The sequence below is a fragment of the Callithrix jacchus genome, chromosome 3, assembly GCF_049354715.1.
Source record: "Callithrix jacchus isolate 240 chromosome 3, calJac240_pri, whole genome shotgun sequence".
NCBI classification, from domain to species: domain Eukaryota; kingdom Metazoa; phylum Chordata; class Mammalia; order Primates; family Cebidae; genus Callithrix; species Callithrix jacchus.
This window is the reverse complement of record NC_133504.1, coordinates 87,859,209-89,012,641: the sequence shown is the minus strand read 5'-3', so window position 1 is coordinate 89,012,641 and position 1,153,433 is coordinate 87,859,209. Positions and strand designations below refer to the sequence as shown.

Here is a 1,153,433-nt window from a genome sequence, read left to right as displayed (position 1 = left end):
AGCCTTTCCTTTCAAAATCAATTTCAGTTGTCAAAAAAGGGCTGGGGGTGAGTCACTTTGAAATCATATAGCTTATTATTATCATCTTTTTTTAAAGCTTATTACTATAATTTTTCTCCCAAGGGAGCTGAGTTGATTTATAACCCCACCCTTCTTATCTCAACATGTGGCTGAGTTCAGAAGAAAATTAAAATTGGGGGATTTCTTTTCCCTTCGGGGAAAACTGATAGAACATACCCCAACCTCATTTTTAAGTTCACCAGGAACTTTTTAGCCCCTTGAATTTAGTTTGAAAATGCACATACAGTGATTAAGCTCACGCCTCTCCTCAAATCCATACATTTGCCCTGGGTACAATAATAAGGCCTAACTGTGAACAGTCTTCACAATCGTGGACTGTAAACTCCACAACACTGCAAAATACACTTGGTAGAATACAGCCTCATTGACAGCAAAGATTCTTTTTTTTCTTTTAACAATTCCAACTCTTATTTTAGATTGGGGAGGTACATGTGGAAGTTTGTGACTTGGTTATATTGCATGATGCTGAGATTTGGGGTTAACAGGTAGTGAGCATGGTACCTTATAGATATAGATAGTGAGCACCGTACCTGATAGGTAGTGAGCATTGTACCTAATAGGTAGTGAGCACAGTACCTAACAGGTAGTGAGCATTGTACCTAATAGGTAGTAAGCTTCACACCTAATAAGTAGCCCCAGCATCTAATGTTTCTATTTTATGTCTATGTGTACCCAATGTTTAGCCCCCACTTATTAGTGAGAACATGCAGTATTTGATTTTGTTTGTTTCTGACAGCAGGGATTCTTTTCTGATTTGCTTACTATTGTATCCCAAGCACCTAGAACAGTGTCTGGCTCATAGCAGGTGATCAATACATATTTAGAAAATAAATGAATGAATGGGAAAATAAGAAAAAGTTATAGTTAAGAGCCAGGGCTCTGGGATCAGACAGACAGACCCGAGTTCAAATGATAACCTGTGACTCAGAAGCTTAATGACCTTGCTCAGCCTGCGTAACTGCAGCACCTTCATCTGGAAAATGGGCCTAAGGATGGGTCCACTGTTTCAGGTTGCATGAGGCCACACAAGGAGAAGACTTAGTGGGCTTTTGAAAACATAAATTATCAATACCTGGCTCATCTTCCTCTTCTTGTGAATCTTCCAGATTGGGTTTGAAGGTCTCCTTAAATCAAAATATCAGCAGTTCGCGAAGCATAACCTGTTTCCAAAACTGTGCTTCACATCCACACCTAGGAAATGACCCTCACCGTCAGTGAGGGATGAGTCCCCTGTCTCACTTAGCATTTTGGTAGTGGTGGGAGCAGCCTCTTCTGAGTCTCTGGGCCAGGTTTCATATCACTCCTGAACTAAGGTCTGTGTCACGTCATTCCAGGCACAGTGAAGAGAGAGGAAGAAACTATTTTCAGCTTGAATGACTGATGGCCTGGGATTATTATTCTTTGGGTTCCAGGACACAGTGCTCTTATTATTTACAGAGAGCTTTCATTTATTTTTTCAATGTTGAAAGCTCATGCCAGTACGGTCGCTTGAAACCTCATGGTAGCATATATAGGAGATGATCATATTCCATTCTTGGTTCCTTTAAACAGGGTGCTACTGTTGCAGAAAGGAAGTTCCAGAGGTAACTACTCCCCTGTGACTCTAATGTGGTCAGCGGAACTGTCTTATGCAAAGTAGGCTTTGAAAAGGCTTTTGCTGGCTGAAATATAGGAGCTGCCATTCCCAGCTGCTTGTTTGTCCGTCCTGGCCAGCATCCTGCTTCTCACCAGTGCCAACAGCTGATATGCCAGAAGACAGATCTTTCCTTGAGCTCCCTTCCCGTGAACCAAAGGAAACATCCTTCTCTTACCTCTTAGGCCCTTTACAAATAGACTCAGGAGTGAGATGTGGGTATGGCGAAAATTGAATGATGGGAATTGAATGGTGGCACACATGTGCTTGGAATGGCATTCAAAGGTCCAGGAGGGTCTGATGGTCTCAGGGGGTGAAAAATCAACTGCGTAACAGGGGTGAAGTGGGTTTCATAAGGAGTGAAGACGGCAGATGTAAGGCAAAAACACCTGGGGATGGGTAGAGACTGGAGCAAATCTCCAAGTGAATGTTTTGTCCAGAGGTGACAGCCACTACTCAATGCTAACTGATGTTATGTGTGATTCAAGCCCAGTGTGGCCAGATTTTTTTTTATTTATAAAGAAGACAACAATCCTTTTTTTCCCCGTGAAATCTCTGAAACTGTATACATTTGCAACATATTTATTATTTTTAAGCCATTTGCAGACCAAAGAAAACATATCTCTGGGCCTTCAGATTTCACTGCAATAAACATTTACTCTACAACTGTTTGCTGAGTACCTACAGTGTGCCTGACACTGTTACAGGAGCCAGCAGAGAGAACAATGCAAAAGACGGGGATCATGTTTTCAAATCCTTTGTTAAGCAAAGGAGAGAGACAGAAGCAGAAGCAGAAGCAGATGTAATAATAAGTGCTGGAATGGAATCAAAGGCTACACATCCACAGTAAAGGAAAGGAAAATCATCTCGGTTTCTGAGATTGAAGGTCTGGAATCACAAGAAGGGTTTTATTTGCTAGGGGGGTGGTTTGGGGGGAAGGCATTAGGGAAAGAAGAAACAGCATTGCCAAAGGCATGCAGGGGGACACTGCACAGCACATGAGAAAACCAGGAGTGACTTTGCGGGGCTGCTGTGCAGGCCAAGAGGCAAGTGGGGAGGCTGGCTCTGAAAAGCCCCCACCTCCAGGCACCTTGCATTTTCCAGATTTTTGTCCTAACTGGTGATGCCTGACTTTTGTGGGTCTCAGGTTGATCCAAGAATGGTAGAATACACTTCCATTTACCTCCAACACTCTCTGTGGAGTGTGACAGCAGCGATCTGGGCACCACCGCAGCCTAAAAGTCTGCTGGGGACCCCAGCATGGATATGCTCACCTCATGGCTGGCACACGTCTACTCTGTCTTGATTCACTGTCTGTACCTCTCATCCCACTGTAACTATCCATTCAGCATCTGGGTGCTTCAATACCTATCCATACCAGCATCTGCTTACAGTTGAATACGTTGAATGGCAGCAGCACTGATTTCACCAACAGCTAAATCTTTAACATTAGGTAATTAGTTATCTTCCCTCAAACCTTTTTTAGGCACACATCTGCCAAATTCATATGGGCATCCTTAATAATCTGTGAATATAATTCAGTTTTGCTGGTACTGCCTAATACAGTGCTTGTCTTTTGCTTTTTAAAGACTTGCTTTATCCTCCTACTCTGAGTTGCAGAGGACATCAGACAACTATCCTGACTGACATAGACAAATACTGCCGTTTTTCTACACGAGCTGTAACTATGGGGCAGCATAGCATAGTGGTTAACCTGAGTCTGGTGCTAGAACTCAAATCCCAGCTCCATATCTGACCCGTTGTGGTCACTTTCTCTCCATTTGTTTGCCATGCAATACCTCACAGATTAAATAAGCTAATATAATCAAAATACTGAGCACCTGACACACAGATGTATATGAGCATTAGCTGTTATTATTAGTGATATTATTATTTCAAGTGGCCCAAAAGTTGATGGAAGAGAACAGATTTTGAAAAATTGTATCTTCAACTGGCCCATATCCTTCTCCATCTTTATATGTGAATTGTGCAATTTTTGTAGGGGTATAGAGTAGATTAGATAAGGTTAAAAAATTTTTTTAAGCAGGCAGACATTCATGGGTATAGAATATTTTTTCTTCTCTGTATTAACTGCTATGTGTAATTCTAGAATTTATCATCAAATTGGTTAGAATAGGTTTCCTCCATAAGATTGAAGTAATAATAATCTCATTTGCCCCAACTCCAAAGCCCTTTGAAGTTAAACATTGAGAGAAAGAATGGTGGGGCCACTCAGCAGAGATTAGATCTTGTTTTAAACACTAGCTGCTCTGAGAATAATTTCCTTAATTAATATTCACAAGATATCATACACTTGAGACTATATTTTCATGTAACCTACTTGCATGTAATTGTTTGCTAAGGCTCTTCACTTCATTTGTATCTTCCTTTTGTGTCAGTATTCAACGAAATCATTTCCATCTAAAAGCAGTGCTGAAGGGGGTGGGGGTTCTTTGGGTCTCCCCTTCTGTGTGAAAGCCAGCACACATGGGCTTTCATCTCATTTCTAAAGTTAATATTGTTTTGTGCTTATTCCTGTTCTTAACTAGATGCACATGACTCCCAGACTTGCTCTCCTTTGTGGACTCAGGCCCTGAACATGTTCAGGTGCTGCCCTCTTGTCAGTCTCATGTTACTGGGCGAGGAACTTATCAAAGCATGCTGGAGTCTCAACTGGCCAAAGAGTCTTAAAACCCTGAAGGAGTCACATTTGCCATCAGTAACAGCATCTGAGGGGATCATTCTGGGTCAGGCAATCAAAGATTGTCAACTTAAAGGACTTCAGGTTATTCAGGAGTCAGCTTGCCCAAAGGTCAGTGAAAGGAGTTAAGATAACTTGGAAGGAAATCTTTCTGTATGCCAAGCCTTGTCAGTTTTGCATATTTCTCAGAAGAAATTAAAAAATTAAAAGGCTATCTTTTACACACTTTTTTAAAAAATTTAAGCAGGCTGTGGACAATAGGCAGCTGGGGTCGGTGAAGGATTCCAAGATGGCTGGGCGAAAACTTGCTCTAAAAACCATTGACTGGATAGCTTTTTGGGAGATCATACCCCAAAACCAAAAGGCCATTGCTAATTCCCTGAAATCCTGGAATGAGATCCTAACCTCCAGGTTGGCTGCTTTACCTGAGAATCCACCATCTATTGACTGGGCTTACTACAAGGCCAATGTGGCCAAAGCAGGCTTGGTGGATGACTTTGAGAAGAAGTTTAATGCCCTGAAGGTTCCTATACCAGAGGATCCATATACTGCCCTGGTGGATGCTGAAGAAAAAGAAGATGTGAAGTCTTGTGCTGAGTGGGTGTCTCAAAGGCCAGGGTTGTAGAATATGAGAAAAAGATGGAGAAGTATAAGAACTTAATTCCATTTGAGCAGATGACCATTGAGGACTTGAACGAAGCTTTCCCAGAAACCAAATTGGACAAGCAAAAGTATCCCTATTGGCCTCACCAACCAATTGAGAATTTATAAAATTGAGTCCAGGAGGAGGCTCTGGCCCTTATATTACACATTCTTGACATTAAAAATAAAAGTAATTATACAGTTCTGAAAAAAAAAAAATTTAAGCAAATTTGCTAACTGCTTAAGGTCTCTCTGTTAGTCCATTTTTTGCTGCTACAACAGAATGCCACAGGCTTAGTAAATTATAAAGAATAAAAGTTTATTTGGCTTACAGTTCTGGAGGTTGAGAAGTTCAAGAGCATGGCACCAGCATCTGGTGAGGATCATTCCATGGCAGAAAGCAGAAAAGCAAGTGAGCATGTAAGAAAGAGAGAGAACAGAGGCCCAAATCCTCCTTTTATGAAGAGCCGGCTCCCATGAGAATGACATTAATTCATTCATGAGGGCAGAACCCTCCTGATCTAATAATCTCATAAGCATCTCAACGCATCATACTGTCATTATGACAATTAAATTTCAACTTGAGTTTTGGAGGAGACATTCAAACCACAGCAGTCTCCAACCAGTGGCTTTCCTAAATTTGCAAATACTTCTTAAAGTAAAACAACATTCTCAACTCCTTCCATATATAGCAAGCAGAAATACTTTTTGCTTGCTTGTTTTGTTTTAGTAACAATTTGAGTGCAATTTTTAAAATAGTTGACTACAGGCTGGGTGTGGTAGCTCAAGCCAATAATCCCAGCACTCTGGGAGGCTGAAGTGGGTGGGTCACCTGAGGCCGGGAGTTCAAGACCAGACTGGCCAACATGGTGAAACCCCGACTCTACTAAAAACACAAAAATTACCCAGGTGTGGTGGCAGGTGCTTGTAATCCCAGCTACTTGGGAGGCTGAAGCAGGAGAATCGCTTGAACCCAGGAGGTGAAGGTTGTAGTGAGCTGAGATCTTGCTGTTGCACTCCAGACTGGGGAATAAAGCCAGACTCTGTCTCAAAAAAAAGAAAAAAGATAAAAAAAAGGTTGATTACAGTTCTATCATCAAACAATCAATAGTTGAGTTATTAATAGCTCTTAAATCAAATTACATTAACAATTATAATAGCTGCAAAATACTTGAAAACTGTATGAGGACACTATATATATGCTACTATATATATTGAAAATGGTATATACTATGTGTTTATAAAATATACTATACATCCCTTAGTGCAGGGGCTCACGCCTGTAATCCCAGCACTTTGGGAGACTGAGGCGGGTAGATCACAAGATCAGGATTTCAAGACCAGCCTGGCCAAGATGGTGAAACCCCATCTCTACTAAAACTACAGAAATTAGCCAGGCATGGTGGCAGGTACCTGTAATCCCAGTTACCCCGGAGGCTGAGCAGGAGAATCACTTGAACCCTGGCAGCAGAGGTTGCAGTGAGCCGAGATCGCACCAACGCACTCCAGCCTGGGTGACAGAGTGAGATTCTGTCTCAAAAAATATATATATATATAAAATAATATATATAAAATACATACACACACATGCACACAGACACACATCTGCCTATGTATTCATACATATTTTTCTTTCTCCATAAATTCAGTAATTGCAAGACCAAATTTCTTTACTGCTGATAGATTGTTTGTAAAGTTTTATCATCGGAGAGAGTCAAATATTTTCAAGATTTTTTTTTTTGCTTTTTTTGTAGCTTCCAGATTGCTATGCATAACTGAAGAAGCATAGTACCTGCTAATTATTCTTTTTTTTGAATCATTATCAATCCAGGAATTTACCTACCTGGTGGACGTGATTGATGACTAATTTCTACACCCAGCTGAAATTCATTGCAGTCCAAGTTGGTATCATGCTCTGGCAAATAGTCTGTGCTTCTTGGCAGGTCTCCTGAAGTTTCCTATGTTAGCCCCTTGACTCTTTTCTGTGACAGGATCTCCTGCCATTTGCCTCCATGCCTGTTGAGGTAGTCCTTCCATCATTCCAGACCTGTCCAGATAAACATTCAAATATAAAGTGCAAGATAGTTCACAAAATAAGAAAATATAAGTGACTGAAATTTATGCAACATTATTTGCTCAACCTCACTCAACTGAGATACAACATTTCACCAATCAGATTGTCAAAAGATTAAAACGTTTGATAGCACTAAATGGAGGAGAGTGTGGAGAAACAGGCAAAGTAATAAATGGAATAAAATTAAAGTAAAACAAAACCATAAACATCATATATACCTCTTGCAAGTTCATTTGTCTGATGTACACATTATTTGAAGCATGGCAAAACTAGAGAAATTAGAGTACAGAAATAAAAGTTATTAAAGGACTTGAGGAAAATGACTATAAGAATTGGAATTAGCTTCTGAAACAACAGGGCAGGGGAAGATTTGATAATCTTGAAATACCAACAAGTCACTTGGAAGGGGCAAAGAGTGACTGTGACTGTTCTCCTTTGCTAGGTCTTAATATTAAAGTTTTGACTTAGAAAAATGTAGATGTGAAATTTCAAAGTGAGGTACTAGATTATCACTTGCATATTTTCTAAAGGCAAAGAAATTTAGGAATTGCTCTACAATCAGCCAGAGGTCCTGGAGACGGAAGACAGGGTTAGCTTGGCTCTGTTCTCTGGGGAAATGGAGAGGGCAGGAGAAGTCTGGTGAATGGCTTTGATGGTAGATTCAGGAATGTGATGCTGAACTGAAAATGAACTGCACGTTAATTTCTCCGAATAAAGGGTACCTGAGTGTTTCCCAGGGACTAGATGAGGGCCGCATAGGAGAGGAGGAGCACACTGAAGCCTTCCCAAATCCTGCAGAAGACTGCAGTTGTGGGATCCTGTGGGGAAGGCTGCCGGAGTGGCTGTGGAGGGAAGGCCCCAGGGATGGAAATCTTGGAAAGGGAGAGCGTCAATCTTCTGTGTGTGCCAGACAGCACAAAGCCATCTAACCAAAAAAGGACTGTTCCACTCACTTTTCTGTCCTATCTTTCCCCTCTGTCACCTTGCTGGGGTCTGTATCACTGACTAGAAGTAGGGAAGGAGGTGAGGAGAAGCCGGCCACATCCTCCTTTGCCCCCAGGGCAGGGAGCCGGGACCTGCAGGCCCCAGCAAGAAGGAGAGGAAGATGAGGTCTGGTCTTCAATTGAAAATTGAAGAGTTGATTATTATCTTTGAACACATTCTCTCTACTGATTTGAGACTTTAGGACAGCTTGTTATCTATAAATGAGCAGAAAAATCATGGGCCTGTGGAATTTTCCTCAAATGGCAGGGGAATAAATTTTAAAAGAGACAAGACTAAAGGAAACACAAATGTTAAAGGAGACAATTTTAGTGCAGAAATAAGAATAAAGACAAGTTTTGGTCCTCTACCACAGATCATGTGTCCAATGCTTTAGGAGATTTATTTTTACAAAACCAAATGAACTGAGTTTAAAGGGCGTTCAGGGATAGGAAGGCAGATTGGACATCACAGAGAACTTCCTTGCTCTAAATTTGCAAAATGTGGATTTGCTTCCTATAGAAGATTGTGGTACCTTTTTGTTTTTTTAAAGATAAAACTTTGCCAACACTATTTTCTTTTTCCTTTCTTTATAATTTTTTAAAATCACATTAAAAGGTTAAAAAGAGTTCATTTAAGAAAAATTTCAAGTAAAGAATCAAACAAGTACAATAAAGACTTGGCATAATTTGTGAAGATGGAATGCAAATTAACTTTGGAAACACTTTTTTAAATGGAGTTTGTGGAAAAGTCAGAAAACAAAATGCTATACAATGATATTCCAAGTTACTGTTCTGTTTGGAGGAATTCTGTAGAATTATCTTTAGCCAAAGTGTTTTTTTTATAGTTGGTCCAAAATAATCCATAGATTTGTAACATTCTTCAAAATGATAATTCAAATCAGTCGGATCTAAAGACAGACTCAAAATAAAGACAGGAGGCAGCAGTGTAGAATGCAAAAGAAAAAAAGCAGAAAAGGTGAAGTCTTAAAAAATAAAAAGAGAAAAGTAAAAGAAAAAAGGAAGCAAGGAAAAGAAAGTCAGAAAGAAAGAGAAAGAAAGGAAGATAAAGGAAGAAAGAAAAAAGAAGAGAAAGAAAGGGTTACCTAGAATAAGATATAGTTTGTGGGGACTCTGGGTCCTTAATTTTACTTTGATGGTTCTGTTAGCTCAGAAAACACTTCGATTTGCATGCTTGGTTTAAAATATTAATTAAGCTCTTTGGACTCCATAATTCTGGTCCTCTAATACACAAGCATTATTTAGTTTTCTCTATTATACATTAGAATGTACAGACACTATGATTTTATTTAGCTAATTTCAAGATTAAAGATTTCCTTAATTGTAGTCTTCTGTTAGTTCTTTGTAGTTGCTAAAACTGCATGCTTGATTGCTCAAGGGAAATCTTGTACTATTTGAGGCCTTGTTAAAAGTGAAGTAAACCATGGGCTTCCACTTCTAGGAAGATAGAGTAAATGCACTTCTCCCTGTCCCTCCCAATAAATACAGCTAAAGGCCCTGGGCTTAGGTATATGTTTGTTTTATATGTAACACACAGCAGAAGACTCTGAAGGGTGGAGACAAGAAGGCAAAACTGCTAAGGGGTTGAGTACCCTAGAAACAACACAGTGGTGATGTCCCTGCCTCATACATCCTAGACTTGGAGCTGAAGAAGTTGGCAACTGGAAACATCAATAGGTACAGAAAAAAAGACAAAAAAAAAAAAAAGTTAACTCTTTCTCACCAATGGACCAGGAGTAAGGCAGCATGGCAAAACACTAAACTTTTCATCAATGACTGCTGTGCTGCAGCCAAAAAAACACACAGAAAAAATTATGGTCCCATTCCTATCCCCAACAACAAGGGCTGAATGGAGAGCCTAGATCTCCACCTTTGCCAGGCTGGCATGTAATGAGATGCCCTAACTTCCATGCAGGATAATATCAGAGAAGGCCAAGCAGTGAGTCGCAGCTTCACCACTGCCCAGACACAATGGGACCACTACCGCCAGTGGTGTCAGTGGAGGCTACCAGGGAAGCAGTAAGGACATATTCCTTTTCCTCCTAGTCACTTGAGGACTAGTGGGGTGGAAGTGGCAAAGTTTCCACTAGTGTCCAACATAAATGAGGTGCACTCCCATCTCAGGTGTCAACAGAAGCCACGAGGGGAACCTGGCTATGCTCTCCCACCTGGCAGTAATAAGGCAGTGCTCCGTCTTCCTCTGTCAGAGCAGTGCCACTGGAAGTTGAAACAGAAGGTTTAATAAGAGCCAGAGCCTTGGCCGGGTGCAGTGGCTCACGCCTGTAATCCCAGCACTTTGGGAGGCCAAGGCAGGCAGATCACTTGAGGTCAGGATTTAGAGACCAGCCTAGCCAGCATGATGAAATGTCTTATGTACTAAAAATGCAAAATTTAGCTGGGTCTGGTGGTGGATACCTGTAGTTCCAGCTACAGCAGTGGGGAGGGCTGAGGCAGAAGAATCACTTGACCCCAGAGTATGGAGGTTGCACTGAGCCAAGATTGCATCACTACACTCTAGCCTGGGTGATAGAGTGAGACTCCATCTCAAAAAATTAATAAATAAATAAACATAAAAACATTTTTAAAAATCTAAAAAAAAAAAAAAAATCCAGAACCTCATAAAACCCTAGATGTCTAGGTTTCAATTAAAAAAAAAAAAAATCACTCACTGTACCAAGAACCAGGAAGATCTCAAACTGGACATCTGAAGACAATCAACAGATGCCAACACTGAGAGGATAGGGATGTGAGAATTACCATCTGAATAAGATTTTTAAAGCAGCCATCATAAGAACTCTTTCATGAGCAGTTATGAGCATGTCAATCTGGACAATAGAAGGGAAATAAACTAAAAAAAATATATGAGGGCCTCAAAGACCTATAGAAATATAAATAAAGATCTGACATTCCTGTCAGTGTTTCAGGAAGGAGAAAGAGGAAAGGGCTGAAAAAGACTCAAAAAAAAATGGTTGAAAATTTCCCAAATTTGGTAAAAGATATAAATCTATAGATTTCAAGAGACTGAGTAAACTCCAAGTAAGATCCCCAAAGAAATATATACTAAGACATATAAAAGTCACATTTTTTAAAGCAAAGCAAGGAAGCCGTGAAAAACCTTGAAAGCGGCAAGAGAGAAACAGCACCTTGTCTATGAGGGGGAAGCATTCCAATGACAGCAGATTTCTCATCAGAAACCATGGAAAACAGAAGGAATAAAAGGAAAATTGTTTCACAGATTAGGAGAAAATAAGAGAAATTGTCACCAGTAGACCTAACTTAAAAGAGCTTCATATAGGAAGTTAACTAAACAGAAACATAAATGATGAAATAAGAAATCTTGGAACATCAAGGAAGAAGAAACACAAAGGTAAAACAAAATATAAGTAATAGAATGAAGTTTTCTTCTTTTGAGCTTTCTAGATTACATTTGACAGTTAAAGCAAACAGGATAACACTCTGACTTGGCTAGAATTGCATGTGAAGGAAATATTTCAGATCAATCTGTTATATATGCTGGCCAACCAAGGGACATAAAGGGAGGTAATGGTTTCATACTTCACTCAAATGGGTGGCACCACCAGCAGAATATGAGAAGTGGCGTATATGTAATATAATACCTAGAGAAACCACTAAAAAAGCTATGTAAACTAATTACAGGCAAATATAAATATGTAAATATGATAATGAATATAAACACATATACAGCTTTACACACACGCACGCACACACACACACACACACACAACTAGTGGTTCTACTTCTCTTATTGAACCCAGATATATAATATTATACTTTATATTATAATATTATACTTTATATGTCCTCTAGAATACATTTAAATTGATAGACTTAATATAACAATCAATGACAGAAAGATAAAAGGAAAATCACCAAACACTTGGAAACCAAAACATAATATCAGGAATAGAAAATGAGATGATACAAAAAACCCTGTAGACTACTGTGAATACCTCTACACATATACGTTTGAGAACTTAAAGAAAATAGACCAATTCCTAAAAAACAAAACAAAACAAAACAAAAACAAACTACTGCAACTCACTCAATACGAAATAGACCCTTTGAATAGCCTCTGTTAAGGAAATTGAATTTGTAATTTTAAAACTTCCAAGAAATAAATCTCCAAATCCAGATGATTTCACTGGAAAATTCTATCAAGTGTTTAAAGAAGAATGAAGACAGTTCGACACAATTGCTTTTAGAAATTAGAATAGGACAGAGTACTTCCAAATTCATTTTATGAAGCTAGTATTACCCTAATAATACAACCAAACAGAGTCAAAGCAAAAAAAGAGAAAACTATAAACTAATATAACTCTAAATGTAGCTGCAGTCCTTAACAAAATATTAGCAAATAGAAGTCAGCAGTATATTAAAAGAATTACACACAATGAGATAATCACATAGATAAATGTAACAGAATAGAAAATCCAGAGATGGAGCATATCCAATTGATTTTTGACAAAGGTGCAAAAGCAATTCAATGGAGGAAGAATAGTCTTTCAACAAATGAAGCTGGGGCAACTGGACATTCATAGTCAAAGAAAAAAAAGCCTCAGCCTGTCTCACACCTTAGACAATAATTAATAATACAAATGGATCACAGACCTAGGTAAGACAAAAAATCAGAAAACTTCTAGAACAAAATAGGAGAAAATGCTTAGGATCTAGCTTCAGGCAGAATTCTTAAACCTGTCACAAAAAGCTGACACAGAAGAGGAAAAATTGACAAATTGAACTTCATTAAAATTCAAAACTTTGTGCAGCCATAAAAAAGAATGAGATCATGTCCTTTGCAGGGACATGGAAGAAGCTGGAAGCCATCATTCTCAGCAGACTAACACAGGAACATAAATCCAAACACTGCATGTTCTCACTCATAAGTGGGAGTTGAACAATGAGAACACATGGACACAGGGAGGGGAACATCACACACCAGGGCCTGTTGGGAGGTGGAGGGGAAGGGGAGGGAGAGCTTTGGGACAAATACCAAATGCATGTGGGGCTTAAAACCTAGATGATGGGTTGATAGGTGCAGCAAACCACCATAGCACATATATAACTATGTAACAAACCTGCACGTTCTGTACATGTATCCCAGAACTTAAAGTAAAATAAAATAAAAAATTCAAAACTTTGCTCTCCAAAAAACTCTGTGAAAAGACAAACTACAGACTGGGAGAAAATATTTGCAAATGAGATAACCAACGAAAGATTACTATCTAAAACATACAATGGACTCTCAAATCAACTAGAAAATAGTCAAAAGCCATGAGGAGGTATTTCACTGAGAAGGATATAAATAGATTTTTATAGATAAGAATAAAAGCACATAAAAAAGATGTTCAACATCATATGCCATTAGGAAAATGCAAATTATGACCACAATGAGATATCACTACATACCTATTAGAATGCAGAAAATAAAAAATAGAGACAATACCGAATGCTGAGGAGGATGTGGAGAAACTGGACCGCTCATACTGCTGGTGGGAATGTAAGATAGTACAGCCACTCTGATAAATGGTCTGGCAGTTTCCTAAAAACCTAAATATGCCATTACCACATGACCCATCAATTGTTCTTCTAGGCATTTATCCCAGAGAAATGAAAATGTGTTCACCTAAAAACCTGCTTGTTCAAGATGAGATTTAGAAAAGATAAGAAATGAAAAAGAAAGAAAGAAAAAAACCTGCTTGAATGTGTGCAGCAGCTTCATTTGTAAAACTCCCAAACTATAAGTTATTCAGATGCCCTTCAACAGGTAAATGGTTTAACAAATTGTGGTACATCCATACCATGGAACATCACTTAGTGATAAAAAGGAGCAAACTACTAACAGACACAACCACATGGGTAAATCTCCAGGGAACTAAGCTGAGTAAAACAGCCAACATTAAAATGTTACATACTCTATGTTCCACATAGATGACATGCTTGAAATGACAAAATCATATAAATGGAGAACACAGTGGTTGCTAGGGGTTAATGAGGGGGTGGTTGTGGAAGGGACATAGATGTATCTATAAAAAGTGGCACATGATGGATCCTTGTGCATATGGAAATGTTCTGTCTCTTATCTGTATAAATGTCAATATCCTGGTTATGATATTGTACTGTAGTTTGGCAAGACATTACCACTGAGGGAAACTGAGTAAAAGGTACACAGGATCTCTCTGTATTATTTCTTACAACTGCACATGAATCTACAATTATCTCAAAGTTTAGTTTAAAAAAACATAAAATATCATATATGCATGCAATATAAGCTGCAAAGATTCTGGAGGGCCACATACCCAGCTTTAACACAGGTTACCTCTGCAGAGGTAGATGAGTAGCTCTGAAGATTAGGTGGGGAAGGCAAAACTCTTTCTCTTCGTTTTATTCCCTTATGAATCGTGTCAAAATAAATTTCTTAACATGGGCATGTATTACCATTATAGTAAAAAGGAAACAAGTTAATAGGATTTAAAAAATAAAACATATTCATTTCTCATTATATAAACAGGATTTCTTTCCGCAATTCTCCATGTGAAAAAAGTTTCTTGGCAAAACAGCCCTAATATTTAGTAAATATATTGTCTTTTTTTTTTTTTTTTTTTTTTTTTTTGAGACAGAGTCTTGCTCTGTCACCAGGCAGGCGCCAGGCTGGAGTGCAGTGGCGCGATCTCAGCTCACTGCAACCTCTGCCTCCCAGGTTCAAGCAATTCTCCTGCCTCAGCCTCCAGAAAAGCTGGGACTACAGATGCGTGCCACCACACCCAGCTAATTTTTATATTTTAGTAGAGATAGGGTTTTACTATGTTGGCAAGGATGGTCTCGATCTCTGCCCTCCTGATCTGCCCACCTCAGCCTCCCAAAGTGCCGGGATTATAGGCAAAAGCCACCGCGCCTGGCTATATTAAGTCTTTCATAGGACGAAAATCCTTAACGTAGTCTTGCTAAGGAGAAACTCACTCCAAAACCTTGAGCTCACAGGATCTGCCCATTATAAAATATAATTTTATTCTACACAGTACTTCTCAGATATTTTGACCAATCTCTGACACAAAGTACTAAATGTGATTTAATATATTCCAGGGTCCTTTCTCTTGTTCACTAATTGCAAGGGAGGGTATAATCTACACACCAAGTTTCCACACTGTGCCCAGCTGTCCCTGCAAAAGCCACGGCCGTTGTGAACACCCCAGCTAAGGAACAGAAAAGGAAGCTGGTGCTACCATCCTGGTCCCAGGTAACCTACAGACTGACTATTCTTTTCACAAAAAATATTGTACCTGCTCCTGACCTATGTGAGGCCAAGCCCTGTTGGGTATATGTGATGTGGCCAAATGCATACAACTATGTTTGTCAACAGAAGCTGCATCATATTCTGTCTTTACACATTAGACCAGTAAGCAAAACTTTCTGTCATGATTCTCCACTCACTTTGCAGCTTTGGGGCAAAATGTGAGGGTAGAGTTTGATTCATTGCTCATATTCATGGCAACAAGTTTGGAATCTCCACATCTGAATATTTATAGAAAAGCTCAGGTACAAATATTGTTGGGATACTCAAGAAAATATCTTTAAGTGAACAGAAACAGTCTGTCTCCTACTGAAATTCCTTAAAGCCACATGGTATTTTATTTTAACATGCTCCTTCCCCACAGATTTGGAATTTGGTAGCTGAATACCCAAGTGCAGGAAATGACTAAAAAGCTGACCCTGGAAAACTTGGGCATCATTAAATGATACTTTGAAACATGACAATGACATGTCTTAGGCTGTGCTGTCATCCTCTTTATGCAGGAGAAATGAGGAACTAGATTAAATAAATAATATTCTCTGATTGCTTTATTCCAACTAACCTCAATAAAGTTACCAGTCACTGAGAATCGACTCTGTCCTGGCACTTTACTACTTCCAAATTTTCCCAAAACCATGTAAGGCAAGTGTCATAGGAGGTCTAAAGAGGAAGAAATGGAGACTCAGAAAGTTGAAATAACTTGTCCAAGATTACACAAAGGGTAAGACCAAGTCAGGTTTGAGCCCAGGTCAGCTGATGCCAGTGCCCACATTCCTCATGTTCTCTGATGCCACCATTAATACTGACGTAGTAAGCTTTAGAGGCTTGTGATGATATCACTGATAATATGTCACCTAGATCCTTCACTCTTTCCTCACCTAGGAATGTAACCAACCCAGACAGCAATTTCCTGAAGGTGGAAAACCCTGACTCCCGTTTTTCACCATTTTGGTGGGCAGCCTTTGGCTATGCTTTACCCATGAAACCATACTCTCCCCAAGTCATAGAGGATTCGATCTGAAAAAAGCTCTGTAGAGAATCAGTTTCTTGGCAGGAAAAGGCCTGGTAGAAAAACTTCTAAACCTACTACAGTGCTTATCTTGCAAGGTTCTGGTAAGAAACTAAAGTCAGAAAGGTAACTGATATACTCAAGACCCTGTAGCCAGCTAATGGTAAATAAGATATACACTCAGTCACAGTAACCCCAAACACCAAGTGGGATGGTAATTAAATATAGTGTGCAGAATAACATTCAATGACAACTTCAACCACCAGGTCCTTCCTGTTACCTCTATGCAATATACCTTATTTAATTTGAATACTTTGTTACTCACGCTTTGCAACATAGCAAAGTCTATGTATAGACTTTCTTATACATAGTCTTACTTAGTTGTTACAGTAGACATGCTATGAACTAGACTGGGTGAATGGTATTTCCTTTTACACAAAAGGAAACTGAGGTTCATGAAATTAAGTGATGTGCCTGAGGTAACAGAGCTCGCAAACGAAACTCCACCCCACGTTTATCTCTTTCTGTAGCTAAGCTGCAAAGTAGTCATTATGGAGGTTGCCGGGTGTTCCTAATATTTGATTATGAAAACTTCCTAAAATTTATTTAAAATTAACATGTTAGTTATTATAGAAATAATACATTTATGGTAGAAAATCTAAAAGGTATAATAAGGCAAAATAAAAAGTACATTATGATCTCACTACCCAAAGATATCATCATTGTTAAAATTTTGTGTAAATTCTTTCAGTCTTTTATCTGTGCCTATACATACTAAAATAAAACGGCAAAGACAATATGCAGTCATGATGTATATGCTGGTTTTAAGGTCATTTCCTCTCCTTAGCATTATATTGTAAACATTTTTCCATGTACTTCAAGATTCTTTTACACCATATTCAAAGAGAACATCATATTCCATTACGTGAATGTATCATAGCTTTATACAGCCAATATCCTAGTCAAGGCAATAAGTTTTCAGTTTTTACTCAATTATAAGCATTGCTGTGGTTAACATGCTCATAGCTAAATTTTTCTACACATCCATGATAATTTTCTTCAAATAAATTCCCAGAACTGGAATTTCTTGGTCAAAGAGCTTACAAAATATTAAAGCACTTAAGATATATTTGTGTAGTCCAAATTAAAATTTAAGGTTTCATTTGGCATGGGATTTGCTTTAGCAAATTTTTATACCATCTCTGAGCTTTCACTAATTGCAATGTCCATGGACTTTATGATAAAACATTCACAAGACTGTTCCTATCCTTTTACTCTGTAATGAGTACTTTAAAGAATTCACATTTACACAGAAGAAAATCAGAACTGAGGTGCACAAAGCTAGATTGTGAGACGTGTGAGATGTACTGTTGTGGACAGCCCCTAGGTGCCCCTCCCCCTGTGATCCCTGCCCTCTACTGTTCATGTTTTTGTGTAATCTCCTCCCCTTGAGTGCAGGTGGGCCCTGGGACTTGATCCTAACCAATAGAATAGGGCAAAGGTGATGGGATGTCAAGCGTGTGATTAAGTTACGGTAAAGAAGACTCCCTTTTCACTGACTGGAGCTAGAGACTATCCTTGTGGGCTTAATGAAGTAAGCCATATTGGAGAAGCCTGCGTGTCTAAAATAATGCAGGCATCTCTATGCCCTCAAGGTGGCCTCCAGCCAACAGCCCGCAAGAGCTGGGCCCTGAGTCACATAGCTACAAGGAAATGGGTTTTATCAATAGCTTGAATGAGTCTTGAGGTGGACTTTTCTCTAGTCATCTCTAGATAAAAATGCAGCTTAGCCAACACCTTGATTGCATCCTTTTAAGATCCTAAATAAGAACCCTGTTAGGTAGTATCCAGACTCCTGACCCATGGAAATTGCTTAAGTTGGCTAATTTTGTGGTTATTTGTTATGCACCAACAATGAATCCACCTACCTGTCCTGAAACTAGTGAGCGTGCATGACTTGGACTTTCACCCCTTTGGCCTAATATCAGCCTGGTCTTGCAACCCCTTCAAAGCAGCCCTCCACGCACAAGGTGCAGTATTATCCATATGGGCTGGTCCTCGGTGTGTTAACGCTCAGATCCACGCCTCATTCTTCTCAGCTGCCCTTCTATACCGGAGGGGGCTAACTCCTGCAGGAGGCATTTCCAGGCTCCCGCTTCCAGCTGGGTTAGGCCAATGGGACCCTAGCCAGAGACTGGAGAGTGGAAGATGAAGCCTCTCTCTCCCCAAACTTTCTGCCTTTGATTATGGCTGAAAGCCACACATCCTGGAGCTTGCAGCTCATTCTGCTCTGTACCGGGAGCAGCAGCCCAGTACCTGGGTAATGTTAGTGCCGACGGCAGTGAGTGCGTTGCATAAACAAATGATGGCTCCAGCAGCGTTTTCTGTTTAGGGGCTCTGCCAGGTGTCAGGGAAACAACAGTGAGTGGAACTGGGAATGCATCCTTGGGTGTGCACCATCCAGGAGCAGGTAACAGACATATAAACAAATAATTAGATTAATGTGATACCAATTACAAGAGAAGTGTATTCAAAGTGGAATGGGAGAAGAGTTGGAAGAAGCCCCAGGGTGGTGGAAGTGGTGATTGGTAGGGCAGAGAAAGTGTTCCTAATTAGCTAGGCATGGTGAGGTGAGCCTGTGGTCCCAGCAACTCAGGAGGCTGAGGTGGGAGGGTCACTGAGCCTGGGAGGTCAAGACCACAGTGAACCATGATTGTACCACTTCACTCCAGCTCGGGTGACAGAGCAAGGCCCCATATGGAAAAAAAAAAAAGTGTTCCTATCAGAGGAAACAGCCGGTGCAAAAGTGTGGTGTCCTGGAAGAGCATAGTAGGTTCTGTAATAAGTGAGAGTAGTCACAGTGAGGTTTTTCTTTTTTTTACTCTGCAACAAATTCTTCCTCTCAAAAATATCATGCAGAATTCTACCAGTCTACAAGTACAGGTTAGGGCACTTTTCAGCTCCTACGGATGGACATAATCTCATTTTGCCAACCCATGGCTCTTTCTCCATTCTTCATACCCTTCTTGCTAAAATATTTTCAGGACTAAAACTCAACTGAATGACAGGCCCTCTGGCACTCAGCAGCCTCTTCTAGAGAGGTCTCTAAAGGCTGCAAGGGCAGGCAGTATAACAGGGTAGAAATAGAGCAGAGAGCATGGCCAAGCCTTGAGCGAACAAGATGAATTTGGGTAGACAGCCAGGTCCATCACTTACGAGCTGTGTGATTTTGAGCAAATTGCTTTACCTGTCTAGCCTCCTTTTGTATGAATGTAATACCTACCCAGGGGAGCAGAAAAATTATCTTGTAAAGCATATTTTTACCACTGACTAAGTGCTAAGCCCTGTGCTAGAGTTTATTATTCATTATCTCACTTAATCCTTAAATAAGTCTATGAATGGGTGACTATTATTCATTCCAATTTAGAGACTTTAAACATTGAGGCTCAGAGGAGTTGGGCAATGTGTCCAAAGTCACACAGCAATTGATGGGAAGAAACTTGAAAGTCTGTGCCCCTAATTGTTACTTGAATACTGCCCCATGGCAAAGCATCAAGTCTGGTGTGACGCTTGAATTAGCAGCTCAGTAAATTTATGTTCTCTCTCTTCCCACTTCCAGAGACAAGGAAGCTGAGTTACTTTCTCCAGGCCTGATAACAGCATCCACAAGTGCTAGAAACAGAAAAAAGGATGAGAAAGAGCAAGCTACCAGCTATACTATTTGCCAACAAGTTCTGAGCTTTGGAGATGAGTGTTTGGGGTCCGAGGTGAGTACTAAAACTTCTGAAGCCAAAAGGAAGCCAATGAATCCCAGTTTTTGAGCAAACTCACACCCCCCATTAAAGACCAAGGTGGGAAACAGTAACTCCCTGTGCAACACCATTTTATGAAATTCTCATCCCAGGAGAAAAAAGTTATTGTGTATATTTTATAGATGTTGACCTGAGAACTTAACTAACTTGTTCATGTCACTGGGAAGTGTCAGGGCTGAGCTTGGGGATCGAGAACGAGGGAAGGTGGGGCATTGGGCTCCTCTGCAGTTGGCATTACCATCTTCGGCTCCCCTCACTCTCTCCTCCTGCAAGTAAGACCCGTGTTCAGCAGTGCAGCCCGAGGCGCCGGCAGGCCTGGGTAGAATCCCAGTGAAGTGTCCTTAACTTCAAACCCTTCCCCAAGGGCTCAGGGTGTGGTGCTTTGGCAGCCTTTCTTTCTTCCTGCACTAGGATTTAGCTCTCAGAGAAAGGGGTGGGGAGAGGGACACAGCCAGCTGTGTGATGATCAAAGAGGTAAGGGCCCAGCCTGTCTGCACAAGCACTTGTAGGCCAAGCATGCACATCACACACACAAACACACACACACACACACCACATGCATACATATCATGTTTAACACACACTCAAACAGCGTGTGCACACACACACTGCACATATAGTCACACATACCACATATGACACAAGCCCTCTTACATGCCACACACATACACACACCCCACACTCATACATATCACATATAGCACACACTCAAACATACCACCTTTAACACACACACCACACTCATGCACACCATGTATAACTCACACAACACACCTCATACACTCACATTATACATGCATACCTCACACATAAATATACCACATGTACAGCAGGTATCACACAGAGCAAACATACTATAGCATACACACAGTGTTTCACACCATTCATTGGATATGTACATAGTACATGCATATATGCACGACATACACTATGCTTTACATGGCTGCATGTAACACTACAGTGCATTCACATCACTTCACATCCTTGTATCTCATGTGCCACACACATATGTGCTCGATGCACCTATATACAGCACCTCCACACCACACATCCACATACACGTATTACCTCACGCTTTCACATAATACACACATAGCCCATTCACATGTATGTACCCCATACATACTACACGTAAACATGTACACATCGTAAAGATGATCGTACACATATACCACACCTCATACTCTTATATACCACACCACTTTGCACACCACAGACACACATACCACACCTTACTACATAGACACACACTACATACACACACCACCACACTCTTGCATTACACACACACACACCATCCCATAGTCATACACCACAGATAGTCACACATACCATACACACTCCTTCATCACATGACATACACCATACAAAGACCATATGCACACACATCATGTACTACACACACACACACACACAATACACACACACACACAGCTTTAAATTCACTCACATCTACGCTGCAGCTCCAACCCAAGAGAACCCAATCATTGTGAGGAAAATCCACGGACAGCCCCCTGAGGGGTTCTTTTCCTCTTCCTGGCATCATTATAGCCTTGCTGCTGGATAAATTAATTACAGAGTTGGAGAGACAGAAATCCAACTCCCACCCACCATCCCCCTGAAGTATCAACATTGTGGATCTATTTATGAACTTCCAAATCTGAGGTGTGACGCGCTTTGTCACTGTGCAGCCGGGGCTCTGGCAGCCAGCCGGAGTCTGGCTCTTTCATGTGGTGAGAAGTTATGCCTCTCTGCTCTGTCCTTCTCCCCAGCATTCACCTGGAGTGTGTCACGATGGCGGGAACAAACATGTGTAATGCCTGGGTCTGGAACGAGTCCAGAATCAGGGGCTGGTGGGGACCTCAGTGTGGGAGGGGAAGTGGAGTTCACTCAGGTGGACGGAGAATTCTTCCTGTGGCTTTAACTTGCTCTTTAGTTAGAGAAGGGGATTTCGCCTGCCTAAAAACCAGGGGACCCAGAGATGATTGTAATAACCCTGTTGTTCAGTCTTTCTTGATGATTATCAGAATTGTTTAGTCTTTGCAATGATGTGGAATGGAGAAGGCCACCCCTGATAGTGACATTGTTTTATCTGAATAATATCATCTATGTATTCAAGATATGTGCCTCATTCACTTTGGAGGGCTCCTTCATTCAGCAGGGCTGTGCCTGGAGGTATTTCATCTTCACTGGAAGGCCGTGTATAAACTATATAAACCTAACTGTCTCTGCAACAGGTGAGAAGTGAATGAGGTGGGAGGGGCAAAGAGGCTGTCATCTGGAGCCACAGCCAGCAAGGTGCCTCAGGAGGTGCCAGACAAGGGCCTCTCCTGGGCAAGGCCCCCGAGGCATGGTTGATGCTGACAGTTTCCATCCCAGTGTTTTCCTGGATGCCGTTACTATGTTTCCTGAGCCAAAATGTTTCTGAGACCTTCCAAATTTCCCTGAGTCTGATCTCCTGGGAAAGTCAGGAAGGGCAGAAGAGGGAAAGTTCCCTTTTCTCTGCAGCTCTGCAAGGCCACGTGCTGCCAAAGGTGGCACAATGTCAGCCAAGGTGGGGGAATGGAGCTGAATGTTGTAGCTATTTGTTGTGTGTGGTTCAGAGCTTCAAAGCCTACTAGCTTTCATTAGGGGCCAAGTCATGACACCAACATGAACTATATCAGGCCTAATGCAGCAGCTTCCAGATTTGCCCAAAATGTGAAGTGGGTGATCACAGCAACCTGTGGGCTGTTAAGGGAAATGTGAGGTGTGGGAAGAGAGATGCAGGAGATTGAACAGGCAGGAGCATTATTTTGGCAGATGGGAAGAAATCAAGAGGAGTGTTTGGTAAGTCCTTGGGGCCTGTGGGGAACTTGGGATTGCTGTCTAGCAGGGTGGTCTGGGTAACATTCAGGTCTGTAGTGGGGGAGCAGTTTGGTCAGCAACTCCCCTGAGACTATGTTCCTCCCTTGATACGCCATGTTCATTTCATTTAAATTCACGGTTTCTCCCAGGCCGCCTCCGCCAGCCAGCCGTAATGTAAGGTTTCAATCTAATTGCCAGCTACTTGAGATGTGTCCGTCTTGAGCCTGGGGAGTTGGGAGGCCCACAGACAGAAGGCAACTAGATAAGTGTTCCAGTGTGGAGCCGGCCAGATGGCTATTAAATGTCTTGTGAAGGATCTGGGCCAGGAACCCGTAGGAGAAGGTTCCTGCCACACGACTGGGTCTGTGGTCATAATGCTGAATGTAGCCTCCCAAGAATCATAGGGTGGGCTGAATGCCCCTGCTTCCTGAGGGCATATGTGTACTATGCATCCCCTGATTTCAAGGAAAAATTCAGGAAATCCGTGGTCTGAGGAGAAAGGAGCCTCAATGGGTTTTTTGTTGTTGTGATTTTGCAAGGGATCTTGAAGTTAATGCCCACAAACTGCCCACACAATATGAATAGCAGCATTCATCTCCCAGGGCAGTGAGGCCAGAGCCAGGCCTGTTGGGAGATTCTGCCCTCCCGCAGCCTCTGGGTATCTTCAGCTCTGTGGCCACTTTCCCCGGACGCAGGTCTGGGATGGTGCAAGCTGGAGGAGATTAGCAGATACCAGGAGCTTCTTCCCTCTGATCCCTGCTCTTGGACTGTCTCCTTTTGGTCTTGGACCATGCGATTGGCTCCTTCACCTCAGTTTCTCTATCTATAAAATGGGGATAATGGTGTTTACTCACTTACCTCATGAGTGTTAGAGGAATTAATTACTGTTTGTGAAGTACTTTGAAGATGAAAAGAGTGAGGTGGCATCATCATTATGATGATGAAATATCTTCCACTGCTACCTGCCAGACTCTGCCAGATGCAAGCAAACATTTCAAGTTGGGTTCCAAATGAGACCCTCACAGCCACCACATGCGTGAGTCAGTGCACACACATGGTCCCAGTGGAATATCTGGAGGTGGGGAATCACAGACTCCACTGTCACGTAGGAAAGGCTTCTTCCTATTTATGGGGCAGTGGTAGTCAGGAGATTTGGAGGTGACAAGTGGCAGTGATCCACTTGTGATTTTGCTCCAAGACACAAAATAGTCTATCATGTATATGGTTTAGCAGGAGCAAAGCCAACCGTTTCCACTTCAACCACGTGCCCATGGTACACAGCACAGTTGCTAATGATGCCTTCTTACAGAGAATTTTTGTCTTTACTTTTGTGGTAGGAGAGCTGTAACAGGTTGGGCCTATAAAACCCGTCTGCTACCTTCACTTTCACAGAGACGAAGTGCCTCTGTGAAGTTTCTGTTCGTAAAAGGCCACAGAAACAAAAACCTCAGGATTTCAAAGTCTCTTAAAGTATTAGATCATCTCTCTTCTCCAATGAGTATAATCTGACTTTTTGGAATGTTTAGAGGCAAAAAATGAAATTTTTGTCTAACTGCCTTTTATTTGGATTCCGGTGTTGTCCCATGGCTGACTGTGGAATGTCCACTCATTCTCTTTATCTGCACCTGGTTAAAAAATGGTGTATGTAGCAGATTGTGTTTGTTAATGGGACTCAGTATGTGGGGATGCCTAGGGTAGATTATTGAAGAAAGAAGGGTCTGTACCAGGGGAAGAAATCAGTTATGTTAGAGTTTATATCTGACCGCTATGGTTGATTTCTTCGAAAGTGTTGAGCTTCTAATGTAGCATAGGCAAAATTTACCTAAATCTAATTTTGCTGTGAAAGAAAAATCGGCAACAACCCAAATTCCAGAAGATACCATTTATGATTATGCTGTTTGTTTATATAATAATCTAGATACCTTCTTTTCCTAGTAAAGTAATTACATCTAGGAAGCCAGGAGGTAACTATGAGAATTACCCTGAAGGGCAGGAACACCAGGTAGGGAACAAGCCAACTCAAATTATGTATTCAAATGGAGTGCACAAAGCTTTCCCATTTATGGCACGTTGTGTTCTTGACATGGAGTTTGAAAATCCAAATGTTGTAATTCAAATGTGATTTCTAAATAGAAACCATTGTGTAATAGGAAGTTAGGCCTAACTTCCTATATAATGGCCAACTTGGTTTCTTTATTACAAAAGTAAATCAGGTTCATGATTTTAAAAACTAATAAGAAAAAGGAAAAGTATCCATAATCCTTCTGCCTAGAGATAATCACTGTTTATGTTTCAGTGACACTGCTTTTTCAGAATTTAGAAGGGCATTTTTTTAAAAAAAGGATAATACTGAACTTAAGGTTTTATACCTTTCAAAAACATTTATTATAAAGTTTTGCCACATTAATAAAATAAATTTTAGTGTGGGTTGATATAAATAAGGGTGGTACAGATTTCCATATGCATACTGGTGATGTGTTTCTTAAAATTGGAATTTCTGTTCCTATTCCAAGCTTCTGTTTTTTTAAATTGTATTTTAATTGTACATGCGCACATCCTGCAGGATTATTGCATAGGTACACACATGCCATGGTGGTTTACTGTTTTCACCACCCTGTCACCTACATCAGACATTTCTCCCTGTGTTATTCCTCCACAACCTCCCCACCCCCAGCTGTCCCTCCCCTCCCCTGCCCCCACCCCGCTACCTATCCCTGTTCACCTCCCTGTTCCCATGTGTTCTCATTGTTCATCACCTGCCTATGAGTGAAAACATACGGTGTTTGCTTTTCTGTTCTTGTGTCAGTTTTCTGAGAAAGATGGTTTCCAGATTCATCCATGTCTCTGCAAAGGACATGTACTCATCCTTTTTTATGGATGCATAGTATTCCATGGTGTATATATGTCACATTTTCTTTGTCCAGTCTGTCATTGATGGGCATTTGGGTTGGTTCCAAGTCTTTGCTATTGTAAACAGTGCCGCAATGAACATATGTATGCATGTGTCTTTATCATAGAATGATTTATAATCCTTTGGGTATATATCCAGTAATGGGATTGCTGGATCAAATAGAATTTCTATTTTTAGATCCTTGAGGAATTGCCACACTGCCTTCCACAATGGTTGAATTAATTTACACTCCCACTAACAGTGTAAAAGTGTCCCTATTTCTCCACATCCTCTCCAGCATCTGTTGTCTCCAGATTTTTTAATGATCGCCATTCTAACTGGTATGAGATGGTATCTCAATGTGGTTTTGATTTCCAATTCTCTAATGAGTAGTGATGATGAGCATTATTTCATAAGTTCATTGGCTTCATAAATATCTTCTTTTGAAAACTGTTTATATCCTTTGCCCACTTTTTAATGGGTTTATTTGTTTTTTATTGTAAATCTGTTTTAGTTCTTTGTAGAATCTGGGGATTAGCTCTTTGTCAGATGGGTAGCCTGCAAAAAAATTTTTCCCATTCTGTTGGTTGCTGGTTCACTCTAGTGATTGCTTCTTTTGCTGTGCAGAAACTCTTGAGTTTAATTAGGTCCTATTTGTCTATTTTGGCTTTTGTTGCCAATGCTTCTGGTGTTTTAGTCATAAAGTCCTTACCTATGTTTATGTTCTCAATGGTATTGCTGAGGTTTTCTTCTCGGGTTTTTATGGTGTTGGGTCTTATGTTTAAATCTTTGCTCCATCTGGAGTTAATTTTAGGGTAAGGTATAAGGAAGTGGTCCTGTTTCAGCTTTCTGCTCATGGCTAGCCAGTTTTCCCAAACCATTTATTAAACAAGGAATCCTTTCCCCATTGCTTGTTTTTGTCAGGTTTGTCAAAGATCAGATGGTTGTAAATGTGTGGCATTACTTCTGAGGTCTCTGTTCTGTTCCATTGGTTTATATCTGTTTTGGTACCAGTACCATGCTGTTTTGATTACTATAGCCTTGTAGTATAGTTTGAAGTCTGGTAGTGTGATGCCTCTAACTTTGTTCCTTTTGCTAAGGATTGTCTTGGCTATGCAGGCTCTTTTTTGGTTCCATATGAAGTTTAAGGTGGTTTTTTCCAGTTCTGTGAAGAAGGTCAATGGTAGCTTGATGGGGATAGTGTTGAATCTGTGAATTACTTTGGGCAGTATGGCCACTTTCACAATATTGATTTGTCCTAACCATGAGCATAGGATGTTTTTCCATCTGTTTGTGTCATCTCTTATTTCCTTGAGCAGTGGTTTGTAATTCTTCTTGACAAGGTCCTTTACTTCCTTTGTTAATTGTATTCCTAGGTATTTAATTCTCTTTGTAGCTATTGTGAATGGGAGTTTGCTCATAAACTAGGTATCGATGGAATGTATCTTAAAATAATAAAAACTATTTATGACAAACCCACAGCCAATATCATGCTGAATAGGCAAAAACTGGAAGCATTCTGTCTGAAATCTGGCACTAGACAAGGATGCCCTCTCTTACCACTCCTATTCAATATAGTATTGGAAGTTCTAGCCAGAGCAATCAGGCAAGAAAAAGAAATAAAGGGTATTCAATTAGGAAATGAGAAAGTCAAATTATCTCTATTTGCAGATGACATGATTGTAGATTTAGAATACCCCACTGTCTCAGCCCAAAATCTCCTTAAAGTGATAAGCAACTTCAGCAAAGTCTTGGGATACAAAATCAATGTGTAAAAATCACAAGCTTTCCTATAATCAATAACAGACAAACAGAGATCCAAGCTTATGTTTTTTATTTTCATTTTTATTTTATTTTTTATAATTTCAACTTTTACTTTTGATTCAGGGGGTACATGTGCAGATTTGTTCATGGATATATTGCATGATGCTGAGGTTTGGGAAACAAATGATCCTGTCATTCAGGAAGCAAGCTACAATGAGTAGTTTTTCAGCCCTTGTCTCTCTCTTTGTCTCTCTCCCACTTTTTGTAGCCACAAGTGTCTATTTTTCCCATCTTTTACATTCGTTTGTACCCAATGCTTAGCTCCCACTTACAATTGAGAACATGCAGCATATGGTTTTCTGTTCCTGTGTTAATTTACCAAACCTGTGTTTTTTTTAAAATGGAAAGTTAATTTCACCATCATCATAATCATTAGTTCATTAGAGATGTTAAAACTGAAGACATTAATCTCTTGTGAGATGTATGTTTTACAAATATTTTTATAATTTTTTCTTTTAATTTTTACAGCCTTTTCTTTTCTTTTTTTTTTTTTTTTGAGATGGAGTTTCGCTCTTTTTACCCAGGCTGTAGTGCAATGGTGCAATCTCGGCTCACCACAACCTCCACCTCCTGGGTTCAGACAATTCTCCTGCCTCAGCCTCCTGAGTAGCTGGGATTACAGGCATGCACCACCATGCCCAGTTAATTTTTTGTATTTTTTAGTAGAGACAGGGTTTCACCATGTTGACCAGGATGGTCTCAATCTCTTGACCTCATGATCCACCTGCCTCGGCCTCCAAAAGTGCTGGGATTACAGGCTTGAGCCACCGTGCCCGGCCAGCATTTTCTTTTAAAATTACATACCATTTAATTTTAAGAGAGAAATGTTTAAATTTTGTATAATTGTATCTATAAATCTTTTCTTTACAACCTTTGCATTGGTCTCATGTTTAGAAAACTTATATCCTCAAATTACGTAAATAAATATTCACCACTAACTTAGCCTATAATTGTGTATACACATACAAACACACACACACATCACGCACACACACACACACACACACCTTTAGTTCTGAAATTATTTGTATATGTCTTGTGGCAGATTACAAATACTTGGCAATTTTTGGTAGACAGAGTCCCAGGAATGAGGACTTACTTTTTTTTCCCTTTTTTTTTCCGAGTAGGTAAAAGCAGACTTCATGTTCTTTGGTTATCTGTGAACTTCCTAAGGCTTTCTTGGACTTCCATTTTATTAGCACTTACTCTTTCCCCTTTTTAGCAATGATGTTATAAAAATTGCACCTGTCTTGAAACTGTACAGCCATTTTTCTATTTGCAAAGAATTCTCACCTTCTGATCCTTCTACATGTTGCTGCTCCATGTCAGCATGCCTGCAAGGTCTGTTTCGGTCCTGAACTTGTTGAGACCTTGGTTTGAATCCTGAATCCATAAAATGGAAAATTTTTCTCTTTGGGCATACCTGGTGCTTCAGTAGTTCCTTGCAGAGCACTATTCTTTCTCAAATGCCAGATTCTATTATTGGTCCCTATTATCTAGCTGAGTGATCTTGAGTAACTCATGTAATCTCTCTGAGCCTCAGTTTCCTCAACTGTAAAATGGGATTAATGATAACCTTCCTTAGCTACTTCACAATCTTATTGTGAAGATCAAATGAGATTGTGGTTGTAAAAGTGCTCAGTAAGCTGTAAAATAATATACAAACATAAGGTGTTATTATTTCCCTTTTATTTGACATTATAAAAGAATTGAATATGGATATTATGTGTGAATATAAGTTAATAAGGATCATTTTAAAGTAACATGCCAGGCTATAAACATTTAAATAAGTACAATCTTTTCAGTAGCCCTCATAAGATGCCTCAAATTAACTTTTACACTGTTATCCATGCTCAAAACCTATTTTTAACTTCCTTTGGGATAGTTGTCTTTGGGATAGTGGCACACATTCTCCCTCGGTGGAATATTTTCTTTCTTATTTACATACTTCACCTTTTCCTCTCACCCTCCTCCTTGCCTTGAACCTCATGCTTGGAGGAGCTGAAGGGGATAGAGGTAGTCATAGGCAGAAACATCTCACGGAATGGGGCTACATGGAAGGTAGGACTAGTCTACATGACCAGATTGAAATTGGCTGCTGAGGAGTGTCTTTTTGAGGTCCATCTCAAGAAGGAGACTGGTTTGAACACGTTTATCTGATGCTTGCTGTAGACCTACCTTTAGAGTATTGGTAAATACGTGACAAATAGGAATATTCAGAAAGTGGGTCTCACCCTTTGCTAAGGTCTGTCTTTTCAGTCTCATCAAGGAGTATCTGTAGAATTATAGAAGGTGTAATGGACTAAAAGTCCACAAACCTGAGTTCTGATTCTGGCTCTGCAATAAAGACCTAAGAAACTGAGTGATATTAGGCCCTGAGGTTTAGTTTTCTCATTCTCCAAATAAGGACACTGAAGAAGATGATCTTTAAAGTTCTTTTATTTTACCTTGAAAATGCTAGAATTCCAACAGCCTTCCTTGTCATGATTTTATAGATGTACAAAACATTTCCTAGTTCTGCAACTTTGGACAAGTTACTTAATTTATTAGTCCATTTGCATTACTATAAAGCAATACCTGAGATTGGGTAATTTATCAAGAAAAGAGGTTTATTTGGGCTCACGTCCCTGCAGGCTGTACAAGCATGGCACCAACATTTGCTTTGCTTCTGATGAGAGCCAGAAGCTTACAATAATGACAGAAGGTGAAGGGGGAGCCAGAGCATCATATGGTGAGAGAAAGAAGGAGAGTAAGAGAGAGAAGGGGGAGGTCCCAGACTCCTTCAAACAACCAGATCTCCTCTGAACTTACAGAATAAGAAATCACCCACTACCACAAGGATGGTGCCAAAACATTCATGAAGGCTCTATCCTCATGATTTAAACACCTTCTACTAAGCCTGACCTCCAACGCTGGGGAAATCACATTTTACCATGAGATTTGGAGGGGACAAACATCCAAACTATATAATTCTGACCCTGGTCCCCAAATATCATGTTCTTCTCACATTGCAAAATACAATTATCCCCTCCCAATATTCCCCCCAAATTTTCACTTATTCCAGCATCATTTCAAAAGTCCAAAGTCCAAAGTCTCATCTGAGACTCAAGGCATGTTTTTTCCACCTATGAACCTGTAAAATCGAAACGAGTTGTTTACTTTCAAGATACAATAGTGGTATAGGCATTAGGTAAATATTCCCATTCCAAAAGGGAGAAATTAGCCAAAAGAAAGAGGCAGTGGGCCCATACAATTCTGAAACCAGGAGGGCAGTTATTACATCTTAAAGCTCTAAAACAATCTTTGAATCCATGTCCTACATCCTGGGCACATTAATGTACTGGGCAGGTTCTCAAGGCCTTGGGCAGCTTTGCCCCATGGCTTTTCCACGCTGAGGTTATAAGCTGCTGGTAGCTCTGCCATTCTAGGGTCTGCACTTGGTGGCCCATTTCCACAGCTCCACTAAGGGCTGCCCCAGTGGGGACTCTTTGAGAGCTCCAACCCCACATTTCCCCTCAGCACTGCCTTGATAGAGAGTCTCTGTGATGGCTTCTTCCTCCCAGCAGGCTTTTGCCTAAGCATCTAGGCTTGTCCATGCATCTTCTGAAATCTAGGCAGAAGCTGCCAAGTCTCCTTTACTCTACAATTCTATGCCCTTGCAGGCTTAACACTACATAGAAACCACCAAGGTGTATGGAGGCTTGCACTTTCCAAATGGCAGCCTGAGCTATATCTGGGGCCCTTGAGCCACAGCTGGAGTTGGAGCAACTGGATGCAGGGAGTAGTGTCTTCAGACTGAGCATGGTATCTGTGCCTTGAGCCTGGCCCCTGAAACCATTTTCCCATGCGAGGTCTGTGATGGAAGGAGCTGTCCTGAAGACTTCTGAAATGACTTCAAGGCTTTTACCATTGTCTTGGCTATTAGTACCTGCCTCCCTTTTAGTCATACAAATCTCTCCAGAAAATGGTTACTTTACAGCCTGCTTCAATTCTTCTGCTGAAAATATTCTTTTCTCTCTATCAAAGGGGCCAGGTTGCAAATTTTCCAATTTTTTACACTGTGATTCCCTTTTAATAAGTTCCAATTTAAGTCATTCATTTGCTTCTGTATCTGATTTCAGGGTCTCAAAAGCAGCTACACTGCTTCTTGAATGCTTTGTTGCTTAGAAATTTCTTCCACTAAATATACTAAGTTATCAATCTTAAGTTCAATCTTCCACAAAGTCCTAAGATATGGACACAATGCAACCAAATTATTTTCTAGGGCATAATAAACATTTACTCCAGTTCCCAATGAATTCTTTTTTTCCATATGAGATGTCATAGGGCTGGCTCTTACTGTTCATATTGTTATCAGCATTTTGTGGTCACCACCACTCTGAGAACTTCCAAACTTTCCCTTGTCTTCCTGTCTTCTTCTGAGATCTCCCAACTCTTCCTGCCTCTGCTCATTACCCAGTTTCAAAACCACTTCCACATTTTTAGGTCACTTTATAGCAATGTTCCACTCCTCCATAGCAATTTCCTGTTTTGATCCATTGCTGTTACTATAAAGGAACACCTGAGACTGGTTAACTTATAAAGAAAAGAGGTTTATTTTGGCTCATGGTTCTGCAGGCTGTGTAAGCATGGCACCAACATCTGCTCAGTTTCTGGTGAGGGCCTCAGGAAGCTTGCAATCATGGTGGAAGGCAAAAGGGGAGTCAACACATCACATGTTGTAATAGTCCATTTTCATACTGTTTATAAAGACTGGGTAATTTACAAAGGAAAATTTACATACACAATTTACATATGCAAGACTGGGTAATTTACAAAGGAAAAAGGTTTATTGGGCTCACAGTTCCATGTGGCTGGGGAGGCCTCACAATCATGGTGGAAGGTGAAAGTAACATTTCACATGGTGGTGAGGGAATGTGTTAAGGAAAACCAAGTCCACAGGGGGTGTGGTTTCAAAAGCAAGAATTTTCCAGTGTCGTGCTTCCATCTGTGTCCCCATCTGGAAACGTAAACTTCTTTGTCTGACTCTCCCACATGGGCTAAGTAGAAATTCCAGGTGTGCTTCTTTGTTCAGAAAGCTGCCAAAAGCTCTTGGAGGAAGGGCCTCTGTTGTGGACCTAGCAGTCAATCCAGTATCAAACTCAAACATCAATCACTCCAGCGGAAGTTTGAAAGAACTCCTCTCATTGGACAAGAACATGAATGGGGGCAGGAATAACTCCAAGGTTAAAAACCCACTGCCCCTTATCTGTGTGGATATCCCCTCTGGATTCCCCTCCCATAGCAGTGTGAGAACCCTTGCTCTCCTTCTCTCTCTCTCTGCCTAATAAATCACTCTCTGCTAAACTCTTTGGGTCTGTGATATTTGTTCAAACCATAAGTTCACCGTGCCTCCAGGGCCTCTTCCCCCATTCCTGGGGCAAGAGAGGACAAGGACCTGGGCACCTCAGATAGGGAAAACTGAAACTGAAAGCATTGTCAGGACACCTTTGCTCCCTCCCCCCAGTTACAGTGGCAGACAAGAGAAGAGAGTCTCTGTAGGGAAACTCCCCACTGCCTTTTTTTTGAGACAGAGTCTTGCTCTGTTGCCCAGGCTGGAGTGCAGTGGTGCAATCTCAGCTCACTGCAACCTCCACTTCCTGGGTTCAAGTGATTCTCCCACTTCAGCCTCTCGAGTAGCTGGGATTACAGGCGTGTGCCATCATGCCCAGCTAATTTTTGTAGTTTTAGTAGAGATGGAGTTTTACCACGTTGGCCAGGATGGTCTTGATCTTTTGACCTTGTGATCTGCCCACCTCAGCCTCCCAAAGTGCTGGGATTACAGGTGTGAGCCACTGTACCCAGCCAAAACTTCCCCTTTTAAAGCTATCAGATCTCATGAGACTTATTCAGTATCACAAGAACAGCATGGGAAAGACCTGCCACCATGGTAATTGAAGAATTACCTCCAGCAGGTCCCACCCACAACATGTGGGAATTCAAAATGTGGTTTGGGCAGGGACACAACCAAACCGTATCACATGCTGAGACAGAGCGAGAGTGAAGGAGGCAGTCTCAGACCCTTTTAAATAATCAGATATTCTGTGCACTCATAGAGCAAGAACTCAGTCATTACTGAGAGGAAAGCACCAAGATATTCATGAAAGATCCACCTCCAAGAGCAAAACACCTCCTACCAGGCCTCACCTCCAATATTTGCATTACATTTCAACATGAGATTTGGAGGGGGCCACACGTCTAAACTGTATCAGCAAACCTGTTTGAACCTCAGTTTCATCATCTATAAATTGGAGAAAATATCTATTATATTAGAATTTTTATAAGGACTAACTGATAAAATGCATGTGAAAGCATTTGGCTCAGTGCTCAATTTCAACAAAATAAATGCTCAATAAGCATCAGACATACTTTTGTTCTTGTCATTTTATTATCTTCATGGAGAGGAATCTACTTTAAGTTTATTTCATAAATACTATCATTATTACTATTGCTATTATTATTATATCTCAAGCTGAGATTTATTTTCTATTCACTTTAGTTCTGTACTCTGGGGGGCAAGTGGCAGCTATAGATCTGTCTTCAGCAACAATCTGAGCACTTCGTTCTTCAATGCTGAATAGATATCAATGCTGAATAGATGCAGATTCCTTCAGATGAATCTGCAAGCTCAGGTTTAGTTGCAGTAAATCTGCCTACATAAATAATGCATTCTCTCCAAAACTCCTCTTCGTTCTGCCTTTTCAGTTGCAATCTGTTCTTCCTTTTCAATCTCTCTATTATCAGCGTAGAAGTAGCGCTCAGGTATGACTTCCCACAGGTGCTCAAGGGAAATAGTGCCATACCCAAGCAAGACCTTTTAGGTCAGCAACCACCATGTCAGACCCTTTGAATGAATACCCTCATTTTTGCATAAAATGTCAATATCCTATGCAAAATTGAGTTGAGGAATGTGTGTTACATAGAGCAGTAGTGAGCACATTAGTAGCAGATGCCTTTGGAAGATGTTAATAGACACTGTAAAATTTCCTTTTAAGTTAAGCTAGTAACCAAGGACAACTCTATATGGACCTCGGTGTGAGTAGTACAGTGTGTCTTAATTGTAGTACAGAATGTCTTAATTGTTATTCAAAAAAAGTTATTTTTTTTGTTTGTTTCTGTTGAAGGATATAAACAGCTGGAAAGAATTTTGCTTTTATTCTTGCCAAGCCAGACAAACTGCAAATTCATGCATTTCCTTGAACCCATCAAGGAGCTAAGGATGCAGGGCAATCAACTGGCCCCCAGTCGAAAGAGAAACAGGTGCCTGCAGGAAGAGAAATACATGTGCTGGCACACACAGGTAGATTCAACTGGACCCAAGTAAAAGGAGTTCAAGGGGGCGATTGGGGATGTGGTGGAGGCCAGTGGGGCACTGGTGTAAAAATGGGAAGCCCCTTGGGGCATTGAAATTGGGGGGATTTACACCCTTTTCAGGATTTTCTCCACAAATGTCACAAATGAAGAAAGTTAAGTTTTAACAAGGTGTCCTTTGGGTGCAGCATGGAGGATGGGAAGCAACTGCTGGTAGAGGGGCATTTAACTCCACTCAGACCCTTTTCCCTCCCTCACATATGGAACAGAAGCCTGATTCTGCGGAATGATGGGCTATAAACACTGCTGTACTTGGGGCACTGGTGAAAACACAATAAAGCTATGGGAAGAGAATAGTTAAAAAAGGGTGGGGGGCAGCCTCTGGGCCCATAACAATAGCCTGAGATGACAAGAGCGCTGAGGAGGATCTCTAAGATCAGAAATAAGGCAAGGCTGTTCTCTATCCCCAATCCTATTCAATATTATACTGTAAGATTTAGCCAGTGCAATCAAGAGAAAAAAAGAGAGAGAGAGAAAGAAAGAAGGGAGGGAGAGAGAGAAGGAAGGAGGGAAGAGAGAGAGAAAGAGAGAAAGCAAGCAAGAAAGGGCATAGGAAAATAAGGTTGTCTCTATTTGCTCGTGTCTGTGTAGAAAATCTCAGAGAATTTGCAAAATAGTTCTTAGAACTATTCGTGTAGGGCAGCACATGCATTCTGCAAGGGTTACATAATACAAGATCAATATTTAAAAAATTAAATTGCACTTCTATATACTGGCAAAGAAAACGTGAACTCCCAAATTGAAAACAATATGCTGGAATGACATCAGCAAGATGGTTGACTAGAACCCCCTCGTGCTCATCAAAGACAGCCAGAACAATGAATAAACAACTATGTTTTAACAATAATAACTGAGAGGGAGCTTTGGAGTGCATCATGGGAGTAAAAGAAACCTGCTGAGCACAGAAACTTAGGAGGACCACATAGAGAATGTAAGAAAATGCCTGGCTTCTACCACTTCATCCCCCAACTGGGATTAGCTTGGAACCAGGAGGAACTTCTACCTTTGGTGAAGAGGCAAGCAAACTGATCCTAGCAATTGCCATCAGCACCCTGGACACTTACAAACCTCACCACTGGAGTCCTCTGCAGTCCTCACAGGCACGAAGCCCAACTGAGGGAGCTGCCTGGAGTCCAGATAGCTGTGCTTTCCAGAGGGAAAGAGCTGACATGTGCCCCCTCCCTTCTGGCCCACACAGCTACTGTGCTATACCATCTTTGAATTGGAGCTATGGCTAAACTGTGTCTTGCTTCAGAGGCAAGTAGCCACAGCTCCCCTTCATCAATGAGGCTAAGCCACCACTGAACCACCCCAGCCCAGTGGCCTGACATCCATAAGTTGAGCTGTAAATAGCTATTACCCTTCCCTGTGGAGCCAAGCAGAGGTGGAAGTGCTCTACTTACTCCTCCCTGTGCTTCCTTGGGCAGGAGCTGAAGAAAATAGTAACTTAGCTACTCAGAGAAGTCATATCGCTCTGGTACCTAAGCTGAAGCAGTGACCTGCATCCCTTGGAAACAGTTCCTTGACCACCCAGAATGGTCATGCACCCCAATAATTAAGCTGAAGTGGCACCCTGCGTTCCAGGGAAATGATGTCTGGGTTGCCTGGAACAGTCATGTTCCTGAGGCCTGAGCTGAAGCAGTTTATCTTCCTCTGGGGAATTAATGTTCTGGCTGAGCTGATCAGCTACCCGTCCCAGAGCCGAGATGAGGTAGTACCCCACATCCAAGGAAACAGAGCATGGCTGAGATGAGGCCGTTCACCCTACATACCAAACAACCTTAGTACTCTGCTTCCCTGGAGCTGCACTCATTTCCTGGAGTATGAGCTGCTGAGACACTTCTCTGCCTGGAGGGTGGAATCATTGCTGTGCTGTTCCCTGACCCCTCAGTGTCCAAACAACACCGATTCTCTGCCATTTTGGAGTACTTGCTGCTGCTGCACCTGGCCTCACAGAATCTGGGATGCTGTGCAGCCCCATCATCCCAGAGCCTAAAGTCTCTACTGTGTGGTACCTCATTCTCTGAGATCTAAGTTCCAACAAGGCTGTATTGGCTTAGATTCTCAAATTGCGTCCATACCTTGCTTCCCAGGCACAAATGTCCAGAGCACTCAGAGTCAAGCCAGTGTTGTACCCTGCCCTTCAGAGGCAGAATCATAGCTAAAATTGAGCTCTCAGACCTGACCTTCTAGGAAATAACTCAGAGACACAGATTCTGGCTCTATGGGCAACCTACATCTAACTCTGCAACAGGGAGTGAAGAAGCGCCCCAGGACCCAAGTGCCAGAAAAAGTTTTCAAGACTCTGAGCCTAAGACTCCAGCCCAACAGCCATTCTAAGCACTTGCACCTGGAATCCAGTCCTGATGCTGCTGCTTTTAGGCCATGTCAGACCTGACACCAAAGGGATCTCCTTGGCTAAGTCTCCCCATTGTGGAGAAAACAAGAATAGGAGTATCCCCAAAAGCCTTGACACCAAGACATTAACAACCTATGGCACTGCCACTCCTGCCAAAAACTTCTACAGCCTAGCAGGAAAAGAAAACCAAAATAATGATCTTGAGGAAGCTTAACAATATCCAAGAATATACAGAGGAATAATACAAAAGAATCAGGAAAACAATTCACAATATGTATGATAAATTCAACAAAGAGATAGAAAATATAAAAAAAGAAGCTAACAGAATCCTACAACTGAGGAATTCAATGAATGAAGTTAAAATACAACAGAGAAATCAACAGCAGACTTAAGTGGAAGAAAAACCCTCTAAACTCGAAGATGGGCTGCTTATTTATAAAGAGTGTGAAGAATGCCATAAGATTTATGGAACAATGTTAAGGGAATGAACATTGTATTATGTGAGTTCCAGAAGGAGAAGGGAAAAGGCATAAAAAACCCTGTTTAGTTAACTAATAGCTGAAACTTTCCAAGTCTGAGGAGAGATATGAATATCCATATCTCTGTGGAGATTCATGAAACTCAGAAATCCCTAAATTGATTCAACTCAAAAACATTCTCCCCAGGGCACATTATAGTCAAATTGTCAAAAGTAAAAGAAAGAGACAATTCTAAAAATAGCAAGAGAAAAGCATCGAGTCAAATGCAAGGGACTCACAATTAGACTAACAGTATATTTTCTATATATTGCACACCAGGAGAAAATGAGATTATAGACTCAAAGTGCCGAAAGAAAAAAATCGCCAGTCAAAATACTGTACCCAGCCAACCTACCATTCATAAATGAAAGAGAAATAACATATTCCTCAGATAAACAAAAACTGAAGAAATTTATTACCACTAGATTGGTCTTACAAGATATGCTCCAGGAGTGCTATATCTGGAAGGAAAAAGACAATAATCACTATCACGAAAACATTCAAAAGTATAAAACTTGCCGGTAGAGCAGATACAAAAAGGAAAAAGAGAAGAGTCAAACCTATCATTACAGATAACCACCAAACCTCAGTAATAAACAAGAGGGAAAGGAAGGACCAAAGGGCATACAAAACAACAAGAAAATAACGGAGTGAAGTGACGGGAGCAAGTTCCCACCTATCAGTAATAACTTCAAGTGTAACCAGATTAAATTCCCCACTTAAATACATAGATTGGCTGATTGGATGTAAAAAATACCATGACCTAACTATACACTACCTACAAAAAACTCGCTTCACTTGTAAAGATACATATGAACTGAAAGTGGATGAAGGGAAAAAGATATCACAGGCAAATGGAAACCAAAAGTGAGCAGAGGTCGCTACACTTGTATCAGATGAAACAGACTTTATGTAAAAACTGTAAAAAGAGAAAAAGAAGGTCATTTTATAATGACAAAGGGATCAATTCAGAAAGAAGATATAAGAATTGTAAATGTATCTGTATCAAATATAGAAGTATCCAGATATGTAAAGCAAATGTTATTAAATGTAAAGGAAGGGATAGACTCCAATACAATAATAGTTGAGGACTTCGATACCCCACTCTCAGCATTGAACAGATTATTCAGACAGACAGAAAAATCAGCAAAGAAACTTTGGATTTAAACTGCATTTTAAATCAAATGAACTAACAGACTTTTATAGAACATTTCATTCAATAGTCACGGAATACATATTCTTTTCATCAGCATGTGGAACATTCTCCAGGTTAGAACACATATTAGGCCACAAAATAAATCTCAACAAATTTAAAAGAATCAAAATCATATCAAGTATCTTTTCTGACCACAATGGAATAAAACTAGAAATCAGTAACAAAAGTAACTTTGGAAACTGTATGCACACATAGAAATTAAACAGCATGCTACTGAATGACCAATGGGGCAATGAGGAAATTAAGAAGAAAATTTCAAAATTTCTTGAAACAAACGAAAATACACACACAACACCAAAATAGATGGGGTACAGCAAAAGCAGTATTAAGAGGGGGTAGCTTTACAGAAATAAACTCTTACATCAAAAGAGTAGAAAGATTTCAAATAAACAACTTAATGATACATCTCAAAAAACTAGAAAAGCAAGAACAAACCAAGCCCCAAATTAGTAAAAGAAATACTAAAGATCAGAGCATAAATAAATAAGAGACTAAAAAAATACAAAAAATCAACAAAAGGTTTTTTTTTTAAATGTAAACAAAAGCAACACACTATTAGCTAGACTAACCAAGAAACAAGAGAAAAAACTAAATAAAACAGAAATGAAAAAGGAGACATTACAACTGATACCGCAGAAATACAAAGAATCACTAGACATTATGAGCAGCTATATGATAGTAAATTAGAAAATCTAGCTCAAATCAATAAAATGAATACATTTCTCTATACATATTATCTAAAAAGATTGAATTAAGAAGAAATAGAAAACATGAGCAGACAAATTACAAGTAACAAGATCAATCTGTAATCAAGTCTCCCATCAAACAAGAGCCCAGGACCTGATGGCTTCACTGTGGAATTCTATCCAACTTTTATAGAAGAAATAATACCAATTCTTCTAAAAGTATTCCAGAAATTTAGAGGAGGGAGTTCTTCCAAACTCATTCTGCAAGACCAGCATTACCCTGATACCAAAACCAGACACAGACAAAACAACGACAAAAAACTACCATCCAATATCCCTGATGAACATAGATGCAAAAATCCTCAACAAAATCCTAGCAAACGAAATCTAGCAGCATGTTAAAAAGATCATTCACCAGGTGGTATTTATCACAGAGATTCAAGGATAATCAGGTAGTATTTATCAGAGATTCAAGGATGGTGTAACATATGCAAATCAATAAACATGATACATCACATTAACAGAATAAAAAACAAAAACAATGTGTCTCAATAAATGCAGAAAAAACATTTGATAAATTCAATGATTTTTCATGATAATTATCAACAAGTTAGGTATAGAAGGAATACATTTCTTTTTTGTCACGTCTATTTTCTGAGGATGAGGAGAAGGAATGTATTTCAATGCAATGAAGTCTATATATGACAAACTTATAGACAACATCATACCACCTGGGGAAAAGTTGAAAGCTTTTCCTCTGAGGTCTGGAACAAGACAAGGAAGCCCACTTTAAGCATTTTTATTCAACATAGTACTGGAAGCCCTAGCCAGAGCAATTAGGCCAAAGAAAGAAGCAAAAGGCATCCAAACTGGAAGAGAAAAAGCTAAATTATCCCTGTTTGCAGATGACAAGATCTCACGTATAGAAAGCCCTAAGTTCCTCCAAAAAAATCTCTTAGGACTGATAAACAAATTTGTCAAAGTGGCCAATATACAAAGTCAAGTTCAAAAATCAATAGGATTTCTAAACACCAACAATAAACTATCTGAAAAAGAAACCAGGATGTCTCATTTACAATGGCTATATAAATAAATAATAAATAAATAAAATGCCTGGGAATAAGTTTAACCAAGAGCTGAAAGATCTCCACAGAGAAAACTATAAAACAATGCTGAAAAAATTTGAAGACACACGAAAAAGGAAAGACATTCCATGTTCATAGATTAGAAGAAGTAATATTGTGAAAATGACCATACCACCAAAGCAATCTACAAATACAGTGCAATCCTTTATGAAAATACCAATGACATTTTCTACAGAAATAGAGAAAGTATTTCTAAAATTCATATGGAATCGGAAAAGACCCTGAATGACCAAAGCACTTCTGAGCAAAAACAACAATAATAAAGACAGAAACAAAGCTGAAGGAATCAGACTATCAAACTACAAAGCTATAGTAACCAAAACAGTATGTTGCTGGCATAAAAACGGACATATAGGCCAATGGAACAAAATATAGACCCCAGAAATACATTCACTTATTTTCAGCCAACTGATTTTCTTTTTCTTTTTTTGTGGGAAGTTCATTGATTTTTACAATAAAAATTTATCTGTAAATTTGATAAAACCTTCCTTTAACTGGAGACAATTTGAGGTTTTGCTAAACAAGGTTTGGGAAGTCCTCTTATGACTAGTTTTGTCCTCAAGTCTGTCCCCCAGAAGCCATCAGAAGTCTCCATCACCCCTGGGCTCCAGATTGCTTTTACCCTACTCCCAGGAAATTTGGAGGCAGAGATCTCCCTTTCCTATTCATTGTTTTCACCTCCACCCTTCTCAGCGATGGAGCTGGAGTTCCAGGCCCAGGTGGTGAATGAGATTGTGGGTGTCAAGAGTATGTAGTTCATGATTTCCACCCCAGCAGCTGGTGCCCTGCTTCCAGGTGACAGTGAGTCAAGTCAGGAAGAGGATTCCAGGAGGGCTAATGGAGGCAAGAAGGCAGGGGATGCAGGGCAAGAGGCATGAACCCATACCCCTGCTGCCCATGGCCCATCTCCCTCTGGAAAGCTCCAGCTTTTCACCTTCCAGCTGAGCCTGAAGAACACAGTGCTAAAGTCCATCATAGGTTTATTGGTTCCTGAGGGGCACTGCTATTGGCCAACATGTCCAGTGGGGCTGCTGCCCCTCCATGCCATCAAGCGCATTGCTTCCAATGTGACACTGCTGCTGGACTACCTCTCTTACACTCCTCCCTGGTGCAGGCCCTGTGCAGCTCCTCCTGCAACCTGCTCCTCAGTAAGTTCTACTCCCTTACCTGGCCTGCCTAGTTTCTCCCACCTGCTGTCACCCACACCAGGATGTTTCAGCTCAGCTCCCTGGACATCAGAGGCACAGGACCTTGCCCCTAACTGTCCGACCTGCCCTCCCACTTCCAGTTCATTGCTTCAGTCTCCTGCTGCTGCTGCTCTTCCTCAGTGCCAGAGATCATGCTGCTGTCTGGGCTGCTGGTCTGGGGCAACTTTGGGGCCAAGAGCAGCCTGAGCCTAGTTCTGAGAGAGGAAAAGCAAGATTATGAGAACCCAGGGTCTAATCCTGAAGTGGGTCGGGGCTGAGGCACTTTCCTGGGGGTGAGGAGTAAGGAATGAGGCCTAAGTGCAGGTCTGAACAGAGAAGAGCTGGCAGATTGCTAACCTAAAGCTGGGTGAGGATGCAGGGGTTGCTAGGTGGGTGCGGCTCCTTGCACCAACCCTGCTGGCTCTCCTGTCCCTGGGCTCCACCATATCTTTTCTTGTTAGAGGTGGGTATGCCTCAGGGAGGAAGCTTGGCCTCTCTAAAGGCCCAGGTGACCTCAACTCTTCAAGATAACATGTTACCTTGTGGAGCCTCCCTAAGATGGTGTTTTTCAATTAAAGATGGCTAGCAATGGGCCAGACCTAAATGTTCATTAATTGAGACTCTCAGGAAGGGAGAGATAAAGGTTGATGAGCCCTGGGGTTCATCCTTCTGCTCACGTTGTGGGGGCCTGAAGAACAACTCCTTTCTCTGCATCTTTGCTTCATGGAAGCAAAGATGAATAAAGGGGTCAAAGACGAGCTGGGCGGAGACTATTGACCATGACTTTTTTCTCATGTATTTGGCCTTGGTGCTATGCAGCCAATTTATCTTCACTTGAATTTGGTGCAGGGTGCAAAGCCAACTCAGCCCCTAAAGAGGCTGCACCCCATGGCAAGCAGCCCAGGTTATAACAGTGTCAGGCCTGGGTTGCAGACTTTAGGATGCAGTTTCAGTTTCCAATGACTGGGGGTAGAGCCAAGACAGGGTCTCTGGAGAGCTGAGGAGGAAAGTCAGATCTTTTCTCTATCCCTGAAAGGCCCTAAACTACCCTGAGCTCTCCCTCTGTTGGCATATAAACAAAAAGCTTGAAATAAACCCACCCCCAAGTGCAAGTACACCTCAAGGGTCTGTCTTCATTGAACTCAGCTATTCACTCTGATCCTAAGTAGATGGGACCTTACTTTTCACCTAACTTGGCTCCTGAATTTCTCTGCACTGTCCACCAGTCTCCCAGCCCATAGGCATGCAGCCTAACTGCTCCTTCTGCAACCACTGCTGTTTGGCCCTGGACCAGGAGGCACTAATGCTGGGGATTGGGAGATAGGGGCCTGGGAAGCAGGCCACAGAGGGTGGGTCAGGGCTCCTTTTCTGAATGCCTTCTGCAGTGTATTGGACCCAGAGGGAATGGCAAGCAGGCAGCTCTTCCCCCAGTCACCTGGGGGATGCCTGGGAGATAGAACAGCCCCAGACTTCAGGTCTATGGGCAATGGGGAATGTGTTTCTGCACTAAATCCAAGAGAACCTGATTGCTTTCCCCCAAGTCTTCTGACTACTTCTCTGAGCCCTACCCACATTTTTGGCCTGAAAAGGAAGCTCTAGTACCCATTTCTGATTCAGGTCAAAGGTAGGGCTGTTCTGCCCTCCTGCTTTTGGTACACAGGAGGTAGCTGTGGGCACAGGCCTCTGTCTTCTTTCTCAAAAGCTGTCAGCATCACAAAACTCAAGATGTCTTGCCCACCTTTCTGGGAGAATGCTGGTTTGGTTGGAAATGTGGGCTTCAGGGAAAAAGCAGACACCAGGTCTAGAGGGCTCAGGGATGGGGCTCCTGGATGGGGCAGTGAAGACAAGTCTCTTTCCCAAAGAACTTCAAACTCACCCAGCCCAGGGGCAAGTTAACACTGGTTTATCTCTCCAGTGACCTGGCTAGTCTGGTTGAATCAGGCAGGGCTAGCAGAAGACTTAGGCAGAGGTGTTGAAAAGATGATTGGTCATGTCACCCACCTGCTCCATGTGTACATGCACTTCTCCAGGTTCTTGATGAAGGGCATGCTGCTGAACTTGTGAAGAGAGGCCCCATAAGTTTCCTTGACAATGTTTTTTAGGGCCTGGCAAATCCTGTCCTTATTCTCTGTGTCTGAAATAGCCCAGACCTTCTGGATCTTGCACAGTTCTTCAAGACCATCACTGAAGCCCTTGAAACACTCCTTGATCGTCTGCTGCTCTTTATCCTAGAGTCTGACTTCTGGTTGGAACACAGGGAGACTGTTCTCTGTGAAATATTCAGTCACCAATTGCACTGGTAGGTCCGGATCTACTGCTCAATGTGCTCCCAGTGGGAGTGCTCAGCAGTTTCCTGAGTCACAGCCACCAGCTGGATCAGCTTAGACTTCAGGGATTTGAGGATGTAGCTGTAGTTGTGCAGGAAGATGGTGCTCAGAGCTGGATCCTCATACACCTTCGACTTGCTCAGCAAGTTCAGCTGCAGGCTACCAGAACTCTACAGATATGGGTGCTTAGCAGTCACTTGCTGAACTTGGAACTGTGGCTGTGGGTGAAGAACTGACCTCTTGGGTAGCCAGCATATCACCCACCATCTCTTGGAAGTCCAGAGCTGCTGCAGGAAGAGGATGACTTTGCTTGTGAGCATGGTGCCATCCTTGTTGGCACCATGAATTGTCTTATGAATTGTCCCTGGCCACTTGACTGACTTTTTGGTGGGTGTGTTTTTACTCTTGTTGGGGATAGAAAGAGAGTAGGGAATTCCAGAAAAAGAACTGTTTTTCCAGAAATACTTCTCCAGGCCCTTGATGGAGTGGTCCAACTGGCTGGAGCAAATCTAGTAGCAGACATTCATAAAATCTTGGTTGTGTCTGTATTCCACCAGCCAGCAGGAAATGCAGAAAATACATCCTGGAGCACACTCTTGGGTAGGTGCTCCAGGGACATAACCTCCTGTACCTCCAGATCATCATCACCACAAATCAGATCCAGGGTGAGCACAAGGGAAACAACCTTATTGCGCCTGGTCATCAGGCTGCAGAGCTCGGATTCTAATGATTCCTTCCCCTGCTCAAACAACAGCTTCACTTTGTTGTGTTCTGGGCTGTCTGAGCTATTGTCCAGAAAATACTCCACAGCCTTCTGAGTCTTAGCCATGCTTCCCAGGTACTCTTCTGGCCTACCTGCGGGGCCCTCTCTGATGATCTTCTAAGTGTCACTGGCTATGTGGTAGGAGCTGATGATGTGGTCCAGGATGGATAACGTCTTCTCAAAATTGTCTTGCAGACACTGCATATTATCTGTCTGCTTGTGCACAGGAATGATGGAATTCTCTAGCTCCGTATGGTGGCTCTCATATGATGACAGGATAGACATCATGTTCTTGGTGAGCTGGCCAGTCTTCTTCAGGCCGTCTTGAATAAAGGACAGCATTTCCTCCTCCTGTTTCATCTTCTTTTTAATCTCCTGCAGCCAGGTGAATGCCTCCAGTGGAAGGATCATTGCTGCAAACCCTATGGCTCCTACTCCCTTGTTTCTTTCCTCACAAGCTGACTGTAAATAAAGGCAATAAGAGCATTCATTGGTGGGAGGGACAGTTTCTTCAATAAATGGTTCCGGGAAAACTAGATAGTCATATGCAGAAAAATGCAACTAGACCCCCATCTCTTACCATATAAAACAATCAACTCAAAATGGACTAAAGATTTAAATATAAGACCCAAACCTATGAAACCACTAGGAGAAAATATAGAGTTAACACTTAAGGATATGGCTCTGGGCAAAGATTTTATGTGCTTAAAAGCGCAAGTAACAAAAGCAAAAATAGATAAGTGGGATCATATGAAACTAAAAAGCTTCTGTGCAGCAAAGTAAGCAACCAACGGAGTGAAGAGACAACCTGCAGAATGGGAGAAAATATTTGCAAACTATCCATCTGACAAGGGGTTAAATCCAGAATATATAAGGAACTCAAACAAGTCAACAGCAAAATAATAATCATAATTCATTAAAAAAATGGGCAAATGAGCTGAATAGACATCTATTGTAAGAAGAGATACAAATGGCCAACAGGTACATTAAAAATTCTCCACATCATTAATCATCAGGGAAATGCAAATCAAAGCCCCAAAGAGATACTGTCTCACCCCAGCTAGAATGGCTTTTATTTAAAAGATAAAAAGCAACAAATGCTGGGGAGGATGTGGAGAAAGGGGACTTTTATACGCTATTAGCGGGAATTATAGTACTAATTATAGTACTAGTAAAAATACTAGTACAGCCATTATGGAAAACAATATGGAGGTTCCTTAAAAAACTAAAAGTAGAGCTAACATGTGATTCAATAATCCCACCTCTAGGTATATATCCAAAGGAATTAAAATCAGTGTGCAAAAGAGGTGTCTGCACTTTCATGTTTATTGCCCCAGTATTAACAATAGGATACGGATTCAACCTAAATGTCCACCAGCAAATGAATGAATAAAGAAAATGTGGTACATATAGACAACTGAATACTATGAGGCCATAAAAAGAACAAAGTTCTGCCATTTGTGGTAACACAGATGAGGTTGGAGGACATTATATTTAGTGAAATATAACACACAGAAAAATAAAAATTGCATATTCTCACTCATATGTGGGAGCTAAAAAAGTTATCTTTTAGAAGTAGAGAGCAGTTACTAGAGACCTGGAATGGTAGAAGAAGAACGGGCTTGCCAAGGATTGGTTAATGAACACAAAATTAATGCTAGTTATAAGGAATAAGGCCTAGTGTTCCATAGCATGACAGGGTGGCTATAATCAACCTCAATCTGTTGCATATGTTCAAATAGGTAAAAAAAAAACAAATTTTGAATGTTCCCAATACAAGTAATGATAAATGTTTGAGGTAATAGATATTCTAATTATACTGATTTAATCATTACACATTGTATACATGTATTGGAATATCACATTGTATCCCATGATATGTACAATTATTATGTGTCAATTAAAAATAATAAAGGCAAAAAAATATACTATTTAAAATAACAGCAAAAGTTGTTAGATATGAGTCTATTAAAATATATATAGGATCTATATGTTGAAACTATAAAACCATAATGAAAGAAACCAGTGAAGACCTACAGAAATGGAGTTCTATGCCATGCTCAAGGATTGTTAAGATGCCAAATTTCCCCAGTTTGACCTACAGATTCAAAATAAAAATTCCAGCAGTTTTTTTGTGGATATCAAAAAGCTGATTTTCAATACAGCTTCCCCTTCCACCATAGAAAAACAAAGAACTAAGATTAGCCAAACAATTCTGAAAAAAAAAAAAACAAAACCAACAACAACAACAACAACAAAGTTGGAGTACTCCTATTACTGAATTCCAAGACTTACTGTAACGCCTCAGTAATCAAGACAATGTGGCATGAGGAAAAAGATAGACACATACATCTACGGAATAGTGTAGAGAGCCCAGAAATAATCGATCCACATAAATATAGTCAACTTATTTTTAACTGACATGCAAAGGCAGTTCAATAGAGAATGATAGTCTTTTCAACAGATGGTACTGGAACAGTTAGAGATGCATGCACAGCAAAGTAAATCTCAATGTAACCTCACACTTTACACGAACGTTAACTCAAAATACAGCAGACCTAAAGGTGAAACGTAAAACTTCCGGAAAAAAAAAACAACCAAGGGAGAAAATCTGTGTAATCTTGGGCTAAGCAGAGTTTTTAGCTACAACACCAAAAGCATAATTCACAAGGAAAAACATAGGTAAGTTGGACTTAATCAAAATTTAAAATGTTTAATCCATGAAAGACACCACTAAGGGAATGAAAAGACAAGCCACACACTGGGAGAAAATATTTGCAAGTAATATTTCTGACAAGGACTTTATCCAGAATATATGAAGAACTCTAAAACTCAATGATAAGGAAACAAACAACCCAAGTAAAAATGGGCAAATGATCTGAAAAGACACTATACTGAAATATGTAGTTGGCAAATAAGCATATGAAAAGATGGTGAATATCATTTATCACTAGGGAAATGCAAATTAAAACAATCATGAGATACCAGTACACATCTATTAGAATGGCTGAAAAAAAAAAAAGGCAACATCAAATGCGGGGGAGGAATGCAGAGCAATAGGAGCTCTCATTCATTGCAAGTGGGAATGAAAATGGTTTACCACTTTGGAAGACAGTTTGGCAATTTCTTATAAAATTACACATAGGCTTACGATATGACACAGCAATCATTCTCTTGGGCATTACCTAACTGTTTTAAAATCTTATGTTCTCACAAAACCTGCATGCAAATGTTTATAGCAGCTTTATTCATAATTACTCAAAACTGGAATTAACTAAGATTTCCTTCAGTAGGTGAATGGATGAACTGTGGTATATCCATACAGTGAAATACTATTTAGCAATGAATAGTATTTATAGCCATTATTTTACACAACTACATGGATGAGTCACAAATGCATTTTACAAGTGAAAGAAGCCAAAGTAAGAAGACTACAAACACAATATAACTCAATCCATATGATATTCTGGAAATGGTCAAAGTTATAGGGATGGAAAACATATTGGTCATTGCCAAGAGTTTAGGGAGAATGAAGTATTTGACAAGGGGAAGCATTGGGCATTTTAAAAGTGTGATGGAGCTAATCTGTATGGTACTGTGGTAACAGATACATGATTCTATGTATTCGTCAAAACCCAGCGAACTTTGCAGCACAAACAATGTGCCTTAATATATGCAAATAAAAAATCGACCAAGAGGTCAACATCTCAAGAGAGTCTGTAGACTCTAACAAAAGAAAATAACTGCATTACAAATATATGACATAACCTCACTGAAGGGTTTGGGGAGAATAAGATGCTCACCTAAGTAACTTTGGGAAATGGTGGGTGTGTTAGTTTGTTTCCACACTGCTAAAAAGAACTACTTGAGACTGGGAAATTTATGGAGTAAAGAGGTTTAATTGACTCACAGTTCTACAGGCCTAACAGGAAGCATAGCCAGAAGGCCCCAGGAAACTTACAATCATGGCAGAAGGTGAAGGGGAAGCAGGCATGTCTTACCACAGTGGAGCAGGGAGACAGAGCTAGGGAGAAAGTGCCACACACTTTCAAACAACCAGATCTTGTGAGCACTATCCGGAGAACAAGGAGAAGTTGACCCCCATGATACAATCGCCTCTCTCCAGGCCCCTCCCCCAACATGTGGAGATTACAATTAGGGATGAGATTTGTTAGGACACAGAGACAAACAGTACCATTAGGGTTTTTTGTTTTTGTTTTTTGAGAGCGTCTCACTCTGTCACTCAGGCTGCAGTGGTGTGATCTTGGCTTACTGCAGTCTTAACCTCCCCAGACTTGGGTGATCCTACTGCCTCAGCCTTCTGGGTAGCTGGGACTACAGGAGCATGATACCATGCTTGGCTAATTTTTGTATGTTTGTAGAGACAGGGTTTTGCCATGTTGCCCAGGCTGGTCTTGAACTCTTGGCCTCAAGAGATCCACCCTCCTTGGCTTCCCAAAGTGCCGGAATTATGAGTGTGAGCCACCATGCCAGGCTCACATGAAAATGGTGTTTTAACTGGAAACTATAAAACAAAAGACAAAAGGAACTAAAGATTGAACATAAGCACTGTTTTCTAGTTGGTAAATTTGTTTCTCCTAAGGATATGGTTTAACAATTCTGAAACTGCTGAACGTGTTTACTGGCATTGAACAAATAAATAAGTGGACAGCAGCTGGTGGGAGCCAGGTTTCTTGTGATTGAAGAGGGATGTAACAGATAAGCAAAGTTAGAATGAACCATGTGGTAACAGATTAGAGTTGGCGACACCAGTTTGAACTCGTGTTTATCTTAACACAGATTCAGAAGAATAGACACAGAAGTAGTCATATATATATATATGCAATACACAGATTAGTGCACATACATAGGTTTCCTAGATCTGTCCGCTGAAAGGGCCTATAAACTATGCCATCACAATAGAATAAACCCTACTTTCTAATACTCTTCTCCAATAAAAGGAACCAGGACTATTTAAAGAAATGAGACATTCTAGGGCTGGGACAGAGAATATACAAGTTGAGCCTAGAACATTTTTTGTTGTGGGAGGAAGTTAGGAAGTGCTCAAAAAACAAAAGGATGAAGACATGTCAAAGGGGCCCAGAAGTCAGCCTGAAAGAGCTTCTAATAGCCAAACCATTTGAACAACAAAATAAACGGTAGGTTGGGGTTGGTGCAAAAGTAATTGCGGTTTTTGCCATTACTTTTAATTGCAAAAATCGCAATTAATTTTGTGTGAACCTAATAACGTAGTAACATAACAGAATTATAATCCAAAGTTTAAAATAAATAACAGGAGTCCTTAATGATATAAGTAAAGGACTGAATACAGAAATAAAGAATAGACAGATCCCCTAAACAGAAAAATCCCCAGTAGTTTATACAGATTCTCCTCTCTCAAGGTGATGTAGCTTAACTCTACACCCCTTGAATGGGTTATGCTTAGCCACTTGCTTCCAAAGAGTAGAATATGAAAAGGTGGAAAAGGTTGCTTTATAATGAAGATACCTGCTAAACGCTACTCAACCAGGTGATGGAAATTATCGTCATGAGTGATAAGTTGAAACACACTCTTGATAGAATGTGATGAAAATGGAACTTCACCTCTATGTTTTCCCTTCCAAAAACATAATCTTTACAAAACCATGAGAAAATATCAGAGAAATCCAAACTGAGGAGCATTCTACAAAATATTTAACCAGTACTCCTTTGATATCAAGTCCATAAAAATCAAGAGAAGTCCAAGAAATGTCATAGCCAAAAGGAGAACTGGAGACATGATTATTAAATGTAATGTGGTAACCTGGTTGGAATCTCAAGACAGAAAAAAAGGACATTAGGGGAAAATTTGTGAAATGTGAATAAAGTGTGTAGTTTAGTTAATAACAATTGATCCATGCTGGTTTGTCGGTTGTGACAAAAGCTCCACAGTAATGTAAGATGTGCACAACAGGGAAAATGGTATTAGGCACATGGACACTCTCTGTACTATCCTTGCAACTTTTCTGTAAACTATTGTAAAAAGTTATATTTACTTAAATCTTAAAAACAACATAGGTATACTTTAAAGAAGCATATATAGAATGATCCCAATTCCATGTAACGAACATGTGAATGTGTACCAGAGGAAAAACCAAATATGCATGTGTATATATACTTAGAGATATGACAATAGGTAAACTTTAATTCTCTTTTCTATTTTTTCTGTATTTTTTAATGCTATAATTTACAATAAAGTTATTTCCTTAAGTAATTTTAAAAAGCAACACTTAAATAAATAGAGACCATGCAATAGAGCAGTGAGAGGAAGGGGAATCGAGCCGCTTCTATGGAAACAGGCTGTTTTCAGACCACCATCTTTGTTGACGCAGGTGACAGTAATTTCTGGGGACAGACGAGAACAGTGAAGAAGAACTGAATCTCTGAGTTTCTGTGATCATCATTCTTGAGTCACCGTAAGAAAATGATTCCATCTTTCATTTTTCTAGATTAAAAAAAAACTGAGATTACATGACTCAAGCAAGGCCACACAGTGCTAAGTCATCCAGATGTGTTTTATTTGGTCTATGCAGTGTTTCAAAACCATTTGAATATGAATACCTTTAGGTGATGCCTCTTCTTTCTTTTGATTATAGCAAGCAGATAAAGTAGAGGTGAAGAACTGTGTATCGAGGTTAAGAATTCTAAGATTAAATGAGAAAAAAGCAACTCTTTGTGAATTCAAACAGGGAAGAAAAGTCTTCTTCATTAGTTTCTTGCTCTAGCCAGGACCACTGCTTTGTGTAAATACAGCAGGTTCTATGCATATCATCATCTCTGTAAATGGAGCCCTGGAATTGTCCAGTGCACACATTGTGAAGCCATATGCAGCAGCTCTGACTCTCCATCAGTATCATATTGTAAAAATCTTGTATTTTATAATGCTGTTCAATGTTCTGTTTTCATAAGGTGTGGTTTTGAGTCACATCTCAATTCAAAACCACTTTCAGTTATCAACATCATTATAACTTTAAAGTTTATTGATCATACATACCAGACTCTGTTCTCTCATTTATTCCTTACACTGACCTTAACCAAAAGTTCTAATGGTATTTCTCATTTGTAAAATGAGAAAGTTGAGACTTAGAGAAGTCAAGTTATTTGACCAAGGTTATGCTATGGAGGAAGGATTAGAATCTACATAGTAAGGAACCTTTCCTGAGGGCCAGTATATTTATGAAGATATTGAAGTTAATTACTTTGTTTCATTTAGAAAAAAATTCTATTTTAATCTATAATACTCATCGAGTTTTTTACACCAATAAATTGCTACATATAATTGTGAACATTATCACTAATATTCAATAATTTCATTCACTTACCTGGGTGAAAGTAACTATATATAATCTGTCATTTTTACTGTATGCTAAATTTTACTTTTTACATTACTTTCTTAGTATTTTGCAATGTGTACAATGTTTCAAGATTTGTCAAATGAATACAATGTTTCAATATTTGTCATGCAAACGTTTTTTGTGTAATGGTTTATAGACAGAAGTCAGTGTTTGAAATTCCATATTATCATGTTGTCTTTTTTGTCACATGAGTAGATATAGATATTTTTAAGGTGTCAAGAATCTGGCAAGATTTTGGCTATTTGAATACTAATTATATTAAAATCTATTAGCTAATCTTCCTCTTTAATCTCCTGCAATGGGCAGCATAATCAAACAGATTACCAAAGAGGACATATTGAAGCACAGATGGCTTTAGAGTCTCTCTCAGGGAAGTCAAGTACTTAGGGAAAACTGGAGAATTATAGCATTTGAAAGGGGAAAAAGGAGTTGCATCCAAGAAATAGTGTCGAAGCTGTTGAATTTAGTCCCTAAAGCAGCGAGCATGTAAAGGTTTTCTCAGATCAAAGTTAATACCATGGATTTTGCCGATGGCTGCTTTTAAATCATCTTTTGAATGTGCAACTGAAAATACAGCTTTCCTTCTCCAGTTTTCAAAAATAAAGACCTTTCCACTCCTCGGCAAACACATCTTCCACGAATGAGCTGGACATATTTCACAACCTTTAGTAATTCTCAAATCTGCATCTCCAGTGAGACCTCTCTCCTGAAACTCAGAGCTGTGTCCAGCTACTTTCATCTGAGTGCCTTAGTGGAACTTCAAATTCTTCCAACACTAAGCTGGCTGTCACCATCTCTCCCACCACACATGGCAATAGCAACACAATAATGGCAACCACAATAAAGCAATTTTACCTCACATATTTCCCACTTAAGGCCTGTAAAAGACATCCACCCGCTCCTTCCTTCAATCTACACATAGAGTTGATTACTAACTCCTAAAGATTCCATTTCCTTAATCTATCTCTGTCTCTTGCTCCCAGGGCTATCTTGTATGCTTGTCCTCCTCCCTGCAGTGATTATGAGAACCTTGACAACAGACCTTGTCTAATTTACAGCTAAAAACTTGTGTGTGTGTGTGTGTGTGTGTGTGTGTGTGTGTGTGTGTGTGTGTGTAGGGTCTTGCTCTGCCATCCTGGATGGGGTGCAGTGGCACAATCACGGATCACTGCAGCCTTGAACTCCTGGCTCAAGTGATCCTCCTGCCTTTGCCTCCTGAGTAAATGGGACTACAGGCATAGACAACCCTGTCCAGCTCATTAAAAAAAAATGTAGAGATGGGGTCTTGCCATGTTGGCCAGGCTGATATTGAACTCCTGGCCTCAAGTGATTCTCCCCCATCAGCCTCCCAAAGTGCTAGGATTACAGGTGTGAGCCACTGCACCCAGCTATAACTATAACATTTAGTAGGCCCCTAACATGCATCACCCAGACAATGCTCAACAAAGTGTTTGTTGGAAAGAAGGAGAAATTAACACATTACAGAGTTAATATTATGAAAAATGACTTGTGCTTGGTCATTTGACTCCAAAGTGAAATTTTGTTTCTGTTTGAACCCCATCATCGAAAGCTTTAAAAGACTTTTAGAACTTTTAGATTTATCAGAAAGAATTTTCCCTAAACTTTGTGATTACAAGAAAGTTAAATTTCAAGGATGTACATACATTTATTGGTAAACCACTTTGATCATCTGTGCTTCTTGGAAAGGCAATTTGTATTATGTCTATCTCCCATCTTGGGCCTTAGGTGTGGTATTTTTCTGATGATTTTCCTCAACTATTTCAGGGATAGAACTAAGCCCTAATTGTTGTAAGACATGCATTTTTTTTTAATTGAGATGGAGTTTCACTCTTGTTACCCAGGCTGGAGTGCAATGGCGCGATCTCAGCTCACCGCAACCTCCACCTCCTGGGTTCAGGCAATTCTCCTGCCTCAGCCTCCTGAGTAGCTGGGATTACAGGCACGCGCCACCATGCCCAGCTAATTTTTTGTATTTTTAGGAGAGACGGGGTTTCACCATGTTGACCAGGATGGTCTCGATCTCTTGACCTTGTGATCCACCCGTCTCGGCCTCCCAAAGTGCTGGGATTACAGGCATGAGCCACTGCGCCTGGTGTAAGATATGCATTGTACACAATGAATCACCTTCTTTTCTATGCATCTTCCAGGATAGTACTATCCTTGGGATGGTACTAGCTTATGCATCCTTCCAGGATGGTGCCATCCTTGGAAGACTTGAGAAAATAGTCACTTAAATCATTGTCTGTTTAGTAGTTCACATGAGAAACCCCAATTGAGAAAAACTGCAAGGTCTCAAAAAAGGTCCTTAGGAAATGTTTCTCATAGATGTCCAGAGATTGTGATTTTCTTACCAACGGGTTAATGGCACAGTCTCACTTTTTCCTTGATATTTTATCCATTCATTGCCTCCTGTTCCAAAAATTAAAAAAACAAAAACAAAAAAACCACACACACACACACACACACACCAAAACCATCCTACTAGCTGTGGATATGATGTTAGCAAAATAACTTGTTATTAGGAAAATGTGACACATATACACCATGGAATACTATGCAGCCATCAAAAATGATGAGTTTGTGTCCTTTGTAGGCACATGGATGAACCTGGAAACCATAATTCTCAGCAAACTAACACAAGAACAGAAAATCAAACACCACATGTTCTCACTCATAGACAGGTGATGAACAATGAGAACACATGGACACAGGGAGGGGAGCATCGCACACTGGGGTCTGTTGCAGGGGTCCAAGGGAGGGACAGCAGGGCAGGGTGGGGAGGTCGGGGAGGGATAACATAGAGGGAAATGCCAGATGTAGGTGATGGGGGCATGGAGGCAGCAAAGCACTTTGCCATGTGTGTACCTATGCAATAATCCTGCATGATCTGCACATGTACCCCAGAACATAAAGTACAATAAAAAAAAAACCTTGTTCTTTATCTTTCAAGTCCTCTTTAAGCATTCTCTTTACCAATATTTAAACTCAGAGTTGGAAATTTTTTTTAAAAATCTGAAACCTCTACTCGATTTGGAAAATCTTTTTGCTTGGAAATAGACTGGTATGAAAGGAACAGGCCTCATGGAAAGCTGTGTTTTCTTTTGCTTCTCTTTGGGGAGGAATGGTTAAGAGCTGTGATGGCAGACATGAAAGTAAGCCCAGGTCTTTAGAGTTGGCCTCCTTTGAAAGGCCTTTCCTTGACCCCTATTCCCCAGGGGAAAAAAAAAAGTTGCTAACAGGGACATCACAAGTTTCCATTGATGAAATGTGTTGAACCAAACCATGTATGATGACAACTAGTGGGTGGAAAAATTTTTCCCAAATCAGAACTGGCTATTCGCCCTCTGTGTTACTTTACTGGATGCCAAAAGGTTATCTGTGAGGAACTAGGAAAGGAAGTATATTTGAAAACATCACTGGAACTTGTATACAACATCTTAAGGTGTTTGATCCTTTTATGAACTGTTGACAGCTTTTCGCCATTGAAGTCTATGTGAGAGTTGCCAGCCAAGCCAATGGAGGAAGCAGGGCCAGAGTGCTTGACCAAGGAACCCCTTCAGGCTGGTTAGATCACAAGACATGAGATGGCCAGGGAGAGGAAATGGCCCAGAATTCCATGAAATGCTCAGGCATCTGTATCAGCAGTTTTATCAGGACCTGTGTTTCATCATCCAAGTGATTCTCTTTGAGTTTCACTTCCAGTATCATCTTCATTCAGGGATCCACGCAAGTGTTAATTCCCAGAGCACCCAGAGAAGCATGCAGTAGTTGAGGATTATTAGTAATAACTACAGTGCACGAAATCAGTAAATGCACTGAATCAGGCCATCGTGCAATGCATGATTCTGAGTTTATTAATGATCATGACAGTTGCTTAATGAGGACAGTAGTTCTGTTTAATTGGGTCATATTTAGTGCTACCGAGGCCAGGTGTCTTTCTCTTGCTCCTGCTGGGTCTATCTGTTTGTTCTTCATAAGTTTCTCAGTGTTTTTGTGGAATATGCCTGATGCCGGCTGGTCTCCTACACCTTCCCATGCTGGGAAATCTTCTGAGCTGTGGCTTCTGTCTGAGACACTATCATCAGTGTTAGATTAACAAGCCATGACTTAAAAACCCTTTGCTTAAAAATGAGTATATGTCAGGCTGAGTGTGGTGGCTCATGCCTGTAACTCCAGTGTTACAGAATTCCAATGCAAGGGAACTGCTTGAGGCCAGGAGTTTGAGACCAGCTTAGGCAACATAGTAAGAGACTCCATCTCTATAAAACATATAAAATAAAAAAATTAGACAGACTTGGTGACACACTCCTGTAGTCTTAGCTTCTTGGGAGGCTGAGGCGGGAGGATCTCTCGAACCCAGGAGTTCAAGATTGCACTGAGCTAGAATCATGCAACTGCACTCCAACCTGGATGACAGAGTGAGACCCTGTCTCAAAAATAAATAAAGTAATAAACTTAGTATGTTATATGCATGTTTAATGTTGACTCTAGGAGATAATGGATCCTATAAATCAATAATTATGCAACATTATCTTTTAAGATCATTATCTTCATTAGTATGGAAAAAAGAATCTTTTCCCAAATCCTCCCCATCCATTGTCCCTGGAGTTCATTTCAAGTTCTGCCTCATTTCTCACCTCCTTGCTCCATTTTTATAGCCAGCACACCTTTCTAACCCAGGCTTTGGATTTTCCCACAGCTCAACACATAGCTCAGACTCTCTATAAATACACACCTCCCTCCTTAGCTACTTCCAGAAACTGACCTTATGCCCTCATGGTTGTCTGGGCTCCATGTCTATTCATGACCTACTATGCGTTAAGTTCCCACAGACACTGATGTAAACACAAATGTCTCCTGGTCACTCTTTTCCTCACACGGTGCCCTACTCCCCGCCAGACTCTATCATGGCAGGATGATTCCAGTGGTACTGTAAGTTTCTACAATCTCATGAGAGTCATTAGTTAAAAATGATACTGTAAAAGTCATACTGATGTTATAGACAGCAGAACAACAGCACAGAGTTTGTAAACAAATTTTCCAAAGGCTTATAGTACATCAGACATTCACGATTTGGATAAGGAGGCCATAAATTCTACATTTCCATGCCCATGTTGCAACCACCTGACCACACTCAACAAGCGTAGGAATTCTTACAAAAGTCTGATTTCCTTCCAAAATAGTCTGCTTTAAAAAAAAGAAAAACTTAATTATTTCTTTTGCTTCATTCAACAGGACTCAAATTATGTTTGTTTTTTAAAATAAGTTTGACTCATTTTCATATTAAATTGCTCGATCATTTCTTTTAAGTTAGTGAGGACTTTCTGTGCTTTGAAGTAGTTTTTGGCTTTTTTGTTTTCCTTTAGGGTATGACAAACTATTACATTGTCTTGAGAATTGGGGATAAACTGGATCAGAGAGGCAGAACAAGTGGAGCTCAGGGACATGATTTCTAAATAACTATTCCCATGTGAATGCTCCTACACTATTTCCCTTTTACTCATGTTTTTGTGTTTGTGTTTTTGTTGTGGTCTGGACTGGGGCAAAAATGAAATAGTAGATCCAGATGTGAAATACAGCTTTGGAAACTGATGAAGGGTTAGGGGTAGGGGTGAGTGTGTGTGTGTGTGTGTGTGTGTAAAAATATAAAATCAAAGGTTACTTCTGTAGTTAAAAACTCTTAGATAAGAAAAGAAAAGGTGAAGTGGAGGGAAAATATTTTACTACTGAACCTCATCCTTACGTATCTAAGAGTCAAACAGGTTCTTTCTGAAAGTATATCTTTTCTATTATTCAAATGATGACTGTGGCAGGTTTTCAGTTTTAAAATATTACATTGCAGAGCTTAATTTCCCTGGTTTAAGAGAGAGTGTGACATGATCCTCCAAAAGCAAGAACTTTGCAGTCAACAGATCTGAGCTCAGACATGACACTAGCTGTTGATCTTAAACAAGTAACTTTCCTTCCTGACTTGCAGTTTCTTCATAAAGCAGAAACAACAAAACCTACTTCTGGGGTAATTGTGGTATTCAATGAGATTATGTACATTGCACAGAGTGTGGGCTCACTTGGAATGTTCATGCCTCATAAGTAGGTGAAAGGTCTCCTCTAGCCCACCCCATGCCTAGAGAGCACCCAAAAGGCTGACTTGGCTACTGTCTCCATCCTAGGGTGCAGTGGTGCCTGCTCTTGGGGAGGCTGCTGACCTGAGGCAGGACATTATTGCAGCTTCCAGATTTACCAGGACTTATTAGTAAATATCTCAACACCAAATCATCTATATCCTTATATAATACCCTGTACTCCATAGATATTTAACTTTTTAACATGTCAACTGACTGACTTGACGTAGCTGAGCGAGGTAGGCAGCCAATTCATAGTCTTCTACTGGACTGTAATCTCCATGGTGGTAGGCATTGCATGTGTTTAGCTCACTCATCTATCTCTAGAATCTAGCACAGTTCCCCAAACCTGGTGATTAGTCAATAAATATTTTGTTGAGTGACTGAAATTACCAAGTCCAGCCACAACCTAAGAAGATGGCTAAACTTGATCTTTTAAAGAGTTGCCCTATGAAAAAATGAGAAATTCTCTGGAAAATTCACTTCCCCATTCTTTAACAAGATTTGAGAATAAGACTCTTAATGGCTTTGCTGCTCCCACTGTGACTGCTGTATTTTTTTTCCATCTAATGTAATAGGGTAGAATGGGGTTTTTATTTTCACTTTGAGGGAAGATAATAGATTTCATTAAATCTGTACCTTTCTTGCAAACCCACACATCACTACTTACTGCCTTCTGTGAGCTAAGGATGAGAACAGTACAAGTAGACTTCAGATGAAACAAACTCTACAGTGGTCATCATCAGAGAACATTTAGTGAAATACTTAGCAGGAAGGAATCAGTAGTGAGGAACACTGGGGACCCTTGGAGCATTTTCTATCCTGCACAAGAGAACCATGTTAGGGGGCACTGGGAAGAATTGATATGTTAAAAAAATGTTCCCTAGTGTACCACCAGCCAGGATGGGTGTAACTGAGTCAGAGGCCAGAAGAGCCAGAGGAAAAGGAAGGAAGCAGGGTGTGCTAGCCACATGACTAAAGTGATAGGGCATATGGTTCTTAAGCAGAAAAAGATGTGTAGCCTGGACAAAAATGTAAACATTGGTGGTGTGTGGAGTATTCAGGAGGGCTGGGAATAAAAAGGTCTGTGAGTCTGCTGAAAAGAAAGTGTGGCTTTGATGTGGAGCACATTTTCAACTGTGGCAGGGTTGCCATCTCTTGTGGTTGCCAAAATAATACCTAAAGGAAAAATAGGAGGATGCTCTTTGCTTAGGGGTGGCCTGTAGGAGGAAGAATCACAAGCATTTTCAATGTGAAGAAGACACTGTTAAGATACGTTAATGGAGCCAGTAAGTCAGTCAGTAGCCACCAAATGCTGCCAGGCCATTTTAGCAACTACCAGACCTTCAATCTGATGACTGTTAGACTCTGCAGTAGCAGAAGATTCTGGGAGCTGCCACTCTCCTGTTGTAACAAGGGCTGGTGAGTGGGTTTCTTTAAGCCACCCTTCCTTATCCTCAACCGGGATGTCATACTGGGTCTTCAAGCCTCAGAGGAAGGATGGAAAGTCAGCCCTCTTAGAGTTAATTATCCCTTGGGTGAATGTGGGAGGAAGCATGCTTCTGCAGTTAGAAAGTACCTTGGCCAGTGGGAAGTTCCTTTTGGGGCTCACTTTACATCTGCCTGAGCAGAAATACAGATAGCCCTCTGACAGCCCTCCCAGTCCCTGGATCTGCATCTGGATTCAACCAACTGTGGATTGAAAATATTTGGGGGAAAAAAAGCAATAAAAATTAATAATACACCAATAAAAAGTAACAGAAATAATAATACAGTGTAACAACTATTTATAGAACATTTGTATCATATTAGGTATTATAAGTAATCTAGGGGTGATTTAAAGTATGTAGGAGTCAGCCTGTAGGTTATATGCAAATATTATGCCATTTTATATGAAGGACTTGAGCATCTGCAGTTTTTGATATTGGCAGGAGGTCCTGGAACCAATCCCCCACCAATACCAAGGGATGACTGTATGTATATTCAGTCCATATGAACAAGGGAAGAAAACCCAGTAGTGGGACTCAGGGAGCATGAGTGTTACTGCAGCTCAATTACTAACTAGCTTTGTGACCCTGGACCGGTCATTAGACCTTTCTACACCGCAGTCTGTACACTCAGGATAGAACCAGATAATCATCAAGACCCTTTCGTTCCAAACTACCATGATTCTGTGATTTACAGCAAGATCATAAACTAGGTTCCATTCTTGCTTCTCTGTATAAACTTGGGCAAGTTTTTATTCCACCCAGTGCCTCAGTTTTCCCATCTGTAAAACTGAGTTAATCATATTAATTTTACAATATTTTGAAAACTTACAGATGAAAGGTATTAGGCAAATGCTGGTTATCATCAAAGCCTTAAAGGCAATTTTAATAATTTAACTTTTCAACATTTCATTTGAGATTAGATATGAATCCTGGTAATTTTCACTCAAATAAATGTTATTTGTTTCTATTTTGCCACAGTTTTGACCTGCTCACTCACATCTATTCTGGTCAGTTTGGGTCAGTGTGCTTGTCCTTTTCACCTCCTTTTGTAAACTCCTCTCATGATGACGATTTTCTGCATAGGAGTTCACAGAGCAGTGGTTTGAGTCAGAAGCTGGCATTCTATAGACATGGCTTCTGGTGCTGGCTCTGCCATTAATAGCCCGTGTGCTGGGAGGCTGAGACAGGTGGATCACCTGAGATCGGGAGTTCAAGACGAGCTTGGCCAATATAGTGAACCCCCATCTCTACTAAAAATACAAAAATTAACCAGGCGTGGTGGCAGATGCCTGTAATCCCAACTACTTCAGAAGCTGAGGCAGGAGAATCACTTGAACCCAGGAGGTGGAGGTTGCAGTGAGCCGAGATTGCACCATTGCATTCCAGCCTGGGTAACAGAGTGAGATTCCATTTAAATAAATAAATAAATAGCCTGTATGACCCTGAGCAAGTCATGTCATCTATTTGAGCCTTTGGGTCCTGGTCTTCAAAAGACAAGGTTAGGCCAAATCATTTCAATGCTACCACTCAGCATCAAAGTATGACTTTAGAAAAGTGTCCAAATGCTTGAGGCAATGGGGAAAAGAATGAGGCACAATAATTTATATGGAGTGCTCAATCCTATAAACCCGTCAGAGATGAATTTACAATGACCAAAATTGTGGTGCTTAGAATAATTTACCATGCAATCCTTTGTATGGCAGCGTTAAAGCTTTAATTCTCAAAATACTAGTGTGCTGCAGCGATAATTATATTTGTGTAAATCAAATCCCAACTATGGGACTACAAACTGCTCTTCCTGTGGAAATGGTAAGAGAAGAAGGAATGGGGTTTATACATGTCATCTTGCAGTTTGGATTCAGGTGCACCTATATTTAAAGCAAATAAGTTGCACTTAAAATGGAAAACAGCCTTGTTTATCTTTGCATGTCTGTGGTGGAGAGCAGCTGTGGTTGGTTTTCTCCCCCAGGAGCCATCTCTCCCCATCTGAGGAGTTGGTCAGTGCTTTCAGCCACTCACTGGCTTTTGTGTCTTTCATAAGTTCTGCCATGCACCAAACATGGGCTTGGCGGTTTCCTTTGGGTTTTCTAGAGTTGTTCTTACTAGTGAGGCAGAAAGATCTCTCTTCCCAGCCTACATTTTCAGCCGTAGATTGAAGTTTTTGTATGGGGTTTTCTTCCCTTGCCATTAAACAAAATGTCCCAACCAATGTTCTCTCTACTTGTTGAACTACTCCCCCGTAATATGCACCCCAAGTTTCCCTGAAATAGGGAGCCAGGGTGCTCTAGGCTGTATCTGTGCCTTCACTCAGAATGTACTACTCAGGAATCTCTCCAGGGTTGGCCAGAAAAATCTCCACAATGCCAGATCAGGGCTTTCAGAGGTGTTAACCACTGTTGGTCCCTCCTCTCTTCCTGCTCCCTTGCAAATGACACCAGGAAAAGGGCCTATTATTACCAGTAATAGATCCTAGTGCCAAATCCTACATGACAGAAGACATTCCCAATCCCTGGATTTCACTCTAGAAGTTCTATACAGAGACTTAGTGACTTATCTGATATTTTCTTCTTGCTTAGTTTGTCTTTTGGAAAATCGAGACACTGAGGAAGCTCTGAGACACTGAGACGCTCCTGTAGATGAAGAAATGTATTTGGTTCATGATTTAAAGTATCCATCTCTTAAAATTCAGTTCTCAGAAGTTGAAATCACCATGTTTTGAAGCAGTGATGTAAGTCTGTCATTTGATTGTACTACCTCAAGAGCAAAAGAACTGAGGACACGGTGACTTTCTAAACTGCTGGAATCATAAGAAATATTTTTGTTAAACTGACTGAATTGAAACTTAGAATATTAGCAGTTAGAAGAAGGTAGAGAATTATATTGATTAGGACAATTATATTGCTTACAACAAATTTTGGTTGTAAGTGACAGAAACTCCCAACATAAAGCACTTAAGCAAAGAAGTGGTTTACCCACATCACAGAAAGGCAACCACAGAGCTCACTTCAGCATCATCCAGATCAAGGAACATGAACACCGTCAGGATCCCATCTGCTCTTTCCTTCCTCTCGTCTTGGCCTCTGCCTCAGGCCAGGCTGCTTGCTTACCAGTTCTGGCTCATTTTGGGTAACATGAGGACACATCCTTTTATGGCTAGATTTCCAATGGGAAAAGATAAACATCCCTGCCACCTTCTGGATGAAAAATCCCAGATCTGGCCCTACTTGGGCTACATGCTCACCACTGGCTTGTCCCTGTGGTCAAGTAGATGGAATACTCAGAGTGGCTGCCTTACCAGAATGACTCGTGCATAGTAGTTGTTAGGGTGTAGGGAAAGAGGAGCAGTTTACCAAAACAAGAATGGGAGCAAGCGCTGTTACCAAAAGAAGGAAGAAAGGGTTCTAGGAAGCCCTAAACAAGAATTACACAGGGAAACAAAAGTAAAACTTAGCTCTGACCTTGCTGTGAAGTATAGAATCATGAAAGTTTGAAATATAAGGGTCTGTAGTAGTTACCTGGTTCCATTCTTCACATGTGGAAACTGAGGCACAGAAAGACCTAATGATCCTCTTGAGATTCCAGACCACAGATATCCCATAAACCTGGGTCAAGGGCCGTTTGCAGTGATCCTTTACAGCTTGAATTTACTTTCCAACTCAGTTTTTCATCTGAAACACATACTGGGTAGATTCCAGTTTCTGTTCATTTCCAGTGTGGCACAAGGGTAAAGGGGACAATATGGCAATTAGCATCTACCGGACATTTGTCCACTTACCTCATCTGTAGAAATCTCTCTGTTGTCTGGCAGTGGAAATGAATTAGCTAATAAAACTCTCAGAACCTTGAATTCAACAACAGAATAGAAATATGGACTGGGTGCTGTGGCTCCTATCTATAATCCTAGCACTTTGGAGGCTGAGGCAGAAAGATTACTTGTGGTCAGGAGTTCAAGAGCAGCCTGGGCAACATACCAAGACCTTGTTTTTACTTAATTTAAAAAAAAAAAAGCTGGACATAGTGGTGGACACCTGCAGTCCCAGGTATTAGGGAGGCTGAGGTAGGAGAATCACTTGGGCCTGGGAGGTTGAGGCTGCAGTGAGCCAAGGTCATGCCTGGGTGATAGAGTGAGATCCTGTCTCCAAAATAAATAAATAAATAAATGTAGCTTAATCACATAGAGGCCATAAGCTGAAGTATTTAAATTATATAATAATAAAAAGCACTCTATTAACCCTGTCATTACTTCAGTAATTTCAGATTTGTTTCTAAGTGGTCTTTTGTGTTAGAATTGAAAATCAAGGCTGGGCGCGGTGGCTCACACCTGTAATCCCAGCACTTTGGGAGGCCGAGGCGGGTGGATCACGAGGTCAAGAGATTGAGACCATCCTGGTCAACATGGTGAAACCCCATCTCTACTAAAAATACAAAAAATTAGCTGGGCACGGTGGCACGTGCCTGTAATCCTAGCTACTCGGGAGGCTGAGGCAGGAGAATTGCCTGAACCCGGGAGGCGGAGGTTGCGGTGAGCCGAGATCACACCATTGCACTCCAGCCTGGGTAACAAGAGTGAAACTCCATCTCAAAAAAAAAAAAAAAAAGAAAATCAAATGTCCCTAGTAAATAAGTAAGCTTACAGGTTGTATTTTCTGTGCAGTTTATTTTTTTTTTTACAAGATTTAACCTACAGAATCTGTCTTCATGACTCAGTTATATATCATTCATTTGATTTTTTCAAGTAAGTTGAAATGCTGAATACCTATGGCTTGGAGATCTGAGATGTCTCACATGTTACACCAGAAATTCAGACTCATTACTGGAATATTTTGAGACAAACAGAACTGAGTTTAAATTCTGAATCTCTCTCGCATTAGTTCTGTGACCTTGGGTGATTGCCAAGTTCTCGTCTATAATAGGGACATAAGAGCTATCTGTTAAGATCAGTGGAGGACTCAATGATATCAGACATGAAAAGGTAACTTCCAAGCATTACACCTCAATAAATGTTAGTTTCTTCCTTCTTTCTCCCAATCGGGACAAAAAAAAAGCCTTTAGTTAAGTAAAGAGTATGTTTGGGAAAAACTATTCTCTCAAATTAGATATCAGCTGAAGTTTGAGCTAATGCATGGAGGCAACACCTAATGTCTTTTGTTTGAAGACAGCAAATTACAATCCCAAAATGTATTCGATACTCTTTTATAGTGTACTGAATTTGCTCCAAAGTAGATCAACTATAAAGTTATTACAAAACAATAATAGAGAGATAATATGCAATATCTAAAAACACTTAGAAAAAGTAAGAAGTACTGGAAAATGTAGTTGATGATGATGATGATTGAAGATGATAGTACTGGTTAAAGGAAACACAGTCAAGTAGGAATAAGGTGAAGCAGGCTTCCAGCTGTAAAGTATCCTGACTCCATAGGCAGGAAAATAGCAGGTGAAATGTACATAATGTTATAAATCTGACTGGGAAATCATCCTACTTATAACCATTGGTCAAGGTAACCTCCTGAGTCTGTCTTTGTCGAAGTGATTCTGATGATAATAAAATGTTCCTTGAGGTACCTGAGGGGCACTCTGGTAAGGCTGTTGGGTTGGCAGATAGAAACAGGCCTGCAAAGTGCAGAAGAGCCTGGCCTAGGTCACCTAAGATCAAGGCTGAGACATCATCAGCTACAATCAGAAATGGGCGCCATCCTCCATGACAGTCACTGTATCCACCTCTCTTGGGATTGCAGTCAGCATCGTGAAGCTGAAAACAGCTGCTATTAATGACTGCGCAGGGCCCCAGGCTGGAGAATGTCTCTGCATCTGCTGAACGGATTGTAAACACACCCTTTTATATCCTGAAAGACAGGAACAAATAGGGAGCAATGCTAGACCCCTTGCCCTCTAGTCTGAAGTCAAACAATAGCTTTACATCTTAGGTCAGGGTGGCAGGAAAAGAAAAGCTGTCTCGAAAACTAAAAGGATGTCAAATATAGGAAGTCTGTTTATAATAGTCACAGGGATTATGTTGGGGAAATGAGGAAGGAGAGAAGTGTAGAGAGCGAGGAAGGTGTGACATCTTTTAGAGAGAGGTGGCACCCCCACTTCGCTTATTTATTCTGCTTACATACGACTTGTATTCAATCATTTGGAGAGCAGAGATTTCATCTGAATTGGGCTGCCCTCACTTTTTATGCCATGTTACTTGAAGCAGCTAATATGTTTGTGAATAATATCTCACGACAGCCTTTTAAGTCACATTCCAGGCCCCCTATATCACCTCAATAATCACACACCTGATGGTGTGACTCAGACAGCATGCACCCTCTCCAAGGTTGTCCCAGGCTGCTCTTTAAACAGCCTCCATGGCCATCTGCCTCTGTGCTGATATCATGGTTCCATAAAACATGGTGGTGGCTGGAGCTCTTGCTCTCCTCTCCACTGCCCACCCAGCCCAGTCTCTGTAGCTTCCAGGACTGTCTGGCAGGTGTTCCATCTTCACACAGTTGGCCCAACCTGTGGCTGAGGAGGGCAAGGGCCAGGCTGGAGTCAGTGAAGTCAGTACCCCTGCCTTGGCTTCAGTGCCTGGTTTAGAAGTTTTGTTATGTGGGAATGGTGTGGCTCAGGGGCTTGGGAAAGGGATGGTAAAGGGTGCCTCAGGGTTTTGTGCTGAGCCTGGGAGTCTGCCCACTTTGGCCAGAGTCCAGCTGCTGGGTAATAGCTGGATATTATTAGCAGTTGCAGGAGGCTGTGTGAAGGGGTTGTGAAATAAAACTGGAGTTTCCATGCACATCCTGGTGAACTGGATGTGCATCCTGGTATTCCTATGTCTTATAACACTCTCACATACGTCAGGGGCAACAGAGAAGCCAAAATCAAAATTGTGTTGGAAACCATAGTTCCTCTTTCCCAGGGTAGTGACCACGTTATAGGAAGGAAATTTGGAGGCTCCTAGAGAAACAAACAAACTTACTTAATGCAAGTTTACATTGATCACGGTTAGATAACTCCTGTAAATCATTGAGTAAGTAAATTTTAATAAACTACTGCTGGAATAGAAGTTGCCTGGTGAGATTCCTAGTTTTGAAGTCCTACTTAGGCATTATCGCCAAACTTGATAAATCTCTAATTTTCTCATGTTAAATCACAGAAGCTTCCGAGAACCACACTTTCCCTGATGCTCTTTGGTCTTGGCATATACATATGCCTGTCCTGGACGTGGCGGGTTGTCCAAGAGGCTTCCTTTCACCGTGTCTGTCCACTATAGCAATGATGTCCATTTCTGATTTATTTTTATGAAAGACACAATGCTGCATCTGATTTATTATGTACTATTCTCAGGCAAATTCTAATGATAACAACCTAAAATACATATATGTGTATTTCTTGTAATCTTAGGCTAAGTCTATTAAACTATTGATATTTATTGACATTTAATGTAAAATATGTATATGTGTATTAAACTATTGATATTTAACATATTGACATTTACTGTAAAATATGTATATGTGTGTTTCTTGTAGTCCTAGGCTAAGTCTATTAAACTATTGATATTTAACATATTGATATTTAATGTAAAATATGTATGTGTATTTCTTGTAGTCCTAGGCTAAGTCTATTAAACTATTAATATTGTTGTGTTAGTGCTTGTCATAATATACCAGAAATGTCACTGTTTTCACAATCTTGTTTGCTCTGCAAGTACCCCTTTTACTCGGAGGTTGTTACAGCATAGGAAAAAGAATATATTTTAAACACCAATAGTTATTTCTGGATTGAGCTGGAGATTACAGGTGACTTTTATTTTCTTTTGTTTTTCTGTATGAGCTAAAAATTTCCACCATAAGAATAGTTTATATTTGTTAAGTGTTTTCTCTGGGTCGAGTTCTGTGCTAAGTTTTTAATGTTCATTATTACATAATATCTTCACAATAGCCCCATAAGAGAGGTCTTATGATTATTTTCACTTTACACTTTTAAAAAATCTTTTTTTCCTTTTTGTGGAGAATGGGGTCTCACTATGTTGCCCAGGCATGTGGGGACTCCTGAGCTCAAGCTATCCTCCTGCCTCTGTCTCCCCAAGTTCTGGGATTATAGGTGTTAGCCATCATGCTCAGCCATCATCACTTTCGACATGAGGAAAGCCAGCCTCACGTTCCATATGAAGTTGACAGAATTTAAATAAATTTGCCCAAACTCATAAGTGGTGGGTCCAGAATTCAAACTGATGTATATCCGATTCAAAACTTAGGTTATTGACCGGGTGTAGTGATGCATACTTGTAGTCCTAGCTATTTGGAAGGACAAGGCAAGAGGATCTCTTGAGCCTAAGAGTTTGAGTTTGGCCTGGGCAACATGTGAGAACCTGTCTCTTAAAAAACAGAATTTGGGCTACTCACCTCTGTGCTAAACTTTGTTTCTTTGGTAATCAGACACACACACACACACACACACACACACGCACACACAAAATTTTGTTCTAAAAATAAATAATAAACATAAATATTTAGCATATAACTTACATTACAAATATTAAATGTGCATTTATATGTCTAGGCATATGTGCCAAGGTTAACCTAACAGCAGATTAATAGTAATAATTTTTTAAAAGGTTGGGCATGGTGGTTCACACCAACACTTTGGAGGCTGAGACCAAAAAACTGTTTGAGACCAGGAGTTTCAGACCAGACTGGGCAACATGGGAAAATCCCCTCTCCACTAAAAATACAAAAAATTAACTGGGTGCAGTGGCACACACCTGTAGTCCCAGCTACTCAGGAGGTTGAGGCAGGAGGATCCCTTGAACTCTGGAGGTAGAGGTTGCAATGAACTCAGATCACACCACTGCACTCCAGCTTGGGAGACAGAGTGAGACTCGGTCTCAAAAAAAAAGAAAGGAAAAGAAAAAAAGATTTAAGATTTATTTGAATTCAGGGTTGTCATTTTAAATCAGCTTTAAAATGTTATTTGATCATGATGTTCACTTCTATGAAATTAAGAATACATTAGAAAAAGAGAATTGGGAAATAGAAATTATTCAAATAATGAAAATAAATCTTTAAGAAATGACAACATAAATTGGGTTGTTGTTTGCTTTTCTTGTTTTGTTTTGTTGCCTGAAGAAGTCTGCAGGAAGATTAAACCACAGTTTTGAAATGAAAGAAGAACTCTGGTGTGGTTAGTGGGAGCAGCTGTTCTCCAATCTCAAACCACATCTGGAATATTATGTTTAATTCTGGGTACCACATTTTAAAGAGAGACCTTGATCAACTGCAGTGTGTTAGATATGGGTGAACATGATGTGGTGTACCTAGAAACAGCAACATATGAGTTACAGTTGCAGAAACTCTGGTTGCTCCAGGGAAAAGGCAAAAGGGCAAGGAAAGATCTGGGTCCAAAGCTGTGAAGATCTGTAGTATTGGAGAGAGATTGGCCTTATTCTGTATCATGCCAGAAGCCAGAACTAAGACCAATGAGGTCAGATGTGAGTTTAATATAAAAAGAAATTTAGAGCTTCATAGAATAGACTGCAAGTAGACTAATGAAGTTCCCCAGGACTAGTCAAGCAGAAACAAAAATGTCTGGTTCCTCTTATTATAGTAGAGCTGATTTATAGCTTAGATGGTAGAGTTTTCTTAGTTAATTTTAAAGAAATGGCAGGCAACTTCTTTTTGGGAATGATTTTAGGTTTTTTTTTTTTTCTTTTTAAAATCAGAAACCAGACACAGTTTACATAATTTTTTTGCCTTCTTCTGCCACATGTATTTATTCTTTTGTTCAATAAATGTATCTTCAAAATTCTATGCCATTGTTCTGCCCTCTGGAAATTTAAGCACAAAAATTTCCCCTTTTCATAAGTGTTTGTTTAACACAATTCACTAGGTGAAAATAGGGGAGGGGAGAAAAAAAATTCCGCAAATCTTTGAAAATGAGTAGATAAATTTTTAGACAATTTTGAACAGATCATATGAGATCTGGACCTGTTCTCAATAAAATTTTAATGTCTTATATGACATTGAGTAAGTTAAGTTACATAAGCTCTCTGTGCCTCAATTTCTTCATCAGTAAAATGGATATAAAAACTCTTGCCTCATGGCTCTTATGGGAATTAATGAGTTAATGTTTGCTCGTTTCTTTGAGGCTCTTGGATGAAAGGTGTTATATAAATACTAGGTAACATTATTAACATTTAATTACCATATCTATACTTACGATACCAAGTGTCCCAAGTAACAAAAGCTGTTACAGGCCACAGAAAAGCTTTCACAGGCTGCTTACCAAGTGTCTATGAAGACATAAGCTAGAATTACCAAGAGACCTTTGTGTCAGCTGAAATAAGAGATCTTATTGTCAGCTTAAAAACTGCAGTCTTATGAGATTAAATGGATATTTAGCTATAGATTTCAAAGATGCCTTTTAAAGCATTTTTGTTGTCTTCAAACTAGTTTTTATTACTACTTTTAAACTAGGTAATTTTGAAAACTTTAAATTATTTTGTTTAAATATATTCTTAGTGGAATCTTCTTAATACTTGCATATACTAAATGTGGTCGTTTTTTTCATATGAACAGCAGGTTTTTGTTCTTTTTTGTTGTTGTTTGTTTGTTTGTTTGTTTTGAAACAGAGTCTCACTCCGTCACCCAGGCGGGAGTGCAGTGGCACGATCTCAGCTTACTACAATCTCTGCCTCCTGGATTCAAGTGATTCTCCTGCTTCAGCCTCCCAAGTAGCTGGGATTACAGGTGCCCATTACCATGCCCATCTAATTTTTGTGTTTTTACTAAAGATGGGGTTTCACCATATTGGCCAGGCCAGTCTCAAATTCCTAACCTCAGGTGTGATCCACCCACCTGGGCCTCCCAAAGTGCTGAGATGACAGGCATGAGCCACTGCACCTGCCTGGCCAAGAACAGCAGTTTTTATCCTTGATATAAAAAGAACAGATAACAGTGGCCATTGACCATGGTGAAGAAATCAAGATTGCTTTGTTTCTTCTTTTCTTCTGCTACTCACAGCTCAGGGTTTTATCATCCTGCCTGACTCTTCTCACTCCATTCCTTGTAGTTATCAAAAAAGGCAGAAGTTGGCAGGGAATTGGAAAGACAGGGGTCCTTATTTTGATCTCAGATGACAAATGTAAAAGACAAACTTTTAGACAAAAGAAAACATAAATCCAGAAAAAGGAGCAATGCTGAGCTCTTGTATAGCCAGCCCAGCATTGTTACCAGATGACTGGTAAAAAAGTTCTTCATAAGAAAAAGCCAGCTACCCAATAGAAAAATGGGCAATAGATATGAACAAGAATGTCACAAAATAAACCTAAATGACAAATAAATACAAAAAAGATGCATAAAGTAATGCGAATTAAACAGCAAAGAGACACCATTTCACACTTTAGGTTGTTAAAGATTTCATTTAGAGAATACCAAATCTAGAGAGACAAGTAAAGTGACACTGTCAGAATACACATTGATACAACTTCTGGAGAGAATTCAATGCTGTCTAGTAAAGTTGAAGGTAGGCATCCACTAAAGGCGAACATTTCACTTCTGGACTTACACCCTAGAGAAACTCTTGCATATGTGCATATGGATGTTCCTAGCACCATTTGTCTGTAATGGCGAGAAACAATCTAAGCAATGAACACAATCTAAATGTTTATCAAAAGGAGGCCAGTGAATACATGATGGCGTGTTCATGTAATGGAATACTACACACTATACAGCAGTGAAATTAACTTCACTGCTATAAATATCACTCTAGATCATTATGGTTAACTCTCAAAAAAACATAATGTTCAGGACAAAAAAAATGCTGTGGAGGCATACATTAAAAATGTTGCCTATAGGAAGTTTAAAAATATCCAAAAGAAGGCAACGGGTGGTAATTAGAGAAAAATTCAGACACTTAATCTGCATGTAGAGGCTGAATTTCCAGTCTTGGTAGTTTCTCTCGAGTTAGTATTTCAGCACTTCCTTAAAACTTTTGCCCCACTGGTGCCAGATCATTGCTACAATAGAAATTTATATAGAATTCAGTGGAAATGGACACCATAGTCCCCACATTGCTCCAAGAAGAATTTGTTCTGTAGTAACACAGAGCTGTCCAATACAAACATAATAGGAGGCCCATACGCAATTTAAATGTTTCTAGTGACCACATTTTTAATGAATGGGTGAAATTAATGGAAATAATAGATATTAAATAAGTATATTAAAAATATCCGATATGTAATTCATCAAAAGTAAGATGTTTAAAACCTTTTGTACTACATCTTTAAAATTTGATGTGCATCTTACATGTAGAGTGCACCTCTATTTGGGTGCTAAATTTTTACTAGAATTACTTGATCTGGATTTAGATTTCATAAAATTTACAGTTGCAAATGCAGATTTACATACTCAACTTATTTCAAACATACTTAGAAGTTTCCTAATAACTAAATGAGGTATCAGTTTATAAATTTAAATTTTAAATTTAAACTTCTAAGTTAGTTAAAATTGAATAAAATTACAAATTCAGTTTCTCAGTCTTACTTGACACATTTTAAGTTCCACTAGCCACATGTGTAGCAATATTGCACAGACTAGGTCTAACCCGGAGTACTAAGAATTGTCCAAATCCACCCACCTTTCCTCTTTGAGATTCCTATACTCATCTGATTGAAATCAAACTAAAAATATGTAGAATGACTTTGCCAAACAGGGGTAGCCCCACAGAGGCAGCTATGGCAAAAAAAAGTGTGGGGTGTGTTGACCAGCAAGGTCAAGGCCATCTGATGACAAGAGTCTCCTCTGATTTATACACTCAGCCACTTACTTCTTAAACCTCTCAACTGCCTGTTATAACTCTGGTCCCCCAATACACCAAGCTGAGGAAAATGCCTCAAGACTCCATAGCTTTGGGTTAACCTTGTGTGTCTGGGATGTCTGTTTTAAATGAAGTTTCCAAGGGATACACTGTGAGCCATTCAACTTTACTAAAACACCAATCCCTTCCCAAATAGGGTGCATGGTGTCCTCTGGGATTCCTTGGTAACTTCTACATTGGATAATTAAACCCAAGAATCTGAAGGAACTCGCCTGAGAAGAAATATGCAGAGGCTTGCAGAAGAGAGAAAGTATGAACTCAGATATGATGATGAAAAAACAATGCTAAAGGCAGATGTAGAAAAAAAGGACATTGGTGTTTTCAAACGGAAAAAGAGCCTATAAAATGTAATCAAATGTCAACAGGGCAATTTGGCAGAAAAAGGTGGGAATCAATGGGATAGAGCCTTTCAACCAAAAGTTGATCGGAGTTGAAGTTAAACAGGTCTGTACTCTCCTCCTGACTTTGCCACTTGGAGTCCAAAGCAATAAGCAGGGTGCCTTGTTAGGAAAAAGCAACCAGCTTGCCAGTGGTTAAAATGGGGGTTGGGGGGAGTGCGGGGGGGAGGGGAGGATATTTGATTTTTAAGTGAAAGGCTGTCAGACACTACAATATTCTAAAGTATCCTCACATTTTTATTATGCCTAATGCCAGCTTATGCACACAACACATCATTCACATGCATACTCATAGAAGCATAGAAAGGGGATAGAATGGTTCCTTAAGAAAATGACAGCAACAAAGCTTTTGAAACTATTGATAATTAATAAGCCAAGCAGTAGCAATTAATATGTGTAGAGATGGGGCGCCTACTGTTCTCTGAGCCATAGCTCATTTAAAATACTCACCCTGTAATTTATGAGTGATATTTAATACCGCAGTGACTATAAACCTCAATGTTTTATTACCACTGCTTAGCATACCTTTGATGTGCTGCCCAGCACTACACAATCCAAAACAAATTACTTTCAGGAAGCTGGATATTATATAGATGCAGGAAAGTCATAAATAATGTGCAGGAGGAACATTTTCTGTGGGTTCTCACATGCCATAGTGGGTCTCTGTGAGTCTCTGTGAGTCTGACTTCTCAAGCATCTCACTGGGCTTGGATGAGGAGCAGGAGGGCAGCCCATCTAAGGGTGGGAATGCAAAGAGCCAGGCACTGACTGACACCATTTTTTAAACCTATAGCAGAGGCAAATGGAAAACAAATGAGGACACTTTAGGAAGCTATGATCCACTTAATGAGCTACAGATGTGTAAGGAACAGACACTTCATTCATGTTTTGGTGGGCTCTTCATATTCCTCTTCCTTGCTATCATATGGGCATATGTTGGCTTCTCAAAAGCTGTTCAAAACACTCTATTCTCTTCAAGTTTTGGGATTCAAGACCCTGATTTCCCCACACCTGCTTACATGAGATAATGTCCTACCTCACCAAAGAAATTGAGATCATCAAATGGGGATTCCTCCAACTTTCCTCCAACATAATCATCCTTGTCAAACCTCACTCATACTGAGGTTGCTTTGTCGTGAAAAGAACAATCCTTTCCAAAGGTGAAATCCCTGTGTCCTGAACCACATTCCCTTGCCCTCTCCTCCAACATCATGAACTATAAATCATCCTCTTGCAGTCTTAGTCCTCTCCCTCTCCACCGGTTCCTTTCCATTTGTCCTCAAATAGAATCAAGTAGACTGCATCCCTCAAATAAACAACGAAGCAAAAAAAAATCTGTTCCATAACCACATTATCTTATTTCTGAAGATACTCTTCTCCTCTCTTTGCCCCTATGGTCAGCCTGCCTTCATTGCCAAGCAGATTCTGTCCTCACCATTCTAAGAATCTTCTGGTGGTTTCCTACCTCCATGACCCACTTCCAGGCTTCATCTTATAAGGCTCTATGCAGGGCTGAATATTGTTTCCTATTCCTATCCCTACTCGAAACTTTCATGTCCCAGCCTTGCACATTCCTATTCTTGTTCAGGATTATTTTCCCCCAGGTCTCCTCTGCTGACTTTGCTTCCTCTGCCCATCCCCAGTCCTCTTCTCTTCTCTGTATACTCTTTCCAGATGATCCCATCCTCTTCACTGGCTTTAACCATTATCCAGATACCAGTGACTTCAAGTCCTAGCGCTGAAACTCAACTCCCTAAGTTCTTGCCTATTGGACAACTCCACCTGGTGTTTCATAGGTCAGCATTCCAAAATATAAGCTATAAAGAGGGATAGAATATGTGCAAGGTGCCAGAATATCACCCCACAAACAACTTGATAATTGCCAAGAGGAAAATATATCTTCAAAGTGAAAATACGTGATGGCCACTACCTTAACCAATTGATCAAATGCACTATCACTGATTATGGACCATCTGCCATTAGATACCTGCTGAGGGGATGAATAGAAAGTATGTGGCAATACTTGTAAGTTATTCCTGCCAAAAATGCTTAACCTGAATGTAATCACGTCTTTAGACCCAACTTACTGTTTGTATAAAACACAAGGGATAAAGTAACAAGTTAAAGGATACTGCAAAGCAACAATCAGGCAAATCCAGATTGTGTGATCTCCATAGGTCAATTGCCTGGTGTCTTCAAATAGACAGTAACAGTCAGTATCATTTTTAAAATGGAGAATGTTCTGAGATAAAAGAACTAAAGAGAGATAATAGCCAAATGCAATGCATAAAACTTGATTGGATCTTGCTTTGAAACAGCCAGCTATAAAAGATATTTTGGGTAAAATGTGAACAGTTTGATAAGCTTTAAATTAGATTAGAGAAATAATGTGAATTTTCTTAAATGTGTTTATGGTATTGTGCTTTTGGGGAGGATTTCCTTCTTATTGGGAGATGGATGCTGAAGTATTTAGTGATGAACTTTTGTGTTACTTGCAACTTACTTTAGAATGTTCTGCAAAAATAAACATCTGTATGTGTGTATAACTCAAATATGGCAAAGCATTCATAATTTTTTAATTTAGGGGGTAAGAGTGGGAATATTGAATGCACTTTCACTGAACATTCTTGCATGTTTTAAAATTTTCATAATAAAAAAGTAGAGACTATGAAGGGAAAATAAAGTAGGCAAAAAAACAAAAACAAAAAAGTAGAGAAAGAGTAGCCAAAAAACATAAATATAAATTTAATACTTTTCTTCTGCCTTCCCCTGCTCTTTTTTTTCTATTCATAATTTACCAAGTAGATCAAGCTAAATATCTTAGCATCACTTGTAATTTCTCTTTTCCTCTTCAGACCACCTACCTCTTTCCCTCCTATCAGCTGGTCTTCATTTCTCCATATCTTGAATCTCTGTGCCACCATCCATCATTGTTGCCACACTGCCTTCATGGGTCCTCTATCATGAATCACCTGGACTTCCACCTCCTGGGCTTAATCCCCTCCACCATCAGTCCATTTTCCCTATTTACTCTCCATGATGAAACCTTTCTGCAAACTTCCACTGCCTGGGAAATAAAATCAAATTCCCTGAAATAAAACTATTAAAGGATAATATTGGAATGGAATCTGAAAGTGAGGACAAGAGGGAAGTCAAACTGACAGCTGGCAACACCCTCAGGCTTTTGGCTGCAAAGCTAGAATTTTGATTCCTAGGATGCCTCACTCCAGGCTTCACTTTGTGTTCATATAGCAAAGAAGTTAGGCCTAGGAAAAAGTATGGTGTCTTCTTAAGGAACCTTGAATGTCTGAAAAAAGAACCATGTATGGATCAGCCAAGCAGTGTTCTGGATTTTTAAGGCCTATAAAAGAGAGAGTGTCTTTTAACTACCGAGGCCATGACTTCAGATGCTCGATGAAAGACTCAATTTACTGACTTCAGTAAGTGGTTTACAACACTCTTTCAGGGATGCTGAGGGAAACAAACACTCTCGTACATTGTTAGTATGAGTGTAAATTGGTACAGTCACTATGAAGGGAAATTTGGATGCAATATCTAAATGGGTCTACTCTTAGATCCAGGCAAGGTCACTTTGGAAAATTTGTCCTACAGATACACTTGCTGCTATGGTTTTAGTGAATCCTATCCAAAAGTTAGGTATTGCCAATGTGATAGTATTTAGAGATGAGGCCTTTAAGAGGTGACCAGGCCGTGAGGGTGCCACCCTGTGAACAGAATTAGGTGCCCTTATAAAGGTGGTTGGCAGAGAGAGTTGTTTCTCTTTTGCCCTCTGCCTTCTACCATTTGAGGACATGGAAAGAAGGTCCTCACCAGATGCTGGTGCCCTGACTTTGTACTTCACAGCCTTCAGAACTGTGAAAAATAAATTTCTGTTCTTTATAAATCACCTAGTCTTGGGTATGCTGTTATAATGGCACAAAACGAACTGAGACGTGCATATATGCAAAATGACATATAGTGTATTTAATTCTGAATTCTGCCATGTCATTCATTAAGACATTTTTGCTCAACTGGAAAAATATTGAAGTAAGCCAAATGTCTACCAATAGGGGAGTAATCAAATAAATTATAGTACTTCACCCTAAAGGAATACTATCAGTTAATATACAGAATTGTGAAGAACTCTATGCACACATCTCTGTAAGATGTATTGTGACATGAAAAATGAAAGGTGCAGCACTGTGTGTATAGTGCTCTAAACGTTATGGTAAGATGTAAGAAAATAGAGGAAAGGTGCTTGAGAATTTTAAAAAGTCAAAAATAATGCAGCAATATTAAGTCTGAAGCTTACCCACCACCTCTAAGTTTAGGAAAACACAGGGAAGATGTTGGTGTTATCATAACCTTGAAACTTGAAGGGATAACTGCATAAAGCTGGGACTCATACCTCTGAGGAGGGGCACCACCCGGCTGGTGCTGACCTCTCTGATGGGAATGGTGGGAGATTATCTTAGTCTGTTTTATACTGCTATAATAGAATGCCACACACTGGGTACATTTAGGAAGAAAATATATTTATTTCTAATAGTTACAAAGTCTGGGAAGTCCAAGGTTTAGGGTCTCACATCTGGCAAGGGCATTCTTGCTATGTCACCCCAGGGCAGGAGGTGAAAGAGCAAGAGAGGAAGGGAACCAAAGTCATCCTTTTCTCAGGAACTTTACTCCCACAATGACTAACCCATTCCTGCAATAATGGCGTTAGTTAATTTATGACAGCAAAGCCCCCATGGCCTAATCACCCCTTAAAGGTCCCACCTCTCAACAGTGTTGCACTGAGAATCAAATTTCCAGCCTATGTGAACTTTGAGGGACATTGAAACCATAGCAATGTGAAACCGCATTGAGACTGAGACTGGTTCTGGGAGTGCGAGTACAAGTTAGAGATGGGAACCAACTGCTCCACCATGCATCCCCTTCCTGCTTTCCAGGCTTCCTCTATTACTCTCTATTGGCAGAATCTAACAGAGAACCAGCCGACAAAAGAAAAAGGTAGTTTCCTGAGTCCTGGCATGGAGTATAAAAGGATGGGTTTAAAGCTGAGAGGTAATAGCTTAATAACTAGCCAGTAGATTAAGTAAGAATAGCTATTGTAGACAGGATCATCATGTGGCTGTTGGAATTGGTGCATTTGCAAGTGTCCATGCCTTTCCACCATCCTCTAGAGCTGTCCCGCCCACTATAGCCTGGGATTAGCTATGGCACCAGGAGTGAAGTTCAGATTCACACCAGTAGATTATTGTCTTGTCTGTGGACCAGAGCCTCTGTGGGCTTTTGGGAAAACTTTATTTATTTATATATTTATTTACTTACTTACTTACTTACTTATGTCAGGGTCTCACTCTGTCACCCAGGCTGTAGTGCAGTGGTGTGATCTCAGCTCACTGCAACCTCCATCTCCTGGGCTCAAGTGATACATCCACCTTAGCCTCCTGAGTAGCTGGGGCTACAGGAGCATGCCACCACACTTGACTAATACTTTTGTATTTTTGGTAGAGATGGGACTTCACCATGTTGCCCAGGTTGGTCTGAAACTCCTGAGCTCAAGTGACCCAGCAAAAATATTATTTTTATTTCCCCTCCCCTTATCATCTGTGATGAATAATATGTTAGCTCATCACAAACAAGAAAGTAAGAAAAATAAGTATTTCTAAATAAAGGATCTCCTTTCCCCTCTTCTCCCTGTGATTTCTCCCTCCTACTCAGTCTGTCAGACAATGGAGGATTAGTTGAACCAAACAAACAAGTGGTTTGAGCCACTCACCTGGAAGCACCCTTTGGACTTAATTTGGGATGGATGTGGTGGCCACGGCATAGTCTTGGGGGAAAAAATTGGGACCTGCTCCTTAATCCTGAAGTGTCTGGCCTCAAGGAAGCTGACATCTCAAATGCCTTTCTGTCTCCACTCCCCTGTTTCCTTTGTCCTACACCCATCTTCAGGTGCCCAGTCCTAAAGGATGGCTCTAGCTCAGAACCAAATGAGCTTTGCAACAGGAAAGACAACAGTTCTCATCATCTCCCTGAGTCAATAGCTTGGCTAAAGACAAAGAAAAAGGCAGCCCTGTGGTGCAATTCCAAAGGAAATGCTTAGAGGAGTGGGTTTCACATGTCTCCTAGAAAGGCAGAATTTGTCTATCACAACAAGTTTTTAAAACTTGTTAGTTAATTATTCAATGCCTAGCCAGCTCCTCCCTGCCCTTAATGTTCTCTATTCAGTTCAAAGAATATCCTCCCTGCACCCCTCTTCTCCCTGTGACTTGGTAATTAGAGGGATGACTAATTTAAGTGCATGTCCTCTTATCTTGAGGCCATATTTCACAAAGGAAAGTCTTAAAAATCCAAGATAAACTTATTTTCACAATAGCTATGATGCCAAATGAATGGCAAGCAGCCCTTAACTGAGTTTTATAGGGTAGAAAAATCTTCAAAACACAGATAAACAACAACCAAGACATAATCTTTGCCCTTCAAGTGTCTGAGTTGAATACATAAACAACAGTTGTGCCCTCTTTAAAAAATTTCATCATGAAAAAAATGCAAACTTACAAAGTAATCAAATTAGCAAATGATTATTTGTGTTACAAAGGATCTCTCTAAAATAACCTTTATAGAAGATCCTTTGGCCAGGCCCAGTGGCTCACGCCTGCAATCCCAACACTTTGGGAAGTGGAGGCTGGCGGATTGCTTGAGTCCAGGAGTTCGAGACCGCCTGGACAACATGGCAAATCCCATCTCTACTAAAAAAAAAAAAAAAAAAGTTAGCTGGGTATGGTGGTACCCATCTGTAGTCCCAGCTATTCAGGAGGCTGATGTGGGAGGATCACCTGAGCCCAGGAGTTCGAGGCTGCAGTGAGCCAAGATTGGGCCACTGTACTGGGCCACTGTACTCCAGCCTGTGCAACCAGAGTGAGACCCTGTCTCAAAAAATAAATAAATAAAACAAAGCAGCAACAACAACAACAACAATGAAACACAAACAAAAATAACCAATAAAGATTCTTTCATTTGTTTCTCCAGTAGGAATCACTTTATAAAAATTTTATTTATATAAGTTCTTAGAAGGAAATCCACTTTGTAAAGGGAAGGGCACCCATACTCAACACAAAGCATTTTTATTTTACCAGCAGAAGCTCTGTCTAAATATTATCATGTTGAGTCCTGTCGCCAGGTTTTGGTCTTTCTTACTTTGGTTTCACTTCTTTCTGCTTCCTGAGGAAGCCTATACAAATTTGATGATTGATTCAATGATTTCTAGGTAAATTTCCCAAGCCTCTCTTCCATGAGCAGCTGTACTGTGGTGCTCTGCTAAATCTTCATTCTTAGGAATTCTCTCAATGACCACAGTCAGAGTGGACCTAAATACCTATGTCTTGACCACATTGACTGAATTTCAGTGACTTCACTTACCATTTAGCATGTTTAAAACAAATTGAATTGTTTCACTTTCAATTGCAATTTTACTTTGGATGACAACTAAAATCATTTGAAATTATAAAATTCTGGATTGCCATTTAAAAACATTCATTTACACTACCACTCTCTCTTTGCCCCATATTATGTTATATGAAAATGTATGACTTGAGCTATTACCACAGACTTCTCTGGCCTTTATCCAAACCCACAGGCCTCAATATTGGGCTAAAAATCTAGCAAAATTAGGTAGTCTTGGAAGATTTTAAAGCTTTCAGCTTCCAACCAGGCTAGAAATAGCATCAGAAAAAATGCTTTTGTGTTATATGATTTGAGGCCAGCTCTAAGTCACCCTTTAAGAAGGTTAGGGTTTGAAAAATCCACAGTTTAAAATGTTAACTACATAGTTCAGACTTCCAGAAATTGAATAGGGCTTGGATTGGGTTAAAGATTTGGGTTATCTTTTATTTTACTTGAAACAGTTCCCCTTTTCCCAACTAATAATAGATTTGTCCAGTAAACGTGGTATTTCATGCCAGTATCTGTTGATGTTAAACAACTGGGGAGTCAGTGAGACCCAGTTGGGAGAATCACCTTCTTTCACTTCATGGAGAAGCTAAGGAAGATGGTCAACTGTATATTCACTGTTACCTGCCTGTGATAATAGTAGACAATGTCTTTGTCAAATGGTTTTAAAGTAATGTTTTCTACATTTGCAATTTCCCTATTTGTTTTTCTCTCTCTCTCGTGTGTGTGTGCAAGTGTGTGTGTATATATGTATATTTTAAAAATTTGCATTTTCTGAGAGGTACCCTTGAAGGAAGTCCTGTTAATGTGTAAGTAGAAATTTGATCATTTAGAAGTAAGAAATCCCTTCTCCTAACAGCTGGTGGGCTCTGTCCAAGTTTGAGGAGTCATTTAGACCACCCAAAAGCAACTGTAATGCTGTTTTTTGAATGCTCTACTTTGAATATAAATGTAAAGTCAATGTTAGCTTTCTCATGATTTGAGCTTAGCACACACACAAGTGAGTCCAGAAAAGCAAAGACCCTTTAAGAAATTTGCTTTGATGACATTAAAAGTCAGACAAAGATATCAGACTCAGTTCCCATATGGACAAGATACTCGCTTCTTTCAAGTTGGGATTAAAAGCATAGGATGTTGGGAAAGCACTCAGTTGTTCTCTCAACACAGGCAGAACCAGTCAGCCAATTCCAAATAAGTGAACCTCTCTGCAGGTGCAACTCCCACAGCTGGGCGATAGCATTTGTCCTGATCTATTTATTACTTCATGCATATTAATCTTCTTTAATTATGTTTTCAACTATCCTTTCACTACACCTAAATGAGCTATTAACTTCTTCAGTATAGAGACCATATTCTTCACTTATTCCTACTCCAACTACAGAACCTCCTAAAAAACAGTAGACCCTGTAAGAGCCCAAATAATGTTTGATTCAAACATTAAAATGAACTACAGTATCAATAGGTTTGTGTCTTTATGCAAATTAGAAGAGTGAAGAAAACACGAATCACAGCAGGAAGGCTGTAACTACAGAAATGAAGATGTGTTCTCTTTTTTAAAAAAAACATGGACACTCATGCAGACTAGGGTTGGTCTTTCACAGTGTCAAGCCAGTGAACAGGGGTTCTCCCACAGAAGTCAGGTATTCAAAGGCTTACAGAAGCAACTTGAATGAATGGAAAGCAGTCTGGCTGGAAATGGGGTGAGCTGGAGAGCATGTGCTTTGTGTAAGTGGGGCATGGCTACTGTGCTCCAGGCTATTGTTGCACCAGTGTTGTTAACTGCTTTTCAGGAGAAGCCAGAGTTCTGAGAATCTATGAGGACTCTCCCAACTTTTAAATGATAAGAAATAATTTTTAAAAATATTGAAATTCTCAGCATGCCAAACAAAACTCTTCTGTGGGCTGTCAGTTTGCAATTTCTGTTATATGACATGGAATGTCTTGAGGAGCAGAGGCAGAGATGGGCAACGTGGCATTGTGGGGATGCAAGTGATATGGGAGGGGGACTGGGAAGTGCTGGGAGGAGAAGGCAGGGTCCCTGGTAAGGGCTCCCCCTCTGGCCTGTGCCCATGAACCTAAGTGAGGACAAGCACTCCTGTTTTTGCACCCAAATGTTGCATTTTCCAAGACCACTTTGGCCTACAAGGCCCCCCATTCTGTGCCTATAAAACCCAAGACGCTAATGGGCGCACACACACAAGCAGCTGGACGTCAAAAGGAACACACCAGCAGAAGAGCACATAGGCATCTGGACATTGAGAGAAGGAGAGGAGTGGAAGAGGACACCAACAGGCACTGGCAGATGCTGTCAGGCCATCAACTGGCAGAACAACAAGGACACTGAGGTGAATTTGGCCAGGTGGAGGAAAGTCCAGCAGTGGAGTGGTCTGAATCCAGGGAAAAACCACTTTCCCACTCCATACCCTTTCTGGCTCCCCATCCATCTGCTGAGAGCTAGTTTCATCATTCAATAAAATGTTGCACTCATTCTCCAAGCCCACGTGTGATCCAGATTTTTCGGTACACCAAGGCAAGAACCCCAGGATACAGAAAGCCCTCTGTCCTTGCGATAAGGCAAAGGGTCTACTTGAGCCGGTTAACACAAGCCACTACAGATGGCAAAACTAAAAGAGCACACTGTAACATACCCAGTGGGGCTTCAGGAGCTGTAAACATTCACCCCTAGATGCTGCTGTGGGGTCAGAGCTCACGCTCCCCAGGACCTGTTTGTGTGCCTGTTTCTGCTAGGGGTTTTGAGCAGCTGGGCACTGAAGAAGCAAGCCACACCCCCATTGTACACCCTGCAAGGGAGACAAGGGAACTTTTCCCGTTTCACAAGCATAGAATGAATGGTTAGACCCTAAAACTGTTAGGGTTCTTTCCAACTCAGAGACTCTCATCTGGAACTGATAACCTCAGATAAAGGATCACATTTACTAACAACCACTAATTCTGCCCCTTATGCCAGCAAAGCATGAGTACTCCCAGAGTACTGCCCAAGAGCCTCAATCCATCCTTTGGTTTTCAATTAAAGCATTTCTTATTGATCTCGAAGAAAGTCCCTACTGACAAAGTTAAGATCAAGCCAAAGGCTTTTGATGTTTATCAAATAGCAGAGCTACATCTTTGTCTTCCATTGAAGAAACTGAGAACGCTGAAGTCATAGGATTTCAGCAATAGAAATCATTTACCCAGAATGATTTTTCTCCACATGCCAAGGCAGAGCTGACGATGGCGAAGACTGGAGTCACAGACTTCATACTGGGGAGGAGCTCACTGAATGCTTTTATCAGGTGTGACTGGCGGAGCAGCAAGTCGCAAATCTTTCACAGACACCTAGAACCAAATTAAATCTGAAGAAAAACAAAAATAATGTCATTATTTTAGGAAAAGGTATTTATAAAGCCAAAGAATCAAGACAGAAGATCATAGAAAGGAGAAAGATAGGAGAGATCCATCATCTTTTTTTTTTCGAGATGAAGTCTTCCTCTGTCACCAGGCTGGAGAGCAGTCATACCATCCACTACACTGCAACCTCCACCTCCTAGGTTAAAGGAATTCTCCCACCTCAGTCTCCTGAGAAGCTGGGATTACAGGCGCCCACCATCATGCCCCGCTAATTTTTGTGTTTTTAGTAGAGATAGAGTTTCACCATGCTGTCCAGGCTGGTCTCAAACTCCTGACCTCAAGTGATCTGCCCACCTAGGTATCCCAAAGTGTTGGGATTACAGGTGTGAGCCACTGTGCCCGACCTCATCATCATTTTTGTGACCAGTTCTTTCTTTCTCAATACACTACCTACCAGTCCTCTGTTATTCAAAAAGCCCCTTGTCTCAGACCTACCAGAGAAAAGGGACCATCTCTCTATTATCATGAGCCATATGTGGTCTTTTGAATATGGGCAGATAGTCAGAATATGGTTGCAACAAGAATTATAAAGAGCTGTTCAGACTCTTTCAAATTATGAGACCTAAGACATTTGCCCTGGCCTATTCTAAGGCCCCTTTATACCCTGGGCCACATAATTTCTACACAGACACCCCTAATTCATATATTATTGAGAAATGCTTTATTTCTTTATTTCCCCAGAGAAGTGCTCACTTTTGTTCTTGTTTTTACTTTTAACTGGCTTTGTTCTTCTTGGTCATGAGATGGTATTTAATCCTTTTATCCACTTATTGGACAAGTACATCAGGCACTGGGAATACAATTGAGCTAAACTGAACTGGTAAAATCACTGCCCTCAAGGAGCTGGCATTCGAGTGGCTGACATGATACCATTTTCTGTGCCTCAGAGGAGGACCATGGAGAGCTTGTTCTAAATTGGGAACTTTGATTATGTATTTCATGTCAATGAGTCTGTTCTAAAGTGCAAAGAAAAATACACTGTGCTATATCATAGTGTTAATATATAGGCCTCCATGGGATCCTACAAAGTCAGATTTTAAGGGACAAATTCAGATGGTTGATATTTGAGGAGGCAAAGTGATGGAATCTCTTACAAGCATCTATGTGGGAGGTGAGGGACTGGATATAATGATAATCTGGCAAAACTCAGTAAATTATCTTCTCAATTCATTCAAATTTTTGTAGCAAGCCCTTCTGTGTAAATTTTCATGACTTCTTTATGGTAATTAGTTTTATGGAATATTGCCAAATGGCATATTTTTCCTACTTCGAGCCACTTTCTAAGCACTCCTGGGAATGTCTGAAATATGAGATAAGCACTCTTAACCCAAAGTTTTATTTAAAAGTTTAATTAACACAAATGCCAAATGACACATTGATTGCCATTAAGTAGGTAGACTATGTGTAAATCTGTGAACTACAGAACGACTATAAAACCTACTTTTCTCAGCAACCACAGAAGCTTTATTTCTCTTCCGGAGCAAGCACGGGAGCCCTCGGGATGCACTTCGCCATCTCCAGCCTCCCACATCCTCCGGACTCCACTGCATGCACTGAAGCATCGTAGTGGTTGTGAATTCCCTCTCGGCTGCTTCTCTGCCAAGCCCTCCCTCCCACGGGTACTGACCTTACCCTGCCAGTCCTCAGGCTTTTGATCTCCTTCCTATCACTCTCCAGGAAGCCTCAGGCCACAGAGGAACTTTCTCATTGTCTGACATCATCCCCAAATAAGAAATGTGCACTTGCTAAATGTTCTCTCAAACTTCCAGAACATAAAGAATTATCGAATTTTTTGTTATTGTTGTTCTGAGCACAATCCTCTACTAAAATCTTAGTTCTTCAAAGGCAGGGACCATCTTCTTAGATGCCCTGAAATCTTCAGCATTGAACATAGCACCTGGCACAGAGTAGAGGCTGAACAATTTGCAGAATGAAGGAATGGAGCCATTGTTCTGTCTCTCATTTTCTCTTTGCTATTTTAAAATGTTCCTTTTCTGGAGAGAATTGTCCTTGTCCATGATGTTCTCTGAGGTTCCTGTGTTCCCTCAGCCCTCTACTCTCTTTTTTGACAATTCCTTATAGTACAATCATTTCCAATAAAAAATATACTAGCTACTCAGCCTGCAACATGCAGGGTAACTGAAGGAAAGGTCTTAAAAGATTTTCTGGAACTTTGGATTACAGTAAAATTAGTGGTAGAGCCTATTACACATTGCTTAGCAGTTCCAGCTTCATCAGTGATCAGAAGAAACTATTAATGTATTTACAAACACTAGTAGAAAAGAATAGAGAGAATGAATATGTATAAAGAGGCTATGGCAAAAGGAAGGAAGTGGAAAGAAAAGAAATCAACAGAGCTCACAGTACCTGTATCAGTTATCTATTGCCACAAAAGTGCTGCATAGCAAAGAGCGGTGGCTTACAGGATAAATATTTATTTTTGCCCAAAGTCTCTGGGTTTGCTAATGTTGTTTTGCTGATCTGGGCTGGAGTTGGCCGAGAATAGCTGGATTCACTTATGTATCTGCGGTCTGCTGGTGAGTCAGCTAAGGGCTGGCTGGTCTTAGATGGCTACAGCCTCTGAGGGGTTCAGTTCCATATGTGCTTTTAGCCTCCAGGAAACTAGTCTAGACTTGGTTTTATGCAGGTAGAAGACCGCTGAGAGAGTGAGAGGGAGAGGGAGAACAAGAGCGAGAGTGAGAGCGAAAGAGCAAGCATGCTCAGAATCTCACCAAGCCACATGAAGCCTGGGCTCAAAACTGGCACATTGTCACTTCCACCTCATTATATTGGCCAAAGCAAGTTTCAAAGCCAGCATAGATATAAGGAATGGAAAAATATACTCTGCCTAGCTGCAAACTCACATTATAAAGGATATGGATATAGAGAAGGATATAAAATTGGGGCCATTTTGCAATCGAACCATCATACTTACCTCAGCCTCATTTTTTTTTTAATTTAGAAAGGATGTCACTCTGTTACCCAGGCTGGAGTACAGTGGCACAATCTCGGCTCACTGCAACCTCTGCCCTCCAGGTTCAAGCGGTCCTCCCACCTCGGCCTCCTGGGTATCTGGGATTCCAGATGCACACCACCATGCCCAGTTAATTTTTGTGTTTTTTGTAGAAATCAGGTATCACCATTTTGTCCAGGCTGGTCTTAAGCTCCTGGGCTCAAGCTATCCACCCACCTCAGCCTCCCAAAATGCTGGGATTACAGGCATGAGTCACTGCACCTGGCCCCAATTTTTATTTATTAGTAGCAATGTACAAGCATAACTGTCTTAGTTTGAGTTCCTGTGGGTTCTGAGACAAGGATCCAATGCAGGTGGTTTATTTGAATGGCAATGCTAGTAAACACTGAGAAGTTGAGTTTGTGTTTACTAGTACAACTAGTGCTAGAAAGTGAAGAGTTGAGAAAGGGAAGGAAGTAGCCAATAAAAGGTTTGATATCAAGCAAGTTTCTTACCATTATGGATACCTGAAGTATATTCTTGCTAGAGAACTCACTTGGAGCCAGTGTATAACACACGTCTTAGAGTTATCCTACCTGAAGAATGCAGGAGCTGGGATATTTCCATACCAGCTCCTCTCAGTCAATGCTTGACAACTGGTTGGGTGGAAATAGAGCACTTATGTGTGGGTACTTTTGTACTGCTAAATGGGCTCCAATTAGCCAGGGAAAGTCTTCAAGCAAAGAATTTGCCAGAGCTGGCAGTTAGAAGGTGGGCAGCATACACTGAAATGGGAAGGGCAACAGGATATGGCAGGACACTGACAGTTCATTATATCACTCAACAGCTGCTGCTGATTGCAATAAAATCTGCCAAAAGTTACAATATAGCTGAATGGAAAGATTATGAGTAAATCCTGGTTTTAGCTATGAACAAATTCCCTAACATCGCTGAGCCTCCTTTTCCTCAACAGTAGGTATTTCATGGGCATTTCTTTGAAGATGAAATTGAGATGACATGTTTAAAGTGTCTGGTAAATAAATAAATGCTCGATATTGATATCTATCAAGATATGTTTGTTTCAATTCATTCCTCAAGAGTTTGAGTGGAAATAAGCATATCTTCTAAAATATTTGTTTAGGCCCCCTGTTTCACACTTTGCCCGTTTTGCAATCAAATCATCATACTTACCTCAGCCTCATTTTATGCTGTGATATCTCTGTAGACTCCCAAAAACAAAATATATACATCCAAGAACAAAATGGAACTTGAAGTTCAAGAAACAGCAGGGTAATTGACATTTACAGTCTGCTACATCTAACCATAGCTGAACACCTTGTTCTCAAACTCACAGGGAATCGCCACCAAAATAGATCACATTCTGGGCCATAATACACACCTTAACAAACTTAATAGAAATCATACAGTGTCTGCTCTCAGACCACAAGTGAAATTCAACTAGAAATCAATAACAGAAAGATAATGGGAAAATCTCAAAATATGTGGAAATTAAATAACACAATTCTAAATAACATAGTAGCCAAAGAAGAAACCTCAAGAGAAATTTTAAAATATTTTAAACTAAATGAAAATGAAAATACATCGTATTAAAATGTGTGTGCTATAGGAAAAATAGTGCTTAGAGGGAAAATGGTAGCATTTAATGCATATATTGGAAAAGAAGAAATAATCTAAAATCAGTAATCTACATTTTTACCTTAGGAAACTAGAAAAAGAAGAGCAAATTAAACCCCACATAAGCAGAATAAATGAGACAGTAAAAATCAGAGTGGAAATCAATGAAACTGAAAACAAGAACTCAACAGAGATAATCATTTAAACCAAAAGTGGTTCTTTGAAAAGATAGTAAAATCAACAAACCTTTAGCCAGGCTAATGAAGAAAAAGGCAGAAAAGAGACAAATTACTAATATCAAAAATGAAAGAAGGGACTGTAGAGAGCATTGACATTAGAGGATAACAAAGGGTAGTATGAAAAACTGTATGCCCACAAATTTGATAACCTAGATGAAACACATCAACTTCTTGAAAGACATAATCTGTCAAAACTCACACAATGATACATAGATAATCTGAGTAGCACTATCACTGTTAAAGAAATTTAATAATTAGTTAATAACCATTCAAAGCAGAAAGCATACTCAGATTGGTTCACTGGTGAGTTAGAATAAACATTTAAAAGAGGAATCATTCTAATATTCTACAATCCCTTTCAGAAAATAGAAGTAGAAAGAACACTTCCTAACTTATTCTATGAGGCCAGCATTTTCCTAATATCAAAACCAGATAAAGACATTACAAGAAAAGAACACTATAAACCAATATATCTAATGAACATAGGTGCAATAATCTTCAACAAAATATTAGCAAATTGAATCCAACAATATGTGAGCAGAATTACATGTTATGACCAAGTGGGACTTCCCCCAGGTATCTGAGGCTGGTTCCGTATTCAAAAATCAGCTAATGCAATCTATTATATCAATAGGTTAAAAAAGAAAAATCACATAGTTATCAACAGATGCAGAAAAACCATTTGACAAAAATCCAACACCCATTTATAATAAAAGTTCACTAAACCAGAAATAGAAGGGAACTTCAACTTGATACAGAATAGCCACAAAAAACCTCTATAACTCATATCATAATTAATGATGAGAAACTCAAAGCTTTCCCCCTAAAATCAGGAACAATTATGTCCCTTCTTACCACTTGTTTTCAATGTGCTACTGGAAGCCTTAGATAATGCAATAAGTCACAGAAAGGAAATTAAAAGTATATACAAATTGGGAAGGAAGAAATAAAACTATCTTTGTTTGCAGATGACATGATCATTTATGTAGAAAATCCAAAAGAATAAACAGCTGCAAAAATCTCCTGAATCTAATATGAAGTTATAACAAGGTTGCAGGATACAAGTTAATATGCAGAAGTGACTTGCTTTCTTATATACCAGCAATGAACAAGTGAGATTTGATTTGAAATGAAAAATATGGTGGGGTGTGTTGGCTCAGGCCTGTAATTCCAGCACATTGGGAGGCTGAGGTAGGCAGATTGCTTGAGATCAGAAGTTCAAGACCAGCTTAAGCAATGTGGCAAATCCCATTTCTACAAAAAACACAAAAATTAGCCAGGCATGGTGGCACATGTCTGTGGTCCTGGCTACTCAGGAGGCTGAAATGGAAGGATTGCTTGAATCAAGGAGGTCAAGGCAGCAGTGAGCCATGATCGTGTCACTGTGCTCCAGCCTGGGCTACAGAGTGACAGATTCTGTCTCAAAAAAAAAAAGAACAACAACAACAAAATATCATTTATGTTAGTAACCCTGAAATTAAATGCTTAGGCATAAACCCAACAAAAATATGTAAAATTTTTACATAAAGAAAATTACAAAACTCTGATGAATGAAATCAAAGAAGAAATAAGTAAATGGAGAGATTTTTAATGTTCATGAATAGGAAGACTCAATATTGTCAAGATGTCAGTTCTTCTCAACTTGATCTATAGATTCAATACAATCCCAGTCAAAATCCCAGCAAGTTATTTGTAGATATTGAAAACTGATTCTAAAGTTTATATGGAGAGGAAAAAGACCTACAATAGTCAACACAATTTTAAAGAACAAAGCTGAATGACTGGTATTCCCCAATTCAAGGCATTATATAAAGCTACAGTAATTAAGGCAGTGTGATATTGGCAAAAGAATAGAAAAATAATGAAATACAATAGAGAGTCCAGAAATAAATCCATGTAAGTATAGTCAACTGATCTTTGACAAAAGAACAAAGGCAATAAGATAGAACAAATACAGTCCTTTCAACAAATAGTGCTGAAATAAATGGACTTCCACTTGCAAAAAAAAAAAAAGAGAGAGAGAAAGAAGTCTAGATATAGATCTTATACTCTTCACAAAAATTAACTAAAAATAGACCATAGACCTAAATGTGATATACAAAACTACCAAACTTCTAGAACATAACATAAGAGAAAACTTAGATCATTTTGGTTATGAAGGTAGCTTCTTATATACAACATCAAAGGCACTATCCACACACACACACACAAAAAATGATAAACTCTAGCTTCATTAAAATTTAAAACTTCTGCAATGTGAAAGACAATGTCAATATGATGAAAAGACAAACTACAGACTGGAGAAAAATATTTGCAAAATACATCTGGTAAAAGATTGTTGTCCAAAATATACAAAGAGCACTTAAAACTCGACAATAGAAAAACATCTCAATTAAAAATGGGCCAAAGACCTTAACAGACCCTCAAAAAGAAGGTATGCAGATGGAAATAAGCAAATGAAAGATATTCCATATCACTTGTCATCAGGGAAATACAAGTTAAAATAGCATCCTGAAACCACTACTACACACCAGAATGGCTAAATGCAGAACACTGACAGCACCAAACGCTAACAAGGATGTAGAGCAATAGAAACTCTCATTCATTCCTGGTGGCAATGTAAAGTGGTATAACCTCTTTGGGAGACAGTTTGGCAGTTTCTTAGAAAACTCTTACCATATAACCTAGCAATTATGTTCTTTGGTATTTACCCCAAGGAGTTGAAAACCTGCATCCAAACAAAATCCTGTATGCAGATGTTTATAGCAACTTTTTTCCTAATTGCCAGAAGTTGGAAGCACCAAAATATTCTTCAGTAGGTGAATAGATAATCTATGGTACATCTGAACAATGAACTAACTATTCAGTGCTAAAAAGAATTACACTGTCAAGCTATGAAAAGTAATGAAGGAAACTTATATCCACATTACTAAGTGAAAGAAGCCAATCTGAAAAAACTACTTACTGTATGATTCCGACCATATTACATACTAGAAAAAAAGCAAAGTTGAAGGACTAAGAATGATCTTTTTTTTTTTCCTGAGACAGAGACTCACTCTGTTGGCCAGCCTGGAGTGCAGTGGTGCCATCTCAGCTCACTGCAACCTTCGCCTCCTGGGTTCAAGCAAATCTCATGCCTCAGCTTCCTGAGTAGCTGGAATTACAGGCATCTAGCACCATGCCTGACTAATTGTTGTAATTTTAGTAGAGACAGGGTTTCACCATGTTGGCCAGGCTGGTCTCCAATTCCTTACCTCAGGTGATCTGCCTGCCTTGGCCTCCCAAAGTGCTGGGATTACGGCATGAGCCACCATAAATTTTTTTTTTACTGTTGAGAATACAAAAAGATCAGTGGTTGCCAGAGTTTAACAGGGTGTTGATGAATACGAAGAGCACAGAGGATTTCTAGAGCAGTGAAAATACTCTGTATGATACTATATTGGTGGACACATGTTGTTAAACATCTGTCAAAACTCATAGACTGTACAGCACCAAGAAAAAACCCTAATGAAAACTCTGGACTTTGGGTATTTGTGATGTGTCAATGTTAATTTATCAACTGTCACAAATATACTACTCTTGTGGGGGATGCTGATAATGGAGAAGGCTGTATGTGTGTCAGTAGAGAGGACATAAGGGAAATCTCTGCACTTTCCACTCACTTTTGCTGTTAACCTAAAACTGCTCCAAAATAACCACAACCACAACAACAACAACAACAACAAAAACAATAATAATAAAAGTTGTATTAAAAAAGAAAAAAGGAATAACATCTTCAAGTAGCTTGATAGCACAACTATCTCGCTCAGTGAAACTGGACTAACACTAACCAAATGCGATAGAAGACGGCTCCCTCCTGTGCACAAACAGAATTGAATATGCAATATCAGCAGCCAGCACACATTTAATTATATTGTGCTTTTCTCTGAAGCCACTCCTTCCTCAACCTTTCTGGAGGACATCCAGACCAATGCTTATCTTGTTTATTCTTTACTGATGACCTTTCATGATTGGTAACAGTTTAATGAAATTACAATGTTAAAATAGAATTCCCTTTGACTTTGAAGTCTGTGTTTCAGACTTTTTGCTCCTTTTCAGAAAGCAAGGGGCCACTCTGAGTAAGAAGGCGAGGGGACGAGATGCAAGCAAACTGCTCGTGCTCTGAGGAGAGGCTGACACTAGAGCACTTCGCAGGCAGGCTCTCAGATATGTATCTACTCACACATTCCATTAACTACCCAGAGGCTTCACTTGGCTCCACGAACTTAACCTTAACCAATGTACTTGAAGACACTAATTTGGCTTCTACTGCAGGACAAAAACAAGCTTCTTTCACGCATCAAAACCTGCAAAACTTGAAGAGATTATTTGGGTCATTATATTGCCTCTAGGCAGGTTCTCCTGGAAGCCATTTGCCTTAGATGAGAATTTCCTCTACTGAAAAGCCACGGGAATTGCTGAGGGTCCTGACGACAACCCTGTGGGAACCTGTTCTTCTGGTCTAACTAAACTTCTTTTATTATTCTATAATTTTAAAAAAGTCTCTTTGTTCTGTCCCTAAAAGAAAGCGTACCATCTTCTCCATAAAATCTATTGTATTTTTACTTTTTTTCACATCTTCTCAGCATTCTCTTACCAGCATTTCCTCATAGCTCTAATTTTCCATTAGTATTTTAGTGTAGCTCTTTCCAGATTTGCTTCAAATACTCTGTAAACTTTCTTGATTGTAAAGTTCAACTCTGAACTTCAGGGGCACCTTGTGTATAAATGAGAGTAGGTGGGTGATATGGTTTGGGTGTATCCCCACCCAAATCTCATCTTGAATTGTAGTTCTCATAATCTGTATGTGTCATGCGAGAGACCCGGTGGGAAGGAATTGAATCGTGGGAGTGGTTACCTCCATGTCGTTCTCTTGATCATGAGTGAGTTCTCACGAGATCTGATAGTTTTATAAGGGATTTTCCCCCATTTTGCTCTGCATTTTGTGCTGCCACCATGTAAAGAAGGACATATTTGCTTCCCCTTCTACCATGAATGTACGTTCCCTGAGGCCTCCACAGCTCTGCAGAGCTGTGAGTCAATTAAATCTCTTTCCTTTATAAATCATCCCGTCTTGGATATTTCTTCCTAGCAGCATGAGAATGGACTAATACAGTGGAGTTGCAGGGAGCTCTTCTAGGATTAACTTTTTTGGGGAAAGAATAAAGCCTTTCTTCCACTCCATTATTAGTGACATGGTTTGGATATTTGTCCCCTTTAAATTTGATTTTGAAATGTAATCCCTAATGTTGGAGGAGAGCCTGGTAGGAGAGGTTTGGAGCATTGGAAGCAGATCCTTTATGAATAGCTTGGTGCCATGCCCCTGTTAATGAATGAGTTTTCACTCTGGTAATTTATGTAACAAGGGTTGTTTAAAGAGCCTGGCACTGCCCCCTGCCTCTTGCTTCTGCTTATGCCATGTGACACACCTGCTTCCACTTTGCTTTCTGCCATGAGCAAAAGCCCCCTGAGGCCTCACCAGAAGCTGAGTAGATGATAGCACCATGCTTCCTGTACAGCCTACAGAACTGTGAGCCAATTAAACCTCTCCATATATTACCCAGCCTCAGGTATTTCTTTATAGCAATGCAAGAAAGGACTCGTACAATCAGAAACGAGACAACATGCAAATGTTCTAGAAAGAGATAGTGCCAAGGTCTTAAATTCATATCCACATGATTGATATCAGGTGTTTTCCAGTAAATTTTTAGTAGGAGTGTGTGCACACAGGGTACCTCTAGGAAGAAAAATGAAAGAACACAAAAGGGTGTTTGTCATCTTTTGAGGCCATTCTAAATCTTTTAAACTTCCTTTCTATGCTTAGGAATTTCTCATAATCTCTGTCTTGTTTCCCCAGTATTAAAAAAAAAAAGTACTCTTTGCATCCCAGTGGGGCTAGAATTGAAAAAAATAAAAATTAGAAAAAAAAGTACTGTTTTCCAGCAATTCTTGCAGCTGGGCACAATCTTGCATAATGTGCATTGTGTACATTGGTGAGAAAGGACATCACTTGTCACAGTTACTGATGGAGGCACCTGTTGCAGGACAGCATAGGTGCTAATAGAACTTCTAGGAGTCCAACTCTAAGTCCTCAGTATAAACTGCCCTAGCTAGTCCTCCAATGGGAGCAGCTGGGTCTTTATAGAAGAAATCCCATGGCATGATTTGGGCATTCCTCCTAGCTGCAACCTGACCCTTAATAAATTCATTTTCTGCTTACACTAGCTACAGTGAGTCCCCTTGTCTGCATCTGGAAAGACTGACAGATACAGTGTTGTTTCACCAATACTATTCCACTATGGACTTGCTTTGATTCTAATAATGCTCAGTGGACTTTTCTTGCTGTTGAAATTCCTACCAGGCTCTTCAAAAATATCACAGCCATGTCCCTGTGGAGACAAACCCATGGGATCTGAGTATAGATGTGGCCCTTTTAAAAATTATAAATAATTCTCTCTGATACATTGCTTTCTGAGTTCAGAGGATTAATGCAACAGAGAAAGGACAAAAATAAATCCAAGTTGAATACTAAGTTAGATTGCCTGACCTAAATTAGAGAGTGAGCTCCCATAAGTCTTCTGTAAGTTTAAGAGGCAGAAGATTTTGTGACACTAGTATGTACAGCAAAAAAAGTTGGTGTCTCCAAAAGTTCTGCTAAAACACTGGTTTACAACCTTGGCTGCACATTGGAATCACCTGGGAAAATTTTTTAAAATATCAATGCCTGGGCCCACTTTTAGAAACTTTGCTTTTATTGGTATGGAGTAAGGCCTGAGCATCTCTATCTTTTAAAAGTTTGCCAGATTATTCTAAGACCATGGTTGGAGACCTCTGTATGAATGTGAATTCAGGTTGTATACACAAGCTGGAATTCTTCTGGTGATGTTACTATGGCTATTGGTCATGGCTTTGTATGGATGTGTCTTTGTTTATTCAATAAAGTTTATTCATGCACATGAGAATATGGGTCAAATAATGTTAACTGTCATAGAGGGTGGCAACACCAACAATAACCCATTCATGTAACATCTGCCTTAGTCTAAGGAGCACTGCTCACCTGATTTGTCCAGTGTGCTAAGAGAGTGACTCCATATGTTGGTTGAATCCATCTGGTATAGATATTGCTTCCTCAATATCTGCAACAGTTCATTTAACATAGGAATTTATAAAATAAATAAGATTAGTTGAGGAGCAGTCCTACTCTATGGCCTGCATTTGATATCACTTTGTAAAATGCAGACACATACATACACACACACACACACACACACACACACACATGGAATAATTTAAATTAGGTACTAGGGTGATCTAGAACACTAATGAGTTGTGGGGAAAACACAGGCACTGGGTTGGCTTGGAGTCACACCCAGGAGGCCAGCAAGCTCAGAGGGGAGAGATGTTCCAGGGGAGTAGATGGTAACCAGAGTAGCAGAGGGAGTGCCCAAGAATGGAAAACCAAGAGTCAAAAACTGCCCAAGTAGAGGTCAGTCTCATAGTAAAGCAAGAGAAGCCAAGAGACTAGAACCATGTAGCAAATGAACACTGTGCCAGTCCAAATAAACACAGACTCAGAAGTGAATGTAAGGATGAGAAGCAAGTAACTAAAATAAGGGTACACTGGGCTAAACAAATTCAAGTGCATGATGAGCGTGGAGGCCAGTTAGAACGGGAAGAGTGGAGATCTGGAAGAAGAAAAACTTGGAACGATCAGTTTCATCCAACTGAAACCCCAAAGCTTGTGCAACCTCACAGGAGGGTGCTGCCTGCCCAGCTCTTCCTGGAATCCTTGTTCCCAGGGAGAGCTTCTGATACCTCCTCCAGAGGGTGCTGATAAGACATTTCACCAACACTCTCCGGGACTGGGTCCAGGTGTTTTGTCTGGCTTTTCTTCGTTCTGGTCTTGTCCAGTCTGTATTTCTTTTTTGGTTTGTTTGTTTGGTGCACACTGGTCAGTCACTTCTAATGCCAGAAAGGATATAGAAACTATACCACACTCTCAGGCTCTTGGTTGGCAATTGCTTACAGTTCGGTCTTTACTTTCAGTGCACAAACTTCAGCTACATGTATTACTGTTTGTACTTTTAGAAATCAGTGCAATGCAGCTATGTAAAAGCTATTATAAAAATGTACAAGACATACAAAGAAAACTGTAGATTTTTTGTTAAAAAGTCCAAAGAAAGCCTAAAGAGAGATATTCCTGATAGAGAGATACAATATAGTAAAGATGTATTCATAGAGAAATCGACATGTACATTCATGAAACAGAAGTGCAAATCTAGAAACAGACTTACATACCTAGAGAAATTTCATATATGATACATGTGGCATTCCTAATTAGTGCCAAAAAGAGATTATTTGAAGGTTTTCCAGCTGTAGAAAAATAGCTAGATCCCGACTTTAAACTCAGGTCAGCCATTTTGGAAAAAGAGAGAGAGGACTGCTCTGGGATAACTGCAGGGTCATTGTGTACTGGCACCAGTCTGTACTGCTACCATCTACCGAAATGGGGGAAGAAAAGGGTAAGATTAATTTGAGGTAGGAGCTTCTTCTATTTGTAGTACGGAGAACTGGGCTCATTGAGGACAGCCACAGAATAGTGCTCAGGAAAAACAACACATTCGAGATTCTAAGTTCTTAGCTTTTCTTTCCATGACAATAAGCCTTACAGAACAATTCTGTTATTTGAAAATAAGGAGATACACCCTTTACAGTGAAATGGAACAACACATTTGTTATTTCTCCTGAGCATTAAGGAAGTGGTCAATCTTCTCATTACAAATACCTTTATGATACCTGGAAATTTTGTTTACTTTATTTTATAACCTTCTTTCTTACTTCTGGGAAAAAAAAACCCAAAAAGGTACAGAACAGGTCTTGGTAAACTACCACTAGCAGGCTGGTATTGGCCCTGAGTCTGTTTCTGTGAGGAAACGTTGGGATACAGCTCTGCTCACTCATGTGTGTATTGTCTGCGGCTGCTTTTGCACTATAACCACAGAACCAAGTAACTGCAAGAAAGACCCTACAACCGACAAAACCAAAAAGATTCCTATCCGTATCTTTATTTGAAAGGTTTCCCAGCAGCTGATATAGCCCAACTCTTTCAAGCACTAACATTATGGAAGAAAAGCAGGATAGCTGAGTGGAAAGGGCTCTGGATTGGGAAAAAGCAGAAGTGAGTTAGTCTCTAGAATCAGATCTACTCCCATCTACTAATACATTAGCCAAAGGCAAACTTGGCTTTAACGTCCCCATGTTTCAGTCTCTTAATCTCCAATAATGGCATTAAAAATAAAATTTTTGACTGAGTGCGGTGGCTCATGCCTGTAATCCCAGCACTTTGGGAGGCTGAGGTGGGTGGATCATGAGTTCATGAGTTAGAGACTAGCCTGATCATGGCGAGACTCTGTCTCTACTAAAAATACAAAAATTAGCCAGGTGTAGTGGTACACACCTGTAATCCCAGCTACTCAGGAGGCTGAGGCAGGAGAATCACTCGAACCCAGGAGGCGAAGGTTGCAGTGAGCCAAGATGGCACCACTACACTCCAGCCTGGGCAACAGAACAAGACTTTGTCTCAAAAAAATAAAATAAAATAAAATAAAAGGAAATAAAATTCTTTTGCCATCTGAAGACTATAATTCTGGACTGGTCTCAATGAGTTAAAAAGTAGAAATCAATGTGAAATTCATTACATACTATTACATTTCATTGTAAAGGGTGCATCTCCTTATTTTCAAATAACAGAAATGTTTCGTAAGGCTTATTGTGATGGAAAGGAAAGCTAAGAACTTAGAATCTCAAATCTGAGCACTGATGAGAAATAAAATTGCACTTAACATTTTTCAGGGCTTTTATTTTAACTCTGCACACACATCAGTAATTTGACTCTTTGCCATGGAGAGACAATTGCATGTATTTGCATTTTTTCTGTGTGTGAGAATTTAATTTTTTACAACCTGCTGTGTTTTTCAGGCCCTTTAACTAATAGGCTTTTATCACCTTATGATTGCCTAATTTTCTCCTAATTGCTTTATGACAATACAATTTATTTTGATCACTCCCACCCTGCGGTTTTACTTTGTAATGAAGGACTTTCTGAATTTATGTGTATTACTATGCATCAGCCTGATTTTTCAATCCCTCTTCTTCCTCATAAATGGAGGAATAAAATCGGAGCAAGCCAAAAGAGCCATAGGGTGCCCGTGTCTTCTGTATGGGAAAATATCTGATTGGGAGTTTCCATTCTCCCAATCAGCCTTGCACACTTGTCATAGAGGCTTTTTTTTTTGTAATCTCCACGTGGCTTTTTGTGACTTTTATACATATGCACACACTGTATATGAAGAGAGCAGTCAGGCCTGAGGCCACTTAGAAGTGCAGGGACTCCCTTGGTCTGTGATATGGGCCTTATCTCCCTATACACTGTATTTTGAATTTAATAATTCAAAATCTAATAAATACAGTGTATAGGGAGATAAGACAGTGGAAGAGTTCATTGTTTTGAGAATAACCTGAATAAGTTCAGAATTGATTTCCAAAACAGCCTTTTATTTTCCATTGTAAGTTCTAAAGTGAAGGTTTCTAAAAAGCCATTTCATTTTGTAAGTTGAAACATACTCTAGGTGTACTCAGTTCAGTTCAGCATGACTGCATCATGTGTCTCTATTATTGACTGATTTTGTTCTCACTGTTAAAGATATATAAAAATTCATAAAAGTGAAATCGAATAATACAGGGAGCAGCATTGAACAGGATGCGGTCACACATCCCTGTAATAGAAAACAGATAATCCACTGCATTGTACACTGCTTTAATTATTTAGTAATAGCTACCATTTCTTGAGAGTCTACTTTGTGGCAGGTACTTTATATACCTGACATTTCATTCAATCTTTAAACAGATTTAATAATAGTAAGATCAGCTTTGTTCCCGTTTATTAATTGCATTAACCAAAGTCATAGCATACATAGATGATATGTGGCAGAGCTGGGGTTCATGACCAATACTCCAAAGTCCTGCTCTTACAAGCATCTGCTTGGACTTTAAGGTACTTTCTCTTTTATTCGTTCATTTGATAGCTATAGCAACCTTGTGAAGGTGGCATAGCAAAGCACGATGCTCTCCCTTTTTCTAGAAGAAGACTAGGGAATAAGTGGTGTTTCAGTTCCCAGTATTATAACAGACAGAGTCAAGCAAGCCAGGCTTCCTATCTCCTGATTCAGTGTTCTTTCGATAAATACAATTTGTATTAAAACCTACAATCAAAGTAGATAGTTTAGAGAAAAACTTACGATAAGTCTGAGCACTTGTACTTCCACAGGTCTTAGCTCAGCAACCAGTGGATGACAGGAGGCCTTCTTCTGGTTCCTTCACTAGTTATTAGCTGTATGGCCTTACACAAGTGGCTTAACCTTTTAAGCCTTCCTCATCCTCACCTGATGGCCCCTGAGGCTTGCTCTATACCTGGGACCTGTGACTCCATGCCCCCTAACCAGTGTGGTAGTGTGGCCATGAGCCAGGTGGCCTGTAGACAAAAATTCTATTTGCTTAGATTGTATTATGATGCAGAGAAAACACAAGGAATACTTTCATTTAAATTTATGGAGAGAATGGTGCTTGGAAACATTAAGTCCATATTTGCAATTATCTGATGAATTTGGGCCATGTGGACAAAGCATTCAGGTTATTCGGGTCCAGCTGAAGTTTAATGCACAGATAAAATGAGATAGCAGGTGCCTTTTAGAAAATGAGACATGAGGCCAGGCGTGGTGGCTCACTCCTGTAATCTGAGCACTTTTGGGAGGCCAAGGAGGGCAGATCACTGACCAACATGGTGAAACCCTGTTTCTACTAAAAATACAAAAATTAGCTGGTTGTGGTGGTGCATGTCTGTAATCCCAGCTACTAGGGAGGCTGAGGCAGGAGAATTGCTTGAAACCGGGAGGTGGAGGTTGCAGTGAGCTGAGATCACGCCACTACACTCCAGCTGGGTAACAGAGTAAGACCCCATCTCAAAAGAAAAAAAAAAGAAAAAAAAAATGAAACATTCTGTTATAAGAGTTAAAAGATGATATTTAGTTTTAATTTGAATGAGCAGAATAGTTATTTCAACTCTCTGCTTTGTCTTATTTGCAATGCCACAATGTTACACCAAAAACTACTCTGGTGATCATGTTAGAGTTTCATACATTTCTCACCAACACTACAACAAAGCATACAAGAGGTACACAGATGAAGATTAGGGATTGCTTTCACAGTTTAGCTACATTATAACCATTGCTAACTTTTATTGAGCACTTCCTTACTAGCTGGTCCACTTGACTTGTGTCATTCAATATCTGCAACAATCCTGAGAAGTCAATACTGTTATCAGCTTTTTAATTAATCAAGCCACTAAAGCTTTAAACTTGAGATTTTAAGTAGTCTTCTCATTTTTATGCAGGCTAGCAAACTGTAAAACGAGAATTTGAACCCAGGAAGTAGGCCACTGTAGCATGTGCCTGTAAGTGGAATGCACGCTGTGCATCCGAGCCCTGGGGAAGAGCACAGGATAGGATGGGTGTGTGGTCCTGGTCTCAGGGAGCTCACTGAACGGCAGAGGGTGGAGGGAAAGACTGACTTGGGTCGTTATGAGCAGGATGACTACGATGAAAGGGTAGTGTGGGAAGTTGTGTTTTAATTGGGGGAGAAAAAAGCAGAGAGGGAGAAAACAGAGAGATGTGAGGGAAAAAACAAGAAACTACCCTGGTTGGCCCACTGGGTGAGTGGCTAATGGCTCTAAGCTACAACCACACCACCCTGAGGGCAGGCAGATCCTCTCGAAGCCCCTCCAGGGACCCCGTGTGCAATCACTGAAGTCCTTATTCATGACCCAGAGTGTGCAAGAGAAGTCTACATTATATTTAATGGACAAAATAGAAGTGCATAGCACATTTTAAGAAAATAATGGCAGTTGACATTTACTAAACCACCACCAAGTGCCTGCTGTTGTTCTAAGCACTAGGCATGTGTTAAAGCCTTATGACCCAGGTAACATTATAACCCTGAGGAGACATATGAGAAACTGAAGCACAGAGATGTTACTCAGTCGAGGTTCCTCACTGGTGAGCAACAGTGATAGAGCTGGGATTTGAACCAAGGCAGTCTGGATCACAGCCTTGTCTGTTAACTATCACTCTCTGTGAAGTTTTCATTCAGAAAGGATGTCTATAAAGCCCACAGAGTCAACTTTTGTGGATAACTAAGCAATTCATTTTATTAATACAATACTTTGATTTCATGGTTTTGAAATCTCATTTACAAAACCGTTGGGTTACACAACTGATGAAATTGTCTTTGACTTCATTGAACATATATGCCTGTTCATAGATACCAGTAAAGTCACTTCAACTTTCCTCATATCAGTATAGCCAGATTGAATGGTTATATTAGAGATATGCTGGTGTAGAAGAAATAAAGTCACATGATTGCTGAAAAGAAGTGAAATGTCTATTTCCTGTGAAATACATGTCATTTAATCTATTCTTAGTTTTTATATCTGTGGTTGAAGAGCCGTGAAATACAATACCAAGTACCACAATAAAACAAAACCATAGCGACCAGTGTTTGGTTCCTAGAAGGAAGTAGTGCTGTTATCAGTCAGAAATGATAAATAATGCAAAGAAAAAGCCTTGAGATTCTAACCCTTCTAGTCATAGGCACAGATCTGAAGCAGTAAAAAGGGCCCCCTGGATGGCCCAGCAGAGCCGTGGGATAATGAGACTGGCTTGCAGCCACAGCTGTGGGTTACCCCCAGTCCCCAAACCCACAAGTCATCACCACAGCTACTATCCCTGCCTTGAGGCAACCTTCAATTTCAGAAGGGCACAGAATCAAACAGAAAGCAATTAGTGTGGCAGAACCTTGAAAAGAAACCAATAGCCAGGATCTAGAGTTTTTTACAGAAAGCCAGGATTTCCGTATTTGCAGAGAGAAACAACAAGAACAATTAAAAGTTTCAAATCATGTACAATTACTTTCAAGTTGGGGTTGGTGAAACATAAATAAATTTCATATCAGAGATTTAGCCCAAGTCCGGTGCTGTTTGTTTGTTTTAGGGAACACTGCTTTCATCTTTGTGGAGGATGTCATAAAAGCACATTTCAAAAAATTACCATTGGCACCCAGTTTCCTATTTGATTACATTCTGGCACACAGCCCTGCCAGTAATAAAAAGCCTCTATCTCAGTCCCTCCAGTTGGAAGATAATCAGATGTACCACCTACCTTTCACCACTCCCACCCCCTATGCTGAAACAATCTTAAATTGCAGAAGCCACAAGAAATAGCTCAAATTATTTCAGAAAGTCGGTACTTTGCATTTTACTTTACCTCAAGCAAATTCATCAGGCCCCCTTGAAACAGCGACACTGAGAGTGCTAGGAGTTAGAAGCACCAGGTATCAATTACAAGTTGAGAACTAAATGCCATAATTAATGAGACATACACTTTAAAATAAGTCAAAAATGTTGCTGGATAAAGAAAAAAGTAAAGTAAAGCTCTGTAATTATACTAAATTGGTGTCCAATGGATAGGTTTCCCACCTATCAAACAGGAAAGGTGGTTGTGTCTTTAAGACACTGTAGTCAAATGTTTTACAATTAATATTTAACTCTGAATAAAGATCTCACATTAACACAAATACAAGTGAATTGCACGCTTGAACCTCAGAGACTGATGCACGTCAGTGGCACCCACCCCACACCAATTTCAAATAAATTCTTAAAAACAAGATTATATATCCTTTTCATAATCACCATACTGATACAATGTGTCACGCATATTTTCCTCATATACAGATTCCTAGTTTCCTTGGTTCTTTGCAGATGAATTGATGGCTAAATACATTTTTTTTTTCTACATGCTCTTAGGTGCTTTTCCTGGATATCTATTAACTTCAATAAATTTCATTTTGGAAATTAGTACTGTTAAAATATGCATTGACTTTTCATTGAGGGCAACGCTTATGTTTTCTTTGGCAGTCTTCTAGAATACATGTAAACAATATTGTAACACTAATAGACTTGAGGGTTTGTTTTTATGTCTCAGCAAAGATTGGTGGGCATATTTGGGGGAAGATAAAGAGAAAGACAGAGAGAGAAGAAAAGGAGCGATAAACAGAAAGAGAAAAACAAGAAACAGGGAACCATTCTCTGGTAATTTTGAAAGCTTCTACCAGGATCAGGGCAATATGAAAAGAGGAAAATAGACAGATAGGTGAAGGGCATTGTGATCACAAAATGAATGTATCAAGGCTAAAGTATTTTTCTAATCTCAGGCTGCAAGAGAAAAGCTACTGCTATTAAAGTCCTTCCATGAAGTTTTACTCACTAGCTTGCTCTTCACAAATGGAAACAGAAGTGCAGTCTGGAGACCAATTACAAATCACTCTTCTGATTCCTTTAATCCCTTTGTTTCCATTTCTGATCAAAACAAAGATTTTTTTTTTTAGACAGAAAAAGGAAATAACATATAAGTAGGCTAAATCTTCAGCCAAAGAGGAAGGCCTTGGCCAGAACTGTTTCTCCCCCTCACCTTTTAAGCCATTTACTGACCTCTTCCACATCTGTTTCGTGATGCTAGAAAGTATTTGCTACCAAGTAAAGTCAAGGTAGTTGATGTGAACACAGTAATGTTTGCATTTTCCATGTGATTGATGAGGCCACTACGTGACCCAATACCTAAAAGCAAGATCTTGCTCAAATACCTGCTCAACCGAGAACGAAACTGGAGAAAATTATCCACTACAGTTACTATCTCCAGTGATGATGACGATGATGACAACGAAGATGACAATAACTAACATCTACTCAGCACTTAGGTGCCAGGCACATAAGGCACTTTATACTTATTCTCATAGTGGCTCCATGAAGTGAATACTATACAGCATTTTTCATGGGAGAGCAAGCTTGGAGGTAACTTGGCCAAGGTCATACAGCCAGAACATAGAGGAGCAGAGACTTTCAACCTTGGGCAGTTTATTGTAAGCCTTGAAATTTCAAGTGCTGCCTGAACATCTTTGATCCTTACTGGGCCCCAAAGCCATAACCATGAAATTCCCCTGTTCTCACCACATATGCCTGTCTCCCTGCCCGCCCCCATTCCCCACATGATCCAGCAGGAGAGGCTTCCCACCTGGCTAGTTCCTCTATTAGCTGCACTAGCTTTACCCCACTTGGTCCTCAACCTAATGTGTTTTACTTCCTTGCCACATGTGAAATTACTCAAACAAGCCAATCTTATCCTTCCACAGGAACCAAGATGCATCTCACCCTCTCGTTACTGCAAAGCCTGCCTCCTACAGCCCCTTCTGGTTCACTCTGCTCCCACGTGCAACCCTTGTGTGGTCCCGTGTTCTATGCAGTGTTCACCTCCCCCAGGCAGGGAGTATATGTGACTAATAAACAGCTGTTGATTTCATCTGTCTAGTGTTGGGTGTCGTGCGTTAGACCACTTCATTCTATTTAGGGTCCCTCTTTCACAAAAAAATGTGAATAGGAGGTGGTTAGAACAGGCAAGAAACTCTAATTCCTGAGAATTTAACCAGTGCATGTATTGTCTCTTTGAAGTCAGTAAGAAATAAGGAGGCTCTCTTGCAGCAAACTTGGCCTCTGTTTTCTCAGGTGTTCTCTCTCCTATACCCTTGCCCTGCTGCCAGGGTGGTGCTGCTTGGGGACAGGGACAGTGCTAAAAAGGCAAAGAGGCCCATAGGAGAGGCACTGGATGGTGGTCAGTGCTGATGTGATGAGAGCTGGGCTATTGAAATGGCAGCCCAAGGCTCTGAATCAACTGCATCATGAAGTCAGTGTGGTTTTCAAATAAACAAAGTCACTTATTTAAAGATATCTATCACTACGCTTGGAGATCCACGACCAGTGACACCTTCCCTTGTTCTTATCAGGAGAAAGAAGCCACTAGGATGTAGTGAAATGATTCTCACAGATGGGCCTTAAGATCTCTCATGTGGGTGACCTGGGGATGTGAACAGCTGAGTTGAATCCTGGATGTGTCCTGGACTATGTAGCTCTGAGCCAAAGCAAGACCTGGAGAGTCACATTGTGAAAAGAACATGATTTTGGCTCAAGTGTCAGCTCAAGCATTCACAAGCTATATGAATTTGAGAGCTACTCAACGTTTCTGAGCCTCAGTTACTTCATCTGTAAGGTAGATCACGTAGCTTACAAGGCTGCTGCAAAAGTAACTAGGCTAATGAGTGTCAAGTGACTGTCACAGAGTGAAGACACAGTAGGAGGAGGAATGAGGAGGTCTCACCCTCGTGTTTTAGCTCCACCGTAGGCTCTATCTAGGGCTGTGTCCCTGGGGGAGTAGAGACTAGACAGCAAATCTATGTTTATAAATTGGAGTGGCCAAAAGTGCTAAGATTCAGATAGATTCAGAGTCTGGAGAGGCAAATCCTCTCCTTGTCACAAGTTTTGGCATATGTCTACCCATAACACCACTTTTTATAAAATAAACTTTTAGGGCCAAAGAAGTTTGTTGTTTTGTTTTGTGGCGATATTCTTTTTTGGTGGTTGTAATTTTATTTGTGTTTAGCGGGTTCTACTTGTGTCTATTAGATGGGAGAGGGATTATTTGTTTTCACTTGGGGGCTGGCAGAGGTCCCACAACAGGATATTGATGGGATATTTGCATGTTTTTTCACGTGTTGGGTCACATTTTCAATAATGATGTGACTTTGAGATTACATCTTTTTTTTCCTCAGTTTTCTCAATGATTGTACTTGATATGCTACAGATTTAATGCCAGCTCTCTATTACTAATATTATTAGAATTGTCTTAACTTTATAGGGAATGCTTCTTTACAGTGTTATGGTGTGAATTTAGAGTACCATCTTGCATTGCTTAATGACAGGAGTACATTCCGAAAAATGCATTGCTAGGTGATTTTGTCATTGTGCAAACATCATAGTGTACATACATAAACCTAGGTGGAATAGCCTACTATACATCTAGGCTATATAGTATAGTCTATTGCCCCAGGCTACAAACTTGTACAGAATGTATTCGTACTGACTACTTCAGGCAATTGGAACACATGGTATTTGTGCATCTAAACATAGAAAAGGTAATGTATTGTTGTATTGGTCCATTCTTGCACTGCTATAAATACCTGAGACTGGGCAATTTATAAAGAAAATAGGTTTAATTGTCTCATGGTTTCACAGGCTGTATAGGTAGCATCGCTGAGGAGGCCTCAGGGAAATTTCAATCATGGTGGAAGGTGAAGGGGAAGCAGACACATCTTCACATGGCTGGAGCAGAAGAGAGAATGGGGAAGTGCTACACACTTTTAAACAATCAGATCTCATGAGAACTCACTCACTATCACGAGAATAGCAAGGGGGAGGTCTGTTCCCATGATCCAAACACTTCCCACCAGGCCCCACCAGGCCCCTCCTCCAACATTGGAGATTACAATTCCAAATGAGATTTGGGTGGGGACACAAATTCAAACCATATCAATTGTGCTATGATGTTATGGCAGCTACAACCTCAGTAGGTGATAGAAAATATTCAGCTCCATTGTAATCTTATAGGACCACCATCCTATATGCAGTCTGTTGTTGACCAAAATGTTGTTATGCAACATGTGATTATATTTAATTTCTAAATATTGGAGTTTCTGATTATGCCTCAACTTTTTCCCTTTAGTTACTTGTTGGTTTTCATAGGCAATAGTTCCCCCACTCACTCCCATTTCTCCTTTTTATGGGATCTTCAACTGCCTTAAGTCTGAACTGACAATATATTTATCTAATTTTTCATCTTGCCCAAATTTTTTTTATAAAAATTGCCATTCCTTAGGAAGGATATTCCAATTGGCTGTTTTCTTTTGATAGCTGTAGAGATGTACCAAGTGTTTGGAGACTGTCCAAAGTTTCACGGTGATAGCTGGGACTAGCATAGCCTTTCTCTCTGTTGCTTTGGAATAATGTAGGTCCTGCCCATAACTCATTCCAGCAGGCTTAGAGGAGCCAAGTCTGTTTCCAAAGCAGGATCAGACCATTTCCTCAGAACAGGGTGAGCCTCAACAAGAAGGGCATGGTGAGAGGAAGACTGCAGAAACAGTTCCTAAGGCAGAAAGCACTGCCGTCTCTCCATGTTTTGCTACTTTTTTTTTGTGCCTCTCCTGGGGAATATCAAGATTGTTTCCTTTAAATAGGGTGCTCCCAGAAGTTCCGGCCTCTCCCTCATTCTTTCCTCCAGCCATGTCCTTTCCACACTGCAGCCACTGAACCAGAAGACATAATCAGTTCATGTGTATGAACCATTTATATGACAATGAGAGGGAATCTCAAAGCACAGGTGACATAGAGATCACATGAGTTATAAGGACAAAGCTTCACATTATTCAATTAGCTTGGCACAGGTTTAAAGCATTTGGTTCCACTCAGCAAACATTAAACAGTCCCTTCCTCATTCTCCCCTTTTGTCTCTCCCAATTTTTGTCTTTCCCCCATTGCAAAGCCCAGTCCTTTGTATTCACTATCATGTCTTTATTCTTGCTAAAATTTTAATCTTTCATCCATGGCTATTTTTCATTTCCTGGGAAAAGATGAGCATATACTATCTGGTCAACATGTCAGTCCATTTGGCTTCAGAGCAAAGCTTTTCTCTGTGAGACTTCATGGCAACGCTTCTGAAATGTATAGAAGGCCTTATGGCCTTCTGAAATTTACCCACAGGTCTCTCACTGTTAGAATTTAGAATGGTCTAGTTATTTCTGCTGAGCTCTATCTCAGTCTTGGACTGAGTCTTCCCAGCTCACTTTTTTTCTTATCCTGTGTTTCTCTAAAATGCCTGTAGTTTCCACCCTTATCCTGTGCATTAGCAGATGGCCCTCTATTTCTATGCTATAAGTTATTAACTGCATTCAGTGGCCCCATCTTGCCCTAACACATGCCAGTAATGTTGTGTATCACTCAGTCTTTACAGACATACACCTTCATACATCCCAGCCTCCTACTAGTCTGGATTCCTTGAGGACTTCTGAGGAAGTAATAGTTAAAAGAGTTTTTACACAGACTTCATCAGAAAGGGACATCAAAATATGTAGTTCTAATGCATAAAATTTAAAAAGTGAAAAAAACAGGTTATAATTGATCAGGGAATGGAATTATATACATAATTTTTTATTTTACTTTTTATTCTTTTTTCCCCTAAGTGTCCTCGTGCATTACTTTGTAATTAGTAAATAAGATAAAAGAAAAGCACGCTTTATAAGTGAAGATTAAAATCAACCCTAGATCATCCACTAATGCCATGAGAGTGAGGCTGAATTTTGGGGGTCATTAGTGCTTTCCTGCCATTACATTTCTCAATCACTTATTTGTGCTTTCCTTTATTCACCCATTATCTGTCCTTTCCTTCAGTGTTGGTTTCTAAGTCATTTAAAGTTTGTTAAATATTCATATGCCTCTCTCCATTTCCAGACTCCCCCAGAGTTGAGTTGGGGCAATATGACTGTGAACAGAAATAACATTTGTCACAGTCAGACAAAGGTACTTACAAGCCAGAGTGCTTTTGTAGTAGTCAGGGTTCTCCAGAGAGATAGAACTAATAGTAGGTATGTATATATCCAAGAGATAATGATGTAAGTTTTAATCTGAGTCCATAGGCCTGAGGAGGGTGGGGGTGGGTGGTGCTGGGCTGGTGTAAGTACTGCTCTGAATGCCCAAGAACCAGAATGTCCTGAGGCATGAGAAGATGGCTATCCCAGCTCAAATAGAGAAAGAGCAAATTCACCTTTCCTCTGCCTTTTTGTTTTATTCAACAGTAGATTGGAAAATGCCCACACACACACTGGGGAGGACCATCAGCTTTACTCAGTTCACCAATTCAAACGTTAATCTCTTCTGGAAATACTCTCACAGATACACCTGGAAATAATGTTTTACCAGCTATGTAGTCATTGTTTAGACCAGTCAAGTTGACCCGTAAAAGTAACCATAGACCAGGCATGGTGGCTCACGCCTGTAATCTCAGAATTTTGGAAGGCCAAGGTGGGCGGATTGCCTGAGGTCAGGAGTTCAAGACCAGCCTGGCTAATTTGGTGAAACCTCATTTCTACTAAAAGTACAAAAAATTAGCTGGGCATGGTGGCACATGCTGTAATCCCAGCTACTTGAAAGACTGAGGCAGGAGAATCACTTGAACTCAGGAGGCAGAGGTTGCAGTGAGTCAAGATGGCACCATTGCACTGCAGCTTGGGTGACATGAGTGAAACTCCATGTCAAAAAAAACAAAAACAAAAACATAACTCTCATAGCCTTCTCATCTTTCTCTCATCTAACAACGTGAAAAGCCACTTGTGAAGAGAGCAGAATCCTGAAGTGGCAAGAACCTGGATTTCTGAGTCTCTGGGAGGAGAAGAGTCTGCCAATAGGCATTGGACTTTGTATAAGTTAGAAAAAATTTCCACTGCATCAAACCCTGAGATTTGGGAATTAATTTGTTATCACAGCCTAACTTGACTAATTCAACCTTGACTTTTGTCTATCTGTATACTTCCTACATCATTGCCTTTAAAATATGAAGTGTATCTTGGTAAAAATTTTGTAATGCTAACATCTTTATGAGATATAAAATTATTCTTCTAACCTTTTCTTCTTTCACACTTCTCCCAGTCTTATATTTAAATTGATTTGGTGGTTTGTTGTTTCTACCAAGTAAGTCATTCAACCAAAATGCTGAAGTTTATTTAGTTGTGCAAATATGTGTCAGCCTACCAGTATATACCCTATTCTGAAGTACTGGTTCTAGGTATAAGCATAACAAATATCTTTTAGTTCAATTCCTTCTATCAACATGAACCCAAGATTTTTGTATGCTGTGAAATATCATTCTCTCAGTCTCACTCAAATGAGAAGTCTCCTGGGTGAAGAATGTGAAATATAAATTCAGCTTCAATATCTACTACTGCAAGAAATGTACATGTGTGTTAGGCAGATCAATGATAGTAGATGACATAATTTTGCAGTCATATTTATTCTCTGTCTGCTCCTGTCCCATCCTGTTCTATATACCTAAATCCCACTAAAATTCCCTTGAGCTAATTGAAATGCCATAAAATCTCTGTTGGTAGTTAGATCCTGGTGCTGCAGTTTCCCTGCTCATATTTTCTTTATCCACATTTTTCATATGCACGGACATGTGTGTATATACACATTCAAGCTCATATATGCAGAATAAATTTTACAGTAAGTTCTTTTGTTCCAAGACAATAAATTAAATCAACATTGATCTTACTAAATCAATACCTGATCTTGCTAAATTATTTACTACAATGTAGTTATGTGCCATTGCCAGATAATACCTATCATCTTAGAACATAACATCAATACTCACCTTCTGAGTTTATTTTATTGTTTTCCTTGCCTTTTAGCAGCCATAATAAGTCATATCACACAATTCAATACTTATCAATGGAAGAGAGCAGAGCAATACCACAGAATAGTACCCTCCTTTAATCATCCCCCTACAGAAACATCAATTTGAACAACTACATGTGCACAAAAGTATCTTCACAAGAGCTAAGAAAACTAGGTGAGAGATAACAGTACTTGATTATGGCATAATAATGTTAAAAGACACATTAAACATTAAAGAGAGTAAGATGGACAGTTTTATATTACCCATGTCACTCATCCCCCAATCCTGAGCAGCACACTGAGGAGAGGGGTACTATTCACTTAGGTGAAAGTGAGGTAACTTTTCCCTACTATTCACTTAAAGGAAAGTGAGGGACCAAGAACTTTGCCTTGATCTCCCACACTGGGCCCACCACAGTAAAACCCAGATCTGGGCAGGCTCCCACAGCCCTTGAATTCAGTGACTCCAGGCAAAACCCATGGACTGAGCTTCCTGACCTACTCCATGTTAATGGGAAACCCATGACCTCTGCAAAACTGACTCAATTTCTGGCTAAATCACTGCCAGCCAGCTATAGCAGCTTTGTGTTTCAAACAAAGCAGAACAGAGAGTGGGCCTCAGTGGAAGGGTCTTCAAGTACACCACAGTGCTGCATCAGCCTCAGTGGTCACAGGATTCCAGCCTAGCACTGTGCCAACAATGAAGGTCCTGGGCTTAGTGTGCCCCCTAGTGCTGGAACAACTTCACTGATCACAGGCTTAGGGATCATGCCATACTATCTGCCTACTATCTCTGGACAAACTTATTGTTTGTCCTAGACATGTCTAGAGCATTCCTAGACAAAGCCAGACTAAAAGGACTGTAATATACACCCACTTCTTTAATGCACAGACATTGAAACACAAATCCAAGAATCAGGAACAATCAGAGAAACCTGATGTCACTGAATGGACAAAATAAAGTACCAATGACCAGCCCTAAAGAGACAGATCTATATGAACTACCTGAAAAAGAATTCAAAGTAGCTTTTTTAAGGAAGCACAGCAAACTTCAAGATAATAAATAGAAACAGTTCAATGAAATGAGAAAAGAATAAATGGCAAAAATAAGAAATGTAACAGAGATATTAAAATAGTAATTTTAAAAATCAATCTTGAAGATAAAAATGTAATACACAAACGAAAAATGCAGTAGAAAGCATCAACAACAGAACTAATCAAACAGAAAAAAGAATTTGTGAACTGAAAGACAGTTATTTGAGACTATACAGTGAGGGAGAAAAAAGAGAAAAGAATGAAAAGGAATGAAGAAAGGTTATGGGATTAATAGGACAACATAAAAAGAGCAAATGTTAGAGTCATTGGAGTTCAAGAGGAAGTAGTGAAAGACAAAGGAGTAGAAATCTTATTTAAAGAAACAGCAGAAAACATTCTAAACCTGAAGCAAGAAAGAAAGATCTAGATATAGGAAGTTCAAGAGTCCCCAAACAATTTCTATCCAAATAACATTGCCTCAAAACATATTATAATAAAATTATCAAATATTAAAGATGAAATCTTGAAAGCAGCCAGAGAAAAGAAACAACTAATATGTGACAGAGTTCTAATACACCTAGTAGCAGATTTCTCAGCAAAAACCTTATGGGCCAAAAGAGAATGAGATGATATAGTTAAAGTGCTAAAGGAAACAACTGGCAACCAAGAATGCTGTACTCAGCAAAGCTATCTTTTAGGAATGAAGGACAGATAAAGACTTTCCAGACAAACAAAAGCTGAGGGAGTTAATTGCCACCAGAACTGCCATACAAGAAATACTGAAGGGAGTTCTTCAATCTGAGAAAAGAACACTCATGAGTAACATTAAACCATGTGGAAGTATAAAACTCACTAATAAAAGCACAGTCAAATTTATAATACTCTAGTATGTAATGAGAATGTGTAAAACAATTATATCTTCAGTATTAAGTTTAAAAGATAAAACTATTAAAATATTAATTATTAAAATAATTTGTTAAGGGATGTACAGTATTAAAAGATGTAAATTGTGACATGATATCCAAAATGTATGGGGGAGAGTGAAATATAAGTATAGAGTGTTTTTCTTTTAATAAAAAAAGTTGTTAACAGTGTAAAATATCCTGTTATAATTATACAAATGTTTCTGTAAGCTTTGTGGTAACCACAAAACAAAAATTTATAATTGGAACACACACAAAAAAAAATAAGAAATAAAAAATATACTACTGAAGAAAATCACTTAATCACAAAGACAGTAAGAAAGGAATTTAAAAAAAAGATCTATCAAACAACTACAAAGCAGTTAACAAAATGCCATTAGTAAATCCTTACCTACCAATAATTACCTTGAATGTAAATGAATTAAATTGTTCAATCAAAAAAACAGAGTGACTGAATGCATTAAAAAAAAACACCCAACTATATGCTGCCTACAATAGATTCACTTCATCTAGAAGGACCCATATACACTGAAAATGAAGAAATGGGAAAACATATTCCATGCAAATGAAACCCAAAAAAAGGACAGGAGTGGCTATACTTATATCAGGTAAACTAGACTTTATGTCAAAAACTATAGAAAGAAAGAAGGTAATTATATAATAATAAAGAGGTCAATTAAGCAAGAGGTTATAAGAATCATAAATATATATGTACCCAACATCTGAGCACCTAAATATATAAAGCAAATATTAATCAATCTACTGGGAGAGATAGATTGCAATACAATGATAGCAGTAGACCTCAATACCACACTTTCAGCAATGGATATATTATCCAGACAGAAAATCAATGGGAAAACATGAGACTTAAACCATACTCTAACCAAATAGACCTAATAGACATATTAGGACACAGAACATTCTATCCAGCAGCTATGGAATACACACTATTCCAATTACACATGGGCCACTCCCCAGAAAAAATTATATGTTAGGTTACAAAACAAATCCTAACAATTTAAGAAGATTGTAATCATATGAAACATCTTTTTTCTGACCACAATGGTATACAACTAGAAATCAATAACAGAAAAAAACTTTGGAAAATTCATAGATACATAAAAATTAAACAGTATGTTTCTGAATAACAAAGGATCAATTAAAAATTTTAAAGGGAAATTAAAACTTTTCTTGAAACAGATGAAAATGAAAACACACTATACCAAAAACGATGGGATACAGAAAAAGCAGTACAAAGGGGGATGCTTATAGCAATAAACACCTACATCAAAAAATAAAAAATAAAAATCCCAGCAACCTTACATTACACCTAATGAAATAAAAATAAGAACAAACTTAACCCTAAAATTAGTAGAAGAAAATAAATAATAAAGATTAGAGCAAAAAGAAATGAAATAGAGTCTAGAAAATCAACAGAAAAGCTCAACAAAATGAAGACTTTGTATTTGAGAAGATAAACAAAATTGACAAATCTTAGCTAGATGAATAAAAAAGAGAAGATTCAAGTAAATAAAATCAGAGATGAAAAAGGAGACATTAAACTTATCACAAAATATAAAGCATCATAAGAGACTATTATGAACAATTATATGCCAATGAATTGAGTAACTTAGAAGAAATACATACATTCCTGGACATTTGCAACCTACCAAGATTATGAAGAGTTACCAAAGAAAAGCCCAAGACCTGATGGCTTCACTGTAGAATTATACCCAATGATTAAAGAAGAAATAACATCAATTATTCTCAAATTAAAAATTAAAGAGAAGATAATTCTCAAATTTATTCTACAAGGTCAGTATTACCTTAATACTAAAACCAGACAAAGATAAAATAAAAAAAGAGAACTAAAGGCCAGTTTCCTTGAGGAACATAGATGCAAAAATCCTCAACGAAATACTAGCAAACCAAATTCCACAGCACGTTTAAAAGATCGTTCACCATGATGAAGTTACGATTCATCCCAAAGATGCAGGGGATGAACATATGCCAATCAATAAATATGATACATCACATTAACAGAACAAAGGACAAAAGCCACTGAACATTAAATAGATACACAAAAAGCATTTGAGAAAATTAAAAATATCTTCATGATAAAAAAAAGCTCTCAAAAATTAGGTATAGAAGGAATGTACCTTAACACCATAAATATATGATATTATATCATTATCATATATGGTAAACCCACAGCTAATATCATGCTGAATGGGGAAAAGTTGAAAGCTTTTCCTCTAACATCTGGAACAAGACAAGGATGTCCACTTTTGACACTACTATTCAATATAGTACCGGAAGTCCACATCCAGGCAATTAGGCAAGTGATAATAAATAAATAAAAGGCATCTAAATTGGAAAGGAAGAAGTCAAACTGTCTGTGTTTTCAGATGGCATTATCTTATATTTAGAAACCATAAAGACTCCAACAAAATAACTATTAGAGCTAATAAATTCAGAAAAGTTGCAGGATACAAAATCAACATATAAAATCCGTGTGTTTCTATATACTGAGTGAACTATCTGAAAAAGAAATCAAGACAACAATCCCATATGTGATAGCTACAAATAAACAATATTTAGGATTAAATTTAACCAAATAGGTGAAGACCTTTACATTGAAAATTATAAAACATTGATAAAATAAATTGAACAATACACAAATAAATAGAAAGACATTTGTGTTCATGAATTGGAAGAATTAATACTGTTAAAATGTCTATACTACCCAAAATAATCTACAGGCTCAATGAAATCCCTATACCAATGCAATGACAGTCTTCACAGAAATAGAAGAAAAATCCTAAAATTCATATGGACTCACACAAGAATCCAAATAGCCAAAAATAATCCTGAACAAAAAGAACAAAGCTGGTGGCATCACACTATCCGACTTCAAATTATACTACAGAGCTACAGTAACCCAAACACGTAGTACTGGCATAAAAACAGGCATAGAGACCAATGGGACAAAATAGAGATCCTAGAAATAAATCCAAACATTTATACCAAATTGATTTTTGACAAAGGTGCCAAGAACATATAATGGGGAAGGGACGGTGTCTTCAATAAGTAGTGTTCAGAGGACCCTTTTCACAAGATGGCGCCAAAGCGAAGAAGGAAGCTCCTGCCCCTCCTAAAGCCGAAGCCAAAGCGAAGGCTTTAAAGGCCAAGAAGGCAGTGTTGAAAGGTGTCCACAGCCACAAAAAAAAGAAGATCCGCACGTCACCCACCTTCCGGCGGCCCAAGACACTGCGACTCCGGAGGCAGCCCAAATATCCTCGGAAGAGCGCCCCCAGGAGAAACAAACTTGACCACTATGCGATCATCAAGTTTCCACTGACCACTGAGTCTGCCAGGAAGAAGATAGAAGACAACAACACACTTGTGTTCATTGTGGATGTTAAAGCCAACAAGCACCAGATCAAACAGGCTGTGAAGAAGCTCTATGACATTGATGTGGCCAAGGTCAACACCCTGATTCGGCCTGATGGAGAGAAGAAGGCATATGTTCCACTGGCTCCTGATTACAATGCTTTGGATGTTGCAAACAAAATTGGGATCATCTAAACAGTCCAGCTGGCTAATTCTAAATATATGTATATCTTTTCACCATAAAAAAAAAATAAGTAGTGTTCAGAAAACTGAATATCCACATATAATGAAATTATACCCTTATTCCTCACTATATACAAACATTAACTCAGAATAGATAAGGGACTTAAACATAAAACCTCAATTTATAAAAATGCTAGAGGAAAACATAGAAGAAAAGCTCCATGACATTGGTTTGGGCAATTTTCTGGATATGAGCTCAAAAACGCAACAAAAGTGAAAATAGAGAAATGGGATTGGATCAAACTAAAAAGCTTATCCACAGCAAAGAAAACAACAGAGTAAAGAGACAACCTACAGAATGGGAGGAAATATTTGCAAATTATACATCTAATAAGGGGTTAATATCCATAATAGATGAGGAATTCAAACAACTCAACAGTAAGAAAACAAATCGTCCAATTTAAAAATGAGGAAAAGACTTAAATAAACATTTCTCAAAAGAAGATATACAAATGGCCAACAGGTATCATTTTTAAGTGCTCAGCATGACTAATCATCAGGGAAATGCAAATCAAAACCAAAATGAGGTATCACCTTACTCCTGTTAGAAGGGCTTTTAGCAAAAAGACAAAAAACAACAAGTGTTGGAGAGGATGCGAAGAAAAGGGAATCTCTGTACATTGTTGGTGGGAATGTGCAACCATATGAAAAATGGTATGGAAGTTCCTCAAAGAGCTAAAAATAGAGCTACCATATGATTCAGTAATCCCACTACCAAATATATATCCAATGGACATGAAATCGGTATGTCAAATCAATATATCTGCAGTCCCACATTTACTGCAACACCATTAACAACAGCCAAGATATGTCTATCAACAGATGAAAAAGTAAAGAAAATGTGGTGTGTGTATATATATAGAGAGAGAGATATATATATATAGATATATATATAGATATATATATATATAGATAGATAGATATAGATATATAGATAGATAGATATATACATACACACACAAACAATGGAACACTATTCAACCATAAAGAGAAGGAAATCTTGTCATTTGCAACAACATGGATGAACCTGGAAGACATAATTAAGTGAAATAAGCCAGGCTCAGAAATATAAATATTGCCTGTTCTCATCAATATGTGAAGTCTAAAAACTTGATCCCATAGAATTAAGTAGAAGCCAGGTGCAGTGGCTCATGCTTGTAATCCCAGCACTTTGGGAGGCCAAGGTGGGCTGATCACAAGCTCAGGAGTTCAAGACCAACCTGACCAACATGATGAAACTCTGTCTACTAAAAATACAAAAATTAGCTGGCATGGTGACACTTACTTGTAATCCCAGCTACTCAGGAGGCTGAGGCAGGAGAATTACTTGAACCTGGGAGGTGGAGGTTACAGTGAACAGAGATTGCACCACTGCACTCCAGCCTGGGTGACATAGCAAGACTCCGTCTCAAAAAAAAAAAAAAAAAGAAGAAGAAAAGAAGAAGTAGAGAGTAGAATGACGGTTACCAGAGGCTGCGATGGTTAGAGGGAAGTGGGGGATTGGGAGGTGTTGGTCAAAGAATAGATGAGTAAGAAAGGGTGAATAAGTCCAGATGTGGTGGCTCATGCCTGTAATCTTAGCACCTTGGGAGGCTGAGGCAGGCAGGTTGCTCGAACCCAGGAATTCAAGACAAGCCAGGGCAACATGGCAAAACCCTGTCTCTACAAAAAAAAATTTTTAAAGAAAACTAGCCAGGGATAGTGCTGCCTGCCTGTAGTTTTAGCTATTCAAGAGCCTGAGGTGGGAGGATCATTTGAGTACAGGAGGTCAAGATTACAGTGAGCTGTGATTGAGCCACTGTACTTCAGCCTGGGGGACAGAGCCAGACCCTGATGAAAAAAAGAAAGAAAAGAGAAGAGAGGGAGAGAGAGAGAGAGAGAGAGAGAGAGGGAGAGAGAGAGAGAGAGAGAGAAAGAGGAAGAGAGAGAAAGAGGGAAAGAGAAAGAAAGAGAGAGAAAGAAAGAAAAAGAAATAAGAAAAGGAAAGAAAGAGCTCAAGAGATCTATTGTAGAGCTTGGTGACTATAGTTAATGATGACATATTTTCTTCTTGAAAAATGCTAATGATAGTGAGTGTTAAGTGTTCTCACAACAAAAATAATTATGTGAGGTTATTCATTTGTTCACTAACTAGATCTAACTATTTCACAATGTATATATACTTCCTTTTTTTCTTTTTTTATAGATGGGAGTCTCACTATGTTAGCCTTGAACTCCTATACTGAAGTGATCCTCCCACCTAAGCCTCCTGAAGTGCTGAGATTACAAGCCACAGAACCCAGCTATATATATACTTCAAAACATCATGTTGTACATGATAAAAACACACAACTTTATGTCAATTTTTTAAGTAAATGCATATCACTGTTTAATTAATGGGTCATCTTTTCCATTTCACCTGATTCCTTCCAGTTTCCAGAATGATCTGGTACTTAAAGATTAAGAAAAAAAATAACTCATAATTATTAATATAAGACAAACTTCATGAGCTACTCCTTGAAGATATTTTTCTCCAATCCAAAGTACTTAAATTAAGGGAAAACTCTGACAAACTTTTCCCTCATGAATTTGATTTCTATCACAAAGCTTTCTCATTTTGTTCACTTTTGGCCATAAGTTTTCTTCCGCTTTTCCCTTTAAAGTGCATTAGTTTCTATAGAAACAAGAATGCCACTAATTTTGGAAAAGCTTAGAAACGTCTAGAACAAAATAAATCCAACACTGAATTCCTGTAATGCTTTGAAATGTGTCTTCTTGTTTGGTTTAGAAAATCAAAGGATTTCTTGGAAGGCTATTGTGACTACACTTGTGATATAAATGTATTTGACAAATTATACACTCACATTTGGACCTAAACTACTTTATATGATTCTGATAAAAAGTATTTCCTCAAACCCTTCCTTAAATTTTGCTCTAATGCTTGATTATTTTGAAAAAGAATGGCTGCTGAATTAAATTCATTGTCTACTCCTAGAGCTAAATGCAATTGTTGGTATTCTGGCCTCACCTGTGTTTGATTTACTACCCTGGAACCTTATTATTATTTTTTTTTTTAAGATTCACTGAGATTGACTCCAAGGATCCTCAAATCAGAGCCTGTCAGATGAGAATGACAACAATATGGATGAGAGGACACAGAGGTGTCTTGACCAACTGCATCTCTCTCTCTGGTTTAAACAAAATGAAGTTGATGTTTCCCATCTAATCTTTAGTGAAATGGGAGCTCCCGAAGCTTAGATCTAAGATGTCTCTGGGTCCTCAGTAAACTCCCTTAGCTAACCTGAAAGAGAAGACCCTTTATTATTCTAAATGATTATTTGTGTGTGATCTGTCTTTATTGCTGATTGCAAAGGAAGGTTATAATTTATTTATTCATCTGTCAACTCTTTTAAAGTGCTTGTTACATGTTAGGCACTGTTCTACGTGTTGAGGATACAGCACTTAATAAAAAAGATCAAAATTCCCAACACCTGGAGCTTACACTTATGCATACATGAGTAAAATAAGTAAAAGAAAATATCTGATATGTTAGATGGCAATACTTATTATGTGTGAAAAAAAAAGAAAGGTGTTAGAGAGTGTTGCAGCAGAGGCTGTAACTTTTGATAGGGTGGTCAGGGCATTTATATCCATATGTTACATCCTTCTGGGTTAAAAGGTTGCCGGGTTTTTATCCGGAAGAAGCTGTATAGACATATTTGAACCTACTACTAGAACACTTCATATAAATTGATGACTTCCTCTACTTTTGATATTCTAGTTTCCTAGTTTTAGTGCTTGCTGAAGTATAGAAATAACAAAGATATTTTCATTCTTTGTTAAAGTTTCAATGTGGTATGATTTTTCAATAATTTACTGATTTTACAAATACTTATTGAGTACCTACTACATGGCAGGCACCATTACAAGATATTAGTAAGGATGCTTTCAGTGGCATATAAAAATAAACATGACTCAAAATAGCTTGAAGATAAAGAAAATGTTTGGAGTCATGTAACTGAAAAGTGCAGAAATGGGGCTGGCTTCTGGCTGGGTGTCATCCAGTGGCTCAACATGTCAAATGTGGAACCTGTTTCCTTGCCATCTGTTTCTCTGCTCTGCTTTCTGTGGTTTCTGCATCATCCCCTACTTATCCCAAAATAGCTGCTAACAGCTCCCAGAAAGAGTTTATTGGCTTATAATTCCCAGCAATATTCAGAGATTTATTGTGATTGGGCCACTTTGGGCCACACACACACTTTTGAGCCAATACTAGGACCAGAAGAAGGAATACAATAATCGGCTTAGCCCAGGTTGGGTGTGTCATCCCTGGAACTGGGATTGTAGTCATCTCTGAAACAACATCATCTACAATGGAAAATGAGTACTATTGAAAAAGAAGAACTGGGAATGGATGCCAAGAATACAGTGCCACTACATATGAAATCAGGATTTAAAGATGAATGAACTTGGCATGGTCTCAGCCTTTAAATATTTTCTAAATGTTCCTAAATTTTTCCAAATCATTTGTTCATGTTGCTCTTTCTCTTCTTCTTGCTCATTTTGAGCCCAACAGAAATATAATTTGGGATGGGGATAAATATTTAACACATATTTAAATAAGAATATATGCATGTAGTGTGTCTTCTTGTCCAGAAGCTGAGGTGTGCGTGCAGCTATTCCATGTGAGTTAGTTGCCTAAAGCCGATGCTCAGTGGATGTGAGAAGGCAATGGACCTTTAAGACACCACTTTTCCCCATCTTGGACTAAAGCAGAAAGACCTTCTCTAGCTAGGATCACTTAACAAGAAGCTGACTCTAGACACTACATAGCAAACTTTTCTTGAGTTTCTTTAGAAAGATGGGAACTGGGGCTGGCCCATGCACCACACTGGACCAAAAACAATGGAGAATTCTCTGTTTTGTGCAGCCTTAAATCAGTCATATTGGCTGGGTGTGGTGGCTCATGCCTGTAATCCAAGCACTTTGGGAGGCCAAGATGTGTGGATCACAAGGTCAGGAGTTCAAGACCAGTGTGGCCAAGATGCTCAAACCTTGTCTCTACTAAAAATACAAAACTTAGCCAGGCATGGTGGCACATGCCTATAATCGCAGCTACTCGGGAGGCTGAGGCAGGAGAATTGCTTGAACCAGCGAGGCTGAGGTTGCAGTGAGTCGAGATAGAGCCACTGCACTCCAGTCTGGGCGACAGCGAGACTCTGTTTAAAAAAAAAGTCAGTCATACTGATATTGCAGAGAAAAGCCTGATCTCAAAGGCTGTAGCAAAAAGGGAACCAGGAAAATTCAGAAGGGTGATGAGAAGGTACTCAACTGGGGAGGAATGGCAGGCCAGAAACAAGTCAACAACCAGGTATAATCACTTGTGACAGAAGAGACTGCAGGAAATGGCTGCCAACAAACAGTGAAATCAGTGACATCAGAATCCTATGGCGAGTTCCAGGGTACTTTGGGGAACTGCATTTTTGACATCCCCTCAATGCCAAATGTAGTAACATTCCCCTCAGTGGCATTAACCTAGATGAACCAAACTATTAGTTTTACTGTTATTTAGAGAATGAACCTCAAAACCCACAATTGAATACTCAACATAAAAAGCAAAAAAAAAAAAAAACCCCTGCTACCCCATATATAATCACTAGGCTGTGAATCACCAGGCTGTGAAACTAAACAGGAAATGAAAAAGCTTGGTTCATCCCTGGAGAGATGCCATGGATGTGCATTGTCAGAGCTGCCTTTATAACATGGATCACTGACACATGGCCAGGTGCCCTGGTTGGTTACCATGCCCTTGGGGGCAGAAAATAAGGTACAGTACCTGACTGTGATCTAACTTTTAGCACTTAACAAGCTGAATGGAATCCATGTGGGAGGTAAACTATTGTCTTCAAGCAACAACTTTCAGTGCCCTATCTGATCTCTGCTTTAGTCTTGTATCATGTTTTTGAAGCTGAACATTGTTTTAGTGGGAATTTATTCCCACTGAATCATGGGCCAATTTTTCCTCCCACAGGTACATTTGTTAACTTTGATGTATTGGTGAGCATATTTATCTTGTGTCATACATTATGTAGATTTCATATGTTCTTCCTTCCTGGGGATCCTCCAGATAATAACAGCAGTTACCAGGTATTGGGTGTTTTCTATGTGTCTGATCCTGTCCTAAGCACTTTGCATGGATTATCTTGTTTTATTCTTACCCTAGCTCTAAGAGTTAAGTACTATGGTCCTTATTTTTCAAATGAGAGAACTAAATATGAGAGTTTAAGTGACTTGTGCGGTGTCATGTTATTAATAAATATTTGCACTCAAACAGATTGACAGGAAAAAAACAAACAAGCCCATTCAAAAATGGGCAAAGGATATGAACAGACACTTTATAAAAGAAGACATATATGAGGCCAACAATCATATGAAAAAATGCTCATCATCACTGGTCATTAGAGAGATGCAAATCAAAACCACATTGAGATACCATCTCATGCCAGTTAGAATGGCGATCATTAAAAAATCTGGAGACAACAGATGCTGGAGAGGATGTGGAGAAAAAGGAACACTTTTACACTGTTGGTGGGAGTGTAAATTAGTTCAACCATTGTGGAAGACAGTGTGGCGCTTCCTCAAGGCCTTAGAAATAGAAATTCCATTTGACCGAGCAATCCCATTACTGGGTATATATCCAAAGGACTATAAATCGTTCTACTATAAGGACACATGCACACGAATGTTCATTGCAGCACTGTTTACAATAGCAAAGACCTGGAACCAACCCAAATGCCCATCGATGATAGACTGGATTGGGAAAATGTAGCACATATACACCATGGAATATTATGCAGCAATCAGAAATGATGAGTTCGTGTCGTGTGTAGGGATATGGATGAATCTGGAGAACATCATTCTCAGCAAACTGACACAAGAACAGAAAATGAAACACCACATATTCTCACTCATAGGCAGGTGACGAAAAATGAGAACACATGGACACAGGGAGGGAAGTACTAAACACTGGGGTCTATTGGGGAGAAAAGGGGAGGGCCAGCGGGGGAGGAGCTGGGAAAGGATAGCCTGGGGAGAAATGCCAAATGTGGGTGAAGGGGAGAAAGGAAGCAAAACACACTGCCATGTGTGTACCCATGCAACTGTCCTGCATGTTCTGCACATATACCCCAAAACCTAAAATGCAATAAAAAATTTAAAATAAAATAGAATAAAAGGAAAATAAAGAAAAAGAAAAAAAGAAAAATAAATAAATAAATGAATAAATATTTGCTTTAAGGTCATGTTACTCAAAATCTACAAGACTGGGAGGATGGTGTACTTCCTGAAAAATTGCCAGCGTAGAATTATTGTCTTTTTATTATAGACTCAGCACATGGAGTTAGTTTTTTTTTCCCCTTAGGTGAGTAGGCTGTGTTACCCACCTCACTTATCATTCCACTATTTATTGGTGCCATTGATATCTAAAATGGTCCCATTTGAACTTTGGGCCCAGAGAGTCAGTGCCTGAAGAATCAGTCTCACGTGGGAGAGCAAGCTAGCCATGCTGTTTGCTACATGCATTCTTGGTTGCTACTCTGGAATCAGTCATTTCACTTGGCCAATGACTTAGACCAAGAACTTTGTGTGTCTTTGTTAGTCAGCTTTTGGCAAAGTATTCCAACTGCCCACCAATGGAATTCCTGGCTCCTAAAAATAGTTTAAGATGTCTAGGAAGTGTAAGCTCCACAATGGATAATGACACCCCCACTTGTGGGATAGGAAAATTCATGAATTTTGTTCTAGCTCTTCTTCACTCTTTATATACTCAAGGCTGTTTACTTGAGGCGAAGCAACCCTCTCCTGTTTTTTTTTTTTCATTGTCCAGGTATGTTTAACGTAATATTTATAATGAGAATGATACTACATGTTTCCATGAAATGTTATGCATTAAACCAAAAATGATGAGGTAAATTATTGTGTAGAGTCATGAAAATATACTCACAATATGATGTTAAGAAAAAAAAGTAATGCAGAATAGTAGGTAATTTCCCACTTTCAAAAATGTTTTTGTATACATATGAGAACAGGAAAAAGTAACTGGAAGAGTTTGAATTTGGAATACCGTCTTTTATTAGCATAAGTTTACTAAAGTTTTTGTTTATATTTATTTCTTTTAAGCATTATATTTACAATTTTGAGCAAAAACAGTCCTCTAAATTTACAACTTAGAAGTACATTTTCTCCAGCTTCTGGATATTATCTTTAAAATCATGGTCTGTTGAAGTTGAATTTTATTTTTTTTTCTCTTGTGTCATCAATGTTTTCAGCCTCTTTGTAATTCAAAGAAACTCTTTTTAATCCTGAAAAGCAAAATATCCCAAAAGAGTTATCCAAGAGCTTCTTTCAGTATGCTGAACACTGTTCTGGAAATAGATAGATGCTAAAGAAGATGAGCAAGGGGTTGGGCTTCTGGTCATATGGCTTCTTAAGCGTTCCATGATTCCCTCCCACTACAGAAAACTGAAGTCCAGAAATATGATGAACCAGGAGTGACCAGGATCTGTGGAGGACAGTGGAGGAGACAGTGTAGGGGTGTTGGGCACAGGGATAGGTGCAGGGTATGTTTTGAACTTTAAAGTGACCAGAGATGCAGGGATGGTTTAACATCTGCCAGCCAATAAATGTAATACACCACAAAAACAAAATTAAAAACATAATCACATGATCTCTCAATAGATGTGGAAAAAACATTTCACAAAATCCAGCATTCCTTTATTATTAATACCCTCAGCACAATCAGCAAAGAAGGGACATAACTTAAGGTAATAAAAGCCTTCTATGACAAACCCACAGCCAACATTATACTGAATGGGGAAAAGTCAAAAGCATTCCCCCTGAGAACCGGAACAAGACAAGGATGCCTACTTTTGCCATTTCTAGTCAAAATAGTACTGGAAGTCCGAGCCACAGATATCAGACAAGAGATAAAAATAAAAGGCATCCAAATTGTTAAAGAGGAAGTCAAACTGTCACTGTTTCCTGTTGACATGATCATATATTTAGAAAACCCTAAAGACTCATTTAAAAAGTCCCTAAAACTGGTAAATGAATTCAGCAAAGTTTCAGAATATAAAATTAGTGTACACAAATCAGTATCTCTCCTATACATCAACAGCAACCAAGCTGAGAATTAAACCCTTTATACAATAGCTGCAAAAAATTAAATAAAATACTTAGGAATATACCTAACCATGGAGGTGAAAGACCTCTACAAGGAAAACTACAAAATACTGCTGCAAGAAATCATAGATAATACTAATAGAAACACATCCCATGCTCATGGACGAGTAGAATTAATATTGTAAAAATGACCATATTGCCAAAAACAATCTACAAAATTACTGCAATTCCCATTAAAATACCACATCATTCTTAACAAAACTAGAAAAACCAATCCTAAAATTCATGCGAAGCTAGAAAAGTGGCTGCATACCCAAAGAAGACTAAGCAAAAGAACAAACCAGGCATCACACCACCTGATTTCAAACTATACTATAAAGCCATAGTCACCAAAACACCATCGTGCAGATATAAAAATTGGCCCATAGACCAATGGAACAGAACAGAGAACCTAGAAAATAAAGCCAAGTATAACCTAGAAGGGATGTAACTAGGTACACTTTGCTTTGACAAAACAAACAAAAACATAAATTGGGGAAGGGACACCCTATTCAACAAATGGTGCTGCGATAATTGTCAAGCCACATTTAGGAGAATGAAACTGAATTCTCATCTCTCACCTAATACAAAAAACAATGACCTGAAACTATAGAAATTATAGAAGATAACATTGGAAAACCCCTTCTAGACATTGGCTTAGGCATGACTAAGAACCCAAAAGCAAATGTAATTAAAGCAAAGATAAACAGATGGAACTTAATTAAACTAAATAGCTTCTGCACAGAAAAAGAAATAGTCAGCAGAGTAAAGAGACAACCAACAGAGCGGGAGAAAAATCTTCACAATCTATACATCCAACAAAGGACTAATATCCAGAATCTACAAGGAGCCTAAACAAATCAGCAAGAAAAAAAAGAAAAGATCCCATAAGAAAGTGGGCTAAGGACATGAATAGACATTTCTCAAAAGAAGATATACGAGTGGCCAATAAACATATGAAAAAAATGCTCAGCATCATTAATTATCAGGGAAATGCAAGTCAAAACCACAGTGCAATACTATCTTACTCCTGCAAGAATGCATAATTAAAAACTCAAAAAAATAATAGATGATGACAAGGATGTGGTGAAAAGGGAACAATTTTACACTGTTGGTAGGAATGTATACTAGTACAACCACAGTGGTTACTATGGAAAGCAGTGTATAGATTCCTCAAAGAACTAACAGTAGATCTACAACTTGATCCAGCAATCCTGCTCCTTGTATCCACCCAAAGGAAAAGAAGTCATTATACAAAAAGGATACTTGTAGGTTTACAGCAGCATAATTCATGATTGCTAAAATATGGAACCCCCAAATGCCCATCAACCAATGAATGGATATAGAAATGTGATACACACACACACACACACACACACACACACACAATAGAATACTATTCAGCCATAAAAAGGGACGAAATAATGGAATTTGCAACAACCTGGATGAAACTGGAAACCATAATTCTAAGTGAAGTAACCCAGGAATGGAAAACCAAACATCATATGTTCTCACTCATAATTGGAAGCTAATCTATGAGGATGCAAAGGCATAAGAATGACACAATGAACTTTGGAGACTTGGAGAAAGGTGTGGGAGGGGGATGAGGGATAAAAGACCACACACTGGGTGCAGTGTACACTGCTCGGGTGATGGGTGCACCAAAATATCAGAACCACTAAAGAACTTATTCATGTAACCAAACACCACCTGTTCCCCTAAAAACTTATTGAAATTAAATAAATAATAAAATGTGTTTAGGCTTGTAGTAGTCAGAGCAAATACACAAAGGATAAAATGATTTAGTATTTTTTTCAGATTGAATGTGGCCCAAGATATAACAAAGTGCCAGAAAGTTTTCTTGTGAAGAGTTTTAGTATTATAGTTCAATCTTTTTGGAGAAGTCCAGAAAATTCTGGAAATCTTAGGAAATCTACTCTATATGAAAAGGATATATACTTTATAATTGACCTTTAACTTCATATCAGCACATTATGAGTCTATTCAACAAGCTTTTTGAACACATTTGGTGTATCAGGATCTGAACAAAGCAGTGAAAAAAATAGTCAAGCTTCCCATGATCATGGGCCCACTATTCTAATCAATAAATCTGACAGCTACTAGATCCGTGTGGCTAGACCAAGGCAAAATGTGCTGTAAGTATAAAAGACATACTAGATTTCCAACACTTAGTGTGAAAAAATAAGTTAAATATCTAACTAATCATTTTTACATTGATTACATGTTAAAATGATAATATTTTGGACATATTAATGGAAATATGTTATTACAACTAGCTTCACCTGTTTCTCTACTCTTTCAATGTGGCCACTAGAACATTTTAAATCACATATTCAGCTTATACTCTATTTCCACTGAACAGCACCATTCTAGATCGGGGCTCTTGAATTTCCCTGTATGCAAAATTGTACAGGAAACTTTAAAGATACAGATTCTCAGCCTTCACCCTCAGAAAGATTCTTATCCTATTAGTCTGAACTGGGACTCTGGTGCCGACATATCTTTTTAAATCTCCCAACTAAGACAATATACAATGATTCCAGGGTCCGTGGAAGGCAGATATCTGCCCTAGCCATCTGAGATATATCCATTTTGCCATCCTCTAATGGCCATCCTGTTTGTAGTGATATTTAAATGCATTCAAAAAGTGTATCATGATTCTTCCTTTGAAAAGTGAAGTTTAATTCCCCTCCTCTTCTGTGTGGAAAGACCTTAATGACCGGCTTCTAACAGAATGTGACAGAAGTGATGGTATATGATTTCCAAGACTAGGTCTTAAAAAGCATGTGGCTTCCCTCTTGCACTCTCTCTTTAATTACTTGCCCTGAGAGAAGCCAGCTGCTATGTTGGGAAGGCACTCAAGCAGCCCAATGGAAAGGCCCACTGGGTGAGGAATTGAAGCTTCCTGCTGACAGCCAGGAGGAACCAGCCAGGCATGTAAGTGAAATACTTTGGAAAAGGAACTTCCAACCTCAGTCAGACCTTCAGATCCCTGCAGCCCTGACCAGGAGGAACCAGCCAGGCATGTAAGTGAAACACCTTGGAAAAGGATCATCCAACATTAGTCAGACCTTCAGATGCCTGCAGCCCTGACCAATATCTTGACTGCAATTTCAATGGGAAATCCTGAGCCAAAACCACCCAGCTAAGTCAATCCCAGATTTTTGACCTAAAAAGACTGATGAGATAATGCAGTTTTATTGTTTTAGATAATTTGTATGCAGCAATAAATACCTAACATGCTGTGACAACAGGTCTCGCTGATCCTCATCATTTCTCACCAAGGCCATCTGCCAAAGGTGAACTGCCCCAGCAGCACAGATCCATTTATGAGGGTGCTGCAACGGCTCTCCTTTTGCAGGTGAGAGCCCAGTGGCCACAGGCAACCATGTGGTTGTGAGGATCCTCCCACTAGTTGGGCACCCAGAGAGGTGCCCCGATGCTGGCAGTCAGCAGTCACAGAGCCCAGCTGCCCGGGAGCTGAGCACCAGCTGCAGCTTTGATGCCTTGCTGGTGGTAACACAGCATGGCACTTGGTGAAAAGATACCAGAATAACTTTCTGGATCCTTTGACCTTTGCTAGGGGCATGAACTTTGGCGTGTCCCTCCCCTCGTTCCCAGTCTGTTTTCACTCTCCTCAGCCTCTATCCTAAAACAAAGCTCCCCTTGAAAACAGGGCTGCTGAGAAACACATAGGCACATCCATGCCCATTTCTATTGTTCCTGGCTGCAAACTCCCTCTCCCCAAGCCATTTCTCGCTTCCTGCATACGTCTGTAGACCCACAGCTTCAACTGCCTATGATTGCAATTTTACCTCTACTTCTGATATTATATACATCCCAATTTCCCCTTTGCCTCCCCAAACATAGTCCCACCGTCCACATTCCCCACGTGTCCTGGCACATAAGCAGTGCTCTGGAGGAGCCAGTACAATGCACACTTCCACACAGGTTTTTCTCCCTGGAGCAAGCAATGAAGAAGGCGTTATGCCAGTCTTGGTGGATTACAGAAAGAACTATTGTAGATTCATAGTCTTGGTCAAGAAATTTTGCTCTAGTTCGTTCGGCAATAATACTAACAGAAAAGTAATAATGCTTAACTTCCTTTTTTGATAGCATTATTTTAAGTTAAATTCCTTCACCTTGAAGTTCTTTAAGATTTATAAGGTAAGGAGTTAGTTTCAGCTCACTAGATCTCCCAAGTTTCTCTAAAATGAACACGTAAGTATTAACATTAATCAAATGCTTTACATTTTTTTTTCCAGTGCAAAAGTGGAAACAAAGCTTACTTTATTCCTAAAGTGTATTCCCCTATGTTTTTGCCTGGCCTGAAATCAGACTCATGTTCTAAAAAGGAGCGATTAAGTGCAGACTTCTGTTTTAACAGGATGTACTTAAGGCAGCCATGAGCATTCTCCCTGCTTTAAGTTGAAAGATCTTAATCGGAAAGAGAAATTGATTACTTGTCTTGACGTATGTGTCACTTATTGTTATAAGGAGTTATGCATTTAAGTGTATGATATTTCAGGTTTGCATATATAACTTCTCCTTTCTTTTTGGCTCTTTAAATATGCAGGTTCAAACACAAGAACATCTGACTCTAGGGGGTTTGTGTCTGAGTCTTGAACTGCGCTGCGTCAAAGGATAATTCATATTTCTCCCCTCCACCCCCGTTCACACACGCTTTTTAAATGTTCTTCTGTCCTGTGTCTCCCCATTTACTCTCTTCCACCTCAAACAGATAATCCATGTTTTTTGAAAGGTGCCTTGTTATTGAAAGGATAACTGGAAACTCACCAGCTTGCATTTTAGGCTACTGGGCTTCACTCCTTTTAATAACAGACAAAGGAGAAGTCTGCTAATGATGTTGACCCACCTCGGCTTGTGTTTGTGTAATGTTTGAAGGGGTTTTGTTATCATTGGACATTCCTGAACAATCATTCTCGGAACATCAAGCACTGAACAGAGTGAAGAGGTGAGAGTCAGGATGGGGGTGGGGATCGGAAAGGCACCCGTCCAGTCCTCCCTGCTTGTTCAGCACCATCTACTGGGGGATTACAATGCAACTTCAGAAACAAGAGCTCATGTGGCCCTAAATACAGGGAGGAAGGTTTTATATCCATCCTCACAGATGATACATAATCACTCACTGTTTATCCTGTGTGGGTTACATATATGTGCATTTTGAATTATAAACAACAAATATTTAATCTTGCTGGTTAAACCTACATTGTCTCTAACCTGAGATATTTGACTCATTAACTTGTCCTTGATGAGTGGGCAGGAAATGCAAATAATTTTCATATCAGCAAAGTAAGTAATAACTGGGAAACGCTCACAGACAGCATTCCAAAGTTGGATACAATAGAATGCTGTTCCAGCGTGGCTCTTTGTTAAGGTTTATTATCTTTCAAAAGACATTATTATAAGATAAACTGATATATATAGATAAATAAGTTTTTAGATAGTCAAAATTTTAAGCACCATAATGTTTAATATTATTTTCAAAGCAATACCAAGAAAAATTAAACTTTAAGGCATGACCAAGAGCTGTTTATTATGAACATCATTCACTATGCAAGTCCTCAGGAACAATTATAATGTGTGGAACTGTTTGTCCTCAGGCTGAATGCTCCTTTTCCAGTTAAGTTGTCCCTTCTTTTTGTTTTCATCCTTCTTTTATCCAACATAATTGTACCTTCCTGTAGCACTCTGTGCATGCACCACATTTCTTCATTTTTCACTTCTTTTAAATGTACTGGTAGGAAATCACATCACTAAATTTACTAGAAGTGAGTCCTGCTGTGGCATCTATGAGTAAAATGTACATGTAATGAATAAAATTTGTGACAACACTTGCCTGTCTCTTTCCACTTTATCCTAAGCTAGCAGATGTCTTCCAGATAATTGAAATGGCTGAACAAGCCACCTTCCATTACAGCAGTCCCCAACCTTTTTGGCACTAGGAAACGCTTTCACAAAAGACACTTTTGCCACAGACCTGGGGGTGTGGGAAGGTGGGGCAGAGGATGGTCTGGGGATGCAACTGTTTCACCTAAGATCATCAAGCATTGATTATTCATTAGATCCTCATAAGGAGCATGCAACCTAGATCCCTCGCATGTGCAGTTCACAAGGGGGTTTGCTCTCTTATGAAAATCTAATGCTACTGCTGATCTGAGAAGAGGCAGAGCTCAGGTAGTAATGCTTGCTTGCCCTGCTCACCTCCTGCTGTGCGGCCCAGTTCCTAACAGGGTAGGGACCACTACCTATGCCGGGGTCCCCTGTTCAAATAAGTTAAAAGCAGTCGATTTTGGTATACTATTAGTTAAGGGGCATTTACCAAAATACATGTTCACATAGAAAATTTAGAAAAGGCCCAACTCAACTTGTACAACAATGTAAGACAGATACTCTGTTAAATACTCCCAACAGTACTGTTACGTTAATTTCATTTCTTAGCCAATTTATGTATTGCTTCCTTTTTGAAACCAAGCAGGGATAAATGAGAACTAACTGGACATTCTTAACTTTCTACCGAGTCACAGACTCCTTTTAATCCAACAGTTTGGCAGCTGACAAAAACTAACAAGATAGTTACTTATTATTATCTGGGACATTCTAATCCAGTTCTAGAATAACAAGTGGCTTCTAGAAGATGATAATAGCTGTGTGTTGCCTCTACTTATAGGTTAGCTCCTTGATTAAAACATGATGTTCGATGACCAAGATCATGAATATGGTTTCCCTCCCCACGGGCACATCCCATGCTGATGCTTATGCCACTTGGGGAGCACTTTAAGAAACAGAACATGAAAGTACCATTAGGTAAGAAAGTGACTATTTAAGAATAATTTTACAAAGGTGACAAACACTATCAACATCACAAAATCTAGTTTAACAGAATGTGTGTACTAACTACCTGATGCTTCTGCGATATTTTTCTACTTTTTAATCTGCATACTCTTCGAATGCCTCTTTAAATGAAGATTTTATTTTATAATTTTCTGTAGCAACACTGAAGGTTACTTTTGTCTTTCCTCTAGCAGAAGGCCTTTCAGTTTGGCCAAATTTTAGAAACAATAGGAATAAGTGTAGCATCTACAAAAGGAAAGGTGGAATATCCACCTAATGGATGAGCTTGGCCTCCTGAAGGAATAAACTAAGAGAATATTCGTTAACAGGGAGGGGATCCAGTTAAGTTTACTTTGGAAATGGTTTTGATATCGTCAATGAAAGAAAGTGGTGTATGCCAGTATTTAACAGCTTGGACCACTTAAAACTGTGACTTTGGCACCTAACATTTTCTTTGCCCTGCAGTTCGCTGATATGATAAAGTTGTTGGGAGGAGTAAATGAGAAGGTTAATGTAACATATTTAACACAGTGCTTGTTTCGTTGTTGTTTTGCTTCACTTATGAATTGTTTTGCTTTAAATATTAACAGTAGTACCAAAAAAATCAAATAAACTCCCCCAGTGATACTGATGCACAGCCAGGAATAGAGACCACCAGATCACACTTGTACCAAAAATTTAGCTGTTTTGATAGGAGATGCCTTACGGGTAAGGTGAGAGAGAAAACAGGAAAATTATTCCTTATCTAGTGAAGAAGAAATACATTCATTTAAAGCCAACTTTGCAGCCACAGCAAATGATGGATTTAAAGACTTGTTTGGTCATGTTTTCTAATCTCAGAAAAAATGTTTTTAAAAAAGTACTTTACATCAAAAAGCGTATCCACCATTATCAAGTTGGCTTCATCCCTGGGATGCAAGTCTGGTTCAACATACAAAAATCAATAAATGTAACCCATCACATAAACAGAACCAATGATAAAAACCACATGATTATCTCAATGGATGCAGAAAAGGCCTTCAATGAAATTCAGCATCCCTTAATTTTAGAAGCTCTCAATAAACTAGGTATTGACAGAACATATTTCAAAATAATAAGAGCTATTTATGACGAATCTACAGCCAATATCATACTGAATGGGCAAAAGCTGGAAGCATTCCCTTTGGAAACCAGCACAAAACAAGAATGCCCTCTCTCACCACTCCCATTCAATATAGTATTGGAAGTTCTGGCCAGGGCAATCAAGCAGGAAAAAGAAATTAAGCATACTCAAAGAGGAAAAGAGGAAGTCAGATTGTCTCTGTTTGCAGATGACATAATCCTATATTTAGAAAACCCCATCATCTCAGCCCAAAAGCTTCTCAAGCTTATAAGCAAACTTCAGCAAAATCTCAGGACACAAAATCAATGTGCAAAAATCACAAGCATTCCTATACACAAACAATACACAAGCAGAGAACCAAATCATGAATGAACTCCCATTCACAATTGCTGCAAAGAGAATAAAATTAAAAATGCATTTAGCTAACAAGTCACAAAAAGGGCCTCTTCAAGGAAAGCTACAAACCACTGCTCAAGGAAATCAGAGAGGACACAAACAAATGGAAAAATAATCCATTCTCATAGATAGAAAGAATCAATATGAAAATGGCCATACTGCCCAGTTATTTATAGATTCAATGCTGTTCCTATTAAACTACCATCGACATTCTTCAAAGAATTAGAAAAAGACTACTTTAAAATTCATATGGAACCAAAAAAGACCCTGTATAGTCAAGTCAACCCTAAGGAAAAAGAATGAAGCTGGAGGTATCATACAACCTGACTTCAAATTATTCTACAGGGCTACAGTAACCAAAACAGTATGGTAGTGATACCAAAACAGACATGTAGACTAATGGAACAGAACAGAGACCTCATAAATAACACCACATCTACAACCATTTGATCTTCAACAAATCTGACAAAAACAAGCAATGGAGAAATTATTCCCTATTTAATAAGTGGTGCTGGGAAAACTGGCTAACCATATGCAGAAAACTGAAACTGCACCCCTTCCTTATGCCTTATATAAAAATTAACTCAAGATGGATTAAAGACACAAATGTAAAACCTAAAACCATAAAAACCCCAGAAGAAAGCCTAGGCAATACCATTCAGGACATAGGCATGGGTAAAGACTTCATGACTAAAATACCAAAAGCAATTGCAACAAAAGCTAAAATTGACAAATGAGATCTAACTAAACTAAAGAGCTTCTCTACAGCCAAAGAGCTATCATCAGAGTGAACAGGCAACCTACAGAACAGGAAAAAAAAATTGCAATCTACCCATCTGACAAAGGTGTAATATTTAGAATTTAAAAGGACCTTAAACAAATTTACAAGAAAAAAAACAAATAACCTCACCAAAAAGTAGGCAAAGGTCATAAACAGATACTTCTCAAAAGAAGATATTTTATGTAGCCAACAAACATATGAAATAAAGCTCAACATCACTGATAATTAGAGAAATGCAAATCAAAACCACAGTGAGATACCATCTCATGCCAGTCAGAATGGTGATTATTAAAAAGTCAGGAAACAACAGACAGATGCTGGCAAGACTGTGGAGAAATAGGAACATTTTTACACTGTTGGTGGGAATGTAAATTAGTTCTACCATTGTAGAAGACACTGTGGTGATTCCTCAAGGATCTAACTAGAATTTGACCCAGCAATCCCATTACTGGGTATACACCCAAAGGAATATAAATTATTCTGCTACAAAGACACATGCACACATACGTTTATTGCAGCACTATTCACAATAACAAAGACATGGAACCAACCCAAATGCCCATCGATGATAGATTGGATAAAGAAAATGTGGTATACATGGAATACTATACAGCCATAAAGTACTGAGATCATGTCCTTTGTAGAGACATGGATGAAGCTGGAAAGCCTCATACTCAGCAAACACCACATGTTCTCACTCATAAGTGGAAGCTGAACAATGAGAAAATATGGACACAGTTAGGGGAACAACACACATCAGGGCCTGTCAGGGGGAGCAAGGGGAGGGAGAGTATTAGGACAAATAGCTAACACACACAGGACTTAATACCTAGGTGACGGGTTGATAGGTGCAGCAAACCACCATGGTACACATTTACCTATGTAACAAACCTGCATGTTCTGCACATGTATCCCAGAACTTAAAGTAACAATTTTTAAAAAGTGGTTTTGATTGACAATATTAAAATTTAGTCTAATACATATGGAAATTGTCAAATTTCTAAAGGCTAAAGTTTTTCATTACTACTGTAAAATGTTCTTTTAAAGTGCTGCTGTGATGCAGCACCCAGTGTTTTGTTTCCTCTGTAAGATACCCTTGGGTATCAGATAGATGCACATTTGGTTCTGAGTTTTGTCACTCACTGCCCGTGTGACTTTGGGAATATTATTAACCTCTCCAAGGTAGTCTACTTCTGTATAAAGTAAGAATATTTATCACATCTACCACATGCCTTTGCTGTGAGGCTTGAATGAGAAAATGGCATGCTTTTAGCAGAGTTTTGAACACATTCCAAGCACTTAAAAAAGTTAGCTATTATCATTATCATTTCTATGATTCTTGTTTGATTGAGAGTGTGAAGTTTTTATTTTGGCTTTTATTTTTTATTCTACTGTAATATTTTCCATACCAGGTATACAAAGTTTACACCTGGTTAGGCCTTCCCATTTTTAACTCAATGCTCTGAGGCACTAACAGAGACTGAAAAACACAGGATACATAACAAAAAATGGAGTGCATAGGTAGATGTGTCTATGTGTAAGTGTATGTGTGTTCTAATGTCTTGAATTCAATATATCTTTAAAACTGTTGATTTCTTGCTGCAGATAGAATTTTTAAAAATAAAAAAACTGTTGAAATTATAGTATGTGGCCCCAAAATAATGAAAATGACCTAGGAAATTAAAAATTAACTTTTAGAGCATTTCTCATTACAGTTTACCTTGTAGTTTTCAACGTATTTAACATATTCTAAGATACACTGGTATTAACTTCTATAAGTCACTGAGCTTCCAGAAGACTTGGTCTCCTTACATGCAAAATAAGGTTAAGAATACTTAATAATATTTATGTAGTATCATTCATTCAACAAAAGTACTAAGTGCAGCAGCAAACAAGACAGGCAGGATTCCAGCCCTTATGGAGCTTATAGTCTCTCAGGAATAACAGATACTGAGTAGTTTAATGAGTACGATAAAGGAAGAGTGCAATGAAAAATAAAATCATACAACAGACAAATATAGTCTGAAGAAGTGGCATTTGGGTTGGTAGGAGTGAAATCTTACTATGGAAAGAGTTGGAGAGCAGAGTAAGAATTGATTACACAGAGTAATTTATTTGTTCCTTCATGTATTTATTCAACCAACAAGACTCTTCCAGAAGGCTCGTTTACCTGCACTCTGTGCTCTTTAAGTCTTAGCTGGGCTATTGCAGCAGCGGTGCCCTTACTAGACCATCTGCTACACAGCTGTCAAAGTTATCATCCAAAACCACTCATTTTTAAATATTTTATAGAGCAATGCCAGTTTTTGGAGCATTTTTTGGAGAAAATTTTATCCAAGAGAATCCTAAAAATAATATCGATTTCTTTGTGAGTTGCTTACTGCTGACCACACTATACTGCATTTGGAACACTCAGGAGGAGAGTATTATGAACTTTTGGGCTTAGTCTCACAATAGTTAAAGGGAAATATGATGTGTCAGCTACTGTCAGGGCTGAAAATACATATCTGACTTGAAATGTCCGACCCAAGGATTTATCATTGTTTATTGGATCAGTAGGGTTCTATATGGGGTGGCAAATCATTGCAATAGATAACCCAGGATGGGGCTGAGTCAGGGGAGGCACACGATGAAGAAATAGAGGTAGTGACCTTGACAGTAGCTACACCTTGCTCAAGCAATGTAAGTGCCAGATTAACTCCTCAACTCTCTAGACCAGATTCAATCTATGTCAGAACAGTTTTAGAGTTTAGAAACTGTTACTTAATGTGCAATTTTATTTTTTACCTTCAGTTTTCAGTTGTGGTTTTGGTGTAAAGAAAAAGTGGATTTTTAAACAAAGTTGTTGTAAAAGATATTTCAGTGGATTTGCCAGAGAGGAATAATCTTATATATGACCCTGTTTCTCATTGGCTTTCTGCCAAATCACTGTTATGCAAAAATTCCCCATGCAAATTAAAATATGTGTGTGTGTGTAAAAGAGATTCCCAATACCGTCTCTGAAAAGCATATCTTCTTAAATATCTAATTTTAAGAACTTAGCTTTTTTCTTCTTGTGTATATTATTAGGATTGCTGAAAACTTGATTACTTTTGAGCAATGAACAGTGAAACCTAAAAAATATATAAAGTTCTTCAAATCTCTAAGTTTTCCATAGAACTTGACCCATAGCAAATCTTCAGCAAATATAACATAGAAATAGAACAGGTTTCCTTTTCCTCTCTCTCTGTAGGATTCTGTTGGTTGCAAGTGACAGAGAATACAAATTAAACTGGTTTAAACAAAGATTTATTTACTTATACAACTGAGGTCTCCAAATTGAGCCATGATTTATATTTCTTTCTCTGTTTCTTGCTCTTGCTTCAGGGTCCAAACAATCAGAAGGTTTCCAACAGCTTCTAGGGCTGAATCTTCCTGGCTTCTTATTCAGTAGAAAACAACAAATATCTTTTTCCCAGCAGTGTTAGCATAAATTCTGAGAATTGCCCAATTGAACCCACTTAGGTCACATGACTACCCTTAACCTATCTCTGTGGTCAGGAAAATGCTACTTGCTGATTGGCTCAGAGCAGAGTCAAGCTCTCCGTTCCTAAGGCTCGATCCACAGCCCTGTGCAGACCATATGAGCAGAAAATGGAACACTGAAGAGTGGATACACACATTAAAGCCAGGGCTGTTGCTAGAAGGAGCGGAAATAGAAGCTGGGAAAACAACTAATATTCATTTTATCTTAAATCCCACTTCTCCCTAAATCCAGTTTGTGCTTTCTCTCTACGAACATCACCTGCCTCGTCTCTATCTTCTTCATCTACCATTGATACCTTCAGGAGATAGTGGGGTCCACTATTCCTATTCCTTAACTGCTTCTTAAAAATAATTTTAGCTTCCCATTGCTGGCAGAATGCATCTCAATCTGGGGTACATACTCCCAAAGATTGTGACAGTGTGCTGGAGGACTAATACATAAAAAAATGGAAATGTCTTCCTTAGCCATCAATTTTACTTGAAGATTTAGAAAAATATATTGTCTATGATATCAAATAGATTTTGGAGTAGGGTTGCAAAATTCACCATAATAAACCACAAGACTTAAACTGGTTGGTTCTAGTTGCAAATTTAGTGCTATGTTCCATGTTCCCCTGGTGTGGAAGTTCACTTGCATGCAAGATAAAACCCCAAGTTCTTAGGCTGACCCACTAGGTTATTTGCAATCACACATCAATCTCTAACTCTTCTCACACATCTCCTGCCGTTCTGAAGCTCTCCAGGTTTTTTTTTAACCTAACTCTACATGTTTATTCATATTACACTCTTTGTCAAAGACAGCCTTTCCTGCTCCACTTTCACACTAGAAAAACTTTTATTCATTTTGCAGTACCCAATTCAAATATTATTTCTGTGCACAGGCACATCATAGCCAAATATTCTTGCCTTCAGTTAGCATAATTTTTCCTGACTGTTTGGCAATGAGTCACCTTTCCATTTTGATTCCTATAATATTTTAGTTATGCCACTGCTGGAACACATAGTACATTATATTAAATTTAGGTATGGGGGGAAATGTTTGTCTTTTCCCATCAGACTCTGGTCTCTATGATAACAGCATCTAACACATGACTGGCAATCAATACATATTGATTCAACAACCTGAGGACTGATATTATAATTCATTCTTATTTGTACTTGCAATGTCTAATACAAGACCAGAGGAAGAGCTTAAATGTAAATGAATTAATACCAAATGTAAGCTTTGCAACATTTAATACCAGATCCTAGAGACACTTTAAGCTTTGTTTATGAAATTAAGGGAATGGAGAAAGGGCAGATCAGAGAAAAATGAGCAGTAATTACAAAAGGCCAAACTCTTGAACAACATCAGGAGCCAACGGTAACCACTTTGGGGACCCTTCTCTCTGAGCAACCCAAGTGATGACCTCAATTCCTAATGAAGAGAGGATCAAGCTTCAGGCCAGTGGCACAGTATTAACGCAGATGCCTTTGGCTTCAAGAAACATAAAACTTCAACTTAACAATTTAAGCAATAAAAAACAGTTAAGTAGGATGTTAAGTAGAGCATAAATACCTAAATTAGTATTTAGGTTCATTTCATCTTTCCTTTCCACCAACCCCAGCATATCTGATCTTTCCTTGGCTGGCTCTCTTCCTGGTTTCAAGATGACTTCCAGAGTTCCAGAGATTTTTATCAAACAGTTGTGACAGTGTCCAGTGGAAGCAAACCATCTCTTCTTCATGACTCTTTTAATAATAACAAACTCGCCCCATATTTTCTCTTACACTTTATTGATGAGAATTGAGTTATATGCTTATGCTCATCCCTCACAAGAAGAAAGGACCACCAGAACTGGCTAAGCCCAGTCACTTTGGAGTTGAGAATGGGTGCAAATAAACGATGTATAAACATCTTTACAAAAGTGGGATTTAGGTTGTTGAGGGGGAAAAAAAGAAAACTTGCTGTAGGGCAGTTGATTATAGAAAATAATTTTGAAGCAATAAAAGAGTTGTTGCCCTAAGGTAGGTAAGAGCCTGCTGTAAGAAATTTCCAGTTTAGAAAGGCAATTATCCACATTTTAAAAATTATGTCTTAATGATCTGTGGAAAAAGTAAGATATGAACATTAATTTATCTTATAACTACAGTTTTAAAATTTTTCTTAGAAAAAAACATTAGAAAGAAATAGACTGTAAAGAAAGAAAAACAAATGAAAAAAAGAAATAGACTGTAATAGTACTTGTGTTGGGTGGTTTGATGTGGGGTGATTTTTTGGTCTTTTCTTTGTTTTTCAAGGTTTCATGATGTGATTATATTACCTCATACTGACATATATATTTGTGTATGTAATTTTTAAAGGCATAAACTTATTATTTCTGGTTTTGTTTCTCTATACTTTTTACCATATTGAACAGAATAGGATTAATAAATGTAAATAGTATTTATTATAAAAATATAACAGTATTTATAGTTTTAGTGTCAGAAAAGAGTCTCAGAAGCAGGGACATTTTAAAAGATTTTATTTTTTAATTGCTTAAAAACTCCAGACATCCCCTTCCACTCCTCCCTGAATAATGGCAGTGAGTTTCCTTCTCCCACACCTATTTAAAAAATTAAAGCTACATCCCTATATAAATATGACTCAAGACTTTCTTCTACCATCCTCTCAAAGTCTTCTGAGATACCACAATGGCAGCCTTGGGTGCTGGCATGGTATTTATGATCAATGTCTGATCAAATCCATGACAATAATATTTAAATGAAACTTGTGATTGTTGTGCAGGCTTTATCTGGAGCAAAGCAAATATTTTAATTTGGGATACTATAAAAAAATGCCAAAGACTGGGTGAATTAAAAAGAAACATTTAATTCTCACACTTCTCAAATATGGGCAGATTTGGTGCCTAGTGAGAGCCCTCTTTCTGATTCCTCATATGGCAGAGAAAGAAATTCTCTCTCTCTCTCGTTTTGTCTTGTAAGGGTACTAAACCCATCATGTGGACTCCACCCTGGTGATCTAGTTACTTCCCCAAATCCCCACTTCCAAATACAGTATTCCCCCATTTGTCTGCAGTTTTATTTTCTGAAGTTTCAGTTACATTCAGTCAACTACAGTCCCAGAATATTAAGTGAAAATTTCCAGAAATAAACATTCACATAACTTTTCTTACAGTGCAGTTGAGCCTTGAACAAACACAGCTTTGAACTGCACAGGTCCACCTATATGCAAACCTTTTTCAATAAATATATTGAAAAAATATTTTAAGATTTGAAACTATTTGAAAAAAACTTGCAAACTGCATAGCCTAGAAACATTTTTAAAAATTAAGAAAAACAGATATGTCATTCATGCATAAAATATATGTAGGTAGTAGTCTGTTTTCTCATTTACTACCATAAAATATACAAAAATCTGTTACAAAAAGTTAAAATTTATCAAAACACACAAACACAATACTGTATGTGGCACCACTGACAGTCAAGAGAAATGTAAAGAAGCATAAATCATAACTGCATAACATTAACTGTGGTAATACCATATTACTATGATAATTTTGTAGCTAGCTGTTGTTACTATTGTGATGAACACAAGTGTTATGAGTATATGCTTAAAATGCCTTGTGACGCTAATCAGCTTCATGTAAGCAGTTCATCCCTCCAGTAAATTGCATATCACAGTAAAAAGTGATCTCTTGTGGTTCTTATGTATTTTCCACTATGTGTAGTGTAATATCATAAACCTTGCATAACACCATGAGACTCACACAAAGCGCCGCTAGTGATGCTGGAAGTGCTCCCAAGAGGCAGAGAAAAGCCATAACAGTACAAGAAAAAGTTGATTGCTTGCTATGTACTGCAGTTGCAGTGTTCCACCATTTCAAGATAAATGAATCCTGTGTAAGGACCATTGAAAAACAAAAGACAGAAAGAAAGAAAGAGAAAGAAAGAGGGAAGAAAGAGAAAGGGAGAGAGAGAAAGAGAGAGAGAGAGAAAGAAAGAGGAGGGAAGGAAGGAAGGGACGGAGGGAGGGAGGGAGGGGGAAGGGAGGGAGGGAGGGAGGGAGGGAGGGAGGGAGGGAGGGAGGGAAGAAAATTTGTGACGCCATAGCTGCAGCTATTCCAGCAGGCACAAAAACATTGCATTTTTGCAAAAAGCCTTTTATCTCATATTGAAAATGCAACTGTTACATGGTTTCATGATTACAATAAAAAGGCATACCTGTAGACTGATATAATCTCAGAAAAAGCAAAGTTATTATGTGATAACTTAAAGAAAAAGGAAGATGAAGGATCTAAAGCTGGAAAGTTTAATAACAGCAAAGGATGGTTTGATAATTTTAGAAAGAGGTTTGGCTTTAAAAATGTTCAGGTAAGGTGCTGTCAAATGCACCTGTAATCCCACCTACTCAGAGGGCTGTGTCTGGAGGATCTCTTGAGCTTAGGAATTCTAGGCCAGCCTAAGCAACATAGGGAGACTCCATCTCTAAACAACAACAGCAACTGTGAAGATAACAGGAAGAGCAGTTTCTGCCAACCAAAAGGCACCAGAAGAGTTCTCAGACATTGTGAAGAAAATCATTGTGCAGAAAGGATATCTGCCTAAACAGGTCTTTAATATAGACGGAAGTGCCCTATTCTGAAAGAAAAATGCCACAAAGGAAATTTATTAATAGGAAGGACAAGCAAGCATCAGGATTTAAAGCAGGAAGGATAGGTTAAGTTTACTATTTTGTGAAAATGCAGTCCATTTTATGATCAGGGATGCCCTTATCTATAAAGCGGTGAAACCTGTGAGCTTTGAAGGGAAAAGATAAACATTAGCGGCCAGTCTTTTGGTTGTGCAACAAGAAGGCCTAGACAATGAGAACACTTTTTCTGGAATGGTTCCATCAAAGCTTTGTCTCTGAAGTCAGGAAGTACCTTGCTGGTAACCCTTTAATGTTTGATATTGGGCAATGCCCCCAGCCACCCAAAACCCCATGAGTTCAACACCAAAGGTGCCAAAGTGGTCTACTTGCCCCCAAGCACAATGTATCTCATTCAGCATCTAGAGCAAGGGATCATAAGGACTTTTAAAGATCATTACACATTACTGTAGGGAAAGGATAGTCAATGCCATGGAAGAGAACCCTAATAGAGAGCACATGATGAAAGTCCAAAAGCATTACACCATTGAAGATGCCATCATTGTTATAGAAAAAAACTATGAAAGCCATTAACCCATTTATGACTGAGGTTTTAATTTTTGCAATGAACCTTGGTGATGACCTTAAGCAATAGGATATAAATAACTCCTACATGCTTAATGTTCCAATAATGGAACACTAGGCATAAATAAGTTTAAGCATGAAAAAATTAATTCTTACTGGAGAAAATTGCGTGGATATGGCAAAAAAAAAAGGGTAGAAGGTGAAAGGTTTCAGGATATGGGTTTTGGAGGCATTCAAGCTCTCACGGACACCACACCAGAGGAATTAACAGACAACTTGATGAAGATGAATGCTCCTGAATGAGGGCCAGACCATGAGGAAGATGTAGAAGAAGCAACGTCAGAAAGCAAGCTGACATTAGACAAGTTGGCAGGTTCCAATTATTCAAGATTGCTTTTGACTTCTTTTATAACGGATCATTTGAGACAAGCGCTGAAACTAAAGCAAATGGTGGATGAAGGATTGGTACCACCAGAAACATTTTTCAAGAAATGGAACAGCAAAAATGTAATACAGAAATTACGATGTATTTTTGTAAGGTTATACCAAATGTACCTGCCTCCCCTGCCTCCCCTTCCACCTTCTCCACATATTCCACCTCTGCCACTCCTAAGACAGCAAGCCAAACCCTACTCTTCCTCCTCCTCCTCCTCCTCACTCTACTAAATGTGAAGATGACAAGGAAAAAGAACTATGATAATCCACTTCCACTTAATAAATAGTAACTATATCTTCTCTTCTTTATGATTTTTCTTAAGCATTTTCTTATCTCTGGCTTACTTCATTATAAGAATAGAGTATGTAATACTTGTAGCATACAAATATCTGTTAATTGACTCTTTATGTTATAGGTAAAGTTCTGGTCAACAGTAAGTTATTTGTAGTTAAGTGAGATCAAAACTGCACAGGCCAGGAGCGGGGAATCAGTGGTCCTTAACCCTGAATTGTTCAAAGGTTCACTGTATGTTGTTATAATTTTTCTATTATAAGTGTTATTAGTTATTGTTGTTAATCTCTTGCTATGCCTAATTTAGAAATTAAACTTTATCTTAGGTATGTGTGTATAGGAAAGGACGTAGTATACATAGGGTTCAGTACTATGCACAGTTTCAGGCACGCACTGGAGGTCTTGGAACATATCTTCTATGGAAAAGAGGGAACTACTGTACCATCACACCTGGGGTTAGAAGTTCAACGTATGAATTTTCAGGTGGGAGAGGACACCAACATTCAGTTTGTATCAGCGAATGTTTTGGGTTTTTGGTGACTGTATTTTTTTCTTCTCTCTTAGGTTTAAGACATGCTTTTCTCTTTTTCATCATATCTAATGTTCACCATGTCCATGTCCCTGGCAGAATCCACTGTTGGGTTCCTCCTCAGCCTGCCATTTGTACATGCTTCCCATTGTTTCCTTTTGTACATCTAAAATCATGTTGGAGACCTAGGGAAGAAAATGCCTTTTCAGATGTGACCGGAAGAGGGGTCTACAGAAAGAACTCTCCTGCTAGGAGAAAAAAACTTATTTCTTGGACTTCTTTTACTCTTTTAGTGCTATTTGTGCCATAACTAAACCATATGAGATTAAATTTTTTTGTCATATGGAGGGTGGAAATGGTTGTTAGATTAATTTTCCATTCCATTTTTGGCAGTAGGCACTTAGCTTCCTCCCCCATCAGGAAGGAAGTTTGTGGGTGCACCATAATTTCTTGCGGTGTTAAGCAGCCAGAGATGGTCCAAGTTTGAAAGCAACTGTTCATGCAGATCTGAGTGCTTCTTTACTTGGTCTCCAGGACACCACTTTTTCTTGGCAACTATTAGCCACTTCTACAAACCTTCCTTTGCTGGTTCCTCTTCATGTTCCCAACGTCTAAATATGGGAATGCCTGAGATTTCAGTCCTTTACTCCTTTCTCTGATGAATCTATATAATACCCTCTCTCTGATATCATCTCCTCTTCCTGACTTTAAATGTCACCTGTGAGTCAGTGCTTCCAAATACCTACCCCAGTCTGAACCACTTTCTATACTCCGGATATCTAACTCCTCTTGTATGTTTAATAAATATACGAAACTTAACATGTCCAAAACTGAACTCTTGGTTTTCCTCCCTAAATGTGCTTTCGTTACAATTTTCCCCATCTCAATAAATGATACTTTCACTCTTCAGTTGTTCAAGCAAAAGCCTTATTAAAGTCATCTTTGAATTGTCCCTATCACATTCAATATCCAATCCACCACCAAATCCTTTTTGCCTTTACCTTTAATATCTATTCAGAACCTGTCCACTTCTTATCACCTCTATCATCACCTTAGGACAAGCCATACCATCTCTTTCCTGGGTTACCAGAATGGCCTCCTAACTGGTCTCTATGATGTTCTTCCTTACCTCCTATAGCATAGTCTCTGCAAAAGAAACTATCCCTTTAAAATGTTTCACGTCATATCACTTCTCTGTTTACAACCCTCAAAAATGTCCCATCTTACTTATGAAAATAAACTCCAACATCCTTTTCATTGTACTATGACCTAGAGGGCCCCATGTGATCTGTTCCCCTGCTATTATTCCAATTAATTCTGCTAGTCCTCTCCTCACTTACCCCACTCCAGTTAGGGCTGACTTAGCCTTTAGGCAGTTGGCATAGTGCCAAAAGTTATGCTTTTAGGAGCCCACAAAAACGTTTAACTTGTTTCAAAAAACAGAAGAAAAAATTCTAGGTTCAAAAAAATATATTTTAACATATAATATTAATATTTGTGTTTTTATATCAACACAGTCATAAAATATTATATACTAAAAATATATTTAATACTAAAAATTTTTAGTGTTGTTTTAATGAAGGAAGGGACCCACAAAGACAAAAGCATCCTAGGGTACATGAAAATTCTAACAGGCCCTGGGGGAAGTCTGGGTGGAGCTGGGAAAGCCTGACTATTTCATAGAGTGGGCTAAGTAATTGCTCCCTGCTGCTTGATTTTGTGTCTCCCATTGGATCCCATTCATCATTGTTCAGCAACTGCTTTCCTTCCTTGTGCTCAGCTCTTTGAACTTTGCTTCATGCAAACAGTGAGGGCCTGCTATCAACTGAATGGAATCCCACCTTTAGGTCTCTCCCCATGGCCAGTCACACTTTCCTTAAGGATCTCCACTGAGTTCTTGGGTACGGCTAGACAGGACAAAAGGAAATTACCCTAAAGGAAGCAAACAGGCAAGACCATCAGACATGCAGCTCAGCCTAGCTGGTTGTGTATTTAGTTATGAAAAACAAAATAACAACAAAAAACCTTCTTATTATTATATGTGGTTAAATTCCTTTAATTAAGAAAACAGGTCTTATATTTTCAACCTTAACATTCATATAACTTTTTTTGGTCTTTTCTTTCATAAAGCTTTCCTATCCCCTTGTATGTCAATGAAGATGAAAGGTTCACCTGTAATTTTCTCCTCCAATAATTACAGCTTTCAAATATCGGTAAGTTATAGGTTATTGCTATTATGAACTGAAAATTATTTTTAAATCTTGCCAGCCAGTACCTTTACAAGAGATAAGAGAAATAGCTAAAACCATCATCTCTGGAATTAAAAATGAATATTTTGGTATGAAGCTCTAAGAGTAGTCATAAACTGGTTTTGCAAAATCAGTTTTGTTTGTAATATACATATATGAAAATTTACCCATGATACATAGTCTCAATCCTAATTTAACTTATCCTAATTTAACTAAGCCTAAAGTAACTAACTTTACTTCCATTTTTATTATGTGTAAAAACAAGTTCTTTCTATAATGTTTTATACTATTGGTCTACCTACTTGCTTGCTTTTCCATCTATTGCAATATTTGGTAATGGTTTACAAAAAGATACTTGGATATGTAGCACTGAAGCTGGTAAAAACAGAATATGAATTCCTGGAGTATGTTTCTGTCTGGATGCACATGAATGAAATAATTGAACTCTCAAAGTTGTATTCATGCCCTTAATTCGATGAGGCAATTCATGAAGCAACACATTCATATTTCATAGCTGATTTACATGTTTCCTTTTCCCAGTGTTCCCTTTAGGACTAAGTTTTCTCCTTACTAATGTCAGTTCAAACTGGTGAGACTTCAGACAGTGTTTCTCAATCCTAATGGCACAATAGAGTGATCTGGGGAACTTTAGAAAAGTTCTGATGATCTGGCCCTGCCCCTAGAGTCTCTGATTCAGTAATTTGAGTGTATATGCACCACTTGGTTATTTGGTTACTATGTCATCAAAGCAGGTTAAAAAGGAGGGGAAAAGCCATTTTTCTTTGGCCTGGTTATCTTGACAACTAACAAATTATTGTTTATCCCCAACAGAAAAGAAAAATAGGACCGAAGATATTTTTATATTTAGTAAATAAAGCACGTCAACTCTCAAGAGGTGCTTGGCCCTTTAAACGATACAGCAATGCACAGAAAGACAGTTGGGTGAGGCTGCATGCCCTTCATATACATTTCAACACCTACCTCAGGTCCCAAAATAAATATTTTTAGTATTGTCTCATTCCGGACTGTTCCAACATGCATTATATCAGCTTGCCTGCATATTCTAACGTAACAGCATGCAAGTTTCCAGCAGCTCATTCTCGATGTATTTTCAACAGACATTAATTCCTCATTACATATATTCCACCTTTGAAAATTACATCAGCAAAAGATTGTAAGATGTAGTACTGACCAGCACAGTATTCATGAGGGGGGAAGATCCAATCTAGAGCAAGGAAAATACTGCAATTTTCCACACAGTAATTACAGCTAAAACCAATGATACGGGCTAAACCCAACCCTGTTCCCTGTTTCCAATGATGTGGTGTGATATACCTCAGGGCCATTTGTCAGGAATCCTCAGGGTTGTTGATGGATATGGCTATTTTCCTTCTTTAATTTCTCTGAAAGAAGTAGATGGGGCAGAGGAATGAGGGTGGGGCTCCTTTTTAGTACATTGTATTTTTCCTTCAGTTCGGCTAACAGGAAGGATGAACGCAGGCCTGCAGGAAACTCTCCTTTTGCCACTAAGCCCTTCTAGGGTCAAGGGTGAGGAGCCAAGGGGTCAATATAACTAACCCCTATCTGTGCTGCCTCTGGTCAACCTTCTGCTTCTGGGTTTCCACACAGACTTCCATAGCATTAAGAGTCTTTCTCATCCAAATAAGCACATTTTTAGGGATGGTTTAGGCTGAGTGGAACACAGAGAGGAAAAAATGGAGTAAAAAAAAATGTAAAAATTTTCTTATGAACCTGGATTTTTTAAAGTTATGCCACAGCATTTTCCCCTTTCAGCATTCTCTCCTCCCAGTTGGTATAAAATAAGCAGCAGTATCCTCCTCCTTTGCAGCCTCTCTCCTCTGCGTGTAGCCCTTGGTTTGTGCAGAGGAAGTTTTAACCCTCTATGAGATGAATGCCAGGAATCGTTTTAGGATGATTTACCAGAAGTCAGCCAGGAAGCTGACATGGGCCTGTTTGTAAAGGAAGAAGTACAGAGCCAGGGCATTCTGTGTCACTGTGAGAATGCACGTTAACCTTCGATAGAGAAACAGTTAATATTATTATCCCGTTATCACACTTTCAAATGAGAAATTTAACCTCACATTTGGCCACTCCTATATCCCTCATGGGTGAAGAGCTGTCGCTGGTTTTGTGCAGAACCAGTAACTGTTAAAAAGGTGAATGAAGCTGCTCCCCAGTCCCCACGCTCCCTCAGCTTCCTTCCCAAGCACAGGCAAGATCAGTGGTTTTGTTATGGTCAAGCAGTGACACGAGCTTGGAACCAAGTGCCTTCTTTGGTCCTCTTAATGTTAATTCATTCCCTAAACTACTCATTTTTTTTTTCTGGGAAACAGACATTTTAAATTGTAAGCTACCAGAAGACAGAGACTGCATATTTTAAGCTATCTGGTAAAATGCCCAACTCAAAGCAAGGGAAATATCAACCTGGAAGAAAAGAGACCCGGAATCCAGGTTTGACTCTGCCACTAACTCTTGCAAGTCATTCTGCACAATGAAGGAATTGGATTGTATGAAATCTACGGTCCTTTGTATTACAGCTCTAGGCTTATTCACCTGAGAACTATTCCTCAGCGAACATGAACTAACACCGCTGCGGCGCCTTTCCATCACAGGTACCGCTACCGCACCACTCTTTCTCAGCCCTGCCAGGCACACTCTGCTCAGCTTTGACAGACCCCAGCTCAATTTTGAAACCGTAACTGGCCTTATTTTTATTGCCTTTATTGAAGGCTATGGGACTTCATCATTACTAAGTGTTTTGGCTATGTTTTCTCAGTCATGAGAGATCAAAAAGCAATTGTCAGCCAGGTGCAGTGGCAGTCTCCTGTAATCCTAGCTGCCAGGAGGCTGGGGTGGGAGGATTGCTTGGGCTCAGGAATTCGAGTCCAGTTTGGGCAGAAACAAACAAACAAGTGGTCATTTTCTAAATTAACATTCAGAAACCCCAGCAACGGTGTATAGTTCTAGAGAAAGGGGTGTTGTCAAGGAATGAGATACAATGGTGTTCTATTTCTCCATTCATGTTTTCAGAGCCTTTAAAAGAATGATGTGATTATTATTTAAAAGACTCTGATATTTGGAAAAAACAAATATCATCAGGGTGCACTGGCTGTACTGGTTTTTTCGCCAAGGGCAGGAAACAGCTTGGCCAACCTGAGAGTAAAATATGCTTCTCCTCAGCAGCTAAGCTTGTTAGCCTCCCCATCCGGTGGTAGGAACAGCGTTGCATGCATAGTATAGACATGCCAATGCTTGCTCTTTTTCCAGAGATTTTAAATATTTCTCCAAATTTTTAATCCCACAAAGAGATCCAAGATAGAAAAAAGATTATGTTTCAAGGTTTCCACCATCTTTTTCCCTCAAATTTAATTTTTTTCCCTAGCCAACATTACCCACGAACATTCTCAGGGAAAGGAAAGCTCTTAGCCCATCAACTTTTTGATGCCCCTCAGGAACCCACTTTTGCCAGAGAAGATTCTAAGTGGGTCACTTCCTTTTTCTGGCTTCACTACAAATTCCATCCACACATTTACCCTCTATCCTATTTTCAGTATTGAATGGCCAACTCAATTCCATAAGGCCTTGATTACATCCAGTTAAGGTCACAGTTGTTACTTAAAAGCAGTGGTCTTTTTGCCCCCCTCAAAGGCTATTTTTTATCCCAACCTCCACCCTTGCCTCCCTTTTCCTTTTCCCTCTCCTTCTTCTTCAATAGCGCTGTGTTATGAAGGACCTGGCCACACACAGAGAATATTACAGGAATAAAACCTGGAAAAGAGCACACAGTTATGAAACATTAAACTTCAACTTCTCTTTATTTTGCTCCCTGAATTCTCCTCCCCCTCCAAGAAAACATGAACCTCGACAGATTTGTGGTTCATGTTATCTTCAGCTGTAAAAGCCAGCTGAACCAACAGAGCAGCCCTTCTCTGTTTCCTGCTGCCTAGAGGTTTCAAAAGGAGCTACTGTAAAAGAGCGGTTACCTCTTTGGCCTTATGGACGACTTTTTTAGAAAAAACAGATTCAACTAGAATCAGCCAGACAAAAAACTGTACATTGTAGAGTTCTGTACAAATGAAATCAATTAATATTGGGAGTTCTTCCATGCCAATTAAAGAGAGGATAGGCAAGGACAGAAAAGTAAAAAAGTGCCTGAATGCTGTTTTTTAAAGAAGTGATTAAAGAAAAAAGTTCAAGGATTTGTCCATTTCTTCAGTCAGCCCCAACTTATGAACTTCAGTGGGAATTTGGCCTGAGGATAGATTGCCACATCAGACATTGATTCCATTAAAGCTAACCCATTTCAAGGTGTCACCCATTAATTTATTGACTGCAAATAGGAATTTTGCCCAAGGCCAGAACTCACAATTGGTCCCAGTTGACCTGAAATGGATTTCCACAAGTGGCTGGGGAAAGGGAGTCTCTTTTGAGAACGTCTCTTCTTTGGTCCACTGTCTCTTTCTTTATCCCCTCTTCCCCTTTATCACATTAATAATGGAGCACTCAAGGAGCTTCATTAGTCAAAGGCATACAAACAGCTGCTCAAAGGATTTGTGACTGGATTGATCCTAAAGCTGCCAGTATAGACATTATATGTCAAAAATGACTACGTGAGCTTATCAGCTGCTTTTCAATTTTGACATCATTCTCTTTTCTTTCTGGCCCATTTCATGTTATTGATTAAGTGTCCATTTAGTAAAAGAAAAGACATTACTCTTACAGAGTGGCTCTTTGCATTATGTTGAAAGTCTTGGTTTATACATGTTTTCATATAAATGTAAAATTACTTTTTACTCCTGAAATACAAAAGAGAGGAAGAATATTAAAATAGTATTTTTCTAGTATATGTGCTGCTGAGGCGAGCAGTAAAATAGTATTTTTCTGTGTGATGCCATATGTAGCATTCTTAATCAATAGTCTCACTGAGACAGGAAAATGAATACAGTAGTCATTTTATGAAGCTGGGAAATGGGCTAATGTTTTGCTAAGATTAAACAGTGTCTCTTCTCTCCAATTCTTGGGCCACTTTTCAAACCTGGCATGTAGCTGAATTCAAGCTGCCTTCATAAGACCTGAAGATCCAGAGGCTAAAAATCAAATTATTCTACCTTAGGGAAACAATTGCATAGGGCACACAAGGAAGCATATATAAGAATGCAGCATTTCTTTACAGTAGCAAGAAACAAACAATAACCTGGAAACTACTTACAGATCATAGAGGAATGACTAAATAAGCCATGATCCATCTAAGCCACAGAACACTACAAAGAAGTTCAAAGGAATGAGATGGAATTTACATACTAATAAGGATCCATCTCTAAGACATAATTTTTAAAAATATATTGTTTATATTAAAAAGACATAATTACATACATGAAACAACACTATAGTTGCTACCTAGAAAATGTCTGTTAAGAAAATGTAGTAAACTGATTGGGAGAGGTTGGGAAGATTTGAGATTAAGAATAGTGGTGAAAGCCAGGCACTGTAGCTCATGCCTGTAATCCCAGCACTTTGGGAGGCTGAGGAGGGGAGGATCACTTGAGGCCAGGGGTTTAAGACCAGCCTGACCAACATGGTAAAACCTAATTTCTACTAAAAATACAAAAAAAAAATTAGTTTAGCATGATGGCATGCTAAACCTGTAACCCCAGCTAATCAGGAAGCTGAGGCAAGAGAATCGCTGGAATTCAGGAGGTGGAGGTTGCCGTGAGCCAAGATTGTGCCTGAGTGACAGAGCAAGACCCTGTCTTTAAAAAAAAAAAAAAAAAAAAATGGTGATGAGGCAAGGGGAATTTAGCCTTGTACATAATATTTTCATTTTTTTACAAAAAAACTGTATCCATGTTATTCATATAACTCAAATTTAAGTCCTTTTAAACGGTCACAGTATTAAGTGGTACTTTAAAAGGCACTGACTTTTTGCATTGCCTATTTAACTAAATCCCAATATTGTCCTGAAAATCAGCTATTTTTATGAGAGTTATTCAGTCCTGAGGTTCTGTTCTAAAGGAGCAGTGGGAAGAAAGAGGATAAACAAGCTAGAATTTGAATTAAACTTCAACATGGAATAAAACACCAACTTCCTTCCTTCTCCACCCTCTCTTGGATCTGAGCCCACCACTGTACTTCTCAGTGGCCACCCTACCCATCCTGAGAGGCAGAATTCTAGAACCACAAAGCACCTTAAAAACCTTTCCTTCGACCCCTCATGTTTAGGTGAGAGTGCTGGTTTGCTCAAGTTAGAGTCTGTTGCTCCTGCTGACTTGTCCTATTCTCTATGACCTCATTTTGTAACCCTCTTTCGGGAGTGAAATGGAGTTGGGCTCAGTCCTTTCTATTCGACTGGACAGAACTCCTCTCACTAATTAAACAGAGAAAACTGGTGCTTTTTCAGAGCTGTTTACTTCCATTCTCTGGGGAATTAGTTTGTTTAACTCTATTTTCCAGATTCCAGTTCTACAGAACTCAATTTCTTTAGTTTATCTCTTTTTAACTCTCAGTCTCTCTCCCCATCTCGCCCTCTTTCTCTCTCATCCTTTGTTTTATTTTTGTCTCTCAATCTCTCTGTTTCTCTCTGTCTCCATGTATTTATGTTTCTTTCCAACCTTATTCCTTCTGTCATTGTTCTCTTTGTTTTTTTGGAAAGATGTTCTACAAAGTAAATATTTGTGCAATAAATTTTAGTAATACTTTACTAATAAAAAAAATGAACTCAAAAGAAGGTAAGACCAGAAGGTAGATTCAGTTTTAATGAAGTGTTCTTCTTCTATCTTGCTTTTATGTTGTTCCTTTTTATCTCTTCATCAAGGAAACTGTATTCCATCAGCCCTCAGAGTATGATAAATAACTTACAAGGATGCACAATTGTGCATTATTTTCTTGACAGGGTCTCAACTCTGATAGGTATTACCTACATTCTTTAAATGGTTCCCTGAAGAACTAAGCCCTGTGCACACTCAGAAATACAAAAGTACACAGGATAAAATCTCTGGAGGTGACTAGTCCGATCCATTGTTATTTCCTTGCAACAACAGTTTGCTTATGAAATTCAACTACTTTCAACATGGCATAAGCAACTGAGGAACACATGTCAACACTCTCCTTGTGATCTGGAGCCTTCCACAGTAGTTCAGTAAACAGTGCATGTCTCCAAGTGAGCTTTTGGGCATTGTAGCCCTTCATGGGCTACAAGAAGAAATGGTGGTGCTCATGCGGCCTGGGAGGGGCACCAACTGTACTGAAGCTGTGGCTTCCCAGCCTGCTTAAGAAACCTTTTTGCCAAGTGCATTTCCAAAGAGAATTCCAAAGGGAATTCCATAAAGGGACATTTCTCAGGTACTGAATCCTTTGAACTTGAGCATTTTGGCATTTTCATTTACATCTGCTTAAATAGATACATGACCAGCATTTATCAGTCTAGCACTTGCTGTACCATTCTTCCTTCTAAATTGTAAAAGGAATCTCTGATAAAATTATGATCGTTTTTAATACCTGACAGGCTGTGACCTGTAGAAAGCTCAGAGTTCTGACAGAAATACAAAATCAATTGAGTTTCATCTGAACCATTCTTTGCCTTTTGAGACCCTTTGATAAATCTCAGATGGAAATTCTTCAGTCCCACAAAAGCTTAGGAGGGCAACTTTGATTTTTGACTTTACCATGTAATTGGGGTGGCATTTTTATTGATCAGTTGTTCGCTAGATCAGTGGGTTTATTAATCTGTTTTTCTTTTTTTCTTTTTTTTTTTTTGTTAATCAATGAGAGCTTGTTATGTCGCTCAGGTTGGCCTTGAACTCATAGCCTCGCCTCCTCAAGCACCAGGACAACTGGCCGGAGCCACCGCGGCTCCCATTAATCTGTTTTTCTAATCAAGTAACTTGACAGGACTTCATTTAAAAATGATTGTAGTTTCTGTAACTGGGCTCACCTTGGGCAGAGATTATAGGTTACTGAAGTCAACATTTTCTTGTAAAGACCCCATACAAGCAGGCCAACAATCCAGTAAAGTTGGGAAAATTGGGGAATGTAACATGGCTACCATCTTCTCACTTTTGAAAGACTGCAACTAGCATTGCAGAAGGAGAGGGGAGATTAATCTTTAGGATAGATCTTCCTAAAACGCAAATCCTATCATTCTTATACCCTGCATGAAATCCTGAAATACCTCTCCATTGCTCTAGTATAAAGACTGAAAGACTCACCATAGCATCCAAGATCTTCCAAGCCTTGTCTACCTCTCTAGGCCTATCCTTTGCTCCTCACATTGTAGACTCTGCCATCTGACTACTTGCTTTGAAGGCACTCATCAGCCTCTCTTTTCTTTCTTGGCCTTTAAACATGATTGTCCTTCTGCTTGGAATGCCCTTCCCTTGCTCTTCAGCGGGCTAAACCTTATTACCCTTTCTGGGCAGTTTATTACCTCCTTCGCACTTTTCAAGCATTCATGGCGTTTCACCCACCATTTAAAAAATGTCCATCTATCAGTGATGGGCAGCTGTCAAAAGAACAAAATAAATGAAAAAAATAATGTTCATCTATCTCTGACTCTAGATTGTATATACCTTGTGAACAGAAATTGTGTCTTAACTCCCAGTGTTTAACTCCATTGCAATATCCATCATAATACATCACACATTTTTTTTCTCCCTAGTATTTATCCAACTCTGGAATTATGTTGCTCGATGTCTGTCTGCCCAGCCAGGGCAACCTCTCTGACAGTTTGTCTGGCCCATTTATAGCACCGAGAACAGTTTGGGGCACACAGTAGCCATTCAATAAATATTTGCAGCCAGGCACAGTGGCTCATGCCTGTAATCCCAGCACCTTGGGAGGCCAAGGCAGGCAGATCACCTGAGATCAGAGTTCAAGACCAGACTGGCCAACATATAAAAACCCGTCTCTACAAAAATACACCTGGGATGGCAGGTGCCTGTAACCCCAGCTACTTGGGAGGGTGTGGCAGAAGAATCGCTTGAAACCTGGGAGGCAGAGGTTAAAGTGAGCTGAGATCGTGTCATTGCACTCCAACCTGGGCAACAGAGCGAGACTCCATCTCAATTTAAATAAATAAATAAATAATTGCTTAATTAATTGTATCTACAAAACCTAACACAGGGTCCAGCAGGTACTTAGACTTCATCAAATCCAAGGAACCACTGATGGTGAAATGCACTGCAATTTTATATACCATTAAAAAAGGTAAGAAAGGATGGAAATGCCTCCAGAAAGTATAACATAATGCTTAATAAAACAATGACAATATAATTTCTTTTGGAATATTTTTCTATTTGGTATAAGAGACATATTTAGTCACAGATATTTATCTTATCTCTTACACATACATAAAAAGAAAAATACAAACAAAAGTAATTGGGTCAATTTTCTAGATTTTTTTTTATACGTGTGAGCCTAAATTTGCTGAATTACCTTTCAAATTAAGTGATCAGTGTCCCTGACTTTCCCACAGTATCTATCTTCTGTGCCATCTAGAGTGATGGTGCTACACTACTTCTTAAAAGAGTACTCCACTATTATCCCTGGGAATTTTCATCCAAGCCACTGACACCCACCATTAGGCAAGTTTGAGGGTTAGATCCTCATTGATTTTTGCTGAGGGTTAGATTTCAAACAATGGCCCTGATTAATGTGCCTTCTTCAAACACAAAGTTCAGTTGACAGAAACACGGATGGGTTCAGTTATCCAGTTGTGCCACCAGAAAGCACAGCCAACTAGTACATCATGATTGCGTCTAGCTGACAGTATTTGTAAGCCACCAGCAATGTTAAAACTGATCAGGCCAGGTGCAGTGGCTCATACCTGTAATCCCAGTACTTTAGGAGGCTGAGGTGGGCAGATCACCTGAGGTCGGGAGTTCGAGACCAGCCCGACGAGAAACTCCATCTCTACTAAAAATACAAAATTAACTGAATGTGGTGGCACATGCCTGTAATCCCAGCTATTCAGGGGGCTGGAGAATCTCTTGAACCTGGGAGGCAGAGGTTGCAGTGAGCCAAGATAGCGCCATTGCATTCCAGCCTGAGCAACAAGAGCAAAAATCCATCTCAAAAAAAACAAACAAACAACTGATCACAATCTTAGAGTTAATAAAATGTGACTATGTGTCTGACTTAGAATCAATGCAATATAATATTAACAGTATATGCTTAATAAGTATTGCTGAATGAGTGAGAGGCAGCACTTTGACAAAGAGGAAGCACACAGAGAAACAGATCTAGGAAGTTACTCCTGAATGTGTAAATAATTTCATCGTCAAACTCTTCTCTCAATTACTGAAAAAATACTATGTGCCAAGCCCCAATGCTTGATTTATTTATATATATCTCATTTAATTTAATAATATATACATAATTTCCAGGTGTTATAATCAGTTCCCAAAGTGAACTGTCTATTTAGCTATTATTCTGTTTCCAGAACTCTACATTGACCTAGACTCACATCAATATCACAATGAACATTAATTTTCATAATTTTGCAATCAGAAAATATCTTTATAACCATTAAGAAAAGATGTCAAAGATATTCTATAATTCCAAAAGACTGGTAATCTGTGAATTGTGCACATATTTTTAATTAAAAATGTTTATTAAATTGAAATTTTCTATATGGTTTCAAAAATCAACTATTAGAGCCAGCTGCAGTGGCACATACTAGTAATACCAGCTACTTAGGAGTCTGAGGTGAGAGGATGAGCTCAGAAGTTGGAGAGTAGCCAGCACCATAGTAAGACCCTGTTTCTAAATTAATAAATAACCTTTTAAAAGTCACCTATTAAACTGAAATCCTAAGACCTATGTTCTTAACTCAAAGATGGGATAAGCAGCTAGAAAAATTAATTTCAGTCTTGGATTTGAAAAATACTAGAATGGCACAAACAATTTGAAAATATATCTTAAAATTGTCAAAATAATTGTTGAAACAAAATCAAATTTAATTATCTCTAATTTAAAAATACTGTGTAGGCATGCTATGCAGGACAGGCATTAGGAGACTAGGCGTCGTACTCCCAAGTCTAAAAATTACTCAGTTCCGTAAAATCTCCACCCACGTCAATTTAAGAGCAATTCTCCTAAAAGCAGGGCTGTGTGTGTAAGTGTGTGTGTGTGTGTGTTTGTGTGTGTGTGTGTGTTTTACCAAAAATACCCAATTATCAGATCGGTGATATTGACAACTCTCCTGATGATGATCTTTCAGCAAAGATGTTGGCCTAAGTGATGTGTTAATGCTCACTTCCTTCTAGCCACAGAGCCTTGGCCCCACAAGTTGCCTGGAGGCAGCTCTGACCTACATGCAGTCAAATCATCCCAGTCACAACAGTCTCCAGGGTGATTTGAAGTGTGGGTGGTTGACATCTAAGGAATAAGTGGAGAAAGTTCTGTGGCTGGTCTGACAGTAAGGAGGCTAATTCCTGAAGGGCAGAGTAATAATATGTCACTCATTCCTATGAGCCCCTGTGGTTTTCAGAGCCGGATCCGGTGTGTTTTCTGCCACAATCTTAGGAAGGCAATTAGTGGAGAGAGAAATGGATGGGAGTTCTCCATGCCTGCCAACATGCACCCAACAGTAAAGGCCAGCTTTCAGTTGCCTTCTCTGGTCACTAGCCATAATGTGCATGGTGGTCAGGAGCTCTGTATTCATATGGTGAGAGCGATGCTTTGGGGTTTTGCTTGTTTTTTTTAATATTAGTGTGGGCAGCTCTCAATTGGATTGTCAAGCTAATTTATATAGCAGCACGAAAACCCTGCATTTACAATTAGATCCCCGTTGAAATGGAACTATCCTTACTAATGACATGAGAGTCTTTCTGATTGGGGTTGGAGATTAGAGGCATTTATTGACCTGTGTAAAGCCCAATGCAGGAGAAACCTATATGATATGGCTTGGATGTTCGTCCCCTCCAAATTTCACATTGAAACGTGACCTCCAATGTTGGAGGTGGGACCTAGTAGAAGGTATTAGGTCATGGGGGCAGATCCCTTACTAATGGCTTAGTTCTGTTCCCCTTGGTGATGAGTGAGTTCTTGCTCAGTTAGTTCACATGAGATCTGGTTGTTCAAAAGAGTCTGGAGACCAAGCACAATGGTTCATACCTGTAACCCCAGCACTTTGGGAGACCAAGGCAGGAGGATCACTTGAGTCCAAGAGTTTGAGACCAGTCTGGGCAATATAGTGAGATCCTGTCTCTACAAAAGACAAAAAAGAAATTAGTTGGTCATGGTGATACCCACTCATGGTCCCAGCTACTTGGGAGGCTGAGGTGGGAGGATTGCTTGGCCCCAAAGCTGCAGTGAATCATGATCGCACCACTGCACTGCAGCCTGAGTGACCGAGTGTTTTTTAAAAAAAAAAAAAAAAAAAGAAAAGAAAAAAGTCTGGGACGTCTGGGACCTCCCCCTTTTCTCCCTTGTTCGTGCTCTCACCATGTGATACGCTGGCTTCTCTTTTCACCTTCCACCATGATTGTGAGCTTCCTGAGGCCCTCACCGGAAGCCAAGCCAATGTTGCTGCTATGCTTCCTGTACAGCCTCAGAATCGTGAGTGAATTAAACCCATTTTCTTTATAAATTACCCAGCCTCGGTATTTCTTTATAGGAATGCAAAAGGGAGTAGCACACCATACCTGGGGAGAAGGAGGGAATCTATGGAACCCAGGAGAGAAAAGAAAGCACACTCCTGGGGGAACCTCTCAGTGGCAGAATTCCAGGCTCCAGTGGTCCATGTTCATCCTGTTGTCAAGGCCAATATCCCCAGCAGGCACAAAGGGCACAGGGGCTAGAGACCCCACAATTTGTTTAGGGCCCATGGACAGAATTTTATTTCTTTAGAAATCAGAAGGAAAAAATGAAGTTTTCGGTCAAAAAACATGTTTTATGTAATGTTATACTAATATCTTCACCTTTATTCTAACCTAGTCATAAAATATACATTTTACTTTTTTTCTAAGGGGGAAGTGCCTACTGCTCCTGAAAGTTACCACTCGGCCCTGCCTGTGGTATTAAGTTAAATGATATGATATTGTTGACAACCAATCATTTCAGGTCTGTGAAGCAATTTTGATCTACTTAGTATATATCTCTTGGATGACCCTTTCCTAGTCTGTAGAAAATCTCAACTCAAGCCAGGTAGAGAAAGTAATCTATTCACTTCTCTTTTTCCTTTTCCTCTCTCTCCTTTTTCTCTATGTCTTTTACCTATTCCTTCTATGTGCTTACTGGCTAGTGATTTTCTCTCTCTCTCTCTCTCTCTCTCTCTCTCTCTCTCTCTCTCTCTCTCTCTCTCTCCCCCCCTCTCCCTCCCTCTCCCCCATCTCTCTCTCTCTGTCTCCCTCTTTCCTTTCATCTTCCCCTCTCCCTCACTCTCTCTCCTTTCTCACCTCTCCCTCTTTGCCTATTTTCTCAGACTTTCTAATGGAACCAGAAGATCAGTCATCTATAGTGCTCTGGGCTCCCAGAGGACCTTGAACTGTTGCAGGCACTCACTGTGTTCTTTCCACCCTCAACGCTATCTCTACCCTCTTTCTCTAAGTCATAGATTAGTTCCAGAAGAGATCAGAAAGACCAGGTGAACTCAGATCAGGGATATCTTAAAGCTCTCTGGGGGTTGGGGCAGGAAACAAGACCTAGACACAGGCTAATTTCTTTCTTTCTTTTTCGTTTCACAAACAGAGTCTCATCCTGTTGTGCAGACTGGAGTGCAGTGGCACAATCATAGCTCATTGTAACCTCAAACTCCTAGGCTCAAGCAATCCTCCCCACTCAGCCTCCTGAAGATCTGAGACTACAGGTTCATATCATCAAGCCTGAATAATTAAAAATAAATTTTGTCGAAACAAGGTCTCACTATGTTAACCAAGCTAGTCTTGAACTCCTGGCCTCAATTGATCTCTTGTTTTGGCCTCCCCAAATGCTGGAATTACAGGCATGAGCCACTGCTCCTAGCCAGACTAATTTCTTAAACTGTTTTGCTCCTCCCACACTCTTTCTCTATCTTTAGTTGCTGGGATTTTTACCTGGTATGGAAAGTGGGGAGGAAGGAGAAAAAATGATTCTACCTATTTGCTTATTCTTGAAAAATGTTCCCATCTTAATATTTAGGACAAAAATTTTGATATTAAATTTCTTTTGCAAGAATTTGCTTTTTTTACCTTCTGATCCCATCACTGAAAACCCTTGAAGAAATGAATGCCCTCTCATCTAGCTGTGTAAATAAGAAGCCATCATATAAATAAGATAAATAGGGAAATAAGGACCATGGCATAGAGCACATCTGCTATAACTTCTTCTGTGACTCTAGCACAAATACTAATTAAACCCATTAGGGCCAAGCCACAGAGTTGGCTGTCATGGTGATTCTGTGAATAGGGCCCTGCCCTCAAGGAGCTACATTTAGTTCAGAAAAGTAATGTACATAAATAATACAAGAAAATGAGCATAAATAAGTACGGAGGAAATGCTCAGTGGGGGATTGATAGAAAAGCAGCCAGTATCCAGGCTTCCCCTTGGCGATGAAAGGAGCTTAAAAGCTATTCCGTGGTCACAGTTGATGGATTATCCACTCCAGTTTGTGGTCCAATGAGAAGGCTGAGTGACTTCTGTTAAAACCCAGCCCAGAAGTGTGGTTACATATTCAGACTTAGAGAAGTACTGCAGAGCCTGGAGAAAGAGGACACTTTCAGGCCAGGTGAAAAAAGAAAGGAATGACTGAATTCTCATCACAGGGAGCTGTGAAGGGAGAAGCAGTCAGAGATTCCATGGATTTGGTTCAGGGCTTTCATTTATCGGAAGATGTCAAAAAACCTTTGCATTACTGGCTCTCAGAAATTCTGCGAGAAGGCTGGGCGCGGTGGCTCTTTGTAATCTCAGCCCTTTGGGAGGCCGAGGCAGGCAGATTACCTGAGGTCAGGTGTTGGAGACCAGTCTGGCCAACATGGTGAAACCCTGTCTCTACCAAAAATACAAAAAATTAGCCAGGTGTGGTGGCAGGCACCTGTAATCCCAGCTACTTGGAAGGCTGAGGCAGGAGAATCGCTTGAACCCAGGAGGTGGAGGTTGCAGCGAATTGAGATCGCATCACTGCACTTCACTTCATCTAAGAAAAAAAAAAAAAGAAAAGAAAAAGCAAAACTCTGGGGGAAGAAAATGTGGAAGGAGGTCATTATCCAGCTTCTAGAGAGAGAGTAACAAAAGCAAAATTAGCTTTGAATTTATAACAAGTCATTAGTTCAACAAGAACTGCAGAAAAGGCACAACATTCCATTTTGTGCCAACTTTGTCTGGACTTAAATGATGAATTTGGAAAAGAGAGGTGGAGTTGTGGAGTGGTAAAGCATTAAATAACCAACCATGACTAACCTCTGAGTTTAGCCTGAATGAATTCACTCTGGAAACAGTTGTCATCAAAACAGAGCTTACGCAAGACTCCCAAAAGTGCTACATGTCACAACGTATAACTACAAATCCAGGCTTTGTCTGCAAGGTTATAATCAACTGTCTGTGGTGTCGCATTTGGTATGGTTGGCTAACATGGAATGGTTGCTCCAGGTGATTTCAGTTTTTATGAAAGTAGAGTATGGTATGTATTTTATTCACTCAGTTGTTGAAGGTAGATTTGTGTAGTCAACAGAGTTTTTGTGGCTGCTGTTGCTTTTAATTCAAAGAACATGCCACAGCAGAATACAGCTACCTTTTAGTACAGACCCAAATTCTTTTTTTTTGAGATGGAGTTCGCTCTTGTTACCCAGGCTGGAGTGCAATGGCGCGATCTCAGCTCACCACAACCCCCGCCTCCTGGGTTCAGGCAATTCTCCTGCCTCAGCCTCCTGAGTAGCTGGGATTACAGGCATGTGCCACCATGCCCAGCTAATTTTTTGTATTTTTAGTAGAGACGGGGTTTCACCATATTGACCAGGATGGTCTCGATCTGTTGACCTCATGATCCACCCGTCTCGGCCTCCCAAAGTGCTGGGATTACAGGCTTGAGCCACCACGCCTGGCCCAGACCCAAATTCTTATTCTAGTTCTGTACTGAGCTAGCTGCATGAGACATAATTACTTTATCTTAAAACAAGGCCCCTTCTAGTCTTAGAGTGTTATAATTACCCTGTTTGGTTATTGTGAACAGCCTGGTAGGCACTTTTCTCTGAGAAGATAGGGGAACAGCTGAGAAACACTGTAAGACACCATTAAATCTACTTACCACTGAAGGTAGAAAGAAAATTAATGAATTAAGTAGGGATTCTGTGAATTTCTTTCCTACTTTTTTCCTTATCCACTAATACTAGCTTTCAAAAAAAGGAGGGGGGAGTATGTAAAATCAACTACTATAAAGGAGTGAGCCATAGGATATTCAAACCTAGTACTTCTCCACTGAGCCCATACACCAAAATACACATACAGATAGAAGTTTCAACCCATGCTTGTGGTATTTTGAAAATGAGCCATGTATTTAAGAAAGATCAAATTATAAATATTAGCTATATATTAGAGCTAGGTGTAGACCAGGGTTTCTCAGCCTCAGCACTACTGACATTTAGAATGAATAATTCTTTGTTGTAGGGAGCTGTTCTGTGCATTGTACGATGTTTAACAGAATCCCTGGGCACTGCTCACTCTATGTCAATAGCAAACTGTCCCACCCTTCCAATTTTGGTAACCAAAAATGTTCTCAGGCATGATCAATATCTTCTGGGTGATAAAGTCACCCTCCTTTAAGAACCACTGGTCTAGACAAAATGATGAGGGATACTATGAAGTTTTATTTTGTTGTGCCTGCCCCTGCCACCTTTCCTGCGTCCTGCCTCAGTCATTTTATATTCATTTATTTAAGAGATGTTCATTAAATAAGAACTATGTGCCAGGTACTGTGCTAGGAGATCAGGATATAGTAGTGAAAAAGAGAATGGTCACTAATTGTGGAGTTTACAATTTCATAAGGGAGACAATGTGAAATAAATAATTCTAAAATAACAAATCACACAAAACAGAAATACAGGTTACCTGCACACACGACTATAACCACTGCTTCCCCAAACATATTAATATTACAGTAGATGGTTTAAGAAGAAATTAATCTACAAAAGAATGATAATAGTAGAGGAGTAGAACAACAGTTTTGAAAACTAGGATGTAGGCCAGGCATGGTGGCTCATGTCTGTAATGGCAGCACTTTGGGAGGCTGAGGCGGGTGAATCACCTGAGGTCAGGAGTTCAAGACCAGCCTAACTAAAAGAACCCTGTCTCTACTAAAAATACAAAATTATCTGGGCATGGTAGAGCATGCCTGTAATCCCAGTTACTCTGGAGGCTGAGGCAGGAGAATTGCTTGAGTCCGGGAAGTGGAGGTTGCAGTGAGCCAAGATTGTGCGATTTTATAAAAGAAAAGAAAGGAAAAGAAAAGAGAAAGAAACAAAAAGAAAGAAAGAAAAGGAAGGAAGGAAAGGAAGGAAGGAAGGAAAGAAGAAAGAAAGAAAGAAAGAAAGAAAGAAAGAAAGAAAGAAAGAAAGAAAGAAAGAAAGAAAGAAAGAGAAAGTAGGAAGGAAGGAAAAGATGGAGGAACTAGAGTGTGGTAATGTAATGAAAAATATGTACTTGACCTCTGCCTCATTTCTGCCACATAGTTCAGAAAACCCTCAGAATCTGTGAAGTAATATGTGTCTTTTGTATGCTAATAAGGTTACTAATGGCTGGGGGCACTTAGAAAACCTCAAGATAGGGGATAGTTGCCAGCAGAACCAATCAAGTGATTAGAGAAGCTTAAGGTTGAGTTAATCAACAATGGTCGATGATTTAATCAGTCATGTCAACATAATGAAGCCTTTATAAAAACACAAAGGGACAGGGTTTGGAGAGCTTCCAGGTTGCTGAACATGTAGCGTATAGTGAATCCAGAAAAGGCATGGAAGCTCTGCACCTCTTCCCCTATATTTTGCCCTATGGATCACTTCCATCTGGCTGCTCCTGAGTTGTAGCCTCTTAGAATAAATTAGCAATAGTTAAAAGTGTTTCCCTGAATTCTGTGAGCCATTCTAGCAAAAAATCAAACCCAAGGAGGGGGTCATGGCAGCTGTGGGCTGCTATGGGACCAAGGCTAACTGCACTCTTCATAGCTTCCTGCCTGCACTGCTCCAGCTGAGAGGGGCCCCACTCTCCCCAGTGGCAGGCCCACTGCTGGTGCCATTCTGAGAGACTAGCCTCTAAAGGTCTGCATCCTGATCTAGGGCCAGGGCTAATGGTGCCACTGCCACCACCAGGCCAAGGAGAAAGGGGAGGCTAAGCACTCCCACGCATCTGTAAGACAAATCCCATTGCTGCTGCTGTAGGCTGCATGAGACCAACGCATGATGACCAATCTACCCACAGCTACCTGCCTGTGCTGCTTCAGCTGAGAAGGACCCTGCCCTTCCCAATGGCAAGGCCATAGCACAGAGAACCTATCCTCCAAAGGTCTGCATAATGACTTAGGGCTTGGGATGACCCTGTCCCTGCACCACCAGGCCAAGGAGGGAGAGGGGAAGCACAGGTATTTTCATGTACTTCGAGGACAAATCCCACTAATGCTCCTGCAGGCTGCTATGAAACTAAGGTATGAGCAAACCACTCTCCACAGCTACCTGCCTATACTGCTCCAGCTGAGAGAGGCCCCACCCTCCCTGGTGACAAACCCACAGTACAGCAACTGCTGCCCACACTTGAGTATTACCCTGGTGCCCTGGAGATCATCCCCACCCTCGGCCATCACAGTCAGCTCCTAAATGTACTACTGGGGGCATGAGTACAAGTCTCCCATCATAGTCTCCTCCACCAACTACCCAAGCATACTGTCCAGAAGCCTAGAAATCATCCAGTGCAGTCCACCTCGTTGGCACTTGAACACTACTCGCAGGGTCTAAGGTTCAGCCAAAACAACTTGCCAATACCACTACAGCTGGCACCCAGCCTGTCACAGCAAATGCCAATAGGAGTACAGCCCACATGGGGTTGCTCCATCACTGGCACTGCCATCACCCATATCATACCAGCTTCCAGTGGTCCAAGAACTTGCCCACATGCCGAGCCCCCCAGTGGCACTACCAGCACCCAACCAAGCCACCTGGAGGCCCAAGGATCAACCCTCCTGGACCCAATAACACTGGTGCCAGCACAAGATGCCTTGAAGCCAAAGAACAGGCATGCTAAGCTCACCACTGCCACCACTGAGACCTGGTGACTGGCCCATGGCATCCTACTCCACAGCAAAACTTCACCACAGTCTCAAATAATAACCACATCTTAAGCCACTGAGTAAATCACAGATACCACTGATACTGTTTATAGCCAGAGAAGTCATACAGAAATTACAATACTGCATGCCCCAGAAAGAAAAGCCAAAATGCCCTACCCAATCAACAACATTATATACACCTTCAGGAGAAAGTCCTTCCCTAAGAAAACAATTTCAAAAAATTGGAAGAAGCAACAGTTATATCAGTTAAACAAATATCAACATAAAAAGGCAAGGAAATATGAAACCTCATGAGGAACGTAATTATTCTCCTGCAACATATCCCAATCAAAAAGAAATATATAGGCCAGGCTTGGGGCTCAGGCCTCATGATCACTTGAGGTCAGAAGTTCGAGACCAGCCTGGCCAACATGGTGAAGCTCCATCTCTACTAAAAATTAAAAAAAATAGCTGGTCATGGTTCCAGGTGCCTGTAATCCTGGCTACCTGGGAGGCAGAGGCAGGAAGAATTGCTTGAACCCAGGAGGGAGAGGTTGCAGTGAGATGAGATCACACCACTGCACTCCAGCCTGGGCAATAGAGTAATGTCGCAAAAGTAAATAAATTTATACAATTCTGAATAAAGAATTCAAAATACTGACTTTAAAGAAGCTTATTTAGATACAAGAGAATTCTTGGAGAAGTCAGATAAACAGTTCAGAATATGAATCAGAAATTTTCTAAAGACAGACATTTATAAAAAGAACCAAACAAATTCTAAAAGTGAATAATTCATTGAGTAAAATACAAAACACATTTAAAAACTTCATCAATTGACTAGATTGAGCAAAATAACGAATATCAAAAATTTAAGACAGGTCTTTTCAAATAATCCAGTTAGATAAAAATAAAGAAAATTAAAATAAGGAGTAAAGCTTATGTGACATTGGGACATGTAAAGAGATCAAATCTACAAATTATTAATATCCCCAAAGGCAAATAAAAAATAAAAGAAATCGAAAATACAGCAAAATAATAGATGACAACTTCCCAAGTCTAGTAAGAGTTTTAGACATTCTGATACAGAAAATTCAGCAATCCCAGGATGATACAATACAAAAAAATTCTTCTCCATGGCACAGCATAGTTAGACTGTCTAATGTCAAAGATAAAGAGAAAATTCTAAAAACAGCAAATGTGTCTCGTCAACCATAAAAGAAACTCCATCAGACCAACAGTGGATTTGTCACCAGAAACCTTAAAGGCCAGAAGAGAATGGGAAGATACATTCAAAGTGAAAACAACAACAACAACAAACAAACAAAAAAACTGCTAGCCAAGAATATTAGATCCAGCAAAATTATCCTTCATAAGTGAAGAAAAAATAAAGTCTTTCCCAGACAAGCAAATGCTGAGGGAATTCATTACCACTAGATCAGCTCTACAAGAAATGCTCAAGGCCACCCTAAACCTGGGAGCAAAAGAATGTCATCTCCCATCATGAATACACATCAAACTGTAAAACTCACTGGTGAAGCAATCGCACAATGGAGGAAGAGAAAGGATTCAAATGGTACCACTATAGAAACCCACCAACCCACAATGACACACAATAAGAAGAAAAAAAAAACAAACAAGAATATATTGAAAACCAGAAAACAATTAGCAATGTGACAAGAACAAAGCCTCATGTATCAATAATAACCTTGAACATAAATGGATTAAATTCTCCAGTTAAAAGATAAAAAATGCTTGAATTGATATTTTTAAGTGATTCAGCTATATGCTGCTTTTGAGGAATTCATCTTACCATCTTACCATAGACTGAAAGTAAAGGGATGAAAAAAAATATTCCATGCAAATGGAAACCAAAAGTGGGTAGGAGTAGCTATATCAGATAAAACAGACTTTAAATCAAGAGTAGTTTAAAAAAAAGGACAAGGAAGATAATTATATATTAATGAAAGGGTCAATCCAGAAAGAGAGTACAACAATTCTAAACATATACGCACCCAAGACTGGAATATCCAGCTTTATAAAGCAAACATTCCTAAATCTAAAGAGAGAGACAGATAAACTGTAGTACAGTAATTGTGGGGGATTTCCCAGCACCCTACTCTCAGCATTACACAGCTCATCTAGACAGAAAATCAACACAAAAAATTAAATTTAAAGTAGACTTTATTTAGTCATTTACAGAACATTCTACCCAACAATTGCCAAATATATATTCTGCTTATTAGCACATGGAACATTCTCCAAGACAGACCATATGTTAGGCCACAAAACAAGTTTCAGAAAAATTTTAAAATCAAATTCAAATCAAGTATTTCCTCAGATCACAATAAAACTAAAAAATCAATACCAAGAGAAACTCTCAAAAGTAGGCAAATATAAGGACATTAAACAACATGTTTTTGAATGACCATTGAGCCAATGAGGAAATTGAAACAGAAGTCAAAAAATTTCTTGAAACAAACAAAAATACAACATGCAAAAACCTGTGGAATACAGCAAAAACAGTGCTAAGTGGGAAGTTTATAGCAATAAATGCCTACACCAAAAAAGTAGAAAAATTACAAATTATCATTCTAATTATGCACCTTGAGGAATTAGAAAAGCAAAAGCAAATTAAATCACAAATTAGCAGAAGAAAAGAAATAATAAAAATCAGAACGGAACTAAATAAAATAGAGACTTAAAAAACTACAAAAGATCAACAAAATGAAATGTTGGCTCTTCAAAAAGATAAACAATATTTAAAAACCACTAGCTAGGCTAGTCATGAAGAAAGATTTAAATAAAGTCAGAAATGAAAAAGGAAACATTACAACTGATATCACAGAAATACAAAAGATCATCAGAGACTGTTATGAACAACTACACACTGACAAACTGGAAAACCTATCAGATATAGATAAATTCTTGAAAACATACAACCTACCCCAATTGGGCATGAATAAACAGAAAACCTAAACAAATCAATAACAGACAGTAAGACTGAATCAGTAAGACAACAACAGCATAAAAGCCCAGGACCAGATAGATTCACACCTGAGTTCTACCAAAGGTACAAAGCACTACTATCAATCTTCTTGAAGTTATTTCAAAAAATCAGAGAGGAGGAAATTTTTCCTAACTCATCTATGTGGTCAGCATCACCCTAATATCAAAACTCAAGGAGATGACAAAAACGAAAACTACAGAACAGTATCTCTGAACATAGACACAAAAATCCTCAACAAAATACTAGCAAACCAAATCCAATGGAACATCGAAAAGATAATTCCCCCAGGCCTTGGCAGAGTATATTATCTTTTTGATGTACTGTTGGATTTGGTATTGGATTATCACATCTGTAACCCCAGTGTAATATTGGGGTTCAGGGTGCCCTCAGCTCCCCTGAGAGGATGTTTCTCCAGATTCTTGGTCTCCTGCCCTCTCAAGAATGAGAGAGGGGACCACAGCACAGTGCGCAGTAAATGCTGGACTCAAAAGTGTTCGTAGAAAGTGATTTATTTATTTATTTTTGAGATGGAGTTTTGCTCTTGTTACCCAGGCTGGAGTGCAATGGAGCGATCTCGGCTCACGGCAACCTCCGCCTCCTGGGTTCAGGCAATTCTCCTGCCTCAGCCTCCCGAGTAGCTGGGACTACAGGCACGCGCCACCATGCCCAGCTAATTTTTTGTATTTTTAATAGAGACGGGGTTTCACCATGTTGACCAGGATGGTCTCGATCTTTTGACCTCGTGATCCACCCGCCTCGGCCTCCCAAAGTGCTGGGATTACAGGCGTGAGCCACCGCGCCCGACCAGAAAGTGATTTATTTAAAGAGAGAGAGAAACAGGAGAAGGAGAGAAAGAAACAGCTAACTCTCACACTGAGTGAGAGAATTTAGAAAGATGGATTTCCTTCTCACACTGAGAAGAAGGGAATAGAGAGATAGAGTTTAGGAAGGGAAGATAGGCTTCCATGAGAGAGTGTGGAAGGAGACTCCAGAGGGAAAATCTAGGATAGAGAAAAACCGCTTCCACGAAGGGAGTGTCCATGGAAGGGGATCCAAACATGGAGTCCGAAGGGCTGTGGAAGAAGGGGACTTTTAAGCTGGGAGGAACCCCCACCTTCTCTAAGACCCCAGGCCAATGAAAGGGGTTCATTAGAACTTCCACTGGAGTGACTAACTCCTAGTTTCTTCCTGTGCCTGTGAAATTTAAACACAAACTGTTAAATCTCCCAGATGGAGAGAGATAGGAGTGGGGGGCATGGTGCTAGGAAGTTCTTGCCCTCAAAACTATGTCTCCTGTGGATCTGGAAAGAGAACACATTCCCTCATCAGCACTTTGAGAAGCTAAGGCAAGGCAGTAGGATTACCTAAGCCCAGGAGTTCAAGACCAGTCTGGGCAATATAGTGAGACTCCATCTCTACAAATAACAAAAATTAATCAGGTGTGGTGGCATTCACCTATAGTCACAGCTATTCAGGAGGCTGACGTGGAAGTATCACTTGAGCCCAGGAGGCTGAGGTTGCAGTAAGCTAAGATCACCCCACTGCACTCTAGCCTAGGCAATAGAAGGAGATCCTGTCTCAAACAAATACAAAAAACAAAAAGATAATATACCATAATCAAGTGAGATTTATATCAGGGATGCAAGAATGGTTCAACATATGCAAGTCAATAAACATGATATATTATGTCAACAGAATGAAGGACAAAAACCACATGATCATCTCAATAGATGCAGAAAATCATCTGATAAAATTCAACATGGCTTCATGATAGAAAACTCAACAAACTATGTATAAAAGGAACATACCTCAAAATAAGAAAGGCCATATACAACAAACCCACAACTAAAATCATACTGAATGTGGAAAAGTTGAAGGCCTTTCCTCTGAGAACTGGAACAAGACAAGGATGCCCACTTTCATTACCCCTATCCAAGACAGTGCTGGAAGTCCTAGCCAGAGCAATCAGGCAAGTGAAAAAAATAAACAGCATCCAAATTGGAAAAGAGGAAGTTAAATTGTCCCTCTTTGCTGTTGATGTGATATACCTAGAAAAACCTAGACTATACACACACACACACACACACAAACACACCCCTACACCTCTAAGATTTGATAAATGAATTCATTAAAGCTATAGGATGCAAAATCAATGCCCCAAAATCATTAGCATTTCTACAAAAATCAAGAAAGCATTCCCATTTATAATAGCTACAAACAAACAAACAAACAAAAGCCTAGGAACATATTTAACCAAAGAGGTGAAAGATCTCTACAAAGAAAACTACAAAATACTGATGAAAGAAACTGAAGATAATACAAACAAATGGAAAAACATCTCAAGCTCATGGATTAGAATTCATATTGTTAAAATGACTGTATGGACCAATCCAATGAAATCTACAGATTCAATGCAATTTTAATAAAAATGCCACACCATTTTTTTTACAGAACTAGAAAAAATAATCCTAAAATGCATGTGAAACCAAAAAAGAACCCAAGAGCCAAAACAATCCTGAGCAGAATGAACAAAGCTGGAAGCATCACATTGCCTGACTTCAAAATATGCCACAAGACTATAATAACCTAAACAACATCATACTGGTATAAAAATAGACCAATGGAACAGAACAGAAAACCCAAAAATAAGGCCACATATTTACAGTCAACTGATCATTGGCCAAGGCAACAAGAACTCATATTGGAGAAAGGACAATCTCTTAAATAAATCGTGCTGGAAAAATAAGATAGCCACATGCAGAAGAATGAAACTGGACCCCTATCTCTCACCACATACAAAAATAAACTTGAAGTTGATTAAAGACTTAAATGCAAGCTCTAAAATTATAAAAATACTAGAAGAAAACCTAGCAAAAACTCTAGTGGGCATTGGTGTAGGCAAAGAATGTATTACCAAGACTTCAAAAGCATAGATAACAAATAAAAATAGACAAAAGAGACTTAATTAAACAAAAAGAAAGCTTCTGCACAATAAAGGAAATAATCACCAAAGTGAAGAGGCACCCTGCTGAATTGGAGAAAACATTTGCAAACTTCATCTGACAGGGGACTAATATACAGAATATACAAGGAACTCAAACAACTCAACAGGAAAAAAAAAAAAAGCAACAAATAATTCCATTAAAAAGTAGGGGAGGCCGGGCGCGGTGGCTCAAGCCTGTAATCCCAGCACTTTGGGAGGCCGAGGCAGGTGGATCACGAGGTCAAGAAATCGAGACCATCCTGGTCAACATGGTGAAACCCCGTCTCTACTAAAAAAAAAAAAATATATACAAAAATTAGCTGGGCATGGTGGTGCATGCCTGTAATCCCAGCTACTCAGGAGGCTGAGGCAGGAGAATTGTGTGAACCCAGGATGCAGAGGTTGTGGTGAGCCAAGATCACGCCATTGCACTCCAGCCTGGGTAACAAGAGTGAAACTCCGTCTCAAAAAAAAAAAAAAAAGTAGGGGAAAGCAAAGTACATGAATAGATATTTCTCAAAAGACAAAATACAAATGGCCAACAGGTATATGAAAAAAATGCTCAAAATCACTAATCATCAGAGAAATGCAAATCAAAACCACAATGAGACATCATCTTACCCCAGTCAGAGTGGCTACTATTAAAAAGACAAAAAAATAGCAAACAATCCAAGATGGCCAAATAGGAACAGCTCTGGAGTGCAGTTCCCAGAATGCAGAAGGTGAGTGATCACTGCATTTCCTTTTTTTTTTTTTTTTTTTAGAGAAAGAGAAAAGGGCGAGAGAGAACAGGAGTCTTGCCCTATTGCCCAGGCTGGAATGCTATCTAAAAATAGGTATTAAAAACCTCTTTTTTGCTGATAATTGTGCTTAACAGCGGAGACAGGAAGGAATAGGGAAAGAAAATAACAAAGAAACAGCCAACCAATATTTCATTTAAATCTGTGAAATGCTGTGCAAATGCTAAAGAGTGATTTGCTTCCATTTATTTGGTCACTTTCAAAATAGGTGTAATGTGATACTAAAAAAAATGTATGTTCTGTGCACCCGGGGTGAAGAATTCTATAAATATTCATTGAGTTTACTTGCTCCAGATCTGAGTTCAAATCATAAATGTCCCTGTTATTTTTCTATCTCGTTAATCCATTGAATATTAACAATGTGGTGTCAAAGTCTCCTGCTATTATTGTGTGGTAGTCCAAGTCTCTTTATAAGTCATTGAAAACTTGTCTTATGTATCTGGGTGCCCCTATATTGGGTGCATATATATTTATGATCATTGACTCCTGTTGTTGCATTGATCCTTTTATCATTATGTAATGTCCTTCTTTGTTTCTTTTAGTCTTTGTTGCTATTGTAGTCTATTTTGTCAGAGATGAAAGTTACAACTCCTGTTTTTTGTTTTCTTTTGTTTTTTTTTCTCTCCATTTGACTGGTGAGTCTTCCTCCAACCTTTTGTTTTGAGTCTTTCTGTGTCCTTGCTTATGAGATGGCTCTGGATAAAGAGTGCCGATGTGTTTTGACTTTTTGTTCAGTTTGCATATCTGTGTCTTTGATTGGGGCAATTAATCCATTTAAATTCAGGATTATTATTGATATTGTGAGTTTAATATTGTCATTTAATGCTAGCAGGCTATTTTGCCCATTAGTTGGTATAAATTCTTCATTATGGAGCTACTCTTTACCTTTTGGTAAGTTTTTGGCTGATACTGGTTGTTCCTTTCTGTGTGTAGTGCTTCTTTCAGAAGCTCTTGTAAAGCAGGTCTGGTGGTGATGAAATCTCTGAGTGCTTGCTTGTTCGTGAAGAATTTTATTTTTCCTTCATTTATAAAGCTTAGTTTGGCTGGATATGAGATTCTGGGTTGAAAATTCTTTTCTTTGAGGGTATTGAATATTGACCCCCACTCTCCTAGTTTGTAGGGTTTCTGCTGAGAGATCTGCTGTAAGTCTGATAGGCTTCCCTTTATGGGTAACCTGACCTTTCTCTCTAGCTGCCCTTAGAATTTTCTCCTTTATTTCAATCCTAGTGAATCTAACGATTATGTGTCTTGGGATTGCTCTACTTGAGGAATATTTTTGTAGTGTTCTCTGTATTACCTGGAGTTGAGTATTGTCCCACTTTACTAGGTTAGGAAAGTTTTCCAGAAGAATATTTTCCAGCTTGGATTCATTCTCTTCATGACATTCAGGTACATCTACCAAACGTAAATTAGGTCTTTTCACATAGTCCCATATTTCTTGGAGCCTTTGCTCATTCCTTTTTACTTTTTCTTCTCTAACCTTGTCTTCTCATTTCATTTCATTAAGTTTGGTCTTTGACCTCTGATATCCTTTCTTCTGCTTGACAATTTGACTGTTAAAACCTGTGCATACTTCTCAGTGTTCTCGTATTGTTCAGTCCCATTAATTCACTTATATTCCTCTCTAGATTGTCTATTCTCATTAGGATTTCGTCAAACCTTTTTTCAAAGTTCTTAGTTTCTTTGCATTGGGCTTGAACATGTTCTTTTAACTCAGAGAAGTTTCTTATTATCCACCTTCTGAAGCCTAATTCTGTTAATGGAATGCACTCGTTCTCCATCAGGCCTTGTTCCCTTGTTGATGAGGAACTGTGATCCTCTGTAGAGGGAGAGGCATTCTGAGTTTGAGTATTCTCAGCCTTTTTACGCTGGTTTCTTCTTATCATTGTAAATTTATCCAGCTGTTGTCTTTGTAATTACCGACTTTCAAATTAGGTCTCTGAGTGGACGTCCAACTTGTTAATTCCCAGGAACAAAATCTGAGCAACCCACTGCATCGGCTAAAACAGCGGCATCAAGATTCTTGGTGCTTTTCTGTCCGGGAGTCTCCGGTCTGGCTTCTCTCCTGAATCCCTTCTTCAATTAGCTGACTGGGCGGCTCTGCCCCTTCCTGGAGCTCCAATCATCGACCAAAAGGGGACCCAGTCCCGTTTACTCTGCACTGAGAACTGCCGCACCGGGGCACCGGCAAAACCGCCACACCAGCTGCAAGAGTCGTGCTGGCGACCCGTGGGGCTCCTCTGCTGGGAATCTCCTGGTCCGTGAACAACAAAAATTCATCTGAAAGTGTGGTGTCCTCTTGTTCTCTGCGATTTCACTGGGAGCTACAAGCCTGAGCTGCTAGTGATCAGCCATCTTGGATCTCTCCAATCACTGCATTTCCAAACGAATTTTTACTGCCTACAGACTGGGAGATTCCTGGGTGGAAAAGCACCATGAGTCTCCAGCATGGCTGTTTGAGCTGGCGCAATGGGTCTCCACACAAAAACTCACACAAATCTGGGTGCCGTTTCAACTGGCGCCTGGAACACCTGGGAGACTGAGTCACCCATTCAACTGAAAAAAAGGGGACTGAAAAAGGGAGCCAGGTGATCTGGCTAGGCACATCCCACCCCCACAAGGACCAGCAATCTGAAATGCTCTGGATTGAGAATTTCACCACAAGTACAGCTTTGTGGTGGGAAGGGCATCTGCCATTACTGAGGCAGTTCACCACTACCAAGGCAGTCTTCCATTACTGAGGCAGTGCACCATTACCAAGGCAATCTGCCATTACTGAAGCAGTCTGCCATTACTGAGGCAATCCACCATTACAGAGATAGTCTGTCATTACTGAGGCAGTTCTAACTATACCTCTATAAACAAAACTGCAAGGAAGTTGAACACAGTAGCTGGGCAGAACCCATGGCAGCTCAGCAGTGCCTCTGCTGGAAGACTGTGGCTAGGCTACCTCCTCGCTGGGCAGGGCAACTCTGAAAAAAAGCAGCAGCATATCAGGAACTTATAAATAAAGCCCTACCTTCCCAGGACAGAGCACCTGGGAAAAAAAGGCAGTTATGAGTTCTGCTGCAGCAGACTTAAATGTACCAGCCAAGCAGCTCTGAACAGAACAACAGAGCTCACAGCTCAGCACTTGAGCTCCTATAAGGGAGAGGCTGTTTCCTCAAGCAGCTTCCCAACCCCCGTATATCCAAAGAGACACCTCATAAAGAAGAACTAGGGTGACATCTGGCAGGTATCCTTCTGGGACAAAGATAACAGAAGAAGAAACTGGCAACAATCCTTACTGTTCTGCAGTCACTACAGATGATCCCTGGGCAAACAGGGTCTGAAGTGGACCTCCAGCAGTCCTAGAACAGAGGGGCCTGATTGTTAGCAGAAATAAAATCCTTTATGAACAAGAAATTGCTCAGAGATTTCTTCACCACCTGGCCTGCCTTACAGGTGCTCCTGAAAGAAGCACTAAACATAGAATGGAACAACCAGTACCAATCACTCCAAAAACGTACAAAATGGTAAAGAGCATCGACACAATTAAGAAACTGCATCAACTACTGGGCAAAACAACCACCTAGCATCAAAATGGCAGGATTAAATTCACACATAACTATATTAACCTTAAATGTAAATGGGCTAAATGCCTCAATCAAAGACACAGACTGGCAAATTGGATAAAAAGTCAAAACCAAACAGCGAGCTGTATCCAGGAAACACATCTCACATGCAAGGAGATACATATACTCAAAATAAAGGGATGCAGGAAGATTTACCAAGCAAATGGAGAGAAAAAAAAAAAGGAGTTGCAATCCTAGTCTCTGATAAAATAGACTTTAAACCAATAAAGATCAAAACAGACAAAGAAGGACATTACATAATAGTAAAAGGATCAATGCAACAAGAAGAGCTAATGATCCTAAATATATACACACCCAATATAGGAGCACCCACATACATAAAGCAAGTTCTTAATGACTTACAAAGAGACTTAGATTCCCACATAATAATAGTGGGAGACTTTAACACTCCACTGTCAATAGTAGACAGATCAACCAGACAGAAAATTAACAAGGATATCCAGGACTTGAACTCAGATTGGAACCAAGGAAACCTAATAGACATCTACAGAAACTTCCACCCCAAATCCAGAGAATATACATTCTTTTCAGCACCATATCACACCTAGCCTAAAATTGACCACATAATTGGAAGTAAATCACTTCTCAGGAAATAAAAAAGAATGGAAATCATAACAGTCTCTCAGACAATACTGCAATCAAATTAGAACTCAGGATTAAGAAACCAACTCAGAATCACACAACTTCATGGAAACTGAACAACTGACTCTTGAATGATGACTCGATAAACAATGAAATGAAGCTGAAAATAAAGTTGTTCTTGGAAACCAATGAGAATGAAGACATAACATATCAGAACCTCTGGGACACATTTAAAGCAGTGTCTAGAGGAAAACTGATAGCAATAAATGCCCACATAAGAAGCAAGGAAAGATCTAAAACTGACACCCTACCATCCAAATCGAAAGAGCTAGAGGAGCAAGATAAAAACAAAAATCAAAATCTAGCAGAAGACAATAAATAACTAAGATCAGAGCAGAACTGAAGGAGATAGAGACACAAAAAAAGCCTCCAAAAAAAATCAATAAATCCAGGTGCTGTTTTTTTGATAAGATCAACAAAATAGACAGACTGCTAGCCAGATTAATAAAAAAGAAAACAGAGAAGAATCAAATAGATGCAATAAAAAACGATAAAGGAGATACCACCACTGATTCCACAGAAATACAAACTACCATCAGAGATTACTACAAACAACTCTATGCACATAAACCAATAAACGTGGAAGAAATGGATAAATTCCTGGACACTTGAACCTTCCCAAGCCTAAACCAGGAAGAAGTCAAAACCCTGAATAGACCAATAACAAGGGCTGAACTTGAGACAGCAATTAATAGCCTACCAACAAAAAAGCCCAGGTCCAGATGGGTTCACAGCTGAATTCTACAAGACATACAAAAAAGAGCTGATACCACTCCTTCTGGTGCTATTCCAAGATATCCAAAAAGAGGGAATCCTTCCCAAATCATTTTATGTGACCAACATTATCCTGGACCAAAACCTGGCAGAGACTCAACAACAACAAAAAACTTCAGTCCAATATCCATGATGAACATAGATGCAAAAATCTTCAATAAAATACTGGCAAACCAATTGTAACAACACATCTAAAAGCTTATCCATCACGATCAAGTAGGCTTTATCCCAGGGATGCAAGGCTGGTTCAACATACGCAATTCTATAAAAATAATTCACCACATAACCAGAACCAAAGGCAAAAACCACATGATTATCTCAATAGATGCAGAGAAGACCTTTGACAAAATTCAACAGCCCTTTATGCTAAAAACCCTCAATAAACTAGGTACTGACGGAACGTATCTCAAAATAATAAAAGCTATTTGTGACAAACCCACAGCCAAAATCATGCTGAATGGGCAAAAACTGGAAGCATTCCCTTTGAAATCTGGCACTAGACAAAGATGCCTTCTCTCACCACTCCTATTCAATATAGTATTGGAAGTTCTAGCCAGAGCAATCAGGCAAGAAAAAGAAATAAAGCATATTCAATTAGGAAAGGAGGAAGTCAAATTGTCTCTATTTGCAGACAACATGATTGTATATCTAGAAGACCCCATTATCTCAGCCCAAAATCTCCTGAAACTGGTAAGCAACTTCAGCAAAGTCTCAGGATACAAAATCAATGTGCAAAAATCACAAGCATTCCTATACATCAATAACAGACTTAAAGAGAGCCAAATCAAGAATGAACTGCCATTCACAATTGCTACAAAGAGAATAAAATGCCTAGGAATACAACTAACAAAGGATGTCAAGGACCTCTCCAAGGAGAACTATGAACCACTGCTCAAGGAAATAAGAAAAGATATAAACAGATGGAAAAACATTCCGTGTTCACGGTTAGGATGAATCGATATTGTGAAAATGGCTATATTGCTCAAAGTAATTTATAGATTCAACACTATCCCCATCAAGCTACCAATGACCTTCTTCACAGAACTGGAAAAATCCACCTTAAACTTCATATGGAACCAAAGGAGAGTCCGCATAGCCAAGTCAATTCTAAGTAAAAAGAACACAGCGGGAGGCACCACACTACCAGACTTCAAACTATACTACAAGGCTACAGTAATCAAAACAGCATGGTACTGGTACAAAACAGAGATATAGACCAATTGGAACAGAACAGAGGCATCGGAGGCAACACAACATCTCTGCAATTATATGATCTTTAATAAACCTGACAAAAACAAGCAATGGGGAAAGGACTCCCTGTTTAATGAATGGTGTTGGGAAAACTGGCTAGGTATGTGCAGAAAGCAGAAACTGGACCCCTTCCTGACACCTTACACTAAAATTAATTCCAAATGGATTAAAGACTTAAACATAAGACCTGACACTATAAAAACCCTAGAAGAAAACCTAGGTAAAACCATTCAGGATGTAGGCAAAGACAAGGACTTCATGACTAAAACACCAAAAACAATGGCAACAAAACTCAAAATAGACATATGGGATCTAATTGAACTCCAGAGCTTCTGCATAGCAAAAGAAACAATCATTAGAGTGAACTGGTAATAAACAGAATGGGAAAAATTTTTTGCAATCTACCCATCTGACAAAGGGCTAATATCCAGAATCTACAAATAACTAAAACATATTTACAAGAAAAAAAAACCCATTCAAAAGTGGGCAAAAGATATGAACAGACACTTTTCGAAAGAAGACATACATGAGGCCAACAAACATATAAAAAAATGCTCACATCACTGGTCATTAGAGAAATTCAAATCAAAATCACATTGAGATACCATCTCATGCCAGTTAGAATGGCGATCATTAAAAAATCTGGAGACAACAGATGCTGGAGAGGATGTGGAGAAATAGGAACACTGTCACACTGTTGGTGGGAGTGTAAATTAGTTCAACCATTGTGGAAGACAGTGTGGTGATTCCTCAAGGACCTAGAAATAGAAATTCCATTTGACCCAACAATCCCATTACTGGGTATATATCCAAAGGATTATAAATCATTCTATTATAAAGACACATGCACAAGTATGTTCATTGTGACACTGTTTACAATAGCAAAGACCTGGAACCAACCCAAATGCCCATCAATGATAGACTGGACAGGGAAAATGTGGCACATACACACCATGGAATACTATGCAACCATAAAAAACGACGAGTTTGTCTCTTTTGTAGGGACATGGATGAACCTGGAAACCATCATTCTCAGCAAACTGACACAAGAACAGAAAATCAAACACCACATGTTCTTACTCATAGGTGGGTTTTGAACGATGAGAACGCATGGACACAGGAAGGGAAGCATCACACACTGGGGTCTGTTGGAGAAAAGTAGGGGAGGAACAGCAGTGGGTAGGGAGTTGAGGAGGGATAACATAGGGAGAAATGCCAGATATAGGTGATGGGGATGGAGGCAGCAATGCCATGTAGGTACCTACTCAACAATCCTGCATGTTCTTCACATGTACCCCATATAGACCCTACCTCTCTCTCTCTCTCTTTGTTCTTTCTTCTTGTCTGTCATCCAGACTGGAGTGCAATGGTGCCATCATAGCTCACTGTAACGTTGATCTCCTAGGCTCAAGAGATCTTCCCACGTCAGCCTCCCAAGGAGGTGGGACTACAGGCACGTGCTGCCATGCCTGGCTAATTTTTTTTTATTTTCGTTTTTTCTGGAAATGAGATCTTGCTACGTTGCCCAGGATGGTCTTGAACTCCTGCCCTCAAGTGTTCCCCCTACCTTGGCCTCCCTAAATGTTGGGATTACAGGTGTGAGCCACAATGCATGGCTATCTTTTAAAGACAAATGCAAAATGCTTGTTTTGTTATTTTTAATACATTTTCCCAGATGATTTCTGTAAACAATAATAAAATTCTATGGCCCCCGTCTCAGCCAGGGCACTCCAAAGTTATCCTGAAAGACTGGTTCAGGCCATAATGGTATATTGGACATGCCTTATTATGCCCTCCTCCCTTTTGGAATTCAGGAAAAGCTGACCAGCATTTAATATCAACACAAACCCTAAGTCTGATAAGAAACATTTGCCATCTATTCTCTTTTGAAACTTGCTACGTGGAGGCTTCAACCTCATACTGAAACCTTGGACTCCACAACCCCTTATCACAACCCAGACATTGTTTTCTACTGATAATAACTATTTCAGCCAGTTGCCAATCAGAAAATTTTTAAATCTTCCTACGACCGGTAAGTCCCCACCTTAAGTTGTCCTGTCTTTCCAGATTGAACTCCTGTAAATCTTACATGTATTGATTGATGTATTGTGTCTCCCTAAGGTGTATAAAAGCAAGCTTTATTCTGACCACCTTGGGCACACGTTGTCAGGACCTCCTAAGGCTGTGTCATGGGTGTGTCCTTAACCTTGGAACAAAAAACTTTCTAAATTGATTGAGACCTGTCTCAGATACCTTTGGGTTCACATTTCACACATAGAAATTATGAGAACAAATTTTTATGGAGGCCTAGAAGAAAGCACTGTAAACTTTGCAAAATAAGTGCAGGAGAGGCAGATGATAGTAATATGATAACCCCCCCAAAAATGGCTGGTATACTGAAGAAAAATTTCCCCTACAGTTTTAGCTAGGCTCAGCCATGAATGTGGGGAAGGCCGGCATTTGTGCAATGACACTGGGGTTCTCTACTACATGTTTGGTCACCCTATCAGTCCCCTATATCTCCCCACAACCAGTTCCCAAACAGGAAAAGCAGTGTTCTTTTGCCGGCAAAATTGGAGTTTAACTAAAAGTAAAGGGATCTATTTGAAAAGGTAAACGTATCTGCTTTTAAAGAACAAAAGGATCTATCTTTACACCTGATAACAAAGAAACAAAGTCTTAAATGGATAAAGCTTGTATGATGAGACCAAATCAAATGAAGTGAGGAAGCTGAATTTTGTTTGACTTAAATGACAGAGAATAGACATGCCCTGAGTTACATAAAAAAAAAAAATCACCCTGAATGCTGTGTAGAGAATGGGTTGTAGGGGGCAAACATGGAAGCATGGATGCCAGTTAGATAGTTACTGCAGCCAGTGATTTGGACTAAGAGGGTAAAGGTAAAGAATAAAAGGAATAAACAGATTTGAGATTGATTTTGGAGGGTGAACTGACTAGACTGATAATGGATGGACACAGAGGTGACAGAAAAGAAGGAATTGAGAATGACTTCTATGTTTTTAGCTTGAACAACTAAGTAGATATGTCATTGACTGAAATGATAAAGACAGGAACAGATTTGCAAGGGGAATCAAGAATTCTGGTTTCAAACGATTATTAATCATCAAATTTCATATCAAGGAGGAGGTTGGATATATAAGTTTGGATCTTGGTGGGGCTAGTGAAATAAATTTGAAAATTATCATAATTCTGGTGATTTATAATGAAAGAAATGAGATTCCCTAGAATGAGGATAAAGAGAGAAAACAAACAGAGAAACCAAAATCAAGCCTATAGAATACTTAAAAATTTAGGAGTTGAACAAAGAAAACCCGAGAGGAGTGAAACCAAAGCCAATGGCATGGGGAAAAAAATCCGAAGAACATGGCATCAGGGAAGCCAAGGGTGTTTTGACAGTGGAAGAGTGGTTGGGCACATGGTAACTGGTCAGTAAGATGAAATCACAAAGAATGTTAGTCATCGTGTTTGACTAGCTGGTGTCACTATAAATCTTGGTGAAAATGAAAACTATAGTAAAGTGGATTAGGGAGGAATGGAATGTGAGGGGTTAGAATAGGATGTAAAGAAATTGGTGGAGATAGTATAAGGAGTTCTTTTTGAAAAAAAGCATCTAACTCCCACTCTTTTTCAGAGAGAAAGAGAGAGAGAGCGCGCACAGGAAGGGGGCTAAACTTGCTTGCATAACAGTCCCGCTCTTTCAGTAACGTTAATCCATTCATGAGGGCAGAGGCTTGTGATCTAATCACCTCTTATAGGCCCCACCTGTCAACACGGTTGTATTGAGTATTAAGTTTCCAACACATAAACTTTGGAGGACACATTTGAACCATAGCAGGGAGTTATAAGCACTTCCTCGTGGAGACTGCCAATCTCTCAGAAAACCTGTGTGAACAGTTTGTGACAGCTGCCCGAACAGCTGTTCCATAGGCTGTGGACAGGTGAGTGAGTGGTGATGCAGGGTTTGGGTGTTCTCTCTCTTTCTCTTTTCTTGTGAAGGGAGGGATGGGGAAATGAGACAATCCCAAATCCACAGTGCTCTTACAATTTACCAAGACACAGGGTACTAATTCTCCTGGGAATGACAAATATCGAAAACCAAGATCAAAAGTCCTTAGTAACAAAGGAACAAAATGTTTGGCCCCAACCTCGAAGGGCAGGAAGTGCTGAGGGAAAGCAAGACTCTCATTCTGAGTGAGTTGAGCACCAAAAGCTTTATGTCTGGTCTTGAGACATCAGCTGGCCCTTAGTAGGGAGGAAGAAAAACACTGGTGTCATTCAATAGTACCTCCAGACCAGTCCTTGGAGAAATTATTCCAAGTTCCTCAAACAGTGGGGCCAGTAAAATTGAAAGAGTGGGACTACTTCTTGGGGACCTAAAATATCTGTGGCCACTATGTGAAAATATCAGGTCAGACCACCCAAGATTTTCAGAGTGGTATTCATTTTGATTGAGAGGATGGCTTCTTCAACCAGGAGCAGGCCACAGGCTAGAGTGGTGGTGATGCAGAGCAGAGATGTGGTCGCCAGAGCAGCAGTCTTGAGAGGAGATGGGCCAGTGAGCTGCCTGAAAGCAGAACACACAACAACAGCAGGAAAGCTACAACAGCTGCGGAGGACCATGTGGAAACGGAGATGCCTCAATGGTTTATAATTCTATAATAAAACAGTGGTGGTTTGGAAGAAGCCCCAAGATAACTGCTGCGAAACCTGTGAAGTATCATTTAAGCACCCCAAACATGCCTCTATTCTGAGGCTCTTCCTGCTGCCTGGAACATTCCTCCTAGGCTGAAGTAGGACCAACTTCTTATTCTTCAGGTATGAGCTAAAATGTATCTCAGCATGGAGGTCATCCCTATTTAAAGGTCTCCCTGTGATAGTCTAATGCAGCCCTCTGTTTTTCCTTAGAGTACTGCATTTCACTGATTCTGGTATATACTTTTTTTTTTAATTTTAACATCTCCGAAGTTGGGATGAGTCTTATAATCAATACTACGTCATAGTTTAATTGGCCACAGTTTTTCTAAGTGATTTTTTTAAATTGTGTACTTTATAACCTGTGTGATTTCTGTTCAAGAAAATAGGATTTGCATCACACTCAGTGGGTGTTGTTTGTATGTTTAGTGTTTGTCTAAACCCTATAAAACTATAGCCTTCTTTGAAGCAAGCACCAGAATATAGTACAATGCCTGGTGTGTCACATGTATTCAGTAATGATTAATCAAATGACTGGATTCATTAACTTCATTTATTTATTTAAAATTTTTTGAGACAGGGTCTTACTATGTTGCCCAAGCTTATCTCGAACTCCTGGGCTCAATCCTCCCACTTCGGCCTCTCAAAGTGCTAGGATTATAGGCACAAGCACAGAGCCCAGCCTGAATTCATTAACCTTAGGGTTGTATAGATCTCAGTTGAAAAATGCTGTACACAATACTATGTATAATCAGGTAACTTAAGCTTTTTGGACAAAATTAAATATAGTCTTTCTGTCAGATTCACATGTACCCAATATCTTACCTCAAAGGACTGGTGTTTTTGGTTTTGGGGTTTTTGTTTTGTTTTGTTTTTTGAGACAGTGTCTCACTCTGTTGCCCAGGCTGGAGTGCAGTGGTGCAATCTTGGCTCACTGCAACTTCTGCTTCCAGGGTTCAAGCGATTCTCCTGCCTCAGCCTCCTGAGTACCTGGGACCACAGGTGCACACCACCACAAGTAGCTGATTTTTTTGCATTTTGAGTTAGAGATGGGGGTTTCACCATGTTGGCCAGACTGGTCTCAAACTCTTTTTTTTTTTTTTTTTTTTTTTTTTTGCATTTGCCTTTCCTGCTCAGGGGAATCTCTTAACACTAAAATCTGGCTTACAGAGTATGTTTGATTTATCTGAGAGGGGAGACCCCCTTGCCTCCTTCTATTTCACCTCTTCCCTCCCCTCTTCCAGATGGGCAGGAGGGTGAAGAAGGAAAATAAAATTAAATTAAAATAAAATGAAATAAAATACCAAAGAGCTGGGAAAATGACTCCCTTTTCAGTTCTCAGCATCTCTGCTGTTTTTTTTTTTTTTTTTTAATGGACCTGAAGAAAGTCCATTGGATTCATCAAATACAACAAAGATCATTGGCAACTGTTGACAGGGCAATTTGAGTGGAGCTGGAAGAAGTCATACAGTAGTGTTAATTGATAAAAGGGAATTTCCAATCTCAAGTTGAACTTCATGATATAAAATACTGCCTTTTTCTTTGTTTTTTTGAGACAGAATCTCTCTATGTCCCCCAGGCTGGAATGCAGTGGTGCAATGTTGGCTCACTGCAACCTCTGCCTCCAGGGTTCAAGCGATTCTCCTGCCTCAGCCTCCTGAGTAGCTGGGACCACTGGTGCACACCACCACAAGTAGCTGGGTTTTTTTGTATTTTTAGTAGAGATGGGGGTTTCACCATGTTGGCCAGACTGGTCTCAAACTCTTGACCTCAAATGTTCTGCCCGCCTCAGCCTCCCAAAGTGCTGGGATTACAGGCATAAACCACCACACCCAGCCTCAAAGTACTAGTAATAAGCAGAAATTTCCACACAAGTAGAGATCTTAAAACAAAGAACACTTATATCTGTCTAAGCATAACAAATTTTTGTACTAGACATTTCTCAGAAAACTACTTTTAAAGGGGAGATATTAATAGAAAGTATGTATGAAGCATCTCTCAGCGTAATGCCTGGGTGCTTTGACAAATATGCTATTTTGAACATGGAAAAAAACTCATTGTCATATATTATGACCAGTTTCTCCTGCTTAATACTATAGTTAATTCTAATCCTATGTTTATAACCTCTAATCTATTTCCATGAGGAAATAGATTTCGCCTTATCTATTCACTTGGTACTAACTCAAATAAGTAGAAAAACCAAGGGATTTAATTGCTAAAATAATTTAGCAATTAGCAAATATTTCAAGAAACGCCAGTTAGAAACATAGAAAACATAAATGGATTTCAATGCATGGTTGATCTTTTTGAAAATTTTCCTCTGAATGAATGCCCTTCTTTAACACTGATGCAAGGCTCTGGATAAATCTCATTATTATGAAAGTCCCCAACAGTGAGAATTTAAATATAAATTTATGCAAAATGAGAAAAATGGGTCACTCTGCCACTGCCTTATTCCTGGAATTTTTTAGCAAAATAGAGCTGAGAATAAAAATCATCTCAATTTCACAATACACCATGTCTCCCTGGTAACATTCAGATAATGGTTCTGAAGCTGTTTGGTATGATGGATGAAGAAACGCATTTTGAGCTTGGGCAGATCACACTGCTCGGGACCTCTGCTTCTGCTTTTGCAAGTCTGACTTGTCAAGGGCCCCTCCCATCTCCTCAGAGAAACCTTCCAGACATCCCTGGTCAGAATCAGTGTCTCCTTCCTCTTCTGGGCCCACCTAACATTTCGTTTCTACTTCTTGTGTACAATTATGCAGTCAGCCCTGGATACAAATTAGTGTGTGTGCATTTGTCTACCTCAGAAGGCTCTGAACTCCTGGAGCATCAGGACTAATTTTATTCAGTCTTGGGTCTTGCACATGGAAGGTGACTCATATTTTGCAATATCAAATTGAATTGCTTTATAAGATTAACTTTGGCTTATGCAGGTTATGCTCCCTAAGGTTTTGTTTTTATGTACTAGTATTGCAGATTAGAAAAAAAATCCAGCTCATCTGAAACCCTCATGGGTCTTTTGTGTGACACAGAATGAAGAGCTGAGCTGAGCCCAACCTCAGTTAAGAGTGCCTCCAGCAGTTCAGACCAAGTTCATGCCCTTAGGTAAGACTGGCAGGGGCTTCACTGGGCCCTGGGAGAAGACGGGAGACCTATGAGATGAGAAAATTATTCCCTTAGGTTCTGAGAGAAAATGGCAATCTTCTCTGTATATCTGTGGACTATATAGCCATTAGAGACCCATATTTATGCAGTCTAATCGTGGGTCAAATACTCATTTTCCAGGTAATGATGGACAAGTCCATTAAGCCTTCTGATCATCAGCTTCTTGAATGCTAAAGTGGGAAATCTAATATTAAAGATGTCCTACAGCCTGGACTGTTGTGAAAACTAATAAAGACAAAGCATTCTCAAGCGCTTTGAAGCACTCAGTGCTAAACACAATGAAAATAATGCAGCCAGAGGCCTCGAGCCTGTGCCAGATGGAACCAGCCTTGTCCACTCTTTCCCATACTGCTCCCAGCTGACAGAGGTTTGGCTAGAGATTCTGCCGGAACCCGTGCATAAGTATTACCCCAGGAGCTGCAGGGCACACACCAGTGTGTGCTGAGAAAGCCCCCAAGAAAGATGGAACCCACACGGGGGCATTGCTAATACTGTCCCAGAAAACAAGCCCAGGGATTTTCCCAGCTCTACACATTCCTTTGTGTTTATCAGTGCTTTGACCAGCAGCTATTCATTTGTGACAGACATGAAACTCTTTAAAAAAAAAAACCTTTTTTATTTTAGCAAGTTTTATTTAGGGAACCTGGCTGCAGGCAGGATTTCAGTCTTATATCTGCATAAAGCCTGAACTGTTGGCCAGTTGAAATATTTCCTGGGAAAAACCAAGGTGTTTGATGTTGCTTAGCCACACCAACTGATTGGACTTCTCACTTCCTAACCAGTTGCCTTGGTGTTGCTTAGATGAAGCCCAGATTAATTTTTTTTTCTTGGTCGCTTTTTATAAAATCTGAAATCTTAAAGTGAAGCCCTAACCACCTCACAAAATGGTCGGTCTTGTTCTTGACCTCATTAACAAAGGACTGTCCTTCCAACTCACACCAACCTGGGGGAGGAAATAAACCAGACAGCCTGAATGACGACAGAGTGGGATGAAATAACCCCTCCCTGGGACAATGCCTTTTCCTGTTTCTGGAGGCTCCTCCTATTCCCACACTGGTTTCTGCATCCGTTACTTGGCCAGGATCCTCTTTCACATCAAAGTGTCCCTCCTTGGGCTTCACAAGTAGGGGCATAACCTTAGTTTCTACAGGAAGGCATTTTCATCCCAAAGGAAAGGGAAAAACCATGTGTTTGGTTGCTATACAATTACAAGCCACTTTCCTTGTTTTTTATTTTATAGTCGTGCACAAGGAAAGTATAGGCAGGCTTTTAGCTACAATGGGCCAAACATTTGGTTCCTGGACTTCTACAGTTTGAGCTGGAAGCATTAAAATAATTAAACTGCAGCCATTCAGTCTTCATTAATAATATTAAATGCCTGAGTCAGGAAAAGTTTTAGGAGAGAATACGATTTTCTTTTTTACTTCAAAAACACATGAAAGGGCATAATCTGGACAGATATTTAAGGCAGAGAGGTTGAAGAATGCCATGAATTCCATCTCAGACTAAGCTATGGGGACTCTTCTTGGGAGGTCTGGATTTAAATCCAGTTTTGAATGGCTGAATGTAATCAGTGATGGTAGGGCCCTAAAGCTTTCCCAAAGCTGTCACTTTGTGTCATTATCAAAAGCACTTATTTGGTACCTAATATGTCTGTGCATGGCAGATGTTTAAATAGGAATCTCCCTGCCTTTCTGGGGCATCTGATCTAAAATGGTGCAGATACCCTTGGAAATGTGGTAAATAGCAGAATCTTGAGTGGAAGACAGCATGCCTAATAGTATTTTTTTAGTGTGTAATTAGGGTAGGGGGGACTAGAAAGTTTTAACTGGTGGAGAATACAATTCATCATTATTAGAATGGGACCCTTTAGAAGAGTATCAGATTTTGGGGGTGGGAGCTGTTGATCAAAAGATAGCATGATTTTCAGCTGGGCGTGGTGGCTAACACCTGGAATCCCACCAGCATTTTGGGAGGCTGAAGCAAGTGGATCACTTGAGGTCAGGAGTTTGAGACCAGCCTGGCTACCATGGTGAAACACTGTTTCTTATTTTATTTTATTTATTTATTTTGAGACAGAGTCTTGCTCTGTTGCCCAGGCTGGAGTGCAGTGGCATGATCTCAGCTCGCTGTGACCTCTGCTTCCTAGGTTCAAGAATCCTCCTACCTCAGCCTCCCCAGTAGCTGGGATTACAGGAACCTGCTACCACACCAGCTAATTTTTAAAGTTTTAGTAGAGACAGGGTTTCACCATGTTGTCCAGGCTGGTCTTGAACTCCTGAGCTCAGGCAAATGCCCACCTCAGCCTCCCAAAGTGCTAGGATTATAGGCATGAGCCACCACACCCCGACTGAAATCCTGTTTCTACTAAAAACACAAAAGTTAGCTGGGTGTGGTGGCACATGCCTGTCTGTAATCCCAGCTACTGGGAAGGCTGAAGCAGGAGAACTGCTTGAACTTGGGAAGCGGAGTTTGCAGTGAGCCAAGATCATGCCACTGCACTCCACCTTGGGTGACAGAGCATGACTCTTTGTCTCAAAAAAAAAAAAAAAAGATAGCCTAAGTTTCAAAAATTGAAGAAATACTATTCTAAAAGTATTCATTCATCATTTGCTCATTCAGAATTTACCAACTGCTTCCTGGATGCCCCAATGTGTAGCTGGCACTATAAGATATATAAAACAGGTAGACTCATCTGGACATTGACAAACTCGTACACTCAGGAGTCCATGATGGCACAACGTTGAAGCAATGAGGTAGGAGTGAATTATCCCAATCCAGACCAACACAATTGGTAATTTGAAAGCAGAGTTAGAATCTGTATGAATCTCAATCACTTTGGGATAGATCAGGATATAGATTTAGAAACAAATAAGCACAATTCCTAACTGACCGTAAATAACCTCGAAGCAAGCCTCCTGTGTTCTTTTATCCTTCACATGCTCTCACTGAGGTAGAAAAATTAAGCTTTGTGTGGTTGAATTATAAATTTCTTTTAACAATTAAGAAAATGTGTCTTTACCAGAAGTGAATACCATAAGTATTACACTTGGGTTAGAGAAAAGGAACACTGAAAGTGAATCAGATCTTCCATGAGGGCCATGTAATCATGCTATTATTATGATGAAAAATGAAAAGGAAGAGAAAAAAGAGTGCAAAGTAGAGAAGACCAGATTGCAGTATGCTAACAGCTGTCTTGTCTCTCAGAAACCTGTTTGGTAACCTGAATGACGCTGATTCCTACACCTACAGACAGGCAAGAGGAAATGAAACAGCGTTGGTGAAGCATTCCTTTTTGTTTTGTTTTGCTTTTTCATTTGTTTGTTTTTTTGAGATGAAGTGTGGCTCTGTAGCCCAGGCTGGAGTACAGTAGCACAATCTCAGCTCACTGCAACCTCCACCTCCCGGGTTCAAGTGATTCTCCTGCCTCAGCCTCCCAAGTGGCTGGAATTACAGGAATGTGCCACCATGCCTGGCTAATGTTTTTGTATTTTTAGTAGAGATAGGGTTTTACCATGTTGGCCAGGCTGGTCTCAAACTCCTGACCTCAAGTGATCCGCCCAACTTGGCATCCCAAAGGGCCGGGATTACAGGCATGAGCCATCCCACGCAGCAGTTGAAGCATTCCTTGTGCTCTATGTGCTTGAATACTGTTATCTTATTTGATCCTGACAATAGCTTGCCAAGATGGTGTTGACAACTCTCATTTTATAGATGAAGAAACTGAAGTTCAATGAGTTTAAGTAACTTGCCTAAAGTCATACAGCTAGTAAGTAGCAGAGCCGGAGTTACATACAGGGCTGTCTGATGTCGAGGCTTGTGAATTTTCTCCTAAACCCCTATATTTGATGCTGAAAACTCCAGAGAAAAATGTATGTATATAAGGGCCTGGTCGAGTGCAGGACAAATATTCCCTCTAAAATCTCTATCTGTTCAACCTCCCCAGAGATACTTCAGACTACTCTTTAAATATAGTCTTCCCATTTCCATGACCCACCTAAATTGTTCACTCTTTCTTTAATATTGTTATAACAGAACGAATGGTTTATGTTTGAAATGAATTGTATATTGTTATTTGAGGTGCATATGAGAGAAAATGCTATGTAAATCCTAACAAGTGATGAATAAAACTTTATATATATATATACTTACATGTATATAAAATATTACAAAATAAAATAATATTTAAAGAGATGTGCATTTATTTTTGTCATTCTGATGCAAAACTATACTGTATTCTGACTATTTATAAAGTTATTTCCTTACACGTTTTCTATTTTTTTTTCCATCCTGTCATTCTTATTCCCCCGGTAATCTCTATATATCTGAGGAAGAGGAAGCGAGAAGTTGTTCCACCTGTGTTTACTAATTATAGTGTTAGTCCTTTGTATTTAGTGTTTGCACTTTGTTAGAATGCTGATTATCTCTCAAGCAGCTAACCCTACTTAGACCTGACAACAATTTAAACTCAAATATCTTCACGGCAGGCAATTTTATTAGTGTTTTACATGGCACACCAGAGAAGTGAGCTGGTTTGGGTGGGTTTGGGCTTTTTTTTTTCTTTCCATTTTTGGTAGAAGATTGTGCTTTAGAAAAGTATGTTCAGTGGCCTATACCACTGGAAAACTTTATTGACTTGTTCAACCCATATGCCACAAGCCTGAACCCAGGAGAAACCAGCTCTAAGAAAAAGCAGTGTGTTCCATCTCTGTGGCTGATTTCATTTTTGGATTCTCTTTTGAGTCTGCCAATAAGTTCCAGGTGGAATGTGTTGGTTTTTGAGATGCAAGTTACCTGTTCACTGGGAACAGAGGGAGACCACTTGTTTGAGCCTCCTACAGTTGACAGATGGCAGTGACTTTGGTCACTGATGATATTGTCTGGATTCAATTCAGCTTAGAAGGGAAAGAAACCATAATACCTTGTAAGAATTTCCTTTGCTCCACCCAGTCATTCTAGTAAAGAAAAGATTTGAAAAACTAAGACTCCAATGCCACATGTACCACATTAACATCTGGAGGAGGGCTTGAGGGAATCTCCCTGGAAACCAAAAAAGAAAAGAAAAAAACCCTCTAGGTCATGGGTGTCCAAATTTTTAGCTTCCCTAGGCCACACTGGAAATACATAAAATACACTAGTATTAATGATAGCTGACGAGCTGAAAAAAATTGCAAAAAACATTCCCATAATGTGTTAAGAAAGTTTGCAAACTTGTGTTGTATTGGGCAGCATTCGAAGCCATCCTGGGCCACATGTGGCCCCCTGGCTGTAGGTTGGACAGGCTTACTCAAGGTAATTTTTGCTCCCTAACTCTGCAGGGCAGCAAGCCTCCCTCCCGCAAAGAGACCACAGTTGAATGGGCGTGGGATGAGGTGGAGATCTTGGTTTGTGAGAGGAGTCAGCAATGGAATGGCTGGTTGGTTATACAAATTAAAACTGATTTGCATTCATCTAAAGAAAAATGAGTAAATACAAGATGCCAATTATATACACAAATGTATTGCAGAAAGACTATAAACACATGATAAAATGTTAACTAACACACATAACTTTTTAAATGGAAAAAGTGTTTGGAAAAGCATTTCTAAATTCTGGGTTTAGGTTACTTGGGAAAAAACAATTTGAGATATCCTAAAGTATCATATCTGGCTGGGTGTGGTGGCTCACGCCTGTAATCCCAACACCTTGGGAGGATGAGGCCGGCAGATTACCTGAGGTCAGGAGTTGGAGACCAGCCTGGCCAACATGGTGAAACCTCATCTCTACTAAAAATACAAAAATTAGCCGAGTGTGGTGGTGGGTGCCTGTAATTCTAGCTACTCGGAAGGCGAGGCACAAGAATCACTTGAACACAGGAAGCAGAGGTTGCAGTGAGCCAAGGTCATACCACTCCACTCCAGCCTGGGCAACAGAGTGAGATTTCTCAATTTCTTGCAGTTCTTCAATAAAAAACGAACATTAGGACACCTTTATGTCCTTTAGTCTTCCTTTTCAGAATTCCTTGTCTTCTGTTTGGAAAATAATTTTCACGCCAATATGGTGGAATTAACCAAATCCATAGGCTTTGGGGTCTTAAAGACCCAGATTCACATACAATTTTGACCTTTGGTAAATGTCTTAACATCTCCAAGCCACAGTTTCCTCACAGGTGGAATAGTGTACTTATTTTACAGACTTGTGAGAATTAAGTGAGATTATGTATATAAATAGCATGTAATGCATTTGCCATCAGATGGTGAACACTCAGTAATAGTCAGATAGGAATATAATCACAGCTACCCCCTTTTTCTTTTTCTTTTTCTTTCTTTCTTTTTTTTTTTTTTTTTTTTTTTTTTTTTGAGACACAGTTTTGCTCTTGTTATCCAGGCTGGAGTGCAATGGCGAGATCTCGGCTCACTGCAACCTCCGCCTCCTGGGTTCAGGCAATTCTCCTGCCTCAGCCTCCTGAGTAGCTGGGATTACAGGCACCTGCCACCATTGCCAGCTAATTTTTTGTATTTTTAGTAGAGACGGGGTTTCACCATGTTGACCAGGATGGTCTTAATCTCTTGACCTCGTGATCCACCCGCCTAGGCCTCCCAAAGTGCTGGGATTACAGGCTTGAGCCACCGCGCCCGGTGCTACCCCCTTTTTCTATCTGTACTGCTTCCACTCGAGACCACTGTTCATATTACTAACATTCTAGCTACTAAATGTGTAGGTTTCATGAGCAACACAATAGATCACTTAAGAACACGAACTCAAAAGTCCCGCTGCCTGAGCGCAATTCCTAGCTCCCTATTCCCGGCCCTTTGATCTAGGACACGTGATTATACTTCCTCTCTCTGATTCAGTGCGCTCGCCTTTAAAACAGAAGTGAGAATGCCTAATTCCTAAAGTTACTGTGAGCGCCAAATGAGTTAATACATTAAAATACTTAAAACAATGCTCACCTGTAGGAAACTCTCAGTAGCTATTAGCCACTATTTTTTTTTCTCGAGATTGGAGTCTCACTCTGTTGCCCAGGCTGGAGCACAGTGGCGGGATCTCGGCTCACTGCAACCTCCAACTCCAGGGTTCAAGCAATTCTCCTACCTCAGGTTCCCATGTAGCTGGGATTATAAGTGCATGCCACCACACCAGCTAATTTTTGTATTTTTAGTAGAGATGGGGTTTCACCATTTTGGCCAGGCTGGTCTTAAACTCCTGACCTCGTGATCCGCCTGTCTCGACCTCTAAAAGTGCTGGGATTAATGGTGTGACTCATCATGCCCAGCCTATTAGCCACTATTAATATAATTGTTTATGCCTCCCAATGCAATGGAGTTATAATGTCATTAAGATGCTGGTTGCAATGTCCATAAAGTCTGCTTTCGTCCTCACTGTATCCACAAACACTAAACACATTATCTGACACTGAGAGGGGCCTCAATGAATCCTGGGTTTCACCAACCTTTTGCAGACTATGAAGTGGCTTTCCAACAGCTCTCTCAGTCTGTGCTATCTACCTTCAAGTCCATCTGAACAGGCAACCCAGGTCTGTCCCAATCCTCTCCCCTCTGCCTCTCCCATTAGATCTCCCACTGCTTTCCTATACATATTCCACCTCCAGCAAACACTGCTGATTTCCTCCACCCAGCCAAGGACGGCAGGGGAGGCGGGCTTTGCTGCAGCCACAGAGGGTGAATCTTTATCTGTCTGGATCAGTCATGGTGTTCTCATTCCTCTTGCCATTGACTAACGGAAGTATGAACACATGATAGAATTTTGACCAATGAGATGTGAGAGCAAGCCTTCAGAAGAGGAGGGAAGTGTCAGAAAAAATTTCCCTCATGGTCTCTCTCCTCCCACTGGATATGGTGGCATTTCCATGTGAGGCATGGAGTTGCTGCAGCACGTATGAGGGGAGCTAAGCCAAAGCACTGAGGATGACTGAGGATGCACTGATCTGCAGGATTCATCAACCCTGTGCACCCTAGTTAGAGAATTCATGCTATATGAGACAATACGAATATATCTATACATAAATGACTTAGGCTTTTCTGTTATTTGCAACCCTAAGCAGCGAACAGATTGTTGGAAACAGATGCCCAGTGCCACAAAGAAAAATTAGCACTGAGACAAAGGATTTCCAGCAACTCAGTTTTTACTTCCTGGACTGCAGGAATGGTATTCTCACTAGCCATCTTGCCACAAGAGTACGATTAACAAAGGAAAACAGACATATTTATTCCTTATGTATTTGGGGTTGTCCTTACTGCTCTGTCTGATCTCCATTGGCTGGAGCCAGACCTCACAATCTAAACTAAAACCTGATTGGCTAATAATTTAAAACTTTTCTAAACAGGTAAAAGCAATGAAGAGCTGGAACATGCCTGTGAGCATGTCCAGCACAGGTATCTTGGTTCAAGTACAAGGATATATAATATACTATGTGCCTGTAAGCATGGCATGTCTAACAGCAACATAGGATAGGGCTTAACAAAATTATTAGCAAACTTTTTCTTTAACAAGAAAGGAAACTTTGAAGAGGAACTTTTTTACTTCCCACACAGATATACAAGAAATCTTGGCTGGGTGCAGTGGTTCACACCTGTAATCCCAGCACTTTGGTAAGCTGAAGCAGGAATATTTTTTGAGCTCAGGAGTTCAAGACCAGCCTGGGCAACATAGGGAGAGTCTGTTTCCACCAAAAATTTAAAAATTAACTGGGCATGGTGGTGCATGCCTGTGAACCCAGCTACTCAGGAGGGTGAGGTGGGAGGATTGCTTGAGACTGAGAGATTGAGGCTGCAGTGAGCTAGGATTGTGCCACTGTACTCCAACCTGAGTGGCATAGTAAAATCCTTTCTCAAAGAAGGAAGAAATCCCTTTCATCCCTGTGCAAAGGCCAATATATAATACTTATCCCAATAAAATATGCATATCACAAATATATAGCTCACTAAGTTTTCACAAACTAAATATACTCATATAACCCAGCACTGAAATAAAAATTAAATGTCATCAATATCTGAATTAAAAAGTTAAAACTAAAACCTTCTTTACCTAAAAAGTTGGCAAAGATGAAAGGTTAATCTTTCTCTTGACTTGGATGTAGAAAAGTGTATTCCCATATACTTTTGGTAAGAGTATAATTTGGCAACATGTGTAAAAGTTTGAAACACACACACAAAAAAAATTAAACATGCTTATCTTTTAATCTGAAAATTTGACTTCTAGGAATTTATCTCAAGGAAATCAAACGTGCAAAGAGGCATGAGAATCTTTACGGCTGGTGCTTCACAGCAAATACTTGAAAATAATTCATTAGTTACCATCAATAGAAGATTAAATAAATTTTTATTTATCTTTAAAAAGATGAGATTTTTAGGAATTGACACAGAAAGCAGACCATGATATGCTCTTCAACAAAATGAGTATGTTGTGAAATAATAAGTGTAGTATGGAAGGATACACATTAACTGTTAACAGCGGTCATTTCTGGAGGATAAAAGCATGAAAGTACTTACTTTGTATGCCATTGTAGTACATTACTTTGGAGATCAATAGGCACATGTTACTATTTTCATCACAAATCACATTGAAAGAACTGAGAACATATACTCTGCAGGTCCCTTGATAGATCCCCTATTCAACACACCAGTGTCTTCTCTGCCCCCACTTCTCCACCTGCCTTAACATGGGGCAGTGGCTCTCGCCAAGTTGTCCCTGAGCTTCTGGTAAGATACAGATTGGTCTAGGTAGGACATTGAATTTCCTTAGTAATCACAAAGAATTCACTGTAAAGACTAGAATCAATTATATGAATGGGAACTTTTATGTTCTTATATCTTACTGTGAGAGGAATTATTTTTAAATTTTTACAAGGATTGCAACTATATGACATTCTGGAAAAGGCAAAACTATGAAGACAGTAAAAATAACAGTGGTTTCCAGGGAGTAGGGAAAGAGAGAGATGAATAGGAGGGGCATGGAGAATTTTTACGGCAGTAAAACTATTCTATTTGATAATACAGTGATGGAAACATGTGATTATACATTTGAAAACCCATAAAATGTACAACACCAAGAGTGAAAGTTAATAAAAATTATGAACTTTGAGTGATGCCTATATGTCAGTGTAGGTTGATTGATGGTAACAAATGTACCTCTATAGTGCAGGATGTTAATAGTGGGGGAAGCTATATATGTGCGGGGGCAGAGGGCATGCAAGAACTTTCCATTCTGTTTTGCCATGAACCTAAAACTGCTCTAAAAAATAGGATCTATTTTTCTTTACGTCAGAACCTTAAAATTATATATATATATATATATATAATTGCACTTTCAGTTCTGGGATACATGTGCAGACCATGCAGGATTGTTGCATAGGTACCTACATGGCAATGTGGTTTGCTGCCTCCATTCCCCCATCACCTATATGTGGCATTTCTCCCCATGTTTTCCCTCCCCAACCTTCCTACTCCCTGCTGTCACTCCCCTATCCCCCGCCAACAGATCCCAGTGTGTGATGCTCACCTCCCTGTGTCCATGTGTTCTCATTGTTCAACACCCACCTATGAGTGAGAACATGTGGTGTTTGATTTTCTGTTCTTGTGTCAGTTTGCTGAGAATGATGGTTTCCAGATTCATCCATATCCCTACAAAGGACACAAACTCATCATTTTTTTGATGGATGCATAGTATTCCATGGTGTATATGTGCCACATTTTCCCTGTCCAGTCTATCATAGATGGGCATTTGGGTTGGTTCCAGGTTTTTGCTATTGTAAACAGTGCCACAGTGAACATATGTGTGCATGTGTCCTCATAATAGAACGATTTATAATCCTTTGGATAAATATACATAGTAATGGGATTGCTGGGTCAAATGGAATTTCTATTTCTAGGTCCTTGAGGAATCACCACACTGTCTTCCACAATGGTTGAACTAATTTACACTCCCACCAACAGTGTGAAAGTGTTCCTATTTCTCCACATCCTTTCCAGAATCTGTTGTCTCCAGATTTTTTTTTTTTTTTTGAGACGGAGTTTCGCTCTTGTTACCCAGGCTGGAGTGCAATGGCGCAATCTCGGCTCACCACTACCTCCACCTCCTGGGTTCAGGCAATTCTCCTGCCTCAGCCTCCTGAGTAGTTGGGATTACAGGCACGCACCACCGTGCCCAGCTAATTTTTTGTATTTTTAGTGGAGACGGGGTTTCACCATGTTGACCAGGATGGTCTCGATCTCTTGTGATCCACCCGCCTCGGCCTCCCAGAGTGCTGGGATTACAGGCTTGAGCCACCGTGCCCGGCCATCTCCAGATTTTTTAATGATCGCCATTCTAACTGGCATGAGATGGTATCTCAATGTGGTTTTGATTTGCATTTATCTAATGACCAGTGATGACGAGCATTTTTTCATGTGTGTTGGCCTCATATATGTCTTCTTTTAAAAAGTGTCTGCTAATCCTTCACCCACTTTTGAATGGGTTTGGTTTTTTTTTTGTAAATCTGTTTTAGATCTTTAAAGATTCTGGTTATTAGCCCTTTGTCAGATGGGTAGATTGCAAAAATTTCTTCCCATTATGTTGGTTGTTGTTTCACTCTAATGGTTGTTTCTTTTGCTGTGCAGAAGCTCTGGAGTTTAATTAGATTACGTTTGTCTATTTTGGCTTTTGTTGCCAATGCTTTTGGTGTTTTAGTCATGAAGTCCTTGCCTATGCCTATGTCCTGAATGTTTTTGCATAGGTTTACTTCTAGGGTTTTTATGGTGTTAGGTCTTCTGTTTAAGTCTTTAATCCATCTGGAATTAATTACAGTGTAAGGTGTCAGGAAGGGGTCCAGTTTCTGCTTTATGCACATGGCTAGCCAGTTTTCCCAACATCATTTATTAAACAGGGAATCCTTTCCCCATTGCTTGTTTTTGTCAGGTTTGTCAAAGATCAGATGGTTGCAGATGTGTAGCATTGCTTCAGAAGCTCTGTTCTGTTCTATTGGTCTATATCTCTGTTTTGGTACCAGTGCCATCTTGTTTTGATTACTGTAGCCTTGTAGTATAGCTTGAAGTCAGGCAGTGTGATGCCTCCAGCTTTGTTCTTCTTGCTCAGAATTGTATTAGCAGACAATTCTAAGCAAAAAATTAGTAAATATAAATTCCCTAATCTTAGCAGGCTCTCTTTTGGTTCCATATGAAGTTTAAGGTGTTTTATTTCCAGTTCTGTGAAGAGGGTCATAGGTAGCTTGATGGGGATAGAGTTGAATCTATAAATTGCTTTGGGCAGTATTGCCATATTGATGATATTGATTCTTCTTAACCATGAGCATGGAATGTTTATCCATCTGTTTGTGTCCTCTCTTATTTCCTTGAGCAGTGGTTTGTAGTTCTCTTTGAAGAGGTCCTTTACATCCTTTGTTAGTTGTATTCCAAGGCGTTTTATTCTCTTTGTAGCAATTGTGAATGGCAGTTCGTTCTTGATTTGGCTCTCTTTAAGTCTATTATTGGTGTACAGAAATGTTTCTGATTTCTGCACATTGATTTTGTATCCTGAGACTTTGCTGAAGTTGCTCATCAGTTTCAGGAGATTTTGGGCTGAGACAATGGGGTCTTCTAAATATACAATCATGTCATCTGCAAATAGAGACAATTTGACTTCCTCCTTCCCAAATTGAATACCCTCTATTTCCTTTTCTTGCCTGATTGCTCTGGCTAGAACTTCCAATACTATATTGAATAAAAGTGGTGAGAGGGCATCCTTGTCTAGTGCAGATTTCAAACAGAATGCTTCCAGTTTTTGCACATTCAGTATGATACTGGCTGCAGGTTTGTCATAAATAGCTTTTATTATTTTGAGATAGATTCCATCAATACCTAGTTTATTGAGAGTTTTTAGCATAAAAGGCTGATGAATTTTGTCAAAGGCCTTCTCTGCATCTATTGAGATAATCATATGGTTTTTGTCTTTGGTTCTGTTTATGTGGTGAATTACATTTTTAGACTTGCGTATGTTGAACCAGCCTTGCATCCCTGGGATAAAGCCTACTTGATCGTGACAGATAAGTTTTTTGATGTTCTATTGCAATTGGTTTGCCAGTATTTTATTGAAGATTTTTGCATCTATGTTCATCATGGATATTGGCCTGAAGTTTTTTTGTTATTGTTGTTGAGGCTCTGCCTGGTTTTGGTATCAGGATGAAGTTAGTCTCATAAAATTATTTGGGAAGGATTCCCTCTTTTTTGATAGCTTGGAATAGCATCAGAAGGAGTGGTACCAGCTCCTCTTTGTATGTCTCATAGAATTCAGCTGTGAACCCATCTGGCCCTTGTTTTTTTGGGGGGGTAGGCTATTAATTGCTGCCTCAACTTCAGCCCTTGTTATTGGTCTATTCAGGGTTTCAACTTCTCCCTGGTTTCAGTTTGGGAGGATGCCAATGTCCAGGAATTTATCCATTTCTTCCAGGTTTATTGGTTTATGTGCATAGAGTTGTTTATAGTACTCTCTGATGGTTGTTTGTGTTTCTATGGAATGAGTGGTGATATCCCCTTTATCGTTTTTCATTGCATCTATTTGATTCTTCTCTGTTTTCTTTTTTATTAGTCTGGCTAGTGGTCTATTTTGTTGATCTTTTCAAAAAACCAGCTCCTGGATTTATTGATTTTTGAAGGATTTTTTTGTGTTTCTATCTCCTTCAGTTCTGCTCTGATCTTAGTTATTCCTTGTCTCTGCTAACTTTTGAATTTTTTTGATCTTGCTTCTCTAGCTCTTTCCATTTGGATGATAGGGTATCGATTTTAGATCTTTCATTGCTTCTCATGTGGACATTTATTGCTATCAATTTTCCTCTAGACACTGCTTTAAATGTGTCCTGGAGATTCTGGTATGTTGTGTTTTCATTCTCATTGATTTCCAAGAACATCTTTATTTTCACCTTCATTTCATTGTTTATCCAGTCGTCATTCAAGAGCCAGTTGTTCAGTTCCCATGAAGTTGTGTGGTTCTGAGTTGGTTTCTTAATCCTGAGTTCTGATTTGATTGCACTGTGGTCTGAGAGACTGTTTGTTAGGATTTCCATTCTTTTGCACTTGCTGAGGAGTGATTTACTTCCAATTAAGTGGTCAATCTTAGAGTAGGTGCGATGTGGTGCTGAGAAGAATATATATTCTGTGGACTTGGGATGGAGAGTTCTGTAAATGTCTATTAGGTTTGCTTGGTCCAGATCTGAATTCAAGTCCTGGATATCCTTGTTAATTTTCTGTCTTGTTGATCTGTCTACTGTTGACAGTGGGGTGTTAAAGTCTCCCACTACTATTGTGTGGGAATCTAAGTCTCTTCATAGGTCATTAAGAACTTGCTTTATGTATCTGTGTGCTCCTGTATTGGGTGTGTATATATTTAGGATGGTTAGTTCTTTTTGATGCATTGATCCCTTTACCATTATGTAATGTTCTTCTTTGTCTCTTTTGATCCTTTTTGGTTTAAAGTCTATTTCATCAGAGACTAGGATTGCAACTCCTTTTTTTTTTTTTTTTTTGCTCTCCATTTGCTTGGTAAATCTTCCCACATCCCTTTATTTTGAGTGTATGTGTGTCCTTGCATGTGATATGGGTTTCCTGAATATAGCACACCAATGAGTTTTGACTTTTTATCCAATTTGCCAGTCTGTGTCTTTTCATTGGGGCATTTAGCCCATTTACACTTAAGGTTAATATTGTTATGTGTAAATTTGATCCTGACATTTTGATGCTAGCTGGTTGTTTTGATCATTGATTAACACATTTTCTTAATTGTGTTGATGCTCTTTACCACTGGTACGTTTTTGGAGTGGCTGGTACTGGTTGTTCCTTTCTGTTTAGTCCTTCTTTCAGGAGCTCTTGTAAAGCATACCTGGTGGTGATGAAATCTCCGAGTAATTGCTTCTTTGTAAAGGATTTTATTTCTCCTTCACTTATGAAGCTTAGTTTGACTAGATACAAAATTCTGGGTTGAACGTTCTTTTCTTTAAGGATGTTGAATATTGGCCCCCACTCTCTTCTAGCTTTTAGGAATTCTGCTGAGAGATCTGCTGTTAGTCTGATGAGCTTCCCTTTGTGAGTAACCCAACCTTTCTCTCTGGCTGCCCTTAGTATTTTCTTCTTCATTTCAACCCTGGTGAATCTGATGATTATGTGCCTTGGGGCTGCTCTTCTTGAGGAATATCTTTGTGGTGTTCTCTGTATTTCCTGGACTTGAATATTGGCCTGCCTTGCTAGGTTGGGGAAGTTTTCCTGGATAATATCCTGAAGAGTATTTTCCAGCTTGAATTCATTCTCACCGTCACATTCAGGTACACCTATCAAACGTAGATTAGGTATTTTCACATAGTCCTACATTTCTTGAAGACTTTGTTCATTTCTTTTTACCCTTTTTTCTCTAATCTTGCCTTCTTGTTTTATTTCATTGAGTTGATCTTCAGCCTCTGATATCCTTTCTTCTGCTTGGTCAATTTAGCTGTTGAAACTTGGATATGCTTTGTGAAGTTCTCATGTTGTTTTTCAGCTCCATCAATTCACTTATATTCCTCTCTAAGCTGTTTATTCTCATTAGCATTTTGTCAAACCTTTTTTCAGGGTTCTTAGTTTCTTTGCATTGGGTTAGAACATGTTCTTTTAGCTCAGAGAAATTTGTTATTACCACCTTCTCAAGCCTGTTTCTGTCAATTCATCAGACTCATTCTCCACCCAGCTTTGTTCCCTTGCTGGTGAGGAGTTGTGATCCCTTGGAGGCAGGGGTCTATTTTTTTAAAAATCCTATAAGCATAGAAACGTTCTTAGAAAACAGCGTCTTTTATCTTCCTCATGTGAGAAAGATTGACTAGTTGAGCTAAAACTGAACAGGTTCAAACCACTGGCTTATCACAGCATGTTTCTGAGTGCCTAATGACCATAGCAGCCTAAACACCTTACCCTCCCGTACCTAGAACATTGTTCTTCCCAAAGATGTTTCCTACTCAGAGTTAAGTTTTTACCCAAAGCATCGAAGGAACAGAGAAAATCAAATAGAAACAGTTTCAATCACTTGCAGTGCTTAAAATATTTATAATCCTTGCTATAGCCAAAGGCAGCCAGGCTAATTATTTACCAAGCAAGTGGAAATGATGTCCCAGGGGATATGGCAGAACCGATACATCAATTGGGAGAAAGGCTGGTAGTTAATACGAGTTCAGAGAGTCCCAAAAGCATCTTGGAGTGGCTCTATTTTAGCCTCACATAAGAACTGGACCATGATGCTGCAAATGACACATTTGCTACTGAAAAGATCAAAGGGTGCTGGGAGGGCTTGTCCTCAAGTTGATTTTCTGAGCATCTCTAATGAGCTGCAGTGAGAGAAATCTATGCTCTCTGAGGCTAGAAGGTCCCAAAATGGAAAGGCTCTCTAAATTCCTGTAGAGAAATTTAACGGAGGTGAGAGATTATTGGGGCTCCACAAGGGCTTCAGATTTCTCAACTGAAGGCTTTTTATTTGAAATGACAGTGATTTTATGAGTTTTGCTAATTAGAAGACCAATTAAGGCTTACTTTAAAATTTTTCAAACAACACAGTAACATCTGGACTTCAAATTGGAACTCCCTCTCACTTTTCAAACATGACAGTTAATGGTTTAATTATATTCCAGAATTTTTCTATTCATATACATATGTACACGTTGGTATTGACTACATATTTAAATATCCCATTACAATACTGTTGCTCATTCCTAGCTCTGCTTGAAACTTCAACTTAATGACAGAAATTTAGAGATTTGATGCAAAGACCAACAGGCAGAACTCAGGTTGCCCAATGAACTACTATCAGCTGTTTACATTCCTGATTTCCACCTCACATCAAATGACAACACTTCCTACACACCACTGGCTGTATTTTTCAAGCTTGAAAACTCTAACCTATGTGCACTTTGCGGGCCAGAAACCTAGAGATCATCCACTCCCTCCCTCACCACCGTTTTTTATTCACAACGAAGTTAAGCCAATTTTATCTCCCTTTTTATTCATGTCTCTCCATTTCCATGATCGCCATTATGATCCAAGCCACCACATTCTCCCACTCGTGCATCTGAACTGCTGCAGCAGCCTCCTCATGAACTTGCCCTCTTCTAACCCATTCTCCACAAAATGGCTAGAGAACTCTTTTTCAAAAACATAAATTTATCCCTATCACCACTTATCAGGAACTTCGCCTGGCGCATACAATATCCAAACTCCATGCCATGGCCTTAAGCTCCTGTATGACATGACTCTGCCTCTCTGTCCAACCTCAACCCCTCACTCTCATTTCCCAGGCTCTAGTCACTCTGGCTTTCTACTCCTGGAGTGCCCATGTTCCCTTCTGACTCAGATGTGTGGACCCTGTTGTTCTCCAATTGGAATATTTTTCCTCCCTACTTTGCCTAGTTAGTATCTATTGAGTTTTCAGATTTCAACTCAAACACCGCTTTGTCAAGATAATTTTGGATGGTATGCCTGTGTGACTGTTTGGTTAACATCTCTGTTGCCCACTAGTCTGTAGGCTGCATACAGGTGGGTCTGCTTTGGTACCTGGTTTCCCCAGAAACTAACAAAGCGCCTGCCATATGGCAGAAATTTGAATGAGATTTGCTAAAAATTAAAGGACTAGTGCACGTAAAGCTGTTGGACATACTCCTATCTGGAGAAATATGGACCATATCCCCTGGTTTAAAAAAGAAAAAAAAAAAAAAAAAACCAGGAGTGGGAACTTTTTCTCGACTTCAAAGATCACCCATACACCACAGCCCAGCTTCAGACTGTGCTCTGTTCAGCTCGGCTTTGCCTGGATGGGCAGAAATGGCATTACACATATGGACAAAGGCACTGATTCTCTCTTTTCAAGATGGAAAGATAGCCAGGTGTGGTGGCTTACGCCTGTAATCCCAGCACTGTAGAAGGCAGAGGCGGGCAGATCATTTGAGGTCAGGAGCTCAAGGCTAGCCTGGGCAACATGGGGAAACCCCATCTCTACTAAAAATATAAAAATTAGCCAGGTGCGCGCCTGTAATCCCAGCTACTCAGGAGGCTGAGACAGGAGAATCACTTGAACCCGGGAGGCCGACGTTGCAGTGACCCGGGATCGAGCCACTGCACTCCAGCCTGGTCAACTGAGCGAGATTCCCGTCTCAAAACAAAACAAAACAAAAAATGGAAAGACGACTTTTCAAAGGTATACATATATATGGCTAGAGAAATATATATGACATTTCTCCAGCTCAGTTCGCTAGTACACACATACATACATATATGTGTGTACTAACGAACTGAGCTGGAGAAATATATGTATGTACACATACATACATATGCGTGTACTAGCGAATTGAGCTGGAGAAATGAACCAGTCATCAATAATTGCTTTTCTATCCTTTGGCGCCCTCTATGGACAGTAAATTCACTTGCAGTAAATTTATGCCAGCACTATCTATACCCAGGAAATCTATGAGGTGGGTTCTTCAAATAGATTCACAGTGAATTCAGTCTTTGGAAAAATCTGACTCCTTTTCATCAAAAGCGTGGGTTCGTCTGTCTAAAGATTTCCCCCAACATTTTTAGGTATCTGTATCTAACCAATGTTAGAACTAAGAGCAAAATTATGGTAAAATATCTTTGTCTCAACTCACAGCAAGAATCATCTTTTGGCTGCCTATATGGGAAATATACTCCACACAGAACTGCCAGACTGTCTTTTGTTTTTCTCGCCTGTACAAAATATTAGATCTATGCTAAAAACAAAGACAAAGCAAATATTAAAATACAATATTTACTTTAATATTTTTTCTAAATAATTTAGTTTCAAAATAATGTTAGTTGTTTTCTAAACACATGGAAAATGCATAAATCAGTAAAAAGGAATAAAAGAGGCTGGGCACAGTGGCTCATTCTTGTAATCCCATCACTTTGGGAGGCTGAGGTGGACAGATCATTTAAAGTCAAGGAGTTGGAGACCAGCCTAAAGACGGTGAAAGCCCGTCTCTACTAAAAATACAAAAATTAGCTGGGGTTGGTGGCAGGAGCCTGTAATCCCAGCTACTTGGGAGGCTGAAACAGGATAATCACTTGAACCCAGAAGGCAGAGGTTGCATTGAGCCCAGATTGAGCCACTGCACTACAGCCTGAGTGACAGAGCAAGACTTGGTCTCAAAAAAAAAAAAAAAATGGATAGAAGACTGGATGAATCAGACAGCACAGGTCAGGCACAATGTCCAGTCTATAGCAGCTTCTGGTAAATGCTACTTCCAATGTCATCTCCATCTTGGCTCTGTCACCAACCGAGTGACCTTGAAAGTCAGTAAACTCTCTGGTGCTCACTTTCTTCATCTGTAAAATGAAGGTGTTGAACTACATAATCTCTGAGAGCCCTTCTCATCTATAATGTTATATTTCTAAACCCATCCCCTATATCCTTTGGTTTCCCACCACATCACAATTTCGAGAAAGGAAAGCAGAAACTTTGTTGATCCCTACACTGTCAATTATGTTCCACAATCTTTTATGGAGCATCAACTCTGTATAAAGACCTGAGGACATGAAGCTTAATATGGTACTGCAACTGATCTCCAGAAGCTCATAGCTAAATGGTGTAATTCACTATAACACATATAGGAAGGGCTATGTTTGAGCTATGAACAAATGCTGTGGTAACACCTTGGACGATATGATCACAGAGTTCATAAAAGATTGTTTTAATTTAGCAAGTTAGGTAAAAAATCAGTTGAGCCATATGCTTGCCATTACCCCAACAATATAAGTAGTAAACTGGATTTTTCTCTTTTTGAACCTATGCTCTAGGTTTCACTTGGGTATAGCCTAACTCTCTAAGAAATGCAAATGGTGCTAAAACTCTTCCCTCCTGTTCTGAAGCATGGCTTTATTGGAAAAATCAGCTATAGAAGTTGTGCCTTAAACTATCTACTCTCCATGGACTCTCCTGAGAACAGCAAGTCCTCTTGCCAGCATTTGCCATGCAGATACCAGCCTGTGAGTTGAAAGTTTGTACAAAGTAATTTCCAGTGGAGGCAAAGTCATCAGATCCCCTGCGGGCCTAGTCAGCAGTATCTCTTTCAACTCACCCAGTCTCAGTGCTGCCCATGGTCCACAAAATAATTCATTCCCACCTGAGCTGCTGAGACCTAAAATTCCCCTATTCTACTTCAACTCTTTGCAAATTGGAACTCATGCTGGTTCCATTTGCTAATGGTGACCATGGCCAGTCCCTCCAAATTCCTCTGTTGAAGGACAAAGGCATAGCTATAAATTTCACCAACCCCTGGAGCTGTTTAGCGTTTTAGGACTCTGAAGCCTTTATTTCCACCCCACATAGAAGTTATTCTCTGCTATGAAATAGGAAGATTTCTTTGAAAGAAAGCATTTGATGACCTAGTTGGTAAAAGCAGAAATGATTAAGACTTGGGCAAATAATCCACATATTGCTATTACCTTAATGATTAAAACATGCAGCTCACTAATTTCATCTGACAGTGGGCCCTTTTGTGGGTAGACAACTCATATGTAACGTCTTACTGCAGCCGAAGAGACTTGTCCCATGCCAAGCCTGACTTCCCATTTCTTTTATTACTGAGAAGGCATTGGTACAATCCAAAATGATTAAAGCAATAGAGATTGAATTGCAGACAAAGAACATCGGACTGGATCGGGGATGGGAAAATAAATCTCCAAACAAGAACAAGACTCAAGGGACTAACAACCAAAACATTCAAGTTTCCTTTTTAAAAAATTTTTTTAAAAGCTGAAATATTCAACTTTCTAGTTTATGCCACATCAGAAAAAAAGAGTTTACGTAATCTATTAATACAGGAATGCTTTGTCTTTGGGAGGAGTTTTTCCAGGGTCCCTAAAAGAAAATTCTTAACATTTTATATATATATATAAATCTCCAATATATATATATATATATATATATATATATATAGAGAGAGAGAGAGAGAGAGAGAGAGAGTACAAAATAAGTCAGAGGTGTAAGAAACTAATGAAACAAATTTCCTGGATCCAGTTCTCCTTGTCCGTAACTACTCCTTGTATGAAACTGGAGAAACTCTTGAACTTCATTATCGGTAACTTCATTATTAGCATAATGGCATCTAACCCATTTAATCATGAATCACAAGAGACCAGCAAAATTTATATGACACCCAAAAATTACAGAAAAATAAAAGTATCTTCAGATTTACTGCCTCCATATACTTAACCCATGAAAAAGGAAATTTTCTATTATAATTATTTCTTTGCACAGAACAAAAGCAAATAATTTGAACCTCCTTATCATTCAAAAAGTAATGAGTGTTTTCTGTTGCTAGTAGTCAACATTTTAAACATCCATCTTAGGCTGGGCGTGGTGGCTCATGCCTGTAATCCCAGCAATTTGGCAGGCTGAGGCAGGCAATGACTTGACGGCAGGAGTTCAAGACCAGCCTGGGCAACGCGGTGAAAATGTGTCTCTACTAAAAATACAAAAATTAGCCGGGCATGGTAGTGCACGTCTGTAGTCTTAGCTACTCCGGAGCCTGAGGCAGGAGAATTGCTTGAACTGGGGAGGTGGAGGTTGCAGTGAGCCGAGATAGCACCACTGCACTCCAGCCTGAGTGACAGAGCGGGACTCTGTCTCAAAAAGAAAAAATATATAAAATATATATAGAGAGAAATTAATATAATATATAAACATTTATATAGATATGAATTAATATACATTTATATATTATATTTATATAATATATACATTTTTATATATAATATATATATAAAATCACTTCACAGTCATCCAAGTTGAACCTTATTCTTTTTCTTCTTAAGTTTTAGCTAATCTATTAATGGAAACTGTATGCTTAAGTGACGATAGCTTCGCCTATCAAGGAGATATTCAGACCCTCTTTGTTCTGTATCTTTTTTCATATCCTACCCATTCCCAGGAAGCCTTCTTGATCTAACTTATGCTACAAGATCAGATGAGTGAGGAGCACAATTCTTAGTCCATGTTTTTGTGCTTCTTTGGTACAAAAGTGGTTCCTGTTGAGATAGATCATATTTTAACTGGGAAATTTAATTCTGGAATTTCACTGTTAGCCAGTTTTTTCCATAGGAAGATGATCAAGGCAAATGCTAAATGAATGTTCTCCTCTTTACTATAGGTGGGTTCTTCTTAAGTCAAAACAAATTTACAGCCAGGTGTGGTGGCTTACACCTGTAATCCTAACACTTTGGGAGGCCAAGAAGGATAGATCACTTGAGGTCAGGAGTTCGAGACCAGACTGGCTAACATGGCGAAACCCGTCTCTAATAAAAATACAAAAATTAGCCAGGTGTGGTGGTGCACGCCTATAGTTCCAGCTACTCAGGAGGCTGAGGCAGGAGAATTGCTTAAGCCCAGGAGGAGGAGGTTGCAGTGAGCCAAGATCGTACCACTGCCCTCCAGCCTGAGGGACAGAGTGAGATCCCATCTCAAGAACAAAACAAAACAAAACAAATTTATCTTCCATAATAAAATAGTGAAAGGAGCTGGGTGCGGTGGCTCACACCTGTAATCCCAGCACTTTGGGAAACCAGGGCAGGAGGATCACCTGAAGCAGGAGTTCGAGACCAGCCTGACCAACATGGTGAAACCTTATCTCTACTAAAAATACTAAAAATTAGCTGTATGTAGTGGTGGGCACCTGTAATCCCAGCTACTCGGGTGTTTGGGGCAGGAGAATCACTTGAACCTGAGAGACGGAGGTTGTAGTGAGCCGAGATCATGCCACTGCACTCCAGTCTGGGCGACAAGAGCTAGACTCCATCTCAAAAAAAAAAAAAGAAAAGTCAAAGGAAAACTCTTAAGGGGACTGTGTCTAAAGCAACCCACTCTACCTATATGTTGACAGAAGAGCTGTATTGCCTATTAAGATAAATTAAACAAATGGTGATGCCACAATTATTAATTTTTTATTTGTATAGATGGGGCCTATTTCTGGTTGATATTTCCTCAGGCTTGCTAGAGTCAGTGACAGGCTATTGAAGCCTAAGTGTAATGTTTAAGGCAAAATAATGGTATTTTAGATGAATTATTTTATTTAAATTCCTCCTTGTGACCTACTGGTTTTACAATGCATTTTTCATGCTTCAATATTAGAACTTTTAGTTTGGGGCTAACAGAAATAGTTCAGCTAATGAAAATAATGATTTTTTCATGCTGTACTACATGGTAATTTAAAGCATTTCAATTAAACAAACTGTCTCATTAGAGCTCCTTGATAATGTAGTTCCATTTGCTTTGATATGGTCAGAAATCCCAAGGATGCTTTTGGGATACACTCTAACTCTCATATGAACTTGCTTAAGAAGGTTACCATACACCAGACATTTTAGAGTACTCAAATGACCTACTTTAAAAACATTTGAAGCCATTTTACGGTGTGGACCCAGAACAAATTACCCTTATTTAATAAGTAGCTTCCAATTTGTGTTCCAAAAAGCATCTGAACTCTACCATTGAAGTTTATTTTTAAAGTTCCATTTTTCTCATAAGATTTGAAACCACGTTCATTCATGAAATTCTCATTCTGAGCTGGGTGAAGTGGCTCAAGCCTGTAATCTCAGCACTTTGGGATGCCGAGGCAGGTGGATCACCTGAGATCAGGAGTTCGAGATCAGCCTGGCCAACATGGAGAAACCCCACCTCTACAAAAATACAAAAATTCACGGGGTGTGGTGGCGCGTGCCTGTAATCCCAGCAACTCGGGATGCTGAGGCCAGAGAATTGCTTGAATCTCAGAGGCGGAGGTTACAGTGAGCTGAGATCACCGCTGCACTCCAGCCTGGGCGACAGAGTGAGACTCCATCTCAAAACAAAATAAAATAACAACTGCAAAAAATTAATTCTGTTACTACTTTGTTACTTTGTTTTTCACAGATTAATCTTATAATGAATATTATAATTTTAAAATTCACTATTTTGTATCATATTACCTATCATCTTTTCCTCAAAGATTTTAGACTCACTTGTACACTTCTCTGGAATACAAAAAACTAAGTACATAAATAAAATTGGCTGAGCACGGTGACTCATGCCTGTAATCCCAGCACTTTGGGAGGCCAAGGTGGGCAGATCACCTGAGGTCGGGAGTTCAAGACCAGCCTGCCCAACATGATAAAACCTCATCTTTACTAAAAATATAAAAATTATCCAGTTATGGAGGCACACACCTGTAATCCCAGCTACTTGGGAGGTTGAGGCAGGAGGATCACTTGAACTTAGGAGACGGAGGTTGCAGTGAGCCAAGATAGTGCCATTGCACTCCAGCCTGGGTGACAAAGCAAAACATCTCAAAAAATAACCACAACTGTGAAAGGATCACTGAGCCACTTGGGATTAATTATATATCATTACTTTAACTTGAATATGTAACTGCCTTCACATAAGCTAAAGGTTCAAAAAGATAAGACATTCTTTTAATTTTACTATAATTGAAACCAGATGCCAGGCACAGTGGCTCACACCTATAATCCCAACACTTTGAGAGGCTGAGGCAGGCAGATCACCTGCAGTCAGGAGTTTGAGACCAGCCTGCCCAACATGGTGAAATCCTGTCTCATCTAAAAATACAAACATTAGTCAGGTGCAATGGTGAGCACCTGTAATCTCAGCTACTCAGGAGACTGAGGCAGGAGAATGGCTTGAACCAGGCAGAGGTTGCAGTGAGCTGATATCACAGCACTGCATGCCAGCCTGGGTGAGACACAGCAAGACTTCATCTCAAAAATAAAAAGGAAAACAGATGAAAAAATAAATTTTTCATATGCCTAACATAAGTAAGAAGTGAGGCACTTGAAAATTTATTTTATGTTACCAAATAGCCTCTTGAATTTAAATACCTGTTAATTTAACTTAAATATCAGACAAACCAGTCGCTGAACTTAACAAAATGGCACAAAGGTCAGCTGACTGGATATCAGCTAGTTTTTTTGGCTATTGTATGCTATAGCAATAAGAGTATCAATTTTGATATCTCAATTCAAACGCAATTGAACTTGTAAAAAAAATGAGAGTTTTATGCATCTAGACCTGTTAAAAACAGCACCATCTTTTACCTTGATTGCAACGCCTTTTTTTTTTTTATTTTATTTTTTTTTTATTGAGGGTAAGTAATGCTAGCTGCTGTAACAGATCCCAAGGTCTAACATGGCTTAACACAATCAAAGTTTCTCTCTTTACACAATGTCCAATGTGGTCATTTCATCTTGTGACTTCAAAATAAGTGGAGTCTCAGAGTCCTCTCTGGATGCAATAGCCAGGGGATGGACATCAGAGAGAGTATAAAAACACTGCAAGAGTCTTTTGGGTTTGTTGAGGGGTGGGGGAAGAATAGGAACTGGGCTCAGAAGTATTGTACATCACTTCTACTCACATTCCAGTGGCCAGAATTCAGTTACATGGTCACAACTGAGTAGAGTGGAAGCTAGAAAATGCAGTCTGTCTGTCAGAAAGTAAGAAAATTTGGTGGACACATAGCAGTCTTGCCATAAAAGTCTCTGTAGCCTCAGCAGGGACTTGCAATAAGGAATATAATCTCACAGTTGCTCTTATAACTAGAGAGATTATCATCTGGTTTTTAGGTGGAATAACAAACATAAAGCTATAAAGTAGGCCGGGCACGGTGGCTCACGTCTGTAATCCCAGCACTTTGGGAGGCCAAGGTGAGCTGATCACAAGGTCAAGAGTTTGAGATCAGCCTGACCAACATGGTGAAACCCTGTCTCTACTAAAAATACAAAAAGTAGCCAGGCATGGTGGTGCACACCTGTAATCCCAGCTACCTGGAAGGCTGAGGCAGGAGAATCACTTGAACCCAGGAGGTGGAGGTTGCAGTGAGCCAAGATCACGTCACTGCACTCCAGCCTGGGTGATAGAGTGAGACTCCATCTCAAAAAAAAAGGTCTATAAAAGAATGATACTAGTATAACTAAAAGGTATTTAAAAATCTGTAACCATCTATGTCACTTGTTTAATCATCGGTGTCTCAGGTGCCTCTTCTAGGCACATAGATTGAGTTTTTCCCATCCAATTATCTGAATCTCTGAGTTCTGAAAGCACTTTTCTTTTCCATTCACTTGACTATCAAAAATGGCAGACACAGTAACTTTAACTTAACTTTAATCCTGAAAGCTGTAGTGAATCATATTAAACATAACCCAAATGTTTTTTTTTTTCCTTATTCTTTTCTTCCTGGTGTGTGTGTGACCCAAACCAGAGTTTTCAAAGGCATACTGCATGAATCAGTTTAAAACTGATGTTATGGAGTTTGGGGGTTTTTTTTGTTTGTTTTTACTGTGAATTTTTGAACACTTAAACCCAGACAATGGCTCAACAGAATATCCAGTAGTCTCTGAATTTATATTTCATTCAGTTTAAGTTCCTGGCAGTGGTCTGATTTCATGAGCCCTTGTTAATTACCAAGGTTTCCAAACTTCCTAGAAGGACCTCTAATGTAAAAGGCTATCCATCCATTGTATAACTGGTCTCTGAAGCAGAAATTCAGCATAAAATTGAGGCAAGTACCCAGAAAGCTCAGGTAAAATCTCACCACTTGACTTGTATCTTCTTTTAAACATCACAACCCCAGAGCAAAACAGCAAATAATTGATAGGTGATGTAGAGAAGAGTAACTGATAGGATTGAAACCCCGCAGGGACTGACCTAGAAAGAGAGATAAAAGGAACTGAGAAAGCCTGGTTGCTCCATCTTCACGCAATCCTGGGAGGTAGATGTTTCAGAGATCTGGCTTTGTCTAATCCCTCAGTGACTTCAAACATTTCTATTTTGGTGGCTCTTCCTCTTTTGAATGGGGATAATATAAAACAGGTTAAATTTCCTCTGGGCTGAAGGTGACATTCACAAGGCATCTATCCAGTCCGTTTCCTGTGTAGAAGGCAACCTTCCACTGAGGCCTTCCTGAGAGACTCCTCTGAGATCCATTTCAGGCAGTCCTCAATTGACATCCTGCCTGCTTTTCCACAAACCCAAATGAAAGTTACTTAACCTCACTAGCCTCAGTTTCTCTTCTGCAAACTGGGAGTTGAAAATACCCACCGCCCAGGTTTGCATGAGAGTTAAATAAATTGTTTAAAGTCACTTAACAGAGGGCTGTACAAATAAAAAGAACTCAAGCGGCTACTGTTATCTTTAAAAAGAAAGGTTAAACCAGCTCCCGATGACTTTCTGCATTATCTAACAATCCTTCGAGTTGGTAAAATATTATTTGAAGCCCAAAACTCCCTGTATTTAATTTTATCCTAATTCAATTCATTTTGGTTACATTTTAGAGAATCACATAATATCTTCTATGTGGTTTCCTTTATTTGTTCTTGAAAACTTTGAAGATCCAGAAAAATGGTACTGTTGAAACAAATGATGCCACCTGTACCGAGTTCCTCCACACAGGTGCTCAGTAGGGATTGAAGGTGAAGTAATGCTTAACTTTCTATGGCAGGGATGGCAAGTGTGCGGGAGCTGCAATACCCAGCTCACCTCCAAAACATACATCTATGTCTACTAATGAACATCTACATCTGCTAAGAGGTCGTCAATCTCTTTTCCACTGAGTCCATATTTTTCCACAAAGTGGAAAATATTTCAGAAATACTTTGGACATTCTCTGCTGATCCATGAGTCACTACTAATCTATTACCACTCCTGGTCTATAGCATAAATGGAAGCATATTTAAAACTGGAAGCCAACTTTGAAGAACAAACTAATTTTAACTATTTGTTTTGGTTTTCTGTGTCTAGAAATGGAAAAAAAAATTACTAAAGCCAATTCTTGATCGTCTGTGATCTTGGAGAGTGTGGTTTAGCATGACTGAATCAAATTAATAAACCTTTGTTAGAAATGAGACTTAAAAGAATGTCTAAATATAAAAATCATAGGACTACAAAGAGCTTACATTTCATTAAGAAATAAAATGGGGAAAAAAATCAGTGGTAGGCAACCACAAACAAACCACCTCTTTTGCCAGAGCTGTTATTAACAAGTAACTAAGTCTGCAGATACTATTTTCACCTACTCTGTCCTTCACTGCATGTAGACTGGTAGATGGGTTCATGGGATCTACAGTGGGCAAGACACAAAAAGTACAGAGACAACTGAGATGGAAAACCACAGACATGTTGATCAGCTCTTGAATAATAAATATCTGCAAGACTATGAAATTGTTGGTGATTTATATATGAAAACAGTCTTGGTGCTAGTGAGAGAGAAAAGTTTAAGTAGCGGTATGAGAAGCTTACAGGAAAAAGCTAAAAATATTTCAAAGGAAAATCTGTGGGTTAGAAAAAAATATATTTCCATAAGCAATTTTATTTATCTCCTGGGTAAAAAACAAGATCATCTCTGCCTACGCTTGGTAAAGATGCTATGTATTTGGCTGCTACCATTTGAGAGAAGTAGAAGAGCATCGCAGTGTTCAGACTCCAGAGCCAGACTGTCTGGGTTCAATCCCAGTTCTGGAACTTTTCAGCTTTGTGGGCTTGTGCAAGCTGCACCACTTCTCTGTGCCTCAGTCGCCTTCTCCGTAAAGTTAGGATGATAATAGAGCCCATCTCATAACACTCTGACAAGGGCTAAAACAGTTAATATATCTAACATCTAGAATAGTTCTTGATATGTACTAGGTTTTCTCCTTGGATATTTGTTGTTATTTGCTACAACCTGGCAAAGATCAGACCCCAAAGGAATAATAGCTACTTTTTAAAAATAGTAGGATGTGCATTGGAACCGAATCATTTTCTGAGTGCAAAAAAGAAAAAAAAAATAGTAGGATGGGCCAAGCAGAGTGGCTCATGCCTCTAATCCCAGCATTCTGGAAGGCTGAGATGGGTAGATTGCTTGAGCTCAAGAGTTCAAGACCATCTTGGGCCATATGGAAACACCCCGTCTCTACAAAAAAATACAAAAATTAGCCAGGTGGTGCACACCTGTAGTCTCAACTACTTGGGAGGCTGAGGCGGAGGTTGCAGTGAGCCATAATCAAGCCACTGCATTCCAGCCTGGGTGATAGAGACAGACCCCGTCTCCAAAAACTAAAAATAAATAAATAAAATAAAAATATGATGTGAAGTCCTTAAAATGACCTATCAGGTGCCAATTAATCCACAAGTAGATAAAGAAAATGTGGTATATAAATAGATGGAATACTACTCAGCCATAAAAAGGAATGAATTAATGGCATTCACAGGAACCTGAATGGAATTGGAGACTATTATTCTAAGTGAAGCAACTCAGGAATGGAAAACCAAATATCATATGTTCTCACTCAGAAGTGGGAGCTAAGCTATGAGGATGCAAAGGCATAAGAATGATACAATGGACTTTGGGGACTTGGGGAGAAAGGGAGGGAAGGGGGTAAGGGATAAAGGCTACAAACTGGGTTCAGTGTTTACTGCTTGGGTGATGAGTGCACAAAAATCCCACAAACCACCACTAAAGAATTTACTCATATAACCAAATATAACCTGTTCCCCAAAAACCTATGGAAAAAAAATGATCTATTAAGAAAAAAAAATAGTAACATGTATTACTGAGTTTTGCTATCATGTGGTTTTTTTTAAGATACTTTTTTGAAAGTGTATTGGTTATTTATTGTTGCTGTAGCATATTTTCATAAATCCAGTGGTTTAAACAACACAAATATATTCTCTTCCAGTACTTAAGATTAGAAGTCTAAAATGGGTCTCACTGGGCTAATACCAAGGTGTTGGCAGGGCACTTCCTTTCTAGGACCTTTCAGGGAGAATCCATTTTCTTGACTTTTCTGGATCCTAGAGACTGCCCACATTCCTTTGCTGCTGGTGCCATGCCATTGTCAAAGCCAGCAATGGCCAGTCAAGATTTCTTACATCACTCTGATGCCGAATCTTCTACCTCCTTCTCCCATATTTCAAGACTCCTGTGATTTCACTGGACTCATCCTGATCATCCAGGATAGTCTCCCTATTTTAAGGTCAGCTGATTAGCAAACTCAGTTCATCTCCAACCCTGATTCCTCTTTGCCATGCAATGAAACATATTCACAGGTTCCAGAGATTAGGACATAGACACTTTGGGGGGCCATTGTTTTGCCTGATGCAGAGGGGAATAACATCTGTCTTAGAAGCTGGAATGATTAATATAGTCTGCATGGTAAAGGGAGAAGAGTTTTGGAGTAAGCAAATGAGAGGTCTGAGTTCAAGGCTGTGTTTGGCTATTAGCTAATTTTATAATCTTAAGAAATGTTAAGTCACTTTATCTCTTTGGACCTCTATGCAATAAGAGTTGATGTTATATGACCTATGACTCCATCAAATTAAAAATAAAGGGCAAAAGTCACAGGATTGTTCAACAAGGCATCAAGATACTCCTCTGCAGAGGATAGCTCTAAATTTAGTTTTTAAATGAGTCTACCTTTACCTGCCCTACTCAGCCCTACTTGGCTTTTCTCCTTTTCACTGTGTAAAAACCATGCATCCTCACAACTTCTGGATATTGGGAGAGGTGCAGTATTTTTGAGGCAAGATGTGTGAACTGTTTTATCTATGCACACCAACATTCGCTCCCACATGGGAGAAACTGTTTCTATGGTGTTCTTCCTTCCTTCCTTCCTTCCTTCCTTCCTTCCTTCCTTCCTTCCTTCCTTCCTTCCTTCCTTTCTCTCTCTCTCTCTTTCTCTCTCCCTTTCTTTCTCTCTTTCTTTCTTTCTTTCTCTTTCTTTCTTTCTTTCTCTTTCTTTCTTTCTTTCTTTCTTTCTTTCTTTCTTTCTTTCTTTCTTTCTTTCTTTCTTTCTTTCTTTCTTTTTTGAGACAAGTCTCACTCAGTCACCAGGCACCAGGCTGGAGTGCAGTGGCACGACCTCAGTTCACTGCAACCTCCACCTCCCGGGTTCAAGCAATTTTCCTGCCTCAGCATCCCAAGTAGCTGGGACTACAGGCACATGCCACCACGCCCAGCTAAGTTTTTTGTATTTTTAGTAGAGCCAGGTTTCACCATGTTGGCCAGGATGGTCTCGATCTCTTGATCTCGTGATCCACCCGCCTCGGCCTCCCAAGTGCTGAGATTACAGGCGTGAGCCACCACGCCCGGCCTCTATGGTGTTCTTTCTTAAACATGATTTCCTTTATTCCTATAGGTGGACACAAGTAATATTTTAAAATAAAATCTGATTCTATTGCAGCTATAATTAGAAACCATTTACTTGAAAGTTCTTCTTTTTGAAAATGGAGAGGAATACCTTATCCTTCCCATGACTTTCTGAATTCTTGAAAACCACTAGATCATCCCTTGTTCTCCTTCACAAGCCTTACTTTTCAATCCTTGAATCATATTTGTTGCAAACCTAAGAAACTACTTTTAACCCTTTGGGAGGGACTGTTGTTAATGAAAATGGAGGCATTAGGGCAGATATAAAGCCAAGAAATCCTATCATTCATTATGCTAAGCACATTAATAGAGTTTATTCTTGTACTGAAGATCCTGGAAAAAGAGATAAAAGAGACATTTCTTTATTTTTTAAATTCATTATTAAGCAGAAAAGAATCCATCTTAACTACTACAACTATTTATAGTCTCAGAAGTAGCTTGGTAACAGAAAATAATCCTGCCTGAACTAACAAATAAGCACTATAAATTCAAGCCTCAGTTATGTCATTAGCTGTGCGGCCATGGACAAGTCACTTGACCTCTGTAAACTTTCATTTCTTAGTGTTCATTCACTGGACTGCAAGAGAATAACGGTCCAACAAAGAGTAACAAAGAAAACATGACAGGGTAAAGAACACATTAAGAAGAAACCTATAAACCATTTTAAGAAGTGTTGAATTTCAAACACCACAAATTTAAACAAAATTCCCTCAACAGGGAATCGATGGCCCAGCCATTTGATTTATTCTGTCAACCCACCCAGGAATGCTAGCAGCTTAGGAAACGGTGATGATGAAAAGAAAACAAAAAAAGTTTGTAAAATTTGTTACTTTTTGGGAAACAAGTGAATATCTATTGTTTTGGGGGGGATTTTGTTGCTGTTGTTGTTGAGACAGAGTCTTGCTCTATCCTCCGGGCTGAAGTACAGTGGCACTATCTTGGCTCACTGCAACCTCTGCCTCCCGGGTTCAAACTATTCTCCTGCCTCAGCCTACCAAGTAGCTGGGGTTATAGGCATCTGCCATCGCACCCGGCTAATTTTTGTATTTTTAGTAGAGCCGGGGTTTCACCATCTTGGCCAGGCTGGTCTTGAACTCCTGACCTCATGGTCCACCTACCTCGGCCTCCCAAAGTGCTGGTATTACAGTCGTGAGCCACCGCGCTCAGCTGTGTTTTTTTATTTCATAATCAAACTTGTTTTCAATTTCAGGTTTCTATGAAACAAATGAAGACAACACTAAATATTGAGTTAGTTCAATTGAGCTTGACGCTATTGAGGGCCCAAGCAGAGGTTTATTTCCTCAAAAAGCAATCAACATTCTCCCTCTTGCACTACCAAAGTCTGCACCCTAACTAGGTAGTCACCTCAGAAACCTTAGTTTGGTAACCAGAGCACAGAGTAAGGGAGTATGAGACCATCATACCTCTAGTGGAAAAACAACTCAAACATGCCTGAGTGACAGACAACAGCCACAAACCGTGTCTCTTTTCCTTGTGAAAAATAGCCCATCTCCGTGCTTTGGCTGACTATTGAACCTTGAGGCCAGCCTCTGGTTCCAAACAGAAAGCAATGCAGATCTCAGTGTCATTCCAATCTAGTCTGTTTCCAGTTTCCACAGATGTTTTTAGCTGGTGGTAGGCTGTTGCCTTCAGGAGTTTGTCATTTACAGAATCTTAGAAAGTGGGTACGAGTGTTCCTTGCCCTCTTCCCAGGCAGGAACAGCTGTGTCATAGTAAATCCATCAGGCATTAACTGCTTCTTGTCCCAGACCTCCTGGGGTTGGCCTATCTTTCTAAGCCAATTTGAACCTCTCTTCTCTTTGTTCCCCCTTGGCTATCTATGACAAGGGGATGGCTCTTAGAGCTGTGTGGTCCAGGAGGGATATTTTGGGCTAATAACACCCATTGTGCTTGGAAACTTAACATTTGTATGGTACCACAATAAAGTTCCTGAGTAGAATTTGCTTGTCTGTGCTAAAAACTTCAGTAGACCATTGACAGGAGCCAAAGCCTTCAGTGAAGAGAGAGGGTAGAGTCTTATAGATGGGATGGGGCAGGAAGTAATAAAGTGTCTAGATGCGGGACTGACTTACCTTTATTGCCGAAGGTGTGATCTTGAAAGATTTGAAGGCGGAAATCAAGAAATTAATGTCGTATTGTCACTTTTCATTCCACAGCAAAATACATCTTCTCCTGATTTTTCTGATAGAATGATTCATTAACAAAAACTCTGCATTAAAAAAAGAAACACTTTCTTTAAAGTGTCTTGTGAAAAGGTATTGCTTATTATGCTATTTAGATTTGATTTCCTAGGGTGGAAATATTTGGCTGTCTTAACAACAGTGTATCAAGTATACAGACACAGAGCCAGTGACCCAGCTCCTTAAATAAATGATTTAAGTAGAAGTAACTCTCCACCTTCAGGACATAAAATCTGTTTTTGTTTCTGTTTTGTATACTAATATCAGCAAAGCCTTTCCATTTCTCTTTGCATTTGGAAATTTTTGGTTAAATTTTATTAGGTGGCTCTCTTTTAATGTATAAGTTTTTATATAATGTTGGATTAAGTTGATTATTCAGAATGCTTAAATTATAGTTGAACAGCTGTTAAAATTTGTAATTATTAGATTCACTTAGGCAAAAAATACTTTCTGCCTCTACACCCACCCCCTGCTTTTTTTGAGACTGAGTCTCGCTCTGTTGCCTAGGCTGGAGTGCAGTGGCGTGATCTCAGCTCACTGCAACCTCCACCTCCCAAGTTCAAGCAATTCTCCTGCCTCAGCCTCCCAAGCAGCTGGGATTACAGGCACCCCCCACTACGCTGGCTAATTTTGTATTTTTAGTAGAGATGGGGTTTCACCATGTTGGTCAGGCTGGTCTTGAACTCCTGGCCTCAAGTGTTCCACCTACCTTGGCCTCCCAAAGTGCTGGGATTACAAGAGTGAGCCACACACCCAGCCCTCAGCTCTTTTTAATAGAATCTTCAAAAATATAGCAGCTGGGGGTGGTGCATCACACCTCTAATCCCAGCACTTTGGGAGGCTGAGGCGAGTGGATCCCTAGAAGCTAGGGGTTTGAAACAAGGTTGGCCAACATGGTGAAACCCCGTCTCTACTAGAAATACAAAAATTAGCTGGAGCACAGGCCTGTAATCCCAGCTACTCAGGCAGCTGAGACACAAGAATCGCTTGAACCCGGGAGGCAGATGCTGCAGTTAGCTGAGATCACAACACTGCATTCCAGCCTGGGGGACAGAGGGAGACACCATATAAAAAACAAAAACAAAAACAAACAAACAAAGTATATTATTGCCCATATTAAACATCTTGTAGGGTACTGAGATCAAGATTCTGGATATGTTTGGATATTGTACAGCTATGGACTGAAGATTAGAATGAATATGTACCGACCTTAGAACTTGCCTTTGTAACTATTACTTTTTATTAAATGACCGATACTGCATTTTTTTATGATTTCCTTATTTTTCCCAAAAGCCAAGTGTAAAAGCTAATTGCAGTTAATTTATGGTTTCATTTAATTAAGTTCCACTTAAATAAGATTTTACTGTAACATGGTCAATTGTGTTATGAATATGAGATTTATTTGGGGCAATGTTAGCACTTACAGGCTGGAAGAAACCTAATGTCTTTAAAACTTGAAAGAAGAGCCTTCCTAGAACTTATTTTCTATATGCCACACAGGTCTGCCTCTTTCTTGTGAAAACTAATTCCAAGCATCTCTTTTTATCTCTAAGAACTCCAGCTCTGATTGTGTCCTTGCTTTGGTGACACCCTGCTGGCTCCTTTCTGTTGCTCAGAATTCGTCAAAAGAATGTGCAAGATCCTGATGAACTCAGTGTCCCTTAGCCATCGCTAGGTCAAGCCTTCCTCTCTGAAGAGTCCTTCTCATCCTTATGCTTGCTTCCAGAGTTGGTGGGGTTGGCTTTGGAACAGGACTTAATTTTACCTCCTGTGCTCAATTGCTTTCTTTCTTTTAAATAATGAAAAGCCAGCAAAGAATAGCTTAATGCATAAGGAAAAATGAATTTAGGGAAATTATTCATCTGACTGTAAATAATAGCTTCATGGATATGAAGTAGCTAATTCTCGACAATATTAGAAGCTCTCTCAATAAAAGCAAGAGAAAGCAAAGATCCTAGAAATTTCTTTGTCATGCTTAAAAGTCCTCTGTCCCCCCATCCCCACAACTCCCTGGTTTTTTTAGAAGGGATATTTGTTCTCTCTTATAATCTGGAAATATATGTGCCTAATTGAAATAAGATGTACTCTTTAAATGATAAAAATAAAAAGTGATCAAAATAGATTTCTGTTATCCTTGGGGCATTGGGAGTTTAAATGCAAACTGCATGGCTTGCAGTGTGGGGAATTAATTATTGGTAATTGAAGTTGTAAGCTTAATTCCCTGCTTGCTTCAATGAAAATGAATCCTTTTATTTAATATTGAAATAAGCACCACTAACCTCATGATCTGGGACAGCACATGCTCTCAGCTTTTGAGCAACAGTGAATGTTTAAACAGCTTTATCTTTTTAACACTGAATTGTGATTAAAACAAAATAAAACAAAAACACGGGGGTTGAGGGAGGGCATAAATACATTAGCAAATAACATAATAGATGGTATTTGGGTACTCTTAATAAATCTTGTTCTCATTCACCAGTTAGAGACTTTATTTTGCATTCAAATAAAAGTCTAAACCGTTTAAAAATGCATTTATACTTTTTGAAAACTTGTCCTGAGTAAAATGTTTCCATTGGCTTGTTTCGTCGTGTTGAAGCTGGGTGACTGTTCAAACTGCTGGGCAGGTAAATTTCTCTGCCCTGTGTGTCCGCTGTGAGGAGTTCTTGTCTTCCTGAAGAAGCATTCAGCTAATCATGATGTGGACTTTGCTTCCTGCCCAGTCCTCTCGTTCTCTCAGTCTGTGCCTGTCTCAAGGACCATCTCTGGATATTTACCCTGACTGTTCTGTGACTTAGGTCTGGCAGATTTCCAGGCCCCCCATCCTGTGCCTGCTTTTTGCCTAATGAACATCTCCTACTCCTCTCTCAGGACTCAGCTCAAACATTATACCTGAGATGAAGGCAAGTACCCCTCTCTTATATTCTTACCACAGGAAATCATGTTGCAATTACTTGATTCATGCTTGTCCGTTCTGCCAGAGCACAGGTTCCAAGAAAACCGGGGCAGTGTCTGCCTTGTTCACAGGTAGAGAGAGGTCCAGTAACCAGTTCAGAGCCTCGCACATTCAGAGGATCAAGAAGCATATTTGGGTGAGTGAATGAATAAATGAATGAATGGTGAATGAATGTTAAGGTTGATCTGAGAGACCCTTGGCAAAATTCCCAGTTTATAGTCCTGAAGCATCTGTAACTATTATAATACAATTAATAATTCCTTTTTCTCATTTTTAAATAGGAAATGAATGGGATTCGTGTTTTCTAACTTTCTGTTTATTGTACTTTATACTTAGTCCTCAGTCAAATTTCCTAGCAGACAATTCATCCATATTTCAGTAAATATCACCTGTAATTGTGTAATAAATAACACAAAAGTTAAGCTTGTTGTTTAATGTGTTTATTAGAGAAAAACCTAGATATTGAAATTCTGTCAAATGAAATAGTGTTGTTTTCACACACACTCAGTGGAACCTATCATTTCTGACCTAGGAGAGGTCTGTTCTTTAAGTAACCAGCTTCTGTGTCCATAAAGTTTGGTCATGGGTCATAGAAAATTCCTTTGGGTTAGCTCCAAGGGCCAAGTTTGCTCAGATTGCTCAAACTTTCAAAACTATTTTTCTCAAAAGCACAGGGCCTAAAAGAACACTTGTTTGATCTAAATATGGTTTCACATTGTCATGGACAAAAAGTAAAGGAGACAGAAGAATGCTTTGGTCTTTTTCTCAGTATCCTCAAACTTCTGTTTCGCTCGTTTTAAGATAAGCAAAAGTAGATCTAAATGGTTTTCTGGGTTAAGATCATAGACTAAACCACACATCTAATTTTGCTCCCCTGCAAAATTCCACTAAAACTTGAATAAAGTGATTTTCTTTAAAAGGCACAATTCACATGAAAAAGAATCCAAAAATAAAAAAAAGAAGAAACTAAAAAAAAACTGGGAAAAAAAAAAAAAAAAGGCCAGGCGAGGTGGCTCATACTAATCCCAGCACTTTGTGAGTCAGAGGTGGGCAGATCACTTGAGGTCAGGAGCTCGAGACCAGCCTGGGCAACACAGTGAAACCCCATCTCTACTAAAAATACATAAATAAGCCAGGTATGGTGGCAGGCACCTGCAATCCCAGCTACTCAGGCAGATGGGGCAGGAGAATGGCTTGAACCCTACCATTGATGTAGAGGGCAGTGCCATATACCCCTACCACTGGTGTAGAGGGGAGTCCAAAATAATGAAGGAGCTAAAATAAAGATTGAGTGAAAGCTGTTCCATTGGGTTAAACCTCTATATCTTTACTCACATTGCCCTTTCCTCACCTGCTTATAATGATTTATTCTTAGGAGTAAGCACAGCAGAAGGCCTCTGAAATGTAGGACACAAGATACAATTAAAGATGTATCATCAGACCAAACACAGAGAGATTGCATGACTGAATGCATATGGAATGCTAAAACTTTTCATCTCTTCCTCCACTTGGCTTCCAGAATGTCAGAAGCCTGGTCATTTCCCTTTAATAAGAAGATTGGAATAATGTTTTCTGCCAAAAATGCCAAAGTAGGAGGAAAGCTTTTTTTGGTTTTTGTGTCATTATTTTCTTTTTTATTTTTTTTTTTGAGATGGAGTCTTCCTCTGTTGCCTAGGCTGGAGCACAGTGGCACAATCTCCACTCACTGTAGCTTCTGGCTCCCAGGTTCAAGCAATTCTCCTGCCTCAGCCTCTGGAGTAGCTGGGATTACAGGTGTACACCATGACACTTGGCTAATTTTTGTATTTTTAGTAGAGATGGGGTTTTGTCATGTTGGCCAGGCTGGTCTCGAACTTCTGGCCTCAAGTGGTCCACCCACCTGGGCCTCCCAGAGTGCTGGGATTACAGGCATGAGCCATTGTGCCCTGCCAGGAGGGAAGATTTTTTAAATATTGACATGAGAAGTTCACCAACAAAGAGCCTATCCAGATCACTTGACAGTGACACCCAAAATAAACAAGCTTCACAGAAGCACTCAGAGCAACCAATTAGTATTTAAATCCCTTGTTCTTAATCATAAAGAAAGGATGAGCAGATATGAAAGATAAAGACCAAACCAATAAAGAAGAAAGCAACTTGAAGGAAATAGAGATTATATGCAGGAATAAAAAAAAAACATCCAACAAAGCTATTCTTTTTTTTTTTTTTTGCCTTTGAGACAGGGTCTCATTCTGTTGCCCAGGCTGGAGTGCAGTGGTACTATCCTGGCTCACTGTGGCTTTGATCTCCTGGGCTCAATCAATACTCCCACTTAACTCTCCTAATTAGCCAGGACCACAGGCAGGCACTATCATGCCCAGCTAGTTTTTAAAATTTAATTAAATTAATTTTTTTTTTTTTGAGATGGAGTCTCACTCCACGGCCTAAGGTTGAGCACAGTGGCAGAATCTTGGCTCACTGCAACCTCCACCTCCCGGGTTCAAGCAATTCTCCTACCTCAGCCTCCTGAGTAACTGGTATTACAGGTGTCTGCCACCACACCTGGCTAATTTTTATATTTTTAGTAGAGATGGGGGTTCACCATGTTGATCAGGCTGGTCTCGAACTCCTGACTTCAGGTGATGTGCCCACCTAGGCCTCCCAAAGTGCTGGGATTACAGGTGTGAGCCATTGCACCTGGCCACCAGCTAATTTTTATAGTTTTTTAAATTTTACTTTAAGTTGTGGGATACATGTGCTGGACGGCAAGTTTGTTACATAGGCATACATGTGCCATGGTGGTTTGCTGCACCTGTCAAACCATCATCTAGGTTTTAAGCCCCTCGTGCATTCGGTATTTGTCTTAATACACTCCCTTCCCTATCCCCCTACCCTCAACTTCTGTATTTTTAGTGGAGACAGGGTCTCGTCATATTGCCCAGGCTGGTGTCAAACTCCTGAGCTCAAGCAATTTACCCACCTTGGCTCCCAAAGTGGGCCACCGTGCCTGGCTGAACAAAGCTATTCTTAATAACCTCAGAGAGGCCAAGTGTGATGGCTCCTGCCTATAATCCCAGCACTTTGGGAGGCTGAGGCAGGCAGATTATGAGGTCAGGAGTTCAAGATCAGCCTGACCAACATGGTGATACCCCATCTCTACTAAAAATACAAAAACTAGCTGGGTGTGGTGGGGCACACCTGTAATCCCAGCCACTCAGGAGGTTGAGGCAGGAGAATCACTTGAACCCAGGAGGCGGAGATTGTAGTGAGCCAAGATCCTGCCATTGTACTCTAATCTAGCCTGGGCGACAGAGCAAGACTCTGTCTCAAAAAAATAAAATAAAATAAAAATAAACACTAAGCCCTTTCTTGCTCAGGGACTGAAAACCGTCTTTGTAAAACTAATGTAAAACCACAGGATTAGGATTATGGGAGGAGGCTGAACTCTGCTAAAATATAGGAGTAGTTTCTATAATCCCTTGGGGGATCATGTGGCCAGAGTTCACCAGATTTGTAAGTTCTCCAATTGCTCTTCAAGATAACATCACTATTGTAAAACCTAAAATTATTTATTATTTTTTGCAATATTTTTCAGACTATCCCCACCCACACTCATGACTCAGGACTCAACTAATCCTGTAACCTCACCCAGAAGCTGATTCAGTACACAAGGACCATTCTCCACACTCCTATGATTTCATCTCCAACAAATCAGCAGGACCACTCCCTAGACCCCCACCAAATTGATCATAAAAACCATAGCCTTCAAGCCTTCAGGGTAGCTAATTTGAGTGATCACTTAGTGATCTATTTCTCCTGCATGGGCCAGCCTCATGTCAATGAAATGCTACTGCAATGCTGTGGTCTCAGTGAATTGATTTTGTCTGTGCAGTGGACAGAAAGAATCTGTTTGGCAATTGCAACACTGTCTTTAAAACAACAACAATAAAAATTCTTAAGTTAAAGCATTTCTACTGCAGTTCTATATTCAGCCTAACTGTCAAATGTGCAGGAGGGAAGAATAAAAACATTTTCAGGCCAGTCGCTGTGGCTCGCGCCTGTAATCCCAGCACTTTGGGAGGCTGAGGTCAGGGGATCACCTGAGGCCAGGAGTTCCGAGACTAACCTGGCAAAAACATGGTGAAACCCTGTCTCTACTAAAGATGCAAAAATTAACTGTAATTCCAGCTACTTGGGAGGCTGAGGTGGGAAATCACTTGAACCGCGGAGGAGGCAGATGTTGCAGTGATCCGAGATCCCACAATTGTACTCCAGCCTGGGTAACAAAAGTCAAACTCCATCTCAAAAAATAAAATATTTTTTAAATGCAACACCTTAGGACAGTAAGTCACAAAAGAAGCTCTCAATGAATGGTAGTAATAATTAATATAAATTAAAAGTGCCAACCTGGTGAGAGACAGCTAGATTGCTTTTAATTCTCCACTTCACAAATATAACAAAAAATATTCATATGTGGCTTATGTAGAAAAAATACTATTTTCCAAACATTTCCAGACCTTTTGCTCAGCACAGAGTAGGACTGCACTTCCTGGTTATTTACTTTCCCCTTGATGATAACTGTGACGAAGACACCTCTTTGGTGGAGGAAATGTGCGTTGAATTGATATGTATTACTTAAGGGTAAAAGTTTTCAGAACCAATATAGAATTTTTAACTTTCAGATTACTAGTGAATGTCTCTGTCACTGAATTACCTATTAACATGCTATATACATTTTTTTTTTTTAATTTGGGGTTGTTTTTGCTATATGGGATTTCTATGTCTACACAGGGTTTATAACTATTGAGCACTTGAAATGTGGCTAGAAATGAATTTTTCATTTCATTCCATTTAATTTAAAATTGAAGCAGCATTTTGGTAAATGCATGCTTTACTTTAACTGTTATATCATTTTAAGATATTGTTATTGTTTTACTAGTGCACATTTTAGGTTCATACATTATTTCTTATATTACACATAAATACATCACTAATGTAGCCAGTGTCAATGGACTGATATGGTTTGAATGACTTTTTTCTATGAACTATGTAACACTGTAATGTGTTTATTTGAATATTTTATGCAAACAGCAACAATTATAGCGATATCCACTTAAACCATCAATGACAAATTTATGCACCCTGCCAATCGCTACCCTTTAATTGGCATATTTAGATTAGTTATATAGAAAGTAATGATTGATATGCTGAGCTTAAGTTGGCTATTTTATCATTTGTTTACTGTTTTTTCCCTTTGTTTTTCATTTGTTTCCCCTTTCTCAACCTTCTGTGAATCATTTGAAAATGTTTTAGAATTACATTTTGACTTTATAGTTTTTTGAGTGTATTTCTTGGAATAGTTTTCTTAAGTTTCCCTCAATATTACAATATACTTGCATCGTTTATCATAGTCTAACAGCGTTGACATTTTACCACATTGGGCGTAGAAACCTTACTTCTGTTAGGTCCCTGCACTCTCTCACTTTTTAATTGAAATGTTTGTTGAGATAACTGTAGATTCACATGCAGTTGTAATAAATAATAGAGAGAGATTCCTTATATGCTGATTCCAGTTTTCCTCAATGGTAAAACTTTAAAAAACTGTATCATAACAGCATAACTAGGATACTGACACTGATACAATCCACAGATCATATTCAGAGTTTCCCATTGGAGTCATTTGCGTGCATGTGATGTACTAAGTTCCATATATATATACACATTTTTGTGGTTATTTATTTATTTATTTATTGAGACAGAATCTCCCTCTGTTGCCCAGGCTGGAGTGCAGTGGCACAATCTCTGGTCACTGCAATCTCCACCTCCCAAGTTCAAGCTATTCTCCTGCCTCAGCCTATGGAGTAACTGAGATTACAGGCATGTGTCACCATGCCCGGCTCATGTTTGTATTTTTAGTAGAGACAGAGTTTCACCATGTTGGCCAGGCTGGTCTCGAACTCCTGACCTCAGGTGATCCATCCACTTGGGCCTCCCAAAGTGCTTGGATTACAGGCATGAGCCACCACACCCAGCCAAGTTCCATATATTTATATCTTCTGTGCAGGTTTGTGTATCCATCGCCACAGTCAAGATGCTGAACAGTTCCAACATGACAGGGAGCCCACCTTATGCCTTTTATCCTACATCCACCTCTCTCCTACCACTGCCAACCACTTTTTAAAATTCTAGACCAACAAGATGACTAATATCCTAAAATATCGTACAGTCTGCAGAGAAACTTAGAATAATGTACAAATTAAATCCATTACTTCCCATCCCTTCAGAAATTATTAAATAATTATAAAAAGGCTCTGGGTACATATTGACAGGATATTGAAACTGATGCAAGCTACTGATTATATTCACATGTCCTAATTTTACTAGTATTCATTTATGTGTCTCTGTGTGTTTATATATTGTTTCTTTTTTCATTTTTATTATGTGTTTGTGTATTTTTTGTACAGTGTTATCACCTATGTAGGTCATGTACCCAATGCTGCAGTCAAGATATCCAACAGTTCCAAAACACAAAGATCCTCTGTGTTGTTCTCATAACCACATCCTCCTGCCTCCCCCACCCCCACTCTCTGGTAGCCATTTGTCCTGGCAATATATCTTCATTTCTAAAATTTCATCATTTCAAAATGTTAGAAAAATGAAACCATATAGTATACAACCTTTAGGTGGCCTTTTCTATTCAGCATAATTCCCTAGCAATTTATTTCTCCCCACCTCTTAAATGTAATGCCTCAAGTATTTTCTCTGCATACATTGAATACCACATGTGATTGGTATTGTCATTTTTTAATCCTGTGATGGGCAGAATAATGCTACCCTCAAAGATGTCCACATCCTAATCCCCCAAAACAGTTATAGGTTATATGGCAAAGGGGAAGTAAGGTAGCATGTGGAATTAGGGCCGCTAATCAGCTGACTTTAAAATAGAGAGATTATTCTATACTATCGAGGGGAACCCAATACAGTCATAAGGATTCTTAAAAGTGGAAGAGCAGCGAGTCCTATGCCCAGAGTCCCAGCTACAGGGGAGGATGAGGTGAGGGGATTGCTTGAGCTGAGGAGTTCCAGGCCAGCCTGGACAATATAGCAAGACCCCATCTCACACAAATATACATATATACATACATACTGAAATACATATACAAATGAGGGAGAGTGAGGCAAAAAAGAAAACCAGAGAGGTAGCAGTGTGATCATGAGAAGGACTCACCAACATTGCTGGCTTTGAAGATAGAAGAAAAGTGCCATTAGCCAAGAAAATCAGATGTCCTCTCAAGGATGGGAAAGACAAGGAAATGGATTCTGCCCTAGAGTCTTCAGAAGGCAGGCAGCCCTGCGGACACCTTGATTTTAGCCTAGTGAGACTCATTTTGTACTTCTGATCTCTAGAACTATCAGGTAATTTATTTGTATTGCTTAAGCCATTGGGTTTGCAGTTACTTGTTACAGCAGCAATAGGAAACAAATTTGAACCATTAAACATGATTTTTAAAACTCAAGAGGTAAAACATAGTCTGTTATAGTTACCCTATTTTTGTTCATTCCATTGTTCTTTCGTTCTGAAGTTCTGTGCCTGCTTTATTTCCTTTGAGGAATATCCTTAGTCATTCTTTAAAGGTAGGTTGACTGGTAATTCTCTTAGTTTCCTTTGTCTGAGAAGAAATTAAATTTCAATACCTAGTATTGTAACTATGATAAAATCATTTTCTAGCTTAAAAGTGAACCAAATTTAAACATAAAATAAATGCATACCACTAATGCAGAATAAAGCAGAGATACAGAAACCAGGACTACAAATGGGCCATTCAGAAAAAAGGACTGAAAAAAAGCACGTCACAAATTCTACAATGAATGGAAACTGCAATTTGCTGCAACACAGCAAAACGAAAAAAGCTATTTTGTGTAAAAAATATTTTCAGCAATAAATTAGACAATATTAAGAGACATTTTAAGTAAAAACATAATGAATTTGATATGAAATTTCCTCTTGGAAGTCAAAAGAGAATCAAAATTGTAGTTCACAATAGGAGTTGAATATACGACCAAAAAATCCTGAATTTTTGTTGTTGTTGTTGTTTGTTAGTTTGTTTTGAGACGAGTCTCCCTCTGTCACCCAGGCTGAAGTGCAGTGGTGGGATCTCAGCTCACTCTAATCTCTGCCTCCTGGGTTCAAGCGATTCTCCTGCCTCAGCCTCCTGGGTAGCTGAGACTACAGGCATGCGCCACCGCGCCCGGCTAATTTTTTTTGTATTTTTAGTAGAGGTAGGGTTTCACCGTGTTGGTCAGGCTAGTCTCAAACTCCTGACCTCATGATCTGCCTGCCTCAGCCTCCCAAAGTGCTAGGATTACAGGCGTGAGCCACCATGCTGAGCTACACTTAATGGTTTTTAACAGGATCTGAGATTTTAATTTTTTTTTGAGACAGAGTCTTGCTCAGTCATCCAGGCTGGAGTGCAATGGCGTGATCTCAGCTTACTGCAACCTCTGTTTCCCAGGTTCAAGGGATTCTCTTGCCTCAGCCTCCTGAGAAGCTGGGATCACAGGCATGAGCCACCATGCCTGGCTAATTTTTTTTTCTATATTTTTAGTAGCAATGGGGTTTCATCATGTTGGTCAGGCTGGTCTTGAACTCCTGACCTCATGATCCACCGCCTTGGCCTCCCAATGTGCTGGGATTACAGGCATGAGCCACCATGCCCAGACTATAATTTTATTTTATTTATTTTTTTGAGATGGAGTCTTGCTGTGTTGTCCAGGCTGGAATGCAGTGGCATGATCTTGACTCACTGAAACCTCTGCCTCCCAGGTTCAAGTGATTCTTATGCCTCAGCCTCCTGAGTAGCTGGGAACTACAGGTGTGCGCCACCACGCCTGGTTAGTTTTTTGTATTTTTTGGTAGAGATGGGATTTTGTTATGTTGGTCAGGCACCTGGACCCTGAGCTTGTAATGTTAGCCAACTAAATAATGTGTTGGATCAGGCACAGTGGTTCATGCCTGTAATCCCAGCACTTTGGGAAGCCAAGGTGGGTGGATCATGAGGTCAGAAGTTCGAGACCAGCCTGACCAACATGATGAAACCCTGTCTTTACCAAAAATACAAAAATTAGCCAGCTGTGGTGGTGCCCACCTGTAATCCCAGCTACTCAGGAGACTGAGGCAGGAGAATCGCTTGAACCTGGGAGGCTGAGGTTGCAGTGAGCCGAGATCATGCCATTGCACTCCAGCCTGGACGACTGAGTGAGACTATCTCAATAAAAAAAAGTGTTGGATTCTTGCAGAAAGAAAGGAGGGTGGGAAAAAGAGAAGAAAGGAAGGAAAGGAGGGAGAGGGAAGGGAGGGATGAAAAATGAAAGTCATTTTTAATTAGATAGTAAAACAAATTATTTCAGTTGTAAAAATTTTGCTAGAAAATTGTGAGAAAAAGACTAAAGATATTTTACAAAAAGTGAACGATCTTCAACTAAGCCATTAAACAATGGTCCATAGATTACAAGAACTTTCTAACTATACAGTGTCAAAGATCAATTGATTAACAATTCAAAAAATTACAAGTACTTTTCTTTAGCTTTAAATGGATGATGTGATGTAAGAGACAATGTTGGCCAAGTGCAGTGGCTCACACGTGTATTACCTGCACTTTGGGAGGCTGAGGCAGGTGGGTCACCTTCGGTCACAAGTTTGAGACCAGCCTGGCTAACATGGTGAAACCCTGCCTCTACAAAAAAAAAAAAAAAAAAATAGCCAGGCATGATGGTAGGCACCTGCAATCCTAGCTACTCAGGAGGCTGAAGCAGGAGAATCACTTGAACCTGGGAGGCAGGTGGAGATTGCAGTGAGCCAAGATTGTACCACTGCACTCCAGCCTGGGCAACAGAGTGAGACTCCATCTCAAAAAAATGACAATGTCTATTAATACTTTGGGTATATTTATGTCTCAAAGTACTTTCAAAATTCTTAATTTTTATTAAATTAGAAAAAAAGTACCTAAATATATGGAGTTTTTCATCTTTTATAACGATCAAAGAAGAATTCATGCCTATTATGACAGATGGTTGCCCATCTACGTTAGGTAAAAATCCGTATTTATTGGAACGGTAAGACAAGAATGCTAAGCCATTAAACAATGACCCATAGATTACAAGAACTTTCTAACAACACAGTGTCAAAGATCAATTGGTTAACAATTCAAAAAATTACAAGTAATTGTTTGTAGCGTTAAATGTGTGACGTGATATAAAGGACAATGTCAGCCAGGTGTGGTGGACAAGACCAGACAATGGTAAGACAAGACAATGGTTATTTCATTTATGGCTTTATTCCACTGTATGATATATGTTGAAAATCCTTGTGCTGAGTTTTTAAAAGCACACTCTATGAAAAGTGTTATGGTATACAATTACTTAAAAGTCATTTAGGCCCATGTGTGGTGGCTCACAGCTGTAATCCCACACTTTGGGAGGCCAAGGCAGGCAGGTCATCTGAAGTCAGGTGTTCAAGGTCAACCTGGCCAACATGGTGAAACTTGATCACTACTAAAAATACAAAAATTAGCCAGGTGTGGTGGCAGGTGCTTGTAATCCCAGCTACTCAGGAGGCTGAGGCAGAAGAATCACTTGAACCTGGAAAACAGAGGTTGTAGTGAGCTGAGATTGCATCACTTCACTCCAATCTGGGTGACACAGCAAGACTGTCAATCAATCAATCAATGTCATTTAGTATCTATACACTAATGTTATAAATCATTGAAAAGTTATGGAACTGTTGAAAGAAACAGAAGACACTGAGTTTAGTAATCTTGTGTTCTCTGCCTGTGCTCATTGATAGAGTTGTGGAAGAACTTTTAGAAAGTACTTTAACTCCAATGTAATATGTTCCTGAATTGGAAGGAATATTCAATAATCAAAGACAAAATTACAATGTGATTTATATTTTCTCACAGAGATCACACTACATATGAACAAGCTAAATTTTAAACTCCAAAAAGGAAGAGTTTATTTGTGATTTAGTCAGACAAGAACAACAATTTATGTTGAAATTGAAACTTCCTAATAAAAATCGGCAACAGTGACTTTATGCATTTCTCTCTTTCTTTCTTTTTCTTTTTTTTTTTTTTTTAGACAGGTTATCACTCTGTTGCCAAGGCTGGAGTACAGTGGTGCTATCTCAGCTCACTGCAATCTCTGCCTCTTAGGCTCAAGTGATCCTCCAGTCTCAGTGCACCCAAGTATCTTGGACTACAGGTGTGAACCACCATGACTGGCTAATTTTGTGTGCGTGTGTGTGTGTGTGTGTGTGTGTATTTTTTGTAGAGACAAGGTTTCACCATGTTGCCTAGGCTGGTCTTGAACTGAGCCCAAGCAATCCACCCACCTCAGCCTCCTGAAGTGTTAGGATTACAGGCATGAGCCACTATGCCTGGCCAGAATGGTTTTACTTTTTAATGTGACTAAAAATTTTAAATTACCTATGTGACACACATTTTATTTCTAGTGGACAGCACTGATCTAAATATTATCCTCTGTTTGTTTTTGATGCTGCAACTATCTTCTCCTTGTCTGTTAACTTTGTTTTTGGTATCTTTTGCTGAACAAAAATGCCTTAACATTAATGTAGCTAAATCATCAATTTTTCACTTATTGTTTGTACTTCAATGGTTTAAGAAACTTCACAAAGATATTCTTTATTTTATTCTACTGGTTCTGAATATTCACCTGTCTCATTTAAGTCTTTAATTCATTTAGAGTTCATCTTTGTATAGTGTAATGTAAAAGTCCAGCTTTTTCTCCAGATGATAAGCCAGTTTCCCCAATACTATATTCCAAACAAGGCATTCTTTTCCATTTTTTATCACATTTATTGTATATCAAATTCCCATATGCACACAGATCTATTTCTGAGCTCTCTCTCTGTTCCATTTATCTATTCCTACACCAGAACCACACTGCTTTTGCTTTGTAATATTCCTCAGTAACTAGTAAGTTGAATCACTCATTTGTATGCTGACATAAATATATCAAGCTAAAACATCCCAGCAAAAGTTTCTTTACTTCCCCTTTGCTTTATCTTACCAGCTATGGAGTTTGATCTTTTAAGTATTATTAATAAATATTGCCATTAGAATTTTCTTTGACAGCCTTTTCTTTAAGGATGTTTTTCTCAGTAAATCTTTTAGAGCTGTGATGGAGTAAAAACTCATCTGTTCACATCTGATAAACCACATGGATAAAAAGCAAGCGTCTACTGAGCACCTGCTATTGCAACTGTCTCTTGTATCAGTTAAAGTTCTTTGGCTTCCACTGATAAAAATCAGTGGAAGAAAAGCTGAACCGCCAGGGTTCAAGAAGAACCAGAATCAATGTGGGCTGTTCTAACCTTCTCCTACTCAATAAGACATTTGTTCTCCTTCAAACTCTTCCTGTCATACCTGTTTTACTTTTTTTAAAAAACTGGTTTCTTGAGAAAGGACAGATGTTTTACCTCTTTCTTACCATGTGGTATCTTCAGTCCCACGTTATTGCTGTTAATATTTATTATATTATCTATTCTCTGAGCAGCCCTTGCATCCTTCCCCTTCCCTTTTTGCTTGTTACCAGAGTTGGCTTCTGTTGCCTGCAACTAAATAACCATGATATATTTTTTTTGTCTCTTTTAGTTAATTTAGACAATTAGACTCATGGACATTTCCCTGTCACACATTTTGCATCACACCTTCTTGTTGTGGTTTATTCTTGATTGAATCTTTATGATAGATACAAAATTAGAAGTTTTTAAAAAATGTTTTATTCATTCTGCATTTGGTAAAGTATAGGGATTTAGGCTGGAAATCAGGGTAGGGTAAGGGGAATGAAACAAATAGCAAAGACAGAAGAGGACAGAAGAAATGAAGGGGCAAGTTTTAAAAATATGTTGAAGTGCCCTACCTTCAGGGAGTCTAGATCAGTAGAAACAACAGTTTGAGACCTGATGCAAGGCTGAAAAATGAGTACTGGCAGGGCTGAGAAATGTAGCAAATGGTCAAGGCTTTAAAGGTTTTTAAATCCTTTGGGGAGGAAAATGAATCCAAAGTCCAGATTCAGCAGAAAGTCTCTCAGGATTCATGGAAGTCCATATTCTGAGGTTAACGATGCTTGGGCCCAGGACAGTTATACGAATTTTCAAGAAGAGTTTTGGTTTTTTAATAATATGTATGAATTATTGCTTATATATTTTTATTTTTATTTATTTTGATGGACTCACTATGTCACCCAGGCTGGAGTGCAGTGGTGTGATCTCAGCTCACTGAAGCCTCCACCTCCTGGGTTCAAGAGATTCTTGTGCCTCAGCCTCCAGAGTAGCTGGGATTATAGGCATCTGCCAGCAGGCCTGGCTAATTTTTTTTATTTTTAGTAGAGACAGGTTTCACCATGTTGCCAGGCTGGTCTTGAACTCCTGACCTGAAGTGATCTGCCTCAGCCTCCCAAATGCTGGGATTACAGGCGTGAGCCACCGCATCCAGCCAGAATTATTACTTATGTAATTTATATTTGGGAGTTGAAGTTAGGATACATAAAAGTTGGGGAGCAGGACATAAATGTGGGGAGGGGGAATCATCAGAGCTTAGGGGTAAAAAACTGTTGTTTTACTTCAATATTTTCAGACCATGGCACTGCATTGACACAAAAAGAACCCTCATATTTATGAGTAAATGGATAAATTGATGAATGAATAAAGTAGCAAAAAATCAGGATCTGTGAGCTATTCTGAAGGATTTCAGAGATGCTGCAAATTTGCAAGAGTAGGAACGACTATGGAGAGAATGTTCTCCACAAAGTTCAGTTTAACTGAAGTATTTGTTAGATACATACTCTGTGCTCTGCACCTGCACTTGGGGCAAATAAAAAGACAAGGAACAGTCCCTACTCTTACATAACTCACAATTCTGTATGTGAACAGGGTGAAATCTCGATATTAACAGCAATAATATGAGCCTGAAGATGCCACAAAATAAGAAAGAGGTAAAACATCTGTCCTTTTGTAAGAAACAAGTTAAAAAAAAAAAAAAGTAAAACAGGTACGAGAGGAAGAGTTTGAAAGACAGCTCACATCTTATTGAGTGGGAGAAGGTTAGAATAGCCAACATTGAGGATGTGGCATTTTAAATACACCTTGAGGCACTGGTAGAATTTCCAAAGACAAAGGCGTTTCACAAAGAAGAAATAACAAAAACGAAGCCTGGAGATGGGAGAGTATAGGATATGCCCAGAAGGGCAGGTTGTGGTCATATTAGAAAGACCTTGAGTGCCACGCTAAGGAAACTGTGTTTAATTGTAGACACTGAAAGTCATTTAAAGGGTTTGAATGAGAGAGTTACATGGTTAAAATCAGTGTTTTAGAGAAAATTTGTGTGTCAGAGTTTTGTAGATCCTTGCTGCTCAAAGAGCGGTCAAGGACCAGAAGCATGGGCTTTACCTGGGAGCCTACTAGAAATGCAGAATCTCAGGCCCCCATCCCAGACCCACAGAATCTAAACCTGTACAGTAGCAAGAGCCCAAGCAATTTGTTTGCACATTAAAATTTGAAAAGCACTGGTATACAATATAATTGAAGAGGAAGGCTGGACCTAAGAATATCAGTTAGAAGACTGGGCCAAAGATAGAGAATAAAGGTGGCTAAAGAGAGAAGACAGAAGTGACACAGGGCTTTTAGTGTAGATGGTGATGGCATATTTCTGCCTCACTCATTTTCCTAATACGTTAATCCTCTTCCCTTATTCATTAAAGTCATTGTTTTCTGTTAATACATTTTTTCCTACTCAGTTCTTCTATTCATTAGCAAGCACTGCTTCTTTCTGATTGTGCTCATAGGTCATAAAGCAAATGAGAAATTTTCTTGAGCCTCATTCTTAAGGGATAGATTGCAACTACTGCTGTGCCACATGCTAGAGGAAAGAAATCACATAAAGTGATTAGAAGGAGAAAAAAAATAAGTGAAATGATCTTCTCATTTACTTCAGGGTTTTCCTCCCTTCTGAGTTTAATACGAATCAAACAGGTGTGCATTCAAAGTGTGCAACTGTGTCTTCATCGGCTTTTAATCATCAGCTTGAAGAAAATTCAGATCTCTCAGAAAGAGAGAAAAGTAAACAGCTGAGCACTGTGACTCATTTACACTTCAAATATACTTTGAATTGGTTATTCCTCAATTAATCAAATAGCTGGTGTATCCCTAAAGTAGTATAAAGTGACACGCTGTGTGAAATCAATTTTTCTTTCCAAAATCATTAAATCCAGTAGCCTGTGACTACATCCCTGCTAATTCTGGTACCAGTCCTTTCATCCTCCATTAACTTTGGCACGTCTAACAGGCTATCAAAAATAATTTCCCAGGACGTAAATAATTCAGAAATTAAAAATTAATAAATAATAACAGAGAACTACTGGGAAATAGGCTGGGTCAATTAGTGCGCTCTGCATTCTGTTTCTTCGCAGCAGGGGGAGGCAGCCACATTCGTTACTTGAATCTTCCCTTCGATTCTGTGGTCTGATTTACAGCTCTTCATTACTGAATCCAGTCAGAAGCAATTACCTCCATCACTATCTCAGTTCCTAACTTCAAAGAAACGAACGTTTTCTTGTCTGCTTTTTTTCTCCTTGCAGCAGGCTCAGCTTGACATCCCTGGAATTTCTTCCACGCAGACTAATTAATAAGTCTTCGACTTATCATATTCACTTCTCTTCTTTGATGTGCTACCTTAGTCAATCATCCCATTTAATTAGAATTTCAATGATAACTTTACTTATCTTGTGGCTAGATGTAAATTAAAATAACAGGATTTTAATTCTCTTTCGTATGGGGTTATGACATTTTGGAAGAAAAAGTTTCAACACAACCATGATATTATGTACTTTTTACTTTTTATGTGGGGGTGGGGGAGCATTTTGCAAAATTATTTTCTTCATGCTACAAAAGAGTATTGCTGTTGAGCAAGCAATAGTGAAAATGCACTGGGTTTTCGACAGCATTCTTTCACCAAGCTTTCATAGGAGAATAATTGTCTTTATTTGCATAAATAATTAGAACAAGATACAGGTCATGGAACAAGACACAGAGGCAGTGGCTACGTTTTGGGGAAAAAAAAATCTCCAGAAAGTCAAGGAGTTGACACACTTAACCCTTTTAACTCCTTTTGCCCTTTTCTGTCAATCCATGGTATTTTCCATTTTTATAAATTCTATAGTGGTTTTTCTAGAGTTCCCCAAAATACCACAAGGAAATAAAAAGGTTCTTCTAAGAACACACCAAACATTAGTAAGGTATAAGATGTGGCAGTAATGTGCAAAACTAGTTAATAAGGGAGAGCAGAAGGCAGCATTTCATTTCTAGAAAACAATACTAAGATGAATTATCTATTGAGCAGCCATTGTGTGCCAGCCTTAGTCACATGCTTTATCACCATTAATTTCCCCAGCACACCCACAATGTGGGATTCCCACTTCCATGTTACAGATAAAGAGACAGTCTCAGTGAGGTTAACTTGCTTTCTGAAGGTCACAAAGGTAGCACGTGAGGAGAAAGAAATAAAAAGAGAAGGTACGAGAGAAACAATCGAAGCCTTTAAGCATAGCATTTAAAGCTTTCCTTCATCTGGCTTCAAACTGCTTGCCAAGTTCATTCTCTTCCTACTCTACTACATTAACTCAGCGAGAATAAAACTCCAGGCATGAGTTTAGTATCTACAGTATTATACTTTATTAATAATATATGCCTTATTAATACATTTTTGATGGTTGCTTTAATGCTTATAGACACTGGCAAAAATTCAGTCACTGTAGCTGTAAATACTGGGCATGCTTGTATATAAAGCAGCATGATGACCTCAATCATCATAAACACATTGTTTTTAAATATCAAGTACAAATAGAAAATCATGTACTACATATACAAGTTTTAGAAAAGAAAATAAGCTTTGGTCAGATTTTCTTATTTTTTTCCAGGAATAAAATTATTAGTTGTTTCATTTGTTGCTTTAAAAAAAGTTACTAACAATAGGAACATCAATGGGAATTGTACATAATTATTCTGCCCTTAATCTCAATTATTCTCTTCCTCTACTCTCAATAAAAATGTCCAGTAAGACAACAAACACAGGTCACAATGACCAATAGAAACATTTCATTAACAAGATGTGAAACCACTGCATTTATGCCATTTTGAATCTAACCTTTCTGGGATATAGTACAGTTGTTCTTTAACAATAGAACCCGGCTCATTTGCTACTTAAGACAAGATTATTTAAATTAAAGTTAATTGGTTTCCTTACTCTCCTTTAGGGCTTTAGGATCAGAACATTTCTATTAGAAAAATCTAATTTGTTTCAAATTCCTATTTCTAAAATTTAGAGTGGTTACAATGCTCTGATATTTTAACTCTTTGTAGCAAACGTTGTTGCTAAATTATAGCTCAAGCTGGCAAAGCAATTAAAGCTGCAGTGACACATTTGGCAGAAGGACTCAACAGCAGTCAGGAGAAAACCCAGAGCTAAAGAATACAAGGTGAACAGTTGTTCTCCAGTAGGGCCTCTCAGAAGCTGAAAGCTTGGGCCACTCCTGCTACTTTTCTTAAGGTTCCCAATATTAATTTTTTTTTTTAGATGTAGTTTCACTCTTGTTTCCAGGCTGGAATGCAATTGCATGATCTCGGCTCACCGCAACCTCCACCTCCAGGGTTCAAGTGATTCCCCTGCCTCAGCCTCCCAAGTAGCTGGGATTATAGGTGTGCGCCACTATGCCTGGCGAATTTTGTATTTTTAGTAAAGGCGCATTTTCACCATGTTAGTCAGGCTAGTCTTGAACTCCTGACCTCAGGTGATCCACCTGCCTCCATCTCCCAAAGTACTGGGATTTACAGGCATGAGCTACCACACCCGGCCCAATATAAATTTTAAAATAAAGACATGCCAAAGCAAGATCACCAACGCCATGACATTTTAAATGTTTACACTGTACCAATTAATTCTTTTAATGCACAAAATATAATGTAAGTTATATACAGTCTTGTGCTACATTGTCATTTTGGTCAGTGACAGATTGCATATATTAGACAGTGGTCCCATAAGATTATATTAGAGCTGTAACTTTCCTGTTGCCTAATGATGTGGTGGCCATCACTGCCATCACTGTACAACATATTACTCAAATGTTTGTAGTGATGCTGATATAAATAAACCTGCTATTCTACCAACTGTATAAAACTATAGCATATATATTCACGTACAGTACATAATACTTGGTAATGATAATAAACAACTATGTTACTGGTTTATGTATTGACTATGCTACATTTTTCTCATTATTCAATTTATTATTATTATTATTATTTTGAGACAGAGTCTTGCTCTGTCAACCAGGTTGGAGTGCAGTGGTGCGATCTTGGTTCACTGCAACCTCTGCCTCCTGGTTCCAGCCACTCTCCTGCCTCAGCCTCCCAAGTATCTGGGATTACAGGCATGAGCCACCACACCTGGCTTTATTATTTTAGAGTGTATTCCTTATTCCTTCCTCTTATTAAAAAAAAATAATAATAAATAAAAAAAAAAACTGTGAAACAGCCTCAGGCAAGTCCTTCAGGAGGCATTCCGGAAGAAGGCATTGTTGTTATAGGAGATGACAGCTTCATATATTTTATTGGCCCTGAAGACAAGATGGGACAAGATGTGGAAAAAGAAGACAGTGATATTGATGATCTTGACCATGTGTAAGACTAGACTAATGTGTGTGTTTGTCCCAGTTTTTAACAAAAAGGCTGAAAAAGTTAAAAAGAAAGAAAGAAAGGAAAAAAGAAAACATTTAAAAAGAGAAAGAAGCTTACAGAATAAGAATATAAAGAGAGAAAATATTTTTTACAGCTGTACAATGTGTTTGTGTTTTATGCTGTATTACCCACTCAAAAAGTTAAAAAAAAGTTTTTAACTTTATAAAGTAAAAAAGTAACAGTAAGCTTATTAAGGTTAGTTTCTTATTGAAGAAAGAAATTTTTTTTTTTGAGAGGGAGTTTCGCTCTTGTTACCCAGGCTGGAGTGCAATGGCGTGATCTCGGCTCACTGCAACCTCCGCCTCCTGGGTTCAGGCAATTCTCCTACCTCAGCCTCCTGAGTAGCTGGGATTACAGGCACGCGCCACCATGCCCAGCTAATTTTTTGTATATTTTTAGTAGAGACGAGGTTTCATCATGTTGACCAGGATGGTCTCGATCTCTTGACCTCGTGATCCACCCGCCTCGGCCTCCCAAAGTGCTGGGATTACAGGCTTGAGCCACCGCACCCGGCCAAGAAATTTTTTAATAAATTTCATGTAGCCTAAGAGTATAGTGTTTATAAAGTCTACTGTAGCATATAGTAATGTCCTAGGGCTTCTGATTCACTCACCACTGACTCACTGACTCAACTAGAGTAACTTCAGCCCTTCATAGTCAGTGCCCTATACAAGTGTACCATTGTTTATCTTTTTTTTTTGAGACAGAGTCTCACTCTGTCACCAGGTGCCAGGCTGGAGTGCAGTGGCGTGACCTCGGCTCACTGCAACCTCCACCTCCCAGGTTCAAGCAATTCTGCCTCAGCGTCCCGAGTAGCTGGGACTACAGGTGCATGAATTTTTTTATATTTTTAGTAGAGATGGGGGTTTCACCATGTTGGCCAGGATGGTCTCGACCTCTTGACCTCGTGACCCACCCACCTCTGCCTCCCACAGTGCTGGGATTACAGGTGTGAGCCACCATGCCAGGCCATCTTTTTTTTCTTTTTCTTTTTTTGTGAGATGGAGTTTCGCTCTGTTGCCAGGCTGGAACGCAGTGACTCATCTCGGCCCACTGCAAACTCCACCTCCTGGGTTCAAGCGATTCTCCTGCCTCAGCCTCCCATGAAGCTGGGACTACAGTCATGCGCTACCACACCCAGGTAATTTTTGTATTTTTAGTAGAGATGGGGTTTCACCATGTTGGTCAGGATGGTCTTGATCTCCTGACCTCATGATCTGCCTGCCTCAACTTCCCAAAGTGCTGGGATTATGGACATGAGCCACCACACTTGGCCTTGTTTATCTTTTATACCATATTTTTCTTTTACTTTTTCTATGTTTGGATATGTTTAGATACACAAATACTTACCATTGTGTTACAATTGCCTATACTATTCACTGCAGTGACATACTGTACAGGTTTGTAGCTTAGAAGCAGAAGGTTATACTATAAAGCCCAGGTGTGTAGTGGGCTCCACTGTCTAGGTTTGTGTAAGCACACTCTATAATGTTCACATGAAGACAAAATCACCTAACAACACATTTCTCAGAATGTATCTCTGTCGTTAAGCAATACACGACTATAATTGGGCTATTCACAAATAATCACAGGATTAATAAAAGGCATGCATTGATTCATGGTACAAATATAGGCTGTGAGGCCAATAATGGAAAAACATGTAAAAGTTCTACAATGAAATGGTTTTAATCTCTTTAGTGTATCTCAATGACTGTAAGTCTAACCTTTGCTAGAAATAATGTTAAAATTTCCTTATTTGATATTCTTCTTGAATAATTCCCTGATAGGCTCTAATCTCTACTTATTCATTCATTTAAAAAATATTTTTGAATGCTTACTATATGCCAAGTACTGCTCAAGGTATTAGAAACATGTAAGTCAAAAAAAAGGAAAAAAGTTGGGGGAGGATCAAAGATGGCCAAATAGGAACAGCTCCGGAGTGCAGTTCCCAGCAAGAACAACACAGATGGTGAGTGCCTACTGCATTTCCAAACAAATTTTTACTGCTCACAGACCAGGAGATTCCTGGGCCAAAAAGTGCCATGAGTTTTCAGCATGGTGGTTTCAGCTGGTGCTGGGTTTGCACACAGAAACTCACACAAATCTGGGCAGCCAGGCTATTTCAACTGGCACCTGGAATGCCTAGGAGACAGCCACCCATCCAACTGAAAGGGAGGGGGCAGAGACAGGGAGCCAGGCCATCTGGCTTGGCGGGTACCATCTCCACAAAACAAGCAATCTGAAATGCTCTGGATTAAGAGTTTTGCAGCAAGCACAGCTGGACCCAGGATGGTCCAGCCCAGTGAGGGGAAGGGCGACCACCACTACCAAGGCAGTTCACACAGCAGCTGGATAGAGCCTCTGGCAGCTCAGCAATACCTCTGCTGGCAGACTGTTTACTAGAGTACTCAATGCAGGGCAGAGCATCTATGAAAAAAGGCAGCAGCTTGACAGGAACTTATAAATAAAGCCGACCTTCCTAGGACGAGGACCCGGGAAAAGAGGTGGTTATGAGTTCAGCTACAGCAGACTTAAAGGTTACTGCCCAGCAGCTCTGCATGGAACAACAGAGCTCCTAGCACAGCCCTTGAGCTCCTATAAGGGACAGACTGTCTCCTCAAGCAACTCCTCCACCCCCGTATACCCAAAGAGACACCTTATAAAGGAGAGCTCAGGCTGACATCTGGCATGTACCCTTCTGGGACGAAGATAACAGAAGAAGAAACTGGCAGCAACCACTACTGTACTGCAGCCCCTGCAGGTACAGAACAGGCAAGCAGGGTCTGGAGTGGACCTCCAGCAGTCCTGCAGCAGAGGGGCCTGTTAGAAGGAAAACTAAGAAACGGAAATAACTTCATCATCAACAAAAAGGATGTCCACTCAGAGATCCCATTCAAAAGTCACTAACTACAAAGACCATAGGTAGATAAAGCCACTAAGATGGGAAGAAACCAGCACAAAAAGGACGAAAACACCAAAAATCAGAATGCCTCTCCTCCTCCAAAGGATCACAACTCCTCACCAGCTAGGGATCAAAGATGGATAGAGAATGAATCCAATAAATTGACAGAAACAGGCTTCAGATGTGAGTAATAACAAACTTCTCAAAACTAAAAGAACATGTACAAACCCAATGCAATGAAACTAAGAACCTAGAGAAAAGGTTAGATGAGATGCTAACTAGAATAAACAGCTTAGAGAAGAAGATAAATAACTTGATAGAACTGAAAACACAGCACAAGAACTTGGCAAAGCATACACAACTTTAAATAGCCAAACTGACCAAGTAGAAGAAAGGATATCAACTCAATGAAATATCACAAGAAGGCAAGAAGAGAGAAAAAAGGGTGAAAAGAAATGAACAAAGCCTCCAAGAAATATGGAATTATGTGAAAAGACCTAATTTACCTTTGATAGGTGTACCTGAAAATGATGGAGAAAATGAATCCAAGCTGGAAAACACTCTTCAGGATATTATCCAGGAGAACTTCCCCAATCTAGCAAGCCAGGCCAATTTTCAAGTCCAGGAAATAAAGAGAACACCACAAAGATATTCCTGAAGAAGAGCAACTCCAAGGAACATAATCATCAGATTCACCAGGGTTGAAATAAAGGAAAAAATGCTAAGGGCAGCCAGAGAGAAAGGTCAGGTTACCCACAAAGGGAAGCCCTTAAGACTCACAGTGGATCTCTCAGCAGAAACCCTACAAGCCAGAAGAGACTGGGAGCCAATATTCAATATCCTTAAAGAAAAGAACTTTCAACCTAGAATTTTATACCCAGCCAAACTAAGCTTCATAAGTGAAGAAGAAAGAAAATCCTTTACAGACAAGCAATTGCTGAGAGATTTAGTCACCACAAGACCTCCTGAAAAGAAGCACTAAACAAGGAAAGTAAGAACCAGTACCAGCCAAAAACATACCAAAACATACCAAATGATAAAGACCATCGACACAATGAAAAAAATGCATCAACTAATGGGCAAAACATCCAGCTAGCATCAAAATGGCAGAATCAAATTCATACATAACAATATTAACCTTAAATGTAAATGGGCTAAATGCCCCAATCAAAAGACACACACTGGAAAATTGGATAAAAAGTCACGACCCATTGATGTGCAGTACTCAGGAAACCCATCTCACATGCAAGGACACGCATAGGGTCAAAATAAAGGGATGGGAGAAGATTTATCAAGCAAATGGAGAGAAAAAAAGCAGAAGTTGCAATCCTGGTCTCTGACAAAATTGACTTTAAAACAACAAAGATCAAAAGAGACAAAGAAGGGCATTGCATAATGGTAAAAGGATCAATGCAACAAGAAGAGCTAATGATCCTAAATATATACGCACTCAATACAGGAGCACCCACATACATAAAGCAAGGTCTTAACAACCTACAAAGAGACTTAGACTCCCACACAATAATAGTGGGAGACTTTAACACTCCACTGTCAAAATTAGACAGATCAACCCAGACAGAAAATTAACAAGGATATCCAGGACTTGAATTCAGATCTGGACCAAGCAGACCTAATAGACATCTACAGAACTCTCCATCCCAAATCTACAGAATATACATTCTTCTCAGCACCTCATTGCACCTACTCTAAAATTGACCACATAGTTGGAAGTAAATCACTCCTCAGCAAATGCAAAAGAATGGAAATCTTAAAAAAGTCTCTCAGACCACAGTGCGATCAAATTAGAACTCAGGATTAAGAAACTAACTCAGAACCACACAGCTTCATGGAAACTGAACAACTGGATCCTGAATGTCAACTGGATAAACAATAAAATGAAGGCAAAAATAAAGATGTTCTCGGAAACCAATGAGAACAAAGACACAACATACCAGAATCTCTGGGACACATTTAAAACAGTGTCTAGAGGAAAGCTGATAGCAAAAAATGCCCACACGAGAAACAAGGAAAGATGTAAAATCAACACCCTATCATCAAAGTTGAAGGAGCTAGAGAAGCAAAATTAAAAAAACTCAAAAGCTACCAGAAGACCAGAAATAACTAAGATCAGAGCAGACTGAAGGAGATAGAGTTATAAAAACCCTTCAAAAAATCAATAAATCCAGGAGCTGTTTTTTGGGGAAGATCAACAAAATAGATAGACCACTAGCCAGATTAATAAAAAAGAAAAGGGAGAAGAATCAAATAGATGCAACAAAAAAACGATAAAAGGGATATCACCACCAATTTCACAGAAATACAAACTACAATCAGAGATTACCACAAACAACTCTATGCACATAAACCAGTAAAACTGAAAGAAATGGATAAATTCCTGGACACTTGCACCCTCCCAAGCCTAAACCAGGAAGAAGTAGAAACCCTGAATAGGCCAATAACATGGGCTGAAGTTGAGGCAGCAATTAATAACCTACCAACCAACAAAAGTCCAAGTCCAGACGGGTTGACAGCTGAATTCTACTGGACATACAAAGAGGAGCTGGTACCATTCCTTCTGAAACTATTCCAAACAATCCATAAAGAGGGAATCCTTCCCAAAAGACTTTATGAGACCAACATCATCCTGATACCAAAACCCAGCAGGGACTCAACAAAAAAAGAAAACTTCAGGCCAATATCCATGATGACCATAGATGCAAGAGTCTTCAATAAAATACTGGCAAACTGATTGCAACAGCACATCAAAAGGCTTATCCATCACGATCAAGTAGGCTTCATTCCAGGGATGCAAGACTGGTTCAACATACGCAAGTCTATAAACGTAATCCACTACATAAACAGAACCAAAGACAAAAACCACGATTATCTCAATAGATGCAGAGAAGGCCTTTGACAAAATTGAACAGTCTTTTATGCTAAAAATTCTCAATAAACTAGATATCAAAGGAACATATCTCAAAACAATAAAAGCTATTTACAAGAAACCTACAGCCAATATCATACTGAGTGGGCAAAAACTGGAAGCATTCCCTCTGAAATCCAGCACTAGACAAGAATGCGCTCTCTCACCACTCCTATTCAATATAGTATTGGAAGTTCTAGCCAGAGCAATCAGGCAGGAAAAAGAAATAAAGTTATTCAATTAGGAAAACAGAAAGTCAAACTGTCTCTATTTGCAGATGATATGATTGTATATTTAGAAGACCCTATCATCTCAACCCAAAATCTCCTGAAACTAATAAGCAACTTCAGCAAAGTCTCAGGATACAAAATCGATGGCAGAAATTACAAGCATTTCTATACACCAAAACAAACTAACAGAGAGCCAAATCATGAGCAAACTCCCATTCACGATTGCTACAAAGAGAATAAAATACCTAGGAATACAACTAACAAAGGATGTAAAGGACCTCTTCAAGGAGAACTACAAACCACTGCTCAAGCAAATAAGAGAGGACACAGACAGATGGAAAAACATTCCATGCTCATGGTTAGAAAGAATCAGTATCATGAATATGGCCATACTGCCCAAAGAAATTTATAGATTCAATGCTATCCCCATCAAACTACCAATGACCTTCTACACAGAACTGGACAAAACCACCTTCTTAAACTTCATATGGAACCAAAAGAGAGCCTGCATAGCCAAGACAAACCTAAGCAAAAAGAACAAATCCAGAGGCATCACACTATTTGATTTCAAACTATACTGTAAGGCTACAGTAATCAAAATGCATGGTACTGGTACCAAAACAGAGATAGAGACCAATGGAACAGAACAGAGGACCTGGAGGCAACACCACACATCTACAACCATCTGATCTTTGACAAACCTGACAAAACAAGCAATGGGGAAAGGATTCCCTGTTTAATAAATGACGCTGGGAAAGGCGGGGCATGGTGGCTCATGCCTGTAATCCCAGCACTTTGGGAGGCCGAGGTGGGTGGATCATGAGGTCAAGAGATCGAGACCATCCTGGTCAACATGGTGAAACCCTGTCTCTACTAAAAGTACAAAAAATTAGCTGTGTATGGTGGCACGTGCCTGTAATCCCAGCTACTCAGAAGGCTGAGGCAGGAGAATTGCCTGAACCCAGGAGGCAGAGGTTACGGTGAGCCGAGATCACGCCATTGCACTCCAGCCTGGGTAACAAGAGTGAAACTGTGTCTCAAAAAAAAAAAATGATGTTGGGAAAACTGGCTAGCCCTGTGCAAAAAGCAGAGACTGGACCCCTTCCTGACACCTTACACTAAAATTAACTCCAGATGGATTAAAGACTTAAACAGAAGACCTAACACCATAAAAACCCTGGAAGAAAATCTAGGCAAAACCATTCAGGACATAGGCATAGGCAAGGACTTCATGACCAAAACACCAAAAGCATTGGCAACAAAAGCCAAAATAGACAAACGGGACCTAATTAAACTCCAGAGCTTCTGTACAGCAAAAGAAACAATCATTAGAGTGAACCACAATGAAGAGAATGGGAAAAAATTTTTGCAATCTACCCATCTGACAAAGGGCTAATATCCATAATGTACAAAGAACTAAAACAGATTTACAAGAAAAAAACAAACAAACCCATCCAAAAGTGAGTGAAGGATGCGAACACTTTTCAAAAGAAGACATATATGAGGTCAACAAACATATGAAAAAATGCTCATTATCACTGGTCATTAGAGAAATGCAAATCAAAACCACATTGAGATACCACCTCACACCAGTGCAAATGGCGATCATTAAAAAATCTGGAGACAACAGATCCTGGAGAGGATGTGGAGAAATAGAACACTTTTACACTGTTGGTGGGAGAGTGAACCAGTTCAACTATAATGGAAGACAGTGTGGCACTTCCTCAAGGACCTAGAAATAGAAATTCCATTTGACCCAGCAATCTCATTACTGGGTATATACACAAAGGACTATAAATCATTCTATTTAAAGACACACCTATGTTCATAGGTACTGCTATGTTCATAGCAGCACAGTTTACAATAGCAAAGACCTAGAACCAACCCAAATGCCCATCGATGACAGACTGGACATGGAATACTATGTAGCCATAAAAAATAATGAGTTAGTGCCCTTTGTAGGGACAAGGATGAATCTGGAAACCATCATTCTCAGGAAACTGACACAAGAACAGAAAATCAAACACCACATGTTCTCATGCATAGGCAGGTGATAAACAATGAGAACACATGGACACAGGAAGGGAAGCATCACACATTTCGGTCTGTTGGGGAGGGTCCAAGGGAAAGACAGCAGTGAGGCGGGGAGGTTGGGGAGGAATAACATGGGGAGAAATGCCAGATATAGGTGACGGGGGGATGGATGCAGCAAACCACATTGCCACATGTGTACCTATGCAACAATCCTGCATGATCTGCACATGTACAGAACCTAAAGGTTCTGGGGTAAAATAAAAAGGAAGAAAAAGGACAAAACTTCCTAGCCTCATGGAGTATACTTGTAGTGGAGACAGATAATACCCAACAAGCATAATAAATAACATACAGTATGTTAGAAAGTGATAAGTGTGGAAAAAGAAAGAACCTGGTAGAAGAAACTAAAAATGCCAATGGAGGACAGCAAAGTGCAATTTAATTTTAATTTTTTATGTTTTATTTTTCTTTGAGATGGAGTCTTACTCTGTTACCCTGGCTGGAGTGCAGTAATGTGATCTCGGCTCACTACAATCTGCACCTCCAAGGTTCCAGTGATTCTCCTGCTTCAGCCCCCTGAGTAGCTGGGACTACAGGCACCCACCACTACTCCCAACTAATTTTTTGTATTTTTAGTAGAGATGGGATTTCACCATGTTGGCCAGGCTGGTCTCAAACTCCTGACCTCGTGGTTCCCCTGCCTCAGCCACCCAAAGAGCTGGGATTATAAGCGTGAACCACCACCACACCCGGCCCAAAGCACAATTTAAATGAGATGATTAGGATAGGCCTCATTTCAAAAGTGACCTTGAAAAAGACATAAAGGAAATGGGAGCAAGCCATGCAGATACCTGGGGAACAGCATTCCAAGCAGAACAGCCAGTGAGACATAAAAACCATGGTGTCTTATACAAATCAGAAAAGGTCCCCCATCACCCTCCCCCAATATGATTCACTACATTAGCTGATCTAAAGAGAAAATTTAAACTCTCATCTTAATAGATAGTAAGAAGGCAATTCATAAATTAACACCTATTCCTGACACGGTAAAAAGAAAGGAGAGGAGGAGAGGGGAGGGTAGAGGAGGGGAGAGGAGGGGAGGGGAGGAGAGGGGAGGGGAGGGGAGAGGAGGGGAGAGGAGGGGAGGGGAGGAGAGGGGAGGGGAGGGGAGGGACAGGGAGGGGAGGGATGGGGAGGGGAGGGGAGGGGAGGGGAGGGGAGGGGAGGGGAGGGGAGGGGAGGAAAGGAAAGGAAAGCAGAGAAAAAAAAGAAATAGCAATCAGTGGCTATTTTCTTAACATGTGTCATGTGTCTTAGTGGGGAAACATGGATGCTTTCTTGCATTCAGGAATAAGACAAAAATGCCATTGTCTATACTACTATTTCTATTTAGTATTGCATTTGAGGTATTAGCCAATGGGATTGAACAATAGGTATAAGAATTAGAAAAGAAGAGGTAACATCTGAAAAAAATAAAATCAATAAAAAGTTAAAACCAATCATAAGATAATTCAGTAAGCTAGCAGGACATCCATGAATAAACAAAAATCCATAGCCTGCAATTTAAAAGAAAACAATTAAATGGAGTAGTGAGAAAGAGTATACCACTTATGTTAGCAACATAACAGATAAAATATCTAGAGATAAACTTAATAAGAAATGTATAGAGCTTTTAGGAATAAAACTTTAAGGACATAGCAAATAAATATTCCATGTTCTTAGATAGGATGGCTCAGCATCATAATGATGTCAAGTCTCCCTAAGTTTATATATGAAATTGACACATAAAAAATATCAACTTTTGTCTGGAGTTAAGCAAGTTGATGCTAAAATTTGTATGTAATAATCAGTAAGAATTGTGAATACAATCCTGAAAAAGTAGAACAACATTGGGAGAGGTCAGTCTTACTAGATATTAAATCATAATATTATACAAAGCATCTTGAATTGAAACAATGTGGTCTTAGAAAATGAGTAGATATCCAGGACCTAAACTCAATTTTTCATAAAACAAAGGGAAACATTAGACAGTAGAAAGAGATCCTAAGAAAACCCAGATAATGAAGTTATCAGTCACAAAACATTGAAATAATTATGCTAAATGTGTTTAAGCATTCAAGGAAAAAGTCAAGACTGAAAATTTCAGTCTAGAATGGGAAATGTAAACAGAGAAACAAATTGAAAGTTTAGAATAGAAAAATGTAATAACTGAAATTACAAACTCAATGGATGGTTTAACATCACATTAGACATTGCTGGACTGGAAGACAGGTCAGGGTCAGGAGAAAACAGCATGAAGCATTGAAAACAAAAAGATTTAAGTATTAAAGACAGGGTAAGAAACTATGGTGGTTTTAAAATATAATCTTAAAATCACTGATAATCTGTCCATCAAGAATGAGGATATATGTCTACTGCTTTTGAATCTTCATAGGTTTGTGACACCCTTAACCAACAGAGTATGATCGAAGTGATGCTATGTGACTTCCAGGGCCATGCATCTTCTGTTGTTTCTCTTAGAAATCTTGTTTTCTAGATGCTTTCTCTTGAGAACCTTACTCCCAGAACCAAATTCCATTTGTAAGAATTCTGAGCCTTACAGAAAGACTATATGTAGTTGTTCTGGTTAACAGTTCCACATGACAGCCCAGCCTTTGTTCAGATAATTCAGCCCAGTGTTCAGATAATTCAATTCCACCCTCTGCCCTGACCCCATGATGACTGATTTCTCTTTTTTTTTCCAGATGGGGTTTCACTCTGTCACCCAGGTTGGAGTGCAGTGGTGCCATCTTGGCTTACTTCAACCTCTGCCTCCCAGGCTCAAGTGATCCTCCCACCTCAGCCTCCTGAGTAGCTGAGACCACAGGTGTGCACCACCACATCTGACTAATTTTTTTTTTTTGTATTTTTGGTAGAGATGGGCTTTTGTCATGTTGCACAGGCTGGTCTTAAACTCCTGAACTCAAACAATCTGCCCACCTTGGCCTCCCAAAGTGCTGGGATTACAGGTGTGAGCCACCATGCTCGGCCTGATGATTAATTTCATGTGTCAACTAGACTGGGCTAAGAGATGCCCAGATAGCTGGTAACAGGATTTGTGTGTCTGTGAAGGTGTTTCCAGAAGAGATTAGCATTGAAATCAGTATGTTAAGTAAAGAAGATTGCCTTCACATTGTAGATAAGTATCATCCAATTTGTTGAGGGTCTGAATAGAAAAACATGTGGAGGAGAGTGAATTTCTCTGCTTAAGCTGGGACATTCATCTTTACTGTTCTTGAACATCAGCACTCCTGGTTCTTGGGACTCTGTACTCGGACTAGGGCTTATACCACCAGCTGTCCTGGTTTTCCAGCTTGCAGATGGCAGATTGTAGGGCCTCTCAGCCTTCATAATCACATGAGCCAATTCCTATAATAAACAAATAAATGTATATCCTATGGGTTCTGTTTCTGTAGAGAACCCCTGTACACCTTAGCTGTTCAAGTTACCCCCCAGTTGAGGCTCCAGTATTACAAAGTAAAGGCAAACTATTCTCATTATACCATGTAGAAATTCCTGATCTGTGGCCACGAGCATACTAAAATGGTTACTTTATGCCACTAAGTTTGCAATGGTTTGGTATGCAGCAACTGGTTACCAGAAGAAAGATCTTGATATACAGTGATATGGACACAGTATACAACTGCAGTCCCAGAAAGAGAGAGGAGAATGGGGCAGAAACAATATTTGAACAAATAAATAGGTGAGAATTTTCTAAACCTTGTGAAAGAGATCAAGATACAGATTTAAATGTCCCTATGAACTGACAGAATAAAAAGAAAAGCAAACCTAAGCATATCATACTAAAACTACTGGAAACCAAATCTAAAGAGAAAATATTTTAGAGGCCTACTAGAGAAAAAAGACAAATTCCCTTTAAAGAAGTAATCATAAGAATAATGTCTGACTTCTCAACAGATTATGGAAGTAAAAAAAATCCAATATAATTGTATATTCAAAGTACTGAAAGAAAGAAAAAATAACTGCCAATAATGAATTCTATTTTTAGAACAGAAAAACCTGTTAGTGTCTTGCAACACATTCCTTTATCCCACTTCTAATTTTGGCTTATTTTTAGTCTACTTATTAGTAATCATAATTACATGTACAAATTCCCTTTGCAAACTGGCACAAGACAAGGATGCCCTCTCTCACCACTCCTATTCAACATAGCTTTGGAAGTTCTGGCCAGGGCAATCAGGTAAGAAAAAGAAATAAAGCATATTCAATTAGGAAAAGAGGAAGTCAAATTGTCCCTACTTGCAGACAATATGATTTATATTTAGAAGAGCCCATCATCTCAGCCCAAAATCTCCTTAAGCTGATAAGCAACTTTGGCAAAGTCTCAGGATTCAAAATCAATGTGCAAAAATCACAAGAATTCCTACACACCAATAACAGACAAACAGAGATCCAAATCATGAGTGAACTCCCATTCACAATTGTTACAAAGGGAATAAAATACTTAGGAATACAACTAACAAGGGATGTGAAGGATCTCTTCAAGGAGAACCACAAACCGAAATAAGAGAAGACACAAACAAATGGAAAAATATTCAATGCTCATGGTTAGGAAGAATCAATATTGTGAAAATGGCCATACGGCCCAAAGCAATTTATAGATTCAATGCTATCCCCATCAAGCTACCTATGACCCTCTTCACAGAACTGGAAAAAAACACCTTAAACTTCATATGGAACCAAAATAGAGCCCGCGTAGCAAGTCAATTCTAAGCAAAAGAACAAAGCTGGAGGCATCACACTACCTGACTTCAAATTATACTACAAGGCTATAGTAATCAAAACAGCATTGTACTGATACCAAATCAGATGTAGACCAATGGAACAGAACAGAGGCCTCGGAGACAATGCCACACATCTACAACTATTTGATCTCTGACAAACCTGACAAAAACAAGCAATGGGGAAAGGATTCCCTATTTAATAAATGGTGTTGGGAAAACTGGCTAGCCATAGACAAAAAGCTGAAACTGGATCCCTTCCTTACACCTTGTATAAAAATTAACTCCAGATGAATTGAAGATTTAAACATAAGACCTAACACCATAAAAACCCTAGAAGAAAACTTAGGAAATACCATTCAGGACATAGGCACGGGTAAGGACTTCATGACTAAAACACCAAAAGCAATGGCAACAAAAACCAAAATAGACAAATGGGATCCAACTAAACTTAAGAGCTTGTGCACAGCAAAAGAAACTAGCACTAGAGTGAATCAGCAACCAAGAGAAAGGGAAAAAAATGTTTGCAATCTACCCATCTCACAAAGGACTAATCTCCAGAATCTACAAAGAACTTAACAAATTTACAGGAAAAAAACAAACAACCCCATTAAAAAGTGGGCAAAGGATATGAACAGACACTTTTCAAAAGAAGACATTTATGCAGCCAACAAACATATGAAAAAAGGCTCATCATTACTGGTCGTTAGAGAAATGCAAATCAAGACCACAATGAGATACTATCTCAGGCCAGTTAGAATGATGATCATTAAAAAATCAAGAGACAACAGATGCTGGAGAGGATGTGGAGAAATAGAAATGCTTTTATACTGTTGGTGGGAGTGTAAATTAGTTCAACCATTGTGAAAGAAAGTGTGGTGATTTCTCAAGGATCTAAAAATAGAAATTCCATTTGACCCAGCAATCCCATTACTGGGTATATACCCAAAGGATTATAAGTCATTCTATTATAAAGACACATGCACATGTATATTTATTGTGGCACTGTTCACAATAGCAAAGACTTGGAACCAACCCAAATGCCCATCAATAATAGACTGGATAAAGAAAATGTGGTACATACACACCATGGAAAACTATGCAGCCATAAAAAGGATGAGTTCAGGTCCTTTGCAGAGGACATGATGAAGCTGGAAAACATTATTCTCAGCAAACTGATATAAGAATAGAAAACAAAACACTGCATGTTCTCACTCATAGGTGGGTGTTGAACAACAAGAACACATAGACACAGGGAGGGGAACATCACACACTGGGTTCAGTTAGAGGGTGAAGGGCTAGGGAAGGGATAGCAGGATGTTGGGGGATTGGGGAGGGATAGCATTAGGAGAAATACCTAATGTAGATGATGGGGTGATGGATGCAGCAAACCACCATGGTACGTGTATACCTATGTAACAAACGTGCACATTTTGCACGTGTATCCCAGAACTTAAAAGTATACTAAATACCTTTTTTGAAAATTGGAGTGGGGCAGGGTCTCTCTATGTTGCCCAGGCTAGACACTTCAGCTGAAGCGCAGTGGTGCAATCTTGGCTCCCTGCAGGTTCAAGTGATTCTCATGCCTCAGCCTCCTGAGTATCTGGGGTACAAGCGCCTGCCACCATGCCTAGCTAATTTTTGTATTTTTAGTAGAGATGGGGTTTCGCCATGTTGGCCAGGCTAGTCTCAAACTCCTGGCCCTCAAGCAATCCATGCGCCTCAGCCTCCCAAAGTGCTGGGATTATAGGCATGAGCCACAGTGCTCGACCTAAAGATCCTCATATTTTTATTAATCTCTCAATATTCTCTGTTCATTAATTTTGGTGTGTGTTTACTAGGTATTTTACCAATTTTTGTAAAATTAAAATAAGGTGAACCTATCGTAATTTTTTTTGGCTTGGACTGGAAACCTTCGAGGTTTAACATTTGCTTATTCAAGGGTTTTTTGTTTTTCTTTCTTTGATAAAAGCTATTAATTGTAATGCAGTTACATTCTTTTTCTGTTGTTTTTTTTTAATTTTTCTTTTCTTTTTTTCTTTTTTCTTTAAATTATAACACCCTTCTACAATTAGAATAATGTGGTCAGATTTATTGGTTTTTCTGAGTTTGTGCTTTTTGTGTCTTGTTTTAAAAATCCTTTTCTACTCCAAGACCTATAAGATATTCACCTACATTTCCTAATAGATTAAAGCCTTATTGTTGACTTATTTAAGGTTTTTTTTCTGTATAGAGTGACTTAAGAATACAATATTTTTCTTTTCGTATGTATAATCATTTTTCCCAACTTCATTTACTGAATAGTCACCAATCTTTCCCCACCAATCTGATATATTACCTTTGTCACATAACAAAGTTTCATACATCGATTATTATTACCATTATTATTATTTTTGAGACAGGATCTCATTCTGTTGCCCAACCCAGGCTGGAGTATAGTGGCACAATCATGGTTCACTGCAGCCTCAACCTTCTAGGCTCAAGTGATCCTCCAGCCTCAGCTTCCTGATTAGGTGGGACTAAATGAGTGCTACAACACCTGGATAACTTTTTTTATTATTTATTTATTTATTTATTTTTATACTGAGTCTCGCTTTGTTGCCCAGGCTGGAGTGCAATGGTGCAATCCAGCCTCACTGCAACCTCCGCCTCCTGGGTTCAAGCAATTCTCCTGCTTGAGACTATAGGTGCACACCACCACACCTGGCTAATTTTTGTATTTTTAGTAGAGATAGGGTTTCACCATATTGGTCATACAATATTGGCATGAGCCAATGCACCCAGCCTACACCCGGCTAATTAAAAAAAATTTTTTTGTCGAGATGGCATTTCACTATGTTGCCCAGGCTGATCTTCAACTCCAGGTCTCAGGAGATCTTTGTGTGTCAGCCTCCTGAAGTGCTAGGATTAACAGGCGTGAGCCACACTGCACCTGGCTGTCTTTGAAGATTTTAATAAGATGGCCATGTCTCTGCCAAGACTGATCAAGCAAGAACACAAACACAAATTGAAAGAGAGGGAAAAATTGTATTATGGAACTGGGTTAAGTACCTTAAGGGAAAACTGCAATAATGGGACCACTATTCCTATCTACTGGGATGGCGGAAGGCACAGACAGATGTAAACAACAATATAGTGTGCCAAAGTCTCCCTCTCCTGTTCTCTTCTGCTCTGCAAAGTCTCTCTTAAAATATAGAGACTATATTGCAAGTAAATACATTCATTAGTGCATTTATTCAAAAACCACATTTATCTCTCCATGCCAGCTTCCATCTCAATGCCTGGCACAGAGACGAAAAGGATTTCAGAGGACAAAAATCAAAGGACTGGAAAGGAGGGAAGCAGCTATTTGAGAGTGAGCAGAGGGAAGGCTATAACCAGAGCCTTCCATCTGGTGTTGTGACAAAGATGGCAGTGATGTGAAGCTTGATAGAATTAAAAAGCCTCACAGTGGCCGGGTGCGGTGGCTCAAGCCTGTAATCCCAGCACTTTGGGAGGCCGAGACGGGTGGATCACGAGGTCAAGAGATCGAGACCATCCTGGTCAACATGGTGAAACCCCGTCTCTACTAAAAAAAAAAAAAATACAAAAAATTAGCTGGGCATGGTGGCGTGTGCCTGTAATCCCAGCTACTCGGGAGGCTGAGGCAGGAGAATTGCCTGAACCCAGGAGGCGGAGGTTGCAGTGAGCCGAGATCGCGCCATTGCACTCCAGCCTGGGTAACAAGAGCGAAACTGTGTCTCAAAAAAAAAAAAAAAAAAAAAGCCTCACAGTTCAAGACTGACTATATGCCCTCAGTCACTTGCCTGCTTTCTTGCTTTGCTACACGGATTAGAAATCCTAGAAGGAAACTTGAGTGGGTACTGGGATACTCTATCCCAATCCTCTCTTCTGGGGCAATGTAGCTGCCTCACGGCTCCTTTCCTCACTGGATGTCACCTTCAGCTTCAGGAAAGTGCTTCACCCATGGTCAGCGTGCCAAGAAGTGGCTGATGTGGGAGCACAAAGGCAGAGCTTCCTTGCTTGTTTGAGACAACTAATTCCAGAGCTCCCTGTTGGAACAGCTGAGGCCGCTGCAACCACGTTGTGCATCACCTGACCCTGCCTTTCTCATCTCCCTGGAGGAGCATTTTAAGAGCACTCCCCATAAACCAACACTCAAGCCTCTCTGAGGTGTTTCCAGGGAACCTAATCTAATATTAAAAATTTAAAGGCCTCTTTTAGCATTCTCGCTTATAGTCCAGGCAAAGAGTTCTTTACTTTTTTAGAGGTCATGAATTCCTTTGACAAGGTGATGAAAGCCAGGGATCCTCTTCTCAGAAAAATACACACACGCACTTAATGTAAAATTTTACGTACTATTTTAAAGGTTAAACTTTACCACCCATGAAAAGCCTCAAGTCGCTCTTTGTACATAATCATAAGATTAGCCACCATTTACTGAGCACTTCCTCTCTATAAGACCCTGTGCTAAGTGCTTTACCTTCAAAATGACTTTGATCCTGACATAACACGGCAGGGTAGTTCCTAATATCTTCCTTTTAGAGATTTAAGGGCTTGCTCAAAGTAGCACGGCTAATAATTAGCAGACACTGGACTAAAATCCCAATTTGTTTGTAAAGCTTGTGCTCTGAGTATATGACAAGGAAAGAGAAGAGAAAGTTAAAGAAGGGAAGGTCCTCGAAGGTCTCTTAACGATAAATGTCAAGAGCTTGGATTTAAACTCCCGGGTCTAACGCCAAAGCTGGCACCCTTGAGATTAAACGTGTAGCGTCCATGACAACGAAGAAGTTGATTGTGTCCCACCTCTGTCCTTTGCAGCTTGTCCTTTGCGTTTGTTTCTACAGCGATTTCCAATAGATTACTGCGTGGCCTTGATGTAGACAGCTAGTGTGCAGCCCAGCCCACAGAGGGGCGGCACGATGGTTGCCTGCATCTCCGCCCACGGAGGAGAGGTGCATCGCCTTCCGTACAACATGGATGCGCTCTCTCCACCACTCCGCTGGTTCTGACGCAACTTCCTGTCCTGCGCAATTCTATTTGACCTTTGAACTCGCAAAGGCTTTCTTCTTCCTCTTCCGGGGACGTTGTGTGCAGGTATGGTCGGTGTTCTGTTTTCCCTGTCTTTATTTCCTTCACAATCGGCTGCCATCCGAGGAGCTGAGGAAGCCTAGAGCTCTCAGGAGCAGTCTTTAGAGCTGGCATAGGGGCAAGCGCCATACGAGGGAGGTTGGTGGTGAGGAAATTTCTTTCTTTGATCTTCGGAAATGCCTTCTTCCTGGAGGCCTCTCCAAAGCCGTGAGTAGCCAGAGCTCGCCACTCTGGACTTTGCTGCCTTCCAAGTGCAGCGTTTGGAGACAAACGAGTTGTGGTCCGGCGGTTTGAGACTGGGAAATCGCCGAACGTTTTCAGATTTTACAACCACGTTTTCACAGCACGCCTGTACATGTTCTCAGTCTTCGGGAGGGCAGGGACCGGCAAGTTCGGATGGAGGTTTCGCTATTTGGCTTCTGTTTCCAAGGCTCATGTCAAGGAAGAGAAAAATGTGTTAGATGTTTCCATTGTGCTTTTGGAGATGCAAACAGAATAGTGGCTTCATAAATCACTCGTACTGGCCTTACGTGTCAAGTTTTGGTCTCTGGTAGTTTTGTTTTAGTTTAATTTTAGTAAGAGGCTTGTGACAACAAATGTAGGCTGTTTTCGTTTCAGTAACAATATTGTTATGAAATGAAGTGTTGCAAGGTATGAAGTGGGAAGATTTTAGTTCAAGTATGGATTATGTTTTACTTTGGTTAGTTCACTTGACGAAGTTGCTCACATGCATATCTGTTACCTATTTGCTAAATAACCTCAAGTTGTTCCAGTTGCTAAGTGGGAAGAAAGCAAGTGCCATAACCCAAAGACACTTCTGTAATGTCAAAATTAGTATTAAAGGGTATGCCTTTACTCAGGTGGTGCTTTGGGGCAAGACACTGAACCCTGAAAATGTGCCTAGCATTGTGTTGGGAGGGATAACTCACATTTGATCCTAATGACAGCTCTATAAAGTAAGCAGAAATCCCTTTTCAGAGAGAAGGAGGCTGGCTCCTTGTCCTGTGTATTCCCAATAAATGGCATAGCTAAGGATTAGACTTCAGAGCTCACTTGTGCTCTTTGTTTAAAGCAGTGTTTCTCCAGCTGGCCTCGTAGCACTTTTCTGGACACCACTCCAAACAAAATGAGACTGAGAGAAAGGAGCCTGGTGCTCAGAATGTTAAGTGCCACATTTGATTACCATCAGGAAAGCTAACATTTTTGGCCTCTTGTTTATCAGTCACCTTTAAATACAAGTAGTTTTAAAATGTGGAATCTTACGTAAATAAGACATCTTAATAGATGGGTGTTACAAGCTGGGTGCGGTGGCTCACACCTGTAATCCCAGTGCTTTGGGAGGCTGAGGTGGGTGGATCACCTGAGGTCAGGAGTTCCAGACCAGCCTAACCAACATGGAGAAATCCCGTCTCTACTAAAAATACAAAATGAGCCGGTCGAGGTGGCACATGCCTGTAATCCTAGCTACCAGAGAGGCTGATGCAGGAGAATCACTTGAACCCAGGAGGCGGAGGTTGTGATGAACTGAGATTGCGCCATTGCACTCCAGTCGTGGCAACAAGAGCTCCGTCTCAAAAATATATGTATATGGGTGTTGCGTACAGGAATATATATGTGGATGAAATAGACCATGTGATGCTGTTTTGAGATACTGTTTTTACAATGGAAATATTTGATGTTATTCTATTCTTAATTTAGGCACTCAGAATGGTCCAGCGTTTGACATACCGACGTAGGCTTTCCTACAATACTGCCTCTAACAAAACTAGGCTGTAAGTGTTTCTAAAAATTTTAAGTATATATTGACATTTACTCTACAAAATGCTGACCTACTGACTGTTTGACTTTCTAGGTCCCGGACCCCTGGTAATAGAATTGTATACCTTTATACCAAGAAGGTTGGGAAAGCACCAAAATCAGCATGTGGTGTATGCCCAGGCAGGCTTCGAGGAGTAAGTGTAACTTTTACTGTCAGCGGCCTAACAAGGCTTGAACTTGTTGAGATTTCATCCTTTGATAATGGAATGAGTCAAGGAGCGGTTACCACTAAGAGGGTTGGGAATCACCAAACATCCGTGATCCAATATCTGCCAAGAATGTAGACTTTTAAAACAATCTGAGAAATGTAGTGAAATGCCTTTCAGATAAATCAGTACACTGTTTCCCTTTGTAACCTGCTTTAAACTTGCCTTTAACACTTAACAAAATGTAGGAAAATTTCTGTTAAAGCATGACAAAATAATCTTAGTGTTTTTATTATGTAGGTTCGTGCTGTAAGACCTAAAGTTCTTATGAGATTGTCCAAAACAAAGAAACATGTCAGCAGGGCCTATGGTGGTTCCATGTGTGCTAAATGTGTTCGTGACAGGTACGTTAAATGCTTAAATGGGCTTTCTTCAGCAAATTTGTGGGTTTGTGTGTTATACTGTCTGCTAATCAGTAGAAGATTGGTGAAATGACTCATTTTAAACCAGTTGCATACTTTAGAATCCTTCCTCAACTATGGATAATTGATGCTGCACAAAGCAGTAAATAATATTCAGAGTAACAATTTGAGGACATCTGTATGCTAGATGTAGAGGTTAAAAGGAACTTGGTTTTGTTGTGGTGGTGGGTGAGCAAATCTCTGTTAGTGCTTTGGACACAGATGGAGTGTGGAAGGTGTTAAAAGTATAGGAATGAAATAGTTGTGTGTGTGTGTTCTCATGTGCCTGAAGCATAGGGTTGCAGGAGATAATGGACAACAACACTAGAAAAGCCAGATTATGAGGGGCTTTACAGAATGAAAAGTAGGTTGACTTTTTTTTTTTTTTTTTTTTTTTTGACAGAGTCTTGCTCTGTCGCCCAGGCTGGAGTGCAGTAGCTTGATCTTGGCTCGCTGCAACCTCCTCCTGGGTTCAAGTGATTCTCCTGCCTCAGCCTCCCAAAGCATTGGGATTACAGGTGTGAGCCACCACGCCTGGCCAGCTTAATTGTTTAGAATGTGAGAATTGATGGACTTTGAGCAGGACAGGAGAACCCTTTGGTGTGCCAGAAACAAACTGCCGCAGGATGGGTGGTGAAGTCATTCCTTTTACAAAAGATGAATGTTTGGAACATAACATTTCTCTTTGTGAAGGAGAGGAAGTGGCACTTGCTTTAAGACCGAAGACTGGTTAGGGAAAGAGGAGAGTGTTGTGGGTAGTCTGCTCACGTTGGTTATGAGAAGGAATTTAGCTATGGGATTTATGGTGGTAACATTTACATGACAAAAAACAAGGCAATCAGGAAAGTTTCTATTCCTGGTGTTTGTTTTTTGGTGAGGAAAACAAGACTTAAAACATGGGCCAGACCGGCCTCAAACTCCTGGGCCTGAGTGATCTGCCCACCTCAGCCTCCTAAAGTGTTGGGATTACAGACATAAGCAACTGCGCCTGGCTAAAGACCTTGCTATTGGCTACATTAAAATGCTTCCAAAGAAGGTATCAGTGGAAGGAATTGAGAGGTGGTTCATTTTCAGAAGTAAAGAAACTGATTCGAAATAGTTTTGCCTCTGATTTACTTAGCTAGTTCTATAAAGGGGTCTGGCTAAGGTGTTTTGTTTTTTTTGTTTGTTCGTTTTTTGTTTTCTGTTTTTGGGAGACAGTCTCACTCTGTCGCTCAGGCTGGAGTGAAATGGTGTGATCTTGGCTCACTGCAATCTCAGTGTCCTGAGTAGCTGGAATTACAGGTGTCCGCCAACACGCCTGGCTGATATTTTTGTATTTTTAGTAGAGACAGAGTTTTGCTATGTTGTCCAGGCTGGCTCGAACTCCTGATCTCGGGTGATCCACCCGCCTTGGCCTCCCAAATCACACCTGGGATTACAGGTCTGAGCCACCACACCGAATCCTAGCTGAGTTTCTAAAACAGATCTTTAGACACCAAAACCTGGTAGTCTTCATTCTGCATTTTAGGAGGTCGTTTGTAAGAGAACAGTAAGAGATGCTACATTAATACAAGTGGAGGATAAATATAGCTTCTGTAATGTACGGCAAAGCTTAACTATGATTGACGTTTAAAGGAAAAATTACTTGCAAATAGCTGGGAATGGCATTTGAGCTGGAACCTAATGATGGGTAAATTTTGGACAAAAGCCAGAGAGGGCATTCCAGGCAAGGAAAGTACAGATTGATCTGGCACATTGTGGGTGAGAAATGGAAATGTACATTGGAGATAAGTCATGAGTTTTAAGCTAAAGAAGTTTGGCTTTTATCCCTCAGTCTTTGGTTCTAAAACTTTGCTAAACATAAAATCAGATGGATAGATACATTTATATAATTCTCAGGCCTTTGAAGATTTGAATTTAGGTTTATAGGATAGCCTAGAAATTAGCATTATTGGTTCAGCATTATCAGGTGCTGAGCAGGTCTGCATGTGGTCTGTGCTTTCAGTAAGTTAAGGGAGTTTTTAAGTGACATCAGTTGTATGTGTCTGATACGATTACATGAGGAAGATTTGAAGACATTAGAAAACCCAGAATTTGGGGACTAGGTTATTTGATAACCAGGGTTACCAATGGGAAATGGGATGGGGGGAGGTTTAACTGGAAGCAAGAGAAGTGCTTTAACCTCTACTGGTAACTCTGATTTGACAAATGCTAGAAAGACCTACTTTTTGCTAGGTCCTATGCAGCAATGACGGTAAAATGCACTCCTAGATGGAGGTTCAAAGTCTAGAAAATCTTTCCAGATTTGACCTCATAATCTCCCCGTTAAACAGGTGTGGAACTATTTCGTACTTTATAGAGAAGGTAACTTGTTCCATGATGCAGCTAGTACGTGGTAGAGTGGGCCCTAAACAAGCTCTAAAATCCTTGTTCTTGGTGAGACGTCTCTTGCTAATGTCCCTTTACCTTTTAATTTTAGTTCTTAACATATAGCCCCTTTTGTGTTGTTTTTTGCTGGGAATTTTCAAAAATATGGTTAAAATATTCTAAGACATTTTTGTAAATCAAGAAATACCACTGTGTTGTAGATCCTAACAATAAATTAGAGCTCTCGTAAGTGGTCTCCAGATAACTACTGGCATGAAATTGAAGGATTGTCTTGCTTTAAATGAATTTCAGCTCTACTCTGTTTGTGGGTTTCCTTTACTTTCCTGGGTTCCCTGATTGCTTCGTTTAGTTCTTGTACCATATTTGCCTTCCCTATGTTAAATAAAAAATGGAAGTTCATTTTAAGGAAACGATTATTTTGCTGTTTTCCTTTCTAGGATCAAGCGTGCTTTCCTTATCGAGGAGCAGAAAATCGTTGTGAAAGTGTTGAAGGCGCAAGCACAGAGTCAGAAAGCGAAATAAAAAATGAAACTTTGAGTAATAAAAATGAAAAGACTTGCTGTATGTATGATTTTTTTAATGTGTGTTGTAATGTGTTGATATACATATTTTGTTTCTGAATTTCTTTTTTTTTTTTTGAGACGGTTTTGCTCTTCTTGCCCAGGCTAGGGTGCAGTGGCGTGATCTCAGCTCTCCGCAGCCCCCACCTCCTGGGTTCAAATGATTCACTTCAGCCTCCTGAGTAGCTGAGATTACAGGCATGCATCACCACGAATGGCTTATTTTGTATTTTTAGTAGTGATAGGGTTTGTTGGACAGGCTGGTCTCGATCTCTCAACCTCAGGTGATCTGTCTGCCTCAACCTTCCAAAGTGCTAGGATTATAGGTGTGAGCCACTGTGTCCGGCCAGTGGATTACTTTTTCTGAAGAAACAATTGGTGGTCACTGATGGCTAGAATTCTGGGGGGACAGCTCTACCCACTGCACTGGAGCATAATGTCCTTCCCTTTGTGGGCTGAATGGGGAGAATGGCCCTTCTATCTGAACCTTTAATATCCCTTTGATTCTTATTTTAGCATCTTGTTTACATCACCAAGTTTCACAGGATAGAAACCTTGGTATTCTCTTTCCTTGGAATGGAACCTTTTTAAAGCCATCTTTAAACCCTTTGTTCTTTTAGGTCACTTCAGTTCAAAAATGGTATCTTGGAGAGCTCAGAACTCCTTATTTAACAAGATAATGAGCTGTATACAAAACCATGGGTCAAGGGTGTAGTCTCTGTTCTATATTGGATTTATTATCCAGGTCAGAATATTAAAATACCTCATTTTTCTTGGGAACTATGTAGTGTTTCTGCCAACTCAGACAAATTTCACTCCTACTGCCCAGTCTGGAGTTCAGTTTTGGCTTGCTGCAATTTTTCATTTCCTGGGCTCAAGTGATTCTCCTGCCTCAGCCTCTCAGCAGGGACTACAGGAGTGCACCACCATGCCTGGCTCATTTTTGTTTTTTGTTCAAAATGGTTTCACCATGTTTTTAGGCTGGTCTCAAAATTGGGCTCAAGCAACCTGCCTGCTTTGGCCTCCAAAAGTGCCAGGATTACAGGAGATCCGACTGGGCTTACAGACAAGAGCCACCACACCCAGCCACTACTCAGTCATTTTTAATAGTTGGGTGTTTTTCTTGCCATTTTGTCTTCTAGAAGTAAAATAGACATTTTAAGTCAAAACTGGAAGCACACTACATGTATAAACTTTCAACTCTTTTTTTTTTCCTCCCATATAACCCCTGTGATTATATTTCTTTTCAAAGACTATTTTAGTAGCTGTATGCAGTATCAAGTCTACATGCCATAATTTAGACATTCCCTTTCTTTGCAACATTTGGGCTATTTCCAATTTTTCTCTGTTTGAAAGTGAGCATTCTTATTTGTCTATTTATGCTGATTTTTAAAAATTCACAAGCTGGTGCTGAAGTTCAGTATTTCGAAGACAGCATTGATTGGTGTGAAGATAGGAACAACTCATTCCAAGTGACCCAGATGGATTCTATAACTCTTGTGGATTCCGGTTTTTTAAAAAACAAAATGAAGCTCTTACTGAATCCAGTTCTATGTGTGTGACAAAGTATTCTTGACAGGTTCCTAAAAGGACGTGAACATAGTCAGTGGTTTTCTTTTTAAAGTCTACTATTTCTCCTTCCATTGAATTGCTTACTAATTCTATTAGAGGGTTGAAGGAGGTCCTTTATCCTTAAAAACAATCTCCAAATGTTTACATAAGTTGGTATGCTGGAGCTACCTCACCTCAGCTTGTGAGAGCCAGTTGTGTGCATCTTTTTCCAGCTTTGCATCCAGTGACATCTGGTTGGCACCTTAAGATTGGTATGATGAGAGTATTTACACCTGAGAAATCACTAAATGCTACAAAATCCTGTTTTCCCCCAGAGAGCTGAAGGTGAAATATTACCAAGCACATCTCTTGATATGACTCAAGTTACAGTCTATGATCACAACTAATACAGTTGTGATACTCTTGGTACCAGGAGCTCTAATATATGTCTGGTACATGTTTGATAATGACTTTCACTTTGCAAACTTTTGTTATAGTACTTTGATTTTGTAAAGAGTTTGGGGTTTGATTTATGAAATCCAAAACAAACCTTTTATTAAATCTAGTTCTCTGTGTGACCAGTTCTCTGTATGAATGGAGGGGAAAATAATTTAAAATCTTGCAGAGTAAAGTTTCATCTTCTTAAACAATGAAAACTAGATATGATGAACACTATTCTAAACCAAGAGTAGAAAAATCTGGGCTGGGCATGGTGGCTCACGCCTGTAATCTCTGCCCTTTGGGAGGCTGAGGTGGGCAGATCACCTAAGGTCAGGAGTTCGAGACCAGCCCGGCCAACATGATAAAACCCCGTCTCTACTAAAAATACAAAAAATTGGTTGGACGTGGTGCATGCCTGTAATCCCAATAGCTTAGGAGGCTGAGGCAGGAGAATCGCTTGAACCCAGGAGGTGGAGGTTGCAGTGAGCTGAGATCTCACCACTGCACTACAGCCTGGGCAACAAGCAAAACTCCATCTCAAAAAAAAGAAAAGTTAATGCTACCTTCATGAGTTTCATTTCTGTCTCAGCTAGTTCACACTAATAAACTACCATAGACTGAGTGACTTAACATTTTATTTCTCACTGTTCTGGAAGCTGAGAAGTTCAAGATCAAGGCACTGGCAGATTCCCTGTCTCTTCCTGGTTTGCAAATGGCCATCTCTTTGCTCTATCCACACAAGGTGGAGAGATCATCTATCTCATGTCTTTTCTTAGAAGGGCACTAATCTCGTTATCAGGACTCCACCCTCATGATCTAATTAAAATACCTCCCCACAGCCTCGCCATCCCATTGGGAGTTAGGATTTCAACATATAAATTTTGAGGGGGGACACAAACATTCAGTCCCTAACGTTTTCTAAATTAAAGGATAAGATCTGCAATAATTTTGCATGAAAAGATGCTTTTGGGTTTCCAAAATATTAGCTATTCAATAATTTTTAGTATATCTTTGTTTACAAAATAACATCTTAAATGTTTCTGGTTAACCTGAAGGATTATGTATTTTTGCCAAACGTTTATGTTATTTTATAATTGCTTTAATATTCATTCACTCAACAAATATTTATTAGAAACTAAAATGTACCAGAAACTGTGCTGCTTGGTAAGTGTTAATAAAGTAGTCAACAAAGAAGACAAGACTCTTCCCCTGCCTCATAACACACAGGAGAGACAGCGTTAAATGGGGAATATAAAAACGCATTTGTTGCACACACTAGGATTAGAGTCACAAAGGGAAAGTCCTTAGCGCAGTGAAACAATGCAAAAAGGGAGAACCTCGTGGGGGAGTTAAGGCAGGCTTTTTTTGAGAAAGTGATGTTCAAGCTCAGAACAAAGATAAGTAGGCGTTGGCTGGGTGACAAAAAGGGAGAACACTCCAGACAGAAACCAGCATGTGCAAATGCTTTAAGAAATAGCTTGTATGAAAAATAAAATGTATTCAGTCAATCTGATTCACTGTCAATATTTAGAGCCCAATAAACCTGCAATGTGTGAACTAATTGTTAATCACTAAGAAGGAACATCCCTGTCAGCACATAGCTTTTAGTATACCTGTGAGGCCCCAGGGCTACTTTTCCATCCTAAGGGAGACCCAGCAAAAGAAAAGCTTTCCTAAACCGTTTTAGGAGCAAATAAATCCTCCTCTGCATTAGGGGACATTTAAATTATGCAATCCTCTAGATAATTTAGTCACCAACCACTTAACTATTAAGGAGGAAATGGATCAAATTTATTGACCAAGTTCCCTTGATATCCATTCAACTTCTATATTCATTGGCCTGTGCAAATAGCCTGAAGGCTTCACTCTCTCAACTCTCTCATTCTGGGGTTGAAAATAAGCTTTCAGCTTGACTTGCCTGAAGAACAAATGGTCTTGAAGAAAATTCACTTGTTTTTTTGCATCTTAGTGTAAGTCATAAAGATGACACAGGCCATATGGTCTCTCTGTCACAACTACTCAATTCTGCCACTGTAGATTGACAGTAGCCATAGACAATACATAAACAAATGGTCATGGCTATGTTCCAAGAAAGTTTTGTTTACAAAAGCTGATGTCAGGTCAGATTTGGTCCTTAGCTCATAGTATGGGAAGCTGCTCTAGACAACTCTGCTTCCAGCCATAGCTGCCATCAGATTGCAATTGAATGAGAGACCTCAAGCTAGACCAGCAGAAAACTGCCTTGTCAAGTCTAATCAGCCCAATGGATGGTGGGAAAAAAATAAAATGACTGCTTTTTAAATCCCACTCAATTTTGAGGTGATTTGTTACATATCAGCATACCACTAAAACGATGGTACAGTGCAATTATCTTTAAACATTTCTTTTTGCTTAGTACCCCTTAAAAAATTTGGAAAGTTATATAGACTCTTGCACATTTTCAGGTTGTCATCTGAAACTTTCATTCAAAATGTAAATCCTTGCTAAGGATATTATCTCCAACAGAGTGAAAATTTTAATAATTTTAAAGAGAACTGTTTTATCAACTTTAAAGCATATCAAATAAAAGCTCCACAAGCAGCCATTTTTGAGTTTTTCAAATATTTATTTATGTTTAACTTTTAAGTTCAGTGGTATATGTGCACATTTGTCATATAAGTAAACTTGCGTCATGGAAGTTTGTTGTAAGATTATTTCATCACCCAGGTATTAAGACTAGTACTCATTAGTGATTTTTCCTCATCCTCTCCCTCCTCCCACCATCCACCCTGTGATAGGCCCCAGTGTGTGTTGTTTCTTTCTAAGTGTCCATGAGTTCTCATCATTTAGCTCTCACTTATAAGTGAGAACATGCAGAATTTGGTTTTCTGTTCCTGTGTTAGTTTGCTATGGATATTGGCGTCCAGCTCCATCCACATTCCTGCAAAGGACATGATCTTGTTCTTTTTTATGGTATAGAAGCCATTAAAAAAAAAAAAAAGACAGGAACAAGCTCTTCTAACATTTGGATGTTTTATGTTCTTTCTTTTTCTTTTTTTTTTTTTTTTTTGCTTTGTTTTTTTAGAGACAGGATCTTTCTCTGTTGACTGGGCTAGAGTACAGGTTGCCATCCTAGCTCACTGCAACCTTAAACTTTCGGAGTCAAACAATCCTCTGCCTCTGCCTTCCAAGTAGTTGGGACTATAGGCATGTATCGCCACACCTGACTGATTTTTTAAATGGTTTTTGTTTACAAAGGAAAAAAAAGAGTCTTGCTATGTTGCCTAGGCTAATCTCAAAGTCCTGGCCTCAAAGTGATTCTCCTGCCTTGGCCTGCCAAAGCAATGGAATTACAAATGTGACCCACTGTCACCCCTTTTTCTTTTTGACATGTATTAGGCATAGTATTTTAAGAATTAAAATTAGAATTTTAACCTAATATATGTTTATGTTGAAATATTTTCCTGATTGGTAATTCCCACAATTCTTTTCTTTCTTTGAGACGGAGTCTTGCTCTGTCACCTATGCTGGAGTGCAGTGGCACAATCTCAACTCACTGCAACCTCCACCGCCCAGGTGCAAGCAATTCTCCTGCCTCAGCCTCCAAGTAGCTGGGATTACAGGCATGTACTACCATACCCAGCTAATTTTGTATTTTTAGTAGAGACAGGGTTTCACCATGCTGACCAGGCTAGTCTTGAACTCCTGACCTCAGGTGATCCACCCACCTTGTCCTCCCAAAGTGCTGGGATTACAGGCATGAGCCACCGCTCCTGGCCCCACAATTCTATTTTTTTTTTCTTATCTCATTTCTGTACCCACAATTCTATTTTTAAGGGAGAAGGAACCAAAGAGAAAGGCATGGAGTCTTGCCACTCATTTATCCTATGGATAAGATAAGGCGTTGATAGCTGCCTTTTCAACCGTGCTCTCTGCTTCACTCTCAAGGGTTTCCCTCTCAGGATGATTCATTTTTTTGACAGTTTGGGGGAGAAGAAAGAGGATAAGTTTGCTAAATGAAAATCGTCATTATTCTCCCTCATCCTGCTCGACATTATCTCTGAGTTCAGGTTGTCTCCCAGTGAGAGCCGGGATATCCTGCTCCAATGCTTAACAGTTTCCTTATATATAAGACAGGGAAAGACACCAAGCCCCTGGTTTCTAAAATTTCTTCACAAAGAGTCAAGTATTATTATTCATTGACTGTGTACAAATTGCTAATGTAAGCACCAAGATGAACAAAATAGACAAAAATCTCTGCCTTACTTGAGATTACATTCCAGTGAGAGCTGACAGACAATAAATGAAGGAAGGAATACATAATATGTCAATAGGTAAGTAAGTAAAAACATGAACAATAAATGTTACACAAAACAGAAAGCAGGTCAAAGAAATAGAATGCAGGGAAGAAGTAGGGGGTTGCATGCAATTTAAATATCCTGGTGTGAGGAGGCTTCCCCAAGAAGGGGACATTGAAGCAAAGACTTGAAGGCAGTGAGGAGGGTAGCCTTGAGGATATGTTGGAGAGAGCTTTCCAGCAGAGAATAGTTCGCAGGCAGTAGGATGTGCTGTGGCTGACACTCAGGGAACGTGCATCAGAAGTGAAGTTAGGGAGTTCTTGGGGCACCAGGTTGTGTGGGTCCTTACCATTCATCTCTAGGACCAGTCTGGCCCTCAGACAAGGGCTTCTCCTCTGGGTCCCATCCTTTAGAGGGCGATGCTCTGGCTTTCTCCTGCCGATACCCCACCCCAAAAGCAAAGAGTTCAGGAGACCAAAGAACATGCTAACCCTAAATGTATGCTCTCCTTCTAGACATAATTCCAGAACCCTTGCCCAAGGCACCCAAACCCATGCACATGCTCATGTGAGTCAATGTATTCCCTCCTCAGGGAGTATTTATATTTTGAGTTTTGTAATTCCTGGTGGTGGGTTGAAAGACTGACTTCTGCAGCAGGAATTTCAAGCAGAGGAAGGTGGTAACTCAATCTCTTTGGAGTCGAGGATCAGTCTACTCAATGTGACACAAAGCTAACGGGTAGTGCAAAGGACAGGATCAGCAGTGAAGAACACACTTTAGAAATTGTGTCTAAATTGTGTCTAAATGTGTGCCACATCTTTAGAAATTGACATCAGACGCTCCCATGAGGTTTGTCTTCTGAAATTTCCTTTTCTGTTTCAAAAATCCGAGCTTAACAATATCGTTAATGGTTCTCATACTTTAGATTCACTTAGGATTCTTCTGGGAAACTTGTTAAAATTCAGATTCCCGAGCTCCATCAAAGATGTCCTCAATCATAACCTCTGAAAGTCAGGCCAAGAACTTTCATGGTAACAGATCTCCAAGCTGATTCTCACCCAAATGGATCTTGAACTGCCCTTTCACGATGTGGTAGAAACTGTGTATGATTGGGTGTTAGACAAATAAGTGTTTAAATCATAGGTCTACCATTAACCAGTTAGGTGACTAAGCAATTTTAGTACCTTCTTTATATCTTAGTCACCGCACCTATACAAATGAAGATAAATAATCATAATTTCAGAGGTTCTGAGGGTTGCTGAAATACCCTGTGTCTTCCAGAGTGCATGGTTCATGGTAGAGATGCTCAGTAAGACTCTTTCCTGCTTGCAGTACAATAACTGCCTTTTTACCTTCTTATAGAGAAACACAGAAAGTGCATCAAGATGGCCAGATGAAGTTTTCTCATTTTGAATGATTGAAGAGCAGTGATATTATTGGAAATAAACCAAAAAATCAACTGATATCCTCCTGTATCACGTTTTACCCAAAATGATTTTTTTTCTCTTTGTAAGGAATTACACACACACATACACACACACACACAGGCTGAAAGTACCAAGCTGTCTTTGATTAGTTCCGGGCAAATGCATGTTAGGGCATCTGAAAACCACAACTGGAGACATCATTTCTGATGGGCCTAATGCTCAGAGTATTTCCTTTCAACTGAATTTGGGGAAAGTACTTTGATATAACGTACATATGGAAATGTTTTACAACATTCTTTAAAAGTTAGATACTTTATTCAGGATGTATGTAAAACATACTTTCCTCTTCCATGTGTATGGCTAAATTCCTTGTCATTTCTAAGCTAGAATATTTTTGTTTTGTTTTGTTAAATTGATCTCAGTGTGTAACAAAGGACCAGATTGCCAGTCCTGGAGACAGCGGTCTTTTTTTCTGGGCTTCTGGCAGACAGCAGGAACAGCTGCTGCTTAAGCATACCCCAAATATTTTACCTCTGGAAAGATCATTTCTGGAGATGAGTAGGTACTTTGGTTTCTCATTCCCTCTGAAGGGTGTCGGTGGGAACGGTGGGGATATAGTTGGCCATTTACTCAGGGCTGTGGTTCTAAGGCTATTGCCACATTTCACATGTGCAATCAAATCACAACCTGGGTTGTGGTTCAAATTCTTTTGAAGTGATTAAACCATGTTGTTTTACATGCCATTCCTAATCTTAGGGTAAAACATTCCTTGGAAAAATATTCTTCAATCACAAGAATCTAACAGTGGTTACTTTCTTTTCTTTCTTTTTGGTTTTTTTTTTTTTTTTTTTTTTTTTTTGCTGCTTTTATAGTGGAAGTTTGTTCAGTATAGTGGTTACTTTCAGGGAGAAGGAATAGGGCAGGGGAGAAGATAAGGGGAAGATGACATTCGCTTTGTATTTTTTGAATTCTGTGTAGTCTTTGTATTTTATAACTCTAAACATGTAAGTTTATTTTTTTAAAAGAGGAATCTCATTAAATCAGCTACGAAAAAGAAAAAAGCGGAATCGTCTGTTAAATGGTGGTGTAGACCATTTTTGTTATTAATTCTCTTGAAATTTCTGAATTGAAAAATGAAATCTAATAAGTATACTTTTGAAAGCTAAGTTAGAACTTACTCATTTTTAAGATTCAATTACCAAAAAGTGCCAAATACACTTTTTTAGTTTACAAGCTTATATGTAAAGTATTTGTAAGTCAACTAGATATAAAAAATACCATGGGTTTGATATTTTATTCATCTGAAAATGACATTTTCACAAGATGTTTTTCTTTCATCATTAAATGAGTAAATCATTTGCATTTTAAAGATATGTTCGGATGCCGTGGGATGCAGCTTTTCCCATTTATGTAATGTTTAATTGCATTTATTTGATCACAGTATTGAGGCAAGTTTTTTTAAAATAAGTTTGCCTTTTCATTATGCTTGTGAATATAGTTTTTAAATCTCAAGGTATCAAAAATACACTTTGTTGAAGATAAAATTATGTAGGCCTGTGATTCCTATAAAAGAGAACTCCTGCCCTACTGTGGCCACAGAAAGGAATTACATGTGGGCAGCTGTGAGAAAAACACTGTTCTTTAGTTGAATTGCAACAGCTTTGCAAGTGAGGTAAAGACTGTGTAGATCTACGGTTATTTTTCTTAAACACCTTTTAATATCTATGTGCGTGTGTGGGTGTTTTTTAAAAATCTGGTTCCCTAATGTTGCAAAACAATTTATTCTTCACAGTGGCTGTTTACCTCTCTAATTCAACACTCACTCTCACTCCCAGCAGCCTTCTAATATCTGTAAATGTAGAAACTACCAGATACGAACTTCTGTAACTCCCTTTTCATCTTTGGCACCACAGAACTTTAATGTATGTAAAAGCATGGGCTTTGAAATTGGTAAACCAGAGCTTTGTCAGTTTCTGGGTGTGTCAAGTTGATCATGTTGCCCAATTTCTATGAGCCTCAATTTTCTTATCTAAAATATGAAATTAATAGTGCCTACACCAAAGAATTATTGGATGGATTAAGTAAGACAACCTAATACAACTCCTGTGCATAGTAGATACTAAGTGTTGGTTGCCTTATGCCTCTAATCTTCTCTTTAGAAGATGGCATGCATCTTTTCCAACGTTAATTTTACCCCTGTTGAACCCTGTCTCACACTCTCTTGCCATAGCCCTAATTTTGTTCAGTTACTTAACTCCTTCCCCTCCCTCTGACATCTTTGGTCCCTTCCTCTCCATAGTTTTCTTCTCTCATCTTATAGAAACATGCCCAAGTCTCATCATCCATTAAAACCTCTGTCACAGGCCAGGCGCGGTGGCTCAAGCCTATAATCCCAGCACTTTGGGAGGCCGAGGCGGGTGGATCACGAGGTCAAGAGATCGAGACCATCCTGGTCAACAAGGTGAAACCCCATCTCTACTAAAAATACAAAAATTAGCTGGGCATGGTGGTGCGCACCTGTAGTTCCAGCTACTTGGGAGGTTGAGGCAGGAAAATTGCTTGAACCCACAAGGCAGAGGTTGCGGTGAGCTGAGATTGTGCCATTGCACTCCAGTCTGAGTAACAATAGCGAAACTCCATGTCAAAAAAAAAAAAAAAAAAACAACACCTCTGTCATTACCACTTCAGCTCTCTTCTTCTGTTCATACCTAGCTGTGTTGGGTGTCATAAATCATTCACTACTATTATTTTTAAAATTCTTATCACTCCTTTTCCCCTCTGCAATCTGACTTCTCCTGCCAACATGCTACTGAAATTAATGAATTAATTCATCGAATATTTACAAGTGTTTATCATGATACCATGTCCCAGGCACTGTGCTCAGTAACTTAAGTCATTATAATACTGTGTGCTTGACAATATATTGTACTTACTGGCCAAAAGTCACCACTGTCTAATTGTCAAACTAAATGTCTTCTTTTAGTTTCACTCTATCTGACATGCTGGAAACTTCCCTTTCCAAGGCTTCTTTGCTATGCTCCCTTGGCTCTTCTGTTCCTTTGATCTTGCTGTATTTACTTTGTAGTATCCTCTTAATCATGGGGGTGATTCCCTAGGCATCCATCTTCAGCTTTCTTCTCTCACCCTTTTAACTTTACTCTGTGAACTTCCTATAATTATACACTACATTTGGTGTGTGTGTGCATGCATTTTTCTAGGAAAGAGTTCATAGCTTTTATCAGCCCTGCAAGGAGGTCTATGACCCTCCCAATAACAAACCTGACCTGTTCCTCCTCATGTGCAAGCATGTTTTTCCACTGTGATGACTTCTATTACCCTCCACATGCTGCCGATTCCTGGATCAACTCTGAACCTCCTTCCCATGCTCCAGCGACCATCTTCCCAACCCTGCCAAGGTCCCTCCTGGAGGGTCCTTCTAGAATAATAGTTCTCATCAGGCAGGTGACAGAACCTCTGTCTCCCACTCTTTGCATGCCCCTCTGTGAGGCTTGGGTGGGTTGGGAGTGATGGGAAGCTCTGCTCTCACCCTGCCTCTTGCTATCCAAGGAATTACTGCTGTACATTTTCCCCACTCTCCTTCTCTGGTTCCAGGAAAAGCCTTCTCTGGTCCAGCAGTTTGACACAGCTGTAGTGTTGCCTGGAACCATTATTACACAGTTCACTTTCATCAGTGCCCTCTCTTTCCAGAGGGTTCAAGCCCTATATTTATTTTTAATCAAATTCTCATATTTCTGTCTGCACAGAAAGATCTATAGTTTTTGCTTTACGACCACCCTCCCTGCTCTCCTCACTCCCAATCTGTCTCAGCCCCTTGCTTTCTCTCATCTGGACTTCCACACTAAGGTCCTAACAGGCATCTCTGCTTTAAGTCTTTCTGTCATCTCATCTATTCTTCCAAACACAATACTAATCATTTCAATGTTTAAAATCCTACAATACTTCTTTATGCTTATATCATGAAATCTAAAAGTATCATGACATTGAAAGACCATCCCTAGTCAGGCTTCTGCTTTTTTAGGTCGCATCTCCACTTTTACTCCCCCATCGTCACCATCACTCTGTCATCACCTTCTTTGGGGCTTTCCTATCTCTCTGCCTTTGCTCAGGCTTGTCCGCATGCCTGAAAAGCCTTTTTCCAACCCAGGAATCCAGCTCTTCTATCAGTGCTTCAGCTCAAATGTGAGCACTTCTGTAAGCCTGCCTTTCCTACCTGTGAGAGTTTTGTTTTGTTTTTCCAGATGGAGTCTTGCTGTGTCGCTCAGGCTGGAGTGCAACAGCACAATCTTGGCTCACTGTAACCTCCGCCTCCTGGGTTCAAGCGATTTTCCTGCCTCAACCTCTGAGTAACTGGGATTACAGGCATGAGCCACCATGCCTGGTTAATTTTTGTATTTTTAGTAGAGACGGGGTTTCACCATGTTGGCCAAGCTGGTCTCCTATTCTTGACCTCAAGTGATCCATGTGCCTCGGCCTCCCAATATGCTGGGATTACAAGCATGAGCCACCATGCCCTGCCTACTGGTGAGAATTAATTACTATTTCCTCAGGTCTCTGAAAGCCCAATTGGCCCAAACCTCCCATAGGCATATGCTTCTCAGGCAGTTCTGCCATTGTGTGTGTTCTCTTCAGACTAGGAAAACAGTTTCTTGGGGACAGGAGTTATGCATTAGTTATCTTAGCACTGCCAGCATTTAGGGCAGCCCTTTTCTGCTACATGCTCCATAAATGCTTAAGGAATGAATGAATGAGTGGTGAACATTGTCATCACCAGCACTATCGTTTACTGTCTTTTTGTTGGTTTGTTTGATTTTTTGAATGGACAGATGTCCAAAATAACTGTCTCCCCAAAGATAGGAAACAAACTCCTTTTATCCTTTTTTGGGTGATAATCATCTCTCTTCTAGATGAGTCATATTCTCTCTTTGATGTTCAGTGACTTAAATCCTGAGCACTTAAACACTATCAACAAATTATATATTACATTTGGTAGGAGAATGGGAGCCTGAAAAAAATTGGTTAACTTATACAAAAATATATTTGTATCAAAATAAGAAAATACTCTTCTTACAGTGCTTATTTCTAAAGCTGCTTACATGGTCATAGCTGTTATTTATAACTACATTCTTCTAGTACCCATTTCACATTCTCTTTGCCCTCAGCAATAATCTCAGCTGGTTGTGGTTTCTTGCCTGCTGGAGTGACCTAAACCTTAATCCCTGAAAAGTCTAAGCCACTAACAGTCCTGCCTCTACTGGGTTGTTGTAATTTTCCACTGAAGTTTATTACAGGATAAGGGATTACTAAGGCATCTTGGGATATCTACTGCATTCTAGACACACTCCTCCTTGCTGCCATTTTGTGATGCCAATCTAATTTCCCCTTAATTGTTAAGATAAATCTGCCTACCCAATACAGCATTCTTTTGTTTTTTGATTCATCGGCATGAGGATTTGTGAAGTGGCTAGCTGACAGTCTCATCTCTCAGATTAATAGAACCATTAGTGTGTTACTTGGTGGAAGTGTTCCTCCTTTGGTACTAATACTTCTAGATTAGTAGAGCCATTCCCATTTCCTACACAATATCTGGACTTGTGAATTCTGACTGTGCGCGAAATATGCTGATTACTGATTTTCAGCACATATGCATCTTAGAAGACATGGGCCTGCTCCCAAAGGGATTGCCATCATAACAGTTTTCAAAAGACCATTCCATCATTCCGCATACTAAGATTAGTGAGTTTCATGAACATGAGCCAATGGCCACAATTCATTTGCTGTCAGATGAGTTCCTTGGCCAGAAGCAATGCTGTATAGTAAACCATGGTGATTTGTGGCATTCCCTAGGCCTACAGAATAGTGATTTTGGTAGCAGCATTGTGGGTAAGGAAGGAAACTTTGTTCTAGTGTGTTTACTTCAGTAAAAACCAGGTCGGCAAAGCCTGAGTCCTGTCCTCTAGCTCTCCTCCCCGGGCAGCAGGAGTTTCACCACTCGCTCCACCTTCTCCAGCAACTACCGGTCCATGGGCTCAGTCCGGGTGCGCAGCTATGGCTCCCGGCCAGTCAGCAGCGCGGCCAGCGTCTATGCAGGCACCGGGGGCTCTGGTTCCCGCATCTCCGTGTCGCACTCCGCCAGCCTTCGGAGCGGCGTGGAGGGTCGGGGGGGCCTGGCCGCGGGAATGGCCAGGGGTCTGGCAGGAATGGGAGGCATCCAGAACGAGAAGGAGACCATGCAAAGCTTGAATGACCGCCTGGCCTCCTACTGGACAGAGTGAGGAGCCTGGAGACGGAGACCGAGCACTGGAAACTGGAGAGCAAAATCCAGGAGTACCTGGAGAAGAAGGGACCCCAGGTCAGAGACTGAGGCCATTACTTCAAGACCATCGAGGACCTAAGGGCTCAGATCTTCGCAAATACTGTGGACAATGCCCGCATTGTTCGGCAGATCAACAATGCCCGTCTTGCTACTGATGACTTGAGAGTCAAGTATGAGACAGAGCTGGCTATGTGCCAGTCTGTGGAGAGCGACATCCATGGGCTCCGCAATGTCATCAATGACACCAATGTCACTCGGCTGCAGCTGGAGACAGATATCGAGGCTCTCAAGGAGGAGCTGCCCCTCATGAAGAAGAACCGTGAAGAAGAAGTGAAAGGCTTACAGGCCCAGATTGCCAGCTCTGGGTTGACCATGGAGGTAGATGCTCCCAAATCTCAGGACCTCGCCAAGATCATGGCAGAAATCCAGATTCAATATGATGAGCTGGCTCAGAAGAACTGAGAGGAGCTGGACAACTGGACTCAGCTGATTGAGGAGAGCACCACAGTGGTCACCAAGCAGTCCACTGTGGTTGGAGCTGCTGAGATGACGCTCACAGAGCTGAGACATACAGTCCAGTCCTTGGAGATTGACCTGGACTCCACAAGAAATACAAAGATCAGCTTGGAGAACAACCTGAGGGAGATGGAGGCCCACTATGCCCTGCAGATGGAGCAGCTCAATGGATCCTTCTGCACCTGGAGTCAGAGCTGGCACAGACCTGGGCAGAGGGACAGTGCCAGGCCCGGGAGTAGGAGGCTCTGCTGAACATCAAGGTCAAGCTGGAGGCTGAGATCGCCACCTATCACCGCCTGCCAGAAGATGGAAAGGACATCTTAGTGATGCCCGGGACAGCAGCAACTCCATGCAAACCATCCAAAAGACCACCACCCACCGGAGAGTGGATGGCAAAGTGGTGTCTGAGACCAATAACCCCAAAGTTCTGAGACATTAGGCCAGCAGAAGCAGGGGACCCTTGGGGGAGCAGGAAGCCAATAAAAAGTTCAGACGTCAAAAACAAACAAACAAAAAAACCAGCAACAACCAAGTGCCTACTGGACTTTAGGGTAGTGCCATGTTGTGGGCTCATTGGTTTCTTCTATGGCAGACTGGGCACTCAGCCGTGGATCTAGCCAGATCAGCCTTAGTGAATGAAATGTCGTGCATAGCTTCCATGCCTCCTGCCATGGCCACTTCTTCCGTAGGCCCTTTGGACACAAATGGATAGGGAAAGAGGCTGACTGATGTCCACAGAATGGGCCATCTTGTCCACCTGATTCTAACACCAACATGGAGACTTTGTACCGTGTCCCGTTCTTAGTGCTGGAATGTCCCAACCTGAAGAGTATATAAGTACAAATGTAAATCACTTAACATAGTATCTGCCATACCAAATGCTAAAGAGCATCAACATTAACATTAATTCACCACTGCATGGCATTTTAAATTCTTTTTTAAGTTATAAACCTTTAATCCCTATGTTTTTCCAAAGCAAAATATTTTATTTTTATATTTTTCTTTATATCAAAGCAAAATATTTTAATTGTTCCAAAGTGTTCCTCATTTATAGAACTGTGGGAATTTCAGTAACATTCTACTTTACAGTGCCCAGGGAAACTTCCTACATATAAATGCTGGTTCTGGTGTAAATGCATTCATTATTGGTGTTACCATTGGCTTCTATATAAGCTAAGATTTGTGTAGCTCCGTTAATACAAAGGTAATAAGACTCTGAGGGAGACTCTCACTAATGAACAGTAAGGGCAGCAAGCCTCATCTGTACTTAGAATTGGATACTACAGTGTTTTGATAGTATTTTCATTATGGTCTTCAAACCATTTCTCAACAATTGAGTTGTGAGCTAATTAGAAGTACAGAACCAATACATGGCATCCTGTTAAAAAAAAAAAAAAAAAAACTACGGGCTTAGCAACAAGCAAATAAAAAAATACAAAAATATTGGCTCTATAATGTGTCAGTATGCTCTGGATTTATGTGACCAGTGACTCTTAACTCTTGCTCCAAAAGGAAGTTAACATTTTTAGAGTCTTAAAAGACTGTATATAAAAAAAAGCAAAACAGAAAACAAAAGATATTTCAGACCTTCTAGTCCATCTCTAATGACTAATTCTCCATCATATATTTTCATCCACTTAGATTGTAAATGTTGCCCAGACCAGAGATGGTGGTGGTTCACACTAGGGTGCTATTGGTGGAATGGTGAGGGGCAGATGAATTGGAGATATTTTGGTAGTACAGCCAAAGAGACCTGCTAATATTTTGGACTCAGGTTAGTAAGGAGAGAAATCCAGATGACTAAGATTTTTGTCCAGAGTGATTTTACCATTTACCGACATACAGATGACCAAGGCAAGAGCAAAATTGAGAGAATGAGTTATTCAAAATAGTATTTTTCATGCCAAGCTATCAGCATTAAGGCATCCCTGTAGAGATGCCCTGTTGACATCTGTGATCCAGGCTGGATTTTTTTAAAAAAATTAGTAATAGGCCGGGCGCGGTGGCTTACGCCTGTAATCCCAGCAATTTGGGAGGCACCGGCGGGCGGATCACGAGGTCAGGAGTTCGAGACCAACCTGGCCAAAATGGTGAAACCCCTTCTCTACTAAAAATACAAAAATTAGTTGGGCGTGGTGGCCTGTGCCTGTAATCCCAGCTACTCAGGAGGCTGAGGTAGGAGAATCGCTTGAAACCGGAAGGTGGAGGTTGCAATGAGCCGAGATCGCTCCATCGCACTCCAGCCTGGGCGAAAGAGCGGAAACTCCGTCTGAAAAAAAAAAATTGATAATATATTACTTTAGCAATTATTCTTATTATTAAGTCTTATTATTACCACGACTTTTTCGTTAAGTAAAAGCTCAGCAGCCTCCGGCTTTCCCTATCCCTTAAAAAAAACGATGAAAGACATTTCTACACAAAAGTTCCCATTCATTCTCCTGTTCTGGGAACCAAAGCGTCTCCTGTCCAATCAACTTCCAAATTTCCTGCATCAGGGAGTGGGAGGGGCTCAACTAGATTTGTCGACCTCCGCTTCTCCGGCTTGGCCACGTTAGAAGTCCTGCAGGTCCTTCAAGGTACATAAATCACCTTTTATTCGTTAGAAAAAAGTAGAGTACATTATCACAATTTAAGTTTAATTATATTAATAACTTACACTACTTAATCATATTATTTGTTTCTTTTATTTATTTTCTTATTTTCTTCTATAAGTATAGAAACCACCTCCGAGCTTTACGGATCTGCGGGTCCTTTCCCCGCGCACGCGCAGTTGTTAGGGAGGGCGGGCCTGTTTCCGGGTGGCGCGTGGGGCTTCAGGCCGCCTTGCTGCCACCAACATGGAGACTTTGTACCGTGTCCCGTTCTTAGTACTGGAATGTCCCAACCTGAAGCTGAAGAAGCCGCCCTGGCTGCACATGCCGTCGGCCATGACTGTGTATGCTCTGGTGGTGGTGTCTTACTTCCTCATCACCGGAGGTAACTCGGACTCTCTGGGGCCCGAGAGGCTGAGGCGCGGAGAACTGGCCAGCCCCGGGAGGCGAGTCTGTTCCGCTCTCAGCGGCGGGTGAAGCATCGCTCTGCTTTGGATCTTTTCTGAGGGTGAAGGGAGTTCTGGGGTCCGGAGTGTTAATGTCCAAGATTATTCGCCCTCACGCCCTGTCCTTTGTCTTGAGAGAATTCGTGTTCTCACTCCCATCGCCTTTCCTCTCCTTCTAGCCCCCTATCCCAGGGATCTGAGTCAAATATATTTTTCAAGCCTAAATTGTTGCTTTGTATCTCTTGCCATACGTTCTTTAACAAAGGTCCTGGGAAAGTCTAGTTTGGCCAACTCTGCTTCCATGGTTGGTCAAGAGCTTGTGGAACTTTTAAACTTGTCTTTGTCCGGGAACGGTGGAAGAGACTTTACAGTCTTTAGATTTGTTGGCTCAAACCAACGGTCCTGTGTTGCTTTTTGCATGATCTACAATAAATATGAATGGAATTTTCTGAAAATCAGATTTGATAAATATTTGAGATTGGAGATGAGATTTGCAGACGATACTGTGTTTCAGTGGGCAGAGGTTGAGAAGTAAAAAAATAAGATAAATAGCATTACTATTAAGTGCTTCTGAATTATCTATCATCTTATTCTGTCCTTTTCAGATAGAAAATTGCAAAGGGGCGTTGCCTTATGTACTGGTGAGTTGGCAGTCCGGCTACAGTCTTTTCAGAGCCACTACCCTTTCAGACCACAGTTCCAAGATTTACTTAGAGCTGTGCTACTGTATTTTTAAGTGTACTTAACCTGGAAATTATAAAATTAATTTAGATTTGGGGAAGTGGTATAGTTGGAAATGATAAAATTAAAGATACGGATTTGGGACAGCAAAAGTAATTCTGCTTTTAAGGGAGTGGCCATATAATTGTTATTTTTATAGATGTTTTGTGAGAATAGTAGACACTGAAGGGGGAGGATTCAAACTGAGAGAGCTGAGTTCTAGAAGGCACCTTTGAATTAACCGCCTTCCCCCAGTCTAGAATAGTGAGAATTAACTTATGTTCATTTAAATAAATTACATTAAAATATCTGAGTTACTTTTAAATACTTTATTGTTAACAAGATACTATCTAGCATTGCATTAGCATTAACATTTGCTCAGCAAGTTAATAGCTACTGTACTGAATAAACGAAATTTAAAATGCGGCCGGGCACAGTGGCTCAAGTCTGTAATCCCAGCACTTTGGGAGGCCGAGGCGGGTGGATCACGAGGTCAAGAGATCGAGACCATCCTGGTCAACATGGTGAAACCCCGTCTCTACTAAAAATACAAAAAAAAAAAAAATTAGCTGGGCATGGTGGCGCACGCCTGTAGTCCCAGCTACTTGGGAGGCTGAGGCAGGAGAATTGCCTGAACCCAGGAGGCGGAGGTTGCGGTGAGCCGAGATTGCGCCATCGCACTCCAGCCTGGGTAACAAGAGCGAAACTGCTTCTCAAAAAAAAAAAAAAAAAAAAATTAAAATGTGTTTGGCTTTTAAAAAATAATAGAGTTGTGGCCGGGTGCGGTGGTTCACACCTGTAATCCTAGCACTTTGGAAGTCCAAGGCAGGTGGATCACGAGGTCGGTTCCAGAACAGCCTGCCCAACGTGGTGAGACCTGGTTTCTACTAAAAATATAAAAAATTAGCCAGGCGTGGTGGTGGGTGTCTGTATTCCCAGCTACTCGGGAGGCTGAGGCAGGAGCATCGCTTGAACCTGGAAGGAGGAAGTTGCAGTGAGCCAAGATCACACCACCACACTCCAAGCTGGGCGACAGAGTGAGATCCTGTCTCAAAAAAAATAAAGAGTTTTAAAAATAATATAGAATAATTTAATATTATTATTGAGTGCTCGCCTTGGCAGCACATCTACTAAAATTTGAATGATACAGAGAAGATTACCATGGCCCCTGTGCAAGCATGACTTGCAAATTTGTGAAGTGTTCCATATTTTGCACAGTTCACAGTTCAAGTAGGGTCACTGGGCCAAAAAAAAAAAAAAAAAAAAAATGTTGTTATTCAATAATAATAATGAATAATGCTAGTTTCTTTTTTGTAATCCTTACTTCCCTTGGAGTCGGATCCTTTGTGAGAAGCCTCAGTTTTCTTTGTGGCCCTCTTTTTTTCCCTGTTAATTATTGTAATGGGGAGATTCTTTGTCCTAACCTTGATGGAAAGTGGAAAGGATGCCTTTTAGTGGCCAGGTCTATCTGGTATCTTGTATGATGATTTGGCTTTGCCACTGAAGGGAAAAAGTCTCTTCTAAAATCTGAGTGCACCTTTATAAATAAACAATATTTATTGCTGAAAAATAGCAAATAGATATTGAGTCACTGTTAAGTTCCAGGCACTAGGTACTGGAGATAATTGAACAAAACATAAGGACCTTGACCTCCTGAAGCTTGTAATGCCATAGTTGAGGCAGGTTAAATGTCACTTAATTTTTTTGTCCATTAAAAATGGCCACAAAAATGGGCTGGGCACAGTGGCTTACACCTGTAATCCAACACTTTGGGAGCTTGCGGCAGGTGGATCATTTGAGCCCAGGCGTTCAAGGCCAGCCTGGGCAACATGGTGAAACCCTGTCTCTACTAAATATACAAAAAATTAGCCATTTTTTGGTGGTACATGCCTGTAGTCCCAGCTACTTGTGAGGCTGAGGCAGGAGAGTTGCTTGTTCCCGAGAAGCAAATGTTTGCAGTGAGCTGAGATCGTGCCACTGCACTTTAGCCTGGGCAACAGAGCGAGACTGTATCAAAAACAACAAACCCCAAAATTAGCCAAGCTTGGTGGTGCAGGAGGTTGAAGTGGTAGGATCACCTGAGCCTGAGAAGCCAAGGCTGCAGTAAGCTGTGATTGTGCCACTGCACTCCATCCAGGGTGACAGAGCAAGACCTTGCCTCAAAAAATAAAAACAAACAAAAAGTGGTTACAAATATGGTGAAAGAACAAGAGGTTTTTGAGAAAATAAAGGGAGTTGGAAGCATCATCTGGATTGGGTGTGGTTTCTAACGAAATGATATGTAAGCCAAAATCTGAAAGATTGGGGGAAAGGATATGCTAGGCAGAGGAAAAAGTAGGACATATATGGTACCAAGATACCAAATAGGTGGCCTTTGAAGTTGACTTAGACTATACTAGGTTTATGGCAACAGAGATTAGGATAATAAAATGAAAGATATGTTGGTAGTAGATTCAGTAGGTCTTGAGGAATTCATTGGGTTTAGGGGAGAATGAAATGGGAATGAATCTACAGATTTCTGGTTTGAGCACCTGAATGGAGGAAGTATTATTTCCTAAGATTGAAGAAACAGAATCTTTGGTGGAGAATGGTGCACCAGAGGTTGTTTAGGGATATAATTAGTTGGATATGTCAAACGTGCAGATAGGAATCCAGAGCTGAGAAAAGAGGCCTGTGTTGAATGAAGTTAGTCAACTAACAGACATTTCTGGAACTCCCATGAGACATTGAAGAGCATAGGCCAAGTCCCTGTTCTTAAGGCCCTTACATGTAATTCTAAAGGTACTGGCATTATTTGAGAGACCTTGGTACATCACATCAAGAGTCTTTAGCACATGAAATTGAAATCCCTAGGAGTTCACTGGAGAGAAGTAGAAGAGGACAGTGGACCAATCCCTGAGGGCCTCCAACATTTAGTGGTTTTATAAAAGGAGAGCCCCAATAGAGAGGTAGCAGGAAAACATGAAGAGGTGTATCAAAAGCCATAAGAAGAGATGTTTTTCAAGAAATGGGTTTAGTAAACTGGATCGAGTGCTGCCAAGAAGTCTCCTCAGATGAGAACTGAAAAGTGTCCATTGAACTGGACAACATAGAGATCATTGGTGACCTTAGAAAGAGCAGTATCAATGGCAGAAGTCAGATTGGATTGAGTTAAAGAATGAAGGGTAAGTAAGGAAGGGGAGATGGCAAGTTTGCCTAAGTCTTTCCACAAGAAAGTCTGACTTCCTTTCAGAAAGGAAAGAGAGAAATAGGATGTTATCCAGGAGGATCTGAAGTCAAGGAGGGTTGATGTAGGAGGTAAGGAGAGTTTGAAAATACAGGAGAGAGGAGAGATATCCAAAAAAATAAAGTCCCTGAGAGTCCAAGTGGGAATGAACTCCTGATAGCTACAGAAGGGATCCCACATAATAGGAGGTGTGAATATTTCTCTGTGTAGCTAGAAAGGAGGAGGTGAGGATGGATGCAGGTACCCAGGTATTTGTAGATTGGTGGGGAGAAGACAAGGGAATTCCTATATGATTGTTTTTGTCAGGCTAGGATGAGGGAGATAGGCTTGTTATACTTACGAAAAGCTGGAGATGAAGACGTTCGAGAACAGTGGAGAAGGTAGAGTAGATACTGACAGTGAGAGATTGAGAAAACTATTAGTGTTGATGAACATTAATGTTAATCACCATGACATATGACATAATGGTGGGTATTAGTGTTAATGATTATGAATCTCTGGTATTGCCATTCTGCCTGATAGCATGGTTTTAAAATGTCTCCTTGTTTTACATTTAAGCAATTGCTCTAGTTATTTTTCAATTCATAGAAACAAATCTAATCTTATCTAAGACAATTTTTGTGAACTAAAGTAGAGCCTTTAATGTTAAATGTTTTTTACCTAAAGTCATTCCTGAGTATTAGCAACTGTTATTGGGCGAATTTCCTTTATGAAATTTGTACTTCTTTTAGATACCATATTGTTTTTGAAGTGATTTTAAAACATGGAGTTGAATGTCTGAATGATTTATCAGAACCTTAGATTAGTTGGGCCTCATTTGGTTATGATAATACAATCAAAGCATTCTTATTTAAGAGTAAATAAACCTTGGCTGGACACGGTGGCTCACACCTGTAATCCTAGCACTTTGGCAGACCATGGCGGGTAGATAACTTGAGGTCAGGAGTTTGAGATCAGCCTGATTAATATGGTGAAACACTGTCTCTATTAGAAATACAAAAATCAGCTAGGCATGGTGGAGGGCACCTGAAGTCCCAGGTACTCCAGAGGCTGAAGCAGGAGAATTGCTTCAACCTGGGAGTTGGAGTTTGCAGTAAGCCAAGGTCGTGTCACTGCACTCTCAGCCTGGGCGACAGAGCAAGACTCTGTCTCCAAAAAAAAAAAGTAAATGAACCTTAAGAGACAATGAGAACTATAATCCTGTTTTCAAAAATTAGGAATACAATCTAATCTGTTGTATTATCTTTCTTATAGGAATAATTTATGATGTTATTGTTGAACCACCAAGTGTTGGCTCTATGACTGATGAACATGGGCATCAGAGGCCAGTAGCTTTCTTGGCCTACAGGTAAAAGATACCTTTTTGAATGATTTGGTGGTAGGAAAGCAGACTGCTGGGATATGCCTGCTTATTTAAAAATAGAGTGAAATCAGCTGGGCATGGTGGCTCACACCTGTAATCCCCGCACTTTGGGAGGCTAAGGCAGACAGATCGCAAAGTCAAGAGATCAAGACCATCCTGGCCAACATGGTTAAACCCTGTCTCTACTAAAAATACAGAAATTGGCTGGGTGTGGTGGCGCACGCCTGTAGTCCCAGCTACTCGGGAGGCTGAGGCAGGAGGATCACTTGAACCTGGGAGGTGGAGGTTGCAGTGAGCTGAGATTGTGCCACTGCGCTGCAGCCTGGGTGACAGAGTGAAACTCTGTCTTAAAAGAAAAAAGAGTAAAACCTATGGGATCCATTTGTATTTAGACAATAGCTGTTTTAAAATGCTGAATTCTGAAATGGCAGAAAGTCAAGAACAAGAGTATATTATCTATTTGTTAAGAAATAAAGTGATTCATAATGATTGATGTAGCATCAATTTACAGTAGGGTGTCAGTTTAAACAACATTTATTGATTGTTCTAGGGGTCAGTGAACTATAGCCACTTTTTTCCCCCAAATAAAGTTTTATCGGAGGTAGGCATGCACATGTGTTATATATGATATTCGGCTGCTTTCAAGCTACAGTGGCCGAGTTAAGTAAGTATGACGCAAACCATATGGCCTGCAAGCCTAAGATATGTACTATATGGGCATTTAAGAAAGTATTTCTGAACTATGCCCTGGACTATAATATTAAATAACAATAATATTTTTGAGACTTGAGGGTTCTATTTCAGCAGCGAAACCCCATTCTAGTGTGGTTTTGTTCTTCTGAACAATGCTTATATTGCTTTCTAAAATTTCCTTAATAAATATCTTACCTAAACATAGCCATATATTTTTATTTGCAGTAATGCTATTTATGCATAGAATATTTCTGGAAAGATTTACTGTTATTCTCTATGGAGGGGAGTTAATGACAGGTTGATGGTAAGGAGGCCTTTCATGGTGCCCTCTTTCATACTATTTGAATTTTGAACCTGGTGCATATATTGTGTTTTCAATGAAAACAATTGATCAAAAAAAGAAAAAAAACAACAACACAACCCTATTTGCATATGCCTATGTGTAATTATCTCTTTAATGAGAAATTTTCTTTTTGAGGTCCCTGAACTATGAGAATTTGATCAAAGCTCTGTATCCCTAGAAAAATCACACACACACACACACACACACACACACACTCTTTTACATATGATTATGAGGGCTTATAGCTCACTGAAGTTCTTGTGGGATTCATGGGACCTTAACTTAAGAACACTTGCTTTTTAAAATATTTCCATTTGAAACAAGAAGTTTATTATTATTAACATAAAACTTTAAGAAACACATCTGACCAATTCAAAATTAGTTTGAAATTGATAGTAGAAATTTAAATAGCATAACTTTTTAAAAAGCTAAGCTAAAGTTCTGGGTAAAGCATTCATATACATAAAATATGGGTATTTATATAAATGATTATGTTAGTTGAGGTTTTATAACTTTTTTTGAATGTGAACTCCATGAAGGCAAAGATTTTTGTCTGTTTTATTTATCATTGTATCCCCCAGGACCTAAAACAGTGCTTGCTACCAAATAGACTCAGTAAGTATTTGTTGAATGGACAGATGAATATCCAGAGGTGTAGTAAAATAGTTGTAAGGGTAAGAATAAGAAATTTAGCACAAAAATGTCTTAGCACAATGGAAATAGGAATTTCAACTTAAGGGGAAACATTTCTATTTGTTATCTTCCTATGGTCATTCTTTTCTTTTCCAGAGTAAATGGACAATATATTATGGAAGGACTTGCATCCAGCTTCCTGTTTACAATGGGAGGTTTAGGTTTCATAATCCTGGACCGATCGAATGCACCAAATATCCCAAAACTCAATAGATTTCTTCTTCTATTCATTGGATTCGTCTGTGTTCTGTTGAGTTTTTTCATGGCTAGAGTATTCATGAGAATGAAACTGCCGTAAGTTATTTGTGTAATCAGCAACTTATGTAGCAAACTGATAAAATGATTACCTGGAAAACATAAAGTCATAGGAGATTTAATTTAACTTTCATTTACACAGGTGAAAAATCCAGAAACCACATGTTATCTGTGACTTGGTCAAGGGTAGTTAATTAAAATGGAAGCCAATAGATCTTCTTAGTTGTTATCCCCATGAAGTTTCATGAGAAAATTTAGTTACTTTGTCCTGGCATCAATGACTGAAGATAGTCATTGTTTCTTTAAAATGCCTTTTGGCTAATCTGTAATATAGGATTCTAGTAGTAATAATCACTCATTGTTGCTGTTCTTTGAATATTGGTGGGAAGAAAACCCATTATCCGTTGCATGGGAAAGGAGAGTTACTGCCCTTCAAAAAGATGGGAAAAGAATGTTTATATGTGTGTGTGTGTTCAATGTGCATTTAAAGATTATTTTTATTCAGAAAACTTTCAGTGTCTTTAGAAGAAAAATAAATTGGCTTATGGCATCTTTTATAATTCTGTTTATGATTATTTACTTGAAATATGAACAGATATAATCACATTTCCATATATTCTGATTTAATCTATGGGTGCATTAGTAACTACAGTAACAACAGGAAATTTGGGCACGCATACTCCGAAGATTAGCTCTTAGTATTTTCTTTTTTAGGGACTGTGTTAAACATCAAGTGTCAATTATACTGATTCTTAGTGTGTTTGAGTTTTACAAATTCACTTGTTTTATGACTTAACCTGTCTGTTGTCTGTAACACACCTAGGGTAGAATGGGCAAAAGTACTTCTCCCACAGTCATCATGTTCCTATTTTAGTGCTGGCAGGATGGGAGGGAAAGCATGGAGTTCTTTGTCAGCTGAATATCTGTGTTTCCATATAGCTGCCTCAGTTTTCTCTGGCAGCAGCTCTTATTTTCATTTGGGGAAAGCATTTCTGGCCATTAGCTAAGCTGTATGAAGACTAAAGTACCACTAGCCTCTTCTTTTTGTTTCTTGTTTTTCTGCTCCTAGTGGACGTTAAGTCATCATAGCATGGTAAGTTATACTGGTATGGAAGAGACTGAAGTTTTCATTAGCAGAGCAAGAAAAGAGGAGATTCCCAGGGAGGATAAAGAGGTTCTTGAAAAATAATGAATCTTCATTAGATTGTCTTTAGCCGCCACTCTCAGGGCAGCTTGAACTTAAAAGCAGAATCTTTTCTTGTTTTTATTTTTTTTTTCAGACAGAGACTTGCTCTGTCACTCAGGCTGGAGTGCAATGGCGTGATCTCACTCTAACCGCCACCTCCCAGGTTCAAGCCATTCTCCTGCCTCAGCCTCTTGTGTATCTGGGATTACAAGCACCTGCCACCATGCCCAGCCAAAAGGAGAATCTTAAAAATTAAAAAAAATTAAAGGTGGAATGTGGTGGCATGGTAATGCTCTAAAATTAGGCAAGGTATTCAATTGGAGAAGGAGGGATGGGTTCCTGCATTCAGGCAAGTCTGTTACAAAGCTGTCTAAAACTGCTTGAAATACATACTATCATTTAATTGAGGACAAAAGGCCTGCCTTATTCCAGCTAGCAAAAATGGCCTTTTAGCAATTTCACCTAGTGTTTATTAAGCTTGAGAAGAAAAGCTAAGAAACTTCTGCATAAATCCTGAGATCATGTTCAGAAAACAAGTTCTTTTAAAGGGAGAAAAGAATAAAAAATACGAATATAATAATATTTAAACTAACATCATTTAGGGAATTATATGATGCATATATATGATTTCATGTAATTGAAATTTAGCCCTATAAATACTAAGACATTCATTTTTGGCAGACCTCTTTCTAAAGCATTTGTTGTATTACACATTAACACGCAAATTTATATACAGCAAATATTTATTATTTGATACCTATTATTTGCTGGACACTGAGATTAAGCATAATTTAACCCTGACTAAGGGTCATTTTGCGTTTCTGTTATACATAGTACTACTTTTCAGTTTTGTTGATTTCACTGGTCTGTCACTTCTGGTGATCAGTATATACCTATTGTAATTTCATCCTTTCCTTCTTCTTTCCAGTTTGCTGGTTATTCTATGACTTGAGGGAATAGATCACCTAGCTATTAATTGCCTTTTAAATCAGTCCTGGCTGAAGGAGAGCTTAATGGGTTGGCTTTGTAACCATAGTTTCAGATGTTTGAGAGTCTCATTTGCTTCTAGATTTGAAGTTATGTTTTAGAGAAACAAGTCTTTAGAGAATCTGGCAGCTGGATTGTTTCAGTTACTAAAAAGCTCATATCTGAGTTTCATTTTTAGCAAATAAGGGAGATAATTCTAAAGAAACAAAACATTTGTACAGCGGCTGAGGCCAATTTGTAGTAGAGAGGGTGAGGAATTTGGAATCCAGTTTTGGGCTGCCACTTATTAACTCTGAGACTTTGGATTAGTTCTGTGAACTCTCTTGGCCTCAGGTTCCAAACCTCTTAAATGAAGTATTAATAATAATATACCTCTGGGAGTTACAGTTGTCAAGATTAAATGAGAGGGTGTGCTGTCAAGCATAATGTAAGTGTTAATCAATGACAGTGTTTTCATTCTAAAGTTAAAGTCCTAACAGTTCTAGTGTTTCAGGTTAGATTATGGCCACAGTTTCATTTCTTTTTTTTTATTGCATTTTAGGTTTTGGGGTACATGTGCAGAACATGCAAGATAGTTGCATAGGTACACACGTGGCAGTGTGATTTGCTGCCTTCCTCCCCTTCACCCACATCTGGCATTTCTCCCCATGCTATCCCTCCCCAGCTCCCGCCCCCTGCTGTCCCTCCCCTATTCCCCCAACAGACACCAGTGTGTAGTGCTCCCCTTCCTGTGTCCATGTGTTCTCATTGTTCATCACCCACCTATGAGTGAGAACATGCGGTATGTCATTTTTGGTTCTTGTGTCAGTTTGCTGAGAATGATGTTCTCCAGATTCATCCATGTCCCTACAAAGGACACGAACTCATCGTTTTTGATTGCTGCATAATATTCCATGGTGTATATGTGCCACATTTTCCTTGTCCAGTCTATCATCGATGGGCATTTGGGTCGGTTCCAGGTCTTTGCTATTGTAAACAGTGCTGCAATGAACATTCGTGTGCATGTGTCCTTATAGTAGAATGATTTATAGTCCTATGGATATATACCCAGTAATGGGATTGCTGGGTCAAATCGAATTTCTATTTTTAGGTCCTTGAGGAATTGCCACACTGTCTTCCACAATGGTTGAACTAATTTACACTCCCACCAGCAGTGTAAAAGTGTTCCTATTTCTCCACATCCTCTCCAGCATCTGTTGTCTCCAGATTTGTTAATGATCACTATTCTAACTGGTGTGAGATGGTATCTCAATGTAGTTTTGATTTGCATTTCTCTGATGACCAGTGATAATGAGCATTTTTTCATATGTTTGTTGGCCTCATGTATGTCTTCTTTTGTAAAGTGTCTGTTCATATCCTTAGCTGACTTTTGAATGGGCTTGTTTGTTTTTTTCCTGTAAATCTGTTTGAGTTCTTTGTAAAATCTGGATATCAGCCCTTTGTCAGGTGGGTAAACTGCAAAAATTTTTTCCCATTCTGTTGGTTGTTGATTCACTCTAATGACTGTTTCTTTTGCCGTGCAGAAGCTGTGGAGTTTGACTAGGTCCCATTTGTCTATTTTGGCTTTTGTTGCCAATGCTTTTGGTGTTTTGGTCATGAAGTCCTTGCCTACTCCTATGTCCTGAATGGTTTTGCCTAGATTTTCTTCTAGGGTTTTTATGGTGCCAGGTCTTATGTTTAAGTCTTTAATCCATCTGGAGTTAATTTTAGTGTAAGGTGTCAGGAAGGGGTCCAGTTTCTGCTTTCTGCACATGGCTAGCCAGTTTTCCCAACACCATTTATTAAACGGGAATCCTTTCCCCATTGCTTGTTTTTGTCAGGTTTGTCAAAGATTGTATAATTGTAGATATGTTGTGTTGCCTCCGATGCCCCTATTCTGTTCCATTGGTCTATGTCTGTTTTGGTACCAGTACCATGCTGTTTTGATTACTGTAGCCTTGTAGTATAGTTTGAAGTCCGGTAGTGTGATGCCTCCTGCTGTGTTCTTTTTGCTTAGAATTGATTTGGCTATGCGGGCTCTCTTTTGGTTCCATATGAAGTTTAAGGTGGTTTTTTTCCAGTTCTGCGAAGAAGGTCATTGGTAGCTTGATGTGGATAGCATTGATTCTGTAAATTACTTTGGGCAGTATGGCCATTTTCACGATATTGATTCTTCCTAATCATGAACATGGAGTGTTTCTCCAACTGTTTGTGTCCTCTCTTATTTCATAGAGCAGTGGTTTGTAGTTCTCCTTGAAGAGGTCCTTTACGTTCCTTGTTAATTGTATTCCTAGGTGTTTTATTCTATTTGTAGCAGTTGTGAATGGCAGTTCGTTCTTGATTTGGCTCTCTTTCAGTCTGTTATTGCTTTATAAAAATGCTTGTGATTTTTGCACATTGATTTTGTATCCTGAGACTTTGCTTAAGTTGCTTACCGGTTTCAGGAGTCTTTGGGCTGGCACAATGGGGTCTTCTAGATACACTATCATGTCATCTGCAAATAGAGACATTTGGCTTCCTCCTTTCCTATTTGAATACCCTTTATTTCTTTTTCTTGCCTGATTGCTCTGGCTAGAATTTCCAGTACTATATTGAATAGGAGTGGTGAGAGAGGGCATCCTTGTCTAGTGCCAGATTTCAAAGGGAATGCTTCCAGTTTTTTCCCATTCAGTATGATATTGGCTGTTGGTTTGTCATAAATAGCTTTTATTATTTTGAGGTACGTTCCATCAATACCGAGTTTATTGAGGGTTTTTAGCATAAAGGGCTGTTGAATTTTGTCAAATGCCTTCTCTGCGTCATTTGAGATAATCATGTGGTTTTTGTTGTTGGTTCTGTTTATGTGGTGAATTACGTTGATAGACTTGCATATGTTGAACCAGCCTTGCATCCCCGGGGTGAATCCTACTTGATCATGATGAATAAGTTTTTTGATTTGCTGTTGCAATCGGCTTGCCAATATTTTATTGAAGATTTTTGCATCTATGTTCATCATGGATATTGGCCTGAAGTTTTCTTTTCTTGTTGAGTCTCTGCCGGGTTTTGGTATCAGGATGATGTTGGTCTCATAAATGATTTGGGAAGGATTCCCTCTTTTTGGATTATTTGGAATAGTTTCAGAAGGAATGGTAACAGTTCCTCTTGGTGTGTCTAGTAGAATTCGGCTCTGAACCCATCGGGACCTGGGCTTTTTGTGTGTGGTAGGCTCTTAATTGCTGCTTCAACTTCAGACCTTGTTATTGGTCTATTCATAGTTTCGGCTTCCTCTTGGTTTAGGCTTCACAGGACACACATGTCCAGGAATTTATCCATTTCTTCCAGGTTTACTAGTTTATGTGCATAGAGTTGTTTGTAATATTCTCTGATGATGGTTTGAATTTCTGTGGAATCTATGGTGATTTCCCCTTTATCGTTTTTTATTGCATCTATTTGGTTATTCTCTCTTTTCTTTTTTATCAATCTGGCTAGTGGTCTGTCTATTTTGTTGATCTGTTCAAAAAACCAGCTCTTGGATTTATTGATTTTTTGAAGGGTTTTTCGTGTCTGTATCTCCTTCAGTTCAGCTCTGATCTTAGTTATTTCTTGTCTTCTGCTAGGTTTTGAGTTTTTTCTTTCTTGCTCCTCTAGCTCTTTCAATTTTGATGATAGGGTGTCAATTTTGGATTTCTCCCCCCTCTCATGTGGGCACTTATTGCTATATATTTTCCTCTAGAGACTGCTTTAAATGTGTCCCCAAGTTTCTGGTATGTGGTGTGTTCATTCTCATTGGTTTTGAAGAACTTCTTTATTTCTGCCTTCATTTTGTTGTTTATCCAGTCAACATTCAAGAGCCAGTTGTTCAGTTTCCATGAAGCTGTGTGGTCCTGAGTTAGTTTCTGAATTCTGAGTTCTAACTTGATTGCAGTATGGTCTGAGAGACTGTTTGTTATGATTTCAGTTGTTTTGCATTTGCTGAGGAGTGCTTTACTTCCAATTATGTGGTCAATTTTAGAGTAGGTGTGATGTGGTGCTGAGAACAATGTATAGTCTGTGGATTTGGGGTGGAGAGTTCTGTAAATGTCTATCAGGTTTGCTTGTTCCGGGTGTGAGTTCAAGTCCTGGATATCCTTGTTAATTTTCTGTCTGGTTGATCTGTCTAATATTGACAGTGGACTGTTAAAGTCTCCCACTATTATTGTGTGGGAGTCTAAGTCTCTTTGTAAGTCATTAAGAACTTGCCTTATATATCTGGGTGCTCCTGTATTGGGTCCATATATGTTTAGGATCGTTAGCTCTTCTTGTTGTATTGATCCTTTTACTATTATGTAATGTCCTTCTTTGTCTCTTTTGATCTTTATTGGTTTAAAGTCTATTTTATCAGAGACGAGAATTGCAACTCCTGCTTTTTTTTGCTCTCCATTTGCTTGGTAAATCTTCCTCCAGCCCTTTATTTTGGGCCTTTGTGTATCCTTGCATGTGAGATGGGTTTCCTGGATACAGCACACCGATGGGTTTTGGCTTTTTATTCAATTTGCCAGTCTGTGTCTTTTGGTTGGTACATTTAGCCCATTTACATTTAGGGTTAATATTGTTATATGTGAATTTGATACTGCCATTTTGATGCTAGCTGGCTGTTTTGCCCGTTAGTTGATGCAGATTCTTTATTTTGTTGATGCTCTTTAGCCTTTGGTATGTTTTTGGTTGTTCCCTTCTATGTGTAGTGCCTCTTTTAGGAGCTCTTGTAAAGCAGGCCTGGTGGTGACAAAATCTCTGAGTACTTGCTTGTTTGCAAAGGATTTTCTTTTTCCTTCACTTCTGAAGCTCAGTTTGGCTGGATATGAAATTCTGTGTTGAAAGTCCTTTTCTTTAAGGATGTTGAATATTGGCTCCCACTCTCTTCTGGCTTGTAGTGTTTCTGCCGAGTGATCTGCTGTGAGTCTGATGGGCTTCCCCTTTGTGGGTGACCCGACCTTTCTCTCTGGCTGCCCTTAGCATTTTCTCCTTCACTTCAACCCTGGTGAATCTGATGATTATGTGCCTTGGGATTGCTCTTCTTTTGGAATATCTTTGTGATTTTCTCTGTATTTCCTGGACTTGAATATTGGCCTGACTTGCTAGGTTGGGGGAATTTTCCTATATAATATTCTGAAGAGTATTTTTCAGCTTGGATTTGTTCTCTTCGTCACATTCAGGTACACCTATCAAACGTAGATTAGGTCTCTTCACATAGTCCCACATTTCTTGGAGACTTTGTTCAATCCTTTTTGTGCTTTTTTCTCTAATCTTGCCTTCTTGTTTTATTACATTGAGTTGATCTTTGACCTCTGATATCCTTTCTTCTGCTTGGTCAATTCGGCTATTGAGACTTGTGCACGCTTCGCAAAGTTCTCGTGTTGTGTTTTTCAGCTCTATCAGTTCACTCATATTCCTCTCTAAGTTGTCCATTCTTGTTATCATTTCCTCAAATCTTTTTTCAAGGTTCTTAGTTTCTTTGCATTGAGTTAGAACATGTTCTTTTAGCTCACGGAAGTTTCTCATTACCCACCTTCTGAAGTCTGATTCTGTCATTTAATCACACTGATTCTCCGTCCAGCTTTGTTCCCTTGCTGGTGAGGGGTTTTGGTCCCTTGTAGGAGGCAAGGTGTTCTGGTTTTGGGTGTTTTCCTCCTTTTTGCACTGGTTTCTTCCCATCTTTGTGGATTTATCCACCTGTCATCCTAGTAGTTGCTGACTTTCTGATTGGGTCTCTGAGTGGACGTCCAGATTGTTGGTGATGAAGTATTCCTGTTTCTTAGTTTTCCTTCTAACAGTCTAGCCCCTCTGCTGTAGGACTGCTGAGGTCCACTCCAGGCCCTGCTTGCCTGGGGAACACCTGTAGCAGCTGCAGAACAATTGAGGGTTGCTACCAGTTTCTTCTTCTGCTATCTTTGTCCCAGAATGATGCCCACCAAATGTCAGTCTGACCAGTCCATTGTGAGGTGACTCTTTGGATATATGGGGGTCAGGGAGCTGCTTGAGGAGACAATGTGTACTTTATCGGAGCTCAAGTACTGAGCAGTGAGCTCCACTGTTCATTCAGGGCTGCTAGGCAGGTACGTTTAAGTCTGCTGCATCAGAAGTCATAAAGCTCCTTTTTTTCCTCAGGTGCTCTGTCCTGGGGAGTTAGGGCTTTATGAGTATCCGTTGCACTTTCCTGCCCAGCAAGGAGACAGTCTAGGCACTGCCTGTCTGCAGCGGCTACGCTGAGCTGCTGTGGGCTCTGCCCTGCTGCCATGTGCAATTCTCTGTAGTCCTGTTTATATGGGGGTGGTTAGAACTGCCGTGGCGATGGTGGCCCGCCTCTGTAATGGTGGACTCTCTTTGTTATGGTGGGTTGCCTCAGCAACGGCAGGCTGCGTCATCAATGGCAGAGTACCTCTGTTGGGGTGGAGTGCCTTGGTAATGGCAGACACCCCTCCCCCACCAAGCTGCACCATCCTGGGTTCAGCTGTGCTTGCTGTGACACTCTCAACCCTGAGCATTTCCAACTGCTGTTTTGTTTGTTTTTGTGGGGGTGGGACCCACCAAGCCTGATCACCTGACTCCCTGCCTCAGAGCCCTTTTTTTTTTTAAGTTGAATGGTTGACTCTCTTCCAGGTGTTCCAGTCGCCTGCTGAAAGGGCGCCGGGATCTGTGTGATTTACCGTGTGGTGACCCACTGTGCTGGCTGAAACAACATCGCTGCCCGGGAATCTCCTGGCGGCTTACTGTTTAAGTCCCGTTTAATCAGATGAATGTTCTAATCTGCCTTCCCTAATCTCAAATTGCTGGTTTAACAGGGCAACCAGACCAGTGTATTTTGTATGGAGTGCCGCTGTGCTGCGGCGCTGGCTGAAACAGCCACGCTGGCGGCCTGTGAGGCTCCTAAACCTGGGAATCTCCTGGTCTGTGGGCAATAAAGATCCATCTGGAAATGCGGCATCCATTCACCCTCTGTGCTTTCACTGGGAGCTGCAATCCTGAGTTGCTCCTATAGCACCATCCTCTCCTCTCTCCCACAGTTTCAAAAATACGTGAATAAACTGTTACTGTTTCTAAAAGAAGAAAGTGAGGTTTCCATTTCTCAGACCACTGGAATAGGTAGTAGACCAGCAGTGAGGAGACTTGTGTTTTAATGATGGTTCTGTTTTATATTCTGACCTTGTGATTTTGAGCAGACCACTTAATTGCTGTCACACTCTTCAACTGTAAAATGAGACTAATCTTGTTTCACACACTTTTTTAAGATTGTTGCAAGGGTTAAATGCAATAATACATGTGATAGTGTTTTGAGAAATCTCTGTTAGTACTAACCTAGCACAGTGCTTGCCTTAATTTGCAGAAGGCACTGAATGATTATTGAAAGAATGGCCTTAAAATAAAGATTAAATAGAATATCCTTCATGGTGGCTTCTCCTGTCTCTAGTTGGTTTTTGAGTTCTTGATTTACTTTTTATTGTATTTATCTGCAATTTTACTTATGTAAAATTCTCACAGGCCTGAATATAAGATTATGAAATTTTCTGGGTCATGAGAGGGGGCTAATGATTGTAATATAATAAGTGTATTTTAGCAATTTTATTTTTATTCCCTACCAAGAAGTATAGTAATATATTTGTTCTTCTTTTCTTTTTTCTAACACCCTATCTTTATAGCATTATTATATTTTTTAGTATCTCTAAAATTTTCCTTAAGGTAAGGCTGTTTTAAGTGTGGCAGCTGTGAACAGGATATGTGTATTTAAATATTCTTTTCTCTCTACATATAGGTTGACAAGCATAGGTCGCCCACTAGTTACACGGAAGGATACTATAATATATAACTGAATTAAGAGATAGAGTATAAAGTGTATATTCACATATACGATTATGCAAATGAAAGGAAGTTACGCCTAATGAGTCCTTAATACCCTTGTTTCATAGTGTAAGCTAGCTGTTGGGTGCTTTCTATTATAGAGTGCAGATATTAGTGGATACTTGCTTAAAATCTTCTTGAGCCTTTTTGTGTGTGTGTGAAGTTTATGTTTTAAAGTATCCTTTTTGTGACATATGTGGCATTACGGTAGCAAATTTATGTGGGGTCTTTAAAGTCAGTGTATATAAAATTTTAGAGAACCTTTTTATTTTGTAATTTTTGTTTAGTTTTGGAGTTGGGAGGAGGTGAGAAGTATCAGGTTGTAAAGGTGATTGTGGTAGATGAAAGTTCTCTTTCCTCAGAGTATGGATTGGCCAGGCTGATACAACAGAAAGAAAAGAAGGTATGAGTTCTAGGTTGATTGTATTGGCTGAGCGTAAGTCTAAGTTGTGTCGGGAGTCAAGTGAGTTCAGAAGCTGAGAGGGAGGAAACTCATATTCTTGAGTGTTTGCTGTGTGCCAAGCACTGGAGGAGACTTCAGTATTATCAAGTAGTTTTTAAACCCTATGTTACCAGTGAAGAAACTTGGGACTCTAAAAATAGCAGCTGATATCTGAGTTATAACTATGAGTAGCTAGTACTGTATGAGTAGATGCTCTTATAATCCTTAAAACCCTTTGAGGTAACTCCATTTTACACATGACGAAACTGAGTGAGGTTTGCTCAGGCTCACGCAGTAAGTGGTAGAAACAGGGTCAAACAGAGAGGTGTTCTGAAGAAGCTGTAGGTGAGTATAGGGTATAGTAAACGCCCTCCCCTTTTTTTTTTTGAGACAAAGTTTCACTCTTGTTGCCCAGGCTGGAATGCAGTGGTGTGATCTCGGCTCACTGCAACGTCTGCCTCCTGGGTTCAGGTGATTCTCCTGCCTCAGCCTCCCAGGTAGCTGGGATTACAGGTGTCTGCCATCACGTCCAGCTAATTTTTATAGTTTTAGTAGAGACAAGGTTTTGCCGTGTTGGCCAGGCTGGTCTCAAGCTCCTGACCTGGTGACGCACCTGCCTTGCCCTCCAAAAGTGCTGGGATTACAGGCATGAGCCACTGCGCCTGACCCAGTAAAAACCCTTTCTTAGTGTGAATACTTGTACATAATTTTTCCATTTTTTCCTGATATCCTTAATTAATGATAGACTTTAAGGGTTTATTGTCAAAGGAAAGGTTTGGAACTTTTATAACACCAGATTTAATGCTTTAATTTAAAGGGGATTTCAGGGCCTAACTTGCATATTTAATAAAAGGATCTCCTATTTGACCAGCATGAAGTTTGACCTTACCAGCAGGTACAGCTAAAGCTCCTGTTAACCAGACATTTCCTAAAGTATTAGAGGTTCAGGGGCAGATGTTTATGCACACTGTTTTTTGAAATCTCAAAGATTCACCTTCCAGGCCTGAATGGCTGCTGTATTTTCCCACTTCTCTTCTGGTAATATTAGGGTTTTTAGAAATCTAAACCAGCTTCTTCCCATAAAAAATAGTTTGATTTTTGCTGTACTTCTGAGAGCCCAAAGTAGATTGATTCTGGCTCTTAACTTTAACTTTTGGATACCATTTTCTTTTCTTTCCTTCCTTTTTTCATTCTGTGTTGTTTAGCATATTGCTTTGTAATTTAAAGAGGGAAGGGCCCAGAGTGGTGGGTCACTCCTGTAATCCCAGCACTTTGGGAGGCTGAGGTGGTTAGATTACCTGGGGGGTGGTGGGGAGGTGTTCAAGACCAGCCTGGCCAACATGGTGAAACCCCATCTCTACTAAAAATACAAAAATTAGCCAGGCGTGGTGGCGGGTGCCTGTAATTCCAGCTACTCGGGAGGCTGAGGCAGGAAAATCACTTGAACCCGGGAGGCAGAGGTTGCAGTGAGCTGAGATCGTGCCATTACACTGCAGCCTGGAAAACAAGAGCGAAACTCTGTCTCAAAAGAAAAGAAAAAAAAACTTTGCCAGGCCTAAGGCTTATAATCCCAGCACTTTGGGAGGCTGAGGCCGGCTGATCGAGTGAGGTCAGGAGTTTCAGAGCAGCCTAGCCAACATGGTGAAACCCTGTCTCTACTAAAAATACAAAAATTAGCTGGTTGTGGTGGTAGGCACCTGTAATCCCAGCTACTTGGGAGGCTGAGGCAGGAACCGCTTGAACCCAGGAGGTGGAGGTTGCAGTGAGCTGAGATCATGCCATTGCACTCCAGCCTGGGTGGCAAGAGCAAAACTTACTCTCAAAAAATAAAAAGAGGGAAGGATAGCAGAACAAAGGCTTATTAATTTATTTATATATTGGGGTGAGGGGGGCCAGATATTAAATAAGGACCATAATGAAGAATCATATATTTTTGGATTGTCAGTTGATATATCCTAAAATTTGTTTTGGCATTTTGAAATGTTGATTCCTTTTCACTTTTTGTGCTTATAATTTTATTTCTGCAGGGGCTATCTGATGGGTTAGAGTGCCTTTGAGAAGAAATCAGAGGATACTGGATTTGCTCCTGGCAATGAAGTTTAAAGGCTGTACCAATCCTCTAATATGAAATGTGGAAAAGAATGAAGAGCAGCATAAAAGAAATACCTAGTAAAAAAGCAGGAAGTATACTGAAACTTGGACTAGAATTTCTTTCTTGGTTTAAAGAGACAAGTTGATCACAGTATTTTTTTTTTTCCTGCTGACCTGCTCTACCAATGATGTTGAGTGGCATTTTATTCTCAGTTTTTCATTTCTTAAAGAAAATATACTCCATATCTACAACTATAATATCAAATAAAGTGATTATCTTTTACAACCCCCTTAACATTTTTTGGAAATGACATTCTGATTTTCAGAAAGTAACATAAAATCAAGAAGCAAGATTCCATAAGCTGAGAACTCTGGACAGCTGATCAGCTTTACCTCTGGTGCTTTGCCTTTAACTAGTATATGATGGTAGACTATTTCAGATACATATGTAAGACTGTTTGCTGAACAATAAGATGTATGAAAGGAGCAGAAATAAATACTTTTTCTAATTAATACCGTTTATATTTGTTTTTTAACTGACAGTGTTAAGGTTTTGGTCTGTTAATCATCCAGTCCCATCTTATGACTTTCTTTAGCTATTTTGGTAGCCTGTATAATTGGCAGGATGCCTTGAGCAGTAGCATCTTTATATCCTTGCACATAGTCAAGCACAGACTGAATATCTATGTCAGAGTTGTAAATGTGAATGTGCAGTTGAAAGTTCTTTTCAGGCATTCATTTTCAGTAGTTGACACATTTTGAGCACCTGTAAAAAACATCTCTGGATCAGTGTGGTTTTAATTTCTTCAATCCAGGCCTTTTGGTTCTCTCTGACTGGCCATGGGCTTCACTTCTCTGTTTGCTCAATTCATTCTTTCCTAAGATCTTCAAGTTTATAGGGAAATTTCCTCTCAAATGAGCTTTTTTCCTGCTTTTTCCAAGGCTGATTTAATGCTAAACATTCTTTAAGTAAAAAATAAAGACTTATTCATTTATTCAGAAAGTTCTGAGTACCCTTTTCATTCTAGGCAGCACTGAGGATGTCATGGTGAGTAAAATGAATAAAGGCTGTGCCGTTGTAGAGCTTACATTCTTGTGGGGGAAATCAGTCAGTAGACCTAAAATGATTCATACTGTCAGATACTAATAAATGCAACAGGAAAAAAAGCAGGGCAAGTGAAGGTCTGTATTATAGAGAATAATTGGAGAAACAGAGAAAAAGGGTTGCTATATTCCAAGCCTTGAGGAAGGAAAACAGGACTTACGTACTTACCAACTTAAAAGGCTTGATTCAGTATTAAGAACTTTTTTTTTTTTGGTCATTTGCTATATTTTAAAACCTTGTTCAAACTAGGTGAACAGGAACTAAGTCATAGGTGATTATGGCCTCAAAAGTCTGCTTTTTGTCATTGATTGAGTAGTGAACAGTTCCTATTTAAGTACCACAAGATAATGCTGTTAAAGTTTGTTGTTTTTTTCAGTTTCAAAGCTCTTAAGGCTTTTTTGGGGGATAATAGATATATCTTTACCAAATACAATGACATAAATGTAAAACAATTATATTTTAAAATATCAATAATAGAAACTATTTCAAATCAATATGTAAAATGTTTTGCTGGTAAAAGTACAATGATTATGTGAAGAAACAAAATCATTGTACTAGGTTTAAAATGTTTTGGTGACATGAAACCAAAATGTCACAGTCTGGGGGAAAGCCTGGCAAGCATTAGTAATGTAAAAGAGGTTAAATAGGTGAGAGAATAAGTTTGGACTAAATTGGAAATACATCTTTGATTTTGTCACAGGAAAGATCCGCCAGGGAGAGGACACTAAAGTGTAGCTAGAAGATCAGAATGTTGTAGGAGAGCATAACTCCACAGCAAAAGAAGAAGGAAGGGTGCAGAATTAGGGCAAACTGTCAGACAGTGATGGAGAATTGACAAGGTTGCTGTCAGCCCAGTGGGAGATCCAGAGCAGACTCCCTGTCAGAGTTGTTGGGGAGAAATGGCTAGACCACTGTCCTACTGCTTTGTCAGGCCATTGGCTGGAGACCACCTCACCTGGCTAGAAAGTTGAGGTAAACTCCAGCAAAGCCAATAACAGGGCTATCAGCTAGCCACAGCTGGGTAGCAAGTCCTTACAGCTGGTTAGCAAGTCCTTTCTTGAGATCTGAGCAGCTCATCTCTGATAAAAATTTATAAAGACATCCTAGTTATAGAATTAAAATGAAATCCTATATAATTTGTTTAGAATGATTGTACTGTGATTGTTACTTGAATTGCAAAGTTAGAAGTAACTTAGGTGCTCACTAAATAGTACATTTCTGAAGTGTAAAGTTGGAAGAAAAAGATTATTTTTTTGCTTGAATTTTGCTCTGAATAGTAGAGAAGTTGTTTGTATTATGTGCTGCTATTTTCTGATGCAGAAGATCAGTTTTTGAACATAGTAATAAATATACTTTTATTTATTCAAAGGAAGGCATGTGCCAGATACTGGATTACATCAGAATGAGCAAGAAAAATACGGCATCTGTCCAGGTGGAACTTACAGTCTGATGAATACATACAAACAAAGCAAATTCTCTTTGCTGTAGGAGCAACACCTAAACCCAGATTTGGGATAAGGGAAGGCTGTAATTTGTTGTTGCAACAATGGGTTTCTAGTCTGCTTAAACGTTTCAAGCACTAATGCACATTTGTCCAAATCTTTTACTCATTTTTCTTATGTACTAAGACTTAATTGCAAGGAAGAGAAACTCAAGCTATCTTAAAGAGGATAACAGGATACTGGAGAATCATGACACTAAAGACAGGAATGCAGCTGGGAGTACTAGAATGGAGAATGTGGTACTGGAAGGACTCTTGTTCATTTCTGATATATTGTGTGGGTCTGTGTAATGCTTTCCTCTCAGACTGGTCACTTTTTAAAAAAAATTTATTTATTTTACTTTAGGTGCATACTATATCTGGCATTTCTCCCCATGTTATCCCTCCCCACCCCCTGCTGTCTCTCCCCTACCCCACCCACAACTGCCCCCTGTGTGTGATGCTTCTCTGAGTCCACGTGTTCTCATTGTTCAACACCCACCCATGAGTGAGAACATACAGTGTTTGGCTTTCTGTTCTTGTGTCAGATTGCTGAGAATGATGGTTTCCAGATTCAGACTAGTCACTTCTTTAACCAAGAGAGGTTGGGTTCCATCTGTGACAAGGCACTGAAAACATTACCTGGCTGATCAGTACCCTTCAGCTGGCTTTCTAGATGACAAAAATTCTTTTTAATTCACATAGTCAACCAGTCTGTGGGACTTAAACAGCCAAGGGAACTCTGGGGAGATTTAAAACAAAAACGAAAACAAAAACAGAAAACTTGTCTTGACACAGCTTATCAAAGAGCAAATCTCTGGGCTGTATTCAGAAAGTACAGTATTCCATAAATTTAGTTATAAGTAAAGTTGAGGAACATGCCTATGAAGTACCATTTCAAGTGAAGACCAGCTATAATGTCTGATGTACTCATCTGTGAATATAGATTTTAAAAAACAGTATGTTACATGGCATGTTTTCCTGAATCTGTTAACAATAGTGTTGGAAGTGCTCTTTTGTGAGCTCAGCCCTACGTCACCAAGGACATAGCTAGCAAAAAAGTGCAGACAATATTTTTCTGTTTAATGTTTTACAATTTTGGCCTTTTAAAATGTCTGACTTGAAGAAAATAAGTCAGTCATATTCAAGATCAATCTATACAACATGTTTTACAGTATTTTTAAGTTTATATTTTCAAATTTAATTGACAAAAATTGTATATTGTTTATATTTGCAATGTACAACGTGTATGTGTGTATGTAAATGTGGAATGGCTATGCAAGCTAATTAATGTGTGAATTACCTCACATATTTCTCTCTTTTTTGGTGAGAATAAAGTCTCTCAGCAACTTTCAAGTATACAATATATTATCAACTGTATTCACCACAATGTACAATAGATCCCTTGAACTTATTCCTCCCGCTTAAGTGAAATGTTGTGCTCTTTGACCAATGTCTCCCCAATCCCCCCATTCTCCAGCCTCTAGTAACCAGCATATTACTCTTGAGTTCAACTTTTCTAGATTCCACGTTTCCAGGACAGAGGTAAAACTTACCAGATTGTACCTCTTAAATACGTGTAGTTTTGGGGTTTGGTTTGTTTGTTTTGAGATAGGGTCTCACTGTCGCCCAAGCTGGCATGCAGTGGTGTGATCATGGTTCTCACTGCAGCCTCCATCTTCTGTGCTCAAGTGATCCTCCTAGCTCAGCCTCTTGAGTAGCTGGGACTGTAGGTGTGCACCACCATGCCTGGCTGATTTTTTGCATTTTTTAGGAGAGATGGGGTCTCCCTATGTTGCCCAGGCTGGACTCGGCCTCCTAGCCTCAAGTAATCCTCCCACCTCAATCTCCCAAAGTGCTGGGATTACAGGTTGTGGCTTACCCGGCCTGGCTCAAATATGTGTAGTGTTTTACAAATGTCAACTATCTGCAGGAACAGGAAGCAAAATAATAATAAATAAATAAATAAAAATGTCAATTATATCTTAAAGCTGTTTTTAAAGAGTCAGGCTTTTAATAAGGCACACCCTTGAATGTGGACTTCTACTTCTTCCTTCCTCTTTGGCCATCCCTCAGCCCTGCTGCACCCAGTGGTCTAGCTATCTCTTTGCAAGATTACCCAAAGTCCACTTGTTATCAAGTTTATGAAATTTAGTTCATGTAATTTGTTATAAAATATACAAGAAAATTCTAATTTCATTAGCAAAAGAAGGTGTGCTCTAACTACTGCTGACCTTACCAGTGATGGGAACTTCCTTACCTCTCAGGGCAGCCCATTCCATCTTGAGATCACTTTGTCTTTTAGAAAGCCATTTTTTGTTTTAGTTAATTGGTTTTGGTTCCACCCTTGTGTCTATACAGAACATACTTAGCTGCATACCATAATGACAGCCAGCGTTTCAAATATTAAAAGCCCGTCTTGTGCCTCCATTTTTTTCAGGTTAGCCATTTCTAGTTTTCCAGGCTCTGAAACATAAGGTCTGGTTCCTTTATGATCACTCTTGTGTAACTGCACTCTAGGTTTTTCTATGTTCATTTGAAAATAAAGTCCCCAAAAGAATATGTACTGCTTTTAGAAAGCTTACACTTAGACCAATATAGCCATTTTGATAGCTAAATTCTTCCCCTAAGCTATGCTAATGTTAGTGTTTAGGCAATACTTACTATTCTTACAAGCAATACTATGAGTTATTAGGTGCTCAGCCTTTGGGACCAATCAGATTTGGAGTCGTATGCCACCTCTGCCAGTGACCAGCTCTTTCACCTGTAGCAAGTTAAATATTCTCCAAGCATCACTTTCCTCTTGGTAAAACGAAGACGACAACACCTACCCCAGCCTCTGGAACATATGAGTTGCTCCACAAATATTACTTCTCAATTTATCTGTAGTTATTTTCCCCCTCACACTCCATACTTTTTTCAATGCATGATTGTACATTCTTCTCTGGGGATGGAAGTGGTATAAATGTGTATACATTGGCAGGTGTGATAAATATAGTTGAAGCATGGAATGTCTGCTTTTATTTCTGTGTTCATTTAAAATAGTGTTTTTATGATTTATGTGGTATCTGTTGCAGGGTGAAAATAGTTTCAAAGCAGCATGATGCCACTGCTCGACTGAAGGCCAAGGAGCTGCCTTTGGGTAATGGATGGCACCTCCTCTTCATAAAGTCCATTTCTTCAGATGCCTCCTGTCGAGGATGAACCTTTGCACATGTCATTAAGTGCTTAAGTTGGCAACTGATCCATCTCAGAAAAAGAGTTTTCTCTTGACAGTGAAGTGTGAGCACCAATCTAAATACAGAGCACTCAAGGTCTAACCAGGTTAATAGATAGGAACAGCTATAAATCAGAGTCCCCAGCACTGTGCTCTATTTTAACTGAGATGATGGGAAAAGAGCTAACAAGTTTAACTCCCCATGGCAATTGCTGTACTGTATCTCCTCACATACACTTTACACTTGTATAATAACATATTTCAGCTTGTAAAAGTGGCCTCACCTCTGTCATCTCATTTAACCCTAATAAGGGCCCACCCACTTACCTCCTGGATCTTTTAATATCCTAACAAGAAATAGCTGGCTACACCAACAAGGGAAGGTACCATGCTGGGTACTTTATACATATTACTTCCAGCACTGACAACAGTCCATTCTAGTAGACGTTGTCTCCTTGTAATACAGACCAGCTGGGATTGAACGGAAGTGTCTAGTTCTAACTCCCTTGTATTTTCAACTAGGTCATCATACACTTACGTTCTAATTCATTATTAAAAGTCAGTCTTTCCTATGGATAGTGGTCACTTTGAGAGGTGGGGGTAGTGACCAGAAAGGGATGTAAAGGGGGGTTGCTGGTAATGTTTCTTCATTTGGATGCTGCTTAGTTGAGTGTGTACCCTTTGGGAAAACTCACTGTGTTGTACACTTAGGATTTGTGCACTTTATGTATGTTTGTAAGAAATATTTCAATAGGAACATTTTAAAGCTAATTTTTCTTCTGGGAGTGTAAGCTTTTTATCTATTTGTCTCCAGAATCTAACTCTATGTGCCCGTAGGTTGCTGTGGAAAAAGTGAGCTCATGATCATTTTGCTTATTTACAATGGATAAATGAGATCCAAATACACAGAATCAAGGGAAGAAATTGCTTCTTCTAAGAGTGATGCTTAATTTTTTGGGTCACAGATGAATTGGAGATTTGATTAAAGTTACAATAAAAAGAGAAATAAAGCATATGCATTCTGTATCAGGAACTGTGCCAAACTCTTTGTATATATTATTCCTTACAGCTGTATCATAACACTGAGAGGTGGTGTGTGATTTCCCTCTTTCGCCCTACCACACACACGCACACACACACACTGTTTTGCCTGTTATTTTCAAGGAGTTCATGAACGTCCTAATGTACATCATCCAGAAACACAGCTTAAGAGCCCCTATCAGATTGAAAAAAATGACAGAGGAAATTTTTTTTAAAGGAATGGATTATGGAAAAGGACTCAGATTGTTAATTCAATGAAGTTGTAATTTTGTCATTTTACATTCCTTAGTTTCCCCTGTAAGCTTGATGTCATGTCATTTTTCCTTTCTTTTTTTGAGACAGTCTTGCTCTGTCGCTCAGTTGGAGTGCAACAGCAAAATCTTGGCTCACAGCAGCCTCAGCCTCTGAGCTCAAGCAATCCTCCTGTCTCAGCCTCCCAAGTAGCTGGGACTAAAGGCACGTGCCACCACACCTGGCTAGTTTAATTAAAAAAATTTTTTTGTAGAGATGAGGTCTCATTATATTGATGAGGCTGGTCTTGAACTCCTGGGCTCAAGCAATCCTCTCATCTCAATCTCCCAAAGTGTGGGATTATAAGAATGAGCCACAGCTCTTTTTAAGAGCAAAATTGCCTCAAAATAATCATCATTATAATAAAGTTGTGTGTCGTATCTTCTACTGTGATTATAATTTTTACATATATTATCAGTTTTACGATTGTCATATCTTTCTGGTAAATTCAGGTCTTTTTGTCATTGTGTAGCAACCCTCTTCATATCTGAGAGTATTTTTTTATCTCAAAGTTAATGGACTCTCATGTTTATACATCTAACTCAACTCTTTGCAGATAGTGTTTTGCCATGTATTTTCCATAACTTTCTTTGAAACTTTTTTTGTTCTTACATTTTAGGGGTATCTCTTATGAATATCATATAGATTTGTTTATCTTTGTTTTATTCTGTCAATTTTGTCGTTTTTTTTTGTTTGTTTGTTTTTGTGGGGAGGAGGATGGAATCACGCTCTGTCGCCCAGGCTGGCGTACAGTGTCATGATCTTGGTTCACCACAACCTCTGCCTCTCGGGTTCAAGTGATTCTCCTGCCTCAGCCTCCCAAGTAGCTGAGACTACAGGTGTGCACCACCACACCTGGCTAATTTTTGTATTTTTAGTAGAAATGGGGTTTTGCCATGTTGGCCAGGCTGGTCTCGAACTCCTGACCTCAGGTGATCCATCCACCTTGGCCTCCCACAATGCTGGGAGCCACTGTGTCTGGCCAATCTTGTCTTTTAATGAGTGAGTTCAGTCCACTTTCAGGAATTGTGATTGCACATTCTCCTCAATATACGATGAAGTCATATCCAGATAAACCCAGCACTAGTTGAAAATATGGAAAGCTGAAAATCTGTTTAATATACTTAATTTATTGAACATTATAGTTTTACCTGCTATACCTTAAACATGCTCAGAACACTTACATAGCCCATAGTTAGGAAAACTCATCTAACATAAAGTTTATTTTATAATAAAGTGTTGAATATCTCACATAATTTATTGAAAATGGCGCTGACAATGAAAGAATGGTTGTATGGTTACTAGAAGTATGATTTCAACTGAATGTGTATCACTTTCAAACTCATAAAGTTGAAAAATATTAAATTGAACTTTTCAATTTAGGATTGAACTAATTGAACAATCGGGGACTGTCCGTATTATATATTTGGACTGTTCTATATCTCCTCACTTTATTCTATATTTTCCACTTCTTTCTCATTATTTTTGAGTTGGTAGAAATTTCTTAAAACATCTATAAATGGCAGATTGCAATTTCTGAAAATGGCTGCAGCAGTAGCTCTTAACTCATGTTTTATACAAAGTGACCTTGCTCCTCCCCATTAAGCAGTGAACATGATTTCTCTTGCTTGTGGAATATGGCCAGCTTTGTCACTGCTTCACTTAGTTAAACATGGCCAAAGTGACTGCCAAGCTAGGCATAGTTTTTAAACAGATTGGCAGCTTCTACTTCCTGACTTTGAGAACGTTAGCTCTTCGGACGCACCCTCTTGGAACCCAATTGCAGGATAGTGAGCAGCCCAAACCACATGGGAAACCACGTGTGGTCAATCCTATCAACATCAGCTGAGCTCAGAGTTGGTTGCTACAATCAATGCCAGTCCTGCAAAGGAGCCTTCATGGACATCTAGCCCAGCTGCCATCTGACTGCAACTGCATGAGGCACTCCAAGGGAGAACTACTCAGCTGAGTCCAGTCAGCCTACAGGATCTTGGGAGATAGGAATAAACCGTTGTTTTCAGCCACTGAAGGTTGGGCTTGCTTTTAATCAGCAATCAGTAACTGGGATGAATGTGTGGCTTTAGGACCAAGCAGTGGATTGAAACTTGCAGGGTCTTGAAGAGCTGAAAAATGCAAGCCAGAAAGGCCTTGAGAAGACTGTCAATGAAAGTGGAGCTGATGACACTTAAAGACAGTGAGGTCAATGAGCTTGGAGGTTGAAGAGAAGGGCCCTTTGTTATGTAAAGGTGGAGTTTGTTATGCTCTAACCGTTTGAGGCAGTGGTGGTGGGAAGGTATAGAAAGGGCACCTAATGAACTCATGAGTCCAGCTGGGGAGAAAGTAGAAAGTGCCCAGTCAACTGTCTTCTACTGTATATTGTGAAATACGAGAAAAGACAGATGAACTAAGGTTTGTTCTGTTTCTGAGCTGAGTTTAGAGAAAACAGAGCCCAGAACAATCTTACCTGGTAACAAATGAAAGCTTGTGATTTTAAAACAGCTTATCCAAGAAATATTTATTTATTTAATTATTATTTTTTGAGATGGAGTCTTGCACTGTTACCCAGGCCGGAGTGCAGTCGTGTGATCTTGGCTTACTGCAAACTCCACCTCCCAGGTTCAAGTGATTCTCCTGCCTCAGTCTCCCAAGTAGCTGGAATTACAGGCACACACCACCAGGCCAGGCTAATTTTTTAATTTTTGTAGAGATGGGGTTTTGCCATGTTGGCCCAGGCTGGTCTTGAACTCCTGACCTCAGGTGATCCACCCACTTTGGCCTCCCACAGTGCTGGAGTTACAGGTGTGAGCCACCGTGCCCAGCCTTATTCTTTTTTTTTTTTTTTTTTAAGGTTTTGTTGTTAAATTGATGATTAAAATTTTAATCTTTGGTGCATCACTATTTCTCTGTGTCTAAGCACAATAACTTCTAGTTGTATTATACTTTGTCAGTTTACAAAGAACTTTTACATACATAATCTCAATTCTCCTGACAACCCCAGTGTGAGGCATGTAGGAAAGTTATTGTTAATCCACAGTGTTAACAGCAACAACCACAGCCACCCTTTCTTCTCCAATTTTGGGATTCCTACTACGTGCCCGCCATTATAGTTTAAATACATGATCTTGTATCCTCATGGTGGAGTATTATGGCTCACATGTTAAGGATGAAGGATATTAAGACAGAGATATTTCAACCAAGAAATAGCTAGCAGTGGTGGAAACTCCATTTGGACGTTAGTTTAACGACAAGTCCAAACTCTCATAATCATCTTTTCTCCCTAGAAGAGCAGGTAGTAATTTTAAACCAGAAAGTGTCTTCAATATGTAGATTATTTTCACCTCACAAAATTTCATACTCATTGTATGACAATTTTTTTTCAGACTTACTCTGTGTGAACTATAATTTTGATAAACTACAGTATTTGTTCCGCTTCTGGTTGGGAACATGTCAGTGTTGTAACAAGTGTCTTCATTTGTAAAGGAAGTGGGTTGAGCAGATGATCCCTAATACCCCTTTCCTATTTGATATTCCTTTTAATATTTTCTAATTTTCTCACAGATGAGTTTTCTTATCACTATCTGCAGGGCTACAGATGAATTCTCTTTGACCAGCAGATGGGGCTCTTGATATCTGAATAGTACTTGAGTTAAGTTTACTTGCTGGCTTGGTCATCATTTATTAGTTGTAGGAAGCATTTATTGAGCGCCTACCATAATATGCCAGGCATTGGCCTAAGCATAATCCTGCTGCTGCTTCAGATTTAAATAATTATGTTCTTAGGCCTATCTCAGATTATTTTTACATGTGGTAAAGTTTTCAAAGGAGCACTTACCATTTTATTAAGAAGAAACTCCTCCCTGTGGAAAATTGGATTAGGTGATTTCTGAGATGTTTCCCAATGCTAACTGCCATGATTTTTAGGCCTGGGGTTAAGTGAGCTTAGCAGTCCAGGACTCTTTTGTGAAGACGCTGATGTCTGATTTTCTGTGGTCTTCAAATACCACCCCAGGAGCTCAGTAACTGGAAAATGTATTCTAAATAGCAATTGTGATCATAAATAGGGTACAGAAGTCATGAGAAATTTGATAACATTTTCAAATTATACATAATTTTTAAATTATTAATATCTTTTATTATAAATAGATAGCATCTTTTTTTTCCCCTAGGTACCAATTAAGTGATGCTTCAAAACAAGGAGTAGAAAATTCCAGATGTTTCTGAATTTTTTTCTCTTTGCCTCTCTCAAAGCTCTTACGGTTTTCCAGGATGGGTTATTATTGTATAAACAGCCACATTCAGTTGTAGGGTAGTAGTTATATTGTCCTTTAACATTTCTAAGTTATAGGCCAGGTGTGGTGGCTCACACCTGTAATTCCAGCACTTTGGAAAGCCAAGGCAGGTGGATCACCTGAGGTTGGGAGTTCGAGACCAGCCTGACCAACATGGAGAAACCCCATCTCTACTAAAAATACAAAATTAGCCGGGTGTGGTGGTGCATGCCTGTAATCCCAGCTACTTGGGAGGCTGAGGCAAGAGAATTGCTTGAACCTGGGAGGTGGAGGTTGCAGTGAGTTGAGATCGTACCACCACACTTCAGCCTGGGCAACAAGAGTGAAACTTTGTCTCAAAAAAAAAAAATTTTTTTTTTCTAAATTATAGATGTCCCAAGATGGGCTGAACTTAAGCTGGCAATACCACTTAAAACTGCTTGAACAATAATCAAATAAGATTCATCAAACACTTTGATAACCTTTCAGAGACAAGCCAGGACAAACTATTAGTTCTTCCTCTTAAACCTGGACATGTGTCCCTTTTGAAAAGGCACATACCCCCTTGGTGTATGTGCCTTTTCATGGAGGTACCCGGAGGTTGAGTAACCTGTATAGGTAATCACAGCACGCTCATCATCTGTCTGGACCATGTGGCTTGGTGTCCACTGCCTGTGTGCCACACCTGGTCAGCATTTTCAGAAGTGCCGACAAGTGGCCCAGAAAAGGAATCTGTATTTCTGGATCTTTTGGGTCTCACATGTAGAGGCAGATCTACTTTTTCTTTTTCTACCCACCCCACCCCAACCGACCTGCCTCAGTGAAAACCTGATTGTCACTAAAGTGAAACTTTAATAAGGACATTGTCTCGAGAACATTAGTTGTTTTCCTTGTCATTCAATTCATTTTGGATCTCTTTCTTTGAGCTGTTCATCAGTGTTGCTAACCAGACAGGATAAACAAAGGAGAGAAAAATGCTGATTCATTCTTCAGAACTTTTAACCCTTTAACCCCTAATTCTTCTCCTTGAGAAGCTATTCTTTGTGAAAAGCTTTGTTGTTCAAGGAAATATGAGTAATAAAAATAGCTAACATTTATTAAGAGCGTACTGTGCCCAGGTATTGTTCCAAGCATTTTTCATATTAACTCACTGCATCCTCATAAAATGTTATGAGGTGGTACGATTAAGGCCCTTTCATAGATGAGAAAACTGAGGTTCAGATTGAGAGAGATTAAGTCACTTACCCAAGATTGCACAGGTACTAGGTGGCAAGCCTGCAGTCTAGATCCAGAGGCTCCACTCCTAACTGCAATGGAGTCTTCTAGGAATGGGCTCCTAGTTGGTCTCAAAGGAATAATAATCTTTTAATATTAAAAAAAAGTTGACTAGACTGGAAAGGTGCTTAAGTTCAGGGTCTGATTCTGTTTCTTATTTACTTTACAAAATTTTCTGCACCGCACCTCTAGCTATATATTCATACTCAGCCTCTCGAGTAGCTGGGACTACAGGCATGTACCACCATGCCTGGCTAATTTTTGTATTTTTAATAGAGACAAGGTTTCACCATGTTTGCCTGGCTGATCTTGAATTCCTGATCTCAAGTGACCTGCCCACCTTGGCCTCCCAAAGTGCTGGGATTACACGTGTGAGTCACCATGCCCGAACAGTATATATTAATATTATATATTTATCTTATATATGTTTTGATATATGTTTGGGGACTTAAGGAAAAATAACTTTTGGAGAATGCTTTAAAGTTTACAAAGTGTAGGTACATTGCTTCACCTATTACTAATTATAGATATTTAACATGGCCTCATTTATTTGGAATTTCGAAAAGTTTTTTTTTCCATATAGCTTCCCTTTGGAAGCACACTAGTTAAATTCTACCCAAATTGTATGTGCAAGATTATATGTACCTATATTTCTTTTTATAATGCAGCTTTTATATTTTGTTTTACTAAATTCAGGCATGAGAAGAGGATAAATCAAGGAAGTTTACTTGTATAGGTGGGTTAATGGCTTTAGTAATAAGGTGAGCTATATCATACACTTAGGAAAATGAGAAATGAGAACCCCTTTATTAAACTGGTAAAAGTTTCCTATAATAGAGGCGATTAGTTGTCTTGGATTATAAGCCAAGAAATCATAATGTGAAACTGAAAATTTGGGAACAACCAACTCCAATCAAAGTGAGCTAGGACTGATTGCAGGAGATCTGTTCACTTACGCTGTGGTGGGTCTGCAGATAGATAGGAGATAGAAGTGGGAGGATCAGCCTGGACCATGAAAAGAAAATCCCCCAAGCCAAGGTTTCTCCTGCACTGTCCAGAGTAGAAGGAGCCTTTGGCAAGATTATTTCAATAAAGGAAAGAAGGCCTCCAACTCTCCTTTAAGAGACATTTTAGGTTCACACAATTTTCTGCTGTTTTGGCTCTACTCACCAAAGCCACTTCCTGATTCGATTGGCTAAAGTTTTACTCCTCTGATTAAAATACTTCAGATAAGCTGGGTGTGGTGGCTTACCCCTGTAATCCAAGCATTTTGGAGGCCAAGTCGGGCAGATCACCTGAGGTTCGGAGTTCAAGACCAGCCTGACCAACATGGTGAAACCCCGTCCTATTAAAAAAAAATACTTCAGATAAAATCTTTACGATTAAAGACCAACTCCTCACAGTGGCCCTAAAGGCCCTATACATTGCCCCTTCCCCTTCTCCATTCTTTGACCTCATCTCGTAGTCCTCCAGTTCATTCTGTCCACACTTCCTTACTGTTTCTCCGACACACAAATCCACCGTGCTGTGGGGCCTTTGCTCTCCCTCTACCCAGATGGCTCATTCTTTCATTTCCTTCTAGTGTCATTTCTCAATGAAGCTTTCCCTTCCTCCTCTGTTTAAAAATCACAACTTCTACCTTTCTAAATTTTTTTATAGCACTTAGTGCTGTCTGTCATACTATATAATTAACTTGTTTATTTTATTTATCTAAATTGGAATATAAGCTACATGAAGGCAAGACATAGATCAGTGCCTGAACATAATACGTGCTCAATAAATATTCAGTGAATGACTCCATGTAACCCTTCAGGAAAATATCAGATTTGGCTGATTTGCTATAAGCATCCCAGGACACTTGGCATTATTTTTTTTCTGCCAAATATCTTCCCTGATATCTTTCTTACTCATAGTCTATTCCTCCTTACAACTTGAACTAATCTTAACTTTTTATATCCCTGACACAATCTCTGCACATTAAGTCCTTCTATTTTTGTAGTCTCTATGTATATTTTCAGGTTTGGCTTCATTTACAGCAGACTTATTCTACTGATATTTATAATTTGTCCAGTTTATCTTTCCAAGCCAGGCCTCATACTTTGGTTATCCACACATTGGAAGCCCACCTCCAATCCAGGCAGTTATACCTAGAGGTGTGTGGTCACAAGGCCACCTCAGACAGGGCTTTGGGGTTGTGCTAAACATCATGTTAGACACTCATGCAATAAATTGGGATTGGAATTTACAAATTAAATCTCATAAATGTGGTCATGTTCTTGAGACTGAGTAATTCAAAGTGCACACAAAACTGCATTTCTGACCTTGTGAAGCTGAGGAACTTCTAGAACCATAGAGGTAATTTTATCAGCCAGAGCCCCTGAGATCTGACTGACAATCTGCCAGGAAAACTTCTCCAAAACTTTGTGTTAACTGTCTCTGTTCACCCATGCCACATTTGGCATGTAGTTGATTAGTGAGTACTTAACAAGTAGTTGACAATAGAGGTCAGGACTGTACACACATTCAAGCTACCTAACATAGCCCACACCTTGTTAGGAAACAACTTATTCATCTAAAATGTCATGTAAAATGTTACTAGTAAAATAAATTCTCAACCAACTTGTCTGCCATCTATGCCACTTGAGTCAATGAACATTTAGTAAATTGCTAGAGCTGCTGACTTGTGTTACAGTTTGTGCTTTGGTGTATTTCAGAATCTTATTTTTTCCCAAAGCTAATGCAGTGTCAGGATCTGGAATTTTACTCTGTTTGCAAACTAACAAGCTAGACTGTTACTGTTTCATGGATACTAGCCGAAGACATGAGACTTCTGGGTCAGAGAAAAAGGGCTTTATTATTCCCAATGGAGCAAGTAAAATGAGTTTTATGTTGGCATTGGTTTTCCAATGCACTTCAAGTCCCACAAGGGCAGTGCAGAAAGACCTATGTTGATGCTTGCACATAGCTGATTCGTGTGGCAGCCAGGGAGCACTAAGCTTGGGGAATATGTTGCTTTTGTAGTAAGCAAACCTGCTCTCTATCTGGAGGGAGACATTCTTTTATTCCTCAGGGTTGCTTGCTGCAAGCACAACACTGAGAAATGGTCTGGGTAAAGATCAGTCATGGCCTTGCATGCTTTACATACCCAGAAAGAAGGTGTGAGGATGCTTGGGGCCCATGGTGGATTGCCTTTCTCAACATATACTTAATTGGTAAAGAATTTCAAGGTTGGTATAATTAATTTTGGGTTAATTATAAATTAATAATTAAATAATTAATTTAAATTATTCAAATTATTTAAATTTAAATAATAAATACATAATTAATTTAACTTATTTAAATTTAAATAAATAAATAATTAAATTTGGGTTAATTATAAATTTGCATTAAAAGCAAATTGGGTTGCTTTTAATGCAATGTATTACTTTATTGATATTGTGTGCACAGTTTCATTATATACTTTATTATCTAGTATTATTTGTTGATATGTGAAATGAATTGGTTCAGCTTCTTAGATAGTGCCATGCCTTTTGTCATTTCATTTACTAAAATGAGTTTGGATTTATGTCTAATGGCTGTACCTAGCTACATGTTTATTTTTTATTTTCTTGCTATATTCACTGCCATTCAAACTATTTAAAAAACCCAGGTAATGGCATTAACCCTTAGCAATAGTCAATAATATATAGTTATGAAGCATCACAATACATCTGTTTTGAAGCCTTATAAAATTTGCTGAGTTTCTGCCAATAACCCAACTTTGTCCCAATATTTTAATCTCTTGTTTAGTCTCAGGTAGTTTAATTAATTTTTATAAAATCTCTATCTGAGACTATCCCTAGTGCACTTATTATGTCCATCATTATGACCCCCAGCTTTTTTCCTAGCCAAGTATTTGTATCTTATTTAATATAGTAGACTTGAGTATAGCTATATCCTGGTCAAAAAGGAAATTAATTCCTCTACTTTTTCTCCATATCCCACAGCATGCAAGATGACAGATGTTTATTCTGTATGACTAGTATCATGGGCATTGTAAATTAGGTAGGAATAGTATTTCAACTCTTAATGAAAGAGCTGTTTCAATTAGCACAACCTAACCAGGCAATTGAAACTTGAGCCCCTTGGATTTTGTCTCTCTCTCTCTTAAGGTACGGACACTCACTTTGGATTTCAGTTTGTTGAGTGAGTTCATGCTTGATCTCTTTTTCTTATGGGGCTGTTAAGCTCCTTGAGGGCAGAATCTGATTTTATACAACCCTTTGTACAGAGCAGAGTGTGCACATTGCAGGGGCTGAGTAAGTCTTGTTTAAAGGTTGTTTGTATTATTTGCTTATCTTTTTACTTTTATTGTGGAAATTGTAAACATAAGTAAAAGCAAAGTGAATAGTATAATAAACCTTTCCTTAACCCATTGCCTAACTTCATCTGTTATCAATGTATGGCCAGTCTTGTTTAATCAATATGTACCCGCAATCCCCAACTCCCAACCCAGGTTGATTTGAAGTAAATCACAGATAATGAGATATGTATTTACCTGTGAACAAATATATATTTTTGAATAAGTACATTTCTTAAGATGTAGGTATCAGGCCAAAATTACAGTATTCATTTGACATTCCATAAATATCAGTCATATTTCATGAATTGTTATAAAAGGGAAATCATGTAAGTCTAGTTCAAATACTATAATTCCAATCCTATTGAAATTATATTATTCTTCTCTTGACATGTTTACTTGTGTGGCTGGGTGCGGTGGCTCATGCCTATAATCCCAGCACTTTGTGAGACTGAGGCGGGTGGATCATGAGGTCAGGAGTTCAAGACCGTCCTGGCCAACATGGTGAAACCCCATCTCTACTAAAAATACAAAAATTAGCTGGGTGTGGTGGCAGAAGCCTATAATCCCAGCTACTCAGGAGGGTGAGGGTGGAGAATCGCTTGAATCCAGGAGGCAGAGGTTGCGGTGAGCCAAGATCACACCACTGCACTCCAGCCTAGGTAACAAGAGCATAACTCTGTCTCAAAAAAGAAAAAAAAGTATTACTACCCAACTTTAGCCAGCCACTTGATTTTGAAGGTTTTTGTTGCCTTAGACATAGTTGAAAATTTTTCGTCTGTGACAATCTTGATATGACAGTTTCAACAGGCTGCAAAGGAAGTGACCCTGACACTCCTCACTCTGAACAAGTCAATGTGGAACATGTTCTTCTTTATTGTTTGTGAAGAACTGATGGTTCATCTTTTGGAAAAGCACAAACCAGCTGTCAAAAAGGCCTTTATTTTTGCAATAGTTCAGATTACAGCACCATTGGGCAACCCCTGTGAAGGATCATTCACTAACTTTCTGAGATGCTGGTATTTATTTCATCACCTTTGTTGAGGTTTCAGGTGGTTTGGCTCTCTGGAACTGACAATGGCCCCTGACCAGGAATGTTTTTGGATATAGTGATTACCATGCTACTTCCCCTTCTAGAGGGGGGTAAAAGTTGTGCTGCTGGTGATCATAAGTAGCACTAGTTCAAAAAATAATAATTCTTTCTGTTTTTTAGAACTAGGTCTGCATCTGATTCAAATAAGCAGAGTGAAAGAAAGGCTTTCTTCTCAATGCACCTGGGCAGTGCCATATGCAAAGAGGCCGTGGAGGACAGTGGTGAAGCATGGAAATTCCAAGGTAGGTCTGGGTCTTAATTTGGCCTTCATCATCTATTTGCTATGTGAATTGGGCTATTTGCTTGACTACTCAGTGCTAAACTTTCTTCCCTGAAATAAGGGGGAATCATAATACCTGGATTATAGGTCATTGGTAGGTTAAATTTATTTATTCAACAAATATTTAAAGGATGCTGCTAATTGTCAAGTATACTTGCAGGTCTTAACAGTGAACAACCATAGGTTCTTAAACTCTTGGAGATTACATTCAAGATTTTATATATATATATGTGTGTATATATATACAGACACACACACATATACATGAGATATAGGCATATATATGTGTATACATATATAAAATATATATAGGTATATATACATTGTATGCTTTAGAGGAAGGGAATGAACATTCATATCACAGTGTGTGGCCTTGTGTGCAGCACTTTTAAGTCCTTCAAACGGTTGTATAAGTTGGATATTTTAAGCCCAGGTTTTAAGAAGATGACACTGAAAAGGAATTTTGCCTAATTCACATACGCGTATGTCTCTTATACTTTCCTCCCTACATGTCATTTCTCACAGATGCTGTTATTCATGGAAGGATTCAAAGAAACCATAGAGTCTGAAACTGTGCATATGGAACAGGCCATTTGGGTTAGGCCTGCCATTTGGCCTGCCGTTTACTCTGGCCCCTTCTGAGATGATTGATTACAGATAGTTCTTTATATCCAGATCTCCATGTTCTGTGGCTTGGCTGCCTTGATGCTCCCTGAGGCCAAGGCAGTGAAAGAGAGACTAACTAGTGGCCTATATCAAGACTAACAGAAATGATATGCATTAGACTCTGAAATATGATATAATCACATATTTTTAAATGGTGACTGGCAGAAACAGAAGAGGTAGACCAAGCATTAATAAAAGATGAAGTAGGCAGAGGGGAGGGGCAGAGGGGAGGTAATGGAGCAGAGATGACTGGATGGCCCAGACTCAGATTGGTGGATTACCAGTCTACCATGGTATCCTGAGTGACTGCACAGGCCAATGATTTGACTGCTAAGAGGGCTTCCTATTCTTATTTTCCTTTGGTACTTTAAATAAGTCCTCATTAATTCAGGCAACTTGAGCATGAAAACTGAAAGAGCCAAACATTCACATTAGATGATGCTGGGCTACATATATTTACTTTACAGAGCTACAGACAGGTAGGGAAGTTAAGTATGGAGCAGGGAACGTGTGATTCCTTTTCTTGTTCTATATCTAGGCAAACTCTGGAGAGTCTGTTTCTGTGAAGAATACCTCAAAGAATCTGAAAAAGTCTGCAATGCTGAGATGTGATAGGCTTTAACATCTGACAAAGACCTAGGTTTGAATTTTGACTCATAGACCTTCAAGATACACTGGAACCTTTTAAAAAACAAAGCTTGGGGTGACTCAAGGACTATGTTAAGATGTGGGAAAGTAGTTAGGTCACACTCCTGACACTGGCTTCTCCTGGCTACATAGATCCTTGGCAATCAAATTGGCAAGTGGGGAGAGGGCAGTAGAACAGAGCAATGTTGCCTATTTCAAGTCTGTAGGGAAGTGAAACAGGCTTGGATGCTGAGTTGTGTTGCATGAACTGATACATCTTCAGATTAGGTTCTGTTGAGAAATGGGGTGACCTGAATCACCATGCACATCTGGGGAGGCTGTCACCTTCTCAAGGCCTTGACTTTCTCAGCAATGAAGAGGGTCAAGTTTGGGTAAAGCTGGTCTCCAAACTCACAGTTCTAATAGTCTGTGAGTTCAAGGTGAAAAATCTATCAAGTAGCCACCTTGGATTACTTTATCCAGGCTGATGAACACCAGAGAGGGGAATTCCTGGGGATGGATCAAATGCTATGAATATGAAACATATACAATTTTGTAAAAGTTCAAGTTATTTTAAACTGGAGCTCTGGAACACTGTTCAAACTCAAGACAAGCAGACAGTGACTCATGTAGTATTGGGTGAAGCAGGAGACATTGAGGGTGGGTTGAATCTTGTGCAGTTATTTTGACTACAATACACTTTACCTTTTGAGGAAGCACCTTGTCATTCTTCAAAACTCATTTCTCCTGCAGACTTCACCACTCTCTGCTCAGTGCTTCCATAACCCTGTATCTATCACTGGGCTTCTAATGTGCTGAGTCCGTCTACAAGTCTCCCTCGTCTTCTGGACTTTGATCTCCTCAAAGGCAAGGACTGGGCCTTATTTATTTTCGCATCCATTATACTGTGCCTGGAACCTGATAGCACTATAAATGTTTGTTGACTGATGAATGATATCTTACTTAAATGTTTATACTCAGGCTAACACTGAGACCCAAACTGGAGAAGCAGAAAATTATAATACTGCCAGTTCCCTAGGAGTTTAATTAAGTCTGGATAGAAATCATCACCAGTTGCATTTGAGAACAAGACTAAGAGGCAAAAGCTAATAAGATTGGGACTTGATAATCTAGTTGAATATTAAAAAATGACAAGATCTTATTTGCCTCTGTTGATTAGTTAACAGTGATGAGATTGGCAAACCTCTGGGAAAGATACAATGTTCTTTGGGCATGTACCAAGCTATTGCAGAGAAGGATGTTGCCAGCAAGTGAAGCTGTGGAATTGGGGTGAAAGTCATTCAACCATGTGCTTCAGTAACACCAGAGCCTAGAGGGCATATACATAGCCTAATCCATAGCAAAGGGGTGTTTTGATGCCAATATTTGAATTTTATTTTCTTTACAGTATGCTAGTTTTAATAAATGCATTTGTTTATTTACTTTATTCATTTATTTAGCAAATATTTATATTGAGTGATTATTGTTTTCCAGACTTAATTCCAGGCACTGGATAAAGCAGTAAACAAAATCAACAAAATTCCTGTCTGCATGGAGCTTATATTCTTGTTTAGAAGATAGATAATAAACAAATGAGTAAACTATGGGTAGACATGAGAATGACAAGGAAGAAAAAGGTAGAGAAGGGGGATATGAGCTGGGGGAGTGGGAGGTTCACAACGTTTGATAGGGTGACCAGTGAGGGTCTTACCGAGAAGGTAACTCTTGAGGAAGGAAATGAAAGAAGTGAGGGAGCTCACCATGCAGCCCTTTGGGGGAAGGGTGGAAAGAGGAGCAAGTACCAAGGTCCTGAGTTTGAAATGGACCTGGTGAATCAAGGATCAGTGAGGAAGCTAGTGTGGCGGAGTTGAGTGAACAAGGTGGGAGTAGCAGGAGAGAAGAGGTTAGAAAGAAAACACAGGGTCACATCCCATTGAGCCTGATGGAACATGAAAATGACTTTGGCTTTTACTTCAAATGGGGTGGGATGCCACTGGAGTGTTTTGAACAGAAGAATAACTCAGGTTGGGGTGTGTGTGTGTGTGTGTGTGTGTGGTTTTTTTTTTGAGACCAAGTATCACTCTGTCTTGCCCAGATGGAATGCAGTAGTGTGATCTTGGTTCACTGCTGCCTCTGCCTCCCGGGATCAAGTGATTCTTCTGTCTCAGTCCCCCAAGTAGCTGGGACTACAGGCATGTGCCACCACACCCGGCTAATTTGGTATTTTTAGTAGAGATGGGGTTTCACCATGTTGGCCAGGCTGTTCTCAAACTCCTGACCTCAAGTGATCCACCGGCCTCGGCCTCCCAAAGTGCTGAGATTACAGGCATGAGCCACCGTGCCTGGCTTTGACTTATATTTTAACAGTATCAATTGGCTTCTGTTGAAGCAGTAAGAGCAGTAGCTGAGAGATCAATTATGAGGCTATTTGCAATAATGTAAGTGACAGATAATAGGAGCTTAGATAGGGCTAGGGACAGTCAGGGTGAGGTTAGAAGTGATATGTTTTGAAGCTGAAGAAACAAGGAAGACTGAGCAGCTAGAAAAGTCAGAAGAAAACAAGGCAAATGTGAAGTCCTAGAAGCAAAGAAGGTATTTAAGCAGGAAAGAGTGACTCTGCTAGGTCAAGAAAGGTGAGGACTGAGAAATAATCATCAGGTTTAGCAATGCAAGGTTCACTGGTGACCTTAAAAAGAGTAATTTTGGGGCTGGGCATGGTGGCTCAAGCCTGTAATCTCAGCACTTTGGGAGGCCAAGGCAGGTGGATCACTTGAGGTTGGGAGATTGAGACCAGCCAGACCAACACGGAGAAACCCCAACTCTACTAAAAATACAAAATTAGCCAGGTGTGGTGGTAGGTGCATGTAATCCCAGCTACTTGGGAGGCTGAGGCAGGAGAATCACTTGAACCTGGGGGGTGGAGATTGCAGTGAGTCGAGATTGTGCCATTGCACCCCAGCCTGGGCAACAGGAGCGAAACTCTGTCTCAAAAAAAGAGAATAGTTTCAGGGGAGCAGTGGAGGCAGAAACTTGAATGATGTGTTTGTGTGGAATGGAAGGAGACAGATCAGATCAGTGGGTATACGCAATACTTATAAAAACTTTTACTGAAAAAGGATGAAGAGAAATGAGTATTAGCTGGTAGGACAAGTGGGATTTAAAAAGTTATGTTTAGTTGGGAAAATTAACAATATATTTGTGTGCTGATAGGAGTAACTGAGTAGAGAAAGAAAAATGGATGATGCAAGTGACAGTGAGGAGAATGCTGCTGCAAGATGCTTCATCATCCTGAAGCAGATGAGAGATGATGGCCTTAGCTAGGAGCACAGCAAGTTTATTCATCCACAGGAAGAGGAGAGAAAGCAGAATATATTGTGATGGAGATTGTGGAAGGTCTCTTCTGATTGCTTCAGTTTCCCCAGCAGAGCAGGAAGCAAACTGTTCTCTTGATGTGGATGAAGAAAGAGTAGGTCAGGGGAGAAGTGACAATGACACAGCCCTTTCCTTGCAAAAGGAGGGAATCTCTACGCGATAGGAAATTTACAGAAAGGAACACATTGTCAATGGAGAGATGGAAGCAGAGATGGGACAACAACTGTTGGGATGTCTTGGGGGGAATTCAGTATTGGATAGAGGGTGCAGTGAGAGTTACGTGTTCCTTTCTCAAATCTTTAATATTCATTCTTTCAGAAACTTTAACCTCGAAAAAGTTTTTAGTATTATACGTAAAATCACTGATGCAGTATGTAAGTATTCACACCCACCTAAACGCATACAAATATTTGTATTCATATATTCTAATTAATATAAGACTTCAGAATTCCATCTCATCAAAATATTAACAAAATGCTTAACAAAATTCTAAAGATGAAAGAAGCTGAGTTTACCAAAATATAAAAAATTAAAAGTAAGAACTCTTACCTAATAGTTTGAGGAAAATGCTATTTTATAAGCACTGAAAACCTCAATAATCTTGCAATAATAAAATTCATACACTCTCAGCACTCAAAAAACTGCTGGGAAATTGCCTCATTAACCTTTATAATACCCTTGTGAGGTCGGCAGGAATTTGACGAGATTTCCATCCTCCATGGTGGGAAAATGGAGACAGGCAGATTTGAAGAAAATTGTAGACTAGCTCAAATATAAGTAAATCTTGTGTTGAATCCCATGAGAGCCATCAGTCTGGTGGTATATGAATGAATTAAAGTCTATCAGTCACCTTAAGATGAACCAGCCATTTTTAACCTGTATCATAGATTTTAAAAACAAAAAGTCATGTTAGAAGAAACGATGAGAGGGAAGAGAAAAAAAAAATCTAGCGACTGCTTTCTATTCGAACTTTTTAAACTGTCTCCAATCATAAGTGTCAAAGAAGTAAGGACTCATTCCTGTGCAGAGGGTAAGAAGTTTGAGAAAAAAATGAATACTCTAAACAAAAACAGAAATTCTAAAGCTGCTAAAATTAAAGAAAGAAAATGAGAATGAGGCCAAACAGGAGAATCGTATGTGAGGTATACAGGGGAACAAAAAAGAGAAAGCTCTGAAACTTTGAAGTCTGGGAAAGCTGAACTGACTATAAATCATGTGATCTTGAACTGGAGTGTGTTTTGTGAGGGGAAGCGTAATGGAAAGAACTGATAATCTTGGCCAGGCATGGTGGCTCATGCCTGTAATCCCAGCATTGTGGGAGGGCATTGTGGTGTCAAATTCCTGACCTCAGCATTGTGGAGGTCAAGAGTTTGGCACCAGCCTGGCCAACATGCTGAAACCCCATCTCTACGAAAAAATACAAAAATTAGCTGGGTGTGGTGTCGGGTACCTGTAATCCCAACTACTTGGGAGGCTGAGACAGGAGAATCACTTGAACCTGGGAGGCAGAGGTTGCTGGGAGCCAAGATTATGCCACTGCACTCCAGCCTGGGCAACAAAAGCAGAACTCTGTCTCAAAAGAAAAAAAAAAGAACTGATAATCTCCTAAAAATAGCATTCCTAGTTTGACATTCAAATGCCTTTGTGTTAATAGCAGTAGTTAACATTTATCGAGAATTCACCATTTGCCAGGCACTCTTCTTAGCCTTGTACATATACAGTGTTAGTTTAATCCTCACCGCATATCTGTAAGGTAATTTATTACTACTATCATACTCATTTTACCACTTAGTCAATTTAGGCATGGAGGTAAAGTAACCTGCCCAAAGTCAGTGATTATATGGAGCAACCTGATAATCCAGTCCGGTCATTTACTATATACCTGCTATGAAGAGCAGCTACACAATACGTGCATAATAAATATCTGTTGAATCAACAAATGAATAACCCTGTAAATCAGTGGCCTGGCAGGTTTCAATGCCACTGTGAGACCAAGGCAATGCTTAAAGTACCAAGGACCTAAGAGGTGTCCTGCCCTCTCTTTCATCACCCTCTCTTCTTTTGGTACCTCCCCTTGCCCCATATCCTTACTGCTTTCCTCCTGTACCCGACTCCTTGGGTGCTTTCCTCACCCACTGAAACCATCTTTTCCTCAAAGTTTAAGTTCTGTGATCCACCAACACCCTTAACCCTCTTTCTGCTCTCTTTTTAGCCAAATAATCAATACTGTTAATGATTTAACCATTAACACCAGTATTCAGAATTTACATACAGAAACAATTCTCTCTGGGCAGGGATTACAGGTAAAAATGGACTCCCTGGAAACATGTCTTCAGCCATGTATTTCCAGGGATCCTCCTTCGACAATTTTAAACCCACTAGGCCCTCACCTTTACGCCTTTGAATAAGGGAAGTTTTTCATGAATAACTTTCATTTGTTTTTTTTTTTTACTTTCATAACCTTCCTCAATTCATAAATATCTTGTATACAGAAGATCTGGAAGGCAAGTGTGAAAACTCCAAGCTTCTATAAGGAGGAAACTTGGCAAGATGACAGCTAGAAAATTAATATGCACAGATATAAGTAAATATAGACATAGATCTTTGCTACCCTTTTTGCACATCTGTGAAAATCATGGCTATGATTTGTGGATTGCCTATTATGTTCCAGTAACTGTGCTAAGCACTTTACATGTATTTTGTCATTTAATGACCCCGGTGACCCCAAGGGACAAGAAAACTGAGGCTCAAGGAGTTACCTTGACTAACCCAATAAATAAGTGAAGAAGTTGGGATTCCAATTCTCCCTACCTCCAAAACTGGTGCTTTTTTCCACTTCAGTCCTGTCTACTTTCTACTGGAGATAAAGATAGAAACACTCAGGGCTCCAGGCTCACAATCATCTCCATAGGGAGGCATTCACAACAAATGCTCTTCAGCTTGCAATGAAAGCTTCACTCATCTGTTGCAGTAATTATATCATTTATTTTCTGGAACCTCTTCTAAGTCAAGTCCCATAGGTCCCAGGGAGAGATACTTTCCTGTTCTGGAAGTAATGGGAGTGTATGAGCCCTGGCCCCACTGTCACCTCTTGTCACTGAAGTGACCCTGAATGCTTCCCTTCTTAGGCCACACCACCCAAGGTATGAGTAATAATAAGAAAATAGGCAGTTGGTACAAATTCTAGCACCTGCTTAAACTTTGAATTTTAATCCTTCGTAGAGAGTTGTGTGTGTGTGTGTGTGTGTGTGTATCCTCTACCCTTTCTCATTCACCAGACAGGGAACTTTATGAAGGTGGTTTTTGTTTGTGTTGGTTTCAGAGGCTGATGAATGTTATCTTGTTCCTACTAATGACTTTCAAATCTTCCCCAGGATAAACCCTATAAGGAAGAGAACCTTATTTATGTATTTATTTATTTTTTGTCATACAGTATGCCTAGTGCCTAACTCTGTGTCTAGTATATCATAAAAACTCAATAAATGTTTGTTGAATAAATGAATATATGGGTCAAACTCCACTAGATTGAAGAAAAATCGCAAACTACCTTATCACCGTGACCCTAGAGTACTTAGGTATTTTGCAAATATAGATTTCAGACTTAGCCACAGATCTGCAGAAATAGAGTTTAAAGATTGGTATTTTTAATAAGAACACTGAATACTTTTTAGTAGTAGGCAAATTGTGGAACACTGCCCTGGAATTTTGAATAAATATGCTTCATATGTGTCAGTGTCTCATACAGCACTACCCCTTGTCAGTTAACAGTCATTTATTGAGCAACTACTACAGTATTTCTGAGTCAATGCCAAGCATGTGTCGTTTTCTCCTGCTATATAACATTGTTAACATTGATTCCCAGGCTTTGTCACGGTTAATGCATTCTTTCACTTATTCATTCATTAGTTTGTTCATTCACTCAACAAATCCATATTGAAAGTCCATGATAGACCAACTGTGTTCACATGTTTGGTTGTAAGGGGAAATGTTCACTGAGGTTATATCTCTGGGTCCCTGCTCAGCTGTTTTTACTCCGTTTGAAAGGTAATTTATGGTGATGGTAGAGAACTGGGGAGAAGGGAGAAACAGGAAGAGATGTGGCTTGGCCCTTTGTCAACATTATAATAGAATTCTGCCCTTGGAAGAGAACAGACTCTGAGGGACTTTCCAGAATCTTTTATTGGCCACAAATGTGGTTGGATGAAATATTGTGTGCCACTGGAGCTTGGAAATTATTATTTATTCAATACAGAAATTTTGGAGGCAATGGCATCTAACTTGGAGTGATTCTCTCCTGCATATGCAGGAAAACTTACTTAATCTCCAAATCTAGTTTGTTTTTGCCACTTTGCCTATGATCTTTTCTTTATGAGATTCTTCTTGCTGGATGGTACTATTTACTATGTAGGGCTAAAATGCCAGCTGGAATTGTAGGCTTCACCCTCTTAGATCCTATGTGTGTTAATGGATGTTTTTATTCATGAGTGTCAAAGCCAAGCTACATAGAATAGGTGTGTGGAAAAGAAAGCACCTTTGTGCTCACGAGACCTGTCTTTGGAACTGGATGTGTCTGTGGCTGTTATATAATCCACCCTGATGGCTCTGCAGAAGGACATAGTCACCTCATCTGCTTCCAACTGCTGGCTTTGCCCCTTCTCTGCCTCTAAGCCCCAGACCTTCAGGATTCCACATTTTACATCTTTGACATCAAATGTAAAGAAAGACTGACAAATAAGCCCTACAGATATGTAAAGTGTACCTTTTAATATTTTTAACTATTTTGTCACAGCTGTCTCAGTTACTCCTATAGCCAAGTCCCAAGTCCATCACCCGTCCCCTCTCCCTTCTTTTCTTTCTTCTTTTTCTTTTCTTTTCTTTTTTTTTTAGATGGAGTTTCACTCTTGCTCAGACTGAAGTGCAGCGGTACAGTCTCAGCTCACTGCAACATCTGCTTCCCAGCTTCAAACAATTCTCCTGCCTCAGCCTCCTGAGTAGCTGAGACTACACATGTGCCCCACCATGCCTGGCTAACTTTTTGTATTTTTAGTAAAGATGGGATGTCCCCATGTTGGCCAATCTGGTCTTGAACTCCTGACCTCAGGTGATCTCCCTGCCCTGGCCTCCCAAAATGCTAGGATTATAGGTGTGAGCCACCATGCCTGGCCCTCTTCCTCCTTTTCCTTTAGTATCTACTATATTTGGGGCACTGTGCTAGAGGAAACAGTAGAGTCAGGAAACTCTCCCAAAAAGTTGTCTCTAAACCACCCGTATCAGATTAACCTGAGATACTGGAGAGGAAGACTCTTGAACCCATCTAAAGTTACTGAGTATACTCCTAGTGTGATAGGGCCAAACAATGCGTTGTTAGTTCACACTCCTGGTGATTCTCATGCACACAGAAGGCTGAGAACAAACAGTGAATCAGGAAAGACACACACTCTGCAACTTAGGAGTTGTTTGTCCTTAGTGGAGTTACTTGACCTCCCCGAGTTTCAGCTTCCTTAGCTAAAAAACCTCCGCGGTCCCTGAGAGGAATGGAGAGGAGAAATGGAAAGCATAGTTTCTGGCATATGACATTTGCTCCGTAGAGAGTCATTACTTGAAACTAGATGCTGTGGAGGGTAAGAGGTTTAGACAATGTAATTGTCATCACCTTTCTTTTTTCCTAAAACCTGTCCAACTACCCTCGACATCAGTGGTTCTCAGCCTTAGCTGCTCATTAGAATCACCTCAGGAGTTGGGGTATTTTAAAAATTCTGATGCTAGGGTCCCAGACTAATTCCATTAGAATCTCTGGGGGTGGGACCACGGCATCATGATTTTTAGAAATTCCCCAGGTGATTCCAACATGCATCTGTCTACATTTCCGTTATTTTCTGCCTTTCCTTTCTGTCCAATAACATGCTTGAGCCTCTAATTCTGTTTTGGAAAATAGCCTGGGGTTATGTCATGCCCACCTCTAACCAGTTAGAGAATTGTACTTTTTTGGTTGTTTTTAGAAGGGACAGGTTCTGCTGTCTATCTTGTTTATTGTGAAAATGGACACCATATGATAAGTCTGGGATTAGGGCTAAATGATGATGCTGGTGAGGTGTGTTATTAAATGACCTTTAAAGAGCACATGAGGAGCTTGACAGGGAAGCTTGGAGTAGGGGTGAAAAGCCCCAGTGAAGACAGACATGGAGTAAAGCTAGGGAGCTCTGCTGAAAGGCTTGGCAAATTAATATTCTCTAAGCTCTGCTGTGGGGAAAAGGAAGAATTTTCTTTTTAACCTCCTGTTTACATTCAAACTAGTGTAAGACAAAAACCAACCAACTGGCTGGGTGTGGCAGCTCAGGCTGGTAATCCCAACACTTTGGGAGGGCTAGGTGGCGGGGGTCGCTTGAACTTTGGAGATCGAGACCAGCCTGGGCAACATAGTGAGGCTCCATCTCTACAAAAAATAAAACACACACACACACACACACACACACACAACCAACCAACCAACATGGACACAAGTGAAAAGGATGATAGGATGAAATGGAGATTCCAGGGCCGCTGGAAAGAAAAAGCCCTCAAATTCTGAGTTCTTTCTCCTAGCTCTGTTTTTCTGCTTCTTTTTGTACAACTGTTTTACTGCTCTTTCTCTGGTGAACAGATTTCTCTGTTCCTCTAGGCACGGGGCATATGGTTTCCTCAGAGTTCCTGAGTTTATGTGCTACATTTCCGGTTAAACAAAGAGACTCAAACCACTCTTTGTTCCAGTTTCAGATTTTGTAGCTGAGGATCTTAATGGTCTAGGGTCAGGCAACACTTGTGACTACACAGTTAATTTCTCTAAGGCCAACGAGCAGCTAATTTTGTGTGCAGTTGGTAATTTTATTTCTTTCAGATGGTGGAATAATTTGACTATCAAATGTACTTGTTGTAACTGGGGTTATAAGGTGTATGCTCTTCCTCCTCCAAGATCTCATTTTTATCATGATAAATGAGAACTCATTTATCAATAATGTCATAGTTATTTGCTAATTCTCTCTCTCTCCTTGTTTTCACGTTTATCTAATAAGATGAATCAATTATCTGATATGTGACCTTCAGCTGTAGATAAATGACACATCTTGGGGAATGTACTATTATTGTGACAGGCATTCATTGTAGGAATAGAACACATGGCATGTGAGCTGGTTTGTATGCATGAGTGTGTGTGTACATCTACCATTTCAGTCCATAACTTGTCATTGCACAAATTTAGATATTGAGTAAATGTTTCCAGTTTACTATTTGTGGGATACTGAGTAAGTTACACCTTCACTAAGGCCCAGTTGACTTATTTGTCAGATGGGGAAGAAAAATAATACTTATTATCATGTGATGATTAAACAAAACGATACACCTGAAATGCTTAGCAAAATGCTTGGCACATTTAATCATCACTCAAGGTATCTTAACAGTTACTGTTTTAGTTTTTATTATTAAGGGACAAATCTTGGTCCCTAACTCATAAGATCTGCAAAGGACAATATATAAAACCTATCTGTCACAGGTGCTTTCTGACATTATTTTAAAGGGATCTTAATTCAGGGTGAATTCTTTAAAAAAAAAAAATTCTACCACCATTTGTTACAATCTGACAGTGCTTACCAGTATGGATCAAAGGCTACAGGTTCACTTTCTCTAGACTCAAGGACAGAGTGAAAGGGGTGGGGAGAAAACCCTCTGCCAACTGGTGACTCTGGCAGAAGGCTTGTTTAGATAAGCATTATTAAATGAATTTCACTTTGCCCTACACCTAAGGTGATGAAACTGATAAATGTCATGACTTTCAGAAAGAGCAAGAGATAACCTCACTGTCCAGTCAACATTGCTTTGGTACAGGACAGAATGTAAGTCCAAGACAGCAGGTAGGGCACTCCTGACTATGTAACCCTTGTAGAAGTTGTCCTCTCATCTCTGGCTGTAACCTTATTAGAGATTTTTGGGGAGGGGGAATGAAATCAGCATTTAAAAAATTATTTGTCATATGCTAAGTACTGTACTATGTGCTATTCGTGATACAATAATCTACTCTTATCCAGGATACATTCTGAGACCCCAATGGATGCCTGAAACTGTGGATAGTATGGAATCCTATATATGTACATTATGCTTTTTTCTATATATACATACCTATGATAAAGTTTAATTGATAAATTAGGCATAGCAAGAGATTAGCAGCAATAATTATAAAGTAGAACAATTATCACAATATGCTCTAATAAAGGGCTGTTCTGCCTATGGAGTAGTCATTCTTTTACTCCTTTACTTTCTTGCTAAATTCATTACCACTTTAAAAAACAAAACCCAATATACTGTAATAAAAATTATATGACTATGGCCTCTCTCTTTCTCTCTCAAAATATAATGGTCAGACTCAGTGGCTCATGCCTGTAATCCTGGGACTTTGGGAGGCTGAGGTGGGTGGATCACATAATGCCAGGAGTTTGAGACCAGCCTGACCAACACAGCTAAACCCTGTCTCTGCTAAAAGTACAAAAATTAGCCTGGCATAGTGGTGAATGTCTGTAAAACCAGTAATATGGCTTGGCTGTGTCCTCGCACAAATTTCATCTTGAATTGTAGTTCCCATAATCCCCATGTCTCGTGGGAGGGACCCAGTGGGAGGTAATTGAATCCTGGGAGCAGTTACCCTCATGCTGTTTTATACAGACACACACACACACGCACACACACACACACACACACAATTTTACTGTATCAACCTACTTTCAAACCTCAATTGACCATAGAAAGTGCAAGGGCAGAAAAGAGGGAACTACTGTACTGTATGAGAAGACAAATCTGTGATGCAGGTATTAGCTCCATTTGACAAATGGGAAAGCTGAGGAGAGAAAGACACTAATGGAACAAGGACTAATGTAACAACCAGCTAAGAGGTGGAGTTAGAATTTTAAAAGTATTTTATTATGAAATATGCACACAAAAATGAAACAAAACAAATATAAATTTTAATAAATAATTATAAAGCAGACATACAACTAATCAAGTCAAGAAATACAACAAAACTCTTTATGTATCCTTCCCAAATCATGATTCTTACATCTTTCTTCGGGTAACCACTCAACTGACTTGTGCAGTGATCAATTCCTTGCTGTATTTAAAACTTAACCCTTAAGAACTATTGGTTTTTAACTTTTATATAAACTGAATCAAACCGTAAATATGTCAGTTCTCTTGAAATTGATTTATAGACTCAACAATCACAATCAAAATCCCAACAATTATTTTAACAAGTTTTTTTTTGTTGTTGAGTTCGAGTCTCACTCTGTTGCCCAGGCTGGAGTGCAATGGCATGATTGACACATCTTGGTATACATCCCTTCCTCAATCAGTTATAGCAAGTGGGCTAAGTGCAGAGGGCACATCACGGCTCTTAGGGATCTGTTTATGTTAAGGAAAATTCCCACAGAAGGTATGGGGAGGTTATTAGCTTACAGACTTGGCAGACACACCAAAAGCTGTCTACTTCAGAGGGGCACTGGACAATCTTGGGAACATCACTTACTCTCCCTAGGTCTCTTTTTTGTTCTATATAAGAGGATTTGAATCAAACACTTTTTTTGTGTGACAAATTTGAGGTCACAAAATTGCTCAATTTGAGGATTTATAAACTCAGTGTCCCTCCTTTTCTCATTCTATGAAATTTTCTGAGCCCAACAACCAATCATCCCTGGTAACTACTGGCATACATCTTTACAGAAGAGCCCCCATGTTTTACCCAAGACTTCTTTCCCTGACAAATTGGCCTGAATTATTTTCCTTCTGGAAATTAGGACCAGATCAAGAAGACTATGTATCATAGGTGGCTCTGGAGGCAGGGTCAGGAAGCCCTGTTTGAATTCCTGTCTCTTTCAACCTCAGTGCAGAGGAGTGACTGCTGACATCCTGCAGGAGGCAGGCAATGGTTAGAGCTGGATGGACTGTACTTGGTTGTTAGCTTTCTCCTCACCTTACTACTTGTGTTACCTGCCTGCCAAACAACAGCTGATGTTTCATTTGCTTTAACTATGAACTCAGTGCTAGCTAAGAGGAGCAGGTAGAAAGTTAATAACTATTTCTTCAGTTAACCTCTCTCTCAGTTCCTCCCAGCCCTGCTCATTATCCACTTTTACGCCCTAGTATACATCAGATTGTTTTTGCACACTGGTCAAGTCTAAGTAGCATCAAGCCTGGGGGTGCTGGCACTCAGGCGCAGCTCCCCAGCGATTGCTCTGCTTAGCCAGAGAGGCCGAGAAGTGGGCGGGACACTGGAACCCCGCCCGGCTCCTCGATGTCTCCACCCACTCACTGCCCTGGGCGCCACCCCAGACTCCTCCCACCATTAACGACCGCTTCTGTCATCCCAGGGGAATTCTTTCAGCAAATACAACCACTTGTTGGCCTTCTAGATAAAAAAGTTAACCACTGCTGTGTCCCAGTATATTCCCCCAGACTCCCTGGACCCTGGGACAGTCAGAGAATCCACCCTGGCATGCATGGGTGGACATATATGCAATTTGCAAGCCCCCTGACATTGTCATTGTTGTCACTAATAATAACATCGTACCTATATAGTACTTCTTATTTCCACGCCCTTTTCTTCTCTCCATCTTCTCAAACAACCCTATCAGGTGAAGAAGAGCTTGCATGGATGAAGACCCCTATCCGAGGGTACAGATACATGGAGGCAGTAGTTAGATTGTGGCTACAAATGGGGCTAACGATGCTGGAGATTCCAGGCAGGCAGCTTTCAACTTGGTTCCACCCCCACCTTAACAGGCAGCCCGGGAGTCGTTTCCACTCTGCCGCTGCCCTTCTCTTCAGCCTCTAGGTGAAGACAAGAATGGAGGAAGGAGGAGGAGACCAGACGTTTTACAAAGTGTGAGGACGTAGACTTGAGTGTGACTTAAGAAAGACAGTTTCATGTCTGAGGACCTCACTATTCTACGCACCCCCATGTGCACACACACATACACATAGAATATTTAATATGAAAATCACATTGCTCTAGCTGCAGTTTGCTGATAAATCTCCACACATCCATTTCCAAATAGCTTTTTTCTTTTTAATTTTAAGAGCTTTTACAAATGGATTTTTACATGGGAGATGCCTCAATCTTCTCCTTTTTTTGGTTTCTGAATTGTGCAACTTGTTTAGAAAGGCTTTCTGCACTTCATGATTCTACTTTTTAAAGTTCTTCTATGATTTTTTCTATTTTTTTAAAATGTAAATCTTTTACTTAAGGAGATTTAACCCAGAGTAAAGTGTGGATAAAGATCTATCTTCATATTTTTTCTCTAGGAGGCTGCCTATTTCTACCAACACCATTAGGAAATAATTCACCAATTACAAGCAGTTTAAAAAATCACAAGTGTAGAGTCTATTGTTTGTGAGCTTTTGTTTGCATTTTGCTAACTGTACTCTGTATTACTGCTATGGGAGAGTAAATATCCGGTTTATATACATAGTACATGAACTGCTCAGGAAAAATATTGTTTACTATGCTTAGATGTATCTAGAGTTATAAAAGCGTGCTTTTGATGAAAAAAAAATGCAGTGAGGACCCAGGAATAAAACAGTCACAGTTAATTAAAATATTTAAGATAGCAGTTAGCATATATGAAAAGTCAGCAGAAATTTTAAATCTCTAAAAAGCTGTGTTTTGCACTTCCTTTGAGAGTCAGTAGAGTAAGACAAATTGAAAAATCAAGCAGAATAGCAGGACAGATAAGAATCTGGAGAAGTTTAAATGCTGGGGGGAGGCAATTTCTTAAGGGTTTTCCTAGGTCACCATGCAGGTGGCTTAGGACTATCCTACTATTTTGGAGGGTTAAAAATGTTTATCCCTTTGCCTCTCAGGGTGTTCATGGAAATGCAGTCGATTAGATGAAATGCATGAAGTGAAGAGGAGTCAGGGAGGTGGAGGGCAGCCTCTACCTTTTATATTCTCCCTCCTTTAGCGGCCTTATTAACAACTATAAAATGACCTGGGGACTGGGTTCCTTTTCAGTGCTGCAATTGATTTTTCCATTTCCTTATTTGATATTTAATTACACTAAATAATTTTTGGAAAAGATGTGAAGAGCAATCTTTGATCCAGGAATAGCATCGAGGGGCAACCTTGACATCCTCCTAGTCTCCATCAGTGTCCTGAAGCCATCACCCAAAAATCATATACACTAAGGAAATCAAGGTGCTCACCTTGCAAAAGCTGCTCCAAGACCAGGAACTTCTCAATTATCTGACTGGGATTGCTGCCCCTTAAACCCTCTATATAGAAAATCACTTCTTTCATATCTCTATTTGACATATGTAATTCCAAAATTACATTACTATCTATTCCTGATTTCTGCCAAAACTCAAAAAAAAGCAGACATTTTGATGATATCTACACTAAAATTATCAGTCCAAAGAATGTTCTGAGTAGTGTTATGAAGAATGTGATAATGAAGGAGTTTTATTTGTTATTCATTTGTTTGTTTACATTCATTCAGCAAGGAATAAATATGTCCCTGTTAAAACGTTAGCTTGCAAAAACAGAAAACCTACTTCAAACTAGCTTAGTGACAAAAAGATTAATTAGCCCATTTAACTGGAAAGTTCAGAGTAAGGGCAGGCTTTAGGGTTAATTTTTTTTCAGTGGTTCAATGATGTGCTTCTCTATATGGAGATATCACTTTTTTTTTTTGAGACAGAGTCTCGCTCTTTTGCCAGGCACCAGGCTGGAGTGCAGTGGCGCAATCTTAGCTCATTGCCACCTCCACCTCCCAGCTTCAAGCAATTCTCCTGCCTCAGCCTCCAGAGTAGCTGGGACTACAGGCAAGCACCACCACACCCAGCTAATTTTTGTATTTTAGTAGAGACGGAGTTTTACTATGTTGGCCAGGATGGTCTCGATCTCTTGACCTCATGATCTACCCACCTCGGCCTCTGAAAATGCTGGGATTACAGGCATGAGCCACCGTGCCTGGCCTATCACTTTTATTCTTATGCTGGCTAAATGTTTACAGAAGTTCCAAATTCACACCCTCATAACATAAGAGGTCTTCTGTTTCATCACTCACTTGGCCTGGACCAGGTTAGGCCAATGGTCTGTAGACTGTGGTGCAAGGAATGGAACTTGCTGATTTGCTTCAGCATTGCATGCATGTGTGGGTTGATATCCAACTGAAGATCTAGTAGTTAGGATGTGGAAAGGAGGAAGGTATACTTGGGTCACCCAACAACAAAGGTCTATTGTAGAATGTGTGTCACTCTGTGGGAGATAAAAATATGAATCAGAGGACCTCCTGCTCTCAAGGCCCTCAAAGATAGATAGTTACAATATATTCCCTGAATATCTATACATCAATGTGCTTTCACTGCAGCATTAGCCAACTTTGAGATTGTAATCAAAGGCTCATGAAAGAGAGCATTGTTCTGTTTTGCAGGACTCTGTGGGGCACTGCAACCCTGGATTTACAGCACTTACATAATTAAAGCAAACAAAAAATGTAGTGAAAGCATTGTATAAGAAGAGAAAAAGAGCCAGAGCATTCACAATACAAATTCCTATCACCTGAGTGTATTTGTCCATGGTCTGCTCATTTGTAACAATCTTCTTATTCTGCATGTAGGAAAATAAAATGAAACGTTATATTCTTCCTTCCTAGAGCTCCCTAATTCTAAGCTATTCCCTTGTATTTTGTGGCTTCATTTGACTTGTCTCTCCCATGGAAGCTACCACTGTGACAGGCTGAATAATGGTCCCTGGGAGATGTTCTCATCAGAATCCCTGGAACTGTGAATGTTGCCTTATATTGCAAAGGGGTTTTGCAGATGTGACCAAGTTAAAGATCTTAAGATGGGGAGATTACCGTGGATTATCCAGCTGGATCTAGTGTATTCACAAGAATTCTTGTAAGAGGGAGGGCTGTCATTGTGCTGTTTACCTCTGTTCTCCTGGTAGAAGCCAACACTGCTAGGCAGGAACATGGGGCAAATCCAATAAGGAATTGCCAAAGGCATGGATGATCATGCCTGTGTCACCTCATCTTGTCTTCAGGTCTCTGGTGAACCATACCATCTCTCCTTTCCTCCTCTAGCACAGTGTAGATGGAGGGGAATGGTTTTAAAATGGTTCCTCAGGGTTGATATTTACTAAACACGTCTACATTGTAGTCACAGGCTGAAGCTGGACAGCTGGGATACTGGATACTCTCAGTTTGAATGTAATCCTTGTACTTAGGGACACAAATACAGCAAGAGCAAGTCCAGCCTGGTAATATTTTTAGAAAGATAGACAAAAATTCTAAATCATGGGGAGTTTGTTAAAATTAATATTTAACCTTTAATTGATGACCTCAAAGTACTTTTTAAAAAGACATAAAAATGAGAGAAAATAAAGTGCTTTGTCCTGTCACCTTGTAGACCCAGGACTTTGTCTACTCCCATTTTATTCTGACCCTTTTGTTCTTGGCACAAACGTTGTCCTTGCTACCACCCTTTCTCTGTCCCTGGCACCATGAAGCCCTAGCAAATAATAGAAAGAGTCCGAGAGAGGAGGAAAGATTGAGAAAGAACAGGGAGGATAAAAATCAAGATTAGGCAATCAAAAATGAAAAATAATTAAATCAAAATTTGAAAATTGTCATGATATACTCCCAAATTTTACAACCAGGGTCTTAGGTGCAAATCCAGGTTGTGTGGGTCCTAAAACTTATGCAGTCTCTGGCCCTTTTAAAAAAAACCAGAAATATCTGATTTGCTAATTTTATAGAAACAAATGACCAAATGAACCTATTGGTAGGGACCCATGAAGGCCTTGGAAGGGGTCTGTGCAAGAGAGCCCCTGAAGCTTAACCTTCATGTTACAGTAGATGCTCCTTTGCAGGGCCAAGGAACAGTCTGCGGATAGCACTTGCAGCACAGGTGCACACACCACTCCCATCACCCTTGTCTGGTCCAGGGCAGGAGCCTGATGCCTCCTGTTAATGATAGCATTAGTGATAAGCGATACTTCTTGGATCATAAATTGGCTGTTGAGGGCTCTGCAAAGGTTCATGTCCTTGAAAAGTTGAAGGGATTTGGTTGGGTCTCAGGACTTTATCTAAGCAGGGTTGCTGTGCCAACAGCATCAATCTCACTCAAAGATGAGGGCTCAGTTTCCTCAAAAACATATCTTTTGGCTGGGCATGCACTTTGGAAGGCCAAGGTGGGTGGATCACTTGAAGTCAGGGATTTGAGACCAACCTGGCCAACACAGCGAAATGGTGATCTCTACTAAAAATACAAAAATAAGCTGAGAGTGGTGGCTCACCCCTGTAATTCCAGCTACTTGGGAGGCTGAGGCAGGATGATCACTTGAACTCAGGAGGTGGATGTTGCAGTAAGCCCGAGAGTGCGCCATTGCATTCCAGCCTGGGTGACAGAATGAGACCCCCCCATATATATGTATACACACACACACACACACACACACACACACACACATACATATACATATACATGTATGTATTTTATTCTCTTCAAAATTCTGTTTGTATGCTTAGACAGAAAAATTCCAGTGGGCCTCACTGCGCCAAACACTGTTGATGTCCAACTCTCTCGGACAACTGAATTCACCAGGATGGCATCTGTGGGCTTTGGGACCTTGCTTCAATGCAAACAGATGCAACCCAGAACCATGCGCGGATTAACATCCCTGGGGCAACCCTCAACCGATGGAGGAGTAAGTGAGCAGAAAACTCCTCCACGTTTCCCCCCCTGCAGTGGGACAATTCGAAAATGTGTCCCACAAAACTTGTTAGACAGCCCTGTTCACCCAGGGTGGTGATTCCCTTATGACTGCTTTTCTTCCAACCTAGTTGGTTCCCCACTTCCTCATTTCTGCTTCCTGGGATTATCTCCAATGCAAACTATCTGCTTCCAGGTCTTTATCTCAGGGTCTGCTTTTAGAAAAACCCAAACTAAGGCGTTACTTAAAACCACAAGGCTACTTATTAGGGAAAGTTGAGACTTTCCCTAATGAGGGTGGAGATAAGAACATTTTTTTATCTTTTATTTTGAAATCTCACTGCCAGTCTTAATCATCTGGTAACTTAGAGGAAATTCTGCTTCTCTTTCCTTCAACTGGCAGCAACTTCCTCTTTAGGGGCCATGTCCATCTGCACACCCAGAATCAAGCCAAACTAGATACAACACTAATGTGGGAATATCTAATGCAAACATGGCATTTTTTTTTTTAAAGACTGTTTTATATCAGTCTTAGACTTGACTTGCAAGGCTTTCAAAAAGACACATGGAAACAATCGCAATGAAAGGATTTTGTGCATTTTTGGTGCAAAGTTTATTTATTCAGAATGTCTTTATAGTTGGATCTCATCATGTTAGAGGATTTTGGAGAACTCTTCCCTTTCATTTTCAAAGCTATAGATGTCTTATTTGTATAAGTATTATTTTTTGGTAGAGACAAAGTGACCTAGTTTGAGGGTTCAGTTAGAATTTTGTATTTCTTCACAGATTTTCCTATTGAATACACAAATTAATTCTTTTGTTTGACGATTTCCAAAGCAGTTCTTGGCAACAATAACTTTTCGCATTTTCATGTAAAAGCAAACCTTATGTAAATAACCAATGGCAGAAGCTTTAGGCTTCATTCTAATCCACCAGAGACAACTTAACGTTTCTGAGTTTTATTTTTAAAACTTTAAATATCAGAGAAAATTCATTATCTTGACCTTCTTTTTATTTTTATTTTTTTCTTTTTTTTTTTAATTCTCTTTTTATTTTTTTTCTTCTTCTGACCCTCTTTTTAAATCAGACTAATCGGGCCTCTTTGGTTAGGATAAAGAGGATTAAATTAAACTCTAGTTGTCAGGCATCTGATTATGGACTTCAAGAGCTGGGAAGAGGCAGGGCGGGGTGGCTCACACCTACAATCCCAGCACTTCAGGAGGCTGCGGCAGACAGATCACCTGAGGTCAGGATTTCAAGACCATCCTGGCTAACATGGTGAAACCCTGTCTCTACTGAAAATACAAAAAGTAGCTGGGCATGGTGGCACCTGCCTATAATCCCAGCTACCTGGGAGGCTGAAGCAGGAGAATTGCTAGAACCTAGGAGGCAGTGGCTGCAGTGAGCCAAAATCAGGCCACTGCACTCCAGCCTCAGTGACAAAGTGAGACTCCATCTCAAAGGCGGCGGGGGAGGGGAGAAAAAAGCTAGGGAAGACTCTGATTTCCCTGAAAGCCAGAACTTCAACTCTTGAGTCACAAGCAATGACACTAAGGAGTACTAATCCAGAGTCTCATCCTGGTATCCTTTAACCTGAACAGGGAGTAAGAAAACATCCAGCTCTTAGGTTGCCCACAGAAACAATGGGCAACTGTTTCACATTTCCCCATTAAAACTTGAAAACAGGAGAATCTCTCAGTGTTTCCGTAGAAGTTGAGATTCTTTATTCCTGCCCACGTCTAAGTCTGAAGCTGTGATCCTGAAATACACTCTATGAATATGTTATGAGTATGAGTATGCTATGGACTGAATTGTGTTTCCCAAAATTTCTATGTTGTGCCTTAACCCCTAAGGTAATGGTATTTGGGGACAAAGGCTTTCAAAGGTAATTAGGTCTAAATGAAGTCATGGGGTAGGGACGTCATCATGAGATTAGTGCTCTTAGAAGAAGAGACACCAGAGAGCTTGCTGTCTCTCTCTGCCATGTGATGACAGAGTGAGAAGGGAGTCAGGAGCAAAGCCTTCAGCAGAACTGATCATGTTGGCACCCTAATCTTAGACTTCCAGCCTCCAGAACTGTGAGAAAATAAACTTTTGCTGGTGAAGTCTCCCAGCCTGTGGTATTTTGTTATGGCAGCCTGAGTCAACTAACACAGTATATAATCTCTACAAGCAGCACTTGGGTATATGGAAGACTCAAATATTATCCTCGGCTCTCCCTCAGAGCTGTTTAATCAAACCTATAATTATTCTGTTAACTGTACTTCCTAGAATCACACATTGACCATAGACCAGAAAGAAGGAGATATGGTTGTGTCCTGACTTTACATATATGTAGTTAAATATGAAATATATTGTTATCAATCTGTACACCTAAAAAGGGCGGATCACTAGAGGTCAGGAGTTCTAGAGCAGCCTAGCCAATATGGTAAAACCCCATCTTTAAAAAAAAAAAAAAAGAAATTAAAAAAAAAAGATCAGTGCTTGGGAAACTGGTCTCTATGAAGAAAGCCTTTAACCAGAGGTGAAAGATTGGGGGTTGGGGAAAGAAAACCTGAAATAACTGGGTTTATTTAATTTAGAAAAAACAAATTTAGCAGTGGTTTAATAATATCTGAAATCCAAATGTCGGTTTTTTCCTCTCCACCTTGAGAGTCACTTTGCAACAATCTGTTTGAAGGAAAAAACCCAAAACAACAGCAACAAAAAACAGATTCAACCATGAGGAGTGGAATTGGTTGCAGAATAGTGTGTGGTGAGCTTTGGCATGTCTTCCCAGCAGGCCCATGTGGGGTGGCTGTCGATCTGCCCAAGTTCAATCCTTTTCACAGACTCCCTGCCTGAGTGAGTTTGCAGAAATACTTGTTTATTTTCCTAAGTGTCCAGGAGGTACGTGTTGGAAAAGAAATACACATACATATAATGCACACACACTCATTCCCATCTCCCAAGGACTAATATAAATCTTTAATAGACACAGACCGAAGCGATAAAAAAGAAGAGAATCATTTTCCTAATGAAATCATAATTATGAGGTTAACTCTGCCCACAATAAAATTGGGTGATAGTTGAAACTCTTACTTGTTTCATCATTGAGTCACTACCCCGATGGGAGTTTTCTTGTTTCAAGTCTTTAGCCCAGTATTTCTCAAAATATGTCCTCGAATTGCCACTCTCAAAATTATCTGGAATAATTGTTCAAAATCCAAATACTTGAAAATGAATTTCTAGGGGTAGGCCTCAGAAATCTGCATATGATAAAAGTTCCCTGGTAATTCATGTAGCACCAAAATTTGAGAAGAATCCTTTTAACTGCTATGATGAAGAGGTTTATTTTTTTGTTATTGTTGCTCATGGACATAAAACGAGAGCAAGCTCTCTCCGCCACATTCTTAGTTTGGAGGTTGTGCAGTCCTAAAAATGGGTTGTCAAATTGGGTAGTTCATGTGTTCTACAGATTTTTAATGAAGGTTGATACTCAACCTTTTGAAATGGCACAAAGGGGCAAAGGATTAAGAAAGGTGAAGAAATAGAAACCCAACCAACCTACTATACATAAAGTATTAGTCTAAGTGTTAAACAATTTCTGTTTCAAGTCCCCCAATGTTAGTGGTTTCTTCCTTTCATCTAGCTTTCCATCTTTTCTTCTTGTTTTCTTCCATTTAAAAAATTTGTGTATGTGCACAGAATTGAATCATCAAAATCCTCATTCATATTATATCCTCATCATTCGTTCATACATGGCCTTTTGTTTTATTCAGTTATTTAATTAGATATTTTAACTAATGCAATAAATACCTGAGAAGGAAACACCCAAATCAAAAGCTCGTACCTTGAGAATAACTATGAGCAGAACACTAAAACCGCTCTGCTCTGGATACTGTAGTCAAGGGAACTCAGGACCAGACAAGCCAGCATAAGGTTAAGAAGCCCTTGCCGGCCAGGCACCTGGCCTTTCCGTAGGACCTGGTCATGCAGACAGTGAAATCACTGTTAGTCTCCTTTTCCTCTCCAAAATCTTGATTCATGAGAGAAAAGGAATTGTGCAACTAGTCTTGAGCATATAAACTCTGGTGTACTTTTGGTATAAATATTCACATTTTCCACCCAGAAGTAGACTTTTCCTTTGTCTTTCTGTGTTTCATAAAGTGGGGTACCACAGGGTAGAACATGGGCTCAAAACCCCCATATGCCTGTTGTTTGAACTGGTCCTGTTTTTTTTTGAATTGGTCAGTTTTTTTTTTTGTTCTAAGAGACCAAAGTCTATTTAGACAAACTTTGCTGTAGGTGCCTGAAGTAAAAATTGGATGAGGTTCCCCTCTCATCCTGTTTGACACCCTTGAGAGCTTCACTTGTGACTGAGTGAAAACACTTTCTCTTGGTCTCTGCCATCGAGGGGATGTGATTTTCAGCTCATGTCTGGTAGCCAGTCTGAAAATGGCTGAAAAATGGAGACCCAAGATTTTAAGCAGCACACTCTTTGTTCCAAACATGTCAGGCTCTCAGGGGAGTTTGCTTTAAGGAGTTCCATCCATAGAGGCTTTTTTTCCCGATCCTAACCCTCTGTCTGGTTAGTCCTAGAAAAGTCCAATACCAGGAGGGGCTACCTGGCATCACAGACTGAGGGGTTTGTGACTGATGACCACCCCTACCTCGCAAATCTGTGGGATACAGGGACAACGTAAGCACAAACACCATCCTTAACCATGTGTAGCAGCAAGAGTTTTTGTGCTATCTTAGCCTATTCCTGGAATGAATTTTTGGGGATGATGGGGACTGACTCTTCTATGTACTCTCCATATAACACCCGTTGCTTATATGTTACAAACTTACTCAAACCTGAAAAATTACCTCCTGGGCTTTCCATCAGGTAGCTTATTGGATTGAGTTACTATTGAAGTAAGTACACCATTGGAAATTATTTGTGTCTCTTGACTTCTTGGAACAATGATTTGTTACTGACCCTTTTCCCTTCCATGAATGGCATTTGATTTCCTGTCTTTTCTATCTGTGGGGCACACCAGGCTTTCAAGTCTTTGAGTGTAGATGGTTAACTGAGAAGCTGAGACCCTAGAGAATGTGACTGACAGAATTGTAGGTGATATACTTCAGTTGCAGCTAGCGAACTTTTTTTTTTTTTAATTGTCTTTGTGGGGGCGGTGGTTTTGGATCTTGGGAGGATTACTTTAAACCTCTTTGGAGAGGTCTCATATATCCTTATTTAAGCCATAACCTTGGTGAAGGCTTACTGGTTTTGGTGAGTGACTTGGGAAGGTACTTTTGGTTTAATGAAACAAAGCTTAATCCGTGATGGCTGTTTTTCCTGGTTGAAATCTGACAAGAGATTTAAAAAAATATGTATATATTTCTTAAGAGCTTTATAGTCCAAAGTCAGCTTATCTAAAAACTGATATTCAAACTTTAAAAAAAACTTTCTGCATTCTCTTTTGCATCCTGATTCTGGGAATGTTTTTCAATTGACTAAAAGCCCTTTTAATATGTTTTGTCTGTTTTCTTTCTTTCTTTTTAACATGATTTTTGCTTAGAAAAATGTAAAACTTTATTGGCCTTTACAAAGCTTAAAATCTCCACAGATTGTTTCCTCTAAGACTTATTATTCTACTTTCTTCCACTTCTTCTCCTCCTTCCTCTTGTCATCTTTGATAGGACCTAAAGAAATCTAGAAGAAATTTCTAGCAGCCTTGAGACCCCTTGAAGAACATTTAGAGTCTTCTTCTTTATTTTTTAAAAACAGACACAGGGTTTTGTCTTCTTGCCCAGGCTAGTCTCAAACTCCTGAGCTCAAGCAATCTATCCACTTTGGCCTCCAAAAGTGCTGGGATTACAGGTGTCGGCCACCATGCCTGTACCATATTCATACATTATTGGTACATGACTGATAATTAAAAATAACTTCATAGGTTTTCACTGTGAATTAAAGTTACTCAGGTTTAAAATTGTAGGTGATATATGTAATTCAAACAACTAGATACAAGAAAAATAATTCTAATTACAAAGTGTACAAAGAAAGTAGGATGTATATTGGAAAGGAAGGTTATGAGAAAATAATGAAAATGTAGTTTTGTTAAATGAAAAGTAATTTTGTGTCATTTAGAGGTTGTTTACAAGGTGTTTTAAATTAAAGGAATAAAGTAAGAATGATAGATAAAACTGAATAACTATAGAAAGTTGGGGAAAGAAATAGAATGGGAAAAATTGGGAGAGTTTTTAAAAGATTTATGAAAATCTTATCTTTTGTGATCAAACATTATTGAGATTAGATAGCTCTGTTTGTAAGATTTCATTAAAATTATGTTTAATATTAATAATAAACTGATAGAAGGGTAGAGTTCTGTTTGATCTTTTAAATAAGATTTTTATTTTATATTAATAAGAGATAGTAATAGATTTTTGTCTACCTTTTGAGTAAACTTCATAAAAAGAAAAAGAGAGGAAGAGATAGACTTTGTTGGTCTCATGCTGTCTCTATCAGGTGTTTTGATTGTTTGGAAAATGGGGTCTCCTCTCTATCAAAGAGTAAAATTTCGGTTTTTGAAATTTTTAAATTCTCATTTTAGCCAAATTATCATATTACAGTGACCTATGATCCTAGTGGCCCACGATCAAGTGTTTTCAGCCTTTCTAATTTTGATAACAAAATAAACCTTAGGTATTTGACAAACTTCCCAAATCAAAATTTCATATTCTAAGCCTCTTTTTTTTCTTCCTGGAATTGGCTTTTGGACATTCAAAATAGGGCCTCTGGATATCTAAGACACATATTAGGCTTATTTGTTATGTTAAAATCACATAGGAAGCATCGTCAAATAAGAAATGATATTTAACTCGGTTACATTTGTATGGATATGTTATGTGTTTCAAAATTATATGAGATTCTTAAAAATCTGATATGCCTTGGTATGTGCAGTGAATTGCTTTATTCTGATTTTTTTCTAAAAGCCCTTTGCAAATATTAAGGTCTTGTGTCTTCAAGGAGGTTAAGGGAAAAGATAAAAAGTCTCTTATGGGTAATCTGAAATACAGACGTTTGCTTAAGACATTGAGATCACACAATTGAATGGGTTAGGAATTTTAATAACTCCACTGGGGGGAAAACTGGTAAATTAATATCAAACAGAATAAGAATTACACAGGACTGAACTGATGGAGGACTGAAATAATTTTTTTTGTTTAAAACGTTGCTGATTGTTTTTTTGTTTTCCAGAATTAATAACACATTTTTTCTTTTGAGCTATTTATAGCTTTCAGCTCTTGAGTACTTTTGTAAGCAAAGTGGAAACACCTTTCTCTCTATCTGATCTTTTCAGAATTCAAAAACTGTGAGTATTTTCACGTTGTGGCAGCATAATTATTTGCATACATTCAATAAGAACCAGGTTTTTATGTAACAAGAAACAACTGAAAACACTGGTTATTATTATTATTATTTTTGTTTGTTTGTTTGTTTTTGAGATGGAGTTTCGCTCTTGTTAGCCAGGCTGGAGTGCAATGGGGGGATCTCGGCTCACTGCAACCTCCGCCTCCTGGGTTCAGGCAATTCTCCTCCCTCAACCTCCTGAGTAGCTGGGATTACAGGCACACGCCACCATGCCCAGCTAATTTTTTTGTATTTTTAGTAGAGACGGGGTTTCACTATGTTGACCAGGATGGTCTCGATCTCTTGACCTCGTGATCCACCCGCCTCGACCTCCCAAAGTGCTGGAATTACAGGCTTCAGCCACCGCGCCCGGCCTATTATTATTTTTTTAATTGCATTTTAGGTTTGGGAGTACATGTGAAGAACATGCAAGGTAGTTGCATAGGTACAGACATGGCAGTGTGACTTGCTGCCTTCCTCCCCTTCACCTATATCTGGCATTTCTCTCCATGCTATCTCTCCCCAACTCCCCACCCCCCGCTGTCCCTCCCCTATTCCCCCAAACAGACCCCAGTGTGTAGTGCTCCCCTTCCTGTGTCCATGTGTTCTCATTGTTCAACACCTGCCTATGGGGAAAACATGCGGTGTTTCATTTTCTGTTCTTGTCTCAGTTTGCTGAGAATGATGTTCTCCAGGTTCATCCATTTCCCTACAAAGGACATGAATTCATCGTTTTTGATTGCTGCATAATATTCCGTGGTGTATATGTGCCACATTTTCCCTGTCCAGTTTATCATCAATGGGCATTTGGGTTGATTCCAGGTCTTTGCTATTATAAACAGTGCTGCAATGAACATTCGTGTGCATGTGTCCTTATAGTAGAATGATTTATAGTCCTTTGAATATATACCCAGTAATGGAATTGCTGGGTCAAATGGAATTTCTATTTCTAGGCCCTTCAGGAATCACCACACTGTCTTCCACAATGGTTGAACTAATTTACACTCCCACTAGCAGTGTAAAAGTGTTCCTGTCTCTCCACATCCTCTCCCGCATCTGTTGTCTCCAGATTTTTTAATGACCACCATTCTAACTGGCGTGAGATGGTATCTCAATGTAGTTTTGATTTGCATTTCTCTGATGACCAGTGATAATGAGCATTTTTTCATATGTTTGTTGGCCTCATGTATGTCTTCTTTTGTAAAGTGTCTGTTCATATCCTTAGCCCACTTTTGAATGGGCTTGTTTGTTTTTTTCTTGTAAATCTGTTTTACTTCTTTGTAAATTCTGGATATCAGCCCTTTGTCAGATGGGTAAACTGCAAAAATTTTTTCCCATTCTATTGGTTGTTGATTCACTCTAATGACTGTTTCTTTTGCTGTACAGAAGCTGTGGAGTTTGATTAGGTCCCATTTGTTTATTTTGGCTTTTGTTGCCAGTGCTTTTGGTGTTTTGGTCATGAAGTCCTTGCCTACTCCTATGTCCTGAATGGTTTTGCCTAGATTTTCTTCTAGGGTTATTAGGGTGTTAGGTCTTATGTTTAAGTTTTTAAATCCATCTGGAGTTAATTTTAGTGTAAGGTGTCAGGAAGGGGTCCAGTTTCTGCTTTCTGCACGTGGCTAGCCAGTTTTCCCAACACCATTTATTAAACAGGGAATCCTTTCCCCATTGCTTATTTTTGTCAGGTTTGTTAAAGATTGTATAATTGTAGATATGTTGTGTTGCCTCCGATGCCTCTGTTCTGTTCCATTGGTCTATATCTCTGTTTTGGTACCAGTACCATGCTGTTTTGATTACTGTAGCCTTGTAGTATAGTTTGAAGTCTGGTAGTGTGATGTCTCCTGCTGTGTTCTTTTTTCTTAGAATTGACTTGGCTATGCGGGCTCTCCTTTGGTTCCATATGAAGTTTAAGGTGGATTTTTCCAGTTCTGTGAAGAAGGTCATTGGTAGCTTGATGTGGATAGCATTGAATCTGTAAATTACTTAGGGCAGTATGGCCATTTTCATGATATTGATTCTTCCTGACCAAGAACATGGAATGTTTCTCCATCTGTTTGCATCCTCTCTTATTTTGTTGAGCAGTGGTTTGTAGTTCTCCTTGAGGAGTTCCTTTACATTCCTTGTTAGTTGTAATCCTAGGTATTTTATTCTCTTTATAGCAATTGTGAATGGCAGTTCGTTCTTGATTTGGCTCTCTTTCAGTCTGTTATTGGTGTACAGGGATGCTTGTGATTTTTGCACATTGATTTTGTATCCTGAGACTTTGCTGAAGTTGTTTATCAGTTCCAGGAGATTTTGGGCTGAGACAATGGGGTCTTCTAGATATACTATCATGTCGTCTGCAAATAGAGATAATTTGACTTCCTCCTTTCCTATTTGAATACCCTTTATTTCTTTTTCTTGCCTGATTGCTCTGGCTAGAACTTCCAATACTACATTGAATAGGAGTGGTGAGAGAGGGCATCCTTGTCTAGTGCCAGATTTCAAAGGGAATGCTTCCAGTTTTTGCCCATTCAGTATGATATTGGCTGTTGGTTTGTCATAAATAGCTTTTATTATTTTCAGATACGTTCCATTAATACCTAGTTTATTGAGGGTTTTTAGCATAAAGGGCTGTTGAATTTTGTCAAAGACCTTCTCTGCATCAGTTGAGATAATCATGTGATTTTTGTCTTTGGTTCTGTTTATGTGGTGAATTACATTTATAGACTTGTGTAGGTTGAATCAGCCTTGCATCCCCGGGATGAATCCTCCTTGATCATGGTGGATAAGCTTTTTGATGTGCTGTTGCAATCGGCTTGCCAGTATTTCATTGAAGATTTTTGGGTCTATGTTTATCATGGATATTGGCCTGAAGTTTTATTTTCTTGTTGAATCTCTGCCAGGTTTTGGCATCAGGATGATGTTGGTCTCATAAAATGATTTGGGAAGGATTCCCTCTTTTTGGATTATTTGGAATAGTTTCAGAAGGAGTGGTACCAGCTCCTCTTTGTATGTCTGGTAGAATTCAGTTATGAACCCATCTGGACCAGGGTTTTTTTGGTTGGTAGGCTCTTAGGGTTTCAACTTCTTCCTGGTTTAGGCTTGGGAGGAGGCAAGTGTCTAGGAATTTATCCATTTCTTCCAGGTTTACTAGTTTATGTGCATAGAGTTGTTTGTAACAATCTCTGAAGATGGTTTGAATTTCTGTGGAATCTGTGGTGATATCCCCTTTTCATTTTTTATTGCATCTATTTGGTTATTCTCTCTTTTCTTTTTTATCAATCTGGCTGGTCTGTCTATTTTGTTAATGTTTTCAAAAAACCAGCTCTTGGATTTATTGATTTTTTGAAGGGGTTTTCATGTCTCTATCTCCTTCAGTTCTGCTCCTAGTTATTTCTTGTCTTCTGCCAGGTTTTGAGTTTTTTTGATCTTGCTCCTCTAGCTTTTTCAATTTTGATGATAGGGTGTCAATTTTGGATCTCTCCACTCTTTTCATGTGGGCACTTATTGCTATATATTTTCCTCTAGAGACTGCTTTAAATGTGTCCTCAAGTTTCTGGTATGTGGTGTGTTCATTCTCATTGGTTTTGAAGAACTTCTTTATTTCTGCCTTCATTTCATTGTTTATCCAGTCAACATTCAAGGGCCAGTTGTTCAGTTTCCATGAAGCTGTGAAGTTCTGAGTTAGTTTCTGAATTCTGAGTTCTAACTTGATTGCACTATGGTCTGAGAGACTGTTATGATTTCTGTTCTTATGCATTTGCTGAGGAGTGATTTACTTCCAATTATGTGGTCAATTTTAGAGTAGGTGTGATGTGGTGCTGAGAAGAATGTATATTCTGTGGATTTGGGATGGAGAGTTCTGTAAACGTCTATCAGGTTTGCTTGTTCCAGGTCTGAGTTCAAGTCCTGGATATCCTTGTTAATTTTCTGTCTGGTTGATCTGTCTAATATTTACAATGGGGTGTTAAAGTCTCCAGTTATTATTGTGTGGGAGTCTAAGTCTCTTTGTAAGTCATTAAGAACTTGCCTTATGTATCTGTGTGCTCCTGTATTGGGTGTGTATATATTTAGGATCATTAGCTCTTCTTGTTGTATTGATCCTTTTACCATTATGTAATGTTTTTCTTTGTCTCTCTTGATCTTTGTTCCTTTAAAGTCTATTTTATCAGAGATGAGAATTGCAACTCCTGCTTTTTTTTGCTCTCCATTTGCTTGGTAAATCTTCCTCCATCCCTTTATTTTGAGCCTGTGGATCCTTGCATGTGAGATGGTTTTCCTGGATACAGCACACTGATGGGTATCGGCTTTTTATCCAATTTGTCAGTCTGTGTCTTTTGATTGGGGCATTTAGTCCATTTACATTTAGGGTTAATATTGTTATGGGTGAATTTGATACTGCCATTTTGATGCTAGCTGACTGTTTTGCCCATTAATTGATGCAGATTCTTCATTGTATTGATGCTCTTTGCCATTTGGTATGTTTTTGCAGTGGCTGGTACTGGTTGTTCCTTTCTTTTTTTTTTTTTTATTGGATTATAGGTTTTGGGGTACATGAGCAGAGCATGCAAGACAGTTGCGTAGGTACACACATGGCAGTGTGCTTTGCTTTTCTTCTCCCCTTCACCCACATTTGGCATTTCTCCCCAGGCTATCCCTCCCCACCTCCCCCTCCCACTGGCCCTCCCCTTTTCCCCCCAATAAACCCCAGTGTTTAGTACTCCCCTTTCTGTGTCCATGTGTTCTCATTTTTCATCACCCACCTATGAGTGAGAATATGCGGTGTTTCATTTTCTGTTCTTGTGTCAGAACAAAACACTAAAAGCATTGGCAACAAAAGCCAAAATAGACAAATGGGACCTAATGAAACTCCACAGCTTCTGCACGGCAAAAGAAACAGTCACTAGAGTGGATCGGCAACCAACAGAATGGGAAAAAATTTTCGCAGTCTACCCATCTGACAAAGGGCTGATATCCAGAATTTACGAAGAACTCAAGCAGATTTACAGGAAAAAAACAAACAAGCCCATTCAAAAGTGGGCAAAGGATATGAACAGATACTTTACGAAAGAAGACATATATGAGGCCAACAATCATATGAAAAAATGCTCATCGTCACTGGTCATCAGAGAGATGGTTGTTCCTTTCTATGTGTAGTGCCTCTTTCAGGAGCTCTTATAAAGCAGGCCTGGTGATAATGAAATCTCAGAGTACTTGCTTGTTCTCAAAGAATTTTATTTTTTCTTCACTTATGAAGCTTAGTTTGGCTGGATATGAAATTCTAGGTTGAAAGTTCTTTTCTTTAAGAATGTTGAATATTGGCCCCCACTCTCTTCTGGCTTGTAGGGTTTCTGCCGAGCAATCTGCTGAGTCTGATGGGCTTCCCTTTGTGGGTAACCCGACCTTTCTCTCTCACTGTTCTTAGTATTTTTCCCTTCATTTCAGCCCTGGTGAAGCTAACAATTATGTGCCTTGGGTTTGCTCTTCTTGAGGAATATCTTTGTGGTGTTCTCTGTATTTCCTGGACTTGAGTATTGGCCTGCCTTGCTAGGCTGGGGAAGTTTTCCTGGATAGTATCCTGAAGAATGTTTTCCAGCTTGGATTCATTCTCTTAGTCATATTCAGGTATACCTGTCAAATGTAGATTAGGTCTTTTCACATAGTCCCATGTTTCTTGGAGACTTTGTTTGTTCCTTTTTACCCTTTTTTCTCTAATCTTGCCTTCTCGTTTTATTTCATTGAGTTGATATTCAACCTCTGATATGCTTTCTTCTGCTTGGTCAGTTTGGCTGTTGAAACTTGTGCATGCTTCACAACGTTCTCGTGTTGTGTTTTTCAGCTTCTTCAGTTCACTTATATTCCTCTCTAAGTTGTCCATTGTTGTTTGCATTTCATCAGATCTTTTTTCAAGGTTCTTAGTTTCTTTGTGAAGTTTCTTATTACCCACCTTCTGAAGTCTGATTCTGTCATTTCATCACACTCATTCTCCATCCAGCCTTGTTCCCTTGCTGGTGAGGAGTTGTGATCCCTTGTAGGAGGAGAGGTTCTGGTTTTGGGTGTTTTCATCCTTTTTGCGCTGGTTTCTTCCCATCTTTGTGGATTTATCCACCTGTCATCTTTGTAGTTGCTGACTTTCAGAGTGGGTCTCTGAGTCGACATTCAGTTTGTTGATGATGAAGTTATTTCTGTTTCTTAGTTTTCCTTCTTACAGTCTGGCGCCTCTGCTGTAGGACTGCTGAGGTCCACTCCAGGCCCTGCTTGCCTGGGGATCACCTGCAGCAGCTGCAGAACAGTAAGAGTTGCTACCAGTTTCTTCTTCTGCTATCTGTCCCAGAAGGATACCCACCAAATGTCAGTCTGATCTCTCCTTTATGAGGTGACTCTTTGGATATACGGGGGTCAGGGAGCTGCTTGAGGAGACAGTCTGTCCTTTATAGGAGCTCAAGTGCTGAGCTGTGAGCTCTGTTGTTCATTCAGAGCTGCTGGGCAGGTACGTTTAAGTCTGCTGCAGCAGAACTCATAAACCCCTTTTTTTCCCCAGGTATTCTGTCCCAGGGAGTTAGGGCTTTATTTATGAGTTTCCATTGTGCTGCTGCCATTTTTTCAGGGCTGCCCTGCCCAGCAAAGAGGCAGCCTAGTCGCTGTCTGCCTGCAGAGGGTTTGCTGAGCTACTGTGGGCTCTGCCCAGCTGCCATGTGAACTTCCCTGCAGTCCTGTTTATATGGGTGTAGTTAGAACTGCCTTGGCATTGGTGGCCCACCTTTGTAATGGCGGATTCTCTCTGTAATGGCAGGTTGCCTTGGCAAAGGTGGGTTGCCTCAGCAATGTTGGGCTGCCTCAGCAATGGTGGACTACCTCCATAGTGGTGGAGTGCCTTGGTAATGGCGTACACCCCTCCCCCACAAAGCTGGACCATCCTGGGTTCAGCTGTGCTTGCTTTGAAACTCTCAACCCAGAGCATTTCCAATTTCTGTTTTGTTTTGTTTTGTTTTGTTTTGTTTTTGTGGGGGGGTTGGACCAGCTGAGCCTGATCACCTGGCTCCCTGCCTCAGACCCTTTTTTTTTTAGTTGAATGGTCAACTCTCCCAGGTGTTCCAGTCACCTGTTGAAAAGGTGCCGGGATCTGTGTGATTTCCTGTGCGGCAACCCACTGTGCTGGCTGAAACAGTGGCACTGAAATTCATGGCACTGTTTTGCCTGGGAATCTTCTGGCCTGGCTCCCTGTTTCAGTCCCCTTTTTAATGAGATGAATGGGCAACTCTGCCTTCCTGGAGCTCCGATTGCCAGCTAAAAGGGCACCCAGATCACTGTGTTTTGTACGGAGAACTGCCACACCAGGGCATTAGCAAAACAGCTTCGCCAGCCAAAACAGCCATGCTGGCAACCCATGGGGCTCCTCCGCCTGGGAATCTCCTAGTCTGTGGGCAATAAAAATCCATCTGGAAATGTGGCATTCACTCACCCTCTGCACTTCCACTGGGAGCTGCAATCCTGAGCTGCTCCTAATTGGCCATCTTGGATCTTCCCCTCCTTTATTTTTTGATTATTATTATTATTTTCTTTATTTTTTTTTGGACAGAGTCTTGCTCTGTTGCTCAGTCTGGAGTGCAGTGGTATGATCTCAGCTTACTGCAACCGATGCCTTCTGGGTTCAAATGATTCTCCTGCCTCAGCCTCCCAAGTAGTGGGGATTACAGGTGCACTACCACACCTGGATAATTTTTGTGTTTTAGTAGAGATGAAGTTTCACAATGTTGTTCAGGCTGGTCTTGAACTCCTGACCTCAGGTGATCCACCCAACTCGACTTTCCAAAGTATTGGGATTACAGACAGGAGCCACCATGCTTGGACTTAAACACTATTTTAATTTCTCTTTAGGACTTCTTTTATCTGGCATACATCTTTGTCTTATTATTTATCCTCGTTTATATATTAATGGTTCATGAAACATGGTCTTCAGACTAGCAGCTTTGGCACCACTTGTGACTTTATTAGAAATGAAAACTTACGTTTCTTCTCACAACATAATGAATCAGAATCTCTTGGATTGAGAGTCAAGAAACTGGTTCTCAATCTGAGGTGAATACTATGTAAGTTAAGATTTAAGAACGGGGCCTGCAATCCCAGCACTTCGGGAAGCCAAGGTGGGTGGAGCACCTGAGGTCAGGAGTTTGAGACCAGGTGGCCAACATGGTGAAAATCCATCTCTACTAAAAATACAAAAATTAACCAGATATGGTGGCAGGTGCCTGTAATCCCAGCTACTCGGGAGGCTGAGGCAAGAGAATTGCTTGAACTTAGGAGGTGGAGGTTGCAGTGAGCCGAAATTGCACCATTGCCCTATAGCCTGGGTGACAGGGTCAGGTGCTATGGCTCAAGTCTGTAATCCCAGCACTTTGGGAGGCTAAGGCAGGTGGATCACTTGAAGTCAGGAGTTTGAGATCAACCTGAACAACATGGTGAAACTCCATGTCTACTAAAAATACAAAAATTAGCTTGGTACAGTGGCACACACCTGTAATCCCAGCTACTTGGGAGGCTGAGGCGTGAAAATCACTTGAACCCAGGAGGCAGAGGTTGCATTGAGCTGAGATTGTGCCACTGCACTCCAGCCTGGGTGACAGAGCAAGGCTCTGTCTCAAAAAAAAAAAAAGAGATTTAAGAACAATTGTTTTACATTTGTATTTTCTTCTTTGCTATGGGAGGGTTTCTCAATCTTCTAATTTGCTGACTTTTTTCCCTCAGTTGTATATATTCTTCCAATTATCCCAACTATGTGTCCTATTCTTCTTTAATTAAATCTTAAAGTGGGTTCAGCAGACCAGCAGCCTCACTATCACCTGGGAACTTGTTAGAAATGCAGAATCCTAAGCTGGGTGCAGTGGCTCATGCCTGTAATCCCAGCACTTTGGGAGGCCAAGGTAGGTGGATCACTTGAGGTCAAGAGTTTGAGACTAGCCTGGCCAACATAGAGAAACCCCGTTTCTACTAAAAATACAAACAAATTAGCCGGGTGTGGTGGTGTGCACCTCTAATCCAAGCTACTCGGGAGGCTGAAGCAGCAGAATCACTTGAACCCAGGAGGCGGAGGTTGCAGTGAGCCAAGATCATGCCACTGCACTCCAGCCTGGGAGACAGAATGAGAGAGACTTTGTCTCAAAAAATAAAAATTAAAAAAATGCAAAATCCCTGGTTCTCATGTAACACCTGCCAAATTAGAAACTCTAAAGCAGGGTCCAACTATTTGTTTTAACAAGACTTCCATATGATTCTTCTAATCCATGCTTAATTTTCAGAAGTATTGCTGGGTGCAGTGGCTCACACCTATAATCCCAGCACTTTGGGAGGCTGAGGTGGGTGAATCGCCTGAGGTCAGGAGTTCAAGACCAGCCTGACCAACATGGTGAAACCCTGTCTCTACTAAAAATACAAAAATTAGCTTGGCCTGGTGGTGCATGCCTCTAATCCCAGCTACTCGGGAAGCAGAGGCATGAGAATCGCTTGAACCCAGGAGGCAGAGGTTGCAGTGAGCTGAGATCGCACCGTTGCACTCCAGACTGGGCAGCAAGAGGGAAGCTCCATCTCAAAAAACAAACAAAAATTCAGAACTCGTATTGCTCTTGTATTTTTTAATAAAAATATTCCTGGCTTTTTAATGTCTTTTTGTCCTTGCTTCATGTCATTATCTTCCCTTAGTTATTTTAATATGTTTATTAAGCGAATTTAAAACTCTTAATTTTTTTTCTAATAGTTTGGCCAGTTTTGCTACTTGTAATCTTTTGTGTTTGTTTTAATTTTTGAAATGCTTATGCTTCTCAAATGTCTTGCTATTTTGTCCTGTGACTGTGTTCACCACATGAGTTATTGGTTACTGGGTGGGGCAGTGCATATGAGGGAAGACCAGGATCCCCAAGCTCAGGGACCAGGGTGCAGTGGGTGGAGGAGCATTGGGCTTTAGAAACCTAGTCAAGCACACCCCACCTCACACAGTCACTATTCCAGGCTTTATACCTAGGAGAAGAGCCTTAGGACAGAGAGGCCCAGTTTAGACGGCCATTCTTGGCCAGGAGGCTTGGAGGAGGAGGGATGGGAAAGGAACAGCTTGAGGTCAGTTAGTCCTTACACACATTCCTCCCACAGACTTTACGCTACCATATTACTCCTGAGGACACCTGGACCTGAGTTCTGAAGACACTGTATCCCAAGGCAGTGGCAGAGATGGAGCCAGGGCAGAACCCAGAAGTTTTTCCTCCTAGTCTCTCTTTAAACCAGCAGGGCTGTCTCCTTCCCAGTCCCGCCCTTCCCCAACTTTCAGACACAGAGTTCAAGACATCCCCACCCAAGGGTGTCACACAGTGACATCTGTTTTCCCTTGGTAGTTTCTGCTACCTTAATCTTTGGGGCAGAAACCAGAAGTTGTTCAGTATCCTGGTCAGATGTGTTGAGTTTTCAAAGTTGGTACTAAGCTTACATTAGTACAGCCCTGGTTTCTAAGCATTCTCAAATGTATCATTTCATTCTCACAATCACCTACGCAGTAGCTTGCACATGTGTTATTATTCTTATTTTACAGATGAAAAAATGGATTCCAAAAACTGTGACTCACTGACATCACACAGTGGTTGAGTGGCAGAGCTGGGAGAGAACTCCAGTCTCCCAGTGCGTTCAGCAGATCCTTCTCTGACCTCTGACCTGTAAGCCAATGTGCTTGTAGTCTGGACACAGGGACGGTGAGCCCCACCCTGCGCTTGTGGTTCTCTGGACTTAACCTCACTCATGCAGATGAAAGTTCACACCGAGGAGCACATCTTACTGTTTCCTGCCTATGACTAGATTTGTGTCTAATGGAAAGAGGGGTTTCTTATTGTTCTGGGCCCACTGGACCAGAACAATAAGGATGCACTGATTTAAGAATAAACAACAACAATGTTTTTAAAATGTTTTCCACATGCTCAGAAACCTTACGCCTCAAAAAATGAGAAAATGTATTAGAGATGTCAAAACAAATAAATGATGTCTAAAATCTCTTCTAAAAGAAGAGACTCTTCTTCATGGATGCTGTTGGTGCCCCACCCAGACACATCTGTCAGGCTGGCGCACTCAGTCCCCATTTGTTGTAAGCTGCTGATGGCCCACAGCTGCCCCTTTCTCTGGAGAATGGCCTTCTGCCCAGTGGGGCTGGCTGCCCCAGAGATACCTAAAAATAGCCTCATCCTTTGTCTGCAGCAATGATTTCCTGATATAATAAAGGCCTGGCTCCTTGTTAAGGCGGGTTAATTGTGCAATGTAATTTTTGTTCTAAAGATCTTTCTGAGGCCAAATAAATTTTTACACATGAATCCCTGTCTTAGGCTCTGCTTCTAGGAAACCCAAGCCAAGATACTCTTTAATCAATAGAGAATGTATTAATGCACTCCAGGTGCTATAGGGCAACACTGAAACTTGATGTATTTAATGTTTAACATTTACCATTTCTAATATTCCTTGAAACTTCCTCTTTGACCCATGACTTAGAAGTGTGTTGTTTAACTTCCAATTGTTTGTATACTTTTTTGTTATTATTCTGTTACTGATTTCTAGATTAATTTCATTATGGTCAGAAAGTATTTTGTATAATGTATCAGAGTTCAACAGTGAAAGAAGAACCTCTAGGATATCTGTATCTTTCTATATGAGACACATACACACACATTTATGCTTATACATACTTACATTTATAAGGACTTGTTATGGAGAATTGACCTCATGCAATAACTGTGGCTATAACTTCTACTGAGTGGCCAATGTTTCATTACGTTCAAGTCAATAATACCTGGTAGAATTATAGTGTATTTTTACTGTGTCACTCGGGTGAATTTTCCTAATTAAGATTTTCAACTCTGTCACTGATTGATAAACAGTTTTGCTTCTTGCTTGCTAGCAATTGAGAATCAATTCATCAAAATAACTGGTTTGGTTGTATTTCATTAGGAGAGTCAACCATCCATGCCAGTTGATGACTCTTTATGTGTCTGACTTAAACATTTTTAAAAGATGTGACTGGCCCGGGAGTCAGAGTCCTCTGGGTGTGCTAGTCCCAGCTCTGCCTCTGAGACTGTGGGCACCTCATCCAGAAGAAAAAGCAATTGTGATATATGTAAATCTAATATAATACCAAGCATATAAAATAACACAGATATGGCAGAAACCACGATTACTTTTGCACCAACCTACAGATTTATAAATATAGATGGAGTTAGGCCCAAAGTTACACACTTAAAAGACACAAAAGTAACATTCCAGTCAGGGTGTGATAAATGAAGTAAAAGTATTCTAAAGTCTTTGTATTAATAAGGAAGAGGACAAAAATCTCAGTCAATATTGGATTTTAATGAGTCGAGGATGTATGCTGTAATTTCTGGGGTAACCACCTAAAAATGGTAAAATGGCAAGTCACTTCCAGATTCAGGATGGGTGAGAAACAAATGGAATGATTAAAAAAATGCTCAATCTATCCAGATAAATTGGATAAGTAAAAGAAATGCTCAAATATATTCCAAAGAAAACAAGAAAGGAGAGAAAAAGGAAAACTCAACAAGTAGAACAAATGATCATTAATAAAAACATATATTTAAATTCACATATATCAGAAGTACATTACATAGAAATGCTCAATTTAAAAGACGAAGATTGTCAGACTGAATAAAAAACGCAACTCTATATGCTATTTATAAGACGCCCATCTAGGCTGGGTCTGGTGGCTCACACCTGTAATCCTAGCACTTTTGGAGGCTGAGGTGAGTGAGCGGATCACCTGAGGTCGGGAATTCGAGACCAGCCTGACAAACATGGAAAAACACTGTCTCTACTAAAAATACAAAATTTCTCACAAAGAAAATATCTGCCTCAAATGGCCACTCAGTAAGTGGTGATGCATGCCTGTAATCCCAGCTACTTGGGAGGCTGAGGCAGGACAATCACTTGGACCCGGGGAAGGTGGAGGTTGCAGTGAGCCAAGATCGCAACATTGCACTCCAGCCTGGGTAATAAGAGCGAAACTCTGTCTCATTAAAAAAAAAAAAAAAAAAAAAAAAAAAGATGTCCATCTAAACTCATGGACACAGAAATTGGCAATAAAAGAGTAAAAAACTCTTTCTCAAGAATATTTAATAATTATACATTTGTATGCATGTAGTAATATACTCTGAATTTTATAAAGCAAAAATTGATGGTACTACAAATTATGATAAAATCTGTAAATAAAATAAAACAGTTATGAGTATTATAGGAGACTTTTACACCTATCTCTCTGCAACTTACAGACAAGCAAACATTCCAATAAAGATATATAGAAGCTTTGAACAGGGTCAAAACTTAATAACACATAGAACACAGAATTCATGTTCTTTTCAAGTACACGTAACACTCTTAACAAAATTGACCACATGCTGGGTCAAAAACTAAGTTTCAACAATTTTCAAAGGCATAATAGCATGCAGAGTATGTTCTCTGACCAAAATGGAGCAGGTAAGAAATTAATTAAATTTATAATGTGGCTGGGTGTGGTGGCTCACATCTGTAATCCCAGCACGTTGGGAGGCCAAAGCAAGTGGATCACGAATTCAGGAGCTCAAGACCAGCCTGGCCAAAATGGCAAAACCCTGTCGTTACTACAACTACAAAAAATTAGCTGGGCATGGTGGTGCACACCTATAGTTCCAGCTACTTGGGAGGCTGAGGCATGAGAATAGCTTTAGCCTGGGAGGTGGAGGTTGCAGTGAGCCAAGATTGCACCACTGCACTCCAGCCTGGGTGACAGAGTGAGACTCTGTCTCAAGAAAAAAAATTAAAATTTAAGACCTTCTCACAAAAAATAGCAGCCTCAAATGGCCACTCAGTAAATTCTACCTAACATTTAAGGAATAAACAATGTTAATCTTCACAAATACGTACAGAGACTAGAAGAGTAGACTTTGTTTTATGAAGCCAGCCTAACTCTGATACTAAAAATTGAAAAGGACATTATCTGAGAGGAAATGTTCAGGCCAATCTCACTCAGGAGCATAGACATGTAAATCCTAAACAAAATCCTTGCATACCACATGTATATGTAATAATGCATCGTGACCAAGTAGGTTAATGTCAGGCTAGTTTAGCATTTGAAAATCCATTTGTGTACATCATCAATGTAATTTTCCTGCCAAAAAATGTTTAACCTGAATTTAATCACGAGAAAAATTAAATTCAAATTGGCATTTTTTCAAAACAACTGTCTTGGACTCCTAAAGAATGTCTATGTAATTAAAAAAATAGAAAAATATTCTGGATTAAAGGAGAGTGAACAGAAGCAACAGCTAAATGCTAAACAGGATCCTAGAAAGGATTCTGAATTTATAAAAAATGGCACCAAGGACATTATTAACACAATTTAGGAAATCAGAATATGAATTATACATTAGATAATATAACTTAATGTTAAATGTTCCAATTATAGTCAGTGTTCCAATTATAATGATTTGTAGGAGAATGCCCTTGCTTTTAGGGGAGACAGAGAAAAATACTCCTTGTTTTGGGGAGAGGTAAAGACCGCGCTCCCCACTGTGCTGTCCCCTCTGTCTCTTTTTGTAAATACAGGGTCTCATTATGCTGCCCAGGCTGGTCTTGAATTCCAGGACTCAAGCAATCCTCTCCCCTTAGTCTTCCAAAGTGCTGGGATTATAGATGTGAGTCATCGCACCTGACGCCAAAGGGCCAAAGGGAAATATTTAGGGGTAAATTGCTTTGATGTCTGCAACTAAATCTCAAGTGGCTCAGCCAAAAACAAATCTTAAATGGCTCTAGTAGCTGAGCCAAAACCAACTCAGTATTTGTGTGCATATGTGTGTATATGCGTGTATGTGTGTGCATGTTTGTGTGCATGTGTGTGTGTGCGTGCATATAGTAGAGCAAATGGGGCAAAATATGAACAATTGGCAAATTCAGGTGAGGGATATGATGTGAAACTTCACTGAAGCTTTGACATTTTTTAGAATAAAAACTTGGGAGAAAAATATATAGAAAAAAACTATAAGGATTTTCCTGGAGAAGGAAAAGTTTAACAAAATGTAAAGTGCCTACTGATGTGAAGGAAATTAACAATTTAAATAAAGTGATAATGTAAAGTGTCTTTAAAAGAATACACAATGAAAAGGAATTCCTCAAAGAGGACTGAAAGCATAAACGGTCAGTTAGAAAAAGATCACATGCTTTAAAAAGAAGAGAAAATCAATATAATCACCACATGTACAGAAGAAAGAAGAAAATCACATCATCCTTTAAATAGATACACATATCGATTGACAAAATTCATCATTAACAAGCTTGACCAAAATGGTAAAACTCTATCTCTATCAAAAATACAAAAATTAGCCGGGCATGGTGGTGCATACCTGTATTCTCAGCTACTTGGGAGGCTGAGGCAAGAGAATGGCTTGAACCCAGGAGGTGGGGGTTGCAGTGAGCTGAGATCACTCCATTGCACTCCAGCCTGGGCAACAAGAGCAAAACTCTGTCTCAAAATAAATAAATAAAACAAAATCACTTTCTAAATACCAAGAACAATTAGAAAATCCTTTTTAAAAGGATAACATTTGCAGGCCGGCTGCAGTGGCTCAAGCCTGTAATCCCAGCACTTTGGGAGGCCGAGGCGGGTGGATCATGAGGTCAAGAGATTGAGACCATCCTGGTCAACATGGTGAAACCCCGTCTCTACTAAAAATACAAAAAATTAACTGGGCATGGTGGCGCATGCCTGTAATCCCAGCTATTCAGAGGTTGAGACAGGAGAATTGCCTGAACCCAGGAGGTGGAGGTAGCAGTGAGCCGAGATCACGCCATTGCACTCCAGCCTGGGTAACAAGAGCGAAACTCCATCTCAAAAAAAAAAAAAGAAAGGATACCATTTGCAATGGCACCATAATATATCAACTACCTCTGAATAAAACTAACCAAATGTAGCTTGATATCCTATCTTGGATATTGAGAATATTTTTTGTCTCGCTCTCCCTGGAAAACATCTCTCCACCCTCTTTACAAAGTGCCCTGTTTAAAGCCTTTTTATGTGCTTGCCTGTACTGCCCAAAGAGAGCCTTATCATCTTAGTCAGGTAAATAAGTGCCTCGTTGGACTATGTGGGCAGGAAAATTCACTGCTCCTCAAGTCTTCACTAGGCAAGGCCACCTGTGTCATTTCCACAGCCCCTGAATGCATGATTGGGATGGACATACAGACACTCCCTAACATACCATGGTTCACGTGGAATTCTTTCACTTTACCATGGTGGGGAAGCAATACTCATTCAGTACCAGTTGTGCTTTAAATTTTGAATTTTGATCTTTTCCTGGGCTAGTGCTGTGTAGTAGGATACTCTCTTGTGATGCTGGGCAGTGGCAACGAGCCGCAGCTCCCAGACAGCCATGGCATCACAAGGATAAACAAGTGAGAGTCTACAATGTGCTGTGCTGCCTGATGACTGCCCAGCTGCAGGCTAATGTAAGTCTTCTGAGTGTGCTTAAGGGAGGCTGGACTAAGCTAGGATGTTCAGTAAGTTAGGTGTATTAAGTGCTTTTTTTTTTTTTTAACCTATAGTGCTTCTGAGCTTAAGGGCCATTAAGTACATTTTTGACTTAGAATATTTTCAACTTACAATGTGTTTCTTGGGAGTTCACACCATCATAAGTTGAGGAGCATCTGCACTTGGCAGTTGGAGTAAACCCCCGGGCCCTTGGCCTGTGGAATAAGAGATATCACAGTTGGGTAGGCAAAGTTCGAGCACCTGAAACTACCTCTCCACATCCCTTAACTAACCAAGAGGATAAATCAAAGACAATATCACATTCTAGCGGGTTGATGGGAGGAGACTAGAGCCACTCTTAAAAATTTAAAGGATGCAATGCAGGGGTGGTGGTTTCTACTCCTCATCACATCTCCTTTCTATTTGTCAGAAGGGCACAGAGACTAGATGACAATTATGGAGAATGACTGCACATTATTGCAGACTCAGCCAAGCAGTAGCCCCAGTTACAGCTGCAGTGCCAGGTATAGTATTGTTGCCAGGGCAGATTAATAAGACCTTGCCTACATAATATATGGCTGTTAAATGGGGGGAATATATTTATTTTTAAGCAGATCATGAAAGAAAATCAGAAATAATTTGCATTCCTATGAAATGGACACTATTCTTTACGCTTTTGCCTTAGAACTATGCTAATTCCCCTGCCCTCTGTCATAACTTAGTATGAACAGATTCAAACCATCTGATCATCCTGCAGAGTATCACAGTGATCCATTATGCTGATGATGCCATGCCGACTCAGCAGGAGGGGCAAGAGGTGCTCCTCAGTGTGGCCCAGTACACTGGAGGCCTGGGTAAAACAAGCGTGCTGGCAAGGGTGGGAGACAAGCTCTATGAAGATCAGAGTCCTGCCATTTTGGTAAAACAGATGGTGGCTGCTTTCTAGCCACACTCAATGGTGACCTTGAAAGAGCAGCAATAAAAAATCTTCTCATTGGCAGCACTTTGAGTGGCACACCTGGTCATCCACCTTCTGTGTTAGGAGGAGTAAGATGCATGTATACATAGTGTTATGAGCAGTGGTGAAGTGAGTGGTCTGGATAGCGAGCTAGGAGTCTCAATGTATTAGAATATCTGAGACAAAAGAGATACGGGATAGAGGCACATAAATGGATTTAGGGAGTAAATACCACTTGTTATTTTTGTATCACGTGTATGTCCACTAAGAAGTGTCCGCCCCAGAAGAGGGATTGAACAACCAATTAGGCAAAATGACTTGACTGGCTGACATTAGCCAGTTTTTGTCATCAGCCACCTCACAACAGGCACAATGGACTCATGAACAAGGTGGACACAGTGTCAGTGATGGAGGCCATGTATGAGTCAACAGCATGAACTCCCACTTACCAAGACGGATTTAACTATTGGTCCCTGGCATAGATAATCTACTCACAGCAGAGAACAACACTGAGCCTCCGATATGACACTATTCCCTGAGGAAACCAACCAGCCACTTGGTGGCAAATTGACTTCATTGACCCCCTTTCATCCTGGAGGAGCCAGAGATTTATTCCCACAGGAATAGAGTGCCTGATGCACAGGCATAGAATCCCATAAATCAGATCATCCAAAGAGCAGAGTCACACTACAGTGAAGACATGCAGGAGTGGGCCCATGCCCATGATATTGACCAGCTGTATTACACTCACAACCTCCAGAGGCAGCCAACTTAGTAGAATTGGAGTACACTGTTGGAGGTGCAGGTGAGGCGTCAGCTCAGGGACAATTGTCTGCAAGCATGGGGTGCTATCCTTCAGGATGCAGTAGCTGTGCTGAATCAGAGATTTCCATGTGTCACTGTGTCTCCAATAGGATCCCAGATTCAAAAGGCAAAATCAGGTAGTGGCCCCACTTACCTTCAGTGACTCACTGGAGAATTTTATTCTCTCCATCCCTGCAACTTTGGGGAGGTTGGAGGCCCTGGTCCTTTAAGGCAGTGCACTTTTACCAAGAGACAAAGCAAGGGTCCTGATAAACTACAAGCTATGACTGATACCTGAGCATCTTTGACTCCTTATGTCTAGGGAGCAGCAAGAGTCACTGCGTTGGCACGGTTTATTGACCTTGATCAGCAGGTAGGTAGGGCTGCTGTTCCACAGTGGTGGCAGGAAGGATATGTGTGGAACCCAGAGGACACACTTTGGTGTCCTTGGTGCTTCTTGTCTAATTGTAGCTGTGAATGGACAAAGATAGCAGCCCTGGCCCAAGAAGGGTGTGGTCACCAGGGGTTCAGACTCCTTAGGAATGAGGATTGGTGCACATCCAGATGGGTGGAAGTGTTAGCTGAGGGTGAGTGGAATTTCAATTGTGGACAAGGGACATGATGAGTCCAGTTGTGGCCCTGAGATTATTTGCAGTGTCTGGGGTCCAAGAGGACCACACTGATGCACTTTTGATTCTGACACCGTGGAAATGAGGCAGCTACCTGAAACCTCACTCACAAGTGGTATGTCTGTTGTATTCAGGAAGGAGTCATTTATTTCTAATCTTTCTTCCTTGTTATAAAAACTTAAATTATAGGTAATAAAGAAGAGTGGAGTATGTCAAAAAGTAAAGCCTTAGTTTTCAATTATTTTCTACTTGGAGAGCTCACAACATAGGTATGAGGCTTTCTTCTTCTTCCCCGTCTCTTTAGCATAATAACAGCTCCGGTAAGATGAGGCACACACTCTCTGAGCATGCTAACAAAATATGCTCACAGGAGTGTCAATCTGGGCTGTGAAAGTTCTGACAATCTCGAAATACTCTTGCTCCCTAGAAGCAAACCACAGAGACCTCTCTTCCACCTCCTCCTCACACGCTCCTGGCAACCAACCTCAGTATTATCCAAGTAGGATCCACAGAGTCACAAGTGTAGTTTTAGGAGCAAAAAGTGTTTAACAATAAGACCCAGCATTTTTATGATGAACTCAGGAAGGAAGCTTTTTACAATTAATTTTCCTCTCAACCTCCCCTTTAGCTGTCATTAAACAGCTGTAGCAAAATTATCTTTTCTTTATGAAATAAAAAATAAAACACAGCTGGACTCAGTGGCTCATGCCTGTAATCCCAACACTTCAGGAGGCCGAGGTGGGTCAGGAGTTGGTGGGTGGTGACTTGAAGTCAGGAGTTTGAGACCAGTCTGAGTAACATGGTGAAATCCTGTCACTACAGAAAATAAAAAATTAGCCAGGCACAGCAGTGTGCACCTGTAATCCCAGCTACTTGGGAGGCAGTGGTGGGAGGATTGCTTCAGCCTGGGAGGTCAAGGCTGCAGTAAGCTGTGATAGTGCCACTGCACTCCAGCCTGGGCAACTACCCTGTCTCAAAAGATAATTTCTTACCTGGCAGGTAAATGACTTGGTCTGAGTGATACAATCCGTGAATAGACAAAGCAGAAATCTGACTCTGAATGCCCTGCTTCAGTTACTGCTGCTGTTCCAGAAACATCTTTATGTGTGTGTTTCTGTGTATACTCCTTGTTCCCTTTTCAATCCCCACAGCATGATGATTAACCAAGTTCCTTGCCAGAGGTCTGAATTATTCAATCACTTTTTAGTATTTACCATTTGTGATTTTTTTCTGAATGACTTTGCTTTAACCATTCCAACCCTTAATATTCTCTACAAAGGATAGGTAAACACTTTTCTAGTAATTTTTTTTGTTTACATCATATTTTATTTTATTACAGTCAATAAATATACTTTTACTTATAAAATCATTATAGAAGACATATTTTAAGGCACTAAGTCTCAAAAGCAAAGGAACCTATTAGATTTTGCTCTCTAATTTGAAACATTAAAACATGAGAGGTAAACCTGCCAACTTAATTTTGAGTTTGCAAGCTTACATTTAACAGAATAAATTAGGTAGCTTCAGAAATCTCAAGTAAGGAAATTAACAGGCTGAACTAATAATCTTGACATAGTTTGATTATCACTTAGTTTATACTGATGACTCATTTACCTTTTTATTTACGAATCTAAACTGAGTGACAATAGCGCTATTAGAGGTACAATAGAGCTATTAACTGATGAGAAACATCTACTCATTGTTACTCAGGACATCGCATCTTGCTTTAAAATGCAAGTTGTTCATGTCTTGAGCCTCTTACTGAGCAGTGAATGTGTATCTGTGTACATTCCATTTCTCTTTCTGCTGGGATTTTCTTTGGAGTTAGTGGTGCTGTCCCTAAGCAGTTCTACGTGTGCTTCTTTCAGCATCTGCAAGACAGGCACACAAAGCTTCAGTGGGCATCCACCTCTAATCCCAACCAGCCTCCACAGGACTGACTTAACAAGCCTACATACAAAGGACACAGAAAAAAACAAACAAAGCAACACTGCTTGCTCCTTTCTAACCCTCTCCTCAGTATCTTCAACAGACATTTAAGATGCGATGTCAACAGAAAATCTGGGACTCTGAGTCAACTTTTCATAAAATGTGTGCCAACTTTGCTAACCCCAAAGTGGGATTTCTTCCACTGAACACTTTTTTTTTTATTTGTTTGTTTTTGCAGGCCTCTTTTTAATGCTTACGGAACCAGTTTTTACAGCTTCTGTCTTGGCCTTGATAAACTACTCTTGACATCAAAGAATAATTGATTCCTATAATTGGTCTGTGTTATTAGACAAGACAGAAGCCATGCCGTTAGCAAATCACTTGCTCTCATTCAAATAGCCTGATGTTTTCTAATCATGGAAAAAGACTGCTGACTCCACTGCATGCGCAGGCAGGCTCCAGGCACTGAGTGTTCCTTTATGCATCTAACTGGTAAACAAACAACAAATTATGCAACAAAGCCTCTCAAGTTTTTGCCTTTCTGTTTCCCAGCCCAGGGTGCTCTTTCTCACACCCTGGGCAGCTCAGGAGAGAATGACAAGGCCCTCTGCTGGAAGCACATCAAATGCAGAAACAAGGCCAGGCAGTGCCAGACGGTTCCCAGGCCCCACTGCCATTCGAAGCTTACATCTTAGTTCATTTCAGAACCAAACTTTGGCACTTCAGAACCTCCTTGCTAATGCTTCTGCTGATTGTAAAGGCAGTGTGTGAGAATCGGAGGCAGTGTCAGCAGGCCCTCAGGAAAAACAGGAAGGAGCTTAGGCTGTTTTTATCATCTCCCTATATATTTCATAGGCCCTCTTTGCACGTACATGAGGTTGCCTTTGGTATGGGAATGATCCTGCAAGAATGGTGCTTTGGCTTTAGTCCTGTCAAATGATATACTTGCTGTGGAAATTTAATTGTGCACTCAAAATTGCAATAATAAGCCAACCTAATACAGGCTGGTGTTGTTCTAATGGTCATTGTACAATTTTTTGAAAATTTGTATTCCTTTTTAAACATTCCTCAAATTTCAAACTTTCCCCCTAAAAATAAAGTAGCCGACTCTTACCTTTGTTTCGCATGGAGTATTCTCAGAGGTCACACTTTCAGTTTTGGTTCCTGTGGCTTCTTCTAAAACTAAATCAAGGAAGGTATTTTGGAGAAGATAGAATAACATAAAAACCTTAAAAAAAAAAACCTTTTTGGTATCTTAGCAATACCTTTAATGAAGAATAGAAGGAAATGTAATGTGTTAAAATAATGTCAATATTAAATTGCTTTAAGATATTTTTGTACCTAAGCCCATTGTACTTATGCCTCATTCACTTTATTCAAATTCTTCTGGCCCACTATTACTAATGCTCAAGCTCTGAGTTGACGCAGACATAGAGTGACAGATTGCCCCAAGCTGCACTCTCTCTTCTACCCGGCCCTATGGGACCAAAGGACACACCTGCTTGTGAGAATGCTTGCCAGGTCTGGGTGTGAGCATATTCTCTGAGTCCAAAGACAGTGACCGTATTATGAATAATTTATGTGGACTCTCAAGTTTCCAAACATTCACAGTTCACTACCTGTTTTGTGTGCTATATTGATTCCTGGCTTCCCGGCTTTATTGTAACCCAAAAGGCTGAGAGGCAAGTAGAGAAGTTGAATCTTTTCCTTCCCTTCTTTCCCTCCCTCCCTCCCTGCTTCCTTCCTTCCTTCCTTCCTTCCTTCCTTCCTTCCTTCCTTCCTTCCTTCCTTCCTTCCTTCCTTCTTCTTCCTTCCTTCCTTCCTTCCCTCCTTCCCTCCTTCCCTCCTTCCCTCCCTCCCTTTTTCTTTTTTTCTTTCTTTTTTCTTTTTTTTTGAGAGAGAGAGTCTCACTCTGTTGCCCATGCTGAAGTGTAGTGGCATGACTCACTGCAACCTACACCTTGCAGGCTCAGGTAATTCTCCCACCTCAGCCAAGTCCCAAGTAGCTGGGACTACAGTAGCGTGCACTACTATGTCCGACTAATTTTTAAATTTTTTTGTAGAGACAGCCTTTCACCGTGTTGCCCAGGCTGGTCTCCAACTCCTGAGAGATCCTGATCTCAACTCAAGCGATCCACCTACCTTGGCCTCTCAAAGTGCTGGGATCTTAGAGGCGTGTGCCATCATGCCGGCCTAAATTGCAAAAATACAACTCAAGCAAAAACAACAATATCTATCATTTTGATTATGCTTTATGCTCTTCAACATGGTTTTACAGTGCTAATTTACTTTCTAATCCAACATATGTTCATAAAAGAAAAATAAATTAACCTGGTTACATAACACAGATAAACAAAAGATACATTTTTTTGCTAGACTATAATTCTGAATAACAAAAGTCCTCAAAAGTTAAATAGTAATAAAATAAGAATACTTTAATATTTTAATTATTTTTAAAGAAAAAAGCAAAATAAAAAAATTAAAATTAAGGCTGGGTGCGGTGGCTCACGTGTAATCTTAGCACTTTGGGAGGCTGAGGCCAGAGTTTTATACCAGCCTGGCCAACATGGTGAAACCCATCTCCACTAAAAATACAAACAGTAGCTGAGCATGGAGGTGGGTGCCCGTAGTCCCAGCTACTCAAGAGGCTGAGGCAGAATTGCTTGAACCTGGGAGGCAGAGGTTGCAGTGAGCCGAGATCTGGCCACTGCATTCCAGCCTGGGTGACAGAGCAAGACTCTATCTATGGAAAAGAAATTAAAAACTAAAAATTAAAAGTGCAAAGTTAGGCTGGACACTGTGGCTTACGTCTGTAATCCTAGTACTTTGGAAGGCTGAGTTGAGTGCATCACCTGAAGTCAGGAGTTCGGCGCTAGCCTGGCCAACATGGTGAAACCCTGTCTCTACTAAAAATACAAAAATTAGCCAGACATGGTGGCACGCACCTGTAATCCCAGCTACTTGGGAGACTATGGCAGAAGAATCGCTGAAACCCGGGAGGCGGAGGTTGCAGTGAGCTGAGATTGCGCCACTGCACTCTGGCCTGGCCAACAGAGCAAGACTCTAACTCAGAAAAAAAAAAACACCTGCAAAGTTAAACGATTCACCATATAGCAAAGAACTGTCATACTGTAGCCTATAATTTTTTATTAGGAATGTTTCATGTATTAATGGTACAATGCTGTAATACTATACACTGCAGTATTTGTGGTGCATGGCACAATGTGGACATGCACTTTTAAATAGGCTAGCTAGTCCAATGGAAAAATAAATGACAAAACAGTATGCTCTTTCAGCAAAAATTTATATTTGGAGTTATATGAGTACAAACTGAAAATTTCAGTTTAAGAGTCCACGTAGTTATTTTTTCAGCTATCTTTTTCTAGTCCTAAATGGAAAGTTACACATTTATTTCTTCCCTGCCTCTCTTCCATCATGAATAACAAGATGCATACGATCGGTATGGCTAGGCCAGGGGTTGGGGGGCGGGTCTGGGAGAGAGAACAAGGAGACATCTTAAAGATCCATGACCCACCTGTTAAAATCCCATCAAGTTGGTGCACCATGAACTTTGCATCTTCTTCAGTGAAGCACATAGGTGGTTTTATTTTAAGTACATTTCTGTGAGGTCCATCAGCACTGAGAAGCACACGTTTTTCTTTCATCCTAATTTGTGCAGGAAATGCATGTGAGTGCATGCAAAGGATAACTACAGTTACTTACTGACGAATGATTTAAACATAGAGCAGTTAAGTATTCTGCATTTAAGGAGCCCACATTATAAATAGGACATATTTTAAACTTTCCTTTTTCAGAGGGATGGGAGGAAGCCAAACAAGCTTTCAGGTGGGTAGGCATTATGGAGCCAAGATACCAAACAGGTGGGTGTGGGGTGAATTACTTGTAGATGATGTGCTGAGCTTCAGCTGTGGCAGGGGTCCTTTTCTGATGGTCCTTCACTAAATCAATTCCAATAAAAAGGCCAATGCCCCTGTGAGAGGTGAAGGAAAACTTGACACACAATCTGTCCAACATTTCATGGTCACAAAAAGTTAACACTATCCCCAAACTTCCATTTAATTTCAAAGGTTAATTCTAACTAATCCAAGATACCTGTCTATTTACAGTTGTTTGTACTTTTGAAAATAAATTAGTTTTTGTCATCCAGTTTTCTTTTCTCAATTATAAAAGAAAAGGGCTTAAAAACAACCCTTTCATGCTATTTAATTTCTCAGGATGTTCATGATGGTAAATGTTGACATATATATGAAATATACATATATGAAAAATATCCAGCTTTTCAGAATAGCACTTTAAATAATTTTCAATAAATCATTTAGAGTTACATTAGTTCCTTCTTTTCATCTTTTGGGAGCTGACATTATCCTAACTTTATTTAAAAAGTGTAGGTTAGGGAAGACATATATCCAAATATTTTTTGTTTTATTTATTTATTTAATAGAAACAAGATCTTATTATGTTACCCAGGCTGGTCTCAAACTCCTGGGCTCAAGCAATTTTCCTGCCTCTGCCTCCCAAGGTGCTGGGATTACAGATGTGAACCACTACACCTGACCCCACACGAATGTTAACAGTAGATTCTAGAATAAGAATAATTTCTGTTATCTCTGTTTTTTGGTGTTTTCTATATTTAGTTATATTGTAAACTTATAAGATGAAATACAAGCTGCTATTACTTTTATTATTAGAAACAGGATCTCACTCTATCACCCAAGCTGGAGTGCAGTGGTACAATCTCGGCACACTGCAACCTCCACCTCCCAGGCTACTAAAGCTATTCTCATGCCTCAGCCTCCCAAGTAGCTGGAACTATAGGTGTGCGCCACCATGCCTGGCTAATTTTTTGTAGTTTTAACAGAGATGGGATTTCACCATGTTGCTCAGGCTATAAGCTATTATGATTTTGACAAAATGGTAACTACAAGACAACTTCATAATGAACGTACCTAATATCTCCTATCAAAGTGTGTTTAGCCTTCTGTTTTTTCAGTAACTCAGTGAGAAAATTCCCTACTCTGGTGGCATTTTCTTGGAGGTCTTCATTTTCAATTACATCCAGGACAGCCAAACCAACAGCACAAGATACTGGATTTCCTGCATACTATAAGAAAAAGGACAACTTAGAAAATAAACCAGTCGAATTGGCGATATTCCCTGATCCATGAGAAATCTGACTCATATATACTTAAGGGAAGATATAATTTAATAAAATTCTCCTTGTAATATTAGTTTCTCATATTTAGAATAGAGCATGATTCTATTTATGCAGGATTGAGTGAAAATTCATTCTAAATTATATTCTCCAAGCTGCGTAACTGATATGAAGGACTACCAGAGAATTTATTTGCTCATCCAAACAAATACCAGACATTATGTTGAGAATTAAGGATTTCATAGTGTTACCCACTGAGGGAAACAGGGGTTCCTGCCCTTGAAGAGCTGAGTAAAAACAGCTAAGTAATGACAATTTTCTCAAAATAATTTATGTCCTCAGACTTTCTTTCTTTTTTTTTTTTTTGAGATGGAATCTTGCCCTGTGTCCCAGGCTGGAGTGCAATGGCAGGATCTAGGCTCACTGCAACCTACGCCTCCCAGCTTCAAGCAATTTTCCTGCCTCACTATCCTGAGTAGCTGGGATTACAGGCATGCACCACCATGCCAGGCTAATTTTTGTATCTTTAGTAGAGATGGGGTTTCACCATGTTGGCCAGACAGGTCTGGAACTCGTGACCTTGTGATCCGCCCACCTTGGCCTCCCAAAGTGCTGGCATTACGTGAACCACCATACCTGGCCTGTCCCAGGATTTGAATCTTACTTTTAGCTGTAACAAGTTCTATTATATATACTACACAAACTACAATAATTTTTGCAAGCTTAAAGCTTATGGGAATAAAGCAAAGAAATATAATTTCCCTAAGATAAAAATGTAGTATCTCTTATGGCAGCCTTATAACATTTATAGTACTGAGTCAACAAAACACTTTAAAAGTGTTTTGGAAATTCAAGTATGGTATGAAACAAAGAAATGAAAATATCATAACCTCTAGAATTTAGCAGGGCAACCATCTATCATTGGAAAAATTAATAAGACTGTTTTAGGATAGGTAAAGATATACAAGGAAAAATACAAGGAGCATTTTGCCAGATAGATAGAATGAAATCTAGTTAGATAGAATTTTGGCCATACCTAATGCATGTAGGGCTTAAAACCTAGATGATGGGTTGATAAGTGCAGCAACCCACCATGGCACAAGTATACCTATGTAACAAATCTGCACATTCTGTGCATGTATCCTGGAACTTAAAGTTTATATATATATATACATATATATGTATATATATATATATATATGTATATATATATATATGTATATATATATATAAACTTTTTTTATATATATACATATATATATATATATACACACACACATATATATATACACACACATATATATATGATATTTTATTAAAATAAGAAAAAAAAAGTTTGGCCAGAGTTCTGGGTGGTTAGCTGGCAATACTGAGCTTTATTCTTCACTACATTGGCAAAAAATACAAGAACATGCATTATTTTTCCTTCTTAGCATTAAAGATGGAGACCAAAATTTACCGTATTAAAATATTCCATCCCAGAGCTACTGAAGGCTTCTGCAATTTCTTTGGTTGTTACCACACACGCCACTGGGTGGCCGTTGCCCATAGATTTTCCCATTGTGACGATGTCTGGCGCAAAGTCTTCGCCATGCATTTGAAAGCTCCAGAAATGTTTCCCAACTCGGCCAAAGCCCACCTGAACTTCATCAGCTATAAACACACCCCCTGCGCCGTGTACATACCTGAAAAGCAAAGTGGCAGTCTAATGCCTTCAGGTCACTGAGAGTCCCCAGACCCACCCACAAAGATGCCAATTATTGACGACAAAAAAAATTGTTAACCTGAAGCCTTAATTTTTGTTAAAAACATTTCAATACTCTAAATCCCACATATATATCATTGAGTTTACAGTATAATCACATAATTTTTAGATGAAATATATTCCATACTATTTGGGTTTGTGCTGCTTAAAGTAAGCTCTATATTGCAGTATTTTTAATTTTTTTAAGAGATCGGGTCTCACCCTGTTGTGCAGGCTGGAGTACAGTGGTGGGATCAAACTCCCTGTAACCTCAAATTCCTGGGCTCAAGCCATCCTCCCACCTCAGCCTCCTGAGTAGCTGAAACTACAGGCATGCACCACCATGCCCAGATAATATTTTTTTAAAAATTTTGTAGAGAGGGAGTCTTGCTATATTGCTCAGGCTGGTCTTGAACTCCTGGCCTCAAGTGATCCTCCTACCTTGACCTCCCAAAGTGCTGGGATTATAAGCATGAGTCACAGCACCCAGTCCTGTTTCATTATTTTAAGTGGGAAGAGAAAGAATCAAACAAGTAGTTGTTAATAGCGTTAATTTTCAAGTATTTACTAATTGGGCAGGTTTGTGTGATGGTTAATACTGTCAACTTGATTGAATTAAAGGACATCAGGTATTGATTCTGGGTGTATCTGTGAGGGTGTTGCCAAAAGAGATTAATATGAGCCAGTGGGCTGGGGAAGGCAGATCCATCCTTAATCTGGTGGGCACAATCTAATCAGCTGTCCGTGAATATAAAGCAGGCAGAAAACCATAAAAAGGAGAGATGGATGTAGCCTCCCAGCCAATATCTTTCTCCCATGCTGGATGCTTCTTGCTCTCAAACATCGGACTCCAAGTTCTTCAGTTTTGGGACTTGGATTGGCTGTCCTTGCTCCTTGGCTTGCAGACAGCCTGTTGTGGGACCTGTGATCATGTAAGTTAATACTTAATAAACTCCTCTGGATAGTTCTGTCCCTCTAGAGAACCCTGACTAATATAGATTTGGTATTAGTCAATCAGAGAGGATGTGGGCTTGGGGCTGGAGTGGAGTTCTGAACCCCCGCTGTTGGACCATGTGTAAACCTTGTACTTGCTGGATCTTGGGGAGGGCTGAGAGAGCATCCAGGAGTCCTGGGATGGCAGGCACTCGGGTTTGTCTATTTACCAGCTAATCAGTAATTATTTTAATATTTTAGCAGCTAGTATGGCCCTACAGAATTGTCACCATGCTCTCAGTTTGACCAAAAAGGCCCAAGTCAAGTACATACTCCGCCACTTTCTGGAAGTAGCCTGCTGGAGGAATTATTTGTCCGCCACAACTCTGCATGGATTCAGCAATAAAGGCAGCAATCTATACAAGAGAAGATGGGGTCAAAGTCCATTAGGTCCCCTACAACCCCTTCCCCCCAAAGAGGATATCTTACAGAGCAGGTTATTTTAAAAATGGCTAGGAATAGAACTAGGAATGGCAAGTGGCAAATTGGCTATTTGATTAAAGGAAAAGGAAAAGTTGTCTATGTTGGTAAAGCAATTGATTTAAATCATTAACTTCTGAAAATCTAGGATACCAATAAAGCTACCATGAGAAATAGAGGAGATTGGAGGGCAACGTCCATTTCTCCATCATTACATGCAGCGGTTTCATTAGGATAAACTGAATATGACTGATATTTTTATTAGTCTTTGATTATGAACCTGTAAAAAACATTATCTAGGTTCCAAAGGCATCACTGTGATGCCCGTTCCTTAAGCTTGTAAAGTAGGGCCACTTGAGGCTGGAATTCGCACCATGGAAATGGGAGGGTGGTTGGTGGACACACACTATAGTTACTATGCTGTATTTCTAGGTTTCGCCCTAAACCACGCTTAACTCAACAGTGGGCAATTAACAATAGAAACTACAGATAAAGCATCCTAGAGGCTAAGAAAAGGGAAGTAGGAAATAGATAATGTTGAAGAGAAAGCACAAAGCATGTGACATAAGAAATCAAGAGAACCCAGGTTCTAGTTGAGACTACCCCTTAATAATTGTATGATCTTAGACTAAATCTTTCACTTTTTAGATATTTAGTTTCTTAGCTGCAAAATGAGGCTGTTGGACTCAAGATTTCTGCTATAAAATTCCATGACTTTGCAAGCACATCTAATATTCTGAAGGACTGAGTTTATATTCGTTCATTGTTTTCATCACTGCTAATATGATAACAACAATCCAATAAATGCTGAATGCTAATCTTCTCAAAAATTATTCAAACCCTCTTTTAGCAGCAGTGGGTCCATAAGATCTTGTTAATGTAAATAATGTAAATTTTTTCCTAAAAGCATTAAATTTTTTCCTAAAAGTGTTTGTGAAGAATTGACATTTGTTTAAACAGGTGTAGATCACATTTGAAGAGGAAGAGTATGAAGCTCCCCACAACACGTAGAACTTTAGGTCTACTTGCACAGATGTTTCCCGTCAGAAGCTACGAAAAACAAATGGTTGGAAAGAAAAAGAAGCAGTTAAGAAATGTGAATGACTCTCCAGTCATGAAGACAAAAATATTTGAGTTAATTAGAAAAAGAAAAGGCCTCATTTTTATTTCAATTAACATTGTTTTTTCAATAGCCAAGTCTATGCCATAAGCCAGTTTTAAGGCAAAATATTGTCAAGTTGCATCAAAATCCACATAAGTAACCTACAGATGGGCTGAGAGTTGAACATTAAGCTGAAGACAGTAGGGTGATGACTGAGAAAGTGAAAACACTTTTTCCTGCTCGAGGATTTTGTTTCTGTCTTAGAAGTCCAGGCCCAAATTGGAAGAACATTTTCTGCCTTGGCTTACCCAGGTGCAAACCATCCCCAGGCTCTATGGCTTCAAGAAGGTTGAAGTTCAAGAGAAGCACCAAGGCTCCCTTGTGGGTCTGGAGGTCTGCATTGGTCCTGAGGTCCCAAGGCTACTTTGTTTGCCTCTTCTCTTCCCTTCACCATGTAATGACCCCTGGTGTTATTATCAGTTGAAATAATCCATCCTTGAGTTACCACCTTTTAAAATTCTCTCTTCCCCTATCCTTCTAGACTAGACCCTGCATACCACTGAAAAGGTCAGAAATAAGCCACCAGTTCTGGAACTGGATAGTGATTGTATTTCCAAGAGAAATACAAATAGACAGTCTTAGAGGCATGATTGTAATAATGCATCTCTTCAGTGAATTCCAACAGTTTCAATCCCTTTTATGAAAGATGTTAAAAGGTTTCCAAAGCTATAAATACAAACCATCCTTCCACTGCTCTGAGCATCTTCAATGATTTTCTTCACTTCATCTGCGTAAGCACGGGCTGGGTCTTCATGGTCTTCTCTATATTTTCCCCTGTAAGTATCTGGAGTTGGTGCCTGAAAACATTAAATAATGTGGTTGCTTGTAATTTGTCCTTTTGACAACCCTTAAAAAAAAAGGCATTTCCTCAGAAGGACATGTTAACATGGTGATCATGTAAACTTAAGATACTTTAGGTTTTTCTGTTCTTTTTTCTCCTTAACATTTTTCTAAATTCTGTGAAGAATTGACATCTTTGAATTGTGAACAGAAGCTTGGATTGCTTCCAGACTATTATATATCAAGACCGTATCCCTGTTCACATAAATAGAAAATTCAAATCAACAAGTGTGATGATACTATTCAAAAATGTCAGTGAATGGAAACTGTATTAACTAGTCTATATTTAAAATGAGTCGACACTTATCAACAATACTACAAATCGTAATCATTCAGAAAACTAGAGTGCGTTAGCACTTACTCCAGATCTTAAAATCTTGAAAGAAAGTATTGACGATTCTCAACAAATTCGGCCAGGAGCAGTGGCTCAGGCCTGTAATCCTAGCACATTGGGAGGCTGTGGTGTGCAGATCTCTTAAGGTTAGGAGTTTGAGACCAGTCTGGCTTACATGGTGAAACCCTGTCTCTACAAAAAATACAAAAATTAGCAGGGTTTGGTGGTGTACTCCTGTAATCCCAGCTGCTTGAGAGGCTGAGGCTGAAAAATCGCTTGAACCTGGTAGGCGGAGGTTTCAATGGTGCCACTGCACTCCAGCCTGGATACCAAAGTGAGACTCCATCTCAAAAAAAAAAAAGGAAGAAGAAAAAGAAAAGAAAAAAAGAAATTACACTGATCCTCAGACAACACACTAAGCACATTTCACTTTTCAACAACTTGGCTGGTTTCTTTATTTTACTTAATAAAGCTATATAATAAGTTAACATTATTATACAGAGCAATTTACTTTTTTCTTTTCTTTTCTTTTTTGAGATGGAGACTTGCTCTGTCACCCAGGCTGAAGTGCAGTGGTATGATCTTGGCTCACTGCAACCTCCCCTCCTGAGTTCAAGTTATTCTCCTGCCTCAGCCTCCCAAGTTGCTGGGACTACAGGCACCTGTCACCATGCCTGGCTAATATTTGTACTTTTTAAAACTAGAGACACAGTTTTGCCATGTTAGCCAGACTGGTCTTGAACTCCCGACCTCAAGTGATCTGCCTGCCTCGGCCTCCCAAAGTGCTGGAATTACAGGTGTCAGCCACTGTGCCTGGCCAAGAACAATTTAAAGACATTCATACACACTTAGTTCAATTCTGAATGTTGAGCTGGCATCTGTGATAGAAAATGTAACTGAAGATGAAGAAGCAAGAAAAATAAAATGATAGCTCTGAACAACTACTAAGCTCATCTGCCTATTGTAATACTCATCGATAGATTTTAAATCACATTCTGTCATTATTTAGCCCTTTGACCTTTAGCAAGCCACATAACTGCTCCTGATTTTAGTGTCTTGTTCACGGTTCATTTTGATGAAAGTATTGAGCTGGATTATCATGAAGCATTCTTTCAGTACTAACATTCAGATTAGGATTCTAAGACACTTACCACATGTACAAATTCTTTTTTGACATCTTTTCCTTTCAGAAATTTATATGGGCTAATCTCAATTAAGGATGATAGGTGACCATGGTAAGCACTGAAAAGAAAAAAAACAGTAACCAAAATAACTCCAAGAGAGATGTTTTCAAATATACGAAAACAAGTGTTGTGTTTAATCCATGTGCATCCATCCAGGGAGAATCTCAACATTGGTGCCAGATTTAACTATATGGAATCTAATTTTTCATGGCAAGACTGGCCCTTAATGTGTCCAATTCTTCTTTTGCATGTAATAAAATCCAGGAAGCCAAGCATGTGTCCTCATTGACAATTTCTTTTTTGTTGGGAAAAACTGATGTATTTAGATTATATCGCTAAATTAGATTGTCTAAATGTGAAAAATTATTTTCTATATATTCATGCAACACTTTACATGCATGTATTTTTTAAATGTGTTAAAAGAATATGTGTTACATTCTACTAAATTTAAAAACAACTTTATATCACAGAATGGGCCTCTGTTTCTGTTTGGGATGATTTCTAAAGTATGTCCACTTGCAAATATTAGGCAAATACTAGTTGAGAAGGAAAAGCAGGTCTTTTTAAGAACTAAGATAGAGGCTAGCCATATGCAGAAGAATGAAGCCAGACTCCTGCCTTTTACCATATACAAAAATTAACTCAACAAGGATTAAAGACTTCAATTTAAGACTTAAAACTGTAAAAATCCTAGAAGAAACCCTAGGAAATACTACTCTGGACATCAGCCTTGGCAAAGAATTTATGAGTAAGTTCCCAAAAGCAACTGGGAAAGGCATGAAATGAGGTGCATAGTTAACGTCACCCTCTATATCTGAGGTTAGTGGGGTGGGGTGGAGGAGTAGACAAAAGTTTGAAAGAAAAAAATCCCTAGGCTGGGCTCGGTGACTCACACCTGTAATCCCAGGACTTTTGGAGGCCGAGGTGGGCGGATCATTTTAAGGTCAAGAGTTCAAAACCAGCCTGGCCAACGTAATGAAACCCTGTCTCTACTAAAAATATAAAATGTTAGTCAAATGTGGCTTTGGGTACCTGTAATCCCAGCTAACTCAGGAGGGTGAGGCAGGAGAACCACTTAAACCCAGGAGGCGGAGGTTGCAGTGAGCAGAGATCATGCCACTGTACTCCAGCCTGGGTGACAGACCAAGACTCTGTCTCAAAAAAAAAGAAAAAAACACCAAAAACTCTAATAAAGATGGAAATTGCCAGATTTCTTGTTTAAAATGTAATAAATTCATTGAATAATACATTATTAAAATGTAGTAAATAAATAAAAATGTAATGAATAAATTCAATAAATTGAGAGGTAAGATTAGATAGTGACTGTTAATAATTATAAGCTAATGAAAAAGTTTTAAATTTTACCTGGCTGCTTGCTTTCTTTAAAATTTGTTCTAAATTGTTATCTTTAAAATTAGTGACAGTGAATAATCACGGTAGTGAAGTGAATGCTTTAATTTTTCAGAAATTCACTGTATTTTTATTTGGAAAATTATTGAGTTACTTACATGTTAATAACAGCTAAATAAATGTGTGTGAAAAGTAAGCCATGGTTCATGCAAACTCCATGAAGCTACATCCCCTATAGTACCCAAGAGAACCCCTCCCACTTCCTGGTACTTAGAAGGAATTAAGTATCCCTCTGGATTTAAGCTGGCCTTGATAGCTTAATACATAATTTTAAAACATTGCTCCATATATCTGTCCTCTTTCACATGTGTTTATGGTATTAGTATGGATAGGATCAATACAACTTTGTCTCTGAAAAAGCTTCTTGCTTAGAAATCTTGTGTCCAAGACTTACTGGTCAAGAGTGATCACATCTTGGTGGCCTGTGAACTGCTGAGCCAGGCGTAAGGCTAAGTCGTTGGCTTCAGATCTATTAGGATAACACACAGAGAGAGGACAGTGTGACACAATCTCTTTTTAAAACATTTACGATGTATCAGGTGTGGTAGCTTACGCCTGTAATCCTAGCACTTTGGATGCCGAGGAGGACTGACTGCCTGAGCCCAGGAGTTAGAGACCAGCCTGGGCAACACAGTGAAACCCTGTCTCTACTAAAATACAGAAAATTAGCCAGCATGGCGGCCTTCGCCTGTAATCCCAGCTAATCAGGAGGCTGAGACAGGAGAATTGATTGAACTTGGGAGCTGGAGGTTGCAGTGAGCCAAGATTGCACCACTGTACTCCAGCCTGGGTAACAGAGTAAGTAAGACTCCATCTCCAAAACAAACAAACAAACAAACAAACAAAAAGCCCCAAAAAACATTTAGGATGCTAATTACAAAAGTTGTTAGATTACATTTATTTAGAAACTTACAAAATAATAAGTTGAAGTCCTCTCCTCCCCCTATCTTGCCCGCCCACTTTACTCTTCTAATGCAAGTTTCCCTAGATGTTTTCAATAAAGAATGAGACATATAGAATAAACCCAATAAAAATTAAGGATACGTTACCCAATTCAGACTTTAGTCCAGTTCAGCCACATCATGACTGAGAACATGAAAAAGCTGTCATTAAACCTGATTTTCACAGGAGGAATGGGAGGCTGAGTGCCCATTAGCTTGGCTACCAATCTATGTCGTATTTACCTGTCATTTGACTAGCTTCCTTACCTGTGAAATGAGTATCAAATTTTTTCCTATATATTTCAGACAACCTAAATATACCCAGACAAAGGAAGAAAATAATCAATCATAAGTGGAATGTTTACTATCTGCTAAACATCATGCTGAGGATTTTACTTGTATTTATTCTCATAAAAACGTTATAAGTCTTGCTATCTCCTTTTTATGGGTAAGAAAACAGCCTCAGAGAGGTTGAGTAATCAGGTAAGATCTCATAGCTAATATGAAGTAGAGCCAGGATTCGGATTGAAGACTTTTTTATTTTAAGAATATTAGTTGGCCAGGCATGGTGGTAGTGGCTCATGCCTATAATCCTAGCACTTTGGTAGGCCAAGGTGGGAAGATTTCTTGAGGTCAGGAGTTCAAGACCAACCTGACCAACCTAGCAAGACCCTGTCTCTAAAAATAATAATAAAATAATTTTTTAATTAAAAAAAATAATATTAGTTTTGGCTGGGTGTGGTGGCTCATGTCTACAAATCCTAGCACTTTGGGAGGCTGAGGTGGGCAGATTGCTTGAGCCCAGGAGTTCAAGACCAGCCTGGGCAATAGGGTGAAACCCCATCTCCACAAAAAATACAAAAATTAGGCCAGGTGTGGTGGCTCATGCCTGTAACCCCAACACTTTGGGAAGCTGAGCTGGGCACGGTGGTATAAGCCACCACACTGGCCACAAATTTGGTTTTAAAATATCTTAATGAAAAGTGAATCAGAAAAAAAAAAAAAAAAAAAAAAAAAAAGGCTGGGTGTGGTGTCTCACGCCTGTAATCCAAACACTTTGGAGGCCAAGGTGGGTGAATCACCTGAGGTCAGGAGTTCAAGACCAGCCTGACCAACACAGTGACATCCCGTCTTTAAAAAAAAAAAAAAGAAAAGTGAATTACAAAAAGCCATTTAATCAAATATTCACAGAATGTCCAATAGTTAAGTTTCATATATATTTATTTCACTTTAAAAATAGAATTTTCTACTGGATATCTATATAGTTTTCCCCTAATATTGCATTTTGAGCCAATATTTCAGCATGCATTTGCAAAAACATACTTCTGAATATCTGCATAATAGTCTGGATATATAAGAGAATGGGTATATAATGATTTGAATTTACAGAACTTGGAGCCAGGCACAGTGGTTCAAAGTGTAATCCCTGCACTTTGGGAGGACAAGGTGGGCAGATTGCTTGAGCCCAGTTCAAGAGCAGCCTGGGCAACATAATGAGACACTGTCACTAAAAAAACAAAAAAAAAACTAAGTTAAAAAGTTGAGGCAACCCAAGGTGCCTGGGTGGGGACAGCAGCCTGTGCGCATTGGCACTGGCCCCAGGGTCCCCACACTGACCCTGAGGTGCTGCTGGTGAACCCATATGCGTCCCTCCCACCCATCCTACCCCTCTTGGGGCTTCTCCTGGCCAGGGCAGTGGCTCATGCATGTAATCCCAGCACAATGGGAGGCCAAGGCAGGCAGATCACCTGAGTTCAGGAGTTCAAGACCAGCCTGACAAACATGGAGAAATCTCGTCTCTACTAAAAATACAAAATTAGCCAGGTGTGGTCGCACATGCCTGTAATCCCAGCTACTTGGAAGGCTGAGGTAGGAGAATCACTTGAGCCTGGGAGGCAGAGGTTTCGGTGAGCCAAGATCGCGTCATTGCCCTCAAGCCTGGGCAACAAGAGCAAAACTCCATCTCAAAAAAATGCCTCAAGTGGGGCATGATGGCTCAAGCCTGTAATTCCAGCACTTTGGGAGGCTGAGGTGGGCGGATTACCCGAGGTCAGGAATTTGAGACCAACCTGCCCAGCATGGCAAAACCTGGTCTTGTACTAAAATTACAAAAACTAGCCAGGTGTGGTAGTGGGTGCCTGTAATCCCAGCTACTCGGGAGGCTGAGGCAGGAAAATTGCTTCAATCTGGGAGGCGGCAGTTGCAGTGAGCTGAGATCACGCCACAGCACTTTAGCCTGGATGGCAGAGTGAGACTCCAGTTCAAAAAAAAAATTAATTAATTAATTTAAAAAAAACTTGATATGTATCTGAGTTTTCTTATTCCTTCTTTTCTTGTGTTTGTAATTGGGGAAATATGCTAAGTTTTCAACAATAAAAAAATCTTTTAAAAGTTGTAGCTTGTTTAGAAGTTATTTTATGGCTAAATTTCCTTATACATTCATTGAAAAAATATCTTGGCCTATTGACTCTTTAGCTACTTATTGCATTGCCTGAAGAGGTGAGCATCATTGGACCAGTTAGATTCAGTCATGCAACAAAGCGGGAGAACCAGAAAGGCCAGGCCCCTAATGTGTGATCACTTTGTGAATGGCAAGAAACTCAGCAAACCTTTTTGGACATGCTCCACCAGGAATCAAAAGGAAAGATTCATGTGAAAGTGTAGACAAAGTTTAGTGGGAATGGGGAGGGGTGGGAAATCATGAAACATACCCTGAATTTGTAAAATAACAAACAGAGAGTTTTTCCGGCAGAGTTGCTGAAAGGCGCTTGGCATACTCAACAATGTTGTCATGGAGGAATCGAGAATTTGTATTTAGCAGTTCCATCTGCTTCAGAGCAGCTTTGACCACTTCTGGATGACAGTGTCCCACTAAAATTTATGAAACAAAAGCCCAAGAAATAAGTTACAATTCTAAGTGCCTAGGAATAAGAGGAATTATGAAGCAAGCAAACAAACAAAAGTTGAATTCCTGGAGGCCAGTTGCGTTGGCTCACGCCTGTAATCCCAGCACTATTGGAGGCCGAGGCAGGCAGATCACCTTAGGTCGGGAGTTCGAGACCAGCCTGACCAACATGGAGAAACCCCATCTCTACTACAAATACAAAATTAGCTGGATGTGGTGGTGCATTCCTGTAATCCTAGCTACTCAGGAGGCTGAGGCAGGAGAATTGCTTGAACCGGGAGGCAGAGGTTGCAGTGAGTGGAGATCATGCCAATGCACTCCAGCTTGGGTGACAAAGCAAGACTCCACCTCAAAAAAAAAAAAAAAGTTGAGTTCCATTCTCTTCCACATTTTGCTATGATTTTCCCTGCTACAACTACTGGCCCACTCAGCAAAGGAACTGCAGCCACTGCAATTCCTGAGACAAATACTAAGTGTTCCAAGTCTGCTTTATTCCATGAACATTTCCTTCAAAGCCCCTCAATGAGAGGACATTTACCATGGGCAACATTGTTGATGCAGTCCAAGTACTGTTCGCCGTTCTCATCAAACATGTACTGCCTCTGGGCTCTCACTATTTTGATGGGATCCGAAGCAAAGAAAACTTTGCATGAGGGCCTAGAAGTAATCAAAGGAAACACTTTGGTCTGGTAAGACTACTCTCAGTATTTTTCCTTCTCAATGAAGGTCACTATCAGTGGAAAAGTACAATCACATAAAGGAAAAGGAAAACACAGCCTGGATGACATACATTTACTTTCATTTCATGTAAAACTGTAAACTTTTATGTTAATCCCCCATTCATGACATTGTTCACATTTCTTATGCTTGTTATATTAAATGTGCCGTGATTTGACAATTTATTAGAGGCACGTGAATCCACTCTCTGATGGTTCTAATCACACAAACCAATAACTAATTTTCCTTTGAAAAGTTTTGTTCTACCAGAAAAAAGAAAGCAAGCTTTTTTGGGGGGCTTAATGTGTCAGAAACTGTTACATATTTTGTAAATATTATTTAATCCTCTTGGCAATCCTATGAAATAGAGGTTATTATCATTCTCACTTTTATAGATGAGGAGACCAAGGCACAGGGAAATTAAGAAACTGGCTCAAGTTTAGAGAGACAGGAAATGAGAAAACCAGAATTTGAAAGTAGGCTGTGTTGTGCCACAGCCCAAGGTATACATCTCTGTCTCCCCCCTCAATCTAATGTATAAATACATGAACGGCACTGAAACCTAAATACAAAGAAGCTAGAGTTGAACACTATGAAGGAAGTTTTACAGATCATTTTCATTTTCATGTATTTTGAGTGGTACTTGTCCTGTATCAAATGGATTTTCCATTATTAAATAATGAAATTCAATTAGGCTGGGCGGGGTGGCTCACGCCTGTAATCCTAGCACTTTGGGAGGCCGAGGTGGGTGGATCACCTGAGGTCAGGAGTTCAAGACCAGCCCGGCCATCATGGTGAAACCCTCATCATTTAGAAGAAAAAAATTCAATTATTCTTCTAACCCCATAATATGTTTTTTTGAGCATAATAAAGTCCTCCATACTTTTATTTGGATGAATGTCTGTAGTATACATTTTAGCACATAGAAATATCATAAAGGCTTCTAATCTTGGCTTTATGAACATTTGAGAACTAAAGTTAAATACATTTATTTATTTTGGTGATTTTGCATGCACACACACACACACACACACACACCCTCACATACACTGGAGGTAGTTCTAGTAGAAATATATTCAATCCATATGTTTGGAAGGAATTTTGATTATTATGAATGATAGGTAACCTCAAATTTAAAAATTGCATGAGATTGTGTTATATATTGATTTTTTAAAGCATCATCAGCTAAAATGAAAATAATATTTTATAAGAATTTCTTATTGGAAATAAGAAATTCAGCTGTTAGTTTATACCTATAAGTTAAAAAATATGTTAAGGATGTGGGCTGAAAGCTGCAGACTTCACTTTGTCTTTGTAACACACTTTCCACCTTGGCCATTAGACATCAGGTAAAATTCTCCTTCTTCCAGTCATCCCATGGCTACACTGGTCCTTTTAGAGAATTTGTTCTGCTCATGTCAGAAACCATTAGGCATTCACTGGAATCTAAGTAAGATTGAAAACTAATGGAGTGAGTGATTAGAAAAAGTAGGGTGGTGATTGATTAATGGTGGAAGAACTGGACTATTTTGACTGCATTTCGCGGCCGAGAGAGATCAAACTCTCTTCCAAACCGTGCAGAAACTCCTCTAGTTGAGGCAAGGAGCTTCAGTCTGAGAAGAGAGCTTCAGTCTGAGCAACTGCCCAGCGTTCCTCGGAAGAGGATGCTGATTGTTTTCTTCCTTGTATCCCCAAGTGCTCTCTCATGGCCACTGGCCCGGCTGCAGTGGTTCATTTCAAGAGAATATTGCAGATGGTTGATTTTACAGTGTTCGGGGTCGTTAATCATCACTTATATGTACACGTATTTTTTTAAAAAGCACATACAAAACACTAATATATGAATCTTATCTGCTTGCTCCTGTGAGGTAGAATGTTATTCCTACTTTCATATAAGAAACAATTCAAGTAATTTGACAGAGGACACACAGGAAATATGACACCCGACGAGGGCCAGAGCCCCCCGGACAGTCTTATAGGGTCACCAGTATATTACCAAGTCGTTTGTGACAGGGCAAGACAAGCAGACTGGGGGAGAACACAGCTTGGAAGACCAAGGGGCTTCATTGAGAAACTTCTAAATGAAGTCTCTGCTTTTCTAACAGAAGGTGGTTTCAAGTTTTCTACTGGCTAGATTAACCCTTCACCGCTTAACGAAGCATGCAACAAAAAGCTCCTTTGAGTAAAAATTGTCAGGATTAGTTTGTTTACAGAGCCATCATTAAAAAGTATTTCTGAGTTCACAGTGTCCAAAAACTTTCGAGTTGGGTTGGGGGTGGCGGGGCGCTATCCTCCTCCCTTCCACCTCCCATCCTTGGAACGGTGTCTGCTAAGGCTATTGGCCGTCATCCACCAACCCTCTAGGCGGCCGACAGCCCCCCAGTGCAGAGCTAGCCGGGCACTTTCGAGCGGGTGGGGAGCCCAGCGTTCCCGGGCTACAGGAACGTTTCTGGGAGCCCGCGCGGCCCCAGCAGGTGAAGGAAGGCACAGGCGCGGCGTGCACGGAGGACGGCGGCGGCATCGAGCTCTAGCCAAGCCCCCAAGCTCACTTCCCTCGCTCGCTCCCTATCCGGCTTCATCTCTCCACCTTCTGCACTGGTATTGCCCCCTCTCTGCACTTTCTTCCTGGCCGGGGTGCCCTTACCCGATGTGCTTCCCCCTCAGCGCCAGAGTGTCCTGCTTGCTGTACAGTTCGCACATTGTGGCGGGGTGCCAGGCGCCCGGAGGACGCCCCTGTCCGGTCTGCGCGCCTCCCTCACGAGCCTGGGACTGCCTTGGCGGCCCCGGCTTTCCTCGCGTTATCCCTCGTGGTGGCGTTCTCTTGCCCTGGGCGTCGGAGGTCACTGGTGGCATCAACTAGCTAGGATCATCTCCCTTTTAAATCTGGCCCTCGCGGTGCCCTTCGCCAAGCCCCTCCTCCTCCCCCGCCGGGGCAGGTGGCGGGGCTCCCCGAGCAGTCGCCACCACCCAGCCCGGCCAGGCGCTCGGCCCTACCCTCCCTTGCCCGCCCCGGCCATTCCTCTGAACTCGTCTTTCATTCTCCTAACTTTGCCAGTCTTTGCTTTTCCTCCTCCTCTGCCTGCGAATTCCCTCCTTCCTATGTTCTTTCTGTTTTGTTTGTTTTTTTTTTAGTGTATTCCTTTATTTTCTGGTAAAAATTCATGAGTTAGGCCCTCCCTGGATCAGGACTCACTGCACAGTAACCTAGTGTAACCTACCATTTACTTGGCACAAGGACACGTCCTAAGGAGAAATAACCGGGACTCAGCCTGTTACCTCCATTGGCAGTGATGACGTATGTAGTGTTTCAAACATCTCCTTTACCAATAATTACACTTCTAATTTCTCTAACTATACAACTTACAAAGCACATTCACATGACTTATCTTGTTCAGTCTTTAAAACAACCCTGAGAGATGACCACCAGTGTTACTCCATTTGATAAATGGGGAAAAGTGAGGTTATTCCCTGTTCTAATGATTACACATTTACCTGATGCTGAACACGGGGCTCATTGTTAGATTTCTTGACTTCTTTAAAGATGGTCTCACATTGATCATATTTGAAGTTAAATATGTGCACAGGTAGAATCTTAATTAACTATATCTTTTTTTATTTTTTATTTTTATTATTTATTTTATTTTATTTTATTTTTTTAGACAGAGTTTTGCTCTTGTTACCCAGGCTGGCATGCAATGGCTCACCACAACCTCCGCCTCCTGGGTTCAGGCAATTCTTCTGCCTCAGCCTCCTGAGTAGCTGGGATTACAGGTGTGCACCACCATGCCCAGCTAATTTTTTGTATTTTTTGTAGAGATGGGGTTTCACCATGTTGACGAGGATGGTCTCGATATCTTGACCTTGTGATCCATCCTCCTCGGCCTCCCAAAGTACTGGGATTACAGGCTTCAGCCACCGCACCCCGCCAACTATATCACTAAATCATACATTATTTTAACCAGAGGTCATCTGGTTTAACTGCTCTGTGGATAAGAACAGTGAGGCCCAGGAGAAGTGAAGGTTTATTCGAGTTCACACAAACACTTAGCCATTGGGTTAAGAATAGGTCATTTTATTCTCTCTATGTTTTGAAAAGGCAGCAGGGAAAGCCTAATTTGCATGTATCAACACATTTGATAAATATTTGCAACTGATCTTTCTCTTGAAAAACGTCATTAATATATATTCATGCACTGCAGGAGGAGTAGAATTGGATTGCCTAAGGTAGAAAGAGAAATGGAGTCCTACGAGGAACAGTGTGTTAAGAATTTCAGGTTTTAGGCCAGGCCCTGTGACTCACGCCTGTATCCCGATACTTGGGAAGCCAAGCTGGGTGGAGTTCCAGAGCAGCCTGGCTAAAATGGTAAAACCCTGTCTCTACTAAAAATACAAAAATTAGCTGGGCATGGTGGTGCACGCCTGTAGTCGCAGCTACTTGGGAGGCTGAGGCAGGAGAATTGCTTGAACCCAGGAAGCGGAGGTTATGGTGAGCCAAGATCGCGCCATTGCACTCCAGCCTGGGTAATAAGAGCAAAACTCAGTCTTAAAAAAAAAAAAAAAATTAGCTGGCGTGATGGCATGTGCCTGTAATCTCAGCTACTTGGGAGGCAGAGACAGGAGAATCACTTGATCCTGGGAGGCAGAGCTTGCAGTGAGCCGAGATCATGCTACTGCACACCAGCCTGGGCTACAGAGCGAGACTCCAACTCAAAAAAAAAAAATTCTAGGTTTTATAAATGAAGGGCAGAAAGCACTTTGGAGACTTGCAAGAAATCCCAGTAGTGTAATCTTGGTCTAGTTCCGTACCTGGAAGATATTGCCAACTGTGTATCGACTCTCAAACCACCTAGACCTGGTGAAGTCGTAGTCACGCTTCCTTCACAAAACTTTATGGTTTCTTGTTATGAAACCATATGCCTTAAGAAACCCTGGATTAAGTCTCTTGGGTTCTGGATCCGGTTCTTCCGTAAACCAGCTGGGCTTCTTGGCCTTTCTGAGGCCACATTTCTTTGTATTGAAAACTAAGCTCTCTGGCTGGTGGGGAGGTACATAGCTGTAATCCCAACACTTTGGGAGGCTGAGGCAGGTGGATCGCTTGAGCTCAGGAGTTTGAGACCAATCTGGGCAACTTGGTGAAATCCTGTCTGTACAAAAAATAAAAAATTGAACCAGAGGTGGTGGCATGTGCCTATAATCCCAGTTACTTGGCAGGCTGAGGTGAGAGGATCCCTTGAGCCTAGGAGGAAGAGGCTGCAGTGAGCTAAGATTGTGCCGCTGCACTCTAGCCTGGGTGACCCTGTCTCATAAAAAGAAGAAACTCAAAGCGTTGCAAGTAGGGCTTGAATGAGATCATGATTCAGTGTTTATAAGGGTAGAGTCCTGAGCCCTCTTCTTTCCCAAGAGTGCTAACTTAACGTTTTAATCATTTCTTTAGGAGAAGGCTTCTTAGATTCATTATCTTTTATGGGAAAGCAAGTCACTGTTACATAAAAGATAATTTCCCAATTATTTAACTTTTTTCACAATAGAATATATAATACTGACTAAGTACCAAGGACAGTCTTTAAATAAAGAACTGACACATAATGGATCAAAATAAGGATGAATAAGAGTCGACAGACATCCACACTGTACAAAGCTTTATCAAAAAACAAATCCCAGCTGGGCACAGTGGCTCACGCCTGTAATCACAACATTTAGGGAGGCTGAGGTGGGCAGATCATGAGGTCAAGAGATCAAGACCATCCTGGCCAACATAGTGAAACCTCATTTTTACTAAAAATACAAAAAATAACTGGGTGTGATGGCATGTGCCTGTAGTCCCAGCTACTTGGGAGGCTAAGGTAGGAGAATCACTTGAACCCAGGAGGCGGAGATTGCAGTGAGCCAGGATCACGCCATTGCATTCCACCCCGGCGACAGAGCAAGACTCCATCTCCAAAAAAAAAGATCCCAAGGTATTTTGGGTATATTTTATTTTCTCATGTACTTCTCCAATGTATGATTATTTGGTAGGAATGTATGCCATAGTGCCTTTTCTCTCCAGAAATTGACATGTGGGTCCAGCACAGTGGCTCACACCTGCAATTTCAGCACTTTGGGAGGCTGAAGCGGGCAGATCTCTTGAGGCCAGGAGTTCAAGACCAGCGTGGCTAACATGGTGAAACCCCATCTCTACTAGAAATGCAAAAAAATTAGCCAAGTGTTGTGGTGCGTGCCTGTAGTCCCAGCTACTACGGAGGCTGAGGCAGAGAATCACTTGAATTCGGGAGGTGCAGGTTGCAGTAAGCTGAGATTGTGCCACTTCAGCTCCAGCCTAGGTGACAGACAGAGCAAAATTCTGGCCAAAAAAAAAAACAAAAAACAAAAAACAATTGACGTTGATGTTCGCTCAGTTTTGGCCCTGACCCTATTGATTGTCTCACTCTATTAAGTGAGTCCTGATCCAAAGGTCACAGATTTCTCAACAATCTGGACTTGGTCAAACAAACCATACCTGTGCATGACTGAAATGAGGAGGTACAGCCTACACAAGCTCGGGAAAATAAAATTCCATTCAATAGTCCAATGAGAAGAGTCTGAATGGAAAGTTTTAATTTTCTTGTTGGCAAAAACCCTGCAAAAATAGATGGGCAAACTGTATGTTCCCAAGAATAGAGATTCTTCAGCTTATTAAACGTTACTCAAGATGGAACACGGGCATTGAAAAATTTTCACTCCTTCCTGTTACCCTGTCATGCCCTAATCTACCCTGCTCTTCTCACGGATTTGTATTTTCTGAAAATCATACATCATCTGGGACAAATGCTGGGTGTGGTGCTTTTCTGACCTGACAAATGATATCAAAGAAGGCATCCTTGATCCCAGACAGAACTTTGCATGAGCAATATAGTTCACACATCTGACCTTTACCTGAGAAGTCTACATTGCTGTCAACATGTGCATATAACGGTGCACACAACTCCTGGTTCAGATTAAAAGGAGACTGACAGGTTAAAACAGGTGTCCATCTCTATGAGTTCAAAACCACTTCGAAGAAGCCATTTGCCCACAAACAATATGTGCGGGGTGGGTGCAGTGGCTCATGCCTATAATCCCAGCACCTTGGGAAGCTGAGGTGAGTGGATAACTTGGGGGGGGGTCAAAGGTTTGAGACCAGCCTGGCCAACATGATGAAACCCTGTCTTTACTAAAAATACAAAAAATAGCCTGGCATGGTGGTGTGCACCTGTAGTCACAGCTACTTGGGAGGCTGAGGCAGGAGAATCGCTTGAACCCAGAAGGTGGAGGTTGCAGTGAGCTGAGATCATGCCACTGCACTCCAGCCTGGGTGATACAATGAGACTGTGTCTCAAACAAAACAAAACAGTATGTGTGAATGTGAGCCACTATTGTGTATCTATGGCACATCGAGATTGTGTAAACTGGCTGGGTACAATAGCTCACACCTCTAATCCCAGCACTTTGACAGGCTGAGGTGGGAGGATCAGTTGAGCCCAGGAATTCGAGACCAGCCTGGGCAACATAGTGAGATCCCATCTTTATTTTTCTAAATAAATTAATTAAATTTAAAAATTGTATAAACGTTTTTCTCTACTTCCTTCATCTTGAAGTTCCCTTCCATATTAAGTCCAAAGGAGTCTTCCAGATTTGTGTTTGTGTGTGGTGCGGGGAGACTTCTGAAGAGGGGGCAGTAAGGTTATATTTTAAATACCCCAAGCTCATCTTAGTTCTTACTGAAACCTCTAGCCAACCTAGGAGCCACATACAAAATCCAAGAAGCTGATCACTGGTACTTGTACTTCATGATGCTCCAGATGGAGACAGGGTACTAGAATATGGCTTCAGTTTATTTCTAATGAGTTTGTCTCCAGTGCTGAAGTACAGCAGAATATATCACTGTGGAATAAAAGCTGATTTGAGCTGAAGGCATTTGAGAATCAACAGATGACAGAGAGGCTTGTTTCCTCAACTCCCTAATCTACCAAAAAGGAGGTAAATCTCCCAAAGGAACTCGCTCATCTTAAATCTCCTCCCTAGGAGTTTCACAAAGAGAGAAGATTGACTCTTGTCACCTGAGCCAAGAACCCAGCTCTGGAATAAGAGATCACCTAAGCAAACATTGCCACAAACCTATCATCTATTTTTCTAAGGGCCCATTTATTCTTCTTAAAAGTTATTTGTTTTTTTCATAAGTGCTCTTTCTCTCTTTCTCTCCCTTCTTTTCTTCTCTTAAGATGATTTATAAGCCCCTAATTCTTTCTTTCTTTCTTTCTTTTTTTTTTTTTAAGATAGTTTCGCTCTTGTTGCCCAGGCTAGAGTACAATGACCTGGTCTCAGTTCAGTGCATCCTCTGCCTCCCTCCTGAGTAGGGTTCAAGCGATTCTCCTGCCTCAGCCTCCTGAGTAGCTGGGATTACAGGTGCTTGCCACCATGACTGCCTAATTTTTGAATTTTTAGTAGAGATGAGGTTTCACCATATTGGCTAGGATGACTAACTGTTCTTTTAAGTCACACTTTTCTTTGTGCTCCCATATACACACATGAATAAAAATTTGTCTTTTCTTCCATCAGTTTGTCTTCTGTCAGTTTAATTCACAAGCCTCAAGCACTGAATCTAAGTGGGTAAAGTTTTTAATATCTGACAGTGTTAACTTCCAAGAGCAAAAGTTGGCAAACTAAAACATAGGGGCCAAATCTGGCCCACCACCTGTTTTTGTATGACATGAGCTAAGAACAGTTTTAACATGTTTAAACAGTTAAAACAAATCAAAAGAGGCCAGCCATGGTGGCTCACACCTGTAATCCCAGCACTTTGGGAGGCCGAGGCGGGCAGATCACTTCAGGCCAGGAGTTCGAGACCAGCCTGGACAAAATGGAGAAACCCTGTCTCTAAAAAGTAAATAAATAAATAAATAAATAAAAACCAAAACAACAGGTCAAAAGAAGACGAGTATTTCATAATACTTGAAAATAATATGAAATTTAAGTTAGTTGTTAGGTGTGGTGTCTCTCACCTGTAAACCCAGTGTTTAGGAGGCTGAGGTAGGTGGATGACCTGAGGTCAGGAGTTCTAGACCAACCTGGCTAACTTGGTGAAACCCTGTCCCTACTAAAAATACAAAAAAATTAGCCGGGCGTGGTGATACATTCCTGCAATCCCAGTTACTCAGAAAGCTGAGGCAGGAGAATAACTTGAAGCCAGGATGTGAAGGTTGTAGTGAGCTGAAATTGCACCCCCGCACTCCAACCTGGGTGGCGAGAGACTCTGTCTTTAAAAAAATAAACAAAGAAAAAATAAATGTATATTTCTGTCCATAAATAAAGTTTTATTGGAACATAGCCACGGTCATTTGCTTATATATCATATATGACTGCTTTTGCTTTAGAACAGCAGAGTTGAGTAGTCGTGGCCTACACAGCTGAAAATATTTGCTCTCAGGTTCTTTAGAGAAAGAGTATGCCCATCTCTGCTCTGTTAAGTTACTGCTCTATCCTATTACCATGTCTTAGTCTCCTCATGGCACTTCTTACTGTGTCCATTTTTGTTTACCTGTTTTGCCTGCCCCACTAGAACATGAACTCCCCAGGGGCCAAGACCTTAGAAGCTTTTTCTTCACTGCACTCCCAGTCCCTCATACATAACAGGTGCTCAGTATGAATGAGTGGATAACAATAGACAGCATTTCTTTTTTTCTTTTCTTTTTCTTTTTTGAGACAGGGTCAGACTCTGCCACCCAGCCTGGAGTGCAGTGGCGTAATCTCAGCTCACTGCAACTGCCACTGCTTGGGCTCAAGCAATCCTCCCACCTCAATCCCCCATGTATCTGGGGCTACAGGCATGGGCCACCATGCCCAACTAATTTTTGTAGAGATTGTGTTTTACCATGTTGCCTGGGATTGTCTAAAACTTTTAAGCGCAGGCGATCTGCTTAAGCAATCCATCTGCCTCGGCCTCTCAAAGTGCTGGGATTACAGGCATGAGCCACTGTGCCCAGCCAATAAACAGCATTTATTGGGCACTTACTACATGTTGGGCACATGCAGTAGGTTTTTTAATCCTGGCAATAACCCTGTTGGATGGATACCATTTGTTATGGCCTGACTAGCGTCCCCCAACAAAATTCTATGTTGAAGTCTCCACCCCCAGCACTTCAGAATGTGACTCTACTTGGGGACAGAGATTTTAATGAGGTAAAATGAGGGACCCTCATAATTAGGTGAGGGACCCTAATCCCCTATAACCGGTGTCCTTATAAGAAAAAAAGATTGGCTGGGCACAGTGGCTCATGTCTGTAATCCTAGCACTTTGGGAAGCTGAGGTGGGTGGATCACCTGAGGTCAGGAGTTCAAGACCAGCCTGGCCATCATGGTGAAACCCCATCTTTAAAAAAAAAAAGAAGAAGACAAAAGATTAAGATGTAGATAATACAGAGAAAAAGACCATTTGAAGACAATTAAAGACAGCAGCCATCTATAAGCCAAGGGAAGAGGCCTCAGAAGAAACCAGGCCTGCCAATATCTTGGTCTTGAACTTCGAGACTCCAGAACTGTGAGTCAATACATTTCTGTTGTGACAGACCCCCAGCCTGGAGTACTTTGTTATGGCAACTCTAAAAAATTAATATACCCCTACTGTTACCTTTTTCAGATGAGAAAACTGAAGAACATAGAGATTAAGTAACTTTTGCAGTTAATAAGCAAAGGAGCCAGAATGTGGACACTGGGAGTCTGATTCTTACACTCATTCTCTTAACTACTACGCTATGCTACCTCTCTGTGGGTGAATAGACAGAAAAGATAACAGGAGAGTTTACTGTAAAAAGTTTTCTTCTTATGCCAACTGGATGATACATAAGAATCTTCCAAGGACACTATCCACTTACGGTCTTGATATTTTCTTCTGGAACAATTAGCAGAGTTTGGAAGGTGAGTAACAAAGTCCCAAGTTCAATGACTTGGCAGAGAAGTACTGTATCCTTGAGGTGAACTGGGAGGCACCATTTAGCTCTGCAGGACTTTCATAGAACATAGACAGAGACGGATGCTTCATTCTATCACTCTTTGTTCCAGCTGCTCCAAACAGTTTTGGCAGGCACAAGGTATCTGCTTCATGCCTACCTTGAAAGCCGTACCTCCATTAATACTCTGAAAATTTTTATGTTTCAAGGACACACTTCAAAAAACTTGGATCTAGGTGATCTGAACATGGGAAATATGATAGATGAAGTGCTTTTAGTTCTAAATAGGGAAGGCATAATGTGAACTAAGCATTTACACCTGCAGCCTAGGTTGGTTAGGGTCATGAAAAGCACAATTGCTAGAAGAATGGATTTATTTTGCAAAGAAAAGGAAAGTGTATTTCTCAGTGTACACAGCAGGTTAGCATTGGACAAACTTGCCTAATCATCCAGGAAACTTGTGGAAAATACAAATATCCAGTCCCATCCTGGACTCACTAAAACTGAATCTCCAGAGTAACCAATATTTTTAACGAGTTTCATAGATTCTTACTATCATGCAAGTTTGAGAAGCATTGTAATAGGAGTTAGCATAGAGCCATGTGGTCATTTGAACATATTCCTAGTCTCAGATACAACTGTCTCTTGCCTGATTTATGATTATCATTTTCAAACAGGGTCTTGCTCTACTGCCCAGGCTGGAGTACAGCAGCATGATCACAGCTTACTGCAGGCTTGCCTTCACTGGCTCAAATTATTCTCCCACCTCAGCCTCCTAGATAGTTGGGACTACCACCACCCCTGGCTACTTTTTTTTTTTTTGTAGAGACAGGGTCTCATTATGCTGCCCAGGCCAGTCTCAAACTCCTGGGCTCCGGCAATCCTCAACCTTGGCCTCCCAGAGTGGTGGGATTATAGGCGTAGCCACTGCACCTAGCCCACTTCCCTGAATCATAATAACAGCCTCAGAATTGTGGCTCTAGCTTTCTTCCTGGGTACCCTTCCAGTGTCTCATCCTTAGAGCAGCAGGAATGACACATCTACTACAAAAGCTTGGGCACTGCTCTCCTCTGCTAATACTTCTTAATGGTTTCCCATTCTCCTTAGGAATAAAATCTGTGAGCCTGCAAATCCCGTGTCCTCCAGCCTCACTTTGTGCTCTCTCCCTGTTCCTTGCTCAACTCTAGCCACAGTGGCTCTCATCCAAGTTCTCAGCTGTGAAGCTCTCCTGGCACCTGCCCACTGTCACCTCACCTCTCTCCATTTCGCTCCACAGCTGTTGGCTTCAGCATCAATGAGGCATGCTCATGGTGGCTTCACAGCCCTATCACCCTTCTCTCCCGCTTAGGAAATCAAGTCTAGCCAGTCTATCTCTGTTTAGTGGTTTCATGGCATCCCATTTTCCTTTTGCAGCACTTGTCACAATTGTAATTAATAAATTAGAGGCTGATTGCGGTGGCTCATGCCTATAATCCCAGCACTTCGGGAGGCCAAGGCGGGCGGATCAACTGAGGTCAGGAGTTTGAGACCAGCCTGGTGAAACCTAGCTGGTAAAACATCATCTCTACTAAAATACAAAAAATAGCTGGGTGCAGTGGTGGGTGCCTGTAGTCCCAGCTACTTGGGAGGCTGAGGCAGCAGAATCACTTAGGAGGCAGAGGTTGCAGTGAGCCAAGACTGCACCATTGCACTTTAGCTTGGGCAACAAGAGTGAAACTCTATCTCAATCAACCAATCAATCAATAAGGGGCTTCCTAGCAGCTCAACACGTGGAGGTTCCTGGAGGGTGGTAATGGTAACACGTGGAAGCTCCACGCCCCTTCCCTCATACCTCTCCCTATGCATCTCTTCAATCTCTTTATCTGTATCTTTTGTAATATGTTTTTTTTTTTCCTGATACAGTATCTCACTCTGTCACCCAGGCTGGGTGCAGTGGTGTGATCTCAGCTCACTATAACCTCCACTTCCCGGTTTCAAGTGATTCTCGTGCCTCAGCCTCTTGAGTAGCTGGAACTACAATTGCGCGCCTGTATTTTTTGTATTTTTAGTAGAAAAAGGGTTTCACCATGTTGGCCAGGTTGGTCTCGAAGTCCTGACCTCAAATGATCCACCCACCTCAGCCTCCCAAAGTGCTGGGATTACAGGCATAAACCATGAACCACCGCACCCGCCTCCTTTGTAATATTCTTTATAATAAACCAGTCGATGGGCCTAGTAGAGAAAAAAAGAGATGAAATTTGTTTTAAGTAAGTTAGAAGCACCACAGAAATATTTAGATGTGTCATTATATATATGAAAATTTATTAGGAAAGTAAAGGAATAAAAGAATGGCTACTCCAGCTGGGCCCAGTGGCTCATGCCTGTAGTCCCAGTACTTTGGGAGGCTGAGGCAGGCAGATTACAAGGTCAGGAATTCCAGATTAGCCTGACCAACACGGTGAAACCCCATCTTTACTAAAAATATAAAAATTAGCTGGGCATGGTGGCACACGCCTGTAATTCCAGCTACTCAGGAGGCTGAGGCAGAAGAATCACTTGAACCTGGGAGGCGAAGGTTGCAGTGAGCTGAGATTGCGTCACTGCACTTCAGCCTGTAGCAATCACAGCAACAAATTATTGGCTCTTCCCACCATGTGGTTGGCATATGCTGGGTACTTGGATTCACATCTCTCCTCTTCATATCAGCAGGGTAGATAATTTCTCCATTTTCACAGAAGAAAACTGAGACTCAGAAGGTTATTTGATTTGCCCAAGGTCACAGAGCCGCTTTGGGTAGAGCCAGGACAAGATCCCGTCAGTTTTACTCTGAAATCCATGCCCCTTCCATTCTGACTGACTGCTTTGAGGCCACCTGATGTGCCATTGTTATCTACTCTCTTCTCAGTAGTCCTGTCTTCAAAATTTTGTATTTATTCTCTTCTTTGCACTACCAAGATAATCTCTGCTAACATAGAGTTACAACAAGCTCCTGGCATATTTGGCTGAAAATGATAGCATCAGCTGATTTTCCTGGAGAAAGTCTATGTTTGAAAATCACAGTGAAATGAAACAATCTTTTTAAAAAGCCGTCTATACAGCAGCATTCAGTTGACATATTATGGTTCCCTTTTATGTGGAAGAAGTCCAGAAATGTCAGTAAGTCTCTAGGTGAGTAGGTACAAAAATAAAGGGTGACACTGCAATAATAGACATGGCCCACATGAGTGTTCACGCCTCCAGGCAGCTTTCCAGGAAGCAGCTTCACTGGGAACTGGCAGGCCTCAGGAGTCATGTGGCTGCCAAGTTCTTGCCCAGGGAGAGTCCCTTCTTCCTGGCTTGCCCCTGAGACTGCAGGGACATGGAAGCAGGCCAGAAGCAGTGAAAGTTGTACAGTATGTGTGCTCAATTTTTAAAAATGGAAGTAAAGTGGATATCTAATTTAATATTATAAATTAGGTATTATAAACTTTTTGATTGAAATTTGTATGTGTTTGTTTATTTTTGAGGCAAGGTCTCACTCTGTTACCCAGGCTAGAATGCAATGGCATGATCACAGATCACTGCAGCCTTGACCTCCCTGGGCTCAGGTGATCCTCACACTTCAGCCTCCTGAGTAGCTGGGACCACAGGCATGAGCCACCATGCCTGCCTAAGTTTTGTATTTTTTGTAGAGGCAGGGTTTTGCCATGTTGCCCAGGCTTGTCTCTAACTCCTGCGTTCAAGTGATTCACCCGCCTTGGCCTCCCAAACTGTTGAGATTACAGGTGTTAGCCACCATGCCTGGCCCTTATAAATTTTTAGAAAAGGTTAAGTGTACTGAGGTTTTAATGGCATTAAATTTGTAGTCTTGAACCTTTAAATACCACTCCTTCCCCCTTAGTTTTCCTGATTATAAAGATATGTGGTATGATTTATAGCAAGGACAAAATTGGTACTGTGAAAACCAGTCATGCTTCCTTTGGGAAAGAGAGGAAAGCAAAATGCCTAAGCCTTCTGGATATAAAATTTCAAGCTTCGGGGCAGGGTCTTAAACGGGTGGGGTCAGTGACTGAATTGCTCTGCCTGGAAAAGAGGAAGAGAATTCTTGCTCTGGAGATGAAGGGCTCAAGGAGGAGAGACTGGGGGAAGAGAGAGATGAGATGAGCCTGCAGAGAAGAAAAAGGCAAGGAATCTTCTTCCATTCTGATTTGCTTGATTTGATATAGTCATAGGGACCCTTCATCCTACTGAGACTTAGCCAAGTGTATCATACACACACACTATGCTTCCATGTCACTGTTTTGTGGAAATCATGAGAACAGGGCTGAATTCCATGCCTGCGTCCCCAGCAAGAGTGGAAGCTAGGATTTTCCAGGCATGGGAAAGCAAGGCAGAGATGGCAGGGAGGAAACGGCAACCTGGGCCATGCCTGGGAACCATGGTCTTCTGAACCCTGTGTGGGACTTCTCCCAAAATGCAGAAGGGGGTTTTTAGATACTATTTCCTAGATTTTAAGGGGGCAAGGTGACATCTGGGATGCACTGGTGGAGTTTCCCAGGCCTATCTTTTGTATTCATCATTGGTACCTCTTTTCCTTTTAGGGAAACTGTAGAGGAAAGAGGAGTTTTGGAGCTAGACTAACTTGAATTTGCAATGGATCTCTGTTTCAGTTGCTTAACCCATTTGAGCCACATTTTTTTTTTCAGCAATAACAAAAATATCACAGGACACAGGATTGTGAAGTGGCTTAAATTAAATGGCATCTTATACACTGGTTAGAAGTTCATGTCTTGACATCAGAGTGCTTGATTCAAATCCTGGCTCTACCATCTGCTAGCCATGTGACTTTGTATAAGTTATTCAATTTCCTCTTATAAAAATTGGGGCAGCTAGGCCTGAGGGCTCATGCCTGTAATCCTAACACTTTGGGAGGCTAAGGTGGGCTAATCACTTGAGGTCAGGAGTTTGAGACCAGCCTAGCCAACATGGTAGAGAAATCCTTTCTCTACTAAAAATACAAAAATTAGCCGGGTATGGTGGTGCATGCCTCTAATCCCAGCCACTTGGGAAGCTGAGGCAGGAGAATCACTTGAACCCACGAGGTGGAGGTTGCAGTGAGCAGAGAGTGCACCCACTGCACTTCAATCTGGGTGACAGAGTAAGATTGTGAAAATACAAAAAAGAAAGGAAAGAAAGAAAGAAGGAAAGAAAGATAGAAAAAGAAAGAGAGAAAGAAAGAAAGAAAAAGGAAGGAAGAAAGAAAGAAAAGAAAATGGGAGAAATAATTCCATCTAACTTCTGTATTATTGACAGAGTCAAATGAGATAATACAGTAAAGCACTTTAGTGTAATTGCCAGACAAGTTCTTGCCCACTGCACAAATAAACCCAATTCACCAAGACATGTTATTGCAGTAGATAAATAATTTAATTTTTGCAAGGGAGCTGAACAGGAAGATGGGATTTATTATTCAAATCCACCTCCATGAAGGCTCAGAGGTTAGAGTTTTTCAGGAATAGTTCAGTGGGCACGGGGACAGTAGGGAATGGGTGCTGTTGTTTGGCTGGGGATGCAATCACAGGGGTGTGGAAAAACACGGAGTCCACCTCTGGGTGGGGTCCAGAGTCGCGGGTTTGGGTGGAGCCAGTCAGTAGCCAGAAGGCAAGAGTCTGAAAAAGCATCTCAAGTGGCATCCCAAAGTGCTGGGATTACAGGCATGAGCCACCACCCTGGCCTATTGTTATTTTTATGTATGTAAAATGTCTGGTTTGGTAAGATATTGGTTAGTGACTTTTGCACTTTCATTTTATTGAAATACAAGAGCTGTGAATTCCCATGCTACTGCCACCTCTTTTTCCCAGAGGAATTAACTAAAAAAGAATCAATTGATCATTTATATCAGTTATGATGGTTCATAGAAGCTTAAAAAAACCTCTACACTTTTTAAAAATAAAGACTTCTGACCAAAGAACTCGAAAATGTTGATACATACATATATTTTATTTGGAAAAAAAAAAGGTGCTGTCAGTTCTAAGAAATACACTTTGTGTTTTTCTTTGCATTTCAACAATCTCCTTGTCATTTGTCCTCTAATGCAGAATCTCTGACCTGCCAGTGTGCACCCTCTCCCTGTGGATAGCACACTCTGCCTTTTCATGCTGCTCAGTTTTCCTCACACTTAGGTCTGTTTTCCTATTATTGCTTCAGATTGATAGCCACTTTCCGTGATATTTGAGGCATACACCCAAATGCCAGGATTTTGAATCCCATACTAAACAAAGAGGTTTTTTTTTTTTTTTTTTAGAGGGTCTCACTCTTTCACCCATGCTCCCATGCTGGAGTGTAGTGGTGCAATCTCGGCTCACTGCAGCCTTGACCTCCCAGGAGGTTCAAGCAATCCTTCCACCTCAGCCTCTCAAGTAGCTGGGACTACAGGCACATGCCACCACACCCAGCTAATTTTTGTAGAGACAGGATTTTGCCCTGTTGCCCAGGCTGGCCTCAATCTCCTGACTCAAGCCGTCCTCCCACCTTGACCTCCCAAACTGCTAGGATAAATAGTTTCTGTTTTGTTTTGTTGCAGTGGCACAATCTTGGTTCACTGCAACCTCCGTCTTCCATTCAAGTGATTCTCCTGCCTCAGCCTCCTGAGTAGCTTGGGTTACAGGGTTGTGCCACCACACCTGTCTAAATTTCTGCATTTTTAGTAGACAGGTTTGCCGTCTTTACTAAAAGACAAGTAACATTGGCCAGGCTGGTCTTGAACTCCTGGTGATCCACCCACCTCTGCCTCCCAAGTGCTGGGATTACAGGTGTGAGCCACTGTGCCTGGCAAAGAGTTTTCTGAAAGCAAATTCTGGAAAAGAAAGAAATTTTCCTGCCTGTTGTTTGTCATGGTGGAGCAGAACTATTGAGCTCTGATTGTGAAGAGCTCTGCTGAGACATAGAGTAGCTTGGTGTGAGAGTCCAGGCTTTAAGGTAAGAGGGCTTGGGTTCAAGTCCTACTCTGAGCTTACTTGTCTGAGCTTGGTCAAATCACTTAGTTTTTCCTCTTTTTTGGTTTCCTCAGGTAAAATAGGGTAGCAGGCTCTGGAGGGGGGAAGGATAAATAAATTAATAATCCTGATGAATGCTAAATGCTCCATATGTTAGTTCTTATTGTTAATTTGCTAGGCTGTTTTAGTAAATTATTTCTGACCCAAACCAGTTTCCCACCTTCGGTTTCAGGAAGATAATAAACCTAGTAGTGCTGAATTACCAGGAAGCATGGAGAGCTAGTGGTTCCTTACCCCTGAATGTGCACCACCCTGCACTTTGCTGTAATCTTGAATTAAAATGGTTCTGAACCTCCTGATATTAACTCATTATTTGACAGCTTCAGCTTTCTTGAGAGGTTTCCCGAGACATCTGAAACTCTTTCTGCCTGGAGCTGGAGTCAGGAAGCTTGGATTCTAGCCCGTTCCTCACTTCCTATGAGGGATTGGCAGCAAGGCAATTCACTTTCCTGAACTTGTTTTTAATAGATCGGGTAAGATTCAGATGAAATTTTACGAGAAATGATTTTTTAAATTAATTAATTAATTTACTTATTTTATTCATTTTATTCAGTCACCATAGAGACTGCCAAAAATTGCCAACGCCAACTATATTTCAAGTCGTCATGGTGGGGTATTGGGAAAAGTTTTCAATTAGCAATAACTGTGCCTCGGTTAAACTTCATTGGCTACGGTACTCCCACTGCACAAAGCTGTGAAATGATTTTTAAGTTGGGAAATGTCCAAAAGGCAAGTTATTGTGTGATATGTTGATAATAATGGTAACAGTAGTAAATGCACTTATTCTATTAGTAGGTGTGACCTCAAGGCTTACCTAGAGCATGTTTTTAGTTATTTTTGTCATCAATAATGCTGAAGATCTTAGGCATCTGATTCTTTTCCTTTTACAGTGGAGGTAGCATTTGGGCAAGACACTGTATAGAAGAAAGGTTATAAAATGTATGTTAGTCAAATGTTGCTAATTATTTGCCGTGGTATATAATTTGAAGGAAGATAGAGTTTTGGGGAGATTATTATGTGGAGTTACACTAACCATGTGATTTTTTGATAACTTTGGAGACAGTAGAGGGGGCATATAGGCATTATATTTATAGGTTCTTTGTAAATTTTTAAATTTTTATTTTTATTTGAGACAGGGTCTCACTTTGTCACCCAGGTTGGAGTGTAGCGGCATGATCATAACTCACTGCAGCCTCGACCTCTGGGCTCAAGCAATCCTCCCACCTCAGTCTCTGAGTAGCTGGGACTACAGGCGCATGCCACTATACCTGGATAATTTTTACAATTTTTTTGTAGATATTGGGGTCTCACTTTGTTGCCCAGGCAGGTTTCAAACTCCTGGGCTCAAGTGATCCTCCTGCCTTGGTCTCCTGAAGTGCTGGGGTTACAGGCATGAGCCACTGCATCTGGCTCTATAAATTCTTTCATGCTCAGAAATAAATGAAAATACACTCTCCTTTATTTCCAAATGTACCTCTTTTTTTTTTAATCCATGAACTACTTTCTTATTTCGTACCTCGGTAAACACACTTAGTGATTAGGAGAGGTTGAAAGGAGAAAGCGAAAGCTGTTTTCCATATTCTTAACTACATTCTGTCATGGAATAAAAATGACCGATTGTCCCATGTGTTCCAGCAGAACTATTAGGAGCTCCATTTTCTGGGAACCCCACCTTTTGAATTCCTCTGATTTTGAGGGTCACCATGGCCCAAAGCCACCACAGGTATCAGGGGACAGCCTAGGACTCCAGTACACTTCCAAACAGGAGTTTGGAAAAGGAGTGAAAACTTTTCCCAATACCCCCACCATGATGACTTGAAATATAGTCAGTGTAGGCAATCTTTGGCAGTCTCTATGGGGACTGAATAAAATTAATTAATTAGAAAAATCATTTCATGTAAAATTTTGTCTGAATTTTACCTCATCTATAAAAACAAGCTCAGGAAAATGAATTGCTTTGCTGCCAATCCCTCATAGGAAGTGAGAAACAGGGACTAGAATCCAAGCTTCCTGGCTCCAGTTGCAGGCAGAGTTTGTTTGTTTATGAAATGGAGTTTCACTCTTGTTGCCCAGGCTGGAGTGCAATGGCGCAATCTCAGCTCACTGCAACCTCCACCTCCCGTGTTCAAGTGATTCTTCTGCCTCAGCCTCCTGAGTATCTGGGATTAGAGGCATGCACCACCATGCCCAGCTAATTTTCTTTTTTTTTTTTTTTGTATTTTTAGTAGAGACGGGGTTTCTCCATATTGGTCAGGCTGGTCTTGAACTCACGACCTCAGGTGATCCCACTGCCTTGGCCTCCCAAAGTACTAGGATTGCAGCCGTAAGCCACCTCACCCAGTCAAAAAATTTTTATATATTAAAGATCTACCAATGAAAAATGGCAAAATTTACCATTTAATCTACATTAAAAATCTACCATTGAAAATGAATTTGTGCAGAAACAAATTCATTTTCAATTGTAACTGAACCTCTGTTAACTCCTAGTCGGAATGTAGTCACTTACTAAGAAAACCTTGATTCAGGGCTTAAAAACCATGTAGATAATATAAAAGCACTTTTTCTTCAGTTTCAGAACCATTAGTTCAATAACTATTTAATATTTCTTTTCAGTTTTCCCCACATCATTTTGTGTCACTAATATAGATTTTATTTTATGAAACTGAAACATTTCAACGAGTTGATTTTATATTGCTACATGGTTTGCACATACCTTGAAGTCAGGAACCTTGTTTTCTTTTTCTTTTCTTTTTTTCTTTTTTTTTAAGATGGAGTTTTGCTCTTGTTGTCCAGGCTGGAATGCAGTGGTGCAATCTCAGCTCACTGCAACCTCCACCTCCTGGGATCAAGCAATTCTGTGTTTCAGCCTCCCGAGTAGCTGAGATTACAGGTGCCTGTCACTACACCCGGATAATTTTTTATTTTTAGTAGAAAGGGGGTTTCACCATGTTGGTCAGGCTGGTCTTGAACTCCTGACCTTGTGATCCTCCCACCTTGGCCTCCCAGTGTTGGGATTACAGGCATGAGCCACCATACCCAGACTTTTTTATTTTTTATTTTTTTTTGAGACAGAGTCTCTCTCTGTTATTCAGGCACTATCTTGAGCACTATCTTGGCTAATTGCAACCTCAGCCTCCTAGGTTCAAGCGATTCTCCTGCCTCAGCCTCTTGAACAGCTGGGATTACAAGCGCACATCGCCACGACTGGCTAATTCTTTTGTATTTTAGTAGAGATGAGGTTTCACCGTGTTGCCCAGGCTGGTCTTGAATTCCTGGGCTCAGGTGATCTGCCTGCCCTGGCCTCCCAAAGTGCTGGGATTACAGGTGTGAGCCACCATGCCTGGTGGGGATGTTTTCTTAGTCTCATTCTGGTGCTTTGTATATGTTGTGTGCTAAAGTATTTCTGACTTAAACTGTGAGGGTGGGAGAGATAGATTGAGAAAGATAGGAGAAAAGTATTAAATAAATTTCACCTTTGGAATATGATGAAATAATCATATATTAATTGAATTTTTAGAACTTGCTCTCAATTTGATAAAGGTGACTATAAAATGTAATATTACTATTTTTAAAAGAACCTAAAAACTCATTTAATTTTAAAATTTAATTAAACTTTTAAATTTAAATTTTAAAAGTTAAGCATTTATTAAAACTCAGGCAGGTTCCTTACGCCAGTTATGATTAGATGGGTCTTCCTGCGGCAAATATACTTGTTAAGAGCTTATTATTTTAATTGAAATATAAATGTTTACATAGTTACCACCTAGATTTCTTGATTTTTGTTTGGTTTTGCTTTCTTTCCTTTTGTTTTTGAGATGGAGCCTTTCTCTGTAACCCAGGCCAGCATGATCTCAGCTCACTGCAACCTCTTCCCCCAGTTCAAGCAATTCTCCTGCCTTAGCCTTCTGAGTAACTGGGACTACAGGAACATGCCATTATGCCTGGCTAATTTTTGTATTTTTAGTAGAGACGGGGTTTCACCACATTGACCAGGCTGGCCTTGAATTCCTGACCTCGGCTGGACATGGTGGCTCACACCTGTAATCGCAGCAGTTTGGGAGGCCGAGGTGGGCGGATCACTTGAGGTCAGGAGTTCAAGACCAGCCTGGCCAACTTGGTGAAACCTGTCTTAAAAAAAAAAATAATAATTCCTGACCTCAGGTGATTTGCCTGCATCTGCCACCCTAAGTGCTGGGATTACAGGCATGAGCCACCATACCCAGCCTCTGGATTTTACTAATACACACCTTTTCTTGGATTTACAAGAAAAACCTGCTAGTTGTATATGTGAAGTCTTTTTTTTTTTTAATTTTTTATTGGATTTTAGGTTTTGGGGTACATGAGCAGAGCATGTAAGACGGTTGCGTAGGAACACACATGGCAGTGTGCTTTTCTTTCCTTCTCCCCTTCACCCACATTTGGCATTTCTCCCCAGGCTATCCCTCCCCACCTCCCCCTCCCACTGGCCCTCCCCTTTTCCCCCCAATAGACCCCAGTGTTTAGTACTCCCCTTTCTGTGTCCATGTGTTCTCATTTTTCATCACCCACCTATGAGTGAGAATATGCGGTGTTTCATTTTCTGTTCTTGTGTCAGTTTGCTGAGGATGACGTTCTCCAGATTCATCCATGTCCCTACAAAGGACACAAACTCATCATTTCTGATTGCTGCATAATATTCCATGGTGTATATGTGCCACATTTTACCAATCCAGTCTATTATCAATGGGCATTTGGGTTGATTCCAGGTCTTTGCTATTGTAAACAGTGCTGCAATGAACATTCGTGTACATGTGTCCTTGTAGTAGAACGATTTATAGTCTTTTGGATATATACCCAGTAATGGGATTGCTGGGTCAAATGGAATTTCTATTTCTAAGGCCTTGAGGAATCGCCACACCGTCTTCCACAATGGTTGAACTAATTTACACTCCCACCAACAGTGTAAAAGTGTTCCTTTTTCTCCACATCCTCTCCAGCATCTGTTGTCTCCAGATTTTTTAATGATCGCCATTCTAACTGGCGTGAGATGGTATCTCAATGTGGTTTTGATTTGCATCTCTCTGATGACCAGTGATGATGAGCATTTTTTCATATGATAGTTGGCCTCATATATGTCTTCTTTCGTAAAGTGTCTGTTCATATCCTTTGCCCACTTTTGAATGGGCTTGTTTGTTTTTTTCCTGTAAATCCGTTTGAGTTCTTTGTAAATTCTGGATATCAGCCCTTTGTCAGATGGGTAAACTGCAAAAATTTTTTCCCATTCTGTTGGTTGCCCATCCACTCTAGTGACTGTTTCTTTTGCCGTGCAGAAGCTGTGGAGTTTCATTAGGTCCCATTTGTCTATTTTGGCTTTTGTTGCCAATGCTTTTGGTGTTTTGGTCATAAAGTCCTTGCCTACTCCTATGTCCTGGATAGTTTTGCCTAGATTTCCTTCTAGGGTTTTTATGGTGCCAGGTCTTATGTTTAAGTCTTTAATCCATCTGGAGTTAATTTGTTTGCTTATTTACTTGCTTTTTGATACATTTTCTTAAAAACGGAAAATTATTTGAAAGATAAGATGTATGTGTAGAGAAGATATATTTCTTTTTTTTTTTCTTTTTTTCTTGCATGTAACATAAGGGCAGTGGAGGGAGAAAATATATTACGAATAAGTGCATTAGATTTGGGGTCACTGACATAAGGGAAAGACTCACAGCTGTAATTCTTTGTTATGTGTGAGCTTGTAAACTGGGCTTAAGGGCACTGAAAGATATATAACTTTCCTTGGTATTCAGGGTCTGCCCTCTATTGGTGATATGTGCATAAAAATACCTTTATCCCTCAGAATTCTGCACTAGATTGAAATAAATTTTATCAATTAGACATAGTATATGGGAAGTCAGATATGAATGAGGTAAAAAACCGTTTAAAAACTCAAACCTAAATTATGTTTCTTACTGTGGGATTTGCAGTTAATGCAGAAAAGATAGGAATAATGACAAAGAAAAATAGGCAAATTGTGGGCATTTTTCAATTTCACATTTAGAAGAAGTACTTTAAAAATCTTGAATAAAAGGCCGGGTATGGTGGCTCACACTTGTAATCCAAGCACTTTGGAGGCCAAGGTGGGTGAATCACCTGAGGTCAGGAGTTCAAGAGCAGCCTGACCAACATGGTGAAACCCTGTCTTTTAAAAAAAAAAAAACTTGAATAAAATGAGGGATTGGACATCTTTACTGATGCAGGAGTAAAGTCCAGTCCATTTTCTCCATACATCAAATACACTATTTAATTTTACATAAACGTGTCTTGATCCCTTTTGTAAACCAGTTACTCACTAGTAGTAAACCCAGTGTTCTTGTTCATTATTAATGAGACTCTAAATATTCAGAGAGATAACTTTTTTAGTTCATTGCCTAATACTACCAATGTAAGGGTTTTAAATTTACAATGATATGATAACTTCATGAAACAAAGTTATAACTTTATTAAAAAATTAAAGTTGAATGGAATTATAGTGTAAAAATACCATAATACCACACTCTTTTGCATTGTTTTTATTATGTAATCTTTTCTTTGGCATTAAAAACTGACATGAGAAATCTTGAAGAAAAGTACCTTTTCATATATTACTGTCTAGGGAGTAAATGCCACATGAGTGGGCTGTGAAATCTAACTGGGTTTGCACAATGGCATTTTCAGAGTGAAAGTCAGGCGTGTTATCCATCACACCACCGGCCCTTGCACATTGGCATTTTCATAATTTAAAAACTATTTTTGCTGGGCATATTGGCTCATGCCTATAATCCTAGAACTGTGAGAGGCTGAGGCAGGCAGATCACTTGAGGTTTTGAGATCGAGACCAGCCTGGCCAACGTGGTAAAGCCCTGCCTCTACTAAAAATACAAAAAAAAATCAGCCGGGTCTGGTGGCACCTGTAATCCCAGCTACTCAGGATACTGAGGCAGAAGAATTGCTTGAACCCAGGAGGTAGAGGTTTTAGTGAACCAAGATCATACCACTGCACTCCAGACTCGGCAACAGAGCAAGACTCTGTCTCTAAATAAATAAATAAATAAATGGCCGGGCGTGGTGGCCACGCCTGTAATCCAAGCACTTTGGAGGCCAAGGCAGGCGGATCACTTGAGGTTGGAAGTTCAAGAACAGCCTGACCAACATGGTGAAACCTTGTCTTTTAAAGAAAATAAATAAATAAAATAAAAACTGTCTTTGTTTTTAAAACTGACTTCAAAATATACTACAAAGCTATAGTAATAACCAAAACAGCATGGTATTGGCATAAAAGTAGATACATAGACCAATGGAACACAATAGAGGACATAGAAAAAAATTCACACATTTACAGCCAACTGATTTCCAATGAAGACATCACAAACACACTGGGGAAAAGGTAGTCTCTTCAATAAATGGTGGTAGTCTCGACAATAAAGTCAGTTTCTTCAATAAATGGTGCATGTGAATATCCAATTTTCCTACCACCATTTATTGAAGAGACCCCTATTTTTCAATGTATACAAAAGTCAACTCAAAATGGATTAAAGACAAATGTAGTCCAAGCATGGTGGCTCACCCCTGTAATCCCAGCACTTTGGGAAGCTTTGGTGGGAAGATGGCTTGAGGCCAGGAGTTCGAGAACAGCCTGAGTAACAGAGCAAAGACCCCTTATCTACGAAAAATTTAAAAACTTTGCCAGGCATGGTAGCATGTGCCTATAGTTTTACCTACTCAGGTGGCTGAGTTGGGAGAATTGCCTGAGGCCTAGAGATTGAGGCTTCAGTGAACCATGTTCACGCCATTGTACTCTAACCTGAGTGATAACAAGACCCTATCTCCATAAAAAAAAAAAATACTGAAACTATGAAACTACTAGAAGCAAACCCTGGGAAAATGCTTTACAACCTTGATCTGGGAAAAGATTTTTTGGATAACAACTCAAACTTATAGGCAACAAAAGCAAAAATAGACAAGTAGGATTATACAACACGGAAGAGCTGCAAAGCAAAAGAAACAATAACTGCATCTGACCAGTGGCTAATGTCCAGAATATGTAAGAAAGTCAGACAATTAATACCAAGGAAACAAATAATATGATTGAAAAAATGGGCAAAAACGGGCACAGTGGCTCACACCTGTAATCCCAGTGCTTTGGGAGGCCAAGACCAGCCTGGCCAATATGAAGAAACCCCATCTCTGCTAAAAATACAACAGTTAGCTGGGCATGGTGGCAGGACCCTGTAATCCCAGCTACTCAAGAGGCTGAGGCGGGAGAATCACTTGAACTCAGCAGATGGAGGTTGCAGTGAGTAGAGATCACACCACCGCACTCCAGCATGGGCGACAGAGTGAGATGTTGTCTCAACGAAACAAAACAAATCAAAAAATCATTTATGTAAAGTGTTTACTCTGGCCAGGTGCCGTGGCTCATGCCTATAATCCCAGCATTTCTGAGGCAAACAGATCACCTGAGGTTGAGGGTTCGAGACCAGCCTGACCAACATGAAGAAACCCCATCTCTACTAAAAATACAAAATTAGGCTGAGCACGGTGGCTCACACTTATAATCCCAGCACTTTGGAAGGCTGAGGGGGCAGATCAGAGGTCCAGCCTGGCTAACATGGTGAAACCCTGTCGCTACTACAAATACAAAAAAAATTAGCTGGTGGTGGCAGGCACCTGTAGTCCCAGAAGGCTGAGGCTGGAGAATCGCTTGAACCCAGGAGGTGGAGGTCGCAGTGAGCTGAGATCATGCCATTGCACACCAACCTGGCAACAAGAGAGAAACTCTCTCTCAAATAAAATAAAATGTTTACTGCAAGAAATACACACACACACACACACACACACACACACACACACACGTATAGAATAAGACAATTACAGTACTAAACCAGGCACCTTTGACCAAATCATAACCTCCTCTTTGATTCTCCTTCACTCTAAGCCTCTTTCAAATTCTTTTTCCTGAGCTGGAAGACTGGTCAGATGCCCTCGGGGTCAGCGCCAAGCATGTTCCCAGCTGGGCGACTGTGTACCTTTCCCTAGCATTGCAATATGCCCTTCCCCCAAACTCCTTGTTTTAAAGGATTTAACCCACTGGGAAGTTCGTTTTTCAATCTAAGCCAAAAGGAGATGTGGGACAAGGCAGTCTTCACTTTGAATGTCCCTTTCCTGCTCCAGTCCCTGGCAAGGGTTCTAGAAGAGCCTGGCTGCTGGGTTTACATGAGGTCACGGGAAGATCTAAGCCCAGCTCTGCTCAGGGTGGCTCCTGCAAAGGCTGGAACCTTGAGTGCTGCTTCCTCAACCCTCTCAGTGACCATGACTCAAAGGAGAGACCTCAAGGGTGCCAGGAGCACAGGTGCTTGGGCTGTGTTCCAGGAAAGAGACCTGTCCAGGCAAACAGATCAGGCTGTCACATGGAAACATGAATCAGAGATGGTGGTTTTGGAGTGATTTGGACAAATTAGGTTAGTTTAGTAAAGCTCTGAAGTGGCAGAATCTTCTCCCCTGGACTACTCATTGAACACAGAACAAGGGATGAGCATGGCATCAGACTAAGTCTTAGAGAGATGCAGGCTTGTTTCCTCCCACAGGGCCTTGGACTGCCCTCCACAGGCAGGAGTCACGTTAAGAGGAGTGATTGAGTGGAAAATAGGGAAAAAAGCAACAACAACTAGATTGTTTTTGGCATTTTAACATGGAGACAGTGATAAGTGGCAACAACAGTAAAAGAAAAGAAAACTTGAAGAGACCAATATTTAACTTTCCCAGCCACCCAAGTCTCACACTTAAGTTCTATTTCCATCTCCCCCATGAGTGCCACGGAACTAAATATCGATTTTAACTCACGCAAACCAGTCCAGAACTTCTGGAAACCAAGAGCCCCCGCCAGAGCTGTCACCTCTCTTGGGTCCTGGGGAGAAGAGGGTTCAGGGAAGGGCACGTTGTAACTCACTCAGTGCAATGCAAAGGGCAGCGGTGGTGAGCTCGAGCATGGGCACTTGACAGGGACCCTCTTGGCAATCACAGCATCCGTACTGACAGGTGAGGAAGGGCACTCTTCAGTAATTCCAACTGTTTGGTACCAGAGCCAAGCATATGTGACTAAAGGGAGCCAGGTCAACAGAACAATAAACGGAGTTTCAGGAACAGGACGGACCCTTCGAGGCGGGATCCAGGCCAGAGAGAAAAAGAGACCAAAGCACAAGGTGATCAAGGCTGCTACAAAAGGGCTGATTCTTCTTGCAAGGACTGGAGAATGCACTCGGCTGCTGGCTGATGGACCTCTAATTGGTGAGTATGCAAGACAAGGCCTGGCCCTGGCTCCACAGAAAGCCATGAAGCCGACTCAACTGATACAAATGTTTCCACTTCTGCCCCACTGCAAGTCCCCATGGTTCCTCCATCACCTGATTTTCATTTGGACTTCTTTTACAGCTAAAGTAGATACAAACGGCTAAACACAAACCCCCAACCCTACCCCCCACCAGGGGGGACACAGTCACAGCTAGAAGGCTGTGGGTGTATAGGCAGCCAAATGGAGAAACAGAACTGACACTGGCCTCAGCTGATGTGTCAGAAAAAGTGATAAAGGAGTGTCACGGATGCTTCTGAAGCATGTGAGCATGATTTTGGATGGAGGCGGGCCGGCAGGGACTGACTTCGCCTAGCTACTGCTACTTCCTGTAAGGGACGTTTTCTTTTTCTGAGTAAATGATGATTTGTCTGCCATGTAGCATCCATCTGGATCACGATGCTGATTATATCTGGAAAGCGGTGTTTGGGGGAGTGTATTTAGGAGATGAAGAAAGAAAAAACTTTAGAACAACCTAGATTGCTCCAAGTTCTCAAAGTTTCTGTCTCTTTTCAGGAATGGTAAGTCAACTATAAGCAAATACTCTAATTCAATATTAAGAGGAAGAAAAACATACTTTGGAAAGCATACAGAAAAAAGGTGAATAATGCTGGTTTACTTATAAAATGGAACCTCAGGGAGTCTACATAAAAATGCACCTCCAGTCAACTTTTGTTTTTTTTTTTTTTTTTTTTTTTTTTGAGATGGAGTTTTACTCTTGTCACCCAAGCTGGTGCAATGGCATGATCTTGGCTCACTGCAACCCCCGCCTTCCAGGTTCAAGTGATTCTCCTGTCTCAGTCTCCCAAGTAGCTGGGATTACAGGTGCCCACCACCATGCCCAACGAATTTTTTGTATTTTTGGTAGAGAAAGGGTTTCACCACATTGGTCAGGCTGGTCTCAAACTCCTGACCTCAGGTGATCCATCTGCTTTTGCCTACCAAAGTGCTGGTATTACAGGCATGAACCACCGTGCCTGGCAACTTCTGCTTTAATTCCTTGTTTGACTTCACATCCCAGTGCACATGGAAAGGACAGCTGCCAGGAGAGGTGTGGAGTTGGAGGAGTCCCCGGGAGCATCAGAGGATTTGGGGGTTGTATTCTGGCAGTTTCTTGATCTTCTCTTTCTCAGTCTCACTTTCGTCTCCAACACTTTGATCACCAAGGAGTGTGAGTAGCCCATGGCAACCTGCTCTGAGAAAATGACATCCAGAGTCTTCACCTCCTGGGTTGCACTGGAAGACTTGGGCTTGCGGTTTCTGTAGCCCAGTACCCTGAAGGTCGGGGATGGGTTCCAGCTGATGGTGCTCTCATCAGTGGCCACAGTGATGCTGCTCTTCCCACTAGCCAGGCTCCGCAGTCTTCAGCCACAGAGATCCTGCACTGCTTTCGGGTACATGGTAAATTTAGGGGAGGTGTTGGTGGCACCCCCAAAAAACAGACAGACCATCTACTTCACTGATGGCAAAGGAGCAGATATAACCAGCACAGATCTGGGAAGCCCCACGCCCAGAAAAGTCAAACAGCTTCACCAGGCAGGGGACCATCTCATACTGAATTCAGCCCCACAGGCCACTTTGGTAATTGGCTAGCCATTATACATTATCTGTGCGGGGCTGTGGACAGCGACTATTTGGTTGCCAAAGCCCAGCTTCCTGATCTTGTTCTCCCCAAGCCCAAACGCGGAGCCCATTTCCGTCAAGGTCATGGTGTGGTTCCGCCCACAGGCTGCAGACACAATCACTTTGTTGCTGAGACCCTCGATGAGTCTGGGGTTTTCTGCTCTCGGTGTCGCCATTTTCCAGCTGCCCCTTCTTTAAGGAATTTTAAAAAGCTAATCCCAGCACTTTGTGCAGGGCCAATAACTTACAGTGAAGGCCAGAAACTATGTATTCAGAGAGTTCCAGCTGAGCTGGGCTGGGGGTAACTCCTCCGAGAGAGTCCACTCCAGCATTCGTCCACCAAGTATTTATTGAAAGAGCTTGTATTAACTACAAACATCCACTAGATGGTAATTTGAGGTGGGTTGCTAAGGCACCTGTGACCTTGTACACATTGAAACTGCATTCTCCGAAGGCTGTTTTCAGCATTCCGTATCACACCACACACTCCACTCCCTGTCCTGTTTTCAGAGCCAAGGAGTTTCATTCTCATGCACAAATAACATACACAATGCTTCAGTATTTCTCCATGCCTGACATGAAATGCCATGTACATAAGCTTGAATATGTTGCTATGCACCCCCTACATCTCCCCTTTCTTTAATTCTTAGAGCATGCTAGTCATCCAATGCAAGGTAAGCTTCTATCGTTCTTCCATGTTTGTATATGCGTCGGATGGCAGCACAGGGCCATCTGCAGATACCTAGCAAACAGATCCAAAAAAGTGTAGCGGCCATAATCCACCAAATGTGTATGTTTAACTCAGACAACCAAGTGTTGGGGTTTAACCATTGAAAGCCTTCTTGTAATTGCTGAAGGGAACTTGTTTGTAATTGCTGCAACCATTCTTCAAGTTGTTTCTTTAATTCACACTTAAGAGTGGAAATTTGAGAAGACAAATAATTGTGATAAGCCCCCTGCAAGTGTGCTTTTCTAAATAACGACAAGATGGAAACTCCTTTCCAGCTTTGGGTTAAATTTACAGGCAGCTACAATTCTGCATGCTGTTTTAAAATCATGACATAGGTTATATTTAACTGTGTAACCTTTTGATGAGACAAGCATGTAGCATACCAGCTACTGGAAGAGACTTTAATACTATAAAAGGATTGATTTGGCTCTATGTTAGGAACACTTGCCCAAGCAGAAGTGTATAAGGGTATGTAGTACAAATCAAGACTGTATCAGTAACATTATTGTGCAAAAGGAGGACAGAGTTTCCACCACTAGTAATGTACTCACTATGTGAAAGAACTCTTTCAAGAAAAGGAAGTCTTAATTTCCAAATTTCTGTATGAGCAGGGCTTAAAACTCATTTCCATTTTAGTTGTAATATAGATCCTGAAAGCCCATACTCTGACCAGCTGATAGAACTACTGGAGGAATTCCCAAATTCAATTGTTTGATTTGCCCCCATGGGGTCCCCATCAAGTAAAGTGCCATTAACAAACAGAGGCCCTGACGTGGCACAGGTTGTCTGTGTGGAGACCACTAGACAGCCTCAAATTTATACCTTCAGTTCCTATTGGACAGCATAGAGGAAGATCGGGCACTTGTGTAGCTTTATAAGAAACCTCACTAAGATTAGTGGTAACAGCAGAAATAAAGCTCAAATTTGCAAGCTTAGATCCCTTTTGGGCTGATAGTACAGATACTCCTGAGGAATGAGAGTAACACACTTGTCGTGTGCTGCTGTGAAGAAACAAAGAGGGGGATTACTTGACATAAAGTCAAGGAGTCATTAAGTTTAATCCATCCCAAATTTTCAGTTAAAGGGTGAGAAAGGGATATCCACTGACCTCCTGTCTAAGAAGTATTAGATGACAAAGGCAGGTCAGCATCCCACCAGCTAATAACATTAAAAACAAGGGGATTTATTCTTTCCTATGATCCATGTTAGAGGAAGTAAGAAAAAACAGAAGAAGAAAAAAGAAAGTAAAGAAAAACAAGGGGATTTAGAACATGACTCCAATAAACATGTTCTTAAGCTGATCCCACTTGGCATAGGACAAGAATTACCAGTCACGCTAACATCCATGCCTGTCTTACTTTCTCAGAAGTTTCCCCAATTACCGCCAGATACATAAGAAACCAGTTCTATGAAGTTGCAGGGGCTTCCACGGTGGCAAGCCGGATAGTTGCTTGTTGATCCAATTTCTTTAGCTGTCCTCAGGTAATGTCAGGTGACTTCCAAGTCATGACCATCATTGCTGGTCAATTCTCCAACAACAGGTCTTGGTCTGAAGGAGACAGCCCCATGTTTCCCTTTTTTGTTTATTAAGATATACGTTGAGTTTAAAATTTTTTAAATATTTTCTTTTTTCCATATCCACACATCTATTCTCTGACACTTTAAGAGTTTAAATGAATTCATTTAATAATGGCCTGACTGGTTGTTACAGGGGATGCCAGTTTTGTGTTGTATGTGTGAAATTTGCAATGCATATGTAAATTGAATGCTAAGATAGTAAGATCCATTATCAGTTTTTATAGTTTTTTGAAGGCTTAAAATTATAATAGATTCAAACAAATGAGCAATTGTGTGGGGAGCAGTAGCCATCTTGTAACTATGTTGCTTAAGCTTTTGTTCCTCTTACCTAAACCTCCATCTTGTGGGCTTCCCTTATTGTTTAAGTTTCACATTCCTCCTAGTTATGAGGCTAGCCTGCAGCCTCGTCTCCATGGTTACTCTCTGACCTCAGCCCTCAGAACTTCCCGCCCTTACTTGTTTATAAGCAACCGCCTTGTAGCTAATAAATGAGACTTGATCAGATCCTTGACTTGTCTCCATTCTCCGCCTCTCCTGTCTCTCTCTTTTAATCCCCACTCCCTCCCTAGGGTCTCCGTTGCTCATCCCGCGGGTCGGGACAAACTGGCGCCCAACGTGAGAGCTCGAGTACGAGGGACACAGTAAGGGACGCCGTCGAGGTCAGCCGGCACAGAAGGATTAAGAAATCTGGAGGAAAGAGCGTCGTGGGAACCTGCCATGGACTCGCGCTCCGGTAAGCGGACGGCGAATATGGGACAGGAAATCAGCCAGCATGAGTTCATAGAGAGTTTAAGAAAGGCTTTAAAGGCGCGGGGAGTAAAGGTGAAAATAAAACGATTGTGTAAATATTTTGACTATATTCAGGATGTCTGCCCTTGGTTTCCCCAGGAAGGACCCATAGACCAAAAACGGTGGAAAAGGGTAGGAGATGCTTTAAAAGATTATTACAGTGCTTTCGGACCCGAGGTCCCAGTCACAGCCTTTTCTTATTGGAACCTGATAGATGAAATTTTAACTCAGAGATGCCATGACCCCCTCATTGCCAATGTAATTACTCAGGGAGAGTCTCTCTTAAAGGGAGAACTCGATAAAAGCACCCTCAACAGTTCTAAGAGCCCAGGTGACTCTAAGCAATTGTCTGTAACTGATGAGGCGCAGTCGCCACAAGCTAATGAGGAGGATTTAATGTCCTCTGATAGTGACTCAAAGAAGGGGACGCCCGGCATTTAGTCTCACAATGCCAGGCTGAGACTAAAAATGCGCCTTCAGCAAAGACAAAAAGAGGGCCAAAGAGGGTGTCTGCCCAGGGGGCCCCCAACTCAGGATCTAGACACACCAAAAAGGAAAAGACCCCCTGGCTAATTGAAAGAGCAAATAATTCTGAAGATGAAGGCATTGAGGAGGGAATAGATTGGGATGACTTAGAAGAAGAGGTGGACCATTATAAAAACTCAGATTGTTTCCCCCATAGGCGGCGACCTCCGCCTTACAAGGCGGGGCCCTCAGCACCCCCAATGGCATGTCCCGTTATTGATCCCCGAAAAAGGTTACAAGAAAAAAATCGAGTACCTAAAAGAACAGGTTAGGCTTGAAACTGAGCATCAAGAGCTCATAGAACAGCTTGAAAAAATAAAAATAGGTAAAATAAAGAATGAGGCTAAAACTCAAGTTACCCAAAATGTCATACCTCCCCATAGGGGAGCGGCGTTAAGACAACCTCCTCAGCTTAACACCTTATTAGATTTAGAGGATTCAAGTGCATACCAGGTGACAGAAACCACTGACCAGCAGGGGACAGCTTGGAGGCATCATGCAGGTTTCGATTTTAAAATAATCAAAGAACTAAAAACTGCAGTAGCACAATACGGCGCTACTGCTCCGTACTCCACTGCGATTTTAGAATCAGTGGCCGAAAATTGGCTTACCCCAGGAGATTGGCAGACCTTGGCCTGAGCCACCCTTTCAGGGGGTGATTATTTGTTGTGGAAATCTGAGTTTTATGAATGTTGTAGGGAAACTGCCCGCTGCAACGCACAGGCTAATAATTGGAATTTTGACATGCTAGCTGGTGAAGGCAATTACGCTACCAGCGATGCACAAATGCAGTATGATGCGGGTCTGTATGCCCAAATTCAAACTGCGGGTACAAAGGCCTGGCGAAAGCTGCCTACAAAGGGGGATGTTAGTGCCTCCCTTACCAGCATAAAACAAGGGCCAGATGAACCTTTTTCAGAATTTGTACATCGCCTCATTACAGCGGCAGGCAGAATTTTTGGTAATGCAGATGCAGGCACAGATTTTGTTAAACAACTAGCATTTGAAAATGCTAATGCTGCCTGCCAAGCGGCTATCCGCCCTTATAAAAGGAAAACAGATCTCTCAGGGTATATACACCTGTGCTCAGACATAGGCTCTGCCTATCAACAGGGATTAGCTTTGGCTGCAGCCCTACAGGACTATACTGTGAAATAGTTCTTATCTAATAAGTCAAAAAATAGGTGCTTTCAATGTGGCGCCACTGGTCACTATGCTAAAGATTGTAATGCTGATTAAAAACCCTCCCTTAATACAAAAGTCCCTGGCTTATGTCCACGATGCAAGAGAGGGAAGCATTGGGCCAATGAATGTAAATCCAAAAGGGATGCCCAAGGGCAATCACTTTCTCTACATCAGGGAAACGTAATGAGGGGCCAGCCCCAGGCCCCCAAGCAAAAACAAATCTATGGGGCAGTCAGTTTTGTTCCTCCAACCAACAATCCGTTTCAAACCTCTGTCGAGCCACAACAGGAAGTGCAGGATTGGACCTCTGTTCCACCTCCCACACAGTATTAACACCTGAAATGGGGGTTCAAGCATTGCCCACAGGCATCTTCGGGCCCCTGCCTGAGGGTTCTTTTGGACTTATTCTAGGACGAAGTGGCCTTACCCTACAAGGTCTACAAGTCCTCCCCGGAGTAATAGATAATGATTACACAGGAGAAATCAAAGGCGTGGTAACCTCCCCTAAAGTTATAAGTACTATCTCCCCTGGACAAAGATTTGCACAGCTCTTACTCTTACCTCTCCATAAAACCCATAATAGAGTTATAAAAAAGGACAGTCGGTTCCTCTGACGTCTATTGGGCAGAAGTGATATCTCCTGACAAGCCCATGATGACATTATGGCTAGATGGAAAGGAATTTACCGGACTAGTAGATACTGGAGCAGATGTGACTATAATTAACAAAACCCAGTGGCCTGCCACATGGCCAATAAGTGCTACTATTACTCATCTCACCAGTATTGGTCAGAGCAAAAATCCCGAGAAAAGTAAAAAATGTTAAAATGGGAAGATAAAAAGGGAAATCAAGCCCAAATCCAACCTTATATTGTTGCAGGATTACCCTTCAACCTTTGGGGAAGGGATTTGCTGGCTCAGATAGGTATAGTCATAGGTAGTCCTAATGAGATCATTACTGCCCAGATGCTTAAACACAGATATGTGCCCGGCACTGGGTTAGGAAAAACCCAAACTGGAATTTTAAACCCTATAGAATCTAAACCAAAAACAGACAAGAAAGGAGTAGGACATTTTCAGTAGGGGCCACGGTCTGTCCTGTAGCCCACACAGACAAAATTACTTGGTTATCAGACAACCCCGTATGGGTTGACCAACGGCCCCTCTCTTCAGAAAAATTAGCTGCCGCACAACAACTGGTACAGGAACAGTTGCGGGTGGGGCATGTAGAACCTAGTAATTCTCCTTGGAATACACCAATCTTCGTTATTAGAAAAAAGTCAGGAAAATAGCGATTGCTACAGGATCTTAGAGAAGTCAACAAATCCATGGTCCTAATGGGGGCCCTACAACCTGGGCTCCCTTCTCCTGTCGCCATACCCCTAAACTACTATAAAATTGTTATTGATTTAAAGGACTGTTTCTTTACTATTCCATTACATCCAGATGATCAAAAACGTTTTGCTTTCAGTGTGCCTTCTACCAATTTTAAGGAACCTATGAAAAGATATCACTGGAAAGTGTTACCTCAAGGCATGGCTAATAGTCCAACCTTATGCCAGTCTTTTGTTGCCTAGCTATTCAACCTATTAGAGACACCTGGAAAGAGATCTATATTATCCATTATATGGATGATATTCTTTTAGCAGGAAAAGTTGGACAAGATGTTTTGTCTTGTTTTAAAGCCTTACAAATATCTCTTACTCAACATGGTCTGCTAATAGCTCCTGAAAAAGTGTAACTCACAGACCCCTATACGTACTTAGGCTTCCAACTAAAAGGAAGCCAAATTACTACGCAAAAGGTACAACTCAGGTTAGATAAACTGAAGACACTCAATGACTTTCAGAAGTTATTAGGAGATATTAATTGGCTACTACCTCATTTGAAACTATGCAAGGCAGATCTCAAAAAAAAGGCATATCTTAGAATATATGATATTCTAAATGGAGACCCAAACACCACATCACCTTGCGAGTTAACCTCTCAGGGCATACATGCTATTTGAACTGTGGAACATGCCATCAATCATCAGACCATCACTTTTGTAGATTATAGCAAGCTGCTCCAATTTATTATTTGTCAAACCTCATTATCCCCTACCACTGTATTTTGGCAAACTGCTCCACTCATGTGGGTACACCTCCCTAACACGCCAAAAAGAGTTCTTGAATCATATTACCTTATGGTAGCAAATCTAATTATCCAAGGCTGAACAATGGGCAAGGAATATTTTGGTTATGAACCTTCCTTGATTATCCAGCCATACAGTAAAGAACAAGTTCAGTGGCTCATGCAAACTACTGAGGCTTGGCCTATAGCATTGGCTTCCTTTTCAGGACAATTAGACAACCACTATCCCCCTCATAAGTTGATTGCTTTTGCCAATAGACATGAATTTATCTTTCCAAAAGTCACAAAATCTGAGCCCATTTCCAATGGACTCGTAGTGTTCACCGATGGTTCATCCACAGGTATAGCTGCCTATGTTAGTCAAGGCCATACCGTGCAGTTTCAAACTCAATCATCCTCGGCTCAGCTTACTGAGCTGCAAGCAGTTATAGCAGTATTCTCTGCTTTCCCTAATCAACCCTTAAACATTTACACCGATAGTGCATACATTGCTCAATCCATACCTAATTTAGAGACAGCTCCCATCATCAAACATACCTCTTCAGCTGCAAAATTATTCAAACAATTACAACAGTTCATCATTAACAGAACTCATCCTTTTTTTATTGGACACCTGTGGGCCCACTCAGGATTGCCTGGACCGCTGTCACAAGGCAATCAACAAGGCCACCTAGCCACCTGCGTTTTTCATACATATGCCACAAAAGCTAAAGACCCACTATCTCAAGCTCAACACACACACAACCTACACCACCTTATTGCTCACTCCCTTAGATTATTACATCATATTACCAGTGAACAAGCTAGACAAATAGTTAAGGAATGCACACAATGTGCCACTCACTTACCCGTACCCCATTTGGGAGTTAACCCTAGGGGCCTAGTCCCTAATGCACTCTGGCAGATGGATGTAACTCATGTTTCAGAATTTGGCAATCTCAAATATGTTCATGTATGCATTGATACCTACAGTGGATATGTGTTTGCCACACTCCAAACTGGAGAAGCCACTAAACACGTCATCAGGCACTTACTATCTGCTTTTGCAACCCTTGGCTGTCCACAAAAAATTGAAACCGATAATGGACCAGGGTATACCAGCACAGCCTTTGCCTGGTTCTGCTCTCAATTAAACATACAACATATAACTGGCATCCCCTATAATCCTCAAGGCCAAGGGATAGTTGAGAGAACCCATCTCACTTTAAAAATTACCTTTGAAAAAACAAAAAAGGGGGAATGGTACCCCATTAAGGGGTCCCCCAGAAACCTCATGGCACATTCACTATTTATACTCAATTTTTTAACTTTAGACAAAAATGGACACTCCGCTGCAGAACGCCATTGGCAATCAGAAACTCAAACAAAATTCGCATCAGTGATGTGGAAAGATCCTATGACTGGCTCCTGGCATGGACCCGACCCCGTATTGATTTGGGGTAGAGGATCAGTCTGTGTATATGCAAAAGAAGCAGATTCAGCCAGATGGCTACCAGAGAGATTATTGAAACAAGTAGACAGTAAAGGAACATCAGGATGTGAGGATAATAATCCCTCCCAGGGAATGTGTTAAGCCCTGAGGATTATTCCCTGTTCCCCCTCTTTCAATCTTTCAGAAACATGTGGACCTTAATATTGATATCCCTGACAATCACTCTCATACCTAAGACCGACAGCAGATTTGGATCACAATATGATATAAGATCAACTTGACTCCCTAGCTGAAGTAGTCCTGCAAAACTGACGAGGCCTAGATCTGCTCACCGCCCAGAAAGGAGGACTGTGCCTTGCATTAGATAAAAAATGCTGCTTTTATGCTAACCGTTCTGATGTTATCAGAGATAAGATAAAAGCCCTGCAAGAAGACCTGGCAAAAAGAAGAAAAGCACTCTTCGATAATCCATTGTGGGGAGGGTTGAATGGGTTCCTCCCCTATATCCTCCCCCTCCTCAGCCCTTTTGTCATTTTCCTCCTACTCCTCACTGTTGGACCTCTTATATTCAACAAGGTCATGGCTTTTGTCAAACAACAGATTGACTCCATAAAAATGCAGCCCCTACAGGTCCATTATCATAAGCTGGAAATAGCCGACAGGGAAATGGAGTTGGATCAAGGTGGAAGCTTGATAAGCACCACCAACCGTTTCTGACATCGCCTGATGAGCTGGACCAGTTAGCCAATGACAGGCAACCTGAGAGCCTAGCAGTAAGATGCTCCAGCCTAAGACAGGGGACCGGGATATGAATCCCGCTCACCCTATGATGGGTAAGGGTAAAAAGCATCACTGCAGGTGTATCTCTTGACCTAAGACAGGCATGGTCCCCACAGGCAATCGGCCACACAAAAATTAAATAAAAAAGGGGAACCTGTGGGGAGCAGTAGCCATCTTGTAACTATGTTGCTTAAGCTTTTGTTCCTCTTACCTAAACCTCCATCTTGTGGGCTTCCCTTATTGTTTAAGTTTCACATTCCTCCTAGTTATGAGGCTAGCCTGCAGCCTCGTCTCCATGGTTACTCTCTGACCTCAGCCCTCAGAACTTCCCACCCTTACTTGTTTATAAGCAACCGCCTTGTAGCTAATAAATGAGACTTGATCAGATCCTTGACTTGTCTCCATTCTCCGCATCTCCTGTCTCTCTCTTTTAATCCCCACTCCCTCCCTAGGGTCTCCGTTGCTCGTCCCGCGGGTCGGGACACAATTGCATCTTTAGTTTCTTCTCCATTCCAGGGGGTAGCATGTATTAAGCCTGTATAAGTGTTCATGGTAACGTGGAGAAATTTAAAGCAACCAAGGGGTGAATATTGAGTAACATTAGTTTGCAAGATAACATTAGGCACCAGACCTCATGGGTTGACATCAAGTCCTAAGGAAAAAAAGAGAGAATGCCATTGGCCATTAGGACGAGTTTTAATAATCATGTGAGCTTGAGCAAATGTCAAATGAAACTGTTGTTCAAGACTGCCAGCATTCTGATGAAAAAAAGCATCATCAGTTTGAGCTTGAAAAAATGCAGCAGAGTCTGCAAACCACATTTGTGGTTGCACCAGAGCATCAGCTAGAGTGTTCCCTGCTGTTGAGGGACCAGGTAACCTAGAATGAGAGCAAATATGGGTGATGTAAAGATGGTGATGACTGGACAGAGGAGCTCTTGTGCTGCAAGAAACAGAGCTAGTAGAGATTCATTAGTAATGTCCTTCACATGTGCAAGATTTAAATGAGTAATGCTGTATACTGCATAAGCAGAATCACTAACTATACTTATGTCTTGGTGAGGAAATGTTTGTAAGGCCAATATTAGGTCACCTAACTCTACCTCTTGCATTTTAAAATGCTCCTGGGTTTTGTGTTGCTAATTTTGCATGGCATCTTGGCACACTGTAGCCATCTTTTCAGTTTTTTTTCTGAACCATCTGTAAAGACAGTGGCATGAAGCAAAGGCTCAGAGACAACAACAGATACAAATTTAATAGACACAGTTTCTAGAAAGTTCAGGAGCTTAGAGGCTGTTAAATGGAAGCTGATATTACCAATAGAGTCAGCCATTGCTACTTGGCAATTAAGATTACAAGCTAAGAGTATGAAATTGTTCCTTGCTTAATGGTAGGAAAAGAGTAACAGGATTATATCTTAGTAACTGGACACAGTGCTGGTGCCCCTTTGTGAGAAGAGAAACCATTAAATCTGTGGTCTTTTGTATATGTTTTGAGGGGTTATGAGACAGGTAAATAGCACATAAAATACAGAAATGGCAAAAGATAAAGCCTGTTGAACTAAGGCATGGAAGGGATGGGTATTTTAAGTGATTTTTACCATATTTTGGCCCTTGAAAGTTATTAGAATATGACTGCAAGTTGTGAGGATAATAAACCTGCATTGAGTTAGCTTAAGTGTGCAAAAAAAAGAAGAAAAAACTTGTTTTAAAAGTCTTTAGGTGCTGGCTATTTACTTGCATTAGCCCTCAGCTGGAATGTCTTAGAACTGAGCTTGGGAAAGTAGAGTCATGGCCAGTTTCTTCCCATCTGCTCCAGGCTCCTTAAGCAGCCTCTTTTCTTAACAGCCTGATACCTGTTGCTGCTCTCGCCCTGAGAGGAAGGAAGGAAGACTACAAGTAGCAGCAAGAGGCCAGAAAATGACCAGGTGGTGAAGTATATGTATGTAAGTGCAGAGACTGAAGGCAAGAGAGTAACAGGCTTGGAGAAAAGCAGTCCCCGCGTCCTCCAGACCACATACACTTGGAGCCAAGCCTGTAAGGTAAGGTCCTGAAAATATACTGGGCTTTTTATTGTTTTTACCACCCCCAAGTAGAGAGGCCCAGGAGAGGAGCAGATATGCGGCACAGGGTCTTCTTTGAAGTTTCCCAGCCACGGTGTTTTTAAACATTTTATTTAAAAAAAGAAACATTGCTCATTGCTGCATTGATTTTCTGAAGACAACAGCAGCTGGTAGAGCTCGTCCACCTTTAGCATGTAACATGTGGCTACGGGAGACCCCCTCGTTAGCAGGCTTCTCTCCCAGAGCTCGGTACTCTAGGCTGCTCCACACCTCTGTGCCCACCTTAGGCTAGTAAGGTTGGGGTGCATGTGGACTGTTTCTTAGCCCTTCCCTTAGGGATCCAGGGAAGACGAGGAATTGATTTTCAGCTGAGACATGCGAGGGGTAGCAGGGAAGGTATAAGTAGGAAAAGCAGTAGCACAGCAAGCAGCAGCCACTTTCTGGGCATGGTTACTAAGGCAAGTGACCATGGTGAAGAGAATTCTAAGGACCAGGCTGGAGCTGACTGCAGCTAGCTGGGAACCTGGTCTTGCCTCTTGGCCTCCCCTCTGTCACCACAAACCCAGAAAGGGGCAACATGCCTAGGCTGCCAGTGACCAAATGGGCACTCCATGGCATCTTAGCAACTCTCCTGCCCCAGGCTTCTGTGGGTGGCAAGAAAGCCAGAGCTTTCTGGGATAAAATTCAGAAGGCAGCATGCAACTTTCCCTTATACTCCAGGGAAACAGAAAGAAGACAAGACCAGAAAGGCTGATGCTAGATGTAAGAAGTGAGAACTTGCATATTAGAAAGACAATCATAATTAGCCACTTTCTTTCCCTCCTGGAAGCACCGCTCCAGCACGGGAGTTTGTCAAGGAGACGCAGCCACTGAATCATATAGACATTTGCTGCCCAGTGTCTTATCCAAGAACAATCACTGCCTTCAATCTCCTTAAGGAGGAAAAGAGGTGCTGCTGCCTGAACAAGGCCAACAGATGCAGGTTCCTTTAAGGGTAGAGGAAAAGAGGGCAATAGCTTTTCTATTGGGGGAGGACAAGGCTGCTGTCAGTCCTTATCCTCACTAGAAAAAGCCTCTTTCTTATTCCCCATAGAAGGGAATGATATGGGGAGAGAAGTGTCTTCCTGTTGCTCTGGTTTCTATTTTTCCTTCTTCTTTAAATCTCCTGAATTACCTTCAAGTGGAGAAGATGGGCAGTTTGACTCACCACAGTCTGGCAGATAAAGAGAATACAACGCAGAGCGTACCAGCACCCAGGTGGTCAAAATGTAACATTAGTAGAATGACCTTGCTCATATCCTCTTTTCAGGCAGTGACCTACCTGCTCCCATAACTCTAAATCTAAGGTTCCTTGATCAGAAAACCAGTGGCATTCCCACTGAATGAAGAGCATAAGCTGGTGTGGAGCCCCAGGCTCTGCAGTTCACTGAATAGCCTTAAGTAGCTGTTGTACTGTTTTAAAAAATACTTTCTGCTCTTTGGTCATTTCTTGATCCATAATAATCTAGCCCCTGATATTTTATGTGTGTGTCCCACCCTCCTGATGGGAGTCAGGACTGTTTCTTATCAGAATTCCCTAAAAATTGATGAGCTCTTCACCTTCATGTGTAAATTTAAGGTGATCATGTCAGGGGCACCAGTTGCAGAGCTTATGGCTTGCAGTGAATGCCAAGAACAAAGTACTCAGACAGTTCCAGCTGAGCAGGAATAGAGGGTAGCTCTTCTGAGAGTCTGCCCCAGCATCCATCCACCAAGTATTTGTTGAAAGGGCTCGTATTAACTATAGACATCCACTAGGTGGTCATTTGAGGTGGGTTGCTGAGGTACCTGTGACCTTGTACACGTTCAAACTGCATTCTCAGGAGGCTGTTTTCACCATTCCTTATCACACCACACACTCCACTCCCTGTCCTGTTTTCAGAGCCACGGAGTTTCATTCCCATGCACAACATATACAGTGCTTCAGTATTTTTCTATGCCCGACCTCAAATACCTTGAACATAAGCTTGAATATGTTGCTGTGTACCCCCTACACTTTGGGAGGCCGAGGGGAGGCGGATCATGAGGTCAAGAGACTGACATCATACTGGCCAACAGGTGAAACCCTGTCTCTACTAAAAAAGTTAGCTGGGTGTGGCAGCATGCGCCTGTGGTCCCATCTACTAGGGAGGCTGAGGCAGGAGAATCGCTTGAACCCAGGAGGTGGAGTTGCAGTGAGCAGAGATCATGGCATTGCACTCCAGCCTGATGACAGAGCAAGACTCCATTTAAACACACACAAACAAAAAGCCAATCTCATAGAAACAGAGTGGAATAGTGGTTACCAGAGGGCCAGGGTGGGGTTGGGGGTAGGTTGGGAGAATTGGAAATGAGAAGAGGTTAGTGAACGGGTACAGGATTGCAGCTAGTTTGAAGAAATAATGTCTGGTGTCCTATTGCACAGTAGAGTGACTATATTTAACAATACTGTGTATTTCAAAATAATGAGAAGGTTTTAAATGTTCTTACTACAAAGAAATTATAAATGTTTGAGGTGATGGTAAGGCAATTACCCTGATTTGATCATTTCACGATGTATTCATGTATTGAAAGATTATACTGTGTCCCATAAGTATCCACAATTATGAGTCAAAAATAAAATGTAAGAAATTCCTGTCTTTGGAAATTACTGTTTTTTTCTTTTTCTTTTTTGAGATGGAGTCTTGCTCTGTCACCCAGGCTGGAGTGCAGTGGCTTGATTGTGGCTCACTATGACCTCCACCTCCTGGGTTCAAGCAATTCTCCTGTCTCAGTCTCCAGAATAGCTGGGATTATAGGCACCTGCCACCACACCTGGCTAATTTTTATATTTTTAGCAGAGATGGGATTTCACCATGTTGGCCAGGCTGGTCTCAAACTCCTGACCTCAGGGTTCCACCCGCCTTGGCCTCTCACAGTGCTGGGATTACAGGCATGAGCTACCACACTCAACTTGGAAATTACTATTTAAAGCTATGGGTTATCTATCTACTTATTTGTTGTCCCTGTTTGACTTGTAGACTTTGGTACAGACTGAAGTATAAAATTCCTGTTGTTAACTGCATAATAACCTGTTTTGTTTTGTTTTTGAGATGGAGTTTCGCTGTTGTTGCCCAGGCTAGAGTGAAATGGCATGATCTCTGCTCAACCTCTGCCTCTTGGGTTCAAGTGATTCTCCTGCCTCAGCCTACTGAGTAGCTGGGACTATAGGCACGCACCACCATTCATGGCTTATTTTGTATTTTTAGTAGAGATGGTTTTCTCCATGTTGGTCAGGCTGGTCTCAAACTTCCAACCTCAGGTGATCTGCCCGCCTTGGCCTCCCAAAGTGCTGGGATTACAGGAGTGAGCTACCACACCTGGCTAAAAACCTGTTATTAATAAACAAACTCAAAACAATACCAAAACAAAAGTTTCTTTATTATGAAGGCCTCTCTTTAAAAAGCAATTAGTAGAAACAAACATGATACTGTATCCCAGAATATTAGCATCACTTCCAGAAAATTACTCCTAGTTTCACAGTAGTTTACTGGGTTCCATGGTTTTGGGGAATAGAAAAGCGGGTAGTACCTGATATACCTGTATTCGGTTTTTTCTTTCTAGTGTATCCTCCTTTTATGGGTTGAAAGTGTCCCCTCGAAATATGTTAAAAAGTTCTAACATATGTTAAAAGTACTTGCGCATATGACTTTATTTGGAAAATAGGGTTTGCAGATGATCAAGTTAAGATGAGGTCATTAGGGTGAGCCCTAATCTAATATAATTGAGTCCTTACAGAAAGAGGAAATTTTGTCATAGAAGCTCTCCCTTAGAGAAGACAATGTGGATACACAGGGATAAGGCCACCTGTTTAATACCAGCCAATGAACATTTGAGAAACTAAGAACTCTTTCAAAAAATCAAAATGCCAGTTGTTTATTTTGAGACAGAGTCTCGCTCTGTCACCCCGGCTGGAGTGCAGTGGCACAATCTTGTCTCATGGCAATCTCTGCCTCCCAGGTTTAAGCGATTCTCGTGCCTCAGGGGCCTCCTGGGTAGCTGGGATTACAGGTGCATGCCACTGTGTCCAGGTAATTTTATTTATGTATTTATTTATTTATTTGGTAAGTAGGGATGGGATTTTACTGTGTTGGCTAGGCTGTTCTTGAACTCCTCCTGGCCTCAAGTGATCAGACTGCCTCAACTTCTCAAAGTGCTGGGATTATGGACATGAGCCACCACACTTGATCACATGCTGGTTTTCTGAGTGTCTGTTTACTTTTTGGTTTCCTGCATATACTCCAACGTCCACACCTTCTACCTGCCCACCATGTTCTCACTTCTGTTTAAATCAGATTTTGATTTTCTGAACATCTGAATGTTGAGTTTACTGGTGTCCTGGAATACATTGCAAATGATTCCTACTTACTTTTCACTGACACTATGTTTCCTTTCACTGGGTAGGTTCTGCTTGCTTAAATTTTTTAGGTGAAGGTACCCTCAGCACTTTAGAAGACATATGAATTCAAAATATAATTATTTTTAGGAGAGTACGTATAAGTACTCTGAACCATGGAGTTCTATTACATGGAAGCTTTAATTATAATTACCAGTTTTACATGATACATGCAGTTATCTATGTACTATGATTCCTATCTCCTCCCTTACTGTGAAAGGGCTGGTTAATTGAGGAGAATGTGAAGGTCATTCCACCACAAAATACTCTTAACTCAAGAGCATTGAAGCATTAACAAGATTTATTCTGATTATCGGTGTTTTTTTAATGCATCTCTTTTCATTATCTGATTCACATTTCTCACCAGTGATGTCAGTCTAAATGGTTGAATATTCTGAATGTAGTAAATGTAACAACACAGCACCTTAATCTCACAATAGGGTTTTTTTTTTGGTCTTAATTTTATCCTATTTTATCGTTGTCTATTTTGGAATATGGATCAGTAGCTTTTTTTGTTTTTGAGACAGAGTCTTGCTGCTCTGTTGAGCAGGCTGGAGTGCAATGGGATGATCACAGGTTACATCAGCAGCCTCAATTTCCTGGGGCAAGTAGATCCTCCCACCTCAGCCTCCTGAGTAGCTAGGACTAGAGGCATGAGCCACACCTGGCTATATCTTACATTTTTGGTAGAGATGGGGTCTCACTATGTTGCCCAGTCTGGTATCAAACTCCTGAGTTCAAGCAATCCTCACACCTTGGCCTCCCAAGGTGCCAAGATTTCAAGTGTGAGCATTACTTCCAGCCAGCTGCTTCCATACAATAGGATTTGTTCTTACCATGTTTCCTAATGTGCTTTGTGCTATTTCCTACTGTTCCAGGACACAAAAGTAAAAAAAATATTTTTATATATTTGCAGGTATATAATGTATAATGTTCAAATACATATATATATTGCGTTTGATGTCTGAGTCCAGAGTTATACCTGAAGTTTTTATTAGTTTAACCATTATAATTGGCATCTTCCTGCTGTCAGATTTACTCTAATGAAGAAATAGATTCCTGTTTATTGTATTGAAGGAAGGGTGCATTGAATGATGGCTAGCTTTTGAAATGAAAATCTCAAGAGATAGTAATCCAATTTATTATGGGATTTGATATGTTTGATGGAGGGGACAGAAAATACTTTTAGGGGTTAGGGTCCTAATTTTTGGGGTTAGGGTCTTAGAGGGAGGACTTCACCTTCAAGATCCCCTGTGGACCAATTCCAGATATTGGAAACAGACATGTGGGAGATCTTTGGAGTCCTGTGTGGACTTGTGACCTCCTATCCTAAGTCCGGTCATAAATTTTTTAGCATTCTTGAATTGTACAGTGAGAAATGAGGGGCCTTGGTCAAATGTTTCTCCTTTGTGCCATGGTATACTTTGGGCATATCTTTAACTTTGCATTGACTGTAAGGCTCTTCATTTTAGCTTTGTAGATGAGAGTGTGGTGCTTAATTTCAAATTCTGTCTCTGCTATCTTCTAGCTGTGTGAGCCCGGGTGAATTACTTATCTTTCTGAGTTTTTGTTTTCTAATGTGTAGAATGAGAATAATAAAGTGCCCAATTCACAGTGTGATTGTAAGAATGAAATAAGATACATGACACTTCAGGATAACAGTATGTGGTAAGCACTGAGTCAATGACATCTATTACTATGACCTCTTTACTTGTGTTGCTCATGAATTCATGTCGTATTTGCAGAGCTTGGCTGCAACCCTCTGAGGAACTGTTAAACTGAACTGATTGATCAGAGTTTGGTCACATAGTGCCCACATTATACAGAGCTAAGGAACCAGTTAGGTTTGGCCATGTTGGTGGATCACTTAAATTCATGTCACTGGCCGTGAAGGACCTTGAACAAAAGCATTTCCTTGGTTCACTGCAAACCTATCACTAGTGTTAGAAAAACAACCTATGCACATGTGAGTTAGAGGCATCATCTCTGTGGAGGAAGCATCATTGCAGTTATTTATTGACTTTTGGCTGTGCTATATTTTATATAATAATGCTTTAATGTTTTAGTCAAAATGAAAATATATTTAAGTGAACTAAAGCACACACTGAATTGCTAAAAAGTTATATGACAGAAGAGTGTTGTAATGACATTTTTATAAGTCAGTATTTATTGCATGTCAATAAAATTCTGTACTATTCTAGTTGAACAGGAAGAGACTAGTTCATTAAAAGCCCATTACCCTAAGCTAGGTGTTAATAATCTCTTTGTCTGTGTTAGTATTACAATATGTGGCATAATGCCAGGCAAGCTTGGAATACAAAAGTTCAGGGTTATATAAGTGTTCTGGCATGCATAACTGTTTGAGCAAGACACTTGGAATTCTAGCTTGTCCAGCAGTTTAACTAGGCTGTGCAAACAATAGGGGTGAGAACATAGCAAAATGCCCCTATTTCAATGATTCTTAATACAGCTGTCTTTTAATGGCTTTCTCATAAATTGTTCAGTCCTGAGAGTCCCATATCTTTTTCCTGTCAATAGTTTACTATCTTTACACAAGGCAACTTGCTAAGTGTCTTAAGAGGTGGTGACATTTTTTTAAGTTATCTGAAGAAAACTACCTTTTTTTCTCATTAGTTTTTATATAAAAATTAGTCCTGAAGTTGGTATATAATGTATAGGTACTTTTGGGACACTAAATAGTCATTAAAATGCAAAAAAAAAAAAGCAGTTAGCTTTTAAGAACAATGTCTCACTTTCTTAACATAGAGCAGACCCTTCTTAATCACTGCCAACTTTCTGCTAATCTGATAGATATGCAAGGATTCTGTTCTGAAGAGAAAAATAGCTAGTGGTTCATTGACAGTTGACTCTGGGCCAGAGTCTGACCTAAGCATGTATATATATTAACTCACTAAATATGTGTATTAACTTACCACCTTGAGGTAGGTAATTTTATCTTTTCCATTTTACAAATTAGAAAACCAAGGCCCACAGAGATCAGATAACTTGCTTTAGTAAGTGGTTGAACAGGATTCAAATACAGGCTAATTGGGCCAGGTGTGGTGGCTCCTGCCTATCAGCCCAGCATTTTGGTAGGCCGAGGCAGGTGGATCACCTGAGGTCAGGAGTTTGAGACCAGCCTGGCCAACATGGCAAGATCTTGTCCCTATTAAAAATATAAAAATTAGCTGGGATTGGTGGCATGTGCCTGTAATCCCAACTATTTGGGAAGCTGAGGCAGGAGAATTGCTTGAACCCGGGAGGTGGAGGTTGCATTGAGCTGAGATCTCCCTCCAGCCTGGGAGACAGAGACCAAAAAAAAAAAAATCCAAAAAAACAAATAGGCTAATTGGCTCCAGTAACAGAGTTCTTCAACACTAAACTATTTATGTTTTGGATGCCAAAAAAGACTTTGCAAACATCAATTGAGAACATTCTAGATATAATTTTTTCCTAATATTTAAAAAAGGGAGAAAAAGAAAATGATAAATTTAGAATAGATTTTTTTCTTACCCAAAAACATCTCATGGAAAACACATGTCAAAAAGGCTTTTGGAACACTGTTTGCTTTTTTGGGCTTTCACGCTTCATGTCTTGGTGAAAGGACAAAGTTCTGAGTTAGGAGGTTCTGGTTCCAGCCTCTGTTGTGAATAGTTGTATCACATTGGCTAAGTCACTCTTTCTCTTTGGACTCTTTTTTCCAAGTGAAATATTAATGTACTGTTATTAATCTGACATAATTACTGGGAGAATCAGAACTGATAGGAAATGATTTAAAAATACCAAGTAGTGTAGAAATATAAAGTGGTATTTATAGTTGTTTATTATCACTAGCCACATATGGGATCATGTCACCTCAGACTTAGAAAAAGTGTTAGTCACTTAGTAACAGGGCATAGTGGCGGGGTGGAAAGAGCTATAACATTTGTCCTGCATTAAAAATCTCTTCTCAGCCACTTATTTACTTAATAATCTTGGGCTGCTGATCCAACTTCTCTGAGTCTCAGCTTTATTTGTAAAAGAGAGAGGATTATATTTTCTTTCCAGGGGTATGAGGATTAAGTGTAGTGTCCTGTCACATGCTCTCTCAGAAAATCCTCAGACAGCCTAAAAGAAAACAAAACAAGGCCCAAAACAGCCTGCCAACTGAAATCAATACAAGTAGCAAAAATTCACATTTTGAAGATAAATGGAAGTCAATAAAAATTTGCTAAGTATTACTATAATAAGTGTTTCAAGTATTCTTACTAGAGGAACATGTGAAAGGTATGAGATGTCAATGGCATCTTTATGTTTTACCTGCAGCCCTGTTTTGGCTAAGTATCTTTATAAAAACGTAGCAATTCTATGCTAACTACTTGTAATTTTTAGAAGATGACAATACCACAAAATCTGATGGTTTATAATTTCTTTAGGTTTATCTATCTACACAACTTGTGAGTGGTGGCAGTGTGGTAGGCAGAAGGACACACTGAAGATATCCATGTCCTAATCCCCAGAACCTGTCAATATGTTATGCTGTATGCCAAGGAGAAATTAGGGTTGCAGGTGGCATTAGGATTGCTATCAGCTGAGCTTAAAATAGGGCGCATATGTTGGGTTATACAGGTGGGCCCAATGTAATCACAAGGGTTCTAAAACATAGGGAGGTAGAAGAGAGAGATCCAGAGTGATGGCACCATCTGAAGGACTTGGCCTAACGTTGCTGTCTTCGAGGAATAAGAAAGGGGTTTATGAGCCAAGGAATGAAAGAAGCCACCAGAAACTGTAAAAGGCATGGTTAACGATTCTTCCCTGGAGTTTCCAGAAAGGAGTGCAGCCCTGCCAACACCTTAATTTTAGCGTTATGAGATCCATTTTGGACTTCTGAATGACAGAACTGTAAGATAATGCATTTGTGCTATTTGAAGCCACTGAATTTTGTGAATTTGTTAGAGCAGCCATAGAATTAGTACAGGCAGTTTTGTTTTCAACCTTTTTATTTTACTTTTCTAATTACATTGGCTAATTGCATTATTTGCATTGGCTAATTGCATATTCTAATTGTATTGTTGCTTCTATTAAATATACTATTAATATTTAATAGTATAATTAATTAGACTAATATTGCTTCTATTAATTTAATAGAAGAAATAGTGTTAAATGTTCTTGTTTTTCATTTTAATAGAAATGTTCCTTTTTGCTAATAAGAAATGTTTGCTATAGATTTTTAATATATTCATCCCTATGTCAGGTTAAAACTGCATTGTATTTCATCTTTTAAAATCCAAGAATACCTATTAAATTTTAACAAATATTATCTTAATTTCCCCTTTCTTGTATATTTCTTATCCTATTTTTGTACCTGAAATAGTATAATTAGGCTTTTTCCTTTCTGACATTTTGGGAAAAGATAACTAGTCAGAGAGTAGAGTACTCTTTAAAAATTAATGAATATTTTAGCCTTAAAAGTAGAAAACAAACTTTATTGTTTTTGAGTTCTCAGAGCAGTACCAAAATTTCTAGATGAATTAAAGAAGAAAGTGAGAGCTAATTGTGGCAGTAAACTGTAGACAGTAAGTTGTGGGCAGTAAATCTACAACAGTAAAAAATGTGTAGCTAAAACTATCTAATGGGAAGTTCTATAGTCAAACATCTTTTTTCTTTTGAGACACAGTTTAGCTCTTGTTGCTCAGGAGGAGTGGAATGTGTGATCTCGACTCACTGCAACCTCTACCTCCCAGGTGGAGCGATTCTCCTGCTTCACTGACCTCAGGTGATTCCCCTGCCTTGGCCTCCCAAAGTGCTGGGATTATAGGCATGAGCCACCACACCTGGCCTGTATTTTTTTTTTTTAGTAGAGATGAGGTTTCACCATGTGGGCCAGGCTGGTCTCAAACTCCTGACCTCAGGTGATCTACCCTTGGCCTCCCAAAGTGCTGGGATCATAGGCATGAGCTACCACACCAAGCTGAGTCAAACATCTTTATCCTATTTTTTGTTATCCCCTGCTTTTATGTTTGTTTTAAGGTAGACGGAATAGTATAGGACATTCCATAATTATTCAATGTCAAGATGGCTAAGATATTTGGTACTTTGTCCATTTACTAAATATCTCAACCATAGATGAGGTCAACAATTATTTCCTCCACAGTTTGACCCTTTCAGAACTCCTGTCTTCTCAGCCAGTGACTTGATATATTTGTCCATTATAAATATGACTCACTTTCTTTCATTGTTTCTGTATTCCAACCTTATTTTTAATTTGTAAGTACCAACTCATAATTTGGAAAAGCTTATATCTACTTGACTGCCTTTTATGTAGTCTACTGTAAAACATTTTCCAGATGGGACTTGATTACTTGAGAACTTGTCATTGCCTGTGAATGATGGATTTGGTGGATACTGAAAGCAGGCTTCAATTCAAGCTAATAAGTGAATCCTGGTGCATTTAAGGGTGGAGCTATAAGGGGGAATTGAGGGTTGAGTGCAGTGGAGATGAAGAGGAAGGAAGAGTGGAAAAGAATGCCAGAGTAAGGAGTTACTGGGGAAGACAGCTCTGAATAGTCACTCCTTGGAACAACTCCTGTGATAGGAATGTGAGTTGAGCAATAAGGCTCTGCATACCTCAGTTATGGCAAGTTTTGACTGAATTGGAGCAAATACTGCTGTAGGACAGCATTTCCCAAATTGTGTTTATGAAAGATCTATCCTTTATCTCTTTAATAGACATTCCGGTTCATATTCTTTTTGTTTTTGACACCAAGTTTCCCTCTTGTTTGCCCAGGCTAGAGTGCAATGGAGTGACCTTGGCTCACGGCAACATCTGCATCCCAGGTTCAAGTGATTCCCTGCCTCAGCCTCCTGAGTAGCTGGGATTACAGGCACGTACCACCATGCCCAGCTAATTTTGTATTTTTAGTAGAGATGGGTTTTCACCACGTTGATCAGGCTGGTCTCTAACTCCTGACCTCAGGTGATCACCCACCTCTGCCTCCCAAAGTGCTGGGATTACAGGCATGAACCACCGTGCCTGGCCCCAGTTCATATTCTTATGCGGCATTATCTTATTTGTGGAATACTCAGTACTGTTTTATTGGATAATTGTTTTCCGCAGGACATAACTTGGTTCAGAAGAAGTAAAAAAATCCCCCGCCTCACCACCAATTCCTTTCTGCTATCACTATTGGATGTTGATACTACATAGAATAGAAAGGAAAATGCACATAGACTTATGTCCCTCGTATTGAGGGATTCTTTATTATCAATTCTGAATCAGTAGAAAAGCCATGCAGGTTTTAATATGCATTACATGCTCACTGTTGCATTGCATGTTCACACACCCAGTTGCTCATATTATCCCTGGATGACTTGTTCTATTTTTTTTTTTTTGGCTAATTGCTTTCATTAGTATATTTATTTAATATATATTGAATGCCAACTATGTGCTGGACATTAAAGACATCAGGGCAAACAACATAGAGCTCTCTCTCTTTTGGAGCCATAGCATGTCAAAAGTGCTATGATCCATGAAGTACAAGAGGCAAAGGGAGCACAGAGGAGAACTATGCAACCAATACTGGAAAATCCAGAGATGCTTCCCCAGAGGCAGCAATGTCTAAGCTGAGATTTCTTTTTTCTTTTCCTTTCTTTCTTTTTCTTGAGACCTCTGCCTGCTGGGTTCAAGCAATTCTCTTACCTCAGCCTCCTAGTAGCTGGGATTACAGGCACCCACCACCACACTTGGCTAATTTTTTTTTTTGTACATGGAGTTTTTCTTGTCCAGGCTGGAGTGCAATGGTGCAATCTCAGCTCACTGTAATCTCTGCCTCCCAGGTTCAAACGATTCTCCTGCCTCAGCCTCCTAAGTAGCTGGGATTATAGGCCCACACCAGCACACCTAATTTTTGTATTTTTAGTAGAGACAGTGTTTCACCATGCTGGCAGGCTGGTCTCGAACTCCTGAATTCAGGTGATCCATCCACATTGGCCTCCCAAAGTGCTGGGATTACAGGTGTGAGCCACTAAGCCCAGCCTCTTTTTTTTTTTTTTTTTTAAGCCTCTGAGACAAGTTCAACTATGCTGAGACTTAAAGGATAAGTAGAAGGTAGGGAGGCAAGGTGGGCTTTTAGATTAAGGAGGGATAAAACAGTGACAGAGAGAAAGTCTGGAAATGATAGAGAATAGCCTGGTTGAATAACTGAAAAGTAAATGCAGTTTGTCTAGATGAATTACAAGGAAAAGAATGAGAGGCAAGGCTAGAGGAGTAGATAACAGACTGAATAAAGAAGGGCCTTATAAATGGTAAGGGATTTGAGATTTATCCTGAGAGAAACAGAGCTTCAAGTTAAAGCATTTTAAGCAGGGAAAGATCGTTCTGGCTACTGTATGTAGGGCAGGACCAACCACTGTGAGACCTGCTGTTACAGTAATTCCAACAAGACACACAAGTTACCAGGCCTTAGCTTCTGGCCATGCAATGCTGTGAAGATGGCAGTTGTAGTTTATATGGAGTCAGTAGAATCTGCTGGTCATGAAGAGTAATTAGGGCTGATGAGGGTAGAGTCAGATGTGACTGGTAAGTTTTGGTTTCATCAACTGTGTGAATGGTGGTACTATTCCGTGTGATGGGGGGCAGAGGAGGAGGAATATGGCAGAGGGGTAGTGAGCAAGATCAGTTCTGCACGTGTTGAGTTTGAGGTGCCACTTACACATCAAGAAATATGCAGCTGTAATCAAAACTGGAGTTTGGGTAGAGATAGTGGCATTTTGATGGTAACTTAATTCCCAAGGCTTTAGGAGCTCACTAGGGGAGAGAGTAGTTTCACTGTGTATTTGGGGCAGGGCTTAATAATGGCCTTAGGAGGGCCGGTTGGTGTGGCTTATGCCTGCAATCCCAGTACTTTGGGAGGCCGAGGCTGGTGGAACACCTGAGGTCAGAAGTTTGAGACCAGCCTGACCAACACGGAGAAACCCTGTCTCTGCTAAAAATACAAAATTAGCCAGGTGTGGTAGTGCATGCCTGTAATCCCAGCTCCTCAGAAGGCTGAGGCAGGAGAATCATTTGAACCCAGGAGGTGGAGGTTGCGGTGAGCCGAGATCCCACCATTGCACTCCAGCCTGGGCAAAAAGAGCGAAACTCTGTCTCAAAAACAAAACAAAAAACAAAATTGAGGAATGAATAATGAATGAAAGGTGAGGAAGTGGGTATGGTGAGTACATAATCAGCTTCCTCGAAGTCAGTCTTGAAGGGGCAGCAAGCAAAAAAAAAAAAAAAAAGCCAGCAGCTAAAGGGGCTCATAGCATTGAGGAAAGGCCTTTATAAAAATTGAAGATATCCAAATATACTTAAATGTTTTAGTCAAAGGGAAGGACAAGTTGAAACAACAGGACAAGATCTGAGAAGCCTGGGGTGGATGTGGAGCATTTGTGGCAGGGGTTAGCCTTAAGCAGGGAGAGTGACATCATTTTCAATTATAGCATAAGGGAAGAAGGAATCAAAGGTGTAGAGGGAGGCACACTTTCAGTCTACTGGAGGGGTTTGAGAGAGTCTCTCTGTGGATTTCTTTTCTTTTGTGAATGCAAGATCATCTACTGAGAATGACAAGGGAAGAAATTAAAGGAGAGTAGAAAGAGTTTGAATTACCACCATGATTAGGGAAACACAGACAGATGGTTGGTTGTTGGTAGTTGTTGAATGCACAGGTGAATTTGGAGACTTCAAATTTATGATGAACCAATCTGGGCTACTGAGTGATTTTCTCCCATAGCACTGAGTGGACAGCACCAAGTAAAGATGTGGAGGAGAAGGTGGACAGCTGGGCTATTATATAGTTGGCTTTTGCCAAGTGGGCACACAAAAGAACAATGGGGTAAGGAAGTTGTTGGCATCAGTGTAGGTGAAAGTTTGTTCTGTGTAACCTAAGTTGGAGAGGAGAAGAAGTGGAGCTGTGTGGGGCATGTTGAGGAGGGCCAAGAGGCAAAGGAAATTGAGGTGGTTGTTAATAACAAGAACAGGTACAGCGGGAGTCATTGGGAAGGAAACCCTGGCAGGATAGGAGAGAGTCCTCAGAATGGGAGATTTGAATGCATTATTCCAGAGTTGGAGCAGCTTCAGGGATTGACAAAATCAGTGTGTCAGGGAAGTGAGTGGCAGAATTGGAGGGTGGAAAAGTCATTAGAAATGAGGTCTGAGAAGACACTGGAATAAGGTGTTGTTATATTGCCCCTGTTGACCTGTAAGCCACCTCAAATGATAGCATATAGGGAGAAAAATAAGACTGTGAACCAGGTACTAAAGAATTCAATGAATGAAGGGAATGACTGAGAAGATGGCTGCAAAGAAGGGCAGAGGGTACTAGTAACCAGTTAGCATAAGACTCAAAGAAGTGGAGCTTTCTACACATGGATAAAGAATTAATTGTATGGGGTCAGCAATAAGGAGCAATATGAATGCCAAACTTCCCATCTAAGCAGGAGAATTGTGGAAAAATTAGCACCCTCCACTTGAAGGAGTTGCAAAAGAGTGACCTCAGAATTTCAGTTAAGGCACTGATAAGGAGAGAATTCACAGAAGAGGTTTACAGTAAAAGGAAGGTCACCACTCTAAATTAATGTCACTTATATTTTAGTAAAATAGACTAGACTAGCCATGCTTCTGAAGGTGTGGACCTTAGATTAAGTGCACAACCACCACCTAGGAGCTTGTTAAAAATCGAAATTATCAAGTCCAATACCAAATCTCTTGAATCAGAAATTTAGTGGGACTCAGCTGTTTTCACAAATTCTCCAGGTGATTCTAATAAATGCTGAAGTTTGAGAACTCAGACTAGATTTACCTTCCTAACATGAAGAGACAGTGAAAAGTCAACAAAGCCAAACTGAGAGAGTTAGAAGGCAAACAGTTGATGTTTAAATAGATAACATGCAAACGGTACAAAAGTGCAGAGGGATCATGGTCCTCAGTTTTATTGGCTTGCTCTAAACCACACATCAATCATCGTGGGCTTCCTGCTCTTTACTCCTGTTCTCCATGGAGTAATTCACACCTTCTCTACTTTCTTTAAGTTCTTCATCCTCCCTGAACACTTATTAGGTGATATTCTACCTACCACCAAGCAGGTGATATTACAACATACTTTATATAAAACATATCTTTAGACTTGAAAAAGGTCGCAACACATCCTCCCTTAGTTTGAGAACTAGCTATCATATTACAGACAAGCTTTGTGGATTTGTTTTTGTTTTTCATTTCCTTGATGAATATTTTTATTTTTTAAAATTATACTTTAAGTTCTGGGGTACATGTGCAGAATGTGCAGTTTTGTTACATAGGTCTACACGTGCCATGGTGGTTTGCTGCATCCATCACCCTGTCACCTACATTAGGTATTTCTCCGAATGCTATTCTTTCCCTATCCCCCGACCCCCTGCTATTCCTCCCCAGCCCTCCACCACACCCAACTACAGGCTCCAGTGTGTGATGTCCCCCCCAACCCTGTGTCCATGTGTTTTCATTGTTAAACACTCACTTGTGAGTGAGAACATGCACTGTTTGGTTTTCTGTTCTTATGTCACTTTGCTGAGAATGATGGTTTCCAGCTTTCTCCATGTCCCTGCAAAGAACATGAACTAATCCTTTTTATGGCTGCATAGTATTCCATGGTGTATTTGTGCCACATTTTCTTTATCCAGTCTGTCATTGATGGGCATTTGGGTTGGTTCCAAATCTTCACTATTGTGAACAGTGCTGCAATAAACATAAGTGTGCATGTGTCTTTATAATAGAATGATTTATAATCCTTTGGGTATATACCCAGTAATGGGATTGCTGGGTCAAATGGTATTTCTAGTGCTAGATCCGTGAATCACTACACTGTCTTCCACAATGGATGAACTAGTTTACACTCCCACCAACAGTGTAAAAGTGTTCCTAATTTCTCCACATCCTTTCCAGCATGTTGTCTCAAGATTTTTTTAATGATTGCCATTCTAACTGGTGTGAGATGGTATCTCAATGTGGTTTTGATTTGCATTTTTCTAATGACCAGTGATCATGAGCTTTTTTTCACATTTGTTGGCTGCATAAATGTCTTCTTTTGAGAAGTGTCTGTTCATATCCTTGGCCCACTTTTTTTTTTTTTCTTGTAAATTTAAGTTGTTTGTAGATGCTGAATATTGGCCCTTTGTCAGATGGGTAGATTACAAAAATTTTTCCCATTCTGTTGGTTGCTAGTTCACTCTAATGATAGTTTCTTTTGCTGTGCAGAAGCTCTTAAGTTTAGTTAAATCCCATTTGTCTATTTTGGCTTTTGTTGCTATTGCTTTTGGTGTTTTAGTCATTAAGTCCTTGCCCATGCCTTTGTCCTGAATGGTATTGCCTAGGTTTTCTTCTAGGGTTTTTATGGCATTAGGTCTTATGTTTAAATCTTTAATCTATCTGGAGTTAATTTTTGCATAAGGTGTAAAGAAGGGATCCAGTTTCAGCTTTCTGCATATGGCTAGCCAGTTTTCCCAACACCATTTATTAAATAGGGAATCCTTTCCCCACTTACTGTTTTGTCAGGTTTGTCAAAGTTCAGGTGGTTGTAGATGTGTGGAGTTACTTCTGAGGTCTGTGTTCTGTTCCATTAGTCTATATCTCTGTTTTGGTACCAGTACTTTGCTGTTTTGATTACTGTAGGCTTGCAATATTGTTTGAAGTCAGATAGCATGATGCCTCCAGCTTTGTGTTTTTGTTGTTGTTGTGTTGCTTTGTTTTGTGTTTTGTGCATTTTGCTTAGGATTGTCTTGGCTATGCAGGCTCATTTTTGGTTCCATATAAAGTTTAAGGTGGTTTTTTCCCCCCAGTGAAGAAAGTCAGAGGTAACTTGAAGGGAATACCAGTGAATCTATAAATTACTTTGGGCAGTATGGCCATTTTTACAATATTGATTCTTCCTAACCATGAGCATGAAATGTTTTTCCATCTGTTTGTCCTCTTTTATTTCCTTGAGCAGTGGTTTATAGTTCTCCTTGAAGAGGTCCTTCACGTTCCTTGTTAGTTGTATTCCTAGGTATTGTATTTCTTTTGTAGCAATTGTGAATAGGAGTTCACTCATGATTTGACTCTTTGTTACTGGTGTATAGGAATGCTGGTGGGTTTTGCACATTGATTTTGTGTCCTGAGACTTTGCTGAAGTTGCTTATCAGCTTAAGGAGATTTTGGGCTGAGATGATGGGGTCTTTAAAATATACAATCATGTCATCTGCAAATAGAGACAATTTGACTTCCTCTTTTCCTAATGGGATACCCTTTATTTCTTTTTCTTGCCCAATTGCCCTGGCCAGAACTTCTGATATTATGTTGAATATGAGTGGTGAGAGAGGGCATCCTTGTCTTGTGCCAGTTTTCAAAGGGAATGCTTCCAGTTTTTGCCCATCTAGTATGATATTGGCTGTGGGTTTGTCATAAATAGCTCTTATTATTTTATAAGATACGTTTCATTGGTATCTAGTTTATTGAGAGTTTTTAACATAAAGGGCTGTTGGATTTCATTGAAGGCCATCTCTGCATCTATTGAGATTATCATGTGGTTTTTTTGTCTTTGGTTCTGTTTATGTGATGGGTTATGTTTATAGATTTGCATATGTTGAACCAGCCTTCCATCCCAAGGATGAAGCCAACTTGATCTTGATGGATATGCTTTTTGATATGCTGTTGGATTTTGTTTGGCAGTATTTTATTGCGGATTTTTGCATCAATGTTCATCATGGATATTGGCCTGAAATTTTCTTTTTTAGTTGTGTCTCTGCCAGGTTTTGGTATCAACATAATTTTGGTCTCATAAAAATGAGTTAGGGAGGATTCTCTCTTTTTGTATTGTTTAGAATAGTTTCAGAAGGAATGGTACCAGCTCCTCTTTATACTGCTGGTAAAATTTGGCTGTGAACCCATCTGGTCCTGGACTTTTTTGGTTGGTAGGCTATTAATTGCTGCCTTAATTTCAGACTTGTTATTCAGGGATTCAACTTCTTCCTAGTTTAATCTTGGGGGAGTGTAAGTGTCCAGGAATTTATCCATTTTTGGGATTTACTGGTTTATTTGCACAGAGGTATTTGTATTATTCTCTGATGGTAGTTTGTGTTTCTGTGAGATTAGTGGTGATATTTCCTTTATCATTTTTTATTGCATCTATTTGATTCTTCTCTCTTCTTAGTCTGGCTAGTGGTCTATCTATTTTGTTGATCTTTTCAAAAAAAACTTCTGGATTCACTGAATTTTTTCTTTGAAGGGTTTTTTTGTGTCTCTATCTCCTTCAGTTCCACTCTGATCTTAGTTATTTCTTGTCTTCTGCTAGCTTTTGAATTTGTTTGATCTTACTCCACTAGTTCTTTTAATCATGATGTTAGGGTGTCAATTTTAGATCTTTTCTTGTTTCTTTTGTGGGTATTTAGTGCTATAAATTCCTCTCTAGACACTGCTTTAAATGTGTTCCGGAGATTCTGGTACATTGTGTTTTTGTTCTCATTGGTTTTGAAGAGCATCTTTATTTCTGCCTTCATTTCATTATTTATCCAGTAGTCATTCAGGAGCAGGTTGTTCAGTTTCCATGTAGTTGTGTGGTTTTGAGTGAGTTTCTTAATCCTGAATTCTAATTTGATTGGACTGTGGTCTGAGAGACTGTTTGTTTGTTCTGAGTCCCATTCTTTTGCATTTGCTGAGGAGTGTTTAACTTCCAATTATGTAGTCAATTTTAGAGTAAGTGTGATGTGATGCTGAGAAGAATGTATATTCTGTGGTTTTGGGGTGGAAAGTTCTGTAGATGTCTATTACGTTTGCTTAGTCCAGAGCTGAATTCGAGTCCTGGATATCTTGTTGATTTTTCTGCCTCTTGATCTGTCTAATATTGACAGTGGAGTGTTAGAGTCTCCCACTATTATTGTGTGGGAGTCTAAGTCTCTTTGTAGGTTGTTAAGAACACACTTTATGTATCTGGGTGCTCCTGTATTGGATGCATATATATTTAAGATAGTTAGCTCTTCTTGTTGCATTGATCCTTTTACTATTATGTAATGTCCTTCTTTGTCTTTTTTGATCTTTGTTGGTTTAAAGTGTGTTTTATCAGAGACTAGGATTGCAACCTCTACTTTTATTTTGCTCTCCATTTGCTTGGTAAATATTCCTCCATCCCTTTATTTTGAGCCTATGCATGTCTTTGTATGTGAGATGGGTCTTGACTCTTTATCCAATTTGCCAGTCTGTGTCTTTTGATTGGGGCATTTAGCCCATTTACATTTAAGGTTAATATTGTTATGTGTAAATTTGATCCTGCCATTTTGATGCTAGCTGGATGTTTTGCCTGTTAGTTGACACAGTTTCTTCATTGTGTCTATGCTCTTTACCATTTTGTACGTTTTTGGAGTGGCTGGTACTGGGTGTTTCTTTCTGTGTTTAGTGCTTCCTTCAGGAGCTCTTGTGAGGCAGGCCTTGTGGTGACAAAATCTCCCAGCAGTTGCTTGTTCATAAAGGATTCTATTTCTCCTTCACTTATGAAGCTTAGTTTGTCTGGATATGAAATTCTGAATTGAAAATTCTTTTATTTAAGGATGCTGAATATTGGCTGCCAATCTCTTCTGACTTGTAGGGTTTTTCCTGAGAGAGATCTTCTGTGAGTCTGATGGGCTTCCCTTTGTGGGTAACTCAACCTTTCTCTCTGACTGCCCTTACTATTTTTTCCTTCATTTCAACCCTGGTGAATCTGACGATTATGTGTCTTGGGGTTGCTCTTCTCGAGGAATCTTTGTGGTGGTCTCTGTATTTCCTGAATTTGAATGCTGGCCTGCCTTGCGAGGTTAGGGAAGTTCTCCTGGATAATATCCTGAAGAGTATTTTCCAACTTGGTTTCATTCTCTCTGTCACTTTCAGGTTACACCAATCAAATGTAGATTTGGTCTTTTCATATAATGCCATACTTCTTGGAGGCTTGTTCATTTCTTTGTACTGTTTTCCTCTAATCTTGCCTTCTTGCTTTATTTCACTGAGTTGTCTTCAATCTCATATCCTTTCTTCCACTTGATAGATTTGACTATTGAAGCTTGTGTATGCTTCCCAAAGTTCTTGTGCTGTGTTTTCAGGTCCATCAAGTTGTTTATGTTCTCTATGCTGGCTATTCTAGTTGGCATTCTATGTAACCTCTTTTCAAGGTTCTTAGCTTCCTTGCTTTGGGTTTGAATATGCTCCTTCAGCTTGGAGAAGTTTGTTACTACCCACCTTCTGAAGCCTGCTTCTGTCAATCTGGCAAAGTCATTCTCCATCCAGTTTTGTTCCCTTGCTGGTGGGGAGGTGTGATCCCTTGGAGGAAAAGGGGCATTCTGGTTTTTTATTTTAGCCTTTTTGCACTGGTTTCTTCCCATCTTCATGGATTTATCTACCTTTGGTCTTTGAAGTTGGTGACCTTTGGATGGGGTCTCTGAGTGAATGTCCTTTCTTTCTATTGCGTTGAAGTGACTTCTTTCTGTTAGTTTTCCTTCTAACAGGCCCCTCTGCTATAGTTCTGTTGGAGTTTGCTGGAGGTCTACTTCAGACCCTGCTTGCCTGGGAATCACCAGCGGGAGCTGTAGAACAGGAGACTGCTGTTCCTATTCCTTCCTCTGGTGGCTCCTGCCTATTCCTTCCTCTGATAGCTTCGTCCCAGAGGGGTACCTGACAGATGCCAGGCAGAGCTCTCCAGCATAAGGTGTCCGTCAGTCCCTGCTGGGGGGTGTCTCCCAGTCAGGATACACGGGGTTCAGGGTACCACTTGAGGAGGCAGTCTGTTCCTTATCAGAGCTTGAGCACTGTGGTGAGAGATTGTTGCTCCCTTTAGAGCTGACGGGCAGGGACGTTTAAGTCTACTGAAGTGGAACCCACAACTGCCCCTTTTCCCAGGTGCTCTGTCCCAGGAAGGTGGAAGCTTTGTTTATAAGTCCTTGATGGGCTGCTGCTTTTTTTCAGAGATACCCTGCCCAGAAAAAAGGGAGTCTAGTGACAGTCTGCCTGCAGAGGACTTGCTGAGCTGTCGTGGGCTCTACCCAGTTGCTGTGCAAATTTCCTGATGACTTTGTTTACACAGGCAAGGTTAAAACCACCTACCCGAGCCTCAGCAATGGTGGACGCCCCTCCCCCCATCCCAGGTTGAGCTCAGACTGCTGTGCTGGCTGCAAGAATTTCAAGCCAGTGGATTTAGCTTGCTGGTTTTCATGGGGGTGGGACCTGCCAAGTCAGATCACTTGGCTCCCTGGCTTCAGTCCCCTTTTTCAGGGACGTGAGTTGTTCTGTTTCCCTGGCATTCCAGGTATCACTGGGGTATGAGGGAGAAAAAAAACTGCAGTGGCTAAAACGGCCACCAAGTTTTGTGCTGGAAACCCAGGGCACTGGTGTTGTAGGCACCAGAGGGGATCTCCTGGTCTGAGGGTTGTGAAGACCATGGGAAAAGCACAGTATCCGTGCCAGAGTGCCAGGAAAAGTCCCTAATGGCTTCCCTTGGCTAGGAGGAAGAGTTCTCCCGACTTTTGCATTTACCAGGTGATGCCCCACCCTGATAAGCTCTGGATTGTTTTTCCCATCATGCACATTAATAAAATTCACAAGTTCCAGTGAGTTTTGTTGTTCTTGCAGCTTCTGTTCTTGTTTTTTCTTCCAAGAGAGATATTTCTTTATTTACTTAGTGATTTGAGAACTCACTGAATGGGGTTCATGCTTAGTTTTACCATGTGGTGGAGGAGACAGACAAACTACGGTTACTAACCATCTGATAAGTGTTTTAGTAGTGCCAAATACAATAAATTATTGGAGTAGAGAAGGAACATCTCAACTTGGCAGGAAGGGGTGTTTAGTAAGTTGATGTATATGCTGAGTCTTGGAAGAAGAGCAAGTATTCTTCAAATGGATGGCAGGGATGGGGATAGAGACTATTTCAGGGCTAGGCAGCAAACAAAGGGATCTTCAAATAGTTTAACATGGGAGAACCATGGGTGAGAGTTGCTGGCCAGCAAGACATGAGGTTATAAAGCTAGTCGTGGTCAAATCACAATAGGTCTCAGATTCTACACTGAGGTATCTGCATGACGATGGGCGACCTACTGGCAGATTTTTTTTTTTTTTTTACTTTCCATCCAGTAATACATACTGGAAGATTTTAAGCAAAGTAATAGCATGATTAAATTTCCCCACAGAACTGTTTTTAGGGAAGCTGGTTTGGCACATTGTTATGGTTTGGATATGGTTTGTTCATGCCAAGTCTCAATTTGATCTCTACTGTTGGAGGTGGGGCCTACTGAGAGGTGGTTTGGTCATGGGGATGGATCCCTCATGAATGGCTCAGTGCCATCCTCATGGTAATGAGTGCGCTCTCATTTTATTAATTTCTGTGAGACTTTGCCCAAGAGCTGCTTGTTAAAAAGAGCCTGGCACCTTCCCCTCATGTCTTGCTTCTGCTTTCTGCATGTGGTCTCTGCTCACTGGCTCCCCTTTCACCACAAGTGGAAGTAGCTGGAAGCTGTCACCAGATGCAGATGCTGTTGCCATGTTTCTTGTACAGCCTGCAGAACCCTGAAACAAATAAACCTCTTTTCTTTATAAATTACCAAGCCTTAAGTACTCTTTTCTGAAAACATAAGAACAGACTAAGATATACATGTGTTTGGCTTACATTGAGAAACACTATCAAAATCTGCTCTTGTAGTTATTGTAGAAGTGTTCTTTATAAGAAATCTCACATAAAAAATATTTCTGGGTCAGGTGCAGTGGCTCCAGCCTGTAATCCCAGAACTTTGGGAGGCTGAAGTGGGTGGATCACCTGAGGTCAGGATTTGAGACCAGCCTGACCAACACAGTGAAACCCTATCTCTACTAAAAATACAAAAAGTCAGCCAGGCATGGCAGCATGTACTTGTAATCCGAACTACTCAGGAGGCAGAGGCAGGAGAATTGTTTGAACCCAGGAGGTAGAGGTTGCAGTGAGCCGAGATTGCACCACTGCACTCCAGCCTGGGTGACAGAGTGAGACTCCATCTAAAATTAAAAATAGATATCTGTATATTTATTTTAATATATAAGAAATACATATTAAATACATATTTCAATTAGCTTCGGTTCTTTTGAGGAACCTGTGCCTTGTCACCTTATGGATGATATAAGTGTGTTACTGATTTCTTTTTCCTATGAACACCAGGCAGTTCAGAGCCATGCTGGTTGTTTGATTTAATGATACCACAGAGTTTTATGTTTTCTGTCTTTTCATTTTAACTTTCTTTGTGGTCTTGAACTATGTTTATGTATGGTTTTCAGGTTCTTATTTTTAAATTAAATATTTTAAAAGTTTTTTTTTTTTTTTTTTTAAATAGGATCTCCTTCTGTCACCAGGCAGGATTGCAGTGGAGCCATGTTGGCTCACTACAGCCTTGACCTCCCAGGCTCAAGTGATCTTCCTGCCTCAGTCCCTCAAGTAGCTGGGACTATATGTGCACACAAGCATGCCTGAATTTCTTTTTGCATTTTTGTAGAGACAGGGTTTTGCCATGTTGCTTGGTCTCAAACAAATTTCTGGGCTCAAGCAATCTGCCTGCCTCAGCCTCCCAAAGTGCTGGGATTATATGAGTGAGCCACTGCACCCAGCAAGAGTGCTTGTTTTCCATTTTTCTTTTTTTTTTTTTCCTTGAGAGGGAATTTTGCTCTTGTTGACTGGGCTGGAGTGCAGTGGCACAATCTCGGTTCACCACAGCAATGTCCGCCTCCTGGGTTCAAGCGATTCTCCTGCTGCAGCTTCCTGAGTAGCTGAGTTACAGGCATGCACCACCAAACCCAGCTAATTTTGTCATTTTAGTAGAGACAGGGTTTCTCCATGTTGGTCAGACTGGTCTCAAACTCCCGACCTCAGGTGATCTGCCCGCCTCGGCCTCCCACAGTGCTGGGATCACAGGCATGAGCCACCACACCCAGTCTAAGAGTGTTCTTTACAAGTGTTCTTCTAACTTATCTTAAATCTTATGGGAAGTAAAATAAAAGGATGCATTTATAAACAAAGCCATATTTGCTTTCTTTGAATCATCATCCTCAGAGTGATAGAGGGTGTGAGATAGTTAATAGTTGCGGAGAGGCCAGTTAGAAGGCTTTTCCAAAAGTTTAAGAGCAAAATGAGGCAAGTCTAAATTGAAGCAGTGGGGATGGGGATGGGGATGGGGATGGGGATGAGAGAAGGGGTAGATCTGATGGAAGTTTAGGAGGCAGAATTGAAGGAACTTGGTGATGAATTAGCTGCTGTGTGTGTGAGGGGATGAGTGCGTGACGGAGGTGGATAGTGTCCAAAATGATTCTGAGGCCTCCATCATGTTTGCCTGGATGGCAGGTGGGGAAGGTGGCACCATTCATTATGTTATGGAAGTCTGGAAGAGAACCAGGGGTGAAGCAGAAGATGATAAGCACCTGTTGGACATCCAGGTGAACATACCTTTGTCAGTTGATCTGAAAGTCAGAAGGAAGACTGATCAAGACAGAAACGTGGTTTTTGTGGGTGTGAATGAGCTCTTTTGGAGAGAGGGAATGTGTAGGTGAAAAGAGCGAAGTCAGAAGAGAGAATGAAACTCAGAGCCCTGAGAATCATCATTTAATGATCAGGTAGAGAAGGAAGAGCTGGCAGAGGAAAAGAAGAAAGAAAAGTAGGGTTAAATGACAAAGACTTGAGAACTAAAATGAGCGTTGAAGGGGGTGACAGTGGTCGATTGTATCTAATGCTGCTGGCAAGATCAACAAAGATGAGTGCTAGACCTGGCCATTCCACAGTGTGTGTATACTTCAAAACATGTTTTGACAATAAAACACACAATTTTATCTTTCAATTATAAAAGCATAAATATAAGAAAAGCAAGCAGTGAGAAGTATTTTATTTGGGACTTGTAAATAATTGGTATCTTTGTGGAAGCATTTGGTCATTCATCGTTCATTAAATACTGAGTGATTATTATGTGCTACATTCTAATAATATACTGATAACTAATTTGGTAGGAGGATGGTAAGAGGCAACTAAATATAAAGGTAACTTAATTCATCAAAATGGGAAATAGTGGAAGAAAATTAGGAGGGGAAGATAAGTTTGCATGCATTATTACTTAAAAAAACAAAGTTCTAGTTTTAAAAAATCCCTACAGCTAGGTATGTGCACCAGGATAAATGGTGGGATTACAAAATCGTAGAAGAGTAGAATAAAATTCTTTATGAATAGCGTTTTTTTTTTTTTTTTTAAAGCACAAAGTTTCCCATGAGTCATAGTGAGTGATATTAAGTGGGGCTACACCTATTTCTACCTGTTGGTTTCTAGACTCATGTGTGCTTTCTACTGGGATAGAAGGCCATAAAGAGTTCCCTAAGCTGAGCATGCATTCTATTTTTTTTTATAAAGAGTGTTTAAATAAAAGAAGCCACGGTTTTCATGAACATCAATAAAGCTTTATAACAATACAATTCATTATCATTGTTTGGATTAATATTGTAATAATTACACACTTTTTACATTATGAAAATAAGTCATAAATAGTGGAAAAATAATTCTGAAGATCAACTTCTCACAAACTAGGAACCCTGAAAACAAGTTAAAAAGCAAATAAAAACAAATTGGAAACTGAACACAATGCAATTATCTCCAAATTGCAAATCAAAAACCTTACGCGTCTTTTGATTCAGTAATGTCAGCTGGAGAAATTACAATGAAATTAAAATAAGAAATCCAACAGGGGGAATTCAGTCTTTCAATTATTTACACTACTGAGATAAACAGGTTTGTGCCATATTTACAGTGATAAGACACAACACATTCTTAGAATAATCAGTTACATAAGACTGGCCCACAAACATTTAAAAAAATATGCAGTGTAATGCTTGCCAAAATATTTTTTTGCATATTCCACTTATTTGTATTTATGTGAGTTTTTGGCAATATAAAAATAGCTGCACATAGAGATGAACTTTAAAATGTAAAAAATACAAATAAAAATATATTTTCTAAAGAAAAATCAGATACATCTTTTAAAAATGTTATTAAGTTGAATGAAACATTTACAACAGTATAAAGAATATTCACATAAATGTCAACAATATGTAAGACATTCTTTTGTGAATCCAATTCATTAATATTTCTGAGATAGGTGAGAATATCAACTACATTTTCAGAAATGTTAGTACTTTCTTTGTTAAGTTGTTAATAAATCATGCATAACGGTTTAGGTTGAAAAAGTTGTCTTATTCCCAAAAGGACAGTTCTGTAAATAAGCAGCATATGCTATTTGATGCATTTAAATATTTTGAAATGAAAAAGCCATTAAAATGTTTATTAGTGTGGGGTTGCCAAAAACCAAACTCCACTAAAAATATAAGTTAGAGGAGTGTCTTTGTTGTGGCAATTTTATTTTGGCAACAGATCCAGCCAATACAAAGATATCCCAAGAAAAATGAGAAGAAATAGGAACTGATGGTCCTTTTAGTCTAAAACAATTTGGCTTAATCAAAACCGGTCAAGCTTGTTAATTCCACTAGGGATATATGATTTTTTATAGCCAGAATCATGTATGATTGTTCTATTTTTAGAAAGATAAGACAGTGTTTCTGTGAACTTAACTTCCAAGAGATAGCAGGAGCTTTGTTTTTACAAATTAGAAAATCTGATTCTTTTTATAGTGTGAAATATTAATACAATTTGATTATTAGGAAATAAGGAAAAACAGTATTTCAAATATCAGCATCTGTATGTCACTCATGATCTCTTATTAGAAGATGTTAAAATACCACCATGCAAGTGTAGCCCAATTCTGGGTAAGACAATATGTAGTGGGGAAAGAAAGGATAACAAATGATGTTAACTTTTCGTGCTTCAATAGCAACATTAGAAAAAAAACCTTGGAAATTAAGCGCATTTCCTAAGTGATAAAACTATAACATATCAAAGACAGTTTTTCCATTGGTGCTGACATGCTGATTTGACAATTCTCTAAACTATCATATATATATATGTGTGTGTGTCTATCAATGTAGATAGAAAGATAGAGACAGGGGACATGTAGTATAAACTACTGATGTGTAAGTTTTTGCTGTTCCATCAGAACATCATATGCACAAACTGTTAAGTTTAGAAACAAGACCTTTCTTCTGGTAGGAATTAAAGGTATTCTAATGTTCTCTATAAGATCACATGAGAAAATCCTCCAAGACTGCCTTTATTAATGAAAAATGAAATTTTAAGAAAAAAATTAGGTGTATTTGTGCACTGGGTACTCTATATGGTGTGTGTGCAGACTTTTCTAATGCTAGTTTTGTCGTGTTTCATCAAATATCAGCCAAAAGATGAGTGACTGAAAAAGATGCGACACATGAACGTAGATAAAGCATATGATGTATGAAATGAATATGAAATAAGAGGATCCATGACCCGAGTAAACACACATCATCTATAGGTACACTGTTTTGTTTTACATTAAGAAAGCCTGGTCATTGGATCATAATTATAGCAAATTTATGAACTTTAAAAATAAAATCACACACTAATGATTTAGGAATGCTATTCAACAGGGAAATAAAATTATCCATCATAGTTGCATTGTCCATAGAGAAAAAGGAAAATACATTAGCACCAACCAACATAAATGAAAAACAATTTTAAATCTAAAGCACACATCAATTTGCTATCCTTTATCAGAAATAGAAACTGATCTTGCCTTATTTCCAATGTGTCTTTCATGTATACTTTCTCAACCCTCTATCCAATAATGTAAATTAAAAGAAAGAAATCTTTAAGGAAAGTATGTTATCTACCAACATATATCAACAAACAATTCTTCCGTTCACTTAGAAATTAAGAATTCTCCATATTGATGACAAAATTGATGACTGCGAACATTATAGTAACCAAAAATTTAAGATTATCCATTGTGGTGAAGACCTAGCAATTCCACTGAACAAAGAGGAGTATTGTCATCTGTTTATTTTTCCCAAGGAAATAAATGTAATGGAAGTTTATAACCTCATCTAATCATGAAATAAGTCCATGTTGTCAAATCAGTTATAGCACAAAAACTAATATACACACAGAACAGAAAAGTATTCTTTGAAGGGCTGTATTTCAAAAACAATTTTTTATACATAATGTGTTTTCCTTTTGATATTGAGGTATCATCTCCTGAAGCTGTGCAAGTTTTAAATAGTGATCCATCTCAATACCTCTTTCTACCAGAGGAGCAGAAAAAAGAAGAGAAAAAATATAGCCACTGGACACTGTAGTTTGTTTTCCTGAAGAGAATGTAGTTCCACCCACTTCAGTTCATTTTTCCAAACCATTTAAGACAAATTGTGTCAGACATTGAGCAATAAATACCTTATCCTAACACCATGCCATACAAGAAACTTAGAAAATGCCCTCCATTATTTTCAAAATGTTAAACTGGCTTAGGGGTGTGGAATGTTACCAGAAATGTTACCAATTAGACTGATCTAATAGTTTAAACATCTTTCAACCTTAAAAATTTAATAGAAAAAGATGTCATTTTGTATGATTGTCATTTGGTTACATAGCATACATGAGATCACGAGGATTTTAGGTTCCTTGTCTTATAGTTATATCTTAACTATAAGCCAATGGTGAGTTAATTTCCCTTCTGGTGGTGAAACCTATGCATGAAACTAAAAATCTTTCCCCAAGATGGCATCAAGTCAGGAGAGAAATTAAATTTTCTAATGGGCTGAAAGGGTGCCTAGCTCCTCATTGATAATGTTTCTTTTAATGTAAAAATTCCACTTAGAATAAGCCATTTTGAAACATGCTGCCAACTCTTTACTGTGCAAAGAAATGCTCTAATATGGCTAGGAAACATTTGAGCAAGTAGATGAAAAACACTCTTTATGGCAACTATATTTCACAGCTTTCTGAGATCTCAGATTTGGTCTGTGGATATGAGGATAAGACAAACATTTAGAAACGTTAAAAGGAGAAAGCTAAACATAGACAAAACTTAAAATCATAAAAATAGAAATTAGTTATCAAATGTGACAAAATCTTGGCTTTATATTAACTGATAATCTTCACATACGTTACATTCATCAGGTTAAAAAAAAGTCAAAACATACTAAAAAAATGCTTAGCCTTAATGCTTTACAATGATTAAACTGATAGCAGAGCTTCTTTTATATCCAATTATCCAAAACAAGAGAGAAGTCAGTAAAAGGTCACTTTGACTATTGGAGCCAAATGTTTATGATTTGAAGACTTCTTTTAAAAAAATTGTTCAAAACAGATGTGATGAAAACTGAAAAGAATATTTTCTCAATATTCCTGGGACTAAAGAAAGAAAAAGGAAAAAGCGTTAAAAAGAATGAAAAATATCTTTCTGTTTCTAGAACTCTGTAGGAAATGTTTGATATGGGTTCGATCTTAGGAGGAAGGAAGGCTCTCACAACTTTGGCACAGATTGTCCCAGTAAGCTCTCCTACATCTTCAGGAGAGGTGATTTTGGTTGATCCCTTCTCAGAACATGTTATTTCTTCAGCAACCCAAGTTTGGGTGGGATGCACATCCCTTTTTCCTCAGGGATAGGGGCTGCCATTCCAAGAATCTCCCATTACAAAAGAAGTGCTGTGCCTCTGTCATTTTTCAAAAGCACCCACATTAACACTTGCTGAAATTGAGTTTATTTTTACATTTTTAAAGTCTGCGATTCTGCACATTTGCATTTGTAAACCTCTTTCCTACTTGGTCACACGAGAGACAGTGCTGGAGGCTGAATCGGTCCTCTTCCCGTGTCTTCACTGCCAAGGGCAGCCCAAGGAAAACTGGCGGCAGCAACAGGCTCAACCCCTTTGTATTTTTAACCAAAGTGGCCACGTGAGCCCACAATACGGAAGCTGTGGATCTGCAGTCAGGACTGCAACTCCCTCAAAATACAAGACAAATTGTGTGTGTGCTCTCCACCACCTTATCTCTTTCTGGCAATAAGCCACGGTGTAACCCCCTTGAGATGACAAAAGGAATAAAAGCTCAGATGTGATCAAAGGACTTGTGATTAGCATGCTAGCATCTGAAGTTGCACAGCAAGCAGGTTTGGCACACAGTCATGCTTTTTTAGTCAGTTTCAATGGGTGGTGTAGGTAGTAGTCCACGCCAACATGAATGGTGAACAGGAATGTGACGATCAACTCTAAAATCAGTCAGTATAGTACATTTTCATAGCTTTGAGTCCATATTTTGTCACCATTTCATGTAAACTATTTCATGGCATTTTTTGTCCATGCAATTAGCAAGCCCAAAGAAGGAAAATAGCTAGTACAATCATTCTCTACCACTGATTTGTCCATATAAATACTTATCTTCACATGAGATAAAGAGATATCAATCTATATTTTTTGCAGGCTTCTCACTGGTTTCACAAATTGCCCAATTTCAGATGTAAGTGGAGTAAAAATGGACATGTATACCACTGCCAACAGGAAGAAGCGGCCCTATGTAAACATGTATCAAACTTGTAATCTGCAGTTCAGTTTTCAACTATAAATATTAAAAGTGGACCATTATATACATAACTTCATGCTTGGAAGGTTAGATTCATCACTGCAGAAAAACAGACAACAAAAAGACAAATACAGGGAATTAGTAGTCTTGAATTAAAATTTTAAATCAAGAAAACTGGTAGAACCTTGAATAGAGTCTATAAGCCAACTAATTGGCTTTCAATGAGCCAATTGATTATATGTGTGCTGTATATTACTTTCTAAACTTGAGTATCATGACAATTTCCATCTGGGGTTCATTTCACATTTTTCCTTTGCCACTGAGAATTTTGGGGTAAATGTTTTGCTCAGTAACTGTTCTGAGAAGGCAGAAAATTAGGATGTTTATCACATATGTGCCATAATTAAATTTAATTCTGTATTTGTTACTTACATAATCTTCTGAAAGCATTACAATACAACTGTGGAAAGGGCTGAGGATTGACCTCGATAATGCTGTTTACTTAAACACCTGACTGTAATCCTCTGTTCTTCAGTTCTTGGTTCCTCCTCTTTGCTAACCTTACCCTGCTGAGACTGTTGTGCAAGGTAGACCTGCCTGCTGTCAGGCCTTCAATCCATTACATTGTGACCTAAGGCACCACAGATCTCTGGTTTCTCATTTTGAGCAGTCATAATTACTAAGGTTTTCCTAGAACTGCAGTTAAGTCAGAGGTCTGAGGAACCAGAGGTCTTTGAGATATACATTTACAAAGCAGATCTTAGAGACTTCCTTGACATTTACTCATAGAAAAATCAACAAGAAAAGTAGAATGTACAGAGGAGGAGAATAGCAGAGGTCTCTTCATTCACCCTCCACAATGCATCGAGTCATCTTTAAATTTATTTATTGGGAGCTGTGCTGGCTTGGGCCAGTTGTCCTGGTGCTTGAGGAGGCGAGGCTATGAGTTCAAAGCCAACCTGAGCAACATAAGAGGCTCTCATTCATTAACAGAAAAAATTTTTTTTTTTAATTTATTAACATTTGTTTTTCTCTGTTCAAGGAAAATAGATGCTCTACTAGGTGTGCTTTGGAGGCTGCTCTCTGATCTCAGAGATGGAGTTCACTCAGTATTCTTGCATGTCATGCCAATGCCAAAAAATGTGTCTATAGGAAGCATTCCTTTCTCCAAACCCTCACTTACCTCTCTTAACTCTTCCTGTGTCAGTAAATTTAGAAAACTGAACTATATCCAGAAAGAAAGTTAATTTAAACAAAGATCAAATAGTTTTAATATATAAATCATTGAGAGGAGCATGACCAAGAAGACTTGGTAATTAATCACGGTGATTTACACGACTGCCACAATTTGAATTTTAAGTCAAACATTGCCACTGTGCCCTACAGCCTAATAAACACAGCAGTGTTCAAAAGGGTGATATACCCAAAATAGGACTCACTAAAAGCAATCTCCTGACCTTATTTTAAAAATATGAACGATTTTATCTGATTATTTGATACAACAACTAAGTTGAACACATAAAATTGAGAAAATTTCATTTTCTAATTGCTTTTTTCCTTTCTGGGGATGGGTGGGAGAGGTTGATCAGAATGATTTGCATTTGTATGTGTTGGGTGGGTGTGCTAAACAGTACTAAAGTTTAATCATTCTTATTCTTTATATAAGAAGATGCTAGATTTGTAAGATCTTTTTTGTAGCATACAGTATCTATTCTGTGGAAAAAGTATTTAAAAGGGAAATTTCTGAATTTCTGATTTTATAATAGTATTCATATTACTACTAGGTTTGGCCATTTCATGAACCAAAAAGATGATGAGTCCTTTGATTGTTGCCATTTAAGGGTATAAACCCCTTTTTTAAAAAAAGGCAGTGATTCAGAGGTGGCTAAGAACAATTGTAAACCCAAGTTCTGAGTGGTGTCAGAAGGCTGGATAAAGCAAGCCTACTGAATCTCCTCTATGTAAAGTCTGCTAATGGCTGGATTAAAAAATCATTATACTATTAGATTACAGGGTAAAGGTTAGAGAGTAAGTGGTAATTCCAGCTCAAGATGGTATTAAAAATTCTGTGAACGGGGGTTATGATGGTGAAGGGATAGTTTTCTCAGGTGAAGAAGAATATGATGATAGATCCATTTTCATGAGACCCACTTGACCCCCTGTGTGATCAAGCTAATTATCTGACAGGCTGAAAGTGGAGTATGGGAAGCTACTAAATAAATGACGCTACTGAGAGGTTTTTCTTTCCCTGGTCAAGTAGGTGAAACTGATTAAGAAAGAGAGTGAGTTATACAAGGTTTTCTCACCAATGGAGTTGCTAAGGTAAGAGGCAACTAAGAGTCAGGTTTCCCATCTTTCTGCATTGCTACATAGTTTTGCTATAATTTTGTAATGAAGCATGCCTGTCCAAAATTACTGAAGAAGTCTCTCTCTCTCTCTCTCTCTCTCTCTCTCTCTCTCTCTCTCTCTCTCTCTCTCTCTCTCTCTCTCTCTCTCTCTCTCTCTCTCGTTACATACTAGTTCTGGGCTCTTGGAAGGTCCTTGACCTATCTGAATTTGCTTCCTCATCTGCATCACTGAGGGTAATAGGACTTTATGGGGTCATTGTGTGGGTCAAATAAAATGATATTCTCTATATGAAAAGGCTTATCATACAGCCTTTGCACATAGAAGATTCTCTATAAAGAATATGATTCCACAGTGACTATGGGCCATATGAAGAGGCTAGAATAAACTGAAGTCATAAACGACACTATTTAAATTTAATTCAGTTTCTCCTGCTTAAGACATCATTAAACAAATGTTTATGTTTTTCTGCTTTCTCAGCTCTGTGACTAATATTGACAGGGTTCTACCAGGTATTAGCATGTCTGTCTATGTAAGTAAGTATAAATAGAAAAATAATCATAATTAAGAATAGTTTCAAACAGTAGGAAGACAAAGATTTTATTGAGCAACAAGCAAAACATTATCAAGGTGCACTGGCCTTTTCCATTCCAAACAAAGTATTAGATAGAAAAGGTTCCAAATTGCAATGTTTGCTAAGAATTGCATTAGCCGATCAGTTTTGGAAGAAATCACCAGTAAATATACCAAAGAAAAAAATATTCTGGAGATGAAATCTTTTGCTTTTTAATATCCAGACAACTTGTGGGAATGTCACATCCAAAGGTCTGTTCTGAATGGAAAAGGCGAGTCCACATTAAGAGATAGGGAGAGGGCTTCTTTTGAGAAATTATTCTGTAAAGCCTACCTTTTGCCAACAGCCAGGCATGGGTAAGCCATCTGGCCCCTGTTTTAAAGAGAAAAAAGAGAATTCCTCAGGTTCGACAAGAGTGATTAAACCTCATTTTTCACATGCTCAGAGGCTTAAACATAAATTTCTACCCATTAGTGGCTTCTGTCACAGGCATCTTTTACTGATTAGCAAATCCCAACATATTATTCCATTTTTAGGTAAAAATAAAATTCAAATGTTTTCCAGAGTGAGTACACATTTTGAAAACATATAAAGTATAGAAAATGTTATGCCTAATTTTGAAAAAGCAATTTTAAAAGTATATCTATATTTTTAGATAATAAATATATACTCTTAATTTCATCAAAACACATCTCACTGTTATCTCTATTAAGTAAACCAAAATAACTTCTCTTCCTGGTCATTATTAGACTATGGATGAATTCATTATAATGATAAATAATCAATGACAAACCTCATTTCTATCTGAAGTTTATAGCTCTTCACATTAAATACAATAAACATGCTCAATTGAGTTAAAAGACAGGCAACCTATCTGTAGACTTACGATAAAATATTATCTTTAGCATTCATCAATTTCTCTAAATGCTTCAGAAGTCACTTAACAAATTCTGAATAAAATAAGAGGTTCCTAAGTATTGCAAAATTTATTTTAAAGTGTATGCATTCTTCAGACACAAATGATACGAGTAAGGCAGGAAGAGCTGGTGTATCAAGAAGGCATGCTTCTACTTTTTCCCCAACAAAATGATCATAAAATATGATTTGTCATCAATACCAAGCAAATAAAATAAAGAACTGGGAACTTCATATTGAGATTTTCTAACTTTAATTACTGACTGCTTAATTTTTTAAAATATAAATATAATCTCTTAAAAGAGAAATATAAATTTATCTTTAAAGAATCATGCTTATAACTGAAGAATAATATAAGAACATGCAAACCGGTATAACCATCAATGCAAACATCAAACTTTTTATTTATACCTCAGAAAATATGAATATACTTTCATTTTAAATGTAAAAAAAAATACTTTAAAAAAGCTTCATGAAATATTTGGGAAAAACTGGTAATGCCAGATTGGTACAAGGAAAGGGTTCAACCAGCAGAATTTTAGATTTTAGTATCAGGAGGATTTTGAGTTCATGCCAATGGAGATAAGGGAGTTTGGTCTACTTTAGGAAAGTGAGTTTCAAAAGGAGAGACCATTAAATTGAAAAGGTTATGTGACAAAGCAGAGGGTTTGGGCTGCAGACTATTATCTTTAGAAGCTCAGAGAAGTTTGGTCTTCTCTATGGTCTCTTAAAGCATTCTCTTGAATTGGTTAACACTTGACCACAGAAGCTGAATTCCCATGGGTTGGGCCTTATTTACAGCCTGATAGAAATTTACTGAAAGAGGGAGAAATACCTTTATTTCTTTTAGAGAAAAAGAAAAAAAGTCAAACTTAGGTGGAAAACCAAAGATGGCCTAGCAGTGCCTTTGCATCAAATATTTTCATGTAATTGTAAGTGTAATCTTTAAATATTTATCAAAAAAAGTAACATTCCAAAGAACACAGAAAAGGTGTTCATGTCAGTTGTGAGAACATCAGGAGATTAATTTGCATTCATTGATAGACACTCATGCTTGCTCTCTTCCTCTGCAGAGCAGCAGAAGGAGCCTGTTCATGCACATGCATGTAGTGTGTGTATCATGTAAAGCTTGCCCAGACAGCACCACTTTACACTGATAGAGATGAACATGTAATAAAGGAACTGCATGCAGGGTGGTAGGAAAGAGAAATACTGTACCAATTGGCAAGGGGCATCCAGCCCATCCAGGCCAGGCTGGCCTGGCTCCCCTTTTTCCCCCTTAACGCCACGGAATCCCTGTTTGTAAAGATTAACTCATAATGTTACTAACACAAGAAATAACTTAAGCACAAATTCTGTGAAAGAAGTAACTACAACAAAAGGCTGGGAGAGGAGCAACTCTGAAGGTAAAAGTAACATCCAGTAAAGACGGACAAAGTAAAATGGAGGAACACATATTCCTACAACAGGGGCTTGTTGGAAAACAGTGGCCTTCGCTTTTGAGGGGTATGGAATAGTGCCAGCTCCTTTCCGATCTTACATTCAGGTTCCAGGTGCACCATGATATTTGGGGTTAAGAAACCAGGCAGAGCTAGTGGCCAGAGACGAGATGTAGAACATACCAGGATAACTGTGATAAATGTTTCTGGGTGTCTTGACGTCCATCTTAAAGGACCCTAATCAGAAACCCTCCTGTTACGGATGCCTCCAGCTTGCTCTTCTCCCATCTGATCCCCTCACACAAACATCCGGAGACAGTTCCACAAGTCAGACATACCAACGGGCAGGGTGCATCTAATCCAGGAGCACCCTGTTCTCCTTTCTCCCCTTTAGGCCCCTTTTTGCCTTTCTTTCCCTTTTCCCCCTGTGGATACAAGGGTTTAAATAAAAGACAAATTTTACTTGGGGGGAAAATAATGGTAATTCAAAAGATGGTTTAGGTAAGAAAATTCTGGAAGGGCATTTACCATTGTTTTCTGATTTAGATAAGGCATGATATTATAAAAGCTAACTTACACTTTCAGAGTGACAATGGATTCTGGGCAGCAGTATGTGGGATTTTATTTAAGATACTCAACAAGACAGAAGAAGGAGACTTAAAAGCTGATACATCAGAAGTGCTAACTTAGTGCTAACTTAGACCACAATGTCACAGTCATGAATTAGGTGTCTGAGTCACAGATCTTGTGAGGATGACAGGTACCAAAAGTATTGAAGCCAGCCATGGCAGATGAAGTTCAGGGAAATAATGGGTACTTCACTCATTTTCAATACCAATTGCTTTTTGTCTAATCCTGTAACAGATGAAAACTGCATTGAATCAGAGGAAAAGGAAAGATTATTAACAGCATGTATTTCTTTGAAATGTATCTAACTTTATGATTGATATTACTTGTGTAACTCTCATTCAAAATATTCAATGTCTTAAAATATGCTTCTATTTCTTTCAACATTTTTTTACATCCTTTTGTTACAGCAAAATTTTTTTTTTAAAAGAAACTAAAAGCAAATACTTTCCTTATTAAATCAGGTAAACAAATGTTAAAGTGCTGATACTTTGTAGCAATGACAACTGGAGAAACAGACTTATTTATAAACCTAGGGATCTTCTTTAAGTCACTCTTTTACTGATCTCATGCCATGTATTCACAATGGTGAATGAGTTTCCAGCTTACTCACAATGTAACAAAAGCAAAAAAACTCTGTTCAGGAGAGGAAAAGCAGCTTGGACTCAATAAAAATGAGGTAGGCAGGATAATTACATAGTGGGAATGTAGCCATGGAAATTAGTATTTAGGAATCAAGGTAAAGGTTGTGGGAAATCTATGTGGATCATAGGACCAGAGGAATTAAGGAAAGGAGGCAAAAGGAGGAGAAGGAAGGAATGCACCTCAGCTGTTTTGTATTAACATCAGTATCTCTGCATATTTATAGACGGGGAATTGGTGCTGTGCAGAATTCGAAATCCTATACAATACATACTTTAATAAATGTATTCATTCTGCAATCAGGATGTGAGTTACAATAAAACTGAATCTCTGAAGCAAAGCAACATGAATATTGAAAGGTGAAAAGAGATATACATAACAGAAATATACGAGATATACATTCAAATTAATACATTCATTCCGACAGCATGAGCAAAAGCTCCTCATTTATCTCCTGTGTGCCAAAAAGATTGCATCAGAAGACTCAGAATCAAAAACACTTGAATTTCTTGAATAAGGGGCAAAGAGACAGTCGGTGCAGCTTAGTTGATCATAATAAAAGACAATGATGACCCCAGATGCCAGGGTGAAATAAGAGCAGTTGTGATAGGAAGTAAGATTGGAGGAGCATTCAGAAGTAAGTTGCTCACTCACACAAGATGGATCAACATCCTTCCTTAACAAATCACTTCAGTACCATGACATAAAACTGATGTAAACTGGTGTGAGTGAGCTCTTCTTCCCAGAAAGCAGTGGATCTTCTTCACATAGGTGTGTCTGAGACCAGCTGTGTCGGGTATTATTACTTTAGAATTCAATTCATTATTTGGTAAATCAGCTCAGATTAACCACTCGACAGAAAAATGTCTTATGAATGTTACTGTGCCAGGCCGTAGGAATCATCTTTCAGTAGTATTTTAGTGAGTCTCAAGCTTTATGGAAAAGAAACACTACAGTATGAAGAATAATGTGCCAATCTTATTATTAATCAGCATTGTTTTGGCATATGTACTGATTCCACATGCAATACAAAACCATCTGTCATTGTGGGTATGAGTACATGAGAGCTTTTGATAACTTTTATTTTCCATGTCAAAGACTTATATACATGAGTTATTCTCATTTAGAATCTAATTTTTGTAAATTTAAAACTTGTAATCATGGAAGTTGAACATGGAAATACTTTAGTATGGGTAATTAACATTCTGAGGATCAAATTTCTAGCTTTTATGCTTTCACATACTGTAATGTTGGTAATTTCTTTCTCATAAACATGAGTATCCTCCTAACAGTTTTATATATATATAATTTATTTATTTATTTTTGAGATGGAGTCTCACTCTTGTTGCCCAGGCTGGAGTGCAATGGTGTGCAATCTCGGCTCACTGCAACCTCCGCCTCCTGAGTTCAAGTGATTCACCTGCCTTAGCCTCCCAAGTAGCAGGGATGGCAGGTGCCTGCCACCATGCCCGGCTAATTTTTGTATTTTTAGTAGAGACAGAGTTTTGCCATGTTGGCCAGGTTGGTCTCAAACTCTTGACCTCAGGTGATCCACCTGCCTTAGCCTCCCAAAGTGCTGGGATTACAGGCATGAGCCACCATGCCCAGTGGTAATATGTTTGTGAGTGATTATGATTTTAGACTCATACAACCCATTAGGTAAATATAAAATATGTGTGTGTGTGTGTGTGTGTGTATACGTATATATATATATATATTTTATTTTTATATATATATTTTATATAAACATTTTATATTTGCATTTACCTAATGGGTTGTATGAGTCTACATGTATATATATATACATATATATATGTATGTATGTATATATATATGTATGTGTGTGTGTGTATATATATATATGTATGTATATATAGTGTTTTTAAGTTTTTTCAGAGACAGAGTCTTGTTCTGTCACCCAGGCTGGAGTACAGTGGTGTGCACATAGCTCACTGCAGCCTCAAACTCCTATGTTCAAGTGATCATCTCACCTCAGCCTCTGGAGTAGCTGGGATTACAGGTACACACCACCATGCCCCACTGATTTTTTTTATTTATTAGTAGAGATGGGGATCTTGCTATGTTGCCCAGGCTGGTGTTGAACTCTTGGCCTTAAGCATTCCTCCCACCTTGGACTCTCAAAGCCCTGGGATTAAGGCATGAGCCACTGCACCCAGCCACATATCATCTTTAAAACACACTCATCTTGGGCTGAAAACTTATAGGCACAATTTATCTCAAAACATATTTTATAGTGAGAATTTACAATTCATAATATAAGAACTTTTTATACCTCAGTTTCCTTGTTTGTGAAATGGGGAAAATAATGCCAACTTCAGGTACTGAAAGTGTTGAAGCCAGCCATTAATTTTAATCCTTTTAAGGAGTATTAAAAGACTTTTTTTATTGGATTTTAGGTTTTGGGGTACATGTGCAGAACATGCAGTATTAAAAGACTTATCATATGTAAAGCTCCTGGGAAAGCACATATGATCAGTAAATGTGATGATGATGGGGCTTTCAGATAACAACTTACATGGGCTCTCTTACCAATGGGTTGGGGAGGGTCTAAGCAATGCTTAAAGGCCTAAAACTTACACCACAAGCTTAATAATCTTTGACAACTCTCATTTAGCCTTGCTCGTCAACAGATATGAATGTCACTGTTCAAGAAGCCTTATAGGGTTTTAAAAACTGTTAAATAGAGCAGGGACATAAATTAACTTGAGAAATATACCAGGTTTCAATTTGTACTGTGAAACATAGTTTCAGTCACTTTAAGATTTTCACTATTCTATTGAGGGATTGAGTTTTTAATGGCTTCTTTTGCTGTGTCCAGTGTAAAAAATTCTCCTTAGATCTATTACCAAATAAAAGACCCAAGAAAATACTGAGGGGGCGAGGGGGAGAGACAGAGAGAGAGAGAGAGAGAGAGAGAGAGAGAGAGAAAGAGAGGGAGAGAGAGGGAGAGAGGGGGAGAGAGGGGGAGAGAGGGGGAGAGAGGGAGAGAGAGGGAGAGAGAGGGAGACAGGGAGAGAGGGAGAGGGAGGAAGAAAGGGAGGAAGGGAGAAGAAAGGAGGGAAGGGAAGAGAAAAGAACAAAGGAGAAGAAAGGAATGAATGACTTTTAAGATCCATAATCCAAATTTCTCTTTCAAGTTACAAAACCATATTGCTTGATATTGGCTCCCAAAGACCATGGAGCTGACTGTTCTGAGATAGAACTTCATCATCAACCTCATAACATACACTGATACCTCCATTTAAAAAAATCCCTGTTGCTCTGAATCTAAAGTGGCAAGTTCTAGTCATGTGTAATGAATTTACTGTAGTTTGTCAGTCACACTGCTTCTCCATTTTCAAATAAAAAATATCAAGGTACAAAACATATCTCCATTTCTCTACCAGAAAGTAGTGAACGTAAGTGAGATGCTGACTTTGCAGGCTTTAATGAACTCTGCCAAATACCATTGCATATTTGTGCCATTTAATTTTACCTTTTAAAAGGATTTTTTTTTTCAAAAATCTTTTCTTTTTCAATAAATTAGTGTCTGATGGTTGAAAGCCTGTAACTTGACTACCTGGGGATATTATTTTTTCTTCTGTGCCGGGTGGTGCCCTTATATCTGGCAGCACAGCCATCTTCATTCATCTCTGAAGACCTGATTCCTTAAATCAGGCATCAGCATGTTTTTGGAACACAGGATGGAGAAAGATTTAGTGTCAAATGGAATCACACAAGCTGAACAGCAAAGCAGACAGCAGGAGAAGAATCAAACAAGGCACATGCTGGGATGGAGAGGTCACCTTTTCTCCCTTCTCTCCTAGATCACCCTTCTCACCCCGTGGACCAGGGAAGCCCTGTAAAATAAAAAGCAAACCAAAAAGATCTATTATGGTGGCAAAATCATATAGAAACAAATATTTTAGGATTTTACACTTCTGAACTTAAATATAACACAAAATGGCACGCCAGTCATAAGATTTAGATAATAAGGTGGTGCAAAGAAATACAAGTTTTCTAATGTCTCCATTATCTAGACACAACAGGTTTCTTGCTTTTCTTTTAAGAAACACAGAGAGGAAAGAATACCAGGATATTATTTTGAATTCTGGCAAGTTCACTGATTTGTGCGGATTTGGGCAAATCACTTACCTCTCTGCACTTGACTCCTTTGACTGTAAAATGAGGTTAATGGTATCTACTAGGCAGCTGCTGTGAATGTGAAATGTGATGATATACTACAAAGTACCAGAATGATGCCTGCCCATAACAGGTGCTCATAAACAGTAACTAGTATTACTTTTGGTATTCTCATCCTTCATTTAATACAGGATGAGCAGTGATTGTTTCTAGAGGCATTTACTTTTGACATTCTCTATTTTCACGGGATCATGTTAGCATAAGATACATAGAGACTAAATGCTAAGAGGAAAAAATATTGCATAACTGCTTTGAGAAGAAAACATACACCATTCCCTAAGGATAGCATATGAGGGGGATATTGAGTTTATGCATATTTTTCATAAATAGGTCATGCTGATGTTAAGAGTACCCTCAATTTGGGAAAGCATTTTGAACTGCCACTATCCACTACCAGTTACTAATTTTATATGAGATAATTGTGTTTTTTGCTTTTCTGTTTATCTCATGTAAACACTAGCGTATTTTATATTGCTGTTTACATGCACAGCAATATATGTTCTATGCATACCTATATGCACAGAAAAAATAAGTATTCTTTCTGTTATTGATGATGGAGACCACCAACATCTATTATAATAGGATGATGTTTATTGTACTTATTACTTACATCAAGACCAGGCTCTCCATCTTTCCCCTGCCAAAGAACCATAGTAGCTACATTAGTGTTGCTAAGTTTTATGAATAGGTTATTGCTTGATTTAAGGCTGTCTGAACATGCAACACTAGTACTAGAATGACTACTTCAGAAATGTGAAAAAGATTCTCTATGGATTAGTGACTGTTAGTGTTGCAACTAAGGGTCATGAAAATTTTATATATTGGGTTAAATAGTCTAATATTTTGCTGATGTTTAAGGGTTGGTAACTAAGTTATCAGTCCAGGAGTTAAGTTAAAAGCTAAAATACTGTTTAGTTGATTTAAAAACACACCAGCACTATAGGGGATGTGAATCAATGCTACTTTAATTTGATAACTTCGTAGTTAGCTCATAAATGAGTAAAGAATATAGAAACTGTTTCCTATTAAATACAGTTTTAATTTGGCTAGATGGGCACACTGTGTATGAAAGGTTTGAAGGTTGCAACTTAAAAGCTGTTTTTAAGTAAGCTTTGTAAATGAATAATCCCAAATATATATTTTTAAAGTCGTAAGACTGTTGGGCAAGAACGGTAAATTCACTCCCATAGTGCGTGCAGATGATCATGGTGATGACCCTATTGTGTCATACTATGGATCCATCCAAAGTTCACAAGAGACTAGTTTGATTCCGTCAATTAGATTTTGAAACCTATTTCAAAATCAGCATCTTTTTTTTCCCTTTAGCACTGAGGTAATCATGGTTTAGGTTTATTATTTCAATTCCTAAAAACCATATGGGAGATATGGAAAGGTTAAAATTCTTAATGCAACATATTATTCTACTGCAGTCCTACCCTATCTTAAATGAATCAATTATAATTCTTCCCAAGATAATATTTTAAAAGCAAACCAGAGGTCTTAATTTCAATTCTGTGTAATTAAGAATTTTCAGGCCAGGTGGAGTGGCTCACACCTGTAATCCTAGCACTTTAGGAGGCCGAAGTGAGTGAATCACTTGAGGCCAGGAGTTCAAGACCAGCCTGGCCAACATAGCAAAACCCCTGTCTCTACTAAAAACACAAAAATTAGCCTGCATGGTGGCACATGCCTGTAGTCCCAGCTACTCGGGAGGCCGAAGCAGGAGAAATGCTTGAACCCAGGAGGTGGAGGTTGCAGTGAGCTGAGATTGTGCCACTGCACACCAGCCCAGGCAAAAGAGTGAGATTCCATTTCAAAAAATAATAATAAGAATTTTCAGAAGACAACACTATGAATGTTCTATGTTCTGAACATCATTTGTCATCACAGTTATTTAGAAAAACATCGTCAAAAATATCAATTTAATTTGGGGAATAATTTTTAGTAGCAAGAGTCATTTTAGTAAATAGCCTATAGGGACAGATAAAGTCTGAAGAAGGCTATTTTCAGTGAAGCTTCCACAGCCATTTTTGGATCCAGTGACCTTCCAAGGAAGTGCCAGTTATGGGTGTCCAGTAAGATGACGTAGGGAGGGCATCTTCTGACAGTCAGAATCCTGTTCTCGGCTTAATATTTTATTCTGGAGACAGTCGCTGATCCTCTCAATCTCGTGAAGTGACTGGATATGGGTCTGTACATGATGAGTGGGTGAGAAACTGAATATGACCTATTTGTGAAGGACATGGAATTACTAGCATCATAGATCATTAGCAGACTGTTGTTTTCTTGTCTAACATTAGTCTGCCTCACAAGGGAAGGGTTAACCGTGTCAGTGACTGGTCATCTATGCATGCGGAAGGTGGGGACGTGCATGTGACTGGGAACTCACAGGCAGCCCATAGGGCCCTCTCGGTCCAGGCTCTCCCATAGCTCCTTTTTCGCCCTAAAATGAAAAGTAGAAAGTTTGAATCACATACACCTACATTCACACACTTTCTCTCATGCCCTTTGTATAAAGTATCTTATTTCAAGGACCATTCTATGAAAATCTCAAAGATTTAGGCTCCTAGAGAGTCACTTCCAGTGACAGTTGGAAAGTAATGCACAGAAGCATCTTTTACTAAATCACCTTTAAAATGGGCAGCAGAAGGCTGCTGCTGCCCAGCTGTGAGAAAACATTTGCATATCTCAGATGCCATACTTGGGTTTCTTTGGCATTAGTGTTAAACATTTATTTGTTACTAATTATTTTGTTAGCACCTTTAAATGTAAGAATAAATTGCCTTTTCTTTTTTTTTAAATTATACTTTAAGTTCTGGGGTACATGGGCAGAACATGCAGATTTATTACATAGGTATATACTTGTCACAGGTATTTACTTGCCATCCATCACCCCGTCATTTACATTAGGTATTTCTCCTAATGCTATCCCTCCCCTAGACCCCCAACCCCCGACAGGTTCCAGTGTGTGATGTTCCCCCAGCCCCCATGTCCATGTGTTCTCATTGTTAAATACCCACTTATGAGTGAGAACATGCGGTGTTTGGTTTTCTGTTCTTGTGTCAGTTTGCTGAGAATGATGGTTTCCAGCTTTATGCATGTCCCTGCAAAGGACACATGAACTAATCCTTTTTATTTATTTATTTATTTTATTGTACAGGTTCTGGGGTACATTTGCAGAACATGCAGGATTGTTGCATAGGTACACACATGGCAATGTGGTTTACTGCCTCCATCCCCTGTCACCTATATCTGGCATTTCTCCCCATGTTATCCCTCCCAGACCTCCCCACCCCCTTGCTATCCCTCCCTTGGCCCCCCCCGCCAACAGACCTGTTTGTGTTGCTACCCTCTCTGTGTCCATGTTTTCTCATTGTTCAATACCCGCCTATGAGTGAGAACATATGGTGTTTGATTTTCTGTTCTAGTGTCAATTTGCTGAGAATGATGGTTTCCAGATTCATCCATGTCCCTACGAAGAGCATGAACTCATCGTTTTTTATGGCAGCATAGTATTCCATGGTGTATATGTGCTGTATTTTTCTTGTCCTGTCTATTGACCATGGGCATTTGGACTGGTTCCAGGTCTTTGCTGTTGTACACAGAGCTATAATGAACATACATGTGCATGTGTCTTTACAGCAGAATGATTTATAATCCTTTGGGTATATACCCAGTAATGAGATTGCTGGGTCAAATGGAATTTCTATTTCTAGGTCCTTGAGGAATCACCACATTGTCTTCCACAATGATTGAACTAGTTTACACTCCCACCAACAGTGTAAAAGTGTTCCTATTTCTCCATGTCCTCTCCAGCATCTGTTGTCTCCAGATTTTTTAATGATCGCCATTCTAACTGGCATGAGGTGGTATCTCAATGTGGTTTTGATTTGCATCTCTCTAATAATCAGTGATGATGAGCATTCTTTCATATGTTTGTTAGCTTCACATATGCCTTCTTTTGAAAAATGTTTGTTCATAGCCTTCGCCCACTTTTAGATGGGTTTTTTTTCCTTGTAAATCTGTTTTAGTTCTTTGTAGATTCTGGATATTAGCCCTTTGTCAGATGGGTAGCTTGCAAAAATGTTTTCCCATTCTGTTGGTTGCCGGTTCACTCTAATGATTGTTTCTTTTGCTGTGCAGAAGCTCTGGAGTTTAATTAGGTCCCATTTGTCTATTTTGGCTTTTGCTGCCAATGCTGTTGATGTTTTAGTCATGAAGTCCTTGCCTATGCCTGCGTCCTGAATGGTTTTGCCTAGATTTTCTTCTAGGGTTTTTATGGTGCCAGGTCTTATGTTTAAGTCTTTAATCCATCTGGAGTTAATTTTAGTGTAAGGTGTCAGGAAGGGGTCCAGTTTCTGCTTTCTGCACATGGCTAGCCAGTTTTCCCAACACCATTTATTAAACAGGGAATCCTTTCCCCATTGCTTGTTTTTGTCAGGTTTGTCAAAGATCAGATGGTTGTAGATGTGTGGCATTGCCTCGAGGGCCTCTGTTCTGTTCAACTGGTCTATATCTCTGTTTTGGTACCAGTACCATGCTGTTTTGATTACTGTAGCCTTGTATATAGTTTGAAATCAAGTAGTGTTATGCTTCTGGTTTTGTTCTTTTTGCTTAGGATTGTATTGGCTGTATGGGCTCTCTTTTGGTTCCATATGAAGTTTAAGGTGGTTTTTTCCAGTTCTGTGAAGAAGGTCTTTGGTAGCTTGATGGGGATAGCATTGAATCTGTAAATTACTTTGGGCAGTATGGCCATTTTCACAATATTGATTCTTCCTAACCATGAGCATGCAATGTTTTTCCATCTGTTTGTGTCCTCTTATTTCCTTGAGCAGTGGTTTATAATTCTCCTTGAAGAGGTCCTTTATATCCTTTGTTAGTTGTATTCCTAGATATTTTATTCTCTTTGTAGCAATTGTGAATGGGAGTTTGCTCATGATTTGGCTCTCTGTTAGTCTGTTTTTGGTATATAGAAATGTTTGTGATTTCTGCACATTAATTTTGTATCCTGAGACTTTGCTGAAGTTGCTTATCAGTTTAAGGAGATTTTGGGCTGAGATGATAGGGTCTTCTAAATATACAATCATATTGTCTGCAAATAGAGACAATTTGACTTCCTCTTTTCCTAATTGAATACCTTTTTTTTTTCTTTCCTAATTGCTCTGGCTAGAACTTCCAATACTATATTGAATAGGAGTGGTGACATAGGGCATCCTTGTCTAGTACTGGATTTCAAAGGAATGCTTCCAGTTTTTGCTCATTCCTTATGATATTGGCTGTAGGTTTGTCATGAATAGCTTTTATTATTTCAAGATATGTTTCTTTGGTACCTAGTTTATTGAGAGTTTTTAGCATAAAGCGCTGTTGAATTTTGTCAAAGGCTTTCTCTGCATCTATTGAGATAATCGTGTGGTTTTTGTCTTTGGTTCTGTTTATGTGGTGGATTACATTTATAGACTTGTGTATGTTGAACCAGCGTTGCATCCCCCAGATGAAGCCTACTTGATTGTGATAAGTAGGACACGTTTTTGATGTGCTGTTTTAATTGGTTTGCCAGCATTTTATTGAAGATTTTTGCATCTATGTTCATCATGGATATTGACCTGAAGTTTTTTTGATGAGCCTCTCCTGGGTTTTGGTATCAGGATGATGTTGGTCTTATAAAATGATTTGGGAAGGAGTCCCTCTTTTTGTATTGTTTGGAATAGTTTCAGACTGATGGTACCAGCTCTTCTTTGTACATCTGGTAGAATTCAGCTGTGAACTCAGCTAAATTCTTTGGGTTAACAGCTGAATTTGGTTGGTAGGCTATTAATTGCTGCCTCAACTCAGCCCCCGTTATTCGTCTGTTCAAGGTTTCAACTTCTTCCTGGTTTAGGTTTGGGAGGATGCAAGTGTCCAGGAATGTATCTATTTCTTCCAGGTTTACTGGTTTATGTGCATAGAGTTGTCTGTAGTAATCTCTGATTGTAGTTTGTATTTCTGTGGAGTCAGTGGTGATATCCCCTTTATCATTTTTTTATTGCATCTATTTGATTCTTCTCCCTTTCCTTTTTTATTAATCTGGCTAGCAGACTATTTTGTTAATCTTTTTTAAAAAACAGCTCCTGGATTTATTAATTTTTTAAAGGATTTTTTGTGTCTCTATCTCCTTCAGTTCTGCTCTGATCTTAGTTATTTCTTGTCTTCTGCTGGGGTTTGAGTTTTTTTAAATCTTGCTCCTCTAGCTCTTTCAATTATGACAATAGGGTTTCAATTTTGGATCTCTCTACTCTTCTCATGTGGGCACTTATTGCTATATATTTTCCTCTAGAGACTGCTTTAAATGTGTCCCCGAGATTCTGGTATGTTGTGTCTTCATTCTTGTTGGTTTCAAAGAACACCTTTATTTCTGCCTTCATTTCATTGTTCATCCAGTCAACATTCAGGAGTCAGTTGTTCAGTTTCCATGAAGTTGTGTAGTTCTGAGTTTCTTACTTCTGAGTTCTAATTTGATTGCACTGTGGTCTGAGAGACTGTTTGTTATGACTTCTGTTCTTTGCATTTGCTGAGGAGTGATTTACTTCCAATTACGTGGTCAGTTTTAGAGTAAGTGCCATGCTGTGCTGAGAAGAATGGATATTCTGTGGATTTGGGGTGGAGATTTCTGTAGATGTCTATTAGGTCCATTTGGTCCAGATCTGAGTTCAAGTCCTGGATATCCTTGTTAATTTTCTGTCTCGTTGATCAGTCTAATATTGACAGTGGACTGTTAAAGTCTCCCACTATTATTGTGTGGGAGTCTAAGTCTCTTTGTAGGTCATTAAGAACTTGCTTTATGTATCTGGGTGCTCCTGTATTGGGTGCATATATATTTACAATCGTTAGTTCTTCTTGATGCATTGATCCTTTTACCATTATGTAATGTCCTTCTTTGTCTCTTTTGATCTTTGTTGGTTTAAAGTCTATTTTATCAGAGACTAGGATTGTGACTTCTGCTTTTTTTTCCCCCTCCATTTGCATGTTAAATCTTCCTCCATCCCTTTATTTTTAGCCTACGTGTGTCCTTGCATGTGAGATGGGTTTCCTGAATACAGCACACTAATGAGTGTTGATTTTTTATCCAATTTGCCAGTCTATGTCTTTTGATTGAGGCACTTAGGCCATTTACATTTAAGGTTAATATTGTTATGTGTGAATTTGATCCTGCCATTTTGATGCGAGCTGGATGTTTTGTCCATTAGTTGACACATTTTCTTCATTGTGTCAATGCTCTTTACCATTTGGTATTTTTTTTTTTTTTTTTTTGAGATGGAGTTTCACTCTTGTTACCCAGGCTGGAGTGCAATGGCATGATCTCAGCTCACCACAACCTCCACTTCCTGGGTTCAGGCAATTCTCCTGCCTCAGCCTCCTGAGTAGCTGGGATTACAGGCACGCACCACCATGCCCAGCAAATTTTTTGTATTTTAGTAGAGACGGAGTTTCACCATGTTGACCAGGATGGTCTCGATCTCTTGACCTCGTGATCCACCCACCTCGGCCTCCCAAAGTGCTGGGATTACAGGCTTGAGCCACTGCACCCGGACCCCATTGGGTATGTTTTTGGAGTGGCTGGTACTGGTTGTTCCTTTCCTTGTTTAGTGCTGCTTTCTAGAGCTCTTATAATGCAGGCCTGGTGGTGACAAAATCAGCGATTGCTTGTTCATAAAGGATTTTCTTTCTCCCTCACTTATGAAGCTTAGTTTGGCTGGACATGAAATTCTGGGTTGAAAATTCTTTCCTTCCAGGATGTTGAATATTGGCCCCCACTCTCTTCTGGCTTATAGGGTTTCTGCTGAGAGATCTGCTGTGAGTCTGATGGGCTTCCCTTTGTGGGTAACCTGACCTTTCTCTCTGGCTGCCCTTAGCATTTTTTCCTTCATTTAAACCCTGGTGAATTTGACAATTATGTGCTTTGGGGCTGCTCTTCTTGAGGAATATCTTTGTGGTATTCTCTGCAGTTTCTGGACTTGAATGTTGGCCTGGCTTGCTAGGCTGGGGAAGTTCTCCCGGATAATATCCTTGAGAGTGTTTTCCAGGTTGGATTCATTCTCACTGTCACATTCAGGTACATCTATCAAAGGTAGATTAGGTCTTTTCACATAATCTCGTATTTCTTGGAGGCTTTGTTCATTGCTTTCACTCTTTTTTCTCTATTCCTGCCTTCTCATTTTATTTCACTGAGTTGATCTTATATCTCTGACATCCTTTCTTCTGCTTGGTTGATTCGGCTATTGAAACTTGTGTATGCTTTGTGAAATTCTCGTGCTATGTTTTCAGCTCTATCAACTCATTTATATTCTTCTCTAAGCTGTTTATTCTAGTTATCATCTCATTTAACCTTTTTTTCAGGTTCTTAGTTTCTTTATATTGGGTTAGCACATATTCTTTTAGCTTTGAGAAGTTTATTACCTATCTACTGAAGCCTGTTTCTATCAATTCATCAGATTCATTCTCTATCCATCTTTGATCACTAGCTGGTGAGGAGTTGTGATCCCTTGGAGGAGGAGACATATTCTGGTTTTTGGTGTTTTCATCCTCTTTGTGCTGGTTTCTTTGCCCATCTTAGTGGCTTTATCTACCTGTGGTCTTTGTCGTTGGTGACTTTTGGATGGGGTCTCTGAGTGGACATCCTTTTTGTTGATGTTGAAGCTATTTCTTTCTGCTTCTTAGTTTTTCTTCTAACAGTCAGGCCCCTCTGCTGCAGGACCATTGGCGGTCCACTCCAGAGCCTGCTTGCCTGTTCATCACCTGCAGGAGGCTCAGAACGGTAAGGGTTGCCACCAGTTTCCTTGTCTGCTATCCTCGTCCCAGAAGGGCACCCACCAGATATCAGCTTGAGCTTTCCTTTATGAGGTGTCTCTTTGGGTATACAGGGGTTACGGAGTTGCTTGAGGAGACAGTCTGTCCCTTATAGGAGCTCAGCTGCTGTGCTGGGAGCTCCATTGTTCTGTGTAGAGCTGCTGGGCAATTACCTTTAAGTCTGCTGTAGCTGAACTTATAACCGCTTCTTTTCCCAGGTGCTCTGTCCTAGGAAGGTCAGCTTTATTTATAAGTCCCTGTTGTGCTGCTGCCTTTTTTTCCACAGATGCCTGTCCCATATGGAGTAGTATAGTCACAGTCTGCTAGCAGAGGTGTTGCTAAGCTGCTGCGGGCTTTGCCCAGCTGCTTTCTGAACTGCCTTTTAGTTGTGGACTGCCTTGGTAGTGGGGGATGCCCTCACTCCCACTGAGCTGGAATGGTCCTGGGTCCAGTCCAGAGTGTTTCAAACTGCTTGTTTTGTGGGGGTAGTACCCGCTGAGCCTCTAACTGGTGGGAGATGGTATCTCAATGTGGTTTTAATTTGCATTTCTCTAATGACCAGTGATGATAGACTTTTTTTCATATGTTTCTTGGCCACATAAATGTCTTATTTTGAGAAGTGTCTATTCATATCCTTTACCCATGTTTTGATGGGGTTATTTTTTTCTTGTAAAATTTTTTTAAGTTCTTTGTAGATTCTGAATATTACACCTTTGTCAGATGGGTAGATGTAAAAATTTTTTTTCCCACTTCATTGGTTGCCAGTTCACTCTAATGATAGTTTCTTTTGCTGTGCAGAAGCTCTTTAGTTTAATGAGATCCCATTTGTCTATTTTGGCTTTTGTTTCTATTGCTTTTGGTGTTTTGGTCTCTAAGTCCTTGCCCATGTCTATGTTCTGAATGGTATTGCCAAGGTTTTCTTCTAGGGTTTTTATGGTGTTAGGTCTTATGTTGAAATCTTTAACCCATCTGGAGTTAATTTTTGTATAAGGTGTAAGGAAGGGATCCAGTTTCAGCTTTCCCGATATGGCTACCCAGTTTTCCCAACATCATTTATTAAATGGGGGATCCTTTCCCTACTGCTTGTTTTTGTCAGGTTTGTCAAAGATCAGATGATTGTAGATATGTGGCTTTATTTCTGAGGTACCATGCTGTTTTGATTACCGTAGCCTTGTAGTATAGTTTGAAGTCAGGTAGTGTGATGCCTCCAGCTTTTTTGTTGTTGTTGTTGTTTTTTGCTTAGAATTGTCTTGGCTATGCAGGCTCTTTTTTAGTTCCATATGAGTTATAAGGTGTTTTTTTTCCCCCAATTCTGTCAAGAAAGTCAATGTTAGCTTCATGGGGATAGCACTGAATCTATAAGTTACTTTGGGCAGTATGGCCATTTTCACAATATTGATTCTCCTTAAGCATGAGCTTGGGATGTTTTCCATCTGTTTGTGTCTTCTCTTATTTCCTTGAACAGTGTTTTATAGTTCTCCTTGAAGAGGTCCTTCACATCTCTTGTTAGTTGTATTCCTAGGTATTTTATTCTCTTTGTAGCAATTGTGAATGGGAGTTCACTCATAATTTGGCTCTGTGTTTGTCTGTTATTGCTGTATAGGAATGCTTGTGGGTTTTGCACATTGATTTTGTGTCCTGAGACTTTGCTGAAGTTGCTTATCAGCTTAAAGAGAGTCTGGGCTGAGATGATGGGGTCTTCTAAATACAAATCATGTTGTCTGCAAGTAGAGACAATTTGACTTCCTTTTTTCCTAATTGAATACCCTTTATTTCTTTTTCTTGTCTGATTGCCCTGGCCAAAACTTCCAATACTATGTTGAATAGGAGTGATGAGAATTGGCATCCTTGTCTTGTGCCTACTTTCAAAGGGAATGCTTCCAGTTTTTGCCCAGTTGGCTGTGGGTTTGTCATAAATAGCTCTTATTGTTTTGAGATACATTCCATCGATACCTAGTTTATTGAGAGTTTTTAGCATAAAGGTGCCTTTTTTTTTTTTTTTTTTTTTTGAGACAGGGTCTCCCTCTTTCATCCAGCTGGAATGCAGTGGCACACTCATGACTCACTGAAACCTCAAACTCTTGGGCCTAAGCCATCCTCTCAGCTTGACCTCCTGAGTTGCTGGGACTACAGGCATACACCACTATGCTCAGCTAGTTTTTAAATTATTTGTGGAGATGGAGGTCTTACTGTGTTGTGCAGGCTGGTCTTCAACTCTGGGGCTCAAGCAGTCTTCCCACCTCAGACTCCCAAAGTGTTGGGATTACAGGCGTGAGCCACATTGCCTGGCCTGAAGTGCCTTTTCCTCTTTTATCAAAAACAATTCTTCAGGGAAGCCCTTCCTCAATTGCCCACTTCCTATCCCCAGATATATTTTATTTCACAGCCCTTAGACACCAAAAGACACATAAAGCTTACAACCTGCTTATTCTCTGCTACTCTTACTAGAATATGCATATGAGGGCTCTGGGACCTCTAGCTTTGTTGTTCCCTGTAGCATCCCCGTAGCTTAGAATAGTGTTTGACATATCAGTAAATGTTTGTTGAATGAATGAATCAAAGCAAATCTGTATAATTATGTACACAGTTTGCTTCCTTTCAGAAAAAGAGGATTTATTTGTTTTTCATTTTTATTATGATGTTTTTGATACAGAGTCTTGCTCTGTTACCCAGACTAGAGTGCAGTGGCATGACCTCGGCTTACTGCAATCTCCACCTCCTGGGTTCAAGCAATTCTTGTTCCTCAGTCTCCTGCGTGGCTGGGATTACAGGTGTGCACCACGATGCCCAGCTAATTTTGTATTTTTAGTAGAGACAGGGTTTCACCATGTTGGCCAGGCTGGTCTTGAACTCCTTACCTCAGGTTATCCACCCACCTCAGCCTTCCAAAGTGCTGGGATTACAGGTATGCGTCACTGCACCTGGCTTAAAAAAGAGGGTTTAAAAGCTCTCAACCCCTCTGAATGTTACATAAAGAAGGTATATGTTATCGTCCTCACTCTCTTTCCAAGTGCCTATTTAAATAGAATAGCTTTCCCCAGCTTACGTGATACTCTTGAATGCTTATAAAGAGTAAGTGTTATTGGACTTCTTAGTCTTGTGAATAAAATAATTGTGATAATAATGAAAGATGTTCTGTATTTCAAATGGTGTTTTCTTCTATGCCATCTCCAAATTTAAGTGTTTGTCAGTATTTAGTTGGAAACTTCAGGAGTAATAGTGATTTTATATGAGTAGCCAAACAGAAAATCTTATCTCCTTTTATCATACCCCTGAAGGAGTTTAAAGGCAGCAAATCTCTTTACATGGCAAAATGCCAGGTTCAGCTGATAAGAGTGCCTGCAACAGCCACCTGATATGCCTGTGTTTCTCCAGATTCCCATGAGAGCAAATTTCAGGTCCCTGTTAGCATTTTCTTTATCTAAATTTGAGGGGTCAGTGAAATGAATTAACACTGTCACCTAGAGGCAGTGAGACACAAGTAAGATTACTGAAAATAAAAAAAGTTCAAGCTTTTATTATATTTATTTTCAGTTATTACTAAAGGTAATAACTAAAGTAGAAGCAATTGCACTCAACACAGTGACCAGATTTTAAATGAAACATTAAACATTTTTTTTGAGAAGGGAATTTCCTTAACTTGTTAAGAGGCATCTATGAAAAATATCTATAACATAGGACTTAATAGTGAAATATCAATCCCATTAAGAACAGAGAAAGGGACAGGTGTGGTAGCTTATGCCTGTAATACCAGCACTTGGGAGTTCAAGGCAGAAGGATCATTTGAGGCCAGGAGTTTGAGAGCAGCCTGGGCAACAAGGTGAGACCCTATCTCTAAAAAACCAAACAAAATAACCAGTAGGGTGTGTGTGTGTGTGTGTGTGTGTAGTGGGAGGTGACGGTTTTAAGGGAGGAGCCACATAAACTGGACCATGTCTAGTTTGAAATAACTCTAAGATTAGGGTGGGTCTAATTCGAAAAATCTCCACAGATTATTTTGATATAACCACTCCCTTCTCCCCTGAGAATCTTGGCTTTGTCTTATTCTTAAAACAAATATATTATGGCTTATTCAAATAAAGCTGTCACTTAAGACAGTTGTTTGTGAAACTCCTCTTCTAGAACAGCCCACCCCAAATAATTACTTCAAGCTATTAACAGCAATTCCATTTCTCTTGCCAGTGACTGTCTCAGAAATGGACAGCTGACCCAGTTCTGGCAAATGAGGTGTCAGGGGTATCAGCCGAGAAGCTCTGTGGAAGGTTCCTCCCTGCTCAGGAAGAGACATGGAGTAGTCTCTCTATTCTCTGCCAGTGTCTCACCAGAAAGGATGCTTGGACCACTGTGGCCAGCTTGTCTGTGGTCAGAAGATAAAGCCAACATGTGGAAAAGGACACCCAGGCAAAACCTTGAGTCCTCCTTTAAATATTTTCTTATATAAAACAATATTTTCTTTATTGTGTAAGCCATTTTGAATTTGGGTTCTATCACTTACAGCCGAAAGCATTCTAATGATTCCAGCTTGAAAACTTTTAGGAATGAAATATTAACACAGGGATCTGAATGTGCAACTCCTTTGCCTGGATTAAGCAATTCCAAAAGTATTTTTCAACCTCTCAAATTTAACACACACTATAGAGTTCCAAAACTGAATGAAGAAATCAGCCAAGGTAGGGAGCATCAGGTGCTTGCAGAGGGGAATATTCATGCTGTCAGTCATACATTTGAAAATGTTTGAATAACGCTGCCTGCCAAATATGTGGTTTCTTTTAGGTTGTTCTAATTTCAACAGAAAGACAAAGAGAGAAGAGTGAACGCTCCCGACGTCAACACTGAGGTATTATTCTAGAATGCCTCCTTTTGCTTTTCTGACTTCTTTAAAATGGAAACTTTTTCAAGAGAGTCCAGATGGTGCCTCCATCAATTAACTCTGAGAATCACACTCCAGTTTAGCACTTCCATTGAGGGGCACTTGGAGAGTACTGATATATGATCCAGTTAAGATAGTTAACATGCTGAGTAAATACAAGAGTAACACTTCACACTGCACACCATCTGACTAAAACTATGCCTTCAAAATTCTTAGCAATTTCATTTGCTCTTCTGGTTAATTCTACTCCAGCACTGAGACTTGATACTCTTGTGACATTGTGGAGCTATCGGAAGTAGCAGCTGATTTACCACACGGTAAACCCTCATGAGCCCCAGGGCATTCTGCCAAAAAACTGCCTGAGATTTGCTGCTCCATTTTTAGTACATGGGCTCGGTTTCTACAATGCTTGAAAGCCACTCTCTGTCAGAAGCATTGAGGCTTTTAGCTTTTAAATATTTTTAATTAAGATGATCTTCAGAAGTCGTTGGCTTGATCTTAGAAATATGACAATTGCACATTCAGATTATATGTTCCCTTAGAACTCATCTCCTTCTACAAACATTCTTGGATAAAACCAATCTTCATGACTGTACAGCTTCTACTATTTGTATTATTTTGGCCTCATTCTCTGGTTATTTCCTCTATGTATATTTTTTCCTCTGCAATTATATTGCAAACTCTTCTAGGTCAGGAAGAATAGTTGCTTTCTTTGCAGCATTGAGTATATATGTGTAAATATTAATAAAATATCAGGAGATGATTAATCAGAATGGTATTATTCAATGTACGGAATCAAATTAGCAAAAGAGGCTGTTACCTAAGTGGGAAGAGAGCGTTTCCATTTCACACAAGAAGTAATACAGCACTTTGCACATAGTAGCATTTGATAAATACTTCCTGAATGAATGAGATCATTATACACAAAACGGAATTATGGAACTAGAGGGGATGGCAAAGAAATCGCTACTGGGCCTCTTTTTTTTGAAAGCAAATCACCCAGACTGATGAAAATCTAGTTAGTTTTTAAAAGACCACAAACTTGCACAGTGAATCATTCTAACGTTTTGAAGCCCTCCCTATTAAAATACTTTCTTTATATCCTGTCCTAGATGGTAGGAAATTGATGACATAATTCCACTCAGACACACAAAAATACTTCTAAGATCTCCAAGGTGAGGAAAAGAAAAAGTGGGAGAAAGACAGAGAGAGGAGAGAGAATGTTCCAGACAGATGACCAGCTGCTGATTCTGCAGTACATTTCTTTGTGTCAGATATTTATCTTCCATTCTGTCTTTTTTCCCCCAAAAAGATATGGAAACATGGCTTAGCAATAGAGAGGTTAGTGAAAGGTTTTTGTTTTATAATGCACTGAATTATTTCCTTATGGTTAAAGAAAAACAGCCTATCCTTTAGTTAAAAAGGGGGAGCATGTGTAACTGTGCAGAAAAGAATACTTAAGTTTCAAATTTCCTTTGAAAAAATGTTATAACCTAGTCTGAATGACCACAGTAGCTTTATATACAATATTATCAACCAGAAGACATACTCCTAGAAATTTTAGTTCCATTGACTTTGACTTTCTGGATGAAAGCCAAATGAAAATATCTTCCTTATGGGTGAAGGAAGAATCATCTGAACTATTTATTTTAGCTATGTAAATGTATGTATTATTTTTATTAAGGCAGCCATGTTTTATTTTATGCTCTGTGGTTTTCTTCTCTCAATATTAGGACTCTGAATAGAACTTAGGATGGTATCTATTTTTATTTAGTATTAGCGCTTTATTTCTTCTGAAATATGAACAGTTCAACTAATATGGAAAAGTCATTCTCTGTGTTTTCTTTAGTACACAGCTTAATAACCTCAGCAACAACTTACTCTTTCTCCTTTGGGACCTGCAGGGCCATGGGGTCCCATAGGACCATCTGTACCCTAGAAAAAAAAAGATAATATGAGACATACCACAAGGGCTGCAAGAACAGCAGTTATAATTTATCCTGGATTTTTCCTGGGTGAATGGTGCCTAAGAATGTCAGTAAGACAACTCATCTCCTTTCAAAGTGCTTTATGCTTGATTATTTCAGGCCAGTGGTTTACAAGAAACTCATGCCAAAAGGATGAATTATATATAACTGCATGTTTCAATGAAAGGCACACACAAAAAGCTGCATATCATATTTAATTGTATATTTTCCTCTGACTTAAATAAAGCATCATTGGCTCGGCACTGTGGCTCACACCTGTCATCCCAGCACTTTGGGAAGCTGAGATGGGTAGATTACCTGAGGTCAGGTGTTTGAGACCAGCCTGGTCAGCATGATGAAACCCCATCTCTACTGAAATACAAAAATTAGCTGGGCATTGTGGCAGGTGCCTGTAGTACCAGCTACTCTGGAGGCTGAGGCAGAAGAATCACTTGAACCCAGGAGGCTGAGATTACAGTGAGACAAGATTATGCCATTGCACTCCAGCCTGGGCAACAGAGTGAGACTCTGTCTCCATAAATAATAAATAAAGCATCTTCACTTTGCCCCATAATCTTAAGAAGAAAAATATAAATGTTTTTCCTTCCTGTCACCTCTTCCTCAAGCCCTTTCTCTGCGCCCACTGCCACCCTTTGCTGGGCAGGCTCTAAACTCTTGTTTTCAGCTGTTTAAGAGGCTTGAACAGTTACACAAATGGAAGAAAATTATTAAGTGAAAACTGTGTGTAACTGTTTAATCCAAACTTTCTATGGCTCTGTTGGGGGCAGCAGTGGCTTATAGGAAAGGAATCATTCTAGATTCTGAGGCAGTGGCTGGTCACTGAGCTTATAACTCACAAACCAGGCAGCCAAGATGACTTAAAGGTATAATTGCCTTTTGTCCTCCTGCTTAGTTCAGGATTAGGATTTCTGTGGTAGAAGAGATAATATTTGAATGAATGTAATAACACTGAGGTTCAGTGAAAATAATGACTGCCTGAAATAAGTTTTTAGAATTGAAAAGGTAGAAATTTCTTTTACTTTTTTTTTTTGAGACTGAGTCTCGCTCTGTCATCCAGGCTGGAGTGCAATGGCATGATTTCATCTCACTGCAACCTCTGCCTCCTGGGTTCAAGTGATTCTCCTTTCTCAACCTCCCGAGTTGCTGGGATTACAGGCACCCACCACCACACCTGGCTAATATTTGTGTTTTTAGTAGAGATGGGGTTTCACCATGTTAGCCAGGCTGGTCTTGAACTCCTGACCTTGTGATCCACCTGCCTCGATCTCCCAAAGTACTGGGATTACAAGCGTGAGCCACCGCGCCCAGCCTTAGATTCTTAAAACTACAGCCAGGACTTCAAGTACACTTGGTCATTTCCAGGATAACTATGCTTAGATTTAAAAAAAAAATTGATTATAATATTTGCAAATGTCGGAACTATTCCAGCATGATTTTTCTTTAGTAATCCATTTCTGTTCTACTATTCTGGCTTATTCTATTAGAGCCTTGTGATTAGAATGAATTTAAAATTCTGAATTCTTTCTTATGTTGCTGAATTCTCATCAGCTTAACTGATCTTTTTCTTACTGCCTGAATTCAAAGTTCACCTTCAGAAGACTTATAAATACTGAGTATCTGTGGCTGAAATTTAAGAGCCGGAGCTGTTAAGAACCAAAGAAAAAAGACAAAATGATAGAAGACAGACAAGTCATTTCTATGAACAGAAATTGAAAGTTAGTGCCAAGGAAGAAGCTACATTTGTAAAATGGACGTAAGTCTAAAAGAAAAAGCAAGTTAAAATAATTTCACATTATTTTAATCTCTTCAGAGAGCCTCTCTCATGAAGTTGTAGGGCTTGCCTATTGGTTCTGGAAAAATTCAGCTGGGATTCTAAGACAATGAAGCCAATCAGTCTGGTCATTCTTCCCACCTAGCAGATTATCCGGACTTGAACATGGGCTTCAAAAAGATATTCTGGCAGTTTCGCTCTTCTCCAGACAGAGTTGCAACTGTCCTCTGTCCAGCTTTCCCCTTTTTGCCACTATCTTTGTCCACCTTCTTTTACTCCAGCTCTCAGTACCCCCTCACCATTTAATGAGAGGACATGGAGCAAAGGGTCTGTCCTGAAGCACATGATTCACATCCACAAAACATGTCAGAACAAGACGAGCGACTGACTCACCCGGGATCCTGGCTTTCCGTCTAAGCCAGATGCTCCCTGTGTGATTTGGTTGGTAGCAGGGTTGGTGGGTGTAACACGAATGACAAGAACAGAGATTAGTATGAGGTACTGATGAACATATGTAACACTTCAAACAACATAATACGCAGTTACAGGGTTCTGGGATGAATATCACATTGCTACAAATTGTTAGTTAAAAAAAACAAACCACATGACAAACACCCCACAGATGATGGCATTTTAATGACATTTCTATTTGACAAATTCTTATTTAGAAATCAAGCTAATGAAGTGTATAAACTGAGCTACAAAGTAGTTACTCATAACAGTCACAGGCTTTATCTATTTTCCATATGAAATTCATTTTCTAAAGACTGCTATTCACCATGTATTTCTTTAGGTTCTGAAAAGAATAGCAATTTCCTAAGAAAGGGCTAATTATAATAATCAAATTTAGCATTTCCGAAGAGGAAAAAGAGCTCTGGTTATACTTGTTAAAACAGTATTTACGAATAACAAATGCAGGGTTTTCACATGTTAGGATGACTCTTGGTGGATTTTACATCCACAATTATTGTTTTCTGGATTGTTCCTACTGTTCACATTACTTTCCACTAGAGGGACTTCTAGGAAAGGGAAAAAGCCGGAAAACAAATTGTGAGGCCGAGCAAAAAACTTCCAAACCAAATTGTTTCTCAGTTCCTTCAAATAATCTTTGCATCAAAGCCTGACTGGGAAAATAACTTTTAAAAATCTAGTGTTGTCAGACAATGAATGCTTTTCTTTACTTTGAACTCTAGGCTACCCATAAATAGTGTATGATTAAAAAATGGCATTTTAAATGCTTGTTTCAGGAATAAGCACAATTATTTCTCTGATACGGTTTTTGTGTCTCAAAGCCCAAATATTTATTGATACTCCTTTAAAAATATTGGTTAGATCAAGGAGTATTTAAGGAAGAAAATGCACTGGCCCTAAACATTCTCTTGTCAAGATTACAGAACTATTTCCCAATTTTATGCTTCAGATGCAGTTAATAATATAAAATGGAAGAAAAAAATCTATACCAGATGCAAACTCCACCAATGATGTTACTCTATATACATTTTGGGTATTTTGAGTTTTTATTTTAAAATTTATTCTGTATAGTCCTGTTATGAGCCATACTGTAACTGTAAACTACATACTTTTTTTTTTTTGAGATGGAGTTTCACTCTTATTGCCCAGGCTGGAGTATAATGGCACAATCTTGGCTCACTGCAACCTCCGCCTCCCGGGTTCAAGTGATTCTCCTGCCTCACCCTCCCAAGTAGCTGGGATTATAGGAGTGTGCCACCACACCTGGCTAATTTTTGTGTTTTTAGTAGAGACGGGTTTTATTATGTTTGCCAGGCTGGTCTCGAATTCTTGATCTTCAATGATCACCTGCCTCAGTCTCCCAATATGCTGGGATGACAGGCTTGAGCCTCCGTACCTGGCCTACATACATCTTTTGTTAGCAATAATTACAATAAAAATGTATATTGTTGGCTGTTTAAGGTTGGCATAGGTAAAGCTTAGCTAAATGTTGCATAAAAATTATCAATAGCCCTACATTTTAAATTAGGGCAGACTTTAAAGAAATCAGATTGAAAGTTAAAATCTAAACTTTCTTTTGTCTTTTGAGATTTTCTTCAGTTATTATAACAACATTTGAAAATAAATGTAGGCCAGGCACAGTGGCTCATGTCTATAATCTCAGAGCTTTTGGAGGACGAGGTGGGAAGATTGCTTGAGGCCATGAGTTTGAGATCAGCATGGGAAACATGGTGAGACTCAATCTCTATAAAATATTAAATAAATAAATAAATCGCTTGAGCCCAGGACTTTGAACCTGCAGTGAGCTATGATTCTACCACTTGACTCTAGCCTGGGTAACACAGTGAGTCACTGCCTCAAAGAAAAAAGAAAAGGAATGGGGAAATTGTCATAATTTTATACTAATATTATATCTACTTAGAATGCTGAATTAATGACTCATACATTATAGAGGTTTTATGCCTGTGGTCCATTGAGCTAACTGGTGTGATTAAACCTATATTAGGCTGGGCTGGTGGCTCATGCCTGTAATCCCAGCATGTTGAGAGGCTGAGACAGGTGGATCACCTGAGGTCAGAAGTTCAAGACCAGCCTGGCCAACATGGTGAAACCCCATCTCTAGTAAAAATACAAAAATTAGCCGGACATGGTGGCATGTGCCTGTAGTCCCAGCTACTCAGGAGGCTGAGGCACAAGAATCACTTGAACCTGGGGGGTAGACATTGTAGTGAGCCAAAATTGTGCCACTGCACTCCAGTCTGGGTGAGAGAGACTGTATCTCAACAATGAATAAGTAAAATAAACCTATATTAACACAAGGTTTATATCATTCATTCATTAAATAAATACCTATTGACAATCTACTGTATGCTGGATGTATGTAAGGCACTTGCTATCAACTGCATAAAGTATAATACCCATGGCAAAAATAAAATAAATGGTCAACTTTTTTCTCCCATATTACAAATTGTGTATGAACTATATTCTGTTACTGATTTTATGTCATATTTTACTAATGTAAACCATATTGTTCTTTGTTGATTTGTATCCATATTCACTGAATAGATAGCATATGAAAAGCTGGAAATTAAAGCCTCATATTTAATAACAATTTAAAAATATTTCTTCTTGGTTGTTGTGGAAAGAAGGCTGACATAAAGAAAATGAAGAGCAGGGGGGAGATTCCTTCATTACAAATAAACATCTCTAAACAACTGCAAAATAATTCTTTCATACTACCCACTATTGCCACAGGAACCTCATAACAGGGAATTTTCAAAACAAACAACATAAAACACGTAGAACATAATATGATTGATTAAGGAGCCACAGCATCAACCTCACGCTATCAGCAATGGCCAATTGCATACCTGCCACCAACAGAGGGCTAAGGTTTTTGGTATCCAAGGAGAAAAACAATTAAGGAAGCATTTGAAACTGTACTAGATTATAAATGCATTTGGGAAAATCTATGAAACAATGAGCATAACACTTTTAAAAGAAGGGGATCATGGGAAAAGAACTGTCAGCCCTAAAAGAGGAAGGTTGGCATGTATGTAATTGAAAAATGACAGGACATTTATAGAATTGTCTGTTGTGGGTCTTCCTTTGTCACAAGAGCAGACATTAAAGAAAACAAAACTGGGCTGAGCTCTGCTCTAACATGATATGTTTTCTAATTACAGAAACCTCAACAGTATGAGCTGCTGAGTAAACCAGAGTTATCACGTAGGGTAGAAAGAAAAATCTGAGATTTGCACTAAAATGGAAAGTTTTCTTTACTTACTGGAAGACCAAGGGGTCCTCTGTCACCCTTTTGACCTGGTTCACCCTTCAATCCTTTAACACCATTTAACCCTGGTTCACCCTAAATGCAAAAGCAAATGCCAATTTTGGTTGCTATTATGGGTGTTTAAACTGTGAGAGAAGAGAGCCAGTCTCTGAAATAGTTGCAGATTCCAGTTTTAGGAAACAGCAGAGTCAGGCTAGATTTGTCTTGCCCAAATATTAATTTTAAACGTTAAAATAGTTACTAAACTGATAACATTCTAGAAATCAAAACTCCCAAGAAAGTGTCTTCCTTACAATAAAAATATGTATGATTGAATTGCTAAATTTTTCAGTTCTATCTCAAGGAAATTCATGTTATACCACATTTTTATGATCAAATGCAATCGAGTAGAGGATGCTGAAGAAGATTCGGTTAAAAAAAAAAAACCCACTCTGCTGGAATGGAAAACTGGAATATGCAGGACAGGGTTATAGACAGATATTTTAAGCCTTTAAGCATTTTGCCCAAGGGAATGAGCTAAAAATGTAGCAGCTGCTGTTTGAAGTAATGCCATTTAGCAAGTCCTCATTCACTGCCCCGGGCAAGTCAGATCCCTACATGGACCAATCACCAAATCACCAATCCCAGGAGAAAATATGAAGATCAAAGAATTTAAATGTAGTTTTATTAACTGCCCACCTTCCCAGTGTTAAAAAAAAAAGCATGAATTTAACTCAGGGTGACATTACAAAAGACACAAGAAATGATAAAATTCTTGACTCTATTTTTAAAAATCAAATACAGCACAACTATTTTTCATCAGTAACAGCATGGGCGTTATCAAGTTCTGACCTGTATACTTGTCAACTTTTATGTGTAGACATTAATTTGTTGAGAAAATCTTGAAGGACTTGTGAAAGAAGGATGATTTCAGATTCAAATGCCCTATAGAGTCTTGCTGGGTGGGGGTGGGAAGGGGAGAGGCTATACTCACATGGCAGAAGCGGTTTTTAACCTGGGCAGTATTTACTCAACTTGCCTGATGATGAAACTCAGTGTAGTGCTTGTTAAAGAGTTCAGGGCCCCACACAGTTCCTGGGAGCACAGAAATGGTATCTTTAATTAGCCTCCCAGGTGATTCTTATCAGGAAATTCTGGGAAACACTGAGCTAGATTCATGCATGGAATCATGCTATATATATGAACTTTCAAAGGGGGTCCCAAAGTGATGAACACATTGGCATAGCATAAAGAATTTTCAGGATTTTGAAGATAGGATGTTTGCAGTGCAGCCACTATAGCAAGTCCGAATGTGCTGCTGTTGGTAAGTGCTATTCTGGGAATGCTATGATTGAGGACACAATATTAAGGCCAAGACCCAATAGTCAGTGACTGATTTGAGGTCCGTGGCTTGGCATGTGTGTGCACTTTCAGCAAGTGGCCTTGTGAGGTCCTCGAGGTTAAATCCAGTGACAGAAAGACCGAATTTAAAGTCTGGACCTAAGTTCAGTCCCAGATCTGTCATGAACTAGCTGTGTAATTTGGGGCAAATACCTGTAGTCTATCACCTATAAAATCAGGGAACTTGCATAGATATCTATGAAGTCTTTTCAACTTCATAATTATCTGAAACTTGTAATTTAAGTAAACATTGAAGCTGTATGGACAAAATGTTGCATTTTAGAAATCAAAAGCAACTTGGGCATCTCGTAATTCAATGGAGATGGCATATCTAAATCACTTATGAAATTAAATGTCTTGGTGGCATTACCCTTAGTCATTATGACAGGCTGGTGTTTGGTGGCATCTTAAAATACAAGAGTAACTATTGATTTAGTCCAGATGGGGAAAAAGGCCCAGAGGGATTAAACGACTACTAAGATCACAAAGCTGATAGATGAGGCTCTCTCTTTTGATCACCCCACCAAATAGTGATCTCACCCCAAAGTCTAATTCATGCTCTGAGATACTGTTACTCACTGGCCTTGCCAGAAGGTAAGGTAGTCTAAGAAGAATGAAAAGGCATGAACTTCTCCTATTCTTGGATGTCACCTGCCTGACAGGGAAAAGGAAATCCAGATTTTCTGAGTCAGACCAATACTTGCCACCCCCACTGGAGCTGGGTGGGCCAAAGGGAGCCAGCCCCCCTGGAGGAGATGGTGGCCTATCTCTAGGCTTTGTGACACTAGTGCCAACACTGCAACATTGCCTTTAGTGTCTCCCCAGACCCTACCTTTTAGTTGCACCACTCACTACTGAGGCACTCTTAGTTCATGAACCTTCTTTCAAGCATCCTTGAGGATGAGTTACAGAATTTTTCTGTTCAGAACAAAGTATCACATAGCAACATAGGTGTTGAAGAATCTAAAGACAGCTGTCTTTTGATATTTATCAATAGTTGCACCAGATATTTTGCTAAGTGTTTTATAATCATACCTCATTAAGTTATCACAGCACTGAGCCAGATGCGATGGCTCACACCTATAATCCCAGCACTTTGGGAGGCCAAGGCGGGTGGATCACCTGAGACTGGGAGTTCAAGACTAGCCTGACCAACACGGAGAAACCCTGTCTGTACCAAAAATTAGCCAGGTATGGTCGCACATGTCTGTAATCCCAGCTACTCAAGAGGCTGAGGCAGGAGAATCCCTTGAACCTGGGAGGTGGAGGTTGCAGTGAGCTGAGATCACACCATTGCACTCCAGCCTGGGCAACAAGAGCAAAACTCTGTCTCAAAAAAAAAAAAAAAAGTTATCACAGCACTGTAAAGTAAGTTACCTAGTTGAGTAAATAAAGGATCAGAGGGTCCATACTCTGCTCATGGTGATACAGCCTGGCAAGACTGAGATTAGAATATAGGTCCTTCTCATGCATGCTCCCTTAAAGGGGCAGCTTGTCTTTCAGGGCTTATCTTAATCATCCAGGATGTCCTCGAGGTCTACGATAAGGCAAAGGACAGGTGGAGGCCATCTTCATGATGCAAGCTACATTAATTCTGACAAAGAGGAGCTCTTCTCCATTGTTCTCTCTTTAACGCAAAAGTGTAGAAGGCATATAAGTGATTTGATCTTCTTCCCAGTATAGCACACCTGAAATGCCCCACCCCCTTCTAGACCAATAACCTTTGGGAGAGTACAAAATTAAGATGCTGAAGAGGCAAAGCATTTAGATGTGGTATGAACTACATGGCAAGTAAGAAATATCAATACCATTTAAATATGCAGCTAGAGTCACCATTAAAAAAAGCATCTAGACTAGTCTGAGAATCTCATCAGACTCACTTCTAAATGGTAGACTTGAGTACATTATGATTTGTAATTTAAGAAGCTTACATAGTGACCAGGAAAAAGGCAAAATGAGGAATAATTTATCTCCAAGTGATAGCTCTTAAATTTGTTGTAAGTCATTTTGTGTTACGAGATTTAAACATCTGGATGCTTAAAGGCTCAAAGATTATCAACATTACTTGACAAATAAGACAGGACAGACATGCTTCTGTCATGCTTCTCCACGATTATCAAGGAAACAGAAATCAAATAAGGGATTTGTTGGATTACCTTTGGTCCAGGAAGTCCATGAGGTCCCTGAAAATGGAAAACAGAGCTTTTAATTAAGAATTGATTCACTGTTTCCTAGCAGAAGTGAATATTATACCAAGTAACAAAAGAGATGTAAAACAAGAATCTTCTTGTTTGTGCTATAGCTAGAAGCAGGCTAGTGGATGTTATTTATTACCTACCAAAAGTTCCTTACAGCTCTTGGATTGCTCTGTAATAGGAAATTCATTAATAACCACTCTGTCTGCTAATACCTTTGAGGAGGAAGAAATCTGCTAGGGATACATGGAAGAAAGAAGTGGGAAAATATTCTGAACTCAAATTACCATTAAAAAATCTGAGTGGAATACATGAGATATTTCAAGTGTTTAAATAAAATAAAAAATATGACTTCAAAGAGAAATTTGCCAAAGAGAAGGCCCAGACTTTAGATGCCAGGGAAGAGGAGACATTTTCTATTAAATCCTCCAGACCCAAGGTGTTGAAGAATCTAAAGGAGACTAGTGAGGAGATGACACCCAAGTTTGGGATTCTGTAGCATCATTTATTTAGTTTAAGATTAAAGAAAAGATTATTATGTAGGAAAGCTAAGCATTATTATTTACATTGCATTTATTTTTAAAAAACATTTTTCAAGGCTCCTGTAATAATTGTTGGTGGAAGAAAATCATAATACATACATAAATCAAGATTATAAAATGCGTATTTTGTAGAAAATCTAAATATAGAGACTAGTCAAGTTAACTAAGCTTACTGTGGATTGCTGTAAACTTTTCAAGTGTTTTAAACTATTTGGAGAAAGGAGTATTTAAATATTTGTCAGTAAAATTATAAAACTGCAGGAAAAAGTTTTTATTGAACAATGCCTAGATATTTGTTACATATGTCCACATTAGAATAATATTTTGCTTTTCAATAAGTTTCAAATAAACATTTTCAGGAAAAGGCTGTTACTTTAGCAAATGTTCTTATCTCATTTTAATAAGAGTTTAAAATTCCTTTAAATGAATTAATTTTATGATATGAACAGGATATAGCATTTTCTAACTTAACCTTCTATCTTATAGTAGAGGGAGTATTTTTAAAAAGCTGAAAGAATGTCATTTGCTTAATTCTTAATGAACCATCTGGTTTTAAGAAAATAAGGTCACACCAGGCGAGGTGGCTAAAACCTATAATCCTAGCACTTTGAAAGGCCAAGGTGGGTATATCACTTCAGCCCAGCAGTTCGAGACCTGCCTGGGCAATGTGGTGAAACTTCATCTCTTCAAAAAATACAAAAATTAACTGGGCGTGGTTGGTTGCATGTGCCTGTAGCCCCAGCTACTCGGGAGGCTAATGTGGAGGGATCACCTGAGCCCAGGAGATAGAGGTTGCAGTGAGCCATGAGCATTCCACTGCACTCTGGCCTGGGCAATAGAGTGAGACCCTGTCTCAAAAAAAAAAAGAAAATAGGGTCAGTAATAATTGTTTATGTTATTCAATAGAAGTGGAGCTAGTCAGAAATGGATGACTAGCTACCTTCTGTAGCTTAGATCATTCCAATAATGCTCTTTCGCTGAGTGCAATGGGAGGAGTGACCACAATTTACTTATTCTGTAATACTGAAGTCTTTGGACTTATTAACTCCTTAGAGACATACATCTAGCCTGCCTGACTTGATCCTATTCTGTCCCAGTCAAAAGTACTCGAAGCCCTCTGCCTTTGACATTCTAACCTTAACACAACTGTCACTGGTTTGTCATTTAGAGAATTATACTTGCTTAATGACTGCCCTCCTCACTGGACCTCAGTTCCTTGAGGGCAGGGTCACTGTCTCCATTGGCCACTGCAAGACACCTGCAGCTGGCAATGGCCCTGGCTCAGTGAATCGATCAAAGTACCATAAAAGTGAGAAGGAGAAGATCTAACAATATACGTTATCTGTGGAAGGAAGCTTCAACTTTTATCATACTATTTTACAAATATTCTTCTTAAAAACTGACACGTAATAACTATATATTTATGGATACAATGTGATGTTTTGATGCCATATATAAAAATGTTTTTATTGAACATTTCATTGAAGAGTTCAAACTTCATCGTTTGTAAGAAACATTCTTTATTGGCTATTATTATTTTATTTTTTGAGATAGGGTCTTAGTGTCTCCCAGGCCAGATATAGGTAAATGGGAGGAAGGCAGCAAATCACATTGCTATGTGTGTACCTATGCAACTATCTTGCATGTTCTTTACATTTACACCAAAACCTAAAATGCAGTTTTAAAAATCTACATATTAAAAAAAAAGTGCAAGGGCATGATCACAACTCACAGCAGCCTCAGCCTCCCTGGGCTCAGGTGATCCTCCCACCTCAGCCTTCTGAGTAGCTGGGACTACATGAGTGCACAACTATGCCCAGTTAATTTTTGTATTGTTTGTAGAGATGGGGTTTCACCATGTTGCCCAGGCTGGTAACTACTGACCTCAAATGATCTGCTCGCCTTGGCCTCCCAAACTGTTTGGGATTACAGGCATGAGCCATTGTGTCCAGTCGATTCTTAATCTTATTCTACTGGTATCAGGTTAGAGCAGCGACTGGATAAAATGATTTGCCAGCGTTCATGCTGTAAGGTTATAGTAGACCTTGCTAGATCTGTCTGTCTTTCCTTACCTCTGTCATAGAAGAGAACTACTCTATCTCTTCCCAACACATGTGTTTGGGAGAGTGAAAAACAACATGGTAAAGTTAGTATATCTTAGAGCACCTGGTATTTTCCATCATTCCACAGAGAGTAGTACAAAATGCAAGCTGGCTGTTTAGAGGGATGTGTTCATGTTTTCCCTAGTAGCATGCTCATACATAAGCAATTACATTTTAGAAGAAAGGGAAACTTACCATGGGGCCGGGTGGGCCATGGGGACCTGGTGGGCCTGGTGGGCCTATGATCTGTATATTCAAAAAATAAAAATGTGTTTCGTTACTTCATTTAGATAAGGCAGTTCAACTTGAATCTTGTGCTGGGGTTCTGCTAAGACCATTAGTAGTTGCAGAGGAAGAAAGATACTGAAATAAGTGATGTGCTTGATTCTCTAGATTTAGAAATTCCCTTGTGAGAATTAAAAAAAAATACTCCAAAAAAAGTTTTACAAAAGCCAGAAGAAATCAAAAGTACATTAAAAGAAAAGGAAGCAACTAATTACCACGAAATGCTATAATGTCACTACGATCAAACTCAAATATTTCACTAAGCATAAGGAGGGCTCTGGAGACACTAACAAGCATGTTCTATATTCATGAAGATCTATCCATTGTTACGAGAAAACCATTGATTTTTTTTCCTTAGAATTAGACAGTCCTCTGAAAACCTGCTTCTTCCTCAGACCTCTGAGATACTTCGTCTGTCACTATGCAAGGCTGATGAATGTTTCTCCTACAATTTGACAAACCAAGAGGTTTAAGGTCTTTGTGATGTTGTTTAGCCACCTGGCAGAGGTGGAATAGGTAAATAACAGGTCAGCATGTGAGAAGGTTCAGGAACCATGGAAGTTCAGCCGCCATAGACTTACAGAAGGACCCTGTGGACCGGGCATTCCAGAATCTCCTTTTTCTCCTTTCATTCCATTGGCTCCCTATAAATAACCATTAAGCATATTTATTTCCAACATAAGAGACAACTGAATTTTCTCCCCAACCCCATTGTTCTCTTGACATTTTATAATATTATGAACTTGCTACAGAAAAAAGGGATTTATTTCCTTGCATTCTAGCTTAAAAAAGCAAGCTTACTAAAATCCCTAGGATTATGGGTGATATATAAAATAAAATACAGAGTAAATAAAAACTAGTTTGAGCTTGATTGGTTAAAGTCCTACAGTGTTAAATACATACTGAGTTATAAATGTTATACCTTTTATGGCAGTGTGCAATTTAAACAGCAAAGGTAAGTCTTTTAGTTTTTTACTGATATTTATATACTTCTTTGTTTTATAAAAAAAGTTTGAGGCAGTGGAGTTTACTGCATTTTTTAAAACAATTTTACATTTTCTCCTCCAAATCCTCAGTAAGAATTACGAGGAAAACCATAGAACACTACCACAGAGGACACTTTCCAGAGTAATTTTTTAATTGTAATTTGTTTCTTAATTTAAATATTTTTTGGCTTGTTTATTATGGTTTATTTTATAATAACCAGTTACCACCATCTTATGCATACTAAATTAAAGTGGCCAACTATGTTTATTTTATTATCTTCTAGGGAAAACAATTCAGGAAAACACGAAGGCTTACTTTATAATTCATTTGGTTACATGCTTTACAATTTGAGTTCCCTAGAATGGTTAACCAATAATACCTCAAATATTTCAAAATAAAAATATTAGATGAACCACTAGATGAGACTGCAGCTAATAATATAACTGTTTCCTGATTATTTAATTGATCTTAATAAGAACATAATATAAAAGTATAAACATACCGGTAATCCAGGAAGTCCAATTCCTCCTTTTTCACCTGGCATACCTGGGTCCCCCATGTCTCCCTTTGAGCCTTTCAGTCCCTAAAAATGATAGATAGGGTTGGCACGTAAGCAGCGTACTGACCCCTGATAGTTACATCCTAGGGAAAATAGAATTCTGGATCAATTTGGTTAATAGGTGGGTTCAATATTGAGATGAGTCTGATTTTTGTTTTTAGGCAGAGTTATTCCTTGCAGAAACTTTCTACATGCAATCAATACTATTTCCCCTTGTAATGAAATATATTAAGTTATATTAGGCTATTTAAGTATGAAAAACCAGGTTTTTCATGAACTTAGGTTTGACATAATTTCTCCTGATTTTATATTTTTACCTGGCAGCTAATTCTATCTCACCAGACCTGAAAACAACTTAATACATTTAATTCTCAATAGTACAGGATGTATTTTGAACCAGGACCTAGTGTTATATAATAATAAATACCCAGACAAATTTTTCACATCTCTACCTCCTATACTCTCGTCCCTCCTAACTGCAGGCAGAAGTTCTAGTCACCAGCAGTGTTCAATATTCAATCTACAGACTGGTAAATCATTGGATCATTTGCTGCACACTAATGCTCAATCGGTGCTTAAAAGTACAACAACCTCTTCACAGTGTTCTTATTTTGTTCTCATGATATCTCTATGAGGTGAGCCAGAATGTTAGTTTTATTCTTTTACAGTGAGGAAATAGATAAATGTTTATTATGAATGTTAAAGAATCTGAATTTTGGATTTTTTTTTTTTTAAGACAGAGTGTCTGTCTGTCACGCAGGCTGGACTGCAATGGTGCAATCTCGGCTCGCTGCAACCTCCAGCTCCTGGGTTCAAGCCATTCTCCTGCTTTAGTCTCCCAAGTAGCTGGGACAACAGGCATGTGCCACCATACCCAGTTAATTTTTGTATTTTTAGTAGAGATGAGGTCAGGCTGGTCTCAAACTCCTGACCTCAGGTGATCTGCCCACCTTGGCCTTCCAAAGTGCTGGAATTACGGGTGTGAGCCACCATGCCAGGCCTGAATTTTATAATACTAATAATAGCATTAATTTATATTTTTAAGCATTTTCATCCTAGAAAACTCACTTCAATGTGACCGATGGCTCATTCTTCAGTAGAGATGATCATAGTTAAATGGTAAGGGGCTTCTAGGCTGCACAAATCTGTTTATCTTTTTTTATTAAAAATTATTTGTGGAGAAAGATTATTTATGGATAGGAACTTTTCTTGTTAACTGTACCTACTTCACAGCACCTAGTCCAGAATTACCCACTGGGTGGGTAGGTGCCTGAATGAATGGATAGATGTTACCCAGGTTAATCAGACCCAGATATTTTTTAGGGATCTACTGATAAAGAGCAGCAGGATGGCAACCCACTGGACTTGGTGACAGAAGAAAACCTTGCAAAGTCTATAGAAAAAAAAAGTAAGCTACTGTATCTGTAGGGCCTTATCGTATATCATTATGCATGTCAAATTAATTATTTATAATGACCAATGGTAAGACAAGTAACAGACAGATTTTAAAATTCTATGTGATCTATGATAGAGCAAATCATCTAGGGTATCTTTGTCTTTTATCACATGTTCATTTAATATGGCATTATATTATTTAAACATATAACTCTGATATTAAAAAAATAACATCTCCTAAACCTAATTTTCCTATCTAATACTTTCTTCTGAGGAGCTTATGTTCATTAACCACATTAAGAATCCTTTTCGGCCGGGCGTGGGAGCTCAAGTTTGTAATCCCAGCTACTCAGGAGGCTGAGGCAGGAGAATTGCCCGAACCCAGGAGGCAGAGGTTGGGAGGCTGAGGTGGGTGGATCACAAGTTCAAGAGATCGAGACGACCCTGGTCAACATGGTGAAACCCCGTCTCTACTAAAAATACAAAAACTTAGCTGGGCATGGTGGCACATGCCTGTAATCCCAGCTACTCAGGAGGCTGAGGCAGGAGAATTGCCTGAACCCAGGAGGCGGAGGTTGCAGTGAGCTGAGATCGTGCCATTGCACTCCAGCCTGGGTAACAAGAGTGAAACTCTGTCCCCACTCCAAAAAAAAAAAAAAATCCTTTTGATTAAAGGAAAAAAAAAGGAAAGAAAGAATCTTTTTGATTTCTTATGATTTTCCTGATTTTAGCCATTTCTTGAGCAAATAATGGAAATAGAGAAAACACTAAAGATCTTAAAATGAATCCTTTTGATTCCATTCCAAATCCTGAATACTGTCTACATTCTAGCTCAGATTCTTTTAGGGTAGGTGTTGCCAAACCATGGCTCACAGGCCAAATCCATCCCAGGGATTATTTTTGTACAGGGTGAATGTTTTTTAAAAAATGCTAAGAGGTGTTAACCAAAAAAATAAAGTAAAATAAAAAGGAAACTAGAATATGTCAACATAGACTGTATGTGGCCTGTAAAGCCTAAAGCATTTACTTTCTGGACCTTTATTAACAAAGCTTGCTAACCTCTGTTTTAGGGGGAACTCTCAGAGATATACCACCATATTCTGCAAAGCTACAAGTGCCCTGCTTGTTTCTGTATTCTCCAATGATCTAGAGATTAGGTGTCACCTTTATTTGGGAAAAGAAAACATTGTCTAAGTAAGCCATATAGGCAAGATTTAGTTTTGTGGAAACTATGGTCAGTGATTTAAATCTTGACATATTTGTATTCACTGATGAAAATTAGGCTATTTTTACTAACTTGGTAATGATTTTACAAGTCCATTGAAAATTTGCAGAGGAATCACTGGTGGGTTGATATAAAGTATTAGGAACAAAACTTAAGTATTATATGGCTTAGATGTTTCTGCAAAGAAAACTAATGTCTAATTTCAAACTAATTGCTTTTTAGAGTCAATGAAGTCTCCAGAACAAATGGTTAAAAGAAAGAGGGTATCAAATATCAACACGCATGACATTTTGGCTTCAAACCTACAATAAAAGTAGCCATCAAGAATGATGCTTTAAATAAAGGCATATGTCTTTGAAAATTACCTGCTCTCCATCCATTCCTGGGATTCCTGGAGATCCTTGCTCTCCCTGTTAAGATAAAAATAGATGACCCACCTCCATTTCTCATTAGTAACATCCTACACTACATAAAAAAATGATGCTAGTTGGTTAACAGTACAATCTGACTTTTAGCAAATGCATCATAACCTGAGAATATTCAATTATAGCACATATCTAAACTAAGGGAAGTAATAGTCATTCTTTGAGACTATGCACAGTATTCATATGTAGCTAAGATCCAGTGCTTTCAGTGTTTTTATTTTTTCTCCATGTGAGATGCAGGCTAAAAAAGAGTGGTCAAAGAAAATTGATAGACATAATTTGACAACTGGCCATATCCTATAGCAACAACGTATCTGCGTCAGTTAGTGATTTTTTTCTCCATACAATATCTGTATGATTTCTCGCTCCAATTTCAGTGAAAAGGAAAACATTAGCAGTTAACCTAAAAAAATAAAATGCAAAGCCTCATGAATTTGCAACAGTATTTTAATTGGCACACTTCGAACAGTTAGTTGCAAATTCATGATTGTGAGTGTACAAATTCATGATTGAGTGTGCAATTTCCAGGAAACCCTCACTGAAGGATATTATAAATCAGATATCTTAATCTATGTAAAATTACTTTTGGATCAATTCAATTTCTTATGCTGTGCTATGAATGAACTAAAATTTACTATTCATATTTTGATTTATTAGTATTTTTGACAAACTCAAAATATAGAGTTTTGTTTGCTTTTTTAAACTAAAGATGTTCCATTATAAATAAATGTATAATATATGCCAGAGAGTTAATCGAACAGCAAATGTTTAGTCACTTTTCAGTTTTGAAAGGTAACTACATAAACAAATTACTTGAAAAGTAAGCATTATTTTATATCAATGAGTCATTTATGTGGATCCCATTACAAATATCCCTAAATCCCATACTGTGAAAACTTTGTAAAAAAACAGTTCTTCTGACTGTGAGAGGGCTGCCTCACAGACAGGTTTCCAAGGGAGCTGACTTGAGGCTGTATTTTCTAGAAAGGTCTGTTTGGTGATACTATAAACCACGATATTGAAATGGCTAGAGCTCCTTTCCCTGGTAAAAACTTTAAGAGCTATGAGCTACAGCATGAAATTTGAGCTTTCCAATGTTTAAGGAAGGCATGATCTTGTGGTTCTAAACAAATGAAGCAAGAAAACGGGTTGGGGAAGGGCCTTTTCTTATTTCAGATTTCCTGCTCTTTGTGGTAGCAGCAAAGTTTATTTTGCCACAAACAAGTCTGCTGAGGTTGGATGCACCTGGCTAAGTCCTAGTTTCAGTCAGGGTCTGAATACTTGTCAGCACCATGGGTCCAACAATGATGGCTTTGCTAGGCTTTTCCCTTTAATATATGACTCACAAGTGTTTAAAAGAAAAACACATTTCATGAGTTATTCATTTATTCTTCACCCCTCAAATGGGGTTTCTAAGAGTTATTTGATGTGTAAGGAATCAAACAATTCTTGTGTGATAAATAAAGGAGTAATGCTAATTGAGTAAGTTCCCATTCAGTCTGAGTTCCAAGATTAGAAGGGGTTCTATAATTGACTCAGGCTACATTTTGCTGACTCTTGGTCATAGCTACATTCCACCCCAATTATCCCAACCTTCTCAAGGACAGATCATGGAAAACAGAAAGGACCATATCAGCTAACACAAGATCTCAATTTTAAGACCATTGTAGGCTGGGTGGGGTAGGGACGATAGTATAGTGGGAAGGATGGCAAGGGTAGGAGGTGAGAATGACTCAGCCCTTCCTCCATGTTGCTTGTCTAGATAGGCATCTGGGCAACTTCTTCGTGTCTTTCAGTTTCAACTCAAAGCCACCCTTGACTCTTAAGTCTTAGAGGGGCCTTCTATGCACTTACTCTACCTATTAATAATTGCACCTTTACTTGCCTATCTTCCTCCCTAGACTAGAAGCTCCTTATTGGAATGCCTTTCTAGTATCCTTACTAGATACTATTCTTTACCATAGAGTAGAGGTTCAAAAATCACTTGCTGAATAATTGAATTAATACATACATAGCAGTTGGATTATAAAACCAGGGGAATGTAGGTTTTAGTGATACAGATTTTTTTTTTTTTTATCTAAGAGGTCCTGTTTGCCTTTTTGGGTCAAAGAATGGATGCCTTTGGGGCTTCTCCAGCCCTTTGGGCTGTAGAGAAAAGTCCTAGTAGCTTTTGAGGTTTGTGGGAAATGAGATATGTATTTAGCTTTGGGGACAATTTTGGTTCTGGAGACTTAGTCAAGTGAGGAAGTAAAGTAACAAACTTAGATCCTTGGTTGATTCTACACAAAGGAGAAAAGAAACTGCAGATTTCCTCCTAGGATATCTAGTCCAGCTCACCAAGATATTACAGAATGGCAAACCAGCCAGTGTTGTTCACCAAGAATAAAAATTATGTGTAGTTTTTTTGTATGTTATATCTCTTAGGGACCAGAATGTGCTGAAGAAATATAAAATTGAAAATCCAACACCTTATATTAATGTTATACATGAAATATGTTTGAAATTAGAATCTATGTTCTAAATGTATAGGCAAGGAGCTCCGTAATACTGTAATTTATATTCCTTTATATAATAGAAAAATAAATTTTCTATATACTAGATTTCTGTTTTTAAGTAACTCAAATGGGTACAAAAGCTGATATGTGTGCATGTGTGTTATGATACACTTAGCAAATAAACTGCCTTAAGAAGCATAAACAAAATATGAATTTTGAAATCACTTGAATCTCCTACAAGAATCCAATGACGGAAGTCATATTTCAATACATGTCGCTCAGTTCTGAAAAGCCAGGATCACTGGCCATGTGTTAATTGATCAAACATGGTTGAATGACTAAGCTTCAGTCTGGAGGGATGAAGCCATCAACAAAGTTTAGATATAAGCAAGCAATTCTAGCATTCTTCTATTTTTAGTTGGTATGTTCCATTAGATGAGATTTAAATGGCAAAATGTCTGACAAAGCATATAATAAAGAATGCATTATTAAAAAAGACTGAAAAATTATTCCTAAACTTTTGATTTGTGAATGAGTCATACTAAAACTTCCCTTACTCTTTTTATTACAAAAGCATTAGAAACAAGGATATTTTCTTGGTGTCAAATTAAATTTTCTCCAATCCACCTTTACTTAAATATTTTCTTTTTCTTTCACACACCACATTTAGTGTTTTTTACATTTATAATTTCCCTGGAACTTGTTTTTCCCTTGTTTAATATACTTTTTCTCAGTGTCTTCCCCCAAATTAAATTTCTCTCTCTTCTTTTCCTATTTTCCTTTCTTCTTTCTAAATTTTTAGCTTCCTTCAGTCCAGAACTCAATTTCTTTTCTTCACTCTCTGAAACAATACTAAAACAATCTCAGCTTCCTCAGCATTTTGTAAGACTGATTTTCAAAGATGCATATACTTAGTGTAGCATTCTCTGCACTGTATGTGATAAATGAAAACAAGGAAATAAAGAATAACCTTTGGCCCTTGTAGTCCTTGAGGTCCGGGAGGTCCAGGGGGACCCTAAATCAAGAAAAAGCACTGTTTTCAAAAGTAGTAATTAAATGTATTAAAATTCATGCCTTAAGTAATAGCCACACTATACACCTCCCTTATTTCGATCATAATCAGATATCCCCAAATATAAATTTACAATGAGGAAAAATTTCACTGGTTACATAATTAGAAAAAACCACCTATTTATATACTAATATATTAACACATTTTAGGTCAAAATAATATGGAAGATGCTTTTGGATAGATTTGATAAGGCAATGTAAAATTGATACCCTGCTCCGCATTCATCGTCTTGGGATGAATTAGCCTATAAATACTAGCTTCATTTCTATATATACTCCTTGACCCTCCACCCCAAAGGCTGTGATTTCCCAAATTATTATTCAGATAAGGCCAGAGATTTTTAAGAAAATCAACGGTTACTTTTTTCTTGACCTTTTCACTAAGCAGACAAAATGATTCAACTGGAGCAAATGTAAAAAGTTATTAATAAAAGAAAACATGAAATTAAGTATCAGATGAAAACAATGGCTACATTAGTACCATTTTGGCTAGCATGCATCAACACCAAATACAAAACCACACACCACAGAAAGCATGCAATAGGAGTTACCGTGACAGTTAAGGTGGTAATCCTCTGTTGGGAAAATGTATTGATAAAGACAGAGTTATCTATTTTGTGTGCCACAGTAAAGTAATACATTTGTGAAATAATCAACTTTTTGAATATGTTTTGGCTAGTCTGATATCTTATAAGGAGTTGGCAAGATACTGAGGATATATTTATCCTGTATTCAATACAGTATAGTTGTAGAGATGTTTAAAAAAATTATATCTAGAATCCTATTTAAAAAGTCTATGGCTGAAGAAAAAGAAATGTCAAAAATTTAATTCACCTGATTGAAAAAATAATGCAGTAAACTTGTAGATGCTACGGACTTGTCAGTACAATTGGGAACTAAGAAATTTTGCTATTGATGAAAGCTCTATTATAGATAGCACTTCATTAGAGAAAACTGAAAGACACAACTGCATATTTTTTCTCTTTTAATCCACAGCTCATTTGTTGCATTAAAATTAACTTTGTATATGTGTGTGTGCCATAACTAAAGATATTAGTTGATGTAGAATTAATCTAATTTCTTTTTTTTGCATTCCAATATTTTTTGTGAATTTAATCAGAAAAACAAATGAGTTTTTTTCTTTTTATTTATTTATTATACTTAAATTCTGGGATACATGTGCAGAATGGGCAGACTTGTTATATAGGTATACATGTGCCATGGTGGTTTACTCACCCATCAACCTAATATCTACATTAGGCATTTCTCCTAATGCTATCCCTACCCTTCCCCCCACCCCCCAACATGCCTCAGTGCGTGATGTTCCCCTCCCTGTGCCCATATGTTCTCATTGTTCAACTCTCACTTATGACTGAGATGCCATGTTTGGTTTTCTGTTCCCTGTGTTAGTTTGCTGAGAATCATGGTTTCCAGCTTCATCCATGTCCCTGCAAAGGACATGAACTCATTCTTTTTTGTGGCTGCATAGTATTCCATGGTATATGTGTGTCACATTTTCTTTATCCAGTCTATCATGGATGGGCATTTGGGTTGGTTCCAAGTCTTTGCTATTGTGAATAGTGCTGCAATATAAAATATGTGTGCATGTGTCTTTATAGTAGACTGGTACCAAAACAGTTTTAAAGACCAATGGAATAAAACAGAGGCCTCAGAAATAATACAACACATCTACAACCATCTGATCTTTGACAAACCTGACAAAAACAAGCAATAGAGAAAGGATTCCCTATTTAATAAATGGTGTTGGGAAAACTGGCTAGCCCTATGCAGAAAACTAAAATTGGACCCCTTTCTTACACCTTATACAAAAATTAACTCAAGATTAAAAATTCAAAATGTAAGATCTAAAACCATAAAAACCCTAGAAGAAAACCCAGGTAATACCATTCAGGACACAGGCATGGGCAAAGACTTCATGACTAAAACACCAAAAATAATTGCAACAAAAGTCAAAATTGGCAAATAGGAACTAATTAAACTAAAGAGCTTCTGCACAGCAAAAGAAATAGAATGGAAGAAAAGTTTTGCAATCTATCCATCTGACAACGTGCTAATACCCAAAATCTACAAGGGACTTAAACAAATTTACAAGAAGAAAAACCCCATCAAAAAGTGAGTGAAAGATAAACAGACAGTTTTCAAAAGAAGAGATTTATGCAGCCAACAAACATATGAAAAAAAGTTCATCATCACTGGTCATTAGAGAAATGCAAATCAAAACCACACTGAGATACCATCTCATACCAGTTAGAATGGCGATCATTAAAAAGTCAGGAAGCAACATATGGTGGAGAGGATGTGAAGAAATAGGAATGCTTTTATAGTGTTGGTGGGAGTATAAATTAGTTCAACCATTGTGGAAGACAGTGTGGTGATTCCTTTGATTCCTTAAGGATTTAGAAGTAGAAATGTCATTTGACCTACCAATCCCATTACTGGGTACATCCTCAAATAATTAATCTAATTTCAGTAACAAAACGCACTGTCTTAAAGTCTGATTCTCTGAAACATAATTCCTAATCCATAAATCATATTTTTGAATTAACGTTTTCTGGTCTAGGTTCTGTGCTGAAAGTTCTATGGGGTTGATAATCACTTTATGAAACCTCAGAGGGGAGAACTTTTTTTAAGGGACTCTGGAAATAGAGAAATATTATTCAATTACATTCAAACTTGTGGATATCAGTTGAACACCATCCTTCTGTTTTCCACTACTGCACTCCGATCTCTGATTTGAGCTGTTGTAACTGTTTGTCTTTTTTTTAATTGTTGTAAAAGGCAAAATGTCCGCAAACTGGGGGCAAAGTTATAAGAAAAAAATAAGGCCCCAGCATTTTACACCACCATATCTGTGGGATATAATACTATTTACCTTATTCTTCAGGGATTCGCCTAGAACAAGAATTGGATTTCTAGTTATTAGAAAGCTACTTTTTTTTGTTCCTACAGTGTAGATAAGTCATTTAAACAAGGCTATTAGAAATTTACAGAGTTAAAAATAATATCTTTATCATTGCCTTCCAATTACATGTTACTTTTTAACTAGAAAATAGGATCATAAAGCCCTAAAAAGGAAAGAGAGCTTCAGATTTGAGCTTTCTGAGATTTTCCAACATGTGCCATATATGAATTCATTTTTCACCTGAACATAATGCTAGTTTTTATTTTTTTTAAATTAAGGATAACAACATGTTTAATAATGAGCTGCAAAATAAAAGAATATTTTTAACGGTAACTGACCTAACAGATGGAGTTTAAATGATTTTGTTAAATAAGTATACTTGTAAAACTTTAAAATTGTATAGTGTTCTATCTAGCTAATAGAAAAATGAATGACAGGCTGAGCAAACTTCACAAATACATAGTCTTGACCACCATCTGGAAGCACCAGTATGCAGACACACAGAGAAGTCCTAACAATGTTGGCTTGCTATGCATTTCTTAGATGTGGCAAATCCAAGTTAAAGCTATATAAACTCAGCAGGATTCTCTCTTGAACTCAAGTAAGGATTTGAAAACCAGAATTTTTGGTAGTGATGGAAAAAGACATGCCATTCTCTGGTGAGACATGATGTGAAATGGGAGGCAAGAACTACAGAAACTGCAAATTGGGTAATCCCAGCAGCCTGCTTTGTGGTTTATTCCCTGAAATGTTTATCTCAATCTCTTTAGATCTAAATGTTATTTTCTCTCATTTCTCATAATGATGAAAGCTTAAACTCTGCCACAATTCATACTAGAGAACAGGTTTAGTTTAGATGGTAACGAGAATTTTTTAAAGAGTCAATTAGGAACAGAAGTTTTACTACTAATTTGTGGAAATTTAACCACCTTAAGTAAAAACAAATAGCTTATGGCAACATTTATGTAAATAACAATTTTCAATAGAGGCAACAATATAATTTTATATTTCTAATATGGTATGATTATAACTGCAATATGCTTCCACTTATCTGATTATCCCAGAATATTTTTGGCAGATTGTTTTAAAAGGGGTAATAATGACATAAAACCTGCAAAACTGTAAATATCCATCACTGGTTAGAGAATTAGAAGAATAAATGTCTACCATCTCTTCTCAATCTAATGTAACTAATTTTATTAGGGACTCAATTCACTAGAGCACTATGTTAGGAAAACCAGTAGTTCTGAGGTAAAAAAAATAACTATAAGCTATTTATAAGTATGGCATTTAGTTGTATAGCAACCAACCCCTTAAGAATAATAAACCTTTAGGTTGAGACATAAGCATGAACTAGTTGACTAAGATGGATATTGACTGCTTTGTAGTCACACAGAACTAAAGATGAGAAAAAGAAACAGAGACATATCTTTTCGTATTGAGATACAGGTGTCATTTTTTTTTAAAAGTACAGTGCTTTTAGGCATATCAGTAAAAGGTGTTCAGAAGCTCTGAAAAATCACCTTAAGAATAGTATTAGGTTAGTCCAATAACATCCTCATTTTGCAGATAAGATCAATGAAGTATAGATACATTAAGCGATTTCACCAAAATGACTCAGCTAATAGAGGGGAGATGGAAATAGAGATTTGCATTTTAGACTAAGGATAGCTTGCCTCATGCCAGACCCAGCTCATGCAAAGAACGCTTTGAGAACTTGATCACAGTGTTGCAGAAAATGCCTATTATATTGGAGCAGTTCTTGAATGATAAGAAAGTAGCTACCTCTTAAAGGTAGCTATTAGAAATTTACAGAGTTAAAACAGAAATTAAGGATAACAACATGTTTAATAATGAGCTGCAAAATCAAAGCTACCTTTAAGAGGTAGCAGGAATTATGGGGCCATTGGAAGTAGTTCAAGGGCAATTTACAACATTGCTAATAAATTTTTTTTATAGAGATTTATAAAAGCTTCATTCTATTTTAAAACAATAAATTAAGTTTTTAAAAACTTCCTATATTTTGGAAGAACTTTAAAAAATAGTAGGCACACCAAAACTTTGCGATCTCTGTCTGTCTCCCTTTCTTCCCTTACATAGTTATCAACTTGTGGGGAAAAGGGAACAATTTAGAAAAATATTTCTAGAACTTTACCATAACCTAGAAGCTACTGCTTGTATCTAATCCAATTACACAGAGGAACACTAATTCAAGCTCTTGACTAAAGATACTGTCCAAGCAACATTTCTCCAAGCAGTAAACATGCTTCTCTTTGCATTTTACCAGAAGAAAAATAATGAAAAGGCAAATAAATAGGCTGAGCTGAAGAAAGATTTAAAAAAATGACTTAGTACTTTACTAGTTAAAGATGATACTTGTAGCAAAGAACCTATAGAAGGTGAGATCTGTCATAATTAGATTGTGTAGTAAAATCATAAAGATGAAAAAATAATTCAAACAGGTACAAAGTGGCAGAGAAATATTTAAAACAACAAATCTAGCTTATAAGCAAAGAAATGGCTTGTAAATATGAATTGTGTACTCATTCAACTGGTAACTGTTCACTTAATGTTTACATACCTAGACAATATAAGCATAAAATGTTTTTCTGTCACCAAGCTTACAATTTGGTAAGAGCTAAGACTAAAATCAACTATGGAGTTGGATTTTAAATGGTGAACTACTAGACCTTCTCTACTAATGTTTAAAGAGATTAAGAGGAAGAACTCACCTGGGCAGCAGCAGTGAATTGTGTAGAATTTACATGGGAAAGAAAGGAAAGAAGGGGATGAACCCAGGCAAAGAGGAGATTTGTATGGATATGATAAAAATGATTATACCAGGGGAAACTGTGCTGTGGAGAAATGAAAAGTCCTACCCAGGGAGGGCATGACTAGAGAGGCTTAAGATAGAGAAGCTTGGGATTGATAGAGTAAGCAATAGGGGTCATTATGGCTTCTGAGCAAATCAGAGCTATCGAAGCCATGATCATTTATAAAAATTAATCTTGGAGTGATACACAGATGAATGAGAAGGACAAGGAGGCACTTGGGAAAGTCATTGGTCAGGGAGCTGTTGCTGTATTAGGCATGAAGTAAACAGGATGTGGACTCCGTTGGGAATGGAAAGAACAGGCAATCTCAAGAGATACTTTGAAAAAGGAAATAGCCCCTTGGTGAGATAGAATAAGTAAAGGACTAAGAATAGTTAAAAAATGGCCCTGAGGTTTCTATCCCCTAAAATTCAGATTCATAGTATCACTAACAGAAACCAGTTACTTAAAAAAGGGACTCATTTGGTAGGTAGGAAAGGTAACCAGTATAATTGTGTGAATTGATGGAAGTTGATAAGGCGTTGATACATCCATAATGGAAATATTCTTGAACAGCTGGGGGTATACACAGATTATATCTGGAGATGAAAGAATTGAAAGCCACAATGTGGAAAAACATAGAGGGAGTGACTGTACCAAGAAAAGATCAGAGACTTGAGGATACCAAAACCTAGGGAATGGACAGAGAAATTAGAAACACAAAAATAAAGTTGATATGCCAAAGAAGAAAAATTGAAAACAAATGAAATAAAAGTAGAAGGTCAGAGAGACCCCAAAATTTCAAAAGGAAGGTGGTTTGATATAAATATCACAAAAAAGTCAAGGGCGATGGATCTAGTGGAGTTGACATAGAGGTTACCATTGACCTCTGGAAGAGAAGTTGCAACAGAATGATGATAGAGGCTAGAATGCAGGAGTCTACATATGAAAAGGATTAATAGGAAGCAAAGGTGATAAAGACAAGCCAGATAGTCTATTGCTTACTTACTGAGAAGAAAAGAATTATATGGTAACAAAAATAAGAAATACTTACAGAGGGCTTACTATATGCCAGGCACTGCTCTAAGAATATAGTATATGTTGTGCCATTTGCTCTTCTCAACAACCCTATGAGGCAGAGATTACTTCCACTCTCATTCTGTAGATAGGAAAACTGAGGCACAGAGAAGTGAAATAACTTGCCCTAGGTCACAAATTTAGTAAGCAAGAGAACTGAGATTTGAATGCAGTCAGCTCCAGCCCCAGAGGCACAGAGCTCTTGATTGCCTTGCCAAGCTCCCTCTGCAAGCAAGGAGGCAAAAATTGGCCACACACACAAGGTTTATCCCTCATAAGGCTTAACTATATTTGAAGGTGGAAGAGAAAGGAAAGAAGGGATTGAAAAATGCTATAAAATTCAGAAGATAAACTGGGGCAGAGAGAAGGAGATGGGTTCTTGAGAACAGAAAGAAGGTGTGCCTTGAGCAGTGGAGTCCTCTGAGCTTAGAGGTTAAAAGTCATATTTGCACACATTACAGGGATGTTCTTCAGCATCCTTCTCAGTGTGTGTCAGGGCAGGGAGCAGCCACTTGCCTGTAAGGCTTCATGGAGGTTGCCGTTGTAGTCTATGATCTCAGTGGCTCCTTGATCTCCTTTTTGACCAGGTGGACCCTGTGACAAAAACCAACCAAGGGAATATCATGGGTGTTAGCTTAGCATATAGGGCGGACTGTGGCAGAAACAGAAATAACAACTCGCAGCTCTCTCTGATCATCATTTCCCCCACTAAGGCCCAACTGTACTTTATAATATATAAATAATTATGTTCAAAATTTATCCTCATTTCAAAGGAGACAAACCACTTCTTACATCCTGTCTGTGGTAGGGTCAAGATAAGAAATCTGATTTTAAATATATATACAATTTAATTTTTGAAACAATTTTCTGAAAATTACAATATAGGCTAATCTGATGTGACTTGTAAAATTTTATTGGCTTTATTCATATTTATTAAAGCATCCTCTAACCTTTTGTTCCTCATCTATACCTCATACATTGCTTCCTTCTTCTTCTTTTTTTTTTTTTTTTCTTGAGGCAGAGTCTCACTCTGTCACCTAGGCTAGAGTACAGTGGCACAATCTCGACTCACTGCAACCTCTGCCTCCTGGGTTCAAGCAATTCTCCTGCCTCAGCTTCCCGGATAGCTTGGATTACAGGCATGCACCACCATGCCCAGCTCATTTTTATATCTTTAGTAGAGATGGGGTTTCACCATGTTGGTCAGACTGGTCTTGAACTCCTGACCTCAGTCGATCCACTCGCCTCAGCCTTCCAAAGTGCTAGGATTACAGGTCTGAGCCACTGCACCCAGCCCTTATTCTTTAAAAAGATGTAACATTGTTCTGTAGAAAAATGCTTGGCTTTCCCATCAGGAATGAATGCCACAAAGTTTAAACCAAATAGGGAACAAACAATAGAATACATGTTTTTTTTTGTTTTTTTTTTTGAGACGGAGTTTCGCTCTTGTTACCCAGGCTGGAGTGCAATGGCGCGATCTTGGCTCACTGCAACCTCCGTCTCCTGGGTTCAGGCAATTCTCCTGCCTCAGCCTCCTGAGTAGCTGGGATTACAGGCAAGCGCCACCATGCCCAGCTAATTTTTTGTATTTTTAGTAGAGACGGGGTTTCACCATGTTGACCAGGATGGTCTTGATCTCTTGACCTCGTGATCCACCCTCATTGGCCTCCCAAAGTGCTGGGATTACAGGCTTGAGCCACCGCACCTGGCCGAATACATGTATATTTTAAGACTGCTACCCTACTTATTAGATCTGCTATTTAATTTCCATTAGTCATGTCCTAATTCCCCCCCTTTTTTTAAAGACTGTGAATATAAGGGTTATTGCTTTCTTTATAATTGAGTTAATTGAAAAGTGGAAAATTCCATTAGCTAGATGGGTATGGGCTCGTTTAACAGAGGGAAAGGAGATAGGGAGAGTTCTTCAGACCTATTAAAATAAGCTTATTTTATGTTTTGGAATCCCTACACTCACTGATCCTAGTGAGGAAAACAAAGGAGGTAGGGGTGTTTCAGGAATAATGACAGTAGTCTACCTCTAATACTATTATTGAATATTATTAACACAGATGTCATAGGAATAGCCATGCAGACACAAATTCAAATCTGGGCTTGTAGGGAGCAAAAGTTTAGATGGATGAGAGGAACACTCACCCTTGGTCCCTGAGCTCCAGTGTCCCCTTTGTCTCCACGATCCCCCTTTTCCCGTTGGAAAGAGAAAACACTTAATTAGAAGTGGGGAAGTCTAGAAATCTCTCATCTAAGAATGTATTTACACCGTACAGCAGCACCTTTAATATGACCTTCTGAAGTGAAAAACAATAGCAGCCACCACCGAAATGGCAAATGCTTTTTAAAGATGCAGCTTGGAAAGAATTAAATTCCTTTTTTAAAAAAGACTCCCTTTTCAGGCAATACAGTATCTTGAAATAACAATATATATGGTAACTGTCCCACGAGGTAGGATCTGCAAAAGCAAAGCAAGTTTCTATGGCACCCAAAGTAAGCTTTTACCTTGCAGATTGAGCCACATTCTTCCTTTTACATGAAGAGATTTAGGGCAAAGGGAAAAAGAGTCAACAATTGTGTTGTCTGTACTCTGAGAAGAAAAGTATAGATAATTGGGACAGGAAAGGAGTAGACAGTTCATTCAAGGGAGAATTAGGAAAGGAAGGTCACAGGCTAGGCCTCCCTCTGATGCTGGGGATCTAGGGAAAAGTTCATCTGTAGGTATAGGCATTTTAACACTCAGACTGTGCTGAAGTGGTCAGCAGCCAGCTGGAACAGGTAGGCAGGGCTGAAGGTCAAGGGCAGGGCAAACCCAGCTCTCTCTCTTTTTTTCCAGTGCAATATGAAATTTATCTGAAGTTTCATTGATGGTGGCATTACCTCAAATGTAGAGACAGCAGGAATAGTCTAAGCCCACAAAATTCTTAGAAATGTAAACTGAAACTTTGGAGAAGAGATTTGAACCTGTATAGATTTAAAGGTTCTTTAAAACCACCTTAAGTTTATAGGGTCTTTTTTCTGTAAAAACTTCAAAGCATTTTTATATGTCTTTCTACAGATTCCTATGAACTGGGTAAGGATGAATGAAGATAAGCAGGAAAAAGGATTATAACTTTTCCCATCCACGTTATGCTAATAACATTGACCATAATAAATTTGCTATGAATGAAGCATTAATAATCTTTGCTCTCTGTTTTCATCTTGCACACATTTTTTCCATGATAGTAGCTAATAGCATTTTAAACAACATGATTCTGCTGGCAGTATATATGTTATTGCAGATAGTATAAAGAGTATGATATAGAAGAGAATTTCAATTGGCAGTAAAATTTTAATGCAACAAAGGGAGTCAACTAAAAAGCAGAGTATAAATGATCATTTATCACAAAGATAGCTGGGAAATAAAAAATAAGATTATACAATACATAATTTAAGGAAAGTTCTTAATTTTTTTATAAAAAGCTATTTCTATGAAATAGGAAATACAACTTCTCTTAAAGAATTTTCTGAAGCAGAAGACAATGCAAAAACAAGCAAGATGAAACAAACCCATTGTTTTGAAATATCATCATAGAGATACTGCAATCCCTTTTACAATAATTATTGCAATCCCACTGTATGAAAGAGTTTAATTAAAAACATGAAAAACACGCCTCTGTGGCAAATGCAAAAGCACAGATCTTGAAGGCCTCATGTTATATTTAAATGGTTATCTGGTTACTGACCTTTGACCCCTTTGGGCCTCTAGTTCCTGATTCACCTTGCTTCCCCTATTATAGGAGAATAAAAGGGTGAAAAAGATAAAATGATAGAGGAGATAAGAACAGAAAAAAAGAAATTAGCAGTGACTCAGAATAATGAAGAAAAATGGAAACACTTTATTTTAACTGCCTCAATATATGGCTCTACAGAATGTTGTTTATTATAATACTAAACATAAGTATCATCACTATCTCATCGGTTCATTCCATTATTATTCTGAAGGCTGCCCTCCCATCAGTGGATGAGAAGAGTTCTATGAATAATTCTCAATAGTCTCAACAGTGTTTGCCTGCATCAATTTCCTTTTCATCAGAGAATAAATCATTTCCTGTGTCTCCAGGATGGGCTATTAAAATAAAGTGTGAAGATGTTAGTTTGCAGGAAGTTTAAATAAACAACGTTGAACAGTCAAATGAATCCTTAGCTCTAATATTTTCAAGGTGTTACACTCCATCAAGTCACCATAGAAGCTCATACAGCACTTATCAACAGAGATTTTTTCCTAAGTTTTAATACACATTGAGTGATAATGTGTTAATATGACAGCACTTCTTCTACTTTGCATAGGCTATCAATTTGCTCACTGAACAGAGTAAACAGGGTGAGATGAATTGTAAAATCTCTTTTGAAAAGAACCAATTGGTGTGCATTTCAACAAACTAATTGTGATTTGGGCTGTTTATATTTGAATATAAAATTTTTTATTAACTTTATATACCATAGCATTAACAATACTCATAATTACTGATGAATGTAAATGGCCATTATTTATTAAGTACCCTTCTATAAATTAGGATTTTAGCATCTAAGAGGAGCTAGTAATTTGCTTAGGTCACATAGCTACAAAGTGGGTAAGCTAGGATTGGACTCAGGTTCAACTTGCTCTCCATGGTTTCCCTTTGCTTGGAAGACAATCCCAAGACTACCATGGCTTATAGGGCAGTGGATGGTCAGGCCTGCTTATCCCTGTGATCTCATTACTTACCCTCTGGCCCTCACTCAGTTTTCCAACCATACTGGCTTCCATGTTGTTACTCTAATGTGCCAGTCTCATTTTTTTTTTTTTTTGAGACAGTGTTTCACTCTTGTTGCCCAGGCTGAAGTACAATGGCATGATCTTGGCTCATTGCAGCCTCTGCCTTCCAGGTTCAAGCAATTCTCCTGCCTTAGCCTCCTGAGTAGCTAGGATTACAGGCATGTGCCACCATGCCTGGCTAATTTTGTGTTTTTAGTAGAGATGTGGTTTCTCCATGTTGGTCAGGCTGGTCTCAAACTCCTGATCTCAGGTGATCCACCTGCCTTGACTTCCCAAAGTGCTGGGATTACAGGTGTGAGCCAATGTGCCTGGTTGTTTTAGTTTTTTGTGTTCTAAATCAAATCAAACCAGAGAACGGTTATTTTCCAGTGTAACAATAACTGACCTTTGGTCCGGGGGCTCCAGGTTCCCCTCGCTCACCTCTTCCAGGAGGCCCTGCTTCTCCCCGTTCACCCTGTCACAAATTGCAAAACAAGTCAATGGCCATTCCCCCCATGCAGGCTGATCCTGGTAGATTAACAAGTAAGTTGAATGAAACAAGAAATCAGAATGTTTTCACTGATTTACCTTGTACCAAGCACTGTATTAACCTCTTACCATGAATTATCATTTCATTTTATAATAAAAACAATTTGTGATGGGGTTAATTTTAGGTGTCAATTTGACTGGATTAAGGGACATGTAGAAAGATAATAAAGCATTGCTTCTGGGTGTGTCTGTGAAAGTGTTAGTGGAGAACACTGGCAGTTGAGTCGGTTGACTGGGTAAGGAAGATCTGCTTTCGATGTGAGGGGGTGCCATCAAATCTGCTGGGGGCCCAGATAGAAGAGGAAAGGCAAACTCTTCGGGAGCTGAGAGCCCTTCTTCTCCTGTACTTGGACATCAGAACACCAGGTTCTCTGGCCTTTGGATTATGGAACTTGCACCAGTGGCCTCCAGGCTCTCACGCTTTCAGCCTCAGACTGAAAGTTACACTATCTGCCTCCCTGGACATGAGGTCTTCAGACTCGGACTGAGTCATGCTACTGTCAACTCAGGATCTCTTCCAGCTTGCAGATAGCCCGTTGTGGGACTTCTCAGCCTCCATAATTGCGTAAGCCAATTTCCCTAATAAATTCCCTCTCATCTAGCTATTTCCCTATATAAATATCCTATTGGTTCTGTCTCTCGGAGAACCTTGACTAATATGCAATTATTCAATGTTTGTATTATCATCCCCATTTTACGGTTAAAGAAATGATTTGGTAAATGCCTGTCAAATAGCTATGTTGGTAAATAGAAAGACCTTTAAAGGGAATTGATAAGGATTATTATTATACCTCAAGATAGGAAGGGATATCCATTTTCATTCTGCAGTCACTTTTTAAGCACTATTGGCAAGAAGCATGGCAAAGTGTTAAGTTCCTGGCTCTGTAATCCAGCATCTTAGGTTTTACTCCTGGCTCTGCCATTTACCAATTCTGTGCTCTAAGGTAAGTTAGTTAGGTTCTGTACACCTCAGTTTCCTCTGTAAAATGGATACAGTTACTCATCTCATAACCTTAGAATGTAAAAGTGTTCAGAATGGTGCTAGCCACACAGGTTTTACAGTTTTTTAATATGTTCGTCTCTCTGCGAAGTATAAATACAGCTACTGTCCTCAAGGAGCTAGTGATCTAGTTAGGCAGACAGGAATCCCAAAACCAAAACAGTTAAGGATTAAGGAATAATGTAAAGCCATATGTGACAGAAGGGGAATCCCCACTGGTTTCTATTGTTGTGGGTTGGATCCCTGGAGGTGAGACTTGAGTCGTGCCCTGAAGGATGAGTGGGGTTTATTTTATAATTATTGCTGTTGAAGACTGTAGCATGGATGACTGCAGGAATGGCACAAAACACTTTATATACATTATCCTATTTAATCCTCAGGACAAATGAGTAAAGTCTTATTATCCATATTCTATAGATGAGGAAGCCAAAGTTTGGAGAGGTTAAGTAACTTGCTCAAAGTCACAAAGCTTTTAAAGTGGGTAAAACTGATTGTACTTGATCTTCAACTTTTGCATAAATGTTTTTAAATGTAAATCTTTTGCACATCTTTGATCATTCTCTCAGGATAAATTCCTAGTTGGAAAATTGCTAGATCAAAAAGTATGAATATTTTTTAAAACTTGCTAAATTGCCCTCCAGGAAGATGGTACCTTTTTATACTCCCTAAACACAGAGTAAAGAGTGTCTGGCTTCTTGCATAAGGGGTAGAATTTCAATCAAACATTTAGAATTCGGACTGTTGATGGCATATTTATGGAAGAAAGAGGTGCTCTCCTCACTGAAAAAAACACTTCATTTTGGAAAGGATAAGAAAATAGAGCTGGATCTGTGGTGGGTCATGTAGGGCTTTACATTTCAAGATCCTTATCTGTATCATGCCCACTTGGGGAAGCCTTTGTGGTTTTGTAGGGGAGGTGGGATAGGTTAGCCAAGGGTTAAGAAAGGCAGGAGGCAAGAGTTAAGAAAGACTCAGTAGGTTTCTCAACAGCAACTTAAGAGGTTGTGAAAATATAGAGGTTGGGAGAAAGATGAGGGACTTCTCTAGATGCAGGAGATAGACACAACAGCCCAGAAACAGAAGGGCTTTCTGCTTTTTGCTTTTTTTCATCCTCCACCCCATCACCCTGTTGAGTGAGACTAAGAAGCTTCTGTTGGTATATGAAACTATTAAAAAACTGTAAATTATTTGGAGTTTCTTTTAATAATTTAAGAATTACAGAATAATTATAAAGCAGTCCACTATGAAAAATAAAAACCCTTAAAAATCATTATCTGTAGTTTGCACGGGAGCAAAGTCTATACGTCTTTACTTTTAATATTTATATATTTTTAGAGAGGGAATCTTGCCATGTTGCCCAGGATGGAGTACAGTGGCTATTCACAGGCGCTATCATAGCACACTGTAGCCTCAAACTCCTGGGCTCAAGTAGTCCTCCAGCCTCAGCCTCCTGAGTAGGAAGGATGACAGGTGTGCACACCACACCCAGCTAGAATCACTTTTGTTACAATGTCCCTAATTAGTTCCCTGTCACTTTCTGAAATTATATTATTTATTTGTTTACTTCTTTCCATCCTTCCATCTCTTCCTTGTTCACACTGGAATGCAAGCTTCAGGAAAATAAACACTGTTGCTGTTGCATTTACTTCCCATGCTCAAATACAGAAGAATATTTGGTAAAAACATTGGTGAATTAATGAATAAACAGTATTAGTGAAAGTATTCTAAAATATTTGACTATAGCCCCATTTCTTTTCTTCTTTTTTTTTGAGATAGGGTTTTTTATTTTTAATTTATTTTACTTTTGGGGCACACTATATCTGGCGAGATAGGGTCTTACTCTGTCACTTAGGCTGGAGTGCAGTGGTGTGATCTCTGCTCACTGCACTTTGCCTCCCAAGCTCAGGTGATCCTTCCACCTCAGTCTCCTAAGTAGCTGGGACTACAGGCATGTGCCACCATGCCCAGCTAATGTTTGCGTTTTTAATAGAGATGGAGAATTGCCATATTGCCCAGGCTGGTCTCAAACTTCCGGGCTCAAGCAATCCGTCTGCCTTAGCCTCTCAAAGGGCTGGGATTACAGGCATGAATCACCATGCCCAGCACTCCCATTTCCTTAAACTGATATCGGTCTCTCTCAGGTACTAATGTAGGTACAAAAGATGCAGCATTTTTAATGCCATTACATATCTTTCTTCATTATGAGTTCTCTTCACTGTGTTGGGAATAAGAAACATAGTCCCATTAGTTACTTTATAAATTTAGTGGTACAAATCCAGACTGTCTACACTAGAGGAAAAGTGGTGTTGAGCTGAAAGACCACTTTTAAAATAATCATGATTTTCCCATTATGATACTGAACCAACCATGACATTTATACTTAACATATGTGGATTCAACACAAGTTAGATGTTCAAATAATACTGACATATGTATATGTGTGCACGTGCATGCTGCTGTTTTAACGCCTGAGTTAAGATAGGTAATTCAGCTGACAACCTCAAAATAATGTTAGTGAAATGAATTTCCTATCCATATCCCTTCTGTGGAAATACAAAATAGGTACAGCACACCCTTTACTTTTATTTGGGGTTCAGGGTAGTATCTGCTATAAGAGAATCTGGTCTATAAAATCATGCTAGGTTCTTCATAACAGTAATTAACGTGGATTTTATGGCTCTACATCTGGATCTTTTTCTGAAACTGCAGAATAATTTAAAATCATGTAACTAAAGAAAAGATATTTTGGAATGAACTCCACTCTCTCTTGCTTGTGTTTTTTCTATTTTCTCTTGTACAGCAAACAAAATGTTGCACACATTTTAGACCCAGCTCACTCCTGGCTCTCTCCTTCACTGACTGGGTCTCTCTTTCTTTGTGTATCGTGCCCATCTGCAAAGCTGCCTTTTTGCCTCATCTGGCTCTGAGGCTGCAAACCTGAATAAATACAACAGTTCTCATATTAACAGGGAATGCTCATTATTTTCTTGCTCTCACTCTCTGTTTTTATTCCAGAAAGACATTTCTTGTGTGAATCTGCTCAGGCTAAAACTGGCATTCCTCATATTTTGTTAATAAGCCTGACAGCTCACTATGTGAAGAAATTTCTTAAGAAAAACAATTTTGCATAATCCGATGGCGTTTCAGTCCCCCCCAGGACATACATAGTTTCCATTTACTAGGTTTAGAGTTATTTTCATTTGACCAGCAGAAATGAGGACGCTTCTGTCGGAACAGACCATGAACATATTTCTGCAACTCTTGGAAATAATCCCTGGCTTATTTCTATTGAATGCAGTACACACTGAGGCAAAGACCACTATGGCTTAAAAATAAAAGAATGTAGTTTGATGTAATTTTGCCCCTTCCTTGATTCATGAGTCTGTCATGATTAAAGTTCCTCCATCAGAGCTGCACTTTTTATGTTTTTCAGGGTAGATGAAAAGAGAACTCTGGGTCTGACTATATTCATAGCAGCATATTTTTTTAATATGGCAGCATATAGAGTTTGCTTTTAGAGCCCTCTCTAGGGTTGCCAAGTAGAAGATAATGAGATGGTTTTCATTATAGAGTATTTTCACAGACGTTATTCAAGGTACATCCTTTCGGGATGAGGCACTTAGGAATCTGTATGACATCAGTACTTGCCTTTGAAATCTAGGGAGTAATGGGAAGCATAATAACCTTTGATTTACAAGTATATCCTGAAATTGGTGATGAGGAGCAGGGGTTAATAAGTTCTATCTCCGCTCCTCAGAATTCCTCTGCCTTTCCATATGGCCAGGAGGCTAACAGTATCCTATCAGTTTAGGAGCAACCTGAGGGACAAGTGGAACAACTAATACATTCTACCATCCTGTTGTCTTGTCTAAGGCTTTCTAGAAGTAACTTTTCACTACTCAATATTGAACATAGTGGTTCCAGTAGAAGTGTTAATAATGAGTGGGTTAAGCTGCTTTCATTCTCTATTAGGCAAAAATATCTGGTCACCTAAATTATGGAGTTACCCCACATTTCTTTCAACATAGTGGACTAAACATATATGACAAAAAATTCAGAAGGAAGGAAGGAAGGAAAGAAGGAAGGAGAGAAAGAAGAAAAGAGAAAGGGAGAAAAGAGAAAGAAAAGAAAGAAAGAAGGAAGGAGGGGAGGGAGGGAGGGAGGGAAAGAAGAAAAGAAAAAGGGAGAAAAGAGAAAGAAAAGAAAGAAAGAAGGAAGGAGGGGAGGGAGGGGAGAGAGAAAGAAAGAAAGAAGAAAGAAAAGAGAGAAAGAAAGAAAGAAGGAAGGAAGGAAGAAATGAAGGAAGCAGGAAGGGAGGGAGGCAGGCAGGCCGGCTACTTACTTTTGTTCCCGGTAAACCCGGTAAGCCTGGTTCTCCTTGAGGACCAATGAAACCTGGTTCTCCCTTTAAAAACATGGGCATACGAGATTTGTTAGTCATTTGACAATAAATAAATAAAGCTAAACTCATTTTCTTCTATTGAAATTTCACTTCCTTGATTGTATATAGCCTTCTTGCTGAGATCCAGTTACTGACTGTAAAATTAATCAAAACTGGTTTTGATCAGTGAAGACATTTTGAGCAAAACTTTGGAGAAGCCTTAGAAAGTAAAAGTGACTAATCAGATAAAGGTCCTCACAATTGCCTTTCTAATCTGTTGTCCAGTGTTTCTTACCACTTACCAAAATAAGAAGCATTATGTTTGGGTGAATGTAGTAGGTAGCCTCTAAATTGGGCCTCGATAATCTTACCCCCTGTTGTTCATTCCCTTGTGTAATCCTCTCCCCTTGAGTGTAGACTGGATTTACTGACTCACATCTAATGAACAGATGGCAGAAGTGATGGGGTATCACTTCTGAACCTAAGTTGTGAAAAGCCTGTGGCTTCCATGTTGGGGGCTCTTTCTTGTTCTAACTTGGATCACATATTGTGAGGACTGAGGTCTCCCAGCAACCACACGTGTGAGCTTGGGAGCAAGTGCCTCACCCTCATGGAGTCCTCAGATGAGACCACAGGCCTGGCTGACGGCTTCAGCCAACTCATGGAGACTGAGCCCGAAGCACCTAGTTATGCTGTGCTTGAATTCCTGTCCCTCAGAAAGAATAAGATAATTAATGTTTGTTTTTTTGGTTGTTGTCATTTTGTTTTGTTTTTGTTGTTGAGACAGAGTCTCGCTCTATTGCTCAGGCTAGAGTGCAGTGGTGCAATCTCAGCTCACCACAACCTCCAACTCCTGGCTTCAAGCCATTCTCCTGCCTCAGCTTCCTGAGTAGCTGGGATTACAGGCACCCAACACCATGCTTGGCTAATTTTTGTATTTTTAGAAGAGATGGGGTTTCACCATGCTGGCCAGGCTGGTCTTGAACTTCTGACCTCAGGTGATCACCCACCTCGGCCTCCCAAAGTGCTGGGATTACAGGCTTGAGCCACTGCATCTGGCTGTTTGTTGTTTTATGCCACTAAGTTTTAAGGGTATTATGGTAGGCAGCAATAGATAACTGATGCAATGAATGTTGTTAGGGAAGAGATCTGGGAATGTTCAGCATGAAAAGAAAACTCTCTCTCCTGACCATACCTCCAAAACTTTGTCTCCACTACTTAGAGGAAACTCAGCAGTGAAATAAAAATATATTTGGTCTTGGTCCCCAATTCCTGGCACCAACCTCCTAAAATGAAATTTTCTGAATGATAAGAATGAGAAGGAGGGAGCATCTTTTGTTATTCAAACCAGTTTCTTTCAACCATACCTGAGTCTATGTCACTGAAGTGACTCTTATGGGTGCCCTAGACAGCTTCAGGATAGGAACTGGTTGCCAGAAGGCCCAATGGTATAAGAGTCTGGGAACTTTCTGCCCTACCTCCCAGCCCCTGGGGAGGGGACAGGGTCTGGAGATGAGTCCAGCCACCAATGGCCAATTATTTAATCAATTATGCCTACATAATGGAACTTCCATCAAAGCCCCTAAACAACAGGGACTGAAGAGCTTCTGAGTCATTGAGCACATCCATGCACTGGGGGGGTGGAATGTGTCAACTCCACGGAGACAGGGAATCTTGTTCTTTGGCCTCTTATGGACCTCGCCCTGTGTACTTCTTCATCTGGCTGTTCATTTTTATTAACTGTAATAGTATATAGCATCTTCCTGATTTCTGTGAGTTGCTATAGCAAATATCAATCCTGAGTTGGAGGGGTATGCGAACCACTGAATCTGTAGCTGAGTTAGACAGAAATACAGGTAACCTGGGGGCTCAATATCTGTGGCTAGTGACCAAAATGAGGTCACTCTTATAAGACTGAGTCCTGCTGAGTGTGGTGGCTCACGCCTGTAATCCCAGCAGTTTGGGAGACTGAGGTGGGTGGATCATCTGAGGTTGGGAGTTTAGACCAGCCTAATCAACATGTTGAAACCCTGTCTCGAAAAAAAAAAAAAAAAAAAGACTGAGCCCTTAAATCTGTGGAGTCTGATACCAACCAGGGGAGTTAGTGCCAGAATAGGATTGAATTGTAGGACACCCAGTTGGTGTCAGAGAATCAGAGAGGTAGAGAATTGGTGTTGGAAAATACACCACATATTTGGTGTTGGGAAATACTTCAGATCAGTGATCACATTATCTTGACTATCCATAAAGTTTTACTTTCTTTTTAAACTATTTGAGGTCAAATATAAGCGTTTAACTACCCAAAATCTACAAGAAAATTTTAATGTAAAAACCATAATGACCTTGTTCACAGTTCCTGTTTTTTCCCCTCTTGGATTATTTCTGGAGTAGTTGTTAATATTTTTAAAATATATTTGATTTCTTTCTAAGGCAGCAGTATTTCAACCTTTGTTTCCTAATACTTGGAACTAAGCAGGAATGTATAGAAAATATTTTATAAGATATAATAAAATGTCGGGCTGGGCACAGTGGTTCACACCTGTAATCCCAGTACTTTGGGAGGCTGAGGTGGGTGGATCACTTGAGTCCAGGAGGTCGAGACCAGCCTGGGCAACATAGGGAGACTCCAGCTCTACAAAAAATGTGAAAAATTTGCCGGGTGTGATGGTGTGAGCCTATAGTCTCAGCTGCTTAGGAGACTAAAGCAGTAGGATTGTTTGAGCCTTGGAGGTTGAGGCTGCAGTGAGCCGAGATCATGCCACTGCACTCCAACATGGTTGACAGAGCATGACTAAAGAAACAAAACAAAAACTTATGCTAAAATGTCATCAAATATTTTTCACACAAATCAATTTTTAAAATATGCTATAAAAAACCTTGGGTATTGGACAGGGAACAAAAGGATATCACCACCATCAGACATATTTTGATATGTAACTGAAATATATTTATCTCTAGCTCTGGTGCTCATGAGACTGATCTAAGAAAAAAAAGGCAGGAGTGGGGAACTAATGCTTTAGGTTTATTGCTTGCACATTTTCCGTAACTCCCTAGTCTAACTGCCCCATACTCTTACACCTATTAGAAAGGAGAATCTGAAAACATAATTTTAGGTGGATCTCTTAATGGTCTAAAATGAAAATCTGAACTATATTCAGAAAAATCAATGGCGATTATTCTACTTCTAGTAAAAGAGTTTAACTTAAACAAAAACCTTATAAGGAGTACATTTGTTTACATGTAAAATATTTCCCCTAACAAAATGATATATACGAATAAATAATTCCTCTCCATCCCAAGAGAAATGCTGTGTTAAAGTCAATGTGTATCATTGGTAACAACTTACTGTCAGGGAAATGTAATGCAAGTTAATAAGTTGAAAGTTTACAGGGAGACAAGAACTCTTGCATGTATTCTATATGCAAGTGAAAATAACATCAACTCGCTCTTTAGCAAAACACATAGATGCACCATTAAAGCACACTAATAAAAGAGAAGAACAAAGAATAACCGTTGCAAAAACATATTTCTTATATAGGTTAGTGTTTAGTTTATAAAAAGATGAAGCATGCGGGTACATAGTTCACAAGCAAACAGATAGGGCTTTGCAATCTCAACTGCCAGGTAAAAGTGTTTGTGAAGTAGAAGATATTATTTCCTTTAGTAAGTGTATAGAAAGTTCTTTTTTTTAATGTGCTGGCTGAAAGCATCACTAGTTCTTTTAAACAGAAAATTCACGGGAAAAATACAAAATTAGCAATGCATTTGACAATCTCAATGATTTTAGTACAATTAATATCGATTGCTAATTTTAAAGGCTTTGAGTATGAGAAATTATACTTGATCACGCCACTTTAAGAAAGTATCTACTATATCTATATATTCTGGCACACTTCTAATTTCAGTTCATTCAAGGAGAAAAACCACATACTTAATTTTAGGATCACAGTTTTTGTCTATTTACTTCCAGAGGTTCGAATCACTTTAGAAATATTATCTCTATTCTCTCTATATCTTAGCAGGATGGGGAGGAGTTAATTATTGGTCTCTTTTCTCTTTCTCAGGCTTCAGAAACAATTGTTGAAATAATTAAGGCATGGATATGCTGATGGTCTTCAGCTAGTTGGGCTATTTCTTACTTCCTGGAGTTTATACCAGAGGTTCTAAAAGTGTCCTCTGGGGACCTCTGGAGATTTCTGGACCTTTTCAGGGAGTTTAAGGTCAAACTATTTTTACAATAACACAAAGACATTATTTGCCTTTTTACTTTTATTCCTTCATGAGTACACGAAGTATGAAAAGTTCAATAGGCAGGCGTGGTGGCTCATGTCTGTAACCCCAGCACTTTGGGAGGCCAAGGCAGGCAAATCACTTGAGGTCAGGAGTTTGAGACCAGCCTGGCCAACATGGTAAAACCCCGTCTCTACCAAAAGTACAAAAACTAGTCGAGTGTAGTAGTGTGCACCTGTAATTCTAGCTACTTGGGAGACTGAGGCAGGAGAATCACTTGAACCTGGGAGGCAGTGGTTACAGTAGCTAAGATTGCGCCACTGCACTCCAGCCCGGGCAACAGAGGGAGACTCTTGTCTCAAGTAAACAACAAACAAAAAGAAAAGTTTATTATATGGTTCTAGATTCTACATCGCACCTAACCTTTAAGAAACTACCACTTGTGGGGTTTAGGATAGTAGCAAACAAAAACATCAACAATTATCTGAATAGGCTAACCTTCCCTGTCCAATTACATACCTGCATGAGGCCAGTTTTTACTCATATACTTCAACCAAAACAACAAATTGAATGTAGAAGCAGATATGAGAATCCAGTTGCCTCCTATTAAGTAAGGCATTAAAGAGATTTGCTATATACATATATATCACTCTCTCTCTCTGTGTGTGTGTAGGTGCGTATAATGAAACCATAATGACCTTGTATACACACACACACACACTCACACAAGCACATATCTCGCAATGTCATTCTTCCTGCTCTTTTTAAAAATCTTGTCTTAAAAAGCAGTTATATTTCATAAAACATGCTATTTGATTAACACGTAATGGATTTTTGAAAATTTCTCGGTTTTAACTTCGTTTTTTTTTTTTTTCATTTTTGAGACAGGGTCTCACTCTGTGCCCAGGCTGAAGGCTGAAGTCCAGTGGTATGATGATGGCTCACTGCAGGCTGGACCCCCTGAGCTCAAAGGATCCTCTCACCTCAGCCTCCTGAGTAGCTTGAACTATAGTTGTGCACTACCATGCCTGCTACTTTTTAAATTTTTTGTAGAGACTAGGTCTTGCTATGTTGCCCAGGCTGGTCTCAAACTCCTGACCTCAAGCAATCCTCCTGCCTTTGCCTCCCAAAGCACTGGGATTACAGGTGTGAGCCACTGCCTCCAGCTAGCTTTAACTTCTAATGCAGAAATAATAAAAGATATACTCTACATAAACAAAAGCTCTTTCAATTCTAATTTTTAAGAATGTAAAGGGATTCTGAGACCAAAACGTTCAAGAACAGCTGGAACAAAAATGCAGAGTTTTATTAAAGGCAGACTTTTCAAGCTGAAGTCTTGAGGTACCAAATAATAGAGGGTTCTGGCTTTGTTAAAGTGTGGCTTAGTTAAGACTGACCACACAAAAATGTAAGCAAAACACTTAGCTTCTTCGTAGAACTAAGCCAGTTTGCAATAAATGCTTGTTATGATTGTTTCCCTAATCTTACAGGCTTACACATACTAGCTGTCTGGTAGTAGCAGTAGCAGTAGTAATAGTAGTAGTAGTATTACAACATCTCTGCAACCTAATTGGTAATATAAAAGGTGGCTTCTTGTCACCTTTTAACCTGCCTAGGGTTATACTCAATATTACTTCAACTTCTTTCAGGAAGTAACCCTAAATTTTGTCAGGTGAATATATCATTAGTTTATGAGACAATATCCATCTGCCAGAGCACTTGGGGTTGCAAAACCAAAAGAGGTTTAAAACTCATCAGAACTGTGTAAGACAGAGAAGTGACAAATTTACTAAAAATGAGTTTTCTTCATTCAAAGAAGGAAAGAAGAAAATGTTCCTACCCATTAATTTCCCTAAATAAATGTAATCTTAAAAATAATCCCATCTTTTTAAAAAGAATTGATATATGGTTTAAAGATTCTAGAATCTCCTAAAATGTCTAGGGAAAAGGCAGTAACAACAAGTTTATAGAAATATAGAAATACTATAAATAAGCAAATGACTACTGTATTGGAGTCCCAATTAGTCACAATTTTTATTAACTGGGATAGAGGAAAGAGACCAGGTCGGGGAAGAAGGCAGGAGGAAGCAGCTGAAGTACGATTCAAAGGCAAGTGACTTTTGAGAAATCATCTTTGGAGTCAATCAGACTTCACAAAAATGAGCTTATCTAAGTTTTCAGGGCAACAAACAGAAGAAATAACTGTTTATATTGGAATGTGTAATGATTGTCACATCTCTTCTACATATTTAATCTCCCTTAATCAATGGAGAATAAGAAAGTACTAAATTGAAAATTATCCACATTGTTGATTAGGGTATATGTCTGAGTAGACGAAGTGAGGGAGGAAACTGGAACTATAATAGAATTAAGTTCTTACATTACTTTTAATGAAGGAAAAAAATAAATCCAGAGAGTATTTTTTTCATTTTTCTTTTTTTACTGGGCAATTACCTAAATTAGAAAATCCAAATCATAATTTCGAAATGAGCCATGTTAGAAATAACATGAGAACACAAAGCAGAGAGCCTTTGAAAAGGGCATGTACTGCTCCCATTATCAGGGAAATGTGGATTTAAACAGGCAGACTGCAAGTAAAATAGCTATACCATTGAAGTAAAACCAATAAAGTAGGCCATGTGCAGTGGCTCACACCTTTAATCCCAGCACTTTGAGAAGCCAAGGTGGGTGGATCACAAGCTCAAGAGATCGAGACCATCCTGGGCAATATGGTAAAACCCTGTCTCTACTAAAACTACAAAAAAAATTAGCCAGGCATGGTGGTGTGTGCTTGTAGTCCACCATGGAGGCTACATGTGAGGCTGAGGCAGGAGAATCACTTGAACCCAGAAGGCGGAGGAGGTTGCAGTGAGCCGAGATCAGGTCACTGCTCTCCAACCTGGTGACAGAGTGAGACTCCATCTCAATAAAATAAAAATAAAGTAGGACATTTTCTGAAAGTATTTTTCTTTAAAGTCAATGATCTTTTAGTGCATTTTAAAGAAAAGAACAAAAATGTCTTTAAAAAATGGGGTAAAGACAAAGACTAAAACTTCTGGCTTGTCGCATGTATCAGGACACCAATGAATAGGCTAAGTTTAGTTGAGTAGAGCACAAATTATTTCAGAGTTCAATCTGCTTTTTTCCCTCAGGTATTATGTATCTATTTCTTCTCTCATTTCATAGATATTTCACATTCTCCACCAATGTATTCACTCACTATCCCAGGTTAGAGAGCGTGTTAGAATTTTACTTTTGTTATGAGTGAGAACACAAGATGACAAAGTCAATTGGGATTCCTCACACTGGTGCTGAGGATGGATAGTGTGTGGAAGCGAATGAGTGAAGGCAACTAAGAGACAGATCTGAGACCATCGCTGCTTGCAAAGTTAGTGCCTGACTAAAGGGAGAGAGAACAGTAAAAAGAAGGAAGAGAAAGAGAAGGAGAAGGAGTAGTGGAGGAATGCAGTGGGGAGGGAAGGAGAGGAAGGAAGACAAGAGGGAAGAGAAACAATGGAGAGAAACAGGCATTTTAGTATGTTCTGCCCCTTTCCCCATTACCATAAAAATTAAATCCAGATTTAATCTGTTCTCTTTGTTGTTTTCTGCCGTTTTGTTTTGTTTTCATGTGTCCTGGAAATCTCCAGCTAGATCTACTCTTGGGACAAATAGAAAAATCTAAACAATGTATTATCTAACCCTTAAAATAAGCACAGAACTATGATTTAATCAAAACTTGGGGAATAAAATACATATAACTCTATTTATCAGAACCTTAAGACAATCCAAAATTTTAATTGCTAAAACCTAATAGCTGGCATCCTATTCTGTTCCTCAAGCCACATGCTAACCAGTGACTGCACGGGTTGTCTGCAATATGGTTATCTCAGCCCTACTGGTGTTATTATAGCATGGGACTCATGCAGCTTCAAATTCCAAAATGAAGACAAATTTGGTCTAATTTTCTGGTCTCGTCCTGGATATTGCATCTGATTTCTTCCTTAATTATTTCATGAGTTTATCCTTTGGTTATTCTTAACATTAATTAATTAGCTCACCATAAATGAGTTAAAAACAAACCAGGGCTCAAAACTAAGACTACTACTCATTGCCCTGTATTGACCTGATAGAAAAGATGAATAAAAGAATAGCTGTGGTTTTGGCAACTAACCTGGGGTTCAGTTAGGAATTAAGAAATGCTATTAATTCAGGATAAAACACAATACAGCCTGACAGTAAACTGCTGGGAGCAGCTGCAAGCTGAAAATCTGACACAGGCTGCTAATTTGAACAAAAGATTTAAGCAGCCAGGGCACATAAAGATGCGAAGCAAGTCTGTGGAGAATAACTACAGCTGAAATCAGAGGTGTATCTTCATATGACCAGCTGTGGAGGTCCTCATCGTCTCACATTGATCTTTCCATTTAAGATTGAATGGAATCCACGTTTTCCACAACGTCAATCTTACAGTATTAAGTTCAGTGACTATCAGCCACAGTACCTAATGTGCACTATATTTGAAACAGGATCCGGTTTTTGCATTAAACTCAAAGTTCCATTGTTGATTAGTGTATCAGTATTAAACCTCTCTCTCTTCTTTCCTCCTGCTTCCATCAATTGGCTATATGTACACATAGAATTAATGTAAACTACACAAGATTTAGCTATAGGAAAGTGGGTCCTATTCATTCTGTATTAGATTCCTTAAAGGTAAGAGTTTTGACTGAAGCCGCTTCTCCTCAACTCCTTTGCTATTACTTTACTAAAAATTCAAATAGTCACAATGAGACAGAAAATTAATAAGGATATCAAGGACTCGAACTCAGATCCGGAACAAGTAAACTTAATAAATATTTATAGAGCTCTCCACTTCAAATACACAAAATAAACATTCTAGCAATACCACATCACACGTACTCATAGGTTTAAATGAAACATTGGTTGGCCATTATTAATACCCATTTTTTTTTTAAGAATAAAGCAATATTTCCACTCACTCTCCCTCTTTCTCTTCCTCTTTCTTCCTCTCCTTTAGTTATTTTTTTCTTCTTTCCTTCACTCAAAAAAAAAAAGAAATCAACTTGTAAACCTCTAGATCCAGGTCGGCAATGTCTCTCTCATTGCTTGAATTCCCTTCCTTCCCTTCCCTTCCCTCCCTCCCTCCCTCCCTCCCTCCCCCCTTCCTCCCTTCCTTCATCCCTCCCTTCCTCAAAAAAAAAAAAAATTCAAATAGTCTATTGAGATACCAGCTTAAATACTGTCTTCTGGCCAAAACACAAAAAGTTAACAAATAAAAAAACCCACGCAAACAACTACCGTCCCTAACAACCACAAGGGACAACAAACAAACCAACAAAAATTGGTCTTCTATTTTACAGAAAGGCAAGGCAAAGCTGGACAATGCCTTAGGAACATAACATTTCTGAAATCTAACAATGACCACCAAAGTTCTCAGTAAGTTTTAGAATTCCAAAATCAAATCTTGACTGACTTTTCTTCAAACCCACATTTAATACATAGCAAGAAAGTATTTCAAGTGACCTTATTTTATCTTCTAAAATGGTTAGTGGTACAGTTCACGTAACACTCTTGCCAAATTTACATAATAATGAGAAGAATCAACAAATACTTAGATACTTAGTCAATGTAAGAAAGGAGGAGACAGCTTCGCTCATACAGAAATGACTCATCAGGTGTTCCCCTACAACTTCCCGGATTTACCATCTGCTAAGTGGAATGGTGGCCAGAATGTCCTGACTGATTAGCTGCTGCCCATAGAAAAACCTCTGGTTTTTCATTTTACCATTTGTTTTATTTTTATAAGTCACTATCAATTAAATTACTTTTTAACCTGTCTGAAAAAACCTCTAGAATACCAGCTTAAACCAAGTAATGTTTTCCATGACATTTATTATCCCTGAGAAGATCCGGTTTTCATTGCCCTAATAAATAGTACAACAGGACTTAAAAAATATGTGCTGATCTGCCTGGGTGCTAAAAGTATCATCAACAATTTTGATTGACTTGTCTTGACACTGAATGCATTAGCTATACAATATTCTTTTTGCTTAAAGGCTAATTAGAATTCAAGGCAGCATGATACCTGCTTTTGAGGATTACAGTAAGAACATTTGTTGTAATAAGAACCACCAGGCAGCCAGTTTTGGTAATGATTGATATGTAAAATTATTGAAGGGAAAAAAGAATGAGAAAGTAGAGTCTGCTCCAAAAACATTTATTTCCCTTAAGGATCAAATTTTAGTATAAATTAAAACATCTTGGTGGCACTGATGAAAATGAACTATAATGGCAGGTTTATTTAAAATCCAGAAAACATACCTGTCTGACTTTTTTTTCTTAACAGGATTACATCATGAAAGCATATTCCTTGTATTTATTGGAGGTTTCATTCTGGCTGCTAAAAATTATGAGTTTCCTAATTGGACTCTCCAATTATTCAGCTTCTCAGATGAACTTTGTGCAGGCAGGAAATAATTATAAGTAATGATAACACAATGTTACTTGTTTAACCAGTACTCCATTTTCTTTTCCTCTTTTAGGAATTCATTTCACATCCTATGTTACTTCCAGAAGTTTTTCTCTGCTATTTTTAAACTGTGATTTGATGTTTGTGAGGAAGGAACCTCATCTCTGGTGGATTTAGAAGATAAGCTTCTATTAGATTACTGAGGACTGTACTTAATCCTAAGAATGCCAGAGTAAATGCTTCTGCCACCTGTAAAAGCTAGACTTTATATAATTTAGTGGCAAGAATGATTTCACATGCTGGGACATAAAGAGTTAGTTACTGTCTCATACCCTCCTTGTCCCCAAATTCTTGATCTGAATGTTGAATTTTCACTAATGTGGAAGCCAGAAAAAAAAAATACCAATTTTTGAAGCACAATAATACTGTGAAAATATATTTACCACCAAAATTATTTCATATAATTTTTCCTGTATTACATCTCCCTTGCTCCATGAATTTTCCCCCTAATTTGCTTTCTAAACATGGTGAAATAAACTGGTGGACAGGTTTTTTTTTTTCCTTTTTGAGATGGAGTCTCGCTCGGTCACCCAGGTAGGAGTGCAGTGGCATGACCCTGGCTCACTGCAACCTCCGCCTCCCAGGTTCAAGTGATTCTCCTGCCTCAGTCTCTCAAGTAGCCGGGACTACAGGTGTGCACCACCATGCTTGGCTAATTTTTATATTTTTAGTAGAGAGGGGGTTTCACCATGTTGGCCAGGCTGGTCTCAAACTCTTAACCTCAAGTGATCTGCCCGCCTCAGCCTCCCAAAGTGCTGGGATTACAGGTGTGAGCCACCATGCCCAGCCTGGTGGTACATGTTGAAAGAAGGAAAAGCAAGTGCTGAAAGTCTATATTTGTGAAAAATGTATTGGATTAGGCAACATTGACTGGAGCCTGGAGAATTTCCATAATTACGTGTCAAGGGTTGCTTTTGCTTTTCCTGTGAACAGTACCGGGAAGGAGAACATTGACAGTGCCATGTCCTATGTCCACGACATTGTGCTCCTTCATCCTTTGTTCCTGGGATACATTTGGGTAATAGGAAAGGGGGATAGCGTGACATCATGTTTTGAGAAAAACCAGGTGATCCTTACTGCTCTTAAAGTAACATCCCCCCATCACTGCAAAGGAGTTTTCAGAATTTACATCTACTAACCTACAGAGTATACACGGCTTTATATTCCCTAGCTTAAAATTACCCTAGGAAAGACTGTACAGAACATGTGTATAACCAATGTTTCCAATATTTTGAGCTGCCCTGAAAGAAAGAGATAACAATAACCAAAACTGGTATAGCATTTACTACATGCTTGGCAATATTTTAAGAATTTTACTTGGATTAGTGCATTTAATTTTCACAACTCTCTGAGTTATGGTCAATGAGTCCCATCTTAGGAAGAAAGTGAAGTACAGAGAGATGACAGAAGTTGCTCCACATTATATTATTGATAAGAGGTGGACAGGATCTGCATATTGGTGGTCTGTTCCGAAGTCACTGCCCTATCCTGCTGACTGCTAGGGTAATGTAACCATGGAAAGGGGGTAAGTAATATATTTTGCATTTTTCAAAATAAGTGTAGAGAGCAAAACCTAAAAAAAATAGGAACTTAGAATTGTACTCTTTTATGTGATATCAGAAAAGCTGGTTACAATAATTTTACCCGTTAAAAATATGTGAAGTCTTGTTTCAGAAACTAATTTTCTGGGCTCAAATCTTATTCCAGAAGATCAATGACTGCATGGTACATTATACATAATTTAATTTTCCCAGTTGAACATCGTGACACTATATGAACCATGAATGCACGAAATAGGAATTCCAAATGTCTTCCATATGGTAAGGGGACTTTTGGATACTTCTGCAGGAAGCTTAGGAGTAGCTCAAAATTAAGTTATGCCTGTTCTTAGTGACTTTTATTATGTATGCCTAAGGTATTAGCACTTTTCTCTGAGTGGGACCCTGAGGTGATGGATAGATGAGTCTGCTGTCTGTATTTAGGCACTTTGCTCATTTCCTGAGAGCTGTGGAAGGCATGTGGATGCTCATTAAGTTTCCAACCATTCCCCGAGAGCAACAGGTGGTGAATCAAAGCTTCCCTGGTATGTCGTGGCTGGTTTCCTCAAAATCTTGGAAATAACGAATGGCATTCGCATGCTCTCTGTAGCACCAGCACATAAGAAGGAGATGAATAGCAACAGGAAGTATTTCCAAAGCATAAACAAACACACAGGTCTAGGAAGATTATGAGTAACGTTCTGGCAACTACACATTCTATATCCATACATGGTGGTTTCATCTTTTAAATACTGTTACTTGTTCAAACTATGAAATCATAGTTAACTGTCATGTTAACTATGTCATGTGGCTACCTAATAGAAGAAATGTAAATTAAAGGAAAAAAGAACATTCTAAGTTAAGAAAACTATGACATAAAATTATAAGCCTTTATTTAATTCTACATTTATAAATATCCAATGAATACTAGTAGCTGTGATGTATCCTTTTTTTTTTTATTTGAGATGGAATCTCACTCTGTCGCCCAGGCTGGAGTGTATGGGCATGATCTTGGCTCACTGCAACTTCCACCTCCTGGGTTGAAGTGATTCTCCTACCTCAGGCTCCCAACTAGCTGGGACTACAGGTGCCCGCCCCCAAGCTTGGCTAATCTTTGTGTTTTTTTAAGTAGAAACGAGGTTTCACCATGTTGGCCAGGCTGATCTCAAACTCCTGACCTCAGGTGAGCCACCCACCTTGGCCTCCCAAAGTGTTGGGATTACAGGGGTGAGCCACCATGCCCAGCTGATGTATCTTTTTAAATTGTCTCCTTTTCAAAATTACTAATTTGTAGTGAGCACTGACTACATTATAAGGAAAGCATATCTCTCCCACATCCTGATTAGAGTAAGAAAAGTTTAATAAACCAAAAACAGAACCTAAGATTTAAATCAAATACCAGATAGTTACCCAAGAGTACTTGATAATTATGTAGAAAAGTATCTCTAGTGATTGATGAAAAGATTTTTTGCCAATTAATAGCTTCTTTCTACTATAGTCATCAATCAAGGAGAGAAAAATAAAATAAAATATCAGAGCTACCTGACCTTGACAAACTATATCTGGGCCATTTCCTATAATCCTAGGAATAAAAGCATTTGCTAGATGTGGCAAATCATTTAACATCCCTCCCAGCTAGAAAAAGCTCAAAACATTCTGACTAGTCCACAGATGACTAGGCAAATTCCGAGGGTCCAGTGGGATATTTTTTGTGGTGGAAGATATAAGACTAAAGGAAGATGATGATAATACAGTACAGTGTAATCAAAATTGCTTTTGTATAATCAGTATCAAAATTGGTTTTTTTTGATTGCTTGGGGAAGTAATCAATCCCCATTCTCAGGTACTCTTTCTCTCTAAGAAAGTGCTTCAAGCTCAGGAGAAGAGACAACTGGATTTCAAAACACACAGGTTCCTATGAGAGGAGCTGGTATCCTGATAACCTATAAGCACTTGCTGCAGAAACTGCTTCAGCCCTTCCTAAAGCCTTCTCCTTTATTTATAATGCTACAAGGTTCTTTTTAATTAACACTAAATACCACTTTCTTATTTGTTTTAAAATTGTTATGATCTTCCCATCATTTGTAAAATGCCATCTTTTTTTAAGTGTGGCTGTTAAATAAGGAATGCCATAATTTTACTTTATAATATGAAATCACCTATTAATTTGTGAAGTTATTTTTGCTACATGTCAAATGATAAGGAAGTGACTTTAACTCTTTAGTAAACTGTTGTCACAGAGTGCACTTCACCAAAGAAGTCAAAGACTAAAAATCTATTAAAAGGACATATCTGAACTTTTGTGATACTAATCTAGAAACATCAAGCAAAAATCCAGAACTAAAACTGCTGAATGCCAGACAAGAAGACATAGCTTTCATGGCAATCAATTATACCAAAATATTCATAAAATATTATATGTGATATCACAAGACCTCTGAGAACTCAATTTCATATGTCTATCCTAAAATCATATTATTTTTCATAACTCACACTTGAAGCAGAACCTTCATAAAATAGTATACACAACTCTCACACTAGAAGTAGGAAAGCTGACTTTTTGTTTTTCTTTTTTTTGAGACAGAATCTCGCTCTGTTGCCCAAGCTGGAGAGCAGTGGCACAATATCAGCTCACTGCAACCTCTGCCTCCTGGGTTCAAGAGATCCTCCTGCCTCAGCCTCCTGAGTAGCTGAGATCACAACTGGCTAATTTTTTGTAAAAAAAGACAGGTTTTCTCTGAACATGGTATAACTGTAAAAAATAAAAATAAAATAAAATAAAAAGACAGGTTTTCACCATGTTAGCCATGCTGGTTTCGAACTCCTGACCTCAAGTGATCTGTCCACCTCGGCCCCGCAAAGTGCTGGGATTACAGGCATAAGCCACTGTGCCTGTCCTAGGAATGCTAACTTTAGAATGGACTAATGTACAACAGAGATTGATTCAAAACTTTGGAAGATGAAAACAACAAAAGGAAAATGTATTTGCATTATGTTAACCCCTATTAAGTAGTTCTAGAATATAAAAAAACTAAGGCAGTAGAACTTTAAGCCTTGTCAGTTGCCATGTGAAAATTTTTAAACAATTTTTAAAAATGCTTTTAACATTTTTAAGTGATTTATGCCAATTTAAAACAAATGTTTCCGAACTAAGCTTTAAGCAATTATTTCAAAAGATACTTAGAAAGTTTATGGAAACAGTGTATGTGTTGGGCCAAAATATCTTAGTAATATGATTTGTACTTTGAAGAGGGATAATTATTGAGAGGAAGTAGAAGATAAATGTTTTAGAGGGATTATTTTAATGAGTGCATCACAAAAACAGCTGCCTAAATGTTAGATTTATGGGGTTAAGACTCTAATTCTGGTCAAAATCTGATAGGGTCTTATGAATAAAATTAAAATGTGAAGGTAAAGAGACATTTTCGACTTTAAAAAATTTCTATGACTTCAAATGAAGTGACATTTACCTTAATTTAAGGGGAATGGTAAGTTAAATGGAGAAACAAACAATCCAGATAGCCATCACAAACTTCAGAGATATCTGTGCTTAATTTTTAATTTAAAAATTTAGTTAGTTGAGATGGCTGGAGAGTACCTGGAGAACAGCATTATATTTTTAGTTTCTACTTTTTCCCTATTTTCCTCCAATTTGGGTGAATCTCATAATTATAGTTCTATGAAGCCAAGACTGTCCGTGCAGTATTTACCTTTATCCCCGGAAGTCCAGGAAGCCCAGGAAGCCCTGGTTCACCCTACATAGGAAAATCATATAGCATTATAGAATGATATTCACTCAGTCACAATATCTGGAGAAAAACATGGCAAATTTGTTCCTAGCTCAATACTTTCTACAAAGATAAATATAAAAACTGTCTACTTTCAGAAAGTTTAGTGAGATTCTACAATTCAGTCAACTCTTGATTTAGAAATGGGTTGACCACTTCACAGACTTTTCAAGATTTTCTCTCTTCCTTTCAGTTCACTGCACATTGGTATTTCTGTCAGATGGTGAGAAAAAAGAGTAAAAAAAGGAGAAACTCCCATCTTTTATTATTTCTTTATTAAATGATTTGTTGGGGAGGCTGAATCTATTTGCCCAAATGAGGATAATGTGTGCATTTCAACAATGCATCCTATTCCAGTATTCTCTCACCTTAGATAATCAAGAGTTGGCTGTATGAACAGATGGTCACATCAAAACAGTATTCATTAAAAGTCTTTCTCACTTAAAAAGCATAGTAAGCTTTCCTTTTCATTCCTGAATTATGAAAGATAAATGAATACTTAAGATTAAACCTAACTCCAGTCTGTATTCTGACAATTGTTGAGTCTGAGCAACCCTGCTTAGCAGCTTAGGGCTAATGGTACCATGCAGCTGTTGCTGAATACAGGTTTGAGATTAAGTAGCACATTTTGGGTGAGCATATCGGAGTCAAGCTTAACCTTCTCATTTTCACAGAGTTGTCTACATTATTTTAAGCCCAAAGTATGATAACAAGAGGTTCCATTGCTTAGAAAATCTCCCAAATTCTACCAAAGAAGTACAAAGGAATCTCAGGAGAAAATGAAAGTCTTCTCTGTTGGACGGAATTGACTATTTTTTGTGGAAATAACATTTGAAGGCAAAAGGGTGATACTATTTCATTATGGCCAGTTAGTGGGACGACAATTGTATTAAAAGATACAGGAGCATTAAACTAACAGTGAAGTGACAAAAGAAAGCATTTTCTTTCATCTTAATGCCTTAACAATCCTCATTTCAAGGAATATCCACCAAGTCCAACCAGAAGTTTCATCTTTAGTATTATTATTTTCAAATTATGAAGCACCATAGTTTGTTCTGGTATTATCACAAAGTGATGTCTGATACTGCTTGTTAAGCTGTGTGATTAGACCAAAAAAAGACTTCTTGGTCTAATCAAGATTTCTTGATGGTTTAGGTCAAAGTTACTTCAGGAATGTAAAAGAAAAACGAATCTGTCTGAAACTATATAAATGAAAGTTTGCATTGTGAACAATAAGACTAAAATGAGATTAAGCTAGAGGAGAAAGGCTGATTACCAAGAACTTGTTTGTTATTCTGTTCAAAGTATGTCTAAGTGTAGATTAAACTTCACACAGATAAAACCTTATATATTTGATCTTCTTTTACTTTTCAACCAATGAGTTTAAGAGGATTCAGTAAAAAGAGCTTGTATCCATTTTTTGCTTAAAATTCTCTTTTATGTTATGGCCCTTGGAAACAGTAAATTTCAATAGAATATACAACTAATAAAAACAAACATAGTGATGGAAAATCTGTGCTTTGTATTGCTTCAGAAAAGACCCCCACGGTCAATTTTGCAGACATCCTATCTGAAACATTTGTGGAAATATATAGGTTGTTACATTATTGCCCAACAGGTGTTCTCATCACATCTTTCCCTCCCACTAAATGAAAGGATTGAATGACTACTTTAAAAAAAGATATTTATTTAAACATGCACACATACATAAACACACATCCATTTTTTTAATCAAGAAAAAGATGTGTAAGACATTACAGAATATTTTGTAATGTAGATTGACTACTTACAGATATTGAGCATTTAACTTTTCTGTACATCATATGTGTACTATGTATATGTGTTAGGTAATAAACATACTTTTTAGTGAACAGATGCTTCAGAAATTCTTATTTCTTATAGTTTTTATATTTCATAATTTGACCTTTCCAAATGTATGTTTATTAGTTGACATGATGAAAGATTATAATACATGTAATGTCACCCTTTGTGGAACATCCCTTAACATTTTTAGGAAGACATTTTTTCCCATATAAGTTCTCTGTCTTTATACTTTCAAAGGTTATCTTCTAACTAGGATAAGTGTGTCCAACCCAAAGCCCATGGGCCACATGCAGCCCAGGATACCTTTGAATGTGGCCCAACACAAACTCGTAAACTTCCTTAAAACATTTTGAGTTTTGTTGTTTTTTTTTTTTTTTAGCTCATCAGCTATTGCTAGTGCTAATGTATTTTATGATTGGCCACAGACAATTCTTCTTCTTCCAAAGTGGCCCAGGAAAGACAAAAGATTGGACACTCCTGAACTAGGCGATAGTTTTTCAGTAACTTCTCCATTCTTGCCTATTCCTTGGCTCAGGAGCTTCTCTCAATAACTCAATTTGGGGATACACAGCCCAAAATTTGAGATCAGATCTCGGTCAGAATTAGGATTTGGTTCATTATCCCATTCAAAGGGGATATCAAAATAAATCAAAAGTGTGACTTATCTTTGTAAAGTTTAACCTTCAGGTTTACACTTTTGCTCTTTTTTTTCTTTCTTTCCTTTCACCATTCACTCCCCATTACAGGAGACCCTCAAAATCAAGACTCTGCCTTCACCTCATGTCACTGCTACAGTGCCCTATAGTTTTAGAGAGTTCAACTCTGAAGGGCCCTTCTGATAGGAGATCAAGTAAATTTACTCCTTTAAAATTAAAATATTTATTTTGAAAAGATGTGGGAAAGTTATGAAAGAAAGAATTAGGTGATGAAACACAATACCTATTTTATAAATCTAAACACTCACTCCACAAGCACATATATACACTCCAACTCACACATTCATCACATACTAAACTCCTGAGGCTATAAAAGAAGGAAAATTCAATGGAATTATTCCTACATTATGAATGTAACTCTAGATATCAAACCCTTATGCTGTAAAAGACCACATGGTGGGAAGTTAACTGATGAGCTTTTTGCTGTGTCACAATATTTTGTTATTTTCTGGGAGTGTCTCTGACACAGGACCCTAAGTGCCAATGAACCCCCAGCATAGTTCTGCAATGGAGAGGAAAATGCTGTGGAAGATCTCTTGAAGTGATTCTGTACTCAGTTCAGTTTATTTCTCTAATCTACGTCAGCAGCAAGCATGGACATACTTTACTTTTAAATCAATATTGGGCTTAGTATTGCCAATTCCCAATGTTAGACAAAGGAAGTCATAATAATGTGGGAATATGAGATTGTATCAAAGGGTAGAATCTGGCCTAAATATTAATGAAAAAAGTGATGCTCACTTTAGGGCACATATTCATTCAGGAAGACTGTAAGCTTTTAAGGATTTTACCCCTTCTCTCAATATAGTTTTAAACTGGTTTTTAATGCAATGCAAAGGAAATCCAGTGTTCCCATGTGTAAATCTATAAACTTACAGAATGAATCTAAACTGTATTTCTAAGTAACCATTATGATAAGGCAATGTTTTATTAAGTAATTGAAAATCTATTTGAATATTCCACTCTGAAAACAGTGAAAACTATACAAGATTATAGCAGATTTGTTTTGGTTTATTTTTTAGAGACACAACAGTCTTGCAGACTTTTTAGCAAATCACGGATCTGGAGAGCAGTAAAAACTTAGCCTTTAAATTTGAAAGAGTAAGGGAACTAAAATTAGATTGTCTGAGAAGATCAGTTGCTTTTTCAAACCAAAGCAGACCATGGATCTTTATTTAAGAAATTTGGAATTAGTGATATAAAGAATTGATAGGAAATCTTAGAAAATAAATAGTAAAGTTTGCAGAGTTCTGCTAGGCTCTTTGAAAGAGTCTCAACGTTACCTCAAACTGGGCCTAATGAGTCATTGCTCAGACTCAGTTTTAAGAGAAAAATCTGTTTTTAAATTAGGGAAATCTTAAAAGAACGTGAAAGACCTTCTCAAAAATTATGTCTATCCTAAGTGTTTAAAACAAAGCAAGTATCCTCTCAATCACTTCACGAAGGTGGGAACATTATTTTACTATGTCTTAAGGTTCCAAAATACAAGAAGGGATTTATTCTCTTTTCCCTTTCCTGCCAAGGAAGTAAATTTATTTTTCTGTTCATATGTTTATCTACAATATCAGCTACTGCTAGACAAAGGCCGAGTCATGATCTTAAGAGGTTTAACCTAATGTCGAATTCACATTTACTAGCCAGCTACATCTGTGGTCTAAAATCTGACTGTATGGGCATTGATATCCAAATGCTCAGACAAACTGCTAGCATGTGTTTCCTGTTTCAGACTCAAATGAGAGTATGAATCTAAACATATTCACTGCATGTCCTCTAATTTATTGCTAAAGTGATGTACAAATGAAAAAAACAAAAACTAATGTATCCAGAAAATGGTATGGCTAGTGTCTCTAATTAAAATATAGTTCATTAACAAATTTAGTGTGTTTAACAATACCATAGCACAAGTAGATGTAAATCACATACAAAATTATCGGCATGAAAGCATTTGCAATGATAGGAAAAGGAATATAGTTCATAAAGAATTGTCCATCACTACTGAGACAGTTTACTGACAGAAACATCAAAGCAACAGCCAGTTATAGAAAGATTTTTTCTATTAAAAAATTATTTTAAAAAGATAGAAACATGCAGATAACCATGAAGCATGCAAAGATAAATTGTTGGCATTCCAACCACCTGATCTTTGTTAGTTTCAAACAGCTAAGTGTGTGTAGACTTTATTTCACAAAGCATCCTTTTACATGTATAAAGTTTGTTTGCACGTTGTGCTATGGTCATCATCAAGACTTTTAAAAATGCAAAATAACCAATAACACTCTGTAATGCAAAACATGAAAACCACATCATTTTGTATAATTGTTTTCATATTACACAGTGGATGGTAGATATAAAATGGTGAACATGAGGCAGTAAGATCACACTAGAGATAGAGATATTACCTTTTGCCCTGGACGACCAGATTCTCCAGGTTCTCCCTGATCAAAGAAAACCAAAGATGAAAAGAGAAGTCTTATAAGAATTTTCTAAAACCCTCAGGCCACCATCACAGCGATGGGCTAGCCCCCTTCTTCACCACATGTCTTTTATTTCCTTTATCCTGTGACTCTACATCTCACTAGACATAGGGATTTTTTTGTTTTTGTTTTTGCTGTAACTATATCTATAGATCACATATAAATCCACATTTCCATAAAAACCAATCAGAAAGGGAAGAGAGTGCAAGACTTCTTATTTAAACGTTCATCAAGTCTCCCATGGATATTCCCTGTTGTTTTTGGAAGCCCAATTATTGCAGGAGAATAGAAACAAAGTTATAACCATCAAAGTTGCTAAAAAAGGGAGAGAAAGTAGAGGCCTATAAAAATCAGTACTGTAACTCCTGGAATACAAATACTTGCAAGGTTATAGTTACCTTAATTCCTGCAGCAGATGATCCAGGGTCACCCTAAAATGAAACCCAGGAGAGATTATGCCACAAGTTATGGGAACAGGAAACATCACAAGCACTCAGAGAGCCATTACCGACACGGGTACTCAAAGGGCCCTCATGACAAATGGACCTAACTATGCTCCATAAGTACCAATATCTTAGCTGTTAAGATGTCAACAATTTACAGGATAAACAATGCACTTCCTAAAAACATGGGTTTACTCTGAATATGGATACATAAGGACTACATTCCCTGAAATAAACATAAATACGAATTTCTTCTTTTGATACAGTGCTAAAAATACATGGTGAAGCAATAAATTATAATTTGGGGATATGGAACTTTTGGCTTTCTCTATTCCTGGAATGTATTAATGCCATTAGCTATCATTTACTGGGAGTTCCCTGACCCTTTTGCTATTCAGTGAGTCAAGGTTCAACAGATGAAGTCAGAGGTTAATGATGTCGAGTTAGAAAAAGCCACGCAACAGATCAGTTTGTTTTCCTCGCGAAGCACCGTCACAGTTACAACAGGCACGTTTTTTCCAGCTTTACACTTATTTCATTGTAACTCAGTCACCAGGAAGTTACAGGATGATGGATGACTTGTGGGTGAGGGGGACACATGTGAGCTCTGAAAGTCTTGAGTCAGAATCTGTTATTTTAAAAGGCACTGTATTCCAGCCAGATTTCATAGAGGGTGACTACTTCTCGAAAGGAAATGTGTTATAAATAAGCAGATAGGAACTAATGGAGAAAAGAATAAGGGGGGTAGCTGGGAATGTTGCTTATTTCTGAAATGAGGCCAGCAAAGGGCCTAGAATTTCAAGTTTCTTCTAGCCTTCTCTGCTTCATGAATATGCTAGAAAGAAAAAGAAAGGTCATTTGAGACTCAAGAAAATGAAAACAGCCACAGGAGGCAGGCACATATTGGGATTTCCTCAGCTGTCTCATCTGTACAAATGCTCAAGGAGCTCTGGGGGCCCATTTCCTTGTTCTAGATTCCAGAAGCTGCTCATCAATCTCTTTTAGAGACAGACATAAGGACTCAGGCCTCTGTATAGGGGCCACTTGCCCCGCTCCCTCAATTTCTCTCCCCTCTGCCCAGGACTGGTACTTTCTCCCTTCAGTTCTTGCCTAAGCAGCTTTGCCTCAAACAGCCCTTCACCAACCAGCCTAGACATATGAGACACGTGTCCCTCATGCACACATCTTAACTCTGTAGCATCATGCTCTGTTCATGTCCACCACAGCTCGCTTTGTAATTGCCTATTTATGTTTCCTGCCTATTCATTGTGTGTCTCTTCATTGTATAGTCAGCTGCATGTGAGCAGATTCTGGATCTATTTTTATTCAGTGACCTGGCCCATAGTATATGCTCAACACATGTATGGTGAATGAATGATCAAATCTGAAAGAATTTTTAAACAGGTCAATTGTCAAGGATCAAAATGTAAAGTTCTTTAGGAAGGGAAAAAGAAGCTTAGAAAAAAGAAAGAAATAGCAAATTAGCTTGTTAAAGAAACAGATAGTTACATGAGTTTCTTGACATCCATAATTGCTATTCCTCCTGTTGAAAATTAAAATGTAACTAAACATAAAGAGGACCCTAATACTGTCTTACTGTGGAATGAGACTGATTTATCTTGCCAATTATTAATATCCCATTGAGTTCCAAATGGGAAGCAACATAAATGTGGCCAATAAGAATACTTATTTCTATTTCTACTAAATTAAGTCTGAAAGTCATCAGTACCAATGAATCAGGTTTACAATATTTTATACAATAACATCTTTGAATTCATAAAAGCAATTTTGACTTTGCAAAGTTCCTACTTCATCTCATTTAAACCTCATTAAATTCTCATGAAATAAAGGGGGCAGATGTTACTATTTCCATTTAATAAACAAGATACAAAAGCAGCTAGAGGTTAAATGAATTTGGGGCTTCCTAAGTTCTACTGCCATGTTATTTTTTCTTTCTTCATTTTGAAGTAGAAAAGAATTGTTGGCTTATTTCATTTCAACAACAGGACATAAAGGTTGTAGTAGACTTGTAAATACAAGGAAGTTGCTTGTATTAATTGTAGTTTAATTCAATATCTTAATGGAAAGCATCCAGATAATCTCTAAAGTGAGTAAAGACTAGATTTAGTTCTCATTAAAAAGTGAATGGAAAGAAAAAGTTTCTTGAAAGGCCAATGTATTTGTGGAAATCTGAGCCATTTCATTTGATGGACAACTAAGAGTGATTCTATTTTTCTTTTTTAAAGACTTAGAACTGTGAAATTGCAAGGAATTTTTATAACTATTCAGTGGTAACATGACTTCTGGAAGACAATCATAAGTTAAATATTTTAAAGGATAATGCTACAAGTAGTGGAAATAAAACTGTGTGTATTTATAATCCTCCTTCCCCCAAAAGTGAATGAATACTGGATTAAAGTAGGGGGAAAAATTCCCAACTATGTCTTAAGTATACTCAGCTTCATCAGTCATTTGGCTTGGAAATAAAAATTTCTACAGGGTAAATTATCGTTATAGATGAGGAAATATAGTATGAGAAGATACTTGAGATAAATGAATTTGACTGGACTATTTTTCATTCATGCACAGTTTCCATTTTTGTTTGTGATTATTTTCAAAAGAACACTCAATAATTATATGTATGTGTTAATAAGGCACATATGAAGTGAGTGTAGTGACTTATTTTTATCATTCATTCATTAATTCACAAATATTTATTGAGCACTAATTATGTGCCAGACATATCTATTAATAGATGCTGAGAGCTGGGAGATAACAGTGAACAATGCAGTTACAATCACAGTCCTTGTCCTGCATTACAATGATTATTTTCCAATATATGCAGTGCAAAAATATTATTGATGGAAAGCATGAAAGATCATAAATTTCCATCAATAATAAATTATTGATGGAAACCATGAAAGATAATTTTTCTTTCCTTTTTCTTTTTTTTGAAATCTGGTGTAGGTAGATTGTCATGTTTGGAAAATTCTGTGTCACTATGCATGCAGAGAAGACATGATAAGCAAATGCATGGCTAGCAAAGGAATTATAAAGAGTGCAGTGGGAGGATATAGCAGGTGACCTACCCAATCTAGAGGAGACTGAAGGCTCCTCTAGGGAAATGACTTATAAATTAAGTTTACACTGGACTGAAGAATGAGTAAGATTAGAAAGTAGAAAAGTGGCCATGAGGAGTCAGGGGGAGGAGGACAGATAGCAACAGTGTTCTAAATTACGGGAATGGCGTGTGCTAATTAGAGAAGGTTCAGCACTGATTGGGGTGGGAGTGCCCACTGGGATAGGCTGTTATGTGTGTTTTTACGAAAATAAGACAGTTTGGTTGGCTCCAAATATGATGTACCCTCTGAAAAGGCTCAGAGGATGCAAGTCAGAGATGCATTTTCATACTTCATATTTCATGCATGCATCTTTGCTATGTAGATGTAAAGTATGAAGATGAAGATAGTGTGAATACACACAGGAATGGAAATGGGGAAGAGGGGAATAAAAAAAAAAACAGATCATGCTAACAAAGTGAAAGCAGAGTTTTTGAACCGTGAAGAGTAGAGTGATGTGGCCAAACCATTTAGTATGCCACACAAATACCTCATTTCACACAGGTGAAAACAGATAAGAAATCAATTTCTACATTTGTTGGTAGAATTAACACTCCAAAGAGTGGGGCATACCCTTCGATAGTAACTCTACACATGAGTGAGTTCTGTCTTTGGCAGGTTTACACTCTCAAACCTAGGGTGTACCATGGTGGTTGGCCAGAGTGTGCTAAAGCTGCTGGCCAGAGAAAACCCAGCCTAGTGGTTTTTATAGTTCCACAGTATTTCCAGATGACCATTCTGGAAAGGTTTAGATTACTTTACCATCCAAAGGCGCTGAGGTGAATCAAAAGGAAAAAAAATCCTATAAAGTCAATCAATGACGTAATTTACTACATCAATGGCAGAAAAGAAGCACTAAAAAAAAATATTTTACATCTCAAACTCGGTAAATGATGAATGAGTTTCACATACTGAACACAAAAGCCATGAGAAGAGTGTTTCCAACATGCTGGAAACAAATTACATGACAGAAGCAGGAAATGTTTAAAAAACACATCAAAAATTATATTCCAATTACAGTATTTTTGGGATAAATGCTACAGGTCAGATTACATTTTATACATGTTACAGATTCCTATTTACAATCCCCTGTTTAGACCCATTGAAAATTTATAGAAATGATTTCCGTTTTAACTGAAGCATTCATTTCTTATGCTTAATTTCAGCTGACTAATAAAACTTTTTGATAAAAAAAGAAAAACAATCTAGTTGATTTCAATTTCCATGTGGGAAGAAAAGCTAATATTTATTGAGAGTTTATTATGTGTGAGTCAGTATGGTAAATGATTTGCATTAATATATAAAATAAGAACAGTATTCCTTTGGGATGACCTTGGTCTTTTCAAAGAAAAAAGCTGTTTTACTATTGTAAAATTAAATTTCAAAATATTTAACTTTACAAGGTGATTAAAGAAACAATTATTGGCCTACATTCCAAAAATGAAGCTTTAAAAAGACATATTTTAAGCATAAAATTCTCTACACAAAGCCACATAGGCATAGTTCAGACGTAGTATAAGTTTTTTTCACTTGAAAAAAATTGTCCTCTGTGTAGAATATTTCTTTTCTTTTAAGTGGAAAGAAAGGAAATATTCTACACAGAGGGCAAATAGTTGGTTAACTATGGCCAAGTTCAGTTGGCCACCTGCAAGACCCAAGAGCCAAAAATGGTTTTTAAAAATCAAAATAACAATAATATTTCATGACGCATGAAAATTACGTGAAATTAAAATTTCAGTGTCCAGAAATAAAGTTTTATAGGAATACAGCCTACTCACTTGTTTGTGTATTGTCTATGGTTGCTTTCACGCCGTAACAACAGAGTTGAGTAGCTGTGACAGAGACCACATGGCCCACACAATCTAAAATATTTATGTTCTGGCACTTTACTGACTTCCGCTTTTAAGCAAAAATAAGCAAGTTAGATATAACACCCAGGTTTATATTCTTAGGGTTTCAAATTCTGACGTTGAGAGTAATCAGGGTATATCATTGGTCTCATTTGTATTAAACAGATTCATGCCATATAAATGCAGAATGACACTTAAATTTGGTAGATAAATAAAATGGGACTACAGCAGTGAAACTCAACTGTGGATAGCTTTGTCCCCCCAGGTAACATTTGACAATGTCTGAAGACATGTTTGATTGTCACAACTCGGAGGTGCTATAGGCGTCTCGTGGGTAGAGGCCAAATATGATGCTAAACGTCTGACAGTCCCATAACAGAGAATTATCTGGCCCCAAATGGCAATAGTGTTGAGGTTGATAAACACAGATCTATAAGAAACTGAGAGTTCACTCTAATTTCTAGACTCCTTGAATATAAATACAACTGCTACTTGGTGACATTCATTCATTCCTATCACACATGCCATATTTATATTAATATTTATGAGAAGAAAGATAAATTTCTTTTTATTTTGTGGCTATGTTTTTTATGACAAACGATTATCCATCTGTACTTTCATCATTTTCAAAGTGGAATAGTCTTAGTCTCAACTGTAAGCCTAAATAAATAATTTTTCATCACTCAATTACTTAGCTTGATTTAAATTAAAAACCCATCTGACTTTATTCTATTTTCAATTTCTTAAAAGATCTACTTAATTCTTAACGCATAGCACAAGTCAAGTAAAACATCCTTCCAATGTCAGAGGTATCTATACAGTATGAATCCAAGGTAAAGCTGTGATAGACTGAGAAAAAGTAAGAAGAGAGGAGGCAGAAGACGAGACACAAGACTACTGCAGTATAAATGCTAATAATGGTTTGAAAGACCCTCTGCCCCAGGATAGAATACAAAGCCTGACAAAATATCCAGATTTAGTGGAATCTGAATTTAGATAAATTTGCAAGACTACATTAGAGTGTCTAATCAAGTGACATTAACTTATAATCAAACTTTTCCTGTTCTTTTTAAAATTATTATTTCAATAGTTTTTTGGGGAACAGGTGGTGTTTGGTCACATTAATAACTTCTTTAGTGGTGATTTCTGAATTTTGGTGCACCCCTCACCTGAGCAGTGCACACTGTACTCAACGTGTAGCTTTCATCCTCACCCCCTCCCACCCTTTTCCCAAGTTTCCGAAGTCCATTATATTATTCTTATGGCTATAATCAAACTTTCAAATCTCAGTCCAATCTCCTGTCATGTTCTCTCCTAAAACTGGTATAAACTGATTCACTTTAGGACCTCTATTTTCATATCCCTGCATCTGAAGGGAGTGTCCCATGTATACTTCAATAAGTGTTTTCATTCCTTGAAAGCCACATTACTGAAAACTTAGCTACACATTTTCTAGAATTTTTGATATATCATTTTACTTTCAAAATATTTTAATTTATGGATAGGAGCTTGTGGAATATTCATCTTTTATAAATCAAATATTTAAATGGTTTCTAATCGTGGAGGATGATCTCTGGCCTTTCCATGTTAAGCAATTCTCAGTCATTTTCATAAACTTGAAATAATACTTATTGTTCAAGAAACAAAATGAAAAAGAAAAAAAAGAAAAAAATACTTATTGCTCAAATATGTACCCTTTCATAGCTTACAAAACTGTACCTTTTCGCCTGTGTCACCTTTGGGACCATTCTCTCCAGCGTCTCCCTGAGGAGGGGAAAAAGTGACATATGTAAAATACATTGGAGACATTAAGCAAAGAGTATTTTTCATTATTTTAAGCTTTCCTTAATATACTTGACCAGTTGTCTGATATTAATAAAAGAAATTTTACTACAATGAACATGGCTGAACACTTTTAAACTATTCCACAGTATTCACTGAAAACAATTACTTATCTGTCTTCCAGTAGCTTATTGGGTTACTTAAAACCTCGTTAATTCTGTCTCTGCTCAAAGCTCTACTCAAACAAAGGCTTTCTCCTGACAGTTCCCTGAATATGCCATGGGCCTTACTACTCTGCGTCCTTCTTCACACCATTCCTGTCACCTGGATCCCTGCCCTCTCTTTCCCTTTCCATCTGTGTAAATCCTGCCCTGTCTTCAAGCATATCTCTAATCTCCAGGGCCTCAAAGTACATGACAGGCCCTCAAAACCTGTGGATGGAGTATTTATTTATCTGGGCCTACATGGTTTGCATGTATGGAATTAATGTTTTATGCTTTACTAGAAAAATTTTTTAAAATCATAGTGGATGCTTTTTTGTTATTTTTGAGACTTCCTATGCTATTCCCCCACTGACATCTCCTTTCGACCCACAAGTCAATGCATTATGGAAATAAAGCATTTGTTTATTATCTATGCTTTCTTCCTTTAATTCTGAATTCAATTTAGTCTTAAAATATGTTATGTGGAAATGTTATGGACTTTGGAGCCAAGGAGACAGTTCAGTTCCAGCACCTACTGGGCAAATTAAATTCTCTTTGCATCAAGTTTCTCCTGTGTAATATAAGGGCAAGGATAATTTACACAGTTATAAGAAATAAGTACTATACTGTGTAGAAAGCAAATAGGACAGTATCTGGCACATCATAAGCCATTAATGATAAAAATGCATTACTATTCACATCATGTGAATAGATGTGAATAGTAATGCATTTTTATCATTAATCAAGGCTGGAATGCAGTCACTTTCCTATTACTCAAAAAGTTTCTCAAAATAGGACAGAAACTATTGATAATAACTTTCTTGGGATGGGGAGAAAGAAAGTAGGAGAGAGAAACTTTCACTTTTTTCTCTGTATTTAGTTTTATTCTTTCAAATAAGCATGAAGTTAGTTTGCTTGGGCATATGGTGATGAATACACTGCAGCAGGCCACAAGAGCCTGGGACACTTTCTCTGATGAATGCCTGGTATGGTGCTGCTATTGCTCCTTTTCCCTCCTAATTTCTATACAAAAGAGGCATCCAGTGACTAATTAATTTCAAGTTAATTACCATGAGCTGATTGGATACTAAATAAATGTCCTAGTAATGTGTTATGAGGGACCTTTGATAGGCAGTTGATTTGCATGCTTTTTATAAAATTGCTCAAAAACCCCTCTATTAAAGAACAAATCAAACAAACCTTATTAGTAGGGAAACTGGCTCAGAGTGGTTGCAAAGTGAAGAGTTTAACTGGGCTGCCCCCTCAGGGAACTGCCCTTTCCACCCACGTATTTTGCTCTCCTTCCATTAAATAATTTTTTTTCTTTTTTCTTTACAATGCTGAAAAATACAGTCATAATCAAAAATTTTTCTTGATCTTTAGATAAACTTCTTTTGGAATTAGAGTTTATAATACTGATTTGTCAGAAAGATCATATCACTTATGAAGAACATGATGTAATATTTTGGTAGTTTCCTACTCAGCATATTTTTCAAACACTATTAAAATAAGTAGCATGAGAACCAGGAAAATAAGTATCATAATACACAATGAGAGCCTAAAAATAATCAGGATAGGCCCAAGTAAGAAAAAGAGTCTAAGAATAATTAATACTCTGCTTTTCCTGTTTCTCTTTTTGGTTTTTATGGGAATTCTTTGTGGGCAACCTTCAGATAACTGCTGCAGGTAAACATCTGTATCCTCTTAACCTAGTGACATTAGAAGCAGTAGACAGAGATGTGGGTACTTGGAAAAGAATAAGAATTGCTTAGCAAGTAGGCAGACCAGATTTTGCAGACCTCAGGATTTTTTTAAATCCATTTAAAAACCAGGCATAAAATGTTTAAATTTGTTCCTTTTCTCTTCATTTTAAAATATTTGTTCTGAAGGTATATCAGCACCTTTCTCTTTATGTTTTAAAACTTTTTTTACCCAGATTTTTGTCTATATATAAGAATCACACAATTTCCTCCTTCCACTAATTAACAGTTTAAAAAAAGCACAGAGGTCACTATCTATATCTATATCTATATCTATATCTATATCTATATCTATATCTATCTATGTATATCTATCTACCTACCCACCTATCTAATCTACTCACCCATCCATGCATCACACATCCATTCATGCATACAGTTTAGTTTGGGTACTTCTTTGGTGTGCTAGTGGTGGGGAGTAGGAGGAGGAGGAGAGAAATACAGGCAAAATCATTCTTACCTTTTCACCTTGTTCTCCAGGTTCTCCCTGAGCAAAAGAACAGAGATAGAGTGACATCAAATCATAAAACATCTAATTTTATTATTAAAGAAAACAGATATTGAACTTACTAGGTAAATTATGCATGACATTTTCTATTTTGGCTACATACAGTTGTTATATGAAAACAAACGATAAAATGAGTTTCCTGGAGAATTTGAGTATGAATATCAATTATCAAATGTAATCTTAATTTTTTGCTTTTATAGCATATAGCATTAAAGAAATGTATTTTAAGATTATCGTCCAGAAACTGGCTTTTGGGGCACTAAGGAGAATGATGGTGTGGCAATTCAATATCTTGAGAGGCTTCTTAGCTTACAATTTTTCATTCTGTTAAAAATCAGATTTAATAAGGTGGACAAGCATATTTTTATAAAAATCCTTTTATTCAAAGCATCACCTGGTTAATAGATTATTTCAAGGGTCTAGGGTGCCAGGGTAGTTACCCAATCTGTCTTGCCCTAACATGATCATAAGCAGTCCTAATCTTGAACCCCTTTACAATGTCATGAACTCTCTTTAGCTTCTGGTAACCAGCATGTTCCAGATCAGTTATATTCCAGGAAGCACCTTGAGGAAAGACACTAGAATGGGGCAGAAGTGAAGTGAGTTTTGGAATGATGTCCTTACTCAAAATGACCTAGATAACATGAAGACTAAAATGCCAAATGGTGCCCTGAAGAGAATCTCATTTTCACTTTGCCCAGGAACGGACAGAGGTTGGAGCAGGCAAGTAGGAGAGTTCTAAAGTAAATCATATACATTATGATAATAGTTTCCTATGAAAAACTTGAGTAAATGTTGCCATTAGATCAGACTGGTTTGGGAAAAAAATGAAATAAGGTGATTATTGTATTTTTAAAAATTTATAACCCACTGCAGAAGTTAATTTGGAAGCAAGACTCTTCTCTAGAACTCAACCTGACCCTTTGGCTTTCTGTATTTCTGGTCACCTTCACTGCTCAACACCCATCCTGATGGTCGCTAGGCAACACAAGAATAGCACTGTGAACATGCATTAAGCATTAACTCCTATTGTTTTGCTTTTTAGCATGGAGAAATAGAGAGAAGACAGGAAAACAGCTATAGTCCCAGAAGGAATATTTTCTTTCCTCTCCTGCAAAACAAAGGACAGGTCTATAAATTTAAGGTCTGTCCTAGGCGCCTGTCAATAGCAAATGATCTGTAAAATCAGCTGACAGGCATCTGTGGGTACGAATACACACCAGCACAGCTGATGGGATTAGACATTAGTTTTGTACTTCAAGGGATGTTCACTCATCAAAGGATTTGGGATTTGGCTGCCTGCTTGGTTCAAACTAAATTGTCACCAATCTTTTCATATTTAACTGATTCAATTTCTTTTTAAGCAACAAAGAAAACTTGGAATAAAAAAATCTTTGTGACATTTTTTCCCTATTTAGTAATTCAGACTACAACCATTTTTAAATTTTAAACATCTTTATTCTGCCTTCATCTGATTAACTGGTTATGTTGTGTAAGAGTTGGAGGTGGCCAAATCTTGGGGGAAAGCCAGAGTGAATGTCATCTTTAGTAAGGCATGTAAATAAAATTTTAGGTAATATGGACATGACCTCTATTTTTATATATCCATTAAGTGGTAAATTGACAACAGTCATATTTGAAACACAGGCCTACTCATGTTAAGTATCTTAGAATAAAGATGTTAGGCAATTACATCCCTTTTATTTTTCTGCATTTTAATGATAATGAGAATCACAAATATAATTAATTCATTAGTAACAAAGTTCTATACTGTAGCATATTAATTATACTATTCACAAAATATCCATTTAAATACAACTGGTGAGATTGTTAAAAAATATTGTATTAAATAAAAGCTTACGATTTCCCGACAATTCATGTATGTGTCAAATGATTCTGCTTGGCTTTACTAGTACTAACCTTTGGTCCTGGTATTCCACCCTGTCCTACTGCTCCAGGCAACCCGGGCTCACCCTCAAAATAGAAAAATAGATAGGACTAAGTAAAACAGACAAAATCAATACATTACATGGATCATTAGATCTATGTATCTAATAATTCTCTAGAAATAGATAAAGAATAAGTGACTATTAGTTTATATTCAAGCTAGCTTCCATGGTCCAAAATGCAGCATATAATGGAGCAAGGATACAACAGGGTTAATTTCCTTTGTTCAGTTTTCTCATCATTAAGAAAACTGAGGCAACTTACCAGTGGAAATTAGTATCTAGCATGTTGCTGGGTACATTGTGAGCCTCAAATAAATATTTTTTGAATGACTAAAAGACACTTGAAAAATATGACTGTCTTGGCCAAACCCTTTTTCTTTTTTTTTTTTTTTTGACATGGAGTCTCGCACGGTCACCCAGGCTGTAGTGCAGTGGTGCCATCTCGGTTCACTGCAATCTCTGCCTCCTGGGTTCAAGCATTTCTCCTGCCTCAGCCTCCCGAGTAGTTGGGATTATAGGCATGTGCCACCACACCCAGGTAATTTTTTTTTAATTGTATTTTTAGTAGAGATGGGGTTTCACCATCTTGGCCAGGATGGTCTTGATCTCCTGACCTCGTGATCTGCCTGCCTCAGCCTCCCAAAGTGCGGGATTACAGGCGTGAGCCACCACACCTGGCCACGGTAAAAAACTTTAAAGTGATTCATCAGCTCAGAAAAAGAAAAAATAAATCATTCTGTTTTCACATTAGACCTAAATGAACATTTACAAACCTAAATATTAAAGAACATACAGATCTTTGAACACCTGCTTAATTCATTTAGACACACTTGACACAAAATAAACACTAAAAATAGCTTTGGTTTTTATTTCCAATTTCATTATAAAAATAATTAGAATAAAACATTCAGACTTATGGATCTCATTATCATATTAAATGATAGGCTTTTGGGCAAAAGATCATGGCTATTAGGCTAGAAGTATTTCCTATTTCAGAAAGATGATGATGTATACCAGTCTTTCAAGACTCTGAACCAGCAATTGTTTTCCAAAGAGGGAAACTGCCCAGAAACAAAGAAAAGATACTTTGGCCCTGTATGCTTCCATGTGGCTCAAACTTACAGCAATTAGAATTCTGCTACCATTTTAAAACATTCTGAAAGCCCTTCACTGTGTGCCTCAATTATTGGACAATTTTCTTCTTTCCATTGAGGCTAGTAAAGTTGCTCCTTAGCTGATTTTTAAAAAGTAGACTTTATTGTTAGAGCAGTTTTAGGTTCATTGCAAACTTAATTAATTTTTGAGAATGTTTCCTAAGTCACCTGGAGGGCAGGAATTCTGTCACTTTTATATTTGTGTTCTTAGCTTCAAAACATGTATATTAATAAAATAGTAACATTTCTTAAGTACCACGATCTTTATATTCATTGACTCAATTCTCACAAATTTCTTTGAGGTAAGTACTACTTTTATCTCTATTTTACAGGTAAAGAAATTAAGGCATAGAGCAGTTAAGTAATTTGTCCAGATTTACATAACTATAGTCAGGACTTGAGCCTTCATGATCTGGCTTAAGAAGTTATGCTCTTAACGCCATGTTACACTGATAAGTGAATGAATGTATCTAGAAATTTGGAGAGAGTAGACGACAAATATTTCAGTCCTATTATTTTGTTTATAATCCCACTTTTAAATGACTGTCAGAATGTATAGAAATCTGAACTAAATATAACCTACATAGAGATGATTTTTTAATATCTACCATATAAATTGGCAATGTGAAGCTTGTGGTGTCTTTCTAAAATAGCAAAAAGTATTTTATATTATAGTAGATTATTAAAATTTCTAAAGTCTTAACCTCTTGGAAAGAAAATCTGCTTCCTATATAAAGTCACACTGTAATTGTAACTCTTGCACTTTCCTTGGTAAAATGGGAAAAAAATGTTGACTTAGAATAATGATGGTCATTATGTGAAAATTTTGATATGCCATTTGTACATAACAAAGGGTAAGAACTTGGAAACAGAATACACCCTGAAAGAGGACTATCATTTACTGTACAACCAGAAAAAGAGCTCTGGAGACTGCTTGCTTCAAAGAATCCACAACAGGAAGCACTAATATCATAACTCATGGTTTAATGCAAATAAGAGATGCCGCCAGGAAACAATGCAAACTTTGTTTAGACTTTCAAAGAATAACCATGGTAGCCAGAGTTATTTTTTTAAACATGGTTAAGCCCCTGGAACCGGACAAAATTCATGCTGAGATTTTGAATCAAGGAAGAGAAATGTTGCTTAGGTATCTGCATAACATTCTCCTTAATATATGAACATTGAGGAACTAAAGCTTAATCTCTTTTTTTCTTTGATGATATATATATTGTTAATCTTTAACATAAAAGGCCACAAAAAATTTTACCTGCAATCCCATCACTCTGTTATAATTGTTTTCATTTTGTCTTGTCTCCTTCTGGTCTTTGTTATTTACACTTACATATTTTCAAGCAATTGTAAGCATATTGCATAGCTTGATGTTCTGATTTTTAAAATCTTTATACCACACATTTGTTTTCACACAGTATTTATGAATACTGCCTTGTGAATAGTTTAATCATCTATCAAAGTCAGGCGTGATCATTTGTTTAATCAGTCCCACATTGTTGAATACTCGTGTTCTTCCAATTTTTACTATTAAAGATAAACTAAAATAAACACCTCTGTAAATATACTCATCTTTTTCTGTCAAATAATTTAACTTTGATAAATTATCTGAATTTGTTTTATTAGTCAATGGAAACATTTTATGGCACTAACAGCATATTTTTAAATTGCTTTCTAAAAGGGCTCTGAGTTTTATTTGCTTTTATAGGCAATTTAAAAAATTTTATAAGCATTGCTTTTATAGGCATCCACTCTGCTACTTTTTCACAACTTTTTACAACAATCGTTTTTCACAACAGAATTGAATATCACAATTTTAATTATTTTTGTGGCTATTTTAATAAGCACAAGTGAGAGCTAACTATTGTTCAGTTTTAAATTTTTCATATGTAAGATTATTTTCTCATCTGTTTTTAATTTAAATAGGTATTCATAAATGTTACAGCTGAAAAATGAATAAAGCTAGAGGAAAATATGGCGGATAGCATTTTACTTCCACAATAGTTTTATCAAGAAATACATACTCCAAGTTAGATTAAGGGAATACAGAGCATTCTGTTATTGTCCACACTTAGTTTCCCAGGTTCTGTGAAAAGAATATAAAAGATGAACCACTGTACAAGTCTGAGTGCCAAAGCCAAGCTATAGGAATCTGTAGGTGCCGATTATTCAACTAATGGTGAAAATTTACTGTATGAACTACTCTGGACTGAATGTTTCCTGAGACATAAAGATGAAATAGACATGACAGGTGCCTGTGCGCAAAGAGCTTATTTTTGAGTGGGGGAAATACATACATATATACATCTAATTGAGTTCATGAAACATTTTTTGGGGCAAAGTTTTCTTGCACTTCATGAAGTAAGAAGCATAATAAATAAAAATCAAAGAGAAATCTTACTGAGGAATAAAGCATACATCTTATAGTATTAATACATTTCAATATGTCAGGACAAAAATTATTATTATGAGTCCTCTAAATAATGTTATAATGATATTAAACTATTACATAATGGTGAACATGCATATATACAGAAAAATATATCAGAAAGGTGCAAATGAAAAAAAACAGGAACCAGGTTATGTGTGTGTATGTGTGTGGGGGGAGCTGGTCTCATGTTTGTTGCATAATCTTTCCATCTATTTCTGGACACATTTTATACTTAAAACACTGAGGACATTCCACAGATAAAGTAATAAGGAAAAGCGGCAGCTAACATCTTAACCACAGGTAGATTAATGGGGTTGTCTACTATACTTTAAATTTTAAGGCTATTCCCAGTATGACCATTCCCAAATGTCCATTGCCATTTTAAACTGAAAACAAGTTGGACTGACTTTTAAGAAAGATGGCTTGCTGCTTTCATTTTTTTTAAAACCCAACTCTTTAGAACTCTAATGTAAAACATTACTCAAGGCATTACAATTATTTCAGGTACTGCCATTCAAGGGCAACTTGAATGAATAGTTAAGGATAAAAAGAAATGTAGTTTTCTTACAAATACCGAGTGCTCAAGGAAAGTAGGTCATCTAGCAGTAATATTGCTCATCATCATTTCAATCACAATAGTCTTCCTTTCTGGAAATTGGAATGAATGCAGTGGACCTATATATTATACCTGGAAAATGAGCAGAGTTTAAACCTGTGTTGTCTAATTGGTACCACTAGCCACTGGCAGCTATGGAGCAGTGGAAATGTCGCTAGTCCTAGTCGAGATGGATGTAAATGCAGAATACAATTTTAAAGATTTAGTAGAGATAAAATGTAAAATATCTCACTAAGAATGTGAATATTATTAATCTTGAAATACTAATTCATATCATGTTCAAATGATATTTTGAATAGATATTGAGTTTTAAAACTATATTATTAATACTACTTGTTTCTTTTTACCTTTTTTCAATGTGTCTAACAGAAAATTTAAAATTACACATGCAACTTATGTTTGAGGCTTGCTGTGTCTACTGAGCATTGGTTTAAACTATAAAATTATTTAATTATTAGAAGACATGATGAACCAAAAGCCTTTAAAAGCAAGGAAGGAGTACTACCAAAGCAAGTCAACATACAGCAAGACTTCAGAATGGAGATGTTACTCCATTGCATATGGAGTTAAGAGAACTCTGCCAAGTTACAACAGTATGTAGGGGTGGACAGAGCAGAAGCAAGCTCTGGGTCAAGCCAGAGCAGCTTTTGCTGCGTTCAGGAGATCAAGGTCTTGTGAATAACATGGCATGGCCACAGCCTGTCTCTATACTGTCTGTACAGTCAGCCAGTACTTACAGGCTGACTTTAGGGAGAAACTAATGGAGCTCTTTGCCACCCATCAGCCTCCTATATTCTCTTAAAAGCAAGTCAGGCACAGAGCTCCTTCACTCAGTTCTCGGCAAGCCTGTCCCATCTCACTCAGACTAAGAGCCGGCATCCTTACGACGACCCCAGGCCTACATGATCTGACCCCCGCTGCTCCTCTGACCTCCCTTCTGCTGCCCCCTCACATACCCCAGCCACACTGACCCCACAACCCTCACCCACCTTGCTCCAGTGCACTAAGCAGCCACCTGCTCAGGGCCGTTGCATCTGGGCATTCTCTAATGGACCTCCTATGTTTTTTCCTCAGATAGGCATGGGTTGCTCTCTCACTTCCTTTAACTTTGGATCAAACATCACCTTACTACAGGGGTTACCCCTATGGTCCCCCTACTCCACTAACCACCCAGCATTCCCTGTAAAGGCATATGCCCATGCCTTTCTCTATTATACCAATTGCTGCCTAAGATACAACTTTGTGTTTCTTTTCTTTCTCCTGCCGTTAGGACTTTCAGGTTTGGCAAAGAAAAATATAGGAGACTGAGTTAAATTTAAATTTCAGATAAATAATGAACAATATTTTAGTTAAATATATTTCAAATAGTAAATGGGACATCATCACATTAGAAATTCTGGTTGTTTATTTGAAATTCAAATTTAATAGGGCATCTTATATTTTATCTGACAACCCTATTTTCTACTCCCACATCCCTATCACCACTAGACTCTGAGCTGCTCGAGCAGAAGACCTGGTCTATTTTGCTCATTACTCTTTCACAGTGCTAAAAACAACACTCACACATAATAGCTGTTCAGTACATCTGCGTAAGAGGAGTGAGTGAATACAGGAGAATCAAATGCATTAAGCCTACATGAAGATATGAAGCAATGTATAGGCCAGGCAGAAAATAAGACAGCAAGGCTGCCCTACTGGGAGACTGAAAAATAATATAACTGTCATGGCAAGAGATGACGCTGTCTCAGGCACTGCAAGGCAGCCATCACTGGGAAAAGAGAAGGGAGCGAGGAGAAGATGGGAGAAATGTTAACCCTGCAGCAACACACCTCCAAGTCACTAGGATTGAAGAACACAGGCACAGCATGGGGTTAGAGTGAAGCGAGGTAAGTGTGAGTTAGGAGAGGAGTCTGTGAAGGGCAGGGTGACAGGAATGAGAACTTTAATGGCTTCCAAGAAAAACCCTCCAGGACTCTGTTAGGGGAAGAGTAGTTACCCAGAGGACTAAAGGCTCTAACAATTCAGCCTGTGGGTCCAGAGCCTGGGCCATTGTCAACATTTCCATGTACTGCTCATCTCTTCTATTCTGTCTGCTCCTTCCTTCACCCCAAGTGCCTCAGGTGAGGGGCAAGAAGTAGCAGGGACGATGCTGGCTCTATAAATTTTCATGTCATCTAAAGCTCCCCAAAGACCCTCTCAGAATTTACACAAGTGTCATCATTTACTCCATGAACTCACTAACATCTGCTTTTCCCTAAGCAGGAGCACTCACAAAACAGTGAAATATTTTAGTGAAAGGAGCCAAGCCAGTCATTCTTAACAGAGGAAAAAACACATTCAGAGAGAGGAAGTAACTTTTCCAGAAACAAAGAGCTACGAAGAGGTAGATGTGAGATTAAAACCCAGGTCTTCTGATTTCCCATCTTGTGTTTCTTCTATTCAAATAGCTTTTGTCTAAAAATCTCATTCAATTTTATCATGTTTCTTTTCTGTTTACTTTTCATATAAAATTGTAAAGTGGCTTTAGGACACTAATACCAGCCTAATACCATCCTAATACTAGCTGTTCACTTCCAGTTCTATGACAAAGGGCAAATGACTTATGCTTGTATGGGGCTGGTTTTCTATTATAAAGGGTGTGGGGCTGAATCAAATATCTGCTTTCTCCCAACTCTAAAGGAGTAAGGTTTATTACTATTATTATTTGTCGTTGCTATGGTTGTTTTTGTTGGACTAAACATGTTACCTGGTCGTTCTTTATTCTGTAGAGATCTGACTAAATTTGGCTCAAGTCTAAGACTTATACTTTTTCCAGCTCCCTGCTCAACTTCTTGCATGTACACCAGTCTCTGCTTTGACCCACACCAATTCAGGTGGTTCAGTCAATTCTTCACCAGTTTCCTCAAGAATTCCTCTCTGCAGGCATTTTGTGAATTCAGGATTCACTATTTGGTACTCTCAGGAAGGCGTCATCACAGAGCTGAGTCTATCTTCATCTTACTGGCTTCTCCTTTCTCCCTCTTCCACCTCACTGGCCTTCTCCCCTCCCTCCTAGACCATCCTGGGAAATCAGCTTCTTTCTCTGTGTAGCAGTTCAGCAGTTTTCAGCTCCTACTTGCATCCCCAATCCCTGATTCTTTTTCTTTATCATTCCTGAAAGCAGAGGAAGCTGTGCAACACGCAAAAGTAAAAAGAGAAAACCCTTAGCCTGGACAATTAGGTTTGATTGTGCATCAGAGAATTGGCATCCCTACTGGGTTATCTAAACAGTAAACTCCCTCCCTCAAACTAGAATCCAGTAACAGCCCAATGGGTTACCTTGCCTGCTGCCCAGACAAAGCCAATTTATCAAGACAAGGGAATTACAATAGAGAGAGAGTAATTCACACAGAGCTGGCTATGCGGGAGACCAAAGTTTCATTATTACTCAGTCAGTCTCGGAGATCAGAGTTATCAAGGATAATTTGGTGAGTAGGGAGCCAGTGAATTGGAAGTGCTGATTGGTTGGCTCAGAAATAAAATCACAGTGAGTGGAAGCTGTTCTCTTATGCTGAGTGAGTTCCTGGGTGGGGGCCACAGAATCAATTGGCAGGTCCAGATGGGGCCATCCAGTCAGCAATGCAAAAACCCACAAAGACATCTCAAAAGGCCAACCTTAAGTTCACAATAGTGATGTAAGTTGAAAAATCTTATGACCTCCAGAATAATAGCTGATAACATTGAGAGTTCCAGCCCCTCTCATCCTTATCACCCTTACTTGGTGGCTGGTGGCTTTTCACTGTTTTACAAGAACAGTTTAGCTTTTGGGAAGGGCTATTATTTAAACTATAACTGAAGTTCTTCCCAAAACTAGTTGAGCCTACAAACAGGAATGGACAAGGACAGTTTAGAGGTTAAAGGCAAGATAGAGCTGGTTAAGTCTCATATCTTTCACTGACATAATTTCCTTAGTTATAATTTTGCAAAGGCAATTTCAATCTCTTTGTCCACACTGGTAATGTGAATACTAAATAGTAGAAAAGTAGACAAGTATATGATCCAGGAACTTAATACAAATACCCTATTTTGAGTAATTTGCTGAAATGGGTCTTAAACTAATAATTAAATTTAACCTAGTAACCAAACCTTCCTTATGCTTTTTAAAAAATTACAGATTTCTAAAAATAATAAGAAAACATGATAGTTGTATCAATAATATTATAGTATGAGGTGTTTCAGAAATAAGTCTGTTGTTTATACTTTTAATTTTAGATTTTCATACTGTTCATGTAGAGAGAAATGTACACATTACAATTTGAACAAAGGAAATGTAATACAGAGAGACAGAAGGACGGGGCCATTGAAGACAGCTAAATTGACTTTATTTGGGTGACATTTACATACATGAGAGGAATTATTTGCCTTGAGCACACTCACAAAATCTGAAGGTCTAGGTAGGAGTGTGCATGGTCACATGGATGACTCCCTCATTCCACTCCCTGCCTGATAATTTCCTCTTTTCTCTTCTGATCCTTTCTGTCTCTCCAGCCCTAGTTCTCTCTAGGAAGTACCTTGGGGATTACATGAGACTATCACAGCATTCAAGCCCTGCCCACAGCTCCTTATCAACAGTGCTCCATGGCCATCTATGGGCTTAGGGGTGCACGTGCCAGCAGTATGGTCCCCTCTTCGGAATATAGATCTGGGGAGGACCCATAACTGACATTGGAAGCAGGCTTAAGACAGAAGAGGCAGGAACTCCTGGATTCCAGATACCTAAGACATGATTTGGAAGTGGGAAGACAGGGCTATGAGCATTTAAGTCTCCTTGGCCCTACAGACTCCTCATCTGTGAGGAGGGTGATAACAAGATTGACAAAGGAGGCTTAGAAGAGGGGCACTGCTCACCTGCATCCAAGAGAAGCACTACCAGTATTTGCTTCTAAAATAACATGAAAGGTGCAAAAGTGAGCCAAAACTAGCCAGAGAGCATAAGGTCACAGAGGGTTCTCTGCTCTGAATATAAAAATATTGTCCTCAATGTGTACACTTATGGGGAAAAAAAGATTAAGAGTAAAAGCTTACAGGTTAGGAATATGAAATATCAAAATGGATGAAGGGGGTCATATGAAGTAGTTTCTTAGGGCTGGGAAAAGTCAGATACAACAGTTTTTAAGCTCCCTCCTATTACAAGAATGTCTTCTAAATTAGACAATTAGTGTTTATTGCAACTTTCCATTGGACTGGGACCATGAGAAACGTTTCAGCAGCAGTGGCCAATCCTTGTCTGACATTCACCTGGCAAAAGGTTGAGGAAAAGACCTCTACATGTCTCCAGTCAGAAAGGAGCTCAACAGCGTTATTGAATATTTTGGGAAGGACCCTCTTTCACCCTCTGAATGTAGATATGAAAGAATGCAGCTCCAGGAGTGATTGGCAGCAACCTTACAACTAAGAGGAAAGTGGGAACCAGGTTGACAGCAGGAACATGGAAGAAGGGCCAAGAGATGAAGGAACCTGGGTTCTTAGTGATGACGTTTAGTTGTCAGAACAAAGCCAAGCTGGAGACTGCATTAGCGCTGGACTTTCAAGTTCATGTGACTTAAAGAAATACCTTTATTTTGTCATCTGGTTTTCTTAAGTTTCCATGACTTGCAACATATGTGTTCTTGAAAATATATCCATTAAAAAATTTAAAAAACCCAGTCAATTCCTTATGGCCTAAAGTATAGTTTTTTTTTTTTGTTTCTTTTTTTTTTTTTTTTGCAGTCTATCTGTTTTGTTGACCTTTTCAAAAAACCAGCTCCTGGATTTACTGATTTTTTTGAGGGAAAAAGAGAAAAAGAAGGGGAAAAAAGAAAAAGAGGGAAAAAGGAATATTACTTCATTCCTAAAATGGGTTTCAATAATGGCCGATCAATATTTTGAGTGTTTAAAGTGGTTAATGCATATTTTCTGTGTTTAAAATGGAGACCTCTATTGTGTTTATTTGTTCTGGCTCTGAGTTCAAGTCCTGGATATCGTTATCAATTTGTTGTCTCGTTGAATCTAAATCTCATTATGTGTCTTATATATCTGGGTGTTAAGATCTCTTATTGTTGCATTAATCCTTTTACCCTTGCATCCTTGTAGCTTTGAAATCTATTTTATTAAGTGTGAGAATTGCAACTCCTGCTTTTTATTTATTTATTTTTGCTCTTCATTTGGTTGGTGAGTTTTTTTCCATCCCCTTGTTTTGAGTCTTTGTATATCTTTAGATATATCGTTAGATTTTGTGGATAATGTATATTTTGTGTGTTTAAAATGGAGAGCTCTATTGAGTTTATTTGTTCTGGATCTTAGTTCCAGTCCCGGATATCGTTATCAATTTTCTGTCTCGTTGAATCTAAATCTCATTATGGGTCTTATGTATCTGGGTGTTAAGATCTCTTAGTATTACATTAATCCTTTTACCCTTGGATCCTTGTAGCTTTGAAATCTATTTTGTCAAATGTGAAAATTGCAACTCCTGCTTTTTATTTATTTATTTTTGCTCTCCATTTGGTTGGTACGTTTTTTTTTTCCCAACCCTTTATTTTGAGTCTATGTATATCTTTGGATATACCGTTAGATTTTGTCTGTATCTTTTGATTGGGAGATTTGGTCGATTTAAATTTAGGGTTGCTGCCGTTTGATATTAACTGGCTATTTTGTCCTTTCGTTGATAAAAATTCTTTATGTTAACGCTCTTTACTTTTTGGTGTATTTTTAGAGAGGGTCATACTGGTTGTTCCTTTCTGTGTATAATGCTTCTTTTAGAAGTTCTTGTAAAGCAGGCCTGGTGGTAATAAAATCTCTGAGTACTTGCTTGTTCCTAAAAGATTTTATTTTTCCTTCAAATGTAAAGCTTAAATTGGCAGGATATGAAATTCTGGGCTGAAAGTTCTGTTGATTAAGTATATTGAATATTGGCCCCCACTCTCTTCTAGCTTGTAGGGTTTCTGTTGAGAGATCTGCTGTAAGCCTAATAGGCTTACCTTTATGGGTAACTTGATCTTTCTCTCTGGCTGCCCTTAATATTTTCTCCTTCGTTTCGATCTTGGTGAATCTAACGATTATGTGCCTTGGGGTTGGTCTTCTTGAGGAATATCTTTGTGGTGTTCTCTGTATTGCCTGGGGTTGAATAGTGTCCTGCTTTGCTAAATTAGAAAAATTTTCCTGAATAATGTCCTGGAGAGTATTTTCCAGCTTGAATTCATTCTCTCCATCACATTCAGGTACACCTATCAAGCGTATATTAGGTCTTTTCACATAGTCCCATATTGCTTGGAGACTTTGCTCATTCCTTTTTATCCTTTTTTCTCTATTCTTGTCTTGCTGTTTTGTTTCATTAAGTTGATCTTCAACCTCTGATACCCTTTCTTCTGCTTGATCCATTCGGCTGTTTAGCTTGTACATATTTCACTAAGTTCTCATGTTGTATTTTTCAACTCCATAAGTTCATTTGTATTCCTCTCTATATTGTCTATTCTTTTCAACATTTCATCTAACCTTTTTTCCAAGTTCTTAGTTTCTTTACATTGGGTTAGAACAAGTTCCTTTAACTCCCAGAAGTTTCTTATCATCCACCTTTTAAAGCCTACTTCAGATAATGGAACACTGTCCTTTTCCATCAGGGCTTGTTCCGTTACTGATGAGTCCTTTTCCATCAAGGCTTGTTTGGTTGCTGATGAGTCCTTTTCCATCAGGGCTTGTTCTGTTGCTGATGGGTTCTGATTTTGAGTATACTCAGCCTTCTTAGGCTGTTTTCTTCCCTTCATTGTAGATGAACCGCCTTTCTAATTAGGTTTCTGAGTCGACGTCCGACTTATTGATTCCCAGTGCTGGGATCCGAGCAACCCACTGTGGCAGCCTAAATAGCAGCGATAAGACTGATGGTGCTCTTCTGCCTGGGAATCTCTGGTCTGGCTTCCCTCTTGAGTCCGCAACAAGCGGCTCTGACTTCCCGGAGCTTCAAACTCCTGTCAGTAGGGGAAGCGGTCCCGTTGGCTCTGCATGAAGAGCTGCTGCGCCGAGACACCGGCAAAACCGCTGCGGCGGCCACAAGAGTCGCGCTGGCGACCCGTGGGGCTCCTCCACTGGGAATCGGCTGACCGGTGAGTGACGAAAATTCTTCTAAAAGTGTGGCGTCGTCTCGTTCTCTGGGCTTTCACTGGGAGCTACAATCCTGAGCTGTTAGTGGTCGGCCATCTTGGATCGATCTCCCTAAAGTATAGTTTTTAAAGATAGTGTGTATAGTTTGAATGACAAATTATTCTCTTTCTCTTGGAAAGAGAATATGTTTAATTATTAATAGAAATTTCAAATGTTTATATCCAAGTAGAAAAATTCTAAAGGTCAATGAAGAGCAGAATGAAATAATATTTCTTACTGACATTCACTTGAACACCCAAGGGGCTTCTGAATCATGGAGGTATTAATGCCTCAAATTCTGAGAGGTAAACAATCTACACTCATTTAACAGTCTTTTAATAGACAGTTCTATGTATTTCTTCCTTTTTTTCTGATTAAACTTAGAGGTAAACATTATAATTCTTATTTGAAGAATGAGAAAACTATAGCTCAGAGAAGATAAGCAATTTGTCCAAGGTCATACAAACACTGAGAGGCAAAGCTGCGATTTCCTTAATTTAAAAATCCACACTTTTAACCACTACTATGCAGTGAAAGCAGACTGCCTGACTTTGAAGCTCTACTCTGCCACTAGCTCTTGGGTGACCTTGGGTTTCTTTTATTCTTTCTGCACCTCAATTTCCTCATTAATAAAATAGAGATAATCATGTTACCTATTTCACAGAATTGCTATGAGGACTAAATGAGCTAAGATGCTTATAACACCTAAGTTGCTGCCCAGCAGTTAGTAAACACTGAAGACATTTAGTAAGTATGATATACTGCTTGTATTCTCTGCACTAGGCACAGAAGACAGAGAAGAGGATCCTGAAAGGAATTTAATCTCATAAACCAATCCCACCAATGCTGTTTCGCAGTTAGATCATGGTTACCCCCTTGGCAATGTGGCCTGGCGTCAAATAGATGGAACTGGGTAGATTTCGCAAATTATTATACTGCAGTCTTATTTTTAATACAAATCTTGAAATCAAGATTTTTGGAGATAAGACCTAATGATACAAAAACAGGGTTTGTGGTTTATATTGATTTAATGATTTCATGGTCAGAAAATTTTTTATTTTTTTGAGATGGAGTTTCACTGTTGTTACCCAGACTGGAGTGCAATGGCACGATCTCGGCTCACCGCAACCTCCGCCTTCTGGGTTCAAGCAATTCTCCTGCCTCAGCCTCCCAAGTAGCTGGGACTACAGGCACATACCACCATGCCCAGCTAATTTTTGTATTTTTAGTAGAGACAGGGTTTCACCTTGTTGACCAGGATGGTCTCGATCTCTTGACCAAAGTGCTGGGATTACAGGCGTGAGCCATCGCGCCTGGCCTTGTGGTCAGAAATTTTAAGGAAAAGTTAAATGATGAATACAAAACCCTATAGTGATCAATAATACCAATAATATGGTGTTTTAGGAACAGAATTCTAAGACCAAGCTTATCTGTAGTTTAAACTGCAAGTATTGCAACGTGGTGATAGCTTCTCTTCTTTTCCCACTCTTGTTTATACTGTGAGCCTCGCCTAAAGTCTCCTATTCAGAGAAGTGCTCTTACTCAGCCGTTTGCACAAGGCCAGGGAGCCCTGTGATTTTCTGTTATAATACTTAACAGTATTCTAATTTAAAAATCTATGACTTTTTCATTTAATTGTTCATTTAATGCCCCTACCACCCATTAGCCTAGAAATCCTGTGAGGCAGAGGCGCTATAAACTCAGTGTTCAGTTGGTGTCTCACACTTCGTAAGGGCTGAATAAATATTTGTTAAATGAATGATGAAGGAAATTAGTAAGTGAATCAATGAATACATTTAAGGAAAATTTCTTTAAAAAGCTTTTCAAAATTATGGATACAATTTAATCAGACATAATAGGCATTTTTATGATTTCTTCTGTAAAATGCAGTGTCTTTTACATTAAAATAGAAAATAATGAATTTCATGATGTCATAATTTATTCTTAAACATTTGCTTGGTTGTTTTTTTGTTTTGCAACAGCCAGTGAGTAACTTCCTCAGCTACCCGCTTCTCCCAGCAATCCCAATCCCTCAACTTTTTATTCTCCCTTCTTCCAATATTTTCATTTAGTAGAATAATAACTGGTATTAAAATTTATAGTAACATGCCTAAATAAAGTTGGGAGGAAAGTGTTTTAAAGAAAATCTTACTACAATAGTTTCATTTCAAGCAAGTAGGAAAAAACCTTCTTCAACTAACTTTTTGTTTCCTTCTAAGAAAACCTAAAAATAATTATATAAAGAAAAGAAATATCTTTTGTTCTGTTTAACAAGTAAAATTGAGTGAAAAATGTCTTTAAGAGCAGAGTAGGCTTTTGTATAAAAGTGCCTGAGAATGTATAAATCATTCTCAAGAATGAAGTGATTTGACTGTATGAAATATCTGTAACAGGAAAATGATGGTGCTTCTTTAAGAGGAAAGTATTCATCCTCTTATTATAGTTACTAGAGGAAAATGGTCACATAATCTTGAAATTCTAATCTATACAATTATTAATGTTAAAAAACAGAAAAATTTAAAATCATAATTCTCAATATTAACACATAAAAAGATTGAATTGTTGTAAGATATTTTCCTTGAACTATTAATCTGGACTCATCAATCAGTCACTTAATTTAGACTCAATATCTTTTCTTAAAGTTTAACATTAGAAAGTCATAAATATATTTGATAATAGATCATTGGATAAATTCTGCTAAAAGAAAATTCAAGCTAATTAACTAGAAAACAAAAACAGCCCTACAACATATTGAAAACCTTCAGGAATGTAGGTAGTAATAAATAAATAACCACCACAACAAAAAAACCCTGCATTTAGTGTTTATAGTAAGTGAATGGAGAATAAAAAATTTTGGATTTGTTTTACTGCCCCCCTGTATAGACTCAAATCAATGGCTTGAGCTTTGAATGTCTGAGAGCTTCAATTTATCTGTTCTCTAAATATACTTACAATAAAAATGCCCTAAAAAGTATGCCATGAAGATTAATGTCAATGAAGAACTGTGTGACCCATGTATAAGAGATTAAAAGGAATTTCGAATGTCATAACCAAAAAATATTTAAAATTTAATGTTACTTAAAAATCACATAGCTATTTGTGATGGATTCATGGGTGACACACTAATAACAATTTTTAATTTATGTTATATTTGAAGTTTTAAAAATAATAATGAATTCTAGAAAGCACTTAAAATTACATGAATCAAGATTATCTGATATTTATCTTTTGTTTTGGAAACAAGTCCTATGACTCTGCAGGCCTCAGAAAAAGTCTAGCTTGCACAGAATAAAGAATTTTATTTTAATACTAAAAATCTTCATTATTTTTATAGTAAGGATGTAAACTAAGAGCAGCATAAATGGGACTTTGTATGGATTCTACCATCTCCAGCTCCCCTTTCATGGCATTTTCAGTGTTGGGCACTAATTGCTATCCAAATAAATTGTCATTATGATTATTTGTTCTTATGGATGCCCATAAAGATGAACATCTGGAAAAAGTGGAAAAACACAGAACTTTAATAACACCTTTTAACAGTTCAGATTTTTTTAAAACTGACATATAAGTATATAAACAAAAACTGTAGGCAGCAATCTATTTTGCCAAATAATTCTTCAGTTTAAAAACATGGTTCTGCCACAAAATTATTTTAAATAGCTCAATTTTCTCCAGGGTATTTGAATAGGCAATGAATTGGCAAATATTCAAATATACATCACTTTATGTATGTGTGTGTGCATGATGGGGGAAAGAATTAATCATGGAGGACAAATAAAATGTTAATTATATGTTTAAACAAGATCTTCATGAGAATTACAAGATTATTTTTGTGTTCAATATAATTAGCCAAAGAAGAAATAGATAACATTTCATATTTTTAGGTAGGATTTGCATTAAATCTGCCCTAACTGCTTGGTTGGTGGAAACAAGTCCAAATTATGAAAACATCAGCTTTCAGAACTGGGAACAGAGGATGCTAAACTCTGGTTGAATTGGAAACAAGACATGGAGGACTTTTTGTGTACTCATAGCATCTCTGAGAAACTTAGAGATAAATTGGTACAGCTTCTACTCTCATTTTACAAATGAAGCCCCTTTGAACCTAGAGATGAAAGGGATCCTTCAAAGGCTACACAACAGGTTAGAGCACAGAGTGTTCTGATGCCAGGACAGGGCTCCTACATCAGCCCACTGGTGACTGTGCTTTCATAATAATGTGAAACATGTCTTTCTCTTTCTTGTATCTATAGCACCATCATTCCAACTACCCAGTCTTTATTGACGGGCCTTAAGTCCTTATGGTCAGGGAGACAGCAGGGGACAGAGAACACATTCTACTTCTATGTATAATTTTGCATTTTCATTTTCTCTCTATGAGGAATTCAACTGGCTTTTGCTCCCTGCTTGAATGTAAGTCTAGGGCTCATTTGCTGAAACTAATTTTTTCTTTTGAGACAGGGTCTCACTATGTCACCCATGCTGGAGTGTAGTGGCACAATCATGGCACATTGTAACGTTGAACTCTTGGGCTCAAAAGATCCTCCCACCTTGGCCTCCCAAAGTATTGGGATTGCAAGCATGAGCCACTGTGTCCAACCTGCTGAAATTCCTAAGGCATGAAAATACTACTAGAGATATTTGACAACATTTATTGGGCATCTATTATATAATATTCACTTTAGATATATTGTCTAATTAATACTGCAAGGCCTGTCTCTATATTGTACACTAGAACCTTAGAAAGGTTAAGTGATTTGCCCAAATGAGGACATGGAGTATTCTCTCTCAGATACAGAGATCATGCCCTTTTCTCTGTATCACACTGCCTCATACTTTTCACAGAAGGATGCTCTGTAGCCCTTCATTAGTTGTGATGCCAGAAGGGGCAAGATTGGAGCCTAATGCCATGCCACTGCTTATGTCATTCTTTTCTTCTAATACAAACAGAAGAACTGAAAGACCATTACAAAAATAAATATTCAGATTAGCAATCATGGTGCTCAAAATGTAAAAGATAATGTGTAGGAAAACGTCACCACCAAGTTTATGTGCTAAGGTCATCACCCATTTTGCCAATCTGAATGCATGGAAATATTCTCTGGGGAAAAAAAAGCATTTTCGTCCTCCCCTCCTCTCCCTTCCCCTCCCCTTTCTCTTTTTCTTTCTTTTCTTTCTCTTTCTCTTTCTTTTTCTTTTTCTTTCTTTTTTAGAGACAGGGTTTCACCATGTTGCCCAGATTTTTCTTTAGCTCCTGAGCTTAGGCGATCCTCCTGCTTCAACCTCTAAAAATGCTGGGATTACAGGCATGGGCCACATCACTTAGCCAGTGTTTCCTTAAAATAATATACTTTTCTTTTTTCAAACATAAGAATTTTTTATTTCCTAGTTTTTATTTGCCATATTTCTTACTTTTTTCTTTTTAAGAGATAGGCTCTCACTATGGTACCCAGGCTGGACTCAAACTCTTGGGCTCAAGCAATCCTCCTGCCTCAGCCTCCCAAGTAGCTGGATATTATTTGCCATATTTCTGATGGCTTAATTATATCCTCCCCTAACCACTGTCTGAAAACTTTTCTAAGTATCAAAAGTACTTTTCTGGAAAAAGCAAAATTGTAATGGAGAAGAAAATGTTTTCTCAAGACAATTTAAGAATATTAAGGTGCTTTTACAAAAAAAAAAAATCATGTCATTGTAAGCTCCTTTCTTCGAAAAACAAATTCTAGAGTTCATTTCATATGCTCTAAGTATGTAATTATTACTCTATTGCCAACTGTGTTTTTACTGTCTATGAGACCTGCTGTTTCAGTGAAGGAGACTTGTGTTTTTTACACTTTATTTTCCTAAAAATGATACAGCAAATATTACAAATGTTAAGTAACAATAGGCCTAACAGAAAATTCCATACACAAAGTTTTAGGTTCAGTTCTTTGAAGGAAGGAAAACAAATTTAAATTACATTTTGCTGTTACCTTCATAAAAGTGTGAAATCATTTCATTTCCCTGGGTTCTACAGAAAACACTTTTAAAATGCCACTAAGATGTATAACAAGACATAAAACTGCAAATATTAACTGTCTATGGTGACTAGGACAAGAAAATGTCACATTCCTTTCTCTTGCTAAGGAAATTGCATATTTCCTTTGCAAAAATAAAGAATATGTAGTCTTCAAAGGAGCATATGTGACAGTTTTAAAGTTGTTTGGTTTCATGTTAAAGGTTTCTATAAATTTGCATGATTGTCTCAAAGTTGAAAAATGAAGAGAAATAAAGACAAAAAAGGAAGACGTCATTAATCTTAGACATACAAGTTTTGTTTTCACCAATGTCAAAACAACAGCTATGCCATATCTGTATTTTGTTCTTTCTAAATGCTATTTTGAGTTATATAATTTTCAAATCCATCTGAGAATGAATATACTTTTAAATTTTTGCTTAGGTTTCCCTCCACGATCTGCAATATTCTAAACAGAAAGCTTATCTTCTATCTTTGCCCAGATCTGTGAAGCAAATGGACATGCATTTTACTAAGTGGAAAATGTAGCTGCGGCATGGGCGGTTAACTACTGGTGAGTGTGTGGTGTTTAGTTTATGGACTAGAGGACACCATAAGCCTTGGCTGAGCACATTAATTTCATATGGGAATTGAGTACTTCTTGAAACAAAGAGCCTCTTCAAAACATAGATTAACTGACTTTCAGAATTTCACTAAACTGAAGTGAAAGAAAAGTTTAACAGTAATATCAAACACTAAGGGCTTTACATCTATTTACTCTCTTAATTCTCACGGACTCTATTAGGTAGGCACTGCCATTGTCTTCCCTTACAGATGAGAAACTGAGGCCAGAGAATTCCAAGGACCTTGCCAAAATTCACACAGCCTCTGAGCAGTAGACTCATGCGCTTAGCAATTTACTAGGTTTAAAATTGTGGTTGTTTGTTTTACTGATAGAAAGAAAAGATAGATGTGATGGAAAAGGTCACAAGGAGATTTATTTCTGAAAGGGCTGAGTTACGTATAATTTCAGAATTTAGTCCAGGGTGCATGGATTTAAAATACTCTGTGAAGGCAAGATAATGGGTCTCTGGGTATAAAAGGGCCAGCCCAAGAACTCTGAGGGAGACAGGAAAGTCCCTCGCTCAGCTCACTGGCTCCTGACAGACTGGCTCAGCAATGGGCTCTGTCGGCTACCACTTGGCTTTCCTGGTTTCTGTGAAGGTTCCAGACTGAAGAGCCAGTCAGGGATGTTGAGGAGCTATGCCTTGTGCAACTAGTAAGTATGTCACAGCTGTAAATATACACAACACATAGATACGTGTATACAGAGTGTGTTGTCATTTCTTTCACTGCATTTTTCTCCCTCATTATTAACAGTACAATAAAAGTGGATGTAATACCAAAGCAGGACAAATCTATTTAATGTCTACATTTGCTTAACAGGAAAAGAGCTTCCTTCTGAATTCAGAAAGTTTGACTAGTTTCCTTCTATGAGAATAACTTTTGTTAGTCATTCATTAATACATATTACTTTTATAATGTCCAGAATAAACTAGACTGTATTTTGTTTATCACAATCAATGTTAAACATAAATTTTTCCAATTCCATCTATATTTATGAGAAAGATATAGTTGTATCACATACATAATTTATTGAAAAGTAACACATCCAAAATAGTTGAAATGGAAAATTTCCAAAGAATTCATGATTATTGAATGCATCTTTAAAAATTAAACTAATTTGATCATTTGTACCAGAATTTTCCTGTCTTTCAAAAGTGTACATAGTGTTTTTATAAGCATATAAGCTTATTACTAACAATATGGACTAGAATAATTTTGTGATTTCAAATGCTCACCAAATTATTTTTAAAACACAAAATTCTATAGAACTCACCTTTTGCCCATTCATCCCTGGAATTCCAGGTGCTCCAGTAGAACCCTAAAGAGACACATGATTAAATTGAGTTGCTATCATACACAAAATATTCTAAGTTTATACTGTATGAATTATATAAGCCTTGCTAAAACATTTCTAGAAAGTTTTATTTTTCAGACCTTATCCATAGTGTTCAAATATATAATGTAAGTAGATTCCTCAGGCTTGCCCAGAAATGACAAAGTTAAAATTAAACCTTGCTTCTAAGTACCCACTTAATTTTAATATGATTTTAAAGAAATGTATATGATAAATTGATCATACCTATCAGAGGGCCACATGACTCTAAATTTTGATGTTTTTAAGAATAAATAGTTTAGTTCCATCTGGAAAAGTCCTACCAATATCAGTAACATTTGCATTTCATGAGTTAAAATACCATAAAACAAAAGGTAATTAAAATAACAACCACTTGTTCCACAGTTAAATAAGGGGCCTATGTCATAAACTCAAATTTGTTGTATTTTAAGTATTTTCCTCCCAGACGTTCAAGGAGTAAGTTTAAGCCACATGAATGTGAATATGTCTTTCAGAGTGACTAACAAAGGTGTAATAAATGTTATACACTGACCAGGAGCAACACAACTTCTGTACAAAAAAGTTGGGTGTGTGTGAGCACATGCGGGTGTGTGTGTGTGCACATGCACATGTGCATACTGGTGTCTAAGTATGAATGATTGGGCATAGATGGGTGAGCTGGAGAATAGGAAAGCTAATTATTACCTGAGAAAATCTATGACATTTAACTGGATACAGAAACATTAGCAAATATTTTCGAACGCTGATGTCATTTCCCTCCATTACACCTTCCATTTAGGCTCTGGAGAAACCATTTTAAATACACTGTGCTTATTCTTTGTCTAAAACTAGAAAACAGATTTTTCTTAGTAGATGTATGCTATTACATCTCTTTAATAATAATGGAGAAAAGATTTTTAAAAAAAATAGTAATTATAGACCAAAAACTCCCCTTAAAAGAGTCTCCTAGAAAAACAGTAATTATAATCAAAACAAATTGAAATGGCAAGTTCCTTTGTGCATTTAGTGATTATATTGAATGGGTCATTAAAGAACTTCCCGAAGTCTGAAGCAGTAATTTTATCCTGGTTGCATGTGGATTAGAGTAGCTTTACAATTTCACACCATGCTTAATAGAGACATTATTGCGAAGGACAAAGTGTTCCTACACAAAAGTTGTCTCGCAACCCATGGGCTTTTACTTGGTTTGTAGGATTATGTTTCAACAGATGCCACATGCCCAGTGCTTGGGGGATAAAAAGTCTCTATCTTTGATGGATTCCAAAGATAAGGAATAATCACTTTTCCACCTGTTATAATACAATTGTTTTCTTTAGTATTCCACAGGTTAAATATCCCCCTCCCCACTTGAAGGGGTGTAAGGATGGGGGAATGGGGACTCAGTGATATTCTGTTGGCAAAATGCCATCTACTTGCTTTTAATATATTTACTGCTGTAAGAGAGGTGTAATTTTGGAAACCCTAGATCTTCATCAGAATTTATTTTTATTTTTATTTTTTGAGATGGAGTCTTGCTCTGTCTCACCCAGGCTGGAATACAGTGGCGCAATCTGGGCTCACTGCAGCCTCCGCCTCCCGGGTTCAAGCAATTATCCTGTCTCAGCCTCCTGAGTAGCTGGGACTACAGGAGTGTGTCACCACACCTGGCTAATATTGTATTTTTAGTAGAGACAGGTTTTATCATGTTGGCCAGGCTGGTCTCAAAGTCCTGACCTCAGGTGATCTACCCGCCTTGGCCTCCCAAGGTGTTGGTATTACAGACGTGAGCCACTGCGTCCAGCCTCTCCATCAGAATTTAATTCTTATGATCACGGATAACAACAAAATGAAAATCAGGAAGTCGCTTTTCAAGTTACCTCATCAAAGAAGGACACCAGTTGGCCACTTGAATATAGTGAACTCAGCAGTATCCTTTTTTCTGCTCAGTTCTCTGGCCATTTGGCAATCATATAATTGAGGAAGGCCATGCATTCATTTTGCAACGTCACATTTTAAATTTTGTCACAAAGTTTGACCAGTATGTGAATTAAAAATTCAATAATGTACAAGTTCAGCAGACAACTTAAAGAGTCTGCTCTGGATCTATTGAATTTTTTTTATAATGGAGTCAATCAGAAATCTAATGCTCACATTCTATGACTGTATTTTTAGAAAGCACAAGGCACAAACCAGACTAACTGCTTCGGCGTGGCTTACAGTAGCTAATTTCATTCACCTCTCTTGCTTGCCATTAGGTCATGAGAGCACAACTACTTTCACAGTATTGTTGTTTATACTCTACCTTTTGTCCTGGAGGCCCTAGAGGACCCTAAAAAAGAAAAACAATTCAATTAACATAATACTGTAGCTACTTAAGCTTAGATGACCAGTTTAAGCTGTGCTATTCTCTTAAGATTTTCTTTGCTATCCTGAAATATGCTGACATTTCCTACATCAGGAAAAAGAAAAGAAAAGAAAATTTCAGTTGGAAGTACAAAATGGATCTTTTCTTCTAGTTTTCTTTTGAAGACCATTAAGCATACACAGCAGGATTCTGATTTTTCCTCTTTACTAAAAAATAATCTTGCTGTTTCAGCGCATATGTTTTTTAAAAAAATACCTATAAATGTATCACATCAATCTCATTTAGTAGGCTGAAGATATAGTCCCTAGAAGCAGTTAAAATGCAATGGAGTTCCTCAGCAAATGGACAGGTTAGATGACTTCTGCACCTGCAAATCTTCAGTGAGCAGATTTGCAAAGGAAATAATTGAATAGCATTACAAAGAAACATGGTTTTTTTTTTTTTTTTCTATTTTTCCTCTTAGGAAATATGGTCAACTAACTTGCACAATAACTTGTTTACAAACTAGGGGAGGCCAATATCAACTGTGATACCGAGTATATACTACAAAGGGGAACAAAAGAGGCTGTCAGTTGTTTCTTAGACTAAGATACTGGGTGGGGAAGAGACTTAGTGAGATAAACGAGAATGTTTACACAGCGCGGAAATGTAGCAGTTTTTCAACCACAAAGTCAGTGTTGGGATTCTCTCGACTTTATTTAGAGCAAGGCAAGGCTTTTAAGACGGTGGAAAATAACTGTATTTTCCACAATATAAAAATATATAGCTGTATTTCTCACTATTTGTATATATTTTTTAAGTATAACTATAGCACTTTCTTCCAGTTCTTTCAAAAATATATTTTACAATGTTTTAGAAAAGTTATAGACACTCATCATTTCATGTTAAAAGTTCTTTATTCCATGACATTTAACTAATGACCATCTGATTTTCAGTGTGTGACATTTCAGTTAATCAGCATGTTGCATTCGTACTCTGTAACACTAAATAAAACACTAGAGTGGTCGTTAGAAGAAGATCCGGTCATGCATCCTTTTTATTAAAAATATATAATGTTTAGGAAGATTCACAGAATCTGTTCCCCATGTTATTTTGTAATCCTCACAGGAGGACTAACAATTTCCTTATATAATCAGCTTTAGGTTATTGAAAGTACACTGTGCAATATTGCCTTGATATATTTCTATTTAATGTACTCAACCAACCGTTTAATTAGTTTGTTATTTGGTTGGTCTGTGTGGTCAGACATTCTCCCTACTTATTTCACTCCCTGTATCTAAAATTCTCCCTGTTTAAGATTTTGCAGAGAAAATAGAGACTATCAGGTATAAATTCCCTTGACATCTTGTCTCTCATCAAACTCTACGTGTACCTCTTTCCTGTATCAGAGGAAGAAGAGCCCCTCCTCCTATACAAGGCAAAGTCATCTGGTGTACTCTGGAATCCATCCTTGTCTCTGTCCTCAGGGATCTTTTGCAATCAGTTACTTCTGCATCTGTATCAGAGGCTCCACTTCTTCACTAGTTCTTCCCCTTAGCATATAAACATATTTAATCATTTCCTCACTTGGGTAAATTGTTTGAGAAGTAAATGTTCATGCTAAGTAAGGGCAGAATTTGGAGGTTGTGGTGATAGGAGATCTGAGAATGAAGAAAAGACTTGGGTTTTATCATTGTCTATGATTCCATTTTCTCCAATGTCTCTAGAGTACTTTACTTCTTAAAATATTGATGTTAGGAAATCATAGAACAAGGAGTACATTAATTCAGCATTTAGACTGAGAATGTGTATGTTCAATTCACAAAGACTTGTTTCCCTAAAATTGTCTATTTCATTACATTGATATATAACCCTGGAAGGGAATATTTTAAATGAAAATAAGAGTAAATTCAACATCAAATATTTAAACTAGAGAATAACATATCTGATATTTTTAATTTGGTCTCTGCTGCATAATCACATAAAATCAGAGATTTAGAAAGATGACTCATCTCAGAAATTCATAAAATTAATTAAGTTGTCTATTTTAACACATTATTTAATGAAAAGCTAAGGATGGCTACAAAGATCATAAACAGTTTCCCTCACTGTTAGGAAACTACTACTCCTTCTGGTAACCTCTAAAAATAAAAGCAGTTTCTTTAAGATTTAATGTTATTTTGAATTGGAAATACATCTTATAGAGTTTTCAAAACTATGCTGGCAAGAATATATTCACAGTTACCAAAAATGTGCATATACTTCTTTGATCTCTGTGGCAGGAAAAACGGTAGGGATCTAACAAGAGTGTCTAACAAGAGTGTCATCCATTACTAGTGGGGGGACCTAGGAGTAGGGCAGAATAAAATATAGAACACTTCAGTAAGTACAGAGAGAGAGAGAGAGAGACAGATGCACACACACACACGTGCACATGCATGCCCACATCCAGACATACCAGTTATTTTTACTGAGCAATATTTTGCTGATACGTGTTTAAGTATCCTTAGATTAATACTATTATATATCTACAACATTGTGGCAATTAAATTTAGGCTTACAAATAAAAGTTTCCCTACTCAAAAATTGATTTTGAAATTAGGGTATGTTGCTACCAGTTGGTTAAGATGAATACATTTGATTGGTCCTGTGGCTTCTGGTACAAATGTTAGTTTATAAAGTGATTTGAAAATTCCATAGAAACATTCATGAATTTATCAATTTTTTTTTTTTTTTTTTGAGATGGAGTTTCACTCTTGTTACCCAGGCTGGAGTACAATGGCGCAATCTCGGCTCACCGCAACCTCCGCCTCCTGGGTTCAGGCAATTCTCCTGCCTCAGCTTCCTGAGTAGCTGGGATTACAGGCATGCGCCACCGTGCCCAGCTAATTTTTTGTATTTTTAGTAGAGACGGGGTTTCACCATGTTGACCAGGATGGTCTCGATCTCTTGACCTTGTGATCCACCCACCTTGGCCTCCCAAAGTGCTGGGATTACAGGCGTGAGCCACCGCGCCTGGCCATCAATTTTTTTTTTTTTTTTTTTTAAGGAGACAGTCTGTACTTTATAGGAGCTCAATTGCTGAGCTGATCAATTTTTTTTTATTTTTGTTTTTTTCTTTCGAGACAGGATCTCACTCTGTTGTCCAGGCTGGAGTGCAGTCATGTGATCATAGCTCACTGTAGCCTCAGACTCCTAAGCTCAAGCAATCCTGCCTCAGCTTCCCAAGCAGCTGGCACTACAAGCACATGTCACCATGCCTGGCTAAGTTTTTAATATTTTGTGGAGACAGGGTCTTGCTATATTGCCCAAGCTGGTCTTGAACACCTGGCCTCAAGCAATCCTCTCACCTTGGCCTCCTAAAGTGTTGGGATTACATGTGTGAGCTACTACTCGTAGCCTATCTAATCTTTCTTACACTTGTTTATGTTTTCATCCTGTACAACAACTTGGATGAATAATGCCATATATTCATTATTCACTAGTCAAACAAATGCTTATTATTACCAAAGTTAAAATCATTTTTTTCTAGTGATTCAAGATTTCTAAAACAATTCCATTATTGTTATCCTCATAATTTAATAAGTTTGAATCAAGCAGATTTCCAACCTAGAGTCACAATCTTTTTGGTTCACCTTTATTAATCGATGAAGTGGTCTTTCCTTATTTACATTTGCATATACTTTGTATATAACCAGTTACGATGAGAATAATCTAGTTTTGTTTTTCAAAATAATTTCTTTGCATACATCTTAAGATTAAAAACTAACATACAGAATATCAACATATTAAGCTATATTTCTTTAAACTCCAGAAACATCAACTATAATTAGAACCTTAAAACACATTAAATTTAAATACAGGTTCTGGGTGATATAAAATAAAAAAACTTTTCATTAAAGAATTTTGCATCATGAATATAACTTTATCAAATAGATAAAAACTCAAAGAGTCACTGAAAAATTCTAAGCATGGAGTAACATCATTAATCTGCAGATAAACCTTTGCACCAGTTTTAATAATCTTTCAGAAAACACCATGGGAAGTTATGCAAAATAAAGTTCAGATATTATAAACACAGTAAGAAATTATAGAGTTACTTGATTTTCTTTCCAATTTTTCCTCTCCCTTCCTAGGTACCATATCTAAAGATCTATGTACAATATTCAGCATATGGTAAGAAAGTAAGTTAAAGAAACATGATAGACCCCATGTTGGTGACTGTCTTTACCAAAAGCATGTTACTCAGGCCTCAGAGTCAACTTTTACTCCTCCTACTTCAGTCCATCAGACACTTAAAAATATCTCTATGATCCAGCCCTCTTCTCCAGCCACATTGCTACATTCCTGTTAAACCCTCACCTCTCTCCCTTAGCTAATGTAAAGTTCACCTAATGACTTGCTTTCGGTCTCCTCCAGTGCTTTCTGCACACTGCTGCCTGCGTGAGCTTCCAAAAAGGCTAATGGGTTCAAACCTTTCCTTTACTTAAATATCATTCAGTGGCTTTTCACAGCCTTTTATAAGAGTCTGGGCTTTGGCAGTAGTTGCAGTTTTCCGCATAAGCCAGGCTTCCACATTTCTGCACCTCTTTCTGTTCCTATAAGGGGCTTTCTTCTCCATGGTCCTCTCCTGCACCCATTCTAAAATCAGAGCTCAGTGCCCTCGCCCTTGTGGTAGGTGCTCCTCTTTCATTCTCCAAAGCACCCCTACGATGTTTTCATAGAATTTACCAACAATAATCATAATTGTCTGGTTACCTCTTTATTCACTCTAAATTACCTTTATCTTGCACAGTAGCTGGCACATAGTAATTGCTCAGTGAATAATTTTAAGGTTAATTCATTTATTCATTCACATAATAGTTTTTGAGTGCCCAATGAGTGCTGTTTTGTCTACAAAACAAGACAAAACAAAATGATCACTCAGTGAGCACTCAAAGTAAGACAAAAATGTATACCCCTAGATTTCGTATTCTAGTGAATGTAGTCAGACAGTAAACAAATATAAAATTGTGTCAGGTCGTAAGTGCTAAAGCAAAGAGGGAGATATGGATTGGGAGAAGTAGATGGAATAAATTGCAGGGAGATCATTTAGTGAAGCCCTCAGTGATAAGGAGGTCAGGAAGAGAGTGATGGGTATAGAAGGGGTAAGAATATTCCAGGCAAGGGAAGAGTAAATGCAAAGAGCAAGAGTTGGGCACATGCTAAGCATGTTCAAAGAACACCCCAAGGAGGCTGTCGGTGAGTAGTAGGAGATGGGGATATAAATAGGGAAGAGAGATTGTATGTGTATGGTCTTGTAGGTGCTTGCAAGCACAATGATGTTTACTTTGAGTAGGATAAAAACTACAGAAATGAACAAATGGATACATAAAGCAATTCAGGTTTTTTTTTCCTTAAGCTTGAGACAATAGTGTCTCAAGATAGGAATGGCAGGATTTTTCACCCTTTTGTTCACCTGACTCATTCTAACATTGCTGGCCTATTCTAGTAGCCTCCAGATTACCTCTAATTGCAAGCATGAGTGGAGAAATTTAGGTCATGACTTCCATATGAACATAGCAAAGCCAAAATCATCCAACTTACACAGTATCATTAACAATGAGAGTGTTATATATGTGTATGTGGGCCTAAGGTCTCTAATGCACTTCAGAAAACAATTATGCAAAGGGTAGATAGAATTATCAACCCAAGTAAATCTTCAAAGCAGGCTGTTAAGAAAAGGATCACTCTGTGACTATTATGCATTGGCTGTACTTTCTAGTTTATGAACCAAAAAAAATAACACAGAAAGCCATTCCCTGATAGATCATGGGATGGAAAAAAAATAATGAATTTTTCTGTCACTACTGATGTTAGCACAAATTTGATTGAGGTATTAATTACTTAAACAGGATGCTGAGTTCCTAAATGATGTGCTTTAGGATGCCTCTTGGGACATGTTTTAAGGCAAGTTCTGGTTGCCTGCTATTAGGAAATGATGTAGGGGGCGGACATAGTTCCTGTTCTGTCCCTGATGGCTAACAGTAAAATTTGAAGCTCTGAGAGCTGCTGGTCATTTCTTGACAGAAGAATATACAACTAGCTTCTGTAATAAAAAACTTAGGGAACAAAAAAGAGGTGGTCCATCTGTAAAGGGGAAGATAAAAGCCCAAAACTATTAAACCATTTAAAATTATTTCCTTCTTAATAATTTTTCCATGATTTCATAAAAGTTAGGCAAAATGAAGAAAATACCTTTAAAAGTCTAGTTCCAAAGGGAAGAATGATAACACATATAATCTAACTATGGAGTCATAAAACATTAGTACCAGACTTTCTCAAGGGTTTGGTACAACAGACTTTAATTTCAATTTTTTGAAAGATATTAACCTGGTGAAATGCATCAAGAGATCACAAAATACATAAACTTGGTTTACAAAGAGTAAGAGGAAATTCGTCTTACTTAAGAAGTAATCATCATTTAAGATGCATGTATATAAAATGCCATGTTCTGCTTGGATGTTTGATGTGGGAAGGTTAACAAACATAAACTCTAGCCACAATTATATGTATGTCTGGAGTGTAATTCAAGTGATGTTTTACAAGATTTGGATTTCATAGCTTAAGTGTGTGGAAATGCCAACTAGAAACTATGGGGAAATGTTTAGAATATAAGAGAGTGCACTGAAATGTTTTCAGTGTAAAAGCCAGTGATTTAGTTGAAGTGGGTATGAAGGAACACAGTATAAACAAGAACAGAGCGAGACAGTGCTGAGAAGGGAGAACCTCATCTCTTGTTTCAAGTCTTTCATGGATCCTGTCTTCAGTCACACTTCATCATTTATATTTTCCCAAGAAGTCTATATCCTTCTCCGATTAGTCTTCATGTGAAGTTCTTAACCATTCTTCAAGGCTCAGCGGTCATAACTCACTTCCTTTGTGAGCCTTCTCCAGCACACCCAGACAAAGCTTGTTTTTATCCTTTGTGTTTCTTTAGCACATTTCAACTGGCTATATTTTAACATATTTACCTATTTTAAAAATCCACTTGACTAGGTAGCAACTTCCTCAGGCCATATATCTCACATCGTCAGGATTAGTGCCTAACACATAAATAATTACTGACTAAATGGAAACAATGAATGAATGAATTTAAAAAGTATTTAATTCCGTTTACTGCCTTTCCACCATTATTTTAACACTCATACTATCATACCTGTATCACTGGAAAGAGCTCCCAGTTTTGAGACAGTTGTTCTGTTTAGGTATCTGAGACTTTTGTTTCAGTAATATCACTTCATAATTTCTATTATTTGAAAAAGTTCCTCTACAACCTAGAGCCGGTTAGTAAGATGGCATGTCATTATATTTATTCATGAGCATTTGATGAAAAACGTTCTACATGCAGTAATTATTTTTTAAAAGAGTAAATTCTTTCTGACTTTTCTATCTCATGTGCTAAATTTTTGAAGAAAATATTAAACCAGAATGATTCACTTATTGGTGTTTCTCATAATCATGAGGCTATGACCTCTTTAAGGGAGGTCTCTTAAAGTTCAGGAAATTAAAGAAGTAATACATTTTTCTCACTACTTGACAAAACCAGAACCCAAGACTAAATATTGAGCTTTAAATACCATAGATTAAAGATAAATCTAGGTATATAAAAACCTTATTTTTTATCAGATTCTAAAACAGAGACTCTATATTACCTCTTGCCAGATACCCACACACTAAAATTAGCTCATTCCATCTCTTCTAAAAATTTAATAAATTGTTTCTTATTGCTAAACCTAAAATGGAAATGATCCGAAAAGAAAGAAAAATTAACAGGCTTCTCTCCCCTCTGTGATTAAACATACTTCCCTCGAGTACTATAAAGGAAACAAATTTATGGTTCACAAAGGCCTATCACCCTACGCTACACTCAGTAAAAAATATTTCCAATAAGCAGTGTAAGTGCTTTTCCTATTTTAAATCAACAATACTGAGAAACACTGGTGGCTAGAATTTAAATAACTCATGATCCACAGAAAAAGGTCTTAAATTTAAGATTATAATATGTAGCATATCCTATTCAGATCTGTTTTCTACCTAGATGGATCAGCACTGTCTATTAATAATAGAACTTTCTATATAATAATGGAAACATTCTGTAGTTAATAGACCAATTGATAGTTAATAATAGACCAATGGATAGTCACTAATCACATAAGGCTAATGAGCATTTGAACTGTGACTATTACAATATTTAGACACTGAATTTTTAATTTTATTTTATTTTTGCAACAGGGACTTACTTTATCCCCCAGTCTGTAGTACAATGGCATGATCTTGACTCTCTGCAACCTCTGCCTCCACCTTCCAGGCTCAAGTGGTCCTCCTGTCTCATCCCCACAAGTAGCTGGGTCTATCTACAGGCATGAGCCACCACACCTGACTAATTTTTGTTTGTTTCTTTTGTAGAGGTGGGTTCTCACCATGTTACCCAGACTGGTCTCAAACTCCTGAGCTCAAGTAATCCACCCCCCTAGGCCTCCCAAAGTGCTAGAATCACAGGCATGAGCCACTCAGCCTGGCCAACTTTAAATTAAATTTAAATAGCCATATGTAGGTAATGGGGACTGCATGGGACAGTGCAGTCCTAGACAACAGAACACATAAGACAGAAATCCAGTGAATTGGATTCTAGTCTGGTCCTGCCATTAACTATTTTGTAACCTTGGCCAAGTTACTTTTTCATTCTGATACTGTTTCTTTTATCTGTGAAATGCTAAGCTAAATGATTTCTAAGATTTCTTCTGAACTTTTTATATCCTACTTAATAAATAGCCATATGGTATGACTAGAATTTTTTTTTTCTTTTTAGCTAAGATTACAGGCACCTACCACCATGCCTGGCTAATTTTTTGTATTTTTAGTGGAGATGGGGTTTTACCATGTTGGCCAGACTGCTCTCAAACTTCTGACCTCAGGTAATCCACCCATCTCGGCCTCCCAAAGTGCTGGGATTGCAGGTGTGAGCCACCATGAGCCACCCAGCTGGTGTGACTAGAAATTGATACAATTGCTTTTCCATTGTCCTCATGAAAATCATCCTTTCAGTTATAACATGTATATTTGTAAGCACATATGTATTCTAAATAATCTATAATACATATATAACTATAAAAAGAAGCAGGCTGGGCATGGTGACTCATACCCATAATCCCAGAACTTTGGGAGGCTCAGGCAAGGAACTTGTTTGAAGCCTGGGCAATATGACAAGACTCCGTCTACATAAAAAATGAAAATTTTAAAAATCCAGGTGTGGTGGTGCATGCCTGAGTCCTAGCAACTTGGGAGGCTGAGGCAGGAGGATTCCTTGAACCCGGGAGTTTGAGGCTGCAGTGAGCTGTGATCATGCCACTGTACTGCCACCCACATGACAGAGCAAGACCCTGTCTCTAAATCAAAACAAAACAAGAAGAAGAGCAATTTTGTGTAATTTTGTTGGATTTGTCCTACCCCATCCTACCCTTGGGGAGTAATGACATGACATTAATTGGGGAAAAAATATAAAGCTAATTTCTTTGTATAAGGGCCTGATTTATCAATTGATTCATTCATATCATTCAATCACTCTGTTTATTAAACACACTAAGTACCAACAACTATTATATGATGTGATAAATGTTATGTAGGAGGGAAGAAGACAGCTTCTAACTTAGCTTGGGGGAGTGAGAAAGTGTACGCATGTGTGAGATTTTCTCAAAGGAGGTGATTAAGCAGAAGGCCATTTCTTTTCTAAGGCTCCACTCAGACACAGGGACCCTGTACTTCCCTTAGATAAGGCAAGAAGGTTTTTGCCTTGGGGCGGATACTGTAAAGGGCTCTTTTCTGGTTGTACTTTCCAGGGGTTAGGAATCCGTGAGTCTAAGATGAGCAATCTGTCCACACACCTTCCAACCTTACCCTCTAGCCACCTGATCTTCAGGTACTAAGGACTCCAGAATTCTCTGCCTCAATGACTTGAGCTCACTTCAAAGATGGTGTGTTGTCCCTTCCCAGGGTATGGTTCTGAAGGTGAACCATACCACTCACTGGTGTGCACCACAACAAATTGGAAGAGAAAGCAAATAGATGGGTATTTTGAGGGGTGTAGATGAAATTTGGTCCCATGAGCATCCACGAACCTGATTCTTATAAATTTAGAGCTTGAGTCTTATAAAGCTGAAGAAGAGGAAAGTGTGGGAAAGAAGGGAAGCAGGCCAAGGGCTAGGGCTAGTTACAGCTCTCCTCACGTCACAACACTATGGCTTTGAACTCCAAGGAGTGCAAGAATTCTGGATTTGAACTTTCCAAGTCATCATGAGAATATGTCTGTCTATAAAGGTTAGAGGATAAAACATACTTTACTGAACAGTTTTATTAAGTTGGTTTATAACTTAAATATTTAGACATTTTTTATAAAGACTCCCATTTTTCCTCTTGCCCCAAAATTTGAACGTTTGCCCTACATCTGCAAATGTAAAGCACATTCAAACAGGCTTTATTTTAAAAAGTTTCTTCTTTATCTAATGATAAAATATGAGAATTTGATGAGATCAATTATAACTGAATGTTCTCAAACAAGAATCACATATTTTGCTTCAGTAGAGCTATAATAAGCTAGATTCTAAAGTTAGAAGAAGTGACAACTAGAGAAGCTGATTATGGTTTTGGAGAAAGAGACAATTTTTAAGACTTTCTTCTATTAAAAGCTTAGCATATGACTGTCCATTGATTTTCTATTTTACAGAACATATATAATAGATACATAAAATATGCATCTGTGCATTCATAATGGAAACAGAGTAGAATGACGGGACTTTAGAGTCGGAAGGGAACTCATGCTGTTTAGTTTCACCATTCTTTACAGATGATGCATCTAAGGCTTAGATACCTTAATTTGTCCGAGTGATAGAGCTTATTAGACCCTGAACTAGAACCACTGTAAAGATAGTTAATAATAGAGCTGACTCACAGCCTAGAGGTCATTAAGGAAAACAAAGTGAAGTAATGAGAGAAGAATACAGACAGCATCATCTACCCAGCTGTTGAGACTGTCTTTCTTTTACATAATCATGCTTCTAAATCATTGTTGAAAATGCTCCCCAAGTTGACATTTTGTTTCTAGGAGACAGAACCAGCTTCAAAGGAAAGTCAAACGTTCCTTCCTATCACCTCACTAAGTGACCTTTAGACATCTCTAGAGAAGTCTGTGCACACATGTATCAACACAGAGCTGGTCCCTGCCCCAGGCTGAGGAGACATAGCTCCACTGTGTTGATTCTATGGCAGGACTCCCTGCAAGGGATGGTTGGGCAGCACCAGAAACAGAAGGCATCACTTGTCTACTTTCTCTGGTCCATTTGAAAAACAGCACTGCAGGCTCTGGGCAAAAGCGCCAAGGAGGTGGGAAGAGCCCTGCAGGTGTGCCATTTATATGTCCTTCATGGACAATCAGATTAAGGGAGGCTGATAAAGCATTAGAATGGTTGCGAAGGCATCCCAGCAGGCAGTGTGCACAACTGAAGGACGTGCAGTTTTACCAAACAAGATTTTGTTGTCAAAATCTAGTCTAATAACTACAATAATATGATTTCAGTCATTTTTGTTATTTGTGATCTGAAGGTTTGGGGGTTTTGCTTCCTCTGCCAGATCCAAATCAGGAAGTCTGCTGTTGTCTCCAGTGTCTGCCATCTGCTGATCAAGATAGCAAGCAGATCAAAGCACAATGAAGGAATACCATGAGTTTTATCAAATCCGTGGGATAGCAATGCATTATAAATTGAACATATTTAAAGTAAACCTTCACATACTGCTTCCTTCAATTTTATTTTAAATGCAATGGAAATATTTTCATGCTTATGTTATTGACTAATATTTTTAAAAAACATTATATTCACTTGATCTAAATGTATTAAATGTGTTTGCAGGTGAAATGAAAATCAACTAAAAATATCTGTAAACTGTTTGGACAGATCCAAATTTCACTTTAAGACAATACAACAGGAAATGTTTCTGAGTTTTGAACTCTCAGATACAACCAGGACCCAATGAGGAACATTTTAAGTATTCTTATCATTCAGTACAAGATAAATGCATATGTTACGGAGCCTATATATGTGTAGGGGAGAGGAAGAAAGGAATAAAGAACTTCAGAACAGGAAATTGGTCTCTGAAACTTTGGATATAGACATCTTGGAACAAAAAATAGTATACATGATACTGGAGCTAGTGTGTGTGTGTGTATGTATATATATATATATATATATATATATATATATATATATATATATTTTTTTTTTTTTTTTTTGGAGACAGAGTCTTGCTTTGTTGCCCAGGCTGGATTGCAGTGGTGCAATCTCAGCTCACTGCAACCTCTGCCTTCAAGACTCAAGCGATTCTCCTGCCTCAGATTCCTGAGTAGCTGTGATTACAGGTACATAACACCACGCCTGGCTAATTTTTGTGTTTTTAGTAGAGACAGAGTTTCCCCATGTTGGCCAAGCTGGTCTCAAACTCCTGACCTTGTGATCCACCCGCCTCATCCTCCCAAAGTGCTGAGATTACAGGTGTGAGCCACCGCACCCAGCCACTATTTGGCATATTTTAAAAAATACCATCTATCTTTCATGCTTTTGAAATTTTCTGCATTTGTCAAAGAAAGAAACAGAATATCAAAAGGAAAGATACCTATTAAAATACTTTTTTTTTTTGACCTCTGAACTTTTTATTGGCCTCCTGCTCCCCCAAGGGTCCCCTGCTTCTGCTGGCCTAATGTCTCAGAACTTTGGTGTCGTTGGTCTCAGACACCACTTTGCCATCCACTATCCGGCGGGTGGTCGTCTTTTGGATGGTTTGCATGGAGTTGCTGCTGCTGTTCAAGGCATCACTGAGACTGAAGTCCTCCCCATCTTCCAGCAGGCGACGGTAGGTGGCGATCTCAGCCTCCAGCTTGGCCTTGATGTTCAACAGAGCCTCGTACTCCTGGGCCTCGCGCTGTCCCTCTGCCCGGGTCTGTGCCAGCTCTGACTCCAGGTGCAGCAGGATCCCGTTGAGCTGCTCCATCTGCAGGGCATAGCGGGCCTCCACCTCCCTCAGGCTGTTCTCCAAGCTGATCTTTGTATTTCTCATGGAGTCCAGGTCAATCTCCAAGGACTGGACTGTACGTCTCAGCTCTGTGTCATCCCAGCAGTTTCAACCTCAGTGGACTGTGTGGTGACTATTGTGGTACTCTCCTCAATCAGCTGAGTCCAGTACTTGTCCAGCTCCTCTCGGTTCTTCCGAGCCAGCTCGTCATACTGAGCCCGGATTTCTGCCATGATCTTAGCAAGGTCCTGAGATTTGGGGGTAGCTACCTCCACGGTCAATCCAGAGCTGGCAATCTGGGCTTGTAGGCCATTTACTTCTTCTTCATGGTTCTTCTTCATGAAGAGCAGCTCCTCCTTGAGAGCCTCGATCTCTGTCTCCAGCTGCAGCCGAGTGACATTGGTGTCATCGATGACCTTTCGGAGACCATGGATGTCGCTCTCCACAGACTGGCGCATGGCCAGCTCTGTCTCATACTTGACTCTAAAGTCATCAGCAGCAAGACGAGCATTGTCAATCTGCAGAACGATGCGGGCATTGTCCACGGTATTTGAGAAGATCTGAGCCCTCAGGTCCTCGATGGTCTTGAAGTAATGGCCCCAGTCTCTGACTTGGGGTCCCTTCTTCTCCAGGTGCGCCCGGATTTTGATCTCCAGCTTCCAGTTCTCGGTCTCCAGGCTCCTGACTCTGTCCAGGTAGGAGGCCAGGCGGTCGTTCAGGATTTGCATGGTCTCCTTCTCGTTCTGGATGCCTCCCATTCCTGCCAGACCCCTGGCCATCCCCGCGGCCAGGCCCCCGACCCCCATGCCGCTCCGGACGCTGGTGGAGCGCGTCAGAGACGTGGGAACCAGAGCCCCCGGCGCCTGCATAGACGCTGGCCACGCTGCTGACCGGCCGGGCGCCATAGCTGGGCACCCGGACGGAGCCCACAGACCCGTAGTTGGTGGAAAAGGAGGAGCGAGTGGTGAAGCTCATGCTGCCCGGGGAAGAGAGCGAGAGGACAGGACTCAGGCTTCGCAGACCTAAAATACTCTTTTAATGACCATTTGAATTTCTGAAGAACTGAAAGATAAAGGTCATTTGTACTAGGATTCAGAACGTGATCACTTCCAATTATGTTCATTCCTTTATTTCATTCTTTGGTCTACTTTTGTAAGATACAGCAGTTCTCATCTAGGTGGAGTCAAATTTATTTAAGTGCAAGAACTGCATTTCAAAAGCTCATCCTGAACTTCTCAGAAAACCCAAAGGTCATGTTTACAGAATAGATGCCTGGCAGGATTAAATAAATGTGGAACTGCGTGAGCTGTAGGTTTTCTTTTTCATTCTATCATAGATGCTGTTAATCTTCAGATGGTTACTTCTGCAATATAAACTATATATCTTAGATTATGAAAACTAATTCCCTACCTGATACACTCATAATCACTTTTGCAAGAGCTAATTTTAGATTGTTTCTAGCTTCTTATTTCATCATCAGAGACATTTTAAATTTATAACAATTCTCTAGTGCCTCTTAAGACCCTTATGTAAGCAAGCACTCCTCCATGACACAAACCAACAAGTGGAGTGGGGTTTACATAATGTGAAAAAGATGAGAGCAGTGGTATTTATTATGTTTTGTTTGTCTTAATAAGTGGGTGACAAGGGGAATGTTATGAAAAATTGGTAATGGAAGATAACATGATATACAGGAGAGGAAGGCTAAAACAACAACTACAAATAGGACAAAAGCAATAAATTCCACTCTTCATTGCAGTATTTGATATGTTGTAATTTAATTGGTAGCTATTATTCAACTGTTCTTAGTCCTTACATTTCTTAGAGCAGCCTTTCTGTAAGCCAAGTTATATCACCAGACATTTGTTTTAATAGTAATACTTCTTGTTTATGGAACTCTTTGTGGTTCATAAAAAAACTCATATTATCATTTCACTTGCTTCTCACCATAACCCAGTGAGAGGAGTAGAATAGGAATTATTACCTACATTTTATAGATCAGTAAAAAGGATCACAGATTATAGTTATATACCACTAAGTAGTTCTAAAGCCAGAACTACCGATACAATATACTTTTCTCCCTACCAGATTTCAAGTTCATGGAGACACACACACACACACGCACACACACAATATGTGAAAGAAAATTTCTAAGTTTCTAAGAAAAATTTCCTTCTCATTAAAACTGCAGTTATATTTCTAGCATCCTCTTCTCTCTTTGATACGAGTTAAAATATATAGGTGCTATTCAAGTTAACAAATCATGATTTCTTTTTAAAAAGATAGATTTTTAGATTGGAGAAATATTTCATGTTAAGGAAACATAAAATATAGAAATTCAGTTAGCTGAATTAGGGGATTATACTGATTTATAGAAAGACTCTGAATAGGATTTCTTTAAATAGTAAAATTCCCTGGCACATTCAAAATATGTTGATATAAGAAAATCTGATTTAGACAAAACTCTGCAGGAATACATCTGTTATATAAATCCACACTCACCTGTAATTTACTCTAGAGAGAACAATTGAGTGATCATAATAACAACACAGTCATATAGTTCTTCATTATATGTTTTAAAGTGCTTTTCCCTAATTTATTGCATTGTCTTTGGCAACCTTTTAAGGCAGTCAGAGAGGGTATTGCTATCCTTTCTTCACAGATGAGAAATTGAGAGGTTAAGTGACTTGCCCAAGGTCAGACAGACATTCATTCATTTACTGCTATCAGAATGATGTAGTTTTAACGGGGTAGTCAAGGAAATATGGTTCTTCCTCTTATTTTTTTAAACAAGCTGTGAAAGCCATTAAAACAGAGGTTGATGATCTCACAAACATAATGTTGAATGAAAGAAGCCAGACACAAAAGTGTACATACGGTAGGATTTGGTTACTATAAAATTCAAATGTAGGCAAAACTAATGTATAGTGACAGAAGTCGGGATGATGGTTACCTCTGGGATGGTAATGGGGGTGATGGAGGGTTTAAGATAATGTCCTCGTTCTTGATCTGGTTTTTACATAGTTATGTTCACTTGGTGAAAATTCACTGGGATATATACTATAATTTGTCTACCTTTCTTTATATACATTAAAGAAGTTTCCTCTTTGAAAAGAATCTTACATCTTTAAAAACAGTAATTTTAAAATGCCAATTAGATCATTTAATATCCATATCCTTGAAACATTTGTGATTTCCATTAGGTTTCTTAAATGCATTTTAAAAATAAGAACATGACTAAATCATAAGAGTTTAAAGAGTGAAGAAAAGTTTGTAGAAAAAAAAATCCAGTATTATTTCACCGGAGAAAGGTTTGATATGAAATGGGAATTGGAGCACACTAAGATAATAATGCAGGTGATTTAGGATCAGGTCAACCATTTGTATTCAACTTTGTCAAACTGGGAATGGTAAAAAAATCAGATTATATTGTTAGTCACATCATATATCTTAGAGAGCATAAGCAAATTCAAGGAAGATAAGAATTTTTTAAAAAATATATCTATTTTATTTTAGAACACTGTATATTAGGATGCTGTGTTGGGCATTAGAGAAAAAAAGCCAAGGGCAGCAATAAAAATCTGAGTAATCTGTGCACACCTGGGGACAAACAAAGCCTTCTGAGAGGCCCACGTAGCTTTCAATATAAGAATATACAGGAAGAATGTGTTTTCACCATTTTCCAGGAAAAAATTACATATACCTTCAATTGCTTAAAGTAATTGCAAAATTGATATCGTCACTCTCCCAGAATTCTTCATACTCTAAAACTCCATACAACTGAGCGCTAATGCTACACTTCTATGCAGTTACCACAGATGACAAAGATTTTGTTTAAGTTTTACATATGGTCTTTTTCCTGTTCTTTCCAATTTTTTCCTTTTTTAAAAAATCCATTATAGTACCAAAAAATTATCTGTATCAAATGTGTATTTTGATTACAGGTCAGGAACAGAGAATTTCCAGGCAGTCAGTGATATCTGGACCCAGGGTGCTTTCATTTCACCAGGGCTCCTGCAAAGGCAGCTCCACCTACAGCTGACTCCATGGGAGAGCTGCTGAATGCATCTCAAGCCCAAGGAAGACTGGTTTGTTCCTGACCCTATGCATTAGTTTCACTAGGACCTGTTTTTTAAATATATATTTATTTATTTAGAATGTGTGTGTGTGTGTGTGTGTGTGTGTGTACATATATATAATGTGTATGTGTGTGTGTGTGTTTATATATACATTTAGAGACAGGGTCTCACCCTGTTACCCAGGCTAGTCTCAAACTCCTGGGCTCAAGTGATCCTCCCACCCTGGCCTCAAAGTGCTAAGATGACAGGTATGAGACCCCATGCCCAGTCTAAATTTTACACTTTCAAAATCTGCATGCTGCATGCCAAACATTTTGCAGAATGGACAGTGTCAAGCTGACTGTGGTTACCTGCCAGCTTTCTGGCAATCTCTGGGCCCACTCCTTCAGTATCCAGGATGAGTGTGAGCTGTCCTCAGGCAGTTAGGTTATTAGAGAGTTACCCTGTGCTTCCCAAAAGTGTTCATATCATAATATAGATTAGAGAGGCAGCTCAAGAGACAGAGAGAAGGGGACAGGAAGAGGTAGGTTGAAGGAATTCTACTCTTTCTGACTCATCAACCTGACCAAACATCTTTTCTACCAGCAAAAGATAAACAAATCATGGGGAATTGGGACCTGTGTGTCTACGAGTAAGTCCATGTGGAATCATTTCAGGACCATTTTTTTTTTTTTAATGACAGAAAACCAAAAGCCACAACTATTTTAACAACAGTGAAATAACTCTTTGAATCATTTTGCAAAGTTTGCTGTGCTAATTAATTTAGTCAGACCTGATCCCTTTGAAAATGGAATTTCTATTTCTATTTAAGCTACTAGGCATGCCCCTAAATTTAATCTCTCTTACAGCAGAGTCATTAACTAAATCATCGCCTTTGCCCTCCAGGGTCTCTGTCGCTCCCCACACCTGGAATCTCTTTCTATTTCTCCTGCATCACCAATGTAGATATGTAGTCTTATGACACTTAGCATGTAGCAGATAGGCCGTGTTGCTTTTAACTTTTACTAATTTTCTTTATTATAGTCTGTCATATCACAGATACATCTGTCACACATAATCTTGACCATTGTTTTAAATAACCTGGCTTAGTATAGAAAAAGATAAATTGAGATACTTGCCATCAAGCCTTGTTCTCCTGGTTTTCCTGGTTCACCCTTAAAAAAGAATAGTGATAATTTTAGAAATGCTGTAAGCATTTTTTTAAAACCCTTAATCATTTTGTTTTCTTTTTCCCTATATCTGTTGGGGCATGTAAATATCAAGTATATTCCTTCAGGTTAAATAGAGGAATGTAGCACATTAAAAGAGAGCTGATTTCCCTTCTACAAACAAACTTCACAAATTTAGGGTTTAATAAAATTAGTCTAGATTATCAAGTCTTCTTTAGGATGACACAAAGATAATGACATGGTGTCTTCTTTAGGAAAACTCAGAACTTTCATACATAGGACAGAAAGAGAACTGCTCTTAGTACTAGAGTTAAATAATAAAATGAACAGAGACTGATTTTAAATTTTGGTCTTCCTGGATTAATAATGGCTGAAGTAACATGTTCGATTAAATTTGATAGAGAAAATTGCACTATATCTTGACATTACTATCATTTCCTTATATTCAGATGAATTTAGAATTATTGTGTTTTATTGTCATAATGATAGTCATTGGCTAAAAATATTTTTTGTCTTAAAAAGCCTATAAATGTAGATATTGCTGGTCTTTCAAAATAATTATTTCACAGTTTATTTTTATAGTCTTTTCCTAGCAAGGCATGATGACGTGCCTATAATCTCAGCTATTTGGGAGGCTGAGGCAGGGGAATTTCTTGAGCCCAGGACTTCCAGGCTATAGTGTGCTATGATGGCACCTGTGAATAGCCACCACACTACAGCTTGGGCAACATAGCAAAGACCTCATTGCACACACAAAAAGCTTTTTCTAGCAGTCATCATAGTATATATAAATAAACTCTGAGACCATATACAGTTCAAGTTATATGTTTGAAAATTTTGAAACAAGTTAATTTGTCCTGTGTATAGAAAGCTCCATTTCTTACTTACATGAATTAACTCTGTTCATTTAAATAATGATATAATTTTGGATTCTGTGACTTGTTATACCCTATCTTTAATTTTGTTTTTATAAAGGTAATTTCTATCTTGAATTTGAGTATAGTACATAATGCTCAATTATCTGACTAATGTTTTACCATCAAAATGGTTTTAACTACTTTTTGAGAGACACTCATTGTTTCTCTGTTGGCAACCAGCAATTAATGGGAGAACTTTAAATATCCCTAAAGTTGTAGCTGTCCCTGCCTTCTGGAATATCATTATGAGAAAAAGTGAGGCATTAGAAGACAGTTATAGAATTCAACTATTGACTTTGAAGGTTGAGTGAAAGCAGTCCTAACAACTAGTAAATCATATGTTGAAAGACCATTCCTCATTTTATATTCACAGCAGCTCTTAGAAAGGGATATGGGCTTATGTGGCTGTCTCACAAGTTCTAAAGTATGCTATATTCTTATAAAGAGTCATTCTTTTTAAAAATGCATAAATACATGCATATAAAAATGAAAGAAAATATACCAAAACATTAGTGACTATTGTAATTTTTTTTTTTTTTTTGAGACGGAGTTTCACTCTTGTTACCCAGGCTGGAGTGCAATGGCGCAATCTCGGCTCACCACAACCTCCGCCTCTTGGTCTTATTTTCAAAATTTCTGCTTTGAGGATAAATATTTTCATTATTATTATGTACTACAAAAAAACAATAAAAATAATTTGTTAAATAAATATATTGAAAAAATAATTTAATCCAGTAATAAACCTTAATTTCTAGTCATAAAGTCATAAAATAAATAAAAAATGTTTGACCTTTTCCACATATTTCTTTAAATTGCTGGACCGCCTCTATGAAACCAAACCATTTATCTTCTGCCTTTTACTACAATATCATTGACACTTGACCAAGCTTAGTAGCCAAATATTGAGATTGCTTTTAAATTATTTCTGTGAATAAGCCTTACATACAAAAGACAAATGACATTTAAAACATATGCACTGATGTTTTAATCATTCATTTTATGGATTTTTAGCAATTTTGGAGGTTCCAGTTATTTATAAGGGATTAAATATTGGAACATTTCACTTCCTCTACTTTCCATAAATAGCATAGAACTTTATCAGTCTGATCTTGAACCTTTGGAAAATGTTATTAGCTTCCTACTTAGTTTTTCAAATGAATCTCCCATTTAAACCAAAGGCTCTGGTGCACCCTATGGCAGTGAAGAGACAAATGGGGTCGAGCAACTCCAATCACAGACTTCTTGAGGCTTAAAAACAGTGTAGTGGCTGCCTCCAGGTGTCTCTAGTGGTTTGCTTGGATCCCAGTGGATTGGGTGGTAAAGAGGAATGCACCTGGGAGTGCCCTGTGCTGCTTGGGGACTTTCCCATCATCCCACTTCCCTCAACCCACACTGCTCACTGGACCCCCTCACCTGATGCCCCCAACACGCTACTCCACCCTAGTTCTCAGCCCTTAACACGAAACAAAACTTGTGAGAACACGTGATCCAAAAAGCAACTCACGGGTACTCCTGGCATTCCACGGGGGCCATCTTTCCCTGTGTCCCCAGGTGGTCCTCTTGGGCCTGGAGGGCCTGGGGGTCCTGGAGGCCCTGCCTGTCCTTGGTCACCCTGTGATGGAGATGGGAACAGACCAGAAATAACCATGAAAGATAAAGACCCAGGTCTTTTTTTCAGCACCTTAAATTTGTATTATCTAATCCACATTTACACTATGAAAAGAACCAGAACAGTCACAAATATAAAGCCTGTAGGCAATTTGCCTCCCAGCAGGCAGCAAATAAATATTCATGCTGGGTGACTGAGTAGAGGCTATTAAAATCAAAGCAGTTCAGGAACCAGCACTTACAGTTCTTGGAAACAGGGTATATGTTACCACTGTAGTCAGAGCTGGTATAAAACGTGTGCATTACTTTATCCATAACAACCCTGTATCAGTTACATTCACCACGTTTAACAAAATGGCTGCATTTATAGTTAGACAAATGTGTTTACTTTTTCATACCCTATAAAATTAAGCATATGAGGTTCCCATCATATGGCATAATACTTTATAAATTAGCAAAGCTGGAAAGCTTAGAAACTGGATCTGTTAGTAGTTACAATTTAAATTTTTTTAACTAAGAAAAAATTTGATAGGCTTTTAATGTCTTTTTCTGGTACTGTCATCTAACATTTCAAACAAATGCAGCTTACTAAATGAAATTTTGTTTGAGGATATTTCCAAATAAATACCCACCCACCACCCACACCCCACCCATAAGAGATAAATTGTAAAGCAATAGGTACACAGAGCAATATCCACTGTAAAGAAGAAATCAGACTTCAGCAAGAATAAGCACTACCTTAATCAGGCGGCGTTTAATGAGCTGCTGATCAGCAGAGAGAAACCCATGATTGATTTTAGGAAACACCATCTTATCAGTCAGGTGAGGTCAAAGGTTGAAGTTCAGAGATGAGAGAGTTGAAGAATAGACATCAGAAGGCCCCAAGAAAGAAATAAAGATATATACATTAGACTTTTAATGATTTAAAAAAATAGAACTGGCACTTATGTCTAACGTTAGACCCACTGGCTCTTCTTGAAAGAAACATCATCCTGAAATGGGATGGTGAAACCAGATATATTCAGTACTAATGAACATTTTTTGTACCCCATCATTTTGCTGTGGATGTTGGATCCTTTTAATGTAGTTTATTCCCAGAAGCAGGAAAGCAGGTGCACCCCTGCATGCTGCACTCTGAGAAGAAAGTCTAGAGACGAAATGCCAGTTCCATTTACGTCAGACTTGTCAACCAGCATAATGTGGAATGAACTCGACTGCCATTTTATTGATGCCCGAAGTCCAGAGAGAGTACTTAGGATTATTTAATTGACCAGAAAAATATTACAGAGCATTAGAATGCATGCAAATTAAGCCATCAAGGCATGGTATGGTTCTGGATCGTTATGCCCACCTCTCTGCACAGTACCTGTTTGACGTCAATATCCTCCTCTCAAGTATGCTCCGAATACACCCTCTTAATAGACATTTGACCTCACTGATGCAAGTGGGGTCCCAAGTGCCCAATAACTTGATATATATGATGAGAGGAAGCTAGCGGGCTCGGCAAGCCAATTAAATGGTTCCTGCTCACGCTTATGCTGATTGCAGCTCTGACTATGCAGGCATAGGTGACAACCACAAACCTTGACGGTGAGGATCTGATTACTGTGCAGGGCAGCAACTGTGGGGAAGCCTGGCAGGCCCTATGGACGTAGCACAGCACCAAAACAACACAACATACGTCACACAGACATTTCACTGGGGGACAAACAAAACAAGTACATACCTAGTGTCTCCCTTTCCTGGCTCTAAGTCTTGCCTTGTCTGACACACCATAAACAAAATTAGATACTTGAGACCCCAAAATAAACCTTTCCTTTTTTTGGATGAAGTCTCAACCTCCACTTCCTGGGTTCGAGTGATTCTCCTGCCTCAGCTTCCCTAGTAGCTGGGATTACAGGCATGCATCACCATACCCTGCTAATTTTTGTATTTTTAGTAGAGGCAGGGTTTCACCATGTTGGCCAGGCTGGTCTCAAACTCCTAACCTCAAGTGATCCATCTGCCTTGGCCTCCCAAAGTGTTGGGATTACAGGCATGAGCCACCACGGCCAACCAGTTTTGTTTTTTTTTTTTTTTTTTAAAGACAGTCTTGCTCTGTCACCTAGGCTGGAGTGCAGTGGCACAATCTCAGCTCACTGAAGCCTCCACCTTCTGCATTCAAGTGGTTCTCTGTCTTAGCCTGCCAAGTAGCTGGGATTACAGGTACACATCACTATGCCCAGCTAACTTTTGTATTTTCAGTAGAGGTTTCACTGTGTTGGCCAGGCTTGTCTCGAACTTCTGACCTCAAGTGATCTGTCTGCCTTGGCCTCTCAAAGTGCTGGGATTATAGGCATGAACCACTATGCCCAGCCAAACCAATCATTTCTTAAAGCATGCAATGGGGAGAGTGAGAGCTCATTGTCACTGAGCCTGGGGCAGATACAATGGGATCTGTGTCCACAGAGGGTACGAGCTTGCTACATGGAACATTTCTGGAATCTTACTTACAAAATTGCACATCTTAATTACAAAATGTTAGTCCAAAATGGAGATAACTATAGACACTGTTATGAAAACAACACTGTAATTTCCTTCCATTGACATTCCATTTACAACTGAGGACATACAATACATGTATTAATTCTTTTTTGGACAACAACAGGAAACAAAATTTTGCCATCAGATCAGACTTATTCCCCAGAATAAACACAGTACACCTCATAAAATATAGTCTTGCCACCCACATATCAAAATTTCTCTCTCCAATCATATGATGAATCTCAGATCTCTCCTGTTTCAGGAATTCATGCAGAGGTGGTGGATGCAAATCTGTCTCTTATAACGTGTATTTCATGTCAGGGGGATTTATGGCCACACTCTGCAGTAATCACTTCTGTCACATAACTTTTCCAAAAGAACTTGACAGTTCACACAACCCCTTAATGCAGAAAAGCAGTTTTGAATTCCTTCTCCAAGGAGAACAGGGCAGAGATGTTTTAGAGAGTCATTGTTCAATAACTTGTACTAATTTCTCCTCACAGGCGTTATCAATTGGGTAAGTCTGAGAGAGAAATTTTGTCTTTGTTCTATTTCTTTTCTAACAACATGTGAAACTAAGGACTTTTATTCTCCCACCGCCCCCCCCAAAAAAAGAACACAGAACATGTTTACCATACATAAAATAAACAACAACCACAGCAATGCATGGCCTGGGCACCCCTCCTGCCCCTTCCCTCTTCCCACCCAAATTTATCTTGCAGATATTTTTAGGAAAGCCTAGAAAATTTCAAGATTTTTAATTTTATTAGTTTTGTGAATATTTTCTCTCCACATTCCTCATATTAGAGATAGATTTTTCTTTTTAAGAGAGGCAGTAAAATTAGTTTGCAGTCTGAAGACATTTCTTCAGCCCTAATGGCTTTGATTCTCAGTCTTCAGTACTACAACTTCTCAGGAAGCAAAACCGAGAAAATCTTATCTCTCTTGCCAGATTTGTTCTGATAAGGCTATTAAGTGGCTGTGTAGTTTTGACATGACCTATGTCCTCTTTTTCTTCTCTCTAAATGCAAGTCCTTTAAATATAGATTCTGCATAAATTCTATATTTATGCTACAAGTTGGAAAACAGATGTATACAATTTGCTTTTGTTTTACTATGGAATATGAGTTTAAAATGTTATTAGATGGTAATGTGCCAGGATCTTTCCATCTGTGACTCATTAGCCCTATATTACACAGTCAGAATTTTATATATAAATCTCATATTTATGTAACAAAGAACAAAAACAGATACAAATAAGAGGTCTATGAGGGATCAGAATCCTGATTAGTGGCGATAAATCATAATGTCACTTGAAAAAGGATTATCTAACAAAATAATTTTAAATTAAAAACATTTTAGCAGCACACATGGTAGGACTTACAAATATTTTGAAATTTGAATGTATAAATAAGTCACTTCTTGTACTCATATCTGAGCATGACCAGCTTTCTAATTGATCACATTTTCTAAATGCTCTCTCACACACACACGGCCTCAAGTTTTATAACTCCTTAGTTTGGGTTCCAGTTTTAATGAGATCTAAAGAGAGAAGTGGATAGGTAATTCTCACCTCAGAAAGATCTTTTTCCTCAAACAGAATAATCTCTATTTGAGAAAGCTAACTTATATTCTTTAATCACCTTGACTGTGAAAATGCTATCAATTAGGTGTTTATAGCTACATTTAAAAGATTTCATTAGCATGTAGGCAAAATAGTTTTTCAGGAGTTTACACATACAGCAAGCTAAAAAGGGGACATTTGGAAGGATTCTCCTAAATTCTAACAAAAATCCCATGATTTGGGCTGCAATCATGGGATTTCAGCTGGGGTAAAAATAACCCTCAGATTATAGGCCAGTGTCCTAGCGAGTGTTTCAAAGCAATAACAAATATGGTACCTCTTCTAAAAAGTCTATTTAATTAATGGTAAATAAATTTAAACATTTTTATGTAAAGCAAATGTTGATATATTATAGGGTTATAGCATTCAAAATTGCATACGTTTTAAAAATATTCACCATTTGATAGTGTTAAAAAATCCCATTTCACAGGGGCTCCCTCCAGATCCTGGGTAGACACTGACTCTGCTTCTTGCAGGAGTTCTTTGGAGGGTTGGTTTGTAAAGTACAGATGTTGACACCCATCCTTAGGGCATGGCTTTGAGTGGCCATAGCTGCTAGGCTTCTCTAGGCATTCATACAGAGAATACAATTTTTATGAACTACACCATTTTTCCCACAGTATCATTAGTCATAGTTCTTTCTAAACAAATAAAATGGACATATTTTACTTGGTTTTGCATCTCAGAAAACTTGCCTGGTACACAGATGGTTTCAGTGGGTGTGGAAAAACAAATGTGGCTCCAGAAAAATATGGAGAAAAAAATCCAGGAATAAGATAAATACTGAAATAATTTTTGTTGTTGATTTTTTTTTTTTTTTTTTTTTTTTTGAGATGGAGTCTGGCTTTGTCGCCCAGGCTAGAGTGTAGTGGTGTGATCTCAGCTCACTGCAACCTCCACCTCCTGGGTTCAAGCAATTCTGCCCCAGCCTCCTGAGTAGCTGGGATTACAGGCACCTGCTACCACAGCCAACTAATGTTTGTATTGTTAGTAGAAATGGGGTTTCACCACATTGGCCAGATTTCTCAAATTCCTGACCCTCAAGTGATTTGCGCACCTCAGCCTTCCAAAGTGCTGAGATTATAGGTGTGAGCCATCACACCAGGCCTGAAATAATTTGTACATATTTTCACCCACAAATATTTTGAATTCTTAAAAAAACGGATGTATAAGAGATGTAAAACTACTTTATATAACTCATTTTTTTCTCTCCGGAGAGCATAATGCCTCAGACAGCTTCATCAATCTTCATGACATTCTGTCAAGTAGGCAACCATCTCACAACCAGTATTTTAATGTAATTACGGGAAGGGCTATATCTCCCCCTTTATTATTATCTAGAAGAAAGAATGTAAGCCTACCCCAAAGGGATACTGAACAAATAAATAATTCATAAGAAATGCTTCTAACTACTTAGGGGCTATACATTCAGGGTGTTACTGTCATTTTTATTGTATACTCAGTAACAATGAATGTTATAAGATTACAAATAGAAAATTTTTGCTTTCTCAAAAGTATTCAATAAGGCAATGATAGAGCCAGAAATTCGCTCCAGGTCTTCTGATTCTAGACTTTGTCATTAAGCAATGTATGTGTTTATAATTTTCTTCTACCTGCTTTACAGTTTAAATATTAAAAAGCTTAAAAACTAACATGCAACAATATTTAGAAAGCATTTGTTAAGCACCTTTTGTACAACATTCACTATGCCATGCTCTGGGGATTGAATGATGAGCAAGACCCCAAGCTCACAGGGTTTACCATCTAGTGGAGAAATAGAAATAAGCTGGCAGTTATCATACAGAGTGATATGTATTGTGGTGGAGAAGTTGTGGCAGGGGGGCGGGGCTATAAAGAAAATAAAATGTGCACAAGACACAGGTTTGTGGAGCCATGGAAGACTTCCGAAGCCAGGTGAATGAGGGGCTGGAGTTTGGTACAGAGAGTGTAAGACTGATGATAGACTATTTAGGAAGGTATTACAGTAGTCTAGTTGTGAGATTGTGTCTTAGGACCAGAGGATGGACAAATCAATAATTTCAGTTGTTATAAAGGAAGTCGAATTTGTAGGACTTATAACTTGGCTGAGAACACAAGGATAAATGAGGAACAGAGAATGGTCCTAGGTCTCTAGTTTGGATAATGGAAAGACAGTAGAGGGAACACAAGGAAAAGGCTTTCTGGGGTAGGCAGGTAGTTATGAATGACCAATTCAGCTACAGATTTGCTGAATTTGAGATATCTATGGAGAGCCAAGGGGTAGCAGTTGACATGTATATAAAATGGAAGAAAGGAGAAAACTACCATCCACAGGGCTATGTGAAGTCACCTAGGGAAGCTGTAGAGAGGACAGACCTAGGAAAAAGTCCATCAAAAGACTTCGGTTTAAGGGATGAGCAGAAGAGGCAGCTACAAAGAAGATGAAAATGAGTGGCTGTAGAAGCAGGAGGAATGCTTATTCTCCTCACAAAAGTTCTAGACATGCAAATGACTCAAAATGATAGATGCGTATACTGTACTTTGCTGCTTATTGCATCATCAGTAATGCTGCATAAATGCACATAAATGACCCAAAATAAGAACAGGTTAACTGACAATGGCTGGTCATTGATCAGCACAAGGGAGTGTACCTGAGGTTGGAGGGCAATGGAGGAAGCGATTATAAAGGGTCAAGGGGCCCCAATAACAAGTCATAGTGAAAGAAAGAATATGCATTATGCAGAGAAATGAAATCTCTAAGTTTTTCCATAACATAAATACTACCATGATTGTGTTTGCCCAAAATACATCATGCATTACAACATGAGCATTACAGTGGGCATGTGTGCAGCATAAATAAAGATAAATATTCCTCAAAGTTGATAAAATAATTTCTAGCTAAGAGAGACCAGATGGGGAAATACTATAATAGGATACAAAAATATTTAGGTATAAGAATTGCTTTAGTTTAGTCGAAACTGTTAGATGGCTAAATAAGGAAAGAAAAGAAATTATGAGAAAGAAATGTGAAGCTAGATCATTCCATATTGCAGTAGATGGTATGATATGTCTGTCTGAATAGAAAAATCAACTATATAAAGCTAAACAGCTAAAGAAATTTGTTTTGAAAAATATTATAAAAATTGGAGCCTGTGGAAATCAGAAATTCTAACAGCTGGTAAAAGATTGCCTGATGGTAGTATTAATTATGGAAAGAATTAGCCTTCTGTAATTGAATATGATGTTTTCAACTGGCTCAGACAGTTATAATTTTTCTTTTTTTATTGATACTCTAAGTTCCATTCTACTGTGTTTTATCATAAATATTAACCCTATTCAATCCAGGAATTATCTTTTTATATGTAGATGATAAGAGTAATTTTATAAGTTATTTGGAAGAGAAATAAAAGAATGCAATCTCTATATTGACAAATGTCATTAAATACTGTAGCTACTAAAATGCTAAGTAAGTGAAGACAGCCTGCAGAAGATCTATGAATAAGTAGATGGAGGATAGCCTTCAATACTGGCATGTGCGAAGTATAAGAAAAATGCCTAAACTACTCATATAGTGCCAAAAACCAGGATTCCAAAGCTTGTTGTCAAGTGTCCCCTAACGACATACAGCTAAGAAAGGCCAATAGAAGATGAGACCCCATGAAAAGAGGTAGAATTCCTGAAGAAGCGTCTTCCTGGTTTGAGTGGCCAGAGAAGTGTAGACACAGGATATGGGGAAGAAAAAACACCCTTGCAGTCTGGGAAGATGTAGAAAAATAAAACTATATTGATTTTATTTATATACACCCCGCTAGAACTGGATCAGAGCTATTCTCTATAAATAAACATCAAGAGGGCAGTCCTGTCTTATGGTTTCTTAATAATAAATAAAATAAATAATGACAATGGTGATTATGGTAATAATAGTGGCCAATGCTTACATACTTTCTATGCACAAGGTATTCTCCTAAGAGTTTTCTAAATATTAACTCTTTTAATTCTCACGCCAACTATTTGACAGATGAGGAATTTGAGACACAAAGAGGTGAGGGGTCTTGTCCACCCAACTGTAAGTGGCAGAGTCAAGAGTCACCCCCCTCCCTGACTACCTGTTCCAGGGTCAACCATCTTAACCAGCATATTTTCCATAAATTTTTCATAGTCTCTGAATTTCATTTCTACTTATTCATTTATTCAACAAGAATTTGACAAGATTACACAATGAACAAGACACTATTTGGACATTGGGATTACAGATTTAAACTAAGATGGACTTTATACTGGGCCTTCTGGAGCTTAGAACATATAAAGGCAGGCAGACATGAAACAAGCAACTTCAAATGTGACTGGGATCTCTTTTGCTAACACATATCCTTGCTTTTTTTTCTCTTTATCTTTTCATTTCCTCCCCATTCCTGCATGAAGCTCTTAGATGACCCTTTGCTTAGGGCTCAGAGGAGGCATGAGGAGGCAGAGTGCAAGACATAACTTGTCTACCAACATTTCTAGAAATGAAAAATAACTAGAGAGTCTCTGAGAGAAGAGGGAGACCTAACTTCTGCTTCCCAGCAGCACTTCCAGGAAAGCAACACCACAAAGAAATGGCCATGTGACATGTCAGATAGACATGTGTGGGCAGCCTTGCAAAGGATTCCCCTGGCTAAAGCACTGCACAGAAGTAGCAGAAAGATTACCATGCCCCATAGGTTTAGTCGTGACACACTCAGAGACCCTTGGGGCTAGCCACTCTCAAAGGGCAACAACACCTTTCCTTCTTGATGCTATTACCTAGATGAACACTGAAAAAAATTAGAAAATATATTTTCCTTTTCTAAAGACATACTGAATCAATACTTGGTATATATAAGTCCTATTTTAGGAACTCTCCCATGAGATATAGACTCTGTTCTTCAATTTTGGCAAGATCAGGATAAGGGCAATGGCAATGGGTTATAGGATTACTGTGGGAGGTCAGATTGATGAGAACAAAAGAGAAGAACTAAAACATGCATTCCTTTGTGTGACAAACGCCTCTGGAATACATGTTACACACCAAGTACAGTGAAAGAAGCTGCAGGGGTTCAAATCTAATGGGAGAGAGGGAATTGTCATATGAGTGTTAATCCACATGGAAAATGTGTTAAATTAGTACTCTAGTTAAAGAAGCAGGCAGTACTTAAGCTTCTTCTGTTTGAAGACTGGAGTAAAACTCCCATCAAGGTAGCAATTGAGACACATGATGATTAGGACCATGGTATTGAAGTGAAGTGTGGACTTGAGGCCTCTGGAAGAAGGTATTCCAGTCTGTAGCACAGTGAACAAAGGAGAAGGTACACTCAGGGAATTCTGTTAAGGTGAGTTTGGCTGTAGTGAAGCACACACATCTTAGAGGAATACCTGGAAAACCTGATAGAGCATAGATGTGAAAGGTCTTAAAAGAAGCTTCAAGAGGGAAGCAGTGAAAAGCCACGAAGGTGTTCATACGATAAAGGTGCCGTGACATGTGAATATGAGAAAGACAATTCTGATAAAAGTAAAGAACAGATTCAAACCAAGATATGGTTCCTGATCCTTCATCTGCAATTCCAAAATCCAAAGTCCCTGAAGATAAAATATTTTTTCTTTTTTTGATATGGCGTTTCACTCTGTCGCTGGAGTACAGTGGTGGAATCTCAGCTCACTGCAACTTCTGCCTCCCGGGTTCAAGCAGATCTCTTGCCTCTGCCTCCCAAATAGCTGGGATTACAGGTGCCTGCCTCCATGCCTGGCTAATTTTTGTATTTTTAGTAGAGATGGGATTTCACCATGTTGGCCAGGCTAGTCTTGAACTCCTGACCTTAGGTGATCCACCCACCTTGGCCTTCCAAATTGTTGGGATCACAGGCGTGAGCCACCACACCTAGTATAAATATTTTTTCTTAAGTTTTAAAGTTTTTCTGTTTGCAGCAAACTTGTGTGCTGGCAAAAAAAATATTTGAACAGATGCAAGGCTGTTTATGTTCTTTAATAATTCTTCTAAGTGTGAATATGCATATGTTGCACTGTCAAATTTGATGGTTTGATTACAGGATGTCTCAGGACCCTCAGGGTGTCAGACAATATGCATAGCATGTACTAAATTAACTTTCTAATTCCTAAAAACCCTAAATTCTGAAACATACTTGACTAATAAGAGTTTTAAGAAAGGATTGTGAGCCTAGTTCAAAATTAATGACAGAGTCCTCATTAGCAGAACTAAAGATTATAGAAAGAGACATTAAGTTTTGAATTTAAGGAAATGAATGTGGGTTTGAACAATAAAATGTATTAACATAGGCAAGTCTAAAAAATGCCATGTCTCAATATATGGCAATCTGCATTATGTATTATAATGTATAACAGTTTGTGGTAATTAAAAATATTATTTATGATTTCAATGTTATATATTAATGAGAACTAGTATGACCAATTATACATCTTTGAATTAATTGCTTTAATAAATAAGCACATTTACAATTATCATCTGTTTTGCAAATATGCAAAAAAAAAAACTGTGAAAATTTTGTCCTTTTATTAAATGAAAAAGAAATTCTCCAGAAGTCCTGTTTAGAATGTCAATTTGATTGTCAAACACTGCATAAAAATCTGCTTAAACCTCCCTGTCCAAAAAAAAAAAGGGTGCAAAAGCAGGCTTAACTTCGGCCCCATCTGAATTTCATGCAACATGCCTTTGAAATACAAATTTTGAATTGTGGAGCTCAAATTACATTTTTTTAATTCTCAAAAAATCTTCTAAGATGGTACAGTATAAAAATACCATGCCATACAATAATATTTTGGATCTACATTTCTATAAAACCTAGGGTACCCCTCAGTTGAAGTTGCCAGATCAAGGACTCATCTCAACTTAAATATATTTTATGTATTTTCTGAAAGGAAACAGTCTGCACGTGGGAGAGGAGTCACAGCATGGATCAGGAAGGAAGATCAGTAGCTGACAGGGCACCTGACACTAAAGGGAAAACAGACATTTCTCTAATAGTCTGTGAGAAAAACTCAACTTTTTTTTTTACATGTTTCATGCTAGGAGAGAAAGCATAATTGTCCTGCCATTCTCTGAAAACTCTATTTATTACTCTGGTTTAATGAGTATTTGCTAAACATCCTTTGTTTGCTATTAGATTGAGTTGACTCTAAAATTCCTTGGACATGCACCCTGAATGGTAGCCTCTTTTCTACTCACGGAAGAAGTAGATGGCTATAATGGATGGAAAATCATCCTGTACTTCCTTGTATACCTCTGAGGTTCAAAATCCACCCTAAATAAAGATTAGCCCACAGGAAATGCCTGACAGCCCTCTGGGATGACTGAACTCTTCAAAAGTAACCTTAGCAAAGATAATGGAGTACTTGAAACAGTATAGCAGAGAGTAACATTACTTGCAGTGGTACTCCTCTAGGTACTTTACTAGTTAATCTGGTCCTATTCACCAGCATCCTCCTTTAGTTCAAATTCTAATTCTGTAGTGTTTTCTCAGGGTCTGTTCAATTATACAAAACTAAAATATAGTCTGTTGCCCGAGGGCATCCCTGAAATCTTCAGGTTTCCCAAAGAAGCTAAAATATTTATTGCAATTTAGGACATGTTTGAACATCCTGTAATTATTTTCATATTTGATGTCACTTGTACATATGGAGTAAACACAAATGACTATAAAAACTTGGCAGATAATATATAAAGAAGCAGATTTAAGACAAAAGGACATGGAGAAACTTGGCTGAATAGAATAGTAAAGCTGGGGCTGAAAGGAAACAAGAATCCATTGATTTTTGCCACAGATGAAAGCAGACCTAGTGCAGCTAAACCTTCACCTGCTTCATGAGAAACCAGAAAATGCAAGTTTTTTTTAAAATAAATGTTTCAGATTATAATGTTTGTTAATTCAAATTTAGTTTACACATTTATATTCCAAATGAAAATACATTTGATAGTAGGAATTGTCTCACAGATTAGCAGTTAAAGATCTCTGATTTAGTGCTTTTGAATGGTGAAATACAAACAAAACAACTGTTGGACTTTGTATCATAGCACACTTAGCCCACCTGATGGAATGTTATTTTGTTCTATTAGCATTTGAAGAAAGGGTTACTAGTTTTATCGTATCAATCACACATTGTAATTCAGAACACAGCTTCTTAAATCATAAAAATGTTAAAATATGATTGTTATACATTATCGCTAGCAGGAAGAAGAACAGAACAAGGTATAATTCCTTTTTGCAAAGGACGTACCTACATCCCATAGTGATGAATCCATTTGGGAGGAGTCTCATGATTTGTGCTCTTAATGAAAGAGGGTATTGTAATCTACATGAGAATTATGGTTTCTCTGGGAATGTGAAAATCGAATTGCCTGACTTCTGTGAAATTAAATCTAAACTTTATAATGACATAAATATTGAAAAATCATAAAATAAACTTTCTACTTTTTGATTTTAATTTCCTAGTTGTGGTTGATATTATTTAATGAAATGCAGTACATTTTTTATATGAAGTAGTGTACCACATGTTATCATGGTTATTATATTCAATTATTAAAAGTGATATTTATTTGCATATATAATTTAAACTTTTGTATATTTGCACAGTGTAGTTTGCACTTGAAACTACACCGATAATATTCATATTTAACCTCAAATGTCTTTTTATACTTCCATATTTCAAGTACTTTTATGCTTCCAAATTTAGATAATAAGGCAGACAAAATGTCAAGAATAAAGATTAGATTGCCTTAGTTACTGAAAATGAGGGCTCAAAATATGCCTTAGGTGCAATTTTAGATAGGAACAATTCTTTCTTTATTTAAATGTACTTAATATTCCACTTATCAAAGAAATTTGTCCATATGTAATAGAAAAAAGATTTTCTCTTTTTATGGTTACATGAATTAATTCAAAATGTAACATGGTCTTTCAACATAGTAAATTTTAAATTATATGTTTGCATTATTTACTATTAAATATAAAAGAAAAAAGGAAATGATAACGATGTGAATTTAAATGCATAACTAATCAAGACCAAGAAAAAACTTTCTCTGATGTTTTAACGTATCTAAAAGCAATAGCCCGATTTACAAAATACAGATGTATGTTATAAATCTTTTTTTAATGGGTCTTCAATTTCAGTACCCATAGGAACAAAGTTTATGTTTTAAAAACCAGGTGGCATCTGGGCTACCCAGATAAGTGGCCAGTTCTACCACCTCATTAGCTACAAGTTTTATGACTCACATATGTGGCTAAAAAATTATAAGATGTATGTCTGTCATGTCATTATTGAAACTGAATTGCTTATTTTCACATAAGGTACTGTCAATCATTCTCCTTGGGTGATATGGGATTTTAGCAAGTAAGAAACATGAAAGAGAAGAAGAAGAAGTTATTATCTTATAGCTCTGGGATGAAGCTTCATAACATTATGTAGAATTGAGATTAAGCTTCATAAACTTTAATTGCACAATTGTCCATGTTTCTCGACTTGTTAAATGTTGGAGAAGTTAATGTTGGAAAAGTGTCACAAAACAAATTTGACTACAAAAAAAAGAAGATTTTCAAGGGAAATGCCAGTCAACTTTTGTACAAGGCTTAATCACCCAATTTGAGAATGACTAAGGACCTAATAATTCACAAGTTTCAGAGTGGACTTCCCTTCCCCTATCCTATTCTTTGTAGGATTTCCTCCTTTATGAATATCTTAATTAAAAATAAGGAAGGAAAGAAAAAAGGAAGTGAAAGTCAATCCAAGGATTAACAGAGAAGAGTGGCACGGAACATTATGATCTGTGTCAGGAGCACTTAGGCCCCATGAAGACTGGGAGGAATTTCTAAGGGCAACACAAAGAGCACATTCAGTTGGATTCAGACAGAGAAGAATAATAAAATAATAGATCTTTTTTTTTTCAGTCAACTGAAAATAAAATGTGAATAGTTGATAGAAGAAAGTAATAGCAACCAGTTCCTATTTAGTTTGAATTCTCCATCAAACAGAAAAAACTATAGTTGTTTGAATTAAACATTGCCACAAATATTGGTATATTAAATGCCAAGAAAAGTGAAGAGATTACTAATGAAAACTCTGGAAATATAAATGTGTTTTAGCCTGAATAAATAGCTTTCAAAATACTGAGCATTTGCCAACAAAAAATTATTCAACGATCCATATCATTTTTCAGGAATTGCAAAAAGTGTAAGAAGGAATAGAAGAGAGAAAAAGGTAGCTGCGTGAAGTATAGACAGATTGCTAAAATTTGTATTCACCTAGGTTGAGAACATATTATTAAAAGGATTGTTGGTGAAAATTTGTAACAGAATAATAACTTTATTGCCTTTTTAAAAAGAGTTATTGGTAGGTCATAAATAACTGGATTTCAGCAAGTGGTATGCTAAGGTTTCTTGTATTATCCTTAGATTCCATATTGAGAAATCCGAACTGAAAATCATTGAAAATAATGGATTTATAAATGGTTGAACAAGCTACACAGAAAACAATCCTTAACCAATCACACAGTTCAAGACCTCAGGACTGATCCATTCAATATATGTTATTTTGTTTTTTTTTAGATGGAATTTCATTCTTGTCATCCAGGCTGGAGTACAATGGCAAGATCTCGGCTCACTGCAACCTCCGCCTCCCAGGTTCAAGCGATTCTCCTGCCTCAACCTCCCAAGTAGCTGGGATTACAGGTGCGTGCCACCATGCCCAGCTAATTTTTGTATTTTTAGCAGAGATGGGGTTTCACTATGTTGGCCAGGTTGGTCTCAAACTCATGACCTCAGGTGATCCACCAGCTTTGGCCTCCAAAAGTGCCAGGACTATAGGCGTGAACCACCACACCCAGCCTCAGTATATGTATTAATGAATCAGTCTTCTCAAACTTTGGGTGTGGGAATAATTTTTGTCTCTACAGGCACATCTGTTTCTAGATCTATATCTCAAACCTCCAGGAAATGGGAGAGAAGGAGAGATATAATGTTTGTTGGACTGTAGACTAGAATCCTGAGGGGACCTCAATAGGATAGAATGATGAGAGCGGTATACTAATAATATGGAATAAAAGAAAGTAACAGTAAGTGAATCCAATAAACAAGTTATGTAAGTACATGATTGAAAAGCTAAGGGTTAGTAACAGTAAAAAAAAAAAGATTTTAGAATTTAAATTGATAAATTTATATATTAATATATAATATGGCTGTCAACGTTGTTGAAAGTTTATCCAATTCCAGACTGTATCAACATAAACAGACACATACATATGTAGGTTTTTATCCCACTTTTCTCCAGCCAGGCACACTTTGAATAATGTGTTTACTTTCTGCACATTATCCTCTAAGGAGGACATAGAAGCATGTATAGAGCACCAGGACAGCAAGAGGGCAAAAACTGTTCACATGAGGAATGCATGAAGGAGATGGGGTTGGAGCAGGAGAAGATGACACAGGACATGAGAGGTATTTTAAATAGGCTGAAAACTGAAGGGAGAGCACAGAGCAGAACCACCACCACCAACACCACCACCACAGGATGTATTCAGTTTAGGCTGGGCCATCACTGTCAAAGAATGTAACCAATAACGGAAGAGCTTTAAGGTTCATTTCACCCCTGAGCTTCAGTGTTTCTATAAACTACTGAAGGGCAGTCATGTGGAAGAATAATTAGTTCAGAAGACAGGACTGAAACTAAATGTATAGGAAGTAGAGAATGGTGGATGTTGATTCAAAAGAAGGAACAATAAATATTTGTTGAATGAATAATTTTAAGTTGATAAATTTATATATTAATATATACTTTGTAATCTTAGAACTGTCTTAATAGATACTTCGTAATCTCAGAACTGTCTATGATTAGAATAGCCTGCTTTTTAAAGGAATGAGTTCCTTGTCACTGGAAATGTTTGAATCAAACTCAGCTTAGGATACCCTATAGAAGTTTTTAGGCAATTAGCCAGCAGGGCCAATTGCCCAAATGGGTGAAATGGGTTTATTTTGTAGTTATAAGAAAAAGTTTGATGAGGCAACAAGTGAATTTCTCTTACCTATATTATCTTCCCCCTCACCACCCTTAAAATAGGACAACTAACATTTATCTAGAAAGCCTTTCTGGCATTGCCAAACAATTTTTAATTCTAATAAAAAGCAAAATTTGACATCCTATGTTATCCAATAATTTAAAACACTATAAGAAAAAAAAAAATTCGGATGCATTCAACTTTTTCCCATAAAAGGAAATATAATCTACTATATAGGATTCTATTTATGTCATATTTTTTATTTTTTAACCTTTGGATCATCTCATTAAATTCTTTATTTATTGCACTCAGAGAATTAACTTTTAATTTATTTTTGTATCAAGGTGGACACAAAGAAAAAATAACCAAATAATACTGACCCAAATTACTTATTCCTCTTAATATTTGTCAATACAACCATAAGGGGCGACTCCAAACAATTCATGAACCTGTTCTTCACTGGTGCCTTAACAGGACAATTTTGTTAGAAATATTTATAAGGGAAAATGTTCCATTAACCCAACTCCACAAACAAAACCAAGAAAACATATACAATAACTGAAAACATGAGTATTTCTAGAAGCATACTGACTAGTATTAAAAATGAAATTATTTGGGTCCAACAATGAAAACATATGCAACTCAATATAATACCATTCTAAATATCTATGACCTTCAGCTATGACCTATATAAGACATTTAAGCTAGATCATCTTAGGTAATGAACAAACGTATTTAAAAAAAAAAAAAAAAGACCTCTAGGAAATTCTGAAATCTAGAGCCACATTTTTCCTTAAAGAAGTGACTCTGAAATTCTTCCCTTCAAAGTCTCCTATGTTTTTAATTTTAAACATACGCAATTAAAAGACTAAAAATCATCTTTTTAACATTATTTATGTTACTTAATTACTAGTTATTCTATCTACAACTGTGCTAACTTTCCAAAAATTTTGTTATTCTATATTTATATTTTATAAATTCTATAGTTTATATTTTAAACAAAAACATTCTTGAAGATAACATAAATTCTGTGGGAATCTTGATGTAAAACTACCAAATTTGAACTATACTAATTTTAATCTTTGAGTAGACTTAGTATACTAATAAAACAAATTTCACAGTACCATAGACTAAAAACCAGTATAAAAATAATTTTATATGCTGTTAAAACAAACAATGTGTAAATGATGCTAAAGGTACTATTATAGCCCTTTTTCTAGAAAGTAAACAATTCATAGTTAATTATTTTGTGATCTATGTGTTTATATATTTTGATGAACTTTGTCATAACATCAAAAGCAAAATAATGTTAATATCTAATCCAGGTATTGCAAACTCCAATGTCAAGAGAAACTGTACACATATGTAAATAAATGGAATGGGTTGGGTGTCACCAGGTATAATCCGAAATGTATATGCAACTAAAGCAGACAGACTCCATTCAGCTTCAGCCCATCTTCCTCATAAAGGAAGGTAAACTCAGTGGGGCCAGCTCTTCAAATTTCTCAAGAGAAATTTTTAAATAAGATTTATATGAAATTGCCCAATATTAGCCACTAATCTAGGAAAGAAAAATAAAATGTATCTACCACCAAAATCCAGTCCACAGGCTACCAGTTTGCAGTCTCTAATCTGCTCCTTTGTGAATTACTAATTTAAAGTATAGAAGGAAGATTGTGCCAAATAGTTTCACATTTCAGTAACAAGAAAAAATAAAGACATTGAATTTCTTTTCCCTACTACAATCAAAGGTGTTAGTCTCTACCCTAAAAAGAAATTCCATATAAGTTGTGACAGTTTCTCAAACTACAACCCTGTTGGCACATGCCATTACATTTGACACATTCTAAAACTCTTGACTTATTGTAACAGTTACAATATAAGATTCTGGGTAGGTACAATGACTGAAACTTTGCATTCTTCTCTGACATATTTTATTAGAAGTACATGGCTCCAGCGTGGAAGTAATACCACAGACCAGTATAGAGTTACAGCATTAACATTCAACATTATACTGGTGACATAGCAAGCTTTCTCCAATTCAATTTTGTTTGACTTTTCTGCCTAAAAATGTAAAATGAAGGGTGAAGTTGTAAATCTCTACATTAGCTTTCTGGACAAATCCAAAAAGTCTAATAGATCTCCAGATATTCCCCTCTTCCGGAAACTCCTCAAAATTCATTTCCTTTAAAATTTGTTTTGGAATAATTGCAAATGACTACTAAACAAAAGGTTGGAAGAGTGAAAAGTAATTTTGTACTGAACAAAAAAGGCAACAAAAATAGAATGGCTTTATAATGTTGTATTCTAGAGTTTCCTAATATAGAAGATCCTCTAGAAATTTCGCTTTGTCAACATAGAAATAACGCATTTATCTCTGCCAGAGAAACGAAATAATACATGTAGTGGGGTAAAGCTCTTAACGTAAACATAGTAGTTATCTATTTGGCAGACAAAGAAAAAGAGATTGTTCAAACACAACATATTTCTTACATTGTTTTCATCATCAAAATTATAGTGCTTGTCAATTATATTACACATTTTTTAAACAACAAAGATATACCACCACAGAAATGTAAAAACATTAATAAAAATTGTTAAATTGTAGCTAGTGGTTTTCTACCATATCATGCATATATGCCATGTTAACAAAGACAAAATACAGTAAATTTTGATTTTCAAAACATCAGATAAAACTATGTCAGTGGTTTAAAATCTTTTCAATGCTGTGTTCTTAAAGCACAGTTCAGTAGAATCAAAATAAACTGAGGATAGGGAAGAATCAAGGCTGAAAAATTACAAAGTGCTGCTATAAGTTACATTAAATTCAAGCACTACCTTAGAGCCCCCTTTATATCTAAAAGTTTACATTCCTAAAGGGAACTTTTGGTGCTGGCATTCTAGAACAGTTTGATTTCCTCAATTACTACAAAACAGAAAGAAAAACATGTATCTAAGAAAAGTCATCTGTCTCCTGAATTAGTCTCCAAATTTTCTCTAAAATTGAAGTAAAGGTAAACATTTGTATCTCAAGATTATCTTGAAAACGTGTAGACTCTATTTGGAAGTCAGAGCCAGTCTCTGATGTGATAATCAAAAACTTCCACTGTGCTTGCTTCCATCTCACTTCGCAAAGAAATGTTAAAAATGATTTCCTTGCATGTTAAGGTATGCAATACAAAATGTTTAGCACTAAATTATTGTTAATTTACATTCTCTTTAATCCTGAAATCCTACACTGAATAGAAAAATACTTTTAAAAAAACAATTAATTAGAAGATGAGGCGCTTAAGAATCTTTGTGCAGAAAGCTAAGGATGATATATCGTTAACCTAAAAAGCTTTATAGATTGCTTTGAACATTTACCTACCTTTTCTTATAGTAGTTAGAGTATAAACTGCAATAGGTTCACATTTGTGCATGTTTAGATCTTGTATATGTGAAGAATCTGTACTTATCGACAACTCTGCTTCATAAAGACATTATTGGTGAGTATAAATAAGAGTAAGTATTGATACACAGAGATGTGTGTATGAAATATACCTACAGATAGACTAATTACTGTCAGTGAGAACTGAAATATGTTCAAAAACTAGCATATGGAATGAGATACAGTACAATATTTTAAACAATTGGCTATAAAAGGCAAGTGTTTGATAATTCTTTTATTATTATTTAATTTTTAAAAAAAATTTTATTATTTTAATTGTACTTTAGGTTCTGGGGTACATGTGCAGATCAGCAGGATTGTTGCATAGGCACATACAATGTGCTTGGCTGCCTCCATTCCCCCGTCACCTACATCTGGCATTTCTTCCCATTTTATCCCTCCCTGACCTCCCCACCCCCACTGCTGTCCCTCCCTTGCCCCCCTCAACAGATCCCAGTGTGTGATGCTCCCCTCCCTGTGTCCATGTGTTCTCATTGTTCAACACCTGCCTATGAATGAGTGAGAACATGCAGTGTTTGATTTTCTGTTTTTGTGTCAGTTTGCTGAGAATGATGGTTTTCAGATTCATCCATGTCCCTACAAAATATACAAACTCATCATTTTTTATGGTTGCATAGTATTCCATGGTGTATATGTGCCACATTTTCCTTGTCCAGTCTATCATCGATGGACATTTGGGTTGGTTCCAGGTCTTGCTATTGTAAACAGTGCCACAATGAACATCCGTGTGCATGTGTCTTTATAAGAGAATGATTTATAATCCTTTGGGTATATACCCAGTGTATGGGATTGCTGGGTCAAATGGAATTTCTATTTCTAGGTCCTTGAGGAGTCACCACACTGTCTTCCACAATAGTTGAACTAGTTTACACTCACACCAACAGTGTAAAAGTGTTCCTATTTCTCCATATCCTCTTCAGCTTCTGTTGTGTCCAGATTTTTTAATGATCACCACTCTAACTGGCATGAGGTGGTATCTCAATGTGGTTTGATTTGCATTTCTCTAATAATAAGTGATGATGAGCATTTTTTCATGTTTGTTGGCCTCATGTATGTCTTCTTTTGAAAAGTGTCTGTTCATATCCTTCTCCCACTTTTGGATGGGCTTGTTTTTTTCTTGTAAATCTGTTTTAGTTCTTTGTAGATTCTGGATGTGAGCCCTTTGTCAGATGGGTAGATTGCAAAAATTTTTTCCCATTCTGTTGCTTGCCAGTTCACTCTAATGATTGTTTCTTTTGCTGTACAGAAGTTCTGGAGTTTAACTAGGTCCCATTTGTCTATTTTGGCTTTTGTTGCCAATGCTTTTGGCATTTTAGTCATGAAGTGCTTGCCTATGCCTATGTCCTGAATGGTTTTGCCTAGGTTATCTTCGAGGGTTTTTATGGTGTAAGGTCTTATGTTTAAGTCTTTAATCCATCTGGAGTTAATTTTAGTGTAAGTGTCAGGAAGGGGTCCAGTTTCTGCTTTCTGCACATGACTAGCCAGTTTTCCCAATACCATTTATTAAACAGGAAATCCTTTCCCCATTGCTTGTTTTTGTCAGGTTTGTCAAAGATCAGATGGTTGTAGATGTGTGATGTTGCCTCCAGGGCCTCTGTTCTCTTCCATTGGTCTACACCTCTGTTTTGGTACCAGTACCATGCTGTTTTGATTACTGTAGCCTCATAGTATAGTTTGAAATCAGGTAGCATGATGCCTCCAGCTTTGTTCTTTTTGCTCAGGACTGTCTTGGCTATGCAGGCTCTCTTTTGAATTCTTATTTTTACTTATTTATTTATTTATTTATTTATTTATTTATTTATTTATTAGACCAAGTCTTGCTCTGTCACCAGGCTGGAGTAGAGCAGTAGCGCGACCTTGGCTCACTGCAACCTTGATCTCCTAAGTTCAAGCAATTCCCCTGCCTCAGCATCCTGAGTAGCTAGGACTACAGGTGCATGCCACCACACCTGGCTAGTGTTTTATATTTTAGTAGAAACAGGGTTTCACCATGTTGGCCAGGATGGTCTCGATCTCCTGACCTTGTGATCCACCTGCCTCGGCTTCCCAAAGTGCTGGGATTACAGGCTTGAGGCATTGCATCCAGCCAGTAATTCTTAATATAAGAAGCAGTTCATAAATCTTGTAAAAGACAATCCAAAATGTCTAATTTTGATTGTCATTTGCAAGATTTGCAGCTTAGTTTTCAGTTGCATATGATTACAGCATATACAACTTCAAACTAAGGCAAATCTCAGAAGGTTCTCCTGTTCTGTTCTGTTCTGTTCTGTTGTTCTGTTCTGTTCCGTTTCATTCTGTTCCATTCTGGTCTGTGTTTGGGTATCACTCCCTCAGTCACTTCCTTCATTCTGTACTTCCTACCTCACCAGGAGAAGAATTTCTCTTTAGCCATCCCAGAAATATCACAAAGTGATGGCTTCCTCTCAGTGATGACAAGGTCAAGATTTTGGCAAGAAATTTCAAGGTTGGGCCACAATTTAAATAGTCTAGCTAAATAAATTAACTCAGCCTCTGAAAACAAGCCTGATGAAAAGCCAAAGGAATAAAAATATTTTTGAAAACAATCTAATGTATTCTTAATTAAAAATGTGATTGTATCTCCCTTAGATTTTTCTTCCCCTGCAGTAAACAGAATATTCAGGCTAACATTCTCTTTTGAAGACATGGCAAATGAGACAGGAATTGCCACCTGTTGTTCCCTTGTCCTTCCTAAGGTTACAGTTAGTTCCTGCCATTGCCCGTTGCATCCCACAGGCTTCAAGCCAGGACTGCACTCTCACTGTGCCATGGGAATTTGTCTCTCTTCTTGTTTTCCCACCACCATTTCTCTCTCTTAATTCTTCATTATAAGGAATTACTGTAGGCCTGAAGCTGACGAAAATATCTGTACTGGAAAGAGTGTCCTATGTCAATAGTTCTTTGATGTTTTGGAATGCTACACCAGAGGTTTTTGATACTACCTTTCTATCACTGACTCTTGTCAACTAGATTCATGATAAATTCACAAGCTTATAAAGCATGATAAGAATGCCCAGAAGTTTTCTTGGTATGTGGAACTGTAAAAACAACAATGTTCTTATTATTATTGCTATTTGCCTCTCTCTGCTTATGTTAAATAATTCATATGTGCTAATAAAAACCCACTAGTGATCAATAAAGGTCTCTCTGAATGTCAACATTTTTCAAGCAAAGTTTAACTGGCTTCTAAAAGATAAAACACAAAACTTCCTCACTCCTCCAAAGTCACTGTAGAATTACACTTGAAGTAGGACCTTGCAGCTGACATCCTTTTCCTACAAAGCCAGTCTTGTTTGCCAATTGTGATTTACAGGCTGTGTCTGCTACAGGGAGCTGCTGGACACATTAGTGCAGGTATGCTTATGAAAGGATGCTGCTGTCTGGCATTAAATGACTTTCCAGAGACCCATCTCATTCAGACCTACAGGAACTGTTCTTCCTGAACATGATCTGTCAATGCATAAGCCATTATTCCATCCATTCTGAAGGGAAGAATCAAAAATATAATCCTGCCCTCTGCTCCCTCTGTAAATCCTGATGCACCATTAAAATCTGCTGTTTTATACTTTCTGACTTCTATTTGGTTAATTCTCTACATTTGGGAGTGATACAGAAATAATGGTGGTAATAATGTTCAATTTTGTTAGTGTAAATTGTTTATAAATTGCTGTATTTCCTATCTGCAATATGTTCATTATTCATAGATATTACCAACTAAAGTAAAAATTGGATTTCTTTGTCCATTTCAAATACAGGTTTTTAGTATATTTACTAATAGCCTTACATTCTCTATATAATATTGAGAGTAGCCAACTCAAAATCAACCTTCACATTTCTAGCATATGCTTCCATTGTAGGCAGTAGTGCAACTCATAGCTCTACATTACATGAATCAATAAATCTAAAAATCTTGTATTTGGATTAAAGTATAAATAAGCTTACTTAAATATAAGACAGAAAATAAAACCTTCTACATGGTTATAATGTTTGAGAAAGGACCATTAATATATTTACTTACCAAGGAAGTCTTTAAATTATATAGCCAATATTTTATAAAAAAGCAGCACGTGTAAAAATTAAAACAAAAGAAATCTAAATGAAATAATATTAAATATATATACCTAAGTAAATTCTCTTTCAACTAAAATATGTCATTCCACTTAATTTCAAGAAAAATGTGAAATAGTGTCCCTAAGCCTGAAAAGATGACGAGGCATAAATCCAGAGATACATGTCACATGAAGAAGTAAGAAGAATATTGTAGTTTACATAAATGATTAACACAAAAGTGTAGACAAATAAAATCTCTTTACTCCATAAAATGGAATAAAGTAATGATTTACATTTGAAGGCCACTGTACTCAAAAAACAAAAAGGAAATCCAATGGTTATTTAAACTGGTATCATCTTCCAGAATTTCTTGTCAGAGGATGTGCTTAGGATTGGATTTTGGCTTTGGTTTTGGTTTTTGTATCTCTGTGGTCACTAGAATTTTCATTTAAAGGCTCACATATCTGGCATTCCACTACTATACTATTTTATATACGTAAGCATTTTACAAAATATTCCTTCTTACTTTCAAATATTTTGTATAAAAGTTTACCCAACCGGACTGCTGTATTTATTCAGTAGGGATAGATTTACTTACATAACCTTTTATATTAAAGACATATATACAAGATTTAAAGTGACATAAAACAGGTTGAGCCATTATTCCTCATCCTTTCCAAATCTATTTTTTTCAGTATTTGATGATCCAAGCCATTCAACCACTAACTAAAATTTACAACACTGAATTTCAAGGAAATATTGTCAACATATCTATCATTGCTTCTAAAAAATAATTTGTTTTCTAAATTGACCCATATTAGGACAAATTTACAAATATTTCTGGGTTCAATTCAATACAACTTTTCAGTGGTTCGAAGTATGACAGAGAACATTCAAAAGAGAACTCTGATTAGAAAATATAACAAGAACATTTGCAAATCATAATAAGCTTACTGTTTCCATGCCAGCTTCCGAATCTGGAAAGTGTTAAAATAATTTTCTCATAATTTATTTCTTTCCATTGTGTTATATCCATTCCCTTTCTCAGGCAATATATTCAGTACCCAATGAGTAGTATATTCATTAAGACTACAGAGAAAGGCAAGGGTTAAATAAATAAGAACAGCAAATTAATATCCAGGCCTAAATGTTTTAGCAGAGCTAAAAAATCTGTTTAATCATTCAAGTCAACAAAGGTTAAGATAATAAAATAAACTTCTAAATGCTTTCCTTTTCTGGAACCTAATCTGTCTTGCCAAAGATGTTTTTAAGATGCTATCAGTTTTGCATAGTCCCAGCTGTTATGAAAATTTACTTGAATACACTAGGAGGAGAAGGAATTTTATGAAAATAGTGAAGCAGAGCTCCTGGGTGGCTTATTGAAACTGTGAGAGCTTCGGACTCATTTAAAACCAGCTGTTGGCTGATGATGTTGAGACCAATAACCACTAAATCTCCTATTTATCAGGGCTCTGTGTTCTTTGGCAAGGTGATGGTAACCAACTGATTAGAAGATTAATGTATAATCAAAAGATAACTTTATGATGTTTTTTCATTTTATTGGCTAAGTTTCATTAATAAATTTGCCATAATTTCAGAAAAACATAGTATTCTGTTTTAAAACTCATCATTAAACACTAAAACAGCTTTGCTTATTTTTAAGGCTATGTTTTTAAGTCACTAAGATAGAGAAAAGAAATATGAGCCATTATCATCAAAGCCCTGAATATCACTGTGATTCCAGGGTTTTGGTTCATGATGAGGGCAGAGGCCCTTATTAACTGGGCAAACAAAAAGCCCTCTTTAATGATGAAGAAAGGCAGTGGTAGCAGTAGTGGGTGCAGATGACAACAGGAGAAGCATTAAAAGTCTTGAGACTTTTAGAGTTGACACTGAGGTTCTGTTACTGATAAAGAAGTGAAGTTCAATTTTTTTGCAAAGAGACTTAGAATAAAAGTGGAATCAACAAAATAGCATTTAGGTTATGCAAACACAGCATTATGAAGAGCAGAAAACAAACATCTGGTTATCCCAAAGAAACAATTACTAATAGCAAGCATAAGCAGGATCTTGAAATGCAATTTTCTTTTGAAAAAATTTTTTAAGACTGGTGTGATAATATATACAATGTTCAAATAGGTGCTATTGAGTTGAGAAGTAAAACCTGTATTATAACAAGGTAATTTGGTGTTCTTACAACCCTTGGAGGATAGCCGACATTGCCCTGCCTCTCTTTGCTCCATATAGTGAGTTCTAAGGTATTACTCAGTGACATACAGGTTCTAGGGTATTACTATGTGGCAAGCATGCATTCAGTCATTTTTTGGGGCTATTACTACATGGCATTCATTCATTTGTTTTCTGTTGGGTCAACAGTGCATGGATTGTACAAACTGAGTCTATCATAATTGCAAAGAAAAAATCCACCTATTTGTGTTTGTGTTCCCCAGCTTTTTCAATATTATTCATAGAGGCATGGGATTTTCAAGTTGAAAGGGTTCCTAACAGCCATCTGGAGGCAGCTTGATATTGTGGAAAGAGAGCAGTATTTGAAATTGGTGTGAGTCCAAACACTGTCTTTTGGTAAATGTATGTGAAAGAACTTGAAAAGGTCACTCAATCCTATCAGAAAAAAAAAAAAAAGGTTGGCTGTGCACAGTGGCTCACACCTGTAATACCAGCACTTACGGTGGCTGAGGTAGGCAGATCACTTAAGTCCAGGAGTTCACAACCAGCCTGGGAAACATGATAAAACCTTGTCTCTAATAAAAATACAAAATATAGCTGGGCATGGTAGTGTGCATCTGTAGTCCCAGCTATTTGGGGGACTGAGGTAGGGATCACCTGAGCCCTGGGAGGTTGAGGCTGCAGTGAGCCATGACTGTGCCAATGCATTCCAGCCTGGGCAACAGAGTGAAACCCTGTCTCAAAACAAAAGAAAGAAAAAAATGAAAAGAAGAGAGAAAAGATAAAGAAAAGAAAAGAAATAAGGGAAGGAAAGAAGGGAGGGAGGGAGGAAGGGAAGGGAAGGGAAAGAGTGAGAAAGGTCATATTAATATGTGTTCTACCTACTTTCAGAATTACTTTAGAGGACAAATGATAGAATATATGGAAAATGTAATCTGTAAATACCTATGTTCAAATTCTGGTTCTGCCACTGACTGATTAATTTGGACAAAATATTTAAATTTTCTAAGTCTCGATTTCCTCATCCATTAAATGAGAATAATTAAAGTAAGTATTTCACAGTGTTGTTGAAATAAATTGTGACATCATAGTGATTGGCATATTTTAGGAACGTAATAAAAGTATCCTTATTGTTATTTCAAATACAGATATTTCTGTCACACCTATCATTTCATATTAATGTTGATGATTTATAACAACTACCTTTTTGATATGGAAGCAGTCTTGTTCACTGAAAACAGCACTAACTAGAAGCTGAAAAAGTCAGGTTCGAATCCCATTTCTACCACTTACAAATTGTGTCAACTTGGGCAAGTTACTTTACCCCATACTCCTCGTACAAAATATCAGAAGAATAATCAGGTATGGTTTGTTGAGAGCTTATTACAGATTTTTATATATTACTTTATTAATCCTGATCATAATCACAGAGATAGTGGTAGAGTTAGAATTTTATCCCTGTCCAGCCTGACTTGAGCCCACATGGATAATCATTTTACTCGACTGCATATACTTTTCCTATTTTTTCTCCTGATAATCAAGCTCTCTGGACTACAGTAAGGCTTAGAGATGATGTGTGCAACTTACCTAGAAAAGTATCCAGCATGTTGTAAGACTAAACTATCAGCAGCTGTAATTATGATGTGAAGGCTTATTTCCTAGTCTAACTTTCTTATTCAACCTAGGAATCCCTGACAACTTCCATAAAGCGGGTCATGCAATCTCTCCTTAAATACAAGGTAAAGTCATAGCCTTGAAACTTTGCAAGACAAAGCTATGAGGATGAAATAAAGAGAATCAATTATTTATTAATTTATCTATCCTTGGTGACTGACAGTATAAAGTACTATCCCAATCCTAAGCCTAAAGGCCTAATGAAATGCAGTATTTGGAAAAATTAATTTAAGATTAGTGGCAAATCTGTAATGACATCTCCCCAAGAATCAAGGCGGGAAGTGCAATTCTTATGCAGGATGCACTCATTTGTGGAAATCTAACACTCAGTGTCTCGTAGAATAAAACCAGATGACATTTGTGGTTGTTATATTACACCTAAAACTGTAGGCTTGAAATTGATTCAGTGTATACTGAAAGAAAGTTAATGCTGAAAAGTTAGCCCACTTTCTCCTGCATTAAATCATATGCCATCAACTGTATTCAAAGACGGTCAACTTTCCTGCTATTTACCTTTTAACTTCTCACAATCTGACTTCCACTCTCACTACTTAACAAAATGTATTCCTTTAATAGCCCATGACTCCAAATAGCAAATCCGAAAGCTTTTTAAAGACCTCATCCCTGAGGCTCTCTTTTCATTGAGAACATTACATTGGCCACTCTTTTTTTTTTTTTTTTTTTTTAATAGTTTTGTCTATGTAGTGTTCACACATCTAACCTTTAAATGCTTCTAACTTTCAAACGTTCTCTCTTTTGCTGATACTCCTGCCTTCCTCATTCCATTCCTTAAATGTGGGTCTTTTTAAAGGCTCTCTTCTAGGGCAGTACTCTTCTTATTCTTTTGCCCACCATTTTTCTAATTCTAGGATTTCAATTCTCCGTCTGTGATAATTCAGCTATGTAACAGTTACCTCCAGTTATGGCACTGTCTCAGTATTCTAGTCTCATGTTTCTGTTTGTTACACGATTCCAATGAAATATCTCACAAATTCAACATAATTAAAATCCATCTTTTCATTTATCCTTCCAACTTTCTTCTGACTGGTTTTATCAAGCATCAACCCAGAAACTTTAGCCCCATCTTTGTCTTCTTATTCAACTTCATCCTCTACATCCAATTAGCTTCAAGGCTTGTGTTGAATTTTCACCTGAGCATCTTTCCATTTCACTTCCTGACTTCTTTTTAAAACACTTAACCTGACTGCAACTCCACCCACTACAACTCTACCCAGGTTCACAGGTCCTCTTTGTAAGTCCAATAGAGACAGAATCCATCTTTCAGCCTCTGCCTCAAGACTTCTCTCTCACCAAATGCTCCCCTATCAGTGTCAGCCCTGATTTCCCTCTTTGTCAATTCAGGTGTTTGCCTGGCACTTGTGGTAAACCTTATTGGCTGGATAACCTAAATTCCCTTTCAGCCCTATTCTCCTTGTCCCTTTCAGCTTTTGGATGACTGTGTGACCCAACCTAGCCAATGAGACATGACCAGAAGTCTGCTAAGAAGTTCATAGGGAAAATTTTGCCTTTTGGAGTCAGACCCTTCTCTCTCTATCCTTCCTGCTGATATACACCTATGCGATGGCTGAACTTGAAGCAGCCTTCTTGCAATCATGAGACAAAGGCTAAGAGATTCATAGACTTAGTAACATCATTGAATCAGTAGTAACACAATTGAGTTATATAAATAACACTATCAACTACCTTCCCCAAAATTCTTATGTGAGAAAAATAAACTCATATCCTAGCTTTCATGGTGAAATTGGAGCTTTTCTCCATATTTTGGTGGCCCCTTTGGAATCTCTTTCTTGGTTCATCAACTTACCACTACCCACCCCTCCCCTTTCCCTAACCCCCTGCTGAAATTCTCACTCTGACTCTGACCTTTCAACTCAGTATATCTCCTTGTCTCCAGTGATACCTCATGTTTCAGGCTAAGTCAGCTCATCCTTTCCAGTTCTCTCTCCACTGAGGACTGAACATTTTCCCTACACCCTAGATTCTTATGACCTTGTCCTAAGTAAGTGACATAGTTTCCTGATCTATTTGGTCACCGTGCTTTTAGTCTCTTCCAATTCTATTCTATAGTGGATACTACCACCAAATATACATATATATGTATAAATATATGTATATATAAATATTATATATGTATAATATATACATATATACGTATGTATATATATGTATACGTATATATATATATATAATATATATATGTATTTTTTTTGAGCCTGAGTCTCACTCTGTCTGTTGCCCAGCCTGGAGTGCAATGGTGTGATCTCAGATGACCGCAACCTTTGCCTCCCAGGTTCAAGTGATTCTCCTGCCTCAACCCGCCGAGTAGCTGTGATTACAGGCACCCACCACCACACCTGGCTAATCTTTGTATTTTTAGGGGAGACAGTGTTTCACCATGTTGGCCAGGTTGGTCTTGAACTCCTAACCTCAGGTAATCCGCCCACCTCAGCCTCCCAAAGTGCTAGGATTACAGCTGTGAGCCACCATGTCCAGCCTCAAAAATATTATTATAAAGAACATTTGGTAAAAAGTACAGCAATAGTCTCAAAATAAGGTAAGCAGAGATTACTCAAACTTCTCAATGGCTCTCTAATGTCTACCAGACTAGACATTCAAAATGCTCCATAATATAACTTCAATCCAAAATTTTCAGTCTATATGACACAATTTTTTACTTGACCTATTTATTGGCAAATAGAATATTATTTTTGAGGGTCTTTTTTAAAACTTACTTTTTTTTTTTTTTGAGATGGAGTCTTGCTCTGTCACCTGGTTGGAGTGCAGTGGCAGGATGTCGGCTCAATGCAACCTCCGTCTCCCAGACACAAGCGATTCTGCTGTCTCAGTCTCCTGAGTAGCTGGGACTACAGGTGTGTGCTACTACACCCAGCTAATTTTTTGTATTTTTTCGTAGGGGTGGGGTTTCACCATGGCCAGATGGTCTCGATCTCCTGACCTCATGATCTGCCTGCCTCGGCCTTCCAAACTACTGGGATTATAAGCATGAGCCACCGTACCCGGCCTTAAAACTTACTTTTAATTGACAAATACAAATTATATCTATTTTGTTATATATATATATATATATGTTGTTTTGAAATATGTACACATCATGGAATGGCTATATCAGGCTAATTAACATTTGTATTACCTTACATTCTTATCTTTTTTGGTGACAACACAATGTACTCTCAGCATTTTCAAGACCATAATATATTGTTATTAACTGTAGTCACCATGCTGTACAGCAGACCTCTTGAACTTATTCCTCTTATCTAACTGAAAGTTTGTATCCTTTGACTAACATCTCCCAAAACCCTTCCCCACCAGCCCTGGGTCACCACCATTAAATGCTCTCCTCATATGTATTCAACTTTCAAAAATTCCACATGTAAGTGAGATCATGCCATTATATATCCTTCTGTGCCTGCCTTATTTTACTTAACATAAGGTCCTTCAGGTTCATCCAGGTTGTTGCAAATGACAAGATTCCCTTCTTTTTACGGCTAAATTGTATTGCATTGTGTATACCACATTTTCTTTAATCACAAATGGAATATTATTGTTTCTTAACTAAATTCTGCCATTGTCTACTTGGATAATATTGTTTATACTATTTCCTCTTCCTGGAATATGTAATGTCTTGCTCTTCACCATATCCTTTAAAGATTATCCATTTATCAAGTCCTAGCTTAAGTGTCACCTCTTCCACAGTGGCCAGTGCTCATTTAAAATGAAAGAATTTCACTTTTCTAGTACCTCTTGGTATATCTATTTGATGCAGATAACATATAACCACACAGTTTTCTTATTCAGGTACTCATGAAATTATCAGCTTCTTAAAAGTCATAATGATATAATAATATTTTATTATACATTCAACAAATATTTATTGAATCTTCACTATTCCATGTGAAGGTGGTATGAACAAGACAGAGCAGAACTTTGCTTTCATGGAATATAGGATCTAAGGAGGGAGGGACATATTTTATAGATAATGAGCAAGTAAATACATGGACAAGATAGAATAATCTCTGGTTTAGATTGAGTAGGTAGAGAAGTTCTCTCAGAGGAGGTGATATTTGAGATGAAATCTCAATGATTAGAAGAATCCAATCACAAGAAGACCAGAAGAGGGCAAATGAGAAGTTATTGAGTTGGGTGAAAGTGTGGTGTGTCTGAAGATCACATGGAGGACAGTGTGGCTGGAGTGTCGTGGGTGGAGAGGAGACTAGTGTGAGACGAGCTGGTAGGGATGGGCAAGAGCTAACTAAGCACAGTAGGTTGGACTTCATTCTAATGTTTTACACAGAAGTAACATGACCTAGTTTACAATGTAAAGTGATCTCTCTGCCTGCTGTGTAGGGTTATATAGGGTTAAGAGTGGAAATACAAAGATTAATTGGAAAACCACTGGAGTAATGAAGAACATGAAGGTAGGTTTAATTTGGTGGTTAGGAGAAGAGAGAAATAAGTGGACACATTTATTGTATCTATAGGGCTAAGCACAGTATCTTAAAGATGGTAGCTGCTCAATACACACTGCTGAATATATGTCTAAAGACTTAAAAATAGTCTCACCTCCTTAATTTCTCAATGATCTTCAGGGTTTTCCTGCTTTGCTTTACCTCTTATGGCTTAATTTATTCCCACCGGACACTTGCGGAGTCAAAGAGATAAAACTTCCAAATATTCAAGGAAATGGTATAGGTCTCATAACAGAAATTCACCTAATTAAGAGCTGACATGATGGGGTTTGGAGTTCATATTGTTAATCATGGAAAGAAACAAACTATTGGAAACATGGCAAAAAAGCGTAATTTAAAATCTGCAATATGATGAAAATGGACAAGGGATTCAAATACAAAAATCTACATTTAAAAAAAGAGCCTTTGGTCATCATCAGCTAAAACACTGTGTGCCTAAATAGAGAATGTGGGTAAAATTAATTTTCATTAAATTTGGAGATGTTTCCAGTTCTTACTTTTGATTTTTTTTGAAATATAGAACCTTCATCTTACGATCTTGATATGATGAAGTTCCTAATTTTTAGCTAATAGTATGTTACTCGATGGTAGTGTTTATAAAATTCTAAGAGCACTGAGTGAGACCTGCTTTGAATCTGAGAAAAGACAGGAAAGCCATATACCTTCCAGAATATTTAGATTCATACCCATGAAGATTCATCCTTCATTAGGAATTCAATCCAAATTCCTTCAATACAAAGCAAAATATAGAGAAAAATGAGATCAGTTTTTACCACTTTCCACCTGAAATGCTAAATGGGCTCTGAACGGAGTGAAACTTGGCCCCATTCAGTGTGAAAACTGGCTGAAATCTGTATGAAAGGCAGTCTGGGTTTGTCAAAGTAGTTCATGAACTTTGGCCAAACTTTCAAGGAAACTGGTCCAAGTCTTAGTTTGTAACATGAAACCAGGTGAATTTCAGATGGTTTCAGGTTTCATCTTGAAAATTTGGCCTAGCTTTCTAATCAATCATCACTCTTTGTAATGATGAAAGCCAACACACCTTTTTGAAAATGAGGACTGCATGCATACTGATGACAGCTAAGCTGTGAACCACCCTTTACTTCCTTTGCCAAAAGAAGATTTCTCAGAATGGAAAGATTTTCCCTCTTACCTGGAAAGGGCAAATTGAGTGATTTTGATACTGCATGTAGAAAGAAATGATACTCGATATGAGGAGACATGTCATGTGAAATAATCACCACGTATAGAGCAAATGGCTGTATTCTAATCACTTAAGGTTATGAGAGTCTTATTTTATTCACATCCATGACAGTAGATAATGTCGTGTTTAATCTCCTAAAATGAGCTTCTACTTGAAGCTAGTCATCAGCCAGAGTAACTGCCATGAGAAACAAAATGCTGTGAAGCATAATCAGTATTTCCATATTCTTCATATGGTTGAAGATCAAAAGGGAAAGTATAAGAAATCACAGCATAACTTTTCTCTAAGAAACATGAGGAGATAATATGACTACAAACCTTTCAAGTTTGCATCAACTGCATCTTTTGCAAAAATATCTCTATGCAGTATAAATGCATTTAATAAGTAACTAAGCACAGTGAGTTTCACAGAAAGACCTACATAGTTTCTGTTTTCAACCTGAAAGTTTTAAATAGGCCTTTACACTGTAAAAAATTACTCTATTCAACCAAATACTTGCTTTTGTACATAGTGACATGAGAAAATTGAGAGGTATGTTGAACGGAGCCACTATATCATTGAAACAGTATGTCTGAACATTTGGGTAATAAGGCACAGATGTGAAGCAGAGGACTTGGCACTACCAAGGTAACAACAAAGCATTCACCATTGTGTTATAATGGTTTCAAGGGCCACATCTGAGAAGCTTAAAAGAATGCTCCCTCCGCCCCGAAATGCTAAATTGTATTACACCTTTTATCTGCTTAAAAATCTATAAAAACTAGAAATTAAAATAAGTATTATTCAAACTTAGGCCAAAGAACATATATATAAAATGCATTGATAATTTTATCTATAAAAAACATATTTATGCAAGAACACGTAAAGTTTAACTGTAGCAAAAGGCCAAATTCAATAGAAATCCATATGGCCTTTATATTGCGAAACAATTTATGCAAATCTGAAGGACCCAATAGTCACTGGAAGGGTGGCTGCTGTTGATAATTGGAAGTGATTCTGACCCTTACTCAGTATGTCTAATTATTGTAGAATTTTCTATTTATAGGCATCAAGTAAATATACTGCAACAGAATACATGCAATTAGTTAATTAGGTGTTTTCACTTACAAGAGGTATGGTATTTTTGCCAGCCATTACTGAATCATGTGGAACAAAGGCAATTATGAAGCTGAGCTACTTTCATTCAATAAACTTGGATTTAGAAACTAACTTTCTGCCCAGGATAGGTAGAGCACAACTTACCCGAGGTCCCTGATCACCTTGTTCTCCCTGTAGAATAGAACAGTGAGATGACAATTTTAGCTAAAATAAGGCTCCTTTAAAAGATCAAAATGTAATATAGTATAGCTCATGCCAATACGGATCTCCACTAACTTTATTTATTTCTGCTATGCATTTTCTTACCTTGTCACCTTTAGGACCAGGAGGGCCCTGAAAAAAAAGAGAGAAAAAAAATGTAATTAAAAAAAGATATTATAAACTGAATAGATCAGCCACATTAATGAAAAGATTCATTCAAAGAATACATAGATAGCTGTCAATGAGGTTTCTCAAGAAATTTCAGTTTCTAAATTATAATTATATTAGAATGTGAAACATATAACCATATATGTTTGTGCATATATACCTGCATATATCATAAGTACATAATATGCTAAATAAATTTTCACAAATTCAACATATGTATGCAAGTTAAAGAAACCAAACACTACCCACAAGTTAGAAGCTCCTGTTGGGATATTTCCTTGTCACTACCCTCTACCAACAGTAACTTCTATTCTGACCTCTGACAATATAGATTAGCTTGCCTGTTTTTGTACTTTATGGACATAAATTCATAGAGTCTGAGCTCTTTTGCTTAATTAGTGTGAAATTCACTCATAATTTTGGGTGTAGTTGTAGATTGCTTTTACTGCTTTATAATACTCCATTGTACGAATATATCATCATTTATTTATTCATTCTACTGTTGGCAGCCATTTGTTTCCAGGAGTTTCTAGGTCTTGGCTATTATAAAAATACTGCTATGGCCAGGCACAGTGGCTCACACCTGTAATCCCAGCACTTTGGGAGGCCAAGGTGGATGGATCACCTAAGGTCAGGAGTTCAACCTCAGCCTGGCCAACATGGTGAAACCCCATCTCTACTAAAAATACGAAAATTAGCTGGGTGTGGTGGTAGACACCTGTGATCCCAGCTACTTGAGAGGCTGAGACAGGAGAATCACTTGAACCCGGGAAGCAGAGGTTTCGGCGAGCTGAGATTATGCCACTACACTACAGCATGGGCAACAGAGCAAGACTCTCAAAAAAAAAAGTGCGATGAACATAGTAATTCATGTCCTTTGTGAAAAATTACATGCATTTCTGTTGGATGTATATCCAGAAAAGGAACTATTAGGTTATAGGTTATACATATGCTCAGTTTTAGTAGATGCTGCCAAATGGTTTTTCAAAGCGATTCTTAAAATTTAAGCCACATCAGCGATGTATGGAATTAAGTTGTCCCATATCACCAATATTTGATATTTTCTATCTTTTTCATTTTAGGCATTCTCATAGAGATGTGATAATTTCACATCATGTTTTAATATGTATTTTCCCAGTGATTAGTAAATTGAACCCCCTTTTAATACATGTACTGGCCCTTTTGCATCCTTTTTCATAAAGTGTCTCTTTATACCTTTAGCCCTTGGCTTGCTAATTGTCCTGTTGATTTGCTAGAGTTCTTTATCTATTGTATATTATACATTGTACATATGTACATAGGTAGATGTAGAGTTACTTATATATTTTTGAATGAGTCTTTTGTCAGATATATTTACTGTAAATATATTTTCCCACTTTGTTTACTGCCTTTACATTCTCTTAGAGGTGTTTTTGATGAATACCTCTGAGTTCTTAGTTTTAAGAAACCTCAATTTAACACTTTCTATTCTTTATAGTTGTCTCTTTTTATATTCTACTTAAGAAATCTTTGCCTATTTCAATGTCATAAAAAGGGCTTTCTATGTTTATTTTTAAAGCTTTATTATTTTATCTTTCATATTTAAATCTGAATTTATTAAGAATTTATTTTGTAAATGATGTGAGGTAAAAGTCAAGATGCTTTTTAAAAATGTGGATATCAAATTAACCAAACATTTCTTGAAAATGTATCGTTTCCCTATTATATACATTATTACCTTTGTCATAAGTTAAGTGACCCTATATATGTGGCTCTTTACAGGAATTTCTGTTTTGGGGGGCAGCTGTCTATTCCTGAGCCTCACTGAGAGTTTCTTTACCTTCAAACAGAAATACTAGCAGGAAATACTAATTCCAGAGGCACTGATTTTGTTATCTTTTCTAGCTCTTAAAGATAAAGTCATGTGCCCACTTGAGGAGTTGGAGTATTTTAGAGTCACTTTCTATCTCTGATCTCCATTTTCAGCAGGGCTGGGGAACAAGGACAAGGCTAGACAAGTAACAGGCTCAGGTTCTAGCACAGTACCCCATCCTAGGTGCCAGTGGGGACTGCTATGTCACTGCAGGTGGGAATGTACCAATGTTCCACCCTCTAAAACATTTTCTTCTGCTAAGTACCAGCTACAGAGAACTGCACCAGATTCCCATTCTCAGTGTGGCCCTCTGGTAACAGCTGTGAAATTATCATAAAATCAGTAATAACCACATCATGCCCTATACTTTGTATCTTTTACCATCGACGACAAACTTTTTCACCTGTTGCATTCAATCTTTTCTGCAATCCAATGAGGAAAGTATTATGATAATCCTTTCATAGATGCCAAAAATGAAACTCAAAGATTATCAGTATTAGGCTTCTTGTGAGTTAGCCAAGACTTCAACCCACTATGTGTGACTTTAAATGTAGAGGTTTTGACACAAAGTATTGGAATACAGCTCTGGAACTAGATTCTTAGAAAGAGGGATACCTATCTGGTGCCTGCCTTCAACAAGGGCCATCTAAAATGCTTCCCCACTACATTTCCACAGTGTCACAGACACTGGTCCCAACGTCTCAAGTTCAAAATGAGAGAAAGAGGAATTGAGGAGGAGTGGGGGCGGGGGGGGGGACCAAGATGATGGAATCAGCCTTGTAAAACCTTTTTATCTCTTACCCCACAAATCATTTTGCCATTTAAAAGAGGAAAGAGAAAAAATTATTTTTGTTTTCAATAAATGTCTAAGATTTTTATTGTTTTCAGTGAATCAAGTAATGATTAGTAAGTACAATCCAGAAAACTAAGTTTAAGGACGTTATTCAATTATTTTTAACACATGCATAATGCTTACTAAAGTTATATAAGTAGGTTTTTATTTGTGGTGGGGCAGATGAAAGCCAAAGTAAAGCATAATGAGAGGATATCTATCACCAAATTTTAAAAATACATTTGAGGTTCTAGTCTTGATTTAAGTAGCATGTTAGTTAACTTTAATTTTTACACTAATTTGTTGAATGTGTATAGAGTGTGGCAATATTGTACGCACTGGTGGGACATATATGGTGGGAAAGGCTGATTTAGAAAGACATGGTCCCTGTACCTGAGAAGCTAAATAGCCTAGTGCTGAAAGCAAACCGTTTCCACACACTAGCATTAAGAAACAATGACCTCGGCCGGGCGCGGTGGCTCAAGCCTGTAATCCCAGCACTTTGGGAGGCCGAGGCGGGTGGATCACGAGGTCAGCAGATCGGGACCATCCTGGTCAACATGGTGAAACCCCGTCTCTACTAAAAATACAAAAAATTAGCTGGGCACGGTGGTGCGTGCCTGTAATCCCAGCTACTCGGGAGGCTGAGGCAAGAGAATTGCCTGAACCCAGGAGGCGGAGGTTGCGGTGAGCCGGGATTGCGCCATTGCACTCCAGCCTGGGTAACAAGAGCGAAACTCCGTCTCAAAAAAAAAAAAAAAAAAGAAAAAGAAAAGAAACAATGACCTCTAGATCCAGTTACATCAAGATCAACTATTACTATGGATGCCACCCCAGCCTCCATATCCACCTCCTTTCCTGGTTCTCTTTAAACTTTTCTTTGCTTTTGCCAGTGAGATTTCAGAGGCCACATCGCTCATAGTAACAGTCCTCTAAAGGCACCTTGTTAGGTTACACAGCATCTTTAAGGACAAAGTTTTTGTGAGGTTATTTGACAATGAGAAACAGAGACAACACTTTTCCTCCAAGTACAATTACTCATGCCAAATCCACATGTGTCAACTAGAACTCTTTAGCCGGCTTTCCCTGAGCAAGGATGCTTAACTCATGAACACATGAAAATTTGAATTCACAAATGAGCAATAAATATTGCTGCCTCAAAAGAGAGTGTTTCTGAGCAGACAGCATGGCGTCCTGGCACCTGCCAGCTTAGGACAGAAGCAAAGCCGAGGTCAACCTCCATGCACAGCTGCAGCGGCTGCTTCGGACACTCCAGCCCCCACTTGTGCACTTGGGATTAACAGCAGGTGTTTCTTCTGCTCTGACTGAAATCCCACTCTTCCTTCCGAATTGAACCCTCTTCAAGCACTGAAAATATGGGTTGAATTTGCAGAACAAAGTGGGCTACCTTAGTAAACATAGATGGTGTAATATTTCCAAAATGTAGAAGCCATGCTTCTTTTCTAAGTTAAAAAATTACAAATGAAAGAAAGGTTTATTTGATCATTATCCTTCAACATTAAAATTGGGATATTAATTTTTTTATCTTTAGCATTTAAAAAAGCTAACTAGTATTAACTAAAGGATAGGCAGCAATACAAATTAATGGCTATTTGAATTACAAAGTATTTTTAATGGCACGTTGCTGTTTCCAACTAAACCAAGCTTAAATATCTAATATTTAGTAGACATATTTATTGTTCAGGTAACAACAGTATCAATGTTTAGTTGGTATCTATTTGAAGATAAAACTTTGTTGCTCTAAGAAGGTTTGGGTAAATGGACAGGAAGAATGGTAAAATTAGCAGTCAAAGGAAGTGAATAAGGAGTCACAGCTTTCTAGAAGGCTCTTTCAGGGACTCAACCTGGTTTAATCCAGAATCTAAGAGTCAGATCTTTTATAGGGCCCATTTTAATAAATAAGTAGGAATATTTGAAATAATCTTTTGAATTCGTTTTATGTAATTAATCTTAAGGTTAATTACATAAATAAGAACGTAAGGGTGCTAATAAAGTTTGATTTATTAGTGTCGTTAGTAATTAGAATATATCTTTTAGGGCATTGTTGTAATGCTATTAATTTCCTACCAAAGGATTTATAAATTTCAGTGGCAAACTTCAAATTAGCCCCTGTTCAAATGGCTTTACATTCAGAATTTGCACAAACCACTTTTCTATTTGTAAAAAACCTTTAATGTGGGCCTTGGCCTATGCCAATTTAAGTCTCCTCAAATCTATTCTGCTTAAGTAACTAAGGTTTTAGCTTTCTTCTATGTTCTATTGTCTATTTCAGTTAAATGATAAAACCAAACTAAAAACAAAGAGAGGCACAATGAATGACACTCAGGAAAATATTAAATTTCAATCTACATAACAGCAATGGAAATACAGTTGGAAAAGAGAGATATATTCCTAGGCCTGGAGTAACCCAATGATGGTATTTTATTTGCTGGAACTGTAAATTCTACCTGCTTTGAACTGGAAAAAACTAGGCAGGAATAGTTTTTAAAAGATGACAATAATGAAAACAAAATTAAATTCTGCTTAAGGTAGAAAAAAAGTGGAAAAGAAGCAAATGCTGGGAATTGGCAGTCCAAGCTCCTGGAATAAGAACAGGGTTATGACTCCATCCCAGGAAAGTACAGATGAGTTTATTTTTACTCATGAAATATACAAAGCCTTTTTTGATTAATCTATTCATTGCTGTAGAAATATGAGGACTAGTAAGCTTTATTCTCTAAGCATATCTGGCTCACTATCAGCCAGGCGATATACTCTGAGCCTGGAGGAGGGACATGTAAATATAATCACAATCAGTGGACTAAATACTTTGTTGTGGGAGTACAGAGCAGAAAGAAGTGGGAGAGCTGGAGTTGAAAAGGTGATATTGGAACTGGCTCTTGAAAGGTGTCCAGGAATAAGGGGATGGAGGGAGGAGGAGGAAGCAGGCCGGGGAGAAGGGATGCACATGCCCAATTGTGAGAAAACACCACGATGTCATAGAAAGGAGTTCAGGGTGGTAAGAACATGTGGGGAATGGAGATCAAAAATAGCGGGAAAGAGATTTCAAAAGGCTGGTTAACCACACTCAGGCGTCTGGGCTGGATTCTGTTATCAATGTAACAAGGACTGTGGAGATGAAGTGCATTCTGTTTTGTGGAGCTCTGAGAACATAGGGTGTTAGGGATTCTTAGGAAATATTTGCCTTGGTCCGAGAGAGAGCTGGTAAAGCTTTGAATTAAGGTTGTTGTAGTGGAGGTGCAGGGAGAGTTCTAGATTCAGGAGACATTTCTCAGGTGAAAACCAACAAGACTGGTTAACTGACTGGACACAGGGGCCATTGACAGGTGACAACATGTTTTAACAAGTCCTACTCATTTCAGGGTTCACCATTTAGTGTATTTGCAGAAAAGCCTTGGCCTAAGCTGGTTCAACCTAGATAAACACAGCGGTTCCAGGGCCAAGTGAATCATATGAAGTTTAAATCTGGTTTTAGGGTTATATTTCAAATCCACAGTGTTGGCAGCTTCAGCTGGCCTAATTGAAAATAGCCGAGGAGAGAGAGAACATTCTCTATCATCACCACTGAGCAGAAGCAGCACAGAGGTAGTCACAACTGCCTCCCCTCAGAAGCCACCATTCTTCTGTGTTAGCTTCTGAATAAAGGACTTTATTACATTTCCTTTCCTCTACCTTTTTACTTTTCTTTCTTTTTTTTTTTTCGAGACCGAGTTTCCCTCAGAAAAGGCTGAAGTGCATGGTCTCAGCTCACTGCAAACTCCAACTCCCTGGTTCAAGGGAGTCTCCTGCCTCAGCCTCCTGAGTAGCTGGGACTACAAGCGTGCACCACCATGCCCAGCTAATTTTTGTATTTTTAGTAGAGATAGGGGTTTCACCACATTATCCAGAATGGTTTTGATCTCCTAACCTTGTGATTCGCCAGCCTCGGCCTCCCAAAGTACTGGGATTAAAGGCGTGAGCCACTGCACCCAGCCTCCTTTCCTCTACTTTTTAAACTGCAAACCGAATATGGAATTACTCTACTTTAAACTCCACGATTTTCTAGTCTTTTAAAGATAAAGAAGACAGTCTGCTGTATGAGCCATTCTCTGGGAGTACAGCACAACCTCAGTGGTCACTGCAAATCTGCTATGGGTCTTCTGTCTGATGTGCTCAGGCACTTGCAAAGGTTATCAGTGTTCACAATCTCCCAGGAGGGAAGGAAACAGAATATCCAGATTTTCTCTTGTACAACTAGGATAGGAGCTTCAATTCTACTGCCTACTCCCTAAATTGCATGATGAACTTGGCTTGTAGTGCCAATGAGACACATACTCAAACCCCACACTTAATGAGGAAACTGAATTTGGTACCACAGTTTCTTAGCAGGTATCCAACCCTGCAGAAAATCACATTGCAAAAAGTATTAACAATTAAAAATCTAGTGTTTTACTTGAAAAATAGGGATCCTAGGTATTTAGGTGAGGATACATCCACGCTACTACTGAAAAATGTGTTTTATGTAGTTAGTACTGGTTTACCTCTAACCAGAAGGGGAATGTGTATTCTTTTGAGTATTTACTTCCACCTTAAACTCATAGTTTTCTGCTTTACTAGCACACATTATTTAGAGATATTTCTTCTTCAAACCACCAAACTGTTCATAGACTTTCAACTTCACAAATAACTTGAACTAGAAATGTGTAATTTTTAAAGTTAAAATAACTTTTTCTGAAAATCTGATGTAAAATCAAGGAGTTCCCATATGTAAGTATAGATAAATTGTGTGTGTGGGTACTTGTGTTTAATTTCTTTTTAAATGCTTCTGTATGAAGTAAAAAAAAAACAGAAGTGTAATTTGAGAGTTACTTTAAAATGCGGTACATGAAATAAAGTATCTTGATAGTTAAGAACTTGAGTTTTAGGGTCAAACAGAGGAAGACTGAAATCCTGGCTGCAATCACAAGTGTGATCTTTAGATGGTTAATTAATCTCTTCGTTCCTCCAGTTCATAATCTTTAAAATGGGGGAAATAATGCCTACTGTTTGGCTAAAATATACATGAAGCAATTTATAAAATCTCTGCCCTACCAACAGTATAATAGTAATTATCAAGTACAGACTCCATATTTGTAATATTTTAATTATGGCAAACATAAACTTTCTTTTTCAGATACTTGACTTGAGGATAAAGAAATACAATTGATCTCCTGGCCAGGTGTGGTGGCTCACACCTGTAATCCCAGCACTTTGGGAGGCCAAGGCAGGCAGATCATGAGGTCAGGAGTTGGAGACTAGCCTGACCAATGGTGAAACCCCTGTCTCTATAAGAAAATACAAAAATTAGCTGGGTGTGGTGGTATGCCCCTGTAATCCCAGCTACTCAGGAGGCTGAGGCAGGAGAATGACTTGAACCCAGGAGGCAGAGGTTGCAGTGAGCTGGGAATGCACCACTGCAGCAGCCTGTGTGACACAGCAAGACTCTGGGGAGAGAGGGTGAGAGGGAGATGGGGAGTGGGAGGGTAGAGAGAGAAAGAGAGAGAGAGAGAGGAGAGAGAGAGAACTGATTTCCTAAACCAATATAGTCTACCTCTATTGTTCAGGAATTATTAAAAAACAAAACAAATAAACTTCATCATAGCTTTAACATTATTTTTATGAATAAGATAGACAAAACATCAGGCCCTAGAACCACCTAGTCACCCCTAGCATAGACTAGGTGCCCAACCGTTCTTGCTAAATTGAAAGGCTCAGTAAGAAAAGAATGCAATAAAACCCTCAGTGTTCAAAGCAGCAACATATAAAGAATTATAGAAGAACCAGATTCAATGTTGCTGCAGAAGAACCGTGTTTATTATAGCATCAAACTCTGCTAAGCCAGAGAAGGGAATTATAGCTATAAAGAGATTTATAGCTTCAGTCTTTACACCTTTCAGTGTACACTGAAGATTAAAAGAGACCAAACAGAGGGGGTGGGTATAAACAGAAACTTTAAAAATATCAAAACCAGCCCCACTTACTAGAAAACAAATTTTTATGGCTATTATTTTCTGGGCATTTTCCATAGTAAGATCATAACTGTGAGGTTTTTTGTGATGTCCATCTGAGCGTTGAACAAGGGACTATATGTGCCCATGATCAGTCTTAAATCATAAGCAGCTGCCATAAGGAAGCAATTAGTGGGTCTAGCACTAAAGAAAATTTAGAAAAACCAAACATGAAAAAAGGACTCTCAAAAGTAAGACTGATGTAGCTCAATGGAGTTAAAGGCTTATAAAACAGCAGGAATCAGGGACGCTCTCTCTGGTTTTCTTTTCTAACACAATATGAATTAAAAACAGTCAAATTACCGCTCCTGCCAATCAAAACCAAGGGGTTCCTTCTTCCTAGCATCATTCCTTGCCTTAATTGTTTTAAGAGATTGCTAAAACTGCTTTGTTTAACTTTGCCTTTTTTTTTTTTTTTTTACTTATTTTTAAGAGGTCAAATAAAATGAACTCCATGGTGAAAGACCTGGAATCCTAAACATTCCTTTTGTCGAAAGAAAGTATCAGCTTGCTCTTTTAATGCCCTAGTAGCCCTGTGACTTCACAGCTAATGGTGCAATCTATCCTACAATGCTCTTACTGTCCACAATATGATTCAAATGTATCCAGAGATATATTCATATTTATACCTTGGGTTTAATCTACAAATCATCAATTTCAGCATATTTCCTAATATTTTGTCCCAACATAATTTTACCAGGGCTACTTAAGACACCTTGTTTGAAGGTCAGTTCGATTCTTTGTTCATTTGCAGTAGTGTAGAGAGTATAGAGAGCAATATAGGTTTTTTGAAGGGCCACTGAGCACAACACAAGGATAAGGGTAGGATGTTCCTTGGAGTCTAAAGAGATATTCAGAAAATTAAAGAATGACTCTCAGTTGAGGCTAGGAGAGGCAGACTCTCAGAGCTTGTGGACCATTCTCAGACTTCCAACATATATTGTATCTCCCTCCTTTTCAGCTGATGCCTAAGATGTTCAAAAAGGCTTTTAATATGAGCTTCTACAACTACCATACTCCCCATCTTCTGAGTCTTCTGCACCTTCATCCTTCTCTCTGTGGAGTGAAAATAACACTGTACCTACGTACTTCTGTGCCTCCTCCCCAGCTTTGCCCCAGTTATTCTTTTTCTCACTTGTCTCTTCAATCATTCCCATTCCCTTGGATTCTTCACCATGTTCTTCAAACATGTCTCCTAAAGACAAAGGGAAACAAAGCTGCCTTTGCCCACTACTCCCTCATTTTAATGTCTTGTCTTCTTCCTGTTTCCCTAAGTAATAGATTGGTCATAGAAAGGAAGTTGAATTGGAGGACAGAGAGGGAGGTAGCAGAAGAGAAGTCATATTTTTACAGTCTGTTTTGGAAAAAATAAAGAAACATGAGTTGAAATACATACTGATCTTGGGACATTTCTTTCCATTAGGAAGAAGAAAGCTGAACTATGGGAAGGAAAACTTCTGAGCCAGTCCTCTAGGCACAAGAGAGGAGCTATCCCTGGCTAAACTAAAACCAAATCAACTGGAGTTTTGGGGAAACAGGGTTGACAAAACCCTTAAACGTTCAGATTGCCCAAATTTTTGTCTAAACCTTTGTTTTTACTCTTCTTCCCTCATTAGCCATGAAATATACCCTAAGGCCATGACTAGTACCTGACTTATGTCCTAAATTCTCTTCCAAGCTGCAATCCTGTATTCTCAACTGGTTACCAGATGTGTAAGGCAACATATACCATGATCAGCTCAAATTCAACATTCTCAAACCAAATTTCTCAATTTCTGTTGCAAGCCAATCATGATTCCTAACTTTCCTATTTTTGTTAAACACAGTACTGCTTCTCCAAGCCTAAAATCTGAATGCTATATTGGATTCATTTAACTCAATCTATCGCCAAGTCCTATAGATTTCATATGCCACAAAATCCCTTGGATCTATGTCCATATTTTTGTGTTTGTTGTGCTCTTGTTCCTAGATAACTGGAATAATCTACAAGCCTCTCTTGGCCTTACCTCCTCTACTCCATCCTACATACTTTTCTCAAATTAATTTTCCTAAAGCTCATTGTGGAACATATCACTCCTCAGCTCAAAGAACTTCAAGGGCCCATTTTGTAATCTACAATGAAAAAGTTGCTATAGACAACAATATTCAATGCATGTATTTGGTGAAATGTTGCTGGGTATCAGGTCAACATACCTTGATGTCCTGATCAACCAAACATTATGTGCTTCTTGATATGATGAACTAAAAATTATACTACACATTTATTATAGAGTTTCCTAAAAATTGAGCCAAACCTAATCAATCTTTTAAATGTAACCTGTAGTTTAAATAAAATAGAGAAAAGAGGGCAACAAGTTAAATAATACTAGAAGGAAGTAATTAGACCAATCCAGAATGTGGGACACTCTAAATATAGAATAAATGTCCTATAAAAACTGATTTCATAGAACAATAAAGGGAAGGAAGACCACTATAGAATAAGAAAGCTGAAGGGTTTTAATAATTAAATGCCAAGTGCAGGCTTTGGGTCCTGGTTCTAACAAAGCATCTGTAAAAAGACATTTTTGAGACAATTGGGGAAATTTAAATATGGACTGGATATTGATATTAAGAAATTATTGTTAGTTTTATTAGGGTTGATGATAAAATGGTGGTTATGTTTTCCAAAGGTTCTATCAGTTAGAGATATATATTTCAGTATTTGTAAATATAATGACAATAAATCTAAGCTTTGCTTTAAAATACACTAGCAAAAACAAACAAAAGCAAAACAAATGAGAGGAAAGAGATCAATAAAAGTAAAATTAGCAATCGATGTTTCTTGAAGCTGGGTAATAGGTCTAGGGCAATTTATGATACTATTTTCTCCTCCTTTTGAGAATCTATGAACATCCCCATAGTAGTTATATCATTTAAAATTTTATTTTAAAATACTCTTCCAATTCATGCCAAATAAACCATTAACTTCTATCTGTGTCCAAAGTCTTCTATAACCTGCTCCTAATTTTCCTTTTCTGCATTAACTTCCCCAATTTTCCACAAGGAGCCTCTCCTCTAGCCTGTCTTCAATACCAGCTATTCTCAAAATGACCCTCTCTCTTCTCACTCTGTCTTTACTTATAGCCTTCTTTCTCCTGAATAAACACTATCCATTGTCATTTTGCTTGGAATAGTTAGAGGACACCTTTCTTAAACCTCTTACCTGGAAGCCTGAGCTATGAAGCTACTTGGAAAATAATAATGATAGAATTTTGAGTTTCTGGAAGAAACTTTTGTTCTTAAGTACAATCTCATCTCCACCTCCCTCATAAGCTCATGATCTCTATAGCCATCATTGATGACTCACCTCCATCATCTCGCTTCCCAAAGCATTGCCTAATACCCTTAGGATATGTCCTTTTCTTATTTCTGAACTCCTAAAGCACTTGTGCCACTTTTATGAAACTTCGCTTACCTAGCTGGGAATAAGATTTGTTTCTTAATAAACTACCAGGGCCCTTGAGGGTAGGAAAAGAGGTACATTGAGAAACATAACAAACACTGACTTTGGAGGCTTGAATATATACTAGAACGTGACTTTTGGCAGGTGACTTAACTTCTGTGAGCCCCAGTTTCCACATCTGTAACCTGGAGCAAAAAATAATTACCTCATATGCAAGTTGTAGAAGGTAATTAAAAGAATGCAGGGTACTCTGTAAATATTATTTCCATTCCCTTCCTCTCAAATGTATAGCTTTTTGCCTTATACATGGTAAATATCCAATAAATACATTACCATATTTTCTGCAACAGAGGCCTTTAACAAGACATCAGGACCGAAATTAGTATTTTCTGAATGACCTGATAGCAATAAAAAAGACGCAGATATCTGTGTACCCAACATGCTTCCAATGAATGTTTATGAGGATAAAGTTCAACTAGAAATTGTGCCTTTTGGGGTGACTATCATTTCTCACTGACTCATGACACTAGGTCAGAAGAGTTAAGATTAATAGAAGAAAGAATAAAAACTTTGCACAGTCTCCTGGAGAGGAAATGAACAGTATTCAAGGAAATGTTTTTCTCATATCTCAAACACAGGCAGGCATTTTTGGCTCCTGTTTCGCCCTTCCCTGTGACTGCAAACTTTTAGAAAGAGTATTCTGTTTTCACTCTCCCCATATTTTCATTACCAAGTCACTCCTGAAACCATGGCAATGCTGCACTGAAAACCACCAGGCTACTGCAGTTACTGAATAACCTCCTACTTGCAAACCCAGTAGCAATACTGCACATGCCCACCACTCCTCTCTTAGCCTCATTGGCAACTTTTCCTCTGGCTCTTTGACTAATGGGGCTTTCTCTGTTTCCTTCCCTGGACCTTTCCCTCTACTGCAATTCATAATTAACCCTCCCCTCATTCCTTTCTTCCCCTCTACACACTCTCTGGGGATCCCCTTTATTTCCACAATATCAGCTACTATTTGTCCACTCTATTCCACTGTGGCCTCTCTCCAGAACTCTGCATACTGACCACTCTACATCTGTTCCCGGATGTGCTATTTTCAGATCATTATGTTCACCACGAAGACTTGGTAGTTTTCTTCTGAGTAAACTGCATGCACTTTATTCAGAGTCCTGCTGGCCCAAACTGGGACTGCATCAGTTGGAGGAGGCTTCCATCCAGATGCAGCTCCCTGCCAGGCTCCAAGCTAGGCAAGTGGAGCATAAGCTGGATTTCAATCTGTGCCTGCCCCTTGGCTGAGCTGCCTTGTGCAGTGCACAATGTGTACAAATGTCAGTGGTGGTGCTGAGATTATTGCAAGGAGTAATATTTCCTTCACAAATGAAAAACTCTACTAGGTTTTTGTTTCCAAATAGCTCCATAGCTTAGGTTTGCAGGTAAGAGGTTTAAGGAAGGTGTGTTGTAACTTTTCTAAGCCAGAGGATAACTGATGATATTTACTTGACTCTATCAATTAGGGATGCATCGTCTTTGACTCATCTTCAATTCTGTGCATTTTTTATAAAAATAAAATGTACTAATTTTGAATTACTATGATCAATTCTGCCTAAGAGCTCAAATAATTAGCACTGGATATACTGATCATTTGGGGAGACACTTTTACCTTGAAGTGTAAAGGCTATAGCATCAGCTTGGAGAAGGATTACTTTCCTGCACTCACTATGCTAACAAGGATTAAGCATGCCCTACCCAAATGAAAGAAAACAGAACAAAATGTTTCTGGAACTCTTTTTCTAACTACTGCCATATAGCATTTTCCATTTTAATCTATTATTTGAGAAATAAATATATATTTAAATTGTGGTATCAGTTGACATGTCTGAAGATGCTTAGAGAGAAAATAAAATTAGCCTATCAAGGATTTTGATTAGGATATAAAATTTATCAAATAAAAGAATCCATGAAAACATATACATGAAATTATCTCTACAGAAATACATCACAAAATTTATAAGTAAAATTTTTGAAGTTTGAAATATTTCAAATGAATTAATCTTATTTCATTGAAGAACATTTTGAACTGAAACTCTTTGCTCTCTTTAAAGAAAATCATACACACGATATACACATAAATGTTTATTTTACATAGAAATCCCTATGCTATAACCATATTTAACAATGATAGTTTCTCCATGGATTTTTTACCTTTAACATTGAATTATTTATTCTAAAAATCTATTTACTTTGAGGTTATATTATAATAAGTGTTTATCCAGCAAGTAAAGTACCACCTCTAAGGGCAATATCAGGTCATTATGGCTCTATCTTAGTAGGAGTGCTTATGTGAGAAGGTGTGTATATGGGTGTTTACATGTAGACAAATAAGCCTTTATTAAAAACCCTTATATGAGTGCCAATACACTGTTTTAAGTGCTTTATTAGGTCATGTATTAAGTTAAACCAACTCTTTTCATTTTACATTGAAAACCTGAAGGAAAAAAGTAAGATAACTTGTTCAAAGTCATATAGTTCCTAAGTGGTAGACCACAACTTAAACCCAGGTACCTGCATCTGGAGCCCATACCCTTCACCCTATGTGCTATCTTACAAATAGACTGCTAAAAGCTGATGCTTTCAGTAGGCTCAGAATTTCATCATTAAATGCATATAAAATTACCATTAAACTTGAATGATTAAATATATACATTTATTTAACAGAAATTTATTGTGCATTTTCTATAACTGAGTACGGTATAAAGATGTACTAATGAGTACATGCAGGGAGTGATAACAGCTTACACAGATGCAAGACATTGTTGGACTAAGTTGATCATTCATGAAATGCTATATGCTATTCATCTTTATTCAGACAGAATTGAGAGGAATCTATTTTATAGGAAACATAGCATAAAGTAGGCAATAGAAATTCTTCAGTTAATTTCAGTGATAAAGAGTTCTAAGATAAAATTAAACTCTGAGATGATACTATTCCATTTAAATACACAAATGATCACGTAAAAATAATGAAATATGGATCAGAGTTAAATAAATAAGCTGTCATACCATATGTATGCTTAAAAATATAAACTATCTGGAGTACAATGGAGTTTTTCATGTCATATTAACCATTTACTTAATAAAATATGAAAAACCCTCATTAAGCCTTGTATTATCATTCTCTTTATAATGTAACCACAACATAAAATGCAGATACCGGAGAATGGTAATACTTTGCAAGTCCAGCATAATTTCTTTAGGATAGACTACATTCTTAGTTTAATATGACAGTTCTATTGTGTAGTGAGCTTTCTGCACACACATGCACACATATGCATGCAAAGACACATACTTTTTGAATTTCTTGGAGAATGTATATTTACTCCCACCCCCTGCCCCCAAGTCAGGCTATATGATCTGAAAAAGGCTGAATTGGAACACAAACATGAAATATGGGAATTTCTAAAGTGTTAGGTTAGAAGGAGCTTAGTATATAATTAAAAACACATGAATAGAAAGTTAAATACTGCCCCAAAATATAATATTTGATTCAGGAATAATTCCCTTATAAGGCACACACAGCTTGAGTTTTGTCAATTTTAGTAAAATATTCTGAAATGAAATGAATGCTTGAACACACGCACACATACACAAAATGAAACAAAGAAAGATTTGGGGGAAAAGGCAAAGTGCCATCCTCCACTTCTTTTCAAGTGCATCTGAAAAAGTACAAATGGAAGCCTCAAGCCTCTGTGTGCCGTTGTCTGATGGTATTTGCTTGTGGTTTCTCTTACATTTTTTCCTCACTGAGTAATACAGAACCACAACATGCATAACACTTTAGTCCTCTAAATTCCTAAGGGAATTATATCTCCTATATGTTCATGCAGCTCCAAAGAACAGGCAAAAGGCTTTGAAATTCTAACACTTTTATGCTAAAAAATGGCCTTAGTATGGAAAGCATTAATGCAATGTCCCACTACTTCGCTATCCTCTGTTGAAGATACCGATGGGGTTATTTGGGCCAAAGTAATGATCAAAGTATCTTTGTAAAGAATACAGGATAGAATCCTGAGAACATTTTAAAATATAACTAGCTTCTACAATTTGTATCAAAGTATTTATTAGTGGAAGAGTATGATATCTCAGCAATATGGGGTGATACACAACTATCAGAAACTACTTTCTACGATAGTCCCAAGAAGGCCAAGCCTCGAACCCCACAAGTAAATTGTTATAAAATAAAATAATATAAGTATGGCCCTGGGTTAATGCTGTTTATTTTCAGCAACGATTAAATATCAATATAAATAAACTACTATAATGGAAGGAAACAAAGTTATCCACACTCTCCAAACCACATGGAAACAACCTATTGAAACTGTTAAGTGTTCAGTAATATCTCGGGGCTTAGAAAGCTCAGGGACATCATTTAAATGGCATCATTTATGAGACAAGATATTACTGATTAGGTCATTATATTTTGTTTGTTATTTTTTATTCTTAATATTCTATTTTTAATTGACAGATAAAATTATGTGCATTCTGAGTCTCAGGTCAAGGCTAAATGAAATTAAATATATATGCATTCTTCATGTACAACAGGATGTTCTCAAGTATGTATACACTGTAGAATGACCAACTCTAGCTAATTAACAAATGCATTACTTCACATGGTTATCATCTGGTGGTGAGAACACTTAACATCCAATCTTAGCATTTTTCAAGAATGCAATGTATTGTTGTTAACTCTAGTTACCATGTTGCAGCATAGATACCTTTTATTTTTTTAAGGGGAAAGCGCAAACACAGTGCCCACTACCACAAATTATGCAGTCGAGTTTCCCACATTTGGGGAAATCGCAGGGGTCAGCACATCTGGAGTGCAATGGATAAGACTCGCCCTGGGAAAACTACCTTCATGATCATGGTATCTCCCGTGCCAGGTAAGTATAGCACCATAGATATCTTGAACTTACTCCTCCTAACTGAAATTTTTCATCCTTTAACAACATCATCCCTCCTCCCCACCCCAAAACCTGCCATCTGCTGATAACTGCCACTTTACCTCTGATTCTGTGAGATCAACTTTTTTAGATTCCACATATGTATAGAACATGAGGTGTTTATCTTTCTGTGCCTGGCTTATTTTACTTAGCATAATGCCCTCAAGGCTCACCTGCATTGTCGCCAATGACAGGATTTCCTTCTCTTTGTAAGGCTGAATAGTATTCCATTGTGCATACATACCACATTCTCTTTATCCATTCATACACAACGGACTAGGGCATTTCCAATGATAAAAAACTGATAGTTTTCTCTTTCCCTCAACTTCCTTTTACTAAAGCTCTTAGGTCTAGCATTCACAACTCAGTAACATTTGTTGAACTTCTACCATGTGCCAGAAAAAAAATTAGGTGTTGCAGGGGACATTAACAGCGAAAGAAAGCATAGATCCTACCTTTGAAAATCAGAAAATACATTAAGAAAGAGAGAAAAGAAAAAAATGTTCATGAATAATTACAAAAAAATTCAAAGAGGAAACTGGAGGAAGGAAATTAATATTCACTGAGTACTTGTTATGGAATAGACACCACATTAGACATCTTACACATGTTATCTTATTTTAATCCTCACACTGTTGAGATGAGACATAATTATCTGTGCTGTATAGATGAGGAAAATAAGACTCAGCATGATTGAGTAACTTGCTGAAGATAGATAGCTTGTAAGTGGCAAAGCTGGGACTTGAATTACATAATCTGTCTGATCAAAGTCTATGCCCCTCTATTGTAATTGTAAAGTGTTATATAACAAGCTATAAAGGGCTGGGCTTCGTGGCTCATGCCTGTAATCCCAGCATTTTGGAAGGCCAAGGCAGGAGGATCACTTGAGATCAGGAGTTTGAGACCAGCCTGGCCAACATGGTGAAACCCCATCTCTATTAAAAATACAAAAATTAGCTTGGCGTGGTGGCACAGGCCTGTAATCCCAGCTACTCAGGAGGCGGAGGGAGGAGAATTGTTTGAACCCAGGAGGTAGAGGTTGCAGTGAGCCGATATTGCGCCACTGCACTCCAGCCTGGGCAACAGAGTGAGAATCCATCTAAAAAAAAGAAAAAGAAAAAAAAAAGCTATGCAGATAAAGTATTGTCAGGATTCAGAAAAAGGGAGAAATTACATTTAGTTAAGGGACAGTAAAGACATCTTAATAGAAGCAGCAGCATTCAAATACAAAGGGGTATCCTATTTGGATGTATAGAAACTGAGTATGTCTAAGGGTTAGGAGAAAAGGCAACTCTAAGAAATGGCAAAAAGAAAAAGAAGATTTGAAGAGAAAAGAAGTAAATGGTTTGATTTGGTTTGGGTGAAACATAGTCTAGAAAGAGCATCAATGAAAAATTAATGGGAGATTAGGCTAGAAAACAGGCCAGATAAGATAATTTGAATGTTGAGCAAGAATCTAGATTCTATTGTATTCTAAATGAAAAACATATTAAGACTTAAGGTTTTGAAGTCAGAAGAATGACATAATCAGAACTATGATAGATAATTGTATTAGGATGCTACTGGTTGATAGTATATTCAACCCTAAATGCCTGCACTACAGATACAGAAAAAAGTTGACAACTCACTTTCCTGACTTGCCTCCCTGCTGCAAGGAGGACCAGACAACAGGCATATATCTTCATGGTGTGCAGAATGGCAATGAGGAGGCCACGGATAAAAGAAACAGGCATCTGAGATCCTGCCAGGTAGGCAGTGAAGTAGAGGGGTTTAACTGTTCAGTCTGCCACTAGCAAAGCTGCACAAAGTATTAGTGCTATGACTAGAATACCTGGCAGTAGCGAGGAAAAGAGGAGGAGGACTGGGATGAAGAGTATGAGGTAGAAAGGGAATGGAGAGATGGGGGGCCAGGAAATGACTTTGTTCCAGAACAAGGGTTTTCAAACGCAGGCAGAAACTCAATTATTAGAGAACTAAGACATAACTCTAGGACCATTTTTAGAATAACAGTATTGATCCTGAGTCATCTGCATGTTGGAAAAGGGTCTTTTAAATGCCTCATGTTTAAGGTCTCCATCAAACCTGAGGATTATCAAGACTCGCAGATGCAGAGCAGGACTTGCAGGTGGGGTTGAAGTCAATCTTGGAAGAAATGGGTCTGCAACATTTGGGATCTTTGACACTTTATAGACTATTATTGATAATATTCAAAGTACTATCACAAGAGATGTGACATTTTTCCAAAGAAGATATACCTAGGGCCAATAGGGATATGAAAAGGTGCTCAGTATCACTAATCATCAAGGAAATGAAAATCAAATCACAGTGAGATATCCCCTCACACCTGTCAGAATGGCTATTACCAAAAAGAGAAAAGATAACAAGTGTTGATAAGGATGTGGAAAAAAGGGAATCCTCGTATACTGTTGGTGAGAATGTAAATCATGGAGAATTGTATAGACATTTCTCAAAAAATTAAAATAGAACTACCATAGAAGTTCTATTTTAATAGAAGACGTCTTCAATAGAAGACCCAGCAGTCCCACAGCTAGGTATATATCTAAAGGAAATCCATATGTTGAAGAGATATCTGCATCCATCTGTGCATTGCAGCATAGTCAAGATATGGAATCAACCTAAATGTCTATTAGCTGATGAACAGGTAAAGAACTGTGGTATTCATACACAATGGAATATTATTTAGCCACAAAAAGAATAGCCTGCCATTTGCAACAACATGAATAAACCTGGATGACATTGTGCTAAGTGAAATAAACCAGACACAGAACTATAAATAATATATGATCTCATTTATCTGTGAAGTCTAAAGAGGTCAAACTCATAGAAGCATAGAACAAAGGCTGGAGGATGGCAGAAATAGGGAGATGTTGGTAAAACGGTACAAACTTTTAGTTACAAAATGAACAAGTTCTGAGGATTGAATGTACAGCATGTGTGGTAAAAAGTATGTTAATTTGATTGGTATACTATTGCATAATGTGTATGTATATCAAATCATTAAAGTGTACATCTTGAACATATTCAATCTTTGTCTACTAAATAGTTTTAAATAAAAATATGCATACAATTTTTTTTTTGTTTTAAGCTCTAGAATACATGTGTGGAACGTACAGGTTTGCTACACATGTGCCATGGTGGTTTGCTGCACCTATCAACCCATCATCTAGGTTTTAAGCCCCACATGCATTAGATATTTGTCCTAACGCTCTCCCTCCCCTTATCCTCCACACCTGGCAGGCCATGGTGTGTGATGTCCATGTGTTCTCACTGCTCAACTCCCACTTATGAGTCAGAACATGCAGTGTTTGCTTTTCTGTTCCTGTGCTAGTTTGCTGAGAGGATGGCTCCAAAAGCAATTGCAGCAAAAGCCATAATTGACAAATGGGACCTAACCTAATTAAGCTAAAGAGCTTCTGCACAGCAAAATAAACTATCAATCAGAGTGAACAGGCAACCTAGAAAACGGGAGAAAATTTTTGCAATCTATCCATCTGACAAAGGTCTAATATCTAGAATCTATGCGGAACTTAAACAAATTTATACAATTTTTAAAATTAAAAAAAAAAAAAACAGAACTATCACAAAAATAGAAACTGGGTCTGTTTATCCACCACAATCATACTGCCTTATTGCACCCTGCACATTGTGCTTTGCATGTAGGGGCTAATACTTGTTGAGTTGCTAATTGAATTATGTTAGTATGTATTAATGAACAAATGTCAGGGTAACTTTTATTTCAGTAGATTAAGTTGGCCTTACCCGCAAATAACTCCCATTACTTCTAGTTTGAAATATAAATGCTCATCAGTCTTTTCTTTAATTTTCCTTTCTTCTTTCTGCCTTTACATTGTTGTTACTTGTTATTTTTCCAAGTTGCTGTGACATTATTTGCTTTATTCCCTCCTTTTTCCTCTCCAAGAGTTTTATTTCCCTTGATTCAGGGGATTCATAGCAACATCCTCTCTATTCATTTCCCTGGCCCCTTTTCCATCTTAACCACAGCTGTGAGAATTGCCTTTTAAATTTTTTTCATTCTAATACCCATTCACTATCTCATTTCCCTTGTCAAGAACCATTTCCTCACCCATTTAGGTAAATGCAAAGACTCACCTCTCTTTCTTAAGGTCTCCTTTCTTATTTAATTTCATATTATGAATGTAAAAGTTTGCTGCCATTTAGCTTTCTAGTCCCAGCAATTCTTAACAATCTAAGCTGTCTTCAGCTTTAGGAAGATGATTATAACCACTCACTGAATAATAGACACTTTCCCTTTTTACCATCAATCTGCCAAATAAAACCTTATTAATCTGGAAGGCTTTACAAAATAATGTGTGATATAGTAGTAGAATTGAGTTGTTTTCTAAGGAGAAGTTTTGCATTGTATAATATAAATACTATGAATAAGATGATGTGGGAATAATCGAGTTTAGATATTTGTCCCCACCCAAACCTCCTGGTGAAATGTAATCTCCGGAGTTGGAGGTACAGCCTGGCAGATGGTGACTGGATCGTGGGGGTGGATTTCTCATGAATAGTTTACCATCATCTTGGTGCTGTCCTCAAGATAATGAGAAAATTCTCACAAGGTCTGGGTGTTCAAAAGCATGTGGCACCTTCTCTCTCTCTCTCTCTCTCTCTGTCTCTCTCTCTCTCTCTCTCCCTCTCTCCCCCCTCCCGCTTTTGCCATGTGACATGCCTACTCATCCTTTGTTTTCCACTATGACTTCCTTAGAAGCTGAGCAGATGCCACCACTATGCTTCCTGTACAGCCTGCAGTACCGTGAGCCAGTTAAATCTCTTTTCTTTATAAATTATCAGTTTCATATATTTCTTTATAAAAGCAGTGCAAAACCAGCTTAACACAGAGAATGTTCAACCTATGCAAGACAATTCTCACTGACATAAACATTTGCACATGAATAACAAGTTGCTAATTACAATTCTGTCCAAATATTTTAATAAACTTTAAAGGATGCACAATCACTGTATTAGTCATTCCTGCATTACTGTAAAGAAATACATGAGACTAAGTAATTTACAAAGAAAAGAGGCTTAATTGGCTCACGAATCTGCAGGTTTCACAGGAAGCATAGCAGCTTCTGCTTCTGGGGGAGGCCTCAGGAAGCTTTCTTGCCAATTATGGTATAAGGCAAATGGGGAGTCAGCACTTCACAAGGTCAGAGCAGGAGCAAGAGAGAGAGGGCAGGGAGGTGTGTGGTGCTACACACATTTTTAAACAGTTACATCTTATGAGAACTCTATCAGAAGAACAGCAGCAAGGACAAGTTGTTAAACCATTCATGAAGGATTCACCCCTATGATCCAACAATCACCTCCCATCAGGCCATACCTCCAACATTGGGAATTACAATTCACATGATATTTGAGTGGAACACAGATCTAAACCATATCAATCCCCCAACTTAAACATTTACAACCCCACCCCCCACCCCCACTGTTTCTTTTAAGATAGAGTTTTGGTCTGTTGCCAGGCTGGAGTGCAGTGGCACGATCTCTGCTCACTGCAACCTCCACCTCCTGGGTTCAAGCAATTCTCCTGCCTCAACCTCCTGAGTAGCTGGGACTACAGGTGCCCACCACCATGCCTGGCTAATTTTTATATTTTTAGTAGAGACAGGGTTTCACCATGTTGGCCAGGATGGTCTCGATCTCCTGACTCGTGATTCACCTGCCTTGACCTCCCAAAGTGCTGGGATTACAGGTGTGAGCCACAGCACCCAGCCTACAACTCTTTTTTTGGGGGAAGTATTTTGTTTGTAAATCTAATTATATCTTCCCTTAGGAATCTCAATATGAATTTAGTTTATTTTCCCAGCCTAATCCACAAAAGCCTATTCCTAAAGTACCTAAAAGTTATCCCCATTGTACAACAGAAATAGACCATTATTAGTAATAGTGTCTTAATGAAAAATCCATTGAAAGTCAGAAGTGTAGATTTTCGGTGGCGGTAGACTGGCTAAGAAGAGCCTGAATGACACGGCCGTGACTCAGGCAGGGGTGGGAAATGTGGATTTAAGGGTCGACTAAGGGAGAATTTGTTTGTAGAAAGCTTTCACAGATGACAAGCTCTCCTCCTTTCCCTTCTTTAACTAGTTGCAAAGAAGGATGGAGAGAGAAGGGTAAAGAGGAAGTTTTGCAACGTCCATACCTTTCCATTTCCCCACAGCTAATAGCATGTGCCAGGGAGACCCAGAGCTGGGGAGGAACAGGATTATCTGGCCAGTCAGTTATATTGAATTGTACATAAATAACAAAAAACAAGTTATGACATTTTATATCAGAAATCTTATGGAATCAAAGAAATTAAAAGGGTTTTTTTTTTAAGTAGGTATCATTTTAAGTCAACAAAAAGAAGAGGAAAAAGGAAAAAAAAGAAAAATAAGACAAGCAAAATTTCAAGTTCCTGTTACTAGATACATCCTGTATGTGAAAAGGATCATTTTCAGTGACTCAAGTAACAGAAGATGGAAATTTAAAGAAAAATTTGATCAAGTAAAAGAAAGCTTTTAACAACTTAAAAACCCATGTTTCTAATTTGGGTTTTTTGCTTTGTTTTGTTTTGTTTTGTTTTTAGGAGTCTCAGTTTATCATCCATGCTGGAGTAAAGCGGAGCCATCTCAGCTCACTGCAACCTCCATCATAGGTTCAAGCAATTCTCCTGCCTCAGCCTCCCTAGTAGCTACAATTAGAAGTGTGTGCCACAACACCCAGCGTTTCTTTTTTTCTTTTGTATTTTTAGGAGAGTTTACCATGTTGGCCAGGCTGGTCTCAAACACCTGAACTCAAGTACTCCGGCCTCGGCCTCCCAAAGTGCTGGGATTACAGGTGTGAGCCTAGCCTCTAATTTGGGTTTTTAAATGCACATTGCTTACTTATACACTGTATATACAGTGTAAGGTACATACACTGTATAAGTAAGCAATGTGCATTTAAATCTATTTAACATAGATCTATAAGGTACCTATGGTGTATATCAGTGTACAAGTACATACAGTATATAAGTACATTATACACTTATAGATCTATGTTAAATCAATTTAATGTTACTTGTATATCAGTGTACAAGTACATACAGTATATAAGTACATTATACACTTACAGATCTATGTTAAATCGATTTAATGTTACAGTTTATGTAAATTTACTCAAAGAAAAAGTAGGCTTATTGTAAGGTATTAATGTAAGATATAATTTTATAAAATACAAAAACTCTGCTGCACATATTTATAAATCTACATGTATCATTTCTAAGTGCTCATATTTGGTAGAGAAAATTTGTTCTGTGGTTGAAAGCCTGTCTAAAGAACGGAAAACCAAACACCACATGTTCTCACTTATAAGTGGCAGCTGATTGATGAGAATATATGGACTCATTGAGGGGAGCAACACACACTGGGCACCTGTGGGGGCATGAGGGGAGAGCGAGCATCAGGAAGAATAGCTAATGGATGCTAGGCTTAACACCTGGGTGATCAGATAATCTGTGCTGTAAACAACCATGGCTCACATTTAGCTAGGTAACCAAACTGCACATTCTACACATGTAACTCTGAAATTAAAAGTTAAAAATAAAAATAAATAAAACTCATTTTGCTGAATAATATTTAAAAAGTCAGTTTAAGGTCCACTTTTTTTGTAAAAGAAAATTTCCCAAGAGCAGAGTAGGGGTTAGGAAAGTAACATGTTACAATAGGTAATGGGGAAAATGAAATATATAGATATGGACAGGAGCCTATATATAAAACTCATCTATAATTTATAAAAATATCAGAAAAAAGCTAATGATCATCAAGCACCGAATATAAAACTTCATTAGGAGCTACATAATCTCAAACCTAAAAATGGAAGTTTCTTTGGAAAAATATTATGATAATGATGTAGGCATAAGATGTAAGCCAGGCTTTTTCTCAGGGACACAACAACTCTTCACCTATTTTTGGTGCTGTGGAAAGATAATGTGAGGGTATGTCTTGACTTCACACTTTCCCTCATACCTATCCTTCCTCAAGGTATTGATTTCCTTTTGCTGAGATGTGAGGAAGACATTTTGAACTAAATGATCATGAGATTTCACATCCGCTGAAGTCAAACTGGTAGCCAAAATAAAGGAAACCAGAGCAGGTCACCATTTGAAAATGCTGGTCCCAATCTCCTTGCAAATTTTCAACATTTTCCATCATAGGCAGTTAGGTAGACTATGCTTCTGCAGAGCCATAGTAAATACAGGACCTGATGTGAAGGTGTTCTGAATGCCATGATAGACTTTCATTCTTAGCTACAGTCATCCACAGTTCTCCTGGTCCTGTCCATTCTTGGCTGCCAGTGCTGGGTTATGATCTTTCTTCTGTTTATTAACTGCAGTGTATACACAAGATTTACTATGACTGTTTTTATAGTTTCTCTCTTCAGTATCTCATTAACTACTATGCATTTAATGCTGCCTATATACCTAATTTTCCAAGTCTTTCTATTCATATCTGATATTTCTACTCTGTCTTGTCTATAAGACACTTGCACTTGGATGTTGTGGCAGATGGAGATACCTACCCACAGCTACCTGCTCCAAAATATGCTGGAATACAGGTCCCATATGTCCCTATGACTTCCTACATTCCTTTCACAGCAGGCCAGGAGTGCTGAGAAGCCAACACCCAGATGCAACTCTCAACAATGAAGGCAGGGAAATTAGTGGATAAATCCATCAACTTCCTCGTCCCTCCCTGGGTTGATTCTGGACCTGCTCTACAGTCTCTCAAGATTCCTCAGCAGAATGAAGCTCCGCTTGTCCACAGCAGTAACTTGCTCATTAAGGATCTATTTTTTTGGTTTTGTTGCTTTTTCAATGTCATTTCTCTACTCTCTCACAATGCTTTCTAGGATAGTCTCTCAAATAAATTATTTATGCTCAAATTCTTAAGAACTGCTTTGGGATGCAGGAAAGAAGGTCCAGCTAAGAAAGACGTCCTATTGAAAATTAAAATATGTTAAAGATTACGATCTCTCAAAACCAGCACTTCAACTTCTTTTATCATCTGCTGTCTCACCACTTTCTCTCAATGGCTGAGCACTACAAGGTATGATGGTTTGAGAGACAGACTTCACTTCAGCTCCCATTTATGGTGACACTCACGTGAGTAATTTATCTCTTCTAATTCCGTATGTTTACACACACACACATGCGCGCGCACACGCAGGATAATACTTTCCAGGGCTGTTGTAAACATCAGATAAAAGCAGGCATGCAGCCTGGTTATGGTGGCTTACGCTTGTAATTCCAGCATATTGGGAGGCTGAGGCAGATGGCTCACTTGAGGTCAGGAGTTCAAGACCAGCCTGGCCAATGTGGTAAAACTAGGTCTCTACTAAAAATACAAAAATTAGCCAGGCATAGTGGTGGGCACCTGTAATCCTAGCTACTCAGGAGGCAGAGGTTGCAGTGAGCCAAGATTGCACCATTGCACTCCAGCCTGGGTGACAGAGCAAGACTGTCTTAAAAAAAAAAAAAAAAAAAGCATGCAAAGCATTTCATTCCATTATAATATGGCCATTTCAAATTTGGTAAACAAGCTATAACTTTTTTCTGTGGGTTTTATTTCTTTAATAATTACCTAGAACCAACATGGAATACAAGAGTGAAAATCACAAATAATAATATAGGCATTTTCAGATATCAATATAAATTAATCAAAAGTCAAACTTTCTCATAAACTTGGTATGAAAAGAACTTGTTTACTGAGGTATGTGGAGTTTTTGTTTCATTAGACATGTATATGCAGCGATCATAAAAACCATAAATAATATTCTTAGGATCTGGTATGAGGCTTTACAGCACACAGTAGATAATTCGTAATATTGACTACAAACTATTATAAAAATGGCTTATTTGTGAAGCAATCTAAGGGAGAAATAGCATTCAGTACATTAAGGGGAAAGAGATGGAAGATGAGTTCAGTAAATAATTATGTTATTTATAGGCTATTAGAGTATTAAAACATTAATAACTGCATTTTATTCTCTATAGCATCCTACAGATTATAATTAGTATTGATACTGAATTTGCTGTTTGTCGAGTTTTTCGTCCTGCCTCTTCATTTCTGAAAACTCGCTTCTTCTTTTGTATTTCCATCTTTATATCACATTCCTCCCCTTCCTAAAATTTCCTCATTTTCTTCAATATGATTTAGGGCTCAATAAGATTTTCTGTGGACTGCACTCATGCTTAATTATAAATCATGTCTCTGGCAGTTGTTTCTATTTTAAAAATTCAATATCTGTCTATAATGAATCAAAAGTAGCTAGTAGGATCACAGTCTAAATAATCAGAGTCTGCAGGGATTCACAACAACATTATTAGTACATGATTAATCAGTACATAATGCAAACCAGCTCATACTCGACTTTTATTAAGTCATGCTGTCTTACATTAAAGTCCTGTGGCACTGTTTCAGATCAGTTAAGAGTTTTGCTTTATATGATAGTACATTGTTAAACCTGCCATCTGGCCCAACAGCTGATGTGGCTCACACAACCCTGACAAGGCCCCAAGGGTTTACTCCTGGGAAATATTTGTTCTACTGTGTGGTGTCATGATTACCAGTTCATAGCTTTTTCGTATTTTTTGAAAGAATTGCAGAAAGACTGCAACACTAAGAAAAACCTACATTGAAAAAATTTGCTAGAAAAGAATTATCTTACCTGAGGACCAGGCTAACCCGAAATTTAAAAAAAAAAAAAAAGGAAAAGGATGACAAAATTGTATCCTAAGTGGATATTTTCACTACCAAAATGGAAACTATTCTCAAAATATATACAAATACTTCTGAAGATAGTATCCTAACTACTGACAAATTTCGTGTGGCTTTAAAAAATTACATCACAACCTAATAGTTTTACTTTATGTTAATTATCTAAAATCCTGATATTATAGTCTATTTAACTCCAAAATGACTCCAGGGTTTTAGCACTTTCTAAAATTTAATTGGAAAAGAGAAGGCAAAAAATACCACACCTAGCATTATCGTGATGAAGGGGCTACTTTAAAGGAAGAATCTTCCAGCACAGGCTATGAGCCCAAACTATGAGCTATTCAAAGCACACACTGTGAGCTATGTTTTCAAACATGACAAACTTAAGTTTTTTTTTTAAGGCAGATATTTTAGTACTGAAACTCACCCAAGTCTTTTAATTTCTTATTATTTCAACAACATTTTAAGTTAATTTTATAAATAAACCTTTATCTTTTACTCTGCATAACTGAGCCTAGGGACATTTTAAAAGGATATGAGAGGTCTCTGGATCATTAATGTGCATCCTAACTCTTCACACAGTCAATAGATTATGTGACCTCTGGCCAATGTAATTTATTTTGAATTTTATTTTTGTGTTGTTTAAGCTGATCAAAAATTCCAAAGCAGCATAACTATAAATGCTTTTAGCTAAAGATAAATCACCTGTGAATAAAAGTACTGATTATACATCACCTTCCTAAAATCTCCAATTGGATTTTGTATCAGATGAGATTAAAGAAATGCTTACACTGAGTTAAAAAATCTTAAAAAGTAAATAAATAGGGAGCAATCTCATTATCTCTGTTGGATAGCACCAAATATCACACCGGAAAGTGTGGAGCGAACAAAACTTCCAGAGAAGGCCCAGGAATTGTCTCTCGTAGCCTCTTCTCCAGGCTTGGGATTTCCTTAGGTACTTGTTCTCTAAGTCCCTGGGGACAGAACAGATGATTTCCAAGAACTCTGCCTGAAAATGTAGTTGGCAGGCCAAACTAGGAAGGAGAGCCAAACCAAGTCACTGCAGATGTTGCTCACCCCACTCCTGTACTCTCCGGTGGTGGAGAGAAAGAGAAGGAGAATAACATTTATTAATTCCTTACCAAATGCCAGGCACTTTTGGATATGCTATTCCATTTATTCCTTATAATCACCCTGAACTTTTCAAATGGAGAAACAGAGGCTCAGAGAAATAAGCTAAAGGTCACACAACTTATACAAATTTATAGAAAAGCCAGAATTAAACCCAAATCTGATTTCAAAGTTAATGCATTTTCTACCAGGTCATTCTGCCTTTCAGCCTACCAGTTTAAGCTGACAGTTATGTACAGGCTTGTTCAGTTTAACTATAGTACAAAAGCATTCTTCAAGTGGGTAGCACCCTGAACTTCCCAACCACTCCAGGGCTGCCACAGCATGCACCTTTGCTTCCAGAAGCATACCTAGGACCAGCAGGCACTCCTACCTGCAACTGATACCTATACAGAAGCCAGTTTAGCAAAGCTTCTTGAGGGTAATAGCTCTAAAATCAGTAGTAAACATAGAGAAGATTTCTATGGAGAACCTATGAAGATTTGTTTGTTTGTTTGTTTGTGACAGGGTCTCACTCTGTTGCCTGGGCTGGAGTGCAGTGGGGCAACCATGGCTCATTGCAGTCTTGACCGCCCAGGCTCAAGTGGTTATTTGACCTCAGCCTCCCAAATACCTGGGACTACAGGCACATGCCACCATGCCTGACTAACTTTGTAATTTTTTTCTTTTTGAGGTCTTGGTATGTTGCTTAGGCTGGCTACAAAGGTTTTCTCCCAAGACCCACTGACATGTAACTATGGGTCTTTCTAGATCCATGTACTGGGTGAAATTACAAACATGTGGTCACTCTTGTGGACTCTTCCTCCCCCACGATCCCCCTCAGCCCTAAGCTTTTGGTCTTTCTGCTGTTTTGAACTAATGCAAACTCAGAAGTGCGAACATGCGGTGGGCACAGTGGCTCATACCTGTAATCCCAGCACTCTGGGAGGCCGAGGTGGATGGATCACTTGAGAACAGGAGATCAAGACTAGCCTGGCCAACAGTGAAACCCACCTCTACTAAAAATACAAAAATTAGCTGGGTGTGGTGGTGGTGCACACCTGTAATCCCAGCTACTCGGGAGGTTGAGGTGAGAGAATCACTCGAGCCCAGGGAGCAGAGGTTGCAGTGGGCTGAGATCATGCCACTGCACTCTAGCCTGGGTGACAGAGCAAGACTCTGTCTCAAAAAAAAAAAAAGTGTGAACTTCAACCTTTTATAGAATCCCAGAATATACTGCATCTCTTATATGTGTTACGTGAAAGTTAAAATCCAGGATTCTCTAAAATCAGGAAGAATTTCTTCAAAAAGAAATTGTTTAGTATACTTGTGAGATTTTCCGACTCCTGTGGTTGTTGTACCTGTTCATCTTTAATATGTCACATTTCTGCCATTATACTGACCAAATGACATGGCACCATGTGTGCATACACTTATACGTTATTCTATAAAATATATATTGCATAATGGATTTTGTGTTAGTGATAGAACAAACAGCTATAAATGACTGTTTAGTACTAAAAGCTGATAATTATCAGCTTCATAGGCACTGGAAATAGTTATAGCTTTATAGGCATTGATATTGTTATCAGCTATATAGGCATTGGAAAGTATACAGCACTAAGGAACTCAGATTACTCTAATGTGTAATATGAATTTCAGGGCTGTATGATATGTGTGCTGGGGGAGGGAACATGAAAAAGAGGGAAAAGAGGAAGTGGTTGATAGAGAAGCTTCCCAGAGTAACAAAGCATACAACACAACAAATTTGGTAATTCTGATCTAAAACTTGAAATACACAAAGCAGGCCTTACTACTCTTCTGCAAGATTCCAGGACTGCCTACGCCACATCCTCTCACCCAATAGAATGTAACAATCTATTCATAGCAGACACCTAAAATATCTGAAAAAGACAGTCTGGCAGCGCGAGTCTGTAGTCATCATAATAGAGCCATCTGGCCAAACCAGCGTCGTGATCAGAGGAGAGGTTTCTGGGGATATGGCAATGGTATTTGCTCTGAGCAGGAGCCGTGGAATGGAGGGAGAGCAGGAGAGCATCTCAGAAACTCCCTGGTGTTTGAGGTCATGTGGTGATAAACACTTTGTCCCAGACTAATCAAAAAGAAACACTGCAGAATTTCCTTAAGCTGCTGCTTAAGTATACTTGTGAGATTTTCCGACTCCTGTGGTTGTTCTACCTGTTCATCTTTAATATGTCACATTCCTGCCATTATACTGACCAAATGACATGGCACCATGTGTGCATACACTTATACGTTATTCTATAAAATATATATTGCATAATGGATTTTGTGTTAGTTCATTGATTAATACAAATATTTTCATTCATTACTGAGTATTTTTCTAGTCTATTCTAATTTGAAGGTACTAACCACTATTAATAATTAACTGTGAAGGTTAACTTTTTCTGTTTTTTTTTTTTTGAGACGGAGTTTTGCTCTTGTTACCCAGGCTGGAGTGCAATAGCGTGATCTCGGCTCACTGCAACCTCGGCCTCCTGGGTTAAGGCAATTCTCCTGCCTCAGCCTCTTGAGTAGCTGGGATTACAGAAACGCACCACCATGCCCAGCTAATTTTTTGTATTTTAATAGAGACGGGGTTTCACCATGTTGACCAGGTTGGTCTCGATCTCTCAACCTCGTGATCCACCTGCCTCGGCCTCCCAAAGTGCTGGGATTACAGGCTTGAGCCACCGTGCCCGGCCGAAGGTTAACTTTTTCTAAAGGACACCCTGAATGAGTAGTTATAAATTATGCTTAAGGTTCAAAAACACTGTAAGTTACCTTTTAAAAAATTGAATTCCTGATTTCCCAAGCAAATCACCAAAATGCTTCATAAATAAAAACGTGAATCTAGTAAACTCAAAGGCCATGCCAAGAGAAACAGTTAAGTCACAGACATGCTAAAGTCAGGAATATACATGAGAAAGTGGAGAATACTGAATGCTCCAGGTCGCCAACTCACTCTATGTCAATAGCTAAATGCGATGCTTCCAGGGCAGCTTAGGTACCAACAGGCAGAATAAGAAACAGCAGGAGGAGCTGATCTTGAAAACTAGTAATCAGAATAGCAAAGTGGAAAACAATCAGCTAGTAGCTGATGCTTGATGGGAAAGTATTCAAAAGAGTTTGAAAATTCTGCAAGGCAAGTAAGCCACAGTGGAACATGATAAATGAGATGACCTATCACTGGAGTATGCATTACTTTAAGCAACTGAAGAGCAATGTTAAACATTCTTTGTTGGACTGTTGTTGATGGCAGCAGCAGCCCATTTGGAGGGGCTGCTGTAAAGATGCTGGCTGCAGTAGAGGAGGTGGAGTCAGGGCTGTGTGCTCCAGGAAGCCAGTGGGGGTGGGAACAGGCAGGATCCCTGCCCTCTGCTGAGTTGGTGGGCTGGGAGCCCTGCACTTCTGGGGGCAGCTGGAGCTGCCCACCCATGGCTCTGGACCTGGCATCCCCTGTGTTTAGGGAACCTGGAAAGGCCCTCCTGCCCCTGCAGGCTCAGAAGTGTCTGCTTCCACTCTCTGGCCTCTCCCTATTCCTGGTGTCTGCTCCAGGGTGGAACAAAGTTGTGGTCAAGCTCAGGCAGTGTCGCAACTAAGCTGGGTGTGTGCACACTCAGGGCAGTACTGATACAGTAGCTTCCTGCTGCCTCAGCCCCCTCCAGACTTTAAGTGCCAATGAGCATGGGAAGGAGGCCAGTGGGGCTGAGGGTGTCACAGTGCAGGCCTGCAGGTGCCCCTTGGCATAAACAGCCAAGCTGCCATGGAAGACATGTTGATGACAGCTGGAAGCAGACAGGTTCCTAAGTGGAAAGGAGCAGGTCCCTAGTAAAACCCCTCCTTCAAGCCAGGAAAAGCCTGAGGCTGGGAACCGGACTGTCAGTTCTGGGTCCAGGCCCATCTAGGGCTACCCATGGACAGTCAGCACATACTTCCTTCTGAACCCCATAAAACCTCTGGACTCAGGCTCACCCAGATGTGGAAACTACCAGTCACAGAAAGAAGCTACCACTCTGGGTCTCCTCTCTGCTGAGAGCTGAACACCCGTCAGGATGACCTGCCTTCAGAAAGGAGCTACCCACTCTGGGTCTCCTGAGAGCTGTTCTGTCAAGCTACAAAGCTCCTCTCTGCTCTGCTCATCCTCCAGTTGTCCATGTACATCATTCTTCCTGAATGTGGGTCAAGAACACAAGACCCACCAAATGGGAAGACTGAAAGAGCTGTAACACAAACAGGACTTAAATGTCCATCCCCACGTCCCCCATACTTGCCACCTTGCAAGCATCAGAAGGCAAGAAGAGGTGTGGCCCTTCAGAAAGCCCAGACCTAGAGCCTCCCTGAGCCAGGCTGTGATTCCCTCTTCAGGGACTGAAGACCTGTGGGTTCTGGTGTCTCCAAGCTTCTGGGTGCCACCACTTCACCCTTGCTCAGACGTGGGTGCCTGCAGCAGAAGTCACTTGCAGTGCATCAGATCTACCACAGGTTTGCATGGAGCCAGCACCTGTTACAGCACCTGAGGCTGCCTGCCCCGCTGCAGTAGCCAGTGCACCTGGCTGTGTGCAGTGGCTGGACACTATGCTCGCTCACACATCCCTTTCCATTTTGCATCTGGTCCACACTTGGCAGCTGTGGGATCCAGGCTGGTGGCACAAGCCGAGCACAGCCTGCTAGGCTGAGTAGGCAGAATAAGCAAAACTCAGGCAAAGGTGACACTGGCCAGAGAGGTTTCCAGCTGGAAAAGTAACACCCAAAGGATCCTGTGACATTGCCACAATTATAGTTGCCAGTAAGTGCTAACATAGTTCTCTGAATTGATAAACTCATTTGGATCTCTGACTGAGGCAATTAGTTTCACTACATGATGCATTTTTAATGTATGGTAAATCTTTGACTTTTTTTTTTTTCAGATGGAACAAATGCTGCTTTCCCATTTAACGCATTCACAGATAGGCACAGAACAGTTGTAGTTTTAAAGTACAATATTATTTTGAAATATTGATTAGGATAACAGATTCACATATATTTTTATGGTGATCAATTTTAAATTTAAAAACTTCCATCTACAAAAACTCAAGGAAATGTAAGTATTGTTCATGCAACTCTAAAAGGTACTACCTCTGTTTCAGGATAATTAGAAATTGCCTCAATAACTCAGAAACTCATCATTAAGAAACACGAGCGTGACTACTACTTTTATTTTAGTACACTCATACTTAGATTTTTTTATTCTCTTGAATTAAAAATATAATTTTTATGTTTTACATGTTGGATTCCTTACCATCCAAAATAATCATTTGAAATGATTACTGTAATTGCATTATCCTTAAAATTTTCAAATTCACACACTCATATGTCAAGTTTATTTTTCTTTTCAGGTGAAAAGAAAAGCATCTGTAAAGTAACACCTGTAGCAGGCATCCAGATGAAGCTCTAGAACTACCTCAAAAACACTCTGAGTCGCTGCAGAATTGTTCTGGGGGCAGGAAGTATTGAAGACCAATAGGAGCTCTGTCATGGAACCTTCTCCTGGCCCCTGATCCCATCCTCTCTCTTTTTAAAAAAAATTTTGAGATTGAGTTTTGATCTTGTTCCCCAGGCTGGGGTACAATGGTGCCATCTCAGCTCACCACAACTTCTGCCTCCCAGGTTCAAGCAATTCTTCTGCCTCCGCCTCCCAAGTAACTGGGATTATAGGCATGCACCACAACTACTGGCTAATTTTTTGTATTTAGTAGAGACAGGGCTTCACCATGTTGGTCAGGCTGGTCTTGAACTCCTAAACTCAAGTGATCTACCAACCTCAGCCTTGCAATTTGCTGAGATTATAGACGTAAACCACCATGCCTGGCCTCATTCTCTCAATGGGATCCTTAACCTTATAAGAGTTGTGGTTTGACCTTGAGTCTGTGCCAGTTAGTGGAACAGATGCACTCTATACTTGCAGCACCAGGGAGCAGGGATCTTACCCATCCTCACTATTCTGTGAATATGTTTGCATTTTCTTCTCCAGTATCCCAGACCCCAAGCTAAAAGGTGCACCTGAAACAATTGTTGAACTGCTAAAAGGTGAGAATAGTTTGGCCCAAAGAGGGTAGACAATGATATTTTTAAAGAACCAGTAGAATGGTTACTATTCTTACATTACAGTGGTATATTTTCAAAATGTAGATTCTCAATTTTATATTCCAGAAAGTATTCTCTTGGCTTCTGTTAACTGTAGAATAACTGCATCAATGTTGAAAAGAAAGTCTTACTGTATTAGTACATTTCACACTGCTATAAAGGCATACCAAGTGTGATGGTTAATACAGAGTGTCAACTTGATTGGATTGAGGGCTACTATGTATTAATCCTGGCTGTGTGTGGGTGTTGCCAAAATAAAGTAACATTTGACTCAGTGGGCTGGGGAAGGCAGATCCACCCTTAATTCTGGTGGGCACAATCTAATTAGCTTCCACTGAATATAAAGCAGAGAGAAAAACATGAAAAGAGAGATTGGCCTAGCATCCTGTACTGAATGCTTCCTGCCCTCAAATATCAGACTCCAAGTTCTTCAGTTTGGGCCTGAGACTGGCTCTCATTGCCCTTCAGCTTCCAGACAGATGGTTGTATGACCTTGTGATTGTGTAAGTTAATACTTAATAAACTCTCCTTTATATCTATCTATCCATTCATCGATCCATCTATCCATCCATCTGTCCATTCTATTAGTTCTGTACCTCTAAGAGAAGCCTGACTAATACACCATGACTGCGTAATTTATAAAGAAAAGAGGTTTAATTGGCTTGCAGTTCCACATAGCTCAGGAAGCCTCAGGAAGCTTACAATCATGGTAGAAAGGGAAGCAAGCACACCCTACATGGTGGCAGGCAAGAAAGCATGAGCAAGAGCAGGGAAAACTGTATTAGAAAACCATCAGATCTTGTGAGAACTCACTCACTACCATGAGAACAGCATAGGGGAAACTGCCCCCATAATGCAGTTACCTCCCACCTGGTCCTGCCCTTGACATGTAGGGATTATGGGGATTACAACTGGAGATGACACTTGGGTGGGACACAGAACCAAATCATATAACTCACATTTAATGGAGTTTTATTCAGATAATAAAGATAAAACGAAGGCAGCCAAAGGCCAGAGGAGGAAATGTATATACATACCAATCCAAAAAAGAAGCACGAGAGTTCTACCTTGAAGAAGAATTACTTTCTAGTTTGATTCAGTCTCCATACCCAATTAATATGAAATTATTTTATAAATTATGTCAAATTACTATGTAAATTATATCAAATTACTTTGTAAATTATGCTCTGTGAGTACTGCATGGAGGTTTAAGATAGGTTCTATATCTGATTCCAACACTTCATTTTATTCAAATTTAGATAAAGTATTAATTTTTAAAACCAATTAATATGCAAATTATATACTTGAGAGAGAAGCAATTGAAAACATAAAGCATTATGGATTTTGCGTATTAATTTTAAAATGCCTTTGCAAAGATTGTATATCTCCCAATGTCTATAAGCCGCCTTTGCTTCCAGGGATTCTTATACACTTGACTGGGATAAATGTTATTCATAATTTATATTACCTGTTGTGCTACCCTATAGGATAGATATTAATAATTCTGCACCTTGGCTGCAGTCACATAATATTACTTAGATAAGAATCTTTCAATTTAAGGTTTTCTTTTGGAAAATACTTAATTCTCAATGGTTTTAATGCTGGAAAGTAAAAGCCATATTCTACTCCAGAGGAAAATAACTAGCTCATCTCAAGCCTGGTGGATACTTAAAAAGAAAAAAAAATTGAAAGAGAGAGAGAGAGAGAGCAAGAATGAGTATGGAGATTATTTGGGGGCAGGTTAATGTGAAAAAAAAGATTCAAAACTTTGAAGATTTCTTTCATGGCATTTTCCTTCCATAATATATATAATTGTATCTAAAAATCTACCCATGTTTAATCAGGCTGACAAGTTGTCAAAATATTATATTTTCTAACACAATACCATATTTATTTTTTTCTCTCATGACTGAAATGTTCATATGTGGAACATAAGTAAAAAATTTTATCACATGCATTTTTCTTATAAAGATTTCATATTTATGACATAAAAAAGATAAAGACTCATGCATTAATTTGCATTATTAAAAGTTATTGGCTGCCTAATATTCCACTGAGGTTTATTCAGATTTTTACTACTATAAATAATGTTTACATCTTTCTATATACAGACGGTCCTCAACTTATGATGATTCAGCTTACAACTTTTTGACTTCACAATGGTGTGAAGCAATACGCATTCAGTAGAAACTTTCGAATTTTGCTTTTTTCCTAGGTTAGTGATAGATGGTGCAATACTCTCTTGATGCTGGGTGGCAGCAGCATGCTGCAGCTCCCAGTCAGCCACACAGCCACACAACACTCTACTGTTTACTGTATTGCTAGCATTTTTTGGATATTGTCTTTTGTATTTTTGTGTCCTATCATGTCTGCAGAATGCTCATCTGGGTCTCCTGCTTCTAGTGAGAAGAAGAGGAAGGCAATTACTCTTGAGATGAAACCCAAGATAGTTGCCCAGTATGAAGGCACAAGCCAGTAATAGCCATTGCAAGAGTTAGGACTTTCACAATCCATGATATCAGCCATCTTAAAGGATAAGATGTAAATCACTGAGACAGTGAAATCATCAGCATTGGTTAAATCCTCTATCATCGCAAAGAGCTGAACTGACTGATAATAAGAAAAAATTACTTGTCATGTGGATGGAAAACCAGATATAGAGGTGCATACCACTTAGCCTACTGATGATTTAGGCTAGGGTAAGAAGCATGTTCTATGAGTTCAGAGAGTATACTGATGATCCTACATATATACAAATGTTTATAGCAAGACATAGCCAGTTCCATCACTTCAAAATGCATCATAATTTTCATAATATGAAAGTCTGTGGTGAGGCAGCAAGTGTTGATCTTGAAGGTACCTAAGATCTTGGGATGAGCTGCATAGGATAAGTGTGGATGAGAAGTATTTACCAGAACAAATATTTGAAGTCAATTAAATGAGTTTATTCTGAATGTATACGACAGAGCATACATACATTCCCCACGAGTCCAATGCCAGGATCTATGGCATTTGGAGGCTGTGTAACACTGCTTTGGGTGTTATAGGAAAGGCTTTAATTTGAGGTAGACATGTTGCAGGGTTCAAATTCAAGCCTTTCCTAATCTACCATTCAGAGAACCCAAGAGCATTCAAAATGTGAGCAACCATACACTTCCTGTTTATCACCACCATAACGAAAAAGCCTGGATATCAGCATTGTTTGAAAATTGGGTTTTGAACTGTTTTATTCCACAGGCAAGAGAATATTGTAGGCAAAACAATATTCCATTCAAGATTCTTCTGATCTTAGACAAGGCTCCAGGGCTTCCACGGCAGTGGTGACGTGCATCTTGATGTAAACGTTGTGAATCTGCTGCTGAACACAAATACTTTCATTCAACCAATGGATCAAGGCACAAGAGCTGCGTTCAAAGCATACTGATACGCCAGACATTTGCGCAGGCTGTTGCGACTAAATCTGGCTGCATTCTAAATTCTATCCAGAACGTCGCCACAACAAGGGAAGAAGTCACACAGCAATGCATGAACGGCATTTGGAAGAAAGTTTTGAAGACATATAAACACATCCAAAGGCTTTAACAAAGGTTCTGCTGTTGATGAAATAGTAAGTAACCAGATACTAGTGCTTAGAAAATCACTAGAATTGGATATTGATAAAGAGAAAATTTATGAGCTTGTTGGGATTGAGGCTGAAGAATTTTCCAGCAAGGAGCTAATTGAACTGGAGGAAGAAAGAAGTAAAGAACTTGAGGCAGAGAAAGCAGAAGTTATGCCAAAGGCACCAAGGAAGTTCACAGCAAAGAAACTGGCAGAAATATTTGCTACTACTATTAGCAATGGCTTTTGGAGTTAGAGAAATGGATGTCAATACAAAAGATTCACAAGAGCTGATGGCAGATAAAGGATGCTTTTGTTTGCAGTAAAGAGAAATACATAATGAAAAGAAGAAACAAACTGTACAGTCAAAAGTTGGCATCTTCCTGAAGAAGACTGTGCCTGCTAAACCATCAACAAGTGTCAATGCCCTCCTGCCAGCTATTCTCCAGTCTCTCAGAAGAGAGAAAGATTGATAACCCTGTTGCTGCAGCATCTCTACCATTCAGCAATTATTTTTAGTTCAATGCTTCAAACATTCTTCAGGCCCAGCAGGCATTCTTCTGTGTATGTTACTTCATGGTGAGTACAACCATCCTGTTTTTTACTTTCAGTACAGGATTCAATAAATTACATGAGATAGCCAACACTTTATCATAAAATCAGCTTTGGTTAGATAGTTTTGCCCTACTGTAGGCTAATGTAAGTGTTCGGAGAACATTTAAAGTAGCCTAAGCTAATGGGCAGTAGTTTAGGTGTATTAAATGCATTTTCTACTTAAAACATTTTCAACTTACTCTGGGTTTACTGGGACATAATCTCATCATAAATTGAGGAGCATCTGTAAATATCTGACTATATCTCTGATTTCTTTATAACACTAAAAATGCAGTGCTATTCCAATTATCAACTTTACATATATTTATACATTATGCTTATTTATATTGTCGTATATAAAATACAGGTCATATATTTTCTAGGCTATAATTTTTGTGTATATACATATTTAATCAGACGTATAGTTATAAACTTATTCAAAAAGGAAAGAGAAGGAAAAAAAGAAGAGATGAGGGCAAGAGGAAGAAAGGAAACATTACAAAAATAGTGGTACCCTCTGGATGATAGGATTATAAGTAAATATTTCTATTATTTTTCTATGCCTCTCCAAATTTTACTAACCACATCTCTTGATTACAAAAGTATATTGTCACATGATAACTAATTAACTGCAGAAAACTTTTAAACAGACTCTTAATTAAGTTGTTAGATTTTTTCCATATTAGTCATTTACTCAAAAATCTAGGTCAATGATTTTGAATTCCAGTTTCTAACTTTCTCCCAATTCACGGCGTTTTTAATTACTTGGGAGAATGTTGCAAAATGCTTAATATATAATGTCAAAAATTCAGTAAGTAAGGGTTTTAAATGTACCTTTCTGTATGCCACATATCACTTTTGGAAGTAGCAGTAGAGAAAGGGGCAGGAAAGTTATACAGCTAAACACCAATGATAAAAGGTCATGGCTCCACGTGAACTGGGGATTCCTGCTAGGCACAGAGTTCCTGGGATCCTTTGCTGTTTTGCAAACCAAAATATCTGGGTGTAATTTAACTGCATTATTTTATGGAGCTGTATAAATAACTTACACGTTGACTATAAATGTTTGTCAAGCTTCTAAAACGTAATACTTATCCAAGCCTTTTCACCAGCTGGCTTGGAATCAGGATTGGCAGTGAAGGTATAAGTAAATGATCAGTTTTACAGACATGTTTAGTAGGATACAATAAACATATGGAATATTTCTGAAAAGAGACCTGCTCAGCTTCCATTGCTTTAGAAATACATACCTAGGCAATTTTTACTGCCCTACCAATTTTTATCACATTGTATATATTGAGTAATTTGGTTTCTGCTATGTTTAATAACATTCTTAGTGTGTGCTATTTTGATTGTTCCAAATAAATACTGGAAGCCAATTTATAAACATCTTTCAGTCTGATTATATTAATATATGCCCAATTCTGATTTTCTAAATACTGTAAAAAAGATGACTTGACAGTGCTCTCTGCAGCTGTCTAGATGTTTCACATTAATAAATGCATGCTAGCAGATTTCTAACACCCAGAGTCAATTAATTTATAATGCATGAGTCACACCATGCTTATTGCTTCACTAAGGCAGAATCCTAAAAATGAAGTGCTTTAAAATCATGGAGGAGAGGCTCTGCAAACTGACAAGCTTATGTTCTTGAGGGACCCAGATGTTTGTGGCTGAATCACAGCAGCTACCACTTGCTGACCACTATACAACACCAAGAGCTTTTCAAAGGACATCTCTCTTTGTTTCAATAACCGTGCAAATTAGGGGTCATTTCTACCATTTTGCAGTTGAAAAAACAAAGTTTCAGAGAGGTTAAGTAATGTTTCTTTAGTCAAACAGCTTCTAGAAGGGTAAGTTCAAACTATGAACATGGGTTTACTTGACTTGGACCCTTTGTTTTTTTGAGACGGAATTTCGCTCTTGTTACTCAGGCTGGAGTGTAATGGCGTGATCTCCACCTCCTGGGTTCAAGCAATTCTCCTGCCTCAGCCTCCTGAGTAGCTGGGGCTACAGGCACGTGCCACCATGCACAGCTAATTTTTGTATTTTTAGTAGAGACGGGGTTTCATCATGTTGACCAGGATGGTCTTGATCTCTTGACCTCATGATCCACCCGCCTCAGCCTCCCAAAGTGCTGGGATTATAGGTGTGAGCCACCCGCGTCAGCCTCCCAAAGTGCTGGGATTATAGGTGTGAGCCACTGCGCCCAGCCGACTTGGACTCTTTTGAGCTCTCACTTGTGTCATGCTGGTTGCCCATCGGCTTGGGCGAGATTATCCAGAGAAAGAAAGTGGCAGTGATGCTTAGCCTGCTTAGAAAGTGGATAAAAACTAGAGCTGTAGTAGTTAGAAATATCCATATATAAAACACTACACGCACACATACAGACACACAGACACAAAGACACACGCTCAAGTTTGTTCTTAGATTCTCTAGGAAATAATTCACCCAGGTTAAGAACCTCTGACTAGAGTAATGTAAACATTTCAGGGGCAGGTGAGGAAAAGTGTTCCAAAATGGAAACTAAGGATGAAAAAAAATAAAAACAATGACAACAAAAATCAGAGTTACAGAAGTCAAGATTGGAGAGAATTTCAAGAAGAGAAATTGATTAAAACAAGGAATCCATTGCATTTAACGAGTAGAAAGTCACAATTTGTATTGTAATTGATTGAGCAATGAGGTTGAGGATATTAAGACAAGAATAAGCTTAGATGACAAGCAAGCATCATATGAAGTGTCAACTCTGGTTATTAATGACTGCCTGGAATAACATGTTTAGAATGTTCTGAGGCTGGTGTAGACTTTGGAAAAGGGTACTGGGATTCATGGGGAATGTCTACAGACAGGAACCGTGGAAAACACGTGTGCCGATGATTTGCTAGCCTGAATAGACACCTCTTTTTAGTAACTGCATGAAGAGAATAAAAGAAATAGGAGAGTAGCTAAAAGGGACATAGGGTTAAAGAAAAGTTTTTAACTTGCTTGTTTAAAGTTAGGTAAGGTGGGAGGTTCTTGAAAATGTTTGAAAATGGACAGGACACAGAGAATAGTAATGGCTTGCAGAACAATATCAGTATGCAAGAGAACACAAAAGGAAGGAGTCTGAGAGAAAGGATATGGAGAAAGTACATCATTTTGTGTAAGATGAGAAGAAAGAAAGTGGGAATCAATACAGATCAATTTGCTGTACAGAGACAGAAAATGGAAGTATTCCATTCCTTAAATCTCAAAGGACTCTGAAATAGTCTTCCAGGGCTGGGGCAGGTGTGAGAAGAATAAAATTGATTATTTATTCATTCACATATTTGTTGAGCACCTACAGTGTGCAGGCATTCTTCAGGTACTAGGAATATAGTAAATATGGTAGCTAAAACAAAGCCCTGCTCTCACTCTCCTGGGAGAAGCAGGCTTTAAGAGAATGTTTACGAATAATGTGCCAGACAGCGATAAGGGCTCAGCAGGAAAGTAAATGAGGATAGAGAACAACTGAATGGGAGGGTGCTACTTTACAGGATGGTCATGGAAAGCCTTGAACCAAGAAAAGGAGGAAAAAGAAGCAGGAAGTGGTAATGCTCTGTAAGACGGCGATGTGCTTAGTGTGTTCCAGCAACTGACAGTGCATCTGGACTGGAGTGAGTAGGAAAAAGGGTAAAGAGGAAAGTTACAGAGGGAAAGTAAGCAGATCAGATAGGACTTCACAGGTCATGATAAGAACTTGGCTTTTAATTTGGAAGAAATAGAAAGCCATGGCGAGGAGGTACTGCACAGAGGATGGACAAAATCTGATTTTTGTTTTGTTTTGTTTTTTTGAGACGTAGTCTCGCTGTATCACCAGGCTGGAATGCAGTGGCGTGATCTTGGCTCACTGCAACCTCCACCTCCCAGGTTCAAGTGATTCTTCTGCCTCAGCCTCCTGAGCAGCAGGGACTACAGGCACACGCCACAACACCTGGCTAATTTTTGTATTTTTAGTAGAGACGAGTTTTCACCATATTGGCCAAGCTGGTCTCGAACTCCTGACCTTGTGATCCACCTGCCTCACAGGCGTGAGCTACCGTGCTTGGCCCCACAATCTGAATTATATTTGAAAAGGATCATGTCCATTATGGAAAGGGCTATAGAAAGGCAGGGGTGTACACATGGAAAGACATTAGGAGGCTTTTGCAACATTCTAAGTAAAAGATAAAGGATGGGATTGGCCAGGATAATAGCAGCCAAGGAAGTAAAAAGTGGTTAATTTCTGATGCCAGACTTGCAGATAGACTGATTGTGGAGTGTAAGAAAAAAGAAGAGTCAAACTAACTCCAAAGGTGGACCAGAGCAATTAGGGCAGTGGAGTTGCTCTTTACTAATGCGCAGAAGATTTCGAAGAGGAGCAGCTCTGGAGAGTAAGGGTGGAATTTCAGCATTTGGTTTTGAACATGTTAAGCTTGAGATATCTAGGAGACATTCATGTGCAATAGATAGTTGAATATACAAGTCCAAACTTCAGAGAGTTCAGACTGGAGATACACATATGGGACTTTAACATAAAGCTAATATTTGGCCGGGCACGGTGGTTCAAGCCTGTAATCCCAGCACTTTGGGAGGCCGAGGCGTGTGGATCACAAGGTCAAGAGATTGAGACCATCCTGGTCAATTTGGTGAAACCCCGTCTCTACTAAAAATACAAAAAATTAGCTGGGCATGGTGGCGCGTGCCTGTAATCCCAGCTACTCGGGAGGCTGAGGCAGGAGAATTGCCTGAACCCAGGAGGCGGAGATTGCGGTGAGCCGAGGTCACACCATTGCACTCCAGCCTGGGTAACAAGAGCAAAACTCCATCTCAAAAAAAAAAAAAAAAAAAAAAGCTAATATTTAAGGCCATGAGATTATATGAGATCACTTAATGAGACAATGTAAATAAGGAAGAAAAAAGGTCCAAGGACTGAGCCATCAGGTTTTTCAAAATTCATGTATCATTCATTCATTCATTCATTGAGACAGGGTCTCACTTTGTCACCCAGTTTGGAGTGCCGTGGTGTGATCAGAGATCATTGCAGCGTCACACTCCTCCCACTTCAGTTTACCGAGAATCTAGGACTACAGCCATGCACCACCACACTCAGCTAATTTTCTATTTTTTTGTAGACACAGGTTCTTGCTATGCTGCCCAGGCTGGTCTTGAACTGCTAGGCTCAAGCAATCCTCATGTCCTGGCCTCCCAATGTGCTGGGATTACAAGCATGAGCCACCATGCCCTGCCCATTCCAATCTGTAGAAACCATGAAGAAGAAAAAGGACTAGCTCACAAGGGAGGAGTGGTGAGGAAGGCAGGAGGAACACCTTGAAAGAGTGATCAGAACAAGGAGATAAACAAGGAAAGTGTTTCAAGACGAGACCAATTCATTGTGTTGAATGTGGTCCAGCAAAGTAGGAACTGAATTCTGACAACTAAATTTGTCATAGTAAAGGTAACCAGTGCCATTGAGAAGACTGTTTTCAGCACAGTGGTAGAAAAGGAGGCCATCTTAGATTTGAGAGAGAATGGGAAAACAGTATTTGATGAGTGTGGGCAACTCCTTCCAGAGTTTTGTTGTAAAAGTCAGTGGGAGCTATAAAGAAATGGAACAGCATCTGGGAAAGATACAGAGTCAAGGAAGTTTTGTTTTGAGGACAATAGATATGGCATAATTCTATACCAATGAAATTATCCAAAAGAGAGGAAAAATTGATGATACAGGAGGGAGGCAATTCATGTTTTAAATTGCACACCATTCTGAGTAGTGTGATGAAATCTCATCCTGTCCCACTCCATCCCACCCAGTACCTGAGTCATCCCTTTGTCTAATGTATCCATGGTGTATACGCCCCCTGCAGAAGGCCAACAGTAGCCTAACGCTATGTCAACAATGCCTACATCCTTCACCTCACTTTATCTCACCATGTAGGCTTTTTATCATCTCAAATCATCACTGAAAGGGTGAGTTTAGCACAATAAAATATATTGAGAGACCACATCTGTATAATTTTTATGACAGTATATTGTTATAATTGTTCTATTTTATTATTATCGCTTACTGTACCTAATTTATAAGTCAGACTTTATTACAGATGTTTGTGGTGTGTGTGTATTCAGATTTATAGGAAGAAACATAGTATGTATAGTATTTGGTATATCCACAGTTTGAGGCATCCACTGAGGGTCTTGGAACATATCCCCTTGGACAAGAGGGAACTACTATGTAAAAATAATATAGATAATATTGTCTGTATTTATGCAATAAGAACCAAAAACTCAGAAGCATACTCATACAAATTTGTAATTTCCTGCTTACAATATTCTGAATGTCCTTATAATTCTTAGATATTATTGTCTTCATATATTATTCATGATAAGCTATTACAGAATTTAGTCTGAAAACAGGAAATCAGAGGCATTCAGGAACCTCAAAGATAGAGAACCTACATCTACTCCCTGCTTTAAATCCTTTTCCTTGCACAGCTGTTACCTGCTACGAGTATTAATATACCCTTTCTCCATATCTCCTGCTCCTCAGAGCTCAGATCCTCTATCCTTTACCTCCTCAGGATGAAAATAAATGGCCAAGCCTCATGGACAGGCCAACTGAGACACAAGCAGCAGAAGGCAGCTTTGAGTATCACATCCCTCCAGAGAGGTGGTGCCTGGGTCATCATTTCCCAGAAGGCAACAAGATAGGCCGTGAAATAAATAGCAACAGAAGGAAGCAGCTGCTGCCTGACTCCCTGCCCCTTCTGGTCTTTAGAATTCATGAATCCCCACACCTGAACTATGAGAGAGGCAGCTGCCCCATCATTTCCTTCCCACACCAACAATTGCGTACACTTTGGCCCAGCACTGGCCACAGAGTTCAAGTAGAATAGCCTCTAGTGCAGCTCCAGACAGGTCAGGCAGAGGCAAGGAATGAGCTGGGCTTTGGGTGACAGGTCTAGGAGAAAGGGGACCACCACGGACCCACAGCACAAACTCAGTAATTGAGAAGACAAAAGAGAATTGTGTTTGTGAAAGATCCTTGAACAAGTGGCTAATGTAGTGAATTATTAACGTTGCAAGGATTCAGCCAAGACTCCTGTAGACTCTCTGGTCTGTATGGGAGCTTTGAGGTAGGTCAAAGGCCTGTGCAGTCATTCTTCTTTTTATCAACATGAATATATTAAAGTGAGGCTTCCCTGTGTAAAACAATGCAATGCCTGTTAAAAGTTTTTAAAAAGGTAAAACTTATTTTTGTTGTTATTATTGTTGTTTTGAGATAGAGTCTCGCTGTCACCCAAGCTGGAGTGCAGTGACAACATCACAGCTCACTGCAACCTCCATCTCCTGGGCTCAAGTGATCCTCCCGCCTCAGCCTCCCAAGTAGCTTGGTCCACACACCCAGCTAATGTTTTCTATTTGTTTTTAAAGGCAGAGTTTCATCAGGTTGCCCAGGCTGGTGTTGAACTGAACTCAAGTGATCCACCTGCCTCAGCCTCCCAAAGTGTTGGGATTATAGGGTTGAGCCACTGTGCCTAACCCAAACTCCATTTTATGCAGTGTGTATCAGGAAAACTACTAAGCAGATCTGTTGTCTTATGCCAGGCAACCTTCAATAATTATATGCCATATATTAAAGGGTCACAATACTTTTCAAAAAAAAAAAAAAAAGAATTTACATGAATCTTTCTGTAGCAAGACCAAATAAACTTCACCCACCAGGTCACAAAACCTTAAGGATAACAGGAGCTGGGAAAGCTGAGTGCTGCTGAAGCGCCGGAGGGAGAACAATGCTGCTTGGAACACTAAGGAAGTTACAGCAAGACAGACTGACCACATTTTGAAGCTTGACTTTTACTCCATCAAAGATATTGACATCTGATTTTGACCAAATCAAGGCACAGTTAGGCCTGGTAATCAAAGCCCTTGGCTTGAGCCCCTGTAGAGACCCTTAGCCCCATGACCTCCCTCCAATGGCTGTAAGCTCCTGACTCCCAGCACACTCTTGTTCCTGCTGTCCCTACAATCTGGCATGTCCTCCTGCTATTCACTTCTCAAAATCCCATCCATGCTCTGAGGCTTTCACCTCTTTTCAAAGCTTTGTCTGCTTTTCTATGCAGATGGGAATTTTATTTCTTCCAGATATCTACAGATCATTGTCTCAATTCTTTTATAACATTACATTATGCCTTAAAATATAGGTATTGATATCTTATCTCTTCTAAACTGCGTGTTCCTTGAACAGCTAACACTTATGGTGTTGTTACAATATGCCAGGCACTGTGTTGTTGGTTTTGCAGACATTAGTAGATACCATTATTCGCCCCATTTTACAGCAGTGGAAACTGAGACCAGGAAATGTTAAGTGTCTTGTCTAAGATCTCACAACTAGTAAGTGGAAATACTGAGACATACATTCGGGTTTGCCAGATTCCTGAGCCTCAGTTTTTAACTATTACATTACACCACACAGTCCTTCGACAGTGGAAGGCATGCCATAAACGTTTGATTTTTTAAAAATTCATTCTTACATAAATTTTTATTCAACCTACATTTATTAAGCCAGGCACTGCAGTGATGCTACAGAAACAAGGAAAAATAAGTCCTAAACTCTTCAACAGGGAGAGTTATAGTCACAAATAACATAGAGGTTAGTGCACTGTAAGATTCCCATACTTTATTCTCATACTTCCCAAACAATTGGAAAATCTTTTGACAGAGGCACAAGTTATGAAAACTAGTTAAATTATTCTCTTCTCACTGCAATAAAATGATTTGTTATTGAGAAATTAACCACCTTAATTTATTTTAACAGATAACATTATACAATTAGCAATGCTGAGACTAAATCAGATACTGTAATGTTATCATCAAGAGTATCTGAGTACATTTCTTTTCTCTCATAGCGTAAATGTTCTCCATTGAGACAGGAAATGTAGTGTAGCATTTTTAGAGCCACTGGCTAAATTATCTCTATTGATGAGGCTCGGCAGTTTCTTTCTGAATGATTCTAAATAACTGCTGAGGGATGAAAGAAAGTGTTCCATAGGCTGTAGCCACAGCATGCTCGGAGTCTACTGGGGAGAGAATAAAGCACTTGCACCATGCATGAATGGGTCTGCATCCCGCCTGGAGCATGGCTGACTAGCCATCCCTGAAATTGTATAAATGAAAGGAAGTAGGCCAAGGTAGACATTTGTATTAATAATTGGTGTGCATGAAGTAAATTAAGCTATCCCACCAGGTCCTCCGTAAAGGATGGAAAGGCAGTATGAATCTTCAGAAATAAAGTCTGCTAAAGCAATCTTTTCAAAGCTTTTGACAAATTGCAAACCTCAGCCATTTATTTTTTCTCATTGAAAGGAAAGTTCAAGGAAAAGTTTCAGTTCAGTTCACACACAACACATGTATAGATTCACATACACACACAAAGTGTATAGGTGTATGAAGTATGAACCAGGACATGAGAGTTACGTAGAACTATCCTTATTCACAGAGACAGTAAAGGGATCTGGTCTGCCATTAGGCATGGGAGGATTTTTCACCAATGTCAGAGGGCAGGTCCATACCAGTTCCAGGGTCCTTTAGCTCCTGTGTATCACACCCCACCTGAACAACCCACAGCGCAATAGAATCTGGCCCCCTGGTTTGCATAGTCATGTTGCGATAGCAGGAACAGTGAAAAGCAGTCCCCATTAGAGGACAGAGGTCAAGTAATATAGCCAAATTATGGCTCAGATTTTTCATATTTTGAAAGGAAACAAAACATTTGGAATCTTTTTGCTTTTGTGGTCCTGGGGAGTGGAATTTTAACCTGCCAATTTTTTGGCGTAGAAATAAATTGTTTTCAACATCTCCCTTTCATGAAGGGTACATAGCAAGTAAAAAATGAGAAATATTAGCCCATTTAATAATTCTATAGAATCAAGTTTTCTTCTAATCTTTGCAGGAAAAGCAAGCTAATTTATTTTGACAGTATATCTTTTACATTAAACATCACTGATCTTATGTCATTACATAATAAATTTTTACTCTTTCACTTGTGTAAACATTAACAACAATCCAAAAAGAATAAAATCACAGTTAATAAATAATGGCAAAAGGAAGCTTGTGATATAAAATAGTTTCTAAAAATATTTTAATTCAAAAATATATTCCCAAACTTTCTCTTGGTTCTATTGATATTTAAATTAAGGTAAAACATAAGCAATTAAAGACTAACAAAGTTTTGAAGTTTGAGTAATTAAAGGATAATATTATAGTACCTACATAATAGAAAATAGACTCCCTTAATAGCACTATTCCATCCCTTAACCACACAAATATTTAAAAAACAAGAATGTAGTAGTTTATGGCTAATTGAAACCTGAAAAACATCTTTGCCTAAAAGTTCTGATTATTCTTAAGTAACTGAAAGCTCTGCATACAGAAACAGAATGCACATTCTCATTCATCTTGAGTGTCACTCAAGAAACACATTTGATGTGGTTTTTGCCTTGATGATGAGGGCACAATAAACTGTGAAAAATATCATTTCTGGAAAATTTGTTGGCTATAGTTCAGCAAGAAATGAATCTTTTTAACAGATATGGCATGATGACTTTGATGAACTGAACTTTTAAATATATGGAGCATTAAAAAAGACATTCCTTTGGAAATGAATTAATTTAGATGCAACAACCTATGGCATATCATCATTCATTGTGCCCACTTTCATGACTGCAGAGTGGTTCCGTCCGTGTGGCAATGTCCCTCTTCAAATTCGTATTTGGGCTCCACTTTCAATTCATTAACTTAAAAAATGAAGAGCTAGCTTGGACCCAATCTCTAAGTTTTGTATTAACTCCCACCAATTTTATAAATTTTGTGTTTTATGCACCCTGAAACTTTTCATGGTTTGAAGATAAAAATTTCAGGAAAATATCCTTCTGAAAGATTTTTTTTTTTCTACTTAGCAGGAAAGGTTGAGCTACAAGACAATTCTGACAAGACAAGTCAATATCTTGGCTAATTTCCATAGATCCATCATTTTGAAGTTTGTTTAAAAGAAATTAAAAGCTTATAAATACCAAATATTAAAACTGAATGCTCCACTATGGGGCTTTGTATTTGTGTGTTTAGATAGGGAGCTGACATTTTATAAGTGCACATATTCATATTACTGGGCTTCATATGATGCCTTGATGGATAAAGTCAAACAACATTTAGCTAATTGTGGTTATAGTTTAAAAGTAAGAAGTTTGGAGGCCTGTAATTTAGGATACTATTCTTGGTATCCTAAAGGATTAAAATGTATACTCAGCATAGGGTGAGACAAGGTGAGAACATAGAGGTAACACAAAAAGTACCATTTTTCAAGACATTTATCATCTGATTTCAGCAATATGCTACTTGCCATAGCTACTATCAGCCAACAAAGGCACATCTGAAATGATGCTGACTTCTAGTCCCCAAGCAAGAAACCTTCTAATGTAAACCATCAATTAACCGTTACCAAGCTCTTCCTAAAATGAATGCTTATATTGTCCATGGAGTCTAATTTACTGAAAAAAATAATAAGTATATTATAAATCATTGAAAGCATTAAAGTATGGTACACCTTGGTAATCACAGTACTTTAGAGCAACAGTTTGAGTTCCTGCTAGTATAAAGAGAAAGGCGACAGATCAACTTCCAATAAGAATTTATAAGAATGAAAACTTTCTATTTAAATTTACTTTTAACAGAAAAGAAACCTAGAAATGACTGGGGTACTTTAGTCATTGGAATTTCTAGATAGTACTGGAAATTCTAGAAATGAACATGGATGAAAGAAATTTCCTACTTTTTAAGGATACTTTTTAATGACAAAATAAAAGCTTCTCCTTCTACATGAGGAATAGAAAGAGGTTTCCCAATCCAGATTCATTTGCCTTGTGGTTCTGATTAAAATCTACACAGAGGAGACTTCATTGTATAGGAAATATACAATTTCTGTAGTGAGTTCCTTATAAATTATGATATTTGATACAAGGTCAAGCAATTTTTCATTTTGTTTAAAATGCTCCAACAATCTAAAATTGCCCTCAGCTTTTTTATGTTCTTCAAACTCTCTTCTCTTAAACTCTATTAATATCACCAAACCAAAGATTTTAAAAGGATTTTTTTCCCTCTAAACAAGGGAGCTAATGCCTATGGGAAAATAACATTCTTAACAAAACTCAGGGGATCTACTCAGACAAAAGAATAAATCCTCATCTTTCACATGACTCTCAAACTAGTAAACAATATAAGAATTGTATAATAGTTTTTTTTAACTCATGCCATATGATGTACAAAGTAAGTTTGTATGTAATGGCAACTCCAGATCAGCTTTCCAGACATGAAGATTCAATGATTTGAGGCTTAACTTTAATATGCAAAGTAGAGGGTTGGCTGGATGTGGAGGGGGCATCAGGATAAATAATCCATATAACTGGACATGGAAGCTTAGGTCATTTCCTATCCAAGGATATACATAGGGCATATTGAATAATGGTCAGACTACCTGAAAGGAAACCACAAGCTGATTAGTTCCACTCCAAGGGATGGTTTCTAAAAACCAGTTGTTATTCTTCACCATTGATTAGAAGTCTAAATGGAAGGCTACATATGGTGAAAGATATATACATTCAGCCATTACCACAGAAGGGTGATAAATTATCCAGCATGCCTGCAGAGAACTCTCTAATCCACTCTTTCAATTTTCACTCTCACCTGCGAAAAAGCCTGAACTGTATTCCAATTGGTTGTTAATAATGCTCTCTGGAAGGGAACAAGTTGAAACTGTTCCCCAAACTGCAAATCAAGAGACAAAGTATATACGTCTACGACTGTTGAATGAAATTATATATCAGAATAAAAGACCGTGTCTGCAGTACAGGACTGAAGTATGCTTTCATGTATCCTATAAAATCCTGGTGCTCTGGGCAGCACAAACCTCTTAGAATGCTTCCATTTCGTCTCCCAGAAAAGCATCATAACATAGATGTAGCTAACAAAGACCTCCAGAAGGAAGCGTATGATATAAAATATAAAATAATTGTTTTTAAATTTGTAGTTTCCAGATTGGGTTTCTACTCTGCCTGCCAAATACTCTCCCTTCTTTCTCATGGGCTAGCTGCACAAATAAGGATTTCATTCCTTTTTTTTTTTTTTTTTTGAGACAAAGTCTCACTCTCGCCCAGGCTGAAGTGCAGTGGCACAATCTTGGCTCACTGCAACCTCTGCCTCCCAGGTTCAGGCAATCCTCCCGCCTCAGCCTCCTGACTAGCTGGGATTATAGGCGTGAGCCACCGTGCCTGGCCGCTTTTGCTCTTTTATCTCCACTCTCCTCTTCCTTCACAGAACACTGTGAGGTTTGCTAGGTCCAAAGCCAGGAGGAGGGGAGCACCCAGTGAGGTTGTCTGCTGTAGTCTGTAGGGAAGCCTACTTCGGCTGCCTCTCAAAACCCTCCTGACTCAGGCTACCCTCGGTCCTTGGCCAGCCCTGCTGCTGGGCAGCAGAAATGCTAGCACCAATCAACTTCTTGTACATAGGTTCCAAATGCCAGTTTTCCAGGAATGCTTCCTCCTCACAAATGTCGGTAGCAAAGAGATTGTTTTGTAACTTTTCTCTAAAAGTGTGTGGGTCTGTATTTATTTGCTACAGAAAAATAAAATATAAGCCTTTCACAGCTTAGAGCTGACCCATATGTCACTTCTGAGCCTGTGTGCCCTAAGTATCACTTTCCTGTGAGCCCTCACTCGCAACTATCAAGTAAAATAGCACTATTATATCAGTGCCTTCTTCATGGGGTCATAGCATCAAATGACCTACATGAACAGGCTTTTGGTGACTTACTTTCAATTCAATGTATTGTATTATTGTTAGCTAGGAAAGCTTATCAAATCAGGCATGCATATTTACACAACACCGCCAAGTTATAAGGTTGTGCACATGGAATATGAAAGCTGAATCAAGGAAATACACAAAGGAAGGAGGAAGGAATTACAGAGAGAACAAAGCCATAAAAGACAAGCATGAGGGTACATCTGTGCGTGTTCAGCAGGGATCTGAGAAAATAGAGCTTGAAGAGGTGTCTGTTTACAACCTCACTGTGATGGTTAATTTCATGTGTCAAACTTGGCTAGGCTACAGCATTCAGTTGTTTGGACAAATACTAGTCTAGATGTTGCTGTGAAGATATTTTGTAGATATGATTAATGTTTACCATCAGTTCACTGAGTAAAGCAGATTTCCCTCAATAATGTGGGAGGGCTTCATCCAATCATTTGAAGGCCTTAAGAACAAAAACTGAGGTTTCCCAGAGAAGAAAGAATTCTACCTCAAGATTCAACATAGAAATCCTGCCTGAGTTCCAGCCTTCAGGCCTGCCCTACAGATTTTAAACTTACCAGTTCCCACAATTGCATGTGTCAATTCCATAAAATGATTTCCCATACCTCTATACATGCCCTGTGGTTCTGTTTCTCTGGAGTACCCTGAGTGATGCAATCACCAAGGCTGTTTTTATTGGTAAACCCATTGGATTCTTTTTAGTCTTTATCTTATTTGCCTTTTGCAGGGACATGTGCATTCTAATCATGCCAGCAATACAGAGTAGAGAGAATAAAATCCCAAGCAAATGAGCGTTTTTGGACACAATGAGAAGAGTTCGGTAGCTCTTAAAGTCAATAAATGTCTCCACTTAGCTGTCTTACCAATTACTCAAACTCAAATGTTCAAAACAGAAATCTTGGCTTCCCATAAAAGGCTTCTTTTTTTGAGTTGCTGCTCCTGCATTGTCCCCCTCTCTCCCCACTGGAGATTTACCCTTCCCTTCTTCCTCTGGTTGATGGTTCATGTCTATTCTAGCAAACTTATAGTTCTTCCTTGATATAGTTTCTCAGATGAAGTCCTCAGCATCATCTCCTACCCAAGTCTGCTCTTCTGTCTTCTCCAGCCCAGTGTCCTCACTATGATTTGCCAGAACAAGGCCTGAGAGCCATCTCCACTTATCTCCTTTTCATTCCTATATCATCATACATCTGTCATTCCTACCTCATTAATGCTACCTAAATCTGCCCCAATCTCTACATCTCCCCTGCTACCATTCTTTCCAGATCATTTTATGTCCCTTCTGATGAGTTGCAACAATAACCTAATCATCTCTCTCTTCCCATTTGTCCTCCTTGTCCTTCTGCAGATAATCTTTCCAAATGTTCCTCTGATCATGTCGCCTTGCCCCTCTAGCCCTTCTAAGACTGCACACTTTTAAGGAAGCACTTGGAATGGCACACAAAGTTCTCCATATCCTCATCTTGCTCCCATCTCTGTTTTTACTAGTTACTTCCTAATCTCCTTCTGGAAATTTACATTTCAGCTTTGTTTCATACACCACTTCCCAAAATGCCTGTTTTTTCTTGGGTTCCAAAGGCATTGAAAATGCTAACTGCTTAGAAAATACAAACTACTTCAATTATCACCCTGACAAGTCCTTGACTGATCTCAGATCCAGAGGCATTCCTGATCCCCTCCACATCTAAATCTGGACTATATTCTCTACTGTCCTCCCACTGCACCTGGGCATATCCTGAGCATACTTCTTTCACGTGATTGTTATGTTTTTGTTTTGTTTCTCTCTAGATAATAAGGTCCTTGAAAACAAAAGCCAAGTCTTATCAGCCATTTATCCTCATCATATAGCTGAGGGTGTGGTACATATTAGACACTCAGTGTTAGTTTGATGAATGAATCAGTGTGTGAATGGGCATTATCTTTTAAATAACCGTATGAACTAATTACTAACAATTCTTTAATGTCTTTCCTGCTCTGAATTCTATATTCCTTCCTTTATTCTTTCCTTAATCATACCTTCTTTCAAAATTATGCAGAAATAAGAACTAGAGATATGCGTGTGTGTTTGCATGTATATCTTTGAGGCCAAAGATACCAGCAAGTAACAAAAGATGCATGTTTTATTTTATTTAACCCTATGCAAATCTCAAGGATGCATTAGAACTTATTTCAAAAAGCATAATAAATATATCATTATTAATTTTTAAAGACATAAGAACATGTAGGTAACCCAGAACTCTTTAGATTCCACATCTTGATGTCTTTTTAATTCCACCAAAGCAGAAACAAAAACTTATTTAATAACTAAAGAAGGGGAGTCTCTCCACATTATAGTCCATGACCCAGTTCAGACCAAACACAGCACTTAGTCAACTTAGGCCAAATGTAGGCCAGCTTCATGGTGTCCACATAATTAGAATTACACAGAAGCCACCCTTTGTATAAGAGGAACCATAGCATTTTAAGTAGCTAGCTTGGAAGAATGGGAACACTGAGCCCTTCTCTGATCACATGCTGCCAAAGATTATTAAATGTTTAGCCATTCATGAGGAAATAATAATCATTCAAATCACTCGTTTTATCTTTTTCAAAATATTACCATTCAAAATGTGTCTAAGCTGCTTTGTAACAGCACTTTATTTTCAAGTGGCTTTCTTGAATATGGCTAGTTATTGCTTCACAAATCTGCAAGAGTCATACAGTTACTTCCATAATTTGTCCCATAAGATATTTACAGGTCTGCATATGCAGACAGCCCTAGGAATTCAGCAGCGTGACTACTAAGTATTCAGTCATAAGAAAGTAAAACAGGAAGCAGTGACATGACACCCTATTTGTTAGTAGACTGGACGTTGGAACAGTACACAGGTGTCCAATCATCAACTAAGAGCAAAGACTTTAAAACTGAGGCATTCCTTTTAAATTTTCCTTTAAACAGTTTTGACTGCCTTGTACCATTTACTTTGGTTTTTATTTTTTAATTTAAAAAAAGCAAATTTAATTTTACTTATCAAGTAATCTGGAGAGAGAAAGGATTCAGTCTTAAACTCACTTTTAAAATTTTATCCTGTTTCCTACCATAAGAATAGCAGTGGCTCACTCTTCAAACCTCATGAAACTAACTCTAAAAGTGTTCATCTCTTTTTTTTCACAGAAACAGTGCTAAAAATCAACTTCATCCTGAAACAACTGGGAATATGAAACCAGGCAGATAACCAAAATTGTCCCTAATCGAGGAAGTTATCCTGAACCCAATACTGTTATAGATCTAGGCCACTCTATGGCAAGAGAAACAGTACAAGGAAAGAGAAGGCCGTAACAATGAATATTGGTGCTTAAAAATTTGGGAAATGCTGAAAGATAAAAAGTCCTCATTATCAATGAGATTATGAAGTAATCTGAAAGGCCTGGGTCTCATGACCTGGCATTAAGGCCTTCTCTTTTTACAGACTACCCTTTAACTTTTATGTCATTTTTTAAAATTAAGCCTCTTTCTTTATTTTTTTTTCTTTTCAAGGTTTCTAGTGATAATAGTTTTAATGAATGTTCTTCTCTAAAATATTACAAGACTGATGTCACATTATTTCCAAGTGATATACAAATGTACATTTCTCTTATGATTTCTGGTTCTTTCTATTTCTTCGGGAATTATTTCCACAGGGCAGTGGAGACTGGCTATTCACTGAACCTGTTTACCTTTCCTTCTGAGCCCACAGCTACATTTCTCTCCCTCTCTTGCAGTTAGGTATGAACATATGACTTGAGTCTTGACAAAGGTCAGAAGTGATGTAAATCATAAAATCCTGAACTTACAGGAATGGTCAAAAAAATCCTCCCATCTGACCCTCCCCTCTTTCCTTATCTATGGCTGTGTGTCCATGCCCAGGATAGCGTTGGAACAAACATGTTAAAGATGCCATCGTCTCCATCAGTCTGGGTTCCTGCAAGAAGCCTTGCCTGTCACTATGCATAAGAAATGAATTTTTACTGTGGTAAGCCACTAACATCTTAAGGTCCGTTTGTCATAACAGCTAAAGTTATTCTAAGACAGATGGTATCCAGAAATAGACTGTAAGAAAAAAATAATATTGCAAAAAACATTGTCAATATTTTTATATGTCTATTTCCTCTTCCTTGTTCCTTTTTAAAATTTTCAATTTCTTTTTTACTTTAACAGGCTTATTTAAGCTCAATTTGCACAGTCTTTGCCCCTTATTGTTGCCACTTCCAGAATTCCAAAATTCTGCCTAACCTGATACTACATCTACAGAAACAATAGCAGAGGAAGCATTTAAGCAGATTGCCACTGAACACAGCACCCTCCACAAACATGGCAGCCCAAACCACTCAATGCAGAAGACATGAAAAGACCTTAGAGAATCTATTCTATGTATGTATTCATAGTTATAGTCTTTTTTTTTCTGCTTTCTGTTCTAGAAGACAAATCTGTGTGCAGGGTCTCAAAATGAACAACCTATCTGTGACAGCCTGAGGTCATTCTATGATAATGCTATCCCCAGTCTTTCAGTGCAAATGAATTCTCTGGGCTTCCGTTTCTTTGGTTTGTTATGGTGTCTGTTCCGATGACTGAATTGATCTAGCTGTGCTGGTATTCCACACCCATACTGCCTCCTACAAGATAAATGGTTTGCTCCCTCCATCAATAATCATAATACCCTGATATTATAGAAGAAAATAACAGTTACTACACATTTAAAAGCACACTTAAGTCCAAATAGAAATTTTTAAATGTTATAATCATTGAGTAGGAATACAACAAAGGAGTAATTAAAGGAATATTTGCTGAAAAACTTCAAGAAAATTTTATACCTAGTTTTCTTAACTCAAGAGGCAAAACTCATACCTCCACACGATTTGCTTCTGTTAGATGATAATTAGATGATTTACGAGTTTGTTTTAACTGGCAGTTTAAAAGCGCACACCTAAGATGTAAGATCTACAAATAGCTAGATGCTTAATATGAACTATACCTGATGAGGATAGGATAAGATACAACAAAGATGCTTATAAAGAAGGTGGTATCATTTACACCTTATTTGCCAGAAAAACATCTTATAGAAATAAAGGGGACTTGAAGAGGGGCAGACCTGAGTTCATATTCCAGTTCTGTCTCCTGATCGATGTGCATCTTCGAGGAAGTTATTTGACTGGTCCAATCCTCAGCTTTCTCCTCTGTGAAATAGGTATAATAACTCTCTAGGTCTCAGGTATAATGTCTGAGAACTGGTATGTAAAGTGACACATGGTAGGTGGCTGCTATAAATTGTAGTTATTAGTATATCAGGAAAAGACATAATTTGACTTAAAAATCATATCATTTTTTCAGTACAAAGTAAAGGTATCAGAGGTTTTCATCTAAACATTCTACTGAGATTTCTTTTCCTAATTCATCTACCACACTGGCAGAAATAGCATTGCAAGCTTAACTTGGCCAAGTCTGCTTCATTCATCTGTCAACAACATTCTAGGGTTCAAACCAAGTTGACAATTGTTAAAGGTGGACAGGACAGAACGGGCTGCACAACAGCGTTGTATTTCACACCTCAGAGGGTTCTACACGACCAACAATAACATCATATGTCTGTCAGTCAAGCATAATTATAGGGCTTGATAGACTGATACAAATAAAACAGCCAGTTAAAAAAAGGTCTCCTGGCTCTTTTCTGGCTACAGTTACAGGACTTGCTTGATTCTGTGACCTATTAGACTGACACTTCTTTTTGGGACAAAGAGACAGAGAGACTGCACCCACTATTGACTCTGAAAAAGATCAAAACTATGTGTAAAATTTGCTCCATTTAAAAACCCTGAAGTCATTTTGTAAATTTTGATCAAACTCTCTGCTTCCTATTAAAGTATAAACTTTTTTTAAGTTATCCAAAATAGAAGGTACAATTTGACAATCACATAACACAATGGACTGACAAATCATTCTAGCAAATACAGTTGCGATATCTGAGCTAGATGCTCAAAGCATGTGCATAGAATCCATTAGAACAGTATTCCTATATGTGTTACCTTTATGAGAAAGAAAATAAAAAAAAAGTATCTGATGTTCACTTAAAAACAAGTTCATACATTATCACAAAATTAGTCTGTTGCAGCCATTTTTAGCAGAAACATCTCTGCTAGTTATATTTGTGTGTGTGTGTGTGTGTGTGTGTGTGTGTGTATAGATAATTTACTAATCAATATATGGGATCTAATTCAAGTTGTATTTCAAGTTTAAATTATAAATGATCTCAATATGCAAGAATACAAAAACTGACAAAAGAAAAACATAGTTATATATGCACATATAATTCTAGTGAAATATATCCAAGTTTTCCAAGATAGTCTACCTAAAGTTGTAAACATATGGTAGCTAAATTAAATTGTATCATTAACACTTTTTTTTTGTTTCTTTAATCTTACAATGAGATCTGCCATTATCCCCTAGGCCATCTAGTTTCTTATTAGTTAGTTTGTTTTAATGAGTGCTCAAATGTCTTTTGCACTATTGGAGCACACTTCACAATGAAGTGAAAGTGAATGACAGAAAAATACATATCAGGACACCAGGTTACATTTTCTAATCTGTCTGAACACATGAAGCCACACTATCATGGGAACTGAGGGCCAGAAGGAAGTTTGAGGAATTTATTTGATAAAGGTTCTGTGCCATGGACTGCTCACCAGAAGCAAGACTAACTTCTCAGACCAATTTGTGCTTAACTTTAGAGTACAGAATGGAGGCAAGGGCAACTGTGATTAAGATGACAATATATGCCTCGATATAGCTTACTTGCGGAGATAGTTGAATACTGTTTTAAAAGATACAAAGTAGGACAATAAATTTATCTAAACATAAAATTACAAAAACTGTCAGATTTTAGCTCAGGCAAAAGAAAGGAAAGGGAAAAATATGCAGTTGACCACATTGGTCCACTTGTATGCCAGTTCTCCTTCTCCTCTGCCTATAACAAGACCAGCCCCTTTTCATCCTTCTCCTCCTCAAACTATTCAGTGTGAACATGGTGAGGATGAAGACTCTTGGGATGATCCACTTCTACTTAATGAATACTAAATGGAATTTCTCTTTATTGTGATTTTCTAAATAACATCTTTTCTCTAGCTTATTGTAAGAATACAGTATGTAAGACACACAACATACAAAATGTGTATTAATTAACCATTTATGTTATCAGTAAGGTTTTCTGTCAACATAGGTTATTGGTAGTAAAGTTTTTTGAGAGTCAAAAGTTATCTGTGGATTTCTCACTCAGCAGAGGGGTGGTGCCTCTCACCCCCACATTGTTCAAGGGTTAACTGTACCCAAAATTAAGGTGATGTAAAAAATAGGAATAGTCCCTAGAAATTAAAATTGTCAGTAATTGGGTATTGCCTCTCAACAAACATATTGCTGGTAAATTTATCTAATTGTAATAATCCCATTGTTCATTAATATTTACTCAGATATAAACAATGTACCAGAAATTTGTTATAAAGCCACCTACTCTACAGCAAAATTTGATGGAAGGCAGATACTTTTCAGATATTATACATGGAGATTTAAAAATTGGAAGCTCAAGAGGATTTAATCATAATATATTTTATCCACAAGGAAGTCCATGACATTGGGTCTTAAGTACTATGGTAGGTCCTTGTTGTATTAGTAAAGATAGCACAATCAATGATTTTTTCTCTTTTGTACAATCAATCAATGGATTTTCATCTTGTCAAATATAAGCAACTCGAATCATCTTCTAGTCAGTATGAAAACTCATGATTATACTTTATTTCTTGGATTTGATACTATTTGCCAAACATAACTTCTTTCAAATGTACTAAAGGTGGGACAGTATCAATACCTGTTTTATAGATTAGCCATTTTGTAAATTTTTGCCGTAATTTTATTATATGTGATTGTTTTTTGGTTTTTGGATTTTTTGAGACAACGTCTCATTCTGTCTCCCAGGCTGGAGTGCAACGGCATGATCTCAGCTCACTGCAACCTCTGCCTCCTAAGTTCAAGTGATTCTCCTGCCTCAGCCTCCCTAGTAGCCAGGATTACAGGCACATGCCACCATGCCCACCTAATTTTATTTTTTATTTTTTGTATTTTTAGTAGAAACAAAGTTTCACCAGGTTGACCAGGCTAGTCTTGAACTCCTGATGTCAAGTGATCCACCTGCCTTGGCCTCCCAAAGTGCTGGGATTAAAGATGTGAGCCACTGCCATGCCCAGCCAGTATATGTGATTGGTTTAATCAAGGAATATGATTTGACCCATGGCCTGCCAAACCCATGTAACAATGACCCATGTTATAGCACAACTGTAATTCATAAGGAATGGAATAAAGTGGTAAACTAAGTCGATTTAAAATGAGACATATCTAATTGAATTTTAACTCTGCAAATCCTCTAGCTGTGCAACGTTTGGTAATTAACCTCTATGAGCCTCAGTTTCCTCACTGAACAATGGGAATGGTAAAATCAGAGGGTTGGTGTGAGAACAAAATGAAATTATACATGTAAAGTACCTAGAATATTCCTTGCCTTACATTAGGGGCTTAATACTAATTCTCTCTTACTTATATATAATAAGAAAAGGAGGAACAATTGACATCTTTATGTAGAGAATTTAGACTAACAGATGGCCTCAAGAAACTGAGAGCCATATGGTTGCCTGAATTTTCCAGGAACCAAAGAGGAAGTCTAGAACCCTGAAGAATTCCTAAGGCAGAAATGAGATTTAACTACCTCTTGACATAGCTAATGTGGATTCCACAGAAAGAAGCCTCAAACACTCTACTCCAGCCATAACCTCAGGAGTTTCCTCTGGGTAGTAGTGGTTTGTTACTTACTTAACATGAAAAGGCTTAAGTATGAAGTCAGAAAGTAAAGACTCCTAGACCTAGGGCATGCCATCTGCCTAGCATTAAGCAAGAGCTGAAAGTCAGTTACAGAAGTAAAGTCATTTCTAACATGATTAATGTTCCATCCTTGAACATGGCAGGAAGACTGCAAAAGATATTTGGAAGCCAATGCTTCCTCTGAATAAAGTAAAATACGCTAAGCCTCTCTCCCTGGACCATGCTGGCCTGTTAGATAAGTTGCCAACGTGGAGTCTGTGAACTCTGGAGCAAACTGGCTATCTGGGATGAGAAAATATCTGAAGGCCAGTGATCATCGCTACTGTAAATGCACAGTGCACAGTATAAACACTGGGGTCAGACACAGATATCCAGGATATTACTCAAAAACACATCTAGCTCAGAGCTGACAAGATAATCTGTTCCTGTGAGTGCAAAGCAGACTGGAATGCTGGAGCTATGACCTACTCAGGGAAAGAAAAAAGAAAGTGAAACTCTCCAAGGGCTCCATCTCATTCTCTTCATGCAGGCAAAACTCCAACAGACTTCAAAGGGAGTGTTGCCTAAAAAGGGAGGACTGGTCCAGGCTCACTGGGAGTATCATTTCCGTAATCATGTTGCCATCTACATTTGGTAGACTGGCAAATGCAAATATTTCAGATACAAGTTTAAACAGATGAAAAAAGAACTGTGAAATAGCTTGGAGATTTGCTTACAAAAGAAACCTCAGAATTCCAGGAAAAGCATTTAAAATCAGAAGCTTCATAAGTTATCCAAAAATCCCATGAGAGTAATTGGTGTGTGATCATATCAAAAATAAATGTTTTTCAGCATATGTGGGAGCTAAGCTATGAGGATCCCAAAGGCGATCCTTTGAGAACTCAGGGGGAAAAGGTGGGAAGCGGTGAGGGATAAAAGACTACAAATAGGGTGAAGTGTATACTGCTCAGGTGATGGGTGCACCAAATCTCACAAACCACCACTAAAGAACTCACTCATGTAACTAAATACTACCTGTTCCCCAATAACCTATAGAAATAAAAAAATTTTGAAAAAAATTTTAATGGACATATATTGCATTCTAATATATCACATGATCACAAAATTATATACTTAAAAAATAATTTCCTAAACTTAAGTGTACTCTTAAAAGGTCAGTAGCATTTTTCTGATAGACATATAGGCTATACTTTGTTTTAACAAAGTTTTGACATACGTGATCCTGATAAATGCAAACAAGCCGAAGTGCAGCAAACATACTTACAGGAGGACCTATGCAGGCGGGGTTGGGGGGCAGGTGGAGAGAGAAGAAGGAGGGAGATGAGTTAGTGAATATGCAAAATATTAAAATCAAATAAAATATTTGAGCATAATCACAGCATGATATAACAGACATGGAAGTTTTTAAAAATTCATCGATTCTTAATCTTTTCTAGGCCATGGAGGCTTTGAGACCATTTCCGAAAAATGTATAATTACACACAAAATTTTATGCAAAATTCCAAGTAATTTTTAGATTCCCTGAAGCCTGTCTATGAATTACTGAGAGGTTCATATACCTTAGTAAAGACTAATTTATAAGAGTTTAGATAAGTATGAATTATGAGAATATTTGGTAATTTATAATAGACCAGTTGTAGAGAATTGATATATAACTTCTTGAGTTTGGTAAAACAGCCAAATGAGAAATGTACCTATTATTTGTCCTTAGAATTTTTTATTCAACACTATTATAAATACATAAAAGACTAGGTCCTCATGTTTATGTAAGTTGCTTTAAAACCATCAAAACAGGCAAAGTCTAAGACAACTTTAAATATTTCACACACCATTATGCTCAATTAAAATACTAGTTCCAAGTAGCTAGGAAGTTGGAAATTGGCTTTTATTTTCTATGAAACTGTATAAGCGTAAATTTTTCACGTTTCCCCCATAATTCTCTTCCCTTTGACAATGATCAAAGATCATTTCTTTGATTATCTGACTCCACTAATGTTTTATCATTTTTTTCCTCGAAACAAATTCATAAAGTTTCCTCTGTTAGAAAACTTGGTACTTTGTAAAGGGATACCTATACAAGTTTCCAATTATTTAGATAGCTTTTTTTTTTTTTTTTTTTTTGAGGCGGAGTTTCGCTGTTGTTACCCAGGCTGGAGTGCAATGGCGTGATCTCGGCTTACCGCAACCTCTACCTCCTGGGTTCAGGCAATTCTCCCGCCTCAGCCTCCTGAGTAGCTGGGATTACAGGCACGCGCCACTGTGCCCAGCTAATTTTTTGTATTTTTAGTAGAGACGGGGTTTCACTATGTTGACCAGGATGGTCTCGGTCTCTTGACCTCGTGATTCACCCGCCTCGGCCTCTCAAAGTGCTGGGATTACAGGCGTGAGCCACCGCGCCCGGCCCTAAAGATAGCTTTTGACAACACTCTTTAAAAATAGTAAGCAACTACACTGCTCAAATTAATACATTTTCATAAACTCTTTTTACTTTTACATTTTTCTTAAAATGGAAGAGGAAACAAGACAAGAAGAAAACCACACACATCAATCTCTTATCAGCTCTTCTTGATAGGTTAAAGTGTCTACTGTTTGAACACTTACTAATTGATTATTTTAATATTGATAAATACTTAGAGAAAATATTTAAAAATAACAATTTATAGCATGCTAGACTCAAACCTTAAATTACTTTATCTTGCATGGAAGATTTAATGGCCTGATAAGACTTTATGTGGTCATTTCCAAAGAAAAGAAAAACAATTGTAAGTAAACTCATTTACACAGATCACCTCGGTTTCAAAAGAAATTTTACTTGATTTTTCTGTTTTACATTGTGGATTTGTTTTACACATAGGGATCTGGCCTGAAAGCAAGAATGTCTTGAAGTAGGTATCAGGACATTTGTTCTGTTTCAAGTTCTGCTTTGGCCAAATCACCTGACTGTTATGGGCCTCCATTTCCTCAACTACAAAATGAAAATTCTGGATTGATTACTGAGACTCCTGTCATCACTGAAATTCCATGATTGTACAAGAAGATTGAAAGATTCCCAAATTTTGAAAAGAATAAGAGTAAAAGCATGACAAAATTGTGCCAATTGGATAAAATAGTAATACGGCTTTCTAAAACATGTGCCCTAGTGTCCCAAGGCAGATGGTTTTGCAAAGGACCTGCATTTACCGACCACCTACATAGACAAAAACATGGGTGATGCTATGACACTGTGTGCATCTGAGAAGTCCTCCATTATATACACAAAGGACAGACTTAGCTTGATCCAGTAAATAAGCCCAAAATGGGTACCAATTGTTCCTAAGCTGCAATTAACAATACTTTGCAAACCTCTCCTTTTTATAGTTTGATAGAAATGAGAAGATTAAAAATTAAAAAAAACACTAGTTCTAGCAGAGAAGAGTTAAATAAACACACACTCAGAACCTCCAGCAAGACAATATTATCATTAATTAGGAAGAACAGATGCCGGAACTTAACCAGAACATGAGTGACATAGAGCAGCTGAAAGAGAGACTTACCAGATTCTCCTCTTCGGCCTCTCTTACCTCGTTTCCCTGGAGGGCCTGAAATACAAAGGATAATTTTTTGAGTGTAGTTTAACTTTTTTCCTCATTCTAAAATTGCCAGTATATACTTTCAATATATTTCCTCATTATTTTTAACAACTAACTTCAAGAAAGGGATCAGATATTTGTAAAGGTTGGTATTATGTTTCAGCAAAACTCTGAAGCTTCGTTTAATTATAAAAGCTACTCTAGACACATGATCATCTAGTGTTACTTAAGAACACTAATAATTCAGAATTTTTGTTCATCCTGCTTTGATATCAATAAATAAAGGGTTTGCTAAGAAAATTGGTAGTGTTGAGCTTTATGTTTGTTGGGAATATTTCTTTTCAGTATATTAAGTACGAATTAATAGTTTAAAAGTACTAAATCCAAATGATTTATAGTTTCTTTTCAGTCAAGTTCATCATAATTTTCGGAAAATGTTTAGTTAGCAGTTAGTTAAATGTATATATTAGTAATGGAAAATAATCTTAAAAAATATTTATATTTCATTAAATGTAAATATATTGGAATTTCACTGATCAACAACCACCTGAATAATATCACAACCTTTTTAATCAGGCAGTGTTTAGGTAGTAATCATAGGCCTGATTTTTCTACAAGGGCAAGTTCATTATTGTTATTCAGTAAATAGCATTTATGATGATCCCATTTTAAAACCAGAGAAAAAAACTTGTTTTCTTTTTTTTTTTTAGTAAGTTACCAATAAAGACCACCAAGCTAGTATGCATCAGACTTAGCACAAGATTCTAGACGTTCATGGCTTTCAAGCCATTATTCTCAATTATATAATTTCTGTCCTCATTTCCTTGGGCAGGAGTAGCCTTGCACTGAATTATGGTTCAGGCAAATAGAAGAGAATAATTAACCCACAATGAGAATTGAGGTCTTATAATATTTGCCAGGAGAAGAAGGCCAAGGAAAATACAGAACTGCCTGATTTTAAAGAATGAGCTGCTAAATAGGACTGATGACTTCCAAACCCTACAAAGTTCAAGACACAAGCAGCACAGGCCTTAGTATCCAGGAGACTTTCAATGTGATCCTGAGCTACCGGCTCCCACATGGAAACACTATCATGAGAAATAAAAACATCAGTGGGGCAGTTAGTTTCCTCCCAAACGCTCACACAGAATAAGTCTGACCATCTGTGTTTTGTAAGAGGTTAAAAAACAATTGAGCAATAAAACCAATAGAAAATATTAGGAAAAATCTGAAATTTCTTTCTATATTCTAGAATAAAGGAATGTTTTCATCATATACAAGTATCTTGGCCAGATTGGGAACAGTAGAAGAATCGCATAAATTAGTAAATAAACCCAGAGAACCCTAAACGTTATGAAAAATATAAAGTTATACACCTGTTCAAACACACACACACACACACACACACGGACATAATCTAATATATAAAACTTCCTTAAGACTAAGAATTATATTTTTTTCTAGTACAACAGCACCTAAACTAAGAACTATTTAGCAACCACTATATCCTCATAATGTCTTTGGTTCACATGGTAGGACCATTGCAAGCCATTTGAATTTTCCAAAACGGAATATGGTAGTCCTATAATTGAACTTACATTTCAAGTGGCATGTAAAAATAATTCACCCTAACCATGTGGAAGGAGAAACTTAGGAATATTCAAAGATAAACATTAGGAAATACCAGAGGGAAATTATAATGGAAAGTACTTTGACTGATTGTTGTCTTACCTACAACAAAGGTGCCAGAAAGGCCCAGCCCTGATTTTTACAACATGTCTTAGAAGACTCTAATTATTACTTATTTCTTGGGAATTAGCTTACTTGCCATGCTCCCCCTGAAGAATGTGCTTTTCAAACAGATTTCATCAAATAAAAACAATAGATTGCACAAATGTTAAGAAATACATAAATTTTTATTTAACAGAGAGAAGATTATGAAAAAATGATTAAAGAAGCACTCACATCTTTTGAAGAAATCAAAAAACAAAATATGAATATTTCTGAACATATGTGGATTAAATATTCAATCAGGTTTAAAGAAATGAATCAAATACTGTGGAAAATCCGCTTGTCATATTGAGAATTGAAGAACAAAATGCAAACAAACTGAAATGGCATTTGGCAAGACAGATCTCTATTGAATACAGCAGGGTTTCACAAAGAATGTCATAACATTTGACAGAGAAAATGAATTTAAACTAGGATATGAGAAGATGGAATCTAAACTCTAATGAATTTACAAAGAAAATACTGGATTTAAGAAAACCAGGTTATAATTATTGTTGGAATCAGGGAGCATTATGCTAAGCTTGGTGTACTGATAAATTATACAAAACTCTCAGAAAGGCCTAGGTAAAGATCTTACTTACAAAGAGAATAATCTGATGTTTGAAGAACTTTACTGTATAGATAAGATAATTTGATCTTGCTTCTGAACTTAAAGACAAAAAGAATAATAAAAATGAAATGGATGAGATGAATTTGGCAATGGACAGCTGGCAGAACAGAATGAGAAAATAAATAATCAGAAAAGAGAAATCTGACAAAACTAATGTTAACAATGGTCATAAGAGGTAGCGGCCATTCCCATTCCAAACTGAATGACGAATTGTCAGCCAGACATGAGCTGTATGAACACATACAGAAACTGGAATACGGATTTCATTCACTAAACTTGGCCAGATCTTTGCAACAGGAATTCTCAGTGAATTCTATCAGCAGAAAGACATAACTCTGCAAAAGAAACTGGTTCAAGAATATGAATGGGAAGAGAAAAAAACAGAAGCTATCAACAACAGAAAACTTACAAGCAGAAAATTCATTCTATGAAGAATGAATTACAGAAAACAGAAAGAGATGACAAAACCAGATTGCTCTTCAGGATTAGAACATTCAGGACAACTGGTACTGTTCATGCTGCAGAAAGAGTTCTTGCTAACTTTCAAAAATAGATGCAAGCTATTAGCCTGAGCTAGAACTAGTAAAAATTCAGCATCATAGAAATTCTTTAAAAACCAGTATCTATAAACCCAACTTCAGATAGACCCAGTTCATCAAATAACAAAGGAAAGCCTCCTAAACCACGGCAGTTCTTTCGGCCCACGACTAATATTGTTTGAATGCATTATTCCTCACTAATGATGTACCTACTTGATAAGGCTCTTCTCTAAAGTTAGATATGTACCTAGAAGGAAATATATGCCAGACTACGGGCCCTCATGTGGTTGAGAGAGTGGGTGGTTACTGGAAGTAGCTGGAATACAATTTCCTGAATCAGGTGAATTACCAAAACCTGTCAATTCTACCCCTGTAATGGATCTTTTCACTCTTCTCCACTCCTAAGAGTGTAATACTTCAAGGCTGAGTTTAAACGTAATCTTTCTTGGTACTCTGTGAAGATATTTTTTCACAGGGATTTTGTCTTTGAGAATATTTTTACCTTTTATAAACATTTACAATAAACACACAGGAAGCATTTAGAGAAGAGTCTCAATATTCATCATTGGTTGAGTGTTTTGTTTTGACCTCTTGCTTTCTATTTCAACACGCATTTCTGGCTGTGTCTGCTCTTGGAGAGCAGGTATCATGTGGATAAAAAGCAAAGGGAAGGTTCACGCCCTGGGTGATTGTGCTTAAGTGTGTTGTCATAAACACCTGAGAATAGGGAAAAAGTAGCTATCTCATTACAAGAATGGCTTAATGCTCACCACTGACACACATCATCAGTACTGAATGGAGGAGGTAATTAACAAATATAAAGACACATACTAGGTGTTCAATAACTATTAGCTCCCTCTTTTGTTTTCTTTATATTTTCTTTTTACTTAGTCCATAGTGATTCTATCTGAGAATTTGATAAAAGTTGACTATGTATGTGAACAAGATTGCAAGAGATTAATATCACCTTATTCAGAGGCAATTTAATATACTAAAGAGAACATGGAACAGAGTTAAACCTATGGATTTTTCACTACTGCGTGAATTGAGCTGACTTTCAACTAATCTTTTTGATTTTAATCTGCTATCTGATAAATAATATTCATTCTGCCCCATTTATATGGTTATTGTTAGGATGAAACTGTAAAGTACTCTTATATTATACTATAAACAAGTGTTTCCTTCATTTTTCATTCATTTTAGAAGCTTATAAACATTTCCGTGCTATATTACTGTCATATTCATCAATAAAAATAGTAAGATTTCTAAACATAGTAAGATTCCTAAAACAGTAGGATTCTGACACATCCTAATAAAAAGCTGAAACTTAGAAGTTTCATCCCCAGAGGCATAGGGAACTTAAAGTACATTAGAGAAAATATCATAAAATACCTCAAATGATAGAAAATATTTCAAAAATACTCTCATGCAGTTTTGGAGGCAGAAAATGGAGCTGTTACAGCAAAGGAAAGGGCAGGAAACTGAACTTGTGGTCAGGGAGGGACAGAGTGAGGATGAAGCAGTTTGCAGATGGAGCAGCCATCTTGACAGACGCATGCTGGGGTAGAGAAGTCTGAAAGAGAAATGTGTGCAAACCCAGGATGCTCCCCCACCCCAAACAGTCCCTGAACAGGTCACCAACAGCTGCAGCTGGCTCTTGGGAGGGAAGAACCTGTCTGGGTATAGAGGAGACAGCAGATCATCCTTTCTGAACCAACCTCCCCAATCCTCCAGCTATATTCAGAGACTAAACCAGGTTTACCTTCAGGTCCTCTGGATTAACCTTACAAGCAGGCACAGATTAATTTCAGCGCTCTCCCCAAAGTCCTACCACCTGTTTGCTTGCTTAATGCCTGGAATTCCTTCAAGATGGACCAAAGCTCTTCATTCCACAATTAGAAGTAAAGGCTTAAATGGCAATGCCTGGTAGAAGTAGAACACTAACTAAAATGTATTCTCTCCATGCTCATAAAATGTCTGCACTACAACAGACCCAGGAGATCATATAAGCCAAAGGTTTTTATGCTCTGCTTGGAACCTGGACCATCAGAGCAGCTCCAGTTTGCCATACTGAATTGCAACCATTTAAAGTAAAGCCTCCATGGCTAAAACAAGTTTATAAATGACTCACATTTCTCTGCAAATGTAAGACTGAGGCCAGGAGAGGTGAAACAACCTACCCACAGTCCCACACAGCAGATTCCGGCTTCCTGATTCCAAACCAAGAGTTCTGTGGCTCGGCACACTGCCTGTCAGTTTTGAATTCACATTCCACAGACAGAGGCTGGACACAAGTAGCCCGAACTTTCCAAAGAGCTTTATTTTGTCAATGGCCCACCTTGTATTTTTCCAACATAGCTACTTAGACAGATGTACTTTTCATCCTTGTGACAGTCTTCCACTAGACTGTAAGGTCGTGAAAGAAATAATTCTCTTGTTCATCCTCATATCTCCAGCAGCAGGCATGAGGCTGACCAACTCGAAAAACTTTAAAGGAGCACTGGCTGTGAGCTATTTGATGCACACCAACATTATTTCATACTATTAATGGCAAAACCCACAATTACTTTTGCACCAACCTAATACATTTTCAGAAGAAATGATTTTTTTTATTCAGAAGATTCATTTCCCAAGATTTTCTCAATCAGCATGTACTCCACTATATATAACACAGGGTTGCTTGTTTTAAATATTTCTTGTGTGTGTATTTTTGTTACAAATTTCCTCAAGTTTTAATATCTGTGCAAAGTCAGTTTATAAAAGAAAGTTAATCATAATAAATAATAGGAAATAGTTTAAGCTTATAATAGCCAAGTTCCTTAACTCTCACTATGGAGTGTTATTCAGATATATAGTAATAATTTCAAAGATAATGAGTTCAATTGAAAATTTGGAAAAGTCCTTCTCCCTTATTTTTAACAATACAAAAGATACATTAATGTTTGAGGAACTATTTTCTTACATATTATTAAACTAATAAATGTATTTAAATTAATAGTTTGCTAGTAAGATTTTCACTGTATTTTAGCTATAGACAACAGAAATGAAGTTGCCAAATTTTTATTTGTATAACCTAACCAGATAGTATCATACTTTTAATAAAGCTATAAATATTTATAATATACTGTTTCCCTAAAGTAAGTAATTAGATTTGCAAAATTAAATCAAATGAAAATACCAAATATTTATTTTTATGAATAGTCCTTTCATAAATATGCTTATTTGCAAGATTTTATGCCAAGGAATTTATGATAATTCTACCTAAAGTTATAAAACATAAAGAATATGCAGAAACTATATTCACTGAATTAAGATAAAAGATAATAAAGCCCATAGAATATACAAAAAGATTTAAAAAATAACTCTTTTAAGTGGCTAATAAAATGTGGGTGCATTATCAGTATATACATTAGACCACCGAAAGCCAACTGAGAGGATATGTATGTCTGTACTGGTAAATCATTCCATTATAAAGACACATGCACACGTATGTTCATTGCAGCACTGTTTACAATAGCAAAGTCCTGGAACCAACCCAAATGCCGATCAATGATAGACTTGGCAAGGAAAATGTGGCATATATACATCACAGAATACTATGCAGCAATAAAAAATGATGAGTTCATATACTTTGTAGGGACATGGATGAATCTGGAAACCATCATTCTCAGCAAACTGACACAAGAACACAAAATCAAACACCGCATGTTCTCACTCATAGTTGGGTGTTGAATAATGAGAACACATGGACACAGGGAGAAAAGCATCATACACTGGGGTCTGTTGTGGGGGTACTAGGGGAAGGACAGCAGGCAGTAGGGAGTTGGGGAGGGATAACATGGGGAGAAATGCCAGATATAGGTGACGGGGGGATGGAGGCAGCAAAACACATTGCCATGTAGGTACCTATGCAACTATCCTGCATGATCTGCACAGGTACCTCAGAACCTAAAGTGCAATAAAAAATATATATGTATATAATAAATAAATGAAAATAAAATAAAATAAATGTAAAATGTAATATTCCTTGGTGTAGTAGCCAGTGCTTTAGAAGAAAACGGGCTAGTTATTCCAGAATATACTTCTAATTAGGAGAATTTTTTTTGTTTGACACAGTCTTAATCTGTCACTGAGGCTGGAGTGCAGTGAACAGCTCACTGTAACCTCAAACTCCTGGGCTCAAGCAATCCTCCTATCTCAGCCTCCCAAATAGCTTGGACTACAGGCTCACCACCATGCCCAGCTAAGTTTTTTACTTTTTGTAGAGACAAGGTCTCACTATATTGCAGAGGCTGGTCTCAAATTCCTGGCCTCAAGCAATCCTCCTGCCTTGGACTCCCAAAGAGTTAGAATTAAAGGTGTGGGCCGTTGTGCCTGGCCCAAGACAGTTACTAAGCAGCAAGGTATGCCCTTCCGGCAAAGCATGTTACCTTTCTCATGAAATGCACTGACAGCAGGACTCTTGTTTCTATTTTTTTTTTTTCAATTTTATTTATTTGTTTATTGAGACCAAATCTTACTCTGTCACCCAGGCTGGAGTATAGTGGCGTGATTTCGGGTCATTGCAACCTCAACCTCCTGTTCAAGGGATTCCCTTGCCTCAGCCTCTGAGTGGCTAAGACTACAGATGCACACCATCAGACCTAGCTAATTTTTTTTCTGTATGTGTATTTTTACTAGAGACAGGGTTTTGCCATGTTGGCCAGGCTGGTCTTGAACTCCTGACTTCAAGTGATCTGCCTGCCTTGGCCTCCCAAAGTGCTGGGATTACAGGCGTGAGCCACTGCACCTGACCTCAATTTGAAATCAAGCAAAAATTTTAACAATTGCCATTAACGTGTTATAAGTAAATACAAATGAATTGCATCAGAATTGTGGTAAATCTAGTTCACAACATTATGTGATCATTAGAGTTATTTTTAAATTGGTTGAGTTTCTACACTGGTGGAGAGAGGCCAATAGACCAAAATTACCTTCTAAAACTTCTTCCCAGTTACACAATGTAAGTTTAGTTCTTTCTGGTCCCAGGTTTAAATGAAGCATGTCAAGTTTAATTGAGAATTGGTTTATATTTATTAATTTTATAAGTATGAAAAACTAATCACATTTATGAGATAATAGGAGACTCTCACAAGCACATACTGGAAAATACTACCGCACTTAAACAATAAAAGAAACAGATTTCTAAACTGAATGCAATGTTTTCTGGGCTTTCTATAGATGCTTTGTTTCCAGAAATGGAATTCCAGCAAATGAGGGGTTATCTTTGTTCCTGTTTTTAATATTTAAATAATAAAATACTAGAATATTCGATAGAAACTGTTCAAGACTACAAATAGCCTGATGTTGCAGTTCATTGAGTTTAATGAACTCTGATGTGGCACAGTTGTTATTTCTATCATTCTTTTCCCACACATAAAGTGTTTCATTATTATGGTACCAGAATGTTTTACCCCGTGATCCTACAGGGGATTTATCATGACAGCTTTTTTTTTTTTTTCTACTTGTGGGAAAGTGGGCTGCAAGATGTCAGAGAGTAGGGGCTGAGAAATAGAAAAGATATGATTCTTTGTGAGATTACATGCTATGTAACAAGAGTGGCTATTATCTATACAATGTAATATATTACCATGAAAAATAGTTTCCAAGCTTGCAGAAAAATATTTTAAATTAGCTTTGTGGATTACATGTTTCTAATGGAATTGAGTGGTAGACACCTCTTTGAAAAATAAACAAAAACGTTAAACTAACAAAAAAAATAAGATCAACAGTTGAATGTAATTTTTCAAAAGTAAATAAAACTGTTAACTTTTATTTATTAGAGATTGAAGTAATATTAATAAAAAATTAAAAAGTGGGCTAATAGAAACTAGGATTTGTTTTTATGAATGGCTTTGTGATACCACAAGCTTTGCCAAATTGCCAATGGATGAATTAAACACAGCAGCACCACACACACCATTACACATATGTAAATGGCCCAGATAATTTAAGCAGGTGCTAAATTAATCATTTAGCATGATGCCAAAATTTCTACCCAGTAGTAAAAGTAATCATAGAATAACAGAACTGGGTTAAAATTGAAAATGAGTGATGGAAAATGAATAAACAGAAACACAGGACAAAGCCATTTGAGTAAGCACAGGAGAAGTTGAGAGAGGGTAACACGAAATTTTGGGCCCAGTGAAATAGGCATGAAAGCACGAGCATACTAAAACAATTAGTGTAGGAATGATAGAGTAAGAGCTGTCGCTGAGGAAGCTAGAGAACCTAGTGAGACCCTATATCATGTGGGGGAAAAGTAAAAAATACTAAAAAATAATACAAGGGATAATGATGATGGCTAATATTTACGAGTGTCATCACCCACCTTGCATTGGGCTAAGCACTGTACATGTATGGTCTCACTTATTTTTACTAGTTGTGTGATCTCAATACAATTTTGGAAAGTGATGACATAAAGAGGTTAAAAGATTTGCTCAATAGCACATAGCTAGTAAATGGTGGGTTAGGGATACATATCCAGACAGCCTGACTCTTGGATTACAAATGCTGAAACTAACAACTTGGTCCCTTATTAAACATACTATAGATCACTGTATTTTCTGATACAGAAACATACAACTGCCCCAAGGAAAATAGGAGATTTAAGTCAACTTAGAAAAAATAGGTTCATGAGTATTTCTGAAGACCTTTATTTAAAAATCTTTGTTTATGGACTTATTTTTAGCTTTTCATTTTAAAGGAAAAATAATCATGAGAAATCATTGGCCAACAGTTAGCAAATTTCTATTTCACAAAGTTAAAAAGACACTGTTCTCTCTTCATACACAGAGAACACTCATGGCCAGCCTAAGGGGATGTGATTAACACATATTTATGTGTAAGCTCAGTTAACATGCCCTTATATATATTATTATACAGCAGTTTTTAAACCCAGTCTGTTATATATAAATATATAAACTGACAGAAGAAAAATCTTGATCTTTTAGAAAGGAGAGCTATTGCCTGTCTTATTCACTATTGTATTCTCAGTACCTGGCACATAATTAAATGTTAGTTAAATGGATGACCTTTTTTTTTTTCAAAAGGCTGAAATAACAATAAAACTTTTGTAGTGTTTCTGCCAGTTAAAAATAAAAACAAAAAAATGGCAGAGCACAACTTTTGATATCAGCCATAAGGACCTATGTTTGAACCTGTCTCTTCAACAATTTAGCTATATGACTTTAGACAAATTAACCTCTAAAAACCTGGTATTCATCTAAAAAATGTAGATGATATCTATTTCAGACTTGTTCTGAGTGTCAAGTGAGAGATTTTACTTCTGAGGTACTGAGCACACAGCAGCTGTGGAGACATAGCATCTGTACCGCGAGGCACAGTGCCCATAAAGGAAAGTGCTATCTGGGAGATATCTAGGTTAGGGGGCTTGACTTTGATGAATTAGATAATTCTGGCGGGCAGGGGGAAGAGCAACCTCTAATCCTTTTCTGCCTACAATCTAACCCTCACAAGATTCCCAAAGTGACCTGTCTCTTCTTACAATCTTTCTGTGGTTCCCTTGACCCCCACATCATTGCCCCCTTGCATGTCAGACCCTATCAGTATCACATAGCATAATGATAATGGACATGGACTCTGGCAGATGAAGAAAATCATAGCATCTATTTCATTTTTGTGAACATGTTAGTAGTTGATCCATTTACATACATGCCTGGCACAGAGTAAACATTCTTTTTTTTTTTTTTTAATTTTTTATTGGATTATAGGTTTTGGGGTACGTGAGCAGAGCATGCAAGACAGTTGCGTAGGTACACACATGGCAGTGTGCTTTGCTTTTCTTCTCCCCTTCACCCACATTTGGCATTTCTCCCCAGGCTATCCCTCCCCACCTCCCCCTCCCACTGGCCCTCCCCTTTTCCCCCCAATAGACCCCAGTGTTTAGTACTCCCCTTTCTGCGTCCATGTGTTCTCATTTTTCATAAGCATTCTTTAGATGTTACCAATTGTAATGATTTTTCACATCTCTGAATGTTTCTCATTTCTCTAGGAAGTCCTTTGCAGATGGTACCTTCCACACATTGGGTGCTCAGTACCAACTCAGATTTAATTTTCTTACCAAAATAAATAAATTACCTTCTTAGGGAAATAATTTCATGGCTTTCAGGACTTGGGCTGTCCTGACATAATTTTTTCATTCACCCAAGCTTAAAATATCAACGTTATTTTTTAGTCCTTCCCTCACATTCTTGGGAAATTCAGGGTTTCATCAATATTTTTCTTGAAACAACTCTTGCCTATCCCTTTCTTTTCATTCCCAATGCTAATGCTTTGGTTTGGGGCCATACTATTAAATTCTAAATGCTTACTTGTCTCTCTCAAATCCACCTGCATAAACTACTAGCATAATCATTTTAACCTATTTTCATCATGCAATTCTACAGATCAATAAGCCTTCATGCTACATAAAGGAGTAAGTACTTACACATTGGTCCAACTCACAAGGTTTTCTCCTGCTGAACAAATCCAACCCCAAGTCTCCACACTCCCTAAAAGACTCTCTTGCCTAATCCTTGATCTTTCATCAATACTGTGCTCTCCTTACTTAAATCTAATTTCCAGAAGACATAATAGAGGAGTGACAATCTTTTCTCCTTTGCCATGTATTTGGCCCATTGTTCTCCTCTGTTATTTTTTCTAACATACCCATGAATTGATTCTTGTTGTGATATAAATTCTGCCTCCTTCACTATCACTACCAGGTTAATAAAGTTCAATTTTAATAGAGTTGTTAAGTATAAAATTTTTTAAACTTTACTCTGAGTTTCCTAAATAGGAATAGATTTCATACTTCCAACTATAATTTAAGGAGAAGCTGCTATTTTCACCCCCACCCTGCTTTTGTTTTTTGAGACAGAGTATCACTCTGTCACCAGGCTGGAGTGTAGTGGCACAATCTCAGCTCCCTGCAACCTCTGCCTCCCAGGTTCAAGCAATTCTCCTGCCCCAGCCTCCCAAGTGGCTGGGACTACAGGCATGCGTCACCACACCCAGCTACTTTTTGTATTTTTAATAGAGATGGTGTTCCACCATGTTGGCCAGGATGATCTCAATCTCTTGACTTGTGATCTGCCCACCTTGACTTCTTAAAGTGCTGGGATTATAAGTGTGAGCTACCATGCCTGGCCTATTTTGGCTATTTAAGGATTAATTTGCTCAATGCTATGACGTATTTGGAAATGTCATGCATATGAAAAGTGCTCTACAAAATGCTAAATTATCTTGCTAAACTAACTGAGGACACAATGTGGTGCAGGTTGAGATTACGGTTGGCTTCCCATAGAAAATGCTAACATAGGAGATGATCCAAGATGGCCAAATAGGAATAGCTCTGGAGTGCAGTTCCCAGCAAGAATGCAGAGGGTGAGGGATCACCACATTTTCAAAAGAGTTTTCACTGCCCACAGACCAGAAGATTACCAGGCAGAAACATGCCAGTAGTCTCCAGCACAGCTGTTTCAGCTGGCACAGTGGGTCTCTGCAAAAAAACTCACACAAATCTGGGGAGCCATTCCAACTGGTGCCTGGAATGCCTGGGAGACAGAGTCACCCATTCAACTGAAAAAAAGGTGGGCTGAAACAGGGAGCCAGGTGATCTGGCTCAGTGAGTCCCAACCCCACAAAGACCAGCAATCTGAAATGCTCTGGATTGAGAGTTTCACAGCAAGGACAGCTGGACCCAGGATGGTCCAGCTCTGTGGGGGTAAGGGTGTCCACCATTACCAATGCAGTCCACCATTACTGAAGCAGTCTGCCATCCACCATTACTGAGGCAGTCTACTATTACCGAGGCAGTCCATCATTACAGAGACAGCCTGCCATTATTGAGGCAAACTGCCATTACCAAGGCAGTTCTAACTATACCTTTATAAACAAAACTGCAAGGAAGTTCACACAGCAGCTGGGCAGAGCCCGCAGTAGCTCAGCAACGCCTCTGCTGGCAGACTGTGACTAGGCTACCTCCTGGCTGGGCAGGGCATCTCTGAAAAAGGGCAGCAGCACATCAGGAACTTATAAATAAAGCCCCACCGTCCCAGGACAGAGCACCTGGGGAAAAAAAAGGTAGTTATGAGTTTCCCTGCAGCAGACTTAAACGTACCTGCCCAGCAGCTCTGAACAGAACAACACTCAGCACTTGAGCTCCTATAAGGGACAGACTGTCTGCTCAAGCAGCTCCCCAACCCCCGTATATCCAAAGACACACCTCATAAAGGAGAGCTCAGCCTGACATCTGGCGGATATCCTTCTGGGACAAAGATAACAGAAGAAGAAACGGGCAGCAAGCCTAACTGTTCTGCAGCCACCACAGGTGATCATCAGGCAAGCAGGGTCTGTAGTGGACCTCCAGCAGTCCTACAGCAGAAGGGCCTGACTGTTAGAAAGAAACTAAAAAACAGAAAGAAATAACTTCATCATCAATAAAAAGGATGTCCACTCAGAGACCCCATTAAAAGTTACCAACTACAGAGACCACAGGTAGATAAAAACACTAAGATGGGAAGAAACCAGTGCAAAATGGTTGAAAACACCAAAAACCAGAACACTTCTCCTCTTCCAAGGGATCACAACTCCTCACCAGCAAGGGAACAAAGCTGGATGGAGAATGAGTCTGATGAATTCACAGAAACAGGCTTCAGAGTGGGTAATAACAAACTTCTCTGAGTTAAAAGAACACATTCTAACCCAATGCAAAGAAACTAAGAAACGGGCATCAAACCTTGAAAAAAGGTTTGATGAAATGCTAACGAGAATAAACAGCTTAGAGAATATAAATGACCTGATGGAGCTGAAAAACACAGCAAGAGAACTTCGTGAGGTACACACAAGTTTCAATAGCCAAATCAACCAAGCAGAAGAAAGGATATCAAAGATTGAAGACCAACTCAATGAAATAAAATGAGACAGCAAGATTGTAGAAAAAAGAGTGAAAAGAAATGAACAAAGCCTCCAAGAAATATGGGATTATATGAAAAGACCTAATCTATGTTTGATAGATATACCTGTATGTGACGGAGAGAATGAATCCAAGCTGGAAAACACTCTTCAGGATATTATCTAGGAGAACTTCCCCAACCTAACAAGGCAGGCCACCATTCAACTTCAGGAAATACAGAGAACACCACAAAGATATTCCTCAAGAAGAGCAACCCAAGGCACATAATTGTCAGATTCACCAGGATTGAAATGAAGGGAAAAATGCTAAGGGCAGCCAGAGAGGAAAGTTGGGTTACCCATAAAGGGAAATCCATGAGACTCACAGTGAATATCTTAACAGAAATCCTACAAGCCAGAAGAGAGTGGGGGCCAATATTCTGAACAGCCTTAAAGAAAAGAGAATAAGTTTCAGCCTAGCATTTCAGCCAAACTAAGCTTCATAAGCAAAGGAGAAAGAAAATCCTTTATGAACAAGCAATTGCTCAGAGATTTTGTCACCACCAGGCCTGCCTTACAAGACCTCCTGAAAGAAGAAATAAACATAGAAAGGAACAACCAGTACCAACCGCTTTAGAAACATACCAAATGGTAAAGAACATTGACACAATGAAGAAACTGTGTCAACTAATGGGCAAAACAACCAACTAGCATCAAAATGGCAGGATCAAATTCACACAAAACAATATTAAACTTAAATGTAAATGGGCTAAATGCCCAAATAAAAAGACACAGACTGGCAAAGTGGATAAAAAGTCAAAACCCATCGGTGTGCTGTATCCAGGAAACACATCTCACATGCAAGGATACACATAGGCTCAAAATAAAGGGATGAAAGAAAATTTACCAAGCAAATGGAGAGCAAAAAAAAAGAAGTAGGAGTTGCAATCCTAGTCTCTGATAAAATAGACTTTAAACCAACAAAGATCAAAAGGGACAAAGAAGAGCATACATAATGGTAAAAGGATCAATGCAACAAGAAGAGCTAACTATCCTAAATATATTTGCACCCAATACAGGAGCACCCAGATACATAAAGTAAGTTCTTAATGACCTACAAAGAGATTTAGACTCCAACACAATAATAGTGGGAGACTTTAATGCTCCACTGTCAATATTAGACAGATTAGTGAGACAGAAAATTAACAAGGATATCCAGGACTTGAACTCAGAGCTGTACCAAGCAGACCTAATAGACATTTACAGAACTCTCCACCCCAAAGCCACAGAATATACATTCTTCTCACCACCACATCACACCTACTCTAAAATTGACCACATAACTGGAAGTAAATCACTCCTCAGCAAATGCAAAAGAATAGAAATCAGAACAGTCTCTCAGACTACAGGCCAATCAAATTAGAACTCAGGATTAAGAAACTAACTCACAACCACACAACTTCAAGGAAACTGAACAACTGGCTCTTGAATGTTGACTGGATAAACAATGAAATGAAGGCAAACATAAAGATGTTTTTCAAAACCAATGAGAACGAAGACACAATGTACCAGAATCTCTGGCACACATTTAAAGCAGTGTCTAGAGGAAAATTTATAGCAATAAATGCACACATGAGAAGCAAGGAAAGATCCAAAATCAACATCCTATCATCAAATTGAAATAGCTAAAGGAGCAAGATAAAAAAAAACTCAAAACCTATCAGAAGACAAGAAATAACTAAGATCAGAGCAGAACTGAAGGAGATAGAGACACAAACACCCTTCAAAAAATCAATAAATCCAGGAGCTGGTTTTTTGAAAAGATCAACAAAATAGACAGACTGCTAGCCAAATTAATAAAAAAGAAAAGAGAGGAGAATCAAAGAGATGCAATAAAAAGGAATAAAGGGTATATCACAACCGATGCCACAGAAATGCAAACTGCCATCAGAGATTACTACAAACAACACTATGCACATAAACCAGTAAACCTGGAAGAAATGAATAAATTCCTGGAAACTTGCATCCTCTGAAGCCTAAACCAGGAAGAAGTTGAAACCCTGAATAGACCAATAAAAGGGATGAAGTTGAGGCAGCAATTAATAACCTGCCAACCAAAAAAAGCCTAGGTCCAGATGGGTTCACAGCCACAATCTATCAGACATACAAAGCAGAACTGGTACCACTCCTTCTGAAACTATTCCAAAAAATCCAAAAAGAGAGAATCCTTCCCAAATCATTTTATGAGACCAACATCATCCTGATACCAAAACCCGGCAGAGACTCAATTAAGAAAGAAAACTTCAGGCCAATATCCATGATGAACATAGATGCAAAAATCTTCAACAAAATACTGGCAAACCAATTTCAACAGCAGATCAAAAAGCTTATCCATCATGATCAAGTAAGCTTCATCCCAGGGATGCAAGGCTGGTTCAACATACACAAGTCTATAAACGTAATCTACAACATAAACAGAACCAAAGACAAAAACCACATGATTATCTCAATAAATGCAGAGAAGGCCTTCGACAAAATTCAACAGCCCTTTATGCTAAAAACTCTCAATAAACTAGGTATCAATGGAACATATCTCAAAATAATAAAAGCTATTTATGACAAAACCACAGCCAATATCATACTGCAAAAACTGGAAGCATTCCCTTTGAAATCTGGCACTAGACAAGGATGCCCTCTCTCACCACTCCTATTCAATATAGTATTGGAAGTTCTTGTCAAAGCAATCAGGCAAGAAAAAGAGACAAAGGGTACTCAGTTCAGAAAGGAGGAAGCCAAATTGTCTCTATTTGCAGACAACATGATTGTATATTTAGAAGACCCCACAGTCTCAGCCCAAAATCTCCTGAAACTGATAAGCAACTTCAACAAAGTCTCAGGATACAAAATCAATGTCCAGAAATCAAAAGCATTCCTATACACCAATAACAGACTTAAAGAGAGCCAAATCAAGAATGAACTGCCATTTACAATTGCTACAAAGATAATAGTATACCTAGGAATACAATTAACAAAGGATGTAAAGGACCTCTTCAAGAAGAACTACAAACCACTGCTCAATGAAATAAGAGAGGACACAAACAGATGGAGAAACCTTCCATGTTCACGGTTAGGAAGAATTAATATCATGAAAATGGCCACACTGCCTAAAGTAATTTATAGATTCAACACTATCCCCATCAAGCTACCAATGACCCTCTTCACAGAACTGGAAAAAAACCACCTTAAACATCATATGGACCCAAAAGAGCCCACATAGCCAAGTCAATTCTAAGCAAAAACAACAAAGCTGGAGGCATCAGGCTACCTGACTTCAAACTATACTACAAGGCTACAGTAATCAAAACAGCATGGTACTGGGACTAAAACAGAAATATAGACCAATGGAGCAGAACAGAGGCCTCAGAGGCAACACCACACATGTACTACCATCTGATCTTTGACAAACCTCATGAAAACAAGCAGTGGGGAAAGGTTTCCCTGTTTAACAAATGGTGTTGGGAAAACTGGCTAGCCATGTGCAGAAAGCAGAAACTGGACCCCTTCCTGTTACCTTACACTAACATTAACACTAGATAGATTAAAGACTTAACACCATAAAGACCCTAGAAGAAAGACTGGGTAAATCCATTCAGGACATAGGCATAGGCAAGGACTTCATGACTAAAACATCAAAAGCATTGGCAACAAAAGCCAAAATAGACAAATGGGATCTAATAAAACTCCAGAGCTTCTGCACAGCAAAAGAAACAATAATTAGAGTGACCCAGCAACCAACAGAATGGGAAAACATTTTTGCAATCTACCCATCTGACAAAGGGCTACTATCCAGAATCTACAAAGAACTAAAACAGATTTACAAGAAAAATACTAAAAAACCCATTCAAAAGTGGGCAAAGGATATGAACAGACACTTTTCAAAAGAAGACATATATGAGGCCAACAAACATATGAACAAATGCTCATCATCACTGGTTATTAGAGAAATGCAAATCAAAACTACACTGAGACACCATCTCACGCCAGTTAGAATGGTGATCATTAAAAAAATCTGGAGACAACAGATGCTGGAGAGGATGTGGAGAAATAGGAACACTTTACACCGTTGGTGGGAGTGTAAATTAGTTCAACCATTGCGGAAGACAGTGTGGCAATTTCTCAAGGACCTAGAAATAGACATTCCATTTGACCCAGCAATCCCATTACTGGGTATATATACAAAGACTTATAAATCATTCTATTATAAAGACACATGCACATGTACATTCATTGCAGCACTGTTTACAATAGCAAAGACCTGGAACCAACCTAAATGCCCATCGATGATAGAGTGAACAAGAAAAATGTGACAGATATACACCATGGAATACTATGCAGCCATAAAAAACAATGAGTTCCCTACAAAGGACATGGATGAACCTGGAAACCATCATTCTCAGCAAAGTGACACAAGAACAGAAAATCAAACACTGCATGTTGTCAGTCATAGGCAGTTGCTGAATGATGAGAACACATGGGCACAGGGAGGGGAGCACCACACACTGGGGTTTGTTGGGGGGGGAATAAGGGAGGGACAGCAGGGGGTACAGAGTTGGGGAGGGATAATGGGGAGAAATGCCATATATAGGTTATAGGGGGATGGAGGCAGCAAACCAGCATACCATAGGCCATGTATGTACCTATGCAACAATCCTGCATGATCTGCCCATGTACCCCAGAACCTAAAATGTTTTAAATACATATAAACAAACAAACAATAAAACAAAACAAAATTTAAAAAGCTCTCCAAAAAATGCTTGGTACCTAGTAAATATCTAGTAAATGTTTAGCTATACTTACTACTTTTTTAAAAAAAAAGGAAAACAAAAAAAGAAAATGCTAACATAGGTGATCTTCACCCGAAAATCAAGTTCCATTTGGCCATTTAAAGATACTTGAACTCTCTCAACCTCCCCCACTGAGTTTCATTGCCTTCTTCAAAATAAACAGTTATTTCCCTAGGATTAAATCTCATATTCATACTGAGAGGCAAATTCCCTAGAATACAGAACATCACGAATAGATTTCTGTGAATAAACTGTTTCCCCATATGATTTCATAGTAATTCTAGCACTTTAATTCTGCTATATCTATCACACGGCAAACGTACATTTTCTAATGAAACTACAGAAGGACCAATCCAAGACACAACTTTAACTTCTGAGGTTTAGTTTCTTTCCTACTTTACGGAAGAACTAACATAGAAGTTTTTAAAAGATCAAAGCCTTGATATACACGCACTCTTTTGCCCTTAAGCAATAAAAAAAACATACACCAAAATTGTACTGGTTTTCTATCTGACACCTTTCTTACTAACCAAGGTGGGAAGCTTCAAGGTACACTGTGGTTTGGACAAGTGTGAGAGGCCTCACTACAAGTGTCAATCAACTTAAAGGACTCATGAAAGATCCTTGGTAAAGTAGACAAGGAGCTCTGGAACTATCAGAGATGAAAGTTCAAGGTTTATGATTTTAAGTTATCAGGAAGAGGGTAATTTCAAAGTAGAATTTGAATTCTTTTATTTTGCAACTTTATTATTAGAAGGGATTTCATAAAATAAGACAGTTTTAAAATACGGCATTTTATTATGATATCAAATAACATCAGAGGAAAAACCTTCACGGAAAAAATTAACTGTAGTACACATAGAAGAACTGTAATCATCAGAAATAGAATGGATACTATGAGGTCTATTTTATGCTCCTTAGTAAAATGACACAAAACATGTCTTGAATAAGACAATTGTACAATATAAACAAAATAAATTTCTTACACAAAAGCTTTGTATAAAATGTATTCAATAGAATAAATTTTCATTAACAGTGACTCTCATATCTATACTTAAGTAAGAACAAAAATGAGGAAATTAAGATCTTAATCCATTTTGGCACAACCTATATTCCATCCACATACATATTTATGAATATGTATGACTTAATCAAGTTTAATCATTCCTCATATTCAGCCTCCTCATTAAACAATCATTATTAAGAAATTCTTAAATTCTACTGGTAAGCTTTGAAATTACTTAATACACAGCATGAAAAAGGATTACATAAATAAAATAAATCCCCAAGACACCTGATTGAATTTGATTGTTCCCTGAATATTTTATGCTGAGATAAAACTGGACATAATTAAAACAGTTATTGACTATTAAAATATTTTAAGTCAAAGAATAGCCATGAATGCCTATGTTATCAACACTTTATGTGTATGTTTGCCTTTCTCCTGAAAATATCTCATGAAGTTGTGAGATGCAAGGCCTAAAACGTAAACGAAATAAAAACAAAGAACAATGTTAGCCAATGTAAAATACAGCGTTAACTGCAAATGGCATTGATTATGCCACAGTTGCTCAGAGAAGAGAGTTGAGAAAAGGTTGTCAGAAAAGTAAAATTTTAATTTAACTTTAAAAAGTGGTTAAAAGGCCAGGTGCAGTGGCTCATGCTTATAATCCCAGCATTTTGGGAGGCCGAGGTATATGGATCACCTGAGGTCCAGGAATTTGAGACCACCCCGGCTAACATGATAAAATCTTGTCTCTACTAAAAATATAAAAATTAGCTGGGCTTGGTGCGCCCTCCTCTGGAGGCTGAGGCAGGAGAATCACTTGAACCTGGGAGGCAGAGGTTGCAATAAGCCAAAATCTCACCACTGCATGCCAGCCTGGGCAACAGAGCAAGACTCTGTCTCAAAAAAAAAAAGTGGATAAAAGAGGATAAGGAAGGATAAAAAATAAGGCACAGCTCCTGCACAGTGCTTCACGTCTGTAATCCCAACACCTTGAGAAGCGGAGGTGGGAGGATCACTTGAACCCAGTTCAAGACCAGCCTGGGCAACACAATGGGACCTTGTCTCTAATAATAATAATAATAAGGTATAAATAAACACAACTAGCCACAGGCACTGCAGCTCACTATGAGACTACCTTCACTGGAATTTTTGTTTGAAGTAAGACTGGATAAGCAAGTCCAGTCCAGGTTATCAAAGTCCTCAAATGACAGGAGAAAAAGTTAACAAATCCTCCAATAAGGAATAGGAATCGAATATAGATTGAGTAGTAAGACAATGACATGAAGAAAGTGATGTTTTTGAGGACTAACCTGGCAGGAATTAGGGAAGCCAATTATGCGTCTCTTGCAAAAGTGAAGGCACCGTGATAAAGGGGCTAGTGACAAATGGTAACAAAAAATAGATACTGAAAGTAATACCTGACAAAAAGAGTCAAAGTTGGAGGATTAACTGGATTTAGGAGGTGAATATGACAGGTTCAAAGTCAGAAGGTCTCCAAGGATTTGAGCCTTATAAAATAGAAAACTGGTGATACTATTTGCACACATTGGATAGATTAAACAAAAGATGCCTCTGCCATTAACATGAGAGTCAGAAGTCAACCTTGGGCCTTGGAAACAGTTTCAGAATACTGGCATGTTTATGAGTTAAATTCTCTGTGGAGTCTGCCTTTCTTCTTTTAACATGAGATGCACAGACCTTTACAATTGAAGATTTGCCCCAAAACTTGGAAAACATTTGTTCTTGTATTTGGGCAACCATAGTATGCAAGGTTAGTTTTGTAGACATAATTACAAAGTTTTAAAGTAAATTGATAATAAGCTGATGTTAATATTACAGAATCCTTACCAACAAATCATCAAATGGAGGCCAAACCTACTACACTTGTTTGTATCTTTCTATTGACTCCCTTAAAACCTGTGAAATCTTTTCCATATGTTCACTCAAATATAGTGATTTATCAGAATTCTCATCAGTTGAATATTGATTTGAATCATTCCTGAACAAGACAGAAGGAACAGTGGCTAGAGAGCCAGAGACCTCCCATGCCTTGTCATTAGGTTCTATAGAATCTTAGAATTCTTATCTATAACATGAAAGGACTGTACTGGAGGTCCATGTTTCCTTACAGTGATTCGATTCCATTTCTAGAGAAGCAACAGAATATTATTTTTTAAACTTAATGACCACACCTGCTCTCCAGTACCTACAAAAGCCCTAACCCTAACATCCAATAGGCATGCAGATCAGTACATGGGTATCATAGGAAGTGCTGACTTGAGGAAGTACAAGGTAGAAGTAGAGCATGGTATATCCAATGTACCGGTAAGGAGGGTAGTCAGCCCGCAGAATTCTATTGGCTTTCCAGAACTGTGGCAAGAACTTGGGAGTGGTAATGAATGAGAGCAATGTGCTCTGCTCCCTTCGGGCTCATCTAACCCCTCAGACTGGACTGATGGCTACAGCTGAGAAATTCCAAAGGGATTGAGAAGGGGAAGTGCCCAGGGCATGATGTAGGCACCCAAATCCCTCTGGAGTCCTAATCATTCTGCTGGGTACACGCAATCATGAAGCACAGTTGTTTGATCTGGCTACACACTCTGTCTTTCTCATGAGGGAGAAGGAGGACTGTTTAGAAGTAGGAACACTCCCGTTCAGTTGCATCACAAGTTGTGATAAATTAATAGCCAGTCCTTGTCCAGCCATGTCAATTATAATCTGGCCAGATCAGTTTTACATTCCAGAAGAATGTAGGGAACTGTTTTCTACAGTTACCTTACAGAAACATGTTGTATTTGTTGTGCTAGAAAATGTTGATGCAGTAATCCAAACAAAACCAAATGGCTTGCAAATACCTTTTTGGTGTTCTGTGTGTATGTGTGTGTGTGCAGGTGCATGCATGCATGTTTAATAAATAAATTTTTTCTCCCTTAATACTACTCCTTACTTTTATTCTGTTGGATGAAACAACCAAACATATCTAATATGAATTTAGAGGAATTCTTGCAAAGAGAACCTATTGAACAACTCCATTTTTATTTAAAGACTATGCCAGTCTAATGACTATCTCTGGCCATTAGGCCTACACTTTGAGCCACGATTGACAAGACCTTCCGTGTGATAACAGATTAAAGGATTCACTGTATGGCAAGGTTTTTTATTTCACTGCAGCAATCAATGATGAAATGCAATATGGTCAGATTAAAGGTAGCACATAACTACCCTAAAGTAGTAATGTCTTTGGTGAACCCACACATGCTATCGGTCATTTAAATCCATAACCTGGAGCTGAGCAGAGCCCCAACAAAGTCTTCTTTACTTACCCCACCTGCCCTTGGGTGGTGCATACATCATTTGAAGCAAAGCTTAGTGACAGCTGCAGAAATGTACTCAGTGAAGCTAAAATAGACAGCAATCTAGAATAATAGTAATGGAAATATCTGGACATTCATATTTAAATGAATGATCACTCCAAATCCAGAGCTGATTTGCAGCTGGTACACATCAGCACTACCACACTGGCTACTAGTCAGTTTTAGAAGCACCAGTCACCACAAGTGCTTCTTTTCCTAATAACTGACCATCCTAGTCCCTTCCCCAAAGCCCCTGGAACTCCACACAAAATGGAGACTAAAGGAAGAAAACCCCTGTCCCAGCAGGAGGTCTCCCAAGCTCTGATCCAGCACTGAGGCTGGCATCCATTATGATTTGCTGAAAGGCAAATTGATAAATATTTCGAATGCTACCCTATCTCTATCACTATTACAACATATACCATGTGTATTACAGTTATTTCTTTACAAGTCAGCATTCATCTACTACTCTCAAGCACTTACAGAGACAGAATCAGTCTAATTCATCTTGGAACTCTAGTACCTACAAGAATGGTAGGGCATAAATAGATATTTGGTGAACCTATGGATGAATGAACTATAAAAATCAAATTCCTTTCTTTTTTATTTTTATTTTTTTTGAAACAGGAGCTCGCTCTGTCTCCAGCACTCCCAGGCTGGAGTGCCATGACACAATGATAGCTCACTGCAGCCTCAAAATCCTGGGATCAAGGAATCCTCCTACCTCACATTCCCATGTAGCTAGGACTACAGATGCATGACGCCACACCTGGCTAATTTTTTTATTGTTACGTTTTAGTAGAGATGGGGTCTTACTATGTTGCCCAGGCAGTCTCTAGCGATCCTGGCCATATGTGATCCTCCCAACTCAGCCTCCCAAAATGCTGAGATTACAGGTGTAAGCCACTACATCCAGCCCCAAAATCAAATTTCACCATGTCATTTCAATAATATAACATTTTCAAATGAAATTATTCTCATTCTTACACAATATTTCCAACTTCTTACAAGGATTTTCACATAGACATATGTGGCCTTTACGTTTTCTTTGGCTTTCTCATAGGAAGATAGCAATGGTGAACTAACGGTCCCAAGAGGGAACTCTTCTGAGTTAGTTGTGCCTCGTGTCTTATACCTGCCACTGTACCCTGGAACATAATAAGCTTTATAGGAGAACATCCTAAGGATATAAAAATACCAACATTAACAACAACAAAAAAAAACCCTTTCGTCTTACTCACTATAGAAATCACCTTGAGAACTTATATTCTTCAAATACCATACTTTTTGAATGTATGTAATTGCTGAGACTCCAGTGAGCACTGGCATCCCGTACCCCACCACTTTTAATCTAAACACAGCAAAACTCTTTGGTATTTAAGGGAAAAAAACACTGAAAGTATTTTTATCTTCACAGCATTTAAAAATTCCAGTCACCGAATGTTTTCAAAAATATTTCCATTGGACAATATTTTGATGCCAGACAGGAACCTAAATTTTGTTTCATCATGTTGGGGAACATTTAGGATATCAGGAAGCAGAGTGGAAAAATTTCTTTGGAGAACAATATATTCTCCAACTCCTGGTGAACAGTTTGTGTTTTCTTTTCCAGGGAGTAGTTTATGCACTATGTTTAGGCCACACATGAAAGTAATAACTTCCTCAAGAGACTGCCTTTGGCTTATGCTGATTTTTTTGAGGCCAAGACTATGGTAATGATTTAAGGAGGAAAAGAAACCAAATGGAGTAGAAGGAAAAGACGGAAGAAAAGGGATTAGAGAAATGAAGAGTTTTCCCAGTAGAATACAACACAAAGTATGTGTTGGGAAAACAGAGGGTCAGATCTCAGTACCAAAGTCACTGAGATAGTGCTGTCATTGGGTAATCAGTACTGGGTATTCTGATGCACCAAAGGAATATCAAAGATGCAACAATAACAGAAAACCAAATTTGTCTTCTAAGTTCAGATCTCATTACACAATATCCAGAAGTCTACTGGGGTGCATGCCCTTGCTTTTGGTGGTTTCTCCAAGGCCAGCTGCGCATTTCTTCAGTAGTTTGGAAGCTGGCCAGTGCAGTAAGCCCCATGCTGAACTTGGGAAACTAATCCCCTGTATTATTGCTTTTTCACAGGTGGGACACCTGCCCTTTTCTTTTATCAAAGTCTTCCTAATGACATATTGAAGGCTCCCCAAACTCAACACAACATTGGATTATTACAGTTGAGTGAAAAGATAAAAGCAACAAAGAAACATGAGTAATGAGTAAGCAGGATATTTAGTCTAAGGACCTGGTGCACATGAAACAGATTTACCATTTTTGACCGCCAGACTGAAAGGGAGAGAGAGAAGAAGGAAGGAAAGAAGGAAACAAAGAAGAAAGGGATAAAGGGAAGAAAGGAGGTGGGGAAAGGAGGAAAAAGAGAGAGAAAAACTGAGAGGGAAAGTAAACAAACTCAGGATTTTTAAAATTGTCAGTTTGTCAAAGGAAGTTTACTTTTCAATTTCTTATGATGAATCTGATAATCCTATATAGTAGTTTAAAATATAAAAACAGCAGCATGGCTAAATGAAAAGAGAATAGGTTTTGATTTTTATAGGTCTGGATTATAATTCTTTCACCACCAAATATGTGAATCTCTAATGTGACAACTGTGTGACTCTCAGTTCCCTCATCTACAAAATGGAAATAATAAATATGACCTCGTGAAGTATTTATTTATGAAAAATAATTAGAGACTTTACTATGGCCTGGCTCTGGGTTCGGTGGTACAGTTAAAACAGAGAAAAGATGCACAGAGTCTTTACAATGGAGCTTACATAAAAACAGAAGAGACAGGAGACAAGAAAACTAACAAATACATCACATGTTTACATACTGAGATTAGTCCTATGAAAGACATAGTCAGGTCCTATACGAAGAAATAATTATGATGAGGAATGAGGTAAGATATGAATAGCACAGGCTATGACACATAGTAAGCCCTCAAGAAATACAAGTTTCCTCACTTTATAATTTAACCACTCTACAAAATTCAAGTATTTTTAAAATATTTAAATATTTTAAGCTACTAAAATTTTTTTTTGGCTTAGCAGAGAACTCTTGCAAACTTGCCCCAAAAAAGGCAATTTAAAACTAACAATACGTACTTCGTTTTCTTTCTTTTCTTTCTTTTTTCTTTACTTCTTTTTATTTATTTATTTTTTCAATCATGGCTCACTGCCTGGACCTCCCTGGCTCAATCAATCCTGTCACCTGAGCCTTCCTAGTAGTTGGGACAGCAGGCATGCACCACCACACCCAGCTGATTTATTTTTACTTTTAGTAGACAAGGTGTCTTGCTATGCTGCCCAGGCCGGTCTCAAACTTCTGGCCTCAAGTAATCCTCTCACCTCAGCCTCCCAAAGTGCTGAGTGAGCCACTATGCCCAGCCCCTAATTAGTTTTAAAGTAGGTATAATTTCATGTCGACTTTGAACTACTGCTTAAATGTAGAGCATCAGGGACCAAGATCATTTAAGCCAATCCCAGCAGTGTAAAATGCTGAAGTTGAAAGCTGAATGGCAAACATTTGTGACTATATCTGAAAGGAAGGTGGAACAATAAAGAATTGGGATGCTCAGTGCAAGCCAGAACAAGAATAGTTTCTGGGCTCTGTGTAAATGAAATCTTCATATCCCTCTATGGCTTTATTTTCTTTTCCTGGAGAAAAATATGAGAACTGGAATTGTCCAGGAAATGTAGAAGCTGCTGGCTTCTAAACATTTGAAAACTCATTTTATTTATTCATTTATGAAATAAGTATATGCTATTTACTTTAGCCAAATATTAAAATATACAATTTTTGAAAATAAAAGCAAGATAATTATATAACAGGAAGATTCAAAAATTAAAAAGAGCAATCATAATTAAAAAAAAAAAAAAACTCTCACCTGTAATCCCAGAACTAAGGGAGGCCAAAGGCAGGCAGATCATGAGGTCAGAAGATCGAGACCATCCTGGCCAACATGGTGAAACCCTGTCTCTAATAAAAATACAAAAAACTTATCTGAGCCTGGTGGCGTGCAACCATAGTCCCAGCTACACAGCAGTTTGAGGCAGGAGAATCACTTGAAGCTGGGCGGTGGAAGTTGCAGTGAGCCGAGATCACCCCCACTGCACTTCAGCCTGGGCGACACAGTGAGACGCCATCTCAGAAAAATAAAAAACCCTCTCACTTTGCTAACACAAGTATTGTTTGGCACCAATGTATTTTTATGAGCATGTATTTGATAAGTTTATTTTATGTGCATAACATTTTTACATCTTTTTTGTTTTTTACTTAATCCCACATCATAAGCCTTTTCCATGTTATATCAGTCTTCATTTTCATGACCTTTAACCATATTTATGGTTAACTAGATGTTTCATTTTAGGATAATTACATAATCCATGATCCTGATTTTACTGTTGAACATTTTGGTTGCCTACACATTCTGGATACTATTAACATGAGGAATATTTTCAGGCAGATCATTTTTTTTTTCATAATAGAGATTGTTTCCTTGGGATGGAATATCAGAAATATGACTCCTGGGCTAACAGGAGTCAAAGATCTATTTTGTGGAAACTGACACATATTGCCTACTTGCTTTCCAAAATATATATATATATATATATATAATGACTATTATATATTGAAATATGTAATACTTTGAGTCTCCACATGTATGTCACCACTGGATAATCTCATTAATTTTCAAATTTCTGTTAATAGATGCAAGATGTTACCTCAATTTAACTCATGTTTTCCTCTGTCCTAATTAGGCTGAACATTTCTTATTTAATACTTACATTTTCTCTTTCATAAACTCAGTTTATGCATTTTGTATGGATGAGTTTTTAGAGACTAAAACTGAGAAATTTTTAGGTTATTTTGAAATTTGGCATTGTGGTTATTATCAACATTGGTTTTCTTTCTCATGTAAAACGTAATGCAGTCACGTCACAGGGATCCCGGATTTTGGAACTTTGTTCTCCCTGTAATTATAGAATCAATATGGGTCTCCCAAATCTGGTGGCTGATGGTGATTTCACCACTTCTGTCCTTTCTGAGGTCTGTAACACAGACTCACCACATTCTTAGCTTGCAGAACCTTCTGCAAGTTTTCTGTTTTCTTTCTGAAACCTTTTGAAGGCTCTGAGATGACAACACCATGATCACTACGCATCTCCACTCTCATCAAGATGTCTTATTACTCAATCATAAATTTTGCAATCAGCACTATAGCTGCCAAGCTATTTCTTGACCAGATGTGTTAAATCAGCTGCATAACTCTACAGGGGGCCCACATAAAATTATACTGCTCCGCAGCACCCCATTCCAACCTCCAACATGAGCTGCCCTGACTGCAACACAGGGTAGAATTTAATGGCTTAGTCCATTCCTCCACTGTGTTCTGGGCTGGTCCCTGCAATCAAATTTCATCAGATTGAGGCTTTTCTCTGAGGACAGATTTACCACTATTCCCTCAGTTTCCAGATGGGATCACTCTACTATTATACACAGAATCTGGTCTACTTCAGAGAATCTCTGATACTGGCAGCATGCATGCATGCGTGTGTGCGTGCATGCGTGTGCGTGTCATGCACACGCACATGTGTTTGGTGATTGTCTGGAGGAGAGGAGTGGTGTAGGGAGAGAAAACAAGACCTTGGCATCTTACCTCAGAATAAATTAGCATTTTAAACACCTTTCAACTCCTGAATGTAACTTTTGCTGCTAATCTGCCTTTAAAATCCCTCTAGGATTTGGAAATACCTCCATAATAGGTATCACAAGAATGTAGAGATCCATTAGACCAGAGATTCCAAAAGGACAAAACTCATGTTCATCCTATGAGCCTGGCTCCTCCACCTGGTGTGTATTTACTCAAAAATAATTCTTTAAAAAATTGCTGTAGATCTTCTTTAATAAGTGCCTCCTGGGATTTTGGCTTCATAATATAGCATTTCATTGTTGATTGCTAGATATTTAAGGTTTATTTCTGAACTACAACAAAATGTATCCTTTGGAATACTGTAGCTTCATCTGTTTGTCTGGTCTACTGATAATCAATGTTTCTCTACTCATTGTAGCAACAATTTACATACTTTGAGATGCTATCATATCTTTCCTGGCTGCTTTGCCTAGAGGCTGAAAACTCTGCATTTAATATCTTCTCATAGATCATATCTTCAAGTCTTTATTATTTTGCCAAATTCTACTGATTTCACTATTTCTGTCTACTAATTTTCTATGTCATTTCACGAGTTGGAATCTACTAATTTCTCAATGTTATTTTCATGATACAATGTCACAACTAAAAATAATAGTTTAATAAATAGAAAACCAAAACAATGTCCTTTTGGCCAGACCCTAATCAATCAACTCACAAAAAGATGTAGATTATTTAGGCCAGTGGTCCTAAATCCTTTTGGCACCAGGGACCAGTTTCACGGAAGATAAATTTTTGACAAGGGTGGGTGGTTGTGGTTTTGGGATCAAACTGTTCTACCTCAGATCATCAGGAGTAGATTCTCATAGGAAGCACACAACCTAGACCTCTCACAGGTGCAGTCCACAATAGGGTTCATGCTCCTATGAGAATCTAATGTCAACACTGATCTGACAGGAGGCAGGGCTCAGGTAGTGATGCTTACTCACCTGCTGCCTGTCTTCTGCTGTGAAGCCTGGTTCCTAATAAGCCAAGGAACAGGACCAGTCAGTGGCCCAAGGATTGGGGACCCCTAGGTTAGGCAGACTCAATATTTGTGTGGGTGTTTGGACTAGTTGAGAAAGAAACCAAAGTGGCACCAAAAAAAAAAAATGAACAATTCTAGTCCCCCACCCCAGAGTATTATTGGCTTTCTTTGCTTTGAAGAAAAAATAAGTAACTATTCTTTAAAAAAAATCCCATCATCATAGAAAATGAAGTGTTCAACATAGTCATGCCAAATTATATGAAAAGCTAAACAGGGTTAACTTAATGTGTAAAATTCAAAGAGTTCTCCCAAGCTATTTAAACAATATCAAATCTAATCTACAGGCAGTTGGATTCCTGATGATATGACTTGGTTTAAGTAATGAAATTGACATATTATCCAAAGGGAGTTCTGTGTATGATTCTCATTAATTAAGAGAATATGATTAAATAATTTATACATTTATAATAGTGCCACCAATTAGGCATTCAATGGAACTCATATAGCTAAGAAAATCATAAATGTTTCATTTAAGAAAACTGAGCCTGTTTTCGTAAATTTTTAGTAGTCAGACCCCAGTAAAGCAAAAAGTTTCCTAATAAGATTTTAAGTATGCACATGACTTAAAAATTGGTGACATAAACTCACACATTTGTACACAAAATAGGTCCCCTAAAACACAATGCTAAAGTAAGGTGAGCTCTGTATTGTATGAAGCAAAACAACAAACAAAAGGTAATTTCACCAACATAGGTTATTAAGTTTCTCGGTAACACAGGTCCTCTCAAGGCAGATAATAATGCCTGGTTGACATCATCTTCTCAAAGTTTTATGATGAGAATATGATGGTGAAGTACCAATTCAAAATTCAGGAAACACCAACGTTTACTGCATTGCTAGAATCTATGGTGGGAGTTTCAACACCAGGACAGAATGTCATTGTTAGTCTCATTATTTTGTTCTTTTAAATAATTTTTAAGTGATTTGTAGGAACTTTCTTTTCTATTATAAAAAATTACTGAATTAGTTATCTAAATAAATATATTTTAAAATTGAAGTGTTTTATTAGTAGAACTAAATGCGCATACAAACACAAGAAATTTTAAGTCATTCTATATTGTTGGAATTGAAGACAAGACATGACTAGCATCATGTTTGAAGGGGGAAATGATCATAAGAATTTGTATTATGTGATATGAATAAAATAGAATGTCAAAATAGATGAAATATCAAAGTATATTAAAACCTTATTTTTTTACCTATTAGATCTTCTCACAAAATTGTATGAGAGTACACACTTGAAAGTTATACCCGCTTTCTCCAAAGACATCCATTAACATTGAAAAAATGTAGCCCCAAAGGAAAAACGTTAACACAATTTGTAAAGAAAATAAAGAATTTTATGTTTTTCACTTCCTGTGTATATTTTAACCCACCATACAGTCAATATAAATTTAGTTAAATTAACAATCTATATGATCTTACTTGTGCACTTGAAAGCCTATATAAATACCAAAACATTGAGAGCTTCCTGAGAATTCTGACAAGGCAAATTTCAAATGTTTAAGCATTCACAACAAATACAGTCAACCCTCTGTATCCATGCATTCTGTATCTGCAGATTCAACCAACCACAGATAGAAAACATTTGGGGAAAAAAATTGCAACTGTAGTGAACATGAGCAGATCTTTCTTATCACTATTCCCTAAAAACTATAGAATAACAATTATTTACATAGCGCTTAGGTTGTATTAGATATTATAAGTAATCTAGAGATGATTTAATGTGTAAGGGAGTATATGCATATCTTATATGAAAATATTACTCCATTTTGTATCAGAGACTTGAGCATCCATGGACTTTGGTATCCATGGGAGGGCCTGGAACCAGTGTCCCACTGACACCAAGAAACAACTATATATCTACAGTCATCAGAATTCTGAAGGGTCACATGAATATGATTTCTCAGGTGTTTTAAACTATATCAGCAATATCTGCTTTGTGCTTCACAGTAAAATTATAACTCTCTCTTTAAAAGGGAATTTGCTGTTTGTCCCATTTTCAACTTTTATTAACCCTAGTACCTTACTAATTTATTAATCAATTTATCACTTATCGAGTGTTTATTATATGCTAATCCTGGTGTTCTGCTGATTCCTGAGACAACAACGAAGAACATTTTGCATATCATTCCTAATATCTGCTACACTAAGAAGCATAGTAAAGCAGTGGTCCCCAACTTTTTTGGTACCAGAGACTGGTTTTGTGGAAGAGAATTTTTCCATGGACCCAGTTGTCAGGGGTGGTCTGGGGATGATTCAAGAGAATTATATTTATTGCACACTTTATTTCTATTATTATTACACTGTGATATATAATGAAATAATTATACAACTCACCATAATGTAGAATCAGTGAGATCCCTAAGCTTGTTTTCCTGCAACTATACAGTCCCATCTGGGGGTGATGGGAAACAGTGACAGATCATTAGGCATTAGATTCTCATAAGGAGCATGCAACCTAGACCCCTCACATGCACAGTTCACAATAGGATTCATGCTTCTGTGAGAATCTAATGCCACTGCTGATTTGACAGGAGGCGGAGCTCAGGCAGTAATGCAAGTGGTGGGGAGCAGCTACAAATACAGATGAAGCTTCACTGTAGATTCATCTCTAGATTACTTATAATATCTAATACCTAATATAATTTCTAATATCTTCCCTGCCTGCTGCTCATCTCCTGCTGTGCGGCTCAGTTTCTAACAGGCCAGGGACCAATACCAGAACTCTGAAGGGACTGGGGACCTCTGCAGTACAGGGTCCTGCAATGATTGCTGTTGCTGTGTTTAAAGCAAATTATCAGATAAGCTAATCGGCACAGTACCAAACACTGAGAATTTGATAAGTGAACACCATGGGCTAAATGAAAAAGGAAAACCAAATCAGGGTGCATTAAAGTCATAGAAAGGAAAATTCTTAAAAATGATAAACTTTCAGAACTCAAACAGTAGAGAATGAGAGATGATGGAATCCATATTTATACAGCAATCCTTAAGCACAAGGCCAAGCACTGCTCGAGAGAGCATGGGATAAACTATCAGCTTGTGGAATTTCTTTCAGATCTCTATTTCCATAATGCTAACAAAAACAAAACTAGCCTTCCACCTATTGCTTCTTCCCTCCCTCCGGCTAAGGAACCAAAGCAGCAATGTTATTTTAAACATTACTTTCTTCAGCTAACACTGACAGCCACTATTCTGTCTAGCAGTCACTGGGCCTAAAGGCAGCCTAAAAATTTTAAATAGCTATGAGTCTGTATTAGAAGCCCAGTGAACACCAGCTTCAAACATTTTAGCCCCAGAGCAATGGGTAGCCATTGACACATGATGTCAGCTGTCTGAAGGGTAAGAATGAAACCATTTTAAAACGGAAACAGACAAAAAGGCAAACACCCTCAAGCATTTTCAAGCTATGTCATAATAGATGGTGTTGAAAGCTGTACTAAGATCAAGTGCCGAAGGATAAGACTGCAGGAGAAACTACGGTCTGCAATGTGAGGACGTCATTTATAACTGTCAAGGGTAGTCTCCCTACTTGCTGCTTTTCAAGTGACTGAAATGTTCACATTTAGAGTAGTTTGAGAGATATGTATTCAATTCTTTGGTCACCACCCATAAAGGATAATTCTGGGATAAAGAGAAGGTGGAAGTGGTCTGGTCACAGCAGTAGGGGTGTTTTCTTCTCCTTTCTTGGCTGATCTTACAATGTCACCCATTTCCAGGGTCTGTCCAGACAGCCCCTTGACTTGTCTCTTAAGAAGATTTTTGCACTTTCTGGGTTTCTCCATTAAACTGTAATTTTCTGCTAATTTTCCTATACCTGCCTAAACTCAAAACACTGGAATAACATGACCTTAACTCATTTCCTAGAATGTGTTGACGGTTTTTGTTTTGCTTTGCTTTTTCATTAAGAGTCAGGGATTTTTGGTACTATTTAAATGTAGCCTCCAATACTTATGATGCTCCCTCTGAGTATTTACCACAGTGTAATTAAGTCAACCATATGAATTTCAGCAGTACTTTATGTAAGTTTTGCAGTTATCTATATCATAAATTGCCAGATACTCTCAAATCTCCATTTTTCTTTAAACTAAATAAATGACATAGAACATATGGATCATTGGGGTCCAAAGTGGCTCCCTCCGGAGGTCATAGCGCTCGCGAAGGCGAGGTCATCAGTTCAAGGCTAACCTGAGCAACCTCATAAAGCTCAAACTGATTGGCAAAAAAAAAAAAAAGAACATGGATCATCAAAACAGTCATGCAGTCTTTTCTCAAAATATAAAAGTCTAGAAAAGCATATTTAAACAATACTTATCATAAGGCTGCTTTTCACAGTGCTTTCTGATATCAGATTAAGAATACACATTAATTAAAATGGAATCTAGAAAAAAAGACACTATTTACACACAAGCCCATCCAAATGTTTAAATAGGGCTTATAATATACAGGAAAGTTATTTCTAGGTGAAACATTAAAATCCATAGGGGAAAAAATTACATAAATTGCAAGGCAGAAATCTAGCATGGATTATGTTGTGACAGAAGTAGCAACACTGTAAATGCCCATAAATCCACACCACAGACAGACTTCCCTCTGCCCTTATCATCCTGAACACCTCCCTGGTATGATTAGCAGCTACAGCATACAGGCTTCCAAAAATGCATTTCTGAATGTGAGTTTTGGGGAAAGAGCACCCTAGAGAGCTTTTGAATCCTGATTTTTGTTTCTGCTTACTACAGGGAATGCCAAGTGCAAAAGGAAAGGAAAAAAAAAAACCCCATGTTTTCACTGGCAAGCCTATGGAGTCTTGTGGTCAGAAGAATCTTACAATTTCTGCTGATACTCCTGGAAACAGATTGATGATCTAGGATACTGTGCTTTTTCAGGAGATGAATGAAAGAATGGTGTTAAATAAGACAGATCATTCTGAAATACAGTTTCATAATATTCCCAAGATTCAGACTGAACTAAAGTAAAGCTTCTCTAATCTTTTAGGTAGATTTTTTTCTACCCAAGATTTCCATTTGTTTTCAGTGTCCAGACAGATTTCTAGCTGGAGAGTTGAATGCTTTCATTGTTCTATTGAAGAATATTCTCCACTATTTACCATTCATCAATCCACTTTAACTGTGTAGGACAGTGTTTAGTATAACCAAAAACTTTTTTTCAGAAGGATTTGAGCAATGCTTCTGAATTGACTCATACATTCATTTATTCAACAACAAAAAAAAAGTTGTCATTTTATGGGCTAGGTATTGTGCTAAGTCCTGGGATGAAAAGCTGAAAAATAACACGTCACCCTTATCTATGTGAGGATTTCAGTTTGTACAGAGAGATATACAAACACCTATGATAAGAACCAGAATAAATTCAAAGCTCAGAGAGATAAAAGGTAAACACAATAAAAGGAGTTAATTCTTGCTTATAGGAGGCAGCAGCTGAGAAAATTGAATTTCTTCACTGCAAAACTTAAGAAAAAAGTTTTTATTCATTTAAAGTAGTTTTCCAGTATTCTGGAGCTGACAAGCAAATTTTTGTTTCACAGGCTTCCAATCTTCCTGAAAAGCCTTATTTATTTACATTTCTAAGAGTTGAAGTAAGTTAAAACTGGTGCTGTTTTGAGGATTTTATCATATCTACTGAAATAATTAGAGAATACAGGAGCAATATGGAATAGGAATGTAATTTAAACTCAGATTACAAAAGTCATGGAAACAGGAAGTGGGTCAATGGTTTTCTTTCCAGTTAGTATAGAGGTTAGTGATTTACTCAAGGAAACTGGGCTGTGCCAGCTTCTGTTTGCAAATTGTCAACACTGACTTGTGCTGTCCTTATCATTACCACCACCACACCACCACCACTAACAACTAACACAGCACAAGCCATATGCCAGTTACTGTGCAATTATTATAGATATTAATCACTTTTGTAATCCTTACCTGAACTTTATATGATAGGTACTACTGTTATTCCCATTTTATAGATAAGAAAACTGAGGCACAGTGAAGTTAAATCATTTCTTAGTTAATTATTAAGTAGTAGAGCTAGGAAGCAAACCAAGGCAGTCTGGTTCTAGAGTCTTAGGCCTTAACCATTATACTAAACTGCTTCTCTATGGATTAAAAAAATACGATAATAATAAATACAGTAATACAATATTTACCTAAGACACTTAATCCTAATTTAAAAAACCATTAAATTTACACATAAGAAGCAAAAGATAAATCACCTGTAGGACTCCGTAAGTCTGTGATACCCTTACCCTAAGGTGTTTTACTGCAAAAATTGACAAATGCTTTTCTAAAAACTATTCTACTTTTCTCACCTAAATAATCCAACATATGGGATTAATTTTAAAATACGTAATTGATGAATTACCTTAAGAACAATGATGAGCAGTGATTTTTTATGTAACTATCAAAAGATGCTGAACCCAGGATTCTAACGACTATTACATGGGAGCCCTCTATGTTTTATGTTATTTAGATATATCAGACTTAAATGGCTTCCTATTTATTACTATTCTTTCACAATTGTACATAATTAGACTTTACCACCTAAATTTTTTTACTATTTCCTAGATATATTCCTTCCTTTCCACTCTCAATGAAACTGTTCTATTTTCAGCTATCTCCCACTTTAGTTGTTGCAATCAACTCTCTTAAATTACTGAGCTCATAAAATATGCCAAGCATTGTGCTAGATGCATAATATACTTATCTAACTTGGTCCTCATAAAAGTTCTGAGCAGAGTAGTAATACCCACACTGAATAGGTAAGAAAAAGGTTCAGAGCTTAAATAACCTGCTCAGGGTCACATTGCTGGTGAGTAGAGTCACTGGGAGAATTCAGAAGCATTTCATGCATGGTCAGTATTTCCCCCAAAATACTATCATAATTTACTGTGTATATCCTCTGCCTCATATATATATGAATTGATTAAAATATGCTTTATGCTTGACGGGAACAATGTACAAGGTCCTGTGAATCTAATATACCATTATGGCTCAGTTTTCAATACTCAATCACCCACTACAGTTTTTTTCTCATATCAAAAAACATGTTCTAGATCATCTATTCAGAAAAAGAGGGCAAGGTATATACAAAAATTAAAGAAAATTTCTTTAGATTAGATAGAATATTAATTCCACTTGCTTTCATTTCTTACAGTTATAATATTTAATAAACATTACTAATGAACCTAAATTGATCTAACTATACTATGTTTTCAGAAACTGATATTGTGGTGTGTTTTTTGGTAATCGTTAATTATATGTAATTCACATACCATACAGTTTATCCATTTAGAGCGTACAAGTGAATGATATTTAGTATATTCATAGATATGTACGACCATCAGCACAGTAAATTTCAGAACACTTTTATCTCTTCAAACAGGTAACCCATACCCTTTAGCTGTCAATCCCTAAACATCCATCTCCACACACAGCCATAGGCAACCACTAATCTATTTTCTATCTCTACAGATTTGTCTCTTTTGGACATTTCATATAAATAGAATCATATCATATAATATGTGGTCTTTCACAACTAGCATAATGTTTCACGATTCATCCATATCATAGCATGCATCAGTACTTCATTCAATTTTATAGCTCAATAATATCTCATTGTATGGAAATACAGATTTTCCTCATCCATTCCTCAGTTGACGGGCATTCAAGTTGTTTACACTTGTTAGGTATTACAAATAACGCTACTATGAACATTTCTCTACACGTTTTTGCATAGACATATGTTTTCATTTCTCCTAGGTATAGACCAAAATGGAATTACTGATCATTTGGTTAACTTGATCTTTAACTATTTGAGTGGCTGCCAGACTGTTTTCAAAGAGGCTGCACCATTTACATGCCCATCAGCATGTGTGAGGGCTCTATACCCTCACCAACATTTGCTACCATCTGGCTTTTTTATTACTGCCATCCTAGTACAGGTGAAGTAGTATTTCACTGGGGTTTTCATTTGCATTTTCCTGATTACTAATGATGTTGAGCATCTTTCTATATGATTATTGGCCATTTGTTTATCTTCTTTACCAAAATGTCTATTCAGATCTTCTGGTCATTTTTAAATTGGTTTGTCTTTTTATTTTTGAGTTGTAAGAATTCTTTTTATATTCTAGAATACCTCCCTTGTGGGATATATGAAATGCAAATATTTTCCCTTATTCAGTGGGTTGCCTTTTTACTTTTTTTTTCTTTTTAAAAAACTTTTATTTTAGGTTCATGGGTACATGTTCAGGTTTGTTATATAGGTAAACTCCTGGCATGGGGGTTTGTGGTACAGATTACTTCATCACCCAGGTACTAAGCCTCATACCCAATAGTTAACAAAAACTGATAATTTAAACAAAATAATGTCCCTTTTTCCTAAAAAGAATCTCATTAAATATTATTAGGTGAGAAATATATTATGAGAGAAGAATATTTATGAAAACTGTAGCATATAAATTAAGTTTGATACAGCCATTTCTAAAATAAAACTTTGTAAAGGGCACAAGTAGCTTTAAAAATCTGATCTTGTAATGAAAATTTAATAGGACTTCCAAACAAAGAAGCATTCATCTATTTCAGGACCTTCTGAGAAACAAATCTAAGTATTTGCCTAAGTCTGGTTTTTAAATGTCTGATATTGTTAACTCTGTAATAATCGTCGATGTGATTTACTAATGTAAATTGTTTAGTTGTTGTTCCTAAATGTCAAAAAATGATACTGTGAAAAGCTAAAAAGAAAAGGCCTAAAAAATGAAAAAAAATTCTAAAGGGAAGCATAACAATTTATATCACTCCATACATTCTAGACTGCTTTATTTCTTCTTTAACTGCTATTTAGTAGGACTAAAATACAGAAACACCAAATAAATTTTACACTAAATAAAATATTTTATACATATAAAACTACAGAGAGTAGACAGGTTTCTGTAATCATCCTTCACAAAGAAAGATATAAAATAAGAGTACAAAAAAGGAATAGCTTTCATCTCTCTAGTTTTTCATGTGAGTTGCCTTTCATCTTTTCTTCTCTTTCTATCCTGTATTCTTTTCTATCCTATGATAGAAAAACAATTTAAGTTAAAGGAAAAAAACTACATGCGGCATCTTGTTTTAAGAAAAAAGAGCAATTCACTACACAAAACTCATTTTGTGTCACAAACTCTACAAAGCTTTTTCCTGAGGACTTTGTCCCGAAGCAGAACTTAGAGCTTCCTCATTTTGAGTCCCCTTCCAATCACATACATCTATCTTAGAGAATCGAACAGACGACTGTATTAATTTGTTCTATCTGTTTTGACTGTGGGACTGGAAGTTCCTTGAGGGCGAGCAGCACAGATTCCCTTGGATTCCTCAGTAGACAGTACAGGGTTTAAAAGGCACTTCACTAACTAATGTGTTGAAAGACAAAAATGAATAAACTATAGGTATTCCTTTCCTTAGTTAAAGGCCACAGTATTAATATGATTCTCACAGAGTCAAAATTTAAAAACCAAAACTGTAATAAAGGAAGCTGCTTATAAGTTAGCTCTCAAAATGAAAAAATTAGCAACATAAAGTAGAAAGAGCACACTTTTCACTGCAAATTCTCAAAACAGGATCATTGCTGGTAACCCAGGTGACTGGAGCATGTTCATTTTCACATCACATACTTAATCTCTCTAACACTACAGGGGAGCCTAAACTACTTTTTATATTACCTTGAATTCCCTGAGAATGTATTCTTTTTTGTTATTATACAAGCGACGCTATAGCAAGAACCACACATCAGGTTTTTATGCCCTATATTTAAGCCCATATTCCATTGTATTCTGTGAGCCCAGCATGATTCATTTCTAATGCAATACCAATCTCTCATTTTGTATAAATCAGTAGTTTTCACATCTGAGAGGTACCTGGTTAGTTTTCAGGTTGCTTTGTTTTCTGCAATATGCTCTCTAGTGCTCCTTTGCTTTTTCAAATGGCAACCTAAGTTACATTTTAATAAGTGCCTTACTCTTCCTTGCATTTTAATTTTTATCCCTAAATGCCAATAGAGCCCTCTCAAAAGTCATCAGTAAGTTTTCAAATTCAATGACCTTTTTCTTTTTTCAGTCTCCATGTTTAGATGTCACCGCAGAATTTGGCACTTCTCTTCCTTTTGGTTTCTGTGACACCAAATGATCCTGGTTCTCATGTGCTCTCTGACATCGGTGTGCCTGTTCTTTAAGGTTTTGTACCACTGTCTTCCCCATCTACTCTCTCCTCCATTGCGATTTGGACTCCATACCTATACCTGACTGAGTCCTGCATCTAAAGGGTCAGTTGAGCCCTATACAAGAGGCCAGCCTGCATTTCTAAGTGCCTTCTATGTGCACCGAAATTTCAGACTCTGCAAATTCAACATTTTGAAACAGAAGGCATGTTACCTTCAGATGAAGTTAGCATATTCCCTGTCTCTCAGGTTCTGATTTTATTTAAAAGTTTGACTATTCCCATTCTCTCTTGTCTATTCTGCAACGTATCTTGCCCTCATTCTTTCTTCTGGTTCCACTTACTCCATCTCAATTTAGGTCAATTTCATTCACCTGGACAACTGTAAAATTCCAAGAGAACTAGTTTTCAGCCTTTCCCCTCTGCAATGCATTAAACATACTGCTGTTATGTTAAGCTTCCTTCAGGACATCTCTGATTATTTATTTCTGCTGTACAAAAAGCCATCAAGGGATAGAATGCAAAAACTTTTGTCTAGCATTCAGTGTTCTCTGCAATATCTACCACTTTTCCAACCTATTTCCTTCTCCTCCCTTTAGGGATTTGGCATCTCAGCAAAACTGACTTACTAAATCTTTGTGCATGCTTTGAGTGAAGATGTTTATCTTTGCACTGCTAGCACCAAGAACACTGCCTAGCCCATAAAAGTGCTCAATAAATATTTGTTAAAAGAATAAATGATAGCCTGTAAGAAGCTTTTACCCTGAAAATAACATCCAGTATATTATAAGGCTAAGGTAGAAGTTACTATAAAGTTTAAGTCCAAAGAGTGGAACCAGCCAAAGGAGGAATGGGAGTGGAAGCTACTAAGGAAGCCCCAGGAGGACACTCCCCCTGAAAGATTATTAGCTCTGTTGGAAAGCACATGACTTTCTAGACTTAAAGTAAAAGAGCAAATGGTAACTCGCCAAAGAAGCTCCCAGTACTACACATTTTTTTAAGAAGAAATTCAGTTCCTGCTGTTCTTTATTTACTTAAAAATGAGTGTCACCTATCAGAGTCATTTGTCAAGGGCTGAACAGTTGCAGCATAACAAATTTGATCCTTTCACTATGAATAATGCATAATTAACACATTGACCAAAGAATGGTGAGTGTTCAACTCAAAAACATTCTTGTACCAACAGAGAAGGAATCTTACTTGGTAAATTAAAACATATGTTGCATGTTTTACTCTCAACATCCATAAACTGAAGGAATAGATGCCAATTTGTCTAGTAATGATAATAAAGCTGGAAGAACAGTGGGGAAAATGCTCACTTAAAGGATTATTTTCCAGATAATTTATCATCTCCTATTTTTGCTTTGAGATATGTTTTGTGATGAGATCTTTATGGTAGGATTTGAACCATATGACATTCAAAATATTCAAAAACAAACAGAAAAGCTCTGTAGTCTATTCTCTAATCAGCCTTCCTTGTTCTGTCATTATAACAAGTAAGTAGGGCTCATCTAAATAAGAAATCAGTTTTATTCCATGTTTTATGCTTGACTGTTGGGAATTACTCCTTGACTATAATAATTATCCATCACCATACCTGGCCATTCAAATAAAACTCTAACTCTTTTTGGGAGAGTCTGTTTTTACTCAGAGGGTCCTAGGAAAGCTGTTTTGCAATGCATCAGGCTCCCTTACACACCTTTACAGGAGTTAGCTGAACATCACATGACAGAGCTCACAGCATGATCAAAATACCACAAATAAGTCCACTGACAGGACTGCTGACATGAAGTGCTGTCTCATATGGCCCAGTGGAGGTTGAGGGAGATAAGAAAAGAGTCAACAGACAGTGAATAATGGAACACTGGCTGTCACCTAGTCTGTGTGGGATTTCTCCTACTCAGAATGCAAGTATGAGTATAAAGGGCTGAATATCGACCTGCCTATCAACCACCCAGTGTGCAGGCAAATGGCAAAATGTTCCAAGAAGCTAGGAGAAAAGCAACATTCAAGTGATCCAAGAGCCATGGCTGAACCCCAGCCCTCAACAATGTGACTGTTAGCGTCCATACTGTGTCATTATTCTTTTTTTCAGTAACAAAACAAAACAAAATCAAAATCAAAACCAAAACACTCTCTTTGAGGGAAACAGCATAGTAAGCAGCCTTATGACTGCATAAAACTTTTTGAACAAAGCAATAAAGGGGTGTGCATCTAAAACACAGAATTTAAACTGCACTACCCACCCCCACTACATCACACCTAAATGACACCAGGCATAGAAATGCTGCTGCCTAACTCATGCCTTGAAATCCAGGTGCCTCTGAAGTGATCCATGTACCACACTTGCCTGAAAATAGAAGTGGCCTCTCTGAACTTATATGCACACATCAAGAAATATAATGATCTCTAATGACCCTTGTTTCACATTCAGTGGTCCTCTACTCGACTGAACCACACTTCCGGTTTATTAGAAACATTTAATATACTACTGACTTACCTGTTTACTATATACTGCAAAAGGCATATTATTTTATTTTGTTTCATTTATTTCAATAAGCTCTGTTATTAAATACAGACATTCAAATACTTATATTAGGAAAGAGATACTTCAAAAATTTATTGCTTTTTGCATATAAAGTCTCACCTGTATTTTTTCTTGAATAATTAGAATTCCCATAATAGTTAAAAATTGGGTCAAATAGCTGCAATGGACTGAGATATACATTGTTCTGTGATTATTATTTAAACCTCATTCTATATACTATTCATATCATTATATTTTAAAAACAAGACAAAACTTGACTGACATCCACAAAGTTAGTACAGGAGTTATTTAATACTCTGAAGCTTCTGTGGTAATGAATAGACTCTTAAGTTTCCCTTTTTATTGAAAATGCATTTTTAAATATACATACTTAATATATATTGAAACTTGAAATAAGATTTTAAAATTAATCAACACACATAGAAAGGCATATTTTATGCTGCTCTTGACAGATGCTTTGTAAATTTTAATTTTATCAATCTTGTCTAGTACTTGAGAAAGTTGACACAGTTTAGAGGTTGTGTTGAGCGTCAAAAACATCTTTAATTTTCTCAGCTTTAGGAGTCTGAATCTGTGAAAAATTAGAGTAATTATGGCTCCACAATGAGGAGCAGGTATGGGGTCTGGTTTAAGGTTCTGATGCCACCTGCAGCAAATCTGAACTGAGGTTCAAACCAGTGGTTCTGAGATATTTTGTTTTGTTTTCAAATAAGTAATTTTGTTTTTAATTGTACATTGACAACTTATAATTGTATAAATTTATGGGGTGACATTATAATTTATGAATCATACTGTACTGAAATGGTTGATGTGTCTGCCTCCACCATAAATCTGTAAATGTCTAGAAACAGGAACCTTATCCCATTCAACTTGCTCCCATGAAGCTTAATATAATGCCTGTGAAGTAGCCATTCAAAACTGATGAATGAATAAATGAATGAATGATAACTATACAATTAGCAATCTTTGTTAAGAAGCAGGTAATGATCCAGGCACTGAATTTACAGTAGTAAGTGAGACAATTTCCCTGCTTTCAGGGGATTTAAATTCAAATAGAAGACATACTCTTCTCTGTGGGGCCACATGTAACCACTGAAGTTGGCAACATGAGATCAATGGTGATTTTGACAAGAGAATGAATGATGGGGATGGAACCCAACTGAGTAGGTGTATGAAGACAGTGATTACACAGAACTCTTTCAAGCAGCTTTCCTCTGGGAGAATTCCAGTTTAATATTGTAGTACCCTCTTAGAAATCAACCATGTACAGCAAAGAGAAAGAAGAAGAAACATAAATGGCATCTTTGCCTGACTTGTTCACTCTTTAAAAAAATTTTAGAGAAGTGAAAAAGAAACTTCACCTGCACATGACCAGCACCTGAAGAGGAGGGCTGGACAAGCACAGTGGGACATTTGGAAAGAGTAATTCAAGGAAATATTAAACAAAAGAATACATGAAGTGAAAAAGCCATTACATTGTAGGGGGAAAAATGATACAGAACAATCAAAATAGAGACATAACCTCATAATCTTACAGAAAATGGACCATTTAATCCTCCTGGCAAAATGATCAGGTTATTTCCAATGAAATTACATTGATCCATTCTGGACAGGTCAGTTTAATCTGTCATCTTTCATTCCTTTACTAGAATGCCCACCTCATAGGACATGAGGAAGGCATATAGAAGCTCCTGTATTTAATAAATAATAGTTTCTCTTCTGCTAAGTGGAGAATTAGAAAGTGCTAGGAAGTAATTTCTTATATAAAACCTGTACTCATTTTTTTTACTCTGTTTTTTTCATAAAAAACATGAAGGTCAACATCTCAGTTCCTGTTTGAATGATTATCAATTACAAGATGAGATCTACTTGAGGCATTTAGGACAGTTACATCTATTGTTTCACTTGAGTACATTTTTGTAAAAAAATTTTTTTTTGAGACAGGGTCTTGCTCTGTCACCCAGGCTGGAGTGCAATGGCATGATCTCGGCTCACTGAAACCTCTGCCTCCTGAGCTCAAGTAGTCCTCCCAGGTAAGCCTCCCGAGTAGATGAGACTATAGGCACGCACCACCTTGCTTGGCTAATTTTTATATTTGCAATAGAGACAGGGTTTTGCCATGTTGCCCAGGTTAGTCTCGAACTCTGTACTCAAGCAATCTGCCTGCCTTGGCCTCCAAAAGTGCTGGGATTACAGGTGTGAGCCACCACACTCAGTTATATTTTAGAAGTATAATTGCTGAATAAGGTTTTTTTCAAAAATTCAATTAAAGTGACATAAATATAAAGCACTATAAATTCTGCAGAAGTTTGAGTTTACCAAATTCATTATATATAAATGTAAAATATTTCCAATTAAGAATATTGTGCATATATAATATAAACATGTAAAATGTAATAGAAATGTGATATTTACATATTTATATGTAATATTACATGTCATATTTCAGAGTAAAAATTTCTTAAGCAAAATTACTTTTTCTCCAGACAGAATTTAAGTTTGAAGTAGTACATTTGACCTATAAAAACCATAGGGAACTGATGATTTTACATAATTCCTACTTTAGCAAACTTCTGCTAATTTATTCATGAATGTTTAATCTGAATTTTTGTCTTCTATGATTTCCCCATTGGTAGGTTTTCTTTATTTTTCTTCTACCTTTTACCTTCACATGAAAATTTTTTCACTTTTGTAAATGACTTTTCATCTTAATTAAACATAGAGGAGTGTATCTGTCATCAGTCATTCTGTTGCATTTATCAAAAAGTCAAGAAACTGTTAGGAAACTATGAAAGTGTTTACAGAATTTAAAATTTAAATATACAGTTTTAGAACTTATAGTAACTAGAATTAAACACACTGCTTGCAAGTGCTGAAATGTAATTATGTCTAAATGTCTTATTAAAGATAATATACTTGTGAATGAGTGCTATTTTGTAAAATAGCAGGAATCTTTACTACTTAGTTTCATTCACTTACTTCTTGGTCAGAATGCCAAGTGGAATATTATCAGTTTAAAGTTCCATTGGAAAGTTTATTTTCTGAATTAACATCATTGAGAACCATAGTGAGCAGCATTATATGATGTAACTACCTGGGAAACAGTCTTTTGGACTGAGTATTAGTGATTGACATCTTCAAGGGATGAATGTACATCATCAAAGTTAAATCAAAGTTGCTAATATTTATAGCCTGAGTTAAACAAAGGGAAAATTTTCAAATGAAATGTTCCAAGGGACACCTCTCCTCAGGACAGCTTATATATTTATGTATAGGAAGAGACATTAAATTTGCTGGCTTCCTTCCTTCTTTCCCCAACTGTGAAGGGCAAAACACAAATTTGGCAACAACTTCTGGAAGCAAAAGAATCATGTGAGTGGCTGAAAGGTAGTTCATGGAAGCTCTTTCTGAAATGCTTCAGAATAAAGTCTAGTCAACAGACTGACATCCAAAGGCTGCTATACTCTGACTACAACTTTCATTTCTAATTAGTTTGCTTGGATTCTCCTTCTGTAACTCTTTAACTCCAGTTAGACTGATCTCTCCCTACAGCTCCAAAAGGTGTTTGCTTTTTCCCTCTGTGTTTGTGCTCATGAAAACCCTCTCTACCCTCTTTGTCTCTCTAAGTCCCATCATTATTTCAGATGCAACTCAAACTCATTTTACCAACTCTTTCTCAGTCCAAAGTATTTCCTTTACACTCAAAACCACTATAGCAATTGTCTACACAATTTAGTTCTCAATTATCATGCATTTCTTTCTGAGATGGTCCATGTTGTTGTTTAAACTGTTATTTTCATCCAAATTACGTGTCTGTCTGTCTGTCTGTCTAGCCTATACTATACAAACCCACAACATCTAACACATAGTTCACCATGCACAGCAACAGAGTTCTCAAGAGCATATATCACTTCCTGATAGTTCTTTTAGAAGTGAGCTAAAGCATTTCCAAGACAGTTCTTCCCTTTCTGCTTACTAGTAAAACAGTGGCTTGCATATCTGACTAATAACTCTTTGGGTGGGAAATAAAAGCCCTGTACAATACTGCAATCCTTAATACCAGACTCAGAGGGAATCCATTTTAATCTGAAATAGGCCAGGACACATCACCACTTACTTTGAAGAGTCTGGCTGCTCTGCATGAACACACAAGTGCAGGAGCAAGTTTTCCAAGATTCATTGAGATGTGAGCCAGCGCTGTACGCCTCAGCTTAGAAGTAAGCCCAAAGCTGAAAGACGCAGACTCTTAAAACATTTACGACATGTTGGTCAGGAGCAATGGATGACAGCCCAAGGAAACAGTAACGTGATACCAAGCTTTTCACCTTGAGGTGACTGTTTAAAACTCAGCTTGGGATCACGAGAAATTTATAGCACTCAAATGCAATAAAGAAATCTATTTGTGATCCAGAAAGTGATCATAAGACAAGGGCCACTACCACAATCCACAGTGACATCTGAGACAGAGGCACAAAGCCTAAAAAGAAGTTAAGTAGTCTGTAATCTCCACACTTTGAGGCTGAGATCGAAGAACTGCTTGAGGCCAGGAATTCAAGACCAGCCTGGGCAATATAGCGATAATCTGTTTCTACAAAAATTCTTTTTAAAAAATTATCTGGGTGTGATGGTGCACAGTCCCATGTAGTCCTAGCTACCTAGGATGCTGAGGTGAGAGGACTACTTGAGCCCAGGAGTTTGAAGCTAGCTGCAGTGAGCCATGGTCATGCCACTACATTCCAGTCTGGGTGACAAAGCGAGATGTACAGATGTGTGCAAACACCATGCCACACACATCACACATAGCCATTACTTTCCACAAAGAATAGACTTCCTCTGGGAAACCCTCAAGGTCCACGCCTTTACCTTCTTATCCTCTTAGAAGTTATCTTGAATTATAAGGTACTTGTACTAAATTATGGATTTTACAAAACTGCTTAAATTTGTTCCTCCTACTGACAATTTTAAAAAGTGATTTTGGTAACTGTGAAGGCAAGTGACAATGTCTGTAAGACATTGTCTAGTGCCCCCATGTTATTTACCTTACTTCCTAAGATTTCTTGGAGCTCACTATAAGGAGTGAAAAAGAGCATGCAACCTGGCATGAGAAGATCCAGCTTGAGTCTCAGACCTCAAGCAACTCACTCAATATGTATGAATCTCAGACTCCTTTCCTATAGAATGAAGGTAAATATAACCTATATTCATAGGAGATTGTGGAGACTGAAGGTTAAATGAACTATTGCCAGAAAAAAATTTACCTCTACCCACCACTTTACAATTAGAGTCATTTTTTTAAATCCTCACTGGGAAATGTTATACTGAATATTTTTTATCCTCACTGGGAAAGGCTATACTGAACATGGTCAGATTTCCTGCTTCAGGCCAAAACAAAATAAGAAGTTTTAAACCCTGATGATCTTCCAAGCACATGTGCAGTTCAAATGATAAACAAGAACTATCAGGCATGACTTTAAAAAGGCTTTTGAAAATACAAACAAAACTAAAAATTACGTTCTCTTTGCCCCCCTGTTTAGTCTAAGATGAAGGTTAGCCTTTTTGTAGATTGCAACTAAAAATCTTTTGATGTCTCGACTAATTTAATTCTTCCTTTTAAAAGATATATACAGGCTGGGTGTAGTGGCTCACACCTATAATCTCAGCACTGTGGGAGGCTGAAGTGAAAGGAACACTGAGGCCATGAGTTTGAGACAAGCCTGGGCAATATAGCAAGACTCCATCTCTACGGAAAAAAAAAAAAAAACTTTTTAAATTAGCTGACTATGGTGGTGCATGTCTGTAGTCCCAGCTACCTGGGAGGCTGCGAGGAGAGAATTGCCTGAGCCCAGAAATTTGAGGCTGGCTGCAATGAGCTATAATCACACCATAGCATTTCAGCCTGGGTGACAAAGCGAGACTCTATCTTGTAAAAGGAAAAAATACAGCCAAAATGTGGCTTTTTAAAGTAAAATACTGTGGTTCAAGGACTAAGAAAAATTTTCAGAACTAATGGCAATCTCGTAAAAGAATATATGAGGCCAAACATGAAATTAATGTTTTAAAAAGCATCTTTTGCACTAATTCTTAATACGATTTGGATGACAACATTTTGTTAACTTCAAATTTATCATCAAAAGCCTTTTTCTTTTTCTAAATTTATAGCAACTTAGTACTTTTCACTGCAAATAAAAAATGCTTTTAGAACTTTAGTTGGAAAATATCCACACCAAATCAAAGATGTCATATTTTCACAGGCCTTGTTTATTAACATTACATGACTAGTCAAATACAGCACAGTGCCTAAAACCAACAGAAGTTCAATAAACACTTACTGAATGAAGGAAACAGTAAATGAATGAGTGAATAAATGATGAGTAAAATTTGTCTTCCAAGGTTTTGTAAAACCTTTCTACATATATGAAATATCCTTCCAGTGAAAGAGAGTGGGTTCTTCCTTTCTCCATTGTAAGATGCATAAAAAAAATACAAAAGGAAACCCATCCAAACCACAGGCACATGATGGATAAAAGATAGCATTTAAGGTTGACTAGTCAAACAAATATTCATTCAGATCCTGCCAGAAGAACTAAGGTTTCACAAGGCAAACCCCTGAATTTAATTTTCCTCCTCTCCATTACACTTGCTTGGCAGACACTGAGCCCCATCAGAAGAGAACCAATAAATACATCACCTTAATCCTCTTGAACATTCAAGTTCACTGTGTACCATAATATTTTTAAACTTTCCCTTTTAAAAAATAAAAATAAAAAATGATTCCTCAAAGAGAATGTGTGGTTTTATATTTGTTAAATTAGGAATCTTCTACTCCCTTCTTGTCGCTACAGCTTTCTTCTGGATTTAGCTTAATTCACATTCGTACCTAGTCCTTGACATAAAGTTCTCATGTTTGGTAGCTGACTATCGACTTAATCAAATCATTTAAATCACACAGCATTAAGATACTACATTTTGGCAATACACCTCATTCCACATGTCTGAAAACTTTAGAATTTCAGACAATCATCAGTGGAAATGTGGATTGTTATTAGTTTGCAAATGTTCTCCCTAAAAGTCAAAATAAGTCTATCTTTAAGTCATCTGATGAGTTACAAAGGCTACATTTGAAACAGATTTTTCCAAAACTATGAAAAGTAAAGCAAAGACTTCTAATGATTGGACAAGAACAAATCAGCTTAAATATATACTAAATGTATCATGTATTTGAATAATTGGTCTACATTTCTCCCTTCTCAGTTGTTACAGATTTTTCAAAGAATACAGTTCACTTTATTCTGCTCCCATATAGCCAACCACCATTAGTTGCTAATGTGGTAAAACGTCATCCCAAATACACTGTTTTCACTGTGAATGATGCTGCAATATGCTGGAAATTTCAAGCACATGTAACAAAATGAGCTACTTCAATATTCAAAATAATGAGTTAAAATTTCAGATGCTCCTCAAACGCTCTTTCAATGACAGTAAATTGACATATTGTCATTATCTTGCTACCAACTAATAAAATGATTCTAGTATGCAGTAAGAATTCACTCCATTTTGTCAATCAGAACATCAAAGACACTCAGCTTCTAAGGACTCAGCTTCCTTTAGAACAAAGTAGATGCTAAATGTAATTCTCTTATCAAAATAGGCTGGGTTTTTTTTTTTTAACCTAGGAATGGTAAAAATTTGGTGTCCAGATATGCTTTGGGAAACTCATTCCATTATTTTTTGCTGAAAGAGGGCATAATGATGCAGAAGCAAAGTGCTGGAAATGAATAGGGACTGTTGATTCTCTCTTATCTACTCAAGTGCACATTACTGCCGTGCAGTCCACATGCAGCTAATATGTCTGGGCCCAAAGGCTTCATACCAAGAGATCATGCAGAGACAATGCATGCACATCTTATTTGTCCCTTGAGAAAGCTAAAGTAAACTTTCTGCAACCAGCTCTGAAAATCAGCTCTTCTTCTGAAAAGCCTTTAAAAGTATTATTCTCAATAACATAGCAGTAAAATAAAGAGTAATGGAGTGGGAGGCAAGAGTATTTATAAAACAAGGCCTAGCTGGACTAACAAAGTGATCTTCTTACTTACTAGAGGCTCATAAATGGACAAGAGGAGATCAGCTAACATATGATCCCTGACAACCCCTAAAGGGCACATCCACAGCACAAAATTCATCACATTACGAGTGGCAAGACAAATTGTTTAGGAAAAGTAGAAATTTGGTCTTTGCACACCTGAAGACTGCATTTGTGCACAAGATGAATTCACTAACTGAGTGGAAGTTTAAGAAACTGAAGGGAAGCAAAAGTGTCTGGAATTGAAAAGAAGGGTTCGACATCATAGAAAACAATGCGTTGGTGACATGAGAGCCAAATGAATATTGTCATTACCAGTTATCCATTTAGTGCATGTCTTCTTCATGCATAGCAAAATAATATATTCACTGTAAACAAATTTTGTCCTATGATCATTTATTTCAGTAGATAATAAAACTTTTCTTCTACAGTTCACTACTAAGAGACTTCCTTTAGTAATATGATTGCAGTCATGTACCACATAATGACACTTTGGTCAGTGACAGACTGCATTTAAGACGGTGGTCCCACGTGATTATAATGGAAGTGAAAATTCTTATTGCCTAGTGATGTAGCCTTTGTAATGTCATAGCACAACACATTAGCTTTTCTATGTTTAGATATCACAAATACTTACACTGTGTTACAACTGCCTACAGTATTCAGTACAGTAACATGCTATACAGGTTTGTACCCTAGGGAGCAACAGGCTATACCACATAGCCTAGGTGTTCAGTAGGCTATACCACTAGGTTTGTGTAAGCCCACTCTACCATGTTCACACAATGACAAAACTGCCTAATGATGCATTTCTCAAAACATATCTCCATCATTAAGTGACTCATAATTGTATTCTTATTAATATTATAATTCTTCTATTTTTAATTTTGTGTAACACATCAACTAAAAAAGCAGGCCTGTCATAGAACAGTACTCAGCTGCAGAGTTCCTGACAAATAGCTATCTCCCCTCCCTGAGCAGCTGCTGATGTCAAAAGATACTACTACAACAAATTTAGTTATAGATTTAATTGGCTTTAATTCATGATTCATGAAGCGAGGCATCCTCCATTCTATAAAACAGAAGGAGAGCTCCCACTGGGCAATGGCGTAGCAGTGGGGTGTGTAAGGTAGGAACAAGGAAACAGAACAATAGGAGAAAAGCTCACTAGTTAACATCAGGTTACCTTAGGTTACCTTCTTTGTAAGAGTTAAAAGCAGAAGGAACTTCATGTTATGCTGGCTCAAGTAGACTGAAATCCTGTTTGCAGGAAAAACTGGCCTGTTTAGGATCTATCTGCTTGTTTTAAGTTTCAGTTTATGTGGCATTTAGCATGACTGACTCCATTTTGGTGGGCAAGTGCAGGAGCTCAGTTCAAACAATGGCGTCTCAGAACTTTTGTTTAACACTTACAAGTGAGTCATGTTAACTAAAATTATGTTATCTGGCCAAGTACAGTGACCATGCCTGTAATCCCAGCACTTTGGGAGGCCCGTAGGGGCCAAGGTAGGGAGGATCGCTTGAGCCTAGGAGTTTGAGACAAGCCAAGGCAACATGGAAAAACCCTATCTCAAAAAAAAAAAAAAACAAAAAAAAAACCCACACACTCAAAAATTAGCTGCGCTTGGTGACATGAGCCTGTAGTCCCAGCTACCTGGGAGAGTGAGGTGGGAGAATCACTTGAGCCCAGGAGACAAAGGTTGCAGTTAGCCCAGATGGCACCACTATACTCCAGCCTGGGTGAACAAAGCAAGACCTTATCTCAAAAATAAAAAAATAAATAAAATTATGTTATCTTAGGTAAACAGTAAATTTCATTTTTAAGATGCAAATAGGGAGGCGGTGCCAAAATGGCCAAGAGGAGACAACACCAGAATGCAGCTCCAAGCAAATAAGACGCAAAAGGCTAGAAGATGTCATGATTCCAAGTGAGGTGCTGGGTTCATTTTGGGGGGACTGGAAGAACTCTGAAAGTAGCCCAGGGAGGGAGCCAAGGCAGGGTGAGAGCTGCCCAGGGAGAATGAACCAAGACAGGGTGGGGCACATCCCCACCTTGAACCTGCAGCCAGCTCGGAGGGTTGGGGAACTTCACCCACCCAGGTCAGGGGACTTCATCCCCTTGGTGCTCCAATTCGGATCCTGTGCTTGCCTCATCCTTGCTGCAACCCTCAGTCCACGAGAGATTTGCCAGACTGAGGGGTGCTGTGGGTTGTCAATGCAAATCTGAGCCATGGCTCCCTCCTGGTGCCATAAGCTGTCAGCCCCACCAGGGCAGAATTTGGACTAGTGCCATCCCACAGAAAAAGGCAGAGATGCAAGCAGGGAAACAGGTCATAAGGCCTGGCAAGCCCCACCACCCACAAAATTCAAACTGAAGCCCACGCACCTGAGAGCTTAACAGTGAATACACCAGTGTGACCCCAACCAGGAAGATCCAGCTCAGGGAAGGAGAGATGCCATTGGGAAGGCGGGGCTAATTTCACCTGCAAACAAACCCAAGGGGAAGACCACCCATCCAACAACCCGACTGAATCCAAAGCAGCCCAGCAGCGCCTCTAAAGACCAAAAAGAATATAACCCCAACTGCAACATCCTCTCAGAGACTTCTGAAATCACCAACTACAAAGATCAAAGGGAGATAAATTCATGAAGATAGGAAAAAAATAGCACAAAAAGGATGAAACCCTCAGAGACCAGAACACCTCTTCCCTTCCCAGGGAAGGGAACAAAACAAGACAGAAAATGAGTGTGATGAATTGACAGAAGCAGGCTTCAGAAGGTGGATAATAACAAACTTCTCTGAGTTAAAAGACCAGGTTCTAACCCAATGCAAAGAAACTAAGAACCTTGGAAAAAGGTTAGACAAAATGCTAACTAGAATAACCAGCTTAGAGAAGAACATAAATGACTTCATGGAGCCGAAAAACACAGCACAAGAACTTCACGAGGCATACGCAAGTTTCAAACAGCTGAATCGATCAAGCAGAAGAAAGGATATCAGAGATTGAAGATCAAGGCAATGAATTAAAACAAGAATGCAAAATTAGACAAAAAAGAGTGAAAAGAAACAACAAAGCCTCCAAGAACTATGGGATTATGTGAAAAGACCTAATCTACACCTGATCGGCATAACTGAATGTGATGGGGAGAATGAATCCAAGTAGGAAAACACTCTTGAGGATATTAACCAAGAGAGCTTCCCCATAGCAACAAGGCAGGCCAACATTCAAATCCAGGAAATACAGAGAACACCACAAATATATTCCTCAAGAAGAGCAATCCCAAGGCACATAATTGTTAGATTCACCAGGGTTGAAATGAAGGAAAAAATCCTAAGGGCAATCAGAGAGAAGGTTGAGTCACCCACGAAGGAAATACCATCAAATTCACAGTGGTTCTCTCGGCAGAAACTCTACAAGCTAGAAGGGAGTGGGGTGCAATATTCAACATCCTTAAAGAAAAGAACTTTCAACCCAGAATTTCATATCCAGCCCAAACTAAGTTTCATAAATGAAGGAAAAATAAAATCTTTTATGGACAAGCAATTGCTAAGAGAGTTCATTGCTACAAGACATGCCTTAGAAGAACTACCGAAGGAAGTACTAAACATGGAAAGGAACAACCAGTACCAGCCACGACAAAAACATACTGAATGGTAACTAAACACAGAAAGGAATAACCAGTACCAGCCACTCAAAAACATACCAAATGGTAAACAGCATTGACGCGATGAAGAAAAGTGTCAACTAATGGACAAAACAGCCAGCTAGTATCACAATGGCAGAATCAAATTCACACATAACAATATTAACCTTAAATGTAAATGGGCTAAATGCCCCAATTAAAAGACACAGATGGGCAAATTGGATAAACAGTCAAAACCCATCAGTGTGCTGTATCCAGAAAACCCATTTAATGTACAAGGACAAACAGGCTCAAAATAAAGGGACGGGGGAAAATTTACCAAGCAAATGGAGAGCAAAAAAAGGCAGGAGTTGCAATCCTAGTATCTGATAAAATAGACTTTAAACCAACAAAGATCAAAAGAGACAAAGAAGGGCATTCCATAATGGTAAAAGGATCAATGGAACAAGAAGAGCTAACGATCCTAAATATATACGCACCCAATAAAGGAGCACCCAGATACATAAGGCAAGTTCTTAACGACCTACAAAGAGACCTAGACTACCACACAATAATAGTGGTAGACTTTAACACTCCATTGTCAATATTAGACAGATCAACAAGACAGAAAATACACAGGATATCCAAGACTTGAACTCAGATCTGGACCAAGCAACCTAATAGACATCAATAGAACTCTCCATCCCAAATCCACACAATATACATTCTTCTCAGCACCACATCACACCTACTCTAAAATTGACCACATAACTGGAAGTAAATCACTCCTCAACAAAGGCAAAAAAAAATAGAAACCAGAACCACTGTGGTCTCTCAGACCACAGTGCAATTAAATTGAAACTCAGGATTAAGAAACTAACTCACAACCACACAGCTTCATGGAAATTGAACTGGCTCTTGAAAGTTGACTGGATAAACAATGAAATGAAGGCAGAAATAAAGATGTTCTTCAAAATCAACAAGAACGAAGACACACATACCAGAATCTCTGGCACGCATTTAAAGCATGACTAGAGGGAAATGTATAGCAATAAATGCACACATGAGAAGTGAGGAAAGATCTAAAATTGACACCCTATCATCAAAATTGAAAGAGCTAGAGGAGCAAGATCAAAAAAACTGAAAAGCTACCAGAAGACAAGAAATAAAGATCAGAGGAGAACTGAAGGAGATAGAGACACAAACACCCTTGAAAACATCAATAAATCCAGGAGCTGGTTTTTTGAAAGGATCAACAAAATAGACAGATTGCTGCCAGACTAATAAAAAAGAAAAGAGAGAAGAATCAAATAGATGCAATAAAAAAGATAAGGTGGATAACACCACAGATTCCACAGATATATAAACTGCCATCAGAGATTAATACAAACAACTCTATGCATACAAACAAGTAAACCTGGAAGAAATGGATAAATTCCTGGACACTTGCACCCTCCCAACCCTAAACCAGCAAGAAGTTGAAACTCTGAATAGCAATTAATAGCCTACCAACCAAAAACAGCTCAGGTCCAGATGGGTTCACAGCTGAATTCTATCAGACATACAAAGAGGAGCTGGTCCCACTCCTTCTGAAACTATTCCAAACAATCCAAAAAGAGGGAATCCTTCTCAATTCATTTTACAAGACCAACATCATCCTGATACCAAAACCTGGCAGAGACTCAACAAAAAATGAAAACTTCAGGCCAATATCCATGATGAACACAGATGCAAAAATCTTCATTAAAATACTGGCAAACTGATTGCAACAGCACATCAAAAACCTTATCCACCACGATGAAGTAGGCTTCATCCTGGGGATGCAAGGCTGGTTCAACATACACAAGTCTATAAACATAATCCACCACATAAACAGAACCAAAGACAAAAACCACATGATTATCTCAATAGATGCAGAGAAGGCCTTATACAAAATTCAGCAGCCCTTTATGCTAAAAGCTCTCAATAAACTAGGTATTGACAAAACGTATTTCAAAATAATAAAAGCTATTTACAACAAACCCATAGCCAATATCATACTGAATGGGCAAAAACTGGAAGCATTCTCTTTGAAATCTGGCAGTAGACCAGGATGCCCTCTCTCACCACTCCTATTCAGTATAGTACTGGAAGTTCTAGCCAGAGCAATCAGGTAAGAAAAAAGAAAGAGTAGTCAATTAGGAAAGGAGGAAGCCAAATTGTCTCTATTTGCAGATGACATGACTGTATATTTAGAAGACCCCACTGAGTCAGCCCAAAATCTCCTGAAACTGATAAACAACTTCAGCAAAGTCTCAGGATACAAAATCAATGTGCAAAAATCACAAGTATTCCTAGATACCAATAATAGACTTAAAGAGAGCCAAATCAAGAATGAACTGCCATTCACAATTGCTACAGAGAATAAAATACCTAGGAACAAAACTAACAAAATATGTAAAGGACCTCTTCAAGGAGAACTACAAACCACTGCTCAAGGAAATAAGAGAGGACACAAACAAATGGAGAAACATTCCATGCTCATAGTTAGGAAGAATCAATATTGTGAAAATAGGCATACTGTAATTTATAGATGTATAAATCTATAAAAATTTAATTTTTATAGAAAAAGTAATTTATAGATTCAATGCTATCACCATCAAGTTACCTATGACCCTCTTCACAGAACTGGAAAAAACCACCACCTTAACCTTCATATGGAACCAAAAGAGAGCCCACATAGCCAAGTCAATTCTAAGCAAAAAGAGCAAAGATGGAGGCATCACGCTACCTTACTTCACTATACTTCAAGGCTACAGTAGTCAAAACAGCATGGTACTTGTACCAAAACAGATATATAGACCAACAGAGCAGAACAGAGGCCTTTGAGGCAATATCACACATCTATAACCATCTGATCTTTGACAAACCTAACAAAACCAAGCAATGGGGAAAGGATTCCTTGTTTAATAAATGGTGTTGGGAAAACTGGCTAGCCATGTGCAGAAAGCAGAGACTGGACCCCTACCTGTCACCTTATACTAAAATTAACTCCAGATGGATTAAAGACTTAAACATAAGACCTTACACCATAAAAACCCTTGAAGAAAACCTAGGCAAAACCATTTAGGACATAGGCATAGGCAAGGACTTCATGACTAAAACACCAAAAACATTGGCAACAAAAGCCAAAATAGACAAATGGGACCTAATTAAACTCCAGAGCTTCTGTACAGCAAAAGAAACCATCATTAGAATGAACTGGCAACCAACAGAATGGGAAAAAAATTTTGCAACCTACCTACATGACAAAGGGCTAATATCTAGAATCTACAAAGAACTAAAACAGATTTATAAGAAAAAAAGAAACAAACCCCTTCAAAAGTGGGCAAAGGACATGAACAGACACTTTTCAAAAGAAGACATGTATGAGGCCAACAAGCATATGAAGAAATGCTCACCATACTGGTCATTAGATAAATGCAAATCAAAACCACATTGATATACCATCTCATGCCAGTTAGAATGGTGATCATTATAAAATCAGGAGACAAGAGATACTGGAGAGGATGTGGAGATATAGGAACAGTTTTACACTGTTGGTGGGAGTGTAAATTAGTTCAACCATTGTTGAAGACAGTGTGGCACTTCCTCAAGGGCCTAGAAATAGAAATTCCATTTGACCCAGCAATCCCATTACTGGGTATATACCCAAAGGATTGTAAATCCTTCTATTATAAAGACACATGCACACGTATGTTCACTGTGGCACTGTTTACAATAGCAAAGACCTGGAACCAACCCAAATGACCATTAATGATAGACTGGACAAGGAAAATGTGGCAGATGTACACCATGGAATACTATGTAGCCATAAAAAAACAATGAGTTCATATCCTTTGTAGAGACATGGATGAATCTGGAAACCATCATTCTCAGCAAATGACAGAAGAACAGAAAATCAAACACTGCATGTTCTCACTCAAAGGCAGGTGTTGAACCATGAGAAAACATGGACACAGGGAGGGGAGCAACACACACTGGGGTCTGTTGTGTGGGAATATGGGAGGGACAGTGGAGTTAGGGAGTTTGGGGAGGGATAACATGGGGAGAAATGCCAGATATAGATGATGGAGGGACAGAGGCGGCAAACCACATTGCCATGTATGTACCTAAGCAACAATCTTGCATGTTCTGCACATGTACCCTATAACCTAAAGTACAATAAAATATTTTTTAAAAAGATATAAGGAGAATTCATTTTTCATTTACTTGTTTATCTTATTCATATTATCTAAATTTTTTACCAGGAGGTATGCTACACATCGCGACCCCGGAGATGATGCAACAAGATATGCTGTACATTGCAATCCCAGAGACGGTGATGGTTTTGAAAAGGTGACCTCACCCACACTCAGGTTGATTTTTCAGATCAGTTTAATAAAAGTTTACTAACTAGCTATTTCTAATCTCAGAATTCTAGAGTCATCATTGTATGAAAATTTTAAAGTGGGTACTTCAAAGGGGCTTTAGATGAAGATCCAAGTGGAATATAACAGGAATAGGATACAACTCAAAACTTCCCATTTATAGTGTGATGAGAATATTATTATTGATGTCATGGAATTGTCTTAATCAATTTGAAAATGCTTCAAAACTGAATTCAAAGGGAATCAAAAAGAACCACAAGACTCAATGTATTTCACCAAACACTGCATGATTTCGTCACAACAGTGTTAAGAGAGACAGAAGCTGGGGAGGAATGTGCAGGTAAGGCTGAGCCCTCAGTGGCTGACTGCAGGTGAGCGGGGAAAAGCTGCAGTCAGTAGAAGCAAAGCTTGCTAAATAAGTCACAGTAAAATGCCCCTGGGTGTCCCAAACCTAAGCCTATCTGGCCTTGTGGAAGATAAAGTTGCAAAAGAATTAAAAGATCAGCGTAATTTGGGGCAGGGGGAGATAGTTCTTAAAATGGAGATTTCAAAATATGCAAAAATGTACAAAAGAAAAAAAACCTCAGTATCACTACCCTGTTTACAGAAGCTAATCCAATCCTCCTGCTTTCCCATAATATTCATCAATTCCTTTTCTCCAGAAACAAGTCTAAGTGTCTCCTGAACTCATCTATGCTCTCCTCCAACTGCTTTTCCCAGTAATTTATTCCATATGTTCATTATCTCCTTCATGAAGTGCTCTCTACCCAGCATGGAAGTAGATAAAGCATACTCTTCAGGCTGACATCTGGCTGTCTCTTTCAGAAAGCAAAGACCCTTTCAATGCTTCTCTTGGGCCCCCCTTCCACACACACCCTGAACTTACTGAGCTATGGATGAAATGTTCTTTCCTGTCCCTGTGGAAACTCACAACCAAGAGTTCAATGAACCCCATTCCATAAATAAATAGCCCATTACATATTATCCAGACTATCAATTTTATAAAAGCTGAATATAAAATACCTCACATGTATGTTTCTGTGATATTTTGTTTTCCTTAGGATGTAAATTCTTTATGAGGAGGACTGTTTTTTACATACAGAACATAACATGATTATCACATTCACCTTATAGAAATCAATGACTTTCAATTATTCTAATTCCACCAACTTCACAGAAACTCAAACATGTTTGAAACAACTTTATGCAGACACATGTATTTTACATGAAAATATAACGTATAAAACTGTAAATTTTATACAGGTAAATATATATTTAATTACTCTTGTGATTTTTTTTCCTTTAACTTTTGTGTAATTTAAAGGTGGTTTTATAATTTTCAGATGTCTTTTTGCTATTGATTTCTGAATTAGTTTTATTATGGTCAGATATTTCCTGTATGGTTTCAATCCTCTTTAATTTATTAAGCCTTGTTTAATGGTCCAGAAGTATACTCTAGCTGGTGAATGTTCCATGTGCACTTAAACAGATAGTTCTGTTATTGGGTAGAATGTTCTACAAATGTCAATTAAATCAAGTTGGTTGATAATGTTTTTCAGTTATTCTATTTAATTGCTAATTTTCTGTTTATCTGTTCTATCAATTTCTGAGAAAGGGGTGTTGAGATCTCTGGCTAAAATTGTGGGATTTTTCTATTTTCTCTTTTCAGTTCTATTAATTTTTACTTCAGATACTTATAATCTCTGTTATTAGTTACACATACATTTAGGATTATTATGTCCTCTTGATGAATTGGCCCATTTGTCATTATAAAATATCTCTATGTATCTTGCATAATCTTTCTTGTTATAAAATCTATCTTGATGTTAATATAGGCACTTCAGCTTACTTTATGTTTATAGTCAGTTTCTGGCAGATCACATACAGCTGATCTTTATCCAAGTCTGAAAAATCTCTGCCTTTTAATTGGGGTTGTGTAGACTATTTACATTTAATGCAATTATTATGTTTAGATTTAAATCCTCTATCTTGCTATGTATTTAAGCAGATATTTATAAATCATGTAAATACTATAAACAACTCAGTTGTTTGGTAACTTTGGTAAGTGCACTACCATTCAAGAAACAGAAGATTCCTTAACACAGAAACCTTTAATTAAGAGCCACAGCAACACAGATGTTCTGAAACACACATTCTTGTCCCCAGCTGATGCTACAAAGAGATTTTATTTCATTACTTCAAATAAACTCATACATCACTCTGCAAAACAAATAAGAGACCATAATAAAAATTCAATGTTTTCATAGAAAGTTCAAATAAACTCATATATCAGCATGCAAAACAGAGACCATAATAAAAATTCAATGTTTTCATAGAAAGTTCATTCTTCTTTTTCTTTGTAACAAATTACATTTTTAAAATAATGATTTCACAAATCCAATCTTGCTAAATGTTGACAAATTCAGTGGGACTCTGCAAGCTAATTATTCCACAAATCCAATCCTGACAAATTCAATGGGACTCTGCAAGCTATGCTCCTTTTGGTAGCATTACTAAATGCTTTTGTTTTCTGCCTCATCCCTTATTGTGCACCATCTGTGTCAATTATTCCATCATTAAAATAAAAATTTATTTCCACCCTACTTTTGGGATCATACCTAAAGCCATGGGTTCATGCTTATAAATCACCAATTTTTTATTTGCCCATATAACCAAGTATATACTTTCTCTTAAATTGTCAAACAAGTTTCAAAGTAATTTTTTCTTCAAAAAAACACAAAATACCCAGAATGTGGTACTGAAATACCATTTCTCACTGAAAGGAATGAAGATTCTTTGGAGAAGTATCTGAATTCATATCTGCAATGGAAAATGAGCAAATTGAACCCAAAGCATCTTGTCATGGAAGCTATCACAACCACTAGAGTTCTGTCAAAGGGTTCAGAGCCAATTTGGATGAAAGATGGTGCAATTTGAGCACTAATAAGGATAATAACTACAAAGTGTTGACATATTAAATCCATGAGTTTTTAATGATTCAAAAACATACACATTGGTCACTTGTGGAAGATACCAGAAAATGAATTCATTATTTTGAATATTGATAAAGTAAAAGACTTAGGCGGGAATCTTTTCTTTTCTATAGAAACTATGGCTCAACATAACTCAACAGACAATGATTTCAATCATTTTAACAGAAAAATTTTTACAGAAATATTCCAACTAAAAATTCAAAAGGAATACTAGAATCAGAAAATCAATCTTTTTAGCCAGGTATAGTAGCTCATGCTTGTAATTGCAGCACTTTGGGAGGCTGAGGTAGGAGATCACTTGAGGCTAGGAGTCTGAAGCCAGCCCTAGCAACATAACAAGATCCTATTTAAAAAATGAAATTAGCTGAGTATGGTGGCACTTGCACATAGTCCTAGCTACTCAAGAGGCTGAGGTAGGAGAATCCCTTGGGTCCAGGAGTTTGAGGCTACAGTGAGCTATGATTCTGCCACTATACTCCAGCCTGGGTGACAATGCAAGGCCCTATCTCAAAAAAATAAATAAATATAAAGGAAATCACTCTCTTTTTTTGCAATCCCTGATGAATTAATGGTTCCAATCAATGTTTACTAAAGAAGAACAAGAGAGAGCAAAAATAGACAGATATATCTCCTAACACAAGCTCAAAATTCTCACTACTACGTAACATTATTGTCAAAACATAAACTTGGGTTTGATCAAGACTCTAACTACCAATTAGAAGGAAATACAAGCAACAGAGGAACACATTAAAAGACACCTTTAGGAAGGCAAAGACAAAACCTATAATCTGGGAAACTACAAAATAAATTAATTTTTTCAACAACAGCAAAAAAAAAAAAAAAGAGAAAGAAATACATAGAGACAACCTATAAATTAAAGGAAACTTAAACATCTCAACCAGTTGTAAGATGATGTTTGAATTCTGATTCAAATAAAATAACTGCTAAATACTAATAACACAATCAGAAAGAGGAAAATATTGGATATCTAGTGATAATAACAAATTGCTATGTATTAGATGCAATAATGCTGTTGATTCAATAAAAAATACTATTAGATGCAATAATGATATTGTAGTTATGCTAAATAAAGTCCTAATTCTTACAGATAAATACTGAAATACCTGCATATGAAATGATATTCTACCTTAGATTTTCTTCAAGATAATCCTAATGGTAGGCGGAAGTAAGTAGGAATAGAGGCAATATGCAGATCACTGTGGAGGCTGGTTGGGGATAAATTATTTTATGAAGCTATTCTCAATACCTTTACACTTATTATACAATTTTCTATAATAAAAAGATTCTAGGCGGGGCACACTGGCTCACACCTGTAATCCCAACACTTTGGGAGGCCGAGGTGGGTGGGTCAATTGAAGTCAGGAGTTCGAGACCAGCCTGGCCAACATGGTGAAACCTCATCTCTACTAAAAATACAAAAATTAGCTAGACATGGTGGCACACACCTGTAATCCTAGCTACTCAGGAGGCTGAGGCAGGAGAATCACTCCAACCTAGGAGGCGGAGGTTACAGTGACCCAAGATGGTGCCACTGTACTTGAGAGTGAGAGGCTCCATCTCAAAAAACAAACTAATTCTAAAAACTAAATTCTCCTTTTTCACTGCATTTAAACTAAATGACAAAGAAATTAGAAGAAGTTCATTAAATAATCTTATTGGTAATAATTTTATAATATGTAATGGAAAGAACAGAAAGAAAAGTGAAGAGCTATGAAAAGGTGGATAAATAAGGCTTTACCACTTGGAAATATGCCGTTTTCCTAGTTTTAAACTGTGTAAAATGACAGTTCTCTAGGAAGAGATCTGGTACTTGGCCTTAAGGATGGTTCTCCCAAGGAAACAGAAGGTAAAGATATTAAATAAAACCCCAAATCTTCTTCAGCAAATTTTAATGTACCAAGCAGCAGCTTTTCCTTTTAAATACACTTCAACTTCTTTTATAAAACCTATCAATTTTATTTCCATTTATTAAACATGGTTAGTTTCTAGAAGCTGTAAAGTTTTCTGTCAAAACTACTTTACTCTATGACAATCTTAATTATCAATTTTACTCAAGAATATCTTATTATTAAGGATGTCAGACACCATCCTCTATTACATTTAATGAATGAACTCCTGTGTTATCTACATTTTCAGTATGAGAGATCTCTCTCACATAATCAGGATGATAACATAGGAAAAAGAACACTGTTAATTTCCATATAATAAACATAAATTCTAAACATACTGATGAGTTATACAAATTATTTTCTCTTTTTGCCTCCCTACTCCTATCCCACAAATTTCTACAGTAGATTCTTGTGACAGTGACCTATGACACCAGCCACAAACATCATTTCTTAAAATTTGGGAGTGATGAACAGTGAGATTTCTATTCCAACTCCTCCTCAATTGTCAACTTTCCCACAAACTAGACTGACTTTAAATCAATACATTGGCATTTGTGTTTACTTTGATAGTTGAGTGAGTGTTTACCTTAAAGTTTCCTTTTCTGTCCCCGCCCCACCCCCTACAAAAAAACCTAGGAAATTCTGAAATTGAATACAAGAGAGATTTGTCATTAAGACTGTTAATGCTCATCCACAGCTACTTTACAGGATTGTTCATGACACTGGAAGAGGTATTCAGCTATCTCAGAAACTATTTTAAAAAATCAATGTGAGGAGTGTTATTCTGGAAAAGTACAGCTAAGAGCATTTGAGCCTATATCTTACTAACACCTGGCAGAGAATATTAGCTGTAAAAATAGGAATGAAAAGTTCCCACCAAAACGGAGAATTTCAGCCCCTTCAGTCTCTTTGGGACGATATGCATGTGTAATTCTCAATATCCATTTTAAAAAATTTTGGGGGCGGGTGGCATGGGTAGGGTCTCACTCTGTTGCCCAGTATGAAGTGCAGTGGCACAATCATAGTTCACTGCAGCCTTGACTTCCCAGGTTCAAGTGATCTTCCCACCTCAGTTTCCTAAGTAGCTGGGACTACAGACACAGGCTACCATGCTCGGCTAATTTTTTCTATTTCTTGTAGAGATGAGGTCTCAGTATGCTGCCTAGGCTAGTCTTAGACTCCTAGGCTCAAGACACTCTTCCTCCTCAGCCTTCCAAAGTCTTGGAATTACACAACTGGCCCGTTTAAAATTTAATAAGTGCTTCAAAAAGTTTTTTCAAACTTAGTTTAGTATAAATCATAATGTTAAATTCAGTATCCACCATAAGTTCCAATGAATCAATTTAGATAAAAAGAAATACTAAAGAAAATAAAGTAGTTACTAAGAATACATTTTTTAACCTGTCTCCACAAAATACTTAAGGGAAAATTATTTTCTAGGAAAAATTATTGTCTATGTTTCTAAATGGACTTCAATAAGGTCTTCAGGAGTTATTTTCCACAAAGTCTATATTTACAGATTTTATTTTTCCTATTTCATCCTCCAAGATGACTAGACACCTCAGCATAACAATTCAGTACTATAGATCTTTTGAGTTGTAATATTACATTTTACATCAATTTTTACTGAGAAAAGGAAACTAACCACTTGTCGTTTAGTAAGATAATAACATTTTTTTCATCACTGACAAGTGAAAGTTGGAAATGCTGGAAGTGGGGAGAAGAAAAGCCCAAAGGAAAAGGGAAGAGATGAGGATCAGGTATTGCTCCCCTTTCATCACATGATTTTATCTAAAATAGACTAAGAAACTAGAGATGCCAGCCCCTATTCAGGTAAACAGCATCTGGAATATTACTGACATCTGTAAAGTCATACTAACAAATACCAGAAACTGATAGCCTTTACACAAAAGAGGACCACCAACATACTATTAATGTCCTACCAAAACAAACAAAAAATACCGAAAAATAAATCCAAGCTCTTTGTTCATTTTCTCACTGTGGGCCCCTCATGTATACACAGCTTACCATGGAACAGAGGATGGGATAAATGTGTAACAGAATCTTTAAAATTTCATTTAACTTCTAATTCCATGTGGTCAGCTCTTTCCGTTGTTTTTCTTTTAATCTGAAAAGTATCGGTGTCAACTTTCTACATATCTTAAAAACCTAATAATGTATGTGGCCAATTTTTATAATACCTACATGTTAAGTAAGAATATAGTTATTTATAGCATACAGTAGAAAACATTTTTAAAAATTTTATATTTTAGGTTAAAAATAACAACTTTTGCCTGTGGACAGAGAAAATAATGTGTTTAGGTTCTATTTGTTTCAGTGCACAGTCTGATCTACAAAACATAACCAGACCTAAATTAAAGGAGCATTTGCATATAAACATACAGTATTAAAAGTTCAAATATTTATTTATAATATAGCCATACCTTGAAATACTACAAAAAAATACAGGGAGGTTGTGTGTGTGCCATAAATTCCAAGGACAAATTATTTCTGAGAAGAGCTTTTCTTGTAAATGTTTGCATGAATTAATCATCATTCAGGGTGAAAGAGGACAGTAGCTACTAATTGTCACAAGCGTAAAGGTCAGCACTACATCCACGTCTTCTGTATTTCTTATCCCTCCAGTTACACCATATGGTTTCCTTTAAGGCACAGAAAAGGGGAAAGCCCTTGGTTTACAACTCAGGGATGCACGCATGCTACTTAGGATGCTTGGTAACCAGGTCATGAAGAATTGAGCACTCTGTGCCCTGTTACAGAGTACTCAGAGATACCACTGAGCATCCACTTCCTTTTACTCCTCCATTTCTGCTAACCTATTGTTATTCACCATTTATTTTCTGTTCACCAAAAACTGTCAGTTTTAATTTTAAATCTTTTTGTTACCTTTATAAATAATCCCTCTCTCTTCTTCTAATCCTTCAGTAAGGTGATTTAAAAAAAAAAAATTTTAATGGTACTCATTTAAAAAAATTTTTTATCAGTATTTTTAATTAAGATATGTACATTTTTAGACATGCTGTTGCACACTTCTTAGACTATAATATAGTGTAAAAATAGTTTTTGCATGCACTTGGAAACCAAAACATTTGTGTGACTTGCTTTACTGTGATATTTGCTTGACTGAGATATCCACTTTATTGTGGTGGTCTGAACTGAGTCCACCTGTACAAGGTACGCCTGTACAATCAAGTAAAGAAAGAAAATTCAAAAATACTTTATATACACTTTCAAAAATGGGCAAATAATTATTCCTTTCAACAAATGAATATGCCAATACACTCATCTTTTCTTTTCTTTCTTTCTTTTTTTCTTTTGTTTTAGACATAGACTTGCTCTATCTCCCAGGCTGGACTGCACTGGCACAATCTCTGCTCACTGTAACCTCCATCTCCCATGTTCAAGCTATTCCAGTGCCTCAGCTTTCCAAGCAGGTAGCACTACAGACATGCAACACCACACCTGGCTAGTTTTTCTATTTTTAGTACAGATGGGGTTTTGCCATATTGGCCAGGCTGGACTCGAACTCCTGGCCTCAAGTCATCCACCCACCTTAGCCTCCCAAAGTGCTGGGATTACAGGCGGCATGAGCCACTGCACTTGGCCTAAACTCATCTTTATGTTAACAAAATTCCACATAAAACAACAAATGAGATGTGAACTCTCCCCACTTTCCTCTGCTTCGGTGGCTCCCTTTCAGTGAGTTTGTGCTTGTCACCAGGTACTCTGTGCCTGAGGATGTAAATGTCCAGTGTACCCATCTGAAATGCTCTTAACCCCACACCTAACACTGTTTTTGGACTGTTAATCACAAAAATGCAGAACAAGCTGTCTTGCTCTCTAATATCTACATCCAGACCTGAGCAGTTCCAGAACCAGTGTTGAAGCTGTATTAGACATGGAAACAAAGATGATCAATGACGGCATCCTCACTGACAAGATAGACACACATCAGCTTTCTTATTATCTCACAGGTCATTGTCTACTTCTTTTAAATCATTTATTTCCATCTTATAAAATGAAGTGTCACCATTCATTCACTTTTCTTTTCTCACAAAAATATGAACACCAGGGCTATACAGATTTGTGTTTTCATGCCTATATACTTAGAGCCTAGAGGTCCAAGATTATTTGTGTTTCATTCTGTATGGTGTCAGTGAACATCTAGTACAGGAGGGATGTTCAAAAATTAGCATCAAGATCCAGTGTGGTTTCTTTTTATATTGACACTCCTGAATCACAGGGCTGGAGACAACCAGGTACCAAGTCAGTGATTCATGATCTGCACCCAGGGTTGATATTGACCCACAAAGCCTCATTTCACCCACAAAGCTAGTATTCGCCCACAAAGCCTCATTTATTCTCTGGAGTGCTTACGTTTTTAGAATCTCCCTGAAACTTTTTTCCTTTTGCTTCCCATAATCCCATTCTGTTATGTATAGACCCACTTTCCTCTCACTGTCCCTGGAACGTTCGTGTTTCTCAAAGCTCGTGTCCTTTACCCTCTTCTGTGTTAACAGTTTTTCTTCCAAGGGCTTACCTACTTCTGTGGCTCAAACTAAATAGTAATGATTCCCCAATCCACAGTTTTAGCTCTCATATCACTCCTGAGATCCAGGTCAATATTGCCAAGTTTCATGTGGGCAAATTCTCCAGGTCCCTCAAAAGTAAGAAATGAAACATTCACATTGTTCCCTCTCTTCCCATTTTTCCTGCTCCAATGGAACTGTCCTGCCCCTCTTTATTCTCTAATTTTAGTCAGAAATTAGAGTTATGGTACAATTATCTACCCAGAAATTGGAGTTTCTTCTTGACTTCTGTGTGACCCCACACAATGAATAAGTTTCCAAAGCCCATCAGTTCTGGAGAATATAGATTTCCCTTCCCTCTTTCCAGGTCTACCACCATCTTAGTCTAGCTCTTCATCTATTTTTGTCTGCACTACTGCAGTAGTATCCTACTGAAGCTCCATAATTCCAGTGCCAACTTACTGAAATTTTCCTCCAAAGCAGTTCCAGAGTGATCTAAAATTCAAAGCTGACAACATTTACCCTTCAAGCATTTTTCATTGCCTACAGCATCAACTCAAAACCCCATGTGGCACGTGAGGCACTTCAAAATCTTCCTCTGGCCGCTGTTCCAGATTATTTTCTACCTTCTCCCTACACGTGGAGTCTTTATTTGGTCATAAGTTGTGTTTCTTTGATGTACTATGCAGTATTTTTGCAATGACTGTTCTTTCTGTATGAAAGGTCTTCTCTTCCATTTCTCTGGTATCCAGCAGGAATTGACAGCTTTACAACAACTGTGAGAGCCAGAATCCAGTCCAGGAAAATGTGCCCTAGACTGACCCTATCACAGAGTCATTCCTCAGTGGTTCTTAGCCTCCTCTAGACTGCAAGTGCCAACATATCCTCCTGGCTTCCCCTTATATGCAGTCCTATATCAATGGTGGATTCTTTGCTCTACAAATTCTTCCATTCGCAACCTATCATTTCGTATTCTGTCACAACTTGTTTGTTTTTCTGGCCCAGAGCAAATATAACAATAATGTGCTCTCACTGTCATGCCTTTGGAATCCTTCCTGTGGAACTTCTCTCAAGGATTCCTTGGACACAGCCCAGTGCTTCTGGTCTAGATTTGGCCTCAGCTAGTGGATAATGGCTGGACCTAGTGGTAAAACCCATCTCAGCTTTTAAGTCTCAGCTCAAACAGTGTATTTCTCTGTGAAGCCTCCCTCCCTTCCCAGAGTCATTAATTTTTAGGCTTGGGATAAATTTCCATTACACAGCTTTCATCTTGTAATTAATATGTGTTTACTTTTCTCTCCCATTAGGCTATAATAAGCTCTTTAAAGGAAGACTGTAGTATTTATGTTATATCCACAATACCAGATAATGTAAGGAATACAGTAGATGCTTAATACATAATGATTGAAGAGAAATAAAATGCTGGTTCAGTAGCATTTTTCTCCAGTGAATAATCCCTTAAGACTAAAGAAATTCATTTACCAATACATTTGAAGAATCTCACATTATGAGACTAAAATTATGGTTCCTAGCTACTCCTTTCAGTTTCGGTTTGCCTGTTCTTCTTAGTCTTGGTTGCTTCATCTTCTTGTTTTTATTTGTATTAAATAAATATTTATTGAGTGAATTTAAAGAAACAGTAAATGAATGACTGAATTGATTTAGTAGTATAAATTAAATTCCCTTGCTATATTTTAATTTTTCTATCAATAAATATGGTTAATAAACTCTATTGTGATGGAAGCTCTTCAGGATATTTAAATGGGGCCTGAGATTCCTCCCCCACTCAACCACCCAACATTCTGAGGTGATTTACCTCTTCTCCTGGGAAGCAGATGGAATTAAAGACAGTGAGCACACTCTATTTTTCTTAAAGTAAATAAAGGCACATGTGTCCTTCCTGAGCTAATACCTGTCTGACCATAATAAATATAGTGGATTACAGAATGAAAATTTTCTTTACCCCAAATTCCTCTTTGGTTAAGAATTACATGTATTTGCTTTATAACTATTAGAAAAAATATTTTGCTATGCCATCTATTAAAAAGCAGATTTCATTTTTAATTTTTTCAATATATCTCCTCAGTTTATATTAAATGTTTAAGTAAAACTAATGGGCACATATTTCCTTATTAAAGAAACTTATCCTCAAAAAAGAAAGAAAAATGACGGTAATCCCAAAGAAAGTAAATTTTATGTTTAAGACAACCAGAAAAAAAATCATATAATTACAGAGCAGAAAAAAGTGAACAAGTATATAACATAAACTACTTCATCACATTTCCACAAAGGTTTTTCTATGTCTCTGTGCAGCATTCTTTCTGTTCTGACCCCAGATCTCTCAGAGGTAAACCTTGCCAAGAATGAAAAAGTCTGTTGAATCCTGTAATAGTTTTATAAAACTGGCAAAAGTCCATAAAGACTTTCAGAAAGACCACCAAATTCAGCTGAGCTTTGAACTAAAGACCCCTTACAGTCAAGTTAAAATCTGATTGATATGGGGAAAAGCCAAGAACTGAATTGGCAGTGGTGGCAGGACACAGGTTCAGTTCTTCAATTTCTTTGATAAGTGGAGAATAGGAAAGGCTTCTACACTGGAGAGAGGAAAAACAAACAACCGTTTTAGTAGCACTGGGGCAAATGTGAATAATCTCCTTTTCTGATGTATTTCCCTGATCTCTTAGGGGAAAAAAAAAAAGTCTCTCAACAGCACAGGAAGAAAACTGGTTCTTTAACCCCCTGATGACAGAAACAAATTGTTTTGCAGCTCTGGGAAGAGATTTGTCACCAATGTGCAAACCAGACCCTGTATCCTGGACATTGTGCAGAGCTGCAATTTCATATTTTTAGAGAATTCCAAAGTGATCCTCTAGTAACACAAGAGAATTTTTAACACAAAGTTCTGTCTTGATGCCTTAATATATATAGATTTTGTGTGTGTGTGTGTGATCTCAAATGTGATTTTGTTTTTAGTTTAAGTATTATTATTGTATCTGCTGTAATTTTCAAGTGTCCAGGAGATCTTATTTTTATATCAATATAGTTTTTGAAAATGCTAATTCTGTTTTAATGGATACATTTAACATCAAATATATGTAAAACTAAATAGCTGTTTATGATAAATTGGAAATAAAGAAAGCTTGCTGACTGAGCTAACCATTCTATAAATCACTCCAGTGATGCTATTTCCATAAAAGAGACTGTCCTTATGGTAACCCTTCAGAAGCACTTCATGAGCACTACATATTTTCATAAACATTTCCATACACAGCTGAAGAAAGACAACATATGTAGTACAAAAAGCATGAGCTCTAAAAACAGACTTAGAATCCAAATCCAAGCTCTACCACTGAGCAGATATGAAATTGACTAAGTAACTGCATCCCCAAGTGTCCAGTTCCTCAATTATATAATGAAGATGACAAAACAAAGAAAGAATCCCCATAAGCACCAAATGAGAAAATATGTTAACCACCTAGCTGAAGGTCTTGCATGAAACAAGAAGACCAATAATTGCCAATGTCCATTATTATTGCCAAATAAAAACAGCCACAATGATAATAGTTCTAGAATGAGATACAAATATATTAAGAAGTGAAAGATCATTCCTACAGGATTTGTAAGTAGTTTTATATAAGGATAAGCCCTGAATAAATGACCCAAGTACAACAGTAAATCTAGAATGAATACTCAAATCATTACCTACAAGCAATATTCCACCAGTGCATTAACTGGTAATTAACCTTTAATTATGTGCTGGCAATATTGATAAAAATGGCACAGTTCCTAAGATCAACAGGATTACAATTCAGGACAGGGGTTTACAAAACTGTACCCTTGCAAAGACCGATGATTATGAGTAAGTATGAATGTAGGATGGACATTCAATCCAAATTTAAAGGAGACGACATTATCAAAAAGAGCCTTCTCAAAGGATCTGACATCAGAACTGAGCTTTGAAACATCAGGAGTCATCCAGGTGCAGAAAGTGATATAGAATGAAATTGAGAGGTGGAATGTGTCATGTAGGACCAGGGAGCTGCATGTGAAAGTCATGAAGACATAAGAAAGCCCTGTGCATCCTGGGAATTACAAATACTTCAGGAAGGCTGGAGTGTAGGACGCAAACACATTTACCAAAAATACCAATGTAACATACAGGAATTTCATTTTTGGCAGGTACTAGAGTAAGATGTTGCCAGCCCTAGAGAATGGGGTCTTTCCTTTATGAAAGGCATGTGTAATACTGGCAGCAACTAAAAATGGCAATATGGATGCCAAAATTACTCTTTCATTTAAATTGTCATAGTACTACATAATCAGGACCACCCAACATTTGGTTTTCCAAAAGAAGGAGTGGCTTTCTAATTAAGGCATAAGAAAATTACCAGCATAGTAAAGAACAGCTTCAATAAAGTATTTGTTCAAGCAAAATCAAACTACAGCCAAATTAGATGACTAGGCCATTAATTGTTAGAGTAGTAGGAAGCAGGATGTTATTAAAAATTTATGAACATAGGCATCAAGTGAAATACTTGTAAAATAAAAACAAAATACATTAAAATGCTTTTGGCCCCAAAATCGAATTCACATGTTAAATAAGAGTCAAAATAAGGTATAACCTTCTTGTAATATAATTATAATTAATATGAACAGCAGCTGAAAAAAAATAACCCTACACCTACTACTTAGGGAATTTCCCTAAACACAAAGAAAACAAATACCTTTATTTTTCTCCTCTCCACTTCCAGATATTATTTCAGGTGGCACTACATGCAATGTGAATTGCTATAAGATTCATACATCTCAAAGACTTTCTTGTGTTGAAAGGAAGATGAATTCTAGGGGGTTCAAATCCTATAGGGTAAAATTTGGTGGGAGCAGGTAAAGAGACAAAATGTAGGTTTTTGAAGAGTCCTGTCAAAAGTTGAAGGGCTGACGTTAAGTCGAGGTGCAAAGCTATACAATGGAAAGAGTAGGGATTAAATATTTTTAGCTCCTTTTATTTGAACTAAGGGGACAGTCACAACATCAATTTTATATCTTTCTTCTTCTTTGTTGTAACATCCACCAATCATCCCAATTCCTTGGGCAAAGATGATTAAAACCATAGGATGTCATGAGGAGATATTAAGGATGTACCTTCAGGAGAAAACTAAAGTATTAGGCAATAAAAAAGAACTGTAGCTTTTCTAATACTCCCCCTCTCCAGAGACCAAGGTTCAAACAGATGCATCAATAAAGCAGTAGTTCCAAAATACCAGTTCCTAAACTATCAGTGTATAAAGGAGACCAGTAGCACTGAAATATATAAAAGGAGCATGAGATAGAAGCTGCTGCCAAGATGACGTCTCAACAGGGCACATCAAACACCTCCTGTACTTACCATGTATCCTAGAAGTGACCCCTGGATTACATATATAACAGACAAGATGTTGATTTTCTTAAATCTTTCAGAGAAGTGAGGTAACGGGACAAATCACTGCTCCAAAAGTTAGAGGGACAGACGGGAAGACACAGAGAATCAAATTTACTGAAACTCAGCAGATACCAGTGCCAGGATAGAAAAACATGAACAGTAGCTGATGAATTGCTGGAGACTCCGTAGAAAGAACAATGGGAATCAAAAACTTCAGAGGAACCCAGTCATGGGGACCCCACATTTTTGTGAGTTTTACCTCTAGAAGCTCTGCCAGGGGCTCACAGTGCATACTGGAGAAAAGGCAATGAACATCGCGCTTTCAGGCGAAGGAGGGGAAATAAGCCATTTGGAAATAACAACAGCATTTTATTCTTGTCAATAAAGCCTCCATTAGGAGAATCTGTTTCAAAGAGCCTAGCCTGTTGAGATTTTTCAGAGCCTACTCTACCTCCGAAAAGAAAAATCTTCCTCTAGCCATGTCATCCTACTTAAGGGAAAGGGGAAAAAAAAGAAGCACTGGTGAGGGGGCACAGCTTACCAAAAATTGAGACTTAATCGTAGAATTCTAGAAACCTCCTCTCCACACACCTTACCACCACATTAATATAGGCCTATTTACCACAGTTCCTTTTACCCAGTATATCATGCCCACCTCTCAAAACTTATTACAAGACATACTAAAAAGCAAAACACATGGTTTCAGAGACTGAACAAGCATCAGAACCAGAGTCATATATGGTAAGAATGTTGGAATTATCAAACCAGGATTTTTAAAACTGTAATAAATATGCTAAGGGCGGCCGGGCGCGGTGGCTCACTCCTGTAATCCCAGCACTTTGGGAGGCTGAGGCAGGTGGATCATGAGGTCAAGAGATCGAGACCATCCTGGTCAACATGGTGAAACCCCGTCTCTACTAAAAACACAAAAAATTAGCTGGGCATGGTGGCGCGTGCCTGTAATCCCAGCTGCTCAGGAGGCTGAGGCAGGAGAATTGCCTGAACCCAGGAGGCGGAGATTGCGGTGAGCCGAGATCGCGTCATTGCACTCCAGCCTGGGTAAGGAGCGAAACTCTGTCTCAAAAAAAAAAAAAAAAAATATATATATATATATATATATGCTAACGGCTTTCATTGTAAAAGAATACAATATGTAAGGACAGATGATTAATGTAAGCAAAGAAATAGAAATTCTAAAAAAGCATTAAAAGGTAGTGCTAGAGATTAAAAACACTGTATCACAAATGAAGAATGCCTTCCTGGACTCATTGTACACCAGACATGGCTGAGGAAAAGAATCTCTGAACTTCAGAATGTGACAATGGAAACTACCAAAACTGAAAACAAAAGAGTAAAATGATGGAAAAGAAAAAAAATAATATTTAAGAACTGTGAAACAACTACAGAAGTGTAACATGTGTAATGGGAATATGAGAAGGAGAAGACAGAGAAAAAAAACAGAAGTAATATTTTTAACAATGATGACTGAGAATTTTCCAAAATAAATGTCAGACAACAAACCACACATGAATACCAAACAGGACAAATGCCCCTAAACTACACCTAGGCATACATATCACATTCAAACTTCAGAAAATCCAATATAAACACAAATCTTGAAAGAGATGAGAGGGGAAAAATCACCTTATCTATTGAGGAACAATCTAAATGGAGTAAAAATTGCATCTAATTTCTTCTCAGAACCCATGTAAACAAGAAGAAAGTAGAGGGAAATATTTAAAGTGCTGAGAGGAAAAGGACCATCAAAATAGATTCTGTACTCTGTGAAATTATTCTTCATAAATAAAAAAGAAATCAAAACTTTCTCAGACAAACAAAAACTGAGGGAATTTGCTACCAGTAGAACTACCTTGCAAGAAATGTTAGAAGTTCTTCAGACAGAAGAAAAATTAAGTCAGAAACTCAGATCTACATAAGGTGCATCAGAGAATGACTAAGTAAAAGTAAAATGGAAACTGTTACTTTCCTTATTCTTAGTTGGTCTAACAAATACTACTTTATTCAAAATAATAGCAACAATGTATTCAGTTAGGTGTGTTCACGTATATTCTGTATACGGTTATACATACTTTAGAGAAATGGCAGCAATGATACAAGAGATGGAAGAAAGATGTTAGGATTATTAGAAATATTTTGATATTGTAAGTTATTTGCACTATGTATGAAGTGGTATAGAGTATTTAGAGAGTGGACTTAGATTACTTGTAAATTATGCAAACTCTGGAGCAACTACTAAAAATATATAAAAATAAAAAAGAAGTATAACTGATAGGCTTAAAAAGGAGGAAAATTGAATAATATAAAATGCTCAATTTAAACTAAAAAAGGCAGAAAAAATGAGGAAGATCAAAAAGGAACAAAAGAACAAGGACAACAAACAGAAAACAGTACCAAATATTGTAGTTATTAATCCATTTATACCAATAATCACTTTAAACATCAGTGGTCTAAATACATCAATTAAAATACAGACATTCAGAGTAAATAAAAAACAATAATTAATATATTTGGTCTCCAATAAATGTATTTAAAATATAAAGATATACAGACTAAAGTATTAACAGAGAAAGGGGAGATGTTGATCAAACAATACAAAGTTTTGGTTAGACTGGAAGAATGAGTTTTAGTAATCTATTGCACTGCATAGTGACCCCAGTTAAATAATAATATATTGTATATTTCAAAATTGCTAGAATAATACATTTTATTTTTTTATATTTCTTTAGGTTCTGGGGTACATGTGTAGATCATGCAGGATTGTTGCATAGGTACATACAATGCAATGTGGTTTGCTGCCTCCATCCACCCCACCACGTCACCTATATCTGGCATTTCTCACAGTGAGATGATGGGTACCTTAATTAGCCTGATTTACTCTTTCTACAACATATACATATAACAAAGCATCACACTGCACTTCATATATATATACAATTATTATTTGTCAATTAAAAATATATGTAAATAAAGTAAATATAAAGATATTGAGAAAGATGTACCATGGGAACACTAATCAAAAAAAGCTGAAATAACTATATTAATTTCAGACAAAGCAGTCTTCAGAGAAAGAAAAGTTATCAGGAATAAAGAGGGCTTTACATAATAAAGGGGTTAACATTTCAAGAAGACAAAACAAGTCTTAATGTGCATGTGCCTAACAAAAGGGCATCAAATTATGTGAGCCAAAAACTGATAGAATTGCAAGGAGAAATAAATTAATCCATTATTATAGTTGTGCACTTACACTTCCCTGTCAGAAATGGACAGATCCGCCATGCAGAAAATCGAAGAAGACATAGTTGAACACAATAGCACCATCAATCAACTGGATATAAGTGGCATATACAGACTACTTCATCAACCAGTGGCAGACTACATATTCTTCTCAATTTCACATGGAATATTCACCAAGATACACCACACTTTTGGGCTAAAATATGCTTTAACAAACTTAAAATTATAGAAATTATACAATGTTTGCTGGCAGATAACAATGGAATAAAACTGGAAATCAAAAACAGAAAGATAGGTTAGAAAAAATCCCAAAATAGTTAGATATTAAACAATGTAGTTCTAAATAACACATAGGTCAAAGAAGAAATCTCAAAAGAACTGTTTAAATATTTTGAACTAGGGAGAGGACTCAAGATGGCGCTGTGAGAACAACCCAGGATTGGAGCTCTTCTCGTTGAATCTGCAAACGGTGAGTCAGAGGGGTATTTCCAGACTGATCTTTGCTGCCCACAGAACGGGGAAACTCCCAAGTATAAAAAAGACACGGGACGCCAGGCAGTAGGTCTGCCTGGCGAAGCCGGCAGCCGGGGCGGCGGCGGCCGGCCGGCCGGCCCTACCCAGCAATCCCCACAGGGCGTGCTTGTCCGGGTGCCCTGTTGAACTGGCAACCTGAGACTTGAGAGGGCTGGACTTGAGACTGAATGAGACTTGGACAGTAGCCCAGCCCAGGGGATTGCAGGAATTGGGATACCCAGTGGGACGAACAAAACCGCAATTTCAAACTATCCCGAGCAGACCGTCCGAGACGCTCTGTGGGGGAGGGGCATCCACCACTACCGAGGCAACCCGCCCCAACTGAGATACACGCCCACTGCTGACGCAGCCAGCCGTTGCCGAGGCAACCCGCCCCAACGGAGATACACACCCATTGCTGACGCAGCCAGCCGTTGCCGAGGCAACCCGTACCTACTGAGATACACGCCCACTGCTGACGCAGCCTGCCGTTGCTGAGGCAACACGCTACAACAAAGAGACTCCGCCGCAGGGCGTGGCGGAGACCACAGCAGAGCCGGCAGGAACAGGGCGAATCACACAACAGCAGGGCGGAGCCTCGGCAGCCAAACAGTGGCTAGTCTGCCTTCTAGCTGGGCAGGACACCTGATTGGACATCCAAAAATAAAGCCCAAACCCCTCAATACAGAGCATTTGAGAAAAAAAAAAAAAAAGGGGGGGGTTTTTAATGAGCTCTGTTGCAGCAGAATCAAACATAGCAGCCTAACAGCCCTGAATGAACAACAGAGTGCATAGCTCAGCAATTAAACCCCTATAAAGTACAAACTGTCTCCTCAAGCAGCTCCCTGACCCCTCTATATCCAAAAGACTGACATTAGGCAGGCATCATCCTGGGACAAAGAGAGCAGAAAAAGAAACTGGTAGCATCCCTCGCTGTGCCACAGCTACTAGAGGTGCACCCCAGACAAGCAGGGTCTGGAGCGGACCTCAGCAGTCGTACAGCAAAGGGGCTAGACTGGTAGAAGGAAAACCAAGCAACAGAAATACTTCATCATCAACATTCTGGGTGTCCACTCAGAGACCCAAACGAAAAGTCAGCAACTACGCAGACGACCAGCGGACAAATCCACAAAGATGGGAAGAAACCAGCGCAAAAAGGAGGAAAACACCCGAAACCAGAACACCTCGCCTCCTAGAAAGGACCAAAACTCCTCACCAGCAAGGGAGCAAAGCTGGACGGAGAATGACTGTGACGAAATGACGGAATTAGACTTCAGAAGATGGATAATGAGAAACTTTTGTGAGCTAAAAGATCATGTATTAAATCAATGCAAAGAAACTAAGAACCTTGAAAAAAGATTTGAAAAAAGATTCGAGGAAATGATAACAAGAATGGATACCTTAGAGAGGAATATGAATGAATTAAAGGAGCTGAAAAACACAATACGAGAACTTCGCGAAGCAAACACAAGTTTCAATAGCCGAATTGACCAAGCAGAAGAAAGAATATCTGAAGTCGAAGACCAACTCAATGAAATAAAACGAGAAACCAAGATCAGAGAAAAAAGCGCAAAAAGGAATGAACAAAGTCTCCAAGAAATGTGGGACTATGTGAAAAGACCTAACCTACGTTTGATAGGTGTACCAGAAGGGGACGAAGAGAATGAATCCAAGCTGGAAAATACTCTTCAGGACATCATCCAGGAAAATTTCCCCCACCTAGCAAGACAAGCCAACACTCAATTGCAGGAAATACAGAGAACACCACAAAGATATTCCGCAAGAAGAGCAACCCCAAGGCACATAATCGTCAGATTCAACAGGGTTGAAATAAAGGAGAGAATACTAAGGGCAGCCAGAGAGAAAGGTCGGGTCACCCACAAAGGGAAGCCCATCAGACTCACAGCAGATCTCTCGGCAGAAACACTACAAGCCAGAAGAGAGTGGGGGCCAATATTCAACATTCTTAGAGAAAAGAACTTTCAACCCAGAATTTCATATCCAGCCAAACTGAGCTTCAGAAGTGAAGGAAGAATAAAATCCTTTGTGAACAAGCAAGTACTCAGAGATTTTGTCACCACCAGGCCTGCTTTACAAGAGCTCCTAAAAGAGGCACTACACATAGAAAGGATCAACCAGTACCAGCCATTCCAAAATCACACTGAATGCTAAAGAGCTTCAACATAATGAAGAATCTACAACAACTAACGGGCAAAACAGCCACTTAGCATCAAAATGGCAGTATCAAATTCACACATAACAATATTAACCCTAAATGTAAATGGACTAAATGCACCAATCAAAAGACACAGACTGGCAAATTGGATAAAAATCCAAAACCCATCAGTGTGCTGTATCCAGGAAACCCATCTCACATGCAAGGATACACAAAGGCTCAAAATAAAGGGATGGAGGAAGATTTACCAAGCTAATGGAAAGCAAAAAAAAGCAGGAGTTGCAATTCTCATCTCTGATAAAATAGACTTTAAAGTAACAAAGATCAAAAGAGACAAAGAAGGCCATTACATAATGGTAAAAGGATCGATACAACAAGAAGAGCTAATGATCCTAAACATATATGGACCCAACACAGGAGCACCCAGATACATAAGGCAAGTTCTTAATGACTTACAAAAGGACTTAGACTCCCACACAATAATAGTGGGAGACTTTAACACTCCACTGTCAATACTAGACAGATCAACCAGACAGAAAATCAACAAGGATACCCAGGGCTTGAACTCAGACCTGGAGCAAGCAAACCTGGTGGACATTTACAGAACTCTCCACCCCAAATCCACAGAATACACATTCTTCTCAGCACCACATCACACCTACTCTAAAATTGACCACATAATTGGAAGTAAAGCACTGCTCAACAAATGCAAAACAACTGAAATCATAACAAACAGCCTCTCAGACCATAGTGCAATCAAGTTAGAACTCAGAATTCAGAAACCGACCCAGAAACACACAGCTTCATGGAAACTGAACAACTGGCTCTTGAATGTTGACTGGGTAAACAACGAAATGAAAGCAGAAATAAAGAAGTTCTTCGAAACCAATGAGAATGAAGACACAACGTGCCAGAACCTCTGGGACACATTTAAAGCAGTCTCTAGAGGAAAGTATATAGCAATAAGTGCCTATATGAGGAGAATGGAGAGATCCAAAATTGACACCCTATCGTCAAAATTGAAAGAGCTAGAGGAGCAAGATCAAAAAAACTCAAAACCCAGCAGAAGACAAGAAATTACTAAGATCAGAGCTGAGCTGAAGGAGATTGAGACACGAAAAACCCTTCAAAAAATCAATAAATCCAAGAGCTGGTTTTTTGAAAAGATCAACAAAATAGACAGACCACTCGCCAGATTGATTAAAAATAAAAGAGAGAACAACCAAATAGATGCAATAAAAAATGATAAAGGGGAAATCACCACAGATTCCACAAAAATTCAAACCATCATCAGAGAATATTACAAACAACTATATGCGCATAAACTAGTAAACCTGGAAGAAATGGATAAATTCCTGGACTCCTGTGTCCTCCCAAGCCTAAACCAGGAGGAAGCTGAAACTATGAATAGACCAATAACAAGGTCTGAAGTTGAGGCAGAAATTAAGAGCCTACCACACAAAAAAAGCCCAGGTCCAGACGGGTTCACAGCCGAATTCTACCAGACACACAAGGAGGAGCTGGTACCATTCCTTCTAAAACTATTTCAAACAATCCAAAAAGAGGGAATCCTTCCCAAATCATTTTATGAGACCAACATCATCCTGATACCAAAACCCGGCAGAGACCCAACGAGAAAAGAAAACTTCAGGCCAATATCCATGATGAACATAGATGCAAAAATCTTCAATAAAATATTGGCAAGCCGATTGCAACAGCAAATCAAAAAACTTATTCATCATGATCAAGTAGGATTCATCCCGGGGATGCAAGGCTGGTTCAACATACGCAAGTCTATCAACGTAATTCACCACATAAACAGAACCAAAAACAAAAACCACATGATTATCTCAATTGACGCAGAGAAGGCATTTGACAAAATTCAACAGCCCTTTATGCTAAAAACCCTCAATAAACTCGGTATCGATGGAACGTATCTCAAAGTAATAAAAGCTATTTATGACAAACCAACAGCCAATATCATACTGAATGGGCAAAAACTGGAAGCATTCCCTTTGAAATCTGGCACTAGACAAGGATGCCCTCTCTCACCACTCCTATTCAATATAGTACTGGAAGTTCTAGCCAGAGCAATCAGGCAAGAACAAGAAATAAAGGGTATTCAAATAGGAAAGGTGGAAGCCAAATTGTCTCTATTTGCAGACGACATGATAGTATACCTAGAAGACCCCATTGCCTCAGCCCAAAAACTGCTGAAACTGATAAACAACTTCAGCAAAGTCTCAGGATATAAAATCAATGTGCAAAAATCACAAGCATTCGTCTACACCAATAACAGACTTAAAGAAAGCCAAATCAAGAGCGAACTGCCATTCGCAATTGTTACAAAAAGAATAAAATACCTTGGAATACAACTCACAAGGAACGTAAGGGACCTCTTCAAGGAGAACTACAAACCACTGCTCAATGAAATCAGAGAGGACACAAACAGATGGAGAAACATTCCATGTTCATGGTTAGGAAGAATTAATATCGTGAAAATGGCTATACTGCCCAAAGTAATTTACAGAATCGACGCTATCCCCATCAAGATACCATTGACTTTCTTCACAGAACTGGAAAAAACCACCATGAACTTCATATGGAACCAAAAGAGAGCCCGCATAGCCAAGTCAATTCTAAGCAAAAAGAACACAGCGGGGGGCATCACACTACCGGATTTCAAACTATACTACAAGGCTACAGTAATCAAAACAGCATGGTACTGGTACCAAAACAGAGATATAGACCAATGGAACAAAACAGAGGCACCGGAGGCAACACAACATACATACAACTATACAGTCTTTGATAAACCTGACAAAAACAAGCAATGGGGCAAGGATTCCATGTTTAACAAATGGTGTTGGGAAAACTGGCTAGCCATGTGCAGAAAACAGAAACTGGACCCCTTCCTGACACCTTACACTAAAATTAACTCTAGATGGATTAAAGACTTAAACATAAGACCTGGCACCATAAAAACCCTAGAAGGAAATCTAGGCAAAACTATCCAGGACATAGGAGTAGGCAAGGACTTCATGACCAAAACACCAAAAGCATTGGCAACAAAAGCCAAAATAGACAAATGGGACCTAATGAAACTCCACAGCTTCTGCACGGCAAAAGAAACAGTCACTAGAGTGGATCGGCAACCAACAGAATGGGAAAAAATTTTCGCAGTCTACCCATCGGACAAAGGGCTGATATCCAGAATTTACAAAGAACTCAAACAGATTTACAGGAAAAAAACAAACAAGCCCATTCAAAAGTGGGCAAAGGATATGAACAGATACTTTACGAAAGAAGACATATATGAGGCCAACAGTCATATAAAAAAATGCTCATCGTCACTGGTCATCAGAGAGATGCAAATCAAAACCACATTGAGATACCATCTCACGCCAGTTAGAATGGCGATCATTAAAAAATCTGGAGACAACAGATGCTGGAGAGGATGTGGAGAAAAAGGAACACTTTTACACTGTTGGTGGGAGTGTAAATTAGTTCAACCATTGTGGAAGACAGTTTGGCGATTCCTCAAGGCCTTAGAAATAGAAATTCCATTTGACCCAGCAATCCCATTACTGGGTATATATCCAAAAGACTATAAATCGTTCTACTATAAGGACACATGTACACGAATGTTCATTGCAGCACTGTTTACAATAGCAAAGACCTGGAATCAACCCAAATGCCCATTGATAATAGACTGGATTGGAAAAATGTGGCACATATACACCATGGAATATTATGCAGCAATCAGAAATGATGAGTTCGTGTCGTTTGTAGGGACATGGATGAATCTGGAGAACGTCATCCTCAGCAAACTGACACAAGAACAGAAAATGAAACACCGCATATTCTCACTCATAGGTGGGTGATGAAAAATGAGAACACATGGACACAGAAAGGGGAGTACTAAACACTAGGGTCTATTGGGGGGAAAAGGGGAGGGCCAGTGGGAGGGGGAGGTGGGGAGGGATAGCCTGGGGAGGAATGCCAAATGTGGGTGAAGGGGAGAAGAAAAGCAAAGCACACTGCCATGTGTGTACCTACGCAACTGTCTTGCATGCTCTGCTCATGTACCCCAAAACCTATAATCCAATAAAAAATTTAAAAAAAAATAAAAATAAATAAAAAAAAAATAAAAATAAATAAATATTTTGAACTAAATGAAAATAAAAATAGAACTTACCAACATGTGTGGAATGCAGTGAAAGCAGTGCTTAGAAGAAAATTTATAGCATTGGATGCATGTATTAGAAAAGGAGAAATATATAAAATTAATAATCTAAGCTTTCCCATTAGGAAAATAAAAAAGAACAAATTAAATCCAGAATAAGCAGAATAAAAGAAATAATAAAAAAGAACCAAAAATAAAGAAATAAGAAATTAATAGAGAATATTAACAAAATTCAAAACTGGTTCTTTGAAAAAAGTCAATAAAATTGATAAGCCTCTAGAGAACACACGAATTACCAATAAAGGAAATGAGAGTAGAAACATCACTACAGATCCCATGGACATTAAAAGGATAACAAAAGAATACTATGAACAGCTTTATGCCCATAAATTAAACAGAGCAACTCTTTGAAACACACAATCTGCTCAAACTCACTTACACACATCTGAATAAACCTATTAATGAATAATAATTAACAATTTTTCAAAAAAGGACCAAGCCAGGATAGACTGAGTAAATTCTACCAAACATTTAAAAAAGAAAGTATATCAATTCTCTAAAAAGCTCTACAGGAAGATAGAAACAGAGGAAGTACTTCCTAACTCATTCTATAGGGCCAGCGTTACTCTAATACCAAAACTAGTTAATGACATAAGAAGAAAAGAAAACCTATCAATCAGTATTTCTCACAAACACAGATGCAAAAATCTTCAACAAAATATTAGCAAATAAAATTCAACAATGTATAAAAATAATTATACACCATAACCAAGCGGAATTTATCCCCAATATGCAAGGCTGGCTCCATATTTTACAATTCATTAGGCAATCCATTACAGCACAAGGCTAAAAAGAAAACAATCACATGGTCTGCATCTATAGATTCAGAAAAAGCATGTGACAAAATCCAATACCCATTCATGATTAAAAGCTCTCAGCAAACTAATAGAGAGGAGTCTCTACCTGATAAAGAACACTGACGAAAACCTACAGCAAGCATCATACTTAACAGTCAGAAACTCAAAGCTTTCCCATTTAGATCAGGAACAAGGCAAGATTTCTCTTCTCATCACTGCTGCTCAACATTGTATTGTAAGTATAGCTAATGCAATAAGAAGAGGAAAATTAAATGTATACAGATTGGGAAAAAAATAAAACTGCCTCTTTTTTTATAGATGACATGATTGTCTATGTAGAAAATTGGAAAAAATAAACAAAACGCAACTCTCTTGGATTTAATAAGCAATTATAACAAGATTGCAGGATAAAAGGTTAATATACAAAAGTCAATTGCTTTTTTATATACCAACAACAAATAAGAGGAATTTGAAATTAAAAACACATTACCAGGCCAGGTATGGTGGCTCATATCTGTAATCCCAGCATTTTGGGAGGCCAAGGTGAGTGCATTGCTTGAGCCCAGGAGTTTGAGACCAGCCTGGGCAATATGGCAAAACCCCATCTTTACAAAAAATAAAAAAATTAGTTGGGTATGGTAGCATGCACCTACTGTCTCCGCTACTTAAGAGGCTGAGGTGGAAGGATCAATTGAACCCAGAAGGTAGAAGCTACAGTGAGCTGTGATTATGCCACTGCACTCCAGCATGGATAACAGAGTAAGACTCTGACTCAAACAAAAGAAAAAGCTGGGTGCGGTGGCTCACACCTGTAATCCCAGCACTTTGGGAGACCAAGGCAGGCAGATCACGAGGTCAGGAGTTCAAGAATAGCCTGGCCAACATGGTGAAACCTCATCTCTACTAAAAAATACAAAAATTATATGGGCATGGTGGCTCATGCCTATAATCCCAGCTACTTGGGAGTCTGAGGTAGGATAATTGCTTGAACCAGGACCCAGGAGGTGGAGGCTGCAGTGAGCCAAGATCGTGCCACTGCACTACAGCCTAGGCTAAAGAGCAAGACTACCTCGAAAAAAGAAAAAATATTTGAAAAACACATTATCATTTACATGAGCACCCAAAACAATAAAATACTTAGGCATAAATCTAAAAAAATGTACAAGATTTATATGAGGAAAACTACAAAACTGTGATGAAGGATATACACTGTGATGAAGAACTACATAGAGAGATATTCTATGTTCATGGACACAAATACTCAATATTGTCAAGATAACAATGCAATCCCAATCAAAATCCCAGCAAGTTACTTTGTGGATGTCAACAAACTGATTTTAAAGTTTATATAGAAAGGCAAAGATCCAGAATAGCTAACTCAATACTGAAGAACAAATTTGAAAGACTAACAAAATATAAAAACTCCCATATGATAACACAGGCGAAATCATATATAATTTTGGGTTTTGTGATGACATTTTAGATAAAACCCCAAAGTGATGATCCATGAAAAATATAACTGGACCTCATTAAAATTAAAATCTTCTCTGTGAAAAATAATGTTACCAGAATGAGAAGACAAAGTGACTGGGAGAAAATACTTGCAAGAAGCATCTGATAAAGAATGATTATCTCAAATATACAAAGAACCCTTAAAGCTCAACTGTAAGAAGACAACCTAACTAAAAAGTGGACAAAAGAGCTAAACAGATAGCTCACCAAAGAAAATATACAGATGACAAGTAAACATACGAAAATTTCAACGACATATGTCATTAGGAATCTGCTAATTAAAACAACAATAAGATACTACTACATACCAATTAGAATGACCAAAATCTAAAACATTGACAATACCAAATGTTGGCAAAGATGTGGAGCAGAAGGGACTCTCATTCATCACTTATGGGAATGCCAAATGATACAGCCACCTTGGAAGAAAGTTTGGCAGTTTCTTATAAAATGAAACATACTGTTACTACTGATTCAGCAATAGTGCTTCTTGATATTTACCCAAAGGAACTGAAAACGTATGTCCATCTTCACTCAGATATTTAAAACAGCATTATTCATAATTGCCAAAACTTGTAAATAATCAAAATGTCCTTCAATAGATAAATGGATAAACTGTGATACATCTAAACAATGGAATATTATTAAGTGCTAAAAAGAGATGAGCTATCAAGCCATAAACAGATATGGAGGAAACTTAGATGCATTCTAATAAGTGAATAAAACCAATCTGGAAATGCTACATGTTACATTCCAGCTATATGATATTCTGAAAAAGGTAAAACTATGGAAACAGCAAAAAGATTAGTGGTTGCAAAGGGTTACAGGAGAGGTAGGGGTGAACAGTCTGAGCACAAAGAATTTTAGGATGGTGAAACTGTTCTGTATGATACTACAATGTTGGTTACCTGTCATATACATTTGCTCAAACCCACAGAATATCCAGTGCCAAGAGGGAACCCTAATGTAAACTACTGACTCTGAGTGATAATGATGTGGCAAAGTAGGCCTATTGATTGTAATGAAGGTGCCACTATGGCATGGGATGTTGATAGCACAGGAAGGTGGGGGTTGGGGGGACATGGGAACTCTCTATACTTTCCATTCAGTTTTGCTATAAACCTAAAACTTTATTAGAAAGAAGGAAGGAAGTGAGGGGAAGAAAGAGTAGAGGAGGGGAAGTCTGCCATAAATTTAGCAGCAAAAGTAGATAGAATGTGAGTTATACCCAAGAAGCCCACAAAGAAAGTGCTATAGGAATTAGGAAAGGAAGACATTACTTACATATTGTAACATGTAAGTTATATCTTATAGCAACTTTGATTATGGGGCTGTGATAAATTCCCAATGAACTTTCTAAGGGAAATCCTTTCTAAGGGTTTTTAGACATATCCAAAAGTATATTTGACAGTAAATCTACTAAGCAATAACTTTCCAGGAAAATATGTGAACCATAAACATAGAGAAATATACTTATTGAGTTATTCACACACTTCGTCAGTCCTCAGAAATAAGCCAATGCCAAGGAATGAGCGTACAATAGACAAGTGTAAAGACAACTCAGACTTGTGAAGGACTGCGCTGTTCACCACTCATTATGGCAGATGACATACCTAGTTATCTGCAATATACTTATTTAATAAAAGAAGCTAAAATTTAACTATTGCAGACCCGTAAAAGCTATGCAAGAAGAATTAAATATCCTGTAAATTAATCTCATTATTTAAGGGATTTGAAATTTCTTCCCAAATAAATCTATTTGATACCTTTTTTCAAGTGTAGAGCAGAATAGTCACATAAATAGCTGAGTTGTGGGATGTTTATCAAAGTTTCTCTGACAAGAAGACATCCAGTAAGGATGTCTTCCCTCCCCAATAAATGAACAGCAGCTATAAAAATAAGAATCCAATGCCAGTGATACTAGAGTGACCGCCTAAAACACACACACACACACACACACACACACAATTTTTTCCATATAAATCTACAAATCTTTGCTTACTAAAACAAAATCATATCATTCTATTAAATATGTCCTTGTAAATGAAACCCTATTTTAATTATTTTCACAATCCGATCTATGTTAAGCCTAGCCCATATTAATAATATGGGCTAAAGGGATAAATAAATAAATGAATTGATATGATTAAGTTCTGGCAAAAATAGAGTTTAGGTAAATTAATAACTATATGGAAACACATACCATAAAGTAAACAACTTCTTTCTAACAAAATATGTATGGAGTAATATGTTTATATTTGAACCAAAGATTAAGAAGTAAAGCATTTCACAATTACAAAGAAATAATATTCTATTAATATTGGAATTGAAAAATAAAATTATTTCTACATTTATATAAAGAAACATGATATATTTGCAATTATTCTAAGGCACTCAATGAGACCAGATGTTGCTCTTGGACAGAGGCCTCGGTTCTACAGCCATCATGGATTATTCCTGCCTCTTTAGGATTTCTCCTTCATTTTGAAGCCCCTGTATCTCCTGATCCCAATCTGTGTGCCTCTGACACAAATTCAAACAAACAACATAAGTTTATACAAGTTGAGGAATACCTAAAATCTACATGCTACTTCAACCTATTTTTTCCAGTCCCCATTTTTACACTAATGACTTTACATTAAAAGTTCAGAGTATGTTTCATTCACAGAAAGTATTTCACAACTGTAAAACTAGAAATATACAAGGAAAAACTACTTTTCTATTATTTTGTCACTCTGTTCAGGCACTGACATTGACTTTAAAACTTGTAAAATCAGCATTTTACTTTATGCTATATGGTAATTTTGACCATCTCTGCCCCCTGTATTTCTTTAATTTTATGCAGTCAGATGGTTATTCAGCTTTTCTACCCCCATGTTATTTTTCAGCATTTTATTCTGACTTAAATTCAAGGTTTTAATTAACATCCTAAAATGTAATTTTTAGTTATCCCATGCAATTATGTGGGCAAATTACTCAGAGAAGGCTAGATATTATTAGCTATAATCACCTTCTAAAATAAAAGTTTAAAATATATGATTCTGTGAAATTTTCCATTCTGGCTACAACCTCTCCTTACTAATATACAAACTTTTAATTTTATTTTTCTATTTTAACAACAAAAGAATGTCACATAAAAAAACATCCCCTCACAAACACCAAAGAATTAAAATGTTTTTTTTCCAGATTCTAGTCTTCCATTGCCAGTAGAGAATGATCATCATGCCTTTAAAAGAAATGTGTGTTAACAGTTGAAAAGTTTTCCCTCTACAGTAGATGCCCAATGATAAATGTAAAATTCTCCATCTCTCACCTTAAATTGTCTGAATTCCTAGAAAAAAAGATTTCTACCCAAAATCAAATAAGCAAAACACAGAATTACATAGCCAAATAATGCAGTTCTACTAATTCATTCTTTTTAAAATCACACATTTACTTCTCTTCTTTAGGTAGAAAAATATATAGTAATAGATAAAAATATATGTATCTATTATCTCCCCCTTAACTAAAATTAAAAATTTGTCAATGAATATATTTAACTATGTTTGATACTGACCAAATGTCCTGAAAGCTTGAAATATTCTATTTATCATGTTTGCTTAACATTACAGAATTTAAAAACAAAATATGAAGCAACTCCCCCACCTCAAACTTTTGCCTAGAATAGCAACAAAAATAAGCAGAAGTGTCTTAATATTTTATTCCACTCAAAAAGCCTCCATTTCTGATAGAATATGTCTATAGACACGAAACTGAGGTATCAAAGAGATATATAAAGTTAAACTCTATCTATTACTACAATGCGTATGTGGAGAGAAGGCAAGTAGCAGATGGCTATCCCTTAAGGAACTAATCCTGATAGTATTACCTCAAAAACGATTACAAGGACTTTTTCAAAGGCAGTTGTTGCAACCTAGGTAGTTCCTTCAACACGTAGATTTATCCCTAGTGACAGGGAAAATGGCCTTCTCAGGAAATACACTTCCAAATTACAGGAACTGTGTGCTAAGTACAGCTGGCAGGGTGCTGAACACCCAATTTCTTTCAATGGGTATATTTTCATGCTCACACTGAACTAGCTCTGAATGATCTTCAAAAACTGAGACTAAAATAGGCAGTTTTAATATATCTTCTTAAACCAAGCATTTCTAGAATACAAACTGTCAACATTCTGTCGCTTCATTTCTCTGTAAAATTATTCCTAAGGTTTGTGTACCCATGGTCACTGGCTGAGAAGAACTAGCAGTTGATAGAACAGTATTTCAACATCATTATTATAGCTGTAATGGTGATTAATTTTCAACACATGGAGTCGGTGACCTATTGCCAATGAAAAGTAAATTGGATACCGGCACAACTCTTGTAGAAAATAGGTGATAGTTGCCCCACATTTGAAGCCCCAGGGAGCTGATAAGATATAAACACCAAAAGAATGAGTAACATGATTTCAACATCAAGTAAACACAAACATTGCCATTTTTCTTGTAAGATTATTAAGTAAGCAAAATTGGAGACTGTAAAAAATACTATCTACTAATGGTTACTCCTTTGAAGGAAACAAAAAGGTAGGAAGAGATAAACATAATAACTCCAATTCATATTACTAAGCCACAAAGGTTTTTACCCATTCACCAAATTCTGTAATTATTTCCTATGTGCTTTGCTGTACTGTAGTATTTTTTATAGGAAGAAAACATGTATGTAGGAAAATTTTATTATTTTACTACTTGAAATGAAAGGTTTTTTTAAAATCCCAAATGTTTTTATAATCCTCATGATAGAAAAGTAAAGTACGCAAATGAAAAACATACTTTCTTGATAAATGTAGACATTTTTTCTAAAAAGACAAACTGAGTCGTCAGAGGATAATTTACTTCATTTTGTGTATAACTTCTTTTAAGTCAAGACTTTCAAGGAATAAGAATATGTTTGCAAATAATGTGATTCACATCTAAATTCATCTCTGAAAACAAGAAGGTAGAACAAAGCTTCTGAACCCAGTCTGCTTTGACTTGAGATCAGGAATCTGAGAAAATTTCATTACCATTTCACTATGTCATAAACTGACAGTAAAAACAAAACACAATAATATTAGGATATAATATAAACTCAAAACATTGCACATTTAAATAAGGTTCCAAAGTTACAAAAGCCCTTCCTATTTTAAGGACAAAAGAAGCTAGATTATAACAGATACTACCAGCTTACAGAGTATCTATTGCATTTATTCCAAATATTTGATAAGGTGACACAATAATTTGCATTTTGAAAAGCTCTGAGATGCTCCCTCTCAAGAAACTTCTCTCTTCACTTCCGTTTTACATTCTTATATTCCCAACTTATTTTTTTCATTCAGTGAAAGAACAGTAACAGACAGGAAAAATAACAGAAATGGAAAAGAGAGAAAAGCATCAGAATAGTGAATAAAAATTATTCCTAATCACATGGCTCAAGGACATTAGTTTTAAAAAGTTTAAAGAGGCCAGGCACGGTGGCTCACATTTGTAATCCCAGCACTTTGGGAGGCCGAGGCAGGCGGATCACAAGGTCAGGAGTTTGAGACTAACCTGACCAATATGATGAAACGTCATCTCTACTAAAAATATATAAATTAGCCAGGCATGTTGGTGAGTGCCTGCAATACCAGCCACTTGGAAGGCTGAGGTGGAAGAATCGCTTGAATCCAAGAAGCAGAAGTTGCAATGAGCCGAGATCACGCCACTGCACTCCAGCCTGGGCAAAAGAGCGAAACTCAGTCTCAAAAATAAATAAATAAATAAAGTTTAAAGAAACGAATTACTCATAATCCAATACAACATCATGCTGGCAAAGTATATTATTTCATGGCAATAAAATATTCCAAAGTGCTTTGATACATTTGCGTATGACAACCATGCCTTCATTCCTTGGTGTGTGCTACTTTAAACATTTATAAGGCATAATAGAATTTCAACACTGCTTGGTCATCATTTGGTCCATTATTCTTTCCAATACTCAAGGAAGAGATTAATTATCAACATATAAGTAACTTCTGGTTGCAACAGTATGCCAAAGTAGAAAGATCACTGATTTTGGACTCATACATCTGTGGCACATAAACATAGCTCTAGTGGTTATTATTTGGGTGCCCTCAGACAAGTTCCTTTCTTTTACCTTACTTACTTATTTTTAAATAGATACAGGGGTCTCTCTATGTTGCCCAGGCTGGTCTTGAACTCTTGGGATCAAGCTATCTTCCACCTTGGCCTCCCGAAGTGCTAGGATTACAAGTGTGAGCCATCACACCTGGCCAAACAAGTTACTTTCTGAGCTTTAGAGTCCTCATTAGTAAAAGAGAAAAAAAAAAGAGAGAGAGAAGAAAAACCAGCCTTGAGGGACTAAATTGGCTAAAATTAAGTTGGTACTTAGTAGGAGTAAAGGTTAACGTCTTTCATTTGAGATATCGTGTCTTTATATTCTGCATCTATGTATAATGTGTATCTAATTAGTAAAGAAATATTACTGAATGTGATGGTGATAATCATCACTTGAGTGGGGAACAGTGCGTAATACTGGCCCTGTAATATCTGCATTTGAATATTCACTGCAGCACTATTCATAATAGCAAAGTCATGGAATCAGCCTAAATGTATACCAATGGGTGAGTAGATAAAGAAGTTGTGATATATATCCACAATAGAAATCTATTCAGACACAAAAAAAGAATGAAATCCTGTCTTTTGCAACAACATGATTGCAACTGAAGGCCATTATCTTAAGTGAAACAACTCAGAATCATAAAGTCAAGATCCACATTACCACTGATAAGGGGAACTAAATGAAGTGTGTACACGAATACAGATGGACACAGAATATGGAATAATACTCATTGGAGCCTCAGAAGGGTGGCAGGGTGGGAGGGGTGAGGAATGAGAATTTACTTAATGGGCACGATGTATAGTATTCAGGTGATGAGTGCACTAAAAGCCCAGATTTTCCCCAGTATGCAATATATCCATGCAACAAAACTGCACTTTTGTATCTCCTCAATTTATATACATGTTTAAAGGGCGGGGAAAAGTTGGTCCTGCATACACTACAAACTTAAACACAATTCCCAGACATATGAGCGATACAGGAGTAAAAAGAAATTATTTAGGCTGACAGTGAGATTAACGAAATCCTTGGTAAGATTTCCCTTTTAGTGAAAAGCAGCCCCCACATCATTTTCTTTTCTAACAAAGAGCAGCTTGTAAAATTGATGTGCAGACATAGAAAGGCAAGCTAGAAGCTTGCAAGCGTGAATGCCAGCAGTTGTGCCAATAGGGAAGGCGCTACCTGGGGACTAGGCATGTTCATGACGGCTCAATCTTCCCTTTTCTTTGACCATTACATGTGCAGTCTGGGGAGCAGACAACACAGGCAAAGTCCAGGCAAAGACTCCATTTACATAATAAGATTAGGGTAGGGTAGCAGGCTTCCCTGCAGGCTATGTAAACGTCACACCTGGTCCAACCAATCTTTGGGCCCTATGTAAATCAGACACCGCCCACTCAAGCCTGTCTATAAAACCTGTGTACTGTGCAGCAGGTCAGAAGTTCCACTGACAAGTATTACATGTAGAACTCAAGCCATGATATGAAGCATGTTGTGCTATAACAATATGTGAAACTAGGAGCAGAAAAAGTCAGGAATTTCTAAACTGAGATTTTAAAACACAGATTCCCAAGCTGGAAAGCCTGATTCAACATGTCTAAGGAGAGCCTGAATATGCGCATTTTATGAAAGCTCTTCAGGTGATTCGGTTGTGCAACCAGGCTTGGGAATCAGTGAAATAAATCATGCTTTTACTTGGTTAGGCCTTACTTTGTCAAATAATTTCCATATTTTTCTGTAGTTTTTCACTTGAATCCCAATCTAATATATATTATAAAATAACATAATTTTCTTCAAAAATATTCTAGAGAGATACCACAAAAACGTTTATGGTAGACAATTTATGAATAACATGGGCAAAATAAGAATTAAGTGATGACTATATGGTGTCATAAAACTGAAACCTGGGCCAGGCTAGTCTTTGATTTGTAAAATTTGTCCCAGTCCCTCAACAGATGTTAAATGTTATTTTAGCTACACAATGTGGCAGCCATGCTGTATTTTCATTCCTGCTTGATTGTGATAGCAAACTAAGAAGTTATAGATCATATAGAGATGACCAAGTTTAATAAGCCCTTGAAAAAAATATCTAAGTTGTCTCTCTCTCTTGCAAAGTTGTTTAAGAATAAAAGAATTGGGTACTTCTGAGGTGAGATAACAGATGAAAATTCTTTGGCTTAACAAAGTAATTAATAATTTATTAAATCCATCTTTCCACAGCATATGCATACATCAACCAATAAAATCACTCTAGAATATGGAGTCTAAAATAAGCCATGCTGATAAGGATGATTAAAGTCAAATCAACAGGAGAATTTAGATTTCAATGAGTTTCAATTCTGCTAGTTAATTTCAAATCAATTAGTGTTTATTTGCATATTATATAGTGTTCTACATTATAGCAGACAGTAAATGTTCACACAAAAGATATATAGTCTCTACTTTCAAAATACCCAAAATTTAGTTGTGAATATATATGCACTAAAAAATTATAAATAATAATAGAAGGTAGTACATAAATAGATGTCCCCAAGAATGGCACTGAAAAAAAAATAACATAAGAATTTAGCTAGATTTTTTAATGATCGCCATCCTAACTAGGGGAGGGACAGTGAGGGGTGGGGAGTTGGGGAGGGATAACATGGGGAGAAATGCCAGATGTAGGTGATGGGGAGGAAGGCAGCAAATCACATTGCCATGTATGTACCTATGTAACAATCTTGCATGTTCTTCACATGTACCCTAAAACATAAAAAAGTAAAAAATATATATGTTAAAAAAAAACAAGAGGAAATATTTTTTAAAAATTAGCTAGAACAATAGGAATATAGGATGCAGTGATCAAGGATGATTTCCAGGAGATAGAAATTGTTCTGAATTATCAAAGATGAATATTTTTATTGCTGAAAGGGGAAGTAGAGAAGCAAACCAGAAAATAAGCTTGAACAGAATCATAGAAATGAGAAGGAAATGAGTATGTTGGGTCCAAGTAAACAAGTAAAGAGAAAAAAATCTGGCTTTTAGTTGATGGCCTTGATTTAGAGGAACCATGAGCTAAAGCATTGGTAGTTTCAATGGGGTCAATATCTGGCAAGAAAGAAGGACCTGAAGGACTAATCTGAAATATCTGTACTTTGCCTATATGCCACTGGTCATTAAACTTTTTTAATCATATACCCCTTTCAATTTTGAACCTGCATTAAAAATACATATTTATTTATAGTACATATTACTAAACCATTTGTTTATAATTCATATACCAAAATAGAAAATTTAAAGGAAATATAAATAAGAAATAAAAAATAATTTTAAATATCTTGGTAATCATGATAGTTTTATACCATCATTACTTAACAACTCAAGGTTCAGCATAATGACAGTGAATAAAAGTTAACATTTCAAATACTCTGTGGATGATTTCAAATAATTTGGCATAAGATATGGTTAGACAATCTTTATTAGCCTTATATTACAAAGAACTCTAAAGAGAAGATAAAAATAATTTTAAAATCTCATCAGTAATGTTTTTGTTGGTTATTGAAAAAATATTTTGAAAACATTTGGTTAATAAAAATACTATAACATTTAATTTTTCTGATTTCTTTTTGCTTTTAAAAGTGTGGCTATTAGAAAACTTAAAATTACATATGTGGTTCACATTGCATTTCCATTGGACAGTATTGCCATCTATACCGATGTGGCTGAAATGTAAAAGATGATGGAACGCAAGATAATGATGAATATTGTTTTAAACATACTGCTACACTCACTGCCTTAATCAGATCATCTTTGGTAGGGTATGTATTTTGTTATTAAATATCACATATTTTATAGCTATTCAGTGGGAATATACAAAGAAAAAAGGTGAGGGGAGGGTATAGGGAGATAAAAGCTGTGTGATCAAGATATCACTAACTTGGGCAGTAAAATCTTCCCTCACATATCTCATTATCCAGATGCAACCAATATCCAAGAGAGGAGGAATGTGATGCTCGCAAAAAGGCAGGGCAGCACATACCGAGCCTGGCCCATCATAGGTGCAAGCCCTCCTCACCTCCCATTCCCCAGGAACCCCGAAGGTGCCCCTGAACAGTGGTAGTGCATTGTGAGGAACCCCGCAGTGCCAAGAAGGAGAGTATGTGCTGACACACTCACCATTGATGCCATTTAATGGATGTGGGGAGGCAGAGTGATCCTCAGCTTTCTTCACACAACCAGGGACTCAAACAGAAGGGAGCACCATTCTTTGCTAGAGATAAGGGTCCCTCAGTAACTTCATCCTATCTAGACTTGGAGAGTCACGGTGCTGAAAAGTGCCAATGAGGTTTTATAATGAAAAATATTAGATGAAAAAGCAAAAAGAATGGGGCAGAGATAGTCACCACTGCATGAGTAAGAGTGTCACAGAGAGAACAATGGTTGGTGCCTATCCAACAAAGCCTCAGGGAGGGAAAGCCGTTAGACTTTAAATAGTCTACAGTCAAGACCTTTACAATGTATGTAATACACACACACACACACACATATATATATATGACTTGTTTTTATTTACTTTTGTTAATTATGAGAATTTCACTCCCAGATTCTTTCTTTTTTTTTGAGACAGAGTCTCACTCTGTCACCAGGCTGGAGTGCAGTAGCACAGTCTTGGCTCACTGCAACCTCCATCTCCCAGGTTCAAGCAATTCTCCTGCCTCAGCCTCCTGAGTAGCTGGGACTACAGGCATGTGCCACCATGCTCAGCTAATTTTTATATTTTTAGTAGAGACAGGGTTTCACCATGTTGGCCAGGATGGTCTCCATCTCTTGACCTCGTGATTTGCCTGCCTCGGCCTCCAAAGTGCTGGGATTACAGGCATGAGCCACCGAGTTCACCCCATTCACTCCTAGATTCTTAAGAAGAGTTTTCAAAGAGGCTGCTTCTCAAAACCTTTAAAGAACTTGCTTTCCTTGGAACCCAGTACTAACAGATCAGCTATTATTGAGAGACATAAAATAAGGGCCTTATCTCAGATGCTTTTATTCACTTTAGTCCTGACAACATATAAAAGAACTTTAATTTAAATAAAATCTCCAAGGGCTATTTAGTAATTTGATTTCGTAAACCATATTTTAAATGAATTATACCACATTAACTAAATAATCATAGAATTAATTTTTTAAGTAAAAGGAGAAATTTTGATTAGCTATTAAGAAAACAAATTAAATTATGAGCTTTGACATATTGGAATGTGTTTTCTGGGTTATGTATTATCTTTCTCTGAAGGTAAGAAAGCAATGACATAGAGTTTTTATTTTCAGGAGGCAAAAGATTGAAAAGAATAATTTTCAAAGCCACTTCCAATAATACAATTCTATAAACCTTCCAGATTTCCATACTACTTTGTGGAAATACATTCTGCTTTGATTTTTCCACTTGCAAATACTGAATAGAAGTATTAGAGCTCTGAGGATTAATTCACAGTGATATCACATGGCACAAAAATAGGAGTATTAGTTTTATGTATTTATATGTTTTTCCTAATGAAATATTTGATTTGTGGACCAGACTTTTTCCTCCTGAAAATAACTATATTCATTCTTGTTTAGAGAAAACTTTCAATGCAGAATTAATTTATAATATTAATTTGAACAGCATCTAGTATAATTAGACTGCAGTTATGGGTCTGTTACTAGGTCTATTGTACACTGGTTTTCAGATAGAATGTAATTCTTTTCTTCCTTGATATAACATTTAAAATGAAATATCTATGAGGAAACATATTTAATAGCTTTAGTTTACCTTAAGTACTGAAAAAAATATACACTTTGTAGTTAGGATATTAAAGGAACGTTTACTGCTATGATCCAAGTAATAAAAGTAACATTTTATGGAAACACTAGGTCTTATTGTTACATTATTTTTTACTATTACCTTATATTGTCTAATATTTACCATTATGACTATAGGGTTGTCGTTGGGTTATTTTCCCCAAAACTCTACCTAATAAGTACCTGCCCATAAAGATACTGAAGGAAAAAAATATATCCACAGTACAAATTAAGAAAACAGCAAGCAGAGATTCAACTGTTCACCAAGAAAGGGCCAAATATGCTCAATGTTCATTAGGAAAGTCTCCTCTCCTTATCAAAATATTCTTGCAAATATCAATAGTTATTACATTAATATGTATTAGTAGAATGTAAGATATAGCAGCAGGAATTTATGAACTTAAATTATTACTGCAACACTTTGTGTGCAGAATGGTGACTGCTACAAAGTAGGCACTCAACAAATATATATATTTTTTTTTCCTGAGACGGACTTTTCACTCTTGTTACCCAGGCTGGAGTGCAATGGCGCGATCTCGGCTCACCGCAACCTCCGCCTCCTGAGTTCAGGCAATTCTCCTGCCTCAGCCTCCTGAGTAGCTGGGATTACAGGCATGTGCCACCATGCCCAGCTAATTTTTTGTATTTTTAGTAGAGACGGGGTTTCACCATGTTGACCAGGACGGTCTCGATCTCTTGACCTCGTAATCCACCCGCCTCGGCCTCCCAAAGTGCTGGGATTACAGGCGTGAGCCACTGCGCCTGGCCTCAACAAATATTTTTAAAGTAAAGGGATGGATGGAATGGATAACTGCTTATGTCTATTAATTCACCTTTTTCTTTGACATTTATGAACATATAGAAACACTCTATCAAACACTGAAATAAAGATGAATAAAATATGATCCATAACCTCAAAAAAACTCTCAGTGTGTTAGGAGAGACAGAAAAGAACAGATAATAAAACTGAAACATGGCAAGTACACTGATTGAGATTTTCACAAAATTCTATGTAAACACATTGACCACATCCTGGAAGAACTACAGGGAGAGAGAGGGATGGGAGTCAGGAAATGTTTCTTGAAAGAAATGAGTAGCCAATGATGAAAAACAGCCAGATAAGAATCAAAGAAAAGAATACATCAGACAGAGGGAAGCATGAAGATGAGAAAAAAAGAGGTGTGTTCAAAAATGACAAGTTCCACATGGCTGTGGATTAAATGAAAGGCAGAGTTGGAAAGGAAGACAGGGGCCAGACTGTAGAAATTGGGCTTTTTCTCTTATAGGTAATGAGGAGTCTTTAAGAGTCGTAAGTAGGAGATGATAAGTTTTTGTATTAGATAATTGCTATGGCAACTATGTAGAAGGTAGATTAGACAGAAGGTGGAATGGTGTTCTAAGAGTCATGGAGAGAACTGATAAGGCTGAAACTAATACAGTAGCATCTGCAAGGAAGAGAGCATCTAATTTACACAATGTTTGGATGGCAATTCTCAATCTCTGGAGTCTATTAGAACCACATAGGAGCCTGTTTCAATCTACCCAGGGCCCCTCCACTTCCTCTAAAGATTTTGGCGAAGAAGTACATTCCCCATTTCCAATGAGAGTCATTAACATTGTAACCCATTATGATATCTATAAGCATGCCATAGCCCTCAGGTGTTTGGGGAAGAAAAAGGAAGAGAATCACTTGGACTTGGTTATTAGATAATCACAAAAAGGAGTGATGGGGAAACAGGAATCCATGATTATTGTATGAACTAGATAGATGGTAAGCCATTGACTGAAATGCGGAGGAAGGTACAGAGAAGGAGCAAGTTTGAAGTCTGAGATGCCTGTGAAAAACTACATGGAAAGGTCAACAGGGATTAGAAATACAAGTCAGACTTGGAGAAAACTTCTGAGCTAGAGATTTGAAGTCATCAGAATATAAATGATGGATAAAATGCAAGTAAGGAAATTGCTTATAGCTCAAGAAGCAATGGGGGGATCAAAATAGAATCTGGAGAGTCCTCCTGAGGGAATGGGCAAAGAGGAACTCAAGAAGATAACAGAGAAGAAACTGCCAAAAAGCAAACTTTCCTGTCAAAAAAAAGAACAAGAGAATGCTATCCAGAAACACCCAAGTAGAGAGAGTTTTGGAAAAAAGGTGGTGATCAAGAGTGAACTGGGGTAGAAAAGTCCAATAAGATCAGGACTTGGGCCCTCTTGCTTTTGGTAGTAAGTGATCTTGTTAAGCTTTGCAAGATGTTCCATGAAGACATGGAGGTAGACAGGTTAGATCAAACTGAGAAGTGGTAGGAATTGAGGAAATGACTATAGTGAAAAGAAACTACTCTTTGAAGAAATGATTATATCTTAATGCTTTCTGACTGCCTTGTGTCATTAGTTCACTCATTAAAAATAATGTGTCTTTATCATTCTTTTAAATAAAAAAGAAATACACAGTCATATAAATTTACCATAATTGTGAAACCAGGAAATATAGACTGTTATGTCCCTATTTTCAATGCAAAAATTTTAATACCACCAAAGACTCCACCTAGATTTAAAGCAAATATGCTAAAACAAAATTCCTTTAAACCTTCTGAATGTGCTATCAACTTTCAAAAAAGTGGGGTCAGCTTAAGTCAAAACAGAGACTGGTTTCTCCCAAACAACTGAAGCTTCACTTAAATGGAGCTTTTTTTTTCTTAATCTTATTCTCTAAACTCCAAATTCATTCTGCAACACAGATCTACTTATTAAGTCATAAGGTCATAAAACATGAGAGGCAGAAATAGAATAAAGTTATACAAAACAGAAATCTGGGTTTATTTTTTCCCCAAAGCCACAGATTTCAGACCTAACTCAATAAAATGTATTGAGAGGAACTCACATGTGGTAGCTCTCTGATACATCCATATACAGAGAGCATAAGCTTTTTGGTCACATTGACTGTACAAACAATACAGAGCTTAGAGTCTGAGACACGGTTAATGTAATCAACAAGCGCATGGTCTCACATACACCGCATAAGCATTTTGGTATTTACCCATTCATTCAACAAATATTACTACATATTTAGTATTGTGCCAAGCAGAAGCCCCGGTGGTAAGGATACAGCTTATAGTTAACATAAAGGGCAGACAATTAAAAACAATAGGCCAGGCACAGTGGCTTACACCTTTAATACAGCACTTTGGGAGGCCAAGGCAGGTGGATTACCTGAGGTCAGGAGTTCAAGACCAGCTTGGCCAACATGGTGAAACCCAGTCTCTACTAAAAATACAAACAATTAGCTGGGTGTGGTGGCATGAGCCTGTAATCCCAGCATCTCTAGAGGCTGAGGCACGAGAATCACTTAAGCCTGGGAGGCAGAGGTTGCAGATAGTGCCATTGCACTCCTGCCTGGGCAAAAAGATAGTGCCATTGCACTCCTGCCTGGGCAAAAAGATAGTGCCATTGCACTCCTGCCTGGGCAAAAAGAGCAAGATACCATCTAAAAAAAAAATCTTAAAGCCCAATACATACTATAATTGAAGAAGGAGCAAGAGCTCCCACCCAAATGTGGAAAATTGGGAGAGATTAGTCAGGAAATACATCCTGAGGAAGTAATACTCAAACTGGACCCCGTAGTATACATGTGAGTTAGTCAAACGAAGAGAAGGAGGAAGACTGTCTCATTGCATGGATCATTTCAGAAACTGAAAAAGGTTGATTTTCCTGGAGTCTCATGTAAATGGAAAACTGGCAAGGCACCAACTGGAGAGATGGGTAATTAGGGTGCAGACGATGTAAGTCGTGTGTGGCAGGCAGCCCCTAGGAAGGCCTCATGCTGGTGCAGTGGTCAGCCCCTGCATGTGGATTATGACCTCCCTTCTAACGGTATATAGCAAAACTGTTAGGAAAGCACTTTCAAGATTTAGCGTTTCTGTCTCAGGTGCCCTCACTCTTCCATGGATCTCTCACTCTGGAGGAGGCCAACTGCCACATCCTCCTTTGAAGAGGCCCACATATTCTTTGAGCCAACGTGAGTAAGCTTCAAAGCAGATTTTCCCTTGAGATGACTGCAGCTCTGGTTGACACCTTGATTGCAACTTTGTGAAAGAACCACCCATTCCTAGACATCTGACCCACAGAAACTGTGAGGTAATAAATGTGAGTTGATTCCAGTCACTGAGCTTTGGGGTAATCTGTCAACACAGCAATACCTCGCTAATACACCATGTTAAAGAATTGGGTTGAGCATTAACCTAAAAGAATTAAAATTTTCTGAAGAGTTTTAAGCAGAAAGAAAGATGAAATGTTCCTATTTGCAGCTCTAGAGATTCAGTAACACTGTCATATTAAGCTTGAAATAAAAATCTGAAACTATCAATAAAAATTAAAAGTTAACCAAACAACATTTTCCACAACAAAATTCTAGTTCTAAAGTTTAATATCCTGTACAAAACTTGCATCTCTCTCCTCAAAAAACCAGTCAACAATCAATCTAATTACCTTTTTTTTTTTTTTTTTTTTTTTTTGAGACAGAGTCTTACTCTGTCACCAGGCTGGAGCACTGTGAAACAATCTCAGCTCACTGCAACCTCCACCTCCCAGGTTCAAGCGATTCTCTTGCCTCAGCCTCCTGAGTAGCTGGGATTACAGACGTGTGCCACCCTGCCCAGATTTTTAGTAGAGACAGGGTTTCACCATGTTGGCCAGTATGGTCTCCATCTCTTGACCTCGTGATCTACCCGCCTCAACCTTCCAAAGTACTGGAATTACTGATGTGTACCACCAAGCCTGGCCAATCTGATTAACTTCTTAAACACTGTAGATGCTCCCACCTCCACCTGAGATCCACTGGACCACTGCCTTAATTTAGGCCTCTATCATCTCCAACCTGGACCACTGGCAACAACACCCTAATCATTAACCTACCTAGAGCCTCAACAGTCCTTCCCATCCACTCCCAAACTGTACTAAGATTATCCCCATAAAAGCAGAAGCTAAGTATCATACATCCCATTATGCTGGAAATACTCTGGACCCCTCTGTGGTGACTGAGCAGCCCCAAGCCTCTGAAAGAATTGGCAAAACCCAAGCTATCTGAAATAACAAGAAGAAATTGTTGTTGATATTTAAACTGCAAATTCTCTTAGAATTTGGTTTCCTCAAAATGAGTTATTTGCTTTGTGATGCTTGTTACTCACTGTATCGATTATATTTGAGAAAATGGAGGATAATATGAAATGCTGAGATATGACTTGTAACTTTGGCTCTGCTGAGCTGCAACTTATAACTTTGGCTCTGCTGAGCTGCAACTTGTAACTTTGGCTCTGCTGAACTGTTCTGGTAAAAACAGGAACTCTGTGAAAGGGACTAACCACATAGCTTGACTGCCAGAGAGAGATGACAGCAGTTGACAGCATGTAATAGGCTTCTCATTGCAGAGAGCCTATAAACAGACGTGTAATGGAGAGGCTTAATACTCAGATTCCTTTCCCAAGAAAGGCATATTGATTAGGACCCTGGAAAGGAAATGTGACCCTTATGGAGAGCCTATAAATGGATGCATGAGGGGCGTCTGTCTCTGTGGTTGAGGTAAGGATGTAAAAGTCTTTCTTCTCCCACTGCTCCTCCAGGCCTGCATGGAGGCCCCTCCTCTTGCAGTTTTTGTGGTCAGGCTGGTTGTCCTGTGTCAGATCCTGTTCCCCGGTAGCTGTGAGCCCAATATGTTCTTGCTGATAATCATAAGTTTATGTTTAACCTATGTTCTTGCTAAGGTGTATGATTTCTATGCTGACACACAGAAAGTTATCTTTACATTGTTCTGCTTTTATAATACCATGTTGTGAGTTTGTGCACCAGTTTTTGCAAATGTATTCTTTTTGTATAATTATCACTGAAACTTTTTGTAATTTCACTCCCCCTCCCCTATTGAAAGAGCACAATAAAAAAAAAAACCGAGGTTTTCAGGGGAAAGTCAGACATCCATGGAGCAGCATTATGTGGTGTCTCCCCTGGGCCCAGCTTTAAGGAAAACTTTTTCCTTGTGTCTCTTGCTTTTTCACCAACCACTCGATCACTTTGAGAGATCTTAAACCCATGTTGATGTATTGGGAGCTGGTCTCGCCAATACCATTAGATTATGGAAAAGGATATAAGCTGCTATACAAGTCATACATTTATTTACATGACATGGCTCCTATTTATTCTCTATCATCTCCCAAATCACAATTTAAACTGAATACAGGAACCCAAATTTAGTAGGCTCCCAAAACATACATCTGTGGAGTGGTATTTTAACCTAATTCCTCATCAGGTTAAAAGAATCTGAACTTACTAGCCAATGAATGAGTAAGGTATCCTATGTGCATCTCAAAGAAGCCACCACGAAGTTGAAGCATTTTTGGATATTATCACTCCTTTCAAATACATGCTGTAATTTAGAGAAATTAAGGAAGTAGGGAGAAAAAAAATTTCATTCTTTTAGGTCAGTGAAGCCAAACATATTTGGGGAAAAACTTCAGACTCACATCTCATCAGAAAACTATTCCATTTACCAATTTAACGCCTCTGCCTAGCTCTTCACAGTACTAGTCCATGGCCCACTCAGGGAGACACAATTTTGTAAGTATTCAGAAACAAGGCAAGATTAGTACCTCAGGAGCCATTAGCATTTCCAAAAGTATAATACAAATTGTTCCTATGTGAGACATTTATTTGTAAAAAGAAAACTAGTGATTAATTCAGTCATTTCAACTGCACCATTGTTTCAAGTAATATTGCTGTCACTAAATCTGTTACCCAAGTAACAAACTTAAGTGACTATAGAAAGCTCCAAAAATCAAGAAAAGAAAGATCTCTAACTCCTCTAAAATCTGGTGACTTTACCTATGAAATTAAAGTAAGCAGAATTTTTCAACTAAAACCTCAGCTTTGATCTAAATGATATAGCCACGTTCTGTAAAGTTCAATGAAAAGTTACACATACTATAATCAGTCATCCTTAAAATTGTCTTTCATTGAGCAAAACTCTAATTCTTTATTTCATTCCTTTTTTAAGTTTTGACAAGGTCAAATACTAAAGTTCAGTGTTCTCATCAAGAGAGAAAGTACAGGCTGGGCATGATGGCTCACATCCGTAATCTCAATATTTTCAGAGGCTGAGGTGGGTGGATCACTTGAGGTCAAGAGTTCGAAATGAGCCTGGCCAACATGGTGAAACCCTGTCTCTACTAAAAAAAATGAGCCGCGTGTGGTGGCAGGCATCTGTAATCCCAGTTAGGAGGCTGAGGCAGGAGAATCACTTGAACATGGGAGGTGGACATTACAGTGAGCCAAGATTGTGCCATTGCACTCCAGCCTGGGAAACAAGAGCTAAACTCTATCTCAAAAGAGAAGAGAGAGAGAGAGAGAGAGAGAGAGAGAGAGAGAGAGAGAGAGAACAAAATACTCTTCTTTACCACTTGGATATATCTCCAAATATCCAAATACTTTATATTCTCTCCATGCTAAAGTAATATTAATTAATCAGTAAGGTACTTCGGCAAATTGAAGCCTATTTCTAATTTAAAAGTGTAAATCAAAATTTATGTGAAAAAAACTCTTCTGCAACTTATTAAATAAACAAATTCTTCATTAATATTTTGAAATATTAATATCAAAAGAAATATTCATCTTGCTGTAAATTCAGTTTGGAATGACTTTTAAAACCCTTTTGCGGTTTTTTTTTCTAATCAGAATTATAATAACCATGATTAAAAAGTAACTGTTAAGTCAAAATGTATTTTCTAACATTTTGAGAAGTTTTCATTAAGTAATAACACCCCTCATAATTACCATGTAATAAGAAAAGTCTATTTACATCTTATTTGCAATTTACACTTCACTTGGATGGTTCAAAATCATAACAGCATCCATGGAGAAAGATTTAAAAATCATTATATGACAATGTTTAATAGAAAGTGATGGCTTAAATGTTACAATATGTTTCTTGAATATCTTCACATTAAACAGTAATTGAACAAAAAGCCCCCTGGTTCTGCTTAAGGGCAAGTCCCACAAAGCCCTTCATTATTGGAATTTCCAACTTGGAAGCCAAACTAAATAACAAGGAGTAATTTGCCAATTAGAACTTCCTGCTCTTTTCTCTTTATTCTTTAAACACCATTCAGGGGCTGAAATGGTCAAACACTTTTAGCTTCAAATCAGCAACTGAAAGGATTTAATTTGTGTCTCTCCAAGGTGAACCTGTCAAGAGGCAGCGGTGATGCATTCCATGTCCCCCAGCAGCAATTTCCCTTAAAGACAGAGAAGTGGGTTTCCACTCTTGCAGAGAATGAAGTTTCCTTTCCTCATTTCCCATTATTTATTTCAATTAATGACCTCCAAATTTTACATTTGGATAACTATTGGGCTTAAGAATATTGCGTTCATGTGTTCCTGAATTCTGCAAACATCTTTGGACCAAATCTCTGCATGCGTGCGTGCGTGTGCGCGCCTGCGCGCATGTACGCTGGAAATAAACATTTCATAGCTACCTGACACAAAGTGGAACGAGGACCCCCAAAACTGTGTAAAATCCAAAACTGCATGGACCTAGAGAGGATCAAAGTATTCTCTACTAGAGCAGGCTTTGGCAAGAGAAGGGGTAAAATCACCAGCAGTTAAAGACCCTTGGCAACATTTACATTTCTCACCTGTATTTCCCTAATTGTAACCTGAGTTTGTTTCTCCGTTTGTTATTCAATTTAAAATTCCCAATGATTAACACAATTTAAATGCAGGTTTCTAAATTGCAAACACATTTACAGTTTAACACTAAATCAGTAAAATCAGTTCCTCCTTTCTAACCTAAGGAGACAGGAAAGAGCCTCTGGGCTTCCCCATCAACCACCCACTAGCACTAAAAAAGGAAGCATCAGTTTGCTCATTGTGAGCTCTGCACAACCCTAAGGGAATCGCGAATCGCTCACTCTTCTGAACCCTAGGAAAGGAAAGTTAGTTAAAGAGAAACTGCTTTTCAAATATTTACTTTCAAAAAGTATTTGTAGGCCAGGCGCGGTGGCTCACGCCTATAATCACAGCACTTCGGGAGGCTGAAGCGGGTGGATCACAAGGTTAAGAGATCGAGACCATCCTGGTCAACAAGGTGAAACCCCGACTCTACTAAAAATATAAAAATTAGCTGGGCATGGTGGTGCACGCTTGTAGTCCCAGCTACTGGGGAGGCTGAGGCAGGAGAATCACTTGAACCCAGGAGGTAGAGGTTGCCGTGAGCCGCATTGCACTCCAGCCTGGGTAACAAGAGCGAAACTCTGTCTCAAAAAAAAAAAAAAAAGTATTTGTAATCACGTTTTTAAAAAATTCATTTTATTCTGGGTCTATACTGATAATCTATTGAAAATTTATTAGAGCTTGGCGCAGTGGCTCACTTAATCCCAGTACTTAGCAAGGCCAAGGAGGGCAGACAACTTGAGGTCAGGAATTTGAGACCACCCTGGCCAATGTGGTGAAACCCTGTCTCTACTAAAAATACAAAAATTAGCTGGATGTGGTAGCAGATGCCTGTAGTCCCAGTTACTCAGGAGGCTGAGGCACAAGAATCATTTGAACCCAGGAGATGGAGGTTGCAGTGAGCTGAGATTGTGCCACTGCACTCCAGCCTGGGTGACACAGAGAGATTGTCTCAAAAAAAAAAAAGCATTAGAGTATACCTATTTACATATTTTAAAATGAGAATATATTGCCTATATGAATGGAGTGCTTGTAAGGTCAGCCAAGTTGAGAGAAGACATTGTTTTTACGATAGGAGATAGCAGAAGATCAGAATCGCTGAGCTAAGAGTTCAGGAGGGAATAGCCCTTTTTAGGCTGGTTGTTAGGACAGGGTTTCCTTACCCCCTACACAGTTTTAAAAGGTACCAGGGAGTGTAAATTGAAGATAAATACTATATAGCGAAAGTATCAATAAGTATAAAGAACCTGGATTTCATTACCATTGTCTTTTTCTTCTATGAGAATGTTTCAGTTCAAATAATTAGATCAACAGAAATTTATAGTCATAGCACCTAGAACTTTAGCAAATATTAGTGACTAATTCTCAAACAACACAAGCCACACAACTTTCCAGATACAAAAACAGACATAAAATGAGATTTAATAACAATATTTTTAAAATAGGAACAGATGTCAAATTTACTTACACATAGTTTGCAATGAATTCCAAGTGCTACCTAACATGCAAAAAGAATATATTGCCTGTTCTTACCTTTACAAAGGAACCTCACGTCAATGTGTCCAAGTTCATTCTAGCATCTCACCAGGTACCCAAGTTAGAAACTGGAAACACTCTCATGGATGCCTGCTCATCTGTCACCAGGTTGTCTCCCGAGTCTGTTTCCTGGTCTCCATTCACACTGTTCTGCTCTATTCCAGGAGCTGATCGCCTATCTCACTGCCACTAGTCTTGCTCAATTCTAATCCATCCTCCATACTGTTGCAATAATTATATTTCTTACTTACAATTTTGACCCTGTCACTCTCTTGCTTTTCATGCTCTGGTGGCTCCTTATCGCCACCCTTTAGCATGGTGTTCCATGGCCTTTCCCACTCTGGCTCTAATCTCAGGCCAGCTTTCCCCTGCTGCCCTCCTCTACCCAGGTCTTACAGTGTAGCTGCCCACACTTCTCACCTTTCCCCAAATGTTCCTGCTCCATGGTTTGGCTAATGCTTCTGACTGTTTTTGGAATCTTCTTCCCACCCACTTCCCTTCTCCTTTTCCTCCTCTCTCAATCTTGCGTATTTTCACACATCTTCACTTCTCCTTCCCTTTGAAGTCTTTCTTCAAAAACACACAAGTCAACTGCTCTTTTACAAGTTTATTATCACAACATCCTTCATTTGTATTATCATACATGTCTCTTCCAGATATCCCCAATCTCAGCTGTCACATACACCCATAAATTATGAGCTGTGTGTTGATTTGTAGCCCTACTTTCCAACAAAGTGTTTGTATTACAAGTCTCTATCAACATTTGTGGAGTCAAATCACTTTGGCAATGAATTATGATTCATTGAGCCATTTCAGAAACACTTTCTGATCATGAGCCATTTCAGAAACACTTTCCCATTAGATCATTTCTCATCATTAGTGTTGAAAAATATTAAATCATTTAATAACACTAAATTTTGGTAATACCGAAATATATAAAAAACTACACTATTCTTCAGTGTTTGCCCATGAATATTTTTTAAGATGGGGTCTCAATGTGTCACTCAGGCTGGTTGGCATCAGTGAATATTGATTGAGGCTACTCAAATGCATAATAGTGCTGTGTACTGCAGTGATTTTAAATAATATTAATAAAATATAATCTCTGCCCATGGGAATTTTCAATCTAAAAATTTATGGCATTGGCAGTAGCCATAAGAATAATATATGTTAACTTATTGAGGTGAGAGGTTGCAACATATAAATAAGTCTGCAAAATATAACAAATAAGACATCTCTATGGATGCTGAGTTGTGGTTATAGTGAAATACCTGGCACAGAGCTACTCGTATTTTATTTGCAGCTTTTTTCTTAAACAACTAGAATGTTTTAAATGGGTGTTTAAAATATTCATATTTATATATGAAAAATGACATGTAGCATATAATAGCTGGTTGTTCTACAGGATTAGATGAATGATAATACAGACATATATAAATGATCCAGAGGCCATTTCTAGGTTCACGTCTAATAAAGTTTTCTGGATTGGTAGTTTACTGGAAATAATTTTATGTGTCCATCTGTGTGTGTGTGTATGTGTGTATGTGTGCATAAGTGTGTGTGTGTATTTATGTGTGTATGTGTTTGTGTCTACGTGTGTATGTATATGTATGTATGTATATGTATACATGTGTATGTGTGTGTGAGAACGTGATCATCTGTATTGTCTCTAACTTATCTAAGCTACTGTGAACAAACTGATGTCTACTGAGACAGAAAACAAATCAAATAGGCCATCAAATATTATGAATGATCACATTCTGACCTCTTTTTCTATGATTGCTCTAAAAGCTGTCTAGCCCCTCTGTGATCCTTAAAAGGAGACTCTATTAGGCTTCATAAGTTTCTAAGGCTGCTGGCAGTTCTCTCCTGTCTAGTTAATCAGGTAATGCCTCCTAAGGGTACTTCTGAGATGAGTAAAAACTGGGGTCATAATTTCTAGACTGTCAAGAAAATGGGAATTTATACATTAGATAAACCCCAGGGATGTTACATAGCAAGAACTTTTATTTTAGTCTGTGGGTAAAAAGGCAAAATATGGAGATGTGGTGAAAAGTTTCTTGCAGCTATCTAATTTATTTTAATAGTATATTTCAAAAATAATTATCACTAATATAATCAGCAGAATATAAGATAGGAAAACTGTATCTAGAATTAAAGAGGGAAACAACTTTTTCTATGAGAATTAAATTTGACACTGGGATGTTTATGCCTAATGACAAATTTCAATGCTAGAATATATATGCATTTATATTTTTTACAAGTTTGCCATCAGGACAATAATCTTAGATGTCAAGATGATGTGTACACCAAATTATTGTTGAATTTCATTTTAAAGAACCTCTGTATTCTTGAGATTACATTTTTCATTTAAACTTTTTTTAAAGTAGATTATGTTCTTTATTCTTTTTAACTGAATATTTCCAAACTTATTAAGCTCTGCAAATGCAGGAGTAAATAATTATTACTGTTTCTGTTTACATTTCTGTTTACCTGACTTTTATTTTGGTTAGCTGAAAATTTATTAGTTATAACTTGCAAAAAGAGAAATTTGAGATATTTTTAAAAGGTCTTCAACTGCATAAAAGCAAATTCTAAAAATGCCACAGATACAACAGTATTTAGCACTTAGTAAAAAACCATATATACATTGTGAATATATAAAATGCACCTGAATTATATGCTTTAAAATGATTAATTTTAATCTTACATGAATTTCCCCTCCAAAAAATGTATGAATGCTAATAGAGACCATTTCTATCCTGCTGAAAGTTATCTACAAGTTAGCAGATGTGCCAGTGTATGATGTCTTCCTCACTAGAGAACCTCCTCAGATTGCTTACCATTTGGTATCTCTTCTAAGACACATAGACTTACATTCTCTTAAGTCTCTCATAGTAACGTAATGACATTAACCACAAATAAGCACAGAACAATTATCTTATGTCCATTCAAGTTTCAGCCTTAGTGTTTTATTAAAATTCCTTGGGAGAAAAATTATCTACGTAAGGCATATATAATGCCAGTAACCTTATTGTTAAAAATTTATTATCCTGAAAAACAAAATTTAAAGTCTAGCAGCAACATTAAAAATTCTTTACTTTGTATCAACTGGTTATAGGAATCCTTCCAAGTTGTCCCTAGGAATCCTAGAAATCTTAAAAGTAAAATTTCACACTGTTGGTATATACAAACACCACTTGCTGTCTTTTCAATTCCTCCAAAGCTGGCTAATCTCCTGCTGACTTTAAAAATAGAGTCCTCCATGTTTCTGAAGATTCTCTGAATATATGACCAACCTTTATCCGATCTGATTACATCAGGCAATATAGGCCAAGAATAAAGAAATTGTTACTAACCAGTGAATAAAGCTAACTTAGCCTACATATAAAGGTATCCTTTACAATGAATTGTCTGTGCTTAGAGTTCTAAGCTGATTACTAAACTTCTACTTAATTGGATGCTGGACTAGATCTAGTCCAATATTTCCTAATGATGTCTCTAGATGAAATGCATGTGTTTAGAAGTACAACTTCAATTCTTCAAATTCTCTGTATGAACAGGTAATTTTCAATAGAAAGCATGACTTCTCAATATGAAAAAAGTGGCATTTACCCTACTAAAAGGGGAAGAGAGATTCTTACTTTCAAGTACATGTATTACTAAAAAAAAAAAATCTCAATAATGAACCCCAAAGAAGATAAATAATCAATATTTATGTGATAAAATATCACTGGGACAAATTTAACTTAGCAGAATACAATAAGTGGAGTTCAAGTATTATACATGAATTCTGATGGGTTTACATTAGACAAATCCATTAGCATATATTTCATTATAGCTGACTAAGCAAAATTTGGAAATAGCACCTATGAGTAATAAGGTATCCTACACTTTAAAGTACACAGAGCTATTCTGCACATTTTTCCCTAATAATTATTTTACCCTGATAACATTAAAAATGCCAGTATTTCCACATTAGTGGTAATATACATTTAACTGTCATATAGTGAAGCAAAACTTTCATTTTAAATGGTGCCTGATTATTGCATTTAAAAAACAAAACAAATAGCATTTTCACAATAACCAAAATGTAAAAGCAACCTAAGCACTCACGGATGAATCAATGAAAAAACAAAATGCAGTATCTACATACAATGGAATGTGATTCAGCCTTAAAAAGGAAGAAAATTCTGACACATACGACAACATGAATGAAACTTGAAGATATACCACTAAGTAAAATAAGTCAATCACAAAAGGACAAATATTATATAATTCTACTTATATAAAGTACCCACAGTAGTAAAAGTCATAGAGACAGAAAGTAGAACCGTGGTGGCCAGGAGCAGAGAAAGGAATCAGGGGAGTCGTGAGGGGTGAGAAATGGGGTTTAATGGGTACAGAGATTCAGTTGGGGAAGATGCACAGTTCTGGAGATGGATAATGGTGATGGTTGCATGACATCTTAAATGTACCACAAAACTATACATTTAAGTGGCTACAGAGCTATGTTAAATATTATATCATATATTAATATATTATATCACAATTTTAAAGATTTAAAGTATTTTTTAAATGCTGAAAAGGTACTCTCTATGTGTTTTTTTTAATAACTAAAAAGGAAAGGAAAAACAAGAGTAACAGCACTTGCACAGCTCAGTGCTAAGCCAAAGGGAAATATTTCACAAGAGAGCTCTATTCCTTTTCATTATAATGCTGATGCCTCCAAAGAAGAACCACATATTTTACTACTCATGCCCTCAACAAAACTTAGTCACCAACAACAACATACACCTTGAGTAATTTTTGTGAAGATACATAATATTTGAAAATACTAGAAAAGGGAGTTGATACTGGTTTGTTAGAATTTATATATATTTAATTATTTTTATCAACCAATGATTACTTAGCTAACAGTGACTTTTATATGCTCATCATGGTTATGAATTCTAGGGAACTTACAAAAAAATTAAGACTTTTTATTAAGTGTCTAAACACTATACATACTTTAGTTCAATTGCTGTATACTAAAATCCCATAAGATCAGTGTTATGACCCTTTTCAGATGAGGAAGCCGAAGCTCCAGGACTAACCAGCTTGCTGGGCAGCACACAGGGTTTGAGGGAGTCTGTCTGACTGTACTACCAACACATAGCCCTTGCCCCTGAGCAATTAGAAACCAATATACATGAGCAAGTAAAAATGTAAAGTAGTAGCAAGAAAATTAAAAATAATAATCTATTTGCAAACTAGAAATAATTCAGGGATTTTTGAGTATCACTTTAATAGTAAATCAAATCTAGCCTAAATATCCTTCATGATTATCATCTTTATGATAAGTCAAACCTAAGTTAAATGTATTTTATGACTTTAACTTTCATAATAAATCAAATGTAGGTTAAATATATTTTATATTCTAAATAATGAGTAGCAGTTAAAGGCTACCCAGGGAGATAATGGAATTTCTATGTATTAGAATCTTTCAGAATACAGCACAGGTAAAACAACCATCTGTCTTCTACAGTTTATGTACAGTGTTATCTAAGGTCATTTCTTGAGGTCCTCTGCCACTCAGCAACTGTCTTAAGATCTCTCTTTCTCACACACAAACACACACATACACAAAAACAAACTTTAGTTATTTACAAAGCTCAAGGGAAGAGTGGATTGCTGAGGAAGGTGGGTCTGAAAACATTAAGGACTATATGGTGTGACTGTTGGGTCATATCTGTGGGGCACACGCAGACTCAAAGACCTTGGCAGGACAGTTGTTCTTCTCCATAGCTGAGGCAGCTGCCTCACAAGCAAGAATATGAGGACACCACCTAATATGAGTGAATCAGAAAACATTCATAATCGTTGTCAATAAGCTTATGCAAATAAGAAATTGAAATCCTTATTTTTTTGTGGAAAAAAAAGCATCTTCCCCAAGGAATCGAAATCTCATGCATGTCAACAGAAGCAAATAATACAGAAAGTCTTTCTCTTCTTTTAACTTCCCTACTCTATATATTTCAATGAGAAGTAACCCTTGCTCTCATTTAGATATGTTGCCTTCTTTCCTTAGTGGACAAGGGAGAAGGGCTTGGCAAATATATCTTTAGCTATTGGTAACAGGGAAAAATGATCATATTATGCCCGCTCTAGCTTCCTTCCCATTCTCCCCTCCCATATATTTGGATCTTTCTGACTACAAAGGAAGCTTTGATATCACTTAGAGCATTTCAAAGCAAGGCAGGGATGATGTTAATAGTGTTAAGGATATTCATAAGATTAAATATTCCCTTTTTAAGCAACTCTGTTCAAGGGAGCATAAAGCTAACCAAACTTTACAGCACTTGAGGATAAGAGTCATTTGGCACTGTTGCTTCTACTATTCGGAAACAATTCCTCTCCTTCTTCTACAAGAACACTACAGACCCAAGAAAGAGAAACAGACTTAAGTTGTCTGACCTCCTCTGTTATCCCCCAGGCTGTTGGGAAAAAGCAGTACATACATTGGTGTCCAATTTATCACTCCTATTTTCACAGTCATAAATTACTTCTCGGGCTTTAAAACAACAGGGTTTTCAAAGGACACTGTAATGTACTTAAATTCCAGTAATGAAACTCAAATGTATGAGGCAATTTAAAATCTTTATAAAAGCTCCCTGTTTCAAAGCTACACCAAATGGTACCCTAGAAAGCCTGTATAACAAAATGCTAGAGAGGTAAGGTTAAAAGTAAAGCACTAAACCTATCTCTTCAGAGGTCTTTCTACATAGAAAGTAATCAATGAATGAATTAATCTTAGATCATATCCTGTCATTAGCTAATCAATTAACTATGTTCAAAATAAATGATGTTCAAAATAAATGATCACAGACTAATCTATCATACATTATCTTCATCCACAGACCAATAGAGCAATTCAGATGTCCAAAGTTCTGTTTTGCTCACTCATATAGAATGAATTTGGTTAAACCAGGCACCATTACATAAGTATGCCAGATATGATTCATAAACAAGAAAATTAGCCAATGATTTTTGACAAACTGACTCATAGCAAACAGAAGGCAAAGCAAAGAGAACAAAACAGAAATAAGGTACTTCAGGGAAAATCCTGTTTTGGGCACAGATCCAGAAGAAAAACAAAAACTGTCTATTAGGTACACAGTCAGAGTAGGGCCATTTGTCAAAGGTCTGTAGGAACAAACTCTAAGTGGCTGTCTTACATGTCTCAAGAGGCAGAACCGAGCTGATGCTGTCAACTGCCGGTGCTGCAGCTCCAACTGCAGGAGCTCTAATTTGACCTCCTGAGAAAGAATCCCAATTAGAACCACATAAAGGAAGCCATTTAGACATGGTGCTTTGGGACAAGTCTGACCCAGTGTGTCAATGTCAAGTGAAACAAAAAACTAAAGGAACTTTCTCAAGCACGTTGTCTTTTCTAGATAAAAGCTAAAGACCTTTTAGACCCAGCTTTTGAAGTAGGCTTCCCTAGACTAAAATGAGGACAACTCAAATACTGAAAGCCGGCTTGATTTTTTTTCCTCCAAAGCCTGCTGGTGAACTTTGTGAAAACAGAGGAATATCATAACAAGCTATATGCCACATTCTAGCAAAATTAGCTAGTTAAAAATGTTTAATTCACAGTGGTCAAACAGCAAGCTATGAAAGGTGTTCATCTGTTAGTGATGTTACATTTGGCTTTCCATCTCAATTTGCCTTCACTGCTGATTCCTTTTGGAATTGCCCCAAATCTACACTATGTTGCTATTGCTACATTCAACTACAAAGCAAACTCGTATGTTGAGATACAAAAACTAATGCCTGTTTGAAGATATAAGGGAGAAAGTGTATGGGAAAAAAGGATAATTTAGGATTTCAACTATAAATCACACAGATACAAGAAAATAGCATGAAACGAAGCAAAACACACTCTATTCCATTCAGTTTTTGTTTTCAGTGAACTGTAGATCAAAGGTTCTTACTTGCATTCCAGTGAGTCTTTTAATCTGTCAAGATTTTACAAATGTACGTTTTTCTGTGTATAGGTACTGTACCTTTCATTAGATTCTCAAAAGGGTCTGTGACCCAAAAAAACTCAAGGGCCACTTTTCTACATTCTGTGAATTCGCAGGTGTATTCTATCTATAATATCTGAAGCACCTCTTTCATTTTCAACCTAAGCTTGACAAAAGCAAAAGTATCACAGCAAACAAGTGCACAAGACCCAGGGCAAGGTCATTCGCCTCCATTCCCATTTTTAACTGACAGTCAATTGCCTTCCATGTAGCTCCTGAAACTGAAGAACTCACAAGGCATTCCCAAAGTGAATGAAGGAAGAGAAGAACTGTGTGTTATGAATATTCTCAATTAATAAAGAAATTGAAATAAAAGTTCACAAAATGAATTTTGACTCAACAAAAATTACTGGGATTTTAAAAATCTCGTATCTTCAGGATTACAGACCATTGAAAAATACCAGTTAAGACAACTAAAATCCAAAGTGCATACTCCAGTAAGCTCTTAACCATGTTCAATTAACTCAGCATAGGAAATTCTTTGGTAGGTGACCTCCTCAGTACAGTGCAGAGAGGCAAGTTCTTCCATAATTTAGTCAACAGAATAACTTTAGGTGCTTCCTTGGGGTTTCTCCAATACGTTCGCCTGTGCTATTTCATAACACCTCAAGGGAACCTCAAAGACAATATGTTCAGTATGTACATAAAGAAATATGGTAATCATTTCCCCTAAAGAGAGATGATAATGAATTCTCTTAATGAGAGATAGTAATAAATTCAAAAGCATGTTAATACTCTTGCTAAAGCAAAGTTTAAAGGTTGCCACTGTTTTATTTCATATTTATTTATAAATCACCAATCCTGTCTTGCAAGGATTTGGATAGGTTATTGGTAACAACATAACCACCTATATATAAAAAATACATCTTTTCCAAGTACAGCTGCCTGCCCAGGAGGAGCGGTCGCTGAAATGAGACACTAGGCTATTGGCACCTAGCACGTGGTCATACAGCCACTGCTGCAGAGCACAGTGTGGGGCACTGTGCCATTCCCAGCACTAAAGCACACACAGGATCAAAGGCACGGGCATAACTGGCATGCCACCATCTACAGCTCTAGATGTGGAGCCAGCACTAAAGCCTCTGAATACTTCTATATAAAATTACATGGATGTTGACAAACCACCTGTTGGACTAAAGAAGAAAAACAAATTGTGCCCCTATAAGACCACTTCTCCCTGTATATTCCTGTAAAAATGATTGTTTTTTATGCATATATTCTACTTTAAATGCTTTGCAGTATCCAGCCTATGGAGAGTTATGGCAGTTTAAAAAACACAAAAAGAAAATTTTGCATTTTAATCTATCAAAATGCTTTAGGGTTGTGGGGGGATATCTTTGTTATAATGTTTACCAATCTGTGTGTCTTCCTATGAATGGCAACGTTTTAGAGACAACAACAACAAAAAGCAGATTAAATATTTTCCCAATAATGCCTCCAACTCTCCCCCACTAAAACCTTCTAGGAAATACCATTAAAAAGGTGTGTTCTATATGGTATATTCTTTTATCTAGAACATGTTAAATATGAAGGCATAATGGTAGTAAAGCAAGGTGGAAATAAACATAGAAGACAACAAGATGTTTACTCACTTATTAAAACCTACTAAGTATCTATAATATTCTAGGAGCAAATCTGGGCTCCAGGGATAAAAAGAATACTGAGACTCGGCCCTGCCCTCAAGACTATCCATAAAGGGGACAGAGATAATGGACAGTTGCTGGAATTAAATGTGATTTGTGGATTTAGAGAGCTATGTACATGATACTATGCCTCAGTGATTTATGGAAGGTTTTGCAAGGAACAAACTTGAGAATTTTAAAGAAAATACCCTAAGTTATAAAGTTTTAACACTATTTTTTTTAAAACAGTCACCTGGTTCAAAAATTCAAAAGGAAGAAATGGCTATATGTTGAACACTTTCCTTGTATCACCTGTCCCCAGGTACCTCACTCTCCATTAAGCATTCAATGTTAACACAAGAGTCTCTTATAACACCCTAATATAGCTTCCCTGATTAAAAAAGGCTTTGCCTGCCAATAACATTCTCATGGGTATATTGTATTTTATTATGTATTTATGTAGTATATATTTTATTATGACTGAAAGGCACTCTGTAGTAAGCGGAGCAATCCATCAAAACAGACTTTGAATATTACTAAATATCAAGTAAAATTCTCTTTTTACTAAACATGCTAAAAATTTTTTATAATGCATCAAAGTACAGAAGATAAGAAACAGGAACCAAAACAAAATAAAATATAACACACATTCTAGATGAAAAAAGAAAATGGTAAGAATACCTTTAAAAATACGCTCCAGTCAGCCAGGTGCAGTGGCTCATGCCTGTAGTCCAAGCACTTTGGGAGGCCGAGGCGGGTGGATCACTAGAGGTCAGAAGTTCAAGACCAGCCTGGCCAATATGGTGAAACCCCGCCTCTACTAAAAATACAAAAATTAGTCAGGCATGGTGGCGCACGCCTGTTATCCCAGCTACTTAGGAGGCTGAGGCAGGAGAATGGCTTGAACCTGGGAGGTGGAGGTTGCAGTGAGCCAAGATCATGCCATTGCACTCTAGCCTGGGAAACAAGAGAGAGATTCTATCTAAAAAAATTATATATATGCTCCAGTCTTGTCTTCATGCTTTATTTCATTAAAGTGATCTTCAATCTTTTCATGTCCTTTGCAGGGACATGGCTGAAGCTGGAAACCATCATTCTCAGCAAACTAACACAGGAACAGAAAACCAAATACTGCATGTTCTCACTCATAAATGGAAACTGAACAATGAGAACACATGGGCAAAGGGAGGGGAACATCACACATCAGGGCCTGTCGGGGATGGGGGGTGAGGGGAGGGATAGCATTAGCAATATCTACTGTAGATGATGGGTTGATGGGTGCAGCAAACCACCATGGCACATGTATACCTATGTAACAAACATGCACATTCTGCACATGTACCCCAGAACTCAAAGTATAATTTATACACACACACACACACACACACACACACACACACACACACATACATATATGCTCCAGTACATGAGGCTTTAATTAAAACTAAAAACTACTGTCTCAGATAATTGAATATATTACTCAAGTGGGTAATTGGGTTATGATCTAACCTAATGTTTGCTATGCTAATAGTGGTGAGTCTGGTGACCATTTTTTTAAAGAAATAGAAAGATAATGTATACAGCCAGTTGTCACTTCTCTTCCTACCAGAGACATGCACAAGAACACACATGACAGGGAATCTTCTGCACCCCACGTTTACTGGCACCACCCCTTCCCACTATCCTTTGCCAGGTCTTTGCCTCCCCAGCACTAGCTCCCTCAAGCTTTCTTCCAAATAACTGCAATGGCTAGCAGTTGAGTAACTGGAGAGTATGAAGCATGGTTCACAACACAAAACGAATAAAAGGAAAAAGAAAGAGCCATGAAGAACATTAATCATGAAGAAAACTATAAGGATAAGCCTCCAATTTGAGGTATTCTAAACTCACAAGACAGGGTTCTAACTATGCAGCTAAAATAGTGAATTTGGAAAGTATTATCAACATTAGACCATTTCTAGCATTTTGGAGGCAGAAGAGTGAAATCCACAGAAACGGAAGAAATATTCATGAGCTAGCAGAAAGGGTCAAAAGTGTGAAAGTAAGCAAGCTTGTCAGTATAATAAACAAACAGAACAATCTACATATAATATAGAGGCAATCTAAACAAAGATTGCTAGTGAAATAGGAAATAAAACTGATTACAGCAGTACAAACAACACAAAATAAATACTTAAAATCATGTACTTTCAAAGAGGTCAGAGTGTAAAATAATGAAAGTTCCTAATTGTGACAAAACCAATTTCTCTTATAATAAGTAAGTCGAAAAACCATAAAAGACAGCATGCTTGGAAAGGAATAGTGTAATAAAGCTATGACCAAAGTTCAAACACCTGTGCCAAAATTTACACTGCTTTTCCTAATTGATATTATATCACAGAAATGTACATTGCTCTTCTTAACTTAGAGTCAAGATGTATCCATGAGTAAATAAAGGACTGAGAAAAAATACAATATGAGAAAAAAATACAATCGCTCCTTAAAGTTGAACATATGTGTAACGTCGAATAAAAGAACATCTCTTTTCTTCATTTTTAATGTCTGAATTAGTAAAATGAAGTCAAACAAAATTTTAAAATTTTTATAAATAAAGCAAACTATTAATAGAAAGTAAAGTTGCCTTGAAAATTGGCCATACTTAACCCTAAGTAATAAATAATACTGCAAGTTTTTAATTGAAGGTAAAGAAAAGAAGAGGAGACTTCTGCTTATTTTATATTTTTACATCTAAGCTCGCCCTCTTCAACCTGTCACGAATAAGTCACTACTACCTAAAAGACATCTTGGGAACAGCCTCCGTCCATCTGCACAGTTTAGCATATTTGCACTAATTACTACAAGACTGGCCTATTGTTGGTCCCTCAGTCAGTGAGCCCGAGGTCAGCAGGAAGAGCTGTGTGACCCATGCACTGACCCCAAGGGATGGCCACTGACCTGCTAGCCTGACCTGTAAGTGAGGAAAGAACTAAAAATTCTTAGAGGGATTCACTCTTTTTTTAAACTCAAAAATAAAGTTTTTAAATGAGCATACCCTAAAATCCCTTTACCAACCTACATATTATGTAGTTTATTTCCTTTTATTACAATACAGCATTTTATTTGTATACATTTGATTATTAGACTCTACATCTTATATAATCCATATGTGAAATATTTATAATAATTTATGTATCTCAACTCTTTTTCTAATCTTTTGAGACAGGGTCTCACTATGTTGTCCAGCTTAATGTCAAACTCCTGGCTTCAAGCAATCCTCCCACCTTGACCTCTCAAAATACTAGGATTACATGCATGGCCTCAACTATTTTATATGAATTTCAACTACATCATGCTGTAGTTGGGGAACTGGAACCAGGGGAAACTTTGAACCCAGGAGATATTTGACAATCCCTGGAGATATCGATTCCTGCAACTGGAAGGTGGAATCGGCATCTAGTAGGCAAAATGGATACTGCTAAACATTTTATAGTGCATGGGTCAGCCACCTAAAACACAGAATTATGTGGTCTGCAGTGTCAATAGTGCCAGGTTGTTCTAGTTGATAGGAACCTGAATTAGTCCCTCTTAGTGATTTGCCTTATCATCTAAGAAATCAATTCTTTCTTTCTTATCCCTAAATATCTACATCAAGTAACATTATATTGTTCCTATAATTACCAGGATTGACTGTTTAAACGTAAGTTTTCTGAACCCCTGACGATGAATCTGAATTGTTATGAAAGAGACAAGGGAATTCACACTGATATCCAGCACCGCACTGTTTCTGCTGCACTCCGAATTGTGAAAGCCAAATGTCTTCTTGGTTTTATATGATAAAGTATTTGCTTTTTTATGTTTAAACTCATGAAGTTATATTGTATTTTCTTAAATAATTCAGAAAAACAAAAAGCATTCCAGTTATTATATTAATAATTTGTAAAATTGGAGCCCATTTGTAAACTTTCTTATAGGTAAGAAATAAGATGATGGGAAGTGTCTAAGAGTTCAGGACCAATTAGTGACTTCACCAGGGACTGTGTGCTAACTAGAGTAAGTATGAAGAAGCAGTTCACTCCAAACCTCAGGCAACAGGTAAAATCTAGTGAATCATTCTGAAGCACCCTGAACTTTCCTGTTTGGTCTCTGCCAGTCATTTCAACATCATGTCCAATGCTCTGCATATGGAGCCTGGAAAGTAATGTTGAATCAAGAACACAAGAAGAACATGAGGAAAAAAAAGAACATGAGGACATTTTTAAGATAATAGAGAATTCAATTCAAATTAGTGCAATATGGTGCAGCTGACATAAATACAGGCAGTTGAAAATATAACAGAGGAAATATGTCAGAAAAGGCTTCCTGTGAAAGGTTTTGAGTCATATTTTGAAGGAAGAAGAGGAGAAGTATTGTCCAGAAAGAGGTATAGAGCATTTTTGGGACATGCAAAGGCCCAAAAACTAGCAAATCAAAGTCAGAGAAGCGCAAATAGATGAAAGTGACTGGAGCAGGGAGATCATACTGGAGAGTGCTCAGAAATTAATCTGTTAATTTCTGATTAATTAGGCTAATGCAGAAAAGGGAAAAGAGGTGGTTAAATCCGCCAAGTGCCAGGCTGTATGGATTCTCAAAACACTTGCAACTACTGTCCATCACCTTGTTTTGTTTCCTACAGAGCAGTTGTTCCTCCCTAAAATCATCTTGATTTACCTACTTGACTTGGTCTCCCTAACTACAATGCAAGTTCCACGCACTGAGTTTGGGTTGCCTGGAGGAATGTCTAGCCAATGAGAGCACTTTAAAATGAGGTGAACCAGTGTGGAAGCTAGAGAAATAGAAACGAATTAGATGAAAGGAGTCAAAGTTTACTGGACTGTAACAGCTGATGTACGTGCCATGCTACAGATGTAGCCTGAGAGGCACTGTCTGACAGAGACTGGCCTCACTGAACATGTGGGAAACTGGCATCTCCACAGCTGCCTGAACATGCAGAAGAGTTAATGACCTCCTCTCCAGGGAGTGAATTTATTTTAACTAATACGAAATTTACCTAATTTTAAAAGAAGGAAGCCAGTGGATAAGTTGTTCTCTCTTCCTACCCTGGAGGCATTGTTCTGACAAGCATTAGTTCCTGTGTCCTCTCTGATGATGTGCTGTGAGGCTGAGCCGTCTTTGGGGTGCTTCTTGTGAAGCTTCGGCCTGGTAAAGTTCACCTCCTTCTATTTGTTCACCTACCTTTTGCCTCCCCTGCTTTGTTCCATTTCCCCTCACTTCTGCCTCCCTGGGTTTGCACTCCCCTCTAAAGTGCTAGGATGTTAAGCTTCTGACTCAGGCCATGTTTTCTGGGCATCCCAGGCTGAGACAAAAGCTATCCTAACCTACTAAGTGAAACTCAACCCAAGTACTTAGTGTGTTGATTTTCAATCTATGTGGTCACATCCAGAATAGTTTAGAGATGTGTACAATGTTACCAAGTGGATGGCACAGGCTTTACACTGCCACCTCATCTGCCCAAAATTGTTTCCACCAGATAAAATGGGCTTTGCTGCAGACATGTAACAACTGCCCAGAGTTTTTGACCTATACTAGAGAATATGCAAGATGGGATATGAAGGAACTAAGGACAAAAGAGAGGTAGGCTAGCAACACAGAAAAGAAGCAACAGGGAAACGGAAGCAGACTAATTACAGAAGATCAACCATTTCCCCCCAGCAGGAACGCCTGCTGCACAGGCTGCATGGCAGATTTTGGAAGCCTAAACAGCATAAATGGCTAAAGGTGTTTTCTGATGAATGAGGTTTTACTTCTTTGGCAGGTAACTGAAGTCTGACTTTGGGAACAAGAACACCTGGAAGTCAGCTCAGCTCTTGAACTACTCCCAATTCCTCATATCAGATTCATTATGAGAAGCCACCTGTGTCTCTGCTCATCAACTCCTGCTGGTTTCTGGTTCTGATCTGTTGCAATGCACCAAAGAGTCATTTTTATTTATAAAAGTAAAATAAATAATTCATAAGGATTTCCTGACCCTTCAGCATTGAGCCAATGTAAATATGGTCTGTGTTGATGATCCTAGAATTGCAAATTGCTTCAACACTTCTGCTAAGTAATTACTTAATCCAAGTAGTAAAACCTGAGTAATATAAATTAACGAGTGGTATGGCTCAGTTTTAATTAGCAAAAATTATGAATTATGACTTTTTTTTTTAAGAAATGCTTATGGAAGAGAATACTATGTATCCACCAAACTCTGCTTGCTTTTTCTCCTGGGCACATAATGGAATGTAGGCAGAAGTAGGCCTGGCTTGTGCAAGAAATTGGCTATGCAAATCCTCCATGATTTCTACCTTTTCCTATTCACTGTTTGAGAGGAGAGGAAGACACAGCCCTGAAGAGAATTTAGCATAGTGAAACAATGAAAGAATCCTGGATTCCTAAAAGAATGCAGAGCAGAGACATCTCTACCCTTCACACCTCCATCTCCCACACTGGAGATTGGAGTTTGACCTAATCAAGAAATATGTTTATTTGTTTTGTTTTTAATGTTTTAACGTTAAGAGACTGGATTTGAGGAAATTGTTGGTGTAAACAGTGTTGGTTACTCCAACTAGTGCAAGTTTGTAATTCAGACTACGTTAGCAACAGTCATTTAATCATTTACTTAAAAGCATCATTCATCTCATTTGTTAATCTGTTCAAAAGTCCTCTAGGGCACATGCTTTATAAATGAATAAAACAAAATAAAATTATGCAAATTCATTTTCTCAAATGGTTCTTCTATGTTGTATGAGGATGCTTTTTGTTCTTTTAAATATTTTAAGCATTTCCACAACAATTTCCTTTTTATTAATTAGCAAAATGAAACTTCCAGCCCAGTCCATCCAAATAATCACAATTACGTCTAGTTAGAAACACCACCACTTCCTTGCCTTTCAATAATTTGCTTATTAATAAGCCTGGTTGGATGCCTCGCAGAAATGTTTCCCAAACCATTAAGCTCCACTTCATTCTGTGGTTTAGACTCCAAACCTGAATTCAAAAACATCTTCCAAATGTTTGCAACAAAAACTGTTACTTCCAAATAGAAAAAAAAATATGATAATAGTCATGTAACATCCTTTGCACACAGAACTAGACTGTGTATTCTCTGAGTTATCAGAAATAAAAATTCAAGCATATATATTTACTCAAATTTAGGTTGTAAGCTTAATAGTTAATAATCAGGAATGGGCAATTTTTTTTTTTTTTTACAGAAGAAAGCTCGAACGCAGTTCCCCACTACCACAAATTATGCAGTCAAGTTTCCCACATTTGGGAAAATCGCAGGGGTCAGCACATCCGGAGTGCAATGAATAAGCCTCACCCTGGGAAAACCACCTTCGTGATCATGGTATCTCCCCTGCCAGGTAAGGATAATTTTTTTTAAGTTTTATAGCTTTCAAGCAGAATATATACAGTGGTCACGAAGTCCTCAGGCATGGCTAAGAAAAAACTTTCTAACTAACGGTCGAGACCTAAACTCAGTTATCAGGGTCAGCTCTAATAATTTCCGCCCCAAAAAAAAGAAAAACAAAAGAAACTGCATAAAAAGTAAAATTAGTGCATTCATATACAAAGATCTCTAAAGTGAATTTTGAACACTGCCCATTTAAAAAATAATGAAGGGCCAAGCACAATGGCTCATGCCTGTAATCCCAGCACTTTGGGAGGCCAAGTCAGGAGGCTCACCAGAGACCACAAGTTCGAGACCAGCCTAGGCAACATACTGAGACCCTGTCTCTACATAAAATTTTAAAATTTTGCTGTGTATGGTGTGGCACACCTGTAATCCCAGCTACTTGATCAGGAGGATCACTTAAGCCTGGGAGGTTGAGGCTGCAGTGAGCCATGATCATGCCACTGCACTCCAGCCTGAGTGACAGAACAAGTCTGTCTCAAAACAATAATAATAATAGATAATTAGTAGTCATGATGATGGTGTACACTAGTGAGAAAAATTATAGTTCACATTAAGCGTGTGCTATCTCCATAATATTAAGAATTTTAAGTAAATTAAGTATAATTTTAAAATTGCATTAAATACAGTTTCTAACTAGAATAGGGCTTGTACACAAACAATATAATGTTTATAATGTTCAATATAAATGTTTATTGAGCTGAAACATCTTCAGCATCAAAAACATCTGGAATTACAACTTTAAAAATTCGAATTTTTTGAGCTCTTGCTTTGAAAAAACAATGACTTTTTTAGTTGAGATTTCCATTTTTCCTTTTTAAAGTAACTTGCACTAAGAATAAAATTAGTTCAAAGTTTCTACTTAAAAGTCATACATATACTGTGGTGCCTGAATTTCAAATCAGTGTGAGTTGTCTATGAGCGGGTGAAAGTGTCTTTTTAGTTGTAACTTATAAGATAAGCTAAAGGTATTCCATGGCATATTCCATATTTCCTACTGAACAACAAAGGTATTTCATTTGACATGTCTAGTAGATCAATTGTCTCAATCTCCTTCCTTCCATCCTTACTTATGCTTAAACATCCTTAAAGCTTTTCCTGTAAATACAGCTGGGACTCCGCTTCTTTCTGCCAATCTATTATTCTGTCACATTTCCTTCTTTTATGTCCTCAAACAAATAAGTGTCATCTTCCTGCTTTTATTTTGGCTGAGAACTCAACTGAATCAGTTTTCCAACAAATCTGGAACACAGAATTCTAATTTTCCCTGTTACTTTTGCCTCCCTGACTAAAACAAGCCATCTTCTGGTGGTGCTGTGACTCTACTGTATTTGGAGTTGGAACAGGTGCTATTTCCTCCTCGGGCCTAAACATCAAAATATTTGAGAAATGGGATTTGCACTCCACTGATCTGTGTAAAGTCATAGCTAACAACGACGCATATTTAAAATGAAAAGATTTCCTGGCACTGTGAACACACAAGCCTTAGGAAGGTTCTAAATGTTGTACTTTGCTATTGTGTTTCTCTCTGGAAAGTAATGCCAAATAATGCATTCATTGAGTATGAATCTAATATACAAATTAGAGATTGTGACTAATGGGTTTTTCAAGAAGTGTGAAATTCCTTTTTGTAATTGCCGAGGAACAGACATTTCTACTGAATTTGATATTTCTACGAGAGTTTCTTTCATTCCAGGTAGTGATTGGGAAATCTGCAAGAGGAAAGTACTTACAGGTGGTGGGAAAGATTCGTGTAAATAATGTGCTTTTGAAGTTGGGAAGTTAATTTTAATCAAATTTCTAGAAAATGAGCATGATCAATGAGGTCTTTGTTAGTAATTGTTTCACAAATTTGTTTTTCTTGAATCTTACAAAATGGAATGAAAATGAGAACGTTGCCCTGTTAGACAAACGTTCGTGAGGGTATTAAACAAAAATCCTACAGGAATTTATGTAACATCTTAAGTGGGTTTAAATAATGCTTGAAGTTGAACCAGAAGGACATTTTACAAAACTCGTCTTTCTCTCTCAAGAGTCCCATTCAGAATAACATGTGTGCAAATCCTAGGCAATATATGGCTGCAAAGTGAGGCAAGAGACACATCAAGAGTAAAGCCAAGCTCTTTCTGAGTTATGCCCTATAACTCCTCTGTATTTTGGTCTCTCATTCCACGTGTGTAACACAAAATGAAGAAATAAACCTTTTTTCTCTATAGCCTCTTGAATAAATGAAAAATGAGCTTGAGAACATCCAGGAAAAATAAATACTTATTGTGGCAGGCATTATTCTTAAAATGTATCACTGTAACATTTCTCTCATTTTAGGAACAACCTTAGTATAATTACATTTGTAACTGTAATTGAAGTGATAAGATTTCACCCAGTTCCCTATTCTTCTAAAACCAGCTTCCCTTCTTCCACTTTCCTTCCCTACTTCTCTCTCCCTTGCTTTTGAGTTACTTAATGTACATTAGCATGGTGCTGAACACTGGGTTAAGCTCTAGATATTCCCCACTGACAAGATGAATGAGTCTCTTAAAGTCTAGAAGAAAAGGCTACCATTGAACAAGTAAAAGGAAAAAATGGAGAGGTACCAATGCTATGGGGACAAACAACAGAAGACAATCTAGAGGGACACAAAACACTCATCTATAGTTTCAGATAGATGAGGAGACATGGGTCAATTAATGATTTCATGGAACTAGAGAAAAATTTTGTCAAAACTGTTTATCTTGACCTCCATTCATATATTTTCTTACTTCCATAATGCAGTCACTTTGGGTACAAAGGGCATGAATAACTGAAACTAGTTGGTTTTTTAGGTTGCCACCATTTATGAGGATCCTAAAAATGATGAACTAAGACTTGAGAATCCAACTGTCTCATAATGGCTCATTGTTTGTTCTGAACAAGCTTTTGCATCTTCATGAAAAATTAAGTGGAGCTGTGGTAATTCCTTGGCTAGGATTGTTTTCAAGTTTATACGAAATTTTAGTGTATCTCTCTGAACTCATCCTCCACTGAAACCCTACATTCTTGCTTTCTATTCTGGCATTAAAATTCTGATAAGTTTAAGTGAATTTATTAGAGCATGCTCACCATCACAGACTGAAGAAATATTACCAAATAAATATGGAGATCAAAAGCAACTACCAGCAAAAGAGTGGGAGTATTGGCTAGTACACTGTGTAAATACAACGTATTTTTCTTGCTTTACAGTTTTGCCATAAGTTATGATTCTTTGACTTACAAATAGGAAAAGATTATATTATTCCAACTAATTTTATTGTATGCATTTTACACAGAAACATACATATAAACAAGCTCTAGAACACTCAGTCATAAAAGATTCACAAATTTATATTATTATTTGTAACATAACCTTTTCTAAACTCAAGATATACCAATGCAGTTCTAGTTCCCATTGACACATATGACTCTCAGGAGCTACTATATATCATATTAAAGTTTCTTTGCAGAGGTGCTCTTTCAACGCTGTGCCAAAAGTTTAATCTGGAACCAGACAAAACTAAACCAAGCTCTGACTCAAACTACTTCAGAATTTGAGTCAGAAAGTATCATAGGCATATAAATCCTAAGACTTACCCTAGAGATAATAATTGTTTTTTTTTTTTTGAGACAGAGTCTCGCTCTGTCACCAGGCACCAGGCTGGAGTGCAGTGGCACAATCTTGGCTCACTGCAAGCTGGGACTACAGGTGCGCACCACCACACCCAGCTAATTTTTGTATTTTTTAGTAGAGATGGGGTTTCACCATGTTGGCCAGGATGGTTAGATCTCTTGACCTTGTGATCTGCCTGTCTTGGCCTCCAAAAGATAAAATGTTTTTAAACCAAATTTCTTAGGATCTTTTTAATAATCTCGTGATGTGAATTCATTGGAATGTCCATATTTGCTATTCTCAATCCACACATCTAGCGGCTTCACATCTCTCTGGGCATCTCTCACCTGCACCTCTCACCTGCACTACTGTCCGTGTCTCCAGGCTACTCTCCAAATCTCCCTCCTCTACACCATGCAGGAAAATTCTCTTGTTAAAAATCTGATAATGTCCTCTTGTATAAAAGCTTTCCCATGTTTCCCACACTCTGCGGTATACGTTTTAATTCTTTAACTTAGGAGAAGTGTCTTTATATAAATATATCCCCAAACTACCTCTCCAGCCTCAGCTACCATTCTACTTCATTCACTCAGGGTGTCCTGCCACGTCCAATACCTCATTTCTGCCCATATGTGCTCCTTGGTAAATCCTTCCGTACATACATTTTGCTTAAAATTCTCTACTCCTCCATTCTCTGCCTGGCAGACTTCCTAATCCAGCCTTCTCCAGGAATGGTCAACAAAGTTGTCATGGTAATTTGTTCATTGGTGTTATGACACTTATTTGTGTGTCTTATATTACAACTCATACTTGTCTGTATTCCCTTTTCCTTCACTTGCTGTAGCTTACCTAACCTTTGATGGCAAAGACCATGTCTTGATTATCCTGCATGTTAGCTTATAGCTGTATTTGTGTCTCTATCACCTGTCTAATACTTCATATAAGTGCTTAATGACAGCTGAATAAATGATTTTTCTTAAGACATATTTGGACTGAGTTAAACCATTTAAGTTAAGTTGATCAGTCTCTATCGAAGCCCTAGAAATTTTAGTTTGACAAAATAGTCCAAATGAATCTATAAAACAACTAATTTCCATTATAATATGGTGAATTATACCTTTTCTTCAACTAATTTATTTGGATTTATATTTAAAAGTTTACCTAAAGTCACAGGAGTATTTGTTTTTCTTTCCAAAAGGGAAAAGAGCAAAAGAAATAAATCCAAATATTTAAAATTTTCTTATTATGTAGCCTCCATCTTTGCAACATATTGTTATACTGGTGTTGTCTAACTAGTCACAAGAGTTACACAATTCAATATTTAAAATTCCATACTTATTGAAAACTATGTTATTTCATGTATTCATTTATGTGAAAGTGTATAATATATAATAGATGAATAAACACTCATAATTGTACAAGTCAAGGAAAGAAATATTAAAATAAAAGGTTTGGTGTTTCTAGCTATGAACATTGGTTCAGATAAAAATAAATATGTCAATAAATAAGTAAATAAATATGACATAGAACTAATCTGATTTGAGGACATGTTCCATAAATTTTACTGAATAAATATTTTCTACAGGAAAAATGCAAGAAAGGAGAAAATTAAACAATATTTTATGTTTATTTTTCTGATACTGTATGCACTAAGAAGAAGAGATAATTCCCTAATAGAGAAGATGAAAATTACAGATAAAATTTTATTTATATGCCAAAAAAAAGTATAATTCTTGAAACAGAAAATCCATACCAGGTTTTTCTAAAAACATTCTATGATCAGCAGCTTTCACCTCTTTCATTTATTCACATAGAGAACTGGACTTACTACTGGTCGGTGCAGGTCATACAATTCACACATCTTTTCAGGAGTTTGAACACCAGTGTGTTCATCAGTGGGAACTCATGTTTGAACATCAGTGTGAATTCTTACTGTCTGTGAATGCCTAAATGATCTTCTGATTTAAAAAAACAAAAACAAAAAAAAAACCTGGCTCCTGAGTAGCAGAGAAAATCTGAATTTATTCCAACTCAATTCAGTGTACACATGTCCACAGCATGCCCCCAAATGCATGGATGGATAAGGAGATCATGAGACAAGCCAATGGAGAGAAAGGAATGGAAGGAGAAATAAATAGATTTGCTTATTTGAACTCAGTAAGATTCCTCAAAATGAATAACATAGTAGTATATTTACTTGTAAACAATCTTTTGAAGAAATAGCTTAAGTGTCATCCAAAGTTTTTAAACAAGGAATCAGAACGTATTCTCCCTAATTCTTGTTGTCCAGGTGTGACATGGGACAGCTTCTGCATACCTAACTGACCCACATTGTGCTTCTGTGACCATTTCACATGGGGTTAGTTCCTATTGGTACTATCTGTTGCTTTTCAGTTTCTCTATCAACTGCAAATGTGTACAGAACTTCCTACAGGATGCAAGCTGCATGACGGAAAGGACTGTTTATCTTTTTCACTTCTTTATCCCTGGTCCTCTGTTCAGTGCCTGGTAACTGATTGAACGAATGAATGTGAACCCCACCACCAAGTCCTATTATCCACTGTATCCTAGCCCTTCTATCCAGTGAAAGGTCCATGGACAGAACTGGATGACTAAGAAGGAGCAGGAGGAGGCATCCCTGAGGTTCCAGGGAGACACATGCCAACTGAGAGTGCTGGGACTCTTATCCTAAAGTTCTCATTTCTTGTCTCACTTCATTAACTTACAAAGATTGAGTAAAACAAACAATGCAATAGACTGAATACTTCTGATCACCTCCCCGATTCCCAAATCCATATGTTGAAACCCTGATCCCAGTTTGATGGTATTTGGAGGTGGGGCCTTTGGGAGTAATTAGGTCATGAGTGGAATTTACAAGAATGGGAATAGCGCCCCTCTAAGAAGAGGCCAAAGAACTAGGTAGCTCTTTAACTCTGAGAAATAAGTGTTTGTTTCTTAAACCATCCAGATTATGGCATTTTGTTACAGCAACTCAAGCTAAGACACAGACTAATTTCATTTTCTCTTATCAAAATATAAAGTGATGGCTGGGTGCAGTGGCTCACGCCTATAATCCCAGCACTTTGGGAGGCCAAGGCAGGTGGATCACGAGGTCAAGAGATCGAGGCCATCCTGGTCAACAAGGTGAAACCCCATCTCTACTAAAAATACAAAAATTAGCTGGGCATGGTGGTGCATGCCTGTAGTCCCAGCGACTCAGGAGGCTGAGGCAGGAGAATTGCTTGAACCCAGAAGGTGGAGGTTGCGGTGAGCCGAGATCGTGCCATTGTACTCCAGTCTGGGTAACAACAGTGAAACTCCGTCTCAAAAAAATAAATAAATAAATAAAATAAAGTGAATGGTGTGAAATAAGAAATGAAAATAAGACAAGAAATATTAAAACTTTTCTATCATAGTTACTTGTCTTTCTCTGAGCTTTTCCAAGGTAAGTGCTGTATTTTATTCATCTTTAAATAGCCACTTCTTTGACATAACACCTGACATAAAATTGGTGTTCAACATGTTTGCAGAACAAATGATAGCCACAGACTTTGAAATGCATGCAAATAAGATAATCTGTTTTCTACAGATGATGAATATCCAGCCTCTCACAAGAGCCTTCTAGTCCCTTGACTGTGCTCCCTAAGGTATCAGTGATGTGAAGTCCAGGCCTTTGTTTAAAGACCTCTCCACAGAGGATAGGGCTTCTCTGTGTTGATACAGAGACAAAGAAATCCCAGGGAATAAGGCCTCTAGAGAAAATTTAATAAAGTGTTTCCCCTACAAGGGGTTAGAACCTGATATAATCATTCCAAACATTTTAAGATGTATAGGTCCTGCAGGGCCACCTAAACCATCAGCTCTGGAAGCCTGAGACGAGGTAGGAGCAACTTGCTTACTGAGCTCACTAAGAACATTTCCTTCTACTTAACCTCTTTTTGCTTCTCCCTCTAGCCACTGTTCAAAAATATTTATTGCACCAGGCACTGTGCTAAGGGCTGGGGATAAGAATAATAAATAGGGAGGAGATACAAGATGGCCGAATAGAAACACCTCTGGAATGCAGTTCCCAGCAAGAACAGTGCAGAGGGTGAGTGCTCACCACATTTCCAAACCAGTTTTCACTGCCCACAGACCAGGAGACTCCCAGCCTAAAAGCACCACAAGTTTTCAGTGCTGCAGTTTCAGCCAGCACTGGGTCAGCGCACAGAAACTCACGCAAATATGGGTGGTCATTTCAACTGGCTCCCGGAATGCCTGGGAGACAGAGCCACCCACTCAACTAAAAGTGAGGGGGCTAAGACAGGGAGCCAGGAGATCTGGCTCGGCAGATACCACTCCTACAAAACAAGCAACCTGAAACACTCTGGCTGAGAGTTTTGCAGGAAGTGCAGCCATTCCCAGAACCATCTATCTCAGTGTAGGGAAGGGTGTCTCCCAATACCCAGGCAGTACACCAATACCGAGGCAGTTCACATAGCAGTTGGGCAGAGCCTGCAGCAGCTCAGCAACGCCTCTGCTGGCAGACTGTGACTAGACTACTACGTGCAGGGCAGGACATATATGAAAGAAGGCAGCAGCACAATAGGACCTTATAAATAAAGCTGACCTTCCTGGGACAAAGTACCTGGGAAAAGAGGCAGTTATGAGTTCAGCTGCAGCAGATGTAAAGGTACCTGCCCAGCAGCTCTACATAGAATAGCAGAGCTCCCAGCACAGCTCCTATAAGGGACAGACTCTCTCCTCAAGCAATTTTCTGACCCCCGTATACCCAAAGAGACACCTCATAAAGGAGAGCTCAGGCCTACATCTGGTGGGTAGCCTTCTGGGATGAGGATAACAGAAGAAGAAACTGGCGGCAACTCTTGCTATTCTGCAGCCCCTGTGGGTGATACCCAGGCAAGCAGGGTCTAGAGTAGACCTCCAGCAGCCCTGCAGCAGAGGGGCCTGACTGTTAGAAGGAAAACTAAGAAGCAGAAGAAATACCTTCAAATCAACCAAAAGGATACCCACTCAGAGACCCCATCCAAAAGTCACCTACTACAAAGACCACAGGTAGATAAAACCACTGAGATGGGAAGAAACCAGCACAAAAAGGATGAAAACACCAAAAACCAGAATGCCTCTCCTCCTCCAAAGGAGCACAACTCATCACCAGCAAGGGAACAAAGATAGATGAAGAATGAATCTGAGGAACTGACAGAAACAAGCTTCAGAAGGTGGGTAATAACAAACTTCTCAGAGCTAAAAGAACATGTGCTAACCCAATGCAAAAACTAAGAACCTAGAAAAAAGGTTAGATCAGATGCTAACTAGAATAAACCATTTAGAGAAGAATATAAATGACTTGATGGAGCTGAAAAACACAGCACGAGAACTTCACAAAGCATACACAAGTTTCAATAGCTGAATTGACCAAGCAAAAGAAAGGATATCAGAGATTGAAGATCAACTCAATGAAATAAAATGAGAAGGTAAGAATAGCGAAAGAAAGAGTGAAAATAAATCAACAAAGCATCCAAGAAATATGGGAATATGAGAAAAGACCTAATCTACCTTCGATAGGTGTACCTAAATGTGATGGAGATAATGAATCCAAGCTAGAAAACACTCTTCAGGATACTATCCAGGAGAACTTCCCCCATCTAGCAAGGCAAGCCAACATTCAAGTCCAGGAAATACAGAGAACACTGCAAAGATATTCCTCAAGAAGAGCAACCCTAAGGCACATAATTGTCAGATTCACCAGGGTTGAAATAAAGGAAAAAATGCTACGGGCAGCCAGAGAGAAAGGTCAGGACATCCACAAAGGGAAGCCCATCAGACTCACAGCAGATCTCTCCCCAGAAACCCTACAATCCAGGAGAGAGTGGGGACCAATATTCAACATCCTTAAAGAAAAGACCTTTCAACCTAGAATTTCATATCCAGCCAAACTAAGCTTCCTAAGTGACGGAGAAAGAAAATCCTTTATGAACAAGCAATTGCTAAGAGATTTTGTCACCACGAGGCCTGCCTTACAAGAGCTCCTGAAAGAAGCACTAAATACAGAAAGGAAGAACCAGTAGCAGCCACTCCAAAAAAGTACCAAATGGTAAAGACCATTGATACAATGAAAAAATATGTCAACTAAGGGGCAAAACAACCAGCTAGCATCAAAATGGCAGGATCAAATTCACACATAACAATATTAATCTTAAATGTAAATGGACTAAATGCCCCAATCAAAAGACACAGACTGGCAAATTGGATAAAAGTCAAAACTCAATGGTGTGCTGTATTCAGGAAACCTATCTCACATGCAAAGACACACATAGGCTAAAAATAAAGGGATGGAGGAAAATCTAACAAGCAAATAGTGAGCAAAAACAAAGCAGGAGTTGCAATCCTAGTCTCTGATAAAATGGACTTTAAACCAACAAAGATCAAAAGAGACAAAGAAGGGCATTGCATAATGGTAAATGGATCAATTCATCAGGAAGAACTAACTATCCTAAATATATATGCACCCAATACAGGAGCACACAGGTACATAAAGCAAGTTGTTAATGACCTGTAAAAAGACTTAGACTCCCACACAATAATAGTGGGAAACTTTAACACTCAACTGTCAATGTTAGAAAGATCAACGAGACACAAAATTAAGAAGGATATCTAGGACTTGAACTCAGACTTGGAGCAAGCAGACCTAATAGACATCAACAGAAATCTCCACCCCAAATGCACAGAATATACATTCTTCTCAGCACCACATGGCACCTACTCTAAAACTAACCACATAATTGGAAGTAAATCACTCCTCAGCAAATGCAAAAGAACAGAAGTCATAACAAACAGTCTCTCAGACCACAGTGCAATCAAACTAGAACTCAGAATTCAAAAATTAACTCAGAACCAGTCAACTTCATGGAAAATGAACAACTGGCTCCTGAATGTTGACTGGATAAACAATAAAATGAAGGCAGAAATAAAGATGTTCTTCGAAACCAACGATAACGAAGACACAACGTGCCAGAATCCGTGGAACACATTTAAAGCAATCTCTAGAGGAAAATATATAGTAATAAATGCCCACATGAGAAGCAAGGAAAGATCTAAAATCAACACCCTATCATCGAAATTGAAAGAGCTAGAGGAGCAAGATCAAAAAACCTCAAAACCTAGCAGAAGACAAGAAATAACCAAGATCAGAGCAGAACTGAAGGAGATAGAGACACAAAACACCCTTCAAAAAATCAATAAATCCAGGAGCTGGTTTTTGAAAAGATCAACAAAATAGACTGCAAACCAGATTAATAAAAAAGAAAAGGGAGAAGAATCAAATAGATGCAATAAAAAATGATAAAGTGGATATCACCACTGACTCTACAGAAATACAAACTACAATCAGAGATTACTACAAACAACTCTATACACATAAACCAGTAAACCTGGAAGAAATGGATAAATTCCTGGACACTTGCACCCTCCCAACCCTAAACCAGCAAGAAGTTGAAACCATGAACAGACCAGTAACAAGGGCTGAAGTTGAGGCAGCAATTAATAGCCTACCAACCAAACAAAGTCCAGGTCCAGACGGGTTCACAGCTGAATTCTACCAGATGTACAAAGAGGAGCTGGTACCATTCCTTCTGAAACTATTCCAAACAATACAAAAAGAGGGAATCCTTCCCAAATCACTTTATGAAACCAACATCATTCTGATACCAAAACCTGGCAGAGACTCAACAAAAAAAGAAAACTTCAGGCCAATATCCATGATGAACATTGATGCAAAAATCTTCAATAAAACACTGGCAAAGTGATTGCAACAGCATATCAAAAAGCTTATCCATCACAATCAAGTAGGCTTCATCAAGGGGATGCAAGGCTGGTTCAACATACACAAGTCTATAAACATAATCCACCACATAAACAGAACCAAAGACAAAAACCACATGATTATCTCAATAGATGCAGACAAGGCCTTTGACAAAATTCAACAGCCCTTTATGCTAAAAACTCTCAATAAATGAGGTATTGATAAAACGTATCTCAAAAGAATAAAAGCTATTTATGATAAACCTACAGCCAGTATCATACTTCATAGGCAAAAACTGGAAGCATTTGAAATCTGGCACTAGACAAAGATGCCCTCTGTCACCACTCCTATTCAATATAGTACTGGAAGTTCTAGCCAGACCAATCAGGCAAGAAAAAAAAACTGTATTCAATTAGGAAAAGAGGAAGCCAAATTGTCTCTATATGCAGACAACATGATTGTATATACATTGATTGTATATTTAGAAGACCCTATCATCTTAGCCCAAAATCTCCTTAAACTAATAAGCAACTTCAGCAAAGCCTCAAGATACAAAATCAATGTGCAGAAATCAGAAGCATTTCTATACACCAATAACAGACTAACAGAAAGCCAAATCATGAGCAAACTCCTATTCACAACTGCTACAAAGAGAATAAAATACCTAGGAATACAACTAACAAAGGATGTAAAGGACCTCTTCAAGGAGAACTGCAAACCACTGCTCTAGGAAATAAGAGGACACAAACAAATGGAGAAACATTCTATACTTATGGTTAGGAAGGATCAATATCATGAAAATGGCCATACTGTTCAAAGTAATTTATAGACTCAACACTATCTCCATCAAGCTACCAATGAACTTCTTCACAGAACTGGAAAAAAAACACCTTAAACTTTATATGGAACCAAAAAGATGCCACATAGCCAAGACAATCCTAAGTAAAAAGAACAAAGCTGGAGGCATCACGCTCCCTGATTTCAAACTATACTACAAAGCTACAGTAATCAAAACAGCATGGTACTGGTACCAAAACAGAGATATAGACCAATGGAACAGAACAGAGGCCTCAGATGTAATGCCACACATCTACAACCATCTGATCTTTGACATACTTCACAAAAACAAGCAATGGGGAAAGGATTCCCTGTTTAATAAATGGTATTGAGAAAACTGACTAGCAGTGTTCAGAAAGCAGAAACTGGACCCCTTCCTGACACCTTACACTAAAATTAACTCCAGATGGATTAAAGACTTAAACATAAGACCTGGCACCATAAAAACCCTAGAAGAAAACCTAGGCAAAGCCATTCAGGACATAGGCATAGGAAAGGACTTCATGACTAAAACACCAAAAGCATTGGCAACAAAAGCCAAAATAGACAAATGGGACCTAATTAAACTCCAGAGCTGTGTAGAAATAGAAACAGTCATTAGAGTAAATTGGCAGCCAAAAGAATGGGAAAACATTTTTGCAATCTACCCATCAGACAAAGGGCTGATATCCAGAATCTACAAAGAACTAAAAGATTTACAAGAAAAAAACAAACAAACCTGTCTAAAAGTGGGAAAAGGACATGAACAGACACTCTTCAAAAGAAAACATACATGAGGCCAACAAGCATATGAAGAAATGCTCACCATCACTGGTCATTAGAGAAATGCAAATCAAAACCACATTGAGATACCATCTCATACCAGTTAGAATGGCGATCATTAAAAACTCTGGAGACAACAGATGCTGGAGAGGATGTGGAGAAATAGGATCACTTTTACACTGTTGGTGGGAGTATAAATTAGTTCAACCATTGTGGAAGATAGTGTGGCGCTTCCTCAATGACCTAGAAATAGAAATTCCATTTGACCCAGCAATCCCACTACTGGGTATATACCCAAAGCATTCTAAATCATTCTATTATAAAGACACAGGCACAGGTATGTTCACAGCAGCACTGTTTACAATAGCAAAGACCTGGAACTAACCCAAATGCCCATTGATGATAGACTGGATAAGGAAAATGTGGCACATATACATCATGGAATACTATGCAGCCATAAAAAAAAAAAACAATGAGTTCATGTCTTTTGTAGGGACATGTGTGACTCTGGAAATCATCATTCTCAGCAAACTGACACAAGAACAAAAAATCAATCACCACATGTTCCCACTCATAGGTAGGTGTTGAACAATGAGAATACCCGGTGACAGGGAGGGGAGCATCATACATGCAGGTCTGTTGCAGGGGAGCCAAGGGAGGGTCAGCAGTGGGGTGGGTAGGTCTGGGAGGGATAATATGGGGAGAAATGCCAGATGTAGGTGATGGGGGATATTGTATTGCCATGTGTATACCTATGCAACAATCCTGCATGATCTGTGCACACACCCCAGAACCTAAAGTGCAATTTAAAAAAAAAAAGAATAAGTAATACAGTTATAGTCTTTGCCCTTACAAAGTGCAATGCCAAGCAAGGAAAATAAACATTTAACCAGGCAGATACAAAAATGTGATAAGATATAATCAAGGAAGAATAAGGTATTTGTCAAGAAGAAAATCCCAAGGGATGTGAGTGGGAGGCAGAAAAGGCATCCCTGAGGCAGTAATATCTACGTTGGGACCTGTAGATGAATTTAATTGATTTAAGCCTTTCTACAAATCCATGTCCTGACCACAATCTGATCCTTCTTGCCTCCTGTGGGTCTAAGTGTTCTGCCTGCAGGACGATAATCCATCTTGATTATAATCCATCTTGATTATACCAGTTTGCCACAAACCATTTCAGTTCTCTAATGATTAAACTCTATTTCGTCCTGTTAGGATGCTAAAATCTGGAATCCCTCTCTGAGGCCAAATTTTGAAAGTTTCTCTAATGCAATTCAGTTGGATAAATAGCATCCTAAAATCTCTTAAGCCTGAGAGTAGCAATACAATGTTCTGTGTGCCTTTAAAATAGCTACTCCTTCTGTCAAGCCTTCACTATATCTAAGTTGAATGGGAAAACAAACCACAACCACATAATGGAAGGCTCATCATGGGGTATGCAGTAACATGACTGGCTGGTCAACAATCTACAAATGTAAGATGCTATGCAAATACTACTCAAAATAAAATGTCATCCTTAAGCATTTCAAACATCTTAGGATTGATGACCTTCTGTCTAGTAGCATGCAATGTAAAGAAGTTTGATCTTTAGAAAAGTACCATTAGAAGTTGCCAGGGTACTTTTTAAATTTTTTAAATTGGGTATTATAGAAACCATACTTTAAGATGTGAGGGTTGGTTTGTTTTGTTTTTGAGACAGGGCCTCACTCTGTCATACAGGCTGGAGTGCAGTGGTGCAACCATAACTCACTGTAACCTGGAACTCCTGGGTTCAAGTGATCCTCCCTTCTCAGCCCCCTGAGTAGCTAGGACTAAGGCACATACTGCCACATCCAGTTAATTTAAAATAATTTTTTTTAAGTAGAGATGAGGTATCCCTGTATTGTCCAGGCTGGCCTCAAACACCTGGGCTCAAACAATCCTCCAGCCTCAGCCTCCAAGCACCTCCCAAAGTGCTTGGATCACAGACCAAGGTATACTAATATCCAAGATATGTTTTGATGAATTAAATGTTCTTTAGTTAGATTCCTGACTGATACATTATGGGAAATCTTATTTTGAGTGTATTAAATTGCATTGCATTAAAGACAGATACAATTTTACTGTATATGAGGGTATGCAAAGTTATTTTCTTTTTTACTATTAAATTGATTACTTTTCTATGAGCTTCTCAATGAGTATTGCTTTTCTATGAGCCACCAAATGGCAAATCTGAACTGGCAATAATACTAATGCAAAAGAGAAATTTAATTACAGAAATTTTCACAAAATAAGAACTCCAAGATGGCTGATCACTAACAGTTCGTGATTGTAGCTCCCAGTGAAAGTGCAGAGAGCAAGAGGACACCACACTTTCAGACGAATTTTCGTCGCTCATGGACCAGAAGATTCCCAGTGGTGGGGCCCCACGGGTCACCAGCGTGACTCTTGTGGCCAGTGCAGTGGTTTTGCTGGCGCCTCGGCGCAGCAGCTCTTCGTGCAGAGTAAACGGGAGGAGATTCCTGGGCAGAAGAGCACCATCAGTCTTATCACTACTGTTTTGGCCAGCGCAGTGGGTTGCTTGGATTCCAGTGCTGGGAATCAATAAACTAGGCGTCCACTCAGAAACCCAACTAGAAAGGCGGTAATTGTAAAGACAACAGATGGATAAATTTATAACAAAGGGAAGAAACCAGCCTAAAAAGGCTGAGAATACCCAAAATCAGAACCCCTCTTCCTCTACAGGGGATTACAGTTCCTCATCAGCAATGGAACAAGCCCTGATGGAAAAGGACTGTGTGCCATTATCAGAAGTAGGCTTCAGAAGGTGAATGATAAGAAACTTCTGAGAGTTAAAAGAACTTGTTCTAACCCAATGTAAAGAAACTAAGAACTTTGAAAAAAGGTTGGACGAAATGCTAAGAAGCATAGACAATATAGAGAAGAATATAAATGAACTAACGGAGTTGAAAAACACAACACGAAAACTTAGCAAAATATGCACAAGTTTGAATAGCTGAATTGATCAAGCAGAAGAAAGGATATCAGAGGTCGAAGACATACTTAATGAAATAAAACGAGAAGACAAGAATAGAGAAAAAAGGATACAAAGGAATGAGCAAAGTCTTCAAGAAATATGGGACTACGCGAAAAGACCTAATTTACGTTTGATAGGTGTACCTGAATACAACAAAGAGAATGAATCCAAGCTGGAAAATACTCTTCAGGATATTATTCAGGAAAACTTTCCCAATCTAGCAAGGCAGCACAATATTCAACCCCAGGTAATACAGAGAACACCACAAAGATATTCCTCAAGAAGAGCAACCCCAAGGCACATAATCGTTAGATTCACCAGGGTTGAAACAAAGGAGAAAATACTAAGGGCAGCCAGAGAGAAAAGTCAGGTTACCCACAAAGGGAAGCCTATTAGACTTACAGCAGATCTCTCAGCAGAAACCCTACAAGCCAGAAGAGAGTGGGGGCCGATATTCAACATCCTTAAAGAACAGAACTTTCAGCCCAGAATTTCATATCCTGCCAAACTAAGCTTCACAATTGAAGGAAAAATAAAATTTTTTATGAACAAGCAAGTACTCAGAGATTTTATTACCACCAGGCCAGCTTTACAAGAGCTTCTGAAAGAAGCATTATGCATAGAAAGGAACAACCAGTATTAGCCTTTCTAAAAATATACCAGAAAGTAAAGAGCATCAACATAAAGAAAAATTTACATCAATGAATGGATAAAATAGCCAGTCAACATCAAATAGCAGTAACCCTAAATTTTAGTCGACTAAATCCCCCAATCAAAAGAAACAGCCAAAACCTAACGATATGCTACATCCAGACCCATTTCACATCCAAAGATACACAAAGACTTAAAACAAAGGGATGGAGAAAGATTTACCAACCAAATGGAGAGCAAAAATAATATAAATAAATAAAAAGCAGGAGTTGCAATTCTCGCATCTGATAAAATAAATTTCAAAGCAACAAAGATATAATGGTAAAAGGATCAATGCAACAATAAGAGCTAATGATCCTAACACCCAGATACATAAGACTCATAAAGAGATTTAGACTCAATGAGACAGAAAATTAATAAGGATATCCAGGACTTGAACTCAGATCCGGAACAAGTAAACTCAATAAATATTTATAGAGCTCTCCATTTTAAATACACAAAATATACATTCTTCACCTTAAATACACAAAATATTGATTGGCCATTATTAATACCCATTTTTAGAATAAAGCTACATTCCCATTTCTCTCCCTCTTTTTCTTCCTCTTTCTTCCTCTCCTTCACTCCTTTTTTTCTTTCTTTCAAGAAAAAAAAGAAAAAAGAAAAAAAAAAGTAAGGAGACCTGTTTTCATATCCACACTGTATAACTGAAAAAGCCTTTGTTCTACCATACCCACAGTCTTCCCTCTAGAGTATAGACCTTAATTAGAAAAAAAAAGAACTCAGTTTGTTATATGTCAATAATTATATTGTTTAAAATAAATCATTCATAAACTCAAAAATGTAATTATTGTCAGATGCAATTCTTACATATTCAGTACAGGCTGAGTATTCTGTGAGCCGATCACATTCTGTTATCCAAAATGCTTGAGACCATAAGTGAGGATTTGGACTTATATTTATTTTTTTTTTGGATTTGAGAATATTTACATTATGCTTACTGGTTGAGCATCCCAATTCAAAACTCCAAAATCTGAAATACTCCAATGAGTACTTCCTTTGAGCATCATGATGTCAGCACTCAAAACATTTTGGATTTTACAGCACTTTGGATTTTGGAGTTTTGGATTTGGGATGCTCAATCTGTATGGCTATAATTTTAATTTTATGAGTATTAAAAACTAAATACTAAGAGAAGTGCTAGCCCATGGAAACCATAACCTTAAGGCTGCTTTCTAAATTCCAGCCATACACTACAAGTGAAAATTTATCACCTTCAGAATCTCTGCTGTTTATGAGAAATGAATTCAGCATTGTACCTAAAAACATTAAAGTCTGTAACTACAAGTAGCAACTGTAGTGTAAGGCTTAAAATAAAGCCTTATTTTAAATGTTGCCTTGACATGTGGTGAAAACGAGAAAGTTCCAAGAAAAAGAGTAGAGGGTTGAGTGAATGAAGATAACCTAAGGGTGGTATACTGGGTAGAACTGTGGTCCCCAAAAATACATGTCCAAGCCCTAGTCCCCAGTACCTGTGAATATGACCTCATTTGTAAAAAGGGTCTTTGTAGATGTGATTAGGTAAAACATCTCAAGATTAGATCATTCTGGATTAACCAGGTGCCCCAAATTCAATGACAAGTTTCCTTAAAATGAAAGGAAAAGACACAGACAGAAGAGGGGGAACATACAGGAGAAGGCCCTGTGAAGAAACAGGCAGAGGCAGGAGCTCCCCCAGACCAAGGATTGCCTGGAGCTACAAGAAGCTGGAAAATCCAAGGCCAGATTGTCCCCTAGAGTTCAGCAAAAACGCAGTACTGCTGACACCTTGAGTGTAGCCTGCTGGCCTCCAGCATTGTGAAAGGATACATTTAATTTGTGTTAAGCCACTAAGTTTGTGGAAATTTGTTACAGAAACCCTAGGAATCTAATATAGATGGGATACCATAGAGGGATTTCCTGGTCTAGGAATGAATAGCAGGAAGGAATATGCAAACAAACAAACAAAAATCAAGTTTCTAAACTGGAAAATAATATTCTCATCTGTAAAGACAAAAAAGATGGAACATAGCGGAGTCTGTATTGGCCCAGATCAGAAGCCCTATCTGTCGTTGCCTAGCTGCGTCACTGGACACACTCCTCTCTGAGTCTCAATTTCATTATCTGTAGATTGAGGGGGACTGAGAAGAATAAAGTGAGAGTTGTTTACACTAGTGTAAACAAAACCTGAACAACAGCCTACAGAACCACCCGCCCATCACTGCATTGGGAAATGTCGGTAAAAAGCTCTCCTCAAAACCATGAAAATGGAATATCTTGTGTTACTCCAGGGACCAAAGTGAGCTACAAAACTTTTATTCTGACAGGTCTCCTCCTTGGCCCAGCCTCCATCTCAGATCCTATTCCTCCATTTTGATGCTGAACTCTTAGACCAAATACAGTGGGCACCATCTGCTATCAATACAGCCTATACTCTTCTCAGACAAGATGAGTTACAGGCCAAGTTTTTCTTGTGAGTTAACAGGAGGTGACAAGCCTCACAGGACACGAATTCTCCCTGAATGATTGATGCAGCCTGGCTGGCCAGCTCCATGCTAATGAGGATGTGCCAGGGCTCCCAACAAAAACATTTTTGAATAATTTAAAACGAGGGTATAAATTGCCAGGTAATGTAATTCATTGTGTAATTACAGCTCCAGTTAAATTTGCTTTTAGGGGTGCCTGTATAGCAAACATCAGTTGACTGCAAACTGCCCGTTATTGAAATTAACCATATAAATATTGCAGAAGAGCAGAGACATGTTAATCTTATGAGAGAAGATAGTGAAGGTAAAGTGCTTCAAATGCAATACTTCTAAATGAATAAGAGAATTAAACATGAGTAGACAAAATATTTTTGTCCACTCTAATAGGTTTAAGTACAAACTGATGCTATTTCTCAGGAATTGACTTTAATTTCTTGCCATAATTCAGTTACCTACTTAAATAAGGTTTGTTTTGTTTTTACTTTTCTGGCAGTTTATGGCCCCATATATATATATATATGTCACAAAAAATATATATATATACTCATGCCAATCATTCGAATAAGGTATAACAAACATCTGATGCATTCCTTAAAAGAGGGAATTGCCAAATACATTTCTCCTAAAGAATCAAAATGCTAAAAATGTTTTCAACTGTGTTGGGTAAGGATTTATTCAGTATGGGCCCATAATTTTTAAAAACATTGTCCTTTTAACTTGAATATTGGAGAGTTAAGAGAAAAATAATAATAACCAGATTTTTCCATCTAGTGGGAGCCTTGTATAGAAAGATCATTTGAACCAAATGCAGAGCCAAATGATTCAGATTTACATTTGATCTTGAATTTGTTAGCTACAATGAAGCTGAGGATAAACTATCTGATCTCCCTAAGCCTCGTTTTTCTCATTTAAAAAATGGATTTCTTATCACCTAGCCAATCTGCTTCACATGAATTTAGACTCAAATAAAATAGAATACTATATATAAAAATGCCTTTGTGACATAAAGCCTCAATAGGACTGTAGAATATTAATCATTCAAACAAGTAACATTAAGGAATATACTCATTTAAGAAAATGTTAGACTAGCATTTTTTAAATGAAAAAAAAACGGTATCCTAAAATGTTTTTCCAAGTTTCATCTGCCACCAGGGACATGAATTCAGGAAATCTTATCCTCAACTTCCTAAAGTCACAGCAATGACAGGAGGAGCTTCAAGGTGACGGTCACCACCTGTGTTCCACTCTATTAAATCATCATCTCTGAGATGCCTCCAAGCTGGCAAGAGAAGTACATCCACTCTTGAGTCACAGCCTTCCCTGCAACCTGCTTTAACTGTCCTTACCTCCCCCCACTGCACCTGACACAACAACTGTTTGGGCAGCTCCCACCAGAGCTGCTGATTTCAAAGCCCTGTACCGTTCAACTATGCATGTCTGTCCCATCCTGTTACGCCATGGTCATCTGAGACTTCTAATATGCATTCGTGATCCTAAACATTTGCTCCTCATTCAATTTTTTGGACTTCAGAAACCAAACCTCTTGTTAGAAACCTTGAATGTTAGGATATAGAAAGGTAATACCCACGTGAATATAAAATCATCTGTCTCAATTTGTTTTAAAAATCTTATTTGAAATAACCAGTCACAAAATACTTAAACACCTGTCTTATTGATTACTTTCTGTGTTATAAACCTGTCTTTTTTCAGATCTTCCACAAAACCAAACCTGAATTTCTTGAAGCTATATTTTTCTTAATGTGGTCTTCTGTATAATTTGGAAACTTACTAGAAGGGGTTCATCAAAATGTTGCTTTAAGTAGAGGTTTAGAAAGTTCTGTGTATGTTTCTTGTTATTTAATCAACAATTAAAACTTAATGACAAAATGCTTCACATCTGAAATCAATAGGGATTTTCCATGAGCAAAGACTGTAAAATCAGCCTATTATGAAGAGATTTGCATATTTTAATTATTGTGTTCTAGGGCTTTTGTCAAATAGATGCCTCAGTGCAGTAAGCACCATGTGGTTTGGGTAAAATGTGAATGCTCTGCTTTTAGTATATATAATGTTGTCAGAAGCATAAATATGTTAAGATGGGAATACGTGTGGTTAGAACAAGGCCTACATTTTAGTGCACGTGTTTATTATCTTGCTCTCAGGGTTTATTTGGAGAAGAAGAAATTTAGGAAGATTAAAATGTAAATAAATTGCTTGTAGAAGTCAAGTTAATTAGTAAATACACACAAATGACCATAACATAAAACCTTTGGCAACACTGCCAAAGTAGCCTCAAAATGCAAAGATGATTACTGAAATAATTTTGACTCTGAAGTGCAGATAAGGAGTTAAATTCATAAAAATTCAGGGTGTTTTCTTCCAGCTCTGACACTAGATATTTCAAAACTCAAAAGGATAGTAAAGTTTACTCATTTATTTACTCACATAAATATTATTATATAGAGAGAGTTGGACAAGTTACTTAACCCCTCTTTGCTCCTATTTTCTAGTCCATAAAATGGGGATAAAAGTTGTATCTACTGCATAGGATTGCTGTAATAATTAAATGAATTTTTCCATAAAAAGTACTTAGCACCTGTTACAGATGGTGATGGTGGTGATAATGATAATAATTATATACAGGGCTTTGAGGATGTAAATATATTTTTTAAAAAACAAAAACTTACCAGGCACAGTGGCTCACGCCTATAATACCAGCACTTTAGGAGGCTGAGGTGGGTGGATCATGAGGTCAGGAGTTCGAGACCAGCCTGGCCAACATGGTGAAATCCCATCTCTTCTAAAGATACAAAAAATTAGCTGAGCACAGTGGTGTGTGCCTGTAGTCCCAGCTACTCAGGAGGCTGAGGCAGGAGAATCACTTGAACCCAGGAAGTAGAGGTTGCAGTGAGCTGAGATCACGCCACTGCACTCCAGCCTGGGAGACAGAGCAAGACTCTGTCTCAACAAAACAGAATAAAACACATATTAAGAAGATTTACACTAAGAAATTTATAAAATAAGCTTCAAATCTATAGGAGGTTTGAAGAAAGATTCCATTGAAATAATGTCAGAAAAAGGCTGCAATTTTAGAAAAGCAGCTTTTGCAAGTTACATTTTCAAATATATAATGTCATAATTCCTAACAATATTATCTATGCAATGCAAGTTTCTATGAAGGCATTTGTGGAGGTCTGCATTGAGCAAAGTGGGCTCTGTCCATCAGGAAGCACTTTCTCACTGAGCTTCAGTGACATTAAATCACAGCACTTCTAAAAACATATTTTTAAAGCATTCCACAAGCCCACCAATTTTCTGACAACCCATTCTACTTTATGTTCATCCTCTGGTTCTTGAATTGTATATGTATATGATTATGGTGGAGTGGAGGAGACTCCCTTGAGAATCTCAAAAAAAGCACCTCCCCTGATAATTCACATATGCATATCTTTTACCTGCAATTTCAGGGCCTTCATTGACCAGAGTTCCATCCATAGAACTCCCTACTCTAAATGGCGACATTTAGGTAAAAATGATTTTACCCTAAAATTAAATTTAATATTTCAGTAAAACATTTGCCCAGATGAAATTAATTAGCATAGATTTAATTTCTATGTAAAGATATTAGATTATATTATTATATATATTTTTAAATTTTATGTATCTTTTGAAAGTAAAGAACAATAGCTAAATTTCCAAACAGAATACACTATATTACTTTTTAATTTTTTTAAATTGACAAATAAAAATTATAGAAATATTGCAGTATACAAATGATGTTTTAAAATGTGAACATACTGTGGAATGGCTCCATTGAGCTAATAATTAACATATGAATTACCTGACATACTTATTTTTCTGTGATGGAAACACTTTACTCAGCAATTTTCAGATATATAATCCTTTGTTATTAACTATAGTCACCATGTTGTACAATGTATCTCTTGAACTTACTCCTCCCATCTAACTGAAATTTGTTACCCTGTGACCAACATCTCCCCAACCCTTCCTGCTCCTAGCCCTTGATAACCACCATTCGACTCCCCATTTCTATGAGTTCAACTTTTTAAAATTCAACATGTGAGACGACAAGGTATTTGTCTTTCTGTGCCTGTTATTTCAATTAACATAATGTTCTCCAGGTTCATTTATGTCACCACAAATGCATGAATTTCCCTCTTTTTAATGGCTGAATGGTATCTCATTGCGTATATAGGCCACATTGTCCTTATCTATTCATCCACTGACAGACACTTCAGTTGATTCCATATTTTGGCTATTGCAAGTAATGCTGAGATGAACATGGAAATGCATATATCTTTAAGAGGTGGTGATTTTCTTTCCTTTGGTGTGCACTCAGCAGTGAGATTGCTGAATCGTGGTAGTTAGACTTAATTTTTTGAGGAAACTCCACACTGTTTTCCACAATGGCTGTTTTCCATAATGGCATAATTTATATTGTTACCAATGCTGTACCATTTTTATGGCTGTTTGTTATCTTAAATTGTGTAAAGAACAGAGCAGGAAGCCTGTGCAAGAGAGTCTGTTCATCACTAAGTAAAGGAAGGCAAAGGGTAAACTATAGTATGATTATATTGGTCCCATCAGCCACATAATAGCATTTGAATAAGATATTCTGTACTTTAAAATATGTAAGTGTTTAAATGTATAACATTTACTAAACATGGTAAAGGTTTGGGCAATTTTCTGGTCAATAGATACTCTCGACACCTCACATCTGTTCCAACAGAGTAGTAAAGACCCAGCAATGCCCAGGTAAAAGCTGAAAACAAAATTCATTTAGATAGCGCTATATAAAATTTATAAAATCTTCCTATTAAACAAAACTGGAATGGCAGACATTTAGCATTCCCTCACTTTATGCGCAAGCAACTGAGGTCACACCACAAGACCATTAAAATTAGAGGCAGATATAGAGCCCTAGCGTCTACCCCAGCAGGTGTTAGGATAAATTACACTTGCAGCCTGAGAACTTTTGATGCTATAATATAAGGGGAAAAAAAGGTTTTCTATTAGCCTTCAAGCTTCAAGCTGCTTTTCTGAGAACAATAGAGGTCACAGCACACACACACACACACACACACAGACACACACACACACACAAATAGAATCAGCTTCGCTTTATCAAATCCTTTTTGTTCCCACTTCATTGCTCATTATGCTTGCAACTTTTTACCTAGGCATTAGAAGCATTATCAACTAGGATTAGCCTAGTTCTTTAGTTATATGCAGCCCTTAAAACTATAATGTATTAGCCATATATGACCATTAACCTCAGTAATATGATGTCAGAGAGCTCCCACCACCTCCCCCATGTCCGCAAACGTATTAAAGGAAGTTTTAAATTAAATTAACCCAACCAGCATCTCCACCAGCATCCTGATGATATAATATCAAAGACTCTGATGCTTGCTCCCATACCCACCTGCCACAAATCTAGAAATAAGAAAAAAGAGAAGAGAATGAAAAAAGAGAAAAACTGATGACAAAAAGTTTGGACCCATACCAAATGATGAACAGATAACAATTTAATAGGTTTCCATTCGTCCACCACACCTGAAGCCTCAGGAGCAAACAACAAGAATTTTGGGATTTATGAGAAAAATGCACAGACTTTGGTTTCATTTTACAGGCTTGCCTGACTTATCTGTGCTCTTCTCTTTCTTCTTTCCCTACTCCAAGTGATTTAAAATCTAGAAAGTAATTTTTTAAATGATTTGTAGATGTAGTTAGTATGACATTTTATCTTTGCATACATCAAGAACTATAATGAGATATTTTGGATTTCTAGAGCATCTTGAAAACATTAGAAACTATTAATTTAAAAAATGCAACTAACTGTAAAGCATTCTTTATCATTAGAAATAAATGCTAAACCTAAAGGCAAATTTTATGAGGGAGGCACAACACGTATGTATGCCCATGTATGCATTTTTCTGGCTGGCTTTTAATGATAGCTCTAATATTTAGTATAGCATTGTGATTTCCAGCGTGCAAGTTGAAATGGTGAAGAATAAATTGATGTTTAAACTTAAAGTATTTATGAAGCCTATATTATTAATACCTTTAAAACACACTGCAGCTTCAAAAAAAACTATGACTGGGCTCCGGAAACTCTTTCAAAGGTCCTTTCACAACTCTCTCCTTTGAAGCACGCCTCATGAATAAAACGCTGTTGTCTAAAATTGTTTAGTTTGGAGAATACAATGTTATTATTGTCTTGCACTTCAGAGCTAGGAAAAGCATACATTAGTTTTCTTGGCTCTAAGTCTCCATGACTGAGCAAGGATATGGCTTTGTTCCAGACAGCAGTTTTCAAGGAATTTTGCTTACAAGGAAGTGCTAAACCAGGTACTTTAATTAACATTCATACTTACTTTGTTGCTAAATGAAGGTAAAGACTCTGTTGGCATATATTAACTCTCATTCCCATAAATCCAAAACCCCTCTAGAGGATTCTGCTCTGGGAAGAGAGTGAGATGCATTAACACTCCATTAATATCTTCCTTGGAAACATTCTTTCTAACATTTATCTCTTCATCATTTCCTGAATCGGTAATGAAATGCTTGTGCTGGCATCTAACAAAAGGATCATGTCCAGAGCCTAATGAAGTGTTAGACACCAAGGTAAGAAGCAAGTCGGCTGCACTGGATCCTAGTGTCGGATACACAATGGTACTTTCTAGACTATATTTAGCACCAAAGTCATGGTCAGTAGCTCTAGGACTTAAGGCACAGTCTAAAAGAACTTCAAGTTCCATGGCTGCCTGAACAAGTTAATCAGAGCTCTATTTTCTAAGTCCTAAGCCAGACACTGAGGTAATTTCCATTTGTACATCCTTTTCTAAAGGCAGAGACTTCCTGAAAGTGACATTCTGGAATCACAGAATTTCAGGGCAGAAGAGCTCTCCGAGGTCACATATAGCAGTTTCCTGTCCATTGTTTGAAATGCTACAATATTCCTGTCAAGTGGCTCCCATTCAGAGATGAGAAACTAACCACTTTGTGAGGAAACTCATTCCTTATTCAACTCCAGAGTTTCTGCTTTAGTAGAGATTAAATCTTTCTCCTGGGGAATCCCATGTCTGGATCCTGATTCTAGCCTCTAGGGCCCCAGAAAAAGACAAGTCAGTGGAAAAGTTTCACTGGCATATAACTGGTTTCTTGTTTTGAAATTCAAAGACATGTAGAAAAGAAGAAAGTGTTGTGAGTGGTCAAGAATATTGTTAGGGTTGAAGAAAAGCATTTTCTTCACAAATGCCTTTGAAGGCTTTTTAAAAAAGTATGGCTAGCTTTGCTTTTTCCCTAAGTATGTATTTCATAATCATAGCTTTACTTCCCTAAAATTATCCATAAGGCCGTCAAGGATGAGAAAATACTTGATTATGACAGTTTTACTTGGATTAGGTAAATTGGGTCCTTGGGATACACCTAATCTCTGGGATAATAATAATAATCAATTTCATACATGGAGCTCTTATCCTTATAAACAACATTGTGTCCGGTGCTCTATACAATAGCTGAAGCATTACTGTCTCCATGGTACAAAGGAGAAAACGAAGGCTCAGAAAGAGTAAATAAATAACCTCTCCATGAGTAGACAGCAGATGAGTCACAGGTTCAACTTCAAATCTGTTTGATTCCTAAGCTAAATTTATTCTGCTATTCAAACTTTGTTGTCTATTTTTTGGAAAGAATTTCTTTAGTACTGTCAATCCTCTTTAAAATTAGAATGTACTACAAGTCTGTTAAGGATGGAATATTGGTGCTCTCCCTATTCAAATTCTAAAGCCCTAACCCCCAGTGTGGCTGTATTTAGAGACAGGATTTCTTTTTTCTTTTTTCTTTTTCTTTTTTTTTTTTTGAGACGGAGTTTCACTCTTGTTACCCAGGCTGGAGTGCAATGGCGCGATCTCAGCTCACCGCAACCTCCACCTCCTGGGTTCAGGCAATTCTCCTGCCTCAGCCTCCTGAGTAGCTGGGATTACAGGCATGCGCCACCATGCCCAGCTAATTTTTTGTATTTTTAGTAGGGACGGGGGAGACAGGATTTCTAAGCCTGTAATTATGGTTAAATGAGGTCATAAGGGTGTGGCCCCAATCTAATAAGATTAGTGTCCTTTTAATAAGAGTGCACTCTCTCTCTCTCTCTCTCTCTCTCTTTTTCCCTGTCCCTCTTCCCACTGCCTCTCTCTCTCTCTTTGCCTTTCCTCCTCTCTCTCCCTCTCTCAGTCACCAGAGCACACAGCAAGAAGCTAGCCAACTGCAAGACAGAAAGAGAAACCCCACAGGACCTAGATCTGGAGGACTTCCAGCCTCCAGAACTGTGAGAAAATAAATTTCTTATGTTTAAGCCACCCAGTCATAATACATAAATATTTTGTTATGGCAGCCTGAGCAAACTAATACAAAATCTATCATTTGCTAAAACCTACCAAATATAAGAGAAAAGAATAGCAATGAGGCATCTCTCTTGCCAGGACCTTTTGTCATTCTTCCGCCCTTCCAGTTGGACCTTCCAGTTGGGAATGAATGAGATGAAAGAGAAGCATGTGGAAATCTCCTTCCCATGGACCACTTGCTGACTGCTGTGCTTTAGAGAAACCACTCCAATTCTTGGTTGACTGTCTTCTTGATAAATTGAGAGTTCTCAATTCTAACACTCCATTATCCTGCCTGCATGAAAACAAAATTTTTTCTAATCTTCCTCATCTTTTTTGGCATTTTTTAACATTTTTCTCTTTTCTCAGATATTTCTATTCTCTGGATTTTTAATGTAAACAAATTAGAAGAAAATTATATGAACGATAGTTAATTTTTCAGAAAAGGCATCTCTAACTTTAATTTTGCTTGTGACCTCATCAATTACATTATTGTATGCTGCCTATAAAAGCATCCCAACACAATTTTTTTTAAAGCATCTCGTGAATCTAAGAATGTTCTAGCAGTTTCAGGAATTCTTGAAAATCCAAAAAGGTCACTAAAGACATTGGAAGCCCTGTTGCAACTGCCTTTCAATTCCCCTTCTGAAAGGGACCATTACATAGTCTGACAAATAGGACAGGATCACTACAAAAAGAGACAATAAAATGTAGATTTCCCCACCTGGGGATAATTCTGAATCCCTCTAAACAAATGTGAGAAGAATAAACATTTACATAATGTTTGCCTTCCAGATGTAAATCATCTCCCAGGAGCTCATTTGATCAGAGAATGTTTCTGAGGATGTCCAAGGTCATGCATTCAACATCACCAAATGCTTTGTTCTCTTCTGTGACAGAAAACTGAACTAAAAACTGTGTTCATCTAGCTTACAAATTCAAACTACTGATAGTCTATGGAAACAGGTATGAGAAAATAAATAATGAGCTAATGCAAGTTGATCACTGTTACAGAGAACAACCCTTAGAAGTAAGATTTGGGGTAATCATTATTATTATTTCTCTATAAAAGAAGGTAAATGATTTAAATTATTTTCAATATATTAATACCTGAAAGAAAGGAGAATCCATCAAAGTTATTGTCATGAGATGATGCCTTTTTTTAAGTGACAGAGTCACGTGTTCTGTGTGTATTCTCTCGTTCTCTACACACACACACACACACACATACACACACACACACACAATGAACTTTTCCATCTTTTGTTCTCAAAGACCTCTCCAGGTTTCTTTTATTTAAATTGAGTAGATTCAGAAATACCTTCATCAAGCATTTTAGGTTGAATGTTCAGTCATTTAGCCTTTGCTAATCTAACATGATTAAAAACATAGATAATGGAGCCACGCTGCCTGACTGCAAATCCTAGCTAACACTTACTATCTATAAAACCTACAGCAAGTTATTTGACTCTCCTCTGCTTCAGTTTCTTCATTTGTAAGATTTCAAAAAGAAGACTTGCCTCATAGGGTTGGCAGGAGAATTACATGCATTAATAAATGCAAAATGCTAAAAACAGTAGCTGGCACACTATAAAAGCTACAGAACTTGGTATTATTAATTCATATTTATGTAGCATACTGTAGCTTCAACATGAAGCTAATACACAATTTTGTAAAATTATTTTTGTCTCAGTGACTTCATTTGATTGTAGTGTTATAATGTGGTAATGTAGGCTGTCATGGAGAAATGTCATAATTTTGCTAAAATCAGCTGTTCCCTTTGCCCAAGCTACAAAGATATGATGTCTGCTCTCATACTATAGCTATGAAAATGCATCAACTGAAGAAAACTGGTTTAAAGGTTAAAAAAAAAAAAACCTTTTCTCATTCTTCCGACTTAAAATTACATATTGTTCAGCAGCCCCTAAAGCAAGCAAGCTTTTCCAACTTCTTGAAACAACACCTATGAAGGCACCCTCCAAAAGGAGGAAAGTCACAATAATGAAAAGTGAGAGTAAGGGAGACGTATGACAAGAACATGGAAGAATTTCCCACTACTTACAAGGCCAATGCAACTAATCAAAAAACACAATCGAGAGATCATAATTGCCACATCAACTCTAAAATGTGACTACAAAGCCAATGTTCTGATGTTCCTCTCCTACCATCTCTTTCCAATTCATACATACAGGGGCTACAACAAATATCCAACTGGTCAGCCACCAATCTCCTGGATGCTCCTCATGCCCTATCCAGTTCTTTCCTAACTAACTCTCCTTCCAAGGAGACTGAGCTAGAAGGAAACAACTGAACAAAAAGTTTGAGAAGAGAAGGCTGGGAACACATGGTGGTGCTGTGGATCCTGTAACCACATAATGAGAGAGGACCTAGGAAGCTTTCTGAAAGCAATACGCTCCAACTTTGCAGTTTTTCATGATTTCATTTGTTCAGTGTATCAGAGAAACATGGGGTGAGGGAATCAAACACAAGAGAAGACACTATTTCAGTCCAGTTAAGCTACACTGGATAAAAGCCTATTAGATGTGAAAAACCGGGCCAAAAGATACATATCAAACTTCCAGGAAACCATAGATTTGAGAATGGAATCATACCTAAGGGGTCCCAAGAATGGAGACAACAGCAAGCCAGTGGCAGTCATCATCTGTAGTTCTATCTCTAAAGAAAAAGCAAATGTGTAAAAGGAAAAGTGTGCTACAAACAAAGGAAAGAGACCATCGATCTGAAGAACGAGGAAGTATCTATTATCTGCCATGGAAATCCTCCATAGAATGCAAGACAGCATGCCTTTCATGAAAAGGGAATCCAGAAGAAGAGAACAGAGTATGATTAAAAGACCATGGGATAAAGCAAACAGTAATAATATTAAATATATAAAGATTCTGTGTGTGTCGGTAGGGGCTGGGGGGGCATGGGAGGTAATTCAGTTAATGAAGATCATACAGTATTTTTTAAATTATTTTTTCAGTTAAACACTAAAATGAATGTTTTATTCAAACCATTACATTTTCTTTTAAAAGAGGATTTTGAAAAACATGGATAACATTTCATCATGTGTATTCTATCATGTATGATTCTTTTACTGTTGGGTTTTAGGTTTTTGTTTTCCAATTTTAAATCATACTTGGCACCTTTGTGCTTACCATTTTCATAACATCTTTGATTATTTCTTTAAGATATATTCCCACAAATAAGATTGATATGTCAGTGAATTTTCTCCTGTTTAAGATTTTTCTGGCTGGGCATCATGACTCACACCTGTAATCCCAGCGCTTTGGGAGGCTGAGGCAAGCAGATCACTTGAGGTCAGGAGTTCAAGACCAGCTTGGCCAACATGGTGAAAGCCCGTTTCCACTAAAAGTTCAAAAATTAGCAGGACATGCTGGTGTGCATCTGTAATCTCAGCTACTCGGGAGGCTGAGGCAGGAGAATTACTTGAACCCAGGAGGTGGAGGTTGTAGTGAGCAAAGATCATGCCACAGCACTCTAGTCTGAGTAAAAGAGCAAGATTCTCTCTCTAAAAAAAAAAGATTTTTCATACATATCAACAAGTTGGTTTCAAGAAAGATTTTTGAAGTTTGTGCTCTTATCAGCAGTATACGTGATTATCCATTTCACAAAGTTCACCTCAGTATTATATCTACTTTTTAATCTTAATATTCTGTATTTAAAAGTATTATGTTGATTTTTAAATTTTACTAATTAGGTCAAGTACTTTTCCTGTATTTGTCTATTTTTTTGTCTCTTCTGAATAGCTTGTAATTGTCTCTGCCATTTTTGTCTCTCAAGGCACTGATACTCTTTTTAATTGAAAAAACTTTTTTTACATTAAGTTTATCAACTTTAACTATTGGTGGGATTTTTCCCCCACCAAATATTTGTCCTTTGCCTTTCTTTTCATTTGTGGTATTTTTCTAAATGTTAATTTACAATTTTATGTTTTTAAAAAACAAAGCAGAGATAGAAATAAATGAGCAGAGGCAATCAAGAGCAGAATATATGTTTAGGAAAATATAATCAGTGATATGAAAGAAAAGTATAAGATGTTCTCCAAAAATGCAGAAGAAATCAAGCAGATGAAAAACAAATGAGAGAAGACAACACATTTGTAGACCAAAGAATCCAGAGCCAGCCTATTATTTTGGTATTTAGTCCAAAGTCATTGAAATGAAATAGAAGACATAATCAAAGAAGAACTTTCCTAGATTGAAAAAAAATCATGGATATACAAATGGGATGGGCTCATCACATTTTAAGTAAAATTTATAAAAAGGGATCAATGCCCAGAAACGTACTGACAAATAGTTTAATCACAAGAATAAGGAAAATATTTACAAAATATTCAGATTGAGGAAGGAAGAAGGGAAGAAGGGAGGGAAGGAGGGGGTGGAAGGGAGAAAAGACACCTAGGTGGTAAACATATATCCACACTCCTATGCAATGCCATTGTGAGGATCATTGGACTCTTTCTGGGACATAAACAATGCAACTTGGCAAGAGCAGATGAGAGACTGAGGTTGTAAAATAAGACAATAGGTAGGTCAGCATATAAGAGAAAGTCAGAATGAATGGATAAAATGGAAAAATTTTATGTAATAAAGTTGTTATAGGCCTGAAACTGCCTGATCAGCTGATTTAATTTCTTCTTGAAGAAAATATGGAAGGGATGGATGCAGTAAGAACTGATCAATTACATGGAAGAGGCTAAATATCCTTGCAATTTGATTGTTGTATTATAATCCATATCTACTCGTTTTATAAGCCTGTAGATTTCAAAGCTAAACTAATAAACTTGGACACACTCATCAAAACTGACATTCAGGGCGGCAGAGCAGCATCTTTTCATCTGCTGTTTCACGTAAGGAGGAAAAACAGTCATCCAAAATAAGACATTGAGAATGGCTTTAATTTAAAAGGTATGAAATTATTTTAGATCTATGGCATAAAGCCTATCACCCTTCTGGTCTATAGTCATGTTACTTTTAAGGGAAGATGGCAAATTGCTTCAGCATTTTCCTGCAAGGTTGCTAATACATACCAGATCACTATTCTGAAGCAGTTTACTAGACAGTACACAGAAAGCAGGATTTTAAATAAGCCACAAACCGTGCTTCTTGGTTTTGTTTACATTGGTTCCACACATTGGGAAAACAATTCATTTCACAGTAAAATCAGTGATGAAATAAATTATGTATTTGCCTGTCAGGTTGGGAAAAAAACATGTTCTTGTGGGAAATCAAGAAGGACAATGCACAAGAGAGGAGGGAATGTGTGCTATTTGCCCAGGGTGACAAATTCAAATAGCTGAGGCCATAAACCCCAAACGCTCATTTCCATTCCCTTGTGTACCATAGAGATTTGGTACTTGTCACCCACAAGAAAGGGACTCATGGAAGGCAGAGAGCTCGGCAGCTGCTCAAAAGATTGAGGGCTTAGCAGCCACTGTTTTCAGCCATGTTTCCTGAAAGCCTCTCACCTCAGCTAACCACCATCAACTTTGAGGACTCCTGTTTTCCATAAGGAGTGCATTCAGCCTTAAGAGTCTCCATGCATTTTTGGTTAATAGACCAATACTGATTGCTCCAAAAATACTGATTAGAGTTGAAATCCTTTATTGAATGCTGATAGTGATAAGAACTGTGAGAAGCACTTATATATACAGCAATACTCTGCTTAAAATTTATGACACAAATTATTATATCTCTAAGTAAGATGACACAGAAAAGGCAACTAAGTACTCCATAAATGTAAGTTTCCATTTTAACAAGTTTATGAAAGTGCTGTGGAGAAACACAAGATTCAATCTCTCTGCTAGAGGAATTTACACACTGGCACCAGAGATAAGAGTCATCTAAATTACTGTAATCAAAGGAGACGGTGACAATTTCTCTAAAATAAATAAAATTAAGTGCCACAGAAATAGTGGTCAAAGGGAAGTTAATTCCAACAAGAAGTGTCAGATCTGCTTAAGGAGCCATTTGAGCGGAGTCTTGAAGGGCAGGTAGCATTAGAAATAGCAACAGCCAAGGGAAATACAGAACCTGCTTGGGACACAGCAGTGACTCCATTTGGCTAGAATACAGCTTATATGGAGGAGCAGTGGCAGCCAGTCCTGGAAAGGCAGAAGCAACTAGGTAATGCACAGCCATATATGTTAAGCTAAGAGCAATTAAGGTGTCACTAAGGAAAAAAGATCTTGGCATTAAAGAGATTAATCCAGTAATTGTGTGTAGTAAAGTGGTGAAACAAAAAAGGCCGAGAATTGGGGGTGAGGGGCTGCAACAGTCTAAATAAAAAGTGATGAACTGATTACAGTTATCATTGGGAATGGGCAGCAGTTATAGGCTGAGCTGTGCCCCTCTGCAACTCGTATGTTGAAATTCTAACCCTCAGTACCTCAAAAGGTCAGTGTTTTTAAACATAGGGTCTTTTAAAAAGGTAATTAAGTTAAAGTGATGTCATGAGGGTGGGCCTTAATCCCATTGGAGTGGTGTCCTTATAAGAAAAGGGAAGGTGGACACAGACATTCAGAGGGAGGCCCACGTAAAGACAGAGAGAGCATGGCCATCTATGAGCCAAAGAAAAAGACATTGGAAGAAACAAACCCTGCTGACATCCTGACCTTCAACTTCTAGCCTCCAGAATGGTGAAAAAATACATTTCCATACTGTTATGAAATACTTTGTTTTGGCAGCCCTTGCAAATAGTAAGGGCAGAAATGGAGATTCTGTAACACGGGAATGAACAGATGTAAGTGATTAAGAAAAGGATTAATTCAGAGCAATCAGCAACAACCAGAAAGAGTAAAAGTTAACATTTCAGTTCAGGCAACCAGGAAATATCACAACAGTAGTAATTTAGTCAACTAGAAGAAGCTGGTTTGAGAAAAAAAATAATTCAATTTGAAAAGTTGGAGTTCTGATAAGACATCCAATCCACATAAAGATATAAATTAAGTAATTGTTAATGTAGCAATACTTCAGGAATGAGCTAAATTCTGCAGTCATCCTGATAGAGGTTAGAGATGAGGAATTCTTTGTCTACAGGAATAGGCAAAGTTGTTCAGGAAGATAATGAGGATTAAGAATAAAAATGTGAAGGCACACTTGAGGACCACCTAAAGCTTGTGGGCAAAGTGAAGAGACAGAAACTGAGAAAGGAGTGGTCAGTGACCACAGAAACCATCTGGTTTTATGGCAGCAAAATACAAGGGTGATTTCATCACCACCTCTTCTTTGTAACTTTGTTCTCCTGCTGCACCAGCTTTGGTCAGAGACTCCTAATATTTCATTGCCTTTGATTACCCCCTGGAGTGACAGGATGCTGAGTAGGAGTCCCCTGTTGCTCCTGAGTAACACAGTTGAGGTCCAAGAGTCAGTAAATACACCATATTGCCAAAAACTGGGGACAGACATCTTCTTCCAGGGTCTTACTCAAAACTTGTGGAACCAGGCCTGCTATACTCCTACAGGAAGTCACAGACCAAAAGCTTAGGATACTGCATAAGCAACTTGAGCCTTTATGATATCTGGAGGAAGAAACCACTGAAAAGAGAGAGAAGAAAGAGTTGAGGAATCAAGATATTAATTGATGAGCAAGGTCTTTGATTAATATCATGCTCTTTATTTAAAAATTAGACAGTGGGAAACAAGCAATTTGTTTTAAGCACTAAGATGAGCATATGAACTTGTTAAAGCATTTTCGGTAGCTCTCAAATATTAGGGTAAGAATGAATGGATGTGATAACAATAAACCCAAGACTCCTTATCCTACTGAACATTTTCATGAACTGCAAAGAGAGGATTGTAGTGGCAAAAGCTAATGTAAACAATGAATATTTTCAGGTATATTTTATCTCCTCTTTTTTAGGTCAGAGGTTACTCCTTTTACAGTGCCATATTCCACACAGTGTTAATCACAGTGTCTTGTATATTATAAATGCTCAGAAAAACCTTACAAATCAATTAGCCTCTTACCTCAATTGATTTTGGGAGAAGCCTAGTGTTAGATAAAGTTCACTAATTCATTGCAAAAATATTTGCTGAACTTCCATGCCAAGAACTATTCCAGAACTTGGTATGCCCTGATGAACAAAGCAGATGTCATCCTTACCCCATGGAGTATAAAGGAGTGAGAGGAGGCGAAATATATATAACTAAGAAATTATATACCCCATCAGACAATAGGTTGGGATGAGTAACTCTGTAAACTGCTTCTTTGATTCTGTCAGTACATTCTAGATATGTGTTTTGTTCTGATCAAAAGGAAGACTATGAAAATAAGTTATAATCTCATGGTAGATTGTATTAATGGCCCCAGTTTCTCAGACTCTCAGTATCCATGCGCTTTATATCATGTGACTTTGCAACTCCTCCTGGTAAAGAGAAAGAATATTTCTATGCTCCTTGACTTCAGATTGATTCATGTGGCAGGCTTTGGATAACATGTAGTTATAATGTGACACTCCACCATCAAAACATTTATGTAGTTTTGATAGCACAATAAGGTGGCTATAGTCAATAAAAACATAACTGTACATTTTAAAATAAAGATATAATTGGATTGTTTGCAACTCAAAGGATAAATGCTTGAGGGGATACCCCATTCTTTATGATGTGCTTATTTCACATTGCATGCCTATATCAAAGTATCCCATATACCCCATAAATATATACACCTCCTAAGTACCCATGAAAATTAAAAATAAAAAATATTTAAATGGAAAAAAATTGATGTGCACATGTGCAATTGGCTTGCATTCTTACATTTCTACCACTGCCAGGCCTGGCTCCACTGGTCCCAAGAGAATGAAAAGAGGCACATGAAGCAGAGTATCCCCAGCCAGTTGCCCTAGATGAGCCCAATCTAGATCTGCTGACCTCTGGCTGACCCACAGGCTCATGAGCTTCATAAATGATTTTTGTTTTATTTCACTGAAATACTGTGGTTACTTGTTATGTTGCATTATTATAGCAATAATTGAGTGATACAACTTTATGCATACCTATCTTAATAGCTCTTAATGTTCTGTTCATTTAACAGAAGTGAATAGGCACATCACATGTTGTAAAATATAGTAATAGGATAAGCCTGGACATATAATTAGAAGTCCTAATTTCAAAAATGTAAGAAACTATAATACCCAATAATATGAATTGTACAAATGGGAGACCCAAGTTAAATATGAGTCAACTTCTCATTACTAGACTCACCAAAGTGAAGTCCACAACTCAGCCCTAAGACCTTGCTAAAATGTACTCTTTTCCAGACTGTCATATTGAACAGATCATGACATACAGAAGCCAAGGAAAACAAAATTCATGTTTTACTGGGTCCCACATGCTGTGATATTTTCAAACCCACATGCATCCACCAAGAAGCAGTCAGAATGTTTGATTCTGGAAACAAATCCATAACAAGAATAGAGTACAGAACAAAAATCAACTCATCAAGTCAACCCATATGTTTTTCATTTTCCTGTATTCTATGAAGGAAGTGAATGTGGTAAGTATACTTGGCTCCCAGGATAGGGACTTCTAGCTATTCTTTCTAATTTCATATTTACAAAGCCCTGTGTTACCCTCTGTCCTGCCCCCAAAATAGCAACAGAAGTGAAGAAGTTAATTGACCAAAGAATAAATGTTGTGCTTTTCCAGTGTAGTGGTCTTGGACTCATGCTCCATGCCTAATTCAAAGATGCTCTCTGTGCACTATACGCTAGTGGCTGGGATGAGTGAGATAAAGATAATGTATGTTCATTACAGGGAGACAAGACCTCAGGCAATCACCATTGTAGTGTTGAAAGGAAATGTAACCAGACGGTCTTCCTTTCCTCTTTCAGTCCAAAGTAACATTTACAAATTTGTACACAGTCTGGATACTTATTTAAAGTTTGCTATCTAAACAAAAAGAAGAAAGTTTCTCACATAGTTTGTAGTGTATTAAAGAATAAATATAAAAATATCAGTTCTTAATGACTTACAAAGAGACTTAGACTCCCACACAATAATAGTGGGAGACTTTAACACTCCACTGTCAATATTAGACAGATCAACCAGACAGAAAATCAACAAGGATATCCAGGGCTTGAACTCAGACCTGGAGCAAGCAAACCTGACAGACATTTACAGAACTCTCCACCCCAAATCCACAGAATATACATTCTTCTCAGCACCACATCACAACTACTCAAAAATTGACCACATAATTGGAAGTAAAGCACTGCTCAACAAATGCAAAACAACTGAAATCATAACAAACAGCCTCGCAGACCATAGTGCAATCAAGTTAGAACTCAGAATTCAGAAACAGACCCAGAACCGCACAGCTTCATGGAAACTGAACAACTGGCTCTTGAATGTTGACTGGGTAAACAATGAAATGAAGTCAGAAATAAAGAAGTTCTTCGAAACCAATGAGAACGAAGACACAACGTGCCAGAACCTCTGGGACACATTTAAAGCAGTCTCTAGAGGAAAGTATATAGCAATAAGTGCCCATATGAGGAGAATGGAGAGACCCAAAATTGACACCCTATCGTCAAAATTGAAAGAGCTAGAGGAGCAAGATCAGCAAAACTCAAAACCCAGCAGAAGACAAGAAATAATTAAGATCAGAGCTGAACTGAAGGAGATTGAGACACGAAAAACCCTTCAAAAAATCAATAAATCCAAGAGCTGGTTTTTTGAAAAGATCAACAAAATAGACAGACCACTAGCCAGATTGATTAAAAATAAAAGAGAGAACAACCAAATAGATGCAATAAAAAATGATAAAGGGGAAATCACCACAGATTCCACAGAAATTCAAACCATCATCAGAGAATATTACAAACAACTCTATGCGCATAAACTAGTAAACCTGGAAGAAATGGATAAATTCCTGGACTCCTGTGTCCTCCCAAACCTAAACCAGGAGGAAGCTGAAACTATGAATAGACCAATAACAAGGTCAGAAGTCGAGGCAGCAATTAAGAGCCTACCACACAAAAAAAGCCCAGGTCTAGACGGGTTCACAGCCGAATTCTACCAGACACACAAGGAGGAGCTGGTACCATTCCTTCTAAAACTATTTCAAACAATCCAAAAAGAGGGAATACTTCCCAAATCATTTTACGAGACCAACATCATCCTGATACCAAAACCCGGCAGAGACCCAACAAGAAAAGAAAACTTCAGGCCAATATCCATGATGAACATAGATGCAAAAATCTTCAATAAAATATTGGCAAGCCGAATGCAACAGCAAATCAAAAAACTTATTCACCATGATCAAGTAGGATTCATCCCGGGGATGCAAGGCTGGTTCAACATACGCAAGTCTATCAACGTAATTCACCACATAAACAGAACCAAAAACAAAAACCACATGATTATCTCAATTGACGCAGAGAAGGCATTTGACAAAATTCAACAGCCCTTTATGCTAAAAACCCTCAATAAACTCGGTATCGATGGAACATATCTCAAAGTAATAAAAGCTATTGATGACAAACCAACAGCCAATATCATACTGAATGGGCAAAAACTGGAAGTATTCCCTTTGAAATCTGGCACTAGACAAGGATGCCCTCTTTCACCACTCCTATTCAATATAGTTCTGGAAGTTCTAGCCCGAGCAATCAGGCAAGAAAAAGAAATAAAGGGTATTCAAATAGGAAAGGTGGAAGCCAAATTGTCTCTATTTGCAGACGACATGATAGTATACCTAGAAGACTCCATCACCTCAGCCCAAAAACTCCTGAAACTGATAAGCAACTTCAGCAAAGTCTCAGGATATAAAATCAATGTGCAAAAATCACAAGCATTCATCTACACCAATAACAGACTTAAAGAAAGCCAAATCAAGAATGAACTGCCATTCACAATTGCTACAAAAAGAATAAAATACCTTGGAATATAACTCACAAGGAACGTAAGGGACCTCTTCAAGGAGAACTACAAACCACTGCTCAACGAAATCAGAGAGGATACAAACAGATGGAGAAACATTCCATGTTCATGGTTAGGAAGAATTAATATCGTGAAAATGGCTATACTGCCCAAAGTAATTTACAGAATCAACGCTATCCCCATCAAGCTACCATTGACTTTCTTCACAGAACTGGAAAAAACCACCATGAACTTCATATGGAACCAAAAGAGAGCCCGCATAGCCAAGTCAATTCTAAGCAAAAAGAACACAGTGGGGGGCATCACACTAGCAGATTTCAAACTATACTACAAGGCTACAGTAATCAAAACAGCATGGTACTGGTACCAAAACAGAGACATAGACCAATGGAACAAAACAGAGGCACCGGAGGCAACACAACATATCTACAACTATACAATCTTTGATAAACCTGACAAAAACAAGCAAGGGGGAAAGGATTCCCTGTTTAACAAATGGTGTTGGGAAAACTGGCTAGCCACGTGCAGAAAGCAGAAACTGGACCCCTTCCTGACACCTTACACTAAAATTAACTCCAGATGGATTAAAGACTTAAACATAAGACCTGGCACAATAAAAACCCTAGAAGGAAATCTAGGCAAAACTATCCAGGACATAGGAGTAGGCAAGGACTTCATGACCAAAACACCAAAAGCATTGGCAACAAAAGCCAAAATAGACAAATGGGACCTAATGAAACTCCACAGCTTCTGCACGGCAAAAGAAACAGTCACTAGAGTGGATTGGCAACCAACAGAATGGGAAAAAATTTTTGCAGTTTACCCATCTGACAAAGGGCTGATATCCAGAATTTACAAAGAACTCAAACGGATTTACAGGAAAAAAACAAACAAGCCCATTCAAAAGTGGGCAAAGGATATGAACAGACACTTTACGAAAGAAGACATATATGAGGCCAACAATCATATGAAAAAATGCTCATCGTCACTGGTCATCAGAGAGATGTAAATCAAAACCACATTGAGATACCATCTCATGCCAGTTAGAATGGCGATCATTAAAAAATCTGGAGACAACAGATGCTGGAGAGGATGTGGAGAAAAAGGAACACTTTTACACTGTTGGTGGGAGTGTAAATTAGTCCAACCATTGTGGAAGACAGTGTGGCGATTCCTCAAGGCATTAGAAATAGAAATTCCTTTTGACCCAGCAATCCCATTACTGGGTATATATCCAAAAGACTATAAATCGTTCTATTATAAGGACACATGTACACGAATGTTCATTGCAGCACTGTTTACAATAGCAAAGACCTGGAATCAACCAAAATGCCCATTGATAATAGACTGGATTGGAAAAATGTGGCACATATACACCATGGAATATTATGCAGCAATCAGAAATGATGAGTTTGTGTCGTTTGTAGGGACATGGATGAATCTGGAGAACGTCATCCTCAGCAAACTGACACAAGAACAGAAAATGAAACACCGCATATTCTCACTCATAGGCGGGTGATGAAAAATGAGAACACATGGACACAGAAAGGGGAGTACTAAACACTGGGGTCTATTGGGGGGAAAAGGGGAGGGCCAGTGGGAGGGGGAGGTGGGGAGGGATAGCCTGGGGAGAAATGCCAAATGTGGGTGAAGGGGAGAAGGAAAGAAAAGCACACTGCCATGTGTGTTCCTACGCAACTGTCTTGCATGCTCTGCTCATGTACCCCAAAACCTAAAATCCAATAAAAAAAAAAAAAAAAGAAAAAAAAAATCATACGCATTATAACATATGTATATATGTGAATGTGTATATATATCTATTATAAACATTTGTAAACATATATATGTTTATATATATAGTGCATGTTAAGTGCATTTACTCTAATATAGCTGTAAGCACAGATACAAATCATGTATTCTCAACTATATCTCTGCCAGAAGTCCATACAACAATCAGACAGCATTCTCCACTTCAAATCTTTTCAAAGATTTTATTTTTTATTTGTCCAGCTAAAATTTACTGCAGCTCAGGGTAAAAAGAAGCCATTTCAAAACATTCTTCTGTGTCTATAGAAGTGAGAACAGACTGTACTCCATCGTACATACGTTCTACTCCTGGACTACCTCTGTAATGGATTTAACAAGAAAGTTACAGTGCTCCTGACCAACACAGAAAAATCAATCACCTGCAGAAACATTTTTATTATCAATGTGCAAATACTGAAAGGCATCAGAATTACTTTACAGAGGCTAGTCTTTGACACTATTGTCAAGTAATCTTAAAATTCAAAGACTTTTAGAGAGTTAGTATTGCTATTTGTTACTCATGGTTCATTTAGAATCTGTTTACCAGATATATATTCCACAGACATATATTTATCAAATCATATGTTCAACAGTAAATACGTAAAGTCACAGGATAGGGCCAGGCGCAGTGGCTCACACCTGTAATCCCAGCATTTTGGGAAGCTGAGCTGGGAAGATCACTGGAGCTCAGGAGTTTGAGACCTGCTTAAGGAACATAGTGAGGCCTCATCTCTACTAAAAATAAGAAATAAAAAGAATTATCCAGGTATGGTGGTGCATGCCTCCAGTCCCAGCTACTCAGAAGCCTGAGACAGGAGGATCACTTGAGCCTAGGAGGCCGACGGTACAGTGAGCTATGATGACACCACTGCACTTCCACCTGGGCAACAGAGAAAGACCTTGTCTCAAATATAAATAAATAAATAAAGTCAAGGACAATTTATTAAAATGTGCAGTGCACACTCTTACTGAGAATCACATAAATTTAAAAGCCTGTAACTTATTTTCATAACACTAACATTATTCCGGCTATTTCTAAACCCATATTTCACTTAACATACCAGGCCAAGACCTTAATCCAGAGTCTTTGAAATCAACTCACAGTTTGTAAGACTTAATACTTGACAATTTGCAGGTATACCTGACTATTACAGATTGAAGATGACTGATTCAACAGATGAATAAGTTATTCATTCTGTAAAAGCATTTCATTTTCAATACAATTAAGTAACAAGTACCAGTGGAATGCATGCTAGGGTAAACTGAGATGATTCATAATATATGTGAAACTTTACCATGTTGTCAGCATTACATTCGTCCAATACATTTTCTCATTCATAAAAACATACACCAAGCTATCTCTGCTTCCTTTTTTTTTTTGAGACGGAGTTTTGCTCTTGTTACCCAGGCTGGAGTACAATAGTACAATCTCTGCTCACCGCAACCTCCGCCTCCTGGGTTCAGGCAATTCTCCTGCCTCAGCCTCCTGAGTAACTGAGATTACAGGCACGCGCCACGTGTGCCCAGCTAATTTTTTGTATTTTTATTAGAGACGGGGTTTCACCATGTTGACCAGAATGGTCTCGATCTCTTGACCTTGTGATCTACCCGCCTCGGCCTCCCAAAGTGCTGGGATTATAGGCTTGAGCCACCGCACCCAGCCAATCTCTGCTTCTTTATAAGAGCAAGGCTTTTCTTAGATTACACATGTCCTAAAAATAATTTTTTCTTGTATTTTTATATCAATTGTTTGCTTTTACTTTGAACCTTTTTCATTGTATCTTATGGTGCTTGTCTCAAAGATGAGCACGTGGCTCTAGCCAAAGATTCCTTCCTTTGTGGACTCCTAAACCCATCACAGGTCAGGGCAGGAGGACCCTCTTTAGAAATAACTCATCTTTTCTTAGCTCCCAGAACAGTAAAGTCACCTTATTAGCCACATCAGACTCTGCATATTCATACACACACACACACACACACACACACACGCACACACACATTAATATGTAGCTATTAATACTATTCATTAATCAAGAGAAAACCAATGTTCAGAACACACTCCATTTTATCTCTCTGGCAGGCTTCTCAACATCTGATTTCAACTGTTTTTTAGTGTTCCAAAGGTACTTTATTAATACTGTACAGAAAGACTTCTTTTACTTTCTCAAATTCACTGATAACCATGTAAAATTCATTGAACAATCAAATCCTAGAGAAAGCCTCTTGAAAAGTCTGTAGTGGACATCAAGGAAATGGAAGTCACACAACAGCAATAACACCGTGATTACATTCTACACTAGCTCTAGAGCCTCCATTCTGAACAGACACAGCAAAGTGTTAGAAAAATCTGTTTCAGCTGTGATGAGAAAAATGTTTCAAAATCCATAAAATTGCTACTCCTGTCATGCCCACACTTAAAGTGGTTTACAATTAAATCCTTAATAATGCTACAAATGTCTGGGAAGCTTCCCTGAAGATTTCTAGTGTGTACATTTGTGAATAATCTGTCAGATTCATAAGATTAGTCTTGTGCTTGAAACCAGGATAATGCAGTACAGTTCCTTCTCTGAACACTAAACACTTCCCTGTACAGCATTTACAAATTGCAATTGGTTACTCAATCTAAATAAGACCCTGTTGGGATAGCAGAGAATGTTTTAGCATGGGAGTGCACAGGTAGAGGGAGATAAACTGTTAGTTTTAGATTTGATAGGTGAGGCCAAGTTCAGATCTTTTCTTCACTTTCTATTTCTTTCCTTAAAGCACTTGCCAGTTTTTATAAGAATTATCCAGAATTTTGAAAGAATGCAAAGGATCTTCAGTCAACTCATTCAAAGAAAAATGTTTTAGAATGTTACTTAACACATTTAATTATTTCTGACCTTAATTTTAAATTGGCAAAATCTAACATATCCCTGACATGACTTTACCACCACAATGTGTACTTCTGGTACAAAATTGGAATTACATTTATTTTGTTCTTCTTTTTCTAGAGACAGGATTTGCTATGTTGTATGAGTTGGTCTCGAACTCTGGGCTCAAGCATCTGCCTGCCTTGGCCTTTCAAAGTGTTGAGATTATATGCATGAACCACCGTGCCCAGTTGAAACTGGAATTACCTTTCTGAAAATGGCTAAATAAAAATGAGATCTATTTAATCGTATTTGCCCCTGAGAAGCAAGGTTATGATATGGGATTATTTTTCAGAAGAAAAAAAATGACTTTTTTATAGAAATGAATAGAAAGATTTTTATAACAATAAATGAATATAGTAAAGCAAATAAGTATATATTTATGATTGCTATTAGAGACGTTTATAAATGCTCTGGTTAGTTCCCCTTCCTGGCTGGGTTAGGATTGTACTTCCCTAGCCCTTAGAAGTCACCATGGTCATGGGACTTCATGTGGTCAGAGTGACCAAAAGTAACTTGGGATTGGAAACATTAAAAGGTAGTGTGTAATTTACCATGACTCTTGTCCTTTGCCAGGGTGACTGCAAATGCTCAAGAAGAAGCCTGCGCTATTAGCATGGGTAATAGAGTAGGAATAAATTGCAGCGAAAGCACCAGCTGACCTATTACATAATATACATAGACTGTCAGCAAGAACTACACCTTAGTTATTTTAAACTGCTGAGATTTGGGGACTGTGGGTTATCACAGAGTAACTTAGCTTAAACTAACTGACACACACCTTATATATTAAAGTATAAAGCCTTCTAAGACACAGCTAAATCCTTAAGTAACCAATCACACTCTGTTGGCTTATTTTCAGGGAGCAATATATTAAATGGTAACTTCCTTCTATTATTCACTTTCCATCTTACATCGTCGAAGTCTTTCTCCAGTGGCTCCTTTCACACAGCAATCAGATGTGCTCAAGCCTCACTGCGAGTGAGACACTGCCTTCAATCTTACCATGCCTGGGAGTTAACTTCTCTTCTTTTCACTGCCAGCTTTTCTGAAAGCACAGTCTATAATCATTGCCTCCATTTTACCTCATGCATTCTGGCAATTCTATCAAAGAATTTTGAATTGTCAAATCCATGGCTCTTTGCTTGGTTTCCATCTTTTCAATTTTTCTTTCTTTTATATCTGATATGCTATTATTTTGGTTCTCTCCTAACGTACATCTTTTGTGGGTTTTTTTGAGACATGTCTCTCGGTCACCTAGGCTGGAGTACAATGACACAATCTTGGCTCACTGCAACCTTCGCCTCCTGGGTTCAAGCGATTCTCCTGCCTCAGCCTAGCTGGGACTGCATGTGTGCATCACCATGCCTGGCTAATTTTTTGTCTTTTTCATAGAGATAGGGTTTCGCCAGGTTGGCCAGACTAGTCTTGAACTCCTGGGCTCAAGTGTTCCGCCCACCTTGGTCTCCCAAAGTGCTGGGATTACAGGCAGGAACCACCACGCCCAGCCTCTCCTAACAGGTATCTTGTAAGTCCCCTTTGTTGGTTCTGATTTCTCTATGTGTAAGTATGCTTTAAGTATGTCTTTCATCTCCTTTTCATCTCTCCCCAATAGTCTCATTTACTTGCACAGCTTCAGCCCTCGCTGTCATGTATATACAATTCCCAAAACCCTCTATCCTAAATTTGTTTCCTGCATATTAGGTTACTTGATATATATCTCCTACCCATATCACTAGAACCACAAAAATCAACTTATATTTTTGAATATTTCTTTTCCTCCTGTCTTTTCTTCATTGATATTCTCAACAAGTCTCAATACATCAGTGTCCTCTTCAATAATCTTATCTTCCTCACTAACCACATTCAATCAGTTCCCAAATCCTTCTGTTTAGTACTAACTTAATACAAGACTGCTATGAAAATATGAAGGCTATCTTTTCTGTTGGTATGCAGCTGGTCCACTAATTTATGATAAAGAATAGAGTTTAAAGATAATAGAAAATTGAATCCAATAATATATTAAAACAATTATGCACCACAACCAAGTGGGATTTATGCCAGGTATAAAAGACCAATTCAACACTTAAAAATCAATTAATGAAATCCACCACACATCAACAGGCTAAGAAAGAAAAATAATACAGCCATAAATAGATGCAGAAATAATATTTGACAAAATCCAACACCTATTCATTTTAAAAACACACAGAAAACTAAGAATAACCAGAGGAAAAAACACCTACAAACAACAAACCATTAACATCACACTTAATGGTGAGAAATTAAGAAGCTTTTTCTCTAAACTGAGGGGCAAGGCAAGAATGTCCCTTCTCACAACTTCTATTCAATATCCCTAGAAGTCCTAACTAATCTAGTAAGACAAGGAAAGGATATAAGAGGCATATGGACTGGGGGAAAAAATTTAAAACTGTCTTTTCCACAGATTACATAATTGTTAACATAGAAAATCTGAAGGAATCAACAAAAACTCCCGGAACTAATAAGCAATTATAGCAAGGTTGCAGGATACAAAGTTAATATGCAAAGTCAACTTCTTTCTCGTATACCAGAAATGAACAATTAGAATTCGAAATTAAAAATAAAAACCACTTATGTTAGCACAAATTTTTTTAAAAAGGTACAAATCTAATAAAATATGTACTAAGTTTATATCAGAGAAGCTACCAAACTCTGATGAAAGACATCAAAGAACCACATAAATGGAGAGATATTTCATGCTCATGGGCAGGAAACTCAATAAAACTGACTTCTTATCCTTAAGATATAAGGTCTTCCCAACTTGAGCTATAGGTTCAATGCAATCCTAATCAACATCCCAGAAAGTTATTTTATGAACACTGACAAACTATTTCTGAAGTTTATGTGAAAGGGCAAAAGACCCAGAATAGTCAACACAATAACGGAGAACTGACGCTCCCCAACTTCAAAACTTACTATAAATCCAGAGTTATCAAGAGTTATTTTGTGGTACTGGCAAAAGAATAGACAAATGGGCCAAAGGAAAATAGCCTAGAAACAGGCCCACACGCAACAGCAACTCAACAGAGAATATGTTTTTCAACAAATAGTGCTGGTATGACTGGATAGCCATAATGGGGAAAAAAAAAAGAATCCTAACACAGACCTTATACCTTTTGCAAAGCCTAACTCCAAATGGATAACTGACCTAAATGCAAAACACAACACTATAAACTCCTAGAAAATAACATAGGAGAAAATCCATGTGATCATGGATTTGGTAATGAATATTTAGATACAAAACCAAAAGCACTGTCCATAAAAGAAAAAACTGAAAACTTGGACTTTATAAAATAGTATGTAAATTAGTTATCAGTATTCACAAAAGATGCTGTTAAGAGAATTAAAAGATAAGCCACAAACTGAGAAAAATATTTACAGAATAGATTATCTATTGTTCAACTGATCAATCCATCTCCAGATACATATCTATATTTTATATATGTGTATATACCAATATCTCTAGAAATATCTAGATATATGGAAATATAATATTTTGTAGGTACATCGACATCTATATCTTATACAGATAGATAAGTGGCAAGAGACATATCTACATCTGTACAAATGTATTGATAGAGAGGCAGCCATGGGGGAGAGAGAGAGAAACAAAGAGAGAGAATGAGAATGAATAATTGCAGTAAAGGGGTGGGGGAAAAAAATCAAAGAAATAATACCCTCTTCCCCTAAGAGAACTAGAGGACATTGTACATGGAAAAGTCCCTGGCCCCAGTTCCTACCTTAATGACTGAATAAAGATGCACACAAAACCATACCATATTGAAATTTCAGAAAACTGTACTTAAAGGAAGCTTCACAAAATGATAGAAAAACAGGATACATATGAGGGATAATCAGGATGGCATTGGAATTCTCAACTATAATAATGGAAAGCGGAAGACAAGAGGAGCCATGCCTTAAAAATTTTAAACTAGAATGGTTTCCAAAGTACAATTTTTTACTAACTAGACTAGAAAACAGATACATCAACTGAACAAAGACATTTTTGGGAAAGTTCTCAAAAACTTTACCTTTCATCTGCCCTTTCTCAGAAATTAAGGGGTGATAGAGTCCACCAAACCCAGAGCCTCCTCCAAAGAGGAGGAAATGGGACCCAGGAATGAGGAAGGGGCAACAAAAGGAATTCACAGGACAATGCTGAGGGGAAGCTTCAGGAAAGCAGGTTTTCAGGCCAGAGACCACCAATCCAGAAGGGAGAACTGAGAGCTCCAGCGCAATAGAAAACAAACAAAAAGAATCCTACAGGTTGTGTGATTTTACCACAGTGATAAACTTGATAGCTTTAGCAGAGTGTTTTAAGGTGAAATAAATAGTAAAGAGTGCATAGAAAAGTAAGACTATAAATAAAAGTAAAGCAATGTTTAATTCCAAGGGAAAATTTTCATCTTAGAACAACATGGCCCAACTGTGACAAATTTCTACTTAATTGTAATAAAATCAAATTGTTACTTGTAGTTCAATCAATGTCAGTGAATATTTTATTATGATTACATAGAAATTTGTCACAGTTGGGCCATATTGTTCTATGATTACGGCTAGATTGAAAGCATAGGGGAAGATACATGTGTGTTGAGTGGAGCAATTGCAGGAATAACAATAAAATCTTCATCTATAAAAGCTAGTTATCAATACAAAATTTATACCCATTTTTTTAAAATAAAAAGTAGTCCGGGAAGCATATTATTAGAAATAGAAACGTGAATAACGAAATAGCAGCTAAATGGTTTCAGTTTGTTGCTTCTATAAAACAGAAATTGAAGGTGGAAGGAAGGTGGGATAGAAAAACAGTTTTATCATAAGCATCATGATTTTTTAAACTATATACCTATATTAGTGTCATTTTAAAATTCAAAGGAAAATATTTTATCCTAAAGGATCCCAAAGTGGCTGGATTACTCCAACTTGGAATTTGACAATTTTATATAGGTTATCAGTTTTGCATTGTAATTTGAGATAATAATTCTGAAAGACTTTGTATGAAGGAATCAGAAAAATACCACAACCAGAAAGCTCTTTTCCCTCATAGCTTAGGAATAATTTGGAAAAATGGCCTATATGACAGGCATACTCTTTTATTACAACCAGAAAAGCAAAATACAATAACAGTTATAAACAAAACAAAAACAACTACCAGCAATAGTGTATTCAGATACAAATTTAACTATTACATTAAGATTAAATGACCAATTGTGCCATTTAAAGAAATAGAAACCATAAGGAACTTTGGTTTTACAGAAACAGTCTCCTTCCAGACACAGCATGACTACTTTATTTCAACAATAGTAAGCAGGAATATATTTTATATTGTCCATCCTGTAAATGAAAACATTTTTAAGATATTTGAAAGAAACTTACTTTTAAAGGTGTTGCAATACCTACCAAATAAAAGACAAAAAACAGAAAATACACACCTGGGTATTTTCTGGGACCCTAAAAATTATTCTTAACAGTCTGGGAAAATTCTCAATGGGAATTTTTTTCATTACTCTATCTTGCAGCTAAATGGCTGTTCTGATTCTACCATGACTGATAAGTTTGATTTTGTAGTATAGAGTAAGTAAATTCTCAGTGCTTCCACAAAACTTTACTATCGTGTGTGTGTGTGTGCACGCGTGTGTGTGTTTGTGTGCATGCGTGTGTGCGTGTGTGCATGCATTTAAGGAATTTCTTTACCACAGTGTGATTGCTCCAGTTTGATTGCTTAAGGAGCATGACAAAAAGTACTGAACTTATCTTTGCCCTTATAATATAAGAAATACATAATTCATTATCCTAACGGTTCAGTTACATCATATGTCTCCACTGAATTATGAAAAATCTGCCACAGAGCATGCATTCATCAGCAATATTATCCAGAAAGCACGCTGAGTAACACTGAGCTCTAAAACAACAATCATAGAGTTGATATATATGTATGTGTGTGTGTATGTGTGTATAATACATGCATATATTAAAATAGATTATTTGCCACAATATGTTTCTGTGCTAGAGAATGCTGGTTATTCAATATCCATTCTTTCCTGCTTGCTTTAGTAATCAGCCCTTCACATTTTAGCTAAGCATATGGCTGCCTGGCTAAAGACTACATTTCCCAGACTTCCTGAAGCAGAATATAGACATGGGACTAATTTTGGCCAATGGATTGTGGACAGACATTGACATATAGAACTTCTGGTTTGTGCACTCTACAAAAGTAAAGAGCAGGTTTCCCACTGCCCCTTTCAGAGTCCCCACAGATTGGAAAATAAAAACAGTCATCTCAGACAATAAAATGAAAGCCTCAGATCAAATACAGAAGACAGTAAGATCCTGGGTTCCTGATACTGTCAAGCTTCCAGGCCACCCCTGATCATTTACTGAGACTTACAAGAGGGGATATAAACTTCTATCTTGATTGTCATTGTATTTTTAGATTCTCCATTACCTCAGAAAAATCTGTATCCTATCTAATAAAGTTTCACCTAACACTTTCCTGAAATGTAATTCAGGGGCTCTTGACAACATACTAAATTTACCAGACCCCTTTTTACTAAAGAGTCCAATTCCCTTTCCATAATTTTACATCATTTTTCTTCACAGTGTCTCTGATGTAATATAATAACAATGCCTTAAGATTGGCCTAAACCCCAAATTCCATGACCAAGTGCTCACGTCAGGCTGCTTTCTGCCCTGGAAAATAACATCTGGTTCTCTTTCATACTGCCGAGCAAGCTAAATTCCCAGTTTTCAGGAACCAAGAGCAAGATCATTTTAACTCATTTTTCAGAAAAAAAATTCTTTTTCATTCAGAGTCCTTGCAATTCACCAAAGCCACACTTAATATATATGATATATAAGACAGCAACCTATGACTTTTCACTAATGTTATCTTATGACACAAAATAGTTAATATCCTTCTACTATACACAACTTACCCAAAATAAATAGCTTTCTCATATACTAAAGACAGGTTCAGATATTTATAAAGTACTTTTATCTATTTAGAGAGAAAGATACTATAAAACAAATACTCTGTGGCTCTCAGGTTTCCCCTGGCACCCTATCTTCTCTCTCCATAAAAAGGGGATAATTACATCTGCCACAAACTATTTCATGCTGATGTTATGAAGATAAATGAGATAACCTATATATGAAAGCATTTTGTGCTCTTAGGAAGAATAAATCCACCTTAAATCCAAGATGGTATAATTCTTTATAATGTTTTCCAGGGGTTTGCTGAACAGCCCTAAAGAGGTCATTACCCACAACAAACTTTTGGTACTGAAGGACCACATTTCTAACAAAAATCTCACCTTTGCACCTGACAACACTTTTCAATTAATTAGGGATAAGTCCAGATGCTGCTCTATTTGGCCATCTTCAGTGCTCTAAAAGAATCCAGATTTTTTACTTCAGTGTCTTGCAACAACTGAAATGAACAAAAGCTCTCTAAATCACAGAGGTTTCAGTTGACAGGTTAACAGTGAAACCCATTTCAGTCAACTTCAAATGCAAAGCAGATTTGGCAAGAACCAGGGTGGAGATAAGTGGGAAAAAGAAAGCCCTGGTGGCAGTCTGACAACTCCCTCACGTCTACTGTCTGCTGAAATACATCAGCAACCTCCAAAGACCCAGCCAATCAGCTGAGCTTGGCCTCCATCTCAACCCAATGAAGATCTTTTAGTTGACATTCCTTCATTACATACAGAAATCTTCTTTAGCAGAGAACTTAGAAATAAGAATTTATGGTTATAAATTTAAAAGCTAAAATTGTATGAATCTGACTCATAAATTACAGCCCTTACCCTAATATCCAACACTTTAATGACTCTGGTTAACTTCCTGCTTACTTTATGCTGGGATTAACTAACAGACTTAATTTGCTTTTAGGTGAAGTGCCAAATGTTTCTGCACAACCCATGCTGTTTTAGGAAGTTGCCAAAGAAATAAGGACTGTGCCAGGTGCCTCTGTACCTCACTGTGGGTATATGTGATACGGCTGAGTCAAAGCATCCCATATCAGATCATCAATTAGCTGTGGGTGATGTGGGGGCGGGGGAGCTCTAACATCTTGGCAGTCTTCCTGGAGCATAGTTACAGTGATGTAAGGTAATATCAGAGCCTGAAAGATTTGCAAGAGGATCAGTTGAGGTCTTGAATACAGTTCTACTCTCACTCCTGATGGCTTTTCCCTGAGGCTTCTATCACTGACAAAACACTTAATATATAGCTCAGGTGTTGAATGTCACTTTTCATTGAAATTTCTCAAAATGCTAATTTTCTAGTGCATGGTTTTCCCTTAAGTGAATGTTACTGAGAAAACACTGCTTATCTGTTTACATAGTGTTAAAGAAAACAGAAATGACAAGTTAACTATTGTTTTGAAATAAGCACTGAACAGTGCCCCATAATTCAAAATGTGTGCTATTTCTATTTACAACTTAGTAACTACCAACCATACTTGTAATTGCTCGTTAAAGAATATTTAGGATGCTGAAAAGTCAGAAACAAAAGAAAGTGAACATTTAATTTACTATCTACCCAAATATTTAGAGTTATATTTTATAGGTCAATCCTATCTACACTGTGCTAGAAATAAGGCACACTCTATTAAAGAATTGCTTCTCAATGTGATACTTTAAAAATGATTGCCAAGACACTCAAACTTTTTCCAAAATTATTGAAAGACCTCTTCTTATTTTTCTAAAGCAGATCCAATGTAATCAGCACTTTTCCTAATCATCATAAACTAGGTTGTCCTGCAGCTTAACAGCATTTAAGAAAGAAAGAGACCCGCATATATACCCATTCTGTATACCCTCTGTGAATTCCAACACAGAATACAATATGAAAATCACAGCACAGGAACAGCTACAATATAATTAACAACTCTGAAATGAGTCTTGCATTTTATCTACCATGCATCAGTCTGGGAAAAACTACTTTGACTTAAGGGATGAGTTCCATCTACAAGCTAGCTCTTATGCTTCTGAATCCGAGCAATCCAGGACACCAAAAATAATGAAGTAATTTATCATACTATGTTCTTTCCATCCTCATCCATTCAACAAACATACACTGGGAAGTCTCTTTTTAGCAAACACTGTTCCACACCCTAAGGATGCAGCCTCCACCTCACTCTGCACTGCAGAATATGGAGAACCCGGTAGGAAATTTTTTTTCCAAGAAAGAAGATACTAGTCAATAAAAATAAAATTATCAGATCTCATTCACGTAGTTTAAAAACAGGAATTTTTCTCAAAGGTTAATCTACATAGTGATTTCAGATTTTTTAAGATTTTAATATACTGTTTTATAAAAAAGATTATTAACTTCACTGAAGAAACTACAAAGAACCACATTAAAAAAGAAAGTTATAACTCAAATAAATAATTTTGTTTCCATGTTAGAGAGGAGGCACACAGATAAATGAGTCCACATAGCTTTCCTATATCTTACCAAGTTGGGTATTTTTAATACTAAGCTACTGAGAGCATTAGCATGTGACAGAACCATCTTACATAGAATAGAAAGTGGCCTGAAGAGGATCATTTTCCACTGCATTTTCTCTATTCTCATTTATACTCAGAAATATAAACCAGTCTGTTTCTCACACTTATTTACCTCCTGTTTTTAGCACTTTTCTGAGAAAATAGGGAGTCTATAATAAACACAAGTTAATTGAATGAAATGTTTTATTATTGTGTTTTAATTATATTCACTGACTATTTCTTCCATCTACATGACAAAGGATGTTATATAGGGGCATTTCTTTTGCCAGTCCTCTTCCACTAGATATATTGGTAAAGCAAGATGACCTTCAATTAATATTTTCAAGTATATTTAACAGCCTAAGTAAGAGTTACATGCAACAAAGGATGGCCCCAAAACAATGAGTTAAGGTGAACACTGCTCTGTACATATACAGAACAAGCAGGTATCTAAATCTATTTCCAAAAGCAGGTGAAACTAATCACATGACAATGCTGAATGGTAAAGATTTTGTTTTTATTCCAAACAACTAGATAGGAGATAAAGCCAGGAAAAAAATGAGAGTTCCTAACATGTTTAGTTATGTCTGAATAACCCAGTGAACTCCTTCAGAGATGAAATCTCATCCAAATCAATGAGGGCTTTTCTCAATAAAAGTATAGGCAACAACGAAACATAAAATAATACAGAAGAGATTAACCAATAAACTGTATTTATTTCCAGACACATAGCAGTAAATTTTAGTATCTTTGGGGATATTTATGAGATCCATAAAACAGAATTGAACATGTTATTAGTAACAACATTAATAAATTCCCTTCACTTTTTCCAAAAACCTTCAGTAAATAATTATTATATTTGCAATACAGACTATGAGTATTTCTGCATAATGTGTATCTCTCACAGAAAGGAGTGATGTCCCTTTACTATACTATATTCTATGCTTTCAATGGAAACACTTGCTCTCAAGAGTAAACCTCAGGCCAGGAGAAATGGCTCATGCCTGTAATCCCAGCACTTTGGGAGGCCAAGGTGGGCAGATCACTTCAAAACCAGCCAGACCAGCATGGTGAAAACCCATCTAATAAAAATACAAAGATTAGCTGGGCATGGTGCCATGAGCCTGTAGTCCCAGCTACTCCTCAAGAGGATGAGGCAGGAGAATCGCTTGAATCCAGGAAGCGGAGGTTGCAGTGAGCCAAGTTAGCACTACTGCACTCCAGCATGGGCGACAGAGTGAGACTCCATTTAATAAAAAAAAAAAGTAAACATTAAATTATAATATATGGTTCTTGTTAGATATTAATTTTATTATAGCTCTGTGGTGGGCCAATTTTGGGAAGGGAACAGGGAGGGTGCAACATAAAGGAGAGAAGCCTCAAAAAAAAAAATAACTAAGAGGTAAAAGGCTCCTACTATTGTAATCATTAAAACAAACTGCAAGTCACATCATATGCTTGTCAGAAAATTCTATTTTATATTGAATAACTGTAATGTTTTATACTGAAACTTTCATAATTTTAAAATTGTCTAAAACCTTTGAGTGTCTCTGCACTTCTACTTAAAATTTTAAAATTCACTTCGGTCCCAAAAGAGATAATGGTCTGAGTTCAAAGTAGTCGCTTTCTCTTTCAGGTTTCTCCCCATCCTACAAAACACTGCAGAATGCAGTCTACCTGTAAGATACCTTACAAGATACTGGCAAGCAAGTTGATCCAGCATATTCCAACAGACAAAATCCCAATGTCATCTTATTTTGTCTCCCACCATTTTTAACACTTAAACAGAAGGTCAAATTCTTCCCCTGCCATGGATGAAAAAAATCATACAATCATGACCTTTTTGATAACTCTTAGGTAATAAAATGCTTATGTTTTCTTTAGGTTGCAAGATACAGTCTCAGCCTGACCCCTACAAAGTCAGTCTCATGCTATAATTAAGTGGTGCCAACATAACTCCATGGTCCAGCTGTTTCCCCTATTCCTGGATAAAGCCTCTCACCTGGGAATATATAAATAAAATGTGGCTTATATACACCATGGATTCCTACACAGCCATGAAAAAGAATGAAATTATTTGCTTTGCAGCAACATAGATGTTGCTGGAGGCCATTATCCTAAGTGAATTAACACAGGAACAGAAAACCAAACACTGTACATTCTCACTCATAAGTGGGAGCTAAACACTGAGTACACATGGGCACAAAGAAGGGACAAGACACTGGGGCCCACTTTAGAATGAACGGTGACAGGAGGGTGGATGAGGACTGAAAAACTACCTATCAGGTACTATGCTTATTATCTAGTGACAAAATTATCTGTATGCCAAATCCCATGACACACAATCTATCAATGTAACAAACTTGCATTGCACATGAACCTAAAAGTTGAAAAGAAAAAAGAAAGAAAATGTTTTAAAATTATATATAAATACATATATATAGATCTATATATATATAACAATTTAAAAATACAAAAAGTGTTTTTTAAAGCCTCCCACTTAGGAAGGGCATGAGTGGCACTTTTCTGCATCATCTCCTATCCTGTTTGCCAGCTGTTCATTGTGACCCTTCTGTGGCATTTAGAGATGGGGAGTGATCATGATGGAGAAGAGGTATGGGGAGCAAGATGTTCCTACTTAAATTACTTGGCATTGTCATCAGTGGGCATCCCAATCTATGAACCTGGAAGATATTGAGGAAAAAAAAACAAAAAATGAAAAAAATTAAAGATGTTAAGAGAAAGAAAAGCTCTTTCACTAGCAGGGTGCCTATGAAGGATTTTAGAGACATTCCATTGCTGGAGATCGTTTGACCTTAACAAATATATTTCCAACCTGGTTATTTGTTTAACCTCTTTCCAAATTCTAAGAAACCCAAAAATCCAACTGGAGCTTCCATCTGCTATGGTCTGTTCAGAATTCCAGGCAACCATGTTGACCAATATCTAATATTATTTCACAATGCCTCAACCTGAAGAACGCTATTGTAGAAAAACGAATGTGGGCTTTCGTTCATAAGACCTGTATTTTGAATTCCAGGCTCTTTATTTCCTGATTGCCCTTGGAGTGATTAATTAACTCTGAGCCTCAGTTTCCTCATCTATAAAATAATACATTGTTTTAATATTTTAAATAATTCTCTATTCATGACTCATAGAAGGGCATTAATAATTGGAAGATCAATGACACAGAATGCAGAGGAATGATGATCTGGTTATCCATTGCTCATAGCAAACCACCTGTAAACATAGTGATTTAAAGAAAAAAATTATTATTATCCTATGGTTGTGTAGGCTTATCTGGGTAGTTCTCTGATGTGGTTACAGATGATGGCTAAGATTTCAGTCATTTGAAGCCTTACCTGGGCTGGCCATCCAAGATGGTTCACACACCCGGCTAGCAGCTAATGCTGGCTATCAGCTGAGTGTTCAGCTGACCTGAGAACTGAACCACCTACACACAGACTCTCTACATAGCTTGGCATTTTTACAATATAAAGGCTGAGTTCCAAAATGGAGCCCTCCAAGAACAAGCACTCTAAAAGGCCCATTGGGAGGCTGAAAGCCTGTGCATAACATCACTTCTGCCACATTTTATTGGTCAAGAAATCAAGGCAAGCCCAGATTAAAGGAGAAGGAAATTAAATCCCATTTCATGATATGCCCATGTCAGGAGAGAACCAATTGTTTATAGACTATCTACCACAAATGCCAGAAAGTGGGAAGCCAAGGAAGGGTGAAAAAAAGTACCCCAGAACTCCCTAAAATGAGATGCATATGAGGATAAAATTATAAGTTCTTAAATTTTTAGTCTTTTGCCTTTAAATTTTCTAACTGTTGTATAAAGTAAATAAAATAGTAGTACTTTGGTACATGTATGGTACATGCTCAAAAAATTTCAGTAACAGGAATGAAGGCAATGAAGTATCTGTCTTCTGCTCCAGAAGACAGTAATAAGAGAGTATAAGAATTAGTGACATAGCTCCCTACTTATCCTTCACCACATATGTAGGAAAAATACTTGCTCTTTATAAGTAATAATAGAGATGTAACCTATAACATTTGGAGACCACTGACAGGGTGTCCTTTTTCTGCCAGACGTGGGGAGGACTTCAAGTTTACTACAAGGGATTCATGCATCAGTATGTTATTAGAAACAGAAAAAGAAGAAAAGCTAGAGTGGATTTCTAGAAGACAAATTATTAAATCCTGACATCTGATGACCTGCTTCTATGGTTTTGGAATGTGACTGGCAGAATCTAATCTAAGATGACAGAAGTGCCCAAGCACCTATATTTTTACTGAGCTAATACCCACCATAAGAAATGAATGTGGTAGCTTATAGACAGCTATAAAGTATGTAACACTCTTCCCATTAAAGGATGAGATCCATGTTACCACCCCTTAAATCTTAGTGGGCTTTGAGACTAATTGACCAACAGAATATGGCACAAGAGATGTTGAACCAGTTTCTGGGCCTTAGGATGCTGGCAGCTTTTACTTTCTTTTTGTGATACCTGTTCTTGGAAACCAGTTGCATGCTGTTGATGGAACCCAAACAGCTCAATGGGGAGGACCCTGTGGGGAGGAACTGAGAATCTTGATCAATAGCCCATTTAATCTCCCAGTTAACAGCACCAACTTACCAGCCATGTAAGTGAGTAATCTTAGAAATGGATCCTGCAGCCCCAGTTGAGTTATCCCATTGATGCCAAATGAAACAAAGTCAATCCCATCCAAATTGTAGGTTTGAGAGCAAATTAAATGATTATTGCTATTAGAAACCACCAAGTTTTAGGGTGGCTTATTATACAATAGCCTAACCTTAGCTGTCCAAATTATAAGTTTAGTATTGCCTTTCCCCAGTAAATTAAAGATAAGGGGCTTCACCTAACATGAGAATCTACTGTCATATTTTATGGTGAATAATGCAACAGATCTAAGCTGTAACGTGACATGCTATCACATAGATAGTAAAAATAGTGTTCCCCCACATGATCACCTTCATCTTTGAACATGACCCTACTGTCATACCTCAGAAGGTAGAGTGCCCCATAGTCATCATAAATTAGCCTCAGCCCATCCTCAGCCTTTTGCCCGATTTCTTCCTGTAACCAATGACATATATTGGTAAGACTACTGATCTGTGCTTTAGATAGTATGACGTGATTATGAAACAGAATAAAACTTCAGACTCATAAGGACTAAATCTGTGTCCTCAGCTGCATAAATAGTCCATTTTGACTAATTTAACCTCAAACAAATAAAAAAGTAGCAGAAAAACATAGTGAAAACTTCATACCCTACCTTCATGATTAACATTTTATATATGTGGTCTACGGGAAACTAACTGGAAGTAGTCATCAAGTCAATCTACATTGTTTACGTATAGGACCAGTAACACTAAAAGAAGTCCTAGTTACCAACTTTGTTAGAATTATTTAAATATACATTTTTTATTTTCCTGCAACAGTACTTTGAACGTCTCCATTTGGATATATCTATGTAAAATCTATAAAACAAGTTACATGTTGGACAAGGGCCAAGTGGAGAAAAAAGTATCAATGCAAGATGCAACAAAAAGGAAGTAAGGAATCATCTACCCTGTGCTTCAGGAAAGCAGAAGAGCATCAGAACTGGTGATGTTAGTCTGAGTCAGAGATACCAACAGGCCCTTAGGACATCTCCTTGAAAGCCATGGTTGCCCTTTGATCTCACCATGGCTGGCATCTAGTGAGACAGAGTTCCATTCTGGTTTAGTCTGGTGCCCAGACTAGCAACAGATTCATTTCATAGTTTTTGTTTTAACATGATATAGAAGAGAATCTAAATGTACAATCTGCCTGTGTGTCTGGCGATTTTTCCTTAGCTTGATGCATCGCCTTTTGATGAACATTTAGCTCAGCAAATCTTATTTCTGTACACTAAGGAATTTTCTAGTTCTAGAAGAGCTCTTAAATCCTTTGGCAGAGATTCACTCACCTTAGTAAAACAATAGCTGGCAGATACACACAGTCTACAGGAAATCAGGGTAACAAGTTAGGTCATTTTTTAGGTGAGCTGCTTAGCAAACTTTGATTTGTCCTTCACAAAATGAAGATTTGTTTTCTTAAATAAAAGTACATAATTTCTTTTTATTCTCTACTTTAAAAGTTAATAAACAAATCATCAAATAAAATCTGGTTTATACCAGCTTTCAGGACTCACATCTGTGCTGTGTAGCTCACAACAATATTTTCCACTATGACATTTCTATAAAAATAATCCTAGAACATATTAAATCCCCAAAAAACAATATAGTTTATTTGGGGGTCAGCCACCTACACTTACACTAAAAATTTTCTTACCTCCCTATAATTTTGGTATCTGACCCTTAGTCTATAAGATATAAGCATGGAGGATATGTCTTTTAAACAATGAATTAGGCTATATTCAGTTATTTTGCCTAGAGATCAGGAGGAAAGATATAAGTAAAGTTAAATCTGAATTAACTCCTCCCCATATACCAATCAGCTGCTAGTTCTTTGTTATATAAGAATGTCTTCCACATTGTATCAGGACTTAAGAGAAAGTCCCATGAGGGCAGAGGCCACGTTTTCTTGCTCACCATTGTATCTTCTGACCTAACACAGCTCCCGGCACCCAGTAAGCACTTAGCACATATTGGGAGAATGAATATAGCATGAGACCCTCTTCAAAGCCATCTTTTGTACATTCTAAAATCAAATATATATTAGCACCCCTCCTCTGACTTAAGAAGTAGACCTTTTTAATATACTACATGCATCAGTCAATACATCAGGTTCCTGGTAATCAGCAACAGGTTCAGATAGGTTTGTGTAGCAGGGCAGCTAGCTAGCACTGTCCATCCAGTCTGAAATGTACCTCTCACCCCCATACCATGCCCCTATGCCCCCATATCTCTTGATCCTCTTTCCCTATTTTATTGATCTTTGCAACAATTATTCTCAAAGATGTTCTACATGTTTAATGTCACTTGTCTATTGACTTCTGATAAAATATAAGTGCATGAGGTCAGAAACTTTATTTTACTGTTCCGCTGCCTATGAAAATGTCTGGCACACAGCACAAGTTCGTTTTATGTAAAGGAAGGAAGGAAGGGAGGGAGGGAAGGAGGGGAAGGAAGGGAAGGGGAGGGAGGAATAGGAGGGAGGGACGGACAGGGGGACAAATGGGAGGGATGAGGGATGGACAAGAGGGACAGATGGGAGGGAGGAAGGAAGGAACAAGATCCCAATATAACAGAAAAGAAGAAACTCAGTGGGCTGCCATGTTAAAAATGCTTAGGATATTAAAGATAATGCACAGGGGTTATGGGTTGAATTGTGTTCCTTCAAAGAGATATGTTCAAGTCCTAACCCACAATACCTGTGTATGTGACCTCATTTGGAAATGGTCTTTGTAGATGTAATCAAATTAAGAAGATATCATCCTGGATTAGAGTAGATCCTAATCCAATATGACTGTTATCCTTATGAAAAGAGAAGAGATTCAGACACACACAAAAGGACGATGACCATGTGAAGACAGGCAGAGATTGGAGTTCTTCTGCCACAAGCCAAGAAATGCCAGGTACTGTCATAAACTGTAAGAGGCAAGGAACGGTCCTCCCCTAGAGGCTTCAGAGGGAGCACGGTCCTGCCAGCATCTTGAGTCTCAAGAATTGGAAAAGAATATATTTCTATTGTTTTAAACCACAGTTGATGATACTTTATTACGACAGCCCTAGAAAACTAATACAACTGGGCACCATAAAAGAAGGGTCTCAAAAACCAGAGTGGATGATTGTAGAAAGATAAACTTTGCCTAACTAAAACATTTCTTGTACTACTCCACCAAAGCTGGTTGTAGAATGATGCATAAATAAAAGATGTACTAGGAATTTTAAAAAGGAAATTCTTAGAGCGACAGGTTATTCTTTTTAAAAACCTAATTATTTTTCTTAGTTTAGTACCTAATCTTGTTTTCATCTTTAATGCAAGTTTGCCTAACAAATACTATCCTTGGGATGCCTAACAACTTAAGAAATAGACACATCTGACACCAAAGTTCAATCTCTTACCAATATGCTAATATTTTACCTCAGATGCCAAAATGCAATGTCTCAGATGGCAGATATGTAATTTGTTACTTTTATAATTCTATTAACTTTACCACTTTGCTATTATGAATTTTTCAAAGAAGATATCCCTAAGTCATTAAACGGCCTTTCCCAGCCTAAGAAATTCAAATATTTTTCAAAGTTCACACCTATTAACAACAGTTGGTCTTTGCTTGCAAAAAAAAGGGGGGGGGGCAGGCGTGGTGGCTCACACCTGTAATTCCAGCACTTTGGGAGGCCGAGGCGGGCAGATCACGAGGTCAAGAGATTGAGACCATCCTGGTCAATGTGGTGAAACCCCATCTCTACTAAAAAAAAAACAAAAAATAGCCAGGCATGGTGGCACATGCCTGTGGTCCTAGCTATTCAGGAGGCTGAGGCAGAAGAATCACTTGAACCAGGAGGTGGAGGTTGCAGTGAGCCGAGATTGGGCCATTGCACTCCAGCCTGGCAACAGAGCGAGACTCCGTCTCAAAAAACTAAGGTAAAATATATTCTCAAATATAAATCAGAAGGTTGTTAGCTTTATAAAAGATTATTCATTTTGGCTGGGCACAGTGGCTTACGCCCATAATCCCAGCACTTTGGGAGACTGAGGCAGGCAGATCAAGAGGTCAAGAGATCAAGACCAGCCTGGCCAACATGGTGAAACTCTGTCTCTACTAAAAATACAAAAATTAGCTCAGCATGGTATTGCCTGCCTGTGGTCCTAACTATTTGGGAGGCTGAGGCAGGAGAATCGCTTGAACCCAGGAGGTGGAGGTTGCAGTGAGCCAAGATTGCACCACTGCACTCCAACCTGGTGACAGAGGGAAATTCTGTCTCAAGAAAAAAAGAAGATTATTCATTTTATACTAGTAAGTTCTGCTGAACTCAACTGATATATTTTAAATTATTCAATTTACAAAAACTTAATTTGCAGCTTTCAGGAGTATCACTACTATGTGGTGAGGTACAAACTTGAACTGGACTCATGTTCAAGCAAGTCCTTTAGCTATTACCAGACCCATTACCATGTACAGATGGAAGAGATAATTAACATGAGCTCATTAAGAAAACATCAAGACTGCAATGAGAAATTTGAGGACTAGGATTCTGGGCCAATTTAGCTGTAAACAATGAGATCCTTGAGGATGTTTTTAGCATCACCCTTTTCAAATCTATTAAAGGAGTTTGGAGAAATAAATTTTAATCAGTTATATAAACTCTAATATAATTTAAAGTCCCAAAACTTTGTTAATAGAAGGGGAGGGGGAGAGTGTGCCAATTTTGTTTTATTTAGATTTTTCCCTTTGCCTATACATTTTATTTTCACTTTATCAGGTTTACTCAAAATTTGAATACCGGAGAGAAATTTTGCCAATAGCACAAGCATGTCATGACATGAAAGTACTAGAAGGTAAATGAAAGGCTGTAATCAATGCTATGATCTTGTTAAGACTAAAAGATAGAAGAACAAATGGTTGGAGACTACAAAGATGATACCGAAATGGTGGCAATTGAGGCAAGCAAACAGTTGCAGCTTGTTCTACAGCCTATGCAGAACCTAAATAAGACAATGCCTCATAAGAATGAAATTACAGAAAATAACAGTAAATCCATAATTCAAGAGTATTCAGGTTTACAAAAAGGGCAATGGAGGAATTTCTTTATGTAAATTTTACTTCCCTTTTGGAAATGGTCTTTGCCTGTTTGGGCTTCCATAACAAAATACCATAGACTAGGTGGCTTACAAACAACAGAAATTTACTTCCTACAGTTCTGCAGGATGGGAAGTCCAAGATCAGGGCACCAGCAGGTCCAGCGTCAGGTGAGGGCCCATTTCCTGATTCATAGATAGCATCTTCTTTCTGTGCCCTTACAAGGTACAAGAAGGGAATTAGCTCCCTGAGGCCTATTTTATAAGGGCGCTAATCCCATTACTGAGGTTTCTAGCCTCATGATTTAGTTACCTTTCAAAAGACTTCATCTCCTAATAGTATCACATCGGTGAGTAGGTGTCAACATATGAAATTAGGGTGAGGAGGGAGACACAAACATTCAGACCATAGCAGAAATTATAATGGACTTGTAAGCAAATTTTCCTCTGAGTGCTATGAAGCCCTTCCAATCCCTTTCCACATTGTTAATATTAGAATTTTTGTGTCTCTTTAGTTATACAATATTTATCTTTTGTGCTAATAAAAATATCTCGATGTTTATCTTAATGTTAGTATATTTTAGGAGTTGTATTGTTATAGCTGTTTTTTGGGGAAAAACTGCTTCTTCCTTTCTTGTTTTTGACAAAATTCAACGTCTCAGTTTGTAATCCTACACAGGCAAATATTATACCCTTCTATAGTAGTTTTCCAATTTAAAACGCATGGGGCTTCTAGAGTGAGGGTAAGGTATAAGTGAGGTTAAGGTATAATCTAAGTAACTGAAATACTAGTCAAAAAGGTACACTAAATGGAAAGGATACAAGAAAAAAGAATTCAAGAATTTAAACTAACAACTACACTACTTCAAATGAATATGATACTTGCAGGAATTTTAACTTAGCTTATACAAATGAATTAAAGACCTAGAAACATGATGAATTTATAATTCAAGTTCTTTCTTTTGCTAGTCACAAGCAATTTCAAAATTAATATTTTACCTCTGAATGTAATAGTTAACATCTATAGAAGGCTGCTTTTGTAATATACTCTAATGAGGACAAAGGTTATTTGACTGATGGAAATAAAAGAAAATTAGTTTCAACTGAGACATCTGAATAAAAAGAAAAGAGAATTTATTATAAAACATCTTCAAGAAAAGTCAGTTTTCCATTTAACTGGAAACTTTAAAAAGGATATCTAACTTGCATTTATGGTAAACTGATTTTTGACAATGGTGCAAAGACTATTCAATAGGAAAATACAGTCTTTTCAACAAATGGTACTAGGACAACTAAATATCCACAAGCAAAAAGAAAATAATGTTGAATCTCTTCCTTGAACCATATACAAAAATTAATTCAAAATGACTCATAGATCTAAATATATAAGCTAAACCTATGAAATTCTTAGAAGAAAAAAATAGCAAATATTTGTGACGTTGGACTAGGCAATTTTTTTAGATGTAACACCAAAAGTACAAGCAACAAAATACACCAATAAAATGGATACGTTGGACATCATCATCAAAATTAAAATTTTGTGCTTCAAAGGAAACCATCAGCAAATGAAAAGACAGACCACAAAACAGGAGAAAATGTTGGCAAATCATGTATTTGAAGAGAGATTTGTATCCAGAATAAAGAACTGTTAAAACTCAACAACAGGAAAACAAATAATCTAATTTTAAAATGGGAAAAGGATATGAATAGGAATTTCTCCAAATAGATTACACAAATAAGCCAATAATTATAGGAAAACATGTTTGCCACCAAGATAACTCTGCTTTTTTTCAAGCAATGTAATCAAAATTGGTTTGGAGTTCTCTTTTGTGCTTGAAAGCAGCCTTCCTTGCTGAACTTAGCCACCATTTTACTTATTTATTTTGATGATGGAGTCTTGCTCTGTCACCAGGCTGGAGTGCAATGGCACAATCTCAGCTTACTGCAATCTCTGCCTGCCGGGTTCAAGTGATTCTCCTGCCTCAGCCTCCCGAGTAGTTGGGATTACAGGTGTGCGCCACCATGCCCAGCTAATTTTTGCATTTTTAGTAGAGATGGGGTTTCACCATGTTTGCCAGGATGGTCTCAATCTCTTGACCTCGTGATCTGCCTGCCTCGGCCTCCGAAAGTGCTGGGATTACAGGAGTGAGCCACCACACCTGGCCTGCCACCATGATTTTTAATGTAATATTTAACATGGTTTGTATAGAAAATGACGGTAACAATCAGTTCCCTTGATATTTCTTTGAAATGAGATTTAGACGTTTTTGTTTTGACCATATTTTAAGGCAAATCTTGTTTATTCTGTTGGACACTGAACCATTAATATATTTGGAACATAAAACAGACAATCATCATCATCATCAATAGCTATGGTTTTTAAATACTGTTAGACAAACTCTTTTGTAGATTACTCTTTTAAGTCTAAATAACTCTAAGAGAAATATAATTAATAACCTATTAATAATTTAGCATGTGGAAACACTGAAGCTTTGAAATGTATAATGCAATGTGTCTCTAGTATGTCACCTTGGTTACAGGTAGGATCTGACAAGCGAGAAATCTAGTTAAATCATTTCTTAGTAACTGTGAGGGATTGGTTCCAGGACCCCCCTGAGGATACCATAATTCATGGTATCCTTGTGGATTATATTTGAGTCTCTTATAGTAAATGGTGTAGTATTTTGCATATGAGCTACACACATTAGGTATTACATATAATACCTAATACAATGTAAATGCTATGTAAGTAGTTGTATACTCTAGAGTTTAGTGAATAACAATAGGAAAAAATGTTTGCACATGTTCAGTATAGGCACAACCATCCTTTTCTCCTCCCTGAATATTTTCAAATCACAGTTGGTTGGAACCAAGGATACTAAACCTACAGATGCAGAGGCTGACTGAATATACAAGTCATATGTAATCTGTCTATATTCCCATAGCTAGTATGTAGTGGAGCCAGGTTTGTGCTCAGGCAGTCTGGCTCCAGAGCCTACACCTTTATGCTATATTCTATATTCATGTCTTTTTTATGGAGATATGCCTGAAGTTGTCTCACTCACAGACATTACTGACAGTACTATAAGTCATATAGTAAAATCATTTCTCAGTTGCCAGTAATGGTGAAAATGAACACTCACCTTCAGGATGAATCCTGTAATGTGGTTTGTTAAGTTCTATAGGATACAATTTGGAAGCTTCACAATACTTTGTACATTAGGAGACATGATTTATTAATGTACCATTAATGGAAAGTGTTACTAAATGCTGAAATTCTGCAGAATCAATTGCTGCCTTTTTTTTTTTTTTGAACTAAACTTACGCTCCATGGCAGCTTACAAAGAGAAGCCCCACGAAAGTTTTAAACTCTATCCAAACCCAGGACAATCCAGTCTCTGTTTAGATGTGCCTACACCCATCTCAGATTTTGATATAATTTGTCACTCTGCCATGTCCTTGTTCAAATACTGCAGTATGTACTCTCTCAGCTCTTATACCAGAAACCACGTGAGTCTCCTACCTTCAGGAATATGTTGGGTAAATATTCTTACCCAATGAACTGCTTTTGAACACTTACTGGTTAGCATCTAATATATATAACTAATTTTTATCCTCTTCACTTCAAAAAAATAAAATTACCCCTTTGAACATTTGTCCCTGAATAGATAAGCCCTGTAACCAACTCTGCAGTTGCCATTCTCATGGGAGTTTATCTGATGAGATTACACTGAACTCAAATCTAAAATAGATTTGGGTTTAGTATTAAAGTGATAATTCTTTCTCCTTTATAATATTTGCCACCCAAATAGGTTTGTAGATAGAATACCTCCACAAGGCTCTTGATGGCTCACAAAACTTCTGTTTTCTGGACTTGAAATGTATAATCTGAGAGGTTTCAATGATGTCAAATTAGTTATAGGGAGAATCTGACCAGCCACTTTTAAATTTCTAGGAATGAGTCAGGGCAAACCAATTTAAATTTATATTCATGAGTTAATATAAACTGTAGAGACAGGGAAGGTTGTCTATGATTCTCAGTTAGAATTTTGCAAGCATAAAAGCAAGTAAGTCAGTCTGGAAACTTTATTTATTACGTTACCAAATCACAATAAAATAAAACTAGAAGGACTGTGCAGATAATCTATAAACTCATTATTTTACAGGTGATAAAATCTGATGCCTGGAAGACACTGACTTTACACATTTCTAGTCTAGGGTACTCTCTCCATTGATTCATACTGTTTCTTGCTTCTTGGGATCCAGTATTCTGAGGCAGTTACTGCCAATACTTGCACAGAGAATGAGTTTTTTTTTTTTTTTAAGTACAAAGACTGAGAACAAATAATTCTTTTCTTTCTTGAGACATTGAGTCTCACTCTCTTGCCCAGGCTGGAGTGCAATGGCACTATCACTGCAACCTCTGCCTCCTTGGTTTAAGCAATTCTCCTGCCTCCCAAGTAGCTGGGACTACAGGCGCGTGCCACCATGCTCGGCTAGTTTTTTTTTGTATTTTTAGTAGAGATGGGATTTCACCATGTGAGCCAGGATGGTCTTGATCTCCTGACCTCGTGATCCGCCCGCCTCGGCCTCCCAAAGTGTTGGCATTACAGGTGTGAGCCACCGCGCCCAGTCCAAATAATTATTTTAATTATCAGTTTTTACTCTGTCTCCACCTATGTTACCTGTCTCTTCCTCTGGTTCTCACCTTCCTCAATCCCACCCTGCCTGCCGCACCCCCAATCTCTGTGTCACCCCACACTAAAGAAACATAAAGCTTGGCATGAGTTCTGTTACTTTTTTTTTAACCTCTCCTATGCCACACCCTTATTTTCAATAATTCCTGTCTACAACTTTCCATGAACTTAAGAGGAAACTATACATCCTGGCAGAAGCAGCCTCCTACGACTTTGTTGACTAATGCCTAAAGGAAAAAGCTATTACTTCCTGGTGGCCAAGCTATAGTTATAATTTTAGTTTCTTGTTGAGGCCACCTTCTATAGGACACCATAAAATTACAAAGTGTCGATTTAGCTTCTGAAAAGTCAACTTCTTCTGTTATCCTACTAAACAGAAATCCATGTTAAAATAGAAATAGTTATACACTTTTTGTCTCTATACTATTGTAGTTTTCTGAAAACTAAGTCATTTTTATTTGTATCTGTGTTCAATAATGAGATGGAAAACCTATACGTATTACTTGTTTTCTACTCAGAAAGCAGGCTAGAAGGTACCATCTGTCATTTATAGTCTTACTTCTAATCTAATAGAGGCAATAAACCCATATCAGAGCCACCAATTGCTTTGAGTTCTCAATCAATTGAGTCTTTGTACATTCTATACGGGAAAATTCATCCAAAAAACACACTATGAGAAAATCTCTGTTTTCTGGAGGACATTTGGTATGATGTCACCCATCTAAACTGTGGTTCTTTTATTGGTTCATTACATTTTATTTTAAAGATTAACTGATTTTGCTCCTCGGTGAACCCGTATTTCTGAACCTGAAGATTTCTTGAGATTAAGCAGACATCCATTTCACTTTAGTTTCTTGTGGTTTATCTCAACTGATGAGATATTCATAAATAACTCTACATAGCAGAATTTTATGAACAAAAGCAATTCAAACTGGACACAAAGACTATCTAAATTGTTTTACACCAGGCATACTGTGGTTCCCGCATGGAATGTAGGGAATTTTAATAACATTATTTAATGAAGATCTGAAAACCAGACTAATTCTATCATGTATCAACTATGGTAATGAGATGTTTAATATCGTATACATAGCAGTACTTTAATAGAATTATTTGATAAGCATATAGAAATGTGTTTTGCTATTAAAATCAAATCAAACCTCCTGAGGATAATGTCACTAAGATTATAAAGATAGAAAAAGGTTCAAAAGTACTTTATTAAAATCTAAATTCTGGAAACCAAATTCATTTAGGGCACATGGAAACCATTTTCTTTTTTTTAGTACTCAAATATAATATGATTTATTTCCCATAATACTGTTATTTCACTGTTTTCAATGTCACATTGCTTATGAGGTTTCTGCATTTATCATTCCTCTGAAAAGAATATAAGTAGACAACTACATTACTGATATGTGTGGATATTTTTCCAGAAAATTTTATGGGTGAAATGTAGAACCAAGACTGAATAATATGAAAACTAAACAGGAGGGGAAGTCTTTAGAGCCAAAACTTTCCAGGAAGCAAGAGTTTCCCAACCCTGAACAATTTTATCAATTACCCATCCCATATTACTTAGTACTTAATATCTTAACCATATAGTGCTAAGTACTATGGGATGAGTAATTGATATTAAGTACTAAGTAATATGGGATGGGTAATTGATAAAATTGATAACCTTTTATAGAAAAAAAAGCCCTATATTTCTGTGTGTAAACAAATTTTCACTGAAAAATAAAGCAATTTCAAAATGTTTCAAATGTCTATAACCTTTAAATCAGAGTAGAATGAAAGTTGATGTAAATTTCTCCAATTAGTTCTTTTTTTATTGCATTTTAGGTTTTGGGGTACATGTGAAGAACATGCAAGGTTGTTGCATAGGTACACGCATGGCAGCGTGATTTGCTGCCTTCCTCCCCTTCACCTGTATCTGGCATTTCTCCCCATGCTATCTCTCCCCAACTCCCCACCCCCTGCTGTCCCTCCCTATTTCCCCCCTACAGATCCCAGTGCGTGATGCTCCCCTCCCTGTTCTTAAATGGAAACTGCAGTTTAAAAATCTATACCTGTAGGAATCATATCCAACCATTAAACTTGTTTGAAGTAGTAATAGATGAAATCACAGTTACTATTTTTAAGAGTATGCAGAAACACATCTGAACCTATCATGTTTTTGCTGCCCTTAAAATATATAAGAACTTCGTTTGTAATACATAAAATATGTATGCATATCTGTTATAACAAGAAAATGGAATTAAAAGGCAATTGAGACATAGATAGAAAATAACTCTTTTAACACTTCTATTATTTTAGCCAATATTAATTTTGAGTATCAGACTGTGAAGTCACTGCAATGCTGTTAACAGTAAAGAGACTCAATTTACATCTTCTGTGTTACGGGCTCTTAACCAGTGTTACTAAAAACCTAGCTATCTTGGTCTTCCTTTCACTGATCAACCTATAAAATGCAAGGACTTATGATCATATCTGAAATGTAAAGACTTTGTTATTCAGTATCTATATCTGAATGTTCCTATTATATTGGTTTTCTTCAGTGTTATACATTCTAAGAACTTTGCCTGCCAAAATAAATAAATTAATTATATACCTTAATTTTCATAAAGACACAATCATGGGTCAATGTTGCTATTGTAGTAACTCCCACAGAAGGGAGATAAAGAATAAAGTGATCACAAGTCTTAGCCTAATAGCCATAAATTCTTTCAGATAAACTAATAAAATTTAAAATGACATCAATGATTAAGTCACTTTTTATAATTATCCTTATTAGAATTGAGGTTAAAAAACTTTTTATTCTTTAACCTCAATTCTAATACTTCTTAACATCAGAACAATCATATTTTTAAAAAGCTGATTTTCATGAAGCATTGGCAACAAAAGCCAAAATAGACAAATGGGACCTAATCAAACTCCACAGCTTCTGCACGGCAAAAGAAACAGTCACTAGAGTGAATCGGCAACCAATAGAATGGGAAAAAATTTTTGCAGTTTACCCATCTGACAAAGGGCTGATATCCAGAATTTACAAAGAACTCAAACAGATTTACAAGAAAAAAACAAACAAGCCCATTCAAAAATGGGCAAAGGATATGAACAGACACTTTACGAAAGAAGACATATATGAGGCCAACAATCATATGAAAAAATGCTCATCGTCACTGGTCATCAGAGAGATGCAAATCAAAACCACATTGAGATACCATCTCACGCCAGTTAGAATGGCGATCATTAAAAAATCTGGAGACAACAGATGCTGGAGAGGATGTGGAGAAAAAGGAACACTTTTACACTGTTGGTGGGAGTGTAAATTAGTCCAACCATTGTGGAAGACGGTGTGGCGATTCCTCAAGGCCTTAGAAATAGAAATTCCATTTGACCCAGCAATCCCATTACTGGGTATATACCCAAAGGACTATAAATCATTCTACTATAAGGACACATGCACACGAATGTTTATTGCAGCACTGTTTACAATAGCAAAGACCTGGAATCAACCCAAATGCCCATTGATAATAGACTGGACTGGGAAAATGTGGCACATATACACCATGGAATATTATGCAGCAATCAGAAATGATGAGTTCGTGTCATTTGTAGGGACATGGATGAATCTGGAGAACATCATTCTCAGCAAACTGACACAAGAACAGAAAATGAAACACCGCATATTCTCACTCATAGGCGGGTGATGAAAAATGAGAACACATGGACACAGAGAGTGGAGTACTAAACACTGGGGTCTATTGGGGGGAAAAGGGGAGGGCCAGTGGGAGGGGGAGGTGGGGAGGGATGGCCTGGGGAGAAACGCCAAATGTGGGTGAAGGGGTGAAAGCAAACAGAACACACTGCCATGTGTGTACCTATGCAACTGTATTGCGTGCTCTGCACATGTACCCAAAACCTAAAATGCAATAAAAAAATAAGAAAAAAAAAAAGAAAGAAAATGATATATGTTAGTAACTCAGATCTACATTAAAAAAAAAAGGAAGATCAGAGAAGAAATAAATCAAGGTAAAATGAAACTTTTATTTTTATTATTCTTAATTGATCCAACAGAGAACAGTTTGTTCAAAATAATAGCATCAAGGTATTCAATTAAGATGCATATGTATATATATAAAAAAAAAGCTGATTTTCAGAGAAACTTGCTAAACTAAAAGCTCAACTCTATAATCTTCTAGGCTCCTAGTATTTGTAAGAATTTATGTTCTCAAGAATTAATATTAAGCTATTTAATTTTAGTAATCAATTTTAATAATTACTACACAAACATTTTAATATGTTTAACTTATAAATTCCATCATCTTTTACTTGCTAAATGTAGGATTTAGAATCCTTACTTCACACACCTAGTCATCTATTTCCTCAGTGACCCAAGAGAGTTTTAAAAGGTCATGTTGTCTTCACAGCTATAAACCAGACATATTCCCAAAGGAGGCTATTCGTTTTGGGCTCAAGATGAGGTACATCTATATTGCTGAATGAAAAAACTGCATTGTTTTAAATAACTCCCAGACAAAACAGATTCTCTGCAAATCCACTTTATTGTTTAAATAAGTCTGTCTTGTATATATCTGAAAAGAAATGTGGTTTTATTAATTTTTTAAAAATCATCCAAATCGAATTGATTTCCTAACAATAACTGTGAGTGGTTACGGATATATAAACATGTTGTATTCAGAGAACTGAACGGAATCACAGAAGCTGATTCTCTTGCCTTCAGATATACTACATATATACCAGCTCAAATAGACCAAGAATTAATTCCCAAATGATGTTTTAGGTCTATACACTATTAGGAAATGCTACTTTATTATCAGCCTCCATCTTCTCATGTCACAATTTAATTTGTAATTTCCTGGCATTTAAAGAAAAAAAATTTAAATGTTCTGTTACTGTAGATATGTATATCTTTCCAATCTATTTCAGCCAATAATCAGGTCACCAATGTGGCCTTACCCAAAAATAAACATTACAGTTCTAACATGTCTATTGTAACTGGGCAGGCCTCAATCTTATTAAGTGTGCTCTCAGAAATTTGCGATGCATTTTTACATGAAAACATTAGAAATTACTATTATATTCCAAATTTCCCTTAAAAAACTGCACTAATGATAGTTCTATGTCTTACATATTGACTTTAGAACCCAATATCCCCAAAGTTTCAGGGTATACAGAATTAGTTGGTGACAGCTGCTAGTAGCTGGCGGTACCCAAAACCAAGTCAGAAAAATAGTTCTGAAAGAAAGAGAGTGTGAACATCTCCCCCATCCCCGCCTTGACCCTAACATTTAGGAAAATGGCCCTCATTTGGACAAAGATGATAACTCCCTTCCTATAGCACTGTAAGCTTCTTAGTAGAGACAGAACTCCTTGGAGTACAGTAAAGTATGCCCTAACTGCTGTATATACTAGCTAGGTCTTATTAATCAGCCAATTATTTAAGGAGCAGTAAAGGGTTAAATAATCACATCCTTTATTTATATTAGTAAATAATGTCTTTTAGAACCAGGCATAGCATACAAACTAGCGTGTGACAAGTGCTGTATATAAGATACTGATATCCCTAAAGATTTATGAATTACATATCTAAGAAGTATACGTATATCTACCAATTTTGAAATATATATCTCAGAATTTATGTCATACTCTTTCAAGTAAACACCTTAAAGTGCTACATTGATATTTATTTCATTGCTTCAAATATACTCTGAATTTCTGTCTTGGAATTTTTAATTTTTTTAATATCCTCAATGCTTTTTTATCTTTTAAGAGTACATACGATTTTTAGAAATACAGGTTTTTCTGAGCCAGTACTTGTGATAACAATGATAACCATAATAAATATTATCATTTGTGTTTTTAAAGAAGGAGAAGTAGGAGGAGAAAAAAGTTATCAAATTGGTTTGGGGGTTTGTTATAAAAAACTCTAAAAGGAAATATCAAAAAAAAAAAATGGGCACTGAAATCACCCAATATTATATGGGTAGAACCTTTTAAGGCCTTGGAGAAGAACCACATATGGAGGTCCCTTGAGTGACTCGATTGAAAGGAACAAGATTATTTATACTTCTAAGTTTGGGCATAAATGTTTAAATATCAGTCGCCTTAACTTAAAATCTCACCCAAGAGGTTGTCTATATTTTCATGTATTATGCTTACTTCACTTGGGCTACATCTGTACTCGTTAAAGTTTAAAAAAAAATACAATCTATTTCAGTCAAAGAACGTAAATTACTTGACTAACATATGATAGAAATTCTTGAGTACAAGAGTGATTCTCAAACTGTAGTGTACCTTGAATATTTGTTAAAAATACAAATACCTGAGTCACACTCCCAGAAAATCTGACTTAATCAACCTAGAATAAGTCCCAAGGGAATCTTCAATGTTCATAATTCCCCTGCTGATTATGATAGAGGCAAACTTGGAATCACACTTTAAGAAACACAGCACTCAGCTCTCATGAGGGTTAGACTTTCCGATTAAATAACCACTTCAGTATGCATATCTAACAACTTTGAAAAATAATCCACAAAGAACTCTTCCCAGTAAAATATTTCCAAACTATGCATCTGATAAACTTCCATTCAGAATCTACAAAGAATTAAAATAACAGCAACAAAAATAACAACTCCATAAAAAAGTGGGCAAAAGAAATGAATAGACAATTTTCAAAAGAAGACATACAAATGATCAACAAGCATATGAAAAAATGCTCAACATCACTAATCATCAGAGAAATGCAAATTAAAACCACAATGAGACACCATCTTCCTCTAGCCGAAACAGCTATTATTAAAAAGTCAAAAAATAACATGCAGAGAAAAGGGAACACATACACACTGTTGGGGGGAACATTACTATCACCTTTAGGGAAAACAGTGTGGAGGTTTCACAAAGAACTAAAAATAGAACTACCTTCAATACAGCAATTCTACCACTGGGCATATACCCCCCAAAAGAAATCATATCAAAGAGACCTGCACCGGTATGTGTATCACAGCACTATTCACAACAGCAAAGATATGAATTAACCGGTGTCCAACAATGGATGATTGGATAAAGAAATTTGTTATGGTGCGTGTGTGTGTAATTTAATTATACATATTATATAAATATCTATTTACATATATACACACAATTCCATTGTGTACACATATTTACATACACATATATATAAAATGGAATACTACTGTATTCCAATACATTAGTACCTATATATTTATATAAATAGGTATACATACTCATTACACACTAGTCTATACACACGATTGTATTGTGTTTGTAATACACATACACACACAATGGAATACTATTTAGCTATAAAAAAGAATAAAATCATGTATTTTGCAGTCACATGGGTGGAACTAGAGACAATTGTTTTAAGTTAGGTAATTCAGAAACAGAAAGTCAAAAGCCACATGTTTTCACTTATAAGTGGGAGCTAAACGATATGTGCACATGGACATGGGGTGTAGAATAATAGACATTGGAGACTCAAAGGAGTGGGAGAAGATGAGACATGAGAAATTACTTAATGAGCACAATGTACACTATTTGGGTGATGCTTATACTAAAAGCTCAGACTTTACCATTGTACAGTATATCCATGCAACAAAACTGCACTTGTACACTCTAAATTTATACATATTTTTTGAAAGAAAAAAAATTATTCTCATTAAAATAAATGTTTCATATTAACTTTCCCACTGAAAAATGGCAGAGATTTATGAAAAGCACCATTCCATCCCTACTTATGTTCAATATTAATCAAGGCTTATCTCTCATCAGTCCCAAGGAAAAATATCTCAGGTTTCCCCTTTTCATTAGGGGTGTGGGCCGTAATCCTGAGACACACAAAACTAAAAGACAGAATCGTAAATGCTGAAACTCTCAAGCATCAAAATCTCTAAAGTATGAAATCCCTAACATCACAATCCCAAAAGATCAAAATCTCAAAAATGTAATTCTGGGGAAAAAATAATTTAAAAATATTTTTAAGACACTTATTTACATTTTTTAAAGGGGATTTATTTGGGAAACATATAAAAATATGGCAGAGCACGCCATAGGCCACCTTGTATTAATACAATAAAACAGGCAATAATAATAAACATAATTTTGCAAGCACAAACACTCAGGTATACTAACAACAGTTGCATGAGTATAGTAGTTGTGAGCAGATGAACCAGATTCATAAAGAAATAGGTGAAAAAGTAAAATGCGCTAACATATATCCCTATGGTTGGTAATTGTGGGCACCCAGCTGCATAATTGCAGTTATCTGAAATACCACGATGAATAACCTAAGTCTTTTAAAAGATTGATCACAAACTATGCTAGGTCACAACTACATATGTAGTAAGAGCCAAGATCCTGAGAAATTTCATCTTTCACTAATGCGGATGTACAAAAAGAACATTTCTTCATTTTTTGAGGAAGTTTCAACATTTTTATATACAAATACAATTCTTACCCCCAGAGTCAACATTGTGATAATGAAATTTAATGGAGTCAAATTCATAGCCCCCCCCCAAAAAAAGCATCAAACAAATTAGAACTCTCTAAAATTATTTACACAATTTACACCTCCAGTGTTAAAAATGATGTGAAGATGAAATACGTAGCATAATGAATTGTTACTATGTGTGAAGGAGCAGTAGTCATACACGATTGAATAACTTGGCAGGGGAGAGTTCTTCTCGTTTTTGCTGGCATTTTCACTTTTTTATAATCTTCTAAACACTTGCTGCACTTGTATTTGGAAAGTGGTTGTATTCTACAAATTTTGTAACTATAAGCTTCCATTTGAAAGTCTGGTTGTTGCTCAGTCATTGCAATTAAAATTAGCAATTTTCTGCTTTGGCAGCATCAATTAATTAGCTTTTAAATTTTTATCTTTCACCAGTAAGTAGCCTCATACACTTATCACAGCCTTTCTGAAAGGGGACAATTTTACAGATCTCTTCCATTTTATTATAAGGAATATGATAAGAAAAGTGATATTTGGCTTCCCTGATAGCAAATCTGTGTTAGTCAGGGTTCTCCAGAGACAGAACAATAGGATACATGTATGAGAGGGGATTTATCAGGGGAATTGATTCACACAATTATGATGGCTGAGAAGTCCTAAGACAGATCATGTACAAGCTGGAGACATTTGGATGGTATCCACTTACGTTGAGGGCAGATCCTCCCCACTTAGTTCACTCAGACACACACTAATCTCCTCTGGAAACAACCTCACAGATGCACCTAAAATAATCCTTTACCAGGCTTCTAGGTACTCCTTAATCCAGTGAAGTTAAAATCTAGTCAAAGTAAAATTAAGTCCACAAGTCCGCCCTTTGTCTTCTTGGCACCCACTCACATCTCTTTAAACCATACTTAATTTCCAAATAAAGATAATAATAAGGTAATAGTTCTACCTAACATGATGCAACTGACATGATGTAACTGTCCTTCACATGGCCAGGTATACACTAATCCCTTCCCCAGAATTTGGCTTCTTGGATTTCAGCACTCAGGATTTTAATCTTTTGAAATTATGATTTTAAGAATTTTAGATGTTATGGATTTCAAGTGTTAAGGATCAAAAGATCTTTAGAGGTTAGATCTGTTGGAATTTCAACAATTTCAGGGTTGTGTCTCTCAGGATTACAACAGGCACTGCTTTCTTAGGCCGTTAGAGCAGGCAAAAATGAATTTCACCAAGACTTTTCCTACAATATGAAAACTTGCAATAGGACTCTCTAGCTCCCTTTCTTGACCAGAGACCAAAGATGTTGGCACCACCATCTCTTGATTTGCAGAGCCCACCAAAGTTTTTAGTATTACTGTGGAATTCCAGATCGTTCGGTGGATGAGATGTAGGAAATGTTTTCCATCTCTGATAGTTTATGAATAACCTATCTTAGAGTTATTTGCATCATTCCTTAAACAAAATCTATTTTTAAATGCTCAATTGCATAAGTGACTGAAATGTTCACTTTTATACAATCATATGGTAACTTACAGTATAAATCTAGAGAAGTAGCAAAATTTGGAAGAATGAAGAAAAATGCACAAAAGACATTTTAATACCTTAAAGAAACTCCCCAGAGAGGCATGTGCTAAAAACATAAAATAGTTTTAAGCTCTGGGGTATCCCTCTCCCCTAAGAAAAATCGGATTTCTACATAGCCACATTTGTAAGGTCTTCCTGATTATTCCAGAGGCATTTTGTCAGTGACTCTAACACGACAAACTTATTCTTGTTATTTGCAAAAGTTATGGTTTATAAGATCGCCACAAACACTGAATTCACAAATTCTGAACCATTGCTCCTAGGGGAAACACAGGGTTAGAGTCCCATAAGCTGCTGGTTACAACATTTTCAGCAACCATTCAATACATAACCTTGCTTCATGTATGCTTTTATTTAAAGATAACTAATTTAAATTATACTGTTGATTCATTATAATTGAACTGACTGCCAACAGCATATTTAGCTCATGCTTGAACAAAGCCTACCTAACATGCATGACTTTCCATAAGACACATTACAGCCTTCTTGTATTTAGGAACACTGGACAGCACTTCAGCACTGTGTTTAGAGACCATTTTCAACAGCAAAACCACTGACAAAAAGCACGAAAATTGTTTAAATGTGGCACTAAATAATTTGTGAAAATGACACTTGGTTACCATGTAAGAGCTGAACTGAGAAGGCAGGGCATCACTTGGTTGAAATGTTAGGCAACTCAAAATTTTCAACTCTCTGCACAGGTCTAACAATGGCTGTGCAAGCACTGCGAGTAATTATTTGGGGGGGTATGTTGGGCTGTCATTACATTGCTACAAAGAAATACCTGACACAGGGTAACTTATAAGAAAAGAGGTTTAATTGGTTTATAGTTTCTGCAGGCTGTACAGGAAGCGTAGGGGAATCTACTTCTGCGGCGGGGGGCGGGCCTCAGGGAGCTTTTACTCATGGTGGAAGGTGAAGCAGGAACATGAATTTCACATGGCTGAAGCAGGAACAAAGGGTGGGGAGGTGCCACACACTTTTAAACAACCAGACTTTGTGAAAACTCACCACCTTGAAGACAGCACCAAGCCATGAGGGATCCACCTCCATGACTCAAACACCTCCCACCAGGCGCCATCTCCAGCATTAGGGATTACAATTCAACGTAAGATTTGGGTGGGGACAAATACACAAACTATATCAAGGGATTACAAATAAATTTTGCAAGCAGATGAACTGCAAATACAGAATCAATGAATAACAAGGATCAACTATGCTCTCACCATCATGGTCAATGCAGCCATACCATCAAGGGGGAGTCCCTATTTTAGATTTGATACATACAGAGTAGCATTTTCTAAGATCCTTTTTCAGTGATGTAATGCTGCAACAAAATATATTATTGTACCATAAACAGTGTTATTTGTAACACTTTCAATTATTTAAATCATTCTTGCCTTGTGACAATCAACAGTGGCTATATTTCATTAAAAATGTATAATGTCGCCTTAATTAGGGCACATGTGTTTAGCACTGCAAGTGTTTAAGTACCCAGAAAATGCTATAAAACTTAACAGTAATGTTAATAGCCTCATGAATTTGTTTAAATTGTCAAAAGGGAAGCATCTATGCCAATGCCTGAATGCCAATCCAAAGGTCCTATTTCAAAAGTACTTAATCAAAATAATAATTCAAAAAAGCATATTCAAACAGACATTTGAATTAGCAGTACAGAGTTGAAATGAAGGTAGGTGACAAAGAAACAGATATATATGACCCAAAATACAAACAAAAAATGTTGATAAAAATTAAAGTCAATCTGCAAGGTGTTGATTAGAGGTAAAAAATAAATTTAGGGGCCGGGCACGGTGGCTCACGCCTGTAATCCCAGCACTTTGGGAGGCTGAGGCAGGTGGATCACAAGGTCAAGAGATCGAGACCATCCTGGTCAACACGGTGAAACCCCATCTCTACTAAAACCACAAAAAATTAGCCGGGCATGGTGGCACGTGTCTGTAATCCCAGCTACTCAGGAGGCTGAGGCAGGAGAATAGCCTGAACCCAGGAGGTGGAGGTTGCAGTGAGTCAAGATCGCGCCATTGCACTCCAGCCTGGGTAACAAGAGCGAAACTCCGTCTCAAAATAAATAAATAAATAAATTTAAAACATTTTTAGGTTAAAGCTAATCAATAAAATTATTCATGGTCTGTGAAAGTTACTCAATATAATTGGGACACATAACAACTGCTATTACATTCCAATAACAACTGCTATTCCAAACCCAGTAAGTACTCATAGTCAAGCCTCATGTTACATGACAAACTAATCTACACATTTTGGAATTCTTCCATGTATAATTTCTAAGATGTAGCTATTATTTTAGCTCAACTTCTTCATTTACATATTAGTGACTACAGCTCAGTTACAGTCATCTCAAGCAGCGGCACATTCTTGTTTGTGGTGTGTATTGTATATCAAAGAAGGCAAAAATTCACAGAGAAATCCAGGAAAGACAACTGCAGGGAGGCAGTGGCTCTTTTTACATGACATGAGGTGTGTGGTCAGGGATGAAATCAAACAAAACCATTTGGGCGAGCGCTGTAGCTCTGCTTGCTTTATTTTTTAAGCTACTCTAAATCCTGGCCTGACCATCCAAAATAGATGGGATTTTTCTAAATAGGTTTATTAAGGTTTATTGGGAGAGATGTTTCTTTATTGCTAAGAGACAACATGGAAGAACGGAAATGCACGACCTTGCAATTCAGGAAGACTTGGTCTAAACCTCAGCCCTCTCTATTACTAAATGTGTGATTTTAGGTAAGTTAGAAACTTGCTGTACTTTTTTTTTAATGTGAAGAAGAAGGAAAATTCTTACACAAAATGGTAGTGTTTTGAAAACTAAACAGCTTAAAGTATAAACAATATCTAACACAGAATTTAGTTATACACAATTAGTCAACATGATAGTTCTTTGGCCCTGGATAATGTCAATAAATTAAAATCATCTCAATTTCTTCGGTTAGACCAGATGTTACCAAAAATTCAAAAATGATTGTTGTTGATTTTAGAAGTCACCCAGTTCTTAATACAACCAATTTGCAGAGTAAGCAGATGGGAAGAGAAAAATGTACCTTCAAATTGTAAGTACAAAAATCAATAATTTATCAATAAAGCCACACCACGAACAAAAGAACATATCATAATCCATGCTGACAATTTTTCCCTCTAAGACTTTGCAACAATATACTTAGAATTCATTATATGAATTGATTTTCTAACATGGCACACTGAAAAAGAAGTAAGATAGTTCATGTTACTATTTCAGTCAATAAAAATTACAAGATGACTTCAGATATTGAATGAGAAAATACTGATATTAAGTAATACTCCTATAATTATGGCTGAAATTTTGATTCACCTTTATAACAATATAGAGTCATTGTCTTCAACAGAAAGATTTCAGACTGAATTATCCTAATAGTTGTGTCAATTAAATGCATTTGTGTAGCTCCCAAGAAAGACTTGATCAAGAATGCTAGTCAATAATAATTTCCTGATGTAAGACTGCATTCTCCTTTACCACACAAAATACATCCATTCAATTGGTCTGCAATTACATCCACAGAATTTTTCTGTCTGAGATATGTATAAGTAACCTCTGTGACAAACCATGTAATTTGATCTAGACCAGAAAGAACAATGTATTATAAATCAGTGTCTCATTTTGCTATAATCGCCTCCTTAAAATAGCTACAACTGGATCAATGTCTCAGAGACTGTTTTATTGTACACACACTCTTAAAAGCATCAATGACAAAACACTAACTGACTAAGGCACAAGAGCAGCTGGTTCCATGGCTTCATGAAAAGAATGTTCTGAAAACAGTTCAAGAATGTTTGATACACTTCACAAGGATTCTGTTCTAAAATTTCAAAGCCACAGTAAAAAGTGATAACTGCTATCTGCAGTGGAAAAGGGGAAGTCCAAAATGTCAGAACTGGACCAAATGTTAGCAAAAACTATGTTTGGGGTTCCTATGAATTCTTCCATCCTCTTTCCTTCCTTGCAAATATGGCTTTCACCTGCATATTAAGAATTTAAGGACCTGAGGTTGTTTTTATTTCTTTAAGGCAGACACGGCTTTTTAATGCTTGTCGTCTGTATAGCATTCCAATTCACTTAGCAGGACAGAGGAATGTGCTGCCCAATGAAAATGTAATTACTTTAACAATCAACTACTTAATAAATGTATTATTTATACTGATTTTATTTTGAGGCTGCTATCTTTGTCTGTTTTTTTCTTTGTCCCTACATGTTAATTATACTTGGGTTTCTTTCCATAGTACCCTCACTGTCATATTCATTCTGGTCCAACTTGTACAAAACTATCTTACCTTATGAAAATCAATAAACAGAGATATTGAAAGACAGTGAGTATGTAGATTTTTTTCTCTTTTCTGACTATTGGAAAAAAATCATATCTAATTCTGTTTGTTTGAGGAAGCTCACTGAGCACTGAATAAGCACTGAAAGAACTGATTCAAAATCCCAGTTACAAGTTTTATGTGCAACCTTCAGTAATGTGATCCGCATTCCTGAGATTCAATTTATTCATCATGTAGGAGACAGGTAAGATTATAATAATACTAACCTACTTCACAAAGACATTGTGAAGAATGACTAATAAATGAACCTCCTGACATTACTATATAGTACATGAAGCCCCATTACTCATGCTGCAATGTTCTGCAGTGGGTAACTGTAGGCTTCTAGAAGCCAAGGTACGAAATGTACCATAGTTAATACTGCTTGATAGGCACAACTCTGTCATCCTTTTCCATCTACTGAATAATTTGATGGTCTTCAGATCATAGCTACTGCTTCTAAACATAATACTGCACTGTTAGCAAAGTCCCCAACTTGCGCAACAGAAGTGCAACGGAATGCTTTTCAGCTTCAAATATATTGTTTTCCTACCTATTTACTCCACACAAACTTGTTCTCAATCATCAATCCATTGCCACATATTATTTCTTGAAGCAGCCTTATTCAATCTTACTGCATCACTACATTATGGAAAAATAATGGGTAGAAGCCTATGTGGACAAATTAAATTTTTCCATGGTATAACTGAAGTAAATATTCTTCCCACATCAAAATGTCTCTTTGCATAAGACAAGGCTTGGACAAGAATTTTCAATCATCTCCACTCTTCTTTTTTCTGAACTGTTTTTCTCCTTCAAGACTGTGCCTTCCCCCTATCTAAAGTTATTCTCTGGAAGTAAGCCTGTTCTCAGTGTGACGGACTCTCCAACATCTACTCTACTCCTAAATGTTCAAATTAAGCCAACTATGGCAATTTCTTCTCTGTTAACAATTGTTAATATTAGTTTCAGAAAAGAGTAGATCTATATCGATTTGGTTTGCTCAGGGTTTCTGGAGAAATAAAAACCTAATTCTGCTCTCTTTCTTTCTCCTTCTTGGTAAGAATCAGGAAACACATTGAAGTTGCTGCTAGCAGCCATGTTAAGCCTCAAACATGAAGCTACCAGAGAAGCACTTCCAGAATGGTAGAATAAGGACTTCCCAAAATTCACTCCTCCCTGAAGGCAATAAGAACCTGGCAAAAATTATTACAGTTATATTTTCCAGAACTCTAGAAATTAACTAAAGGCCTGCAACCATCTGAGGAATTTTTATTCAAGAAAAACAGTTGAATCTTTATAAGAACAGCAACTTTGTGGAATCTTGACTTAGCCTGTCCCTATTCCCTTTTTCCCAGCCTTAAATACCAGTGGTCTCAAAACCAACAACTCCTCCCAAAAACTCCATCCCAGAGACTTGTAATTATTTGACCTGTGACAAGCTCTATTCTCAGGAATGAATTTTTGACCCTATACAGAGATGACTAAGTGAGAAAATACCTATCCCCAGAGTGTTTGTTAAAAACAATCAGCAGCCATTTTTTTAAGATCTCAGAGGTCAGAGTCTATGATACCAGTTGGAGCTAACAAGAAACTGACAAAAAAATTGTAAGCCAAATCTGGTTAATAAGACATTCAAAATAGGCTTTGGAAAGCTCCAATACATTCCTGGGGGATCTAAATAGGCACTTGCATGTGCAGGGCTGTATGGCCTACCCAGGGAAGATCTGAGAAGATCCTCATCTCTCATTTCTGATGGACCTTAAGGCAATGCACAAGCAAGAAGTGAAAGCTAAGATAGAGTTATAAACTGTCAGAGCACTGAGGGTATGCCCCAACACACATATACCCACACCCACACCCACACACACCCTCCGCAAAGAATGAGAGACTTACTGAGTCAAGAAATTTAAGGAAATCTTGGTCTAACCATTAGCTGACCACTACATTCAGTGAGCAGATACTTCCATGGCAATATATGACAAGGAGGACAGAATTTATCCAGTCACATCATAAAACAAACAACAAGGTACAGGGTGAAACCCAATCTATGGGCATAGATTATACAATTAGGGCTAAGTGAAATCTCTTGTGTGATACAGATTTTGCAGTTAGATTCAGGCATAATTTGAGCTATGGTGAAGATGTTCATTATTTATTTATAGCAGTTATTTCTAAGAATAACCTTTTAATTGGCACAGATTGGGCAGTTAGCTCTAGGTGGAATCTCCCTGTGACATAGATTCTTCTACACTTCTCCGCACCCCACAGTAATTAGACACAGGACTGAATATATTGTTGGTGCTTAATACATAATACTGATTTTTTATATTTTGCTTATACTTTATTATTACATTCATATTCTTCATAAAATTAAGGATAAAAAGTTATATCCCATTGTAAAATAATAACAGCTCAAAAAACTACCAAGAAACAAATACCTAGATTTTTAAAAATATAACTTCAGAGAAGTTATTCATTTTACAAAAGGTTTCTTCACTTAAATTAGAAGCTCCCATATGCAATTAAAACATTTAATTTATAAAACTTTGTTATACACAATTTTTCAAGAATATATTTTCCAAATATAGGAAGATATAAGAAACGAAGATTTTTTTCTCTAAATAAGAGCTATTTTGAAATTTCTGGTTTGCTAGGCATCATAGGCAGCAGAACCTGACAGAGAACACTAGTCTTGAATTGGATGAAACACAAAACCATTCCCCAAACACCTGTAACTCCTCCAGCTCATTCTTAAAAGCTCTCGTAAAACTTAAGAGTACAACCACAAATGGCCACTTTTCCCATTGACTACTTCAGGAAATGAACATATTACATTCAATCTATAACCCTGGCACAAAATTTAGTTCATTGCTAAATATTGTTTATATTTTAAAAAGTCATCCTTATCCAAGAAAACTATTTTCATTCTGAGTCTCCTCCAAAAACTAATTTCTAGAAATGCCTTTTCATTTATTGTCCTACACACTTTAAAATACGATAATCTTACTTGTTTTGAGAACATTTTTGATGTAATCTTTCTCTCCAATGACTTACATTATTTAAATATCATTTACAAACCATGTCAAAAGCTATGGATGTTGAATATGAGTCCTTATTACATTTAGTTCTCAACAGGAATTGATACGGAAGATAGCCAGACTAGACTCAACTTTTTGCTCCTCTGAAAAAATTGTTTTAATGTACAAAAAAATCTAGGAACATTGTTATATAGTTTCGTATTATGTAGAATGGTCACTGAAAATGAAGGAAATAAGTCGAACTATCCTATAAACATGTAAAATTAATATCTGATTTTTTAAAATGTTAACTAGCAGGTATACTACCAGTTAGTTGAATATGCTAAAAAGCTAAGTGATCTGAATCAATTATTTGCAAGAGATAGCATTTACACTATGCCCTATTTTATAAAAAAACAAAAACACTAGATATCATCCCAGCATCCCAGCAGCAGTACTTTTTTCTCCTTCATGGGAAACCCAAGAGGAAACAGAAAACATTTCTAATGTGATCTTCATGTTAAAAAAAATAAGTGCTGACATATAAATCATGGAATACTCTGCAGCCATATAAAAGGATGAGTTCATGTCCTTTGCAGGGACATGAATGAAACTGGAAACCATTATTCTCAGCAAACCAACATAAGAACAGAAAACCAAATATGGCATGTTCTCATTTACACCCGGGAGCTAAACAATGAGAACACATAGACACTGGGAGGGGAACATCACACACTGGGGCCTGTTAGGGGGTGAGGGGCAAGGGGAAGGATAGCATTAGAAGAAATACCTAATGTAGATGACAGGTTGATGGGTGCAGCAAACCACCATGGCACGTGTACACCTGGGTAACAAACCTGCACTTTCTGCAATGTATCCTATAACTTAAAGTATAATAAAATAAAACAAAAAGAAAAAAGAAAAAAATAAATGCTGAGACATAACTGCTCAAATAAATGGCACAGCTAGGGAAACAGAAAAGAAGGGCAATTCATCTCCATTCATAAATGGAGATGAATAAAACACCTCATACATGAGGTATTTCAAAAAATTATCTTTCAGAGCTCAACATATTTTGGGGGAAAATTAAGGTTCACCCAGATGGAACTTTTCAAATGAAAAATTTACAAGGGCATAAGTCTTCAACCAGGGCAGTAAAAAGAGAAATAAAAATTACATGAATAAATACAAGAGTTACCATAAGGGTTATTTAAAGCCAAAACTGGAAAGTTTCCACTGGTATAAATGCACAGAATGTATAGCGGTAAAGGAATGGTTTAATGGCAATCTTTTTTTTTCTTTGCTTTAAAAATAATTATTTTTGTAATAAAATATGCATAATGGAAAATTTATCTTTTAACATTCTTAATTGTACAATTCAGTGGCATTAAGTATATCCATATTGTTGTATAACCATCCCTACCACCCATCCACAGAACATTTTTTACCTGCAAAAGTGAAACTCTGTGCCCATTAAACAATAACTGCCTGTTCTACGCCCCATCCCAGCCCTTGGCAACCACTATCCTACTTTGTCTCTGAATCTGCCTACTCCAGGTACCTCATATAAGCAAAATCAGGTAGTTTTTTTCCTTTTGTTCCTACCTTCCTTCACTTAATATCTTCAAGGATCATCCATGTCGTAGCATGTGTCAGAATATCTTTTCTTTTTAAGCTTGTATGACATTCCATTGTATTTACATGCTACATTTTGTTTGTTCACCTGTCAATGGATACCTGTGTTGCTTCTACATTTTGGCTATTGTTAATATCTTTCTGTGGACATGGCTATACAAGCATCTCTTTGAGATCCTCTTTTCAGTTCTTTTCAGGTATACACCTATAAATGGAATTGATGGATCTTATGGTAATTCTGCTTTGATTGATTGATTGATTTTAATATTTTGGTACATTTTTATTATTGGACTTAGATTTTTTTCCTAATCAAGTTTTTCTGGAAGACAGCAGCTTTAGGGAGAGAACAGAGGAACACATACATTTTAAGCATTGCCTCAGACTTTGGGCAGAGTTTTGGCCCATTATGATAATCTCAGTAGTACCCATGTACTGAATAAGTGAATTCTAAGAAAGGTTATGTCAGGCAACTACCTCAAAGTTTTGTTATCTCTACTTACAATTTTTGTTGTAAGTAGTGCTTGAGGGCTTACTGCATATGAGTCTCTATAGACTAAGTATTAATGAACTTTTCTTCTGTCCTTGCAGTACCAGGTATCACTGTCATGGATTTTGGAGCTTTCATCTCAATTCTCTGCCAAATGAATGGTCCTGTGTTTTGTGCTTATGCATTTACAAACAGAGATCCCTCTGACCACCTTGGAACTAGAAGGTGTGTGGGCAGAGAACCATGAATGGGCTGCCCTCTGCCTCTCACAGCAGCTCTGCCACTCCTTTGGACTACTTATTGCTTTTCCCCACTCCTAGTCCATTCTCTGTATATCACTGGTCTGGATTCCAGAGGGCCTGCCAACTTGCACCCCATTCAGTCATCCATTACCAATATATATGAAGCCCAGCACTTCTCTGGTACAGAGCAGGCAATAGAAATTCCCTTTCAATGATAACTCCTACATTCAGAGTGGCTAGGGTAGGAGAGTAGAGGTAGCCACTTTCTGGATGAAAGAAGGGTCATCAGCTGGGCACAGTGGCTCACGCCTGTAATCCCAGCACTTTGGGAGGCCGAGGCGGGTGGATCATGAAGTCAAGAGATCGAGACCATCCTGGTCAACATAGTGAAAAACCGTCTCTACTAAAAATACAAAAAATTAGCTGGGCATGGTGGCACGTGCCTATAATCCCAGCTACTCAGGAGGCTGAGGCAGGACAATTGCCTGAACCCAGGAGGCAGAGGTTGCAGTGAGCCAAGATCGCGCCATTGCACTCCAGCCTGGGTAACAAGAGCGAAACTCCATCTCAAAAAAAAAAAAAAAAGAAGGGTCATCAACCCAAGAAGAACGAATTCATAGGCTAACCAGCAACTCCTGAGGAGAGGCCCAATAAGGGTAATGCATCTACTCAAGTCAAACAGGTTTCGGCTCATGGCAACCTTTGAACCAGCTACTCTTAAATCCATCCCATCATTGCTAAAAGAATACAGTCATCTTTTGTTTAATGAAGGGGATACATTCTGCGAAATGCATCATTAGGCAATTTTATAATTGTGCAAACATCACAAAGTGCACCGAAACAAATCTAGATGTTATAGCCTACTATACACCTATATATAGCTATATTTGTTATTATATACTGTAGCTATATTTATGTATCTTCTATTGCTTGTAGGCTACAAACCTGTACAGCATGAAGGCAATTGTAACACAATGGTATTTGTATGTCTAAACATAGGAAAGTTACAGTAAAAATACAGTATAAATTTTTTTAAGTGATACACTTGTATAAATCACATGAATGGAGCTAGCAGGACTGGAAGTTGCTCTGGGTGAGTCAGTGAGTCGGTGAGTGAGTGGTGAGTGAATGTGAGGCCCTAGAGCATTACTGTCCCCTACTATAGACTTTACAAACACAGTATTTAGTATAGCTTAGACTACACTAAATTTATTTTTTTTAATTTTCTCTTCAGTAATAAATTAACCTGAGCTATTTACTTTAAATTTTGTAATAGTTTTAACTTTTTGACTGTTTTCTAATAAATCTTAGCTTAAAATGCAAACACATTGTACAGTTGGTTTCTTTATACCTTTCCAATTTTTAAATTTTTTGGCTTTACTTTTTAAACCTTTTTGTTAAAAAACTAAAATACAAACAAACTTTAGCCAAGGCCTACTCAGGGTCAGGATCATCAATATCACTGTCAATATCACTATCTTCCACCTCCACATCTTGTCTCACTGTCACGTCTTCAGAGGTAAAAACACACAGGGAGCTGTCATCTCCTGTGATAACAATGCCTTTTTCTGACTGTCTCCCGATGTACCTGCCTAAGGCTATTTAACAGTTACATTTTTGTTAATAAGTGGAGAGCAGACTCAAATAATGATAAATAGTATAGCACAGTAAATACACAAACCACTAACACAGTTGTTTATTATCATTACCAAGTATTATGTACTGTGCATAATTGTATGTGCTATACTTTTGTATGACTGAAAGTGCAGTCGGTTTCTTTACACCAGCATCACCAAAAACATGTGAGTAATGCATTGTGCCATGATGTCACAACAGCTATGACAATATTAGGTTACAGATTGTAACCTCTATTAAAATCTGATGAGACCAAAGTCATATATGCAGTTCGTCATTGTTCAAAGCGTTGTCATGCAGTGCATAACTGTAATGTGGCATCCTTAAACTTTCAGGAACACACTTCTCATTATTATCTGTCTAAAATCTTCCATCCTTGAAAAGCCATTACCAGGACCACCAACTCAGACACACCTCTAGTCCTGTGCTCCATCTTGGCCCAAATGTTTTTAATCCCTCATTGAATTCACAAGTCCATTTACATCCTTCTGGCAGTAGGTTATTATTTTGCCTTTATAATCAGAGACACAGTAATATTATAGTCATGAAGAGACCCCACTGACAGAAAGACCTGAGTTCAAACCCTGATGCTGTCACTCGGGCTAGTGATTTAATATTTCCATAGTTCATATTCTTAAGTGACGTTATAGGTCACTGAAAGAATTAAATGAAATAATATATTTAAGTTGTCTGTCCAGGAGTCTGGAAGTTCATTAGATTCAACAATTGTTACTGTGGTCACTTGTATATCTTTTTATCCCATATTATAGTATAAATCCTTTTAGCAACAATGCAGACTACAAATAATTCATTGAGGTTACTTATTTGCTTTTCCTAAAGTCAATTTGTTATTATTTGTTAATTTAAATGAAGATTAATTCTTCCAAAACACTACACAATGCCTCTCACATTTATTTCTTGAATTACTGTTCATTACTTTAGAAGAATACAGAAACAAAAGAAAGGAAGCCTTTTCTGGGATGTAGGATATTTTTTGTTTGCTTTTGTTTTTCCTTTTTTAATATATAAATGCAAAGGAGTGGACTACACAATCGCTAAGGTGTCTTTTGATTCTCACATGCTAGAAACCTGTAATATCCATTAGAGTGAAATCATTCTTCCTCTATTTTGAAGCTACTCCTTTTTAGCTTTGCCAACATTCTCCCTTAAATGCCCTCTTTCTTTCCAAAACGTTATCTAATATGATTTGTATTTTCTAGAGTGCCTTGTCTCTCCACTTTCACCTTCTTTATGCCATCTTTAAAATAATAGAAACTTTGTTTTAATAATCAAGATCTACTGCTAAAAATTCTATTAAGTCATATATACACCAGGGAGGGTGATCTGTTTTCTAGATGGTTTCTGAATACACCCTCATTAAATCTCCTGGTATCCACCTAATGGGGGACTTGCAGAGGAAACAAGTCATGTGCTAAGTCAAATCTATGAAACATTTGTCTAGCCAAAAAAAAAAAAAAAAATGGGCTTGAAGAATAAATGACTCAGGTAGACACCACCGGTTTTCACCTTGGCACTCGTAAAAAGTCCCCATGTCCTTTCTAGCTTACAGATGGTCTTAATTAAAAACAAGTAGTTTCTAATTTACAACACAGGAAATACTTAGAATTTGTTGTAGAAGTAGAGTTAGTGGAACCTAGTAACCCCAATCTCACCCCCAGACAACTACCTCCATGACTTTAATTCATTTGTACAGATTCCTGGTGTATTCCTAAGTCTTTTTTATTACAAGTAAAATTTACTTTAAAATTGCACTTTTTAAAAAAAGGCTGAAAGTCACCATATTAAGATTTAACTTTTCTCTACCTTGTGTCCTTGAATTGTGTCAAGTTTGTAGTGTGAGCTGACTACAAAGACCAAATGCCCTGGGTCTGGAATATTAACAGCTGATGGGCTTCACCTTTCATATATGTCACATTCCCTGTGACAGTAGTGTCCTCAGGCTTTGTGACATGGAATGCTGCTTGTTTTGCACACACTTATATGCTCACCATCCAGTTTTTTCTACAAACGCTGTAACAGCTGCTGTTTCACATATACATTTCCCCCACTTTACATCATGTGTTTAAGATAAAATCAGCTCCACCAACAATTTTTCTAACAGCCTATTCTGCTCAACAGTATTTAGCCCCATTTTTTAAAGGCAAATACTAACCTTGGAATAACCAATGTCCTTAACCCACCTGCATCTCATTTCACTCTTTGCAATAAACACACACACCAACACACAATTTGTCAAAGTTTTTCAAGAGGTGAGGTGATGAGGTTGAAGGTCAAATTAAGAATGGTTGTTTTATGGTTGAAGGTCAAATTAAGAACGGTTGTTTTACGATCTGGAAGACTAGCCAATACTAGTGTTCTTAAGATGGAGCCTTAATTGGACAAAGCTTATGGTATAATCCCAGTAGACCATAAGTCACATACTATTCCAGATGATTCTCCCCTGTTCCTTAAAACTCACATTCTATGTAAAACGTGGGTTGATATTGACATTATTTGCATTTAGACACTAATGCTTTTATAAAAATAGATAAAAGTGACTGGCTTTCTATTTTACCAAAATTTTCTTAATTCTTTTATTTCCAGAGTTTGGGAAGTTCCTTGTGCCTAATAGTTTTTCATTATGAACTTAGCAAATATATTTCTTTTCTTTTATCTTTTATTGTATATATTTAAGGTATGTAACATGTTGCTTTGATATACATAAATGATAACCATGGTCAAGCCAATTAGGACAGCCATATCTCATAGTTATCTTGTGTGTGTATACATATTAAGAACAGCTAAAATCTACTCTTTATCACTTTCTAGTATAAATACAACATTAGGAACTAAAATTTTTGTGCTGGACATTATATCTCCAGACTTAGTCATCCTACGTATCTGCAACTTTATGCCCTTTGACTGACATCTTCCTTGTATTTCTTTTATAAAATTTTTAAGATTTTAATTTAATATTAAGAAATTTTCATTTCTTAACAAAAAATAAAAATAAAAAAAGAAAAAACGAAATTTTCATTTCTTAATATTAAACTATTTGAATCTTCAACTAATAGTTCTATTAATAAACTAAGTACAATTTTTCAATGTGTGATGGGAAAGCAAATAGAAGTTAGAAAGAATATAACCTTCAAGTTGAGTCTTCATATCTTTTTGACTCCATGAGTCTTCATGCCATTAATACACGTGGAAGAAATGGTTCTGTGAACTTGGAAGGAGAAGGTCTGTGAACTTGGAAGGAGAAGGTCTATGAACCAGCTCTGCTTGTGAGATGAGAAGGGCCTCTGGAGCAGCTGTAACTAAGCTAAGAGCTCTGTAGGACCAGATAGTTACCCTTTATTTAAAAAAAAAAAAAACAATTCTTTAAAACCCATACCTAGTTTGGAGAGTTCAAATTTAACTCAACTAGAGAAGAGCCACAAAGAGGATTAAAGTGTTGGTGGGTTATCTATTGGGAAAGATTAAAGAAACTAGGATTATTCCACCTGGTGAATGGAAGACTGAAGGGTGATTTAAAAACATTCTTAACGTATTTGATCAGTTATTCCAGTGATCAGCTGTTCTCTATCTACAATGAGGACTAGAACCAAAAGAAACAGCCTTAAATTCCAATATGAAAAACTTAGATTAGCTCTAAGAAAGATTTATCTGAGTGAGGTTTTTAATACTGGAATTGAATAGCCATTCTGAAGTCTTTAAATCTGACATAGATTACCATCTTGCTGTAGAAGAGAGTTGTGGTGCTAATGGAAGGTCAGAGGATAAATTCTTTCATTGTCCCTTCTACACCTATAAAATCTGTTTTTTGAGTCAGTTTCTCTCACATCTATTAGCATGTACAATTATTTGTATAAGAAAGTACTGAAAACAGTGAAGTTAACCATCAGTGATTAAAATGGTCTAGTAGATAAAGGTTTTTTTCTACACAGGATTCTCAGACCTATACAAAGCAGCTCTAAACAAAACAGTAAACCCCTATCTTTGTTGATCTTACAATCATACACAAACTTTACCTATCCTAGAAGAAGTAAAGAGATATAAAAAAGAAAAAAAAGCATATTTATTTTTTCATCATGAAAAATAGCTGAACAACAGGCATTGAATTCCCTAAGTTGAGGTAAATTGGACATGCACAATAGAAAAAGTGTCTACACTGTGAATTATCTTTTTCCTCTTTCCAATATTTTAGTATCCATTGATATACTAAAAAAAGCAGGATGATAATATACTTAAATTCACAGACTATATCAGAAAAAGTGCTGTGTGATTTTGTAGGCCTTCCTATGATTACATTTCATTTAAAAGTACTCACAAGATCCCACTCTTCCCTTTCTATTGCGGTAATTTGCGACAATTTTAAGCGACTTTGCAAAGTGAATAAAAAGGAGTTGAAGCATCTGCAATTCAAGGCATTTAAGCTTTAATTCACAAACTGCAGCCCTGAGAATAATTACCAGAGCCTAGCTATTTTCTGCTATGGTGCATACGAAAGGCATTCAATCACTCTTTTAAAAAATACCCAAGATGCAATATTTTTAGAATTGTTATTCTTCACTTGAGCGATTCAATAACTGCAGCACTTGCAATGCGGTCCCGAAAAGAGCTTACATAACTAAACATATACAATTACAGAGGCTTAAAATTAAATGTCTGGCTAGTGCATTGCCTCACAGAATATTTGATGAAGGGCAAGAAGCAAATCTTTTAAAGTTAGCTTCCCAGAAACTCTTAAGCCTATGATAATATAGTGCACAATATGTGGATCTTGAGAAAAATATTTTGCCTTGATATCTTTATATTTTTATAATATCTATTCAAATAGCCATAAACTCAAAATTACTTAATACTCTGGTATCTTATATTATCTGATTTTTAAAAATAAACCTCCAATTTTCTCAATATGGCACTGTAAGTGACACAGATAAGACAAAATTTAAGAGTTCGGCTTCTGTCATATCTTAGGAAGGGTTTAAGTAACCATATTATATAATTTATTATCTAAATCTAGGTACTTTGAGAGTAAAGTGGACCCCATTGATAGTTACACCAAAATAATAAGTAAAAAAAAAAAAAAAAAAAAAAAAAAACAGAACTTTCCTAGGCAAACCTAGAAAATACAAACATCCTTATCATAGACCACTATGGTCTAGTTTGTTACAGCCATATAGGAATCTTCAAGGTCTCCAGAAACTTGGCCCTCTGGGTTGAAACTGGCATACAGGAGATAATTAACCGGTATGAAGGTGTGGAAAGGAAGTTTAATTTGGAGGTCAGAGCATCTATCAAAAGGCCAGTCCAGAGAAGTCAGCAATGCTGGAAGCCAACCTTGAAATAACAAAGGTGTACTATCATATGTGTGGAGCATGGCGATGAGAAGAAAACATTTCAGAGTACCAGACAAGCAGGGAAAGAATCAGTAAGCCCCAGGAATTCAAGGGCTGAATCTAATCATCCAATCACCTATAAGCATTATATGAATACCTACAATGAACCAAAGTCTACTTTAACCTTGGGTTCATGAGTACAGCGATAGCTACCAACACAGGGTATCAGCTAAAAACAAAGCAGATGATTGTTTACGAAAACTACAGCACAAAGTATGGATTATATCTGAAAGAAAATGTAGTCTTATGTTAAGAACCATGGAACAGGAATAGGACAGAGCTTCGGTTAATACAACTGTACCCCAAAGGTAGCAGCAAAAAAAATGACTCAATGATTAAAGACAGGTAAATTTACTCCACATGATGGGGACTTGTCCCGGGGATTCAGGAGCAAGGTTAGACCTATTGATGGAAGACCAGGGGGCCTTGCCCATGGGGAGGAGAGATATGCAGAAGCCAGGCCTAAAAAGTAGTTTTTCAGTAGATGAAACTAAGTATATATATGTATATGCATATATATACATATGCATATACATATATACACATATATACATATATACACATATACATGTGTATATATGCATACACAATACACAAAATGAAAACATTAACAGCAATAAGAGTATCTAAAGTAGGAAAAAATATCTTAAGCATGAAAATAAATTCTATCACAACAGATACTTCAAATTCCTAAGGCTGCTCATATGAAACATTTTTAAACAATGACAATTATAATGATTAATATTCAAATTGTTCTCAAGGTATTATATGCAAATGCCAATATCTTAATATAAAATTAAGCAGAGATATAAAATGCAAATGACAAATTTATACAGTAAGCAGGTAGAGCTAGAAAACTACTAGTTCTAGCAGTAAACAAATAATTAAAGTAAAAGTAAGCTCTAGAGACTACGTCATTTTCATCGACATCAATGAAATTCTGATCACTGGATAGTCAAACAATGTAAAGAAAGTAAATGGGGTCGGGCATCATGGCTCACACCTGTAATCCCAGCAATTTGGGAGGCTGACATGGGCAGGTCACATGAGGTCAGAAGATCAGGACCATCCTAGCCAACATGGTGAAACCCTGTCTCTACTAAAATACAAAAAATTAGCCAGGCGTGCTGGCGCGTGCCTGCAGTCCCAGCTACTCAGGAGGCTGAGGCAGGGGAATCACTTGGACCCAGGAGGCAGAGGCTGCAGAGAGCCAAGATCCCACCACTACACTCCAGCCTGGCAACAGAGTGAGACTCCATCTCAAAAAAAAAAAAAAGTAAGTAAATGGTATTCTAATTGATGAGTGACTACTCCATCAAATCTCAAGGAACTCTTGCTTCCTCAAAAGTGATTTGGTATCTTACTGTCAACTCTCCTACCAAGTTTAAGATAATGAGTACATCTACATCTTTATCTATAAATGTTTAAAATTCTGAATAGGCATTCAACTACTAAATCTTAAACATTTTATAAATATTTTAGGATTAAATTGTATTTCAACTTAATTCTTCTACAAAATTGACACTATGATGCTCATTTTTCTCCTGTATATGATTCTATTCTCTTTCTTTTGTCTATTCTGTGTTAAACTTCTTCATTAATTTATTTATCTACTTTACAAACTTGTTAAATCATTAAGGAGGAGGTCTCTGTTCTAGGATTTGTAAGGAACACAAAAATGAAACCAAACATGAGTCCTATCTTCAAGCTTAGGTGGAAAATGCACAAAATATGCACTGGAATGCAAAGTAGGTTCAGAAGATGAAGAAATTATTTCTAGATAGAAAACTTACATCTGAACTGGGATTTAAAAGGGGAAGAATATAATAAAAGACCTAAAACAAAAAGGCTTGATATTTGTGTGTTTGAGAAATTTAAAGTGTTCCAGATCAGCTGGACCATAGAAAAAAACAAGTAAAGAAAGGTAAGTTTGAAGCCAGGCATGGTGCCTCATGCTTGTAATCCCAGAATTTTGGGAGGTCAAGGTGAGCAGATCACCTGAGATCAGGAGTTCAAGACCAGCCTGGCCAACATGGTAAAACCCCAACTATAACAAAAATACAAAAATTAGCCAGGCGTGGTCCTGTAATCTGAGCTACTCAGAAGGCCGAGTGAGGCAGGAGAACGGCTTGAACCCAGGAGGTGAAGGTTGCAGTCAGCAGAGATTGCACCGCTGCACTTTAGTCTGGGCAACAGAGCAAGACTGGAAAAGGAAAGAAGGAATGAAGCAAGGGAAGGAGGGAGGCTTGAAAATGTGGAAAGAAGCCAGGCGCGGTGGCTCACGCCTGTAATTCCAGCACTTTGGGAGGCTGAGGCGGGTGGATCACGAGGTGAAGAGATCGAGACCATCCTGGTCAACACGGTGAAACCCCGTCTTTACTAAAAATACAAAAAATTAGCTGGGCATGGTGGCACGTGCCTGTAATCCCACTATTTAGGAGGCTGAGGCAGGAGAATTGCTTGAACCCAGGAGGCGGAGGTTGCGGTGAGCCGAGATCGCGCCATTGCCCTCCAGCCTGGGTAACAAGAGCGAAACTCCATCTCAAAAAAAAAAAAAAAAGAAAAGAAAATGTGGAAAGAAACCCATCATGGAAGATTTGAGTGTCAGGTAAGAAAAAGTGAAAGAAAGAAAGGAAGCCAGTTAATGTTTTTATGGAGCAAAACAGAAATTAAGACCAGCTCAAAGACTATTAGACAAGCCTACAAGCAGTCATGTGGGCCTGAATTAGGGCACATGTAATATTGCTTAGGTACAATCCAAGGGCTTTAAAACCAATGAATGTAAGAATCATAGCAAAGGAAGACCTGGAGGAAGTTAACACTGAAAAACTAGTAAATAGATAGATAGAGGAGGAGTACAGTTAGCAGATGAAGTTAGTCATAAACATGCTAAGTGGGAGGTAAAACTATGGCATTCTACATGGAATAATCACCAAGCAGTTAAAAACATGTGCCTTCAACTCAAAAGATCAAAACCTAAAGTAAAGATTTGGGATTCATCAGAACAGATGACACCAAGAGGAAGAATAGAGAAACGTAAGAGACAAGATCCAATAAAATATCATGGGATGCTTCTAGCCAGCAAAGGAAAGAAACGGGTCAAGAAGGGAGGGATAAGAGAAAGAAAGGAATCAAGAGAGCTTCCGTAATGAAAGTCAAGGGAAAGAAAGTTTACAGAAGTAGTTATAGTCAACAGAGTCAATTGCTAAAAGAGTTGAAAAGATCTGAGAAAAATCCATATTGTCTCACAGTCAATATATGAGAATATTTTAGCTTCTACACATACCTATATAAATGCATTGCTATGATTATAACTACTATTATTCTCTAGTCCTTAGCCAGGGTTTCAACAATTTGAAATATTTTATTCTTTGTCTTGCTTGTTCAGAATTATGCATATTCAAGAGAATTAATATTTCCTTTTTTTAGACTCTCAAATAAGTATGAGAGTCAATAAATATGCACATATTCAACTATGGCAAAGATTTATTTTACTAACAAGTGGGTCTAGAATATATCTTGACCATACAAGGAAGCTGAAATCTTCATTGGTTATCAGAGCAGTTGTATTAGCAAAGTCCCCTGCTCCAGCCACCCATTCCACTAGCATCAGTGAAAACAAGGACTCCAGAGCATCACTGTACTTGGCACTACACTCTGCTTGCCTCCATGGACAGAGCATTTCAGAAGTATCCCACACAAAAAGAATCAGCATCTCCCTATCTCCATAACTGGCCTTAATATAAGTATCCATCAATCTTTACCCATGCCATGCAATAAAGCCAAGCCAAAGCACCAGCAACCTCCCAGCTGCCAGGCTACTCCTCCTCTCATGCCCTGCAGGGGATCGAGTTTGCCAGACATCAGTCCAGCTCTCTGGTGAACAGCTGATTAGTGAGGGGTGGGTGAAACAGCCACCAAGCAGCTGCACCATTTTTCAGGAACAAAGCATGATGGTTAACATTTATGGGAAGATGAATGTAAGGAAATGGCAGTTAAGCCCTTGAGAAGAAGCAGCACTGCTCAAGTCAGCTCCTGGGCAAAAATGTTCCATCTGCTTTTCTGACATCCCTCATATAAGGAAGACAGTCAGCTAGTGGCATACAATTAACTGTGTGGTGCATGCACTTATTCAGCATATACTTAATGTATATCCACTAGGTGCCAGATATTGTAATAAGGACTAGATATTTTATCAACTTAACTAACTTACATACATGGTAGACACTGTCCAGGAATGTCTTCTTTTGTTCAAATCTAGTCTGGCCTTTAAAAGCCCAGATCAAATACCAGCTCCTCTAAGAAGGTTTCTCTGAGCCTCCACAGGCAAAAGTAACAAGTCTTCTCCAAACTCTCACAGCACTCTATTTGGATCTCGGTTATGAAACACAATGAACATCTCACATTGTAATTCCTTATATGCATCATCTCCTAATAGACTATAAGTAATCTGATGCCAAGATTGATATGATCTTCATATCCATATCTCTAATATCCTCATATTCCCTAGAACATAATGTAGTTCTCTGTATAATTAACGTGTTAATGAACTACCTGCTTTCCACCTTGACCCAACACAGTTGGATGCTTGGAATGGATGGGGAGGGAATCACTGTCTTATTCTCTACAGCAAAAATCAATTTTAAAATTTAAATGGGGTGACAGAGTAAACAACAAAAAGTTCTTATATATCAGTGTAATATAGTAAATAATCATAATTCCAATGTCAATAATACTGAATGTAACACACTTTGATTAAGATAGGTTTTAACTTCACTTTTGTATCTATAAAAGAAAGGATTTACTAACAAGAAAAAGTTATTATACATTAATGACCTACTTAAGCTTTCCAGGTGAATTATTCTTAGGTATTTTTAAAACATCAATTATACTAGAGTCTTACATATTCACTGAAACAGGCCAAATAACATTCCTACTTTCCTCTATCAACAAAACATTTGTTAGCAAGGAAATTGGGTTACTGTATGTATTTGAGATAATTTTAAGGTTATGCTTACTTGTAAATAATCTCTATCATTATACTTTGCTAATTCACCCCAACTTGCTTCAAATGCTCTAATTTAATGAGAGAAAACGTAACATTTGGAGGATACTGAAGCACTTAAGGGCTACATTGACTAAGTAAATGAACTCTTAGTCATTTACTAAGATTTCTAGTAGTACTGGGGGTGTGCTAGAGTGGAAAGAGTAACAGGTTAAGAGTTTGAAGACCTAGATTCTAAGCCGCATGCTGGTATGATGAGTTCTTTGTCCCAGAGCAGGAAATTTAAACTTTCCGGGTCTGTTCACTTTTCTAAAAATGCCAGCCTGATAGATTTGCTATAAAATAAGATAATAATAGTCTTATTATAAATTGTCTCCAAGATAGATTATAGAGAATTAGTATTGTCCAAACAACATAAAGCCTTTAAGGCATAAATACTTGAGGGGAGATAAATTTACTAACCATATGTATTAATTTTCCAGAGAAATTGAACAAATAGGACACACACACACACACACACACACTCACGCATGCCTGCGGAGACAGAGAGAATGTAAAGAATTAGTTGACATGATTATGGAGGATGAGAGAAGTTCAAGTCCCAAGATCTACAATTGGCAAGCTGGAGAACCAAAAAAGCCAAGGTATAGTTTCAGTTCAAGTCTTAAGACCTGAGAACCAGGAGAGCTGATGCTGTGTGTTCCAGTCCAAGCCTGATCCCTAAGGTAGAAGTCTATGCCCCAGCTTGATGACAGTCACACAGAAAAAGCAAATTATCCCTTATTTTACTTTTTTGTTCTATTCAGACCTTTCAGTGGCTTGGAAGTTTTCCCATACTGAGGTAGGCAATTTACTTTACTGAGTATACCAATTTAACTGTTAATCACATCCAGAAACAGCTTCATAGACACACCCAGAATAATATTTAACCAAATATCTGGGCACTCTGTAGATCAGTCAAGTTGGCACATAACACTAACCATCACAAGCTCACCCTTGTTAACCCATACACATCCTCTTAAACCAGACTTAGTCTCCAAATAAAGACAATAACAAGGTTATAACTCTGCCTAACATGATACAATTCTGCATACAAACAAAATCACATTAACCCTTTCCCCAGAAGAGGATGTAAAGTCCTTGAGTTATGTTTATATGTATTTCTTGATATCCCACAATTTAAATGCTGTGAGGTAAAATTAACACTACTTAATACTATGATATGAAAGTGATACATCTTATGTTACATGATAAGGGAATCAGGAAAGAAAATAGAATTTTGCTCAATATATTTACACACACACACATATACACACAAACATATTCATAACAAAATAAAGAGAAAGTCCTCAGGATAACCATAATTCTTGTTTCTGTAGTTGGTCATGTGGTCATAGACAGTATTGATAACTGCCTTCTTCCATCACCCATTCTGTATGCCCTTTGCCTCCAGCAATCATATCAGCTGATTATGTTTCTTTACCTGGTAGAATGATTTAAACCTTCATTCATGAAGGATCTAGGCTGTTAGCAGTCCTGCCTGGATTGGGCTGTTGTAGTTTTCCATTGACATTAATCACAGGGCATGTTAGACTAAGAGATACCCTAGGAGATCCCCTATATGCAGTACATACTCCTCCTTATCTGCACTGTAGAATAGCAGTCCAATTTCCCCTTGCTAGTCAGGGTCAGTCACACCAGCCAGCACAGTAACTCCCTTCTTTGCCTGTTGATTTAGAGGTATGAGGAGTCCAAAGTGTCCAGGGAGCAATCTTAACTTCCATTTCAATAGAATGATTGTTATGTCTCCTGATAGAAGCATACTTCCTTAGGGAACCAAGACCTCTAGACCAGCAGAGCATAAGGTCATGGGAACAGGAAGCAAAAATTTTTGCTAGTTGGTCACTAAGGGTAACAGCGAGTGGTGCCACTCCCATTTTTACCCTTGATTCCTAGACCCATAAATTCTGGCTATGAGAGAAATAGCACCATATATTTAACACTGATCCAATAAGGAGAACCTTGCCTCAGTCTTGTAAGGTACTGCCACCTGAGGTGGCACTGTAACAGGCTTCAAAAGGCCTTTCCACCATCTTTCAAGCCAGCAGCTTCAAATGTTTGACAAGATTGTAAGTCCAATGAATCCCATGAGCATGGGACTTTTGCCCCCCTTCTTTTGCTATAAAGTGAGTTCTGATCAGAAGCAATGCTGTGTGTATGCTGTGAGGGTAGATAAGACATTCTATAAGTCCATGGATGGTAGTTTAGCAAAAGCATTACGTACAGGGAAGACAAATCCATATCTACAGTGTCTATTTCAGTAAAAACAAATGCTGTCCCTTCTCTGAGGGAAGAGGTCCAGCATAATCAATCTGCCACCAGGTAGCTGGCTGTTCATCCCGGTGAATGGTGCCGTATCAGGGACTAAGTGCTAGTCTCTGCTGCTGTCAGATTGGGCACTCAGCAGTGGCTGTAGTCAGGTCATCCTTTGTGAGTGGAACTTCACATTGCTGAGCCCATGTATAACCTCCATTCCTGCCACAGTGGCTACTTTGTTTATGAACAAACTGGGTGAGAACAGGTATGGCTGGGGCAAAAAGGCTCACTGGTATCTGTAAAAATTGTCACCCTATTTACTTGATTATTAAAATCCTCTTTTGCTGAGGTCACCCTTTGGTGAGCATTCACACACAGCACAAACATCTTCAAGTTTTGCCCATTCAGGTGCATCTATCCATATACCTCTTCTCCAAATTTCCTTGTCACAAATTTTCCAATCAGTTCCTTCCAAGTCCCTGACTGTCCAGAAAAATCACTGGACACAACCCATGAATCAGCACATAATCGCATGTGTAGTCATTTTTCTTTCCAAGCGAAGTTTACAACCAGGTGCACAGCCTGAAGTCTGCCCACTAGGCAGGTTTCCCTTTACCACTGTCCTTCAGGGGTATCCCAGAAAAGGACTATAGTGTTGCTGTCCACTTTCACATGGTGCCTGTATAAACAGCTGTAAAGCTTGCCAGGTATTTCCTCCTCTCTCAACTTATCATGGGGAACTGAGGCCATAGGCACAGGCTGGGAGAAAGAAGCCAGGACAGCAGGAGTTGGGGCCATAGTCATTGGGGATACTTCCTCATGTAACTTACTTGTGTCTTCTCTTTACTACTGAAACTCGAGTCATTTAACTCTTCAAATCTAATCAAATGAGAAAGCCAATTCCAGAAACCCCAGAATCAATTCAGAAAACTCAAACTAAATGTTCTGTTCCTCTAGAACCACTCTTGGTACCAAAATGTGTACTAGGCAGGATTTTCCTGAGAATCAGAGCAGATATGATGATGTAAGGAGATTTATAATAAGGCATTGATGTACATGATTATGGAGGCTGAAAAGTTCCAAGATCTGCAGCCAGCAAAATGGAGACCCAGGGGAGTTGAAGTATAATTCCAACCTGAGTCCTAAGGCCTGAGAACCAGGAGAACAAGGTGTAAGCTCCAGTCTGAGTCTGAGTTGAAATGCAGGAGAAGACCTATGCCCTAGCAAATTTTCCCTTACCCTGCCTTTTTTGTTGTATTTGGGCCCACGCACATTGGGGACGCCCACCTGTTTTACTCAGTCTATGGAATTAACTGTTTATCTCAGCCAGAAACACCTTAATAGAGATAGCCAGAAATATGTTTACCAAATATTTGGGTACCAACTGGCCTAGTAAAGTTGATACAGAAAACTGACCATCATACCATAGTTTAAAAACTCTTAAACATTTACTTCAATCTAACTTTTACACAAAAGCTTTAGGTGTTTTTCTGCCTAGAATCACTCCAAAATCTACTTTTTGACCAATACCAAATAATAACAATGTTAGTAAGATAACATATTTCTTTTTACAGGATTTTTAAAAGGATTGTTTAAAGAAGAAGCAAAACCCTGATGAATCCCACCAACAAGTTGTGATATGACTAATGTTATGTCACCACAGCCAGAAAAGACGATGTATTATATTTCTTAATCACTATCATAATTAATATTTGTAAGGAAATTTATAGTTTAAATGTGGCTTTTGTCTTACTACACAATTTGATTCTCAAAACAATCCATGAGAAAGGTAGAGTAACATTATTATTATTATTATTGTTCATTTTATTTGCCAAAGATATTGAGGCCAAAGGAGGTTTAAATCACTTATCCAAGGTCACAAGCCTGGAAAAGCGATTGAGCAGGTTCCTGTGGTCTGCGTTTGCATAATAGCAACAACGGTGCAATGTACACATACACATATGCTTATATACCTACATATGCGTGTATATACATATACATATATATCTGTTCATGTGTAATATATTTAATATATGCCCCATCATTTTCACCAGCCCTGGATTATTAACTCTTAAACACAGGAACAATGTTATACTCATCTTTCTGTCCCTTGCAATGTTTACACAAGTGCCTGCATATAGTAGATAGCAAATAAATGCTGGTTAAATTGAGCTGAATTTAATGAAATTCCTTTAATAAGCTTGACATTACTCTGTTTTGATCAATACGCTTAAAAATAAAACACACTGACCAGCAAAGAGATTTTTCTAGATTTTTGACAGGGTTTTCAAACCAACAAATACATTAATTCCTTAAAAAGACTTCTGTATGTCTCTAGATTCTCTCCAAAGGAAAAAAAAGGAAAAAGAGAAAATTAGCATTTATTGAGTTTCTACCATGCACCAGGGACTGTGCTAAGTGCTTTCACAGAATTATTTTAGTTCTAAAAAGCACTAATGCAAATACAAGGTTAACAAAATCTTACCCATCAGGAATGAATTGGAGTTACTGGGCAAAGAAAACACTGTCTTCTATGAAGTGAAATCGGGCAGTTCAACTTTTTAAAAATAAGCCGCCTCTTTGCGTGGGAAAATGCCTTTTCTCAATGAAAGTTTTACTTGATGTGAGATCTTTGCCACTGGGGACAATATGAATATGACTTTTGCAATTAATCAAAAATTCTGAGCTTAGCCATAATGAAAAATTATTTTGCCCATAAATAGTACCCCTGTAATATTTAAGCTCATATATTTCAAGAATAACTTCATCTTATATTCCATATTAATTCAAAAATAAAACTTAAATCACAAAACCCCCCAAAAAATGCCACATTGCTAAAACAAACCCAGACCCCACTGAAGTTGAAAATTTGGTGCAAAGCTCACAGGCCTCGTGGTTTGGGTGTTTTCCAAATTTATTTCAACTGCTGCTCTAAAGCCATGGCTCTCTCCTAAGTGGAGTGTCTCACAATGGGAAAAAGGGTATATATCTGTGGCTACAAAGACTACCTAGAGAATCCTTATGGAAACCCCTTCCATCCCCTCAAAACTATACCACCTCCCAAATGAGAAAGACTGCTCATTCATTCATGTATTCAATTATCATTATTACTATTATTATGCAGTAGACTCTTTTTAAAAACTTCTTTACCTTTTTCTGATTTTCCTGTAAACCAGAAGAAAAGTGAGAAGCTGATAGAAGAATGAAAATAGTAACAACAAATAAATTCCTCTCATTAAAACACTTAGCAATTTCATAATATTGATGCTTTCTGACAATCTCATATATTTCCCTGACAATGAATACTGTATCTGTTATACACCCCAACAAAACTTGCTTTGAGTGTAGAACATTTCAATTCCACTCTGCTCTTGCACCCTTAGTGAATAAAATGAGTATTTTACAGATTTCAAGTGACAGTCCAGAAGTCACAAACGGGGTTTAGAACAGAGCATATCTAGTTCCCACATCATCTGTTCATCAATGCAAATCTCACCTCCTCCCACATGAACCTGGAACCTTTCCTAAACTGGCCACATGGAAAAACTACACATGGATATGAACATTTCAAGCATTGTTTCTTGTGTGTGTGTGTGTGTGTGTGTGTGTGTGTGTGTGTGTGTGTACAAATTTAACCTGGAGCAAAAGAATTTACCATGTTGTTTTAAAGTAGCCTTCCAGTACTATAGGTCTGATAGTTTGCAAAATTAAACTTGGTAGTTAAATGGTAAGATTTTTTTTATTCAGAAAATGTATGGACAGTTAAATAAATTTTCTTCAGATCAAATTCACCTTGGGTGAATACGTACAGTTGCAAATAGCCTAGCCATAAGTGACCTTTAAGGCATCCTCTCAAACGAGGGTACATGCCCTTCAGTAGGATGAAAGTGCACAAGGTACCAAAACAGTGGTACAGGCTCCTAAAGCAGCCATTTCACAAGAATATGTGAGAGGTAACTGAATTTTTGTGATCTCAAAGGGTTTGTTGTTGTTGTTGTTGTTGTGGTTGCTGTTGTTGTTTTGAGACAGAGTTTCGCTCTTGTTACCCAAGCTGGATTGCAATGGCGCGATCTCGGCTCACCGCAACCTCCACCTCCTGGGTTCAGGCAATTCTCCTGCCTCAGCCTCCTGAGTAGCTGGGATTACAGGCACATGCCACCATGCCCACTTAATTTTTTTTTTTTTTTTTTTGTATTTTTAGAAGAGATGGGTTTTCAACATGTTGACCAGGATGGTCTCAATCTCTTGACCTCGTGATCCACCCGCCTCGGCCTCCCAAAGTGCTGGGATTACAGGCATGAGCCACCGCGCCCGGCCAAAGGGTTTATTTTTAAAAAAATAAGAGTAGAAAAAGCAATCAGGGATAACGATTAAACAAGTTTCAGTTCCAAGTCTTATTACTTATATTTTTCTAATTTTATAGAAGCCTCATTTCTAGACCAGTGTTTGGTTGACATAATGTTAATGCTCATGGAGCATTTGTGACAAAACAGTGAAAATATTAGATATTAAAAAGACCTAAGTTGACCTCCGACTTGCCAAAATCATTATTGGGTGTCTTGGCAAGTTATTTCAAATTTTTAGGTCTAAGTTTCTTTCTCTGTAAAACAAGGTTTAGGTTTAGATTATACCTGAACCTCATTCTAGTCTATATTCTGTGATTATTTTAAATATTTTATCTTTGAGATAACTGGAATCCAAGAAGGTTAACTGAACCAGGGAAAAGTCTTCTCTGGGTTACTTCTATTCCCCTAACAAGAACTTAACTAACTTGACCACACTGACAAGTTCCCCTTAGCAATTTTATCTAGGCTCGCCTATCTACAGAAAAGGTGGTTTAGGCTGGGCGCAGTGGCTTATGTCTGTGATCCCAGCACTTTGGGAGGCCAAGGCGAGTGGATTACCTGAGGTCAGGAGTTTGAGACCAGCTTTTTCAACATGGCAAAACCCTGTCTCTACTAAATATGACAATTTAGCCAGGCATGTTGGCAGGTGCCTATAATCCCAAATACTCAAGAGGCTGAGGCAGAAAAATCGCATGAACCTGGGAGGCAGAGGTTGCAATGAGCCAAGATCATCCCATTGCATTCCAACCTGGTGACAGAGCAAGACTCTGTCTAAAAATGAAAGAAAGAAAGAAAGAAAAAGGTGCTTTCTATCATTCTGTATGAGTCAATATTTTGCTGAGATAAGTTCTTTTCACAATAGCGTCCATTCAATCAAAAGACAGTCCTAGGCTAATTGCTATATAAAAGATCATTATATCATTCATAACATCTGTACAAATAAAATTTCTAGATATGTAAGGGGTTAGGAAAATTTTATGTTTCATATATCATGTTCTCACAACTTGTCTTCATGCTGCACTTAAGAATCCAATGTGAAGATAAATTTTTACCCTCAGACTGAAATGTAATTTCACATAAAACCAGTTTATTATTACATCTCTTCGTAGTTCCTATATTTTTAGAGTATTAACTCATTCCATGCTTAAAACAGGAAGACAATCACGGGCTATTTATCTATGAAAGATGATCATGTATAGTTTAACATCTGGTAAGCAAAAGAAAATCATGACTATACTTCTCTTAATGTAGGAAGAGTCCTCATCAGGGAAGCAACTTGATCTAGAGAAATATTTAGATAGGAACAAAAGGAACAAAAGGAGCAAGTGAAACTTGTCAGGGGACTACTATGTTCTCTCTTTCACTAGCCTTTCAGTGCTCATAATACCTCCATTAGGTAAGCTGTTTCCATTTATAAATGAGTAAACCAACAACAAAGACATTGTTATTCCACAATGAAGCATGGTGTAGTTGGGACTCAGGCCCAGCATGGTCTCCCTCCCTGAGGTTACGCTGTCTCCAGATTAGAGGTAATGGGACAGCATATGCATATGCAGTTTATGATGAAGTGGGCATCTACAGGAAAAAGAAATGAGCCCCAGATTGAGACTTCAAAGACTGTACACTCCAGAAAAGAACTGTGAAGGAGGAATAAAGAGGAAACCCAAAATTTAACAATGGTCATGAACATGGAAAAGGAAAGAGAATTTCAAAGGAAGATGGTGGGAAATGTTAAACATTAGGAAGCTCATTAAATATGAGAACAGACTGACCACCTGTTAATGATACCCCCATTAACCTAAGGAGACACCAACAAATCAGCATTGGTGCCTTTTTCTCCCTTACCAATTAACAGAGCCCAAAGGAGTCCTCCTTTCCAGCCCTTCCTTTCCATTCTTCCTGCTCCCACTCAATCTGTGACTCATCATTCATGGCTGAACAGATACATTGGCTTAGTCTTCAGTCTGTCCCTGGTCCATCTACACTTCATACTTTCCAGCTTAATATTCCTAAAATACTGTTTTGACCGTATTACACTTCTGTGCAGAAATCAAAATGGTTTTCCACTAACCATACAGTATTCATCCTTACAGTCTTTTTCACTGCCCATATGCATTTTTCACTTTTATGTATATATGTATTTATTTATTTTGAGATAGAGTCTCACTCTGTCACCCAGGCTGGAGTGCAGTGGCACAATCTCGGCTCACTGCAACCTCCATCTCCCAGGTTCAAGCAATTTTCCTGCCTCAGCCTCCTGAGTAGCTGGGACTATAAGCGTGTGCCACCATGCCCGGCTAATTTTTGTATTTTTTAGTGGAGACAGGGTTTCATCATATTGGCCAGACTGGTCTCAAACTCCTGGCATGGTGATCCGTCTGCCTTGGCCTCCCAAAGTGCTGGGATTACACGCATAAGCCACCGCACTCGACCATGCATTTTTATGTTAAAGCTTCATCTGAATATTGCCCTAGTCAACCTGTGGGCTCTATGACCATTTTACTAGCTGTCTAATCTTTTGTAAGTTAATTATTCTACCTGTACCTCAGTATATCATCTGTAAAACAGGAATAAATAAGAGTATGTACCTTATAATTATTTTGAGAGTAAAATATATTAAAATACTTGAAACAGTGCCTGCAATAAGTTCTTGAACTGTTCAATAAGTTCTTTAAAAAATCAGTAATCAGGGAGGACTCAAGATGGCTCTGTGAGAACAACCCAGGATTGGAGCTCGCGTTGAATCCACAAACGGTGAGTCAGAGCTGCATTTCCAGACTGATCTTTGTTGCCCACAGAACGGGGAAACTCCCAAGTATAAAAAGACACGGGACGCCAGGCGGTAGGTCTCCCTGGCGAAGCCAGCAGCCGGGGCGGCGGCGGCCGGCCCTACCCAGCAATCCCCACAGGGCGCGCTTGTCCGGGTGCCCTGTTGAACCGGCAACCTGAGACTTGAGAGGGCTGGACTTGAGACTGAATGAGACTTGGACAGTAGCCCAGCCCAGGGGATTGCAGGGACAGATCGTTTGGGATACCCAGTGGGACGAACAAAACCGCAATTTCAAACTATCCCGAGCAGACGGTCCGAGACGCTCTGTGGGGGAGGGGCGTCCACCACTACCGAGGCAACCCGCCCCAACTGAGATACACGCCCACTGCTGATGCAGCCAGCCGTTGCTGAGGCAACCCGCCCCAACTGAGATACATGCCCACTGCTAACGCAGCCAGCCGTTGCCGAGGCAACCCGTCCCTACTGAGATACACGCCCACTGCTGACGCAGCCTGCCGTTGCTGAGGCAACACACTACAACGAAGAGACTCCGCCGCAGGGCGTGGCGGAGACCACAGCAGAGCCTGCAGGAACAGGGCGAATCACACAACAGCAGGGCGGAGCCTCGGCAGCCAAACAGTGGCTAGTCTGCCTTCTAGCTGGGCAGGACACCTCATAGAACATCCAAAAATAAAGCCCAAACCCCTCAACAGAGAGCATTTGAGGAAAAAAAAAAAAAGGGTTTTTTAATGAGCTCTGTTGCAGCAGAATCAAACATAGCAGCCTAATAGCCCTGAATGAACAACAGAGTGCACAGCTCAGCAATTAAGCCCCTATAAACTACAAACTGTCTCCTCAAGCAGCTCCCTGACCCCTCTATATCCAAAAGACTGACATTAGGCAGGCATCATCCTGGGACAAAGATAGCAGAAAAAGAAACTGGTAGCATCCCTCGCTGTGCCACAGCTGATAGAGGTGCACCCCAGACAAGCAGGGTCTGGAGCGGACCTCAGCAGTCGTACAGCGAAGGGGCTAGACTGGTAGAAGGAAAACCAAGCAACAGAAATACTTCATCATCAACATTCTGGGTGTCCACTCAGAGACCCAATCGAAAAGTCAGCAACTACGCAGACGACCAGCGGACAAATCCACAAAGATGGGAAGAAACCAGCGCAAAAAGGAGGAAAACACCCAAAACCAGAACACCTCGCCTCCTAGAAGGGACCAAAACTCCTCACCAGCAAGGGAACAAAGCTGGACGGAGAATTACCATGACGAAATGACGGAATTAGACTTCAGAAGATGGATAATGAGAAACTTTTGTGAGCTAAAAGATCATATATTAAATCAATGCAAAGAAACTAAGAACCTTGAAAAAAGATTTGAAAAAAGATTCGAGAAAATGATAACAAGAATGGATAACTTACAGAGGAATATGAATGAATTAAAGGAGCTGAAAAACACAATACGAGAACTTCGCGAAGCAAGCACAAGTTTCAATAGCCGAATTGACCAAGCAGAAGAAAGAATATCTGAAGACGAAGACCAACTGAAATAAAACGAGAAACCAAGATCAGAGAAAAAAGCGCAAAAAGGAATGAACAAAATCTCCAAGAAATGTGGGACTATGTGAAAAGACCTAACCTACGTTTGATAGGTGTACCAGAAGGGGATGAAGAGAATGAAACCAAGCTGGAAAATACCCTTCAGGACATCATCCAGGAAAATTTCCCCCACCTAGCAAGACAGGCCAACACTCAATTGCAGGAAATGCAGAGAACACCACAAAGATATTCCACAAGAAGAGCAACCCCAAGGCACATAATCGTCAGATTCAACAGGGTTGAAATAAAGGAGAGAATACTAAGGGCAGCCAGAGAGAAAGGTCGGGTCACCCACAAAGGGAAGCCCATCAGACTCACTGCAGATCTCTCGGCAGAAACACTACAAGCCAGAAGAGAGTGGGGGCCAATATTCCACATTCTTAAAGAAAAGAACTTTCAACCCAGAATTTCATATCCAGCCAAACTGAGCTTCAGAAGTGAAGGAAAAATAAAATCCTTTGCGAACAAGCAAGTACTCAGAGATTTTGTCACCACCAGGCCAGCTTTACAAGAGCTCCTGAAAGAGGCACTACACATAGAAAGGAACAACCAGTACCAGCCATTCCAAAATCACACTGAATGCTAAAGAGCATCAACATAATGAAGAATCTACAACAACTAACGGGCAAAACAGCCACTTAGCATCAAAATGGCAGTATCAAATTCACACATAACAATATTAACCCTAAATGTAAATGGACTAAATGCACCAATCAAAAGACACAGACTGGCAAATTGGATAAAAAGCCAAAACCCAGCAGTGTGCTGTATCCAGGAAACCCATCTCACATGCAAGGATACACAAAGGCTCAAAATAAAGGGATGGAGGGAAATTTACCAAGCAAATGGAGACCAAAAAAAAGCAGGAGTTGCAATTCTCATCTCTAATAAAATAGACTTTAAAGCAACAAAGATCAAAGGAGACAAAGAAGGCCATTACATAATGGTAAAAGGATCGATACAACAAGAAGAGCTAACGATCCTAAACATATATGAACCCAATACAGAAGCACCCAGATCCATAAGGCAAGTTCTTAATAACTTACAAAGAGACTTAGACTCCCACACAATAATAGTGGGAGACTTTAACACTCCACTGTCAATATTAGACAGATCAACCAGACAGAAAATCAACAAGGATATCCAGGGCTTGAACTCAGACCTGGAACAAGCAAACCTGATAGACATTTACAGAACTCTCCACCCCAAATCCACAGAATACACATTCTTCTCAGCACCACATCACACCTACTCTAAAATTGACCACATAATTGGAAATAAAGCACTGCTCAACAAATGCAAAACAACTGAAATCATAACAAACAGCCTCGCAGACCATAGTGCAATCAAGTTACAACTCAGAATTCAGAAACTGACCCAGAACCGCACAGCTTCATGGAAACTGAATAACTGGCTCTTGAATGTTGACTGGGTAAACAATGAAATGAAGGCAGAAATAAAGAAGTTCTTTGAAACCAATGAGAACGAAGACACAACATGCCAGAATCTCTGGGACACATTTAAAGCAGTCTCTAGAGGAAAGTATATAGCAATAAGTGCCCATATGAGGAGAATGGAGAGATCCAAAATTGACACCCTATCGTCAAAATTGAAAGAGCTAGAGGAGCAAGATCAAAAAAACTCAAAACCCAGCAGAAGACAAGAAATTACTAAGATCAGAGCTGAGCTGAAGGAGATTGAGACACGAAAAACCCTTCAAAAAATCAATAAATCCGAGAGCTGGTTTTTTGAAAAGATCAACAAAATAGACAGACCACTAGCCAGATTGATTAAAAAGAAAAGAGAGAACAACCAAATAGATGCAATAAAAAATGATAAAGGGGAAATCACCACAGATTCCACAGAAATTCAAACCATCATCAGAGAATATTACAAACAACTCTATGGGCATAAACTAGTAAACCTGGAAGAAATGGATAAATTCCTGGACTCCTGTGTCCTCCCAAGCCTAAACCAGGAGGAAGCTGAAACTATGAATAGACCAATAACAAGGTCTGAAGTTGAGGCAGCAATTAAGAGCCTACCACACAAAAAAAGCCCAGGTCCAGACGGGTTCACAGCCAAATTCTACCAGACACACAAGGAGGAGCTGGTACCATTCCTTCTAAAACTATTTCAAACAATCCAAAAAGAGGGAATCCTTCCCAAATCATTTTATGAGACCAACATCATCCTGATACCAAAACCCGGCAGAGACCCAACGAGAAAAGAAAACTTCATGCCAATATCCATGATGAACATAGATGCAAAAATCTTCAATAAAATATTGGCAAGCCGATTGCAACAGCAAATCAAAAAACTTATTCATCATGATCAAGTAGGATTCATCCCAGGGATGCAAGGCTGGTTCAACATACACAAGTCTATCAACATAATTCACCACATAAACAGAACCAAAAACAAAAACCACATGATTATCTCAATTGACGCAGAGAAGGCATTTGACAAAATTCAACAGCCCTTTATGCTAAAAACCCTCAATAAACTCGGTATCGATGGAACGTATCTCAAAGTAATAAAAGCTATTTATGACAAACCAACAGCCAATATCATACTGAATGGGCAAAAACTGGAAGCATTCCCTTTAAAATCTGGCACTAGACAAGGATGCCCTCTCTCACCACTCCTATTCAATATGGTACTGGAAGTTCTAGCCAGAGCAATCAGGCAAGAAAAAGAAATAAAGGGTATTCAAATAGGAAAGGTGGAAGCCAAATTGTCTCTATTTGCAGACGACATGATAGTGTACCTAGAAGACCCCATCGCCTCAGCCCAAAAACTCCTGAAACTGATAAGCAGCTTCAGCAAAGTCTCAGGATATAAAATCAATGTGCAAAAATCACAAGCATTCGTCTACACCAATAACAGACTTAAAGAAAGCCAAATCAAGAGCGAACTGCCATTCGCAATTGCTACAAAAAGAATAAAATACCTTGGAATACAACTCACAAGGAACGTAAGAGACCTCTTCAAGGAGAACTACAAACCACTGCTCAACGAAATCAGAGAGGACACAAACAGATGGAGAAACATTCCATGTTCATGGTTAGGAAGAATTAATATCGTGAAAATGGCTATACTGCCCAAAGTAATTTACAGAATCAACGCTATCCCCATCAAGCTACCATTGACTTTCTTCACAGAACTGGAAAAAACCACCATGAACTTCATATGGAACCAAAAGAGAGCCCGCATAGCCAAGTCAATTCTAAGCAAAAAGAACACGGGGGGGGCATCACACTACCGGATTTCAAACTATACTACAAGGCTACAGTAATCAAAACAGCATGGTACTGGTACCAAAACAGAGATATAGACCAATGGAACAAAACAGAGGCACCGGAGGCAACACAACATACATACAACTATACAATCTTTGATAAACCTGACAAAAACAAGCAATGGGGAAAGGATTCCATGTTTAAAAAATGGTGTTGGGAAAACTGGCTAGCCATGTGCAGAAAGCAGAAACTGGACCCCTTCCTGACACCTTACACTAAAATTAACTCCAGATGGATTAAAGTCTTAAACATAAGACCTGGCACCATAAAAACCCTAGAAGGAAATCTAGGCAAAACTATCCAGGACATAGGAGTAGGCAAGGACTTCATGACCAAAACACCAAAAGCATTGGCAACAAAAGCCAAAATAGACAAATGGGACCTAATCAAACTCCACAGCTTCTGCACGGCAAAAGAAACAGTAACTAGAGTGGATCGGCAACCAACAGAATGGGAAAAAATTTTCGCAGTCTACCCATCTGACAAAGGGCTGATATCCAGAATTTACAAAGAACTCAAACAGATTTACAGGAAAAAAACAAGCCCATTCAAAAGTGGGCAAAGGATATGAACAGATACTTTACGAAAGAAGACATATATGAGGCCAACAATCGAAAAAATGCTCATCGTCACTGGTCATCAGAGAGATGCAAATCAAAACCACATTGAGATACCATCTCACGCCAGTTAGAATGGCGATCATTAAAAAATCTGGAGACAACAGATGCTGGAGAGGATGTGGAGAAAAAGGAACACTTTTACACTGTTGGTGGGAGTGTAAATTAGTCCAACCATTGTGGAAGACGGTGTGGCGATTCCTCAAGGTCTTAGAAATAGAAATTCCATTTGACCCAGCAATCCCATTACTGGGTATATATCCAAAAGACTATAAATCGTTCTACTATAAGGACACATGTACACGAATGTTCATTGCAGCACTGTTTACAATAGCAAAGACCTGGAATCAACCAAAATGCCCATTGATAATAGACTGGATTGGAAAAATGTGGCACATATACACCATGGAATATTTTGCAGCAATCAGAAATGATGAGTTTGTGTCGTTTGTAGGGACATGGATGAATCTGGAAAACATCATCCTCAGCAAACTGACACAAGAAAAGAAAATGAAACACCGCATATTCTCACTCATAGGTGGGTGATGAAAAATGAGAACACATGGACACAGAAAGGGGAGTGCTAAACACTGGGGTCTATTGGGGGGAAAAGGGGAGGGCCAGTGGGAGGGGGAGGTGGGGAGGGATAGCCTGGGGAGAAATTCCAAATGTGGGTGAAGGGGAGAAGAAAAGCAAAGCACACTGCCTTGTGTGTACCTATGCAACTGTCTTGCATGCTCTGCTCATGTACCCCAAAACCTATAATCCAATAAAAAATTAAAAAAAAAAAATCAGTAATCAGGTGGGGGAGCTGGGAGGGAGTAAGTGTGATTATAAGAGGGCAGGCAAGGGACCGCCCCCCTCCAGTGGTGCTGGAACCATTCAGTATTTTGACTATGGTGGTGGATATGTGAACTCACACAGGTGACAGAATTATACAAACATTAATACACAGACAGTCAAAGTAAAACTAGGAAAATCTGCCTAAGATAGGCAGGTAGATGGAATCACTGTCAATATCCTTGTTTCGCAAAACATTACCATTGTGAAATCCTATTGAGAATCTGAAACAGCTTTGGTTACATCCTTTTTCTTTTTCTTTTTTTACCCTGTAAAATGTTCCTCTATAAGAGGTCAAATTATACTGTTAAGTAAAAAATTACTGATAAAGTAACTTTAAACTGAATATGGGAAATAACTACTGTGCTGTATGGTATAAATAAGCATCATATTTATAAGAATACTACTTTATATAATGTAACTGGATGTAACAAATGGCATCTAGTACTAGTAATAAAATTCATCAATGTAAAAAATCAGAAATCATAATTGTTACATTATTGTTTATAATAAAATAATGTAATTATGGCTACTATTACCTTTTCAGCGAAATACTGTATAACACCTCAACATAAAACTAACAATAATAATGATAGTAGTGTTAGCACCAAGATTTAAACACAAGTAATAGGGCTCTAAAGTTATGTTTTTAACCACTATGCTATAATCCCACTAAAAATTATCTGATTAATTAAAATATAACTCCAAGTATTTGTTCTTGCTATTTCTCATATCCAAAGGATCCTCTCATTCACAAATTATCAAATTCTTAAATATAGTCATTAAAAATCAGGCCCAATTATTACCCCTTTTAAGACATCTTTTTTCCAGCTAAAAGTCAGGGTCTAACGATTTTAAATTCCATTTACACTTTCATCTTCCTTTTACGTGGCATTTATTAATTTATTGTTAATAAATTTTAAACCACTATATTTTCATATTATGTCAAAGTTTACAAATCACTTTTAAATATATCACTCCTTATGTTTTATTTTGCTGTGAAAAGCCCCTGAGAGCAGGGACTGTGACTTACACCCCTATGTAATATCACCCTCCCTTAGTACTGCACCTTACATAAAGAATGCCTGTACGGATTTCAGTGTGATTACTGAACACCCACATGCAAGCAGTTTCAATAGAGAGGTTGAAAATAGTAACCAAACTACTTTTCACAATAAGAAAATAATCAATCAATGTTTTTAGATACTAAATCCCATTTTTCTTTAAAGAAATGGCTTTTCAACTTTAAAAGAATCCATTTTCATTTAAAAATGTCTGTTGCTGCAAACTGTCATCCGTTTTTTCCAAATATATTGTTGGTGCTTCTTAATCACTATAACAATGGGATTTCATTGCCATGGTGACTGGGAGAATAAGTCCGTAGACAGGAACTACAATTCTGTCACTGTGACTAATGGCGTTTTCCTTTCCTACATCTTTATTTTGATTTAATATATAAAGCCCAAAGGCAAGGTTGGTTAATTTCAATTACATGACATTACCCTAGTTCTGCTGCAGTAGGAATGCCACATTAAACTACAACAGCGCATTCTTATCAAGACTTGTGGCTACCTCCAAAGATTATAGTTAGAATTACCAAAAGCGTCAATTTAAACATGTAATATATATTCATTTTTATACTTCTAAGTATTTACAGTCACACAAACAATCTTTGATGCATGTGCAGGCAGATAGCTACTATTTTCATTTTGTATAGCTATCTCTGGCACCTTTCTCCATTTAACCCCATTAAAGCAATGCCAGCTTCAAAACAACAGAAAAACAGAAAAGAAATGACACAAGCAATGTGGCCAGAGGCTGTCCTATCATCCATGCATTGCATGCTTTGCAGGAACAGTCTTGAAAATAGTGATTTAGTTTACAACTAACAGAACATGAGTGAATACTTTCTCAAATTTTTACTGGAGAGCTAGAATTCCCATTTTTGAGTCAAGGTGCAGCTGTACCAGGTACAAGGTAAAACAGGTGAAAAAAATGTCCTTAGTTTAACCAAGTTCGCTATACAAAGCTGCCTCCATTTTCCACATCAATATTTTGAAAATGCTTTCTTTGCTAGATATCATATTGCAAGTTATTTGAAATATCTTTTCACTCAATAGGTATTTGTCAACAGCAAGCAAGAGAATAAATGTCTTCATAATAAGCTGAATCCTTAATTTGGAGAGAGCTACATAGAAAAGTAACAGGGAAAACAGTGGGTCCAATTAAAAAAAAAAGAATTGGGTACAATGGGGAAGGAGTAATGATTTTGGAAGTTAAGCAGGAAATAAACATCTCTACTCATACAAATAACCATAATGCTTTTAATATATCTTATCCCAATCCCAAAGGCTTAGCTTCAAAGTATACTGTTAGTTTGGGATTTTTTGTTTGTTTTTGTTTTTTTGAGATGGAGTTGCTGTGTCACCCAGGCTGGAGCACGGTGATGGGATCTCGGCTCACTGCAACCTCTGCCTCCTGGGTTCAAGCAATTCTCCTGCCTCAGTCTCCGGAGTAGCTGGGACTACAGATGTGTACCACCATGCCCGGCTAATTTCTGTATTTTTAGTGGAGACGGTGTTTCACCATGTTGGCCAGGCTGAACTCCTCATCTCATAAGATCCACCCACTTCAGCCTCCCAAAGTGCTAGAATTACAGGCATGAGCCGCCGAGCGTGGCTGTATACTGGTTTTTATTTGCTTCTTTCTTTAAGCTATATTATAAGAAAAATTAAGGTATATTAAATAGGTAGACATATTATATGAATTATGGCATACCTTTATCATGTAAATATTAAGAACAATATGAAGATTTTTAATTACTTAAAAATGTTTATTAAATTATATTAAATGAAAAAGTAAAATAAAACATTATAGCATATGATCTCAACTATGAAAAAATGTATTTTACATTAAGAAAAGCAAAAGGACACATGCTAAAACATTAACAGTTGTCGCCATGGATGAGCAGAATTATTTTTCCTATAAGTTCTATATGCTACATTTTCTCCCGAAAAGTTTATATTAATTTCACAATCAGGAGGGGATAAAAACCAACAGTATTTTTAAAAAAAAGATCTTCAAAATTTAGTTTCAGAGGAAATATCAAGATGAAAGGACAAGCCCAATGTATTTCTATATGTAAACATAATCTGTAAATCACAAGAATAATATAAATTATTATTATTACCATTTTTTAAAATAAAGCAACAAGGGAGATTTATGATAAAAACTCTGAGGTAAAAACCATAGAAGTGCTTAAGCGGCCTTACTTGAAACTTCAAATTACTGTATTTCCAAGTGGTTTTTTTTTTTTTGTAGACAGGCGAGAGTGCAGTGGCATGATGTCGGCTCACTGCAACCTCTGCCTCCTGGATCCAAGCAATTCACCTGCCTCAGCCTCCCAAGTAGCTGGGATTACAAGTGCCAGCCACCACATCCAACTAACTTTTGTATTTTTAGTAGAGACTGGGTTTCACTGTGTTGGCCAGGCTGGTGGTCTTAAACTCCTGACCTCATAATCCACCCACCTCTGCCTCCCAAAGTGCTGGGATTACAAGCATGAGCCACTGAGCCTGGCCCATCCTTAGTCTTAAGTTCAAAAATAGCATTCCTCACATTACACAGTTTAACTCTAGACATATTATAAATGCTAATTATGTATTGAATTAAAATTAGCTTTTAAATATAAAGAGATTAGGCCAGGCACAGTAGCTAATGCCTGTAATCCTAGCACCTTGGAGGGCAGGTGGATCACTTGAGGTCAAGAGTTCAAAACCAGCCTGGTCAACATGGCAAAACCTTGACTTGACTAAAAATACAAAAATTAGCAAGGTATGGTAGAGCACACCTGTAGATCCAGCTACTTGGGAGGCTGAGACACAAGAATCACTCGAACCCGGGTTGCAATGAGCCAAGATTGTGCCACTGCACTCCAGAATGGGCAACAAAGCAAGACTCTGTCTCTAAAGTAAACAAATATAAAGAAATTAATTTTGTTTCCCTTTAGCAGGCAAAGTGGGTTCCCTTGGGCATCTCTGCAAGTATTTGTTACAGTGCTCTTGCAGCAGATTATTATTGACTTACGAAGGTAATAATAGTATGGGCATGTAGTATTTTGATATATAATAATTTCAAACATCTTTATCCCATGTTGTTTCCCTTTTGTTCCCCTAAAGTAGGGCACTTTTCATCAATGCAAGAATAAGTGGTAAGAGAACATGCCTTCATGGACCAGCATCATCTTGATTTCTGTCCTGTTCATTTGAGAGCATTTTCCCCATCCTCTCATACATTTATTTACCTACTATATTTTTAAATATATGAAATAATGTAAGCTCTAAAAGCCTCCTGCAGGTCATTGCAGTGGCTCACACCTGTAATCCCAGCACTTTGGGAGGCCAGGGCTGGTGGATCTCCTGGTGTCAGGAGTTTGAGACCAGCCTGGTCAACATGGCAAAACCCCATCTCTACTAAAAATACAAAAATTAGCCGGGCATGGCGGTGTGCACCTGTAGTCCCAGCTACTTGGGAGGTTGAGGCAGGAGAATCACTTGAACCCAGGAGGTGGAGATTGTGATGAGCAGAGATCACACCACTGCACTCTAGCTTGGGCAATAGAGTGAGACTCTGTCTCAAAAAAAAAAAAAAGAAAAAAGAAAGCCTCCTACATTAGACATAGCCAAGTTTACCTATTTAAAAGAAGTTTAGGGTAAGCATAATACTATATGTTTATAACCACTGTAAGTGGGAAAAAATCATTCCTCTCAGTTTATCAGTAAAAATTATTAATTTCTGAAGCAAAATTTCATCCACTTTGCAAAATACATATTTCTTTCTTTAGAGTTTAACAAAAGAGTCATAATATAGAACAAAACACTGAAATAGTTACACACATTAACATCCTCATAGATGATACAAGGTGGTTTTAAGTTAAGCACAATAGTGTTTTATTAGAGAAAATAAATTTCTGGTAATTTGTCTATCAAAACCTTTCAGGCCTGGCACAGTGGCTCACACCTATAATCCCAGCACTTTGGGAGGCCGAGGCAGGCAGATCACCTGAGGTCAGGAGTTTGAGATCAACCTGACCAACCTGTTTTTACTAAAAATACAAAAATTAGCCAGCATGGTGGTGCGCACCTGTAATCCCAACTACTTGGAAGGCTGAGGAAGGAGAATCACTTGAACCGCTTAACTGTAAATTATGAGGTATTTTACAATATATCATGTTGGACAGTTGCTGAAGATATTATTTTAAAGAACACAATAACAAGCCTTTAAAAAGCAGTAGTCCTTTCATTGAATTCAGTACTTAACTGATTTTTATTATCCTAGTTAATGACAAGGGGTGGCATACTCAAAAAGCTTCAAATACTAGTAATAAAAATAATTAAAATATTAGAAAACAATGGTTATATGAAAGGGAAGAAACTGGATTGAGAACAGTATGGAGAACACACTGGAGGAGAGTAATAATGGAGTAAGGGAAACCCAATGGCAACTGCTACCATCACACAAGGAAAAATACTGGTGGCCATAAACAAAAGAGTAGCAGAAGGAGCAGAGAGAAGTGGACAAACTTGAGAAATGCGGGTAGAAAATAGACAGGACATGGTAAATAAAAAATTATGGGGTGGGGAGGTGCAAGGGAAGTCAAGAATAGTTCTCAAGTGTCTGGTGTGAACAATGAACATCATTCACCGAAAAAAGCCTGGGTGAAGAGCAAATTAGGTGGAGAATGGCACGAATGATAGATTTAGTCTGAGCCTCCCTTTGTTTTTTGGACAGAGTCTGGCTCTGTTGCCAGGCTGGAGTGCAGTGCAACCTCCGCCTCCCAGGTTCAAGCAATTCTCCTGCCTCAGCCTCTCCAGTAGCTGGGACTAAAGGCACTTGCACCACATCCAGCTAAGCTAATTTTTGTATTTTTAGTAGAGACAGATTTCACCATGTTAACCAGGATGGTCTTGATCTCCTGACCTCGTGATCCGTCCATCACAGCCTCCCAAAGTACTAGCATTACAGGTGTGACCTACTGCTCCCAGCTAGTCTGAGCCATTTTTAATTGGAGATGCCCAACTACAGATCAGGCCCACTGATCAGACTCCCCCAAGGAATTTCAGATGAAATGCAGCAACATGTGATATCACTGGCACTCCCTGGTTTACAAGCATCTTCAGCAATCCCACTCATTGCCACCAATGAGTCTGGCTTCTGTGATTCTGGATCAACATCACCCTTGTTGAAGGAAGGAAATGTTTTCCAACTTAGAAACACAGCCTTGCTAAAAGAAAGGCTAATTTCTTTTAGCATAATTTCTAGTTAATCTATTTATAATGCCTTTTTTATATAAAGAAAATGGAAAGTAAGTTCAGGTCCAAGTTCATGAATCATGCGCTTGTTCAGGCATATTTGACATTTCCAATTTTAGCCATGTCACAAAGATGGAAAAATTCATGATTTAGAAAGCCGAGTAAAGTTCACTGATCATCAAGTATTAAATTAGAAAATCCTCAAGTTTTCAGGGCAAACCATGAGCTATATCTGTTTTAAATCTTATTCTATTAACCTATCTATTAACATTTGGGAGCTGAAATACTGCACAGTATTCAGCATGAGCTACAGCTTTGAATTAATGATCACATAGGTAATAAATACTCTGAACTGAAGGCCAAAGCACAATTTAAACAGCGCTGCTTCTTTTAACCAAATCAACTATGCTTTTTCTTTAGTATCTCTTTTCAATTAACAGTAACATTTTCCTTATTCTTTTCCATTAATGTTATAAGTAAGGCAATAAATACCTATCCTTGCATTACCTTACAGTAATAACAGTACACACGTGTGTGTGTCTGTGTGTGTGTGTTAAAGAGCAGGAAGTGTTTGCGTTTTCATGTCATTTGAACTATATAAAGAATTCAAGATACCATAAAGCTTGAGAACACTGGTGATGTCAGGATTCTTCTCCAGAACAGCCACTGTTGAGGTCCTGTGCTGCACACCAGCAGACCTTCCTAATGTTACTTTCAAATCATTAATTTGCTTGCTGTCATTATCTGCCTGTTAAATGGCTATTTAAAACAGATAGGCCGGGCGCGGTGGCTCAAGCCTGTAATCCCAGCACTTTGGGAGGCCAAGGCGGGTGGATCATGAGGTCAAGAGATCGAGACCATCTTGGTCAACATGGTGAGATCCCCGTCTCTACTAAAAATACAAAAAAAAATTAGCTGGGCATGGTGGCACGTGCCTGTAATCCCAGCTACTCGGGAGGCTGAGGCAGGAGAATTGCCTGAACCCAGGAGGTGGAGGTTGCAGTGAGCCAAGATTGCGCCATTGCACTCCAGCCTGGGTCACAAGAGCGAAACTCCGTCTCAAAAAAAAAAAAACAGATAACATTAAGAGGATACGCATTCAGAAGATAAACCAAAGAAAACAGAATGTAACAAATGTTACTGGTGTACATTCTTTTAAGCAATAGAAACTACAACCAAGTCATGTCAGTGCATACAGCCCTTCCTCTGGATTTCTCTCAGATTAACTTAATGCTTTTCCATGGCCCTTCCCTTCTCTCAGGTACTTTTATTCCTGCTACTAATACGACTTCCAAACATTTCCTGTGCTCAAGTCTTTTAAAACAAGGGTCGTCTCTTAAGGAGTAACAGGTGTAGCCATTAAGAGTTAAAAGCTTGAACTTATATAAGACATAGCTAACTTCTGCTACTTAAAAGTTACATGACATATTAAGGTTTTTTTTTTAAACTTCTTTAGAGCTTATTTATCCTGCCTATTAAATTAGAATAACAGGTTGTTGTAAAAATTACTAAGATAATACATGAAAAAGATGTAAAACAGTGCTTGGTAGTCAGAAAAATGAGTGTCAGCTATTATTTTTATAATTTGCTTGGCAGGCTATGGATGAACAGCTGAGGAAATGGACAAGCTGAAATTATTCTCTGGAAATGATGAGGTGAAGATGAATGACCTTCAGAAATCTTCACATGACAATGGAGTGATTTGAAGAAAGAACACCAAAATCAATCTCATGCCTTACGCAGTGTAACAGAGTTTTTTAAAGGGTCCATTGACCCTAAAATATACTTTGTGGATTGTTTATGTTGTTGGCACTAAATTTATGAAGATATGGCGGAGGGGCGGGTGGGGGGGATATACTGATAATCTAGGACAGGCTTTCATAAATAAATGGTTGCCTCCTGACCAGTCAGCCTGACCTCAGTTTGTAATGTTTACATCCATTACTATGATTTTTTTAAAAAAGTATTCATTGTAGAAAGAGAAGATAAAGATTACTCTCAACCATAGAAAAAGTGACATGAAAACGTGGATACAACTCTTCTGTTTTCTTCAAGCAAAAGCGAATTATGGATACAAATCTTTTTCTGTGTTTTCTTCAAGCAAAAACCAAGTAGCAATTACAGTTATAAACTGAACCCATGACTTTTGTGCTGTTAGCTTTTTTGGAACTCCTCTTAGAGCCTTCACCATTGTACTCCACGTTATTCTGCTTTACGTCTTAATTAGATTAAACAGCATCACTTGAATCTGAGATCATCCTAAATCTGCCTGCTAAATGGTAATTTAAAACAGGCACCATTAAGAGAGCAAGCACTCAGAAAATCAACAAAAGAAAACGGAAGGAATGTAACAAATGTTAATGGTGTACATTCTTTTAAGCAACAGAAACTACAACCAAGTCCTGTCAGTGCATATAGCCCTTTCTCTAGTAGAGTGGCTAATGAACCCAAATGCTGACCTATAGCTCTTTTTTTTTTTAATTTTTTATTGGATTTTAGGTTTTGGGGTACATGAGCAGAGCATGCAAGACAGTTGCATAGGTACACACATGGCAGTGTGCTTTGCTTTTCTTCTCCCCTTCACCCACCTTTGGCATTTCTCCCCAGGCTATCCCTCCCCACCTCCCCCTCCCACTGGCCCTCCCCTTTTCTCCCCAATAGACCCCAGTGTTTAGTACTCCCCTTTCTGTGTCCATGTGTTCTCATTTTTCGTCACCCACCTATGAGTGAGGATATGCGGTGTTTCATTTTCTGTTCTTGTGTCAGTTTGCTGAGGATGATGTTTTCCAGATTCATCCATGTCCCTACAAACGACACGAACTCATCATTTCTGATTGCTGCATAATATTCCATGGTGTATATGTGCCACATTTTTCCAATCCAGTCTATTATCAACGGGCATTTGGGTTGATTCCAGGTCTTTGCTATTGTAAACAGTGCTGCAATGAACATTCGTGTACATGTGTCCTTATAGTAGAACGATTTATAGTCTTTTGGATATATACCCAGTAATGGGATTGCTGGGTCAAATGGAATTTCTATTGCTAAGGCCTTGAGGAATCGCCACACCGTCTTCCACAATGGTTGGACTAATTTACACTCCCACCAACAGTGTAAAAGTGTTCCTTTTTCTCCACATCCTCTCCAGCATCTGTCTCCAGATTTTTTAATGATCGCCATTCTAACTGGCGTGAGATGGTATCTCAATGTGGTTTTGATTTGCATCTCTCTGATGACCAGTGACGATGAGCAATTTTTCATATGATTGTTGGCCTCGTATATGTCTTCTTTCGTAAAGTATCTGTTCATATCCTTTGCCCACTTTTGAATGGGCTTGTTTGTTTTTTTCCTATAAATCTGTTTGAGTTCTTTGTAAATTCTGGATATCAGCCCTTTGTCAGATGGGTAGACTGCGAAAATTTTTTCCCATTCTGTTGGTTGCCGATCCACTCTAGTTACTGTTTCTTTTGCCGTGCAGAAGCTGTGGAGTTTCATTAGGTCCCATTTGTCTATTTTGGCTTTTGTTGCCAATGCTTTTGGTGTTTTGGTCATGAAGTCCTTGCCTACTCCTATGTCCTGGATGGTTTTGCCTAGATTTCCTTCTAGGGTTTTTATGGTGCCAGGTCTTATGTTTAAGTCTTTAATCCATCTGGAGTTAATTTTAGTGTAAGGTGTCAGGAAGGGGTCCAGTTTCTGCTTTCTGCACATGGCTAGCCAGTTTTCCCAACACCATTTGTTAAACATGGAATCCTTTCCCCATTGCTTGTTTTTGTCAGGTTTATCAAAGATTGTATAGTTATATGTATGTTGTGTTGCCTCCGGTGCCTCTGTTTTGTTCCATTGGTCTATATCTCTGTTTTGGTACCAGTACCATGCTGTTTTGATTACTGTAGCCTTGTAGTATAGTTTGAAATCCGGTAGTGTGATGCCCCCCGCTGTGTTCTTTTTGCTTAGAATTGACTTGGCTATGCGGGCTCTCTTTTGGTTCCATATGAAGTTCATGGTGGTTTTTTCCAGTTCTGTGAAGAAAGTCAATGGTAGCTTGATGGGGATAGCGTTGATTCTGTAAATTACTTTGGGCAGTATAGCCATTTTCACGATATTAATTCTTCCTAACCATGAACATGGAATGTTTCTCCATCTGTTTGTGTCCTCTCTGATTTCGTTGAGCAGTGGTTTGTAGTTCTCCTTGAAGAGGTCTCTTACGTTCCTTGTGAGTTGTATTCCAAGGTATTTTATTCTTTTTGTAGCAATTGCGAATGGTAGTTCACTCTTGATTTGGCTTTCTTTAAGTCTGTTATTGGTGTAGACGAATGCTTGTGATTTTTGCACATTGATTTTATATCCTGAGACTTTGCTGAAGTTGCTTATCAGTTTCAGGAGTTTTTGGGCTGAGGTGATGGGGTCTTCTAGGTACACTATCATGTCGTCTGCAAATAGAGACAATTTGGCTTCCACCTTTCCTATTTGAATACCCTTTATTTCTTTTTCTTGCCTGATTGCTCTGGCTAGAACTTCCAGTACTATATTGAATAGGAGTGGTGAGAGAGGGCATCCTTGTCTAGTGCCAGATTTTAAAGGGAATGCTTCCAGTTTTTGCCCATTCAGTATGATATTGGCTGTTGGTTTGTCATAAATAGCTTTTATTACTTTGAGATACGTTCCATTGATACCGAGTTTATTGAGGGTTTTTAGCATAAAGGGCTGTTGAATTTTGTCAAATGCCTTCTCTACATCAATTGAGATAATCATGTGGTTTTTGGTTTTGGTTCTGTTTATGTGGTGAATTACGTTGATAGACTTGCGTATGTTGAACCAGCCTTGCATCCCTGGGATGAATCCTACTTGATCATGATGAATAAGTTTTTTGATTTGCTGTTGCAATCGGCTTGCCAATATTTTATTGAAGATTTTTGCATCTATGTTCATCATGGATATTGGCCTGAAGTTTTCTTTTCTCGTTGGGTCTCTGCCGGGTTTTGGTATCAGGATGATGTTGGTCTCATAAGATGATTTGGGAAGGATTCCCTCTTTTTGGATTGTTTGAAATAGTTTTAGAAGGAATGGTACCAGCTCCTCCTTGTGTGTCTGGTAGAATTCGGCTGTGAACCCGTCTGGACCTGGGCTTTTTTTGTGTGGTAGGCTCTTAATTGCTGCCTCAACTTCAGACCTTGTTATTGGTCTATTCATAGTTTCAGCTTCCTCCTGGTTTAGGCTTGGGAGGACACAGGAGTCCAGGAATTTATCCATTTCTTCCAGGTTTACTAGTTTATGCGCATAGAGTTGTTTGTAATATTCTCTGATGATGGTTTGAATTTCTGTGGAATCTGTGGTGATTTCCCCTTTATCATTTTTTATTGCATCTATTTGGTTGTTCTCTCTTTTCTTTTTAATCAATCTGGCTAGTGGTCTGTCTATTTTGTTGATCTTTTCAAAAAACCAGCTCTTGGATTTATTGATTTTTTGAAGGGTTTTTCGTGTCTCAATCTCCTTCAGTTCAGCTCTGATCTTAGTTATTTCTTGTCTTCTGCTGGGTTTTGAGTTTTGTTGATCTTGCTCCTCTAGCTCTTTCAATTTTGATGATAGGGTGTCCATTTTGGATCTCTCCATTCTCCTCATATGGGCACTTATTGCTATATACTTTCCTCTAGAGACTGCTTTAAATGTGTCCCAGAGGTTCTGGCACGTTGTGTGTTTGTTCTCATTGGTTTCGAAGAACTTCTTTATTTCTGCCTTCATTTCGTTGTTTACCCAGTCAACATTCAAGAGCCAGTTGTTCAGTTTCCATGAAGCTGTGCGGTTCTGGGTCTGTTTCTGAATTCTGAGTTCTAACTTGATTGCATTATGGTCTGAGAGGCTGTTTGTTATGATTTCAGTTGTTTTGCATTTGTTGAGCAGTGCTTTACTTCCAATTATGTGGTCAAAAAATATGGAACGCTTCACGAATTTGCATGTCATCCTTGTGCAGGGGCCATGCTAATCTTCTCTGTATTGTTCCAATTGTAGTATATGTGCTGCTGAAGCAAGCACGACCTATAGCTCTTAAAACCAGATAGGAAAAGTCCACTGAGTTTTCTGTGGGTTTATGAAAAATGGTGTAAGTATAGTTTCAGAAACTCCCATTCATGTAGCATATTGGTGACAAATAATACTGCAAATTTTCATTCCCATAACTGGCAAAACTTAGAAAGCCCAATAAATCAGGTTAAATCCCAGATTTACCTATTATTTGAATAAAAGCTTTTTAAAGTCATGATAAACAAAAAACATTCTCAATTCAAAACATTAAATGTTATTTCCTATTCAATGTATTTATAAAGATCCAGATATCTAAAAAGAAAAAAAAAAAGAACACAAAGAAACCAGAAAATAACCCAATTAAAAGAAAAGCTTTGATGTTTCCCATCAAACTAAATGCATTTCCACTGTAAGTTTTTAGTGCTATAATCAAACAAGATATTTTAACGCTTTGGTTTTTTTCTTTAGTCAGTACAGGTTTGTATGTCTCCTTCATGGATAACATTGTACATACTGAATCATCCCTAATCCAAAAATCTGAAATCTGAAGAGCCCCAAATTCAAAACTTTTTGAACACCAACATGATGTCCAAAAGAAACACTCTGGAGCATTTCAGATTTTTGATTTTCCACATGAGGGATGCTTAACTGTAAGTTTATAATGCAAATATTTCTGACTTAAAAAAAATCTGAAATCTGCAATACTTCATGTCCCAAGCATCTCAAATAAGGGGTGTATAGGTTGAGACCTACATAAAAGAGCCTAAAAGAGCTTTAATCAAATCTGACTTCATCTGAAGCTTGGATGTAGTCTATATTGTCTTTTCTTAGTTAAAACATACATCTATCAAGATCTCTTCATTATTACAAAAAAAAAAAGCGTATTGTAGGAAAAACATTTTGGGCAGAAATCTAAAACTTTTAAATGTCAAGCTAAATTAACCATAAAATCTTCACTGCAAGTAGATAATTTTACTGATTGAAAACTCACCTTTGAACATTTTTAAATGAGGTGTAAATATCTGCAATATATTATAAAGAGCACATTGTTTTATCAAAGCATGATTAATTTTGTCACAGGTAATGGCACAAGCATTAAAAGATTTGGGTGACTGAAGAATGTCTGCAATAATCTGAGCATTTTCCAATAATCTGAGCATTTTCCTTTTTGCTTTGCTTTCTTTTCAGGAGACTGTTAAAATGAGGTAAGCATTTATGTCTATTTTTTCACGATTCTTGTATCCACTTAATGCTGTAAATTACTGTTGTTGTGAGGTGAGAATATGATGACCATTGCCCAAGCTTATAAAGCATATGAAACATAGCTACTTGCATGCATAGAACACCTCTAGAAAAATACACAGGTTATCAGTTACTGTGATTTCTTCTGGGTAGATGAGGAGTTTGGCTAAGGGGTAGGGTAGGACCTCTTTTACCTTTCTGTTCCTGTACAATGAACTTTTATAACCCTTTTAAAAACAACAAAATATTCTAAAATTAAATATATAGAGCCAAAGACATGCACAAATTTAAAACTATCATTTATGAAACAAATTACATGATAACCTAACATGTATAAACCATAGGGAGTAATTTCTGAAGAAGATTTCTTCCACTGCTCAAAGGAAACAAATCCAGATGCCTTGAGGCACAGCAAAGCTAGCCCGAACAGTGTGAGCTGACTCAACAGAAGAACAAGATGCCTAGCTTGTGAGACCAAAGGCTTCCCCTTTCTAAAGAGACCACTTCCTCAACCAGGAGGCTTCCTGTGGCTCCGTCAGTCATGGTCACCTCACTGTTACCATCCCTCCACCCATCCCTATAAAGATTCAAAGTCTTAAAGGGCAGGTCCCTCTCCTAGAGGCTTCTCCTGGAGAATACAGCCTAGCAAGGCTTCATGACATCTCAAGGATTTTGGCACACTTGGTTACTTCTCCACTCGAGTTCCTCAATTACTCCGATCTCATTTTTACCATGTGACACTAATGGTATATGTAACCAAGCCCTTTTTGCACAAAATTAAACCCACTTATTTATTCAGTAAATATTTTTTGAGACTCTAGGTCCTAGGTTAGGCACCTGGACAACTTATGCCATATAATTATTTCAATAAAAATTAGAATATAAAGATCTTAATTATCTAATACTTTGCCAACATAATTACTATAATTCATTTATTGAAAACCCTACTATGGGCCAGCATTGTACTAGATGCCTACTATACATTATTTCTAATTCCTGACAGATATTAATATTTCAATTTTATGGATGAGGAAACTAAGACTGGAAGGATTTTAGTAACTTGCCAAGCCCAGACAGTTGGTAAATAGCTGAGCCAGAATTAGAACGTCTATCTGGTTCCAAAGCCAGAGCCCCTTCCACTGGCTACACCACTGCTGCCTCACTGGAAAATTATCAAGATTCTTTTTCCATCAGTTTTGAATATAATGCTGTTTTTCTTTTTTATTATTACTGTTACACAAAAACACTTGGGTGCAAATTTCCTACTAACATAGAAAAGCAAAGCTAAAATGTTAATTTAATGAAGGACAATAAAATAAGGTTCTTGGTTAAAGGAAGCTGGAAAAGAAAATACCCAATTTCATAGTGTACTGAATTCTACTTCACCTAGCTGAAAACTATATTACATATTTCCTTTAGCCTTCTTTTCTCTTTGACCTTAAATAAGCAGCTAATAAAGAGAATAAATAGTCTTTCCCTTACTAAAATAAATTAGGTAAATATGGTTCTTTCACTTAGATGATAAAACATTCCCAGAAGACCAACTATGTCAACATCTACCCTGTCTTCACAGTAATGTGAAAATCCCATCTACCATCTTGGATTTGCTCTTTGGAGGCCTACATTTTCAAAGCCTCTGTAATTCATTATATTAAATATTACTGAGTGTCAGTCATATGCAGAAGAGAAATTTGACCAGCATCTTTCCAGGGAGTTCTTTATATCAAAAACTTCAACCCTGAACACTATAGTGATTTTTCATACCGACTTCCTTCTTACTTCAAAATTTAAGATGGGGGTTAAGAACCTGAGGAAAAGGTATATAATTTTATAGTAGCCACACTAGACCTTTTCAAAGAATTTGCAGGAAAAATTTCTCTCAAAATTCTAACCATGTTTTCATTCTAAGTGGTATTTTTAATAAATTCTCATTCAACTTGGTAGGCAGTATATTTTTGTAAATTTTTTTAAAGTTAAAAATCAAGGGTGGGCATGGTGGCTCATGCCTGTAATCCTAGCACTTTCTGAGGCTGAGGCAGGTGAACTGCTTGAGCCCAGGAGTTTGAGACCATCCTGGGCAACATGGTGAAACTCCATCTCTACAAAAAAATACAAAAATTAGCCAGTCGTGGTGGTGTGTGCCTGTAGTCCCTGCTACTTAGGAGGCTGAGGTGGGAGAGTCACCTGATTCTGAGAAGTCCAGGTGGCAGTGAGCCGTGATCATCATTGCACTCTAGTTTGGGCAACAGAGTGAGACCCTGTCTCAAAAATAAATAAACATCAAGGTTATATCTTTTTTCAGTTATATCACAACCAAATCACAGAGGAGGATGAAATTGTTCACTGATGGATGCCACATTGTGTAAATGAACTACCACTTGCTACATGCCATTATTTAAATACACCAACTTGTTATTGCCGTTTTATAGCCAAATTTTTTGGGTGAGGGGGAGGGGTTTTAAAGAATATTCATTTGATAGAGTTTTGATTTTAAAAACAATACATTTAGATTTTACTATAGAAGTCTTTGTACTGAGTCCCAATGGAACATTAATGCCCATATCTAAGTATCTTTCTCATCTAGTTCAATGTATCAGAGACAAAAATAAGTCCATTATATTTTGTAGTGTGTGTGTGTGTATGTGTGTGTGCATATATCACAGCCAAATTTTAAAGCAGGAAAACATGTTGGAAATCATTTAATCCAATTCCCTCATGTAATGGGTATAAAACAGAGGGAATTATGAGACTATTAGCTAAGATTAGTCAAATAATCTCCTTTGCAGTATGTGTTTGTTGGTGTTTGTATTCATTTCCCAACAAAGTTCTTTGAAAGCAGAGTTTTCCATCAAATGGAAGTTAAATATGTACTATGGACAGGGCACTATGGGAGTTAGGCCCAGAAATAAATAATTGAGATGCAAAGTCATATTACTACAAACAACAATGGATCAAGGCCTAATAGAGCTTCCAACCATGCTTGGAAGATTTACAGGGAGCCTTATCATCTGAACTGACATTTGAGCATGTCATGAAGTATGGGTAGGCATTTACCAGGCAGAGAACAAGCATGCTGAACATTCCAGGCAGGGGAGACAAAGTCACACAGCAGGAATAGAGAAGGTCTGAGGAGGTGAAGGCTCCCATGGCTGGATATTAAGTGTGGTGTCAAGTGGGATAGAAAAGGAAGGCTGGGGTCAATTTGGGCTCCATCCAAAAAGCAATGATGAAGAAATTGAGGTATTTAAACAGGACATAAGATTTGCATTTGAGAAATGCCCCAATATCTGCCCCGTGAAAAATCAACTGGGAAAGGGTAGATGGGAAAGGCTAAGGAGGATATATGAATTAAATCTATGACAAAGAGGATGAAGAGGTCAGATGCCACACATAGTGTTACTTTCTTTGTAATCCCCTATAGCCATAAGCTCACTGAGATACTTCATTCTTACCAGATTATCAACTGATTACAAAAACAAAGATTAGTGTAATTGTCCTCATTACAAAGTAGAAATCTTCCAATAAAAGGTAATGAAATTTTTAAATTAAAAATTACATAAAAAATATATCCCCAATTGTTTATTAAACTAGATGCTAATAACTGAACATTTTAATTTAACTCAAATTGCTAAATGCCATGCACAGTCTCATACAGTCCTATGGAAAGAGCAAATTGGCACTGAACTACATCAGTGAATTATGCTGTTGAATAATCATTAATACACAGAAAAGTAATGTAACCTTTATATTTCTTGCTATTAGAAAACTATGAAATGCCAACTTGTCAAAACAATATGTTCTCATATGATTATTGCTTCCGAATAGATATAATTAGTTGGTTGAAAGCAATTATATCTGACCTAATGGTTTCCAATATTATCAAAAGTACTAAAGACTACCTTTCTCAGTTCAACAGTAATCCTATTTTAAGGCTAATAATCACTTGTTCGTTGCCAGAAAACCCATCCTTATAATTAGAAAAATAAGACACTAACACCTCCACCATGGGCAAACAGCATTATCCCTCGGTCTCAGTTTTCTTATATGCATATTGTGATAATAATGCTTGTCAAATCTGCTGTCCAAGTTATTGCTTAGAATCAAGACAATTAATGTGATCACTTATAAACTGTAAAAAAAGTTAAAACAAATTAAGGGATCTTTTAAACACACCAAGTTGTTACTGCCCTTTCATAGCCAAATTTTAAAGCAGGAATATATATTGGAAAGCATTTAATTCGATTCCCTCATGTAATGGGTATAGGTGGTAAAAAACCGAACTACTCATCGTCTTTTCTCAGAATTCACAGCACACAGAGTTGGTATCACTCACTTGACAATCAATCTTGGATGGTGTCATATTCCTTTGTATATGCATTGTACCATTCTGAATTTTTCAAAGTATCTATTTTCCTTTCAATCAAATGTTCTATTTACCTTTTGATTAAAAAATTGATAATCAAAAGTTCAAAGTCTACTCTTCTAATTCTCTAATTAAACATACCTGAATTTTCTGTGTGCAAATTACTTTCATCTCAAATTTCTAAGCCACCAGGGTTGGACACCACAAAAACAGATGAAAAGAAAAATATATCATTTTATAAGATTCTAATAAATCAATAGCTATTCTTTTTAGCTTTAGACTGGTTTACAGAGAGAAATTATTTCCTCAGATTAGTTAACTATGGAAAGATTATATTTCCATATAATGAATAGCTAGTAAAGATTCTTTCATCTATCTAATATTTTATATTAACATTGTTGATGAAACATATGCCAAAATATCCTAAAGAAAAGAAATAGACATTTTTAAATGGTAAAAATTATCTTGCCAATAAATTTTTGTTAAAACAAATAATTTAAGAATTCAGAGAAATATGCAAAGCTATCTTTTTCTTTTTAAAATTAAACTATTTAAGGGCCCTGAAAATATTAATTGGAAAATAATATTTTACATATAATTAGAAAATTATAAAATTCAGCAAGTTAAACTGGCACAATAGATATTTAATAGCCTAGTACAAAACATATATCTATAATACAAATTGTCTAGGAACATTATACTGTGAATCTTCTTACATAACACATGGATAATTAACTTTCTCCATGAAAATTTTCAGTGTGTGTTGGCACAGTGAAACCACCGATCATATATTATCACAAATAATTGAGACCCAGAGTTTTTGGTTACTGAACTCCCCTTTCATTGTATTTAAAATATAAAATTAGTTTTTACTCAGAAGGTACATATATACACAATGGCCCTCTTTCTGAAGCCAATGTTTTATTAAAAACATTTTTGTCACTCTACAAAAGGGCACTCTGAGCCTACCAACAAAACAGCTGAAATGTCCCCCTGACTGAGTCTACAAAAAGTGCATGTTCCTTCATGAAGAAGGCGTGCATGTAGCGTGGTTGGAAAGCAAGTACTGGGTCTATTGTATATTGTGTATGATCTAAAGTAGAGAAAACCATCTGTCCTTTTGCCCTGAAAAAGGACCCCCTGTGAGCCTCTTCTCATGAGCCATTATAGTTTCCTTCAACCCTAACACTAAGCAGGCTTTGAACTGACAGCTATTTGTCACAAAAAGCTCATCTCTAGCTACATTTCCCCAGAGGTTTCAAGGGGCTTAGTCTACGATGACCAACCATGTCCTAATAAAAAGATGAGTGTGTCCCACCATAAAGTGAGACAGAGATGTGTGACCCACTTGCCACACAGAATAGAGAACAGTGAATGTAGTCCACTATAGAATATGCAAAGGCTCCTGAGGGAAAAGAAATGAGGATGGCTGAGGGCTTCTGTCTTCACTTTAATGCCAACAAGCAATTCTCTCAGAGTTGTAATGATCCTGTCTCCTTCACTCTTTCTACAAGAAATCTTTATAGAAATTACCATTCCTATTCAGCCCCAGGCAAACTCAAAATCAGTGCATTAGGTTTCTCTCTGTAAAGTTTTTTTTAGAAGACAATCACTTGGTAGTGTTGTTGAATTATCATAGTCCCTAGGGATTGTCTAGCCACCACCCTGGTGCCAAAATGGCGAGAGGCCTTCTACAGCATTGTCAGAGAAAGTCATGTGAGTATTTCTCCTTCCTCTCAACATCCCTCCACCTCCCCTGCTTCTCAATCCACTGGGCAAATACCTACCCATTATTTAGTGTTCAACTCAAAGGCTACCTTTTCTATAAAGACTTCCCTGCTCACTCTCCTCCATATATACTGCTGTCATAGAACTGATAACATTTAATTATCATTACATGTTCTTACTGGGGGATAAACCCTCAAGGATAAAGACTGTCCTATTTTTTATACAGCTACACAGTGTTTGACATAGTAGGTGCTTAAGAACTATTTATGGTATAATACTTTTGGGGGAAAACTTACAAAACTCGGTTTTATTCAACTTATTGAGCAGAAGAGAGCACCATCTTGAAGAAGTCTTAGCAGGATCTCCAAAAGGATAGAAGAGGTTAGGGAAGGAAACGTTCAGGGTTTTAGGGGCTGGTGTCGGTCACGGGTGGAGTAGTTTCAGGGTAGAAGTTACTCGGTGTGGTCTAGGCAGGAATTGCTCTGTACTGTAATTCTTAATTCTCTCAATGATGGTGAGCCCACCACATGAAAAGAAAGCCATTTTTAAACAACCTTGTTAGAGGGGAAAAATTTCTCTTATTTTCATCAAAAATGTGCTCCCTGTTCATTTCCACCCCGGGACCCAAGTTGTGCCCTGTAGTAGAAACAGCCCACCACACATTGGAAGACAATCACCATGCTTTCCTTAACATCACTGCCACTAGTCACTTCTAGCTCTTGTCCTTTGCAAGCTAAATGTTTCCATTCTCTTCCGCTGTCATTCCTTACAAGATAAATTTTAGATGCTTTCATCTTCATTGCTCCCCTCTAGAACCATTCTAGTTTGTAACCATTTCCTTCGAAATCAAAACAAAATACTGCATGCATGATTCAAATTGTGCATCACGTAATAGAACTACTACTTATTTTGTTCCAGGAAATAATATTGTTATTAATATAGCATTAATTATTACCCCTTAGCCTTCTCCTTGGTATCCCTCTCTCCATGCTTCTGAAAGGGATGGTTAAATATTTCAATAGAATTTAGGAACTCTGTTTCTTCAATGACGATGTATTTAACCAAACAGAGAGAAACTCGTGTATAAAGTCCATTATTATCCATACTAATTTAGAGATTTTGTTAAAAGCCACAGATTGCAAGCGTTGCTTCAAGTAATTAGTCTGGTTAGAAGACAGAAGGCAAGGGTGGGGCTAGGGTGAGAACTGGAGAGTGGGGAAGAAAAAAATCTTAACTGAATTCTTCAGTTTGAAACAGATTTTTTAACATTTTCTCTTCTAAAAGTATCTAGCAACTAAATTAGATTTGTCCTATATGTAAATATCAGAACAATATCCCCAGAAACACCTGTATTTTCATATGCTTCAAACAACAAGAGTCTTTGTCGAAAATACCAACACATAAATCACAGAAAAATTTCACTTAATAATACCCTGGGAATAGTAAATACCCTGGGAATCTTCCAGAGAACTTAGATGACATAGCATTTTTATGTATTGGTTTCTGATTCTACAGTCCAATATTTGAGCTTTCTGGCCCAATTAATAAATTTTATTATTATGCTTCACCATGACTTGGATGTTAATATTATTCCCCATTTCTAGAACTGCAAACAAAATGTGCTATTATTTTAATGAGCTTGGGCTGAATCAGCATATCTATTCAGGTCACTCTCTGAAGCACAGAAATAGAACTTGATCTATATAATTTCAAATCCAACATAGTCTACTTGTCAGACAGCATGCAGCTATGTAGCTTTATAAATGTTCAGTGATTATATACTTTGGTGTTCATATTTCTTATAGTTCAAATGGTATCTTACAAAGAGAAATATTTGGCAATTTCATCAAAGAAAAAGCCTGGATGCCTTAAACTATTAATTTTTATTGAATTTAGTCCTATAATTATTTGGGAAATGTTTTATATGTTTTTCCTATGAAAGTTACATTTGTAGAGCTGAAAGTCCATGGGCCAGCTCCTTGAGTATTCTGAAAAACTAAATATACTATCAAATATATATAAAATGTATTCTTGTGAAAATTTACAGTACAATACACTGAGTACTTAAGTCTGGCTAATTGCAGGAAATTGCCTTCTGTTAATGATGTAGTTAAAACACAAATATTGTCCCCATGGAACACCTTCTAGTTGCAATCCTGTTTATAAAGAATTTGGTGACTTGGCATAATACTCACTTTCCTTAAAGGACTCTCTCTTGACAAATGATTCCTTTTTAAGAAAAGCTTCTTAGTCCTCCAGGCTGTTCTAACAAAAATACCATAAGCGAGGTAGCTTATAAAAGTAACATTTATTTCTCACAGTTCTGGAGGCTGGGAAGTCGAAAGTCCAGGGGCCAGCAGATTCAGTGTCTGGTGAGGGCCCACTTCCTCATGAATGGCACCTTCTAGCTGTGTTCACACATGGTAGAAGGGGCAGGTTAACTCCCTAGGGACCTATTTATATGGGCACTAATCCAATGTATCTGGTCTCTATCCTTATGAACTAGTCACCTCTCAAAAGACCTACCTCCCAATTCTATCACACAGGAGATTCATTTTTAACATATGAGTTTTGGGCAGGAGGCGGGGAGACACAGACACCCAGATCACATCAAAATGAAAATTAATCCTCCAATTTGTTGTAACTACCTCACAATTCTATTTCAATTTCTGCATTAATTATGTGGCTTACGGTAAGATATTCATAGCCAAGGACCAAGGAATGCAACAGATTTCATGTTCAGCCAGTAAGAAGGGAATTTTAGGATTTCTTAAAAATATACCTAACTGGCTGGGTAAAGTGATTCATGCCAGTAATCCCATTGCTTTGGGAAGCCGCAACTATCCTGGGCAAAATAACAAGACTCCATTTCTACAAAAAATTAAAAGATCAGCCAGGTCTGGTGGTTCACACCTTAGTCTCAGCTGCTCAAGACTCTGAGCTGAGAATAGATCGATCCCAGGCTTTTGAGGCGATAGTGAGCCATGATTGTGCCACTGCACTTCAGCTTGGGTGACAGAGCGATACCCTGTCTCAATCAATCAACAATCAATTAAAATAAAAAATATACCTCTCTCATAATTAGAAATAAACTGTGAGTTTTTGAAAAGTAAAATGTTTATAAAAGTAAATAAACTAATATAAAAGATAAATGTATACATAGGCACATACACGTGTTGAAAAGCTTTTATCAACTGTTAATTATTTTCTGTTAATAAGTCATATCCACAACAATCATGTGAACATTTGCTCTTTATTTTACTATGTATCTACATTTCCTCTTTCTCCAGCATCTTGGAGCTTTACCTTCTTATCTTACATTTGTTTTCTGCAGACCAAACCAGTTCTGAAAATTCTACCTTTGGGGTACCAACATGAACAGTCTGCTCTAATAAAGAATTCCTAATCTAAGATCCTCAGAATACTGAACAATGAGGCAGGGTCTAAGATCTAGCAAAGAGTTTACATGGTCTTGTGAGGAAACTAGAATTCCTAGAGCTTTTCCATAAGTTTGGCCTGTACCTGCCTGCATTGGTCTATCTAGGTCTGCTATAGAAACCATGATAAAAATTTAAAAGGTTAAACATTTCACAGGACTGAACAGTGAAAATGACATGATTAAGTGTTGAGGCTTCCTTTCTCTTGATCACCAACGTGCATTACCATATGTTCAAAAGAAGTTTAGAGACAAGAAACAACTCAAATATCCATCAATTGAGAGTATTTTTTAAATTGCACACCCATTCAGTGGAATCCTATTTAGATATCAAAGCAGCAAAAGATGAGACAGCATCACCTATAAAACATTCTTACCAAAAATGTTCAACCTGAATTTTATCAAGTTTACAGGAAACATAAGAAATACCAGAGAAGTGAAATAACACCATGCATAAACAAATAATTGAGAACATACAACATTCTAACAAATACAATGTCTAAACCTTGAATAGAACTTGGTTTGGGGGAGAAAAGTTAGCTACAAAGACATTCATGAGACATGGTGGAAACCTAAATATATGCTGGATATTAGATGACATTAGGAAATTAGTTTCTTAGTTATGATTATAGTATTGTGGTTATAACTTTAGAAAATTCATGCTGAAATACTTAATGGTAAAGTGGCATAATATCTACAACTTACATTCAAATGGTTCAACAAGACACATACACATGTAGCTATAGATATAAAAGATACAAATATGTAGATAGACAAAGCACATCCAAAAATGTTAGACTTGACTATTAAATAGGAAAAATAATTAATTGGAAGAGTACAAGAAAAGAATTTTATAAAACAGTATGCAAAAGGCTCTTCTAAATTTGTATAGTTGACTACAAGCAATTTATATACTAGTTACCATTCACTAGTTTTCAAAGAATAAAATTACAATTAAACTAAAGCTGATCGGGGAATTGCTTAACTTTTCTTTGATTATCCAGAATGCAGTCAAGGAACCATACAGTGGAGAGGTTGTTATAAATTTACTTAAAGTCATTCTCCAAAACCTGATTTCTTGAACAAATTTCCACATCAGCTCCTATATTTTTGCAATTCTGTTATTTTCCTAAATATGGCAAAAAAAAATCTAGATTCCAAATAAATAAGGTATTTTTTAAAGTAGGAGGGATGGAAAGAACAGTTATTTTGACATTTTAGACTCCTAAAACAGTAGAAATTTTAATTTCTACTAGCACTCCTCCACTCAAACCGCCTTAGGAATGTGTAGATGACCAGACAGTCCCTTCTAGAAGGCACCTGAATATGAGCTGGATGTGACCTAAAGAGGTAACAATGGTGTTAACTACTAATAATCTTCTCAAAACCGTATTTTATATGCAGGAAGATCAATAGCATTCAATAACAGAAAAAGCCACTTCCAAGTTCTTAAATGTTTATTCCATGGTTACTAATCTAATCATTTTGGAAAAAATAACTGGTCTAAAAGATTATACCCATGTAGTTAATAAAAAGTAATGCAAAAGCAAAGATAACTACAGGAGGGTTTTAAGACTATAGCTTTATTTTAGAGCAATATAAGCACTTTTTTAGTTATACTACTAAACTTTCTTCCTTAAAAACACTTTCCCTGCAAGAACAGTAAGTGCCCTTTCTAAGTCACCATCGAATGTGTGATTGTTAATATAATCATAAATTCTCCTAGATGAGCCTAAGGGGGTATGTCATTATGACATGCTGCAGGAAACAGAAAACCAACCTAATGAGAAAAATGATGATTTACACACTTAAGTTATATTTTTGCTTCAAGTTTGTTTTTAAAGCTAGTTTATGAACTCATCTCTCAGTGAAATTTTTTTTTAATATGAACACTGAAGTTCATACTAAGCAATTCTTCAGCTACTCTAAAAAACAGAATAAAATGTTGATGGATTTCTGGCTGGGTTTTAAATCCAGCTCCCCAAAGAGTGAGAAGAACAGAAACCAAAGTTCCTGCAAAGTGTTCAGGACAGAACTTCAAGAGTGATTACCATTAACGAAAATACTCTTTTCAACTTAGATAACTACAGTGTTTTCCCCTTGATGGCACAACAATTGAGCCAGTAGCAGAATTGGAAAAGAACTAAAAAGTGTTGCCTATAAATGAGAAAAAAACAATGAAAAAGACAAAGCTGAGCCAATCAAAACATCACTGATTTGTGGTACAGTGGAAAATAAACAGATTTTAGAAGGAATTCTGAGTATGTGTCATTTAACTATTTACAGAATCAAGAACTGTGAAAGATATTCTTTAATATCGTTTGCTAATCATTTATACTACGCTTTTATCACCCCACCTTTCTGAGTTCACCACAATGCTGATGGAGGATACCTGGAGATCAGCACTTTCATTTCCTGGCTAATATGCCATTTCACTGTTCACTTGATGGCTTCATAAAATTAGAACCAGTAATTCCACCTTTATGTAAATATCGGCAATGCACACAGATAAACAACGCAACATTATTTATAAAGATACCAAAATAACCTAAATGTATATTTTTAAAGTTCAATTCTGGTAAATGCAAATGAGTATCATACAGAAATATAGCATGGCTTTACAATGAGTATACTACCTTTATAAGAAAAAACTTTAAGTTTGCTGTGTTCTAGTATGAGGTCTTGAGAACACTCACTTAAGCTACATATTACTAACGTTATTTGATTCAGACTACACATAAAAGGCTTTGATGAAACTAAAATGTTTATTGTACCTAATTATGACAAGTTACTCTCTAAGCTTTGTTACTATTGCTCTATGCCTGGTGGAGCACTGAAGAAAAAAGGATAAATATCTTATTTTTAAGGAAAGAAAAATACAATAATATTCTTAATAAACATACGAACAAGGTGTATAGTCTGAAATGTGTCACATGAAAAAACTAAGCAGCATTAAGTAGAAAGGATAATTGAGTTGAAAAAGGAGAAATGTATATAAAATATGTTACTTCTTTTTTTCTCCAAAACTGAAAATGTCTCTGTGTATTTGAGTTAGATAGCTACTATAGCAATCTTTCTGCCTCCGCCCGCCAAGTAGCTGGGACTACAGTCATGTGCCACCACACCAGGCTAATTTGTTTTCTTTTTATTAGAGATTGGGTCTCAGTATGTTACCCACTATGTCACTTGTCTCAAACTCCTGGACATTAGTGATCCTCCTGGCTTGGCATCCCGAAGTGCTAGGATTACAGGTGTGAGCCCCCATCAGCCAGCAAAGTTTTTAAAAAAATAACTTGAATACTTTTAGGTAGGTCCTACAATCCAATCTGCTGGCAAGATAGCCTAGTCTAACAAACTTCACACGAGTGTGATACTTGTCTGACATTTGAGTTTGTTTCCGGCTTTAGACTTTAGTCCTATCCAGAGTACCTTCATTCATACTCACGTTTGTTCCCCTTTGCTTCCATTTCTTCCTTCTTTCTAGAAACTCATCAAGCCCTACTTCTGCAAGTTGAGAAACACTTTATTAATCTTAGACTATCTCAGCTAAAGTTCTGCGAACCTCCAAACTACTTCCCTCCAAATATCCTTGGTGAAAAACATCTATCAACCCACTGAACAGCTTACCCTTAGTCATATTATTATATCTAAATGGGAAAAATCAGTGTTCTATGACCAAAAAAGCTTAGAAACCATGCTATATTACATTTTCCAATTTGGAGACTCACAATGCACAGTCTACAGTAAATAAATCTGCTTATATGTGTTTAATTTAGTGTACCTCTAATTTATTTGATCCTGAAAACCTTCTTTCTCACAACGTTTTTTAACAATAAAAAAGAAATGTGACCAGGCACACTGGCTCACACCTGTAATCCCAGCACTTTGGGAGGCTGAGACAGGGAGATTACCTGAGGTCAGGTGTTCAAGACCAGACTGGCCAACATGGTGAAACCCCGTCTCTACTAAAAAATACAAAAAATTAGCCAGGCATGGTGGCATGCGCTTATAATCTCAGCTACTCAGGAGGCTGAAGCAGCAGAATCGCTTGAACCCAGGAGGCGGAGGTTGCAGTGAGCCAAGACCATGCCACTGCACTCCCGCCTGACCTGGGTGACAGAGTGAGACTCTGTCTCAAAATAGAAGAAAAGAAAAAGCAATGGTGCTCTGAGGAACACAGTTGAAAGCACTGCAATGCATAGAAGACAAGTAAATGGATCACTGTAAAAAAGACAATTCCAAAGGTGCTCATAAATAGATTATTGGCAACTAAAAGAGAAAACTACCAGAAAGCCAAGGGGCTCTGTGCATTTTATTACAGAATCAGAAGAAAACACCCCAGCCCATTTTCATCAAATTTCCAAGTCATATGGAGGAAAGGAAGTTGGAAATTTATTGAAAGAATAATTATTCCAACAAATCCCAACAAGACTGGATTTAGGTTTTATAAACAGAGATAAACATTTAGTACAAATATATATATGTAGTCTAGAATTTGCCCCCACACACACACATACCCCATCCAAAGGAAAAAAAAAAGACCTATATGATAGTGAGAAAGACAGGACTTAACAACATACGTAAAAAATACTTGAGGATTTTCATCAGTGCTAAATTCAATGTCAGTCAACAGAATTATGAGACCAGCAAGAAAGTTATTACAATTTTAGTCTGCTTTAGTTAGCAGTATAGTTTCTATAACTAGGGAAGTTTTCCTCTCTCTCATTCTTGCTTATGCCTGTCAGGCCACATCTGGAGCTTGAGAATCAATTGCACAAATTTAAGAAAGAAATAGATGAGCTGGAACCTCTGAATTAAGGGAATTTATTCTAAAAATAAAATCATCAATAGGAAATATAGGTTATTTTAAATACCTGAAGAGTTATCATAGTACAGAGGTACTCAATTTGTTTTTTATGATGTAGGGTGAGAATGGTATACAGAATCAAATGATCCATGCTATATAAGGAGATGAATTTCAACCTAATAAAAAGATGAAGTTTTCTAACAAACTTGTCCAAAATTGAAAGGTCTATTTCAAATGATAATCATAAACTGAATGACTTATGTCACCAATTATTATAGCCAGAATGTCACTAAGGGAATCCAAATATCAAATGTCATGTATGTCTGAACAACCTTCAAACACACTCTCTCCAACACTGAGGTTTAAAATACTAGCCAAGGCAGCAGTGTCCCTTGGAGACAACTTTATCAGGAATAACGCAATTCACACAATTTGAAAAAAGGGATTATCAGTGCCAGTGGGGGCAAGAAGCTGAATGCTGACTCAAGAGTTGATGGTTCAGCTTTCAGGATTTTGCAAGCCCAATGTTAAACACAGTGATTATTAAAACAAATTTTATGAACTTACAGTTTAAAAATGACACTAAAAGCACAGCTAGTAAACACTCAAATGTCACTTCCTAACGTCACTTCGTTAACTTGAAATCAACCCTGGTAGGATATTTACACCCAAAAAACATGCAAATGCTACAAATCAGAGGAGGGGGGGTTGTCTTTTTTTTTTTTTTTTTTTGAGAGTGCTTAAGCATTTATCAGCAGCATACCACATTAGTAATACCTTAATCAAGAAGAATTTATTAGGCTTCCAGCCTGGTAGAACAGAAGTAGGAACAATCGTAATCTTTCTCAGGAAACAGAAGAAACAGGAAATAGTATCTGAACGTTTGAAAGTTATCTGTCATCCTATTAAACTGCAGTACAATTACACAATAATGTATAGCCTTCAAAAATAATGATGGAAATCAATTTGTGTTAGGAAAATATGCAACAAACTCTATCTCTGGAGAGAGAGATGGGATACTGTATACCACTTTTAATTCAAGTATCTGCATTTTGCCATATGCATAGATCATTTAAGAATAATAACAACACTATCAGCAAACACAAAGAAAGAGGTCAACCTTGAGGTACACCTTGAGCATCAGGCAATAGAAGCAGCTAGAATGTAGAGGAGAAAATAGCTTTGACAAAACAATAGAAATAAAATTCTTAAGGCCCCAGCAGGCACTACAAAGGATCCCTCTTGATGAAAAGATCATCATATATTCTGACTGTTCTGACTACCCTTCATTTCCCATTCTTCTAATAGAACTAGCTGCAGAGTACATATTCTTGCCTTTTTTATTAACTAGGAGTAAGTAAAGAATGGTTCTCAACTGGTTCTCAAATTTTTGCTCCCTCTGGGACATTTGCAAGATTTGGAAACATTTTTGGTTATGAAGCCAAGGGGTGCAACTGGCATCTAGTGGATAGAAACAAAGGATGCTGCTAAACATCCTATGATGCACAGGCCAGCAGCCCCAACAATAAAAAATTAACCAACCCAAAATATCAATAATGGGAAGGTTGAAAATCTGTATACCACTGCTACTGAGGGCCACCTAATTGGATCTCTGTTCTTACAACCCAAGGGAGTCTAACCAAGAACCAGAGATTCTGCCTTCGCTAGAAAACATGACCATTGAATCTGATCCAACATTTAGGAGAGCCAGCAAGGCTGTAATAACTGCCACAGAAGGCATCCTGGGGAGGGGTTAAAAATGTGACAGTTGACCTAACAACTGCTAGAGATCATTTATCTTCAGAAAAACCATCTCACTGGTGTGTTTCCAACATTTCTGCAAAGTATCATAATACAAACACACACACACAAAATCCAAATGCCAATTTCTTTAATAGCATGTTACTATTTTTGAAGTCATCAAAAGTAAACTGGAATTATGAAATTCAAATACTAATTATCATTGTAGTTTTAAATCCATTAAAATTGGATACGGTTGGCCACAGGCCATACTTCCGTAACTATTAATTCTATTACGGTCTTCAGTCTGCTTATCTGACACCATTAGTTCTTCGCAAGAGTTTAGCAGCCTCCTTATTTCCCTAAACAGTCAGGCATTTGGCCCAGGGTCTCACCCATAGTAAGTCACAATAAACACTTTATTAGTTAATTGAATAAAAAGATTTTTAAAAGACTGCTATAAACATGACATTTCACCTTTGCCAGAGTTGACTGGCATTAGGTAATACCAGAGGTCAGTTAACATCCACAGTATATCATTTTTAAATACTAATATCTGAAATGTTTACTATTTATAATTAATCCCTCCCCTACCTACTAATATGAGACAATCAGAACATAATTTTCTTTTCAGTGAAGATAAATATTTCCCTACAAAACCCACCAATCCACCTGTAGTTTCAATGGATTCCCCTCACCCATAACCCCCATTCTGACATATTTTCTTCCTAGAATGTATGGGCAAGGCCATTATCTAGCTTCAGTCATTCTTTTGCCAGAATCCAAGTTGGCTCAGCCAAAAGGTGGCAGCAACTGAACAGGCAGGAGCAGACGGGAGCATCCACATACCTAGGAAGCTGAAGGCCAAGCTGTTTGAGGAGCTGATAGAGTGATAGAGGTAAAGCAAGATCAAACAAGGCAGGCTAATGAAAGACATTTGGGCCAAGAACAGGCAAATAAATCTTTCAAAGTATGGATTAAGACAACATTGTCTGAAGCAACAACACATGCACGAGTAAGATAGGAATTGAAGCTGGGCGCAGTGGCTCACACCTGTAATCCTAGCACTTTGGAAGGCCAAGGTAGGCGGATCACAAGGTCAGGAGTTCGAGACCAGCCTGGCCAATGTGGTGAAACCCTGTCTCCACTAAAAATACATAAATTAGCTGGGCGTGGTGCCTCATGCCTGTATTCCCAGCTACTTGGGAGGCTGAGGCAGGAAAATCTCTTGAACCCAGGAAGCAGAGGTAGCAGTGAGCCGAGACTGTGCCATTGCACTCCAGCCTGGGCAATGAGAGCAAAACTCTGTCTCAAAAAAAAAAAAAAAAAAAAAAGGACAGTGAAAATTGTCCTTGTTAGTATAGTGGTTAGAAAAAGAAAGAAGATGGGAACTGGCTGAAAGAATCCAAGAAAAAAAACAAACTAGGAGATGAGATATCTGAAGTCAAAGCCAGGAGGGCCAAAATAGCAACATAAAATCCCAGAAGCAACCATATGCTCATATCAGGCAAATGCAGTCTACAGATGAATGGTTTCTCCATTCAAAAAGGTCCTTCACTCCTTCCCCCTCCTCCGCCTTATTCAGGCTCAGGAATAATTAAGGATTTCCTCCTCTACAACTCTTGCTAGAGAAAAAGGCTAGATTTTTTTTAGATTATGAAACAAATATCATTTATGAGCTCAAAATTTTAAACACAGTAACAGAGTTGGTGTAACATGCTGTTGCTAAATACACACAGTGAAAAACAATAGGAGCATGGAACTGATTCACTCACAAACATTTTCTTTTCAAATCACAAATGTGGTTCCCTGCAAAATCCATTATGATCAAAGTTGATCACAATGTATATCCTACTTTTATATATCTTGCTCTTCTGGTTTTTTATGTTAAACACTTATAATGGCCACTATTATTAATAGGGTGGTTCCCTGGAAGTACAGAAGAGGGAGAATCAGTAAAGTAAGTGCCTGTACATAATTTCCCAAAACACAAGGTGAGGTCAGCAACTCCTTCTTTAACATTAAGTGGAACTATTCACTGGTACCTAAGTACAGGATACAGAGTCTTCCAAAATGGTGTCTGCCTCAAACAAATTGTCAGTGTTATAATTTTTCATTTTACACTTATGCAAATGGTAACAGTAATGCAAGCATAGCAATTAGCACCACCCCCATGGGCCTAGCAGATAAAGCCCAAACTCAGAGGAACTGTCCTTTAAATAACTAATTTTAACAAAAAATGAAAAAATTAAGTCCACAAAATCCATAGGTTGGGAATAAGGAAGGAAACAGAATAATAATCATTATTATCAAAAATACTAAATTTAATATATATATACACACATATGTATATACAAATATTTTTGATTACCTAAAGAACTATTTCCTGTGTAGCTGCTTTAGTAATACAGGGAAAAATTTGTGCTCCTATGGAAAACTATGCATTGTCTACAGCACATCTTTCCCATGTATCTGATTCTGATTCTTTGAGAGCTATTTTATAACTCTGTAAGTTGTAAATAATTAGTAGCAAAACAAAATTACTTTTGTCTATAGACATGCAAATTCTGAGTATAACTGAGTTCCCACTGTGAAAAAGTCCAGTTTTGCCTCCCTTTGTACATCAATTTCAATACTCCTGAACTATAAATGCCTTTAAACTCTCCTTTGAGCTGGTTATAATGCCTTTATAACTCTCCTTTGCTTACTCATACCTTACTTTAATGATTTAATCCTTCTTTAATGATTTAAGTAAAATCTTTAGCACTGGTTAATTTTACATCTGTAAGAAAGTCATAATTTTATTTTTTGAAAAGTATTTTTAACAGTAATTTTTGAGAAAATAATCAGTTACTTTTTGAAATTTTGGAGGAGTATTGATATTTGCCATCGATGTTTTCTCAGTTACGCTGCTAAATTGAAACATGAATATAGCTATCACCCAGGAAAGGTCTAGAGGCTTTAGGACACAAGGGTGATGAAGCTTCGAATCAGAAGCTAACAGTAATCCAAGTAAAATGTCATCAATAGAATGAAAGCAAAATAGGGGTTCTATCCATGCTAGAGAAGGGAAGATAAGGGAGCACCCTGAGTAGAATGGGGTTCTTATTTAGGAACACAGAACATCCTCTGTTTTTATAATTTCATAGCTATATGGCTACCTCCCAAAGACAATCCTGTCCACTCTGCTTGCCAACCATGGATCACATTAGGGCAATGCTTTTTCACTGAGGGCCTGTTTGCTGTATTTACTTTAGGATTTTCAGGAATCCGGTGACATTATTAATCTCATCACATCCTATAAATGTCAAACAGTGTGAATGTTTAAAATGCTAGCAGTATACGATTACAAATAAACAAAAGTACAGATGTAATAACTTAAACATGATGAGAAAAAATGATGTATGATACATACATACAGAGGATACATGTTACTGATTATAAAATTCCTCTGTCTGAGATTTCTTCTTGAGGATTGATGATGGAAACAAGGGTTTTCTGCTCAAAAAGATGAAAGCTTAAAAGAATAAAACACATTCTGAGTCTAATGTGTCATGAGCTCACCCATAGAATACAGAAAGCATACCTCAGACCCCTCAATTCAAGGGCATTTTTTACCATAAAAATAAATGAACCTTTTTTTAATATTCCAAAAATGGTAACATAAATTTTACCACAAATACCTGGCATTTCTCATACAGAAATTGGTTGCAGAGCCAACCCAATATTCAGGAAAGTATCTTCAGAAATAGCTATAACTGGGAGCATTAAATAATTTTGTACGGAGGAAATTACATGCAAGAACATAAAAGTCCTGGTTTCTTTACGGATATGATTTCTAAATGCTAGAGGTTTGGGGTTTTTCAAATTAAAAACTTCCAGATGCTTAACATGTATGGTAGTACTAAGTCACACTTGTCAGGCTTGCTGCTTAAAATCCTGGGAAACTGTCAGAATACCTATAGGGGTTGGGAAGGAAATTTAGGGAATACGCTTTGTTTAGTTAAATCTCTTTTCTTGTAGTTTGCAATAGCTTTGGTTGGCATGTATCAGGAACGGCCAGCCTTTTGGCTTCCCTGGGCCACATTTGGCAGAAGAATTGTCTTGGACCACACATAAAATACACGAACACCAACGATAACTGATGGGCTAACAACAACAACTGCAAAAAAACTCGTAATGTTTTAAGAAAGTTTACAGATTTGTGTTGGGCCACATTCAAAGACGTCGTGGGCCACATGCAGCCTGCGGGGACATGGGTTGGACAAGCTTGGCCTACATGGTGTTTCCAGTCTGTTTTACTTGTTCAACTTTCCTATATTTGTTGCTTTACTGATAGTCTTTTTGCAGAAGACAAAGTAACCAGTAAAAAAGAAAAGTCATTTTCTCTTCCATCTTCCTTGAAGTCCATAGTTTGAGACTGTATATTAAAGAGAAAAAAATTGCTCACCAAAGCTTGATAACTTGTACAACTGCTGTGTCATTCTGTGTCCTGCCAGACAAATGACGAAGGTGTTTCAGCTAGCCAAACAACTGTCCACAGCTAGCTACTCATACAGTAAATACTGCTGCTGATGACAGTGGGCATTCATTTCAATGTGAGGTAGAGTATTGTCTTTCAAATTTTCTTTTGCAGTACTTATCACAGTATGTTGTAGCCAGATTTATACTCTCTATGTGAAATGTATTGCATATCTCACTCACTAATGGCTAAAATCCTATTAATTCCTAGGGATTTTTTCCTATTATTTATGCAAAATTCGTGTATTCTCTTTGTGCCATCAACTTGAATTTCAATATACAAACATCAATTTTATACAGAAACAAACATCAAATCAAGTAAGAAAGTCTCAAAGATCTTAGAAGTATCTTTAGAATATCCTAGAAGTCTTATAACATATATTTTCGATAAATAATTTAGCAGAGAGTTATTTTTCATAGGCTACCTTGTAGACTAAGTAAGTATTAACTATTAGTCAAAAAATCAACTGCTTTAAGTAAACATATTTGAAAAGACAATGAATTGCTGTCGCTTGCCAATAAAGCTCCATATGAATATCTAGAATTAAAAAATAAGTAAAAACACAAGGGAAGAAATTTGAAAAAGCATAGAAAATTGTCACTAAAAGAACAAGAACAATATTGTGACTTGAAGGCTTAAGAAATAAGTGACTTTAAGAAAAAGGATGAAGATGTAGATTTTCTAATGAATAGTACCATGCTCAGTTACACAGTGCATTTACCCAGATTTCCTGTGATACAATTATATTACCTTCCCTGCTAGAATACTCCAACCCATTAAAGAGCTGATGATAATACATCAATAGTCATTTCTAAGACTTTATTAATTTGAATAAATAATTTTACCAGCATCATTTCTAATGTTTCTAGTACAGTATTTCAAAGATCACTTCTGTATTGACAAATGTAAGTCCTCTGGGGCTTGGACTTTCAATAGTTTTCTAATAGTGTCCTATGGAGTCCTAAGGTTCTTTAGAGATATCTCAGGGGCCACCATGGGGGAGAGAAGTGGGCAGCAGAAAGAAAGAACATGAAGGGTATTGGCTTCTGCACACCCCAATCTCTGAGGTCAATCAGTGTAGCTAACATTGGGTCCAATTTCATATACTGGGGTTTCTCATAAAATTTCATTGTTTAAAAAGGTACAGTTTTTTTAAGAAATGTTATAAAATCCCTGAACTACTTAACCTCCAAAATTTGTATTAACTCACAAAGTTCTCAGAGAAAATGTTTAAAAGGCATGGGGATGAGAATAGTAATGCATGGAAAGAGATGAATCACGATAAAAGCCAAAGCCACATTTTCAGATCTTCGTTATAAATATCTTGCCCTTTTATAGAGAGTCTTCCATAGAGAGCTCTGCCATGATCCCTAGAGATATGCAGATACAAACCAGAGCCCCTGCCAAGGAGCTCATAAGTGAGACTGTAAGTATAATACAGTTGTACCATGAGACCACTTACCTGGGAAGAGATTGTCAGTATATGTACAGGGGTTGGGAGAGAAGTTTAGGGGATACATTGAGCCCATAAGTGGCACTGGTAGTAGAACAGTTATACCACGAGACCACTTACCAGTTAGCATGTGTCACGATCTGCCCACAAAAGTCACTTGATCCTTGACCCACTTAATCAACTTGATTCCCATCCTGAGAAGGTTGATAATCATCCTGAGAAAGGCAGTTATTTAAGAAGCTTTTCCATTTGAACATCATCTGCTTTGACCTTGTGCCCTAATTCTTTCAATTAAACATGATTTTTAGTGTTCCAAAGTTCACTTAGGAGCCCTAGAACAGGCCAGCATTTCTGGTATGACTTTAAAGTAAAAGCATTGGTTTCTGAATGTGGTTTGCGGAAATCGCTTTCATCTTATGATCATATCATGTTTATTTTTAAAATGCTGGCTGGAATCTGTAGTTCTTGAGATCACAAATTGGGGTTTCATAATTGCTGGAAGGGTAATACAACTTACCTTTGACAGCTCCCAGCATTGACCTAAGATACAGGAATGCTGAGTAAGAAATATACCAATTTTCCTGACATATTTCACTGTAGCATCTTAAAGATCAAAAATGGAGGTATAATACAAAGCTATAATGGAGGATTACTCTGGCTCCCTAACTATTGTACAGAATTATATAACAGTAAGAACTCTAAAATATCAAGCTCTCTAAGTATGATGGTAGATAAATGTAATTCTGAGAGATTGGAAGATATAGGAGGCCTTTTCCTCCCCTCTTTTATTCTTCTTATATGTGAACTCTTTGGTAAGGAAGAGAAAAAAACAGACTTTACGCCTTCCCTGATCAGCTACTTTTAGTTAGACACATTCTGACTCTCAATATTACCATAATGTACAAACAAGAGCCGGCTACAATTCATACAATTTACTCAGCCACTTAGCCTAAATGAGAAAATTATATTTTAAAATGTGCTGACCATATTTCAAACTCAAGAATAAAAACACTGTATATATAATCCAGGAAACTAGAGCTCCTAAAATCTAAATGATTAACATCCAAATGAACAGACACAGTTTTGGCATTCCTGACAAATAAGGTCTACATCTACTAAACATGCCTTTATAGCTAAAAAGATGAATTTAGCAACAAGACTAAATAATACAATATAAAGAAAAATTAAAAATGTGTTTCAACTCTCATATTATGTGGCAACTTAAAGTTGAAATGAAGACTCCAGATGAAATTATGTCAAAAGCATGACAATGATTCCAAATGATTCTAGGTTTTGAGAAATTCCAAAATGTAAGTACAAAATCCTCAACTGGTAAGTTCAATTACATTTAGTTCTTTTATTTGATCTATTGGGATACTAGCTTAAACTTCACATCTGTGAATTTATCCACTAAATAAACGTTTTGACTAATATAAATGTGAAATTTACTAGATTCTTTCAAATATCTTAAAGCTGATAGAACACTAGAGTCTTCAAATATAGGTGGAAGAAATTCCTCACTTCCTCCATGAATCTTTCTTATTGTAAACGGAAGTCAAAAGATAGAAGTCAGCTAGGGGTTTAACTGGGAAGGAGCAGGCAGAACAGAGGAAGTTCCACTATTCAGCTCAGTTCCTCCTCCTAGTGGTCACAAATGGGAGGTGCCTGTCATCTGGTGGCATTTCATCAAGGGTTTCTTATTGTTTAAATGTCTCGCAGAGGAATATATGATGAGGAATATAAGATGCCAATGAAAAGTGCTCAAATTTAATTTGTAAGTGACTTCCACTTCCGCTTCTCACTTTTTTTAAAAGTCAATTTTGAAATAACATTTCTGAATTGCAAGATTCCTGAATAAATCCCAAATGAGGCAGTAACTATCCATGTCTAAGAACTGAGTATGCAAGCATGCCACAGTCATTTTTAACACAAACCAGGGGAAAAGCATTAAATATCATGGTGCGTTAAACCACCACATGGAACTTCACTCATATTGGCAAACCAGGGAGGCTGGGGATGCGTCTATATTTAGCCATCACATACTAGGCTATAGCCGCAGCCCGGATTGACTCATACATTGTTTTCACATTCTCAGCTTCCATCGAACCAGCAAGTAATGTTTATAAAGTGATAGTATGGAATAAAAGCACTCCTTCATGATAGGTTTTAGACAGTTTCCACTCAAGATAACATAGATTGATGTTATTTGGATAAATTTCTTGTGAGTTTCCCCTGCAACAGGAAACGTCCCCCTGGGCTGCAAAGCAGTCCTGATTCTGACATATTTCCCCATCGGCTCTCCATCTACCTAATCCTGTTGATAAGAAGATGCCCCTCTCCATCCCTAGACCTAATCCTGACATTCAGATACTATTTTCATTGTGTAGTTGATTTTACACAATGACAAAGCAATCAGAAGCACGGTAGGATATTACGGCCCTGAGAGGCTTCTTGTGGCTACATATAATTTGAATGAGCTAGATTGAATTGAACTCTATGCGGAATTTGTTCCCTTCTCCTAAGTAATTCCCAGCTCATGGAAAAATAGAATTACTAAGGTAAGAAAGAGAAAGGAGTATTTTAAGAATTAACTTCTTAATAACTTGCAGGCAAGAGAAGCAAAAGAGAAGCTAGGAAACAAGAACATTGCTTCACGAGGCAATTTGTCATCGGCCCTTTGGGTGACTGGGCATTTTTACCAGCTGTCACTCCTGGACCAACTAAAAGTGTTAGACCCATTAGGACTGTTGTACTCATTAGGACTGAAACAATTTAACATGAATGCTTGAAGACACTTGGATGTCACATTGTATTGCTTGGCCTTATAGGAAGAGAGGAATGTCTGCTATTCCCATTTAAATAACATTTATAGCATTTTAATTTGATTTCTTTCTGCAACCTGTTTCTGACTACTCTTTACCTTACATAATAGAAAATCTACACATTATTATCCCCTTACTTGATGCACTCTTTCCACTCATTGTGCAGTGTGTTAGGAAAAAAAACATATACCATAAGTGAAAAACCATGTAGAGTAGGAAACACAAGTTTTATGTGAGAAAGTAAATTTATGTTAGAAAGATAATTTAAAGGCTCTTCTTATACAATGGGAAAGAGTACAGAACCATCAAGCTATAGTTAACATTTATTTCCCCCCAAAACTAAGAACACAGGCTACGAGGTCAGTCACCAGGGGCAGTATCATTTGCATTTACGAATCTTGCTTGCCTATGTGCGTTGCTTGCCTACATGTATTCTTATTTTGTACACCATCATTTTCATGGACCTGGAGTGTATAGAGAGACCTCAGAAGTTATCTGGTGTACTTTTTTATCTCTAGCTAAACTCTCCAAGCAAATGACTAGCTCTGCTACAATGAAGGATTATCACGAACGTATAGGAGCCAGGTCCAGTGGTACTGTTCAGCACCCCAGACATAAAGTTTCTCTTCTTATTTAACCTAACTCTATTTTAGGAGAAAAAGGAGAAGAAGAATAAGCCATCATCCTCCTGTCTACAACAACCCTTTATATATTAAAAGTGACTTTTTTGTTTCACATGGGGTAAGTATAAGTATACCAGTTATCAGTGTATCTCTGTTCATAAATTCTTGGAGTGCTAAAAGGCAAATCCACTGTTTATCCATTGCTAGAGCTGTTATTTTCATCAGAAACTAGATTTTCTTCTATTGTGAACTTGTAAAAGAAAATCATACTTTTTTCTTTATTTTATACAGAGAAAAGAGAAAAAATCTTTGGGTTTACAAAAATGGAAGAGATTTTGGTCATCTGTCCCAAAGCACACTACATTTTTTCTTGGTTGCACTTATCACACCTGTACATTTATGTCATTTTTAAAGAATTGACTGTCATCCTCATCAAAATGTAAGCTTCACGAGGAAAGATACCAAGTCTGCCTCATACGTCAACATTTTCCCAATGACTAGTACAGTATTTGGCATACCAGCAGCCTCTTCATTTAACCTGAAGAGTTGACAAATGCCCTTCAAAATCATTCTTGTTCAGCACTCCTATTTTGGAGATATGAAAATAGAAACTGTAAGAATTGTTCTTGGAAATGACTTCCCAAAATTGCATTACAAGTTAATGACAAAGCTAGGATTATAATTTTGGGGTTTTTTATTCCGCATCCACATTCTCCATCCATAACACCGCAGAGGTTCTTATACCTAATACCCTGGACGGGCAACACTACTGATGAGTTAAATATGGAAAACTCTGTGATCTACACATTTTTTGGTTGGCTTCCTAGCTCCCAATGTCTTTATCAGTTGAAACACAAAAACCTTCTCATAAATATGCCTTGTTTATGCATACTTTATGTAGGACTCCAAGAACAGAACCCAAAACTAAATTCTAGAGCCATGGCAAAGAGCCAACTTATTCTCTCCAATTAGAGTTGATGCACAGAGGCCAAGTTACAGATGCCAGCTGAACTTCTATGGGTCACCTACTGCTAAATCAAAGATTCTGCTAAACACAGCTTCAATTTGTATGGAAATTTTAAAATTATTTTAAAAATTATTATTTTGGGCTAGGCGCAGTGGCTCACACCTGTAATCCCAGCACTTTGGGAGGCCGAGGTGGGCGGTTCACGAGGTCAAGAGATCGAGACCATCCTGGCCAACATGGTGAAACCCCATCTCTACTGAAATACAAAAATTAGCTGGGCGTGGTGGCACATGCCTTTAGTCCCAGCTACTCGGGAGGCTGAGGCAGAAGAATTGCTTGAACTAAGGAGGCGGAGGTTGCAGTGAGCCAAGATTGTGCCACTGTACTCCAGCCTGGCACCTGGCAACAGAGCAAGACTCTGTCTCCAAAAAAAAAAAAAAAATATTATTTTGGGTTTCTTTAAACCAAATACTTTTAAAAATAGAGCTTTTCTGAGTGCATGAAAGAAATAAATGTGAGTCTCTCCGGGGGAGACAAGATGATCTAAAACTGGATTGTGGTGATGGCTGCACAACCCTATAAATTTGTTTTAAAAATCTTAAAATTGGTAAATATTATAAATTTTACTGCAATAAAGCTGTTAAAAAATAAGCCTGAAAAGGGGTCACATAGTAAGATGATTCATTTTGTAAACACCTGGAATTAAACCATAAAGACATTCTTTAACATCCCCATGGTCTTTTAAGCCCAGGTCCTATCCACTTCAATCATGGTTTACCTAAAGGCCAAAGTTTTTCCTGCAATTTTTGTAAGAACAATTTAGGACACTTACATAAGTATCAAAAAAGAACCAATTTTATTTATATACCACCAAGAAATACTGCATAAATAATCTCCAGATATATTTGTTTAATTAAGTATAGTGTTCTAGTCCAAACCTGCCATTAATTAGCCATTGGGTTTTTAGCAAATTACAAAACATCTCCAAGTCTCAGTTTTCCCACATATTTGATGCGTCTCTGTAAACCACAGTAGAGCTAAGTAGCATATAATATACTACAAAGAATAGTAATTGCTATTGTCTAATGGATAGCCACTAATATGCCAGACTATTTAGGTAAATTATTACCCTAAAGAAGGTATTATTAGTCTCTTTTTTTTTGCGGGGTGGGGGCAGATGAGGAAATTAGAACATAGAGAAGTTCATTAGTTTTACCAATGTCACACAGTTAATTAGCAGCAGATCCAGGATTCCAGTACAGAATTATCCAGGTCTAAATCCTATACTTATTCTCTATTCCTTGGTAGACTTTGGACTTTTGGTTCTATCAGACGTGGGCATGAATCCTGAACTTGTCTTTACTATATTAAGTTAATCATCTCTGAGTCTCAGTTTCCTCATCTGTAAAATGAGATTACTAATACTTAACTCAGGGTCATTGTGAAAATTAAATTAGAGAGTACATCTCCTGACATTAGAAAACATTTATAAAAGCAGCCTTTTTCATCCTTTTCCCACAGAGGTTCCACACACACACACACACAAATTCTATGATTACCTCAGAGCCTACTTGAATAAACTTCACTGGGACTGAGTTCTATCAAAAGCAATTAGAGTGAACACAAACAACATCGCATTACTTCTTTGCTATCAGTCCTTGGCTCTGTGACTGAAACTGTCAACAAGAGTGTCAACTTCAAGGGGTGGGCATCTCTCCACAGGAACTGAGCTGAGGTCACAGACTTGTCTCACTCTGCCCTACAAACAGATGTCTAGGTAACAACTCTTAGTCACTGCAAACCAGGGTTAGAGCCAAACCAGGTGGGAAGTACTGATTCTCTTTTTTAATCCTCTTGGTCAGCCCATTCATTCCCTAAAACAATTCCTCACTGATCATAATTCAAAATAACTAGTTTTCCAGGATACTATTTTCAACAAAATGTCTTCATTTTGATGATATCTGATTATTCCTCAAGCAAAAGGGAGTGTTTCCATAATAGCAGTTTGTCAGCAAGAAACCTGCTTGATTCTGCGTATCACCTTCAAGAATGCACACCTTCAAATGTTTACCTCGAAAGCTGCCAGGTAAAAACTGATGTAATGTGGAGCTCTAGTGGTAGCAAGAGGTAAAGCAGCTATTAGTGGGAGCCAACAAAAAAGCCTAGCAAATCTCCACTTATTATTACATTAACATGCTAAGATGAAAAATGGTCCAAAATAATCTAAGATAATATACAGTAAATCTTAAATGTAATACGTTTCTTCTAGATTACAAGTTAGACTTCAGTAGCTAGCCTACATTAGACATCATGAAAAAATTATATCTTCTCAAAAAACAGAACTCAATGCTGTGGTTGTCACTTTTTTATTTTTTACCAAGTTCATTAAGAATTCTATTAATTAAACACTAGCTATTTATTCACACTGCTAGTAAGAATACTGTATACAAAAAAAATGCTGGACTCTAAGTGGTATGATCAGTGAAGTCCTGTACCAACTGTCCTGGGAATTTAAATAATCCCTACAGGCTGATGAGGTGGTTATGAGTTAATTCCCACACTAGAAAAGTGCCTTCCTTGAATATCTGACTTCTGAGATATTTTCCAACTTAAAACAACTAAGAATGAGAACTACAGTGTCAAAGGTGAACTCTTCATTTTTCTGGTACCTAACGTCTATGTCTTCTCGATCAAAAGAGCTTCATCTAAAAAATATAGCTCTATTATGTTCAAAAATTTAACAGAATATAAATAGTAAAATGTGTATAATGTACAACCTGGAGTTAACATTTAAAATTTCTAACTATGGTGCCTTGTTAGGCTGTGCCAAAACAAGTTATGTGGAGGGAAATGTTTCACAATAGGAAAAAAATACAAGAATTTGCCTTTTCATATATAAGCACCTAAGTATCATGTTCCTTAATATCAAATAAATTTTAAGAGGCTCACTTTCCATGAGTGGCAAAAAAAGAAACTATCAAATTCATAAATGTATTAACAATGTTTATCTGAAATAAACATCTCAACTCACGGAAGCTTTTCATGATTTATATGAGTTGAATGCACTAGATATTTCCAATGGCCATATTCCAGGGGCTTCTAAATTGTTAGGTCTAAGATGACTATCAAGCCCTCAAAGGTCCACGAAGACAGATTTAATAATTACCCAGGGGTTCTTATTTATGATGTCCTTCTCTATTCTTCTACTAATATGCTGCCTTTAATATAGCTCCCTGAAGCTACACACACATAAAAAAGGTAAAAATATAAGTGCCACTTCTTCAAAAGTCACTGAGAATGCAAGAGTTTGTAATGGGAAGCTCAAGATAAAGACCTTATTATTTTCTTTCAGCCATCATCTCTAGCTATAGGATAGGAGATGGAACCTTTTTAATAGAATAGAAACATCAGGGAAGGAAATGAAGATGGTTTACTAGCATAATCATATGCCAAAGGGAACAAACCAAAACAAAAAACCCTGCACTAATGCAATATGAGCCACCCAGGGATTCAGAACCTAACAGTTCTACGGTCCTTTATACCAAAGACATTAAAACAATTTAATTGAAGAATATTTCCAAATCTGCGAATCTAAGAAGTTTGGCTTTGTACATCACCTTGCCTATATTTTCTTTGGTGATTACCTCTCTCTTTGCTTTACCATAACAGCCCCTGGTATGCTGCTTAAAATAATATTTGGGGCTTTATTTGCCAAACTTTTGACTGAGACATGTTGATTTTATTAAAGCAAGTTGAGTCTGCATTCTTTCTTTACTATTATTACTACAGGTAGACTTGACAGACACAGGACCTTTGTTTCAAAATGCTCTGCTCTGGAGGAAACCTTGTTAAATAAGTTCCATTTTACCTGCTGGGCAGTTACATTCTGAAGGTGCTTCTCTTGCGATTCTTATTTTAGCCATATGTTCATAGGATTTCTGTAGGAAAAGAAGAGTTATGAACAATCATCAGTAGCACTGTAGAGAGACAGATTCTTTAGGGACTCTGGCCATATGCCTGATTTACCGGCATTTCATAACCTGCGTATGTAACATTTACATATGTACTTGGACTCTAGTCAAAAAGTAATCATGCCTAAGCCCTAAAAAAAGAAAACGACCACTGATAGGGTATCAAGATTGCTGGACTTGTATAACATCTTTCTCCATTCTTCCCTACCACCCTCTCCCTCAGCTCAAGCATACTCAGTCAATGTAAAAACCTAGCACTAAAATGTTGCAGTGCTAGGTAAGCTGTGGCTTACCAATAACAGCCACTATTTTACACATTTTCATTTCAACTGCTTTATCATGCTAGGCTGCAACTACTGCCAAATAGGCTCCCAGCTAGAGTACAGTTCCAGAAACTCCTCTTACTCTAAAGGTGCCCTTAAACATGACGTAGATTCCTTTCAACTCTCATCGCCAAGGGCTCTGCATTCATAAATACCCCAGCACAGCATCCTTCACCAAAAATAAAGCTACTTTTAAAAAAATGTTTAAACTTTTAATAAGAAAAGATTCTACGTGTGAAATTATTGATATTAAATTATATGAGACTATTTCACTTTTAAGAGTGATTACCTTTTTTGTATATTAATAACATCTATGACCCTAACCATCTTACAACATGTAAAAGATATAACAGATGCTACCTTTGCAAGAAATATTTTCTCCACAATTGGGAAAGACTCATACGTGACTTCAGGAAACTAAAAGGAGATGAAATGCCCTTCTCACCTTTTAGACCTTCCTACATGTATAACATGCAAACGTTAAGCAAGAATGAGAGAATATTATAGAGATAGGCATGGAGATATCAAGGGATGTGCATATACAAATATATGCTACAGTGAGCACAGATCCTTGCCCAAACACATGCGCACACACGCGCACACACACACACACACAGTCACACCAAGTGTGCGTACAGTAAGGGTAGCGGCCAGTCATGCACACAGTCACGTTTGTGTAAGATGTTACCCACGTGCAAAATACCCCAGCCTCTCACACCTGAGCCAGAAGTCGCTCCACTTTCTCTTGCACCATAGCCTTGAGCTGATCCAGGGTATCAGGCAGCAGATGAATGGAAGGGGCCCCTTTGGCGGATTCGAGAGCGGCGATCCTCACCTGGAGGTCGTTGGTTTTCACACCCAGATACAGACAAGACACCACGGCCACCACTGACAGGAGGGCCGTCAGGACGCCGCACGGGGGCATGGTCCGGGCACATTGCAGCCCGGCAGGGCTCGGGTCCTCGGATCCCTGCTCTCGGCCCCCTCCTTTCCCTGCGTGCTTCTTCACCAGCATCGTGGCGGGGTCGGCCGTCTCGGGTTCGCCTCCCACCCTCTACACCTCAAATAATTCTAAAAGGAAAGATAAAGGTCGATTCCTCCAAAGTTCAGTCCCTGTGGCTGCACAACTAGTTAGTGGAGTCGAGCCCGCGAGCGGAGATGGACCCCTGCCTTGCTCAGCGTCCAGACCCGCAGGCGTGCACCATCCCCGCTTTCTTTTCTCCTCCCAGCTGGAGGTGAAAAGCGCCCTCAGTCCGGGGACTGGGTGGCAGCAGGGTAAACAGAAAGACGAAACCCACCCAGGCAGCTCTTCCGACTCCCAGAGGAGCGACACCTCTTCCGCGGTCCCCGACAGCGGCCGCTCAGGGTCCGAGGGACAGCGGCAGAGGAGCGGCGCGGGGCCGCGGCTCGCCCTGGCCACGGAGGACCGGACCTGTTGCGCCTCTACGAGTTTGCCTTATTTCAACCTACTCGGCGTCTTTCGGCACGCCGACCTGTTTCCCACCTGCATCCAGTGCAAGGCAAAAGGCTGTGAGAGCACGCTAGAGCGCAGCGCGAAATGGGCGGCTAAGCGCGAGAAGAGAGAGGAAAACGAGATAAACCCAAGGAGCAAATGCTAGTCGCGAGGCCGAAATCGCTACTGCCCGAAGGATCTCCGCAGCCCCGCGAGCGCGATCCTTAAATACCGTCCGGGATGCTGGTGTGAGTGTGTGAGTGCGCGCGCGCTCCGAGCACGACGTCCCTCCCCCGACCCCCTCCTGGAGCCCGTGGTCCGGCCCGCCGCTCTCGCTGCTGCGCGCCCCGCTTCCCCAGCCAAAGCCCGAGCCCGCCTCATTATCATAATGTATTCACCTTGGCCCAGCCCTCAGGCCGACCCAGGGGACACCCCCCCCCCCCCGCCCACGGGGCGGGAAGATTGGGTGGGAGCGGAGCAGGAGGTCTGTGATTAGCATAATACATGCAAATAGCGGGAGCGGCCACCGTGATTGGAGAGGAGCCTGGCGACCCCTCCTCCTGCGTTGCGCGGAGTAACTTCAGCGTCCCCGAAGGCCACCTCTCTGGCCTCGGCCAGGGGCCGAAGCGGGGTCCGCTGCGCAGGAGGCGGCAACTTTGGCTGATGCTGACTCAGCCCAGCGCCCCCTCTTTATCCCACTTAAAAACGGAGAAATGGCCTCCGAGAGGAAGAAGTGAAACAGAACGCTCTATCTCTTCTGATCTTCACTCAAAAGCAGCCGCAGGAGCTCTTGCTATCTCGCTCTGGTGCAGCGTTTTTCCCTCCTCCCCCACTTTCCCACATGCCCAGAGGCAAAGTGGCTGGCCAACGTCTGAGGTACATTTCCCCACTTCCTTTCTCTTCCCACGGCCGCGCCGCAGATTCTCCAACGAGGTGAAGTTTTCTCTCCCCTCCCCCAGTTTCCTTGTCTTGACGGGACTGAGTCTCCTCCCAGCTCTGTATTCCTAGTCTATACTAGGGTGCTAATGTGTTTTCCTGATTCCCTGTTTTGCGGGATTGGAAAAGGGAGTGTTGAGGTATACACATTTCTCAGGATTTAGGAAAGAAATGAAGAATGAAGTCAGTTTTTCCTCGTACCTGACTCTCTTCATGCTGTTCCCTCTGGATCAAATTACAAGATCTCTAATGGGATTTTGGAAAGTTGGTAACAAGCAGCATTTTACATCTAATTGACTTTGGAGAAAACAGAAATCCCACCTCTTATTCCAAAGAGTTCCTTCTTATCTCCCCATAAAAAATACCATATATTTTTCCTAGTCTTCTTAATCAAGCTAACCTGAAGTCATTGCTTACTATTGTAAACAATCAACAAAATACTTCACTAAGTTGGTCTTTCACATGTGGGAACAGATATCGCTAGGTATGAAGGAAGGTAAAGAAATAATAGCATTAGAGGAGGAAACAGACTAACATTGGAGGAAAACGCAATGAATTTTGCGTGATGTCAAAACCAAAATTCATTTGTATCACACAGTGGATTTCAAAGGATGGTCCCAGACCAATAGCATCAGCATCACCTGAGAACTTATAAACAACATTTCAATGCTAGGTTCCTTCTTCCACAGATCTGAATCAGAAACTGCTACTACCACTACTGAAATAAAAAACACAGCAATCTGTGTTTTAACAAGGCCTCCAAATGATTTCGATACATACTAAAGTTTGAGAACCACTGATATAACACTTTCCAAAATATTTTCCAATATTTTTTTATTTGAACCTCATAACCCTACAATGTGAGGAATTACTGTTCCTTTTTTAAATATAAATGAAATTTTTAAATAAATTTTAAAATAAAGAGATAAATTTCAAGTCACATTTAATTGTGATTAAACATGTTTCCAATAACAGGACCCAAATAATGGGTACAAATGTTTTAATGCACCAACTCTTTCCGTGACCTCTAACTTTGTTACTCTCCTTTGCAGGCTTTTCCTCTGTCGTTTCTCTGAATATTCATGCTCCATGGGTCTCTGTCTTATTCCATCTTCTCTTCTCTGTATACTCTCTCCAGTAGAGTTCCCAATGGCCGTAATTACACTGATGAGTCATAAATTCATATCAACAGCCCAGACCTCTCTCCTGAACCTCAGATCCATATAGCCAGTTGCCTCTTTGCCATCTCCATTTGGATGTCCCAGTCTCATTTCCAACTGAACCTGCAGCTTACCTCCAAACTCTACTCTGCTTCCTCTGTTTCCCATCTCAGCCAATGGAGTTGCCATCCATCCAGTCTCCTCAAGCCAAAAGACCCAGTAGTCGGCCCTGACTTCTCCCTTGTCCTCCTCTCCTCATCTATTTAGAGTCCTTCAATACTTCCGGTTGTCCTTTGGACAAAGATCTTATGTCTTTCAACCCCCACAACACATGCCCTTGTCTACCATCTCACCAGCCTCATTGCTCATTCTTCCTCTCAAACTCTCTGCATCAGCTTCTCTAAAGTACAGAGATGAGAATAAAGAGCTTTTTCTTTTGGACAACATACCACTCTTAAAATTTCAGTAGAAAAGCCATTTTTTTCTGTCTTGACTGATGCCTGCAGTAGATTACACATTTAATTTGGATGATGCAATGTTTCTACAGCATGCTTTGTGTTAATTGGCCATGAGAAGATACATTAATAACTCTTGCAAGCCCTCAGCCCTATTAGATCTTAGTAAAGAGACAGAGTTGGAATTTTGTGGCTTTGAGATCTTTATCCAGAGGATTAGATCTGCTTTATGTCTTTAGTGGGCACAATGCCTCAGAAATGTACCAGCCATTAGCACTAAGAATTCAAAACCCAGTAGATTCTCTGCATCAAGCACAGAGAACATGTGGATCAACAGAGCTCTGAGGGTTTGAACGCATGTTGTTCTGTAGATTCATCAAAGCACAGTTGTTATTTTGGTTCCCTTGTGGAGGCTTCAAAAAAGGTAAAAATAGTACTAAAAATGCTATAGTCCAGCTGACTCCAATTTGCATGACTAGTATCAATAGTATTAAGAGTAAAACACAAACAGCTGGCTATAGGACAGTGGATAAGGGATACCCAAAGTTGTCCATGTCCTAATCTCCAAAACAGTGAATGTGTTACCTTGCATGCCAAAACAAATTTGCAGATATGATTCAGTTAAGGATCTTCAGCTGGGGAGATTTTCTTCAATTATCTGTGTGGGCCCAGTGTAGCACAAGGCTCCTTCTAAGGGGAAGGCAGGGTCTCAGAGTGAGAGGTGAGGTAACAACAAAAGCAGAGGTGAAAGTGATGTGAATACTGGCTTAGAAGATGGAAGGGGGTCATAAATCAAGGAATGCAAGCAGCTTCCAGAAGTTGCAAAAGACGAACAAGTTCTCCCCTAGAGCCCACAGAAGGAACACACTCCCTGTTAACACCTTGATTTTAGGACCTCTGACCATCAGACCTATAATTAATAAGTTTGCGTTGTTTTAAACCACTAATTTGGGATAATTTGTTACAAGAGCAAAGGAACCCAATATCATCATAATCACAAGAAATCAATGTTCATCTGCTACTGTATCATAAGTGATACTGAAACCACCATAATGCCCTGTAACTCAAGCAGGCCTCTTAGTAACAAATCCCTGTCTCTCAAATGTTTATACATTTCTATTTCATTGACATGCCCACTGGGAAGGGATCAGAGAGCTATGCCTTCTCTCATGTCATGTAAAATTAGGATGCCCTTCATGAAGGCATATTAAACTGAATAAAATAAGTTCTGTTTCCTTGATGCCTCCCATTAATGGAACTCAAAAACAATAAACCAGCCAAGCTGTACAGTCACTCTCATCTCTCCTCCCTACTAATGCTAGCCAGGATCCTGAGCCAGGACTCAGCACTGCTACAAATACTATTTTATTTTATTTTATTGAGACTGTACAGAGACAGTCTTGCTCTGTTGCCCAGGCTGGAGTCTAGTGGCATGATTATGGCTCACTCCAGCCTGAACCACCTGGACTCAAACGATCCTCCCACCTCAGCCTCCTGGGCGACTGGGACCACAGGTACTCACCAGGCTAATATTTTATTTCTTGTAGGGATGGCGTCTCACTGTGTTGTCCAGGCGGGCCTCGAACTCCTGGGCTCAAGTGATCCTCCTGCCTTAGCATCCTAAAGTGCTGGGACTACAGGCATGAGCCACCACATCCGGCCCACTGCTAGTACTATTGTTAACAATCTTCCATGCCAGAAAAAATGAAATAAAGACTAATGACAGAGAGTCACATCAGGAAGTTAAAGTAAGAAGGAAATCACCTGGAGAAAGCAAGACAAGATAAAGGGAAAAATTGAGACAGAAGAAAGGAACTTTTTAAGTGAGTAGAAGTGTTCATTAAAAAAATATAAAAAAGACATAATCCACTCCTATATGCCTCTAAGAAGCTAATCTTTAAAGGAGATAAAGCATAGAAGTGAAAAACTAGCATATATTAAAATTTCTGATGGTTTACGTGTATTTAGAAAGATTATCTGCCTGAAGTAAATAGCTGAGATAATCATGGTACGCTTTTTAAATATTAACTGCATTGCAAAAAAAAATTCACTTTCATTAGAAAATATATTTTAGCACCATTAATTTTTGAGTTTTTTATAACCACAATTTTAACCAAAGTTCACCAGCAAAGCTATCAAGCAGAAGTGAATGTATGAAGGGATTTGTGGCCATCTTTATACACCCACAGTCACCCATTTTGTCCATTGAGTACCTTAATAAAGAAAATTGGAGAATGCATTGTGTATAGCACTAAAGATGTTATTTTACATTCTTCAGATGAGTATGTGAGCTTATGGAAATATATTTTAAGAGGACAAACTTTCCTAAAGGGAATGGAGCAGGCAGCAAAGAGTTAACTGAGCTGAAACTTAAAAGATGCAGTTCTCTCACAGCCAGGCGAATTTCAATAAATCAGACACAAATTATAAATATCCTTAGAAACAAAAGAGCAGAAAAGAAGGCTTTGGCTCGTGGTGACAGGCTGAAAAATTCTTTTTCAAACAGATCAAGGACTGGTCCCACTTATACAAGCCTGGTTAAGCAATGGGCTTACAACTATATGAATGCAATAATCTGTATAATACAAGCCCTCCAAAATACAAATCCTCTATGCAGAGTCAGTTTTATGTCTGTTGTTTGTTCTTCTTTTGTTTTATTTGGAAAGAGGAGGTAATTTTTTTCCTCAAACCTTAAATAACAAGGTAATAGATAATGGATTAATAGAATCCACTTAATGGATTCTTCCTCAAAAGTCACCAATTACATTGATAACTCAAACAAGAGGCAACTTTTCTTTGAACTTCCAAATCAACTTTTCTTATAATGCTACATACACTGAACATGTTCATATCGTTGAGTCAGCTCATGATTAAGAACACAGAACTCAAGGCCAGTCTGCCTGCATTCATTATCTAGCTCTGTCATTTAATGGCTGTGGGACCTTGGGTAAATTACTTCACTTTTCTGTACCTCATTTTTCTGGGCTGTCTATAAAACAAGAATGATAATACTTAACCATTAGGATCTTTTGCTGGAAGGGTTTATGAAGCCATTACAGTGCCTGGTAGATATTAAGTGCAATATACATTTAGCTCTTGTTGATGCTATTATTATCATTATTTTAAAAGTGTCAGTTTATCGACCCACAGACACTGAAAGGTAAGAACAATGCATACTCTTATACTATGGAGCAACAGTATATCCTATTCGTGATTTTAATCCTATTTCAGTTTACAAGAATAAAATAGCATCAGGGCAACATTTCACCTACTGGATGATTTGAACTAGTCCCTACAACAAAATGACATTAATGTATTTTATGTCATTTTAAATTAGTTTTGCCTGTTTTAGAGCTTCATATAAATAGAAGCATATGGTATATATTCTTGTTATTTGTTTTTGGTGGGGTTATTTGAAGTTTGTTTTGTTTGAGACAGGGTCTTACTCTGTCTCCCAGACTAAAGTGCAGTGGCATTACTGTAGCTAACTGTAGTCTTAAACTCCTGGGCTCATGCGATCCTCCCACCTCAGCCTCCTGATTAGTAGCTAGGACTACAGGCAGGTACCACCATGCACAGCTAATTTTTTTAGAGAAGGGGTCTCACTGTGTTGCCCAGGCTGGTCTTGAACTCCTGGGCTCAAGTGATCCTCCCACCTCAGCCTCTCAAATTTTTGGCATTACAGGTATGAGCCACTGTGCCCAATCATATATATTCTTAAGTACCTGGCTTCTTTTGCTCAACATGTTTTTGAGATTTGTCTATAGTGTTCATTTTTATTACAACATAATATTCCACTGTTAGAATATACCATGACTTGTTCATCTCTTCACTTGGTGGATATTTAAATTGTTTAAATTTTTTGCTATATAAATAAAACTGCTATGAATATTTATAAACAAGTGTTTATTTTGTATATTTCAAAAACATAGAGAACAATTTCATTTCACTTGGAGATGACAGATTAACTAAGACACTTTTTATAAAGAAGAACAGAAAAGAAGACATGGTTCTATCAGATAATCAAATATATTACAAAGGTATAGTCATCAACACAGTTTAATATTGCTTCAGGGAGAGAAATTAAACCAAAGAAGTAGAATAAAGACCCACATATATATGGCCACCTAAAATGAGAATGAAAGAACACTGCAGAGGGATAAGGAAAAGAATTTTTCAATCAATTTTGCCATATATTCGCATAGAAAAAATGAAATTAAATTTTTCTTCATAGAATTCACAAAAATTAAAGGAAGATGGTTTATAAACCTAAACATAAAAGGTGATAATATGCGGGATCTTCAAAAAGTTCATGGAAGATGCAAGTTATGAAAAAACTATGCATGGATTTCAAAATGTTTTACACCAAAATGAACTCATACTAATTTGTTAGACCATATCTGAATAGTATCTAGTTTGAGGTATTAAGGATAAAATATCAGTTTGAAAAAGTTCCCTATCAGAACAACATGAGTTCTCCTAAAATTAAACCAAGAATAGATATCAAATTTATGGAATTTATGGTGAAGCTTGGGTGGAAGAATGGTAAAATAATTGATGCTTTACAAAAAGCATATGGAGACAATGTCCACAAAAAAATCAGCGATTTGCAAATGGTTAAATCATTTTAAGAAGAGGCAAGATGGCTTTGAAGATAAAGCCCCAATTCATCATCACAAATACATCAATTTGTGAGTGTAAACCAAAAATTCTAAGCCCCCCCCATCCAACTGCATGGACCCCTACTCTCGGCCAAGAGCATTTTAACGTAAACCTGAAACACTGGTTCAGGCTATGACGGGAATGGGTAGTCAGACGTGCCTCATTGTACTTTTCTCCCATTAAAATTCAGGCACTGCTGACCAGCATTAACATTAAGAAGAGACCATAAGACTGACAGAACAGATTCTTTATAGCAGGAAGATATCAACTTGACAGATAGCAGGCCCTGTTAAAAACCAAAGTATTTTACCCCAAAATAGGTTTCTTTGACATACCTTGAAATCGCCCTGCAAAGTTGTCTCTTGTGGGGAAAATCTACATTTTGTAGAAAATCCCCTTCCCTTTTCAGGCATTTTCTCCTTATCCAGGAGAGAATCAGCTGGGAGTTTGGCACTTCTTTAAGTCTGAAAAGAAAATTTGCAATCTGTTCTCTCTGAAGCCTACTGCCTGGAGGTTTCATCTCCATAGTGGAAACCTTCGTCATCATAACCCCTTATCTCAGCCCAGACATTCCTTTCTATTGATTCTAGATATTTAAACATAATTTAACTCTTTCAACCACTTGATAGTTCAAAAGTCACTGAATTTACCGATGACCTGAAGCCTTTGCTCTGAGTCGTCCCACCTTTTTGTACCAAACCAGGGTACATCTTACATGTATTGATTGATGTCTTATGTCTGCCTAAACTGTGTAAATCCAAGCTGTAGCCTGATCATCTCAGGCACATGTTCTTAGGACTCCTTGGGACTGTGCCTTAGGCCATTAGTCACTCATATTTGGTGCAGAATAAATCTCTTCATATATTTTACAGAGTTTGACTCTTTTTCTTGACATGAGAAAAAAATTGTGTTCATCCCTTAATTGAAAAGGGCCAAGAATTAAGAACATTTTCTGACTGTAAAATTAAAGTTGAGCTAACTTTCCACTCAATGGGAACCAAAACCATGGTACCCAGACTAGCTGCCAACAATAGCAAAGCTTTCAATGAAAATGTTAAACAAGTGGGATCAAGATTCCAAAGCATTTGTTTGAAGAACCATAACAGGAGATGAAACATGGCTTTACAGTATACTCCTAAAGACAAAGCACAATCAAAGCAATGGCCACTAACAGGTGGATATGGTCCTGTCAAAAGCAAAGGTCATGGCAACAGTTTTTTGGGATGCTTGAGGCATTTTGCTTGTTGACTTTCTGGAGGGCCAAAGAATTACAATATCTGCTTCTTATGAAAATGTTTTGAGAAATTTACCCAAAGTTTTAGCAGAAAGATGTCCAGGAAAGCTTCACCAGAGTTCTTCACTATGGCAATGCACCTCTTTATTCTTTTCTTACCAAACAAGGGCAAACCGGGGAGAGTTTCTATGGGAAATCATTAGGCATTCACCTTGCAGTCCTGATTTGGCTCCTTCTTACTTCTCTTTGTTTCTTAATTAAAAAAAAATCTTTAAGGGATACTCATTTTTCTTTAGGTAATAATGTTAAAAAAGACTTCACTGACATTGTTAAATTTCCCAGATCCTCAGTTCTTTAGGGATGCAGTAAATAAAGGGCTGGATGATTGCAGACAAAAGTATCTAGAATTTGATGGAGCTTATTTTGAGAAATAAAGTTTATGTTTTTTATTTTTAACTTTTAATTCCATTTTTCCATTAACTTTTTGAAAAAGTGGAACTTTTAATTCCACTTTTCCATGAATTTACATAAAATATTTAAAAGATAATAAAGGAGAATGTCAAAAAATTAAATAAATAAATAAATAAAGGAGAATGTCATCATGACCTTAGATTGAGACAGGGTTTTGTAAATAATATACATGAAGAGCTAGCCACAGAGGAAATGATTGCTAAATTAGAATATATTAAATCAAGATATTCTGTTTAATTTTTAAAAAGCTTAAATGATTGAAATGCAAGACACAGAATAAGAAAAGATATTTGCAAAATGTAGAAATGAAGAAAAGACTATTATCTAGAATGCATAAGAATTCTTGCAAATCAATGAGAAAAAGCACCAGCCAACCTAATTTAAAAAATATATATATATGTCAGAAGCATAAATAGGCTCTTTTACAAATAAAAAACAAAAACACCCAATAAACATTTTTAACTTTTAAGTTCAGGGGTACATTTGCAGGTTTGTTTCATAGGTAAACTTATGTCATGGGGGTTGTTGTAAAGATTATTTCATCACCTAGGTATTAAGCCTAATATCCATTACGCATTTTTCCTAATCCTCTCTGTCATCCCACTCTCCATCCTCTAGAAGGCCTCAATGTGTGATATTCCTTGTTATGTGTTCTATGCTCTCATAATTTAGCTCCCAATTTTGAGTGAGAACGGGCAGCATTTAATTTTTTGTTCCCATATTAGTTTACTAAGGATAATGGACTCCAGCTCCATCCATGTCCCTGCAAAGGATGTGATCTCATTCTTTTTTATGGCTGAGTGGTATTCCATGGTGTATTTATATCATGTTTATATCCAATCTATCATTAATGGGCATTTAGGTTGATTCCATGTCTTTGCTATTGTGAAGAGTGCTGCAATGAACATACATATGCATATCTTTTATAATAGAACAACTTATATTCCTGTAGCTATATACCTGGTAATGGGATTACTGGGTCAAATGGTATTTCTGTCTTTAGGTGTTTGAGGAATTGCCACATTCTCACAATAGTTGAACTAATTTACACTCAACAACAGTGTATTAATGTTCCTTTTTCTCCACAACCTTGCCTGTGATAGCCACAGTCAACGGAACAATTTCTAGGCAAACAGGGACAGGTCCTTGGTGAAACTTGACCTTTAAGCCAAGACAGTCCAAAGTCTGAAAACTGAGCTACCAATTCTGGATATAATCCACATACCTGAGTGTAAACTTCCATCCCCACCTTATCCACTTTCTCAATTGGTTCTTTCTGAATGATGCCTTTTAACCAATTGAATGGTGTCTTTTCCAAGCCCACTCAGAAATCAATCAGCACACATTCCCCTATTCTAAGCTCATAAAAACCCTGGACTCAGCCTCACAGATGGCAACCTACTTTTAGATTCCCTCTTGCTGCTTAGAGCTTTCTTTCTGTCACTCAGTAAAATTCTACTCTGCCTTACTCACTCTCCAATGTCTCTGTACCTCATTCCTCTTGGTCATGAGACAAGAACTCAGAACTCACCAAACTGCAGGAGTGAAAGAGCAGTAACACTTCCTTCCACTCACTGAACTACAGGAGGAAAGAAGTCGCTGGGTGCCACCCTCTCCATCTCACCAAACTACAAAAGTGAAGAAGCCACTGGGAGCCACTCCCTCTCACTCGCCAAATCATGGGATTAAAGAAGCTGCAACATTTCTGGGGGCTCGTCCAGGTCCTCAGAAGGGTGGGTAAGAGCAGACCCATGACCCTTTACTTTCATTTCTGAGGAGTCTCATCCTCACATTTTTTTTAAAAACAGGTAAAACATTAAGTCTCTGTCAGCCAGTTAAGGGTGAATAGAGCAACTGCCAATCTACAAGACTGAGAGGACAGGCTTGCTGGGGAGGACATAGTTAGTCCCCCTTCATCCTTGGGTGTTGGGAATGTTGGCCTTGTTCTAATCCAGTTTCTTTTCATGGAAGTCTGGCCATCACATGGGATCAGAATAAGATCCTGGGACAACTGAAGGTATCTGGCCAAGGCACACCTTGGTGTTACCTGAAGGTTCCTGGACCAGCTTCAATCCCCCACAGCCCATTCACATTTGACCAAGAACTTCCAGTCTTGGTGGAAGGACCAAGGCTTCCAGTCCTTCCTATCTCATTTTTCTTTCTTTCAAGAATGTCCTGGCTACTATCCCGTCTTTACGGACAATGTTAGAGGTGTTTTTGCAACCCAAAGAGATACTATTACTGGATAGAATAAGCACTTGCCTTAGTCATCGGGAGTGTAATCCAGAATAATGTTGCTTCTGTCTATTCTTAGAAATAGGTGGATGTAACCAGAGAGTTTTTCCCCCTGTTGAAGAAATCTATTAGGATAGAACAAGAGGCTATTTCCCCCAGGCACCTTCCCTCTGCGTTTAAATTGTTTTTCTCCATCCTGTCAGGAGTCAACATAATCCTGTGAATACAAGGAGCTTTTTTATGCAAGGGATTGTTTTCCTATTGGGAGGTATCTTATTAGGCCAGGCACCCAATTCCCAGGATTCCCTTTCTTTCCTTTGTTTGAGGAGGATCTGGTTTCACAGCTTTACCTTAGCCTTACTCCAGTGTATTTTCCAAGCTTCAGTTTGGAGCCCTATAAAGAAAACTAGATTTGGGGGACCAAGAGGCAGTCAACAGTAGAAGGATAGGGCACAGCACAGATAGGAATGACTATCCCTGCCAAGTAGGCCTTCCCACTTCACAGGTGGAGGTCATGCTCACATCCATGGTGTAAATGCCATGAGCCCATCCATGGCAACAGTACTAGGTACTGAGATTCAGGGGATGACTTGAATTCAAGATGATAGAGGGAAAGTCTAAAGGATGCCTTCTCTCCCCTCTGTCTTTTCAGATGGGTAACAAACTATTTTCAGCCTGCACTCCTCTAGAGTGCATCCTGAATCACTGGGAATCCTTTGACCTGCAGATTCTGAAGGAAACAAATGCCATATATTCCTTTTCACAAGGCCTTGGCCAGGTTATAAGCAGCAGGACGGAGAAGCCTGGCCTTTGGAGGGAAGTATCAACATTAATATTATCCTGCAACTGGACCATTTCTGTAAAAATGGAGGCAAATGGTCTCAGGCCCCATACATGCAGGCTTTCTTTGCCTTGCAGTATAATCTGGACTTTTGCTGATGTTGCAGGAGAAGCTGCAAAGAACAGTCCCAACTGGCCAGGGAAGTAAACCCCAGAGGTGCCTCCATCAGGGGGATCAGAACCCTCCAGTCCTACTCCTCTTGGTCCATCATGTCCTCCCTATCCAGGTTCTCTCCCAAGCTTGTCCTCTCCTAGGAATTCTCATTCTAGGCAGGTCCCAACCTCACTCATGCCCCAACAAGAGATGCCTTGTGAATATGACCCCATTAAGGTCCAGATCACCTTTTCTTTACATGACTTAAGACAAATTAAGGGGAATTTTGTTAGTTTTCAGATGACCCTAAAAGGCATATAGAGGCTTTCCAAAATTTAACCCAAGCATTTGAACTCTCCTGGAAGGATGCTGTTATTTTTTAAATCAAACCCTGACTACCAAGGAGAAGTAGGCAGCTCTACAAGTGCAGAGAAGTTTGAGATGAGCTTTATATCTCATATAGTGCCAAGAAAGGGAGAGGAGATGCAATAAAAAGACAGAAAATCTATTGGCCACCCTGCAGGCTTACAAACCACAGAAACCCCAAGATGCACCTGTTAATTGCAACAAATGTGGCAAACCAGGGCATGATAAAAAGGACTGCCCAGGCAGCATGAGGAAGCTACCCCAACCTTGTCCAGTCTGTGGTGGGAACCACTGGAGGGTGGACTGTCCCCAGAGATGCAGGTCACTGAGTCCAAAGCCAGTCTCACAAGTGGTCCAGCAGGACTGATGGGTCCCAGGGCTCCTCTCCCTGGCTGTGACAGCTCAGACTGCCATTACCATCCAGGAATCCTGAATGATTCTGGAGGTTGAAGGGAGGAAGGTGAACTTACTCCTGGATACCAAAGAAGCCATTTCTATTCTCCTCTCCAATCCAGGCCTCCCTTCCTACCTTAGCATGACCATGAGTGGTGTCTCAGGAAAGCCTTTAACCTGATATTTTCCCCAACCCCTTAGTTGCAGTTTGAGAAACCTCTTGTTTACCCAAGTCTTTTTTTTTTTTTTTTTTTTTGAGACAGAGTCTCGCTGTGTCACCAGGCGGGAGTGTAGTGATGCGATCTCAGCTCATTGCAACCTCCGCCTCCCGGGTTGAAACAATTCTCCTGCCTCAGCCTCCCCAGTAGCCGGGACTACAGACATGCACCACCATGCCCAGCTAATTTTTGTATTTTAAGTAGAGACAGGTTTCACCATGTTGGCCAGGATAGTCTTGATCTCTTGACCTCATGATCTGCCCACCTTGGCCTCCCATAGTGCTGGGATTATAGGTTGTGAGCCACCGCACCCGGCCTACTCACGTCTTTTTAACCATGCCTGAAAGCCCAACTCTTCTGCGAGGCAGGGATATTTTTCCAGAAAGACTCCTTGCCTCCCCCTGGTGGAGACTGATATTAATTCAAAAATACGAGCAATTCTAGGGAAAATTAGCTGAGCCACAACCACCATACCAATCTGGATCCACCTTAAGTATCCCACCTCCTTTCCTAACCAGAGACAATATCCCCTAAAACTAGAAGCTAGGAAAGAGCTAGAAGCCATCACTGATAAATTGAGGATGCAGGGCCTCCTCAAACCCTGCAACAGTCCTTGTAGTGCCTCAGTATTGAGAGTACAGATACCCAATGGGGAATGGAGACTGCTCCAGGACCCCTACCTCGTTAATGAGGCTGTGGTTCCAATTCATCCAACGTTTCCCAATCCCTATACCTTGGTAACTCAAATACCTAAGGGAACTAAATGGTTCACAATTCTGTACCTAAAGGACACATTTTTCTGCATACCGCTATACCCTGACTCCCAATATTTGTTTGTATTCAAGGATCTCTCCAACCAGACCCCCCAGTTAACCTGGATGGTGCTCATCTGTTTGGGCAGGCATTCTCAACTCTGCGTTCTTTCATCCTCAGGTTAAAGTTTTACAATATGTAGATGACATTCTCTTTTGTGCCCTAATGGAGGAAACCTCTCAGGAAAACACTAAGGCTCTTCTTAATTTTCTAGCTAACAGAGAGGTCTCAAAATCTAAGGCTCAGTTCTGTCAGACTTCAGTGAAACACTTAGGTCTAGTCTTGTCAGAGGGGACCAGGGTACTGCCCTCAGGGTGGCTACAATCAGAGGATGGCAAACTTCATCTACCAGATTCCAGCCAATGGAAAGTTCTTAAAATTCTTCACTAAGACTTCTATCTAGGAAGGGATAAAACATATCAATTGGCCCAAAGGTTGTTTTCAGGTAAACATCTGCTAAAAACGATCAAACATCTCATTAATGCTTGTGAGACTTGCCTTAAAAATAATCCCCTCGGGCCGGGCGCGGTGGCTCAAGCCTGTAGTCCCAGCACTTTGGGAGGCCGAGGCAGGTGGATCACAAGGTTGAGAGATCGAGACCATCCTGGTCAGCATGGTGAAACCCCATCTCTACTAAAAATACAAAAAATTAGCTGGGCATGGTGGCGCGTGCCTGTAATCCCAGCTACTCGGGAGACTGAGGCAGGAGAATTGCCTGGACCCAGGAGGCAGAGGTTGCGATGAGCCGAGATCACGCCATTGCACTCCAGCCTGGGCAACAAGAGAGAAACTCTGTCTCAAATAATAATAATAATAATCCCCTCAATCAATGGCTTCTCCTCCTAAGAACCCAAAGAATGGAAGGCTACCCAGGAAAAGACTAGCAGATGGATTTCATGAGCGTGCCAAAGATTAGGGGCATCCAATACCTCCTGGTCTGAGTAGATACCTTCACTCACTGGATAGAAGCATTTCCATGTTAAACAGAGAAAGTCTAGGAGGTGATAAAAATACTAATTAATGAGACAATTCCTCACTTTGAATGCCCTAAGTACTTCCAGAGCAATAATGGCCCCTCATTCAAGGCACCTATTACCCAGGGGTCTCAGAGGCACTAGACATACAATACCATCTTCATCGTGCTTAGAGACCACAATCCTTAGGAAAGGTAGAAAGAACAAATAATATTATCAAAAGGCACCTCAGAAAACTGTCCCAGGAGATTCATCCCCCCTGGATTATTCTTCTTCCTATGGCCCTACTATGTTAGAAACACCCCTTTGAAACTGGGCTTAAGTCCCTTTGAAATGATGTATGGACAGCCTTTCTCACCAATGATTTCTTGCTAGACCAAGAAACCTCTGATTTGATTAAACATGTAATTTATTTGGCCCATTTCCAACAGGAACTGAAACAACTATTGGAGCTTCAATTCTGTAAACCGGGGCCACCTCTATTCAACCCAGGGGACCTAGTACTAATAAAGGCTCTTCCTTCTCTTTTCCCTCTGTAGGCTTGGATTGGGAGGAAACTCAGACTGTACTTCTTTCTACTCTTTCAGCAGTAAAGGTCACTGAAATAGATTATTGGATTAATTATACTCCGGTACAGTCCAAGGGAACTGACAGAATTACTTCTATTGACCTAAAAGAGCACCCAAAGTACCAATGTGAAGAGAGACCTCAAGCTAAAGATCATAAAAGATAAGTGTCAATAATTAACCTTCCATGGAGATCCTCTTTATAGTCTTGTTTTTACTTGCTGTTCTTGCCTTTGTTCTGTTTCTCACCATAAGGCATGTTTGCCAAGGACCCCTTAATTCTGAACACTCATGAGAGTATCTACTCTCCTAAACAGCTATTTCTCTTCTAAAATGTAACTGTCCTCCCCTATACAAGATTTTATTTATTTCACAAGGGTGAAACAGCTCTAGCCACAACATTATTTTCAGAATGACTAATCTATTTTACTTCTTATTTCTGTTATCTCTGGCACCAGCATAGATTTTTCCCTTTTAGCTCTTCTTTGTATAATTTCATGATTGGTCCATGAATACTTAACCTCCTTGTAAAATTTGTTTCCTCTCACCTAGAGTTCATCAAACAATAAATGGTCATGCAAATGGAGCCTTGGATAATGGCTTCCTTTTACCAGGGACCTTTAAATAGGCCTCTGAAAGAGATCTGACTGCCCTTTTCCCAAAACAATGCCCCCATCAGCACGAAGCAGGTAGAACAGTCACCATCCCTATCCTAATGGCAGCTAGATATACCTCTTCAGAGGGGGAACTGATAGCAATAGGAAACAGACAGATTCCTAGGCAGAGAGGGACAGGTCCCTGGTGAAACTTGACCTTCAAGTCAAGGACAGTCTAAAGCCTTAAAACCAAGCTACCAATTCTGGATAGAATCCATGGACCTGAGTGAGAACTTCCATCCCCATCTTACTCACTCTCTCTCAATTGGTTCTTTCTGAATGATGCCTTTTAACAAATTGAATGGTGCCTTTTCCAAGTTCACCCATAAGCAATAAGCACATACTCCCCCATTCTAACCCCATAAAAACCATGGACTCAGTCTCACAGATGGCAACCCACTTTTGGGTTCCCTTTGCTGCTGAGAGCTTTCTTTGCTCAATAAAATTCTGCTCTGTCTTACTCTCCAGGGTCTGTGTACCTCATTCCTCTTGGTCATAAGACAAGAACTTGGAACTTGCCAAACTGCAGGAGTGAAAGAGCTATAACATTCCCTCCTGCTCAGTGAACTACAGGAATGAGGAAGCCACTGGGCATCACTCCCTCCTGATCACTGAACTATGGGAATGAAGAAGCTGCTGCAATATCAGCATCTGTTATTTTTTAACTTTTTAGTAATAGCCATTCTGACTGGTGTGAGATGGTATCTTACTGTGGTTTTGATTTGTATTTCTCTAATGATCAGTGATGTTGAGATTTTTTTTCATATGATTGTTGGTCACATGTATATCTTCATTTGAAAAGTCTGTTCATGTCCTATGCCCACTTTTTAATGGGATTGTTTGGACAATAAACATTTTTAAATGTGCTCAACCCTATAAGTAATCAGAAAAAAATACACACTGAAACACCATATGATACCACAATTCACCTACCACAATGGCTAAAATGAAAGAGATGAACAGTAACAAATTTAAACAAGAATGTGGAGCAACCAGAACTCACACACTGCTGGTTAAATTTGCACAAGCACTTCAGAAAACTAACACTATCTGTGAAACTGAACATATGTAAACCTTTATGGAAGGACCTTGAAGAAAGTAATAGAAAAAGACTGAAAGCCTAGAAAACTATGTTAGTAGATGCCTTTATTAGACAACTTTAAAACTGCTATAAAGAACTACTTGAGACTGGGTAATTTATACAGAAAAGATGTTTAATTGACTCATAGTTCTGTGTGGCTGGAGACACCTCAGGAAACTTACAATCATGGCAGAAGGCAAAGGGGAAGCAAGGTACATCTTACTTAGCAGCAGGAGAGAGAGAGAGAGGAAGTGCCACACTTTAAAACCACCAAATTTCATGAGAACCCACTATCATGAGAATAGCATAGGGAAAACTGCTCCCGTGAGTCACTTAACTCCCACCAGGTCCCTCCCTAATATGTAAGGATTACAATTCGAGATGAGATTTGAGTGGGAACACAGGGCCAAACCATATAATTCCAACCCTGGCCCCTCCCAAATCTCATGTCCTTCTCACATTTCAAAACACAATCATGCCTTCCCAACAGTCCCCAGTTGTCTTGACACATTCCAGCATTAGCCTAAAAGTCCAAGTCCAAAGTCTCATCTGAAACAAGGCAAGTCCCTTTAGCCTATGAGCCCATAAAATCAAAAACAAGTTAGTTACTTCCAGGATACAATGGGTATACAGGCATTGGGTAAATGCTCCCATTCCAAATTGGAGGAATTGGCCAAAACAAAGGGGCTGCAGGCTACATGGAAGTCCAAAATCCAACAGGGCAGTCATTAAATCTTAAAGTGCCAAAACAACCTTCTTTGACTCCATGTCTCACAACCAGGCCATGCTGCCGCAAGAGGTGGGCTCACAAGGCCTTTAGGCACCTCTGCCCTTGTGGTTTTGCAGGGTACAGCCCCTTTGGCTGCCTTCACAGGCTGGCATTCAGTACCTACAGCTTTTCTAGATGTGTGGTGCAAGCTGTTGATGGATCTACCAGTCTGGGGTCTGGAGGATTCTCACAGCGCCACTAGGCAATGCCCCATGGAGACTCTGTATGGGGGTTTCAACCCCACATTTCCCCTCTGCATTGCCCTAGTAGAGGTTCTCCCTGAGGGCTCTGCCCCTGCAGCAGACTTCTGCCTGGACATCCAGGCATTTCCATACATCTAGGCAGAGGCTCACAAAGCTCAAGTCTTGTCTGCTGTGCACCTGTAGGCCAAACACCATGTGGAAGCCACTAAGGCTTGGGGCTTGCACCTTCTGAAACAATGGCCTGAGCTGTACTTTTGCCCCTTTTAGCCATGGCAGGAGGTGGAGTGGCTGGGACACAGGGTGCCATGTCCTGAGGCTGCACACAGCAGTGGGGCCCTGGGCCTGGTCCATGAAACCATTTTTCCCTTCACGTCTCCCAGGCCTGTGATAGGAGAGCTTCTGTGAAGATCTCTGAAATGCCTTGGGGACATTTTTCCCATTTTCTTGGCTAGTCACATTTGGCTCCTTGTTATTTATGCAAATTTATGCAGCCAGCTTGAATTTCTCCCCAGAAAATGGGTTTTTCTTTCTACCACATAGTCAGGCTGCAAATTTTCCAAACTTTAATGTTTTGCTTCCCTTTTAAATATAAGTTCCAATTTCAGATCACCTCTTTGTGAACACATATGACTATACACTTTCAGAAAAAGCCAGGTCAACTCTTGAATGCTTTGCTGCTTAGAGATTTATTCTTCCAGATACCCTAAATTATCTCTCTCAAGTTTATAGTTTCACAGATCTCCAGGGCAGGGGTCAAATGCTGCCAGACTCTTTGCTAAAGCATGACAAGTGTGACCTTTGCTCTAGTTCCCAATAATTTCCTCATCTCCATCTGAGACCACCTCACCCTGAACTTTATTGTCTGTATCACTATCAGCATTTTGGACAAAACTATTTGAGTCTCTAAGAAGTTATAAACTTTCTCACATCTTTCTGTCTTTTTCTGAGACCTCCAAACTGTTCCAACCTCTGCCTCTTACCCAGCTCCAAAGTCACTTCCACGTTTTCAGTTTATCTTTATAGCAGTACCCCACTCTTGGTACCAATTTTCTGTATTAGGTCTGTGTTCACACTGCTACAAAGAACTAACTGAGACTGGGAAATTTATAAAGAAAAGAGGTTTAATTGACTCACAGTTCTGTGTGGCTTGGGAGGCCTCAGGAAGCTTGCAATCATGGCAGAAGGCAAAGGGAAGCAAGGAACATCTTACAAGGTGGCAGGAGGAAGAGACAGGGGAAGGAAATGCCACACTTTTAAACCATCATATCTCATAATAATTCACTCACTATCATGAGAACAGCATGGGGGAAACCACCCCCATGATCTAATCACCTCCCATCAGGTTGCTCCCTAATATGTGGGGATTACAGTTTGAGATGAGATTTGGGTGGGGATGCAGAGCCAAAACATATCAATGTCTAATTGTTTTATAAGAGACTTCAGATAACAGCATAAAGGATAGTGAGGAAGTATCATTGAAAACTATAATGAAAGAGATTTGTACTATGTAGAGGCAGATGCTACAATGTTGTTGCCTGCAATAACAAGACTCTGTCTCAAAAAAAAAAAAAAAGTACTTAATGAACTATGTGACCTACCTGAGCAGATTCCATTTTAGAGTTTTGAAGATGCCAATGGGTTTCTTCTTGTTGTGTATGGCAAAATATAAAAGACAGATAAACTAATGACAGTTAAATTAAAAGAAGCCAGGAATTGTTGGGATTAAAAATTCTCAGACTCTCTGATGATAATTGACACCAATATTAAGAAATGACTGTTGAACAAAGTCAAATCAAGAGACTTACACAAAAGCTTAGAGTATGGTTATAAAATCTTTTTAAGACCTCAGATATACCCCAGAATGCTTAGTCAAACAATGGAGCTTCTTGAAAGTTTGAGTGCTGTTCCTCAGTAGGCTAGGCGGAAACTCAAGGAAGAAGAGTCAATGCCAATAATATTTGTAGAAGTCCAACAAATTTTTAAAGAAAATAATAATTTCAAAAACATCTACTTAGACTGAAATGAACAGAAACAGTAAAAAAGGAAAAGAGGCCTTTAGATCCCAAAACCTCTATAGGCAGGAAGCAGGCAGAAAAAATTGTAGAGCTGCAAACACAAGCTACCTTTTACAGAAAGGAAAAGTAACTTAAAAGCAGGAAAAAAAGAGCTGGAATACAGAGCCAAGAGCCACAAAAAAAATCATTCCTGGAGAGGAAGAGGCCTCAGTCCTAATCAAAGACCCTCAAACATTCCAAATTCTAGCTGAATTTCGGAAGTTCTGTTGACTGCCTATTCCTGTGGTCTTTTTTTCCCCACTTTTAAACAGGAATGACTGTAGCATTTATCTTACATCAGTCCCACTATCGTATATTTGGTAGATGTGGAGCACATAACTTATCTCTAGTTCACAGGTCCTCGTATGAAAAGTAACTATACTTGAGGAAAGAAACTTTAATCAAGGAATCACATCTGAAGAGCTTCATTCACATCTGGATCTGATCTAGATGATGAGATCTTTGATTTTCTTGTATACTAGGACATACATAATATATAGTATGCCTATGATAGCCATAAGGCCTGTGAAATAGTGAGAGATATAGTGTGCCTTTGATAGCCATAATAAGGCCCACGAAAACATCTCAGAGAACCAACACTGCATATCACTTAGCAGCATAATACAGCCTGGCCTGTGGATCTCTAACCCTGGCCCAGGGGTTTCCAAAAGACAAAATCACCTCAGCACTACAACTCATAAACCTTAAAGCATTGCTTACTGTTACAAGAATAGCTTAAACTCCCTTTTTGAAAGAAACATCTGAGGCTAGGTATGGTGGCTCATGCCTATAATCCCAGCATTTTGGGAAGCCAACACAGGAGGACTGCTTGATACCAGGAGTTCAAGATGAGCCTAAACAAATATAACGAGACCCTGTCTCTCCAGAATTTTTTTTTAATTCTTTGGGCATGGTGATGTATGCCTGTATTTCTTAAGAAGTGGTAGGTGGGAGGATTGCTTGAGCCCAGCAGTTTGAGGCTGCCACTATGTGATCTCACCACTGCATTCCAGCCTGGCCTGGAGACCCTGTTTCAAAAAAACAAAAAGAAAACTAAACAAAAAAGGACCTGGTAACTGACCCAGACTGAATACAAATATGAGAAAGGGGGAAGAATCTCCCAAACTCTGAGAATGGTCTTTAGAGGAAGACCTCCTGGTCAGGTGGCCATCTAACTCCAGACTGTACCTGGCCCACGCTACAGTCTGCTCCTGCTCTCCATCTTGTAATGATGCCAGATGAATAAACTGCTTGAATATCAGACAGTTTCTAAGACTCAGGACCCCCCAGGAGCTCTGAACACCACACATTTCAAACTGATGTTGCAATGTGATGAGATCTGGGAAGGGAGGGGTCTTGGGAGAGAATGAGTGTAGTTTTCTTCTCCCTGGATTGCTTCTTCTAAGGAAAGCAAGTTGCCATGTCAATTAGACTTTCAACCAGTCTAAGAACCATGCGGGGAAGAACCAAAGCCTCCTATTAATAGCCAGGACCAGTTTTCCAAGTATGTGGGTGAAATGGATCCTCTTGCCCCATTCAGGCCTTCAGATGACAGTAGTGCCAACCAATATTTTAAATGAAATCTCATAAGAAAACTAGAGTCAGAAATACCCAGGTAATCTGCTCCCAAATTACTGATTTATATTTGAGGGATCTGTTTAAGTTGTAACTATTTAAACATTTTTGCTACTATAAATATACCATTGTATGACTATTCCACAATCTATCCATTCTCTTGTTGATGGGCTTTTGAGTTGTCTCTGTTTCCTTCCCTATTCCCCCATATCAAGCAATGCTGTTATAAGAATTCTTCCACACATCTACTTTTACAGATGTGTGAGAGTTTCTCTAGTTTTTTTTATTTTTGCTGTGTAACACATTATCCCAAGATATAGCAGCTTTAAACAACAAAACTTAATTATTTCACAGTTTCTGTAGAACAATAATTTGAGAATGAGGGCCCTTAAGGTCTATCATGAAGTTGCAGTCAAGATGTCAGCTAGGGCTATAATCATCTGACGGGTTGATTGGGGTTAAAGGATCTTTCAAGATGGATCACTCACGTGGCTCTTGGTGAGAGGACTTAGTATCTCCCCAGCTGCTGTCAGGAGACTTCAGTTCCTTGTCACTTAGGTCTATCTAAAAGTCTGTTTGAGTATTCTTATGACTTGGCAGCTGGCTTCTCCCACAGAGCAAGTGATCTGAGAGAAAGTAAGAAAGAAGCTATAATGCCTTTCATGACCTATTCATGGAAGTCATACACTGTCATTTCCACCATATTTTATTCATTAGAAGTGAGTCACTAAGTCTAGTCCCTATTCAACAGGAGGGGATTAAGCCTACCTATTGAAGAGAAGAGTATCACATAATTTGTGGACTTATTTTAAAACCAGCATATCTATGTTTCTATTGATAGGACATACATATCATCTGGAGCTGGAAGCCGTTATCCTCAGCAAACTCACACAGGAACAGGAAACCAAACACTGCATGTTCTCACTTATAAATGGGAGCTAAACAATGAAAACACATGGACACAGGGAGGAGAACAACACACACTGGGGCTTGTCAGAGGTTGGGGTTAGGGTAGGGGGAACATTAGGAAAAATAGCTAACACATCCTGGGCTTAATACCTAGGTGATGGGTTGATAGGTGCAGCAAACCACCATGACATACGTTTGCCTATGTAACAAACCTGCACATGTACCCCAGAACTCAAAATTAAAATAACAAACACATGCATCATCAACTTTGTTAGATAATGCCAAATTATACTCCAAAAATGTTGTACCCATTTATAGACCTACTAACAATAGATAACAGTTTCTCTTTTTCTGCTTCCTTACCAACTGGCATTGGAACACTTTTTATTATTTTCTTATTTGTACACATTCTAATAAATCTGCACTAGTTGACACCTTAACAAGACTAGCAAAATTAACCCAATTGCAGCACTTACTACATTGCATTGAGCAAACACCAGAAAATGGTGATGGAGTGAGACATGGATTCTACAACCATCTGGAAAAAGATCACTGCAGGAAGTGGGAATAGGCTAGGGCTCAAAAATGGGTGCATATTGGGTGTGTCTGAGGAAAAGCAAAGTCAGCCTGTGAGAAGTACAGTAAGCAAGTAGAGGCAGGGATAAAGTTAGAGGTGTAACAAGGTGGAGAGCAGATCATCGAGAACCTTATAGAGGTTCACAGAAAGCACCACTGGACGGTAGAGATATGTAGGAGTCATCCACATAAAAATCAGTAGTTCTCAAATTTTGCTGCACAGTTGAATCACCTGGACTATCTGAACCAAAAATTCTCACTGTAATTTGCCTTCCTTGAATCTACTACATGGTTCCTCAGGGCCACTGCTTCTCCATATGGCCTTTTTCTGTGGTCTTTTCACATCATTTCTCCATCAGGGTAGTTGGGGCTTCTTCTCCTAGAACAGTGTCATTTCCACAGAATTTTAGGCTTAAAACAAGTTGTGTTACATTACTTACACAATTTCAAGAGGAGACTACAGACAGACAGGAATGCAGGGAGGCCTGATTCCCTGGAAACTACTGATACAATGAACTACCACATAAGGGAAGCATAGATACCAGGGATGTAAGGGACAACAAAAAGATGTGTGGATAAATGGATTATAGATCCCAGTAGATTTGTTGGAGTTAGTACACTCAAAGCAATGAGATGGGAAAATAGGTGGTGGAACTGGAGAGTAGATAGAATACTTGATATAAGGAAAGAATTAAAGTCACTGGTGATGGCAATGTCTAGGGCAGTGTTTCTCAAACCTGGTGGTGCGTTAGAAATATATTTCATATGCCATAAGATTTTCATATAATTAGGCTGGAGTGGGGCTGTCATTGGTATTATTTTAAAGGTCCTCAGATAATTCTACTTCAGAGCTAATTCTTATTCTAATTAAGAACCACTGATTTAGAATATGACCTTAAGGGAATGGCTGAGACAAGCTATAGGACAAAACCATTTGAAACACAAAAGTTAAAAAAAATGAGGCACCAAGGGATTGAAATAATCACCTGCATGACCACTGAGATTTCACAAAAATTTTGAAAAGAGTAGTGATAAAGAGTAAGAAGTTCAGGACTGAAAATTTCAAGGAAAGAGGATGAGTACCTCTAGGTTTCCAGTTTATGGAAAAGTAATCATACCACAGGCAGAAATGGGGAAATATGGCAGAGAAATTTATTTGTGGGGAAAATGTTCAGGTTTTTAGAATAAATAATATGAAGACATAATATGGGAGGGACAACTGCATATCTATGTGCTAAAGAATGAAATTGAGAGAAGATCCAAGATGGCCCTTTAGGAGCAGCTCAGGATTGCAGCTCCCAGTGAAACTGCAGAGGGTGAGTGGACGCCGCATTTCCAGATGGATCTTTATTGCCCATAGACCAGAAGACTCCCAGGCAGAGGAACCCCGCAGGTCACTAGAACAGCTGTTTTGGCCAGCGCAGCTGTTTTGCTGGCACCCCGGCGTGGCAGCTCTCCGTACAAAATACACTGGTCTGGTTGCCCTTTTAAGCTGGCAATTGGAGCTCCAGAAAGGCAGATTAGCCCATTCATCTGATTAAATGGACTGAAACAAAGAGCCAGGCCAGAAGATTCCCAGGCAGCATCGTTGTTTCAGCCGGCACAGTGGGTCGCTGCACAGGAAATCACACAGATCCCGGCGCCCTTTCAGCAGGTGACTGGAACACCTGGGAGAAAGTCAACCATTCAACTTAAAAAAAAAAGGCTCGAGGCAGGGAGCCAGGTGATTAGGCTCAGCAGGTCCCACCCCCACAAAAACAAACAACAACAAAAAAAAAACAGCAATTGGAAACACTCAGGGTTGAGAGTTTCACAGCAAGCACAGCTAAACCCAGGATGGCCCAGCTCTGTGGGGAAGGGGTGTCCACCATTACCAAGGCAATCCATCCCTACAAAGGTAGTCCACCATCGCTGACACAGCCTGCCGTTGACAAGGCAACCAGCCATTGCCAAAGGAACCCGCCACTACAGAGAGAGTCCACCATTACAAAGGCAGGCCACCATTGCCAAAACAGGACTGCAAGGAAATTCACATGGCATCAGGGCAAAGCCCACAGCAGATCAGCAAAGCCTCTGCAGGCAGACAGTGACTAGGCTGCCTCCTTGCTGGGCAGAACAGCCCTGGAAAAAAAAAGGCAGCAGCACAACAGATACTCATAAATAAAGCCCTAACTCCCCGAGACAGGGCACCTGGGGGAAAAAAGGGGGTTTATGCGTTCTGCTGCAGCAGACTTAAATGTACGTGCCCAGCAGCTCTGAATGAACAACAGAGATCAGAGCTCAGCACTTGAGCTCCTATAAAGAACAGACTGTATCCTCAAGCAGCTCCCTGACCTCTGTATATCCAAAGAGTCACCTCACAAAGGACTGATCAGACTGACATTTCGCGGGCATCATTCTGGGACAAAGATAGCAGAAGAAGAAACTGGTAGCAACTCTTACTGTTCTGCAGCTGCTGCAGGTGATACCCAGGCAAGCAGGGCCTGGAGTGGACCGTAGCAGTCCTATAGCAGAGGGGCCAGAATGCAAGAAGGAAAACTCAGAAACAGAAATAACTTCATCATCAACAATCACAACGTCCACTCACAGACCCAATCTGAAAATCAGCAACTACACAGAAGACAGGTGGATAAATCCACAAAGATGCGAAGAAACCAGTGCAAAAAGAAGGAAAAACCTGAAACCAGAACACCTCTCCTCCTACAAGGGATCACAACTCCTCACCAGCAAGGGAACAAAGCTGGATGGAGAATGAGTGTGATGAAATGACAGAATCAGACTTCAGAAGGTGGGTAATGAGAAATTTCCATAAGCAAAAAGAACATGTTCTAACTCGATGCAAAGAAACTAAGAACCCCGAAAAAGAATTGATGAAATGATAACAAGAATGGACAACCAAGAGAGGAATATGAGTGAATTGATGGAGCTGAAAAACACAACAGGAGAATTTCATGAAGCATGCACAAGTTTCAACAGCCGAACTGACTAAGCAGGAGAAAGGATATCAGAGGTCGAAGATCAACTCAATAAAATAAAATGAGAAGGCAAGATTAGAGAAAAAAAGTGCAAAAAGGAATGAACAAAGTCTCCAACAAATGTGGGACTATGTGAAGAGACCTAATTTACATTTGATAAGTGTACCTGAATTTGATGAAGAGAATGAATCCAAGCTGGAAAATACTCTTCAGGACGTTATCAAGAAAAACTTCCCCAACCTAGCAAGACAGGCCAATATTCATGTCCAGGAAATACAGAGAACACCACAAAGATATTCCTCAAGAAGAGCAACCCCAAGGCACATAATCATCAGATTCACCAGGGTTGAAATGAAGGAGAAAATGCTAAGGGCAGCTAGAGAGAAAGGTCGGGTTACCCACAAAGGGATGCCCATCCGACTCACAGCAGATCTCTTGGCAGAAACCCTACAAGCCAGAAGAGAGTGGGGGCCAATATTCAACATCCTTAAAGAAAAGAACTTTCAACCCAGAATTTCATATCCAGCCAAACTAAGCTTCATAAGTGAAGGGAAAATAAAATCCTTTGCAAACAAGCAAGTACTCAGAGATTTTGTCACCACCAGGCCTGCTTTACAAGAGCTCCTGAAAGAGGCACTACACATAGAAAGGAACAACCAGTACCAGCCACTCGAAAAACATACCAAATGGTAAAGAGCATCAGCAAAATGAAGAATCTGCATCAACTAATGGGCAAAACAGCCAGCTAGCATCAAAATGGCCGTATCAAATTTACACATAACAGTATTACCCTAAATGTAAATGGGCTAAATGCACCAATCAAAAGACACAGACTGGCAAATTGGATAAAAAGCCAAAACCCATGAGTGTGCTGTATCCAGAAAACCCACCTTACATGCAAGGATACACAAAGGCTTAATATAAAAAGATGGAGGAAGATTTACCAAGCAAATGGAGAGCAAAAAAAAGCAGGAGTTGCAATTCTCATCTCTGATAAAATAGACTTTAAAGCAACAAAGATCAAAAGAGACAAAGAAGGCCATTACATAATGGTAAAAGGATCGATATAACAAGAAGAGCACACGATCCTAAATATATACGGACCCAATACAGGCGCAACCAGATACATAAGGCAAGTTCTTAATGGCTTACAAAGAGACTTAGACTCCCACACAATAATAGTGGGAGACTTTAACACTCCACTGTCAATATTAGACAGATCAACAAGACAGAAAATTAACAAGGATATCCAGGGCTTGAACTCAGACCTGGAGCAAGCAAACCTGATAGACATTTACAGAACTCTCCACCCCACATCCACAGAATATACATTCTTCTCAGCACCACATCACACGCACTCTAAAATTGACCACATAATTGGAAGTAAAGCACTCCTCAGCAAATGCAAAACAACTGAAATCATAACAAACAGTCTCTCAGACCATAGTGCAATCAAGTTAGGACTCAAAATTCAGAAACTAACTCAGAACTGCACAGCTGCATGGAAACTGAACAACTGACTCTTGAATGTTGATTGGATAAACAATGAAATGAAGGCAGAAATAAAGAAGTTCTTCGAAACCAACGAGAATGAAGACACAACATATCAGAATCTCTGGGACACATTTAAAGCAGTCTCCAGAGGAAAATATATAGCAATAAGTGCCCACATGAGAAGAGTGGAGAGATCCAAAATTGACACCCTATCATCAAAATGGAAAAAGCTAGAGGAGCAAGATCAAAAAAACTCAAAACCTAGCAGAAGACAAGAAATAACTAAGATCAGAGCAGAACTGAAGGAGATAGAGACATGAAAAACCCTTCAAAAAATCAATAAATCCAGGAGCTAGTTTTTTGAAAAGATCAACAAAATAGACAGACCACTAGCCAGATTGATAAAAAACAAAAGAGAGAATAACCAAATAGATGCAATAAAAAACGATAAAGGGGAAATCACTACAGATCCCACAGAAATTCAAACCATCATCAGAGAATATTACAAACAACTCTATGCACATAAACTAGTAAACCTGAAAAAATAGATAAATTCCTGGACACTTGCATTCTTCCAAGCCTAAACCAGGAAGAAGTTGAAACCATAAATAGACCAAAAACAAGATCTGAAGTTGTGGCAGCAATTAAGAGCCTACCACACAAAAAAAGCCCAGGTCCAGATGGTTTCACAGCTGAATTCTACCAGACGCACAAAGAGGAACTGTTACCATTCCTTCTGAAACTATTTCAAATAATCCAAACAGGGAATCCTTCCCAAATCATTTTATGAGACCAACATCATCCTGATACCAAAACCCGGCAGAGACTCCACAAGAAAAGAAAACTTCAGGCCAATATCCATGATGAACATAGATGCAAAAATCTTCAATAAAATACTGGCAAGCCGATTGCAACACCACATCAAAAAGCGTATCCACCATGATCAAGTAGGATTCATTCCGGGGATGCAAGGCTGGTTCAACATACGCAAGTCTATAAACGTAATTCACCACATAAACAGAACCAAAAACAAAAACCACATAGTTATCTCAATTGATGCAGAGAAGGCCTTTGACAAAGTTAAACAGCCTTTTATGCTAAAACCCCTAAATAAACTCAGTATTGATGGAACGTATCTCAAAATAATAAAAGCTATTTAAGACAAACCAACAGCCAGTATCATACTGAATGGGCAAAAACTGGAAGTATTCACTTTGTAATCTGGCACTAGACAAGGATGCCCTCTCTCACCACTCCTATTCAATATAGTACTGGAAGTTCTAGCCAGAGCAACCAGGCAAGAAAAAGAAATAAAGGGTATTCAAATAGGAAAGGAGGAAACCAAATTGTCTCTATTTGCAGACAACATGATAGTATATCTAGAAGACCCCATCATTTCAGCCCAAAAACTCCTGAAACTGATAAGCAACTTCAGCAACATCTCAGGATACAAAATCAATGTGCAAAATTCACAAGCTTTCCTGTACACCAATAACAGACTTAAAGAGAGTCAAATCAAGAACGAACTTCCATTCACAACTGCTACAAAGAGAATAAAATACCTAGGAATACAGTTAACAAGGAACATAAAGGACCTCTTCAAGGAGAACTACAAGCCACTGCTCAACGAAATAAGAGAGGACACAAACAGATGGAGAAACATTCCATGTTCATGATTAGGAAGAATCAATATTGTGAAAATGGCCATACTGCCCAAAGAAATATAAAGATTCAATGCTAACCCCATCAAGCTACCAATGACCTTCTTCACAGAACTGGAAAAAAACACCTTAAGCTTCATATGGAACCAAAAGAGAGCCCGCATAGCCAAGTCAATTCTAAGCAAAAAGAGCACAGCAGATGTCAAACTATACTACAAGGCTACAGTAATCAAAACAGCATGGTACTGGTACCAAAACAGAGATATAGACCAATGCAACTAAACAAAGGCATCGGAGGCAACACAACATATCTATACCATACAATCTTAGATAAACCTGACAAAAACAAGCAATGGAGAAAGGACTCCCTGTTTAATAAACGGTGTTGGGAAAACTGGCTAGCTATGTGCAGAAAGCAGAAACTGGACCCCTTCCTGACACCTTACACTAAAATTAACTCCAGATGGATTAAAGACTTAAACATAAGACCTAACACCATAAAAACCCTAGAAAAAAATCTAGGCAAAACCATTCAGGACATAGGAGTAGGCAAGGACTTCATGACCAAAACACCAAAAGCATTGGCAACAAAAGCCAAAATAGACAAATGGGACCTAATCAAACTCCAGAGCTTCTGCACGGCAAAAGAAACAGTCATTAGGGTGAATCAGCAACCAACAGAATGGGAAAAAATTTTTGCAGTTTACCCATCTGACAAAGGGCTGATATCCAGAATTTAGAAAGAATTAAAACAGATTTACAAGCAAAAAACAAACAATCCCATTCAAAAATGGGCAAATGATATGAAAAGACACTTTACCAAAGAAGACATACATGAGGCCAACAAACATATGAAAAAATGCTCATCATCACTGGTCATCAGAGAAATGCAAATCAAAACTACATTGAGATACCATCTCACACCAGTTAGAATGGTGATCATTAAAAAATCTGGAGACAACAGATGCTGGAGAGAATGTGGAGAAATAGGAACACTTTTACACTGTTGGTTGGAGTGTAAATTAGTTCAACCATTGTGGAAGACAATGTGGTGATTCCTCAAGGACCTAGAAATAGAAATTCCATTTGACCCAGCAATCCCATTACTGGGTATATATCCAAAGGACTATAAATCGTTCTACTGTAAGGACACATGCAAACGTATGTTCATTGTGGCACTGTTTACAATAGCAAAGACCTGGAACCAACCCAAATGCCCATCTATGATAGACTGGACTGGGAAATTGTGACACATATACACCATGGAATGTTATGCAGCAATCAAAAACGATGAGTTCATGTCCTTTGTGGGGACATGGATGAATCTGGAGAATGTCATTCTCAGCAAACTGACACAAGAACAAAAAATGAAATACCACATGTTCTCACTCATAGGCAGGCAATGAACAATGAGAACACATGGACACAGGGAGTGTTCTGGGGTCTACGCACTGGGGTCTATTGGGGGGAATAGGGGAGGGACAGCGTGAGGGGGAGTTGGGGAGGGATAGCATGGGGAGAAATGCCAAATGTGGGTGAAGGGGAGGAAGGCAGCAAATCACACTGCCACATTTGTACCTATGCAATTATCTTGCATGTTCTACACATGTACCCCAAAACCTAAAATGCTAAATAGCTGGGCATGGTGGCACGTGTCTGTAATCCCAGCTACTCAGGAGGCTGAGGCAGGAGAATTGCCTGAACCCAGGAGGCAGAGGTTGCCGTGAGCTGAGATTGTGCCATTGCACTTCAGCCCGGGTAACAAGAGCGAAACTCCATCTCAAAAAAAAAATGTATTTCTATGCAAAAACTTGCACACCTGTTTATAGCAGCAATATTTATAATAACCAATAAACAATTAAAATGGCCATTAACTGATGAATGAATAAATAAGATATAGCAGGCGTGTTCTTACAATAGAATATTATTGAGCCATAAAGAGGAATGAAGTACTTCATACCTCTACAGCATGAATGGACTTTGAAAACATGATAATTGAAACATGCCAGTCACAAAAGACCACATATTGTATGATATTGACATGAAATACCTAAAATTTCTAGAAAAAGTAAATCTATTGAGAGAAAAAGTGGACTAGTGGCTGCCTAGGCTTGAAGGGGAGAAGGGGAATGGGAGGTGACTGCTAAAGAGTACAATGTTTCTTTTTGACATGGTATAAATCGTTTTAAGTTGTCGTGATGGTTACATAACCCTCTGAGTATACTAAAACCATTGAATAGAATACTTTAAACGAGTGAATTTTAGGATAGGTGAATTCTAGCTCAATAAAACCATTACGAGAAAAGATACATGTTTAGAATTCAGAGATAATCAGAATGTACAAAACTTGGTTATATTTTGGCAGTCCCTTAAAAAGTTAAATGTAGCATTACCATATTATGAATTATCCAGCAACACTACTCCTAGATATATACTCAAGAGAAATGAAAATATGTCTACACAGAAATTTGGACACAAATGTCCCACCAAAAGGAAGAAACAACACAAAAGCTCATCAGTGGGCAAGTGGAGAAACTGTGATATATGCATGAATGGAAAATTATTCTGACATGAAAAAGAACAAAATACTTATAAATGTTATAAGTTGTATGAACCTCAAAAACAGTACATAAGTGAAAGAAACCAGATGAAAAAAAAGTCACATATCGTATAATGGTTTTTATATGATATATCCAGAACAGGCAAATCCAGAGACACAGAAAATAGATTCGTGGTTACCATGTGATGAGGGAAGAGAGAGTGATTACTTAATAGATCTGAGGGTGTTTCTCCAGGGAGATGAACAAGTTTTGAAACTAGAGAGAGGTGGTGGTTACCCGACAGAGTGTGTGACTACACTAAATGACACTGAGCTGTATACTTTACAATCATTAATTATATGTTATATGAGTTTTACTTTAATTTTAAAAACTTGTGCATTAAACTTCTTTCCATTTATACCAAATATTCAACAGAATTAAACCATTAAAAAGACATCAAGATTAAGCATCTCACCCATGCATCGTATCTACCACATACAAGTTGAAATAGAATATAATATGCAGTTAGAGTTCATAGTTTTTCAAGGGAAAATTTAAAACAAATTTTACTGAGTTCTCCCAACACAGTGTGTTTCTCATGAAGTCTCAACATCCCTAAAACACGTATTAAAGACAGAGTGTTTATTTGTGAAAAGCAAAACTTTTCCTGGAGCATGTTGACATCTCAAAGAATAATTGAGGTCTCACTTTTTGAGATGTCACTTTACTAGAATTGATAGTATATTTAGCTCATTGCTAACATGTTTTCTGTGTTATTACTCTTGTCACTACCGTGTCTGGATCTAAGACATGTGATTAAGTAAATTCCTAGAAGTAAGCACCGCATGGAAATCTCTGCTAGTGGATGGAGCACGGCATCAGGAGGGGTCTGGCAGTGGGTACAATAGGCTATCGGCAGAGATTCAGACAGGCTATGTATTTTAATCACCTCATGAATTAAGTCTTCCAGGCCGCCTATTATAGAGGCATCTATTACACATCTGGGACCTGAAAAAGAACTTTCTCTGATTTGGGAATCCAAACCTTACAACAGGACTGGTGTTAGGTACAATTTTGGCTACACTGGCATTATCATAGAAACAAATCCCATACAGGGAATCTTACACAGCCCCAGCTTCAGAAAGCTCCCAGGATGACTGATAGTTTGCTTCTTTTCAGTAACGTTTTGGGTCCTATAATCAAACACCATGTGGGGTCTTGTGGGCACTCAATCTCATAGGCAAACTCTGTCCACACCTCTACCCCATTTCAAACAAACACACACAGCCTGCCCTTTAGTCCCCTCCCCTCTGGGGCCTAGAGATACACACCCCAGGGGTAAGTTATGCCCTTTGGAGGATGGGCCTGACGAAGAAGCTGGAGGCCTATGAAATGGGCATTGGCACTATTTGATAGGAAATTCCACTGTCCGCTATGCTGAGCATGGCTGGGATGGGAAGAGAGTACAGCACTGGAACTGGTTGGGGATATGCCCTTGGCCCAGTGGAGTCTTCACCCTGTGAGTAGAATAGCTGGAGGAGGGTCCAAACAGGGACTCTGGAAAGGACAGACCTGGAGAATAGAGTGGTACTGCCTCAAACTAATGCTCAGCACACCTTGCATAGCTTTAAACAGCTGCAGTCATTTCACTTAGGACTAGCCTTGTCAGAGTGAGTTACAAGAAGAAAAAGCTGAATAAGGAAACCCGGGCCACCAGCCTGTTTCAGGGAAATGGTGTGTGTCACAGCAGCTTCTGAGCTCAGATGTTTCTGAGCTTTTATTACTGCCACTTTAAACCACAAAGCACTGCTCAGTTTCCCCAAAAAGGCCAAAGATATAAAGTTGGAGAAGGAGAGAGAAGCAAAGACATGGCAAGAAAGGTGGGTAGGTCTCTAGGGTCTCTGTCTTGTTCTCCAGCCCTACCCTGTTTATCAATCTCCTTGTTTTTGTCACCTCCTAAGGACAACAAATGATGCCAGGATAAAACACTTACCAGTTCACCAATTTCTGCTCTTACACTCACCCTGTTCTCTCAAGGCAATTCTTCCCAGTCTTCTTAGGTCTTTATGCTACTAACAAATGTTTTCTATATTTTGTCTGGATATATTTTGTAATTTATTTTGTAAGGAGGTTGGACTGAATTATAGTTGCCTATTACTGGAAATGGAAATCCCCAATTGGCTTTCGATAGTTGGTTTTTGGCAAACTGTTTCAGTGAATGGACCCCAAGTAGAGCTTCAAGTTTCCTTAGATTAGCTTTGAAAATGCACTATTTAACAAACACTTCTTTAACCAGCACAGACTGAGTGTTACCCTCTTTAAGACACTATAGTAAATTACAGAGAAAATACAAAAATGAATACAGTGTAAGTTGTGTCATTAAAAGAATGTATAATCTTGAGGGGGAGTCATACATATAAACAATAAAGGAGTGAAGGAAGAAGGTGAGGTGCAGAGAATGAACTGAGTCTGGAAGTAACATGCCTCGAGATTACAAATTGGAACAGAAATGTCATGTTTTGTGAGGACTATAAATCAAAGGTCTCAAAATGGTAGGCCACAGACTGAATTCAGCCCACAAACGTGTTTGGTTTGGCCCACATCATGTTTGAAAAATAAGAGACTTCCCATTTTTTAAAAAAATATGGATTTCCATCTTCTGAAAACTCAGAAGACCTGGCAACTGTCCTCATTGCAAACTGGCAAGCGTCAGCTGGAGCTGAGTGGAAGCTGCCTCCTTGGAGAGGGCCTCATTTCTTCAATTCACCACATTTCCCATCAGTACCCCACCATCAGCCTTCACACCCCACACAATTCACCTTCTCCACCTAATGAAAAGTGCTACACAAATGCAGCTTCCAGCCCTTCTTCTAGTAACCAAAGAGCCAATTTTAGGCCTTCAATTTCATCCCCTGCCCCATGCTACACACACACACACACACACACACACACACACACACACACACACTTTAACCCCATTTTTCTATATAGAAAATCTAGACCACAAGGACTCACCACCACCGTCAGTCATTGAAATATCCTTCCTGTAGGCACTTAAGTTTATGACCTCTGTGTGTTGATCCTATCCCTGCAGCACAGTCCGTGGGAGAGCCAGTCCATGAAAGTTCCTTCCCAGCAGTTTTACTGCCAGAGGCTTTAGAGAAGCCACCCCTAAGAGTTTTGTTTCAGAACAGGGTTTAGGGATTGTGTCCTATTACGTATATCTTGAAGTTTGAGTATCAGATTCTACTATTCTTCCATGAGCCCTTAGGGCATATTTAATCATCTAATCATTCTGAACTAGAGGATAATTTGTAGTCTAGCTCACATGTGTAGGAGGAATAGCAACTCATCTGTAGGAGACCAGAGATCCTGGCTCTAGCTTCACACCAGATTCCTAGCATTGAGAAAGCTCCTGCAGCTTGAGGTAACTGGTGAAATCCTAAGGAGGAACAGGTTTCTGGATAGATGTTGGTAATTAGTGATCATGATTAACAATAGTTCTATTTCATGTAGGCCAGGTGAAAGCTTGTTTGATTCTGTCAATAAACTCCCTGTTGTTTTCTCTGTCAAGAGCCTCCTGTCAAAGCTCGGTATGGTCCATTAAGAGGTGACCCTTCCAGCTGGCTAATCAGGAAATATATAAAGCTATAAATATATAAATAAAAGATAAATATATAAATGTAAATCTAATTGATGAGTAAGGTTGTCATCTAACAGGGTGGGGCTTAGCTTGGAATAACACGAATTTCTAAGATCTCACTCTATAAAGAGGAAATAAGGAGCCAGAAGCACAGTGACTGGAAATTTTAAGTACCCATGCATTTAAAGGAGCAAGTAACAGTGTGCTAAAGGAAGTGCACAGAGCAGATTCCAGTGGAAAAGAGTCAGGTAGGGAAGCTTAGCACTGAAGACAAGTACAGTCCAAACTGACTGGAAGGGCAGGCAGCCACTAAGTCAACACCTTAGAGTGGGGAGGGATTGGATGCCTGCCGCTGAGGCCCAAACTAAGAGAATGGTCAAAATCTTTTGCCCATTTTAAAAGAGTTCTTTATGAGTTCTGGATCTAAGTCCTTTGTGAGACATGTATTTCAAGTATTTCTTTCTTCATCTGTAACTTGCCTTTTAATTATTTAACAGTATCTTTTGTTAAATAATTTTAATTTAATGAAATCCAATTTATCAACGTTTTCCTTTATGGTTTGTGCTTTCAGTGTTCTACAGAATCTGCTTAACCCAAGGTTATGAAGATTTTCTTTTAGGTTTATCTCTATAAATTTTATAGTTTTAGTTTTGTAAATATTGTGATGATTCATTTTAATTAATTTTGTATGTGGTATGATACAAGGATCAAGAGTCCTTTTTTTTCCAGATGGATATTCAGTTTTTACAGCACCTTTGTTGAAAAAACTATTATTTCTTCTCATGATGTTAACAATCTTTGTGAAAAATCAACCAATAATATGTATGGGCCGACTTCTGGACTCTCTATCCTAGTCCATTGATATAGATTTGTGTCTTAATGCCAATGCCATGCTATCTGGAAATCTATAACTCTTTTAAGTCTGGAAACAAGGTAGTATAATTCTCCAACTTCATTCTTGTTTTTAAAAAATTGTTTTAACTGTTCTAGTTCTTTTGTCTTTCCATATAAATTTTAAAAATCACCTTGTCAATTTCTACAGAAAAACCTATTGGGATTTTAGTAGATTTTGTGTTGGATCTAACTTTGAAAGAAGTGACATCTTAACCATATGAAACCTCTAGTCCATGAGCATAGTGTATCTCTCCATTTATTAGATTTTCTTTAATGTCTAAGCAATGTTTTTGTAATTTTCTTTGTATAGGTCTTGCTTATATTTTGTTAAATTTATCCCTAAGTATTTTATATTTTCTATGTAATTGGCAATAATCTGGCCTTTCCCATTTCAATTCCAATTAAACATTGAAAATATTTAGAAGAGCAATTGACTTTTTAATATTGTCCTTGTAACATGTGACTTTATTAAACTCAATCACTAGTCTGGTAAGGATTTTGGGGGGAGATTTCTTAGGATTTCTCTGCATACACAATCATGTTGTTTGCATATACAGACAGATGTAAGCCTTTTACTTCTATTTCCTGCTTTGTTGCACAGACTAAAAATTATAATAGATAGTAGAGCATGAATAGCAGGAGTAGGCATCCTTGTCTTGTTAGGGAAAAAGCATTCAGCTTTCTGATAATATGTATGATGCTATGTTCCAGTTTACTACAGATGACTTACATCAGATTTAGGAAAGTTTATTCTATTCCTAATTGGCGGAGCAGTTGTCTTTTTTAAAAAATCATGAATATATGCCAGATTTTGTAGAAAACTTTTTCTACACTTATTAAGATGATCATATAGTTTTTCATTTTTAGTCTGTAACTATGATTAATTATGCTGATTGATTTTGAACGTTAAATCAACCTTAAATTCCTGGTCGTTTTATATAGTATTGGGAATTAAATTCAATTTTCATTGTCTTGGTCTGCTTTGGATATTGAGGTAATACTGGCCTTGTAAAATAAGTTGATACATGTTTTCTCCTCAGTTTTCTAAAAAAGTATATGGGAAATTGGTAATATCTCTCCTTAAATAAGAAGCCATCTGGGCCTAGAGTTCTCTTCTGGAGAAGGCTTTAATGACTAATTGAATGTATTTAATAGATAAGGGCTATTCATATGACTTCAGTAAATGCTGTAATATATGTCTTTCAAGGAGTTTGTCCGTTTTATTTAAATTAGTAAATATGCTGGCACAAGCTGACCACAATATTCGTAGTTTGTCTCTATTGTTTATCTATTTTCTTTTCATTGACTTTTGCTCTTATCTTTAACATATTCTTTTTTATAATTATTTTGTGTTAGTTATTATTTGTTTTTTGCTTTTGCTTTTTCTAGTTTCTTAAGGTGAAGTTTAGACCACAGATTTTAGACTTTTCTAATAAAAGCATTTAAAGCTGTACATTTCCAAGCACTGCTTTACTATATCCCACAAATTTTAATTTGTTTGTTTCTATTTTGATTCAGTTCAAATTATTTTATAATATTTCTTATGACTTCTTCTTTTACCTGTAGTTTATTTAGAACTAGAACTATCTTGTCTAGTTTCCAAAACTTCAGATTTGACAGGTAAACTTTTCGTGTTTGTTTTTAATTTAATAATAGTCATAGAATACTATTTCTATGATTTTGTCCTTTAAAACTTGTTGATCATCTGGATGCAGTGACTCACACCTATAATCCCAGCATTTGGGGAGACCAAAGCAGGAGAATCACTTGAGGCCGAAGTTCAAGACCAACCTGAGCAATGTGGCAAGATCCTTTCCCTAAAATAAAATACAAAACCTTTTAAAATAAATCAGTTGCTACATGTTTTAAGGACAACATATCATCCATCTTGGTAATGGTTCACATGAAGTTAAAAAATTTGTATTCTGCTATTGTTAAGTGTTTTATAAACATCAATTAGGTGGTTGGTTTGATAGTGTTGCTCAAGTCTTTTATTATCCTTAGTGATTTTTTTGTCTGTTTTTTCCCCTTCAATGATGGAGATGTAATTCCAGTGTAATTCATAAAGGTTTTTGGTCTCTTGTTTTTTCAGGTATTTTTTATTTTGTGTACTTTTAAGCATTGTTTTGGGTCACATCAACATTTAGAATTATATTCTCCTGATGAATTCACCTCTCTGTAATTATGAAAAGATTCTCTTTATGCCTAATAACATTTCATGCCCTCATGTCTAATTTATATGATATTAATGCAGCCATTTCATCTATTTGTTGTGCCTAATGTTTACATAGTATAAGTTTTCCCATCCTTTTATTCTTAACCTACCTGTATCTTTTTATTTAAAGTGCAGTTTTGTGCATGTGTGTTTGTGTGTGTATTCTTTGTTGTTGTTGTTGTTGTTGTTGAGTTTTGCTTTTATCCAGAGAACTCTGTATTTTTATCAGAGTTTTATCCAGAGAACTCTGTATTTTTATCAGAGTTTTATCCAGAGAACTCTGTATTTTTATTAGAACATTTATATACTTTACATATATTGTAATTATTGATACAGTTAGATTTATACCTACAATCTTGCTATTTACTATTTATCACATTTGTACTTATAATTTTTTTCTCTTCTTCTCAATCATTTGGATTAATTACTATTAGCAGGATGTAAATATTTAACTTACTTTATTATGAAACTAAACTGATATTTCCCCCTTTTTTTGGCCAAACTTTTTATTTAGTAATCTGTAGTTGTTTAAGACACACTTAAATGGTCTTATGGGGGGAGGGGAAAAAGAAGGTTCTTGCAAATTCCCAAGGAAATGTCAGAAAGGCAAAATGCCCAGCATTATCCATTTGCTTTTTTGGGTTTACACGGTGAATAACACTTTCCATACATAGGCATCTGGTTTCAGGTTTTTCATACTGAGAACATTGAGATTTCAGTTGGAAGACACCCTGAAATCTTATGAGTAGCATATCCCAACCACCCCGTAATAGCTAGCTTGTTTGTATAGGCAGAGCGATTCATCTTAAGTTTTTGTGGAAGATCTTAGAACTGCTTGCCTCATTTACTGGGAAAAATCAGATAGGAAGTTGCCTTAGGGACACTTTTGCTTGGAAAGTTACAACACTAGTACAAGTCTTAACATATTTAACATTTGCTTGTTGAAAAGCAATGTCATAAAGTCAAATAAAATTAAACATGTTTTACTTTTTTCCTCAGAAGAACATAAAAATTATGGAGGGGAATTTAAGGGGATATTTTTAAAAGATAGCACAATTTTTCCTTTTAGTAGCCCTTGGGTAGTTACAACAGAATAGTTCCCATTTTTTGTTTGTTTCTTTGAACTGGGATTTTGGTTCAAAGTTTTGTTTGTTTGTAGTATCTGCTTCTGCCTCCCCCTCTATCAGATCGGCTCCAGGGCCACCACCTCTTGGTGCTCTGAGGCTTGAACTGCTGTAGGAATCACGTGGAGGAGGGTACCCTCTTTCCATAGAAGGGGGAAGCCCTCTTTCTTGTCTGCCAACCCGATCACAACCACTTGAGTAGAGATCACTTCTGCTGCTTGAGTAACTGTCTCGACTTCCACCATATCAGTCACGTGAGCTGCTGTAATCATCATATCAACTGCTCCCACCATAAGATTGTGGGAGGCCTCATGTAGGTGGAGCACTACGTGAGTTACCACAACTCTCATATGAATCTCTCTAGGAACCTCCACTTGGATGATGTGAATAGTCATGATCACAACCATAACCATCTCTATCACTACAGCCTCTATATAATCATGGTAAGTATAATCTCTTAGTGGTGGTGCATAATCTCTTGTATCATGAGAGCTTGGGTAATCTCTGCTTGACTAGCTGTCTTTAGTAGAATACCCATCATCCCTTGGAAACAAATAAACCTTTCTATGAGAGGGCAGTGGTTCTCTTCAAGGTGGACCTCAATAACTATCCTTTCCACCTTATACAGGAGTTCTTCCTCCCATTCCACTGCTGCTGCGAAGTGGTCCTGAAGGTGTAGATCTCTTAGGAGGAGGATCCCCCCTCTCTACTTCTTGGGGATGGTCCTCTTTTTACTGGGAGTGATCCCCTGGAAGAACTCAATTTAAAATTCGTGGAATATCTACCATCCATGTGTCATTCCCATGAGAGAGGTCCCCTCGTTCCTCGACTTCCTCCTCTTCCACCTCTAAGACCTCTTGGAGGGCCTCTACTTCTTGGAGGTGGAGACAGCCCACGTCTACCACTTGCAAATGATGGTTTGGTGGCTTGTTCTACCTTGATGGCTTTTCCATCTCATGACTTTCCATTCATGTCTCTAGCTGCATCCTTAGTGTCTGCTGGGCTTTCAAAGGTGACAAAAGCAAATCCTCTTGATTTGTTGGTTTCATGGTCTTTCATCAAAGACCATCCACTATTCATCCGTATTTGCCAAATACTGCTTCAAGAGTTTTCTCATTTGTTTCCGTATTAAGCCCATCAATTAAGGGCTTTCCTGGGCAATCTGCTTCAACATTTTATTTTTGGCCGGTGAGTCAGATGGATGACAATGGGTTCAAGCTCCAAGGAGCTCGCTGACAGGGGCCTCCTAGCAGCTTAGCACCAGTAGCGGCTGCTGGGTCCGAGGACGGAACCGCGAAGCTGCTGCCAGCACTACTGCACAACCGTGAATTTTTCAACTCTTTCCTGAAAAGTAGAAAAGAAGTTATGTTTGAAGACTTACACCTCTTTGTTCTCCCCAAAAGAGGGAAACTTTGGGCTCTATTTTTTATAGCCTATTGGAGAAAGAAATTAAGCTACTGGAGGGCCGGGCACGGTGGCTCAACGCCTATAACCCCAACACTTTGGGAAGGGGAAACTGGTGCTTCCCTTTCAAAAGTGTGAAGAGCTGAAACGTGACACCACAGAGAAGGAACCTTATCATAAAGGGCACTATTCAAGTGTGCAAGGGCTGTGTATTATGTTGTCTTTGCCAGCTGGTCACCCAGTCTTCCCACTGCCCTACCCACTTACCTCTGCCTACTCTCTCTGGATATGCTCCAGCTCTCATAATTGAAAAAGGCCTAGTAGGGTAGTGAGGGTAACCTCTTTTTGCTGAGGGCTGAACTAAAGGAAACCTACAGGTAGGTTCATTGAAATTTCAAAGTATTTATACACCTGATGGCTAAATATATTTAACAGAATAACACAGCAGAAAGATTGAAGTCAGACTATCCAGGCCTTGAACCCTGGCTCTGTCCTTTACTATTACGTACCTTTTCCTCTAAGTTTCAAAGTAGTCGTGAAGATTAAATAATACACATAAAGTATTGAGAATGGTGCCTGGTATATCGCAACTACTCCATAATTGTTAGCTTTCATTATTGCTTTTCATTATTACTTTTATATAGTGTTATGGATTGAATATTTGTAGCTCTTCATAATACATATGTTGAAATCCTAGCCCCCAGTGTGATGATATTAGAGACTGGGGCCTTTGGGAGGTGATTAGACCATGAGGATGCAACCCTCACGAATGGGATTAGTGCCCTTACAAGAGAGACCTCGGAGAGCTCCCTTGCCCCTTCCACCACGTGAAGACACAGGGAGAAGTCAGCAGTCTATCAACTAGGAAGCAGGCCCTTACCAGACACCAAATCTGCCAGCCCCTTGATCTAGAACTCCCCAACCTTCAGAACTGTGAGAAATAAATGCTGTTTAAGCCACCCAGCCTATGGTATTTTTGTCATAGCAGCCTGAATGCACTAAGGCACAAAGAATCCATAAATTGGTAAGAATTTTATTTGGAATCTTTGTCATTCTTAATTACACCCCTACATTGATGGGAGAGTAAGAATTAAATGAGTAAATAAAAGCTGGTGTATTTGTTACACCATGTTTTACATGTAGAAGTCGTGGCATTGTTTGAAAAATGAGATTTTCACATATATGGCATGACTATATAAGAGTAAATGACTTATAAATAAAATGTGACATCATGTAGTTTTCTTCTCTAGCCTTTTATATAATTATAAACCACATAAAATTGCCACATTCTCATCTTGGAGAAGCATCATTTAAACCCAGGCAGAGTTTGGCAGACCATTCTAAGCTACTCTGTGGCAAACTGCTCCTATCTCAAAAGTTTAGTTTTTTGTTTTTTGGGTTTTTTTTTTTTTTTTTGAGACGGAGTTTCACTCTTGTTACCCAGGCTGGAGTGCAATGGCGTGATCTCCGCTCACCGCAACCTCCGCCTCCTGGGTTCAGGCAATTCTCCTGCCTCAGCCTCCTGAGTAGCTGGGATTACAGGCACGTGCCACCATGCCCGGCTAATTTTCTGTATTTTTAGTAGAGACGGGGTTTCACCATGTTGACCAGGATGGTCTTGATCTGTTGACCTCGTGATCCACCCACTTCGGCCTCCCACAGTGCTGGGATTACAGGCTTGAGCCACCGCGCCAGGCCAAAAGTTTAGTTTTTAAACTCTGGCATTCCAGCCTATCCCTGCCTTTGGTCTTATTTGATATCCATTATCAGACAAATTACCAGATGCTTATTTGTGTCTATTCTGACTCAATCTTAAGTCTCCTCAGATCTTTTGAATATCAGTCTATATTGTTATTTATCATGACCTAAGGTTTTACCCAAATACAAATTCTATCGCCCGAGTGATTTCAGATTGCAGGCTTGGCTGCTCCCTTCCCCCAACTTTCCTTCCTATTTAAAGCTCTGCATCACCTAGTATTTTGAGAGTTCTGCCCTTACAGGTAGAGTTTTCAAGAATCTACAAAATGTATACTTCTTTGAGAAGGAGGGTACATTTTTTATTGAAGGTTAACACACATACGAAGATAGAAAACTGCACAAATTCTAAGTGTACGGCTTTATAGCTTTTTACAAAATGAACACTTCTTTGTAACCAGTACCCAGATTAAGAAACAGTTGCAATCCCTCTCCTTTTTCCTATTGGAGACCTACTAGTTTAATTTGATCTGCTTCATATTAACTTTCCATACATAAAATTGAACAATACTGATTTGTCTTTATCTGACTTCTTTGCTCAATACTATGTTTGTGAGATTCATTTATATTTTTGCAGATGGTTGTAGTTCACTTATTTCTGTTACTGTCTGTATTTCTTTACTTGATATAACAATTTATTTACACATCTTATTATTAATGAGTATTTGGGTTGAATCTAGTCTTTTGGTTATTAGAAATGTCATAACACACTTGCTTAAGTCTTTTGGCAAATATCTAAACATTTCTGTCACTTATGTACCTAGAAGTGAGATGGCTGGTTCATGTGATTTGCAAATGTTTGGTTTTAATAGATACTGCCACCCAGTTTTTCAAAGTAGTTGCAGCAGTGTACCTACCACTATAGTGCATGAGAGTTCCAGGCACTCCATGTTCTTGCTAAAACTTGGTATTGCAGAGCCCTTTTATTAGGTTGGTGCAAAAGTAATTGTGGTTTCTGCCATTAAAAGTAATGGCAAATAAATACAATTCCTCATAATAAATGTCCTCATTTATGCTATACAGCTCACCTGCTTCCCTCTGTACTAAGAGAGTTTTGGGCTTCCCATCCACACCTTCTAACCCTACATTCCCTGTGCTAATAACTACATTAAACTTAAATTCAACCCTCTGGTGCTACCTGATATGCACTATCATCAGTAAAGATGTAGTACCAGAGGGCACTACACACTATATAGTCTCCTTAGACTTCTCATCACTTTTCCTAACTCGGAGCTATTTGGTAGTAACAATCATAGATATGTAGTCACAGACACACACACACACACACACACACACACCTGGTGCTAGTAGGTGAATGTACAAATTTTATACACCTTCTATTTTAAAAAACATGCTATATTAGATGCTGAAACATAAAGAACTCTTTAAAATGACTAATAACAAAGTGAATGGGAATAAGAGAGCAATTTTAGAGACTTACTTCTTCACAGCAAGAAGTATGACTTCAGTGCCATAATATTGGAAACATCATAGAGTGAAGATTAAAGTGTAATGCAAGTGTATGATATTGAGTCCCTCTAAGATCTGCTTCTTATTAAATTTACCCAAAAGAGAATTCACTCACATACTTCTTCCTAAATGTAGTTCCTTTTACTAGAAAAGAGATCATATAAACTCTTAGGCATTCAATTTCCCACTAAAGCATTTCTCAGTGCTAAATTCAACTTTTTCCAAATGCAGAGGATAGATGAGACACTTCAAAGAAAGCACTTCAGGTAACACATTGCATTTTCTTCAAAACCACCCTCATGTTCATGCATTCTTCATTACTTAAGTGTGTGAACACCAATTTAATACACAGAGAATCATGAAGAATAAAGTGGAGAATTATAACATTCCTGAGTTCAGTAATTTATGGCTTATAAGAAATAAGTAATAAATATGCATTAAAAATTTTTTATTTGTAACCTCCAGCTTTTCTCTATAAAGAAAGACATTCTTAGTTTTCGCTCTCTTTTGGATAAAGGACTTTATTGTTTACTTGAAACTCTATATTAACTACAACAAAGCAATTTCAAATTATTCTCCCAGAAACAGGTTTCTCCCTCAATTAAGAGATTCCCATCTATTACTTTGTGCACCATTATGTACTTTTTAAAATCTGGCTTGATTATATTCCCTTTTGTAAATAACCAAAGACTAGAGTTTAGTTTCTATGGAAATCAATCTCTCTCTGTCTGTCTCTCTTCCTCTTCATCCTGCCCCCAACTGCCACCACACACACACACACACACACACACACACATACACACACACACTGAAAGCTGGGAAAAATGAACTGAATTCTTTATAGAACTCAATATTCCAATTTGAATGTAAATTATAAACCTTGTACACGGGATTAATTTTACCACCTGGAGTACAAGAATATATTCCTTAGCATTAATCCATGCTTTTGAGAGCTAAGTTTGAGCTTACTTAAAATTATTTTCCCTTTGTCATTTTCATGGGTTTTTTTTCCCTTAGTAAAAGAAAAATGCATTATGCCATTAATTAAAATTAAATGCTTCTCTTGCAGATACCTATACGGCTATTAGACTCCTAAACTACACTTTGTCGCTTTTAATAGATTTTTCCTAGACTTCATGTAACCATACATACACAAGTCACTCTATTCTCCTCTTGAGTCATGCATTTAGGTACTATTAACACTAATGGAATTTATATGCATTCACACTGAGGGAGAATAAGCCCCTTAAACACCTTTTTAATGGAACAGTTTTGTTTCTTTCCATTCCTCTTCACACTCCTCTGCTTGGACTTTCTCTTACCAATCTGTGCTTCCAAATAATATAGTTCTGATTTCTTTTTCAGCTCTTCTACTTTATTTTTTATTGAATTCCAGTGTTCAAGGTAGGACTTGACTTCCCCTCTTTTATTGATCATTCCTGGAAAAAGCAGCATGACTAAATCATTACTACTGTATTATATTTTCTGGTTTCAGAGTGAAATTCAGATGTTGCTTTCATTCCAATTCTTACTTTCCAGCAAATATATTTAATACACAGTCTATTTTTTTTTTATCCTCCTGAAGACTTAACTAGCCAGGAGCCAACCAAGATAATGAATATTTACCCAAGAGGCTAAAGATTTTTCCACATTAACATGCAAATAAATAGGCATGTTTTCAGACTCTCCTACTTTATAATGTTTTTATTTGTTTATACTTTAGGGAGTTTTTTTTTTTTTAATTACCTATCACATAGGACTTCAGCAACATGTTCAAATTTAGAACAGTAAAGTATCAGGAAAACAAACTATACCTTTGGGACCGCAAATCTGCAGAAAGTAAACCTCTAATGCATATACTAACAATCATATTTTTGTTTAGCTCTTAGAAATGCATTACTCTTTATTGTTCTTAAACTAAGTAATCTTTATCAAAAGACAGTTTTGTTTTTCTTCTCCTGTGTAAAGAAAGAGACTGAATAAGACTGTGATGACCAAGTGCCTAGCAGAGTGCCAGACTCACAGCATTAATTTGAATCACATGAAATTGCCATTTTGGTAGATCACCAAGCTCTTAAATAAGCATTTTTTTAAAGAGCTGTTGAATACATCTGTTAAAAAAATAAGTAAGTGAATGAATGAAGTCTCTTTCAAGAGTAAAATTTTATTTTTATTCTAGTTTCAAAAATTAAAAACATAGTCTAAGGTAGTTAAAATATACATTAAGCAATGGACTTTTCCCAGTCATTTAGTGGAATAAAGCTCTAAAACTGACCAGTCCCTCTTGTTTTCTAACTCATTTTGGGGGTATAATAACAGAGTACAGCAAACCTAATCTTAATTAATTGGCACTAAAGGTAAGCTTATATTTACATTATAGAGAGATGATATTCTGATATATTTGAGCATTTGGAAAATAAATTGATAATGAAAGATCTGATGGTGTGTGTGGAAAGAATTGAGGATGAACATATGAAAAACTGAAAAAGTAAATTTAATTTAAAAATTATGCAAGAAAGAAACCATAATTATCATATATTACTTAACTGTTCAGTATATAATATTCAGATATCACAACTATATAACTCTCTTGGGTTATTCCAAAATATTATCTAAAAATACAAATGTCAATACCAGTAGGAACAGTTCAAAACATTGAAGCAGATTATGGCTAGGAAGTATGAAAAGGCGAGGGTCAAATTTCTACTTTTAATTATGACATTTAGAACTCCTGGAAAACCCCTTGATCACATACCTCACAATATTATATTATACCTCGTCAATGTAATTGAAGGAATTGGTGACAGGTTCCTATGGTCTGAACTGGATTCACCCCAATTATGTCAAGTTTACAACACCGCAACCCTATATTCTACCCAATTGAATTTTTGACCCAATTTAGACAGTTATATGGGGTTTTACATCATTTGCATTTTAACTGCATGCAAATATTAATATGATAAAAAAAACTTAGAAAAACTTCAATTACCTATTGAACCTATCCAAATTTTATTCTTTTAAGCAATTAACTCCAAGTTGGAAGGTAAAGGTGATAGTGAGGAGGGGAACTCGGGCCACTCCTAGGTAACTTTAACTCGACTTCACAATCTTACCTTTTCTTCTCTGATTTCTCACTATTTCCAGCTACATTTTTCTCACAGCTGACTGGCAGGAGGGTATGGCCAGCATGATCTGGATAGGAAAAGTATCATTTCAGTTTCTTAGTTTCCCTGCTGTAAGCCTCAATGTAACCTCATTATTTTAACATCAATTTTGCATTCATGCAATAAAACAACTTTCACTATATTGTAGGAATGTAAAAAGCATGAGAAGGTAATACAATTCATGAAAACTTGCTTTGTATTCTCTGACTTTCAAAGTTAGAAAATTAAACTCCATAAAGAATGTATCTACCCACCATTATGTCTAATTTATTATGGGAATCAAGTCTGTATCAGGATAATTAATCAGACCAAGTGGTTTTGAGCACATTCTGGAGCTGTGATGTCTGTATTTCTTGCATACAAAGGTGAGCATTATAAATGAAATATGGTTTTTAGTAACTACTTAATCAGAAAAGCTTTTCAGTTCAATGCACTGTCATTTTGGAGTTAAAGGGGATTATAATTAAACAGTTATGATGGCTTTTAACATTAGCCCCTTGCTGACTCAGGAGAGAAAGTTACCTGGATAGTGGGGCCAAAGCAGAAGCAAAATAATTCAAAACAACAAAACAGATTAGGTAATGTTTACCAAAAAAATAAATAAATAAACCCTAAATGGGCCCTCCTTTACAAATGTCTTCTCTGTTATTCAGAATTGGTAGCCCACCACGCCAGGTCTACTGGGAGCTCCCTGGGGGTGAAAACCCACTAAGGCCCCAGAATAATACTCAACCCAAGTTCCAGTTGCAGATCCAAAGTGCTGGTACTTGGCATCCTCCAGTGGCTGCTTCCAAACCATTGTTCTAACTTGCTCATTCAAAAATCCCTTTTCTGTGAGTCCCACACCATCTTTCTCAAGCCATTTTCTCAGATAATAATCAAAGCATAGTGTGATTAGGACTCCAAAGCTATATACCAGATTTAAACAGATTCTCCACTTAAGTGTGTGACCTTGGCAAATTATTTAACTGCTCAGTCTCAATTTCATCATCTGTAAAATGAGGGTAATTATAATGCCTGTTTCACAGATTTTCTGTGAACACTCAATGACTTATCACATGTAACATAACAGTGCCAAGCACGTAGTAGGCATTTTGTAAATGCCAGCTGTTATTAAACAGGCTGAACTCAATAGGTGCACTCCCTCTTCCCCGCCTTTCACACACACACACACACACACACACACACAGTCCCTTTAAACCCATTATAAAATCTTATTTCTTCCTTGGATGAAATCTTGGACTGATCCTATAACTTTTCAATAATTTTCAAAATTACTCCAATCATCTTCTATCCTGATAAATTATATTTGAATAATTAACACATCCAGTAGTATTAAATCACTAAAATTTCCAACTTTTATCTAATTTAGGGATTTTCCTTTATCCCAGCTTGAAAACCTTTATACCTGAAAGGCTTTGTGCATTGGATGGGATGAGAGGTGATGTGAAGGGTCAGCTTTTGCTCTCCCTCCTTCTTACTAACTAGCTTTATGCTGTCTCCTAGCATCCTTGTCAGCATCCCCTACCCTCCAAAACCTGCACCAGGAGAAGTGGGTATTGTGGGAGCACTCTGAGCTCCGCAGTTGATTAGAGCTGGCACTTTCCCTTGCAGAGTGCTTTGGAAGTTTTATCAGTTTACATTTTTTAAAGGACAGGGTCATTTTTCTCTGACTTGTCACTAATTACCTCAATTCTAATCTCCTGGGCATTTCCCAATCCACCCCAGCTTCTCTCTACTGGGGTTCCATCACCAGCCAAACAGCCCTCTCAGCAGCATGACTTTTAAGTTGGGTCCAAGAGTCCACTCCCCTACACCAAGCTCCAATGATCTCTCTTGCTTCACAGGAAAACTCAGGCATCCTTGCCGTGCTCTCCTTTTTTGTCTTCTTGATTGTGGGTAAGTATCATTAAGCCAAGCAGCCTCAACTCCAGGGCACATGTATCAAATTTCCAGGTGGAAAGAATCGTGTACAACCTGTGCAGGTCTTCTCCTTTCTCCAGTTCTGGAAGGACGTCAAGCACACCCCAAATCTCCCCGAGGAATCTTCTCTCCACCCATGTAGCATGTCCTGAAGAGGCAATTCAGCACCTACTCTGGCACCCAGTAGTGATTGGGCAGATACTGGCTTATTCTCAGTCTTTGGAGCCTCAGCCAAAACTGTGATGTAAAGTATTCCACCTTATATTTTGTTATGTTTGTTTTTAACTACTGCTCACTTCTAAGCCACTCCACACATTCACTGAGGTCTTTACTAGATTAATCTTCTTTTTACATGCTGATGCCTTTTTCATCGGGGACGGATTTAATTTCTCTGAATTTAATTTTCCATGCCTGTGGAGCGAGAGATATTGGGTAGTGAAAAGATAAATAACAATTTCAACAATGCCTGCAGTCCATGGCCATTCTTCTCAGTGAATTTATAACCCTGTGTAAGCTCCAGCTGGAGTTGGGTCTGCTATTTCCTAGGACATATTCTGTTCCTGATATGCTCTTATACTATGAGCATCTCACCTTACTGTGCATGAGTCTATTATTTAAAAATATATGTTTTTCATACCTATAGCCCTTAAATGCAAGCCAAAATACTTGTGGTTCTTAATGAAGAAACACTGTTCTTTTCTAAAGCTAGAGGGGAAACTGAAAATTCACTTGTATTAAACAAACAAACAAAAAAGGCCTGGCACTGTGGCTCACACCTGTAATCCCAGCACGTTGGGAGGCTGAGTTGGGCAGATCACTTGAGATCAGGAGCTGGAAACCAGCCTAGCCAACATGATGAAACCCTGTCTTTACTAAAGATACAAAAATTAGCTGGGAATGGTAGCAGACATGTGTGATCCCAGCTACTCAGGAGCCTGAGGCATGAGAATCACTTGAACCCAGGAGGTGGAGGTTACAGTGGGCTGAGACTGCACCCCTGCACTCCAGCCTGGGCAACAGAGTGAGACTCTGTCTTTGGGGGAGAAAAAAGATAGAGAGAGAGAGAGAATACAGGAATAGGGTCACCAATTTGTCCTGGTTTGCTCAGGAGTTTCCTAGTTTTAGCACTAAGTGTCCCATATCCTGTGAAGCTCCACAGTCCTGAGCAAACCAGAGTGGTTAATGACCCCACTAGTTGGGTCCAGCATGACAGTTAATTTTATGTGTCAGTTTGACTGGACTAAGGGATACCTGGATACCTGGTAAAACATTATTTCTGGGTGTGTCTGTAAGGTTGCTTCTAGAAGCAATTAGCATTTGAATCAGGTTGCAGTGAGCTGAGATCATGCCACTGCACACCAGCCTGGGTGACAGTGAGACTCCATCAAAAAAAAGAAAGAGAAAGAAAGAAAGAAGACTGAGAGAGAGAAAGAGGGAAAGAGAAAGAAAAGAAAGAGAGAGAGGAAGAAGAAAAAGAAAGAAGAAAGAGAAAGAAAGGAAGAGAAAGAAGAGAAAGAAAAAGAAAGAAAGGGAGGAAGGAAGAAAGGAAGGAAGGAAGGAAGGAAGGAAGGAAGGAAGGAAGGAAGGAAGGAAGGAAGGAAGGAAGGAAGGAAGGAAGGAAGCTCACTCCATCCTCACCAAGGTGAGTGGACATGGGCACCCTCCAATCTATTCAGGGCCCAAATAGAAAAGAAAGTTGGAGAAAGAAAGGGCAAATTTGCTCTCGCTTCTTGAGACATCTATCTCCTCCTGCCCTTGGGACATCTATCTTCCTCTGACCTTGCACATCAGAGCTCCTGATTCTCAGGCTTTAGGACTCCAGGGCTTACTCCAGCACTCCCTAGTTTCCAATCCTTTGGCCTCAAACCAGAAGTTCCACTGTTGGCTCCCCTGGTTCTCAGGCCTTTGGACTCAGACTGAATTACCCCACTGGCTTTCCTGGGTCTCCAGCTTGCAGATGGCATGTTTGGGACTTCTCAGCATCCATAATCACGTGAGTCAATTTCCCTAATAAATCCCCTTTATATATCTCTCTATATGCTATTTGTTCTGTTTCTCTGGAGAACTGACTAATACAATCCAGGCATCAGAAGGAGCAAAAGTTCTTGGAAAAGTGTGACGCTGTGCCTGAACACCCCACAGCACAGGCTCCAGCTCTCCTCAATGTCACTCTCTCCCAGTTCTCTTCCTGTCTTTCCCACTGTCTTTGCCTAGGCTAAGCGAGGGAAAGAAAAGTAAGCCTTAGATGGCTTAAGTCAAAGTACTAAAAGGCCAGGTTACTAACATTTTATGCAAGGGTTTTTTAGAAAGGGACTTCTAGAACTTTTCACTGGGTGTTTCTCAAAGACTCTTTTATACCACAAGGAGGAAAAGGAAATGAACCACGAAAAGCAAAGTGGTCTGCCCTTAGACACACAACAATTATGGAGAAGAGCTGTGGTTTCCTGTTGTTGGCCTAGCCTGCTGAGCCATTTCTCTTGGTGAGTTACTTAAGCCTATCTGGGCTTCAGTTTGTTTTTTAATGCTTAACTTTTTAAAAAAGAAATGTCATATTTTCAGTGTAAGCTGCTGGCTGATGATGAGGCTCAAATAAGAAAAGTTTGACAATACATGTGAAAAACCCTACTCAGACCTCCTTCCTCTAAATCTCCAGGCCACTCACACTGCCAGCTCATTTTGGCCTACATGTATGCTTGTTCTCTCCGTCCCAAACATTAAAACTTGCCTGTCCAAGATTCCTCAGCATTTGTTTCATTGAGAATGTCAAAAGAAAACCAAGTGACATGAAAAAAATAAAACACAAAAACCTCTTGGCTAATAGAAGAAGGTAAATGGATCTCACTCTCCTAGGTTGTATCATGGGCTTCCCTTTAGAAAGAAGGCCCTAGATTTTTCTGGTCTAAGAAGAGTGGTATCTAATGGCAGGAATATCACATCAGGTAGAATGTGGTGGCAGAACCATTTGAGAATAGAGAGAATTTTGGAGAGTTTCTTGAAATTGCACTCAGCCATCCATGACTGATTCCAACAACTCATAGTTAACACTGAAGTGACAGAACAAGGATTCAGAGCGAGAACTCAACCGATGGATCCTGGTGGTCAAATTGAGTAATGCAGGTGCATTTGTTCTATATCTAACATCTTTACATACTGGCATGATTTTCTAAAACTATAGCCATTTTCTGGGACAGGTATAACGCAAATCAAAAGAACAAAAATAGATAATGTGTTTTAAAATTAGAACTATATATCTCAGCCAGGTGTGGTGGCTCACACCTGTAATGCCAGCACTTTAGGAGGCCAAGGCAGGCAGATCCCTTGAGGTCAGGAGTTCAAGACCACCCTGGCCAACATGGTGAAACTCCATCTCTACTAAAAATACAAAAATTAGCCAGGCATGGTGGCATACCCATGTGATTCCAGCTACTGAGGAAGCTGAGGCAGGAGAATCACTTGAACCCAGAAGACAGAGGTTGCAGTGAGCCGAGATTGCTCCACTGCACTCCAGCCTGGGCAACAGAGTGAGACTCCGCCTCAAAAAAATAAAATAAAGTAAAAAATATGTGTCTGAAGTTTTCATCTGAAAAGCTAAACTGCAGCCAGGTTGGGAGTATTAATGTATAATACTGATGTCAGCAGCCATTATTTAATCAGTGATAATGACAGAGATAGGGTCTGTTTAAAAGACTGCAATCACCTTTACAAGCTGCTGGTTATTCTTCATTTGTCATATAGTTCTATTCTATCATAGAGAACTGTCGGGAGATCAGAGAAAGCTGGAGGATGGAGAAATTGGGGGATATGTTCTGCATCCTTTCCTATCCAACTCGCTCTTTCTCTCTGCCAGGCTCGGGTTTAACAATGACTGTATTACTCTATGTAGGACCAGAGTTCATGTTGGATGGGCTTTGTGGCATGTTACTCTATGTAGGACCAGAGTTCATGTTGGATGGGCTTTGTGGCATGGCTACAGTTTTCATCAGCTTTCAGTAAAGTCATTTCCTCTCCACTTGCCACTTCAGGCCTCATGGTTCTAACAGCTTCCCTCTGATGCCAGTCCCTAGGTAGTCACCATTTCTTATTGGCTCATAACCATGCCCAGCCTTTGTGAATAGTCTCTCCATCAAACTCATTTCAATTGACCCCTTTAATTGTATTATCTGCTTCCTGCAAGGACACTGACGGATACATGTGCAGACGATAAAATAGAGAATTGAGGAAATTCTAGACTACACAGACATAAAAGAAAATATAAAAAGACTTTTATCTGAGATTTTTACATGATTAGAGTACTTCATCCTTTTCCATGTGGACAGCGCAAGAATCAACTCCATTCAAAATAGTTTCTTCATTTTCCCCAATTTTTTTATACAGGTTATTTTAAAAATCGAATTATAGTATTAATTCTTTATCCTCCAAAAGATTGTTCACCTCTTGGAAGTATTTGAAAGATTTTTGTATAATGCCAAAAGAGAATATTACGGTTTTTCACATAATAAGTCCCTGGTTCAGCCAGGCACAGTGACTCACGCCTGTAATCCCAGCACTTTGGGAGGCCAAGCCCGGTGGATCACCTGAGTCAGGACTTCGAGACCAGTCTGACCAACATGGAGAAATCCCATCTCTATTACAAAATTAGCTGGGTGTGGTGGCGCATGCCTGTCATCCCAGCTAGTCGGGAGGCTGAGGCAGGAGGATCGCCTGAACCCTGGAGGCGGAGGCAGTGGTGAGCCAAGATCGTGCCACTGCACTCCAGCCTAGACAACAAGAGCGAAACTCCGTCTCAAAAATAAATAAATAAATAAGTCCCCGGTTCACTCCCAGGGATGCCAAAACCTGGGAATGAACCGGGGACTTATTACATGAAAAAATGTTGCTAAAATATATATGAAGTCATCTAGCTTTTTCCCAAAGCACAGAAAAAAGATGAGCATAAATTCAGGGATACTGGAGGTGCTGAGGAAAGCAAATGAAAATTCTAGATTCTAAATGAAAAATAATCACTACAAAAAAAGACTGAAAATCATAAGACTATAGATGTAATATCAAACAAAAGCAGCCATAATCCCACTCTGTTTAATAGATCTTTAATTTTATAAAGGTCCCTGCAGTTTAGAAAATGTTTCCATATATGTAGAGGTTTGCTAATTGCCTCCCATGTGCAATTCTTCCCCTTTGCCTTGGGAACAGAAGTAGAACTCTGCATTTTAGTAGACCATATAGCCACCAAGCTAACAGACTGCATTCCCCAACCTCCTCTGCAGTTAGTTGTAGCCAGGTAGCAGAGTTCTGACAAATGAGATCTGAGTGAGGTGGGTAGGACATACAGCAAGTCTCCTTAAGAGAAGTGCTCTTCTTCCCTTTCCCTCCTCTTTGTTAGCTGGAATGCAGACAGTATGCCTTGAGCTTAGACCAGATACTGTGAACCACAAGCAGCATGCGGAAGGCACAGCAGCAGCATAGAAGCAGCTGGGTCCCTGATGATGGTGGAATTGTCATACCAGCCCTGAGTAACCCATCTCCAGACTCTGTTCATATAAAAGAAAAATAAATTTCTATCATGTTTCAATCACTCTTAATTTGTATTTTTAAAATCATATAAAGCCAATTGTAATCCTGAGCTATATAATTTATATTATTTTATGTAATTGTAAGCTAAATTAAATTGTGTGAGGGCAATGTATTGCAGTGTTTAGCAGTGAAGCCATGTATTTCTTCACTGCTAAACCTGCACAGTGCCAGCACAAAGTAGGCACACACAAAATCATTTCTCTAATTAAGTGAATAAATGAATGTTCCATAAAAACACTCCTTTAAAAATGATCATCGATAGGATAACGTTTTCCAAATGTGAACAATAATAATAGGAGTACTTTTTAAAAAGGAAGTATAGCACTGAGGATAAATGTGCGGGCTCTGGAACCACTCTGCCTGGCTCCAGTCGTTACTCTGATAGTTACCAGCTGTAGATTGGAAAACTTCACTTAATTTCTCCCCGTAACATGTAAATAGAGAAAATATCAATACCTACCTAATAGAGCTTTTATAAGAATTAAGTGAGTTAATGTATTTTAAAACTTAAAATAAATATTGGCATTAGCAAGCACTCAACAAATTTTAACTAGTAGGAAGTACATATACAGCTGATTCTCATTACTCACACATTCTGTATTTGCAAATTCACCTCCTCACTAAAACGTTTTTGAACCCCAACAATCAATGCTTATGGACTTCTGTGGTCATTCATAGAGCAGTGAAAATTTTGAGTCGTCCAATGCACTCATTCCCCAAAGCTGAACAAGGTGACACCCTCCATTTTTCAGCTTTCATATGTAAACAAGTAGCCTTTTCTCAGTCTATTTAGTTTTTACATTTTTGTGCTTTTTGTTGGTGACTTCGCTGTTTAAAATGGTCCCCAACTGTACTGCTGAAGTGCTTTCCATAAGCACAAGAAGGCTGTCATGCACCTCACAAAGAAAACACCCAGGAAAGGGAAGCTTTGTTCACTCATGCGTTACAGGTCTGTTGGCCATGCATTCAATGTTAGTAATTCCACACTATATATTAAATAAGGTATCTTTAAACAGAAATACAGATAAACTTGGCTACGTATTGATCAATTGACAAAAATGATTAGAGACTCACAGAAACCTATCCCTGTATTTCCCTTAGGTTCACTATTCACTAATTCAGAATTGGCAGTAACATTATAGAACATAAACTGCTAACAATAGTGAGAATTGACTCTGTGTGTGTGTGTGCATGCATGTGTGTACAAAACAATAAGTACTTTTTCAGTGGGGCACAGTGGCTCACGCCTGTTATCCCCAGCAGTTTGGGAAGCCGAGGTGTGTGGATCACTTGAGGTCAGGAGTTCAAGACCAGCCTGGCCTGGCCAACATGATGAAACCCCATCTCTACTAAAAATACAAAAATTAGCCAGTGTGGTGACTCATACCTGTAGTCCAGGCTACTTGGGAGGCTGAGGCAGGAGAATTGCTCGAACCCAGGAGGTGCAGGTTTCAGTGAGCTGAGATTGCGCCACTGTACTCCAGCCTGGGCCACAGAACTCGATTCTGTCTCCAAAACATTAATTAATTAATTAAAAAGAATTTTTTTTCCTAGGACCAATTTATGGCTAGCTTCAATTTATATTTTTGTTACATGAATCTTTAAGAGGGGGACTTGGTGATCCTTTCCATGGGGAGAAGGACTTCTAGATGGACTTGGAGGGCTAATAACACAAAGGACAAAATTGCCAAAGGACAAAAAAGCCAAAATGAATTTTTAGTTAACACCACCAACAAAATCAACAGGTAGTTGATCCAGAGGATTAGCTGGTGGGCTGAAGTGACAACCAGGAATTCCTGAAGAAAGTGTTTGTGTTATTTTAAACTTCTGTCAAGTTACTCAACTAACATAAGACTACATGGGAAGTGTATTAACAATGCAATTCACCAACACACTAAAACATTTTTGAATCCCAACAATCAATATCTAGCCCTGTCTATATCTAGCCCTGCAGTGGATAGGAGTCAGGTTCTAGACTTGACAGTGTAGACTAGAGGCAAGGTGAGTTGGGGTGATCCCTGGAAAAGAGAAGGCAGAGCAGAAAACTTGTATTTGTTGTTATAGTTATATATTAAATAAAACTCTTAATAAAGTAGGTGATGTATTCCTCAAAATTTAAAAAAGAGAGTTTTGTTGTTCACCAGCATTGGCTTTGGAACCAACAGACCTAGGTGTGAATCTCAGCTCCACTATTTCAGAATTTCGAGGTCCTGGGCAAGTCAGTCAACTTTGGTTTTCTTTGTTGTTGTTGTTTGACAGAGTCTCATTCTGTCACCCAGCCTGGAGTGCAGTGACGTGATCTCGGCTCACTGCAACCTCCACCTCCTGGGTTCAAGTGATTCTCCTGCCTTAGCCTCCAAAGTAGCTGGAACTACAGGCATGCACTACCATGCCAGGCTAATTTTGGCATTTTTAGTAGAGATGGGGTTTCACCATGTTGGCCATACTGGTCTCGAACTACTGACCTGAAGTGATCCACCTGCCTCAGCCTCCCAAAGTGCTGGGACTACAGGCATGAGTCACCATGCCTAGCCAAAGGTGGTTTTCTTATTGATAAAATCAGGAACTAATACTTACCTCAAAATATTGTTTATGTGTTTCAATGTAGTATGTGTATGGCAAATATCATCCTGCTAGGCACATAGTCAGTTCTCAATAAGCAGCAATAAGTATATATAAGCCCAGGCTTTGTGGTTCTTTTCAGTAGAAAAGAAATCCTTAGTTTATATGTATACCAATATGTGCTTATTTTAGCAAATATTTTAATATACTTTGAAAAGAACATAAGTATTTGGTGTGTTTCATCTCAATTACAATAATCATATCAATAATCTCTGCAATTCTTGTTGTTTTTGGTTGTTTGTTTTTTACTTTAAGTTCTGGGGTAGATGTACAGAACATGAAGGTTTGTCACATAGGCATACATGTGCCATGGTGGTTTGCTGCACCTATCCATCCATCATCTAGGTTTTAAGCCCTGCATATTTGTCCTAATATTCTCCCTCCCTTTGCCTCCTACCCCTCGACAGGCCCTGGTGTGTGATGTTCCCCTCTTTGTGTCCATGTGTTCTCATTGTTCAACTCCCACTTATGAGTGAGAACATGTGGTGTTTGGTTTTCTGTTCCTGTGTTAATTTGCTTAGAATGATGTTTTCCAGCTTCATCCATGTCCCTGCATAGGACATTAATTCATTATTTTTTATAGTTGCATAGTATTCCATGGTATATATGTGCCACATTTTCTTTATCCAGTCTATCACTGATGGGCATTTGGATTGGTTCCAGGTCTTTACTATTGTAAATAGCCCTGCAATAAACATACGTGTCAATCTCTGCATTTCTTAATGTCTGAGAAATGTGGCAGGGAAAACAAAAAAAAATCTTATTTTAAAGATTTTTAATTACAGAAATTTGGAAATCAGCTCAGAACATCTTCTTCTAGAGACCTTTCATTAAGGAAAGCATAATTTTGTCACTGAGACCCAGGTTGATATTTAGATATTAGACATCTAATCACAATGGACTGACACGTTTATTCAGTCATTCATTCATTTATCACTTGTTGAGAGTACACTAAATGCCAGATTCTGTCCAAAGCCCTGGGAATTTAGCTATAAGCAACATATGTGTAGTCCCTGCCTTGTGGTCTTGGGAGAAGGGGAGGAAAATAAAAGAGTAAAACAATTACACAAACAACTGTCTAATTATCAAAATGATACACCTCAAGAAGTGTTACATCAGGATACATGTGATCCAGTCTCAGCACTCGTTCAAAGAAATAATAAGTAATTATTTCAGAAACTAATGAGCAATTCCAGGAACTAATAAGTCCAAGAGCTAATAAGTAATTCCAGCATAACAATGGGAAGGACATATTTCTCCTTCAGTGACACTTTCAAAAATTCCCTCTCCTCTCTTACTTGCCCCACTCATCAGAGCCACAGAACATCTCATCCCCTATCCTGAGGCCACATTGGTTTAATTTCTTCTTCTTTCCCGTTTTCCACTTCCCTGGTTTCTTCCCCATTCCCATACCACTCCCCTTCCCAACAATATCCCTAAATCCTCCCTGGAGGTGTAAGAGTGGAATAAACAAAGCAGCACACTTTTTACAAGTTGTGAGGAAAAGGCCAGGAATATCCTCTGATATTAATTTTTATTACTGTGCAGAAGAAAAACTACAGTGTTTAATAGAAGCATTTAATAGGAAAGCCCAACTAGTCTGGTAAAAATAGAGAAAAGTATCTGGGAAAAATGATATTTAAGTTGAGACTGGAAGAAGCAGTTAGTGGAGAGAGGGAAGAAGATACGTGAATGAGATAGAAAAGACATGGCATTGGTGGAACAAAGAGAAGTTCAGCATGGTCAGGGCAGAGCAGGGAGAAAGAAGTTTCCCTCATTTGGTAAATGAGGCTGGATAGGCAGGGAGGGGCCAGATCATGCAGGGTTTTATGTTAAAAGCAACAGGAAGCCACTGAAGAATACTTATTTTTTATTTATGAATATAATTATTCTTTACATTTTCAGGTCAAGTTTTATGAATGTTTTTGGTAACACTGGTTTTTTAAAGCCAAGAATATTACTCTGAACTTCTCTCATCCACTGTCATAACATACCCACCAAAGCTTTTTATTTTGAAATGAGAATGATCCATGTACATTAGTTTTTAAATTTCACTTTTCTTTAAAATGAAAATTACATAGAAAAAGTGCCTATATCCTGCAAGTATGCACAAACGTATCCCAGTGTGAATTGCTATAGACCATGTACTGAAACACCCCAAACGAGGTTATTCCAGGAAATATCGCATCATTATAGCTCAAAACGTAGCTCTCCTTGATTATATTATGAAACCCAAAATGGGCTTCTGACACAGGTTCATTTTCAAACATTCAAATATACACATTTTTATCTTCTCTATACTTGCAACAAAGATTCCTTCTCTCTGTGTTCACAGTGAATGACTGTGTTCAGCAGGAAAGAAACCAGTCTCTCACCATTCTTTTCCTAAACACCTGGTTATTCAGTTTTAACAAGGTGACTGGTTTCCACCATAACTCTGCTATTTTTCCACTTGGCTGAGTCCCTCTGGACCTTAAAGTAAAAATCTATGTAACACTAGCTTTCCTACTAACACTATAGGGGTTCCACCTACATCATGCCACTAATTTATGGGGGATACTGTGAATAATGCAAACAGAGATTCCTTCCTGTGCTCTTTCTTTGAATCTCTGTGAGATGGACCAAAAGACAATATTATTCAGATCTTTCATGTTCTACATCAACTCATATTTCACTGATCTATAAGGTAGAACTCTTTCATCTGCTGCTGGCTCCTTTCCTAGTTTATTGTGTATTTGAAGTAACCATAAAGTGAAAAGATTTGCCAAGTTGGCTTATTTATAGGATTAGAATAATGGTTGCCATTTACCTTTCAGACCAAAGTTCTTTCAAATATAACTAGAAGAAGGTCATTCCACAGTTGCAATTACCCTCCCAAATGCTATGGAAATGCAGGGGAAGAATGGTCTCACATCAAACCCCCAGGTTGCATATTTTATATGCAGCAGTAAGGGTGTACCTGGTGCTTACTGAGACCATTCCTAGTTTGAGAGCAGATGGACCATAAACACCAGGTAACTAATACTGGCTTTAATCATTTTTAATTAAATGGAGAACTTAGAAGTTGACCACAAAGTTCTCCTTCCTACCTGGCTATGGGGGGAACAATATTACATGCATTGAGGTTTTAAAAGACAAGTACCATTCTTAGACCCAGGTGAATGGACCCTTGTCCTAAGCCCCATGCTGTAGAGGGCCCCACTCTTCCCCATGTTGCAAGTAGTCTCCTGTGCCCACTCAGAGGCTATACCCCCCCACCCTTTTGAACCATTTCTGAATTCCAGGACCCCAGAATTCCTTGCCCAAATAGTCCTCAATCTGCTTCCAGAGTTTCTAGACCTAAGGGTGATCCAGTGGCAGCTGTCAGCAAGGAAATGTGGTTGGAGCCTGGGTAAGGAATTGGGGTGTCCACACATGCACAGGAAGCCCCTCGCCATGTAGGACGCAGACAGCCAAGGAGGAGAAAGGGCCCAGCTCTCTTCATGCCTCCGTGCTTTGGTAGGAAACTCTAGGTTAGAAGAAAGAACATCTCTTATTGAACAATTTGTTCACTTATAACTTGGAAATATTTAGATATATGATTTGTGGGCCTCTATTTATATTCTTGCCCCAAATCTCCCAATTGTGAAAAGTGGCCTTTAAAAGAATATATTGAGTTTGAGACATCAGTGACTAATAGTAATTTGGGAAACTTTATATTCTTTTTCTAAACATAAATCACTAAAATTGTAATACAAAAGATGTGATGAGGAAGGGGGAGTGGGGCTCCACTACTTAGATCAAACAGTAGATTCAATCTCTTAAGTTGTGCCCTTTGTTCATTAAGCACGAGGAGCTGGATAGAACATTCTTCTCACTGCCACAAGAATTCCATCTGCAGAACAGAGGCTCCCAGGCTGCCAACTGCTCTTCACTCCCCTGTCATAAGAATGCAGCTGAGTTTGAAAACTTGTCACCAAGTTGGAGCCAATATCCACCTGTCCCTCTTGTCAGTCGCTTTCTCTAAAGTATTCCTGGGATTTAAAAACTAAGGCCATAAAAACGGGATTTGCCTTGACTCTTTCTAGAACAGTTATATACCATGCATCATGTGTCCCACAATGACGGTATCTCTTAAAAATCGTGATATTTAAATAAAATAACAGCTGTGCAGTACTATGAACAGCTATGACAGATATTCTTAGAAATTGTTTGCTTATTCAAATCCCTAGGCGTGGGTTTTATTTTTCAAACAAACCGAAAAAGAGAGAAAGAAAAACAAAAGGAGGGACGGTCACAGTTATAATTTATATAAAATCATGTCAAACTATGTTCTGCTTCTCAAAAATAAAAAGCTAATTATAATATATAATTATATATCATAAGTGTAGGCTCTTTTCTACAGTAGGAAAAACTAATATCCCATTAATACCTATCATATTTGAAAATACATAAATCCTTAATGGATTTTGCTTAACTTTGGAAATTATATATAAGAATGCATCTTTTCATCAGATCATTACTAGGAAGATATGATTATGACATATATTTTAAAAATTTTATTTGGAAGAAAAGTATCATAAAGATATCTTATGTAATCTCAAATTTTGTCTCTAAAATCAAAGAGGGGTGTAACTAAACACATAAAGCAAAATTTCTTTGGGATCCGAAAGTGTCACTGAGTTAGTCTGGCTCCAGCTCTGGTTGGATATGCAGTGCTGCTTTGTGGCAAACAGGACAGGGCAATTTGAGTTTGCAGCTGGGCCAAGACTGAGGTATGGTGAGCAATAGTCATTCACATATTTTGGAGTACTGTGCTTGTTCCATGACTGCTTTTGTTGCAAGCAAAAATAGTTATCTGTTCAAGCCCTTTCAATGAAGAATTCAAAAGAAAAAAAGAAAGAAAATTGACTTCTGGACTTCCTAGGGCCACATGGCTCTTATCTAGGAACCAAAGGGGGATACCAAGTGAGGTATTATGTATCTTAATTTTATTAATTATAATCACACATAAATGAATTTCCTTTTTTTTTTTTCTTTTTTGAGGTGGATTCTCACTCTGTCACCCAGGCTGGAGTACAGTGCCTCGATCTCAGTTCACTGCAACCTCTGCCTCCCTGGTTCAAGCAATTCTCCTGTCTCAGCCTCCTGAGTAGCTAGAATTACAGGCATCCACCATCACGCCTTGATAATTTTTCTTTTTAGTAGAGAGGGAGTTTCACCATGTTGACCAGGCTGGTCTCAAACTCCTGACCTCAGGTAATCCATCCACCTCAGCCTCCCAAAGTGCTGAGATTACAGGGGTGGGCCACTGTGCCCAGCCATAGATTTTTTTCTTTTCTTTTTTTTTTTTTTTTTTTTTGAGACGGAGTTTCGCTCTTGTTACCCAGGCGGGAGTGCAATGGCGCAATCTCGGCTCACCGCAACCTCCGCCCCCTGGGTTCAGGCAATTCTCCTGCCTCAGCCTCCTGAGTAGCTGGGATTACAGGCACACGCCACCGTGCCCAGCTAATTTTTTGTAGTTTTTAGTAGAGACGGGGTTTCACCATGTTGACCAGGATGGTCTCGATCTGTTGACCTCGTGATCCACCCGCCTCGGCCTCCCAAAGTGCTGGGACTACAGGCTTGAGCCATCGCACCTGGCCTAAATTGATTTCTTAATGGACATCTTTTTCATACCTATTGAAAATTCTCGATCCAGATATAAAAAAACATGAATAAAATATAACAGAACAGTAAGAGCCAAAAGCCAGGCACAGCGGTTTGTGCCTGTAATTCTAGCACTTTGAGAGTCCATAGCGGGCAGGTCACTTGAGCTCAAGATTTTGAAACCAGCCTGGGCAACAAAGCAAGACCCAAGACCTTGTCTCTAACAACAACAAAAAAAATTTTTTAACTTAGCTGGGCATGGTGGCATGCACCTATATAGTCCCAGCTACTCCGAGGGCTGAAGCGGGAAGATCACTTGAGCCCAGAAGGTTGAGGCTACAGTGAGCTGTGTTCATGCCTCTGCACTCCAGCCTGCGAGACAGAGTGAGACTCTGTCTCAAAACAAAACGAAAAATAGAGTCAAAAGAGACTCTACAGGAATATATATCACAGAATTAATATTACACAGAGTAAGGAGAAATCGATATTTAACAGAGCACAGTCAACCATGCTCCCCTATGTAGAGTCAAATCTTTAAAGATGGTATCCAATTATCAGATTCTGATTGCACTAGAGAGAATGACTGAATAATGATATTTATCCAATCTGTATATACGCTGATCTTTCAAGATATTTCTAATTTTAACTTTTAAAAAGTAAAACATATATTTCTATATTCGAGAGCTTAAAAGTGGATATGCCTTAGGGAAAACATACTGCAGGCTTACAGAGCCTCCTAAGCATATATCTTTTCCTGCTGACACTGAGATCAGAAAATAAATGAAAGCAATTCCCTTCATTGACTCAATGTAGCTTAACTATTCTTGAAACAGAGCTTATCAACAGGAAATCAGCTAGGAAAGTCACTTTTCAGTTCTCAACATTTCAATCATGGAAGGTGACACAAATATCACAGGCTGAGATTTCCTAACTCCCTAATTTGCTTTCCCTCATGCATGCTACTGTTTCCTTTGGAGAGGAAGGAGCAACTGGAAGCCAGCAGCTGAAGGTTCGCTCCTTTCTGTTACTCCCTTCACTTCACACTCCTCATGCCTCTCACTTCACCATCTCCTTCACCTTTAATGCCATGAAGTTCCAATATAAAACCTAAACCTGTGGTAGCCCTTTCTAAACCAGAACTCGCAGCTCCACTTGGCAAGGCACCACATCGACTTTTAAAAATACACCGTACCCAGGCACAATGTGAGCACTCAGCACCGAACATACGTGTCAAACAGTAATAACTTAAACATTTGCTCACCATAACCTCGGCATATGTTCAAATAATATGGGCTACTAAAATTTCATTACACATGTACTTTCCTGCCACCTCTTCTACACAGAAAGCTCATTCAACTTTAAGTCCCAGCAGCACTGAAACATGTTTATTTATAAGATTATTTTCCAGTTTGGGTGGAGAGCCAATTTATACACTTTCAATAATTTCAATAAATAAGTAGGCTGTATCCTTCCTATCACAGTCTTCATTGTATGTCTGTTATCATACACAGCAAGACTATTTTCTTAATGTTGACTGTGCCACGTATGTGTATGTGTGAATCAATAGATATAGATGCAGATAGCTGTCATTCATTAAATGCTTACTCTATGCCAGGCAATGTGCTAATCACTCCACTCATTTGTTTAACAAATAGTTATTGAACACCTCTGATGTGTCAGACACTGGATTATATACTAAGAACATAGGAGCTAAAAAGACAAATATAGCCTGGTCCTCATGAAGCTTATAGTCTAGTAAAGAAGACAAACTTTAAAAAAAAAAATTATAGCAAGGAATCTAACCAGCCCAAGTGTTTGACACTGATAAAGCAGCATCTTTGCAACCTGAGAGATAGTATAGCAGGTGAAAAGTGGGAGCAGAATGTTCCTGTTACAGGAAACAACACTTTAAAATGTGCGGTGGGTTTGAAAAGGTAAAAAGAACTCGATGGGAAAGGGAAACTGGTTAATGGTGACGCCAGAGTGGCAAGGTCAGACGGGTCACTTTAAACACTTTAAGAAATTTTGGCTTTACCCTGGAGACAATTGGAAGGTACTGAGGGGATTGTAAGCAAGGCAATATCACCATCAGATCTGCATCTTGTAAGAGTCCTCTTTCCTCATTATGAAGCACGGAGTAGAGTCAGAGAGGCCAATTAGAAGCCATTGCACGAATCCAGGCTGGAGATAACGATGAACTACACTAAAGTGCAAAAGTGAGGTGGAACAAAGGGAACGAATGCAAAAAAAAAATGGATGTGGTGATGTCATAGGACTTGAAGACAGATTGAACTTGCAGGGAGACATGTAGGAGAGAAGGCATCAAGGTCTCAACAACTGCCCTGTAGTGGTAATTGTGGTAGACAGCCAAGGCAGGTTATTCCCTTGGGAACACAGCCAACATTTTCTTTATTGTTTGTTGTTTCTTTACTGTCATGCCTCGATTATCTTTGTTCTCCATGTGGATGATATATACACCTAGGATACCTACAATAAGAAAGACTGGAAGCACTTTTCAATTAATAGGCAAGCACTATCTTCATTTCACACATAGAAAAAAAACATAGTTTATACAAAATGACTATTTGTACTTCATTCCTTGGCTCCATCTGAATCTTTTTTGAGGACCATGAATAGAAATTAAGACCCAGTTTCCAAATGAGTATGTTTTCCTAACACTCTACCACTTTATTATTCAAATTGTTTGTTTTGCTTCTCAGGTACTCTAGGTTCTGTCAGTTTGGGAGTATTACCAGGAATCCTAAAAATTTATTGAGAATCCAAAAGCAGACTTAAAATTTATTTAGTTGCTTAGTGATTATGCTCAGCATCATAAAAGCTAAAATTGATAAGAAGCCAGCAGAGCTATTTCGAAAACCAGTAAACTCTATTCCAATAACTTTCTGTCAACATCTAAAACTTGAAAGTCAGACATATAAGACCCAGTAAAGGATCAGTGTGAAGGGCAAGATTGGACACAACCCCACAATGCACATTTATTAATAGGATAAGGTACCTATTTTATGAAGTGAGTATTCTACCTTTTTAAAAAATATATAAAAAGCCACAGTTAAGATGGCTTCATGATGTCTACTATCACTGGTAGTGATATAATTATAAGAATCTACATACTTTGGAAACTCCCCAGAATTAAGACAGACCACAAACTAGAATACTCCACCTTTTTATTTCTTCCTGAGACAAATGTACCCTTATTCTTTCTCCCTCTGCCTTAGCCCTTGCAGTAGAGAGATATCAAGGAGCATCATTAAAAAACTTGTCAATATGGAAAGTTGTTTTTGCTAACCCAACAAAGTAGGACCATCTCTGTTCCCATCTAAGCCACTCAAATTGCTGAGTGCTATTAGAACACAGCTTATTACATAGATATGGAGATCTGTCTTATGTGAGATAAAAAAGATGTATGTGGAGAGAAGACATCTGGTTAATGCTTTCTCTTATTCTACAAATAATTCCCAAAATAGTGCAATGCTGATTCTTCACTTATTTACTCAGTGGAAACAAGAAAGAATTAAAATTTAGGACAATGTCATCCAAGTGGCATACACACAGAAAAAAGCAAACCAAACCAAGTAAGTAATTGAAGCGCTGTTTCAAGAGGACAATATATAAAAACAGATTGTCTAAGAAACTGACTATCTGGGGAAAAAATGGATATGATTTAAAGCTAACCTTGAATGTAGTAGAGTATGGAATTAGCAAGTTGAAATATCTAGCAGAAATGTATACAGACACAAATGGCTATGTGCTCCCACTGTCCTGAACCACTACAGGATTAAACTTATCCTTGTATTACCTACTTTTTAACAGAAGGGCTTAACCTTTTGTTCCTATGTTATCATTTCACAAATGTGACAATGTATCAATTATTCTTAGAACCAACTTAAAAGATTGTCTCTGGTGGATTTTATGTGGGTGAAAAGAGCAAACGTCAAGATGAGCTGCATCAACAGAACAGAGATCACCATTCTAATCAACAGGGTGCTATTGTGCATCTCATACACTACAGTTCAGAAAACATAAATTTTTTGAGACAGGGTCTCACTGTGTCACCCATGCTGGAGTACAGTGGCACAATTTTGGCTCACTGCAGTCTCAACATCTTCAAGTGCAAGTGATCCTTCTGCCTCAGTCTCCCAGACAGCTATGACTACAGGTGCACACCACCATGAGCAGCTCATTTTGTTTTGGGGGTTATTTTTATTTTTTCTATGAGACAGGCTCACTTTGTTGCCAAGGCTGGTGTTGTTCTCATGGCCTCAAGTGGTCCTTCCACCTTTGCCTCTCAAATTGCTGGGATTACACATGTGAGCCACCTCGCCCAGCCCTCCTCTGAAAAATTGATGTAGAGATCTTCAAACCAAGGACTTGTACTTTAAGCCACAATCCACTACAAGCCAAGTTTCCAAAATGCTAACATTGATGAGTGAATTCATGAGTTTACCAAGGGCTCAATATAACTTTAGTGGTAGTAAAATAACGGAAAAGTCATGATGTCATTTATTTCAAGAGGAGAAAGAAAAGGGTAGGAAAGGAGAAGGAAGGGAAGAAAGGAAGGAAGGAAGGAAGGAAGGGAGGGAGGGAGGGAGGGAGGGAGGGAGGGAGGGAGGAAAAGGGTTCACAATCTATAATAGAGTGAAAACAAATTGCCTCAGTCCCTATAAGCCCAAACCCTTTAAAGTTTCTCCAATAATAATAATAATAATAGCAACATTTTAATGGTACTTACTTTATGCCAGGCTCTGTTCTAAAAGTGTCATATATATTAACTCAGAGGTATTATTAATATGCTCACATTACAGATGAGGTTACTGGGGCACAGGGAGGTAAACAACTTGCCCAGAATTACTAGGAAAGTGGAATCAGCATTTGAACCTAGACAGTCCTAGCTTCAGGAGCTAGCTGCTGTGTCCTTTATTACAGTCTTTATTACAGTACCTCTAGATACAGTGCTACTCAAAGTGCTTGTGCATGAAATGTTCATTACTGGTCTACAATGAGATAAGCCCTTGCAACCAGAATATAACAACTAGGTCACTAAACACACCATCCAGATTAGCTGACATTATTATTATTATTATTATTATGGACTTTATACATAAAAGAAGTAGTACTCCTGTTTACAGCTTGGCTCAAGTTTCTTATCTCATCAACCAGTAACAGTTCATGGACTAGCAACAGTTTGCAAATTGCCTTTTTTATTTTTTGAGACAGAGTCTCACTCTGTCACCCAGACTGGAGTGCAGTGGTGCAATCTCAGCTCACTGCCACCTCCGCCTCCTGGGTTCAAGAGATTCTCCTGCCTCAGCCCCCCAAGTAGTTGGGATTACAGGCAGCTGCCATCATGCTCAATTTTTGTATTTTTAGTAGAGATGGGATTTCACCATGTTGGCTAGGCTGGTCACAAACTCCTGACCTCAAGTGATCTGATTGCCTTGGCCGCTCAAAGTGCTGGGATTACAGGTGTGAGCCACCATGCCCAGTGGGCAAATCACCTTTTGAGTGGTGTGACCTTAGAAGATTCTCTTCCCTGGATTGAAAGAAGGAGGAACTTTTGAGCAACAAAATCACCTTGACTTTGTCCATGTGATCCTGCAAACAGCCCTGTAAGGCAGGTGTTAATCGATATGCTGAACTGTCTAGTTCACAGTCTTACAGCTAGGAAGTGGAATAGACAGGATGTGAATGGAGATCAGACTAGTGCCCAAACAGACTGCAGGCTGTGCCATGCCACCTCCCACTTCCAAGGAGCCACTCAGACCAAGAACTAGGAAGAAAACATTTCCAGGGCTCTGGAAAATGTGTGAAGTGGACAAACTTGGAGTTAGTTTTTCTCAGCTTCCAATCTTGCACCACCACCATCCTCAAACCCTTTCCTACCCACTCACCCTCCGAACATGGCCTCTTTCTTTTTTTTTTTTGAGGCAGAATCTTGCCCTTCCAAGGCTGGAGTGCGGTGACACAATCTCAGCTCACTGCAACCTCTGCCTCCCAGGTTCAAGCAATTCTCATGCTCAGACTGCTGAGTAGCTGGGGCTACAGGTGCGGGCTACCATACCTGGCTAATTTTTGTTTTTTTAATAGAGACAAAGTTTCACCATGTTGGCCAGGCTCATCTTGAACTCCTGACTTAAAGTGATCCACCTGCCTTGGCCTCTCTAAGTGCTGGGATTACAGACATAGGCCACCGCACCCAGCCAGAGATATCTCCCCTTTTGGTGCATTTATTTAGTCAGATGTGTCTCCTTGAGTTCTTTTCAAATTAAGCGACATGATTTGTCTAATCAGACTTCCTGACAAGTTTTCTGTGAGTCCTGTTAATATATGCCCTGCTTCCAACTAAGGCAAAATACAAAATGCTGTGAGTTTAATCTCATTGCATTCCTATTGGGAACACCACTTCACATTTAGGAAATAGAAATGGTCTCTTACCCATCTCCAGGGTATGTGTAAAGGGAGGGGTGGGGATGGGAGGGGGCTGCTTCTCTTTCCCACACTGGTGAGCACTTCTAGTCTCATAATGTCCCTTCCTTGCACAGACACTGGCATCCAAATGGGCCACCAAGTAAAGGGCAGGTGAATCACAGGATCTTCCAGGTGGAATGCAAATCTAAACTTCCGCCTGAAGACCTTTATGCCTGAGAAGTGGTCATCTGAGTTCTGCATAAACTTTTTGTGATAAAGAAGTAGCCAGAGTCAATTGTCTGAGTTTGAATCATGGTTCTACCAGTTCTTCGCTGTGCAAATGGGGAAATTTATTAAACCTTTTTGTCTCACGTTTTTCAACAAAATGGAAAACTGACCTTATCACATTGCTGTGAATATTTAATGCACAATGATGTATATAGAGTACATAGTAACTACTGGAAAATGTTAACTATTACCATTACTCCAGAGCACAGTGAGACTACACATTTCTTGCTTGGAAACTGTGATTCTACTAAAGGAATCTAAAATTATATTTGATTTTTCTTTCCAGTCTTGTTTATTCTTCCACTCAAAATAGGTATCTGTCGTGTTCCTGCTGTGAGTATGTAGAGGGATGGGTGACTTGGAGGGTTAGGAAATGGGCTATATTAAATCAATTCATCAGGGTAATTCTCAATGAGAAGGTGATACATGAGCAATGATTTGAAGCAATGGAGTTAATTACAGGTATTCTAAGAAAAAGAATGTTTTAGCAGTGCACAGATGCTGTGGTGGGCCCCACCTGGCACGTTCTGGGAATGAAAAGAGGCCATTGTGGCTGGAGCCAAGTGAGTGGGTCGGGCAGCAGTAAAAGAGGTAATCAAACAGGTGCATGGCAGACCCTCGGAGCTGGTGGGTTTCTATCTGAGGGAAATCCACAGCCCCTGTATGGATTTGAATAAGGAAGGGGATGATCTGATTTGTATTTTTAATGGACCACTCTGGATGCTAATTTGAGAAAAGACTTGAATATCTTTCCTCTCCGAACCTCTTGCAGGCTGAGGGGTAAGCAGGGTAGATTCTTGCCATATTGTAGGAGAAAGATGACGGCGACTAGCCCAGGGTGGTGGCAGCGGAGGGGATGAAAAATGGTCAGATTCTGAGTCTAAAGAAATGGGTATCAAGAGCCAAATGAAGAAAATGTATGTAGCAGAAAAGCACAATCAAATGCATCCAATGTGGCTGCAGGGCCAGTAAAGTGAGGACTAAGCACTGGATTAAACAACCTAAAATCAGGGCTGACCTAGACAAGAGAGATTCTGAGGACATGCTGGAGGCAAAAAAAAAAAACAACCCTCACCGAAGTGGGCTGAAGAAGAATGAAAGACTGTGTTTAGTCATGATGAGGCACTAAAGACTGAATTTACCCTTTCACCTTAAACGCCTCAAAAACTGGACAAAATTCATGAAACAATGATATTCAGACAGTGAGAAACACAGTAGAGAATGGTGATTCCTGAGAGCCGTGAAACAAATGAGGTGTTCTTTATGACTCCTCAGCAAACTGCATAAAGAGAGATTCCAGCCACAGTGCACAGCAGGGGAAACCAGAGTGCCCCGAGGTGAGGGACAACGTTGAGAATTCAGGGAGAACAAGGCAGCGGAGGAATTCACAGAGCAGAATAGCACAGCGAAGACGATTGCTCAAAGAAAAAGCTCTGAAGGGCTGCAGGGGTTCCCTCTAGAGGGGCTTCAGCTGAAGGAACTCCTCAAGGCCAAGGAGAGAAACACAGAAAAGGAGCGAGAAACAATTCCCAGAGTCACACAGGACTGGAAATCATTCAGGCAGTAAGAATCACATGTATCAATGCTAATGCAAATTATTCAACAGAGAGGGGACAATTGATGATATAGGAGAGGAAGAGGAAAATTGCTCAGGCAATGTCTCTGTGGGGTCAAGGAGAGTGCCTCCACAAATAGAAGTATGTGCTTGAGATGGTTCTGTCACAGGCAAGAAGGTGGTACCTGTGGGTGGAGATGCTGAGCAGTAAGTGGATGCTGTGGTGACATGGGATCGGTGCAGCCTCTCTTATGATCACTTCAGTTTTCTCAGGTAAGCAGAAAACAGGAGCATCAGCTTAAAAGGAGGATAAGGGAGGAGATACTGAGGAATTGAGGAGAGAGGAGAATGTGTGAAATACTCACTTAGGGGAGCAAAATGAGGAAAAGTCCTAGTACAACCGGGAGTGTTTATATGTTTCTATGAGTGGCAGCATTAAGGGCCTATTTGGTCATAAATTTAAAGTAAGGACTTCCTGTGTGGTTGTTTTTCTCCTGCCATTTGCAGCTGCAGACATGCAGGTGTGGGACAGTAAGGATTGGATTTCACCTGGGTTGGGGATTTGCTCAGTGAGTAAGATAAAGGGAGAGAGGGGTAAGCAAGCCATGCATCATCACAGTTGACTTTGAATGGAGTCCTTTTTGTTTTTTTGTTTTTTTCACCCATGAACTGCTGTTAAACCAGATCAATCTCACTGCTGTATTTGTGTCACTGATTTTTTTCACCCTAAGGCCATTCTGCTCATATATTTTTATTCTATCACTCATCATTAAAAGCTGTTCTTCCAACTCTGGATCAGTGAACTCTCTCTCCTTCCTAGTCACCACCAGAAATATCAAACGAGACAAAGTCAAGGGCAGGTTCTATTGGTTCACCTCTGAAGACTTCTTGTTGGACAAATGATTTATTTGTCAACATCAAGCTTGGTAAATCCATGTAATTAGCTTTTTGTTCAGACAATTCTACCATCATCAAATTAAATATCTCCATCTTTTTTCAGTGACATCAAGAGAGTTTATTAATTGCCAAAATCAAGACATTCGCATCTACAGCATTCCCCCACCTCTCAGTGTAATTTTTAAAACTGTTTTATAAAGTTAGTGTAGCACAACTTGTTAACAAATTCATATTTGCTATTAGCAGTTAATTGTTTTGGATTTTTCCCCCAAGTACTTTAAAACAAGATAGCAGTCTTCTGGGTGTGCCAGCCATATTTGCTGTAAGTCAGAGAAAGCAGAATTATGATGACTCATAACCAGACTATCTTTCTTGAAACAACCACATACCTTTTACCTCCATGCTGGTTCTGATTTATTTCAAGATTCACATGAGTTCCCCAAGTAGTGGGGGTCTACACATAAGTATGCTGGGAAGGCAGTGCTAGTCGCTTCACCAATCTTTCCCTTCTTCTTACTAACTAGACTCCCAATTTTGTCCTGGGCAACAATGTGCTAAGCTAAAAATAGAAAAAGGAGAAGGGGTTTATATTTCTTAAATTTTTTGTTGCAAAGAGTCCATGTCACTGTTTAGGTAATGAGAAAAAAAGCAGGATCTTTGGGGGGAAGTTTTGCATTCCTGATACCTATACATGGAAAACATATTTCTCTTTATCATTTCTTCTCTCATGGAAATAGATGTGAGGCTGGAGGCTGTGAGATGGCAAACATGAGGAGACAAGCTGCTTGTCCAGGATGGTGAAGTGGAAAACTAGCACAGCTTGATGTTGTTAATGTTGCGAAGCTGCTTCTCCAGCCCTGAGCTGCCTGCCTGAAGGCTGCTTGTTATGTGAAGACTATAAACCCCCTCTGGGCTAAGTCACTAATGCAGAGTTCCTGTTCTGTGCAGCAGAACTTGTACATATATATATGGATAGAAGCTAAAAAGCTGCCAGTCACAGGAGCAGCCCAAAGAACTGGTTGTTCTGTCTCTCCCCGCTCCCAGTTGCTACAACGGGTTGTCTATTATGATGTCTATTTATTTTTCCTGAATATTTATTTATATTTCTTACTCTAATGATTTGCTTCCTTATCTAATCGCTTTATCTGTTCTCTAAGTCTAACTTTCTACTTACTAGTAATTTCTGCTCCTGTGATTTTGGTTAACCACCATCCACCCTGGCCTTTCCAGCATATCTATACATCATGATGTTTAACTTTCATCTCCCACACGATTTCTCTCATTTTTTGTAATTCCAGATTCTGGAGAGGAGTATGACAGTCCTGTTATGTTTAGGCCACAGGCCAATCTATTGATCGGTCACCCCTGAGTCTGGTGTCCGCCTCTAATCCAAGCAGCTATGGTTTGAGGGATGAATGATTTTAAGAATCCTGTAGGAATCGTAGCCCTCTCAGGGGCCTTCTCAGCAAAGACTCTGGACAGATCAGGGCTGGCAAGAAGGGATAGGGCAAGCATCATAATGTAGCTCAGGTCTGCAACATTGTAACAATTGTAAGCATACCAGCCCTGCAGACCAAACCCAATTAAAGTCTCATTCTAAATTATGCACATTTCAGAAAACATAACCTAATAAACTATGACTGGGAAATTCCAGGACTCAAGTCTTAACCCCAGTTTTTCTATTAACACACTATGTGAAAGTTTGAAGATCTCTTTGTGCCTTACTTTCTTCATCTGTAAAAATAGGGAACTCATATCTATTACCTCTTGAGGTTGCAGAGAGGAACAATAAAATTGATTTGCAAAGTGTTTTATTGCCATAAAGTGCTATGCTGAAAACAGCCTGTGTTTAAATAGCCTGATTTGTTGCAGTATGTAATAAAGAGTGCTATTTAAAAATATGTTCTAAATAAATGCATTCTTAATTTTCTTTCTGTTGTTACTTTTGTGACACTCGCTAAAATCCAGGAAGAATACTGCGAGATGTTAGTCTTTATTCACACTAAATTTTTCCCTACCCAAAAAATAAAATTCGCATCCCATATTCTTAGTTTACTCTCACATAATTCATTCAGCTAATATTTAAGTATAACAACTAGATCCCAAACTTTAGGCTTAAATGTATGGAATCCAAAGTAATGAGTGCAGCCAGAAATGACTTTTGAATGCCACTTATGCCCACCGCTTTCCATCTCCATCTTCAGTAACGTCATGTTGATAGCTTGAAATCAGCTGTTTTCAGAGTATTTATACCACAGAAGTGGGCAAATGTATAAATGAAGTCTTTACCTTTCTCTTTTCCAGAGAACTGGTTATTAAACACTTGCCAGCACACCACTGATTTCATGTACCTAGAACTAAAAGACACACAGATACAAATACACATCATCATCATCATCAACAACAACAGCAAAAATAGGCCTAAAAAGCATCAGAGAGATTAATTTTTTAAACAATATACTCTTTCTTCTTTAAAAACTTTTTCTATGGGAAAATATTTGCTACAAGTGGATCCAGATATTTTCTTAGCCTAAAGCAATGTTTCTCAAACGTTAGCATGCCATCAGAATTACCTGGAGAGCTTATGAAAACAAACTACTCAACTCCAAACCTTGAATTTGTGATTCAGTAGGTTTGGGATGGGGCCTGTTAATTTACAACTCTAACAAGTTCCCAGGTGATCCTGATACTACTGACTTAAATGTATAAGGGGCAACAAAAAACAAACCAACACAAGATCACTTTGTTTCTGGGCCTCTTCACAGTAAGCAAGGTTACTATGATTTGTTCTGGTTGATCTAAAATGCTGTGAATTTGGAATTAGAGTTTTTACTTCAACAGAAAGTCATTTTGCTTCATTGAGCTTCAGTTTCATTATCTGTTAAAAGTGAGAATTAAATTTCATGTTCACACTTCTGTGTTAATCTGTTATAAAATGAAAGAGAATTCACTCACAGGTTTCCCTAACTAATGAAGTTCTATTGTAAAAATAATAATAATTATATTAGAAAATAAGAAACCAGAATCTCAGATTCCGAAGACATGGATGAACAGTACCTAAAGCAGAGGTAGCTCACGGAATGGAGTTTGGGGACTGAGTCATCCTTGGAATCCAGTGAAGCTTTTACAACCTGATTACTTTGCTGCCATCTCATCAGCAGGCTCATGGGTCCCAAATCTAGTGTTGTAACATTACTATGACCTTGCAAATCGTCATCTCTGCTTCTATTAATATGTCTCTCTTGGCTTCTCCTTCTACTACCAAATGGTCTCTACTCTCCTTTTCTTGTAGCTTCTCTCCCTCTCATGGCTTCTGCATTTCCATGTAATGTAACTATTGTATACCTCCCAGCTTCTGCCACCATTTTGATGGCAGCAGCAGCCCATCTAAAGAGGTCACTGCCATGACGCTGGCTGCAGTGGGGGAGGTACAGCTGGGTCTGGGCACTCCATGGAGCCATTGGGAGCTGGGAACAGGTGGAAGCCCCACCCACTTCTCTGTTGACATGGCAGGAGCTTCACACTCCCCAGGCACAGCTGCAGCCTCCTAGCCATGGCTGCAGACTGAGGTCCCCCTGTGCTCCTGGGGTCTGGGAGCAGGCAGGAACTCCACCCTCCCAAATGCAGCTGCAGCCACCCAAGCCACGGCTGTGGACCTGGGCATCTCTGCACTGTCAGGGGCCAAGGAATGCCCCCCCTACCCCCACAGGCTCAGAAATGGCTGTTCCTGCTGCCTGGCCTCTCCCTGCTCCCAGCACCCAATTCAATCTCAGACCAAAGTTGAGACTGAGCCTGGACACTGTGACAATCTGGCTGGGTGTGTGTATGCTTGGGGTAGCACTGACATGCCAGCTTCCTTCCATCTCAGCCCACTCTGGACTTTAAGAACCAAGGAGCATGAGAGGTAGACTGAGGTGGGGGTAAGGGTAACTTGGCATGGGCCTGCAGGCACCCCTTGGCATGAACAGTCTGGGCACCATGAACAGCAGCAGGAGGCAGACAAGCTCCTAGACAAAAAGTGGGGGGTTCCCCAGTGAAGCCCCACCTTCAAGTTGGGGAAGGCCTGAAGCTTGGGGGCCAGGCTACCAGGCCAGAGGACAGAAATGGGAACTTACAGTGGTTTGTATGGCCTGCCCATGACCACTCATGAGCCAGTCAGCATGTATTTCCTCCCTTATGAAGCCTATAAAAACTCCACACTCAGCCAGACTTGGGAGATATTGGGACAACCAGCTACAGAGAGGAGCTACCCACTCCAGGGTCTCCTCTCTGCTGAGAACTGAGCAGACATTGGGATGACCAGCTTTGGAGAGGAGCTATTCCCTCCAGGGTTTCCTCTCTGCTGAGGGCTGAATATTCATTAGGACACCCTGGCTACAGAGAGGAGCTACCCACTGTGAGTCTCCTCTGAGCTGTTCTACTGCTCGATAAAGCTCCTTTTCACCTTGCTCACCCTCCACTTCTCCATATACCTCATTTTTCCTGAGTGCAGGACAAGAATGCAAGGCCCACTGAATGGCAGGGCTGAAAGAGCTGTAACACGGACAGGGCTGAAGCATGCTCCTTGCTCACCACATTGTGGGTTACAAGAAAAAAAGAGAAAAGCCACAGCCCTTCAGAAAGCCCAGACCTAGGAGCTCCCCAAGCCAGGGCTATGACACCCTTTTTGGGGCTCTATAGTTCCTAGCATCTCCAACCTTCCAGGTGCCACCATGTTCACCCATGCCAGCCATGGAAGCTGCTTGCAGGTTGTCTGGTCCAGCCATAGCCTTGTGGGGAACCAGCACCCATGCTAGCACCTGAAGCTGCCCACCCCACTGCAGCCAGTATGCCTGGCTGTGGACAGTGGCCGGACCTCACACTTGCTCCCTCACATACCTTTCACTACTCCCCTCATCCCTGTCAGGCATGGGATCCAGGCCAGTAGCATGAGCCAAGCCCAGCCTGCCAGGCTGAGTGGGTGTAGTGGGCCTGAGCAAAACAGGCAAAGGCACTGCTAGCCACAGAGGTTTCCAGCTGGTGAAGTGACACCCCAAGAATCCTGTAACAATTTTATTCTTGCCATCTCTATAAGCTTTGCATTCAAAGCCTAATAGAGGATGATTTTAAATCTACCTTGTTTACTGCTACATTCACAATATCTAACATAGTGCTTGGCAAAAAATAAGTATTTTTTGAATGAATGAATGAATGAACGCCTCATTTAAGTCAACTCATAGACTGGCTCACTCCAGATCTATTTATATTTATAGTCAAGAAGGCAAGTTTATACATTATGGAATTTGTCCAATTACACATAACAAATCTGAAAATCAGCCTAGGTAAGCAGGAGTCTGTGAGCAAGGCTGAGAACATAAATATTTATCTACAGCCATTCACCTTTGGACATTCTCTATCTTCTTCAGGCCCAGGAGAGGAAACAAACCGGGTTGGTTGAGAAGAGGGGTTGATAAAGACCACCCTTACCAGCAGTCTAGGATCATCTGAAAACTCCCACCAGCTGAGTTAGTTTTCAGCCAGGATGTCAGAGAATAATTGTTTGCAAAGATGGGGTTTTCCTAGAGCAGATTCTGAAACAAAGTTTTGAGTGCTGTAGTTGATTTGATTGTCATCCCAATGAGGGATTAAAAAAATGAGACACGAGGAAAAAAAAGTCAGCTAATTAAAGTATGTTTTCACCCTGGGCAACTGGAACTTAATTGCTCTCTGGAACTCTGAATGTCAAGTCTCAGAGTCATCCCGCCAGAGGAGTGAGGAAACTGGGACATCAGTTTCCTCCTAACATCAGTTACTGGTAGGGATGGAGGGCTAGGAAGGGGTCATTAAATTACTGGCTTATCCAGCCTGCCCATGCTGACAGAGAAAATGTTGATCAGGTTGTCAGAAGTCAGTGATAGTAGTGAACTATAATGACAAGGCAGAGAGGAAACAGACCAGAAGCTGACAGTGATTATTACAGACTCTCTTCCAATGTGTGGTCATGCCTGAGAATTCACTACCCCAGGATTTTAGAATTCCAGGATACAGTATAACTCTATTCTGTTCCTTAAGTCTCTGACCCACAACATTTATACATGACAACAGAACCATCACTCACAATCCCCTACCCTCAGAAACGTTAGTAGCCGCAGAGCTGCCAACCTTCTGAATCCCACTACAAAATCCAAAAGTAGAAAACTAAAAATCACTATAGCAATTGCCATAAGGTAATACAATTTTATGCTTACTTGCACTCCACCCAAGCTTCTTCCCTTCACCCATATACATCCATACTATGAACTTATTGAAAAAAAGTCCTCTCTGTTATTCATTTTTAAATCTCAGAAATCTAAAACAGAATTGGGCAGGTAGTTGGTAATCAGTATTGCTTAAATGAATTAACTAAATTGACAAGCCTAGTTTAGATCCATGGCATCACAAAGTCTATCCTCAGATTCCCACACATGCTATCCTGGCCATTTAATTCCAAACAGAGCATGTTCACTACATAATTGGGACTGACTGCTTAGCCAAATCCAAGCATCATTTCTGTTACATGAGAACATTGCTGATTTTCAGTCAAAGCTGTGTTGCATACTTTACTAATTAGGAACTGTGTGAAACTATGGCACTACAGTTACCACTTTGGGGACAAGAGAGAAAAAATACTAACAAGGTTTTTATTTCCTGAACCCACAAAAGTATCTGTTCCTAGTGCCTGTGGCATGGGAGTAACACATCTATTACTAAGAGCACTGAGTACACTCAAGGGAATAGAACTGATTTTTATTTTGTCACTTACATTTACAGGTATCTATTTATTTATGTTTCTCTGGTTGAATTCCTCTTCAGGAGTTTACAATTTAATGCGTGCCTTCTTCTTTTGTAATTCTCCAAAGTACCTAGTAGAGTGCTTGGCACATAAAGGATTGTCAATAAGCCATGGCTGATGGGTAGAATCGCCGTGCTAAGTAGGTGGAACAACCTTAAACAAGCATTAATTGCTAAAATTTCTTGAGTCCTGAAAGTAGTCAGTGTCTAAAACCTGGTAAACAGGCTGCTCTGGCCACATCAGTGCTCAGGAATGACTAAACATTTCATTTCTACAGCCACTGAGTTTTTTTTTTAAGTCATCTTCAACAGCAAATAAACATATAGTGACCTTACATTTTTATGAACCACTGGTATATAATAAATGGTAACCATAAGGTAGGCACAATGGTTTGTAACAGCATAAGAGCATTCATTTGAAAGGTTGGCACTGAGAGACTCAAGCTGTGGAAAACAGAACTGAATTCTGTGAGTGCCTATTTGTTAGCACAAGTGATGTTCCAGTAGAGATAGCTGCTCTCAACCTCTAGATATATTAATCTTTTTGCTTTTTACACCTTCTTTTGGTTACCATGAGTAAAATCAGAAGCAAATGTGTGGTCCTAAAATAAAAATTAGGAACTCTAATTTCTTAAGAATAACTCCTGCATTGTGATTTGATAGGGTCAGGAGCTAGAAGGAAGGATTCAATTTTCAGCCACTCTGAAAGCCTTGCAGCCCACCATGTGTTCCTGCTTGGCCTTGATCTGCAGCCATCCCTGTTTGCTATGTGACAAACAGCTGTTCCCTCCCGGCTCTCTGCAGTCATTCCTGCACCTCACACATCAATCCCTGTGTGAAATGAGGCACTGGCAGGAACTGCAGCCCAACATGAGCAGTAGTCTTTGGCTGGAAGGCTCAATATCAGACCAGGACTGATCATCAAAGTGTCTCCCCAAGGGAGAGATAAAAAGGCAGAAAACAAAATGTTCTCCTATATAAGACCACCAAGAAATAGAGCTTACAATATGCCACAGAAAATCTACTTGTACTTTCTATCATATCTGGTTCTATTTTCAGCTGTTGCAGCTTTCCCTTCACCTGCTGGCTCTTTCTGAAATAAAGATATCAGGAGACTGAACCTCCACGCGGCTCATGATTGAGAGGTCCCTGCTAAAGCACACAAATCACACCTGGCTCAGAGTCGCCGTTGCATCTAGCACACGACTTCTGGTTGTAAAATGTCCAGTCCTCATGATCAGGCTCAGCAGTCTCACCATCACACTTTCATTTCATATTTTAAGCATCTGTATGGGTGTGTGTGCCCATATGCATGTTTATAATACAACTTTCAGTTTGCTTTTGTTTTATATTTTCTGTTTCTGGAAAATGATGATTAAAATGAGGTAGAAAGAATTATAAAGCCCAAAATACAGAAACTTACCTTTTTCCTTAGAGTGACTTATTTTATCATTTTAAATGCTCTAGAGCCTAGTTAGCCATCTGTCAGAGACTGAATAGGGAATGAGTACTGCAACTGGGAGGTTGGACCGGTGACCTTCCCTTTTCCTCCCAAATTAGGAGTTCTGTGATTGTCATGTGCTAGGCAAATTGCTGCTAAAATATTTTTCAAAAAAATTATCAAGCTCAAACACAGCTGATTCATACAGATAACTGCTAATACAATTGGTATATTTTCTGTTTAGACAGGAAGAGGATAGAGAGGAACAATTCTGTGGGACTTGAAAGTAGAGAAATCCATTCAGGCAGTGACTAAGTCAGTATCATAGCTTCACATTTACAAAGCTGTCTTTATATGGTTGTGTTGCAGTTTTCATTACAGATCTCATTTTCAGAGCTTTGTAATTCACGCCTAACTTGACATTACTGGCTTTAACCTTGGAAGAACTGTTTCTATGAAAAACTATGAAATTTATTTTATTAATTTGCTTTAGAGATGGGAAAACTAATACGAAAGCATAAAGATGATTTTAAACTCCAAGAAACCTGTTTACAATGTCTAGTTTCACTAACATACAACCAACACTGAAGTCACACTTTCAATTAAGAAAGGAAAGGGATACATAATCCCAGCAGTAGCCACCCAAGGGGGAGTACAGAACAAGTCCTGCTGCAAGGACCCCCCACCCCCACAACCCAAAACATTCTTATGCTGGTGAAACCTATGAAAATAAGAATCTAGGGCAATGTTGAAGAGTGAAGAGTTTTGTTTTTTTATTTTTTATTTTGGCTTTTGAATGCAACTAACCAGCCATAGAAGTGGGGGAGAAGAGGGGAACACTTGCTAACTGCTAGCCCCAAACCTGGGGCAAAGCAAATTTAAAAGATAACTGAGGCCGGGCACCGTGGCTCATGCCTGTAATCCCAGCACTTTGGGAAGATGAAGTGGGCAGATCATGAAGTCAAGAGATCAACACCATCCTGGCCAACATAGTGAAACCCCATCTCTACTAAAAAATACAAAAATTAGGTGGGCATGGTGGTGCACACCCACAGTCCCAGTTACTTGGGAGGCTGAGGCAGGAGAATGACTTCAATCCGGGAGGTGGAGAGGGCAGTAAGCTGAGATCATGCCACTGCACTCCAGCCTGGCAACAGAGCAAGATGCCATCTCAAAAAAAAAAAAAGATAACTAACTGTATGGACTGTTTATAACAGTCTTGAACAATTTTTAGCACCAGCTGTTAGGATCAGCTCCCTTACCCTATAATGATGCTACCTACTCATAGCACAGGTCTTGGACAATTACCCAGTTGAAAATTATTGCTAAAATAGTCCATTGAGCTTTAATACCACATCAAAGACTTTAAACTACATTTTCTGTCATCCCGAAAAGTAAGCATTTACAGCACCAAAGAGAATTAAATAATTGATATTATTACTCCAATTATGCAGATAAGGAAACTGAAGTTCAGAATGATTGCTTAATGTGCCCAAGCCATACTGCAAGTATTGACTGCAAGAATCTGAAACTTCATTTGACTGACTCTAAAGCACATGTACTTCTCACTACACCAGAAGGCCTTTCACCCATGTCTTCCTGTTAAAGAGAGCTCTGCTCTCCCTTGTTTTGTCACTACTGAGAGGAATGAGTCTGCAGTCCTTTGAAGTGCATTGCTCTTAAATTAATATAATGACTGGAGACTCCTTTTTACTAATTAAAAACAATGACTAAAATATACGAATCTAAACATCAGAAATTAATGTATTAAAACAGTTGTTCATTGAGATATGGAGGGCTTTCTATTGGCAGAATGTTTTGAGGTACAGAAGGGTGGCTCAACTTTTAGTATCACTTGTTAGGTAGTAGCCCTTAAAGTAAAAAGTTTCCATGTGATAATAAGAAACTTCGGTGAGTTAAAAGACCATGTTGTAGCCCAACGTAAAGAAACTAGGAACTTTGAAAAAAGGTTTGATGAAATCCTATTGAGAATAGACAACTTAGAGCAGAGTATGAGTGAATTAATGGAACTAAAGAATACAATACAGGAACTCCGAGAAGTATGCACAGGTTTAAACACTCGAATTGTTCAAGCAGAAGAAGGGATATCAGAGGTCAAAGTCCAACTTAATGAAATAAAACGTGAAGAAAAGATTAGAGAAAAAAGGATAAAAAGGAATGAGCAGTCTCCAAGAAATGTGGGACTATGTGAAATTTACGTTTGATAGGTGTACCTGAATGCGACGGAGAGAATGAATCCAAGCTGGAAAATACTCTTCAGGATATTATTCAGGAAAATTTTCCTAAACTAGCAAAGCAGGTCAAAATTCAACCCCAGGAAATACAGAGAACACCACAAAGATATTCCTCAAGAAGAGCAACCCCAAGGCACATAATCATTAGATTCACCAGGGTTGAAACGAAGGAGAAAATACTAAGGGCAGCCAGAGAGAAAGGTCATGTTACCCACAAAGGCAAGCTTATCAGACTTACAGCAGATCTCTCAGCAGAAACTCTACAAGCCGGAAGAGAGTGGGGGCCAATATTCAACATTCTCAAAGAACAGAACCTTCAGCCCAGAATTTCATATCCAGCCAAACTAAGCTTCACAACTGAAAGAAAAATAAAATCTTTTATGAACAAGCAAGAACTCAGAGATCTTATTACCACCAGGCCTGCTTTACAAGAGCTTCTGAAAGAAGCATTACACGCAGAAAGAAACAACCAGTATTAGCCTTTCTAAAAATACACCAAAAAGTAAAGAGCACCAACATAAAGAAGAATTTACACCAACGAATGGATAAAACAGGCAGTCAACATCAAATGGCAGTAACCCTAAATTTAAATTGACTAAATCCCCCAATCAAAAGACACAGCCAAAACCCAATGGCATGTTACATCCAGACCCATTTCACATGCAAGGATACACAAAGACTCAAAACAAAGGGATGGAGAAAGATTTACCAACCAAATGGAGAGCAAAAATAAATAATAAATAAATAAAAAGCAGGAGTTGCAATTCTTGTATCGGAGAAAATAGATTTTAAAGCAACAATGATATAGTGGCAAAAGGATCAATGCAACAACAAGAGCTAACGACCCTAACACCCAGATACTAGACTTAGATTCAGTGAGACAGAAAATTAATAAGGATATCAAGGACTCGAACTCAGATCCGGAACAAGTAAACTTAATAAATATTCATAGAGCTCTCCACTTCAAATACACAAAATATACATTCTTGTCAATACCACATCACACCTACCCATAAGTTTAAATGAAACATTGATTGGCCATTATTAATACTCAATTTTTTTCTAAATAAAGCAATATTTCCATTTACTCTCCCTCTTTCTCTTCCTCTTTCTTCCTCTCCTTTACTTATTTTTTTTTTCTTTCCTTCTCTCAAAAAAAAAGAAATCAACTTGTAAACCTATAGATCCAGGTCAGCAATGTCTCTCTCATTGCTTGATTTCCTTCCTTCCCTTCCCTCCCTCCCTCCCTCCCTCCCCGCTTCCTCCCTTCCTTCCTTCCTTCCTCCCTACCATCCTTCTTCCCTCCCTTCCCGCTTCCTCCCTTCCTTCCTTCATCCCTTCCTTCCTCCCTACCGTCCTTCTTCCCTCCCTTCCTGCCTTCCTCCCCCCGCAAAAAAAAAAGTTTCCATGTAAAGTTTCATTTGATAATGAGATTAATCAACTACATTGAAAATTGCATTACTACCAAATCACAAATAGGAATCTAGATGACAGCTTCAGTGGGCAGCATAGTTTTAATGACTTGGGGCAGAGTTGAAAGAGAACACTGAGTGAGGAATCAGGATATCAGCAGGATGTGGGATCTACTCTTGACTTTCTGTGGACAGATAGGATCCAAAATGGCGGTTTAGGAGCAGCTCAGGATTGCAGCTCCCAGTGAAAGTGCAGAGGGTAAGTGGACACCACATTTCCAGATGGATATTTATTGCCCACAGACCAGGAGATTCCCAGGCGGAGGAGCCCCACGGGTCATCAGCGTGGCTATTTTGGCTGGCGTGGCTATTTTGCCGGCGCCCCACATGGCAGTTCTCTGTACAAAATACATGGTCTGGTTGCCCTTTTAAGCTGGTGATTGGAGCTCTGGGAAGGCAGAGTCGCCCACTCATCTGATTAAACAGGGAGCCAGGCCAGGAGATTCCCAGGCAGCGCCATTGTTTCAGCCAGCGCAGTGGGTCGCAGCATGGGAAATCACACAGATCTCAGTGCCTTTTCAACAGGCGACTGGAACACCTGGGAGAGAGTCAACCATTCAACTTAAAAAAAAAAAAAGGCTCTGAGGCAGGGGGCCAGGTGATCAGGCTTGGCTGGTCCCACCCCACAAAAAAAAAAAAAAAAAAAAAAAAAACAGCAATTGGAAATGCCCTGGGTTGAGAGTTTCACAGCAAGCACAGCTGAACCTGGGACGGTCCAGCTCTGTAGGGGAGGGGCATCTGCCATTACTGAAGCACTCCACCCCTATGGAGGTAGTACACCATTACAGAGGTGGGCCACCCTTGCCGAGGCAGTTCTAACCACACCCATATAAACAGGACTGCAGGAAAATTCACGCAGCAGTAGGGCAGAGCCCACAGCAGCTCAGCAAAGCCTCTGCAGGTAGACAGTGGCTAGGCTGCCTCCTTGCTGGGCAGGGCAGCCCTGAAAAAAAAGGCAGCAGCACAACAGAAACTCATAAATAAATTCCTAACTCCCCGGGACAGAGCACCTGGAGAAAAAAAAGTGGGTGGGTATGAGTTCTGCTGCAGCAGACTTAAACGTACCTGCCCAGCAGCTCTGAACAACGGAGCTCACAGCTCAGCACTTGAGCTCCTATAAAGGACAGATTGTCTCCTCAAGCAGGTCCCTGACCCCCATATATCCAAAGAGTCACCTCACAAAGGACTGATCAGACTGACATTTGGCAGGCATCATTCTGGGACAAAGATAGCAGAAGAAGAAACTGGTAGCAACCCTTACAGTTCTTCAGCCATTGCAGGTGATCCCCAGGCAAGCAGAGCCTGGAGTGGACCTCGGCAGTCCTACAGCAGAGGGACCAGACTGTTAGAAGGAAAACTAAGAAACAGAAATAACTTCATCTTCAACTGGACATCCACTCAGAGACCCAATCTGAAAATCAGCAACTATACAGATGACAGGAGGATAAATCCACAAAGATGGGAAGAAACCAGTGCAAAAAGAAGGAAAACACCCAAAACCAGAACACCTCTCCTCCTACAAGGGATCACAATTCCTCACCAGCAAGGGAACAAAGCTGGATGGAGAATGAATGTGATGAAATGACAGAATCAGACTTCAGAAGATGGGTAATGAGAAACTTCTGTGAGTTAAAAGAACATGTTCTAAACCAATGCAAATAAACCAAGAACGTTGACAAAAGATTTGATGAAATGCTAACAAGAATGGACAACTTAGAGAGGAATATGAGTGAATTGATGGAGCTGAAAAACACAACACGAGAACTTCATGAGGCATGCACAAGTTTCAACAGCCGAATTGACCAAGCAGAAGAAAGGATACCAGAGGTCGAGGACTTCCTGTGGACTACCATAGTCAGATTGCCTGAGCTCAGTGCATCTAAAGTTTTTGTTATGTACAATGCACTAAATAATCTCTAGCTCCACCTAGCTATAAATACCTACAATATATTCAACATATCCACATGCTGTATAGAAGTTTTGGTTACATACCACCTTTGAATAGTATTATTTTTAAAAAAGAATGATTTGAAAAACTCATCACTGACACTTCGATTACATTCACATGCTCCAATGATACTGTATTGCCCAGCTTAAATCAATAAACATTCTCTTTTATGTTGTAGACTACTCAGAGCTTGACATAATATAAGGTAGACTTACAGTTCCACATGGCTGGGGAGGCCTCACAATTATGGTGGAAGGCAAAGAGGGGCAAGTCACATCTTACATGGATGGCAGCAGGCAAAAAAAGAGAATGATAACCAAGCAAAAGGGATCTCTGATTATAAAACCATCAGATCTCATGAGACTCATTCACTACCACAAGAACAGTATGAGGGAACCACTTCCATTATTCAATTATCTCCCACTGGGTCCCTCCTACAACATGGGGCAATTGTGGGAGTTGCAATTCAAGATGAGATTTGGATCAGGACAGAGCCAAACCATATCATTCTGCCCCAGCTCCTCCCACATGTCATGTCTTCACATTTCAAAACCAGTCATGCCTTCTCAACAGTCTCCCAAAGTCTTAACTCATTTCTGCATTAACTCAAAAGTCCACAGTCCAATGTCTCATCTAAGACAAGGCAAGTTTCTTCTGCCTATGAGCCTGTAAAATCAAAAGCAAACTTGTTACTTCTTAGATACAATGGGGGTACCCAATACAGGCATTGGGTAAATATGGTCATCCCAAATAGGAGATATTTGACTTCCAGCAGGGAAGTCAAATCTTCCAAAATGATCTCCTTTGACTCCATGTCTCACATCCAGGTCACACTGATGCAGGAGGTGGATTCCCATGGTCTTGGGCAGTCCTGTCTTTGTGGCTTTGCAGGGTACAGACTCCCTCCCAGCTGTTTTTGTGGGCTGTCATTGAGTCTCTGCAGCTTTTCCAGGTACATGGTGCAAGCTGTCCATGGATCTACCATTCTGGGATCTGGAGAATGGTGGCCCTCTTCTCACAGCTCCACTAGGTGGTACCAGAGTAGGGAGTCTGTGTGGAGGCTCCAACCCAATATTTCCCTTCCACACTGCCATAGCAAAGGTTCTCCATGAGGGCCCTGACTTTGCAGCAAATTTCTGCCTGGGCATCCAGCCATTTCCATACATCCTCTGAAATCCAGGCAGAGGTCCTGAAACCTCAATTCTTGACTTCTATGCACCTTCCTCAATACCATGTGGAAGCTGCCAAGACTTGGGGCTTGCACTCTCTAAAGCCATAGCCCTACTTATTCACCTTGGCCCCTTTCAGCCATGGCTGGACCAGCTGGGATGCAGGGCACCAAGTCCCTAGCCTACACACAGCAGAAGGAGCCTGGCCCAGCCCACTAAACCATTTTTTCTTTCTAGGTCTCTGGGCATATGATGGGAGGGGTTGCTGTGAATACCTCTCACATACCCTGGAGACATTTTCTCCATTGTCTTGAGGATTCACATGAGGCTCCTCATTACTTATGCAAATATCTGCAGCCAGCTTAAATTTCTTCTCAGAAAATTGGATTTTCTTTTCTATCACATTGTCAGCTGCAATTTTTCTGAACTTTTATGCTGTTTCTCTTTTAAAACTGAATGCCATTCACAGCATCCAATTCTCCTGTTGAATGCTTTTCTGCTTAGAAATTTCTTCCACCAGATACCCCAAATCATCTCTCTCAAGTTCAAAGTGCCACAAATCTCTAGGGCAGGGGCAAAATGCTGCCAATCTCTTTGCTAAAACATAACAAGAGTCACCTTTGCTCAAGTTCCCAACAAGTTCCTAATCTCCATATGAGACCACCCCAGCCTGAATTCATTTTCCATATCACTATTAGCATTTTGGTCAAAGCCATTCAACAAGTCTCTAAGAAGTTCTAAACTTTCCCACATTTTCCTGTCTTCTTCTTAGTCCCCCAAACTGTTCCAACATATGCCTGTCACCTAGTTCCAAAGTCCCTTACACATTTTGGGGTATCTTTTCAGCAGTGACCCACTCTACTGGTAACAATTTACTATATTAATCTGTTTTTGCACTGCTAATAAAGACATACCCAATACTGGGTAATTTATTCAGGAAAAAAAAGGTTTAATGGATTTACAGTTTCACATGGCTGGGGAGGCTTCACGATCATGGTGGAAGGCAAGGAGGACCAAGTCACATCTTACATGGATGGCAGCAGGCGAAAAGACAGAATGAGAACCAAGCGAAAGGGGTTTCTCCTTGTAAAATCATCAGACTTTGTGAGTTATTCACAACCACAAGAACAGTATGAGGAAACCGCTCCCATGATTCAAGTATCTCCTGTGGGTTCCCTCCCACAGCAGGAGGGAATTATGGGAGTTAAGATTCAAGATGAGATTTGGGTGGGGACACAGCCAAACCATATCAGGTAGAATAGAGACCACTTCAAAATTAATGAACTGACTGTCAAGGCTATCTGTGGAGACCCTGCTCACTGCTACCTCTTTCTACTTACCACATACCCACCAGTGAAAAATATATTGGCTTCATAATTAAAGGACATTCCATAAAGTACCTGGCTTGTATTCGTCAAAAATGCCAAAAAAAAAAAAGGCCATGACTGAGGTGTGAAGGGTACAGCCATGGGTCTCCTGGAGCTGTTCCTAGTGGAGATCCTCAAGTCCTGGTGGGGCTGCCAGGTCATCAGCCCCTTCAGGAGGTTCACCTGCATCACTGGCCCCAATGGCCCTGGCAATTATCTTTACATTTTTGGTTTATGTTCATTTCATCTGATGCACAGCTCAAATTCAGATTTCCTCATTTAACTCCAAAATGTTCTTTGAAACACTTATACACTGTTGGTGGGAAAGTAAATGAGTTCAGCCACTGTGGAAAGCAGTTTGGAAATTTCTCAAAGAACTTAAAACAGAGCTACCATTCAACCCAGTAATTTCATTACTGCATATATACCCAAAGGTAAAAAATCATTCTACCGGAAAAGACATATGCACTTGTATGTTCATCATGCAGCACCATTCACAATAGAAAAGGCCTAGAGTCAACCTAAATGCCCATCAGCAGAGGACTGGACAAACACAATGTAGTACATATGCATCAGAGAATATTACACAGCCACAAGAAAGAACAAAATCATGTCCTTTGCAACTTCAATTGCTGACAACAACTGAAGCCCTGGTTCCAGTTTTTCTTTAGGCCCAAGCCACAGGTTTGTCTGTTCAATCTTTTCTTTGATTCAGTGAGAAAACAAAATAACCTTCGTATCTCAACAAATTTGAGTTGAGTTCCTGCCACATAACCAAAAGCAGTCTATTAAACTTATTAATAATAAGTTTAATTTTAATTCAACGTTCCTATGATGAGATTCCAGTACTGTCACCCTAAAATCTCATCATATAAATATGATCAAAGTAGAGTAGCAATTATAAAAATTTCACCTCTAATCTCTATATTTTTCTCAGTAGCAAGGTTTTGTTTTTACTTATTTTTAAATTGGGACAGTTTTTAAATTGCCTCAAATAGATTATTTATTTGTCTACAACTGCATATATCTTTGTACAACCAAAACTAATCAGACTTGGTAAAACATTCTCCATCTATCTTGAGGATAATTTTGTGGGAGAAGTACTAAATAGTGTCTGTTTTTAGAAAGGACTTGACATTTTGAAAGAAATGTGTTTACTGGGTACAAATTTTACACTAACTGAAAAAATGTCTGGTGGTAAAAGAAATCTAAAAGGAAGTGAAATACAATTCAGCCTAGAAAAACAACTCAAATAATTTATTTTGGGGGGCAGGAAACAAAACATATTTATTTCCTGATTCTGAAAATATGGCAGTGTTTTGAGACCAAGGAAGATGGATGATTTTAATGTGCAGCTAAGTTGAAAAAAATGAAAAAGAAAAAAATCAAGATATATGCAAGACACACACTTCCTTCATAGACAACCCATTAAAAAACAGTCCCCAGCACACATTTTTACATTTCTCATGAGATTTTGGAATTTCTGCTGCAAAAGCATGTGTGGAATACATGCAAGTCAAGACACAGTCGAATCAATAGTACAGGAATGCACGTCATGGGGTGACAGTCCTCACAGGTTCTCCATATCTCCCACAGGGGCTATTTGACAATGAAGAGTCTATTGTTCAGGCTCCTTTCTCCTTCCCAGAATAATATTTCAAATGATTATAGAGGATATCTTAGTATATAAGAAATACTCTAAAAGCAATCATTGTAGATAGTAACAGTTTAAACAAGAAGCTCCGTTTCATGAGTTTTTCACAGACCAGTCATTCTCTTTCCTTTTTAATTTGCTTCTTATCTATTTCATTATGGCTGTGTTTACACAAACAGAAAATTGAAAGTTTAATTTTGAAAATATGAAATAGCCTTACTAGATTACCTATTATCAAAGCAATCATCTGAATAAAATTTATTTTGAAAGGCAACTCAAAACAAGATATGTTCCTGAATTATCTGGACGCTCTCAAATTTATAATTCAGTGGTGCCCAACTCCTGCACCACAGACGGGTACTAGTCCATGGCCTGTTAGGGAGTGGGCCGCATAGCAGGAGGTGAGCTGCGGACAAGGGAGTAAGACCACCTGAGCTCTACCTCCCAACAGATATGTGGCGGCAATAGATTCTCACAGGAGCACAAACCCTATTGTGAACTTGCACATGGGGGGATCTACACTGGCAGCTCCTTATGAGAATCTAATGCCTGATGATCTGTGGTGGAATGGTTTCATCCTGAAACATCACCCCCTACACACCCTTCCCATGGAAAAAATGTCATCCACAAAACTCATTCCTGGTGCCAAAAAGGTTGGGGTCTGCTGGAATTCATTCTGTCATAATAGGTACAGCCTGAAAATAATTTTTATTGCATTATTCTTTGAATACAGTGAATGATAAAAGTGAATGCCTACGTCTTATTTTATAGATAGTCCATGCAAACATGGTTCTCATTTCTCTTATTTTCCATTTCTTGGTGCAAGATACCTAGATTTTTCTTTTGGAAAACAGTAAAGAGTGGTGTTAAACAGAAGAGTTCTAGAATCACAGTAACTTACCCTCTATATGCCTCAGTTTCCACATCAATAAAACTGGGATCTTAATAGTACTTTGATTTATAAAGTTGTAGCAAGGATCAAATAAGATAAATCTAGTAAAATACTTAGAAAGTATTTGAAAACTGGATCCTGAAGAAATATTTGTACACCCATGTTAATAGCAACATTATTCACAAAACCAAAGGTGGAAGCAACCCAATGTTTATCAACAGATGAATGGATTTAAAAAAGGGATGTATGTGGTATACACGTAGGATGAAATATATTTCATTCTTAAGAAGGAATGAAGTCAGGTGGGGTGGCTCACGCCTGTAATCCCAGCACTTTGGGAGGCTGAGATGGGAGGATTGGTTGAGGCCAGGGGTTCAAGACCAGCCTGGTCAACATAGCAAGACCCTATCTCTAACAAACAAACAAACAAACAAACAAAAACTCAAAGAAATGGTGAGATTTCTGTTGGCCAGACACAGTGGCTCATGCCTGTAATCCCAGCACTTTGAGAAGCTGAAGAGTGGATCACTTGAGGTCAGGAATTCAAGACCAGTCTGGGCAACATGGTGAAACCCCATTTCTAATAAAAATACAAAAATTATCTGAGTGTGGTGGCACATGCCTGTAATCTCAACTATTTGGGAGGCTGAGGCGGGAGAATCACTTGGACCCAGGAGACTGATGTTGCAGTAAGTCAAGATTGCACCACTGCACTCGAGAAAAAAAAAAAAGAAAAAGAAAATTCTGACACATGCTACAACATGGATGAAACTTGAGAATATTCTGCTAAATAAAGTAAAACAGTCACTAAAGGACAAATACTGTATGACTTCACTTATAAAAAGTTACCTACAATAGTCAAACTTATAGAAAAGAAAATGGTAGTTGTCAGGGCATGGGGAATAGAAAGTTACTGTTTAATGAGCAGAGTCGTGTGAAAAATTCTGGAGATTGGTTGCATAACAATGTATACATACTTAACAATATTGAATTATACACATAAAAATGGCTAAGATGGTCAGTTTTATGTGTATTTTACCACAATAAAACAGAAAAGGATGAAAAACAATTTTTAATAAGATTTTATCTTACCTTAAAAAAATTTTTCCACTTATGGCACAAAGAGCTTCAGTCAAAAAAGGCTTTCTCTTTGTTTTTGAAATTTTCTGATTTAGGACCAGTCTCTTTGTATGTCCTATAATATTAGGTATATATTTAATAAATATAGTAGCAAGCCTCTGGGTTCAAAATGGAAGCAAGCAATTAACTTTTTTCTAGGGTTCTCCAGGGGGCCCTGGATCCTGTGAGAAAGGAAGTACCTGAAATTAGATATGGAAGCAGAGATCACAAGTGAAAGTGGTGTACTCTCAGCACTGTGGGGAGGCACTATAAAAACTGGCAGCCAACCTGTTAACTGTTTATGTAAATGAGGAAGGCTACTACTGATTCTGGTTCTTGGTCCAGCAGTAGGTCACTGTAAGCTCTCCACAGGCCATAACAAAAAGAATAAGAAGTGGCCACATTCAAGCACAAGAAGAATAAATATCATCCATCAGACCTATGGTAGTCAAAGCTCACATCGACTATTCCGACAGCAGGGGTACAGCCAAGAGCTACAGCAATACTGAGTCACATAACATGACACAAAGGACACAATAAAGTAACCTAACCATTGGGAAGGGGCCATAAATTCCAAATAGCTTGGAGTAAACTTAACAAGAAATATGCAGTGCTAACATTAAAAAAAAAAATACAAATTTTATTGGATAATCTAAAAGAAGTTCTAAATAAATGGAGCAAAATACCCTCTTCTCAGATGAAAATAATTGATGTTTTAACATTTCAGGTCTTCCAAATTTCTATAAATGTAATATAATTCCATTCAAAATTCCAACTCCAAAATTATGTAACAAAAGAATAAATAGAAGAGTTTAAACTATTAGGCAAAACAGGTAGACAACTTAATTCTGGCATGATACTAGACAGGTAGATCAATGGAAAAGATTCCACAACCAGTGACACATCCAAAATACACACAAATTTAGAATTAGTAAAGTGTTTTTTATTCAATAAGGAGTAGATTTTTAATGAATAACTGCTTTAAAATTTTGTCAACTCTGAAAAAAAGTTACATTTTATGTAACTAACACTATATGTTATCATATATTTGTATATTTCCTCTGTGTTTTCAATCACATATGGTGAAAATGCAATCAATGCCTTTCTTGTGTGAATTTTTATTTTTTAAAAAGATAAAAAGAGAAATCAGATGACCAATATAACTCTGAAAAAATATTCAACTCATTATAATTTAAAAGTGCACATTAAAATAATGAGATATGAATTTAGCCCATCAAATTGGCATTTAAAAAAATGATAGCACAAATGCCAATGAGAGTTCAAGGAAGGGGGCATTTCCATTAACTGCAGGTGAGAATGCAAATTGGTATAATCTTCTAAGGAGCAATTTGGCAATATGCTTCCAAATTTTTTTAACAAGTTCAGACCTTTTTACCCAGCTTCCACTTGTAGAAATATGTTTAAGAAATAAGGACTTGAATATCTATAAATATTATGAACTATGCAACCTCAAAATCTTCCTCCTGGGAAACACCCAGAAATGTTGGATTTAAAATAAACTTCTTTCTAAAATGCTGGGGAAAAGAATGAAGAGCAGGAGGAGAAGACAGAGAGGGAGAGAAGGGGAGGAGAGAAGGAACAGGAGGAGTCAGAGGAAGTGGGGAGACAGTGTGGAGAGAAGCATATAAGAGAACAAATAAGTGTGCGACCTAAACCTTCAGCAGTAGAGAAAAAATTTATTCCCAAACCTTTCCTCAAACTCCCCCACCCTTCACCAAAGACAAGCATTGTTACCAGTTTCTTGTGTATACTTACAAAGAGTCTGTGTTTACAATTGTAACTATGGATTTGTAGACTTTTAAAATCCATATGGTAGAATAGTATTCTGCAACTTGCTTTTTTCACTTAAAATGAAATGCTTCCATTCTTACATATACAGAGCTTTCTTGTTCTTTTTTATTTTTTAACCAGTTCACAATACTCCATTTAATGGCTGAACTATAATTATTTAACCAATGTCCTAGGGGCAGGCATTTAGGTTATTGGCAATCTTTATTTTAAATAAAATATCTGGTGGCTGTTGCCATTCCCTGGCATTCTTTGGCTTGTAATCACATCACTCCAATCTTTGCCTCCACATTCACAATGCCTTTCCTCCTGTGTCTGTCTTCCCCTCTCTATGTCTCTTATAAGAATACCTGTCACTGGATTTAGTCTCCATCTAAATAATCCAGGATAATCTAATCTCAACATCTTTAATTAAATATGCAAAGACGCTTTCTTTTCCAAATAAGGTGGCCGTCATAGGATCTGGGGATTAGAAAGCATAATATCTTCTTTGGCACCACCATTCAGGCCACTACAGACATCAAGTGATTATGTTGAGAAGACAATGAGGTATATGAGATTAGAATTCAGAAAGGTGATCTGAGTTGTAAATATATAAATTTGGAGTTATCATCTTATAGTTGTTTTCAAGCTATGAAACTGAAAGAAATCACTTAGGAAGAAAACGAAAGGCATAGGGACCATACTTTGGGGCTCTACCCAATTTAGAAGTCAGAAAAATGATAAGAACCCAGTAAAGAAAAGGGAAAATATACAGCCCATGAGAGAAAAACTTGTCTGTTTTGATCACAATTGTTTTGCCTTTATTTTAAATGGCTCCTAGCATCTAGAAAACATTCCAAAAAATATTTCTCAAATAATTATTCTTGATTGGGTGGCCAGCGAGATAAGGGAAAAAAAAAACAGACAAGTGTGATATCCCAGATTCAAGGGAAGATGGTTATTTTCAAAAAGGGACCCTTCCTTTTCTGGTTGCAGAGCTGCACAATGAGGCACTCTGGTCCTCACTGTGCAGCTCTGCTGTCCAAGGGCCCTCTGCAGTCTCTGCGGGTCTTGCTGCACCACAAACAGGCCAACACTTTCAACAAGGTGAGTAGATGGCTCTGGAGATGACTTAGTCAAGCACATTGCAACAGAAGCAGAATCTGTCCTACTTCTGGGCAAAGACTGATTCACTGGTAATTCCATGGGTCATATGACCTAGATTTGCAAAATCTGCCAATCAATCTCTGAAGCTCTGGTGGCCTTTTACCAGAAAACATGAATGAGGCTTCCAAGAAAGAGACTGATGACATCCTCACCCAGTACCAGCAGCCTCTACTGCCATCTGATGCCTATCACTGCAAATCCAAGAAGTTCAGAGGCTCTGGTGGCTGTGTTGGCCACCAGAAATCTTACCAAGAAACTCTCCATGAGAAACAGGGTTCACTTTTATATTAAACAATGACTGTGAGATTTTAAGGTTTAAAAAAGGAGAAAAGGCTTGGCAAATCCAAGAGGGCTGAATAGGAACAGCTCTGGAGTGTAGTTCCTGCAAGAACAAGGCAGAGGGTGAGTGATCACTGCAGTTCCAAATAAGTTTTTACTGCCCACAGACCAGGAGATTCCAGCGCTGAAAAGCGCCACAAGTTTCCAACATGGCTGTTTCAGCTGGCGTGGCAGGTCTCTACACAAAAACTCACACAAATCTGGGTGGCCATTTCAACTGGCACCTGGAATTCCTGCGAGACAGACACGCCCATTCAACTGAAAAAAAGGGGAGCTGAAACAGGGAGCCAGGTGATCTGGCTTGGCGGGTCCCACCCCTACAAAGACCAGCAATCTGAAATGCTCTGGATAGAGAGTATTTCAGTAAATGCAGCTGGACCCGAGATGTTTCAGCTCTGTGGGGGGGAAGGGCGTCCATCATTACTGAGGCAGTCCACCACTACTGAGGCAGTCCCATTGCCAAGGCAATCTACCATTACTGAGGCAGTCTGCCATTACTGAGGCAGACCACCATTACTATACCTCTGAAAACAAAACTGCAAAGAAGTTCACACAGCAGCTGGACAAAGCCCACAGCAGTTCAACAATGCCTCTGCTGGCAGAATGTAACTAGGCTACCTCCTCACTGGATGGGGAGCTCTGAAAAAAGGGAGCAGCACAACAGGAACTTATAAATAATGCCCCACCTTCCCAGGACGGAGCACCTGGGAAAAAGGTGGTTATGAGTTCCACTACAGAAGACTTGAATGTACCTGCCCAGCAAATCTGAATGAAACAACGGAGCTCCCAGCACAGCACCTGAGCTCCAATAAGGGACAGACTGTCTCTTCAAGCAGCTCCCTGACCCCTGTATACCCAAAGAGACACCATTTAAAGGAGAGCTCAGGCTGACATCTGGCAGGTATCCTTCTGGAATGAAGATAACAGAAGAAACTGGAGAGGATGTAGAGAAATAGGAATACTTTTACACTGTTGGTGGGAGTGTAAATTAGTTCAACCATGTGGAAGACAGTGTGGTGATTCCTCAAGGACTTAGAAATAGAAATACCATTTGACCCAGCAATCTCATTACTGGGTATATATCCAAAGGACTATAAATCATTCTATTATAAAGACACATGCACAGGTATTTTCACTGTGGCACTGTTTACAATAGCAAAGACCTGGAATGAACCCAAATGCCCATCAATAATAGACTTGACATGGAAAATGTGGCACATATACACCATGGAATACTATGCAGCAATAAAAAAAGATGAGTTTATGTCCTTTGTAGGGACATAGATGAATCTGGAAACCATCATTCTCAGCAAACTGACACAAGAACAAAAAATCAAACACTGTGTGTTCTTACTCATAGGCGGGTGTTGGACAATGAGAACTCATGAACACAGGGAGGGGAGCAACACATACTGGGGTCTGTTGGGCAGGAATAGGAGAGGGACAGCAGGAGGTAGGGAGGTTGGGGAGGGATTACATGAGGGAAAATGCCTCATATAGGTGACAGGGGATGGAGGCCACAAACCACATTGCCATGTGGGTACCTATGCAACAATCCTGCATGTTCTGCACATGTACCCCAGAACCTAAAGTGCAATACACATATATGTGTGTGTGTGTGTGTGTGTGTGTGTGTGTGTGTATATATATATATATACACACACACACACATATATGTGTATATTGCACTTTAGGTTCTGGGGTATATATACACATATACGTATGTACATATATATATGTGGGGAAAGGAATGACTCTTCCAGGTTAAGATGATGTGAACATACACACCTGTTTTTCTCCCTCCTAAAACCCCTCAGAAGTATAATAAATGAGTTTTGTTTTATACCTAAACCTACAAGTGTAAGGAAAATAGTAAAGGATACAGTAGCAACAAAATTTTGGAAGTTTGCAAGCTAACAAATGTATGATAACTGATTTAACACTCCTGAGAAGCCTAAATTCCTAGCTGGCAGCAAGGATAGTTCAAAACCAATATAATTTGCACCATAGTCTTCAAAACAATCAGAAAGTGGCAACACCAGAAAAATCTAAAACTGAGTGTAAAAGCAGATTTCTAAATAAGGAGACATGGGTAAAAATTGTTTGAGAAGCAGTTAGATTCCCAAATCTCTGACCCCAACCTAGAAAAAACAGAGGAGGAATGTCTTGAGACTAGGCATCTGGTTTTTCCACGTCTAGTGCTAAATGCACACAACCCTAGCCTTCTTTCCCAGTACAACTCTCAGAATGCTGGCACACAGACCTTTACCCTCCAGAAAGAAAACAGAAAAACTCTTTTCTGTTTTAAGAATCTGATCTGCTTAAGAGCAAGACCTAGATACTAACTGCCGAAGTTCCTTTACAAATGGCCCACCCAGATTCCAGTTCAGTGAAGCTCCAAGTTGAGACTTTCCCATAGGCTCAGTGTGCCCATCAGTTTTTTTACTCCCACACTTTATTGATCATGAGCAGAGAGCACAGGAATTAGAAACCCAGTGAAGAACACCTCTATCAAGAAGATGGAACCTAAAATAAGCAAATACCAAAAAAAGCAACTTTGGAGGAGAGAGAAACTTCAAAAATATGTTATCAAAAAGAAAAAAAGAGCATATGTTGCATCCATGAAACAAAAACAAGTTGCCATAAAAAAGAAACATTCAGAGAATTAAAAAAGTACTCTGAGATGTTAAAAATATAATAGCAGAAATGGAAACTGTGATAGGTGGGTAGGAAGATAAAGTTGAGAAAATCTGTCAGAAAAGTGGAACAAAAAATCAAAGTGATGAGAAACGGAAAGGAAAGAAAGTTGGAGCACCACTCTAAGAGGTCCAACATTTGAGTAATGGGGCAAAGAAATCATCAGTGAAACAATTCAAGAACATTTCTTGGAAGCAAAGAACATGAGATTACAGATAGAAAAAGCCCAGAGAAACAGGCACAATGGGCATATCATAAAATTTCAGAACTCTAAGAAGAAAAATAAGTTCCTAAACATTCAGAGAGAATAAAGCAAATTATATGCAAAGGATTGGAAATATAATCCTTTGTCCCTTTTAGAGACAAATGTTGAATATTTACAAGAAAACAGAGTAATTCTGGATTTTGATTTAAAATAATTAAAAGTCTGCCATGCATGGTGGCTCACACCTGTAATCCCAACACTTTGGGAGGCTGAGGCAGGCGGATTGCTTGAGCCCAGGAGTTTGAGACCAGACTGGGCCGTGTGGCAAAACTCCATATCTACAAAAAATTAACCAGGCGAAGTGGTGCACAACTGTAATCTCAACTACTCAGGAGTCTGAGGTGGGAGGATCACTTGAGGCGAGGAGTTCAAAGCAGCAGTGAACCATGATCACACCACTGCGCTCCAGCCTGAGTCACAGGGCCAGATCCTGCCTCAAAAAAAGAAGCAAACAAATAAAATAAAATAATCAAAAGGTCAGAAGTGGGGGATATGCTGTAGAGGCAATGCAATTGTTTATAAATTGACAATTGTAGAGTGATGGGCATATGGGAATTCACTATATTATATCTTCATCATATAATTCTCTTTTAACATATTTTAGATTTTCTATAATACAGAGTTATTTTTATAAACAAAGAAGATAAGAGTTATTTTTTAAATAACAGAGTTATTTTTATAAACAAAGAATGGTAAGAATGATTTCGATTTCTTAGCCACACTGGAAACAAGAAGACAATGAAGTAACGGCTTCAAAATCCTGACAGAAAACTATTTCCAAAGTAGAATTCTGTACCTGGACAAACTACAAAGCAAAGTGCAAGGGAAATGCCCAAGTAGATGAATTGGCCTTAGCTGAATCAATGGCTGTCCATCCATTTTTCTTGGAAGTAAGACAGAGTATTTGAATACTGATACAAGTACATTTGTATACTTGATAATGGAAAATAGGAGGTTTTTCTCTTTTTTTTATTTTAATTTTTTTATTGCATTTTAGGTTTTGGGGTACATGTGCGGAACATGAAAGATAGTTGCATAGGTACACACGTGGCAGTGTGTTTTGCTGCCTTCCTCCCCTTCACCCACATTTGCCATTTCTCCCCATGCTGTCCCTCCCAGATTCCCCCCTGCTGTCCCTCCCCTATTCCCCCCAATAGACCCCAATGTGTAGTGCTCCCTTCCCTGTGTCCATGCGTTCTCATTGTTCCTCACCTGCCTATGAGTGAGAATATGTGGTATTTCATTTTCTGTTCTTTTGTCAGTTTGCTGAGAATGATGTTTTCCAGACTCATCCATATCCCTACAAAAAACATGAACTCATCATTTTTGATTGCTGCATAATATTCCGTGGTGTATATGTGCCACATTTTCCCAGTCCAGTCTATCATCGATGGGCATTTGGGTTGGTTCCAGGTCGTTGCTATTGTAAACAGTGCTGCAATGAACATTCGTGTGCATGTGTCCTTATAGTAGAATGATTTATAGTCCTTTGGATATATGCCCAGTAATGGGATTGCTGGGTCAAATGAAATTTCTATTTCTAGGTCCTTGAGGAATCGCCACATTGTCTTCCACAATGGTTGAACTAATTTACACTCCCACCAGCAGTGTAAAGTGTTCCTGTTTCTGCACATCCTCTCCAGCATCTGTTGTCCCAGATTTTTTAATGATCGCCATTCTAACTGGTGTGAGATGGTATCTCAATGTGGTTTTGATTTGCATCTCTCTAATGACCAGTGACGATGAGCATTTTTTCATGTTTGTTGGCCTCGTGTATGTCTTCTTTTGTAAAGTGTCTGTTCATATCCTTTGCCCATTTTTGAATGGGCTTGTTTGTTTTTTTTCCTGTAAATCTGTTTGAGTTCTTTGTAAATTCTGGATATCAGCCCTTTGTCAGATGGGTAAACTGCAAAAATTTTTTCCCATTCTGTTGGTTGCCGATCCACTCTAGTGACTGTTTCTTTTGCCGTGCAGAAGCTGTGGAGTTTGATTAGGTCCCATTTGTCTATTTTGGCTTTTGTTGTCAATGCTTTTGGTGTTTTGGTCATGAATTCCTTGCCTACTCCTATGTCCTGAATGCTTTTGCCTAGATCTTCTTCTAGGGATTTTATGGTGCCAGGTCTTATGTTTAAGTCTTTAATCCATCTGAAGTTAATTTTAGTGTAAGGTGTCAGGAAGGGGTCCAGTTTCTTCTTTCTGCATATGGCTAGCCAGTTTTCCCAACACCATTTATTAAACAGGGAATCCTTTCCCCATGGCTTGTTTTTGTCAGGTTTATCCAAGATTGTATGATTGTAGATTTGTTGTGTTGCCTCTGATGCCTCTGTTCTGTTCCATTGGTCTATATCTCTGTTTTGGTGCCAGTACCATGCTGTTTTGTTTACTGTAGCCTTGTAATATAGTTTGAAGTCTGGTAGTGTGATGCCTCCTGCTATGTTCTTTTTGCTTAGAATTGACTTGGCTATGCAGGCTCTCTTTTGGTTCCATATGAAGGTGGTATTTTACATTTCTGTGAAGAAAGTCAATGGTAGCTTCATGGGGATAGCATTGATTCTGTAAATTACTTTGGGCAGTATGGCAATTTTCACGATATTGATTCTTTCTAACCATGAACATGGAATGTTTCTCCATCTGTTTGTGTCCTCTCTTATTTTGTTGAGCAGTGGTTTGTAGTTCTCCTTGAAGAGATCCCTTACGTTCCTTGTAAGTTGTATTCCTAGGTATTTTATTCTCTTTGTAGCAATTGTGAATGGCAGTTCGTTCTTGATTTGGCTCTCTTTAAGTCTGTTGTTGGTGTATAGGAATGCTTGTGATTTTTGCACATTGATTTTGTATCCTGAGACTTTGCTGAAGTTGCTTATCAGTTTCAGGAGTTTTTGGGCTGAGGCGATGGGGTCTTCTAGATATACTATCATGTCATCTGCAAATAGAGACAATTTGGTTTCCTCCTTTCCTAATTGAATACCCTTTATTTCTTTTTCTTGCCTGGTTGCTCTGGCTAGAACTTCCAACACTAGATTGAATAGGAGTGGTGAGAGAGGGCATCCTTGTCTAGTGCCATATTTCAAAGAGAATGCTTCCAGTTTTTCCCCATTCAGTATGACATTGGCTGTTGATTTGTCATAAATAGCTTTTATTATTTTGAGATACGTTCCACCAATACTGAGTTTATTGAGGGTATTTAGCATAAAGGGCTGTTGTATTTTGTCAAAGGCCTTCTCTGCATCAATTGAGATAACCATGTGCTTTTTGTTTTTGGTTTTGTTTATGTGGTGAATTACATTTATAGACTTGCGTATGTTGAACCAGCCTTGCATCCCCGGGATGAATCCTACTTGATCATGGTGGATAAGCTTTTTGATGTGCTGTTGCAATCGGCTTGCCAATATTTTATTGAAGATTTTTGCATCTATGTTCATCACGGATATTGGCCTGAAGTTTTCTTTTCTTGTTTAGTCTCTGCTGGGTTTTGGCATCAGGATGATGTTGGTCTCATAAAATGATTTGGGAAGGATTCCCTTTTTTTGGATTATTTGGAATACTTTCAGAAGGAATGGTACCAGCTCCTCTTTGTGTGTCTCATAGAATTCGGCTATGAAACCATCTGGACGTGGGCTTTTTTTGTGTGGTAGGCTCTTAATTGCTGCCACAACTTCAGACCTTGTTATTGGTCTATTCATCGTTTCAGCTTCCTCCTGGTTTAGGCTTGGGAGGACACAAGTGTCCAGGAATTTATCCATTTCTTCCAGGTTTACTAGTTTATGTGCATAGAGTTGTTTGTAATATTCTCTGATGATGGTTTGAATTCTCTGATGATGGTTTGATTTTATTTAGTGATTTCCCCTTTATCGTTTTTTATTGCATCTATTTGGTTGTTCTCTCTTTTCTTTTTTATCAGTCTGACTAGTGGTCTGTCTATTTGGTTGATCTTTTCAAAAAACCAGCTCTTGGATTTATTGATTTTTGAAGGGTTTTTTGTGTCTCTATCTCCTTCAGTTCTGCTCTGATCTTAGTTATTTCTTGTCTTCTTCTAGGTTTTGAGTTTTTTTGATCTTGCTCCTCTAGCTCTTTCAATTTTGATGATAGGGTGTCAATTTTGGATCTCTCCACTCTTCTCATGTGGGCACTTATTGCTATATATTTTCCTCTAGAGACTGCTTTAAATGTGTCCCAGATATTCTGGTATGTTGTGTCTTCATTCTCGTTGGTTTCGAAGCACTTCTTTATTTCTGCCATCATTTCATTGTTTATCCAGTCAACATTCAAGAGCCAGTTGTTCAGTTTCCATGAAGCTGTGTGGTTCTGAGTTAGTTTCTGAATTCTGAGTTCTAACTTGATTGCACTATGGTCTGAGAGACTGTTTGTTATAATTTCAGTTGTTTTGCATTTGCTGAGGAGTGATTTACTTCCAATTATGGGTCAATTTTAGAGTGGGTGTGATGTGGCACTGAGAAGAATGTATATTTTGTGGATGTGGGGTGGAGAGTTCTGTAAATGTCTATCAGGTTTTCTTGTTCCAGGTCTGAATTCAGGCCCTGGATATCCTTGTGAATTTTCTGCCTGGTTGATCTGTCTAATATTGACAGTGGAGTGTTAAAGTCTCCCACTATTATTGTGTGGAGTCTACATCTCTTTGTAAGTCATTAAGAACTTGCCTTATACATCTGGGTGCTCCTGTATTGGGTCCATATGTATTTAGGATCGTTAGCTCTTCTTGTTGTATTGATTCTTTTACCATTATGTAATGTCCTTCTTTGCCTCTTTTGATCTTTGTTTCTTTAAAGTCTATTTTATCGGAGACAAGAATTGCAACTCCTGCTTTTTTGGGCTCTCCATTTGCTTGGTAAATCTTCCTCCATCCCTTTATCTTGAGCCTTTGTGTATCCTTGCATGTGAGATGGGTTTCGTGGATACAGCACACCGATGGGTTTTGGCTTATTATCCAATTTGCCAATCTGTGTCTTTTGATTGGTGCATTTAGTCCATTTACATTTAGGGTTAATATTGTTATGTGTGAATTTGATACTGCCATTGTGATGCTAGCTGGCTGCTTTGCCCGTTAGTTGATGCAGATTCTTCATTTTGTTGATGCTTTTTAGCATTTGGTATGTTTTTGGAATGTCTGGTACTGGTTGTTCCTTTCTATGTGTAGTGCCTCTTTCAGGAGCTCTTGTAAAGCAGGCCTGGTGGTGACAAAATCTCTGAGTACTTGCTTTTTCGCAAAGTATTTTAATTTTTTTTCTCTTATGAAGCTTAGTTTGGCTGGATATGAAATTCTGGGTTGAAAGTTCTTTTTTTTAAGGATGCTGAATATTGGCCCCCACTCTCTTCTGGCTTGTAGGGTTTCTGCTGAGAGATCTGCTGTGAGTCTGATGGGCTTCCCTTAGTGGGTGACTTGACCTTTCTCTCTGGCTGCCCTTAGCATTTTCTCCTTCATTTCAACCCTGGTGAATCTGACAATTATGTGCCTTGGGGTTGCTCTTTTTGTGGAATTTCTTTGTGGTGTTCTCTGTATTTCCTGGACTTGAATATTGGCCTGCCTTGCTAGGTTGGGGAAATTTTCCTGGATAATATCCTGAAGAGTATTTTCCAGCTTGGATTCATTCTCTTCGTCACATTCAGGTACACCTATCAAAAGTAGATTAGGTCTCTTCACATAGTCCCACATTTCTTGGAGACTTTGTTCATTCATTTTTGTGCTTTTTTCTCTAATCTTGGCTTCTCGTTTTATTTCACTGAGTTGATCTTCGACTTCTGATATCCTTTCTTATGCTTGGTCAATTCAGCTGTTGAAACTTGTGCATGCTTCGTGAAGTTCTTGTGTTGTGTTTTTCAGCTCCTTCAATTCACTCATATTCCTCTCTAAGTTGTCCATTCTTGTTATCATTTCCTCAAATCTTTTTTCAAATCTTTTTTCAAGGTTCTTAGTTTCTTTGTATTGATTTAGAACATGTTCTTTTAACTCATGGAAATTTCTCATTACCCACCATCTGAAGTCTGATTCCGTCATTTCATCACACTTGTTCTCCGTCCATCTTTGTTCCCTTGCTGGTGAGGAGTTTTGGTCCCATGTAGGAGGCGAGGTGCTCTGGTTTCAGGTGTTTTCCTCCTTTTTGCACTGCTTTCTTCCCATCTTGTGGATTTATCCACCTGTCTTCTGGGTGGTTGCTGATTTTCCAATTGGGTCTCTGAGTGGACATCCATATTGTTGATGATGAAGTATTTCTGTTTCTTAGTTTTCCTTCTAACAGTCTGGCCCCACTGCTGTAGGACTGCTGAGGTCCACTCCAGGCCCTGCTTGCCTGGGGAACTCCTTTAGCAGCTGCAGAACCATGAGGGTTGCTACCAGATTCTTCTTCTGCTATCTTTGTCCCTGAATGATGCCCACCAAATGTCAGTCTGATCAGTCCTTTGTGAGGTGACTCTTTGGATATACGGGGGTCAGGGAGCTGTTTGAGGAGACAGTCTGTACTTTATAGGAGCTCTAGTGCTGAGCTGTGAGCTCTGTTGTTCATTCAGGGCTGCTAGGCAGGTACGTTTAAGTCTGCTGCAGCAGAACTCATAAAGCCCCCCTTTTTTTTTTCTCAGGTGCTCTGTCCCGGGGAGTTAGGGCTTTATTTATGAGTATCCACTGTACTTTCCTGCCCAGCAAGGAGGCAGTCTATTCACTGCCTGCCTGTGGTGGCTATTATGAGCTGCTGTGGGCTCCACCCTGTTGCCATGGGCTCCGCCCTGTTGCCTTGGGCTCTGCCCTGATGCTGTGGGCTCTGCCCTGCTGCTGTGTGTAATTCCCTGTAGCCCTGTTTATATGGGTGTGGTTAGAACTGCAGTGGCGATGGTGGCCTGCCTCTGTAGTGGCGGACTCTCTCTGTTATGGCAGGTTGCCTGGGCAATGGCAGGCTGTGTCAGCAATGGTTGCGTACCTTCGTAGGGGTCGTGTGCATCGGTCGTGGCAGATGCTCCTCCCCCACCGAGCTGCACTGTCCTGGGTTCAGCTGTGCTTGCCATGAAACTCTTAACCATGAGCGTTTCCAATTGCTGTTTTGTTTGTTTTTGTGGGTGGTGGGACCCGCCAAGCCTGATCACCTGGCTCCCTGCCTCAGAGCCCTTTTTTTTTTTTATGTTGAATGGTTGGCTGTCTCCCAGGTGTTCCAGTCGCCTGCTGCAAGGGCGGCGGGATCTGTGTGATTTCCCGTGCAGCGACCCACTGCACCGGCTCAAACCACATTGCTGCCCGGGAATCTCCTGGCCTGGCTTTCTGTTTAAGTCCCATTTAATCAGATGAATGCGCTAATCTGCCTTCCGAAATCTCCAATTGCCGGTTCAACAGGGCAACCAAACCAGTGTATTTTGTATGGAGTGTCGCTGTGCTGTGGCATCAGCCCAAACAGCCACGCCAGCCCAAACAGCCGCACCAGCCCAAACTGCTGCACTGATGGCCCATGGGGCTCTTACAGCTGGGAATCTCCTAGTCTGTGGACAATAAAGATCCGTATGGAAATGCGGCATCCACTCACCCTCTGCAGATTAACTGGGAGCTGCAATCTTGAGTTGGTCCTACAGCACCATCTTCCCTGTCCTCCCTGGTTTTTCTCTTTAATGTGCTTCCGATTGTTTATTTGAGGAGCTCATAATCTGATGGAGCATATGAACATATAAACAGGAGTATATGAACATATAAACAGATAATGTTTACATGCACTAAAACAAAATATACTAAGTTCTACAATACAGCTATGTTTAGCAGCTTGTGGGACTCCAGCTTTGTGGTTCAAGAAAGGATTTAGGGAGCAAGTCATGCCCAAGGTGAGTCTTAAAGAATGTGTGGTAGTTACACAAGTAAAGAAGAAAGGAAAAAGCATTCAAGGTGGTGAAATTACCATCGATAAAGCACAAAGGAATAAAACATCATGGTGTATACAGAATACTAGCACAGAACCAAACACAAGGCTAGACCCTATGGTTCATGCCTGTAATCCCAGCACTTTGGGAGGCCAAGGCAGGAGGATCACTTGAGGCCAGGAGTTCAAGACCAGCCTGAGAAAGATAGCAAAACCTTGTCTCTACAAATACATATTTTTTAAAACCAGCTGGGTGTGGTGGCATGTGCCTGTGGTCCTAGCTTCTCAAGAGGCTGAGGAGAGGATCACTTGAGCCCCAGTAGTCAAGGATGCAGTGAGCTATGATCATGCCACTGCACTCCAGCCTGGGCAACAATAATGCTAATTGGCATTAAGTAAAGCACTTGGTGTTCTCATGGCCCTGCCATATTTAGTGTGACTAGAGACTACAGATGAAACTAGAAAAACATTATGCAGCTATTTGTTATCTGAGTGTTGGGTTTATTGTCATGAAACAGTAGAGTCAAGAAACAAGGTGCTGGCCAGGCACGGTGGCTCACTCCTGTAACCCCAACACTTTGGGAGGCTGAGACGGGTGAATCACTTGATGTCAGGAATTCGAGACAGCCTGGTCAACATGGCGAAACTCCATCTCTACTAAAAATACAAAAATTGGCCAGGCATGGTGGCGCACACCTGTAATCCCAGCTACTCAGAAGGCTGAAGCAGGAGAATTGCTTGAACCTGGGAGGTGGAGGTTGCAATGAGGCAAGATCATGCCACTGCACTCCAGCCTGGGTCACAGAGGAAGACTTCCAAATGAAAGAGAGAAAGAAAGAAAGGAAAAAGGAAAGAAGGAAGGAAGGAGGGAGGAAGGAAGGGAGGGAAGGAAGAAAGAAGGGAAGGAAAGAGAGAGTGAAAGAAAGAAAGAAAGAAAGAAAGAGAAAAAGGAAGGAAGGAGAGAGAGAAAGAAAGGTGCTGAAAACCATATTCTGCACTAGGAGTTAAGGATCTGGAAAGTTTAGAAAACAACAAAGATGGTAAGTTCCTTAGCACCTTAAATGTTTCTCTCAGTCTTAGGAATAGTCTAGCTGACTCACAGTTCACAGATTTTTTAACTAAGATTGAATTTAGCCCTGGCTTATATTTCATTTGTTTAATTCAGCAATGTTTATCATTATTTATTCATTTGCCAGTTGATTCTACAAAAACATTGTAAGCGCCTATTTGTATAGACACTGTTGACACAAAACAATCTTTGTGGTGTCTGTAGTCCAATGAGAGAGACAGACTTAGTTAAAGAAATATAGGCACAATTAATACATAAAAGGCATTTTTGTGTGACACAGAGTCCCTGTCATATGACTCAACCAGAAGGTTCAAATATTTCAGTACAATTGAGGGCAACTTCAATATTAAAAATATTTCTTAATACAATAGTAACGTTTAGTGCATATTATAAACAAGGGCCAGGAAAAAGAAATTCTAATTTTATCTTTATATTTGTTAATTTTTAATGAAAATACTAATTACTCTTTACCCATTTCTGTGAAACTCTGAATTTGTATTTGTGATGAGTCCAGGCCTATTGGATAGACTTTCAGCATTAGTAAAGTGACAGAACATATGACAGGGAAAGTATAAGAACATACAGATTCATTTTCTTTTAAGTTGAAAAAAAAGGAGTCTTTGACTCAATGGAGCTTCTGTTTGGTGAACTAATGGGTCACCATAACCAAATGATTGTAAGTCAATTTAACTGAAAACCAGAGGGTAAAAATAGCAAAGACTAAACATATAATATCCTTCTTTCTTCATCTTTGCTTCTGAAAGGTGTGTCTTTCCTGAACTATGAATCACCGCCACAGACTTTGCAAATTTGTTCCATAAGAGGGAAGTACCAGAGCAGCAGCAATGTTCTCATCATGGGCGTCACTGCTTCAGAGGGAAGAGAGGCACAGTCTACAGTTTGGATAATGCTCATTCCCCGCAGGAATCATAAAATGAAAACTGTTAAAACATAAATATCCTGCATTGTTTCACATTACCTTTACACAATAACCGTGATGACTATACTAACAGCAGGCATGATCTTACTGACTCCTTTCCTTCTCAAACTTGAGTCTTGGGTATCATCACAATCAACATTATAAAGTTTCCAACATGTGAATCCTAAAAAGTAAATGAAAGCACGGTCCATAAAATTCACAGCTTACGCTTAATATTTTGGCAACTATTGCTATTCCATAGACCTGAAAGTTAAATAAATAGGGCTTGAATTTTGAGTCAAAATCAAAACTGAGGTTTTCTTTTTTGTTTTATGACTTGGTTTTCTACAGAAATTCTGATTGCTACAGAAAAAAATTCTGGAAAATTTGGTAAAATTATTGCTAAAAATTATTACCAAATTCCCAGATTAATAATTGTTATCTTAAACAAAAGTTTTTCAACATTGTTAAAACATAGCATTGTCTAAGTATCGCTCTCTCTCTCTCTCTTTCTCTCTCTCTCTCTCTCTCTGTGTGTGTGTGTATGCACACAGACTTTATAATTTTTGCATGCCCTAAAATTTCTGTTTATATATTTCTTCTGATTGTTTTTCTAAAATATTAACACCCACATAGACTTAGCTTCTCTCCTAAGATAGTTTTCTTTCCATATATGAAACAAAGTTGCAAATAATAGCTTCTTTTACATTACATAGTAAGTTAAGTATCATATGTTTTCTTCTTTGTCTTCCCCATAATAGCTTGAGCAATGATGATAATAAATTAGTGGGTAGAATTAGTATTACTTTGTACTTCTTTACCCTCTTTTATACAGCAGCACCACATAGTGGACATTTTGGCACTTCTCTGTGAAAAATCATTTCAATTACCTTCAATGAAGGTATGAAATTGGTTTGCTTTAAGGAATGAAATTTGTGTGGATATTGCTGATGATTATCTTTTAATATTGCTCTGGTGAGCAAACATGTGAAGTCATAGATTTCACCTAATGTAAGAATAATAATCAGCCTCACAGTTATTGTGTGAAGATAAAAAAGAAATATTTTAAAATAAGCATGAAGATACACATGTAGTCCGTGCTTCAAATTTCCTATGTAATACTAATTATTTCCTAAAGTAGACTTTGTAAGGGAAGCAAAACCAATGCTTAGATTTTTAGTGATAATAATTCTCAGAGTAGGTCATTCATCCTCATTCACATTCCTATGTATCTATAGAAAGATGCCTAATAGAGGTAATTGGTGCTGTTGTGATTAAATCAAGGCACACACACACACACACACACACACACTAATAATAATATATGCTGTCCCAGGAGTTGATACATAAATGCAGTTAGCAAAGAAAAGGCTATGCTATTATCAACATTCTCATTTTCTTTTGTCACAGTAAGTTTGGATTTGTCAGACATCAATTAAGATCAGGGTAGGAGCAAGGATTTTACACATTCATGGAGAAACATAAAGAGCTGCCATCCACATGCAATAGTACAGTATTTAATATTGTTCTTTTTTAAAAAACATAAATTTCCCATTGAAATAAAAATTAAAAATACTGATACCTTGAAATATCTATCTATACACATATCTATAGAAGTAGATAATCACATATTTAATATATGACAGGTCTGATGTATTTAATATATGACAGGTCTGATGAGATTAATGTAATGTTTTCCTTACATTAATACTCAACTTAACAGAAAATAAATCTAGAAAGCCCTATCTAAGAAGAGATGTTTAAGTATAACCTAAGTAGTAATAAAGTACAATACATATTAAAACAAGGCAATTTTCTTCCCCCACTCGAACTAGCAAAGCATTTTTTCTTTCTTTTTTTGAAAGGAGAGAAGGAAAGAAAAAAAAGGAGTGAAGGAGAGGAAGAAAGAGGAAGAAAAAGAGGGAGAGAGAATGGAAATGTTGCTTTATTCTAAAAATGGGTATTGAAAACCTCTTTTATGCCAATAATTGGGCTTAATAATGGCCGATCAATATTTCATTTAAACCTATGAGTAGGTGCGATGAGATGTGGTACTGACAAGAATGTATATTTTATATATTTAAAGTGAAGAGCTCTATAAATGTTTATTAAGCTTAATTGTTCTGGATCTGAGTTCAAGTCCTGGATATCCTTAATAATTTTCTGTCTCGTTGATCTATCTAATATTGATGTTGAAGTCTCCCACTATTATTGTGTGGGAGTCTAGGGAGTCTAAGTCTCTTTATAGGTCTCATGTATCTGGGTGTTAGGATCGTTAGCTCTTCTTGTTGCATTGATCCTTTTACCACTGTATCTTTGTTGCTTTAAAATCTATTTTATCAGAGGCAAGAATTGCAACCCCTGCTTTTTATTTATTTATTTATTTATTTATTTATTTTTGCTCTCCATTTGGTTGGTAAATCTTTCTCCATCCCTTTGTTTTGAGTCTTTGTGTATCCTTGCATGTGAAGTGGGTCTGGATGCAACATACTGTTGGGTTTTGGCTGTATCTTTTGATTGGGGGATTTAGTCGATTTAGGTTTATGATTACTGCCATTTGATGTTAACTGGCTGTTTTGTCCATTCTTTGATGTAAATTCTTCATTATGTTGATGCTCTTTACTTTTTGGTATATTTTTAGAAAGGCTATTACTGGTCGTTTCTTTCTATGTGTAATGCTTCTTTCAGAAGCTCTTGTAAAGCAGGCCTGGTGGTAATAAAATCTCTGAGTACTTGCTTGTTCATAAAAAATTTTATTTTTCCTTCAGTTGTGAAGCTTAGTTTGGCTGGATATAAAATTCTGGGCTGAAAGTTCTGTTCTTTAAGGATGTTGAATATCTGCCCCTACTCTCTTCTGGCTTGTAGGGTTTCTGCTGAGAGATCTGCTGTAAGTCTATCATAGGCTTCCCTTTGTAGGTAACCTGACCTTTCTTTCTAGCTGCCTTTAGCATTTTCTCCTTTGTTTCAACCCTGGTGAATCTGATGATTATGTGCCTTGGGATTGCTTTTCTTGAGGAATATCTTTGTGGTGTTCTCTATATTACCTGGAGTTGAATATTGTCCTGCCTTGCTAGATTGGGAAAGTTTTCCTGAATAATATCCTGAAGAGTATTTTCCAGCTTGGATTCATTCTCTTTGTTGTATTCAGGTACACCTATCAAATGGAAATTAGGTCTTTTCACCTAGTCCCATATTTCTTGGAGACTGCTCATTCCTTTTTATCCTTTTTTCTCTATTCTTGTCTTCTTGTTTTATTTCATCAAGCTGGTTTTTGACCTCTGATATCCTTTCTTCTGCTTGATCAATTCAGCTATTCAAACTTGTGCATATTTTGCTAAGTTTTCATGTTGTGTTTTTCAACTCCATTAATTCATTTTTATATTCCTCTCTATATTGTCTATTCTTGTTAGCATTTCATCAAACCTTTTTTCAAAGTTCTTAGTTTCTTTACATTGGGTTAGAACAAGTTCTTTTAACTCCCAGAAGTTTCTTATCATCCACCTTCTGAAGCCTACTTCTGTTAATAGAACACAGTCCTTCTCCAGCAGGCCTTGTTCCATTGCTGATGAGGAACTGTAATCCCCTGTAGAGGGAGAGGTGTTCTGATTTTGGGTATTCTCAGCCTTTTTAGGCTGGTTTCTTCCCTTTGTTATAAATTTATCTATCTGTTGTCTTTACAATTACTGCCTTTCTAATTAGATTTCTGAGTGGATGTCCAATTTATTGATTCCCAGTGCCAGAATCTGAGCAACCCACTGCACTGGCCAAAACAGCAGCATTAAGACTGATGGTGCTCTTCTGCCCAGGAATCTCCGGTCTGGCTTCCTTCTTGAGTCCATAATAGGTGACTCTGCCTCCCGGAGCTCCAAACATCAGTCAGAAGGGGAACCAGTCCCATTTACTCTGCACCAAGAGCCGGCATGCCGAGGTGCCAGCAAACTGCCGTGCCGGCCACAAGAGTCACGCTGGCGACCCGTGGGACTCCTTGCTGGGAATCTTCTGGTCCGTGAGTGACAAAAATTCATCTGAAAGTGTGGCATCCTCTCGTTCTCTGTGCTTTCACTGGGACCTGCAATCCTGAGCTGTTAGCGATCAACCATCTTGGATCTCTCTCACACTATATTGTTCTAATACTTGCACCACTTTTGTCCCAGAATAATCTATCCTCAGTGACTCAGTGTGCAACTCCCTGGCTAGATTGAATTAGCAGCACACTGACAATCTAGAGAGGAAGCACTGTGTAGTAGGGAAAACTCGCCCCCAGCTCCATGCTTTAGGGGTTTCACCCAGTTTGTTCATAGAATCAGACTCACTGGAAATTTTCAGGACTTAGAATGGTGCAAGGTGAAAGGGAGCAAAGGGAGTCATTTGCAAAAGATAAAAAACACAATCGGGGTACGATCCAAGATGGCCAATCGCTAACATCTCGGGATTGCAGCTCCCAGTGAAACCTCAGAGAATGAGAAAATGCCACACTTTCAGACAAATTTTGGTCGCTCACGGAGCAGAAGATTCCCAGTGGAGGAGCTCCACTGGTCACCAGCATGACTCTAGTGGCCGGTGCAGTGGTTTCGCCGGCACCTCGGCATGGCAGCTCTCAGTGCAGAGTAAACGAGACTGGTTCCCCTTCTGACCGAGGTTTGGAGGAGCTACATGGGTCACCAGCACAACTCTTGTGGCTGGCGCAGTGGTTGTGCTGGCACCTCTGCGCGGCAGCTCTAGGTGCAGAGTAAACAGGACTGGTTCCCCTTCTGACTGAGGTTTGGAGCTCCAGGAAGGCAGAGTCGCCTATTATGGACTCGGGAAGGCAGAGTCGCCTATTACAGATTCAAGAAGGAAGCCAGACTGGAGATTCCTGGGCAGAAAAGCACCATCAGTCTTAACACCGCTGTTTTGGCCAGCACAGTGGGTTGCTCATATTTCGGCCCTGGGAATTAACAACTTGGACGTCCACTCAGAGACCTAATTTAATAGTTGGTAATTACAAAGACGACAGGTGGATAAATTTACAATGACGGGAAGAAACCAGTGTAAAAAGGCGGAGAATACTCAAAATCAGAACGCCTCTCCCTCCAAAGAGGATCACAGTTCCTCATCAACAAGGAAACAAGACTTGATGGAGAAGGAGTGCATCCCAATAACAGAATCAGGCTTCAGAACATGGATAATAAGAAACTTCTGTGAATAAAAAGAACATTTTGTAGCCCTATGTAAAAAAACTAAGAACTTTGAAAAAAGGTTTGACGAAATCCTAATGAGAATAGACAACTTAGAGAGGAATATAAGTGAATTAATGGAACTGAAGAATACAATGCAGGAACTCCGAGAAGTATGCACAGGTTTAAACACTTGAATTGTTCAAGAAGAAGAAAGGATATCAGAGGTCGAAGTCCAACTTAATGAAATAAAAAGAGAAGACAAGAATAGAGAAAAAAGGATACAAAGGAATGAGCAAAGTCTCCAAGAAATGTGGGACTATGTGAAAAGACCAAATTTACATTTGATAGGTGTACCTGAATGCGACGGAGAGAATGAAATCAAGCTGGAAAATATTCTTCAGGATATTATTCAGGAAAATTTTCCTAAACTAGCAAAGCAGGACAATATTCAACCCCAGGTAATACAGAGAACACCACAAAGATATTCCTCAAGAAGAGCAACCCCAAGGATCATAATCGTTAGATTCACCAGGGTTGAAACAAAGGAGAAAATACTAAGGGCAGCCAGGGAGAAAGGTCAGGTTAATTACAAAGGGAAGCCTATCAGACTTACAGCAGATCTCTCAGCAGAAACTCTACAAGCCAGAATAAAGTGGGGGCCAATATTCAACATCCTTAAAGAACAGAACTTTCAGCCCAGAATTTTATATCCAGCCAAACTAAGCTTCACAACTGAAGGAAAAATAAAATCTTTTATGAACAAACAAGTACTCAGAGATTTTATTACCACCAGGCCTGCTTTACAAGAGCATCTGAAAGAAGCATTGCACATAGAAAGAAACAACCAGTATTAGCCTTTCTAAAAATATACCAAAAAGTAAAGAGCATCAACATAAAGAAGAATTTACATCAATGAATGGATAAAACAGCCAGTTAACATCAAATGACAGTAATCCTAAATTTAAATTGACTAAATCCCCCAATCAAAAGATACAGCCAAATCCCAATGGCATGTTACATCCAGACCCATTTCACATGCAAGGATACACAAAGACTCAAAACAACGGGATGGAGAAAGATTTACCAACCAAATGGAGAGCAAAAATAAATAAATAAATAAAAAACAGGAGTTGCAGTTCTCGTATCTGATAAAATAGATTTTAAAGCAACAAAGATATAGTGGTAAAAGGATCAATGCAACAAGAAGAGCTAATAATCCTAACACCCAGATACATAGAGACTTAGACTCAATGAGACAGAAAATTAATAAGGATATCCAAGACTCAAACTCAGATCAGGAACAAGTAAACTCAATAAATATTTATAGAGCTCTCCACTTTAAATCCACAAAATATACATTCATGTCAATACCACATCACACCTACTCATAGGTTTAAATGAAACATTGATTGGCCATTATTAATACCCATTTTTTTAAAGAATAAAGCAACATTTCTGTCCTCTCTCCCTCTTTTTCTTCCTCTTTCTTCCTCTCCTTCACTCCTTTTTTTTCTTTCCTTATCTCAAAAAAAGAAAAAAGAGAAATCAGGAGGAACTCAAGATGGTGCTGTGACAACAACCCAGGATTTAAGCTCTCGGTTAATCTGCGGAGAGGTGAGTCAAACCTGCATTTTCAGACTGATCTTTGTTGCCCACGGAATGGGGAAATTCCCAAGTATAAAGGAGATGCGGGACACCAGGCAGAGGCTCTGCCTGGAGAAGCCAGCAGCCGGGGTGGTGGCAGCCGGCCCTACCGAGCGATCCCCACCGGGCGTGCTTGTCCAGGTGCCCTGTTGAAATGGCAACCTGATACTTGAGAGGACTGAACTCGAGACTGAAAGGGACTTGGGCAATGGGCCAGCCCAGGGGATTGCAGGGACACAGTGTGTGGGATAGCGCAGTGGGACAGACAAAATGGCGATTCCAAACACTCACCGTGGAGACCGTCCCTGAGGCGCTCCGTGGGGGAGGGGCATCCACCATTACCGAGGCAACCCACCCCTACTGAGATACACGCCCACTGCTGACGCAGCCTGCCATTGCCGAGGCAACACGCTACAACAGAGAGACTCCGCTGCAAGGTGTAGCCTGTGGTGGAGAACGCAGCAGAACAGCAAGAGCCTGCAGCAACAGGGCGAGCCTCACAACAGCAGGGCAGAGCCTCGGCAGTCAAATAGTGATTAGACTGCATCCTAGCTGGGCAGGACACCTCAACAGACATCCAAAAACAAAGCCCCAACCCCCCAAGACAGAGCATTTGAGAAAAAAAGGGGTTTTTTAATGAGCTCTGTTGCTGCAGAATCAAACATAGCAGCCTAACAGCCCTGAATGAACAACAGAGCTCACATCTCAGCAATTGAGCTCCTATAAAGTACAGACTGTCTCCTCAAGCAGCTCCCTGACCCCTCTATATCCAAAAGACTGACATTTGGCAGGCATCATCCTGGGACAAAGATAGCAGAAAAAAAAACTGGTAGCATCCCTCACTGTGCCACAGCTGCTATAGGTGTACCCCAGACAAGCAGGGCCTGGAGTGGACCTCAGCAGTCGTACAGCGAAGGGGCTAGACTGGTAGAAGAAAAACCAAGTAACAGAAATACTTCATCACCAACAATCTGGGTGTCCACTAAGAGACCCAATCGAAAAGTCAGCAACTACGCAGACGACAAGTGGATAAATTCACAAAGATGGGAAGAAACCAGCGCAAAAAGGAGAAAAACACCCAAAACCAGATCACCTCACCTCCTAGAAAGGAACAAAACTCCTCACCAGCAAGGGAACAAAGCTGGATGGAGAATGACTGTGATGAAATGATGGAATTAGACTTCAGAAGATGGATAATGAGAAACTTCCATGAGCTAAAAGAACATGTTCTAAATCAATGCAAAGAAACTAAGAACCTTGAAAAAAGATTTGAAAAAAGATTTGAGGAAATGATAACAAGAATGGATAACTTAGAGAGGAATATGAATGAATTAAAGGAGCTGAAAAACACAATACGAGAACTTCGCGAAGCAAGCACAAGTTTCAATAGCCGAATTGACCAAGCAGAAGAAAGAATATCTGAAGTCAAAGACCAACTCAATGAAATAAAACGAGAAACCAAGATCAGAGAAAAAAGCGCAAAAAGGAATGAACAAAGTCTCCAAGAAATGTGGGACTATGTGAAAAGACCTAACCTACGTTTGATAGGTGTACCAGAAGGGGACGAAGAGAATGAATCCAAGCTGGAAAATACTCTTCAGGACATCATCCAGGAAAATTTCCCCCACCTAGCAAGACAGGTCAACACTCAAATGCAGGAAATACAGAGAACACCACAAAGATATTCCACAAGAAGAGCAACCCCAAGGCACATAATCGTCAGATTCAACAAGGTTGAAATAAAGGAGAAAATACTAAGGGCAGCAGAGAGAAAGGTCAGGTCACCCACAAAGGGAAGCCCATCAGACTCACAGCAGATCTCTCGGCAGAAACACTACAAGCCAGAAGAGAGTGGGGGCCAATATTCAACATTCTTAAAGAAATGAACTTTCAACCCAGAATTTCATATCCAGCCAAACAGAGCTTCAGAAGTGAAGGAAAAATAAAATCCTTTGCGAACAAGCAAGTACTCAGAGATTTTGTCACCACCAGGCCTGCTTTACAAGAGCTCCTGAAAGAGGCACTACACATAGAAAGGAACAACCAGTACCAGCCATTCCAAAATCACACTGAATGCTAAAGAGCATCAACATAATGAAGAATCTACAACAACTAATGGGCAAAACAGCCACTTAGCATCAAAATGGCAGTATCAAATTCACACATAACAATATTAACCCTAAATGTAAATGGACTAAATGCACCAATCAAAAGACACAGACTGGCAAATTGGATAAAAAGCCAAAACCCATTAATGTGCTGTATACAGGAAACCCATCTCACATGCAAGGATACACAAAGACTCAAAATAAAGTTATGGAGGAAGATTTACCAAGAAAATGGAGAGCAAAAAAAAGCAGGAGTTGCAATTCTCATCTCTGATAAAATAGACTTTAAAGCAACAAAGATCAAAAGAGACAAAGAAGGCCATTACATAATGGTAAAAGGATCGATACAACAAGAAGAGCTAATGATCCTAAACATATATGGACCCAATACAGAAGCACCCAGATCCATAAGGCAAGTTCTTAATGACTTACAAAGAGACTTAGACTCCCACACAATAATAGTGGGAGACTTTAACACTCCACTGTCAATACTAGACAGATCAACCAGACAGAAAATCAACAAGGATATCCAGGGCTTGAACTCAGACCTGGAGCAAGCAAACCTGATAGACATTTACAGAACTCTCCACCCCAAATTCACAGAATATACATTCTTCTCAGCACCACATCACACCTACTCTAAAATTGACCACATAATTGGAAGTAAAGCACTGCTCAGCAAATGCAAAACAACTGAAATCATAACAAACAGCCTCTCAGACCATAGTGCCATCAAGTTAGAACTCAGAATTCAGAAACCGACCCAGAACCACACAGCTTCATGGAAACTGAACAACTGGCACTTGAATGTTGACTGGGTAAACAATGAAATGAAGGCAGAAATAAAGAAGTTCTTCGAAACCAATGAGAACGAAGACACAACGTGCCAGAATCTCTGGGACACATTTAAAGCAGTCTCTAGAGGAAAGTATATAGCAATAAGTGCCCATATGAGGAGAATGGAGAGATCCAAAATTGACACCCTATCGTCAAAATTGAAAGAGCTAGAGGAGAAAGATCAAAAAAACTGAAAACCTAGCAGAAGACAAGAAATAACTAAGATCAGAGCTGAACTGAAGGAGATTGAGACACGAAAACCCCTTCAAAAAATCAATAAATCCAAGAGCTGGTTTTTTGAAAAGATCAACAAAATAGACAGACCATTAGCCAAATTGATTAAAAAGAAAAGAGAGAACAACCAAATAGATGCAATAAAAAATGGTAAAGGGGAAATCACCACAGACTCCACAGAAATTCAAACCATCATCAGAGAATATTACAAACAACTCTATGCACATAAACTAGTAAACCTGGAAGAAATGGATAAATTCCTGGACTCCTGTGTCCTCCCAAGCCTAAACCAGGAGGGAGCTGAAACCATGAATAGACCAATAACAAGGTCAGAAGTCGAGGCAGCAATTAAGAGCCTACCACACAAAAAAAGCCCAGGTCCAGACGGGTTCACAGCCGAATTCTACCAGACACACAAAGAGGAGCTGGTACCATTCCTTCTAAAACTATTCCAAATAATCCAAAAAGAGGGAATCCTTCCCAAATCATTTTATGAGACCAACATCATCCTGATACCAAAACCCAGCAGAGACCCAACAAGAAAAGAAAACTTCATGCCAATATCCATGATGAACATAGATGCAAAAATCTTCAATAAATTATTGGCAAGCCGATTGCAACAGCAAATCAAAACTTATTCATCACAATCAAGTAGGATTCTTCCCGGGGATGCAAGGCTGGTTCAATATACGCAAGTCTATAAACGTAATTCACCACATAAACAGAACCAAAAACAAAAACCACATGATTATCTCAATTGACGCAGAGAAGGCATTTGACAAAATACAACAGCCCTTTATGCTAAAAACCCTCAGTAATCTCGGTATCGATGGAACGTATCTCAAAGTAATAAAAGCTATTTATGACAAACCAACAGCCAATATCATACTGAATGGGCAAAAACTGGAAGCATTCCCTTTGAAATCTGGCACTAGACAAGGATGCCCTCTCTCACCACTCCTATTCAATATAGTACTGGAAGTTCTAGCCAGAGCAATCAGGCAAGAAAAAGAAATAAAGGGTATTCAAATAGGAAAGGTGGAAGCCAAATTGTCTCTATTTGCAGACGACATGATAGTATACCTAGAAGACCCCATTGCTTCAGCCCAAAAACTCCTGAAACTGATAAGCAACTTCAGCAAAGTCTCAGGATATAAAATCAATGTGCAAAAATCACAAGCATTCGTCTACACCAATAACAGACTTAAAGAAAGCCAAATCAAGAACGAACTGCCATTCGCAATTGCTACAAAAAGAATAAAATACCTTGGAATACAACTCACAAGGAACGTAAGAGACCTCTTCAAGGAGAACTACAAACCACTGCTCAACGAAATCAGAGAGGACACAAACAGATGGAGAAACATTCCATGTTCATGGTTAGGAAGAATTAATATCGTGAAAATGGCTATACTGCCCAAAGTAATTTACAGAATCAATGCTATACCCATCAAGCTACCATTGACTTTCTTCACAGAACTGGAAAAAACCACCATGAACTTCACATGGAACCAAAAGAGAGCCCGCATAGCCAAGTCAATTCTAAGCAAAAAGAACACAGCAGGGGGCATCACACTACCAGATTTCAAAGTATACTACAAGGCTACAGTAATTAAAACAGCATGGTACTGGTACCAAAACAGAGATATAGACCAATGGAACAAAACAGAGGCACCGGAGGAAACACAACATATCTACAACTATACAATCTTTGATAAACCTGACAAAAACAAGCAATGGGGAAAGGATTCCCTATTTAACAAATGGTGTTGGGAAAACTGGCTAGCCATGTGCAGAAAGCAGAAACTGGACCCCTTCCTGACACCTTACACTAAAATTAACTCCAGATGGATTAAAGACTTAAACATAAGACCTGGCACCATAAAAACCCTAGAAGGAAATCTAGGCAAAACTATCCAGGACATAGGAGTAGGCAAGGACTTCATGAACAAAACACCAAAAGCATTGGCAACAAAAGCCAAAATAGACAAATGGGACCTAATCAAATTCCACAGCTTCTGCACGGCAAAAGAAACAGTCACTAGAGTGAATCGGCAACCAACAGAATGGGAAAAAATGTTTGCAGTTTACCCATCTGACAAAGGGCTGATATCCAGAATTTACAAAGAACTCAAACAGATTTACAGGAAAAAAACAAGCCCATTCAAAAGTGGGCAAAGGATATGAACAGACACTTTACGAAAGAAGACATATATGAGGCCAACAATCATATGAAAAAATGCTCATCGTCACTGGTCATCAGAGAGATGCAAATCAAAACCACATTGAGATACCATCTCACGCCAGTTAGAATGGCGATCATTAAAAAATCTGGAGACAACAGATGCTGGAGAGGATGTGGAGAAAAAGGAACACTTTTACACTGTTGGTGGGAGTGTAAATTAGTCCAACCATTGTGGAAGACAGTGTGGCGATTCCTCAAGGCCTTAGAAATAGAAATTCCATTTGATCCAGCAATCCCACTACTGGGTATATACCCGAAGGACTATAAATCATTCTACTATAAGGACACATGCACACGAATGTTTATTGCAGCACTGTTTACAATAGCAAAGACCTGGAATCAACCCAAATGCCCATCAATGATAGACTGGATTGGGAAAATGTGGCACATATACACCATGGAATATTATGCAGCAATCAGAAATGATGAGTTCGTGTCATTTGTAGGGACATGGATGAATCTGGAGAACATCATTCTCAGCAAACTGACACAAGAACAGAAATTGAAACACCGCATATTCTCACTCATAGGTGGGTGATGAAAAATGAGAACACATGGACACAGAGAGGGGAGTACTAAACACTGGGGTCTATTGGGGGGAAAAGGGGAGGGCCAGTGGGAGGGGGAGGTGGGGAGGGATGGCCTGGGGAGAAACGCCAAATGTGGGTGAAGGGGTGAAAGCAAACAGAACACACTGCCATGTGTGTACCTATGCAACTGTATTGCATGCTCTGCACATGTACCCCAAAACCTAAAATGCAATAAAAAAATAAGAAAAAAAAAAAAAGAAATCAACTTGTAGACCTCTAGATCCAGTTTGGCAATGTCTCTCTCATTGCTTGATTTCCTTCCTTCCCTTCTCTCCCTCCCTCCCTCCCTCCCTCCCTTCCTTCCTCCCTCTCTTCCTCCTTTCCTCCCTTCCTTAAAAAAAAAAACACACACACACACAGTCGCTTCTATAGAGTTCCATCATGCAGTCACTTGTTGAATTAACCAGACAACATTTCTCAGTTAATGCCTATGTACAAAGCACTGACCCGGGCACTATGGACTGTATAGCAGGGATTGGCAAACCACAGCTAGTCTGTGGACTGTTTTTCTTCAGCCTGTGAGCTGGGGATAAATTTACATTTTAAGATTATTTTAAAGGGGGACAGGGAGAGTAAATAATATGTGACAGAGACATGCAGCCTGCAAAACCTAAAATATTGACTATCTTGTCTCTTAAAGGAAATGTTTGCTGACCCCTGCTGTCGAGAGAGATCTAACATTCAATAAAGTTAGAGCCTAGAAAGGACATTAAAACAATAACAATAAAAACAAAATCTGTAACTTATAACTTTCAACCATTTACTGTGTGTTCAGAACTGGGTTAAGGCTAGGCGTGATGAGTGATGCCTGTAATCTCAGTACTTTGGGAGGCCCAGGAAGGAGCATTGCTTGAGCCCAGGAGTTCAAGACTAGCCTGGGCAATATAGCAAAACCCTTTTTCTACAAAAAAAAAAAAAAAAAAAAAACAAATAAAAATTAGCTGTAAGTGGTGGCACATACCTGTAGTCCTAGCTACTTAGGAAGCTGGGGCAGGAAAATCAATTGAACCCAAGATTTTGATGCTGCACTGGGCTATGAATGCACCACTGCACTCCAGCCTGGCTGACAGAGCTAGACCTTGTCTCTTAAAAAAATCAATTAATTAAAATAGAACTGGGGTAAGTGTATTACATTCATTATTTCATTTAATCTTCATCAAAAAGTATGAGGTAGTTATAATTACTATCAATTTTCCAATAAATAAACCAAGACTTAAAAATGCTAATAAATAAAATCATATAAATGACCAAATCTGGAATTAAAATATAGGCCATCTGGCCCACAGCACTTTACCACTCAGTTCAGGTACATAAATATAAATTTAAAAAAAGAGTAGAAAAATATAAAAATACAATATACTACAGAAAAATAGAGGTGGCAGACAACACTTCCAGAGGTCCTATCAGGGAAGATACTTGGACATGGTAGCTTTGAAGCTGGGTCTTGGAAGATGGGAGTGATTCAGATTTGTGACACTACAGGGTAAGCCAGCTTTGGAACAGCCTAGGGGCAGAAGCATTGAGGGTGCTGGGGAGCAGTGAGCTCCCCACTGAGCAGAAAGAGAATGTAAAGGACAAGACTACAGGGAGATGAGTAGGAAACCTCTGTTAGAGCTAGACCATGGATTTTAGACCATGGATGGTGCTAAACTAAGGGAAAATTGGGAATTTAAATAAATTAAAGTGACTGGACATTTATGACTGAACAGTGCTCTGGGGAGATTAATCTTATAAGGGTGTTTTGGGTGGAGTAGAAGAAGAATTAGAGACAGAAAAATAAATGAGGAGGCTATTAACAATAATCCAGGTCTGAGATGATGAAGAAGACCTGAACTAGAGTAGAGACAGTGGAAACACAGTGGTAGAGAGGAAAATGTATTGTTAAGGTCCCCACCTACCAAAGCCACTCACTAAGCAATGTAAGAGGAAAAAGGTAAGTGGCCTGGCAATGACAATTCCACCTGCTTCCTCACAACCCCCCATAAAGGTAAATATTGTCTTCTTATGACAATTGTCACTATTTTTCCCCCAGCCTTGTGCCACCACACTACCATGCATAAACACATACACACAGATACACACATATACACATCAGTTTTACTGACTAAAGATCCCAATACTGGTTATCTTGATAAAGTCAAATTTATTTTAATGGAATTCACCTGAGCAAAAATGTCAGTGTTTTGAGGTTGAGTAGGGAGGTGGGTGAAACAATGCCACACAGTATTTTACCATGTTTACAATCCACAGGAATTGTCCTCTACATGGATTGTGACATCTGTACCCAAATCGACAACTCACTTCAGACCCTTGGTTTAATGAATTGGTCACTTTAAAATATAGAGTGTAGGCCAAGCATAGTGGCTCACACTTGTCATCCCAGCACTTTGAGAGACTGAGGCAGGAGGATTGCTTGAGGTGAGAAGTTCAAGACCAGCCTAGGCAACATAGTGAGACCCTGTCTCTATAGATTTTTTTTTTAATTACCTGGATGTGGTGATTTCACCTGTAGTTCCAGCTACTCAGAGAGCTAGGGCAAAAGGATTGCTTTAGCCCAGGAGATCCAAGCTGCAGTGAGCTATGATGGTACCACTGCACTCCAGCCTGGGTGACAGAGTGAGATACTATCTCAATTTTTGTAAAATTTAAAAATTAAAATTAAAATTGGCTGTCTATTCAGCAGGGGAAAGAAAAGAAGCTTTAATCTCTGCCCTTGAGAGGCTAAGAGTTTAATAGGCAAACAGAATATATACACCAAATAAATACAGGACATTTAAATAAAGCAACATGTTGATGCCATCAAATTGTATTCCTTTGGAGCACTTAAGGCATGTGTTCTTTTTTTGAATAGCTAAATAATCTGAACAGGTGAATTTACCAACTGTTTCACTTCCCATTTATAAGTCCAATCTCTTTATTTTGACCTCCTTGAAAAACCTTTTTTTGAGACAGAGTCTCGCTCTGTAGCCTAGCCTGGAGCGCAGTGGTACGATCTCAGCTCACTAAAACTTCCACCTCCTGGGTTCAGGTAATTCTTCTGCCTCAGCCTCCTGAGTAGCTGGGATTACAGGCATGCGCCACCGTGCCTGGGTAAGTTTTGTATTTTTAGTAGAGACGGGGTTTCACTATGTTGGACAGGCTAGTCTCAAACTCCTGACCTCATGATCTGCCCACCTCAGCCTCCCAAAGTGCTGGGATTACAGGCATGAGCCACTGCGCCCGGCTGTGAATAAACTTTTTAAAACGCTACCTGTTGCCATCACTCCTTAAACAGTATGTGGGCCTTGCTGGGACAGATTGGTGGTGAGTCTACCACAAAGGGCAGGAAGTGATTTGCTAAATTCTAAGGACTTACCAAAGCCAAGCATAGAATAACTTTGTTATCTCGAGATCATGATTACTTCCAGCCAAGGTGGAGAGATGAAAATGTAGATGAGAGGAAAAGCAAACTCAAAAGCCAAACAAGGCTATATTAAGCATTGAAGTGAAAGAGTAGGGTAAGGACCCAAACCACTGGCAACAACACTGGAAGCCAAGAGAGTGAGAGAACGGAATGCTGGGCGCTGGAGCTGGTGAGTCAGGCATCTGAGACAGTAGGTCCTTGTTCTGTGTCTTGCCTGGCCTGCAGGGAGGAGCCCCTTAAAGGTGACACCAAACTGGACAGCACAGTCTACTGATCATTAATGTGCTCTGGATTGGGAGATGTTACAGGACAGGGGGACTAACAAATCAAAGTGCATGCATGCTGAAAGGATGACAAATAGTAAAAGTGTCAGTATAATCAAACAAGATGAATCAGCTATATTCTCATAGGGGTGACTTTGGACTCATATTTCAAAGCTCATATTCCAGGCCTTCTTTGATATTGTTGACTCCTCTGGTCAAATTCTTAACAGCATGCTGTGGGCTCCCTTCTGCGCCAACATGCCTTTGAATCCCAAGTACCATTGTCCTCAGTGTATGAATCATTACTGAGCCTGCAAGTTAGAATTCCAGTCAAGGAAGAAAGCGGATTTTTTTTTTTTTTTTTTTTTTTGAGACGGAGTTTCTTTGAGGACCTATTCTGGGAGAGTTCTTGTTATCCACTGGACACTGCTTATTTCACTTTGTGGACTTACAATGTAGCAGCTGTGTTTCGATTTCTCCTGTAAGGCTTGCTGCAGAGGAATATCATCAATTAAAACACACAACAAGAGACCACAAATTACTTTACCAGTTACCCCTAAGCTGACAGTCTGTAGATTACAACCGAATCTTAAAGTGTTTTCCTGGTCAATTGTATTATTCCATAGCTCTTAAGTGTCTACTTGAAGACCTAAAGCAAGTGATGTTTCGGCCCAGATCCAGAGTTTAAAACTTTTGCAATATAATGTAAGCCTACCTACAGTTTTATGAGAATTTCTGTTAAGCTTTTGGGAGTTTAGTCTGTATGCTGTCATCCTTCATTTTCAAAGAATACATTTTTTCAATGACAGTGTTTCCCATATATACTTCCCCTCATCAGCAACATCTACCCTGAGTTATTTATAAGCTGCTGTCAAACTTTCAGAACTTTTCTGCCTCATATGTATGTTCCAGCATACCAAACTTCATTCTCTCCCCTCTCTCTCACTATCAATGGAGAAAGCTTTAAGAGGCCCTTCGTGGGTTTGTGTGATAGGAGAGAGCTTATTGGGAGAAAGGAGGGATTGGAGAGGAGACATGGAAACAGTTCTGGCAAAGTGGCTTTGCCCAGAGTCGCTCCATCCACGTGATACCTTAGCAGTGCAAGCTATAGGAAAGGAAGGCTGGCCGCATGCCAGCTGCTCCCTAGGAAAGAGTGATGGCTCCTGTAGACTGGCAGCAGGAGTTTGTCCTGCCTCTTCGAAATGCTTCAGGAGAATTCTTTGCCAATGAATGAATCCTCGGACCACTGAAGGGGTAAGTAGGTTCACATATATGCCACCAGGTGAGAAACATGGAAAAAACCTTTCCTCTCCCCTGTACCTAGGAGACCTGGTCCTAGTTCTGATTTTTACTAGTAGCTAGCTGTGTGGGCTAGGGTAAAATTATTTTACATCTATGAATTCCAGTTATTTTGTTGTGAATAAACAGGGGATAAACAATAAAGAATGTCTCTGACTCTAAAAGGCTGTGGGCCTGTAATCTATCAGTGTACCTGGTAATCTCAATAAAAGTGAAAGTCTGGTGCAACAGCTCTTATAGAGCTTCTTTTGTCTAGCTATGTCGATAATAAGGCCAAGTCTTATAGTTTGTGGGATTGATACAAAATTCAAGATAACTGTGTGTCATCAGAAACAAAAGTTTGGAAAAGACATTTCCCCAAACTAAATTAAATACCATTGCTCAAAAATAATAAAATGCTATAGAAAGAAAATATCAACGCCACCACAAATCAACATTGGAAGAACAGCCCTAGAAAACATCTGGAAAATAGATTTAGGGTAACAAACCACGAGATAATATGTTTGATTTCCCAGTCACTGATGGTACTAACTACAAAAGCAGTTAAAAAGTCTTATGAGGAATAATACCTTGGCACTGATGAACAGCAAGAAACCCAGCTGTTTGCACTTGCTGTATAACAAGTGCCAATGCACATACTGTAATCCTCAGTCTGCTGAGCACTGCAATGGCAAACCGCACAATGTAACAGAAAGTTCCTGATTGGGCAAGAGTGATCAGGCTATTGGGACTCGGTAATAGCCGAATGCCTCCTTCACCGCAACAGCCCACTTCCAGGACAACTTCCCTGTGAATTGTTGTTTCTTGCTATATATTCACTCATTTGCTTTTACTAGAAATTTATATCATGGTCTGGAAAGAACTTCTATTTCCAGGCAAGAGTTCCTTTAAACCATACCAGATGTTGGAAACATTATGAGATTGTCCTAAGGAGAGGAGAAGGAGGGGATTTGAACATGAGCTATATAAGTGACAGACAGAAAAGGAAAGGGCCCATAGGTGAGTGAACATGAAGAGAGATAAGCAGATAAGCGCACTAGCACATGATCATGCGAATCCTTGAAATTCTCCATCTCAAAGTGCTAGGAACATACCCATCCTGCAATTGAGATTTTGAAAGAGACTAAGATAAAGCTAGAAGACAAAGGAGAAAGGAAGGGTTCAAACATCCTGACACTATGTTATTTGCAGTGCTACTTAGGCACTTGTTGAAATCAGTAGTTCTTTAGAATTAAGAAGGAAAAGTCTGATCAACTTGGCTACCATTTCATTCGATGATTAATTATTGAGCTCTTAGTACGTATCAGGAAAAGTTCTAGGTATGGAAGTTGGCAGAAAATAATAACGAATAATTTTTAAAATAACATGGTCTGGGCCGGGCGCGGTGGCTCACGCCTGTAATCCTAACACTTTGGGAGGCCAAGGCAGGTGGATCACGAGGTCAAGAGATCGAGACCATCCTGGTCAACATGGTGAAACCCCATCTCTACCAAAAATACAAAAAAAATTAGCTGGGCATGGTGGTGCGTGCCTGTAATCCCAGCTACTCAGGAGGCTGAGGCAGGAGAATTGCCTGAACCCAGGAAGCGGCAGTTGCGGTGAGCTGAGATTGAGCCATTGCACTCCAGCCTGGGTAACAAGAACGAAACTCCGTCTCAAAAAAATAAAATAAAATAAAATAACATGGTCTCTTCCTAAAGATACATTATTTAGGTAATCTCCTGTATAAATGATCAATCACCATCTACAACAACTGTTAAGAAAACAAGAAAAAAGTTTGTAGGAAAGGGGTTTCTTCTCTTCTATGTACACATTAGAAAAGATGGATAATAATCAAATAACAACAGAAATAAATATAAAAGTGCAACTGTGATGAGTGCTACAAGGAGAGGTAGATGGTTCTACTAGAAAGAATAATTCGAATATTTTGCCTTGTCAGCAAGGTAAGGGATGAGTTCCTTGAGAAAGGGCTATTTAAACTTTCAGTGAAAGGATGAAAGGAATTTATTTAGGTCAAGAAGGGATGTTCTGGGCGGGAAACACATGAGGGGAGAAAAAAGACATACACACAATACTTTTAAGGGCAAATAACCTTTATCCCATGTAAATGGCAATGCAGCTATAATAAGCAAATGATATAATAAGCAAATGGATATAATAAGCAAATTGCAATGGGGAGAAGAGAAGGGAAAAGATGTGTGTGTGTGTGTGTGTATGTGTGTGTGTGGTGTATATATATATATATATATATATATACACCACACACACACATACTTACCAGACTATGGAGGATTCACCACCAGACTGGGAAGCAATATCCTGGCTTCCAGAGTCAGCCACTCATCTGTGCACACATAAGGAGAGGTCTCATGAAGCTTCAGCGCAGTTGGGGACCCTAGTTCTTTTTGTCACGAGGTGTTGGGCAGTCACAAGATCCCTTTGAGGCTGGGCTCAAGAAACACAGAAAGGTCAACTTGTTTTTGAGATTGTCTATTGTTTTTCAATAACTAATATATAGGAATAGATGGAAATGGAGATTTCTCCAAAACAGTGCTGGGATGGACGCCTCAAGGGACTCACACAACCTGCTGTGAGACTTGGTGACCATTGTTTGTGTCCATGTTCATTGAGTTCAAATTTAGTATTTAACTTTTCCTCCACAAGGGGCTGGATGGAGGTGGGGAAGAGTTCTCTAGAAAAGAGCCAAAATAAATGAGGTAATGAAAGTGCTACGAGGCCAGTGTTCAGGAATGGAGAGCACTGATATGGAGCATGCTGCAAACTGAAAGTTGGGAGTCAGAGGGGGATATGTAGGAGCAAAATGTGCAGGTGTCTTTAGGAGTTTTTTCTTTAATCTCAAAGCTTTAAAGGGTTTTCTTTTGCTGAGGATAACATGATCAGATTTGGCAATGAGAAGATCCCTCTGGCTGCATTGTGTAGAATGGATTACAGGATGCAGATAGACTACTCAGTAATTTCTGTAGCCCAAGTGGTAGAAGCCGGCAGCTTGTATGAGGATGGCAGCTTGTATGAGGATGGTGGTAATGGTGGAGGACATGGAGTTTCTGAGACACTCTAAGTGTGTATAAGGTAAGCATGTTAGGTCTATGACTGTAGAGTTGGCAGACAGCCCCAAAAGCCACATTTTTCATTCAAACAAGAATTTCCTTTGAAAAAGAAAGACAAAGGCATTCTAAGAAACACGAACAATCAAGGAAGCTTACCATATCCTTTCTTATTCATGTTGCTTCCAGTATTGGCCAACTACCCATGCTAAAAATGACATAGAAGGAGAAGAAAATATGGAAGAACTCATAGTTTTTTTTCTTTCAAACCTTCCTTCTTTTTCAGTATAAGTAGAGTGTTCATAAAATGTGCACCTATCAAGAAGTGAAAAAAAGAGTTAATTTTGTGCAGGATTTCCACACTTCTTTGGGGAACAAAATGCATGCGCATATGAGAATTTTGTAATTTTGGTAATTCCACATATAAGTGCTCTTTTATTTGCATTTACTTGTTTATTTTTTTAATTGTACTTTAAGTTCTGGGGTACATGTGAAGATCTTGCAGGATGATTGCATAGGTATACACATGCCATGGTTGTTTGCTGTCTCCATCCCCGCTGTCACCTACATCAGCCATTTCTCCCAGTGTTATCACTCCCCAATCTCCCTGCCCCCCACTGTCCCTCCCCTAGCCCCCCTGCCCCCCAACATAACCCCATGTGTGATGTTCCTCTCCCTGTGTCCATGTGATCTCGTTGTTCAGCACCCACCTATGAATGAGAACATGCGGTGCTTGCTTTTCTGTTCTTGTGTCAGTTTGCTGAGAATGATGGTTTCCAGATTCATCCATGTCCCTACAAAGGACATGAACTCACCTATTTTTATGTCTGCATAGTATTCCATGGTGTACATGTGCCACATTTTATTTGTCCAGTCTATCATTGATGGGCATTTGGGTTGGTTCCAGGTCTTTGCTATTGTAACCAGTGCCGCAATGAAAATACATGTGCATGTGTCTTTATAGTAGAATGATTTATCATCCTTTGGGTATATACCCAGTAATGGGATTGCTGGGTTGAATGGAATTTCTATTTCTAGGTCCTTCAGGAAGAAGGTCACACTGTCTTCCACAATGGTTGAACTAATTTACACTCCCACCAACAGTGTAAAAGTGTTTCTATTTCTCCACATCCTCTCCAGCATCTGTTGTCTTCAGATTTTTTTTTTTTAATTTTTTATTGGATTATAGGTTTGGGGTATATGAGTAGAGCATGCAAGACAGTTGCGTAGGTACACACATGGCAGTGTGCTTTGCTTTTCTTCTCCCCTTCACCCACATTTGGCATTTCTCCCCAGGCTATCCCTCCCCACCTCCCCCTCCCACTGGCCCTCCCCTTTTCCCCCCAATAGACCCCAGTGTTTATTATTTCCCCAATAGACTCCCCTTTCTGTGTCCATGTGTTCTCATTTTTCATCACCCACCTATGAGTGAGAATATGCGGTGTTTCATTTTCTGTTCTTGTGTCAGTTTGCTGAGGATGATGTTCTCCAGATTCATCCATGTCCCTACAAACGACACAAACTCATCATTTCTGATTGCTGCATAATATTCCATGGTGTATATGTGCCACATTTTTCCAATCCAGTCTATTATCAATGGGCATTTTGGTTGATTCCAGGTCTTTGCTATTGTAAACAGTGCTGCAATGAACATTCGTGTACATGTGTCCTTATAGTAGAACGATTTATAGTCTTTTGGATATATACCCAGTAGTGGGATTGCTGGGTCAAATGGAATTTCTATTTCTAAGGCCTTGAGGAATCGCCACACTGTCTTCCACAATGGTTGAACTAATTTACACTCCCACCAACAGTGTAAAAGTGTTCCTTTTTCTCCACATCCTCTCCAGCATCTGTTGTCTCCAGATTTTTTAATGATCGCCATTCTAACTGGCGTGAGATGGTATCTCAATGTGGTTTTGATTTGCATCTCTCTGATGACCAGTGACGATGAGCATTTTTTCATATGATGTTGGCCTCATATATGTCTTCTTTCGTAAAGTGTCTGTTCATATCCTTTGCCCACTTTTGAATGGGCTTGTTTGTTTTTTTCCTGTAAATCTGTTTGAGTTCTTTGTAAATTCTGGATATCAGCCCTTTGTCAGATGGGTAAACTGCAAACATTTTTTCCCATTCTGTTGGTTGCCGATTCACTCTAGTGACTGTTTCTTTTGCCGTGCAGAAGCTGTGGAATTTGATTAGGTCCCATTTGTCTATTTTGGCTTTTGTTGCCAATGCTTTTGGTGTTCTGTTCATGAAGTCCTTGCCTACTCCTATGTCCTGGATAGTTTTGCCTAGATTTCCTTCTAGGGTTTTTATCGTGCCAGGTCTTATGTTTAAGTCTTTAATCCATCTGGAGTTAATTTTAGTGTAAGGTGTCAGGAAGGGGTCCAGTTTCTGCTTTCTGCACATGGCTAGCCAGTTTTCCCAACACCATTTGTTAAACATGGAATCCTTGCCCCATTGCTTGTTTTTGTCAGGTTTATCAAAGATTGTATAGTTGTATGTATGTTGTGTTGCCTCTGGTGCCTCTGTTTTGTTCCATTGGTCTATATCTCTGTTTTGGTACCAGTACCATGCTGTTTTGATTACTGTAGCCTTGTAGTATAGTTTGAAATCCGGTAGTGTGATGCCCCCTGCTGTGTTCTTTTTGCTTAGAATTGACTTGGCTATGTGGGCTCTCTTTTGGTTCCATGTGAAGTTCATGGTGGTTTTTTCCAGTTCTGTGAAGAAAGTCAATGGTAGCTTGATGGAAATAGCGTTGATTCTGTAAATTACTTTGGGCAGTATAGCCATTTTCACGATATTAATTCTTCCTAACCATGAACATGGAATGTTTCTCCATCTGTTTGTGTCCTCTCTGATTTCGTTGAGCAGTGGTTTGTAGTTCTCCTTGAAGAGGTCTCTTACATTCCTTGTGAGTTGTATTCCAAGGTATTTTATTCTTTTTGTAGCAATTGCGAATGGCAGTTCGCTCTTGATTTGGCTTTCTTTAAGTCTGTTATTGGTGTAGACGAATGCTTGTGATTTTTGCACATTGATTTTATATCCTGAGACTTTGCTGAAGTTGCTTATCAGTTTCAGGAGTTTTTGGGCTGAGGCGATGGCGTCTTCTAGGTACACTATCATGTCGTCTGCAAATAGAGACAATTTGGCTTCCACCTTTCCTATTTGAATACCCTTTATTTCTTTTTCTTGCCTGATTGCTCTGGCTAGAACTTCCAGTACTATATTGAATAGGAGTGGTGAGAGAGGGCATCCTTGTCTAGTGCCAGATTTCAAAGGGAATGCTTCCAGTTTTTGCCCATTCAGTATGATATTGGCTGTTGGTTTGTCATAAATAGCTTTTATTACTTTGAGATACGTTCCATCGATACCGAGATTACTGAGGGTTTTTAGCATAAAGGGCTGTTGTATTTTGTCAAATGCCTTCTCTGCGTCAATTGAGATAATCATGTGGTTTTTGTTTTTGGTTCTGTTTATGTGGTGAATTACGTTTATAGACTTGCGTATGTTGAACCAGCCTTGCATCCCTGGGATGAATCCTACTTGATCGTGATGAATAAGTTTTTTGATTTGCTGTTGCAATCGGCTTGCCAATATTTTATTGAAGATTTTTGCATCTATGTTCATCATGGATATTGGCCTGAAGTTTTCTTTTCTTGTTGGGTCTCTGCCGGGTTTTGGTATCAGGATGATGTTGGTCTCATAAAATGATTTGGGAAGGATTCCCTCTTTTTGGATTGTTTGAAATAGTTTTAGAAGGAATGGTACCAGCTCCTCCTTGTGTGTCTGGTAGAATTCGGCTGTGAACCCGTCTGGACCTGGGCTTTTTTTGTGTGGTAGGCTCTTAATTGCTGCCTCAACTTCAGACCTTGTTATTGGTCTATTCATAGTTTCAGCTTCCTCCTGGTTTAGGCTTGGGAGGACACAGGAGTCCAGGAATTTATCCATTTCTTCCAGGTTTACTAGTTTATGCGCATAGAGTTGTTTGTAATATTCTCTGATGATGGTTTGAATTTCTGTGGAATCTGTGGTGATTTCCCCTTTATCATTTTTTATTGCATCTATTTGGTTGTTCTCTCTTTTCTTTTTAATCAATCTGGCTAGTGGTCTGTCTATTTTGTTGATCTTTTCAAAAAACCAGCTCTTGGATTTATTGATTTTTTGAAGGGTTTTTCGTGTCTCAATCTCCTTCAGTTCAGCTCTGATCTTAGTTATTTCTTGTCTTCTGCTGGGTTTTGAGTTTTGTTGATCTTGCTCCTCTAGCTCTTTCAATTTTGACGATAGGGTGTCAATTTTGGATCTCTCCATTCTCCTCATATGGGCACTTATTGCTATATACTTTCCTCTAGAGACTGCTTTAAATGTGTCCCAGAGGTTCTGGCACGTTGTGTCTTCGTTCTCATTGGTTTCGAAGAACTTCTTTATTTCTGCCTTCATTTCGTTGTTTACCCAGTCAACATTCAAGAGCCAGTTGTTCAGTTTCCATGAAGCTGTGCGGTTCTGGGTCGGTTTCTGAATTCTGAGTTCTAACTTGATTGCACTATGGTCTGCGAGGCTGTTTGTTATGATTTCAGTTGTTTTGCATTTGTTGAGCAGTGCTTTACTTCCAATGATGTGGTCAATTTTAGAGTAGGTGTGATGTGGTGCTGAGAAGAACGTGTATTCTGTGGATTTGGGGTGGAGAGTTCTGTAAATGTCTATCAAGTTTGCTTGCTCCAGGTCTGAGTTCAAGCCCTGGATATCCTTGTTGATTTTCTGTCTGGTTGATCTGTCTAGTATTGACAGTGGAGTGTTAAAGTCTCCCACTATTATTGTGTGGGAGTCTAAGTCCTTTTGTAAGTCATTAAGAACTTGCCTTATGTATCTGGGTGCTCCTGCGTTGGGTCCATATATGTTTAGGATCGTTAGCTCTTCTTGTTGTATTGATCCTTTTACCATTATGTAATGGCCTTCTTTGTCTCTTTTGATCTTTGTTGCTTTAAAGTCTATTTTATCAGAGATGAGAATTGCAACTCCTGCTTTTTTTTGCTTTCCATTAGCTTGGTAAATCTTCCTCCATCCCTTTATCTTGAGCCTTTGTGTATCCTTGCATGTGAGATGGGTTTCCTGGATACAGCACACTGATGGGTTTTGGATTTTTATCCAATTTGCCAGTCTGTGTCTTTTGATTGGTGCATTTAGTCCATTTACATTTAGGGTTAATATTGTTATGTGTGAATTTGATACTGCCATTTTGATGCTAAGTGGCTGTTTTGCCTGTTAGTTGTTGTAGATTCTTCATTATGTTGATGCTCTTTAGCATTCAGTGTGATTTTGGAATGGCTGGTACTGGTTGATCCTTTCTATGTCTAGTGCCTCTTTTAGGAGCTCTTGTAAAGCAGGCCTGGTGGTGACAAAATCTCTGAGTACTTGCTTGTTCGCAAAGGATTTTATTTTTCCTTCACTTCTGAAGCTCAGTTTGGCTGGATATGAAATTCTGGGTTGAAAGTTCTTTTCTTTAAGAATGTTCAATATTGGCCCCCACTCTCTTCTGGCTTGTAGTGTTTCTGCCGAGAGATCTGCAGTGAGTCTGATGGGCTTCCCTTTGTGGGTGACCCGACCTTTCTCTCTGGCTGCCCTTAGTATTCTCTCCTTTATTTCAACCCTGTTGAATCTGACGATTATGTGCCTTGGGGTTGCTCTTCTTGCGGAATATCTTTGTGGTGTTCTCTGTATTTCCTGCAATTGAGTGTTGGCCTGTCTTGCTAGGTGGGGGAAATTTTCCTGGATGATGTCCTGAAGCGTATTTTCCAGCTTGGATTCATTCTCTTCGTCCCCTTCTGGTACACCTATCAAACGTAGGTTAGGTCTTTTCACATAGTCCCACATTTCTTGGAGCCTTTGTTCATTACTTTTTGCGCTTTTTTCTCTGATCTTGGTTTCTCGTTATATTTCATTGAGTTGGTCTTCGACTTCAGATATTCTTTCTTCTGCTTGGTCAATTCGGCTATTGAAACTTGTGTTTGCTTCGCGAAGTTCTCGTATTGTGTTTTTCAGCTCCTTTAATTCATTCATATTCCTCTCTAAGTTATCCATTCTTGTTATCATTTCCTCGAATCTTTTTTCAAATCTTTTTTCAAGGTTCTTAGTTTCTTTGCATTGATTTAATACATGATCTTTTAGCTCACAAAAGTTTCTCATTATCCATCTTCTGAAGTCTAATTCCGTTATTTCGTCACAGTCATTCTCCGTCCAGCTTTGTTCCCTTGCTGGTGAGGAGTTTTGGTCCTTTCTAGGAGGCGAGGTGTTCTGGTTTTGGGTGTTTTCCTCCTTTTTGCGCTGGTTTCTTCCCATCTTTGTGGATTTGTCCGCTGGTCGTCTGCGTAGTTGCTGACTTTTCGATTGGGTCTCTGAGTGGACACCCAGAATGTTGATGATGAAGTATTTCTGTTACTTGGTTTTCCTTCTACCGGTCTAGCCCCTTCGCTGTACGACTGCTGAGGTCCACTCCAGACCCTGCTTGTCTGGGGTGCACCTCTAGCAGCTGTGGCACAGCGAGGGATGCTACCAGTTTCTTTTTCTGCTATCTTTGTCCCTGGATGATGCCTGCCTAATGTCAGTCTTTTGGATATAGAGGGGTCAGGGAGCTGCTTGAGGAGACAGTTTGTAGTTAATAGGGGCTTAATTGCTGAGCTGTGCACTCTGTTGTTCATTCAGGGCTGTTAGGCTGCTATGTTTGATTCTGCTGCAACAGAGCTCATTAAAAAACCCTTTTTTTTTTTTTTCTCAAATGCTCTGTGTTGAGGGGTTTGGGCTTTATTTTTGGATGTCCGATGAGGTGTCCTGCCCAGCTAGAAGGCAGACTAGCCACTGTTTGGCTGCTGAGGTTCCGCCCTGCTGTTGTGTGGTTCGCCCTGTTCCTGCAGGCTCTGCTGTGCTCTCTGCCACGCCCTGCGGCGGAGTCTCTTAGTTGTAGCGTGTTGCCTCAGCAATGGCAGGCTGCATCAGCAGTGGGCGTGTATCTCAGTAGAGACGGGTTGCCTCGGCAATGGCTGGCTGCGTCAGCAGTGGGCACGTATCTCAGTTGGGGTGGGTTGCCTCGGCAACAGCTGGCTGCGTCAGCAGTGGGCGTGTATCTCAGTTGGGGCGGGTTGCCGTGGTAGTGGTGGATGCCCCTCCCCCACAGAGCATCTCGGACCGTCTGCTCGGGATAGTTTGAAATCGTGGTTTTGTTTGTCCCACAGGGTATCCCAAACGATCTGTTCCTGCAATCCCCTGGGCTGGCCTACTGTCCAAGTCTCGTTCAGTCTCAAGTCCAGCCCTCTGAAGTCTCAGGTTGCCGGTTCAACAGAGCACCCGGACAAGCACGCCCTGTGGGGATTGCTGGGTAGGGCCGGCTCCCACCGCCCCGGCTGCCAGCTTCACCAGGCAGACCTACTGCCTGGCGTCCTGTGTCTTTTTTATACTTGGGAGTTTCCCCGTTCTGTGGGCAACAAAGATCAGTCTGGAAATGCAGCTCAGACTCACCGTTTGCGGATTCACCGCGAGCTCCAATCCTGGGTTGTTCTCACAGCGCCATCTTGAGTCCTGCCCTCGTCTTCAGATTTTTTAATGATCACCATTCTAACTGGTGTGAAATGATATCTCAATATGGTTTTGATTTGCATTTCTCTAATGACCAGTGATGATGAGCATTTTTTCATATGTTTGTTGGCCTCATATATGTCTTCTTTTGAAAAGTATCTGTTCATCTCCTTTGCCCACTTTAAACGGGTTTGTTTGTTTGTTTCTTGTAAATCTGCTTTAGTTCTTCATAGATTCTGGATATTAGTCCTTTGTCTGATAGGCAAATTGCAAAAATTTTTTACTATTCTGTTGTTTTCTGGTTTATGGTGTTTTAGTCATGAAGTCCTTGTCTATGGCTAGGTCCTGAATGGTTTTGCCTAGGTTTTCTTCTAGGGTTTTTATGGTGTTAGGTCTTCTGTTTAAGTCTTTAATCCATCTGGAGTTAATTTTAGTGTAAGGTGTCAGGAAGAGGTCCAGTTTCAACTTTCTGCACATGGCTAGCCAGTTTTCCCAACACCATTTATTGAACAGGGAATCCTTTCTCCGTTGCCTGTTTTTTTCAAGTTTGTCAAAGATCAGATAGTTGTAGATATGTGGTGTGTCTTCTGAGGACTCTGTTCTGTTCTATTGGTCTATATCTCTGTTTTTGTACTAGTTCCATGCTGTTTTGATTACTGTAGCCTTGTAGTATAGTTTGAAGTCAGGTAGTGTGATGCCTCTAGCTTTGTTCTTTTTGCTTAGGATTGTCTTGGCTATGTGGGCTCTCTTTTGATTCCATATGAGGTTTAAAGTGGTTTTTTCCAGTTCTGTGAAGAAGGTCATTGGTAGCTTGATGGGAATAGCATTGAATCTATAAATTACTGTGTGCAGTATGGCCATTTTCAAGATGTTTATTCTTCCTAACCATGAGCATGGAATGTTTTTCCATCTGTTAGTGTCCTCTCTTATTTTCTTGAGCAGTGGTTTGTAGGTCTTCTTGAAGAGGTCCTTTACGTCCTTTGTTAGTTGTATTCCTTGGTATTTTATTCTCTTTGTAGCAATTGTGAATGGTAGCTTGTTCTTAATTTGGCTCTGTTTGTCTGTTATTGGTGTATAGGAATGCTTGTGATTTCTGCATGTTGATTTTGTATCCTGAGACTTTGCTGAAGTTGCTTATCAGTTTAAGGAGATTTTTGGCTGATATGATGGGGTCTTCTAAATATACAATCATGTCATCTGCAAATAAGGACAATTTGACTTCTTCTTTCCCTAATTGAATAACCTGTATTTCTTTTTCTTGCCTGATTGCTCTGACTAGTACTTCCAATACTATATTGAATAGGAGTGGTAAGAGGGCATCCTTGTCTAGTGCCAGTTTTCAAAGGGAATGCTTCCAGTTTTTGCCTGTTCAGTACAATATTGGCCATGGGTTTGTCATAAATAGCTTTTATTATTTTGATATACATTCCATTGATACCTAGTTTATTGAGGGTTTTTAGCATAAAGGGCTGTTGAATTTTGTCAAAGGCCTTCTCTGCATCTATGGAGATAATCATGTGGTTTTTGTCTTTGGTTCTGTTATTTGATGGATTACATTTATAGATTTGTGTATGTTGAACCAGGCTTGCATCCTCGGGATGAAGCCTACTTGATCATGGTGGATAAGGTTTTTGATGTGCTATTGCTTTTGGTTTGCCAGTATTTTACTGAAGATTTTTGTATCTATGTTCATCATGGATATTGGCCTGAAGTTTTCTTTTTTGGTTGTGTCTCTGCCAGGTTTTGGTATCAGGATGATGTTGGTCTCATAAAATGATTTGGGAAGGATTCCCTCTTTTTATATTGTTTGGAGTATTTTCAGAAAGAATGGTACCAGCTCCTCTTTGTACATCTGGTAGAATTCGGCTGGGAACCCATCTGGACCTGGACATTTTTTGGTTGGTAGGCTATTGATTGCTGCCTCAACTTCAACCCTTGTTATTGGTCTATTCAGGGTTTCGACTTCTTCCTGGTTTAGGCTTGGGAGGGTGCAAGTGCCCAGGAATTTATCCATTTCTTCCAGGTTTACTAGTTTATATGCATAGAGTTGTTTGTAATAATCTCTGATGGTAGTTTGTATTTCTGTGGAATCAGTGGTGATGTTCCCTTTACAAATTTTTATTGCATCTATTCAATTCTTCTCTCTTTTCTTTTTTATTAGTCTGGCCAGCTGTCTATGTCATTGATCTTTTCAAAAAACAAGCTCCTGTATTTAATAATTTTTTTGAAGAAATTTTTGTGTCTCTATATCCTTCAGTCTGCTCTGATCTTAGTTATTTCTTGTCTTCTGCTAGCTTTTGAGTTTTTTTTTTTGGTCTTGCTACTGTAGCTCTTTCAATTTTGACAACAGGGTGTCAATTTTAGATCTTTCCTTGATTCTCATGTGTGCATTTATTGCTATAAATTTCCCTCTAGACATTGCTTTAAAGGTGTTCCAGAGATTCTGGTACATTGTGTCTTTGTTCCCATTGGTTTGAAAGCACATCTTTATTTCTGCCTTCATTTCATTGTTTATCCAGTCATCGTTCAGGAGCAAGTTGTTAAGTTTCCAAGTAGTTGTGCAGTTTTGAGTGAGTTTCTGAATCCTGAGTTCTAATTTGATTGTGCTGTGGTCTGAGAGACTGTTTGTTATGGTTTCCATTCTTCTGCATTTGCTGAGGAGTGATTTACTTCCAATTATGTGGTCCATTTTAGAGTAGGTGTGATGTGGTGCTGAGAAGAATGTATATTCTCTAGGTTTGTGGTGGGGAGTTCTGTAGATGTCTCTTAGGTCCATTTGTTCCAGATCTGCATTCAAGTTCTGGATATCTCTTTTGATTTTCTGTCTCATTAATCTGTCTGATATTGACAGTGGAGTTTTAAAGTCCCCCACTATTATTGTGTGGGAGTCTAAGTCTCTTTTAGATCATTAAGAACTTGCAGGCCAGGTGCAGTGGCTCATGCCTATAATCCCAGCACTTTGGGAGGCTGAGGCAGTGGATCACGAGTTCAAGAGATTGAGACAATTCTGGTCAACAAGGTGAAACCCTGTCTCTACTAAAAATACAAAAATTAGCTGGGCATGGTGGTGCACACCTGTAGTCCCAGCTACTCGGGAGGCTGATGCAGAAGAATTGCTTAAACCCAGAAGGTGGAGGTTGCAGTGAGCCGAGATCATGCCATTGCACTCCAGTCTAGGTAACAAGAGCGAAATTCCATCTCAAAAGAAAAAAGAACTTGCTTTATGTACCTGGGTGCTCCTGTATTGGGTACATATATATTTAGGATAGTTAGCTCTTCTTGTTGCATTGATCATTATACCATTATGTAATACCCTTCTTTGTCTCTTTTGATCTTTGCTAGTTAAAAGTCCACTTTATCAGAGACTAGGATTGCAACCCCTTCTTTTTTTGCTCTCCATTTGCTTGGTAAATCTTCTTCCATCCCTTTATTCTGAGTCTATGTGTGTCTTTACATGTGAGATGGTTCTCCTGGACATAACACACCATTGGGTCTTGTCATTTTATCCAGTTTGCCAGTCTGTATCTTTTGATTGGGGCATTTAGGCTGTTTACATTTAATGTTAATATTGTTATGTGTGAATTGGATCCTGCCATTTTGTTACTGCCTTGTTGTTTTGCCCATTAGTTGATGGTGTTTCTGCATTGCATCGTTGGTCTTTACTGTTTGGTATGTTTTTGCAGTGGCTGGTGCTGTGTGCCTTTCCATGTTTAGTGCTTCCTCCAGGAGCTCTTAAGGGTGGTCTGGTGGGGATGAAATCTCTCAGAAATTGCTTGTTCATAAAGAATTTTATTTCTCTTTTGCTTATGAAACTTGGTTTGGCTGGATCTGAAATTCTGGGTTGAAAGTTCTTTTCTTTAAGGATGTTGAATATTGGCCCCCAGTCTCTTCTGGCTTGTAGGGTTTCTGCCAAGAGATCTGCTGTGAGTCTAATGGGCTTTCCTTTGTAAGTGACCCAACCTTTCTCTCTGGCTGCCCTTAGCATTTTTTCCTTCATTTCAACCCTGGTGAATCTGATGATTATGTGCCTTGGGGTTGCTCTTCTTGAGGAGAATCTTTGTGGTGTTCTCTGTATTTCTTGTATTTGAATGTTGGCCTGCCTTGCTAGGTTGGGGAAGTTCTCCTGGCTAATATCCTGAAGCGTGTTTTCCGGCTTAGATTCATTTTCTCCATCACATTCAGATACACCCATCAAATGTAGACTAGGTCTTTTCACATAATCCCATTTCTTGGAGGCTTTGTTCCTTTCTTTTCACTCTTTTTTCTCTAGTCTTGCCTTCTCATTTTATTTCATTGAGTTGATCTTGAATCTCTGATATCCTTTCTTCTGCTTGATCAATTCGGCTACTGAAACTTGTGCATGCTTCATGAAGTTCTTGTGCTGTGTTTTCAGCTCCATCAAGTCATTTATGTTCTTCTCTAAGCTGGTTATTCTCTTTAGTGTTTCACCTAACCTTTTTCAAGGATTTTAGTTTCTTTGCATTGGGTTAGAACATGTACAGCTCAGAGAAGTTTGTTACTACCCACCTTCTGAAGCCTGCTTCTGTCAATTCACCAAACTCATTCTCCATCCAATTTTGTTCCCTTGCTGGTGAGGAGTTGTAATCCCCTGGAGGAGGAGAGACATTCTGGTTTTTGACAATTTCATCCTTTTTGTGCTGGTTTCTTCTCATCTTTGTGGATTTATCTACCTTTGATCTTTGAAGTTGGGGATTTTGGATAGGGTCTCTGAGCGGACATCCTTTGTGTTGATGTTGAGGCTATTTCTTTTGTCCCCCCCCCCCCCACTTCTAACAGTCAGGCTCCTCTGCTGTAGGACTGCTGGGAGTCCACTCCAGGCCTTGGCTGCCTGGGAATAACCAACAGGGGCTGTGGAGCAGCCAGGATTGTTGCCTGATCTTTCCTCTGGTAGCTTTGTCCCAGAAGGGTACCTGCCTGGTGTAGCCTGAGCTCTCTTGTATGAGGCATTTTTTTGGTTCTGCAGGGCTCAGGGAGCTGCTTGAGGATGTAGTCTGTCCCTTGTTTGCCTGCCAAGGCACTGCTGGGCTGCCTCAGGCTCAGCCTGGCTGCTATATAGGTTTCCTCTGGCTTAGTCTAGCCTTCACAATAGCGGACTCCCTTCCTCCCACCCAGCTGGATCTTCCCAGGTGGAGCTCAAACTGATGTGCTGGCTGCAAAACTCTCAAGCGAGAGGGTTTCAGTTTGCTGGACTTTATAGGGGTGCGACTTGCCAAGTGTATCACCTATCTCCCTGCTTTCAGCTCTCCCTCTTTCTGGGGAGTGGGTAGCTCCGTCTGGCAGTTGCTCTCAGTCGCCCGTCTGGATTTGTGCCAATGACCTGCAGCTGTTTTTTTATTTATGTAATTTTTAGAGACAGGGTCTTGCTCTGGAGTGCTGAAGTGCAGTGATGTGATCATGGCTCACTATAGCCTCAACCACCTGTGCTCAAAGGATCTTCCCATCCAGCCTCCCAAGTAGCTGGAACCACAGGCATGTGCCACCATGCCCAGCTAGCTTTTTTGTTTTTGTTTTTGTTTTGTGGAGAAAGGGGGTCTCATTCTGTTGCCCAAGCTGGTCTTGAACTCCTGGGCTCAAGCAATCCTCCTACTTCAGCCTCCCAGAGTGCAGAGATTACAGGCATGAGCTGCCACACCTGGACATATGTATATTTGCATTTGACTGACATTGCACAATATAATGACAAACAGTAAATTCATGCTAATAAAAATTTTAATTTTTCTTTATTTACAATGACACTAAATTTAAAAAGACACCATAAGTTGAGAGAGACTATAGAAGAAAAGAAAAAAAAACATATTTTAGTACTTTAGTGGCACTTTTGCCTTTCTCTTTTGAATAAAGAATTCACTAATTTCATCTTACATGAAAATGATGTAACAGGTCCTACACAACACACACCTTCCTAGGCTGTAGTTGGCTATTTACTTGCTCAATTTCCACTAGGTTGCCACAGCTGAATACATGGTAAACAGGATGGAAATGGCAAACAAAAATAAATCTAGATATGGGGAAGGAGAGACTTGATTCAAAATGATTATTGCAATAGGAAGAGAGGGACTATTGCAATAAGGAGAGCACTCAGACTATACAACCTGCAAGTTTCTCATTGGTCTTTACAAGAAGATTAGAATATAGACATGTGCATGCACAGAGGACGGACCATGTGAGGACACCACCGTGAGAAGACAAGGCTTCTAGCATGGCAGGCTATCTGCAAGCCCAGGAAAGAGACCTCAGAAGAAACCAAATCTGCTGACACCTTGATCTAGAACTTCTAACCTCCAGAACTGTAAGAAAATAAATTTTTGTTTTTAAGCCACCCAGTCTGTGGTATTTTGTTATGAAAGCCCTAGCAAATTAACAGTCTTCTTATTTTTGAGATATTTTGTGTATTCCATACACAAGTCTTTATCAGATACATGTATTGCAAATATTTTCTACTGGACTGACTTACCTTTTCATTTTCTGAAAAGTATTACGTAAAGAACAGAAGTCTTTAATTTTCATAAAGTCAAATTACTCAGTTCTTTTATAGTATGGTTTGTGCTTTTTTTTTTTTTTTTTTTTTTTGACAGGGTCTCACTCTGTCACCCAGGCTGGAGTGCACTGGGGAGATCACAGCTCACTGCAGCCTCAAATTCCTGGGCCCAAGAGATCCTCCCACCTCTGCCTCCTGAGTAGCTGGGACCACGAGGGTGCACCACCACACCTCGCTATTTTTGCTTTTTATTTTTGGCAGAGACGAGGTCCTGTTATGCTCCCCAGGCTGGTCTTTAATTTCTGAGCTGAAGTGATCCTCCTGCCTCAGCCTCCCAAAGTGCTGGGGTTACAGGCATGAGCCACCACGCCCAGTTGGTTTGTGCATTTTTGTGGAGTCATTCTCAAGTCACTTCTCTGCCTCATTATATCAACCAGGGATAAATAAGGAGACAAAAACATGCCAGTTGCATCAACCGAAAAGTTTAATATAAATAATTATTAAGTAGTAAATACGGTGAACTACTAAAAGAGACAAAAGAGGATTCTAAAGGGTATAGAAATAGCAACTGCAGATGGTGGCTATTACCTCTAAAGCCAATGGATAGTGCACGAAGAAGAAAATTTTAAAATTTAGAGGGGGAAAGCCAGGCACAGTGGCTCACTCTTATATTCCCAGCACTTTGGGAGGCCCAGCAGGAGGACCACTTGACAGGAGGTTGAGGCTGCAGTGAGCCATGATTGTGCCACTGCACTCCAGACTGAGACTCTGCCTCAAAAAATAATAAATAAATAAATAATTTAGAGAGGGCATCTTTCCCACTAAGGCTGAGACCTCCCAGGAGAGGTATGACTGCCACAAAAACATTCAGCCTGCTGGTGGCATGGAAACTTCTGGAGGATGGGAGCCCAGCAAACCATCCCTAGGTGACAGAGGAACTTGGTGAAGCATACAGATCTTAGGAGGTTAACAGGACTCACTGACCATAGCTCTGGTCTCAAGATATGTATTGGTTAGTTAAAACACTCCAAGCAGGAGAGGAGAGGGAAGGGGAAAAAGGAGGGAACCCAGGACCAAGAAGACTAAAAAGGAGCCAAACAGAAAAGTGGTGAGTAATGGAATCTGAGAGTTGGGCATTTAATGCTGCTAAAAGAATTGTCCCAACATCAATCTTTTGTAGTCGAGATTTCTTTCTTCTAGCCCATCTTCATTTAATTTTATTTAACCTTTTATCTTTCCATATCTGCCTAGATATTGTCTCTTCTGGATGCCTTCTCAAACCTGCCCCCAGCCCCAGCACATGGTCAGTGCTCCTTTGGCTGCCAAGCACCTTTGCGCTTACCCTTGTGATAAAATTTAAGCTCCTTGAAGTAAGAGATTATGTTCTATTCTGCATTCTATCTGTGGATCATAACATACTCCTCAGCATGTTGTTGGTATTTCAACATTTGATAATTGTTAAAAATCTGAATAAATCACTCTTTTCTCTGTCCCTTACTCTTTTTACTTATACTTTTGTCATGGAACTTATTAGCTATTACCATTTTTGTAAATTGTTTTCTCTCCCAGAAAAACTATTTAATTCTACTAATCTTTGGATTCTTTTGATTGACAAGCACTGTGCAGTGCACAAAGTAAGCATTTACTGATTATTTGCTGTATTAAATGTCACCAAACTCATGAAAGGTAAGTGCAATGTTGTAAAACTCACTTTGTGGTTGGCTTATAAACTGGCTCTGAAGATAATTAAAAAATAATTTTATCAGAAGGCATTCAAGGATCTTGGAGTATTGGTTTACACTCATTTGGCTGGAGGAAACAGAAAGTCTATAAAATTATGGGTTGAGTATTCATAACTTGAAAACCCCAAATCCAACACTTTTTGAGCACCAACATGATACTCTAAGGAAATGCTCAGTGTAGCATTTTGGATTTCAATTGTTTGTACTGGGGATACTCAACCTGCAGTTTAGGTAGAAAGGAGGGAGAGTTTCTTACTACAAGGAGTAGGACTACAGCCAAGACTGTGGAATGGGCTAAAATCAGACCCTTAATTGCTGGCAGCAGTACTCTTAGTGATACTTCATTCACTCTTTCATCCTTTTTCTCCTTCTCTTCCCTGATATCGATGACTGGAATTAGAAGGTACAGGAGGGAAATGCTGTTGGTAAGCATTCTCTCTGGTTGAAGACGACCCTCAACAGCTCCAGAATTTACACCTCCTCCGTTTAAGAGATTCCAAACTGAGACCAGATTATTTTATCCTCAGTCCCAAATTGAGAGTGAAGGGACTATTATTTACCTCTAAAAATCAAAATTTTGTTTTTGTCAAGTGTCTACTCCTAGTCCAAGCAACTAGGGTCCAAGCAGGGTCACATAGTGAAAGAATGGCTGTAACTATGAGAACCAGGGAGTAGATGGGGGTAGGAAAGAAGAAAAACTCAGTGGAACTAGAGAGAAGCATTGTAACCTAGGACCTCAGTTTTAAAAATGTTTTTTAATCATCCATTCTCTTTTTCTCCCTTCCCTCTTCTCTTACCCCTTCATTCCTTCCCTCTCTAGACACTCCTCTCCAGCAAGGCAAGCTTATCTAATTATGTTCCTACTTAAGAAATTCCAGGCCAGGGTGTGGTGGCTCACACCTGTAATCCCAGCACTTTGGAAGGCCGAGGCAGGCGGATCACCTGAGGTCAGGAATTTAAGACCAGCCTGGCCAACATGGTGTCTCTACAAAAATTAGCCAGGCATGATGGTTGGTGCCTGTAATCCCAGCTACTCTGGAAGCTGAGGTGGGAGAATCGCTTGAACCTGTGAGGCAGAGGTTGCAGTATGCCGAGATTGAGCCACTGCACCCCAGCCTGGGAGACAGAGGAGACTCCATCTCAAAAAAAGAAAGAAATTCCAGAGGCTAATCTTGAAACAAACCAGGTGCAGAGTCCCAATTGCAGCATCCTCCCATTTAGCAGGGTCACAAACAATGAATCCACCACCATTGGGCTGAAGTCAAGATAACGCCAAGCAGACCTCCAGATAAAATTATTCAATCTAGCCATCTGAACAAAGACACACAGACCCCACATCCTGCACCACTCCCACAGGTTTCCCATACCAAATTTCCCTTTAAAAACTCGAGGATACATTTTGAATTTTAAGATGGCACTGTAGATGGCTAGTTCACTATCTTCCAGGTTTGCTGGCTCTCCAATTAAACCTGCTTTTCCTCGCACCTACCCTTGCCTCTCATGTCTGGCTTTTCAGCTATGAAAAGCCAAATCTGGGTCCAGTTACAGTATCCTAATAAGTTATCCACCACACCAAGCCACCCAGGTCAGAGGTTAAAAAGAAGAAACTAAGTCTCCCAGGAAACCTATACAAAGATAGGACTGACCCTAAATTTGATAGTAAGCAATCCAGTGTAGGTAGAGCAGGGTCAGGTCTGATGTGATTTGGCGGACACAAAGGGCTTAGGTCTCCTTCCTGTACACATCAGATACAACCACTGATGGGGCTGAGGCTCCTTATATAGCTTGCTTAGTAGCAGTAGCTTGAACCTCTGCCTCCTGGGTTCAAGCAGTTCTCCCTGCCTCAGCCTCCTGCATAGATGGGATTACAGGTGCCCAGCTAATTTATGTATTTTTAGTAGTTTCTCCATGTTGGCCAGGTTGGTCTTGAACTCCCGACCTCAGGTGATTCGCCCACCTCAGCATCCCAAAGTGCTGGGATTACAGGCATGAGCCACCATGCCCAGTAGGACTAAGAAAATGTTGAGGCTTATGATTTTGAGTTTATTTCGAGTACTAGCACTGTATTAGTCCATTCTCACACTGCTATAAAGACAAATCCGAGACTCAGTATTCATAAGCGTATCATATAATGATATGCTTACTTTAACAATGTGCTAAAGTAAGCATATCATTACCCAAGCTGATTGCTTTGAAAGGCAGTATCTATTTATCTGGCTATGTTCTAGAAAGTATGAAAAATTAATTTCATTATATTGTATCACAATTCATACCATTTGTCCAACATTTATCATAGGAGAAGATGACATTGAGTATAGTGTATACTTCATGTCTCATTTGTTTTACAAAGTAAGAAGTGACAAAAAAAATTAAACCCCAAAATTATTGAACATTATGAGATCTATTCTGCTGCCTTATTGTCACATGGTAACTACTTGCCTGGAATCGTACAGATTTTTAAAATCTTAACTCATAACTCATAACTGGTCCCATGGTCCAACCTAACCACCATGTGCAGTGCAGCCATGTGCTGATGGCAGAATGCTAGGACAACCTGGTGGCCGCAATACCAATGCTTTTTTTCTCTGTCATACCCTTTCCCCCACCATGTCCCCATCCTAACACTTTAAGGTTAAAATTCGAATAAAGTGTTACTTGAATTTTAAAATAAAAAGAAATAGTACAGGCTTATCAGAACAGAATAGATTCTTTTTATAATAAAGACGGGATCTTATTCTGTTGCCCAGGCTGGTCTTGGACCCCTGAGCGCAAGTGATCCTCCCAACTTAGCCTCCCAAAGTGGTGGGATTACAGATGTGAGCCACCACACCCAGCTCAGAAAGTAGATTCTTATTTTATTTTATTTTAAGTTGCAAGGTACATGTGCAGGATGTGCAGGTTTGTTACATAGGTAAACCTGTATCATGGTGGTTTGCTACACCTATCAACCCATCACTTAGATGCTAAGCCCAGCATGCATCAGCTATTTTTCCTGATGCCCTCCCTCCCACCACTCCCCCTGACAGTCCCCCAGTGAGAAAGTAGATTCTTAATGTTGAAATGTTAGGTGTAAGACCAGGGGATTACAATGATAAACAGAAATTGATGTAGATACAGAAATTCCTGTCCTCTCAAATGAGACGACTGCATAAACAGCTTTACTTAAGCAGGTCCATGGTGCTGGCACTGTTCAAAAAGTGTTACATGCTATGGAGTGTGGAGTTGAAGGATGCTAGCAGCATTAAAGAATATGTTAATTTATTTGATTCCACCTCATCCTAGTCTATAAGTCAACATATACAAATTGTTCCCCTTTTTGATTGCCTAGAAGTACTTTTATCCATTCAATTTTTATATTCCTATGCATTGCTTTTAAATCAATTGCATGAATGAAAAACTTCTCATTAGTCACATTCCTCTCCACACCAGCGAGTCTCCTCAAGTCAGAGCACATCTACACATTGTCCACCAGATGGCGATGGAAGCCCACCGACATTATAGACCACCTAGGAAGAGAGTTCAGATGGAAAAGGGGGTGGGGCTTTGTGGTCTTTTTTAAACTAATCATTTCGGGAGGCTGAGGCGGGAGAATCGCTTGAACACGGGAGGCGGAGATTGAAGTGAGCTGAGATTGCACCGCTTCACTCCAGCCTGGGCCACAGAGCCAGACTCCATCTCAAAAAAAGCAAAACCTAATCATTAAAATGAAGAGGACTGTTGGATTTTAAAGCCTCAGATTCGGGTATTTTTTTTTTAAGCTCCATTTTTTTTTTAATTGTTAGAAAGATATGGCAATGACAGAGTAATTTTAGTGATCTAATTAGATTATATTTTTTCTTGTTTTAAATTCTGAGTAATCTGTCCATTGAAGCTAGTTGGCTGGGGAAGGAATTGAAAGCGTCATTCCTCAGTATGCTTGAAATCTCTCATAGTCTTCATGCCCAACTAAGACATAGAAGAGAAAATCCGGTTAGTGGCCATCAGCAGCTGCTGGAGAATGCACCTTGTTTTTGTTTGTTTGTTTGTTTGTCTGTTGTTGTTGTTGTTTTTTGTTTGGTTTTGGTTTTGGTTTTTTGCCCTGTTTTTGAGACGCAGTTATGCTCTCGTTGCCCAGGCTGGAGTGCAATGGCGCCATCTCAGCTCACTGCAATCTCTGCCTCCCAGGTTAAAGCGATTCTCCTGCCTCAGCCTCCCGAGGATTACAGGTGCTCTCCACCACGCCCGGCTAACTTTTGTGTTTTTTTTTTTTTTTTTTTTTTTGAGACAGAGTTTCGCTCTTGTTACCCAGGCTGGAGTGCAATGGCGCGATCTCGGCTCACCGCAACCTCCGCCTCCTGGGTTCAGGCAATTATCCTGCATCAGCCTCCCGAGTAGCTGGGATTACAGGCACGCACCACCGTGCCCAGCTAATTTTTTGTATTTTTAGTAGAGACAGGGTTTCACCATGTTGACCAGGATGGTCTCGATCTCTCGACCTCATGATTCACCCGTCTCGGCCTCCCAAAGTGCTGGGAATTACAGACTTGAGCCACCACGCCCGGCCAACTTTTGTATTTTTAGTAGAAGCAGGGTTTCCCCATATTGGCCAGACTGGTCTCAAACTCCTGACATCGTGATCTGCCAGCCTTGGCCTCCCAAAGTACTGGGATTATAGGTGTGAGTCACTGGACAAGGCCAAGAGAATGCACCTCTATGTCCAGATTTTGGAGTCTTTCAGGCAACCCTTCCTTCTTCCTTTTTGACTTCTATTTCTCATTCAACTCACCAGATTATTGGGATAATCATATGTAGAGGAGATTCTCAATCTCTTTGAGTGTCAGATTTCTCATCTGAGGAATTAAAGTGTCAGCTCTTTTGAGGAAATAATATGTGAACAAACATAGAACAACGCCTAGCACAGTCTAAATGCTCCAAAAATGGGGACAATTATTTTTTTATCAGACTTTTACCTTATTTTGAAAGTAAGCATAAGGCATTAATTATAGTAGCTTGTGTACAGTTTTAGCATTTGTGCCTAATGATCATGTAACAAAATTATGACTATGCCTATTGTGTATATGTGTGTGTGTGCATATTAACTATCAAAACGTCCATATTTTGTGTCTACAACAAAGTTATATATTGGCAGCAACTACAGTTGTTTTAGCACTATTGGCCAATTGCAATAACAATATGAAACAGATACCCAGAGAAGAAATGTTATCTAAATCCAAAGTGTGAACATCTCAGAGCACATATTTTCCAAATGTCATTTAACAGGGAAAACTAATAGATAACCACAACCAGTGACTTTCCCTCCCTGCCCTGAATTATAGTGAAAGTATATTAATCATACGACATGTTTTCAGCTATGCAATTTAGAGCTCCACTGGCATTCTGTGGAAAACCAACTGAGGAGCTTTTAGTTTTGGAAAGTAGACACTCATCTGACATAAATAGTCTAGATTCAGGAAAAAGAACAGCCAGGCTTCTGAATACAGTTTGTACAATCTACAACTCAGGTGCCATGTAATATCATTTCTGTTGGGATTCTCATTCAAAGATAATGAGAATAATATTGATAAACAATAGAGATTTTTATTATGAGTTTCCTTAAATGTGTAACACCGGGATTCTCCCAGAAAAGTAGAAAGTAAAGCTTCCTACGATACCTCTCTATATCCCTCCTCTCTCCAAAGGTTCCTATTCATGACAGCTGCGAAAATCCTCCTTCTCCTTTTTCAATCCCCCAATCCTTCCATGTTGTTACCTCACAGTTTTCCTTCTACCCTGTTCACTACCTTCTTCCCACATGGTGTAAAAGTGAGAAGCTTCTCTTGTACCCCTGCTCACCAACAAGGCCTCCAGTTCTCTCTCTCTTCTTAACAAGAAGCATGTAGCATCCCCTTCAAAGCATATTTCTCTTCTCCTGAATGTTTTTTGCATGAGACATTTTCTTACAGAGAATTTCTGGGCAATAACATTCTCTAATTTGATATATGTATATAACAAAGATGTATATATAAAGCCATATATGTATATACATATCTGACTCATTGCAGCCCCAATCACCTGGGCTCAAGCAATCCTCCTACCTCAGTTTCCTGAGCAGCTAGGACTACAAGGTTGCATCACCATGCCTGGCTAATTTATATATATATATATATATTTGTTGTTAGAGATAGCACCTCTCTATGCTGCCCAGGCTGGTCTCAAACTCCTGGCCTCAAGTGATCCTCCTGCCTTTGCCTCCCAAAATCCCGGGCTTAATTATAGGCATGAGCCACCACACCTGCCCCTTCTACTTTGTTGTATTTAGAAGGAGAGAATCTTCATGGGAGAAATTTCTGTTTAAAATAACTTGTTTTAATCTATTACATAGCAACTGTCTACAAGACTCTACTTGATTTCTACTTTTCATTAATGAAGAAGAAAGTTCTTATAAGGAAAAACCTTTTTGAAAGAGATGACAAATCAACAAAACAAAGAAAATAAACTTCAGTCCTTGGATATAACATAGAGAAAAGGAAGGACTCCAAAGGAAGAATGCTTAAATTATACTGGAGTTAATGTTGGAAATGGCTTTAAAAGCCTTTAAGGATATTAATGCAAGTTTTTATAATTATGGAACATATCAAACTACATGAGATCAAACGGTCAAATAGAACCGCAGGTTAGATATAGAATCTGAAGCTGGGGAAAAGCTTAGAGAGCATGTAGTGGAATTTTCCTCCCAAAGTGGCAATACCTTTTCCAGAAATCCCAGCACAAGTACATCCATCTTGTGCTTAAACATATCTCATGTATAAAAATTCAGCTCATGTTTCCTTGTTCTGCCATCTAAAGCAACAGACTTGACCAACCTTCAGTAAGCAACTTTATAATATTTTAAGAAATGTATCATTTTTCATGATCTTCTTTAACCCAAATGGAATTCCTTTATATTTCTTATATCACAAGCATTTTTAAAATTTTATTTTAATAGGCACAAACATACAGTTAGGAATGTTATAGTGTTTGATAGCACAGCAGAGCGCAAAATAGTTAAAAATAATTTATTGTATATTTCAAAGAAGCTAGAAGAAAGATTTGGAATGTTCCCAACAAAAAGAAATGATAAATGTTTGAGATTATTGATATCCCAATTACCCTGATTTGATCACTACACATTGTATGCATGTGTCAAAATTGTACATGTACCCGAGAAATATGTATGATCAATTTGATGTATGATCAAATTTGATGTATCAATTTAAAAATTAACAAAAATTTAGTTTTAATAGACAAATATAAATTGGAAATACATTTTGGGTACAATATAATGTTTTAATATCTCTTTACATTTTGGAATGATTAAGGTAATGAACAAATCCAAATCCAACGCATGTGAAAGACATGCTTATGTTTCTGTGTGGTGAAAACATTTAAAATCTATTTTAACAATTTTGAAATATAAAATGTGTTATTATTTTTTATAGTCACTGTTCTGTGCAGTAGATCACTAAAGCTTATTCCTCCTAACTGAAACTTTGTACTTTTAATCAACATCTTCCCTTTCTAGCCTGGGCAACTTAGTGAGACCCCGTTTCTACAAAAATATTCTTAAAAATTAGTCAGGGGAGGTGGCATATGCTGGAGGCTGAGGTGGGAAGATCACTTAAGCCCACAAGTTCCAGGCTATAATGAGCTAGGAAAGAGCAACCACACTGCAGAGTGGGCAGTGTGTATATATCACATTTTCTTTCTTTCTTTCCTTCCTTTCCTTCCTTCTTTCTTTCTTTCTTTCTTTCTAGGAGACAGGCTCTCACTGTGTTGCCCAGGCTGGAGTGTAATGTGCAATCCTAGCTCACTGCATCCTTGAACTCCTACGCTCCAGGGATCCTCCCACCTCGTTCTCCCAAAGTGCTGGAATTACAGGTGTGAGCTACTTTTCCCTAGCCCACATTTTAAAAAATCCATTTATCTGATTCACCAAGATTGATTCCATATCTTATTTATTGTGAACAGTGCTACAATGAATATAGGAATGCAGATATCTCTTGGAAATACTGATTTTCATTCCTTTGGAGATATACCCAGAAGTGGGATTGTGGGATCATATGGCAATTCTACTTTTAGTTTTTTGTAGAAACTCCATAGTTTTCCATGATAGTTACATTAATTCATATTCCTACCAAAAGTGCAAGAGTTACCTTTTCTCCACACCTACACCAGCGCTTATCTTTTGTCTTTTTGATAAAAGCCATTCTAACAGGTGTGTGGTGATATCTCATCGTGGTTTTAATTTGCATTTCCCTGATCATTAGTAATGATGAGCATTTTTTTCATATATCTGTTGAGCATTCTTATATCTTTTGAGAAATGTCTATTTAGTTTCCTTGTCCATATTTTGATTGGGTTGTTTTCTTGCTAGTGAATTATTTAAGTTCCTTACATATTTTGGGTATTAGCCCCTTCTCAGATGTATGTTCTGCAAATATTTTTAACTCCCAATCTGTAGGTTGTCTCTTCATTGTTTCCTTTGTTGAGCAAAAGGTTTTCAGTTTGATGCAATCTCATTTATTTTTGCTTTTGTTGCCTGTGTTTTTCATATTCAAGAAATCTTTGCCCAGACAAATATCATGGAGCTTCTCCCCTATGTTTTCTTTTTCTTTTCTTTTTTTTTTTTTTTGAGACAGAGTTTCTCTCTTATTACCCAGTCTGGAGTGCAATGGTGCTATCTCAGCTCACCACAACCTCCGCCTCCTGGGTTCAGGCAATCTCCTGCCTCAGCTTCCTGAGTAGCTGGGATTACAGGCACACACCACCATGCCCAGCTAATTTTTTATTTTTTTTTAGTAGAGATGGGGTTTCACCATGTTGACCAGGATGGTCTCTATCTCTTGATGTCGTGATCCACACCTCGGCCTCCCAAAGTGCTGGGGATTACAGGCTTGAGCCACCGCGCCCGGCCTGTTTTCTTCTAGTAGTTTTATAGTTTCAGGTCTTTAAGTCTTTAGTTCCTTTTGAGTTGATTTTTGTATATGGTGTAACACAAGCTTTATAAACACTCTGCCATCATAGTGGTGCTGACTTATCAATATTCTTTTTTAAAAGCGTGTCCTTTCAAACTGAATTAGTCATGCTCAACAATTTAATTAATTATTTATTTATTTTGAGACAGAGTATCACTCTGCTGCCCAGGCTGGAGTGCAAGTGGCACAATTATGGCTCACCATAAGCTCAACCTCCTGGGCTCAAGTGATCCTCCTGTCTCAGCCTCCTGAGTAGCTAGGATCACAGGCCCACATCACCACACCTGGCTAATTTTTTAACTTTCTATACAGACAAGGTCTCACTCTGTTGCCCAGGCTGGTCTCAAATTCCTGGGCTCAAGTGATCCTCCCACCTTCACCTCAAAAACTTCTGGGATTACAGGGATGTTTGTCCCTGGCCCAACAACATTTTTTTTAAGTCTGTCATTTTAAAAAATAAACAGCTGTGTTTTTTCATCTAATTGAGGTTTATCCTTTCAACTAGTAAAAAAAAGTTATTAAACCAATCCTCTGTAACATGGAAATACCCCTTCTTACGATCTTTTTTTTTTTTTTTTCTTTTTTTTGAGACAGAGTCTCACTCTGTCCCCCGGGCTGGAGTGCAGAGGCACAATCTTGGCTCACTGCAACCTCTGCCTCCTGGGTTCAAGCAATTCTCCCACCTCAGCCTCTTGAGTAGCTAGGATTACAGGCACCCACCACCATGCCTGGCTAATTTTTGTATTTTTAGTAGAGACGAGGTTTCACCATGTTGGTCAGGTTGATCTCAAACTCCTGACCTTGTGATCCATCTGTCTCGGCCTCCCAAAGTGCTGGGATTACAGGTATGAGCCACCACTCTGGGCCTCTTATGATCTTTTAACTTTGTTTTATAAATAAAAATAAATCTAGGCTGAGCATGGTGGCTCACGCCTGTAATCCCAGCACTTTGGGAGGCCAAGCCTGGAAGAATCACTTCAGAGACCAGCCTGGGCAATATAGCAAGACTTCATCTCCATTAAAAATTTTTTAAAAGTAGCCCAGTGTAGTCGTACACTCCTGTAATCCCAGCTACTTTGGAGGCTGAGGCAGGAGGATCACTTGAGCCCAGGAGGTCAAGGCTGCAGTGAGCCGTGATAGCACTGTATTCCAGCCTGGGCAACAGAGTGAGAATCTGTCTCAAATGAATGAATGAATACATAATCTACCTTCTGGGGCCATAGCATATCAACTTTGTCTCCTTCCAGCAGATGGCACTAAAGATTGTGTACAGTAATTTTAGTCTAGGGCAGTGCTTCCCAGACTCTTCATGTTGTAACACAGCTAGAAAATAAGGATATTTTTGTCAGGTAAAAGACAAGGATGTTTGCAACCAAAGGAGACTAGCCTGAGCATCACCTGAGTACCCCCTTAGCTGTCCCAGTCTCTGAAGAGGATTAATATCTTGGTACATCTTTTAATGAATTGCACTCATTCAGTGTGCCCTGGTGTAGTGGTGTCCTGATGGAGGTCATTTTTTTTATTAATTTGGGGCCTATTATAAGTTTATGTTTTAAAATTTTGCTTTATAAATATTAATCTCAATATCTATGTCAGTGAGAAATAAGTGAGAATTTTGAAGGTGGTAGTAACAGTGATTTGAAGAAAAAAAGTAGAGATTTAAGGGCCGGGCACAGTGGCTCAAGCCTGTAATCCTAGCACTTTGGGAGGCTCAGGCGGGTGGATCACGAGGTCAAGAGATCAAGACCATCCTGGTCAACATGGTGAAACCCCGTCTCTACTAAAAATACAAAAAAAAAAAAAAAATTAGCTGGGCATGGTGGCACACGCCTGTAATCCCAGGTACTCAGGAGGCTGAGGCAGGAGAATTGCCTGAACCCAGGAGGCGGAGGTTGCAGTGAGCCGAGATCGTACCATTGCACTCCAGCCTGGGTAACAAGAGTGAAACTCTGTCTCAAAAAGAAAAAAAAAAGTAGAGATTTTAAAATGAAAATTCATAAAAATAAATATATAATAAAGTGGTATGGCCTGCTTGAAATTAGGAACAATTCTAAAAAGCAAAGAGTGAATCATGCCATATGAAAATGCCATTTGCTATGGACTGAATTCTGTACCCCCAAAATCCATATGTTGAAGCCCTGACCCCCATTTAACTATATTGAAGACAGGACCTTTAAGGAGGTGATTAAGGTTAAATGCAGTCATAAAGGCAGAGCCTTGTCCAGCAGAACTGTTGCCCTTATACCAAGAGACACCAGACAGCTTACTCTCTCTCCATCTCTGCCTGCCATGTAAGGACCAGTGAGAAGGGGGCCATCTACAAGCCAGGAAGAGAATCTTTACCAGAACCTGACCATGCTGGCACTCTCATCTCAGACGTCCAGGTTTCAGAATTGTAGGAGAATACATTTCTACTGTTTAAGCCACCTAATTTATGGTATTTTGTTAGGGCGGCTCAAGCAAACGAATTCACCATTTTTCTATAATGAACAATATTCAGTAAGAAAAAAAGTAATTGACAAAATGCCCAAACTGTTGAATATGTGCCAAGAGGATTAGTGTCAATCTTGGGCACCCATTAACTCATTAGGAGATGGTCCAAGTATCTTTTTTTTTTTCTTACAGGATAAATTCCCAGAGGACAGAGACTATACCTTGCATATCATTACATCCTCCCTACCCTCAACATATGCTCATAAACATATACAGGGCTGAGGACATAGCAAGCCCTCAAAAATATTAATTGGAATCATGCATGATATATATTTAACTATAGACTGGTAAGAAGGGAAATGACATGTTCAGGGTGTTAGTGTAAGGTAGCACTTAGAAAGGCTATTTAATTAATCATCTCAGGGGTCTGTATTGAGTCCTTCCATGAATGAGTTTGAGGAAACTGCTGAAATGAAGGGTCAATCTTGCTCTGAAAGTGCAGAGGAAAACTGATTTGGTGGTAGAGAAATATGTTACAACTGAGTAAACATTTATTGAGTCAATTTTTCATGCCAGGTGCTATGTTAGTGTTGAGGTTAGAGAGGTGAGTAAGACAGAATTCCTGTCTTTTTTTTTTTGAAAGGAAAGAAGAAAAGAAAGAGAAAAAAAGGTGTGAAGGAGAGGAAGAAAGAGGAAGAAAAATAGGAAGAGAGAACGGGAATATTGCTTTATTCTAAAAATGGGTATTAATAATGGCCGATCAATGTTTTGTGTATTTAAACGGGAGAGTGTATATTTTGTGTATTTAAAATGGAGAGCTCTATAAATATTTATTAAGTTTACTTGTTCCTGAGTTCAAATCCTGGTTGTCCTCATATCTAGGTGTTAGGATCGTTAGCTCTTCTTGTTGCATTGATCCTTTTACCACTATATCTTTGTTGCTTTGAAATCTATTTTATCAGATGCGAGAATTGCAACTCCTGCTTTTTATTTATTTATTTATTTTTGCTCTCCATTTGGTGGGTAAGTCTTTCTCCATACCTTTGAGTCCTTGTGTATCTTTGGATGTGAAATGGGTCTGGATGCAGCACACCATTAGGTTTTGGCTGTATCTTTTGATTGGGGGATTTAGTCGACTTAAATTTAGGGTTACTGCCATTTGATGTTAACTGGCTATTTTATCCATTCATTTATATAAATTCTTCTTTATGTTAATGCTCTTTACATTTTGGTATATTTTTAGAAAGGCTAATACTGGTTGTTCCTTTCTATATATAATGCTTCTTTCAGAAGCTCTTGCAAAGCAGGCCTGGTGGTAATAAAATCTCTGAGTACTTGCTTGTTCATAAAAAATTTTATTTTTCCTTCAATTGTGAAGCTTAGTTTGGCAGGATATGAAATTCTGGGCTGAAAGTTCTTTTCTTTAAGGATGTTGAATATTGGCCCCCACTCTCTTCTGGCTTGTAGGGTTTCTGCTGAGAGATCTGCTGTAAGTCTAATAGGCTTCCCTTTGTGGGTAACCTGACCTTTCTCTCTGGCTGCCCTTAGTATTTTCTCCTTCATTTCAATCCTGGTGAATCTGACAATTATGTGCCTTGGGGGTTGCTCTTCCTGAGGTATATCTTTGTGGTATTCTCTGTATTACCAGGGGTTGAATATTGTTCTGATTTGTTAGATTGGGAAAGTTTTCCTGAATAATATGCTGAAGAATATTTTCCAGCTTGGATTCATTCTCTCCGTCACATTCAGGTACACCTATCAAACATAAATTAGGTCTTTTCACATAGTCCCGTATTTCTTGGAGACTTTGCTCATTCCTTTTTATCCTTTATTCTCTATTCTTGTCTTCTTGTTTTATTTCATTAAGTTGGTCTTCGACCTCTAATATCCTTTCTTCTGCTTGATCAATTCAGTTGTTAAAACTTGTGCATACTTCACAAAGTGCTCATGTTGTATTTTTCAACTCCGTAAATTCACTTATATTCCTCTCTAAATTGTCTATGCTTGTTAGCATTTCATCAAACCTTTTTTCAAAGTTCTTAGTTTCTTTACATTGGGTTAGAACCAGTTCTTTTAACTCCCAGAAGTTTCTTATCATCCACCTTCTGATGCCTACTTCTGTTAATGGAACACAGTCCTTCTCCATCAGGCCTTATTCCGTTGCTGATGAGGAACTGTAATCCCCTGTAGAGAAAGAAGGGTTCTGATTTTGGGTATTCTCAGCCTTTTTAGGCTGGTTTCTTCCCTTTGTTATAAGTTTATCCATCTGTCATCTTTACAATTACCGCCTTTCTAATTAGGTTTCTGAGTGGACGCCCAGTTTACTGATTCCCAGCGCTGGAATCCGAGCAACCCACTGCACTGGCCAAAACAGCAGTGATAAGACTGATGGTGCTCTTCTGCCTAGGAATCTCCGGTCTGGCTTTCTTCTTGAGTCTATAATAAGCGGCTCTGCCTTCCGGGAGCTCCAAACATTGGTCAGAAGGGGAACCAGTCCCGTTTACCCTGCACGAAGAGCTGCCGTGCGGAGGTGCCGGCTAAACCGCTGCACCGGCCACAAAAGTCGCGCTGGCAACCCATGGGGCTCCTCCACTGGGAATCTTCTGGTTCGTGAGTCAGACGAAAATTCGTCTAAAAGTGTGGCATCCTCTCGTTCTCTGCGCTTTCACTGGGAGCTACAATCCTGAGCTGTTAGCGATCAGCCATCTTGGATCCTCTCTGGTCCAAGTATCTTAAAGGCCTAAGAAAGTACAGTTGTTATGGAAAGCAAGGGCTAGGCACATTTTAATCTGTACAACATCAACATGAGTGGTAGCTAATGTGAATATACTGCAGCTGCTAAGAAGTTCCTTTAGGTTCATCAATTAGGGGCATTTCCTTCCTTAAGGGACTTTCAAATATAAATGAAACAAACAAAAAAAATGCCCTTTGGAACCTTGCTACTCTAAGTGTGGTCCATGGATGAACAGCATCAGCATCATCTGGGAGCTTACCAGAAATACAGAGAGTAGGCCATCCTAACCCTACCCTGTAAGCATCTTCATTTTAACATGATCATCAAGAGATTCATACGTGCATTAATTTGAGGAACACCACTATACAACTTGCATCAGTAAAAAGGAGAAGAGTAAGTTTGGTTCTAAAGTTCCAAAGGACTGGCACGCTTTTCTGTTTTCTGGAAATGTATATGTGGCTTACTCTGAACTTGTGAGTGTTGGGACTAATGAACGACAGAGATTTTGGAAACTAACCTGTTCATATGTAAAAGAGTTTCTAAAGTTCCAAAATGGGTTCTATATTCCTCCTGTCTTCTGAAACAGAGTACAGAGCATAATTTAATTTTTCTTTGTAATTGAGGACCAAAGTTATGAGTATCTGTTTTGGTCCTAATATATGGGGATGTCATAAAACACTCACAAGTTACGTAGCAGGTGTTAAGTATATGATAGTTCCCTTCACTTTATTTCCTTCAGAATACTAGGTTCTAAATTTCTCAGATGGCAGAGACTTGTGGACTATGTTTATCATAATTCCAGTGGAATAAATAGGGTTGTTCAATGTAACTAATTGTCTCAGACTACTGTGCATTTTTCTTTCAATTTTTAAATTTTATTTTTTTCTTGAGCTTATTCTGCCAACTAATAGTGATTGCTGCTTTCAACGTACCTATATTAACAGCAGTTCTTTCCCTTGCCTTGTGATTCATAGTTTTTAGTCTGCTGTGGGCTAGATAAGTGTGCAACTACAGAAATTACAGCATGTCTGAAATAATAGCCAAACAGTTTGTGACAATCTGAGAGAATTTCCTGTAAGCGCATGCACTATTGTTCATAGGCTGACTATGTGGTAATTATTTGCCTAGTAATCTCATCTTTTATTTTTCTTTTAGTATCTTTGTTGTGTTTTGGACTACTGAAATGTAAATGAGAATTAAATGACATCAACATTAGTGACCAAATATTACTAAAGTCAATGAAATTATTTCTTCTCATGATAATGAGGGGTGAAATTCAAATTGGGATGACATAATGAAAAGAACAAAGATTCTCAAAGAGCAAAAAAATAAACAAAAAATACAGCAAGTATATATTTTTTAATTCAAGAAATCTAAATACAAGTCAGTAGGAATATATAGAAAAGTTTCTACATACCTTTGAGAACAGACTATATCTTATTCATTTTTGTATACTCAATACCTGGCCTATTACAAAGGTAATAAAACTATAAATAAATCAGATAAAGGAGGAGAAAGAAGAAATTGTTTTTTCATATTAGGAGAGGGACACCTAATAGAGAATGCCACTAAAAGACAGGGAGTAATCTGCAAAGGTCAAATGTGATTTAAAAACTAGAGAATAAAAAGGCTGCTGGAGGAGTATGGAAAGCCAGGCTACAATAAATAATTGACATTTCTTGGCCAGGGGCGGTGGCTCACGTCTTGTAACCCCAGCACTTTGGGATGCTCAGGCAGGCGGATCACCTGAGGTCAGGAGTTCAAGACCACCTTGGCCAACATGGTGAAACCCCGTTACCTACTAAAAACACAAAAATTAGCCAGGAGTGATGGTGTACACCTGTAACCCCAGCTACTCAGGAGGCTGACGCAGGAGAATCGCTTGAACCCAGGAGGCAAAGGTTACAGTGAGCCAAGATCACGCCACTGCACTCCAGACTGGGCTGGATGGCATTCTCCAAAAAACGAAAAAAGAGCTGACATTTCTTGAGCTAGAGATAGGTGTTCATTTGTCCATGGTTCTCACTTCTGTTATAGAGAATGGAGTCCTAAGTTGGGAATGATAAATAGTAACGCAAGTGTTACAATTTGATAGTCATCAAAAATTTTGCTTTCATACATGCAGCAGAGATTAATTCAATTACCCACTTTCTCCCTGAATTTAGACTTGGCCTCAGCATCTGCATCAACACTACCCCTCAAAGAATCTGAGTTGACAAAGGAAACATCACAATTGGCATTTGTGACACTATAATCACAAATCTACAAAATACCACTTTTGTTGGTCTGAAAAAGATTGAAAAGATGTCCTGCAAGAAAGGACCATCAACTTCCAAAGTAAAAGAGAATGAGCCAATTTAGCTTAACTTTGTTGTTCAAAGCTGCGGTCCACAAACTTTCCCAGGCATCAGAATTGCCCGGAGAGCTTGTTGTAGGGCCCTATCTTAAAGGCTTCTGAATCAGTAGGTCCAAGGTTTGGGCCAACGAATCTACATTTCAAAAACTCTGAGATCTACCATTGTAAAGTATACTGGAACAAATTCTAAGTACAAAAAACTGAAAATCCTTTGATAGCATGATAGTATATCACAACTAGCATAGCTTTAGGAAGAAAAATGTAAATTAACCCAGTATAGTTTGTAGTGAAGCAATGGTCTAGAGCTAAGTAAGCCTCAGTTTGATCTCTGGTTCTGCTAATTCCAGGTACATGATTCCAGGTACAAGATTACTTGAGCTATAAGCATTCGTTTCTTCACAGATAAAATAGGAAAAAGAAAAATATGCCATGGAGTTAATGTTAGGATTAAACAGAAAAAAATATATATCTAAAGTGACAAGCACAGTGCCTAGCAGATGGTTCAATCCTATTCATTCAATCTTTCATCCTATTTTTTTTTCACTTATAGCAGTAATGGAAATTAAAGCAAAAGAGTGAAATATTTTCATAAAGGTTGTAGGGTTTGTCATGTAAAAGATTCTTGTAAATGTACAAGAGGAAAAATATCTTTTCCTTCTATGCTTCTAGAAGGCAAACCACAGCGGTGACAGCACAAGGCGTGGGGTCCCTGAAACAAAAGAAAGGCCTATGAATGTATAATATTTAATGTAAGTTTTACATGGCACTGGAGCCTTCATAAGGAAATGAAGACCTGAATAAACCTGGTGTTTTATACCAGGCTTGATGAAAAGTAGACTGTCATGGAAAAATGTGAATGAGACAAAAAAGATGAGCTAACAGCAGTAAACTGGGGGAAACTGAGCAAGGCCTATTCATATAGATTCCTCTTGGCATCTTTCTGTCTTCACAGATTAGATTGCTTCTTTCCTCTAGGTATAGGTGTAAGATTGCCGCTTTCCTTCATCTCTCACGTGAGGGTCTTATGACCTGCTTCACGAGAAGATCAGAGTCCTTTCCACACCTGCCATTTCTCAAGTTCCATCATCTTAAAATATTCAATATGCAAAGATGTTATATTTTGGGGCAGTTTGCCCTGAACACCATCATAAATATGCTAGAAAAATTCTACAGCAAATTAGTGGACAAGGGGAAGCAGCATAGGTGTAAAAAGATTGTGGAGAGGATCTAGTAAAACACAGGGCCCCAATTCTCCTCTTAAGGAGTCTCCCCTTAAGAGACAGGGTTCACTTTCATCCCATATACTTCTGATTAAAATGGGCCTCTTACACCCAGAAGAATACATTCCAGAGGCAGAAAGCCAATTACCTAGTTATTCCCTTACCCACATAATTATAGACCTTAATCCAAATTCAAAGGACTCCTGGGAAATGCTGGAATCTGTACTTGTGTAATCTCTTGGATGAAGCACAGAGTGTGATCTTTTGTTCATGTGGGGCTAAGCTTCTGTGAAGAAGCTGAAACGCTGTGGAAAAGGGGTGCCCGTTTTGTGTATATGGATCCTAATGTAGTTGAAATTCCTAGAAGTCAAAGGTATAAATCTAACTACTAAAATCCTATTTGTAGTTCATTTAGTGTATTGAAATGCCAGTTATTAATTTATGGCAACAACTAAAAAGAAGCTTTGTGTTATTCAAGGACTAGAATGCAATTTACGCTTTGCTTAATCATTCAGCAAATGACTTCTTATTGCTCCAGAAATACCATCTTGCTAGATCCCATTCTGAATTCAGTGTTTCTGAGCAATCTCATCTCCAATACAGAAAGATGACATACTCAGGATTCCAAGACGGCAAAAAGACTTGGATAATGTAGTCTAGGGCTTGCCAGTGAGTATGAAGAGACAGACCAGAAAGACTTAAAGATTCCACTAATGCAGACAAAGCAAGCTGAGCCACAACTTCCCCGAACACCAGCAGGATGCGCCGACTCTTGGCCAAAAAAAAAGAAGATAAAGTTTGTCTTCCAGCATTCTCTTACCCTATTTTCCCCTTCCTCTTCCCTAGATACTTTAGGGAAAAACAAAGGGACTCTAGGGGGGAAAAAAGTAGATACTTTAGTGGGAAAAGTTCTGAATAATTCAATTGTTATTAAGATTCTTGTGTTTATCAGAGAAATGTTTCCTCTTTCTTTGCCAAGAAATTATATATTCCCAACAGACATGGAGCTTGAATGCTATATTTCCTTTGGAATTAAGAAAGGGGAGGTGGAGGAATCAAGAATTAAAAACCAAACCCAAGCCATTGTTCCTCTTTGAGGAAGGGTGCATGGTCAGTCGGATCTGGCGTCGCCCGAACTCCGGACATCACCCCGCGCGGCTGTCAAGTTCCTCTCCCAGTAATGCCGGGCCCAGCCTCGCCGCGGTCGATCGGGCCTCCGCCCGAAGTGGGAACGGGCCACCCGGTCCCTTCACCCACCGAAGCCTAGGCCTCTCGCCTAAACACGAAGGCAGCCTCGTCGGGCTGGAGCAGCCGTCGCGAGGCCGGCACCGTGGCCGCCGAACGCCGGGCCAG

At 38.6% G+C, this 1,153,433-nt stretch overlaps 5 protein-coding genes, 3 long non-coding RNA genes, 5 other non-coding genes and 5 pseudogenes across 28 annotated transcripts; 7 read left to right on the top strand and 11 right to left on the bottom strand.

Moving 5' to 3' along the window:
• The first annotated feature begins 4,678 nt into the window (after nucleotides 1–4,678).
• LOC100385092 (ATP synthase peripheral stalk subunit d, mitochondrial pseudogene) lies at nucleotides 4,679–5,276 on the top strand (annotated as a pseudogene).
• Nucleotides 5,277–44,259: 38,983 nt separating this feature from the next.
• Nucleotides 44,260–45,789, bottom strand: LOC100398202 (exocyst complex component 7-like; annotated as a pseudogene).
• Nucleotides 45,790–97,952: 52,163 nt separating this feature from the next.
• Nucleotides 97,953–117,477, top strand: LOC100397843 (large ribosomal subunit protein uL23 pseudogene; annotated as a pseudogene). Its single transcript, XR_013532740.1, has 2 exons — nucleotides 97,953–97,968; nucleotides 116,958–117,477. The product of XR_013532740.1 is annotated as a large ribosomal subunit protein uL23 pseudogene (transcript).
• A 35,994-nt stretch (nucleotides 117,478–153,471) lies between these two features.
• On the bottom strand, nucleotides 153,472–261,254 carry LOC103791908 (uncharacterized). Of its 3 annotated transcripts, XR_008480122.2 has the most exons (8): nucleotides 261,048–261,254; nucleotides 232,109–232,233; nucleotides 221,524–221,660; nucleotides 220,549–220,644; nucleotides 214,844–214,956; nucleotides 212,466–212,563; nucleotides 160,185–160,277; nucleotides 153,472–156,570 (listed from the first exon to the last, which is right to left on the bottom strand). It is a non-coding gene; the product is annotated as an uncharacterized LOC103791908 (long non-coding RNA). The 3 variants fall into 3 exon arrangements; XR_008480123.2 differs by lacking the exon at nucleotides 220,549–220,644; XR_004740741.3 differs by lacking the exons at nucleotides 153,472–156,570; nucleotides 160,185–160,277 and adding an exon at nucleotides 184,727–184,969.
• On the top strand, nucleotides 224,367–269,873 carry RPL34 (ribosomal protein L34). Of its 4 annotated transcripts, XM_003732452.5 has the most exons (6): nucleotides 224,367–224,720; nucleotides 261,063–261,338; nucleotides 263,031–263,104; nucleotides 263,185–263,284; nucleotides 263,597–263,700; nucleotides 266,565–269,873. In XM_003732452.5, exons 2-6 carry the CDS (start codon nucleotides 261,222–261,224, stop codon nucleotides 266,647–266,649), a joined length of 480 nt encoding a protein of 159 aa, XP_003732500.2. In that variant the 5' UTR covers nucleotides 224,367–224,720; nucleotides 261,063–261,221; the 3' UTR covers nucleotides 266,650–269,873. The 4 variants fall into 4 exon arrangements, with proteins under 4 accessions (XP_003732500.2, XP_008991115.1, XP_008991116.1 ...); XM_008992867.4 differs by lacking the exon at nucleotides 224,367–224,720 and having other exon boundaries at nucleotides 261,315–261,470; XM_008992868.4 differs by lacking the exon at nucleotides 224,367–224,720 and having other exon boundaries at nucleotides 261,315–261,477.
• Nucleotides 269,874–284,038: 14,165 nt separating this feature from the next.
• OSTC (oligosaccharyltransferase complex non-catalytic subunit) lies at nucleotides 284,039–304,612 on the top strand. 3 transcript variants are annotated; one of them, XM_002745502.7, is made up of 4 exons: nucleotides 284,039–284,209; nucleotides 289,471–289,564; nucleotides 291,405–291,602; nucleotides 304,036–304,612. In XM_002745502.7, exons 1-4 carry the CDS (start codon nucleotides 284,071–284,073, stop codon nucleotides 304,052–304,054), a joined length of 450 nt encoding a protein of 149 aa, XP_002745548.2. In that variant the 5' UTR covers nucleotides 284,039–284,070; the 3' UTR covers nucleotides 304,055–304,612. The 3 variants fall into 3 exon arrangements, with proteins under 3 accessions (XP_002745548.2, XP_078222848.1, XP_078222847.1); XM_078366722.1 differs by lacking the exon at nucleotides 291,405–291,602; XM_078366721.1 differs by lacking the exon at nucleotides 304,036–304,612 and having other exon boundaries at nucleotides 291,405–291,606.
• Nucleotides 286,097–286,203, top strand: LOC118152507 (U6 spliceosomal RNA). Its single transcript, XR_004741267.1, has one exon. It is a non-coding gene; the product is annotated as a U6 spliceosomal RNA (small nuclear RNA).
• A 57,985-nt stretch (nucleotides 304,613–362,597) lies between the features above and the next one.
• ETNPPL (ethanolamine-phosphate phospho-lyase) lies at nucleotides 362,598–391,773 on the bottom strand. Of its 5 annotated transcripts, none has more exons than XM_078366720.1 (14): nucleotides 391,564–391,773; nucleotides 388,741–388,859; nucleotides 388,009–388,168; nucleotides 384,751–384,825; nucleotides 382,914–383,004; nucleotides 381,269–381,385; nucleotides 379,280–379,362; nucleotides 377,729–377,954; nucleotides 376,064–376,218; nucleotides 374,998–375,087; nucleotides 374,632–374,762; nucleotides 372,211–372,278; nucleotides 366,909–366,991; nucleotides 362,598–362,655 (listed from the first exon to the last, which is right to left on the bottom strand). In XM_078366720.1, the coding sequence occupies exons 1-13, from the start codon at nucleotides 391,770–391,772 to the stop codon at nucleotides 366,935–366,937; spliced, it is 1,581 nt and encodes a 526-aa protein (XP_078222846.1). In that variant the 5' UTR covers nucleotide 391,773; the 3' UTR covers nucleotides 362,598–362,655; nucleotides 366,909–366,934. The 5 variants fall into 5 exon arrangements, with proteins under 5 accessions (XP_078222846.1, XP_054109050.2, XP_002745546.5 ...); XM_054253075.2 differs by lacking the exon at nucleotides 362,598–362,655 and adding an exon at nucleotides 363,782–365,750; XM_002745500.7 differs by lacking the exons at nucleotides 362,598–362,655; nucleotides 366,909–366,991 and adding an exon at nucleotides 370,471–371,038.
• A 13,893-nt stretch (nucleotides 391,774–405,666) lies between these two features.
• On the bottom strand, nucleotides 405,667–421,545 carry LOC144581771 (uncharacterized). Its single transcript, XR_013532997.1, has 3 exons — nucleotides 421,504–421,545; nucleotides 407,708–407,807; nucleotides 405,667–406,927 (listed from the first exon to the last, which is right to left on the bottom strand). It is a non-coding gene; the product is annotated as an uncharacterized LOC144581771 (long non-coding RNA).
• On the bottom strand, nucleotides 407,447–407,587 carry LOC118152438 (U4 spliceosomal RNA). The gene has a single exon (XR_004741204.1). It is a non-coding gene; the product is annotated as a U4 spliceosomal RNA (small nuclear RNA).
• Nucleotides 421,546–421,665: 120 nt separating the features above from the next.
• LOC108590833 (uncharacterized) lies at nucleotides 421,666–543,401 on the top strand. 4 transcript variants are annotated; one of them, XR_013532993.1, is made up of 7 exons: nucleotides 421,666–421,908; nucleotides 429,865–430,058; nucleotides 485,358–485,421; nucleotides 489,027–489,195; nucleotides 501,509–501,661; nucleotides 502,350–502,434; nucleotides 503,869–504,634. It is a non-coding gene; the product is annotated as an uncharacterized LOC108590833 (long non-coding RNA). The 4 variants fall into 4 exon arrangements; XR_013532995.1 differs by lacking the exons at nucleotides 501,509–501,661; nucleotides 502,350–502,434; nucleotides 503,869–504,634 and adding exons at nucleotides 535,957–538,026; nucleotides 540,066–543,401; XR_013532994.1 differs by lacking the exon at nucleotides 502,350–502,434.
• Nucleotides 470,591–989,185, bottom strand: COL25A1 (collagen type XXV alpha 1 chain). Its single transcript, XM_078366719.1, has 33 exons — nucleotides 988,249–989,185; nucleotides 987,105–987,174; nucleotides 701,829–701,877; nucleotides 671,093–671,102; nucleotides 664,070–664,081; nucleotides 636,091–636,117; nucleotides 635,929–635,955; nucleotides 603,012–603,071; nucleotides 601,325–601,432; nucleotides 598,853–598,888; nucleotides 580,516–580,542; nucleotides 578,154–578,198; nucleotides 557,869–557,922; nucleotides 555,901–555,927; nucleotides 553,415–553,459; nucleotides 546,682–546,714; nucleotides 546,209–546,244; nucleotides 541,192–541,236; nucleotides 525,128–525,190; nucleotides 519,643–519,711; nucleotides 516,605–516,649; nucleotides 514,967–515,044; nucleotides 507,537–507,581; nucleotides 504,012–504,056; nucleotides 500,970–501,050; nucleotides 500,062–500,124; nucleotides 499,391–499,441; nucleotides 496,513–496,539; nucleotides 492,971–493,051; nucleotides 489,607–489,642; nucleotides 487,336–487,389; nucleotides 474,151–474,204; nucleotides 470,591–471,418 (listed from the first exon to the last, which is right to left on the bottom strand). The coding sequence occupies exons 1-33, from the start codon at nucleotides 988,543–988,545 to the stop codon at nucleotides 471,281–471,283; spliced, it is 1,938 nt and encodes a 645-aa protein (XP_078222845.1). The 5' UTR covers nucleotides 988,546–989,185; the 3' UTR covers nucleotides 470,591–471,280.
• On the bottom strand, nucleotides 593,256–594,678 carry LOC100395418 (keratin, type I cytoskeletal 18 pseudogene; annotated as a pseudogene).
• LOC118152651 (U1 spliceosomal RNA) lies at nucleotides 653,118–653,280 on the bottom strand. The gene has a single exon (XR_004741381.2). It is a non-coding gene; the product is annotated as a U1 spliceosomal RNA (small nuclear RNA).
• LOC118152649 (U1 spliceosomal RNA) lies at nucleotides 827,083–827,246 on the bottom strand. Its single transcript, XR_004741379.2, has one exon. It is a non-coding gene; the product is annotated as a U1 spliceosomal RNA (small nuclear RNA).
• On the bottom strand, nucleotides 955,439–955,545 carry LOC118152465 (U6 spliceosomal RNA). The gene has a single exon (XR_004741227.3). It is a non-coding gene; the product is annotated as a U6 spliceosomal RNA (small nuclear RNA).
• A 143-nt stretch (nucleotides 989,186–989,328) lies between the features above and the next one.
• On the top strand, nucleotides 989,329–1,007,550 carry LOC144581770 (uncharacterized). The gene is made up of 3 exons (XM_078366718.1): nucleotides 989,329–989,859; nucleotides 999,487–999,638; nucleotides 1,004,422–1,007,550. Exons 1-3 carry the CDS (start codon nucleotides 989,488–989,490, stop codon nucleotides 1,004,435–1,004,437), a joined length of 540 nt encoding a protein of 179 aa, XP_078222844.1. The 5' UTR covers nucleotides 989,329–989,487; the 3' UTR covers nucleotides 1,004,438–1,007,550.
• A 21,101-nt stretch (nucleotides 1,007,551–1,028,651) lies between these two features.
• On the bottom strand, nucleotides 1,028,652–1,029,967 carry LOC100395050 (RNA-binding motif protein, X chromosome-like; annotated as a pseudogene).
• Nucleotides 1,029,968–1,153,433: the final 123,466 nt, after the last annotated feature.

Bases quoted from the DNA above. Each gene is read 5' to 3' on its own strand.
- RPL34 (XM_003732452.5), top strand. From the start codon at position 261,222: ATGCGCTCTCTCCACCACTCCGCTGGTTCTGACGCAACTTCCTGTCCT. The intron at 263,105-263,184 runs GTAAGTGTTTCT...TTGACTTTCTAG, and splicing joins GCCTCTAACAAAACTAGGCT to GTCCCGGACCCCTGGTAATA. The intron at 263,701-266,564 runs GTACGTTAAATG...TTTCCTTTCTAG, and splicing joins GCTAAATGTGTTCGTGACAG to GATCAAGCGTGCTTTCCTTA.
- OSTC (XM_002745502.7), top strand. From the start codon at position 284,071: ATGGAGACTTTGTACCGTGTCCCGTTCTTAGTACTGGAATGTCCCAAC. The intron at 284,210-289,470 runs GTAACTCGGACT...TCTTTCTTATAG, and splicing joins TTACTTCCTCATCACCGGAG to GAATAATTTATGATGTTATT. The intron at 289,565-291,404 runs GTAAAAGATACC...TTTCTTTTCCAG, and splicing joins GTAGCTTTCTTGGCCTACAG to AGTAAATGGACAATATATTA.
- ETNPPL (XM_002745500.7), bottom strand. From the start codon at position 391,772: ATGCCACCAGTGACCTCCGACGCCCAGGGCAAGAGAACGCCACCACGA. The intron at 381,386-382,913 runs GTAAGTGTCTTA...TAATGTTTTCAG, and splicing joins AAAAAGAATTTGTACATGTG to GCACCAACTCCAGATACTTA. The intron at 375,088-376,063 runs GTACGTTCATTA...CACCTCTCACAG, and splicing joins ACTTTGATAGGAGATATTAG to GGGCATTGGCCTTTTTATTG.
- COL25A1 (XM_078366719.1), bottom strand. From the start codon at position 988,545: ATGCTGGTGAAGAAGCACGCAGGGAAAGGAGGGGGCCGAGAGCAGGGA. The intron at 519,712-525,127 runs GTAAGTAGCCGG...AATTTGTGACAG, and splicing joins CGGGTTTACCGGGAACAAAA to GGTGAACGGGGAGAAGCAGG. The intron at 504,057-507,536 runs GTTATTCTTTAT...TTATCTTAACAG, and splicing joins AAGGACTACAAGGGCCAAAG to GGAGAGCAAGGATCTCCAGG.
- LOC144581770 (XM_078366718.1), top strand. From the start codon at position 989,488: ATGCAAATAGCGGGAGCGGCCACCGTGATTGGAGAGGAGCCTGGCGAC. The intron at 989,860-999,486 runs GTACATTTCCCC...ACTGAACTACAG, and splicing joins GTGGCTGGCCAACGTCTGAG to GAGGAAAGAAGTCGCTGGGT.